This window comes from Homo sapiens, chromosome 11, assembly GCF_000001405.40.
Source record: "Homo sapiens chromosome 11, GRCh38.p14 Primary Assembly".
Taxonomy (NCBI): Eukaryota; Metazoa; Chordata; class Mammalia; order Primates; family Hominidae; genus Homo; species Homo sapiens.
The window spans coordinates 81583979-82737411 of NC_000011.10; the positions used below are offsets into that span (position 1 = coordinate 81583979).

Consider the following 1153433-nt stretch of genomic DNA (forward strand, 5'->3'; position numbering starts at 1 on the left):
AAGAAGATCCAATTTTATTTATATTCTCACAAACAGCCACATTTTCCAAGAGTTTAGATTTAATTGATAACCAACGTTTGGTGATTTAGAAGAGGACATCCATTTCAAGCACTTCTTAGGACACATTCTAAGGCCACTTTTCACTGATGCACAATCCTGCCAACCTTTACTCTTTGCAGTGAAAGTTATAATGTTATTTTTTTCTTCTCCATGAGTTTAACATAGACAAAGTATTTTTAATATTCTTTTACCCAGTTTTGGTTTAAAAATCATTGATCTTATCTCATCGCTGATCAGTTTTATTCTCAAGGTAATTAATGCACCTGGGATATTGTCATTAAAAATAAATTGTTAACATGGAGATGAGTGAAACAAGAAAATAGATTCACCAAAATCATTTTTAAGTAATTTTTAAAAAATATCAGTGTTAATAAAAATTTGAAATTGATGAAGTGCTTCTATACAATAACAACTCCCACAGAAGAGTATAGAACATGTACATAAATTGTTGTTATACAATAGAAACCATCTATTCAGGTAGTAGAATCAATTATTTCACATAGATACAAAGTTCTTCTTAACAGGAACTATAATATTACTAAAAATAATAAATCAGGGTTTTTTTTTAATTATTTATTTATTTTTGAGATAGATCGTGCTCTGTTGCCCAGGCTAGAGTGCAGTGGCATGATTTTGGCTCACTGCAATTTCTGCCTCCTGGGTTCAAGTGATTCTCCTGCTTCAGCCTCCCGAGTAGCTGGGATTACAGGCACGTACCACCATGCCCAGCTAATTTTTTGTATTTTTAGTAGAGACAGGGTTTCACCATGTTGGCCAGGCTGGTCTCGAACACCTGACCTCAGGTGATCCACCTGCCTCAGCCTCCCAAAGTGCTGGGATTACAGGCATGAGCCACCGCGCCCAGCCAGTAAATCAGTTTTAAACATATATTGAGCACCTATACTATTTATACACTAGCTATTCAGGTGTATTATCTCTAATCATCATGCAGCCCTATATGGTATGTATTTTCATGCTTGCACTATAGGTGAGTAAACTGAGATAAAATGTGATTAAAGTACTTGTTCAGAGCCACACAGTTAAGAAGTGAAATTGCCAGACTTAAAGCCCAATTCTACTCATCTCCAAAGCCTATCACTTTTTATTACCATCTGGCCCCTCCCCTTTGATGGATTATCCTATAATGTCTAAAAATTAAAGCATCTTTATTATGTTGTCATTGTTACTTCAACTTCTCCACTCTAGCCATGATGCCCAAATTACCAGTATCAGGCCCAGCCTCTTCTATTAGAGATGATAATTTTTTTTCATGCTTGAATTCTCATAAATCTGACAACCGACCTAGGTTGGCCAGTCCAAAGATAGCCCCAGATTCAACAAACTATTAGTGTCTCTGTGACTTAAGAAATTAGTGTGGCCACTCATGTTTCACTTTTATTTTGTGCTTGTAAGTTTTGGGCTTCTTTAGTATCTTTTGAGTGAAAAGTGACAAAGAGCGGAGCTCTTTAACAGAATCTCTAGGCTACAATAACTCCCTGCCCATATATATAACATTGTGAGAACTGGAATGGGTACAAGAGCTTTGCACAACATATGGCATATATTTTCCATAGAATGAAAGATATGCAGCATTCTGACTTCTCAGAAGTGGTTGTGGAGAGTCTGTGACATTTATGAAACTGGCTATTGCCTAAATTCATTGTTGCATTGTTAGTCATATCCTCATATATGCACTTATATTTTGGGCATCACAAACATGACACACAGGTACATACACTACATAGATTACACTCAGCAACCAATATCGGCAGCTTAATGTGCAAGGCAAGGTTAATTATATTAAAATGTGGTCCATATCCAGTTCTGTATAAAGGTAAATGGGCCATTTAGCCCATTTTCTAGCTCTATCCTTAATAAGGTATTTTAATTTGGGCAAACAAAATATCGTCCCTGAACCTATCATGTTGTGTGTCACATGGGCATAATACTGCTGTCCATGGTATGTCTGGTGTGAAAACTAAAGAAGAATATATAGAAAGAGCATATGGCACATATATAATACAGTCCAGTGACGAATACGCACCAGTAAATAAATGAGTAAAATGTGTGGTAGAATTAAGCTGTTGGGTGCCTGCTGTACCATGGCCTAGGCTGGGCACTGAAGACTGACACATCTTGTGATGAATACAGGCAGTGATTTTCATAAAATGATCATTACTGGAGAAGCTGACACCATGGACTTAAAAGCACAGGGTATGTGTACAGGGAGCAGAGAATAAAAATAACTTAAATTTTCAGAGTATGAAGAATAAGGTAAAATATATCAAGCAATAAATGTAGAAAAAGGGCAAACCTCAGTTTCTGAGGGCATTTTAGTGTATGCTAAAACAAAGTCAGCTTACCTGTTGTTTTCCTCTTTTATCCCTCACATGCCATAGTATGCTTATGTTCAGAAGTCACTTATAAATATTATTGAAATAAAATATTGTAATTATCCAAACTCTAACTACGAATGCATTTTTAAACATAGAATATTTTTCCTTATGACATTAAACACATTTAAGAAACAGATATTAAAAGCTACTATGTGCAGAATATTCCATGAAATCCTCAAACAAATGATGCAGACTGAAAAAGACACTGGAAAGCTGACTGCTAAAAAGGAAACATTAAGTGTTTAGAACATTAAACAGGGAATCAAAAGAGGGACGGTTTAGTTCTAGCTTGGTCCCATAAAGGGTGATATTAGCTACAAAATTGTGAATAAGTTGCTTTACTTTTGAGGCTACTTGTTCTTTTTAAAATAGAAATACAAATTCTTAATTTGTCAGGGTTATTTTAATTTGTAACTACGACAAGGATGTGAGAGTCCTTACTACAGATTAAAGCTCATATACTTAGAAAAACAATGTAGTTATCAATAGAAAAATGACATAGTTATTAAACACCTGCTCTGAGCTGTTGAAGCATCTTACATACCTTACCTCATTTAACTATCGCGCGCGCGCGCGTGCACACACACACACACACACACACACACAAACTCTAGGAAGTAGATATTATTAATATTATTATTATTATCCTAATTTTAAAGACGTGAGAAAGAGATGCTCAAAGAGTTTAAACAACATCTCCAAAATTCACATAGGCAAGATGTCATGGAGTTATGATTCAAGCCCAGAAAATATGATTTCATTATATTAAAATCATCTCATCTTATATCTCACAGTCTGTCTCCTTCTCTACTTTGTACAAACTGAAAATGCGACAAGCCTACTTACAAAACCAGGAGCAGCTGAAAGCAAGTAAGGTGAAATGACAAAAATACACATTCAATATCAGCATCATGAAGAATACAGTTGGGTAAGAAACAAAATATGCCAGAATTTTGTTAACTCTTGACACCACCAGGAAATGTTACCTGGACAGATGGTATCCCAGGCCTCCAAGGAGCATTGACATAATGAAAAAGATGAAAGGGAAGAGAAGGCAGGCAAGCATTCATCAGCCAGAGTGGACTCTAAGACTCGCTTGGCCTGCATGCATCAAGAACAGGTATGCAAGCAAAGAGAACCACCCTGTAAGGACAGAAAGGCCCAGCACACCTGATGAGAAGAGAGGAAAGGGCCCAGGAGGCAAAGGCACCAAGAAAGGACACCAAAAGAGCCTCAGAGAGGGCTAAGGGAGGAAGAGGACTTTAATTATCCTATTACAGGCCATTGGAAAGGCCTCTGAAAATGAGGGCTCAGCTTGCTGCATGTGGCTATGGAAAAACTTCATGCATTCAAACTGTATGTCGCTCAGGAAGGGAGTTTTGTTCTCTACAGGGCTTTTTACTGTGGGGACTAAGAAAATACGTTTTATCAAAATAGGTTTGTAGGACATATTTGATTTATTCTGTGACAGTTCCAAAACTAATTCTTGCAGGCCAAATGAAAAGAAAGTAGGGAAGGAAGGAAGAAAGGAAGGGAGGAGGGGAGAGAGGGAGGGAGGGAGGGAGGGAAAAGATGAAAAACTGCAGGAGAAAATAATGTGACAGGACAATAACTAAAAATATCTTCCTCTATGACAAATAATTGAAGCTAAAAACAGGTTTAAGAAAAAAAGTAGAGCATTTAGCTCTAGGGTAGAAAAATCATGTCAAATCTAGATTATGATCTGAGTCAGTGTCAATGCCTGACATGCGTAAACCTCCACTTCCAACCCTCTTCCCTGTGTAGGTCCTAGCGCCTCAGGAATTCCTCTGACTCTACAATAACCCTTCCATTCTCAGTCATGTGGGCATGTAACAGTATGATAAAAGTCAAAAAGTCCTGGGGTTTTTCATTCAATTTCTTAAAAGATACTAGCAACACCCAGAAATGAATGACTCATTGGATTTAGCAAAAGTGTTAAAAATACAAGTGTTTAAAGTGCCATGCTCAGATAGATCAGGAAAACAGGAGTATTTCTGTGACTATAAATATGGGCTAGGTACTACTGTGTATCTGAATTCAAATCCTTGCTTAGCTACTTTTTAGTTTTGTCAAAGATTGACACATTAATTACGCTCTCTGCGCTTCAGTTTATTTATCTGTGATGATATGCTACCCCATGTTTTTGTGCAGATTAAGTTACATTTCATGAACTTTTTCCTTTTTTTTTTTTTTCCTGTACCTGCTAAAATAGGTATCCAAGTATTGTTAGCTCTCTTTCTAGGAACAGGGCATGGTGGCTCACACCTGTAATCTCAGCCTCTTCTGAGGCTGGGGTGGGAGAATCATTTGAGCCCGTCACTTTGAGGCTGCAGTGAGCTATGACTGTGCCACTGCACTCCAGCCTAACTATAGAATACTAATTTTAGTGTTCTTTGCACTGAACTCCAATGCTGTTTCTGACTGAAACCTCTCCTCATGGCTCTCTAATAAATTGTACTCAGAATTCTTTTTTTTTTATTTTTAATTATTTTTTGAGACAAGGTCTCACTCTGTTGCCCAGGCTAGAGTGCAGTGGTATGAATGTGGTTCACTGCAGCCTCAGTCTCCTGGGCTCTAGGGATCCTCCTGCCTCAGCTTCCAATGTAGTTGGGACCACCAGGCGCATGCCACCATGCCAGCTAATTTTTTTTATTTTTTTTATTTTTTGGAGAGATGAGGGGTCACTTTGTTGCCTAGGCTGGTCTTGAACTTCTGGGCTCAAGCAATCCTCCTGCCTCAGCCTCCCAAAGTGCTGGCCTTAGAGGCATGAGTCACGCACCCAGCTTCATAATCCATTTTAAATAAATACATGTTTGAAAGATAGATATGAAATATTGTTTTAAAAATACCAAATAATCCTTTTCAATTGTACAGAGTTGTGGTATATGTGTGTGTGTGCATGTGTGTGTGTCTTTTTGCCTCTTTTTTCACTACAAAACCACAAAATGAGATATTCCATAACTGTGACACTAAGGTAGAACCTGATTTGAGTAATAAAATAATCAAATATTACTGTCCATTAGAATACATTTACAGAGGCAAAGAAAGAGAAAACAGATATTTTAAGGGAGAAAAAAGACACAAGACATAAAACTTGTTTTGCCAGATTATTCAATTTCATACCAGTCCAGTTTATGAATTAATGTTTCATAGATTTTGCAAAAGCTCTTAGCCTGCTTCTCTAAAACCATAGGTTTAGAGATTGGAAATGATCTGTAGCGATGCCTTTGTCATACATACAACATTTATTTCATTAATAGGAGATGTTATTTTGGGGATTTATTGACTTTGTTTGGGTTCTTTAAACCTTTTTTATTAATCTTTTTTTAAAACGTGTTTATGAACCTGTAGAGAATCTACATCTCCCCTGAGATTATTTGCAAAATGGTCTGTGAAAATCCATGTTTGCATTTTCTAAGAAAAGGACCAGGGGGTTTTATAAGATTCTTTAAGAAGCATGTGAACTTGTTAAGAAAAACATTGGCTAATTCAACATAACAAATGCTAATTTATTTTCAAATATTTTTTGAAGTTTGGTGTTTGACATTTTTGTGTTCCTACTATGTATTAGGTACAACTGTTTTGTTTGTCTTGTATTCATTGTTTTGGGATCCCTCAGTTAAACTGCGGTCTCAGTACCAGAGCAGCTAGGAAACCTTCCCTAAGGGGAAATGAAAGGGAGCTGGACATGGATACTTACAGTGCACCTTTGATGGGATACTTATTTTATCTGGCAGATGGCTTAATGCCTTGTCATGCAACCCTCACACGGCAAATATCCTTAAGGCTCCTCTCTGATCTGTGTCCAGTTTGTGCCTGCCTGACCACAGCTCAAGGCACTGGAAACTTGACTTTTTTTCCCCATGTCCCAGAAAGAACTTGGCCTGGGGAAGCCCCTGGATCATCAGATGGAAGGCACAAATTCCATACACCACAACAATAGGAAACAAATTCAAAGATTTTTACTTACAGATCCTAAGCAAGGAGTTCACAATGAGTTGGGAAGGTAGACCTCTGTCCTGGGTCACACAAGGGAAGAATGAAGGATCGAGTAGAGAGACAAGAACACATGAATACTAACAGTATATTTAAGGAAATAGAGAGGACCCTTTAAAATTAATGGGCAAATGCCTAAATGATCCATGTAAAGCAGAGATCCTTGTCTGCTAGGCAGGAGAGTGCTTCTAAGTTCTTATTTATTTGGGGCCACTGGCTTGAGCCACTTGGGTATGGTGTAGAATTGCAAACTGAATCAAGGCTGACTGAGCCCTTCTTCTAGTATGAGAAAGTTAAACCTGTATTCAAAATGGATGCAACGTGTCTTAGTCTATTTTGTGTTGCTATACAGGAATACCCAAGGCTAGGTAATTTATAAAGTAAAAAGGGTTATTTGGCTCATGATTCTGATAGCTGAAAAATCCAATGAACATCTATAGTTGGTGAGGGCTTCAGGTTGTTTCCACTCATGGTAGAAGGTGAAGGGAGGCCCCTGTGTACAGATCACATAGTGAAAGATGAAGTAAGAGAGAGGAGGGATGGGCCAGGCTCTTTTCAACAACCTACTCTTGGTTAAGGCTGTGGTGAGCTGTGATTGCACCACTGCACTCCAGCCCAAGTGATAGAGTGAGACCCTGTCTCAAAACAAACAGCAACAACAACAAAACAATAATAACAATAATTTAAAAACTGGCTCTGGCAGGAACGAATAGAATGAAAACTTTCGCCATAGGGAGGGCATTCACCTATATGCGATCCAAACACTTCCCATTAGACCCCATCTCCAACAATGGGGATCAAATTTCAACGTGAGGTTTGTAGGGGGCAGATATCCAAAACATAGCATGGAGGCAATATGAAATTTTAAGAATTCACTATATAACACAGTAAGTAAAAATATTGGCAATATCTATTTGAAAATTTGCCTATTTAGAAAATACCACAACATAAGATGGAAAGAAAAAAAACTGGATGGACACTGGTCTTTTCCCGTTGAGGTAAGCCGAAATTTTATTTTATAATAATGAAATGATACAATGGATATAGCTTGATGTGTCACGTGGAGAGGTATTGAATTATGTTGCATCAGCTATGTAACCACTTTTGGCGTAATATCCAGAAAATAGAAGAAACAAAATGTTTATGAGTCTTCCTATACAACTTTAATAAAGCAACATCTAGCAAAGGTACCTAACTTGACAACAGATACTAAAGCCTTTGCACTAAAATTCACAGGGTAAGTAAATCAAACATTCTAGACATGAGAAATATAAAATCAATTAAAGACAAACTGATGCCTTAATAGATTCTGCCATTGATATCAACCTACAAAAAAATGGTAGAACTCCTTACAGAGTTTCTCCAAAGTCCAATTGATGTCATCATATGTAAGTTTAGTTGACATCCAGCAGCATTTTAATTGGCTATATTCTTTATTTCTAAAGGGCAATTTTATGCACGATATCTAGGTATTCTGTGTTTGCTATTGCATTGACCTTTAGAGATTCTTAGAAATAGTTTTTGAGGTTGTATTTCATTTATTCCAGATCAAAAATAGCTTATTAAATTGCTTCCTTTGAGATAATAACCATTTATAGAGAAGTGTATATGGACCTACTAAGGCTGTGTTAATTATATCCAAAGCAATTACCAATACTATTGAACTTAGGTCATGGACTTTTAGTTTGTTCACTTAGTTTTAGCTTTTCATTGTGTTCCCTTGTCTTGCTTCATAAATATAAAATGACCAATTATGGTGGGAATATTTAATTGGCAAACAATGTTTAAAATAGCAAATGAAATAAAATTATTTTTATAAAGGGTATGGAGATCTCATGGGAGTTTGTTTGGAATCTATGTTGTGGCAGGTCTTTATCTTATTTTCACCTTAAAAAAATCATTCATGATTGGGAGAAAATCAAGCCTTATTAAAAAGTGCAGCAACTTGGAAAGATCACACAAGTATTTAGTGATGAATCTGGTTTAAATCCAGTGCCATGGGTTCCATAAAGTGTTTTTTTGTTTGTTTTTTCTCTTATTTAGTAATATCACCTCAGCAAAGTATCATTGCCTACTACCAAACTGTGTATTTCCTACTACCAAACTATGAAATCAGATTGTCTTATGATTTGAAATAATCAGTGCATATTATTAATTAGCCCCGTAGTAAAATTTAGACAAAAATAATTAACTCATGAAAAGCCTTTAAAGATAAGGTCTCTGACCTTCAAGGTATCAGCATATTCCTCCCTGAATTGTCTCAGCTGCTAAAGGATAGTTGAAACTTTGCTAATACATGGCTGGAGAGTGTGTAAAGTCTGCACTGATGACAAGATAGGAAAACAGGCTTCTGAGCCAGATAAAAAGATTTGGTAGTACTGGTTCCTTCAGTACTAATTGTATGAAGTCGGGTAAATCATTTAACTTATTTAAATTTTCTTATTTATACATTTAAGGTAATAACATTACCTACATTTTCAAGGTTTTGTTCTAGTATGCATAAACCTTGTACCACAAGCTGGAATATGGTAATTACTAAAAATAAACAAACAAACAAAAAACTAGTATGTGAAAGAATTTCTTCATTTTAAAAGGACAAAAACTCAAACCATCTTAATGTAAAAGTAAACCTGTGGCATGTATAACTAGGAATTCCAAAGAGCAGTACTAGCTTTAGGCATGGATGGATCCAGGGGTTTAAATAATACATTTAAACAGAATTCTGCTTTTCCCTCTCTCAGATCTGTATGCGTCTGCCTGGGCTTTGTAGACAAGCTCCTTCTATGGCTCTTTAATATGGCTATTATGAGGCTGAATCTACCAATGGCCCTCTACTACTTCACAATTCCAGAGAGAGTATGAACAAGCCAACATAACGGAGACCTGAGTGGTCTCGCTTAAGTTGCATGTTACGACTGCAATAATCACTGGCTAGAGAGATGAAGCTCTGATTAGCCAGTCTGAGCCATGCACCCCACCCATAAGCTCCTGCAGTCAAAGCTAGTGGGGTAATAGTATGAAAAAAAGAGAAAAGAATGCTAGGTAAACACATAGATACACACACACACACACACACACCACCACCACCACCACCACCACCACCACCACCACAACAACAATAAATATCCAGCATAGACGTCTATTATCCTATGCCTTTGCTTTTTTGGAACTAAATATAATTTGCAGTTAATTTTATTCTAGGCTGGCCAAATCTGTGCATAGGCATTAGGTACTTAATTCTTGTTCATTAATGGACTGTTCATTCCATGGGAAAATATTTGTCTAGTGTAAATTAATACCATTCTAATGTAAACATTAGTCTAAGGGAAAATTAATTCTTCTGGAAAGTAAAATAGCATTAGAAAATAATTTTAAAAACATATTTACTTTCAACTTTTAATTAGTAGCTTTCTTAATTATGAAAAAAATTCCTAACCTCTTTGTCCACTTTTGCCATCTATAAAATGGGTATAGTTTTGCATATAAAAGTATATAGAGTAATGTACCAAAAGAGTTTAACAAATCCCCTGTCTTTAGTAAACTTTTCACAAACAGCAGCTTAATTGTTAATGACATGATGTATTAAGAGACACTAGATAAATTACAGAGCATCAATATATTTTTCAAAGTTGTTTTAAAAAATATGTTTCAGCTACACATTATTAGTGTCTCTTAGAACCTTTATGAACCCTGGTTTCTTCATCTTTGTAACTTGTGGCAATGATAACACCTGTTTTATAATGAAATCAACAGAAAGTATCCTTGTCTTGCTCTACACATAATTATTTGAGATCTTACAGATAATTATTCAGCTTCTACAAATGTACAACAAACTAGATTAGAAACTGAAAACGCAAATAAAAAATGGTCCTTGCTTTTGAGTAAATTAAAGGATGACAGGTAAGACGGTGAGAATAACTATTCATTTTTATTTGTTATTTTGGCTTCAGAGATGCATACTTCCTGAGGGTACCACCTGTTGTTTAATCTTAATAACATGAAAATAAATTAGAAAACACAGGACATTATTCTCTGAATTAAAATATCAACAAATATCTTCTTACTTAATGAAACTGATCGTAAATTATGATATATTAAATGCCTGGTATACATAAAAGAAAGTTTAAAGTTTAGAGATATATAATGGAAGAAAGTACACATTCCTGCATATATATCAGAGAATACACTTTGGATTTTTTGTTGTTGTTGTTAAAGAAAGGCCTTACTCACAATTGCTAGGTGGGTTGGAGGTAGAGAAAAAAATGAAATAACTAAGATAGGGTAAATGAGTAGCCATATTAGTGTTAACTCACAACCAGGGGATGGAATTATTTATGTTATTGTGTAGATGAAATGGGTTAAACAAATAACTTTTGAATGTGGGGACCAATCCTGCTGCTTAAAGAGGTGGAACAGAAGCAGTGACTTATGGAAGCTCATCCAAAAAACCAAGACCAAGTGTGTAAAGGACAACTCTGGTTGAATTCTTAGAGGAATTTAAGATCCAAGTAGGAAAATATGTATCAGACAATCAAATAATAACTGATGAAAACTGGTGTAGTAATATCAACATGAGCCAGAAAGGAATCTTAAATACAATTAAAAATAAGGAATAACAGAAGCAGGAATACTATATAATAAACAAAGTTAGATTTATCTAGGTAATTTCATTTAAAATAAAGATGGCCAGTCACAGAAACTGGAAATCATAAAGATAATGATAATAGATAAGATTTTTTGAGGTAATGACTATAGACTGTACAAAGCAATAGGAGCATATGGTAAGCATTATTTTGTTTACATTTTATAATTTAGGAAACTGATGCCCAGGAATCTTGAATAACTTGTCCCATGTTTTCTATTAATAAGAGATTAAAACAGGTCTTGAACTCAGGTATCTTTGCTCCAGAATCCTTACACATAACCACTGGGCCACAGAGTAGGAATGGGATGAAAATGCAGATCTTGGCTGGGTGTGGTGGCTCATGCCTGTAATCCCAACACTTTGGGAGGCTGAGGAGTGTGGATCAACTGAAGTCAGGAGTTCAAGACCAGCCTGACCACCATGGTGAAACCTTGTCTTTACTTAAAAAAAAAAAAAAAAAAAAATTAGCTGGGTATGGTAGTGAACATCTGTAATCCCAGCTATTCAGGAGGCTGAGGCAGGAGAATCGCCTGAACCCAAGGGGCAGAGGTTGCAGTGAGCCAAGACCTAGCCATTGCACTCCAACCTGGACAACAAGAGTGAAACTCCCTATCAAAGAAAAAAAAAAAGAAAGAAAATGCAGATCTTAACCACTCTCTGGAGGACAGAGCAGCTCTCCATTGGGATCAAAGACCTAGAAAACAGGAAGTCTTAAAACCTCAAATGCATATGCAGAAAGAGACGTGTAAAGGCATAAATCTGACCTGTCTTTTTGCTTGATCCCATGTGTAGCACATAGGAGGTTGTCAATACAAATGTTTAAATGTGAATTGATGCGGATTGTCCTCCCCAAAGAGGATGGAATGCTCTGTTGCCATCCAAAACCTTATTGAAGTATCTATGTGTCCCACTGGCCTCCGGTGGTTGCAGCCGCTAAATGAAAATGTTTAACATACTCCTTCTGAACCAAATCAATTAATGTAAAAGGAGCAGCTATCCTATGAAAATTCTACTGGATTCGGGTCACTGGGCTCTTCTTCAAGGGCTAGAGGACCATTGTAAGAGAGTGAGGTGATGGGACTAAGACCCCAGGGTTGTAGCAGGATTTAATTTCCGCCACTGCTTATAATTTAATCTTAGTTATCCATTGAATTTATCATTTTGAGTAGTGTAGAGAAATAATATATGCCTTTTGACTGAATGATCTTATTCAAAATATGACAAATGGAAAATTGAAAAGTAAAAAAGTATTAAGATTCTTTCAGAATAAAAATAAACTATTTTCTAATAGGACATTAGGCTACAAATCTGCCATTTAGTGGGATTATAAGACTGAATTTATTATTTAAAAGCTTTATTTAATTACTAAGATTTGTTGAAATTTGGGTTTTTCTTCTGTGAATTGAGGTTGGTAGATCTCATAAATTCCTTAATTCTGTGATTTTTAAGTTGGAGTCTACCGTTTTATTGCAGCCTTTTTATGGGCAGATAGTCTTCTCTCTCTTATTCATTTATGTGTTCTTTTGTTCATTATCTAACCAACAATGAACAGTGTCGCTATATTCAGAAACTATTCTAAGAAACAAGGATACAGGAAGGAACGACAATAGTACTACTAAACTGACACTACTCTCCCTTTTTTACATACCTCCAGACACTAAATAAAGCCAACTGCAAAAGGTATATGATGATAAAGGCGGTCAATAATGAGGAATAAATTAGAAATAGTAGACTCCTAGGAGAAGCATGCACTCAGATTCAGTCCATCATCTCCTAATATAAGAGAGAAAAAGACTACCGCATTTGAATGGTGGTTGGGCTTCAAGAGTGTTGCTTACTTTTGCTTATATTTAGGCATGACCAGAAAACCTGTATAAATATAGAGAGGACTGTTAAGACAAACATTAAAATAAATAAATTTAATGTTTTCATGTTCCTCATTGGATCTCTGGGAAATGAAAGAAAAGAGATATGTAAGTTGATGTGGGGATCAATGAATAACTAAATGTTCCTTTCTGAAAGAGTAGTGAGTGGAAATATTTCTTCTTTGGTTGGATACCAGATGGAACAATGTGTCCCTAGGAGGTGAATCACTGATAGATTAAAAGATCTTTAAAGACACAGACTTGGACAGATGCATCTTTGCATTTCTTCCACCCTATCCCAGTGTATTGCAACATATTTCTGTTTACTAAAAGGGTACACTTTTATAAAATGTGTTATATTCAGATATTACTGATATTTGACTCCTGAGATGTTACTTCACCTTTCCTTTATGTCTACTTTGCCTCCTCAACTGCTTCGCAACCTCCTTGACGATAGAAAATGCATTTTTGGTATCTCCTTGCTCTTCGTTGTGTGGATCATCAATGGATCACTGTCTATTATGAAATACACTAAGTTTATGTGTCACAGTAACCATCAGATTCAATAAAGCACTTTTCCCATTATATTAATATCTATTCTGATGTCTAAGGAAATGTTACTAAAGAGAAAAAATAATCCTGATAGAGTTTGAAATCCCAACAATAATATGCCTGTAATGACAGCAATGTTTAGAAATAATGAATTCTCTATTAGCAGAAAGATTTAATAATATTATGATATTTGGAATGTAAGTGGAGAAAACCAGGGATAATTAAGGCTATCATAAGACTGCATGTAATATGCAATGGTACATGAGATGGCAAACAAAATTTACTTATAAGTTATGTTTAAAAACTTTTACTCAAATTTATTTGAAGCTTTGATATTTTATTTTTAAAAAACAATGTTTGAGATCTGTAATGAGCATATTAAATATCTAATTTCATAGTACCAACAACTGAAGCCAGTAGTAATGAATACAAATGTAGAACTATTTTCGGAAACATACGTTTGCTTTTAGTGGAGCTGTTTATGGATGAGTTCAACAAGTAGAATAATTAATTTTATTGGGTGCAATTTTAAATTAATTATGAGGATTAACAGCACATTTATTGTCAACTTTAAAATGAGTGGTAAGTCTCTCGTACGTTGGAATTAAAACTCAAATTGATTTTATCAATTTCAAGTAACGAAAATAAAATCTTATATTTGTGAGATAATTGTGAAGCCACAATATAAAACGTCATCAAAATCGTCTTTAAAGATCCACCCATGATGATAACAGTGTCTGTTCTACTAATCCTCAAGTTTAATATTATACACACACACATACTCTCTCTGTCTCTCTTTCCCTCTAACACACACACACACACACGCATAAACACACAATAGTCAAAACTTAATCTATACTGTTTGCTTATTCTGTGATTATTTATTGGTCTATCTTAATTACCCAGTATGTTAGTTTTTTTAAAAAAAAGTATGTATACACATGTTTTTAAACCTTGGCTTTTCTCCTTATTCACTTTTATTTGCCTATTCATTTCTGATTCTTTTAAGAATTATGTCTTATTATAGAAGGACTTGCTATATTTAAATATTTAGTTCATATGTATTATCTTTTTAAAAGATATTTAAAAACATTATTAAAAAACTATTGCAATCAATTTTTCTGTATCATTTAGGCTCTATGAATATTTAGAATATTTTAAGTGAAGGAGAAAGTTTTTCTTCTCTGATGTTTTTCCCCAAGTTCCTCTTGAATATTTTTAATAGCATTTTATTCAGGGAAACTTCATGGAGAAGAGAGCTATTGAATATCTATATAGAGTGTTAAATATCAGGCAGTCAACAATTAACATTAAGACTTCTGTACTGTGGGAAGTAAAATTGTCAACATCCATTTATTCTGGACCTTAGCCATTAAATTTTATTATTTTAAATAAGAAATGGGGAAGACCCTCACAATGTACTTAGAAATGGAAGCAAAAAGTTTTTTAAAAAATTAAATTCAGGGGTCCATATGAAGGTTTATTACCTAGGTAAACTTGTGTCATGGGGGTTTGCTGTACAGATTATTTTATTTTGTCACCCAGGTATTAAGCCTAGTACCCATTAGTTATTTTTCCTGATTCTCTCCCTTCTCTCATCCTCTACCCTCTAATACGCCCCATCGTGTGTTGTTCCCCTCTATGTGTCCATTTTACTTGGACATTATCATGTAAAACTTGCAACTATCTACTAAGGTTTTTACGATAACTGTAATAAACAACCTACATAAATTCTTTAAGTTTGCTCAGACTCCCTGTAGATGGGGTCGTTGTTCACATTATATTTATTCTGAAAGTCTTCTACTTGTTCTCTTCTCTGGGCAAAATTGAAGCACACAGTGACTAGCTCACTTCTTTTTCACGCCCTACACAGCAGACAGTGGTCTAATCCTGTCCACTTTCTTCTATCCATCTTTTATTTTTTTTTATTTATTATTATGATGCTTTAAGTTTTAGGGTACATGTGCACAATGTGCAGGTTAGTTACATATGTATACATGTGCCATGCTGGTGCACTGCACCCACTAACTCGTCATCTAGCATTAGGTATATCTCCCAGTGCTATCCCTCCCCCCTCCCCCCACCCCACAACAGTCCCCAGAGTGTGATGTTCCCCTTCCTGTGTCCATGTGTTCTCATTGTTCAATTCCCACCAATGAGTGAGAATATGCGGTGTTTGGTTTTTTGTTCTTGCGATAGTTTACTGAGAATGATGATTTCCAATTTCATCCATGTCCCTACAAAGGACATGAACTCATCATTTTTTATGGCTGCATAGTATTCCATGGTGTATATGTGCCACATTTTATTAATCCAGTATATCATTGTTAGACATTTGGGTTGGTTCCAAGTCTTTGCTATTGTGAATAATGCCACAATAAACATATGTGTGCATGTGTCTTTATAGCAGCATGATTTATAGTCCTTTGGGTATATACCCAGTAATGGGATGGCTGGGTCAAATGGTATTTCTAGTTCTAGATCCCTGAGGAATTGCCACACTGACTTCCACAATGGTTGAACTAGTTTACAGTCCAACCAACCGTGTAAAAGTGTTCCTATTTCTCCACATCCTCTCCAGCACCTGTTGTTTCCTGACTTTTTAATGATTACCATTCTAACTGGTGTGAAACAGCATGGTACTGGTACCAAAACAGAGATATAGACCAATGGAACAGAACAGAGCCCTCAGAGATAATGCCGCATATCTACAACTATCTGATCTTTGACAAACCTGAGAAAAACAAGCAATGCGGAAAGGATTCCCTATTTAATAAATGGTGCTGGGAAAACTGGCTAGCCATTTGTAGAAAGCTGAAACTGGATCCCTTCCTTACACCTTCTACAAAAATCAATTCAAGATGGATTAAAGACTTAAACATTAGACCTAAAACCATAAAAACCCTAGAAGGAAACCTAGGCATTCCCATTCAGGACATAGGCATGGGCAAGGACTTCATGTCTAAAACACCATAAGCAATGGCAACAAAAGCCAAAATTGACAAATGGGATCTAATTAAACTAAAGAGCTTCTGCACAGCAAAAGAAACTACCGTCAGAGTGAACAGGCAACCTACAAAATGGGAGAAAATTTTCACAACCTACTCATCTGACAAAGGGCTAATATCCAGAATCTACAATGAACTCAAACAAATTTACAAGAAAAAAACAAACAACCCCATCAAAAAGTGGGTGAAGGACATGAACAGACACTTCTCAAAAGAAGACATTTATGCAGCCAAAAAACACATGAAAAAATGCTCACCATCACTGGCCATCAGAGAAATGCAAATTCTATCCATCTTTTAATAGGAAAAACAAAAACTAAGAAAATCAGGCACTTAAGCTTTCTAGCTGTTACAATGTCATTCTTTAAGAGTTCAGGGAAACTCTTACTCTTCTGAGGCTTAGTTTCTTCATCTATATATTGAGGTGGCAGGTTTGGCTGAAGTTAGTTTTTTCAACTTCAGCATTCTCCAATGCCATGGCTAACGTCACAGAAAGCACTCTGGTCACCCTAAATTTTCTTCTACTGCCCTTTCCAATGAACAATGCTGTCTTCCATCAGAGGTACTTCTTATAGTGTTTCCTGGAGAGATTTTTTTTTTTTAGCATGATTTGCAGAGAATACAAAAGACATTGTTTCCTCATGCTTACTGTTTGGTGAGCAAATTTCACTCCATTGCATTGGCATTTCTCACATCCTGCAGAATCAACATGATACTCTGAACTTCATATATGAATAGGAGCAATCAAAGTATACTATTTTCTGTGAAAAGAATCACCGTGAGTCTGTGCTTTGTTTGGAACTTTGAATTTAATATCTCTCAGAAAAGGTTTCCCTGTATTAAAATGTTAACAACAATTTTCCCTGGGAAGGGAAGGAAGAGGAGGATTGTGGGTGATCTTTTTTTTTAATCACTATTATTATCTGTTACCCTGTACTTGTCTTCAGTCCACAGTGATTGCATTTCTGTTATAAATATACAAATTTTATTTTTTAAATTAAATTTCTCATGTAATCAGCTAAAAATATATAAAATTACTTTCTCAGGAAGATAGCATTTGCATTTGTTTTAATATCTTTCATAATAGCTAATAATGCAATTTGTTTATATTTCTCTATACATGTTATTATAAAACAGCATTAACAACAGTCGTAATAGACCTAAAATGAGTTTAGGCCTATTGATTTCCTAAAACATATTTGCATCTTATCTCTCTTTCTATCTTCACAGAATTTATGCCACGTGGTTAGGCTCATTATTATTCTGGATATATTAAAAATTTAAAAAAGAGGCAGAGAGAAAGAGATCCAAAATCATTACAAGCACTATATATTTCTACATTAAACAGTTGGTTCTAAATAAACAATGATAGCACAGTGATTAAAAAGGTATAGAAATACAACTTGAGTTAGTTTAGTTCTAGCATTCCATGTGACTACTTGGAGTTTCACTTTCTGTTTAAATTATCACAATTATAAGGCTATTTGAAAATTTCTGGATCTATCATAAAGAAACACACAGACAGTATTAAAATTTCTAGAATTTGTTTTAAAATGGGATTTGTTGTGACTCTCACACTCTATCTCAATCTCTGACTGCATATAAATATGCATGTAAAATAAACTTCTAAAAATAAAATTAATAAAAAGCATTTCTGATCATCTATAATCAGAGGCAGATTGACAGTTAATGGATTTAATTAAATTGGTTATTGTCCACGAATATTGGAGAAGATCAATTTGATGTACCCATTGACAACTTTGCAGAAGTTAGGGCTTGATAACGGATATTGCAATGTTAATTCATTGCTATGATAGTAATATGCTGGTATAAGATTTCATTTGTTAAAATATATTATTTTAATTTGAAAGTACAAATCAACTGTCTTTTTCTGAATTGTAAATTTTAATTTTTTGTTTGTTTATACTGGCAGGATTTTAATTTATGTAAAATTTCAATAAAAGAAAAATTTCACTAAGCATCTTTTCTGTCCATCATTATTAGTTACTTCATTACTTGAAAATATATTCATTAAAAAATTATCAGCTCTGCATCTTAAATATACAAGGTGCAGCCTGGCAACAGATGTTTTCTTGATGTATTTGATATCAGTAATCAGAAAGAAACACTGTGCCCGTTGAAAACAAACCAACATCCATCAAGGAAACAACTGCAAATTGCAGTACCATTGCACCATCTCACTCTGCATCTTCAGGAACCTGCAATTCCCTTTCTTGGTCCTTGATATAAATTCAATATAATGGATTTGAATGTGTTTAAAAGTCAAATAAATACTACTCCCTTGTCTTCTTTCAAAAGCATTCTCTATGTGATATCTTCATTAAATCATTCTGTCTGTTTTTGTTTTTGTTTTTCTTTTTCCTTCTCACCTAAATGAATTAACGCTGTGTCCCTGTGATACTGTTTTTGGGATACCTAGATGCCTTTTTTGAGATTGGTATATTTTCTGTTAGGCATGTGCACACATTCATCATTTTATATGGAGATAAAACAATTGGAACCTAATATTCATACTTGAGATGAAAATAATATTAAAGTTATAAATTCTACCTCTGAGTAAATTTTCTTCTTAAAAGTACTTTAAAAAATTAAATCATACCACTTTGATTAGAACTACTTATCTGAAAAAACACATTTGTCAAATCAGACTTTCTGATGTCAAATAGTGAACACCAAATAGAAAAACACAAACAGTATCATACAGTTTCTTCATTTCAGTCTAAATTAAACAGAAAGTAATTAACTCACAATTACACATCTGGAGGGGCAAGGTATCTAAATAATTCAAATTGGCAAATTAAAAATAATTTAGATGATCAACACAGATTTTTGCATGTGGGTTTTAAGGTAGATGTTTCATAGTATGTGCATATGCTTTATAACTAATAAAGACAAATTATCTAATTCAGAAACAAACATCTTAGGTCAAAATATAGAAATTCTTCTTGAGTCTAGAAGAAATCAATGATTACATAATAAAAATACATCAGAACAATAAAACTAACTTCAGAAATGTTTTATAAATCAAAACCCATCCTTCCTCCAAAACATTTAAGAAGGATATTTTGAAATCTGAAAAGAATCTGTTTTGGTTGGTCTATGTATTTTTTCCTCTCAAAATTAACTTTGATGCATAGAGCCAGTGGATAGTAGACAGTATTCATTGTGGTCACACAATTATGTCTCCAGATTAGACAATAAGGTCATTGGATTCAACCCACTCCTGGGAGCTATCCCTACTCTGAAAGCCAAAGGGATAATTTTATTGCACTTACATACAGTATCATTCCCTTATCCATGTTAATTCATGCTTAGCACTTATTCCTAGATGAATCATTGAGGTCCAGATATGTGAAGTAAGTTACTTAAGGTCAAAATCAAAGTCAAGAAAACACAGTAACAACTCCCCTCAATATACCTGGTCTTTCGCACTTTCCATTACCGTTAATTTTTGCAATCACCCAAAACCAAAGACAGAGGCCAAGTCAGTTCTTGCAGAACTATAGCCACTGAGCAAACAACCTCCCTCTGTATACATTTGCTTTGATTGTACTGGAGAATAAATTGTCAGATTTTGAGAAATGCATACAGAAACTCTTCTGCTCAAAGCAGTCCCCTGTGTGCTATGGCTTGAGAAGATGAGTCTTGAGGGCACTGTTGACAAACCATTGATTTCATGAGGTATGTTGCTATAGGTTTTCTTTGAGTCTTTCTAACTTAGAAAGACTACAAGCTACATGCTTTAATCTCCTAGTTACCTGAATTTTCTTGACAGTGATCTTTCAAATAACCAAATTGATTACTAGGGCTGACAGATATTCTAAGGATGACGACAGAAAAATTAGAAAGGAAACTAACTGCTAACAAACTAAACATTAGCTTCCTGAAGTTATAAGACATTTTTTTAACATATATGAGTCCTTCTAACTTTCACAAGAATTCTGCAAGACATATATTCCCATTTTATCAAAAAGGAAACTAAAGCTCAGAGATAGGCCACAGCTTGCCCATTGTTAGGCAGTCACAAAAATAGAGTTAAGACCTAGTTGTGGCTGATTTGAAAAGCCATTCCCAATCTTTACATTGCACTGATTCATGTATTTTCATTTGAAGTATATGTTAAGTCCAAACACAACTGATGTAAAATCTTTGGGTAACAGAATAGTCACCAAACTAGCACTCATCTGGGACCTGCCTCAGCCTCGTCATCTTTCTTTGTAGTCCTTGAGTCAAAGCACTTCTATCTCAGAATGGTTAAGTTTGTAGCTTTGAGATCAAAATTGGTGATTAGCTCTGACTGACTTAACCTCACTCCCTTGCTTAGCACTTTCCTGAAGGGTATCGACTTCTAGAAATAAAACTCACTCTCAGCAAGATGCAGTACCTGTTATCTCTCATATTTTTCCTGAACAGCACATTGGAAAGGTTGGCCTCATGGTTGTGCAACCAGAGCAGTCAAACAAAGCTCCACACCCAGAAGGGTCTTATGCTTGGGCTTTAATGTTCTGCAGTCATTGTTTTTAAATTCTTAATAAATTAGATTTTAATTTGCATTTTGGCAGTGAATTCCAACGGGTCAATGGAGCATGCTCTGGGAGCTTCAAGATTAAGCTCAAGGGAATCCCCTCTTTGGCAGCCTCACTATTTTCCCACCTCCCTGAGATGAGTTTTCCACTGCATGCTTCACTGCCACCTGGCATTTTGGGTCCCAGTTGGCCTGCTCCTCCCATGCTATCAAGGAACCAGTGTTGCCTTGCAACCCTGGAAGGGGCCTGGGCATGTTATAGAGTCAAGGTTAGGTAACTGAGGACTCCAGCTGGGATATGAAGCAGCCTTCTCTGTCTTGGGCTGGCCATGTTGTTTAGCAAGTGAGCCCAGAGTACAGATTACAATCACTTCGATGTGGTCTATTCCTCATGGGTTCAGATAGGCCAACTCATGGGAAAGGAAGATGCCTCACTTTACTTCCCCGTCCTGGCTGGTGGGAAGGAGAATCTTCCAGCTGGTGGGTCCTGGTGCACACATGCAGATTTGCAGGGTAGCACTGGTGAGCCTGTGAGGGTCTGCACATGCCTGGGAGTAACCCCTGCCTGAAAGATGAGACATTAAATAGCAAATAAAAAATACCATGATAGGTCAAGAAAGAGACCTGAGAGAGATAAAAAGTTTTTTATTTTTGAACAAAAGTAAGTCTCCATATTTTTATTATGCATCAGGCATTGTAAATAATGTAGCCAGCCCTGACACTGATATAAAGGGATTTGGGTTTCTCTGAATAGCAAGTAAATCAGTGAGCATACCTAAGCCAGTTTGCTATCTTTTTCCTGCTCCCTTGCCTGATGAAATCTTGGGGGAAAAATCTCACCCCTCTGTAGTTCTCTAGTGCATTTACTTTTTCAACTGCATGACAACATGTTTTGTATATTAAAAACTTATGTTCTATATTATAATTCGGGTTCTTAAAAGGAAAGAGCCACACTTTCTTTCTTTTTTTATTTTTTGGATGAGTGTTCTCCCTGTTCTAAAAATGAAATGTAATAAAATGAATGTATAGTATATATTAGCATTCTGAAACCTGATTAAGGAAATGCTGTTTAGCTCCACCTTTCCTTTATCTGACACATTCAAAATAAGTCTTCTAAAACTAAACTAAGCAAACGATAATACGTTTTACAGAATGGACTCGGATGTAGAATTGTTCAGATTTCAGACCATTATTTCCCTTTTGAATGCAACTGTGTGATGGTCAGATGAGCCATTCACTCCAGAAGCAGTTACTGAGTGTCTACTATACACCGATCTCATACTAGTTGCAAGGAAAAGGAGAATGACATGAACTCATACTTACTGTGCCAGACACTTTGTGCACACTCATTCATTTCCTCCTCACAACAAATTAAGAGGTAGATATGGTTGGCCTGGCTTTCTAAACAAAAACATCAAGCTTCAATTTTTTAAGGTAAAAAAGTCAATTTTCACCTAGAAAGTGGGAAGGTCATTCAATGGTGATGTTAATGAAAAACCTATCAATGACAGTGACTGATTTTTTTGTTTGGTATTAATATGAAGACTCCATGTTTAGGTTAATCTATCACACCCTCCCCTCTCATGTTTATTCTGTACTCCTAGCAGGAGAAGCAGAATACAACGCTTAGCACCTTTCTGTAGTTATCTTTAAAATAAATGATGATGTTGAATGTGCACATCTCAGTGTGATTCTCAGCAACTTGTAATCAAAGCCCTTCCTGTTTCTATTAGAATTTGTCAATTGAAGGGCATTGTTTCTAACACCGAGGAAAAAACAGCCATTGAGAACACACTTTCAGTTAGGAAAGAACTGTCTGTGTTTGTCCTAGAGAAGAAGAAAGATGTTTCTTACTAACGTAACATCTAGCCACTCCAGAGTTGGTCATGTTACGTCCTGCTTGGAAAAATAACATTCTGCCCATGTCCAAGTTCAAGCTCTCAAGGAGGTCTCTTGTGCTCCCTCCCTTAACAAGTGTGGCTGATGTGTTTTCCCCTAGAAATTACTTAGTATTTTACAGAGCCTTTGAGGAGAAAATCTTGTAATGCTAATTAGCTAATTTACAAACATTAATTAACCAATTCTCAAAAGAGATATGGATAAAAAGTAGGCTACTCTATGCTAGTCTAGCAATGAGAAAGTTCTAGTTAAATAATCCACCCTATCAAGGTCATAATCTGTGTCAAAGAACAGGGAATGATAGATGAAATAGAAAAGACCAAACTGGCTGATGTCTTCATTGAGCAAAAATCCATTTCCTCTTTAATTCCAAGTAGAGGTCTTATTTTTCTGCTCATCTTTTCCTTGTTCCAATCCATGTAACTCCATCCCTGAAGTTGTCCCTTGTGCTCTAACTCATGTGGATATCTCCTTTCTCCAGTACATTTTCATCTATATTACTAAAATCAGTTTGCAAGTGTGCTTAATAATTTAATGCACATACTTGTTATTTTCCCAGATTAATCTTTTGGAGGACAGAGCGAAAGGCCACCCTGGATTGGGAACTCCTCCATTCCCAGTACACAGTGGGAAAACTACTTAACAATTTCCAGTTTGATTTTACAGACTCCATATTGCTTTCACTAGACATAAGAACTAATTATTGTTACTCCACCAAGCACATGTGAAAATTGAGGCTTTGTGTGGCTAAAATGTTTCCTAGGATCATGTAAATAATATGTGACAGAGTAGGGTTACATCTCCTATTATTCTTATGAAAAAAGAAATAATATTAGCATGCTTCCAAGTTTACAAATGAGAAAACCTAGGCTCAGAAGAAGACACTGCTTGCTGAAGATGAAAAATCATGTTACAGAGAAGTAGTATGGTATTATAAGAAAGAGAAGACATGAGCAATTAACTACCAAAAGGAAGCCTGCATAAAATGGGTTGACATGCCAGGGACAGTTGCCCTTGTATGAGTCTCAAAGCAGCTGAACAATAGCCTTTTTGGACCCTGTGTGCTGCTACCTTCAAAATAATCTTAGAGGCTGGAGCTACAGTACAGAGCTGTAGATTGTATGAACAGGTGTGGCAGATATGATGGGATGAAATACTTAGGAATAGTCACCATTGGTAACTCTTCCACTTTGCTACACCCGTGAAGTTAAACATTTCAATCTTATCATATGGACCTTATCCATTGGACAACCACCACCATTTTTTGAGAGGTCACCAAGTTCTAGTTCTAGATAAGTGCTTTATAACCATTAACTTAATTCTTGAGTTATTATGCGGTAAGGGTTGTTTTCCCCATTTTACAGTTTGAGAAAAGAAACTTGCACATGCATTTATTCATTAATTCATTAGACAGATAATTAAATTCCATTGTGTGCCAAAAACAGTTCTCAGTGCTGGCTAAGAGTTATGGACCTAGTAGACAAGACATCTTCTTTCCTCATGGAGCTTATAATACAATAGTTAAAGAAAAACAAGGAGGTAAACATAGATATTTGTGATTTTTATTTGAGAAAGTAACAGATTGCTATTATGAAAGAAAATTGGGATCATGACTGGAAAACTATGTGTGAATGCCTAGAAAAGGTGATCAGGAAAGGTCACATTCTAACTTGAAATCTAAAGCATGAGGAGACTTCTTTTCCAAGAGCTGATGGCAGGGCCATTTAAACTAACTTGACAGTAAAGATTAAAGTTCTGACATAGAAGAATTTGGGTGTTTTTAAAAGTTGAATGTGGCTTGGGTGGCTAGATCAGTTCGAACATAGAGAAAATGATGGCATAAGATGACACTTTAGAACAGGTAAAGAAAGAGAAATGAGAAGCTATTTAAGAGACTTGGTAAGGTGAAGAGGAATGAAGGAAGAAGGGGGGTTGATAGTGTCCCATAGATACAAGAGAAGCAGCTAGAATTTGTGGCCAAATCTATCTGACCTCAAATCCATGTGCTTGACCATCTAATTCCTACACCTTTAACACTAAATTCCCAGCTTGACAAAATTCCCACCTTGACAAAATTGATTGACCTAGTCTTGTGATTGTATGGGAGTCAGAGACCATGATGTTTAACCCGGAGAAACTGAAGCCCAGAGATGCTGCCTTCCAGAGTCCCAAGACTAGTCCGGGTGTTAGGAAGTAGAGTGGGGAGAAAAAACCTTGGCCCAACATAGTGGAGTTGGGAGTCGGAGGACAGAAAGTGAAACAGAGACAACAGAAGAGAGAAGAGAGAGAACAGAGAAAAGAGAATGAACTAAATTATCACATCTTAAAGCTAAAACAGATCCTTGACTCCAATTAGACTAAACCATCCTGTTGCTGAATCTGAGCGGTTCAGTGATTGACTAAGATTTTACAAGAAATATGAGCATGACTACACTAGAATCCATTTGCCCAGATGCTTGAGAATAAATGTAAACAAGTGACAAACAACAAAACATAGCAAATGTTGAAAATACATATGTGTTTTGTAATGAGTCTGGTTAAAATATGACTACAGGCTAGGTGAGAACACAGAGAATGACTCTGTTTGAAATTAAGGTGAAGATAGTTTTAATTATCTCCACTGTGAAATGATTTGCAGGTAATTTGTAAGAGCTTGAAGCAGAAAACAAATACTTCTCTCCCAATGCAGGTGATATGTTGTTGCATATGTTAAATTTTCACTGCACTCTATAATGTAATAGCTTTTGGACTTGAGAGTTTAGTCATTACAAAGTAATTGATCTAAAATTAATAAATCCATATTGCAAGGGGGTAAGGGTAGAGAAAAGCAGTTTTAATCCCTATTTTTCCAACTTTTCTCCTGAAAAATGACAGCTCTTATTATAAAATAGTCATTTTATTTGATCAGGTCATTATCTTTCCAAGCCTTTTCATCACCTTATCATTTAGTGGCCTATCAATCTCCTTTCTACCCTCTTTCTCTTTGGGGAAAGATTTACACACCACTCTCCCAACTACGGAAAAACCAGAAGCATCTTTAAAGGGAAATATAACAGATATCTCGAAAGATTTATGGAAGCATTTAAAATTGTTTAAAAATGTTATCAAAAAATGGTTGAAGAAACCCAGCATAGAACTTTACATAGAGTAAACGTCTTCCTATGAGGAAGCTCCTCCCTCTGTGTTTTCATGCCTAATTCATCTCAGCATCAACTTCTCCTGTGTATGTTCCATTATAAACTAGTCTGTTTTTTTAGTAAGTTCAACTACCAAGTAATCTAGAATGCCCTGCAATTAACAGTCAAAGTTAGATGGCACATTTGCTTGAAAAGGCAGCCAGTTAATTTACTACTTTTAAAATAATAACCTCTTTTGTTAAGTGCAAGGTAATAATGATTCCAAGTTAGTATTGGATCTGATTTCCAGGAATGATTATGCCTAATGCAACTTGCATCTAAAACACCATCGGCTATGTGTCTATAAGGAAAGCAACTCATCTAAAAGACTTGATATACTTAGTTTGTCTGATTATTTTACATACAGTAGAATTACAGTTAACATGGCTCATATACTAAAAAAAAAAAAAAAAATCCTTTGGCCACTTATTAGTCCATCCTAGGTTTTCAGGGTGCAGAAAGAAATAAGGAAATGCTGTTGTCTTTTAATTGCTAATACTTTTTTGTTTTATGGATTTATTGGATGGATGGGGAATAAGGCGGATTATGATTTTGATATGGGCTGAAACATATCTCCATCAAAAACATCAAGCAGAATTCAAGATTGATATTATTCAGTCACTTATATTAATATTATAAAAAATAATTAATAAAATTTAGAGGTATACATTGTTCCCATATTCACCATATATCATTTATTTCTATTCTTATCTAGTATATTTAGCAAATATTTAACTAGTTCCTGTAATTTTCATAGGTGTATCAAAAATGAATAAGAATATATAAGTAAATATTTAGTATGAGTTAGGTCCTTAAAATATGGCATTTAATCCTTATAACTCACAAGAAACAAAATAAGCTAAATGGAGAAAGTGGCAATTGAACTGATTCTTCAATACACAATAGCCTCTACCTTACAGGAAAGAAGAGGGCATGTGTGTATGTCTGTGTGTGTGTGCATGCGTGAGTGTGTGTGTGTGTGTGCATGTGTGTGTGTAGGTGACTGAGGCCAGGATAGGGAGTACAAGTATTTGAGAATCTCAAACCAAAGGGTAAATAGAAACAAAAACCTTGACACAGAAAACTATTCAGAGCATGGTTATTTAAGAATAAGGCACACCGCGAAATGACTGGAGCATAAGGTATGTGTAAAGCAAGGCAAATGTCCTGACCCCTTTGACTATTACACCTGAAAAAAGAAGACTAAGATGGTGAAACAGAAGGTAACCCACTCATAATTCCCCCCACCAAAATAAGAACGCTACACCCATCCATAGCCTCATGACTCAGGTAGGAGTTTGGGAAACCCAAGTGGAGCCAAAGACCTTGAAGGATCATTTCGAGAGTGCAGACTGATACTCAGGTAGCTTATCCACTATGCTTGCTCCCTAGTTCACATCTGGAAATGGCCCGTTCTTCCCAGAGGTTTGGTTACAGCTCAATTTGTTCTCGAGCCTGCAACCAAAACCATCTGCCAAGGAATCCAGGAGTTGTACACTCCAGTGCGTTGGTGGACAGGCTTGTCTGCCCAGTAATATCACTCTAGGAAGTAAACCTGAGAGTGGCCCTGTGGCTTAACTCCAGTTCCACTCAGCAGAAGTCTCAGCTCAGAGCTGTGTGCACAAGGACCCAGAGGGAGATTCACTTATATTTTTCAGCCCAGGAGTCTGAGCCTCCTAAGTGAGTTCATTAACTTCCTTCTGACAGCAAATCTAGGGGACCCGGTTTCAGCTCCAGCCCCTTCTGCTGCAGTCAAGGAACTATCCTGTCTTTGCAGGGTCCTCCTGGAAGATGCATGCCCCTCTGAACCAATGAGATTGGGCTCTTCAGCCTCTGTCCCACAATAGGTGATGAAGGGGTATAGACCCAGCTCCAGTCCTTATACTGCAGAGACCTATCCTGCCTGCACAGGGACTTGCTGGGAGACTCGTGCTCCTCTGAACCAAAGAGATGAGGATCTCCAGCTTCATCCCACAGCAGATCCTGAGGGGACCCAGTCTCAGCTCCAGTCCCTGCCTGCTGCAATCAGAAACTATGCTATCTGTTTAAGAATTTGGTAGGCAAAATGCACCCTTCTGAGTAGAGACAATACTTTTCAGCTTCTATCCCATAGCAGATACCAAGGGGTCTCAGTCTCAGTTCTGGCCTCTCCTGTTAAAACAGAGGAAATATCCAACTTGTGCGGGGGCCTGCTGGGTAATGTATGCCCATCAGGGCCAATTACACAGGGCCATCAGCCTCCTTCTCAAAGCAGATCCTGAAGGGGCCCAGTCGCAACTCCAGCACCTTTCACTACAGTCAGGGAACCACCCAACTCATGTGGAGACCTGCTGGGAAACATGCTTGCTTGGATCACCAGGACAGTCTGCTGGTCTCTGATCCTCGGACAGCATTCCCACGCAACTCAGGCCCTTGGTTGGTCTTCCCCAGGTCCATCTGGCCCCAAAAGATACATCAGTCTTGGAGTCCTCATGACACTCACAGCCAGCCTGGGCTTATAAAATGTCTTTTAGTGCTGAAACAGCTGCAGTGGTCACAAGTTCAGGAAACTTGCCAGTCTGCTTAGAATCCCTGGAAGGCCCTCTGAAGAAGGACAAACACAAAGTCAGAATACGAACACTAAAATAAATACCTAATCCCTCAACGCACAGATATCATTGCATGTCCAAAGCACCAAGAACACTCAGGGACATATGACCTCACCAAATGAAGAAAATGAGGTGCCAGAGACCAAACCTAAAGGGGTGGAGATGTGTGATCTCTCAAATAAAGGCTTCAAAATAGTTGTTTTAAGGAAGCTCATTGAGCTTAAACAAAATGCAGAGAATTAATTCAGAAGTTTATTGGAGAAATTTAACACAAATTGAAATAATTTTTTTAAAAATCAAACAGAAATCTTAGAGATGAAAAATACAATGGATGAATTAAAAAATGCAATAGAATATTACCAACAGAATTGACCAAACAGAAGAAAGAATCTGTGAGCTCCAAGACAGACTACTTGAAAATATACAGTCAGAGGAGAAAAACTTTAAAACAAAGGAATGAGCAAAGTTTTTGAGATCTATGAAATAACATAAAAAGGGCAAATATTTAGGTTATTAATCTGAAAAAGGGGAAATGAGAAAGACAAAGTAGTGGAAATAAATTAAATATTATTCAAAGAAATATTTAAAGAAATAATAACAAAATTTTTCAAACCTGGGGAAAGACATAAATATCCAGGTAATAGAAGGTCAAAGGCAACCAATCAAATTCACCCTAAATAAGAATACCCCAATACCTATTATAATCATATTCTCAAAGGACAAAACATTGAGAGGATCCTGAAAGCAGCAAAAAGAAGGAAACAGCATATAAGAAAGATCCAGTACACCTGGCAGCAGGCTTCACAGTAGAAATCTTATAGGCCAGGCAAAAGAGGGACAATATATACAGAGTGCTGAAGAAAAATAAAAAATCCCAGCCCAGAAAATTGTACCCAGAAAAGCTATTCTTCAAAAATGGAGAAACAGGCTGGTTCCAGAAAACAAAAGTTGAGGGACTTTACTGCTACCAGATCTGACCTACAGGAAATGCTAAGGGGAGTTCTTCAAACCAAAAAAAAAAAAAAATCCTAACATGATTGTTACACTGATATTGTAACCATGGCATGTAAACCACTAAGTCTTTACTAAGAAGGTTAGAAGACAAAACTATTAAATATAATAATAACAAAAACAATTTGTTAAGAGATAGGCATTGCTAAAAATGTAAACTATGACATTAAAAACTCAAAATATAAAGAAAGAAGGGGGTTAATGCATATAGGTTTTGTTTTTGCTTCTTTTTTTCTTTTCATTTTAAATTTTGCAGTCAAAATTAAGTTGGTATCAGTTTTAAATAATTTGTTATAATGATAGAATTTTTTTGGTAAGCCTTGTGGTAACCACAAAGCAAAAACTTACAACAGATACACTAAAAATAAAAAGGGACAAATTAAAATATATATTACCTGAGAAAATTGCTTAAGCACAAAGGAGGATATTAAAAAAAAAGAGAGAGGAAAAGAGAAGACATTAAGAAAGAAAGAGAAGAAGAGAGAAGTAAGAAAACAAGTAGAAAGCAAGTAACAAAATGGCAGTAGTTAGTTGTTACCTGTTAATAATAACATTGAATATAAATAGACCGAATTCCCCAATAAAACATATACAGTGGTTGAATGAATTTAAAAGCAAGACTCAACTATATGCTGTCAACAAAAACTCACTTTACCTATAAAGACTCACATAGACTAAAAGTAAAGAGATGGAAAAACATATTCAATGCAAATGAAAACCAAAAAAGAGCAGAAGTGGTTATACTTATTTCAGATGAAGTAGACTTTAAGCTAAAAACTATAAAAGGAGACAAAGAAGGTCACTGTATAATGATATTATATAATGATCATATATAATGATTATAAATAAATATTTATGTATAAAAAATATAAAACAAATAATAAATCTAAAAAGAGAAACAGACTGCAATACAACAATCATAGGAGACTTCGACATCCCACTTTCAGCAATGGACAGATCATCCAGGCAAAAAATCAACAAAGAAACACTGAAGTTAAATTGTAGTCCTTAACAAATTTTAAAAAGTCAGAATCATATCCAATATCTTTTCTGACCACAAGAGAATAAACCTAGAAATCAATAACAAATGCATCTGTGGAAACTAAAAGTATATGGAAAGTAAAAAACATGTTCCTGAATGACCAATGGATCAATGAAGAAATTAAGAAAGAAATTTTTTAAATTATTTTTAAAAATAAAAATAGAAACACATATGCCAGAACCGATAGAATAGAGCAGAAGCAGTTCTAACAGGGAAGTTTATAGCAATAAGATCCTACATCAAAATAGTAGAAAGATTTCAAATAAAAAATCCAATGATGAACCTCAGGGAACTAGAATAGCAAGAACAAGCCAAACTTAAAATTAGTAGGAGGAAAGAAATAATAAAAGTCAGGGCAGAAACAGTGAAATGAAGGCTAAAACAAACAAACAAACAAACCCAAAGATCAATAAAACAAAAAGTCATTTTTAAGATAAACAAAATCAATAAACTTTTAGCCAGATTAAGAAAAAAGAGAGAAAGCCCAAATAAATAAAATCAGAGAAGAAAAAGAAAACATTATAACAGATACCACAGACATTGAAAGGATTATTAGAGACTACTATGAACAACTATACACCAAAAAATTGGAAAACCTAGAAGATATGGATACATTTCTGGACACATGCAACTTACCAAGGTTGAACCATGAAGAAACAGAAAACCTGAACAGACCAATAGCGAGTATGAAATTGAAATAGTAAAAAACATCTCACGTCTAAGAAAAGCCCAGAACTTGGCAGAGTCACTGCTGAATTCTTCCAAACCTTTAAATAGAACTAATACCTATTCTACTCAAACTATTGTATAAAATCTAAATGGAGGGAATACTTCCAAACTTATTCTAAGAGGCCAGAATCATCCTGATACCAAAACCAGACAAAGACACAAAGAGAAAACTACTGGTCAATAACCTTGATGAATATAGGTGCAAAATCTCTCAGCAAAATACTAGCAAATGAAATTCAACAAATTTTAAAAATCATTCACCATGATCAAGTAAAATTCATACCAGGGAGGCAAGGGTGGTTTAACACACTCAATCAGTAAATGTGATACATCACAAAGGACAAATCAAAGACAAAAACCATATGATTTTTTAAATAGATGCCAAAAAAGCATTCGATAAAATTTAACATCTCTTCATGATAAAAATTTTCAGCAAATTGGGTATGGAATATACCCCAACATGATAAAGGCCATATATTAGAAACCCATGACTAGGTGGGGCACAGTTGCTTATGCCTATAATCCCAGCTCTTTGGGAGGCCGAGATGGGTGGATCACTTGATGTCAGGAATTTGAGACCAGACTGGCCAACATGGCGAAAACCCATCTCTACTAAAAACATAAAACTTAGATGGGCATGGTGGCATGGGCCTGTAATTTCAACTACTTGGAGGCTGAGACACGAGAATTTCTTGAACTTGGTAGTTGGAGGTTGCAGTGAGCCAAGATTGTGCCACTGCACTCCAGCCTGGGTGACTGAGACTCTGTCTCAAAATAAATAAATAAATAAATAATAAATGAACAAACAAAAAACCCACGACTAATTTCATACTTAACAGGGAAAAATAAAAAGCCTTTCCTCTAAAATCTAGGACAAGACAAAGATGTCGACTTTCACTACTTCCATTCACCACAATAGTGGAAGTCATAGCCAGAGCAATTAGGGAAGAGAAGGAAATAAAAGGCATACAAACTAAAAAGACAAAAGTTGAATTATACTTGTTTGCAGATGATATGATATTATACTAAGAAAAATCTAGACTCCACTAAAAAATGCTTAAAACTACTAAAGGAATTCAGTAAAGCTGCAGGATTCAAAATCAACATATGAAAATCAGCAGCATTCATAAACACTAACAATGATCAATCTGAAAAATAAATCAAGAAAGTAGTTATGTTTACAATAGCTACAACAAGGAGAAATATCTAGGAATAAACTTGCCAAAGAAGGGAAAGATTTCTACAAAGAAATCTACGAAGCACCGATGACAGGAATAGAAGAGGGCACCAAAAAATGGAAAACTGTCCTATGCCTATGGAGTGGAAGAATTAATATTGTCAATATACATATACTACTCAAAGTGATCTATAGATTCAGTGAAATCCCTATCAAAATTCCAATGACATTGTCAACAGAAATTAAAACAAAAATTTCAATTTGTATGGAACCACAAATGACTTGAATAGCTAATAGAACCCTGAATAAAAAGAACAAAGAAGAAGGCATCACCCTACCTAATTTCGAATTATACTACAAAGCTATAGTAGCCAAAACAGCATGAAACTGGCATAAAATCACATACATAGACCCATGGAACTCAATGGAGAACCCAGAAATAAATCAACACCCTTACAGCTAACTCATTTTTGATAAAATCACCAATAATATACATTGGGGAAAGAACAGTCTTTTTAATAAATGGTGCTAGGAAAACTAGATATCCGTATATAAGAAGAATGAAACTAGATACCCACCTCTCACTATAAACAAACATGAACTCAAAATGTACTAGAGAATTAAATGTGTGACCTTAAATTATAAAACTATTAAAATAAAACTTTGAAGAAACACTTCAGGACATTGCCCTGGGCAAATGTTTTGGCATAAGAACTCAAAAGCACAAGCAACAAAAGCAAAAATAGACAGATAGGATTACATCAACGAAAAAGCTTCTGCACAGCAAGGGAAACAATAAATAAAGTGAAGAGACAACCTATACAATGGGAAAACACATTTGCAAACTATTCATTCAATTAAGGCACTCATGTCTGGAATACACAAGAAACTCAAACAAAGCCAGAAATAAATAATACAATTTAAAAATGGGCAAAGGATCTGAACAGATAAGTTTTTCCAAAGAAGACATTAAAAAAATGGACAACAGGTATATAAAAATATGTTCAGCATCTCTAATCATAAGAAAAATGCAAATCAAAACCACAATTAGATTTTATCTCTTTTCAGTTAGAATGGCTATAATTAAGAAGACAAAAAAAAATAATGCAGGTGAGGATGCAGAGAAAAATAAACTGATATATTGTTGGTGGGAAGGTAAATACATACAGCCATTATGGAAAACAATATGAATGTTTCCTAAAAAAGCTAAAAATAGACCTACAATATGAACCAGCAATGCCATTACTGGATATATATCCAGTATGTTGAAGAGATATGTGCACTCCCATGTTTATTGCAGCATTATTCACAGTGGTCAATATATGATATCAAACTACATGTCCATCACCAGATGAATAGAAAAATAAAGTGTGGTATATACATAATGAAGACCTATTCAGCCATAAAAAAGAATGAAATCTGTCATTTGCAGTAACATGGATGAACCTGAAGGACATTATATTACGTGAATGAAGTCAGGCATGGAAAGTTAAATGCTACATATTCTCACCCACATGTGGAAACTACAAAATTGATGTCGAGAAGTAGAGTACAAAAGTGTTTACCAGAGGCTGAGAAAGGTAAAGGATGCAGGGGAGAAGTAGAAACTAGTCAACAAATACAAAATTATAGCTGGATACGAGGAATAAGTTCAATTTTCCATAACACTGTAGGGAGACTACAGTAACGATAATTAATTGTATATTTTCAAATAAAAGAGAGGATTTTGTTATAAACCTGAAAAAATGATAAAGATTTGAGTTGATAGATATGCTAATTACCATCACTTAATCATTACACATTATATTCATGATTATAAATATCACACTATATTTTAAAAATAATTTAGTATGTGTCAACTTATACACACACACACACACACACACACACACACACACACACACATATAAAATTAACAAAACAAAACAGAGTATCCTCATCTTGGATGTTAAAACTGGAAATGTGCTTTTTCTTCCATTGACCTGCTGCTTGTAGAGCATAATTAATCCTTGACTCTTTGCACCAATCCTGGACACAGCTCTGAGTGGACCTACCAGCTTGCTGCCTGCATATGAGGATTCAAGGATTCTGCACAGTAACATTTAAGGATTTCAAAGTTAAGAACATTAGTGCTACATCCAAACTAAAGGAAAAAGAAGTATTGTAGTAAGTTGGAATAAATCTATTGATTGGAATCATGTCATTGAGGCCAGACAGCAGGGCTAAGCGAATCCCCTAACCCAGCACAATTACCACGATCCTGTTCTCACTAGGATTTTCTCTCTCAAAAATTGTATAGAAGAGGATAGGACAAAGATATAGACCAGCTTGGCTACAAAACAATTGGTTTTTCTCTTGAGCTCAGGAAAAGAAATTAAGAACCCATAGACAAGAATGTGAAAACAAAAATAACCTAACCAAAGTGCCAGTGGAAGGAATTGCTTCACAGCAGTCAACTATGCAACCATTACTGACCAAAAATGACGGCACATTCAGTTTATATAACACTCAGTCTTCTCAGAAATATTTGAGAAAATACAGAAAGAGCGTACACCTATCTTCAACCTCATTGAGTTCAACTTAAGATCACCGGAATCCACTTATATGAATGGAAAAAAAAGAAAAAAAAACCTTGTAAAGTTTATTTTCACCCTAGAAGTTTCCAGTAACAGAGCATCTATGTTCGATGAATATCTCAGAAGACTTTTCTTTTACTTTGAATACATATTTAAAGAGAAAAAAAAAAAACCACAATTCAAGCATTGAAAGTAGGCTAACTTAAAAACAAACAATAAAAACAATCAAATCAGAGTAATGAATTACTCTTCTCATGAGATTAGAGAAGCCCAATCATTTCTACAGATCAGAAGCTATAATTTTAACCACAAATAAGTATTGTTAATAGAAATGTAAAGTGGTGCTAAAACCAAGCATGCAAAACTAACTGCAGCTCCTCCATGAAAATGGTAGAATCAGCATTTAAATAAGTGTTCACTTCTAAATAAGAGCAAACTATTAGCCTTATATAGTGTTAAACAGCTTAGAAATATTACCTTATTTGTGCTTCAAAACAGCTTCTAATACAAAGGCAATTGTATACATGTTATAGGTGAATAAAGTCCCTCAGAGAGCTTCCCAAATCCACATGGCTAATTTATGATAAAGCTCGTGGTACCCAGCACACTCACCTCTCCAAGGCAAATCATTAGACGACAGATATGATATTAGATTCTAAACATCTGATGCTGCCGATTTCACTGGATCTTACAAGGAAGACATTTTATGACTTTACAATTGTAATCCTTTTTTTCTGTAAATTGTATTTCATAAGACACACTATACAGTAAATAAGTATAAAGTCACAGTAAGAGCACAAAATGGCATTTCCTGAATTATCACTTATGTCATGGAAGTTTCGGACACTCATGTTTCTTTTAAATATTTATGATACCCAGTAGGGTAGAGTCTTGTGTGCTCCAGAAATAATTATCCCTAAAAATCTTGGATCTTCTTTTTTTCCTAAGCCAAAGTTATCAATACCAATTGTACTAGAACAAATGTTCATAAGAATTCTAGTGGAACAGCTCTATCAGTTTTACTATTACTTTAATTCCAGGTTTCATATGTCAATCCTTGGGACTGGGCTCAGAGAACCATCAAAGTGGCAGATATTTCAATATTATTTTTGGTTATCCTCCTATCAGATCCATCTCTTAACAAACGCAGGGTGGAACTATTCTGTCTTCTAAGTGAGCCTGAGATATCAGAATGAATTTTAATTAAATCCATATAAATGTAGGTAAAGCATATCTAGATTGATAAAATATTTTTACAATCACTTATAGAAAACCTTTCAGCAGCAAATTACTCTCCTATGTTATGTAGATACAATAACAAAGAAGACAGCCCTAGTTTCTGACACTATGAATATTTCAGTATGGGTGAGAGAGAAATGTGAAACATTATCACATCAACTAATGAAGTTACATTATAATCATGACTGCAAAATTACACAATATATTATTATAACTGGGATGAGCACTTGGAAACATATAATTAGGAGAATTAATCTAGTCTTGTAGAGCAAGGGGAGGAGGGGGAGAAGGTTAGGTGGAGTTTATCTAAACAAGGAAATAGTTAAACAAAAAAAAGTGTAAAATTATTAAAAGAAGGCTAGCAAAGAGAGTGGTTAAAGATATGAAAATATTGTCTATATTATATTGAGTAAATAATGGCATCATATTAAATTGTATGTAAAGCATAGTATCAGTTAAGTGAAAATGCTTTTAAAAAGATTAAAAATAGATAAAACAAGATATAACTTGAGTTTTTGTTTTTGTTTTTTTTTTTCTTGAGACAGAGTCTCACTGTATCTCCCATGCTGGAGTGCAGTGGCACGATCTTGGCTCACTGCAAACTCTGTTGCCTGGGTTCAAACAATTATCCTTCCTCAGCCTCCCAAGTAGCTGGTATTACAGGCACCTGCCACCATGCCCAGCTAATTTTTGTATTTTCAGTAGAGACGGGGTTCACCATCTTGGCCAGGCTAGTCTTGAACTCCTGACCTCATGATCCACCCGCCTCGGCCTCCCAAAGTGCTGGGATTACAGGCGTGAGTCACCACACCTGGCCATAACTTGACTATTTCTGAAGGCTGCTATTATTATTTATTTTAAAAATAGATTTCTATTTAAATGTTTGTATTATAATATTTAAATAAGAAAACACTTTGAATCAGGAAAATGAACTAGGCTTCCTTGGGGAGAAGGGAAATTTTTCAACTACAGTTGACCCTTGAACAATATCAGTTTGAACTGCATGGATTCATTTATATGCTAATTTTCTTCCATCTCTGCCACCCCTGAGACAGCAAGACCAAGCCCTCCTCTTCTTTTCTCCTCCTCAGCCTGCTAAAGTGAAGGCAATGAGGATGAAGACCCTTATGATGATCTACTTCCACTTAATGAACAGTAAATAAATTTCCTCTTTTTCATAATTTTCTTGATAACATTTTCTTTTCTCTACGTTACTTTATTTTAAGAATGTAATATATAATACATATTTTACGGAAAATGTGTGTTAACTGTTTATGTTATCAGTAAGGCTTCTGGTCAACAGTAGGCTAACAGTAGTTAAGATCTGAAGGAGTCGAAAGTTATACATGGGTTTCCATCTGCAAAAGGGTCAATACCTTTAACCCTAACATTGTTCAGGGGTCAAGTATACATGCTTCTCTTCATTATCTATACCAGTTCATTTAGGAAAGCAAACTTAGTAAAAGAGATATCCTAGATTAAAGTATACGAAAAACCCAATGCAAATTGTGAGTACTGTGTGTGTGCACATGGAAGTCATTCATTTAAACATGAGATTTCATGGTCACTATTTGACGTGTTTGAAATACACCTTCTCTAAATTCATTCTTCTGGTCATCATTAAATATGAACTCAGAGAGAATATTGAGGAATGTGTGAAAGCCATCTTATTTTTATGACTAAAAATTTAATTTTCAGAAACAAAAGTAGAAGTAAATTGGACACAAATCAATACTGGCACTTAAAAAGTATCTAATATATGCCAGCAACTGCTCACTGTTTGCTCACACATGTCATTTTATTGCTCTTCACAAAACCCCTGAGAGCAAGGTTTTATTATACTAATTTACTAAATAAGATCAAACTCAGCCATAGAAAGGTGAATAATTAGTTCAGCCTCATAAATTAGCAACATCAAAACTGTGTTAAGGCCACTAGATGCCAAGTCTTAAAATTACTATGGTGATTCTCTACCCCTATATATTAAACTATATTTTTACCCTTATATATAATTTAAAATGAAAGTAATATAAAACCATACTATATATGTAAGCAAGTCAGCCAATATTCTAATTTTCCCCAAACCTATTTTGTTGTTTATGTCTGAAATAACAGACATCATTTCCTTTTTTTTTTTTTTTGAGATGGAGACTCGCTCTGTCACCCAGGCAAGAGTGCAATGGCCCAATCTCGGCTCACTTGCAATCTCCGCCTCCTGGGCTCAAACGATTCTCCTGCCTCAGCCTCTCGAGTAGCTGGGACTACAGGCATGCAACACCACACCCAGCTAATTTTTGTATTTTTAGTAGAGATGGGGTTTCACCATGTTGCCCAGGCTGGTCTTAAACTCCTGACCTCAGGTGATCCACCAATCTCGGCCTCCCAAAGTGCTGGGATTACAGGTGTTAGCCACTGTGCCCAGCCAGATACCATTTCTTAAAAGAATAATAATGTTGGGGCCAGGTGCGGTGGCTCACGCCTGTAAGCCCAGCACTTTGGGAGGCCAAGACAGGCGGATCACGAGGTCAGGACATTAAGACCATCCTGGCTAACACGGTGAAACCCCGTCTCTACTAAAAATACAAAAAATTTAGCCGGGCGTGGTGGCGGGCGCCTGTAGTCCCAGCTACTCGGGAGGCTGAGGCAGGAGAATGGCGTGAACCCGGGAGGTGGAGCTTACAGTGAGCAGAGATGGCGCCACTGCACTCTAGCCTGGGGGACAGAGTGAGACTCCTTCTCAAAAAAAAAAAAAAAAAAAAAGAATAATAATGTTGCTTGTGCCCAAGGATGTCCTTGGCATGCCTATTCACCTAATGGCAAAGCTAGATTTTAGCACTGGCCATGCCTGTTCAGTACATCATTCTTGAGTGTGACTTGCGGTTTGGAATAATGATGTTGAGGGAGAGAAGAGTTTCCAAAAATAAAATGTTAGAAGGGATAAAAAGAAGAGTGGTCTAAAATAAGAAATATTATTCACGCTGAATAATTGAAGGCATTTTCTCCTTTCGAACATTTATTGAGCACTTCCTGTTTGCAAAATAATATAATAGGCTCTGAGGACATGGAGATGAATGAGGTGTGAAATTTGCATACTATTGGAAAAGAATTACCGGTAAAGACTCAATGACAATGCGATGCTACACACTATGGAAGAAACAAGGAGAGATTAAGGTACCTAATCCGGGTAAATGTGGTTTAAAAAAAAAATGCTTCTACTAGGTGACGATACTTGAGCAAGTCTTTGCGAACTGAACTAGAGGTTCAGAGGCAAGAAACCATGGCCATAGGAGAAAATGTTGGACACTCCCCATGGTTGGAGCTTAAGTGTTGATGGGAAAGTGGTCTTATATAAACCTGAAAGACAACAGAGCCCAAGTCATAAAGGAATTGGTAAAAACCAAAAGAAATCAGGCTCCCTCCTAAAAACAATGGGATGTCACTGAAGGATTTCAGGTGAAAGAATCACATAATCCAATTTATATTATAGACATTTCACTTTGAGTCCATGGCCAGTTTAATTCTGGATTCAAAAAGCTCTTAGAAGGTTTTATAGCAATTATATTTTCCTCAGTGTGACATTATTCCTATATCTTTTCCCTACGATGTTTAGACTTGAGTAATCTTAGATATATGTAGGGACATGGTCTTTCTTTGTTAGTCCTGGAGCACAGTTTAGAGGAAGTGTGTGGGTACGTAAGGAGGCCAAGATGCCAACACAGAGGTCCATATTCTGGAGTCAAATAGTCCCCTTAGCAGGACTGAGACATCGGTCACATGTCCTAGAGCCCTAGCACTCACATGGGCTGAGGAGCAGAGTCAAGGTTTCATCCTTTACAAAGAGAGTAAAAGTTTTGTGATAAACCCATGTGTAACTAAATCAATCATTTAATGCTAGTTCCTTTATTTTGCCATCTAGTGCACTGAAATGTAACTAGAGAATAATATAAGAAAAGGCAAGAGAAAAAGAGAATGAAGATTAAAGAACATCTTAGTTAAAACATAGGTTATTGAAAAGTTATGAAATTGAATAAAGATATCAAATTCTAAGAGGGCATTCCACATTTTCCTTTGATCTAAGATATTTAATGTATATTAGATCATCTACTTCACAGTTTGGGACAACCTGAATTTTGGATGGAAAAAATAAAAATATGTTTAAGTGACCAGGGGTTATGTGACAGAAAAGGCATTATTTTCCTAAAATATGTGACATTTTCAGCTTTTGTAATCCATCATCAGATTCTTGATTTTTTTTTAAGTTCAGTGATTTATTTATTTATTTGAGATGAGTTTCACTCTTGTCTCCCAGGCTCACTGCAAACTCTGCCTCCCGGGTTCAAGTGATTCTCCTGCCCCAGCCTCCTGAATAGCTGGGATTACAGGCACCCACCACCACGCCCAGCTAATTTTTGTATTTTTAGTACAGGCAGAGTTTCACCATGTTGGCTAGGCTGGTCTCAAACTCCTGATCTCAGGTGATCCTCCCGCCTTGGACTCCCAAAGTGCTGGGATTACAGGCATGAGCCACCTCACCTGGCCAGTAATACCTTTTAAAGCATAAAGCAAAGCATCTATTAACATTTTAATGTATGTTTGCCGTATTAAGGTGATGCTATTAACCCGGTGGGATAATGTTGAAGAACAGGTGGTTTAGTCTCCTACAGTCTTTGTCCTGTTTGGAGAGTTTGCAAGAAAACAAGAGCCAGATCTCCTTCTGAGTTCAGAAGAGCTATCCACACTACAGCCTGCAAAAAAAGTGTTACTCACATCCTTTTTCACAGATGAGAAAGTTGAGAGTCCAAGATATTCCACTATTTTGCCCAGGTATTAACCAAATAGATTTTGGAAACATCATTTGTGCATTGGTCCATTTGCCTGCAAAAGTTACATGTTATGTTTTCCATTATACAGCCCAGCCTTTATAAATGTATCGGAATGTTTTTCTCCCTGACTTGACCAAATCCTGGATGCTTTTCTTTCCTTTTCTATCTAGGAAAATGGAGCTAGTTGTCTCCTCTCCATCCAAATTTACATATTCAAAAAGAGTTGTTGCATCCTTTATGCATTATTTATAGTTTGTTTTTATTTTTGTTTTTTATCCCAGAACAAGGACTAGTTTACCAAAACGTAAATAGGAAAACACTTTTCCTGGCATTCCTTCACCTGGGTTCCAAATCATCTTATCTTTGGTATGACATGCTAACCATTTTTCAATCCTTTGATATTCATGTAGCACCTTTCTTGACTGAAGGTATTAAGGCCCAGATACCAGATACAGAAAATCTTAAAAAAACAAAACTAATACCTAGTTTGACTTTCCTCCTGCCAAGTGAAGCCCACCTATGGACAGTGATTTCATTCATTACCCAGACTTCAGGACCCTTGGATGCAAATACATACTATTGTGTTGAAAACTGAGCATTCTTAGTTAGAAACAGATCAGCTTCAGTGGCTCACAATTGTGGTTTTAACCTGAGAGAAGTACTGGTAAGGAAAAAGGGCAATTAAAATCAATTTGAAAGCATATCAGCAGAATAGATTATAAAGCAACAAAAGAAAAAAGAAAATTACCTAAGGAAAATTTTTTTTCAAATAGCAATGAAAGACTTGGTAAACGTTTGCTAAATTATAAGATTTAGATATGAAGAAACAGGCATTCTGATCAAATGGAATTACAAACACATTTATTTATCAATGATACCTGCTTAATAATTATTTATTTGAGCGTGTACTTTCCATCTAAGTAATGTTCCACAGAATATACCTTCAGAAGCATTAATTTAATGGAAGAGAACACTGGACAAGGCATTGTGTCAGAACATGATTTTAAACCCCACTTGATATTAACTTGCTGTGTTAATGTGGACCACCCATTACTCCGTCTTACTAAGGAAGTTAACATAGAGAAATAGTTCTTAAAATATGGTCCCCTGACCAAGTGATGACTATAATCATTATCATCACTTGAGAACTTATTAATAATGTCAATTATGGGGTCTCTACCCAGAACAATTAAATCAGAAAATTCAGGTGTGAGGTCCAATTATCTACATTTGAATAAAACCCACCATGTATTATATATCTGATACACACTAAAGTTTGAGAATTACTGACCTAGATTATCTGTAAATATTCTCTGGCTTTATAAATTATTTTTTAATAGTTTAACTCATGGTCAACTAACTTCAGCTCATATCCATTACCTATGTAACTCACAAAGAGTATAATGAGGATACTAACATGTGAGAAAGAATCAGGAACTGAATAAATTAAAAAATTGGATATAGTAAGGAGACTACAAAGACTTTGGACCTTAGACTTAGACTTGTACTGATGAGGAGGCATAAAAATAAGAGATAAATAATTTTTCAAAGGATTCAAACTTACAAAAATTTAGAACAATAAAAACACATTATCAAAGTAATGAGAACAATCAGACTTTTAGGATTTAGGGACACAAGGAGTGAGAAGAGTCCTAACAATTCATTTATTTCAACTGTCTCATTTTGTTCATAAGAAGCTGAAACACAGATAAAAGAGGTACATTATCTCAAGAGCCAACTTGTGGAAAAATAAAAACATGAATCATTATGTAGTAGGTGATTTTAAAATACTTATTGAACTATACCAAGTGGATTTGTTGAGTGGAGGTAAGACAAATTAGTTTCTATATGCGGATGACTGTGTACTTCACTGAGCAATTTGGACATAGCTTTAAAAAATTCATGTAGGAATCCATTTACTATGTCACCGTCTAGAGACATTTTTGGAACTTCTAGGATTAGCTTTCAACTTAAAATTATCTGGAAATGAGTCATGTTCAATCTATTTTATCATATCTTGATTTCTCATTATACCATGAATCAGAAAGTCAGCCTCAGATCTGTATATAGGGCTGAATCTTATGTAGCCCTAGCTAGAGCTGACAGCAGTCCTGGTCTCATGCCTGAAACCAATACAAAAAAAATTAAAACCATACAAAAACAATTTTCCAATGGTTAAGAAAGCATTTTCATATGAAATGCCACTGAATTTCTCATAAAACGTTATTGAAGGAGATGATGCGATTTAACTGCATCACTTTGGTATGATGATGAAACATAAATAATAAATTATCTTTTAAAATTTTTCAATCATTAAATTTAGCAGCTTAAATGTTTGATGTTTAATAAAACTAAATGGTCTCTTCTATTGTATGTCAATTTTCTTTTCATTTATTCAGCATATATTTTGCACTTACTATATGTCTTGACAATCTGAAGATGGCTACAATATTCGTGTTCTAAGGAATTTATAGTCCAAGACACCAGGAAAACATAATCTAATCATTGCTATGAAATGATCTTTTTTAAGCCTAAGCACATACAGAATTCATCAATTAATTTTAATGAACAAGTCCATTATACATTAATTCAGAACTTCCAAGGTAATCTAAATTATGAAGAGTTACCAGAATCATTAGATATTTAAGCAACATAGGTAGGATTCAGAGTCCATTAATGTTTGAATATTACAGATAGAGAATTAATCTTATTAACATATAATTTTATTATTTGGAGCAAACATAAGATAAATGTTACCTATAATTTGTAGGTAAGGAAACAGAAAAACAGGAATTTTTAGTGACTTGTCAAAGTCACATCAAGTCAATGGGATTCAGGATTCCTAGTCAAATCAAATTCTGAGAGCAAAGTTTTCTTCTACTCAGTAAGAGCATTTTACTTTTTAGGGACAAGGAGAGACACAAATAGGGAAAGTGTGATCAAGGGAGAAAGAGATAGACAAGAGGAAGAAAAGAGAAAGAGATTGTTAGTATAAAGTTTTTTTATAGGTCTTCTTTACATATTCATATTCATTCATTTATATAAGAAGCAAGTTATTGACAATTTTATTAGCCAGTAAACATTTATCAACCTAGACATCACCAATTTCCAAGGAACAGGAATTTTTAGCCAATCTAGAGATGTAAAAAGTGGAGTTTTTTTTTTATTCTCTTCTATTACTTTTTCAGCCTCAAGTCATCTAGGTCTTCCCCAAGATATATTACATTTTTATATTTTATGTTATTTCATTTTAACATTAATATTTTTTTACAAAATCATGCCACAGAGAATAGGATAGCCATAGGAAGGAGTATGTGCCACTATTCACAGAACCGATTTTTAGAATCTGAAAAAAGTTGGAATGTTATTAGTATAACTTGCCTTTGAGAAAGGATAGAATAATTTATTACTTGCACAAACTGGCTCTGAGTAACCCTAATGATGAATTCTGTAACACCTCCTTGGAGGAGTCTTGTTCTTTGTCAGTTTCAAAATTATTCTTCCCTTAATGTCCTTTTCCCTATAGAGAATCCCTGGGAACATACACAGAGAATCGTGACATTATCCATAGGTAGAGAGAATAATAACATTTTTCTCTTTCCAATAAGAACAATTCCAATTACTTTTAATTGCAGGAAGATGATATATTTTTGGAAGATTGTCATCTTTGCCACCCTTAAATTGTTGTCACAGTCCATTATTGCTCTGAGATACCTTTTGGTCCCATGTCCCTCCCTGGTGTAGAAACTCACTATGACTTCTTAATATAGGACAGAAGTTTCTCCATATTTTGGCATTGTCCACTTCTTGAAATATCATACTTCGTTACCCTTCCTATTTGTCCTGCATTCATTCTCTACCTATTCTTAAAAAAGATCATTTGCTATCATGTCTCTCTACAAATGTGATACTGTTTTCAGGGCCTCGGATACCTCTCATATATCCTTTAAACCTTGCAGGTTTCTCCTACAAAAGCAAGGTCAATAGTTGCGACCATTGTGAAACCTTTTTCTGGTAGAATGGGTACTTACTATCATGGTGTCTCATATTCATTATCTTGTTACAGCACCCACTATATACTTTTTCCAAGTGTTTTGTCAGTTGGGTCCAAGCTCTGAGCCCAGAGGCGATGCTGTAGTCTTCTTTGTAGCTCTAGCAACCCTTGCAGAGTTGGAATGCACATGTCAACATAGTATGCTCTACAGAACAAAGAATTATATGAAGCCCAAGAGGAAATAAGAAAAGATAAACTCTGGCAAATATGATTTTTTTTCAATTGTTCAGATGGAAACCATAAAATTATATCTAACACTTAGAAAGTGATTGTTTTGTGTCAAGCACTGTTCTACACGCTTTATGTAAATGTGCACATAATTAATTCTTACTCCAACTTCATGGGGAAGACACTATCATTATCCCTGTTTTACCAATCATAAAATAGACACACACATTGGTTAAGTAACTTAGTTAAGACCACCCAGTTTGGGCATAGAGATGATATAAACCAGGTAAATGAATTAAAATACCATACTCTACTATATCTTACCAGCCTTAGAAAAAATGTCTAGGAGTGGCTTAAATGTATGAACTCACTTAGTTCCACTTCCTATAGAGTGAGCTTTAGTTTAGTTACTAGCAAATAGTGTGCTGGGGATAGACGAAAGGACAAAGAGACATTTAAATTCTGGTTCTATATTGATTACTAGTTACCATTTAAATTGTGTTATTCTGATCAGGATTTTTGCAATGTTTTTATAAATTCATAGGGTTTCAATGTCCTCATCTCTGAAAGGAAAACAGCATAGACCCAATCTTCCTTGATTGGCTTGAAGATGAAATAGGTAATGCTCAGGAAGTGCTAAGCACAGAATCTACTGCAAAAAGAACCAAGTTAAAAAGATACAACTAAGAAGATCCACCTCTCAACATGATTTCTGTTAGAACTGCCACTTTTGGCTAGTCAGGAATTCACATGGCAACCATGATGATAATGAAAGAGGGGAGATGCAGTGAACTGGAAAGAAATGAAAGGTGAGGCACTACACTTTTTCTTCCTTTTTTTTTAAATAAAAAGTGGTAACTCAAATATCAATATTCTGCAAGGCAGTCATATGAGTTACTTGCAGACTCTCTTCATTACCTCTCTATGAGACTATCTTTCATATGACATATTAATTCCACACTTCCTAGCTTATGACTCAGAATGTTGTGTGAACACTTTATTCTGACCATCTATAATACATCTGAATTCTGACCCTGTTCTCAGTTCCCTCTACCCCTGCAGAGAGACAATTCCAGTACTGAGTTCAGAATCAGAACTTAGATTCATTCCCTAAACTTCTGAGATTTTTAAAAATCTTGCCTATTTTATTCAATGTTTTCCTCTACAAAAGCTTAGCCAAGCAAGAGATTTAAATTATGCACAACTGAGAGATATAAAAATGAAAGGAAGCGAAAGAAATTTTTCTCACATGCTCACCCTCTGCTCCTGTGAAATAGGCCTTATGCTGAAAACATGCAGAACCTTTTGTGCCTTTTCTGTTTCCTTAAATTAAGGCTCCTAAATGGTGTTCTCTTAGAGGATTAAGGAAAATAAATATGTATGAGGCCATCAAAATCAGGATATTGGTGGTCTTTCAACATTCCCTAAAGAGTAGATTTAATGTAAATCAAACTGAACATATCCTTCCTACAGCTTATGAAAAGTCTTTGAGTTGACAGTTTTACTATGTTGCTTTGAGGTGTATTTTCCAAGAAGAAAACACTGAGTGCAAGAGACAGATTTAGAGAAAAAGATTTGTTTTCACACATTCATATAGTACTCAATCTCTCTAAGTTTATGTAATAGTTACTCAAACTCCCTTGATACTTCCCTAGCCCACATTCTGGGTCTTCTCTCCCTACAGCAAACTGAAGATACACTGAAAATAAATTAAATATTCATCAACCTAAAAAGATCTTTTCACGTGTCCCCAGGGAACAGCCACAGGGAGGAATGCAGTAATATAATATTTTTTACAAACAACCCAGTATGTCAGTATTGACTATAATATCCACTTGTTATATGTTATCTTTATTTTTCTAGAATACTGTAATTCATAACTTTAGTGTTTCTAGTTTGCTGTCTTTTTTAATTAAAAAAAGAAACTAAGTAGCAGCTACCTCTAAATCAGATAATTTTTACTTAACAATATAGACTCATAAAACATTACTTTTACCTATTGGCAACATGCTATGATTTTTATTCTTTGGGGATGACAATTATTTCACTTTTCAATGCTTGTTTTGTTTTTCTTTTTCTGGCCTATTCTGTTTATGTCTCAAAATATGTTCTTAAAAGCTTACCAAAATGCCAAATATCAGAGGCAAATGAGTGTCAAGTTTATAACTTACTGTTCTAGCAATGGTATACTGTCCTCACATTTGCATAAAATAATATTATGGTTATGAAATATAGTATTTATACCAAGGCTTTCTGAAGCTATTTTTTAATTCTATGATCTTCACTGAATGTAAGTTGAAATACTTTATTTAGACTTATGATGGACAGCATAAGTTCAATTTTATAGTACAGACACAAATTTTAGAATAAAAATATTTAAACAAATAAAAGTACACACACACACACACACACACACACACATATATATATATAAAATCAAGGCTAAATTCCAGATTGAGCTGATACCATAAAACTGATAGAAGTAAAGAAGAAGCTAATTTAGACATGCCCACAATAAAAACAAGAATATGAAAGAGATGGGTTCATGGTCTTGGGTCAATGACATAATTTTTAATAAAAACTAAGAGAAGCCAAATTACACAACACACTTTAGTGTCCAAAAAAGTATTAATTTATACTGTAAATATAAACACAAATATAGCCAGCCACACTGAAACCAATGAGAGATAAGAATATAGTTACAGCACACGTACATGAGCTAACAGTGTTTATCAGGTGTGATTCAGTAAAACTCCTCTCAGTAATTAAGAGAATAGAAAAGTCTCCTGAAGATTGATGATGAGAAAAAGTAAACTTGTAAGTTTATCACTCACTTTACAACAATTTTTTAGAATGGATTAGCATTCATAGAATTTGTAAAGATTTCAAGAAAGTAGTGATTATACAAGCCTACCTGTGTTTACAAGAAATCATGCCAACAATATATTTTTCTTTCACACTGGGTCTCTTAATAAGGAATTATTTTAAGAGGTAGTGGTTTCAGTAAAGTTTTGACAAAGTCTCACATGAGGCATATCCTTACTAATAGATTTAAAGCATATAGAATAAAGGATGTATAGTTAAATGAATTTGTAGTTTAACCACTGCTGGCAAAGTGAATTATTGCAGCATTATCAAGCCAGAGGGAGACTTTCTGGCAGGATGTTAGATGGCATCCTATTCAAAATCATAGGTGCGAGTGCAGGTGACATAGAAGGCTTACATACTGAATTCACTGATGAGAATGTGGCTGACTGGCTATGCTAATTAAGTTGGGTTACAGACTTAAGATTTAAAAAGGTCTTATTAGGTAGGGTAAAATAAGTTGAATTTTATTTGTTTTAAAAATCACGTGCCTACTTGTACATGGCACAGTGGAACACAGAAGATTTATTTCAGTACTTGCCAATCTTCTGTGAATGTGATAATTAGAAAAACTAGCTTAAAATACTAATTTTTTTGCACCATCTCACAAACGTTAACTCATAATAATTTTCATGAGTGGTTATTGGAAAGTTATTATTTAAAAAATCATGTCAGTAATTTTTATCATTGTGAAGATCTTAATAACTCTGATCTATATGAAAGAGCCCTGAAACTCAAGAAATTTACAGAGAAGATATAACATACAAAATGTCTGTAAAACTTCTTTGTAAATAGTAAGTGGCTATATGCATTGGAAGGTTATTATTATTATTTGCCTCTAAGTTATAGGACATATATGATGAATTTTAAACATTGAAAATTGATATTTTCTCAGAAATGTTAACTAAGTCAAACCTGCCATGGTTACTTAAATCTCTGTCTTTTCTCTTATTCTCATATATTTTTAAAGGTAAATGAGACTGGTTAATGTGTCTGTCTACATTGGAGAGGTGTTTTAATGCTCTTTTCAATAGTTTTCTTTTTTACCTAAGGCTATGGTTGGAGGATGTACCTAATTTGCCGACAAAAGAAAAAGTAGGGGGAATCCAGGAAATCTAAGGCACATCAGTCATACTTGACTACAAATGTGAAATCTGTGATAAGCCCAAGAAAACCTAGATAACATGACCAAGGTGGTCAGTGAAATCAGAAAGAATAACACGTGAGTTTCCCACTGTGCTCACGATGACATTCCTCTGGAGTCTGAAGGGAAACAGACACTTAAATTGACAGGTATATAAGCTAGTAATGGTATTTTCTGGTTTTCTGTTACTAACTTTCTTTGTTCCTCAAGTCCTTAGCTAAACATTTTGTACTTCCTCAGTTATCCAACATCAGATCCCCTGAATCAAGAGGAATGTCTATTTTACCATTCTGCAGGCATGCCTGACCCTGCCAGGAAACATCCCATCAAATCCAGATTCTTATTTGCATTTGCCAAGCAGATACTTTACATCCAGTCACTGTAATGCAAAATATCAAAAACGTGAGGAAACATTGAGCATATTATTTTTCTTTTTGTATTGGAAATATTGTTTTGTTGTTATTATTACATTTAAGGAGAATAGTAAGGGATTTAAAAAAAATAACAGTGGAGGGTCAAACGAAAAAAAAAAACACAACTCAGTCACAAGGAGGAACAAATAATGGATTGGAAACCATCAGCCTAAAATTAAAGAAAACTATGAATACATAATATAGTCATCGTGTCAGAGGCATTTGAACCAAAGTAACTCCATCTTAAATAGGAGCTGAGTAAAATTAGGCTGAAACCTACTGGGCTGCATTCCCAGATGGTTAAGGCATTCTAAGTCACAGGTTGAGACAGGAAGTCAGCACAAAATACAGGTCATAAAGACCTTGCTGAAAAAACAGTTTGCAGTAAAGGAGTCTGCCAAAACCCACCAAAACCAAAATGGCGACAAGAGTGGTGGTCCTCACTGCCACACTCCAGCGAGCATCATGACAGTTACAAATGCCATGGCAATGTCAGGAAGTTACCCCATATGGTCTAAACAGGTGAGGCATGAATAATCCACCCCTTGTTTAGCATATCATCAAGAAATAACCAAAAAAATGGGCAAGCAGCAGCCCTCAGGGCTGCTCTGTCTATGGAGTAGCCATTCTTTTATTCTTTTATTTCCTTAATAAACTTGCTTTCACTTTGCACCGTGGACTCGCCCTAAATTCTTTCTTGCGCAAGATCCAAGAACCTTGAGGTCTGGATCGGGACTCCTTTCCTGTGACATATTGCTGGTGACCACGAAGGGACTACAGTGCAGAAACCCTGACTCAATGTCTACCTTTGGGTAAGTGTTGGCGTCCTGTAACATATTTCTAGCAAACGACAGAAGGGAAGATACTGAGGAGACTCCTCAATGCAAAGGAAATAGACTGCAGCACTGATTGGCTGACTTTGGGTAAGTGGTGGGGTACCCAGGTAAAGGATGGAATTGGGTTAAAGGCCCAATTTAGGGTAGTTAGAGTCTCTCCTAAGATAGAGTGGGTTAGAGTCCCCTCTTAATAAAAGGCAAGGATGCTTGATAGACCTTGGGTTAGAGACCCAACTTAGGAGGGTTAGAGTCCCTTCTAAGATTTAGGGAGGTTGGAGGCCCCTCTCGGTAAAGTCCCTCTTGGTTAAAAACAGGTTCGGCAGCGTGAGATGTTAACTGCTATTCTCTTTGAATTCATCTGTCTTGCACTCTTTGCTGATGGCTGTGGGTGACAGGGTTGGGCATGTACAAGATCTCGGGACATGGAGTTTTTCTTACCTAAAAGGGGAAACTTGAGAGCTAATAGGATTGCTGGAAAAAAAATCCCTTCACAATAGCTGCCGCAGCCACCTGAGCTTTTCATTGTCGCTGCAATGGGTGGGTCTTTCTCTGGCCTCCCTGATCATTTTGCCTTCCCTACCCTGGCACAGACAATACTTTCCTTCTCTAGTTTCCCTTTTTTATCTTTTCTGTTACTCAGGGCAACCATCTTACCCAGAGACCACATGTTGAAACTCCAAGTCTGAGGTTGGATTAAAGATGATGGGGCCCATCTGGGGACAAATTTAAGCCTTGGCAGTTTGATATTGGGTGCTAAGCAGAGTGGCTAAGGTCTCTGCTTTATCACACGTATTTTGCTCTGGCCAGAATGAAAAAATAATAATTTTCCTTTATGATACATTTTGGCCCCCAGGATAATGGTACGGCAAGCCAGTTCACTAGGGCCTTTCAGGGAATGAGACCCCAGAAGCCTGGAATGCCAGCAAAGGGTAAGAATATCTTACCAGTCAGGTGTAGGGCTTCTCTCTCTCTGTGCAAACGGTTGAATGAGTGGTAAAAATAATCAGTGTTTATCTCCTCTGTAAAGTTTGGATTAATGCGAAAAAGAATTCTGAGGCTAGTCTTAAGCTGGTGTATTTTGTGCTATGAATTCGTTTTTTCTGTGTCGAGGGGTACTTTAGGATAAAACACAGGCTTAGAACACCTGTAAGCCCGCTTTTCAAGATGATCCAGCAAGCTGGACAGTAATAAACTTGGCTACAGGTCTCTGAAACAAACAAAAAACCTGGATTAAGTCTCCACATTGTTTTATGTCCTTGGGAGCATCACCCTTTAACCTTAACCTTTAAAAGCTATCAACCTTTTAACCACGTGGCGGTACATTCTCTTGGTCTCCACCTTCCAGGAAACAGGAATTTTACGGTTCATGGTTGTAGTTAGCTCTAAAAATTCTATTAAATAGTTAAAAGCCTCCGCAAGCTCGAAATTAACTACTCTAGAATCTTTCTGGGAAAGAAAACAAAGTTTGCCCTGTGCTGTAGCTCAGTAGCTACCGTTTTGCACTTTCACAGTGGTAGTCTGGGTTCAATTCCCTGCCTAGAAAGAAAGTCGTTTGTCATTTAATAACTGCATGACCTTGTCTGTTCTCTTCCCCTCTGCGGACTCTCTCAAATTTTCCTTTCTCTAAGCACCTAGGAGGTTACCTTTGGTAAAGTTTAGAAGATAGAAATATTGGCTGCTTGGCATAACTAAAATCCGGTAATAAGAGATCTGAAAGAATTTCTTTTTTAAAAAGTGCTATGGTTAAAAGTCAGCTGAATTAAAAGTGGATAAACAAGCTATAGATATATTTAAAAGGCCTTTATGTTTTTCTCTTCTTAGAACTTGTTTTTCTGGAAAAAAAAATTTTCTTCTCAATCAACTAAATTATTTTTTCTCTCTCTCTCTCTTTTTCTGTCTTGCTACTCTTAATGCACACATGAGATGTCCTAAGATAACTTCTAGTAGCCTGGAACTCCTTGGGAAAAACAGAGGAGGTGCCACAGACCCCACTTTGGGGAAAGAAACCCTCTGTTTTCCTCATGAAACCCCAGGAGTTAAAGGTAAATAGATCCCTCTCAAAATCAAAGGCTCTGTTCTGTTTTGCATTATGTTATCTGATGGTTTTGAGTTTTGAGGATACCAGAAATTACTTTGCATTATAAGAGAGCTTTAGTGTTTAACAGCTAGGGAGGAAATATACTTTAAAAGATGGCTAATAGTAGTTATGGAGGGATACTTGACTCTTTGCACACTTGGATCAAAGAAGCATGCTCTTGGCCTCCTGGAAATAAGAAAACTTCCCCACCTCCCACTGGGAGATGACACTCCCATGAATGATGGGCTGATTACAAAATGGGCTGATTGGTTTTGGGTTGCCTTGCAATGAAATGCAAAGTAAAATCACCGCACTGTGTTCTCCTGCAGTATTTACCTCCTTTGGGGATCTAAGAACTAGTATAAATGGCACCCTTAATTTTAGGAATCTGTCTTTGCCTTCAGATGCTTATTTGCTGCTTATCTGGCCCAGAAACGCATGCTTTCTTGGTCCTGTTCCTCCATGATCCCCAGCCTGAAGCCAGTAATTCAATCAATAAACTGGCAAATGAAAAATCTTAAAAGTGCTAAATCTTCTGTCTGTGTATTTATATGTGTTGTATGTTTATATATAAAAGAGGTCTAATTAATTGGCTTAAAGAAATAAGCACTTAAATAAAATATTTTGTCAGAAAAATAGAAACTTTAATAATGTCTTTTTGTTCACGTGACTTTAGTAATCTTTTGGAAATAAAGACAGTTTTAAAAACTACTGGTAAAATAAAATGTCTTTAAAATGTAGACATTTGGTCTAAATTAAGGTTAAATATCAAATTTGCAAAATGCTTTAAGATCAAACTGTTTCTTTGACTTTTAAAAATTGTTCAATTTACCTACCATAAAGCCATTAAATTCTAGATAAGACCTGGGGACATGTGGAATTAGCCATGCCCCCTAGCTATACAAAGAAAACTATAAAGAAAGAGATTTTATTTAAGAAAGAATCTTGTATGGTAAATTATTGTCCTAAAATAAAATGACTGCTTGTTTAAAAGGAGGGATGTTGGGATGTTTAGGGCAAGCCAAAAAGTCCAAAAATGTCTCAGATGGTCTGTGTAAGTAATGAAAGGATTTGTGAAAGGGAATTTATGCAAGAAACGTACAATTCAAAGGTTCTTAGGCCTCCTAAATGCTTCATAAAATGCCGCTATGACTCTTACTGTACAACTTGCCTGCTTAAGCAAGGTAAGACCTGGGGACACCTGAAGTTAGCCATGCCCCTAGCTATGCTGGAGAGTCAGCCCTTACCTGCATTTCTGCCTGGTGTGTTCTAGGCTAGGCCCCACACCTAGTACACAATTAAAATCCCTTACTTACCAAGGTTTTCACCAAAAATAAAAGTCACTAAAAGTTAACATTGTAACATGCAACTAAGATTATTAAAGAAACAGTTTTACATGTAAGGTGTGTAAGGAAAGTAGAATGTACTTTTGGTAAAAGATTATAAGAAGGCATGAGAATGTAATTTTTTCTGTCTAAAGGGTTAAAAAATTGTTAAGTTAAATAGACTAAAGCTAAAGGTTTAAACAGTTGTGGGAGGTTTGTAAAAAATCAATTGTAAAATAAATTCTATATGTGGACACTGGCTAAATTTAAAGGGGTATTATTCAGTTTTTCCATAAATTAAACATTAGAATTAAAGCACAACAGGTATCTCTTAAAGCACTAATCTGCTCTTTCACACGCAAAAAAAGTAAAGGGCTATTAAAAGCTTATAAGAATCTTACCTTATGGTTAAACATTAAAATTGGGTAAATATGTCTATAAGGTTTTATTAAAAATTGGGTCTAACATTAATAATACATTAATGTAAAGGTAAAATGTGGCTTATTTGGTATAAAAACCATACTGGAAGCATTATAAAATGTGAAATGGTATTGTGCTTTCTTTGGGCTATATTTATGTAAATGCGTTATCGTTATATGTTCCAAAGTTATGGGCAACTCCTATAATTCTATGTAACTTAGTGTATGTTATTAGTAATTATAATTGTTAGGTAAAATTTTGTGTGCCACATAAGTAACCAAATTTCCTTATCAATTGTGGCTTTAGTAGTGGCTGTCCTAAAACTTTTTATCATCCACAGACAATTGTTTTCTTGTTTTAATCCTCTTTAGAAGGTGGTTTAAAATCAATTATAGAACTCTAACAGGTGTTCTTAAATGCAAATTTTCTGATAACTTTGGAAATTGTGACATCAGAATAGAGGAAAAAAACTTTCAAAACTCTCATAAAGAACTGAAATGTTCATAACTATCAAACAAAAGTTAACCTACATGGACTAAACTGAAAAAGTCTAGTCTTTTTAACTTGCTTAAAACGTTTCTAATCCTTTGTTTTATTTTTCAGAGTCAAGAAAACTTTTCTTTCGAGCTATTTACAGCTTTTAAAAGTTAAATGTACTCCTATGAACAAAATTTAGAGCATATTTCTTTCTCTCTACCTGATTTCTCCAGAATTTGGAAACTAGTTGTGAGTATTCTTAACTTACGGCAAAATAGTTATTTGCATAAGTGCAATAAGAATCTGTTTGTTTTTGTTTTTGTTTTTGTAACAGTACACAATTGGAGAAATTGGTTATTTTACCAAGGCTTTGACTGGAATGTTGTGCTTTCCTTTGAGGAATCAAACTTGACTTGTAGAGCCACAAAAAGCCCTTAGGGGAACTGGTCTTATATCTTGCCTACAACAGTCCTTGTTCAGGGTTTCTGATCTGTGGTAAGTAAAGAATGTCACTTTCTAACAGGTTCAGAAGCTGCAAGTTCTGGGACCTCAAGAGGAAAGAACTTTACCCAACTCATAAGTATTTAAGGGTACAAACCCATGGCTGGACTCAGCTTTAAAAAAGTTGTATCTAAAATTCCCTCTATGGAACAGAGTTCTGGGAAAGCCAATTTAAAAAGAGCCTATATGAAAAATAGTCATTCTTATTGCATTTTATACAAATAGTCCAAGTATAATAAAGCAAATCAGTCTTACCATTATTTGTCTTTAGTAAAAATGGGAAACTGGAAAAAGAAATATTATGTTTCAAGAACTATGGTACACTTGTTAATAAATTCTAGGCTCATCAGTGGTTTTTAAGTTTGTTTCTGCAATTTAGCCTAACTCCACTTATTCCTGTGAATCAACCAGTGATCTCTGACTGCTGCTCAGAACAAGAGGGATGGGTAATATAAATATCTAAATCACTATTCTAATTCTAGGCACATTACATTTGGCTAACAACCCCATATCAGCTTAGTTCCAAGAGTTACTCATTTCATGAAAAGCTTTCTAATTTAGTCTACTTGGAATAACTTTACCTATTTTGCTTTACTCTTGTGGAATATATTGTTGTTATACTCTTTGTGTAGGAATACAGGGCAAGCTTACTGAGTGCTTTCTTAAATTATACACTTATTCATCTTCCAAATATCATCTTTTGACAAAACTCAAGAGTTATAAATGGACCTTACCATACTATTGCTTTCTGACTGAGCTCTTCTCTACCCTGAATGCAAAAGACCCTCATAGTTAGAAATATCATCACCCCTATTCAGCCTGAAGAAGTTAAAAAAGATGGATCTTCATCCCTCTGCAACCCTTAGAATTAAGGGTTCTCTTATAAAAGGGAGGGGAGAAATATCAGTGGCGTTGTAACCAAAGCAACTCCATCTCAAATAGGAGCTGGGTAAAATTAGGCTGAAACCTACTGGGCTGCATTCCCAGAGAATTAAGGAATTATAAGTCACAGGATGTGACAGGAGGGCAGCACAAAATACAGGTCATAAAGACCTTGCTGATAAAACAGATTTCAGTAAAGGAGTCAGCCAAACCCCACCAAAACCAAAATGGCGACAAGAGTGATCGCTGGTGGTCGTCGCTGCTGGACTCCCATCAGTGCCATGACAGTTTACAAATGCCATGGCAACTTCAGGAGGTTACCCTATATGGTCTAAAAAGGGGTGGCATGAATAACCCACCTCTTGTTTAGCATATTGTCAGGAATTAACCATAAAAATGGGCAACCAGCAGCCCTCAGAGCTGTTCTATGAAATAGCCATTCTTTTATTCCTTTATTTTCTTAATAAACTTGCTTTCACTTTGCACTGTGGACTTGCCCTCAATTCCTTCTTGCGCGAGATCCAAAAACCCTCTCTTGGGGTCTGGATAGGGACCTCTTTCCTGTAACAATTGTAGCTGGGTATGTGAAAAGATAATATATAAAAAGTATGCCAATCAAATCTTTATTGCTATAGAATGTAAGATTTCATCTAAATAAAAGAAAACCTTTTGAGTTGTTCTAAATGGCACATTATTTAGAATGATTAAACACTATCCAATTAACTGAGTATTCAGTAAGACAATTTATAATCACTTCAAGAATGCTTTATTTTGTAATATTGTATAGAGAAAAAGAGTGGAATAGTTTTCCAAATTATTGCTTCTATTTAAATAATCATGATGATAGTAATAAATATCATTATAAAAGCAAATGCATAAATCAATTCATAAATTAACATTACTTTGCAAAATGAGCCTAGAAAACAGAAGAGTTCATATTGCTACCCCTGCCCATTCACAGCTTCAATCGACACATTACTAGGCAGATATGCTTTCTTCAAAGCTAGAAATAAACTTAGAAATATGTCTTTCTGAAAAGTGTGCAGGCTGTCCCTGAAGGAATATACTTGAAGCCAGCAGCACTGAGATGTCCTCAGTCACCGTAGCAAATGAGGGAGGTCCAAAAATATTCTGCTCCTTAAACAGGTTGATTTTTTTTAACCATGTGTGATTTATGCAGAGAATCTGTAAAACATTCCAGTTCATCAAAAGTCTAATTTGCATACATTTAAAGGACACTGTGGAAAATAATTAACTACTGAATGCATCACAATTGAGAGTGAATGTTGACTGAGAATTTTTAGAGCCTTAAATGAAAAATGAGGAGGTTAAATAAGTATACTGAATTGGTAGGGGGAACAAAAAGAAAAAAAAAGAGAAAAGGGGAGGGAAGAGAGGGGAAGAGAGGGGAGGAGGAAAAGAGACGAGCCGGGAGAAGTTGCTTTTCTTGCAATGCTTCGTATCCTAAACTCATGCGAAATAAAGAACTTTTTATTCCTTTCCCCTCTATTCTTTATGACTGAATAATTTTCTTGCTTTCTGGCTGTCAACTTGTAGTGTATTAAAATGATTACATATCTGTGTGCATGTAGCAAACCCATCTCACCAAGTTGTAGCTTACAGACTTGCAAGGAAGGAGACATCAGCTTGTGAAAGTCAAGCTAAATTCCAAGTCGTGATTGTACTTCCCATCACTGACATATATAAGTAAAATCTCAATTAAAAATTCATAGACATTTTAATAATTTTGAAGAGCATCTACTATTTTAGTGGTAATTTTCTAAATGTTTGTATATTCAAGGATATTACCTGATATATTAAAATTTATTTTATTATTTTCTTTACCTTTCCTCACAATGACATGGGAGCTGGCTCTTGAATAACCAGTAGAACAGTTTTATTATACCTGATTCTACTCTAATGACAACAAACAGAACAAGACATTTGAGCTTATTGTCACTATTTAAATCTCAAACAAGTGGAATATAACATAATAGTTTCCTGAGGTTAAATCAGGAATTATTATTATTTATTTAATTATTTGTTTGTTTATGTTTTCAGAGACCAGATCTTGCTTTCTCACCCAGGCTGGAGTGCAGTGGCATGATCATAGCTCACTGCAACCTCAAACCCCTGGGCACAGTAATCCTTCCTGCCACAGTCTGCTGACTAGCTAGGACTATATGCCTGTGACACCACTCCTGGCTAATTATATTTATTTTTATTTTTTTTGTAGAATGGGAGGGTCTTACTATGTTGCCAAGCTGGTCTCAAACACCTGGCCTCAAGTGATGCTCTTGCCTGGGACTCCCAAAGTGCTGGGATTACAGACATGAACCACCACACCCAGTCTAGAAATTATTAATTTCTGTTTGTATTCATACTTCAAGCTACAGATAGCTTATATGTGAACAATAATTTCAAAACAAAAACTTTCTGCTATTTTTTTAAAGAATGCACAGTGAATTACCAGTTTACACAGGGTGATCGCCCAAATAAATAAATTTGAAGTTGAAGGACAACATGGATAAGATGAGGCTATCTAGAGAAAGAACTAATTTAAGACTTAGAGAATGAAACTACACATGTGATTCTAGCCAGTATTTTCTCTAGTGTCATTAGTTAATAGGTGAATTAAGGAATTAATGAAATATCTGCCATTTAACATCTCAACTTTGTCTTTTTTTTTTTTTTTCTTTAGAGGCAGAGTCTCACTCTGTCACCCAGGCTGGAATGCAGTTGCGTGATCTCAGCTCACTGCAACCTCTGCCTTCCAGGTTCAAGCGATTCTCCTGCCTCAGCCTCCTGAGTAGCTGGGGTTATAGGCGCCTGACACTGAGTCCAGCTAAGTTTTTTTTTTATTATTCTTATTTATTTATTTTTATTTTTTAAGTAGATATGGGGTTTCACCACATTGGCCAGGCTGGTCTCACACTCCTGACCTCAGGTGATCTGCCTGCCTCGGGCTCCCAAAGTGCTGGGATTACAGGCTTGAGCCACCACACTCAGCCTTGTCTTTCTATTTGATCCATGTAAAATTCAGTTAAAACCAATTCCGGTTTAATGGGATCTACCCCATCTGCACCTAAGTCTTCTAAACTGGAAAAAAAAAAAGACATCAGAAATAATGGTGTCCTTTATTTGCACAGTACTTTTACACTTACTATATATATTTAGAGAACTCCAGTTCCCAAAGACCATTAACATCTGTACTTCCAAAGAGTTGTTTTCAGCCAAGAGACATGCCTCCTATATGAATGTCAGTTCTGACTCCCCACACAGAAAGATAGGTATAAGGAAAGATAATAAGGAAGGTAAGACAAGGGCTACTGTAGCCTTGGTAATTGGTTAGCTAGATTAGAGTCTTAAAAATATATAGGAAATGATGCCTAATATCTATATTTTGATTTAGAACAAAGGCATACACACACATATAATTGTATAATTTTATTTTGTTTTATTCTTTTTGTATGTTTTTTCAAGTATGAATATGCAAATACAGTAAACTATTTTTATATTTAAGCTATTCAAACTGCAGTATCAATACCCAGTGGAAAACATGTAATTTCATTGCTTTCTTTTTGAAATGTTTTCTTCAGTGAAGTATCTTGATACTTTAATATGTATAAAAATGTGTACGAATATTTATTATTAAATACATAGCAACATAAATGTGTTCCTCACAATGTGTACACACAAGAAACAAAAGAGGTGAAAGAGAGAGATCATATCAAATTAGAAAATGAAGCATAGAGTGAAGGAATTTGTACTTGTAACCTAACAATTCATTTGAAAAACAAAAAAAAAACCATTAAAGTACATTTTAATAAAATCAAACACCCCTTCGCAATGTAACAGAAAATTAGCAATGTCCTTCCTTGCTGTTAACTTGGAAGGCTGTTAAGAATGTAAGAATTACTCTTCTTTACCACCAGGTGGCTCACTTTCTATACCTATGCCTGATCAGAGATGCCACTGTGGCCCCTGAGACTGGAGATAATAAAATTCCCACTAGAGGGTGTTGAAAGAAGAAAAGTAATTCTTTCAGAGCAAACCTGAAGTCCTGAACAAGGAAATACCTGAGCTACAGCTAAGATTTCCTCACCAGCCTGGGAGACAGAGTAAGATCCTGTCTAAATGAAAAAAAGAGAACTATCCTACAGAGACAGAATAAATGAGGTGGTTTTAGACTAGGGACATTTAAAACCAGATGGAGACTTGTCTAATAACCATTCTGTGTCCAAGTCCAAATGGTTTCACAGACTTCTCAAATGCATTCATAATGTGAGACAGGTATATGCAGAGTGGAGTGGGGGTTGGGGGGGGAGGTACTGAGAGAGAAAGAAAAGAAAGCAACCTTGAAATAAAACAATAATTCACATTATATAATTTTGATTGAGTTTGGAATTAGAATGGAAAAAAATAAGGAAAAGGGAAAAAAAATAAGCCAACAAAGTTGAAAAATGTAATATGGAAAGGAAATTCGCTTTTCTAGATTAGCAAGATTGCTCTTAGCAATGAACCCCTTCCCTAAACTGCATTTTACTAGAGAAAATATAATAGGCCAGTAGCCATAGAAGCTTGTAACATTATCCAATGTATTGCTATAAAAAGCCTTACCATCTGGATCCTAATTCTCCTCAATATTTAAAGTGCAGAGCATTTTCTTCTCTTCATCCTAATTTACAGCTATCACTCAACGCAGCCCTGAAGGGTGCATGCAAAACGTGCCATTGTTAGAGCTAGTATATAGTCCAAGGTAATTTGGTGAAAATCACCTTAAGAGTATAACTACATGGTTTCCTTAGTATTCGGCACCTGTTTGCATTTCACAAAAGCTTATAGATTTTCTTCTTTTTTTTTTCTTCCCTTTCTTTTGCGTTGGTCAGCATTGGTTTGCAACGTCACCATGCATATGTAGAAATGCCTGTGGACGGCACCATCAATCCTACCCCATAGATTGGTAAGAACTGAAAGGTATGTGACCCAACAGCACTGAACATTGTTGAGAACCCACTTCTTTGGCTTAATCCATAGTATTTATTCATTAACTTTATTTTAATAAAATTCTCAAAACACCAATTCACCAAGATGCCCAGGAATGGTTATCAGATACAGTAGGAACAAAATTGTGTAAAAACTAAGAAGGCTGGTGACTAGGAGCCAGAACAATGACAGAACAGTCATGACCTCTGGTTGTAAGCAAAATGAAATTGATTCCCTCTCAGAAAAGACAGCTTTGAATAGTGATCTATAATGTGCAAGTAATTGGCTAACTCTTTAACCTACCTCACAAATCTGTTCACCTGGGGAGAAAGGTGAGTGAGGAAGACCAAGAAGGAGAAAGCTCACCCAACAACTTAATTAAATTACATTTCACTTCCACAGCAGGCCTGGTTAAGATTACATCTTTGGATCTTTTAGGTTGCTGGCTGAGTTGGACATCTTTGGCAAAACATAAACAAAAAGAGAGTATCTTCTCTCTCTCCAAGATTCCACTCCAAGTGCACACCATCCACCCCACATGAAAAAAAGAATTTTGTCCTCTATCTCCTTCACTCCTTCTGATCTCTCTATTTTACTAAGAGTGATATCAACTGAGCCATCAGCTACCACATCACCATGGAGAGAGTAATATAAGCAGGTCTATTGCAAGTTTGACTACGAATTAAAGCATGAAGTAACAAAAAGTAAAGTTGTGCTTTCTTTGTGTGTTTGTTGTTGTGTAGCAGACTAGAGAATCTATTTTCTCAAATTACTTTATGAATATCCAATGTAGAAACTACAAATACTATGGGAACTAAAGGCAATACCAGATAATATACATTAAACATTTGTTAAAGAGTGAAAGTCCCTATTGGATGCTGCAGAGGGATCACTTGCATCAAACATTAATGACAGTGAAGAAGGTAACCGTTCTTTCTTTCTACTACCCTCCAAAGAGACAGCAGACAACCTGTGTACATGGTCTTTTTGCTCAAAGGGTAGGTCCCTAGAGTTATCAAAGAAAGTACCTGGATGTTTGAGCTTGAAAATTCCTGACCCCAGGTGATAACTTGTCCTTTAAGCATAAATCTAGATCTGCCCCAAAGTTGTGTGTCACGCTCCTCCATCAGAACTGAGGTCATCCCCATCAAGACACCATGCCATAGCTTGGAGGCTCTTCCCAGAAGAGTAATGAAAAGAGACTAATGTTTTTAAAAGTGTGTTACACATACAAAGTGATGCTTGTAAAAACAATCACAAAAACTGTGTCTTCTGATTCTCTGCTTACCACAAACTTCACTCTTGTTGCTAAATTCTGTGATAACCCAGAGGCACCATGAGCCTGACTTGTGTTTGGGACTCATCTTCTAAAGAGCATTTTCTTTATGATCATTTCAAATCAATTGGATAAATTATGCTTATCAGTCTCTCATAAAACTCCTCATGAAATTATGTCTATGAAACAATTAAAATGAATATTAAAGGGTGAAGATATTAACAAGTTGTTGAAATTTTTCTTTATTAACTATTTTACTCTGAAATTGGCTAAGAAAATATGTACAGTCAAGGAATATTAGGGGTGATAATTTATACAGATTAATATCACTTAAACAAGGAGACTCAAATCAATAAGATACAGTTTTGTTTGGAGTTTTATAAATACAGATCTGTTAACTAAGAAACCTCTAAATTCACAACTAGATTCTAGCTTATTTTAGCAGAAGAAATCCTCTCCAGTTAATTATTTCTATGTCAATTAATCACTTTAGCCACCTCGCCACAACAGAGTGAGTTATAGCAAACAAATACTTCCCCTCTTCAAATCCACATCATCCGTATATGTATAAGAGCTCAAAAACATGAAAAGACATTTGATTCCTAGGTTTCCTTGACAAATACAGCAATTTCCATGAATATTAAACTTCTGTGATTCAGCAACTTTCACTCCTGTCTATATCACTGAATGTTAAATGCCAAAGAAGAGTTTGAATCCATAGCTCCCACCACTTGGCTTTTATTTTACAAGACTGAGGTATGTTTTTCCCAGCAGAAGAAGAGCATTTAAAGGTCTTTAAATTACACATGCTGAGTTGCATAACAATTGTCAACTAACTGAAAAGGTTAGAAGCGCACGCTTATGCTAAATGTGAAGTTGCCTATGAATCACAAAATGAGGCTGTCTCATTATCTACAGAATATTTCTAAGGGTTGGGAGAGAGAAGTAGAGTTACCGTCTGCACTAAAACTTTAATCAGAAGAATCCTGCTAAACTATCAAGCCCTTACTGTTCTGCTTCTTTAGCAAAAAAAAAAAAAAAAAAAAAAAAAAAAAGACTTTCTCAGTAAAAGTAAAGGCTATGATTGAGAAGGTTTTCCCATACCTAAAACAAGAAATGGCAAGAGCCTACCTGAAAGTGGATTGTGAGGTAGCTGGCACATTAGAAAAGAAAGCGACTAGGAAGCAGTCTTACCTTCAGTGTGGAGCAACCTCCTCCCCAGGCAGGCTGGCTTTTGGAAGAGTGTGCCCTCTTGCCAGGGCTGGCGAAGCAGCTGGGAAGAAGTGGCTGTCTGCCACTAGCTGTGACAGCTGCGTGTTGCCGGGTCCCTCAGATACTGGACTCTAGCGCTCCTCCAACAAATCAGGCAGTGGCCGCTTGTACCTCAGCAGAGGAAGCTGGGACTGCAGTTGCTAACGCTGCCTCACTTGAGGGGAAAACACTGGTGTGTGTGTGTGTGTGTGTGTGTGTGTGTGTGTGTGTGTGTGTGCCGCGCGTACACTAACTGCCAGCTCTAGGCTGTGCCGATGTGTTCTGCATACTCAAAATGCTCGTGCCAGGAGGAGTCTCCTCCACACAGACCCCAGCCTCCCCGCTGAGGAATCACAGTCCACTGACCTTGCGGCTGGGGAATCTGGCTGAACGGGGCTCTCTCATCAATAGATTCAACAATTAATCAAATAAAAGAGATTGGATCAGCATCAGATAGAGACAAGTGCTTCCCCCATGGGTACCGAAATTTTTTTTCAAATATATCTCTATTCAACATTTTATATTTAGAATTGATTTTTTCTTTTCTTTAAGCCATGATGTCTTGAACACAAAGTCTAATTGATGAGCCCCTAAGTTAAAACTTTTCAAGTTGTTTTCCCAGGCAGGATGGAATCTTACCTAGAAGCCAGTTCAAAACATTTATTCCAGAGACCTGTCAGACGCAGACTTGAACTCATAACAATCAAATTATGATGAGTTAGGCTAATGAACTGCTTCTAAAACCAGGGATTTCATGTCACTATACATAGCAGAAATGTTTGGGACCAGAGATAAAATCTATGTTTGAATCCAATCTCAGTTTTCTTTAACATTAATCCAATGAAAATTATGAGAAAATCCCTGTGCTGAGTGATGTGCTAATAATTCTATGAATTTCTTTATAAGACACACTACCATTATTAAGTGCATAATCTTGAGTCAGTCATTTAAATTTATTGATCTTTAACTTTTTCATCAGTAAAATTGTAGGTGTTTCTATGATGAGCCATTTAGTTAAAAGTACACATGAAAATCATTTGTAAACTATAAAGGGTTAACTGTACATTACAGATGTTTTTTAAATTGCCATAAAGAATGTGCAAGACTCTATGAGTCATAAATGAAGCTCCTTAGGGTCTATACACTAAATGATATTAGAAAGTTTCATTGCTGAGCTCTCAGTTAATACCTGTGATTTCAAAGTCTAGAGCTGACCCATCTGAAAAGCCAGAAGAGAACTTACGCACCCACTTATCATGTTCGTTCTCTTAAAAAAAAAAAAAAAGAAAGGAAAAAGAATCCTGGAAAACTAAGCTGAAATTTTCTTCTCTCAAATTAGGGTTGCAATATTACACCAAACTCAAATCCCAGAAATACAATGTAGTGGGAAAGAGCAGAAATGGGAATCAAGACACTTGGTGTCAATCTGAGATCTGTCATGGGGTCCCTTAACATTGTCCGTAATAGTGACGATGGTAATAACCACTATTGCCACCAAAACAAGCATACACTGGAAGCCAACATTTACAGAGTGTTTACTACCACCCAGGCGTTGTCTTAGGCATCCTGCATGTATTAACATTTTTACTCCTCACAACAGCATCATGAGGTAGATAATATTATTATCTTCATCTTGCAGATTAGGGTAACAATGCATAGAGCAGGAAACTTAATGTCTAACAAGCTTGCAAGGGCTCACTTTTATTAATTGAGGGAACCGTGGTAACTATTTACATTTTTAAAACCTTTTACTTGGAAACCATTCCAAGCATACAAAAAATTGCAAGAATAAGAATAAAAATACCTTCTATGCCCTTTAATCAGATTTCTTTATTACTAACATTTCCTCCATTTACTCATTTGATATATAGAGTGAAAGTGAGAAACTTTAGCTATTTGAACATAATATGCATATATTATGCCCCTTTACTAATTATTTCAGTGTACATTTCAGAAGAGTGAAGGTATTGCGCTACATAACCAAATAGTTTTATAAACATCAGTAAATTTAACAGTGATATAAGTTTAATTTATTGTCCATTTTCCAATTGGTCATTTAAACCAATAATGGGCTTCATAGCATTTTTTTCTTTAGGAGAGTTTCCAAAATACTGTATGCAGTTATCATGTATTTTTGGTCTCCTTTAAAATATGAGAATTACAGTTTGTCTTTTACTTTATGACATTTTTGAATGATATCATTGAGAATACATTTATCTCTTTTTTAATGAGCATTTCTAATTTTGCATTTGTATTATGTTTCTTAATGACTGGATTCAGGTTATGCATTTTCAGACAGAATACTGCAAAATTGTTGTTGTGTTTTTCTCAGACTCTCATATATGAAGGCATACAAGGTCCATCTATACTCATTGGTTCTGTAAATTCTGATAACATAATCATATGTTTTTGTTTTTATTTCTACACCCTATAAATACATTTTTTCCCTTTTAACTATTAAGTGACCTGTAGGAAAACACTTTAAGGTCATGCACATATCCGTACCTATGATTTCAGAGTCTACAGGTGACCCATCTGAAATCCAAAGGAGAACATATGCACCCACCTATCAGGCCCTATCTCTACAAAAAGCTGAAAATCTAAGATGACATTTCCTCCCCTCAAATTAAAGTCTTCCATTAGCAATATTAGACCAAACTCAAATCAAGAAATACAATGTGGTGGAAAAGAGCAGAAATTGGAATCATAGTTTTCCATTATATTTAAAATTAATTGATAATATGATGCTTGCAAGATAATAATTTTCCAGCCTGAATTCTCTCCACATCCATAGGACACTACATATTACATTGTTAAGAAGATCCCTCCATTATCTGGTATCTGTCTCCTCTCTCTTTCTCTTGCTTTCTCTTCTCTCTGCCTTTCTTCCTCTCTGTTTTTCTCTCCTTTATCCGAAAGGATTCATAGATTGCAAATGTTAAAATAATAATCAACGCCAATTCTACACAATCCCTTTCAGAAAACAGAAGAGGGTAGAACACCTCCCAATCTATTTTGTAGGGTTAGAATTACCCTGACACAAAACCAGATAAAGAAAACACACACACACACACACACACACACACAAATCCCTATAGACTGTTGTCCCTCATAAAGATAGACACAAAAATAATATATATATACCACTAGATGTTCCCCAGAAATAAAAATACATTATTGATACATGCAACAGGTTAGATGATTACCCAAAAAATAATGATCAATTTGGAGCTTATTCTTGCACATGGTATGAGAAATATATCTAATTGCACATTTTTCCAAATAACTTTTCAGTTGTCTCAACAACGATTATTAAAAATACAATCTTTGCCCAGTGATTTCAGATGGAGATTTGTTATATACTATATTTATAAATATGGTTGGGTCTATTTTTGGACTTTCTATTTTATTGCATCAGTCAGTCTGTCTTTCTATTCAAACACCAATACTACACTGTTTTTCTTATAAATATATTATAATGTGTTTTAATATCTATGAGGTTTAATAACTCCTTATAGCTCTTTCTTTTCAACATTTCTACAGCAAATTTATCTGTTTATTTTTTCATATAAACTTTAAGATGCTTAGCTCTATAAAATTCTCATTATAATTTTTTTGTTAAGTCACATTAAATTTATAAGTACACTTAGGAAGACCTAAACCTTTATAATATAAAATCATTCTAACTATGAAGAAGAGATGTCTTTCTATTTCTCCAAGTCACATGTGTGATGTTCAGGGGTGTTTTACAGTGTTCTCCATTTAATATAATTTTTGTTAACTTTATTTATAAGTGTTTTATATTTTTGTTGCTTTGGAATTGTTTTATCAATTTTACTACCTAATTGGTGCTTATTTGTGAATAGGAATGCTATCAATTTTTGGGTGTTAATATAGTACCCCACTACCTTACTGAAGTCATTTTTGAGATAATTTTATTATTGATTCTCAAAGCTTTTCCAGGTATTCTATCATGCATAGTTAATTCTATTTATTCTTTCTCAATTTTTATATTTTCAGTTTTTTTATTGCTTGTTTTATTTTTAAATCGTGGGTGTTTTTCGGGTTCTACATTCTAGCACAAGACTGGCATTAAGACTGTCTCTCTCTTTGTATATATATATATATATTCTGCATTATTTATATATAATATGCATTATTTATTATTATTTGTTATGCTGAATTATGTCAAAGCCTTTTCTATCAACCATATGGATATCATGTAAATTATGGTGAATTATATTAATAGATTTTCAATATAATAAACAATCATTGCATTCTTGGTATAATTTATAATGCATTATTTTCTCATATGGTTTGGATATTTGTCCCTTCCAAATCTCATGTTGAAATGTAATCCTCACTATTGGAGGTGGGGCCTGGTGTGAGGTGTTTGGCTCATGGGGTGAATCCCTCATGAATGGCTTAGTGCTATCCCCTGGCGATGAGTGAGTTCATGTGACAGCAAGTTGTTTACAGGTGCATGGCACCTTTCCTCTACTCACTTACTCCTGCTCTCGCTATGTGATATGCTAGCTCCCTTTTGCCATCTGCCGTGATTGTGAGCTTCCTGAGGCCCTTACCAGGAGCCGAACAGATGTTGATGCCTTGCCTGTATGGCATGCAGAAGTGTGAATCAAATTAAATCATTTTTTAAGATAAATTACAGAGCCTCAAGTATTTCTTCGTAGCAATGCAAGAATTGCCTAACACATTTTTTACCATGTTCAAATGCGTCTGCTAATATTTTATTTAAGATTTTTAAATTTTTAAGGGACATTCATCTATGTCTTAAGGTTACTGTTATCAGGCTTGGGTATCAATGCAATATCTGCATCATAAAAAGAAACGAAGTTTCCTCTTATTTTCTGTGCTCTGAGATAATTTATGCAGCATTTGTATTGTCTGGGTTGAAATGTTTTTAAGGTTTTCCTGTGAAAACTACATTGTTTTTTCCTCTGTGGAAACCTAGTGTTTCTTTAAGGAATAGTTCCTTCATAATTTTATGTTTGTCATCTGAATATTGATCTGTTTATGCCTAACCACTACTGCAGTTAATTTTAATAAATAGCATTTTTCTAAGAAATAATCCATTTTCTAGGTTTTCAAATGTGTTTTTATGATGTGTGTGTATGTTCACTTATTTTTTTCCAATTCTTCTTTACCAAAAGTTAAGTCTACTTTTGTGTTTCCTACTTTTTCATGATTAGATTTGCATCCTGTGTGATCTTTTTTTAAAGAAACACAATTCTAATTTATTAATTTATTTTATTTATTCTGTCCTTTGCCTCATCAATTTTAGTTTTTATCTTCATTTTTTCTTCAGTGTACTTCTATTTGGTTCACTTTTTGTTACTAGTTTTATGAGTTAAAATTTTAACATATTTATGCTTATTATTTTATTAGTGTAGGCATGTAAAATTAGATCTAATTGCTACTTTAAATGTAGTCCATGAATTTTGATATGTAGCTTTTTCAATATTAATTATAAGAGTTCTTAATTTCTATATATTTTTTTAAATTTTAGATTCAGGAGATACATGCATGTGCACATTTATTACAAGGGTATATTGTGTTATGCAGAGGCTTGGGCTTCTGTTCATCCAGTCAGTCAAACAGTGAACATGGTACCCAATACACAGTTTTTGGCCCTTGCCTCTCTCCCTCCATCCCCCTGTTTGGAGTCCCCATTGTCTATTGCACTCATCTTTATGTCCCTGGGTACTCAATGCTTAGCTCCCACTTATAAGTAAGAATATATGATATCTGGTTTTCTATTTCTGCATTGAATTTTTTAGGATAATTTCCTCCAGCTGCACCCACATTGCTGCAAAGGACATTATTTCATTCCTTGTTATGGCTGAGTTGTATTTCATATTGTATACGTGCCACATTTTCTTCATGAAATCTGCCATTGATGAACACTTAGATTGATTCTATATACTTGTATTGCAAATAGTGCTACAACAAACATAAAAGTGTGGTTTTTTTTTGGTAGAATAATTTATTTTCCTTTGGGTCCATACACAGTAATGAGATTGCTGGGTCAAGTGGTAGTTCCATATTTGCTTATTTGAGAAATATTAAAATTGTTTTACACAGGGGCTGAACCAGTTTGCATTCCCACAAACAGTGTATAGGTGTTCCCTTTTCCTCACAACCTACCCAATATCTGTTATTTTTTGACTTTTTAATAATAGCCATTCTGACTGGTGTGAGATGGTATCTCTTTGTGGTTTTGATTTGTATTTCTCCAACGATTAGTGATGTTGACCATTTTTTCATATATTTAATGGCAACTTGTGTGTCTTCTTTTGAGAAGTGTTTGTTCTTGTCCTTTGCCCACTTTTTAATGGAGTTATTTGTTTTTTCTTGTTGAATTGTTTAAGTTCCTTATAGATTCTGGTATTAGTCTCTTGTGAGATGCACTGTTTGCAAATATTTTTCCCCATTCTGTAGGTTGTCTGTTCACTCTGTTGATAGTTTCTTTTCCTGTGTAGAGTTATTTAATTTAATTTGGTCACACTTGTCAATTTTTGGTTTTGTTGCAATTGCTCTTGAGGTCTTAGTGATAAATTATTTGCCTTTGCTGATGTCCAAAAGAGTATTTTTTAAGATTTTCTTCTAGGATTTGTATAGTTTCAGGCCTTACATCTAATCTGTAATCCATCTCGAGTTAATTTTTATATAGGGTGAGAGGTAGGGGTCCAGTTTCATTCTTCTGCTTATGGCTAACTAAGTTTCCCAGCATCATTTATTGAATAGGGTGTTCTATCCCCATTGTTTATTTTTGCCTACTTCATCAAAGATTAGTTGGTTGTATGTGCATGGCTTTATTTCTGAATTCTCTATTCTGTTCCGTGGTTTATGCGTCTATTTCTGTGCCAGTACCATGCTGTTTTGGTAACTGTAGCTTTGTAGTATAGTTTTAAGTCAGATAATGTGATGCCTCCAGTTTTGTTCTTTTTGCCTAGGATTGCTTTGGCCATTTGGATTTTTTCCATATGAATTTCAGAAAAGTTTCTTCCTAATTCTGTAATGAATGACATCAGTAATTTGATAGGAATAGTGGTGAATCTGTAGATTGCTTTGGATAATGTGGACATTTTAATAATATTGATTCTTCCAACTCACGAGCATGGAATGGTTTTCCGTTTATTTATGTTGTCTATGGTTTCTTTCAGCTGTGTTTTGTAGTTCTTTTAGAGATCTTTCACCTCTTTGATCACGTGTATTCTTAGTTATATTATTTTGTTCATGGTTATTGTAAATGGGATTACATTCTTGATTTGGTTCTCAGCTTAAATATATGGATGTATAGAAATGCTACAGATTTTTTTCACATTTATTTTATATCCTGTAACTTTATTGAAATCATTTATCAGGTCTATGAGTCTTTTGGTGGAGTCTAGGGTTTTCTAGGCATAGAATTATATCATCAGAGAAGAGAGATAATTTGATGTCCTCTTTTCCTATTTAGATGCCATTCATTTCTTTCTATTGCCTCATTGCTCTGACTAGGACTTCTAGTACTATGTTGAGTAGGAATGGTGAGAGTAGACATTCTTGTCATGTTTCAGTTTTGTGGGGAATGCTTCAAGGCTTGGCTTATTCAGACTTATGATTTTTGTGTGTTTGCCATAGATGGCTCTTATTGTTTTGATATGTATTCCTTTGTTTCCTAGTTTGTTGAGAATTTTAATCATAAAGGAATTTTGAAATTTATTAAATACTTTTTCTGCATCTATTAAGGTGATTATTGTTTTGTTATTTTTAATTCTTTTTATGGTGTAAATCACATTTATTGATTTGCATAGGTTGAAGCCACCTTGTATCCCAGGAATAAAGCATACTTGATCATTGTGAATTAATTTTTTGATGTGTTTCTGGATTTGATTTGCACGTAGTTTTTTTGGGGGGGAGAGGGAGGGAGCAGGGTTGGATTTTTGTGTCTATGTTCATCAAGCATACTGGCTGTAGTTTTTAGTTGTTGTATGTTTGCCAGATTTTAGTGTCAGGACCATATTAGTTTTATAGAATAAGTTAGGGAGGAATTCCTCCACCTCAATATTTTGGAATAATTTCAGTGGCATTAGTACCAGCTCTTCTTTGTATGTCTGGATTCATTTGGAATCCGTGTGGTACAGGGCTTTTTTTGGTTGATAGGTATTTTATTACTAATTCAATTTCCAGAAATCTTACTGGGTCTCCATTTCTTCCTGATTCAGTCGCAAAAGTTTGTGTGTTTCTAGGAATTTATCCATTTCCTCTAGGTTTTCAAGTATGTGTGCCTAGAAGAGTTTATATTAATCTCTGAGAGTCTTACATATCTTTGTGGGATCAGGTGTAATGTCGTTTTTATTATTTCTGATTGTGCTTACTTAGATCTCCTATTTTTTCTTTGTTAATCTAGCTAGTAGTCTATTGATCTTGTTTATCCTTTTAAACAACCAATTTTTTGTTTTATTAATTTTTCATATATATTTTGGTACAATTTCATTTTGTTCTGCTATGATGTTAGTTATTATCCTTTTCCTTCTGCTAACTTTGGGATTACTTTGTTCTTGCTTTTCTAGTTACTTTAGATGTGATGTTAAATTGCTAGTTTGAGATGTTTTCGCGATGTAGGCGTTTAGTGCAATAAACTTTCTCTTCACACTGTTTTTGCCGCATCCTAGAGGTTTTGGTATGCTGCATCTCTATTTTCATTTGTTTCAAGGATTTTTTTTTTAAAATTTCTGCCTTTATTTAATTGTTTACCCCAAAGTCAGTCATGAACAACTTTAGTTTCCATGTAAATGTGTGGTTTCAAGAGTTCCTCTTGGTATTGATTTCTATTTTTATTCCACTATTCCAGTATGCTTGGTATGATTTCAAATTTTTTTGAATTTGTCGAGATTCACCTTATGACTGAATACGTGATCAATATTAAAATATGTTCTGTGTGCAGATGAGAATAATATATATTGTGTAGCTTTTGGGCAGATTATTATGTAGATGTCTATTAGGTCCAATTTTTCAAGCATCAAATTTAATTTCAGATTACTTTGTTAGTTCTCTGCCTTGATAATTTGCCTAATGTCGTCAGTAGTATGCTGAAGTGTTCAACTATTAATGTGTGTCTGTCTTTCCCTAGGTCTAGAAGTAATTGTTTTAGGAATCTGGGTGTTTCACTGTTCAGTGTATGTGTATTTAAGGTAGTTAAATATTTTTGTTGAATTCAATCACTTATCATTATGGAATGCTCTTCCTTTTTAACTGTTGCTGGTTTAAAGTATATTTTATACGATACACGAATAGCAACCCCTGCTCTTTGTGTTTTCCACTTGTATGACAGATCTTTCTCTATTTTTTTTTTTTACTTTTGCCTGTGAGTGGCATTACATGTGAGATAGGTCTCTTGAAGACGGCAGAAGGTTAGATTTTTTTAAATCCAGTTTGCCACCTCATGTCTTTTAATTAGAGCACATAGGCTGTTTTTTGTTCAAGGATAATATGATATGTCAGGTTTTTTTCCATGTCATAGAATACTATATAGTAGTATTTTTTCATGTCATAGAATACTATATACTACTTTGTAGTCTTGATTGCATAGTTGCTTTATAGGTCCATGGGCTATGAGCTTAATGTGTGCTTTTATGGTAGCAAGTATTATTCTTTCATTTTCATGTTTAAAACTCCCTTAAGCATCTCTTGTAGATTCATTCTGATGGTGATAAATTCCCATAGTGATTGCTTGTCTGGGAAAAGTTTTATTTATCCTTCATTTGTGAAACTTAGTCTGGCAGGATATGAAATTCTTGGAGGGCATTTCTTTGATTTTAGAATGCTAACAATAAATTTCCAATTTCTTCTTGCTTGTAAGGTTTCTGCTGAGAAGTCCACTGTTAGTCTGATGAGTTTCCTTTTGTAGGTAACTTTTCCCTTTTTTCTAACTGCCTTTAAGATATTTTGTTTCTCACAGATACTCTGTGTCTATGTGCATTTCAGATGGTTGTCATGTACAGTATCTTGAAGAAGTTCTCTGGATTTCTTATACATGCATGTTGACCTCTTTAATAAAAGTGGGGAAATTTTCCTGAATTGTATTCTCAGATATCTTTTTCAAGTTGCTTACTTTCTTTTCTTCTCATTCAAGAATGTCAATAAATCATAGATGTAATTGCTTTACATAATCTCACATTTCTTAAAGTTTTTTTCAAATTCACTTTTTTCTTTTTATTTGGTCTGAGTTGGTAGATTCAAAAGATTATTCCTCAGGCTTGAAACTTCTTTTTTTCTGCTTGGTCTAGTCTATTGTTAAGGCTTCCAAATGTAGTTTGAAATTCCTGTAGTAAATTTTTTAATACCAGAAGTTCACTTGGTTCTTTCTTAATATAGCTATGTTTTCTTTCAAATCCTGGATCATTTTTCTGTTTTCTTTGTGTTTGATTTCAACTTTCTCTTGGATTCCTTTGAGTTTTCTTTTCATCTATCTTGAATTCTTTTTCTGTCCTTTCAGATATGTCATCCTTTTTAGGATCCATTGAAAGGAAGCTAGTGCAATCCTTTGGAAGTGACAAAAAGAAAACTCTGGCTTTCTGTATTTGGGAGTTATTTTTGCTGGTTTCTTCTCATCTGAGGGAACTGATGCTTCTTTCTTTTCTTTTCTTTCCTTTTTTTTTTTTTTTTTTTTTGAATTTGCTATAGTTTCGATGGGACTTTTTTTCCATGAGAGTATTACTGTGGGGTACGTTTTGTATAATTGATTGGCTTTATTTCTGGATGTTTTCAGAGGGCCATTGTTAGGTGTAGATCCCTTTGTTGCAGATATACTCATGTAGTGCTTTTCAAAGATGTTACTTGGTGTAGCAATCAATTTTTGTTTGGTGGTGTAATTCCAGCTGCATACCTGTAGATGGCACTTATCAGTAAGAGCTGGCAGAAGGTTCTGGCTGTGAGTGCTGGCTGTGGGTGGTGAAGGTGATGGAGAAGCATGAGAAGTGCCCTCCCCAAGTGCTGTTTACTTTTGACATGAGTGGAGCTACTGGAGAAGCCCAAGAAGTTGACCTCTTTGGCCCACATGCCCCAGGTGTATTAGGCTGTTCTTACACTGCTGTAAAGAAATACCTGAGACTGGGTAATTTATAAGGAAAAGAGATTTAATTGGCTCATGGTTCTTCAGGCTGCAGAGGCTTCTGTTTCTGGGGAGGCCTCAAGAAACTTGCAATTATGACAGAAGGCAAAGGGAAAGATGGCACTACTTACATGGCCTGAACAAGAGGAAGAGAGGGAAGGGAAAGGTGTTACACACTTTTAAAAACCAGATCTCATGAGAACTCACTCACTATTATGATAACAGCATGAGGGAAGTCCACCCCCATGATCTAATCACCTTCCACCAGGCTCCTTCTCCAACATAGGAGATCACAATTCAACACGAGATTCGGGCTGGGACATAAATTCAAATCCTATCAGTCTGCCTCTGGCCCCTCCCAAATCTCATGTCTTTCTCACACTGCAAAACAGCATCATCCTTTCTCAACAGTCCCCCATCTTAACTCATTTCACCATTAATTCAAAAGTCCACAGCCCAAAGTCTTATCTGAGAAAAGGCAAGTCCCTCCTGCCTATTATTCTAGGAAATAAAAAACAAGTTAGTTACTTCAAAAATACAAAATACAATAGGGGTACAGACATTGGGTAAATACGCCTTTTCCAAAAGGGAAAAAACAGCCAAAACAAAGGGGCTACAGTCCCCATGCAAGTCTGAAACCTAGCAGGGAAGTCATTAAATCTCAAAGCTCCAAAATAATCTCCACTGGCTCCATGTCTAACATCCAGGCAACACTGATTCAAAGGGTGGGCTTCCAAGGCTTTGGGCAGCTATACCCCTGTGGCTCTCTAGGGTACAACTCCTGTAGCCGCTTTCATGAGCTGGTGTTGAGTGCCTGTGTGTTTTCTAGGTGCATGGTGCAAGCTGGCAGTGGGTCTACCATTCTGGGGTCTGGATAACTGTGGCCCTCTTCTCACAGCGTCACTAGGCAGTGTCCCATTGGGGACTCTGTGTGGGTGCTCTAACCCCACATTTCCCCTCTGCACTGCACTAGTAGAGGTTCTTCATGAGGGCTCCACTCCTGCAGCAGACTTCTGCTTGAACTGCCAGGCATTTCCATACATCTGAAATCTACTCAGAGGCTCCCAAGCCTCAATTCTTGTCCTCTGTGCACCTGCAGGCACCATGTGGAAGCCACCAAGGCTTATGGCTTGCACCCTCTGGAACAGCAGCCTAAGTAAGATGTATTGGGGGCCTTTTAGCCATGGCAGGAGGTGAAATAGCTGAGAGGCAGGGAGCAGTTTCCCAAGGTTGTGCAGGGTAGCAGGGACCTGTGCAGCTTCCTGACCAGGAAACTATTCTTCCCTCCTAGGGCTTCAGGCTTGTGATGGGACGGGCTGCTGCAAACATCTCTGAAATCCCGTTGAGGCCTTTTCCCCATTTTCTTGGCTATTAGCACTTTGTTTCTCTTTACTTTTGCAAATTTCTGCAGCTGACTTGAATTTCTCTCCAGAAAAATGGATTTTTCTTTTCTACCACATGGCTTGGCTGCAAATTTTCCAAATTTTTATACTCTGCTTCCCTTTTAAATATAAGTTCCAGTTTCAGATCATCTCTTTGCTCATGCATATGAGATTATGCTGTTAGAAGCCGCCTGGCTATGTCTTGAACACTTTGCTGCTTAGGAATTTCTTCTGCTTGATACCCTAAATCAACTCTCTCAAGTTCAAAGTTCCATAGATCTCTAGGGCAGGGACAAAAGCCTCCAATCTCTTTACTAATGCATAACAAAAGTGACCTTTGCTCCAGTTCCATAAGTTCCTCATCTCCATCTGACACCTCCTCAACCTGGACTTCATTTTCCATATCACTGTCAACATTTTGGTCACAACGATTTAACAAGTTTCTAGAAAGTTTCAAACTTTCCTTCATCTTTCTGTCTTTTTCTGAGCCCTTCACACTCTTCCAACCTCTGCCCATTATCCAGTTCCAAAGTTGCTTCCACATTTACTGGTATCTTTATAGCAATATTGCATTCTCCTGGAACCAATTTTCTGTATTAGTCTATTCTTGCACTGCTATAAAGAAATACCTGAGACTGGGTAATTTATAAAGAAAAGAGGTTTAATTGGCTTGTGGTTCTGCAGGGTGTACAGGGTTCTGCTTTTGGGGAGACCTCAGGAAACTTACAATCATGGCAAAAGGTATAGGGAAATCTGGCATGTACTACATGAGCAGGAGGAAGAGAGAAAAAGAGGAAATATTACACACTTTTAAACAACCAGGTCTCATTAGAACTTAATATCAGAAGAACAGCATAGGGGAAGTCCACTCCCATGATCCGATCACCTCCCACCAGGCCCCTCAACATTGGAGATTACATTTTGACATAAGATTTGAGCAGAGGCACAAATCCAAACCACGTCACCATGCCCCATCTGTGCATTGTGGAGGTGGGCAGGAAAGAAAGAGCTGACCCCTCTCCACGTCCATGTCTGGGCTTTGGTGTTGCCCCCTTCAGTGGCTGGCATTGTGTTTCCTTTGACCTAAAGAAGGCTTTGTAAGGCTGTGCTCTACCCCTTAGGGGTAGCCCACACTGAGGGTTGGATCTAACAGGGATTGGGATCTGCCTCCCTCCCTCTTCTCAGAGCTAGCGGAGCACTGTGCCCAAACTGACCAAGGGAGCAGACTGATGCACTCAGCATTGACATATGCAGACCAGTTCCAGGTTGCAAAACTGTCCCTAGTTGAAAGTCACACTGCCCTTGTGAAACCTCAACTTCAGCAATACTACAATCCTATTGGGGGGAGACAGCCTAATTCTAATGCCTACTGTCAGGGTGCTCTCCACACTGACTACTCAGTCTGGCTGTGGGGGCCCTTCCTCTGCTCCAGAACAAGTGCTCCAATCTCTGGCCTATACTTAAATGTCTACAGAGGCTGTCATTGCCCAGTCACCAAACAATGACTGACTTAGTGTGAGCCCAGATTAAAAATGGTGTCCTCTCAATCCCAGTTCTGGGAAAATGCCTGCAGCTTTCCCCATTGCCTTTTCTTCTTTCCCTCTCTCAGCCTCTCTTCAAGCTAGCTTCTGTGCTTCCGAGAAACAGGATGCTCTCCCTTTGCCTGGACTGCACGGATTACGAGTGGAAAGGAGAGACACAGAGCAAGACTGGATGCCTTTCTCATGTGTGGGGCTCCATTCACTTTATCAGCTGCACTGTCACGGAGCTGCTTATCCACCTTCTTCCTAGGGTCTTAGGTGTCCTTCACTATTCCAGTGAATTCCTATTTTCCTTCTTGAACTAAAGCTCACAGAGTTTATCTTTACACACTATTTTGCTATTACCAAGTGGCTGAAGCACACTAAAAGCTTCTAATCCTGTATCTTGTCGGGAAAGAAAACAAACTTTAATTTCTGTTTTGATTTTCCCTTTCTATCCAAAATTTGTTTAGAAAATGTTTTTAAAGTCCAGTAGTTTCATTTTTTTAAGACATGTAAACCTACATAAATTTGCAGTTGACTCATCATAAACATTAAAGTGTAAAATTTGAAATATGTTGACATCATAAGTGGAAACTGTCACTGCAATCAAGAAATTAAATATATCTTTCATCCCCCCTACAATGTTTTCTTGTGCCTTTTTGCATTCCTTGCATCCTGCTTTTTCATATCCAGGGCTTCTTGCAGCACCAGGCAACCAAAAATCTGCTTTTTGTCACTGTAGATGAGTTTACATTTTCCAAAATATTATATAAATTAAATAATACTGTATGTATGTGCTTTTTCTGACTTCTTTCACTCACAAAAATGATACTGAGACTTAAGCACATTGTTGTGTTTATCAACAACTCATTTTTTTATTGCTGAGTGGTATTCTATTATGTGAATATATTATAAATTACTTTTCTATTCACTTATTGATGAACATTTGGGTTATTTTGGTTCTCTCTTACCCATTCTATTTACAACTGCACTGAGGGCTAAAGGAAACAGAAAAAGAAATGAAAAGTACCTAAGATGAGAATGGATGTGTTAAAACAGTTCCTGATCAAGGACTTAATGGTTTATATAGAAAATCCTAAGGGATAACCACAGAAATTTCTAAATTAATAAGCAGTTAGCAAAGTTTCAGGATAAAATTTACTTTTAAAATGTCTATTTTAGTTATATGTACTAGAAATGGTTGGAAATTATATTTTTAAATTCCATATAAGATAGCTTCAGAATGTAAAATGTACGGAGAAATAAATTTCACAAATGTTGATCAAAACCACCACAATGAAAAACACAAAATGCTGTTAAGTTAGACCTAAGTAAAAGGGAAATATAAGGTGATCATGGATTGGGAAGCTAAATATCTATAATGTGAAATTATCCCCTAGTTAACCTATAGATTTTATGTAATCTCAATAATAATCACTACTGAGTTTTTAATAGGAATTGAAAAGCTAACTCTAAAACTTGTAAAAAAGAATGATGAAGTTGAAGTGCACACGCTACTTGACTTCAGCCCTATGCAGCTATAGTACATTGATTTTTAGAAAGCTATGGTAATCATAAAGCTACAGTATTATACTTTAAAGTACAGTAATAAAGATGGTTTTATATTTGCGTAGCAATTGAAAAATAGAAAAATTGAAACAAAAAGAGAATCCATATATAGACCCACATTTATAATTTCCACAAAGCCACCAATGTATTCAATATTGATTCAATATTTGATGCTGGAACAATTGGTTATTGGCATTTAAAAGCAGATTTCCACACGTTTCTCACATTTTTACAAAATAGATTAAAGGCGGATCACATACATAAATGGAAAAGCTAGAATTATAAAATTTTAGTAGGAAACAGAGGAGAATATCTTCATGACCCAGAGATAAACAAAGATGTCCTAAGTGGAAACCAGAAAGCAATAACAACAGAAAGACAATGATACTCTGTTTGATTTAAGCCCAGATATATTTCTTGAGATAGAATCTCACAAGTGGAACTTGGGTCTGAACATGATGCGTATTTTAAAGAAGTCTGTTATTTTAGACCATGGAAACTCTCCCCATAAATACTCATGAGGTTTGGAACTTGGACACTTCCCTTTACGTGTTTGCCTCATGAGTGCCCCATGACTGTGACATGAGGGATTCGGAGAAGCACTGTTAATAAATTTGATCTTTGTCCAGAGAGATGGTGAGCATGACAACACAGTGAATGGTGAAAGTGATTACAAATACCAAATTTATCATCAAAATATATTGATCAGCTTATGTGAAATAATGAAATGGCACAGAATGGAAATGAGCTGCTTGTAGCATAAAAAAGGATTCAGCTAGTGAAATGCAAGACATTCTTCTCTTCTAACGTCAAATCAGTATTGTGTTTGAAAATAAATGTCCTACACACACACACATACACACTCAAACACACAAATAGACACATTTAGAAAACACTACAAAAAAACCATAAACATCGTAAGTTGACAGTAAGAGAAATCACTATAATTACTTTTTTCCTTTACCTCTTTCTCTCACACACACAAACACACACACACACACACACACACACACATTTCTTCCCACAAAATTGGAACTTTGCAATTCATACATCTTTGTAGCCAGCATTTGGTACATAATTTATTATGAGTGTTTTTCCATGGCATTAACTATTAATGCACAGTATTTTTATTAGTAGTATTGTATTCCATTTTATGGATGTGTCATAGTTTATTTAACCAATCTTCTACTTTTATATAGTCAGAACATTACCAATTTATTCTTTAATATAAATAACCCTGCAGTGAAAATCTTTACATGTGAATGATTATCCTCATCCTATTATTTCTTAAGATATATTTGTGAAACTTGAATTACTGGGTCAAAGAATATGAACATATTTAGATTCCACATATCTGATGGACCTAAATTGTTTTTCACTGAGATTATATCAATTTATATTTTAGGAGCAGCATTTACTACCACTTTTGATTCTCTTCTAACACAGCTGACTTTGGAAGGCCTGAATAAGATAGGAAAAATATTAGGTATGTGGAAAAACCTCTGTCTCTTTCTGTGGTAACAGTGAAGAATACAAATTAAAAAATGGGAATTGCAAGCACAGATATTAGCATATTTTATTCTACACAAAGTATTTTTATTTCCTGTGCAAAAGCAGTAGGCAAAATACTCACTGGGAATAATAAAAGCATAACAGAATTCCCTCTTACATGAAGAATGAGATTTTAAAATTTTAAAGAAATTTTTTTTAACTCACAGATGTGTTGTAGAGGGAGAGCTCCTGCGTAATAACAAACGGGTTATTTTTTCCAGTAAGGTTTTCAAGCTCTCCTCCTGACCTTTTAAAATAAATATTTACACTAAGTTTCTAGCCTAATAAAAAATTGAATTGTATAAATTATAATTCTACTACTGATATGCAAATTGTACAATGTTTTCTTTATCTTACAGTGGCATCTATAGTAGACATTGTTAATTCTATCCCCCAGCTATTTTCCCCATGTTCCATTGTTCATAATGGGAACAAGTGAGTAACCATCACTCTAAATGACTAGCCTGAGCCAATAATAATGTTCTTACTCACTTTTTTAGTGATTTGTTTAGAGCTTGGCATTATATATAACAGTGTCTTATCACTATGCAAAGGGATGGCTTTTTCATGTACAAAGGAAAAGACACTTTAGAGAAAAAAAATTATGATAAGCCAGCTTGTGTATTTAGAATACTAAATTGGTAGATGAATTTACTGATGTAAGGTACAGTATATAGAAGCCTACTCTGCAATGCTAAAAGAAGTTTGAATTGTCATTCTTCTAAAAATATTTAATGAGCATCTTTCATTTGCCAGGATTATTTCTTTAGAGTGTGTAGAGGAGAGGCAGGGGGTAAAAATAAAACTATAAGTATACAACAAAGTTGTACATAGTATTATGTGCCATGAAGCTACTATGACAGGATAATATGAGGAATATTGACAATAGAATGGGAGTTTTCATGTTTTAGAATGGATGACCAAATTGAGTGTCTATAAAGATAGTTGAGCAGAGGCTTTACCATTTAAAGAACCTAGCCATGAAAACCTATGAAGGGTGGAAATTCAAGGAAAAAAAGAATTGAAAGCTCAAAGGCTTGGGGATGTAAAAGAGTTTTGATGCTGGAACGAAGAGAACAACTCTTACATGCAGAGTCTGTTTCATGCAGGGATTTAGACTTCATGGTGAAAAGTTAAGATTTAATTCTAAGTGAAGTAAGAAACAATCAGAGAATTTTAAACAAGGGAGTGATAATGGTCTGATTTGTATTTTTAAACTATTCCTCTGTTTGCTGAGTGGAGATTACATTGCAGAGTAGGAAGGATATTTGAGACACCAAGGTGGGATATTACTACAATTGCCCACATTAGATATTATGGTGTCATCTAGGGTAGAAAGTGAATAAGTAGAAAAGCTAAAGTTACATTATGAAGGGCAATTGGCAGGATTTACTCATGTTCTGCGTATAGGGTGAAGTAAAGGGAAAAATAACTCCTTTTTTTTTAAGTTAAGTGACTGTGTGAGTTGTGGTACCATATATTGAAATGTAAGAGAATTGAAAAAAAAACTGTTAGAGATGATGGTAAATCACTAATTCTTTGTTGGGCATGCTAACTTTGAGAGACATGCCTTTTTCAGTTTCTGGTGGCTGCTGTGAGGACATGAAAGGGGATAAAAGAAACTGGCATAGACCAGGTTAGAGTTGATGAAATCCTACAGAAAAGATGTGTCATAGTAAATGATCAAAATATAGCACAGTAATATCCTGATGTTTAAAGCAATTAGGGTTGGAGCTACTAAATTATATTTTAAATCTAATAACCATATTCATAGCAATCTATTTGAACACAGATCCTGATTTCACGTTGTTTCAATGTTGGAAACAACTACTCACTCCCTGCAATCTACACAATTATCTTTACTCAATTCAAAGTCTTGCCCATTTCAACATTTCTGTTCTCTTTCTAGGCTTTTCCATGTCTCAGTTCCCTAGTATTGCCTATCAGTTTCAGTTCCACTGAACTTTTATCGATAGAATTGCTGCTGCACCTTTGTATAAAACCAGTCAATCATGCATGCAAGAATTTAATTCTTGATTATCCGTTCTTTTCCATTGATCTATGTGTCAATTTTGTCAATACCATGCTGTCTTGATAAGTGTAGATTTGTACTAAGTTTTGAAATTCTGAAGTATGAGTCTTTCATACTTTATTTTCTCTTTCAAGATTGCCTACTCTGGGTCCCTTATATTTCCATATGATTTTAGGACCATATTGTGAATTTTTGCTAAAATAGAACAAAACAACAAAACAAAAATAGAGCTGCTATTTAAAAGGGATTGCATAGATTATAGATCAATTTAGGGAATATTTACAAAGTATTGAAATCTTAACAATATTAAGTCTTTCACCATGAATATGAGGTTTCTTTTTGTTTATTTAGGTCTTTTTGCATGTCTTTCAACAGTATTTATAGATTTCAGAGTAAAATGTTTTGCACATCTATTGTTAAATTTATAAGTATTTATAACATTAGGATAGTGGATATTTCCTTCTTTAATTGCATCAATCTTTACTGTTTTCTCCCAAATTTGACCTTCAACTATTTTTTAATTTTTTTATTTTTATTATTTTGTGTGTGTGTGTGAGACGGAGTCTCGGTCTGTCTCCCAGGAATCTCGGCTCACTGCAAGCTCCGCCTCCCGGGTTCACGCCATTCTCCTGTCTCAGCCTCCCGAGTAGCTGGGACTACAGGCACTCACCACCACGCCCGGCTAATTTTTTTGTATTTTTAGTAGACACGGGGTTTCACAGTGTTAGCCAGGATAGTCTCGATCTCCTGACCTCATGATCCGCCCATCTCGGCCTGACCTTCAACTACTTTTAAAGACGGTTATACATAAACTAGTACTACTTATTTCTTAATATATTTTTACATATTGGTTTTATCTCTACAACTAGAATGTAAGCTTCTTGAGGGCAAAATCTATGAATTCATGTTTTACTTAAGAGTGGGAGGAATGGGATTTTATTTTTCATATTATATTATATGTCTATATTCTATAATTTTCTATCTTTTTGTTATGATTTCAGGTTTAAAATTTTTAATATGTTCTGCTTTTTTTAAGTATAGTGTATAAGGCTTAGGATCTAGTAAATGTTGATCTCTCCAACTTTATACCCTACTATATTTTCCACTAAGATGATGGTAAGTTTCATAGAATTCCTAAGACATTAAGCTATTTTACATTATATAGCTTTGTATATGTTTTCCCATCTGTTTAAGAGTTTGCTTTGCTCTTACTTTTCTGGCAAATAAGTGTTTAATTATGAAATCCCTGCTTACACATCATGAAATTCACGGAACCTGAGCTGGATACCCATATCCCATGTAGCTATCTATTCTCATAAGTATATTAACTTTGTACCTTTTGCATAATTTTATTGTCGTGTTTGTGGAAATACTATATAACTGTTTTTCTTAATGAATTGTGAGTTCAATGAAAGCAAGGCCAATGTTTTGCTCTTTTATACATCCCACTGCCTTGTGTAGAGCCATGTTCATGGTAGGCATTCAATAACAATTTGGTAAAACGTATGAATAAACTAAATTTGTTTCTAGGTTTTAGTTTAAATTTCCTATTTAACAGCGATGCACAAAATCTTTACCATTCAATTAATTTGTTATTTTCCAGCTTAACTATTAATTTAAGTTGGGTAATTTATTAAGTATTCTGAGTATCCTTAGATTTGGATAATTTTTTAATTTGCATAAATTACCCTATCCTTACCTAAGCAAGATATTGATGGCAATATTTTTATCTGATAAAAGATGCCAATTCTGGACAAGGGCTGAAGACTTGGCTTGGATTAAGAAAGGAACCATTTTGGAAAAAAAGAGAAACCAGTGGAATCTTTAAGAGTCACAAAGGCTGACATGAAATATTGGAATCTGGAGAATCCCCAAATATGTATCCAGATTTTTCTACATTAAATATGCTGAAATCTAAAGCTTTATACAGAAAATGGTGAGAGTGAAATCTCCTGAATTCTTACAGTGTTTGGGGAAATGATGCACAATGAGAGTAAGAGTACCTGCCTCAAACACAAGCCCAGTTTTCTTCTTAAGACACTTAACATATTTTGCAATACCTCTCATGAGAATAGACACAAATACCTTAAACAAATAATAGCAAACCAAAACCAGTAATATATTAACGATAATATACCATGACCAAGTAGGGTTTATTCTAAAAATACAAGAACATTTTAATATTCAAAACTTAATCAAAGCAATATTCATTATATTAAACAGAATAAAGAATAAAAACCATAGGATCATCTCAAGAGATACAGAAAAAACACATTTCATAATATCAATACATGCTCTTGATAAAAACTATCAGCATAGTTGATAGTAAAGTAAATATTCCTAATCTAAAACAGTCTGTAAAATTTAGTTAATATCATATTTAATGGTAACTTGTAACACTTTCTTCTAGCTCAGAACTTTTAAAAAAGGAAGACATAAAAACCTAATTTATTGAATATTAATGTATAGCCACTGCTATATGTTAGGAAACATTTAAAAATGTATATGCATCAGAAAGAAAAGGGCAAATAATGTCATTACAGGTTGAACATCATTTATCTGAAAAGCTTGGAAACAGAATTGTTTTGAATTTCAAATGTTGTCAGATTTGGAATATTTGCATTACCCAGTTGAGCCCCCATAATTCCAAAATTTGAAATTCAAAATGTTCCAATGAGCATTTCCTTTGAGCAACATGTCAGCTTTCAAAAAGTTTCAGATTTTGGAGTAATTTGGATTTGGGATTTTCAGATTAGGGATACTCAACCTGCATTTATAAATAAGCTGAATTTGCATATAGAAAATATAAAAGCCTCATAGTAGTTTCCTCCTTTCATAGGTTCCCAGGCTCAAGTGGATACTTAACAACCATGAATAGTACCAAACCCAATCTATACTATACACACTTTTTGTTTTTCACTTTTTCACATTTTCACAGATAGATTTGTTCTTCTAGAAGCTTTTTAGCAACCTCAGCATAAATTTTTTTATTTCTTTAATATGGAAAGAACTTTCACCTTTTCACTTAAAGGAAGCACTTTACAGTTTCTCTTTGGCATATCTGCATTGCAAGCATCACTACTCTTGCGCTTTAGAGCCATTATAAAGTAAAATAAGGCTCACTTGAACACAAGCACAACAATACTGTGACAGTCAATCTAATAACTAAGACAGCTACTAAGTGACTAACAAATGGGTGATTTCAGAGAAGGATGGCATAAGATTTCATCATGCTACTCAGAACAACACACAATCTAAAACTTAGGGATTGTGTATTTCTGGAATTTTCTATCTAGTATTTTTGGACCACAGTTGGCCACAGGTAACTGAAACCTCAGAAAGCAAAACCACAGATAAGGGGACACTACTGTACTATTAACATATTAGAACAAATGAATAATTTTAGCTTTCCATTGAATATACAGTCAATGTACAAAACATAAACTGAGTTTTTATATACTATCAACAGATAGAAGCAAATAGAAAATAAAATTTAAAAATATATTAGTACCACAAAACACCATGTATCTATGAATGAATTTTTTAAAATGCTTTCCAGACCTCTACATGAAAAGTTCTCTAAAGTATTCCTCAGATAAATTAAAGAACACTAAATAAATGAAGAGGTAACTCTACTACAAAGTTGTCAATTCTCTCCAAATTTATCTATACATTCAATGCAATTCCAATCAAATTTGTAGTTTGTACTTTTTAAATCAATAAGCTGAACTGAAAGTTTATGTGAAAAGCTAAATGAGTTGGAATGGTCTAGACTCTCTATCTTGAAAAATAATAAATCTGACATAGTTACAGCACCAGCATTTAAGTTGTACCATAAAACTACAATTACTAAGACAGTGGAGTATTAGAGCGAAGACAGACAAATGAACCAATTAAACTTAATAAAGAAACACACCCATAGTTAAATATTCACTTGAATCATGGCATAGATTTCACTGTAACTTAGTGGAGGATTAGATGATTTTAACAAATGTCCTATAAAAAGTGAATATGTGTAGTGAAAAATAATGAACCATGACTTTTACCTTGTACAGTATACATAACCGAAGTTGACATGTATCATAAGTCTAAATGTGAAAGTTAGAATACCAAAACTTTTAGAAAAAATATTTTCTGACTTTTCAGTACACATCAATTTCTGAAGCAGGACACAAAATTTACTACATATAAAAATGACTAATAAGGTAGCTTTCATTAAAATTAAGAACATCTATCTACCATATAGCATCAGTTTAGTATAGTAAGTACTCACTTAACATTGTTGATAGCTTCTTGGAAACTGTGACTTTAACTGAAAAATCATATAACAAAATGAATTCTAACATAAGCTAATTGAAACAAACAAGAGTTAAGTTCCTATTGCATATTTTTGGACACAGAAACATCACCAAACTTCTAAGCAAGACCAAAATGCTTCTGATATTAAACATTGAAATAAATGTTAACAATGCATACATTTAAGAAAGAGGAATTAAAAACAAATAAGATAGCTATTAATCATTCCAGTTCAGGGTAATGGATGGCAGAAACTTATCAGCAGCTCAGGGTGCAAGGCAGAAACTAATCTTGGATAGGATGCTATGCCATGGTAGGGTCACTCACACACATCCACCCTTACTCAGTCTGGGACCATTTATACACACCAATTCACCTAACGTGCTCATTTTGGGGATAAGAGAAGAATTTAGTTACCTGGAGAAAACTCACACAGATGTGGGGAGAACATGCCAACTCCACACAGGCAGTAACCTTAGCTGGAAATCAATTTTATTTTCTCATTAGTGTTATAATAAAAGGACATTGAACAAAATGATGTTATTTGAGGACCTACTGTATATGAAAAGTCAAGCCCAAAACTGTGAGAATATAACATCACTGCACATATCTGACAAATGACTAAAATTGATGACATACAAATAATTAGTAAGCATCAATTAAAATAAGACCAACAACATAATACAAATATTGGGCAAGATATATAAAAGAAGTTCTGCCTAAGAGAAGATATCTAGAGGCTCCTATATGAAAATGGGCACAACCAGAAAATGAATAACAAATAGAATTATGCAGTTCATACTAATGGGAAGGTTGTGTGATTTGTATATATGTGAAATTCTTCAAACTCACTAAAAACTATAGAAATGCAAATTAATATAGTAATTTACAATTCTCCATACAGTATAGGGAAGTGTGTGAAGAATAAAGCATTCACATATTGCTATGGAAATATAAATGAATACAACTTCTTTAGAAGATAGCTTCGATCAAAATAATCATGTTTATATTCTGACACAGAAATTCTACTTTTGGACAATTTATTACTATAGAAACTTATTACTATAGAAACTTCAAAACTTGAAAATAAAAAGTTACCTGAAATTAAAAAGTTTTATTATTGCATTGCTTATAACAATTATAGAATAGAAACAGTATCTGTGTACATCAATAAAATTTGTTTAATGAAATAATGCTAATCCCATGTTCTCACTTATTTGTGGGATCTAAGAAATCAAAACAATTAAACTAATTACATAGAGAGTAGAAGGATGGTTACTGGAGGTTGGGAAGAGTAATGGCGTTGGGGTTGCAGTGGGGAGGTGGGGATGGTTAATGGGTACCACAAAATAGAAGGAATGAATAAGACCTACTCTTTGATAGCACAACAGGGTGACTATAGTCAATAATAATTTAATTGTACTTTTAAAAATAACTAAAAGAATATACTTAGATTGTTTGTAACACAAAGAATAAATGCCGGAGGGGATGGATACACCACTCACCATGATGTGATTATTATGCACTGCATGCCAGTATCAAAACATCTTATGCACCCCATAAAAATACACACCTAAGCACCCACAAAAATTAAAATATAGTGCTAATTCCATACAGAACTGACATTCAGTTTGATAAACATCAGCATTTGTTTACAAATGTTTCTTCACATTCTGCTCTTGCCCTGATGCCCCTGAGTCATACACTTTGCTTTAGCCAGTGATGTGTAAGCAGGCATAAAGCTCTAAATACAATGTGTGGTTAGGCAAACTCTCTTGCATTCCTAACATCCACAGTGAGAACATTTCCTCTTTAACCCTAGTCACTAGAGTAAGAAACACTAAAGCTATATGAACTCAAAATCAGTGAATCTGTAAACTCAGGAATGAGAAATAAATGCTTGAAATTATAAGCTATTGAAATTGTTGTTTTGTGGCACTATTACACCCATGTTTGTTTTGAGTGTTCAGGCAGTCATTCTGATTGGACAGTGTTTGTACTGATTATTAATTATTTTAAATAAAAACCATGCATATCTATAATGAAATACAATTTAATATTATGGGATAGAAAGATTTATATATGCTTAATAGAAATATATTCAGAATTTAATTTTAGGTGATAAAATACAATGTAGAAATGTGAATGTCTTTATATTTGAATGTGCATTTTAATGTGTGAAGGTGAGTCTTTGTAAAGAAATATTTTGGAAATGTATACAAGATAATACTTAAAATGACTTATTCTAAAGTGTTTAAAAGAGATCTGTTATCTGCTACTCTTAATACTTTTCAAAACATTTCAAACACATGCATACATTATTTCTTCAATAACATATGTAATATTTTAAAGTGAACAAAAAGCAGCAAAACACTGAGATTGGTTAAGAACACTGAAGAATGTTAAAGTTTTAATTAGATAATTAAAAATAGACTGTGCCTGTTAGTCTTAGCTGTATGAACTAAATTGCAATTTATAAAATACATTGTTGTAAAGGAATTCAGTTGAGATATTGTCCTAATTTCCCTTTGTTATTATACATCCACAGTTGATACTTACTGAGTAGCACAAACCAGGAAATTTGCAGAGTACTTAACATGCATTACCTTATTTAATACAGTATCTTTTGAAGTAAGTGTATGAATAACCATGGTTTACAGATAATTTTTAATATCAAAATATTTTCTTGAGATATGCTTACTAAGTAACCACTTTTTTCTGAGTCACTGCATCTTCTTTTAGTGATGTTTAAAATGTATAGTATAAAAATAGCACAAAGAATGCAAAACTGTATTCCTTCTTGGATATACGTTCACTGTGTGAATCTCTAAACACAATTTTTGCTATTACTGAGTAAGTGAGGCATGCTAACAACACCTCTAGTCTGTCATCTTCAGCTTGATTTCACAGGGAGCCCGGAAGCCTAACTTTTACCACAAAATTGGTCGCAATTTGAGTCAAAGGGCCTGACTTCTGTATGCCAGTGTCAGTCTGTCATTGTGTGCTTTCCCTGGGCAATGAAGAGAACTTCTCAGGCAAATGGTTCTCATTTAGCTAGAAGAAATTAGATCTGTAGATCAGAAATCTGAATAGGTCTCACTGGCTAAAATCAAGCTGTTGTCAAGGTGCTGCATTCTGGTGGTTCTAGGGGAGAATGTATGTCCTTGAATGTCACAGCTTCTAGAGGCTGGCCATGTCCAGTGGCTCACAGCCTCTCTTCCTTCTCAAAGCCAGCAATAATAGGATAAGTTCTTCTCACATGATATCACTGACATTCTGACGATAGAAATCAATTCCAAGGGGAACTCTTGAAGCTATGCAAATCCATAAAAATTAAAGAAAATGATCCAAAATAATCCTGAATGACTTGGAATCAACAACAAGATTAAGGTGAAATTTTTTAAAAAAATTCAAAATGAATAAAAATGAAGACACGATATACCGAAGTCTCTGGGATACAAGAGATCAGTGTTAAGAGGGAAGTTTATAGCCTAAATGCCTATGTCAAAAAATAGAAAGATTACAAATTAACAACCTAATATCACACCTTAAGGAACTAGAAAAACAAGAACAAGCCAAGCCTGAAGCTAGCAGAAGAAAAGAAATAACAAAAATCAGAGCAGAACTAAATGAAATTGAGACCAAAAAAAAAAAATACAAAAGATAAATGAAATGAAAAAAATGGTTCTTTGAAAAAATATATAAAATTGAAATACCACTAGCTGGACTGAGGAAGATAAGAAGAGAGAAGATTTAAATAAGCACAACTGGAAATTTTGCCCAAAAAATAGTACATTGCAACAGATACCATAAAAATACAAAAGATCATCAAAGACTATTATGAACTTTTCTATGCTAACAAACTAGAATACCTATAGGAAATTGATAAATTCCTGAAAACATACAACTTCACAAGACTGAATGAGAAAGAAATATAAATTCTGAACAGACCAATAGTAAATAATAAGATTGAATCTGTAATATAAAATCTCCTAAAAAAAAAAAAAAAAGCCCAGGATGAGACGGATTTACAGTTGAATTCTACCAGTCGTACAAGAAGAAATAGTAACAATACTACTGAAAGTTTTCAAAAAAACTAAAGAGAAGGGAATTCTCCTTAACTCATTTTACAAAGCCAGTATCACTCTAATACCAATACCAGGTAAGTACACAATAAGAAAAGAAAACTATTGCCAATGTCCCTGATGAACATAGATGCAAAGATCCTCAAGGAAACTAGCAAACAGAATACAACTGGACATCAAAAAGATAATGCACCCTGTTCCAGTGAGTTTTATTCCAGGGATGCAAAGGTTATTGCACATACACAAATTAATAAATTTGATTCATCACATAAATTTTTTTAAAAATATAATCTTCTCAAGATATGCAGAAATAGCATTTGATTACATTCAAAATCCCTTCAGGATAAAAACCCTCAACCAACTTGGAATAAAAGCAACACACTCAAAACAATAAAAGACATATAAAACAAACCCACAGCCAACATCATACTGAATGGGGAAAAATGGAAAGCATTCCCCCTAAGAACTGGAATAAAACAAGGATGCCCATTTTTGCCACTCCTATTTAATATAATACTCAAAGTTCTAGGCAGGCCAATCAGGTAATGGAAAGAAATAAAATGCATTCAAATTGGAAATAGTAAATAAAATTATCTCTGTTTGCTGATAATATGATCTTATACGTACAAAACCCTAAAGAATCCTCAATTTGATAAATAAATTCAGTAAAATTTCAGGAGACAAAATTGTGTGCAAAAATCAATAGCATTTCTATACACCAATAATGATCAAGCTGAGAGCCAAATTAAGAAGTCAGTCGCATTTACAATAGCTAACACAAAACAATAAAACACCTAGGAACACATTTAGCCAAGAAAGTGAAAGATAGCTACAGAGAAAACTACAAAATGCTAATAAAAGAAATTGTTGATGACACAAACAAATGTAAAAACATGGCATGCTCATGGATCAGAAGAAATATCATTGAAATAACCATACTTCCCAGAGCAATATGCAGATTCAGTGTAATCCCTATCAAAATACAATACATTCAATGCAATGCCATTTTCCACAAAATCATAAAAAAAAATCTAAAATTCATATGGAACCCCCCAAAAAAGTCTGACTATCCAAAGCAATCCTAAGCAAAAAACAAAACTGGAGGCATCATATTACCTGACACCAGATTATACTTCAAGGTGATAGTAACCAAAACAGCATGGTACTGATATAAAAATAGACACATAGATTTATGTAATAGAATAGAGAACACAGAGATAAAGCCTCTTATCAACAGCCATCTTATTTTCAACACAGTTGACAAAAATATACACTGGGAAAAGGCCACCCTATTCAATAAATGGTGCTGGGAAAATTAAATAACCATATGCAGAAGAATGTAACTGGACCCCTATATCTTACTATATACCAAAGTCAGCTCAAGATGAAAAAAAGACTTAAATATAAGAACTAAAACTACAAGAATTCTAAAAGAAAACCTAGAAAAACTCTTCTGAACGTTGGCCTAGGCAAATAATTCATGACTAAGACCTCAGAAGCAAACTCAACAATAACATAATAGACAAACAGAATTTAAACTAAAAATCTTCTGAAAAGCAAAAGAAATAATCAGCAGAGTGACCAAACAACCTACGAAATGGCAGAAAATACTAACAAATTATGCCTCTGACAAAGGACTAATATCAAGAATCTACAAGGAACTCAAACAACAACACAACTACAACAAAAACCTCATTAAAAAGTGGTAAAAAGACATGAAGAGACATTTTGCAAAAGAAGGCATACAAACGGCCAAAAAAATTTAAAAAATGCTTAACATGACTAATCACAGAAATGCATATCAAAACCACAACGAGACGCCTTTTTATACCAGACAGAATGGCTTTCATTTATTTATTTATTTATTTTATTTTTGAGACGGAGTCTCTCTCGGTTGCCCAGGCTGTAGTGCAGTGGCGTGATCTCGGCTCACTGCAAGCTCCGCTTCCCGGATTCACGCCATTCTCCTGCCTCAGCCTCCTGAGTAGCTGGGACTACAGGCGCCCCCTACCACTCCCAGCTAATTTTTTTTTTTTTTTTTTTTTGTATTTTTAGTAGAGACAGAGTTTCACTGTTAGCCAGGATGGTCTGGATCTCCTGACCTCGTGATCCGTCCGCCTTGGCCTCCCAAAGTGCTGAGATTACAGGCGTGAGCCACCGTGCCCGGCCTATTATTTATTTTTATTTTTAACTGTTGTGGGTACACAGTAGGTGAATTTATTCACGGGTTACATAAAATATGTTCATACAAGCATACAACGCATAATAATCATGTCAGGGAAAATGAGGTATTCATCATCTCCAGCATTTATCCTTTGTGTTACAACAATCCAAATACACTATTCTGGTTATTTTTAAATGTACAATTAATTATTATTGACTATTGTCACCCTTGTTGTGCTAGCAAGCACTAGGTCTCATTTATTCTTTCCAACCCTCTTTTTCTACTTATCAAACATCCCCACTTCCCCCCACCATCTTACAACCCTTCCCTACCTCTGATAACAGTCTTTCTACTCTCTATCTCCATGATTTCAATTATGTTCATTTTTAGCTCCTACAAATAAGTAAGAACAGGAAAAGTTTGTCTTTTTGTACCTGGCTTATTTCATTTAACATAATGACCTCCAGTTCCATCTATGTTGTTGCAAATTATAGGAACTCATTCTTCTTCATGGCTGAATAGTAAACCATTGTTTATATGTACCACATTTTCTTTATCCATTTATCTGTCACTCCCAAATCTTGGCTTTTGTGAATAGTGTCACAATAAACAGAGAAGTGCAGGTATCTCTTCAGTATTCTGATCTCTTTTCTTTTGGGTATACATCTAAAAGTAAGATTGTTAGATCATATGGCAGCTCTATTTTTAGTCTTTTGAGGAACTTCTAAACGATTCTCCATAGTGTTTGTACTAATTTACATCACCACCAACAGCATAACAGGGTTCCCTTTCCTCCACATCCTTGCCAGCATTTGTTATAGCCTGACTTTCCAATAAAAGCTATTCTAACTGGAATGAGATGACATCTCATTTTAGCTTTATTTGCATTTCTCTGATGATCATAAATGTCGAGCACTTTTTCATATATATCTTTACCATGCTAATGTTCTTTTTAGAAATGTCTATTCAGACCTTTTGCCCATTTTTAAAATGAGATTGTTAGATATTTTTGCTATAGAGGTGTTTGAACTCCTTATATATTCTAGTTATTAATCCCTTGTCAGATGGGTAGTTTGCAAATATTTTCTCGCATTCTGTTAGTCGTCTTTTCAATTTGTCAATTGTGTCCTTCTCAGTGCAGAAGCTATTAAACTTGATGTATCCCATTTGCCCATTTTTGCTTTGATTATCTGTGCTTGTAGGGTATTATTCAAGAAATCTTTGTCCAGACCAATGTTCTGGAGAGTTTCCCCCAATGTTTTCTTTTAGTATTTTCATAGTTCAAGGTCTTAGATTTCAGTTTTTCTTCCATTTTGATTTGATTTTTCTATACTGTGAGAGATAGGGGTCTAGTTTCATTCTTTTGCACATCAATAACCAGTTTCCCTAGCACCGTTTATTGAAGAGACTGCCCTTTCCCCAATTTATGTCCTTGACACTTTTGTCAAAAATGAGTCCACTCTAGAAATATAGATTTACATCTGGGTTATCTAGTCTATTCCACTGATCTATGTGTCTGTTTTCATCAGAATGGCTTTTTTTTTTTTTTTTTTTTTTTTTTGAGATGGAGTGTCATTCTGTCACCTAGGCTGGAGTGCAGTGGTGTGATCTCAGCTCACTGAAACCTTTGGTTTCCCAGTTCAAGTGATTCTCCTGTCTCAGCCTCCCAAGTAGCTGGGATTACAGGTGCCCACCACCACACCCAGCTAATTTTTGTATTTTTAGTAGAGAAAGTGTTTCACCTTACTGGCCAATCTGGTCTCAAACTCCTGACCTAAAGTGATCTGCCTGCCTCGGCCTCTCAAAGTGCTAGGACTACAGGCATGAGCCACCACGCCCGGCCAAGAATGGCTATTACTATTGTAAAAGGTAATAAGTAGATGTTGGTTAGAATGTGGAGAAGAAGGAATGTCTATACACTGTTGGTAGAAATGTAAATCAATAAAACTTCTATAGAAAACAATGTAGAGATTTCTCAAAGAACTAAAAATAGAACTATCATTCAATCCAACAATACCACTAGTGAAAACAAACAGTAATCGTTATATAAAAGAGATACCTGCGCTCATATATTTATCACAACGCTATTCACAATAGCAAATGTATGGAACCAACCTAGGTGCCCATCAATGGATGCTTGGATAAAGAAAATCTATATATACGCCATGGAATATTAGCCTTAAAAAATAATGAAATCATGTTTTGTGCAGCAACACAGATGGAACTAGAGGCCATTATCTTCGGTGAAATACCTCAGAAACGGAAGGTCAAATAACACATGTTCTCACTTAGAAGTGGGACCAAACAATGTACCCACATGGACATGGAGAGCGGAATAATAGACACTGGAGACTCAGAAAAGTGGAAGATTGAGAGCAGGGTGAGGAATGAGAAATTACCTAATAAGTAAAATGTACACTACTTGGATGACATTTACACTAAAAGCCCAGGCGGGCTACACAATATATCCATGTAATAAAACTGTACTTATACCCAATACATCACCATTACCCATTATATCCATGTAACAAAACTGTACTTATTCCCACTAAAACTATGAAAATAAAAAATAAAATAAATGTGAAAAAAGAAACCTGCATACTGTTGCCAGGGATCTCACTGTTTTGTGCACCATCTCAAAAAGTTTTGAACATAAGGACCCAATCCAGTATTGAGCATTCCAGTCAGTTGTTACTTATTTCTGTTACACACAGGCCATATATTTGGGCCTGCAAATTACAGAGATGATACTGAGTCTTTCATTGTATCTTATTGAATAGCATACCTGTAGAATTGTCCCATTAGTGATGCCTTCATCACATTGATGAAATCTCACCACAATGATGTCTGTGAAGCTTCTCCAATGTAAAGTTACTGTTTTTATTCCCTTTAAATTAATACATATTTTGTGGGTATGTACTTTGAGACTATGTAAGATTGTATTCCTTATTCTACATTTACATGCTAGTTTTAGTGTCATTTAACATTATGTTGTGACTATGATGATTATCAAATGAGGACTTCTTTAATGACAGGAAATTCACATAATGTAAAGTTAATTATTTTAATAAAAATTTTGTGTTATTTAGAATAGTTAAGACAGTCACTATGTGGTGAAACCAACACTTCTATCTAGTTCTAAAATATTTTATCACCCCACCATGAAATTGTATACTCATTAGGCAGTAACTCCCCATTCTCTACTTCTCCTAACCTTGGCAAACATTGACCTGATTTCTGTGTTTATGGATTTGCTTATTCTGGATATTTTATAAAAGTAGAATCATATAATACATGATCTTTTGTGTCTGGGTTCACTCACTTAGCAAAATGTTTTCAAAGTTCATTCACACTGTAGTATTTATCATTCTTTCATTCCTTTTCGTTGCTGAATAATATTCCACTGCATATGTATTTCACAATTCCATTGCATATGTATTTCACAATTTGTTTTGTACATTCAGCTGTTGATGCATAGTTGAGATATTTGGGTTGTTTCCCCCTTGGAACTATGGTGAATAATGCTGCTATAAACATTCATGTAACAGGGCCTGCTCCAATTTGTGTTCCGTCATTTGGGGTATACACCTAGGAGTAAAATTTCTGGATCATATGGGAATTCTGTTTTAATTTTTGAGGAATAACAAAACTATTTTCTGCAATAGCTATACCACTCCTTCCATCAATATATAGGGATTCCAATTTATCTGTATACTTATCAACATTTATTGTTTTTCTTTTTGATTCTAGTCATACTAGTCAGTGTTCAGCAGTATTTCATTGTGGTTTTCATTTGAATTTCCCCTGTGACTAATAATATTGAATATCTTTTCACATACTTGTTAGTCATTTCTATATCTTCTTCTGAGAAATGCCCATTCACGTCCTTACTCTTCTTTTTAATGGATTATTTGTCTTTTCGGTGTTGACTTATAAAAGTTCTTTATATATTCTGATTATTAGACTCTTATCAGATACATGACATACAAATATTTTATCCTATTCTGTAGGTTGTCTTCTTTCTTGGTAGTTAACTTTGATGCACAAAAGTGTTTAATTTTGATAAAATCCAATTTTTCTCTTCTTTTTTTTGTTCATGCTTTCAGTGTCATTTCTGATAAACCACTGCAAAATCCAATGTCATAAACATTTATGCCTATTTTTACAGTGTTTTTTGGTTTTAGCTTTTATACTTAAATCATTGACCTATTTTAAATTGATTGTTGAATATGCTTTAAGGTAAGGTAAGGGTCTATTTAGAGTTAAATTTTGTGTGTGGTATGAAATATGAGTCCAGTTTTATTAATATGTAGACATCTAGTTTCCTCAACACCATTTGGTACAGACTTTTCCTTACTTGTTGAATGGTCTTAGAATCTTTGTTGAAAATCAGTTGGCTGGCAGTGTCTAGGTTTAATTCCTCCATTCTAGTTCATTGGCCTATATATCTACCTTTATGGCAGTATCACACTGTTTATCATCTTTTGTAGTAATTTTTAAGTTTTGGGAGTATGAATCTCTGAATTTGTTCTTCTTTTTAAATATCATTCTGGCTATTCAGTGCCCCTTAAAATACAAGCATCTGTAGCTCCTTTTAATATGGAATAATTTTTAGAAAACAAAAAGTAAGCTCTAATTGTGCTCATTTCTGCTGAACTGCTTTTGCTTTTCAGGCCCTTTCAGTAAACAGTTAAAAAGGATATAAATTGAACCTCCTGCTTTAATCTAGTTTTCTTCTTTTCCATACCTGTACTTTTCTTCTTCAAGAGTGGGAAGGCTGTGGCTCATTATTCTCAATGCTATTGTCTTGTTCAAAATCCTGTATATAGCCAGTCTGCAGACCTAAGCTTCCACCTTGGCTGGATGCACCATTTGCTCAGGCCCTGACTCCCAAACGGCCTTCTCTCAGCTTGGACCCTGTGTTAGGTAGGTAGAGATGGCATGACAAAATACCACAGAGGGGGTGGCTTAAATAACAGTAATTATTTTCTCACAGTTCTAGATGCTGAAGACCGAGATCAGGTTGTCGGCAGGTTTGGTTTCTCCTGTGGCCTCTATCCTTTGATTGGAGATAGCCTTTGCTGCGTGAGTGCACATCCCAGGTATTTCCTCCTCTTCATATAAGGACACAGTTACATTGGATTGGAGCCCATCCTAAGAGCCTCATTTTTAACTCAGTCCCCTCTTTAATGGCCCCAACTCCAAATTCAGTCACATTCTGGGACCTAAGGATTCAAAATATGAATTTGGGGAAGAAACAATTAGCCTAAAACAAGGACCCTTCTGGTGCATTCTTGCCCTTGCCAGCTTGTCTTGCCACTCTGCTCTGATTCATTCCTCCATATGCTGCAGTCACTAATAGGTTGCCATGGAAAGCAGGACATTTCTTACAATTGTTATTTTTTAATATTGTCTACTGATTTATGTTGAGGAGATTTAAAGAAGTTTGAACCTTAAAGAAAGAAGGGGGAAATGTTGGTAGACCTGTGGATAGAGACAAGTTAGTAGTAAGTTTATGAAGTAGGAAACATGTTGGGAAGATTTACAAAATAGTCCATTTGAATGCCTTTGATTCTGCGACATTTGTCTATCTCTTGATTTATTTTTCTTTTAATTTTTCTTTCATTTTTTCCTTTTTTCTCACTAGTACTGATTGGCAGCTAGATATCTTAGTTATAATCACATCCTTTCAATTATTATTCCTGACAAGAGAAATATTAAAATTCTGCTTACCCAGGGATTGACTGAAAACATTTTAAATCTCATTTAGGTATAGAGATATTGTATCATAGTCTACATTGGGTTGGTATATAAAGGGGTTTACATATTTTTTGAAGAAGACTTCCTTTGAAGAAAGTGTGCAGTATAAATACAGACTATATTACTGTGGCAGAGGGCCTAGGTTTTTTATTTGGGTAAATGAATTATTTTAGAAATTCACTTATTACTAAAGTACTCAGTGAAGATCTTTGTATTAATATTAGACAGTATCAGTGTCTCAACATGAAGAAATAAGGAATCTAGTGGAAAACACACAAAAGAACATTGACTTTAAAATACATAGTGACAAGAAAGGTGATGAATTGCACATGAGGCAAAGCACACAGAACAGGCACTAAACCAACTCTACAGTGAAAGCAGTGAATAATCACACCGATCTTTCAGAAGAATGTGCATGTGAAACTGAGGCTCCAAGTACCAGGAAGAGTTAGATGGATGTTGGAGAAATAGCAATCTGGACAGAGAAAGGATAATATGAGAGTGCAGGGCATACTCAGGGAGCTATTAATATTGTGGGATCCTCATGGTAAACACTATGCATAAAATTTGGAAAAGAGGACACAAGCGCCAACACTGCAGCACTACATATAGCATATGAAAATATTTAGATTTATCTTCAAGATGGTGGAGAAGCACTGAATAACTTGAAAAAAAGGAGTAAAATCATCCAATTAACATTTTAGAAGATATCTCACAAGAGTGTGGAGGATGAATTAAAAGGGCAAGAGATTAAAGGCAGAAAGTTAAAGTAGTTCCACAAATACAACAGAATCAATCACAGTAATATCAGAGTGGTACATTTTTAAATCTTGTACCACTTTTTATATAAATTTACAGCATGGGAAAATATAAGTTGTGACTATAGAAAAATGTGACTTTTTAACAAATTAATAATGACTTGGATATGCAAATAAATATGTGCTTCCAGGTAGTTATCTGTAATGTTCTTATTTTAACACTGTTATTTGCCACTCAAAATATATTTGTATCTCTTTTAAACTAGCTTTCAAAAGCCATTTGTAAGCCATACAAAAACTATGTTTTATTGCTTTTTAAAGTATTAAGTTGTTAATAGTAGATACTTGAACAAAAATTTTATTTCCTTTCTTAATCTGACACCTTTTTAAAATAAATACCCTTGTCTCTTCCCTGAATTGAATGAAAGGAATGTGGGTACTTTCAGAGGAAAAAAAAAGACATATGACCTAAAATGTAGCAGTTCCCTTTAGGTGATTTATTAGGTTGCCTTTTTAATAAAGAATACGTACCATATTTTTTTTCTGGTTCAGCACATGTTCCATCACTCCCTCATCTACTCAATCAATTTACCTGCCTAAAACTTTATAGGTATTTGATTTGTTTTAGTTACACTACTTATCACCTTAGATTCTCTTCTAATAAAATAATTATCACATCTAACTTTCATATTTGCTGTGAGAATTCATTTGAGGATTTAAGATGATATGCTAAGAGTATTTAGCTTTGTGTCATCTTAAATAGCATTTTAGAAAAGTCATTGGTCAACCCAAGTGAGAGATATAAATAATCAAATGTAATTACTCAGGTTTCTAGATGACTCAAGTTGGTAATTTAGAGAAAAGAATCTCATAGCAAATGTATATTATAACATTAGTGTTATGCTACACAGAACCATATTTGAATGGTTCCTTCATAGCATAACAGGACCTCCAGGTATTTAATATGGGCATCATCATTATATATTTTACTTTGATGAAAAATTAAAATACTAGAATGTAAGACTTAATGTATCTTTACTTCAGTTAATATATTCATACCAAAGAAAATTCCTCCTCACCCCTCAGAAATTGTACTAAAATACAGATCGATGAAATTTTCATTGTATCAGCTTACTTAGGATGAGACTTTTTAATTTCAGCTTCTACTTCACCAATGTTACATTTACCTTCACAACATGTGTTAAAAATATCTCATGGATTATGTTGAGCAATATTCTAGCCTCATGACCTTTCCCATTATTCCTTGCTTTTATCCTTCCTTTACAACTCTGAGTCTACTATTTTTTTACTTAACAGTTGTAACCTTTGAGAATTTTCTTGTTCCAAAGAAATTAACTCAATGTAGCTCTCAGGATGACATCAACCTAGGTATATTCTTTTGTCTTCATTAGAGCTACTTCATCAACTTAACATCAATATGTGCAACAACTTACATTTAATTTTTTTTTTTTTTTTGAGACGGAGTCTGGTTATGTCGCCCAAGCTGGAGTGCAGTGGCTCTACCTCGGCTCACTGCAAGCTCCGCCTCGGTTCATGCCATTCTCCTGCCTCAGCCTCCCGAGTAGCTGGGACTACAGGCGCCCACCACCATGCACAGCTAATTTTTTGTATTTTTAATAGAGACGGGGTTTCACCGTGTTAGCCAGGATGGTCTCGATCTCCTAACCTTGTGATCCGCCCACCTCGGACTCCCAAAGTTCTGGGATTACAGGCGTGAGCCACCACTCCCCGCCAACTTACATTTAATTTGCATCGACATATTATGTTCATGGAACTAGCAAAACTTCAAATTAGAAGAGACCTTACAAGGATAGACATCAAATTCAACCCTTAGAACTACAAAGAAGTGGACGCTTCTACATTTTACAGGTATGCCCCTTACACTTTTAAGTAGCTTCGACTTTTAGAAATATTGTTTATATTTAGTGTTAACTTTCCTTCTCTGATTTATGACAATTAATTGTAGTTCAATTAATAATATATGTATTAAATTTTATTTTATTAGGCTCTGAAGGTACTGAAATAAATGAGACATATTCATCATAGATAATACAAGGTAGAGATAAAGAAAATCTACCAAATTTGTAAGGATAGAGGATACATGAAGGAAAAGTAGCAGGGTGATTTTGGAACATGTAATTAACAGATTTAACCTAGTCTGAGTAATCATAAATTTGTGTTTAATATTACGTCTTCTCCACTAGACTAAACATTATGTAAGGAGAAAGACTTTTTTTAATCTCTGTATTTCTAGCATCTGTAAAACATCTGACTTTACAGTTGTATTTTTATTTTGTTACTTCTATTGTTCCATTCTGTCTAGATATTTTAAGAACTTTTATGAGTTTATAATCTAATTCAACCTTGAATTATTTACAAATCAGGTTTTTAAAAAAAATCTAAGACAGCTATAAAAATTTCTCTTATTGTTCTAAATTTTTTTTAAAAAAAACTGATGTTGTGTGTGTGGTAGGTGGCTAGTGAGGAGGAAGAGAAGTTGAAAATTCTCTAGGTAAAATTGTGAAGCTGAGAGGATTCCCATATACTCTCTTACCCAGTTTCTCCTGTCATTAGCATCTTACATTAAGATGGTACATTTTTTAAACTAATGAACCAATACTGGTATACTATTATTAGCTAAATTTCCTTATTTATTCATTATAATTTACTTATTCCCTTAGTTCTGCCTAATGTCCTTTTTATTTTCCAGGATTCCATGTGAATCACAGCATTACAATTAGTTATCTTGCTAAGATTTCTCTTGGCTGCGAGAGTTTCTCAGATTTGCTGATTCTTAAAGACCTTAAAAATTTTGAGAAATACTAGTTAAATATTCTGCAGAAAGTCTCTCAACTGAATTACATATTTAGGGTGTGTGTATTCTGTGATTACAATGGTGTCATGGTTTTCTGGGAGAAAGACCATAGAGGTAAAATACCAATGACATCACATTATATCATGGCTACATACTATCGCATGTATCGACATGACTCAGCACTTTGGATATTGACCTTGATCATCAGGGGTTAAAGTGATATTTCTCAGACTTCTCTACTGCAAAGTTGCTGTTTTAATCTCTTCCATATTTACTCTTTGGAAGAATGTCATTATCTGTAGACTGTACAGGGAGTGGGAAGTTACACTCCACTTCTTTGAAGGCAGAGTATCTACATTAAGTTATTTGGAATTCTTCTGCATTAGAGATCTTTCTCTTCCCTCATAGGTGGTGTTTTAATATATCCTCTTTCAAAAATAATATCAAAAGATGTAATATTACTAAATACACAGAATATGTAAACATTATTAACTCCTAGAATTAATTAATGTTTACAGAACACTATATTTTACAACTGCAGAAAGAACACTTTTAAAAAAATACGCATAAAATACTCATTAAGATAGACTATAGACTGGGCTATAAAAAGAGTTTTTTCAAAATATTAAGTCATAGATAGCATGTTCTCTTAAGAATAACAGGTAATAACTACAGTGTTTTTTTTCAATATTTAAAGCCTAATCAACGTACTTTTAAAAATGTGTGAAAGAACAATTGTAAAGTAAATCAGTACATATTTTCAACACAATAAAGATAACAGAACATATCAAGCATTTTGCACTGCAAGTAAGTATTGCTTAGAGGAAATCATATACCTTGAAATACATACATTAGGAAAGAAGAAAAGTTTTAAATAAACTGTCTAAATACCAAGAAACTTGAAAAATAAAATCACATTGAACCTAAAGTGAGTAGAAAGATGAAAATAATTAAAAGCAGAAATTAAAAAAAATAGAAAAACAAAAAAAAACAAGGAAAGTTAGCAAAACCAGTTGTTTTTTCAAAAAGATGAATATCACTAAAATCATTAAAAAGCCAATAAAAGAAAATATAAGTTACTGAGATCAGAGATGAGAGAAAATTATGACAGATTAAAAATAAAAGGAAAATAATGGGATATTATCATAAACTTGATGCCAATGTACTTTTAAATGATGAAATAAGCAAATACCTTAAAATAAAGTATCAAAAGAAAAATAAAAACATTTAATAGCAAGTAACTTTCTCTATATTAAACAGACAGAATTTGTAATTTGTAAAAAAAAATCCAGTGAGAAAACTCTTAAGCCCAGATGGCTTCAGTGGAGACTATTAACACATATTTAAGAAGAAACTTAAAAAAATTGATTAACTGACAGAGTCAGCATATTAAAAATGTATTTTTCTAAAGATGCTGCTAACAGACTAAAATGGAAATCACTGATGAGAAGAAAAATATTAGCAATATATATATGCCTGGCAAATAATGTATGTCTAAAATATACAATAAATGTTATGAATCAATAATAAGATAACAAATCAATAGTAAAATGGGCAAAAGATTTAAGCAGTACATCTTAGAAGGAACTGTAAGAATAACTAATAAAAAAAAGTTAAAGATGCTGCATAATATTAGTCCTTAAAATTGAAAATTTAATCCAGAATTAGATGAAAATACACACTGCTAGAATGGCTAAAATTAAGTAGTACATCAATGCCAAGTTTTGTCAAAGAAATGGGGCCATTATTGTTCTCATATATTGTTAGCTGGAATATAAAATGGTACAAAAACTTGGAAAACAGTAAATAACATTAAACATAGACTCATGTCTTGACCTGGTAATTACATTTCTTGGTATCGGCCAGGAGATATGAAAACATGTCCAAACCAACATGTGCATGAAAGTTTCTAAAAGTTTTATTCATAATAATGCTAAACTAGAAATCACTCTAATGTTCATCAACAAGTGGCTAGATAAAAAATAAGATATATCCATACAATGGGACATTACCTGTCAATAATAAAAACAAGCTGCCAATACATACAATCTTATGGATTAGAACAACATTTCTACCCTGAGCAAAGGAAACTAAACCCAAAAGCGCATATAATATATAATTCCATTCATGCAAATTCTATGAAAGAGAAATAAAATTTATAATAAGAAAACATTTTAATGTATGCCTGGGACATGGGCAGGCAGTAGTGATTATAAATGTGCGTAATACAAAGTTTTAATGATGGAAATATACTCTATGTTGATTCTCATCGTGATTAAATGGGCACAAGCATTTAACAAACTTGATTTGTACACTTAAAATTAGTGCATTTTGTTTTGTGTAAATTATACATCAATAAAGATATTCAAAATACACGTCATTACAAAGTTAAGAAGTAATTTTTACAGTTACTTCTTGTGTATACATCTTTAACATACATGGAAGTATTTTCTAAAGTAAATTACTAGAAGTGAAACCTACCATATAGCAGATTTTTGCACATTTTAATAATGTAAATTTACTCCCCCTAAAGCATTATGGATACAGGTAGTCTGTTTTGTAAAACTTAGCCTTTTAATCTTTGTCTCTTAATTGGAATATTTAATTTATTTACATTTAATACAATATCTGGCATATTTAGACTTACTATTCTATATTACCATTTGTTTTATATTTGCCCTGAATGTTTTATGTTTCCTTTCTTCTTTTTTCTCCATTTGTTGGTTTTATTATATATTCATATTATTTATTATCTGAGACAAATTTCTGATATCACCTAGCTATTCTTTTAGTTGTTACTCTAAAGCTTATAGAATATATCTTTTAGCTATTAAATTTCAATATAAATTATTAATTTTATCATTTTCCAGAATCTGCAAAGATTTTAGTGTGCTCAATGTTTTAACTGGAAAATTTTCTTCTGGTCTATATTCCAGTTCAATGATTCTTTACCTAGCCTTTTCTAATCTACTGTTAAATCTATTCATTGATTTCTTAACATTTTATTTCATTTTAAAGTTTTAGGCTGGACACAGTGGCTCATGCTGTAATCCCAGCACTTTAGGAGGCCAAGGCGTGCAGATTGCTTGAGCTCAGGAGTTTGAGACCAGCCTGGGCAACATGGCAAAACCTGTTCTCTATAAAAAATAGAAAAATTAGCCGCGTGTGGTGGTCCCAGCTATTCAGGAGGCTGAGGTGAGAGGATCTTTGAGCCCAGGAGGTGGAGATTGGAGTGAGTCGAAAAAATTTAATATGCCTATTATAACCCTTTCCATGTTTTAAAATTATAACTGAAGTTTTCACCGAGAAACTTTTCTATAGCAATTATGTTTCTAAACTCATCTCCTACAATTCTTCTAAACTACAAATAAAAGCTCATTCAACTTGCCATCGCCCAAAGATGCTTAGAGATTTTCCATGTCTTAACCTTGGTGGATATGTTTCTGTCCTCTGATTTATTAAAACATTTCCTATCTTTCAAGTTACAGGTGAAACTTGGCCTTCTACACAAAACAGTCCTAATCTGAAGATATATATTTTGCAAGACTGAAGATATATTATTCAAGACTTTTTCTAGCACTGTTATTTATTCATACACATTATATATTGTATTTTGGAGTGTGTGTATATGTGTTTGTGCATTATTTTATGTATATCAAAAGCTTTGTCAAATCAGGGAAAGCTCATGTTCTTTGGCATTATCCAGTACAGATAGCACAGTGTCTTACCTATATTTACAATAAATATAAGCTATGAATAAGACTATGGAGAGGTAGCATTAACTAGTAGAAAGACTATGAAAGCTAAATATCAATTTAAGAAATGCTTCAAATCTCAATTATTCTACTTAATAACTGTGTGATATTGAACAACTTAAGCTGAGACTCAGTTTCTTATATATAATTTTGTAATATTAATATCTATTTTGCAAATTATTAATAATATCTAATTGAAAAATGCATACAAAACACTCATGCCAACATAATGAACGTTAACATTAGTTTATATGTTCATAGACCTTTGCTTCCATAGTCAAATGTTCAAGTGTTTCTGACAAAAATTTATAGATTGCTTTTTGGTGATATTATTCCAAGTTTAGGTTATACCAAGGCATGCTGGTGAGTAAGTACTCAAGTAAATATTGAAAAGAAAATGCAGACATTAACAGCATTTGAAATTTCCCCTTTATTCTCAAAAAACACATAATATCGTTATTATATGAATGAATGGGATCAGGATGCACAGTAACATATCTTCACAACTTTCAGTAGTTTGACTGGGTAGTATTTTGGGGAAAGTATAGAACAAACCAGGTTATATCCTACTACTCTGCCTCACTTTCCAAACAAATGTCTTTCCTTTAGTCTTGGAAATTATTTCATGTGAAAAATAAAAAGACTTGTAAAGATCTCATTTGGCCATTTCTTTCTTGGCTAGAACATTTCTGACATTTCAATATTTTCTCACTTTCTATAATTTGAGAAAAAAATATTTTATATAAATTTTTGTTTGTCTGGCAACTTTCCTGCTACTACCTAAAGACTCTGCAAAACAACAATAACCATGGATGACAGTTTACACCATAACTCCACCAACCCATTTGGAATATTCTACCATCTGGTAGAAGCTTCTTTGCTTTTACCTTTAGGGGCCTGAGCTTTGTCAAATGGGTTCCTAGTCTTTTCTTGAGAACAGGAACTGTGTTCAAGCACAAACCTAGCCCCAGAAAACAGTTAGGCCAGCATAAATGTTGTTTATCCAAGGAAAAATAAATACATAAATGAGTGAACAAATGAGTGAATAGTAAGAGATTTCTGATCTCTAGAAAATGTATTTAAAAAGTGAGACAGTTTGGATTTTTCTGAACTTATCTATTAATTAAGAGAACAATATTAACTTAATATGTGTATACTATATAATATACTACAAATGTATCCTTACCACTTATTTAATGTAAGCCCCTGAGCCACTCTATGACATAAGACTTTGCTATTATTTAACTAACCTACAGATGAGAAAAATGTAACAAACAGAGATATAACTAATTAAGGGAAGCTTGTAAGTAAAGGAGGGGCTGCCCAGTGGATTGAGTCCCTTGAAATAACTTCCTGCACCACTCAATATAACATTACATAAATTAAATCCTCTTTATCATCTTGTTCCTATGCTGACTCCATAGAACTAAGTCCCATGTCCTGTCTGATTAGCCTCTTCTCTTGTACTGGAGACCTTGGAGATCTATATGATTTAAAGGAATGTTTGACTGGGTTTCATCACCTGTAGTCTTCTATTTTCAAGTTTCATGTCTTTTCCCAAGAAGAGAGTGATTTCCTTAAGACAAGGACTGACATGCTTTTTCTAGTACAGAGAATAAAGAAGCTTTAATAAGGATATGCATATATTCAAAAAAGTCAAATTCTACATCAAGAATGTAAAAACAAAACTTAATTTAGTGAAGAGGAGTTGATGGAAAGTGCTCTGAATAGCATTCATTGATATCCCTAAATCAAACTGTGTTAATGACTTTTTTGCAGAAATGTAGCTGGGTAAACACATATGCACATTTCTGAGATGTCTATATTTACAATATTTAATATAATGCAGCGCCAAAATATTGTGAACACTTATTTTGTGGTTAACTCAATTACTCAAATGGTATTTTTTGACTATCTAGGATGAACATATCAGCCCTGATATTAAAGGGAAAAAACATACTATATATCTCAAGAATTGTGTGTTACTTTCACATAAATAATTTGTCTTCCCAAATTAGCAAATAAAAGGTAAAAATAAAGAAAATTAGTCCAAAATATAAAAGACTATGGAGAGTGGATATTCTTTGTGTTTATGGATTAGAGATTTATCATTTGGTAGAGAAAATAATTCTCAGAGCCTTCAAGTACTCTACATAAACCAGTAATTTTACCCTAATCACCTAGAATATTCCCTTTTCTCACGCTTTAAAAAGACCTTTTAAAGTCATCCTTTCTTCTCAAACACACCTTTTTCCAACCAGCAATAACTTTGCTTCACACATAATTGAAAAATGTAGATGTAAGCAGAGGGGAATATTTTTTGTCTTCATTTAATTAATTGTTAATCTTCTAGTGTCTATAAACTATCCACACATATTGCTTTTCTTCTAGTCGCCAGAAATTCTGCTTTTGTACTCTACCTGGGCTCCATGAACAATACAAAAATTTCTACTTACCATTTCCACTATTAGAAACCCAGGTCAAGCTACCATCATTTCTTTCTTGGACTACTGCAAAAGATCTAATTGAGGACAGGCTTTAAGGTGGCTGACTAGATACATCTTGCGCATATCCACAAACAAGAACCTAAACAGTGAGTAGAAAATCACACTTTGAATATATCATCTAATTAAGAAAACTGGAATTCAACAAAGAAGTGATAAGACACACGTAAAAGAGAGAAGGAAGCAAGAAAAGAGGAAAGTGAGGGAAGCAAGGTCACCTGATTGGCCATGATTGGCTGGGAACCTGGAGAGACTTCCCAATATGAGGAAAGGTTAAATGAGAGATACCCAACTAGTCCATATTTTCACCATGGATTCCTACAATGCTAGCCACAGGAGAGCCACTTGATCCTCACTGGCCCTGAAACTAACATAGAAAGCTGCCTGGAGATGGTACAATGATTCTACTCCAGAGAGGAAGTTTACTCTGGATTCCACAGACCCTTCCAGCCCTAAGCAGCTATAGCAAGGTGCCATTTTGAGAACCAAGCCCCCAGTAGACTGCACCTTGCTAGAGGGCTTAACCACACCTGCATCTCCATATCCCTGGAGCTCCACTGACAACCCCTGTCTGCAACCACTGCTGTGGCTGGCTGCTATCACTGAAGCCAAAGCACAGGCCACTGGTGGTGACCCCACTACCTCCAGAAGAGGAGCCACTACACATATTCACAATCCCAGGGTCCCCCGCCCTCAGCTGCCTTCACTGTGGACTGCTGCTGCCAGAGCTAAACTGTGAGGAAAGCCTGAGCTACTGCTGCCTGGACTGAAGCACAAGTAAAGCGCATGTTTACACTCATTTGCATACTGTTACCGCACTGAAAGCAACCCCACCCTCCCCAGTGGTAGGCTGCAGCACAGGTACTGCAGTCCCCACTCAGGAATTCCACTGGGGGGCTGAGGATCACTTCACTTCTGCCTATTACAGCCAGCATGTGCACACACTATTGGAAGGCCTAAGGACAAGGTAATCTGGCCTGGCTTTGCCCCATACCCCCAATGCCAGAGCACGAGGTCCTGTGGCCTGAGGATTTCCCAGCCCAGTTTATCATTATTGGTATCTGAGCCCTTCTCCTGGAGTTCTGAGGTTGAGCTGGCCCACACTACTGCTACCACCACAGCTGGCACCTACCTGCACATGCTGGAAACTGGTCCACCCAGACCATTACAGCCACTGCCAACAGCAGTGTGCAACACTTGGAACCCAGAGGGTTGTCCTGACACTGCTACCGCATTGCCCATACCACATCTGCTATCCAAATGCCCTGTTGACTGCTGCCAATAATGTCATCTGAGAAAGCCACTTGAAGGCCAAGAATAGACCCACCTGGATCCAATAACACTGGTGCCAGCATATGTAGCTCTAGGGCCAAAGGACTATCATGCTCAGCAAATTGATGCCACCACAAAGGCTATAAAACTGCCCCAACTGACATCCCAGTCCCAAACAAAACTTTATTAATGCCTCTACTAATAACTGCACCCTAAGCCATCAAGGATATCCAACTGACATCCCAGTCCCAAACACAACTTTATTACTGCCTCTACTAATAACTGCACCCTAAGCCATCAAGGATATCACAAACATTTCTGATGTTGTTTATAACTGAAGAAATTATATACAGAGATTACTCTACTGCAGGAACTCAGAATCAAAGTAAAAGTGCCCTACCCAACAAACATGATAGATCCATCTTTAGAAAAATGCCTTACAAAAGCAAATTTAAAAAGTTGGAAGAAGTAACTTTAACACTGGATGCACACATATCAATGTAATGACAGAGGACCCATGAAAAAAAAAATATATGACACCTCCAAAGGAACAGAGTAATTCTCTAGCAATACACACCAATTAAAAAGAAATTTACAAAATCTTGGAGAAAGAGTTTAAAATATTGATTTTAAAGAAGTTTAGTGAGTTGTAAGACAATACTAAAAAACAATACAAAAAATCAGAAAACAATTTAGAATTTAAATGAGAAATTTACCAAAGAGATAGAGTTTTTTAAATAACCAAATAGAAATTCTGGAACTAAATAACTCATTGAATTATATATAAAATACATCTGCAAGCTTCAACAACAGACTAGATCAAGCCAAAAAAAAAATCAGAAATTGAAGACAAGCCTCTTGAAATAACCCAGTCAGACAAAAGTAAATAGAATTTTTAAAAATAGAAGTATAGTTTATAAGACATATGGGACACCATAAAGTGAACAAATTTTCAAATTTTCAGGTTCCCATAAGATAGAGAACAAAAGGATTAGAAAACCCACTTTTAAAATAATAGATGAAAACTTCTGAGGTCTAGCAAGAGATTTGGACATCCATATACAGCAGGCTCAGATATTCCCAAATAGTAAAATGCAAAGAGGTCTTCTTTATGGTATGTTTTGACAAACTGCAAAAATCAAATAAGTCTAAAAACAGCAGGAGAACAGTGTCTAGTCACTTGTAAAGAAAGCTTTATCAGCCTAACAGTGGATTTCTCAGCAGAAATTATACAGACCAGGAGAGAATGGAATTATATGTGCAAAATGCTGAAAGAAAACCTGGTAGCCAGGGATACTATACAGAGAAAGATTATCCTTCATAAATGAGGGAGAAATAAAGTATTTTCCAGACAAGCAAAAGTTGAGGGTATTCATCACCACTAGACTGACCCAATAAGATATGTATAAGGGAGGCCTACACTTGGAAACAAAGATTGTTGTGTATCATCATGAAAATGTAAAAACCACTGGTAGAGCAAACACACAGACAAGGAAAGTATTTAAGTGCTATCTCTACAGAAAACCAACAAATCAGAATGACAAACAAGAAGAGGGAAATAACAGAGAATAAATTAATAAAATGATAAGAATAATCTTCCACATATCAGTAATAACTTTGAATGTAAATAAATTAAAATTTCTACTTAGAAGTTGTAGACTGGCTGAATGGAAAAAAAACAAAAAACAAAACAAAAACATGATCCAACTGTATGCTGCCTACAAGAAACTCATATCACCTGTAAAGACACATACATTTACAGTAGTCATGTGAAAAGATTTCCCATGATAAAATAAACCAAAAGTGAGCAGGAATAATTATACTTGCATCACATAAAACAGACTTCAGTATAGCCAGTGAAGAGGAAAAGATTATCATTAGATAACGATAGAAGGATCAACTCAGTAGGAGGTATCACAATTCTTAACATATATCCACCAACATCAGATAATTTGTATATATATAACAAATATATTTAAAGGGAGAGATCGATAGATAGACTCCAATACAATTATTGCTGGGAAATTCAAATCACCCTCAGCACTAAACAAAGAAAATTAAACAAAAAATTGACAAGAAACATTTGATTTAAACAGCCCATTAGACCAAATGGACCTAACAGACATTTACAGAACATTTCATTCAACAGTGACAAAATACGCCTTTTTCTCATTGGAATATGGAACATTCTCAAGGATAGACCATATGTTAGGACACAAATCAAGTGCCAAAAAATTTTAAAAATAAAAATTATAATCAAGTATATTCTCAGAAAACAATGGAATAAAACAAGAAATCAAGCACAAGAGGAATTTTGGAAATTCTACAAATCCTTGAAAATTAAACGACATGTTCCTCAATGACCATTTGGTCAAGAAATAAAGAGGAAGTCAAGAAGCTTTTTGAAACCAATGAAAATAAAAACCCATTGTACTAAAACCTGTGGGATTCAGCAAAAACAATTTTAAAAGGGAAGTTTATGCCAGTAAGTGCCCACATTGAAAAAGTCAAAAGATTTCAAATAAGCAATGTAATGATTTACCGTGAAGTACTAGAAAAGCAAGAATGATCCATACCCAATATTAGCTAATAAAATAAATAATGATGATCAGAAGATAACTACATGAAATAAAGACTAAAATAACAATACAAAGAATCTACAAAATGAAAAGTTGATTTTTTGAAGTCAAACAAAATTAATAAACCACCAGCTAGAATAAGGAAAAAAGAGAGAGGACAAATAAATTTAGAAATAAAAAAGAAGACAACTGATACCACAAAAATGCAAGAGGGTATCAGAGATTACTATGAACAACTATGCACTAAAATACTTGAAAACCCAGAGGAAATGAAAATATTTCGGAACACATACAATCTACTAAGACCAAATCAGGAAGAAATAGGAAGCCTGAAGGGACCAGTAACAAGGAAGATCAAAACAGTAATAAAAGATCCGTCATCAAAGAAAAGTACAGCAGTGGATAGACTTGCTGCTGAATTCTACCAAACTTTGAAAAAATAACTAACACCAATGATTCTTACACTATTCAAAATAATTCAAGAGGCGAACATTCTCCTTAAATAATTCTATGAGGCTATAATTACCCTGATACAAAAATCAGAGAGGTATGCAACAAAAAAAGAAAACTACAGGCCAATATTCCTGATGAACATAGACACAAAAATACCTCAAGAAAACATTAGCAAACTGCATCTCATAGCACATAAAAATATACAAAATGATACAATGGAATTGATTTACGGGGTGTAAAGATAACTCAACATGTACAAATCAATAAATGTGATACATCAACAGAATGAAGTTTTAAATACAAAAATTATCTAATCATTTCAATAGATGTAAAAAAAGCATTTCATAAAATTCATAATCTCTTCATGATAAAAACTCTTGACAAACTAGATATAGAAGGAATATACCTAAACATAATAAAGGCTATTTATAACAAACCAAGAGCTATCATAATACTTAATGGGGGAAAAGCTGAAAGCCTTTTTTTCTAAGAACTGGAACATGACAAGGATTCCCATTTTAACCCATTCCTATTCAACATAGTACTAGAAGGCCTAGCTAGAGCAAGCAAGTATGATAATCAAATAAAAGGCATCCAGATATGAAAAGAGGAAGTCAAACTATCTGTTTTATCATTGTCTCATCTTATGTCTTGGAATACCTAAAGATGACAATAAAAACTTTTAGACCTAGCAAATTTAGTAAAATTGCAGGATACAATATTATTATACAAAAATCTATAGCATTTATATACACCAATAATAAGCTGAAAAACATTCAAGAAAGCAATTCTATTGACAATGGTGACAAAAATTAAAATAACTGGAAATAAATTTAAGCAAGGAGGTACAATATTTCTACAAGGAAACCTACAATGCATTGATGAAGTAAATTGAAGCTGACACAAACAAATGGAAAACATAGCATGCTTATGAATAGAAAGAATTAATATTGTTAAAATGACCACACTCCCCAAAGCAATCTGTAAATTCACTGCAATCAATACCTGTCAAAATACCAATGTCATTTTTCAAAGAATTAGAAAAAAAATTCTAAAATTTTTACAGATCCAAAAAAAGGAGCCCAAATAGTGAAAGCTATTCTAAGCAAAAAGAACAAAGCTGGAGGAATCACACTATCTGAATTCAAAATATAAGAGCATGGTAGCAAAAACAGTATGGTATTGGTATAAAAACAGACACATAGACCAATGGAACAGAATAGAGCAACCAGAAATATATCTACTTATTTACAGCCAACTGGTTTCCAACAAAGGCAACAAGAACATACATTAAGGAAAAGACACCTTCTTCAATAAATGGTGCTGGGAAAATTGAATGTCTTTATGCAGAATGAAACTAGACGCCTATCTCTCACCATACACAAAAACCAACTCCGGATGGATTAAAGGTTTAAATTTGAGACTCGAAAGTATGAAGCTACTAGAATAAAACATAGAGGAAACACTTTAGAACATTGATCTAGAAAAATATTTACGAGTAAGGCCTCAGAAACAGACAATAAAAGCAAATATAGACAAATGAAACTATTTTAAAGTAAAAAGCTTCTGCACAGCAAAGGAAACAATCAACAGAGTGAAGAGAACCTACAGAATGGGAGAAAATATTTGCAAACTCTTTATCTAATTATGGGATTTTAAGTAGAATATACGAGTAACTTAACCAGCTCAGCAGTGAATAAACCAAATGATTGCATTAAAAGTGGGCAGAGACATGAATAAACATTTCTAGAAATAAGACATACAAATGACCAACAGGTATATGAAAAAATGCCCACCCTCACTACTCATCAGAGAAATACAGTTCAAACCACAATGAGATATCATTTTACCCCAGTTAGAATGGCTTTTATTAGAAAGAGAAAAAGTAACAAATACTGGAGAGGATGTGGAGAAATGAATTCTTTTTTTTCTTCACTTTCTTTGCAGCACACCAACATGGCACATGTATACATATGTAACAAACCTGCACGTTGTGCACATGTACCCTAGAACTTAAAGTATAATTTAAATAAAAGGAGAAAGGAGTTCTTATACACTGTCAGTTTGGAATATAAATGAGCAAAGCCACTATGAAAATCAGTATGAATTCTCAGAAAACAAAAAATAGAACTACCATATGATTTAGTAATTCCAGACTGGATATCTATCTAAAAGAAAAGAAATTATTACATCAAAAGAATACCTGGACTCATATTTATTGCAGCACTATTCACAATAACCAAACTACGGAGTTAATCTAAGTGTCCATCAATGGATGAATGAATACAGAAAATGTGGTATATACACAAAATGAAGCATATGAGCCATGGTACTTAAGAAATGTTATATTCCTTAAAATAAGTTTTCCAAATTAATTTAAAATTTATTATTATGTCCTTGGTGAAGGTCACAAAATGAGACACTGAGTATTTTGTATATATAATTCAGTGTAATCCACTAAAGATTATACTTTTTTTGTAACAGCATTCTGGTCAATGCTGACTCCTGAATTCTTTTGCTCTGTGTTTAACTATAATTAAATTGCTGAAGCATAGAGGCAGTTACTAAGCTAGAAAGCAACTTTTCCACATGACTCATTAAAGAGATCTGATGCTCAGCCTAAACACGTGATGAGATTAAATGTGATGAAAGCTGATTGTGTGCTCTCTAAATTGTTTTAGGAAATTGCTTAACAGAAATTATTCCAAAAATTCAACCTCAAAGATAACTGAGCTTGCACTGAGTTGCCAGATTTAGGTTGAGCAAAAGAAAAGATGAGCAAAAACATACTTAGATATAAGTCATCAAATGGAAAAATAAGACTGCACTAAAAAGAGCATTTCTGACGGTTTCATGTGTGAAACTCAAATTCTGTGCCCCTAAATTCTATTTTGTTGAGACACTATATGTATATACCTTAGATTTACACACTTACCCCACAAATATTTCATTTTTATTTGTATATTTTTGTATATTATTAAAAGAAATTATTGAAATAAATTGAGTATTATCCTAAGAAAACAAACATCAGAATAATAATCAACATAGCACCAGTAATACTAATCTTGAATGTGTCCCTAAAAGATCAGAAAAATGTTTGAAACTCTACAATAAATTCTATGCAAAAGTAAGGTGCACAATTTAGGGAAGTAATATTTTTCTGCTATTACAACAATTCCAGAGTAGGTTGGACAACCTGGGCTAGATTCTGCCAATCTGGTTGTATAATTTCGTGTGTGATTCTCTAAAGAATAATAAATTATCACTGACAATGTCATATAGAGAAGACCTTAAAACCAGAAGGAAATGTATCTACATATAGAGTGAAATTTCCAGGTTTTTTTTTTTCTTTTATTTTAGGTTCTGGGATACACATGCATAACATGCAGGTTTGTTACATAGGTATATGTGTGCCATGGTGGTTTGCTGCCCCTATTGACCCGTCCTCTAAGTTCCCTCCCCTTACCCCCCATGCCCCAACAGGCCTGGTGTGTGTTGTTCCCCTCCCTGTGTCCATGTATTCTCATTGTTCAACTCCCACTTTTGTGTAAGAACATGCGGTTTTTGGTTTTCTGTTCCTGTGTTAGTTTGCTGAGGTTGATGGCTTTCAGCTTCATCCATGTCCCTGAATAGGACATGATCTCATTCCTTTTTTTGGCTGCATAGTATTCCATGGTGTATATGTAACACATTTTCTTTATCCAGTCTATCACTGATGGGCATTTTGGTTGATTCCATGTCTTTGCTATGCATATGTTCATTGCAGCAGTATTCACAATAGCAAAGACATGGAATAGACATAGTGCTGCAATGAACATATGCATGTATCGTTGTAATGGAATTATTATATTCCTTTGGGGATATACCCAGTAATGGGTCGAATGGTATTTCTGGTTCTAGACCTTAGAGGAATCACCACACTGTCTTCCACAATGGTTGAACTAATTTACATTCCCACCAACAGTGTAAAAGCATTTCTATTTATCTGCAACCTTGCCAGCATCCATTGTTTCTTGACTTTTTAATAATCATGATTCTGACTGGCATAAGGTGCTATCTCATTAGGGTTTTGAGTTGCATTTCTCTAACGATCGGTGATGTTGAGCTTCTTTTCATATGTTTGTTGGTTGTGTAAATGTCTTCTTTTGGGAAGTGTCTATTCATATCCTTTGCCCACTATTTGATGAGGTTGTTTTTTTTTTCTTGTAAATTTGTTTGAGTTCCTTGTAAATTCTTGATATCAGACCTAATATTCCATCTTCATGGATATGAATAATCAATATCATGAAAATGGGCATACTGCCCAAAGTAATTTATAGATTCAATGCTATTCACATCAAACTGCTACATTCTTCACAGAATTAGAAGAAAAAAAAATACTTTAAATTTCATATGGAACCAAAGAAGAGCCTGTATAGCCAAGACAATCCTAAGCAAAAAGAACGCAGCTGGAGGCATCACACTACCTGACTTCAAACTATACTACAAGGCTACAGTAACCAAAACAGCATGGTACTGCTACCAAAACAGACATATAGACCAATGGAGCAGAACAGAGACCTCATAAATAACACCACACATCTACAACCATCTGATCTTTGACAAACCTGGCAAAAACAAGCAGTGGGAAAAGGATCTCCTATTTAATAAATGGTGTTTGGAAAACTGGCTAGCCAGATGCAGAATACTGAAACTGGATCCCTTCCTTATACCTTATACGAAAATTAACTCAAGATGGATTAAAGACTTGAATGTAAACCCAAAACCATAAAAATCCTAGAAGAAAACCTAGGCAATACCATTCATGACATAGGTAAAACCTCATGACAAAAATGACAAAAGCAATTGCAGTGAAAGCCAAAATTGAAAAATGGGATCTAGTTAAACTAAGGACCTTCTTCTCAGTAAAAGAAAATATGATCAGCGTGAACAAGCAACTTCCAGAATGGGAGAAAATTTCCTAAGGATTTAAAGAATGAAGATCTCAGAGGAAAACAGAGTACAGCTCCAAAAGCTTACGCAATATTGGATATAGTTTTCTAACCCTCCTGAAGAAATATGTATGATGATTTTCTGGATAAATTTAAAATAAGACCATCCTATAAAATACAATTATATCCAATTTACCAAGACCTTAAAACCAGAAGGAAATGAATGATGCAAAGGAAATGAAAAAATTGGGGGATGCTAATAGATGGTTATGACACACTGTGTATTTTTAATAGTGTCTATTCTGAGGTTGCATTTGAACAAGACAGTTGAGTGAGATTTCACTCACCGACCATCATGTAATTACTACAGCGCTCTAAAATCATCTCTTAGTGGTTAAAGAGGGGTTACCTTATTAAGATGTGCACCTACATAATCTTGCTGTTGTTGGATATAGTATTCTATAACTGTCACTCAGACCAAGTTGAATAATAGTGCTGTTCAGGTAAATATGTAGTTAATCATTTTTTGCTTATGGGATTTATTTACTACTGAATAAGAGATGTTGAATTCTCCAACTATTATAGTGAATTTGTCTATTTCTCCTTGAGATCTATCAGGGTTTGCTTTACAAATTTGATGCTATGTTGCTAGGTACATATACATTAAGACATTTTTAAATCTTCTTGAATATTGACCTTTTTATTATTTGCTGTGTCTTTTTATTTCTATAATTTGTTTTGTTCTGAAGTCTGCTTTTTCTGAAATTGACATAGACACTCCAGCTTTATTGGTTAGTATTAACATGTGATCCCTTACTTTTAGCTTATTTTTGTCTTTACATTAAAAGTGAGTTTATGTGGAATCATATAGCTATTTGATTTTTTCTTTTACCCATTACAGTAATAATCCTTGTCTTTTAATTAGCATATTTAGACAATTTATATTTAAAGTAATTATCAATATAGTTGAGTTAGTATCTTTGCATCTTATCTTCCTTCTTTGGCATTTATTGAACACTTTGCATAATTTAATTTTTTCTCTTCTCTTGAAATATCAGTCTTTCTTTAAAAGCATTACTGATTGTTCTAGAGTTGATTAAATGCATTTACAACTATTCCATATCCACCCAAAAATAACACTATTCTGCCTTCCCTGTCATGCAAGTAACTTATAAAGTAGTCTTATAAAATGCTTATAAAATATTCTTATAAAGGTATACTCAAATCTTCTTTGTTATCTCTTATGACATTCCTACAATTCATTTTACTTATCCTTATGTTATAATCACCTAATACATTGTTACTGTTATTACTCTAACTAAACATTTACTTTTCCAGTCAATTAAAAATAAATAAGACAGAATATTTTATCTTTATTTATTAACTAATATCTTTTCATTCCTTATGCAGATTCAAGATTATTATCATTCTCTCTAAAGAACTTTTAAAAATATTTTTTGCAGGGCAAGTATGCTGGTAATCATTTTCCTGAAAGTCCTTATTTCTTGTTCACTTTTGAAGTTTAATTTCACTGCATAGTGAATTCAAGGCTTTTTTTTTTTCCTTTCAACATCTTACATATTTTATCCATTCTCTTCTTGGTTACACAGTTTCTGTTAAAGGTTTGCTATAATCTTATCTGTATACATGTATAGGTAAGGTTTGTATTCCCCTTTTTCAATTTTTTACTCTTTCTGATACTATATTACGTGTTTTTATAGTTGTACCACTTCTTAGATGTTTTGTTATATTTTTCTTTGCTATTTTTTTGATTTGCATTTAGTTAAGCAAATATTTATTGACAAATATTCAAGCTCATGTATGGTTCCCTTGGCTGGGTCTAGTCTACTATAGACATTCTTTATTTCTGTCACAGTTGTTTGTGTTTTTTTTTTTTTTTTCAATTTCTAGCCTTTTCTTTTGGTACTTCTTAGTGTTTTCATCTCTGTGCTTATATTACCCATCTGTTCTTGCATGTTGTTTATTTTTTAAAGTAGAGTACTTAACATATTAATTATAGTTATTGTAAGTGGTTTGCTCAAAACTTCAAAATCTGTCATATCTGAGTCAGATCTGATGCTTTCTTTGTTCATTCAGGCTTTTTTTTTTTTTCATCATTGAGCGTATCTCAATTTCTTGTTGAAAGTAGGGCTTGATGTTCTAAGTAATAGAAACCGAGATAAACAGGCCTTTATTGTGAGGTTTTAAGTTAATCAGGCTAGAGCTGGGTTGTGTTTAATGCTTGCCATGGCTGCAGGTACTAGAGGCTTCCAATTTCTCTACTGCCGTTGTTTTTGTTTTCTTTCCCAATGTCTTTGAACTTCCTGAAAACTCCTAAAATAGATTCTGCATCTTGCAGCTCTGCCAACTTTAATCTTCTGTCACAATACTGGAGCTCTATTGTTGGTGGAAAGATATAAGGAAGGGCAAGTGTTCTATAATATTATGATTAAATTTTATCTTTTAGTTGGCCTGTGTTCCTATGCTGTGGTCTTAACAAGAGTATCTTAGTTTATTTTCTTTTTCCCTTAGAAGAAACATGAAGACTAGAGGTGTGTGGAAGCAGAGAAATGCCAGTCTCTTAGACTGGATTAGGATCTAGTAAAGTTGTTTGCTTGTTTTTTTGCTTGTTTAACATACAGAGCAGATCTTTATTATTAAAAATATTTAGAGTATTTCACAGTGATTATTTTTCCTTTACTCTCAGCAGATCCCCAAGAGTATCATTTTGGTTCTTCACCCTTACATTCTGATGGAATTTCGGGAGGCAAAAAGCCATGAAATTACGGGGAATTCCCTGAGACTGAGGGGTCAAGAGTTTCTTACTCTTATGCTAGTCCACACTCAGCCTCGCTCAGTTCATAGAAATTACCATTTAAGTGTTCTTACCAGTTTACAAATCTGGCAGCTTTACTGCAAGGTAAGCAGATCTCAATTGTAGTTTCTCTATATTAGCTTGTTTTCCAGGTTTTTGGGGGAGGGTTTTCCCCACAACCACAGTTCTCTGACAGGCCCAAAAACATCATTAATTTTCAATTTGTTCACCTTGTTTTCTGGTTGTAAGGACAGATGACAACTTCCAAGTTCTGAATTTTTTTGGAGCTGAAACCAGAAGTCCTAATTATATTTAGTTTTTTTAAATTTTACTATTATTATTACATTTGTTACCATTGTATCCTCTTAGGTGACACAGGAAAGTTAGAGTTGCTAGAATTGGGAGAAATTCTCTTTGCCTATCTTGGGCCTCCATTCAGAATTGCGTCCTGCCAAAGCCTTTCCGCTACCGTGTAAGTCTTCTTTATAAATAAGGCTCACGTTATATTTCATAATATTTACTCTTTTTCTTTCTCTTTCAGGGCAAGGAAAATATTTCACATATTTTCACTATGAGAAACTGATAGGTTTCTAATACTGTACTATTATTATTATTAGAAACTGTAGTATTATTGGAAACTGTAGTTTCCTATACAGATTCTAGATAGAACCTGTATTAGACTGTTCAGTCTGCCATAACAAAACATTGAGTGACTTAAATAACATAAATGTATTTTCTCCAAGTCCCGAAGGCTGGAAGCCAGAGATCAGTGTGCCAGCATGGTTGGTTTCTCATGAAGGCCCTCTTCTTGTCTTGCGGCCATCTCATATTGTGTTGTCACATGGTAGTTATCTCTCTCTCCCTCTCTCCCTCATCCTTTCTCTATTACATTTTCTTATAAAGCCACTAATCTTATCAGAAGGATATCACTCTTGTAATCTAATATAATTCTGATACCACCAAATCTTCCACCTCTAAATAGCATTACATTTGGGATTAGTTCTTCAACATATATATTTGGGGAGACACAAACATTTCATTCATAATAAATGCCAATGTTCATGTAGGGGACCCCATAAATTATGGCCCCAAGAGTTTCTCATTCTCATGCTAGTCTATAGTCAATCCCTAGACATTCTTTAATATGACCATGTATATTTCCCTTCATCAGTTTCTGTCCTGGGTAAAGAGATGGCAATTTGACCTGCACCCTATTATTTGATGTGTCTTTTAAAAAGTTACTGATAGTTGGTATTTTTTTTTACTTTTGTTTTTGTTGTTGCTGTAAAGATAGGAATGTGGACTTCTTAGTGCTTTACATGCCAGAGCTAAAACCGGAATTCTAGGATGACTTTTTAGTTTAGTCTTGCTCACTTAGTATTCTAACACATGAGTGTTGAAGTGCTTTCCATATTGTTAACCTCATGCATGGCTTGCTGTTTTCTGTACTTTCCATGACATTTTTATGGATCTCAACATTGCTTTGTGGGTCTCAGCTCAATTGTTTTAGCATTTGTTTGCCCATTCTATCTTTTTCTAATAGAGAGAAGACATGAATCTGACTTATAATTGATCATCTGATTTGTTGAAAGTCATGGGGCAAATTTTACACATGGGGAAATTTAAGACCTAGAAATATGTATTAATTTTTCAAGATCACCTAGCTAATTTATGAATGAAAACAAACACCTGCACAACTTGTATTTTTAAATATCTCACTATGTTAATACAGATTATTTTAATAATAAGCTATAAGTCAATTACTTCTAAATTACTGGAATCTTTCATAATGCATATAGCCATATTCATTAACATTTGGGTATTTTAAGGTTTGCAGTTAATAATTGAAAATCTGACCAATGCAGCTTAAAGACATATAAGTTTGTTATCTTACAGAATAAGAAATCCGGATGTAGGCAGTCCAGAGTGGGTTCAGTAGCACAAAGGTGCTACTGGCAATAACAATTATCTAGCTTTTACTCTGCTAATTTTAGCATTTAGTCTCATCATTGGGTTGATGAGTGTGTAGTCCTCAACTGACACTGGAAATTTACATCTGGGTGATAAAGGAAAAGGAAAAATGATGAAGAGTAAAAGGTAAGATTTTACCTTTATATACATGGTATTTTGTTCTCATTAGTCAGAAATAAGCAAAGTGATATATTTGAGACGCAAGGGAGAGTGAGAATCAAATATTTTTATTTCTAGCCTTTATAGTGAAGGGAGAGAGGCAAGGGAGACGAGTGTTGAGTCAACAACTCCCAAACCCTACAAATCAATACCCAGGGAGTATTTCTTACATATATAGACATGAGTCCTATAAGAGCAAATGTTATGCTTTTTCTTTTAGCTTCAAACTCATCTCTATTCTTCGTTGTGCTAGAGCTGAGACTTTGCAAATCAAATTTCTATTTTTCCAGCTGGTTCCCTCTTAGGTTATGCCAGTAGAATGGTGCTAGAGAGAGAGAGAGAGGCCAGAGGAGAGGGGAAGGATTTGCTACCTTTGTTTTGCTTCCTGCTAATATCAACCCAGTCGCCCTTCACTCTGTCAGCAACTGTTGTGTCCATTTTACAGGTTATAATTCTTTTCATATCCCAAAAGACTAGTATCATCATGCTTCCTCAAAGACATCAGCAGCAGCTGGATGATCCCCAGATGAACTGGGACCCTTGTCCATCACCCTATGGTCTCTCACCACTAGTAGGCAGCAACCCTCCATCCCAACTCTGCAGTAACCCTTCTCTAAATTTCTAAATTATAGTAATCCTAATCTCTTCCCTCTGTTCTTTGTCCATGAAGACAAAAGCTGCTTTTGCATTTATTACCTCTATATCAAGTTAGTGCTTCCTTATTGCTTTTCCAATTCTCTCTCAAATGCTGATGTCTCCATGACACAGATACTCAAAGGTTCAAATGTGTTTTTTTTGTTTTGTTTTGTGATAAGCTTGAGTGTGTCCTTGAGCTGAATTGAAACTCTTGAAAATGGAAAATGACATGATAAAAATCCATGTCATACTGTGGCATCATGACTAATCCAATTATCATCTGTGGTTGATTGTGATAATGTCCTTCCTTGAAAAAAGTTCTTTGAAGAACAAAATGGCTATTATGCCCTTAGCTATTGCAGCAATGACAATGACCATAAGGATCATAGAGTGAGATGCTTTTCTTGATTACACTGAAATTCTTATAAAGAATAAAATAATAATAAACTCAAATTTTAAAATTGTCAGCTTAAGTCTTGGTCTGGAAACTAGAGAACTTCTATGGTGACCCTAAAAGAACCTCTTATTTTTGTAGCTTCAAGGTTGATGTCACTGACATTGTATGTTCTATAGAATTGCTACCTAAGTTGATTTTCAATGTGGATGCTGTGATGTGCTGGCCAAATCCCCCTTGAACAATCAATACCTTAAGTCTTCCATCTGCTGGCAGTGCTAGTTGATCAATCTTAGTTGTGTCATTACCTTTGGGGAATAATTGGACTGTATAAAAATATGTCTCCAAGGTCATGCCTCATTCCAGAGGCGTTCTGCATCTCCAGTGACTGATTGATTCTGTTGGCTAAAAACCCGGTCCTCTCAATACCACTTGGTGTAATGCTGAAGAGATGTCTTAGCTTCTAAGCTCCTCATAGGATTATCTAAGGCTTAATTGTGCTTCTTTTCCCTGCTTGCCACAAATGTTATTACAAGCATTTTCTAATAATTGTGCTGCTTAACTTTCTTTGAAACTTTGCTTCTCAGGAAATCCAACCTGTGACCAATTCACAGGCTTACCAAGTCTCTAATGTAAAAGAAAGATGAGATAATGTCATTGGCTAGGAAAATACTGAGACTGTGAGATGTGAAATAATAACATCTATGCGGACATAGAAAAAATTGTGTATCTTGAACTTCCAGGCCACTCTGAACCTCCAATCACAGTAGAAGCATACTATCTTCTTCTGTCTGACTATATTTGTCTTCTCTCCATAAATTATCCTGAAATAATCTACCCTTGTAAGTTAATAAGCAGATACCTATTTTCCTTGAGACACATCACAATTAATTCCTGCCATGAGACCCACATTGGGAGTCAGATGTAAATATATACCAGGGAGGAAAATACAAAATCTGACCCTAAAATAAATATTTTATATACTTCTTAAATAATTAAAATGTTTCTTCCAATTTATATGGTCATGAAATTTGTGACACAGAAATGTGTTGCAAATTATATTTGGGGATGGATTATGTTTGGGGATGGATTCTAAGGTCAATAGTCCATGGAAAATGGAATATTTGCACTGAATTGGGTGAAATTTACTCATGAGCATATTTAGCAGAGATTCTGGATTTCTTTTGTTAGATTATGTAGCTGGAAGTTTAAAAAATTATGTGGCTGATTGGCTGAAATTGAAATTCAATAGTGGCCTGCATTTAATGAAGCTGAGATGCCAGAATTTCTTGTCATAATGTAGAGGACAAAATCCAAAAGTTTTGGAAGACAGGAGCACTTGTTTTAATTTGTTGTGGATGTACTATACAACCATACTCCCCGCATTACACTTCTCAAGAAGGTCCAGGAGACACTGTCTTCACGAAGGCATTGAAAAGTAATTAGCAAAGGGAGCACCAATATCTCAGAAAAGCTCTTTGAGAGCTGCCTCCATAGACTGTAACAGTAGGAAATGTCACTCTAGAGATGTTCTCCTTAATATCAATAATGGTGCTAAATTTGTGGAATAGCAGAGACCAAGTGGCAGTGAGTGTTTCACTGAGATGATTGAAATAGCTAACTGATTAAATTGTCCCTAGGACTGAAAAATAAATAACAATTGGTTAGGTATTATTTGTTTTATGCATTAGTTTCCGATTGCTGCTATAACAAATTATCTCAGACTTAATGACGATAAGCAAGACACATTTATTATATAACAGTCCTGGAGGTCAAAAGTCCTTAAATCCAATTCCATCAGGCATGGTTGCATTTCTTCTGGAGGCTCTAAGGGATGATATGTTCTTTTTCCATTTTCAGTTTCTACAGGGTACCTTTATTTCTTGGCATATGACCCCTTCCTCCATCTTCAATCGTCAAGTCCAACAACGTTACATCTTCAAATCTCTCTCTCTTTCTCTCTTTCTCTGTCTGTCTGATCTCTGTTTCTGTCATCACAACTTATCCCCCTCTGTTTCCATCGTTGCATGGCCTTCTTTAACTCAGTTCCTCCTACCACTTTATAAGAAACTTTGAAATTATATTGGATTTGCCTGGACAATCCCCCAATCTCAACAGTCTTAACCACATATACAAAGTTTTTTTTGTCACATAAGGTAACATATTTATAGGTTTCAAAGATATAATTTTATGCATAAGTTCAAGCTGCAGTGAGTCTAGTAAATTCACAGACCTATCCTATGATTATTTCCCTAGTTACTGAAAGTATAATTCAATTACTATATACCTTAGACTTTCACTACAAGATACAAATCTAATAAGAGGTTCTATCTCTAGTTGATTTAATGAAGTCATAAAAATTAGAGAGATATCCAATTGCAAGAATAATGATAAAGGAGAATTAATTTTATTTTCAATACCATCAATAATTTACTTTGGATATGAAACAAGAGTACTCAAAAAAATCACAATGAAAGCCATGAATGCTGATTATGAGAAACATAGCTTCTTCATCAAGGACCTTTTCACTGACCTTCAGTAAAACCAAGAACATCATAGCAACAAAGGGCTATGTACTATACTCAGGAAAACCATTTATTTGCACTGGAGGCAACTGTTCTTGAGAGAGGAAAAGTAAATTGTCCAAGATGTAACATCTTATAAATAGCAAAGCAAGGATGAAAATTATTATATTTTACTAAATCAGTATGAGAATCCTGATTCTTCATTATTATATCCCCAACACTCTATCAGTTTGTTGAACAAATCAACAAATAAGCTTGAATAAAGGATCCACATCTCAATTCTCCTCCACCATTCTATATTGCCCTTCATCCCTACATTAAAATGATTATTTCTGCTTTTTTTCTTTAACAATTTATCCCTAAAGTAACTAGAAAGGCCATGCAAGGCACATATTCATGCCAGGGTGGGAGAGGAGAGTCATAGTTTTGCAAAGTAGAGTGTTGGAGGCCAACCAAGTGACCAGCATATCCAGAAGAAAAGATGGTTGCATGCTGCAGAATACTGATGCCCGGTGCATGGTGAGAAATGCTTCTGTGTGGGAAAAAGATCATGCATGAGATTTTAAAGTACAAATGAAAAGTTTGATAAGTGTAATATTTAGCCACTCACATTTACTCCACTAAAAATACTAATTACATAGAGAAATAATAATAATCTTAAAGTGAAGAAGACTTGAAGAGCTCTCCTTCATGAAGTGATCAAACTAAACATCAAAAGTAGGAGAAACATAAAATCATGTGTAATCTGATAGGATGGAATGAGAACATAGAACATCACTTTAGAGTTCTTCCTGTAAACAATATATAAATTAAATATTATCGTGAGAAAACATCAGAAAAACAAATTAAGGAGCATTATATAAAATAAGTAAATAAATAATGAGAAGTAGTTGTATTGAAGGAGGTAAAAGAAACATAACAACTAAATGCAATGTGTAATTTGGAACTGTATTATTTTCCTGTAAAGGACATGCGTTGGACAACTGGTAAAATTTTGGTACAGAGATTATATGGAACTTATTGAACAATATTGTAGTGAGGATTAAATGAGAAAATCAGCATTTAGGACAGGAACCTACTTTACATCTTAAATACAAGCAGTCTAGTTTTATACTTGTGCATATGTTTGTACATTTTTAAAATTCTGTCAATATTCTTTTATTAAACATGGGTTTTCTCTTCCCACACCAGTTATAAGACTGAGGAGCAGTCTTCTGCACCAGTTCAACTTCTTTCTTTTGCACTAGTCCCACCACTAGTTCATGAAATGGAAAAAGGGCTGACTTATCTGATTGGTGAGATGGAAGCAAAGTTGAGCTTGTTCCCATGCCTTATCTAGATTTCTATTTCTGAAGACTGAGAAAGTATGAAGCAGAACTCCACATGGTGAACTGTATAGAGCATGGAAAGGTTTTGTGGAGTCAAAAGTCATAGCTACCAGTTCAAATACAGCTTTACTATTAATAAAGCAGTTATTAATACTCATCTTCATCAGACTCCAGTGCATATTTTTAGTGTGGTTCACAATTCAAAAGAAAAGAGGAATTTTACTAAAGGCCATTCTTGGGCCGAGTTCAGTGGCTCACACCTGTAATCTCAGCACTTTGGGAGGCCGAGGTGGATGGATTGCTTAAGTTCAGGAGTTTCAGGCCAGCCAGGGCAACATGGTGAGATCCCCAATTCTACAAAAAAAAAAAAAAAAGTTGCCTGGCTTGGTGGTGCACGCATGTGGTCCCAGCTACTCAGGAGGCTGAGGTGAGAGGATCACTTGAGCCCCTGGGGCGGAGGTTGCAGTGCCACTGCACACCAGCCTGGGTGACACAGTGAAAGCCTTTCTCAAAATAATAATAATAATGGCCACTCTCAGAATGTCCAATTTATGGCTATTTTCAGAATGTCCAATTTATGCTACAAAAGATAAGTAGACACTTGGGATTCAATAAACAACCAATAGAGATTAAAGTTTCTGTAGTAGCTCTGACTTCAGTTATCTTGCACCATGAAGGTCTTTGAACTTTATGCATTGTTGCCAGAATCACTGTCCTTGATACTTGTTATAGCTTGGATGTGTGTCCCCTCAGACCTCATGTTGAAATAGCAACACAAAACAAGCTAAGACAGCATGTTAGTGGGGTTGGTTCCTTCTGAGGGCTAGGAGAAAGAATTTGTTTCAAGCCTCCCCACAACTTCTCATAGGTTGCCCACTATACTTGGCTTATGAAAGTATCACCTTCATTTCTATCATCATATGATGTTCTCCCTGTGAGCATACCTGTGTCCAAATTCCTTTTTGTGATAAGACTAGTCATACAGTATTAGGGGCTCACCCCTCTCCTGTATGACTGCATTTTAGCTTAACTAATTACATCTGCAAAGTCCATATTTCCAAATAAGGTCACACTTTGAGGTGTTGGGGGTCAATACTTCAGCAGAACAAACTGCAAGACATATGCCACTGTACTCAGCCTCTAGTTTTGATTGTATGTTTAATATAATTTGATTCTTTCACCTCTCAGTACACCAATTTTAATTCATTTCAATTTTGTTTTTGTTATTGTCCTAGAGTTTACAATCATATTTGCAACTACCTCCGCTGGCTTTTGAATAACCTTATATTGCTTTATGGATATTTCATGAACCTTTTATAATAAGAGTATTTCCTATTCCTCCATCTAATCCCTTATTAAATTACTATAATCCATTTATTAATCAATAGGTTATAATCCCTGAATACATTGTGACTATCGTTACTTTTAATAGTTTTCTATCAAATTAATTGAGAATATAAGAGTGAAAATAAAATATTTTATTTTAACTTTATTTCCTCCTTCTCCAACATTCCTCCCTGATTATTTGTGACGTGAGCTTATGATCTCTCTATTTTTCTTCCATGTGAAGAACTTTTAAAAACATTTCTTGGTGAGAGTCTAGTTTTGCTGTTTGTTTTGTCTCTATAAGCTGTATTTTTACTTGCCATTAGCATGCCTTCTAATTTCCTTTTGTTAAAAACTGGAAATGATGTAAAGGGTAGTAGGAACCAAGGTAGACTGACCTTTAGGGTGATGTTGTATATTATTCTGCTAGAAGATAGGCTGTGTTTAATATTTGCTGTGGCTTCTAGAAGCTTCAAATTTCTCTAGTTTCCTCATTTTTGTCACCCCTGTTGTCTTTAGATTTCCATAAAAACTCCTTTTTAAAATATAGACTGTGCTGTGCATGTCTTTCATCTGTAATCATGTTATCTCTTGGGGCCCTGTTGAGTGGTGGGAAAGTGTGGGAAATGAACAGCATGCTATAATCTGATTATTAAATTTTAGTCCTTTAGTGGGCCTGTATCCTTGTGCTGTGACCTGCATAAGTGTCTCCTAGATATTTTTTACCCACTTAAGGTAAGGCAGGAGGGTTAGAGAATGCTGGAGTTAGGTAATTGCGTTTCCCCTTAGGTGAGGTAAGTGTCTGATAAAGTCTTTCCAAAGGAGAGTAGGCCTTCGTTAATGTAAATACTTGGAGTATTTTAAAATAGTTACTTTTTCTTATACCTGCAAGAAGTGTAAGGGGCTTTTTCTGAGGTGTTTACCATGGGAAGCTGGTAGTGTTCCTGCAGGTAAAGCATATGAAATTGTGGGGCCCTCCTTATGACAGGAGCATGTAGTAGTTTCTCTTTTTCAAACTAGTGCAGTCCACACCCAGCCTCCAACAATCTTTGAAAATTACCATTAATATACCATATTAGTTTTGCTCCAAAGCAGCTTATACTTGGGTACTTGGGGGTAAATCCAAGGCTATGATTCTCTGCATTTACCTATCTCTTCTGATTTTGAGGTTATAATTTGCCCTACCACATCACTGCTCTGATGAGTTCAAGTAAAGTCATTTATTTTTAGTTTCTGCTGCTTTTTTTTTTCAGTGTAAAGACTTAAGTGATGCCCCCCAGCTCTTGACTCATCAGAGCTAAAATTGGAAGAAAATATACTTTTTTTTTTTTTTTTGAGACACAGTCTCATTGCCATCATACAGGCTGGACTGCAGTGGCATGATCATGGCTCACTGCAGCCTTGACTTCCCAGGATCAGGTGATTTTCCTACCCCAGCCTCCTCCTGAGTAGCTGGGACTACAGGCACATGCCACCAGGCCTGGCTAATTTTTTTGTATTTTTAGTAGAGATGGGGTTTCACCATGTGGCCCAGGCTGCTCTCAAACTCATCAGTTCAAGTGATCCACCCACCTCCGACTCCCAAAGTGCTGGGATTACAGGCGTGAGCCACCATGCCCAACCTAGCAATACATTTTTTTATCAAACATACTTGCTGTCACTGTGGGATGCTCTGTCAGAACCGTTAGGCAGGGTAGCATTGTTCTCTCAGAGACAGCTCAAGAAACACAGGCTCAAGTGAGAAATTAGCATTACATTGTAAATAAAGATGGATTCTCCCACTTACAAACAGCAAAACCATCTTTAATGAAACAATTTATTTAAAGAGAAAGAAAGTAATAAATCAGTATATCTAGAAAAAATTATTTAAGGACAAAACGTTTTTTGAACATGTAGCAAAAGATGTAACAGTCCTTACTAATCCCATGAAGGTACAGGGTTTCAAAAAACATACACAGTAATAATACAAGGCAGAGGTGGGGGAAAAGAAAGAAAACTAATCTAGGAAGCAGAGTTCATATTTCCAGGCAATTCTGTAGCAGAAAGCAGCAGTTTCAGCTAATCTATCATAGGAATATATATCCCTTTGGATCCTGCTGGGCATGGAGAGATAAAGAAAATTTTATGAATATGGAGTTGCAAAAGATAGAACACAGTATTTTGTTTTGTTTTGTTCTTGAATAGTCACTGGTCTTTCAGAAGGGAAATTGAGTCTCCATCACTGGGCAGACGTCCAATCAATCTAGCTCTGAAGTTTCAAGACCATAAGACTCAGAAGGGTATGAAAATTACTAGATAAGTCATATGAAGAAGTAGAGTAAACACAGTCACATTCAACACATTGTTCTGAAATTCAAATTTGATCAGGAGGTTAAGGAGCAAATGATTCATTTGAAAAACAATAATTTTTTCAAATGATTGACAATGTGGCTCAAATTTGTATATCAGAGGAAAAAAGGTAAGATTGTTAATTGAGAATAAGACTGACTTGAGAATAAAATACCAAGCAGATAAAAATAAAATTGTTCAATAATTTCAAGTCAATGCAGTGCTTGAGGATGGTGAGGCTATTTTGTCCCAAGAGCTGAGGAAAATACTCAAACACTGATAAGGTAAAGGATTGTAAGAGAAAGCACAGCCAAGATGACACATTTATATAAGAATGCAACAAGGAAGGTCATAGGTAAGAGAAAGGTCTGAATTATATGGGGTGCTAGCTATTATGGGGCTTTTATGTGTTTGTGAAATGGATGCCCTAGGAAAATGATGAATTTGGTAACAATATATACAAATCAGAGAGAGCCAACCTGTAGTGGAAAGTGTCATAAAATACATATGTGTACCAACACATAAAGGAAAAATCTTGGTGAAAATAATATATTGCAGTCGGGCAAGGATGATAACCCTTCAGATGGCTGAGGATGGAAGATCCAGTTTAATATAGAAGCAATGTAGAAATCTAATGTCTCACCTAGGCCCTACTAAACATACTAGGGAAAGAGACAACTAAGGAAACAGAATTATGTCTTATTGCTCCAGAAAAGGAGCAAGAACCACTTTCTCATAGCTATTAAGGTAGTATGGGTCCCTCAAGAGCTAAAAAGCTCAAAAAGTTGAACAAAGGCAAGATTTGAGGACTCAGTTATAAAGAAGATATCAGTCCTTCTTTTACCAATATGTCATCCTGGGCAAAAACTCTAGGTTACTTAAAATTAATCAAGGTTTTGGAGAATCTTTAACATGTGATCCTGCAGCTAAGATAATTGGGTGGACAAAAGGAAAGACTGCCTTAGGAGGCAGAGCACAACATTACAATACATCCCATAGAAGAAGTAGCAGTTGCAATTCATCTGTCACAGGTGTGAAATCATCTTGGGATTTTATTTGAGGTAAAATAAACATCTTAGGTAAGCAGTCCTAAAATATGCAATATATTGCTTTTAGCTTTATTTTTAGAATTACTGGCTACAGATTTGGGGTTCTGGGCTCAGAAAGAGTTGTGAGGGCCTTATTTGTCACTGGATAAAGCCCACACTCACTTCAGCTCTGAAAAGCAAAAAGACAAAGATGAGTAAGGAAATAAAATCTACTGGGAGGTAGCATTAGTCACAGTCTTCCTAATGTTGACAGGCTTGAGTTGCTTGCTTTTGGAACAAACTGTGTAGAAATCAAAGTTTACCAGATACTGGAAGATTAAATGCCTTGTTTTAAAAATCAAGGATAACTGATTGTCCAAAGGCTTATATCAAAGGAAAAAACCTTACAGGCAAAACAAAAAGGATACCTCAGAGAGCACAAATTCGGGGACCTATATTAATAATAATTATAAAAGTGATTTATGAAACATGTCTAAATTTATCAAGAAAATAATACATTGGGGAGGGGGCAGAAGAAGATGGCTGAATAAAAAGCTCTACCAATCATCGTCCCAGCAGGAACTCCAGATTTAACAATTATCTACACAAAAAATTACCTTGATAAGGCCCAGAACTCAGATGAGCAATCGCAGTGCTTGGTTTTAACTTCATAATGCTGAAAAAGACATTGAAGAAAGCAGAAAATAGAGTCCTGTATGACTGATGTCATCCCTCCTCCATTCCCATGGTAGCAGCTGCATGGCATAGAGAATCTGTGTGCCTAGGGAAGGAAAACTGCAGTGATTGTGGGACTTTGCATTGGAATTCAGGGCTGCCAACACCAGGCAGAACTCAGCAGGTTCTGCCTGGTGTTGGCAGCCCTGAATTCAAATAAGAGGGAGTATTTAGACCAGCCCTAGCCAGTGGGGAATTGACCATCCCAGTGGTCAGAATGGGAGTTTTGGCAAGACTTACCACCATGGGCTAAATCACTCTGGGGTCCTAAAGATACCTGAAAGTTGTCTGGGTTACAAGGATTACATCTGCTAGGCAAGTCCTAGTGAGTTGATGGGCTTCAATAGACTTGAAGGCATGCAACCTAGTAAGACACCAGCTGGGGTGGCTAAGGGAGTGCTTGTACCACCCCTCCTTCAACCACAGGCAGTGCAGCTCACTCCTCCAAAAATAGTCCCCTTCCTTCCACCTGAGGAGAGGAGAGGGAAAAGTAAAGAGGACTTTCTCTTGCAGCTTTAATACCAGCTCAGCCATATTAGGATAAGGCAACACACAAAGCCTTAATGCCCCCATTCCAGGCCCTAGCTCCCAGATAGCACTTTCTGACACCCCCTGGACCAGAAAGGAACCCATTGCCTTGAAAGGAAGGGCTGAGTCCTGGCAAGATTCATCATATGCTGACTGAAGAGCCCTTTGACCCTTTTCAGCAGTGGTAACCAAGTAGCACATGCTATGGGCCTTGGATGAAACTCTGAAACATGTGGGCTTCAGGTATGACCCAGCACATTAATAATCATGATGGCTATGAGCACAGATGCCTTCTGCTTGAAAAAAAACAGAGAGAGGAGTAAAGAAGACTTTGTCTTGAACATAGGTACCAGCTCGGTCACAGTAGGGAAGAACATCAAGCAGGCACTTACGGTCCTTAGTACCAGGCTTCGGCTCTTGAGCAGCATCTCTGGACCTAGCCTGGGCCAGAGGAGAGCCCCTGCCCTGAAAAATGGGTACCAGGCCTGGCAGTATCCATCACAAGCTGACTGAAGAGCCCTTAAGTCTTAAGTAAACATCGGTGGTATCCTGGCAGTATTCCCTATGGGCCTATGGTGGTGGTAGACACAAGGAGAGACACCTCTGATTGAGGAATGAGGGGGGAAGAGTGAGAAAGACTTTGTCTCATGGTTTCAGCACCAGCTCAGCCTCAGTGGAATAGAATACCAGGTAGATTTCTAAGGTTTTTGACTCCAGGCCTTGTCTCCTGGACAGCAACTCTGAACCTACCCAGGGTCTGGGGGAGTTCGACACCCTTAAGGGAAGGACACAAAACTGGCTGACTTCACCATCTCTAATTATAGAGCCTTAGGGCCTTGAGCAAACATAGGCAGTAGCCAGAGAGTAGTTAGAGTGGGCCTTGGGCAAGACTCAGTGCTGTGCTGGCTTCAGATCTGTCCAAGTACAGTTTTGGTACCAGCCACAGGGGTGCTCATGTCACTTCTTCCTTAGCACCAGGAACCTGAGCACAGAGAAAGAGACTTCGTTAACTTGGCAGAAAGTAAGGAAAAAGAACTAGAATTTCTGCCTGGTAATCCAGAGAATTCTTCTAGATCTCATCCAAGACCATTAAGGTGGTACCTCTTCAAATCTGTGAAAACCATAGCATTACTGAACCTGGGGTGCTGCCTAATGCAGATATAGCTGCAGTGACCAAAAAAGATCATAACATCCAAGATCCTTCAAATTCCTGGAAAGCCTTCCAAAGAAGGACAGGTACAAACAAGCTCAGATAGTGAGTCTAAAATAAGTAGTAAAGTTTATTCAAAGAGATAATACCAGAGCACTTCTCAAACCTATAGAAAGGTACCAATATCCAATAACAAGAAGGTTATAGAACACCAAGGAGATTTAACTCAAAGAAGACTACCTCAAGCCATTTAATAATCAAACTCCAAAGATCAAGGGTGAAGAAAAGATTCTAAAAGCAGTAAAAGAAAAGAAATAAATAATATACAATGGAGCTTCAATACATCTCGTAGCACACTTTTCAGTGGGAACCTCACAGGTCAGGAGAGAGTGACATGACATATTTAAAGTGCTGAAGGAAAAAAAAAAACAAAGCAAAAACCTTATACCCTAGAACAGTATATCTTGCAAAAATATCCTTCAAATATGAAGCAGAAATACTTTCCCAGACAAACAAAAGCTGAGGGATTTCATCAACACCACACATTCTCTACAAGAAATGATAAAGAGAGTTCTTCAGTCTGAAGGAAAAAATGTTATTGAGCAGTAAGAAATCATCTTAAGTTACAAAACTCACTGGTGGTAGTTAAGTACACTGAAAAACAAAGAATATTATAGCATGGAAGCTATAATATGTAAACTATGTGTATCCTAAGTAGAAAGATGAAAGGATAGGCCAGGCACAGTGGCTCATGCCTATAATCCTAGCATTTTGGCAAGCCAAGGTGGGAGGACTGACTGAGCCCAGGAGTTTGAGAGCAGCATGAGAAAAAAGGAAAGATCTTGTCTCCACACACAACAAAATTTAAAAATAGCCTGAATGATGACAAATGCCTGTGTTCCCAGCTACTTGGGAGGATTTGGTGGGAAGATCCCTTTAGACCACAAAGTCAAAGTTGTAGAAAGCTGTGATTGTGCCACTGCACTCCAGCCTGAGTGAAAGAGCAAGACTCTGTCTCAAAAAAATAAATAAATAAATAAATAAAAGGGAAAACTGATTAAAAATAACTATAGCAACTTTTCAAGACATGAAAAGTACAATAAGATATGAATAGAAATGGCAAAAAATTTAAAACAGGGAGATGAAGTTAAATCATAGAATTTTAATTGGTTTTCTTTTTGCTTGGTTGTTTGTTTATGCAATCACTGTTAAGTTGTCATTATCAGTTTAAAACACTGTTTATGTGATACTTGAAAACCTCCTGGTAACCTAATTTCTAAAAAAATACAGCAAATACATAAAAATTAGAAGCAAGAAATTAAAACATACCACCAGAGAAAATCACCTTTACTAAATGTAAGACAGGAAGGAAGGAAACAAGAAAGAGAAGAGCACAAAACAACCAGAATACAAATAATGAAATCATCTGTTATTGTTACTTATCAATAATAACATTGAAAGTAAATAACTTAAACTCTCCAAGCAAAATTTATACAGTGACTGAATCAATAAAAATCTAAGACCCCATGATCTGTTGCCAACAAGAAACACACTTCACCTATAAAGATACACATAGACTGGAAACAAGGAAAGGAAAAAGATATTCCATACAAAACTAAAGCAGAAAAGGGTAGGATTAGCTATACTTACACCAGACAAAATAAATTTTTAAGAAAAAAATTATAAAAAGAGACAAGGAAGGTCATTATATCAGGATGAAGGGGTCAACTCAGCAACAGCATATAACAATTGTAAATATATATGCAACCAGTACTGGAGAACAAAGATACAGAAAGCAAATATTATTAGAGCTAAAGAGAGAGATAGACCCCAATACAATAATAGCTGGAGGCTTTAACACCCTACTCTGAGCATTGGACAGATCATTTAGACAGAAATTGAATAAAGAAACAATGGACTTAATCTACATTATAGACCAAACAGACCTAATAAATATTTGAAGAACATTTTATCCAACTGCTGCCAAATTCATATCATTCTCTTCATCTTCAACACATGTATCAATTTTAACAATTGATTATATGTCAACCCACAAAATAAGTCTTAAAGCATTAAAAACATTTAAATATTAAGTATCTGCTCAGACCACAATAGAATAAAACTAGAAATCAATAATAAGAGGAATTTGTAGAGTTATAAAAACATATGGAAATTAAACAATATGCTCATGAATGACCAGTGGGTCAGTGGAGAGATTGGGAAGAAAATGGAAAAAATTATTGAAATGAATAATGGCAGCAAAACATACAAAAACATATGGGATACAGTGAAAACAGCAATAAGAAAGAAGTTTATAGCTATAAGTGACTACATCAAAAAAGAAGAAATACTTCAAAATGAACAACCTAACAATGAATCTTAAAGAGCTTGAAAAGCAAAAGGAAACCAAACCCAAAGTTAGTAAAAAACAATAATAATAAAGATAAGAACAGAAAATAATTGAAATAAAAATTTAAAAAATCAACAAAACAAAAAGCTGGATTTTTGAAAAGATAAACTTGACAAACTCTTTGGCAGACTTGAAAAAGAAGAAGACTGAAATAAATAAAATCATAAATAAAAAAGGTGACATTACAACCAAAATCACAGAAATTCAAAGGATTATTGATACTAGGCAACTATATGCCAATAAATTAAAACACCAAAAAAAAAGGATAAATTTCCAGACACATATGTCCACCAATACTGAACCAGGAAGACATTCAAAAACATGAACAGACCAATAACAAGTAATGAGATTGAAGGTGTAATAAAAATTCTCCCAGCAAAGAAAATACTGGGACCCAATGACTTCACTGATGAATTTCCCAATCTTTTAAAGAAGAACTAACATCAATTGTACTCAAACTATTCTGAAAAGTAGAAGAGGAGGGAATTCTTTCAAATACACTCTACGAGGCCCATATTATCTTGATATCAAAACCAAAGATGCATCAAAAACAGAAAACTACAGGCCATAACCTCTGATGAACACTGATGCAAAAATCCTCAACAAAATACAAGATCATCAAATTCAACAACACATTAAAAAGATTCATCATGACCAAGTGGGATTCATTCCAGGAATGCGAAGATGGTTCAAAATATGCATATTAATTAATGTGATATAAAATATCAATAGAATGAAAGATAAAGACGATATGATCATTTCAATTTATGTTGGGAAACGTATTTGATAAAATTCAATATACCTCTATGATTTAAAAAAAAACTCAAAAAACTAGGTATAGTAGGAATATACCTCAACATAATAAAAGCCATATATGACAAACTCACAACTAGTATTATAATGAATGGGGAAATACTGAAAGCCTTTTCTCTAAGATCTGGAACACAATAAGGATGTCTAATCTCTTGTAACACTGTTATTAAACACAGTACTGGAAGTCTTGACTAGAGAGATCAAACAAGAGAGAGAAATAAAGGATATCCAAATGGAAAAGGGAGAAGTTAAATTATTCTTGTTGCAGATAATATGATCTTATATTTGGAAAAGACTAAAGGCTTCACTAAATAATTAGAACTGATAAACAAATTCAGAAAATTGCAGGATATAAAATAAACATATTTCTATATGCCAAAAGCAAACAATCTGAAAAAAGTAATCTCATTTACATCTGCAAATAAAATTGAATACTTAGAAACGAACTTAACTAAAGAAATAAAAGATCTCTCAATGAAAACTATAAAACATTGATGAAAGAAACCAATGAGGACAAAAAAATGGAAACATTCTACATTCATGGATTGAAAGACTCATTATTGTTAAAATGTCAACACTACTCAAAAGCAATCTGTAGGTTCAATGCCATCCCTATCAAAATACCAGTGACATTCTTCACAGAAATAAAAAAAATCCTAAAATTCATAAGGAATCACAAAAGACAAGAATAGCCAAAGCTATCCTAAGCAAAAAACAAAACAAAACAAAACGAGGAATCACATTACCTGACTTTAAATTATACTACAGTTATAGTAACCTAAACAGCTTGATACTGGCATAAAAACAGACATATAGACCAATGGAACAGAATAGAGAACCCAGAAACTAATTCAGACATCTACAGTGAACTTATTTTTGACAAAGTTGCCAAGAACATACAATGGGAAAAGAATTGTCTCTCCAATAAATGATGCTGAGAAAACTGGATATCCATATGCAAAAGAATGAAACTAGACCCCTATCTCTCACCATATATTAATCAAATCAAAGTGGATTAAAGATTTAAATCTAAGATCTCAAACTATCCAACTACTACAAGAAAACATCGGGGAAACTCTCCAGAACATTGGACTGGACAAATATTTCCCAACTAATATCCCACAAACATAGGTAACCAAAGCAAAACGAGAAAAAGGGACCACAGTAGTTAAAAACCTTCTGCCCAGCAAAGGAAACAATCAACAAAATGAAGAGACAACACATAGAATATGAGAAAATATTTTCAAAGTATCCCTAGAATATATAAGGAGCTCAAACAAGTGTACAGGAAAAAAATATATAATAATCTGATTCTTTCAATGAGCAAGTTCTGAGTAGACATTTCCTAAAGAAGACATACAAATGGCTAATAGTATATCAAAAGGTGCTCAACCTTACTGAGCAACAGAAAAATGCAAACCAAAATGGCAATGAAATATCCTCTAACCCACTTATAATGGCTTTTATCCAAAAGACAGGCAATAACTAATACTGGTGATGATGTGGAGAAAAGAGAACTCTCATACACTGTTGGTGGGAATGTAAATTAATACAACCATTATGGAGATCAGTTTGGAGGTTCCTCAAAGAGTTAAAGATGGCCAGGAGCTGTGGCTCACGCCTGTAATCTGAGTACTTTAGGAGGCCAAGACGGGCAGATCATGAGGTCAGGAGTTCTAGACAAGCCTGGCCAACATAGTGAAACCCCGTCTCTACTAAAAATACAAAAATTCACTGGGTGTGGTGGTGCATGCCTGTAATCTCAGCTACTCAGGAGGCTGAGGCAGGATAATTGCTTGAACCCGGGAGGCGGAGGTTACAGTGAGGAGAGATTGCGCCACTGTACTCCCGCCTGGGCAACAGAGCAAGACTCTGTCTTAGAAAAAAGAAAAAAAAAAAGTTAAAAATGAAGCTACAATATGATTAAGCAATCCCACTGCTAGGTATATACCCAAAAGAAAGGAAATCAGTATATTGAAGAGATATCTGCATTCCCATATTTACTGCAGCAGTATTCACAATAGCAAAGATTTGAAAGCAACCCAAGTAGTTCTTTAACAGATTAATAGATTTAGAATACTACTCAGCTATTTAAAAAAATGTGATCCTGTCATTTGCAACAACATAGATGGAACTGGAGGTAAGTGTATTAAGTAAAATAAGCCAGGTACAGAAAGAACACAGAAATAAAGATTATTGTGTTACATACTGAGACATATACATAACCTGTGTATATTTTGTTAAAAAATGTCTTGGTCAGAAAGAAAAAGGAAAGAAAAAGAAAAGTTGACTTTGTAGTTTGCAAACATGAGAGTAATACATGTGGTAGTGATGTGGCAGGGACCACGGAATTGTACACTTAAATTGGTGAATTATATGATATGTGAGTTATATTTCAGTAAAGAAGATATATACATACATATATATCAGCTTTATTCTATATTTTGAATGTTACTATTTACAGCTGACTTTTCTATAGTTTGCATGATAATGAAAAGTTTTACATGTCCATATATCTTAATAAAGTTGATATATATTATAACATATATCACATATTATATACTTTGATCATGAAATGTACAATTGAAAATTTTTTACTATACTCACAGACACATGTAACCATTAGCACTATAAATTTTAGAACATTTTTATACCTCAAAAGGAAACTTTTACCCTTTAGCTATCATATCAAAATCCCCACCCCTCCTCAGCCCCAACAAAACACGAATCTAATTTCTATCTCTATGGATTTGCCTATATGGGACATACCACACAAATATCATAATAAAATATGTGGTCTTACGTGACTGGCTTCTTTCACAGAATAATGTTTTCAAGATCCATTCATGCTGCAGCATGTATCAGCACTTTATTAGTTTTTTTATGGCTGAGTAATATTCCATTGTTTCTATGTACAACATTTTGTTTACCCATTTATCAATTAATAAACATTTCAGTTTTTTCCATCTCTTGGCTATTATAAAAATGGTGCTAGAGACTGTCTTATACACACTGTTTTTTGTTACGTATACATCTGTCTTACTTTTCTCAGTCATATACCTAGGAATGGAATTTCTTGGTTTGTGGTAATTCCGTTTAACCATACAAGGAGCTGCCAGTCTATTTCCTAATGACTGCATGACTTTACAGTCTCATCAGCAGTGTTTGAGGGTTCTAATTTCTCTACATCCTTACCCACGTGCTTGTTATTATCTGCCTGTTTAATTCCCCCTTTGCTAGTGGGTAAAGAGTGGTATCTCATTGTGGTTTTGATTTGTCATTCCTTAGTGACTAATGATGCAAAGCATTTTATGTATGTGTTAGCAATTTGTATATGTATTTTGGAGAAGTATCTATTTATATCCCTTGCACATTTTAAATTGTAATTTCTAATTGGGTTGTAAGCCTTCTTATATATTCCATACACAAGTATATCTAGTATATGATTTACAAATATTTATCCCATTCTATGTATTTTATTTTTTTTATATATTTTTTGACATTTGTCTTGAAGCACATGATTTGGTTTTGATTAAGTTCAATCTATGATTTTTTTCTTCTATTGCTTGTGTTATTTGTGTCATATTTAAGAATCCATTGTCAAACCCAAGGTAATATAAATTTAACCCTATTTTTAAATCAGTTTTATAATGCTCACTCTTGTTTTTAGCATTTACATGCATTTTGTGGTTTTTTTTTTTTTTTTTGGACATGGTATGAAGTAAGTTTCCAATTTCTTTTTTTTAAATATGGCTATTCAGTTATAGCACCATTTGTTGACAAGACTGCACTTTTTCCATTCAGTGTTAGCATTCTTATCAAAAATCAGTTGGCCACAGGCACATCTTTATTTCTTTATCCTCGATTCTATTCCATTGATCTGTGTGTCTATATTATTACAAAACAACATTAATTACTTTTGCTTTACAGTAAGATGTGAACTCTGTAAGTGTGAGTCTTACTACATTGCCTTTTTAAAAAAAAATTGTTCTGGCTCTTCTGGGTCTCTTAAAATTCCATATAAATTTTGTCAATTCCTGACAGGGATTGCATTGAACCTGTAGATCTATTTAGGGAGTGTGGTCATTAAAACAATATAAAGTCTTCTGATTTATGATACATGAACATAGTATATTTTCCCACTTATTTATATCTTTAATTTGTTTCTAAAGTGCTCTGTAGTTTTCAGAGTATGTAGTTTTTACGTTTATGTTAAATATATTTATAAACATTATCTTAAAAATTATTGTAAACATATTTTTTTCTTTCTCTCCCAGTCTGTTCACTACAATTTTATGGAAGTACAATTGACTGATATATTGATCTTGTATACAGCAACCTTGCTGAAGTTGTTTATTAAATGCCATATGCTTTTAATTAGGTTCCTTAGTATCTTCTATATACATGATCATGTCATCTGCTGATATAGATTGTACTACTTTAGATTTCCATTACGGATTAATTGTGTTTGTTTTCTTGCCTAATTGCTCTGGCTAGAACCTATAGTAATAGTTCACTAGAACATTGGTGAGAATAGAACTTGTTGTCTTGTTTCTGATCTTTCATCATGAAGTATGGTGTTAGCTGTGTATATTTATATAGATGGTCTTTATCAGGTTGAGGAAGTTCCCTTCTATTCCTAATTATTGAAGTTTTTTTCATGAAAGGGCATTGAGTTTTGTCCAATAATTTGTCTGTGTCTGTTGACATAAATATACTTTTTTGTTTTTTCTTTTATTGGTATATTGTATTAGATAAATTGATTGTTGGATGTTAAAACAGCCTTGAATTCTTAGGATAAATCCTACTTGGGCAGTACATATAATTTTTGATATGTTAATAAATTAGATTTGCCATTATACAATTCTGTTAAGAGTTTTTACATTCATATTCATAAGACATTTCAGTCTGTAGTTTCATTTTCTTGTGTCTTTGTCACTGTTATCCAATTAATTCTGGCCTCATACAAAGAATCAAAAAAGAATTCCTTATCTTAATTTGTGGAAGTATTTGTGAAACAATTTTATATATTTTTCTTTAAAAGTATGGTGAAATTTAGTAGTAAAGTCATCAGAGTCTGGGCTTTCCTTAATGGGAATATTTTTGATTACCGACTTAAACTCTTTTTTTGCTGTAGGTCTATTCAGGTTTTCCATTTTCCTTGAGTCAATTTCAGTAGTTTATATCTTCCTCGGAATTTGTCTACTTCATCTAAGTTATCTATTTTACTGACATATGATAATTCATAGTATTCCCTTATAATCTTTTATATTTCTGTAAGGTTAGTAATATGAATCTAGTAATTTGAATCTTCACTTATTCAAGTTTGCCAATTTTTAAAAAATCTTTTCAAATAACTAACTTTGGCTTCATTGATTTTCTCTATTCTTTTCTATCCTCAATTTAATTAACTTCAACTCTCATCTTTATTAGATCTTTCTTTGGCTTGATTTAGGTTTAGTCTTCTTTACCATTGTCTTAGAGTTGATGGTTAGGTTATTTGAAATTTTTCTTCTTTTTAACATATGCATTTGCAGCTACAAATTTCCCTCAATGTACTGCTTTAGCTTTATTTTTTATTTTATTATTATTATTATTATTTTTTTGCAGTGTGGGGATGGAGTCTCGCTCTGTCACCCAGGCTGGAGTGCAGTGGTACAATCTTGGCTCACTGCAAGCTCCACCTCCTGGGTTCATGCCATTCTCCTGCCTCAGCCTCCTGAGTAGCTGGGACTACAGGCACCCACCACCACACCCGGCTAATTTTTTGTATATTTAGTAGACATGGGGTTTCACCATGTAAGTCAGGATGGCCTCGATCTTCTGACCTCGTGATCCACCTGCTTCGGCCTCCCAAAGTGCTGGGATTACAGGTGTGAGCCACAGCACCCGGCCTGCTTTAGCTTTATTTTATAAGTTTTGTTATATTGTATCTTCAGTTTCACTCATCTCAAAGTATTTTCTGATTTTCATATTTATTTTTCCTTTTTTCCATTATTTACATGGGGTTGTATTGTTTTATTTTCACATACATGTGATTTTCCAGAATTTCTTTCTGTTACTAATGTCTAGTTTTATTCTATACATACAAAGAACATGCATTTTAATTCCCATACTTTTAAAATATTTGAGGTTTGTTTTATGGCCTCACCTGTCATCTGTCTGGAGAGTACTTTATGTGCACTTTGAGAAAGCTGCATATCCTACTTTGTTTGGTGGAGTGTTCTATAGATGTCTATAAGGTCAAGTTGATTTAAATGTTGCTCAAGTCTTCTATTTCCTTTGATCACTGTCTACTTGTTCTATTTAGTATTCAGTAAAGCCATGTGGTCCTGAGTACTGATATGTCTAACTATTACTGTTTAATTGTTTATTTCTCCCTTTGTTTCTGTAGGTGCCAAATATTTAGCTACTGTTATTAGGTGCATACATGCTTATAATTATTACATACTTGTGTATTGACCTTTTACCATCATATAATGTTCTCCATTTATGTTAATAAGTTTTATTTTAAAATCAATTTTATTAAAATCTGTTTAGTATAGCCACTATAGCTTTCTGCTGTTTGCTATTTATATGATGTATCTTTCCCATCCTTTTATATTTGTATATTATGTGATAAAAGTAAATAACATAAATTTACCTTCTCAACAATTTTTATGTGTACTTTACAGAATTGTGAACTACATGCACTGATATGGTTTGGCTCTGTGTCCCCACCCAAATCTCATCTCAAATTGTAATCTCCATGTGTCGAAGGAGGGTCATAATGGGGATATAATTAAATCACATGGGCAGATTTCCCTCTTGCTGTTCTCCTAATGAGTGAGTTCTCAAAAGATCTGATGGTTTAAAAGTGTGGCACTTCCCCCTATATTCTCTCTCTCTCCTGCCACCATGTAAGGCATGCCTTGTTTCCCTTTGCTTTCTGCCATGATTGCAAGTTTCCTGAGGCTTCCCCAGCCATGCAGAACTGTAAGTCAGTTAAACCTGTTTTCTTTTATAAATTACCTAGTCTCAGGTATGTCTTTACAGCAGTGTGAGAATGGACTAATGCAGAAAATTAGTACCAGGAGTGGGGTACTGCTACAAAGATAAAGAAATTGTGAATGTGACACTGGAACTGGGAACTGGGTGTCGGGCAGAGGTTGGAACAGTTTGGAGGGCTCAGAAGAAGACAGGAAGATGTTGGAAAGTTGGCAATTTACTAGAAACTTGTTTTATTTTTTATTTGTTTATTTATTTATTTATTTTGAGATGGAGTCTCACTTGGTCACCCAGGCTGGAGTGCAATGGCATGATCTTGACCCACTGCAATGTCTGCTTCTTACACCTCCTGGGTTCAAGTGATTCTTCCACCTCAGCCTCTTCAGTAGCTGGGGTTACAGGCACCTGTCATCAGACCCAGCTAATTTTTGTATTTTTGTAGAGATGGGGTTTCATCATGTTGGCCAGGCTGGTTTTGAACTTCTGACCTCAGATGACCCACCTGCCTTTGTCTCCCAAAGTGCTGGGATTACAGGCATGAGCCACCACATCCAGCCTGTCAAATGGTTTTGACTAAAATGCTGATAGTGATATGGACAATGAAGACCGGATAGAGATAAGAAACATATTGGAACAGGAGTAAATGTGATTCTTCCTACGCTTTAACAGAGAAACTGGTGGCATTGCCCCTGTTCTAGAGATATATGGAACTTTGAACTTTAGAGAGACGATTTAGGGTACCTGGTGGAAGCAATTTCTTAGCATCAAAGCTTTGAAGGTGTGACCTGGCTTTTTCTAAAAGTGTAAACATATATGCATGAAGAATGATATAGACTGAAATTGGAACTTATGTTAAAAGGGAAGCAGAACATAAAAGTTTGGAAAATTTGCAGCCTTACCATGTGGTAGAAAAGAAAAACCCATTTTCTGAGGAGAAATTCAAGCCAGCTGCAGAAGTTTGCATAAGTAACAAGGTGCTGAATATTAATAGCTGAGCCAATAGGGAAAACATCTCCAGGGCATGTCAGAGATCTTCATGGCAGCCCTTCTCATCACAGGCCTGGAAGCCTAGACAAGAAAAACAGTTTTTTGGGCCAGACCCAGGGCCCTGCTTCTCTGTGCAGCCTCAGGACTTGTTGCCTGTGTCCCAGTCACTCCAGCTCCAGCCATGGCTAAAAAGAGCCAAGGTACACCTTGGGCTGTGGCTTCAGAAGGTACAAGCCCCAATCCTTGGTGGCTTTCATGTGGTGTTGGGCCTGCAAGTGTGCAGAAGGCAAGAATTAAGGTTTGGTAACCTCTGTCTATATTTCACAGGATGAATGAAAATGGCTGGATGTCCATATAGAAGTCTGTTCCAAGGGTGGAGCCCTCATAGATAACCTCTACTAAGGCACCACAGAGGGGAAATGTGAAAAATTATTATAGTTATTGTTTTTGATTAGTTCATTGTTTAGTCTTTCTATTTAGGTTAAGAGTAGTTTATACACCACAGTGCTATAACATTCTATGTTTTCCTATGTACTATTACCAGTGAGTTTTCTACCTTCAGATGATTACTTATTGCTCGGTAATGTATTTTTCTTTCTGATTGAAGTATTCTCTTTAGCATTTCCTGTAGGACAAGTCTGGTATTGATAAAATCTCTTAAATATTGTTTGTCTGGGAAAGTCTGTATTTCTTCTTCATGTTTGAAGTATATTTTTGACAGATATACCATTCTAGGGTAAAAGTGTTTTTCCTTCAACACTTTAAATATGTCATCCCACTCTCCCCTGGCTTGTAAGATTTCCACTGAAAAGTCTGCGGCCAGATATATCAGAGCACCATTGTATGTTATTTGTTTCTTTTATCTTGTTGCTTTTAGGATCCTTTCTTTATCCTTGACATTTGAAAGTTTGATTATTAAATGCTATGAGGTACTATTTGGGTTAAATCTGCTTGGTGTTCTATAAATTTCTCACATTTGGATACTGATCTTTCTCAAGGTTTGTGAAGTTTTCTGTTATTATCTTTTTTAGTAAATTTTCTACCTTTATCTCTTTCTCTACCGACTCTTTAAGGCCAATAGATTTGCCCTTTTGAAGCTGTTTTCTAGATCCTGTAAGTGTGCTTCATTGTTTTTTTTCTTTTGTCTCCTCTGACTGTGTATTTTCAAATAACCTTTCTTCGTGTTCACTAATTCTTTCTTCTGCTTGATCCATTCTGCTATTAAAAGACTGATGCATTCTTCAGTATGCTAAGTGCGTTTTTCAGCTCCACAATTTCTGTTTGATTCTTATTATTAATTATTTAACTCTGTTTGTTAAATTTACCTGATAGAATTCTAAATTTCTTCTCTGTGTTATCTTGGATTTCTTTGAGTATCTTCAACACAGCTATTTTCAATTATCTGTCTGAAAGATCACATATCTCTGCTCTCCAGGATTGGTCCCTCATGCCTTATTTAATTCATTTGGTGAGGTCATTATTTCCTGCATGGTGTTGATGCCAGTAAATGTTCTTTAGTGTCTAAGCACTGAAAAGTTATGTATTTATTGTAGCCTTTACTATCTGTGCTTATTTGTAGCTATCCTTCTTGAGAAGGCTTTCCAGATATTTGAAGTGACTTGAATGTTGTGATCTAAGCTGTTTGTGCTTTAGGGGGCACCTCAAGCCCAGTAATACTGTAGTTCTTGCAGACACATGGAGGTACCACCTTGATGGTCTTGGACAAGATACAGGAGAATTCTCTGGATTATCATGCAGAGACTTGTTATCTTCCCTTTGATTCTCCCAAACATACAGAGTCTCTCTCTGTTCTAAGCAACTCAAACTGGGGTTCAAGTGACACAAGCACTCCTGGGTCCACCACCACTATGACTACACTGGGTCAGAACTGAAGCCAGCACAGCACTGGGTCTCACCCAAGGTCTGCTGTAACCACTCCCTGGTTGCTTCCTGTGTTTCCTCAATTCCCTCAGGCTCCACAATCACCAGGTGGCAAAGGCAGTCAGGCCTGTGTTCTTCCCTTCAGGATGGTGGGGTTCTGAATCAGTCCCGAAGTGCCATCTGGAATCAGAGACTAGAGTCTTCCTTATAAGTTTACGTGGTATTCTATTGTATTATGGCTCAGCTGGCACTCTAACCACAATATGCAATCCTTCCCATTCTTCTCTCCCCATTCCAAAGGCAGAGGAGCCTCACCTTATAGCCACTGCCACCACTGGATACAAAGAATACTGCCAGACTACCACTGATGTTCCCTTAATGCCCAAGGTCTCTTAAGTCAGTTTGTGATGAATACTGCCTGTCCTGGTACTCACACTTCAGGGCAATGGGCCCCCCTCTGGCCCACAGCAGGTTCAGAAATTCCATTCGAGAGTCAAGCCCTGGCATCAGGGACCTCAAGAGCCCACTTGGTGCTCTACCCTACTGTGGCCATGTTGGGACCCAAAGCCAGCAAGTCTCAGAGGGTCACCAAGGCCCTGTATATAGTAGCTGGGTATCACTGCTAGTTACTCAGGGCCCAAGGACTCTTCATTTAGCGGGTGATGAATACTGGAAGAACCGAAGCTTCTCCTTCAAGGCAGTAGCTTTCCTTCTGATCCAGGGTGTATCTAGAAATGTTGTCTGGGATCTAGGGCCTGCACATGGCCTCATGATTCTGACCAGTGCCCTATCCTGCTGTGGCTGAGCTGGTATCCAAGATGCAGACAAAGTCCTCCCACTCTTTCCTCTCCTCTCCTCAAGCAGAAGGAAGGGGTCTCTTTTAGAGCTGGAAGCTGTGCAGTCTAGAGTTAGGGGAGGAGTGATGCCAACACTCCACTGGGTGCCCCAGTATGTCCTTAGTTTGTCATGTACACATCCAGTCCACTATCTCTGTGTCTAGTTCAGCCCTAGGACTCATCTATGAGTTGCAGTTCTTATGGCCTAGACCATCTTTCAACTTTGCTTAGAGACCAAGTGCACTTTGACTCTTGGTGGCAAGGTTTGCAGGCACTCAAGTTTAGACTGCTGGGATCAGTGATTCCCCTCTAGCTAGGGCTGGCTTAAATGCTCCCTCTGTGGGTGGGCATCATCTGAGTTTGTTCCAGTTTTCCTTTTGACTCTAACAGGACAGCATTGAATTCAGTGCTTTACAATGGCTGTGTTCTCTCTCTCCTGGCACACAGAGTTGCTCTTTGCACCATGTAGCCACTGCTGGGGGTTGGGAAGGAGTAGCATCAGTGATTCGAGACTGTTTTTTTTTTTTTTAATCTTTTCAGTGCCTCTTTCAGAAATATGAAGTTAAAACCAGGTACTGTGAATGTTCACCTGATTTTTGGTTCTTATGAGTATTTTTTTTTCCTGTGTAGATAGTTGTTAACTTGGTACACTTATTGGGGGGTTTGGGTACAATTGGTGGAGCTTTCTGTTCCACCATCTTGCTCTGCCTCTCATTACAGGAAGTTTCTATTGCCTGCTTTTTTGTGAAAGTGTACGGGTCATGTTTTCTTGTTTCTTCTTATGTTTAGCATTTTTATTGTTGTTGTTGGAAACTGAAAATTTTAGATAATACACCGTAGCAATTCTAGGCCCAAGTTTTCTCCTCTGGGTCTTGTTACTACTATTTGCTTGTTTACTTGTTTAGTGACTGGCAAGATTATTTCAGAGTAGTCTAAGTCTGCCTTTCAGAATAAAGTCTATGATGTCGTTCCTTAGGTACACAGCTTTGGATATGCTCATATTTACCCTGGGATGCCAGTGGATTTGGAAGGAGTTTTTTTTTTTTCTCTCTCTCTCTCTCTTTTCCTGACTAAAACAAGCTTTTCCACTCCATTTATTCCTGGCTGATTGTTCTATTGTTTTAAAAGATGTTCAGAGGCATAAATTACCTCGTCAACTTATCAAATCAAATTTGGGATCCTTTGTAGGGACAGTTCCTTGAGGTCACTTTTGATAACTCTTTTGACCCCAGGGGGGCTCTTTCTGGCTATGTCTACCCAATTTCTATTTGGGTAACTACATTTTAGCCTGTACGCCCAATGAATCTATCAATCTCCTACTGTTTTAGTCAGGGTTCTCTGGAGGGATAGAAATAATAGGACATATGTGTATAAGAAAAGGAGTTTATATTAAGGAGAATTGATTAACGTGATAACAAGGTGAAGTCCCATGTGAGGTGAAGTCCCACAACAGGCTGTCTCTAATCTGAAGAGCAAGGAAGCCAGTAGTGGCTCAGTCCAAGTCCCAAAGCCAAAAAAGTAGGGAAGCCAAAAGCATAGCCTTCAGGCTATGGTTGAAGCCCTGAGATCCCCTGGAAAACCACTGGTGTAAGTCCAAGTCCAAAGGAGGAAGAACCTAAAGTCTGATGTTCAAGGACAGAAAGCATTCAACATGGGAGAAAGATGAAAACCAGAAGATTCAGCAACCCAGCATAGTCCACCTTCTCCTGCCTGCTTTTTCTAACCATGCCAGCAGCCAACTGGATGGTGCTCACACACATTGAGGGTGGGTCTTCCTTTACCAGTCCACTGACTCAAATGTTAATCTCCTCTAGTAACATCCTCACAGACACACTCAGAAACAAAACTTTGCATCCTTCAGTCCAATTCTGAATCAGTCACCTGATTCAGCACCTTTATATTAACCATCACACCTATCAAATGCCTTTTACAACAACTTGAACTTTTTCACATTTTGTTGTAAATGAAGTTAGGTCATTTGTGGAGGTATTGGGAACTCTATTTTATGTCCTGTTTCTCTTCCCAGCCCTGGTGCTCATGGCAAGGCCACTAGGCTGATGATGCACTCTTCTGAGTGACACCCCCAATTTAGGAGCTGAGAGATTGGTATCTGGCACATATCTGATAGCCCTTGGCATGTGGTACACATCTGATAGACCTCTCTTCTGGTAGCCTCTCTGGGCTACCCCCATGGGCCTGGCTAAGGGTAATGAGAGCCCTGATATTCTCAGTCATGCTCTGCTCAAAACAGAATATTAATCTCATAATTGGGAATTAGCCAAATGAAGAGAATCCCCACTTCTTGGCTGAACTTGCCCAGAAGTTTGGCTCAGTAACTAATAGCTGGACACAGAGCTAATCCTGCCTCTCCAAGGAAAATGGCATTTTGAGTGCCAGCTGGTGGAGAGGGAGCCCTGTGTTCATGCCTGTACCACTCTAGGATGGTGTTTCTTTCTTACTGAAATGCAGAAGACGGAAAAATAAGTGTTTTATTTCAACTACCAAAAACTTCATATTTCTCACAGTTTTACTATATTTTCTTAGATAAATATTTATTTTTAATATAACCTTAGGGACATTTCCTGGAATTTTAAATGCTTGGTTTTTAACTTTGTGGTTTTTGTTCTTATTGTTTTCAATAATTTAATAATTTTGTTGCTTTAATAATAGTTCCACAGTGAAGTTCATCAGTAGAGCTCCTCATGCTATCATGCTGGAAGTGGAACTCAGAGATCTCTTGATCCACCTTCCTTTTGGCAATCTTGGAGGATATTGCTCTGCAAGGGGTCTAAGTGGAGCAGCCCAAGATACTTCAAAGAATAGAACTGTGTCATCAGTCAGAGAGTTGGGGAATTAACCTAAGTTTCTTGAACCTCCCTCAATTCCTAGTGTCTACTATGTAGGATTTGCTGTGTCCTACATAGTGGACACTGGGTTGAAAGACTGTGGCTTGAGGGGGCTTTTTGGGGAAGTAAGCAAAGCAATGACAAAACAAACAAACAAACAAAACTTGAAACGATGTTCCATGACCAAATCTAAAGGAAGACATTAATGACATAGCAACACCTATAGTACCAGTGTAAGAAGATCTTGAAGGAAAACAGGAAGGGAGTGGTTCTGAGTCTAGAAAACATAATAGACAAAACAAGAAAGAAATTATATGATATTATGGAGGTTTCAGATACTAGCATAATATGCCAAAGGAATTCCAAGAGGAGATTGAGTTATATCTTAGCATCCGCTATCCAGCATATATCCAAGGAACTGTTCAGGGCCAGGTACACCATTCCACAATATGCCATTTAATATAATTTATCACAGTTAATTAGTTTAAAAGGTTTATTTCAGACTATGCTCCGATCAGGGTGTAAGGAAATGTAGAATTTACAAATGATGAAATTATGATTCAAGACTGACCAATTTTGCTAGATTTTCAATTAGAGATTGATTATAAATGCTTCTCTGAGAATAAATATAATCTTCTGAGATTTTCCCATCTGCAAAAGCCAGCTCTCCTAAGCCAATTCTATCTTTAGTCTACCTTGTACAAATCTCACAAGGCATAGCCTAGGACCTATTGCCTTGCCAGGAATGTGTATACAAGTTTGATAAAATCTCTAAGAAAAAAAAACCCTGAACTCATAGAAAATAAGTAGTTCTCTTATTCCATTGCACGTTACATATTTTCTTTTTCATTTATTTATTTATTTATTTATTTATTTTTTGAGACAGAGTCTCATTATTGTCTCCCAGGCTGGAGTGCAGTGGCGTGATCTCATAGTCTCATGGTGTTGACTTCTAATTTTATTCTACGGTAGTCCGTGAATCATAGAGAGACTGGACTGGGAACTTCCCAGGGTACTTGTCCACAGGTCCTCAGGGATGGTAATAGGGTGGGGCAGGCTGATCCTCAGGTCACTCAGGTGAGGACAAGCAGAATACTTAGGCGGTTACAGAATGCTCAGGTAGCAGCAGCCACAGGGCAGATCCAAGGCCTCTCTGGGCTGAGCTTTCAGGAGGGCTCAGGGCCACAACTGAAACAATCAGATGGGATGGGGTGGCTGTGCTGCAGGTTTGTCACTGGCGAAGACAGGCCCCCATCAGCAGCAGTGGAGGCAGGCAGTTGAAAAATATGTTGCCTGCTTGCACCTCGCTACAATAGGAGCAGTGGTGGTATCCTTCACTGGGCCATATGAAGGTACCTGCTCTTCCTGCTCCCTCCCTGACCCTATGGTGTGGTTGGCAGTGTGGAGGAGGTGTAGTGACGAAAGTGGAAGCCTCAGGGTAGAACACAGGCTTCAGTGGGCTGGGCTACAATCAAAATGTTAAGGTGGGGCAGGGTGGCTATTCTATGGGTCTCTGGCCAGGGAAGGTAACACCCCTCAATGGAAGCAGAGGAAGCTGACAGCTGTTGGGCCCATGGCCTCCTGCAAAAGCAGAACCCACCACTGGTGCACACAAAGATGAACAGTCTCCCCTTTCCCTCTCTAGCCAGGCCATGGCAACTGCAGCAGCCAGGAATAGATACTACTTTGAGGGTGAAGAGTGAAGACCTCGAAAGAGCTCTTTGTTTTAAATCCCTGGCCATAATATATATTTATATATTGGCATTCATTTGGATGGGTTCTCAAATGACCCAATTAGGTAGAATGCCCAGGGCCTCCTATGAGAGACAGCCTTCCCCTATCTTCAAAAGCCCAGTAGGTGACCAAGTAGTTAAGGATCAAAACAGTGTTCAGAAAGATAGAGCCATAATTATGCATGACCACTTAAGTCTCTTTAGGATATTGTAGGAGGCACTTAACCACTCAAAGATTTTTAGCCCCTAGACAAAAAAGTCTACATGAGGGTGACAGACCAAACCCCTAAATGGTAATAAACTGGTTGTCTTCATAGTCTTTTCCTTAGTTCAGGGTTTTGGGCTCTGATACCCAAACTAAACGTTCTTTAGCCAGAAATATGCATTTAACAGAAAGATGTAAGGGAATAGCCTGGTAGGCAAGAGGAGTACTTTCAGTAGGGCAAAAGGTCAGAGATACATGACACATCTTTTCTGTGTCAGATATTATGTGACATAAGGAAATGCACATTAGAATCTACTGGACTATAAAATTTTAAAATGTCTTCCAATAACATTTGCCACTTTTAGTGAAAAGTAGACGAGAGTTTCTACATAATATGTACAGAGAGATCATAAAGTTTTGAAACATACATAGTATTATGTTACCAGCTATTGTAATGTAATATAAACCAATATGCTATTCATTATTCATTTGTTTATGTTTCCACACTTGATTGCCTGTCTGTATATGTAAGACTTGAACTAGATATGTCAAATCTGACTATTACCAATTTCCTTAATTATCTATGAGAATCAAATATAGGATCTTATCTTGAAGAAGTCTAATCTCCCCTGAAATAGCTTTTGGCAAATTCTGCTTGTTAGGGTCACCATATATTGGTTAAACTGACCCAAAGAAATAATCTTGTTATGGAAGTTTAAATATTTGAATAAATAAAAAATAGGATGCATGAACTCAGGTTATTGAACTGAACGATCTATAGTATCCTTATGATTTTTTACAATCATATAAGTTTGAGAGAACTAAACTCTAAAAAACTCTAAAATGTCCAGGGTTGATGAGAATAGCTCTCATGCCAACCCATGTCCCAGTATATTCTTGCAATAAAATTTAGTCAACTAAGATAACCCATATGCTTTTTTTTTCTTAAATGACTCAAAGTTATGAGGCAAAGGGGTTGGATTAGTTTGTTTCACACTGCTGATAAAGACATACCCAAGACTGAGTGCTTTATAAAGAAAAGAGGTTTAATTGACTCACAGTTCCACATGGCTGGAGAGGCCTCACAATCATGGCAGAAGGCAAGGAGGAGCAAGTCACATCTTACATGGCAGCAGGGAAGAGAGAGCTTGTGCAAGGCAACTCTTCCTTATAAAACAATCAGATCTCATGAGCTGTATTCACTATCACCAGAACAGGATAGAACAGACCTGTCTCACAATTAAGTTACTTCCCACTGGATCCCTTCCATGTCATGTGGGAATTGTGGGAGCTATAATTCAAGATGAGATTTTGGGTGGGGACACAGTCAAACCATATGAGGGGATGTCCCTTAGTTTCTCAGGCGATGCATGATCTGCTTATATAGGACCAGAGTTTTAAACTATTTATTATGCCTTTCAAAGATAAATGTTATTTGTAGTATCTGTCTTATTTCATCATCTTCTCCACTCTTCATGGATGGCAAATGAGACTTAGAACATCACTGCAGATTGCTCTAGCAGGCCAAACTTAAATAATCAGATTCTACCTGATATTTCAAAGCTCTTTTCAATTCTTCCCGACAGGAGACAGTTGGATGAAATTAGCTCAATCTTAGATGTCTAGCCCATGTCATGATTCCATATCATCTAATTACTGATTCATAGAGAGAGCACAGAAAAGCTCAACCCAGCCCTATTCATAATGCCTCAGCTCAGGATATTTACTTTATATGAAGTAGCTTATTCATGACCTTATATTAGGAAGAGTATCTCTTATTCATAAGTCTTCCTGAATCAGAACCTTTTACAGTTTCAGGCTCTTGGATGTACATACACACAGATGTCTCTGGGGCATTAGGCCATGGTCACCCCAAACTTTTCTATCTGAAGTCAAAGTTTACTTTTTAAAAGCACTGCATTAAAACAAAAAGACATTAAGAAGTGCTGTACTTCATGGGAACTGCTCTCCAGTTTTGCTGGAATAAATATTCTTCACAAGAGAATTAGAGGAAGACAAGGCTGGATAATGTCATTTGGGGTATTACTGTAGAGGGACATAAATGCCAGGTTTAGAAGTTTTTAATACTGAAATTTAAAATTTGTGTGTTTCTTCTTGAGGACACAGAGCTCCTGTTCCTAATCTCTCCTTCGTCATCACACTCTCTGTGTTCAGAGTCTGCACATGGTCCACAGCAAGATAGGGTTGGGAGGCAATGCCAAAAGACATTTTCTGAATAAACATCAATAAGCAGGATATGAACAAGTACCTTTCACAAGAGTGTACATTTGATAACTCTCTCTTGCTAAAATCTTCAAGTAATAAAGTATGACTATTTGAAAGCTTCTTTAAGCATCAGTTATACAGAAAGAAGGTTAAATTGTAGCCCAGAAGCTATGTCAGAGGAGACAAGATGAATGTACAATGGCCTCAAGATTAATGTGCTTTCAAAAGCAGCTTACACGCCAAGAGACTATTAGCTCACACTACAATTTCCATTAAAATAACAATAATAACAATGATGAGCTGTAATGTCATATCTTAAAAAATTATAGGATATTTAGATAAAAGGGTATGGGGTACAATTTTAGCTAAAATCTCCTCGTATTTTGTTGTTTGGAGTTAATTGTGAAGGAGCAAACTCTTTACGGAAAGGATATCTGTCTTATATTTTATTATCTTATTAACAATCTTAAAAATCTTTCTCAGTCATTAAAATTATTCACTTGACAAATTGGAGAAAGTTCTAGCTACTGTAAAATTATGCTCACTTCACATAACAGATATTTTCTGTGTGCATATTAAAATTTTAGGGGACTGCACTTTACTTATTTTTAATTTTAAAAGAAATTATGTTATAATAATGGCTTAGGTAAAAAGAAAACACATATTCTTACTTTGATTACATCACTATAAATCCCTAGTGTTGAACCAGTCATTTTAGAGACCCTGTGTGTCATTTTCTGTTTTGAAAATGGGAAAATAAATTGAATTAAGTACTAATGTATATGGCTTTACAAAATAGTGCACATTGAGAGACATAACATATAGAAAGGTGATCTCTGTCTTTTGATTGCTCTTCCTACAGCTTTCTAGAACTGTACACAAGGAATAAAACTCACCCCAAAAGATTTGATGTGATACTGCATAATATGATTCTGATAAACTAAAAATAAATCATTTTAAATTTAAACGCATTCAGTTTTGTAGTGTGATCCTCACAACAAGTCAAATCCGGCAAACAAAAAGCAATAACAATATTTATAAATGACGTAATTGTATCAGCAGCAAAACAACTAAAAAGGCACGGAGCTGGGAATAGAGTCCCAGAGCCTTTTGCACACCTCGTCATCTCCCCCATTATTTTGTGTGCACTGGAATATCAGGTATGTTTGCCAGCCTGCTATTTGCTTCTGTGAATACAGTTTCACTTGGACACAGGCATATCAATTTGCTTATTGGCTATGGTTGCTTTTTCACTACAGAAGAATCGAGTAATTGTGACAGAGACCTTATGGCCTGCAAAATCTAAAATATTTACTCTTATTTCTTGGTCCTTTATGGAAAAGATTATTAACCCCTGTTTTATTCATCTGTAGCGCAGGGAACTTGACTTTTTTTTTTACTCATGTGTGCCCACACCTTGCCTAGGATTAGCTGGTTTTCAGTACATGCTTACTGAAAGAAGGATAAAAGGAAGAAAGGAAAGAAAAAGGGAAGTAGAAAGGAGAGTAACAACTGAGAATATGTCTAAATTGAACAAAACTAATCTCTTCAACATGGGCTTTCTTAGCAAAGTAGTAACTCATTATGGCTTTACTGCTAGGAACCAAGTAGGGAAATGAATGAATGAATGATCTGCCATTCTTTCGTCACTACTCAGATTTATTTTATTTTATTTATTTTTTTACTTCAAGGTTATGTGAAAAGTGGCCTTAGTTAGAACACTTTTGGAGAAGAATACTAACTTCCAGAATGCACTGCTATCTTCTAAGTAAAAAGCTCCACAGCCTGGCTTCTACATTGGAGAGCGTTACATGAATACATCTTCTCAGTTCTCATGAACAACTTTAATTATTAAACTGCATTCACTTCATTTCTGTGGACTTTTCTGCAGATGAGCTAAGTTTTATTCATGGTAAAACCTAGTCACACAAAAGCAGCACTTTACAAACACCCAGACATGTTCAATTTAGATTTCAAGATATCAGTGAATAACTGCACAAAAGATTTTTCAGGATTTTTTAAAGCTACCTGTATTTAAGTCTAAACTTCCTTCTCTGATTACTTTTCAGCCTAAAATACAAGATGTTATCTTTCACAATATGCTGTGTACTCAGAAACTGCAGCAATTATTTTGATCACTTCAATGTTGGCATATTAACATCTAAATTCAAAGCTGAAACAATGAATGCATTAAGAAGGCAATTTGACACCTTCCAAGTTCTTCCTGCCTTCAGCTGCACATCTTAGAAAATCAGCAGCATTTGTGCAAACATATGTTTCATTTGTCAAGCTTCAGTTCATGGGGTCTTGCTTTGACCTTTGATTAACATTATGGGCCTTGGTCTCCGAAACCAGCCTTGAAAGGATAATGTGGGCCAGGGGTCAGGGGCCAGTCAGAACAGCTTCAGTTACCTAACACTGTATTTTTTTTAATAAAAGAGAAGAAAAGTCCAATTTCAACAGATAAAGTTGATGATCAACTATATTGGAAGATGGGGTATGTATTGTAGTACTCCAAGTTCTGCCTCATATCTTAGACTAGACAGTGTGAGCAGCTTACGCAACTAGGTCAAGATAATCAGTTAAGAACCATTAGGTTTTAACAGATTGGGAAATGATACCAACTTGTATTTCTATGAACTTTGCCTAATACCATGTGTCACTCTGTGCCACTCCTTTTACACAGCAGGCATGTGCATCATCCTGGTTCAAGGGGTCTTTATTCCTTCCAGGATGAAAACCAAACTAGGTAACAAAGCGTTCAAGTCCGCTCACGAGTAAGCCCTCGCCTACCTGCTGATACTTGGTACATCTTTTTACGCATTTCAGCTAAACTGTTAGCTGTCTTTTACACGTGTGCCATTCATTTCAGCATCTGTTCCTTTAAACAATGTAATCTCCTTTTTAAAAATGAGAAGATTGGATTTCTTATTCTCTCTGCCTCTGAAATCCATTGTTCTCAACACCCAAAATCTCATGAGTAAGAGGAAGTAAGGAAGCAGACATCTGTTATAAACACATACAGCCTTATTTTTCATAATCTCCAAATTCTCCATTCCATAAAGGCCAGCTTTAGCACCTCAAATCAACTGGAAACTTGTCTATCAAACATTGTTTTACTCTGTTATACTTTCCAACATATACCATATCCCCTCTGTATTTATTAAATCCACTCTTTTCTTCAAGATCCAGCTATCAGCAAATGCTGAAGAACCCTCTTGTCTACAGGAAACTTTACTGTAGTTTTACCTAATGCAGAAACTATTTTGTTTGTATTTGCATCCTATCCCTTCAAAATGTGTCCACCCCCCAGTGATACTGTATCCGGAGCTGGTGGGTTCTTGGTCTCACTAACTTCAAGAATGAAGCCGCCGACCCTCGCAATGAGTGCTACAGTTCTTAAAGATGGTGTGTCCGGAGTTTGTTCCTTCTGATGTTCAGACGTGTCCTGAGTTTCTTCCTTCTGGTGGGTTTATGGTCTGGCTGATTTCAGGAGTGAAGCTGCAGACCTTCGCAGCAAGTGTTACAGCTCTTAAAGGCAGCAAGTCTGGAGTTGTTCGTCCCTCCTGGAGGGATCGTGGTCTCCCTGTTCCGGTGAGTGTTACAGCTCATAAAGGCATTGCAACCCAAAGAATAAGCAGCAACAAGATTTAAAGCAAACAGCAAAAGAACAAAACTTCCACAGCATAGAAGGGGACCCACGTTGCCACAGCTGGCTCCCCAGCCTCCTTTTATTCCCTTATCTGGCCCCACCCACATCCTGCTGATTGATCCATTTTAAAGAGAGCTGAGTGGTCCATTTTACAGAGAGCTGATTGGTCCGTTTTGACAGGGTGCTGATTGGTGTGTTTACAATCCTCTAGCTAGACATAAAAGTTCTCCAAGTCCCCACCAGATTAGCTAGATACAGAGTGCTGATTGGTGCATCCACAAAACCCGAGCTAGACCCAGAGTGCTGATTGGTGCATATACAATCCTCGAGCTAGACATAAAAGTTGTCTAAGACCCCACCCCACTCAGGAGCCCAGTGATCCCCAGCCTAGTGGATCCCCCACCAGGGCCGCAGGTGAAGCTGCCCACCAGTCCCACAAGGAGCGAACCTGCAGTCCTCAGTCTTGGGACCGGGCACAGTGCAGCAGGGGGTGGCACCCGTGGGGGGGGGGGTCTCGGGCTGCGCAGGAGCCCACGGGGGAGGGCGGGCGTGGGTGCGGGTGCACTGGGGCATGGCTGGCTGCAGGTCCCCCGAGCCCTGCCCGGCGGGGAGACGGCTGAAGCCCAGTGAGATTTCAAGCGCCGTGCAGGCAGGCCGGCAGTGCTGGCAGACCTGGCACTCTGTCCACAGCTGCTGGCCCGGGTGCTAAGCTCCTCAGTGCCCAGGGCCAGTGGCACCGACCGGGTGCTCTGAGTGGGGGGCCTTCTGAGCGTGCGCCCACCCAGAACTCGCGGTGGCCCAGGAGCGCCCAGCGCCGCCCCAGTTCCCGTCCACGGCTCTCCTTCCACACCTCCTGGCAAGCAGAGGGAGCCAGCTCCGGCCTTGGCCTTCCCAGAGAGGGGCTCCCACAGTGCAGCTGTGGGCTAAAGGGCTCTTCAAGCGCAGCCAGAGTGGGCGCTGAGGCCGAGGAGGCACTGAGAGTGAGTGAGGGCTGCCAGCATGCTGTCACCTCTCAATATCAGTGCTTTACACTCAGTAGTTCTACAGTAAGTTTTAAGGTGTCTTTAACTTTGTCTTGCTTGAAATGTTCACCCAGCTTTTGCTCAAGCTTTAATAGCTGGGAAATTCTCAAGACATCTTTAATTAATCCTTTCTACTAATTCATTTTTTACTGGTATTTTTTGTAACTTTCACACTCTTCTGTTAGGCGTAATCTCTCCTAATATCCCAATACATTTTAATGCATTTATATTATTTTATTTGCATATATATGTATATTTATATGTGTGTATATATGTATATACACATACGTGTGTATATACGTTATATACACACGCGTGTGTATATGTGCATGTGTGTATGCACACATATATATTTCCATACTTGCATTCTTTGGTAACATTTTATCTCTTTAAGGAAAAATCTTTGTTTATTCATTTCTGTATCCCCAGTCAGCTGTGTTGGTACAGGTCTTAGCACTGATAAGCATTAAATCTAAAGTTATTGATTAGATGAGTTTTTAATTTTGTTCATAAAGCCATAGCATAATCTAGTGTTGCACTGCATCTTGGAAAAAGATAATAAAAATTTTCTAGGTGAGGCAATATGGAGTCTTTTTACCAAAATTATTTAACTCATTCTTAAGTCCATTTGCTTACCACAGCTACCTGTTTGTAACAACTTAATAACAACAGTAAACAAATGTATAATACACTGCTAATCATTGCCTGAGTACTTTTTGGCCCTTTCACAGGCTAAGAGGTGATGCTAACAAAAATATGTTTAGAGTCTAATAGTTATAAACAATGATATCTCTGAGATATTGTTGTAAATAATCCTGAAATTATTCAGGATTAACATAGGTAAATATACACAGACACATCTCTTGCCAAAAAAAAAAAAAAAATTAAGGGAGAAAGAAGTGTAGGAAAATCAGAAGAGGAGAGAAAGACAATGTAAGAAGGGATGAAAGAAGGAAAGCCTCCCCCCGAAGTTACATCTCTTCAGTTATTTGAACATCAATATATAAAGTGATATGTTATTGCTAAAATTAGAAATATTAATAAAAATTTATTGAGTCCTTGCTATGTTCAAGGTAGTAAATTTGATGAATTAGACAAATTAGTCTTTGCTATGTTCACGGAATTGTTGATTTTTGTTTTCCAAAAATAGAAGCCTTAAGTAAATGTAATTAGTTTGTATGGTTTGTATTGTTCTTAAAGTTCTAGAGCACATCCTAGAATTGTCTCTCATATTGTCAATGTATTTGTATTTTTTCAAAAAGTATAGGACTTGGTAACAGTGAATTTAAAAGGTTAGTGTTTATACCTAAGCAACAAATATCTTAGTGAGAAGAATCTACATCATAAACATTACTTATATTGCCAAAGAAGACCACGAGTTGCAGTAGCTATAAGAAGAATGAAGCTGCACCTATGACATTATCTATGATAGACATGACAGTCCAACTTTGCTGCACCTTTGACATTATCTATGATAGACGTGACAGTCCAACTTTGCCTCACCTGGATGAAATGCCTAGACATTGAGTTCATCTTAAGAATCGCACTTTCAAAATGAAGTACTATGTAGGAAAATGCAATGCAGGCAGTCTAGAAGTGAGTAGCCAGAGAAAATGAGGGGCCTTTCCACCATGCCTTCTGAGGAACATTTGGCATCTCAGAGTTCCTTTACACTGAAGAGAGAAATATCTTGTGTTTCATGAAAACATTAGTTTTTTTTAAAGATCCCAGGGAAGGTAGGAAAAGTAAGAATAATGGAGAAAGGCAATATATATTCTTAATTTGATTCTGATTTTAAATGAATTTTCCCACATTGAGTGAATTATCATGGGAGATATCAATTGTTACCCTATAACAGGGAATAGTTTAGAGCAGAATTAGAATAGAGGACTCTTTCTTTTCTTAATTTTACTTTAAGTTCTGGGATACATGTGCTTTCAGTTCTTTAACTTTAATTTTACTTTAAGTTCTGGGTCTCTCTGTGTTGCCCAGTGCAGGTTTGTTACAGAGGTATACATGTGCCATTGTCATTTGCTGCACCTATCAACCCGTCATTGAGGTTTTAAGCCCTGCATGCATTAGGTATTGTTAATTTTTAAGCTGCAAGGGACCTCAGAAGTCATCTGATTATAATATATCAAACTTTTCTTGCCCTTAGATCTGGATTAAAGTCAAACATTGTTTTAACAAATATCTTTCTGGTGTTTGGAGATAGGAGATTTTTAAAAAATGGCGTAGAAATTCAAAGCCCTAGAAGAAAACTAGTTAGTTCCTCCATATTGCAAATTGTTATAGTCAGGAATCACTGTCCTCATATGTCTCCATTACCCAGCTCCTAGAACAAGCCCATAAAATATGGTTGCAACAAGCTGAACTCCTGGACTCATTCTATTGCTCTCCCAGGATTGTAATTATACAGGCAATATTCTCCATGAAACTGGAAAATCTCACTCCCTACTCAAAATAATTGCAAGAGATCTCTTTTAAGTTTTTTTTGTTGGTTTGTTTTTACAGAATTGACCCATTTTAGCATTAGAAATCTCTGATGCTATTGATTACCAGAGCTCTTGCATGAATCTGAATCTGTTGACATGAATTCATTTCTTCTTTCTTTTTCTCACTATCATTTTCTCTCATGACTAATCATCTTCTTCTTGGACAATGACAACAGTTCTTCAGTTGCCGTCTCCAGTTTTTTCAGGTTAACTCCATGAGACTGTACCATACCATGCTCTTATGTAAAAACCATCATTGTCTCCCCACTGCCTACAGGCAAAATCCAATCCCCTAAGCATGACACACACACACAAACATTTATCAAACCTCTCAGCTTTTGCTACCCTGGTTACCTTTACTAGGACTTGTACCTTTAACTTATGTTTCTGTGAACCATTCACACTTTATGGCATAGTATATGTCATGCTTCTGTGAAAACTACCCTATCTCTCTTCTCAAAAGTAAAATTCGTATCACCCTCCATTGCTTTTCCATGGAACTTTAAAGTGTTTTCTTTCCTTAAATTTTGAACTCTTTGGTTTGTCTTTGTGTTTCCCTGAGATTTGAACATATAAATAGGTTACATTTATTGAATTAACAACTTTTTGAAAGTTTAAGATAAACCAACATGGTCACCAAAAATAAATGCTTTAAAAAAGTCAGTCTCTCTCATTTCCTTTGCAATAATACTTATCTTGTAGTAGTTTCTATTGCTGCATGCTTACCCATAAAATTTCATTTTTAAAAAAGCTTACACTTTCTTTCCATATTCTCAGTGAGAATGAGGCATAAAACAGATTTTGTAGGCCCTTTATTATACTGAAACTGAAGCTGAACAATGCATGAAAAAATGTTAGTTGGCAACCTTGGATATTTTGTAGTTATTGTATGTTCTAATTTTCAATCCTCTACAGGTCCAAGTTATTTTCTAATAAATTTGTAAATATCACTTCTACTGTCTGTATTACCACAGTACTGAATATTTTAAGCTAGTATATAAGATAATAATAAGACATGGTAAGCCAACACAGAGTAAAATGCATATTATTAAGGCTATATAGCCTATAAAGTGCATTTCTTTTCCCAAATCTGGTTGATAGCATAGATGACCAACTGTCCACAATTTCTAACACTCTTTCTTTGTTCAGATGGGTAAACATACTTCTCTCACATTCTCAGTTATTGCCTTTTATAATCTCTGTCTTCTCCTTCTCCTCCTCCTTCTCCTCCTCCACCTCCTCTTTCCTCTTCCCCTCTCCCTCTCCCTCTCCCTCTCCCCTTCCCCCTCCCCCTTCCCTTCTCCTTCTCCTTCTTCATTTTGGATAGAGACAGGGTCTCTCTGTGTTGCCCAGGCTGGTCTCAAACTCCAGGGCTCAATTGATTCTCCTGCCTCAGCCTCCCAAAGTGCTGGAATTACAGGTGTGATCCACCGTGCCTGTAAAATTGCTGTCTTCTATCTCCCTTTGACCCTGGTGAAAAATGGACTAGCTCTCATCCTATCATTGCCCCAGAGACAACATCATCCAGTTCTCAGTCAATGATTACTAGGCATTAACTATCATTCAAACAAGCTGCATCAAATGAAATAAAATTTCTATTAAAATCACTTTAAAAACAACTTACAAAGCAACAAGAATATAATTAAAGGTAAAGTGGGGAGGAGGAGATAAACGGGCAGCTAGCAAAAAGATTGAAGTATTAACAGAGAAAAGCAGCAGAGATCATGTTGCTACCAAATAAGTAAAATCATGCATTCTGGCCTTCACTTCCTCCTTTAATACTCCTAAAGTAACTACCATACAACCATGTCATTTACTGTCCAGTAACATTTTCCAGTTGATCTCATTCTATCATGTGACCTTTTTCTCACACAGTTCTAGAGTCACTGCCCCTTTTCTCAGAAACTTTCAAAAAGATCAGTCACCTTTATTCTGTTTCCAAGGTGCTCTCAGACAGACCCAAAAGTTATCTTCCTTCTGAATGGGAGTGTTAGGAGCTGAACTGAGACCATTTAAAATTCATAGGTTGGAATCCTAACCACCAGTTTCTGCGAATGTGACTATAGTTGGAGATAGAGTCTTTAAAGAGGTAAAGTTAAATGAAGTCACTGGAGTGAAAACTAATCCCATTTGATTGGTGATCTTGTAAGAAGAGCATGTTTAGGACAGCCACATACAGAGGAAGGACAATGTGAAGACACAAGGAGAAGACCATCTGCAAGTCAAGGAAAGATGCTCTCAGGAGGAACTAACCCCTCAGACATGGACATTTTGATCTCAAACATCTAGCCATCAGAATTGAAATAAAATAATTTTTGTTGTCTAAACCACCAGGCTATGGCAGTTTGCTATCAGCCTAGCCAACTAATACAGAGATAAATAGTTTTTTTGTTGTTGATCAAAAACTTTTTAAAATGGTTATGTAATGAGCTTTTTAATTTAATCTCAATGTTTATTGATACTATTAGTATGATTTTTGCATCTCCTCTCTTATCCTTTAAAATAAATTTCAATCAATCACAAAAGTGCTGCTAATTTGCTAGGGTAATGTGAGAACAAAAGCATATCCTTCAGTCAGCAAATACTGAATACCTGCTTTGATCAGGAAAAGTACAAAGCAAAGAGATGCTGTAAGTACTTCCTGTCAGGATCAAAATCTAAAAGAGGAGGAAAAACTTAGCAATATAATATAAAATTAAAATTGTGATATGGTTTCTATTTTGCTTTTCAGAATCTGGCATATGGTTGTGAACAGAAGAGAGATCAAAGCATATACTACTGAATTACAAACAACAAACAACTTCCCCAAATTTATTATTTCACAGCAGAAATAGAGTTGTCTTTAGAAAACAGCTTAATATATTGTTGCAAAATTATTTTAAGAAGTTAAAAAGGAAGAATAAAATTAAAGAAGGAAAAAGGTGGAAGGAGAGACAGAGAAATAAGAAAGTGAAAGGGATGGGTATAAAGAATACCGTGTCACCACATTTTATGTAAGGAAATTATATAATTTGCAGAAAATTCCAAAGATTCATGATACCCCCAGGCTGCCTTCCTTTAATGACATTTTGATATGGTTCTCTGAATGGAATGAATTTCCCACCAGTTTTCATTTTTTCAAATTCTTCTTTTTCAACAGGTTCAGCTCACATGGCCTGTACTCTATGGAGCTTTCATTAATATATCAGTAAATTACTTTTCTCATTGTCATCTCCTTTTGCACAGTACTTTGGACATACCTATCCTAGAATTTACTAAACTGCATTACAATTACTGATTTGCATGCTTTTCTCTTCCATTAGGCTGTAAGCCTAAGGTTACAACTTAAAGTCTGAAATAATAATTCAGAAAATAAATGACTGGAATGACATGTAAGGAATAGGAAAGCAGCTATCTTTAGAGCTCAGGCAGGAGAAAAGAACAATTGTTTTTGAACACTTCATGATGGAAATACATTTCAGATGAATTTTGAAGTAATATGGATAGATCGAGTGGCACTTTGGGACATTCCTTCATTCAACAAATATTCATTAGGAACATATATTTGGGTTAAGCATGGGGGATTGCTTGGAAGTAAATTTATAAGAGACTAGTAAGACAGCAAAAATAATTAGAATAAAAATGGAAGGAAAACATATAAAAATGAATGTAAAGATAAGTTCTGTTTTCATCATTGTCTTCAGCATATATGTACCACCTCATTGTTTTCATGCCAAGCTTCCAAAAAGGTAAGTATTAAATCAATGCCAAACCTAACACTCAAGAAAGTTTATTGAAAGTTGTATGGCAATGAGTTTTAAACTCAAATATTGAATATCTTCAATACTATTAATTAGTATCCTTTAAGGTTATTTTCAACCCTGATATGCATGTACACATTAAAATTTCATGATATGTGCACTTCTATCCATACATGTTTCATGATTTATTAGAAGGAATGATTGTAATGAACTTGGTTGAATAAATTTGCTAGGAAAGTGTCATGCTATCATTATGTTCCTGTTTTTACATTTTGAGTATTATATTGAAGAAATACTGGATAAAAGAACAAAGTATAAAAATGTGTCTGTTTATGGAGAACCTCTCATATTCAAAGCACAAACCTATACTGACCCCCTACGGTGCCCCTGTCAAGTAGATATTATTATCTTTTAGATTTGGAAAAATTAAGACAGATGTTTGGTGTCTTTGACAAATTCATAAAGCACATCACCATTGCACCTGTCAGGATATAGTATCCTGACCTTACCTTGCCATTCATTTGATGATGTTGCAAAGATCATTCATTTTCTTTGATCTCTCTGTCTGCACAACAAATGTGTTATTCTAAAATCTAGTCATCAATGGTCACTGACCACTTCCTAAAGCTGATACCATGGTTTATTTATGCATTTAAGTATCTATCTATCTATCTGTCTATCTATGTCCCACTTTGTACTAGAAAATATTTCAGATGTCTAATTTATGTGTTACCTTATGCTTTCAATTAAAATTAAGTCACAATCCCAGAGCTCAGAAATAGGAAACATTGAGACTAATGTGAATGACAAATATAATTTGTTTAAAAAAATACAAAAAGCATCTATACATGTAACAACACAATGATATATTTGGGCGCTTCTGCTTTGTACATATGTATATTTGAGGGCCCTTTATAAAACAATATATGGTAACTATCAACGTGTTTTACTGTATTTTTTAATTATTAGGTTGGCGCAAAAGTAATTGCTGTTTTTGACATTATAATAGTTCAATTAGAGTAGAATGACAATAACACCTCCACGTATTTATATAAAACATTATAGTTTTAAAATTGTTTTCACACGTTTATTTCTCTTGGGTCTAACATTTTTATCCCTGTAAAATAAAGATCACCTTTTTCTCTTATGCCTGATTTGTAGCAAGATAAAATAAATTCCAGTGAATGTAAATACAGTATTTGAATCCAAGACTTTCCATGACCTTTCATTAACTCTTCTCTGTCTCATTAGATCAATTCAGAAAATTAGAATGAAGGTGCAAACAATTTTTCAGAAATTATGTGTACCTCTGATATATTTTTATTTGTGACAATATATTCATTGTTCAAAAATTTAAATGCACATGCTTATTTCTTTTGTATTGAATATAAAGTCTTTGACACAGAATGCAGAGTCTAGATCATAAGATGCTACACTGAAACAGGAAGAAGGAAAGCTTGCTGTAAGGGAGGTTTGGCAGAAATGAAAAATAGGGACTTGCAGTAACTGTGGTAAATGAATGCTTACTAAGCTGATGTAAATGTTACAATGTAACTAATTAGGACAAAAGGGATGTCAGTCAGTAAATTGGGAGTGTCCCCCTAGTGCCTTCCTAGTCCTTCAAGAAGACTCATCCTACATCAAGTCAGAGACTAAAGTCACAAGAGCAGGATCAGGGTTACACGAAGATAGACGGGCAGTAATGCTCACTGAGATGTTTCCTTTGCCATATCAAAAGGCAACCTCAACAACATCTGAACCTCTGAGCCTGTATTTTCAACTTCCATGTGCCCAGACAGATTTAAACTACGGGTTCTGGAAATCATTAATTAAATCAAAGAGCCTGGAAATTTCCAATTCCAGCATTATGGAAACTACTTGGAATTTTTCTGAAGGTCATCCCAATTTTCAGCTGTTAGTCTATTATATGGGTGATTTAACATATCTGGCAAATGGAGTAATGGGGTGTGACCACCACTTTCAGCCTACAACTAAAGCCCTTTTTCTGACACCTATAATGAGAAGCAATGATATGTGACTATTATGTGCCACATTATGCAGTGTTACAAATTATGTGCCTGCCTTTCTGATAGATTAGGGACAAAGACATAACCTCTTCTCTTCATTATTACCATGGCAGATGCCCTTTTTTTACCATGATCCAAATCAAGATTAGGTAATAATAATAAATCAATAATGATAAACAGCATAATGATATCATAACAATGAATGACATAATAGCTAACCCATATGTGGTGGTTATTATATGCCAGCCATTGTTCCAAGTGATGTATTATATGTATAAAATATATATTATTATATTATATAGACTAACAATTATATAATTTTATATAGTATGTAATATACTATATAATATATGGTTCGTATATATTTTATATATACTAGACAAAATAGTATATATTATATATAAAATATCAGTATTATATATAAAATATATATATAATACTATAGCTTACATAGTATATATAAACTATACTATAGTATTAGTTTATTATTTAGTATTAGTACTATACTATAGTATATATAGTATATATAAAATATATACTAACTATATATTATATGGTATATTACATTTACCATATAAAATTATATAATTGATAATATACATAATATATCACTTGGGACAGTGGCTGGCATATAATAACCACATATGGGTTTATATACACATATATATAAAAGGTACATATATATGGTAATACATTTTTTATATATATATTATATATATATACATATACCTTGTATATATACACATACACCTTTTATAACAAATAGCAAGATATTTTGGCTTACATATTTTTAAATGAAATGTCATTGCTAACAGTTTTATAAACTACTTTTTTATCTTAACAGTATATTAAATATGTTTTTCTATATCATTAGTACACTACCCGAGAACAGTGGTTCTTTAAGGGCAAGAAATGAAGAGCATCTGCTAGAATAACCTGTAGCCATATTTCTGAGCACAAGTAGTGTAATTGGTGAATAACTCTGGCTGGCAAGTGTATTTTGAAAAATTTCCCCAGAAGATTTTATTATCCATTATACCCACCTCCCAACCCTCTCACCCCCAAAACTTCTATTTTATAATAATTTTAGTCAGTACATTTCATTGAATGGATATGAACTAATCATTTCTCTATTGTTGTGCACTCACATTTCTGCAAGTGTATTATTATTATAAGAGGACTGTGATAAATATCCTTGGAACTACAGTTTTAAATTGTTTATAATTATTAGTATTGTTATTATGAGAATCAATTTAAAAATTGTGAAGAATTCTATGCTTCTCATACACACTTCCCAAAGCCCTCCATTAGCAATTCTTTTTTAAAAATAATGTCTCTAATACCCCAAATTACCTTTTTTTTGTAATAAAAATGCATCTTGGCATCTAATTTGAATTTGGTTATTAAATACTTGTCCAGTTTATTGACCTTCTATTTTTTCTTAAATGATATACCTGTATAAGTATTTTGGAAACTTGTTTCTTAGTATGTTTGGCTTTTTAAATTGTTTAGATTTTTCATATGCTTTATATATATAAAAATAATATATATGAAAAATAGCAAAAATATGTAGCAAAAAAATATGCTATCATATATGTTACTTAAAAGAGTTTCTTAAGAGTTAATATGGATCATTTCATAGTGTCTTTGAGTAATGTAGTGAAGCTAAATTTATCCTAATTTTCTGCCTTCTTTAAAAACATATAAGAAAGATTTAATAAAAGGTCATTGTTAAAATTTAGAAGTATGGAAGCCAACACAGTATGGTGGAATGTGCCATTGGGTAATATTAGTTATTTTATTCTCCTCATTATAAAAAATAATTAAAATAAAAACCATATTAAAGGAGAAATTATTTGATATTATTTATATTTTCATTTTCTGTACTTATGTTGCTAAGAATTTTACATTTTGAAAAGTTTTTTTCTTGATATTTCTTAGAGTTCAAGCGCATACTTTGGACTGACCTTTTCATTTATGGACTCACCTCAAAGTCCTCACTTAGTAAAATGAAAAATAATAGCACTGGTTGGAAGTGGTGTTAAAAAGACAGAGAAAGTACAAGAGCTTTCTCATGCCTTTCTTTGCTCCAGAGACTCTGTGTGCTCTATATTATTTATCCATTTATTTATGTATTTATTCAGCAAATATTTCTTGGAAACTCTTTAGCATATACCTTTCTTGTTTTGTTTTTTCATAAATGGTGCTAAAACAGATCTGTCGTGAGAAGTATTGATTTAATATAAAATGAGAACAATGACACTCCCAAGACATAATACTTGGCTGTTGGTAGGTTTCTTTTTCTAGCTGAATTCCTCTTGCAACCTGGCCTAGAAGCTCATGGTATATTTTCTTGTCCAGAACTGTAGCTTTTCCACATGCCTTTAGAAAAAGCTGAATACTGTGCCATTGCATGCCAAGATTCAATGGTGTTCTAATTTGCAAAACTGAATGAAAGTTATGCTTATGACCACATAAAAGTACTTCAATTCTAAAGTAAAATAAAATAATATAATTTGTCTCTAAGTATTTTTTACTACACTTCTTCCCTAGGGTAATTCCAACTGTAGAATGCATAACATGTTTTGTTTTTTGGTTTTGGTTTTTTTTTGCTTTGTTTTTGAGAAGAAGACCATTTTGTTACTAACAAAATACAAATCCATCATTAAATATTGAAACCAAGTTTGTTTCTAGCTACAATGGGATGTTCATTCATTGTGGAAATTTAGCATTTAGCTTTGTCATGCTTTGAGGATTTAATAATTTTAGAAAAGCCATTCTGAGTTTAAGTAAAAGTTAAACGTTTCTACTTTTCTGTCAGGATTCTACTATGTCCAACAAAACCATTGAAACTAAGCAAGATTAGCCTAAATGTTGAAACTATATGGCTATGCATAATATGACTTTATATCAAAGATGATTTTATCAATACACAAAGCCATCTCTATGGGTATTATGTCAGGGACAATTCTGTGGTTAGGTCTGAGTCTCTCCTCAGTTCTCATCGTCTCCTTGGTGATGGCACAAACCATATTATATAGCTGCTTGACTTCAGCATAGAGTCATGTTGGCCAGTCATATCCAGACCCTTGGTGCTACTCCCTGATACTGTTTATTTCCTCTGGTTGTTTCTATTTACCATCCCCAGAGCCTCAGCTTCTGTGAACCTTTTCCATTTTCATAAGCACTAACACAAAGCTGTCCTTCCTCACATGCCAGATTGCTTTGCTTCTTCTCTCTAGAAACTGAATTTCTTCCACACCTTTTGAGATACTATTTATATGAGACACGGGAGAAGACAAGGTGAGTAAGATATCACTTTACCCTCTAGAAGTACTGGGTGGAAAAGAAAGGAAATGCCATTTATAAAACATGATGATGTACTAGACATGGTACTCAGTGCTTTATATGCAGTATTTTATTATAAAAATCTATTAAATTGAGCTGAAGACCAACTCCTCTAATTTCCAGTTTCCTAATTTAGCTATTAATGAAATTAAATCTTTGTGATAATGGATGTACATGTTTATTTACTTGCAGATGATCTGTGGGAAGTGGTCGCCCTGAGGAAAGAGGAAGAGAAAGAAAGAAAGAAGAAAGAGAAAGAGTGAGAGAAAGATAAGGAAGAAGAAAGAAAGAAAAAGAAAAAGAAAAGGAAGAAAGAAGAAAGAGAAGGAAGGAGGAAGAAAGAAAGAGAGAGAAAGAAAGAAAAAGAAAAAGAAAAGGAAGGAAGAAGAAAGAAAAAGAAAAGGAAGGAAGAAGAAAGAAAAAGAAAGTAAAAGAAAAAGAAAGAAAAAGAAAAGATAAAAAAGAAAGAGGGAAGGAAGGAGAAAAAAGAAAAGAAAGAGAGATAAAAGAAAGAGAAGAAAGAAAGAAAAAAGGAAGAAGAAACAAAGGAAGGAAGAAGAAAGAAAGGAAAGAAAGAAAAAGAAAGAGAAAGAAAGGAAAGAAGGAAAAACAAAGAAAGAAAAGAAAAGAAGGGAGGGAGGGAGGAAGGAAGGAGAGAGAGAGAAGGAGGAAGGGAGGGAGAGAGGGAGGAAGGAATGAAGCAGTGGGAAGGAGAGACAAAGGCAGGGAGGGAGGCAGGGAGGGAGAAAAGAAGGAAGAAAAGAAATAAGGGAAGAAAAACACAAAAAGCCATGCTGGAAGTATATAATGTGGCTGGAAGTTTGAATTAAACAGTCAGAGGTCTTAAGAAATTTAGTACTTATTGAACAACTGCTGTGTACCATCAATATTATATGTGTTATAAACATCTCACAGAAACTTTGTAACTAACCTATGACTTGGGTAATGTTATTTTACAGATGATAAACAAGTGTAGAATTAATGGTTCTTAAGTTTCATATCCACCAACACACAGCTAGTGAAGGAAAAGCTGTGCCTACAAACTACAGATTGAATATTCTTTAGATAATTTTTAAATTGGAGAATTTATAAACCTTGAGAACTTAAGAGACTCTAAGTTACCAAAAGACAGTTGAAGCTGAAGAGCAATGATAAATTCCATGAAGAACCTCACAGAATTTGAGGATGTAATCTGTAGCATAAATACTGAGATACAACACTGGAGAACTTTTCTTCCACTGTTGGGGAACAGCCTCCCACTTAAGCAGTTATATTTAATATTATATATAGTAATAAAATGTTATTTAACTGGATAATGTTGAATAATGTTTTCTGAGTCATTTCTTCGAAATATTCTTTCTCTCGCTCTCTTCTCTCTCTTCCTTCCTAGATACTATTCTCTAAATTTAGAATTTGGGGTGCCTCCTCCAACCCTATGGCTTTAAGAGCATTTAGTAATTAAACACAGGAAAAGATATAATTAGCTTGTCCTCTTTTTGTAGAGCTTGATAGCTCACAAAGTACTGCTATGTGTATTACCTCCAGTTAGAGATCCTGGTATATTTCATTTGACTTCATCACTTGGAATTTTTAGATAAAGAAGATGAAAACTTGTTGGTAAATCACATAACAGTGGCTTTCTTTAACAAAATATTTCAAAACATTAGTATATATCTTCTCTAAAATGTGGTATCTCTGGGCTGCTTGAATCTTATGATACACTTTATCACCTAAACCTGCCATTTTCTCTTTGCTTTTCTTATAAATCAATTCAGAGCTTTTTCCAAGCTGTGGAACAAAGGCACAGTAAAGGTTCTAAGGGGAAACCATTACACTTTTTTTTTAATCCACTAAAAACCCAAACCATAAATATTGGAGACTAAGAAACATTTTAGGTCATTGATTCTGCAATTTCCCAAAGGTGGAGCAATAAGTGAACCAACAGAATCAGTTGTTCAAGAATAGAATGCCTATTAATATCAATTTAATATCTTCTCTCTGAGAAGAAAATTTGCTTTTGAGTGGACACTGTAGTTGTTTCTAGTGAAAAATAATATCTTCTTTTTGAAAACATGCATTTAATGAAGAAAAATCCCTCCTATGGCTGAAACAATGTTCTTCCCCCACATCTACAGTTCTATGGCTAATAAAAGGGATTATCGCGCAAATAGAAATGTAGTTTACAGTTTCAATAGCTCACAGCATTCCTTTTTACCTCAATAAGTAAATCAAGTATTTATGCCTGAAAACTACTTAAAAGTCAACTTTTCAGATCTGTATTATTCTGACAGTGTATAATGAATACTTTGTCATAGCAAGTAACAAATTTTATTATAGCTTTAATGCTTAAAATTCCATCTGTTTCCACAAACAGAACATGAATACAGGAAAGCAACCATTAATTTTAAATGCACTAAAAGAAATTCTCATAGTAAAGGGCTTCTAAAAGGCATTTGAAAATGTTCAGGCAGGGTCTGTTCATGGTGTGTGTCATGCCTCTGTTTTAAATGCATTAGTTACTCAGAGCCATCCATATCTATCCTATAGATATCTGTAAAAGAAAGACAATATTCTTTTAAAATGGGGAAATATGACTGATTTGGTAATAGGATAAGCAAGGATCATTTGCCTACTCATCTATAGTCTTGCAATTACAAGGAAGTAAGCAAACAACTTGAGCCTTTGTTTTCATTATTGTGATGATTTTTTTTCATCAAAATCAACATTCACTTATATATTCATCACATATTTATTGAACACCTACTATGTGTCAAACACTCTGTTAGACAATAAAAATTCGGAGATAAGAAGCACAGTCTCTGTCTTCAAGAAGCTCACAGTAAAGTAAATACAGACAATGCACTAAATAGGCAGGATATAGAGTGGAAAGGTGTGTGCTTGTTAATCAGAGAGGAATCAGAGACTGTTTCTCCCGGGAGGTAACCTATGAGGAAGGTTTTATATAATGAGTAGGCATTCACTAGGTTAAAAAGAAGATAAGTATTATATTCAGGATTATCTTTCCAAGTTTATATTATTCCCTGCCATTTTGTAAATAAGAATGCAAAATATCGAAAAAGTTAAGTAGTTTAAATAGGGTCACTCTGTGAATAAACCTACAACAGGCAAGAATTATTCCACTGAAAGCACCTTCTGTGTTTTTCACATGCAAATATGGGGAAATATCTCACTATTTAATAATAGTTAAGTATTATTAATAATTACAATCTATTGAGATTATTGGTTTGTGAGTTCTCTTTATCAAATAGCGGATTGGATTTATAATTTCATATTTGAGGATTATTTTTATTTTTAATCCTAAACCACTGCTCCTCACATTTGGCTGAGGCAAAATATCTGTAAATGTTCTAATTGTCTTATAATTAAGCAAATAAATAATTAACCTGTGGAATGAGAAGGTATGAATTGTTTAAAAGAGTGTCCATTTGCACTATATATCCTGGTTAAATACCACAGGCATGAAAAGGTAAATGCAAATGAAGAATATGGATTTTCCTAAGTCATAATCATCACAACTCTCCTATAACAGATGCATCCCTGAACTGCTTATATGTGTCTAAATCTAGGTAAAGAGTCTTCTGAGATGACACTAATATGCTGTTAATAGTGATGATGCAAGCGATATTAATGATGCATCCAAGGTGTATAGATAAATGTTTAAAAACCAGCTTCCCAGAAGCAAAATGCTCTCATCTCTATGTAGCATTTCTCAATTTTGTGGTATAAATACTCTCACAATGGCTAAATTTAAGCTACCAATATTAAATCACTGAACTGAATTCAAAATTAAGAAGAAATGCTTACGATTACCTTTTGTATGCTCGTATGACTGAATTTATCATGTCACTGGAAAGGTACAACAGATCTTACTAGATTTACCCAAAGCAAAAGAAGCATCAAATTAAATTTTAGCAAAATTATAGGATGTCACAATTTAGAAAGGCTAAAGCCTCTAAGAAAAAAGTTACCAATACGTGTTCCACTAAAATTTGGGAATTCCCAGCTTCCTTTAAGAGATCAATAAGGCCAAACTATTTTCTTAATAATATTTGCTTTTTGCTGTGTAAATATTTGTAGTGACAGTATGACAGTAGCAATGGGTAAAACTGTGGGTGCTCTAACACAGATCAAGGTAGTGGCACTTAACTGTTTTATCCAGCTTTGCATTCTTCAATGCCACTAATATGCAGTAAAAGTTTCACTTAACAGTGTCCTGGATGAAGCAGTAAAACATTAATTTTTTTAAAAGGCCAACCTTTAAGTTCATATCTTTAATAGTGTGTGAGATGAAATAAAAAGCATGCATAAAATATGTCTGTTACCTTCAGAAATATGGCAGACAGCTTGAAAATTACTGGGCAATTGTTTGAGTCCTGAGCCAAAACAGCTGCTTTGGTTTACAGAAATCTTCTTTGCTTGAAAGAACAACTGACAAACTACAGTTATTTACCTTTGGGTAATTGGCAGAAACTTTCTAAAAAAAAGCATGATGTAAGTTTATCATTTCTATTAAGACAATTAGCATTATTTGATGCCAACAACAAAATTTTAGCCTTCAAGAAAACTTAAGAATTTGGAAAATGTATGTGTTCCACCATGAACCTGACAGCTTCTCAATACTCAAAACGTCTGATGAGATTGGTGGTGAAACTGGTGAATGGAATTTTTTTGATGTATTATAACGAAATGTGTCAACATTTGGAAGATAAGCATTACTCAATGAACCACTGTTTTCCAAATGACAAATGTTTGTGTTATAAAATAAAACATGGGTAAAAGATCCATTCAAAATGCAAGATATTTTAATGAATTTTAATATAAAAGAGAACAAAAACTTTATGATATGGAATCAGATTCCACATTGTAACTAACCGTTAAGAAATTCATAGTTGTTGAGTTTTGTTACAGTATTTAAGAATAGCTACAACTATCTTAGAAGGCTATTAAATTTATTCTTCCCTTTCCAACTACGTATCTGTGCGAGGTCAAATGCTCTTCTCCACTAAAGCGACCTAGGCTAGAATTTGAATGCAGAACAACTATAGCAATTGAACTGTCTTCTATTAAGTCCCAAATTAGTACAATTTATAAAAATGTAAAACAATGCAATTATTTCTACTATATATTTTTGTTTTGGAAAATACAATTAATTTTATTAATAGTGAATTAATGGGTAGTAGATTTATTTTTGTTATTTCAAACAGAATAATATTTTAAAATTTGTTCACAGTTAATTTTGATTATATATGTGTGTGTGTATATATATACACACACACATACTTTAGTAGATTTTCCATCTATACAAAGTACTTTGTAGTTTTCAATAATTTTTAGGAGCGTAAATGTGTACTGAGACCAAAATGATTGAGATCCACTGCTTTAACATACATTAAAAGCAACTGCCAAACTTTAGAATCACACACACACACACACACACACACACACACACCCCATAGAGAAAATTTTAGAAGCCTCTCTTGTAATTCCGATGACTCAATTGAACACTCTGCGTAAAAACGGTTTTTCTTGGGACATCCAGTGTTAAAATTATGTGAACATGAATTTAAATCTGAGTCCCCAAATCCAAAATAAACCCAGGTTTGCTACTTGGCAATAACTGCCTCCCTACCTATGAACTATGTCATATTTATAACTCATACAGGTTAGTCATTATCACTACAGTTGGGGTTTCTCAGTGTTCAAAGTTTTCTGAGGTAGGAGTTCCAATTAGTATAACCTCAGAGTGTTGGTATAATTATTAAATGAGAAAAGTACTTATTTAACATAAATTATTTGAACTATTTTTATGCCTTTTGCTTTTTTTATTATCTTGTTATTTTTACTTTGTTACAATTATTTTGTTAGTAAGTGGTCCCATAGCTTCATTTTTTCATTATCCATGATGGGAATCACCACCCCTTCTAAGACAACATATTTCCCTACTCTATGAAAAACTTTTCATTATTTCATCAGTGTGCCTCTTAGCTTTCAATTTACCTTAAAGCCAACATTCTTCTTTGAACAGCCATTTTTGACAATTATGTAGGTTTATTCAAAGGAGCCCTAGAAAAATAGATTTATTCTTGAATATTAGATTTATCACTATGGTTTGTGTAGCCATTGGCAAAAAACTGAACATTAGTTGTTTCATCTATAAAATGGAGATAATAATTTTTTTCAGGGATATTATGAAATCTGCAAAAACACAGCATATGTTAACCACATATGGTGCATGCTATTCATTCAATTTTATGTCTCATGTGGACTTTACGTAAAGAATTTGTTAGGAGTTAAATGTACAATTATGAGACATATACATGCCCAATCCTTATGAACATTTAAGTCCAGAGTGATCACTTAGCATATAGTGACAAGAATTCTATGTATTTTTGCTTACAGCTTTCCAACTGAGTGCCAATACTGAGAAAAAAAGAATCCGCTCATTTTGCACTACTTTACTTACTGCTTCTAATATTATGGTAATACACAATGATTGTCCATGTTTTCTTACTTTTCTTAGTCACTTCATTTACCATGATTCTTCTCTCCCTGGTATCCTTGCTATCAATCACCTATACTGTGCAAAAAGTATGACCAACAGAATACTCTTTCATTGTACAAAAGAGTTTTGTTTCTTGAAGAAGTATATATTTTTTTTCTGCAGTTGTACAGGTCAAAGACATTGCAGCTAGTGGTGCCAATTGTCTTCCATTAGACATGCAAGCAATCAATCCAAAGACAGTTTTAAAATCCTAAGCCTATCCCCAAGAGTCTGCTGCTAGTGGCATAAACTGACACACAATGGCTTTAAAAGAGGTAATTAACAGATAATTAAATATTTATGGAAAGGGCCTAAGTGCCTTGGTAGGAGGGAAGACACAGGACTTACTGACTGACTTACTTTGCATAGAAATGCAATTGACACTTAGAGGGTAGGGGGTGACTAAAGGGCCCTGTCTCCAGATTTTGACCATATAATCTTAGAGAACTATATCTACACTTACTATATTATTCTGCATTCTGAAAAAAATGGGTTTTTTTGTCTGTTTTATGTCACTTTGTGGGACATAAAAATGAATTAGCTTTCAAGAGCTTGCACTCCAGTGGGATAACAGAATATGTCTTGACACATATAAATTATATGAAAGTCAAATTGAAGTATCCATACATAAAGTTTATTAATTCACAGCTAGGTTCATTTGGCATGAATTGTCTATGAGTGCATTCATGCTCCAACTACAGAGTTGAATAATTGCAATAGAGACCATATGGTGTGCAAATCCTAAGTGTCTAGCCTTTTACAGGAAACGTTTATTGACCTCTGCTTTGAAGAGATTATGAAAGTGTTAAATTTTTCTTAAAACATTGAGATAATGATTGTGATGATGATGACAGTGATAATGGTGAGCTGGAAGAGCATCATGATTATAATCATATTAATTTTTTTTACTATATCTAGGGTTAGACTATTTCTTGCATGGACCATTTTAACAAATGACACATTCAATCGATTGTACAGTGATTCCCATTCATTTCATTACTATAAACAAAATGTAATTTTGTGTTTTTCTGCAACCTTTCATCATTTATAGTCATTTCTAATGTGTTCAGATGCTATGTAATAGAAGTTGGGTGAGTCTGGAAAATATTGTTGCTTACCTAGCTAGCATTCTACACTCCCACTTTTCCTTTCCTTCTTACTATGAGAATACTGCTCTTGTTCAAGAATGGGCATTGTAAATCTTCAGGTACATAATACGCTGAATCCTTCTTTAAGTTAATCAAGCTGTTTCTAAACATCTTAACAAGTGATAGGCTTAGGTATGCACATGTGACTTAATTCTGGCAAAGTATATATGAAACAATGCCTGCTAGAGAGAAATCTCTCTCCATATCCATATTCTTGCCTAATGTGAAAAAAAAAAAGGTGACTGAATCTAAACGCCATAACTGTTTATGAAATATGCCACTGCCTATATAAGGAATGGCCATACTCTAAGGTACAGGATAGAATTGTGTGGTGGGAGGAGGCAGACGTTTAAGTAAGAAAAAAGGTAAATTGATTAAAGGTATACATCCTCCTCAAATAACATGAATATTATTTATTCTCCCTGACTGGACTGCTGACCTCTCCTTGTATCCCCACATGGCAGAAAGTGAGTTATGTAGTTCTTTGGCTTCTTCTATTTATTTTTTAATTTTATTTTTGAGACAGAGTTTCGCTCATGTTACCCAGGCTAGAGTGCAGTGGCGTGATCTCGGCTCACTGCAACCTCCGCCTCCCGGGTTCAATCGATTCTCCTGCCTCAGCCTCCCGAGTAGCTGGGATTACAGGCGCCTGCTGCCACACCCAGCTAATTTTTGTATTTTTAGTAGAGACGGGGTTTCACCATGTTTGGCAGGCTGGTCTCGAACTCCTGACTTCAAGTGATCCACCTGCCTTAGCCTCCCAAAGTGCTGGAATTCCACCACACCCAGCTCTTTGGCTTCTTCTTACAAGGGCATTAATCCCATTCATGAGGGTTTCACTCTCATGAACTAATTACCCTCAAAGGCCCTATCTCCAAATAGCATTATGTTGGGATTAAAGTTTCAACAGATGAATTTTAGGGAAATCATAAACATTAGTTCATTGCAACCATTTATGATTATCCATCTAAATTTTTATATGTTGAATCAATTGCATTATATTTTATTCTTTTTCAGTATACGATGGAGAAATTAAAGTATTATGAGTCCCATGTACTCATCAACTGGCCTTAAGAATCCTTCCCTATAAGCACCATCATCCACTCCCTTATATTACTTAGACACTAATTCAAACTATATCTTTTCATCTCTTAATCTTTTATAACATTAAAATATCAGAATTATGTTTAACATTATGTATAAAATAGATTAATAATAGTTATCTAATATCAGGAAATATCCAGTCAGTTTAGAAATTCCAATGGTTTAATAAAAGTTATAACTTCAATTTGTTTGTTTTACAGTTCTTTGAAATTGGGATCCCAATGTTGCACAGATCACAATTGATGTATCTTATGAGTATTTACAAATTTGTTTATCTCATTTGCTTTTGTTGCTGTTCTCTCTCTTTCTCTCTTTCTTCACTATCTCATTGTTTTAGAAACCGATTGTCTTGTAGTGTTTTGTACAATTTAGATTAGGACTGTCCAACAGAACTTTCTGCAATTATATAAATGTTCTGGGCTGTTGAATATGATCACCACCAGCCACATATGGCTATTGAGTGCTTGAAAGAAATGTGGACAGTGTTTCCAAGGAACTAAAGTAAGGGCTTTTTTAATGTTAAATTTACATTTAAATAGTTGCATGTGGCAAGTAGCTACTACTAACTACTACTTTTGAAAACATGGTGGTAGATTTTATTAATTACATCTTTATGGTGTAGTTTAACATATCTTTCTGTTCTTTTTATTTCCCGTAAATCTGTGGTTGAATATAAACTACAGGTTTGATCATATCCAACTGGTTATTTGTTTGTTTGAAAGAATCCTACATAGGTGATTTTATCTTCTTTCTTCAAGAGGCACATAAACCCTGGGAACCATTCTATTTATGGGATTAGCTGCACTGGATGTTCATATCTAGTGGTCCTAGTTCATTAGAGGTTGCACAATGCTAATATTCTAATTCTGTTATTCTTCTTTCATTTAATATATCTTGGAGAAAATTTCACCCACTATTTGGTTAGCCTCTGATACTTTTTTTTTTTTTTTTGGAGATGGAGTCTCGCTCTGTCGTCCAGGCTGGAGTGCAATGGCGCAATCTTGGCTCACTGCAAGCTCCGCCTCCCGGGTTCACGCCATTCTCCTGCCTCAACCTCCCGAGTAGCTGGGACTACAGGCGCCCACCACCATGCCCGGCTAATTTTTTTGTACTTTTAGTAGAGACGGGGTTTCACCGTGTTAGCCCGGGTGATCTCTATCTCCTGACCTCGTGATCCGCCTGCCTCCGCCTCCCAAAGTGTTGGGATTACAGGCGTGAGCCACCTGCGCCAGGCCTGGTTAGCCTCTGATATATTTTATATATAGGTAAGGCAGTATTCATGGCAAGACAGATGGTAATTCTTTCCCTTTATTTACTAATTTTAAAATAATAATATAGATCCTTAGCACCTTTCAAAATCATGATTGTAAGAATCATTTTAACTTATGCATTTATTAATATTTAATATATTTTCATCTATTGAAGTTATTATTCTTAGTGATGCTCATAATTTTCCATATTTGGCCAGTGGCAGCCTTTTGAGGTTGAATCCTCAGTTCTTTTGAGATGGTGCTAGAAGTCTTCCATAATTTACATATTATTTTAAAATTATTTATGATATAACTCTCAATATCACACAATTTACAGGAAATTTTGTATTATAAGAAACAAATGCAAATATCACTAGCCCCCAAAGACTTGTCTGGGCATATGCAATAATTAACTTCAGTTGTCCCTGATATTGAGTCAGTTTGGATCATAAAAGAACTGCAACATTGCACAAACATTTGATTTTATTATTTTGAAGTTAGATTTGTCAAAAAATACACGTTTTATGTAACATTTGATGGCTTTGTTGTATGCCTCAATATTTAAGCATGTGAATTTTCATTTGTACTCTTGTTCCAGGTCAAGGAACAGAGGTGAGCCTTTTAATTGTATAATTTAAAACAAATTGCAAGTAAATCAATATTTGCTACATTTCATGGAAATGCTTTGTATTTATGGCATGACTGTGCTTAATACTTACTGTAATTTTTGATATAAATAAAATTTTTAATCCCAGTTTTTAAAATAAACTGAGTCTCAGAGATGTTAAAGGGTGTTTCCAAAACAAAAACCTCTTAAATGTTCAAGTCAAGACTAAGATTCAAGTTTTCAATTCAAGTATCTTTTTACTATGTTGGGATTCTGTTTTTGAAGCCATCTTCACTGCAAATTACTTAAGTGAAGGTTCACATTTCACTGCAGATATATTTAAGCATAAATAAGTTATTTTTAAATGAAGGCATAAATATATAAATTAAAATACTTTTCCAAAATAATAAATACATACATAAATTCCTACCATCTTCTTTTTAAACTATTTTACTGTCCCTAGAAATTTGTCTTTCTTTTTTTCTTGGCAAATGCATAGTACTATGTGACTATTTCAGCATAAATGAGGAGAACTTTTTTGAGGTATTAATGGAAACCATAAATACTAAATACTAAATTTTAGACTTTTATGGATTCTGCAAAATCAGTTTTTTGGTTCAAGATATGCCTATACCCTCATCTCTTCCCTAATTCAGAGAACTCTTTTGTCTTCCCAGGAAAAGGTAAAACTGTAGACACTGAAACTATTTCAGAAATGTAAATGAAGGCCCAGATGTAGTACTTGCATCACTCACAGTACTTCCTGCTAGGTGACAACAAAAGTTCAACTTGAAGCCCTATACTTTAGGACTTCCCTCCAGAAATCAAGAACTTAAGATTAACAAGACATCATTCTGTCCTGAGTCATGCATATAATCATAGTGAAGTGATATGAACCGTTTTGAGTATCTTCTGCGTGTCAGGCTGTTTTTGTTTTTTTGTTTTGTTTTTGAGACAGGGTCTCCCGCTGTCTCCCTCTGTCACCCAGGCTCTAGTGCAATGGCACAAATATGGCTCACGGGAGCCTCGACCTCCCAGAATCAAGCAATCCTCCCACTTCAGCCTCCCAAGTACCTGGGACCACAGGCACATGCCACCATGCCCAGCTAATTTTTAAAAAAATTTTTGTAGAGATGGTGTATCACCATGTTGCCCAGGCTGGTCTTCAACTCCTGGGCTCAGGTGATCTTCCCATCTCAGCCTCCCAAAGTGCTGGAATTACAAATGTGAGCCACCACACCCAGCAGCCTTTTTTCATATATGGCAGGACAGCTAACTAAATGAAGGTTTGGTGTGTGTCTGTCTTTTTTGCTGTCTAAAAATAAGGAAGAATAACTGAACGAAATGTCTTTCTCTGTTTATTCTTATTATTCTGCTCTCCCTCTCCAATTCAGAAAGGTTTAAGTTCTGCAGTGCCATCTTTGTCTTTTGTCTAGTGCAGAAGAAATACTTCTTAACACTGAAAGATGTGATGTTTTTGTTGAAGGGATTGCTAATGATGGTGTGGGAATGAGAGAGGCAGGGTCTCTGACATTGTGAGTACGGAAGCAGAACTGCCTGAGTTAGAGAAAGTTATCTTATGTCAAAAAGTCACATTTTTTAAAAGGAAATTGCAGAAGTAACACTGACCCATATTCCACATTCACTCTGCATTGTTAAGTAGTGAACAGACCTTCTGATGTGTGACATATGCAGATAAAGAATTCTGTCCCTTCTAGTTACAGACTTCCAAGCTGCAATCTTGCTTTTCCATGCTCAGCTTCATCAGTTGCTGGGATAATCCCATTTTTTAAGGGAGATTTTACCTTAATCACACACCCATTGAAGAGGCTTAACCCTCTTACTCTCCCTTTTTTGTTTGTGAGCTGCCCCTAGGAAAGAGGTTTTGTGGAATCTCCAGGTCCTCTTCCTCAATGTGGAGATACTTCATGATACAGAGCCATGGCCTAAGGCCAGGTCTTCTAACTTGCTTTTTTGTTTTTGTTTGTTTTTCCAGTAATAAAGACAATGTTACAGTTTCATCTTTCATTTTTTAAATGTTATCATTCAAATTGTTCAGAAATCCTGGCAAAGAGAGGTACAATTCATTAGCCTCCTGTGGAGACCACCAACAAGATTTATTCATTTATAACCTATTTTTTTAAGCTACTACTACGTATAATGAATTATTCTAAGTACTGATCCTAATGTTGCAGACATGCACCTAAATAGAACCCTATGGTGGGTTTCTTATCATGATGACCAGAGTAACATTGAAAAGATAGATAAGGGCAGATATATACATATATATACACACACACACACATACACTTTTATGATTTTATTCCTCACTCAATATTTTAGTTATTGTATTTGGAATACAATATGGAGAAGGAATTCAATAAATATGTATGGAATAAACATACAAATTAATACAAGTTTTGGGTGGAGCACAAACATATGATTTTTATACAGTCAGTCCTCCATATGTGCAGGCTCCAAGTCTGGGTATTCAACCAACTCTGGGTCAAAAATATTTTTTAAAATAATAACAACAATAAAAAGTAATAAAAATACAGGGTAACAACTATATGTCAGGCCTCTGAGCCCAAGCTAAGCCATTGCATCCCTGTGACCTGCACCTATACGCCCAGATGGCCTGAAGTAACTGAAGAATCACAAAAGAAGTGAAAATGGCCCGTTCCTGCCTTAACTGATGACGTTCCACCACAAAAGAAGCGAAAATGGCCAGTCCTTGCCTTAACTGATGACATTAACTTGTGAAATTCCTTTTCCTGGCTTATCTTGGCTCAAAAAATCTCCCCCACTGAGCACCTTGTGACCCCCACTCCTGCCCACCAAAGAACAACCCCCCTTTGACTGTAATTTTCCTTTACCTACCTAAATCTTATAAAACGACCCCACCCCTTCATAGACCCCTATCTCCCTTAGCTGACTCTCTTTGTGGACTCAGCCTGCCTGCACCCAGGTGATTAAAAAGATTTATTGCTCACCCAAAGCCTGTTTGGTGGTCTCTTCACACGGACGTGAGTGAAACAATGTAAGTAGCATTCAGATTGTTTTAGGTATGTGAAAGTTGGTTATACAGATTGTGTCATTCTTGACATATCCAACTAAATCAGATTCAAGGGACCAGTGGGGAAAAACACTCAGGGCACATTTACCTACTCCAAGAATTAAACTTTGTACAAGCCGAGCTGCTGAAACAGCCTTCAGTAACCCTAAGACTAGTTTTAACTAGCAGCCACTGAAAGGACCTGTCATGGCTCTAAGGCTAGTTTTACATACCACCATCACTCACCGATCAGTTTTTCCCCTCTCAAAATGAGCTCTTTTTTTTTTTCAAAACCATATGTGACATTTTCCTAATATAACTCCCAACATTCTCTTTGTTCTTTGAACATGCCAAAGACCACCTATATGTGCATTCCTTAAATTGCAATTTTTGCTTCCCAAATAAAACATTTTAAATTTTATAGAGTCATCTCTATATATTATTTGACTTCAGCAGGTATTATAAGTAATTTGGAGATAATTTAAAATATATAGGAGAATATGCATTGATTATATGCAAATACTACACTATATTACATAAGTGATTTGAGCATGTATGGATTTTGGTGTCCGTGGGGTGGTGGAACCAACTTCCCATGGACACTGAGGGACGACTGTACTTGAGTAGGAGAGGATTGGGTCCTTTCTGTGAACACAGACAAACACAAAATCCAAAACTCGAGGTCTGTCACTTACCAGCAGTTGGACCTCTTTGGCAAAAACATTTAACTTTTCTAAGCCTCAGTTGCAATACCTGTAAAATAGGAAAAAGTAGTATGTAGCTTATAGCATATGAAGCTCTTGGCACAAAGAAGGATCTTGGGCACCAAAGTCTAGCTATTATTTAATGACTCATTTTTGAGTTACAATCAAACCAAATGTATTCATTGGGCTCAACATCACGTCTCTTATATGAAATCTCATGCTGTAAAGACACAAGGGAAAGAAACAGTAAATGTAATATTTATCACTCACATCAGGAGAGTCTTGAACTGACCAAAGGAAATACATTTGCCAGTTGATGAAGAAGCAGAATTTCATCTTGGTTGCTTGAGTATACAAGATGAAAGGAAGAAAACATCTAAACTTGAGTCCAATCAGAACTCATTAATTTTGTGACAATGGAACTGTTTACTTTGAAACCAGTGAAAATGAAAATATGAACACAGGGAGACATATAGGTGTTTGTGAAAGAATCAATTTATCTTAGAAAAGAATAAGGGTGATTTAGTGATTAGCCCTTCATAAAAATTCAGCAGTCTTTATATAATGACACCACTGCAATGAATTTCATTCTCATCTTACTCTTCTATAGTAAAAAGCAGTTATGTGAAACTAATATCCATAGGCAAAAAAAAAAGAAAAAAAAAGAAAAGGTCACTTTTGTATCACTTGATGATACAATGCACCAGAAAAAAAAAAATTACCTTTCCTGGAATGGCCCCATTTTCTGGGTTATTTAATTTAGTTTTCTGGGATGAATTCAATGAAGGGTGGGTTTGTGACACACAAAGCAACCCTATTCAGACAGAAGGATCCCAGAAGAATTGTCATGTCTATGAAAATGGGAAGTGAACTTCTCTAAAACAGGAGAAAACATATAGACATTAAACAGAATAGTAAATCACCTAAAGAGATGTAGGATTTACCAAATAGAGTGACATAACAGTTTGGAAACCAGATAAAAAATAGACAAAGCTGATATACAGAAAATGAAAGGCAAGATGGAAGTATGCCTAAATAATATTTCAAGAAGTAGTTTCCCTAACTCACCCTGTCTCTCTCTGTTCTTTTTCTCGAATTAGGCTTTTGAAAGGGCTCACTGAGCCAGGGATATGTCCCTAAAGCAGCAGAATCACTCCCAGAACGTGGAATCTAAACTGGATCTGTTGATTTCAAAAGGGCCTGCAGGGAGAGTGGGTGGCTGGGCTCAATTCCCATCTGCTATTTGTTTTGTTTCCTCCCTATCCCCTCCCCCACTTTTTTTTGGCTCTTTCCTGGTGCTACAGAGACTGACTCATTTCTAGTCAGCACCACGTATTGTTTTAAATTTAAAAAATAATAATAAGTTTCCACAAAAGGTATTGGCTTCAGCATTTTATTATCCAACCTCTTTTTAATGAAATATATATTTTCCCACCGGGGTTTGTGGCAAATCCCCTATAATCCTAATTCAATTCTACCAATGTTGATTGAGTGTATTCATTATATCAATTTAATATTATTCCTGTGCTTGAGGCTGTGAATAAGATAAGATTCCAGTTCTCATGAAAACTTTAACAGTCCAGTGGGAAGGATCCTGTGCATAAATGTAATCACTGACTTAACTGCAAGGATGTGGGAGAGGAGATTTGAGTATCAGATGCATCCGTCTAGATTGGTTGCCTCACACTGGACACATTCATGCTGATGGTTCACTGAGGTGTTCCAAGGAACCTGATTTCCACATCCTCAGTTGATCTACCTGGAAACTCTACCCATGGTTCTCCTTTCCTGTCTTCCTTTTTACCCAATATTGCCGTCTTTCGCTTTCACACTACACAGAAAAGTATATAACACTAAAACATCTAGAGCTTATCATAATGCATTGACCTGAAATGACAAAAACCGATTAAAAAAAAAAGCTCTAGGATGCCAAATACACAGAAAGTAAAAAATGTTAAAATATTGGTGTCAGAGAAGTCTAGTATAATCAAAGCTCTATAATTCACCCACCATATCAATATAAGATACATGTTCAAACATTTAAAATTTTTTGTTAATAATTGCCAAAATTTATGTTATTTGTCTCAACTGTGCACTGCTAATTGTAACTATAATGCAGTCTAAAATATTTTTTTAAGTTATAAAATTTTGCAGAAAATAAAAAAATCTATTTATACACTTCTGTTGTAGAAATATGATAGCATGATTGTAACAATGACATTCAAGTATAAAAATATATTACAGTGTGATAAAATTCTGTGGGAGAAGTAGAATAACAATTTCAAGGAGAAAAAGAAGTAAAGAACATATTCACATTTTTAAATGGATTTTTATAATTAACAATTTACTGTCATAATTGGAATTTCTTAGGTTCATTTAAAACATTCCATGATGACACTTATTCAATGATCTTATTTATCTCTTGTGCGTTTTCTTATAAAATCTGCTTTAACCATTTTGATAGGGCTACACTACACTTCTTTTATTTGTATATCTTGGCATATCTTTCTCCATTATTTTACTTTTAACCCTTATATATACTTTTCTATGTGTCTTTTTAAGTAAAATGCTGTAAAACACTGTCACATGCTACAGACAAATCTTTCATGAAAAGATGAGTCCATCGATGTGGCAAACTTCATTGTTGTCTTATTTTAAGAAACTGCCACAAACTTCAGCAGTCACCACCCTGGTCAGCAGCTATCAATATTAAGGCAGAAAAGATTACTAGCAAAAAGATTACTATTTGCTGAAGACTCTGATGATTATTAGCATTTTTAGCAATAAATTATTTTTAAACTAAAAAAAAACAGTCGATTTGTCATCTTTAATCACTACATTGGAGTGGACATGTAGGTGCTTATATTTAATATGGTAATTGATATTTTAAAGTTACTATTCCACTTTTTCTCTCTTTGTTTAAAAGATAAAGGCCTGACCAGGTGCGGTGACTCAGGCCTGTACGCCCAGCACTTTGGAAAACCAAGGCAGGTGGATCACGAGGTCAGGAGTTCAAGACCAGCCTGGCCAAAATAGTGAAACCCCATCTCTACTAAAAATACAAAAAATTAGCCGAGCATGGTGGCAGGCACCTGTAATCCCAAATACTCAGGAGGCTGAGGCAGGAGAATCGCTTGAACCTGGGAGGCAGAGGTTGCAGTGAGCTGAGATTGCGCCACTACACTCCAGTCCAGGCAGCAGGGCCAGACTCCATTTCAAAAAAAAAAAAAGGTAAAGGCCCATTTACTAATCCTTTAGTGGTTAACCTGAAAACTTCAGCAAACTTTTTTTCTTCATACAAGATACTTATTTTTACCTTCTACCTAGCCAATATCAAATAATTTAAAAATCCTTTAATATCACTTAGCCCCTTCTTGATATATATGATGATGCATTGTCATCTGTTTTAATTATAGATGCATTTTAAATTTAAGTATTTATTCTTGTTCTATAAGGTTAATATCCATTAGATTTACAGTAGAGTTACTATTTTCTTTATATTTCTTTCTGCATTTGAAACTCTGCATTTGGTTATCACTTTCTTTTTCTAGCCCCCAAAATTCTGGTATTTCCTTTCATATGAATCTGCTGATGCCAAATTCTCTCAATTTTTTCTTACAAAAAAAATTTCATTAGACTTCATTTCTGAAGGGTATAGAATCTGCTGAATTGAATTTTGGATAGAAAGTCTTTTGTTTCAGACCTGTTATAATATTACTCCATAATTTGTGTACACACACACACACACACACACACACACACACACACACACACACAGAGTAACAGCCATACTAGTTCTATCAGGTACATGATATACCAAATTTTTTTAAACATCATTTTTTGGAAAAAAGTAAGAAAATGCTAGGCTTCAGATTATTTCTAGAAACACATTTCCAGTAATTTCTAGTATACAGTAAAGCATAACAAAGTCTATGAGGCAGTAAGACAGCAGGATTAAGTATAAATAACGATACCATATATAACTTCTAGTTGTTCTCAATGAGAAACAGTTTATTTAAATTACCCATACTGCCAGTAGTGGAAAAGAGTCTGTGACTTCTTTTCCTGCAGTATAAATTATGGCCATTTACACTTTTTTCACTAGTTAATTCAGCAAAAATTTTTTGAGTCTAATATGTGACAGAAAAATGCTTATTTGAGCAAATTCTAATTTATTACTCTGTGAACTTTGTAACTTCATAGAAATAATACAGGCCTACCAAAAAATATAATGCATCAAGTATAGTAATATAGAAAATAATTAGTGGATTATATTTAATCAGGTAGAGTCACAACTCAAGGAGCCTTCAGAATATCTTTTTTTCATATGTCAGAATTTGTGTTTAAGTAATCGTTTTTCAATGTTTCTATCTTTGTAGGTCTTTTCTTTTTCACATTACTTTTCACCACCACTCCCCAGTCACATAGAAGTACTCAATTTTCCCAGATTATACCAATTACTTTCATATCTTTATTAATTTGTGCATATTGTTTCTTCTTCTCTTTTTAACTTTATTCTTCTTGAGTTCTCCTTTCTTTTTCAAGAAATGGGGCAAGTAGTAGAAACAAATTGACTAGGTAACCTATTAATTATGTGACTCCTAGCCAATTATGTGACTCAGTTACCTGAATGTCATTCTCATCGACTGTAATAAGAGAGTAATAAATCCCTACAATGGCAATGATATTGTGAAATTTGACTTTGATTATTTATACAATGTGCATGTCATATAATAAGGTTCAATATGTGTTAACACTATTGATGTTGCTAGAACTGACTGCATTTGCTTGTAATAGTCTTCTTTTGCATTTTTGTCCCTGTTGAATGTATGATTTATGTTTTATTAATCTATTCAGTAGAATAAAGTAAATATAACTGAAGTTCATTCCTATGCTCCTTGCTACTAGGAAAATCCTAGAAGATATTGAGCACAGATATTTATTCTATCCTTTAACTTTTTAGTTTTTAGCAGATCACTTAGAGCTCATCTTATTTAACTTCTCAGCAGCACTTGACCATTGAGCATGGTCTCAAAACATATTTTCTTTGTATTTTGTGTCCTGTGTGCTAAATTTTCTGAGCGTGTGGTCTTAGAAGTTCTTCTCTTTGATTGCTAAACACCTTCCCTGGGTAATTATATGCATTTGTGCACAGCTGCAAATGCCGTATCTATACCAGTGAATCTCAAATGTGTATCTTTTAAAGAAAGAAATCACTATCTCTTGAACTCAAATTGGTATGCCCATTTGCCAACCTGCCTACTTAAACATTTCCCCCAGGTATGCCATATTCAACATGATCTTATTAACAATAAAGCCATTTTTAAGCATTCTTCTAAGTCTGTTACTCTTCTGCTTCCCTAGCTCAGTAAATAGTACCTATGTTATTTAGCCATGTTCTCAAGTCAGAAACCTAAGGGTCATTTTTGTTCCTTTACATCTCTGTGATCTAATTAAGCACAGCTTTTTGTTAATTTAACCCCTAATACATGTCTTGAGTGCAAACATTCACCATTCCCTAGCATCACCACGAACTTTACACTATCATCTCCATCCTGAGTCATTGGCATAACTATGACAGCTTCTGAACTTTGTTTCTTGCCACTTCTTTTGCCCCAGCAACTAGAGACGTCTCTTTAAACTGCAGATATGATTTTATCTATACCCCACTTAAAATTCTTCAATAATTTTATTGTATGTCATTCATGTAAATAAAAATTATGGCCAAAACTACCCTAATTGATATGGTCTTCCCTTATGTTTCTGATATTATCTCACAATCACACTTTTTCTTTTATACTGGTTTTCCTTCAGTCCCATAGAGGCTCAATATTCTTTCCTGCCCCAGCATCTTTACATAGGATCTCACTTAGCCCAAACTAGCTCTTGTTCATCATGTCAGTCTTAGTGTTAACTCCATTTTCTCAGAGTAGTCTGTCATAACATTACCTCCCCAAACTAAACATGAAGAAGAAGAAAGAGAAGGACAAGGAGAAGAAGAAGAATCAATCCTTTAATCATTTTCTGTTTTTTTTTTTCTTTTTGAGGTGGAGTCTAGCTCTGTCCCCAGGCTGGAGTGCTGTGGTGCTATCTCTGCTCACTGCAAGCTCCGCCTCCTGGTTTCACGCCATTCTCCTGCCTCAGCCTCCCCAGTAGCTGGGACTACAGGCATCCGCCACCACACCCTGCTAATTTTTGTTTTTGTATATTTTAGTACATACAGGGTTTCACCATGTTAGCCAGGATGATCTCGATCTCCTGACCTCATGATCTGCCCGCCTCGGCCTCCCAAAGTGCTGGGATTACAGGCAGTGAGCCACCGCACCTACCCCTTTAATCATTTTCAATTGTATTATATGCTCTTTCTTCAAATATCTTTTTATAAATTAGTCATGTATTTTATCTGGAGGACTTATTTAAGGCCTAGTTTCTCTCTTAGAAGGTAAGCTTTATGAATCAAAGGCATTTCAACTTGTATGCTGTTGTATTTTTTCACCTGGACCTCTGTAGGCGATGAGGTGCTGATTTTCAATATGGTGCAAATGCTCCTACCATGGCTCATTTCAAGCTACCAACTAGATATCACTGAGTATGAATTTGGGAAGACATGCACACAAGCGGCTTTAGCACAGCCCTGAAAACAGGATGATTGTCACCTATATCACAGATTATTAGAAAACTGCTAAACTACATCCAAAGTTATCCTCTCTTTATGGTCTAAATGTGTATTTTTCAAAAAATTTGTGACTCATGAACTATTTGAGGAGAAATTATGTTGGAGAATATTTGAGTTATTATTCTATGTTTATTTTACCACAAACCATTTCAACATTTTATTACAGAAAGAGCTGTACTTTTGATAAATTCAGGTATATAAAATAGATTATTAGTTTCATGATACATTTGAATAAAAGCTAATTTTACTGAGAACCTCAGCATATTAAGGTTCATCAAATGAATAAAATGCACTACATATAAATATATAAAAATTCATAAATAGCATGTATAAATATATACACATATACATATTTAAATTAGCTTTTTAACCTTGGGTAAGGGAGTTGATCTGGCTACGTTTAGTTAACCATATAGCTCACTTCTCCCCAATACACCAAGCACAGACCTATCTAGTGTATTTCTGTAAGTGGAACCCTTTGCAAACTTCCCTTTTAAAATAAGACAGGGAGAAATGAAAAATAAATACAAACCATTGATACATTACTAATCTAAAGAACTTCCTGCTAAGAAAGACAAGGATTGATCTACATAAAAAATGTGATTTACTCCGGAAAGAGAATAATTAAGCATTAGTCAACAGTAAGACATTTTAATAGTATCTTTCTAACAGCTGAAAGTGCATTAAAAGACTAAAATCTGGACCTGAGAAATGCCTCATTAATTAAACAAAAATCCTTTTTCTTCACACTGGGAAACTGTCAAAATGTTTTCTAAAGTGGTTATCAGATGAAGCAGATACACAGTTACACACAGAAATACTTGTAGTTTATATGTGTCCTAGAATCTGGAAGTGTTAGCCATTTGGTGAGTTCAAACTGAGACAATAATTCAGATTATATCAGTATTTTACATATCATAAAAATAAATCAATAAAGCATAGAACATGTGCAGGGCTCCCTCTGTACCCAGCTAAGTCTTGTGAGAAGTATCATAGAGGCTTGAAAAATGTTCCTTATCCTTAAATGGCTTTGACCTGGACTTACAGATCAGAATAGGAAAAGACAAGTGAAATGATAAAAATGTAAATATATCCTCCTTGGATAATACCATGTAACTAACATTTAGAGGAAGGATAAATGAATGTGGGCTTCCTGGAAAAACGGTGTGTGTGTGTGTGTGTGTGTGTGTATGTGTGTGTGTTTGTGTATGTGTGTGTGTTTGTGTGTGCACATGTGAGTTTTGGGCATGGGTAGAATTCGAATGAATGGGAGGGGTATAGTTCTTTTAGAGGGAAATAGCCTGTCCAAAGATTAGGATAAAGTATTATCAATGCATGCTAGGACTAGGGAGATATTTGGAAAACCAGCCTGATTTCCTTGAATCATGTGGGCAAAACAGGCTTTGCATATCACTGTCTGATTACCCTGTAATACTAACTGCAAAAAAATAACAATAATAAAAATAGGTAGTATCATGTCTAAGTTATTTAGATTAATATTTACAACTTTATGTGTTATTTCACTTTACAGATGAGAAACTTATTCTTAGGAAGAATAAATGGCCAGCCAAAATTATATGCTAAAACATGGGAGAGGTGGGCTTTGACTGACTCTAGAGCTGATACCCCACTCTGCCTCTGCCTGCACAGACAAGTCAAGGGCAGTTTACAAAATTGCCTTAATCTCTGCTCTCTAGCAGAGAGAAAGGAACTAACATTTATTGTACATTTATAAACAGCTTAAGCACACAAAGAAGGAAACAGACCCTGAGCCATACAATTTCCTATGTTTCTCTAATTCTTTCATGAATATTTGTCTCTTGTATTCAATAAAGTCCTAAGTAAGCAGTATGATGTAGTGAAATGAGCACGGATACTGGAATCGGTAAGTCTTTTTTATTCCAGTCCTGCTTGGTATTTTATGACTTTGGCCACTTCACTTTCCAATCTCAGCTTCCTGATATTCCTTTCCCTCATAGACTTGGGGTATAAAACCAACCTTGCCTGATTGTTAAAATGTGATAATGTGGACTGTTTATCAAGCACAGGATGTCTGGTTTTAATTATTATGATTCCTTTGTTTCCCACGTAGAGAAAAGCCCAGCTCATATTTTACTGTAGGCCATTAATTAATGGAATCCCAACCACTGAGGCATTATAACAGGAGGAGTTGCTTTCTATTTGTTTTGTTTTATAGTCACACATATACACGTCAGTTTCACCAAAGAACTGGGACTCAGGAGCGAAGACTATGGTTAATTTGGTTGCATACTTCCTCTCTCACCTGGTGAAACATAAAGTGTTCAGAATTTGTTAGACACAATTAGGCAGTGTGCTCTTTAAAAAATCGAGAAAAGCATATTTAGGGAAGGTTGATATGGCATGTTTAAGAAGGCAACCATGGACAGAAATCCTCATTCAAATCATTTTGTAGTATAGGGTTTAGAGTTTGCTTTCTTGGCAACAGCTTATCTATTCTATTCTCCTATCATGGTTCTTAGGATGTTATAATGTAATTCATGTATTTTCATGCCTGGCTTATATTCAGATTAATATCTGTGTTTTTTTTTAACCTTGTTTTCTACAATAACATTCCATTTTTTTCTCATTTTGATTGTAGTTCTACCTTGAGTACTTTGAATATAGGGATTAGTTATTCTTTGCATCTTCATTTCCAAGTATATAGTTGACATATATGGAGTTCAAGAAATAAACATAGCTAACATCTATTGCATGCTTACAATGTGTCAGAATGTGTCAACTATATTTTTGAACCTATTAACTTATATAATTCTCACAACAAGAACATACAAAAGGAGATGCCAATCACACCTTATTTTTTGAGTTATGGTGATTAAATGAGTCAATATGCAGTAAATACTTAGAGTAGCACATAGTAAATGCCGAGAGGATTTGGTCATTATTATCCTTAATGGAAACTGAAATACAGAGAGGTTACCAGGCCAACTTTCACAAGTAGAGTTGGGGTTTAAAACAGATGATATAGTCCTAGAGTTTGCATTCTTAATTGTTTTACTGTAACAAATATATTGAAATCAAATTTCTTTTTTTTTTTTTTTTTTTTTGAGACGGAGTCTGGCTCTGTCACCCAGGCTGGAGTGCAGTGGTGTGATCTCGGCTCACTGCAACCTCTGCCACTTGGGTTCAAGCAATTCTCCTGCCTCAGCCTCCCGAGTAGCTGGGATTACAGGTGCCTGCCACCATGCCTGGCTAATTTTTTGTATTTTAGTAGAGACGGGGTTTCACCGTGTTGCCCAGGCTGGTCGCAAACTCCTGAGCTCAGGCAATCTGACCGCCTTGGTCTCCCAAGGTGCTGGGATTAGAGACGTGAGCCACCACTCCCGGCCGAATTCAAATTTCAATCTACCCACCCTATTGCATGTACCCCACATACACACACGTCCACACACACATACATACTTCTCACTGATACGTTAAAAAAAATCTTAGTATTCTAAGACAGGCCAATGCTTGGAAACGGGGAAACAAAGATATAATAAATAAGGCTATAAACATTAATAAATGTAAATAAAAAAGAGTAATCAATTGTTATAGGAGATACAGTCATATATTATATTGGATATAATGGGACTGCAGAGTAGGGAATGCCCTGCTTTTTCAAGAGCATCAGTAGAGCTTTCATGGAGAAGACTAGACTCTCAATTTTGAAAGGCGACCAACCACTCATTGAAGACAGGTATTGACAGGTAGTTAGCAGATAATAATTGAATGTAAAATTAGACTACTGATGTAAAGTTTTTCAAAGTATGTTTGTCAGAATATTAGATTCATAGGATTTTTTTTTTAAAGACCTGTCTAAATAAGCTAGGCAAACAACCTAAATAGGTTAAACAAAGAAATACGATTTGGATTTCTTCTCGATTGTCTTATTACATAGCTCACTGCAGAATATCTCAAAGTTTTCTCTTTGCTGATGAGACATGACTTTCCAAGCTGGTGGGACTATAGAGCTTGTTTTGAAAATTATTAAAATGCCTTTACCTAGGTAGAATTTCTTAGGACATGGTCCTCCAAAAGAGCCCCTTTTGCAGATGCTGTTTTGGGGTCTTTCGTCTTCTGATACATGTGTAATGTGAATTTCAAGATGTTAATCATTTTTCACAATTGTCACTTCAGTGTGTTTATTACATCTTATTATAGAATACTTCCTTTTGATAATTCTCCAAACTGGATGACCACATGGTTCTGTACAGCTCCTTCTAAGGCTTGTCTCATTTCAGCTAATTATGCACTTAGATAATCAGTCACTGTCCAGTCTCCAAACAAATACATTTCTAGGAATTTGTGCTCTCAAGAGTCAAATGGACATTCCTTCATTAACGAAGATGTGGTATTAGCTTTAAGTGGCCTTTCTTCTATTATTGAAGATAAGTACAAGAAATAAGTATAGGAAAATTTAAAAAGGAGCTAACGTCATTCTTAGTTTTCAAAGCTTTTTGAGTGAAACAGCTCTAGCTGTAGAAGAAGGGACTCTAGGGAAAACAACAACAAAATAACACAATGAAAAATACAAAGGAAATATAATTAACAACAATCAAAATCTTCGTGACTCTTTTCCCACCTGCCCATGTAGAATCTCAGCTTTTTCATAGTTTTCATTGTTTTTCTGGGAGTTCCCAGTGGATTTGTCACATGAGCTTGAGAAAAATCTCATCTTGAAGGTGGTACTGCTGCTGTGTTGCTAGGCATCTGCTGTGTGCCATTTTTTTGAGGCCCAACTTATACTTAAAGCACCAAATCCATTTAGACTCCAAAACTGTGCAATGTGCATTTGTAACACGTGGGTGAATACTCCATCCTATTAGTGCTACTTCCAATGATAGAGTTTCCAAATCAGCAATAATGGTGTCCCAGTTTCTCACAGTTCTTGGTGAAAACAAAAGCAGACAAACAAAACCTATTTTAGTTTCCAGTGCTCTCTCAAATACATTATCACAATTTATCTCCACAACAAGGGGGTAAAACAGGTATCATTATTCTCATTTTATACATGAAGAATGTGAGGCAAAATGGATATCAAAACAAGAGTCCTTTTGTTCTGTTCACATGTTCTCTGAAGCACCATTTTCCAGGGTGGAAACCACTTCCAAATAGGCTTGGAATAGATCTTAGCAGAATCCAAAATATTGGTATCTATGTTAAGGAAAAATAGTTACAGCTGTCTTTCCATATCCTCGGCTTCCTCTTTGCAGATTCCACAATAAAAATACGTGAAAAATAAAAAATAGCAATACATCAATAAAAAATAACTTAAAAGCAATGCAGTGTTACAACTATTTACATAGTATTTACATTGTATTAGGTATTAAAAGTAAACTAGAGGTGATTTAAAGTATACAGGATGATGTGTGTAGGTTATATGCAAGTATTACAAAATTTTATCTCAGAGACACAAGCATCTGTGGATTTTGGTATCCGTGGGGTTCCTGAAATCCATCCCTGATGACTATTGAGAGAATACTGTACTCGTCAAGCTGTTACTATACTAGTAAAATCATTTATTGCTTTATGATATTGACATGGAATCTGCTGAGCAATTGCTAGTACTTCTCAGGGTTTCTGCTGTGGCACTTGTCCAACATCATAGGATCCCTCCTTCTGAGGACTGTGATGTTTCCTGTAAGCCTAAAGCACATTTTTATAGTCTTTATTTGCTCCACATCTCAATTAATATATACACTTCTATAGATCTCATGCTATATTTAAAATAGAACTTATAAAACAATTACTTAGTATACCTGTCCTGAACTGGCCACACCATAACAAGATAGATATTTTAAAATAGATATATCCACACGAATCATCAAAATTGAAATTGTGACAATAAGTTTACATGCCATCATGTCGAAACATCTGTGAATATAGGGCACTGCCTTGGATTTCCCATCTAAACAAGAACCACACATTTCCAAAAAAAAAAAAAAAAATAGTTGCCATCAATTCACATTAATTATTAATCTTTACTGATTTTGAATACAAGAATATTGTCTTCATTTTCCAAATGTGGAAAAGAAAGTTCATGAAATGATATATAACGGAAATGAAGCTAGAGTAATGATTCAGACCTTTGCGTGCCAAAACTTATGCTTTCTTTACTGTAGCTGAATGATCTCTACAGCTTTTATGGACTTCTTGTTCTCTAAGTCTATTCCTTCAATCAACAAGTATGTGTTGAGCATCATCTGTGTGACAAGCATTGTGCTAGGTGCTTGAGATAGAATTTCTTGCTCTCAGGGAGTTTAACTTGAAACTGATGAGTGGGGAATTACAAGGTGGGAGATGTAATAGCAAACAATACATAGAAAGATAAATAAATTCAGATACATTTTTAAAGTGTAAAATTATTAAAGATGGTGGAGGATGTGGAATGATGGGTACACAATTGCCTATAACTTAGTGGTTAAAGAGAACAGTAGAAGATGAGGCCTGAGCGTTAACCTGGACCACCTCATATAAGATCTTACAGGTCATGGTAAAAAGCTTTAAAATTTTTTTCTTAAAGCAACTGGGGTATTTTAGGGAAATGGTATCATCTGATTTACATTTTAATAGATTACTTTGGCTATTGTGTAGAAATAAATTGGCTGGGGCAAAAGCAAAAGTAGATAAACCAGTTAGAAATACATTCCATCATTCAGACAAAAAAAATGTAGTGTTTTGGGCTATGGTAATAGCCGTGGCTATAATTCTTTATAATCCCAGAAGTTTCTGTATTATTCTTGTTTTTCTAAAATATTTAAGTACACAGAAGTTGGGCACTTTCTGGCTCTAATGAAATCATTTCTTCAAAAACTGTTGCCAACTTCAATTCATTCGCTGAGCATGAAGGAACACATGGGTGCACTGGGCAGCTTTTCTTCAATCCATTCCCTCCTGACAACCCTCTTCAGCCCATCACATATAGGGAAGATGGGTTTCTTTCTCTGTCCCCCAAGGAAATTCCTTTGCTTTTTTATATATTTTATTGTCCTAATTTCTGAGGCACTTATTTTTAAACACTGACAGATTTAGAAGAGAAAGATAGATGAGAGTCATGTGTTGCAATGGTTAAAAAAAAAAAAAAGGAGGTTGAAAATACACGACACAGTCGTAGATCAGAGGAGAAGCTGGCAGCGTGGTGAAGACTACTCAGGCATTTCTGATGCCTTTTCTTTGCTTTGATTCAAACACAATTTTCTGGGATTCATTTGCAGCTGGCCAGGGCACAAGGGACCATGCCACAAGTAGGTGATCTCAACAGGAACCAATGTTTGACCACAGGACTACAGTGGATAACAGAGCCTCATGACCTCAAATGGCAGATGAAAACAAAGCACGGTTACAGGACAGGAGGGGCTGGAGTGTCTGGAAGGTTATTGGAACAAATACTCAACATGTAGCTTGGCCTCATACAGTGGGCCTATGAGCCCATTAATACAAGATTCCAAAATCCAGTGTTTATTTCTGTCATCCTGTACCCACCTAACTTGCTTCAGATCTGCTTCTGCATTTAATTTCTCTATCCTCTTCATATTACTCCTGTTAGTCCTTTAATTCAAGTCCCTTTCAAGGACTCTGAATTTAACTTATCACTGCTTTCCTTGCATTGGAGAGTCTCAGCTTATATACCTTCCATGGCAGAGTTCCTTGGATTGGACCAAACTCCCCTTATCTATGACTGGTGGGCACTTTTGTTTTCCCACTTTATTCCCTATTCAGGGAGAGAGTGGGAATTCAGATATTGAAACACTGGTAGAAAAAAGAAAAAAAAAAGACAGCTTATTTTTTGAACTCCCATCAGGAAGGGTACTTCTCAAGAAGCATATCACGAGTCATCTCTGAAGTTGAGGAAGAAGATCAGAAAATATTCTTCAGGCAATATCAGTAACAAATTATCTGCTGCAAAAACAGAATGAGGAATGGTCATAACGCTGGAACTGGGCTAAGCTTGTGTTAGAAATCCTGTGGCAAAAGCTGGGGAGAGTTGTATAATTTAAAAGCCTGGACAAAAATAAGTTAGTTTACCTATACTTTTCTGTGCAGCTGCCTCATGCTCCTCCACAGGAGAGGATATCGTTTTGGAAAGACAGATAACACATTTCCTCATCAAAGGTACTGGTTTAAAAAAATCATTATTTTTCTATTTTATTTTCTGGTATTGTGTCCTTCTATATAAACTTATAATAATGGGATGATGCAATAATAATATATTAATAATTGTAAATAATAATTTAAAATATCCCTAGTACTAGAATTCAAACACATTGCTTTTTGATATTTTATCTAATCACAGAATGGTCTGTATATAGCTTTGTGTATTGCTCTGTCCTTGTTTGTGTGTGTGCATGGATGTGAGTGTGTGTGTGTTTGTATTCTGCCTTTTTACTAAAGATATTGGCATGAATACTTCACTCTTTTAATACACAATCTTCATACATGTTAGTTTTCTATCATTTCCATAACAAACTACCACAAATTTAGGGTATAATACACACAAATTTATCATGTCAAAGTTCTCTAGGTAAGAAGTCTTGGGTTGGGTTGGCTCTTCAGATCAGTCTCACAGAGCTGAAATCGAGGTGACGACAGGGCTGTATTCCTTACAGGAGGCTCTGCAGAAGAGTCCACTTTCAAACTCATTCAGATTATTGGTTGAATTTAGTACCTTGTCGTTGTAAGATTAAATCCTGCATGTCTGTGCTGACTGTCAATGTAGTGGAAGTGGGGACATCCTGATTTTCCAGAGACTTCTCCCTGGTTTTTGCATGAAGCCCCCTGTATCTCAGTACTAGCAATGCCACATCAAATCCTTCTCACCCTTGATATGTTTCTGGATTCATCTTCTGCCTCATGTCTTCTACTCCTTCTGCTGGTCTATCTTTCTCATTTTAGCTAGGCAAAGTTCTCTGATTTTATAGGTTCATGTGGTTAGATTGTTCGATCCAGTTAATGCAAGATTATCTCCTTATGTTAAGTTCTGTGACCTTATTTGCACTTGTAAAATCTCTTTGGCAATGTAAGGTAACATTCATAAGTTCCGCTGATTAGGATGTGGACATCTTTAGGGGGAAGGTCATTATTTAGCCTATCACAATATGTGTCATCTTTAATCACTTTATTAATTTGATATACCACAATATTAAAGAATATTTTTGAAGATAGGATATATATTATATATATTTGAATTTTTGTTTTGCAATTATAAATGATATATCTATTATTATCTAGAGCTCTTGAATTATTTCTTTTAATTGAACATCAGTGAATTAAATTATTAGATACATGGACGCACACAGTTTATTGCTATATTGATTTATAATAGGTTTATACCAATTTCTAAAGCTCAGCCCTAAAAGATTGAATAATTTCATAACTACCTTACCAGCATTGGGCTTAAAAATTTTTAGAGGTTTATTTCTAGCTCATAATTGTTATGGAATGTTAACATTTTGTCACATACGTATTATAATTTATATGCCTTCCTGTGTGAAGTGTCTTCAATATTATTTTTATATTTATTTTTTGGCATTTGGTGTTTTGTGTAAGCTTCTTAAAATTACAGAAATTACCCCTCTATCTGTCACATGCGGAAACAACACTTTTCCATATAGGTCGTTACTCTATTTTAGCTTAGTATTTTTTCAATGTAGATAGTTGATCTTTTTAACCATTTAAACATACCATAGTTTTTTTGATATTGTTCTTTTTGATTTAAGTCTAAGAAAGTTATCATTATTTCACAACTCTTACCAATTGTTTTATTTCTTCAAACCTTCTTATACTGGTGTAAATATAATATTTCATCTACCTTTCAAGAACTGATTTGTGTACTTGGCATTTTTCAACAGAGGGCAGCATTTTACATTTGTTCTGCTTTGTGGGTGCGTATTTCAACCACAGAACACCAAATGTCATTCTGAAATCTGTTCAGCACATACAGCAAACCAGGAGAACAACATGTACAAGTATATTTCTATGGAAACAAAGGATGCATTTTCTTATTACAGAGCTTCTGGGAGATTCTTAAATCTTCTTTGGAATGCTATAAGTGGTTTTCAAATGAATATTTGTGGTGAAAACACTTTTTAAAAAGAAAGTATGTTTGAAAAAAATGAGTCAGTTTTAGAAAGCAGCTATGACAGATGCTCTATACAGATATACAGAGCCTTATTAGAAATGAGTATGACTGAACAACTAAGACAATAAAGCTTGAATTTGCTGCAAACAATGTAACCAATTTGGGACAAGAATTGCTGTTAAAACTCTGTTCTCTATATGACTTAATTTTTTTAAGAAGTCTGTATTGTGGTTTTAATTGTCTTCATGATAAATTTTGAATATTTTCTGTAGCTTGTGATGCCTTTTATATTCTAGCCCCAGGATTCAAAATACAGTCAAGTGTTCTTTCTCTAGTTTACTTTCCAGGCAGGATCAGTATTTCTCACCTTGGCCCTCATCCTGTTTTGCTGTCTATTTTTTTTTTTTTTTTTTTTTTGAGACAGAGTCTCACTCTGTCGCCCAGGCTGGAGTGCAGTGGTGCCATCTTGGCTCACTGCAACCTCACCCTCCCAGGTTCAAGTGATTCTCCTGCCTCAGCCGCCTGAGTAGCTGGGATTACAGGCACGTGCCACCACGCCCAGCTAATTTTTGTATTTGTAGTAGAGACGGGGTTTTGCCATGTTGGTCAGGTTCGTCTCAAACTCCTGATCTCGTGATCTGCCTGCCTCAGCCTCCCAAAGTGCTGGTAATACAGGCGTTGGCCACCGCGCCCGGCCTGCTGTCTATTTTTTACTTTCTTGTTAGACCCTAGACCGTTCTGGGACCAATCATTGTCTTATTATCTGTATATACCAGAATTTGATCATACTGGAGCGCACATAATAAGTGTTCATTAAATATCAAATGGAATGATACTGAGGTTAATAATTTTCTGCTTATTGGAGTGGTGATACTTTTTTTTTTGAGTTTCTAGTATTTCTCTAAAATATGTAGTCCCTGGACTTGGTCTCATCTCAATAAAAAGTATTTTGGTAAACAAGGTGCCTTTTTGTGTGGGGGATTTTGTAGAACATAACCTGATGTTTTTGTAAAACATTTTGAAATTATTGATAGAAACTTACAAATGGACCTATAAGTTCATAAGGAAAGTAAGTTTCAAGGTATATCCACTCTTGATTTCTAAATACATTAGGGTCTTAGGGCTGTGGAGGTGGAAAGCAAAGAAAGAGCTTAGGAATTTTATATTTTAAGAGGTCTGAATTGTCTGGACTGAAATGAAAACAAGAAATAAGGTTGTCCACCACACATTTTTGCAAGATAGCATAAGTGAGTGGAAATTCATAATTCTTTGAAATGGTATGGAATTGACAACAGGCCTGACATTTGGTAAGACTTTAAGTGCAAATTTAAAAAATAATATATATATATATAGAATTTTTTCTTCATGTCCTTAGCCCACTTTTTGATGGGATTCTTTATTTTTTCTTGCTAATTTGTTTGAGTTCCTTGTAGACAAATGATGAACACGTGAAAAAATGCTGAACATCACTGATGATCAGAAAAATTCAAATGAAGAATGCAAGAATGGCCACACAAAAAAATTAAAATATACTAGATGTTGGCATGGTTTCAGCGAAAAAGGAACACTTCTACACTGTTGGTGGGAATGTAAACTAGTACAATTACTATGGAAAACAGTGTAGAGATTCCTTAAAGAACTAAAACTACCATTTGATCCTGTAGTCCCACTAGTGGGTATCTGCCCGGAGGAAAGTAAGTGATTATACACAAAAGATACATGCACACATATGTTTAAAGCAGCACAATTTGCAATTGCAAAATTATAGAACCAGCACAAATGCCCATCAATCAATGAGTAGATAAAGAAATTGTGGTATATATATGATGGAATACTACTCAGTCACAAAAAAAAAAAAAAAAACCGAATTAATGGAATTCGCAGCAACCTGGATGAAACTGGAGATTATTATTCTAAGTGAAGTAACTCAGGAATGGAAAACCAAACATTGTATGTTCTTACTTATAAGGGGAGCTAAGCTGTGAGAATGCAAAGGCATAAGAATGATACAATGGACTTTGGGCATTCGGGGGAAAGGGTGGGAGGAGGGTGAGGGATAAAAGATTGGGTTCAGTGTATACTGCTCAAGTGATGGGTGCACCAAAATCTCACAGATCACCACTAAATAACTTACTCATGTAACCAAATACCACCTGTTCTCCCGAAACCTATGGAAATAAATAATTTTTAAAAATATAAATAAAAATAAATCTCATCTGTTCTCAAAATTAAATAAAATTAAATAAATGATAGAATCCCTCTTGGATCTCCCGTAAATACTCCAACTGTGGCTGCTCCGTGTTGAAGCATTTCAGGAGTGAGTCCAAAGTGCTTGCACTCAATTAATTGAATAGTTACTGAATGTTTCCCATGAGCCAAAGACTGTCATATACATAGGATGCCATAATAGAGAAGATAGTATATCTGTGTAGTGTTACCAAAGTCCTAGAATAACATTGCTCATTAAATGTTCCTTTCTTTTAGATGATTGAAGATCCAGCACATTGACTGCAGATGCTCTTTTCTCATCTGCATTTGTCAACATTCTTCAAAACTCATCACCAGGATCAACTGTCTTAACTCAATTATCTCTGGTACGTCCCATATTTAAAATGTTTCTTTTGGAATACAGTGTGAACTTGGGATATTATTGTGCTGTGACTTACCTAGAGAGGGGACTCCTTAGGATAAACGTACTGTCCCTTACTCATTATTTCTGCCTGACACTAGGCCTAGTACAAAGTGTAGGATTGTAGAATGAATAAATCAATGGATACCTGGATAATAAATGAAGAGTAATTTGCAAACATGTATTTGCTTTTTTATTATAAAGTATTCCAAATAGTAGGAGAATAAAAGTATATTCCCACCTCCCAGACTGAAAAATGAAGATATTTTCCACATCACCTTTAGGTATTTTTAAAAATAGAAATAATTTTTTACAGATGGAACACCATTAGTATCTCTCATTATTTACCCTTTTCCATCCTTTGAGTAAAAATATTCTTAAAATTTGTGTTTATCTTTCATGTTATATTTTAACTTTGAATATATAGCTCCATAAAGATATATAGTGTTATTTACACTTATTAACCATAAATGGTAACACTGCCAATAATGTTTTTACAACTTGGTTCTTTTACTCTATATCATGCTTCCAAAATTTATTTTGACAAATAGATAGATTATTTTTATATAAAGGCTATGCAATATTTATGAATAAAATACAGGTATCCACTTTACTACAGATGAATATTTTGAAAGAATATAATTTATCGATATTATTAAAATGCTAATTAGTCTTTCTGTGCATACCCTCAGCTTCTATAGTGGTATTACTTGGATGCTTGTCCCCTATAAATCTCATGTTGAAATGTGATTCTCAATGTAGGAGGTGTGGCCTAGTGGGAGGTATTGGATCATGGAGGCAGGTTCCTCATTAATGGCTTAGTACTTGTATTAGTCTATTCTCACACTGCTATGAAGAAACACCTGAGACTGGGTTATTTATACATGAAAGAGATTTAATTCACTCACAGCTCCACATTGCTGGGGAGGCCCCAGGAAACTTACAATTATGGTAGAAGGCAAAGGAGAAGCAGACACCTTCTTCACAGGCTCACAGGACAGAATGAGTGCCAGCAGGGGAAATGTCAGATGCTTATAAAACCATGAGATCTTGTGAGACTCACTCACTATCAAGAGAACAGCATGGGGGAACAACCCCCATAATCCAATTACTTCCATCTGGTCCCACCCTTGACACATGGGGATTATGAGAATACAATTCAAGGTGAGATTTGGGTGGAGACACAGAGTCAAACTATATTCTGCCTCTGACCCTTCCAAATATCATGTCCCTTTCACATTTCAAAACCAGTTATCCCTTCCCAACAGTACCACAAAGTCTTAACTAATTTCAGCATTAACTCAAAAGTCCATAGTTGAAAATCTCATCCAAGACAAGGCAAATCCCTTCTACCTATGATCCTGTAAAATCAAAATGGGGGAAATTGGACAAATTGAAGGGGCTACAGGCCCCATGAAATTCCAAAATTAAATAGAGCAGTAGTTAAACTGTAAAGTTCCAAAATGATCTCCTTTGACTACATGTCTCTCATACAGGTCATGCTGATTCAAGTGGTGGGCTCCCATGGCCTTGGGCAGCTCCACACCTGAGCCTCTGAAGGGTACAGCCCCCCTCCAAGCTGCTCTCAGAGGCTGGCATTGAGTGTCTGTGGATTTTCCAGGTGCACAGTGTAAGCTGTTGGTGGATATACAATTCTGGGGTCTGGAGAACAGTGTCCCTCTTCTCACAGTTTGACTAGGCAGTGCCCCAGTGGGGACTCTGTGTGGGGGCTCCAACCCTACATTTTCCTTCTGCATGGCCCTAGCAGAGTTTCTCCATGAGGACTGCACTTCTGCCGCAAACTTTTGCCTAGACATACAGGCACTTACATAAATCCTCTGAAATCTAAGCAGAGAATCTCAAACCTCAATTCTTGTCTTCTGTGCACACGCAGGACCAACACTACATGGAAGCTGCCAAGGCTTGGGGCTTGCACCCTGTGAAGCAACAGCCCAAGCTGTATGTTAGCCCATTGTAACCACAGCTGGGATACAGGGCACCAAGTCCAAAGGCTGAACAGAGTAGAAGTGGGGCTCTGGGTCCGGCTGACCAAATAGTTTTTCCTTCCTAGGCCTCCAGGCCTGTGATAGGAGAAGCTGCCAGAAAAGTCTCTGACATGCCATGGAGATATTTTCCCCATTGTCATGGTGATTAACATTTGGCTCCTTGTTCCTTGTGCAAATTTCTGCAGCCAGCTTGAATTTCTCCTAAAGAAATGAGGTTTTCTTTTTTACTGCATCGTCAGACGGCAAATTTTTTAAATTTTTATGCTCTGCTTCCCTTTTTAAACTTAAGCTTCAATTCCAAGCCACCTCTTTGTGAATGCATAAAACTGAATCCTTTTAAGAGCGCCCAAGTCATCTCTTGAACCCTTTGCTGCTTAGAAATTTCTTCTGCCAGATACCCTCAATCATCTCTCTCATGTTGGTAGCTCCACAGATCTCTATGGCCGGGGGATAATGCCATCAGTCTCTTTGCTAAAGCATAGCCAAGAGCCACCTTTATTTATTCCAGTTACCAACCAGTTTTTCATCTCCATCTGAGACCACCTCAGCCTGGACTTTATTATCCATATCACTATCAGCATTTTGGTCAAAGCCATTCAACAAGTCTCTAGGAAGTCCCAAACTTTCCCACATCCTTTCTGTCTTATTCTGAGCCCTCTAAACTGTTCCAACCTCTGCCCTTTACTCAGTTCCAAAGTTGCCTCCACATTTTCAGGTATCTTTATAGCAGTGCTCCACTACCTTGGTACCAATTTACTGTATTTGTCCATTCTCACACTACTATCAAGAAATGCCCCAGACTGGGTAATTTATAAATGAATGAGGTTTAGTCTACTCACAGTTCTGCATTGCTGGGGAAGCTGCAGAAACCTTACAATCATGACAGAAGGCAAAGGAGAAGCAGTCACCTTCCTCAGAGAGTGGCAGGACAGAGGGCATTCAAGCAGGGAAAATGCCAGACACTTTTAAAACCATCATATCTGGGGAGACTCACTCAATATCATGAGAATAGCATGGGGGAAACCCACCACCATGATACAATTACCTCCACCTGGTCCCAGCCTTGACACATGGGGATTATGGGGATTACAATTTGAGGTGAGATTTGGGTGAGGACACAGAATCAAACCATAACAACAGCATCCCCTTGGTGATATGTGAGTTGTCACTCAGTAAGTTCACACAAGATTTGGTTGTTTAAAAGAGTCTGGGGCCAGGCACGGTGGCTGATGCCTGTAATCCCAGCATTTTGGGAGGCTGAGACAGGGGGATCACCTGAGCTTGGGAGTTCAAGACCAGCCTGGACAACATGGTGAAACCCTATCTATACTAAAACTACAAAAATTACCTGGGCGTGGTGGCACAAAACCTGTAATCCCAGCTACCTGGGAAGCTGAGACAGGAGAATCGCTTGAATCCAGGAGACAGAGATTGCAGTGAGCCAAGATCACGCCATTGCACTCCAGCCTGGGTGACAGAGGGAGACTCCATTAAAAAAAAAAGTCTGAGACCTCCTCATTCTCCCTCTTGCTCCTGCTTTCACCGTGTGATACCACCTACTCTCCCTTTGCCTTCCATTGTGATTGCAGGCTTCCTGGGGCCCTGTGCCCTCAGCAGAAGCAGATACTAGTGCCATGCTTTTACAGCCTACAGAAACATAAGCCAATTAAGCCTCTCTTCTTCATAAATTACCCAGCCTCAGATGTTTCTTAATAGTGATGCAAGAACAGACTAATACATATAGATGCTTCCCTTACTCCACAAAGTGTTTGTAAAACTTTGCATATTCCTAAGCAGAGTGTATTTTTCTGATTACTTAAATCTTCACCAAACTTCAATTCTATTCCATTTATCCTTTTAAAACCTTATGCCACTTCTTCATTCCTTTAATTATTCTAGATTGATACTACATTATGTTAGTACATCTCTTGCTGCTTTTTTTTTGAGACGGAGTCTCCTCTTGTTGGCCAAGATTGTCTCAACTTCCTGACCTCATGATCCAACCACCTCAGTCTCTGTCCTTGCAATAGTTCGCTAAGAATGATGGTTTCCACCTTCATCCATGTCCCTACAAAGGACATGAACTCATCCTTTTTTATGGCTACATAGAATTCCATGGTGTATATGTGCCATATTTTCTTAATCCAGTCTATCATTGATGGACATTTGGGTTGGTTCCAAGTCTTTGCTATTGTGAATAGTGCTGCAGTAAACATATGTGTACATGTGTCTTTATAGTAACATGATTTATAATCCTTTGGATATATACCCAGTAATGGGATCGCTGGGTCAAATGGTATTTCTAGTTCCAGATTCTTAATGAATCACCACACTATCTTCCACAATGGTTGAACTAGTTTACAGTCCCACCAACAGTGTAAAAGCGTTCCTATTTCTCCACATCCTCTCTAGCACCTATTGTTTCCTGATTTTTTAATGATCACCATTCTAACTGGTGTGAGATGGTATCCATTGTGGTCTTGATTTGCATTTCTCTGATGACCAGTGATGGTGACTTTTTCATGTGTCTGTTGGCTGCATAAAGGTCTTCTTTTGAGAAGTGTCTGTTCATATCCTTTGCCCACTTTTTGATATGAGGATCATATTGAATTTTCAATGTTACTTCTGTTGTCCCTTTTGTCTGATTTAGCTATCGAGTTTTCTTAATCTCCTAAAATTAGGAGGGAAGAAGTTTCTATTTTCTGAATTTCTTGTTAATCACAAAGACTTTAAGAGTAGTAGACACATTACTTATTCAATTCATTAAAGGATCATTGACCCAGTTTTTTATTCATTATATTGTATTAATAACTATAGTGTTTTATGTTTTTATGGAAATTGTAAAACTCAATTAAGTTTTAAAACATGTGGTTTTATCATTTAAAGTCTCTTTTAGATATAATTATTTTTCCTTAAAAGTTTGGCATTATTATTGCCTTTTCTTATGTTCTTTTTAGTTTGTTTTTGCTAGAAATTACTAATATTACCTTTTATGGACTTTTATTTTGTAGCTTACATTTTCTTTTGTATTTCTGTATTTGATCTATTTTATTAATTTATTCAATATATCAAGACTCATGCCTCTGTTTTTCTCTTCTTCACTTTATTTGTCCAGAGACATCTCCTGTCTACCTTTTTACTTTTGAAAAATTTACTCATAGCAGGGTTTGCAAATTTAATAGAGAAAAAGAGAGGAGAGATAGAAGAAGTAGCTCATATGTATATATTATATATATAATTTTGACTTCTTTTGTTAAAAATGGGTCCTGCCGTTAAAATATTCTGTTCAAAGACACCTAGCCACTCCCTTGTATGGAAATCCATAGGATCCCTGCCATAGCAAATGCACCTTTCATCCATCATTGCATCTTGGGCCTTCCCTGCCCTCCACCAAACCAGCACAGCCTTGCAGCCCACAACTCCCACACCAACCAGCCTCTTTCTTCCAAAAACCACTGCCTTCCATGGCAGACACAGGCCTCCTCCTTTCAGAGGCAGGCTGGACTTCCAGAAAACTGACTTTTTCACCCTATCCTCATCCTTCTCTGTCTTTAAATTGTCCATCTTCCCTAAAGCCAGTCCTATGAGATTAGACAATGTCTAATGAGGTTTCTTCAAGGACAGCAAAGCAACAACAACACACCCATATATGTTCTTAAGGGGATAAGCCCCTTGAGAAGAGCTCAGTCTATTACTTTTACCAAAACATACCTTTTACCAAAACATAAATGCCTGGGGAAATAAGGGCAAATTGACTCCATTGCTGCTTCTTTTCAAGCCTCACAGGCATCTCGGGGCTGATGGCTAGCCTACCTGTTAACCTAATGCTTATTTATTTCCAGTCCAATCATAACTTAGTTTTGTTTCAAATGTTTGAAGATATCATAATTTTATTATTTCTATAATACTAAAATAATTTATTTAAATGTATCTTCTCTGTTATAAATGAGTTACATAAAGGTGACTTTTTCCTGAAGGATGTCTTTTTTTATTAATACATATTTTTATTAATAATTTAAAATTTAATTGTCACAGGGTCACAGAACTCTGTATTATATTGATTTTTTGAAGTGTACTAAATTGCCTTGCATGCCTAGTGCATGGAATATTAGCTAAAATATTCTAGATGTCTTTGAAGAATGTTTTATATTTATTTTTTGATTTAGATATTTACCTGTCAACTAAGGAGCTAATTTTCCATTCACATTTTCACAACTACTCTAATTTTTAAAAATTTTATCCAGCTTTATTGGGGTAGAGTTGACAAATAAAATTGTATGTATTTAAGATATACAAGGAAATGATTTGAGATATATATATGTATACCTGTATATGATTACTACAATTAACTTAGTTAATACATCTATCACTTTACATAGTTACTGTTTCTAGTTTTTTGACTAATACATTTATCTTTTTTGATTGTGATATATCAAAATTCCCAGTATAATTGTGAATTTGTTATTTTTCCTTTACTTATTTGATTATTTACCACTATTTATTGTCAAACTATATCAAAACCTAAGTCCTGTATTAGTCAGGGTTCTCTAGAGGGACAGAACTAATGGGATAGATGTATATATAAAGGGCAGTTTATTAAGGAGTACTGACTCAACGATCACAAGGTGAGGTACCATAATAGGCCCTCTGCAAGCTGAGGAGCAAGGAAGCCAGTCTGAGTCCCACAGCTGAAGAACCTGGAGTCTGATGTTTGAAGGCAGGGAGCATCCGGTATGGGACAAAGATGTAAACTAGGAGGCTAAGCCAGTCTAGTCTTTCCACGTTCTTCTGCCCAGTTTTATTATGGCTGCGCTGGTAGCTGACTAGGTTGTGCCCACCCAGACTGAAGATGGGTCTGCCTTTCTCAGTCCGCTGACTCAAATGTTAATCTCCTTTGGCAACACCCTCACAGACACACCCAGGAACAATACTTTGCAAACTTCAATCCAATCAAGTTGATGCTAAATATTAACCATAAGTCCGTTATCTCTATTTTATTTATTTATATTTTTGGTTGATCCCTTTTGTATAATTTGTTGCATCTTAATAATTTTTTATTTTATTTGACATTAGTATTACAAAATTAGATACCATATGTTTTATTTTAACTGGTAGTACCTTGATATATCTTTTGATACTTCTTTAATTTGAAACTTTCTCTCTTTCTTCTTTCTCTCTTTATGCTTGTGTTTAAATATGTCCATTATAGACTGAATAACGCTGGCTTTTAAATATATACTCCTAATTCTCTTTTTCATAAATTCATTTAATGATATCTTGTTAACTCATACACCTTAACTTTTTAAAAAACTCTCTATTTGCATTATCTTTTCTTTATCTGGTAGGCAGGCATAGATGTTAATTCTTTTTCTTGTGATTTCCTCTAAATTTGAAGATATAAACTGATCTAAAATCTTTGCTAAAAAATGTAAAGTCAGTATTTAACCACACTACCAAATATGTGAGGTTTTCACGTTTTAATGACACATTTAATAACATATCCTCTTCTACTATTATTACTGTGAAATAAAGTTTCACTTTTCATTTTTTTCCTTTAAAATAGTCACTATTACTTTTTATGCAGCCAACAGTTGTCTACTAGCATATTATCAACATCTGTTTTCACCATTTTCCCCTAAAACCTATTTCTGGATTTCTTTTTTCTGTTGTCAATCTGAATTCTTCAGTAACTCCTTTTTAGTGAAGAACTGTGTGTGCTAAATTCCACTGCTCTTAGTAAGTAGGAAAACATCTTCATTTCCTTTTCACTCCTGTTGGACATCTTATAGAATTCTAAGTTGAGTTTGATCCTTAGAATCATGGACATTTCCCTGTGCTTATTTCTATTGTGTTTGTATGTTCACTTCCCTGTCCTCTTTTATAACTTTTTCTACGCAAATCATCAATTTGCATGTCAAGAGAAAGGAGTAGAGAACACGGATTGCTTCATATTTGGGTGCTTTCAGGATGATGTGACAGAAGGGCAAGGTAAGTAGTGAGCTGAAGATTCTCCTGGCAAAAATTCAGATGACCAGGGACAAAAAAAAAAAAAAGAAAATGAGTGATTTTACTAATTAATTTATTTTACTTATCACACCTTTTGGTGGACCCCACATTAAGAAAATTCAATGCATAGGAAATCCAAACCTTCCCAATCACTTGGAAACTTCCATTCTCATCCTCAATCCTGGCTTAAACTTGTATCCCATGAAGACACCTCACTGTAGGGATGCAATGACTGTTCTATCTAGGTTGTCTTCACTCCTTACTACACCAGTCTAAATTTCAAACATAGCCCATTTTATTTCCTCAAAGAATCCAGCTGCCGGGTACCCTATTGTGAAATAGATTTAACTGGTGATATACTTTGGATGTGTGTCCCCACCCAAATCTCATCTTGAAATGGAATCCCCATTGTTGAAGGTGGGACCTGGTAGGATGTTATTGTACCATGTGATTGAACCATGGGAGTGGACTTCTCATCAGTGATTTATCACCATCCCCCTGGGTGCTGTCCTCATGATAGTGAGTAAGTTCTTGGGATATCTGATTGTGTAAAAATGTGTGGCACCTCCTGCCTCCCTCTTGCTCATGCTTTTGCTTTCTGAGTTGCCTGCTCTTGTTTTGCCTCCTGCCATGATTTTAAGTTTCCTGAGACCTGTCCAGAAGCCAGGCAGATACCAGCATCAGCCTTCCTGTACACCTTACAGAACCTTGACCCAATTAAACCTTTTTTCTTTACAAAATACCCAGTCTCAGGTATTTATTTATAGCAATAGGAGAATGGTCAAATACAACTGGATTTGGAGAAGTAGAGACTTCTCCATCTTAACAACAGAAATTTAATTTTAAATATTAGATATATATATCTCTGTTTTTAACACAAATGAACATATAATACTATAAAAAATAAGAAACTTTTAAACCATTTCTTCAACTAAGGTCAATATCTCCAATATCTAGAGAGCTGGTATTTATTCAGTCATTCTTTCTCACTCTGCTCTTCTCTCTACCAGTCTCTCAGGTTTTCTCTCCTCTCCATTACTTTTTTTGGAAATTGAATGATCTTCAGACCCTACTGTAAAATAATTAAATCTCTCCCTTTGGTTAACCAAGAATGCAACCAAAGCTTTGCTATAAAAATTGTGAGATACCACTAATAGGGTTAGGTTTTTTGTGTTCCCAGATCTTATCTTGAATTATAATCCCCATAATCCTCATAATCCAATGTGTCAAGGGAGAGGCCAGGTAGAGATAATTGGTTTGTGGGGGTGGTTTCCTTCATGCTGTTTTTATGATAGTGAAAGAGATCTCACAAGATATGTTTTTATAAAGGGCTCTTCCTCCTTCCCTGGGCACCTCTCTTTCCTTCTGCCTTGTGAAGAAGGTGCCTTGCTTCCCCTTCACCTTCTGCCAAGACTGTAAGTTTCCTGAGCCCTTCCCAATAATGGTGAAACCTCATTTTTTATAAATTACCCAGTCTTGAGTATTTCCTTGTAGTAAAGAGAGAACAGACTAGAAGTGAGGCATTGCTATAAGATACTAAAAATGTGGAAGCAACTTGGAATTGGGTAACAGGCAGAGGTTGGGACAGTTTAGAGAGCTCAGAAAAGGACAGGAAGATATGGGAAAGTATGGAACTTCCCAGAGACTTGTTGAACTGCTTTGACCAAAATTCTGATAGTGATATGGACAATGAAGTCCAGGTTGACGTGGTCTCAGATGGAGATGAGGAACTGGTTGGTAACTGGAATAAATAAAGGTGACTCTTGCTATGCTTTAGCAAAGAGACTTATGGCATTTTGCCCCTGCCCTAGAGATCTGTGGAACTATGAACTTGAGAGGGATGATTGAGGGTATCCGGCAGAAGAAATTTGTAAGCAGCAAAGGATTCAAGAGATGACTTGGGTGCTCTTAAAAGCATGCAGTTTTATGCATTCACAAAGAGGTGGTTTAGAAATGGAACTAATATTTAAAGTGGAAGGAGAGCATAAAAGATTGGAAAATTTGCAGCCTGAGGATGTTATAGAAAAGAAAAACCCATTTCCTGAGGAGAAATTTGAGCCAGCTGCAGAAATATGCATAAGTAACAAGCAGCCAAATGTTAAATCATGAAGACAATGGGAAAAATATCTCCAGGGCATGTGAGAGACCTTTCTGGTAGCCTCCCCCATCACAGGCCAAGAGGCCTAAGAGAAAAAAAGTGGTTTTGTGGGCCGGGTCCAGGGCCTTGCTGCTTTGTGCAGTCTCAGCATTTGGTGCCGTGCATCCCAGTCATTGGTAAAAGGGGCCAACGTACATCCTAGGCAATTGCTTTAGAAGGTAAAAGCCTCAAACCTTGGTGGCTTACACATGGTGTTGAACCTGGAGGGGCACAGAAGTCAAGAATTGAGGTTTGGGAACCTCTGCCTAGATTTCAGAGAATGTATGAGAATGCCTGGATGTTTAGGCAGAAGTTGGCTGCAGGAGCAGAACCCTCATGGAGAACCTCTGCTAGGGCAGCACAGAAGGGAAATGTGACATTGGAACTGCTATACAGAGTACCCACTGGGGCAATGCATAGTGGAGCTGTGAGAAGAGGGCCATCATCCTCCAGACCCCAGAATGTTAGACCCACTGACACCTTGCACCATGCACTTCAAAATGCCATAGACACTCAATGCCAGTCCATGAAAGCAGCCAGAAACAGGGCTGTACCCAGCAAAGCCACAGAAACAGAACTGCCTGAGCCCATGGGAGCCCACCTCTTGAATCAACATGATAAGCATGTGAAACATGGAGTCAAGGAAGTTCATTTTGGAGCTTTAAGATTTGACTGCCTCACTGGATTCTGAAATTGCATGGGGCCTGTAGCCCCTTCATTTTGGCAAATTTCTCCCATTTGGACTGGGTGTCTTTACCCAATGCCTGTACCTCCATTGTATCTGGGAAGTAACTTACTTGCTTTTGATTTTACAGACTAATAGAAGGGACTTGGCTTGTCTCAGATGAGACTTTGGACTTGGACTTTTGGGTTAATGCTGGAATGAATTAAGACTTTAGGGGACTATTGAGAAGGCATGATTGGTTTTAAAATGTGAAAGGAACATGAGGCTTAGGAGGGGACAGGGGCAGAATTATATTGTTAGGCTTTGTGTCCCCACCCAAATCTCATCTTGAACTATAATCCCCATAATACCCATGAGTCAAAGGAGAGACGAGGTGGAAGTAATTAGATCATGGGGGCAGTTTCCCCTATGCTGTTCTCATAATAGTGAGTGAGCTCTCACAGGATCTGGTGGTTTTATTAGGGGCTCTTCCTTCTTTTCTCATCACTTCTTCCTGCTGCTTTTTGAAGAAGGTGTCTTGCTTCCCCTTCAACTTCTGCCATGATTGTAAGTGATCTGAGGCTTCCCCAGCAATACTGAACTATGAGTCAATGAAACCTCTTTCCTTTATAAATTACCCAGTCTCAGTAGTATCCTTGCTGCAATGTCAGAATGAACTAATACATATTACCCCATATTGTTCCATTGAGTTTCCTTTTTGTCTATTCTTTTGTGAACACAGAACATCTGAGACAGGTCTCAGTTAATTTAGAAAGTTTATTTTGCCAAGGTTGAGAATGTGCCTGTGACGCAGCCTCAGGAAGTCCTCATGAAACATGCCCAAGGTGGTTGGGACACAGCTTGGTCATACACATTTTTGGGAGTTGTCAGGCTGCTGAGCCCAAGCTAAGCCATCATATCCCCTGTGACCTGCATGTACACATCCAGATGGCCGGTTCCTGCCTTAACTGATGACATTCCACCACAAAAGAAATGAAAATGGCCTGTTCCTGCCTTAACTGATAAGATTATCTTGTGAAATTCCTTCTCCTGGCTCATCCTGACTCAAAAGCTCCCCTACTGAGCACCTTGTGACCCCCACTCCTGCCCACCAGAGAACAATCCCCCTTTGACTGTAATTTTGCTTTACCTACCCAAATCTTATAAAACGGCCCTAACCCTATCTCCCTTCACTGTATCTCTTTTTGGACTCAGCCCGCCTGCACCCAGGTGAAATAAACAGCCTTGTTGCTCACACAAAGCCTGTTTGGTGGTCTCTTCATAGGGACATGAGTGAAAGGAGTCATGAGGCTTCAACCAATATATGTAAGAAGTACATTAGTTTCATCCAGAAAGACAGAGACATCTCAAAGCATCCGCCACCAACCTCCTTCCCCACAATGAGGGGCTTCCAGGTCACAGTACGTGAGAGACAAATGGTTGCATTCTTTTGAGTTTCTGATAAGCCTTCCCAAAGGAGGCAATCAGAATATGGATCTATTTCTGTGAGCAGAGGGATGACTTTGAATAGAATTTGAGGCATATTTGCCCTGAGCACTTCCCAGCCTGAAGAGGCCCAAGATATTTTCCTTTCACACTCTCTATTCGCTAGGGCAGAGAACAGTATTAATAAAAATTTAATTAACACTCTATATCTGATTTTAAAAATAAACTACCAGAGACACTAGAATGTCATGAAGTCAATATATTTTATAGTCAGAGTACTGATTGTTTCATAAGTACAAGAAAAGCATCTCTGAAATGCAACTAAAATCAAGGAATCAATCTGCACAAATAATGAATTTCAATTAATTTATGGACAGAAAAATAAGACACATATTTACCATGTCCACTAACACAATAATATACTCTACATAATTGATCCTAGAAAAATTTAACTTTGTAGTGCATCTGTAATGAGGTCATAATGATATCAGCTGTCTTACAGGTTTGCTTTAGATAGCTGAAGGAATTCAGATTGTATCATTTAATGACTCTGACTTTATAAATGATTAAAACTTTTTCAAATCTCATATCTTTATGTGAAATGGAAACCTTAATATCTTATGTCTGAGATTACTGTAGAAATGCAGGAAAAATATATTGTGAGGCTGTTCCTATAAAGTATTAAATTAATGCTCGCTCTTAAAGTATTTTCCTTTTTTAAAAGAGCAGCTCCTAAAATGTAATTTATAAGTATGAAAACAAAAAATTAAAACACAACTAGAACTTGCAATTTCAAGAAAGTAGTTACAAAAGATTATAATATGTTTTCCCTAAGCCAGTCTTTGATTTCAGATTTTCTTTCCTAAATTTCTTACTGTTTTCATTCAACTGCTTTTGGCTCTCAACTAACACGTTTAAAATGATGTAAAGCAATCTGACATGGAAATTACTAGAAAGCGAAAGGAATTAAGCACACATAAGACCAGGAACAATCTATATTCCTTTGGGAGAAGCGATTGCATAACTACAGATGAAAATTGTAAGAAGTCTTATTTACCAAGGCATTTTCCCTGTTCTTTCAATATTGGATATAAAATCGACATAAAGAGAGCTGCCAGGCCCTATACATTTCAAATGACCCAATCAATCTCATTTTCTGTCTTCTTGCTCAAACATAATGCATTTTCTACTGTTCTTATTTTTACTAATAAGAGAAAAGATATGCAAATTAATGCCTGTTATACAAAATAATAAACCTATTCAGGCCAGACATGAGCTGGATAAAAAAATAATTCAAAGAAGTTTCAGAAGATTTAAAGGTCTTCATCTATAAAGTGGTGTAGAGATAACATCAGCTGGTTTATTTTGGAGGGAGAATTAAATGAAATACATGCTTATATCATAAGGAATTAATTCAAGTAATGTTGCATAGAGTGCTTCTCATTTTAAGTTGTTATTTTATAGTCCATGGTTAGAGGACTCTAGGCAAGCATGAAGTTCAGTTCTTCCTGAGATAGTCATATACTGGTCTTATGTATTAGTTTCTCAGAAATGTAAAGGGAATGGCTCACATTATCTATCTCTCCAGCTGATGAGAATGACAGAGACAGAAAACCTAGTGATTAGGAGCTCAGGCTTTAGAGCCAAACTTCCTGAGTTCAATCTATGTGATGCTGGGCAAGACATTTACTATATATTGAAATAGGAAAAACAATGTCTCCTTATTTTGCAGGTTTTTGTAAAGATTCAACAAGATATACATATAAATAACTTCAAAAATATGCGGCACATAATAAGTGCTTAATAAATGTTAGATGTGTACATTTCCAGGCTATGATAGTTTGGTACTTTAATACCTCTCGTTTATAGCTTGCATCTAGCTATGACAGACCAGCAGGAGATTTCATGGACATAATGATTGTGATGGAAACAGGAGACAGACAGATACCTGAGTAGGTAGGGTGGTGTCCCTGGTGAAGCCTCACTTTTTGGCCTCGAGTAGCCTGGGGGCTGAGGGACTGGACTGCTGGTACCAGATGGGGCCTGTGACCCAGGGCGAAAGCTTCTGACTCTGTTTGCTAGTCTTTTCCCAACTGATTCTTTCTGTATAATGTCTTTTAACCAAACTAATATTGCCTTTTCCAATACTACTTATGGCCAGACATGAGCTGGATAAAAAAATAATTCATAGAATTTTCAGAAGAAAATTCTTTGCCTGGGCATGCCTGCCTGTGCTCTGTGGGAATGGGGAGAAGTGACAGGAATTCGTACCTCATGCAGGGGAGGAGCCTGGCCTCTTCAGCTCATGGGTGGTAGCCCTGGTATTCAATTGTGAGGGGGAAACCTGCTTGGAGAACTCCTCTCTTTGCTGAGAGCTTTCCTTTCACTTAATAAATTCTGCCATCCTCACTTTTCAATGTGTCTCCATGCCTAATTTTCCTGGTCATGAGACAAGAACCCAGATTTAGCTGAACTAAGAAGCAAAAATCCTGCATTAATTATGTCTTTTTGAACATGACAAGGGCCCTGAACTTCCTGTAGGAACTGACAGGAACTTCCTCCATTCAACACCTGGTTGCCATTTATATAGCTCTCTTTACACAATTAAGTGTCATAAACTTTACAAACAAAAGGAACCTGTATTTTGTAATCATTGCTATTTTTCCATTAATCACAATCAAACTGGTAGTTATAATGTAGGGAATATTAGTCTTCTATTGGGGATTGAATGCATTAAAACATGAATATAGGATTGATGGTATAAAATTATCCAAATCATTCCTGTTTTCTATAAGGTTTTTAGTAGTAGAAACATCTATTTTGACCCTTAATGTATTAAAAAAGACATTTAATCTGACCATGTTGTGTTTCTCCATAAAACCCTGTGGCTCTTCATTGCCCTAGGGTTAAGAACCCTAGGGCATTTTTAACATGTGTATCTGCCTAGCTCCTGCCTTATTGTGTACCAGCGTTTTCTACCTATATGCACATCACCCTTTTTTAGGTTTCCCAATGTGCCGTGAATTCATGTAACATCAATTAGTAAAATATTCCATAGGATATACAAGCATCACCTTACAGTGAGTTATAAACTCAAATTAATAATAAATGGGAACTCATCAGATCGCATAAAAGACACAACTGGGTTAGGATTCAAATGATGTCACCTGGACTCTTGAACTTTTTCTCTAGGCTGTTTTTGCTCTGGTGTGGTTTCACCCTCCAGGAGGCTCAGGCAAAGGTATGCAAGAACGACCATGGTGTTACATCTTCCTCATAGCTAGGGATCCCAAATCTTCTCTTTCTCTCCTATTATCCAGTGTGTTAAAAGACCTGAGTAGCTCTGTATGAGAATGCATGCTCTTCCAGAAACAATCTAAGGGAAATGCCTCAGGAAATGCTATCCCTGTATTGCCAAAGGTCATATTGGCAGGCCTCTGAGCCTAAGCTAAGCCATCATATCCCCTGTGACCTGCACTTACACATCTAGATGGCCGATTCCTGCCTTAACTGATGACATTATCTTGTGAAATTCCTTCTCCTGGCTCATAAGCTCCCCTACTGGGCACCTTGTGACCCCCACTCCTGCCAGCCAGAGAACCCCCGCTTTGACTGTAATTTTCCTTTACCTACCCAAATCCTATAAAATGGCCCCACCCCTATCTCCCTTTGCTGACTCTTTTCAGACTCAACCCACCTGCACCCAGGTGAAATAAACAGCCTTGTTGCTCACACAAAGCCTGTTTGGTGGTCTCTTCACACAGACACCAATGAAATTTGGTGCCGTGACTCGGATCAGGGGACCTCCCTTGGGAGATCAATCCCCTGTCCTCCTGCTCTTTGATCTGTGAAAAAGATCCACCTACGACCTTGGGTCCTCAGACCGACCAGCCCAAGGAACATCTCACCAATTTTAAATCAGGTAAGCAGCCTCTTCTTACTCTCTTCTCCAACCTCTCTCACTATCCCTCAACCATTTTCTCCTTTCAATCTTGGCACCACCTTTCAATATCTCCCCTCTCTTAATTTCAATTCCTTTCATTTTCTGGTAGAGACAAAGGAGACACGTTTTATCTGTGGACCCAAAACTCCGGCGCCGGTCACGGACTCAGGAAGCCAGCCTTCCCTTGGTGTTTAATCACTGCAGGGACACCTCTCTGATTATTCACCCATGTTTCAGAGGTGTCTGACCACGTGGGGACACCTGCCTTGGTCCTTCACCCTTAGCGGCAAGTCCTGCTTTTCTGGAGAGCAAGAACCCCCCAACTCCTTCTCTCCATGTCTCTACCCCTTCTCCGCCTTTCTGGGAGGCAAGAACCCCCCAACCCCTTCTCCTTCACCCTTAGCAGCAAGTACTGCTTTTCTAGGGGGCAAGAACCCCCCGATCCCTAATTTCCATGTCCCGACCTCTTATCTCTGTGCCCCGATCCCTTATTTCCATGCCCCGACCTCTTATCTCTGTGCCCCATCCCTTATTTCCGTGTCCCGACCTCATATCTCTGTGCCCTAACCCCTTATTTCCGTGCCCTGACCTCTTATCTCTGCCCCAACCCCTTATTTCCATGCTCCAACCCCTTTCCCGCTTTTCTGGAAGGTAAGAACCCCCGAACCCCTTCCCTCCATGTCTCTACTCTCTCTTTTCTCTGGGCTTGCCTTCTTCACTATAGGCAACCCCTCACCCTCCATTCCCCCTTCTTCTCCCTTAGCCTGTGTTCTTAAAAACCTACAACCTCTTCAACTCACACCTGACCTAAAACCTAAATGCCTTATTTTCTTCTACAATGCCACTGGACCCAAATACAAACTCGACAGTGGTTCCAAATAGCCAGAAAACAGCACTTTCATTTTTTCCATCCTACAAGATCTAAATAATTCTTGTCGTAAAATACGCAAATAGTCTGAGGTGCCTGACGTCCAGGCATTCTTTTACACATCAGTCCCTCCATAGTCTCTGTTCCCAATACAACTCGTCCCAAATCTTCCTTCTTTCCCTCCCGCCTGTCCCCTCAGTCCCAACCTCAAGTGTTGCTGAGTCTTTCTAATCTTCCTTTTCTACAGACGCATCTGACCTCTCCCTCCATCGCCAGGCCAAACTAGGTCCCAATTCTTCCTCAGCCTCCAATCCTCCACCCTATAATCCTTTTATCACCTCCCCTCCTCACACCCAGTCCAGCTTACAGTTTCATTCCATGACTAGCCATCCCCCACCAGCCCAGCAATTTCCTCCTAAAAAAGTGGCTAGAGATAAAGGCATAGTCAAGATTAATGCTTCTTTTTCTTTATCCCACATCAGAGAGCATTTAGGTTCTTTTTCATCAAATATAAAAACCCAGCCCAGTTCATGGCTCATTTGGCAGCAACCCTGAGACGCTTTACAGCCCTAGACCCTAAAAGGTCAAAAGGCCGTCTTATTCTCAATATACACTTTATTACCCAATTTGCTCCCAACATTAAATAAAACTCCAAAAATTAAATTCCAGCCCTCAAACCCCAAAACAGGACTTAATTAACCTCACCTTCAAGGTGTACAATAATACAGTGAAGGCAGCCAATTGCAACGTATTTCTGAGTTGCAATTCTTTGCCTCCACTGTCAGACAAACCCCAGCCACATCTCCAGTACACAAGAACTTCCAAACGCCTGAACCACAGCAGCCAGGCATTCCTCCAGAACCTCCTCCCCCAGGAGCTTGCTACAAGTGCCAAAAATCTGGCCACCAGGCCAAGGAATGCCCGCAGCCTGGGATTCCTCCTAAGCCATTTCCCATCTGTGTGGGACCCCACTGAAAATCGGACTGTTCAACTCACCTGGCAGCCACTCCCAGAGCCCGTGGAACGCTGGTGCAAGGCTCTTTGACTGACTCCTTCCCAGATCTTCTCAGCTTAACGGCTGAAGACTGATGCTGCCGAATTGCCTCAGAAGCCCCTAGACCATCACGGACGCTGAGCTTCAAGTAACTCTCACAGTGGAAGGTAAGTCCATCCCCTTCTTAATCGGAGGCTACCCACTCCACATTACCTTCTTTTCAAGGACCTGTTTCCCTTGCCTCCATAACTGTTGTGGGTATTGACGGCCAGGCTTCTAAACCTCTTAAAACTCCCCAACTCTGGTGCCAACTTAGACAATACTCTATTAAGCACTCCTTTTTAGTTATCCCCACCTGCCCAGTTCCCTTATTAGGCCGAGACACAGTAACTAAATTATCTGCTTCCGTGACTATTCCTGGGCCACAGCCACACCTCATTGCTGCCTTTTCCCCCAGTTCAAAGCCTCCTTCACATCCTCCCCTTTGTCTCTCCACCTTAACCCACAAGTATAAGACACCTCTACTCCCTCCTTAGTGACTGATCATGCACCCCTTACCATCCCTTTGAAACCTAATCACTCTTACCCCGCTCAATGCCAATATCCCATCCCACAGCACACTTTAAAAGGATTAAAGCCTATTATCACTTGCCTGCTACAGCATGGCCTTTTAAAGCCTATAAACTCTCCTTACAATTCCCCCATTTTACCTGTCCTAGAACCAGACAAGCGTTACAGGTTAGTTCAGGATCTGAGCCTTATCCACCAAATTGTTTTGCCTATCCACCCCGTGGTGCCAAAATACTCTCCTATCCTCAATACCTCCCTCCACAACCCATTATTCTGTTCTAGATCTCAAACATGCTTTCTTTACTATTCCTTTGCACCCTTCATCCCAGCCTCTCTTCGCTTTCACTTGCACTGACCCTGACACCCATCAGGCTCAGCAAATTACCTAGGCTTTACTGCCACAAAGCTTCACAGACAGCCCCCATTACTTCAGTCAAGCCCAAATTTCTTCCTCATCTGTTACCTATCTCAGCGTAATTCTCATAAAAACACACATGCTCTCCCTTGATCATGTCCAGCTGATCTCTCAAACCCCCAACACCTTCTACAAAACAACAACTTCTTTCCTTCCTAGGCATGGTTAGATACTTTCGACTTTAGATACCTGGTTTTGCCATCCTAACAAAACCATTATATAAACTCAGAAAAAGAAACCTAGCTGACCCCATAGATCCTAAATCCTTTCCCCACTCCTCTTTCCGTTCCTTAAAGACAGCTTTAAAGACTGCCCCCACCCTTCCTCTCCCTGACTCATCCCAACCCTTTTCATTACCCACAGCCGAAGTGCAGGGCTGTGCAGTCAGAATTCTTACACAAGGACCAGGATCACGTCCTGTAGCCTTTTTGTCCAAACAACTTTACCTTACTGTTTTAGGCTGGCCATCATGTCTCCGTGCAGTGGCTGCTGCCGCCCTAATACTTTAGAGGCTCTTAAAATCACAAGCTATGCTCAACTCACTCTCTACAGTTCTCATAACTTCCAAAATCTGTTTTCTTCCTCACACCTGACACATATACTTTCTGCAACCTGGCTCCTTCAGCTGTATTCACTCTTTGTTAAGTCTCCCACAATTACCATTGTTCCTGGCACAGACTTCAGTCCGGCCTCCCACATTATTCTGGATACCACACCTGACCCTCACGACTGTATCTCTCTGATCCACCTGACATTCACCCCATTTCCACATATTTCCTTCTTTTCTGTTCCTCACCTTGATCACATTTAGTTTATTGATGGCAGTTTCACCAGGCCTAATCGCCACTCACCAGCAAAGGCAGGCTATGCTATAGTATCTTCCACATCTATCATTGAGGCTACCACTCTGCCCCCCTCCACTATCTCTCAGCAAGCTGAATTAGTTGCCCTAACTGAAGCCCTCACTCTTGCAAAAAGATTACGTGTCAATATTTATACTGACTCTAAATATGCCTTTCATATTCTGCACAACCATGCCGTTATATAGGCTGAAAGAAGTTTCCTCACTATACAAGGGTCCTCCATCATTAATGCCTCTTTAATAAAAACCCTGCTCAAGGCCGCTTTACTTCCAAAGGAAGCTGGAGTCATTCACTGCAAAGGCCATCAAAAGGCATCAGATCCCATTGCTCTAGGCAATGCTTATGCTGATAAGGTGGCTAGACAAGCAGCTAGCCTTCCAACTTCTGTCCCTCACGGCCAGTTTTTCTCCTTCACATCAGTCACTCCCACCTACTCCCCCGCTGAAACTTCCACCTATCAATCTCTTCCCACACAAGGCAAATAGTTCTTAGACCAAGGAAAATACCTCCTTCCAGCCTCACAGGCCCATTCTATTCTGTCGTCATTTCATAACCTCTTCCATGTAGGTTAGGAGCCACTAGCCCATCTCTTAGTACTTCTCATTTCCTTTCCATCCTGGAAATCTGTCCTCAAGGAAATCACTTCTCAGCGTTCCATTTGCTATTCTACTACCCCTTAGGGATTGTTCAGGCCTCCTCCCTTTCCTACACATCAAGCTCGAGGATTTGCCCCTGCCCAGGACTGGCGAATTGACTTTACTCGCATGCCCCGAGTCAGAAAACTAAAATACCTCTTAGTCTAAGTAGACACTTTCATTGGATAAGTAGAGGCCTTTCCTACAGGGTCTAAGAAGCCCACCGCAGTCATTTCTTCCCTTCTGTCAGACAATTCCTCGGTTTGGCTTTTCCACCTCTATACAGTCCGATAGCAGACCGGCCTTTATTAGTCAAATCAGCCAAGCATTTTTTCAGGCTCTTGGTATTCAGTGAAACCTTTATATCCCTTATGGTCCTCAGTCTTCAGGAAAGGTAGAACGGACTAATAGTCTTTTAAAAACACACATCACCAAGCTCAGCCACCAACTTAAAAAGGCCTGGACAATACTTTTACCAGTTTCCCTTCTCAGAATTCAGGCCTATCCTTAGAATGCTACAGGGTACAGCCCATTTAAGCTCCTGTATAGACGCTCCTTTTTATTAAGCCCCAGTCTCATTCCAGACACCAGACCAACTTGGGCTGTGCCCCAAAAAACTTGTCATCTCTACTATCTTCTGTCTAGTCATACTCCCATTCACCATTCTCAACTACTCATACATGCCCTGCTCTTGTTTACACTGCTGGTTTACACTGTTTCTCCAAGCCATCGCAGCTGATATCTCCTGATGCTATCCCCAAACTGCCACTCTTAACTCTTGAAGTAAATAAATAATCTTTGCTGGCAGGACTATGCTGAATCTCCTTAGGCACTCTCTAATTAGATGTCCTGGGTCCTCCCAATTCTTAGACCTTTAATACCTGTTTTTCTCCTTCTCCTATTCCATTTAGTTTTTCAATTCATACAAAACCGTATCCAGGCCATCACCAATAATTCTAAATGACAAATGTTTCTTCTAACAGTCCCACAATATCACCCCTTACCACAAAACCTTCCTTCAGCTTAATCTCTCCCACTCTAGATTCCCACGCCACCCCTAATCCCGCTCGAAGCAGCCCTGAGAAACATCGCCCATTATGTCTCCATACCACCCCCAAAAATTTTCACCGTCCCAACACTTTACCACTATTTCATTTTATTTTTCTTATTAATATAAGAAGACAGGAATTTCAGGCCTCTGAGCCCAAGCTAAGCCATTATATCCCCTGTGACCTGCATGTACACATCCAGATGGCAGGTTCCTGCCTTAACTGATGACATACCACCACAAAAGAAATGAAAATGGCCTGTTCCTGCCTTAACTGATGACATTATCTTGTGAAATTCCTTCTCCTGGCTCATCCTGGCTCAAAAGCTCCCCTACTGAACACCTTGTGACCCCCACTCCTGCCAGCCAGAGAACAACCCCCTTTGATGGTAATTTTCTTTTGCCTACCCAAATCCTATAAAATTGCCCCACCCCTATCTCCCTTTGCTGACTCTCTTTTCAGACTCAGCCCGCCTACACCCAGGTGAAATAAACAGCCTTGTTGCTCACCCAAAGCCTTTTTGGTGGTCTCTTCACACAGACATGCATGAAACATACTACTGTAAACCAAAAATAAATCTAAGGCCCCTCAACTATCTGAATGGACTTTCTCCTGAGCCAGGGCTCTTTTAAAATTTAATCTGAGAGACTGTTTCAGACCTTGAAGGGAAGTGAGGGTTGAACTCATTATACCTCTCCACTATTAACATGAACATACACTTTAAGTCTGATAAAAAACATTTTACAACCTATTCTTTCTGAAGCCTGGTAGCTAAAAGCTTAATCTGCATGATAAAACTGTGGTCTCTACAACTGATTATCCCTTCAACCAGACTTGTACTTTCCCTGTGATCCCAGGCCTTTAAACAAACTCAACCAATTGTCAACCACAAAATGTTTAGATTTACCTATAGCCTGGAAGCTATCCCCGCCCTCCCAATCCCACCCTTTCTTGGAGTTGTCCCTCCATTCTGGACCAAGCCAATGTATTTCTTAAATGTATTTGATTGATGTCTCATGTCTCCCTAAAATGTATAAAACCAAGCTGGACCCCAACCACCTTGGGCACATGTTCTCAGGACCTCCTGACAGCTGTGTCACAGGCCATGGTTACTCATATTTGGCTCAAAATAAATCTCTTCAAATGTTTTGCAGAGTTTGAGTCTTTTAATTGACAGTACTACCCTTGTGACAAGCAATGGCATGGTTCAGCTCCATCCAAGCCATATGGAAACAAAGGCTGTTTTGCCACAGTAAAAGAAAAAGATGTTGGATAGGAAAAAGGAGCATATCTACAACATGTCTCCTTTTTCTTGCTAACTTCTTGCAATTATACTGACTCATCAAATGTGGTTTCCCTGAAGTTTGGCCTAACATAATTTTATCTTTTATCTTTTTTTTTTTGAGATGGAGTCTCACTCTGTCACCCAGGCTGGAGTGCAGTGGCATGATCTCGGCTCACTGCAACCTCTGCCTCCCACGTTCAATAATTTTTCCTGCTTCAGCCTCCCAAGTAGCTGGGACTACAGGCACGTACCACCACACCTAGCTAATTTTTTGTATTTTTTAGTAGAGACAGGTTTCACTATGTTAGCCAGCATGGTCTCCATCTCCTGACCTCGTGATCCACCCACCTCGGCCTCCCAAGGTGTTGGGTTTACAGGCATGAGCCACCAGGCCCAGCCAACTTTTATCTATTTTTTAAAAACATTTTTGTCTGCATTTGGCCAAACTGAACTGATAATATTGTTAAATATAGAGTTATATTTCTGAATTCATTAATTTTAATTTTCCACAAAATTCCTTTTTTGATAATATAAATCACTCTATTACAAAGATACATGCACACGTATGTTCATGCAGCACATTTTACAATAGCAAAGACATGGAATCAATCCAAATGCCCATCAATGATAGACTGGATAAAGAAAATGTGGTGCATATACACCATGGAATTCTATGCAGCCATAAAAAGGAATGAGATGATGTCCTTTGATGGGACATGGATGAGGGGAACAACACATATCGGGGCCTGTCAGGGGGTGAGCTGAAGGGAGGGAGAGCATTAGGAAAAATAGCTAATGCATGCTGGGCTTAATACTTAGGTGATGGGTTGATGGGTGCAGCAAACCGTCATGGCACACATTTACCAAACATGGTACATATACACCGTGGAATACTATGTAGCCATAGAAAACATGAGATCATGTCTTTTGCAGCAATATAGATGGAGCTAGAGGACATAATCCTAAGCACACTGAAACAGGAACAGACAATCAGGTACCACATATTATCACTTATATGTGGTAGCTAAACATTGAGTACATGTGCACACAAAGAAGGGACCAACAGACACTGGGGCCTAGTTGACAGCGGAAAGTGGAAGCAGCGAGAGAATTAAAAAAAAAAAAAAAGTGCCTAATGGGTACTATGCTTATTACCTGTGTGACAAAATAATCTGTACATCAAACATCAAATCATGCAATTTGCCTTTATAACAAACCTGCACATGTACCCTTGACCCTAAAATAAAAGTTAAAAAGTATCTTTTGGGGAAAGGAAGACATTAGAGAAAAGAGCAGTTCATAAAGACATGCAGTAAAGATAACAAAGTTTGGTATACACATACACATACTTGCACCTGCTGAATATTAGAGTCTTTTTATTTTGTCTATTATAGTTTGCAGAGGAGAACCCTCAAACATATTTTTACATTTAGATATTCCAATAAATGTAAAAATTGTACAGACAGACTATCCTCATCTTACTTTTTTTTTTTTTTGAGGAAAAAATATTTGGGAATTAGAATGGTAAGTGCTTTTCTGAAGTTTGTATAGTTAGTAAGTCATGGAGACTATACACAAACTCAGCCTTGAGATTCAACCTCCACATTGCTGTCCATGGCACCAAGTTCACAAATTGAACAGGAAGAAAGTTTATGCAATCTAGAAGAGAACATTTTCTTAGACACAAATGATATAAAAGAAGGCTTGTTCTTCTCCTAAACTGTGAAGAGACATTGATATTATATTGAAAACTTGTACCTGGAGAAAATATCCACAGCTTCTTAGTTTATGCAGAATATAACAACTGATCTGATGTTATAAGTTCTACCACAGCAGAGCATACTACTCTCAAGTTATCACTTTTGGCTTCAGTTTCTAATTAACAAAAGTTAATTAGTTCTAGTAAGAAAAAAACTGGGGTAATTAATTACAAGATTAGTGTCCAGGAAAGGGAGGTTACACATGGTCTATTTTAATTTCTACTGAAGTCGATCAAAATGATCAACTCTGGGTGTGTATGTATTTGTACATGTTATTGTCTATTGCAAGAAGGTAATTTGGGAAAGAATTAACTGAGTATTGTAACTGGGTGCAATATTGCCCTTTTTGTGTTCTCATCAATTCCCCCAGACTTCTCTCTTTTATTACTATTATTTTTTTTTTTGCTACTTCTCATCTTTAGTAAAATGGAGCATTTCAGATATTAGAAATAAAGAATTAAATACTTTTTTGGAAAGAGGAAGGTGTTTGGTGGCAACTATATCTGAATTCAAAGTTAGAGTCAATACTTCACTAGATGTGTCAATCTGAGCATGTTATTTAACTTCCCAGAAACCTGTTTCCTTATATGAGAACAATAGTTATTGTTGCATTCTAAAATATATGACCTTAATTGCTTCTAAAGTCTTTTTATAATATTCTTATTAGGACTTTTTAAAACTATTATTTTAGGTTCAGTGGTAAATGTGCAAGTTTCTTATATAGGTAACTTGCACGACACAGGGGTTTGATGTACAGATTATTTTATCACATAGGTAATAAGCAAATAAGCACGATACCCAATAGGCAGTTTTTTGATCCTCTCCCTCCTTCCACCTTTCACTGTCAAGTAGGCCTCAGTGTCTGTTGGTCCCTTCTTTGTGTCCATGTGTACTCATTGTTTAGCTACCACTTATAAGTGAGACCATTTGGTATTTGGTTTCCTGTTCCTGTGTAGTGTGCATAGGATGGATTATGGCCTCCAGCTGCATCTATGTTGCTGCAAAGGACATGATCTCCTGCATTTCTATGGCTGTGTAGTATTCCATGGTGTATACATACCACATTTTCTTTATTCAATCTACCATTGATGGGCATTTAGGTTGATTGAATGACTTTGCTGTTGTGAATAGTGCAATGATGAACATACGCATGCATGTGTCCTTATGGTAAAATAATTTGTATTCTTTTGGGTATATTCCCAATAATGGGATTGCTTGGTCAAATGGTAAATCTGTTTTGGGGTCTTTCAGAAATCCCCAAACTCCTTTCTACAATGGCTGAACTAATTTACATTCCAACCAACAGTACATAAGCATTCCCTTTTCTCCACAACCTTGCTGGCATCAGGTATTTTTTGACTTTGTAGTAATAGCCATTCTGACTGGTGTGAGATGGTAGTTCACTGTGGTTTTGATTTGCATTTCTCTAATGATTAATGATGTTGAACATGTTTTCATATGCTTGCTGGCATGTGTATGCCTTCTTTTGAAGTGTCTGTTCATGTCCTTTGCCCATGTTTTAATGGGGTTGTTTTTTGCTTATTAATTTGTTTGAGTTTCTTATAGATGCTGGATATTAGATCTTAGTTGGATGCATAGTTTGCAAACATGTTCTCTCATTCTGTAAGTGGTCTGTTTATTCTGTTGATAGCTTCTTTTGCTGTGAAGAAGCTTTTTAATTTAATGGGACCTAAAAGGATTTGCCTTACTTTTCTTTCAGTGAATCGGTGAACGTTCTCCTCCCTGGAGTTCTTCCCTCCTTCCTCCCCTTCTTCCTCAATCTCGCTCTCTCCCCCTTTCTTCTTTCCTTTCTACTTTCCCTCTTTTCTTCCTTATTTTCCCCTTTTTGTCTTATATACATAACTTTCCATATAATACTCTGAATATAAATAGCCTTAACAAGTTTAACAATCACTCAAACTATGAAATTGTCACTTTGTCATCACCATCACTGTGAAACAGTAATTGTCATGTATGCACCATTTTATAAGTTAAACATGCTTTCTTGTGTCAGCTTATTTTATTCTGACTTCGCCAATTTGAAAATATAGACAGACATCTTTCATCTCATATTATGATGCATTTATATGTTTTTATTTCTGTGGACTGAAAATACAAAGAGGAAATGTAATATTTTATGATATTGAGCTACAATAGAGCTTAGTGAGAAACAGAAAAAAAAAAAAAAAGGAAACTAAGATTGTGCTTCTGATTTGGTCCAGAAAAAGTTCTAGGTACTTCATATGCAGATCAATATCAAAAAGTTCATTTTTTCAATTAGGTTATTGAGTCAGGGTTAGTAAGGTTTAGGAATTTGTCCCTGGGTCAAGGGCACAGTCTGAGGTAAAAGCAAGACTGTTGGTTTTCAAGGCCAACGTGCTTTCTGCTGTACTTAATTACTTAACTTCCTTCTGAGAAGGAAGTATATTTAAGCTTATGTTCTTAATATTCACAGGCAATTAATTGGACAATGTGGGACAGAGTTTTGACTCTTGTGACATTGAATTCTTCAACATTTAGAATACCATAAGATAATTTATTAAGCTGCATCTTTGTTGCTCCAAAGTTAATTTAACTTTAAAAATTTTTCTGAGTTTTAAACAGAGAATGATTTTAGCCCCTGAGAAAATATGATTCAATAATAACAATTGAAATGGTAATAAAATATGTAATTTCAGCATCTTAGATTTGAAAGACATTAATGGGACTTTTTTATTGATCTGGGCCTTTTCTCAAAATTTGGGTGCTGTGAAAACATTCCTTAAATCAATTGAGCCATTTATTTCCTGGTGTTCTCAGCTTTCTCTTACACGTGATGATTCTGCTTCTCTTGAATAACTGCAGATTGCAAATCATTTTAATGTTTATTTCCCCAATTGACTTTCTTTTCAGATGCGAATAATTCATCTACACCTCTTTCTGTGAGTCTCAAGTGCCAAATCCTATTGTATGAAATGCTAATGTAATCTTGATGATTTTTGTGCAAGAAAAATGGGAGAACAAAGTAAATATATATATACACACACACCTACACACATATCACATATATATGTATGTGTACACACACACATCTACACATCTATATTTTATATATATATATATATATATATATAGCCTTAATTGAATTTTATGTGGAGAAGAAAAAATAAATTGGTTGGAATAAAACATTTTTGCTGATTAAGTACCACCTATTAAAGTTCTGTGAGATGTTTGGTATTTATGTTATGTTATGGGCCATAAATGTAAAAAAATGATGACTGTCATATTATAGAAAAATAGAGTATCTTTTCAAAATCCCACAATCAAAATTTTATATCATGAAATAAAATAGTTTGAGTTAGAAGACATAGCATAATAATATAATGTGGCTTGGTTTAATAAATTTTAAAAGATAATAAAAATGTTATTTTTTTCTCTTCAAATGAGTCCCAATATTCTGGTGTTTCTGCAAACTTTGAAAGAAATTTGATTTGTAGACATAAACATTTTGGGAATACTAGAAGAATACTAGAATACAGGGAAGAATATAGAACAAAACATTTTTAAAATGATGTATTTCTGAATGGCTGTATATCATGACTTACAAAGATGGGAGAAGTTTATTCCCAAGAGCTAACATATTCTTTCTTTACAACTAATAAAACAGAGGAACTTAGAGGCATTGGGTAACTGTACATCAGCAAGATCATTGAAGTAGCCTCTTTTGACCACTCTGTAGAAGAGATAAACACATAAACAGAAGCTAGAAATGTTAAATCTAATTAGAAACTAATTGGATAATCAAAATAAGGTTTTATTAGCTAGAATGAGCTTTCTAGGGATTTAACCAAAACTTTGTCTATGGACCCCTGTACTCCAATTTTAAAGTTACACCTGTGGCTTAGTAATGATAACAAAGAAAAACATACCAAATTGGCAGTGGCTTTGAAGCTGGGACAAACTAAGAATGCATAGTCTAGGTATACAAAAAAGAGCTAACAGATATTTTGCACTGTGCTTCAGGCTTTTTATTGTCTCTCTCTCTCTCTTTTTTTTTTCTTTGAGACAGTGTCTCGCTCTGTTGCCTAGGCTGGAGTGCTGTGGCATGATCTCAGCTCACTGAAAGCTCCACCTCTTGGTTCACACCATTCTCCTGCCTCAGTCTCCAGAGTAGCTGGGACTACAGGTGCTCGCCACCATGCCCGGCTAATTTTTTTTTGTATTTTTAGTAGAGACGGGGTTTCACCATGTTAGCCAGGATGGTCTCGATCTCCTGACTTCGTGATCCACCCGCCTCGGCCTCCCAAAGTGCTGGGATTACAGGAGTGAGCCACCGCACCAGGCCTTTTATTGTCTCTCTTAAACTTCACAACAAAAAAATGGGTGACGTTACTCTTCATTTTTCATAAGGAAATTAAGCTTTAGATGTAGGACACAATCATAAACAGTGAGACTAGGGTTCAAATGATAGACCTACATTTCTCATAGCATACTTTAAAAATGTCTGACCTCAGCATTTTCTATACACTTAACATCAAACTACAGTAAAAAGATAAGGGAAAGGTGAGATAATACATCAAACCTATTAAGCTGCAATAATTAAAAAATAACATCTTCCAAACATATTTAAGGTTATTCTCTGTATCTAAAATAATCTCCCTTTCAATAATCTATCTTTGATATCCCTACTTATTTTTCTGGACTTGGCTAAGTGGTCACCTCCTCTATGAAGTCCTCTCTGTCAGCCTTCCACATAGATTTGATCATTATTTTTCCCTTTTGTTTTCCATAATGATTTGAGCATTTGATATACTTTTCCATACCTTCTCTTTTTTAATTATTATAATAACATATAATATTTATTTATAAAAGCTCTGTTTTATTCAAATAAATGTTAAGCTCCTTGAAAGTACAACGTCTATTTTTAATTTCCATGGACTATACAACATAATATGCATTCAGCAAATACTTGAATAAAAATGTGAAAACACCTGAAGAACTAAAATAAATCATTTATGTGAATATTCAACATTTATCTATGTTGTTTGGATATCCAATATGTCTAAAGCTACTAGGAGGAATTACCTCTAGAGGAACATATTTCAAATAATTATATTAAATAAATATTAATATGCATGAGTTTAATTTCAACTCCTTGATAGTTCCCATCCATAAACTGCTGTCAAATCATATCAAATTGTCACTATCAATCAGTATTTTCTCCATGATTTTTTGAAAACGCCATCTGTGTTATGCCACTTTTATATTGCTATAAATAAATATCTGAGGCAAGATAATTTATAAAGAAAAGAGGTTTAATTGGCTCATGGTTCTGCAGGCTCTGCAAGCATGGCTCCAGCATCTGCTACCGGTAAGGGCTTCAAGAAGCTTACAATCATGGCAGAAGGCAAAGGGGGAAGCTGTTGTATCACATGGTAAAAGAAGGAGCAAGAGAGAAAAGGGAGAGGTGCCACACACTTTTAAATAATCATATCTTGCATGAATCGAGAGAGAACTCACTTATCACCAAAGGGACGGTGCTAAACCATTCATGAGAGATGCGCCTTGACGATCCAATCGCCTCCCAACAGCCTCCCTTCTAACATTGAGAAACACATTTGGACAAGAGATTTGGAGAGGACACACATCCAAACCATATTACCCTCTCTGTCTAAAATGACTGACCCCATTCTTTTTTCTACTCATGCTTGCAAGGCCTTCCCCAAGAAACTTTTCGGACTGCTCTCCTAACCCTTTGTCCCCATTTCTGGATTAGATGCCAGTTTTTACAGAAGTATTCTGGGAATGCCAGCTGCCAATTATCTGGAAGCTGACTCTGTGGGAAGCTGAGTTCAAGGTTACACCCCACCTAGATTAAGTGAGAAAGCCCCATGTACTGGCTTCTGTTTTTCCAGGAAACCCAGAGATAAAGATATTCATAGTGAAATTTGAATAATTCTTCTGTTGCACTACTATACTTAACTGATTGTAAAGTGTACAAATCAATGTGTAAATTAGATTCTGAATGAGTGAGCTCGGAGTACATTTTTACCAGGAAGTACTATGCATTGGGTAAGATACAGTGAATAAAATGTATTAGACAACTTCAACTCAATAATATAAAAACACAAATTGCATTTTATTCCCTTTATACTCGTTCTAGTTGTTACATTTCCTGAATGTTCAATGCCAAACTCTTTACCATAGTCTTGTCTTAATTTAAAGTTTTGAATTCTTGTTTCTTTCATGCTTCCTGGGTTTCAATCCATATTTCAAAGGGAATGCTACCAATTCCAAGAATGCATCATGGTTCTTCACAGCTCATGCAGTTCCTTCTCCCTGGACTTTCCTTAACCCCTCTTCTTTAACTTGAAGACTCCGCCTTCAAGACTCAGCTTAAAGTTCAACGTCTTGAAGCCTTTACTTCTTCCTCTGAGCTCCACAATACTTAGCAATAGAAACTTCTGCTAAAGTATCACTGTAGCGATTGCACTTTTTTCCCCTTTTCTTAGATTTCAAGGTATCCCTCCGTCCTACCACACCGTTCAGATTTGAGTGATAATTAACAGAAACAATCCATCTGTATGTAAAAGAAAGAATGGAATGCTTCTTTATGACCAACTATAAAGCAGATACATTCAATATTTTAAAATATTTGCAGATATGGAAATACAGTGTTGTAGTGTGGAATTTCACATTTTAAAATATAATACATTCATGCTAGGTAGCTTTATTTCAGATATTAAGCAGAGAACATCCAACTTAAGATATCTTGGCATAAATCTTATAAAACCTTACTGTAAAAACTAAATGCACATATGAGCATGTATTTGTTCAGTTGTTTGTATTACAACCTTCTGATAACTAAATAGAAATGCTTGCATGTGCCCAATCACAGAGATAGAAGTAATTGTTATGTGGAGTCAAGACAGATTAGAATAAGATTCAGTCATAGGAAAATACTTTTGTACTTTCAGTGCTGTCAACTGAACTAAGGGCAAATGTCTTCATTCTGATGGGAGGACTCATGAAGGGTAATAAACAAACTCTGCTCTTTTCATGCAGCTGAGTCTTAAGAAAGGATTCTCAGCCTCGAAAGCAGATTAAAAACTTGAGTGAGGGGAAGGAAAGAAAAAATGGAGAGAGACAGAGTAGCTAGAAACAGATAGATAAAGTAAATGTAATGCCATTGCCAGACACTGTAATTGGTTCCTAAAAACTGGACAGACAAGTTGGGGTAGTAGCAAAGGCAGTGGCTTAAATCATGGCTCTGTCCCTTAGTAACCATGTGACCTTAAATTAAGCTACCTCAACTTCTGATTACTCATGCATGCGCAAAATTAGATTGATAATATCTCTTTTGTGGTGGCTTTGAGGATTAAAGGAAATACTACATGTAAAGTGATTTAAAAAATTGACATTTCAATAAATATCATATTTTTTGTTATTGTTATTTTTAATGAGACTGATTCCACAATTCACTTGCTAAAATCTCTCTTCTGGATTCCTGTTTTGGTCAAAAGGAAATCTAAACTCACACTGGGTGCTCTGGCCTCCTCATAGGCCACCTCTCCTGTAATCTCTCTATCCTTACGTTCTCCTAGACTACCGTGTGTCACACTGACTTACTTTCAGACCCTCTAACAGCATATTTCAGAACCTTGTAATTTTTATCTGATAGGGACATTCTCCAGTAAAGTCTACATATAGATAACTTCTCCTAGTTCTCAGGTCTTTTATTGAATGTTACCTCCACAAAGGGCCTTTGCTGGCCACACACTAAAGTGGTATCTGCCCTGGTAAACACATATTTACTCATCATTCATTATGCTTGCAATATGATACTTTCTATCTTGGTACTTTCAAGCTTTAACTACATTTGTTTGTTTACTTGCATATTCTCTGCCTCCTAGCTACATTTTAATCACCTTGATAACAGAGAACACGTTTCTTTCCTTAGGTGCTCAAGAAATATTTGTTGCATGCAGTTAGGAGGAAGAGACATGAAGAACAGTCTCAGTTAGGTAGTTACATCCTACTCCTTTTTTCGAAGACCTGCTGAGAAAGACCTTAGACTTGCAATAGGAACTTTGGGAAATCAGAGCAAAGACAACCAGCATCATATTATCTTACTAGAGAGAAAGAAAAATTGAATGAAGAACTGTGTGACATATATACAAAGGAAAGGTAATGGCAAATAAAGTACACCAGAGAGCATCAATTCAAGGAAAATATTTTTACAGAACTTTGATAAGACATCTGCCAATTTAATAGTAAAGACAGAATGAAATTTGTAACAGAACTCTATGCTGTTTGCAAATGCTGTCAGCTCTTAAGGAGAACTAGCTACCTTGAGTGGACATGTAATTATTTTAGGCAAGATCTCAATCTTCTCTCATGCATTGTTGGTGGGAATAAAAAGATTACAATCCTTTCAAAACTATTATTTAGTGAAAGACACAAAATGCATGTACCATTTCACCTAATAATTCTACCCCTGGGGTTCTATCCTTACATAATAGTACAAAATACAAAATGAGCTCTGTGCACAAATATGTTTTCTATAAGGTTATTTATAGCAATGAAATAGAATAATCATCGTAAATGCATTCACAGTTACTATCACGTAGTAAATAAAATTCATTTCCAGTGAGTTTATGTTATAGGAAATGCATATATTTTAGTGAAAACAGATTAATTTAAATATTTACAATAATAACTTATCTCTCCTATTTTGAATTTTTAAAAATAAAAATATATTACTGTATCAGGGTTCAACTACAGAAGTAACACCAGTAGTATGTGTGTATGTGTGAGTGTGCATGGCATAAACCAATTCTTTTTATTAAGTATGTTTGATATGATCCATCAGTTTATGTAATTTTACTAGCTAGCTAAGCAAGCCTGAAGTTCACATAAAAGGAAGAGTAAAGAGAAGATTATGAACAGGTTATAATCCCTATGGCATGGGTTGAAGCTTGTTGTCCACAAAAGGCAGTCAGGAAGAGGATTCATAAGGAAGGAAGAGCAATTGCAGATCCATCTGCTGTTTGGAGCTTCTCAGCTGAGGGAAGGCTGAAATGCTCTTCAAAAGGGCTGCCAACTGATTGAATCAGGCCCACTCAAGATAGTCTTCATTTTGATTAACTTGAGGTACATCAATTATGGGTTTTAATTATATCTGCAAAATCCCTTCACAGCCATACCTAACAATGTTTGACTGAATACCTAGAGAAGGTGTGTGTTGGCTGCAAATGCCTGCTGCCTGCCTTCCACCCTCCAAATTTCTTGAGAAAATATCCTTGTAGCTAACCCTAACTAGAAACATGCTAGAAAAGGAACTTGGGGACTGTAACTCAGACCAGCCTAGTTGACACATTACAAAGCCTTCACAGTTGCTTTTATAAACAGAAAAGGAAAAATAATTATTAAATATTATTACCTGTAACAGTGATAGAAGTAAAAAAAAAAAAAAGACTACTTATTGAGACCTGCTATGTGGCAGTTACTTGACATGTATGATGCAATTTACCTAATATTGTAAAATATTCTTAATTATTTTGTTGGACTCGATTTTTTTATTTGTATATAGTTATGGGGTAAAAGTGAATTTTGTTACATGCATAGATTGTGTAGTGGTGAAATCAGGGATTTCAGGGTATCCATCACCCGAAACATACATTGTACCTATTAAATAATTTCTTAACTTGACTGAAACTTACACAAGAGAGGAACTTGGTTCTCTGGTCAGTGTTATATTTCCTGCCTGGAAAAGGACCTGTTACAGAATAAATACTTGGTAAATAAATAAATAAGCAAAACCAACAAACAAATAAATGTTCACATCAAGACTATGAACTAAATACTGTTATCCTTTACAAGTAAGAAAATAGAAATTCAAATAACCTTCCCCAGAAATAAAACAAGTAGATATTTAAACAAGTGTTACATCCTTAAGACATTTGGTTTCAAAATCCGAGTACAATACTACTATATTTTCCAAATAAATGTGTTTATTAGCAGTAAATTAATTATAAAGACTACATTATTTTAATAAATATGTTGTGTAAATTAAAAATCATAATCAGTAGCTGCACTGGTTGTATCTGAAATAAGGTGAGGGGGAAGGAGGGAGGAAGGCATGAGTGTGATGAGGATGCCTGCTTCCATGGAGGCGAGGCTGGGAGGCAGAGATCATGGGCTGTGGCAGGTGAGGTCAGTGAGAGGCCATTTAGTCTGGAAGTAGTCCCCTCAGGCAAAGCCAGGTTTTAAGATGGACAAGATCAATATGAAAATCAAATGCATTATCTTTGTTTACATCCTAGGTACTGGAGTGTGGAGTCTTTGGCAAGCAAGGGAGCAGGATTGCAAGTGATGGATGTACCACTTAAATGATGCTTTGCAAAGCCTTCATCATGTTCTGGCAGAAGAGTCACAAGAGAATAAATGACTTTCTTTTAAATTCCAAGAGCAGGAAGGAGGAGACAGACAGTGTGAATGTCACAGTCCCCATTCAATTGATTTCTTAGTCATCAATGCTAAAGAGCAATCTCCAGAGGAAAGAGAAGCTCAAATACACAGACCCATGGAAGTTTGAGTTATCTTTAACGAAATCTAAAGAATTTCATTGTTTTTATTTATTTGGGAAGAAAATTATTTACACATCATTAAAAAATGTAAAAAAAGAAAACTGCGAAAAGATGGAAAATAGAGAAGAGTAAATAATCATTATGTTTTCCACCACTCATACAGTTTTACTTTTCAAGTTTCTCTTTCTAATTTAATAGAGCTGAGTTTCAGGATTAAAGTTACAAAGTGGCGAGAATACTCATAAATCATTTAGTTAAGTTTCCCATTAATAAAATCAAATATGTTAAATAGTAAATTAATAAATTACTAAATATAATTATAAATTATTTGGAATTTGCAGTTATTATTCACTTGCTCATTGTAAACTCTTCTATAAAAGAAGTGTGTTTTTCTAATGTATATTGGATTCACTTATTGACTACAAAGTTTATAGGAACATAAAAGATGTGTGAGAGCAACAGCAACATTTGAACCAAAATACAAAAAAAAATTAGTGATTTTTAACAATATGAAATAAAGGTAGTTACATCATATATCTAGGGTAAACTAGAATTCAAGTTACAAAAATATTAAAATACACCTTATCAGGAACACATTCTGTCTATAAAATAAGCAATGCCTTCCTCTGAGAATTAACTATTCATTTGAAGGAGGGTAACCCCTGGATAGGGACCGGATGAAGTAATTACACTAACTAGGGAAAGTCAGTTACTTGAAATAGCACTTCTTCTCTTCTGGGTTTTAATCTTTAATACATTCACTCATCTCTCCAAATATTTCAGCTTTTATTGAACATCCATTCTAACCTAGGTCCTGTCTTGGATTTGGAAATCCATTAATTAAAAGTTCAGACTTCTGGTTTTCAGGAGGTCAACTGGAGAAATGCCAAGTAATAAGGAATCTCAATTCTCCATAAATAACTAATGCAATAAAATAACTGATGATGTGGTTCTGGGGACCCATAGGAGAGACACCTCAACTCTTCTCAAGATTTTATATATATATAATATATATATTTTTTCAAAAAAGGTGATGTTTAAGCTGAGGCTTGAACACAGCAGAAGGTATGAGCAAGACGAAGAGGTAGAGGTGGGGGTGGAAAAGAGGAAACAGCAAACACAAGGCTTGCACTCAGAAGGGCATGGCTCACTATGGGAAATTAAAAATAGTTTACAGTGATTAGAGCATATAGATAAGGAGGAAATTGGTTTTAAGTGAGGCTGAAGAGATAAGCAGGGACCAGATTATAAAGAAATTTGTAATTCAAGGTAAGCCATTTTGTTTTTATCCCAAGAGCAATGGGAAAACCACTGAATTGCTTTAATCAAGGGAGTTCGATCTCTCGATTCCGGAAGATTCACAGTGTCAGTCCATCAGCTTAGGTATCATCAGGATGGAAGAAAGGGGATGGGACGCTTTCCCAAATATACTCATCCTCCACCCTGCCCCTAGCGTTTTCCTGAGGGAACCTGCATAAAGCTGAAGTGAGCTCCGATTCACCACATAGGGGAAGCCCAAGGCAGTGTTTGCTAAGAAGCCTCCAGAATATACTCCCACTTTAAGAGTACACAATTCCAGATGTAGCATGAGCCTGGCAAAAGAAAATTATAGCCATGTATCAGTGTCCTATGGTTTTAGTAAAGACAGTTATAACACCTCTACCCAACTGGCTGTGGAATTCTAATCCAACATACTCCAATTTTGAAAACGGGAACTAAAAAGATTGGACATCATCAGAACAATTGTCTGTATTTATATTGCATTAGGACTCTACTCAGCCATGTGTAAAGCCACATTCTCTTAACAGTACCTCTGTTATGTGATGTCTATATTGAGATGGCTGTGCAAGACCTAAGTCCTTGAGCTTCATTTTTATTATTATTATTATTATACTTTAAGTTCTGGGGCACATGTGCAGATCGTGCAGGTTTATTACATAGGTATACATGTGCCATGGCGGTTTCCTGCACCCATCAACCCGTCGTCTACATTAGGTATTTATCCTAATGCTATCCCTCACTCTTGTTGCCCATGCTGGAGCGCAGTTGCGCGATCTCAGCTCACTGCAACCTCCGCCTCCCAGATTCAAGTGGTTCTCCTGCCTCAGCCTCCTGAGTAGCTGGGATTACGGGCGCCATGCCTGGCTAATTTCTCTGTATTTTTAGTGGAGACGGGGTTTCACCATGTAGGACAGGCTGGTCTTGAACTCCTGACCCCAGGTGATCCACCCGCCTCTCCCTCCCAAAGTTCTGGGATTACAGGCATGAGCCACCACGCCCGGCGAGCTTCACTTTTAAACTAAATGTTCCTTGTCACTTACAATAGCTGCCCTTTTATATCCCTTTCCTCAATTGATACTGCCTAAGCCATCCTTCCTCTTTACATCTGTTTAGACTCTACTAGAGTTCATTCCACTCTGCATTAGAAGCATAATCTCTTTTGATATTTCCCACCCGCAATGGACCCCAAGCTACTAAAGGGCAAAGAACAGCATAGGGAAAATCGCCCCCATAATCCAATCACCTGCCACCAGGTTCCTCCCTCAACACTTGGGGATTACAATTTAAGATGAGATTTGGTGGCACACAGAGCCAAACCATATCACCACCCAAAAGGGTAGGGGTGAAAGACTGAAAGAAGCAATCATTTTGGGTTGCTGGTAATTTTCTACTTCTTTATCTGTGGGCTTGGTATATGGGTATGTTTCCTTTATGAAAATTCATTGAGCTATACATTCTTAATTTGTACATTTTCAGTTTATATGTTTAACTTTGACAAGATTTTATAAAAGAAGGTGAAGTTAAAATGTTTTCAGATAAAAAGTTGCCCGCCGGGCGTGGTGGCTCCCTCCTGTAATCCCAGCACTTTGGGAGGCCGAGGTGGGTGGATCACAAGGTTAGGAGTTCCAGACCAGCCTGGCCAACATGGTGAAACCCCATCTCTGCTAAAAATACAGAAATTAGCTGGGCGCGGTGGTGGGTGCCTGTAATCCCAGCTACTCGGGAGGCTGAGGCAGGAGAATTGCTTGAACCCGGGAAGCATAGGTTGCAGTGAGCCGAGATGGCACCACTGCACTCCAGCCTGGGCCACAGAGCAAGACTCCAGAAAAAAAACAAAGAAAAAAGTGCCTAGCAGAGTTTCTGGCCTACAATAGACATTTAAACACTATTTTTAGACTGAACAATCCATATAATTAACAAATAATAAGTACTTAATAAACTCTCTCTAAAGATCCAAAGATATACTCATAGAAGTCACACCTATGTCACCAAGAGTTTCATTCCAGTTAGTCTTTTTCTAAGGAAAAAGCATACAAATATGAGCGAGGACATTTATTTATTTCTACTTGGTTCATTTAATTTACAACAGTTTCTTAAATATTATTTCTTTTAAGATGGCACTTGAATTGATTGTTTTTATAAAGTTGCTGGGATTCATCTTCAAAATCAGCAAACAATTACGAGCATCGATAATGTGCTAAGGATTTTTCTAAATGCTCAATTCGATTCTAATAGAAAAATTTTAAAATGTTATTTCTTATCCTTTCAGAATGAGAAAATGGAATCCAGTGGCATTTAAGTGACTCACTCTTAAATTCAAGTCCTCCAATTCTAGTAACAGTGACTATACTTCTACTTAAAAAAAAAAAATGGGAGTGGGAGTGTTCGTAGAAGACATTCATATATCTGCTTCAGCTGGTTTTTGTGTCAGTATTTTTTTTTTCAGGGCACAAAAGAAGGGCTTGTGACCTTTTGCATTGGTTCGCAAGGCATTCTTGGGCTGATAACATCCGAAGTAGCTTGCCTAAATTGCCACGAGAGCTGTTGAGACCTCTTTTGGGTTCAGAAAAGGACGTACGAGACATTCTTGACAGCAACCCAGCAACAATCTTTATTGCTTTTTTTTTGTTGTTGTTGTTAAAATATGTACTCTGTAACATGGCAAAGAGGACAATTTAGAGCCTAACCTAATTATATTTTTCCCTCCAGCACTACATCTCAAATGAAACATTATTGGGACATCTGTGGATCTATATACTGTGGTACAGAGATTTGTGAACAGTTATGCAAAGTTGACAGTAGGTATAGGGTTTATGTAAACAGGGAGCATAATGTGTTAGAAGAAGCATACATTTAGAAAAAAATATAATTAAAGAAATATTATTTAGGGAGTTTTTACCAAGTGTCAGGTACTTAACATACATTATCTTATTTCCACACTATGTTAAGTATCTCAACCTCAAATTATGGCAGCTAATCTTGAGTCAAAAATGTCACCAATCCATGGAATTAAGCCATTCATATCAAGTCAAACTATTTCAAAAAGATTCTTCTGGCATGTCATTTTTCATATGAAATCTTCCCCAATGACAATTTTTTTCAATCATTCTTCTTACATTCCTTTCCTATGAAGGGACCCTGTAACTAGCTTAAGCCTGGGAAATATTTGATGACTGAGAGAACATTCTGGCTTATACAAAAAGAAGATTCTCTCTTCCTTCACTCAACCACTTTCCCTTCTTTTTTTTTTTTCCTGAATTAGAGCTGGCTGTTTCCACCTTTCTCAAATCTGAGTCACAGATTGTTCAGCCTTGGCTTACTGCTTTATTCATTATACATTATAACTACCCTGTTCTAATTAGGAAGGCCATCCAGAAGTTATACATTTCAGAAAACAGAACATCTAATTTACTGTGAGCTCTTCCTCACACCTCAGTCCAACTCTTCTTGTTACTTCCTATGTTTATCTATTAGCATTGACACTAATGGGTCCTTCTTATTCTAGCTGGAATATTTATTTCTTTCAGCCTCAATAATAGTTTTCTGTATTTATTTTTCTATTAAACACATATACAGAGAATACATTTCTCTACTGTTAGTAAAAGTCTACTTAGCAACAACCAAACAATAGTGAAGCTTGACAGAAAACTACAAACTAAATTTTATATTTCCCACTTAATATGTATGGTAACTAAATATGGGGAAGGTAAGCACCACCAACATCCCCACCCAAACACACCACCTAGAAACATGAGAACTGGTCTGCCCAGCCCACTGAAGATACCACTGACATTAACAAGTACCAAATGGGAGCCTGAGAATTATCCTGCCACCACTACTACTATCACCTATGCCAAACACACTGTGAAGGGGTCTGAGGACCTGCCCAACTGTCTGGTTCACCACTGCCACTGCTAGTACTCAGCCAACCTGCCTGGAGGCCCAATAATTGGCCTACTTGGACCTGCTAACACTGGTGCTTACATATGTCACCCAGTGACCCAAAGTTAGCCATGCTCAGCCTGCCATTGCCATCACAGGGGGCTGTAAACTGGCCCACCTTGCATCCCCATACTCAGAAAAACCTCTCTGCAGCTTCCAATAGTAAAATAATTCAAGCCACTGAGGAAATTACAGATACCACTGATGCTGTTAACAGACAAAGAAATCATATGATGACATTGCTGGATTCATCCAGAATCCAAACTAAAGTACCCTTGCCACCTATCTCCATAGACACATCCTCAGGAAAAACCTTCCTGTACAAAAGTTAATACAAAAATTGAAAGGAGTAACTGTTATACCAGATATGCAAATATTAATGTAAGGTCACCAGAAACATAAAAAAGCAAAAAAAAAAAAAAAAAAAGAACCCTCCCACCAAAAAAAAAAAAATCACAGTAAATCTCAAGCAACAGTTCCAATCAAAGGAAATTTATAAAATTTCAGAAAAATAATTCAAAAAGTGCTTAAGAATTCAATGAGATACAAGATAATACTAAAAAATAACACAAATCAGAAAAATAATTCAGGATATGAATAAGAAATTCACAAAATAGATATTATAAAAAATAAACACTGAAACTAAATAATTTATTGAATAAAGTAGAAAAAAAAAATAAACTGCTTCCTATACTAACCAAGAGAAAAAGAGAGAATATTCAAAGAAACAAAATCAGAAACAAAAAAGGAGACATGACAACTGATACAACAAGAATTTTAAAAAGATCATCAGAGACGATGATGAGCCACTATACAATAACAAACTAAAAGAAATAAAGAATACAGGCAAATTTCTAGACACATACAACCTACTGAGATGGAATGAGGGAGAAACAGAAAACTTGAAAGTATCAATTGTGAGTGATGAGATTATCACTGCAATAAAAAGTTTTTAAACGAAGAAAAGTTCAAGCTGCATAGCTTCACTTCCAGATTCTACCAAACCTTTGAAGAGCTAATACTAATTATCTTCAAACTATTCCAAAAAATGAAGAATAGAGAATTATCCTTAAATCATTCTGTGAAGCCCCATTACCCTGATAACCAAAACCAGACAAAAACATAACAATAAAAAGAAACAACAGGACCAAATCCCTGAGGAATATAGAAGTAAAAATCCTTAACAAAATATTAGTAAACTGAATCCAGCACCACCTCAAAAAGATAATACGTCAAGAGCAAGCAGGATTTATCCCAGGAATTCAAGGATGGTTCAACATATGCAAATTAATGAATGCAATATATCACATCAACAGAATAAAAGACAATAACCATATGATTATCTCAATGGATGCAGACAAAGCATTTGATAAAACACAACATTCCTTTATGAGAAAAACTCTCAACAAACTATACGTAGCAAGAACATACCCCAAGATAATAAAGACCATATACAACAAATACACAAAGAACATCATACTGAATGAAGAAAAGTTGAAAGTTTTTCCTGTAAGAACTGAAGCAAGACAATGATATCTACTTTCAGCATTCCTATTCAACATAGTACCAGAAGTTCTATTCAGAGCAATCAGAAAAGTGAAAGACATAAAAGGCATCAAACTGGCAAAGAAGAAGTTGAGTTGTCCCTTTTTGCTGATGATATGCTCATATCCAGAAAAAACTGAAAGACTCCAGCAAAAAAAAACTCTTAGTCCTGGTAAATAAATTCAGTAAAGTGGCAAGATACAAAATAAATATACAAAAATCTGTAGCATTTCTATTCATCAGTAAAACAACTGAGAAAGAAATTAAGAAGGCAGTCCCATTCACAATAGCTACAAAAAATACCCAGGAATTTTAAGCAAGGAGGTGAAAGGCCTCTACAAGGAAATATACAAAACACTAATGAAAGGAATTGAAGAGGATACAAATGAGTGGAAAGAATTAATCCTTTGCTTAGGAAAAGAAAGAATTAATATTGTTAAAATAATCATACTGCCCAAAGCAATATACAGATTCAATGCAATTCCTATAAAAATACCACTTTTTTATAGAAATAGAAAAAAAATCATAAATTTTATATGAAATAAAAATGAGCCCAAATAGACAAAGTAATCGTGAGTAAAAGGAACAAAGCCAGAGGCATCACATTACCTGCTTCAAATTATACTACAAGGCTGTAGTAACCAAAACAGCATAATATTGGCATAAAAACAGAAACACAGACTAATAGCATGGACTATAGAACCCCCCAAAACATCCACATACTTACAGACAACTGATTTTTTTGAGAAAGGCATCAAGAACATACAATGAAAAAAGGACATCATCTTCAATAGCTAGTGCTGTAAAATTAGATATCAACTTGCAGAAGAATGAAACTGGATTTTTATCTCTCACTATATGCAACACTCAACTCAAGATAGATTAAAGACTTAAACATAATACCAAAAGTTGTAAAGCTACTGGAAGAAATTATAGGGAAACTCTTCAGGACATTGGTGTATGCAAATAATTTATGGCTAAGACTTCTAAAACACAGACAACAAAAACATAAATAGACAAATAGTACTGTTTTAAACTAAAAACCTTCTGCACAGCAAAGGAAACAATCACCAGAGTAAAAATACAACCTGCTGAACGGGAGATAATATTTACAATCTAGCCATCCAAAAAGGGACTAATAACCAGAATATACAAAGAACTAATAAAACTAGCTCAACAATTAAAAAACACAAATAATTCCATTAAAAAGTGGGCAAAGGAAATAAACACACATTTCTCAAAAAAGACATACAAAAGGCCAACAGATATATGAAAAATGCTTAACATCATAACCATCAGGAAACACAAATTAAAACCACAACAAGGTATCATTTTACCCCAGTTAGAATGGCTTGGCTATTACTAAAAAGATGAAAAATAACAGATGCTGGCAAGGATGCAGAGAAAAAAGAACCCATACACTGCTGGTGGAAATTTAAATTAATGTAGTCACTATGGAAAACAGTAAGGAGATTTCTCAAAAAACTTAAATTAGAACTACAATATGATCCAGTATTCCCACTACTGGATATTTATCCAAAGGAAAATAAATCAGTATATTAAAGAGATACCTGCACTCACATATTTATTGCAGCACTGTTCAAAAGAGCAAATACATGAAGTCAACCTAAGCATCCATTAGTGAATGAATGAACAAAGAAAATGTGGTATATATACACAGTGGAATACTATTTGGCCATAAAAAAGAATAAAGTCATGTCACTTGCAGCAACATGTTTAGAACTGGAGGTCATTACGTTCAGTGAAATAAAACCAACACAAAAAGACAAATATCTCATGTCCTCACTCATATGTAGGAGGTAAAATAGTTGATCTCATAAAGGTGGAAAGCAGAATGATACACACTAGAGGATGGAAAGTATATGTCAGTGGCAAGGGTGAATGAAGAGAGGTAGCTTTATGGGTAAAAACATAAGTTATATAAAAGGTGTAAGTTTTATTGTTAAACAGCAGAGTAGAATGACTGCAAGTAGTTAACAACAATATATTGTATATATGAAAGTAGCTAGAGGAGAGGAGTTGATTTATTCTCAACACATAGAAATGATAAACACTGAAAGTGATAGTGATAGGATTTGGCTGTGTCCCTACCAAAATCTCATCTTGAATTTTAGTTCTCTTAATCCCCATGTGTCCTGGGAGGGACCTGGTGCGAGGCAATTGAATCATGGGGGTGGTTACGCCCCCATGCTGTTCTCGTGATTGGGAGGGAATTCTCATGAGAGCTGATGATTTTATAAGGGGCTTTTCCCTGCTTTGGTTAGCATTTCTCCTTCCTGCCACCATATGAAGAAGGACATGTTTTCTTCTCCTACCACCATGATTGTTAAGTTTCCTGAGGTTTCCACAGCCCTGTGGAACAGTGGGTCAATTAAACCTCTTTCCTTTATAAACTACCCAGTCTCTGATATGTCCTTATAGTAGCATGAGAATGGACTAATACAGATGAATATCTCAAATACCTTGACTTAACCATTACATATTCCATGTGTGTAACTATCACATGTACCCTCATAAATGTGTTAAACATAATGTATCAATAAAAATTTTTTTTAAAATGGAGAAATTAAGCAAACTGATTAAAGTTACACAATTAGTAAATAGCAGACTTGTGATTCAAACTCAGGTCTCTATAAAGAATCCAAAATCTGGGATTTCTAACCTGTGACTTTACTGATAAAGAAGCCTGCCATTGTATCTAGACTAAGCCTTCTTATTTGTTTTGCTAAGCTTCAATTTCCTCATGTTAAAATTGAACATCTTAACATTTTCTTTAAACAATTTACTTTATGGTTATTAAAATTAAAGACTTGTATGTTTTATGATGGCTTAATAGGTAAAACAATATTCAAATATTATCTAATATCATTATTCTAACTATGTGAACACTCTACTCTATGGGTTAATTCTTGTTTTTTTTTCCAGGTTTTCTTTGTAAACTATCCCAGAGTTTCTGTGCTAAAAGTCTGGACCATCAGATAAATTTCCAGTGACAAGCATTTAAAACATATGAAAAGGAGTAACTAGACTTAGAGTCCGTCGGGATTTTGTAATTTTTTTATTCTCCTAAAGGATTTTTCCTCAGTTCTGTCATGTTAAATGATGAATAGATGGCTGATTAGTTGATATGATTTTCTTCTAAAAACTCCTTTAAAAATGAGATCCCAAAAAATCAATCCCTGAATATTTGTCAGTTATGTATAATATCAAGCAGTGGGTAGCTAGAGTAATTGAAGAAATTATGATTGCTTTCTGTGTCTGTTAGTAATCCATGCTAGACACCTTGGAGTTGAAAGAGGCTGAATCTGAAATTATCAGCAATGGCCTTTTGTGAATGAAAGAAATTTTGTTTTCTCTACACCTTGTTTCGTATTTTGTCATATTTATGCGTGGTATAATAAGTTATAATATTTTAATGTTTTACTGAAATAAAAAAACACACAGAAGTACAGAAAATACATATCAGAAAATCATTTTAAAATGGGCGTTTGCATTTATTTTGTAAAAAATTTAATATTACTCTCTAATTCAGTTTTTAATTTTTAAAATTTTTTATGAGTACACAACAGGTACTCATTTATGGTGTATGTGAGATATTTTGATATGGGGATATGATGTATAATAATTGCATCAGGGTAAATGGGGTATATATCACCTCACATACTTATCATTTCTTTGTGGTAAACATTCCAATTATACTCTTTATTTTCAAATGTACAATAAATTATCATTGACTAATTACTCTGTTGTGCTATCAAATACCAGATCTTATTCATTCTATCTCAGTATATATTTGTACCTACCATCTCACTGTCCCTGCACCACTAACCTTCCCACCTCTGGTAACCATCATTCTACTCTCTATCTCCATGAGTACACTTATTTTGTTAGCTCCCACAATTGAGTAAGAACATGCAAAGTTTGCCTTTCTGTGCCTGTTTTATTTCACTTAACATAATGACCTCCAGTTCCATCCATGTTGTTGCAAATGACAGAATCTCATTCTTTCATACATCGGAATAGTACTTCATTGTGTATATGTGCCACCTTTTGTTTGTCCATTCTTCTGTTGGACATATAGGTTGATTCCAAATCTTTGCCATTGTGAATAGTAATGCAATAAACATGACAGTGTAGATATCACTTCAGTGTACTGATTTCTTTTCTAGCAGGGGTATATATCTTGCAGCAGAATTACTAGGTTATATGGTGGTTCTATTTTTAGTTGGAGAAAACTGCATAGTGTTCTCTATAGTAGCTGTACTATTACACATTACCACCAACATTGTATGAATTCAGGTTCCCATTTCTCCACATCCTTGGCAGTATTTGTTCTTGCCTGTCATTGAATAAGAGCCATTTTAACTGGGGTGAAATGATATCTCATTGTAGTTTTTATTTGCATTTCTTCAATGATCAATGATATTGAGCTGCTTTTCATATACCTGTTTACCATTTGCATGTCTTCTTTTGAGAAACGTCTATTCAGGTCTTTGCCTATTTCAAAATCATATTATCAGGTTTCTTTTCTTGTTGAATTGTCTGAGCTTTTTATATACTCTGGTTATTAATCTCTTGTCAGATACATAGTTTGCAAACATTTCCTCCCATTCTGCAGGTGTGTCTCTTCACCTAGTTCATTGTTTCCTTTGCTGTGCAGAAACGTTTTAACTTAATGTGATCCTATTTGTTTATTTTTGCTTTGGTTACCTATGTCTTTTGGGTATTCCTCAAGAAATCTTTGCCCAGACCAATGATCCCAAGAGTTTCCCCAATGTTTTCTTGTACTAGTTTCATAGTTTGAGGTATCAGATTTAAGTCTTTAACCTGTTTTAATTTTTATAAATGGTAAGAGATAGTAGTCTAGTTTCATTCTTCTGCATGTGGATATACAGTTTTCCTGGCACCATTTAGTAAAGAGACTGTACTTTCCCCAATGTATGTGCTTGGCAACTTTGTCGAAAATGAGTTCACTGTAGATGTATAAATTTATTTTTGGGTCTCTATTTTGTTTCATTTGTCTCTGTGTCTGTTTTTCTGCCATTACCATGCTGTTTTGGTTCTATAGCTGTATAGTATAATTTAAAGTCAGGTAATGTGATTTCTATCATATCTAACTCGGTTTTTACAGTTATTTGATAAATACTATATAAGGATATCTGAGATGTTTGCTCATTGAGACACAGATTTTGCATACTTCTTTTCTTGTCCAAATTATATGTATCCATCAAGCCTTAGCATAGGTGTCACTTCCTCCAGAAAGTTTCCTAAATTCTATCAAATGGATATAAATGAACTATTACAGCATTTTTTCTTTTACTTTCTTACACCCTCATTTTCTAATTTGCATTAATAAGTAGTGTTCATGATTATTCTTGCTTGTTAGGCATAATATTATTGAGAGCTGAATTGATTTCTTATTTATCTTTGTGTTTCCCCAAACTACTGTTACCATTTAATGATTACCTACAGTGTTGCAGGTCTTGTACTAAATGCTTTGCTTATATCACCTCATTTAATTCTTGCAATGACACGAAGAGTTAAGTATTACTTTCTTTTGCATTTTATAAGTGAGAAGACTTAAGTTAAAAGGCTTTAACCCGGATAATAATATACTTATCAAATAGCAAAGAAGTGAACTCCGTATTTTTATTAAATCCTTTAAGTTTATTAAATTCTTAATCACTTTAATGTAGGTCTATTTTTACTATGACTATAACGTTGCCTAATTTGTTTTAAAAAAATGAAAGACAGCCTCTGCTCTGGGGAAAACGGACATATATTAGGCTGAAAAATTTGACATTTGCAATTATAAAAGTATAAAAGATTTGCCTGCGTACAGGGAAGCAGATAATTTTTCTTATTGGGACCTTTTGACATTTTAGTAACATATATTTTTAACTCATTAGTTCCATGCCCAGTTATATAATATTAGCTTTGGGGATGTGGGGTGGGAAAAGAATTATACAAATAATACACGATTTCCAAAACTTCTTTAAAAGAAATTATAGAACTAAAAGTTCCATGAAAAACATACCAACAGTATTCAACCAAAATTTATTGAACACGAATGTTCCAGGTAGCATGATTAATGTAGAGATAATAAGATATGGGGGTCAGGTGCAGTGGCTTACGCCTGTAATCTCAGCACTGTGGGAGGCCGAGGTGGGTGGATCACGAGGTCAGAAGTTCAAGACCAGCCTGGCCAACATAGTGAAACCCCGTCTCTACAAAAAATAAAAAAGTTAGCTGTGCATGGTGATGCATACATGTAGTCCCAGCTTCTCAAGAGGCAGAGTCAGGAGAATCGCTTGAACCCGGGAGGTGGAGGTTGCAGTGAACCGAGATCACACCACTGTACTCCACCTTGGGCAACAGAGAGAGACTTCTTAAAAAAAAAAAAAAAAAAAAAAAAAAAAAAAAAAAAAAAAGACCTTGCAGGTCAGAATCTAGTACAAGATATAAATATTCAACACATGAATGCCCACAGTCTTAGGTTGCGTTCCCCCAAACCTGACCCAGGACAAAAATTTAATTCAAGAGGTTCCTTTAGGTTGTGAGCCCAGGTAAGGGAGTGAGAGAAATGAGAAAATGAAAGAAAACAAATGCAGGGGTGTGTGTCAGTGAGCAGGTTACCACTTTAGGCAATTGGGGCACAAATTGATTGTTGTCTCCTGGTGAATGGTGCAGTACAAGCCTCTAGGTGGCTACTGTTGAGGTCTGTGCTGACAGTTCTTAACTTTTCTGAAAGCAAAGAGAATATCTGGGGGCAGATTAACAGGCGCTTGCAGTAGTTCTTATTAGGCATGATATCTGATAGGATTTGAGACGGGCACAAAATAATGAAACACATGAAATACCACAATTGAATAAAAAGTGCCATAGAGCCTGCACAAATCAACTTCACTTGGGCAGGTAGTATCAGGAAACATTGCAAGCAGAATAGTTAGGAAAGTTCCTCCAAGGAAGATAATATTTTATCTGAGGTTTGAAAGAGGATTGGACACTAAATGAACTCAAGAAGTAAAAGTATGGTATTTGAGGCAGAGAGTATTCTATGTGCCGAGATACAGAGGCATGGATTAGGATGGGTCTTCATCTGCACAGTGTTACTAAAATTGTTTTCATGTGAGAACGGACTATTTGAATGAGGTAGTGGTTGGTGACATTCACAGCTAATAGTCACTGTAATTCCACCACTTTTCTATAACCAATTTGGTCTATTTATTTTAGTTCTAAAATGTATACATTTTTATATAGTTAAATTTCTCTTGAAAGAGTTGTTACTATAAGATCTTAGAGAACAGAGGTTGAAATATATCAGAGTATTAGTCCGTTTTCATGCTGCTGATAAAGACATCCAAGACTGGGAAGAAAAAGAAGTTTAATTGGACTTACAGTTCCACATGGCTGTGGAGGCCTCAGAATCATCGCAGGAGGTGAAAGGTACTTCTTACATGGCAGTGGCAAGAGAAAAAGAGGATGAAGCAAAAGTGGAAATCCCTGATAAACCCATCAAATCTTGTGAGACTTATTCACTATCACGAGAAAAGCATGGGAAATACCAGTCCCATGATTCAATTACCTCCCCCTGGATTCCTCCCATAACACATGGGAATTCTGGGAGATACAATTCAAGCTGGGATCTGAGTGGGGACACAGCCAAACCATATCATCAAGACAAAAACTCTACAAGCAGTCTGAGTGAAAAAAGTATGAATAGAGAATGTTTTTTGCAGAATCCAGAAGAACATTATATTAGAATAATTATATCAAGCAGTGATTGGAAAGATACAATGTTTGCAATATTAATTATTCTATTGCTATGAAACAAATTACCTTAAAATTTTGTCTAATGCAACAACCATATATTTAACTTAACAACTTTGCTTGGCCATTTTTCTGGCCTGGGTCATTGTTGGCTGATCTTAGCTGGGCTTGTTCATAAGTGTGTAAATTGGCAGGGGACTAGCTGCTCACGGATGTCCTCACTCACGTGTATGGCAGTTGGCTGGCTATCTATTGGAGCATTATCTGTGACTGGACCAAATGTATCTCGTCATCTAACACAGAAGTCGAGCTGTTTCCACAATGGCAAATTTCCAAGAGCCGCAAAAATAGAATCAAAAAAGTCTCTTGAGGCCTAGACTGAGGAATTTACTTTCACTGGATTTTTCTGGTCAAAATAAGTCACACAAAGTGCATACACACACATACACACACACACACACACACACACACACAAAACCAGTCCAGAATCCAGATATCTTCAACACAGGAAAAGCAACAAATTATTGTGGCCCTTTTTGGAATATACAACTTTCAATGTCTAATGTAAGTTTTAAGTATATTTGTATTTATTTAATAAATTATTTTACTCTTATTAATAACTTACCTTTTACTACATATGTCTTATTTCATTTGAAGAGAGAAAATATATTTTTTCCTAATTATAGAATGAAGTGATTTTATTTTTTCAAGGGAAAACAATTAAGGTTTTCAGGACTGAGTTTTATTTTTCTCTTTCCGATTCTAGATGATTTTTATAAAAGTTCACAAAATGAAGCCCCTATTTTTAGGTTGCATCCACAGGAAATCTACAAAAAAGTACTTCAAATACCTTCAAATATAAAATAATAGTAACATCACAACTTTTTAAAAGTAAATTTCCCGATATATCCTTAGCAATACAAAAATATTTTCTTTAGTCATCCTGTGTCTTTACTCCTTGAAATCAAAACAAACAAACAAAATCTACACTAAGACTGATCCTTTAGTATGGCTTGAATTAGCTGGGAGAATCAAAATCACTCATTGTCATGAAGGTTATGTTAACAAGGTATTATGGAAATGGCACATGGGAATGCTAAGATTTAATGGAGCAGAAAGGAGTCCAAAATCTTGACACATGATCAAATCCAAAGCCACAGAAAAATAGATCCATTAAAGTGAAAGTGTTTTTAGACTTATTTATTTATGGCTATAATCTAAAGGATAGTTGCTACAAAATTATGTAAAGAGTTTACTTTAAAAAATCAGAAATAAATGATATCCAGCTCTCTAATTTCCTTTCTTAAAATAGTCTGATACAATAGTTCATGAATGTAGCCATGCACTCTGTGTTTTTAAAATGACCTCCAGGTTCTAATTTATGCATAACACATTATAGGAATCTTTCACCTCACTCAATCTCCCAGGGTCTGAATCCCCACAAAACAATTTTAACAATGGTCAAGTCTCTGGTTTTACAATAGTAGTGACAAGAAACTCACTATATTCTCAATTGTCTTATTTTTGATGAATTTGTGGTTAATTTTTGTAAAGAGAAAAAGGGCTTATCATGAGAAGAAAGCATAAGAACCTCAAATGTGTCCAAAAAACCCCTTTATTTTGTCATCCAAACTATGTTTGACAGATTGTCTCTTTCAACTTAAAAAAAAAAATCAAATTATATGCCACTTTTAGCTGAATATTATGATCACTATAGCTACCATATTATATGCAGGGTTTATGCCAAATTTATACAAGATAGTCACAGTGATGTTCATGCTGTATCTGTGAACATGGAGCTGTCTTTATTAAGAAGGCAATCTCCTTAACTTTCAGTAAGGCTAGCAAGATTTTGACACTGGGTGTGTTCCTGATAGCTTCTCTTTTGTGATTCTGTTTCTTTCTGCTTTGTTAAGTCACTTTTGCTCTCAGTAGAAACATATTTTTTAAGTAAATTCATTGTGGAAACTCATGGAATGTAAATAAAATATAAATCTTATCTTCTAGATAGTAAAATCCCAGGCAATTTTTACTTGGGGAAAATGTATGAATTGTCTGCCTGGTGATGCATTTCCTTTAATCACTTACATCTCAAAAATTTTTTTATGACACTGAATTTTATTTATTCACATCTTGCATTTGAAGTACTCTTTAATGAAATCCATATCCTCAGATTACCACAGTCCTTAAATACTACAAAACTGCACTCAATCACTTTATAGGATTTTATCCTTTGGTTTTACAGAGCCCTGCCCAGTCCCCTAGTTTCTTGTCATCAATCTTAATTAGGTCAGTTTAGTGTTAAACATAAAGGACCTCTACCAACTAGAGATACATAGGCTTATCACAATTGGATGCAAGCACACAAAGAAAAGTTCAAGACCAAAGTTAAAGAAATAAAGAAAACATACCAACTCTAGATTCCAGTAACGAATATATCAATGTGAACTGATTAGAAAAAGCAAAGTTTTTCCATAGTGGTTGCACTAATTTTACATCCCCACCAACAGTGTATGAGCATTCCCCTTTTTCTGCATCTTCATCAGCATTTGTTATTTTCTGTCTTTTGGATAAAAAACATTTTAACTGGGGTGAGATGATTTTTCATTTTTATTTTGATTTGCATTTCCCTGATGATTACTGATGTTGAACATTTTCTCATACACCTCTTGGCTATGTATATGTCTTCTTGTAAAAAAAATGTCAGTTCAGAGCATTTGCCTAATTTTCTATTGGGTTATTATTATTACTATTTGCTATCCACTTTTTTGAGCTCCTTATATGTTAAGGTTACTAACTGTCAGATGAATAGTTTTGCACATATTTTCTCCCATTCTGTACGTTGTCTCTTCACTTTTTTTATTGTTTCCCTTGCACTGCAGAAGCTTTTTAGCTTGAAGTGATCCCATTTGTCCAATATTGCTTTGATTCCCTTTTATTTTGAGGTCTTACTCAAGAAATATTTGCCGAGACCGATGTCCTGCATCATTTCCTCAATGTTTTCTTCTAGTATTTCTAAAGTTTCAGTTCTTGCATTTGAGTTTTTAATTCATTTTTATTTAATTTATATAAATCTTGAGAGAAAGGGGTCTAGTTTAATTCTTGTACACATGAATATTGTTTTCAGAGCACCACTTGTTGAAGAGACTTTCCTTTCTCCAATGTGGAGATTGGTCAAAAAACTACAAATAGAATTACCTTGTGATCCAGCAATTCCACTACTGGGTATGTATTCAAAAGAAAGGAATAAATATATCAAACAAATATCTGAATTCCCATACATATCACAGCACTGTTCACAATAACCAAGATATGGAATCAACCCAGTTGTCCATCAGTGGATAAATGATTAAAGAAAAGGTAGCATATATACTCAATAGACTTTTACTCCACTATAAAAATAATGAAATCCTGTCATTTGTGACAATATGGATGGAACCGGAGCCCATTATGGCCCATTATGTTAAGTAAGCCAGGCACCAAAAGACAAATGTCACATATTCTGACTCGTATGTGATAGCGAAAACACTTGATCTCATGGAGGTATTGAATAGAATGGTGGTTACTAGAGGCTTGGAAGAGTAGTGTGGAAGGGGAATAGATGGCTGTGGTTAGTTGATAAAAAAATACAGTCAGAGAGAAGGAATAAAGATCAACTGTTTGGTAATACAATAGGGTGAGTATAATAAAAAATAATTTAATGTATATTTCAAAATAGATTTGGAATATTCCCAACACAGAGAAATGATAAATGTGTGAAATGATAGATATCCTATTTACCAAGATTTGATCATTATGTATTGTAAGCTTCTATTAAAATATCACATGTACCCCTTAAATATGTACAAATATTATATATCAAATTGATTTAAAACATTAAAGTGAAAAAAGGGCTCTGAGCTCATCACAAAAGGGAAACTAAAGCAGTCACATGACATTTACTTATAGACATAAGAAGGGAGACTGATTTCTTAAGGTGAGGGACTAAAAACTTTACTGGTGTAAAATACTAGGTGTATTTTATACAAATAAATGTTGTGTAGTGGATATAATTGCTGTGGCTTTATTTAAACCAAAACAGGGCTTAGATTAATTTGATTGGTGGAAGGCTGGTATGGTTGTTGGACAAACTTTCACTAATACACCTTCCCTTGGTTATTTGTTAGCACATTTTCTAATTCTTCTCTTGAACAAGCAAGGGTGGGGACAGCTCTTTGAAGCCAGGCTTGTAAGGTCTCTAGAGATATTACTCAAATAATGGTTCTATAGCAAAAGAAGCAACAAAGACTGCACCCACGAACAAAAGCCATCTTGAGAATTAGAGAAAATATGGAAACTAAAAGTTGAACCTAATCTTTATAGAGAAGTAAATAATAATTGAGTGATTAACAACAACAACAACAAAAAGGGACTGTAATACACAGCAAAATAGGCTTAGGAACTTGAAAAAGAGTTGTGGCCCAGAGTTTTTCTGAAATGCTGGTATACAGAGTTTTATGGAAACAGTTCTGTTTTAAGGATGTATTCTGCTTCACCCTTGGTAGTAAATGATATGACAAACTTATAAAAGCTATTAAACTATTTGGAGATGAATAGTGCATGGGGCCAAGATGCTAAAAATAATTTGTGTGCCTCTAGCTTGGTATTACCTATAGAAGTGAGGGATTCTTGCTAATTCACAGAAATAGATTCAGAGAATGGGAAATTTAAAACATTTCCTTCTCTGTAAAACATTTACGGCATACTGGTTAGATTAGATGCAAAGAAAATTAGCTTAATTGGCTACTATGCCAATGATGATTATGGAAATGTCATGTTTACTACATTTAGGTTCATATATATATATATATATATATATATATATATATATATATATATTTTTTTTTTTTTTTTTTTTTTTTTTTTTTTTTTTTTGAGACGGAGTCTCGCTCTGTCGCCCAGGCTGGAGTGCAGTGGCGGGATCTCGGCTCACTGCAAGCTCCGCCTCCCGGGTTCACGCCATTCTCCTGCCTCAGCCTCCCAAGTAGCTGGGACTACAGGCGCCCGCCACTATGCCCGGCTAATTTTTTGTATTTTTAGTAGAGACGGGGTTTCACCGTTTTAGCTGGGATGGTCTCGATCTCCTGACCTCGTGATCCGCCCGCCTCGGCCTCCCAAAGTGCTGGGATTACAGGCGTGAGCCACCGCGCCCGGCCAGGTTCATATATTTTTGATCTACCTATGCTAGATATGGTTTTACATTGGCTAATGACACACTTTGACAGTAAGCCACTGTAATTCAAACCGCTTTTTCATGTACATTAAACTTGCAATAAACTTTTTGTCTATCTGCCATCAGTACTAACTGAAAAAAATGAGATGCCATTGAATATTACTGGGATTTTTAATTGAATACATATTCAATCTATATCTGTAGCTGGGACTCTACACTTAGCTGATTTGAATATGTTAAGGGACCAAACATTATTAGTCAAATCAATAAGACTGAAGTATGTACATACACACCAACGACTGATAATTTTTGTCCATGCATTTATTCTCCACTTTCATCTACATTTAAGAATGCTTGTAAATGTAAATATATTATAAAATAATAATCTTATTTATTGCAGCATTATTCACAAGAGCCAAGACATGGAATCAACTTAGTTGTCCAGTTAATGGATGAATGAATAAAGAAAATGTGGTACATATACACATAAAATATTATTCAGCTGTAAAATGGGTGAAATCTTGTTATTTGCAACAACATGGATGGAACTGCAGGACATTATGTTAAGTGAAATATGTTACGTCAAGTTCATTGTGTTACGTGAAATAAGCCTGGCACAAAAAGATAAATATCACATATTCTCATTCATATGTGTGAGCTTAAAAAAAAAATGAACTCATGGATATAGAGGATATAATGATGGCTACCAGAGGCTGTGAAGGGTAGTGGGGAGTTGTGGGAATAAAGAGCTGACGGTTAACAGATACAAAAATACAGCTAGATAGAATGAATAAAATCTATTATTCAATAGCATAATAGGATGACTATGGTTAACAATAATGTATATTAAAAAATAACTATTATAAAAGGACAGAATTAGAATGTTCAAAACACACAAAAATGATAAGTTTGAGATGATGGGTACCACAATTTTCCTGATTTGATCATTACACATTGTATGTCTGTAAAAAAAATCACATGTACCCCATAATTATCTACATTATTAAGAATCCATCATAAATTACAAATTTAAAAATAAAAAAAGAACTAAAAAGATGAAATTCTTCTGGTTGAAATAAGTCACAAAGACTGAATGGGATGGGTGATTAAATTTAAGACCTCTTCTAATATAAATATGATTTCATCGAGGGTGGTAACTGCAATAGGTGAAGTAGGGAAGCTTTCCCCTTACGGAAGGAGATATAAAGAAACATGCCTGTTAAGAACTTGACTAGGGTAGAGAAGATTGAAAAATCCTCCCAAGAATCTTTAAAAATTAACTCACCTCCAAACGTTTTTGAAATGTATAATTCCTGTTAAACCTAGAAGAATATAAATAAACAGTTCAGTTTAAAGACATACCAGCATGGTAATGTCTCATGTATCTAGGGAGGGCAAATACAAATCTTCCGTGGAGCAATATACATTAAACTTGGGACTCAAATTTTCTGAAACACAAATTCCTATCATATTAGTTTAAATTAAAACCACAAAGCAAAATAGCCATAAATAGCATGAGTGGAAAAAACAAGCTATTGTTGCTGCCAATAATTAGTGCATGTAGGATTTGAAATAAATGTATTAAAGATTTAAAGAAATAAAAGATAGTAAAAGTAATAAGATATTTTCAAAAATGAAAAAGTATACTAAAAAGTTTAATAGGACTTAAGAGACATAGAGAATAACATAAGAACATTTAGTGTATAACATACTGAAATTTTAGAAAGACTAAGTAGTGATTGATATTGTGGCCCAAAAATATCTAGAAAGTTATTCATTGAAAATATTTTATATTATATGAGATCATAATTATTGAATCCAGTAAGACAAGGAATTCTAAGAAGAATAAATTATAATATATCAATGTCTAAGCACATTATAGAAATGACTTCACAGCACCATAGGCAAAATAAAAAAGATGTAAAACAGCCAGAGTGTCCAATCACTTACAAAGCAAATAAAAATAGTTTGACAGATAAAAATGTCAGATTTCCCGATGACTAGACCACTGCAACCTAGAAGATCATGGAAGAAAATCTTCGTTATACCAAAATAAAATAAATTCTCAACTTAGAAATCTATATTCAGTAATACTACCAAATTAAAGACTTGCTAGCAAAAATTAAATATAATAAAAAATTACTATTAACAGATTTTTGCTCTTTTTACTTTTCACTAAAGGTACTTCTGAGACATATTTCCTGGTAGCAAGAAATACATCTTCAGAGGAATGTCGAACAAGAAGAAAAGTAAACATTGAGAAGAACATGATCAACATGTAAATAAAAAGCTAAATACTATTGAGAGTTTAAGAATAAAAGTAATGTCTTAGTTGTTCAGTAAAAGAAAAATCATATTAGAACTAAAATACAGGTCATGTAGGTTAGCAGAAGTGACAAATTGTGATGAAAAGACTAGAAGTATTGAGTAAGTTTAGGCTTCAATAAATTAAATATGCATGTTAAAATATTAAAGTACCTGTAATTATTTGACTAGGTTACGTAATTTATAGATTGGTAGAAGAGAAACATGCAATTAAAAAACACAAACAAGCAAAAAAGCCCCACGAAATTTAACTAAAACAAAACAAAATAATGGGAGTTGGGTAGGTGGAGGCTGGAGCTTGAGTAGTAAATGAAAAAGGGAGAATAAAAAATAACATCAAATAGAATGTTCAAAATGAGTCAAAATATAAAATTATTCTAGCAAACTCTTCAGTGAAGAGGTAAATATACTATTTGTGTCTGTGTATGTGTGTGTGTTGCAAATTTGTATTTGTTTTTCTTAAATGCAATTCTGGTATTTAAAAGAGATACCTAAAAACATTAGGTCACAAAAGTTTGAAAGAAAAAGACAGGAAAAATATAATCAAAATAAACCTGGTGAACCTGTATTATTATCAAATAAAATGGACTTTGATACAGAAAAAAATAAGAGGTATATATTTATGAGAGTTTTAATTTACCTGACAAAGGTAAACTCAAGTGAACTAATCATATAATTAAAACATATAGATGAAACTGACCAAAAAACCAGGTTAAAAGAGTAACTCTATTATCATAATGGGACAATAAAGCATATTTCAAAAATCAATCCTTGAATAATAAATCTCAAAAAATGAATCTTTTTTTTTAAAAAAAGAAATGTATTTGTTTTAAAATATATAATTAACAAACTTGACATACTAGAATTATATAGAGAGCTATGCTCAACAACTGAGGAACATACATATCTTTTCAAGTACACACAAAACATTCATAAAACAGCAGTGTTGCCTGTGTTCCTCCACCAAATCATATGGAATATTTTGTTTGCAGAGTTATTGAACATTGTTGCTCACAGCTTTTCACTCTGCCTATCAACACTTTAGGGAAGTACTTCTTAAAAGGTCATCTTCATAAATATCTTTTCTACTTAGAGATTCCTCTTGGCATCTTTCAAAAAGCTTCCATCCTTGTCTTCATATAAACTGCCACTACTACTATTATCATTATCTCTATTATTTTATTTTAAAGTAACATTTTTAAATAACTGAAGTATTCCAGGCATTAAATGAAATCATGGAGGCAAAATATGAATAGATGTAACGTGTGTTACCAAAGATGTGTTATCAAAGAGTAATTGAGCACCTGTGACATTTACTGGTTTCATTCAGCCATGACAGCAGTTCTTTGAGGTACGCATTATTCTCATATCTCATTTTAAGGAATAGGAAAACAAGGCTCAAAGAGATTAAGCCGTTTTTCCATGTCACACTGGTAAAAGGAGCAAGAGCTGCAATTCAAATCCCAGTGTCTCATATATATGTATATTCATATATATATTTATATATATACTATATATATAAAAGCTTGTGTTTTGGAATTCTACTATGCTTTCCTTTTATATGTCAAGCATTATGCTAGAGGCTTTCAGCAGTCGTAGAGTGTTTAATGGTTCTAAAACTTGAAGCGAAATAATATATCTGGGCAATAAAGGAGGAAAGGGGCATTGCAAGCACAAGAAAAAAAATTCTATAAAAATATACGCAGTTATGATATGGACAGATATACCGGCCCAGGCAAATATTAATTGTTCATAGTGACTGAAATAGAGGGTCAAATTGGACTTGTGGCTGGAGAGGAGGGAGGGACAAATTACAGTGTAGAATGTGATTTTTATTCTAAACTGAAAAACCTATTGAATGTTCTTAAGTGAGAAGCATGATCCAGTTTGTATTCAGGAAACTTTATCTGACCTTCCTAGTAACAATGATACTGGAAAGAAAGTTTAGTGGTTCAGTCTTTGAATCTGAAACTAAACAAAATTGTATAACCCTATCAAGTGGCTCCGGTGCTGTCAGCATCAGTTAATTTTCCAGTGGAAAAATAAATGTTAATAAAACTTGACTTTTTATCTTTCAGCAATACCTTGTTTGAAATTTGAGAAACGTGTCATTTTCTAAAACTTAAATGATTTTTAACAATATATGTTTGCTTTAGGCATTTCATCATTAGTCAGTGTTCTTGACTTTGAACAGAAATATATTACCAGAATGACCTATAGCACTTATTTTACAATTACTTCTAGTGCCACTATAAATTAATAGAATATTGATGCCTGCAGCATGGATTCTATATTCAGAAGAGCAAATGGAAGACACTGTATGACTTCTCTGAGGACAAGGTTTACCAAAGTTTACTCTGTGTTATGTGAGATATTAGTAGTTTTTATGTAAATGTATCAAATAATATCTCAATACTTTAATATGCCTTATAGTCCTCATAAATAATTGTATGTGCTATACTTGTATATGACTAGCAGTGTGGTAGGTTTATGTACACCAGCATCACTCCAAAACATGAGTGATGTGTTGCGCTGTGATGTTACAGTAGCTACAACATTACTAGGCCATAGGAATTTTTGTGCTCCATTATAAGCTTTTGTGACCACTGTCATATATGCAATCCATCATCAACTGAAATATGGTTATATAGTGCCTGACTGTAATTATGGGCTATCTCAAAAATCAAGAGAAACTTAAAGTCTTAAATAATTATAAGGGAAATGTAAAAACTTGGTAAGAGGTCCAATAGGACAAATCAATAAACACATTTTTTAAAATCTCAGGAAAAGAAAGCCTTATGTTGATATTGTATATTACTATAATCCTGAATTATTAGAGACAGTCTTTCTCTTACTATTTTCACGTGCATGTGACTATGTGACTGTGTCTATGTGAGTGTGTTTGCCTTGACAACAAACTTTAATATGAAATTTTATTATCTCTGCTGTGTCTATCTCTTGCAATGTCTCCTGGATTTGTTTCTGACATTATCGCAGCATTTCTTCAAACATTGTTTTCAGTGTGGGCAATTGAGTGGTAAATACTTCTTATGACTTCTTCTTAAGAGAATAACTTTATTATGTCTTAAAATTTGATTGGAAATCAGATTTTACACAAATTACACAACACGTATCATTTTCATTCAATAACTACGAAATATATATTATCTTCCTGTCTTTTTATATCTAACATTGCTTTTGAAGAGCTAATGTCTCCAACTTCTGGCCTCAAGTGATCCTCCTGCCTTTTCCTCCCAAAGTGCTGGGATTATAGGCATGAGCCACTGTGCCTGGCAATAGAGAGGCTAATGTCCATATCAAACTCAATAAAATTTTTTTAGTAATTTTTTCTTCTTTTCTGAAAGCTTTTAGAATACTATCTTTGTCTTTGATGCTCATTATCATTATATTATCACTGTAATTATCACTATATTGTGATAATTATATGTGATTTGAAGATTAACAAAGAGAAGCAAGGGAACCGGAACCCAGGTGCCTTGCCTCCTGGTTCTGTGCCTTTCTACCTCCCTAGAGACACTGGCTTTAGCCCTCTAAATTTTGGTCATAATATTAGTATTATTCTATCATATGAGAAAAAATAATTTTCTCCCCAGTGGTTCCCAAATACAAACATTTTTCGTATTATCAGCTGCCCAACACCATAGAAATGAAATCCACAGCCAATGTGTATAATTGGCTTTATATTACCTTTTAAAATGCATATAAGCAAGCAAAGAATCTTCTCAAAAACTGAGGCTATCTTCACTGCTCAGCCCTGTTTATCATAATGACAGGTTGTAAGATATTTTAAGGGAGGTAATAATGGATTGAAAACAAGTCTGCAAACCATAACTTTCATGATAATAAATTAAGAAGCCGTAACTGCCAAGCTATGAAACCTAACTGAGGGGCAGGTAGCCCTGGAACAAAGAAAATCACAACAACTCTTAGAAACCATTAAAACTGATGTGATAATACATCTGTCCCTTAAAACCCAGGAAGTTGGTAACACTGTATTCCAACAGGCCAACTTTGTGAAAGTGTCTGTTAATGATATTTAAAATAAACACTGGGAGGAAAAGTAACACGTTTCTCTGCTACACTTAGGAGAATAGACAAACTGAGTTAGACTTTATCAAACACCATTAATGAATAGTGTGCATTTCATATATCATAACACTGTGTTAGGGTATATCTGAAGAACTTACATGTCTGCTAGAAATCAAAGAGGTAGAATTTCTTTTACGATGGAAAGGAGCCCAACACCTGTGTCTTCATTTCTCTGTGTCTGTGGGTTGATTTATTGGCGAGGGTGGCAGGGGAAGGAGGAAAGAGTACCTGGGCTAGAATGTCAGATTGATTTCTTTCTTTGAAGGTCAGAGATGGATGAGCAAGATCAAATATAGAGATTTTAATTATTTTTTGTGGCATACATGATGGAAAATAAAAAGCACACATCTTAGGTGGGAATTTCCATGAGTTTTGGCAATTGTAATATGCCTCTATAACAATCACCCACAGAAGATATAGAACATTTACATCACCACAAAATAATTGCTTGTTCTCTTTCAGTCAATTCTCTCCCACAGGCAGACTTGTTCAATTTATATCAGATAGATTAGTTTTTTCATCTGCAAGCAAATAGAATCATTCAGACTTCTGCTTCTAGCAAGATGAATTAACTGTGATTGGACCTACCCTCCTATTTAAAACAACTAAAAACATTAGATGAAATATATTTAAAAACAGTTGTATGTCATTGGACATCAGACAACGAAGATCAGTGACCCTCGTGTTGAGATTTCTATTGTAATTTGGTCTTGATGTCTCTCTCTTGAAAATGTCAATAAACCAGACACCCACTCTCTAGGAGAGCCCCGATCGGTGGGAAAATTAGGTTCAGGTAGACGTATTAGGGAGTGAAAGCAAAACGTATAACATAGAAGAAATGTGTTACTTACAGGTCCAGAGAAGTTAGGGGTGCCAATAGGAGGCCAAGGAGAAGTTTGGAGGAGTAAGGGAACTCAACCAGCAGGTAGGGAGTGATAGAGAAAGGAAACCTTTGGGATTATGTCTTTATTAAGGTTTATGGTATTTTCCTTTAGGCTTTTCCTTAGGGGTTGTGAATTGCCTATTTTAAAGAAAATGCACATGAAGCTGGGAATTTGTTTGCATGACTATGATGTTTAACATTAGGCTTTATTACAGTTGGCAGCTGTGCAATACGTTGGGTTTTGGTTCAGTGAGATGAAGAACAAGCAGGCTATATGGCAAACAGCCATATTAGGGAGGGGGGTTTTAACTAAGCCAAAGATGGTGGGTTTCATGTATTATGCCTAGAAACAGCTGCCTAGGCAGCAATTATATTAAACAAATTTATGACATCTGATAAAGAGAAAACAAACAAGGTGAATCTTATGATTGCCCCAGCTTATTTTCAGGTAGCAGCATAGATTTTGAGAATTCTGGCAGAGCTAGAAAGATTCAATGAATAAAGGATAAAGTCATGAGTCCAGAGAGAACAAATTGGCTAGAGTTTGCACAGCAAAGCACCAGAAAGAAAAGAGCCGCTCAGAGACAGGATTCAGATCTACACAGGCCTCCTCTAAGCATTCAGCAGAGTAGTAATCAGAGGATTTGTGTAAGAGAAAAATGTGCAACAGAAAGTAAGCAATCACTATGAATAAATTATAAGAAAGAGTACCCAGCACTCTCACAGAACCAAACGTAGTATCAGGCATTAGCCAGAGTAGAAAATCACATAGTTTATAGGGCATTGGATAGAGTATTCAAAAATGTTTGCCTCACTAGTAGAGGATAATTATCCCTAGATTAATGATTGCCTTTGTCCCATATAACATGTTTTAAAAGCAATACCTGACAAGATTAAATTATTTCCAAGTAACTTAATGGCATCCTAGAAAAAAATAAAAGATATCTATATATTTATAGCAACAGAAAAATATCAAGTAGTTAATAATGTAAATTCCACAATATTTGGCATCCAATAAAATAGCTCATCAGGCATGCAAAAACACGAAGGAATATGATCCAAAATTAAGAGAAATATCAATCAATCTAAATCTACCAATAACTAATACAGATGTTTGATGTTTTAGATAAGATTATTAAAGCAGTAATTTATAATTGCACTTAATATGTTTAAAATGTTAGAAAAATATTAAACATTTAGAGCATAAAATATATAAAACCTGGGAATGAAAAGTATAATGCCTAGGCAGAAAAATATCCTGGTTTGGATTAGTGGGGCAGATTAAACACTGCAGAATAAAACATTATCAAATTTGAGGACATAATAGTAGAAATTATCCAAACTGAAACAGGTAGGTTTTTTAAAAACTGAAAAAAAAAATCAGTGAGAAGTTGCCTAAGATATATGTAATTGATGTCATTAACAGAGGACAGGGAAGGAAAATTATTTGAAAAAATAGTGGCCTGTCCCCTCAGGTTTTCAAATATAATAAAAACTATAAATTACAGATCAGAAGAGTTTATATAAATTCACACAGAAAAAAAATGAAGAAAATTACACCAAGGCATATTATAACCAAATAAAATTTGTTCCAAATAGAAGGTAAAGATAAAACGTTAAAAGTAGAAATAAAAGAAAGATTCATTACATACAGAGGAACAAAGAAATAAATAGCACATTCTTGTCAGAAACAATGCAAGAGACAATACAGAAAACATATATTTTATATATTAAAAAGATAAAATGTCAAATTTGAATTCTATATTCACAAAAATAAAAACAAAGGTGACATAATGACTTTTTTGGACATACAAATCCTGAAGACATTTATCACCAACGGTTTCTCACAACAAGAAATATTAAATAAACTTCATCAGTGAAAAGGAAAATGATACAAGAATTGTGAATGTACCCAAATAAATGAAGAGCACCAAAAAAAGTTAACCACTTAGGTGAATCCATAAGAGTTTTTCCCTACACTTTCATAAGACTAACTCAAAAGGGCATGGCATAATTTTTGTTATTATTGCCAAAAATGTATAAACTCAGTCGAATCATGAGAATACGAAAGATTGAGGAACATTTAACAAAATAATTGACCAATATTCTTCAAGAGTTTTAGATCACAAAAACAGGAAAGAATGAAGATCTTGCATTTTGACTCAGTCTGATGATTTTTGCATTTGTTAGAAGTTCAGTTGATTTATAATTAGTGTAATTATTGACATGGTTAAGTCTCTCATATTGGGGATTGTTTTCTATTCATCCTATGGGATCATATTTTTTTCTTTTTCTCCTTTGCTCTTTTCTACTAGGTAAATCTCATAGTTTTTACTTTTCTATTGTATCTTCCGTATTCTAACTCTACTGTTGTGTATGTGTACTTGTGTATGCCTGTATGTGCATATATTTGCTTGTGTGTTGCTTTTTAGAATACAATGTGAATCTTCATTATCACTGCCTACTTTCAAGTTATACGCTATTTAACAAAGAACAGAACAATTTTAAAACAATACAATTCCACTTATCAACCAATCCCCATACTTTATGTTCTTTCTGCCTTATAGGATTTTTCTACAAAGGTTATCTCCAAAATACAGTGTTATTAATTTGCATAAGCAGTCCAATATTTTTACAGTCAAATCTTATAAGATAATGACACAAACTAAAGATAGATATGAAATTTAAATAAGAGGTCTCTTACATTTACCCATATAATTACCATTTATAGATATCTTCCCCTTTGCACATCTGAGATTCAAACTGGCATCATTTCTTTTTGCCTATAAAACTTCTATGAGGACTTAGAATTTATTTTTCCTGGAAATAAATTATCTCAACTTAAAAAAAATCTGCTAATGCCTTTGTTTCACTTTAATTATAAAACAAATTGGAATAATTTCAAACTTAAAGTGTTTACAAATAATTAAAAAAATAAAAATTGTACAAAATAATATGTATACCCTTTGCACATACTCTCCCTTTTTAACATTTTACCCCATTTGCCATGTCATTTACTATCTGTCTGTTTATCTATCAGTCATCTATCATTTTTAATCAACTATAAATAAATAAATATTGTTTTATATAACCACAGGACAGTTGTCAATTGTAGTGAATCTAACTTTGATTAAATACCTTTATGTAAAGTACCATTTGCATTCTAATTTTGTTAATTGACGCAATAATCTTCTTTATGATATTACCCCCTTCTAGTACAGGCTATAGTATAGGGTGAGTTACTGAATTTAATCAAAATGTATCTTCAGACTCCATAAATCTGGAATATTTACACAATCTTTCTTCATCTTTTATAATATTGACTGAGATAAACAAAATGTACCCCCTGTTCCCATTCCCACACACAGACTTTCATGCTTTAATCTCTGGAATATTTAAGTATCTTATGTTAAATGGCAAGAAGAAACTTTGCAGATGTACAGTTGATTCTTGAACAACACGAGTATAAACTGTGTAGGTCCACTTATGCATGTTTTTTAAAAAATAGATTGAAAAATTGGGGGAGATTTATAATAATTTGAGAAAACTTTCAGATCAACTGTATAGCCTAGAAATATTGAAAAATTAGGAAAAATGTAAGTATGTCATGAATGCATAAAATATATGCAGTTATAGTCTTGTTTAATCATTTGCTGCCATAAATATACACGAATCTATTATAAAAAGTTAAAATTTAACAGAATTTATACACACAAACACAGACTCTACATGCTACCTCTCCCAGTCGAGAGAACTGTAAATATATGTGGTACGGTGTTAAATCATAACTGCATAAAATTAACTGTAGTGCATACTGTACTACTGTAATAATTTTGTTGTCACCTTCTGTTGTTATTGTGGTGAGCTCAAGGGTGGCAAATATCTGCTTAAAACCCCATGTGAGAGTAATCATCTCTGTGTGAGCCGTTCATCTGTCCAGTAAATTGTGTAACGCAGTAAAAGGTGATCCCTCTCGGTTCTCACGTATTTTTCATTGTGTTTAGTGCAATATTGCAAACCTTGAATAACACCATGGGAGCCACACAATGTGCCAATAGTGGTGCTGAAAGTGCCCCTAAGAATCAGATAAAAGTCATGACATACAAGAGAAAGCTGAGTTGCTTGATATGTACTGTAGATTAAGGTCTGTAGCTGCTGTTGCCTGCCATTTTAGACAGACGATTCATCTTCTAAAGAGATGACATAAATTTTGGGTATTGATAAGTACAGAACAGTACTCTCTTTCTTATGATTTTCTTAATAATATTTTCTTTTCTCTAGTCTTCTTTATTGTAAGAATATAATACATAATACATGTAACACATAAAATATGTATAAGTCAGCTGCTTGTTATTGATAAAGCTCCTGGTTAACAGTAGGCTACTAGTAGCTAGGTTTTGGGGGAATCAGAAGTTAAATACGGATTATTGACTGTGTGGGGGAGGTTGATGCTCCTAATGCCTGTGTTGTTAAAAACTCAACTGTAATTAAAAGGAAAGAACTTTTCATAGGGAGATTACCTTGGATTATGAAGGTGAGTTCAAACTAATCACACATGATCTCTTTAAAACGGGGAACTGTCACTGGTTGGAGTCAGCGAGATGTGATAGTAGAATTCTGAGACATTAGAAATGTGTGAGGGGCTAGAAATGCTATTATTGGAGAAGGGCCATATGGAGAGTATGAGAAGGAATTTAGGACAACTCTAGGAGCAAAGACGCATTCCCAGCTGACAGCCAGCAAGAAGACAGGGTTCTCAGTTCTGTTTCCAAGGAACAGATTCTGGCAAACAACTTTGTTGTGACTTTCTCTCTCTAATTTAGTCTGAAGGTTTCTCTCTGGAGAGTGGCTGTAAGTTACAGCTCTGCACTCGTGGGGCTCCAAGGAAAATGGTTGTGGATGTTTACAATGTACCTTACATGGGATACTACTTTGCCCTTGCAAACAGCCTGAAGCCTAAGGGTCCAACCCGTGACCAGTGTCCTTCTCACAGGAAATGTCTTTATACTGGCAGACACTCTGGTGGTTCTTGTGTGATCTGTATCCAGTTTACTCCTACCAATATAGTCAACCTCTAGGAGAGCCCTGACTGAGAGGAGAGTGAGACACTGAGGAAGCAGCATAACAAAACACATGAAATAACAGAAGCAATTTATTATTCAAAGATCCATGAGAGAAGAAAGGTGCCTACAAAGGCCTATGGGAAATCTGGAGACAGCAGGCTGCACAACCAGCAGGTTGTGAGAGAGAGGGAAACTTTGTGGGACCACACCTTCATTAATGTCTATGGGTTTTGTCCCTTAACCTGAGGGACAGCCTAATGAAATTATCCAATCAAAGACATTCTGTGGGAGCTACCCTACATGCCCACTTTTTTAGCTTTCAAAATGTTATCCATGTATAGAGACACAGTTGGATGAGATTATTTTAGCCACTGAATATCTATATAACTTTTGTTTTCAATTTTAAAATAAAATTATAAGGTAATATATATAAGAACACTTATTTTCCTGTAAAGCACTCTCCTGATAGGTACTGTCATTGTGGCTATTTTATCCTGAGTCTCCTCCCCAAGCACTAATCCCAATTTTTCTAGTAGAATTATTACTTTATCACTATTTTTCTCAATGTTTTCTTCCTCCCTTACCTCACTGTCATAATCCATAAAGGCATATAGTTATGCATTATATATTTTTGTATTTATACTTTCAAACTTTTTTCCTCATATATAATGAGAAATCAAATGATGTTAAACATTGATTGAATATGATTTTATTGAGTGGTCAATCCAAGGTAACGCCTGTACCCAAAATGAGAAGAACAAATTAAGCAATATGGGTTACATATGAATAATAAATTTTTACATTTTCCAAATAAAGTTCCCCAATCAGGTAACTACCACAGGGAAATTAACAAAAATTGAGGGATTTTTTTGAAAGTAGCACGTCATAGTAGAAAATGCATTCATTGATTCTATAGTGAGAAAACTAGATTTCTAGTATTTCCTTAGCTATGCTTATTTCACTTAGTATAATTTTATCCTTAAGTTTGTTATCAGTGACATATCTTTACAGTCCTCATACTGACTCTCTGAACCTTTAGTGTTTTTTCCTCCCATTATTAAATAGTATCTCCCTCATGAGGCTTTTCCATTGTTGATCTTGAAAAGTTATTTGTTGTTTGTAAGTGCATGGATTGATATCTAGACTCTCTATAGTGTTCCATTGGGCTATGTGTCTATTTTTTTTCTATTTTTTAAATTTTACTTTAAGTTCTAGGATACACGTGCAGAACGTGCAGGTTTGTTACATAGGCATACATGTGCCATGGTGGTTTGCTGCACCTATCAACCCATCATCTAGGTTTTATGCCCCACATGCATTATGTGTCTACTTTTATGCCAATGCCGTGCTATTTTTGTTACTATAGCTTTTTAGTATATTTAAAAGTCACATAGTGTGATACCTCCAGCTTTGTTATTTTTGCTCAAGATTGCTTTGGTTATTTAGGGTTGTTTGTAATTCCACATAAATTTTATAATTTTTTTCTCTTTATTTGAACAATGTCATTGGTATTTTCTTAGGAATTGCATTAAATCTGTAGCTTGCTTGCAGTAGTATAAACATATTACCAATATTAATTATTTCAATAAATGAACATGGAATATGTTTCCATTTGTTTGTGTGATTTTTTCAATTTCTTTCAATGCTTTATAGTCTTTATTGTAGAAGTCTTTCACCTTCTTTGTAAAATTTATTCCAAAATTTTGTATTTTGTGTAGCTATTGTAAATAGGATTGCATTTTTATTTCTTTTTCAGACAGTTCACCATTGACATGCATAAACGCTGCATTTTTGTATGTTGATTTTTGTATCCTACAACTTTACTGAATTTGTTTATTAGTTCTAATAATTTTTTGTCAAATATTTAGAATTTCCTGTACATACAATGATGTCTTCTGCAAACATGGACAATTTGACCTCTTCCTTTCCAATTTGGATGCCCTTTATTTTTTTCTCTTGCCTGATTGCTCTGGCTAGGATTTCCATTACTATGCTGAATAAAAGTGGTGAAAGTGGGCATTCTTTTCTTATTTCAGATCTTAGAAGAAAAGCTTTCCATTTTTTCCCATTTAATATGATATTAACTATGGGTTTATCATATATGGCCTTTATTATATCAGGTACATTTCTTCTATACATAATTTAAGAGCTTTTAGTCATAAAGAGATATTGAATTTAACCAAATACTTTTACTGTGTCTATTGAAATAACCACCTTTTAAAAATTCTATTAATGTGATGTGTCATGTTTATTGATTTGGCTTACATTGAGCCTTATTTGTGTCCCTGGGAGGAATCCAACTCGGTCATGGCGAATGACCTTTTTAGTGTGCTGTTGAATTTAGTTTGCTATTGTTTTGTTGAGAATCTGTGCATTTATGTCCCTTAGGAGCATTGGCTTGTAGTTTTCTTTTTTTGTTGTGTCCTCTGGTTTTGGTATTAAAGTGATGCAGGCCTGGTAGGATGAATTTGAAAAAATTATCTCCTCTTCAATTTTTTTTAAAAAAATAGTTTGAGTAGAATTGGTATTAGTTCTTCCTTAAATGTTTTGTAGAATTAAGCAGTAAAGCCATCAGGTCCTGGCTTTTTTTTTTTTTTTTTTTTTGGAAGACTTCTTATTTCTGATACAATCTCATTACTTGATATTGGTCTGTTCAGATTTTCTAGTTTTTATTCATGATTTAATTTTAGTAAGTCATATGTGTCCAGAAATTTGTCCATTTCTGCTAGGTTTTCCAGTTTGTTGGCATATACTTCTTCATGATATTCTCTTATGATCCTTTATATTTCTTTGGTATCAGTTGTAATGCGCCCTTTTTCATCTCTGATTGTATTTATTTGAATCTTCCCTATATCTCTTTCTCCCTCTTTAGTTAGAATGCACAGGATTAGCTTGGGAAAGGAAACGTCTCTTCAATAAATGGTTCTGGGGAAACTTGATATCTATATGCAGAGAAATGAAGCTAGAGCACTATCTCTCACCATAGCCAAATACCAAATCATAATGGATTAAAGACAAATATAAGATATAAAACTATCGGGAAAAAACATAGGGGAGCACTTTATATCACTGTTCCGAGCATAGATATTTTGGATAACACCTCAAAAACTTAGGAAGCAAAAGCAAAAATAACACAAATAAGATTACATCAAAGTAAAATACTTCTTCACGACAAAGGAAATAATCAACAGAGTGAAAGAACACCCTAGTCAATGGGAGAAATATTTGTAAGCTGTGCATCTGACAAGAGGTTACTATAAAAGTATATAAAGAACTTGAACAAGTGAAGAGCTAAAAACAAATAATCTGAATTTAAAATGGGCAAAGGACTTGAATAGACATTTCTCAAAACAAGACATACAAATTGCCAAAAGTATATAGAAAAATGTACATCAACATTACTCAACATCAGTAATCATCAGAAAAATGCAAATCAAAGCCACAATGAGATATAACTCACCCTAATTAGAATGGCTATTTTCCAAAACACAAAAAATAACAAATGCGAGTATTGAGGTGGAAAAAAGGAAAACTCTTGTACACTGTTGGTGAGAATGTAAACTGCATAGCCAGTGGAAACACTCGAGAGTTTCCTCGAAAAATTTTAAAATACATACACTATGTGAACCTGCAGTCCTACTTCTGGGTATTTATCTAAAGGAAATGAAATCAATATGTTTAAGAGATATCTGCACCCCCATCTTTATTGTAGCACTATTCACAATCGACAAGGTATGGAATCAACCTAAGTGTCTATCAACAGATGAACAAAGAAAATGTGGTATATATACACAATAAAGTACTATTCAGTAATAAGAAAAAGAATGAAGTCTTGTTATTTATGGTAACATGAATGAACCTGAAATATTCAGGTTTTTAATAATATTCATGAATAATATTAATGATCGAACCATGAATAGTAAGTTAAGTGAAATAAGCCAGATACAGAAAGAAAAATACTACATGGTCTCAATCATTAGTAAAATCTAAAAAAAGCTGATCTTGGAGAAGTAGAGTAGAATAATGGTTACTAGAGGCTGAGGGGGGCAGAGGAGAGGGGATGATGAGATTTTCATTGTTATTATTGGCACTGTTATCATAGGAGATGACAACTCCATGTTGTTTTGTTCCTGAAGTGGAACAAAATGTGGAGGTGTAAGACAGTGATACCGATGATCCTGATGTTTATGTAGGCCCATGGTGATGTGTATGTCTTTGTCTTTGTTTTTAACAAAAAGTTGAAAAAGTAAAAAAAAATAGTAAAATGTAACAATAGAAAAAAGCTTATAGAATAAGTACATAAAGAAAGAAAATATTCTTGTACAGCTATAAAATGTGTTTGTGTTTCATGCTAAGTGTTACTATAGGAGTCAAACATTTAAAAACAATTTGAGTTTATAATGAAAAAAGTTACAGTAAACTGAGGTTAATTTATTATTAAAGAAATAATTATTAAAATAAATTTAGTGTACCCTAAGTGTACTGTATTTATAAAGTCTACAGTACTGTACAATAATGTTCTATGCTTTCTCATTGACTCACCATTTACTCATTGACTTACCTGGAGCACCTTCCAAACCTGCAAGCTCCATTTGTGATAAATGCACTCTACAGGTGTATTTTTTAAAATATTCTATGCTACATTTTCCTGGAGCTTTTCCATGTGTAGATATTTTTAGATGCACAAATACTTGCCACTGTGTCACTTGTATTCAGTATAGTACAACATTCAGTATAGTAACACGCTGTACAGCAAGCTTTTCCAACCCAGGGACCACGGGTCACATGAAGCCCAAGATGCCTTTGAACATGACCAAACACAAATTCGTAAACTTTGCAAAACATTTTGAAAATTTTAGGCAATTATTTTTTTTGCTCTTCAGCTATCGTTAGTTTTAGTGTATTTTATGTAGTGCTAAGACAATACTTCTTTCGGTGTAGCCCAGGGAAGCCAAAAGAGTGGACACCCTGCCAGGTTCACAGCTTAGGAGCAATAGGCTGTACCACATAGCCTAGATATGTTGTAGTAGGGTATATGATCTAGGTTTGTGAAAGTACACTTTACGATGGTCATAAAAGGTGAAATTACCTAACATCACATTTCTTTGAATGTATCCCAGTTGTCTTGGCATGGTGGCTCACGCCTGTAATCCCAGCAATTTGGAAGGCTGAGGCAGGTGGAACACTTGAGGTCAGGAGTTCGAGAACAGACCTGCTACCATGGCGAAATGCCATCTCTAACAAAAAATACAAAAATTATCCAGGTGTGGTGGGGCACGCCTGTAGTCCCAGCTACCCGGGAGGCTGAGGCAGGAGAATCTCTTGAACCCAGCAGGTGGAGGTTGCAGTGAGCTGAGATCATGCCACTGCACTCCAGCCTGGGTGACAGAGCAAGACTCTGTCGAAAGAAAGAAAGAAAAGGAGAGAAAGAGAGAAAGAGGAGAAGAAGGGAAGAAGGGAAGGAAGGAAGGAAGGAAGGAAGGAAGGAAGGAAGGAAGGAAGGAAGGAAGGAAGGAAGGAAGGGAAAGAAACCCAGTTGTTAAAAAATGCATGAATTTTATGTGTTTGTGTATCTATATATATAATACACATCTTTTTCAAAATAATTTTGTTTTTATTAATCTGCTACTTTCTTGCTATTATTTCCAAGCCTCTCTTTCATTAATATAAATATATTAAAAATAGTTATTTCATATTTTGTAATGTTTGAAGTCTTGCAAATTTGGAATTTGGTACCTGTTTTGTTTTCCCCATACTCTTCATCCGGCTCTTATTCAGAAGTCCTTTTCTTCTTAGGTGTTTTGTGATTTTTAGATTGCTTGGAACCTTACCTGTGTCTACTTTTTAAGGTCTGGGTTGAAAGTGCTTTCTCTAGAGAGAATGTGTTTAATTTTGCAATATGTTTGGAATATTAGCAACCTAAGGCCTCCTTAAATTGAATCTTTACTGAGGGTTTATTTTATACTATACAGGATGATCTTAAATGTATTTGCAAAGCTTTGTGAAAGCTGGCTGGCTATTGTAAGGTCTCTGGAGAGATTTTGTTTAGCTTTTGTCCAGTGCCCAAAATAATACATACAACTTTTCTTGATTTATTTTGTGTGATGGGATTTCTGTTTGGCATTATTCTGATGGTAGGATCCCATAATGATGGGTTCCAACTTTACAAAGGTCTTTTTATAAGACAGTCAATCTTGGGTAGGCAGTTCAGCTATAAAAATTATCTTTCATGGTATATATATACCACATTTTCTTTATCCAGTCTATTATTGATAGGCATTTAGGTTGATTCCTTGTCTTTGCTATTGTGAATAGTGCTGCAATGAACATACATATGCATACATCTTTGTAATAGAATGATTTATATTTCTTAGGGGTATATATCCAGTAATGGAATTGCTGGGTCATATGGTGTTTGTGGTTCTAGATCCTTGAGGAATCGTCACACCATCTTCCACAATGGTTGAACTAATTTACATTCCCACCAACAGTGTAAAAGCATTCCTATTTCTCCACAACCTCACCAGCGTCTGTTGTTCCTTGACATGGAATACTATGCAGCCATAAAAATAAATGAGATCATGCCCTTTGCAGGGATGTGGATGAAGCTGGGAGCCATTATCCTCAGCAAACTAACACAGGAACAGAAAACCAAACACCACATCTTCTCACATGTAAGTGGGAGCTGAACAATGAGATCACATGGGCACAGGGAGAGGAACATCACACATTGGGACCTGTCGGAGGGGTGGGGTTGGGGGTGGGAGAGTGTTAGGAAAAACAGCTAATGCATGCTGGGCTTAATACCTAGATGATGGGTTGATAGGTGCAGTAAACCACCATGGCACACTTTTACCTGTGTAGCAAACCTGCACATCCTGCACACGTACAGGATGTGTAAAAGTAAAAATTAAAGTTAAAATTAAAAATTAAAAAAATACACACTTCAAAAAATTATCTTTCAAATGAAAGCAAAATAACAGTAAACTGAAACGCAATTTTCAGTTGTTATATTGGAGATAGAACATTACTAGCCAGGTAGCAATATATACAAAACAATTCTTTGATCCCGCATTTCTAATTTATAGAATTTATAAAGTAGATATACCTTAACACATACAAAATGGCAAATGAACAATGTTATTCTTTGCAAAAATGTAATAAAATAGTCAAATATTGGAGGATTGTTAAATCATGGGATTCCATACACATGATGAAAAACCATGCATGAAAAGAATGGAGAAGGATTTTATGTAGCAATATGGAAAGCCCCCAGAATTTATTAGGGAAGAAAATGAAGTTTATAACAGTATATATAGGATGATATATTTTGTCTAAATAAGGAGGAAAATTAAAAGGTAGATTTTTTTTTGTATTTGTATAAATAAATGACAAGAAGGATGCAGATGCACACAAAAAAAATCCAAAAGCTGTGTATGTGGGGAGTGAAAGTTATTTAATGTGGTCAAAGGTGGAATTAAGAGTTTCCACAGTTCACATTTTGAGTAAAATTTATATTTTTTAACCTGTAAATATGTAAGAAATTTAAATAATTGAAAAATGTATGCTTTAGATTTTATGTACTTTCACTTCTTTTCCATCAGCATCTAATCCACCAGACTGTCAGAAATAGAAATCACCTAAAAATCATTTAAAGTAATGCATACTTATAAAAATAGAAACCTATAAATTGACCCTCTCTGAAAAGAAGAATATAGATTTATATTTGTTTATATTTACATGTAGAAATAATTGGATACACAAAAATAAAAAATATTTACATATGATAACTAATTATATCAGTTGTTTCTCCCTGAGTCATAAACATTATCACAAAAACAGCTGTTATTTCTTTTTTGTGTGTTTATGTGCATACATATAATGCATGTTTATATGTGTATATGTGGAGAGAGATTATACATATACATATATAATCTAAATAATTATATGCATATTATTTTTCCTGAAAAATATTTATATTAGGTATTGTTTTTCTCTTAATTATATTATGAAAATAATTCCATGAAAATACTTCCAAGGCAGTGAAGAATATTTTAATATCTAGCTGTATTTTTTATTATTAATTCAAATGATTCCCTTTGCTGGGAATTTAAGTTGTTAATATTTTTAAGTTACTGAATTGTTACAGTGAACATAATTGCATGTTGTTCCATTTTCAGGTCATATTATTATTATTATTATTAATTTTCTTATATTCTTTCTGGAACAGTGGGAAACATAAATAAAATATTTGGTACAATAGTCTTTCTAGAAAGACTATTATAATTTTTTATTTTCTTCTATATTCTTTGTTGGGCCATAAGCTCATGAAGAAAGAGGTTATGAGAAATCTTCATTTCTGTATTCTTAAAGAATAATGTCTTCTTTATAAAGGTATTTAGTGGATGTTTAAAGAATAAGCAGCCACATTCTTTCTAATTTCTATAAGCAAAATAAACAGCCACTGGCGCTCTCTGCCCTAGGAACATAGGTGCGTGTGTGAATATTTTTGTGTAATGTACATATATGTGTATATATATGTGTAAAAAATTATACATATGTATGTGTGTGTGTGTGTATATATATATAATCTTACTCTATTCTGGTATAGAACAAGGAACAGGCACAAGATTATTTACTCTTTCTTTGGATTTCATTGATTTTTGATTCATAACCTTAAATGCTTTGAGCTTTATGAGTATTAAGTCAAACACTAATAAAAGTAATTATTCAAATATTATACACATGCTATGTTTCACTTTAGCCCCTGTCCAAAAAAAAAAAAAACAAGTTTTTCCCTTGAAATCTTTTTTTTCTTATACTGAAAATTGCATTAACTTTCACTTATAAGTTTTAACATCTCTCTTTTTTCAGACATCTTTGCTTAACTTTCAAACAATTGCTTTAACTAAATTTCTCTCAGTACAACTATAAAATCTAAGTAGCCTAACCAGGGCATAGTTATGTGGCTAATAACCAATATCTGAGCAAAAACAACCATTCATCTTTCAAAGTCTAACATTGTATTTTCTTAGGACAAAAGGGGAATTTGTTTTAAATTCAAACTAAATTATTGTTTGTCAGAGAAATTTATTACATTTTGAAGTACCGTAAGATAAGCATATTTCAATATAGCCTGCAATTTCTTTTTTGCAAGCCAGTATTTATTTAACACTATTTTGCTTTCTCTGTGCATATTTCTGGCTTCTCCTCCCAAGCTGTTTGCTGTTTTATAGCAAATGAAAATATGTTTGCGGAAATTGCATATAAAACTGTTTATTGAGACTTAAATCTTCTGTGGCTGTTGTTTTTCCCTCAAAGCTCCCAGTTCTAGTTCTCTCTCTCTCTCTTTCTCTCCCTCTCTCTCTCTCTCCCTCTCTTTGTCTCTCTCTCTTTTTGTGTGTGTGCGTGTTTAATATAATTAAATTTCTATATCTTATATACCCTTAGTCTATCATTCATTTCGAGTTGGGTTAGGACGATGGGAGGTAAGTCAGTTTTTTAATGCACCTAATGCTCCTGAACATATAAGTAAAGAAAGAAGAATTTTGTGCTGGATCCAAGAGCATTTATATTTAACTATATGTAAGAAAAAAGATAATTTTTGACACTATATTGTTCATAATTTAAGTTTGGTTGCATATGAATACTTAAAGGTCTTTAACTAAAATATTTGCCATTACTTTTAATGGCAAAAACTGCAATTACTTTTGCACTAACCTAATGGAATGTTATTATTTTCTGAAGGTAAGTCCAGGTATAAGCAAAGTAGGGCTGTACAGCATTGAAGAATAGTCAGATTGCTGACCAATCTGATCCTGAGTAGAGTCTTTATCCAGTACTTGCTATTTGTATTAGCCAGTTCTCACACTCCTATAAAGAACTACCTGAGACTGGGTAATTTATGAAGGAAGAGGTTTAATTGACTCACAGTTCTGCAGGCTGTACAGGTGGCATGGCGGGGCAGGCCTCAGAAAACTTACAATCATGGCAGAAGGGTGAAGGGGAAGCAAGCACGTCTCCACATGGAGGAAGGAGAGAGAGAGAGCAAATGGGGAAGTGCTACACACTTTCAAACAACCAGATCTTCAGAGAACTCACTATCACGAGAACAGGAAGGGGGAAATCTACCCCCGTGATACAAGCACCTCCCACTAGGTCCCTCCCCCAACATTAGGGATTACAATTCAACATGAGATTTGAGTGGGGACATGGAGCCAAACCATATCGCTATTGTTCACTCATTCATTCTCTAGAAACCACCTATCAAAATCCCCATTTTTAGCTGTGTAGTATTTTATGTAAATATCTATAATATACCTACAGATACATGTATAAATTTTAGAATAGTATTAGATTTATAGAAAAATCATGAAGATAGTAGAGTCTGTGTATTCCTCACCTCCGGTTTCTCCTATTATTATCTTATATTACTATGGTGCACTTGTCATAAATAATGATCTAATATTGATAAATTGTTATTAACCAAACTCTATAATGTATTTGAAATTTATTAGTTTTTTTCTCCTTCCTCTGTTTCAGGGTTCCATCCAGGATACTGCATTTAACTGTTATTTTTCCTTAGGGTCCGCTGGTTTGTACTGGTTTCCTAAACTTTCTTTGTTCTTGATTACTTTAACAGTTTTGAAGATCAGATATTTTATGGAATGATCCTATTTTCAGAAGCCCTCAATTTAGTCTCCCTAATGTTTTTCCCAAAATAAAACTAAGGCTATGTGTTTTGGGAAGAAAGACCACAGATACAGAGTGCCGTTCTCCACACATCCTGTCAATTATACATAATATCAACATAACTGACCCCCAACAATATCAATCTTGATCACCAACCTGAGGGTTGTCACGTTTCTCCACTGTAAAGTTACGCTTTTTCCCTTTCTATCCTGTCCTCTTGGGAGAAAAGTCACCATGCACAACCCACACTAAAGGAGTGGAGAGTCATGCTCCATTTCTTGAGAGTGGAGTATCAAATTTATTTGGAATTCTTTTGCATTGGATGTTTGTCTGTTTGCTCCTATTTATTTAATATAAATTTAAATCAAATGTAATTAAATTCAGTATACTTTAATCAAATCTATTTAATATAAATGAACTGTTTAATAAACAGTTAAATATAACTGGACTAATTTATATTTATTTTATACTTTGTGTTATAACACTAAAGTTTTACTTAGTCTGTTGCACAAATTGCTCCAGCTTTGGCCATTGAGAACACTTATGTCCCTTTTTGATACACCCATCATTATGGGATTTTTAAAATCATTTCTTACTTTCTGGAGCTATAAGATACTCTAAGATACTCTAGTATTATCTTGTCTATTACATTCTCCACACCAGAAATTTGATATTTTACCAAGTTGCCTCAGTTCCTTTTTTTTTTTAGCAATTAATATTAGAATCAAATGTCTGGGCACTGAGTTTGCTTGTTGTTAGAATATCAGCATGTTATTGCTTCAGTGAGCAGAGCTAGGAAATATGTGTGTGGGGGGAGAGAGAGAGAGAGAAAGAGATAGGTGTGAAGGGACTCAGCAGAATGGGCGAGGGGCATATGCCAGTCTGAGCAAATGAAGGTTTATGCCACACTTCATCTTTGCAGTTAATCTGTGAGGCTGCTGAGAAACCAGCCTGTGATTCCCCTGTTGCTTCAGCAGGAGACATATGCTGCATATCACTAAATATTACACCCCAAATGGCAAGACACTGTGAAACAATGGCTCTTATTTTTCCCCTTAACCCACAGAGCAGTTCATGTGAAACAGCTTTGGTGATTTGATATGAAAAGGAGTTCCATGTTGTGTGAAGAGGGATATAAAATCCAGAGGAATAGAAAATATCTTCTCATGCTGCTCTGTGGTGCTTGTATGGCATCTAGTACAGATGTGACATTAAGGTAGATTAGATAGTGTGGTTATATGCTCTCTTAAAGAGGAACAAACTTACCAAATAGATGGAGAGAACAAACCACTCAATAGTGGCCAAACCACATCCTGGGCTTGTGGTTAGAGCATCCTGCAGCAAGGAGGTAAAAGAACAGAAGGGAAAATCCCCAAATTCATGCAAATGCAGAAACCTATGATTAGTATACTTGGGCTGACCTATGCTCATTATAATAATGAAAACCACATCAGTGGGTGGAGAATTAAAATGCTAATAAGACATATGAGGTATATACTAGCATGTACAACAATAGCACATGGGCATTAAGGAGACCACCCACAATACGCTTAACAACAATGCACATTTCCACCCCTTCACAACTAATCATGTAAGACTCCTGTAGAAGGAGTTTCTCCAGTGTTAGTTGGTGTTGTCTCATTGTGGAGCAGCCTACTGTGACCTAGCAGAGTGTAGTTTCACTTTGCAATAAAGTTTCCTCGCCTACCTTTACTTTAGACTCTCTCTCAAATTCGTTGGTGCAGCAAAGTCAAGAAACTGAACCAGCCCACTAACAACAACTTTAAGCACATTCTTTTACTCTCTCTGTATTAAGAACATTCAGTGGTCCAACCACTGTGGATACAGGGATGAAAATGGAGAGCTCTTGTACCCAAAACTCTCTGGTAAAGGATAAAGAGTGAAGATCCATGTAAAAGAAAATAACAATTGCAATATAGTCCCTCTAATAGATTTATGAGCAAAAAACCATGAGAACTTGGTAAAAGAAGTTTAATTTTAACATTTTAGTTGTGTTTTGAGACAAAAAGAAACATTATAGTGACGATGTTCTAGACATTAAAGTAGACAATTTACATATGCTAAATAGCAAGCTCCTGGTAAAACAGCTATCAACTGAAGTAGCATTTCAAACACAGACTTTAACAGTGCTATGTCATTATACCACACTGCTTCCAATAACTATTGTGTGCTGAGTTATAGTATTCCAAATGGAAAGAGGTTACCCAGGATAAGAAAACCCCGAAGCACTCACTTAGATGTTCTCCTGGCCTTTGAACGGACTTCCTGAAGGTGCAGTTGGTGTAAGACCAACCATTGGTCCTAGGTTTCCTATAATAAAATACTTTCTAATATTCATAACTACCAACAAATAGAAACCTCTTTCTCATAAAGGAATAAGACTTCCTGTTGCTGAAAATTTTCAAGTGGAGACATGATGACTGGTGAGTCAATGATGCAAATAGCCTAGACTCCTTTCAAATTCTATTATACTGCTCATCAATGAAAAAAAAAGGTCCATGTGAGAAACATTAAGACAAGCTCAAAAGTGGAATTATACATGCACAGTGACATTTAAATAAAAGAAAGCTTAGAAATCACCAAGTTCAACTCCATCTTTTATTATACACTTGAAGAAGCAAGGTAAATAAGCTAAAAGATATGCCCATGACCAACTCTACTCTGTTAGCACTATCACAACAAAATCTTGGATATAGGGGCATAAGTCAGTCAGTATTTTAAGAGAATAAGAAAAGGTTCAAGGCTAGGAATATTTGATGTAGAAAGACCTGGTATGTGGATGTCACAGTAAGGAGTTATGGAGAGACAGAAGGTTCTGGTTTAGTGGGAAGGCACTTGGTACATAAGAATTAATTTTTAAAAAGAAGAAAAGGATGATCAAAGGGATACCATGTTTTACAACTAGCATTTTAAAAAATTAGCTAAACTTTACCACTCATTCTGACCATGCCATGTTTGTATTTAGAACTCAGCATGTCAATGTAGAGGCAGAAAAGCAATGCCTTCATTTACGTGCTATAAAGCTCTCTATTGAAAAGGTCATGAGGTGTTCATATATTAAACACATGCATGAGAAACTCTGCCAAAGATGGAGAAATTTCATGGATTTTCTTTAATGTGAAAATGCTCCGGTCCAAAGCCAAAGCTATCCATAGGTATTATAGATCATGTGTAGTATCTCATGTAAACTCAAGGTATTAATTTTGGATGCAAAACTGAGGACTAGCATATTTCCATAAATTTTATACACAATTGAATTATGCATTGATTAGAAAAATATTACTATAAGTAGAAAAGTATACCATATCAAAACAACTTAATATCTTGGCAAACAATTTACTCAATTAATTTGATATAATAAATACTTTCTCACTGAGAACTATCTCTGTAATCTTGAGCACATTGTTATACCTCTCAGAATTTTTGTTTTCCTCTTAGTAACTTAAAATACATTTTACTTGCCTATTATTATTGCTGGAATCAATGAACAAAACACATTTTTATTATTCTTTAATATTTCTATTTTCTAACAAATAATTGAGCATCTGAATAAATAACACATGCTGTAATCAACATTTGGAACAGAAATGTAAATAATGTACATACAACCCAAGTAAATGACCCCAGAACAGTGAAAAGCACCTAGTGAGCACTCAAATGATTTTGACTATATGGTTCATATAAAAGTTTCTAAGTAAATGTTTTTCAGTTGAATTATGAATTTACAATGATAATCATTACAATAATAATTCTACATTCTTCTATGTTTCTTCTATAATAAAACACTGGAGATTAGACAAGTGGGAAGTCAGTAACTGATGATTAAATTTTATATACTGCTTTACCGTTCACTGAGTTCTGTCCCTTACATTATTACATTTGCTATTCACAAACATCTGTGGTGTTAATGTTTATCATATTTTCTATAGTTTAGACAAAGATATTTAAGCTCAGAGAAGTTAACTGGGTGTTTCAACAGCACCTAGTTAGCAAGTTGCAGACTTCAGGTTATCTGAATCTCAAAGCTGATTGTTTCTTTCTAACCCAGGGTGTCCCCCCGATAAACTGCATTATACTCAAAGAGGACTTCATGTACAAAGTGGGACTTAAGTGATGTCTGCAATTTTGCAAGGGATAGCAGAGAGAATAAAAGGATGATTCCAGTTTATATAATAATTAGATATAATAACTGAATGGTAACTACATCTGGTCTAAAGTTATTTTGGTTGTACATTGTTCATTTGTCTCTAGAACTAAGTAAAGATTGCCATTAGTGCCTTCTACTCATTTGTCTTAATTATCCCCAGGAGAGAAACTGTAACTGGAGATGATAAAATGTTTACTTTAATTTCACTTGTTTGAGGTAATCAAATCTGGCACCGAATGCATTTGTGTGTCTATCTTTAATGATTCCCACCTCAAAAGACCTCTATTTCTCTCTATCTTTTTGTGTTAAGACTATTAACGTGTTAAGTGCACAGTTACTGCTTGATGGAACAAGGCTCCAGACAGTCTGAGTTGAGAAAAAACAGCACAGTGACTTAGTTGCCACAAGATACTGTTGATCAAATGGTAGGTAACTGGGGATAGTATTAAATTAAAGGTGAAAAAAGTCAATAAAGGAAGAAGAGGGAGTACTTCAGAAAGGATTTCATAGTACAAAGTTTCAATAGAGGTGTGGATGGTTTCTTCAAGGTCTTAGACTGACATAATTTTGAAATAGGTAATAACTTACAGAAAAAAAGAAAAGAGAGAAGAAACATTTTCTTAGGTCATATAAATGAGACAGTTTATATTATTTGTATTCCCTTATAGAAAGCAGAAGTCTCACTTAGAAGTGCATATTTAAAAAGAAGTATTTATACATGTCAACACATTGATTTTGTTTTAAAACCTTAATCTGTCACTAAAATCCTCAAAATGGTCATAGGATAATATCTTATTAAAATAGTATTTAACATTAAATATAAATTGTTAATTTTAAAAAGTTCTTATTTAATACATTTTGTGATCTATAATTCTCCTTTTGGAATTCAGAATTCTCCATGTTTCAGTAAGGTAAACCTCTTTTACTTATTTTGTAGTTTTCAAAGAAAAGTAGGTTTACCTGTTTCCTTATTATTTACAGTTCAGAGGAAAGACTTTTACTCTACTGGGAAAGTTTTTTGAGGGCTCTATTTGGGGGTTTTTCTAAGATAATAAGACTTCAGGCTTTTCACACCCTTAGGCGATACACCCAAGAGATAAGATATCCTAGAAAAGAGCTCTGATGAGAATTTTGAGCTATTATACCAAATGAGCATGAGATGAGCTGGACAGGGAGACTTCTAAATCCCTCCCAAAGGTTTTGCTTTCATAAGAACATCTTGCAATTTAAAAAGACAAGCCTTTTACACTTAGAGAGCTCCTTGTGACTGGAAACAATATTGGTATCAATATCCTGTTATTGCACAAAAAAAAGACTAAATCATTTGGGGAATAGATTAACTGCTATAATAAAGTTAAGCCTTTTTCCTTGGGCTCAGCTCTAAACGCCAAGTTAAACAAGCAAACAAACAAAAGAAAACAAGACAGGAAGAGAAGCACAACTTAGGTCTACGTCAACTAATATTGAATTTCTGATTCCATAATCTGCGAAAGTCTAAAGCTCTGTGATTTCTTCAAATCTCTCATATTTAAATTCCTCATAGCTCTTCTTCAGAACTCTCTTTGCCAAGTGTTAATCATGTTCCTTAGCAATAGGCCTGCTCAAAATTAAGCCTATTGTCCAATGTTAACATAATGCTTTCACACCATGCAGCATATGCTTTCTTACATCTTATGCAAGTTTAACAGGTTCATAGAGAAGCACCAAATCAAGATTATACAGTTTCTGTGACCTTTCTGTCTTTCGCTCTCTTATCAGAATTCCTTTCTCTTTCTCTGGTTTGTCTCCACTAAACAAAGTGTTTTCCTTTTCTACTTAATCCAGGAATTCGGGCCCTTTCCAATTTAGGACCCAGACAAGGAAAGCATATTAAAGAATGAAGAACTTTCAATTAAATAGCCTTTGCAGTCCTTCCCAAATGTCTGACCATATTGGAGCATGTAGAAAACTACATATGTTCACTACTATGTGATCAATCAACAAGACTCTGGGAACCTAATTTGAATGACTTGAAACCTCCAACCACCAGAGCACTGAGAGAACCAGCACTCCATCACATCTGTCAGTCTTTTGAGGCTCAGCCACAGGCTCAATCAGATATAGTGTCTACTCGGATTTCGGCTACAGCCTCCACAGGAAACTGATGTAATTTAAAAAGACAAAAGAGAAAGAGAAAGAGAATGGCTACATACTTGATGGAAGAACATGTTAGGAATTATTAAGGCATATCACCAGATACCATTTATCCAGAAGAAAATAAACTATTACAGAATTTTGGAGCTGAAAATGAGAACATTTAAAAATTTCAATTATACATAAATTTTCATCTCCAATCCAGCCTTCTCTTTTAAGCTCCAACTTCTTACCAAATGGCTCCACTTAGTTTTTCCTCATATTTTTTAAACTTGATTTGTACCAAACTTATATTATCATTTTTCTCACAAAAGTACTCTTTCTGCAAGTATTTCCAACCTCAGAGAATGGTGACATCAATCACCCAGGTGCACAGGCCAGCAGGCTGACCTGCTATTTTTGTCATCACTCTAAAACATCCAGTAAGTATTAAGTTACTCTATTCTTCTACGTGCTTCTTTAATTCCTCCTCTTCTTTCCATTCCTTTTCTAGATACCAGTACAAGCTATAATTGGCTCTCATCCCAACTACTACCACATCCTCTTATTTGGTCTTTCTACATTTACTCTCTTTATACCATTTTCCACAATACAACCAGAGTTATTATAAGAAGGAACCATGATCATGCCATTCACAGTTTGAAATTTTTCAGTGACTTCCCATTGCTCTAAGATGAAGTCCAAAACCTTTTGAGTGGCTTCTGAAATCTTCCACAATCTTGTTGCTTTCTGACCTTTCAGCCAATTTTCCCTACATTTACCTCCATCTAACTTAGCTAGACTTTTATTCAATTCCTCAAGTATACTACATTTACCCCTGACAAAGGATCATGAGGCTAATATTCAGCATCTGAGGAAATTAAAAACCTGAATGTTTGCTTCTTCTAGTAAGGGATTGATATGCTGCTTAGGCACAGAATTTCTGAGGAGAGCAGAGTGCTGATGTTATGTAGGGTTGTAGGAATATGTAAAATTCAGGGATTTGTGGATTTTCAGGGGCCAACATTGGTTGATATTATCTTTAAATATTTAATAGTTGGGTGGAGCTAGTTTTGATTAGTTGGCAGCCAAAAGAGTTTTAATTGAAATGCGTTTATGACTGATATCTGACTTTTAATTGTGAGGAACTGACATTGATTTGTTAGCTTGTGAGAATGTACTCACTGAACTGAGTTGTCCTCAATGATTGATTTAAAGAGTTTACATCATATTTCTGATGCCTACTTGATACCATGGCTATAGATAAATAGGTGGTTTTTTTAAAGGGTGCAGGGATTTATTTTATTCTGATTTTCCCTATTCTTGTCCTTATTTGCTTAGCATCTGTTTGTGTTTTAAGATTCAGCTTATGCGTTACTTCTTCAGGAATGGCTGTCCTCACTGACTGATTATGTCACCCTGCTAAATGTCCCTATTTCATTCTTTCCTCCTGTTCCTAAGGAATATAATATTGTAAACCACTGTTTCTCTTTCTCTCTTGCCTGCTAGGAATATAATCTCCCTTATGAGAGAAGCCATATCTTTCTTGTTTACCAATGTATATTTATTCTTATCTGTAGGAAATGTGGGTTAGAAAAAGGCTGCAATTAGCCAACAGTTATGCCCCAGATCACGCAGATTTATTTCAATTCCATATCTTCTTACACTAAAACCAATGCTTCTTCCACTATATGCCATGTGCCTCTTACAAGTAACGTTAAGAAGAAAATGACAAGAGCCTCTGAAATCTTGTTTTAAAATGCATTCTCATTTTTCTACCGAACCTTGGATAATTTTTCTTAATACTGTTACAAACCTTCTTCAAAGCAGAAGAAAAGTACCCTTTGTAAAACTTTAAGCAGTGAGTAGCCACTGTATCTCTCTAATATATTGTGCTGTTAAATTATTACATTATTATAGCGACAATGAGATATGCCAGGGAATGATGGAATGCCAACCAGCTTCTACAAACAAGAAATATATACTTATATTCTGTGAAGGAAGTCAGTCAAGCAGAGACTTTTCAAATAACTGGCAGTATAACAACTTTCACTGAAAGCTGATGGCCTTGTGACATTATTTAGAGGACGCTCTATAGATATTTTCACTTTTATTATTTTCCTTATTGGTGGGGAAAATTTGAATCCCAAATATGTAGTCCCATTGTGTGTTATTTGAACATTCACTGAGCATCCCCATCTATTATGGCCAATGCTGATAAATAAGTAAAGGTTGTGTCAAGTGTGGGCTTATTTTTATTATGTAGAACTTTGTTTTCCTTTTTTTACTAATTTATGTGGTACAATTTTATTTCACTTATTAGGAATGGCTGTGATTAAATGCTTCATCTAGAATTTACCAAAAACACTTTTTCTGAGTATTTCTGGTTTCAAGATGGAAGCTTAAGCCTGTACACATGTAGGTTTTCATATATTAAGGCTCAAGTCGAAGTACATAATACATAAACTCGCAAAAAGGCACAAGTTGTTTTACCAAAAGGAACTGATCCTTGTGGAATAGAGAATCAAAAAGATAGAATAAAAGCACTTTTTGCTATTCAAAGGGAAAGAGATTTTTTCAAATGAGCTTTATTGGTAAGTGTGCAGAAATGTCAAAATTATATGATAAACATGGTTTCTGGTCTTGAAGGCTCGATTTTATCCAATGATAGGTAATCTAAGGAAATTATTATTTATATTAAAACAAAATAAATAAAGAACAGACAATATCTTATAAATGTTTGCTTCAAGACATGTCTTTACACTTCTCTGCTGTGTTTCTGGACTAGAGCACTTTGAGAAGCATTGCAGTAGAGTTGATGTTTATCTTTTTTTTCCCTTCAGCCTATATTCTTCACGAACTTGAATTTTAAGTAGAAATATCTGTATTTATGAAGTCTGTAAGAGTCAGGGAAACAAGAAAATTATATTTTGTTATAGTGCATATGGGTTTGAAAACCTCTGGTGCCGAACACTCAAAAAAACACTACCACAGACATTAGAAATGAAAGGGGAAGTTTCCCAATGCTTGCTAAAATAATAACAGATATCAATAATAGCTAGGTACATTTTTTATCACAGTGAATAAGATACCCCATAATGATTTTCTGAGCTGATTATGGAGATATCTTGAGCTTCTCCAACTCTGTAGTTGAGGATAAAGTCATAGCAAAACTGCTTTTTAAGGTTTTCTTTTTTATATATATCAAAAATTTTATTAAAATATTAAAGTAAATTTTTTCACTTCACTCAGTATTTTATGAGTATGCATTTTGTAATTTGAGTATATTTCAATAAAAGACACTGTCTGTTGAAGACATTGCAGAGCAGGTAGGTTTCAAATTAACCTGGTGAGGGAAAAGGAGTTAATCTCTGCTGACAGTTTCCTAATACTTTGTATTTATAATTTAGAAGCTAAAACAATTCAAGAAAATATCCAAAAGATTGCAACAGCTCCACTGTAATGCAACGCTCCACTTACTGCATCTAATGTGTAATATGCCCACCCAAATAAGTGATCTAACCCTTTGTTGCCTATGATATAAAGCCATATAAGTAATTAATACTTTAATAAAATGAAACTTTTACATCACTGGGGTAACAATCATTACATAATCTCCCCAAACTCTCCAAACTCTCTCTCTCTCTTTTTTTTTTTTTTTGGTTTTTTGAGATGGAGTTTCACTCTTGCTGGGATTACAGGTGCCCGCCACCATGCCCAGTTAATTTTTGTATTTTTAGTAGAGACAGGGTTTCATCATGTTGGCCAGGCTGGTCTTCAACTCCTGACTTCAGGTGATTTGCCCACCTTGCCTTCCCAAAGTGCTGGTATTACAGGCGTGAGCCACCATGCCCAGTCATCCCCAAACTCTCAAATGTAATCTTTGCTCACCTTGGCAATTTAAATTGTCTATAGATCTGTACCATTACTTTATGAGGCCAGTAACATTTTCTGAATTGGCAGAGTTAGTTTTCCAGAAGTTTTTGTCACCAACACACTTTAGTCATGTCCTGGAATTTAGGTGTTTTATTCTGAGTTTAATATGTAATGACTTCCTCCTTAGGTACTTCAAGCTCCCTGGTAAAGAACAGGCTAAATCCAGAGAAATGCTTTATATTTGCAACTATAATGCTAAAACCATCTTTCTCCTCTAATTCAGAACTATGAGCCACATATTGTGTCCCAGAGAAAGGCCAAGAGCAAATCATAATGCTGGATGAAGAGGACAAGGTGCTCCATGATGAAACAAAGACAGCCCTGTTCAGAAAGAAATCCACTTACTGGGCTTCTTTCCATGACCCTAAGGATTCACAAGTTATCCTGGAGGTGCAGCTACAAAACGGAGGCTACAACATAGTCCAGGAAATGTGACACAACCGTCTTGCAGTTTGAATTTATATTGTTCATGTCTCTTTATTCTTTTGAAAAAAATAGTATGTCTGTAGGGCTGGAGGGAGCATTATACATTTAGATAGAAAAACATGAAATTTCTCTTTTGTAGGAAACTAATGACCATACATCAATATATAATCTGAACTAACATATTTATTTAATGGTGTTTAACCATTCATTCTGTTAGTATTTAATTTTAAAAAACAATAATTAAGCAAGTTCTTTTTTGCTAGGCAATGTATCTGACATTATGTAAACTTAATAAAACTAAGGTCCCAATCTTAGTAGCTTACAATCTTGTGAACATAACAGTGTGACTAGTGCTAAGTTAGACATGGGCATCTGCTTCTATGAAACCAGGAATGGCGATGGTGCTTAATTCAGATTGGTGAGGTCATAAAATTCTCTAGAAAGGACACTAGCCAAATTTGAAAGAGAAAATATTGCATTAGATATTTGACAGAGGAATAAATATCTACACATAAAAATCTGTGAACTTATAGAGGCTTAAAGGATTGATAAATATTTTAGGGACTACAGATAGTTTAATGACTAGTGCTTATGAAATATTGTAAAGAATGACAATAGTCAGGACGGTGTATTAGCTATTTATTACTATGTAACAAATTACTTAAGAGTTTAAAACCACATTTATTATTTTACAGGTTTTAAGGGTCAGGATTTGGAAGCATGTTACCTGGATGGCTCAAGGTCTCTCATAAGTTGCAATGTTGCTGGATCATTTGAATACTGGACTGGGGCTGGAAGATTTACTTTCAAGAAGAATCATTCACATGACTGTTCTCTGAGAGACAGAGACCAAGATGGAAGCATGGAAGCCTTAGTCTTTTATACCCTAATCTCATAAGCGACTTAACATCACTTCTGCCATACTTACACAGACCAATCCTGTGTGGAAGAAGACAAAACAAGGGTATGAATTTCAGGAAGTGATGATAATTGAAAGTCATATTGAGGCTGCCTATCATAGAAGGTAACATGTAGTAAAAGAAAGACACTAAGTGAAAATTACAAAGTAAGGCGTATATAAATTACTAGATTGAAAACAAATAGCTTTCAGCAAATGTACATATTTGCTTTTGCATTTTCAACTTACTCAAAATATATATCCTTGACTTTTGCATCTCAAATTTACACCTAGACCAGTTTTATAAAAATGAAGAAAAGTGTGGAAAATAAGCCATTTTCTCCAACAAGATCTTATTCAGCTGAACTGTGACAATCACTTACTTCTATAGAAACATGAAGCTTAAATGGATAGTCATGATTATTCAGCCAATCACTTCATAGTACAAGTGAGAGAACTTACGTTTATGTGCAAATTCATATCTGCAGCTCATTAATTATCTGCGCTGAAATAAAATTCCATCCTGAGCCCCTGCCCTACTTTATATCTTCTGCCCTGCACTGCCTTCTTTATAGCCACACATTGCAGGATTGTCCAACTGAGTCTGCATATTTTTCACTGTCTATAGAGTTGTGCTGTTCAACAAGGTAGCCACTAGGGTACATGTGATTATTTAAATTTCAGTTTAAGTTTGTATGTATTAAATACAATTTTAAAAACATCAAGAATTCATGTCCCCCATTGTACTAGGCACATTTTAAGTGCTCAATAGCCACATATGGCTAGAACTGCCATGTTGGACAGTAACGACAGAGAACACCTCCATCGTCACCAATAGTTTTATTGAATAGCACTGATCTGTAGTATATCTCAAATTACCTTTCATTTTCCCTATGAGAATATGATAGACTAAATACTATGATTCACTCAAATCCAAACATTTTTCCCCTTATGCTTAAATATCTGTGATATAGGTTAGACTGTGGCATTTAAGGGATAATTAATTTTGAAAGGCCAAGATGAATATTTTAATTGGTTGTTCCACATCCTTTATAAAAATATCCATGACTATTTAATTAAACTTCAGGAACAATTAATTAATTAGACCACAACTGAAGGGAAACACTTTATAAGAACAGAGCTCTATTCTTTGCAATGATTTTGTTTTGGTTTGGTTTATGTTGAAAAACCTAATGACTAAGAGAAATTAAGTGCAATACTACATTTTCCTTAGTCTGGGCTTTTCTATCTGTTTCCTAAGCTTTTATAAAAGCCACCTATTTGGTTGTCCTGCTTTCATCTTACCCCACTGTAGTTCACCCTCATGACTAGCAAATTAATTTTTCTAAAACACTAATCTAATCAAATCCTTCCTCTTAATAAGGTATTGAATCATTGATAAAATATAACTCCTTAACATGCTACAGTAAGGTCTGCATAACCAGAAATCAATCCACCTCTCTATGCCTGTTTCCCACCATTCTTCCAAACTCATCATCCTTTTCTTTTCCTTATTTCCAAAACTCATAAAGCCCTTCCTTCCTTTTAAGGTTTTGCATATGCTATTGTTTTTCTTCCTTTAAAAAATCCATATATATTCTCTAAGACTCAGCTTAAATTTTACTACTACCTACACTTTATTAGACAAAGTTAATAAGCTGTTCTTTGTGCTGTCTCAGTTATAACACATAAACCAAGAGATAATTATAGCACTTTCTAACTTATATGAAAATGTCTCCACCTTCTGCTATTCTATACACTTTTAAATAATAACTATAACTATTGATTAATGACTGTGAATAGCATTTATCACAGTGCCAGCCCTAAAACTTAGTTTGAAAATGAATAAATGGATGGACAGATAGATAGTTGGATGGATGAGTGAATGAATGAACAAATGAATGAATACACAAGTACAGATAAGTAATCCAAGAGAAACAATCTAGGGTATGTTATGCTTTAATGAACACTAATTAGTAGTGAGCATCAATTGGAATCTCTTCTATGTTTTGGTGAACAGTACCTACCTCAAACTTCATTGTTACAGCCACAAGTTTCAGGAAATAATATAATAAAAACATGATTGAATCTTGCTGCTCCTGCTGAATGAATGACAACTGGACATCTGGTCTATGCTTGTCAAACTAGCTGTTCCCAATAAAATTTAGATCTGAAATTAGAAAATCTCACCTTTGGTTTCGCTCCTTTTGAAAAATGAAGGTAGATACATTACCAAATGAAGCAAGAATTGATTTCCTTTATAAGTAATTAAAACAGCCCCAAATAATATAGCATCCATTTAAATAGATTCATTTAAAGAAATGAAGCAGTATCATAAAAAGCTTCTGCTAGTACTTTAATTAAAAGATTCTTAAGAAGAGCCTTTTAGACATCTGCTGCATTGTCTCACTTCACCAATCTCAGACTCAATCTCTTATCTTACATTTTCTTCTTTTAATGCTGCATTATTTCTGTGTAGTTATTTCTCTATTTATTTTTGTCCAATCTTATATTTCTTGGTGCTTTCTTTACTCCCAGGTGTTTCTATAGGAAGCCTATAACTCTATTCAAGAACTTTATCTACTCACTGCTGTTTTAATGCAACAAGTCATGCTCTTTCTTTAAATCTCTGTATACATTTAACGTGCTGTTGGAATTTTAATTACACAAAAGCAATGAACTACTATAATGTCATATATTTAACAATCATCATACGTTGCCTGTTGGAACGTGGCTTGCAACTAATTTTTTTTTTTTTTTTAACGGAGTCTCGCTCTTTCGCCAGACAGGAGTGCAGTGGCATGATCTCAGCTCACTGCAACCTCCGCCTCCTGGGTTCAAGTGATTCTCCTCCCTCAGCCTCCCGAGTAGCTGGGACTACAGGCACACACCACCATGCCCAGCTAATTTTTGTACTTTTAGTACAGATGGGGTTTCATCATGTTGGCCAAGAGGGTCTCGAACTCCTGAGCTCATGATCTGCCTGCCTCAGCCTCCCAAACTGCTGGGATTACAGGCGTGAGGCACCATGCCCAGCTGCAACTAATTCTCTAAATTTGCTGCTGGTCAAGATTCAGCTTATATTATAATGTTGCTTAGAATATTTTTGTGTGTGTGAGCTCACACTGGCCTGCAAAACTCCCAAAATATTAGTATAGTTCATTTTAGTTTTATAAGCATTTACTGAGGAGCTATCATTTGTTAGTCACTCTGTTAGTTCTCTTTTATCAAGTGGATCAAAATACATAATGAGAGATGGATATAGGAAAAGGCAATTGCAATAGAGTTGCTCACAGAGATATGCATGATAAGTAGGGAAAACAAGAATGAGCATAATCCTCAAGTTATCTGAAAATATATTAATAGGAACTATGATTATCCTCTATAACTTGGGAATATGTGGCAAGGTGGATAATAGGAGAAGATACTGGGCAGTCAGGCAGGGTTACAGTTTATGAAGGCTCTGAGCTTTATCCTATAGGCAGTGGGTATTAATTAAAGGATGTTAACTAGAAATATTATATTATTACATAGGTATTTATTAATAATTTTGATACATAACTTCTTTGTTTACAAAATTACAAAAATCTGATACTTGGCAAATGAAAATTTACTCCAATCCCACTCTGTAGATATAATCACTGTTAATAGTTTAGTATCAATATTCAACATTTCCCTATGTACTTAATATTATTGAAAACATTGAATCTTGGTACATATACACTTCTGGAATTTGTTTTTGTCAATAAATTATAGAATATATAGAATGTCAATACAGACCATTTTGCATTTTGCATTCTTTTGTAACAGCTGCAGAGCATGTATTTCATTATTTATATGCAACATAATTCACTTACACAGATCTCTTGGTGAACATTTAAATTATTCCTGCTTATTTATTCAAATGGTACTGTGGCACACAATTTTCTATATATATCTGCTCTGTTTGCTCCTTTTTCTTTGAAATAAATTCTAAGAGTCTGTGGGTCAAAGACAGGGCTACCACATTGAATTATTCCAGAAGACATCATTCTTGTTGTAATCTAAGGGAATAGTATCTCTAAAATTATACAGCGCATAGCCTCCAACTTTAACACTCTTAAACATTATGTTATATTGCTTCTTGGTATGTGCTATACATTGTTCTCAGTGTTTCACATGCAAAAACTCATTTTTTTAAACAACATCATGAAATGGATATTTTATGCCCATTTTACAGATGAGATATGTAATGCTTACAGGGTTAAATGATGTGTACATATTCACATTAAGCTTTCAATGAAATGTGAATTTTGGTAGATAAATACAATGGAATGTCAATTGTAGAAAATCAGGAACTACAAAATATGCTTCAAAACCTAGTGCCAGAGCACCTCTTGGGAGACAAATAAGTTAATATTGAGTCTGCAAAAATGTATTGTAAAGAAACAAAGAAAAAAAAAACCTACTAATGAAATTCCCTTCCACAAATCCACTGAATTCACCGTATCAGAGGGAAGTGGAATGAAACTCTCAGGCCAGCAGTGGAAACTGTAAATCTGGGGCTTGTGTCATGGCATTAAATTATAGAGTCAGAAATAAGGATCTAAAGCCCGTCAGTGGTATAAATAACTGAAAAGAAATTACAGTCTAAAACGGGCTGCATACATATTTAAAAAGTGCTGTGTATACTGCTTGGAAAAATATATGATGCTAAATCTAATAGCCCCATCTTGCTTCCTAGCTCTTAAGCAGTAATTTAAAGGCCCAGCATCTTGAAAGGGGACAAAAAGGATCATGAATATCCTGAACACATGTAAAGTTAAGATATACTAATGACTGCTATGGTATAAATGAAGGGCCATCTCTTAGAGCCATGCTATTCTTTATTCTGTAATAAATGATGCTTATTATATTAAATAAACAAGATAGTCCTGCAGGTCTCACGTTTTAAGAATAAGTCCTTGTGTGTCTTTCTACCCTCTTGTCTTTTTTATAGGGTGCAAGGACAGAGCTCTTAAAGTTCATTTCAGGCTCAAATGGATTATATAAATACATATCCACATAGACTTTTTATTTTCATCTTAAAGACACAACAGTAGATTCATCTTATTGCTGTTATATTTGCCTACAATATCACTCTATTTTATCATGGAGAAAAAATACAATTTTTATTAGTTGTCTTTGGCATAAAGAATAATAAAAATGCCCTTTCAAAAAATAATTCAAAATTATGAAGTATTAGTTTCATTCCTATTTAATGATATTCACTAAAGATCTCTCTGAAAAAAAGCATATTTTTCAAGAGAAATTGGGAGAGAAAGCAACCTGATCAGGAAAGAACATTTATTTTAAAAGTTTTTTATTTCTCATATGAAATGACATTTCTATGAAAATTGAAGTGTAGATGCTCTTAGTTGGTAAGTTAAATGCTTCTAAATGTCACCTTTAAACATTCAAAAATTGGTTATTTAGTTATTTTATCATAAATAGGTTTATTGCTGAGTACGCTGGGAAAAAAATATGTTAGGTAAGAGGTTTCTGAATCTTCCTGAAACATCACTTCCCTTTGTATCTTTCCACTGTGAAGAATTTAAAATTTTGTGCAACTATTCTCAGAATCTTCACTGAATTACTGGAAGACTCCCACACAAATTTACAGTTTATAAAAATGCTGGAAGAAATTGAAATGTTGGCATATATTAGATTTCAGCAAGTAAAGCGAACTGGCTAATTTATGTCAGTCAGGCCAGAGGATAGGTATATGTGTAGAACTCTTTTCACTTGAAATGCGGTATTAATGGTTAAGAAGGGATACATACTGGGAACCCAAATCCCATCCCAGGCCTTTTCTTCTACTACACTATGCTTGCCTCCTCTACTGCCAGTTCTGATGGCATTTCCAAGCACTTCTCTAGAAATCAACTCCTGTTTAATAGGATTCTGGATGGAAACAGATGGTACACCCAAAAAGAAAGAAAGACAGAGAGAGAGAGAGAGAGAGAGAGAGAGAGAGAACTCTTTACAGATTTGTGCAGAGAGATAAAGAAATCAACAAGAGACAGCTAAGCACTCATGCATGAACTATTTTAGGGAGTCTTTGTCACTCAACTGGATGACCAAAAGGACAGTGGAAGGGAGAAGACTTTCTGGAAGTTGTGGCCAGGAGAGTTTAATCATCTGAGGGAAACCGTGGTCATTGGTAGAGCAACACAGCCACTGTCCCTATCAAGGCACTACTGTCCCATGATCTGTCAGGGAGAAGGTGAGGGAAATCAATAGCCTAAAATCTCTGTTCTTGCCTCTCCTGAGCCTACAAAAGTAAAAGCAGTCTTTTGAATAGCAAAGAATAGATCTGGTATCAATTTTGCCACCCACCACTACCAGTGTCTTTCTTTAAGTGAGAAACATACATACAATCTATGTTACCACAAAGAGAAAACAGTCATGTTAGTCACTGTGTCACTGCAGGGTGTTCACTTCAGTGATATTCAGTGATATCATTGAAATCTCATTATGAAACTAGCCACCGTCTGTGCTCTACATATAAGAAAGCTGAGCCAAGAATGGTGGCTGACACCTGTAATCCCAGCACCTTGAGAGGCCAAGGCAGGAGGATTCCTTTAAGCCAGGAAATTCAGGCTGCAGTGAGTTATGATTGAATCACTGCACTCAAGTCTGGGTGAAAGAGTGAGAAGAAAGAAAGAGAGAAAGAAAGAAAGAAGAAAAAAGGAAAGGAAAGGAAGAGTAAAAGAGAGACAGAGAGAAAGAGAGAAAGGAGTCAGAGAGAAAGTTGTGTGTGAGGATACGGTTAGAGTAGAGAAAATGGTTTAAGCCAATAACCCACTGTGATTGTCCCTGCCTCTGTAGCTGGTCACAAAAATTAGGCTGATAATCATGGATCATCATTCCACTTACTTTTTTCCATTCCTTTGGCCTTCTGTCAGAACTTAGCTGCTAGAGCTATTTAATCTGGTGGGATAACCTTAATTGTCTCAAGCTTACAGTTCCTTGTGGCATTCTTCATAGGACTGCACTTTTTCATGTGCCACTATTTGTGGATATGGAAGTACTGAGATATGTATCAATGATCTAATGGACTCCAAGCATGATTCTCATTCCTTCTTTGTGGAACTGCCATCAACTTGTATTCTTCCCTTGAGATCTAATACCTAAATCTAAATCTAAGATTGTAAGAATGTAGGAATGAAAAGCAAAATATCTTTAAATGTGTGTTTAGATATCACAGTTGAATGCATTCTTGAATGGCCTCTGAATCTCAGCAGTTCTGGATAGCATCGCCGTGTGGACCGTGACTGGCTGAGTGATATTGTTGAAATATAATGACATTGTCTGGAACTCACTTTTTCATCTATAAACTAGAATATAAATTTGAAGATCTCTTCCATCACTAATATTCTTTCATTATATGATTATAATACCAATTAATTGCAACCAAAGACATCTAGATATTTTATGACTTTCAGGGGAAAGATGCAGAAGCATAGAATAGCAAAAATAGTAATGATATCAGCTAATATTTGTAGAGCATTTATTTTGTGCACAATACAATGCTAAATCCTTTGCATGTGTTATTTCATTTAATCCTCAAACAACCTGTCTGCAAAAGTACTGCTTTTTTCAGACTTTACTTCAGTAACCCAGATTAATAATTTAAATTCAGGCAATTTAATCTAGTAATTAAACACAGAATGTTTGAGAACTAAAATAAATTGCCTGCTGTAAGCCAGAGGGTCAGAATGATTGATGGCTCAGCAGTTTCTGTCTCCATTAAGATATCTAAAATGTTTATAAATAATATACTATTCAGCCACATTATGAAAGAATGAAATAAGAAATGAGTTTGGCTTTTTAAAAAAAACTTACATGGGCTACTGTTTTCTAAGCTACCTATTATAAAACACTTAACATGCTAGGGACTTCCGCTATAGTGTATTTATTATCATATATAGAAATTCTATGGAATATTGATCACGAGCTCCATTTTACTTGCAAAGAGACTTATAGAAGAAAAATAACTTGCCTGAGTTTATACATCTAGTAAATGCTGGGTTTAGGGTTTCTCCTGAAGTCTAACCTAACCTGAAAACTGTATTCCTTACAGCTGGTCTTTCTTTTCATCTTAGACAATATCTACAGTGGAGTAAGTATTGATGGGAGTAGGTTATGCTGTACTCAGGGCTTAGCCTCAAGCAAGATTGGAGTGAAATTTGCAAGCAAACAACCCCATTCTGGACTTGTGAAACCGGCCCAATTGTCCCGTAAAGCTGATGTTGTTTCTTTGAATAAGCATAGAAATTGATCCTCTCAGTCTTAAAACTTGAGAAAGTTTCCTTTGTCTTACCTGAGTTCCTTTCTCAGGGAACCAACCATCAGGTCTCTCAGATAATATCACAGAGCAGAAACACAGCAGGTCACTGCTGTTGGACAGTGAGACATGAAACTCCTCAACTGTCATGATTGCATAACCAACCATCTGCTTCCTGTTGACCAACTCCTCTTCCTTACCCTTTTCTAATTCCTGTTTTCCGACTCATGGTTACATTTTTTCCTTGCTATACAAATCCCTAACTTTAGTTGGTCAGGGAGATGGATTTGAGACTGATCTCCCATCTCCTTTCTTGCAGCACCCAATTAAAGCCTTCTTCCTTCCAATACTCATTGTCACAGTGATTGGCTTTCTGTTTGGCAAGTAGCAGAACTTAGATCAAACTCCTGGTGTTTTGGTAACACTTACAACGTCCGTCCTCTTTCTTATCCATATCCAGGCTTAAGTGTTCAACACAGTCATGGTAATGATTTGACCACCACCTCTAAAATACCTAAAATGCCCTTATTTTCAGGTGATCTAAAAGGATGATAAAGACTGGAGGTTGCACAAATGTTCTGCAAACAGCTGGCACTAAAATACAAGAAGGGGCATCTTGTAGATTTACTCATTCTTAGGACTCACAGGTGACACAAAGTCTTCTCAGGCTTCAGGACGTACAGCGAACTGTAAAAAACTAGCTGTTGACACCCTTTGTTTCCTAGTTAAAAGAGCTAAGCATCTCATCTCCAAACTTTGGATATGGTAATACATCAGGGTACACTTCCAGTGAAATTGCCATAGATTTTACAATTATCTGCTAGCACAGGTGATATACTTTCAGCTTTCCTATTTGATATATAAATCAAAGATCTAGCTCAACTTGGATATCAAAGACCCAATTTAACCTTTCAAATATAACACATGGGCCTATTCACCCACCTAATCCATCTCTCAACTTATTTCTATGGAAATAGCCAAAGAATTATAAGTACCAAGGACAATTTGAATTTACTTGAGAAATGATAGTTTATTCAATAAATGGTGCTATGACAGTTGGTTAACCAGTATTCAAATAAAAAGCATTTAATCCCTACCTCATACCATAAAACAACAAATTCCAAATAAACTTAAAATAAGATCATTTAATAGAAGTTTAAAGAAAAGTTAATATGTATTAATGTAGCCTAAATGAAAGCTTTTCTAGGCTTTTAAGGAAAAGAAAAAATTATAAATAAAAATTGAAAAGTAAATTATGAAAAGAATATAAGGGTGAGCCAAAAATAACATAAGTAAATTTTAAGCCAAATACTAGCTTAAACCAACCTAATAACCAACCTATAACAATAACACATACACACACACACACACACACACACACACACACACACACTGAGAGAGAGAGCGAGAGAGAGAAATGTTTCCTAATATATGACAAAACTGAATATCTGCTAACATAAACAAAAATATGTCCCCAATAAAAGCATATAAGACAGCAAGAAAAGTTGAGCAAAGATAAAAAAAATACAAACCGTCAATAAGTACATTAAGATGCCCAAATCTATTGCTACTAAACGAGGGCAATTTAAAGCAGCACTGAAAATATTTTTATTTAACATATTAACATGACATTAAGTGGAATAAACGCAGCATAAAAGTGAAACTACTCTGTGTTATTATATTTTTAAAATGTTAAGATTATGATCTCAAAGTAATAATAATAATGGTCATTTAAAATTTTAACACAGTTTTGCATTTTTAAATTAAAAGGTATTTTAATAATAAAGCATATGTTATAATACAAGTTTTCATACAGGTCATAATCTGTTTTCACAAGACAAACTGCATGATTTTTGGTGATCTTGACAGTCACTAAAACTCAGATCCATATCAAATTGATAATTTGATAAGCCACTAATTAGCACATGCTCTGTGTAGGGCCCTGAGGTAAGAAAAGCCTTAGTCTACCTGTACACAGAGCTGATGTTTTCTGTCACAGAATATTGAGGTATTTTATGTATCATCACAATTTTAATATATTATCTCATTTAATAAATCAACAGCTCTGCTAGGAAGGTGTTATTGACAGCACCATATAGAAGATAACTAGAAATGAAATGTACTTCACTTACAGAAACCCAAGGGAAATGAGTAGACTAAGTCTTTGGCACTACCTCTAGCTAGAAAATGCTTTTATTTGGCTTCCAACAGCTTACTTACTAGTCCTGAGCCCCTCTGGGTGAATTTACGTCTAGTATTTATGTTTGAGCCAGGTGGTTATCTTTAAGTTACATTAGCATAGGCCATATTGGTTCAGAAGTAGTCCAGCTCCCACTGCTTTGAAAAAAGGTTTTTGATCACCTCATGTCTCTGCTGATTTAGCTGGCCCTCTTCTAAACTCATAGAAAACACTGGGGTTTTTTTTTTGTACCCCAGCATATATGACATCATCTTACTATTTTTGGAATATTTTGTGGGGTTTTTGTATTAATAAAATTTACTTAATTGTAATTGTATAGAATGTAATTTGTGACCTGGTTGTTGAACAAACTTCTAACAAAATTTCCTGAAATTTTAAAAAGCAGCTCTGATGAGTTAGTACAAAATCAGCTCTATCACAAAACTTTGTAACTCATATAACCAAAAGCTCTTTAGGGTTCCCTCAATTATTATTTTTAGTTACATTTTTGAAAGCGATATATAGTATTTGTACACATTTATGGAGTACATGTGATATTCTGATACATGCATGGAATGTGTAATGATCAAGTCAGGTATTCAGGATATCCATAATCTCAAACATTTATTATTTCTTTACATTCAAAACATTTCAAATCTTCTCTTCTACTTTAAAACAGAATATATATTGCTGTTAACTGTAGTCATTCTATTGTTCTATCAAACACTAGAACTGCTTCTTCTATCTAACTCTACATAAATAACCATTAACCAACCTCTCTGCATACTTCACTTTCTACATTCTTTCCGTTCTTTGATAAGTATCGTTCTATTCTTTCTCATTTGTGTGTGTGCTTTACCACTAAGTTTTAAAGTACCACACTTTAATGTGTTTTCATGATGGTAGGAGTCACCCTTTTATTTTCAGATGTATGACTCTCTTGAGCATTGTTTTGTGGGGCCAGTCTAGAGGTGATAAATTCTTTCAATTTTTCCTAGTCTTGAAAAGATTCCATTTCTTCATGATTTTTGAAAGGTAGTTTTTCTGGGTATGGTATTCTTGCTTGACATTTCCCTTTCAGCATTTTGAATATATTATCCCATTCTCACCTCCGCTGTGAGGTTTCTGCTGAGAAATCTGCCATTGGTTTGATGGGGATTCCTTTATATGTGACTTCATGCCTTTCATTTTCTGTCTTTAGATTTCTCTCTTTGTCTCTGACTTTTGAAAGTTTGATGATAATGTGCCTGGGAGAATACCTTTTTTGGTTGTATTTACTTGGGGATCCTTAAGCTCTTTGCATTTGGATATCTAACTCTCTTGTAAGGGTTGCAAAGTTTTCAGGGCTTTATTATTATTATTATTATTATTATTATTATTATTATTAAATAGGCTTTCTATGACATCTCCCATCTGTAATCCTTTTAGCACAATCCCAAAAATAAAATATTGCGTTACTTGACCGTGTTCCTTTGTCACTTAGGCTTTCTTCATTATTTTTTATTCTTTTTTTTCTTTTTGTTTAAGTTCAGAAATTTTTTTCCCTGCTTGATTTGATCTATTGTTGAAGCTCTGGATTGCATTTTTTATTTCATTTATGAATTAGTTCAAGCATTTCTGTTTGGTTCTTTTTTATGTTATGTAACTTGTTGAATTTATATTTCAGATCCTAAATTGTTTTTAAATTTTCTTTTGTTGTTTATCTGTATTCTCTTGTATCTCACTAAGCTTCTTTAATATCATTATTTGAATTCTTTTTCAGCCATCTCATAGAGGCTGATTTTTTCAGGTATTTCATAAACCTTTGTTGGAATCTGTTGCTGAAGAACTATTGTGGTCATTTGGAGGCCTCACATTTTCTTCCTTTTTTATGTTTTTCATGCCCTCAGTTTATATGTGCATATTTGGCATAACTGTTGCTTCTTTCCAATTATTTTGTATGAGCTTTTGTAGGAAAAGCCTTTTTCCTGAAGATATATCTATAGTATTGCTTGATTAAGGTATTTTAGCTTTGATTTTGGGTGAGTACAGCAGTGTAGTGTCTTTGTATGAGTTCTTTGGCTGTAATCAGCATCAGTGGTGTCTGTGAGTTCCTCAGTGGCTTAGGCTGTAGTTGTTAATGGAGTATGTGGTGAGGCTTTGCTGGGGATGGGTAAAACCCAGTGGTGATGGTGGCGGGCCAAACATGCCTGTCCTTGGGTCCACAGGTGGCATACATGAGTACCAGTGATAGTGGGTCCAGACAGGCCAATTCTTGGGTTTTCAGGTGGCTTCCTTGGGTGCTGGTAGTAGCAGTATTAAGCCAGGCAGGTAGCCGGGTAACTGAGCCACTGGGAAGCATGTGAGGTATTAGCAAATACAGTGGCAGTGGCAGGCCAACACTTGGGCTCCCAGGTGGCATGCACTAGTGCTTGCAATAATAGTGACAGCCTGGATAGGCCAGTCACCAGACCCCCAAGTGGTCTGTGTAAGTGAATACCCACAGTGGTGGTAGTATCAGGATGTGTGAGTCTATCCTCAGGCCCCCAGGAGGAGTATGTATGTGGACACTAGCAGTGGTAGGTGGGGCAAGGCAATTACCAGGCCCCCACTCAGTGTGCTCTGGCACTGACGATGAATGGGCTTGACTTATTGTCAGGCCTACCGATCGTGAATCTGCATGCCCATGGCAACAGATGGGGCAGATGGATTCCCAGGCCCATGGATGGTACACTCAGGTATTGCAGGGGTGGTGTGGCAGGCAGTGCAGGCCTGTCCTCAGACCCACAGTGTTGGACTGTGGTTGGCAGGGCAGGGTGATCTCCAGGGCCTGGTGTATCCAGGTGCCAGTGGTAGGCAGGCTGGGTCTTCCGTCAAGTCTCCTGATGGGGTTGGTCTCCAGGCCTACTGATGGCGCATGCTGGTGTCTGGCATCCCTGCTGCTGGGAGGCAGCATTGCTCTCAGTGGTAGGAACCCCTGCTGGCAGCTCTCAGGCTTTGGGGAGAGCACATTTTAGCTCTCTTTGTTTTGAGGGCATCCTCCTCAGTGCACTTTACCACATATTCCCTGAGGTGTACGACACTATGGTCCAGAGTGCTGAGGACCTGGACACACTGCTGGGTACAGCCAGCATTGCACTGCTGCAGCCCTCTGGGTTGATATGGGTGTATATCAGTGGGGGTCCAGAATGGGTAAAATAGGGTATATTGGGCCCCAGGGTACCCAGGGTAAAATGTAGTATAGTGAGGGCTGTCCTCTCCAAATGGTGCCATGCTGCAGCTCTTTAGGTCCAGGTAGTGTGTAGGATCCAGCATGAACTCCCTCTTTGGAAAAATGCTGTTACACAGATCTAGGCAGCTCTCTATACAAGTCTAAGGGCACTAGAGGACCAAGGAGCTCTCCTGTGGCTAGGATTACAGGAGTCTGTAATGGAACTGTAGACCACTGGGTATCTCTCACTTACCCTTTCCCCACATTGTGAAGCCTCTCTGAGCTCCCAGTAAATCTTGGCCAGTTGGCTGCCTCACTTCTCCCTCCTTTCATGCCTTACAAGTTCATTATCACTTCCTTGCTAAATTCCAGTGTTCTTTGTTAAATGCTCTATTTGCTGTGTGATTATCTACTTGCTCTTTTGGTCCTTTTCATGGTGACGACTGGATGCCTCTAGTCAGCCATCTTGAAGCCTCTCCCCTCAAAAATGTTAAAAGCATAAACTTGTTCTGAGATCCAAAGTTTGAGAGCCACTGTTCTAAGAATGATCTGTACACTGAAAGCTGGTGAAAGGTAATCAAGACTGGTGATTGGATTAAAGAAGAAATTTAAGAGGGAAAAGTGTGCTGAGCAATGAGAAGGGAATCAGGAGCCACAGAGAGGGGATTTTGTTAGCCTTGGTAAGTATTTCTTTTTTTGCCTACAAAATGGCTATCACTTTGAGTGTAAAGTTATATTTTATTTTCTTATGTATCTTTATATCCATAATATATATAATACAATCAAGTCTGTTGTTGCTGAATTACTGTTTCTTATGTAGAATCAATCTACAACATCAAAGAAATTTCAAAAAGTTTTTGCCTAGAAACCAGGGCTGCTTCAAAAGTGAATAATGTATATTTAAGTAAATATTCAGTCAAACTGTCTCCTCAGAGAACAGTGTATTTGTCTAAACCTATATTGTTGAATTAAGTTTAAAGTTCAAAGACTTTATTTCAAATTTATGGATTATGACTAATATATTGTCAATTACAGTGTAGTTTAACCAAGAGCATTGTGCACAGAGAGAACTCATAACTGTGTGTATAAGCGGATTGGGAAGCCTGGGTGATGAGAGCACTATGCTATGAAAGTGATTGCCACTTAACAAATATCTATCTATCTCTCCACCTACACATACACACACACACACACACACACACACACACACCCCTATACTATTTTAAATAGGAATATAGTCTGAGAGAAAACTAAAGCAGGAAAGGTGGATAGCAAGTATGAGAGGTGGAAGGTCTCATGTTTATTTAGGTTTATTAGATTTTTTATTTGATTTACTGTTATTAGGTTTATCAGAGAAGGCCATACTGATACATTCACATTTGAATAGAAGCCTAAGGGAGTGAAAGAGCTGTCACAGACATATCAGGTCCACATTCCAGAACAAAGATCTTTGCACCTGGTGTACTTGAAAAGTCTCCTGTCGTTTTAAGAATAAGAATCTCATAACCTCAAAAAGGTTTCTAGCAGTAAAAAGTTATTTTTGCTTACTTCATTAAGACTTAGATCTCTGATACGCCCTCTGTCAGTAATGGGCTTCAACTCTCAGTTCATTCATGGTCTTAGTTACCTACTTTTGGTTCTGAGCTGCATGTACCAATTTCCTAGCACTCAGTCATAAGTGTCATCTCTGAAACTACATGCAGGGCAAGGCCCAGGGCACATGAGAGTCAGAGAGCCATTTGTGGGAAACAGCACCTCAAATTCTAGTCTGTTCTTCAATTCTTGGTCTGGACATGGCTCGATCTGGTTGGCCTATTTCTAGACTTTGCCTCTTTTTGCCTGTGAAGGCAGACTCAAGAGTAGAAATATTGTGAATTGTGGAGTCAGACAGACCTGAGGCTGAATCCTCTTGTCGTCATTGACTGTGTGTGGTTTCAGGCAATGACTAAAGCTGTCAGGGCCTTGACTTTCTACAGCTGATAATAATGGTTATGATATCCACTTTTAAAGTTTCAAAATCATCTGAAGTTCTAGTAAAAATACAGATTGCTTGGCCCATTTCCCAGCATTAATAGTAGATCCCAGTAATTTGTATTGATAGCAATCTGCTAGATTATGCTGATGCTCCTGCTCTAGAGACCACATTTTGAAAACTATTGATAAAAATTGAAAATATTACAGAAGATGATTATCTTTATGCCTACTATGTGCCATTCACCATTCTACAGGCTTCATACAGGTAAAATACCTATAATCATGTTTGGCTTTCCTCCTACTACCAGTACTAGCTGTGATAATTCAGCATCAAAGTATTTGACCTCTGCTAGGGCTCAGTATACAACTTCTCTAGTCATTTATTAGTGCTTACTGCACACAGAGACCAATAAGAACAAAATTGGGAGGTGGGTTGGTTACATGAGCTTCTGAGCCATAAAAGGTTGGCTCCTAGCATTCTTGTTAATTATTTTATATTCTCTGGCCCTCGTTTGTCATATTTGTTTTTCTTATAATACAGATATTTTTATAAGTAGACTTAGTGACTAATGGAATTACCTTTCTAAAGGACAGCAAGCCACACACCTATGCCCATTTATCTATTGTTTCCAAGGAGTTGGCATCATTTTATATTAAATTGCTAATTGTTATTAATTACCTTGACATTTCTGGGAAGCACATTAATCTTAGCAGAGTCATTTTGTATTTCAGTGGGAGCATCACTTGCCTCCCATCAGAAGAAATTTCTTTCTTGAGGGCTATTCATAAATGTGTCATTTATTGTCAATCACCACTTACAGAAATGAAATCTAACATCTGGTGGAACATTGGTAAGGTCAAATATGTCAGGGCCAATTTCAGCCCCTTAATATTTAGATCAATCACTCAGTTCCCATGCAGCACCACTACAAAAATGAGAGTTTTAGAAGAAGGAATAAAGTATCCCACTACTGAATACATAAACAGATATTGATGCTATCAATAAAAATAGTAGTACTAATTGCTAATAGGCATTGTCTCTTGTTATGTGCCTGACAATATAATTAGTGCTTTACACGCACAATCACTTTTAATCTTTACCGTATTTTAATGGAGTGGATGTTGTATTGATTCCATTTTACAGATGAGGAAACTGAGCCTTATTATTATTATTATTAATATTATTATTAGCTTGCAAATAAAAATACTGTGACTTGAATCCATGTCAGCTTGATAACAAAATCTGAATTAACCACAGATAAGACATGGACCTTGCCACTGAAAAATCTAGAAACTTAATAAAGGAGGTGGTAGACATGTAGATAAACTGGAAGACCAATTGCAAAATCATATTCAAAAAACTAAGGAACCAATAAAGAATATGGGAATATCTGGGATTTGAGTGAGATTTAGGCATTCCATGTGTTTTGGATTCAAAGCTGAAGCCATAACTCAGTTTAGTCCTCATTTGCTAATTACCTTAGAAATGGTATTGAAATGTGCCTTGATTTCATTGCTTAAAATATGCATGGATAATATTATGTATATGTACCTCATAGTGAGGATAAGATCAGATAAAATAACATTCTTAGAACAACGGCTGCTATGTAATGGGTGTTGTACACATGGTAGTTCTTATTTGTGCAGCCTAACAATGATGAAAAAAATTGACCAATATGAAAGTAAGAAAATTCCAGGAGGGTACAGTGTGAGTAACTTGGTCAAAGTGTAGTCTATTACGCATGTTTGAGGAGGATGTCCAAGAGTGAATTGATTCTAGAGTGCATTAGGATATGTAGAAAGACGTAAGTAGGAAGAAAAATAGTGACTATCTTGGATGGAATCTGTGTGTTAGGCGAGGCAACCTCAATTATATTTAATATTTGGAAGTGAACAACTTAAGATTCCCTAGGGTTAATGTGTCATGAACACTGCTATACTATCAGAATGTAGGACCAAATGTAATGCATAGATTGGTGCAGAAAAATCTTACGGAGAGAAATTAATTAGGACACTGCTCCAGTAATTCCTAGGAGAGAAGAATCTGAGTCATCAGTGAGATTGAAATGAAGGCAGTGTTGGGAGGAGCAGAAAGCCTGGAAGAGGTGTTGAAATATTTGGTAAACTGATTGGATGTGAAGCAATGGAGACAGAAAGGAGTCAAAGATGACTGAGGTTTAATATATGAGTGCTGACTTTGCCTAGAGAAGAACACAATCCTTTACACCAAAACCGTGTTCACTTAGCCTTTTTAATGGAGCAGTGATAACATTTAGAATAACGTTCACTGAATACTTACAAGGTACTAGTTCTTCAGACATGTTATCCTATTTTCTTCCTCCAAAATCATAAAAAGTGATATCTTCTAATTTTAGAAAGGAGAAAACCCTATGGTACAGTAATTTCCTGAAGAACACACAATAGCAAGGCCTGGGTATAGTCTAGAATTACTTGACTTTAGCACCTAATACTCTTTCAGTTTCTCCACTGTGAATCTCAAAGAAGTGTGGTATTTTAGAGGTGACTCCCTACATGTTTCAGTGAAAGTCCAGGAAGTAATCCTGAGGACAAAAAAATTTTAAAATGAGCTGAAACTTAAAATGACCTTTCCAGTTTAAGTTCCCGAAAAACATAATTGGCATAATTTTAATAATAACTTCTATATTGATATACAACTTTACAATTAAAAATATTATTTATAAGCTCAATGCATTCTTATACTAGTCATGTAAAGTCAACAAGGCAGGTGCTATTATCAACATTTTATAGGTGATGACAATTGGGTTTGTAGACAGATGACAAATGATATCCAAGGTCATGCATTCAGAAAGTGGTAATACTGGACTCACACGCCAGTATCCAAACCACAACAGTGTTGTGTCATGTATTTCAAATAGTTGTAAATAAAAGAGTGTAACTTACTCTGCCATAAAAAATGGCTAAAAAAATTAAACTAATGCCAGAAATAACAGATATGTTTGTAAATAGCATTTTAGCAGGAGGCATAAGATGGAAGCACGCTTTAAGACTTTTTTTCTTTTTATGTTACATTAGTCAGACTCCTATACAAAACATTCTTGGTACCATTGTTCATTTTCCTTATATAAATACTGTACCTACCTTGGGGAAATTTCCACTTCTCAATCAACAATCACAATATTTTCAAAACATTGGGCATTCGAAAAGAAGGATAATAATATCTGGTAAGCAGAAAAGAAATGAGATGAGGCTTATTACTGTCCCAGCTTTATGCCTTAAGAGAGTTGTCAGGCTGCAGGGTAGAAAGAGGAAACTCAAACATAGCCTGGAATACTCCCTGAGTTGAGGAGATGGAAATAAAAAATATATGTTTATAGGATAGACTATGGAAGAGGAGAAAGATGAACAGAAAGAGAAACCCAAATGTCTTAGAAAGTAAGCCTCTAAGAACCCTCTAGAATTCAGTTGAGTACTGATTAGTGCATAAGTATGAAAAAAATACACATATCTGGACAAAAATTACCCAAAAGCTTAACAGAAGCAGTATCTGACACTGACAGAGGGCCAGGAATAGTGCCAGCTCCCACAAGTCAGAATGGAAAAACCTCAAGATTTATGGGCATTGAGCAGAGTACATAAAAGAGACTTGGCTCAGTAGTAGGGAGTAATTAGCCGTATAATTATTACTATTCCAGTCCCATCTAAAAATAATAACTGCAAGATGTAAAAGGATAGAACTATTTACAAATTAATCAACTTTGTTCTAGAACAAAGCTCAAGAGTATTTATGTGAATATGAAAAGTATCAAGCACCAAAAAGGTAAAATGTCTGGCATCCAATTAAAAATTACCGGTCACGAAAAGAAGCAGGAAAATAAAACCCTTCACGAGTAACTAAATCAATCAGAACTGACACAGATATTAGAATTAAGAGACAAGGGCAGTCAAAGAGCTTTTATAATTATATTCCATATGTTCAAAAAGTTAAGAGATATGAATGATTAAAGTAAGCAAAATTAAACTTCTAGTGATGATAACTACAGTGTCTAAGATGGAATGTTGTATAGATAAGACTAATGGCAAATTATACATTGCAGAAGAAAAGATTTGTAAACTTGAAGATGCAGCAATAAAACTATTCAAAATAAAACTGAAAGAAAAAGGAATAATTCAAGCATATCAGCAGAGTATTAGTTAGCTGTGGGACAAATCAAGTAGCCTAATATATATAATTAGAGGCTAGAGTGGGGAGGCTGAAGAGGATAAATACTGGAAGACAAAATGGCCCCAAATTATAAACACATAAGTGCAAAAACTAAATGAACCCTACATATTTAGGCAGAAAATAAAAATGATGCCACATGAAAATATAAAGCTGTGAAAATGAAAACGTACACTGATTAAGGTAACTACATGGGTAAATTGATAAGACTTATTTCTTACTTAAACTTTTTAAAGGATATATCTTTATTTTAATGAAATAACAAGGCAATGTTGAATTTGTTACACATATGGAAATGAAATATATGACAATACTAAAACAAAGGTCAGGAGGTAAGTAGTTGAATAATGCGATTGTAAAGCTTTTATGCTGCACGTGAAGTGGTATAATTTTACTTGAAAATAGTCTTTGGTAAGTTAAAGATGCGTACTATAAATCCTAAAATAGCCAATAAAATAATAAATAAGTATAGCTAATATACCAATATCTTAAACATTAATACATGTAATAACAGAGCTTCAAAGTCCATGAAGCGAAAATGAATAGAATTGCAAAGTAATTCAGAAATATCTACAATTATAGACAGGTGTATAAGTCTCTGTCTATGATTGTGGATATTTCTGAATTACTTTGCAGTTCTATACTTTTCAATATTTGGTGTACAAATAGAGATAATTATCCATGTACAAATAGAGACAATTATCAGTTAGGATATTAAAGATTATAACATTATCAACCAACTTGGCCTAATTGACATTAATAGAACATAACACTCAAAAGCAACAGAATATACATTGTTTGTATGTTCACATGGGCATGTAGAATATTTCCCAAGATATATCATATTCCAGGCCATAAAACAAGACTAAATACATTTAAAATGATTCATGTAATAAAAAGTATGTTACCTGATCACCGTAGAATTAAATTAAAACTCAATAATAGCACCCCCCAGTAGAGGCAGACTGACACCTCACACGGCCGGGTACTCCTCTGAGACAAAACTTCCAGAGGAACGATCAGGCAGCAACATTTGCTGTTCACCAATATCTGCTTGCTGTTCTGCAGCCTCCGCTGCTGATATCCAGGCAAACAGCGTCTGGAGTGGACTTCCAGAAAACTCCAACAGACCTGCAGCTGAGGGTCCCGACTGTTAGAGGAAAATTAACAAACAGAAAGGACATCCACAACAAAACCCCATATGTACGTCACCATCGTCAAACACCAAAGGTAGATAAAACCACAAAGATGAGGAAAAAACAGAGCAGAAAAACTGAAAATTCTAAAAATCACAGCACTTCTCCTCCTCCAAAGGAACACAGCTCCTCACCAGCAATGGAACAAAGCTGGACAGAGAATGACTTTGACAAGTTGAGAGAAGAAGGCTTCAGACAACCTAACTATTTCGAGCTAAAGGAGGAAGTTCGAACCCATTGCAAAGAAGTAAAAAACCTTGAAAAAAGATTAGATGAATGGCTAACTAGAATAACCAATGCAGAGAACTCCTTAAAGGACCTGACAGAGCTGAAAACCACGGCACGAGAACTACGTGATGAATGCACAAGCCTCAATAGCCGATTCGATCAACTGGAAGAAAGGGTATCAGTGATGGAAGATCAAATGAACGAAATGAAGCGAGAAGAGAAGTTTAGAGAAAAAAACAATAAAAAGAAACGAACAAAGCCTCCAAGAAATATGGGACTATGTGAAAAGACCAAATCTACATCTGATTTGTGTACCTTAAAGTGACGGGGAGAATGGAACAAAGTTACAAAACACTCTGCAGGTTATTATCCAGGAGAACTTCCCCAATCTAGCAAGGCAGGCCAACATTCAGATTCAGGAAATACAGAGAATGCCACAAAGATACTCCTTGAGAAGAGCAACTCCAAGACACATAATTGTCGGATTCACCAAAGTTGAAATGAAGGAAAAAATGTTAAGGGCAGCCAGAGAGAAAGGTCGGGTTACCCACAAAGGGAAGCCCATCAGACTAATAGCGGATCTCTCGGCAGAAACTCTACAAGCCAGAAGAGAGTGGGGGCCAATATTCAACATTCTTAAAGAAAAGAATTTTCAACACAGAATTTCGTATCCAGCCAAACTAAGCTTCATAAGTGAAGGAGAAATAAAATACTTTACAGACAAGCAAATGCTGAGAGATTTTGTCACAACCAGGCCTGCCCGAAAAGAGCCCCTGAAGGAAGCACTAAACATGGAAAGGAATAACCAGTACCAGCCACTGCAAAAACATGCCAAATTGTAAAGACCATCGAGGCTAGGAAGAAACTGCATCAACTAACAAGCAAAACAACCAGCTAACATCATAATGACAGGATCAAAATAAAGGGATGGAGGAAGATCTACCAAGCAAATGGAAAACAAAAAAAGGCAGGGGTTGCAATCCTAGTCTCTGATAAAACAGACTTTAAACCAACAAAGATCAAAAGAGACAAGGCCATTACATAATGGTAAAGGGATCAATTCAACAAGAAGAGCTAACGATCCTAAATATATATGCACCCAATACAGGAGCACCCAGATTCATAAAGAAAGTCCTTAGAGACCTACAAAGAGACTTAGACTCCCACACAATAATAATGGGAGACTTTAACACCCCACTGTCAACATTAGACAGATCAACGAGACAGAAAGTTAACAAGGATATCCAGGAATTGAACTCAGCTCTGCACCAAGTGGACCTAATAGACATCTACAGAACTCTCCACCCCAGATCAACAGAATATACATTCTTTTCAGCACCACACCACACCTATTCCAAGATTGACCACATACTTGGAAGTAAAGCACTCCTCAGCAAATGTAAAAGAACAGAAATTATAACAAACTGTCTCTCAGACCACAGTGCAATCAAACTAGAACTCAGGATTAAGAAACTCACAACCGCTCAACTACATGGAAACTGAACAACCTGCTCCTGAATGACTACTGGCTACATAACGAAATGAAGGCAGAAATAAAGATGTTCTTTGAAACCAACGAGAACAAAAACACAACATACCAGAATCTTTGGGACACATTCAAAGCAGTGTGTAGAGGGAAATTTATAGCACTAAATGCCCACAAGAGAAAGCAGGAAAAATCTAAATTTGACACCCTAACATCACAATTAAAAGAACTAGAGAAGCAAGAGCAAACACATTCAAAAGCTAGCAGAAGGCAAGAAATAAATAAGATCAGAGCAGAACTGAAGGAAATAGAGACACAAAAAACCCTTCAAAAAATTAATGAATCCAGGAGCTGGTTTTTTGAAAAGATCAACAAAATTGATAGACCGCTAGCAAGACTAATAAAAAAGAAAAGAGAGAAGAATCAAATAGATGCAATAAAAAATGATAAGGAGCATATCACCACCAATCCCACAGAAATACAAACTACCATCAGAGAATACTATAAACACCTCTAACTCAAATAAACTAGAAAATCTGGAAGAAATGGATAAATTCCTTGACACATACACTCTCCCAAGACTAAACCACGAAGAAGTTTAATCTCTGAATAGACCAATAACAGGCTCTGAAATTGAGGCAATAATTAATAGCTTACCAACCAAAAAAAGTCCAGGACCAGAGGGATTCACAGCCAAATTCTACCAGAGGTACAAGGAGGAGCTGGTACCATTCCTTCTGAAACTATTCCAATCAATAGAGAAAGAGGGAATCCTCCCTAACTCATTTTACGAGGCCAGCATCATCCTGATAGTAAAGCCTGGCAGACACAAAACAAAAAAAGAGAATTTTAGACCAATATCCTTGATGAACATCGATAAAAAATCCTCAATAAAATACTGGCAAACCCAATCCAGCAGCACATCAAAAAGTTTATCCACCATGATCAAGTGGGCTTCATCCCTGGGATGCAAAGCTGGTTCAACATACGCAAATCCATAAATGTAATCCAGCATATAAACAGAACGAACTACAAAAACCACATGATTATCTCAATAGATGCAGAAAAGGCCTTTGACAAAATTCAACAGCCCTTCATGCTAAAAACTCTCAATAAATTAGGTATTGATGGGATGTATCTCAAAATAATAAGAGCTATTTATGACAAACCCACAGCCAATATCATACTGAATGTGCAAAAACTGGAAGCATTCCCTTTGAACATTGGCACAAGACAGGGATGCCCTCTCTCACCACTCCTATTCAACATAGTGTTGAAAGTTCTGGCCAGGGCAATCAAGCAGGAGAAATAAATAAAGGGTATTCAATTAGAAAAGAGGAAGTCAAATTGTCCCTGTTTGCAGATGACATGATCGTATATCTAGAAAACCCCATCGTCTCAGCCCAAAATCTCCTTAAGCTGATAAGCAAATTCAGCAAAGTCTCAGGATACAAAATCAGTGTGCAAAAATCACAAGCATTCTTATACACCAATAACAGGCAAACAGAGAGTCACATCATGAGTGAACTCCCATTCACAATTGCTTCAAAGAGAATAAAAGGGAACTCCAGGCCAGGATATCTTCACTGGTGAATTCTAATAAAGCTTTCAGAAAGACATTTATACCAAGTGTACATGATTTCCTACAGAAAATTTGAGAGGAGCAGAATTTTTCCAAAACGTTCCCTGACACTTTTATTAATCCATTACCCAAACCAGAGCTGTCACGTAAAACTATAGATTCTGTACAAAATTTCAGAAAATTGATTCCAACAACATAAAAAAAAGTTACGTTATGACAAAGTAGGTTTGTCTCACAAATTCAAAGTTGTTTTAACATTTGAAAATAAAATAATTTAATTCACAATATTAACACTCAATATTTTGAGATGGCAATGCTACTCAAATTGATCTAAAAGTTTCTATGTAATCTCAATCAAAATTCTGTTAGTTTTGTTTTTGTTTTAGCAATGTATAAACTTATTCCAAAATTCATGTCGTATGGAGATACAGAAGATCTAGACTAGCCTAAACAAAAGAAATAAAATTACTTAATTTCAATACTAATCTAAAAACTACATTAGTCAAGACAGCATGATACTGGTGCAAAGACAGTCTCAAATAACAAAACAGAGATTCCAATAATAGACCCTTACCTATATGGATAACTTTTTTTCAAGGAAGTTTCTGGGGATGATAATATGTTCATTACATTGATTGTGATGATGTTCTTTGGTGTAAAATTTATCAAATGGTACATGTTAGTTATTCACAGCTTATTTTATGTCAATCCTAACTCAGTAAAGCTCTTAAAAATATATCATCCACCTTCAGTCTTTCACCCTCCACATATTTCTTCCTTCCTTCCTGAAGTTTCTCTTTTTAATTCCAAAGAATAGCTTCTGAAAAGTTGGAGGAAAGCCAAATTTTTATTTCATTTTCTCTCTATTGTTACTTCAGGTAGTCATACTCAGAACTAGTGTGGCTAAATGCAGTGAGGATAATATAAGTCTTCGAAGTTAGATGTCAATAGGTTCAAGTCCCTGCATTCTCTCTTTGCACGTGTGTGACTTGGAGCAAGTCACTTACTCTCTCTTAACCTCAATTTTCTCATCTGCAAAACCATGGCAATTATAGCTTTTCAGTCAATGTAACATATGAAGTGTAGTTAAATAGTACACAATTTGAAGTAAGATTCTTTATCTGCTTGAGCTTCAATTCCCTAATTTAAAAAATATAGGGAGAATTGTAGATAACGTCTTAAGATAATATAAGCATTAAATTTAGATAATGCATGCTAACATTTCTCGTCCTCAATACTAAACATGATAAATTTTCTTCCCCTTTTTTAGAAAGGGTATTTCTGTTTCTTCTTTGTACAGGAGGTAGAAGTTTACTTCTAACAATGTTAGAATTGAAAATAATCTTAGAGATAATACAATTTCAAAGCCCTTATTTCCATGAAGATAGAACGCTGAGGTGCAAAAACCCAAAATGTAAGTTGTATGATTCAAGACTGCCTGGAAGTTTGTGTGCCTCTCAAACCACTGTATTTTTCTGCCACGAACTGTATAAGATTGAGTAGAAATCTCCTTAGGCCTCTAACAGTGCAACTGCTCTATCTGACTCTTCAGGAAAGATGGCGATCACTAATTCTAGGCTCACTTCATTACTGCTGCTTGCTATGAGAAGCTAGTACTGTCTTCCCTGCTGCTCTCTTGCAGCCTAACTGTTCAGAGTAATGAGGTCTAACTGGAAGCTCCAAGTTTTTCCTCAGTCATTGTAACTTTTTATGCTTCCTTTGCCTGAACTGCCTTCTGTCAATAGAAATCAGGTTGAGAGCCGTCCTTTCCAAGCAGCCCAGCCAAGCTCTGCATTTTTAACATCATTTCACCAGACCTTGAACGGATCTCTGCTTGGGCTGAATAAATTGTCAGAATAGAGTTCAAATATGTCACAATTTGATAATAATCAGCTGGAGCTCTCACAGGAGGAGAACAATGAGTTGCCTTTCTACAAATATCTAGGCTGGGTCTGTAAAGGGCAGGCATTGGCCTTATTTCTCCTTGAGGTGGGATTTGCACGGCCCATAAGGGCCCTTCACTATTTAGAGTTGTACAGCCATCTTCAACTGTGCACAACCCAAAGGAAGCAAATCATCTTCTCCTTCAAATGTATTCTTCCTGGATGTCTCAGTACCACCATCTTACCATCCTATGAACACGGAAAGAAGTGTCAAAGTCTGATAGGCAAATGTGAGGGAAGAAACTTTGCAAGGGAAAGCTAAAGTAAAGTGTGTTCTGTGAACTAACACTGATCTAAGAGTTGATCTCTTTTAACAATCAAACAGACCTTTGAGATATCATTCCTATTTCACAGATGAGAAAACTGAGGCATAGAGAATTGTGATAACTTGCTGAAAGGCACAGGTCTGCTAAGAATGGAATTAATTGACTTTACAGCTCATGAATGATCATATAAATCTGTATTTATTGCCAAATATATATTCATTAATATGTATATTAGAAAAAAAATTAAATACTGTGAAGGACAAATATTAGCATAAAGCTACTTTTGTATTTAAATTATGTCTTTATAAATATGATCACTCTAATATATTTATCATATTAACAACGTGACTTACTAACTTTTACCAACTTAATAGTCTACAAACTTGTTTAAGTTTTCTCATCTCCCTTCATTTTCCCCAATTTTAGATTTCTGATTGCTTAAAACATTCAAAATGATATCAAATAAAGCTCAATACAGACACTAGCAGGGAGGACTATAATACATGATTCGAAATGAAAATTCCTAGTAATTGAGGTAACCACTATTTATATAATGCTTTATAGGTTATCAAGCCTATTTTTCTAGATAACTTCACTTATCCTGACAAAAAATGCTATCAGAACATATTTAGTCCTTTTTTAAAAAAATAGCTAACACTGAAGCATGAAAATAAGAAATGTGCATTGCCATAGATGCCAACTCTCACCTTTAAAATTGGGAATGGAGGCTTAGAGAAGTTAAGCAATCTTGGATACTCAGACAATAGTGTTGGGGTTGAGATACCTACTTGGTTTAGTCTTACTCTGATTCATGTCCCTTCTGCTAAAGCATTTTGCCTCCCTCAAAGTAATCAATGACTTATCCCCACTATTACTCTCTCATCACAAAACATGGCTACATTCAGTGTGGAATCCCTTCATCCTTGGAATTATTCTTTCCTCTAAAATTTAGCTAATATTGGTGGCTGATGCATTTCAATTAGGATCAACATTTGTGATAAGGGTATGATAAGACTGCAAAAATGACCACAAATTGTTCCTCCCCATCTATAGCCTTTGTAAATGTGCTCCCATACTGACACTGAGAATGACCTTGTTACTTCCTTGACTAGTGAGACATTAGTAAATGGTTAGAGGAGAGAAAGTCTTGAAAAGTGCTTATTCCTGAGGATGTGCTACTCATGGGACCCCTATCACTGCCACAATGTGAAGAAGACTGGCTAGCCTGGTTAAAAATGAAGCACAATATGTTCCTGGAGCCTTTCATCCTGGCTGAGTATGTCACTGCCAGATTGGGGGGAGGTCATTCCAGATAGTTTAGCCACCACCTGACTGTCAGTTAACTTGAAATAGATGAGAAAGCCTAGAAGAGATCTGTGAAGCCAAGCCAGACCAGAAAAAGTTCCCAGATGTCCCACAGAATCATGAGCTGCTTTAAGTGGGAGTTGCTTTAAGCCACAAAATTGCAGTGTGTTTGTGACACATAAAAAGTTATCTAATGCCAAAGGTCTATATTTTCCCCCCAGCAGGCATTTGCTGTTAAAGAGTAGCTGTACTTTCAAGATTTCTTAAGCTTGATGCACAGGCTAAATGGGCCTGCTGGTCTCCTCTCTCTAAGATTCTTAGAATTCCTCAAACATAACATAATTTTTTAATTCTAGTCCTTGTCTATTTTCGATTTTCTGCAACCTAGAATATTCTACGTTTCATCAAACCTTGGTACAGCACCCTTAGTTGTTTATTTTACAGTTGTGCAATGTGTTTCTTTTTATGTTTCCTTAAAGCCTGTGACTTCAGAGTAGAGCATAAATAGTATATATTCACACGGCTCCATAAACAAATTGCTTTTGTCTACTTACGTTTTAATGTAGAAATTTATGAACATGTTTTGATTATGTATGAGTTTGTTTGAGATGATGTCTCAAAAAAATTTTTTTTGGTCTGTTTATTTTCATGAGTAGTGATATGGTTTGGCTGTGTCCCCACCCAAATCTCATCTTGAAATGTAGCTCCCACAACTCCCACGTGTTGTGGAAGGGACTCAGTGGGAGGTAATTGAATCTTGGGGGCAGGTTTTTCCTGTGCTGTTCTTTTGATAGTGAGTAAGTCTCATGAGATTTGATGGTGTTATAAAAGAGAGTTCTTCTGCACAAGCTCTCTCTTGCCGGCCGCCATGTAAGACGTCCCTTGCTCTTCCGCCATGATTGTGAGGCCACCCCAGCCATGTGGATCTGTGAGTCAAACCTCTTTCCTTTATAAATTACCCAGTTTGGGGCATGTCTTTATTAGTAGCGTGAGAACAGACTAATACAGGTAGTGAGAGGTAACTTAAAAAAACAAAATGTCATGACTTAGAAAAGTTGCTGTTGAGCTGCTTCTTACTTGGACAACACTACGTAGCTTTCCTTGGGATAAGTTTAACCAGTTACCTATGTTTTACTCAGCCACATAGAGGATACTAGCTAAGATGCTTTGCATTTACACCCAACTCCAGACTAAAATTTTCTCTCTCAGAGTTCAGGATAAAACACATCATTGGTAGCCTAGCACTGTGGTTAAGAACATGCAACGGCCTGGGGCCAAGGTACTACCACTACCTCCCTGGATATTTAGTTAATATTTGTAACGGTACTTGGTATGCATCTAGTATGAATTCTCAGTAATGCATTAGTTACATTAATTTATTTATTTCAGTGAAAGATGTTTGGGGAACGTAAATCAGTGGGTATGATTATCTGAAGCACTCTATCAGCAGTAATCTCAATTCTCTTTTATACCCCCCATCAGACAAAACTCCAATTTTGACTCATTTTTATAGTCTGTAATTCCAGCCCAATACCTTGCTCTTGACGTGGACTGAGTGTCATGTAGAGACTAAGACCATGGGCTCTGAAGTCAGATACTTGGATTTAAATATTCATTAAATATTCATGGCAGCACTGTTTTGTTACAAAACTCTAGGAAACTTAAATAACTGAGGCATAGTATCTTCATCCATAATATGGGGGAAATAATCACATGTTTTTCATGTTGTTGTTTTAAAAGGTAAATACAAATATAAATGCTAACTGCTAAAATCAGTGTTTGCAATATACTAAGCACTGGTAATTTACTGTGAATATGATTATACCCAGATTGCTAAGTGTTGCTAATAAAGTCAACTAAAATATAGCCATGTACCACACAACAATGTTATGTTCAAAAACAGACCAAATATAGGACCGTGGTACCATAATAATACTGTTTTTTATGCATCTTTTCTATGTTTAAATATATTTAGATGCACAATACTTACAATTGTGTTATAGTTGCCTACAGTACATGCTATAGTGTACAAACTTGTACATGCTCTATAAGTTTGGAGCCTAGAAGCAATAGGCTATAACATGTAGCCTAGGTGTGTAGCAGGCTACACTGTCAAGGTTTGTGTAGGTACACTGTATGATGTAGGTACACTGTATGATGTAGGTACACTGTATGATGTAGGTACACTGTATGATGTAGGTACACTGTATGATGTTCACATAGGTAGAAAATCACTTAATAATGCATTTCTCAGAACATATCCCTGTGTTAAGTGACACATGTCTGCATATACTGGAGCTACCACAAGGCCATGCCTTCCCAATTCACCTGGATTGTATGATTATTTTCATTTTACTTAACTCTTTGTTTTTTCAAAGGTTAATTCAAATAGCATTGTATTTTAAAAAGGCATGGATTTAATGAAAAATATATAGATTCATATCTAAGCTCTATTTTTTGCTGAATGAATAAACTTGAACAATGTAACTCCTTTGCATCTTAGTTTATTAATCTATAAAGATGAGTAACAAGATATAACTCCTACAATTAAAGAGTAAATGAAAAATCATATGTAAAACGTCTGACACAGATACTCTCAACATTTATAAGGGCGAGTGCAGTGGCTTACACCTATTATTTCAGCACATTGAGTGGCTGAGGTGGGAGTATTGCTGGAGCACAGCTTGAGCAACATAGCAAGACCCCATCTCCATATATTAAAAAAATTTTAAATTAGCCAGGCATGATGGAATATGCCTGTGGTCTCAACTACTCTGGCAGCTGAGGTGGGAGGATCACTTGAGCCCAGGAGGTAGAGGCTGCAGTGAGCCATGATTGCTCCACTGCACTTTAGCTTGGGTGACAGAGTGAAACCTTGTCTCAAAAAAAAAAAATATATATATATATATATATATATATGAGATAAACATTAAATTTTTAGTTATGTCTTTTTTTGACACTCAACAATTAAGTATATTTTTAGAAAGTGGTAGAAAATTGGTAAAGCTTTATTTTAATGATGAGATTTCACAACTAAGTGGAATATGGCTTCCTATTAGTGGAAATCAAATTGGTAGTATTAGTTCCTATTGCCATAGTAAGCATAACTTAGCAACAAGAAAAAGAGAGGAGAATACCTGTTGTACCAATGTGATGCTGCTCTGCTCACATTTTCATTCAATAATATTTCAAGAATTCTATTATTGATAGATCAAAGTGATGATTGGAATTAAGACAATACTGCCTATCAGTTATATTGAATTGTTCTATTTATTATAACACCCAGATTGCCCTAATTTTATTGGAGTAATAGCTGCACTACAGTACTTTTCTAGTAATAGTGCATAGCAGCCCCTTTCCAGCAACAACCGAATATTCTATATTACATAAAAGTGCAGACCTCAAAAAACAAGTAGGAATTTCTGTAAATGTAAATATCAGGGCAGTGAGGGCCAAAAGTAACTGAAAATTCTATGAAGTCATTTGATTTGCAAGAGAAGAAAAAAGAACAGATTACTATCTAAAGATTATAAAGAGACATAAAAGACACACTTTTCCTGCTTTGGAATGTATCCATTTTTACCTTCGTCACCCTTGGTTAAATGGGCTCCAATATTATACAAAGTCTTTGATGTGAAATATTCATTTCTTCATTCTACTCAGAATCTACTGTATTTAAGGCATTTTGCTGGGTTTTTGTTAAGCAATAATTGACAAAAATATTCAAATTTTAATTCTATCATTCCTTTAAAAAGCAAATATGCAAGTACCTGCAGAAAACTATTATTTTTCAACTATAAAAATGATTTTTATCACTCTGGAGATTCAAAGACATACACAAACAAGTGTGTGTGTGTGTGTGTGTGTGTGTGTGTGTGTGTGTTTGTAATTGCTAATATTTATTGAATGTGCCTCATACAAAAAGCATGCTTTTAAGCTCCTCACATTTATTAGGACGTTTAATCTTTCTAATGACATTATGAGATGGGTACTAATTATCCCCACTTTATAGAATAATTAGATATTATAACTATCTCCATTTATAGGTGAGAAAACCAAATGACAAATGAATTAGGTAACTTGCCTAGAGTCATATATCTCATAAAGTAGTGAAAAATTGATAGGGAACCCTGACAGTCTGACCACATGCTCACATATTGCTTGATAGTTAATGAAATACATAATATAGGACCTTGAATTTGGAGATATTCAATGAACACCGGTTCAGTGCCTAATGATGCACTTGGTTTTCAAGCTGAACAAAAGCCCAGAGAACTCCTGGCCCTACCTTCTTATTATTATACAGTTGAAACATCTGAGTCACCAATATATAAGATTTGCTCAAAGTTACAACATGGCAGAGCTGTAACCCAAACTCTGATCTTCAGACCTCTTGAGCTATACTGAAATTTTATGGTACTCTACTGCTACTGTCAATTACACACATTAATTTGTTATATAAATATCAGCAAAAATGAGCACAGAAGTTGGGATAGAATATCAGAGTTCTTATTTTTAGCATATGTTTATTTTTACAACTGCATCAAATAATCTTGATTGCAAAGTAAATTGGTTTTGAGGGCTGACAATTTCAATCTAAATCAGATTTCAAGGGTAATATTTTCAATCCAAGAAAATAAATCATATGAAAGAGAATGACCACTGCATCCTTTACTAGCCATTAAGTATCCTACCATGACGCCTTCTGAGCACACCCTGAATTTAACTTCTTCATCAGTGGGAAGCAAATTCATCATAAGTGACATTCTGTGTTTTTTTATTACACAACTGTTTTTCGTTTTGTTTTTGTTTTCATTTTTATTTGACTGGGTGCTTTATTTCTTCTCTTATTCTGCCTTTGTAAAATCTTCACCTTCTGTGCACCAAGCTGAAAAGTGGAAAGTCCTGTCGTTTTTTCCCCCCTCCTTTGTAGAATACCAATAAAATCTCCATCTGTGTTAAAAAATTAATATTGCTGTGCAGATTGAGTACAAAAACGTTCCTAGGCAAGCTTCAAATAAGTTTTGGTGATTCCATTAAATCTTTTTAATAGCCCTTGTCAAGCCAAACCCCATGTTCTCAGAGAAAATGACTTGCAGTATTTCTTCCACATAAGTATTTGACTTTTTTCACAAAACAGCCTAAAGCTAAAATAATAGATAATTAGTTTGGTTAAGACCAAATTAATTAAAACTCACTGGCTAACTTTCTTCGTGTAGCATTTAACAGATGTGCATGTTTTAACACAGAACAAGAAATCTAACTTAATAGATTCATTCTGTAACTTATTGGACCACATGAGAATTCTGTGTTTTCTGGATCAAGAGTGATTTTCAAATTACAAATCTGGAAAGAAATTGTGACATGGAGTTGGAATTCTGCTGTCCTGTGATTGTAATCAGAGTCCTCCTACAGAACTGTCAATAATCTATTGTTCTCTGGGTGGCTCAGAGTGTTCAGGGATTATTTATGGTTTCCCCATGAGGGGTAAAGCTAATCAATGCTTGAATTAAACCTTCCCTGTCTAGGTTTTAGTGTATGGAATATTTTCATATACACTGGCAGAAAAGTTATCAATATTGCATCCAAATGAGGGTATGTAGTAAATGCTCAGAGGATATTACAGACTAAAATGTGAAGATGGATCCAAGAGAAAATTTGTAGTCCCAGGGGAAAGAAAGATTTCAAATTAGCTCTTAGCGTTTGTGACCATCCTTCCACAAGACCACAAAGGATTTTTTTTAATATAAGCAAAATTAAAATAAAGCATGCAAAAGATGAAAAAAATTAAAAACAAAATAAAATAGAGGATAGAATAGAGAAGGTTGAGCATAGATCACTTCAAAAAAAGTTTACCTGCCATTATTCTGCATCAGGCACCATATTCTGTGCTAGGCATACAGACTGTACAGGTAGTAAGGGCAGCAGACACATGAATAATCAATTAAAGTTCAATGCAATAAGTACTACCATAAAAAGATGTATATACAGTGTTGAGGGGAGATACTAAAAATGAAACTTGCAATGGTAGGGCCCATGAGAAGAGGTAATAGTTTCTTTTTAAAATTCTATTTTCATTCTTAGCAAAGTCCCTCAGTTCCTCAGTTGTCATCTCTAGTTTGAGGTTTTATTTCCTAGAGGACTTCAAATCTTTTTTTTTTCTTTTTTTTTAGATGGAGTCTGGCTCTGTCGCCAGGCCAGAGTGCAGTGGCAGGATCTCGGCTCACTGCAATCTCCACCTCCCAGGTTCAAGCGATTCTCCTGCCTCAGCCTCCCGAGTAGCTAGGACTACAGACCGTGCCACTATGCCCAGGTAATTTTTGTATTTTTAGTAGAGATGGGGTTTCACCATGTTGGTCAGGATGGTCTTGATCTCTTGACCTCGTGATCCACCCACCTCAGCCTCCCAAAGTGCTGGGATTACAGGCATGAGCCACCACGCCCGGCCCAAGGACTTCAAATCTTTCAATTGTTTCCTCTGTTTCTGGCTTCATTGTTCTAAATTCTGTTAATACCGTTTTCATCTGCTTTTGATTTTTGACATTATCTATTGAAAGCTTCTTGCTAACACATTTTCCACCATTTTGTTTTTTTTCAGTATATAGTTACCACTTTTTATGACTCTGAAAATACTGATGAATCAAGTTGAAAACTGTAATTATGTTTATTTTTTTCCTTTTTTTGTTTTCCTTCGACAAAAAAAATTCTGGATTCTAATTATTTTTTAGTTTGTATTTATGAACTTATTGTTAAATTATTTGAAATGCCCCTAAGAACTATAAAATATATACTAATATTATCTTCTGAATGCTTGAATTCCTCAAATATACTATCAGTTAATTTTCTGGTTGTTGTTTTTGTTAGGTTGTGTTTTTTCCTTTGTCGCCTACCACTGCATGTCCCAGAATTCTCCATCCTCCTACCCCAACATGGACTTTTGGCTCCGTATCCCTTCTACACAATCAGTCTTCTGGTTTTTTTCTTTGACTTCACCCTAGGGTTTTCTTCTCTGTTTTCTGATATTAGTTCCCCTGTGTAGCTGACATTTGTGATTCTATCTGGTATATGAAGACATATGAGGCCTTTATATGCAAGTGAAATACCATACTTTGTAAAACAGACTCACAAAATAGAAGCCAAAATGGCCAAATAAAGAATTTCCTGGCCTCCCTTACAACAATGGCATGCACATGACCTGGTTTCCATAAATAAGATCCATCAACTTTGGACTTTGAATTAGGAGCTGTTGACACAATTAAACAGGAACCATGCAGCTCAATCCTGTTGTGGCAGTTGCAGCAGCAGTGGGAGGAGTTGCAATTTTAACAAACCATATCTGCTGCTGGAGGTTTTGGCAATAGGCTATGTGGTGTCTATGCCAACAACAGCAGTGCCTGTGTTTTCACAGATCAGCTTGGAAAATTACTGATATGTTTTAGTTTTGGCTTCTGTTTATCTTTCTGAAACTTCTATTAGTTGAATGATGGATCATTTTCATATTCTTCGTCTTCCACTTTTTCATTTTCTTTTTTAATGAAATGTGTGTGGGGTGGGGTGGGGGAGCTTACTTCCAGAGAGAATCTCTCCACTTCGTCTTCCACCTCCTCTATGATTTCTTCTCTAAATTTACCATTTATATTTTTAATTTTAAACAATGCTTTCTTGATTTTCCATTGTTCCATCATTATTTTGGTGTTTGTAATGTTGTATTGGTTTATGAATATGACATATTTTTAACTCTTTATGCATAGTATTTATAGATTTTATTTATTTACATTTTTTTCTGGCCCCCATATATTTTCTTTGCTTTGTATGAGTACTTATCTTCTGTGTTTTCTTCCTCCTTTCTTGTGGAGGCTTTATTCATATATAGGCTTATTTTTGTATTTCTCTTCATAGTTAAGAGTAAAGTGCTGAAAAGCTGATTTAGAGTCAACATATGTAGACAGAGCTATTGACTGCTATCCTTGTCTATACGGTGATAAGGTAAAGATCTGTATTTTTCTACTAGTCTATCCCGAAATATTGGATCTGGAGATTTTTTTTGGTTCAGTTGCTCCAAAAACAATCTAATATTCTACCAGGAAAAGCATTCCTGACTACTGATGTTTTAGGTCCAGAAGAGAGAGCTGCACACCCTGCCTTTCACTATCTGGCCCTACTCTCAGTTTTTGTCCTTATGACTCTCACTGACCTCTCCTATGCCATTTGCTCCAAGTTGGGTGATTACATAATTTAATATGCTAGGTAATTAACCTTGCACCTGATGATGTCAGTTCAGGGAGAGGACATGGGGGCTCTCAAATCACTTTTTAAGAAGGCTGATAAACTATCTTCTATTCTTATCTTCCAGCTTTTAAAACTACTCAGTGCCTCAGAGTTCCAATCCTCTTAGGGGTTCTGCGTGTAAGTCCATTACTTCTGTCTCTGCAGGCCCTTGGGTTGCTTCTGTAGGTATTACTATGTCATAAACATCTCACCTTCAAAAATGTATTTAACTCCACTGTTTTCTCTGCAGCCACTCTTTGTTCTGTGAGAATCTAACTTTTCTCTATTTTGCTGTTATTTTATGTGTAGTCTTGAGAATGAGCTCAGATAAATGCATGTGAAAAATCTGCCATATTATTGGGAGTGCCTATATAAATTTTAAAAGATGAGTAAGATCCCACTAAGTAGGTAAGAATGAGAAAGTAATGGGAATGGCATTCCATATTGTTAAAGGGATAAACCAGAGTAGACAGTTTAGTTGAAAATACACAAGTAATTAAATGTAGTTAGAACAGAATACCCAGCCATCCCATTACTGGGTATATAACCAAAAGATTATAAATCATGCTGCTATAAAGACACATGCACACGTATGTTTATTGCAGCACTATTCACAATAGCAAAGATTTGGAACCAACCCAAATGTCCATCAATGATAGACTGGATTAAGAAAATGTGGCACATATACACCACGGAATACTATTCAGCCATGAAAAAGGATTAGTTCATGTCCTTTGTAGGGACATGGATGAAGCTGGAAACCATCATTTTTAGCAAACTATTGCAAGGACAGAAAACCAAACACCACATGTTCTCACTCACAGGTGGGAACTGAACACTGAGAACACTTGGACACAGGGTGGGGAACATCACACACTGGGGCCTGTCGTGGGGTGGGAGGAGTGGGGAGGGATAGCATTAGGAGACCTACCTAATGTAAATGATGAGTTAGTGGGTGCAGCATGACAACATAGCACATGTATACATATGTAACAAATCTGCACATTATATACCCTATATACCCTAGAGCTTAAAGTACATTTATATATATATTTATATATAAAATAAATATATATATTTATTAATATATATTTATAAATATATATTATATATATTTATATATAATATATTTATAAATATATATTTATATATAATATATATTTATATATAATAGATTTATAAATATATATTATATATATTTATATATAATAGATTTATAAATTTATATATATTTATATATAATATATTTATATATAAATATATATATAATATATATTTTTATATATATATATATAGAAATAGAAAAAAAAGAATAGAATATACCTAAGTGCAAGATAGAAGTTTGTGGGGAGGAAGGGTTGTAAATCTGGGTAGACATGAAAAATCGAGCTAGATGTTGAAGGGCCTTTTTTCTCATAAGACATTTGACTGTCAGCCTATAGGCAACCAGAAGAGTAATTCAATGCACTTGAAGGAGTAAAGACTTAATTAGGCAGAGTAGTGTACTGACCAAAAGTTAAAGCTTTGTAACCATACAGGTGAGAATATAAACCTTCCTACAGGGCCATCTTAAGGTAAATTGGCTAATATCCCTGGATCTGTTTCTTCATCTATAAAGGGAGGATTAGAATATAAAAATTAAATATTTGTCCTGAGGAACAGATAAAGTAACACTTATAAAGCATTTTTTAGCGCAGTGTCTGGCCTGTAGTAAATGTATAGTTAATTATAGGCAGTTCTCGATTACTCTGCGAAAAACGTGGAGGATGGATAGAGACAGTGTAATGCTGAAGAAAGAAGAGAAGCTATAGTTATTTCAAGAATCTGAGAAAAAGACAAGACATTTTGGAAAGGGTGAAGGAAAAGAAAAAGTCTATAATGGTACTCAGGTTTGTGGCTTAAGGATCTGAATGAATGACAATTATATATTTCTAAATAAGTGAGGTAGAAATGTTTGATGATGTGTTAATCCACGGGTAATAAACAAGTATCAGGGAAATTCAAAAATGGGAGAGTAAATATTTTGGTGTAAGGAGAAAGTTTCAGTGTAGCAACCTACCCTTGAACATTTGGAGTGATTCAATAGATGGAGAAGGATGGGAACTCATAACTTGTGACCCGTGAAACCTAATCTCACCAAGACTGTCAATCAATTTCCTTTTTCATTTTCCATTAGTAACCTCTTGTCTTCATTTTATTTAAATAATAATCAACACTTCCTTGACTCCATCTCTAATCTCATCTATCTGGATGAAAAATCTTATTTTTGAACCTAGACAAAAAAAAATTTATGGCTTTGCACCAAGCAGACTGTAGTTTGGAGAAAATCTACCATTAAGGAAGGTAGATCTTACTTTAAAATCCTGATCAGATATCAAAAGGTCCTTCAGGATTTCCTGGAAATTCTAACATATTTCTATATTGCTGTCTTATCTTTCTAAGAAAATATTTTATGAGTTCTCATTAAATTATCTTTATAATTTTCTCATTTTCAGATAAAATCTCATCTTATTATTTGTTACAATGTACATAAAACATAAATATATGTATGTGTGTTTACATGCATGTGTCCATTTTCATGTGTGTATGTATATATGTTTTTCTTTAATTTTTTTCTATCCCTTCCTCAATTACAGACCCTTTAAATACCTAATTTCTAAAAGCTAATTCTTTTCCATCTTTTCTTTCCTGCACAATCTAGATCTTCTCTCTTCAATATTATAGCCATTTGCTGCTGCATGTGGCTGTTCAAATTAAAAATTTTAAAAATTAAAATTTCAGTTCCTTAGTCACATGAGGTTTATTTCAGGTGCTCAATAGTCACATGTAGCCAATGGCTACCATATTAAACAGCACAGACATAGAACAGTTTAATCATAAGTTATATTCGACAGCACTGATCTAGATTAATGGATTGCATTGCCATAATTTTAAATAACATATGCTGAAGACTCCTGAATCAATTTCTCTATCTATAGTAGACACCATAGGTAAGCTCACTCAACTCCAAATCTCATTTCCTTTCTTTCTTGTCTGCCTCTACTTTAGAGGCTGTAAAAGTAAATACTCACTTCCAAGATCTCATGTGGATAGAGATAGGAGAGTCATTTGGTCATGGTTTTAGTGCAAATCTGCTTGCCCGGTTCCCTTTTGCTTCCTGCTTTGACAGTAAGTCATGGCTGAAGCTGGAGCCACCATCTTTTATTCATAAGGAAATATAAAAGTATCACAGGGATGCAAACCCTAAACCATTGCCAACAGTTAGCTACCTCCTGACATTTGTTATATGACAAGTAAGTTACTACTTAAGACTCATCATTTTGTCATTCTGTTGCTTGAAACGAAAGAGCTTTTCCAATGGACACTCCAGGAAAATCTGTTAGGAAGAACAGATGCTTCCATAAAAAATGATTATTAAACACATTTCCTACACCATCACAGTGATTACCAACCCCAAAACAGGTTCACTGGCTCTGTCTTTGTGGAATATAAGCTCAATGAGGTCTCAAACCTGGCCTGTCTTCTCCATCATTTTATATTCAATGTTGAGGGAAAAAAATTCTCATATAGTTAGTATTCAATAAATACATGTTGAACAAAAACTAAATAACATGTGTATTTCACCTAATGGGCAGAATGAATACAGAATTGAAGACCCTGAGATTCACAGACTGTGAAATGTACTGAGATAATAGGTCACCCAGCTAAAACCGTTTGAAATAGAAAAGTCCAATATCATTTAGAGTGGGGGGCGGAAATTATGCCTGTGAAGGGAAGCAGTGAGACAGAGACTTCTGCTATGCCTTTGTAAATCCCCAAAGATTTTGTTTTTGTTTTGTTTCACTTTGACTTCATTTTACTTAACTGTCCAGTGGAAATAATAGAAGCTATTCTAAGTAATAGTAATCTCTAATAGAACCCTTAACATAAGTGTCCCAACTCTACGTGCCATAACATATTGGTTATGATTAAAACACTAATTGTCCTCATTTCAAACTGAAGTGCTGAGAATTTGCACTATTCATGTAATATATGCAGTCCTTTAGAGGATGAGCCAATCCTGGGACAAATCATTGCCCATCAGACACAGTTTTATTAGTCTCATGACATCAAAATGTGCATTATAAATGGTTCTTTATGACAACAGTAAATTCACATCTTCCCACAGATGCCTGAATCTTTTCAAGATCAGTATTAGAAAGATACACAGTTGGAGATGTTTGTCATGTTGTACTCTGATTTCTAATAAATTATCAGAGTGTGCTAGGTAGCCATAATTTTACAATTTGTATGATATAGTGAAATTATTTAGTTCTCTGTGATAGAAAACTGATATATAGCTAAATGTTAGCTGTCACTTGAGTCTCCCAGCTTACCGGGTATTATTAATCATTCTGTTTGTGCTGGCATGTGGCTCAAAATAATCTAGTACACACAAAAATTCATTCAAAGTATTTCTTAAATAACAGTCTTATTATGTATTGTATTTGAATGCCTTGTTTTCACTTAGCATGAGGCCTACCCTTAGTTTCTCACTTAGCATGAGACCTATCCTCTTAACACATTTTTAAGTGTACAATATAATATTGTAATCTATAAGCACAATGTTGTACGGCAGATATCAAGAATTTAGGCATATTATATAACTAAAAATGTATACCCCTTCAAATATAACTGGCTGTTTCTCAGCCCTTGAACCCCAGGGAACCACCATTTTACCCTCCATTTCTCTGACTTTGACTATTTCAGATACATTCTATATGTAGAGTCATGCAGTATTTGTCCTTCTGCAACTAGCTTCTTTCACTTAGCCTAAATCCTCAGGGTCCATCCACGTTCTTGCATATGGCAGAATTTCCTACTTCTTAAAGTCTGAATAATGTTCCATTTTTAAATATACATACACACATATGCATACATATATGTGCATATATATGCATAAATATGTTATATATAAACATATGTTATATATGTATATACATATATGTGTATATATGTACAGATATCTATGTCATACATACACATACATATGTCATAAACATGTTTTATATACATGTATACATATATGTAACATTTTCTTTATCCATTCATCTATTTGTGGCCACTGGATGAATAACTTTGGCCAATTTTGTTAGTATAAAATATGATCATATTTAGTTTTTATTTTTATTTTCTTGATTACAATTAAGTCAGAAACGCATTCATGTATTTACTGGGTATTATGACTTCTTCTTTGGAAAAAAATGGTGTATGCCCTTTGGTCATTCTCTCTGTGACATGGTTTGCTTGTTTTTACATTGACATTTAGAAGATAGTTATATATCTAGATAGTAATCCTCTGATAGTTATGTTTATTGCAGATATCTAATGAGAAAGTAAACTCCATAGAGGCAAGATTTTTGTTTTCTTCACTGATGTATCCCTGTAGAACAATGTCTGCCACATAGCATGCTTTAGGAAAATTTGTTGAGTTAATAAACTAAATTTTTATATTTAATGCATTCCTTTATGGATTGCACATTTGAAATATTTTAATGAGAAGTTCTTCATTGCGCAAAGTCATAAAGATAATTTTCTATATTCTCTTCTAAAATATTTTGTTTTCCTATGCATAGGTAAGTTTACTTTTCTAATCCAGCTAGATTTTAATATTGCATATGACGTGAGGTAAGGATCCATTTGCAAAGTTTTTCAAGTGTCTGAGCATTATTAATTCATAAGCCTATCTTTCCCCAGTGAGTGGCAAAACAGGCTTTTTATATATCAACTTTGCATATGACAATGAAAATATTCCTGTGTTCTTTACTATTTTATTTGTCTATTTTCTATTTTCAATCCAATTATTTCCACATTATGAGTAAATGTTCTAGTTACTATAAATTTAGAAAATTATTGATACCAAACAGAATATATACTTCCACTCTGTTCTTCATTTCCTTCAGAAGTGGTTTGGCCCTTTGTGGCTTATTGCTATCATAAAATTTTAAAGCATCAAGTTCATTTAAACAAAGAAACTATTGGGTTATTAATGGGATTTTATTAACACTAAAAATCTTAAATTTACAGAAAAAAGTCTATAATATTGAGAGGTTTTTATTGAAGTCCAAATTATATTTTTCCCCTAATTTAATCTTCATATCCTTCAATATTTATTTCTCAACTTTACAGTGAGATCTTACACTTCTTTGATTAATTATATTTCTACAAATTCAACATTTTGTTATTATGTAAATTGTAACATTTTACAAATTACATTTTGCATTCTGTAACTACTGTACAAAATTGCCATGGATTTTATATATCTGTTTTATATCTGGTCATCTTGGAAAATATTTCTATTAATTGTAACAATTAGCAGGTTCTTTGGAGTTTTTCTTATTCTAGATAATTTTTTCTGCAAATATTGGTGGTTTTGTTTCTTGTTTTATAATCTTTAAATTTTAATTATGTTGCATTTTTTCCCTTGGTTCAACACAATGGCAAGAATTTCTGATATATTGAATCAGAAACAGAGTTCATGAGCATTTCAATCTTCTCCCTTACCTTACGAACTGCTTTGCCGTAGGTTTTTGGTACATAATCTCCATAAGATTAAGGAACTCCTTTCTATTTGCTACTAGTTAAGATATCTTAATGGATATTTTCTATTATCAAATGCTTTTCTCTACATTTATGTAGATAATCACATTTTTAGTTTTCTCTTTTAATCAGGTAATATGATGGATTTCATCATTAGATTTCCTAATGTTAAACCCACCTTACTTGCACAGTAATCTCAGTTTGCTCATGAATTATAATCTCTTTTATGCATTGCTGGATTTCATCAGATAAGATTTTGTTGAGGGCTTTTTAAATTCATTCGTGAGAGAAATTTACCTGTAACTTTCCTCTTAATCAAGCCCTGGCAAGGTTTGGTTATCAAGATTATATTAGATTCACAGACTTAACTGAAAAGAGCCCTTCTTTGTGAATATATGTATTCACAAAATACATATATTCACAAAGATTTTTTGCTTAGCCAAATTTTAGTCAGGCATTTGAACCTTCTCCTAACCCCATCTGTGTAACCACTTGTAAAATCCAGTTCAGCAAAGAACTCTGCTAAAGTCAATTTAGCAAGAACTGCCCACCTTCCATATCTAATCGCCCTTGAGATCCGATATTGTTCCTTATCCTCCATGATGCCTTAGGTGACGGCTGATCATCCTGGTCTGATCACCCTGTCTTATTAGCAAGAATTTTATTAGGTTGGTTTAGCCAGAATCCTCCTTACATCTGATCTTTTTTTTTTTTTCATCTGATCTTTCATGTTAGCAATTTTCCCTCCACTGACACCCACTGCAAGACCACCCAAGTGTAGCGGTACCTATACTTATAGTGATGGTCGGAATAAAGTCTGCCTTACCCTGCTTTAACCAGTATCAGTTAATAATTTACACACACACATACACACACACACACACGTATGTTTATTAAAGTTATGCTGTTATTATGCTTTTAAAATTTCTGTTGTAGGTATGGTAATGCCATTACCATTTTCATTCCTATTGTGGTTTTGTGTCTCTACATTTTACTCATTTTATTTTGCTAAATATTGTTTATTTCACTCTTTTTTAAAGAAAAACTTCCATTCTTTTGTTTGTTTTGATTTCCACTCTAATGTGTATTGTTTCATGTTTTATTTATTCTTAAATTGTATTCTTGGCTCATTAATTTTCAGTATTTTATTTCTGTCCTAATATAACCAATTAAAGCTCTACATTTCCCTTAAATTTCCAGCCTCATATTCTTAATAGAAAAAATGAAACAAACAAATAAGTTTATTAGTCAACTCAATACTAAGCATTAGAAAAACTGTTATTTATCTTATAATCCATAGCTTAGTTAGAAACAGTTTTGGTAATTTTCAGATTCATTAGGGGCAAGGATATCTCATATTTGCTAATTTCTGATTTAACTGCATTTTTTTTAAAAAAGTGGAACATACGATAAAAATGTTGCATCATTTTGAGATATTGCTTTATGGTCAGGAACACAAAGTATTTTGTAAATGTGTTATGTGTGTTTAATTAAAATGAATTTTCCCTAATTTTGATATACAGCATTCTGTATATTTCCATTAAATCAGGCACTTTGTGTTAAATTTTCTATATCTTTACTAGGATTTTGTCTCCTTTCTGTATAAGTGATTAAGCAAATTATGTTTTTCATGTTTTATATAATTTTCCCTCTGATATATATATATATATATATATATACACACACACACACACCCACACATATGATAGATATCATATATGCATTATATGTAGTGTTATATTTAGTACCTATGTAATAATAATTTATATATAATATACATGTATCTGTAGTTATAAACATGTATGTATATATTTAAGATTACTTTGTCAGGTTTGCAAAATGTGTATTTGTTCATTCTTTATTGCAATTGAATGTACTATTATTTCATGTTAAATTTCTTAGTTTCTAATTATTTTTTCAAATAAACTTTATTTTAGAACAATGTAAAATGTACTGAAAAATTGTAAAGATACTATAAGAGCTCCTATACCCAGTTTTCCCTATTACTAATATCTTATATTAGTATGATGAATTTTTAACAATTAGTGAACCAGTATTACTATATTATTAGTACCTGAAGTCCATACTTTATTGAGATGTCCTTAGTATTTGCCTAACGTCTTTTTTTTTCTTCTTTTCCAGGATCCCAACCGATATACTGATTACGTTGTGATAGCATGTCTCCTTAGGCTGCTCTCGGCTTTGGTAATTTCTCAGCTTTTCCTTGTTTAGGATGACCTTGACAGTTTTGAGGAGTACTGGTCCGTTGTTTTTGTCTTTCTATTGGGATAAGTTCGATGTTTTCCTGATAATTAGACTGGGGTAGAGGTGTTTGGGAGGAAGACCACAGAGGTAAACTGACATTCTCATCAGATTATATAATGGGTACATTCTATCAAAATTACATGTCAGTGTTGATATTGACCTTGATCACCTACCTCAGACAGTATTTGTCAGTAAATACATGAGGTTATCAATATCCTAAATACCTTGACTTGATCATTACACATTCTATTCATGGAAGAAAATATTATATGTACCCCATAAATAGGTACAAATATTATATATCAATACAAAAAATAAAATTTTTTAAAATAATGTTACTTCCCTTCCCCTTTCCATGCTGTACTCTTTGAAAGTAAGTTACTATGTGTAGACCATGTTAAAGAAGTGAGGAGTTATGTTCTGCTTTCTGAAAGTGGAATATCTACATAAATTATTTGGAATATTTCATAAATTATTTGGAATATTTACAAGAGATTTGTCTTCACTTTCCCATTGATTTATTCAATTATTTGCTTATATATACTCAAATATTTGCTTATATTTCTATGTAGTCTCAATAGTTATTTTACACATTTATTTCTACATTGAGTTATAATCCAATAGTGCTTTAATTTTTCAGAAAGTTTTCCAGCTTTGGCCTTTGGAAATTCTTTTAGTTGACTCCTGTGTCTTTTTTTATACCTCCATTTTTGTGCTTACTTTTGTTGAATTGATTTTATTTTCAACATTTATCAAATTTTATTGCATTACAAGATGCCTCAGTACTATCTTCTGTATCTCCTGCCCCAGTCCTAGAAGCAGCCATTTCTATAAGCAGCCATAACTCCTTCTATTGAACAATTATATTAGAAACTATGTTGTAGTTGTCCTCATTGCTTCTTGGCTTTCTGGACTGCCAGAGCAAAGAAATGTGTGTGTGTGTGTGTGTGTGTGTGTGTGTGTGTGTGTGTGTGTGTGTGCGCGCGCGCGCGCGCATTAACCAATGAATATGCATATATCTATAAATTTTTATATATATATAACCATCTCTATCTGCATGAAGCCAAACATACGTTTATACTGATGTCTTTAACTCTAAAGCATTAGTATGTTTTATTCACTAGTACTTTTTTTTTCCTTTTTCTTCTTCTTTTTTTAAGTTCTGGGATACATGTGTAGAACGTGCAGGTTTGTTACATAGGTATACATGTGCCATGCTGGACACAGGGAGGGGAACATCACACACTGGGGCCTGTCTGCGAGTCGGGGACAAGGGGAGGGAGAGGATTAGGACAAATACCTAATGCATTCAGGGTTTAAAACCTAGATGATGGGTTGATAGGTGCAGCAAATCATTAGTACTTTTTAACTCTAATTCACTATATGGACCATAGTCACTTCTTCCCCTTGTTAATTTGAATCCTCCCACTCCAACAGTGAAAATCCTGGGTGACACCATTGGTTATCTGTTTACATGATTGTTCAATTTCAGAATATATGGTTAATGATATTAAAATCGTTAATTCATAATGCCACAGTAAATAACTTTATAAACTACAATGCTATGTACACAGTTATTTTGGCCTTTAGTTTTACACACTCACTCATTAGTTATTCAGTTAGTTAGCCTAAGTTATTTAGTTCAGCATCTTTTCCCCAAATCCTTCTGTAAAATGCTAAATATGTTTGTAATACAGGCAGATTCTTTTGTCACAGTCTGCATTCCATGCCAGTAATCCCTAACCTCCCAAATATTTATAAAATTGCATATCTAAGGTTTAAACATTTTACTTCAGAGTTCTATGGATTGTGGTAAATATATAGTGTCGTATATCTGCCATTAGAATATCATATATAATAGTTTCACTGCCCTAAAAAAAATACCTATGAATCATCTATTCAACTTTTCCTCCAAAGACAGGAGAATAAGAAAGCTTAAGATGTGTGCAAGTGAGTGACTAAAATGACTATAAATGGAATCTGAACCCATCTAGTTTCTCACTTATATTTTTAATGTTATTTATTTAATTTTAAACATTTTAGATGTAGTTATTTTATATTCTATGTCTGATAATTTCAATATCTGAAATCTTTGGTGATCCAAAATTTTTGTTATTTCTACTTACTTCTACTCATAGCAGTTTATTTCCTCTTGAATATAGTAAGTAATATTGTTTTGTATTGTTAGTTCATATTTCACTGAAGTTAATCTGTCAAATTCTGGAAAACCTGAGTTGCAGGTTCTTACCTTATAAGAAAATCTGCCTTGTTCGCGCTGGTTGCCAACAGATGCCATATAATTGGGATCATTTTAATTTAATGTATTTGTTGGAGATTTCCCTGACTGCTTAGATCAGGCCAATGATTGCAATTAGCAAGAGAAGGCAATTATTATTGTGTCATGTACTACCCATTGGTCTCATTTCATTAAGTATTTTTGGAGGGATCCCTTAGAGTTTTCCTTACTTTTATAATCACAGAGAAACGCTTTTAGGGGTATGCTTTTTTTTTTCATTTACATAGGATCTAATTATACTAAATTAGGAGGGATCTTTAGAATATCTAGAATGCCATACTTTCAGATGAAATCCCATTAGTTCTGTTTTAATCATGTGGACTGTGAGAACTCCATGGAACATCTAAGTAGTCATATGAAGCAGGCACCTAGAAATAGGAATCAGCTGCAAGCTTTAGTTTTGGGAGTCATCCGCACAAAAATGAGAATTGCAAATATAAAAAAATGATGATTCAAGGGATATCGATAACACATACATGTATTGAATATCCTCTCAGAGGGGCTCATAGAATTAGGCAGAGTCTATTACAATTTAGTGACACACATACCAAGATAAACATATGCACTAGGTTAGATGGGAGATAAAGAAGGTTCATGTGATCATTTTCGACAGGCAAAGTTTTTTGTAGATGACAGCAAAGTTATCATCAGTCAATGTATATGTCAATTAGCAATGCACATTTTCAAAAGAATAGGCTGATAGTAGTTCTTAAATTGTGATAAAGCTACATGCATCTATATTATTTTGTACAACTTCTAAGCTTACTTCTTAGTAAATATTAATATTAAGCTGAAAAGGATCCACATCTTCTCCCACGCCAAGACCTTTGTGATTTGGTCCTTTATTATGGTTCCATCATTATTTCTTACAAGCTTTTCTTTCACCAGAATGTTTCATGAACTCATCAGAATATTTATCTGGATATTCAAACTCATTTTCCAGAAATAAATCTTTCAAAATCCTCTCAGGTAGTGAGAAGCCACATTTTCTTTGCTTACTTCTGCTATAGTTACTTTGAATATATTCTACTTCTATTCTGTTTGTCTATTTTCTAGTCTGTAAACCTAAAAAAAAGTGAACAATAGTGTTTTCTTTACTAACAGATTGAAATTGATTAACAATATTATGTTGTTGTCCTGAAAAATCTCATCCTGGGAAACAAATCTAAAATATACGTAATTCTCAACATACAATTACGAGATTGCTATAATTACCCCCTTCTTTTGGTTAGAAAATAAGTCTCAGAGAGTTTAGGTAATATGTCTAAGGATACACAGCTTTCAAGTAACTTAAATAAGCATCTATTCTAGTTATTTTTTCCAAAGCCCATAATTCCTAAAGATGCTGTCAAAGCCAGTTGCTGTGGAGAGGAAAAAAAAAGATGATAACTAAAAAAAATCAATAAATTCAGTGATCAGAAATCCTCTAGTCACCTTAGAGAGCCTAATTACAATAGAGAAGAAAGATTAGTAAAACATATTTCAAAATATTGTAGACTCTTTTACAGAAAAAAAATTGTTCTTGGTCCCAAATATATAAGACCAATGAATTAGTTCCCCAGTATTTGAACTCTTTTCCTTTTTAAAAAAAAATTGTTATTTTTTAAACCACTGAAGCATGACCCCAAAACTAAGTGTCTTTTTTACATATTGAAACATCCAGTAGAAACATAGAGATGTGAAAAATGTCCAGTAGAGGACTCCTGGTTCCTAAATTTGGCTATGGCCTTAAGTCTAAGATTTGAACTCTGAAAGCATTAAACACAAAACAAATGAGTCTGATGAGTGGTAAGAAAGATTGTGTGTGTTATGAGGACAACATAGATCTAGAAAGGCTCGCAAAACCAAAAATGAACAAAGGCGTCAAGGAAGATTGTCTACAGAAGGAGCAAGTCAGCAAATTAGAAAAATAGTCACAGGCCAGTGCATTAAAGTTGGCAGTCCTAGAGAACACATGGGAAAGGATTCAGCCATCACCCCTGAAGAGTCATCTCGATGAAGTGTGACAAGTGGAAAGCAGAGATCTGATGCTTTTATTCATCCTTAGAAGTCTGAGCTCGGCTTGCTTTCACCTGCTAAGCCAGAGCACTCTAGCCTGCCAGGTCACCCTTACTCCTCCTTAGACATCATGCAGAATTAAAATACTTGGATCTACCTGTAAACTGGCTTTTCAACATCTCTTATGAGTCTTATTTCTGCCATTGCTGACCAGGATGAGTGGAACCTGAAAAGGCTATTGTTAGGTCCTTCAAGCTTTGTGACACTTGGCATGTCAATTTGTTGGTTCATTCCTTCATTCCTTTCTTGCTTCCTTCCTTCCCTCTGTCTCTCTTTCCTTCTGCCTCCCCTTCTTTCTCTCTCTCTCTCCTTTCTTTTTTCCCTTTCTCCTCCCCTCCTTTCTTTCCTCCCTTTCTTTCTTCTTTTATTCCAAGAAGCTTGGTTCCTTTATTGGATAATAGGATAAGAAACCAATATCTGGGTGCTAAGCATGCTCATTGCTGCTAGGTGTTGTTTCTTTTGGACCCTCCTAGCTGACAGGGTAAAAAATATATGCATTCATACTAACCTGTGTCATGTATTTAACCAACTATATATATATATATTATATTATATATAACCAATAATATATATGTCAGTTACATATAGAAAGTTATATATAATATATAGTTATGTATAACTATATATAAAACTATTTCTATATACAACTGTATGAATCTACATTTAGCTAAGCATGAGCTCATACTGATGTTTAATCCATAATCATATCAACCCATATAGTTTCCTCCTTGTCACATACTCAAAACTCTCACTCCAACAATGAGAAGTGTAGATCCTACTATGTGCCATACATTTACTCAATAGTTCTAATCTAGTATATATGTACAGTAGGATCAGAATTGATAGCTTGTACTCCCGTGGCAAACAAAATTTTGCCTTTTGCCTTTAGTCTTATAGATGTCCATTGTCTGGATGTCTCACAGTTTATTCATTCACTTACTGAAGGAAATCTTGATTACTTCTAAGTTTGGGCAATTGTGAATAAAGCTGCTATAGATATTCTGCTTACAGATTTTGGTGTGAACATAAATTCTCAACCCCTTTGGGTAGATACCAAGGTATGTCCTTGCTGAATTGTATGATAAGAGTACATTATGTTATTAATAAACTGTCAAACCATCTTTTAGAAGAAGATAGAATGTATATTTTGCTGTTTTGGGATGAAGTGTTCTATAAATATCCATTAGATTCAACTGTTTTTGCATTTCTCTGAAAAATAAATCCTTCACAAGTGGAAAGTGCATCTTGCAGTTCTTTCAGCTGTAATCCACTCTTACACTGATGTGGTAGTTGGGTATGAGGAGAAAGGAAGCTTTCTATAACCCTACAATTAAGCCTGAGTCTTTTTCTTAGTGACTTGTTTTATGAACAGTTTTTCTGAGGTATAATTGGTATATAAAACACTACATGTATTTAATGTATGCAATTTGATGAGTTTGGACATATGAATACATCCATGAAGCATCGTCATAACCATCACCTCCAAAAGTTTTCTTGTGTCCCTTTGTGTGTATTTGTGTGTGTGTGTGTGTGTGTGTGTGTGTGTGTATGTACTATAAGAACACTTAACATAAGATCTTAAGAAATTTTCCAGTGAACAATATAATATTATTAACCATCAGAACTATGCTATATAGGAAATCTTTGTAACTCATCCATACCACATAACTGAAGTTTTGGCAAGTTCTTAACTTCCCATTCTGTCATCTGTCTAATAGGGATTATGGGAAATACAGTGTCTAGCACATAATAGATTCATGATAAGTTTTAATGGATAATTTCATAAATGCTCAGTGAAACTCTGTGTAAAGCAAATAGTACAATTGCTTAAGAAATTATAGTTGTTAGTGTTAATATTATCTTACGTATCATAATGCTACAAAAATGGCATTTTTGACAGTAGTTAGAAAGGTGAGCATATCTCAGTTCAGCAGTTTCAAAAATTATTTTAAAATTTAATATATATATTTGTAAATAGAAAGAAAGGAGTTATACCAAGGTATGATTTTCCATCTTTAATATCCCATTTCTCATTCTGTAATGTATATAGATCTGACAGTAGCTGCCTACTCTTCCCTAATTCTCCCATGGGTAACAGAAACATAGATAGAAGGAAACTAGGGGATGGATAATCAAGTATTATCCCTTCATATCACCCTAGAAGAAATTGAGGCTCAAAGATGCTGAATAATTTCCTCATGTTCCACAGCTAGTTAGATTTTTCTTCTAAATAAGCCTAATGCACTTTACAGCTGCTCCCTAGGCCTGCAAAGTTGGTAACATCTTGCAGCTTTCAAATATCCTCACCTAATATAACAGTCATTAATTAAGTAGTTCCAAAATCAACTGAAAATATCTCTGGCTATGCTTTGATGAATACAGCCTGCAACATTTTCAATGTGATTTTTTTCCTTGATTATGTTCTTGGAGATTATTTTGGATACATAAAGCCATTTTCTCAAAGATAGGGAGATTGTATTGTCCATTTGGCTGACAAGAAATGATTTTAAATTGTTTCATAACAATCAATTTAAAAGGAGTATTTTGAATCCAAAGTATTTTCAATAAGGGCTCAGTGATATAGAATGAAAAGAGAAGCAGTGAACATATTACATGTAGGATAAAGAAAAATCAAGTAAGAAAAATATACCTGAGATTCTTGAAAAAATAATCTTGTTTAAAATAATCACTGTTTTGTTGAGAGTTTTAATATGAAAATTACTCAAATATATGTCATTTTAGTGTTCTACATTAACAACTCATATGGGTACCTCGCTAATATTTTTACTCTCATCTCTCTCACCAATCCCCACCATCAAGTCTGTAATATCTATTTTTTCCTGCATGTCTTACCAAATACAACATAGATCAATGGCTAGAGTCTTGTATATAATAAATAGAAAAAAATAGTCATGGATTTTAAATTGAGATAAGCTGAGACTATGTCCCAGTACCATCATTTATTATACAACTATGAGTAGGTTACTCGAGTGCCATGAGGCTCACTTATTCTATTGATAAAAGCTGAAAACAATAAATAATAAATAATTATGATAAATTATTTTATCATAATTATATTTATAATTAATAATTATGATAAATAGAAATGAAATAAAATCTGTCGAATAATAAAAATAATAAAATCTGGTCAAATAATAAAATCTTGCTTACTGCAAGAGTGAGTGAAAACATATATACAATACCTCAGTGTAATTCTTGATATGTAATTGATATGTAAGATGACAGGAATTGTAGCTGCAAGTATTATTATTGTCTATGAATCTGAACAGCCATTATGAGGCTAAACCTCCTCTTCCTAAGTTGTTCTGCCTTGTACAGCCTTCTACCTTGTGCTGGTGTTTCCAAGAGCAATAAAACAGAGGACACACTTTAATCAAATGTAGTACTTATAGCTGAGATTGGAGCAGAACTTTGGTCCAGTCTTTCATTTCGTTCCTGCTTATTGAACAGCATCAACCTATTGGTAAAGAAGTAAATATTCTTTTCTTTATTCTGTAAAACTGAGAGGTTGGGGGTCTTAATGTATTACATAAATACTAAAGATTGAGTTTGCGCTGAACATTTGTTGAAAACTGGGTGTGCATTGATAAAAGACAGATTCTTCTCTTAGAGATCTTATTGTTCCTGTGAGATTTAGTAGGTAGTATTTATACTGATTGTAAGGACAAAGTCAGTAAGAACTTAAATGAGGGAGCCTCAAATATATCAGGGACATCATGAAGTGTTTACAAAAAAGGTGAAACTGAAGGTTGTATCAGAGTTTAGAGACAAAAAAGGGAGCATGTTCTAGATAAAGATGAACAAAGCTATGTAGCTGTGATATTATGTAATACACAGGAAAATACAATAAATAGGTATCCTTGGATTATAAAATATTAAAGGGAAAATGTCAGAGGTTTAGGTCAGAATGGCATCTAACATCAGATTATCCAGGTTTATGCTAAAGGTGCTGGATTTTAGTTTGTGGGCAGAGAAAAGCCATTGAAGGCTACTGAGTAGGGGAATCACAGAATCATATCATCATATTATATAAGTCACCTATCAAGCCTTGTATAAGGAGAACTAGAATTGAACTGGTCACTCGTGAGAGAGTGACCAGTGAAGAGGCCTCTGCAACTGTCCAGGCAAAGCTAATATAGGCTTGGATAGAAGTTGCAATGGTAGATGGTGATTTAACAAGTATTGCCTAGATTTAGTAATTTTGGGGAAAAGTGAAAGAAAATGAAGAGTTTAATGATAGAAGAACTTCCTAGATTGGGAAACTAAGTGGTTAGAGTTGCTTTTAACCAAAGTCAGAAACTGAAAAGTAAAGCAAAAATGGGAAAACTGAATTAATTTGGAAATATTCTTAACTTGAGGAAGCTATGCGACACCCAGAGTGACTTATAAAATGATTGACTTAAAAATATGGGTTTAGCAGACATTTGTGACCACTAAAAGTCACTGAACACAGGGAATCCATGATGAGATTTGCATTTTAATTCCTGTATTCATGGAAGCAAATTAACTGGTAGCAGAATTCTGGAAAGAAGATGGTTAGAGTCATCCAGATGACTGCTAGAAGTGGCTTTATTGTGATCATGACAGAGAAGATGGATAAAATTGAAAGAATTGTGAGTTATTAAGATGTCAGAAGAGTAGTTGACAGTCACTATCTGTTAACAAAGGTGAAACAGAGAGACCCTGATGACTACCTCCAAATTGCTACTTTAGAAGGCTGAGCAGAGGATGATACCATAGAAGGACACAGTATAAGAGAGGAAGAACCTATTAGTCAAAATATAAAGTTGCAAGTGACAAAAATTACTTCTTCGAATTAGCTTACACAAATAAACAAAATAATCTATTGGAAATGTACAGCAGTTGTTCACAACATCAAAGAAATAGCTAAAGGAAGCATGACAGCTTGGGATACTTTGGAGATCAGAATGAAAGATATTGTCATCTGATACTGACTTCTGTTTTTCACTTTATCTCTCCTACTGTGTATGTTTTTTAAATTATGCTTAGAAATATGGCTCCCAGCACCTCCAGTTTAAATGTATCTACTTCAATAATTCAGGAATCAAGAAATTTGCCTCTCTTAGCTTCTGAGTGAACCAGCCTCAGTCATATGCATACCCCATGAACACATTTCTGGGACCAAAGACCAGTAATGAATAGGCCTGCCTGGGTTGAATGAGGATGCAGGGTACACTGTGGGTGTTGAGCAGACAAAAACAAAGAATGTCAACTTCAAGAATTGTAGAATACAAATCATGAGTTCTGATTGGGAAATACTGAGACCAAAGTTGCCAGTGACTTATTTGAGTACAGTTGCCCAGTGATAAGTTGAATCAAGTAGAAATAAATTCTGGACTTGTGTACAGAAAAGAAATTGGCTTAAGGTACAGTACCGTGAATGCACTAATAAGATCCTTGGTGATTTCTGTGTAGTGAATGACCTGACTGAACTTTGCATCTACCAGGTGAATTTCCCAGTTGGGTGTTAGAAGGATTATATAAGACAGCATGAATGGAAGCAATTGAGAAATAATTAGGAGTCTGTACATGGTACTTTTTAGCAATCAGTGCGTTGGTCTTATAAATTCCTATGTTCAAAGTATATCATCAAATATCCTTTCTCCAAATGGAAAGCCATATGTAGATTTCTTCTGCAGTCTGCTAGCAAGAAATTTCCATTGTTTTCACATCACATGAAGCCAGGAACAGTAGACATATTCTTTGTGAGGATACTCTAAAGAAGTGTATGAAGTGTTAAATTTTTCTTGACATTTGTCAAGTTTCTTTTCTTCTACTCTCATTTTCAAGACCCTCAATTCATCATTTTGACAGGTATCTTTTGCTGTTTCTTTCATCCCAACTTTTTTTTTTTTTTGAAAAAAAAATCAAGCTCTAAACTAAGGTTATAAATTCACTGTCTGTTTCACACTTTGCTGAGAATGTTATTTCTACATAACTTTTTGTTTTGCAATAGTGTCTTCTTCAAGGTATCATTTAACCAATCTGTTCAAACACAGTAGAATTTCTGGCTCCATCACTGACCTCTTTAATAATGACTTCTTCTCCGTGCAGAAGGGATTTCCAGGAAGGGCATTGCTGGACTGGAGGACATATCAACTGTCTCTTCCTGTCTAGTGTGGATAAGGTGTCTATTTTTCTTACAGATATTGTGTGTACTAAAAATATGTGAGAAAACTAATGACTTGACCTATGAGTAAGTCCTCCTAATAATGTATTGGCCTGCCAACCAAATTCTATATAACTTCTCATTGAAGACAAGTCTCTTGGCCCTCAATATACAAGAAAAAATTATCATAGCAATATTTTCCTGCACTACTACACACTCCATGTATCAGTCAGCCTGAAGTTTCTGGAGACCAGCACATACTAGTTCATGTGAAGAATGAGACGCATAGTTTGAAATTTGAAGTAAGGCTCACATCAAAATAACCTAAACAATAAAGGATGATAGGAAGAAGGGGAATCAGAGCCAAATAATTACTCATACATAAAGGAATAAGTAAAGAATGAAGGAGTAATACTAACCAGAAAATAAATGGATGGATTCTTCATTATATATAAAGTAATATTATTATTCAAAACTATAGATCATTGATCTGTCCATGTCTCATCAGTAGTGTCTCCAATTGGCCCATATAAAATGAAGAGAAGTATGTGATGAGACCCATAGATTAAAACATACTTAAGAAATTTATAGTGATGCTTCAATTTTGCAAATTTTTACAAAACTGGAGTTTCAGAGTAAAGAGTTATTCTGAGAAAGCTGATGAGTCTGACTTCTGGGACCAAAGACCAATTATGAATATACCTGCATGGGTTGAATGAGGATGAAGGGTAAGCTGTGGGTATATGTAATTCTAAGAAACAGGTTAATGTCTAGATGTCCATTTCTAGCAGGCAGTTGGCAATGTGGATCTGCATTTGCAAATTGTTCGCACTATTATAACATCGGGTTGATTCCAAAAAAACCTCAATATATTAAATACCTTATCTATATAATTCTAAGAACTGCAATTTAAATGAAATGGGTTGAAAAACATGACTTAGACATTCTCTATAATTTCCTGGCCAGAATGGATGCTTTCAGCCAATGTTCATTTGATTCATAGGTTTCACATAGTCAGAGGCAAAATTTCCATAGATGTGATGGTCAAAAGCAAAACATTCTAAAGCAAAGAAAGAAGATGGTGAAGGCTTCTGAAGGCCATCATTGAAAAACAACTGACTTCCTTCTCAACAGGATAGTAAATGGAAGATACAACAGTAATTTTCCAAATGCTGATTGTAATCTAAAATGTGAAAAAGTTATTTTACCAAACTGGTACATATTATTGTATGTAGGTATAATTAATCAAATCAGTGGTTAATATCACATTTATAATTAAAGGTAATACAAAATGTAGACTTACTTTAAGAAGACAACATTTTATGAGAGAAGACTTACTTTGGAGCCTCCAGATATTATATGACTCTATGTATTTCCAATAAAAAGTTAAATAAACAATGTTGTAATTTCCAAGCATATTAATTATATGTTACTAAAAGTATTTGTTTTAGTTTAAACTTAGAAAATGAATGAATGAATGTATCCGCATATCTTAATCCATGTATTACTAACTTACGTTCTTTACTAAATATTGACTTCAAAGCACATTAGTTTATTTAAATTGATGGCAACTTTTTACCCTTATGTTTTTACCCAAACAGAAAAGATTGAAAAAGGGCTGTGTCAAAAATCCCAATGTCCAAATCATCTTGGATTTTAAAAAATCTCTAAAATGTATTTAAAAAATCAGAAAACTTTTTTACGTGAACATTTATTTCTCAAGATAAACTTATTTTAACACATGCATATATTAAAATAATTTTAAATAAATGATCATCACACCACATTTTAAAAGAGTGAAGAAAGTTTTTCAAAGGATTCAAGAATGTTAGTTCTTTACAAACATTCTTCAATTCTGTAGGAATTCATATTTCTCAGGTTAGAAAACAGCTCATGTTGGTTAGATGACAAATTATAGATGCTAACAAGTTCTACAACTCTGATCAGCATCTTTTCCACTGTATGCTATCATTCTGCTATGCCATATAGCTCTTGATATTTTTAAGTTTTATCCAGATAGTATTTCTACTAAAGATATACAAACTTTTTATTATTCCTGAAGATTCTCCTTTTAAAAAAGAAAGTTAAATACTTGGGTATTTTATCCATTGTTTCCCACAAAAAATCTATGCATTACTCTGGTGACAGTATCAAACTGGGTTACAATTAGTTGTTTACAAATTATCTGCTGTGGTGTGAATGTTTGTGTCCCTCCTCCCCTCCGCTAATTCAAATGCTGATACCTAATCCCCAATGCAATACTATTAGAAGGTGATGTTCTTGGGAGGTGATTAGGCCATCGGGGATATCCCTCATGAACGAGATTACTGCCCTTATAAAACAGGCCTAAGGGAGCTTGTTTGGCCCTTCTGCCATCTATAAAACAGTGAGTGAGCCCCCACCACATAGAATCTGCTCGGGTCTTGATCTTGGACTTCTCAGCCTTCAAATTGTGAGAAATAAGTATCCGTTGTTTAGAAGCCATCCAGTCTAAGGTATTTTGTTACAGTAGTCCAAGTGGACCAAGATAATATCTTTCTCCCTAAAAAGTGACATATAAGAAACCGGGAGGTCGGGCGCGGTAGTGCACTCCTGTAATCTCAGCACTGTGGGAGGCTGACGGGGATGGATCACGAAGTCAGGAGATCGAGACTATCCTGGACAACATGGTGAAACCCCGTCTCTACTAAAAATATAAAAAAATAGCTGGGCGTGGTGGCACGCGCCTGTAGTCCCAGCTACTTGGTAGGCTCAGGCAGGAGACACAGGAGACACGGTTGAGCTCAGGAGGCGGAGGTTGTGGTGAGCCGAGATTGTGCCACTGCCCTCCAGCCTGGTGACAGAGTGAGACAGGCAGAAAGAAAAGAAAGAAAGAGAGAGGGCGGGAGGGAGGAAGGAAGGAAAGATTTTTTCCCTTGGCACAAAGCCTCTCTCAATCATGATAAATGACTAAAAATATTTGATGACACCCGTCAGGAAAAATTAGTAATATAATAAGCATATTTTTTGAACATTAACTATGTGTCAAATGTACAGAAAAAGCATATTAATAATCTCACTTTATTTCTCATAAAATTTCATATGATAATTATTATAATTATTCTCAATTTCAAAAGATTTAGAATCTGTTTTTGTCATTCCAGTAATTCTGGAATAGCTTGGATAGGCTAATCTTCCTGCATATAACAATTATAAAATTCAAAGAATTATTAAAAGTATGTATGTAGACACTCGAATGTGACCAAAATCAGGCAGAAATTTTAAGAGATCCTGTTTTGAAAGACACACTGCAGCATGTGTGATTTGTGATTTTTTCAGTCTATTGTCCCAGGGTACTTTACAGTCCTCAAAATTTGGGTGGCAAAAATCCAGCTTTTCTGGCTTGAGATGTCAGATAAAAGACTTCAGGGATGTTAAAATAGCAATATGCTTAATGAAGTGGGGAGAAGAATGTTCTTGGAAAGTTATACGCTTTAATATGTGTATTAAAATTTATCCAAATAGTTGGCTGATTATATTACATATATTCAAACCAGATCTCAGAGGTTACAGCAAGAATGTACCAACAGAAAGTGGAGAGAAACATATCTCAGGTGCTGCCTTCTACAAAGGAGAATGAGTTCCAAGTTTGACAATGAAGTTAACTCCTCATTAAAACAGAAAACACTTTTTTGAAATAATGAGAAAATAGAAAATCCAGATCCTCTGCAAAATACCATTCACAGATACCATTATCTCATCAAGATTATTAGACATGTGAAAAACAGAAAAATGTGATGTATACTTAAGAAAACAAATAGCTAACATTACAATATTAAAGCAGATATAATAAATATGCTTATGAACTTAAGGAAAATATAAACATAATGAGTGAACTGGTATGGAATTACAACATAGAAATTGAAAGTACAAAAAGAACCAAATGGAAAATCTAGAACTGAAAGGAACAACAACTGAAAAATAAATCACTGAATTGGGATTAACAGAAAACATAGTAAGATAAAAAAGAGTCAGTATACTTAGAGAGAGACCCATGGAAATTAATAAACCTGAAGAGTGCAAAGGGAAGAAAGACTAAGAAAACAATACAATCTCAGAGGCTCTTATCATCTGTGGAATAATCTCGAGTAGGTTAAATACATGTAATTAGATTCTCAGAAAGAGAGGAGAAAAATAATAGAACAGGAAAAAAATAGAAAAATAATAAAATCCCCAAATCTCCTGAATTTTAGAGAAGGACATAAAATTCTAGATCTAAGAAACTCAATGAAACCCAAGCAGGAGAAGCAGAGAAACAGAGAATAAAACACACACTCAGGCACATCATACTCAAATAGAGGTCTGGATGGAGTACTTAATCTGATATCTGGGTCAGGTCATTAAAGAACTTCAAGACAATAAAATTATGCTTCCACATCTCTTATCAGCTACACTTAATGCTGATATAAGCTCAGGGGTAGACCTTGGAAATAGGTATATTAAAGAGATAGAAGAGTGGGGTGATATATCAGAAACCTCTATTTTAAGGAGGAAAGAATGTAACCTGGGAATTAGCCCCTTAAAAAGACTTACAAAGGACTAAAGGAGCAGAAAGAGACAACAAATAGTAGAAACAGTTTTCTCCTGAGGTCAGCTCTAAAGAGAAGCCTAGGTGAAACATTACACGTGTCTAGCTCAGAATATTCAGCTCTTTCCCATCTTAGAAGGCTATTTCACTTTTAGAACAGCTTATTTGACATTCTCGCTTCTGTGATGGAGAAATAAATTCAGCTTCATTAATCACTATTTTAATTGATACCTACAAGAGCATGCTGACTTTCAAAGATGTATAGTGTTGGATTAAAGTATAACTTTTGGTGACAGACATAGATTTAAACCTCTGCAATATCATTTTCCAGTCCAGTGACTTAATACAAAAAGACACCATATTATAGAAAATTATAGCAAATTATGTACTGAATAATTACTGAGTCAGACACTGTTCTAAGAGTTTAGGTATATTAGTATATTTTGTTTTCATAAAAACTTGATAAGATTTTATTTTGTTCTCATTATTCCTGTCACTCTTATTTTGAAGTTGAAAAACAGAGACAATTTAAAATCAGTTCTGATAAATTTGGGCCTTTTTCCATCATTTCTACAACAGGGTTATTATTAGGGAAACATGAGGTATTACTACTAACACACCAGTATTATTACCACCATCCTGTCTACCTCCTCTGCTAATTATCACTACCACTGTGACAATTATAAAATCACTATGTGCCAGGCATGTTGATACACACTTTTATAACAATTATAATAATTTCAATAATGTAATCCATATAAAAACTCCATGATATAAGTACTATTGTTGTTCTCATTTTATAATTGAGGACCTCATATTGTAACTCATCAGGTTATACAGTTAAAAAGAGATAAAGTCAGATCTAAAATCTAGATATAAAATCAATCTAGCAACTTATTAATGAAGAAAAACCATGATAATAATGACAATGAGGATAATAATGATGATGGAGATTATGGCAGATCTTTACTGATAACTTTTTCCTACAACAATCACTACTTACCTTACTAATGTAACATTCTCACCCATCCAGGAAAGAATCAGCAACTGAGATATTAAACTTAAAAATTGTATCAAAGAGTCCATGCTATAGCTTTTTAAACTTTTTTCTCGATTAATTGTAATGTTTTCCAATGCATAGTGGATTGAAGTAGTGCTTTGATGTAAATGCTTTGGATTGAAATAATTATTCTAATAACAACAGAAAATAAAAGATGACAGTGTTTCCGGAAGAAAAAATATATAGTTGCAAAAATTTGAAAATCACTACAATGTGTAGAGCAAGTATCTCCATTTAATTCAATCATGAATGCAGTCATCACAATAAACTAATGAACATGCATGCTGTTCATGCTGAGTTTGAAAAATAGTGAAAAATCTATTTTGAACACTTTATTTTTAAACCAAGAATTCATGTAAAACAATCAGAAATTATTTTAACATTGAATCTTAACACAATATGTGTTGCCACAGGCAGTCATAGAAATAATGAAAAATTGAGTCTTGGGTTTTATTTCCATCATTTTAGGTGCATATCAGACTAGCTTCAAAGTCCCTTTCACCTCTACCATTCTATAATTCAGTTAAACATTTTTGAAAATGTGCTGAGATAGAGGTCTTTATTAAAAGCTTGTCAGATAAGTTAGGGATTAATGTCATAGACAGCAAGATAATGTTTATATTCTAATTCATTGGAACTGTGAATTTTTATGTCCCCCCAATGATCACATCTATAAAAATTTATGAATTCTAATATAACAATTTACTAACCACCTAGAAGAAGGGATTAAAAAGACATTTTTAATGTTAGTTGTGTTATAAAATTACATTTTGGTTTCATAACTATTAAGGCTATTATGTATGTAATATATATATTTTTATATATAAATATATATATGTTCCTATTTTCTGTTGTTTTCTTTGTGAATAGGGCATATTGCATAGTCTCTATACTCATTTATAGAAAAGATTAAAACTATAAATCATTGCAACCCATACGCTGCCTACTTGAAGCTGAACATCCAGCACAGCGTAAGAAATGATGGAGATTTATGATGCTCAGACAGTTCCTCTTACCCAACTTCAAGAAGATAAAGGGAAGGGGAAGATATCCAATTAACTCAGTGTCCACAGACAATACTTATATAAACAGATGGGATCAGCTACCTGGAGGATAAAACCTCTGGGACTGGAAGAAGAGTGCATGAGAAGAGGTAGGAATGTACCAACTCTTGTATCTTCTAAATGTTGAGATCTCACCTTTGCATGAGGTCTAACTGAAGATGCCTGCTTTTCTGACACTCCGTCCAACCAATAATTATTCATATTAATTTTCTACTGTTCTAATCTCTAGTACATATTATTCTTATACCATATTCAACTACATATAACTCTTTTTGCAGACATGTTATGTCTTATTTAATTCTGTAAATATAATTTTAAAGCTATTTTGAAATAATCGTGATATTTACCTTATTAGTACAACACACAACTTATTTTTTCTGTTTGCTAGTTTTGTTGTTTCTCGCTGAGATTAGGTACTGCTAATGTAACCCTTTATTCCCCGAGTTCAATATTAGACTACACTTTTCTTGCAGGTAGGTGTGGGCTTATGGTTACCCTCTGCCAATGGAATAGAGAAGGAAGTGATTCAGCATAGAGGTTTCACTGCAGTACACTATCTTTAAGCAACACTACATAGTTATTTTCTCATATTTCCTCATTCCTAGGACTTAAATACATTTTGTCTTTGATAATTTTCTCTGTCTCTCTATCTTTTTCTTCCTCTGTCCCTTTCTCTATCTTAGCATTATCTGCCTCAGGCACTATGAATTTTAAAAATTTCTTTATATACTGGTATCTAATTAGGAACATATGTCATTGGTGTAGACACAAAGGAGAAATTTCCCTTTTGCACTTTGAAGGTTTACTGAAAATCAACTGGCAAAAGGCAGATTGATGGACATACACATGTATCAATGTGCTTGGGGGGTGAATCACCCCAATGCCCAGTGTGGTACAGATGCTTATATACCATTGTTCTTAGAGGGAAGGGAGATGAGGAAGTGTGGATGATTTTAGCAGGGTAGTAATAATGTTTAGGGGGTTCAATGGGCTTGAATAACATTCAGTGGCCTGGGACGAAATCTGTTGGGCATGTAGAGCAGACAATAGTTTGTGACAAAATATATCCAGGTGTGTTTACAGACTTCAGGCTTTTCACAGGGATATGAGTGTAGTTAACGAAAACTCAGGGAAGGGAATGGAGGTAATTGTTTTCTTTTTGGTTGGGTCCAGACATTAGGCAGATAAAAGAACTGCAGAGAAAAGCTTCATCTTGTGCTTTGGGAGAGAGAGAATTGAGAGGCAAAGGTGGTCCAGAATGAAGGTCAGAGGGAATTTGAGGCTTTTCCTTCAGTTCAGCATCTTAAGGTGTCATTGGTTGGGGGTTATTAGTTTCTGAGCCCCAACACTGGAAAACTAAAAGATTAAGTTCTTTTATAAGAATGTAAGAGAATTTGACCAAAAAAGACTGGTCAAGAGGGGTGCTACAAACTTTGGTGCAACTAAGCACATAAGTCATAGTAAACTGTACTACATGAACACAAAGACAAGAAAGAGAACATTTTGATGACAACCATGTCCTCTTAAAATCCCTATAAATACTTGTAATTTCCCGGCATGTCTTTGTCAGTTTTTGGTATACATATATATTCTTCTTGAACAATATAATCTGCTTATATGGCTTTGAGATTTGTGTCTTTCAACCACATCTCTCCTTAGATTCAAACTTGCACCTTAAATTGCATACCTGGAATGTCTAATTAGATGTCACCTTATCTCAACACACTTAACAATTCTCAAAATGAAACTCATTGTTCTTTCCTGAAAACGTGTTTTTTTTTTAAATTATCAATATTATATAAAATAATTATATACATTTTTCAAGACAGATTTGTGATTTCTTTCTATGTCTTACTCCTCACTTATCTAGTTATTGACCAAAAAAGTAAAGTTTATACCTCCTTAACCTCTATTTTAACTTTTGCCCTAATTGTGCAACTTAGTATATCTTCCTTGATTATTGCTATAACTTCTAAAAATGATATGATGCATCAGAAAATAAACACCCAACAGCTAAAATTACATTTTTATAATGTAAGTTCAACTATGTTTCCCTAGTTAAAAACCATTCATTCAACACTTCTCCATTGCAATAGTGGTTTATAAAATTTGCCCTAAGTAGGATTTTTTGTTTGTTTGATTACCAAAGAAGCCTTAGAAAACAGGCATTATATAAAGCAGATAAAATGATATTAAGACAAATTAACTTTAGGTTTCAAAACATTCAATACTGAGCTGAGTATGGTGGCTCATGACTGTAATCCTAGCACTTAGGGAGGCCAAGGTAGGGGGATGGCCTGTGTTCAGGAGTTCAAGACCAGCCAGGGTAACATAGCAAGGGACAGTTTCCATAAAAAATAAGAAAATTAGCCAGGCACAGTGGCACGTGCCTGTAGTACATGGTACGTGCCTGTAGTCCTACTAGAGAGGCTGAGGGGAAGGATCATCCGAGCTCAGGAGTTTAAGGTTATAGAGACCCACAACTGCATCACTGCACGCCAGCCTGGGCAACAGAGCCAGACCCTGTCTCTGATAAGTAAGTAAATAAATAAATCACTCAATAGCCACAATTTATATTCAAGTATGTTGTAAGCAAAGAGAGATTGCAACAGTCTCCACTGTAAGTTGATGATAGCTTCTTTAGTTTATGTCAAACAGAATTTAGTTCAAGGCGAGAAAAAAGAAAATTAATTTGATTTAAATTCAGTTAGATATGAAGTCACAAAATAGGCATAAATTATGAACTATTACCACTTACAACATTTTAAAATGTTTATTGCACTACACAATTGTCTATAACATACTTTTCAAACCTAGATGCTTGTACTAACATATAGCTTTTCATTTCAAAGTTAAAAATAGACGTTCAGTTTTATTACAACTTGACAAATGGAGAGTTATTATGACTTTACACAGATGTCAGGAAAAGAAAATATAAGACCTGTTAGTGATTATAGAGTACATTTATTATAATTTGGTCATTTTGCTTCAGCCTGATAAACCATATTATTTATCTATTGTGTTAGGTTGCAAATATTCTGGATTGTTTCAGCATTGTTAATAACTTAGAAAATAAAGTATTTGAATAAACAAAGTTATTCTAAGGTCCATATCATTTGTTCTGAAATTTCCCATTTATTAAGGCAGTTTTCTCTCTGACAGTTTGATACTTCTGAGGTTTCTCTAGCAACCATATATATATATATATATGTCTATATATATGTCTATATATATGTCTATATATAATGTCTACATATATATATCTCTCTATATATATATTTATATATATAGTTCTATAGGGCTTAAGGACCACACATACAGGAAAACATCTATTGCTTAATATAAAGTCGGGAATCTGTCTCTTGTTAGAGATAGGCGATCAGAGATGGAACACACAATCAAGTATCATTTTACTCTCTTAAAAACAGGGTGTAATTAACCATTATTTAGGTTCAGTAAAAATAACTTATTTTAAAATTTCAACAATTAGTTTGGCATCTTGTCTTTATTGTGATATTTTTATTGAAAGTTTCATCAACCCTAGTAATATAATTGACTCATCACTGATTATAAGAAGTAGCCTAGAGCAGAAAGCAGAGTAAGGAGTCCTAGGTCTCCAATCTGGTTCTACTTTTTCTTTGTTGTTTTATAATATGTGAAAAGCCTACATCTCTGAAACTCAGTTTAATTCTCTGAAAATAGAGATAATGGTATCTACTTCGGGGGAAGTGGTTAGGAGTAGGATTAATTCAGGTAGTATCTATCATATCTGTAGATAAACTAAGTACATAATAATTTGTCAATATTTTTATTTTTGTGGTTTTATAAATTTAGCCATCATGGAATAATTGAAATTGAAAGAACGTAAATTTATATATGATGCCAATATGAGAAAGATAATATTTCAGCTGTAGAGTAACAGTCAAATCATCTCTTTATACAGCCTTATGATGTCAGGTCATAGATATTAAGATAAATTTTCCACACCATACATTACAACAAAATAAGAAGCAAGATCTATCAAATGACTCATAATAGTTTCCACTCATGGAATATTATAGATGTGATTGAATTTCTTAAATAAAAATTATGACACCTGGTCATCCTGATTTTTAAAAATGTGGCAAGATAAGACTACTTATTGTAAATGTAGGAGCACAACATTGTTTTGTTGTTGTTGTTGTTGTTGAAAGTGACATTTGAAGGCAGGTAGATTTTAGTGAAAACATGATTAGGAAAGTAAAGTTTCTTCCCAGGCCAGAGTAAGAGAATCCCACAGATTCCAACTCTTAATGACATGCTTTCTAAGATATAAAGTATAAGATAAACCTTCATAGGAGACTCTGGGTATTATACGATCTAAAATGTGATACTGTAAAATGTGAACTTTAGAAAAGTGTTAATCCATATTACAGAGTTTCTCTCATGTCATAGCCACAACATTGTTCAATTATCACTCATTCCTAAATCCTCATATTGGAAGTTGTCAGCTGTATGTACCAACACTTAAAAGAGATTGAGAAGTGGCCAGGATCTAGAAGATGCAGTGATGATAAGTAAAATTAACATGTATAGACTAATTGTGAGAAGAATGAAAGCCGTTTAAGGCTTACCCTTTGGTGACTATGCCCATCTCAAGCTGGAGTTGCTGTCTGTTCCAGTTTACAGTCACGATGGAGCAAGGAGTAACAAGAGACACACACATGAGTGACCAGATCCCATATGCATATCCCTGCCTGTGATGGCTCATACGGAGTGTCAACTTGATTGGATTGAAATATGCAAAGCATTGTTCCTGGGTGTGCCTGTGAGAGTGTTGCCAAAGGAGATTAACATTTGAGTCACTTGACTGAGAGAGGCAGACCCATCCTCAATCTGGATTTTCACCATCTAATCAGCTGCCAGTATGGCTAGAATAAAGCAGGCAGAAGAAAGTGGAAAGAGTAGACTTGCTGAGCCTTCCGGCCTTCATCTTTCTCGCGTGCTGGATGCTTCCTGCCCTCGGATGTCAGATCATCAGACTCCAAGTTTTTCAGCTTTTGGACTCTTGGATTTACACCAGTGATTTGCCAGGGGCTCTCAGGCCTTTGGCCACAGACTGAAGGCTGCACTGTCAGCTTCCCTACTTTTGAGGTTTTGGGACTGGGACTGGCTTCCTTGCTCTTCAGCTTGCAGACGGCCTATTGTGGAACTTCACCTTGTGATCGATCTGGTGAATCAATATTCCTTAATAAACTCCCCTTCATATATATATATATATATATCTCCCATTAGTTCTGTCCCTCTGCAGAACCCTCATACACTGCCTTGATTGTGTAATAACAACACTCCCCCTGATAAACGAGCTCAGAAACTGACCAATAAGATGACTTCTTGTATTGTTTATCTATTACTGCATAGCAAATTACCATAAAACCTTGTGGCTTAAAATAACAAACACTATTTCACACAGGTTCTGAGCTTCAGAAACCCAGAAGCAACCTATTTGGTGGTTCTGGCTAATGTTACCTGTGAGGTTGTGGCAAGATACAGACCAGGTCTGCAGGAATTTGAAAGTTTGACTAGGCAGGAGGGTCTGCTTTCAAACTCACTCCTGTAGCTATTAGCAAGAAGCTTCAGTTCCTTCGAATGGCTCCTCATGATAGGATGTTTGTATTCCCTCAGAATGAATAATCTGAGAGGGAGGGAGGGAAGCGGGGGGTGGGGTGAGAGAGAGAGAGATAGAGAACTGAAGTTGTACTGCCTTTTTAAAATAAACTAGACTGAATTTTCACACTACTGCTTTCTCTTTAAAATGAAAAGATATAGTGGTTAAAGATTTAACTACATTATCATAATTCTTATCAGCAATAGTGTTTCCTTATATAGTGTAATAAGAAATAAAAACAATCACCTACATAGCATTCTTGCCAAAATATTTATGTGGATCTCTTCATAGGTAAGTATCAGACAAATCCAAAATATGAGACATATGCCAAGATAACTGATCTGACTTCTTAAATATAATAAGGTCATTAGAATTTAGAGACTTAATATAGCCCAACGCAATATGCAAACATAGACTAGATTCTGGTTTGGAAAAAGAGGGCTATAGAAGACATTATTGGGAAAATTGACAAAATGTGAAGGTTTTGAAAATGGATTGAATATTTAGGTAATTTTATAAAATTAGTATTGATTTTCTAAGATTTAATGATGGTATTGTGGCTATATTGGAGAACGTCTTTATTGTTAGAAGATACATGATGAAGTATTTAATGATAATGTGTAATGAAGCCTGAAGCTTTAAAAGAATTAGAGACATGGATGAAGCTGGAAACCATCATTCTCAGCAAACTATCGCAAGGACTAAAAACCAAACACAGCATGTTCTCACTCATAGGTGGGAATTGAACAATGAGAACACTTGGACACAGGAAGGGGAACATCACACACTGGGGCCTGTCATGGGGTTGGGGAACGGGGGAGGGATAGCATTAGGAGATATACCTAATGTAAATGACGAGTTAATGGGTGCAGCACACCAACATGGCACATGTATACATATGTAACTAACCTGCACATTGTGCACATGTACCCTAGAACTTAAAGTATAATAAAAAAATAAAATAAAAGAATTAGAGAAAATAATGAAAGAGAGAGAGAGAGAAAGGGGAAGGAAGAGAGGGAGAGAGAGAAGGAAATTCAGAGAGGGAGAGAGAGAGAACAAATGTGGCAAATGTGGAATTATATTACTTGGTAAATCTAGGTAAAGAGCAACAATATAGTGATGTTCATTGAACTTTTCTTCCTAAGATTCTCCATGTTCTTATTGCAGTCCTCTCCCAGCTTCCTTGAATGTTAACATCTTACATAATCATTGGGTATTTGTCAAAGCTAAGAAATTAAAAATTGGTATAATACTTTACTAAATCATAGCTTTTATGTGAGTTTCACCATATTTTTCACCAATGTTCTCCTATTCTAGGATTTAATCCAGAATATCATATATCATTCAGTTGTCATGTCTTTTTAGTTTCCTCCAATCTGTGACCATTTCTCAGCCTTTCCTTGTTTGTCGTAACCTTAACATATTAAAAGCGTCACAGTACTCCTCAAACTACTACAATAGTATCTCACTGTGTGTCTCTAGCATATTGTATTTTCCATATTTATATGTCACGTTTGCCAAGTTATGGGCTTGACACCAGCTACTCTCAATCAAATACTGTACTTCAAACATAGCCTTATTCATGTCCACTCCTGGGCTCATGTACACCAAAGAGATAAATTATTGAATCACAAAGCTTAAGTGTACATTTCTATTTTTTAAATATTTGTTTTATTTCAATAGCTATTGGGGTACAAATGGTTTTTAGTTACATAAATGAATTGCAAAGTGGTAGGAGTCTGAGGTTTTAGTGCACCCATCACCTGAGTAGTATACATTGTACCTGATAGGTAGATTTTTATCCCTAATCACCCTCCCACCCTTCCCCTTCCGAGTCCCCAAAGTCCATTATATCACTCTACATGCTTTGTATTTTCGTAGCTTAGTTCTCACTTATAAACAGGAACATATGGTATTCTGTTTTCCCTTCCTGAGGTACCTTACCTAGAATAATGGCCTCCAACTCCATTCCAGTTGCTGCAAAATACATTATTTTGTTCTTTTTTATGGCTGAATAGTATTCCATGGTGTATATATACCACATTTTCTTTATTCACTCATTGATTCATGAGCACGTAGATGAGTTCCATATATTTGCAACTGTAAAGTGTGCCACAGTAAATATATGCATGCAGGTGTCTTTTTATATAATCTCTTATTTTTCTATGGGTAGGTACCTAGCAGTGGGATTGCTGTATTGAATGATAGATCAAACTTTTAGTTCTTTAAGAAATCTCCATACTATTTTTCATGAAGGCTGTATTAATGTACATTCCCACCATCAGGATATAAACACTGCCTTTTCACCACATCCATGCCAGCATCTATTGTTTTTTTACTTTTTAATAACGGACATTCTTTCAGGAATAAGTGTTATCTCAATGTGGTTATAATTTGCATTTCCCTGATGATTAGTGATGTTGAGCATTTTTTTTCATATTTTTTGGCCATTTTTATATTTTCTTTTGAGAAATTATATTCATGTCATTTGCCCTCTTTTGGTTGGGATTCTTGTTTTTTTCTTGCTGATTTGTTTGTGATCCTTATAGATTCTGAGGATATTAGTCCTTTGTTAGATGTATATTTTGCAAATATTTTCTCCCATTCTGTGGGTTATTGGTTTACTCTGATGATTGTTTCTTTTGTTAGTGAAACTTTTTAGTTCAATTAGGTCCCATTTATTTAATTTTGTTTTATTTGCATCTGCTTTTGGAAAAGGTCTTAGTAATGAATTCTTTGCCTAGGTCAATGTCCAGAAGAGTTTATCCTAGGTTATCTTTTAGAATTTTTATGGCTTCAGGTCTTAGATTTAACTCTTTGATCCATCTTGAGTTGATTTTAATATAAGATGTGGCTTTCAGGCCACAACCCTCCCAATCTACCAGCAAAGCTGAGGCACCCAAGTCCTGTGCTAGTCACTGCAGCACACTTCCCACTAGCTTCACATTTTGCCACAATATCTTGATTCAGGTCTATAATAAACTAGATGCAAATTCTGGCAATTTTGCTTATTTCCAAGAAAAGTTTTACTTAGTAATTAAAGAGGACTTGGCAAGGCCACAGAGAGAGAAAACAGCCTGTCTACAACTTTTCCTTTTTCTTTTTTCTTTCCTCAAATTTCTTTACATTTGTTTCTTATTCTCTTCCTCTCCACTTGATCTTAGGAACTACAGAAATAAAATATCTATAATGGAAGATGGATTCTCCTTTCCCTAAAATCTTTGGCATCAATGTACTCCCAGGAACTGGTGAGAGAAGAGAGACAGACCCTCTTATATTGTTTTATATTGTTTTATACTCATAGAAGAAAAGAAAAGTGAAACAAAAGGCAGGTAGCCCGGTGCCTAGGAACCAGACCGGAAACCAAGGAACCAGACCCGAAATCAGGCCTGGGCCTGCCTGACCTAAGCCTGGTAGTTAAAGATCAACCCCTGACCTAATCGGTTATGTTATCTATAGATTACAGACATTGTATAGAAAAGCACTGTAAAAATCCCTATCCTGTTTTGTTTCGATGTAATTACTGGTGCATGCAGCCCCCAGTCACGTATCCCCTGCTTGCTCAATCAATCATGACCCTCTCAGCTGCACCCCCTTAGAGTTGTGAGCCCTTAAAAGGGACAGGAATTGCTCATTCAGGGAGCTTGGCTCTTGAGATAGGAGTCTTGCCAATGCCCCCGGCCAAATAAACCCCTTCCTTCTTTAACTCAGTGTCTGAGGAGTTTTGTCTGCCGCTCATCCTGCTACGTTTCTTGGTTCCCTGACCGGGAAGTGAGGTGATTATCGGACAGAAGAGGCAGCTCCTTAGGCGGCTTTAGCCTGCCCTGTGGAACATCCCTGCGGGGGACTCCAACCAGCCTGAGCGACGCGGATCCTGAGAGCACTCCTGGGTAGGCTTTTGCTCCGGTGGGACACCTTGCCAGAGCAGTGTGTGGCAGGCCCCCATGGAGGATCAATGCAGTGGCTGGACACCGGGAAGGAATGGGTGCTTGGAGTCTGGACATCTAAAACTTGGTAAGACTAGTCTTTGAAACTTGCCCACTCCGCTTGAGTGGAAGCGTGGCCTGATCACCCATGGCGTGCCTTTATCGGCACTTTGGTTTTGGTTTTGACTTGGTTTGAATTGCTTAACAGGATTGGTCTTAGGAACTTGCCCACTCCGTTTGAGTGGAAGCGTGGCCTGATCACCCACGATGTGCTTGTACTGGCACTTTGGTTTTTGTTTTTGACTTGACTTGGATTGCTGGATACTTTGGTTTTGGTTTTGACCTGGCTTGGATTTCTGGATACTCTGATTTTGGTTTTGATTTTAGTTTGGTGCAAACTGCAAAAGTGTGTGTGCCCTTTTTACCCATTCTTTGTTTTGTGGTGTGCATGTGGTATGAACGTGGTGTTTTGTCTCGAAGAAGCATAGGTCAGGCACAAATAAGCCCACCCTACTAGGAACTATGTTGAGAAATTTCAAAAAAGAATTTAAAGGAGACTATGGAGTACTATGACACTAGGAAAACTTAAAACTTTGTGTAAGGTAGACTGGCCAGCATTAGAGGTAGGTTGGCCATTAGAAGGAAGCCTGGACAGGTCCCTTGTTTCAAAGAGGACACAAGGTAACCTGTAAGCCAGGGAACCCAGACCAGTTCCCTGGTCTGACACTTGGTTACAGCTGGTTTTAGACCCCCCGCCCCTAACACACAATGGTTGAGAGAACAGCAGCATAAGCGGCTGGCAGAGGCAAGGAAAGACCAGCAGAGAGAGAGAAAGGAAAGAGACAGAGAAGAAAAGAGAGAGGAAGAGACAGACAAAGAGGGAGTCAAGGAGAGAGAGAGAGAGAAAGAGAGAGGCAGAGAGAGAAAAGAGACAGAGGCAAAAGGAAAGTCAAAGACAGACAAAGTCAAAGAGAAAAAGAAAGAGAAAAAGAGAGAGAAAGAGAGAGAGATACAAGTAGTTAAAAAAAAAGTGTACCCTATTCCTTTAAAAGCCAAGGTAAATTTAAAACCTATAATTGATAATTGAAGGTATTCTCCATAACCCTATAACACTCCAATACCACTTTGTTGTCAGTGTAAACAAGGGCATATCCTGAAAGCACTGAGGCCTTCCTATGAAAAATCCTTAATCCAGTAACCTGCGGATGGCCCAAATGCATTCAATCTGTAGCAGCAACTGCTTTGCTAACAAACAAACAAAAAAGGTTAAAAAAATAACTTTTAGAGGAAACTTCATTGTGAGCACACCTCACCAGTTCAGAAGTATCCTAAGGAAAAAAAAAGGTAAAAAAAAAAGGGGGGGGGCGGAATTTATATAAAAAGAATATTATATGGTAAATTCTTGTCCTGAAATAAATTAACTGGTTGTTTAAAGAAAGAAATACTTGTAATAAGTCAGAAAGTTGAGGCATGTCGAAGAATTGTCTGTGAAAGTCATAAAAGAGAAAAATGTTATAAAAAATAATTTATGCAAAAAACGTTGTATAATTTAAAAGTAACTAGGCCTCCTGAATGTAAAGCTATTGAAAAAAAAAACAGTTTATGTGCAAGGTGTATAAGAAAAGTAAAATATACCTTTGGTAAAAGGATTATAAGGAGGCATAAGAATATACATTGTTACCTACATTAAAAAGTTAAAAAAATTATTGTTTTGAAGGTTTAAGCAAGTTTTAAAATGTTAATTGTAAAGAAAATTCTGTGTGTAAACATATTAGCTAAAGTTAAAAAGGTATCATCCAGTTTTTCTGTGAACTGGACATTAAAGTAAAAACACAACAGGTTTTTCTTAAAGCACCAATCTGCTCTTTAATAAAAATTATAAAAGGTTAAAAAGAGTCTATAAAAACTTACCTTATGGTCAAACATGAAAAATTGGATAAATATGTCTACAAGGTTTTATTAAAATTAATTTTAACATTAATAACACACTAATATAAAGGTAAAATTTAGCTTATCTGGTATAAAAATCATACAAGAAGTATTATTAAATATAAGATGGTGTTTAGCTTTCTTTGGTCTAAAAACTAATAAAAATAGGTCCTAAAAGAAACATTCATTCTACTAGAGGATCATAGAAGTTAAAGACTTAAAACAAACTTTGGCAATTAAGGCAGCATACCAAGATGCAAATGCCTGGTTGAAATGGATCAAATATTCCATCTGCACGCTAATAAAAAGCAATTATTATGCTTGTGCACATGGCAGGCCAGAGGCCCAGATTGTCCCCTTTCCACTAAGGTGGTCCTCCAGTTGACCACGCGTAGGCTGCATGATAGCTCTTTTCCGGGATTCTATAGCCTGGAGTAATAAGTCATGCCAACCTCTCTCTGCTATATCCCGAAGTCCCTGCGGGTCAGTCCCCGAGGGCCATCCAGCCTCTGTCTCCCAACACTAAGTTCACTTCATGTCTCTCATGACAAGGAGGAAACTTAGCATTCCTTGGAGACCTGAAGGGATGCGATGAGCTTAAGAATTTTCAAGAGCTTATCAATCAGTCAGCCCTTGTTCATCCCCAAGCGGATATGTGGTGGTATTGTGGCAGACCTTTACTGGGCACTCTGCCAAATAACTGGAGTGGCACTTATACTTTAGTCCAATTGGCTATCCCATTCACCCTGGCATTTCATCAACCAGAAGGAGGAAAAATAAGACATCATAAAGCCAGAGAAGCCCCCTTATAGGTCTTTCGACTGTCACGTCCATTTAGACGCAATTGGAGTCCCACGAGGAATACCAGATCAATTTAAAGCTTGAAATCAAATAGCTACAGAATTTAAGTCAATATTTTAGTAGGTAACAGTTAATAAAAATGTAAATTAAATAAACTACATCTATTACAACCAACAGCAACAAGCTTTTCATGAGTTAAAAGAAAAACTCAGGTCAGCCCCAGCCCTGGGGCTACCTGACCTGACAAAACTTTTTACACTCTATGTGTCAAAAAAAAAAAAAAAAAAAAAGGCAGTTGGAGTTTTAACCCAGACTGTAGGGCCCTGGTCAAAGCCAGTGGCCTATCTCTCAAAACAACTAAACCGGGTTTCCAAAGGCTGGCCCCCATGTTTAAGGGCCCTGGCAGCAACGGCCCTGTTAGCACAAGAAGCAGATAAGCTAATTCTTAGGCAAAACCTAAATTCCCCCCATGCTGTGGTGACTTTAATAAATACCAAAGGACATCATTAGCTAATGAATGCTAGACTAACTGGATACGAAAGCTTGCTCTGTGAAAATCCCCACATAACCATTGAAGTTTGCAACACCCTAAACCCCGCCACCTTGCTCCTGGTATCAGAGAGCCCAGTTAAACATAACTGTGTAGAAGTATTAGACTCAGTTTATTCTAGTAGGCCCAACCTCCGAGACCATCCTTAAACATCAGTAGACTGGGAGCTGTACATGGAAGGAAGCAGCTTCGCCAACCCCTGCAAAGTGACTCTGAAAAAGACAAGCCTTGCTCCAGTCACACCCGGAAGCTGACTGGTCCATACATGGCCAAAGCATGAGAAAACTCATCGCGGGACTCATTTTCCTTAAAATTTGGGCTTGTACAGTAAGAACTTCAACTGACCTTCCTCAGACTGAGGGCTGTTCCCAGTGTATACATCAAGTCACTGAGGTAGGACAAAACGTTGCTACGGTCCTATTATTTTACAGTTATTATAAGGATACTAGAACTCTAAAAAAAGCTTGTTTGTATAATGTTATTCTATCCAAGGTATGTAGCCCAGCAAATAACCAACCTGATGCGTGTTATGACCCATTTTAAGGCTCCCATGATCACAGTTTTTTAAAAATAAAATTAAGGACGGGTCCTTTTCTAGGTGACACAAGTAAAATAATAGCCAGAACAGAAGAAAAAAGGGTCCCCAAGCATATAACCCTAAAATTTAATGCTTGTGCCAGTATCAATAGCAATCAGCATAGAATAAGATGTGGTTCTTTAAATTGAAAAAGAAAAAATGAAAAAATCCTTTCCACCTTCAGCAAGGGAAAAGTAGCCCTTCCTATACCAGTGGTGAGTGTAACCCCTTAGAACTAGTAATAACCAACCCCCTTAATCCTCGCTAGAAAAAAGAGAATGTATAACCCTAAAAATTGATGGAGCTGGACTGGATCTTCAAGTAAATATTGTGGTTTGAGAAAAAGTTTATAAACGCTCTCCTGAGCCAGTATTTCAAACCTTCTATGAGGAACTGAATGTGCCAGTACCAGAAATTCCAGGAAAAACAAGAAATTCGTTTTTGCAATTAGCCGAGCATATACCCCAGTCTCTCAATGTCACTTTATGTTATGTATCAGCACAACTGTACTATATGAATCATTATCAATCTATTGCACAGAAAGACATAAGGAGCAAAAATAAGAGTGAGAACTCCCACTAATAAAAAGTGAGAGTCTCAAAGGGGGGAAACGAGAGAAGAAAGACAGACCCTCTCATATTGTTTTATATTGTTTTATACTCAGAAAAGAAAAGAAAAGCAAAACAAAAGGCAGGTAGCCTGGCGCCTAGAAACCAGACCTGAAACCAAGGAACCAGACCCAAACCAGGCCTGGGCCTGCCTGACCTAAGCCTGGTAGTTAAAGATCGACCCCTGACCTAATCGGTTATGTTATCTATAGATTACAGACATTGTATAGAAAAGCACTGTGAAAATCCCTATCCTGTTTTGTTTCGATGTAATTACCGGTGCATGCAGCCCCCAGTCATGTACCGCCTGCTTGCTCAATCAATCATGACCCTCTCACGCACACCCCCTTAGAGTTGTGAGCCCTTAAAAGGGACAGGAATTGCTCACTCGGGGAGTTCGGCTCTTGAGACAGGAGTCTTGCCGATGCCCCCAGCCGAATAAACCCCTTCCTTCTTTAACTTGGTGTCTGAGGAGTTTTGTTTGTGGCTCGTTCTGCTACACTGGAAGAGTCACTTTCCAGCAAAAATACCATTTAGTAAAAGCAGCTTTGCCCCTAAAAGGATTTCTGCTGCTAGGAGTTAATGAAATAATGGCATTGGCATCCCATAACTCTTTTTAAAATGTATTAATACAAACCATTGCCATTATGTTAATAGACAGCCTCCTATTTACCGTTTATTATTTGCTGGGAAAAGTTCTTTTTTCCTACTAATCTTTCAACATAGAGCAGAACTATATAAACTGTTGTTTACTTGAAGATTTTTTGTGTTATTTTTCTTGGGTTTTGATGTCAATTTCATAAAATAAATTGGATAGCTATCTTCAGTTCTCCATGTTGTGCAAGAGTTTATATAGTATCTTCTCCTCAAGAGGTTAAAGTATCCTAATGTTACTGCTGGAAGATAGAGTGACTGTTTTATACATATCTAAGATAAACATCATGTAACTATATTACTATATAAATATAATTTCAATATCAAATTTTGTTTCTCTATATTTAGGTTTACTGTTCCTTCCCAGACAAAATAGATTTTCCTCAGGAAATGACTCATTTCACCTAGATTTAATAAGTTATTTACATGAAATTATATAGTGTATTTTCTAAAAAAAATTTCTTCTTACATATTATTAAGCTTTTCATATTTAATTTACATATCTCCTTTAAAAATGTTGTTATATTTTTAAAAATAAATAATTTAATGCATTTAAACATTTACTTACAAATACACACAATTTGACACAAATGCAAAATGTGATCCTATACATAAAATTTTCCATTCCCTTTTTGTACTTGTGTGTTTCTTTCTCCTATTCTGTTACCTACTTTGACCAATGTCTCACAAAGAAAATGAAAACAATTCATCTACTTTTTAAAATTATCAGAATATTATGTGTGTGTGAGAAATACATATACACATGTACAGAGTTATATATCATGTAGCTCAAATTAATTACTTTATTGGCTAAATAATATTTATTATGTACCATAATTTCATTATCACCCTATTGATAAGGCAACATGAAATCAGCACCATTTTACACGTTTTATTTATCTTTTCTTCTAGGTGGTTACTTTTGAAGTAGGAAAAGCTATTTATCTGTATATATAATGAATTCTGTATTAATAAGCTCAACTTTTATTTCTAGTCACTCTCTCTACTTTTTAAACTTTATTTCTACAGTTCATTTTCTAATTTCTTAAGATGCCTACTTAGGTATTTTATTTTTACAATGAAGGCATCTGGTGTTAAGCATTTTCTTCCAAGAACAGGTTTTTTTTTTCTCCATCCTGATTTTTTTTCAATCAACACTCCAATTTTTGTTATCACTAATATATGATATTCTCTTTGAATCAGGCATTATCAAGATTTACTTATATAATTTTAAGAAGTTATCTTATTTTGTTCTCTTTTTATAAAAGCAGTTTCTCATTTTATTGAATAATACTAATGTGTTTTTACCATTGTAGATTTCTTGTCCCCTTTGCCTGAGCTCAAAAATATTCCCTAGATATGCTAGATTTATATCTTTATCCCTTTGTTCTGCCTAGAAATAGGTGAATGGTATCAGTATGCAAAATTTTATTTCTTCAGCTCATGAAAATATTCCTCCCTCATAAGTTTTTTATTGCCTTTCTTTTATGTATTGCTATGATTCACAATACAGCCTCAGAATCTCATGTTTGGCCTCATGACTTCAATTTTTATTTCTCTGCATATTTGTTCTGTGTATTCAAATATGCCTTTTATCTGATTTTCTGGCCACTCACTTGGCTTTTAACAGTGATCATTCTGTTCTTCAATTCATCTTCTGAATTTAGTAATTAATGTGACAGAAAATTCTAAGGGCTCATTCAAAGTATATTTTCTCCTTTCTTACAGAATAAATATCTTATATAATTTGGTAATATAGCCAACTAAAATGTTCACCTTCATAGATACTCTTGCATTTGGTGGTGGTCAAAGAGCTCAGCTCTAGCCAATAAACTTGAGGTAGAGATTGCTGGATTTGGGAGGTGTCCAGGAACTTTTTAAAAGAGGGTCAAACTTATCTGCCATGCTCCTTTTATTCTTTGCCCTTCCTGTCTTGTACCCAGCTGACAATGGATGGGATGCTTGCTTATTAGTGCAGGAATTATGTCAGGACAGTAAAGACAAAAGTTATAAATTAAAGAGTATGGGTCAGACAAAAAGGATAAGCTGGTGACATTTATGATATTCCATAATCACTGCACCATTCTTTGTTTATCTAATTCACGACTTTTCATCGTGTAAAAAAAAAAATCCTTTTTTGTTAAACCACTGAAAACCAAATATTCTATTAATTTCAGCTGATTACATTTCTAACTTATACAATTATAAACATTGTTTTGGTTTTGTTTTCTGTATCAGAAAAGTGTGTATGTGTGTGCAAACGGTGTCCCAATTTATTTTATTAATCACTTTTATCTTTTTAAGTTTTACATGTGTACCCAGAGTATTTCTATTATTTGGGCATATATTCTGACTGATATCTGCTGTTTTCCTCCCTCTGTACTCTGGACACCTTTCAATGGCTGTGTTTTTTCTCTTCTGGTTCACTGCTGGTGGGGTCAAGTGATAGGAGTGCCTTTAAGGACTAGGATATCTCAGGAAATAGCAGCTGGTGCAGTGGAATGCCATGCATTTGTGGTGCCGGAGCAGCAAAGTCTCCAGGCCCCTGCTGCAGATCCTCTGATTTCTGCTGTCCAGGCTCTGCATTCTCTTTCCCTGAAGGGCAGTGAGACTCAAAGTGCTCCTTCAGCTCTTTCTTTTCTTTTGGGTTTCAGAATGACCTGGCAAAGTCGTGCAAGTCTGATGATGAATTTTCATCCTTTGGGAGTTCACAGGTTTTTGAAGTACAATTTCATTTCATGATTTGCTGCCTGATGCTAATTTTCTATCATTTGCCTTGTTGTAAGGAATAGAAACCTTGGACCACCTATTTTTACAAAAAGCACAGCAAAGCCTCATATAAACTGCACATAAGCTATATTATTTGTCTATGGTTGCCAGTGGCCTCTTTGCAAATGCAGAGACAAATGACTTGAAGTTGGAGTGGAAGGGAAGACTGAATTTTTTTTTTTGTTTTGGTTTTGGTTATTAATGTCTTTAGAATAAATTTTTGGATTTTTAAGACAACCTCACTATTTTCCTTTTTACAAACTTTTTGCTTTGTTTTACCTTTATCTGAATTATTTAATTATTCATAATTTCCCTAGTGCTTCTTTTTTAAAGGCAATCTTTTTGAGCATTATGCTTAGTTCATTTCTTTACACTATTTCTCATCAAAAATCAAACCTTTTACTTATTAAACTATTGGCATAATCTGTCATAATATTTTGCTCATCTTTAACTTTTTATTGTTATTCAAAATTTCATTTAAAAATTTTACTGTGGAGATATTTCAGTATAAACATCATAAATGATTCCTAGTTTTTTATTATCAAAAATATGGCCAACACAATTTTCACATTTTAGAATTAGTGAGTCTTTTCAGCCAAGTAAGGGTAACTTTTTCCCCGCAGATAACATGGATATCTATAATAAAGTAATAACCCCTCTAAAAGCTTTAATGCATATTAATACAAATATTAACGTATTTACAATACGATACATCTTTTTTCACATATTTTATGGGTGTAATTTTTCATTAATTTATTTTTCTACTTCTTGGCTTTTATTTGGTACACTTTGATGCTACATTAAGCAGTGCATAAGAATTTAAAACTATTTGGCTTGCAACACTGAGTGACAATTTTACAACTGTAATATGATCCAATTCATTTTGGCTAATGCTTCTTGCTTTAAATTTTTCCTTGTTTGCTAATAGCGTCTCCATGGTCAATTGCTTTCTGTTTTTTCATACACAATAAACTTTTACCCATTCTCTGATTTGAAATGTTTCTATGTCATTTTTGTAGGTGTTTTAAAATTTGATGTAGTTTTGTAATTCTTCCTGACAATATTTGCTTCTGAATAAACAGAATAGTTTAAAGCAATTTCCTTCACTGTTATCACTGTTATGTGTAGCTTTAATTCTGTCACTTTGTTTTATGTTCTCAGTTTTGTTTTTTCTATTTCTTTTTGGTTGCCTTTGTTTCCTGTCATTTGCAATGTAAGATATATATGTTTGTTTTTAGTCTTCTACTGTAATGTAAAAAGTCATCATTCTTTCTAATTCTACCAGTGGGTTTCTATGATTTTCACAATAATATTTCATTATTATTTTTTGAAATAAAAATCAAAACCGATAACTTTTTGTTTTCTTCTTCAAGTCCAACCTATGTTGTCTTTGCAAAATTAACCATCTTTAAGGACATCTGTTTCTTGTTAGAATCAGTATGGTATTTGTGCTATTTGTTAGCATTTATGTTAAATTTTATGGCATTCACAATATTGATTTCACTTAAAGTTTTGTTTGTTGTCTGATATTCTTTCATACAGAGATATCTTCATTGTTTTTAATTTATTTTGATTAATATCTTCTAAGGCTTAAGTATGTATTCATTGTGTTTTTCCTCAAAAGTGTATATTAGTAATACATTTTCTAAAACTTTTCAGAAAGTTTAGAACTATAGAAAAAGCTATAGAGCTAAAGAAAATTTAGTTATATGTAGAATTTTTGAGAAATAATATTTTCATTTCAGAATTTACTAGAAATTACTCTACGGTTTTTCTGATGCCTAACACTGCAGAGAAGTTGCAGTTTTATTTTTAAATATATATATGTGTGTATATATACACAACTATATGTTTTATGTATATATGTATATATACTATATATAAATATATATTTGTATTATTTTAATACAAACAAATTCTATTCAATATATTCATATATATAATACCTTCTGTTGTATATATTCATATATATGTATCTTTGTATTATTCTTTATTTTTAAAAATTTGTCAAGGCATATGTGGTGGTTTTTTCCTTTATGTCATTTACTTAAAATATGATCAGTTCTTTTACATTTAGATAATTTTTTTCTTTATCTCCCATTGTTTTGGTTTACATTTTTATTTGTTAATGTACCTATATTTATTCCTGATCTATTTGATCTACTTTGATTTTCTTTCAGTGTACTTTTTAATCAGCAATTTTGACCAATAATGAACATACAATAAAATTATCAATTATAATTATATTATTTGATATGTTTTGACAACTGTATCCGGTTTTGGAGTCCAACTACAATCATAACATATAACAAGAGTGTACAGTATATTTGCTGCTGAACCTCTAACTTACTGTATTCATATCAGCTGTTTATCTGTCGTAGTTAATGGCTTTAAACTTTTATTTTCATTATGGCATAATTTCACATATTTTTTTGGGGCATGAAGTTTTTTATAGTATATTTTTTACTTTCCATCTCCCCCAATATTAATGGTAAATCTCTGCTATAGATTTAATTTCCTTGCAACTTTTACTTACAGACTTTTGTGATTTCTGATAGTCTTCTGTCTTTCCCTGTTCAACTAGGGACTATTTCTTTTCTTGCAGGCTAACCTCTGCTTACTATAAATCTGTCATTGTTTAGAGATCTGTCTTTATTTATGTCTCTGAGTAGCAGAAGCAGGTATTTCCTAAAATTATTTTTGCTCTGCATTTTAAATGTTTTTCAGAGATAGCTTTTATTTCTTCTCAAATTATATGGATCCTTTTTCTTGGGCTACAAAATTTGTAAACCTTCCTTTCCCTTATCAATTGATTGTCTTTTTTTAGTCATTGAATAACAGTAGATGTATCTGGACATAATGTCTGCCAATGAAGAGGATGCTTTTTGTGTCTCCTCCTTAGCCTTGTTTCAGTTAAAGAGTTGGAAACTTTTTGGGCACCCCACTTATACAATTCTGTTGCCAGAAGAGTGAAATGCGACTACCCTATGCCTAATTCTCTGCAGTGAGAAATTACATAGAAAATTCCCCAAATTCTTGACTATGAATTCCTATCTAAATGAAGAGTAGAAATTTCCAAATATATGCCTTAAAATAGATTCTAATAACCAAGAAACAAAAATAAAATAATGGTACAGAAGTGAGGAAAGGAAATGACTATTTAATTTCTTATTACTGTAGGTTTCTTTACAAACTGGGGTGTTTACCTTCCCACTCAAGTATATTTGGCAGGGATGTGATATTTGTTAACTCATTGCTACTGTTACAGACTTTGATTTAGTTACATAGAAAATCATACTTTAGTTTTCAGTGTTGTTAAAAAAAATGTCCTTTCCTCCCCCTCATCACTGGAGATATTCACGAATATTTTAGTGGATGAGAGAAACACGCAATGTTAAATGTTATCTTGACCTTTAATTCCTGGAAATGCTTTATGACGTCATTATTTCCTTTTATTGCCACCTACTGGTAATTCCTGGTCTCTGTTTTGCTCTAAACATTTGCCATTATGATAACTTTTCTCTACCTATCCCTTTCCTGTTAATTTATTTCCAAATTTAATCTCCATTCAAATATGATGTTTTATGAAATATAATGTCCTTTTGTCACATTGTGCACTAAGAGTATTACTTTTCTATTTTGTGTGGGGAAGGCTGTAATATCTGTTCAGCTCTATCAAGAACAAATGTACAGAGCGTCCCACCTATTGAGACACTGCCTTATTTCAGGTGAGCTCTGTAAGGCATCACAGACTGGATCATTTTCCAAAGGGTAAATGAGTATGGATAGCAGAGGCCAATTTTTATTTGGATGAATAAATGTGAGGATGCAGCGCTAGAGGCATAGTTGTGGTGTTGGGGTGTCCAACTGAGGACTTGAAGAATGCCGTTTTGTTGTTTGAATGTCTGCGATCCTTTCGTGTGACTATTTGTTTCTTAGCATTGGCAGCACAAATGATAACGGAGACACAATCTGCAGCGTAACAGTTGATTCCATGTACCATAAAGAAAAGCTAAGTATACCTTACAAGAGGTATTAAGCATGTGCGTGCGAGTGTGTGTGTGTGTGTGTGTACATTTTCTTAAAAGTCTTGAATTGATCTTGAATTCTAGGATCTTGAATATGGGGAACAATTTAGCTTACCTCCTAGTGTGGTTCTCATTTGTGAGTTTTGTGTCGTTTAACAATAATAATTAATATCAAGGATCTACGAACTATGCATTGTGTGTATGTTTGTGTACATGTGATTTTTCAGGAAGAATAATGGTCGGGAACTGAGATAGAAATGGAGAGACTATCAATTATGATTGACAGAGCATCATGACTGATTATCAGAAATGAGAAAATATAAAAGTCACAGGTAGTTCTTATATTTCTGATTTGCGTTCCTCAAAGGATTGGAGGGGGCACTATTAAATATAATATAATAACTCTTATGTTGATGAATGAAAGAAGTCAGATTTAGGGAAAATGAAAGAGCCTAGCTTGTGGCATTACTAGTCATCATGTGTAATTATGTTGATTGTTACTTCTGTGCAAATTTTCTTAATCAACCTCTCCTTAACAAAACATCAGAGTTACCATTCTCCCCATAAAGCATATTAGCAGATGTCTACATTCCACTGAATGTGTGTGAGTAATAGGTTACTTTCCTGGACAACCCTATACTTTTCCCACCAGGTAAGCTGAACAAGTATTTTCAGGTGAGAGCTGTATTTGTTCCCCCAACCATTCTGCCACTTGTACTCACTATTAATGAGCAGTACATTAAAATATGGGAGCAGAAATGGAAATATTGTTTTGATGCAAATGAATGATTTGGAGAAATGAAATAAAATGAAATAATAATACTGGAGAATAGTTGTGGGAATATTTATTTTAAAAATCTACAAAGATGATGCATGTAGATTTATTTATATTCTAGTATAACTTTAAAGAACAAAATAAAATTTTAGTTAAGATTTACAGAAGAAAAACAGACCAAACTCTAATTTTATGACCCATGTTCAATGAAAAGTCCTTGTTCTAATAGAAAAAATGGGTAAATAAGTGTGTATTTATATATTTTAAATTAAAATGTTGTGTTGCATATAATACTATATGATTCCTCAGTTATCCAGTCTTTTCAATTAATGGACCTAGTACTGTCCTTGATTGAACTGAATAAGAGGTATTCTAATATAATTGATTAGTTTTCTTTGAAAAAATTGCTGTCCAGACTCATTATGTCTCAGAGAATACTCAGTCTTATCCTGCTAGCTCCAATGTGTTTTTCATGTGGAGAAGGTTTCTAACCTGTAAATTCTCTTTCTCTAAGTCATATTGCACTGTGGTAAATGTTTGCAACAAAAAAGCTACATCCCTATTCCTAACTTTCTTCCCTCCCCTAAATCATCACAGCATTCTGCTGTGTTGTTTTCAACAGCTTTGGAACAGGAATATATGAAATAACATTAAAATTTAAAAAAAAACCTAAATCATATCACTGTTGAGATGGGCTAGCAATATTGAAAGCTGTTGGTGAATTGTCATCTGTGGGATGAAATGTAATTTCTTGATCTGAACTGTTTTGATATTAAATTTCTCATATTAAAACGAGTATTTTTGTGCTCAAAAACATCCACTAATTATCATTTTGGCTATTAAAATGACACAACTAAAGAAGAAAAGCCTAGAAATTATTGTTTATACTGTTTGGATATGGAATTAAAAATTTGCAGGTCTTCTTGCTTGAAAAATATAATACTTTCTAAACATGTCATAAAACTGAGAAACTAAATATATTTTATTTTTAAAATCTCTATTTCATGTTTAAAAAGGACAAGTGGAAGAATAGGTTATCCTCTGTAGGGTCATAATATCTTAAATTTGAAAGATTTTAAGTTATAATGTATACAGAATGAAATACTAACATCTTAAGTGTACCATTTAATCAGTTTTGATGAATCATATGTTGAAGGTACATTCAACTCATTTTGATGAATAATAGGAAGAAACGTAACATTTCTCATGCCTCTTCCTATACAATTCTCCTCCTAGATAATTTCACCATAGTCTGATTTTGCCTATTCTTCAATTTCATATTAATAGGATAAGAGAGCCTGTATATTTCGGTGTTCTATTTCTTTCACTCAACATACATCATGCATGTTTTTTCATTTATCAGATGTCTGTTTCTTTTTATTGAGGCATATATTAAATACTACACATGTTTTCTCCATTCTCATGTTGATGGACATTTGGGATCTTTCAAGTTTTGGACCAGTATAAACAAAGTCTTTTTGAACATTTTTGTATAAGGTTTCTAGTGGACATGTGTCTTTCTTTACTTGGTTATATACTTAACAGCAGAATTTCTGGATTGGTTTTAACTTATTAAGATAGTGACAGTGAGCTTTCCAAGATGATTGTTCATTTTGTGGTCACAATAAAGCCTTCTCAACAACGTCCAGAGCCTCGTCCCTGGAACCTGTGAATAAGCACTTGATATGGAAAATAGGACATTACAAGTATTAGTAACGTTTTATATCTTGAGATATATTATTTAGCATTATTTAAGTGGACACAGTCTATTTATAAGAGTCCTTAAGAGTGGAAGAGAAAGGCAGAGAGTGCGTAAGAAATATAACCATGTAAGGAGAGGTAGGACAGGTTAGAAACATGAGAGGAACTTTTATCATTGTTGCTGAACTTGAAGATGGAAGAAGGGAGCCACAGGCAAGGAATGTGGATGGCTTCCAGAAGCTAAGAAAAGCCCTTAGCCCATACCCAACAACAACAAAAAATGGTGACCTCAGTCTTAAGCCACATAGAATTGAATTCTGCCAACAATGTGAATAAAAAATGAAATAGATTTTCCCCTAAGTCCTCCAGAAAGTAACACGGCCCTGACAAAACATTTATTTTAGTTCAGTGAGACCCATGTCAGGCCTCTGACCTATAAAACTATGAGATTAATCCGTGTTATTTTAAATCACCAAAGTACTAATTTATTATAGCAGCAATAGAAAATAATAATTAATTTTACCACCCCACCAATGTTGTATAAGAGATCCAGTTGCTACAGTCTCTCCAACATTTGATGGTGTCCTTCTGTGTAATTGTAGTTGTTCAAGTAGATGTATAGTAGTATCTCATTTTAACTTATATTTGCATTTTCCTCACGTATAATGATGTTGATGTTATTTGCCATTTGTCCTTTTGGGAGGTGTCTATTCAAACTTTTAATATTTTTATTAGATGGTTAGTATTTGTTTTATTGCTTTACATTAATTCTGTAAATTTTGTGAATTCAAGTTATTTATTAAGTATGTGTTTTGAAAATATTTTCCCCAGGCTGTGGATTTTCTTTCATTTTTCTTAACAGAACTTTTAGGGGAGTTGTGTCAAATAAAAGTACATCCAGATTTAGATAAGGATAAACTATTCACAAAAAAGACTTGTAATAGGGAGAATACTCTGATCTCAGAAATCTGCAAGGATCTCAAAGTCTGACAGAAAATAGCTTTTTTTTTTTTTTTTTTTTTTTTTTAGGGAGGAATAAGAAGTAAGAAAGGAGAAGTTAGGCAAATTAGAAAAAATGGCCAGCCATGTATGAAAAAAAATGTGTTGTTCGTGTTTAGCAAATTCTTGAGATAAGTTAATAAGGGGCCATGTTTCCCTTAGTGTTTTCTTAGGCTGGAGGCAAGCAGTGTTCAGAGGCCCATAGGGAGGAGAAAGCCTGACTGAATTTGAGTCATGACAAAACAGAGGGTAAGAAGTGGGCAGTTGTGAGTGCTTGACCAGAAGAAGATTTTTTAATATGATGAACTCCAATTTATTCATTTTTCTTTTGTCTATAGTGTATATTTTGTCCTCTCTCACAAAACTTTACTCCAATTTAATAGGATTTTCTCATAAATTTTCTTCTAGTAACTATTGTCTTATTCATGTTTAATATTTAGCTCTATGATCCATATTATATTGATGACATGATTGTTAGGGATCAAGTTTTTTTTTTTTCTGGGGGAACATTGTCAAAATGGACTGATCCATACTTGTGTGGATTAATTCTGGACTCCTCTGTTTCTTCTGTAACACAATATCTTGATTATTACAGCTCTAAAATAGGTCTTGACCTCAATTACTGTAAGTACTGCAAACATTTTTTTATTTGTAAGATTATTTTAGCTAATATAGGTTATTTGCTTCTCCAAATAAATTTTCTAAGAAACTTCTAAGTTTCTACAAAATACCTGCTACTTGAATTGAGATTGCACTGAATCTATAGATAAACTTGAGGAAAATTGACGTTTTAACTATACTAAATATTCCAGTCAATGGTCTATTGCACATTTCACAATTTATTTAAATCTTGTTTTGATCTTATTCATAGTGTTGAGAAACAAACATTCAATATTTCATGATAGTCTATGATATCAACTTTAGGTTTTTCATAAGTACAATTTGTCAGATTAGGGAAGTTTATTTTCATTCAGGTTTACTGAACATTTTATATTACAAATGTCTGTTGCATTTTGCCAGAAACTTTGCCTGAAAAATTAAGATTATATGTGTTTTCTTCCTTTATCTCTTAAATGTGGTTTATAAAATGGATTTCCTTTCATATATAAACCAACCTTGATCCTGCAGTAAAACTTATTTGATTACAATGTATTATTCTTTTTTAAATATTGCTAGATTTAATTTGCTGATATTCTATGTTCATGAGAGATATTTGCTTGTAAATTTTTTAATTGCAAAATCTTTGTTTATTTTTGCACCAAGATAAGTGACCCAATAAAACAAGTTGGGATTTGTTCTCCCTCTCAATTTGTATTATGTTCCCATTACATGTCTGATGGAATTAACCATTTTTTACCATCTGTGCCTGGAGTTACCTTTGTGAGAACTTGTTAAACTAAAACTTCATTTTCTCTAATGTCTCTATTTCTACTGAATATCTTTTGATGGTAGATCACATTTTCTCACTTTATTGTATGTATTATGTATACATATATACACACACATATATACACACACAGTTATGTGTGTGTGTGTTTGTGTGTGTATGTAAATGAATGCCAGATATAGAATACAAGTATAATACAAATAGATATTCTGCTGCTTCTCTCACTGCTCATGGTCAATGTATTGTATAAATTCAGTGTTCTGACTATAGGCAGGTTTCTATTGATTTTCCCTGCTCTCTCTCAAACTTCGGAATTGCCAGTCATTAGCAACAGAAGAGGTTTCTCATGTCCAATGACCTGGCCTAATGTTTCTCATAGTAGGTAGGTGCAGATTTCTATGGTGTTTGGGCCTCCAAGGAATTCTAAGTTATCACACCAGCTATACTTGGACTTTAAGTTAATTTCTTAAAATTTTATTTATTTTTAAAATTCACTTCCATGGCTACCATATGCTCCTACTGTTCTTTCAAAGAGGAAATAGTTCATGTCTACTACTCTACTGGAAGAGGTTAAAACCCTTTGGATGTATATAATTAGATTACCTTGCCATCTAAGGTCTCTGATGGACTCTAAAAAATATGATTTTGTATGCCATTTGGGCTGCTGTTTCTTGTTAGAATGGGAGCAATGTTTTTCTGGGACACTTAATATTCTAACCTAAAACCTCTTGAGGATCATAACATTTTATATAGTTCAAATCTATTTTATAGTGGACAACATGAAGCCAATAGAGTATATGACCTGTTTCTGGTGGAATAGCATGTTCTGTAACAGCATGCTTCACAACCCAGGTCTCCAAATTTCAACTGAGGGTTCTTATTCTTAACTAGGATTCACATAATGAGGTGGTTTATTCTGTTCTTTTCCACAACATATTTGCCTTAATTTGAAAAACCCATTTTACTTCCTGGACATTCATAGCTACACAGAAATTACAGTACAAAAACCTAGGTTTTAACTTTTCACTTCGACCATGCCACCTTGTGTCCTTATGGGAAAAAGTTTGAACTAACAAGTAACCAAGAAGTTGTTCTTTAAAGTCATGTTTTCCTCATAAATCTACAAAGTATTTGCATTCTTCAAAGAAGGTTGCTTTAAATCCAAAACATCTGGTAATAAATTGCTTATACAATCATGTTTTCTCAAGTGATACTGTGGATCTTTTTTGTGCTAAATATAATTAAGCCAGTCCAAAAGCTGATAGTGCTACTTAAATACTGTAGAAAAGGTTATTTCAGTTTGCCTTTTAACAAATACTGCCTTAGAATGTGAAAATAGAATGTATAATATGTAAATAAATTATTAGTGTCCAAAAAAGACTTAAATTTCATTTGAAACAAAGATCTATATACATAGGTAATATTTTGTGTGTAAGATAGAATAACATGTGTATTTACTATACATTTAAATAGCTTTAATTTTTGCTTTAATTCTCTAAATCTTCTCTAATCTTCCTCATGGGCTTGCCACCCACTGGATAGCAGAGACAACTTAGACTTGCCAAATTAAAATATTTGGTTCCAATGTAATCACTCTCCCCATTAGTTTAATATTTTGTCACTTCAAATTTCATCTGCCTATTAGTTTTGGCTTAACTCTTTTATATGACTCAGTTTTTAAATTAAATTATACGTCTTTCAGATTTTCCTTATCCTTTTTTTCTCTTCTTTAAGTTAGCTTCAGTATAGAAGAGGGAGAATTGCTGTGTTCCTGTGACCCTGGGGAAAAAGGAATTCCTAGATTCACCTTCAGGACAAAGATTGACCCGGTAGAAAATAAAACTGAGGAAAGAAGAAGATACGCACAACAGAGGGGAAGACATTGGCTGAGCCTCACAAACATTGCAGATATCCCTATGTGACTCAGAATCAACACAAGATCCTGCCTTTAAACACTGATGCCGAAAATCAAGAACATCCTTTAAACTGAAACCATCAGAACAAACATGTTTAAACAACACAAATGTTATTATTAATGTAAAGCATTTCTAAAATGCTTTTTTAAATGTGAAAAAGCAACGAAAGTTTTAGTTCTGACACCACCAGACAAATAGCTAGGAAACAGACACTTCTGTCTTCACAACAGTAAAAATAAAACAAACTGAAAATCAGTAAGTTTTGCGGGCCTATCAGAAAACTAAGATTGCAGGAAGAGCTGTCACACCCAAATATGAAGAAATAGAAGACTTCAGAGAGACAAAACCAAGTTCTGCTTATCAGAAGTAGAAGACACTGGAGACATATAAACTCATAAGAACACTTAGAACACTTACATGGCAATGTTAACAAATTGCTGTAATCTGAGTATGGACTATCTTGAGAGTGATAATCCCTTAAGAGCTTCAGTATTAGAGGGGCCTGCCACATTCACGGCCTTTATCTACAGTTATCTCACCAGATACTCACAGTGAAGATGCCCTTGTAGCTCTGGCTGGGGCGGAGGAAGAGCAATCCTTGTGAATTACCTCCAGAGTATGCTCTGTAAAACAGGTTTATTTTTCCAGGAGAAAAGACACTAACAGCGTCTTCTAATGTCCATGAGGTGATGAATGATGACCCTTATTTCATTTCTCTTTTATTCTTGGTTAGCCTGGTTAGATGTTTATAAAATTTCTTAAATTTTTCAAAGATGTGGCTTTTGGTTTGTTAATCTTCTGTATTATTTTTTATTTTCAAATTTATTGATACCTACTTCTATTTTTACCGTTTTTTTCATCTGCTTCCTTTAAGCTTAAATTGTTCTCTTTTTCCTGTAGTTTATTATGGTGGAACATTATATTAATGATTTTAGAATCTTTCTTCTTCTCTAAGATATGCATCTAAAGTTATAGATTTCCTTCCAAGCTCTACTATATTTGCATTGCTCAGCTTTTGATAAGTTGTATTATATTTTAAATTATTTTCAAGTTATTTTGAAGCTTCTTTTTTTAATCATATGTTGCTTAAAGTATGTTTTTTAATCTCCAAATATTTGGATATTTCCAAATCTCTTTATTGATTTCTAGTTAAATTTCATTGTGTTCCAAGAACACAATTTGTAAGTTTTCTGTTCTTATAAATATGTTAAGAAGTGTTTTTTTTTCTTTTTTTCTTTTTTTTAAGACAGAGTCTCGCTCTGTCACCCAGGCTGCAGTGCAGTGGCGCGATCTCGACTCACTGCAAGCTCCGCCTCCCAGGTTCACGCCATTCTCCTGCCTCAGCCTCCCCAGTAGCTGGGACTACAGGCGCCCGCCACCACGCCCGGCTAATTTTTTGTATTTTTAGTAGAGATGGGGTTTCACCGTGTTAGCCAGGATGGTCTCGATCTCCTGACCTTGTGATCTGCCCGCCTTGGCCTCCCAAAGTGCTGGGATTACAGGCGAGAGCCACCGTGCCTGGCCAAGAAGTGTTTTAAAGCCCTGCATATGATCTCTTTTAGTGAATGTTTCATTGGAGAGTAAGAAGAATATATATTCTTCCTTTTTTAGGTAGATTATTCTATAAATGTTGATTAGTCAAGTTGATTTATAAGACTGTTCAGGTCTACTATGAACTACATGATCTATCAATCAATGACAAAGAAATGTTGAGGTTTCTGACTATGACAGTGGATTTGTCTATTTCTCCTTTCAGTCCTCTTGGTTATTGCATTTAGAATTGTTATGCTTTCATAAAAAATTACATTTAGGATTGTTAGGCTTTCATAAAAAATTGACCCCTTTATCATTAAATCATACAAAATTGTATCCCTTACAATTTTCCTTGTTCTAAAGTCTGGCTTGTCTAAATGTAATATAACTACTGTAGCTTTCTTTTGATTATTATTGACATGGTTTATCTTTCTTTATCAGTTTACTATAACCTATGAATTTTTATATTTAAACTGTCTTTTGTAGTGAATGTATACTTAGGTCTTGCTCTTTCATATTTGAATTGAATATCTCTGTCTTTTCGTTGTTTGTATACCAAGCACCTTTAAAGTAATTATTAATGCAATTGGATAAATATCTACCTTTTTTTTCTTTTACACTTTCACTGGTTTCAATTGAGTTATATTCATTCCACTTTATATGATCTCTTAATATATCAATTATACTAAGTACCTTTAGAAATGAGTAGACACTATAAGAGTAAAGGCAAAAAGTATTATCAATAATCAATATACTCTAGTTGAAAAAGTTATTTTCCATACACATATGTATTAACAGCTCTGATATCACTAGACATGTGTAAACAATTAAATTGACAGAAAGTAGCAGCTGGGCACAGTGGCTCACACCTGTAATACCAGCACTTTGGGAGGGTGAGGTGGGCAGATCACGAGGTCAGGAGTTCGAGACCAGCCTGGAAAACAAAGTGAAATTCCATCTGTAATAAAAATACAAAAAATTAGCCGGGCATGGTGGCAGGTGCCTGTAATCCCAGCTACTTGGGAGCCTGAGGCAGGAAAATCGATTGAACCTGGGAGGCAGAGGTTGCAGTAAGCTGAGATCCCACCATTGCACTGCAGCCTGGGTGACAGTGTGAGACTCCATCCCCCACCCACCACACACACACACACACAAAATGTGTGAGCCTTGTTTTTCACTGTTGAAATTGAAGATTATAGTAAACAAGGAGAGGAGGTCAGAACAAACCATGTGGTTACAGAGTAGAACTGGATATTTCAGTATGAGCACTTAGCTCAATATTGATGCAAATAGTTACATACAGAAATATTTACAGATAAATGAAGATACATGGGTTAACATATGCACATATATTCACTGTCTGCTCTTGGTCTGTCAGCTAAGAGGGACTAGAAACAATGACACCCAGTAGCAATGAGCACATGGAGTGTTCAGGTTTTGGTTTCTACTATAAATCTGCATTATGGGGATCCTTAGAGGAATACTGATTCTAGGACTATAGCAGTAAATATGCAAGACGGACATGGAGCATTTTTTTTTTTTTTGGCAAAAAGTTTGAAAGTTCAAACACACATAAACACACACACAATAACGGAGAAGTCAAATAAACCTAAAGTATAGAATAAGTATTAATGTATTCATATTCACAGAAATAAATGATTAAGTAAATAAATGGAGGAGTCCAGTCTTCTATGAAGAATTCCAAATAACTTAGGAAGACATTCTATCTTCCAGGAGGTGAAGCATCACTCCCAACTCTTTGAGTGTGGACTACATATAGTGACTTTCTTTTAAAGTAGGAAAACTAGGAAAAAAATTAACTTTAGAGTGAAAAAAATTGACAAACACCACCTCTACCAGGTATTAAGGTCAACATCAACAGTAATAACACATGTTGATAGTATGTACCATCGATATGACATGATGAAAATGGAACTATACCTCTGTGATCTTTTTCCTAAAACCCAAAACTCCACTCCAATCATGAGACATACAGCAGAAAAATCTCAACTGAAGATTCAAATGATGATGAACTTCTGGTTCATCAAGTCACATTTCATTTTTATCTATCAAGTACTTTTTTCTCCAATAGTTTTTTCTTACATAACAGTAGCAGAGATGCTCAACCAGTGATTATATTTAACCTCTTCAAAATGACCTTCTCTGAATGATTAGAAGCCATGCAATACTTTTTTTTTTTTTGAGATGGAGTCTGGCGCCATCTCGGCTCACTGCAAGCTCCACCTCCCAGGTTCACGCCATTCTCCTGCCTCAGCCTCCCGAGCAGCTGGGACTGCAGGCACCCACCACCACGCCCAGCTAATTTTTTGTATTTTCAGTTGAGACGGGGTTAACCGTGTTAGCCAGGCTAGTCTCCATTTCCTGACCTCGTGATCCGCCTGCCTCGGCCTCCCAAAGTGCTGGGATTACAGGCATGAGCCACCGTGCCCGGCTGCATGCAATACTTTTAAATTATCCTGTAGATGTCCAGAGCCTGAAAAATTGCCTTAGAAAACTGCAAACCTTTTGGAATACTCTAGCAGATTCAGGGAGAGAAGTCTCTCATCAGCTCCTAATATAGGACAATGGCCATTGATGGGGTTCAGGACATCCCCAAAATATGGTTCCTTAGCATTTGAGACAATAGCAGAAGCAGGAAGGTCAGTCTCACCTCCCTCTTGCTCTTTTCTCTTGAAACAGGCCATGGAACTAAGCTGACCTTCCCTTAAAGTAGATCATAAGACCCTCATTCTATACCTGGAAGAAAGGAATGTCCTTAACTCTGAAAACACAGGAAACAGAGAAAAATCTGAACAAATAGGCCACGCTAAGTTCCCCCACCCCAGTTTTTCTCCATCAGATCATATCCCCTTTGTCCAATCATACTTCTGCATAAGTCTCCACTCTCCTTAAAACCTAAGCATAAAAATATGTTGTCATATAAAACATATTAAATAAATTTGCATGCTGTATTTAAAAAGAAAAATCTCAATATTTGGCAGAATCTCACATTCTGCCAAATTTCTGAGAATTCCTCCTCAAAATTATGACAGTCTTCAAAAAAGGAAAGTCTATGAAATTGTCAACAGCCAAAGGAGCCCTAAGAAGACATGACAACTAAGTAAAATATGGTGTCCTGAATGGGATCCTAACACAGAAAAAGGACTAGGGTAAGATGTTAATAATTTGTGAAACTAGGTATGGCATTTATTCCCTCTACTATCTTTGAAATTTTTCTATAAAACTAAAACACTTCCAGAAATAAAAGTTCAATTAAATATAGGTTGTGAAACATGTATTAGCGTAGAAAGACAATAATGTCATGTAGTGGCAAGTTCACAGGAGGAGAAGTCAGGAGACTTGTGGAATCATCTCTATGATGCAGCAATTTCTCTGTGAAACCTTGAATATATCACTTATCTTCTCCGGGCTTTTCATTTTTTACATGTAAAAATACAAGTTTTGTAGTAAAAAGCCTTTTCTTTTTTGGAATTTGTTTCTAATCTAACAATTCAGTTCAATAAATCCTTATTCAACTTGCTTTGATATTTTCAAGAGGATTTGTGCCAGAAGGAAAATTCCATTACCTTTGTTTCATAAATGGAGTCATTCTTCCTTCTGTGCCCAATGTATGAATAATACACAATGACAGGGCAATTTCACCCCAATTTCACTGTTTCTGAAGGTATTTATAGGAATCTAAAATATAAAGCTTGTTACCAACTGGAGATATTTCAAAATAATTTATATTTCTTTACTACTGTTAATACCTTTTTTGTTGGTGTTATTCTAGGGTTGCAGTGATGAGACACCTTGTCAGTTCGTGGAGCCTTAAATTAGATTGAAAAGCAGCAATACAAATATAGTTTTATTATATTTCCAAATTAAGTGACGTTTAACATACAAGTTTATATACGCATGTCCCATTTTTATGTTTACAACAAAGTAAGCATTGTTTTATAAAGAAGGAAATGAAAGAACAGAGTGGTTTTATAACCTGCTAAGACTCAACACACAGCAAGTAAGATGTAGAGTTGAAATCAGGCCTCAGGCTTCTTACACAAAGCAGAGAGTTCATTCTAATTGGACCACAAAATCCCACTAAGCACAGCACCTAGCACATGGTTGAATAATAAATATGCTTCATTTGTACATTTGTAGCATACATACTTGATTTCAGTTCTCCTTTCACACACACACACACACACACACACACACACACACACACACACACAAAACAGATAATTGACAGAATCATTGCGTTTTATTTAGATCACCAGAGGTGCCAAGACAGCCAGGTGAATTGAATTCCAAAATGTGACAAGCTTTTTTGAAGAAACCAGAAAGGCAAATTGATTTTGCCTTTTGTGGAACATGAGAAAAGAATGTGATGGCTATAAAAGGATCAAAAAGAAAAGAAAACTGGAATTTTCACAAATTCTAGCAATTGTTTGCTAATTTAGAATTCCTAGAGCCTGAGACACATCTCTTTTTCCTGGATTTCAATAAAATTCTCACTAGAAAGATTGGTGGTGGAGCCAGGGACCTCAGAAATCTCCTTTCAGGGTGCACAGGTACAAACACTGACAATTTATGTGGTCCTTCTCTCATACGGCAGAAGTTTCCTCAACCTGATAAAGAACATTTCGAAAAATCCTATATCTTCTATCATACTGAATGAAGAAAGACTGAATGCTCCTTCCATGATTAGAGATGAGGCAAGGATATCCAACTCAAGCTTTCTGTTCAACACCAAACTGAGCCCCAGAAATGAAAAGAAATACAATACACGCAGATTGAAAAGAAAGGAGTAAAACTGTCTTCATTTGCAGATGGTACAACCATCTACACAAAACCCACAAAACATTTTCAAAGATGTAGTAGAACAAATGGGCACTTTTACCAAGGATGTGGAATACCATTTTGTTCCTTTATACTAATATTCAATAGTTAGAAGTGGAAATTAAGGAAAAAAAAATTACCTTTTATCTGGGCGCAAGTAAAGGCTTTCTAAGATTCAAAATTTAGATTCACTAAAATAATATATTGATACATTTGACATAATAGCAACTTAAAAAATAAAACTTTTGCTGGAAAAACAAGGTTGTAAAACATAAGATAATTGACAGGGAGAAAATATTCTAACATATATTACATATATTTAATAACACATAAATTGAGGGAAATGATAGAAATAAAAGAAAAATGGGCAAACTTACATGAACAGACATCAGGACAGAGGTATAATATGGATTTTAATACTTCACAGTTCAATCTTCTTGGTCATTGTTCAAATGTAAATAAAATTACACTAAACTACCATTTCTCAATTATTAGACTGACAAAACTTTAAAGTATTACACTAATATCTGTTTTTGATGCTGTGGTGAAAGGAACATCCTCACACATTGCTAATAAAAATGCAAATTCCACCATGGTTATATAGGAACATTGATAATCTTACATAATGTGTCTACTTTGTAAAAGAATATTTTTTATTTTACAATAGTTTTAGAATGATGGAAAAATTGTGAGGATAGTACTGTCTTCATATACTCAAATGCAGTTTTCAAATTTTTAACATCTCACATTAATATGGTACATTTGTCACAAATAATGAACCAATGTTGATATATCGTGAAGTAAAGTCAAGGCTTCACTAAAATTTCCATAATTTTAAACTGATTTTTTTTTCCTGTTCCAAGATTCCATTTAGGATATCACATTACATTTAGTTAGCATGTCTTTTTAGGATGTGCTTGGCTCTGACAATTTCACATACTTTCCTTGTTTTTGATGATCTTGGAAATGTTTAGGATATTAAGTAATTTGCAGAATGTCCCTCAGTTGAGATTTTTCTGCTGTATGTCTCATTATTAGAATGATGTTATGCGTTTTGAGATCACAGGGACAAAGTGTCATTCTTATCACATAACGTCAAGGATATATACTAACAAAATGATTTATGATATTTGATATTAATCTGGATCACCTGCCTGAAGTAGTATTATTCAGATTTCCCTGCTGTGAAGTTACTCTTTTCTCCTCTCCTTAGTGCACACTTTGGAAGGAACCACTATGTGCAACACACACATATTGAGTAGTGAGTTAATGCTCCAACTCCAGAAGAGCAGAGTATCTTTCTAAACTATTAGAATATTTTTCAGTCATTTATTTATGTCAGCATAGACTTAATGCAAATCTATTTTTTTGGGGGGGTAATAATCCAACGCTACTTTCTTTCTTTGCTTAAGAATTTCCACCTATGGCCTTTGGGAACTCTCTCAGTTGGCTTCTGCTTTCCTTTGAATACCCCACCATTGTTTCTGTTTTCTTCTTAGTACTTCTTTATGTTGGCATCACAATATGTTCCATAATTATTTTGTATATTCCCTATCTCAGTCCTAGAATTAGCCATTCCTCCAACGGGCACTGGTTCCTTTTATTGGAGAATAGTATTAGAAAACGAAGATCTGGGTCAGGTCTGGTGGCTCACGCCTGTAATCCCAGCTCTTTGGGAGGCTGAGGAGGACGGATTGCCTGAGGTCAGGGGTTCGAGACCATCCTGGCTAAGATGGTGAAATCCTGCCTCTACTAAAAATACAAAAATTAGCCGGGCATGCTGGCGTGCGCCTGTAGTCTCAACTACTCAGGAGGCTGAGGCAGGAGAATCGCTTGGGCCCAGGAGGTGGAGGTTGGAGTGAGCTGAGATCACATCACTGCACTCCAGCCTAGATGACAGAGCAAGGAAAGAAAAAAAAGAAAAGGAAAAGAAAAGAAAAGGAAAGGAAAGAAAAGAAAAGAAAAAGAAAAAGAAAAGAAAAAAAGAAACCAAGATCTGGGCACTGTGTGTGCTCATTCATTCTAGGGTGTCATTGTTTCTAGGTGTCCTCAGCTGACAGAACAAGGCAATGTATGTGTGTATACTCAATCCACTTATATTCACATATCTATATTTTATGTAATTATCTGTATTGGTGCTGACTTAAACATAAGTTCATACTGATGCCTCCAATTCTAATTCATTATTACATGGCTTATTCTAGCCTCCTCCCATGCTTAGTTGTAATACTCTCACTCCAAAAATGCAAAATCTGGCTCTTAATATCCACAGTTATCTTATTTAACTGTTGAGTTTCTGTATACATGTATAGTGGTTACAGATTGTTAACATAGACCCCAATGAGGAACAATCTTATCAACTAGACTACAGTACTGATATGTAGTTTCCTTTGTCTTTAGTTTTACAGACACCACTAACTTCCAAAATTACTTCTCAGCATCTTTCCCCACCTCCATCCAGTTCAGTTAAGTTTTTTTATGGATTTGTTATTCATTTAATTTTTTTTGTCTCATTTTATATCCCATCATGTGATTCTTTAATAGCCTACTTTTTAAAAATTGGCATTCATTTCACTCCACACTTTGTTTAGGAAAGTTCTATGAGTTTTTTAAATGTGCAATGTTTTGTATCCACCATTACAGTATCAACATTCACCACCCTAAAAAAAAAAAAAAAAATCCACTGTGCTTCCCCTATTCAGCACTTCCTCCTCACAATGTCATAGCAACAACTGATATGTTTACTGCCTCTGTGTTTTTGCCTGTTGCAGAATGTCATGTAAATGGAACAATACAGTATGTAGCCCTTTCAGACATGCTTTTTCCAACTTAGCTACCTGAATTTACAGTTCGTCTATTTAAGTGTGTCTTGATAGCTCATTTCTTTATTCACTGAAGATCATGATATTGAATAGACCTACCAGATATTGTTTATTCATTCAATTATGGATAAAGATGGTGTACACTTTGGATTGCACATTTTTGTGCAAACATGTTTTCACACTTGGGCAAATACTCAGGAGGGTGATTGCTGAATCATTTGGTAAGACTGTCTAGCTTTGCAGGAAGCTAACAAACCATTTCTCAAAGTGGGAGTTCTCACCAGCAATCAATGAGAGATCTTCCTATCTCACATTCTTGCTAGCAGTTGGCATACTCAGATTTTTAAAAAATTTTAACCACTCTAATAAGTGTATGATGGCATCTCATTATTGTTTTAATTTTCATTTCCATATTGGCAAATTCCAGTTTTTCATATTTTCAAATGCTTATTTAACATTTGTTTATCTTTTTTGGTTAGGTGCCTATTCAAATCTTCTGCTAATTTTTTAAATTAGATTATTTTCTTAGTTTAATGTTGTGTACCTTTTGTATTTTGGTTGCAAATACTTTATCAGATATGTGTTTTATAAACATTTTCTCCCTTTTGAACCTTGTTTTTTCCTTCTCTTAATAGTGTTTTTTACGTGGTAGAAGTTTTTAATCATAATAAATCCTTTGTTAATTATTTATTTCATGAATAGTGCTATTGAAATTGTGTCACTAACACAATATCATATGATTGTTCTCATGTTTTATTTAAGGCATTTTATAGTTTGACATTTTACATTTAGGTGTATGTTCCACTTTCGGTTAGTTTTATTAAAAGCATAAGTTCTGTAGTTTGGTTCATTTTTTTCTTTATGGAACATTAATTGTTCCAGAATCCTTTGTTAAAAAATCATTTTTCCCATTACACTATCTTTATTCTTTTTCATAGATCAGTTGACTATATTTCTGTGGTTCTATGTCTGAGCTCTCTATTCTGTTTCATTGGCCTATGCATTTATTCTTTCACCAATACTCTGTAGTCTTGATTTCTATAGCCTTTTAGTAAGTCTAGATATTGGATAGTATGAGCTCTCCAGCTTTGTTTTTATTCTTCAGTATTGTATTTTCTATTCTAGGTCTTTTGTTTTCCACATAAATTTTAAAATCAATTTGTTAATATCTATAATGTAGCTGAATTTTTACTGTAATTGTGTTGAATCTATAGATCAACTTTGGAAGAATTAACATCTTAAATACATTGATTCTTAGAATCCATGAACGTGTAACATGTCTTAGTTATGTAGACCTTTGGATTTTTCATCAGTGTTTTGGGTTTCTCTCACATAAAGATCCTGTACTTATTTGTTTGATTTATATATCAATATTTAATTCCATTTTTGATCCTAGAGTAAATGGTATTTTGTAAAGCCCAACTGTAAATTTCTGGCATATGGGAAAGCAATCAACTTTTGCATATTGACCATGTATCATTTGACTTTGCTGTATGTAGTTGTTTATTAGTCCCAGAAGACATTTCTTGTCAACTCTGGTATTTTACACATAACCAATATGTCATTTGGACATAAAAACACTTTAAGTTCTTAACTCCTTGGTATTTTATATATAACCAATATGTCATTTGGACATAAAAACACTTAAAGTTCCTCCTTCCCAATATTGTGACCTTTCTTTCTTTGTCTGTGTGTGTTTCTACTACCTAGGAGTTTGAACACATTATTGTGTTGAAATAGTTAAAGAAAACATGATTGTCTTTTCATCAATTATAGTGGGAAAGTTCCTCATCTCTCAATACTAAGTATGATGGTAGACATACATTTTTAATACACTATTTACCCTTTATTTGGTTCCCTCCTAGACCTAGTTTTTTGAGAGTTTTTTTTTCTTTTTCATAAGTCGGTCTTTCAGTTTTTAAAATGCTACTTCTACATCTGTTGATATGTGGTTTTTCACATTCGATCTCTTAATAGGATGTATTACACTGATTGACTTAAGAATATTGAACTAGTCTTTCATTCCTAAAATCAACAGCATTTCATCATTACACATTATCCTTCTTACACATTATTTTATTTTCTAGTATTTTGTAAGGAGTATTTTCTCTCTTTTCACAAGGAATATTGGTCTGTATCTTATAATGTCTTTATCTGGTTTTGGTATTAGGGTAATGAATGAGTTAGGGATTAACCACTCACCTTTTATTTTCTTGAAGAGATTGTGATGGTGAAGCTATCTGTGACTGTAGTTTTTTTTTTTTTTTGCCAGATGATTAGTTTTTCTTTCAATTTTAAAAATAGATATAGGACTATTCAGGTTATCTATATTTCTCTGTGTAAATTCCAGTGCTTTATGTCTTTAAAGAATTTGGTATTTTTTATTCTAAGTTACAAAACTTGTTGCTTTAAAGTTGTTAATATTATTTATTTTTCTGTTACTGTTCATGAAATCATATAAATGCCTTCTCCTTCATTTGTGTTATTGATATTTTGAGTCTTCTCTCTTTATTTCTTAATTAATCTAACTAGAGTATTATTAATTTTATTAATTTGTTCAAGAACCACTTTTGCTTTTGATGGTTTTGTCCATTATTTCCTATTTTCAACTTCATTAATTTCTGCCATAAATTGTATTATTTTTCTTTTGTTTGCTTTAGGCTTATATACATTTTCTTTTTCTAGTTTCCTAAGGTATAAAATAAGGCTATTGATTTTAGAATTTTTTTCCCAATTTATGCATTTAATTCTACATATTTCCTTCTAATTACTACTTTTACTACATTTTTACATTATGATGAGTTGTATTTTAATTGTTAGTTACAAGTGTGTTGTTTAATTTCAAACTAATTGAAGATTTTTATACTATGTTTATATTACCGATTTTACTTTAATTCCACTTTTTCTCTGAGAACATATTTGTATCACTTTTATTTTTTAAAGTGTCTTAAGGTGTGTTTCTTGATGCAGAATGTGTTTTATCTAGGTGAAAGTTCCTGGCAAGCTAGAGAAAACTGTGTATTCTGCTTTTATTGAATGAACTATTCTGTACATATCAATTAAATCAAATGGATAAGTAATGTTCAGACAAACTGTGTCCTTAGTGGTTTTTTGCCTACTTCATCTATTAATAACTAAAAGATGTCTTGAATTATCTGACTGTAATAGTGAAATAGTCTACTTTCCTTTAAGCTCTATCAATTTTTGCTTAATGTATGTTGACATTCTGTTAGTTCCATAATCATGTAGGACTATTATGTCTTCTTGAAGAATAGACTACATTGTTATTATGTGCTGTCTTTTATCCCTGATTTTTCTTGTTTCAAATTCTGCTTTGTCTGAAATTCATACAGCTACTCCAGCTTTCTTTTGATATTTGTTAGCATAGTGTATCTCTACTCCTTTACTTTTTACTTATCTGATACTTTACATATAAGTTGGATTTCTTATATATAGACAATGTATAGTAGTATTATTCCTTGCTCCCCACCCCATTCTGACAATATCTGTCTTGTAATGACATGAGTAGACAATTTATATTTAATTAATATTGATATAGTGTGATTAATATCTACCATGTACACAATTTTTTTTCTATTCATAAAATTTTTTCACTCCTTTAGCCTCCTTTTTTCTGTCTTCTCTGGTGTTATTGAGCTTTTCTCATGATTCCATTTTGTCTCCTTTCTCAGCATTTTAATTATACTGCTTTTCAGATTTTTGTGTTAGTACTTGCCCTACAGTTTATATTTTAATGAATCTAAGTCTACTGATTTAGTTAGTTCAGGTTGCTATAACAAATTACACAAACTGTGTGACTTAAGCAATAGAAATTTATTTCTCACAGTTCTGGAAGCTGGGAAGTCCAAGATGAAAGCGCAGCAAATCTGGTGTCCGGTGAGGGCACTGCTTCTAGTTTGCAGATGGATGTCTTTTTCTTTTGTGCTTACATGGCAAACAACAGAGACAAAGGAAATAAGCTGTCTTGTGTCTCTCCTTATAAGGTCACTAATCTCATCGTGAAGGACCCAATCTCATGACCTGATTAGCTTCCAATGGTCTCAATTCCTAAACTATATCATTGGGGTTATGGCTTCAACATACAAATTTTGGGGGAACCAAAACTTGCAGTTTATAGAATTGATCCTCTAATACTCCTGTGTAAATTACAAATAGTGAAGTTTCCTTGGAATAGAGTATTGCTAATTCCTTCCTCCAATCCCTTGTAACATTTTACCATTCATTTCACTTATCTACGTTATATCATCAGCCAGTATCTTTTTACTGTTATTGTTAAACACCTATTTTCTTAGATCAACTGAGAAGAAAAGTAAGCACATTTATTTTACCTTCAGCTACTCCTTTTTTTATGAAGATCCGATTTTTTTGACCTATATTATTTTTCTTGTTCCTGAAGCACTTCTTTTAACACTGTTTTTGCAGCATTAGTCTTCTGGAAATGAATTCTTTCAACTTTAGCTTTCCCAAGGAGTTTTTATTTCTCTTTCATTTTTGAAGAAGAATTTTGTTGAATGTACCATTATAGGTTGGTTTTTGTTTATTTCATTTCAACACATTTAACATTTTACACATCTTATTTGCATGGTTTCTAATGAAATATCCAATTTAATTATTATTCTTATCTATTTGCAGCTAAGGTGTATTTTTTCAAGATTCTTTCAAATTTTTGCTGTTTGATTTTCTGTAGTTTGAAATAATATGCTTGGGGTGTGTGTGTGTGTGCACTTGGTATTTTTCCTGAATGGTGTTTTCTAACTGTCTTGGATGTGTGATTTAATTTTTATCACTGATTTAGAAACATTCTTAGCCATTATTTTATTATTACTTCAAATGTTTGTTTTTTTGTTCTTTTTCTTCTCTTGGTATTCCCACTAGATATAGGTGACATGTTTTTATATTTTGTCACAATTTTGATGCTGTTTTTGTCATTTCTTTTTTTGCTTTGCCTTTCCATTGACCTATGTTAAAGCTTATTGACCTATCTTTAAGATCATGGAATATTTCTTTTGCTATGTCCAATCTACTGATTAACCCATCAAAAGCATTTTTTATTTCTCTTACAGTGCTTTTGATTTCTAGCATTTCCTTCTAATTCTTTCTTAGGGTTTCCATCTCTCTGCTTGAATTACCCTTCCCTTCTTGCATGCTGTCTACTTTTTCCATTAAAGTTCTGAACTTCTTAATCATAATAATTTTAAATTTCCTGTCCGATAACTCTATCATCTGTGTCATATCATAACCTGGTTCTGATATGTTTTGTCTCTTAAGACTATTTATTTTTTCCTCTTGCATTTGGCTTGCCTTGTAAACTTTAGTTAAAAGAAACAAACAATGTATCAAGTAACATGATCTGAGATAGATAGGCCTCTAGTGTGAAAACTGACTAAACTGGCTATGAATGGGACTTCTTAAAATGTTTGCTGTTTTTATGAATGCTAAAGGCTTCCAATTCCTCTAGTTTCTTTTTTTTTTTTTTTTTTTTGCCCCTTTCCTTGACTTTGGATTTTCTTAAATATCTGTCAAAGATATCCCATATGTTGCAACTCTTTCAGCTGTAATCCACTGTTATTGTATGGGAGCCCTATTACTATGACAGTAAGGTATGTCAGGGGTGAGGGAAGCATTCTACAGTGTTTTGATTCAATTTGTCTTAGTAGATCTTTGTCTTGGGACCCCAACTTTCACAAGTGTTTCTCTAGTGGTATAACATTTTCTCTTTGTGTCCGGAATTGGTGGGTTCTTGGTCTTGCCAACTTCAAGAATGAAGCCCTGGACCCTCACGGTGAGTGTTACAGTTCTTAAAGATGGTGTGTCTGGAGTTTGTTCCTTCAGATGCTCAGATGTGTCTGGAGTTTCTTCCTTCTGGTGGGTTCGTGGTATCGCTGACTTCAGGAGTGAAGCTGCAGACCTTCAGGGTGAGTGTTACAGCGCTTAAGGCAGCACATCTGGAGTCGTTCGTTCCTCCCGTTCAGAGTTGTTCATTCCTGCTGGTGGGTTTGTAGTCTCGCTGGCTTCAGGAGTGAAGCTGCAGACCTTCGCAGTGAGTGTTACAGCTCGTATGGACCCAAAGAGTCAGCAGCAGCAAGATTTATTGCGAACAGTGAAAGAACAAAGCTTCCACAGTGTGGAAGGGGACCCCAGCAGGTTGCCACTGCTGGCTCAGGCAGCCTGCTTTTATTCCTTTATCTGACCCCACCCACATCCTGCTGATTGGTCCATTTTACAGAGAGCTGACTGGTCTGTTTTACAGAGAACTGATTGGTCCACTTTACAGAGAGCTGATTAGTCCGTTTTGACAGGGTACTGACTGGTGCGTTTACAAACCTTTAGCTAGACACAGAGTGCTGATTGGTGCGTTTACAATCCTCTAGCTAGACACAGTGCCAGACAGAAAAGTTCTCCAAGTCTCCACTAGATTAGCTAGACACAGAGCACTGATTGGTGCATTTACAAACCTTTAGCTAGACAGAAAAGTTCTCCAAGTCCCCACTAGATTAGCTAGACACAGAGCACTGACTGGTGCATTTACAAACCTTAAGCTAGACACAGGGTGCTGATTGGTGCATTTACAAACCTTGAGCTAGACAGAAAAGTTCTCCAAGTCCCCACTAGATTAGCTAGACACAGAGCACTGACTGGTGCATTTACAAACCTTAAGCTAGACACAGGGTGCTGATTGGTGCATTTACAAACCTTGAGCTAGACACAGAGTGCTGACTGGTGTATTTACAAAGCTTGAGCTAGACACAGAGTGCTGATTGGTACATATACAATCCTTCAGCTAGACATAAAATTTCTCCAAGTCCCCACCCGACTCAGGACCCCAGCTGGCTTCACCTAGTGGATCCGGTGCCGGGGCCACGGGCGCAGCTGCCTGCCAGTCCCACACGGTGCACCCGCACTCCTCAGCCCTTTGGTGGTCGATGGGACCAGGCGCCGTGAAGCAGGGGGCGGCACGTGTCAGGGAGGCTCGGGCTGCGTGGGAGCCCACTGGGGGTTGGGGGGTGGGGAGGGCTCAGGCTGCAGGTCCCAAGCCCTGCCCCGTGAGGCAGCTGAGGCCCGGCGAGAATTCAAGCATGGCGTGGGTGGGCCAGCAGTGCTGGGGGACCCGACGCACCCTCCACAGCTGCTGGCCTGGGTGCTAAGCCCCTCACTGCCCGGGGCCAGTGGCGCCGGCCAGCTGCTCCAAGTGCAGGGCCCGTTGAGCCCGCACCCACCTGGAACTCGCGCTGGCCCATGAGCACCATGTGCAGCCCCAGTTCCTGCCCGCGCCTCTCCCTCCACACCTCCCCACAAGCAGAGGGAGCCGGCTCTGACCTTAGCCAGCCCAGAGGGGGGCTCCCACAGTGCAGTGGTGGGCTGAAGGGCTCCTCAAGTGCGGCCAGAGTGGACACCAAGGCTGAGGAGGCACTGAGAGCAAGGGCTGCCAGCACGTTGTCACCTCTCACCTTCCTGCCTCTTCTTAACTTCCTTTTCTGTTTGCAATTGTAACCACACAACCAGTCTAATGCTCAAGTTTGCAGTTTAGGTAACCTGGGCATACACAGGTGAAGCAATCATGCAAGTATGACTATAACCTAAGTTCTTGGTACAAGGAATAAAGAAAGAATTACGAAGCGAACACCTCATGGCATAATCCACGATTCAATCACATAGAGCCCTGGCATCGCCTCACTGCCAGATCCAATCAGATTACAACTCATTATCCTCTACCTATAAAAACTGCCCCTGCTCCTTGTTCAGGGAGATGAATCCAAGTATTGCCTCCTGTGTCCCTAGCAGTCTATTTGCAATAAACCTTTCTCTCTATAAAAACTCAGTGCTTCAGAGTTTGGCTTTCTTTTGTGCATGGACAAAGAGACCCAGTTTGGTTCAGTAATCCAATGCTCCCAACCGTCTCCTTGAAGTGCTACCCCTGTTGATTATGGTTTTTTTTTACCCCTTAGGTAAAAGAACTGATGGCTGGAGAGCATTGAAACAGACAGATGAAAATTAAAGAAGAAATAAAAATAAAATTAAAAAGGGAAAAACAAGTTTAGAAAAAAGAATTTTTTTCTTATTTTCCTTTTTCCTTTGATAAGAGCCAACTTATGAGTTTATAGATTCCTGTTTTCTGTAACTAGTAACTTCAAGTATTCTTTTATCTGAGCAGCACAGTGAAGGTCATGAGGCATGCCTGAGCAGGCCTGGACTGCAGCCATTTAGGCATCATAGTGAAAGTTATGAGATAAGTCTGTGCAAGGTTCTTGAGCAAGCCTAGATGACGGCCATGTAGGCCACACAGCAAGAGAATCACATGTAAGCCTGAGTTATGAACCTGTCCCAGATTGATTAACTGCTTTTGTTCTGCTTCTGTACACTCACTTTCATGCCACTATGCTTCTTGCCATTGTGAGCTTGTTTCAAACTAGCCAACCCCTTTTCAGAAGTGTGTATAAAAGCCAAAAACTGTATTTGTTCGGGGCTCATGCTTTCAGTTATAAATATGCTGAGCCAGCACACCTCCTGTTCCACCTATTGGTCTCTTCAATCTCCTGATTTCCGCAACAATGGGAGAAATTCCTTTTCACAAGCTGGAATAAGGGTCTGGAATATTCCTTTTCCTTGGCTAAGTAGGCCATTGTTATGGAGAAGTTTCTGTGCTTAAACAATAATTAATCTTTCCTTCCCCTTTCCAGAGATATGAGGGGATCTTTCTCAGATAATCACAGTGAGAATCACGTGAGTGGGGTCTTTGAGGTAAGGACCAGAAAAATACATAACCCTTCTCCCTGAGACTGCAACCCAGGCCTTTAAATGTCTCCTCCCAGTACACTTTCAATTTCCAACAATTTGTCAACATTTCCCTTGTTAGCTTAAAAATCATGAGAGCTATAACTTTTGATAGGAGACTGTATTTCTTGTAAAGAGTTACAGACTGCAAGGTGGCCATTCTGCTAGGCTACAAAGCATCCCTCTTGCAAAATCCTGAAAGGCAGGCACTTCAAGGGAGGAAAGGACAAGACAGTAATTTAAACTGAAGGGGCTGGCCAAACATACATATTCAACAGGTTATAGGAGGAGCTATGATTATTCATAAAGTGGGTTCTGACATGTGCATGTTGAACAAACATGCATGTTACCTATGACCTGTGTTCACCTTGGGGTAGAGACCTAAATTAACATTTAAATGTATTACAATTACACCCCATATGTCAAAAAGTAAAGAAGGTACACAAAGACACTGAAATGATCAACCTCTGTAAAACCAGCCAGAACTAGTGCATGGTATGTAGTCTCTTATCAGAAAAAAAAGTTACAGAAATCAACCTCTTTTGACAATGCTGTACTTACGGCTTGTGGAACAGGAGGCTCAGTTAGTGAGCATCTAGTGGAGCTGCAAATTGTTTTAATGTTGCCTATGACAAGGCTGGTGCTTATTTAGCTGCTAGAGAAAAAGAAAAAACCTTGTGGCAGTTAGAACATAGTTTATTCTTAAGTGTTGTGGTGCATGACTCAACCCGTGCCTGGCATGGCCTTAGGTCTTGTTTATAGTTTGGTATTGACACAAGAAGTCCACTCTTTCAGCCTTATGATCTCTATTTTAACATTACTGCTAGTTAGTTGTTGTGTTTAAACCACAAAAGGTATGTGGTATAATGAGGTTTGCCTGACCTCTGGTCCCATCATGTCCAGGAACACAATTTTTAAAGTTGCCCTGGGGTCGCCTTTGCCAAAAGGAGGTCCTTTCAGTTGATTTCGGCCTTCGGATTTTATTTTTAGTTTACATCCTTTAATATTACTTAACATATTACTTACTTAATATTACTTATCATATTACTTACGGCTTCAATAGCTTCTGATCTGGGTAAGCAGATCTCGTTATTATGGATGTTCCTGTCCCTCCAGATTCAGGGTTGCATTTAGCCATTTGACATATTTTCTATGGGTCCAAGAAAAATCACTGTTTTCAGTTTTCCAGCTATTTCTTCTAAGAATGGTTGTGACAACTTTTAGTCTTTTTATATGTCAAAACTGAAATCCTTTATGTATTTATATTTTAAGCCAGCAATCTCACTTCTGCAATTTACCCAGAAGATACAGGAAAAACAAAACAAAAGTCCTCATGTACAGTGTTATTTATTGTAGCATTGTTTGTGAATTCAAAATGTGTCCAGAATTGGTGGGTTCTTGGTCTCGCTGACTTCAAGAATGAAGCCGTGGACCCTCGCGGTGAGTGTTACAGTTCTTAAAGATGGTGTGTCCGGAGTTTCTTCCTTCTGGTGGGTTCATGGCCTCACTGACTTCAGAGGTGAAGCTGCAGACCTTCGCGGTGAGTGTTACAGCTCTTAAAAGCGGCATGTCTGGAGTTGTTTGTTCGTTCTGGTGGGTTTGTGGTCTCGCTGGCCTCAGGAATGAAGCTGCAGACCTTCGCAGTGAGTGTTACAGTTCATAAAGGTGGCACTTCCGGAGTTGCTCGTTCCTCCCGTCAGGAGTTGTTCATTCCTGCTGGTGGGTTCGTAGTCTTGCTGGCTTCAGGAGTGAAACTAGAGACCTTCACGGTGAGTATTACAGCTCATAAAGGCAGCGCAGACCCAAAGAGTAAGCAGCATCAAGATTTATTGCAAAGAATGAAAGAACAAAGCTTCCACAGCGTGAAAGGGGACCTGAGCAGGTTGCCACTGCTGGCTCTGGCAGCCTGCTTTTATTCCCTTATCTGACCCCACCCACATCCTGCTGATTGGTCCATTTTACAGAGAGCTGATTGGTCCATTTTGACAGGGTGCTGATTGGTGCGTTTACAAACCTTTAGCTAGACACAGAGTGCTGACTTGTGTATTTACAATCCTTTAGCTAGATGAAAAGTTCTCCAAGTCCCCACCAGATTAGCTAGATACAGAGAGCTGATTGGTGCATCCACAAGCCCCAAGCTAGACACAGAGTGCTGATTGGTGCATATACAATCCTCCAGCTAGACATAAAAGTACTCCAGGTCCCCACCTGACTCAGGAGCCCAGCTGGCTTAGCCTAGTGGATCCTGGGCCAGGGCTGCGGGTGGCACTCCTCAGCCCTTGGGCAGTCGAAGGGACCCGGTGCAGTGGAGCAGGGGGCAGTGCCTGTCAGGGAGGCTCGGGCTGAGAGGGAGCCCACGGCTGGGGGGAAGGGGCAGGGGGAGGTAGAGGTGAGGTAGGGGAGGTGGGAGGGTGAGGGGATGGGGAGGTTTGGCTCTGGCATGGTAGGCTGCAGGTCCTTAGCCCTGCCCTGTGGGGAGGCAGCTGAAGCCCAGCGAGAATTCGAGCGCAGCATGGGTGGGCTGGCAGTGCTGAGGAACCTGGCCCATGCTCCGCAGCTGCTAGCCCAGGTGCTAAGCCCCTCACTACCCCGGGCCAGCGGCACCGGCCGGCTGCTCCAAGTGCGGGCCCGCCGAGCCCGTGCCCACCTGGAACTCACGCTGGCACACGAGCGCTGTGTGCAGCCCCAGTTCCCGCCCGTGCCTCTCCCTCCACACCTCCCTGCATGCAGAGGGAGCTGGCTCCAGCCCCAGCCAGCCCAGAGAGGGGCTCCCACAGTGCAGCGGCAGGCTGAAGAGCTCCTCAAGCGTGGCCAGAGTAGACGCCCAGGCTGAGGAGGCGCCGAGAGTCAGTGAGGGCTGCTAGCATGTTGTCACCTCTCAAAAATACAGGAAACAATCTGCATGGCTATACGTAGATTATTTGAAAAAAAAAAGATATAATGCACAATACAATGGGGACCTTGTAAAATACATTAAGGATGTTATCCATGCACTTTTAGAGGGTTATTTTAGAAATATATTGTGAAACAAAAATAACAAATTATAAAAGAGAAAATATTGTATGCTACTTTTTTTGTAAGAAAAGAGGGACACTATACTCCTTGTGCAACAAGAAAGTAACATAATTTTGACTTGCAGTAGATTAGTAAGAACATGTTAGAAAAGATAAAAGATAAAAATAAGGTGAGAAATTGGGGAGGAGGTAATACTTCTCTGAATGCATGCTTATTATACAGTTCTGACTTTTGAGACATTGTTAATATTTCACATATTCATGAAATTTAAAAATTGATTGTACATACCATAGAAGAAGAAATAAACTGTACTTACTGCAAATGACAAATATAAACACAGTGAAGCATGGGAGGATATCTAATCCTAGTAACGTTGGACACAGTATACAATATTAGAAATATTGACCTTCAAGTAAAGACAAAAGTTCTATAAGCAGTAATGATCCCTACTTAGTAAGTTTATTTTTCATAGAGGTATAGGATGGCACTTCTGAAACTACTTTCTCTTATTCTGTAATTAAATAAATTAAGTAAATATTTTGTGGATATGAGGAGTTAGTTATTTCAAACTTGGGGAAGAGAATTACAAAAATGAAAAAGGGAAAACATTGAATCAACATTGTCTGGGTGTATTGTAATATAAAGTATCTGAGTAAATGCTTGGTGATAGATAGAAAGATAGATAGATACATACATATATACATACATAGACAATTAAATAAACAGATGGTATATAGACATGCCCATGTACCATATCTATATCCTAATGTTGTCTAGTTGATATGGAAGGGGGACAGGGAAGTGCTGGGAATGGAAGGGCGGGTCCCTGGCAAGGGCTCCACCCCCGGACCTGTGCCCACAGACCTAGACCTAAGTCAGGACAGGCAGCCCTGCCTTTGTGCCCAAATGTTGCATTTCCTAAGACCAACCTGGCCTGCCACAGCCCCATCTGGTGCCTATAAAATACCCTGAGAGGGCTGGGCGTGGTGGCTCACGTGTGTAATCCCAGCACTTTGGATGCCAAGGTGGGCAGATCACAAGGTCAGGAGTTCGAGACCAGCCTGACCAACATGGTGAAACCCCATCTCTACTAAAAATACAAAAATTAGTTGGGCGTGGTGGTGCACATCTGTAATCCCAGCTACTTAGGAGGCTGAGGCACGAGAATCGCTTGAACCCAGGAGGTGCAGTTTGCAGTGAGCCAAGATTGTGCCACTGCATTCCAGCCTAGATGACAGAGCGAGACTCTGTCTCAAACAAACAAACAAACAAAAAAGCCCTGAGACTCTAGCAGGCAGCCACACAATCAGCTGGACGTCGACAGGAGTGAATCAGCAAAAGAAGACACAAGCAGCTGGATGTCGAGAAGACATCGAGGGGAGCACACCTGCGGAAGAGCATGCTGACAGGTGCCATCAGGCCAGCAGGCCATAGACTAGCAGAACGATGCGGAGGTTCGCTGGGGCAATCAGAGGAAAGCCCAGACCACTAAGCACCCCAACTCCAGGGGAAAACCATCTCCCTTCCGGCTCCCCTATCTACTGAGAGCTACTTCCACTCAATAAAGCCTTGTACTCATTCTCCAGCCCACGTGTGATCTGACTCTTCCAATACACCAAGGCAAGAACCCAGGATACAGAAAGCCCTCTGTCCTTGCTAGTACTTGGGGGTGTAATTGAGCTGGTTAACACAAGCCACCTATAGACGGCAAAACTAAAAGAGCACACCATAGCACACACCCACTGCGGCTTCATGAGCTGTAAACATCCACCCCTAGACACTGCCATGGGGTCGGAGCCTCACAGCCTGCCCATCTTTATGCTCCCCTAGACGTTTGAGCAGCAGGGCACTGAAGAAGTGAGCCACTCCCCATGTTGCATGCCGTGTGAGAGGGACAAGGGAACTTTTCTTCTTTCATAGTGAGAAGGCTTAAAGCAATGCCAGTAAATAGCACTGAGCAAACATAGTGCCCATATATTTTTAGTCTAAATATTTTTTTTCTATGTATAGAAACCAAGGCTCTTTGAGTAAAGAGCTGCTTTTGGGTCTGAATCAGGAAAAATTCAGGTTGATCTTATAATATGTTCCTACGCCAGAAGTCAAAAAAGCATTGAAACCATGATGTAAATGTATCAAGAGGACACAGTAGCCAGTTTGAAAGGGCTCTCACTGGCCAAATATGGCGCATTTGAGCATCACAATAAGTAATGATGGTATTGAACTCTCACCCACAGAATGAAGTAAAATTTCATGAGACTGTACAGATAAATAGTAAAAGAAAGATTTTCATTATGTAAGCTGAAAGAATGATGAAATTAGAACTCACTATTTGGCAATCATCAAAGAGTAATAATTAACTCAGGGAAAAATCATCATTGCATGTTAACTCTACTGGATAAAGGTCTGAGGAATAATAGGATATTTACATAATCTTTAACTAAGCTCCCACAAGGTAACTGTTTATTACAAAGCAAAAAATAGTAACCTGACATTCATCTCTTTAACTAAAGTGACCAATGTTAAATCTGCAGTTATGGAACAAATTAACATGAGATCATTTACTTCCTGCTATGATGCACTAGGAATAAATAGAGTATTCATTTTATAGTATCACTACCAAAAATACATTACTTGAATATATTAATAAGGAAACATGAGGTAAACCCAGATTGAGGGAAGCAATACAACTGGTTTCTACTCTTCAAAATGTCAATGTCAGATAAAATAAACTGTGAGGAACTTTCTCAAATTAAAGAAGATAAAGAAGGATAACAACTGAAAGCAATACATTATTTTGAGAAAAATGGTGAGTTCACAATTAGGTATGTAGCTTAAATAATATTTTTATCAATGCTAATTTCTCAATTATGATCATTTTACTGTGTTTATATGAGAAAAATTATTTTTCCTTTTTTTGTTTTTTGTTTTTCTTTTGCTTAGAAAGTAAAAAGTATTTAGGGGTAAAGAAGCAAACTATCTGCAACTCAAATGGTTCAGAAAATAACTAGATGTATGTATGCACATATGTGTCTATATGTTTATCTATCTATTTAAAATCTAGTAAAGAGTAAAGAGGGATTCCTTGTACTATGCTTGTACATTTTCCATAAGTCTATACATTATTTCACAATAAATACTTAGAAGAAATCTAATCTAAATATAAATTAAAATGTAAATTGCTATCAATATTTTTATAACTACTGTGTGTCTATGTAGTCACTGTATCTCAGAGCACCACGCCATTCAAAAATATGGATATACATAAAAGTATACACATTTTTCTGAAGTTTAGAATAATAATGTGCATAATCATTACAGTTACAGTTTACTGAGCACTTATAAGGCAAGTACTAAAATACATAATTTACGTATAAAATTTTGCCAACATTTCCAAATGCCTTTAGATAATTATCATCCACATTTCATTATTGAATAAATTAGTACTCAGAGAAGTTATTAACTCTGCCAGTTCACAAAGCAAATAAATGGCAGAACCAGCATTTGAACACAGTTTTTAATGTTTTCAAAGGCATTGCTTTTTAATATTATACTATTTTCCTCATTAAATATTTAAATTTATAGAGCTACTTAAGCTTGTGCACAGGTTTTTTATTCTTCAAAGTCTCTAATACTTTGAATACAAAATAGCAACACTTATTTGCTTCTATACTTCGATGAAAAGCACTTTAAGAATATAAAACAAGAAAAGAAAAATAAGATTTAATTTTTATAAATACCTCTGAACATGTATTAGGAGGCAAGTTGCAATGGACATATACACTTGTCAAAGACTATGTTTTCCTCTTTCTTTTTTATTTTTTTTAGGTTTTCAATTCTGTCTCTCATTTACTAATTTGGCACATCATTCACCCAACCTTAGTTTATTTTCTGAAAAATAGGGATAATACCAACAACGTATCTTTGCTGTTGAGAACATTCAAATGATGTATGGACCCAGAAATGAGCTGCAAATTATACAGAACTCTACACAGTATCAGAGTTGCTTTTTTTCCTGTTAAGAAGAGTTATTTCTATTTCAGCATTTCAAAGTGACACATAAATGTTGTTGGCATTTTAAAATGTTATCCCCATTTTTACTTTAGAAGTGTTTAGTTTCAGGACTGTGGGGCTCACTAGAAAAAACTAGCAAAGCATTTATTTTATAGCATAAAGAAATAACTTAGACACAAAATGAATTAAATCAGACAATTTGAGATTGCTTATATTTCAATGATTGAATAATGATGAATAGTATTAGCAAATAAAACAAAAATTCTATTTTAATCCATTCTAATTTTCTGTGTTTCCCTTGATGCAGGATGTTTTCTTGATCCCTTCACAGGACTACCATCAGTGGTACCCCACTTACTCAAGTCCACCGTGTTCATCCCCTTGCAGGAGGGAGCACACAAGCGAAGGAGTACGGGAACCAGCTGGCTGCTTTGGCGCCTGCATGAGCAAACTCTGTTTACTTGGTCATGCTGCACCCCACCCCTCGTGGGAGGGAGTGCATAGGCAAGCAAGCTCGGGAACCAGCTGGCCACTTTTGCATTGGCAGGAGCAAACTCCATGCCGGCCCTGCAGCAGCGTCCAGGTGGTGGTACCTGCCACCCCAAGGCCCCAGAGGGTGTGTAACAATGCTCTCTCAGCTCTGCCATCCACAGACAGCAATGTGTTATCAGCTCAGTGGGCCCTTTGCCTGGTCATGTGGGGCTGCTGACCTCCACCAGTGGGGGGCAAAGGGTCAGTGTGACAGCCTTTTTTGGTACCCACACTTGGTGGGTCCTGAGTTCTTGTCCCTGCCCAATAAGAATGAGGTTGTGCAGATGAATTGAAGGATGGTGAATGCAAGGAATTTTATTGAGTGATGAAAGTGGCTCTCAGTGGAGAAGGGAGCTGGAAAGGAGACAGGAAGGGCTGGTTACTCTCCCCTGGCGTCTCTCTGCCTCTTTCCTGCAAAGTCAAGTAACCTCTCACTGATGTCCAGCCATTGCCTCTGAAGTCAAGTCGCCTCTGCCCAACGTCCAGGCACTTCTTTGAAGTCAAGTTGCATCTCCCTGTTATCTTTTCTTTCTACCAGCCACTTATCTTTCTACCAGCAGAGTCTGGGGTCTTTATAAGCACAGGACTGGGGACAGGGTGAGTTGTAGACAGTTTTAGAAAATGCAACATTTGATTAGTAAAAATACATTATTCAGAAAGTACCAATTGGGAGAAAGTGGGCAAACAGCAATAGAAGTTCTCACTTTGGGCTGTGGGTTTGGGGCTTTTCAGTTTGAGGGTGGGGATTCAACAAGGACCTGTTCCTGTCTGCTTAGAGATTCTCTGCCTCCTGCCTCTATCATTTCCCCCACTGAAGAGGCACATCTAATTGCCATTAGAATATGGATGATGACAGATCTTAGCTGCTTTCTGCTGACAATGGGGATTGTTTAGGGGAAAAGGGCAGTCAGATTTTCCTCAGAGGGCTACCTAAGGGTCCCCTGCAAAAGAGAGCCACCACTTGAGGCTCTGGTTGCATGACCGTTTGGAGTTTGATGACCTCTAGGCATAAAAAAATGTTGTTAAGTATACATGGATCAAATATGTGTATTATACAAAGAGGAGTTAAAAGGAAATAATCTAGTGCCAAAGATTATAGAAATAAGTTAAATATACTAATCTTTCTGAAAACAACATTGTACTCTGAGCTGTTTTGCCCTAGTAGGAGAAATTAAACCTTGTATGAGAGCAGTTAAACTTTAGAAAGAGAGATAACTGCTTAGGGGAGTACATATTTCCGTGGGCATTCATGATTATAAAGGTGCCTTATGGTATAGAAAAGAATGAAGATAAGAGTAGCAAGCATAGGCAAGACTATAAAGGGAATATCTATGGAAGGTTAATTATTGAAACTATCTTTTGTGATTTTTAGCTTGAGGTCCTCGATCTCTTCACATTGTTGTTTTGGGTGCTCTTCTGGGTCGACGGAGGTAACTTCATCAGCGTCACAGGCCTTTACTCAAGTATAATGAATCAAGAATCTACCACAATGACCTTTATTGCCACAGGAGTAGAAAGGAGTACAGTGTAAAGGTTCCTCCCAATCTGGGCTTATATAGGGAGAAACGGAACAAAGTACCTTTACTAGGACCAGATCCTCTGGGTTAAATAGAGGTGGCCCTAGTTCAGGGGATTGGGCCTCTGACAGTTGTTTGAGTTCTTGTTGGAAATTGACCAAAGAAGTTATATGTTTAATCAAATCAGAGGTTTCTTGGTCTAGCAAAAAAATCGCTGATGAAAAAGGCTGTCCATACATCATTTCAAAGGGACTCAAACCCAGCTTTAAAGAGGTGTTTCTAACATGTAGTAGGGCTATGGCAAGAAGGGTAGTCCGGGAGATGAGTCCCCAGAGACAGTTTCCTGAGGTGCCTTTTGATGACATCATTTGTCTTTTCTACTTTTCCCAAGGATTGTGATCTCCAAGCACAATGAAGATGATATTGCATGAATAGTGCCCTTGAGACCCCCTTGGTGACAGCCACCTTGAACAAGGGGCCATTATCGCTCTGGAGGTACTTAGGGAGTCAAAAGAGAGGAAGTATCATATTAATTAGTACTTTTATCACATCAAAGCCTTTCTCTGTCTGACATGCAAATGCTTCTATCCAGTTAGTGAAGGTATCTATCCATACTTGGAGGTACAGGATGCCCTTTGCCTTTGGCATCTGGGTGAAATCCATTTACCAGCCTTTCTGCAGGTAGCATCCTATTGTTTGGGTCCTGAGGGAAAGAAGCCATCAATTGAGGGGATTAGTTTTAAGACAAGTCTTGCAAGCATTAATGACCTGTTTAACCATTTGTATCAGGTTTTTACCTGAGAATGACCTCTGGCTAATTGATAGGTTTTATCCTTACCCAGGTGGAAGGTCTAGTGAAGGCTTTTTAAAAGCTTTCCATTGATTGGCAGCTGGTAGATGAAGCTTGTCATCCTCCAATTGTAGCCATGCTGAGGACTGAGAGATGTATCCCCCAAGAGGTGGCCCATTCTATTTCCGCAGGAGAATATTGAGGTTTTATTTCTCTTATGGAGCCCTCCCAAATCAGAAAGTCTTCAAGTGGAACCAAAATCTGGGGCCCTCTTTCTCCTTATTTAGCTGCTTGGTCTGCCAACCTGTTTCCCTCAGCTATTTCATCCATCCTTTTTTGGTGGCCTTTACAATGTATTACTGCCACTTCCCATAGGAGGAAAACTGAGGATAATAGTCTACTAATTCCTTGATGGTATTTAATGGGAGACCTGTTAGCTATGAAGAGTTCCTGTCTTTCCAGATAGGGACATGCATATGAAAAACTAGGAAAATGTACTTAGAATCTTTATAAATGTTAACTGCTTTCCTTTTGCTTAACTCGAGTGCCCTTGTGAGGGCAATTAGCTTGGCTAGTTGAACACTTGTGCCTGAGGAGAGGGACACATTCTCAACAACATCATTTAGGGTAACTATTACATATACTCTGCTTTATGGATCCCTTATTCTACAAAAGAACTTCCATCCATAGATAATCCAGTCTAGCTTCTCTAAAGGGGTTTCCGTGAGGTCCCCTCTGGTCACATAGGTTTCTACTACTATCTGTTTCCAATCATGTTTGAGTTCCCTACCTTCCTTGAGGAGGAAGGTGGCTGGATTTAGGGAGGGACGAATTCTTAATGGTACTGCAGATCCCTCTAATAGCAAAGCTTGATATCTGAGGAGGCGGTTGTCTGCTAACAAGAGATTCTCCCTTAGAAGACAGTAGTCCTGCCACATTATATGGGGTGTAAACAGTTAAGCTATTCCTCATGGTTAACTTAGTAGATTCTGGTACTAGCAACGCTATCACTGTGACTGCCTGGAGGCAGGCTGGTCATCGACTGGCTACCAAATCAAGCTCTCTACTTAGGTAGCCCACAGGCTGCTAGGCTGGACCCTGGGCCTGGGTTAGAACTCCCAGGGTCATTTCCTTCCTTTCTGACACATAAAGATTAAAAGTCTTTCTATGGGAAGATTAAGGGGGCTGGTGCCTTAAGCAAGGACAAAGACCTGTCTAGTCTCCGGTTTCCAAATTAGAGGGTGAGTTTTAGCTGCCTCAGTCTCGTTAACTAGGTGATATAAAAAAAAACAAGCCATTTCACTGTACCCAGGTATCCATAGTCTGCAGAATCCTGTAATTCCCAAGAATCCTCTCAGTTGCTTGAGGGCTTAGGGGAGGGGAAAGGAGGAGATGGGCTTAATTCTTTATTTACCTAATGCCCTGGTCCCCTCTGACAAGACCAGACCTAGATACTTCACTGAAGTCTGACAGAGCCGAGCTTTAGATTTTGAAACCTTATTTCCTCTGTTACCCAGAAAATTAATAAGAGCCTTACTGTCCTCCTGAGAGTTTTCCTCAGTTGGGGCACAGAGGAGAATGTCATCTATGTATTATAAAACTTTAACCTGAAGAGAAAGGAACTCAGAGAGGCCTTTTGACAATGCCTGCTCAAACAAGTCGGGGCTGTCTCAGAATCCCTGACATAACATTGTCCAGGTTAGCTGGGTAGTCTGGTTGGAGGGATCCTCAAATGAAAACAAATACTGGGAGTTGAGGTATAATGGTATGCAAAGGAAGGCATCCTTTAGGTCCAGGACTGTGAACCATTTAGTCCCCTCAGGTATTTGAGCTAGTAGAGCATATGGAGTGGGAACCACTGGGTGAACTGGAACCACAGCCTCATTAATGAAGTGGAGGTCCTGGACCAGTCTCCATTCCTTCTTGGGCTTTTATACTCCCAATATCTGGGTATTACAAGGGCTATAGCAGGGTTTGAGGAGGCCCTTCAACCTTAAATATCGATGATGGCTTCCATTCCTTTCCTAAGTTCTGGTTTCAGGAGATACTGTTTCTGGTTAGGAAAGGAGGTGGGATCCTTATGATGGATCCAGACCACTATGGCAGTTGTGTGTGGCTCGGCCAATTTTCCCTCGAATTGCCCAAATTTCTGGGTTAATATTGGTCTTTACTACGGGGAGACAAAGAGTTTTTCCTGGGGCCATCAGGATGGTGGTCCCCATGTGAGCCAGAATATCCCTGCCCAACAGAGGAGTTAGGCTTTCAGGCAAAATTAGAAAGGCATGGGTGAACAAGTGGTCTCCCCAACTACAACTAAGGGACTGGGAAAAACATCAAGTTAAAGGCCTTCCTGAGACACTCCTCACTGTTGTGCTAAGAGAGGAAGGGGGCCTGGATTGGTGAGGAGAACCAAAAGACCCACTCCAGAATTTCCAGAATTTTGATTTCCAGAATTACCTGGGGTTCTTGTATGGTAATGGTGGTCTGGACCACTGGAGCCAGTGGGGAGGAGCCCTGGAACCCATCAGTCCTGCTGGACCATTTGAGAGATTGGCTCTGGACCCAGTGACCAGGGTCCCCTGGAACAGTCTGCCTTCCAGTGGTTCCCATTGCAGATTAGACAGGGTCGAGGTGGCTTCCTCATGCTGCCTGGGAAATCCTTCCTAAAGTGCCCTGGCTTGCCATATTGTAGCAGTTAACAGGGGCACTTCAGGGATTCTGGGGTTTGTGGGCTTTGTAGTAGTCATTAAAGCCTCTGCCACTTTCCTGTGTCTCCTTTCTCTCCCCTGGGCCTCCTGTCTCTGTTGTAAAAGACCAAGGTGACCACTTTCAGGAGGTTCTCTAAACTACTATCTGGTCCAGGGCCTGTTTCTATAGCTTCCTCCTGATATCAGAGGCTGTCTGCGTAATAAATTTATCCTTTAGGATTAGTTGTTCCTCTGCTGAATCAGGAGATACAGAGGTGTGCTTTACCAGGGTCCCTCTTAGCCTTTCCAGAAAGGCAGTGGGGTTCTCATCAAATCCCTGGTCTATCATAGATAGCTTGGTAAAATTGAGAGGCTTAGTTCTAGCCCCACATAAGCCCTCCATTATGCACACTGAAAGTGTTTCCTCTTCTATTCTTCCATCTCATCACTGGGAGCCTATTTAGAGCCCTCTGATGGTACCACTTCTCTTCCAGTTAAATAAAGTTTGTCCCTTTCCCTGATACTATATGACATACAAAGCTCATCCTCAAATCTCTCTGCTGTTTGCAGAGCAGCCTGCCTCTCAGTTTTAAGCAGGGTTTGATTCAAAAGTAACAACATCTTTCAGGGAGAGTTCAAATGCTAGAGTTAAATTCTAGAAAGCCTCTATATATCTGTCAGGATCATCTGAAAACTTGCCAAGACCCCCTTAATTTTTCTGAAGTCCTGTAGAGTGAAGGGGATCTGGACCTTACCGGGGCCAAATTCAATAGGAATCTGTTGGAGGGGCAAGAGTGAGGCTGGGGCTTGTCTAGGGTGAGGAGTTCTAGAAGGGGGCAAGCAAGAGAGAGAAACTGGATAGGGAGGACATGGTGGACCCAGAGGAGCAGGGCCAGAGGGAGCTGGCTCCCCTGTTAGAGGTGCCTCTGGGGCTTGTTTCTTTAGTTCCCTGGGATTTCCCCTTGCAGCCTCTCCTGAGATGGCAAACAGGAGGGTTGGATCAATCCTACATTGGTGGAAAAGGCCTGGATTACCTGGCAAGGTAAGAAAGGCCTGCGCATATGGGGCCTCAGATCATTTGCCCTCATGTTTACAGAAAAGATCCAACTACTGGATGGTATCAAAATGAATAGCTCCTTCCAGAGGCAGATCATAATTTCCTGCAGATCATAATTTGGCCAAACATTTGTGCAAAAGGCTATGAAGTATATTTCCTCCAGAGTCTGAGGGTCAAACAGTCCCAGTGATTCAGGATACACTCCAGAGGAGTATAAACTGAGGATGGTCAAGATGGTTGGTTGCTTGTTCTGAAAGAAAGAGAAATAGGCATCTCTCATTTCCTTCCGCCTTTCAGCAAAAACCCAGTGTGTGAAGAAGAGAAAAAAGGGTATCCCCCTTTTTGTCTTTCATCTTTTTATCCCCTTTTTAACCCCAAATTGCACATGGGTGCCAGTGCAACATGCATCCATGAGGCAAGGGGGCGGCTAGAGGATAGGAATTATTTGCACTCACCTACGCCTCCATTCCCCCTACTGCTGGAAACTTTTGGGTTCCCTGGGCCTCATCTATGCCATGGAGCATGGCCTTCTTACATGAAACAAGGACTTAATAGGCAGGAATTAGTCCTGCCCATCTATGCTTTGCCTTTTGCCTGCCTTTGGATCCCTTAGATCTAGTTTTCCTTTCTAGGGCTTCAACCTGAAGCTTGGAATCAAGTTGAGGACAAAAAGGTGTCTTGGGGGATACATGGATTCGTTTAGATTAAGTCCCAGGGGGCCTTGCCACATTTTCAGTCATCAGCCAGCAGGGTCGCTCCTCCACTGCTTCCCTACCACAAGCAGAGTTCAAAGGTAGGAAAAAACTTCCCCTTGAATAGAAAAAGAAAAAACAGCTTAAGCACAAGTGGGGGACGCTGGGGGAAGAACCTCTTGCTCTACGCAAATGGATTCTTTTAATCACTGTAACCTTCCTCTGGTTTGGAAGGAGCTAGACCCCTTGGCCAGGGGAGGAAAGACTCTGTGGGCACGTGGCAGGAGGGGTTGGCAAGTGGGAAACACTGGTCAACTAACCGTGTGGGGCCCCCGAGTCTGGTCTGGGGCTCCTGCGGTGGCCATGGATCCTTGCCACCCCTCATGGCCGTTAGCTGCGCCATGTGCATGCTGTGTACACACCCAAGCACCCAAGCTGGGAGAGGGAGCAAAGGAGAGCCGCCATGTGCTGTGCATGCCTGCAGCTGATGGAGTGGATGTTGGAGTAGCATCTCTAAGAAAAGATGGAAATTGCATTGTTCTGAATTGCATATCTGATGGCTTAGCCAAATGCTCATTCTACCGAGTAATATTCCTGCAGGTTGTAGCAATATAACCTTAACATTATAAAAGGAGAGAAAGGAGTCATTTCAAACTGTGAAAGAAGAAAGGAAAAATATCATAGAAGACTCTGGGGGTATTAGCTGACACCCTAATAGGTGGTTGGGGATTAAGCCAAGTCTAGGGTTCTTCCTGCAACACTGGGGAGTGTTGCTCAGCCAGATGCCTTCAATTGCCCCAGGACTTTATTTCAGTCCCACATGACAGCTAGACCTCTGTGAAGAAAAATGGAGCCAACATTCCTTTCACCCAAAAGAGAGAGGGGGCAGGTTCACATCCTGTCCTCCATAGCTGTGTCATTCACCCTTAAGTGACGACTCAGAGTTTCGATGTGTCATTTGCCTTCAGAGGAAAGTCTGAGGACAAGAACTTTTGGGGAAAAAAAAGCAGAGTAAGATCTGCATTTACTCACTCTTCTGATGAATCCCACATGAGCCCCCAAATGATGCAGGATATTTTCTTGACCCCTTCACAGGACTCGCGACAGGGTGTCCTGATTACTCAGCCTGAAGTGTTCAACTCTTCATGGGAGGGAGCGCATGAGCAAACAAGTGTGGGAACCAGCAGGCTGCTTTGGTGCCAGCAGGAGAAAACTTTGTTTACTGGAGCCCGCCATGCCCCACCCCTCACGGGAGTCCTTTGCCTTCCAGCTGTATTCACTTAAGAACATGATTTCCTTTCTGGATATTGTTACCAATACCTTCCACTTATTCCATTAGGCCTAGAGATGGTAATCCTTTGTTACTATTTTGTCTTTGCAGTTCTCCAACACTCAAATTCTATAGTTGACCACCTTTAAAATAAACTTTCCTCAAATAATCCAATTTCAAGTGTGCCATCTGTTTCCTATTGGAACCCTTCCTGATACAGATGGTTTCCTGGAAAAGACATCCAAAATGAAGAAAATGAGGAAAGTACAAGGTTTAATAATTGGTGTAGGAAGAGGAAAGATCATGTATGAATGCATATCAGGGGGCCAGAATAAATGTGACTTATGTGAAAGCAAACTGAAAACTAAGATTTCTATGCAATCAGTGGATAATGAATATGATTATGACAACAACAATGATAAAAGCTGTCTTGAGTTAGCAGAGGCTTTGACTAGCGCAGGGAGTGGAGAAACTAAAATCAAGTTTGGAACCAGGAAAGGAGCAAGTATTGAGTCAGCAACATTGGCAAAGGTAAGATACTAGGCTATGTATAGAAAGGTGGCCTCGCACCATGGGTGGATGTCAGTTTGTGGTACAAGGGAAACATTTCTGGGAAGGAAGTCAATATTTCAAACTGGTTTTTCATAAATATAGTCTGTGCCTGGGCTTTCTGATAAATCATGCTTTCTGCCACATTAGTCATGCACCTATTTATTGCACGTAATGGTGGTGGTGAAAGCTGAATTACTCTAAATGTGATAAAGATGATACTGGGGAGATGATGGGGTGATAGTGGTGACACAATTCAGAGTAATGGTGAAGAAAGTGCTAGTGTTGGGAACAGGAAGGTTAGTGAGGAAGACTTAAGATTGGCGTTCTATCTTAAGATGAGTGAGGTGGAACCAGGTTATAGAATCAAAGAAAGTGCTTGAGTCATTTCTGTTTCTCTATAGTTATATTAAGAGCAATGGCAAATGAAGATGATCATGACAACAACAGTGATAAAGACTCTCCTGAGTTAGCAGAGGCTGTGACTAGGGTAGGGAGTGGTGAAACTAAAATCAAATTTGGAAAGAGGAAAGGAGCAAGTATTGAGTATTATTCATATTAAAAGCAATGGCAAAAACTGCAGTTACTTTTGCACCAACCTAATAAAATGATAGCAGTACAGATTGAGCACTCAGTTGAGAGAGTACAACGATGAGCCCAGTGTCACTGAACTAAGATACTGCTGAAGTGAATAAGCAAATTTGATAAAATTCCCAACACCCCATCATTTTATATGGGTCTGTAATTTCCTGCCTCTTCATTCAATAGTGATGAGACATATCACATACTGCATTAATGCTACTGAATGTGCCCTCTTTCTTTTTGCTGATTCAGTAGCTCAGAAAACTACTTCTCTACCTATAACTTGTTCAGAGAAACTAAGCCCTCTTTAAAAGCATTGATTATAGATAAGAAATTCACCATCATATGCAAGAATAGTAAGAGTTCTAAATAGGCTTAATCTATTTAGGTTAAATAGTTTAGAGGTTGAAACATAATATTCTCCAAAAAAGAAAAATAAAATTAGAATTGATTGTCTACAATATGCCTTGGCTTGTGCTATGTGTATTAATTGTATTATTTTCATCTTTGTAGTATTTTAATTACTTTTTATCAATAGGGTAGCCATCTAAATTGGATGATGCTCATAGTATAATGGTCGTTAAATAACTTGACTGTTAACTCAGTACATAAAAGCCCTTGAAGATAAATATCTAATATTCTTCTGATGTTATTTGAGAAGCAAAATTTAAAAATATATCCTAGTCATAGAGAGAGAAGTCAATAATTGAAGGAATCATTAGACTTCCTGGTCAGTTCAAAAAAGTTCATGTACCTCAAACGGTGGCTGAAATGCTTTCCTACTTTGATAAACATTTATTAAGTATCTACTGTGTTTCAGACAGTATACTAGGTGCGATAAAGATATGTAAACTTCAAAAAATATTAAGTCATTAAAATCTAAATCAATCATATTATTTTCAGCAATAGAATGGAGTAAATAGGCTTTGGAGACTAGCCTGGAAATGCTACTCAATATCTTGGATTTTATTACCTTCAAAACTCAGGCAGCTTTTCAAAAGCAAAGAAATGACTACGAAAATAATGTTTATTAACTGTGGCAAGTAGTTTAACTCTCATATTTTATTTTATGATCATAAGAATTGAAAGGAGGGATAGTTTAGGTCAGTGCTTCCCAAATATTTTCACACTGTGGTACATAAAAAATTATATTTATACAGTATATTTGAGAAAACCAGGAGTTCGAGTGTATGTTTATCTTTTTGCCTTATACAAACACTATCATGCAGGAGATTCCCTGTAATTATTTCCTGTGTTCAGTTACTAGTTTCTTTCTTTCTATGTATCATGTCTGTTTATTTTTTTCTTTATCCCTTCTCTTTTTATGTTAACACAGATGAAGCAAATATTTATTTCAGTGTTTTGTTGATGATTTTTGCAACTATATGAAACTTGGCTTTTTAAATATTAGGTTTATATGGAAAAGTATTATTTGGAGGCCAAGGTGGGCGGATCAACTGATGGCAGGAGTTCAAGACCAGCTTGGCCAACATGGTGAAACCACGTCTCTACTAAAAAATGCAAAAATTAGCTGGGCATGGTGGTGCACACCTGTAATCCCAGCTACTCAGGAGGCTGAGGCAGGAGAATCACTTGAACCCAGGAGGTGGAGGTTGCAGTGAGCTGAGATGATGCCATTGCAGTCCAGCCTGGGCGACAGAGCAAGACCCTGTCTCCAAAATAAATAAATAAATAAAATAAAAAATATTAAATATTCTAACCCTAATTTTTTTTCACATTTTGATAAGAAATTTGAGTTTATTACTATAAACATAATTTTGGCAAATAATATTTATATTTACAAAATTTTATAACACTTTTATAAGTCATTTTTTAAATGACATAAATTCCAGGTCAAACTATTTAAAATTAACATTACTTTAACAAACTAATATGGTTTATTTATTATAAAATTATATTTATGTATTGTAATATTTGTTTTATCAAATGAAAGTATACAAAAGATTTACAAAAAATGCTGTTGCATTCCAACCCCACACCTTCCTACTCTCCTGGTTACCCCTCCCAAAGATGACCTCTTTCAAGTCTTTTAAAATAATGTATGTTTTATTTTCATTAATAAAATTCAGAAATTATCTTTTGAATTGCTGTGAAAGTGCCTGTGAATTTTCTAATTGAAAAATGCCATCCCTTCTGCCTCCCCTCTCCCATTGTCTCAATATCATTATTTCGTATTTATATTATATAGACTGTGTTTACATTATATGAAATGATTATATGAAAGATTATTTATAAACTGAGAATTGAAGTATATTTAATTATATTTCCTTTTCTACTTTTTGTTTTTCCTGAACAAATACTTGTCATTTTTGTTATTTGCTTATTTTGTTTGTACTCTTCCTGTATATTCTAAAATCGCCTCAAAACAATTTTTCAACAACTTCAGTCTCACTACGTAATCTGTCATTTCCTGTTTTCTCTTGGAGACTTTCCCGTTAGTGATGGCCATTCTCCTCACTGGGCCGAGAGTTCACTAGCCTTGTTGCACAGTTTGATTTTCTTTTGACCACACTGACCCTGTCCGGAATGGCCACATTGGGCACTGGGTTTATGTATCTTCTTGCCTTATATAATTGTTCTAATGGAGGTGATTCACTACGATTATTTTCTGTGTTCAGTTACTTGTTTCCTTCTTTGTTATGTATCATGTCTTTTTTGTTGTTATTTATATATGCCACCTTCCTTTTCTCTTTTAACACAGAATAACCAAATATTTATTTTAGTGTTTTGTTGAGGATGTTTGCAACTATGTTCCTTAGAGACATCACTCGGAAATATATTTTTTTTTCTTCTACTGCCTTTTACTGGCTTTGGTATCAGAGTATTACTGGTCTCATAAGATGAGTTTGGAAGTACTCCCTCATCCTCAGGTTTCTGGAAGATTTGCGAAGGATTCTTGTTACTTCTTCTTTAAATGTTCGGTAGGATTCACCAGTGAAACTCTCTGGCCCTGGACTCTTTATTGTTGGGAGGATTTTGATTACTGATTAAATATACATACTTATTTTCCTGCTCAAATTTTCAACTTCTTCATGATTCAGTTTTAATAGATTGTATGTTTCTGGCATGTATTCAATTATCCTAGGTTATTCAATTTGTTGGTATAGAATAGTTCAGTTTGTTCTGATCCATTTTATTTCTATGGCATTAGTTATAATGGCTTCTCTTTCACTTCTTTGCATTCTGCCTCTTTGCATTTATTTTTGATTCACATAATAATTGTAAAAACTCTTTTTCTGTCAGTTGTCTCTTCCTTGACATTATGGGCACACAAAGAAAAATCCTGAATTCTTTATAAGAGTTTGATGAAAGCTACTAATGTCCCATTATGGATCTTGTTTTACAAAATAGTCCAATGAATCTATATGGTAATTGAATTGAATTATATACAATAAATTTTATTCAATTAAAATTAAGTAAATGTTCCCTTTATTCTTAGCAATATTCATAAGGAAATACAAAAATATATGTAATGTCATTCCTTAAAATATTTAAGAGTCAAAGCACTAAAATTAGGTACAATGAACGCTGACCGTGTAAAGAGGATTAATTTTATATTTTCCACATGGGGAAATCTGTTTCATAAGCTTTTCAAAAGCTCCAGTTTTTCTAACATTTCAAAGACAAAAGAATTCCACATTTTATCTATTTTTTTTTTCATTTCTGCTTGCAAGCTGATAAAGTCTTTCCTGAACTCACATCTGTCTCTTCATTCATTGTTATAAACTGCCCGGAATAATCAACAAACTGTAGCATTCTAGTTCTTTTTAAGTTCTTCTCATAGAGATATGGGTTCAGTAGGTATATAATCTACTTTCCCAGTTAATGCAGGAGGTATTATTACTAAATATTTTTCCATTGTGTGCACAAGTCTTCAACTTTCTAGTTTTTGATACAATTTTCCTAGCTGTTTTTCAGTCAATCAACTAAGCCAGTAGCAGGTAGTTTACCTAATGTTACAGCAGCACACCCTTTAGATAAAACTAACAGATGTAATTATTATTAATTAAATTTTCTGTTTTTGCACATAGCTTATTTTTTTGCCGATGTAGCAATTCCAAACAGGTATTTTTCATGTGACCTTTTTCATGGTGATTGGGAACAAAGCCACTTACATTTTGTGGCTCTGCCATTGCTTAAAAAAGGGGTTAGAGGCCAAAACCTGTTTTTATATAACTCGTGAGCTGGGAATGAATTTTATGTTTTTTAATAGTTGAAAAAAATCAAAAGAAGAGTAATACTTTGAGAAAAATAGTACATTTTAGTGTCCATCAATAACATTTTATTAGAATGTTAATTTGTTTACATATTGTCTAAGGTTGCTGCTTTTATTCTAAAATGAGAGTGGAGTAGTTCTGACAGAGACTGGTAACTGTTTGGTCCTCAAATCCTAAAACATTTATTACCTGGTCCTTTACAGAAAATATCTGTCATTCTCTGCCTTTGAGATTCAAAGGAGTGTGTGTGTGTGTGTGTGTGTGTGTGTGCGTGCACACCTGTGCATGTGTGTGATGTGATTCCTGCTTCCCAGCAACGTTACTCTATAGAAAAAATGTACAACATTTTGTTGGGTAACTAGCTACCTTTGCAGTGGTCTGATTCAAAACCCTACTCCACAAACCTTTAAATTGACAATACCCTTTTCCCCTTGTCTCTTACTTCACCATGGTAATCAATTTAATTGGATTAATATCCTGCCTCATAATAAAATATCAAATATAAATGACTCAGGGATGCAGCAGCATACTATGGCCTTAAAATGAATGTAACCAATGGTTTATATAAAAACAGCTCATAGATTCTAGCCTTGAGCTGGTTTTTCATGGGGGTAAATGTCAACTACCATGAGCCAGAGACTTTTATGTGAGTTACCTTATTTACTCAGGACAACAAATAAAATAGATGTAACTATTCTCTTTTATAATTGTGGGATATGGGGTTCAAAGAATTTAACCAAATTCCTCAAGAGTGTATAGGTAGGTGGAAAGTGATAAGATCAAAATTCAATATTAAATTTTGCATATTACCTCAGCCTATGTTTTCACCATTTCCCCAATTGTGATAACTGTTCAAATTCAAGGAGGATGGGCTTAAAATAGAGGATCTTGAGAAAGGAAACGGCCGTCTGCAAATGAAGACCTGAAATCATTTAGAGGTTTACCATTATCACAAGAAAAATGACATGCAAAATGTTTTCATTCTTTGGAAAGTGTGATGGGTTTTATTAGATTTATGTATTCAGTTGAAATCATCTTCGACAAGCTGTTTCTGGAGTATGAAGTCTATATGACAAAACCGTCATTAAAATAACAAACTGGAGTAGTTAATAATAGTTAAACTAGTCTCTATGCAAGTTTTTATCTGCCAGATTTAAAATATTCAACACAGAGAAAAGGTGATTAAATAATGGTTACCTTTAGAAGATAGTAGTTGGCACTGGGAAGGGGCACAAAAAAAAATAAGTCTGGAGCGCTAACAGTATTTTATGTTTTCATGAGGGTAGTGATGACAGAAGTGTATCTACTTTATAGAAATTCATCCGTCACCTAAAATTTGTGCACCTTAGTGTGTGCATTTCATGTCAAAAATATTTGATAAAAGATTTCAACTCTTAGAAGGATATAATATGTCATAGCAGGCCAAACATTCTCTAACAACAAGAAAAATAACACTTTAGTATTTTAGTTTTAAAAACATCAGAATCTTAACAAACAGTCGAGAATTAACAAATTAAAATTTCAGAGCAGAGAACCTTTGTTAGGTGAACTGATAATCTCTAGCAGAACCCTTCCTTGCCTTCCTCTTCTCCCTTCTGCCCCACCCCAACAATTTCCCATAGCCTCTAAGTATTGAGTTTGGCACAAGCAGAGGGCCTTTAAAAGGGAAAAGGAAATCAGCAAGGCCAGGCGCTGTAGCTCATGCCTGTAATCCCAGCACTTTGGGAGGCCGAGGCAGGTGGATCACCTGCAGTTGGGAGTTCGAGACAAGCCTGACCAACATGGAGAAACCCCCATCTCTACTAAAAATACAAAATTAGCTAGGCATGGTGACGCATGCCTGTAATGCTAGCTACTCAGGAGGCTGAGGCAGGAGAATCACTTGACCCTGGGAGGTGGAGGATGCAGTGAGTCAAGATCTGCCATTACACTCCAGCCTGGGCAACAAGAGTGAAACTTCGTCTCAAAAAAAAAAAAAAAAAAAAAAAGAAAGAAAGAAAGAAAGAAAGAAACCAGCAATGCATTCAGTGGCCATATAAGTCTGGAGAAACAAATTAAATACTTGGGAACCTCAAACTCAAAGATGGTTTACAAATGCTGAATTCTAGGGTTGCCCAGAGGCTGGGGAATTATAGAGCTTTCAAAAGGAAAAGGAAAATGAAATCTTCTACAGTGTGTGAGTGTGTGTGTGTGTGTGTGTGTGTGTGTGTGTGTGTGCGCACACCTAGGAAGCAATATTCTTCATGGGAAGAGATCAACTTCAATTATATAGCAGATATTTTCCTCATGATATTTATCAGAATATGAAGTTTCTTAGAGCATGAAGTTGGAGACTTGGAAACCTCTCAAGGTTAGAGATACGTCACCTAAAGTTTTTGTAAGCTGAGAGGGTAGATACTGACCAGTTTTCCAAAAAAAAAAAAAAAGAAAAAAGAAAAGAAAAGAAAAGAAAAAAAGGAAAAAAAATCAAGTTAGCCAGTAAATGCTCAATTCCTGATTTAATTGAGGCAATCAATCCCCTACCCAATCTGCCTAACTGATGAAGGGGGAAACCTTCCTGGGAGTAGATAGCTGGTCTTTTACTTCTTGAAAAACCTTGACCTCTTCACGCAAATTGATACATTTCTTTCTAAGTGACTGTCTTTTCATAACAAGGTTTTAGTTTGTCTTCTATGGCACTTGAGCCATAGGAGATATTTTACTCTTAATCCCAGGTCAAGGCACTTTACTTCCAAAGTGTCATATATTCTGAAGAATAAGATCTGCATTAGCAAGAAACATGCTTTATGGAAATCAGTTGCTCCTCTTTGGGCAAGCTGAGTTGACTGATAGAATTTGATGAATGTATGTTGGATTGAATTGAGCAATCTTTTCAAGAATTTAGGGCAGTTTTTAAAACCTTTTTACTAAGTATAAAAATGCTTACAAAGACTAAACGATTGTTTCTAATCAAATAGCAAATTATTAACTGAGCTGAGAGACTACAAGACACACTCCAGTGGTTTCTGGATACCGTTGGTATGCATCAAAATTACTTGGGAAGGTTACAAAGCAGATACCAGGTCCCATAAGAATTAAGAAAAACTGCTTCATTGAAAGAGTTCAGACTTTGGATTCAGATGGGTCTGAATTCCAGCTTTGCCTCTGATTAACTTTAGAACAGTTAATTAAAATCTCTAAACCGAATTTCTTCAGTTGTCATGTCAAAAGAACTAAACAATCCTTGGCTTATTCCTGGAGCTGGTGTAAAGGTTAAGTGACACACATAAATACTGTTAATCCCAAAGTATCTGAGACAGGTCTCAATCAATTTAGAAAGTTTATTTTTCCAAGGTTAAGGATGCACCTGTGACACACCTTCAGGAGTTCCTGATAATGACATGTGCCTAAGCTTGCTTTTATACATTTTGGAGAGACATAATACATCAATCAATACATGCAAGACTTATATTGGTTCCATCTAAAAGGGTGGGACAACTCATAGCAGGGGCTTCCAGGTCATAGGTAGATCTAAAATTTTTCTGATTGGCAATTGGTTGAAAGAGTTATTTTCAATATAAAAGAATGTCTGGGTTACAATAAGGGGTTGTGGAGACCAATGTTTGATCATGCAGTTGAAGTCTCCAGGTAGCAGGCTTCGGAGAGAATAGATTGTAAATATTTCTTATCAGACTTAAGGTCTGTGGTAATGTTAATGTTAGTTGGCTTTTCCTGAATTCCAAAATGGAGGAGGATATAATGAGGCACGCCTGACACCCCCTTCTCTTCACAGCCTGAAATAATTTATCAAGTTAACTTTGGAATGCCCTGGGTTGAGAGAAGGTGTCCATTCAGAGGGTTGAGGGGCCTTATAATTTTATTTTTGTTATAATATATAAGATAGCATGCAGCACATAATACATGCTCCATAAATATTTATTTACTTTCCCTTCCTTGGGCTAGAACCCATTCCCACCTACCTTTTAGCCCTGTGATCATTTTGGTAAATTTAAGTAGAAATCTTTTGAATTGGTCAAGTCTGTTGAATAGCCACACAGTAGGCAGATGATAGAAACTCACAAAATGGATCTTAGGTACTAGAAAGAACCTTTCCGGATTCTGACTCACCCAGAAGGTATAAAGGTCCAGGACACGTGGGTAATAGTGGCCAGCAAACACACAGAACATCGGGGCCAAGACAAGACCAGTAGTTTGGCTTACAAGTTCCAAAAGTTTAAATAACTGCCTTGAGGAAACAGGGTAATTGGAAGTAAATTTGACAGAGAGCTTGTGAAGCAAGCTTTTCTTAGGCAGGTGTTTTAAAGAATCCCCTGTGAGAAGCAAATGCCTGCAAACTTAGTGAATTTCAGAATTCAACCACCACCTCTGACAGGTTCTGTGACAAGCAAAATCTATTCAGGCCAAGAAAAAGGATGGTCTTTTTCCTCCTTTTAATTGCACATTCTCATTTCTCTTACTCTTTAATAATAGATTGTTATAAAATTTAGCCAAATATCCTAGCACTCTAGGAAAATCATGCAAAATAAAAAAAATCAGCAATTAAAATATAAAAATACTATTGATTAATCTTGTGCAGATCAATACAATTTACAAAGCACTTTACATATGCAGTATCCTCTAGAAAGCATATGACAGCTACATTATGTAGATATTATCATCATAATTAACATACAAGTGAGGATACTGAAACTTAGAAAGGGTAAGCAAATTGCCAAACTGGCAAGTAACAATGCGAGGATTCAATTCTGTATTTGTACTCTTTTTATTTGTCCATTTAATTGTCTATTTATTTAATTATTGCAGAAATATTTATTGATATCTTACTGTGTGCTAAGGTGCTGAGTGCTTGGTATTTAAAAGCCAAGAAGCATAGTGCTGATTTTTAAAGAAGTCATAGATCAATATGGGGATAGAGTTTTAAAGAAGTAATTCCAATTACGTACGATGAATTTAAAAGAGTAGATAATTGAGAAATTAGACGAGATACATGAAAAAATAATCAACTTTGCTTAGATTATCAGCCAAAAATTAGAGTTTTTATTCAATGGGTAGTTACTATGGTATTAAGTCCTTTAAAGGTATTATTTCATGTAATCCTAAATATATTGTATGTATTAGGGATTTTTATCTCATTTTCTAAATGATTAACCTAAGGTGCAGAGCAGTGATAACAAGTCATGGTTGCACAGCTAGTAAGTAATGAGAACTACGTCTGTTTGCTTCCAAAGCTCCAGCCCACAACCATTATATATATTGTATCTGAGACAGTCTTCCAGGAGGAGATGCTTTGGCTTGGTACTGAAGACTGCAGGTGTTTATTCACTAGACATGTTGGGAATGATACTTCAGGAGAAGAGAGCAGCATGCACAAACTCTAGAGGTTGGAGACAAGCCCCTGGGTCTGTGGAGCCCCGTGGAGTTCAGTATTGTTGATTTATTACCACCCTTGAAGGGTGTTGAGCTGTGAGGCTGAAGAGATAGCCCTTGACCATATCACAGGCTGTCCTAAAAAGCCTACAAGATGAGTGGGTGTGGTTCAGAATCACTAAAAGATCTAGGCCTCCAAAGTACATAGTAGGATTACTACTTTGGAGTAATTAAACTGTAACATTGTGATTCAGTCTAGCTTCTGTAGCTAACCAGTAATTCACCCAATTAAGACATATTCTTACATTTCTTAAAACATGTCCTTAAGGAATACGGAAATGAACAGAATAGGAAGTTTGGTGGAAATAATACAACACAGATGCTGTTCAGTTAGGCAAGCCTTCTTGCTTCCTCTAATTTTTTTTCTCTAATGAGAAATGCTAGTCATGAATATAATCTGCACTGGTCACCAAAATTTGTGAACATCCCATATAGCTTCATATCAAACTGTGTAGTACATTGTGAAAGGCAAGAAACATACACTTAGTTATTTATTATACCCACCCCTAATCACCCTTTGAGGACCTAACCCTCCCGGTGTGTTGGCATAGTAGTAGCAGGTTTTTTTGTAGCACAGATGTCAGTCTGATACTGACTGCTTCCTTACAACAATTTAGGGAAGGGAAGGAAGGCCTCAGGCTTGGACTTGCTTACTGAAAACAGGACTGGTGCTGGGGGAGCTGACTGACCTGCAGATCTTGAAGGAAGGTTGAGTCTGACTGAGGGTTATGGTCATAACAAGGTGTGGTCCAGGCAAACAATGGGTGTCCAGGATGAAATGGTAGTTATTGTCCACAGGGGAAAGAGCACAGAGGCCTGGAAGAGGAGGAGAAAGACTAGGTATCTAAGTGTTCAGGCAATCAACTGTTGGAAGGCTGGTCAGAACAGGGCTGGAATTTCATGCCTAAATATTGTCCTCTGCCTCCAGCCTAATGTTTTTACTTTTCTTTTTCTTTTCTTCAGAGATAGGGTTTTGCTCTGTCACCCAGGCTGGAGAGCAGTGGTGTGATCAATGCATGCTGTAAACTCAAATTCCCGGCTGTGATTGATTTCTCTGCCTCAGCCTCCTGAGTAGCTGGGACTACAGGTGCATGCCACAACACTTGGCTAAATTTATTTTTTATAGAGATAAGGTCTCGCTACATTGCCCAGGCACTGGTCTTAAACCCCCAGCCTCAAGTGATCTTCCCACTTTGGTCTGCTAAAGTGCTAAGATTACAGCTGTGAGCCCCAGAGCCTGGCTCCTCCAGTCTAATTTCCGACTGCCAGGAAGCAGTCTCATATTCCATTTCCAGTGAGAAGACAGTTACTGCTCTGACCAAAACACGGCTTCTTTTGTTTGTTTCACATGCCTAAAAAAAATGGCCATACGTAAATTCCACATGGTTCATTAATTATTCTCCAATTCATGTTTCTCACATGTTTTGCTACATTAAGTTTCCTAAGGAAGTTCCAGTCATCATTTTTCTGCTCCAGATCTTCCCGAGTATTCACTGCCTTCTACAATATGACTGCAGTTTTAGTCTAATTTCTATTGTTTTCCCACAGACAGGTATCATATATAGTATTTTATCATCAAAGTAGATCATTTTCACCACCACCTCATGTTTATCTCAGGCTTTGCTCTTGTTGTGACTTTGCTTATATTTTCCCTAGATCTCTAGAAGTGCTAATTCTACTCATTAATTCTTCAAGGAGCTCTTTTCATGAAGCATCTCCTTATCTGTATCTAACTGATTATCTCTTCTTTTGAAATTTATTTTATTTACACTTACTACTTCTACAGAACCAAAGTTTCTCATAAATAATCAAGAAAAGTATACTCCATGAAGAAAAATACATAAAGGCTTATTTTTAAGATAAAAGGTATTTTGGTTTTAATATTATCTACAGACCCGATACTCCATAAGATGCATTGGTAGAGAAAATAGTACTTTTTCAATAACTTCTCAAAAGTATATACTGTGGTTTTATTTTGCAAACTTACTCCAAAACTTGTGTGGTCCTGCTTTGCTGAAAGGGTTAATGAAGCTAAGTCCAGGCTCAATGAAGAGGAAACCCATCATTTATTAGTTATGTCTGCCGTGGACAGTATGACCTGGGGAAACAAACTGGAAGCAAGAAGGCCAAGTACTTATTGTCACTGAATAAAATAGTAAAATAATAGGTTATGTGCTGGGGTCATGAAGTAAGGGAACCAAGAAGGGAGCATAAGTTGGTGGAAGGAATGCACTCTGGGTCCCTTGACAGCCTCTATTTCTGGCTCACTCTCTGATCATGGGGAAATGACATAACCTTGCTTTGAAGCTGTGGAGTGAGTAGTTCTATCCAGTGATCTCTAAGGTATCTTCTATCTCTAACCATGTTTTAAGGTTCTTTTTCTAATTAGTATGTTCAGTGACAAGATATATTGGTGATCATTAATTATTTGTTTCTAAATATCACACCATTCATTGACCTGTCATTGTCTAAACACATCAAAAGCATCCCAAATCATAATCATCTCATCTGCAGTTAATATCACCTCATATGAAAGATGAAATGTTAACATTGTGCTTTAAGTAGTATGAATGATTAGGTTAAAAAGGCTGTTAGACTCAAGATCTGAAATACACGTTCACATACATACATTTGCGAAATTTAGATGCTTATGACAGCTGACATGATAGAAACTATAACTTCAAATTTTTCAAATACATATGAGAACTGGAAAAATTATGAATTAGAAGCACCAGCATTAAACAAATATTTAGTGTTTTTAATTTGGAAAATGTTACAATAGTTACTATAAGAGGTGTAAAGGAGAGTTCTGAATTACTAGTTAGCTAACAGCCTAATCATACAGACATGACATTTTCATCAAATTCAATTCATGAAAACAATGCACAAATACTATATACCAAGCATTGTATAAGCTATTCAGGACATGGTCATGAACAGATAAATATTGATCCTGTACTCACAGAGACTACAAATAAAGGGCTCTTAAAAATCGATTATTTAAAACCCTTAAATGAAGAAACAGAGATACAGAGGAATTAACTACTTTCTAAGATCAAAATTGTAGTTAAGTGAAAGAGTCAAGTTAATAACATATGTCTTGGAGTTCTGGTCCAATACTGCTTCTATGGCTCACATGGTAATATGATTATTTAAATTAAAGTATACTTTATGTACAGTGAAATGCACAGGTCCTAATTTTAAAAGCTACTGTTTTGGAAAAGTATATGTGTGTGTATCCAACAACCTAAAGACGTTATAGAACACTTATATTACCTTAGAAAGTTTTTTCATGCCTCTTTCAACTAATCTTCACCCTCTCCACAGGCAACTATTTTTCTAATTTGTATCACCATAAATTACTTTTGCTTCTTGAGTATTTTATAAATCATACATATGTCTATTATCCATTTGAGGGATGTTGGATGGCTCTAATATTTTTGTGTTGTTTTTGCTAATACAATTAGAGCTGCTATAAACATTTTGTATGAGTTGTTTTATGGCCATACATTTTCATTCCTCCTTAGTAAAGAACTAGGAGTATAATTGGGTGATTGGAGTAGGCTTATTTTTAATTTTCAAAAAAAACCCACCAGTTTTCCAAAGTAGCTACTCTATTTGATAGTCCTACCAGCAGTAGCAAGAGTTTCAGCTATTCTTGCCAATTTTTGTTTACAGTCTTTTTAATTTTAGCTATTTTCCTAAGTGTGAAATGGAATCTCATTGTGGTTTTAATTTGCATTTTTCCTGATAATTAATCATGTTGAGCATCATTTCATGAGCTTATTCTTCCTTCATATACCTTCTTTTGCGAAGTTTCTATATTCAAAATTTTTCTCATTTAAGCATTGAATTCATTTTGTCTTTTTAACTTGTAGGATTTGTTTAAATATTCTAAATATAATTATATATATTATATATAATGATTGTGTATATAAATGTGTATACATATATAGATATTCCCAGTCAGCAAGCTTCACACACACACACGCACACACACACACACACACAGCCTTCTTATTTTTCTAAATCTACTGTTTATCATTAAATAATTATTTTTATTATTTTTTATTTCTGACAAAGCCCAAAATCCTATTTCTAATCATTTTATTAGTCATTGTTTCCCTTTCTCAACAACTTTTGCCATCCCAAGATTGTAAAGATATTTTCCTATGTTTTCTTTTAGTTTTTCTAATTTTATTTTTATGCTTTAGGTTACAGCCTCAGCAACAGAAAGTCAAAAAATGCCAGTACTTTACATAAACTCTGCCTCGTACGTGGAAGAAGCATGGCTGGAACTGACAGACTTCAGTGCACACTGCTATGGGAAATGGAGTGAATAGAGCATTAACTAAAAGACATATGGCATCACTTAGACAAAGTACCTTATTGGGAGGTCAAGATGGTGATAGTTAAAGAGGACATTTGATTTTAATATGCCTCCTTCTTACAACCTCTCAATGGTAAGCTAAAAATGATAAACATAACCATAATATTACATTATATTAATAAAGTGAAAACTACTATTGTTTATGTATTTGCTTTTGTTTTTATATTTAATGTTTATATATAATTATATACATAATATCATGATGTTGTTATATATAGTGCTTTCATATAATGTCAAATGACTAGATTGATTTTATTTAAAAATCAAAACAACAATCAAAACAGCCTGTTTTATTAAAATTGACCATTACTTGCTTGAACTACTACTATGTCCATTAGGCAGTTTAGAGACCATCATTAATGATAACAACATTAAAACACACACACACACACACACACACATACACTTGGAATAAATCCCTCCAGTGACAGAGTATGTATTCTAGTATACTTTGTGTCTTCAAAATTTTGCCCTAGTATGGGAATGCACTATTAAGTCCCATATTATTTATTGATTGCTAAATGGGTATTAATAAAAATAGGGATCACACATTTGCACAATGCCTTAAGTTTCCAAAGCTCATGTTTATTTGACTCCCATAAAGGTAGAATTACTTTGTAGAAGGTAGTAGACTACATTTGTAGTCTTTGTAGAAGACTTGGTAGAATGACCATTTATTTCAATTATTTTATCAAAAAGGCAAAATCCAAAAGAGTTAGATGACTTACATAAGTACAGAAAACATTCAGTAGTAGAGCCAGAACTTAATTATAGATCTTCATAGCTCAAAGCTTTGTCTCATGGATGTGAAATTCTGAATGTGATTGACTTGTGGAATCACATTCTGACTTCTGACTGTTTTGAAGAGGGATGTACCATTCATATCATTTACAGTCACTAATTTATAGTAAATCCATTTTATCATATATGGAACACCTATTGACCAGTCAATCCTTGAGCCCTTTGTTGCAATGGATTAAAAGGCTATATCTGGGCTTGGCAGAAACGAGCAGTAGAATTATAGTCATGCATCACCTGATAGGGATACCTTCTGAGGAATGCATCTTCATTATGCGACTTTGTCATCATGCAAACACTATAGAGTGCACTTATGCAAACCTGGATGGTATAGCCTAATACACACCTAGGCTATACGGTAAACTCTATTGCTTCCAAGCTACGAATCTGTACAGCATGTTACTGTACTGAATACTGTAGGCGATTACAACACAATGCTAAGTAATTTGTGTATCCAAACATAGAAAAGGTATAGTAAAAATATGGTATTATTATCTTATGGGGCTACAGTCATATATGCATTTCATCATTAACTGAAATGTTACTATGCAATACATGACTATAGTGATATTGTCTGTGGGTGTGAGAAAAATAACTCAGTTCAGGCTCTAACATATACTTGTCATCCCTATGATAAGGCATTGTCTTTTTAAGAAGACACACATTAAAAAGGATGTTGTTTAACCTATATAGTATGGTATCACCCATTCCCATATAGAGTGTGGCATTTGATGGATGATTAAAATATCACAGCATAATAGTTGCTGGCTTTTTAGGAAGGCATAGTGTGCACACTATAAACAATCCAGGAGAAGAAATGTTTCATGCCATTAAACTTACTCATTCAAAAGATACTGATTAAGCATAGAGTATGTAATCAAGCTGTTTTTTTTTCTAATTTCAATGATCACAAGTAACACCTCACTGAACATTTTTGTATATAGACTTTTTGTTAGCATTTTAGAATTTTTCTTTAGGATAGATTGTTATATAATAGCAACTTGATATATTCTACCAATATGATTTTCAAGAAGCTTTCATGTTAAAACATAGACATCATTAAAAATGATGATGTAATTGAAAGAATAACCGAAAGATATACAGTTTCTCTGTGGCAAAGGATGTAGAAAATAACTGTAAAAGGGCTGTACAAAGTGGGAAGCATTGCAACATGCTCTTGAATGAAGGTCTGTGTTTTCCATATGTGCCAAAGCTACCTGTTGGGGCATCCAGGTAACATTGATGCCATCTATCTGGAGTAAAGATTCAGCAATGTACGAGAAGCTCATATTCACTTTCTCAGCTTCCTTGCTGTTCTCGGCTGTTTTTGGAGAGTCGATGTGATTGCTATGCCAGCTTAGTCACTAGGTTTAAATAACTGGGGGAAAAAATGTTCAGTAGATTCTTGTGTTATCTATGAGAATGGTTGCTCACTTAGGGTCCATTTCTAAACTACAGTACACTTGCACTATTTTAAAGCTATATAATACACAAAGTTAAGTGATACACAATTAGTTGTTTTATGAGTTTCAGGTGATTAAAATACACAATAAATGCTACAGATGCAGGAGTGCAAGACAGAGGAAGACATAATCCTAGAACAGTACAACTGGACAATTGATGGTAGTAAAAGACAATAGGGACCACTAAGAACAAACTTTATAAGTCAGCAAACTCTAAGATCTGCAATAACTGTCTCTAAAACCTCAAAAGCCAACAGAGGGTAGTGGCAGGTGTATTAATAGCAAAGTGGTGATAATACTAAGACCTAATGTCAGATAATATGGATAATTTTCATGGGTCATCCTATTACTGTATGAAATTGAATACCTCACTTGGAATCTCTCAGTGACAGTTGCCTTGTCATATGAAAAAGTAACAATTGTCTACCTTTTCCTAATTTATGGACATTTTATAAGGATTAGAAACTTAAGCTATGTTAAAATGCTTTGTTGGCTGGGCATGGTGACTCACGCCTGCAATCCCAGCATTTGGGAGGCGGAGGCAGGTGGATCACCTGAGGTCAGGAGTTTAAGACCAGCCTGTCCAACATGGTGAAACCTCATCTCTACTAAAAATACAAAATTAGCCAGGCATGGTGGCACATGTCTGTAATCCCAGCTACTCGGGAGGCTGAGGCAGGAGAATCACTTGAACTTGGGAGACGGAGTTTGCAGTGAGCTGAGATCATGCCACTGCACTCCAGCCTGGGCAACAAAGGCAAAATTTCATCTCAAAAAAAAAATGCTTTGTCAACTGTTAACACTATATAAATATTTAGCACTCTCGTCTTGGCTCTACAGTCTACATCATTAGAGAGTTTTGAAGTTTGGGTGATTTTTGCTTTAACTGTTGATCATCAGTATACTTTGCTAGGCCTTCAAACTCTTATTACTGTCTTCTCCAGCTTCAACTCTCTTATCCCCTACATAGACAGAACTGTCCACACATATTTCATAACTTGTATATACTCAACCATGCCATATTTTGTTTCCATCCCTGAAATTCCTTACTTTTTCCATACTAGCTAACTTCTTTCTTACATGCTACAATTTAAATATACACTTCTCTTTGAATCTTCTCTGACTCATTTAACTGATTGTAACTACTTCTCCTCTGTGCCTCTATCCAACTTGGTATATACATATTTCTATTATCCAACCCATCATTTAATATTCATTAATGAATACACCATTCTTCTTATATTGTGAACTAATTAAAGAAATGCCTCATGCCTTATTTATTCAAGTAGGTCAATGCAAAATGAATGAATAATTATTTAATTATTGAATAAACAAGCTAAAAATCATGTTAAACTCAGGCCTATGTATTTTCTTGGTCACAGATTAGCAATCATTTACACTTCCTAGTTATTTCCTATGACTATATTTTATAGTTGTAATAAACAGATGCATCTGAAATGAATTTAAAACAAGATAAACAATGGGACCTCACTGCAAATGATGCTTGCCCAAACATGCCTGCTTTCATTCTCACTGGATGGTTAAAGTTTTGTGACATACATTCAGCCAAACATAATAAGCTACAAGATCGTTAAGACTTTAGCCACGTGTATTCCAGAACAAGAAACTTTGCCCTTGATGCTACAATTGATACTGGTAACATATTCAAGAATTTTTGTTTAAGTGCTGAGTTAAAATTATTTCTCATATCTGAGCCATACTGCAGAAGAAATATTGAATCAACTTTTCTTGCCCTCCTATCTGTCTACTATTTTCAGTTGTACTGTTTTACTTTTTTTTCTTCTTGTTGCACATTTCTCATTATTGATTCAAGCTTATATGGGGTTTTCTTGGTTATTGACTCTCAATACCTATGCTAATTTTGACAGTGACCATTCTAGAGCTGTCCAAAAGATTGTGGTCTTATGTCTATTAACTTATCTATATTAGTCCTACTGGCAAGACCAATTCTGTTGTGGGTTTATAATTATGAATATATGCCAGCCTGAAAGATTTATCTAATCTAACTAATTATTCTCATTTTGATTCCACGTTCACTGAACTGCCTTCTGGTTTGGATTTGGCTTCCATCCTATATCTATCTGCATGGGAAAGTGCCCTAATCATGTAAATGTGAATATTCCCATTCCTGCAACCTCTCTATTTTATTTTAATACTAGAATTATGAACATAGTGACTGGGAATCATTCACAGTGAGATGGCTCTGTGCACAATGTGCTGGCAAATGCAGCATTCTGAGTCTAGAAGATAACAGAGACAACATGTTAGATTTTCACCAAGCACATTGATGAGGAGCTGTATATTCATAACAGGATATTTTTTAAAATAATACTAACTTGTGGTTAAACTGGAAAATTCATATGAACTCATGACCTTAATGATCTGTCTTCCTAGGTGTCTTGCTAATTTCTGGCATCGTGGAAATTTCACCCATAAAAGCTTTCATGTAGAACAATCTGGTATGTGCTTGCAGCATCCTGAAATTAGTATTTGAATTTATTTTGCATTCAATGGAATTAAATCTTTTTGGAGATGATCCCATGCTTTGGAATAGAAAAAAAAAGGCAAGATGAACTCAGAATATCTTCTTGTTGCCAGAAATCAAAAATGATTTTATACTTTCCTGAGCAGTATCTTAAAAGACAGAATTTAGTTAAATGTGGTTCCCAACAGATAAGTTGTAATAAAGTATGCATCAATAAATGAATTTTAATTATAATTAATAAAATTGAGTTGAACCTATAAAAAACATGAGTTTATGATTATATGAAAAATGAAAAATTTCAAATAAACTTTACAATATGAAAATTCAATACAAAAGCAGAGCAAATACATTAAACCATAATAAGTAATTAATTTAGTAAGTAGGTGGATACTTAGATCACTTAAATACATACAATATTCTTAAATTATGATATACTTATTTTTCTATTTGTTTCAGCAAAAAAGGGTGATTTCAAGAAACAGTGAGTAAGTCATATAGCATCAACAACATGCAATAAAATTATAGATTACCTGTATAACCACAGAAGAAAGCTGTCTACATAAATTCAGTCACTAATCTCAAGTACAAAACTTCTGAATATCCCTAATAATTATAAAATAATAATAGTCAATTAAATTGTTAACTGAGGTGGACCACTCTCTAGCCAATATTTTATTGATATGGAAGCAAAGATGAGTCAGCCCCAGATCCTGAAACAAGGCATAAACTTGGAAAGTACCATTTATCTAGTAAGTAAACTTTTATTTAAGAAGAATCCAAGACCAATAAACACTGACTCAGGTTTCAGTCTACTTAGAAGATGTAAACAGATCCCTTGACACAACAAAGAATGAATAGGTCGATGAAATAGAATCTGCAATATCAGCTAGTTTGAGATTACATTCTGTTTGATCTGGGGATTGATAAAATTAGTGGACATAAATGAATAAAACTGTAACCTCAGGGATATATAAAATCATATTAGTATAGAGAAAATAATGAAACAAACAACCCACAGTATTGATAATTTGAAGCAGGCACTCTAAAAATTTTTGCATTAACTATTATATTTTTTGTGGTTTAAGGCATTTGGAGTATATAAAATAATTTGATACATTAGACTATGACTTCATTGAAGTGCTTTGAGATTTGACTAATTTTGTGTTCAATATCTAAATATTTAAGGGCTCAATTCACACAATTGATATTTAAGTACATTAATTATACTAACAAAGTTAACACTGCTCACTAGATTCATGATGTAAACAAAGGATGCACAGAAGGAAATATTCTTCTTCCTCTTAGTCTCCTAAGACTCTATACTGAGGGCTCTGTCAGGCCTCTGAGCTGAAGCTAAGCCATGGCATCCCCTGTGACCTGCACGTATACTCCCAGGTGGCCTGAAGTAACTGAAGAATCACAAAAGAAGTGAAAATGGCCTGTTCCTGCCTTAACTGATGACATTCCACCACAAAAGAAGTGAAAATGGCCAGTCCTTGCCTTAACTGATGACATTACCTTGTAAAATTCCTTTTCCTGGCTCATCCTGGCTAAAAAAGCTCCCCCACTGAGCACCTTGTGACCCCCACTCCTGCCCACCAGAGAACAACCCCCCTTTGACTGTAATTTTCCTTTACCTACCTAAATCTTATAAAACGACCCCACCCCATCTCCCTTCACTGATTCTCTTTTCAGACTCAGCCCGCCTGCACCCAGGTGAAATAAACAGCCTTGTTGCTCACACAAAGCCTGTTTGGTGGTCTCTTCACACAGACGCACGTAAAATTTGATGCCATGACTCGGATTGGGGGACCTCCCTTGGGAAATCAATACCCTGTCCTCCTGCTCTTTGCTCCGTGAGAAAGATCCACCTACGACCTCAGGTCCTCAGACTGACCAGCCCAAGGAACATCTCACCAATTTCAAATCTGGTAAGTGGCCTGTTTTTCTCTCTTCTCCAACTTCCCTCACTATCCCTAAACCTCTTTCTCCTTTCAATCTTGGTGCCACACTTCAATCTCTCCCTTCTCTTAATTTCAATTCCTTTCATTTTCTGGTAGAGACAAAGGAGACACATTTTATCCGTGGACCCAAAACTCTGGCGCCAGTCACGGACCCAGAAAGGCAGCCTTCCCTTGGTGTTTAATCATTGCGGGGACACCTCTCTGATTATTCACCCACGTTCCATTGGTGTCTGATCTCCACAGGGATGCCTGCCTTGATCATTCACCCACATTCCCTTGGTGGCAAGTCAATTGTGGGGACGCCTGCTTTGGCTGCTCACCTACGTTGCAGCCCAGGGCTGCTCCCCACACCCTTCTCCATGTCTCTACCCTTCTCTTTAAACTTGCCTCCTTCAATATGGGCAAACTTCCACCCTCCATTCCTCCTTCTTCTCCCTTAGCCTGTGTTCTTAAGAACTTAAAACCTCTTCAACTCTCCCCTAACCTAAAATCTAAGCATCTTATTTTCTTCTGCAACACCGCTTGGCCCCAATACAAACTTGACAATGGCTCTAAATGGCCAGAAAACGGCACTTTCAATTTCTGCATCCCACAAGATCTAAATAATTCTTGTTGTAAAATAGGCAAACGGTCTGAGGTGCTTGATGTCCAGGCATTCTTTTACACATCAGTCCCTCCTTATTCTCTGTTTCCAATGCAACTCGTCCCAAATCTTCCTTCTTTCCCTCCCGCCTGTCCCCTCAGTCCCAACCCCAAGTGTCGCTCAGTCTTTCCTCTTTCCGACCTTTTCTACAGACCCATCTGACCTCTCCCCTACTCCCCAGGCTGCTCCTTGCCAGGCTAAGCTAGGTCCCAATTCTTCCTCAGCCTCCGCTCCTCTACTCTATAATCCTTTTATCACCTCCCCTCTTCACACCCCTTCCAGCTTACAGTTTCGTTCTGCGACTAGCCCTCCCCCACCTGCCCAGCAATTTCCTCTTAAAAAGTGGCTGGAGCTAAAGGCATAGTCAAGGCTAATGCTCCTTTTTCTTTATCCGACCTCTCCCAAATCAGTTAACGTTTAGGCTCTTTCATCAAATATAAAAACCCAGCTCAGTTCATGGCTCGTTTGGCAGCAACCCTGAGACACTTTACAGCCCTAGACCCTAAAAGGTCAAAAGGTCGTCTTATTCTCAATATACACTTTATTACCCAATCCACTCCCGACATTAAATAAAACTCCAAAAATTAAATTCCAGCCTTCAAACCCCACAACAGGACTCAATTAACCTTGCCTTCAAGGTGTACAATAATAAAGTAGAGGCAGCCAAGTAGCAATGTATTTCTGAGTTGCAATTCCTTGCCTCCACTGTGAAACAAACCCCAGCCATATCTCCAACACACAAGAACTTCCAAACGCCTGAACCGCAGCTGCCAGGCATTCCTCCAGGCCCACCTCCCCCAGGAGCTTGTTACAAGTGCCAAAAATCTGGCCACTGGGCCAGGGAATGCCCGCAGCCTGGGATTCCTCCTAAGCCATGTCCCATCTGTGCGGGACCACACTGAAAATCGGACTGTTCAACTCACCTGGCAGCCACTCCCAGAGCCCCTGGAACGCTGGCCCAATGCTCTCTGACTGACTCCTTCCCAGATCTTCTCGGCTTAGCAGCTGAAGACTGACGCTGCCTGATTGCCTCAGAAGCCCCCTAGACGACCACAGATGCTGATCTTCAGGTAACTCTCACAGTGGTAGGTAAGACCGTACCCTTCTTAATCAATACGGAGGCTAGCCACCCCACATTACCTTCTTTTCAAGGGCCTGTTTCCCTTGCCTCCATAACTGTTGTGGGTATTGACGGCCAGGCTTCTAAACCCCTTAAAACTCCCCAATTCTGGTGCCAACTTAGACAATACTCTATTAAGCATTCCTTTTTAGTTATCCCCATCTGCCCAGTTCCCTTATTAGGCTGAGACACTTTAACTAAATTATCTGCTTCCCTGACTATTCCTGGGCTACAGCCACACCTCATTGCCACCTTTTACCCCAGTTCAAAGCCTCCTTCACATCCTCCCCTTCTATCTCCCCACCTTAGCCCACAAGTGTAGGACACCTCTACTCCCTCCTTGGCAACCAATCATGCACCCCTTACCATCTCATTAAAACCTAATCACCCTTACCCTGATCAACGCCAATATCCCTTCCTGAAGCACGCTTTAAAAAGATTAAAGCCTATTATCACTTGCCTGGTATAGCATGGTCTTTTAAAGCCTATAAACTCTCCTTACAATTCCCCCATTTTACCTGTCTTAAAACCAGACAAGCCTTACAGGTTAGTTCAGGATGTGAGCCTTATCAACCAAATTGTTTTGCCTATCTGCCCCGTGGTGCCAAACCCATATACTCTCCTATCTTCAATACCTCCCTCCACAACCCATTATTCTGTTCTGGATCTCAAACATGCTTTCTTTACTATTCCTTTGCACCCTTCATCCCAGCCTCTCTTCGCTTTCACTTAGACTGACCCTGACACCCATTAGGCTCAGCAAATTACCTGGGCTGTAGTGCTGCAAGGCTTCACAGACAGCTCCCATTACTTCAGTCAAGCCCAAATTTCTTCCTCATCTGTTACCTATCTCAGCCTAATTCTCTTGAAAACACATGTGCTCTCCCTGCTGATCATGTCCAACTAATCTCCCAAACCCCAATCCCTTCTACAAAACAACTCCTTTCCTTCGTAGGCATGGTTAGTGTGGTCAGAATTCTTACACAAGAGCCAGGACTGCGCCCCGTAGCCTTTCTGTCCAAACAAGTTGACCTTACTGTTTTAGCCTAGCCCTCATGTCTGCGTGCAGCGGCTGCCACTGCCTTAATAGTTTTAGAGGCCCTCAAAATCACAAACTATGCTCAACTCACTCTCTGCAGTTCTCATAATTTCCAAAATCTATTTTCTTCCTACCTGACGCATATACTTTCTGCTCCCCAGCTCTTTCAGGTGTACTCACTCTTTGTTGAGTCTCCCACAATTACTATTCCTGGCCCGGACTTCAATCTGGCCTCCCACATTATTCCAGATACCACACCTGACCCTCATGAGTGTATCTCTCTGATCCACCTGACATTCACCCCATTTCCCCACATTTCTTTCTTCCCTGTTGCTCACCTTGATCACATTTAGTTTACTGATGGCAGTTCCACCAGGCCTAATCGCCACTCACCAGCAAAGGCAGGCTATGCTATAGTACAAGCCACCAGCCCACCTCTTAGAACCTCTCATTTCCTTTCCATCGTGGAAATCCATCCTCAAGGAAATCACTTCTCAGTGTTCCATCTGCTATTCTACTACTCCTCAGGGATTATTCAGGCCCCTCCCTTCCCTACACATCAAGCTCAGGGATTTGCCCCCGCCCAGGACTGGCAACTCTTAACTCACTCTTAGAGTGGATAGATGATCTTTGCTGGCAGGGGACCCTTCAATAGTTTCACCCTGATGAAGTTCTCTTCTTTACTTTTATACTCACTCTTATTCTCATTCCCATTCTTATGCCACCCTTTACCTCTCCCCAGCTATCTCCACCACACTATCAACCTTACTCATTCTCTCCTAGCCACTTCTAATCCTTCCTTAGTGAACAACCACTGGCTTTGCATTTCCCTTTCTTCCAGCTCCTACACAGTTGTCCCCGCCTTACATGCAGACTAGGCAACATCTCCTGTCTCCCTACACCTCCCAACTTCCTTTAACAGCCCTCACCTTTACCCTCCTGAAGAACTCATTTACTTTCTAGACAGGTCCAGGAAGACCTCTCCAAACATTTCACATCAGCAAGCTGCTGCCCTCCTCCGCGCTTACCTAAAAAACCTTTCTCCTTATATCAACTCTACTCCCCCCATATTTGGACCTTTCACAACACAAACTACTATTCCTGTGGCTGCTCCTTTATATTTCTCTCAGCAAAGACCCACTGGAATTCCCCTAGGTAACCTTTCACCTTCTCAATGTCCATTTACTCCTCATCTCCAAAGCCCACCTACACACATCACTGAAACAATTGGAGCCTTCCAGCTCCGTATTACAGACAAGCCCTCTATCAATACTGGCAAACTTAAAAACATTAGCAGTAATTATTGCTTAGGAAGACACTTACCCTGTATTTCACTCCATCCTTGGCTACCTTCCCCTTACTCGTCAGACTCTCCTCCCAGGCCCTTTTCTTGTTTACTTATACCCAGCCCTGAAAATAACAGTGAAAGGTTGCTCGCAGACACTCGAACAAAACCGTATCCAGGCCATCACCAACAATTCTACATGACAAATGTTTCTTCTAACAACCCCACAATGTCACCCCTTACCACAAAATCTTCCTTCAGCTTAATCTCTCCCACTCTACGTTCCCATGCCGCCCCAATCCCGCTCGAAGCAACCCTGAGAAACATCACACATTATCTCTCCATACCACCCCCCCAAAAATTTTTTTTCACTGCCCCAACACTTCAATACTATTTTATGTTATTTTTCTTATTAATATAAGAAGGCAGGAATGTCAGGCCTCTGAGCCGAAGCTAAACCATCGCATCGCCTGTGACCTGCAGGTATATGCCCAGATGGCCTGAAGTACCTGAAGAATCACAAAAGAAGTGAAAATGGCCTGTTCCTGCCTTAACTGATGACATTCCACCACAAAAGAAGTGAAAATGGCCAGTCCTTGCCTTAACTGATGACATTACCTTGTAAAATTCCTTTTCCTGGCTCATCCTGGCTCAAAAAGCTCCCCCACTGAGCACCTTGTGACCCCCACCCCTGCCCGCCAGAGAACAACCCCTTTTGACTATAATTTTCCTTTACCTACCCAAATCCTATAAAACCCAAATCCCCCACCTTTATCTCCCTTCGCTGACTCTCTATTCAGACTCAGCCCGCCTGCACCCAGGTGAAATAAACAGCCGTGTTGCTCACACAAAGCCTGTTTGGTGGTCTCTTCACACAGACGCGCATGAAACTAACCCTGATAAATCAATGCCTAAGTGGTCTTCATACCACGTGAAGCTCCTTTTGGACCACTCAACTGTCTAAATCATGAGGTAGTTGGGATGAGGAATTATAATTTAGTACTATAGTTAAATAAATTAAATTTATCTCTTGAACATAAGGATTTTCCTTACATCATTCTTTCAAGTAAAGTTTTATTTGTATTTTTATCTAACTCAATGTGATTATCATTTACTTCCTAACCAAAGAGAGACTAGAAAATTATGAGCTTTTATTCTTTGCTACTCAGTGACCTAGAAAGACAAAGCAAAATTTGAAATGAAAACCCCCTAAATTCCTTATGCTACACACCCTGTGCCTCCCAGAGAATGGTAAATCCAGTCTTTTTTTTTTTTTTTTTTGGTCCCTTAGGACAATTTTCTGTGACTCTGTGTACACTGGAAACAAAATTGGTTAGTTATTGTTAGATAAATTTGTTGGGTAAATCCAGTAAAAATAAACCACGTATATTATCTGGAACACATATCACCTCCACTCTTGTTTCTGTCCTCATCGTATAAGTTTTGCCACTTGAAGTTGTTCATCCTTCATGAAATCTTTCATGCATAACTCAACTCTTCCTCTTGACTTAATCTCTCAAAAGTAGTACAGGAGCTTTTAGAAATACATTCTCTTGAGGGCAAGTACTATATCTCCTGCTTCTCCAGTTCATTCTATACCCCACTCACCCAAGATAGTGTGCTGGTTAGTAAGCCACTGAAGCCCCACTCAAGGCTCACCCTTCTGTATTCTGCCTAACCATAAAAAAGCAGGAACGGTACCAACCACACTTCTTTCCCTGCTGTTTTTCTGCAGATAGGCCTGCCATTTGCCTGCAGATACACTCGGCAGAGACAGATGATAGGGTGAAAAATCTAAGTATTGAGAAGGGAGAAGGAACTTGCACTGGCTGGTTTTGTTTGCTGCTTCTGTTAGTGTCACCAACAACATTTCTTCACCCTGGCTGCAGCAATGTATTCCACTTCCAATTTTCTTCCCATGCTCCAAGGATCAGCTTCATTTCGCTATCTCAGAGATGCAAGTTCTAGCTGTCAGTGACCTCAAATATTTGAAGTATCAGAATCAGCTAGGAAAAGTCTGTTCTTAGAGTTCTGCTGGCCCCTCTTCAAGTTCCTAAAGGCTAGCAGCTGGAAAGGACCCCTTCTTCAGAAATCTGTATCACAGGTTGTTAGGTGCCAGTAACTCTGACATTTTCCCATTTTGTCTCTACCCTTAGAGTTGGTAGATGCTTTCTTCAATAGTTCTCTCTATGTTATCTTTATGAAAAAGACACTTAAGAAAATTTAAAAAAAAGTGGAAGGTGATCCAAAAAAGTAATGAATATAGGCTGAGATTTTACAGCCTGCTCAAAAAAAAGGGGGCTATTCATGGTGTGGTCTCCCCTGAACCTAAATACAAGGTTCAGAAACTTAGTAAACAGGGAGCCAATAGGCAATGACCTGGCATCACCCCCATGGACACAAAACAGCTAATACTATTTTCTTTTTAAAGATAACTGGGGCATGCAGAGCCTTAATTTCCATAGGCAGGATTCCTTTTCTGCCTTTTCAGTTTTCCAGTACTTGTTTATACAGTTGCCTACATTAAATTTTATATCTTAAAATAACTAGTGTGGTTTCTAAAACCTGCCCGTACCCTAATTGATATACTCAGTGTCTGGAATGTTGTAGGGAACCAAAACATGTGTTGCTCCAGTCTTCTCAACTTCAAGGGGCTTCATGATTTGTTGAATCAAAGTTTTACTTCATTCTGGAGACTTTAATCATGCAAAGTCCTGAGGAAAAATGAAAGTTTACCAGGAATTGTTGCCACATAAAATCTATGTGCATTTCAAGGAAGAAAAAAGAAAGTTTTAAAGTTTTGGAATTCGAGCTCACAACTTAAGCGCAAGACTGAAATAATACAAAATATCAAATACATACTCATTGATAAGGGATCTGAATATATGCTTGCTCAATCTGCCATGAGGTAAGCAGCATTCCTGCATGTAGCCACCCAAAAACTTTTCAGGGTTAAGTGATTCAGTTCTGGTAGAAAGGAATCCACAATCCAGGAACCTTTCTTTATTAATGTGAAGATAATATTTGGGCGTGTTCCCATTTGGGCATGTTCCCACCATAACTAATATGGATTTTTATGTAAGTGTGCAGGCAATTTATGTATATTATCTGACTTAATATTGGTGAAACTCTTTCAAGCTTAAGTATTATATGCATCTGATAGATAAGGAAATCATATTTCTGATTGATTCAGCAAAGTGACCCGAAATCCCCAATTTGGAAGTGCCAGAACCAGAAGTTCAACTCAGGTCTGTCTTATTCCCACTTTTTTACTTTGCACCGTTCTGATAACCCATAGGTTTGGGAGTAGGAATCATAGAGGAATGGTCGTCTATCCCTATCTAGAGAAGAGACTAGCTGTTTGGTAAACTCTGCCCTGAGGAATGAAAGAGCACAAAGTAATTTGGATTAAGAAAAGAAGTTATGGAGAGCGAATATTGTAATTGCAAAAGTTTCCCTACTTCTTGTTCTCATTAGGCAAAATAGTATAATAATAAGCAGTGTCTTTGCCTTTAGAACAGCTGGAATTCAAATTCCATCCTTCTACTGAATATTTTTATCTTAGAAAAGTCACCTAATATCTGTAAGCCTTTGTTTTACTAACACCACATAACATTTTTTATTTTTAAGGAATAAATATGATAGATGATCGATAAATGTTAACTTCATTGACTTTATTAACTCTTTTATATTTCTATTTTCCATATTTATTCCTGCAGTGACTAATAAGAAAATTAATATATCTAAAATTAAAAGAACTTTTGAATCTATCTAAAACAAAACTAAAGAGAGAGGTTTTGAGCATATTTTGTAAAATTCCCTGAAGAACTGGGTGAAGAAACACTGGGTAAAGAATGATAAAAAAAAAAAAATCAAGAGCAGATTCAAAATGGCAATAGAGGTTGGCTGAGTATCTAGGCCTATCTAAAAGAAAAGGCGTTCTTAGTCTTTGATCCTAAAGATTTCAGGGTCTTAATATACAAGAATTAATGAACAATGACCTGGCAACCCTTTGACTGGATACAACCTGGCTATTACTTTTTTTTCTTTGTAGATGAGAAAACACACTCAGGCAGGCCTTCTCCCATAGCTAGTGAAGGTTAGAACGCTCATTTGGGTCCAATTTTTCTGCTTCCAAATCAAATGTTCTTTCCAATGTGATGCAGCTTTATAAATCAACTTCTTTCCCTATTATTCCGCTATTGAGTTTTCCTATTTTAATAAGATGAAAGTATCTGTTTTTTATTATACAAATTGAGAAGCAGTAAGAAGACACACACACTACCATTACATCTCTTCCACATCTCTGCTAGAGCTTACAATTTAAAGAGAAAACTGTCAGGGCATTCTTGCTTGCCTAGAGTGAAAGTGATCTCCAAATGCAAACTCCATATAATATGCACTTTGGATGTTCTTTGTCAAGCAATCTTATTTTCAGGAACATAATTGCTTTGTTCAATCAAAGTGTCTCCAAGTGCTGTGGGCTGGAGGCCTCATGATTTAGTTTCTATCAAAGAAATTCTGCCCCAAGTGGAGAAACTTGTCTGATTTAAATGAATATCAACAAAAATGATGATTTTACACTTTTCAGGGAAGAAATAGCCCCAACAGCTCTTGTGTGTTTCCAGGGACGTTAAGGGAGGCTAACAGATTTATGGTCTCATTATTGCCTGAAGCAATAACTCTTCCAATAGGTAATTTTTATGATGTGGGACCACAAAACATATGGGAATAAATGTTCTTGAATGAAGGAACTGGCTGTCAGGGTTTTCAAATACAGCAGTTACTGAAACAATAGATGATTTTCACAAAAAAATGAATTTCTTTCTCCTTAGCTTTTCTCTTATCATCTACCATTAACCCCATCAGAAACACTTGTCTCTTTAAATAGTAGAAAGTGTCATACAATCAATTGGTAAACATGAATACAAGCATAAAATACCACATTCAATTAATATTCTAATAATAACACTAGATAAGAGTTTGATATTTACAATATAATATTAGATACTATTTTAATAGTCTGTTTTGTTGCTATAGAGGAATACTAACATTGGGTAATTTATAAAGAAAAGAGGTTTATTGGCCCTCAGTTCTGTAAGCTATACAAGAATGGAACCCACATGTGTTCCTGGTAAAGACTTCAGGAAGTTTACAATCATAGTGGAAGGCAAAATGGGAGCCAGTGTATCACATGGCGAGAGAGCAAGTACGGGGGGATGTGCCACTTTTTTAAACAACCAGATCTCATGTGAACTAACAGAGCCAGAACTCACTCTTTACCATGAGGGAAGATACCAGGCCATTCCTGAGGGATCCCCTACCGTGACCAAAACACCTCCCACTTGGCCCACTTTCAAGATTGGAGGTCACATTTCAACATGAGATTTGGAGGGAATAAAACACTTTTTGATATGGTTTACCGTATCAAAAATAATATATAATGGTAATAATAATAAACTATCTTCAATTAGTAATAATTGCCATACATTTTACTCCTAATCTGAATATCAAACAGAACTCAATGGACCACTAAGAAATTATAGGAGATGTGTCTTCTCATCAGTAGATGTATTTAAACAGAAATTAAATGTCCATGAGTGGGAGTGATTTTGGAATCAAAATAACTTAAACGTTTTGGAATGGACTTATGTATCAGATAGGGACAATACTAAAAATGATAGAATATTAGCCATTCATGGAAACTAAAGGAATAAAAAGACTTTAGGGACCCATGAAAATTAAATACATAAAAAGAAGAAAACAAACTTTTGTCAGATTATCTGTTCTTGGCTAGGTGTTTTGCCAGTTGTTTCAGTGCTTCCTCCAATTTATAAATTTAAAACCTGATAGTTTGAATAGGAATAGATGAGAATTTGGCATTAAAACAATATCTACCTGATTTTATAGAAGTTTTTATTTCAAGTGCATATTCCTAACCATATATAATAAGCCTCAATAAGCCAAAACAATTTTATGCTTTGCCTATAATAGATTTTAATAAGAGTAAATACAAGTTTTAAATTTAGTTCTAAAAACAACAACAATTATTCATGGATTTATTGCAATTTTCTGACACAATCATCAATATATAAAAGCAGTTTCCCCAGCCCTGCTTCCTTCCAGATCTTCTCAATCACATCACCTATTTCATTACCCTATACCAGTTATCACTATATGAAATTATCTTTGTCTTGATTTCATTGCACATTAAATGCTGTCTCCCCACCTCTAATACATAATCTCTGAGAGATACGTACTTCTCTTTTTGCTCACTATTACATCTCTAACACTTTGAATACTACCGGGCAAAGAGTAGAACCCCAATAAATATTTGCCGAATTGAATTTAGTCTTACCACAACAGCAATAACAATGTAGGCTTCCAATATAAAAGTATAATTGCTTATAAATGAGGCAGCATTGCACAGTAGAAAGAGGGTATTTTTGAAGTCAAATAGTTTACTCAGCACCTCTGAATCCATTGCTCCTTTAGTGTGAGGTGGATGGTGTTATCATTCTGAGTTTATGGAGGACAAACAGACAACTAGAGAACACAGTGAATTTTACAAAATACATAAAAATCAGAGATGAAACTAAAACTCCTATTTTGAGTTTGAGTAATATGAGAGCCATTTTATTTTATTTTTTCTATTATTGACCCACATGTTGCACAGGAAGTGGACTAAAAAATAATACACGACAAACAAAGAGGTTATAAAGGAAATGATGAGAGTAGTCAAATTGTAGTAGAGAGTACATTTTAGAAAGTATTGAAAAATAAGGTTGAATAGTAAAGTAGATATAGTTAACAAAGGGACTACAAATATAGGGATAAAATAATTAAATAGGGTATTATGCAAAGATATATTTCATTCTATTAAGAGTTTTTGACTTGGGAATCTTGGCATTTATTTTACCATGTAATTTTACAGGGCAAATATGATCTGCTGAAAAATGGAAACAGAGGCAATCTAGTATTTTTTTCTTTATTAAACCTGGTATAGTTGCATGTGTGCGTGTGCGTGTGATTCTCTGTCTGTGCATGTATTACGTGTCTCCAAGAAGGGTATAATAAGAAAAATAACGTGTTGCAGGTGCCATGACAAAAGACTGTGCAAACATAGTCATGGCACAAAAGCAGGAGTTATTTATTTTTTACTTTTTGCCAGTATGAAAACAAACAATTAATGATATCATTATATCAACTTTGGAGAACAGAATGATGATTATACTTTAATATTGATATTTATAATGTAGATTCAAGTATAGTCCAGGTCAGAGTTTTTCAGCTGTGTGCCAAGTACAGAATGTTTGTTCTTCAACAATTCAAACAAAAGAGACCCAAACCTGTAGTATCAGTAACTTTCTGGAAGCAAAATTCAAATTACAATGCTGATAGAATCTGTGAGGAAGCTAATTGCTAAAAATTAATTCCAATATACACAGACACATTTGAAATTGCATCACTGTAATCTAATTATTTTAATAGAAGCTAAACCAATTAAACATAATTACTTACAACCTTCAGGTTAAAAATATTGATGCAAAAACTGCAGCTATGTAAAGGCATAGTATAATATTTTAATTATATCCACAAATGCATTTAAATTAGATATTCCATTTTATCCACAAAGCAGTTTCCTTTGTATCTGAGCCCAATGAATATGATCTGGTTTGTTTAAAAAAAAAAACTAAATTATTTATTGACAAAATAAGGTGGTGATTGAAAACCACCCAAATTTATACAGATTTATTCTAACTCAATTTATTCAATTCAATGGGGAAGAAAAGTCAAACTGCTTCTGTGATGTCTTGGAGAAAAACAAAAAGGAAACCTGTTGATTGACAGAATTATTTTTGAGATCTACTAATAGCTATGTTTTGGTGAAAACATGTAAATATTCTTATTTTCATATTTAAGGATACCTTAGTAAATGGAAAGAGCATTGACTATACTGGGCATCTAGTTTCAAAGGATAACAAAGTACAACAAATACACTAGTTCCTTCTGAAAGTATGAATAGTTATCTGATAATCCAAATATTTTAAAATGTACTAAAAAGGTGTAGTTAACACACATTAGGCTTGGGCTTGGGTTAAAGTAAAAGACATGTCCTCAATCTTATTTTTCAAATTTATGGGATTATGCATGGATCCTGCTCTGTATATTATAAAGCACTTTAAACTGTATATTATTGCAATAATTTGTTGCCACCATGTGGCAGTCTCTAGATTGGGTCATGCCACCTCCACTCAACATTCTGAGTCTTGGTTTCATCACCTTCCTGGCCAGGAATTCCAGGAACTTTTCCACAAATCTTTCAGGGACTCAGTACGTGTTTAATTCACCTATTTCAGGGAGATTATTCCAGGGTAGTATAAGGAATTTTAGGACGTACACTTTGCCTTCTAGCTTAATGGAAAGAAGTCATCTCTCTTTCCTTGTCTGGGTATCAAAGTAGCCTCCCTTTCCCTGACCCCAAGTTAGGAATGACTCCAAACATTTGAAAAAATGTCAGGAGCCAGATTCCAAAACAATATATCCAAATTTTCATCTTGTGCAAGGGAATACTATAGTACTGGGAAGATTACTGTGTGATATATGTTGTTTTTTTCCTCCTGCTCCTTTCATTTCTACCAACAAGCATAAGATTATAGGACAGATTCCACATGAAATAATATTAATTGTAGGTTTACTGCAAAATGGGTACAGACCAGAATATCTAATTTGTGAGTACAACAACTAATGTTCAGTAAGAAATGAGGAAGAATTTTACGAAATAAGACTAAAAGAATAAATTTTTAAACACTTATTTTTGCCACAGTCCAAAATAGCAAATTCTTAGGAAGTATGAAATTTTCAGCTCAAATATACTTGAAACTATTATAAAACACCTCAGTATGTGCTGCATCCTCCTTTGCCTAAATTCCTAAGCACCTTTTATTTTCAACAGTTAGCATAATCATGTAACATACTTCTGAAGAGGGTGATAAAATGTATTTTATTATAAACTATTTTCACTATTAAATTTTTCTTTAAAAATCATGTAAATTAAAGCAGGATATATATTTTAAAATACATTATATTGCTTATCTAATAATAAGATTATTTTAAAAGTATATTTATATATTTCAATTGCTTGGCTATATCTGGTATTAATATGCAATATATTTTGGGGGGGTAAAAAAGATGCCTTTTAATAAGAAAGTTTTATTAATTAAAATTTTGTCATAAACTTTCTTGCAATCTTTATTAAAATTGTGCTTTATAGTTATAATCTTTCAACTTATTGTTCTAGGATATATGTTTAAATATTAATATTATATTTATGTGATATAAATATAATTTTTAATTGAGAAATATTTTTTCATTTGGTGCTGATCTACATAGTCAAGGCAAAGCAAATTCTCCTAAATAGATATTCTAACATTTTTCTAATGGAAATGTATTAATACATCAGCTAAAATATATTCACACTATAGTCTTTTTGCCTTTATTTTAAAACACTTTTCATATTATTATATTTACAAGAAAAAGCCATCACACGTGTTTTTTGTTTGCAATTTTTTTAATGACCTGCCAAATTTAAATGCTATAAAATTGTAGAAATGCTTATCTTTATTTCAGTAACAAATATAAACATTCAATTAAAATAGGCTCTCCAGTTAAAAAAATTTTTCTCTCATTCATATATTTCAAAATTCAATTATAAAACTACAATAAGTGTGTTATAATTATTCAATAACTCATTCTTATTTTCAGTTTATCCTTTGCTTTTGTACAGACTAACTTTTTTTTTTTCTTTGCAGACTTTGTCTTCAATAAATGCAATTCACTGAAACTTGAAAAGCTGGAGCTTTTGGGTCTCCATTCATTGAATATTTTGATTAAAAATCTCCAGTTGATTTTGTTCAAAATACAAACAAAATTACAACCTATCCTTTAAAGAATATATTTGTATACATTGAAAAGTGAAGCAAAGAAATATAATGCACACCACCACATTGAAGTATGTTTTTTTCTAGTCAACATCAGTTTTGTTATTAAAATTTTGAAGTCCCTGTTTATTTGAAGAATATTTTTAATAATATCTTGGCACCCTTAAATATCTGTAAGTTCATACTGTTGCAAATATGGCAGCTTGGTTGAGTAAATTAATAAATTATTTGTGCATCACCACCAATTATGAGTACATATCTATTCATTGCATTTCTCATTTTAATAATTTAGTTACCCATGGAATCTAATTCCTCAGTGTTGAAGTCAAATAAAATATTGAGACACATCTCTGAAAATAAAATGTTTTATTTCAGAAGAAAGAATTGTAATTCAGGGCATACATGAAGTCAGGGTGGTCTTTGATACATCCAAAGAAAAAAGCAAAGGTTAAAGCTTTTATTAAAAAGAGAAAGGTTATGTATTGCTCTTTGAGAAAGTTCATTGGCACTATTAAGCTTCTAGAGAGCAGGAAAGTTTTGATTGGTGGGCGATAGTTGGCTAAAATCAATGTTAGAGTTGCAGCAGATCATATCAGTAGCCATTAGATAAAACTGGTTTCAGGTTACATTAGGTAGGTACAGCAGACAGACTTGCTGAAAACTACATTTTTTGGAGCAGTGTTATGTGCCTTGAGAACTTCTAACCCTGACCTCTTGAATGTGTTTTAGTAGGATATGACAAGAGCGACACAATTCATTTGATCAACTTTCTCACCAGGTTTTCCGATATAGTAGTTTACTAATGCTCAAATAAATTTTATATGAAATATCACTGCAAAAACAAATTATTTATTCTCTTATTTAACTTTTTAAATAAATTTATGAAATAACTCAAGATAATCAGATGTTTAATTTTGGATAGGATAAACTTCCAAAATCTTATTCTATAACTAGATGAAAATTTGAACCATTATTGGAAACAAATCAGTTGTTTTTCTATTTGAAGCCTCAGATGCCACCGATATAAAACTGACATTATTTAACTATATGTTCTTCTGCAAGTAGAACTAATGCATTACCAGATATTACCACAATTTACATATACCCACAAGAATACTGGAAACAAAAGTGAGCAAAATTAATTTTGAAAAACAATCATCTGAAGTAATCAAAAGCCATGCTTCACAGAGTGAGGTGTAAATCACTTTGTGATATAGCCTGTATTAAATTGATGCCTTTAGGCTTAATCTTCTAAAATAAAAACAAACTGCAGAAGTAGATGTTAATGCTTCTTGTGTCTTCTGGCTTTCATGTAGTTGTTGACACTACTACAGCCCCCACACTAGATATTCAGGGCCAGAAATATTTTATTCAAGTTCCATTTTATTAACAACTTTCTGGAGAAATTAAAGGCTTCACAAATTCTTACACAAGTTCATTTCTCCTTTTATTGAGCTCATTGCTGCTGAAATGAGCTACATTAAAACATCACAGTATTATTAAATAATAAAATAGTTATAGGCATATGTCATTCAATAAACAACAAAACCATCATAACAAGAACATTTAGACAAATCTCCATTCTCTATAAAGCAGGATGCCTCAGTCTCAATTTCCTGCACATATTTAACACCTATTAATTTGTATTTCTCCACATTCCTCACTGAAGCTACCACTGGCAGTCTGACATCCTTGTGATTTTCACAATCCATTACCCAGTCCACCATGTAGCCATCAAAGGCAGCACTGTCAAATACCACTAACTGAGAACCAAAAAAAGGAATTAGTTGTGTCTGATGGCCGGTTTTCTAGTGTGTGTCCTTTTTATCAGCCATCGCTCTGCATATCGTCCTTCTCTGAGTCTAGATAGCATCAGGAAAAGAGAACCAGGTTAGTTTGGACTATCTTTCAAATTTAATTATGTAAAGCATGAGAATTGTGGATGCTTCCCATGCATCTCATATGCCAGATCGTGGCAGAGCTCTGAACTATCAAGTAAAGACTACTACATTTAATTATTTCAATGTGTCATTAATAACGATATTTCAGTGAAATAAATGAAGAATCTAAGAAACATACTAAGTCGGACATGACATCTGATAACAGGCAGAAGCTGGATCTGTCTTGTGCACCTCAAACTTTTATGACTTTACCTAAAGAATATTATTCCAAGTCTTAAGTCTTTTCCAGTTATTTTATGTGTGTTAGACCTATATCAATCAGAGCTTAACTTTTCCCAAGAGGTCCTCAACGCAATTTGGCACAGAATTAATATTGTAGACTCCCAGGTCAGAACTTTTGAATTTAAATTCCAGCTCTACCACTTTCTAGCTGGATAACCTTGGACATGCTATTCTAAACACTTTCTGCTCCACTAACCATGTCTGAATACTATGAAGAAAAATAGAGTTCCCCTTAAAGTTGTGTTTTGAGGATTGAATACTATATGCAAAGTTAGAATAGGACCTAACAAGTATAAGCACTAAAATATTTGGCTAATATTATTATTACCAAACTATTGAGATGATTCATTCATAGTAGACTCTCACAGTAGATCATAATCGCCTCAAGGACAGAGACATTATCTTTTTAACATTTGTTAATGAGAGCATCTAGCTTTGGGAAAGTGCACAGTGAGCATTTAATAAATATGTCTTGAACAAATATGAATAAGCACATGCTACTTATTTTGTAGCATTTAACTATTGTGCTATAGTTAAGTATTTAAACAGCACTGTTTGTGTTCAATTTATCTTATATAACATATGCTATGTATACACCAGGTGCTCAATTAATGTTTAGTTAAAGTTGAGTTCTAGTTTCCCTACTTCCAACTAAGTTCTATTTGGAAAGCCTTTTTTTTTTTTTTTTTTTTTTTGAGACGGAGTCTCACTCTGTCGCCCAGGCTGGAGTGCGGTGGCGCGATCTCAGCTCACTGCAAGCTCCGCCTCCCGGGTTCAGGCCATTCTCCTGCCTCAGCCTCCCAAGGAGCTGGGACTACAGGCGCCTGCCACCATGCCTGGCTAATTTTTTGTATTTTTAGTAGAGACGGGGTTTCACCATGTTAGCCAGGATGGTCTCAATCTCCTGACCTCCTCATTCACCCACCTCGGCCTCCCAAAGTGCTGGGATTACAAGCGTGAGCCACTGAGCCAGGCCTTGGTTTTGTTTTTGAATCTCAGTTTCTTCACTTTCAAAACACTGGTTCTGTGAGGGATGGTTTGGGATAGAGAAAGAAGGGAAGAAAAAAAATTGCTCTAGTTTATTTTTATAGAGTGGGACAGTGTATTCCTAAGTGTGTTTCACAGAACTGTGACTCTTCTGAATGAAGCCATGGGCTTTCTGGAATGATGAAAAGCTAAAGACAGAGATATTGTTCAAAACATTTGTTCCTAGCATTGCTTTATTCCCCTGGAGGAGAATATGATCTTGCTGATACAGCGATTACTTAAGAACTAGAAATGCCTGAGGTTTGTCCACATTCTCATAAACTGAAGTTTATAAATTACTGGTTAAATTCTTAAAGAATGGTAACAGTGATTCAGGGAATTAAAAATTATGGCCCAGTAAGAAGTGAGCTTTCAGATCTGAGAGGACTCTGCATTGCTTGGACAGTGTCACACGCAGCAGTTCCACAATCACAGGCAATACATTTCCTTTTTCCTTCCTAGCTTCTAAAGACTAAGGGAAGTTATGCCGAGATATGCAAATAGGTTTGTGTTATGTGTGCACATAATGATCCTGATAAAATTTCTTAGTTTTGGTGACATTCAGAAGGTTGAGTAAAGAATATTCATATGTAATTTTTTTTTAAATTTTTCTTTGTCAAGCACATTTTGGAAACCTAGGCTCAGCAAGGTTAAATGTACATGTATGTATTTAACTGCAAGAAAATGCAAAACCTTGATTTTGCTAATATGTGAAGTGAATCTCCAATAAGGAAACAGGATTTGCAGCATTTGCCAAACTTATCTGATCACAGAAATGTCTGTGGACCTAGTGTAATATGAAATTCAGTCTGAGAAAAACTAAGCTATAACTAGATAAAATCAGGGCCTGAACCATAGTGTTGGCTGCATTGAATTATGTTAAGAAAATTTGGAGTTAAATTTACTCCAGTGTCATGGGACTTCACATTGTCCAAAGCTAGATTTAGATAGTTTTGAATAAATTTAGTTGCTTATACAGTATCTTTTTATACAAGCAGATACTCACACAGACACACATAATATACATACATGTATATAAATGTATATATACATACACTATATATATATATATATATTCACATATATAAATGGTTATAGGAAACTTAGAAAGAATAGATTGCCATCTGAATCTGTGTCCTGCCCAAATTCATATGTTGAAACCTAATGTCCAAATACAGTCATACCTCATTTTGTTTTGCTTTATTGCACATTGCAAATATTGCATTTTTATTAGTTGAAGGTTTTTGGCAACCCTGTATCAAGTAAGTTTATTGGTGCCATTCTTCCAACAGCATGTGCTCATTTCACACTTCTGTGTCACATTTTCATCATTCTCACTATATTTTAAACTTTATTATTATTATATCTTTTACAGTGACCTGTGATTAGTGATTTTTGACGTTTCTACTGTAATTGTTTGGGATCACTATGAACCATGCCCACATAAGATAGAGAATTTAATCTATAAATAATGTGTGTGTTCTGACTGCTCCACTGGCCAGGTATTCCCTCATCTTAAGCCTCCGTAGTCCCTAAAACACAACAATATTGAAATTAAGCCAATTAAAAACCCTACAATCTCCTCTAAGGGTTCAAATGAAAGAAAAAGTCCTTCACTTTAGATCAAAAGCTACAAATGATTAAGTTTAGTGAGTAAAGCATGTTGAATGCTGAGATATGCTGAAAGTTAAGACACTTTGACTTTATCAGTTGGCCAAGCCGTGAATGCAAACGAAGGATAAGTCTTGAGGGAAATGAAAATTGCTATTCCAGTGAGCACATAAATGATAAGAAAGTAAAACAGCTTTATTATTGATATGGATAAAGTTTTAGTGGTCTGGATTAAAGAACAAATCTTCCACAACATTTCCTTATGCCAAAGCCAATGGAGACCAAAATTCTGACTCTCTTCAATTCTATGAAGGCTGAGAAAGGTGAGGACATTGCAAAAGAAAAGTTTGAAACTATCAGAGGTTCGCTCATGGGGTTTAAGTGAAGACGCCATCTCCAAAACATAAAATTGCAAGGTGAAGAAATAAGTGCTCATGTAGATGCTGCAGCAAGTTATCCAGAAGATCTAGCTAAGATTGAAACTGACCCTACAAATTTTATAAAATAAATCAAGAATGAAGGGAGGGGAGAAACGAAAATAAACCAAGCTTGTCCACATTCAATTAGGTTATTAGGTCAGCTTGCTCTCTGACTTGCTTTCTCCTAGTTGTTTGGACCCTATGGACCTACAATCACGTAGACTCTCACTGCTCAACTGCTCTATAGATAACAATTTAAATGTTCTAAGATTGAGGGTGGAAAAAGATGGCAGAATTGAAGGCTCCATGAGTCATTATCCCCCAACTCCCAGCAAAGGACACCAGATTAGCAACTATCTACAAAGAAAAAACATTTTTGTAAGACCCCCAAATCAAGTGAGCACTCATAATACCTGGTTTTAACTCCATATTGCTGAAAGAGGGACAGAAAATATAAAAAAAAGAGATAGAGAAAACAGTCCCCCAACCCCTAGCAGTGGTGGCGTGGTGGAAAGGAACTTTCTGAGTGCGTGGGAGGGAGAACATAGTAATTGTGAGCCACTGAACTCAGTGCTGTCCTTTTAGAGTATAAAGAAAAATTGAACCAAACTCAGCTGATGGCTACCCATGGAGGAAGCATTTAAACCAGCCCTAGTCAGAGGGGAATTTCCAAGCCCAACAATCTGAATTTGAGTACCTGCAAACCTCACAACAGAGGCTACAGTGCTCTCTGTGCCTCCAGGTAAATTCAAAAGGCAGTCTAGGCCATAAGGACTGCAATTCTTAGGAGATTACTTGATATGGTCTGGCTCTGTGTTCCCACCCACATCTCATTTGGAGTTATAGTCCAAATTGTAATCCCCATGTGTTGGTGGAGGAACTTCATGGGAGGTGAATGAATCATGGGGGTGGTTCCCCCATGCTGTTCTCATGATAGTGAATGAGTTCTCATGAGATATGATGGTTTTGTGAGGGGTTTTCCCCTCCATTTGTTCTGCATTTCTCTCATTCTTTTCCTTCCTGCCACCATGTGAAGAAGAACATGCTTGCTTCATCTTCCACCATAACTGTAAGTTTACTGAGGCCTCCCCAGTCATGCAGAACTGTGAGTCAATTAAACCTCTTTCCTTTATAAATTACCCAGTCTCAGGTATGTCTTTATTAGTAGTGTGAGAATGGACTAATACAGTAAATTGGTACTGGTAGAGTAGGGTGCTGCTGTAAGGATACCCAAAATGTGGAAGTGACTTTAGAACTTGGTAACAGGCAGAGGTTGGAATAGCTTAGAGGATCCAGAAGACAGGAAAATTTGGGAAAGTTTGGAACTTCCTAGAGACATGTTGAATGGCTTTGACATAAAGGCCGATGGTGATATGTACAATAAAGTTCAGGCTGAAATGGAGATGGGGAACTTGTTGGAAATTGAAGCAAAGGCGACTCTTGCTGTGCTTTAGCAAAGAGACTAGTGGCTTTTTGCCCCTGCCCTAGAGATCTGTGGAACTTTGAACTTGAGATAAATGATTTGGGGTATCTGGTGGAAGAAAATTCTAAGTGACAAAGTGTTCAAGAGAAAGCAGAGCATAAAAGCTTGGAAAATTTGCAGCGTGATGATGCAATAGAAAAGAAAACCTCATTTTCTGGGAAGAAATCCAAGCCTGCTGCAGAAACTTGCATAAGTAAAAAGGAGCTGAATGTTAATTACCAAGGAAATGGAGAAAATGTCCCCAGGACTTGTCAGAAACCTTTGCAGTAGCCCCTCTCATCATAGTCCCAGAGGCCTAGGAGGAAGAAATGGTTTCATAGGCCAGACCCAGAGTCCCCCTGCTGTGTGCAGCCTAGATACTTGGAGCTCCACATCACAGCCACTCCAGCTGTGGCTAAAAGGGGCCTCAGGATGCTGTTTCACAGGGCACAAGCCCCCAGCCTTGGCAGCTTCCACCTGGTGTTGGTCTTACAGGTGCAAAGAAGACAATAATTTAGGTTTGGGAACCTGCACCTAGATTTCAGGGGATGTATGGAAATGCCTGGATGACTAGCACAAGTCTGCTGTGGTGGGGTACGGGGGGCAGGCAGGGGCAGGGAGCCTTCATTGAGAACCTCTGCTATGGCAGTTCAGAAGGGAAATGTGGGATCAAAGCCCCCACACAGAGTCCCCACTGGGGCACTGCCCAGGGGAGCTGTAAGAGCAGGGTCACTGTTCTCCAGGCCCCAGAATGGTAGATCCACTGACAGCTTTCATCACACTCCTGGAAAACCCACAGACACTCAATGCCAGCCATGAAAGCAGCTAAGAGGGAGCCTATACCCTGCAAAGCCACAGGGGCAGGGCTGCCCAATGCTGTGAGAGCCCACCTCTTGCATCAGGGTGACGTGGATATAAGACATGGAGTCAAAGGAGATCATTTTGGAACTTTAAGTTTTAATGACTATCCTATTGGATTTCAGATTTGCATGGGGCCTGTAGCCCCTTTGTTTTGACCAGTTTATCCCATTTGGAATGAATGTATTTACCAAATTCCTGTACCCCCATTATATCAAGGAAGTAACTAACTTGCTTTTGATTTTTCAGGCTCATAGGCAGAAGGGACTCAAAATAGGATTTTGGGTTAATGCTGGAATGAGTTAAGACTTTGGGAATCAGTTAGGAAGGCATGACTGTGTTTTGAAATGTGAGGAGATGAGATTTGGGAGTCAACAGGGGTGAAATGATATGGTCTGACTTTGCAGCCTCACCCAAATCTCATCTTGAATTGTAATCTGAACTGTAATCCCCACCTGTTGGGGGAGGGACGTTGTGGGAGGTCATTGAAGCATGGTTTTATTTCCTCCATGCTGTTCTCATGATAATGAGTGAGATCTCATGAGATATCATGGTTTTGTGAGGGGCTTTTCCCCTTTGCTCTGCACTTCTCTCATTCTTCTCCTCCATACCACCATGTAAAGAATATGTTTGCTTCCCCTTCTGCCGTAATTGTATGTTTCCTGAGGCCTCCTCAGCCATGCTGAACTGTGGGTCAATTAAACCTCTTTCCTTTATAAATTACCCAGTCTCGGGTATGTCTTTATTAGCAGTGTAAGAACAGACTAATACAGTCCTAGAGCTGAGCCAGGCCCAAAGACAGTAGACTAGGGAGTATGAGGGGGACATGTGACATACTGAGACATAAGCTGGGACAACCAAGGGAGTACTCGCAGCACCAGTTCCTTAAACCCAGGCTGCACAGCTTATGGATCCAAAATAGACCCCTTCCTTCTAACAAAGGAGAGGGAATGGAAGAGTGGGGAGGACTTTGACTTGCATCCTGGATATCAGATCAGCCATAGCAGGATAGGGCATGAGGCAGAGGCATGAGGCTCCCGTTCCAGGGCCTAACTCCCAGATGACATTTCTAGACACATCCTGGGCCAGAAGGGAAACTGCTGCCTTTAAGGAAAGGACCCAGTCCTGACAGCATTCATCACCTGTTAACTGAAGAGCCCTTTGGCCCTGAATAATGAGCAGTAATGCCCAGGTATTACACTGAGGGCCTTGGGTGAGTCTCTAGATGTGCTGGCTTCAGATATCATCTGGGCCACATCAGAGCAGAGCACCAAGTCAGCTCTTGGGGTCCCCAATTCCAGGACTAGACTCTTGTCCAGCATTTCTGGACCTGCTGTTAGCCAGAAGACAGCCCACTGTCCTGAAGGCTGAGGCCCAGGCCAGGCAGCATTCACCACAAGCTGACATAAAAGCCCTTGGGCCACAAGGAAAAATTCGTTGGTACTCTGACAGTACTCCTCATGCACTGGGGTGGCAGTGGCTCCAGGGTGAGGCTCCTCTGCCTTTGGAAAGAGGAAGGAAGAGTGGGAAGGACTATGTATTATGCTTTGAGTGCCAGCTCAGCTACAATACAAGAAAACACCGGGTAGACTTCTAAGGTTTTTTACTCTAGTTTATGACTCCTCGAAAGCACCTCTGGACCCACTGGAGCCTGAGCAATCTTGCTGCTCTGAGGGCAAGAACACAGGCCTCGCTGGCTTTGCCACCCACTGATTGCAGAGCCCCAGGGCTTTAAGTGAACATAAGCAGTAACTAGGGAGTGGTTACAGAAGGCCTTGGGCAAGACCCATCACTGTGCTGGCATCAGGTCTGACCCAACACAGTCATAGCAGTAGAGGCCACAGGGGTACTTGTGTTACTCCACTATTAGTTTTACATGGCTCAGAACAGAGAGAGACACTCTGTTTGTTTGGGAGAAACTAAGAAAAGAGAATAAGAGTCTCTACATGGTGATAGAGATAATTCTCCTGGATTTTGTCCAAGACCATCAAGGCAGTAACTCTATGGGTCTGCAAGAACCACAGCATTACAGGGCTTGGGATGCCCCCTAAAGTAGATACAGTTTAGATCTCAATACCCAAGTCCTTTCAAATATCTGGAATGCCTTCCCAAGAAAGAAGGCTACAAATAAGCACAGACAGTGAAGACTGAAATAAATACGTAGCTCTTCAATTCCCAGATACTGAAGAGCAACACCATCCAGGAAAACATGAATTCACCAGATTAACTAAATAAGGCACCAGGGGCCAATTTTGGAGAAACAGAGATATGTAATCTTCAGACAGAGAATCGAAAATAGCTGTGTTGAGGCACCTCCAAGAAATTTGAGATAACACAGAGAAAGAATTCAGAATTCTATCAGACAAATGTAACAAAGACATTGAAATAATTAAAAAGAGTCAAGTAGAAATACTGGAATTTAAAAATGCAATTATCTTACTGAAAAATCCACCAGCGTCCTTTAATAGCAGAATTGATCAAGCAGAGGAAAGAATTAGTGACCATGAAGAAAGATTATTTGAAAATGCACACTCAGTAGAGACAAAAGAAAAAATAGTAAAAAACAATAAAGCACATCTACAGGATCTAGGAAAGAGCTTCAAAAAGGCAAATCTAAGAGTTATTGGCCTTAAAAAGCAGATAGAAAAAGAGATGGGGTAGAAAGTTTATTCAAAAGGATAACAACAGCAAACCTCCCAAATCTAGAGAAAGATGTCAATATACAAGTACAAGAAGGTTATAGAACACCAAGCAGATTTGACCCAAAGAAGACTACCTCAAGGCATTTAATGATCAAACTCTCAAAGGTCAAGGATAAAAAAAGGATTCTAGAAGCAGCAAGAGAAAGAAACAAATAACATACAATAGAGCTCCAGTACATCTGGCAGCAGACATTTCAGTGGAAAACTTACAGGCCAGAAGTTAGTGGTGTAACATATTTCAAGTGCTGAAGGAAAATAACTTTTACCCTAGAATAGTATATCCAGTGAAAATAATCTTCAAACATGAAGGAAAAATGACCTTCCCAAATAAAAGCTGAGGAATTACATCATTGCCAGACCTGACCTATAAGAAATACTAAAGGGAGTACTTGAATAAGGAAGAAAAGGACATTAATTAGCAGTAAATAATCACATGGACCATTCTCAAAAATAGACCATATGCTAGGCCACAAAACAAGACTGAAAACATTCAAAAAAATAGAAATAATATCAAGCAACTTATCTGATCACAATGGAATAAAACTAGAAATTAATAACGAGAAATTTTGGAAACTATACAGATAATGGAAATTAAACAATGTGCTCCTGAATGACAAGTGGGTCAATGAAGAAATTAAGAAGAAAACTGAAAAATTTCTTGAAACAATGGGCAATAAAAACACAACATACCAGGACATACGGGATACAGCAAAAGTAGTACTAAGAGGGAAGTTTATAGCTGTACATGCCTACATCAGAAAGGGGAAAAACTTCAAATAAACAATATAATGATGCAGCTTAAGGAACTAGAAAAGCAAGAGCAAACCAAACCCTAAATTAGTAGAAAAAAGAAATAATAAAGATCAGAGTAGAAATAAATGAAATTGGTATTTAAAACAATACAAAAATCAATGAAACAAAAAGTTGTTTTCTGAAAGTTAAACAAAATTGACAAACCTTTAGCCAGACTAAGAAAAAAAAAGATAGAATATCCAAATAAAATAAGAAATGTAAAAGGAGTCATTACAACTGATAATGAAAAAAATTCAGATTACTAGTGGCTACTATGAACAACTATATGCCAATAAATTTGAAAATCTAGAAGAAATTGACCGATTCCTAAATACAAACAAACTACCAAGATCGAACTAGGAAGAAATCCAAACCTGAATATACCTATAACAAGTAACAAAATTGAAGTGATAATAAGAAGTCTCTCAGAAATAAAAAGACGAAGACCTGATGGCTTCACTGCTGAATTCTACCAAACATTTAAAAAGGAACTAATACTAATTCTACCCAAACTATTCCAAAAACATAGAGGAGGAGGGAATTACTCTAAACTCATTCTACAAGGCCGGTATTACCATGGTACCAAAAGTAGACAAAAACACATTAAAAAAAAAAAGGCCACTATTTCTGATGAATATTGATGCAAAAATCCTCAAGAAAATACTAGCAAACCAAAATCAACAATATATGAGAAAGATTATTCATCATAACCAAGTGGAATTTATCCCTGGGGATGCAAGGATGGTTCAACATAATGCAAATCAATCAATATGATACATAGTTTCAACAGAATTAATGATAAAAACTGTATGATAATTTCACTAGATGCTGAAAAATCATTTGATAAAGTTCAACATTGCTTTATGATAAAAACCCTAAAAAAACTGAGGATAGAAGAAATACACCATAACATAATAAAATCTATATACAACAGACACACAGCTAATATCATACTGAATGGGGAAAAACTGAAAGCCTTTCTTCTAAGATCTGGAAGACATTATCACTACTGTTATTCAACATAGTACTGGAAGTCCTATCCACAGCAGTCAGACAAGAGAAAGTTGTAAAGAACATCCATGTTAGAAAGGAAAAAGTCGTAAGTTCCTTGTTTGCAGATGATATGATCTTTTGTTTTGAAAAACCTAAAGACTCCACAAGAAAACTATTGGAACTGATTTAAAAAAGAGTTGAGTAAAGTTGAAGGATACAAAATCAATATACAACAATCAGTAGTAATTTTCTATGCAGTGAACCGTGTGAAAAAGAAGTTAAAAAAGTAATTCCATTTATAGTAGCCACACAGAAAATTAAATACCTAGAAATTAACCAAAGAAGTGAAAGATCTCTATAATAAAAACTATAAAACAGTCATGAAATAAATTGAAAAGGACACAAAAAAATGGAAAAATATTCCATGTTCATGGATTGGAAGACTCAATATTGTTAAAATCTTCATACTACACAAAGTAATCTACAGATTAAATGCAATCCCTGTCAAAATACTCATGACATTCTCCACAGAAATAGAAAAAACAATCCCACAATTTATATGAAACCATAAAAGACCCAGAATAACCAAAGCTATCCTAAGCAAAAAGAACAAAACCAGAGGAATCATATCACCTGAATTCATATTATACTACAGAGCTTTATCAACCAAAACAGCATGGTACTGGCATACAAACAGATGTAGACATTTGGACCAGTGAAACAGAATGGAGACCCCAGAAACAAATCTATCCATCTAAAATGAACTCATTTTCAGCAAAGGTGTGAGGAACATGCACTGGTGAAAAGAAAGTCTCTTCAATAAATGGTGCTGGAAAAACTGAATATCCACGTGCAGAAGAATGAAACTAGACCCTTATATCTTGCTGTATACAAACATCAAATTAAAATGAATTAAAGACTTAAGGCTAAGACCTCAAACCATGAATCTGCTATGTGAAAACATTGGTGAAAATCCCCAGGACATTGGTCTGGGAAAAAATTTCTTGAACAATACCCCACAGCACAGGCAACCAAAGCAAACATGGACAAACAGGATCATATTAAGTTAAAATGTTTCTGTATAGCAAAGGATAAACAACAAAGTGCAGAGGCAACCCAAGGAATGGAAGAATATATTTGCAAACTACCCACCTGACAAGGCATTAATAACTACAATATATAAGGAGCTCCAACAACTCTATAAAAAATCTAATAATCTGATAAAAAGTGGGCAAATGATTTGAGTAGGCATTTATCAAAATAACAGACAAATGGAAAACAGGCATATGAAAACGTAATCAACATCATTTATCATCAGAGAAACACAAATAAAACTACAATGAGATATTATCTCACCCCAGTTAAAATGGCTTATATCCAAAAGACAGGCAATAACAAATGCTGGTGAGCAAGTGGAAAAAAGGGAACCCTTGTACACTGTTGGTGGGAATGTAAATTAGTACAATTGCTATGGAGAACTGTTTGGAGGTTCTGCAAAAAAGTAAAAATTAAGCTCTCATATGATCAAGCAACCTCACTGCTGGGTGTATACCCAAAAGAAAGAAAATCAGTATATTAAAGAAATACCTGCACTCCTGTTTGTTGCAGCATTGTTTAAAACTGATAACATTTGGAAGCAACCTAAGTATCCATGAACAGATGAATAGATAAAGAAAATGTGGTACATAGACACAATGGAGCCATGAAAAAGAATGATATCCATTAATTCGCAACAACACGGGTGGAATTGGAGATCATTATGCTAAATGAAATAAGCCAGGGACAGAAAGACAAACATTGCCTGTTCTCACTTATCTGTGGGACCTAAAAAATCAAAACAATTGAACTTATGGACATAGAAATTAGAAGGATCATTACCAGAGGCTGGGAAGGGTAGTGGGGCACTGAAGGGGAGGAGAAGATCATTAATTGGTACAAAAATAGTTAGAAAGAATGAATGAGAGCTACTATTTGATAGCACAATAGGGTGACTACACTCAATAATATCTGAATTTCATATTTTAAAATAACTTAGTGTGTAATTGGATTGTTTGTTACTCAAGGTATAAATACTTGAGAAGATGAAAACTCCATTCTCCATGATGTGTTTATCTCACATTGCATGCCTGTATCAAAACATCTTATAAATATATATACATACTATGTACCCACAAAAAATTTTAAAATAATAATAATAAAATAAAAAGAAGGAAAGGTGTAGGCCTGTAATCTCAAAAAAGAATCTGAAATGTTAATTTTTCATTTGAAGTATTCTTTTAGGTCTTGTATACCAATAAAACCACTGACATCATTTGGTCTTAAGGAACCTATAAGGACTTGACTCATCAAATAATGCTACATCCTGATGATTTTATCACCCTTACCCGGACCAAGAAATGACTCCCATTCTCCAGCTGTTCACTCTCTACAATCTTTTTAAAAACTCCCATCCAGAATTCCTCTGGGAGATGGATTTGAGGACCTCCTCACTCAGTGAATGCGTCATTAAACTCTTCATCTGTTGCAAAACCTGTTATCTCAGTGTATTAATCTGTTACTATAAAGCAGGCATACAAACCTGTTGGCCCTATAACAAGATCACTGATAAGGGTGTGTCTCCACTAAATAATCGATTTTCAATGTACATGAAACAGCTTTCTCTTGGAAGAAGATGACACCTAGGACTTTTATAGATAGAGAAGACAAGTTCATGCCTGACTTTAAACCTTCAAAAGACAGGCTGACTCTCCTGTAGCAGTTAGTGCTGATTGTGACTTTAAGTGGAAGCCAATGCTCATCTACCAATTTGAAAATCCTAGGGCCCTTCAGAATTATGCTAAATTTACTCTGTGTGTGTTCTACAAATGAAACAACAAAGTCTGAATGATAGCACATCTGCTTACAGTATGATTTACTCAGTATTTTAATCCCACTGTTGAGACCTACTGCTCAAAAGAAAAGATTCCTTTCAAAATATTACCCCATTGAGAATCACTCAAGAGCTCTGGTGGAGATGTACAAGTTATTAATGTTGTTTTCATGCCTGCTAACACAAGATCTGTTCTGCAGCCCATGGACCAAGAAGTAATTTTTACTTTCAAGTTTTATTATTTAAGAAATAACTTTTGTAAGGCTATAACTGCCTTAGATAGGGATTCCTCTGATGGACCTAAACAAAATAAACTGAAAATCTTCTGGAAAGAATTTACCAGTCTAGATGTCATTAATAACATTTGTGATTCATGGGAGGAAGTCAAATTATCAACACTAGTAGAAGTTTGGAAGTCAAATTATCAACACTAGTAGAAGTTTGGAAGAAGTTGATTCCAAATCTCATGCATGATTTTGAGGGGTTTCAGGCTTCAAAGGAAGAAGTCACACTGCTGTGGTGGAAATAGGAAGAGAACTAGAATTAAATGTTGAACCTAAAGATGTGACTGAACTGCTACCATCTCATGATAAAATTTTAATGGATGAGGAGTTGCTTCTTATGGATAGACAAATGAAGTGTTTTCTTGAGACTGAGTCTACTCCTGATAGAGGCTGTGAACATCGTTGAAATAACAGCAAAGAATTTAGACTATTACATAAACTTAGTTGTTAAAGTAGTGTCAGGGTTTCAGATAATTGACTCTGATTTTGAAAGAAGTTCTACTGTGGGAAATATGTTATCAAACAGCCTCACATGCTATAGAAACATATTGTGTCAAGAGAAGTGTCAATGGATGTGGCAAACTTCACTGCTGTCTTATTTTAAGAAATTGCCACAGCCACCCCAGCCTTCAGCAACTATCACCCTGATGCATCAGCAGCCATCAACATAGAGGCAAGATCCTCCACCAGCAAAATGATTACAAATCGCTGAAGACTCAGACTATTGTTAGAATATTTTAGCAAAAAAGTATTTTAATTAAGGCATATATATTGTTTTTATACATGCCATTGAACACATAATAGACTAGAGTATAATGTAAATATAACATTTATATGCACTGAGAAACCAAAAATGTTAAGTGACTCACTTTACTGCAATATTCACTTTCTTGAGGTGATCTGGAACCAAAGTCACAAATGCTCAGAGGTATTCCCTCCCTTTCCACCATGCGAAGACACAGCAAAAAGACAAAAATCTATGGACCAACAAGTGGGACCTCACGACACATCAAATCTCATGACACCTTGATTTGGGGCTTCCCAGCCTCCAGAACTGTGAGAAAAAAAAATGTCTATTGTTTATAGGTCACCCAGTCTGCAGTATTTGGTTACAATAGCCTGAAAGGACTAACAGTTGATTCAGAAAAAAGTACTTCATATACTCTCTTTTAAATATAACTTGTTACACACTTCTGTTATACATCTTTATACTTCATTACCATGCCTTAAAAACTTATTGTAACATGTTGGAGGATTTAGATGTTTGATTTGATTGATTATAAACCTGAATTATGTAATTAACAACTTTGAGAAAAGAGCTCCAATATATTTCAGCTTATTTACTTTGGATACATTTTCAAGAATGAAATTGCTGAGTCAGAAGTTTTGAAAGTTGGTTTTTCATACACGTAATGTCATTATTTTACCTGAGGATAAAAAGGTGGGAAGAAGGAAGTACTTGCAAAGGAAATCAACTTGGAACATTCTTAGCTGCAAAGACTTTCATGGTTGAAGAATGGCTTTTTTTATGTGAAATAATAATAATGGATTAATGTAGTAGTGTTACTATACTGTTATTATTAATTATTATATAGTAACACCGAGTTGTGAGCAGGAGCTAGAAATTATTTTAAGTGTTTTACTTTTATCTCTTTAATCTTCACAAACCTCTGAGATAATTATTATTATTACCCTCATTTTATAGTTTAGGATTTGAGGGACAGAGATGTTAAGTAATTTATTCAAAGTAACTCAGTAAGTCAGGAGTAGAGTCCATATATAAATCTATACAGTCCAACTTCAGAGTCCCTGGTCTTAATCACTACTCCTCAGCAATTAAGAGAAAAATACAGTAGTCTTTCTTATACATGGGGAATACATTCTAAGATACCCAGGAGATGCCTGAAACATAGTATATATGGTACTGAACCTTATATATTACCATGTTTTTTCTTATACATACATAGCTATAATAAAGATTAATTTATAAATTAGGCACAGTAAGAAATTAACAATAACTAATAAAAAACAGAACAATTATACTGTAATAAATATACTGTAATAAAGATTATGTGAATGTGGTCTCTCTCTTTCTCAAAATATATTAATATTTTTGGACCAGAGTTGACTGTGAATAACTGAAACCACAGAAATTGAACCTGTTGATAAAGGAGGACTATTGTATATACAAATATACACCTCAAACATTACGTAGATTCCTATAAATATAATTCTGGACTTCACCATTTATCTTGCCTTACAGAGCATTGAAGAGACTCAGAATTGCTGAGGATAGCTCTTACATGCCCTTGTCTGTTTCTTCTTCTGTCTTATTTATTCTGATCATCCAGTCTTCACTCTGAATCATTTATTTTACCATTAAATTATTGACCATGTAGGCATTGATTCTTCCTAGTCTCTACGTTAATATAGTCAAATTTAATGCTAAATTATTTCTATAAATATGAAATTTCAGGATAGACATCTCAGGTAAAATAAAAATTACTAGAAAATAACATTTGTAATGCACATATTAATTGTGAAGCACACACAGAATCATGTGCACATACATGCCTGCCTTCCTGTTCATAACTGTCATGATTCAATCAAAGTGCCAAGTAACATTCACAATAATGCAGGAAATTTCATGATTATTTGAATGTATAATCTCTCAAAAGTTCCAATTCTGTATCTCTTTGATCTAACATCCTAGAAGCTTACTTAACTAACAATTATATTTTCTAGACCTAGAAAATCCATTTTACCAATCAATATTTCATTAGGATCCGGATATATTTCATTCTAGTAGGAAGATGTCACTTTGAAATTTTAATTTGGACCTATTCAAATGTTCTGTCTTATTTTCATCAGGTTTACTTTCTAGTAAACACATGCAAATTTAGGTTTTCCTATACATGTATTTTTTTCCTTTCTTTATTTTATTTTTCTTTCCATTCTAATACATTAGAATTGACTCAGCATTCCATGAAGCACCAAATACGTACTGCTTTTTTATTCCTGGCAATATAATTATTGCTACTTTTGTCTTAAAAGAACTAACCAATATAGCATAGGATCTGGCACACTGTAGGTACTCGTATTTATGGAATAAATTAATAAAAAATACAAGTATACATATTACATTTATGCCCACACAGATTTATAATTCATGAACTGAAGAGCTCTCACTCTCCTGAGATTGTGACATACACACCTTCCTTGACTATGCAAAACTTCCCTTTTGCTTGTTTCGGTATTTTCTCCTAAGTTTTCACAAACAAAGAATATTTTTAAAAAATATTATCACCCATATTGTTACAGAATGTATTTTAATGTACGTATGACATATATTTGATAGTCCTATGTAAATATAAAGATAAAAAGCAATAACAAGGTGAAGCCATCTAAAATGACTTTGCTTTTATCCTATTAAAGTAAATCTCTCATTTGAAAATGATTGTAAGAATAATTTTGATGAAAATAATAACTACCACCAGTCAGATGCACAAAGTTTCTAATGGAAAATATCATTTCAATATAGATCAGAGATATACTTCATTCTTGATAACTGAGAAAAAAAACTGTCATTAAGTATTTTATTTAACTATTACTGCTTCTACCATGCTGTAATTAGGAAAGAGAGAAACGTTCTCTTTAGTTTCCTTTTTCCAGTATAAAGAACTTGTTCCTGTAGTTCTAGGATGGTATTTCAGGAAGTCCACAAAAAATGAAACATTTTCTGCCAATAAAGAATCAAACAGACTAAAGGCATTCACATCTTTTCATCTGCATTTTGTTTGGAATATCACTCTTCAGAAGGCTTCTAAATGAATGTCACAAGTGTTGTTGGCTGAAGATAAAGATGTATGTTAAGTTCATTATATAATTCCTCATAGTGCTTAGGATAGTAACGCAGTGCATGGCAGTTGGTAGTACTTCAGTAATTTTACACTAAGATACTGAATCAATAAATGAAGGAGTTACACATTATGTAGCAGAATTATTTATGATCCTGAAAAAGACATCAACTGTTGTCACCTTTTGTGTCATATTTGAATACTTCCCTAAATTAATCCATCCCCAGTTTCACTTCTGGTCAGTCACTGGAGTAACAACTTTACTACTAATATGATCCTTTCACTTTGATCCACTTACTTACTCAAAGGGCTAGCAGAGCAAAGCTGAGTCTTAGTAAGGTAACTTAAAATAGAATAAACACTCAAGTGCCAGCCTCATGTTACCACCTAAATTAGATAATTTAACCTCAGAGCCCTAGTTTTCCCATCTGTTCAATCAAAAAAATAGTATGATCTATTTCTGATCAAAATTGCTGTGAGATACCTAAGAAAATAAGTTAAATGAAAATGTTATAAAATTTGTAAGGTGTGAGGAAAACGTAAATATTTTGTATCACAGAACGCTGAAACTGAATGCTCAGCATTTTTGCCTGGATCTTTCCTAATTTATCCTACTCTGAAGCTGTTGATTTTGTGGCACTTAGAACTAATAATTCAAATTTCTAATAGCAAAACAATGACAATACTGGAGGACATAAAGCGCTTACCATTTAACAAGCATTGGTTTAAGTACTTACATTTAAATCTTACAAGAATTATGTGAGGTCATACTCTCTACATAATACAGATGAAATAATTGAAGCTTAGAGAGACTCAGCAACTTGTCCAAAGACAAACTATTATTATGTGAAGGAGCCCATATTCATAAAGAGGGATGACTGACCCCAAAGCCTATATGCTTAACTCAGTAGCTACCATGCCAGCTCCCATCACATCTGAATGCACATCTTCCTTTACCCTTGACTCTGCACCTGTCAATATGAAAGTATGAAGTGTGAAGGATCTGTGGCTTCTTCATTTGAGGAATTTAGAACCTAGAGAGAAATGAAAATTAGGCCATAAATTTAATGTAAAACAGAGGTCAGACTTGAAAGCCCTTATCTGTTTAATGGCAGCAATTTAAGTAGCTGAAAGTCCCTTCTCACACAGAATAATCTCTGCAAATTCAATTCAGTTACATCAATGTGATTATGAACTATGTAATGATTTACAGAAATTTAAAGTTAGGATCAAACAAATTGATTTGTGCTCTGATGACAACAGCCTATTCTGCAGGGATGGGCACAAATTTTATTTTTATGTAAATTACCTCAAATGCAGTTCTTTCTCCTAAATTATATAAAACTGGCATTTGCCCATGTGCATTATTTCCTGGGCATCAAGAACCTTGACAAGCCCAATGCGAATCCAAAAGTGGATATGAGAAAATGAGGGGAAAGTATTAGGGACAGAAGTTATTTCCATTTTTAATTTCAGAAATTGAAAAATGCATTGAAGTTGATGTCTATTTAGTATGAGTTAAAAGAAAAGTTTGGAATTAGAACCCGAAAATGTTGAGTTCAAATTTCATGTAGCTGATTTTTGCTTTGGGGGAAGTTGGCCACTCTTACTACCAGTGTCCATATTGTTTTCATTCTTGCAACAAGTATTGATTGAAAGTCTCCTGTATGCCAGTCATTCAAATAAGACCCCAGGATATTAAAAAAATACGGTCTCTCATTAAAACAGTTCAATCTACAGACAGGATATATAAAAAGTCAAATAAAGAACAATACTGGATTAAGATAACAGTGGAGGCAAGGGAAGGTGGAGCATTATAAAGAGAATTATCACTTCACTTCAGTAGAGTAGGCTTCTGAGGAAACACAATGTTTCAGAAATTCAACTTTACAGTAAATCAGGATGATTATATACATTTAGCAGGGCCATTACTGGGAAAAAAATGCAACAACATACATAATAACTCATCTTGGTGATTTACATTATTATGTTATTTTTATATGAGTATCATACAAGTATAAAAACCAAGAATTAACTCTTACTTTTCAAAACCTATTCTGTTGCTATCTTTAAACAAACATTTTGTTAATATCAGTCATTCTGATTTTGTGCCCATGATTGCTGCTCACCAGACCATGAGGATCAAAGCCTGGAAATCCCAGGAATGGCAGAGGAACATTCAGTGCACTACATCTCAAATAAAAACATGGTTTTCATTCCTGATATATAAATACAATTAACCTATTTATATTTCACCTACCACATACACAAAAAAGGTACCTGAGTTAAATAAGGGCATAAGAACCTGCCATATACTCTTGGCTCAATTACATTCGCCCTCATTTCTCCACTCTCACCCTAATCCACAGGCTCTTGCTTATGTACTAAGTTGTTCGGAGTTGTTTTGGTTTTTGCTCTTTTGTTTTCCTAGACTCATTGTTTTGCAAAATTTGTGTGTTGTTGCACATAAAGCTGTTTGTCCTGAGCTCCCTAGAACATGAATAATTTAGGAGAAGTGTTTTTATTTTAAAAGATATCTGAATATTGCTAAAGTTAAAAAGAAATAGCTCCAGATTGTGCTTCTGACTTTAAATGTTCTCTTCCCATCCATTTCCCAGGAATGAGAGCCCTTCCACTTTTTAACAATATAATTTAATACCAAAAAAAGCCAAAAAAATTATAAATGTAAAACTTGATGAGTTTTCAGAAAGTGAACAAAGCCATATAAAGATCAAGTATAGAGTACTGACGGCACTTTAGAAGTGCCTTATCCTTTTCCAAAAAGTAATCACTACCTGGATGTCTAACACCACAGAAAATTGCACTTGTATTTAAATATATAAAGAATGAGATTGTGCAGTATATATACTCTTTTGTTTTTGGTATTTTTACTCAATATTATGTTTATGAGATTTATCCATTTTGTTAATGAAGTATAATCATTTCTTCTCTCCAATTACTGCATGTCATTCCATTGTAAGAATGCATCAATAATTTAGTAGTTTTACTGTTACTGGATATTTGTTATTTCCAGATTTTGTCTATTACACATAATGCCATCATGAATATTTTGTGCATATGTTTTGGTGAATATTTATGCACTATTGGGAATGTACCTAGAATTTGAATGAATGGGCTCTTTTTGTTATACAGATGCTCCTTGATTTATGATGATGTTACATACAATAAACCCACATAAATTGAAAAAGTCATAAGTCAGAATTGCATTTAATATACTGACAAACCCATCATAAAGTCAAACAGTTGCAAGTTGAAATATCATCAGTCCAGATTTTCCTTGACTTATGATAGGTAACATCTCAATAAAACCATCATAAAGTCAAAAAACCATAAGTTGAACAGTCATTAAGTTAGGGACCAGCTGTACATATATCCAACTTTAGTAGGTACTGCCAAATGTTGTTCCAAAAGGGTTTGGCATTACCATTAAGAGTGGATGAGAGTTTCAGTTTTTTCTTATCCTCATCAACACTCAGTATTTTCAGTCTTCCTAATTAGCCATTTTGGTGGGTATAGAGTAGCACTGACTTATAGTTTTAATTTGCATTTCTAACTAACTAATGAAAATAATTCATTTTTCAGATGTTAACTTGCCAGTGGGGTATCCTAATTTGTGATCACCCTGTTATGTCACTTGCTTATTTTCTAATTTGGTTGATTGCTGTAAATAGGCAGAACAATGTGCCCTCAAAATGTCCATACCCTTATCCTTGGAACCTGTACGTATGTGAATATGATACCTTATATAGAAAAGGGGGGCTTTATAGATATGGTTAAAGTTAAAAACCTTGAGAAGGGGAAATTATCCTAAGTAACTGAGTTTGATTTATCACATGAGATATTAAAAGTAGAACTGGAAGGCAGAAAAGTTAGTCAAAGAAATGTCACTGTGAGAGGGATCTGACCCTGCATGATTGGTTCTGAGATATACCCCTGCATGATTGGTTCTGAGATATACCCCTAAAAGAACTGGAGAGACGCCTCTAGGAGGCAAGGGCAGTCCCCAGCTGATACCAATGGAATGGAGACCTCGGCCCTACAACTGCATGGAACTGAATTCTACCAACATCTGAATGAGCAAGGAAATATTCATTCTTGGCACCTACAGAAAGAAATGCAGGCCTGCTTACACCTTGATTTTAGCACGGTCAGGTTTGTACTACACTTCTGACATGAAGAACTGCAGGATTATAAATTTACATTGTTTTAAGCTACTAAGATTATGGTAAGTTGTTATGTTCAAGAAACACCATACAATTATCTTTTTATTATTGATTTATACAAGTTATTTAGTTATAGTGAATATGAATTAAATATTGTAATGACCATGTCTAATGACCATGTCCTAACTGTGATTTTTATTTTCTTCTCCTAATGAAGTCTTTTGGAAGGAGAATCAATTAATTTTAATGTAGTGCCATTTATTAATCTTTTCTGTATAGTTAATTAATTATGTGGATTGTTTAAGATATATTTGGCTACTCCAAGCTCATTAAGATACTATCTTTTTTTCCTTCCAACTTTTATTTATGTTCAGGGTTACATGTGGATGATTGTTACATGGGTAAATTGCCTATTGCAGCGGTTTGGTGTGCAAATGATTTTATCATCCAGGTAGTGAGTATAGTACATAATAGGTAGTTTTGATCCTCACCTTCTTCCCACCCTCCATCATCAAATAGGCCCTGGTGTCAATTGTTCCCCTCTTTATGCCCATGTGTACTCGATGTTTAACTCCCACCTATAAGTGAAAACATGCAATATTTGACACTTTGTTTCTGTTTTAATTTGCTTAGGATAATGCCCTCCAGCTGCCTCCATGTTGCTGCAAATGACATGATTTCATTTTTGTGTGTGTGTGTGGCTGTGTTGTAATTCATGGCGCATATATACTACATTTTCTTTATCCAGTCCACCGTGGGCATCTAGGTGGATTCCATGACTTTGCTATTATGAAATGGGCTGCAATGAACATATGCATACATGTGACTTTATGGTAGAATGATTTATATTCCTTTACCTAATATACCCAATAATAGGATTGCTGGGTTGAAGGTAGTTCTGTTTTAAGTTCTTTAAGAAATCTCCCAAATACTTTCCACAGTGGCTGAACTAATTTACCTTCCCACCAGCAGGGTATAAGCATTCCTTTTACTCCATAACTTTGCCAGCATCTGTTATTCTTTGACTTTTTAACAATAGCCATTGTGATTGGTATAAGATGTTGTCTGACTGTGGTTTTTATTTTAATTTATCTTATAATTAGTGACACCGAGCATGTTTTCACATGCTTGTCAGCCATGTGTATGTCTTCTATTGAGAAGTGTCTGTTCATGTCCTTTGCCCAATTTTTTAATGGGATTGTTTGTTTATTCCTTGTTGATTGGTTAACTTCCTTGTAGAGTCTTGGTATTAGACCTTTGTAAGATACACAGTTTGTAAATATTTTCTCCCACTCTCTGGGTTGTCTGTTTAATCTGTTGGAAGTTTCTTTTGCTGTGCAGAAACTCTTTAGTTTAATTAGGTCCCACTTGTCAGTTTTTGTTTTTGTTGCAATTGCTTTTGGAGTCTTCATCATGAAACCTTTGGCAAAGCCTATGTCCAGAACAGTATTTCCAAGGTTTTTGGCTAAGGTTCTTTTTATAGTTTTAGGTTTTACATTTAAGTCTTTAATCTATCTTGAGTTAATTGTTATACAGTGAAAGAAAGGGGTCCAATTTCAATCTTCTTCATATGTCTAGCCAGTTTTTCCAGCATCATTTATAGTGAGTCCCTTTCCCATTGCTGGTTATTGTTAACTTTGTCGAAGGTCAGATGGTGGTAGATGTGCAACTTTATTCCTGGATTCTCTAACCTGTTCCATTGGTCTATGTGTCTGTTTTTGTACCATGCTGTTATGGTTACTGTAACCTTATAGTATAGTTTGAAGTCAAGTAGTGTGATGCCTCCAGGTTTGTTCTTTGTGCTTAAGGTTGCTTTTACCATTCAGACTCTTTTTTTGTTCCATATGAATTTATAATAGTTTTTTTTCTAATTCTATAAATATAACATTGGTACTTTGATGGGAATAGCATCAAATCTGTAAATTGCTTTGGGCAGTATGGCTATTTTAACAATATTGGTTCCTTCTATCCATGAACATGGAATGTTTTTCCCTTTGTTTTTGTCATTTCTGATTTCTTTCAGCAGTGTTTTGTAGTTCTCCTTGTAGAAATCTTTCACCTCCCTAATTAGTTGTATTCCTAGGTATTTTATTCTTTTTGTGGCTGTTGTGAATGGGATTGCATTATTTATTTGGCTCTCAGCCTGAACCTTATTAATGGATAGAAATGCTACTGAATTTGTACCCTGAAACTTTACTGAGGTTGTTTATTGGTTCTAGGAGAATTTGGGAAAAGACTATGGGGTTTTCTTGGATGGGATTATCACCTGTGAAGTGATACCGTTTGAATTTCTCTCTTACTATTTGGATGCATTTCTTTTTTTTTTTCTCTTGCCTGATTGCACTGGCTAAGACTTCCAGTACTATCTGAATAGGAGTGGTAAGAGTGGATATTTTTGTCTTGTTCCAGTTCTCAAGAGGAATGCTTCCAGCTTTTGCTCATTCTGTTTGATATTGACCGTGGGCTTGTCATACATGGCTATTATTATTTTTAGGTATGTTCTTTCGATGCCTAGTTTAGTGAGGATTTTTTTTTTTTTTAACATGAAAGGATGCTGAATTTTATCAAAAGCCTTTTCTGCATCTGTTGAGATGATCATGTGGTTTTTATTTCTAGATCTGTTTATGTGATGAATCACATTTACTAATTTGCATGTTTTGAACCAACCTTGCATCTGAGAAATAGAGTCTACTTGGGCATTGTGCATTAGCTTTTTGATGGGATGCTGGATTCAGTTTGCTAGCATTTTTGCAACTATGTTTATCAGGGGTATTCACCTGAAGTTTTCTTGTTTCATTGTGTCTCTGCCCAGTTCTGGTATCTCAATGATGCTGACCTCACAGAATGAATTAGGGAGGATCCCTTCCTTCTTTACTTTTTGAGAATAATTTCAGTAGAATTGGTACCAACTCTTCCTTATACAGCTGGTGAAATTTGGCTGCAAATCCATCTGGTCCAGGGTTTTGTCTGGTTGGTACCTTTTTTATTACTGATTCAATTGTCAAACTTGTTATTGGTCTGTTCAAGGTTTCAATTTCTTCCTGGTGCAGTCTTGGGAAGTTATATGTTTCCAGGAATTTATACATTTATTCCAGGCTTTCTAGTTTGTGAGCTTCTCTATCTCATTCAGTTCAGCTCTCATTTAGGTAATTTCTTTTCTTTCTACCTTTGGGGTTGGTTTTTTCTTGTTTTACTAGTTTCTGAACATATGATATTAGGTTATTAATTTGAGATTTTTATAACTTTTTGATGTAGGTGCTTAGCACTATGAACTTTTCTCTTAACACTGTTTTAGCTGTGTCCCACTTCTGTGTCCCAGAGCTGTGTCTCTGTTATTTTTCATTAGTTTCAAAGAATTCCTTGATTTCTACGTTAATTTCATTTTTAAATCAAATGTCAAAAGGAAAGGGATGGGGAAACATCTATCAAGTACATGGAAAAGAGAAGAGGGTAGAGGTTGCTATTCTTATTTTAGACAAAACATATTTTAAACCAAAAACAATCCAAAAGGACAAAGAATGGCATTACATTATGATAAAGTGTTCAATTCACAAGAAGACGTAATTATTCTAAATATATATTCACCTAACACTGGATATCAGATTCATAAAATAAGCTCTTAGAGACTAACAAAGAAACTTAGATAACGACACAATAATTGTGGGAGACTTCCTGGTTGATAATTTCCATGTAACTGTATGGTTTTGAGAGATCTTCGAACTTATCTCTATTTTTACTGTACTGTGGTCTAAGAGTGTGTTTGGTATGACTTCCATTTTTGTGATTTTTTTGAGAATGACTTTATGGCAGAGCATGCGGTTGATCTTAGAGTATGTGCCATGTGCAGATGAGAAGAATATATATTCTGTTGTTGTTGGGTGGAGTGTTCATAGATGTCTGTTAGGTTAATTTGGTCAAATGTCAAGTATAAGTCTCAAATATCTTTGTTAGCATTCTGCCTCAATTATCTGTCTAACACTGTCAGTGGGGTGTTGAAGTCCTCCACAATTATTGCGTGGTTATCTAAGTTTCTTTGTAGATCTCTAATAACTTATTTTATGAATCCTATACTCCAGTGTTGGGTGAATATATATTTAGGATAATTAAATCTTCTTGTGAATTGAAAACTTTATCATAATGAAATGCCATTCTTTGTCCTTTCGGATTGTTTTTGGTTTAGAGTCTGCTTTGTCTGAAATCAGAGTACCAACTTCTACCCTCTTGTTTTTTTTTTCCATTTGCTTGATAGATATTTCCTCATCCCTTTTCTTTGGGCCTGTGGGTGTCATTGCATTTGAGATGACTCTCTTGAAAATGGCATACTATTAGAGCTTACTTCTTTATCCAACTTGTCACTTTGTACCTTTTAAGGGGGGCATTTATCCCATTTACATTCAAGGTTAATATTGATATGTGAATGCTTGATTATGGCATTGTGTTGTTAGCTGATTGGTATGTAGACCTGATTGTATAATTGCTTTATAGTGACAGTGGGATATGTTGTTAAGTGTGTTTTAATGGTGGCAGGTAGTAGTCTTTTATTTTCAGGTTTAGCATTGTCTTAAGAACCTTTTGTTTGGGAGATCTGGTAGTAATGAATACCCTTAGCATTTTGCTTGTCTGAAAAGGATTTTATTTCTCCTTCACTTATGTAGCTTAACATGACTGGATATGAAGTTCTTGGTTGGAATTTTTTTTAAGGATGCTGAATATAGGCCCCCAATATCTTCTGGCTTGCAAGGTTTTTGCCAAAAGGTCTGTTGTTAGCCTAATGTGATTCCCTTTGTGCATGACCTGACCCTTCTCTCTAGCTGTCTTTAACATTTTTTTCTTGTGTGTTACCTTGGAGAATCTAAGGACTACACATCTTGGGAATGGTCCTCTTGTAGAGTATCTCGCAAGGGTTCTTGGAATTTCCTGAATTTGCATTTCAACCTCTCTGTAACAGTTAGAGAAATTTTCATAGACATGATTCTCCAATATGTTTTCCAATTTGCCTGCTGTCTCTCCATCCCTTTCTAGGATTGCAGACATATGGTCTCTACATAATTCCATGATTCTTGAAGATTTCATTGAATTTTTTAAATTGTTATTTTTTTGACTGGTTGTATTGATTCAAAGAATCCACCTTCAAGCTTTGAGACTCTTTCTGCAGCTTAATCTATTCTACTGTTAATACTTTGGATTGTTTTAACATTATGAAATTCGTATAGTTTTTCAGTTCTATCAGATCAGTTTGGCTCTTTCTTAAAATGGCTATTTCATGTCTCAGCTCTTGTATAATTTTATTGGATTCCTTGGATTGGGTTTTAACTTTCTCCTGAATCTTTGCCATCCAGATTCTGAATTCTATTTCTTTCATTTCAACTGTTTCAGTCTGCTTAAGAACCGTTGCTGGGGAGTTAGTACAGTCAATTGGAGGTAAGAGGACACTCTGGCTGGGTCTTTCTTGTCTGTGTTGGATGATATTCCTTCAATGTTTGAAACTGCTGTTCATTAAATAAGGCTTTTTGCTTTTATATTCTTTGGTGCCCTTGAGGGTTTGACTGTGGTATAAATTTGGTTTAGTTAATACACCTTATTTCTTGGATGATTTCAGGAGGCCAAGGCTCAGGTCAGCACTCCTGGGCTGCATATTCTATCCCTGTGAGGCTAGGACCAGGCCTATGGCTGTGTGCTGGTGTGCACTGGGAGGTGTCCATTTTCAACAGCTCTCCAACTGTTAGGTGGGGTCTGCTGGCAAAAAGCTATGATAGTGGCAACTGGCAGGTGTCTCTGCTGTGCAGCTGCAGCTCTGCTGCAAGAAGGTCTTGCCAGGCAGGCATCCTGGGAGAGGCCAGTAAGTGAGGAGGTGCTCAGATCAGACTATTTCCATACCACAAGCAAAATAGCCCTGCTCTGTCCAGATCTGTTGGCCAACAAAGGCTGAAGCCATCTACAGTAATGACGAGCCTTGGGGGATGGGTATGCATGGCCCTACTCCACTACAGCTATTCCTACACAAAACCCCCTGGGCTCTTTCAGGCTGGAGTTCTGTGTCTGCCAACTCTCCTGGCAGATCTCCTTGCCAACTCAAATGTCCATGGGAGTCATGGGCATCACAGAGGTCTGTGATGAGAGTAGGCCACTCCACACCTCTTTTACCCCTTGCCTAGAAGCTGCTCAGGGCCAGGAACAATTCCTGGTGCTTAGCAACTATTGAATGGTTCCTAGCCTCCTCCCCATTCAGCCTGGGTGTGAGTCCTCCCTCCATCCACTGTCAATGCCTTCTTTCTGAAGATCTGTTTGGAGTGTGCTGGTCTTCTTGACAATCTGTTCTCTCAGTAGGAGGACCTCTTTCTGGTTGTGTCAGTTTGCCATCTTGGCTCTTCCATATCTCTCCAAGATACTATCTTAGTTATATTTCACATTTAAGTTTATAATCCGCTTGAATATATTCTTGTATATCGCATGACAAGGGTCCAGTTTCATTTATTTCCACGTGGATATCCAGTGGACACTTCAACACTTATTTAAAAGACTACTTTTTCCCATGTTTTTCAGTTCTAACTTTGTCATATATTAAAAGTTGATTATGTGTGTCTTTCTGTTCTTTTTTCTTCTCCATGTCTTTCTTTTCTTGTGTCAATAATTAACTGTACCTTTTTAAGTGTTGATAATTGATAACACAAATCTTCTAAATTTACACTTCTTTAAGACTGTATGGGTTTTTGGTCTTTTTCCTTTCCATATACATTTTATAATTAACTTCTATGACCCACCCCATACACATACTCCTACTGGGATTTTAATTAGAATCTCAACAAATCTAAAAATCAATTTGCTCAGGATTAACATGTTTACAATATTGTATCTGTCAGTTCAAACACATGAAACTCCCTGTTCTTTATTTAGGTCTTCTGCTATTTTCTCCCAATGTGTTGTAATTCTTTGTGAAAATATCTTACACATCATTTGTTAGATTCATTGAAATACATTTAATATTTTCTCTTACTAAAAATTATGTCTTCGCAATTAAATTTCTAATTGTTGATTGCATATAGAAATTGAAATTTCATATGAAACTTGTAAGTAAATTACTCTTTAATTCACTTAATTTTAATACTTGTTTAATAATTATATTTCTTTTATATACAGACCAATGGCGTTTTTGAATATTAAAAAGTTTTCATTTATTTCTCCTTTTACAATTATTTTGCCTTTTAGCTATTGATTTTTTAAATCTTAGTCATGGCTAGAATATGCTGTATCATAATACATAGAAATGACAACAGTGAGCTTCTATGTTTTGTTGCTGACTCAAGGCAGGACATTTCAGAATTTTTTTAAGAATGACACTGGTTTTTATTGGTACCCAAAATAAAAATTATAAAGTTTCCATCTATTGTTAGTTTCCCAATAGTTTCTATTATAAGTGAGAGTTAAATTTTAACAGTCTCATTTTTTAGCATCTGTTTAGATAATCATAGCCTTTTTCTCCTTTATTCTGATAGTAGTATGAAGTACTTTATCTAGTTTTTAGGTGTTATAAGCAAATCTAGATTCCTAGAATAGGAATAAACTTCATCTTTTTTTTTTTTTTTTTTTTTTTGAGATGGAGTCTCACTCTGTTGCCTAGGCTGGCGTGTGGTGGTGCTATCTTGGTTCACTGCAACCTCCTCCTCCTGGGTTCAAGCGATTCTCCTGCCTCAGCCTCCTGAGTAGCTGGGATTACAGGCACGCACCACCACGCCCAGCTAATTTTTGTAGTTTTAGTAGAGACGGAGTTTCACCATGTTGGTCAGGCTGGTCTCAAACTCCTGACCTTGTGATCTGCCCGCTTCAGCCCTCCAAAGTGCTGGGATTACAGGCATGAGCCACTGCACCTGGCCAAACTTCATCATTATTTTGGGGCATTCTCCTTTTACCTATGGGCAAACTTAGCTATTACTAATTTATTTAGACTTTTTGCATATACGTTCATGGGATAGATTGCACATCTAATAACACAGACTAGTCATACAAGAAACAAAAACTGATAAAACTAAAAGAAGAAACAGGATAATAATTTCTTAATAAATGCAAAGTATTCACAAAATTCATCATTCATTCCTGAGAAGCCTCAACAAACTATAAATAGAATTCAACATCCTCAACCTCATAAAGGGAATCTGTGAAAAATCTACAGATAACTTACCTAATGGTGAAAGTCCAAATTACCCTCCTCCATCAAGGTCAATGATGTCTGCCCTCACCACTTCTATCTAACTTTGTACTGAAGGTTAGTTAATGCCAAAATTCAAGGAAATAAAAATAAATAGTATCCAGATTGTAAAGAAAGATATAAAGCTGATTTTATTCCCTGATGACTAAATCATCTATGTAATCATAATAAATTTATAAAGAAAAGCTTTTACAAAGTTGCAAGATATGAGAACAATATACAGTGATTATACTTATGTATACAGTAATAAAAATCTGAAATTACAATTTAAAAACCATACACTTTATAATATCATCAAATCATTATGTAGGGGTAATTATATGAAAATATACAAGATATATAAAAGTTTGTATGCTAACTAATAATGTGTCTTGCCCACTTCCTGTTTATTAAACACTGGATATGTTCCATATGAGTTTATATTTCTATATCAGAAAACATGGAGTTAATTTTTTTCTCACTCTCAGTGATAACATGAAGATTGAGATATTGCACATGAAAGTTACTAGTATGATATCACATAGTAGGAATTCAATATATGAAAATTGCTGCTTTAGATTTAGTCTCAGCAGGCCACAGAATTTCACTTAAAATAATTTATTTGGAAAAAAAATCAGTGAAGAAACAATTTGCAGAGTTGAGTGCAGGGTTTAGAGAGGTCAATCTGGTGGTAAAAACGGGTATGGCTTTGAAGGGGCAAGAGGAGGAACAGTGCTTCTGGAGCTCAGTGACTTCTGTTACCATACAGGAGGAGATGGCCAACAAGAGGAACAGTTATGAAGTGATTTAGCACTGCTGGAACTGTGGTACTGATTCAAGCAAGGAGGCTCTGACATTTGTTTCCTCTTGTCTTCTGATAATTTGCTAGAGTCCTATTGGGTGAATCTGATCCGAAGCCAGAAGACAGGGAGGTATGGGTGATGCAGTTCTATAAGTCAACCCCTCAAAATATACGGCAGAAAAGAAAAGGACAGAGAGGACAGAAGATGAATCAATCAGGGAACATTAAAAGAAGATAACCTGTACAATTTCTTTCTTTTCTTTCCAGAAAGAAAGAGATACTATGGGTGCCAATGTTCTCAGCTTCATTTGTCTTCAAGCCACCTGGCTCTGTCAAAGTTCAGTACCCTTCAATAATTTGGCCATGTCTGTTAGACAAATGAGGTTGCAAGCTTACTTAATGATACCAGTGGTATATTACCACTTAGAACGCATGCTAATTTTTCAACATTTGACATGAAGTAATTAAAATTCTATGGAGTAACAGGACCTGTCCTAATTTTCTCATTTGTTATGAAATATTATTAAACAAAAGCAAGTATTTCATAGCCACCCGTCAATACAGGTAAGTGGTTTAACAGAAAATTCCAGATGAATAAAATAACCCATTGTGCATGTTGTAAACTGATTGGTGCATTTGGCTAAGCTACACGAACGATATTTCACATTATTCTTTCCTGCGTGTGCATGGTCAAATAGGCGACTTTGCACAGGCAAGGCCCTTTTATCTAAAGGTGACTATTTGTCACCATTACTGATTATTGACACCTTATCTATCCTCCTCAGGTTGGCTCCAATAAAACTCCAATGTCGACTTTTCTGATTTCCCACCTAGAAAAAATAGTTGTTACTTATAGGTAAGCTTAATATTTTATTCCTCTTTTACATTATTTTTCTTCCTATCAGTAATCGAGTCCTGTCAACCACACTCCTCTACTTTATGAACCCTTTCATTTCCTTCCCTCCACCTTTGCCTTACTTTCTGTCAACACTATCTCTTTTCTGAACTCTGTAGTATATTCCTAACTCATCTTGAGTTTCCCATTCACATCTACCCAGCAGAGTGACTTTTCTAAAAACAGCAATAGTAACAATAAACTCCTGTCATAAAACTTTCCTACTTAAAATCTTTTAGTTACTTTTTATTGACATAAAGGCCTATCTCATTAGAATGAGACCAAGAGCTCCTCAGGAGTCATCTCTTAACTTCCCAGCCTCACCTGCCACTTCTCAGAAGCTCTTGAATGCCACAATAGCATTTAGTTTTCTCAATTGGCCCAGTTCTTTCACAGCCCCGTGCCTTTGCATACGGTGTTAACTGTACCCGGAAATCTCAACCCACAACCATGCCAACACCTAGGTCATTATCCTCACCATTTCCTTTGCATTCTTCTAGCTCAGTTCAAGCATTATCCAGTTCATGAGTCTTCCTGAATGCTCCTTTCTCACTCCATATTTTCCCAATCTGTGCATTAAAAGCATATGATTTTCTGTCCCAGATTATAGATAGATGCCAGATATTGAGCATCTTTGAAGGTCAAAATTATATCTATTCTCCTTTCTATCTCCAGCACTCATCACATTGTCTGTCATCTGTGGATGCTCAGTAAATGCCTCCTGGAACAAAAGTAGAATTGAATTCATGGATTCAGTCTATCTAATAATTGAATTTTATTTGCTCTGCCAAGTGTATGGCATAACAAAGGCCCTCTCTTTGAACAAACTTCAGTCAGGCCCATCTATGCCCTTTTCTCAACTAGGCTTCTTCCTTGGGCCTTGTTCTCAGGCTCGTATAGCCAAGTTCTAGTAAGACTCCTGTTAAGTCAGTCTATTGGGAATCTCCACCCTTGATATTTTAGGCCTGCCTTCAGGAAGAACCTCGAGTGAAGTCAGTTTATCAAGACTTCCTCCTATCATTGATGTTTCCTGTTAGTAATTTTCCATCTACTAAACTCCTCCACCTCTCAAATCAACTCCTTGGTTATAAATACCTACTTGTCCTTGCTATATTTAAAACTGATTTCAGTCTTATATAGGGAGGTCTCTTTTCCTCTGTTGCAATAGTTTTTGAATAAAATTTGTGTTATTACTTTCCAGTTCCCGTTTTCTTTAACACTTAGAATTTTGAGTCTCTAAAATGATATTGTTTGATTATATAAGCTTCTTCAATCTGGCTTAACTCATTTTATGGCATAATCTATGAGCATTAAAATAATTTAAGTTAGTAAGCATTACTCTGGTTCTTTAGTATATCCATGTAACCCCAAACTGTACTTTTGTGAGTGGTATTTCCTCTTGCTGAATCATCTAATTATGTTATAGTCAAGAAACCAGTATGGCATGGTAACAAAGAACAGCTAAGTTGTCTGGGACTGACATGAAAATGATATTTATGGGTCACTTCTTGGCCTCCTGTGTGCTGGGCACCAGGTTAAAAATTTAGGATACAATATTAAACTACACAGACAAATTTCACAGCTTTAATGAGAGAGATGAGGGCATAGATAATATAACCAAAAATGATAAGCTCAGACTACAATTTGTCTATGGAAAAACTAAGCAGGGTGATAGGATAGAAAATATTAGGGGAAGGCTATGTTAGTGGGGCTTATCAAAAGAGATGGCTAGTGTATTTAACTAGCAATAAAAAAGGCCTAGTAATTGTCCTGAAATTCATGGTGAATTCAGTTGAAATGTTTTATTGCTGAATGTATATTGCCCTGTACAGCGTGCTAAAATGGTTGAATTCATTTTAAGATACAACTCAAAGTAGAATTCCTTGATTCATTCAGACATTTTTGAATATTTGAGTAAATAAGTTATGGTTTTCCTCCCATGAAACTTAAAATCTACTAGAAGAGATATGATACAAATAATTGTACAAATAATAATTTATTTACAAATAAAAATTTAAAAGCTTTATCACGTCCCAGTGTTTAAAATTAATGAGTCCTACACTGCTATCTTCAATTTAAAAGCTAATAATCACAGCTTTACTAAAATGAGAAAAAAGAAAACATGATGGGAACGTGGTATGTATCATACACTGTGTACAGATGCTTTAACACATGCTATTTCATTTGTTTTCACAATAATACTGTGGATTTGGTGGTATCATCCAAACAATTTTTATTTGAAGTAACTCTGCTGAGAAGGGATAAGGAACATGACCTGGATCACATAACTGTGTGTCAGAGGCAATATTCAAACTCAATTCTGTCTAATCCAAGACTCTTCTCACTTCTTACTTGAAGTACATTCTACTCCAAATAGCAGAAAAACAAGACAATAACAAATTTAAAAAGAAAACCCCTAATTTACTTATTTGTGTGAATAAATGAGGCATTTGAAATTCCAAACTTCCACTTTAGTTTTATCTAGCTTCCACTGAGGGATTCAGATAGATTAGAATTTACAGTTTCTTATACAACAACAAAAACTACAACCTACAAATTATTTAGGTACAACCTAAATTTTCCTGGTAAAACCAAAGATAAGTAGATATTATTGTTATTATTTCCATTTAATTGAAAAAGAATCAAGCCCAGGAATGATGAAATGACTTGTCCAGAATCACACAGCTAATATATGCTGACACCTACACAGACATCTAGAATCTAAAGGCACTGTACTTTATCCAATATGTTCTATAATTTTTCATTGTGTAATGTCTAAATTTCTAACATTTTAAATTTTTATTTATCAGCAAAATGCATGTTTTAAGAATATATTTTGTTTCATTATTAGGTATAAAGTACTTTTTGGTTTTTAAAAAAATTTCTACTGTAAAGCAAGAGATCCTGAAGCTCATATAACAGTTGTTATCCTTAAAATATGCAATGACTTCCAAGTTATCTTGCCAAATGAGTTCAGCAACAAACGCCCTGATGGTCATAACATTAATATAATCATAAAAGTACCATTACATTAATTAGAACTTTGTAAATGCTGTAATTAAGATATTCTGTGACAGCTGTCTTTCCTGTCCCTGAGCGTTCCTAAGAAATCTCCTAACACCACTTATTTCTGAACCATCATCTGCCTAGAGCTGGGAGAAGCCATCTGTTAGTATATTTGAAATGTTAAGTGACAAAGGGGTTTCAAACTATTATATCCCTCAGAATCCTTTTTTAGGGAGAAAAAGAAGCAGCACTTGGAAACCATTTCTCGGTGATTTTTTAGCTAGACCTAGCAGGGAAAAAAACTAGATTTATTTTTAATCTTGCATCAGTGTTAAGTGGTGGAAAAAGTCTGGGATTTGGAGTGAGGTAGATCTGACCTGATTGTTAACAGTATGACCAAAGACAAGTTACTCAGCCTTTCTGAGCCTCAGTTTCTTCATCTTCATGATGGAGAAATATCATAAATGAGGACGTCATGCCTACTTTTCATTATTGTTGAGAAAATAAAAGGATACATTTCAGGTGTAATGCCTTATAAAGTTTCTACCAAAGGCTAATTTTATTTTAAAGTACCATCAGAATGACCTTAAAGAAGATATAGTGCTTGACTTTTTCCAGCTATTTTATGCAGCTTTGGAAAATGTGTTTGTCTTCAAAACTACTTCTCAGGTCCTCAGGTCACATTATACTTATTTTTATTAAACCCAAGAGGTAGCAGAGAGGGTTTTACTTAATATGCAATAAAGAGGAATTCAGTATCTACTATAATCCACAATTTCTGATTTTAAGCAAATCACTTTACTCTGATACTGGTGGGCTGGGGGAGGTCTCCAAATGCCAGTAGGACATTGACATTGTAGCGAGAAGGAGTTCAAAAATGAGACAGAAAATAGTGAAAGTAAGGAGATTTATTGCAAAGTGAAAAGTACTCACTCAAGAAAGGGGAGTGTGGGTGTACTCAAAATAAAGTCACATGCAAGGGGATTTGGGGCTGCTACCTTTATGGGTTTCTTTAACTGAGGGGTGGAATATTCATGGAGACTCCTGGGAAAAGGTGGAGATTTCTCAGAACTGTGATGCCGCCCATTTTTACACCAAATATGGCTGTTCTTGGAACCGTCATGGTACCGGTAGGTGTGTGATTAATATGCTAATGACCATATAAAGGGGTCCAAGATAAAAACAAAGTCAAATCCAGTACTGTGTTGTGTCCAGTAGTTCTTAACCAGCTTGGTCCACACCACGTTTTTGAGGGTCTTTTCAGCCCCTACCTTCTGCAGCTTTTCAAAGTTTCTTTTTGCTAGTCATGTGAAACTGCTGCCTGGAATTTTTTATTCTCCTGTGACCACCCTGTTTCAATTGGACTTCAACTAGAAAATGATGGAAAAATTAGGGACGATGTATAGTTTTACTGTTAGAAAAATAAACTGAAATAGCAATACTATTTAGATCACATTTTTTAAGTAGCTCATTTTTTAATTATTTAATCTCATCTTGGATTTTTTTATTATTCATGTTGTTATTATGAATTTTGATGAGTCAGTACTGTTCACACTCAGTTAATTTCTATTGAACTTTAATTTTCCTAGCAGTTCTATGGAGTAGATATTATTATCAAAACCATTTTTGGAGATAAGGAGGCTAAGTCGTGGGCTAAGTGACTTGCTCAGTATCACACAATTCTAAGTGACAGAGCCTAGACAAAATTATAAAACTAACTCACACCAAAGTGCATGATTTTAATATTTTCTGCTAGTGCTTTGCAACTTGCAAAATTCTATGGAAGTGGAAAACATTTGTTTTACAAGAGAAAGGACCAGTGAGCTCATTGGCACTTTTTACCTCTGCGTGGCATAGAAAAGCAATTCTTATTGTTAAGGAAAACAGTAAACATTTAAATGAGACTTACTATGTGCTTTACATAATTAACTCACTTAATCCTGCCAACACTATGAGATAGTGACTTATTTTTCTTATTATATATAAGAGTAAACTAAGGCAGGGAAAGTCTACCTCCTGGAGGTTGTGTTAGAGTAGGTAGCTAGGCAGACATAATCAAGGAAAGCAGGGAAGGAGAGGCCCCCTGCCCCAAAAATGTCAGGCAACCATCAGGTAATTGTCAGGCAATTATTAAACTGTCTCTATAAAATAATAATTGTCACAGCTGGCACCAGGAAAAGCAGTCTTCAATAGAAAAAACCTGAAGTTGGTGATCAGAACTTCCCAGTAAGATCTCAGGAGTTTGGCAAGTGGGCCCCAGCATGCACACTGAGAGGCAAAAGGGTGGAGTTTAACCAATATATGAAATTCTTCTAGGAACACTTGACTGGTAATGGAAAAACACCTCATATGAGCATGCATACAACTTCAGTAAACAGTAGCCTAATATTCATCTGTCTACTTGAGAAAATGAGATTTGATCAGCACAAAAATAAGGTAAGGACAATCTACACAATTTATATTCTACCAAACCTAGATCCATAGAGATTTCTCTGGGGACTGTAAGCACTTGTTTTTTCTTGAACAATATGAGATTAATAGGAAAAATGGAGAAATAAGGTAAAATTAAATATTATCTTACAGGTTAGGAAGGGAAAGCAAGCCATTGTAAATTCTGGATTACAACTAGAGAAACACATACAAATCCACAATGAAATAAGCGGCTGAGGAGAAAATTCAACAATTTAAGATGAAAGGAAAGAAGAATGAGATGAAAAAGATGAATGAAAAAGTTTTAAAAAGTCAAAATCAAATAACAAAATTAAAAATGGCATTAAAGGTAGTAAATATCAAAGGAAACTTGGTGGGGAATTGAATCAGAATGTAGAGGACAAATCTAATAAGTTTCTGAGTTAAATATTAAAATACAAAAATAATAAGAGAATAATTTGAAACACTGAAAATTGAAATCCAACGTAAGATTTATTACTTATTCTGTGGTAGAAACCAGACTAATTACAATAGAAACAATAGTTTAAAATAGAATAAAATAATACTTTCTTGAACTTAACAAAGATTCATGGATATAAAATGAAAGGGCTTCCCAAATTTTAAATAAACCTAAGTGTTCTTTGTATTAATTATAGACATTACAGGCAGCTATATTGCTCAAGTTCAATGGGGTGTAAGTATTTCAGGACCATATTGGCATAATCTGTAATCTAAAATGAGTGAACATGGAGGGGGGGAGAAGATAAAAATGACATGATCCAGAAAATTAGACCACTTGATTTTAACCAGACCTAGGTGATAATTATGTGTTTATCTTTGAAAAAAAAACATATATGTATACCCTGAACACACTCTCACAAAGATCCCGAGTCTGTGATCAGGCTCTCATTCAGGCAGGTGGTCCATCAATACAGCTGAGTTTTTGATACACACCCTTGGTTAGGAACTACCAATTAAGACAATGCTAATAGTGGTTCTAATTGGAGGTCTGTGTCAGGTGTTCTATGTTGATTATCTTTTATCAAATTTATGACTGCCCATTACATAGTAATCACTGTTATTTTACAGATAAAAAAGCCACCCCTCAGTGAGGTGAAATATTTCTGATAGTATATACAAAGACTTTTCCTTGTGCAATGCACTCAATACCCATTCAAAGTAGATATTATCCCTTCCCCTTTGCAAATAACAGATGAAGTGAAATGTCCAACGTCATAAAGCCAACAGATATTGGATCCAGTACTCAGAGTTTTTGACATTTAATTACATCCACAATATCAAAATCAGAATTTAAACTGATGTCCATCTGACTCCACAAATGTTACCCTATTCAACTAACAATTCAGGAAGTGAGGAGGATATCTTGAAGTTTGATTAAGTATGGGCAGCCCAAAGGACTGTGTAAATTTTTTCAGTATGCCAAAGAATGGAGTTGCAGACTAACTTTTTATGTTTCCTTGTTTTTTATATTTATAGGTGTATGTACCTTATTTTGTCCCCTAGTCCTCAAACTTCAAATTACTTTCTATAATTCTATTTATCTCCTTATTGCATATCAACCAGAGAACTAGATGTAGGAAATATCATTCTAAAGATTCTCCTTATATTATAAAGTAACTGTAAGGAATGGTTTTTATTTATACTTCAGTGAACTGAGTGGTTCCCAATGAGTCATTAAGTCTGAATGTGGTGAGTATGTGCCAGAAAGCTCCTTAAATATTTAAACGATAATAGAAACAGTAGATGGTGGTACAGCATAGTATATTGGAAAAATGTGCTGGAGGTGGTTTCAGAAGACTCTGAGTTTTTGTCTCAGGACTTACTAGCTGCATAAATTTAGCTGAGCATCTTTGCTCTTTGAGTTTCTTCGTTTATAAAGTGGTATAATAATAACTAGCTCACATGTTTGGTTTCACCGAGACTAACAGTGAGCTATAAAAGCCATCTAATTCTCTTTTTCAATCGATTGTTTGGGGAATATCCACACTGAGCCACAATGTCATATATAATTAACTGACTTAATTCACTATTCATTTACCTGGTTCAATTTGCCTTTGGCTTCATTATGCCTTTCCTGTCATGAGGATGCCCCTTATGTACAATATGTTGAGCTAAACAATTTATCTGTAAATTGTTCCTAAGTTTTAAAAAGTGGTCTTTATTAAGAAGATCTACTTAACATTGAGCTCAATCCTATACTGGGCACCATAAAATGTGTTTTCTCTGGAAACAGGAATTGGAAGTTTGTCTCTAGCATTCCTACAAGACTGATGAGAATTTCAGTTTTCACTGCCGTAAGAAGATCTTAAAGATGATCCAGACAATATCTTTATTTTTCAAAAATGACAATAGTACAAATAAAAGTAAAGTCACTTAACCTAAGTCATATACTTATTGGTAGATCATGAAATTCAACTAATATCTCCTCTTTAGACTATTGCTCATTGTGTTTATCCATGCTGCTAGAGCTGAACTCAATCAGTAAAAAATGACAAGCCATAATGCAGCTTATTTGAAAGCCCTGCTCTTCTTCAATTTTGTTACTGATTTTAGAGTTTCTGAATCACTCAAGTACAAAAATACAAACTTCTTGAATCCACTCCAGAATGTCTCTAAGAGTCATCAAACTCACAGGCTTGCAAGTTTTTATAGGCTTACCATAATCTTAAATTATATCGTTTATCAACCTTCCCAGGGACTTAGGGAATTGTGTTGAGTGAATACAATTGCATTTATAATTCAGACATCTTGAGCATCAATTATATTTTCTCTTGCTTCCACCAATCATTGCTCAATTTTTAATAACTCATTGGACATTGATCAATTTCAAGGCCATTCACCTTGAGTAATTGGGCAGGTGCCATCAGATTTCTGAATTCTATAAACAAAAAATGGCTTATGTTTTAGCATGTAAAATGTTTTTGAAAGAAAGGGCAAATGGGGTACTGCTTCCAAACATTCAAACATATATAAATACTCCCAAACTGGTGAGTTACACATTTCAATGCAAGGTGTTTTCTACTTTGATTTTTTGGGTTCTGAGTACATGCTCTCATCACGAGTTTTAGCGTTTTTGATAGGACCAATCTAAAACCCCATAATCTCTTATTTCAGCCCGATGCTTTTTATAACAACGCCAATGTTTAACCATGAGTTTAAGCAATTAATGATGTCAATTTCAATAGGAATATTGATTTTTACTCAAAAGTCATAAGTAGTAGGTTATGGATAATGAGAAAATCAGAGGGTCCCTATTTCTTGCTCAGCAGCTGCAAATGTATGTTTATTATATTGGTCATCATTTATTGAAAGTCTACAATATGGTTTAACCACATCATATGTTGGTTAGAGCTATTGGTTGTGAAGTCACTTGGCCCTAGGCTCCCAACCTGATTCTACTGATTACTTGCTGTGTATATCCGGTTAAGTCTGTTAACCATTGCAAATATCTATTTTTTAAACTCTATAAAACCTGATTAATATCAATTTCATGGGGCTGTTGTGAAGAATCAAGTATGTAAGACACTATGCTCAGGTTTTGATAAATTATAAGATCATAATACATGCTAGATATTAGTTTTCTTATTGTTAAATATTCATATCTGCAAACTGTCCTGAAAATTATTATCATCACTTCAGTAAGATTAATTTATTTCCCCCGGGTTGCACAGTGAGTAGGTGGCAGAATTGGGATTCAAAATCAGATGCCTCATTTTAGAAGTTATAATCCAGATCTGTGAGAATCTGTAGCCTCTGGTCTCACTGATACATGATAGCATCCCCCTACTTTTTGTATTAAATTGTTGTGTTGACATGGTGTCTAACTTCAGCTATACCTTTTAATTCAATTTGCAGACAAATCAATAGTGTTACTGGAAGTTTACTATGAAGTCTAAAAATGTCTGTTTTTATCTATTGATATCTTATTGACAAAACCACCACTATACCACAAAATGTAAATATCTTCTTGAGAGTATTAGTGTCAATTTAGAAAGATAATTAACTCTGAATTGGACTGACTTTTAAAAGCTATGCATCATTTACATGTCCAATAATTTTGATATGAGGTAGAAATTTGATGTGTTTTGTTTTGATTTTTGTAGTATACTTTTACTAATAATCTGTTTCTATCTCAATCCCCATTCTCCAAATCTTACAATGACTTTTATTGAACAACATCTCAAATTTATTATTAATGAATAATCAAAATTGAAAAAATATGTATTTGCTACCCTCAATGAATTCATATTTTAGAGATAAAGACTGACAACTAAACAATTTCAGTACATACAGCATGTCTTATAATTATTAAAAGCACAGGGTAAACGAAGGGACAGAGAAAGGCTTCTAAGCTAGCCTTAGGTGGCAAGGTTACAAGAAGAAGAAAGCTACCATGAAAAGATTCTAAGAAGAGGTATTGACCTTAAAAAAGTAGAAAAAGGGAAGGAAAATGTAAAAGATCCCCTCATACGTATTCCTCTGTTAGTGAAAGGAACGCTTAAGCACTTGGAATGATTTACAATCACTGACTGCCAGAAAGTTTCAATGCCAGAACATTGAAAAGAGCTGCAGCTCTTTTAATGCCAGCTGAATAACAGTTTAGTAATACTGTCCTTGTATATTTTAGCAGTTTAATCATTTTACCAAATTGTATTAACTTGATCTTTGTTGGTGTAGGGCAGCTGGCTTAGCATGTGGTGGTAGGTACTATTAATTTTTAAAATATATTACACAGCAACTGCTTAAAATAATCAATGAGCTATTGTATGTCCTGACTCATCATGTTCTTGTTTAGGTTAGCATTGCATATTTTTACATATTTTAAAGGAGGATCAGGGGATTTACAATAATCAGAATGAAGAGGCAAAATTGACAAACAGTAGTGTAAAATCAAAAGTGATAACTTCATGAACAAACTTTATAAGAGGCATTTTAGCCACATTTCTAACATATGTCATGAGAAAAGTATGCAGTAAAAATCAGTAACAATAATTCAACAATGCCTTAACATTTTAGAGCACTTGAATTTTAATTCATTTTTATAAATTAATATTCCTTAAGCTCCTCACTATCATGTGAGATATATAAAAATATAAATCATGTCTGCTTTGCTGTTAGTATGATAGCAATATGTAGACTAACTACCTAACGGTATCAGGTATTTAAAAATAAAATATAATTGAATAACGTTATTGTTTTTATAGGTTGAATTCCAATCATCAGCAGAGATAGAAATGGTGGCAGTAGCCCAGGAAATCACTTTAGTTCAACACACCTTACGAATGCTTCTGGAAGAAAAAAAACAGAGGGAGATCCATTTGTGCAACAAGGATTAATTGAATACCACACAGGACAAGAGCCATTCTAACTGCTGGAAATACAACAATTAAAATACAAGCGTGATCCTTCAGAAAGTTTGCATATTATTTGAAGAAAATAGCCATGAAAATACATGGAAAAATATTGGGTACTTTGAGAGAAGAGAGACAACTGATCATAAAAAGGATTTTAATCCCTGCTAAGAAGCTTAGATTTTACTCTAAAACCAAAGTAAAGCTTTTTGAAGGATTTTAGAAGGGAAGTGACAAAATCACATTTGTTTCTAGAAAGATCTTCCAGGCTTCACAAGGAAAATGAATTCGTGGGAATAGACAGAAAGCAGGTCAGTCAAGGAAGAGAATTTTGTAGTAATCCAGGTGAGAGTTATCAGCAGTAGTGTAGAAGGGGGATAAAGATAAACATATTTTTTAAAATATTAAGGAGGAAGAATCAATAGGACTCCCTATTTTTACAAAGTGGATGATTAGAAAAAGGGGAGAGTCAGATGACCCTCAACTTCCCAGCTTATAGTACCGAACGAATGGTGATGTCATTTTGTTCCCTAAAAGAAGGGGCAATTTATATTTCTTTGTCATTTAAATTAAGAGTGCTCTTACACAGATGATGACCCAAACTGTTCTTATATTACTGTGATTTTTTTTTCTCCCTCTCTTTGTGATGAGGAGCTTTTTAAGTGAATTTTAGTAACCTCAGAACTTAGCAAGTGTTCAATACATGTGTACCGTATGAATGAAATAGTGAATGAATGAATAGATAAATTGCTGTATATTACTTTATTTGAAATTTACATCATCGCTGAGGGGAAGGAAAGGTAGATATAATTATAACAACTTTAGAAATGAGAATTCTGATACAAGGATGGGTTGAAGCACTTGGCCAAGATTACCCAGCAAGTAAACACTCACATGCCAGTACTCTTTTCACTGTATCAGCCTACTTCTTACTACCTGCTTTTCCATTGTCCCACTCCTCATGAAAAAGTTCCTATGAGTTATGGGCTCTTCATGTCCAAATTAACCAAGAAGATGTGCACTGAATTTCCCCATAATAAATTATGTGATATCATGGGGCATCTTATAATCTACAAAATTACTATAATTAATGAAGGCATGTTGTTGGTGACTGGATCCATCAAGCTGTTCCTATGTTTTGCACAGCAGGTAAGAGATCAGATGCAAAGGGTGATGATCAGCACTCCACAGTCAGTTTGACACACATACACACTCTCACACATGCACATGCACAAGCGCGCACACATACACCTCAGAGAGCAAAAAATGCTGTCCTTCAGTCTAAAAAATAAAGCACTTAGGATCATTATGTGGTATGAATATGGTTGGCAGAGAGAATAAAGGTGTTGCTCCAATGTAATCAAACCCAGGAAGCCAATTAAGAGTTGTAGGGACTTTGTGTAGAGTTCCTGATATCTCTGTAAGTTTTCTCATGGCACTTGGAGAAATGAATGAAAGAAAAACAAGTAAATCTAACATAAAAATAACATACTAAACAGGAAAACAATGGTTTCTAAAACCCTTCTTCGGCACACCTCAGATTTCTAGGAGTTTCAGAAACATTGTTCATTTTTAAAAGTTATTAAAATCAACTACGTGTCAAATAGTGTGCTAGCTGGCTACAGAGGCAAATGAAACACAGTTGTCAGGGGTCCCCAACCCCCAGGCCTCTGATGGTCCCTGGCCTGTTAAGAACCAGCACAGCAGGAGGTAAGTAGCCAGCAAGCCTTATGGCCTGACCTCTGCCTCCCGTCAGATCAGCCAGGGCTTTAGATACCCATAGGAGCACGAATCCTTTTGTGAACTGTCCATGCAAGGGATCTAGGCTGCACACTCCTTATGAGAATCTAACTAATACCTGATGATCTGAGGTCAAACAGTTTCATCACCAAACCATCTCCCCACTTCCGTCTATGGAAACATTGTCTTCCATGAAACTGATCCCTGGTGCCAAAAAGGTTGGGGACCACTGAAGTTTTCGACTATCTATGAGACTACAAAATAGCACAGGAGTTGGAAGTAAAAATCACACAATTGAAATATAATGTGCTTCATGCAGTAATAGAATTGTCCTAGATGGTGCAATGAAGTCAGAAATGTGAAATTATAATGGTGACAGTGTTACCCTAGATAAGCATTATATAGTTTTGTAGACTGAACAAATCTAACATAAACTTTTCTGAGTAACACTGTCCACATCTCAGAAAAGAGGAGAGTAATAGTTGTTATTTGATAGGTTATCAAAGGAGTTATTTATTTACTATTTTGAATGAATCTGAGACAGCTTCAGATGGTAGATGATATCTTTGCAAATTTGGGGGACATACAGTTTCTCAGGCAGCTGCAGGAAGAAAACATTCTGGGCTAAGGGAGCAGTATGTACAAATTGGTGACAGTGTAACACAGCATAGTGCAATGTGACATAGCAGATGCTTTCCCAGTACTCACCCTCAGCTTGACCCTATCTCTTTTTTTCCTGCTCTGTCCTCTTCATGCTTCCTATTTAGATGCCAAAATGCATGCCATTTTTAAGTCTACAGTTAAGGGCAATTAGCAAACAAAGACAAACATAACACAAGAAATATACCTCCTGTCTAAGCTTCAGTTCAATCATTTTAAAGGCCCACAGAAGCTTTAAAATATTCTTGAGAAATAAACTCTGATCAAAAAGCCTAAAGCTCTGGTTGTCAGTTCATTCTCTGTCCATTCCACTCTGCCCGAAAGTAGGCATTTTGCAGAAGGCAATCAAAGCCAGGCATCGAAGAAATGTACAGAAATTACCCTCTCCTGAATATTGTGCATTTTTCAGATGAGTGTAATTCCAAATGAGAACAGAAAAAAAGTACAATAGAAATACAAACCTAATTGATATATATGTCCTCTCAACTTTAGAGCGATGTTGAAAAATGGCAGTAAGTCTAGAATCACTCCACAATTAATATACATAAGCTCTAATGTCAATCACTTCAGATGTAAAACAAAGCAGGTTAGAAAATCATGCAGAATCAATGAAATAAATGAGAGGAAAGACACAAATAAGCTATGGTAATCATGAGCTCGGCCATTCCTGGTTAATGACTTCACCAACACCACTACCTGACAAGAAATGGTACTTATACTTATGAACTCTGTGTAGATGCACGTATATTTACTTTTAAAAAAATAAACATATTAAGTGAATCTATGTAACAGGTATATTATATATTATATATAGCATATATATTATCTATAATAATATATTATAGCATGTAAATACATATATGCTGTTATCATATTTTAAATGTGCTTATTTTATGCATTAATTCTATATTAAATAAAATCTTATATTTCAAGCATGTTATATATATGTCACAGTGAAATTTATGTATGAATAAAATCTCATATTCATTCTATAGAATCACAAGCCTGTGGAGAAGAAAGATATGAAAATATAATATTAAATATGCAATTAAAATGACTTCTTCATGTATCTGCTTATTTATGCCAAAAATAAATATAGGAAGAATGAACCAGAAACTAAAGAGATTAGGTACTTACAGGAAGTATGTTAGAAACAGGACGAGAAGGGCAAGGGGTATGGGGGAGTGAGCGAGATTTCTCTGAGTATAACTCGTTGTACAGCTCTGACTGTTGAAATTACGCTGAAGTTTTACACAATCAAATACATAAACAGAATCAACAATGATAAGGGAAATTTTTAAATGGCATGCAAACATAAACAAATGAACCTAATTTATTTGAAATCAATAATAACCATATTGAAGGAGGTAAAAAGGAAAAAAGAAAGAAAAATTATTACTTTTATGAACCTAAATATTTTGATATTATACCCTAAGTCTGAAGGCAAAAAGCTGTAAATAAATAAATAAAATAGATAATGAATTCTAGTTAGTAGAGCTATTTATTTCAGTGGCATGTGTATGTAAGCAATTCTGAAACCACTTTCTGTATATTCTAGGATTCAGCAAATAATTATTTTGTAGTAAGTATAGTTGAAACTTTCTCACTGCTGGAAAAAGGAGCTACAATATGCAAGGGGAAAGACTAGAAGGAAGCTGCATAAATAAGCAGATACAGATAATATTTTAAGTAGATAAGACACATAGAGAGATTCCTAGAAATATGTGTGTATGTATATACATATGCCCTATCTCTATTTGTTGACAGAAACTGGGAACAAGGACATCATAATAAAAATGGGCCCATCACACACCAAAATGTGGTTTCTAATTTAAAATTTCCACTAAATAAATTAATTTAGAAAATGCAGACAGAAACAATTCTCCTGAAGAAATAGCTAATTCTAGGGCTGAAATTGAAAAAGTATGAGATAAGTCTGGTTCATTTTATTGTAGGAAAAGAACATGTTTTCAAAGTATGTTTGAGACATATTCCAAAAACACAGATACTAGATTGAAGGAGCTCCAATGAACCAATCTGGGCTGTTTGAGCATCCAAAATCTCAGTTTATAATCAATGGAATAGAATAAAAATGCAATGGCACAAACTAATATAAATGAATGAATAGATAAATGAGAAAGAAGGGATTTATTTGTAGTAGAATGCCAACTGCTGAGGAAAGAACGATGGAATTAGAAATGATCAATTAGCAGCCATAATAGTAATAACTGATTTCACCATAAATCATCATTGGGTGTTAAAACTAGTAAATTAAAATTTGAGGGGTAATAGGATATTTATATAGTCTCAAAGTATCTCCCTTTAAGGTACCTATTAATTTCAAACAGAAAAGTAGAATATTATAGTGGAGAAATCTAACACCACCTTAAATAAATGATCAAAGTTAATATTACAGGAAATGAGACAAATCAGCAGTGGATGTGCTACTATAATGCACTAACAAGTCAGTTCTGTGACTTTCCTGCCAAAAAAGTGTAATCAACAGCCAACATAAGGAAACATCAGACAAACACAATTTGAGGGTCATTCTACAAAATAAGTATCCTGTACTCTTCAAAAATGTCAGTCATAAAAGATTAAAAAAAACTTATTTCATATTAAAGGAGATTAAAGATTTGTGATAGCTAATTGCTATGTGTGATCTCAGATTAAACACTAAACAAAGACAAAAATGTACACACATAAACATGACATACATGCATAAACACAGAATATTATTGGAATAATTGCTGAAATTTGAATAAGGCCTATGGCATCAATTTTAAGTTTTTGTATGATGGATATGTGAGACAATTATTTTATTTTTAATAAACAAACTTTGAATATTTTAGGGGTTAAGGGTCTTCATGCATATAAGTTACTCTCAAACATTGAGAAAAAATAGTAGGTGTATGTATATTATCAATATTTGTGTACTTATCTATGAATATATGTATAGAAAAGTAACATGTGTAAGAGAGAATATGAAAAAAAAATTGTAGTGAATTATTAATAATTGGAAAATCTGGGTGAAGGGTATATTTTATTCTTTAAAAGATTTTAGAAATTTTCCGTAAGTCTCACATTATTCCAAAATGAAAATTTGAAATCATGAAACAATACTTAATGTAATTTGTCATTACAAAAGTGCAAATTTAATCCCAGCTTCTCATGAGGCTGAGGCATGATAATCGTTTGAAGCCAGGAAACGGAGGTTGCAGTGAGCCGGAGATTGCACCACTGCACTCCAGCCTGGGCAATGGAGTGAGACGCTGTCAAAAAAAAAAAAAAAAAAAAGGTAGATAGATGGAAGGTGCAAATTAAATCACAATCAGATAATGCCAGACACATATCCAAATGACTAAAATTTTAAAAGAAAATGACAATACCAAATGACAGTGATTATGCAGAGCACCTAGAACTTTAACAACTCACTAGTGAGAGTGCACAATGTTACTTCCATTGTGGCAGACAGTTTGGCAGTTTTTTATACACACATGCACTAAACATATACCCAAGAAATTCCACTCTTACGTAGTGAAATGAAAATCATGTCTACACACAAAAATGTATGTGAATGTTCAAAATTACTTTATTTTTAACCGCCAAACTGGAAACATTTTGAATGTCTCTGAACTAGAGACTGGATAAACACATCATGGTACTAATATAAAGTACAGTATTATTCAGCAATAAAACCATAGATACTTGCTAAAACATGGATGAATCTCAAATGAATTACACTAAGGAAAAAAAGTCAGATCCAAAAAGCTACATCCTGTATGTACACATTTTTACTACAGTTTTGCAAAGTGAAAACTGTAGGAACAGAAAATAGATCAGTAATTGCCAGAATCTGGGGTGGAGAAAACAGCTGACTGCAAAGGGTCACCAGATAATTTTGGAGACTGATGGATGGAGCTGTTCTTTATCTTCATCATGGAGGTGGGTGTGCAATTGTCAAAACTCAGATAATTGTATTATAAAAAGGATAATTCTCCTGTATATTATACCTTAGTACAAAGAAAGGGCAGAACGCAACAAATTTAAAAACATAAATTATTGACTCAAATGTGCAAGCACTGAGGTTATTTTTTGAGGGCCTGCTACTCATCACTCAACTTCTGAGACAAGGAAGTTATTTCCACTATCTCCTAATGATTTATCACTAATAATACTAATAATAATAGCATTGAATGCAGGAAGATCAGGCATTGCCAGGGAAGGCTTCCTGAGCTGAGTGATAAGGAATAGGCAGTACAAAAGGAATATTTGGGAAAGGTACAGTGGTGACATTACAAGGAAGTTATTTCCACTATCTACTCATGATTTCCACTATCTACTAATGATTTATCTCTCCTTGCAGTTTAGCAGGCTTCTGGAGGCACTGAGACCTGATATAACACAAGGTTGAGACACCACTCTCTTGTGTAATGCAGTGCATGGAGCCCAAGGAGAAAACGCAAAGAGAAAATTAACACAACAAAGTTACTAGTTAGGTCAATCATCCAAATACATTCTCCATTTAACGGAACTAGACCATTAGAGAATGCACCCAAATATTAAATAAGTCAGTGTCTGGGAGACAGCTGCTAAAACAATTCCTTAGAATGGGGAGAGAGGATGCATCAGGTATTTATGGAGTTCTCTCTTTTTAAAAAATCTTTATTTATTTGTTTGGCTGAGGAAGAATAAGCCATTTAAAGTATTTCTCCTTGAAATGAAAAAAAAAAAAAAAAGAAACTTTCTCTGTGAAAGATACCAATCTCACTATGGAGTGTTCTGAGAACACATGATTCCACATCTGTTTCTCCAGCTTTTACTTTTTCTGGTGGATCAGATACTAGAGCTCCCTGAGGAATGATGTCATATTCAGCACTGCTTTGCCATCCAGAATTATCCAGGCAGATCACAGAGATGCAGGATAAAAAAGAAAAATTTCCCTTGAATTGGTTTAAGCCAAAAGTGTGGAAAGGAAAGTGGTAGAAAATAGACAGCTGGATTTTGAGGAAGTCCCCTAACCACTTTGATCATCTTAAAGGATGCCACATGGGAGTTCTCCAGCAGCCTACATTCTCAGTAAGGGCAGTGGTATTGGAAGGTTCACAGCAGTGTATGAAACATCTACATATAAGCGCAATGCTTCCGTATGTGGTATACAATTACAATTGTAGCCATCAAACCAAGAAAAATAGACAAAGTTTCTATAACTTGGAAGTAGAAAAATTATTTTCTTTCTGAGACAAGCAAAGGCAAAATCTGATACACTGACTGTTTAGGATTTGGCCTTGTGAGAAAACATTTGTTATAAATTGTATATAGAATTGAAAACCTGCGGCAGCTCTTTCACTGAATTTTGTGGCCTCAGGTACTGGCAGATAAGGAGACATGGCATAGAATTGTGCTATCAATATTTGACAATTTTCTGGCCTTACCTTTTAACGTGGCTTTCAGCCTGTTTGGGGTTCTATCAAATTTTGATCCTTCTTTCCATGTTGAGTTGATTTTTTTTTTCACACACTACACTGCCTTATAATAAATGGGACAGAATAACGGGTCGGTCACCTTGCCAAAGAAAAGATTGCAGAGTAATGCGACTTTCTGACATTTAGCAATTCTGATGTAGCATTGATTCATTGATTATTTTTGTCAGTAAAATAGTTAATAAATGTTATTACTAGGTTATTAATGGCCCTGCAAAGGTATTGTAAAATTTGTTAAACTATGGTATAGGAACTTATTAAATGTATTTATTATTGAATGTATTTTTGAATTTATTTACTATTATAAGTATATAATTCTTAAAAATTTGTAGAAAGCAGTTAAAATTACTTTTTTCCAATTGAGATAGTTATCATTGCTGAAACAAAAGCCTAAGTGTGCTAGAATAAGCACTTACATCTTTCTTCAATTTTCAGTATTTTAGAATTAAAAGAGAAAGTGGGGAGAGAGAGAAACACATCAAAATTTCCTGATATGCATAAAAGTACCTTACATTAGCAGAGGGGAGAGAGAGAAACACATCAAAATTTTCTGATATGCATAAAAGTACCTTACATTAGCAGAGAGGTAAAGCAGTTCGCTTATTATTACAGAACAAATCATTGACATAACTAGGAACACTCTCCTGACTTTAATTCAAATAATTTAAAACATCCTGCCTTACCCTATATTCCTAAAGCAAATACTAAAACATTACAAGAAATAATAGCTTTGAATTTAATTAGAAGTATTTTTGTCACCTAATATTTTCTTCAAACAAAAAACTAGTAAAACAACAAAGAACCTTATCTATTTTCAGAGTGGCTGAGAAATTCCTGTATGTTTTCTGATGAATGTGTTTATAGAAGTCTCAGAGAAGGGATGAAATTAACAAAAGACATATTTACAAAAGATTAACTTTTGCAAATCATGTTACTTCCTAAGAATAGAGCTTTCCTGCCAGACTTCAGCATCATACATTGGTACATGTCTTTTTTGTTTTGGATTTACAATGATTCTCCTCACACAGAATTAAAGCAATAAAGAGCTTAAGAAAAAGTTTTCATTCCATATCAACTCTCAATTTACTGAACCATCCACTAAGACACTGCCCTGGGTACTTATATATGTATTATCTGATAAAAACTTCATAATACTTCTATGCATTCATTCAATAAATCATCAACACTTGATTAAGAACTACCCTGGCACTGTCCAAGGTACTATGGGCACAGAGATTAAGTTATTTTAGCTTTCAGGAAATAGTATTCTTGAGAGGGAGTCAGACAAGGAAACTAGCTATTTCAAAAGAGTAAGATAATACTCTGTAGGAGAAGAAAGCTGAGGATTGTGCCAGGGCAAGCAAGAATAGCACTGAAGCAAGATGCAGGAAGATCAGGGGTTGCCAGGGAAGGCTTCCTGAGCTGAGTGAAAAGGAATAGGCAGTAGAAAAGGAATATTTGGGAAAGGGGCAGTGGTAACATTACTAAAGTCAAACAATCCAGAAAGGTATTTTTATACTCACTTTTCATTTACGTGAGCTGAAGCTCAGGGGAGTGAATAACTTTCCCAAGGTTACACAGTGGCTATGTGTTAAAGGCTAGCAGATTTATATACTATCTTAAGTATGAAATTTGCTGCCATTAATCAGTAATTCTGGCTGTTTTTGTTTCAGTATGTTTATTTTACATCTACTAAATTTCTGAGTAGAGACATATTTTTCAACATTCTTCTTATAACATTTCATCATCTATACTATCTTGTTCCCTTCTGCCTTCTATGGACCAGTGAGAAGAGAAATAAAGACTGGAGCAGTGCATTATCTCAGTGTTTGAATTCTAAATGAAGGAGTGGAACATCACGTTCCCAGGGGATGCTGTACATACAGCCAAGAGCAAGACCTGCATTGAACATTTCCAAAAATAATTGGAAGCACACATGTTTTTAGGAGTAAATACCCAAAAATGTTGGTTAAAGTGCTTCCTTTCAAAGCGGAAGTCTCATGTTGTCTTTCCAAACACCTACTCTACCTTTTCTGAATCATCTTTCCCAGAAAACATCAACATCTTCCTTCTGGTCTTCCTAATTCGGCCATGAAAATAGCCAGTGTAACTTCAGAGGGTCACTAAGACTCATTCTTCCCTGGTATCAACGCATGTGAATGTGCATATACACACACACACACTCTCTCTCTCTCTCTCTTTCACACACACACACACACACACACACACACACACACACACACCCCTTTTCCCTAGGTTTTTACCCTACGTGGCATAAAAATGAAATTGGTGCTTCAGACTACAAAGATCTGTATGATCTGGTCCCTGCCTCCTACTCCAACCTCACCTCAGACTCACTTCTTAGTTTCTCAGCTGTGCCAAGCTTTTATCTGCCTCGGGGCTTTTTGAAATGTTGCTTCTTTTAGTTCCTGACATAGCTGACTCCTACTCATTCTTTAAGCATCAGCTCATATCCTCAGAGAAGTCTTACCTAACTGCTCCGGTCTTAATTAAGTTATCTCTCTTATTCTATTTCAAATAATACTTCTTTTTTCTTAGAACCTTATACATTATACATTTTTTTGGTGGCTTATTATTTTAAATGCATATGTTTCACATAAACTTATTGAGGACAGGAAGTGTGACTTATGGATTCAGCACCCAGGCCAGGCTATATAATCTGTGACGTCCAGTGGAAAGCAAAGTATGAATCCCTTATGCAAAGTTGTAAGAATTTCAAGATGGGAATGGCAGAGTATTGAACCAAGCAAAGCTGGCTTCTGGGAACAGGACTGCCCAGGTCATGCACACACATGAAGCTGGCCCTGTTACCATTTGATACTCAATATCTATCTTAACATCTGGGAAAGGAGTACTCAATAAATACTTATTTACCATAATGAATAAATTACTAGGAAATGAATTATAGTGATATAGATTCATACTTGTATGAGAATAATTCAGCATATTCCTGAGGAACACATTTTGAGAAGAATGGAGAAAGAATATAAGGCACGGTGAAACAATAGGAAAAGAGAATAAAATAGAGAAAGTCAGAGGCAGAAATTTTTCCCTTCAAAAATTTCTTCAAAAAGTATTTTTCATATATTAAAAAGCTTTTTAAAAAAACTTTTGAAAAGTGAAGAATCTGACCCTTTAGGAAGAAAGAAAATTAACATTTTGAATATATAAAATATTCTATACACAGGATGCTTTCAAATACATTATTTCATTTTAACCTTCCCAACAATTGTGAGAAACATATTTTATTCTTCGTGACCTATATTTAAGAAAACTATAGCTCAGAGACGGAAGAAAATATACTTAGTTTCCTAAAGCGAGTTATTTTGTGAGCTGGAATGAATTTTTGTACGTAGGACAATACCTTCCTGACCTATGCCTAAAGGCAGTTCACATTATGAAGTGTCTTCCTTGAAATTTTCCAGGTCTAGCTTTGGTAATTTGGAATGGCTGAGGCCAGCAGTGCCATCTAGGTAGAACATCATGAGCCTGGGACACACATGGACCTCCAGACCCAGTCTCTCCCATTTGAGGTTCCCTTTGATCTTCTATGTCCACCTATATCTGCAGGATCAATCAGCTATAAGAAGTCAAAATTTTAAAAATGACAAAGTGATCAAGATCCAACACAGTGCTGAAGTCTTTTGATCCAGAAATCATTTCCCTTGGAATATAATCTAAGAAAATGATTCAAGAATGGAAAATAAAGCAAGATGTTCTGTTCATTGTAACATAACCTATAAATGTAAGGGGAAACATTTTATCAATTTTATTGTCCATTATGATTGAATGTAAATTGACTTCGAGTGAGAAATTCAGGTGAATAAAACTTATAGAAAGAAAATTTTGAAAATTATAATACATTAAGCTCTAAAAGAACAGTACTTCCCAAATTGTAGTCTAAAATCTTCTTATTTCAAAAGCACCTGCTGGTTACATGTGCAGGTCCCTACCCAACTGTCAACCTCTAGTCGCTGAATTTGCTTAAGACTCCCCGTGTTGTAAACAGTTCTTCCTCACCAGTATGCATTTTGACTACAGTGTTTCTTCTGGTTTACAGCGACAAAGATGAGAGGAATGGTGGTAAACATTCCGTTACCCTGTTCATCCTCTGCCACAGGAATTCAAGGTGATCACCTCACCCACTCTGTAGGCTCCAAGCCACATATCTGTCAGCATTGTTGGAATAGCCACACTTGCCTTCCCTACAATGCCAACTGATTCTTTTATTAGTGTTCTCTATTGCCTCTAATCAATACTATCAGGAGTGCTCTTCTCGGTTAGTCTTATGTCATGTCAAATACACATCAGACAATCCTTGCGCAAATAAGGCAACTCTTCCTACTCTTCCAGGGGACTCTTGCCTATCTTCCCAACTGGTGTTAGTTTGTGAAAGGCAGGGATAAGACAAACATTTAAAAAGACCACATTCTATATAGGAAAACAGTAAATAAAGAGCTCACGAAAAGATACAATCGAAGGATTTCTCTATGTTCATACTAGTATGAATGATATGTTTAATATGACAAGAAAACTAATTATTATTCACATGTACTACATACTCTCAGTATGACTTGCATTTGTGGTCAACATTGGTGAGGCCCAGTAGCAATTCTTGAAAGAGTCAATGGAAGCCAGTATTCACAGGTGGCATTGTGAATGATAAATAGGTTGGATGATGGTTGGATGATGCAGCATTATGAATAAACCCTGCATTAAATAAGTGGAATTAGGGAACTAGATAGGCAAGTTGTTCTATGTTTTTTTAGGCAAGTAGATTTTGAAGAGCTATGACATTGTGAGTAATAATAGCATTACGTTTTCCTCACGGTAGAAAATATAAAATCAGCAAGAGATGGCACATTTAACAGTAAAATACACAGAGAGATGGCTTCTAGTCCTGAAGAGGAAAAGAAGGTGCCTGGACACTATGAGTAATCTTCAAGTGCATTGATTAGACAATAAAACAATATATGAGTACCCTTTCTCTACACGTTTATGATTTGATCTTCATTGATAAATCACTGTATCTTAACTGGGCCCATACATCGTGTATTATAATTTAAAATCAAATTGTTTGTATTGACAGAAAGAGTCCCCCGCTACACACACACACACACACACACACACACACACACACACAATGATTCAGGAGGTTTAAATCCACCTTTTCTCTATAGGCAACCATACTTATACTCCAAAATAATTGGAAAAAGCAACCAATGCGGCAAAAGAGAAGATAATGCATTTGATTTTTGCATGCCCAGGGAAGCATATGTTCTCAGTGTAAAAGGAGAAAATCAAGCACAATATTTATTGACCAATAAAGGTAAGCTTTTTTTGTGAGGGAAACTGAATTATCTTTTACCAGCAAACTGTGTTTAATATCACAGAAGATAAATCTTAGGCTTAAAAATAGGAGGCAGGCTGCATAGATGCACCCAACCGTGTGGATAATTACAACAGAGAGTTATACCTTAACCTGGTAGCTTGGACCAATGCTTCACAGAAAGTTAAAAGAAGCAGAGTTTCTGCTTGGAAGTTTGTTCTCTGGGTCAAGTGGTATTTGATTATTAGGTCTCACTAGCTGCTGAATAGCGTTACAGAAGCCACTATTTAGTGATGTGGTGTTAAATTTATTCTTCCAGTATCGTTATATGGCTATGCACAAGTTATGTATCACCTTTGAGCTTCAATGAAGTGATGAGTGAGCTGATGCCTGGAGAACTGGGGAGTAATCATCCAGGCAGAGAATGAGGGTGTGGTTGGCCTAGAGAAAAACTTTAACTTTCTCAAGAGAAGAAAGCATATGCTCTTTTGGAAGGAATGAAAGCATGTATATTTGTTTCAGTGTACTTGAGGGTATGACAAGAGAGAAGCTAGGGCTCATCTGCCAAATGCAGACAGTAGCAGCGCTAGTAGATCTGAATCGTGGCATATAGTCTTGTGCTAGTGCTTATTAGGCACTGAAGACTTTTATATCCAGACACTTAAAAAATCTTTGAAGTCATACTTCTTAAGTGCTCTGAAAATAGGAGCATAAGAAAACCCAGGTGGTAAAATACTTAGTCACAGATATTATTTTGGATTCTTCCCCCATTCTAAAATCCCAGAGAAATCCAGAGGCTTATTTGATGCCTGAAAATCTGGTGCAGAATTGATCAAAATACTATTTAAAAGGTTTTCTTTAATTCCAATAGTATCTGTTTACTGTTCTGAGCCAAACTGAGCCTAGATATCTTTGGATATCTTTCAGAGACTCCCAAGTTCTCCATAGTCCATCCATCTGAATTCCTGTGGGAAAACAGCACTGATAGACAACTGCAGCTATCTTTCTAACACCTATCCTCTTCCCCCTTAAAGTGGGAGCCTTTTTACTCCTCAGACCACCTAGGCCTTCATATTTCTGAGCCTCAGAGCTCCTTCTCTGACACTTCTACTCTTTTTGAAAGAAGATATTATGATCTAATCCACAAGACCCAACGCTTTAATTGCCCTCAAAGGTGGAAAGTAAGGGGACAGAGAAAAAAATGTAGCTTAATTCATCTTATGTTTCTAAAGCAGGAAAAACAAAGCACAGGATAGAATTGGAGATCATTATGTTAAGTGAAATAGGCCAGGCATAGAAAGACAAACATCACATGCTCTCACTTATTTATGGGATTTATAAACAAAAACAATTGAACTCATGGAGATAGAGAGTAGAAGGATGGTTACCATAGGCTGGGAAGGGGAGTGGAGAGTTGCGGGGGAGGGGGAAATGTCTAATGGGTACAAAAAACAGAAATAATGAATAAGATCTAGTATTTGATAGCACAACAGGGTAACTATAATCAATAATAAATTAATTGTACATTTCTAAATAACTAAAAGAGTACAAGTTAACATCTATTTTTAAAGTACTAGAAAACTATCAGATAATTGCCATCTCCAGCCGCCTCATCCCTAATATTCATTCAAATACCAGCTCTTGCAAAATCCACTCCCTCAGTGTGTTCCACCTCGTCCCACCTCCTTCCAGCTTCCTTGCCAACACCCAAGGCCAGGTTGTCATCTGCCCTCAGGTGAATAACTTCCACAGCCTGGCAAATGGTCTCCTCCACTGCTGCTCTTCTGGGATCCTGTCTCCATATCACAATGAAAGCCATTTTTCCACTGCACATGTTCACCCCACTGCTAAAAATCATCTGCCCCTTATCCTTCAGATGAAGTCCAATTGCCTTTTCTTGATGCAAGTCTACAATTCTCCCCCTGGCTTCTCTCCTGTCATTCCCTCAAGTACATTCAAACCAATATACATGCTTTCATTCCTTCCAAAAGAGCATATCCTCTCTTCTCTTGAGAAAGTTAAAGTTGTTCTCTAGGCCAACCACACCCTCATTCTCTGCCTGGATAATTACTTCCCAGTTCTCCAGGCATCAGCTCACTCATCACTTCATCGAAGAGAATTCTTCTGGAATGGTCAGTGGGATGTGTGTCATGCCAGTCGTTCTGTAATGCTACATATTCTTTTCACACTTCATAATTATTTGTTTGTTGCCAATCTTCATTAGAGTGTAAATGTTATAAAGAAAGGGACCATTCTGTCTTGTTTGCTTAGTCTAGTCCCTAATGTCGTGAGTGTTGAATGAACATCCATTAGATGAACGCATGAAGGAACAAGTAGTGGAATGCCTGATAGCCTAATTATGACCTTGCAGGTGTTACGAGCAATATTCAAATTTAAATCTATTTTAACTTGCTTATTTCTTTCAATTGTGCTCAATTTCTGAGCTAAACTACCACATAAAGGCTTCAATTTTCAGTCAAGAAAAAACAAAACACACTTACATATGTTCCATAGTATTTTTAAATTTATTTTGAATTAATTGTGGAGTAAGTATTTCTTCAACCAGTGACCCTATTTGACCCTATGACTCTCTGTGTCAAAAAAATTGAATATAAAACTGGAGACCTATAAGCAGCCTGTTTGTATGGAAATAATGCCATTGATCAGACAATGCAAACAGGGGAAAACATCTGGAATAAGTTTGTTATTAGCAACCTGAGAAACCAAATTCAAAAAAGTGACTTACGATTATGGAGTTAATACAGTGCCCAAGCGTGTTGTTGTTGTTGAGACGTAGATTCTCTCTTGTCATCAGGCAGGAGTCAATGGCGCGGTCTCAGCTCACTGCAACCTCTGCCTCCCGGGTACAAGCGATTCTCCTGCCTCAGCCTCCCGAATAGCTGGGATTACAGGTATCTGCCACCACGCCTGGTTAACTGCAAGACTTTTGATCTGGCAATCCTTCTCCTTGAGATGTAACCTAAAGTAATTATTCAGTTGTGAAAAATAAAGCAGTATTTCCTGTTCATTGCAACATTAGCTATAAGTATAAGGGAAATATTTTATCAATTTAATTTTCCACCATGATTGTGCAGGACTTTTAATATGAATTGACTGATTTAGCAAGAACTTCAAGTGAATTAAAATTATGAAATTAAATCAATAAATTATAACAAAGTAAGCAGTAAGAGTGCTTCCCAAAATGTCATCTGCAGACCTCTTATTTCAGAAGCACTTTGTTAAATTGTAATAAAATAAGCATTAAAATAAGAATGCCTCACAGAATGTCATCTGCAGACCTCCTATTTCAGAAGTACCTGTTTGTTAAATATGCAAATTCTTGGATCCTAATCCACAACTATTGAAACAGAATCTCTAGAGGTGGAAATTTAGAAATATGCTTTTCTAAATGTGTAACACATTATCCTTAATATGTAATTTTATGTAAAAAATAAAACAACTATTTTAGAATAATGTGAACACAAATACCATAGAAAACACATCAAATGAAATACTTTTGGCTCTAGTCTTCACAAATGTATGAATGGAATTAACAATCTTTATATTTTTAATCTAATCTGTAGCAAGCCTAGACCAAAATATCCTGAAATTGAGAATCAGAAAATATGGGTCCTACTCAACACTTAATCACTTACATTTAAAGTGTTTACTTAATCTCTGAGACCCAGGAGCCACAGGTGCAAAATAGAGGAAATAAACTCACCTCACCTGTCATGAGATGATGTATAAGAAATTCATAGGTTGTGATAGGACGGAGGAACCACAGGCTCTCAGGTCAGATAGACCTGTGCTTGGGTACTAGCTCTGTCATTTAATAGCTATGTGATTTTGCATAAATAACTACATATTTTCTCACTCTGTTTATTCATCTATAAGATAGATTCAATAATATCTACTTTACAAACCTATAGAATAATGATATGAGACAATGTGAGTAAAGCTACTTGTTGGATGCTAGTTATCATCTCTCTGAAAACAAAAGGAACTTTATCCTCAGCCTTGCCACTACCTAGGTTAGATTCAAACATAAAAACAAAAGGTTCAGATTTATTTTACACTAATGATCCTAGGTTTCCCAATTACATAATATTAGACATTCATTTTGATTACCTATCTCCCAAATTTTAAAGCCTGTAAAGGAGAAAATGATCAGCCCAGCACAGTGGCTCACGCCTATAATGCCAGCACTTTGGGAGGCCGAGGCGGGCGGATCACGAGGTCAGGAGTTTGAGACCAGCCTGACCAACATGGTGAAACCCCGTCTCTACTAAAAATACAAAAAATTAGTTGGACGTGGTGGCAAGTGCCTGTAAGCCCAGCTACTCAGGAGGCTGAGGCAGAAGAATCGTTGTTTGGACCCGGGAGGCGGGAGTTGCAGTAAGCTGAGATCGCGCCATTGCACTCCAGCCTGGGCGACAAGAACAAAACCGTGTCTCAAAAAGAAAACAGAAAAAGAAGAAAATGATCTTTATTTTTTCCCTTGATGTTCACTTATTTTCAAATTCTTTCTATAGTGACTTTCCCTTTGAAAAGCCTGCATCATGACTTTCTTTAAAAAAGTATGTCATTAACAAAATATGTCTTTCATAGGATATTCTTAAGCTAAATTTATTTTAACTACTCTACCTGGCAGGAAGTTGTGCTCTAATTTGAAATTAGATGACAAACAGCAAGGGCATAGCACCTGTGGGCATGCCTTCCAAATAATAATTGTGAATCCTAACTGATCAAAAGCAAAGCAACAGAGAGTATGGCCATAATATCACCTATCTATACTTTCCTTCCTTCATGCAAAAACTCTTGGTTTGTCCACTGTTCAAGTGGAGCATGACTAAAACCCTATCACACAGTTAATAAGACATTCATTGCAGAACTCTTCAGCAGACTGCTTCTCATTCCCACTGTTTTTATTTTATTTTATTTTATTTTATTTTATTTTATTTTATTTTATTTTATTTTATTTTATTTTATTTTTGAGGAGGAGTCTCACTCTGTCGCCCAGTCTGGAGTGCAGTGGTGCGATCTCAGCTCACTGCAAGCTCCACCTCCCAGGTTCACACCATTCTCCTGCCTCAGCCTCCTAAGTAGCTGGGACTACAGGCGCCCACCACCACGCCTGGCTAATTTTTTGTATTTTTTAGTAGAGATGGGGTTTCACCATGTTACCCAGGATGGTCTCAATCTCCTGACCTCGTGATCTGCCCACCTCGGCCTCCCAAAGTGGTGGGATTACAGGCGTGAGCCACCGTGCCCAGCCCGTACCCACTGTTTTTAAACAAACCATATAAGAAAAGCCTTTACATCCTCAAGGTGATTCCCCAAGAGGCTACAAAGAGAAGGACCACCTTTTGTTCACATGGACTTTGAAATGTCACCTAGAAACTGAAAATGTTCAGAGAGGGAACAAAATCTACCCAAGATCAAACAAATCTTTTCAAAAGACTTGCAGCTCATATGTTTCATTCCTTTAATGTGTCGATTTAACAAATACTTTTCAGTGTCCATATGTCTACATTGAGCAAGACAGAGTCCCTCTTGTAAAACTTATACTCTAGAGAATTCTTTTTTGTGCACTGATCTCTACTTTGAAGAAAATATATAGGATGTCATCACAGAGAGTAAAATGAACAGGTAGGATAATATCTCAGAATGGCTGATCAGGAAAAGTTTGCTGGAAAAAAACTCTGCTTGAGCTGAAACCCAAATTTTGAGGAAAGAAAAATAGCTATGTAAGGATCTAAAGAAAAAAACATCCCGAGCAGCAGGGAACTCAACTGCAAAGGTTCTGAGGCAGGAATAGAATGGAGACTAATGTGAAGGGGGAGTGGGGTAACAGAGATCACAAAAATACCACTGCTCCAAAAGAATATAAGCCTTCATTCATTGCTGGTGGAAATGCAAAATAATGCAGCCACTTTGGAACACAGTTTGCCACTTTCTTCAAAAACTAAACAGACTCTTACCACATGATTCATCAATCATACTGCTTGATGCTTACCCAAAAGACATAAAAAGTATGTCTACACAAAAACTTGCTCATGGATGTGTATATCAACTTAATTCATAATTGCCAAACTCAGAAGCATCAGGAGGCCTTTCAGTAGGTGAATGGATAAATAAACTGGTGTGGGTGAAATATTATTCAGCACTAAAAAAGAAACAAGCTATCAAGCCATGACAAGACATGAAGAAAATTTAAGTGCATATATTATTAAGTGAAAGAAGCCAATATGAAAAGGCTGCATGTCATATAATTCCCACTATATGAGATCCCAGAAAATGCAAAACTATGGAGACAATAGAAAGGTGAGTTGTTGCCAAAGGTTGGAGGAGAGGGAGGAATGAATAGGCAGAGCATAGAAGATTTTGAGGGCAATGAAATCATTCTGTATGACACTACAGTGGTAGATACATGTCATTTATACATTTGTTAAAACCCATAGAATGTGCAGCACCAAGACTGAACTTTAATGTAAGCTATGGACCTTGGATGTAATGATGTGTCAATGTAGGTTCATCAGTTGTAACCAATGTACCACTCTGGTGCAGGATGTTGGTGGTAGGAGGACTGTGTCTATGTGGTAGAAGTTTGAGGGGCATGTGTGTCAGGAGATACATAAGAATTAATTGCATTTTTCACTTAACTTTCCTTTGAATCTAAAAATGCTCTAAAAATAAAGGCTATTAAAAGGGAAAATATTTAAGAGCACACGGTTGATAATGCTAATGTTGTCATCCCCACCTAGGGTGATATGAGCTGCCTAAATCACACAGTTGGGAAGTGTTTAGCTGGAATTAGAGCTAAAGGCCTTTGACTTCTGAACCACTTCTGTTTCTAAAAAGAAAATAATCTATGCCAGAAAATTAATGGTATTTTCTAGTTAGAGGAAGATTCTCATTCCCTACTGAACTATTCAAGAGGTCATGAGCGGTAATAGATTAATAACTTAACATTCTTGTTGTCACAGAAACATGGAAAATCTGGAAGCCAGAGTTAATTTTAAAAAGAGGGAAGACAATGGGATTATTGCAGAGATTTAAAATCCTATCTCATTTTGTTTTCATATAAAAAAGGAGAGCTATATTTCCCATCCTGCTTTGTAGTTTAGTGGGACCATGTGACTAACAGCATGAAATAAGGAAGTCAGACATGCTACTTACAGATCGTGGTGCTTAAAACTTATTTTGTAAAATATCAGGCTCTTTCTCTTCTTTTGACTATTGCAAAATGGATTTATCTCTGAGATATTTTAAACACTAAGTTAACATCTGCCTTAATTTTGCAGATAAGATCACTAGCTGTCATTATATATCATCAGTATTTAATCCTGTAGAAATCTCTGAAGCCCTAGTAGATTAGCAAAGCCATTATATGGAAGATACCTGGACCTCTAAATCACAGTGAGAAAATCCACCCACTAAATCCCTCATCAGACTATGATATGAATGAATATTAAAACTTAATGGCCAGCTGGGCGCGGTAGCTCACACCTGTAATCCCAGCACTTTGGGAGGCAGAGGCGGGTGGATCACGAGGTCAGGAGATCGACACCAGTCTAGCTAACATGGTGAAACCCCATCTCTACTAAAAATACAAAAAATTAGCCGAGTGTGGTGGTGGGCACCTGTAGTCCCAGCTACTTGGGAGGCTGAGGCAGGAGAATGGCAAGAACCCGGGAGGCAGAGCTTGCAGTGAGCCGAGATCAGGCCACTGCACTCCAGACTGGGTGACATAGTGAGACTCCATCTTAAAAAAAAAACAACAAAAAAAGACTTAATAAGGTAAACCGTGGAGATCTTGGGTTTTGTTAGAGCATTAGAGCAGTTAGCTTATCACAAAAGGATGTTGGTTTACTGTATATCTTGCTGACTGCAAATTAAAAGATGCCGATTTGGGTTTTCTGCTGGATGGTCCACCGTGTATTTATTTTTCATTTGAATTATTAGGCTAGCTAAGGTGACACATAGATTTCTTTAAATGGATTATATAATTCAGTGCTTACTACTGAGCTTTCACATAAATATGCAAGACATGTATTCACCATCCTTGCTTTGCTATAAAGAAATACCTGAGACTGGGTAATTTATTAAAAAAAAAAAAAAGAGGTTTAATTGACTCACAGTTCTGCAGCCTGTACAGGAAGCTCAGAACCAGAATCTGCTCTGGGGAGGCCTCAGAAAGCTTCCAATGACGGTGGAAGGCAAAGAGGGAGCAGGTGTCTCACATGGCAGGAGCAGGAGGAAGAAAGATTGGAGTGGGGAGGTGTCACACACTTAAAGAACCAGATCTTGCTAGTAGTACCCACTCACTACTGCAAGTACAGCACCATGCGATGAGAGATTCGCCCCCACGACCAAAACACCTCCTTTCTGGCCCCACCTCCAACACTGGGGATTACATTTCAACATGAGATTTCAGCAGGGACATCCAAATATATCAACTTAACATTGAACTAAATAGAACTCATTGAATTAAATGTGTGAGAAATTTGCCCGAGCTCTTGAGGGCCATGTGGAAAGTGAAAGCACAGACGTAGGATTTAGTTTCAACATTGCCCTCTTTGACTTTGTATGAATTAGTAACTTCACAGGGTGGAACTGTACTAATGCAGCAATGAGACTTGTAGCTCTAAAACAAATATATGATGGAAATCCAAGCATCCTTTATTCTGCTCTAAAAACCTTCATTTCCTTCAGTTTGCCAATACTTCTAAAAATACTTTGCATTCAAATTTTAAACCACTCTAAGTAAGTATTATTTCCATCTTGTGTCTGAGCCAAATCATATGCCATAGACATCAGTTTGCCTCTTTGGGTCACGGTTACTTCATTATCATAGTAAATGCAGAAGGCTCTTTCTCTCACTAGCTTCTCCTGAGATTTATTACAGGAGGTATTTTTTAGAACAAGTCCCTTAACATCTGCCTAAATTTAGTAGATGTGATCATTAGCAGTCATTATATCTAATCAACATCTCATCCTCATTAAAATAATACATTAATAGGATGAAATGGAAGTAAAAACATAAAAATGTGGAATATTCATTTGCCTTGAATAAACATTCAGCAGCAGAAAATTTGCAGACTTTTAAAACCTGACTCTAAAAAAATACATACCCTGTGAGTTTTAAGCCCTGCCCTGAGTTTTTCATTAGTAGCCTTTACCTTCCACAACAAATGGGTGCATTGAGTCCCAACTGAAACACAATCACACAGTATGCATCCAGCTATTCATGTGTGGAATTAAATTGCATTAAACTGTTTGTTCTAGGTCAAGCAAATTAATATTCTGTGATATAATTATTATTAATTAATGGATAAAATTAATTAATGGATAAAAATTAATGGATAAAATTAATTATTTCAGCCTTGAACTGCTTATACTTTATTCCTAGTGACTTCTATATGGGGAAATTAGCTAATTTATTGCTGTTCAGTCAATATTTTCAAGAGTACAATTCACCCCAGTTCCTAGGATCTATGTATTGCTTGGCTTGTGTAATGCTTTGTTATACGTAGATAACAACTCCCAATATCTCAACAACTTGAATATCCTGAAATTTGCAATTGACACTGAGATTGTCTTACTGATGTTTATGACATTTCTTCATCAATGCCGTAGGTGGAAATGAACATATAACATAAATACTTGCAGAAATCATCACTTTGCCCCATTTCTTCCCAATATTATGTAACACCTGACTTGTAAGCTCAAAAAAAGTATATCTCACCCTCATCACCACTGCATGTGGGTGTCCCTTTTCCCCATTCTTCTTTCTCAGAATCTTTCTTCAAGTTCCTTCTACACAGCCCCCATTCTACTTACATTTTATTTTACAAACTATATTTATTTTCTCAGGTCTTCTATAAATGCCTCTGCCTTGCATCTTTTAAAGGAGGACGCTATCATACATGGTATTTTTCCAGTTATAGAAAGGTTAAGAAAAGATCAGACTTCTATGAGGTTGTAAAATGCAGACTCCTCTGCCCAAGTTCCACTAAAAATTACGTGTTAACTACAAGGGAAGTGGTCTTAATTTTGGCCATATACAATTTAAAAGTACTTTATTCACCTACACTTTCACATAACTGAAACTTTCATTTAAATTTAATGATTTTAGTGCCATTAAATCATTGTTTTAAACATTCAGTGGAAAATGTTTCTGAAATGAATTTCAAAAATCCTGATATTACTATGCAGGGATGTGGGATACAGTAAGAATCAAACACATTGACACTTATGACCACAAATTAATACCCAATCTCCTAAACATGCTAAGCATCAATCTTTTCATCAATTAAATAAAGAAATTGGAGTAAAATGCTCTTTAGAGCCTCTTAAGATTTAAAATTAGCAAATGCTGACCATGAGTTTACCTTTCATCAATGTCACAGACACATTATAAAGACATATTTTTGGAACCGTACTTGCTGCATCTCCCTGATTGTAACACTGGGTGGATGGAAGAAGAATCTGGTCCCCCGGCCATAAGTAAACAAGCCTTTCAGAATTATGTTGAAGGTAAGAACAGATAAACTGTGAATTTAGGAAATTAATGTGTGAATTTTAGGGTCTTTGTAACCCATTTGGAACTTGTTTTGAAATAGTTATTTGGTAACGAGGCAGAGCCCATTAGCTTTTGCTTCTTAAAAGTCACCCCCAAACTTAGTGGCTAAAGTAACAATAAATTCTTATTTTTCACAAGTCTGAGAATTCGCTGAAAGGTTATTCTGATCTGGACTAGTTCATTTGGTGCTGTTTGGTCCTGCATAACTTCATTCCCAAGTCTGGGACCTCAGCCAGTAAAGTCTGTTTGACTGGTATAGCTGAGGTTACTTTCTCACACAGCCTCTTCTCTAGCTTCTAGTTTCCCTACATGAAGATGGGATGGTTATAAAAAAGATAAGACTAATGCATAAAACACTTCTTAGACCTCTGGTTGTTTCACATTTGCTTCTGATCCATTGCACCAGATCAGGCCATGTGAACAGGACCGGATTCAAGGAGTGGAGAAAGTGATTTGATCTAATTTTTTATGTGTATAAATTTATGGGACCCAGGGTAATTTTGTTACATGCATAGATTATGTAGCGGTAAAGTCAAGGCTATTAGAGTATCCATTACCCTAATTATGTATGTTGTACTCATTAAGTAATTTCTCATGACCCATCCCCTTCCTACCCCCTCAACCACCTGAGTCTTCATCGCCTATCATTCCATACTCTGTGTCTTTATGTACACATTATTCAGCTCCCACATTAAGTTAGAACATGCAATATTTATCTTTGCATCTGACTTGTTTAAATAATGGTCAATGTTGCAGATGATGGCCCATGTTACATTAAGATAAGGGTCATTGTTCCACCCATGTTGCAGCAAAAGACATGATTTCATTCATTTTATGACTGAATGGTATTTCATTTTGCATATATAATACATTTTCTTTACATAATCGTCCATAAATGTACACAAAGATAATCCATATCTTTGCAATTGTGGACAGTGCTGCAATGAACATACATGTGCAGGTGTCTTTTTGGTAGAATGATTTATTTTTTTGGATATATACCCAGTACTGGGATTGCTAAGTCAAATGGTAGTTTTGTTTTAAGTTATTTGAGAAATCTCCAAACTGCTTTCCATGGTGGCTGAACTAATTTGCATTCCCAACACATAAGCATTTCCTTTTCTTTGCAGCCTCGCCAGCATCTGTTATTTTTTGACTTTTTAATAATGGCCACTCTGTCTGGGGTAAGATGACATTGCATTGTAGTTTTAATTTGTATTTCTCTGATTATTAGGGATGTTGAACATTTCTTCATATACTTGCCAGCTATTTATATGTCTTCTTATGAGAAACATCTATTCATATCCCATGCCCACTTTTCCCCAAAAAGATATGTAGGCATTAAAAAAACCTAGCTCCAAACATCACCTGGCCAGAATTTGTTCACATTCCTCCCACATGCGAAATGTGCTTTTTCCCATTCTAAGACCTAAAAAAGACTTTTCTCATTACTTCATCAGATTGAAATCCAAGGCCTAATCAAAATTAAGTCCAAATGTGGATAAGTCTCCATATTTGCTACCCTTTGAGTATAATTCCTCTCATCCAGAGACTTTAAACTATGAAAGATGAGTTCTATAACACACACCGAATGAGCATACTATGGTGAGGTGGTGCTAGACAACTGACAATAGATACAGTCATTTAAAAAGAAATACATAACACGCCTATATCAATCACTGGTCTATAGAATTTCTGAAATCCACCTGGGCACACATTATAAGATCACTCTGTTCTGTGAGCAGAAAATAATACTTGAGCTGGGCCCAGTTCTGCTTTGTGGCAGTGTCAGTATAGCCCATTGGTCTCCAAGGATTTGAGCTACAGCTTCTAACATTGTATTCCTTCACATAAGAAATGCCCCATGCTTGATGCCAAGTAGCTTTCTTGGCCTGGGTCATTCCATTAGCAACGAAGAGTCCAGACGCCTTCTTTTAATTTGAGATATCTCAGTCCCTTTAAGTCTAAACTACTACTACCCCCTTAAAACTTCATGGGTTTTCTATCTATCAGATTATATTCCACTCCATTAAATGAAAACTAAGCCTAAAATACTTTATGATACACTTGTTTAGACTTGCTTATACTTTTATTGGGGATTAGGCTTGAAATCTTTAGAAATCTTTTCTTTCACTGAAGAATTTCCTATCATTATAAAGCCCTCAAAGTCTTATAGCCACCCATAATCTGATATTCATCCTGAGATTATGTCATCTACAAAAGGATGAAGAAACTGTAGAAGGTACAAGAGAAGCAAGAATGACCATTTTTCTCACGGGCTTATGTATAAGAGAAGCTGAGATATCATGATTACAGGGTAAAGTAATGACTCTGGAACTGAGAAATCTTCTATGAGGGAGAAGTAATTATGCATCATATACAAAATATGCAGTTTCCTCTGATTAAGAGGAACAATTTTTATATGTACATAATGTCAAGTAGACCTTGGCTTATGTTAGAGAGTATGTAGAAATAACTGATTTATTTTGTCATTCATAAGAAATTACCTTGGCCAGGTGTCGTGGCTCATGCCTGTAATCCTAGCAATTCTGGAGGCTGAAGTGAGAGGACTGCTTGAGCCCAGGAGATTGAGGCTGTTCGAGTTGCACTCCAGCACTCCAGCCTGAGAAATAGAGCAGGATTCTGTCTTAAAAAAATTACCATGGCAAGTAGTCTCCTTTTTCATCTAGAAGGATGTCTTTAAATACAACAGACTAAGAGAATGTTATATTTTGTGACTTGAGGACACTGGGAGACAAAGCTGTATTTACCTCCTTCACATGCGCACCAATACATTTCTCCACATTCTCATTAAATATTTAATTGCTTTACCATGGGTTCAATATTTGTATTTAAATTTACGTAACACATCTTAAAAAGTAGCATATCTTAAAATATAATACTAGCATCAGTGGTGACACGACAAATGAGGGTACCCTATTGTTTTGTAATATTTAGAAAATGCAGCTTGATCTTTTTGCCTCAAATTGTGATCTACAAACCAAAAGCATTAGTAAATTAGTAAATTAGTAAAAACATACTCTCTGACTCAAACCCAGATCTACTGAATCAGATTATGTATTTTAACAACATCCTCAGGAGTTTTATGTACATAAAAATTTGAGATACACTATCCTGAATATTGAAAAAAGTAATACCAGATACCTAATATGTAGTACCTGCTTCAGAGGAGTTTATTGTTCAAAGGAGAGACTATGCAAGTAAACCAATAGTTATCTTATTGTGTGATTTGTGAAGGATCAATATTAATTCCTTTATTGAACCCAGGTTTTGGTGGAAGGAAAGTGTGAGAGAAAACAGGGGGAAAATACTATTTAAATTGTTATTCATGCTTATTATGCAGCAAAAGCGGAAGTATGATTACGGGGCTCCCTCTGGGTGTTATGAAAATGTTCTAAAGTTGACTGTTGTGATAACTGCACATCTATGAATACACTGAAAACCACTGAATTGTACCCTTTGGGTGAATTGTATGGTATGTGAATTATATTGCAATAAAACCCATTTTAAAAATGAAAAAAAAGTATGAGAAAGAAAGAATACAGACACAAGTATGTGGATAAGAAAAAGACAGAGAGCTACAAAATCATGCAGCTATTTCTATTAACAAGAGGGAGATTTCATATTGGGGGGAGATATTTATGCATTAAAAACCCTAACAAACTAACGATAAGTCTACTGATCTGCTCCAACTGACCATGAGATGTATGAGGAAAAAAAATGTTTATCTTTGAAATCCAATGAGATCTGTTTTCTTCTTAGTGGCAACTGCTGACAGATAAAGTACATAGGTGAAGATGGAACTAAGGACCTTGAAACAAACAAAGAAAAAATGACATTCCAGCGTTCACTTCACAGAACAAGAAGGCACAAGGTGACCAGAAAAAGCAATACAATGCACTCTGCACAAAGACTTCCTTCCTACTCACCCCTTGTTAAGAATTCTTAGCTCTTCACAGAGAAACTAGGGATTCAAACCAGAATTGACTATCTTGTAGTTCATTGGATGAACACAGGCATAATGCATAAAATGAATAAATTGTAATCATTTCTTCATTCCCAGGGAAGATTCAGTCACTATTAGTATATCCATGATAGGTAGGTAAATAGATAGATAGATAGACAGATAGATAGATAGACAGACATATAATATTCATGCAGCATATAGCTAATACATATCACTATACACTGAAGCGCACTTCTTGAATACTAGAGGCAAGATTCTAATATACATATTAATAGAGAGAAGATTGGTTATACAGTCTCTCTGAAAGATAGAAACTTAGCCAGGATTATTTCATGTAACACCAGATCTTACTGAATTTTCTGGGCAATTTTATGTCATCTGAACCTAGTACTACTCTCACGGGTATCATATTCACAATTCCCAAACAGTTGTTTATCATTTACAAAAATTATGCTCATCACAATTCTTAGGTCATTTTGCCAATGTTATGTAACTCTCTTCCTGAAGCATCTTGTTTTTCTTCTCCCTATATCTCCCCGCATCAGTGGGTGTAGGAAACACAAGCATATGCTTGGAGCACATACTTCAGTACACCACCTACCAACACTGATTCTTTAGAGAGGAAATCAGAATGCATTAAAATGTAGGTTGGCCTATTGCCCAAGACATTTTTTTTGTGCTGTATAAATTCTTTTAAGGACTGGCCATGTGCCAGAACCTATTTCCTTGGCTGGGAAATCTGAGTTTGAAACTGTGTGTGTGTGTGTGTGTGTGTGTGTGTGAGAGAGAGAGAGAGAGAGAGAGAATACATTCATGTAAATAGAGATCTTTTATTTTCCTACTTGTCTTAGCATGACTTTTAGTATAAGTATTTATCTTGACTCTTATGTAAGAAGTCTTACTTATTGTGAGAATGACATCATCTGCGTTTCACCCCCTTTCCCATAACAGATTCCTAAAATAACCTAAGAAAATCATGCATCAGTATATGATATGGATAATATATAGGGTAATGGAGATCTACTCTTATATCCACTTTGTATTTCTGGTATTCAGCTCTTTACATTTGTAATAGAAACTACTGCATTTATCTTACAGGATTGTTCTAAAACTAAATGAAATTGCATATATGAAGAATGGAGCATCATGTCTTTCTCAGACCCTGCACTGAAAAAAATGTTGGTTCCTACTACTGCTCCTTCCTTGCCCAGAGAATGAGGCATTTAAGAGGTACAGGGAAGTTGAAAGAGGGTCTGGAATTTCTTCTGCTGCTGTAGACATAGTGACCCATGAAACTTGGGAGATCCAGGTTCTCTCTATTCATTTGCTTAAGGTAAAGGTTTTGTGTGCCATGTACCACTCTGAGTACTAAAGACACAAGTGTGGAGAAATTCTTTCTCTCTTAGTATATGGTTAAGGTTTCTAAAACCATCATTATTTTGTTAGAGTGTGATACACATCCTTTCACATACCTCACCAAGCATGCTGGGCATTAGTTTCTTGCTAGAATTAAACTCTGTCCCACAACTCAATGTGCTTAGTAGAGACCATGAAACTGCAATCTGATTTTTGTAAGCCTCTTCTTTTAATATCTACACATGGACTACTATATTACAATACACTGAACATTACAGCTTTAACAATAATAAAGTTGAAAATTATATGACAGAATTTGAATTAATCTCAGGCAGATTCTTTTTAAGCCTGCCAGTCTTTTCTTGATTCCTTCATGGTCTTGTCAAGGAAAGATGGTTTTGAGTGACCAGATACCTCCAAAATGATTTCCCTCTGATGTTCTCTTCCTAAACCGCTGATTTAAAATATATGTTAAGTAAATTTTCTGAACTTGGATTTATGGTAGCAAATAAAACTATCAATATAAAAATTAGAGAAGTATATTTTCTCCAAACTGAAATATATATGCTTTAGATTTTTGAGGTTTTATATTTAAAAACAGTAACTTATAAATTTCCATTGTATATATTAGAAGAAAAAGTTATATATCTCAGGACAAATAATAAAGGATATAGTACTGCACCTACTTCAAATAATATATAACTATACAAAAATTACAGTTATATTCAAAAGAAAATTGTTTCAGTGGGAAAAAATAAGAATTTATTAAAATTTTAAAACTCCATTATTAAGAAGTTTTGGGTCATGTGGTAGATAACTATTGTTGGTGTTCCACAGTATTTACACACCTGCAACTGAAGAAGTTTCAGCTCACACCTGCAAGTTCTCCAGAGCACTATCCTTGAACTAAACATGATCCAGTTAATGTCTTGCTTGATGTGCCTGGAAAGTTATGCCTCACAACCCTCAACCCATAACCAGTGATTGATCAGGTATGGATACGAAAAAAAATTCTTTTCTTCTTTTTCTCTAAGTATAACATAACACAAAAACAAACAAACACACTATTCTGTGGTGTACTTATTGCACCACAATTTAGACTACATTGTTTTGTTTCCCCCTACCTCATCTCCCTTTAAGAGTTCTACAGAGAACACTCCCTTAATCAATTACTCGCACAAGAAAACCATCTCAGATTCTGCCTGTAAGTAATCCAGTTTAGGAACCTTTGGTATTAGGATGCAGACTCTGAAGAAGAGAACATCAAATTAGATTATTCACTGGCTGGATAGCAATGAGGTTCCATCGTTGGGGGTAAGGAGAGTATTGATAAGTCCTGACATGTTCTAGATGTGCCAACATTGAGATTTTTATCTCAGGTGAACTGGAATGAAATACTGGTGAAGGACATGCTACGCTTTATGAACCATAAAATTGCACTTAAAGGTGAGGGAAAATAGTGTTTATAAGGACTTTGGAAGTAGGCAGCTGTTGCTGAGTACCACTGATGCATTCAGGAGAGAATTTCACAAGCAAAGGTAGAATATTAATCAAAGGACCCAGAAGATAGAGGAAAGAAACATAGAGAATTATTCTGAGGCCTTGTGACCTAATCAAGGCTCTTCCAACATTTGCATGGCTGAATATTTAAATTGCTTTGAGCCAGCAACTCCTTTCAATTTTCTCTTTTTGAGCAGGAATGTCTTTAGTGATTATTCAGTGTCTCCTCTACTATTACATGTGGGATGTGCAGGGGTGAGGGACTGATTATTTGTCTCTTTAGTTTCACAGATCTACAGTTTGAGATAAACTGCATTTGAAGAGCTGTGCTCAAGGAACTGTATCTGAGGAGCCTTATCCCTACATGGACCTTTAGGGATTCTGGACCTTGAGCTGCTTCTATAATGGTGCCCTTAGGAAGGAGTGAGTACATTTTTGTTTCAAAGTGAGAGAGATACAAATCATATGGAGTACAGGGGCTAGTCTTTAAGATGAACTTCAATGACCCTGACATTCTGGTATTCATATCTTAATGTAATGTCCTCCTGCTAAAGAAGGGAACAGGGAGAGAGGTGGACCTATTGACTTATGTGGGATTGTTGATTGTATGTCACTTATGAGATCAACTTACAAAAGGAATATAGCTTCCATCTTTCCATTTTTCTATGTCATAAGGCATCTTTGTGAAGAGGCACATGAGGCAAAAACACAACAAATGCCAACAACCACATGCATGAGCTTGGAAGTAGAATCCTCTTTCTCAGTTGAACCTTTGGAAGAGAACATAATCCTAGCAAAATGAGAACTTCAATGGACCTTACTAAAGACCTTGACATAGAAGAATCAGGCTAAGCCACACGTAGATTATCCATCCACAGAAACTGTGAGATAATAAATGGTCGTTGTTTTATGTGACTACATCCTGGAGTAAATTGTTATGAACAAGCATATAAGTAATACAATTGCAACTCTAGTGGTTACAATTCAGTTCTAATCTTGTTGGACTTCTAATTGGTATGGTTTAGCATTTTATTCTTCACAGTCTCAACTCTTTGGAGATTTATGGCCCACCTGTTAGTTGCCTTCCTCATTTTCCCCCATCACTTAAATGTTGACTGTTTCCAGAATTCTGTCCATGGTTCACTGTTCTTATTCTTCATGCTCTCCTCAACTTCCTCCCCATTCTTTAACAATATACTGAATGCTAATGCAGGAAAATCTCAGCCCACACAGTGATTCTGAGTTTCAGACTCAATTATTCAACTCACAAATAAAAACAAACAAGCAAATGAAACACGTGTTACAGGCACTAAAAAGCACCACATCCCAAACTAAATGTATTATCTTCCTTAAAACCAACTGCTGATCATACATTTTTGATTGCAATTAATGCCACACAGCATATCCCATGTCACAAACTTTGAAGTAATGATAGAATTCTCAAGCTTGAATATTAATTTCTTCTAATTGAACACCATGTTATGTTGAGTTTACCTCAAATATATTTCTCAACACCATCCTGTTTCATTGACCTAACATCCTAACCACAACCATTTCACCTATGATGGTGAGTTTAGCAGAATTATCCTCACAGTTAAACAGATTATACTCCCGGTTATGCATATAGGAGTAATTATGGTCACCCACTGATGCCCTTTCTGTCATATTTCTTATTTGTTTCTGGAGCACTTTTATTTTTCTAAATTTGGGAAGTTTTATGAAAATATTTTTGTTTTTTTAAGGTGTGCTCAAGTTAGAACCAAAATTAAGTTCTACTCTTCTCTTTTTGTTCTACATTCCTTCACAATTCTCAATGTTTCCTAGGGCAAATCTATCAGCTGTCTTGTTTAAGCCACCCATTAAGAAGGATGTCTTAATAACAAAAGTGTATTCATTGTGACATGTTCCCAATGATTTCTCAATAATCATCTTGCAATATTAACCCAATCTGATGCCCAAACATACAATGTATTTATCTGTTAATATTCCCTCTTCAGGCACATTTTCTTGTTAAACTTGGTGACGCTTAAATGTATTTCTCATATGAATTCTCCAGGTAATAAATTTCATGAAACATCAGGTCACAATATTCAAATCTTTCTTCACTAGAACTTCTGGGAATATCTGAAGTTTACAATAAGCAATTTTTACATGGTTACATTTCAAAATTTTAGATAAATATATAAATGCATATGAATACATACATCAAATACTAGTTTGGTTAATGTCATAAATGCCATACAGAAGTTTAAAATATTTGAAGTACACTTTATTCATAAGCCCATGAACTACACCTCTAAATTCTAATTATTTTTCTGCACAGGAAAAAGTTACATGTTTAACATACAGCCAGTATCAAAGCTGGCTATTAAATTCTTTCAGATTCATCCCATACAATTATAGTCTCTCAATCACCTTCTAGGAATCTATAGACAATGTATCCTCATCAGCTGCCTGCTCTAGTCACTTGACTTCATTACATCTCCCAGTAACTTTACTATGTACACTAGAGTTTAACAGTTTATTTCATTTGCAATTACCTTATCATTTCTCTTTCACACCTTTTCAATATTTTGCCCCCTCTTTTTTTTTTTCCATTTTAACAGGCACTTTAACTTTTTCTTGGGCCAGACTTCCTAGGTATTTCTCCTAGTAGCTTTTCTTATTGTAACAGAACTATGTTGCAGAGCTGTTTTGTAGGCCAAGATAGAGCAGTCTATATAGAGGTAACAAGCAACTTTATAATTTCAGAGGCTTACTGCAACAAAATCTGATCACTCACTCCTGCCACCTATCTATCATGAGCCACTGTAGTCACTGAAATGCTCCAGTCGAAAGAAGCTTAATTTTAAGCTCTGTTTTCAAGATCACTATGAAAATGAAACAGGCATGCCGCAAAGCACTCACCCAGTTGACGTTTTCACCCTGAAATGACACATTACAGCTGCTTATATTTCCTCGGCTAAAGCAAGTTACATGGCATGCCTAATTTAAATGGGTCAAGTAAATGCAATTCTGTGCTCTGGACGAGGATATCTAATTATTTGTGAATGTCTAATACTTTTACAGTGATGAAATGATGGACTCTGAAATCAGATAATATGGACTCAAAACTTCCTTACAATACTTTTTATCTTTGTAATCTTATATTACCAAAATCTTCCATGCCTCAATTTCTCAATACACAAAGAAAGACTAAATAAGAATATCTACCTAAAAAGTAATTGTGAGAATTCAGTGATATAACACAATATCTGACTTAAAATGGTTTTGATAAATATCAGCTATTCCTGTTAATACATTCCCAGACAGTAGCCATGGAATACTTACGTGTCTCATAACCCCATAAATATATACAACTGCTCTATACCCACAAAAATTTGTTTTAAAAAGTGAAAAAACAGATTAATTCTAAAATACTGTAAAATATTTACTAATATAATTTTGTTCTTTAATTAAAGATAACTACAAAATTAATGAAAGAAATTCATCCTATAGCCTGGTCATTTGCTTATCATTAGTGAGTATGAATTTTTAAAAAGGTAAACAATTTGGGAATGTTTCTCATTTTATTCTGAATTCAAAGGCAATTTCACAGATAATATATCCTTTGTCTGCAATTATATTTCCTAGAGAAGAAAATATTGAGAGAATGGATTATTACCATTCCAAACTCAAATTAATCTTGACATTCATTATAACTATTGAATATGATGCCATTATAGTTCATATTTGACAGTAAAACGTAGAAGACAATACATTTTTGTCCAGAGTAGACAAAAGTGCTGTCAAAGTTATCAATTTGAAACTAAGAGCAAAAGGCCTTGACAAGATTATCTCCTAATTAAATATTCCTGTCTGTTGAGTACTAGAATAAAGTACACAGTTGGAGGTCTGAGCCCACAGCCAATGGCCATGTCCCATTCAAATAGCAATATCATTCTCTCTTGCATTTTAAAAACCAGCTTTAGATACTTTTCTTACTTGTGAATATATTAGATCTTTCTCCAAATACCTCTAAGAACAATTAGGAACAAAGAACTCAGTTATGAGAGTTACTTGAATGTCTAGTGCATAAACTTTTTGAACTACAAGTCTTCTTACTTTAAATTGAATCAAGAAACAAAATGCTACAGTTCTTGTCTATTAAAGAAAAAAACATCATGTAAACATTGCCATGCAGGTAACTCTAAGTTGACTTATGTTCCACCTCTGCCTGGTAGGATACAAAACAATGGTGCTTGAATAGATAGAACCCTGTTTTACTTAGCGCTCCAACAAGAGAAGGCTGCCAGGCAGTGCTACACAAGGAGGTTGTACCTGGGGACAGGGTCTTACCAACCCAGAGACATAGAGGACACCTTATATATGGCAATTGGAATGGGCTTAGCTAGGTTTCACAGACTCCCGGTAGTTTGGATAGTTAGAACAATTTTGCAGTCTCCTGCTGTTTCTAGTTGTCTGGTGCCTGGCTCCAGGGAGATTTGGCTGGCGCACAGTGACCTTGCATTGTGAGATCCTGGATACACGAAGTGTTTAGAGTATGAACCTAAACAACTACTCACGAAGGAAAACTGATCAACCTCTTCACAAGGCTCCAAAACTAGATGAGGAAAGTATTTTAAAAATACTTATTTATAATGTCCTTAACCGCCCTAACAAAGGATTTCACATATTCCTAGTAAAGAATGAGTTGAATTAAAGTTAGAACCATCCTATGTTTACATCCTTGTTTACAATAGATATCTGATGTTGACTTCACCCGTATGTTTATAATTCAGTAAATTTGTCATTGCTTTCTTACTCCAATGTCAAATACTCTCACAAAATTATTTCTGAAACTATTATAATTCATTGATTTTTTTGGTATCTAGTCAAGTTGCATTTGGTTACTTTACTTTTTTAACTCCTAGAAAAGAATTCCATTGGATGTGATTAATGATGTGCCTCTGAAAATTTAACCTCAAGTGAAAACTGCAATTAAAATTTTGTTGCCAGGGTGTTATGTCAGTACTCCAAACCTGTTTCATTATTTATCAAAATAAAATCATAGTAGCTAATGATATCTCCATGTAAGGTGTTTTGTGTGTTCTTTTGCATACTAATGTTACTTGATATTTTAACAGATATATGTGTGTATATATATGTGCGTGTGTGTATGTGTATGCACACACATTGCCTTTAATGAAAGCTGTGATAAAGAAGAAAAATAAAAAAATTAATTCCTATTGTACATTTTACCGAAAATATTAGGCAGACCACAAAACTAAGCATTATATGTAACTTTAAAGTATAAGATAAAATCGAAGATGGCCAAATAGGAACAGCTCCAGTCTACAGCTCCCAGCATGAGCGACGCAGAAGATGGGTGATTTCTGCATTTCCAACTGAGGTACCGGGTTCATCTCACTGGGGAGTGTCGGAAAGTGGGTGTAGGACAGTGGGTGCAGTGCGCCAAGCATGAGCCGAAGCAGGGTGAGGCATTGCCTCATCCGGAAGAGCAAGGGGTAAGGGAATTCCCTTTCCTAGTCAAAGAAAGGGGTGACAGACAGCACCTAGAAAATCGCGCCACTCCCACCCTAATACTGTGCTTTTCCAACTGTCTTAGCAAATGGCACACTAGGAGATTACATCCCATGCCTGGCTTGGAGGGTCCTATGCCCACGAAGCTTCGCTCATTGCTAGCACAGCAGTCTGAGATCAAACTGCAAGGTGGCAGCGAGGCTGGGGGAGGGGCGCCTGCCATTGCCCAGGCTTGAGTAGGTAAACAAAGCGGCCTGGAAGCTCGAACTGAGTGGAGCCCACGGCAGCTCAAGGAGGCCTGCCTGCCGGCCTCTGTACACTCCACCTCTGGGGGCAGGAAATTGCCAAACAAAAGGCAGCAGACTCCTCTGCAGACTTAAATGTCCCTATCTGACAGCTTTGAAGAGAGTAGTGGTTCTCCCAGCACGCAGCTGGAGATCTGAGAACTAACAGACTGCCTCCTCAAGTGGGTCTCTGACCCCTGAGTAGCCTAACTGGGAGGCACCCCCCAGCAGGGGCAGACTGACACCTCACACGGCCGGGTACTCCTCTGAGACAAAACTTCCAGATGAATGATCAGGCAGCAACATTTGCTGTTCACCAATATCCGCTCTTCTGCAGCCTCCGCTGCTGATACCCAGGCAAAACAGGGTCTGGAGTGGACCTCCAGCAAACTCCAACAGACCTGCAGCTGAGGGTCCTGACTGTTAAAAGGAAAACTAACAAACAGAAAGGACATCCACACCAAAACCTCATCTGTACATCACCATCATCAAAGACCAAAGGTAGATAAAACCACAAAGACGGGGAAAAAACAGAGCAGAAAAACTGGAAACTCTAAAAATCAGAGTGCCTCTCCTCCTTCAAAGGAATGCAGCTCCTCACCACCAACGGAACAAAGCTGGACGGAGAATGACTTTGATGAGTTGAGAGAAGAACGCTTCAGATGATCAAACTACACCGAGCTAAAGGAGGAAGTTCGAACCCATGGCAAAGAAGTTAAAAACCTTGAAAAAAGATTAGACGAATGGCTAACTAGAATAACCAATGCAGAGAAGTCCTTAAAGGACCTGATGGAGCTAAAAACCATGGCACGAGAATGACGTGACGAATGCACAAGCCTCAGTAGCCCATTCAATCAACTGGAAGAAAGGGTATCAGTGATGGAAGATCAAATGAATGAAATGAAGTGTGAAGAGAAGTTTAGAGAAAAAAGAATAAAAAGAAACGAACAAAGCCTCCAAGAAATATGGGACTATGTGAAAAGACCAAATCTATGTCTGATTGGTGTACCTGAAAGTGATGGGGAGAATGGAACCAAGTTGGAAAACACTCTACAGGATATTATCCAGGAGAAATTCCCCAATCTAGCAAGGCAGGCCAACATTCAAATTCAGGAAATACAGAGGACGCCACAAAAATACTCCTCGAGAAGAGCAACTCCAAGACACATAATTGTCAGATTCACCAAAGTTGAAATGAAGGAAAAAATGTTAAGGGCAGCCAGAGAGACATGTCGGGTTACCCTCAAAGGGAAGCCCATCACACTAACAGCGGATCTCTCTGCAGAAACGCTACAAGCCAGAAGAGAGTGGGGGCCAATATTCAACTTCTTAAAGAAAAGAATTTTCAACACAGAATTTCATATCCAGCCAAACTAAGCTTCATAAATGAAGGAGAAATAAAATCCTTTACAGACAAGCAAATGCTGAGAGATTTTGTCACCACCAGGCCTGCCCTAAAAGAGCTCCTGAAGGAAGCACTAAACATGGAAAGGAACAACCGGTACCAGCCACTGCAAAAACATGCCAAATTGTAAAGACCATCAAGGCTAGGAAGAAACTGCAACAACTAATGAGCAGAAGAACCAGCTAACTTCATAATGACAGGACCAAATTCACACATAACAATATTAACCTCAAATGTAAATGGGCTAAATGCTCCAATTAAAAGACACAGACTGGCAAACAGGATAAAGAGTCAAGAGCCATCACTGTGCTGTATTCAGGAAACCCATCTCACATGCAGAGACACACACAGGCTCAAAATAAAAGCATGGAGGATCAAGATCTACCAAGCAAATAGAAAACAAAAATGACAGGGGTTGCAATCCTAGTCTCTGATGAAACAGACTTTAAACCAACAATGATCAAAAGACACAAAGAAGACCATTACATAATGGTAAAGGGATCAATTCAACAAGAAGAGCTAAATATCCTAAGTATATATGCACCCAATACAGGAGCACCCAGATTCATAAAGCACGTCCTTAGAGACCTAGAAAGAGACTTAGACTCCCACACAATAATAATGGGAGACTTTAATACCCCACTGTCAACATTAGATCAGCAAGACAGAAAGTTACCAAGGATATCCAGGAATTGAACTCAGCTCTGCACCAAGTGGACCTAATAGACATCTACAGAACTCTCCTCCCCAAGTCAACAGAATATACATTCTTCTCAGCACCACACCACACCTATTCCAAAATTGACCACATAGTTGAAAGTAAAGCACTCCTCAGCAAATGTAAAAGAACAGAAGTTATAAAATACTGTCTCTCAGACCACAGTGCAATCAAACTAGAACTCAGGATTAAGAAACTCAATCAAAACTGCTCAACTACATGGAAACTGAACAACCTGCTCCTGAATGACTACTGGGAACATAATGAAATGAAGACAGAAATAAAGATGTTCTTTGAAACCAATAAGAATAAAGACATAACATACCAGAATCTCTGGGACACATTCAAAGCAGTGTGTAGAGGGAAATTTATAGGACTAAATGCCCACAAGAGAAAGCAGGAAAGATCTAAAATTGACACCCTAACATCACAATTAAAAGAACTAGAGAAGCAAGAGCAAACACATTCAAAAGCTAGCAGAAGGCAAGAAATAAATAAGATCAGAGCAGAACTGAAGGACAGAGAGACACAAAAAACCCTTCAAAAAATCAATGAATCCAGGAGCTGGTTTTTTGAAAGGATCAACAAAATTGATAGACCGCTAGCAAGACTAATAAAGAAGAAAAGAGAGAAGAATCAAATAGACACAATAAAAAATGATAAAGGGGATATCATGACCGATCCCACAGAAATACAAACTACCATCAGAGAATACTATAAACACCTCTATGCAAATAAACTAGAAAATCTAGAAGAAGTGGATAAATCCCTCAACACATACACCCTCTCAGGACTAAACCAGGAAGAAGTTGAATCTCTGAATAGACCAATAACAGGCTCTGAAATTGAGGCAATAATTAATAGCTTACCAACCAAAAAAAGTCCAGGACCAGATGTATTCATAGGCGAATTCTACCAGAGGTACAAGGAGGATCTGGTACCATTCCTTCTGAAACTATTCCAATTAACAGAAAAAGAGGGAATCCTCTCTAACTCATTTTATGAGGTCAGCATCATCCTGATACCAAAGCCTGGCAGAGACACAACCAAAAAAGAGAATTTTAGACCAATATCCCTGATGAACATTGATGCAAAAATCCTCAATAAAATACTGGCAAACCAAATCCAGCAGCACATCAAAAACCTTATCCACCATGATCAAGTGGGCTTCATCCCTGGGATGCAAGGCTGGTTCAACATATGCAAATCAATAAACATAATCCAGCATATAAACAGAACCAACAACAAAAACCACATGATTATCTCAATAGATGCAGAAAAGAAAGCCCTTTGACAAAATTCAACAACCTTTCATGCTAAAAATTCTCAATAAATTAGGTATTGATGGGACGTATCTCAAAATTATAAGAGCTATTTATGACAAACCCACAGCCAATATCATACTGAATGGGCAAAAACTGGAAGCATTCCCTTTGAAAATTGGCACAAGACAGGGATGCCTTCTCTCACCACTCCTATTCAACATAGTGTTGGAAGTTCGGCCCAGGGCAATCAGGCAGGAGAAGGAAATAAATGGTATTCAATAAGGAAAAGAGGAAGTCAAACTGTCCCTGTTTGCAGATGACATGTTTGTATATCTAGAAAACCCCATTGTCTCAGCCCAAAATCTCCTTAAGCTGATAAGCAACTTCAGCAAAGTCTCAGGATACAAAATCAATGTGCAAAAATCACAAGCATTCTTATACACCATTAACAGACAAACAGAGAGCCAAATCATGAGTGAGTTCCCATTCACAATTGCTTCAAAGAGAATAAAATACCTAGGAATCCAACTTACAAGGGATGTGAAGGACGTCTTCAAGGAGAACTACAAACCACTGCTCAAGGAAATAAAAGAGGATACAAACAAATGGAAGAACATTCCATGCTCATGGGTATGAAGAATCAATGTCGTGAAAATGGCCATACTGCCCAAGGTAATTTATACATTCAATGCCATCCCCATCAAGCTACCAATGACTTTCTTCACAGAATTGGAGAAAACTACTTTAAAGTTCATATGGAACCAAAAAAGAGCCCGCATTGCCAAGTCAATCCTAAGCCAAAAGAACAAACCTGGAGGCATCACGCTACCTGACTTCAAACTGTACTACAAGGCTACAGTAACCGAAACAGCATGGTACTGGTACCAAAACAGAGATATAGACCAATGGAACAAAACAGAGCCCTCAGAAATAATGCCACCTATCTACAACTATCTGATCTTTCACAAACCTGAGAAAAACAAGCAATGGGGAAAGGATTCCCTATTTAATAAATGGTGCTGGGAAAACTGGCTAGCCATATGTAGAAAGCTGAAACTGGATCCCTTCCTTACACCTTATACAAAAATTAATTCAAGATGGATTCAAAACTTAAATGTTAGACCTAAAACCATAAAAACTCTAGAAGAAAACCCAGGCAATACCATTCAGGACATAGGCATGGGCAAGGACTTCATGTCTAAAACACTAAAAGCAATGGCAACAAAAGCCAAAATTGACAAATGGGATCTAATTAAACTCAAGAGCTTCTGCACAGCAAAAGAAACTACCATCGGAGTAAACAGGCAACCTACAGAATGGGAGAAAATTTTTGCAATCTACTCATCTGACAAAGGGCTAATATACAGAATCTACAATGAACTCAAACAAATTTACAAGAAAAAAACAAACAACCCCATCAAAAAGTGGGCGAAAGATATGACCAGATACTTCTCAAAAGAAGACATTTTATGCAGCCAAAAGACACATGAGAAAATGCTCATCATTGCTGGCCATCAGAGAAATGCAAATCAAAACCACAATGAGATACCATCTCATACCAGTTAGAATGGCGATCATTAAAAAGTCAGGAAACAACAGGTGCTGGAGAGGATGTGGGGAAATGGGAACACTTTTACACTGTTGGTGAGACTGTAAACTAGTTCAACCATTGTGGAAGTCAGTGTGGCGATTCCTCAGGGAGCTAGAACTAGAAATACCATTTGACCCAGCAATCCCATTACTGGGTATATACCCAAAGGATTATAAATCATGCTGCTATAAAGACACATGCACACGTATGTTTACTGCGGCACTATTCACAATAGCAAAGACTTGGAACCAACCCAAATGTCCAACAATGATAGACTGGATTAAGAAAATGCGGCACATATACACCATGGAATACTATGCAGCCACAAAAAATGGTGAGTTCATGTCCTTTGTAGGGACATGGATGAAGCTGGAAACCATCATTCTCAGCAAACTATCACAAGGACAAAAAAACAAATGTTCTCACTCATAGGTGGGAATTGAACAGTGAGAACACATGGACACAGGAAGGGAAACATCACACACCGAGGCCTGTTGTGGGGTAGGGGGAGCGGGGAGGGATAGCATTAGGAGATATACCTAATGTTAAATGAGGAGTTACTGGGTGCAGCACACCAGCATGGCACATGTGTACACAGGTAACTAACCTGCACGTTGTGCACATGTACTCTAAAACTTAAAGTACAAAAATAAAAATAAAAATAAAGTATTAGATAAAATCAAGAGAAAAAAATGATGAGTCCCCTGAATTTGCAAATATTTGTTAATCCATGGCAAGTAGAACACATTTGTATATTTCTTAAAATAAAATGTCGGCTATTACATAAGAATTGAAGAAACACACAATGCCATTGACTTTCCTTTGGGACTTTATTTTCTTAACTATGGAATTGAGAATGTTGTCTCTCCAGTTTCAGCTCTAAAAACTGTATCATTTTGTGAAATCAGAATAGATTTTTATCCTCTTTTACCTTTCATCTTTGATGTTTTTATCAGCCAGTTTGAGTAGACCTAATTCACATTTGATACCAGCTTTTATTGTGTGTGCATTCTTCCATCGAGAAATTACCCTTTCCTCGTTACATTTTGGAAATCCTCGTTTGGTGAAACTCACTTAAAAGCACCCTCAGTCTCCTACACGAATGGGCAAGGAATCCAGAAAGTGGCATAAAGACTCATGCTCAGGGTGCTGGATCAGGAAATGCTCTGGTTTGAATGTGTCCCCCAACACTCATGTGTTGGAAACTTAATCCCCCAATGCAACACTGTTGAGAACTAGGGCCTTTAAGACCTATAATTAAATCATGAGAGTTCTGTCTTCAGTGAATAATGCTGTATTCACTGGAGCGATACTAGTCAGCTATTGTGAAAGTGCATTTGTATTTCTCTCAATCGCTCTCTCTCTTTCTTGCCTTTCCACCTTCCACCATGGAATGAGGCAATGAGAAGACCTGGATCAGATGTAGGACCCTCAACCTTGAATTTCCTAGCCTCCAGAACTGTAAGAAATGAATCTCTGTTCTTTATAAATTACTCAATCCCAGGTATTATGTTTTAGCAGCATAAAATGGTATGACATAGGAAATAATAAAATAAAAACAAGCTCTTTGGACCACTGGTTATATAAAACATCCTCCAAGCAGAACGATAAGAAGCAAAGAACAGGTTACCAATCAGAAGACCCAACCTCAACACTAAATCACTATGTGACCTTGAAATGTTGGACCTTTCTGTCAGTTTCCTCAAGTATAAAATTAAATGCTGAGAACTAAGTTCTCAGATTACTCAGAAACTCTTTCCACGGTTTTCTCCACTTGACAAAGATAAGAAGCCAGGAAAAATAATGGCTGAATTTAAAGACATTTAGTGATTAAAGGCTTCTATTTTGTATTCCATTTTAATTTACTTTATTTTTTTGCTACTATATCTGGTTGTAAATTGTTTCAGTGGTTGACTTCAACATTGATATATACATGTTTAACATTTCATTGTCTACTTAGAATCAATTGTGAACATTTTAAGTGGACTATAAAATCCTTACCACTGTATAGGTCACTCCTCTTTATGCTATGTAGTTGTCTTACATATTACATTTATATGCATAGAAAATTTTATCAGACATACACATATACGCTTTTTTGCTTTTAACAGTAACATGTATTTTAAAAAACATAAAGGAAAAAGAATTATTCTATTATCCATATTTTTTCCATTTCTGTTGCCCTCCCTTCATTCCTGATGTTCTAAGTTTCTTTTTAGTATTTTCTGCCTTCTTTTTTAAAGAAATTCCATTAGCAATTCTTTTAGAACAGGCCTGCTTGGCAATAAATGCTCTTAGTTTTCTGTGAATGTCTTTGTTTAACATTTATTCCCGAAATATTGTTTTTTCTTTCTGTTTAAGATTTAAAAATTCTTGTTGATCTATGTTCAATTCACCAGTTTTCTGCTTTCTCTGCCATCTCCATTCCACTACTGAGGTGTGTGTTTGTGTGTGTATGTATTTACTGTTTTTTTTCCTCCTAGAATTTCCATTTGGTTCTTTCTTACATATTTTATTTCTTTGTTAAGACTTATTATATTCCCACTTGTTTCAACAGTGTTCATGATTGCTTAGTGAAACATTTGTATAGTAACCAAAATTTTATCAGATATTTTCAACATCAATAACATCTTTGTTTTGGCATCTGTTAATTGTATTTTCCCATGAAATTGACATTTTTCTTTGTCTTTTATACTGAATAATTTTGGATTATATCCTAAATATTTGGATTATTTTGTTTTAAGTCTGGGTTTTATTTAATTTCTATGGAGGATTATATTTTTGTTTAGCAGACAATCAACCTGGTTAGATTCAGGCAAGAGGTTAAATCTCACTTCCTGTGGGCAGTTCACTTTCAAAAGCTTTTGCAGACTACTCAGATCTGTCCTGTAATGGTCACTCTGTTCATTCAGTTTTCAAAGTCTTTGATATGCTGTGTAGAATCAGATCCACACATATGCAGCTAGAGCACTAAGGCATTTATAAATAAGGGAGTTGTTTTCTTGAGTTTTTCCCTTGCTGCATTTTCCTCAATCTTTTTTGAGCAGTTTTCTTCTTACTCTTTATCTAGAATGCTTGAGTTTTGCTTATCTCACTCTGCCATGTATTTCTACAATGGCTCCCACATCCAAGTGGAATAACAAAGAGAGAGAGAAAAAACTAAAGCAAAACAGAATAGAGGTTGGATTCACCATCTTGGAAACACATTTCTGTAAAATTGACAGGGAAAGGTTTTCCTTCCACAAATTTTTTCTCTTTCAGTCTCTCACTGCCATCAGTTGCAATCACCAACACAGCACGAAAGAATGGAGAAAATAAGAGAAAAAAGTGGATATATTCCAAACCTCGCCTGAGCTTTGGTGTTCCTTCGTTCACTCACTGAGCCAATAATAGAGTAAGTCTCTTGGGATATTCTCCGTGCTCTTACATTTACTTCCAGGTTTCCAATGCATGGCCAGGGGATACCTAATAACATATATATGTATATATGTAATATATGTCAATATATTACACACACACACACACACACACACATGAAGTGTGCTTAAATCTAGACCACTTATATTTTATTTAATAATAAATATGCTCAGATTTAGGCTGGCTATTTTATTATTTATTTTCTATTTATCCAATCAGTTTCATATTATTCTTATTCCCCTTATCTGTCTCGTTTTGTATTATTTAAATATATTTTAGCATTTCATTTTAATTTATCTGTTGATTTTTGGACTACATAATTTTGTATTATTTGTAGTGGTCTCTAAAGATTAAAATATACATAGCTAATTATTCACTGTCTTTTTAGAGTTAATATTTTATCACTCTTAGTAAAACAGGAGCCCTACAAACGTACAGGACCTTGTTCTTTCCCACTTTATCCCTTAGTTGTCATTTATTACTTCTACATATATTCAAAGTCCCAGAAAATAATTTTTTTTGCTTTAAAAAGTCACACATTTTTAAAAACATAAAAGGAGAAAAATTGCGTCCTATATTTACTTATTTACAATTGTTTTTATTCCTGCCATTACAAGTTTCTGATGTAACTTCTTTTCAGTCTGAAAAACATAATTTAACATTTCTCTTTGCACTTGTCTGTTGGTGATGAAATATATTTGTATTCTTCATCCAAGTATATCTTCATTTCTCCACCACTCCAGAAGAATATTTTGGCTACACATAGAATTGTGGGTCGACTTTTCTTTCCTATGGTATTTTAAAGATATAGTTCCAAGGTCTTATCACCTTCATGGTTTCTCATGTGAAAGCAATACTCATCCAAGTTGTTTTCCTATAAATAATAAATCAATTTCATCTGGTTTCTTTCATTTTTTTCTTTTTTTGCATTTTCAGCAGTTTGGTTATGATTTGTATTGGCATGAATTTCCTTGAGTTTACCTGTTTTTCTATTGTTGAACTTTGTAAATCTGCAAATTCATGTCTTTCAACAAATATGATACTTGTTTAGCCATTATTTCTTCAAACATTTTTATTCACTATGTTATACATTTCTTCTGCTAAAATTTTAGTAGCAAAAATCTTAGATAGCTTGACAATATCTCACAGACTGTGGAAACCATATTCAGGATTTTTGTTTTTTCTATTCTTGTGCTCTCTGCTTTTCAAACTGGATCACTTTTATTGACTTATCTCCACGTTAACTAATTCATTTTCTCTGTCATCTCCATTATGTTATTAAGCCCAAGAAGTAAATTATTTTTCTTCAGGTATTTTACTTTTCAGTTCTAAAATTCCTATTTGATACCTTTGTGGTTTTTCTTTCTTGGTTGAAAGCTTCTGTTTGTATTCATTTCAATATTCATTTCTTCTATCTCATTAGGCACGGTAAAAATATCTGCTTTCAAGTATTTGATAAGTCTTTCACTTGTATTATCTCAAGGATAATTACCTCTTCCCTTGAGGATTGGTTCCATCTTCCTTGCTCTTTCTACGTGGAGAATGATAAGTGGTAACCCTGACCTTTTGAATAATATGTTGTAAGACACTGGGTCCTATTAATATACTATGGAAAGTGTTTATTATTTTGCTGTAGCAAACAACCAACCCACTTAAGTTTATAACACAAGGTCTATCTAATTTTCTGTGGGTGGTGGTTCCAATTGCAGTTTGGTTTTTAAAACTTTTGCTATGTGGCTTTGTAGCCACACATGAGGTTCTCAGGGTTTAATCTTGGCATTGAGAAGTTTTTTATATCTTATTTCAGTTCTCAATGATTTCTTGGGCTTCTTTGGGTCTTTTTTGCACATGAATAGCTTAGGTTTGAGCCTGATCTTGTGTTGGTTCATACTCTGAGAGAATCTACTGACCCTCCTGCTGTCATGTTTTTTCACAGGTGGGCCATCAATCAGTCAAAGCCCAGAGAGGAGAGTTTTATAAAAATAAGGGAGCTCACATCCATAATGGGTCATTCTTCCAGTTTTGGCTTTCTTCCTCAATCTGGATTCTATTGTTAACTTCTCAGAGTCTTCGGGTCTCTTATGGCTTCTACAGAGATAGGCTGTCATGGGCTTACCCCACCTACTTAACTGTCCAACATCAGAAGTTGAAAGTACTACATTTCAGTGGGTAGTTTACTGTGTGTACTTTGGAAGAAGGTTTTTTTTTTTTCAAGTTTACGTATACCACTTTCATATCAATGATAAAAGTCATCTAAGATACAGTTAAACATATTGGTCTTTCTCCCTGTGCCTATTATATTTCTGGTAGAAAGAAAACTGAATTATTTCAGATGCCTCTCTGGAGACAGAAAGCAGGACAGTATGAGTAGGTGTTTTTCTTCCGAAGATATTGGAAATTTAGTCGCACCTGTCACAACTTTCTCTGATGGGATAAATTTCTGGGTAAAGTCAAAGTTCCCAGCTGGTAGGCTCCAGCCTTGACAATTGGTATGAATTGATTGGTATTCAAATTAGGACAAAATCTTAATGTTTTCCCTGTTTGAAAAATGGGGCGGGAGGAGGAGTTCACTTTGTAAAAATAATATTTTATCTGTAGGTATCAAATTGATGGTTAAGAGAGGGAAATTATTATTAAATTTTCAGAGAAGGGGAAATATGATGTTATTTTATATTGCTCTGTTATTATTACTTGAACTGCATTACCAGATATTCATTGAATAACCATATATAATAAATTGATCAGATAGCATATCTGGGTATAAATGAGGACAATAAATATAAAAGCAGTGATTTTTTAAAATATTTTATTGGACTAGGATTTAAGGCCAAACTTGTGTAAAACATCTCTTTATTCCAGTTCAGTCGAATCTGGTGGCAATATTAAAATGGCTTCAGGGTTTGACTTGCCCCCGTCCATTAGTAGCAAATGAATACAGAGTAGCTAGTTACAGACAAGAGAAACAGCCTCTGACACAGATAAGATGTTCCCAATTTTTCACTTATCTTTTTAGTGGAAAGCACACTTATCTTTTGTTCCTTCTCTTGTTAGTGTATTTGTTTTAACAAGACAAGGAACAAATTTAAGGGAATATTAGTGGCACAGAAACCTTTAGTAGGTGCTCAATTTCTTCCATCCAGAAGTTCACCCTGCACCCTGCTTCATGCCCATATTTATGGGGAACTTGCAGTGGCAGCAGAAACTGATTGAGACTTGCAAGTATGTAGATCTTTTCATCTTTGCCTTCAGGTTAGACTTACACCTCTCTCCCAAAGAATGCTTCTTTCTCCTTAACCATTCTCCTCTCCTTTTCTCTCTTCTTCTCCTTTTCCCTTCCCTTCCTTTCTTTTTCCTCTTTTTCTGGATTGTCTTTCTTCTGTCGTTGCATTATTGTCATTTTTCTTCCTTACTCCACCCCTCATTCCTTCCACCCTTCGTGTCAAAGCCATGTGCGTAAATTTGTAAGTAAATTGTCGTGGATAATTTTTTAATTTAAAATTTTAACAGAATATAAGAGATACGTCTAATTATAATTATTTGCAATAAAGAAAATGCTCAAATACATAACATATTTGAAAAGCAGTAAAAATAAATAAGCAAGATTAAGCTGAGGACTCAGTTAAATTGAGCCAAAGCACGGCTGTGCTAAATTCAAGATACTCAAATTTGGCTTAGTCTTTTCTCGCTGTTAGTTAATTAATTAGGAATGCAGTTGTTACATAAAATCTTACAATAATGAAATATATACAAATGCTGAAGAGCTCTATTGGCCATACATTATTGTTTATATGTTTAATGTTTACTCTAATATTATGAAATATTTTAAATTAAGCTATTCAGGTATGCCTTTATTCAACATTTATAATGTGAGGTTCTGGTACAAGCACCAAAAAAAATGCAATGAAAATCATAAATCATAGTTTTGCAAAATGTTTTTTACGAGAAGTAATACCTAAGAGATCTTCTGGCCAAACTCTTCATTTTAGGGTCAATTATTTGAGATGTCGTGAGGATAGGGGCCTGATGCCAGTACAGGAAATAGAGGTAGACTTGGCCTTTTCCTGTGAGAATTTGTAATCTCATGAAATGGTAAGATACATGCTCATCACTACTATCTTTTTAGGAACAAATAAAGAGTTTCAAGGAGAAAAGTGAGATAAGATGGGTCTCATAACAGGAGTATGCTGGAAAATGTTGATTTATAGTGTTATCTCTATACTTCTAAGCTTTCTTCTGTATTCAGAGGCATACAATCTGTAAACTACATTTCCCAAACCCTCTTGTTGATATTCCAATTATGTCACCCATGAGAGGTGCTTTGGACAGATCTAGAAGGTCAAGGAAAGGAGAAATCTTTATTCTCTTGTGAGGGCTATGGACTGGCATGTGGGCATTGATAGATGGGAACTGCAGGGTTTGTCATTGAGACTCCCCTTGGTGCTGCAGTCAAGGGGAGTTTCTGTTTCCTGAAATTATAGATTTCCTGAGAATAGCCTGTCTGATCTTTGCCCTCTACCCATCTTACATCGGTTATGTAAGGCTCTATTTCCTTTTATTAAGCATCCTTCCCTTCTAAATAACTAGAATGGCTTCCTGACCAAACCATAGTTAATACAAGGATCATTAGTAATGCAGTCACAAGCTTTAGAAAGGTAAATAAAATTGATGCCAAGTATTTCATAACCTTAAAACTGCCTAGTGGAGAAGAGGAGGCTAAGATGAGAATGAGTGCATTCAACTTTGAAGGGCCCGCTGTGCTATGGCAAGTTTTTATCCTGAAAACTAGTAGAAATATCACTTCATGGATGGCTTTTGCTGGGTGTTGAAGAAGTGAAAATGTGCACAAGGAGAACTGAGTGCTCCAAGGTTTGGATAGAGATTCCTACATTAGCAGTTGGCACTATAGATCTAAATACTGATGACGAGTTGATCAAGTGTGTGTGTGTGTGTGTGTGTGTGTGTGTGTGTGTGTGTACATACAATCTTCCAATATTTTTTGTGCCTCTGAAGTTAGAAGGTGGCCAGAAGAAAGAGGCCAGTAATCTATGTGGGCATGCAAACACAAACACTCACAGACACATCTGCCAAGTCTATCTGGAAACTTATTTTTATGAAGTCATAGTATAATTAGCTGTTAAAATAGATATAACAACAATTGTATACTTGTTACCTTTGGCCTAATTCTTCATTATAACATCGCCCAATCTACACTCCCTATATCCAATCTGTTTGGAAATTTTGTTTTTATTTTTGTCTGTTTTGTTTTGGCCTTATATCATGTATCTTTTCTTTTTTAATATGCCTAAGCAGACCATAGGAAAAAGCATTTCTTTGTTTGTTTGTTTCCATAAATGTACCCAATTGATCTCCTTCATTCAGCTTTCTTCTCATCTTAAGATATCCAAATCAAAACACACTTCAGAAATAATGGAACCTTGGTCCTTTCTGTTTTTATATGAGGGCAGTGAGCTTCAGAAACAGGAAAAACAAATAATTTTTCAAGAAATAGGACTAGAAATGACATAATTGAGACTAGGACTTGGGTCTTCCAATTCTACATTCAATGTGTTTCTTGTGACACACCAAGGCTTTCCTATAAATGAGTGAGAATCCTGAGGTTGGCTGAAAAAGCAAGCTATAATCAAAGTCAGGATATTTCTGTTGCTGTCATGATTTAGTCTCTTCATAAAGTCACGTTGCATCAGTACAACATAAAGAGAGAGAGATAATAAAAGCTAGTAAAACAAAGTTTTTCTTAATTTTTCTAGAAGTCAAAGAAAAAAGACACTAGATTTATTACTTTAATAAGAATAATATGTTCAAAACCTTAAAATGCCTTATCTATTTCTGAACAATCATCTATGTGAGTTAGAACACTGTTTTTCATAAAAAGATTGGTTTTCCCAATTGTGTTAGATGAATACTAATATTTGCCATGAAATGTCCAAGCTCTTCATTGATAATAACATAGTTATCTGTGGAAAAAGTGATGTGTTCACTTAAAACATTAATTAAGTGAATCACCTAATCTTATGATGAGATTTATCATTTTGTTTACCCTCAAAAAAAGTAGAGTGAGCAACAGAAGACCTTGGCTTTGAATAAATCTGAATTTGAATTCCAGAGCTACTCGTAATCTTTGTGACCTTGGGCAAGCTACCTAATTTCTCTAAGGCTTAGTTTTCTTATCTGTAAACTGAAGATGATAATGCCTACCTTCTAAATTCAGGTGAGATCGTGTATGGAAAGCATTAGAACAAAATAAACGCTTGCCCTTGCCCTTCTGAATGAAAGTTTTTGCTCTTTTCTCTATAACCATATCTGCAAGACATATTAAAGAATGAATCTATAACTGTATAATATGGCTGCTTAATAGGCACACAATAAAAGCCACTGTTTTATAAAGCATGACATGCCTTGAAATAAGCAACTTGTTTCTTTAACCATTCCTTGTACCTCTCTCATAGTCTTTTTGTCCTTCCATACTTTGATAGGCTCCTATTTTGCTAAAGATTTTGCCACTTTCTTAAGTCACTGTTTCAGCAGAAACTTTCTTGTCACCATGGCTACATCTAAAGCCTACACTGAAGAGATTAAATCTAGATTCGTTAGCCAGCCACATAACTTGATTCATTCCTTATCCCTAGAATAATTTTTATTACTAAAATATTACTAATTTCTAATAGTCATTCTTTAGAAAGCACACAGAAGTATGATAAAATTTAATTAAGCTGAGTAAATAGAAGGCAGATTTTCAATAAAGGAGAATTAGCTATTTCTCTATTAATTTATTTAAGAGGAGAGAAGAATATTTGCAAAAGAGCCCTTTTAATCGTGAGTGTATTTTAGAATTAACCTAATACAGACATCTAAAAGCAGTAAAGAAAAATATGCAATTGTATTGAATCACCTTCTCCCTCTATCTGCTCCTGTGTTAGATAGGGTACAGTTATTGTGAGAGACTGTGGGTGTGTGGATGTGTATATCCACAGTATGTATATATGGGTTTGTGTTAATTAATAAGTACGGCAATAAAAATAATCCTTCAAATTTTACTAAACTTTACAGTTTTTAAATAACTCTTAGCTGAATTATCACATTTCAAATTTCTTTCTGACTCCCTGAATTTTACAGCATACTGGACATTGCATGGTAAACAGCAATTTACTTTTTTCAGCTCCCTACTAGAACCTGAGCTTCCAGGGACAGACATCAGTTCCATACTGAATTCTCTAAGCCTAGTGCCTAGTATAATGCCTCACACATAGTAAGCACTCAGTAATTTATTCTGAATATCTACTTGTAGCTCTAGCTCTCACTTATTTGGTTAATCCAGTTACCAAGACTCTCCAAACCTCAGTTTCCTTATCTGTTAAATCAAGGGGTTAGACACTGTAATCTCTGAGACTGGTGCCAGTTCAAATATCTCATTATTCTCTATCTCAGAGGTGAAGTAGCCGTTTTATCCACCTCAGAAGAGAAGACAACATTTCTACAGTACAGTTAGCAGAGTTCAGCAAGTCCTGTTTTCAGGATTCACTGAAAGGTCTTTCTATTATGTCTTACTATAGTAGAGACTGCATTCTTGTCAAGGTTCCACTGCCACCTAACTCCTACAAAAATCAGGAAAAATGTTTTTACAAGTTAGAGAAGTAAAGATAATAAAGGGAGAAACAAAATGAAGCCAGATATTTCCTTTACATATAAAAAATTTAATCCAAACAGAAGAGGCATTGATAGAAGGAGCACTTCATTTGAGATGGTCAGCTAGCTAGATATAAGATCATTTATTTGAACCTAATTAGCTTGGTCATGTCAAAGTTTGTCTTTGAAAACCAAGGATCATACATATTATTTTCATCTCCTTGTTTCTAGTGTATTGTTACATTTTTTCCTTATAAAGAGTTCCATCAAAGGGTTCAGCTGTCTTGAGATTAGTCAAATAGAATGTCTATGGAGAGAGGGTAGTAAATGCTAACTATACTGATTTTTCATGAGAAAATTCAGCAGACAAAAATTCTTATCTAGTCCGTCCAGGGTCATTTAGCATCATCTAAGTTGGCAGCTAGAATCCTAAAGAGAATTGTATATATGACCTTTGACAAGTCGCATATCCTTTCTGAGCTTTCGTGAGACAGCAAACTCACTAATAATTTGCATGTACTGAGCTCCTCTCCTTAATAATCAATGTTCTCCTTATCTCACTGGGTTATTGTTAATAATAGATGCTATCCTCACAGTCATAAAAATGCTCAAAAACTGTAAAGAGTCATCACAAGAACTGAATCCACATGGCAAACCACTGTAGCAAAATTCAGAGAGAAAGATGCACCTGGAAAGATAAGGCACCTGAGATCTGCTTACCTGAGGAAGCAGAAGCTAGAGCTATAAACTGTGCAGGAAACAGGAAAAGTCCCCATTATGAGCACACCCAGACCTTCCTGTATAACAAAGGCATACCTCTAAATGAAAGTACTCTATTAAAGTGTCTTTTTTTTCTCCTTTACCAATAAGAAACAGTTTCCATCTAAGGAAATGGAATTCCTCCCCACTACAGCCCTTACACTCTGTTTGTTTCATGTAAGAAAAAACAAAATAGTCAGCAATGAACAGGCTTTCAAGGAGGTAGATAGAAAATGCTGGAGCCAAAGAAAGGGCTGGGGAAGGGATAAATTTATATATTGCAGAGAGGCAGAAACAATTGTGAAGGCCAAGACTCCAAGACACAGGTCCATTAAAAGCCTAAGAGTTAAGAAGAAGGCCAGGCATGGTGCCTCGTGGCTCATGGCTGTAATCACAGCACTTTGGGAAGCTGAATGCAGTAGGATCATTTGAGGTTAGGAGTTTGAGGCCAGCCTAGGCAACATAGGGTGACCTCATATGTACTTTAAAAAAAAGAAAATAGTTGGGTGTCATAGCCCACACCTGTAGCTGCTAGGGAGGCAAAAGATGGAGAAATGCTTGAGCCCAGCAGAGCAAGGCAGCAGTAACGAGCTGTGATTTTACCACTGCACTCCAACCCGGATAACAGAGCAAGACCTTATTTTAAAAAAAATACAAAATATTCTCCCCTCTCCCCATAACCCACCACCACACCAACAAGCCTAAAGTCTAGTAACAGTAAGTGGAAAGAGCTGCAAGACACACACGGTTTCTGAGGATCACTAAATAAGAGCATTCTTGTCTGAGTCCATTTGGAATGACATAACAGAATACCATAGATTGAGTGGTTTAAACAACAGATATTAATTCTTACAGTTCTGGAAGCTAGAAAATTGAAGATCAAGGCACCAGGATATTCAGTATCTGGCGAGGTTTATCTTCCTGGTTTACAGACAGCCTTTTTCTCTAGGTATCGTCCCATGGCGGAAGGGGATGAGGAGCTCTCCGGCATGTGTTTCTGAAAGGCACCAATCCCGTTTATGAGAGCTCCACCCTCATGACCTAAACACCTCCCAAAGGCTCCACCTCCAAACAATATCATTTTGAGGATTAAGTTTCAATGTATAAATTTTAGGGAGCACAAATATTCAAAGAGTAGGTGCAGTGAATAGAAAACAATTAAAAAATGGTATACATTAATTCAATTATATTGTTCCTCAGTTTAAAAGTAAATGGCATAAACACATCAATTAACAGAAATTGTCAGAGAGGATATTTTTAAAAGATCCAATTATACGTTGTCTATAACAATCTAGTTTAACATAAAAACTCAGATTAGTTAAAAGTACATATGAAGAAAGACATACCATGAGAATATTAATCAGAAAAAAGCTCACATAGCTATACGAATTTTAGACAAACTTGACTTAGAACAAGGAATTTTTTAATTTCCATTTTCATTTTAGATTCAGGAGGTGAACGTGCAGGTTTGTTGCAAGGATATATGGCATGTTGCTGAGTTATGAGCATCTATTGATCCTGTTACTCAAATAATGAACATAGCACTCAATAGGAAGTTTTTCAGCCCTTTCCCCCCTCCCTCTCTTCTTTTTGAGTTTTCAGTGTCTGTTGTCCATGTGAACCCAAGATTTAGCTCCCCCTTAGAAGAGAACATGTAATATCTGATTTTCTGTTTCTGCATTAGTTTGCCGAGGATAATGGTCCCCAGCTGCAACCATGCTGCTGCAAAGAACATATTTTTATCGCTGTGTAGTATTTTATGGTGTATATGTAGCACTTTTTTAAAAATTCAGTCCATCATTGATGTTCCCTTGGTTTGATTCCATGTCTTTGCTATTGAGAATAGCGCTGTGATAAACATACAGGTGCACGTGTCTTTTTGGTAGAACAATTTATTTTCCTTTGGATATATACCCAGTAATGAGATGTATGGGTCCAATGGTAGTTCTGCTTTGGGTTTTTTGAGAAATCCCCAAACTGCCTTCTACAGGGGCTGAACTAATTTTCATTCCAACTAGCAGCGTGTAAGCATTCTCTTTTCTCTGAAGTGTCACCAACATCTTTTTTTTTCTTTTTAATAATAACCATCCTGGCTAGTGTGAAATGGTATCTCATTGCGGTTTTGATTTTCATTGCTCTGATGATTAGTGATGTGGAAGTTTTTTTATATGTCTGTTGGCCACTTGTATGTCTTTTTTTGAGAAGTATCTGTTCATGCCTTTGCCCACTTTTTAAGGGGACTTTTTTTCTTGTTGATTCATTTATGTTCCTTAAAGATTCTGGATGTCCTTTGTTGGACACACAGTTTGCAAATATTTTCTCCCATTCTGTAGGTTGTCTGTTTACTCTGTTGATTATTTCTTTTGCTGTTCAGAGACTCTTTAGTTAAATTAAGCCCCATTTGTCTATTTTTCTTATTTCGTTGCATTTGCTTCTGGAGTCTTCATCATAAATTATTTGCCCAGAACAATATCTAGAAGAATATTCCTAGGAATAGATATATTGACCAATGAAACAGAGTAGAGACCAGTGAAATAAAGCTACACACCTAAAATCAACTCATCTTTGACAAAGCTGACAAAAATAAACAGTGGCAAAAGAACACCCTATCAATAAATGGTGCTAGGAAAACTGGCTGACCATATGCAGAGGATTGAAACTGGACCGCCACCTCTCACCATATACAAAAATTAACTCAAGATGGATTAAAGCCTTAAATATAAGACCTCAAACTGTAAAAATTCTAGAGAAAAACAAAATATTATCAAGAATAAATTGAGGCATTGCATAACAATGGAGTCAAGTTTGCAAAAAGACCTAATAATCCTCAATGTGTGTGTAGGCCCCTAACAATAGGCTGCCAAAATACTTTAGGTAACAAAATGATTGCATTGAAAGGAGAAGTGGATATGAGTTTCATTAAATATAAACTCATTAAAGGCAGAAATTTTTTCCTGTTTTATTCACTACCATATTCTCATGCCTATACAACTGGTTCATACACTGTAGATTCTTAATAAGTACTTCTAGTTGGTAAATACTGTAAATGGCCCCAGCACATTGTCCCATTTGAATAAATATGAGTTACATCCAAGAGTTGAGTGAACAGCTATTATCCTTGGAAAGAGAAACGCTAAGTGCTGTTGTACTGGGAATAGCGTAAGTCATCTGTTATACCAAGGACCTTAAAGGGAGAACACTAAAGAATGCGTAACTCTGGTCTTTCTATGTATACTTTGAGCTCATATGAGCTAAAATCCCGCCTTTTTCTTCCATTCGGAATAATAATGCATAGAAGGCTTCAATAAGGAAGGTGACTATGCTGTTGGCTTCCACAACAAAATGAATCTCATAGTACTACAGCATGTCCTGAGATGTATAATGGCTGGCCCTTATACACATTTTATAGTTTTTTCTCATAAATAATAATTGTATAGTTATTTAAGTAGCATAACAAATCATAAGTCTCCACCACAGTAGGTCTGTTTTTGTAAGCCTTCCAAATAAAAGGTTTCCATTGTTTGTGATTGTTTCCAATTCAGTAAAGGGATATTTTTGCTCTAAAGAAACTTGAAAACTAATGATAAAGAAGAAACAAACTGAAACGAAGTTCTACATTCCTCAGAGATGTCTAGTGAATGACACTTAAGAAGATGATCTCATTTTATATGTATCAATCACGGCATCTTTAAAAACCCAAAATTTTTAATGAAGTAGTAAGTTTGACTCAATGATATTCTCTCAAAACCATGCCAGTTCTAAAGTAGATGTGATAATAATGATATGCTTGATGGAGCTGGGACCAACCTCTGAAACCTATTTTGAAAAGCATTCTAAATGCTAGTTCCATATAAGAAACACTAGAATGTATGATCTTGTTAAACTTTGAATTACAATGTGAAATTAAAGACTCTCAGGGTATTAATGTGTTAATTAAATAAACCATATTATTCCTTAAATGAGACAAAATAGTATTTCTTGTGTCCAGTATTCCTTTAAAACCTAATACTATCCTTTATTAATCAGCCTAATAGTTCCATAGCACAATTCCAAAAGGACTAACACTTTCTCCATTTAAAATAGGAATTTTTCTAGGCATATATACTTTTATAGTCCTGAAAATGAGCATTATCTGGAACAGATAACTAAAATGACCCTTTATGACGTTTACTTCTCCTTTCAATTCAATCATTGTTTCACCTTAAGTATTTTGACAGTCTGTTCTGGGCCTACGCACATATTGAGGATTATTAGGTCTTCTTACAAAATTGACTCCATTGTTATGCAATGCCTTAATTTATTCTTGATAATCTTTCGGGCGACTCTAGAATTTTTACATTTCAAAATTTTTTTGAAAATTGCATTTAAAACTATTGACTTGCTTTTTAATAAATTATTAACCAAGTCAAGAAGATAAACAATAGATTTAATTGTTCCTCTGTGAACTGACAAATAATCATAGTAATTTTAAAAATATATAACTCTTTCATAATTTTTAATTCAGTGTTGATGACAGTAAAATTTCTAAAATACAGTCTCTAAAAATTGTCTATGTTCATCTCACAAAGACATATACCTCTTAAGTGCCTAAGCATCACTCATTGTACAAAGAGGGCTACAATAAGATTTTCTTCCATAAGTGTGATACAAAGTGGGATATAGAATGACAGTTTGCAAAATATGAAACATGCAAAATATAAAAATAAAACAAAAATCAGATATATTTCTTAAAAGAAGCAGACATAAATCTTGTAGGACCCTCAGGGATTCTTTTCTACTGCCATTTTTGTTAAAATGATAGAAGAGAGAAGAGTCTTTTCAAGGGAAGGGAAACATATCTGCAGTAAATATTTCAGTCTGATTGTTTAAAATGGTGGCATAACATAAAATGTGAGACAAGAACACAAAGTTCAGAGGTGGTCAAATTGGAGAATATTAAAAGTTTATGCTGAATGATTTGGTCTTCAGCTCTCCCAATTAAAAAAATAATGCTGGGAGAGCAACAGCAAGAATAGCTAATGGATTCTGGGCTTAATACGTGAGTGATGGGCTGATCTGTGCAACAAACCACCATGACACATATTTACCTATGTAACAAACCTTCACATCCCGCACATGTACCCCAGAATTTAAAATAAAATTTGAAGAAAAGAAATAATAAAGATAAAGAAGTTTGAAGACCAATAAGAAAACCATTGCAGTAATCTAGACAAGAGATGATGGAAGTCCAAATTCAGGTAGCAATAGTGAGGAGGTAAAGGATATAACTTTATAAGCAGAAGAGAAATAAATGACAAGGAATCAACAAGATTTCCCAAAAAATCAAATTTAAAAAGATGAGATACAGGAAAAAGTCAAAATCAGTTCTGAAGTTCTGAGCCTGGATGAGTATTTTGATAATGATACCATTTACCAAGTTATAGAATACAACAGGGAACCAGAAATCATTTAAAGGCCGAAAGAAATAGAGAAGTATTTATTCTTGAAGAACTATGGAGCTTCAGGTAAGTGGGAGTCCATGACCTTTTTCACCCGGGGCTATTCCTATCCTGACTCTTTCTCCCTACTCCATATTCCTACCCTTCATCCCACGTCCACTGAACTCATGTATTTTTATCACGAGTTTAGAAACAAAAACCAGCTTCTTCTGCTAGTGAGCACAAACTTGATTTGCACAGAAAGAGGGTAAGAAAGCCCATTGTTTTCCAAGTAAAACAAATAAATTCAGTCAGAAACAAATGGAGAGCCCCTAAACTTTGTGAGTCTTGTCTTTCAGTTTTTGTAAGGGCAATCAGTGGAACAGCCAGAAAGTGAGAGAGAGAGAGAGAGAGAGAGAGAGAGAGAGAGAGAGAGAGAGAGAGAGAGAGAGAGAGAGAGAGAGAGAGAGAGAGAGAGAGAGAGAGAGAGAAAGGAAGCCGGGGGGAGGGGAGGAGAGGCTATAAACTCTCCACAAATACTGGCCTGGCTGATGTGTTTTGTAGGAGCATCCCAAAAAGCCCATTGAGCAGTGAAAGCCAAGTCATACCTGAGAACTGGCTCCAACTTTGGCATAAGGTGGAAGCCTTAAAATCTTGAGGTGTTTGAATGTACTGCCTCTGCTCAAGTCATTGTCTTAGTGTTATGTTACATAGACACAGGGTTAATCCATAGGAAGTCAGGCTAAAAATAATAATAATAATAACCATGCATAGACATCAGGAGCCACAGCAGTTTCTGCAGTTTATGTCTGGACAACATTTTAAAAATAATATAAAATAAAAATAATTTATATAAATGAAATAGAATCTAGTGTTCCAAGAATACATCTTATTGCTGTTCATTTTTCAACAAAAATTATGAAACCTGCAAAAAGCAAAACAAAAACCTAAAAAAATGATCAGGAGGATAGTGCAACCTATACTCTGGGTAAAAAAGCAGTCAGTAATAAATGTGAGCCAGCCCAGAGGTTGGCTTTAGCAAAGACTTAAAATTAGCTAGTTTAAGTATTTTCCAAGAATTTAAAGAAAAATATGACAATGATTCAAGAAGAGATTAATGTCAATGAAGAAAAACAAATCATAAAAAAATCAAGAAGAGATTAATGTCAATGAAGAAAAACATATCATAAAAAATAATGAAAATTTTACATTAAAATTCAATAACAAATATGAAAAACTTTCTGAATGAATTCAACAGAAGATCTCTAATGGCAGAAGAAAAAAATCAGTCAACTTGAAGGTAATCCAATAGAAATCATTCAATCTGAAGAACAAGAAAAAATATTGCAGAAAAATGAACATAGCCACAGGGATTCATGGGACAATATATAGTATAAAAATATATGCAAAAAAGTACCAGTAGGAATGGAGGAAGAGAAATTTGATGAAAAACATTAATCTATACATTAAAGGAGCTCAAAAAAACAACAAAATTAAGATAAACAGGAGATTTATAATTAAAATAATGACAGTTAAATTGCCGAAAACCAAAGAAGAGAGAAATCTTGAAAATAGCAAAAGAAAATGATTCATTATGTAAAATAGGAACATTATACTTAAGTTTTTAAAAAAAATTGAACTAAATGAAAATAAAAGCACAACATTCAAAATGTGTAGCATGCTGCTAAAGCTCTAAGCAGTATCTAGAAGGGATTATAAATTTAAACCCATGTTAGAAAGGAAGACAGATCTAGACAAATATTCTCAGCTTTGACTTCAAGAAGCTAGAAAAATAGAGCAAATCAAATTCAAATTAGGGAGAGGAGAAGAAATAGCAATAAAAATGGAAATCAATAAAATATAAACCAGAAAAAAAATTAGAGAAAATCCCTGAAGCCAAAAGTTTATAAGATTTAGGTAATCTAATAAAGATAAAAAGAAGACATAAATTACCAAAATCAGGAAGGGATAAGTGGCCAATACTAAAGACTCAAGACATTAAAGAGAACTGTAACTGAATATTAAGAAAAATCATACATTAGACAATTTAGATGAAATGTACAAATTCCTATAGATACTAAAATTATGAAAACTGATCCAAATGAAAAACATACATTTGATGAAATAGATCTATATCAAGTACAAATACAGAGAGTAATTAAAACTTTTCTAGCAAGAAAACTTCAAGATTAGATGGCTTCAGAATGAATTTTATACAACATTTTAAGGAGAAATAATATCAGTTCTACATATACTATTTCATAGCATTGAGAAAGAAAAAATATATCCCAATTATCTTAAAAGTCCTGTATTACTTAGGCACGAAAGCCAGACATAGATTCACAAGAAAAGAAAATAAATAGAATTCTACACGTTAACCAAGTGGAGTTTATCCCAGAAATGCAAGGTCATTGTAATAACAGACAGACATTTGCTATGTATTATATTTATAAAGTAAGGGACAGAAACTGTATGTTTATCTCAGTAGAATCAGGAAAAGTATTTTACAGAATTCAACATCCATTTATGTTGAAAACTCAAAACAAACACAAAAGTGAGGAAAAAATGATCTCTGATACAAAGTGTTTATGAAAAACTTACAGCTACTATAATGACTAATGGAGAATGGCTGAACGTTTTCTCCCTAAAATCAGTTACAAATATGTCTGTTTCTCACCGTTTCTATTCAACATTTTTCTAGAGGTTCTAGCCAGTGTAAAAATCAATCAATCAATCATTCAACAACACTCAGATTGGAAATAAAGTACCTTTATCCACTGATGAATTAATTTCATATGCAAACCAAAGAATCTACTAGAAACCTACTCTAATAAGTAAGCTCAGCAAGGTTGCTAGATACGTGATCAATATTTTTAAAATTACAGCTTTATTTCAGTATGCTACCACCTAAAAATCAAAAAATTAAATGAATAAAAATACTTAGAATAGATTTAACAAAAGAAGTGAAAGACCTCCACATAAAAAATACAAAACATGTTCATCCATATTCCTGCAAAGGACATGAACTCATTCCTTTTTATGGAAACCATCATTCTCAGCAAACTAACACAGGAACAGAAAACCAAGCACCACATGTTCTCACTCATAAGTGGGAGTTGAACAAAGAGAATACATGGACACAGGGAGGGGAACATCACTGGGGCCTGTCAGGGGGTGCGCAGCAAATGGAGGGAGAGCATTAGGACAAATAAGTAATGCATGTGAGGCTTAAAACCTAGATGATGGGTTGACGGTTGCAGCAAACCACCATGGCACATGCATACCTATGTAACAAATCGCATGTTCTACACATGTGTCCCAGAACTTAAAGTAAAATGTTAAGAAATGCAAAACATTACTTAGAGACATTTAAAGGGACATTAAAAAGTGGTGGAAAATACTAGATATGGAGATAGGCATACAGCATAATTTTTATATGGCACTTGTCTCCAAATAGATATGTAGATTCAGTGTAATCCCTATCAAAATTCCTGTGGCATTTTTGTTCAAAGTGATAAGCTGTTCCTAAAGTTTATGTCTCAAAGGAAAAACAATTTTGAAAACGGCAACTATAATTAGAGGAAACATACTACTTTAAGAGTTAATATCTTCAATTAAAGCTTCACACATTATACAAAAATTAACTTACATTGCATCTTAGATTGAATGCACAATGTAAAACTATTAACCTTTCGAACACAATATAGGAGAAAATCTCCATTGCTTATAGTTAGATAAAGAATTTTTAGACACAACACCAAAAGCAAATTATGTTAAAGAAAACATAGCTAAATTGGACTTTATTAAAATTGAAATATTTATTGGACAAAATATAATTTAAGAGAAGGGAAGAACAAGAGATGAACTGGTAGAAAATATTTGCAAATCAAAAAACCCAACAAACTTTAAAAAAGTATACTCTGTATACATATCAAGAATATATTTTACAATCTATGAACTCAATAGTAAGAAAATATATAATTTAATTAGAAAGTGGGCAAAATACTTGAACAGACATTTCACCAAAAGGCACAGATAGATAGTAAATTATACACAAAAATATAATCAACATCATTAGGCACTAGAGAAATTCAAATTAAAATCTCAATGAGATGCCACTATATTAGTATTAGAATTCCTGCAACAACAATTCTGACTAAGTACTGATGAGGATGTGAAGCAACTGCATGTTATATAGACTGCTGATGGAAATGCAAATTTTAACGGCCACTCTAGAAAAGTTTGCTTGTTTCTTATCAAGTCAGATGTGCAATTCTATGTAATCCACCAATCTTTCTCCAGTGTTTACCCTGGAGCAGAGATTGGCTAACTTTATCTGTTAAGTGCCAGATAGCAAATATTTTAGGTTTTCTGGGCCAAATACTATCTCTGTTGCATATTACTCTTTATTTCTTCAACCATTTAAAAACATTTTAAAAATTATATGTGTGTGAACACGTTTTCATTTAACTTACATGAATATCTAGAAATGAAATTGGTAAGCCACATGGCTAATACATATCATTTTATATTCCCATCACTAAGTAATATATGTAATTTATGAGGATTCCAGTTTCTTCCAGCCCTCTCTACTATTTCCACACTTAAATTTTAAAAATAATATGTGTAATCAACAAGAATGACAATGCCAAGTATTGGAGAGGGTTAGCAAAAATTAGAACCCTCATAAATTACTTGTTTTGCTGAAGAGAATTTAAATGGGACAACTAATTTGGAATCAATGTTCCATTTTCTTAAATAAACATATATTTACTATGCAACTTACCAATTTCATTTCTATATATTTACTCTATATAAATAAAAACATATGCTCACACAAGTAATAGAAATAATAGACATGAATACACATAGCAACTAAAACATAACACTTCAAATGGAATCAATTAGTGAATTTATAAACAATATGACATACATCTATATAATGAAATACTGCTTGATATAATGAAACAAATTACAAACTCATGCAAAAATGTAAATGAATATCAAATCATTATTCTTTCCAGTGAAAGAAATCAGACACACATTTTCTATAAATCCTTTCAAATAAAGTTTCTAAAAAAGCAAAAACTGTAGAACAGAAAGTGCTGGGAAAAGAATTTTCTACAAATGAAAACATGAAAATTTTGTCATGTTGGAAGTATTTAAAAATTGGATTATGGGGATGGTTGTAAAGATGTATAAATTTACTAAAATTCATCAAATTTTACACTTTCAATGGGTGCATTTTATAGTATGTAAAATTTACATTTTATAGTATGTAAGTTATATACAAATAAAGCCATTTAAAACAGGGGTCAATACTATTCACCATATTTACAAATTAAAAGAAAATATGTCAAGAGATACAGAGAAAACATAATATTCCCTACTATTCATAAATTTTATAAAGCAGTTTTAATAAACTAGAAATAGAACTTTCTTGAAATACTTGATGATATCTACAAAATATTATGAAAAACATTAGAAGCATTCTCTTTAAAATAAGGATATGCCACCACCTACATAAGCATCACACTTGAAGGTCTTAAGCGAATATTTATGAGTAAGGCATCAGTAGAGCTGGCTTTTAATCCATAGGCTCAGTTACTCAGGCAGTATCCATCATGTAACGTTTTCTTCAGTTTCTTTTTTTTGTCCTGGTTGTCAGTCTTTGTCTCTGTATTAGTCAGGATCTTTGGTTGCAAGTGACAGAAATCCAATTTCAATTAAATTAAACCAAAATCTACATAAATTTACATATAGCATATAAATATATGTGTAGTATGTGCACATATATAGTATATATATTATATATATACCTGTATGTTGTAATAATACATATATAGTATTTATAATAGTGTATTCATATCTATAATTAGTGCAAATATATATACATAGCTTCACTTTCAATATGTGAATCTCAATTTTATATGTTTGAAACTGAATTCTATGAACCAATCAAGTTGATTACATTTACACCTTTGTTATTACTCAGCAAAAAGCTTTTGAAAGCAACCTCAAGTGAAATCAACTGAAAAATGTCAATGTAAAATGTAAACAGTCCTAACTAGGTGTTTTCTTCCCTATTTTACATATAAGAAAACCGAGGGTAGAGATGGACTTCAAATAATTTTCCAAGGCCACTTGCTATATCTTCAAGATCATCCAGGTAGAAATGATCAGGATGAGACCCAAGACTGCTCATCCCCAGCAACTTAGTTCTTCCCAGTAGAACCAGGCATATCCTTAAAGTACCTACTTGGTGTCAAAGCTGGATTCAATCTATCCATATAGATGTAACTTAACTACACTATACTGGTCATAGAAAGACAAACTTAGGCTGGGTGCGGTGGCTCATGCCTGTAATCCCAGCACTTTGAGAGGCAAAGATGGGTAAATCACGAAGTCAGGAGTTCAAGATCAGCCTGGCCAAGATGGTGAAACCCCGTCTCTACTAAAAATACAAAAATTAGCCAGGCATGGTGGCAGGTGCCTGTAATCGCAGCTACTCAGGGGGCTGAGGCAGGCAAATCACTTGAACCCAGGAGACAGAGTTTGCAGTGAGCCGAGATCACACCACTGCACTCCAGCCTGGGCAAGAGTGAGACTCCACCAAAAAAAAAACCAACAAACTTAATCAACATTGTTTTCATGAACTTCGCTGTCTGTTTGGACATCATCCCAACCTTTAGAAGGACTAGACAGTCAATCAACAACATTCCACTAATTGAGAATCACCATAAATCATGACAGCATAAAATGTCAGAATTTAAATGTACAAAGAGGAAGTGGTCTAATTTGCAATTTCTTCATCTCAGATATCATGATGAATCAGTACATCCATAATTGGTTTGACATTGAGTTTCATAACACAAAGCATCTGGGCTCACTCCCATGGTGCCCAATGAGAGCAATTTCTGAAGCTGGGACAAATTACCCTCTTTAAGAACAACAACAGCTGTCTCAGTGATCTATAAATGTGTCTTCCCCTTTAGCCTGGGAGAATATTCATGTCATAGAGAAGCAGGGACAAGGGCATTATGGGAGACATGGCCCTCATGGAAAACCAACTGTTCCCCATCTATCTTTCTGGTGGCCAATGAGCCTTTATTCACCATACAGCTGTTCCTTCCCATCCTCCTGATTAGATGCACCTGCCTGCTTGCATACATGTCTGATCATTAGATATATTTATCAGTATGTGTAAAGTTCCCTTTTCACATTATTTCTCTGTAACCTCAAGGGTAAATCCTTTTCAGAGACTCAACATCTGAAAAAATCACATTGGTAGCTGTATTAAGAGTCAAAAAGAAAAATCCCTAGATCTGGACTTCCTATGAGTCTGATACGTGTTCCAGGACTAAGAGTTTAAAATGAGAGGGTTATTCAGGTGACCCCACTACTCTAAATTCTTATTCTGTTTTTTTTTTTGTCCCTCCTAATTTCATACTGATGGAAGCAAAGATAATAAGCTATAATTATTTAAAATATCTCCATTATATTTAGTTAAGAAATATAAAAAAGAAATTTGCCATGTAAATGGCTCTGAAATATGACTCTGGCTCATATTTCTCCTGGAAAATTCACAGCAATTTTTCAAATTGAGTATGAGAGTTATGCCACTGTGTTCTATGACCCCACGAGTATATCATAAAATAATAACGGCCAATGCACTTTATGCATTTCTTTTTTTGCTAAATTTAACAAATCACTAAAGATTAATAAAACCACTGCTATTTTTTCCAGCAATAAGATGGTTATTGTGGTGGGTAAGGAATAATTGATCATCACTTTCTGCTGTCTTCCTAAAGGTACCTGTGAAAAATTGAGTTTCTGGTAATAAATGACACTAGAAATCTTGCCACCCCTGTGCCCCACAAATCCTTTCATGAACTCTATGGCTCTACTCACTTGAATGGATAAACATGATAAAAATAGAGCTTTTTTTCATGTCTATGTCCAACAAATTGTTGAGGAATTTAATGTATATTTTAAAGTCAGAATTTAATCTAAAATATTATAGAAAGTAGAAGCTTGCCATTTGACTCTCAAAAGACTACTTTTGTAATTAGCTTACTGAGATAAATTTTCAACAAAATTCTCATTAAAATCCCCTTGGTACAATCTTCTGTGCGATTTGATGAATTTGGACGAATGTAAACAATAGCTCCCACAACAATGAAGACACAGAATATTTGCATAACCACAAAAAGTTTTCTAGTGACACTTTGTAGTCAATTCCCTGCCTCTGTCATCAACCCTAGAAATTACTGATCATCCTCTTTTCTCTGTAGTTCTAGTTTTACAGAATTGCATATAAATGCAGGTGATTTGTTGTTGTTGTTGTTATTGTTGTGTTGTTCTTGAGACGGAGTTTCACTCTTGTTTCCCAGGTTGGAGTGCAATGGTGCTATCTCGGCTCACTGCAATCTCTGCTTCCTGGGTTCAAGTGACTCTCCTGCCTCAGCCTCCTGAGTAGCTGGGATTACAGGCCTACGCCACCACGTCTGGTTGATTTTTTGTATTTTTAGTAGAGACAAGGTTTCACCATGTTGGCCAGGCTGGCCTCGAACTCCTGACTTCAAGGTGATCCACCTGCCTCAGCCTCCCAAAGCGCTGGAATTACAGGTGTGAGCCACTGTGCCTGGCCTATAAATGCAGTTTTGATGTCCAGCATTAAGCTTTTGAGATTTATTTACATTGCTGCATATGTCAGTAATTTATTCCATTATATTGCTAATTAGTGATCCATTTTCTGATATCCCAGACTTTGTTTATCCATCTGCCACTTAATGAATATTTGTACTGACCAGTTTGAGGATATTATGAGTGAAGCTGTTATTAACAATTGAATGCAAATCTTTGTATTAACATATGTTTTCGTTTATCTTCAGTAAATAACTAGGAGTGAAACTGCAGGTTATATAATGTAGGTACAGGTTTAACTTTATAGGAAACTGCCAGACTGTTTTCCAAAGTGGCTGTACACTTTTTCATACTCACCAGCAACGTATGAGATTCAAATGCTTTGTATATTTGCCAACATTTGGTTTAGTCAGTCTTTTTAGTTGTAGCTATTGTAGTGATATTAAAATATCACATTGTCTGTTTTCATTTCATTTCCCTGATAACTAATAATTTTGAACATCTTTTAATATGCTTATTTGTCATTCCCGTGTCTTCTCTGATAAAGTATATTCTCAGATCTTTCACCCATTAAAAATGATTATTTGTCTACTTTTTTAAGTTTTATTTCATTTTTAATAGAAAAATAACAGTTGTATATATTTATGGGTTACAATGTGATGTTTCAATACATGTGTACATTGTGGAATATTTAAATCATTGTAATTAGCATATCTATTGCCTCAAATATCTGTCTTCTTGTTATTTCCCTCAATGTTTGAAAAACACATTCTATAGTTATACACAAAAAGCGGCATTATTGCAGAATAGGTATGTGTTCTTCATTTCATAAGATATTGCCAAATTATCTTATTTGCTTGTGTTAACTTAATAAATACATAATTGACTGAAAATAAATTTCACATATTACAACAGTCTAATAAGTTTTGAAATATGTATACACTCTCAAATCATCACCACAATAAAGATAACGAACACATCTATCTCCCCAAAAGTTCCCTTGTGTCCCTTTGTAATCTCTTCTCCAGTCTTCCGCACCATCCTCAGACAACCATTAATTTTCTCTGTGTCACTATGGACTGGTTTGCTTATTACAAAATTTTATATAAATGGAAGAATATATTATGTATTATTTTGGGTTATTTTCCCACTAAGCCTAATTATTTTGAGATTTATCTATGGTACTATTTATATCAATAGTTAATTTCTTTGTACTTCCAAGTAGTATTACATGGCATCGATATACCAGAATTTGTTTACCTCTTAGTGGACATTTGGATTGTTTCCAGTTTTTTCTATATTATCTAAAACTGCTGAAAGCACCTGTGTACAAGTCACTGAATGAACATGTGCTTTCATTTCTTTAATTTATTTTTCTGTAAGGTCAATACCTAAGGCTAGTCTAACAGGTCAATAATGATAAGGTCAATACCTAGAAGAATATGTGGGTCATATGGTAGGTATTCCCTTATCTTTTCAAGAAACTGCCAAAATATTTTCCATGTTTGTTATATTATTTTAAATTCCACCATTACATATATGGCATCCAGTTCTTCTACACCTTCATTAACACTGTATAGTCATTTTTATTTAATTTTAGACCTTCTAATATGTGTACAGCTGTATTTTTTGTAGTTAATTGGCATTTCCCTAATAATTAATGTTGTTGAACATTTTATCATGTGCTTATTTCTCATTTACGTATTTTCTTTGGAAAAGTGTTCCATTGAAATAGTTTGTCCATATTATTGTATACTATCTTGTATTTTCCACTGGATTTTCTACATAGGCAATCATCTTTTCTGTAAAGATGTTATTTATTTATTTATTTCCAATCTTAATGTCTTTTATTTGTTTCTCTTGCTTTATTCCACTAGCTAGATCCTCCACTAGAATGTTCAACAGAAATGGTGAGAGTGGGCATCCTTGCCTTATTCCTCATCTTATGGATAAAAGCATTCAGTTGCTTACAATTAGATGACAGTCACTGGAGGTTTTCCATACATTGCTTCCTTATCAGGAAAATAAAGTTTCCCTCTATTCCTAGTCTCAAACACTTATTATTTGTCCTTTGAGGTGGCCATATGGATTTTTCTTTTTTTAATATGTTAATATGGTGAGTTGATGTGATTATTTTCTGAGTGTTTAACTAACTTTGCATTCCTGTCATAAATCTCCACCAATCACCATATATTATTCAGGTTTCATATCGTTGGGGTTAATTGGCTAAGGGTTTGGTTAATAATTTTTGTGTCTATATTAATGGGGAATATTGGTCTGTGGTTTTCTTTTCTTGTATCAGGTCTTTTGTCCAGGAAAAAGCATATTATCTTCCTATAACTCCACGTCCAGATCCACTGTCAGGTGAACGTATCCCTCCTTGACTCAAGAGAAATTCTATAAATTCGTGAGTCCTTAAACATTCACATAAAGTACTGCTGTTAGCCACTCTATATCAATGAACATTTCGAAATCTCTTTAAATGGACACATATAGAATATAACTCATTGAATATTACCATACACAAAATCTCTCAGGATATTGAGTGGAAAACATTAGAAACAGCAATGGACAAAGTAATAGAGTAGGTAAATAAGAACGAAATCAAAAGCACGGATAGAAAATTAGTTTATGGAATAAAGACATGTTGTGTTTTGCTACTAGAGTAGATGAATATAAATTTTCTTAAGATGTAGATAGAATGACAATGATGGAAAACATATGAAGAAATAAAGTAGTGTAGTTACCAAGATATATGAGGATGAAATACTGTGAGGGCTCCAGTACAGAGCTAGGTATAGGAAAGGAAGAAACATAAATGAAAACATTATATAAGTGGTTTGGAAATTATGCCATATTGATAAAGGATAAAGGACTGGCAATCTATAGTGAAGGATGGCTAAGAATCAGTGGCACACAGTTAAAGTAACTAAACTGAGTGTATGTGTTTGAATCAATGATATTCAGCACTTATTGTTGATTTTTTTTTTTCTTTTTTTTTTAGACGGAGTCTCGCTCAGTCGCCCAGGCTGGAGTGCAGTGGCGCGATCTCAGCTCACTGCAAGCTCCACCTCCTGGGGTCACGCCATTCTCCTGCCTCAGCCTCCCGAGTAGCTGGGACTACAGGCGCCCGCCGCTAAGCCCATCTAATTTTTTTTGTATTTTTAGTAGAGACGGGGGTTTCACCGTGTTAGCCAGTATGGTCTCGATCTCCTGACCTCGTGATCCGCCAGTCTTGGCCTCCCAAAGTGCTGGGATTACAGGCATGAGCCACCGCGCCCGGCCTATTGTTGATTTTAATGTCAGAAACCTAGGAGAGGACTTCAGCTTCCAGTGCTGACATACTGGCTTCTATTATAGCCCAATCTTCTCACTGAGAAAAAAAAATTTTAAACAATATAACATATATAAGGAGGCAGTGGTTTACCCGCAATGGGAAGCAACTAAGGTAGCCAATACTTGAGAGACCGAGGTCCCAGATAATTGAAACACATTCAATTAAGCTAGCCACCTCTGTTCCTTTATTCTCAAAAGGCATTTGTAGATTCTCAATGTGGAACATAAAGACAAAGCAGCAACCTAGATATTTCGACAGTAATGTCCTAAGGTAAGGGAGATAAAAACAGAAGTTCAGGGTAACAAGGAAAGCTAGAATCTGAGGATCTAAGACCCCAGAGAAAATTGAGATGACCGTCCACAGACTTTTAACATTGTCTGTTAATGTCTTTTAAACATTGTCTGAATTTTAACTGATGCACAGGTGAGAGGGAAGAAATCAAGTAGTATATAACAACTAGGAATATAGGAAATTAAGGAGAAATGTCAGCATTCTTGAGGAATTGGAGGTGGGGATTAGTTTCAACGGCTGCCAAGGAAAAGAAGCCCATATAAATCTGCCATTTTTTAAAAATGAAAACTCTGAAAGTCTACACTCTAGGAATAAAGACATAAGAAGGGAGACCAGTGTTCACAACACCAAAAACCCAGGATCAAATCATATCAATCCAGACTGAAACAAATTAATTCACCCCTAATCTAACTGCTAGTGACAAGAAAATAAATCCTCTCAAGAGGAAAGTAATATCCAGAAACTCTACAAATTTTTGTATAATTATTCAGCATTATGTAATATTTCCAGAAGGCATAGAGACAAATCCAAATTAAGAAAACCAATTTAAAAAAACACAAATAATAACATGCCTATAGGTAAATCAATATATTGGAATTATAGCTATGGTCTTAAAGACAGACACATTTGAAATATTCAAGAAAAAACATAGCGAAATGAAGACATTCATGGTTTTTTAAATCAATGAAAATTGTGGAACTAAAATATATTTGCTAAAATTAAAAACTCAAGAAATGGGTTTAATAACAGAGTGAATACAGAAAATAAGCAGTAAAGGAAGTAAAGTAGAATCATGCTGCTATAAAGACACATGCACACGTATGTTTATTGCGGCATTATTCACAATAGCAAAGACTTCGAACCAACCCAAATGTCCAACAATGATAGACTGGATTAAGAAAATGTGGCGAGCCAAGATGGCCGAATAGGAACAGCTCCGGTCTACAGCTCCCAGCGTGAGCGACGCAGAAGACGGGTGATTTCTGCATTTCCATCTGAAGTACCGGGTTCATCTCACTAGGGAGTGCCAGACAGTGGGCGCAGGCCAGTGTGTGTGCGCACCGTGCGCGAGCCGAAGCAGGGCGAGGCATTGCCTCACCTGGGAAGCGCAAGGGGTCAGGGAGTTCCCTTTCCGAGTCAAAGAAAGGGGTGACGGACGCACCTGGAAAATCGGGTCACTCCCATCCGAATATTGCGCTTTTCAGACCGGCTTAAGAAACGGTGCACCACGAGACTATATCCCACACCTGGCTCAGAGGGTCCTACGCCCACGGAATCTCGCTGATTGCTAGCACAGCAGTCTGAGATCAAACTGCAAGGCGGCAACGAGGCTGGGGGAGGGGCGCCCGCCATTGCCCAGGCTTGCTTAGGTAAACAAAGCAGCCGGGAAGCTCGAACTGGGTGGAGCCCACCACAGCTCAAGGAGGCCTGCCTGCCTCTGTAGGCTCCACCTCTGGGGGCAGGGCACAGACAAACAAAAAGACAGCAGTAACCTCTGCAGACTTAAGTGTCCCTGTCTGACAGCTTTGAAGAGAGCAGTGGTTCTCCCAGCATGCAGCTGGAGATCTGAGAACGGGCAGACTGCCTCCTCAAGTGGGTCCCTGACCCCTGACCCCCGAGCAGCCTAACTGGGAGGCACCCCCCAGCAGGGGCACACTGACACCTCACACGACAGGGTATTCCAACAGACCTGCAGCTGAGGGTCCTGTCTGTTAGAAGGAAAACTAACAACCAGAAAGGACATCTACACCGAAAACCCATCTGTACATCACCATCATCAAAGACCAAAAGTAGATAAAACCACAAAGATGGGGAAAAAACAGAACAGAAAAACTGGAAACCCTAAAACGCAGAGCGCCTCTCCTCCTCCAAAGGAACGCAGTTCCTCACCAGCAACAGAACAAAGCTGGATGGAGAATGATTTTGACGAGCTGAGAGAAGAAGGCTTCAGACGATCAAATTACTCTGAGCTACGGGAGGACATTCAAACCAAAGGCAAAGAAGTTGAAAACTTTGAAAAAAATTTAGAAGAATGTATAACTAGAATAACCAATACAGAGAAGTGCTTAAAGGAGCTGATGGAGCTGAAAACCAGGGCTCGAGAACTACGTGAAGAATGCAGAAGCCTCAGGAGCCGATGCGATCAACTGGAAGAAAGGGTATCAGCAATGGAAGATGAAATGAATGAAATGAAGCGAGAAGGGAAGTTTAGAGAAAAAAGAATAAAAAGAAATGAGCAAAGCCTCCAAGAAATATGGGACTATGTGAAAAGACCAAATCTACGTCTGATTGGTGTACCTGAAAGTGATGTGGAGAATGGAACCAAGTTGGAAAACACTCTGCAGGATATTATCCAGGAGAACTTCCCCAATCTAGCAAGGCAGGCCAACGTTCAGATCCAGGAAATACAGAGAACGCCACAAAGATACTCCTCGAGAAGAGCAACTCCAAGACACATAATTGTCAGATTCACCAAAGTTGAAATGAAGGAAAAAATGTTAAGGGCAGCCAGAGGGAAAGGTCGGGTTACCCTCAAAGGAAAGCCCATCAGACTAACAGCGGATCTCTCGGCAGAAACCCTACAAGCCAGAAGAGAGTGGGGGCCAATATTCAACATTCTTAAAGAAAAGAATTTTCAACCCAGAATTTCATATCCAGCCAAACTAAGCTTCATAAGTGAAGGAGAAATAAAATACTTTATAGACAAGCAAATGCTGAGAGATTTTGTCACCACCAGGCCTGCCCTAAAAGAGCTCCTGAAGGAAGCGCTAAACATGGAAAGGAACAACCGGTACCAGCCGCTGCAAAATCATGCCAAAATGTAAAGACCATCGAGACTAGGAAGAAACTGCATCAACTAATGAGCAAAATCACCAGCTAACATCATAATGACAGGATCAAATTCACACATAACAATATTAACTTTAAATATAAATGGACTAAATTCTGCAATTAAAAGACACAGACTGGCAAGTTGGATAAAGAGTCAAGACCCATCAGTGTGCTGTATTCAGGAAACCCATCTCACGTGCAGAGACACACATAGGCTCAAAATAAAAGGATGGAGGAAGATCTACCAAGCCAATGGAAAACAAAAAAAGGCAGGGGTTGCAATCCTAGTCTCTGATAAAACAGACTTTAAACCAACAAAGATCAAAAGAGAGAAAGAAGGCCATTACATAATGGTAAAGGGATCAATTCAACAAGAGGAGCTAACTATCCTAAATATTTATGCACCCAATACAGGAGCACCCAGATTCATAAAGCAAGTCCTCAGTGACCTACAAAGAGACTTAGACTCCCACACATTAATAATGGGAGACTTTAACACCCCACTGTCTACATTAGACAGATCAACGAGACAGAAAGTCAACAAGGATACCCAGGAATTGAACTCAGCTCTGCACCAAGCAGACCTAATAGACATCTACAGAACTCTCCACCCCAAATCAACAGAATATACATTTTTTTCAGCACCACACCACACCTATTCCAAAATTGACCACATAGTTGGAAGTAAAGCTCTCCTCAGCAAATGTAAAAGAACAGAAATTATAACAAACTATCTCTCAGACCACAGTGCAATCAAACTAGAACTCAGGATTAAGAATCTCACTCAAAGCCGCTCAACTACATGGAAACTGAACAACCTGCTCCTGAATGACTACTGGGTACATAACGAAATGAAGGCAGAAATAAAGATGTTCTTTGAAACCAACGAGAACAAAGACACCACATACCAGAATCTCTGGGACGCATTCAAAGCAGTGTGTAGAGGGAAATTTATAGCACTAAATGCCTACAAGAGAAAGCAGGAAAGATCCAAAATTGACACCCTAACATCACAATTAAAAGAACTAGAAAAGCAAGAGCAAACACATTCAAAAGCTAGCAGAAGGCAAGAAATAACTAAAATCAGAGCAGAACTGAAGGAAATAGAGACACAAAAAACCCTTCAAAAAAATCAATGAATCCAGGAGCTGGTTTTTTGAAAGGATCAACAAAATTGATAGACCGCTAGCAAGACTAATAAAGAAAAAAAGAGAGAAGAATCTAATAGACACAATAAAAAATGATAAAGGGGATATCACCACCGATCCCACAGAAATACAAACTACCATCAGAGAATACTACAAACACCTCTACGCAAATAAACTAGAAAATCTAGAAGAAATGGATACATTCCTCGACACATACACTCTCCCAAGACTAAACCAGGAAGAAGTTGAATCTCTGAATAGACCAATAACAGGCTCTGAAATTGTGGCAATAATCAATAGTTTACCAACCAAAAAGAGTCCAGGACCAGATGGATTCACAGCCGAATTCTACCAGAGGTACAAGGAGGAGCTGGTACCATTCCTTCTGAAACTATTCCAATCAATAGAAAAAGAGGGAATCCTCCCTAACTCATTTTATGAGGCCAGCATCATTCTGATACCAAAGCCGGGCAGAGACACAACCAAAAAAGAGAATTTTAGACCAATATCCTTGATGAACATTGATGCAAAAATCCTCAATAAAATACTGGCAAACCGAATCCAGCAGCACATCAAAAACCTTATCCACCATGATCAAGTGGGCTTCATCCCTGGGATGCAAGGCTGGTTCGATATACGCAAATCAATAAATGTAATCCAGCATATAAACAGAGCCAAAGACAAAAACCACATGATTATCTCAATAGATGCAGAAAAAGCCTTTGACAAAATTCAACAACCCTTCATGCTAAAAACTCTCAATAAATTAGGTATGGATGGGACGTATTTCAAAATAATAAGAGCTATCTATGACAAACCCACAGCCAATATCATACTGAATGGGCAAAAACTGGAAGCATTCCCTTTGAAAACTGGCACAAGACAGGGATGCCCTCTCTCACCGCTCCTATTCAACATAGTGTTGGAAGTTCTGGCCAGGGCAATCAGGCAGGAGAAGGAAATAAAGGGTATTCAATTAGGAAAAGAGGAAGTCAAATTGTCCCTGTTTGCAGACGACATGATTGTTTATCTAGAAAACCCCATCGTCTCAGCCCAAAATCTCCTTAAGCTGATAAGCAACTTCAGCAAAGTCTCAGGATACAAAATCAATGTACAAAAATCACAAGCATTCTTATACACCAACAACAGACAAACAGAGAGCCAAATCATGGGTGAACTCCCATTCACAATTGCTTCAAAGAGAATAAAATACCTAGGAATCCAACTTACAAGGGATGTGAAGGACCTCTTCAAGGAGAACTACAAACCACTGCTCAAGGAAATAAAAGAGGACACAAACAAATGGAAGAACATTCCATGCTCATGGGTAGGAAGAATCAATATCGTGAAAATGGCCATACTGCCCAAGGTAATTTACAGATTCAGTGCCATCCCCATCAAGCTACCAATGACTTTCTTCACAGAATTGGAAAAAACTACTTTAAAGTTCATATGGAACCAAAAAAGAGTCCGCATTGCCAAGTCAATCCTAAGCCAAAAGAACAAAGCTGGAGGCATCACACTACCTGACTTCAAACTATACTACAAGGCTACAGTAACCAAAACAGCATGGTACTGGTACCAAAACAGAGATATAGATCCATGGAACAGAACAGAGCCCTCAGAAATAATGCCGCATATCTACAACTAACTGATCTTTGACAAACCTGAGAAAAACAAGCAATGGGGAAAGGATTCCCTATTTAATAAATGGTGCTGGGAAAACTGGCTAGCCATATGTAGAAAGCTGAAACTGGATCCCTTCCTTACACCTTATACAAAAATCAATTCAAGATGGATTAAAGATTTAAATGTTAAACCTAAAACCATAAAAACCCTAGAAGAAAACCTAGTCATTACCATTCAGGACATAGGCGTGGGCAAGGACTTCATGTCCAAAACACCAAAAGCAATGGCAACAAAAGACAAAATTGACAAATGGGATCTAATTAAACTCAAGAGCTTCTGCACAGCAAAAGAAACTACCATCAGAGTGAACAGGCAACCTACAACATGGGAGAAAATTTTCGCAACCTACTCATCTGACAAAGGGCTAATATCCAGAATCTACAATGAACTCAAACAAATTTACAAGAAAAAAACAAACAACCCCATCAAAAAGTGGGCGAAGGACATGAACAGACACTTCTCAAAAGAAGACATTTATGCAGCCAAAAAACACATGAAGAAATGCTCATCATCACTGGCCATCAGAGAAATGCAAATCAAAACCACTATGAGATATCATCTCACACCAGTTAGAATGGCAATCATTAAAAAGTCAGGAAACAACAGGTGCTGGAGAGGATGCGGAGAAATAGGAACACTTTTACACTGTTGGTGGGACTGTAACCTAGTTCAACCATTTTGGAAGTCAGTGTGGCGATTCCTCAGGGATCTAGAACTAGAAATACCATTTGACCCAGCCATCCCATTACTGGGTATATACCCAAATGAGTATAAATCATGCTGCTATAAAGACACATGCACACGTATGTTTATTGCGGCACTATTCACAATAGCAAAGACTTGGAACCAACCCAAATGTCCAACAATGATAGACTGGATTAAGAAAATGTGGCACATATACACCATGGAATACTATGCAGCCATAAAAAATGTTGAGTTCATATCCTTTGTAGGGACATGGATGAAATTGGAAACCATCATTCTCAGTAAACTATCTCAAGAACAAAAAACCAAACACCGCATATTCTCACTCATAGGTGGGAATTGAACAATGAGATCACATGGACACATGAAGGGGAATATCACACTCTGGGGACTGCGGTGGGGTAGGGGGAGGGGGGAGGGATAGCATTGGAAGATATACCTAAGGCTAGATGACAAGTTAGTGGGTGCAGCGCACCAGCATGGCACATGTATACATATGTAACTAACCTGCACAATGTGCACATGTACCCTAAAACTTAAAGTATAATAAAAAAAAATAAAAAAATAAAATAAAATAAAAATAAAAACCTAAACACCTAAAAAAAAAAAAAAAAGAAAACGAAGTTTAAAAATACAGAAAAGAGGAATGTAGAGCAAAGATAAGACTGACAGGCTGCATTTTGAATAAAAACGAAGAAAAATAGAAGGCAATGGAATGGCACGCTTCAAATGCTGGAAGAAAGAAAAAAACTTACAGTCTAGAATTTTATATCTGGAGGAAAATACTCTTTATTAAATAGTATAAACTTGTTGTTAGTAAATCCACACAAAACAAAACAACACTAAAGGGAAACTTTCAGGAGAATGAAAGCTATTCCATATAGAAGTCTGTTAATGTAGAAAAGAATAAATGCCAGAAAAGGAAAATATGTAGGTACAGATAAACACTGACTATATAAAACAATAATATTAATGTCTTGCAGGGTTAAAATACATGGCAATAGCACAACAGGCTTGAGGAAAATGTGAATTAAGTCCCACGAGACCTTTGTATTACCTGAAAAATGGTACCAAATTATAATTTGGAGTAGTCTGAATAATTCAATTATGAATGTATAAATTTATAAGGTAATTACTAAACTGAAAGAAGAAAATATAAATAGCAACATCAGGGAATTTTTTTTAATTCTCAAGTAATACAAAAGAAGGCAAGAAAAAGGTAAAACTAACAAAGAATAGATGAAATTCATTAGAAAACTGGAAAACATATAGCAAGATATTAGGTTTAAACCTATAGCAAGATATTAGGTTAAATACATAAATTTATGTATTTGAACTGTAAATGTGTATGTATATATATACTATGTATTTCAAATGAATTATTATAATGTTCACAGAAGTATTATTTACAACAGCAAAAGAGAAAAAAAAAACTAAAATATCCAAAAGAGTAGAATGTTTGAATCAGTGATCATAAATACATTTATGATACACCCAATGACACAGATGAATCTCACAACCATAAATCTGTGCAAGAAAGTAATACACAAATCTCTAAATATTGTGACTGAATTTACATAAAGTTCAAATATAAGCAAAACTAACCTAAGGCGATAGAAGTCAGCATATTGGTTATATTTGTGGGTGAAGGCACACTTGTTCTTCTGATGTTTAGGTTACACTCCTTACCCTGATGAGGGTAAAATTATCAAGATTTACACTTATGATTTGTTAATTGTAATGTGTGTGTATGAAAAATCAATAAAAAATTTTAGAAAAAAGCAGATGAAATGGAGAAAAGTTTTACATTTTAGAAAAATGTTATTTTACATTTTAGAAAAAAGCAGATGAAATGGAGAAACTTGACAATAGAGGTTACCTAGGAAATTGTCATGGCGGGCTGAGGAGAAAGTAAGTAACATAAATGATAGTAGCCAGGTGAAAGAGACTGCTTTGATATGACTGCTGAGTTCTGTCTGATCCCCAAATTTATTCATTAACATAAGTATTAGAGGTTTTATTAGCAATGTTGAAGAGTGGGCAAAACACAAACTGTAGACGCAGACCTAGGATCCTCTTCCATCTTTACAAACTTATGTGTGAGCAAGTCTGTTTATGTCCTTTGTCCGGTTTTTAATAGGATTGTCTGTTTTTTTCTTGTTGAGTTGTTTGAATTCATTCTAGATTTTAGGTATTAGTCCTTTATTTTGGAGGCATAATTGCAAATAGTTTCTCCCATTCTATAAGTTGCCTGTTTACTCTGTTGATTATTTCTTTTGCTGTGCAGAAGCTTTTCACTTTAAATATCATCTGTCTATTGTTTTCATGGCAGTTGCTTTTGGGGTCTTTATCATAAATTGTTTGCCTGGGCCAATGTGCAGAGAGTTTTTCTTATGTTGTCTTCTAAATTTTTTATAGTTTCAGGTCTTATGTTTCAGTCTCTAATCTATCTTGGGTTAATTTTTGTATATGGTGAGAGATAAGGGTCCAGTTTGACTCTTCTGCATATGGCCAGACAGTTTTCCCATCATCATTTATTGAATAGAGTGTCCTTTCCCCATTGTTTATTTTTGTTGACTTTGTTGAAGATCAGATGGTTGTAGGTATGTAGCTTTATCCCTGGGTTCTCTATTCTGTTCTATTTATCTGTATGTCTATTTTTGTATCAGTACCATGCTTTTTTAGTTACTACATATTGCCTTGTAGTAGAATTTAGAATAAGACAATGTAATTGCTCCCAGATTTGTTCTTTTTGTTTAGAACTGTTTTTGGCTACTTGGACTGTTTCTTGGTTCCATAAAAGCTTTAGGATTGTTTTCTAATGCTGTGAAAAATTATGCTGATAATTTGATAGAGATTGTGTTAAATCTGTAGATTGCTTTGGGTGGTATGGTCATTTTTACAATATCGATTCTTCTAACCCATGAGCATGGGATGTTTTTCCATTTGTGTCATCTATGATTTCTTTTAATCAGTTGATCCCTGTCATCCTTGTAGAGAGCAGAACTAAATGAGATTGAGACAAAAAAAAAGATACAAAAGATCAACAAAACAAAAAGTTGTTTCTTTGAAAGGATAAACAAAATTGACAGACTGCTAGCTATAGTAACCCAGAAAAGATTCAAATAAGTATAGTAAGAAATTATAAAGGTGACATTACAACTGATACTATGGAAATACAAAAGATTATCAGAAACTACTATGAGCACCTCTGTCCATACTAACTAGAAAACACAGATGAACTGGATAAATTCCTAGAAACATACAACCTCCCAAGACTGAACCAGCAAGAAACAGAAATTCTAAACAGACCAATAACAAGTAATAAAAATGAATCAGTAATTAAAAGAAACTTCTAATTAAAAAAATTCAGGACCAGGTGACTTACAACTGAATTTCACCAGATGTACAAAGAAGAGATGCTACCTATCTTACTGAAACTATTCCATAAACTTGAGGAGGAGGGATTCTTCTCTACCTCATTCTACAAAACCAGTATCACCTTGATACAAAAATCAGGCAAGGACACAACAACAAAACTACAGGCCAATATCCCTGATGAAAATAGATTTTAAAATCCTTTACAGAATACTAGCTGAATACAACAGCAGATCATGAGATAACACGTTATATTCAAGTGGGTTTTATTCCAGTGAGGCAAGGATGATGCAACATATACAACTCAAAAAATGTGATTTACCATATAAACAGAATTAAAAACAAAAGCCATATGATTTTTACAATAGATGAAGAAAAGGCATTCAATAAAATTCAGCATTACTTTATGAAAAAAATCCTCAATAAACTAGGCACTGAAGAAACATACATCAAAATAGTAAGTGCCATATATGACAAGCCAACAACCAACATCACGCTGAATGGGAAAAAGTTGAAAATACTCCCCCAAAGAACTGAGACAAGAAAAGGATATCCACCTTCACCACTCCTAATCAACATAGTACTGGAAGTCCTACTTAGAGCAGTTGAGCAAGAGAAAGAATAAAAAGCATACCATTTGGAAAAGAAGAAATCAAATAATCTCCGTTTGCTGATGAAATGATTGTACAGCTAAAAACCCTAAAGAATTATCTAAAAGCTTCCTAGACTTCATAAATGACTTCAGTCAAGTTTCAGAATACAAAATCAACAACAAAAATCAGTAGCATTTCTATACATCAATAACATTCAAGCTGAGAACCAAATCAATAACTCACTATCATTTACAGTATCCACACACAAAAATAAAATAACTAGGAATACATTTCACCAGGAAAGAGATCTAACATATTTTACCCTCATCTAGATATTACCTTGTGAGTATTTACAGGTAGAGATCTTTTACTGTGGCACTCTAGATACATGGAATTGCCTTCCTTATAATTTTGAGTCTCTCACATAGTCATCTCCTCTGAGAAGACACTACTGAAATGCTGTATTCCAAGCTATGACTTGTCATTTTGGTATTATAGCTGTAACTTGTTGTTGAAAGTAAATTATCTAATTGCCTTTACATAGAAAATAAGTCACTAAAGTAGAATTCCAATAGTAGGTCCTAATGAATTGAGGGGGATGACTAATGAGCTTAGTTCCAATTTTATAATCTCTAATCATTTTTCACTAGTTGATTTCTGGAATGGTTTCCTGCTTGAACAGTAGAGACAATACTCGCATTTATTCATTGTTAACCAGTCAAGGCTTTAAGGAGAATACATACTGCACAGTGGTTTGCAGAGGCAGCTGGACCACTGTTAGTTTGTGCATGCAGAAATATTTGAAGCATTATCACTACCATGTGGATGTGGATATTCCAGGAGTAAAAACCTCCCTTTTCTGTTTGGGTTTGCCTTGTCTCTGAATTCAGTGATTCTTTATCAGGTATTTAGGTTGATAAGATCCATGTTTCAGGATTACTCAGTCAACAAATATGAAGGTTAAACTAGGGATAAAATAGTTAGTGGACTGGAAAGATTAGTATTGGCAGGAACTGATTGGGTACCTGGATAAAGGCAATACAGAGAAAATGGAAAAGGTGTGACATATTCAGGAAAAGACAGGATATACACACATAAGAAATTTAAATTATTTGGGGCTGCTACTATGAGCCACTTATGTCAGGAAGATTCACATTTTACAGGTGAGAAAACTAGAGATCAGTCAAATGTGTTTTTCCCCAATGTCACACAGCTTGCTTTTGTTAAGCGGTAGGATCTCGGCCTCCTTATCTTGCCCTTTTTACCTGTAAGTTCTGAGGAATCCTGAAACCAAACTCACCTACCCCAAACATATTAACAAAAACATATTCATGCATTCTACTGATTCCTAGAAGCTTTACTGCATTTGGGTAAATCACTTAACCCTCAAAAAGAGGAGTGAGGTATCAGAAAGAACATAAACTGACTTCAAACAGACCTGTTTATCTCAGGTGCCCCACCTTCTGGTAGTGGGAACTTACTTAATATCTCTAAGCCTCAATGTAATCAACTAGGAAAAGTAATCAGGCTTATTCCAAGGGCTAAGAAAAATCTTAAACACATATAAATAACTAGGTCCCATGTCTCACATAAAGTTAAGATCTGCCATGCCATATTGAAATTCTTTATCAGAACATTGTGAAGCAGTGTCCTCACTGAAAAATAACTTAAAAATGAGGTCTATTCTGGAAGTCCATGTTCCCTGCTTAACAAACCAAGCAATGAGTTGCTTCCTCACATAGGGGATGTTTTCATGTCATTGGACAGAAGCTGGCAACAGAACCCTAACTGCTTGCTGGACCCTTTTGTGGAAAGCAGGTCTAAGTCTCTAGAACTTAAATAGTCCCCAGTACTGCCCAAGCAGCAGGGATATGTGGGAAACAAAACTGTATTATCCATAAAGACAAAAATTGGTTATAAATTTTTGAGGAACTGTAGCTGCATTGGAGGATACTTGGAACAGATACAGATATACAGTGAAAAACCAAAAAAAAAAAAAAAAGTATTCTTGTATTGAAGTGGCTTGTTTCAGCACAGGGAGGGGAAGGAAACATACACTTTTTGGAGCACATGTTTAGACATTTGACACGTTATCTTATTTCACCCCTTTAACAACTCAAGAAGTGGGAAAAGATAATCCCCATTTTTCAGGTAAAAAATGAGCCTCAAGTAACTTTGCAGTGCATACAGCAAGGAAGTTACTAAACTCAGATTTGAACTAATATAGTTTGTTCTAAAGCTCATGTTCTTTAGATTCCATGTTAGGTCAGGGGGGAATTTTGCCTCTTATTTTCTGTGAGAAGAAAGCATGCATGCATAGACATGAAAACTGAAGTTAAGAGATGTGCTTATGCCTGTAATCCCAGAGTGTTGAGAGACCAAGGTGGGAGGATCTATTGAGGCCAGGTGTTGGAGATTACCCTGGACAACACAGGAAGACCCTGTCTCTACAAAACACACACACAAACACACACAAAATTAGCTGGGCATGATGTCACACACCTATAGTCCCAGCTATGTGGGAGCTCGAGGTAGGAGGATCACTTGAGCCCAGTTTGAGGCTGTAGTGAACTATGATCGTAACACTGCACTCCAGCTTGGGTGACATAATGAGACACTGACTCTTTAAAAAAAAATTAAAAGAAGGTATACCAGCAAAGGCCCTAACAGGAAACAGATTACTTACTCACATAGGTTAGTTTTAGGAGAGTTCAGTAACTATAAAACTGTACAAAGATTATGTACAAAGTTATGGCCAGGATTAACCAAGAAACGCAAAAGCATCATCAAATTCACAGTAAAAGGAGCAGCTAGCATCCCTATGTCTGAAAGGGCAGAGAAAGAAAGCAAATACAAAAATCTCTAGAGATGTAGCTAAACGAAGAGAATCCTAAAGGTGCAAAAGCCTTCAGTAGAGGAATATAGTCACTGTCAACCCATGGACTAAGAGGAAAGAAGTCAGACGGATCATATACACCAACCTTACTTTCCTCCCATCTTCTAGTGCTTCCCATTAGTCAAATCACCTGGAAGCAAAACTCAAGGGAGTCCTGTGTTGTAGTCCAAAATTTCTACTTCCAGGAACAGAAAAGAGATGCATAGTAGTGGATCCAGATGGGCAAATAGGGAATATCCAACAATTAGTGAGAATTAAACTCAAGGTGGACAGGGGAAACTGAGCACATTTACATGCCCAGCCCAATGGGATGTTAAACAAGCAGCAGCCTGAGCCCTCAAGAAAATCCTAATTGGCAGGAATAGATAAACCATGTGTGGGCTGAGTTGTCATCAGCATCTGTGGGTCTGATTTAAAAGAGTGAAGAAAAGTTTCAGAGAGACAGTGACTTTTGGTGTCAGGTGAAGGGATAATTTAGTATTAGGGAGTTCTAACAGAGTCAATGCAAAGAACACTAAAGCAAGCACTTGCTAGTCACTTAAGTCCACGCCAGATTTCATTATCCTCTCCTCAGAGAAAATTAGTATCTCCCTTTATCGTGTACTTATTGCACTTTGTTTTTTTGTGTGTTTTTATTATTATTATTATTATTATAAGTTCTGGGTTACATGTGCAGAACGTGCAGGTTTGTTACACAGGTATACACTTGCCATGGTGATTTGCTGCACCCGTCAACCTGTCATCTACATTAGGTATTTCTTCTAATACTATCCCTCCCCTAGCTCCCCACATCTTGATAGGCCCCAGTGTGTGATATTCCCCTCCCTGTGACCATGTCCTCATTGTTCAATTCTCACTTATGAGTGAGAACGTGTGGTTTCTGGTTTTCTGTTCCTGTGTTAGTTTGCTGAGAATGATGGCTTCCAGCTTCATCCATGCCCCTGCAAAGGACATGAACTTATCCTTTTTTATAGCTGCATAGTATTCCATGGTGTATATGTGCCACATTTTCTATATCCAGTCTATAATTGATGGGCATCTGCGTTGATTACAAGTCTTTGCTATTGTGAACAGTGCTTCAATAAACATACATGTGCATATGTCTTTATAGTAGAATAATTTATAATCCTTTGGGTATATACCCAGTAATGGGATTACTGGGTCAAATGGTATTTCTGGTTCTAGATCCTTGACGATCTAGATCGCCACACTGTCTTTAAGTTTAAATTGCTTGGACATTTTTTATTTTCCATTTTAAAGTAATAGATTACCACAAAGAAAATAAACAAAGGCAGAAAGAAAAAAAATGTAAGTCATGATCCCATCTCCCCAAAGACAGTCACTGTTCACACTGTATGCTCAACACATTTTCCAAGAATAAATTTTATTTGCTCAACACTTTTTTCAGATATATTTGTGTTTGCCTGTTTTACATACTAGCAATCACCCTTTCAATGAATACTTCTCAAAATGTGTTTTTTAATGTATTTATTTATTTATTTATTTATTTTATTATTATTATTATACTTTAAGTTTTAGGGTACATGTGCACAATGTGCAGGTTAGTTACATATGTATACATGTGCCATGCTGGTGTGCTGCACCCATTAACTCGTCATTTAGCATTAGGTATATCTCCTAAAGCTATCCCTCCCCCCTCCCCCCACCCCACAACAGTCCGCAGAGTGTGATATTCCCCTTCCTGTGTCCATGTGTTCACATTGTTCAATTCCCACCTATGAGTTAGAATATGCGGTGTTTGGTTTTTTGTTCTGGAGATAGTTTACTGAGAATGATGATTTCCAATTTCATCCATGTCCCTACAAAGGACATGAACTCATCATTTTTTATGGCTGCATAGTATTCCATGGTGTATATGTGCCACATTTTCTTTATCCAGTCTATCATTGGTGGACATTTGGGTTGGTTCCAAGTCTTTGCTATTGTGAATAGTGCCGCAATAAACATACGTGTTCATGTGTCTTTATAGCAGCATGATTTATAGTCCTTTGGGTATATACCCAGTAATGGGATGGCTGGGTCAAATGGTATTTCTAGTTCTAGATCCCTGAGGAATCGCCACACTGACTTCCACAATGGTTGAACTAGTTTACAGTCCCAACAGTGTAAAAGTGTTCCTATTTCTCCACATCCTCTCTAGCACCTGTTGTTTCCTGACTTTTTAATGATTGCCATTCTAACTGGTGTGAGATGGTATCTCATTGTGGTTTTGATTTGCATTTCTCTGATGGTCAGTGATGGTGAGCATTTTTTCATGTGTTTTTTGGCTGCATAAATGTCTTCTTTTGAGAAGTGTCTGTTCATGTCCTTTGCCCACTTTTTGATGGGGTTTTTTGTTTTTTTCTTGTAAATTTGTTTGAGTTCATTGTACATTCTGGATATTAGCCCTTTCTCAGATGAGTAGGTTGCAAAAATTTTCTCCCATTTTGTAGGTTGCCTGTTCACTCTGACGGTAGTTTCTTTTGCTGTGCAGAAGCTCTTTACTTTAATTAGATCCCATTTGTCAATTTGGGCTTTTGTTGCCATTGCTTTTGGTATTTTAGACATGAAGTCCTTGCCCATGCCGATGTCCTGAATGGTAATGCCTACGTTTTCTTCTAGGGTTTTTATGGTTTTAGGTCTAACATTTAAGTCTTGAATCCATCTTGAATTAATTTTTGTATAAGGTGTAAGGAAGGGATCCAGTTTCAGCTTTCTACATATGGCTAGCCAGTTTTCCCAGCACCATTTATTAAATAGGGAATCCTTTTCCCATTGCTTGTTTTTCTAGCTCATTTTATGAGGCCAGCATCATCTTGATACCAAAGCCGGACAGAGACACAACCAAAAGAGAGAAATTTAGACCAATATCCTTGATGAACATTGATGCAAAAATCCTCAATAAAATACTGGCAAACCGAATCCAGCAGCACATCAAAAACCTTATCCACCATGATCAAGTGGGCTTCATCCCTGGGATGCAAGGCTGGTTCAATATATGCAAATCAATAAATGTAATCCAGCATATAAACAGAACCAAAGACAAAAACCACATGATTATCTCAATAGATGCAGAAAAGGCCTTTGACAAAATTCAACAATGCTTCATGCTAAAAACTCTCAATAAATTAGGTATTGATTGGACATATCTCAAAATAATAAGAGCTATCTATGACAAACCCACAGCCAATATCATACTGAATGGGCAAAAACTGGAAGCATTCCCTTTGAAAACTGGCACAAGACAGGCATGCCCTCTCTCACCACTCCTATTCAACATAGTGTTGGAAGTTCTTGCCAGGGCAATTAGGCAGGAGAAGGAAATAAAGGGTATTCAATTAGGAAAAGAGGAAGTCAAATTGTCCCTGTTTGCAGATGACATGATTGTATATCGAGAAAACCCCATTGTCTCAGCCCAAAATCTCCTTAAGCTGATAAGCAACTTCAGCAAAGTCTCAGGATACAAAATCAATGTACAAAAATCACAAGCATTCTTATACACCAATAACAGACAAACAGAGAGCCAAATCATGAGTGAGTTCCCATTCACAATTGCTTCAAAGAGAATAAAATACCTAGGAATCCAACTTACAAGGGATGTGAAGGACCTCTTCAGGAAGAAATACAAACCACTGCTCAAGGAAATAAAAGAGGATACAAACAAATGGAAGAACATTCCATGCTCATAGGTACGAAGAATGAATATCGTGAAAATGGCCATACTGCCCAAGTAATTTATACATTCAATGCCATCCCCATCAAGCTACCAATGACTTTCTTCACAGAATTGGAAAAAACACTTTAAAGTTCATATGGCAACAAAAAAGAGCCCGCATCGCCAAGTCAATCCTAAGCCAAAAGAACAAAGTTGGAGGCATCACGCTACCTGACTTCAAATTATACTACAAGGCTACAGTAACCGAAACAGCATGGTACTGGTACCAAAACAGAGAGGTAGATCCATGGAACAGAACAGAGCCCTCAGAAATAACGCCGCATATCTACAACTGTCTGATCTTTGACAGACCTGAGAAAATCAAAATGTGGTTTTTAAGATAAGTGGCATGGACATCATGTGAGAACTTGCTAGAAATACAAATTGTTGGGTCTCATTCCCGATCTACTGAAACAGAGACTGGGTTTGAGACTTAGCAATCTGTGTTTCAACAAGCCCTCTAGGTAATACAATGTACATTGACATTTAAGAACTATTTCTACAGACACTATTTTATATTCTGATTTTTGCACTCAACATTATAAATATTCACATTTTCCCTATTATGATTAGCACAATTGCTTCAATAGCTCTTTAAGAGTTTCTGGACTAGGTAATTCATATCAACATTTAATCATTCATTCATTCATTTTAAATACCCTGTGTACCTTCTATATAACAGATACAGTTCTAGATGATATGGATACATGATAGGAATGGAGAATATTCTCCTTAATCATTACATGCATTAGTTATTACCTATTATTCACCATTATAATTAATGGTAAAGGTAAGCATCTTTTTTAATGTAAAGACTTTTCCCTCCTGTATTTCAGAAGGAAGGAAGGAAAGAATACATAAATCAGCATGACTTGGAGTACCCTATATTGTCTTCAAAAGAGTATCTTTCATTTTTCCTATGATTCCTTTCTCTTGCATTAAGGTTTTAAAATTTGAGGAAACTCAATCACCAAAATAGTTCAATCTTGGCTTTTTCTTTTCCTTACAAAGAAACTTGAGAAATTCCAGTTAAACTCCAAAAGGAATGTAGTATCTGCTATTAGTGCTGAAAATATGTGGCCTCAACTGTTTGATGTAATTCTTGTCCAATTTAGTGGCCGTTAAAGCATTTCCATCATTGCAAGTGCAATAATCTTTTATTTCTTACTTTAAGGGAGAGAAATATGTGATTTTTTTTCCTCCAGTGCTATTACAATATTTGCTGTGATTCCCAGTGTGTGTCTAGCATCCCACTGTGCTTATTAACGTCAATGTCTTCGCACAAACATGGCCAATAGGCCAGAGAAGATGTGTTTGAAGACATCTCCTAAGCTTCAAGCTGTTTCAGGAGATAATGCTCCTCTCAGATCCCTGAGACATGTGTTTAAGCATATCTGACTCTTTGTCCCTTTTCATGAATTTGTACCCCTTGTCTTTCAGCCTGTTGACGTAAGACAGGAATATCTTGGCTATTACAGATACTTAATAATATTAAATTTCCAAAGGGGAGAGCTCAGGTCTAGTTTACTCTCTTCCCAAAAGGTTTGTTGGGCCATTTGCCATGGAATAAGAGAAAGGGCACAACCTGTTACACAAAAAACAAATAAATGCATGTCCTTTTCCTCCAATAGTGGAGGTTTTGTTCAATTATAGCCACATAACTGAAAAGAAACCCTCCAGAACAAACAGTATTTGATCCAGGATTATTGGATATGTTCTCCCATAGATATAATAGAGATTACAAGTTTCTTAAGTAGACACCTATCTGCACAATAATCATAATATTAATTCCACTGGATACTCATATATTTTCTCATTTTCAATAAGTAGTAATTTTTATTTAACATTTTATCAATAAGAAAGTTAAGGTTGTGACAGTTTCCAGAAATTAGATAAAGTCAACCCACTAAAATACAACAAATATATCTGATTAAAGAGTCATATTTTTACTTTTTATGTTTCATTTCTTTTTGGTGCTTATTTTTATTTCCACTATTATTTTCTAAAGTTTGTACTAATTAATATTTGCTGCCAGCAATACTCAAAACTTAATCCTTTATGCCAACCTCACTAACAATGTTATATTTTATTTTTAATTTTGAAATAATTACATACTCATAGGCAATGGACAAAAATAGTATAGAGAGATGCTATGTATTCTTCACTTAGTTTCCCCTGATGGTTATGTAAGTTTAGCATAATAACAAAACCAGGAAACTGACATTGGTACAATGTGTGTATGTGTTCAGTTCAATGCCATTTTATCACGTCAATTCATATAACCACTACAGCAATCAAGATATTGAACTAGTCCATCACTACAAAGATCTCACTTGTATTACACTTGGCATACACATCCCTTCCTCCCAACCCTAAACCCTGTAAACCATTAATATAACCTTGGGGTGGCACGAACTAATATAATTTAGTTTTGATTATGTGTTTGCTAGAATTTTTTTATTGTTGATATACAGTCAATTTAATTTTTATTTAGTCATATGCATTGATTTTTTTTTCCTTTGAGAGGTCTTCTGCTGCTTTGACCATTAGAAAGCCTTTGTCTCTCCAGAGGTTTGATGAATATATTCTTTTATTTTCTTAATGCCATTTTATGGTTATTTATTTCATGTATCTCTTTAAACAGTTTGGAACCTAGTTGTTGTGTGATTTTTTTTCCACCAAGCAAACCAATTGTCTTGATAATTTATGTTAAAAACAACCTCTGTCACTCATTTGTTTTTCATGCCTCTTAAAATATTGAAAGTGCTCACTAAATGCCTTTTCCATCATTTGGGTTCAGTTCTGGAAACAGGAAATTGACCATGTGGAGATGGAAATTAAGGATCCTTAAAAGGAACTGTACTATGTTCTTCATGCCATAACAAGCGCCACCACTAGGTGTACCTCTTTTTGTAATCTGGCTAGCCATGAATCCAGAGTACTGAATGAAGTACAAAGCAACCCTGGGTCACAATCTGGGACAACAACAGAAACTAAGGTACAAAATAACTGAAAGCTGAGCCAGAGACAATGTCAAAAAGTCTTGCAAATTCTGGGTGAATCTTCTTATTGACCATTGCGGGGCAGAATGAAGCAGTAAGGCAGTACACCGGAAGTGTGATGGGTAATCTGTACCTGGTGGAACTAGATTTTCCTCCCATCTGAAGCATTTAAGATTTTAATTATTGAAATACATATTTATGGAAAAACATGAAAACTAGCACTCCATCTTGTAAGACCTAATTCAACAAAATCTCCCCTGTAAATTATCACATTAGTCTTTCCTATCTCTAAACTCTTAAAGTCTTTGATTGGCTGCCTATGTTATTAGACAAAAGGACATATCAATGGCTAATGTGGAGACACTTACTATGAGAAAGGGGCAAGTTCAGACGACCTCAGGACCTAGGATATCTGAGGCGACAGCTCCCAACATTGCTCATGGCTTATGCAGAAACTTCTTTGATCCAGCAACTCTGAAATTATGAAAATGCTTTGGCCCAAAGGAAAGAAAAAGAAGAATGTGTGATGTGTGATTATGAGGAAAGGTGAGAATAATTCTATAGACCTATAAATAGGGGATTTTATGTGGACTAGATAATTCCTAAGGTTTCGCCCAATGTTTTGTTCCATGTATGCTATTTTTTTACCTGGCATGTTGACTGTCCTTGTGAATATTCTATGAATTCTACATTTGGGTCTTTAGAGTAACAACCACTAATTGGTCCACTAGTGAAATCAAGAGGTGAAAGTTTATCACAAAGTAATTCCCATGCTTGCCTGGATGAGCAATTATGAGACCAACATACTTCACAGTGGTATAGTAGAACTGACCCATTAAAACAGTAATAACACAAATTCTGCCTCCTCTAATACACTCCTAAAAGCAATACAACTAACAGCTCATTGGAATTTTTCTTTCACCCCCATATTCCAAGGCAATTTGTTGATATTTGTATGGTAACATTTATCACACTATTTTCCTTAAAATTTGCATGCATCTATCCCTCCCTCCATCCTATTAATATAACTAAGCCATTCTCCTAAGGGTAGGAGAAATAATTTACTATCTTTATTCTTCAATGTCTATCACAGTATCTAGGCCTCAAAAATGTTTAGTGAACATTGGGTTGTACTAAAGAAACCATAAATATAAAAGTTTTATCAGGGAACATGCATGTTGTTACCTAAATACTGTCAGATACAGTGATTAAGAATGGGGGCTTTTGAATTGCAAAGACCTGGGTCTTGAGTGCTATCTGCTACTATTTATCTGTGTAGATCTAAATATTTTTCTAAACCCTTTAAGCCTTAATTTCCTCATCTGTAAAAAGTATATAATGGGATTTATACAACAGGGATGATGGAAGTAATTATCAATATAATATATAAAATATGTTTAAATGGTGTCTAACATATAGTATGTATTTAAATATTAATAATTATTTAGTTAGTAAAAGGAAAAAGTGACAGAAACACCTGTTAGAAAGTCCAGTTCTTAAGAGGTTCTATTTAATTAAAGGAATCAGACAACTATTACTATAACCTTAATCAAACATAGAGAACAACTGAGCAGTTATTCACTAGGAGAAGGCACAGCAGTATTTAGGTATATTCTAAAGTCAACCTCTGGAGAATTGATTGTGAACTTCGCTCTTGACATGATGGCTAAATAAACAATTACTTATTAACTGCTGCCTGGAGGTTCACTTTTTAATCTTCTGAACTAGTGATAAAGTGAAGATTTAAAAATCAGGCTATAGTCAATTTGCAGCTAAGGTGAGAAAGTAACAGGAAACGGGGAGGCTTGTGTCAAATGGCAAAAACACAATTTAGTTGTTGACCAAGAAGATGGGCTAAGGAGACATTTTTTAAGGCTAAATATACTTGGAACAATTTACCTTCCATGGATGGGTGACTAGGACACTCCTCAATACCATTTAATGACTTTCACCTGAAGGGCACCAGAGCATCGCCTTACCCTAATTTGCTCTTTTATTTCCATTGTGAGAGCAGCACCTCAATTACCTGTGTATTTAATGTTGACAATGTGTTATTTATATGATGGATACTTCTCTGAGGGTTGTAGAAAATTGGATGTTTAAATGATCACAATCACTAGACATTCTGATAAAGAGAAATCCTGAGAGTCAAAAAAGTCTCAAGAATCACGACAGACCTGGTCAGCTCTCATAGGTAAAGTCGTACAGTCAAAGGTCTGAATTCTGGCTTGCCACCAACAAACAGTGTGACTGTGGACAAGAGCATGCACATCTATGACTCCCAATTTCTTTATTTGTAAAATGAAAATAAAAGTATCAATCTCACCAGGGTATAAGTAGGCAGGTCAGAGCCAGAGAATGAGTTTTTTCCCCTTGCATCTGTGTTTACTCCATATTTAGAATTCATAGCCCTCTAATCTCAAAGAACTGACAATATAATCAATCTTTAGCAAGCAACAGTTTTAATATGGACTTTTAAGGTTGTCTAATGCTTTAAAGAACGACTTCTCACCAAGTCTTCTTTGTGATACTCTCCCAATGTCCTTCAGAATACAATTGTATTACTTAAGTTAAATTGTGTTCCTGTCTTTCCAAGGAGTTCATACCCCAACTATCCTTCCTGTTAAGAACTGGTAGAGATCTCAGAGATACAATAAAGCACTTTCTCACTCTTTGCCTTATCTTCCCCAGCTATGAGCTTCTGATGATTTACTTTCATTAAATCTAAATCTGACAATGTAATTAATTTTGTACATTACTGCCAGTAGGGGCCAGCTACCCTAGGGGGATTAGTGATAACTGTTAAATAAAATTTCTTGCATTTAAAACAAAAGAAAGTTTTAGAACATATTACTGAAAATCAATTTCTTCCTGTCAGATAGTCCAGAACATTTTAAATCTTTTCTCATTTGCTCAATGTCTGATAAGCCTCACACATCCTAGATATCTTGTGTAATGCTATACTAAGTGATGCATGTGGAATATAAGATTCAAACATAGTACAATGACATAAATTAAGATTTCTTCAATATTCCTTAATTTTTCTATTTCTGGAAAAGTGATCCTCCTAAGATGCTCATGAAGAGTGGCCATGTAAATGAGGGAGGGTCTGTAATTTTTTTTCAGTGCTATCTCACTTTCACACAAACACACCATCATGGAGAAAGAATGCTTTACTACATATCTCACTAAATGAATAAGCTTTATTTTAAAGGAAAGACTCCAGACTGCAACTCAAGAAGCTGGACAATTTGTCCCTATGATCCAGAGGATCCCATAACATTACAACTATCTCTGGAAATGTAAAATAATCTGGAATTCTGTGTCATATATCCTCATAAGATTTACAGAAGAGGTCTTTGGGGGTTTGGGAGTAAAACTAAGTTATTTTCAGATAGTATTTTTACTTCTTTAGAGAAAAATAGATTAATACTTATTCCTGGAGGCTAAGTTCCTGATAACACACCAAGTGACTATGCTAAGCTGTCATAAACTGAGTAGTACTTGGTCTACAAAACCATAAATATGGTAATTCCTAAGTATACTCTAACACCAAGTGGAATTATATAGTGTACTGGGAGCTGGGCTAGTCCTAAACTCAGGTCTTAGTTTAGGCACAAATGCACACATTTCCATCATACTTCCTCCTCCTCTGCTGCCACTTCCCCTCAATATATACCCATGGGTTATGGGTCATTTTCTATTATCTTTTATCTGAGAAAAGAAATAATCAGATGCACAAATGACTCTGCATAATGTCTTAGCATAAATCAAAATCATGATGATGTAGCATAAATCAAATATAGACTTCTACATTATGGGCATTCTACCCTAGGGGCCCCTGAAAGAGAGTGAAACAAAGAAATACTTCCAGCTTGCAAATCTTTAAGTAATACCTCTCTTCATCAATTGATACTCAGAGAAGATGTGGCACAAAGTAAAGATACACATAATTTTTGGCCAGTAGCTGATGACTAGTTAAGTGATTAGGGTCTTTGAAGACTGGACAAAAATGTTTAGACTTAAGTGTGTGTGAGAGCCCCTCAGTATAGACACAAATGCGATGTTTTGAGGTTTTTGTCAATGTTCTTCAAAGGGTGGCCATTATGAAGGTTATAGGATTATTTTTCTTTTTGTTTTTAATAATCTGGTAGACAAAATGATCAATTAATAAATTTCACTCATTTTTCTTTCCTAATCACCTCGGTGATTGGGCAAAGTGTTCTTGAACAAAATGCTTTTGTTAAATGGAGGATAAGTTTTAGATCAATATAGTATGTTCTACACTGCAAGAATGACTGGTTACCTGTGCTACTGAGGATCCAGTTTGCCAAAAGCCAATATCTCCATGCCCATAGACAACCTTTGCTATACAACAATTAACTATGAATCTCAATGGCACACAACAATAGCATTTATCTCTTATTCATTTGCATGTTGGCCGAGGTTCAGCTGTTTAGGCTGACTCAGCTTTGGTCTTGTCTCAAAGATAAAATTTGAGTTTATGTTTGCTTTCTCATTTTTCTTGGACCAGTGTTTAACCAACGTACATTCGTATCACAATGAAAGACAAAACAACAAAAAGACCAAGCTGAACTTTGCAGACAAAATTTATTGCATGCTCACAGCATGACTGCTTACATATTATTGCTCAAAGAAAGTAGCAGGGCTAAAACCAAAGTGAAGAGGTAGGAAAATATAACTCTCCCTCCTAAAGGCCATGGCAAGAGTATGTATACATAATATTACTAGAGGGGAATGAAGAATTAGAATTGACAATTATATCCTTCACAAGTATCAGACCTTGGTAAAGAAGCCCCCTACATGTGGTGAACTGAATTATGTTTAATCCCTTTCTTCTTAGAGAGGGAACTGATTTGAACTAGCTGGAATGTCACTTATTTTGGATTCGTGTTTGATTCTTCTGTCACTGAGGGTTCTGCTGATATCATTTATGGATGTGTTAAATTTCTCATACATTGTTTTGCTACCTGTATAGCTAATTTTACATTTGGGTGTATAACAATAACAATAAAAATGGCCCCACAAGGTATGAAGAAAGAAGATGTTACTTGTATCACGCAATAAGAAATTAAAAGTAGATCAGCACTTCAGCACTCTAGTGCTGATACAATCACTCCACAATTCCCATAATAGGCCAATACTATCAACATTTCAATTCCATGACCTTATCACATTAGCTTTAATTCTTATACTTGTATGATACTTAAAGTAAAACATTAGGAATGAGGCAGGAACATTAGGGACGAGTAGTGAAGGGGAAAAGGTTTCTTTTAGCAAGGATTTGTGTTTGTTTGTTTATTTTAAGAGAAATGGATATGTTCCTCAGGCCTTCTGCCTAGATTTTATGGGTTATAAATTTTCTACAGGATCACATCTAGACTGAAGGTATTTAGAGAAAAAGCAGAGAAATATTAGAGCTGGTTTGCACTGACTCACCAGAGCTGATTGTGTGTATGTCTTCCTGTCATGGTTTGAATGTCTATCTCCTCCTAAACTCATGCTGAAATTTAATTGCCATTGTAATGATACCATAGTCCTCTTTTATCCACCAGACCCTCCGTGGATGCTCAAAACTACAGATAATATCAAACCCTGTATTTATATAATTTTCTTTTTGCATATATATCTATGATAAAATTTAATTTGTGTATCAGGCATAGTAAGAGATTAACAATAAATAATAATAAAATAGAACAATTACGTTATATTATATACATTTAAATGTATTCTCTCTCTCTCTCTCTCTCTCTCTCTCTCTGTTTCTCTCCCTCTCTCTGGTCTCTGGATAACTGGTTGTTAAATATTTACCTGCATACCACTAGAGAAAATGGTTAGGGTTGGGGGATTGGGACAGCCAATCAAGATGACCTTTTATGGAATTTCATGCAAAATTTCTTTTTGCCAATTAACTCATTTTATTGCTTGAGAAGTGAAGCACTAATCTCCATGAAATTCAATAATCTTTACTATATACCCCTTAGGAGCAATTGGCTTTATCACATGGTTAAAGGACCTTTTGAAGTTTTGTCATGAAATTATCCATAAGTTTGTGGCCTTTCTTACAGGATATATAGATCTTTATGTATGGGCCAGAAAACCAAAGGCTAGAAATGAAAGAGACTTTTTACAAGCTATAGATCACAGTGGTGTAAAAATGATACACATTCAATATCTTTATCAATTTAAAATGGGGTTACATTAGGATAAACCTATTTTAAGTTGAAAATATCGTAAGTCTCTCCCTCTCCCTCTCCCTCTCCGTCTTTCCACGGTCTCCCTCTCCCTCTCTTTCCACGGTCTCCCTCTGATGCCGAGCCGAAGCTGGACTGTACTGCTGCCATCTCGGCTCATTGCAACCTCCCTGCCTGATTCTCCTGCCTCAGCCTGCCGAGTGCCTGCGATTGCAGGCGCACGCTGCCACGCCTGACTGGTTTTCGTATTTTTTTGGTGGAGACGGGGTTTCGCTGTGTTGGCCGGGCTGGTCTCCAGCTCCTAACCGCGAGTGATCCGCCAGCCTCGGCCTCCCGAGGTGCCGGGATTGCAGACGGAGTCTGGTTCACTCAGTGCTCAATGGTGCCCAGGCTGGAGTGCAGTGGCGTGATCTCGGCTCGCTACAACCTCCACCTCCCAGCCGCCTGCCTTGGCCTCCCAAAGTGCCGAGATTGCAGCCTCTGCCCGGCCGCCACCCCGTCTGGGAAGTGAGGAGCGTCTCTGCCTGGCCACCCATTGTCTGGGACTTGAGGAGCCCCTCTGCCTGGCTGCCCAGTCTGGAAAGTGAGGAGCGTCTCTGCCCGGCCGCCATCCCGTCTAGGAAGTGAGGAGCGCCTCTTCCCGGCCGCCATCCCATCTAGGAAGTGAGGAGCGTCTCTGCCCGGCCGCCCATGGTCTGAGATGTGGGGAGAGCCTCTGCCCCGCCACCCCGTCTGGGATGTAAGGAGCGCCTCTACCTGGCCGCGACCCCATCTGGGAGGTGAGGAGCGTCTCTGCCTGGCCGCCCCGTCTGAGAAGTGAGGAGACCCTCCACCTGGCAACCGCCCCATCTGAGAAGTGAGGAGCCCCTCCGCCCGGCAGCCACCCCGTCTGGGAAGTGAGGAGCGTCTCTGCCCGGCCGCCATCCCGTCTAGGAAGTGAGGAGCGCCTCTTCCTGGCCGCCATCCCATCTAGGAAGTGAGGAGCCCCTCCGCCCAGCAGCCGCCCCGTCTGGGAAGTGAGGAGCCCCTCCGCCTGGCAGCCACCCCATCTGGGAGGGAGGTGGGGGGGTCAGCCCCCCTCCCGGCCAGCCACCCCGCCCGTGAGGGAGGTGGGGGGTCAGCCCCCCGCCCGGCCAGCCGCCCCGTCCGGGAGGTGAGGGGCGCCTCTGCCCGGCCGCCCCTACTGGGAAGTGAGGAGCCCCTCTGCCCGGCCACCACCCCGTCTGGGAGGTGTACCCAACAGTTCATTGAGAACGGGCCATGATGACAATGGCAGTTTTATGGAATAGACAGGGGGGAAAGGTGGGCAAAAGATTGAGAAATCGGATGGTTGCCGTGTCTGTGTAGAAAGAGGTAGACATGGGAGACTTTTCATTTTGTTCTGTACTAAGAAAAATTCTTCTGCCTTGTGATCCTGTTGATCTGTGACCTTACCCCCAACCCTGTGCTCTCTGAAACATGTGCTGTGTCCACTCAGGGTTAAATGGATTAAGGGCGGTGCAAGATGTGCTTTGTTAAACAGATGCTTGAAGGCAGCATGCTTGTTAAGAGTCATCACCACTCCCTAATCTCAAGTACCCAGGGACACAAACACTGCGGAAGGCCTCAGGGTCCTCTGCCTAGGAAAACCAGAGACCTTTGTTCACTTGTTTATCTGCTGACCTTCCCTCCACTATTGTCCTATGACCCTACCAAATCCCCCTCTGCAAGAAACACCCAAGAATGATCAATAAAAAATAAATAAATAAATAAAAATAATAATAAATAAATAAATAAAAATAAAAATAAAAAATAAAAAAAAAGAAAATATCGTAAGTCAAATGTTTCCTTGAGGAAAACACCTGAATGAGTACTTTGAATAGGAAGCTGAGATTAGATTGCCATTTAATTATTTCAGTATCTTCCTTCTCTTAGACTAAAATACAAACATGTTATAATGTTAGCTCAGTTGACTGGTTCTAACCATCAGGACAGAAATTAGTTGCTACACAAATGAAACAGAAAAATAAGGGTGAATTCTAAGTGATTTCTTGGGGTTCTTCCTAGGTTCTGTGTTAATAGACTACAACTAGTTGAATATACTGGCAGGACTACCTCAGAGACAAAAATGCCTAGTTCTTAACTAGTCCAGCAGAGGAATGGGTTTCATGATTAATAATAATAAATATCAAGACACGTCTAAATAGTATGCATCTCACACTCACACATCAGGCTTGCAGGACATGGTTTCCAGCTAATGATTCAGGATGTCAACAAGTAGAGGACAGTTGGTGGGAACACCATGTCATGGCTACCACGGTTACTCCATAGGAGACATACTCAGTTGATGTATCTTTCCATGGCTGAGACCCTCCCCTAGTGTCAAGAGTCACAAAACAGATGCTTAGCTCATTTCCTGTATTTACAGATGCATCACTGACATAGTCAACATAATTAGCTTATAGACTTGCAAAAACTGCCTTTGGCAAGACGTAGCATCTGATTCCAACATCTGGTTTCTGGGTACAATTTCTTGCTAAAATATTGATGTCATATTTCAGCACAATCTGCAGGCCTGTAATAATGACCAGCCACACACAAATGCAGTCACACCAAAACTATTAGATTGGTGCAAAGGTTGTTGCAGTTTTGCTCCTGAAAATAATGGAAAATAATGGCAAAAACACAATGACTTTTGCACCAACCTAATAACTAATAACTATTTTGGGGACATGGGTTATACCATGGCACAGGACCTAGCAGGGACCAAGCATAACAAGCCTAACTGTGGCCACCAAGTAAAGCATCCAGAATTGAGGCAACAGAATATGGAGTAGGAAAATGATTACCAAAAAAATGTTAGCTGTGTCTTTGAAGTAAGGTGCAGACACGAGATTTACAAATGCCCACGTTTTTCTGAAGTGGGTGTGTGTGTGTGTGTATTTTCGTTTTCTTCATTCTCATATTCCACACTATTTAGAAAGGGTGTAAAGGAATTTAATCCATTAATTGTAGCACATTTAGTGAGGACCAAGACATATCAAAAGCGAAGTAGACATTATTCAAAAGTCTGATAAAGTATAAGGAAGTACCTATTACATTACATTGTCTTCCTTTAAAATATATGAGTTTATTCTGGCTTGTAGGAGAGATAATTATATAATATTTGGTGAGGGATTTTTATTGTGGGTGCACTGTGCTTGTTTTGTTTTGTTTTGTTTTGTGGTTGTAGTGTTAGTGTTCTGTCTCTCACTCATCTCATCTCACTTGCTCCTACCTTTCTCCCTGCCTTCCTTGTCTCTCTTTCTCTTTTTCTGTCTCTCTTTCTTCCTCTGACTTTTTTCCTTTTTCTTCCTTTATTGAAAATGGGAAAAATATACATGTTGTATTGAGTAAACAGAGTAATAGATATGGTGGACATTTAGCAACTTTTGACCAGTCTGCCTCCAAACATACTCAGTCTTTGGGGAAATTTCCAACTGTGGGTCATAACACAGAGGCACAGTCCCTGTCTCCCAATTATAACAGTTAAGGTATGAACCCATAATTCAGTATTAGCTAAGATGCTTCCATCTGAGACCTTGAATACACATGTAGTAATACACTTATTCATACTCAAAACTGGGGTCAGATCAACAGAAAATGATAACACAAAAGAGATGGCAAAATCAGAACAAGTGTGAAGATAAATATTAGTGAGAAAACCCCAAAAGTTTAATAATGTGTGCGGGAATTTAAGAAGGAGACAAGGAATGGGACTTATAGCATGTAGTTGCCAGGCTAGGCAAATATTTGTCGCCAGCGGATTCTTCCATACACTTAAAAATTTTTTTCCCACACATTTTCCTATACCCAGTGCCCTCTGAGCATCTGCAAGCCTTTTCCATAGCACCATGACACGGCATTCATCTCAGTCATTTTAATTGAAAAGACCTTTTAAAGTTTAACAGCTTTGCAGAGAATAGGCGTTTTTACAATCTGCATATTTTGTGGCATTTGATTTAATTTCCAGCACAATGAACTTGTCTTTGACTGTCTGAAACTGACACTTTATATTTACTTCTTTTTTCCCCACTGCTTTCCATTAATGATCTTGAACACTAATAAAGTTTTACAAGAGTTGTGACTTCCTGACCAAGCATAATGTTGTTCACCAGTGATAAAGCAGAAGGGCGGAGCTCTCCATCTTAAGGCCACACTGAATTTTACAGAAACATGTACTTTAGCTTTAACTTTCTTTTCTTATTCTAAATCAATTATTAAAATTTAACAAATACTAATAAATAATTTCAACTATGTATTCATAAGTCTAACCTGTAGATTCAAGTTCCAAAATCAAGCTGTCATCTTAAGATGAACCTGATTGTATAACCTTCTGTGAATCAAATAGCAACAGAAGACAGATGTTGAGCAGAACTATTTCCTAGATGAATTTTGTGTCACAAATTTCATAAGAAAAGAGAGATGGAGAGAGAAAGAAGGAGAGAAAACACAGGATCATCAGATCACTAAATTTTGTGTTGCTGGGCCCCTTGACAAGTTCTCTGTGTAAGCAGTCTAGAGAGAACACTCTAGTTAGATGGATGCTTTTTCATGCTCTTTAACATCTTTCCAGGATTGTGGTTTCCAGCATCAATGTAATTTCCACATGAGTTAAGTTAAGCTATTGATTACCTACAAAGATACATTGTATATCCTGTCCTGAAGTCAATATTAAAATCAGGCATAGTCACTGGCTCTTTTTCTGTAAGCCATCTCATTTTTTTCTCTTGGCATCTTGTCACACAGCAGGAATGAATGAGAAAAACACACTGTTTAGGCCATACAAGAAGGGGCTAATTCTAAGATAGCCAAATCCTTTAATCCTTTCCCTCATCAACTAGGGCTTTAGTTCTAGCACCAAGTATAATGAAATTTTTGTCCTTCAATATGACCCATTTTGAAGGAAAGGTGTAAGGTGTGTGTGTGTGTCTGTGTGTGCATGTGTGTGCTTGCATATGTGCACGCACGTGTGTGTTTGCATGTGCACGTGTGTGTGTGTAGTCTTAAGTTTTCATCATTGTACTGTTATTATACTCAACATTATTAGAAAGAAACATTATGTAAAATCATTGAGCTACATGTCTTTCCTTCCATACTTTTTATTTCTAAAGTAAAAATGCAATGTCACATGAAGGGAGGAAGGAAAAGAAAAAAAATGAACATTCTTCAAATATTTATTTAAGATCTACAAATGCCAGGTCTTGTATTAGACTGAGAATGCAATAGTGAACAAGGTATAGTTCATACTTATTATTAAGAGTTCCTATTGCCATATGAGAAAACTGAGTCTCAGGCAAGAAAAAGGACTTGTACAAATAAAATATCTTCGTGACTAGTGGAGAACAGGGATTTGAATCTACATCTGTTTGACTCTAAACCCTGCTCTTTCCATTACCCCATTAAACAGTCCCCACCTGTTGATGGCGTCAGAGACAGTTCGTTTATGCACAGATAGGTGTTCATAATTCAGGGACTGATAATAATAATGGTATTATTATTGTTATTGTTTTATTAATATATAGCAATTTCTGAAACCTGTATAGTGCTTACCAAGTGTCAGGCACTGTTCTAAGCATTTTGCTTTCATTAACTCATTTAACCTTGACTTTAACCCTATGAGAAAGAGAATACATTCTTTTTTTACAGAAGCAATAGTTGAAGAATGGAGAGGTTAAATATCACCAAAGTAAGTGACAGAGCCCAAATCTGATATTAAACTGTCCTTATTCTATCATCTTCAACAAATGTCAGTGAAGATCTATGAACCAATATTTGAGTCTATATATTATTAACTATATATTGCCATATAGTTACTTGTGGTAAATTGATTATAATTAACAACTCCAATCCTCTTACTGTATCTACACACATTGCTACGGAAGCTTGGAAAGCCTCTCCAGTTTGACAGGCCCTGTGACTTGCTTTGACCATTGAGTTTTAGGCATGAAGAGTGCTTGTGTGATTGGGCTTGCCGTAGTATACCCAGGCTAGCTGTGGAGAATTAGACACAAAAGCTAATTTACCCACTGTCCCAAGCCAACGCCCAGCCACTCCCCACATATGTGAGCGTATTTTTTAAAAAACCAGATCTTCCAAGCTGAGACCAGTCTAAATCAATGACTTACAGACTTGTGAGCTAACAAAGATTACTTATTTTTTGATCTTTTAAGTTCAAGGGTTCAAGTGCAGGTTTGTTACACAGTACACTTGTGACATTAAGGTTTGTTGTACAGATTATTTCATCACCCAGGGATTAAGCCTAGTACTCATTAGTTATTTTTCCTAATCCTCTCCCTCCTCCCACCCTCCACCCTGTGAAAGGCCCCAGTGTGTGTTGTTACCCTCTATTTGTCCATGTGTTATCACTTAGCTCCCACTTATAAGTGAGAACTTATAAGTGGTATTTGGTTTTCTGTTTCTGCATTAGATGGCTAAGGATAATGGCCTTCAGCTTCATTCATATCCCTGAAAAGAACATGATCTCATTCTTTATTATGGCTGCATAGTACTCCATGGTGTATATGTACCACATTTTCTTTATCCAGTATACCACTGATAAGCATTTAGGATGACTTCATGTTTTTGATATTTTTAATGGTGCTGCAATGAATATGCTTGTACAATGTGTCTTTACAACATAGCAATTTATATTCCTTTGGAAATATACTGAGTTTTGTGATATTTTCTTATGTGGCATTATTGTGGCAATAGATAATTGATATATTACCCAAAATGGTACTCACTGGCCTGAAAATGAAGGTAAACCCATTCGAGTCCCTGGGTCTGTGGGATAATAAGAACATTAACTATGAGTAAATCCTTGTGCTATATTTCTTCTGAACAATCTAAGGAAAAGCTCTACCCTTTCTGAGTAATATTGTAAAACAATTACCCTCCTCCAATTCCTACTCCCAAACACATATGAGTATCTGTTTTAATCTGTTTTCTAGTCTTTCTAAAACTTGGTTAAAGATACAATTCATTTAATCATAGGAATAACACAGAGACTGTAGCAGCTGATACACACACACACACACACATACACAGACACAAGGTTATGTATGGTTTGGAAATTGTATTCCTTGGAACTTCAGGGCTCTGTAGAGATGTCTGAGGGTCACTAGTCACAGCAGAGAAGGGAAGTATAGTATGAGAAGGGAAGAGATGATGGTGATAAGCAGGTAAGGTGATCAGATCCTTCTTTCTGAAGTTCAGTCAGAGCAAAACCATTTTATCTATTGTGTACACTGGTGCTCTAGATATGAGAAAAGGGTTTTCTGGCAAATACATTACAGACATATAGATAGATTATAAATAGACATATAGAAGGCCACTATCTGAGTATAATCCCATCGGTTCCCAGCTGAAGAAGAGGCTAGAGTTCAGGTAGTAGAGAAAGAAGATAATATTGCTTAAGCATATATTCTACATGCTGGCCATTTTTAACATACTATTTCTCTTAAACTCACAACCCTGGGAAATATAAGCTATTCATTTTAATTTTTTTTTACTTCATAAGTTAGGTGATTTATTCATGTTCACATTGTCACAGGAGATAGAACCAGAATTGCTCACTTTTTTTTCCTAATATTGCTACTACAACCAAAAGTAGGGAACTGAAGTCTTGTGGTTCAATATCTAGAGGCTGTTCTATTTCCTATGAGCAAATGTAATCAAGAAATGAATGTCCCACCTGCAAAGGCACCAAAACATATAACAAACAATTGGATACCAACTAAAACACCCTATAGTGAATATGAAGATAAATAACATCATAAGTACTAATGTATTGCCAGCATCTCTTTGGTAGCTAGCCATAACTATTAGTGAATTGCACTTTAAAATATTTTATAGCCATTAATTCAACGACTCACTTGCCCTAGATCACAAGAAGCTATAGTCTGGACTAGTTCCAACTGGTAAACACAGATGCAGAAACACAATATGAATAATAACTACAAAGTATCTCGAATACGTACCATATACCAGGCACTGGGCTAAGTTATTTTACACATAATTTTATTTGAGCTTCACCACAACCCTTTAAAATAAGTTCATTAACCCCATTTTGTATATATGACTAACTTGATCAAGGTACAAAACTGTTCAGTGTAAATTCATAATGTGGCTCTAGAACCTCTAGAATCTTTCTTTTATTAGCCCTGAAACTAGTAAAATCACATAATGCTTTGAGCCAAATTCCAGTTTTTAAAAAATGGTATATCACCTACCCCAAGCGTTTCTTTGGAGGATTCAGTTACATATGCCAAGTATGTATCACAGTGCTCAACAAATAAAAAGAACACAAAGTAATAGTCACATTATCATCATTAAGAACATCACTTTTATTATTAATAAAATCATGTGAATCCCTGATTAATTTACATAACTCTTCTAAATTTGGCTTTTTAAATCTATTTAACAGCACTTGTTTACCTGCTACTGTTACTTCTGTCTCTTTGACTCTATCTATGTGCTGGTTCTGTTCCTGTCTGGACCTTGGTTTGGGGCACCTCTCTCACTTTGACACCACCTGCCCCATTCCCAGGGCCATCATGTTTTCATTAACTCAGTGCTCCATAACCAAAAGCTTCTGTCCAGGCTGCATTTGTCATTAAAGATCAACACCAGCAGAAAGCTCTAGGCCCTGGAATCACGAAGTCCAGTGTGCTGATTAGCAAGCACACTAGCAGAGTTCCTACTTCTCAAGATTATCTGGCAAAGACTCAAACACAAGGAACAAGAATCAGATACTAGTACTAATCTACAAATCAAGAACTAGAACTTCAACTGAAAGGAAAAAAGTGCCTGATTGTTAGAACTAGTGCTCAGTATTGAGGCAGACTAAGACCAAAGCCATTTGATATTCATTCCAAGAATATTTCCTTGGAACTATTTAAATATCTATCATTAGAAATGACTGTAGGTTTTTAGTTGTCTAAGCCAACAGATGGTTTCAAATACTTCTTGTATGAGGAAGGACCTAGGACCAGCAGAGCCTGACAGTATATTGCTATTTTGCCTCTATTTGTTCATCTGTAAAATAAAAATAATATGTCCCCTGCCTACCTGAAGATATGTGGAAGTATCGAATGATATGATGTATATGAAAGGGCTATATAAAACATACACATTTGTATTTTAATTGGCTTCATTCATAGCACTTATTGCCCTTCTAATATTCTTTGCACTCTGCTTATTGATTATGTTCACTCATTAGTATTTATGTCTCCTTACTAGCTTCTGGAGGGCAGGAGTCTTTATTTGTTTTGTTCACTGATTGATACCAAATACTTACTAACAAGAGTGCTTCCTTTACATTAGGAAACAAAAATGTGTTAAGTAAACATATATGTTAATGTTTATTATAATCTTATACTGGTTAAGATAAATTGATAATATCAATTTCTATTGGCAATGTTGTCTTTATACAGAAACCTTCTAATGATACAACTTTAATTTAAGAACTGGTTAAACGATAAGAATTTCAGATCTGATCTCAGGCTGGAGAGACTTGTTTCTGGACAGGTAAGCCACACAGAGTTCTTCAAATTCCAGAAACTAAATGATAACTTGTCTGCCTAAGAGACTTGCTGGCCACACCTACAGCAAACATTGCAGAATTTCCAAGGCCAAATAGCTTAATTTTTATCCTTAAATTCAGTTACAGCATGTACATACAATTCCACTTAACTAAAATTATTTTAAATATGGTTGGATTCAGCCAAACAAATGTCTGTATTAAATCAATAACACCAATTCCCTGAATACAGCTCTTTCCAGCTGGTCATTGTGGCTGTACGTAATCACCAAGTACAGGAGATTGGGATGCATAAGTAGCGTGTGATTGTTCCACTCACCTTCTCTATGATTGGGCTCTCAATTTCCTCCCTTGTGGGCCACAATCTGCATATAAACACGAACAAATAGATTTTTTTGAAGAAGACAGTAAGGCACTTAATTTGACTGTGTGATGATTCATCAAATGGGAGAAATAGAGATCACATGCCTAAGAACCTAATCCCTCCACCCATACAATATTAGAATATATGAGCTTAGACAGGTATGGCAATACATAGCCTGAAGGTTTTCTGAAGGACAAATTGCAGGAAGTAGTGACCTCTGAAAAGTGTCTTAAATAATAGGGAATTTCCTGGATAAAGAGAGAACAAGAAGGCACCAGCAGAAAGAACATCATGTGCAAAGGCTCTGAGGTTTCAGGAAGCATTAAAAATTGAGGGAAATACTGATATTCAGCATAGCTAGAGCATACGGTGAGTGTCAATTGGAGTAGGACTCCTAACAGTCATTGACGGACATTGAACCAAAATCCTTGGTAGCCTCAGAGCACACGATAAACTCCAAATGTTGTCTAAAAATAAACATAGCTAACATTTACTGAGGAAGGACTCAGTGCTAGACACAGGTAACTTGCCCCAAAGTCAAGGTCACATAGTAAAGGGAGGGAGCCAGGATGGGAACCCAGTCAGTCTGGCTACAAAGGCAATGTTCTCATCAAGTACATTCTAAACTTATTGAAAGGGACCTTAAACCTGAAGACTATGAAGGATCACTGCCGCAATGGAAAGACAGCCTCTCTGAGTTACTCTCACTGTGCATCTCGTGCATGGGTGGAAATGCAATGTGTTCTCCTCCCCCAAAGGTCAGAGTGCAATATCTTCTCTGTGGGCATGTTGCTGCATCCAAAGCTCTCCCAGTGGCGGAGCAGATGCCCTGCCAGATGGTAGCCACTTGGACCTGGGCCCCACTGTGGCAGGTGGCCAGGACAATTGCCTTGTAACAGTTGTAAATGTCACCATCTCTCACAGACTGGATAGCTGGACAGAATGCTCAGAGCAAAGCAGGTGCTGACCATACAGCACATGGTTTTCCTGCCCAGAGGGAAGAAAATCAGTGTTTGAGAGCACATCCAGCACTGTGCCTATGGAATAGTTCTTACTGCACTGAACAACACGCACCATTACACTTGGGAAGCAGAAGAAATATCAAGGAAAAATGTGATTATTTATTCAAAAACGTTTCTGTTTACATCACCCTTCTGGCTACCCTGGCTTTCCTGATCTACATTCTGCCTACCTGTTCTCCTTCATCCTTCTATGTTCAAATTAAGTATGTCTTCCTCTGTAAAAGCTTCCCTGATCTTGCCCGGAGTCAACTAACAGACAATCCTGCCATTTTGGTGCTCAGGCTTATGGGGGGAAAAGACGTGATAAGGTGGTGATAAGGCAACTTAGTATGTGAAAAGTGCTACATGGCCCAAAGGAGAAAATGACAACTTTCTTGGAAGGTTCACAGAAAGCTTCACTGAGAAATAAATGCTTGGTTTTGCATCTCAAAGTATAAGTCAGAATTCACTAGGCAGACAAGAATTTGAAGGGAATCAAAGTAAAGAATCACAAGAGCAGAAGCTGAGAAGTTGGTGGCGTTGGGTAGTACTGAGCAGTTAAATAGGGCCACAGTGCAGAAAGCTTTATGAAAAAAATGTATCAATTTGCTTTTGCTGTGTAACAAACTACAGCAAAACTCAGAGGTGTGCAACTATAAGCTATGGGACTCTAGTTATGTCATCTGGACTTGCTCATTCAAGTGTAGGGGGCTCTGCTCTAGACAAGGTTCAGCTGGAGCAACACTGTCTCGCTTGTTCATCTTCCTCCTCTCATGACCAGCAGGATAGACTAGGCATATACTTCCGGTGGCGATGGCAGAAGCACAAGAGTAAATCAGGCCAGTAATCCAAATAGTTTTCAAGATATTGCTTGTGTCACATATGCTAATATCTCTTTAACTAAAACATGTCATGTGGTTGAACATAGAGTCAAGGAGTGAAGGAGTGAAGTGAGCCCCACCCTCAGTGAGAGAGCACTGTGCTACATGGATACCAGAAATATTATATCATTGGAGATATCAATATACATGATAAGTAACTAAGAGGTGAGTCTGGGGATGAGGTGTGAACAAGATCATGAGATGCACTGTAAACCATACTATTGAAATTTTCACTTCATTTCCCATCTTACAGGAAATATGACACTAAAGTATTTTAAACGAAGAAATGACATGCTTGTATATGCATTTTAGGAAGATCTATCTGGCCTCTGTAGAAGACACTTTGGAGGATACTAAAAGTAGAGACAGTCAAAGCAGCTAAGAAGGTAAGAGTCTTAAAGAAATGATTTTAAGTCAGGCAGTAGCTGTCACAGAAGACATAGAGATAAAGAAGTTTGAGTAGAATATACAAATTTTGCACAATACGTTTATCTGCAAACAGTTATAAAGGCAGTGGTGAGGGAAAGAAGGAAGCTCAAGATGTCTGTCTTAACTGACTTGGCTAAGGATAGCCTTATCCAAAAAAAAAAAAATTCATAGGAAGCAAGAAGCAAAAGAGTTATGGCAGGAAAACAACAGGTCAAGCTTGGACATGAGTAGCCTGAGAGGAAGATGTCCTGTAGGTGTTTGCAGTTGGAGAGAATTTTAATCTGGAGATAGGATTTAAGAGTGACTGGACACAGACAGCGGAAGTCTGGAGACTCAGAAAGGTAAGAGAGTTAAAGGAGGTGTAGGATGAGAAATTACCCAATGGGTAAAATGCACACTATTCAGATGATGGTTATACTGAAAGCCCAGACTGCACTCCCATGTAACAAAACTGTATTTGTACTTCCTAAATCTATAAGAAGTATTTTTTTAATTTGCACAGATATTGTTTTAAAAAAAAGAGTGACTGGCATTTATATAATAGTGAATGCTGTAACTGTGATGGTGACTACTCAGAGAAAGACTAAAATGTATATTGAAAACAGTAGAAGCTGAAATTTGTTATTAGAATATATTTTGGGATCACTTTGAGAATCAGAAGCAAGCCATGGACTCACTCCTAGAAACATGCGTGGGCACATGTGAAACCATTTTCAGACACAATTTCAGAGAGCCTGTGCCTTCCATAAAGTCTCTCCAATAGACCCTTTAAGGATTGGAGAGATTAGAAAACCCTGATTCAAAGGATAAACGAGAGAAAAATAACAAATCAAAGATAGGAAAAGGAAGTGAAGCGTGGATAGAGACAAAATCTGAAGGCCAGGGTCCTGAGCTAGAGCTCACTAGGTGCTAAAGTCCTACTTAAAGTTGAAACGTTTAGAATAGACCTTCAGTACCAAAACAGTGTTGAGGGCAAAGACCTGGAGACAAAAGAAAAGAGACAGTGAAAGACAAACAGTAGTCCCCAATTATCTGCAGGGGATATGATCCAAGACCTTGAGTAGGTGCCTGAAACATAGTACATATAACCCTGAACCCTATATATACTGTTGTTTCTATCCATTCATACCTATGATAAAGTTTAATTTATAAATTAAGCACAGTAATAACATATTAACAATAACTAATAAAATGGAGCAACGATAACAACATACTTTAATAAAAACTCTTTCAAAATATCTTAATATTCTCAGACCCTGATTGCCCATAGGAACTGAAACTGCAGAAAGTGAAACTATGGATGAAGGCGGACACCTGTATGACTTTCAGCCAGCAACCGTGTCTCAGGCCATCGCAGGCATGCAGGCTCTCATCTCGCCTCACTGGAATGTGGGTGTGAGTGACTTTACCGCCTCATTTCTCAGCACAGGTTCAGGACCCAGATGTGAAACCAACCCGCAGAAGCCACATGTCAGTAACTGTGGGTCCCTTTAGGGGAAGGCAGAAGCTAGGAGCAGGGATTTGGTGAAGGTTTTGCAAAATCATCATCAACAGTCAAAATTACCAGGGAATCCTGTGAAATGCTGAAAGTGTGACAGAGAAGCTGGCAAAACTTATTATATTAGTACCCAAAGAGTAATGCAATCTCCTACTTTCTTAGAGGGCTTCTTGTTCACTAGCACTAGTACTCAGTGCCTCGAATAGTATCTGGCAAACAATTACAATAAATACATGTCACAGGAATGAATAAAAGCAACTCTGTGAAGCACCCAAGAATTTCTTCTCTTCAGGCTTATAAATAATATCCTGCTCTAAAACATGTCAGCTGCTCCAGTGATCAGCCTTGGGCCTTTCTAAGAAAATACTGAGTCTTTATTTCTAATTAATTCATTTTATTATTTTTAGTTCACCCCAAATGTGAGACATTTGGAAAACTCAGATATAATGTAAAGTATTTTATTATCATTTTCTAGTTCTCTCTGGCGCCAGGCAAATTTGGCTATAAACAAAAGCTAATAAACCCTGATTTAAGGGCCATAATGCCTCTAGTGTGTGTACTAGGAGTACAACAAGATGATGCAATACCACAAGGCCCTGTTTTAGTTAAAAGTCACATTAATGACTTCATCCTTCATAGTTGCCCAAAGAACCCTGAGAAAGAAACCTTCAACTCTTACATCGTTTTCTGTCTTAAGGGTAATGAACCATATGTGTAGACAGCTGCACTGTCTGTAAACTATGGTCATTAATTACACAGGAGACAGGACACTTCCAGGGAGAGGCGGGTGGAAAAAGAAGGGTGAGACTTTGAAAAGTCATGGCGATTATTAATAACAGAAAGGGCAACGAAAAGGGTAAGATGCCTGTCCTCCATATTTCAAATACATTACATTGCCCATAGCAATGAAGTAGCAGAAAGGTCTGGATAGGATGGAGAATGTTTTCGACCTGCATCTGAGGCCAGAGTTAAACAAAACAGGGTACCACAGGCAAGGATACATGTAGATTCACATACAGAATTTCAAAGACTATGCCAAGTTGGTGAACCATTTTCCTAAGGAATAAGAAGTCAACTTAGTCTAAAGGAGATACTGAATTACAGTACAGAATGTAAACCAAAGAACACAAGGAGAGAACATCAGATTTGAGCTTTCCCCCGAGTTTCAGGTATGAATCTCTAAGATATCAGATGCTTAGATAATTCAGGCTAAAATTATGGGACAAGAGTCCAAGCTGGGTTACAGCAAGCAAGAATAAAGGCTATGACTAACACAGATTTTCACAGCTTAAAGGCCAGATCCAGCTAGAGAGGTGGCTCCAGCCCATAGAGGCATGGTGTGCCTCCTGATATCCTTCCTCACTTTACGGGCCACATGTGGGACACATCTCTAAAAACATAAATGTAGATACAGAGAATACAAGAAACAAATGTAAGCACTTCCATTTCTTAAACTTTTTGCAATCATCATAAATTATTCACTATACTAAGGCCAACAAAGGCCAGTGTCTGTACCAGCACATACGTACCCATAGACAGGAACTCTACTCAACACTGTATTTTCAGTACCTCACATACTGGCCAAAACAGGCTCAATGGGAATTTCTTAAATAAATTAAGTCATATATTTATTGAAAAATGGGAGTAACCTCTCTACAAAAGAATCCAGAAACGTACTGAACAGAGAACAACAAACTGAAAAGTCTGACTGATAAAAGCATGATCTTTGTTTCTGCTGTGTGAAATGGTGATCACAACTAAGTGTAAGTATAAAGAAAATCTGGGATTGAAAGGCCAGATATATTGACAAAAGGGAAGGAGAGTTAAAGAACCATTGAAGAGTTATGTACAGTAGAGTGATATGATCAAGTTGACATATGATAAAGTCCCTCTGGAAGTTAAATGGCAAGTGGGTTAGTGGGTAGAGTAAATTACAGTGGAAAGACCAGGAAGACACTGTTCTTTTCATCTAGACAGAATATAACAAGCACATGAATTAGGACTGTGAAAATAGAGGGGATGGGACAGATATTAATAGGGTAGTACTGATGTGACTTTGTGACTCTTGGATATTAGGAAGGAAAAAAAGAAAAAAAAATCTGGGATTGCCTCCAAAGCACTAACTTCAGAGCTACAAAAGTTATTACATTATCAATAAATCTTTCATGGATTAATAAATACAACATGTGTAATCTTTAAATTCTTATTATTTATAAAAACTGTGCTGATAACATTTATATGCTCATTTTTCAAAATTCAGAGAACATTTGTTGAGAGCCACACAACTACTGAGTTAAATGTTGAATGTGGCTGAAAAATGAATGAAAGAAGGAAGAGAAAGCACCATGTGGATTATAAGCATGAGAGGACTGCCCTGTTCTCAATTTTTCTACCCCAGTTTTCACAAGAGAAGATTAGAGCTTGTCAGATTCAGACTTAATTTTGGATCATGAAACATGGACACTATGGTAGTGGCCAGCACCTCTCAATTGTGTGACTGAAAAGGCCTAGAGGGGTGACTGCCAACAAGTCTAGACCACAGCCCTTTCTGAAGCCATGTGTTAGTAAAGGGAATTTTCAGCATTGCTAATCCACATAGCAACAGGTTGGCCATGTGGATTAACAATGACGGAAATTACCTTCATGAACACATGGCACACTGCCCCTTACACTTACCTCCAAATTAAACCCTCTTCTGAGCTCCCATAGCATATTGTATTTTTCCCTTTTGTTTTATTTACTATTATCTATAGTAGTATATATTTATTAAGCACCTATTATGTGTCAGGCACTACCCTGGACGATGTGGGTATAGCAGTGAACAAAACAAACTAGACTATGTAAATAATAAAAACAACCACTATGATGTGGTTTTATTATTTTTTGTTTAGGTTTATGTCTTATACCCAATAATAAAGGATAAGCTCTCAGATAACCTTCAGAATAGTTGTATTCACACTTATTTCCCTTCTCCTTTCAGTGAATAAACTCCTTATACTTCATTTTTTAATCTTAACTAAGTTTCAGACATGTAAGATAATTTTGCACTCTTGAAAACAGAAGAGTCGCCACAGTATTAAAATTGCCTAGTAGAATCTTCTACAATTCTGCTATTCCATTTCACCTTAATTGAAGAGTTTGCACATCAGCAACTTTTATTATCATTAATGGAATCTAATATTGAAAATACAGTTTACTTCAATAAGCATTAATTGAGCACTTACTGTACATGAGTTCATATGCTATGTACTGTGGATATGGGATTGACTAAAGCACAGGCTATCAAATTTTGCCAGAGAAAACAGATGTGTAAGTACACACTGCATAAATACTGATAATGTAATAAGTTAAATATACGCAATTTACATACAAGTTATAGGTAAGACACAAAAATGGAGGGATGTTCTTAATAGACTAGAATAATGGCATCTCCTTGGATTTTGATAATGAAATGGAATCCAGTGGCAAGACTTTCCAAAAGGAGAGAACTCATCCAAAAAAATCAATGTGGTAAAAACAAAGTAATATCAAAAACAGGACCTATATAAAGGAAAAATACTGATAAAAGTACAATCTCTTAAACATGTGGGAATTCATCCATATTAATCAGATCAGCATTCAAGGTATCAAATACTTTCTGTGCACTCTGATACACCAAGATTTCAACATCTGGATTTGCAGAGGCAGGATTACTGTTTATGTGGTGTTTCTGTAATGAGAAGCTATAAAATGTAGTAGTCAGATGTTAAATATCTATATGAGTGCTAAACCCATATATAATCAGCTAGGATTTTAATTAGGCCTGAGAGAACAGATTAGGTTTCAACAACATTAACAATAATAATAATATTAGGTAAAACTTACTGAGCATTTACTGGAGACTAAGCCTTGTTTCAAGCATCTTATTACATAAGTGGATTCACAAAATAGAGAAACCACAGAAAATGCAGTCTGTTTCTATTGTTATTCCCACTTTACAGACAAGAAAATGGATGCACAGAGAGAAATGAGTAATTTGCCCAAGGTCACAAAAGAGGTAGAAAAATTAAAGTCTTATAGATAATTACAGTATAGAATGGGGAATTGGTGTTGGTAAATTCTATATCATTAAATAGCATAGGAACTATAGGAAATGGGGTAAGACAGTCTTTGGAACTGGTGGCTTATGAGGAGATCATAAGCTCGTACAGCAAGTTTTCTGAGTGTCTATTGGAAATGAACCATTGGATGCCAAAGAGAGAGGTTTGTATGTGGAAGGTGCTGGGGCAATAGGGATGAGTATGATGGCCCGGGTACCTTTTAGAGAGTTGCTTAACCACAGGAAGAAATACTCCACAGGGAAGAATGTACATGTGTTGAAGAGTTAATATTTAAGTATCCATCCAGGACAAACAGTCAATGAGTGAAAGAAAAATGAGCAAAAGTTTGAGCAGTCAATCCTAAGTGAAATAACTCAGAAACATAAAGTTAAATACTGCATATTCTCACTTAAAAGTGGGAGCTTAATAATGTGTACACATGGACATAGAAAGTGGAATAACAGACATGGAGACTCTGAAAGGTGAGAGGATGGGAGGTGGGTGAGGGATGAGAAATTACCTAATGGCTACAATGTACACTATTCAGGTGACGGGTACACTGAAAGCCCAAACTTCGCCACTATGAAATATATCCATGTAACAAAACTGCACTTGTATCCCCTAAATCTATTTTTTTTAAGTCTGAGCAGTCAGTTACTAATGGTACCAAAGGCTTGCACAGTGTTTATGATGTGGCCTGTACTGCACTAAGTGCTTTGCAAGTATTAACTCCTTAATCCTCACAACCCTATGAAACAGGGACCACTATTATCACCAACATTTTACAGATGTGGAAAATGAGTCACAAAGAGGTGGAGAAACTTGCTTGTGGTCTTACAACTAATAAGTGCCAGGCCTGAGATTCCAGGACAGGCGGACTTGCTCTGAAGCTCTACATTAGGCACACTTCCTAGGAGAGGTGAAAGGTAGGAAATGATGTGGAGATTACAATTGGAGATTGTTCATCTATTTTCTTCTTTAACTCTACAATATATTTACTAAGCATCTACTTTATGCCAAACACTATTCCAAGCAATGTGGGAAGATCAGTAAACAAAACAAACAAGGCTCTTTCTTGCTCTCAAGGCAATTACACTGATGAATAAACTCTATAGCAAACTGAGAAATAGAATTCTTGGACAGGACACAGTGGCTCACACCTGTAATTCCAACAGTTTGGGAGGGTGAGATGGGTGGATCACCTGAGGTTAGGAGTTCAAGACCAGCCTGGCCAACCTGGTGAAACCCTGTCCCTACCAAAAATACAAAAATTATCCAGGTGTGCTGGTGCACACCTGTAATCCCAGCTACTCAGGAGGCTGAGGCAGGATAATCGCTTGAACCTGGGAGGGGGAGGTGGCAGCGAGCCAAGATCGTGCCACCGCACTCCAGTCTGGGCAACTGAGTGAGATTCTGCCAAAAAAAAAAAAAAAAAAAAAAAGCAGGAAAGAAAGAAAAAGAAAGAAAGAAAGACAAGAAAGAGAGAAAGAGAGAAGGAAGGAAGGAAGGAAGGAAGGAAGGAAGGAAGGAAGGAAGGAAGGAAGGAAGGAAGGAAGGAGAAAAGAAAGAAAGAAAAATAAAGAGAAAGAAAGAAAGAAAGAAAGAAAGAAAGAAAGAGAAAGGAAGGAAGAAAAGAAAAGAAAAGAAATAAGAAATAGAATCCTTAAGTGTGACAGGCACTTTACCTAACCTTCTATATACCATATCAAGTTTAACCCTCACAAATGTACTACCATCATCCTCATTTTACAGACAAGGAAACTAAATCTTAAGGGCATTAAATAGATTTAAACAGATTGCAAATGTGGATGTAGTGACTCTAAACTAGATCTGCTGGACTCTAAAGCTCATATTTAAACTTACTCTAGCACTTAAAAGAGAAACAGGATCAAAGGAAGTACTTTTATGATATAGAATATCAGAATCATTTTTAGACTTAGCAGAGGGCATAAGGAGCAGGCAGGAATCAGAGCAATGGTTTAAATGGGAATATTGAAGAGCAAAAAAAAATACTGTTTGGTGATATGGATGACATTTTAACCAAAGGGCAAGAGCATTAGAAAAGAATATTATCTGCATGTTTTTAACTGGACTCTCTCAAATTCTTGATCATGAAGTATACTATAGAGCCAATAAAAGCCACAGTCACATGTATTTTTTTCTTCAAACAAAAATTTAAAAATGCCCATGTTCCCCCGAAGCCTTACAGCCCCATAGCCAAGGATTGAAATTGTACAGAATGGATTTTTCCCCATGAAACAACGGTATACCTCTGGTGACTGATCATATGGAAAATAAACATTTTTATTTTTGCTGAAAGAAGTGGAGCCAAGTTTTGTCTCAGCTGAGCTATCTTTGAAGGGATCTGCCTTTCTTCCTTTCTGGTGTTGCTCTCTATCTAGCCACCTCTCCCTTTAGGAGGGATGCCTTTATATCATCTGTTATCAAGTAGGACCACGCTGTTCCAAAGGCAAGCAATGCGTCAAAAATACCTGCTGGATGCTCTGACTTGGCTCTGCATTCCAGCTGCTGCATTGCCTTTGTCCCAGGCAGAGAGAGTTCTCAGCGCCAGATTAATGGTAACATATGATTATTTAAAAATATTATCCACTCTTATGATAATGCTTGTTGGCTGTCACTCTGTGAAAGCGAAAGGTCAGTGCTATCTGAAGAGTGCTGTCCCCCAACTCAAAAAAAGGATCTAACTGGGCATTTCAAAATAAGCTGACAAGCTCTGTGAATCTATATTCACAGATTGCTATGATGTGTTTTTTTCTTTACGAGATGGTTTAAAGTTTTTCCTGCTATCTCTTCATATCCAGTAAATGTACAGTTGTTTCTAATAAGTCAGATCTTATCTGTTACAGCACAGTAAACTACTATTGACCCAAGGAATAGAGTTTCTGAGTAACTAAAGAAAAATAAAATTATTATTTTCAAGCTTCTTAATGCTTTTAATTTTTGAAATTCTTTTTGTATCTATGTCACGTTTAATCATCAAAGCAATCATGAAGAAAGGCAAAGAAAATGTCATTATCTTCATTTTACTATATGAAAACTGAGGCTTAGAGAAAAAATGGCAATCAACTTAATCACAACAAATTTAGAAAATTACAGAGCTAAAGTTCAAATCTAATTTTCCCTTCTTTAAAACAAAAAGTCTTTTTGTCTGTTGACACTATAGAAAAATTATAGTAAAACATGAAAACTTAGAGAGGAAAGTTTAAGAAAATTTACCAACAGTTATAGATTACACATATATTGCACACATTTGATACATAATATAGTCATGCATCTCTAATGACCATAATAAATAAGTTCTGAGAAATGGATCTTTAGGCTATTTCATTGTTGTGCAAACATAGAGTGCACTTACACAAACCTATATGGTATAGCCTATTACACACCTAGGCTATATGGTATAGCCTACTGTTCTAGGCTACGAACATGGACAGCAAGTTACTGTACTGAATTCCACAGGCAATTGTAACACCAGGATAAGTATATCTAAGCATATCTAAGCATGGAAAAGGTACAGTAAAAATTCAATATTATAATCTTATGGAACTACTGTCATATACACAGACCAATGTTGGCCAAAATGTCATTATATGGGCCATGACTGTACTTACAAGCCTAACTCCCTGCAGACTCACACTCATATTTTAGACCTGTGGGTTAAATCTTAGATAATCCAGATCTTCAGAGTAGTGACCAGGTCACCTTGATCAGCTTGAGGTAGAGGTCTTTTTGACACACACAGCTTCATCTCTGTGCCTAGGCAACCTCGAACATAGCCTTTTCTTGGAGTCTCTTGTGAAACCATTCTTACTGGTATTTATTCCCATTTATTTCCAGAAAATTCTATTTTCCTGTGTACAAGGATTTTGAATCAAGTCCTGAATTAATGCTTGTTGGCCTCTAATGTTTTTAAAATGACAGGATGGTCTTACGGAAGACAATTTGGTCTACAAAAAATTCAGTGGCCCTTTTCATTTCTCTAATTACTACACTCAGGGACTGAGGCATACAGTAAAGACTACTCCAAGATCCCATTCTCAATTAAGTCTTCCTGAATGGAGCACCAATTATATTTCATAATCTAGTCACTATCCATATCAATAATATTTACTGTGAAACATAAAGTTACAAATTATTTTACCAGGCCAAAACATAGCAAACTATTTCATGTGTAGTCAAAATAATGAATATTCAAACATGACATATTATTTTCATCTACTCAATTAGCAATTTTAAAAAAGAATTAATTTTTTCAAATATGCCATAAAACTGGCATTATCATTAACTGTTGGAGAGACTGTAAATCTTTACAATCAATAGAAGAAGTATTTTGGGATATGTATTTAGATTCTTTAACAAGCTCATGTAATAATTAGCTTGCAATTCCTCCCCTATAAATAATTCCACACTAATAAAACAGATAAAAAGTGCACAAGGGTTTCTTTATCAATATAGTTATTATATGTTACGGAATAAGTAGGAAACACTGTAAATATCCTCAAAATAGAAGAATGATTAAAGTAAAATATGGTATGTTTACATCAGAAACTATTTTGCAGAATTTATATGTTTTCAAATGATATTTCATGGCATAAGAAAAAAGTTACAATAAAATAAACAGGTGAAAAAACAGCAAGATATACATTTGTATGTGCAATGTGATGTCTATCATATTAAAGCGTAGGTAGGAGTGACAGTGTGGCTTGGGTAAAGAAATAATGAAAGGGTCTCAGTTCTGTAACTAGAGAGCATGTTGAGATGGTGAGATGATGCATAAAGTGGATTGGTTCAAAGGAGGCAGGAATTCAACTTTAGAGTTTGGTTATACAATAACCTCTAGAATTTCTCAGAAATTTTAAGGTGACCTTTAGCCTTCCAACGGTACATAAAATCAGAGACTGAGACAGTTATACCTGGATTAAAAGGGAAAGGTAAAGATATTCGGGATCCAAATATATTTATATGACTTGGTTTACTTGTTGCTTTTTCTTTTTCTTTTGTTTTTTATTTTGAGACAAGGTCTTTCTCTGTGTACAGTGGTAACATCATGATTTACTGCAGCCTTGACCTCCTGGGTTCAAGTAATCCTCCTGCCTCAGCCTCCAGAGGAGCTGGGGTTACAGGCATGAGCCACCACACTCGGGCACTTGTTTATTTTTCTAATAAAAGTAGGAGAAGAATACTTCTACTACCTGCTATAATCCAGTTTTCTATGTTGATGGATGGTGAAGTTTCATAATTTAGATACAATCTAAGAAATTGCATTCACCAATATGCTCTTTCATTCAATTCATTTATGGAGTATCTACTAGGTGTTGTGCCACTCATGAAAGTTATTATGGGGAATTCAAGTAATGAACTGCCTGTGGTTCAGGGATTTATAATCTAGTTGAAGAAAAAAAAAACTAAGCTATAAAAAAATCAGAAAGTAAAAGTATCTGCAAAGGTTCTTGTTTTGTACTGTTATGAAATCTTAATGAAAGTTTTGAAGATTTTGTAATGGAAAGAAAATTGAGACTTCTGCCTCAGGTAATTGCAGGCTACATAATTTGGAACAAATCTTTTACTGAAGATATTATTCAAAGGTGAATGAAATAAAAATTACATCTTCCATAAAAGTATCAAGAAGGCAACATAACAGTAAACAATTACTAACATCAAAATCCAGGGAATGCTAGAATCCCAAAAACAAGAGCGGAGAACTGAGGACTGTGTCAGTCCTAGGAGCATTTGCTTATTGTTAAGAGATGTCTGTGAGGTTGCTCTGTTTGGAGACTGCCTGGAGTATCCAAGGAGATAAAAGCTGGAATCTTGGTCCCAAGGAAAATGTAGAGTTCAGTAAATATTATGCTTTTAGATGGGACCACAAAGGGCCCTGTCCCTTGGGTAAAAAGGCACCCCACCAAAAAATACAAAAAAAAAAAAAAACTCTTTTTTTTTTTTTGCTTCTTTGTTTATATCTTCTTAATAATGCAGAAAATTTCAAGCCTGGAACTTGGAAATATTATTTCCAGATTACCATTTTTCTCAGGCATCTTGCAGACATAAACATGATATTCTTCTTTTTCAGAGAAGGAAAACATTATCCTGTGCTTCAAATTATTATTTTTTTTCAATACATTTTCAAATTCAAGATCAAAGTATACCAGGCATGCCAGGCAACAAGTAACAAGAGGTAAAACTAGCAAGGCAAAAGTAAACAAATAACAGAAAGAGACCCAATTAGAAGATACATTTTGTAAAACTATTATGATGTTATGCTCAAGGAGTAAAAGACAAACATAAACATTTCAGAAAGTAACTGGAAATTATAACAAATGACAGTAAACCTGAAAAGAATAAAAATGAAAAATATAATAACCAAAATAAAGAGCTCAATGGGTAGATTTAAAAGCAGATCGAATGCAGTAGAAAAAATATCTGCGTCTCTTCACACTGTTTTCCTTCTATGTACGTCTGTCTGTGTACCAATTTTCTTTTTATAAGAACATCATGCTTATTGGATTAGGACCCACCTGAATTCTCATTATCTCAAAAAATTATATTTGCAACCCCCGTTTCCAAATAAGGTCATATTCTTGGGTACATCAATACATGGATTCTGTGGAGACAAAATTCAACTAATAACAATGACCCTAACTAATTATCTATATATATCCTAAAAACCTAGAAAAACACTGTTTTTAAGTGTCTTCTATCTTAGACATTATCCTTTTATACAGCTGTCATTCAACTCTAGCCTAAATGTTTTGTAAAACTAATGCTTCAGGAAGATTATTTTTTATTCTTAAAGAACTACAGAGAGAACATTTCACTAATGTTTGACTCCTCTTTCATTTCCTTTTCATATCGCTTACCTCTCATTTTTTCCCTCTACTGCCTCATAAGTTCATTCATCTTCCTTAGTATTTTCATCCTAAAGATTCATGTGAATTTGTACCATACCTGCCATAATTAAGTCCATTTTTGTTTATTTGTTCCTGTAATCTTCCCTGCTAAATATTTCCCAAATACACTTTATTTTTATTTATTTATTTATTTATTTTTGAAACAGAATCTCACTCTGTCTCACCCAGGCTGGAGTGCAGTGGCGCAACCTCAGCTCACTGCAGCCTCTGCCTCACGGGTTCAAGCAATTCTCCTGCCTCAGCCTCCCAAGTAGCTGGCACTACAGACAAGTGCCACCATACCCTGCTAATTTTGTATTTTTCACCATGTTAGCAAAGCTGGTCTGAAATTCCTTACCTCAGGTGATCCACCCACGTTGGCCTCCCAAAGTGCTGGGATTACAGGTGTGAGTCGCTGTGCCCGGTCTCCCCAATATACTTTGGTATATGTGTCAATGAATTTCTTTCCATCTTAGTTTGCCCATACTTATAGCAAAGACTCAACTTTAAGTTATTTTCAAGATGATGAAGAAAATCTGTTTTGAAAAGTTAGATCAGCCATAGACAGAAATGTGCCAGTTACATTATAGTTTTCCACAACCCCAGAGAAAATATTTCCAAAGACAAGCCCAGAACTTAAGTCATATTGTCTTATGGCACAGTAGGAAGAGTTTGGTCCTTGGAGTCAGACACTCTTGAGTTTATGTTCCAGCTGTCTTTCACTAGCCCTTAGCAAAGGTGCTTAACATCTTTTCCCTTCTACAAAATGAAAACAATGAGAGCTACATCATAAAAATTTGTCAGCATTAAATGAAATAGCATAAGTGAATGATCTGACAAATAGTAGATATTCCATAGGTGATATTTCCTTCTTTCACACTTCTTGTTACCTGGTCACAGTTTGAGACAATTTCTAGTTTGGGTGGGGGTGGGGAACTAAGCTCAAAGTCCATAGAAATGATAGTTCACAGAAACGACCATATCTGTTTTCACATATCCTCCTGCTCCTAGAGTCTTATAGTCCACCTCAAAAACAGACTCTGATCACAAGCCCTTGTCTGTCTTCCCAGCTGTAGTTTTTCTCAATATTGATAGATCTTTAAGTATGCAATTATCATAATTATGTAATTTACAAGGATGACATCGATGCACACTCTTTAATCACCCTTTATTGGATATGAATATTTGAAAATCAAAGTTAGTAGATCTATTTTATTATATTTTTCATTTAAACATGAGTTAAGTAATTGGATATATTTGTCAGCATTATTTATGACAGGGTCAACACTGTTTTCTCCCTTCAGGAGAAGATAACCACAAATTCATCATAATATCCTGGGTGACAAACCAGGATTGCCTGTACAACAAGCATTGGTCTCATTTTCCTTCCCAACAGAACTCTCAGTTTGCTTAGTTTCTTCTACATAGGGTATATCTGTCATAGGAATTAAGACCCCTTCTAGCCCAGGGTATGAATCTTTGCAGAGTCAAGCCAAAAGGCTGAACTCACTCTCCTTGTTAGCAGATCTGTTCAGGTATAAAGGACAACCTCATGGGCATAGTTAGAAGGGTTCCATTCTTGGCTTAGTGTTCTGCTGCTTTTATTTTGAAATTCTTAATTTTGAAAAAGGAGCTATGCACTTCCATTTTGCCTTAGGCCCTGCAAATTATGTAGCTAGTCCTGTAGACATGAACATGGGACACCCTGCTGGGCAATAAGGCAAGATGGAAAGAATGCAGGGAAGCTGCAAGAAAGCTTTTGTTTGTTTGCTTGTATTATCTTTTAAGGCTATAAATAAAGGGAGCGTCTCCTTTTCTGCCTGTGCACATGGCAGTCTACAAGGGAAGTATGGAACTTGGACCCTGAGGAAACTGCCCAAGAGGATATGCCAACATCGAGGATCACACAACCATGCTGAACCCTAAAACTACCATATTGTTATTTACTGTTATCTAAGGTTTTAGATGACAGTAATCTAAGATAGCTGTTATCTAAGATTGGAGTCATTTTTATTTAGATTACCTGCTATTTGCAGGCAAAAGTATCAATTTATACTAAAATTTCCCATTTTCCATGCAAAATCAATTTTTCCCTTTCTTGTTAGTAAGTAACTCTACTTTATTTGAGTCTGTAACACACCTAGTTATGAAATTTACCATCCTCTCTTACTGTTGTTATTTACATGTGACAAGTTCTAGCCAGTGAGAGAAGAATAAACGAGTTGAATGAGATTTCTAGGAAGGTGGTTTTAAGACAACTGATTCAGCTCAGGAAATTGTATTTTGCCTTTCCCTCTTTCTCCTTCATACTGCCTAAAATAATGATGAGAAGTCTGGGCCTCCAGCAGCCTTACTGATACATGAAGTATTCCTAAATTTGAAAGTCAGCATTAGGGCAGTTGAACAGATAGAAAAAGCAGCCCAGGGCACAGGTGACAGCAGCTGCTGTATCAGCTTTCACCCACATGCCTCTGACTTATTTATACAAGAGAGAATAAATTCCTATTTTTATTATATTTGGTTTTCTGTTCTGTGTTGCCAGAACTAATCCTAGTTGATATATTATATACATACTCAAAATGCAGAAATTGACATTACTGTCAAAACTTACCCACATATGCATGAAGCATAAATTCAATTTACAGGATTTTTAGGAATGTTTTTATTTTAATAGTATATACATGAAAAAAGCATAATACTGCTTTCTTCATATCCTCATTAAAATGTTCCTCAATGCACACACATACACAAATTAGACCATCTTAGCTCCCTAACCTTGGATTAAGGATAGAATTTGGCTTCTGTATAAAATGGGACAGATAAATGCCCATCAATGAATAAATGAAGAAAATGCAGTGTATATATACACAATTGAATACTATTCAGGCTTAAAAAGAAAGAAATCCTGTCATTTGTGACCACATAGATGGACCTGGAGGACATTATGTTGCATGAAATAAGCCAGCCACAGAAAGATAAATACCACATGATCTCACTGATATGTGGAATCTAAAAGAGTTGAACACACAGAAGTAGAGAGTAGAATGGTAATTTCCACCAGCTGGGATGATGGGTTAGAGAGATGTTAGTCAAAGGATACAAAATCTCAGTTAGATAGGAGAAATAAGTTAAAGATCTATTGTACAACATGGTGAATTTGTGACAACTATAGTGACATGTTTAACAGCTATAGTGACAATTATATTTTGAAAATCTTTAAGTGAGTAGATTTACCTGCTCTCACCACAAAAAAAAAAAATGATAAATATGTGAGGTAATGCATATGTTAATTAGTTCAATTGAGCCATTCTACAACATACACGTATTTCAAATTTTATAGTGTACACAATAGATATATACAATTTTTATTTGTCAATTAAAAACAAAATAGGCCTGGCACAGTGGCCTATACCTGTAAACCCAGCACTTAGGAACACCAAGACAAGAGGATCACCTGAGCCCAGGAGTTTGGGACCAGCCTGGGCAAGACGGCAAAACCCTGTTTCAACAAAAAATTAAAAAATTATCCAGGCACACTGGTGGGCACCCGTAGTCCTAGATACTCAGGAGGCTGATGAGAGAGGACCTCTTGAGCCCAGAAGATTCAAGCTGCAGTGAGCCATGATCACACCACTGTACTCACTCCAGCCTGTACGACAAAGAGACCTTAACCCTAACAAATAAAATAAAATAAAATAAAATAAAATAAAATAAAATAAAATAAAATAATATTAAGTATGCCCATCTAAATACCAAATGGGATGTAATCTCTACTAGCAATTGTAGTGAATTTGTTTTGGTAAAAATAAATGGACAAAACTTTTAAAAAATGGGTCAGAGTAAGAAGGAATATGATTCAGAAAGCTGGTTTGCTACAGAGGCAGCCAAAGCTCTTTGGATTTCAGTCCTCATCTAGCACTGTGTGAAAGACTATACTCCTCATTTTCACACACAGATTTTTCTTCTTGAGTGATCTTTATGGTGCTTTCACAGTAAATTGAAAGGTTCTAAGTGAGCATGCACAAAATGGGGCACATGTTTGAAGAAAGGAAAACAGATTGACATCCATTCCACTGCATAATAGATGAAAAAGCACTTCGAAACTGGTCCAATGGTTAACTTATCAATCCAACCACTATCTTAAAAAAACAGATCTAACAGCTAACTTTTTTAAAGCTTAATGGGACACCCACTAACATCCATCCTTTAATAAAATATGGAATAGAATGTCATGACAGTTCTATATAATAAATTACTCCAGCAAATTATGGATTGGTCTACGTTACATATAAATCAGCCCCATGTAACCTGTCTGACCTCATCCCTTACTAGTTCCTACATCTCCCTTCTTTCTCATCTGGAGGGGAGCATTCCTCTGTATTCTTGTAGCTTTTAGTGCTGATACCAGAGCACTTATGACTCAATTAAGAATTGTTGATTTACAAGATTTTCTTGACAATTACTGTCTACAGGGGTAAGGAGTGTGCTTTTTTTCCACATTTATCTGGCTAAAGTGTAGCACAGTATCTGGTAGAAAATAGGGAATGTTTGCTGATGGAAAAACAATTTAAAGAATAGAGTAACACAATCCAATGCATCATTATAGTTTCATTAGATTGTTGCATTACAGTTGGTTGTGTATTACCTCCATTCAACCGTAAATCTGTCAACACAGTGCTTTACACATTTTAGGAGGCTGATAGTGTAAAATCTTGAGATAATACTCAAGAAATACTATAAATAAAGACAAGATATGATTGGCAATTTGGCTCTTCTGCCCAGCTCCCATATTTTAACAGTGGTAGGCTAATGTTTTAATCTTCAGATGTATGCATGAGGACATGGATTGGAGGGAAAGGCTGGGCAGAGAAGTGGGTCTCTATATTCCCAACTTTTCCTTGCCTTAAGATTTCTAGGTCAGGATGGAGAAACAGGTGCCACCCACCTGTAAGATTCCTGGATTTTGCTGCCTGCATTCTGCAAATATCAACAGCCAGCAGACCCAGAATCTCTCCAATCGATATTTAAGTTTGAGTGAGCAACTATCACCAGGCTGACCATACTATAGCAAAACCAGGGTAAATTTGGATTATGTGAGAGAAGACTATCAAACTCTTGGTCTAATATTAGCATAGGCCAGGTATGGTAGCTCATGCCTATAATCCCAGTACTTTGGGAGGCCAAGGTAGGCAGATCAGGTGAGGCCAGAAGTTTGAGACCAGCCTGGCCAACATGGTGAAACCCCATCTATACTAAAATTACAATAATTGGCTGGGTGTGGTGACTTGCACTTGTAATCCCAGCTACTAGGGAAGCTGAGACAGTTGGATCACTTGAACCCAAAAGGTGGAGGTTGCAGTGAGCCAAGATCGCACCACTGCCATCTTGACAGAACAAGACCCTATCTCAAAAAAAAAAAAAAAAAAAAGAAAGAAAGAAATTGCGTAGACCCAGTTTAGTCATGTTACTAATTCTGCAATACTATGAGTTCACATTTATCAAATTTAACTATTTTGTCCCTGATTATCATGTTGATATGTTTATATATCTTTTAAACTTAAAATGCATAAAAATAGAATCAGCAAGTAACATAATTAATTAAACTCATAAATCCATAACTGGTTCAGAAAATATGCTTGTAGTCCTTGATATAGTTGAAACTATGGGAACACATTTAGAGATACATAAACTGTGCTCACAGGACTAGATTTTAGAAGACACATGTCTTAGTTTCTACTACCAGGAAAATAGAAAAACCTGCCTGATCTGGGAACATAATGTTTTTTAGGTATTTACTCAAAAATTTGGTTTCTGAATAAAAAATAATAGTTGTTCATTAAAACATGGAGGAATAGGAACAATACTCACTAACCAGCCATTAAATTATAGTCCATGAATCTAAGTAAATCTATCTGTATGCAAAATATTTGGTTGATTCAATGAGTCATAAATTAATTATGTTAAAGGTAATTTTGCATAGTATAAATTTGGAAATATTTTTAAATGTTTTTTAGTTTTAAATACAGTTTTATATTTCAACAATATTATTATAAATTTTATATTATGACCACAAAACAAAGATAGATACTACATGATTCTGGGTTTCCATAAAGAACAGATGATGAAAGAATATTTGAACAATCCCTTCGGAAATATTACTGAACAAAATCTAGAATTTGATAAGTCTCTACATAAAATGCAAACTACCCTATAAGTGTAATTAAAATATAATACACATAAAAGTCTGCACAAACACATCCAGAAAATAAATTGATTAAAAGACTAGTTTTCATTATAAAAATAATAAAACCTACTTTAAGATGTTCAAAAATCCTTAAAAAAAAATAAGGAATAAGAAAACGCTTGTAAGTTTCAAAATAAAATACAATTATATTTTGTTACATATTTGTCTATTCTTCTCGTTACGCATTTATTCACTAGGTGAAAATGTTTTCAAACAACTTTTAACTTTTTCTTTTAATAGGATATTAATTAATTTCCATGCCTTTGAACTCTCCTTCAACGAATTCACTTTTCTAAGATTCCTCATTAAATGCAAGATTCTTGCAACCAAAGGTTATGCTTTATTTATCTTTCCATCTTCAGAATCTCTCTCTGATTCACGTTGAGAGACACTATATGTTTATCAATTTATTGACTAGACTCACATTCTGTTTTTCCCCCAGCTTTATTGAGCTGTTCTTGACAAGGAAAAATTGTATATTTTCAGGTATACAATGTGATTTTTTGATACAGTAAACATTGTAAAATGATTACCACAAACAAGCTAAGTAATGTACCTATCACCTTACATAATTATGAGTTTTTGTATGTATGCTGAGAACACTTACAATCAACTTCCTTTACTAATTCCAATTATACAATACATTATTAATAACTAGTTACCAGGCTGAATATTAAACCTCCAGAACTTTCTCATCATGCATAACTGAATCTTTATAGCTTTGACCAACATCTCCTCATTTGTCCTACCCCTCAACCCCTGGAAACCACTATCCTACTCTCTGCTTTCATAAATTTGACTTTCTTTAGATTCCACATATATGAGCAGTCTTCAAAAGGTTCCAAGAAAATGTGTGTTATGAAAAAACTATGCATGGATTTCAAAATATTTTGCACCAAAACAGCCTCAAACTAATTTGTTCCACCGTGTCTGAATAGAATCTAGTTTGAGGCACTAAGAAGAATAGAACTTCAGTCTGAAAAGAGTTATATTGCAACAACATGAATTTTGCTAACATTGAAGTCAAGATCAAGCATCAAATTTATGGTAAAGCTTGAGTGGAAGAATGATGAAATCATTGATGCTTTACAAAAAGTTGATGGGGACAATACCTCAAATAAATCGGCAGTTTACAAATGGATAACTCATTGTATAAAGAGACAAGATAATGTAGATGATTATCTTACCCCTTCATATAATTATCATTAGAAAATAAATTAGATTATCATTAGGTATCCACGTTACAGTGCTGATTTGACTCCTTCTGACTTCTTTTTGTTTAATAATCTTAAAAAATCCGAAACGTGCAGTGGCAGACCATCTGCATCAATTTGCAAGGAAAAAAATTCATCTCATTCATGTCCTAATTGAAAAAGACTGAAGATTAACAGAAGAAACAATAACCAACACCAAAGACATCTCAATTTGTTCAGCTTATACAATTCTGTCTAAGCATTTAAACTTGAGCAAATTTTCCACTCTATGGGGGTCAGAACTGTCATGTCCAGATCAGATGCAGATAAGAGCAAAACTTTCAATGGAAATTTTGAACAAGTGGGATCAAGGTCTGGAAGCATTTCTTTGACGAATGGTAATGTGAAGTGAAGCATGGCTTTATCAGTATGATCCTGAGGACAAAGCACAATCGAAGCATTGGCTGCCTAAGGGTAAAAGTGGTCCAGTTGAAGCAAAAATGGACTAGTCAAGAGCAAAGGTCATGGCAACAATATTTTTGGGAAGCTCAAGTCGCTTGTTGGCTTTCTGGAGGGCTAAAGAATGAAAATATTTCATTATGAGGGTGTTTTGAGAAAGTTAGTTAAAGGTTTGGCAGAAAAAAAAAATGCCCAGGAAAGCTTCACCAGAGTCCTTGTCCACAATGACAATGGTCCTGCTCATTTCTTCCATCAAACAAGGGCAATTTTGCAAGAGTTTCAATGGGAAATCATTAGATACCCATATTATAGTCCTTACTTGGCTACTTCTGGCTTCTTCCTGTTTCTTAATCTTAAAAAATCTGTAAAAAGCATCCATTTTTCTTTAATTAATAATGTAAAAAGACTGCATCGACATGGTTAAATTCCCAGGACCCTCAGTTCGTCAGAGAGGAGCTAAATGGCTATTACAATCACTTACAAAAGTGTCTTGAACTTGATAAGGCTTACGTTAAGAAATAAAGTTTATGTTTTTGCTTTTAATCTTTATTTTATGTTATTTTTAAGGATCTCAGTCTGTCACCCAGGCTGGAGTGCAGTTGTAGAATCATAACTCACTGCCTCCTTGCCTTCCCAGGCTCAAGGGATCCTCCTGACTCAGACTCTCAGGTAGCTGGGAATACAGGCATGTACCACCAGAATCAGCTAATTTTTAAATTTTTTTTGTAGAGAGGAGGTCTCACTATGTTGCCCAGGCTGGTCTCAAACTCCTGGCCTCAAGGTATTCTCCAATCTCAGCTTTCCAAAGAACTTGCATTACAGGCATGAGTCATGACTGGCCTCATTTTATATTTTAATTCGATTTTTCCATAAACTTTGCGAATTAAAATCATGTAGTATTTGCCTCTATGTGTCTGACTTATTTCAGTTATTAGACTCATTTTTTAATGAAAATATTCATTTGATAAACATCACTTTTAGATCAGGTGCTTTATCCTAATAGTAATAGTATATAGTAATAATCACAACTATTATTATACACTGATCTTTTACTATGCTCCAGATACTAGACTAGAGGCTTCACTTTCATTCATATTTTTACCTATGTATTCATTCAACATACATTTGTTTAGCGCTTACTCCTGAAGAGATGTTTGTGAGTAAAAACAATGCTGCTGTTGCTGCTGTAGCACTTAGAAATATTTTGGGGATGAATCCTTGGGATCAACACTTATGGAGGGGAAGAAAGTAGGATTGGGCAGAGCAAGGAATTGAAATACAATTGCAGTTCAGTTACAATAAAGTTCTCAGCTGATCTACAAGGAACTTTGGGACTAGCATTGCCCTTTAGAGTGGTCCAGCATTGAACCAAAGTGACCGAGAATTTATACTCTTATGCCAAACAGTCATTGTGATATAGGCTACTCTTGGAAAGGAATTGGTCAAACCTACTCTATACAGCTAAGAGCAATTCACACAGAGGGAATCTGCTAAGAGCTGGCAGACACCATACTCCCTCCAGCACAGAGAAATCAGTGTCTCTGTCCTGAAGGAAAGTTGTTGGTGAAACAATACAGCAACCCCTATAGTCTACTCCCTGTACCACTTGGATACACTTGCTTTATATAATAAATTTTTAGAATAATTATTCCAGGAAAAAAGTTTGGTTCCTTTTCCTAGGAAAATGCCTAAGAGGAGTATTAGTGAGACAAACTGCAGTCTCCACTATTGCAACTGGTGTTGAGGTTATAACTGAAAGAAACTCAACATCTCCTCCATCTATTACTCATTCTCGACTCCTCATACCCTAATCATATACCTCTGCAGGTCAAGATGACTTACCTGGTACATAGATCCTTCATCCTGGAGGGGTCTTAGTCCCTGATCACTATTTCCTCCTTTCACTATAAATGCTACTCTTGATTACTTATGATCAAAATTGTGCAAGAGATTTCCAAAAGATGCCTCGGTGGATTATCTGGATGCCAGATATATTATTTTCTGTCTCTATTGTATATCAGCAGCCCTAACCTTTCCTAATAGGGGAATTCTTATGAGGTACTTAAGCTGCATTGCTGCAGGATCCTTTATCCTGGAGTCAGGGACTCTCGCATCTGAAAATTGGATCATGTTCAAAAACTAAGCAAGGAATTATGACTTTTTGATGATTCATCTGCCCTCAGCCTTCTGATCATTCATCCTTGATATATTTTATTACATAATTTGCACATAACTGTTTTGACTTTTGATCTATCTAGCTCCTAGGGGTGTTGTGTTCTATTAGCTATCTCCATATCTTTCTAACAGTCAGTATTCTGCCATCTCCAAGTGCCATTATAACCTTGGCATTCATTACAGTAACTGTACCCACTTTGCTCCTGTCAGTTAAATCCTGCCACTAAGCCCGTTATTTCAGCATTCTGTCATTGTCATGCTTATCAATGATCCCTAGTAGTTCCTACTATCAGCAATGGCCTACAGTGAACAGCCACCCTTGATTTCTCAGTGATACTCGTGCCCCTGTCGGAAGTGCATTTGCTTTAGTGAACAGCATCCTTCTAGGCTCTCCCAAAGAATACAGAAAGCTAGTGGGTTATATCTATTTAACACACTCACTCCTCTGTGCCTTTTGATCCTTTTTACTACCATCTGACATAGGGGTCATTTTACTTCTATGGGCCATCACTTTTTCCAAATTTCCAAGAGCTATCATTCCAGCAGCAAATAAATATCATATCCCTAGGTTTTTCTCAGTGTTTTGAATTGTGTATCATGGAAAAGTGCTTTTAACAGCAATTTTTAAATAACTCTCTTATCCAAATTTATTATTTGACCCTTTTAACCCATTACTCTCAGAGTACAATTCCATACATATTCTCAGATCCTTCTGATACAAAGTAGGCTCTGCAGCTCCTTCAATATATTGCCTTTTTCCTCCCTTTGTAGATCTAGAACATTCCTGTACTTGGTTATGCTGTGATTTGATCCTCATTATTGGTTGTATTATTGGTGGGTGGGGAAGAAATGAAGAACAAACCAAGAGAGGGGCACATGTTGATTTGCAAAGTAAAGGCATCAGCACTGGCTTCAAGCAAGGGGAAGCCTGGAAAGTACTAACCTCTAGAAGACAGTAATGGCTCACTCCTGCAGGTGCATATTCATGTGGTTTTCAAGTACATCAACTTCCATAGCCTCATCCTGACAACTATGGGAGTCCTACACCTTTTTATCCAAGACTGTGACCCTGGCATAGTAGACTTGTTGGGACTAAAAAATCAATCCTCTTAGAGCTCTTTTAATTCTGTAGGTTGATTCTTAACTTTTTCTGGACTTTGGTAGGTAAAAGTCTCTCATATGTTGCCTAAGGGGCCCTCTGGCTTTCAGCCTTTGTCGTTAGTTGATTAATCACACAAGCCTTTCATTTACTTTTTCCAGTGCATTAGTGTCACTCAGCAGGAATGATACAATTCCATTCCCCAAATCTTCTTTTAGCTTCTAGAGCGAGTACACATCTCCTTCTACTAGAGAAAATGCTTGGGTAAATGCTTTATACTTTCACTCTAACTCAAAACAATGCCAGAGTTTTCTCACCTGCATATATAAAGGCAAGGAGTGTTTACATTCTTTCTCTTTCTCTTCCAAGCTTCCGCACCTTCTGCTATTCAAAGGCCACATCCCATTGTCAATAAACTTTTTACACCTGCAACTATTAACATGTGGTAATGAAATAAGTATTAGGCAGAAGAGTTTTGAGCTTTATATCAACCCTCACCAAAAACTTTCTCCCTCTGGCTTCAACTTTCCTGGTCTCTCTAATAATTTCCCAATTTAAGAATTTCTGCCTATGTTTTTACTATATAATCCAAAGTCATTAACTGATAATACCTGAGACTATGATTTCTTTATAGGGAAAATCTTCTTGATTAGGAACTCAAAATAAAATCATTCAGACACAGAAAAGTGATATTTTAATGGTGAAATTCACAAACAAAAAATTAAAAACATTATGGTGGTATTTTTTTTCTGTGAAAATCTTTAAACAGTATCATTCAGCTGGTAGCAATTATCAGCAACACCTACATACTACCCAGGGGACATAAGTCTCTATTCGAGGGAGTGCTTTCTTATTCTGATCAAAGCTAGATTCAAGATAAAATTTTAGTAGAAAATGTACTCGTAAGTAAAAGAGGGCAAAGTTAAGATATTTTTAATATAATATTTTTACTATCTATTTATTGAATTCTGCCCAGGGTACACTTTTAAGTTGACTATATTCACAATTATCTCATTTAACTTGTGTGAGAACTAGGGCAGATATTATTATCCCCATTTTGCAAGTGAAAAAACTGAATTTTATAAAGTTTCAATTTGGCTACTCATTTAATGGCTGTCTCCTCATTAGCCTGTTGACTCCATAGTAACAAGGATTGAGTCTATCCTGTGAACATGATGCCTGACACATAGCAGATATTCAATAAATATTTCTTGAATAAACAAACAAATGAATATACATAGATAGGCCCTCAAAAGGGAGAATCAAGCATAAAATTTAAAAGTAACAAAATATTTGAAAGTTTCTAAATGTAAAGTTTCATGCAAATTAGTATGAACCATTCCTCACAGATATTAGCTTTCATACTTTATGTATATTTGTACATTGCATATATTTAAACTTTTGTAAGACTGATTTGTTAATAACAAAATCTTCCTATAAATATTTATCTCTGATTTTAAATCTCATGTATGACTTATACACAGCATTAAAAATATATTTAATTATAGCACTAAAAGAAAGAAGCAGCAGCATCCTAGGTTTATTTTGTTATAATTTGTTTTTGTAATTTTATTGAAGCCCTCATTTCTGAATTGGAATAGAAACACAAGTGAACACTTCAAAGCTCTTGATATAAACAACTGACTTCAAAAAGCTAAACGTGTGTAAGCTCTGCTATAAACCTGCTCCTTAATTATGTTCCATTTTGTGTTTAAAACCATACATGCGTCATTTTATTTCATTTTTCCCGTTCTGTCAGGAGTGTTATTCTTTAGTTTATTTTCAGTCTTGCTTTGACCGATAATATTTTTTGATCAATGAAAAGGCTGGTGTTTCCAAAAGTAATGGTATGTAATAAAACTGTTCTACTCTCACAATTAAGAGCATTTTATTATGTAATAAAATCAGTTTCTTTTTTCTAGCTCTAGCCACACTACATTAATTCAGACACTAATTTGCACATGGTATGTTATTGATAGCATTGCATAAGCATTTATTACTAATATGTATACACACATATCAGATTATATGTTATATTTAGATCACATAAATATCCAGTCTCAGCAGGCTTTTATTATATTTCAGTCTAATGAGAATTTTCTCTCTTTGCATACAAAACCCTCCAAAGCTAAGTCAAAAATATTTTTTTAAATTTTCTGTACAGTGGAAATATTTTGGAAAGTATATAAATCAAAATTAAATGGGACAATTTGGACAACATCTAACCCACAGCACTTAGTGCTCAAAGTTTTTATTGTCAGTTGAAATATAAATTAAAGGATTATAAGAATTTATTTATTTATTTATTTTTGAGACAGAGTCTCACTCTGTCGCCCAGGCTGGAGTGCAGTGGCACGATCTCGGCTCACTGCAACCTCCACCTCCCGAATTCAAGTGATTCTCCTGCCTCAGCCTCCTGAGTAGCTGAGATTACAGGCACATGCCACCATGCCTGGCTAATTTTTGTATTTTTAATAGAGATGGAGTTTCAACATGTTGGTCAAGCTGGTCTTGATCTCGTGTCCTTGTGATCTGCCCTTCTGGGCCTCCCAAAGTGCTGGGATTACAGGCGTGAGCCTCTGCACCTGGCCTAAGGATTTATGAGCAATTCAAAGCCCTGGACCAGAAGCTAAGAGACCTGAGTTGAATCCCAGTTCTGCAAAAATGTAAACATTGTTCAATCTTTAAAAAGTCAAGTCTCTTGAGAAAATTTCTTCCACTGTTAAATGAGGAATTTGGGTTCAAATGTTTCTTCTCACAAGGAGATTCTGAATCATAAGCGTCAGTTGAATTACGCTTTATTTGAGTTCTTCCTGGCCATGTGTTTGAACGGTCAGCATTGAAAGCCAGTCTTTCTGCCACTTGGTTGTCAGATTGAAATATTTTGTACTTTTCTATGAAATCCAGAGGTTGAAATTTAAATACTTTCTCATGACATTCCAAGTGTTTGTGGCCTGGAGAATGTCTAAATTCCTCAGCTTCATCTCATGCCCTGCTTCATCTTTGCGGTCCACTGTAGATTCAGCTCTGGGTTCCAGTTTACCAAAAATGTCAAATTAATTCCTGTTGCTGTGCCTTTTTGCTCATTAATTCTATCCTGAATGTCTTCCCTGCCCTACCCATTTTCTGTCTACCTAGTGTTTATTCCTCAGTCAAGACTTCTGAAATATTATTTTGATCATCTATGGTAATAAGAATGCATGCAGTATAGGGAAATTGAAGGGAAAAAATCACACGAGGCATTGTTTAAAATGCAGATTCATGAACCTTTCCTGAATTACCAAAACAAACTCTTAGGACAGGGCCTGGAAATCCATATTTTACCAGTATCCCATTAATCTTATCACAACTATTCAATAGATGACCCTTTAAGAAACATCACCTGTGAAGAGCACTCACTTGTTTACTCTGTGGTCCATGGGAGTCTGGGAGAATGAAGCCATTTCTCCACTAGAAGCAAATTTTCTATAGATATTTGGGGTCATTTTCATATATGTTTATTCACTCATTTTGATACTCTGCTAAAATATACCAAACTCCATGCTGGATTTGGGGAATACAGAAAAGATAAGATCAACTCAGTCTCTCCTGCTAATTAGGTACTTTCCTATCAGGTGAGGGAGACATCACAAATTAGTTATATAACTATTCATTTACTTACACTTGTAATTAATATCATTGAGTACCCCCTGCTTGTATCTGAGAGTGACTATCAGTAATATCTGACTTAGAATTCTGGACTAGGGAAAGTTTCCTTAGAAGTTTGACAGAAAATAGTGCAGTGATGAGCAAAGACGAAATAGTCCATAGAAATAAAAATGGATACACTTAAAACAAGGTAAAAGAAAATTAGAAAAAAACAGGCAAAAGAGTCAGAGAGACCCAAGAAGTTGATATTAGCACAGTCACTCCAGCTTTACTATAGTTACTGTCAGCAGAGTGGATCTGCGTTCATTCACTTTGAACAATTTATAATATAAATCCAAGGTATTTCTCATGTAAACAGCATATAATTAGATCATTATTTTAAAAACTTCAGTCTGACAATCTGTGTCATTTTCATGGGCTGTTTAAGTCATTCACATTAAATGTTATCATTAATATGTTTGGATTTATATCTGCCATTGTGGGTTTTCTTCATATATATCTCATTATTATTTAGTAACTCTGTCCCTCCTTTGCAACTTTCTTCTGTATTGAGTGAACATACCACTTTAATTCCTTTAATAAATTTTAACTATTTTTTAAAATTTTATTTTATCATTCTAAGAATACCTAACATGAAATCTACACTGCTAGCAAATTTTCAAGTATACAATATGGGATCGTTGACTATAGATATGATATTGTACAGTGGATCACTAAAACTTACTCATTTTGCTTAGCTAAAATTTTATGCCTGTTGATTAGTAACGCCCCACTTTCCCCTACCATCAGCCCCTGCCAACCACCATTCCACTCCTTGAGTCTATAAATTGGACTATTTTAATACCTCATATAACAGCAGTCATACAGTATTTATTCTTCTGTGACTGCCTTATTTAAATCCTTAAGGTTGATCCATGTTGACTCATATTGCAGAAATTCTCTGTTTTTAAGGTTGGCTAATAATCTACAGTGTGTATGTATATGCTACATTTTCTTTATCTGTACATATTGATAGAAATTTAGGTTGTTTCCACATCTTAGCTATTGTGAATTTTACTGCAAAGAACATGGGAGTACTAATATAGCTTCTAGATCCTGATTTTAATTATTTTGGATAATTATGCAAAAGTGGGATTGCTGGATCATATAGTAGTTCTATTTAAAAAATGTTTAGAAACCTCTATACTGTTTCCATAGCAGCTAACCATTTTCATTGCCAGTGTAATGGTTACAATTTCTTCACATCATGACATTTTCTCCTACATTTGTCATATATATATATACATATATACACACACACACATAAACACATATATGTATATATAGTATGTGTATATATACAGGCATATGTATATATGTGTGAGTGTGTGTGTATATATATATATATGGTATGTGTGTTTGTGCATGCACGTCAGATAGCTGCCCTGACAGCAAGTGTGAAGTGATATCTCATTGTGGCTTTGATTTGCATTTACCTTATTAGTGACACTGAGCATTTTCCATACATCTGTTGGCCATTTGTATGTCCTCTTTGAAGAAATGTGTTTAGGTCCTTAGGCCATTTTTTAAATCAGGTTATTCATTTTTTGGCTGAGTGAAGGAGTCCTTTCTATATTTTGGACATTAATGCCTTATCACATACGTGGTTTGCAAATATTTTTTTCCATTCTATAGACTGCCTTTTCACTTTGTTTATTGTTTCATTTGCTGTGAAGAAACTCTTTACTTGGACGTCATCCAGCTTTTTAAATTTTGGTTTTGTTGCTTGTGTTCTTGGTGACATATCCATGAAATCATTGTCAAGACCAATATCATGAAGCTTTTCCAACTGTGGTCAGGAAAGATACTTGGCATGACTTCAATTCTTTAAAATTTGTTTAAGGTTTGTTTTGTGATCTATCCTGGAGCAAGTTCATGTGTACTTGAGAAGAACATTTATTGGGCTCCTGTTAGATGGAATGTTGTACAAGTGTCTATTAGCTCCATTTGGCCTATAGTGCTGTTCAAGTCTCTGTTTCCTGATAGATCTTTTGTCTGGATGTTCTATTCGTTACTGAAACTGGAATACTGAATTCTACCATTAGTTTATTGTTGCCTATTTCTCCCTTCAGATTTGTCAATATTTATTTATTTAGGTGCTCTGATGTTGGGTGCACACATAATTATAACTATTAAGTCTTCCTGGAGAACCGGCCCTTTTATCATTATATACTGTTGTCATTTGTGAGAATTTATTACTTAAACTCTATTTTCTCTTATATAAGTATAGCCTACTCTGCTTTCTTTTGGTTACTATTTTCATAGAATATCTAGCTCCATCTATTCATTTTCAGCTGATGTGTCTCCTTAAATCTATAGTGAGTTTCTTGTAAACAGTAGATAGTTGGGTCTTTTTGTTTCTTTTTATTTTTTTTTTTTTTTAAATCCAATCAGCCATTCTATGACTTTTGACTGGGTTGTTTGATCCATTGGCTGTTTTTTGGGGGGGTTGTTATTGTTTTCATTTTTTATTTTTTTGTGTGGTTTTTGCTTATTGCTTATCGATTTCCTTTTTGTAAATTTTTTTCTTTTTAATTTCTGTGTGTACATAGTGCATTTAAAATAATTATCAATAGGAAATGATTTACTATTGCTATTTTTTAGTTGTTTTCTGTTAGTCTTGTAGTTTTTAAATCTGTCTTTTCCTCTCCTGCTAACTTCCTTTGTGTTGTGTTGATTTTTTGTACTGATATGCTTTGATTCCTTTCCTTTTGCTTTTATTTAACTTTTACACATACTTCATGTGTATGTGTGTCTGTGTGCTTACTTCAAGCTTACCTACAATATCTTATAACAGTTTATTTTAAGCGAATAATAAATTCAGCTCAACTGCATACAAAAAGTTTACACTATAACTTCTCCTTACACATTGTACACTTTATGTTATTGTCACAATTTATGTCTTTGTATATTATATAACTTTTAACAGATTTTAGTTAGAGATATTTTTAATAGTACTGTCTTTTAACTTCTATAATAATACAGTGATTCAACCAGCACCATTACAGTAATGTAGTATACTGCATTTGTCTATTTATTTATATTTATATGTCTATCTATATATTTGAGTTTCATACTTTCTTATGCTATCATGTTGCAGTTCAGCATACTTTTCTGAACCTTTTTTTTGGGAGAGCCACTTTAACATTTCTTGTGAGGTAGTTCTAGTGGTGATGAATGCTCCCCTACCCCCACCAGCACTTGTTTGCCTGATGAAGTATTTATCTTGCTTTAATTTTTGAATCAGTTTTGCAAGATGTAATATCTTGGTTGACAGTTCGGGATTTTTTTTGTTTCCTTTTTTTAACTTTTATTTTAAATCCAGGGGTGCAAGTGCAGGTTTGTTACATAGGTAAACTTGTGTCATGGGGGTTTGTTGTACAGATTATTTCATCACCCAGGTATTGAGCCTAGTACCCATTAGTTATTTTTCCTGATCTTCTCCCTCCTCCCACTCTTCACCCTCCAAAAGGCCCCAGTGTGGGTTGTTCCCTTCTACGTGCCCATGTGTTCTCAGCATTTAGCTCCACTTATAAGTGAGAAAATGCAGTATTTGGTTTGCTGTTCCTGCATTAGGTGGCTAAGGATAAGGGCCTCCAGCTCCATCCAGCTCCATATATTCAGCACTTTGAATATATAGTCCAACTCTCCCCTGGCCTGCAAAGCTTCTGCTGAGAAATCCACTGATAGTCTAAAGGAGTTTCTCTTTTATATGACGAGTCACTTTTCTGTTGCTGCTTTCAAAATTCTTTGTCTTAACTTTTGAGAATTTTTAATGTGTCTCAGCGTAAATCACTTTAGGTTCATCTGATTTACTGCTCTTTTGGCTTCTTGGATCTGTATGCCCTTTTCCTTCCTCTGATTTGAGAAGTTTTCAGTCATGATTTCTTTGAATAAGTTTTCTGGTCCTTTTTCGATTTCTCTTTTCCTTTTGGGACTCCCATTTTGTATGCATTGGTCCACTTGGTGACTTGGTGGGGCCACGTAATTCCCTTCAGCTTTCTGTATCCTTTTTTATTCTTTTTATTTTTATTTATTTATTTTTGCTCCTCTCATTGATTTATTTCAAAAAACTATCATCAAGTCTACTGATTCTTTCTTCTGCCTGAACTAACCTTGTGTTAAATTTCTCTAGTTACTTTTTTAGTTCAGTTAATGTGTTCTTCAGCTTCATGATTTCTGTTTGGTATTTTATTTTAATATTTTCTGGTTTTTTGCTGACATTCTCCCTTTGTTCATACATTGTTCTCTTGGACTCATTAAGCCTCTTTATGATAATTATTTTTAATTTACATGACAGAAAACTAATATTTTTGATAAATATAAATGAATATTTATAGGTTTCTTTTTAAAAATAATAATACTTTTATGTATCATTTGTAGTTTTCTTCATTTGTTTTTGTGGATTACATTACTGTTTGCTCTTATTTTCCTACTTCAAGGTAGCTTTATTTCACTTATCATTCCTTTGTGTTGTTACTAGCAAATATATTACATTCCTATATTTTAAATGTCTAACAATGCAATTTTATATATACTGTCTTATGTGATTGCTTTTAAAATCAGTTAAAAGAAAGGAAAATATTGAATTGTACTGTTTTTAAAACCATTATTTCATTATCATTATATTTAATGAAACTCTTTGTTTTGTCGTGTGGATTCGAACAGCTGTCTGTCATCCCTTCAGATTTTTCTCTTGATTTTATCTTTTTGCATGGTTTCCTAGGTTATGTTGACCTGTGGGTCAACATAAGCCATTTATGCTTACAAAAAAAGCTGTGCTTAAGCCACCTGAGTCAATACAATTTTCATCTTTTACCACTGGATCTCTGTGTGACTTGAAGACTGCTTTCACAGCTCAGAAAATTTACAGTTTTGTCCTGCATTCAGCTAGACAATAATCATTCAGAAGTTTCCTCTGATTGCACCTGAAAGGGTACAGACTTGGGCATGTGCATGGCCTTTCAGTACACCCACAATCGCTGTGGTTTATTTTTGAGCCTCACTTCCTTGAAGTTGCACTTGGTCAGAGTATCTTATTATTCAGCCAGTGATTGGTCAGAGGTTGTGCTTAGATCCCTTGAAGCACTAAGATTTCTAACTTTCGCTCTTAAATTGACATGGGACTTAGAGAATGCATTCAACTGTTCCTGCTCTGATTGCCCCTTAAGGGATAAACCTAGGGAATATGCACAGACTTTCAGAACATGAAATTGAGTATGATCTCAAGAGAGTCTTTGTATTTCTCTTTCAATCATTTAGGTATGAAATTCTTCATTCCGTGTTTCAAATAAATTTTATCTCCTGAGGTATAACTGGGGAGTTACCAATAGTTAAGGCCTGTCTCTTAATGTGGTCATAGTATCAACCCATTTCATTCACACTAGGGATGGGCACAGTGACCTACTCTCACTAGAGTGACAGCTCCACCTATGAGTGGGTATTGGAATTAATAGTGGCTCCTGATCTTCTTAGCTTGCCCTTTCTGGCATGAAATCTCAACCCTAAAAGCAATCAGGGGAAGGAGAAGTCAGGGCAGCAGTATTCTTGGCCTGTTGTACCTACGCTAGAACCCTTACCCTAAGACTAGGAGCTGTGTAGGAAAAGGGAATCCCAATTATCTCAGCCACTCCCACCTAGACCACAGCATCTGCGACAGGAAGATGGAGGTGAGAATGAGATATGAATGTGACTTGCACCTTCTTAAATAAAACCATAGCCCTAGACTGACAGCTGGGAGAGAAGAGCCTCCATTTTCTTATTATACCCATTTGGAGTAAAGCATCTGTAATACAAAGCAAAGGGCTGTAGATGGTGGAGAAGGTCGTAGCTCAAATGCCACAGATCCTCACTCTTCTACTAAGATTTAGTTGGTTTTAATATACTAATGTCCTTTTTATTTTATGTAAGCTTTTGGGCCAATTTCCGGAGACTTAAAACAAATATTTAAAAATAATTTTCACCAGTAAAATGGTTGTGATGGCAAGAGGGTTTGCCAAGCTACTCACAGAGCCATTGTGGTAGTCTCACTCACCAAGGAATTGGGGGTAAAAAAGACAATCAAAAAGAAAATGAAAGAAAGAACTAGTCAGAAATATCAGGAAAGTGTAGGGTCTTAAAAGCTATGGGGAAAGAAAATTTAATGGAAGGTGTGGCAAATAGTGTTAATAACATCCATAAAATCATGTGAGCTGAGTATTTGAAAACATGCACTGGATTTAATAGCAAGAATAGTGGTGATTTTCATGTGTAGTGATGGGTATGAAAGTCACATTCAGGAAAGTGAGGACTATGAGATTGGTGAGGAAAGGGAAAATGGGAGACACAAATGTAACTGTAATGGGCAGTAGCTACATGGAGGAGTGGGTCTAGCAGAGTGTGCATTTTTTAAATAGATGTTTGTAATAAATAGGAGAAATGTGGGTGTATTTAAGTGTAGCTGGGGAAGACCCCTGCAAAAATGGTATGGATGAAGGTAAATATCAAAAAATGAAGTTTAAGGTTTCTGAGAAAGCGGGAGAGAATGGGAGTAGAGCCTGGATGGAGAGCTAGCCTTGTAAACTAGGAAGATGTCTCTCCTATAGCAGGAGGGAAGGACAAACAAATGGTTGTGCAAATAGGGTGTTAGGTGGCAGAAAGTTAATGGAATTCACTGGATCTTCATTGTGGAAGGGACCTCAACCAGGCCTCTAGTCTAACCCTATGTATTCAGGCAGCTATGGTATTACCATCTCCCTTTCTAAAACTAATGCTCATTGACTTTTCCAAAGGTCAAAGATTGAAGCATGTAACAAAGGTAGAGAAAATAATATAGAATAAAAGAGTTGCCTCTCAGTGCTTTTGAATATACTTTCCTGATGTACTGGGCTCAGAGGTAGAAACACCAATGGGGGGCTGGGAATTTGAAAGGCGGGACAGAAGCACAAAATAGTACATCTGAAAGCAAGTTATGAGCCTCCATAGGATTAAAAACTCACAAATATAGGTATTAAAATTCCTTGACTAGTTAATCTAGTTGTATATTTTGGTATCTCATGATTCTTTCAGCTGAGGAAACTGGTTAAGTTCCTTGCTTAAGATAACACAGTCACTCAGAGGCAAAACTCAAGTCATCTGACTCCTAGTCCAGTGATGGCTTTACTATGGCTATGTATATGGTTTTATTTTGTAAAAGAAAGTCACCCCAAATCTGCTAATTATTAGGTTGGTGCAAAAGTAATTGTGGTTTTGGCCACTGAATGTAACAGCAAAGTAAAAGTAATGGAAAGTAATCTTTTGGAGCTTATGAATTTGATATGCTGTGTGGGCCTGCATAGAGTCCTTTTTTTGCTTTTGAGACAGGGTCTCACCCTGTCACCCATGCAGTGGCATGATCACAGCACACTAGTCTCAAGCTCCCCCAGCTCAGGTGATCCTCTCACTTCAGTGTCCCAATTAGTTGGGACTACAGGCACACACCACCACGCCCTGCTATTTTCTTGTTCTTTTTCAGAGATGGAGTTTTGCCATGCTGCTCAGGTTGTTCTTGAACTCCTGAGATCAAGAGATCCAACCCCTTCAGCCTCCCAAAGCGCTAGGATTACAGGTGTGAGCCACCACACCCAGCCTCTGCACAGAGTCTTAAAGAGGAATTATATAATTGCCAACAGGTAAAAATTTGGTTTTCACAAAAATTCAGATTTGAAGGACTCCTGAAAAACTGAAGGATCTGGCAAAACCAGGTCCTCGTAGCATTAATTATCATAAACTGAGTAGCAACTGTTCTCTTAATCAAGGCTAGATATCTTCCAATTCACCACTATTAACATTGGTTGCAATTTTTTTAATACTAGACAGACTTCACCCACTTAAAGTTACATGTCTAGTCCCAGATGGGCATTTGAGTTTGTGCCCTTTGGTGTTTTATATATTTTTTTAAACAACTATGATTTTAAAAAAGGGTAGACAGCCTTGCTCAAAGGCACAGTCTTACTGCTACTATTCCAGCCAGCCTGAAATAATGGTCTTTCCTTTCATCCACCCTTCCTTCAGAATCTCTCCGTCTTCTCTGCCTGGATAAACCCCGCTATTCTTTCCATCATCTCAGGAATCACCTACCCAGGAAAACATCTCTGAATACCTAGCAAGGTGTTTGGTCAGGCCAGTTGCCCTTCTTATGCTTTCATAGTGCCCTGTATTTCTTAACGGGCAAGTACCTGTATATTATCACTTGACTTCTTTGGAATTATCTGTGTATATGCCCATGTTTTCACTAGGTTAAGGACCATAATTTATTTCAGCATTGCTCATCAAAGCATATGGCTGGCATGTGTTAGACTTTCGGTAAAATCTAATTAAACCAAATTATGCTAAACTCAGAGTTCAAATCTCTGGACTACAGGAAAAAAAAAACGAGCAGAAGAATGTCAGAATACGTAGGTCTAATCTCAGCTCTGTAACTGTCTGAATGACTTTGGGAAAATCACATCTCTCTAGGCTTCAATTTCTCATATGAAAATGAATAAATTCATTGAACTTAAATTCTCTCAAGTGTCCCAGAGCCTGGTTCATAAATGATGCTCAGGAGGTCTTTAAGACAATATATTGTTGGAGATTTCTCTGGCCTAGAGATCATTCTAGCTATGAAGTTATTTTGTCAATGGTTCCATCAGAAACAACATTATACTGAAGTGGCTCATAAGTATCTATGGGTAGTTAAAATACTGGAGGAGAGTCAAGGGAGATTTCTTGTTTCCATCAGTTTTACTGTCTACACATAACACTTTATAATCACTAATTCTAAGCAAAGAGTAACCAGAGAAGCCACCTCTTAAATTAGCCCATTGGTGACCTCTAGGGGCTGTTTGACTTTCTACAACTATATGAGAAATGAAAACATTTAAAATGTATACATTAATTCTAGTAGAATGTTTCCTATTAGGTTTTCCCATTTAGAGGGATTGCAGTTGGTAGTCCATACTTGCAAAAATAGTGGGTTGAAGGGAAAGAAGATTTTTATTTTGCTTGTTTATATATTTGTTTTTTAGATTAGATTTTTGTTTAAACCCTATATAGGTTTAAAGCAGGGTTAGATGTAAAAGTTTGCTCCATTGGCGTAGTAAAAAAATCTAAGTGATACAGGCAGTCTTTTTTTGAGAAATCTAAAATCACTCACCTATCACCCCTAACCTCACATTCTACAGGACTGTCCTTCTTGTATCATAACATAGTTTTGTAAATACTGCTTGACATTCCTAAAAGTAGACTTTTAACTACTGTACAATAAGTATTATCTCCAGGGCCTGGCATAGTGCTTGTCCTAGAGAAGCTTTTTAAAAGGGAATGACAATCATCCATGATACAGAAATGGTCATGAGGATAATGTTGAGGCAGTGCATGTGAAGCAGCTTTGTAAGGTGCTATACAAATGCTGCCTTATGTCGTCATCTTTTCAACTAGGTACACTCTAAGGAAGAGCAGCTCCTTATGCAAGGCATCTGCAGTGGCCAAGGGAGCAGCTGCTCACATCTTGTAGAACTGAGAAGAGTTTTATGTGATAACAGCAATTTCTTGAGGGATCTAAATGTTTTCCTGGCTGTAATCAGAACTTTGATCAGGCAGATAAGACACCAGTAGTATTAGAAGAAAAATGGAGTGTAGGAAGCTACAAAATTAATTATAAAAGATGTGTTCACTCTTCGGGTACCTGTAATACTATAAAAGATGAATTTCCCCATACTATCATAAGTATTGATTAATTTTAAATGTATATTTGAGATTTTGTTGGAACATTCTGTTTGTAGTTTGTGAAACTCAAGTAGCACTGCATTAAATACCTGGATGGAGCTTTAAGAATCCTCTAATGGGCTGCAGTATAATTAGAATTGTTTTGGAAAAAAAAAAAACCAGTATAGGCTCAAATGTAGAGCAATGATGATACCAACATTTATTGGTATGCATACTCTTGGCCTATGCCTTAAATGAACTCTAGATTTAAAAGACTTCTGAACATGTCAACTTGAATTTGCTACACACATTTCAAACTAGTCAACTCCAGTATTGAGATAACTTTGACCCAAATCAGGTTTTGTTATTTAATTTTCTACCTAGTAATGATACTGGTCATCCAAGTCAGAATTAGGAGAGTCATCTTTGCTCCCCCTTTACACGTATCAATAAAAATTCTCTCACTCCTACTCAATTTACTATTATAGTCTTAGTTCAGTAATCACTTATCTTCTAGATTATTAAAATAGTCTTCAAATTGTTTATGTTGTCTCTAGAATGTAGCCATTCTCCTTTTTTATCTACCTACCAAATTGTTGCCAAAGCAATTATCCCAGAACCCAAATTTGATCATTCTTGCTTCCTCCTTAAAAATGCTTCAAAGTTTCCTAATAGCTTATAGACCACTCATACATGCCTTAGTTTAGCACATAATCTCTTTGCAATTTGAACCTTTTCTCATATGCCACTCTGTCAATACAAATGCACTTTTGCTTCAACCTTTCAAAAAAAGTATTCCATTTCCTTTTGTTAGTCCATGACTCCTTGCTTTCAAGCTTGTTGGATCCATTGTTGAAATGTCCTTTACCCTTTCTTTTTCTTGCTAATTTTATGTTTCCTTTAGCTCATAGCTTGTGTCACTGACTCTCCAAAATCATACCCCTGACACCATGGGAGTGTTATAGATATCTCATTTATGTATTCCTTCGGCGTGTCATGAAAACCTCTAACACATTACAATATCATACCGTCTTGCAACTAGTTAATTGTCTGCCACGTATTCTGTCTCAAAAGAAGTCAATTATTTCCAGATGTTTTACAGATGGCTACACATTGTTCTCTGGATAATTTTTTTTTTAAATTCTTAGCATGGCATACCAATTTTTTTATACTAGTTCCCCTAACTTTATGGCATTATTTCCTTATGAACTTCTCACCTTACACCTTGTTTTCCAAGTCCAGTGAATCGTTTTCAGTTCCCCAGTGTATATCTTAATACACTCTATGAACTCTGCCTGAGACACAATTTTCTGGCTTTCTTCACCCAATATTCAAGATTGTGTTCAAAAGCCTGGCAAGATCATTTTCCTCCCAGTATCCCAAACTGACCTTCCACCCCACTATGGTCTCCATTCCTCTATAGAAATCATCAGTTTCACTTTCTAGCCCACTGAACTTGATGAAGCTCCAGAGGGGAGCTGGCTGTTTCAAGTTCAATATTCCCAGGTCCTATTCCTAACACATATTGGCCATAGAGCCCAGGCGTTAATGGCATAGACTTTGGAGACACCAAAAGCGTTCAAGTCCTTCCCTGCCCCTTTCTAATAATGTGATCTTGAGCATTTCTTAATTCTATACACCTTAGTACATTCATGTATACAAATGGGATAAAAATATGTATCTTATAATGCCATTGTTAGAATACACAAAATATGATGTGTTAAGGAGTACTTTCTGCACCTGGCACATAATAAGCACTGGCTGGTGGACTTAGTTACATGATGACATTCAGTTATATAGCTGAATGAATGAAAGATTGAAAGAGCTGCAGGAACAAGCAGTGGCTGAATAACTTGATGTCAGTTTCCAGAAAAGAAGTGAGAAAACTAGCCCGGGTGACACAGAGAGAGAGAGAGACATATGAAAAATGGTGTGAAGGGGTGTCACACTGAGAGGCAGGTATGTCTAGAGTGGAGGGTGAATTGAAAGTAGAATAAGAGATGATGACTGTGAATGCTTGATACTGTGGAAAGCTTCGTCTTACTCTTAAATGTAAGGTGTTGTATAGACCACACTAGGACCCTGAATTGCATCCTGCAATTTAATACTGAGAGTACAAATGCTCCTTCACAATTCTACCAGATTATTTTCTTCTGATAGTTCCTGAATTAGCTGTTCCTCAATCTTTCATCTCATTTTTTACCCTCATTTTAGTCCCAGAAGGATAATCTAATGGGTCCACTAGACCTCCATTGTTATAATTACTCCTTTTCCACTCCCATGACTGCAGTGCCACCTTTCACACTCCCTATGAGACGGATGGGCAGACACAAAGTGATTAAAAGAAAGATATGTTTTTGCTGAGGAGTTGTCCAAGGAAGAAGTGCTCTTAGCCCAGAAACATCTACTATTTGTGTCTTGGATGGCATTTTTTTCCTACTTTTCTTTATCAAATGAAGAAGAAATAAAAAAAATCAGCAAGCTCTGAAGGGTCTTATTCAGCTCCTGGATACGTCCAGGGCCAATTATTTGTGTATATTTTTCTCTTCCTCCTCCTCCTCCTCCTCCACCATCTTCTTTTTCTGTCCCTTATGTAGTTTTATCCTTCATAAATTAAAAGAATTTGCTTTGCTATGGATCATCTGCTGTATTTAGAGTTCTGTAAATCTCTCTTCTATTTTTCCTGGTTATATCAGCAGTATAGAAGTTAGAAATAAAGCACAATATAACAGCTACACACACACACACACAAAAGAACTTGTACACATGTCCAGAATCTATTGTTAGTTTGAAATATTGATCTTATAGAAGAACTGGAAATGGCCTAAAATAAAGCATTAGAGACTCCAGCCCACAAAAAAGAGTACATGCAGGAACTATGAAAAATGAATTGTCTTTTTCCCATTTCTAATACACTAGATTTTGTAGAGGATGACAAAGAACTCATGTCATGATTTCATCCACCTCTACTACTTGGGAGATGATGAGTCAGCTCCTTCCTCACAGTGGTTTGGAAGACACTTTTCTGAGAAAAATGCGTGAGATTTCCATGTTTCCAGGAAAACATACTTTGCATCATCCTTGGTATTCTAGACTCCAAATTGTATGAATATTAAGATCAAATATTTGTCATACTCTTTTGTTTATTTGTATATTACTGTACCCCAGACTGTGAAGCCTTTGCAGACAAGACAAGTTGATTTTATTATTATTTTCTTTAATGTATCAAACAATTGCACTGCATTGTATGAACTAAGAGCCAGGCACCTGTTCTGAGGGTTTTTCAAATATTATAATTCAATTAATTTTCTTAACTGCCCTATGATTTAGAGACTATTATTATCCCTATTTTCCAGATTGGGAACCTGATGCTCACAGGTATTAAGCAACTTTCCCAGGGTCATGGACTAACAAATTAAGGAGATGAGAATGACTGTCAGGCTTTAGGGCCTGTGCTTGGAAAAACTTCTTTGCTGCCTTTAATGATTATCAGTTGCACTCTAAAGTTAGCACATAATCTGCCACATGTAAAACCCTCAATAAATGTTCAAAGAATTAATAATGTATTCGTTTTGGCTTTTAATTTCTGCTGATGTAAGTGTTGATACGTTTATTTTCTGTTTCCCACTCATCTACGAGCTCTCAAGAGGACAGAAATCTTGTCTGACTTATAGTTATCTCTCCTAAAAATTCTGCTTGGAAAAATACTCAACAACCATTTGTTCTATAAGTGAATGAGTGAGTGAGTAATCTTAATCTCAAAAATATAAAATTCCAGAGAAAGTGGCATCATCCCCTTTTTATATTACTTGCCTATTGCTGCTGTAACAAATTACCAGAAACTGAGTGGCTTAAGAAAACAATATTATCTTACAATTCTGTATATTAGGAGTCTGACATGTATCTCACTGGGCTAAAATCAAGGTGTCAGCAGGATTGTATACCTTTTTCAAGATCTAAGGAGAATGTGCTTCCATGTTCTTTGCTGCTTCTAAATGACACCCACGTTGCTTGGATCATGGCCCACTTCCATCATCAAATCTGAGAACATTGCATCCTTTCATGCCTCTCTTCTGTAGTCACATCTTCCTGACAGATTCTCTTCTACCTCCCTCTTATGCTTCTAAGGAGACTTGTGATTACAGTGGGCCTTTTCAGTAATCCAGGATAATCTATTTTAAGGTCAACTGGTTAGCAACTTTAACTCCATCTGCAACCTTAATTCCTTTTTGCCATTCAACCTAACATTTTCACAGGTTCCAGGGATTAGGAAGTGAATCTTTGATGAGTCATTATTCTGCCTACCATAACTTTCCTCCTTTACAAATTTATCTGATCCGCCCATGCCTATTTTTTTACTTCAGCTATAGAAAATTTCCCTCTCTTTATTTTTTAGTTTCAGTGTGGTACCAGTCTCTTTCCAATTTGTATTATAATTATATGCATATATGTCTTAGCTCCTAAGAATGCAATAGGACCTTCGATTGCAGGGAGATGCAGACAACTTTGTACCTCACAGAATTTAACACACTGAAGATTCTGTATATAGATTTACCAATATTTGTCTATAGAGGAGCATCACAGAGTTTAATTCTTTAAGCTACAATTTCTGAAAAACAAAAAAAAAGCCAAGTATGTACTAAGCACTAAATGGAAAAAAGAATAGCTGACAGCAGAGGGACTAAGAGACAAAGACAGGATAAGAGAGATGTGTACAAGAGATAAATTGTGTTGTGACAACAATAGTAATACAAAACTTGCATTTATTGTGCTACGCTCTGTACTGATGTATTTACAACAGCTAATAAAAACTGCACTAATAGACTGGGAGGTAGAATAGCCTCATTATGTAGATTAGAAAACTGAAGCTCAGAAAACCTAAGGGAAGGACCAAGAAGAGCACTTTGTATACACATATAATCCCTGAAAAACAAACATGAATTTTATATTTATTTTATATCTGAATTTAACAAATTTCAGAAAAGTTGGTAATTTTCACATGATTACATCTGTTTCAAGTGTCCCAGCTAGACTCAGAAGAAAAGTATTTCTGGCCCCAAAGAGTACTCAAACTCGTTCAAAGTTTAAGAGACTGCTCAAAAAGATATTATACCCTTGACATAAAGATGCAAAGAAAAAGAGAGACCTTACATGACCACACCTATTTAGTTTATAAATTATAAGTTTATGATAAAAATAAATAACAACAATAGTTATGTCCTACCTCTACTGGAAAATTTTGTGGTTTTTTATTAACACCCTGTGAAGAAAATTATGATTATGTTCCACATGATCCATAACTAAATAGGTTTATAAAAAAATTAAACAACGTATCCCTAAATTAGTGTATATATGTATACACACTTATAGTGTGTTTTTAATAATAGCTTTAAGATACAATTTATGTATCATAAAATTTTTTATTTTTAAAGTATACGATTCTGTACTTTTTGGTATATTCACAGAGTTCCACAACCATCATCAGTATCTAATTTTAAAACACTTTTATTACTCAAAAATAAACCTCATACCTATTAGCAATTATTCCTTGTCCCCTGCTCAAACCACAGCCTCACCCAAGCCCTGTGCAACCACTATTCTAATTTCTGTCTAGATATTCTATAATGTACATTTCCAATAAATGGATCATAAAATATGTTGTCGTTTGTGATTGTCTTTTTTCAATTACAATAATGCTTTCAAGGTTCATTCATGTTGTTGCATGTATCAGTACTTTATTACTTATTAGGGCCAAAAATATTCTATTGTACAAATATTTAATTGTATGAAAGAGAGAGTAAAAAAAGAGAAAAAGAAAAAAGGAAGGTGAGGAAAAAGAAGGGAAGATAAGAACAGACAGGTGAGAGGAGGGGCAGATAGAGAGGGAAGAAGGGCAAAAGAAGGAAACAAGTAAGGAAAGAAGTTAGTTAATGGGAAAGGCAAAAGAGGATGTGGTTTTAGTTATATGTGAGTGAAGAAAATTGGAAGCATGAGATTAGTCTTGAATAGGTGGAGAGAGGAAGCTCATCCAACTTAAGCAAAGTAAATGAGAATTGCAATAGAAATAAGAAAAGTTTGGCAGCAGAGGAAATTGAGTAGAAAGTCAATTGCTTCATTGTCTTAATTTTCTTAATGAGATACATATACTCTAAATGATTTGAAGCTTATTCAATTTTAACAAATGTGTACTGTTGATTGATACTGTGTCTGGCTCTATTTGAAGCACAGTGAAGGGTCCAGGAGAAGTGAAAGCCATTGCTCAGGACATTCAACAGAATCCAAAATCATTAATCTTAGTATTTTTTTTCTGAAGAATTCATATTTTAAGAATTTTATAGAATTGGAGAATTAGTCTTAGAGTCTAACTTCCCCTTATACATACTTGATCTCCCTTTTAACAACATGCCCAGCAAGTGGGTTTTTAATTGCTACTTACATACTTTTAGAGGTGAGTAGCTCTTTTCCTCCTAGAGCAACTCTTACCAAATGCTAAAGCAATAGGTTTTAAAGTTACATACTATCTGGGTTCAAATACTATTTCCACCACTTAAATGATGTGTGACCTTGGGAACCTCTTTTAAATTAAGTTTAGCCTACAGCTGCTTTCTTACATATTTTACATTCAGCCTAAAGGTTTCTCTGCACCTACTGAGCTATAACTTAACTGGATATGTAAACAAGACTGTAACCTGCTGTTATAGCAGTAAGCCAAGTCTCAGCTAATCACAGCCACCATACTTCAACTACATATCACTCACAGGCAGCCAATTGTTATTCAAACCATGTTCAAATAAGGCAAACATGGAGTAGTAACCAATCTGACTGTTTCTGGACCTTTCATTTTTTTTGTACATCACTTGCCTTTTTCTGTTCATAAATACTCTCCAACCAGGCCAATGTGCCTAAGTCACTGAACCTATTCTTGTTCGGGGGTTGTCCAATTCTTGAATTGTTCTGTGTTCAATTCAATTGTTTAATTTGTCTAAAATTTTTATTTTAACCCCCTCCATGTGAGGTTTCTTACCTAGCAAGTGGGAATAATGAAAATACTTAACACAAAGGACTGTTGTAAGGATTCAGTGAGTTAATATGTGTAAAGAACTTGGAGCAGACTAGTGTAAGGGATCAAATATCTCACTCCAAAATACACCACTTTGGCATGAGAACTATTTTGAACTGAAAACAACTGAGGAACAGCAGATGCCAAAAAAAAGCTCTCTGCTCTCTCCTTACACCATTTGCCTAACAGCAATCTTAGACTCAGCCCAGAGACAGAACAAGGTAAATTTACATAATAAACCTTACTAAAATAACACTTATCTCCCATTAGTTTCCCATATTTACATACCTTCCTACAGTCTGCCACCCTTGGAAGCCTAAAACACTTTTTCTTTGTGTTGTCACTTCTCTACAAATTTATTACTCTCATTAAGACACTATGTAGTCTATTGCCATATCGCCATGTCAGCCTAAATGCATTCAAAAAGATTTTATTTCTTCTTTGCTTATGAAGTTTAGTTTGGCCGGATATTAAATTCCAGGTTGGAAATTCTTTTCTTTTTTTTTTAGAGTCACTAATCCTTTGAGGTATGAAAATATTTTTTCATTTTTCTTTTTTTGTTTATTATACTTCAATGATAGACTGGATTAAGAAAATGTGGCACATATGCACCATGGAATACTATGCAGCCATAAAAAAGGATGAGTTCATGTCCTTTGTAGGGACATGGATGAAGCTGGAAACCATCATTCTCAGCAAACTATTGCAAGGAAATTCTTTTCTTTAAGAATGTTGAATATTGGCTCCCATTCTCTTCTGATCTCTACGGTTTCCACTGAGAGTTTCACTGTTAATCTGATGGGATTCCCTTTGTAGGTGCCCTGACCTTTCTCTGGCTGCCCTTAACACTTTTTCTTTCATTTGACCTTGAAGAATCTGATGATTATGTGTCTTGGAGTTGACCTTCTCATGGAGCATCTTACTGGGATTCTTGGCATTTCCTGAATTTGAATGTTGGACTATCTTGTTAGGTTGGGGACATTTTCTTAGATGATATCCTGAAGTATGTTTTCCAACTTGGTTCCATTTCCCCATCTCTTTCAGTTACCCCAATCAGTTGTAAGTTTGGTCTCTTTACATAATCCCATACTTCTTAGAGATTTTGTTCATTCCTTTTCATTCTTTATTTTCTATTATCACCTGTCTGTCTTATTTCAGAAAGATAGTCTTCAAGCTCTGAGATTCTTTCCTCGGCTTGGTCTATTCTTCTATTGATACTTGTGATTAGATTGTGAAGTTCTCTTGTGTTTTTCAGCTCCATCAAGTCAGTTATGTTCCTCTCTAAACTGGCTATTCTGGCTATCAGCTCCTGTATTGTTTTATCACAATTCTTTGCTTCTTTGCATTGGGTTACAACGTGCTCCTTTAGCTTAGTAAAGTTCGTTGTTACCCATCTTCTGAAACTTACTTCTGTCAATTCAGCCATCTCAGCCTCAGCCCAGTTCTCTGCCCTTGCTGGAGAGGGGTTGCAGTCATTGGGAGGAGAAGAGGCACTCTGGCTTTTTGAGTCTTCAGCATTTTGGCATTTTTTTTTTTCTCATCCTTGTGGCCTTATCTACCTTTGATCTTTGAGGTTGCTGATCTTTGAATGGGGTTTTTATGCAGTCTTTTTTGTTGATGTTGTTGTTGTTTTCTGTTTGTTTGTTTATTTGTCATTTAACAGTCATGCTACCCTTCCATAGGGCTGGTGTGGTTTGCTGAGGGGCTGCCTTGGTTTTTCCCCTTCCTGGGGTATCACCAGTGAAGACTGCAAAACAGCCCAGATGTCAGCCTGCTCTTTCCTCTGGAAGCTCCGTCCTAGCACGGAGTACTAACCTGTTGCTGGCCTGAACACATCTGTAGGAGTCTACTGGAGACCCCTTTTGGGAGGTCCCACCCTGTCAGGAAGAATGGGATTAGGAACCTACTTAAAGAAGCAGTCTGGCTGCTTTTTGGTAGAGCAAGTGTTATGCTTCTGGGGGGACCCTTCCTCATCCAGACTATCTGGACTCTCCAAAGCCAGCAGCCTGGAATGGCTGAGTCAACTAAACTAGAGTTGGTGGCTGCCCCTACTCCTGGGAGCTCTATCCCAGGGAGAGATCAGAGCTCTGTGGGTATAACCCTGAGTGGAGTGGCTGAAGCCCCCAGAGGGAGGTCCCGCCCAGTGAGGAAGAATGGATCAGGGTCCCACTTAAAGAAGCAGTCTGACCATGATCTGGCAGAGCAGCTGTGCTGCATTGTGGAAGGCCCTTCCTAGTCCGGACCGTGTGAACTCTCCAACGCTGGCAGGCTAAAATGACTGAGTCAACTGAACTGCAGACATGGTGGCTGTCCCTTCCCTCAAGGACTTTGTCTTGTCTCAGGCGGACCCCAGCCTGTTGCCATTGGCTGACTGGAATTCCAAGCCAGTGGGCTTTAACTTGTGAAGTGCTGTGGAAATGGGACTCACAGAACGATGCTAATGACTCCTTGGATTTAATCCCCTTCTTACGGTTATGTACAGATGGATCTCCCACCTTTCCAGGGACCCCAAGGCCAGAGTATGTAAAACTCCTGGGTCTCTGTATGCGCCTGAGTGGGTGCTCTGCTGAGACTCCACACAGCTCTCTGTATCAGACCCTAGGCCCTGATGGCATGGGCTCACAAGGGGATCTACTGATCCACGGGTGGCAAAGATCGATAGGAGGAAGCATGGCTTCCCGGGCAGGGTCGCACAATCACTCACCACTTTCTTTGGCTGGGAGAGTGGGTTCCTTTGGCTCTGTTCTTTGGCTCTGTTCATTCCTTTGGCTCTGTTCCTCTGGCTCTGTCCATTCCTTTGGCTCTGTTCACTCTGTTTGGCTCCCAGGTGGACCACTGCCTCACCCTGCTTTTCTTCACTCTCCATGGGTCAAGGTGTTTGCCTAGTCAGTCCCAGTGCAAGAACCTGGATGTTTCGGTTGAAGGTGCTGAATTCACTTGCCCCTTTCATTCTTCTCCATGAGTGCCACGAACCGCAGCTGCTTCTAATCAGCCATCTTGACCCCCTCCCTACTTCTTCATTTTTATTACAAATAAGTTAATTACATAAAGGTTTGGCTGTATTACTAATAATTTTCTCAGATCCAATTACTAGAAACAAAATTATTACCTATAAGGTATGTAAAATGATGTTCTGTTCTGCCATCTCATTCTCAACAAGTTTTGTTATTTTTATCTTTACTGATTTGAGGAGATATTTAAATAATATTTTAGTTCATACATTTTTTAGATTATGGATTTTAAAAGTAGGGTTCTTCTCAGAGCTTCAAAATGTGCATTAGAAATTTTAAAAAGGAAGGGATTGTATTCAGTGTAGTTCAAGGTAGTTGTCCATGAAACTCTTTTCTATTATGTGGAAAATGTTTTGGGGAACTCTGTATTGGAGCATTGAAATTGCTCTAGTTTTAATTGTCTAGTTGTAAACAGCAGAAAAGGTAGGCATTTTTACAAATAAAGGATCCTTTTTAAAAGATGATGCTTCCTGCAGAATAATGAAGAAAGACAATTTAACACTTCCAGCAACAAGAAAAAAAGAAAGAGGTAATTCAACTGAGGATCTACACTAATAAAACACCTCAGAAAGTTAAAATTATCATAGGCCAGAACAATTATCTCTTGATTAAATGTTTTCAGGAGGCCCCATGGGAACCAACCAGCCTAAAAGCATTAGGAACTGCTAGAAAACATGAGTATATTTTGACTAGAATATAAAAAAAATTAATAAAGATGTTAAGACTACTGTAATTAAATGGTCTTTTAATGTAATCATCTCTCTAGAGTTGAGAAAAATACCACATATAAAGCTATATTCTGAATAATCACAGATAAATAGAAAAGAATTTGTGAAAAAAAGAGAAGAAACCTAATTTAAGTTTAGCCAGTAATATTGTTGCTATAACGTTAATGGGTGCAGCACACCAAAATGGCACATGTATACATATGTAACAAACCTGCATTTGTGCACATGTACCCTAAAACTTAAAGTATAATAATAACAAAAAATATATATATAAGCAGGACAAATAAAGAAAAAAATATATATAACTTTGGACAAAACTTTACAGGCCATCTGTCTGTTTTGTCTCTTACAAGATGAAGACGATAATACTACCAGCATTAGTGTTTCTGTAGCATGAAAGAAGAGATTTAGTCCCATACTAACAACTGAAAATTTGACACATCGTAGTTATTTTCTGATCATACAGGGACAAAATTGATAGAAAGTACATATTTTATAAGGAATAGTCACAAAGGGTAGAATTTGAAAGGTAACAATTCCTTTGGGCATAGAAGTTATTATCTCCTTACTGAACTAAAACAATATTTGCTAGTCTATATAAATTCAACTATGGAAGTATTTGTAAAGCACTTTTCATGTTTTTAAGTTTAGATTAGTAACTGTCAAATAATATAAAAGCTCCCTGTCTAATTACAGAAGATACACATTAGACTCCTAGCCTGATTCTTTTTTTTTTTTTTTTAACTGTTACATTCAGGGGTACATGTGCAGTTTGTTATACAGGTAAACTCACGCCATGGGGGTTAGTTGTACAGATTATTTTGTCACCCAGGTATTAAGCCTAATATCCATTAGTTATTTTTCCTGATCTTCTCCTCACAACCTCCACCCTCCAAAAGACCCCAGTATCTCTTGTTCTCCTCTATATGTCCATGTGTTCTCATCATTTACCTCCCTCTTATAAGACAGAACATGTGGTATTTGGTGTTATGTTTCTGCATTAGTTTGCAAAGGATAATGGCCTCTAGCTCCATCCATGTTCTTACAAAGGACACAATCTCATTATTTTTTATGGCTGCATAGTATTCCATGGTGTACATGTACCACATTTTCTTCATTCAGTCTACCTTTGATGGATATTTGGGTTGATTCCATGTCTTTGCTATTGTGAATAGTGCTGCAGTGAACATACATGTGCCTGTGTCTTTTTGAGAGAATGATTTATATTCCTTTAGGTATATACCCAGGAATGGGATTGTTGGATTGAATGGTGATTCTGTTATTAGCTCTCTGAGGAATCGCCACACAGCTTTCCCCAGTGGTTGATCTAATTTACACTGCCACCAACGGTATATAAGCATGACCTTTTCTCTTCAACCTCACCAGCATGTTATTTTTTTCACTTTTTAATAATTGCCATTCTGACTGGTGAGAGATGGTATCTCACTGTGGTTTTGATTTGCTTTTATGTAATGATCAATGTTGTTGAGCTTTTCGTCATATGCTTAACAGACACATGTATGTCACTATTCATGTGCTTTGTCCACTTTTTAATGGGGTTGCCTGTTTCCTTTTTTTTTTTTGTAAATTTGTTTAAGTTCCTTATAAATGTTAGATATTAGACTTTGGCAGATGCATAGTTTGCAAATATTTTCTCCCATTCTGTAGGTTGTCTGTTTATTGACAGTTTCTTTTGTTGTGCAGAAGCTCTTTAATTAGATCCTGTGTGTCAATTTTTTCATTTGTTGCTATTGCTTTTAGTGTCTTCATCATTAAATCTTTGCCCATTCCTATGTCCAGAATGGTATTGCCTTTTTGTTTTCCAACATTTTTGTAGTTTGGGGGGTTTTACATTTAAGTCTGTAATGAATCTTGAGTTAATTTTGTATATGGTGTAAGGAAGGGGTTTAGTTTCAATATTCTGCATACACTAGCCTGATCTTTTTATGGCCTTGTGAACTGGGACAAGTCACTTCCCTTCTCTGATTCTTTCATTTTACTCAGTAATGTATTCTACTTTTCCAGGTCTTTGAGGGGATAAAATTAGATAGTATACAAGAAAATATTTTATAAGCAATAAGGTGTTTGCAAATGTAATTTTTCAAGGGAAATTGAAAAATAAGATCTGAACTTTATTGCTATCATTGTCACAAGGTCCCTTTATGTCTAGACACTAAAAATCACTGAAAATCTAGTTGGAAAACATTTATCTTTCTCTTCTCTTATAAAATGCTCAACAAGCAATCATTCATGCATAAGTACTCAGAGGCTCTTTTCAGTTCTGACCTAAATCTGCTTTTTTTCCTCTTCTCTCATCTCCATTAATCAAAACTGTCCCATCTCTTACCCTGTTTCTTCACTAAATAGTGATGTTAATAGTTGTCATATTATAATACAATCTACCTGTGATAGATAAAATTTTTCTCATTGTCCCTGTAGTAGTATGAATATCTCCATTGCTTTCCATGTGATGTTTAAATACTACTCACAAACCGTGTGGAATGTATTTCCTCAACCTGTTAATGTTGAACTTAACCATATGACTTGCTTAGGCCAATGCATTGTGGAAGGAAATTTTCATGTGCCAATTCTGGCCAAAGCCTCAAAAGATAGCATATATTCTTATTGTTTTTCTTGGGATCACGTTATCTGAGAAGAACATACCCCAAAAAGCACCTACTGCAAAGAGAATATGGAAACATATGGAGCTTATTAGTTGAAGGTTTAAACTTTAAGAAATTTCCAAACCTCTTTTCAAAACAATCTTTTCATTTTACATTCCCATCAGCAATGTATGAACATTTCCATTCTGCACATCCTACACTTACAATTGTCTGTCTTTTCAATCTTAGCCATCCTAGTGGATGTGTATTAACACATTTGTGATTTCAATTTGTATTGTCCTGATGACTAAAGATGCTAAGCAGCTTCTTAAATGCTTACTGGGCCTGTATATATCTGCTTTTGTAAATGTCTTTTCAAATCTTTTTATTGTTTTTTGCTTGTTTGTCTTCTTATTACTGAGTTGTATTTTCCATGTATTCTGGATAAAAGTGTAGATATACAGTACAGATGCATTGATGTGTGTGTGTGTGTTTGTGTTTATGACCTATAAACTGAACTACTATGTACTCTCCCACAGATCTCTGAAACAGTTCATTCTTCATCAATTTGCTTTCTTTCTTTTCTTCATGTTGCTTAATGTCAATTGATTTATCTTCAAGTTCACTAATTCTTCTTTCATCAATGTTTTTTGGGCTATCTCAACTAGTTTTTTATTTAAGTTTTGTATTTAGATCTAGAATTTCCCTTTTTATAGTGTTCATATCTGTTGAGATTTCCCATATGCTTACTCATTAAAATGTTCCTTTAATTCTTTGAATATAGGTACTTTTAATCATATAAACATATTTATAATCGATGACTTGATGTTTGTCTGCTAATGCAACATCTGTGGGCTTTCAGAGGTATTTCAGAAAGTAGCAAACTCAAGTCTTAACTTACGCAGCTCTGTCTTTCCAGGTTAGAGTCTCCTCTGATTCCTGTCTATGTTACCTTGGGTTCCTAGGGTTTCCACCTCGCTAACATAGCAGAGTATGGACAGAGAGTAAGGCAAAGTTTTGAACAGATTTGGGGTTTCTTTCCTTTCTACATTTCTCTCATTTCCATAATTTCATCCAGCCCCAATCTCTAAATTTGTTACCACAAGTTGATCTGGCTGTGGTTTTCTGCTGTCATTACCAGGACATTGAGTAATATCCTCAGGGGGAAGAAAATTAGCCAAAAACTCAGAACTCTTGGTATTGCAGTTGAAGTTTTTCTGGAGTAAACTCTTTTCTAAGTTCCATTTGCTTTTGGATGTTCTGGTGCCTTTAAATATATTTTTAAAAAATTTTCTCTGATATATAACCTTTGACAAGGTTAAATTATGACTCATTCCACCAACATTACCAAAATTCACTCTAATATTTCATTTTAACTTAAAATACTTAAAAGATATTTATTTAGGCCAAAGATTTTTGTTTGTTTCTAGCTTGCTGATTAGATTCTGGTTATTATTCTTGCATAAATCATAACCATAAATGGTCTTTGTTAATGTCTAGTTTTTGTTACTTTGAAGTGGAATGATAATTTAAAATATTTCTGAAGCTATTTGAGTGCCAAATCCTAGCTGTTAATGATGTTTCCAATCATTTACCATTGTCTTACCCACCCAAAGTTGTATAATTTTTGTGCTTCATATGTATAGTCTTTCCAAAACAATCAGAATTATTTGCATGTTCATATTTTATCAAGCTCTTTTAAATTTAATTAAATCCTATAATTACAATAAACATCCTATAATTACAATACCAAGTACAACCAGATAAATAGTTTTTGAGAACAGCACCTGAATTTTGGCTTGCAAAAAATTATTTTTGAAGGATTAAGTATGTGCTCATCCTAAAGAATACAAGTACCAAGAGTTCAGAGTGTTTGGTCTTCAATCAGTATGTTTTACAGAAGAGATAGAGACAGATGCTTAATTGAATGAGTAAGTTAGATGGAAGTCCACTAAGAGAGCTTCTACTCTATCACTCTCCACATTTTGAATCTAAAGAATATGAGATTCAGAAAGAGCGGTAATTTTTCCAAAGTCATACAACTGGTGGGTGACAAACAGGCATTGGAACTGAGGTCCTCTTTCTGATCTTGGGCTTTCCCTATATATTTCATTTTATTGAAAACCAATTTTATACTCTGTGCTTCATTTGGGTGATAAAATGCACTTCATAAGTCACCATATAAAAACATGCCTGAGGAAAAAAAAGATGTCTTTTTTTTTCTAATCTATAGTGTTCGATTATTCAGCAAGTTGTTGACATTCAATCTATTGTAGATTAGATAAAAAATGCACCAGGGACTCTTGCAACACAGCTGAAAATTGCATCTACCTACATGAAGCAATTGACTGAATGACAACATTTTCAACATAATCTAGTTAAACTGAAATTAAACCTTACAAATATTGGCCTTTCTATTTCTTTTCTATACTGAAATCCAGCCAAGCCACTCATTTCCTTTTGACTACTTATTTAAACATGTTTCCAAATTGCTAAACACACACAGCATTTGGCTGAATAATTGTACAAATTTTACAATGGAAAATGTAATGCCAGCAAAGTCATTCTCCTGAGCTATAAAATGTTGCTTTGCATTCATCCCTAAGGTATACAGTATTTTTAAAGTATACATTTCTGTATCTGTATTTATCTAAATATATGTAATATATCTATGTATATTAAAACCTTTGTCTTGCTTTTTTATAATGACCATGGAGACGTGACATGACATAAATGTTCTTAGCTCTCTTCAATCAAAAATCTTGCATCCTGTAAATGGTCGCTTATAAAAAAGACAAAAAGATTCTTAAATACTTAAAATTAGGACCTATTTTAGGTACCATTTAATCCAATGATTTTCAGTTTTGTATTTCTATATTCCTAGTAATTCTTTAGTTAAAGTATTCTAAAATCTATTTTCAAATTTTCTAAAAACAATTATAAAAATTATATATTTACCTTGGCTAAGGTCCATAAGGTAGAAAAAAACACCAAGGCAAAGTTAACTTAGAGCAGTAATGTGTAAAAAATATATGGTACAACTGATATAAATTTAAATAACCACTAATTAGTAAATTCATTCTTATGGAAACAGTCTTCCAAAATACGGGATTGAAAGAGCAGTAAAAAATTGATAGCAAGATGGCAGTCTTCCCCTGATAGAAACATCAATTTGAATAACCATCCACATTTGAAAATACCTTTACAAGAGCTAAGAGTTCCAGGGGAGAGATTATTGCACCTGGGTAGAGCACAGAAATGAGAGAAGACACATTGAAGAGGATAGAAAGAAATAAAAAGGACAGTTTCACATTAACCACATCACTCCTCCCCCACCCCCATAGAGAGCACACAGAGAGATATCCTCCATGTGGGGAAAGAAGAATGAAGTAACACCTGACTTTGCCTCAGACCTCAATACCAGGCCTTTCCTCAGTGAACCCTGGTACCAGTCAGCCCCCATGTCCCCCAGTTCCAGGATGGTACCCATGGACCCAGGCTCTAGGCCAACCCCAAAGACCCACAGTCCAGAACTGCTCCAGCACCAGGCCAGCCTGTGTGGCCATAAGCCATAAGCCAGGTCTTATATTCCCCATAAGGCCAACACTCAGGCTCCAGGGAAGCCTCTACAAACCCAGGCCCCAAACCTTTCCCGGCTCCAGGATGACCCCCATCCACCTAGACTTCAGTCCAGCACCCATCAACCCAAATTTCATGCCTGTATCGGTGGACCCAGTCTCCAGGCCCAGTCTCATGAACCCAGGAACTAGGCTGCCCCTGTGGGCTACAGGTACCACCACCTTTAAAATATACCACATACAAAATTAACACAAAAATGGATCAAAGATCTAAATGTAAGACCCAAAACTATAAAACTCCTAGAAGAAAACACACTGAGAAAAGCTTCATGACACTGGGTTTGGTAATGATTTCTTAGATATGACACCAAAGTCACAAACAACAAAAGCAAAAGTAGACAAATGGGTCTTCAAAGAGTTTAAAACTTCTGCCAAGCAAAGGAAACAATCATCAGAGTCAAAAGTCAATCTATGGAATGGGAGAATATATTTGCAAAGCGTGTATCTGACTAGGGATTAATATCAAGAATATATAAAAAATCTCACACAACTCAACAACAACAAAATAACTAACAGATGAAGAATTTAAATAGAACTGAAGAGATACAAATGGTCAACCAGGCTATGAAAAGATGCTCAACACCACTAATCATCAGGGAAATGAAAATCAAAACTATGAAATAACACCTCACAACTGTTAGGGTGGCCACTATCAAAAGAATGAAAAATAATAAGTTTTGATAAAGATGAAAAAATTGGAAGTCTTATGCAATGTACAGCATGATGACTACGGTAAATAATAAATGTATTGCATACTCGAAATTTGCTGAAAGTAGATTTCAGGTGTTCTCACAACACATACACACACAGTGGTAACTATGTGAGAGGTAGATTAATTTGCTAGACTGTTGTAATCATTTCACTGTGCTTCATTTCATTAGTAATCATTTCACTAACACATTTCAATATATAAAAATATCATGTTGTCCACCTTAGATATATAAAAGTTTCATTTAAATATAAAATAAAACAAGTGCTGGCGAGGATGTGTAGAAATTAGAACACTTGAATACTTCTGGTGGAAATGCAAAATGATGCTTCCATTATGGAAAGTAGTATGGAAATATCTTTAAAAATTAGAAACAGAACTACCATATAATCCAGCAATCCCACACCTGTGTATATATCCAAAATAATTTTTTTTAAGTTTTTCGTAAAGATATTTGCACACTCATGTTCATCACAGCATTTTTCACAATAGCTAAGAGATGGAGGTGACCCAAATGCTGATCAACAGATGAATAGGTAAGGGAAATATGGTTTATATGAACATTTGAATATTATTCGGCCTTAAAAAAAAGAAATTATGTCATATGCTATAACATGGCTGAAACTTTAGGGCATATGCTAATTAAAATAAGCCAGTCACAAGACAACAAATGCCACATGATTCCACCTAGAGGAGGTATTTCATGAGTAATGAAAATCATAGAAACAGAAAGTAGAATGCTGGTTACCAGGAGCTGGGGGGAGCTGGAAAAGGAAAATTGTCGTTCAATGAGTATAGAAGTTCTGTTTTGCCTGATAAAGAACTTCTGGAGATTTTCTGTACAACATTGTGCTTATAGTTAATACTAATGCACTACATATTCAAAAATGGTTAAGATGACAAACTTTATGTTTTTAGCACACATACACAACCATAAACACACACACACACACACACACACACACACAAAGAGAAATCTGTACTTGCCTAGTGATGCAGATGGCTAGGAAAGAAGAGAAAAAGGGACTACAGGAGGACATGTGGAAATATCCAATATAATACCTCCAACTACACAGCAGAATTTTCTTTAAAAGTATCAGTTTTAAAAAATAGAACTATCAAATTACTAGAAGAAAACCTGGACAAATTCTTGTATATCCATATAACGAGGAGTCCTTTGTATGTGTCTCTGAATAAAGAAACTATAAAGGAAGACTGATAATTAAACTCTCTGAGTTTTAAAAGTTTTTTTTAATTACATGAACAGAAACACCACAGGCAAAATCAAAAACAGTTCATAAACTGGGAAAACTATTTGAAATTCATATCATAGGAAAAAGCAATTCTAACAAATAAACAACTTTCTTAAATTTAGATGAGGACAAACAACCCAATGAAAAAGAGCTCAAAAGACATGGAGAGTTTATATAAAAATAAATATTAATGGTCATTAGTTGCATGCAAAGGTGCTCAGCTTTAGTCAGAATAAGAGATGCGAAACAGAGACACTGTTTTTCACCTGTCAAATTAGCAAACATTCAAATGTGCCAACACATTGTTAGCAAGGGCTATGGGACAAAGCAATCAAGGTCTTACTTGCTATGGGGAATATAAAAATGGAGTAAATCCTATGTAGGACAAATAAACAATAGTTTTAAAAATAACATACACATTTACCCTTTGCCTGGCAACTGCACTTCTTGAAATTTTTTCTAAAGATATGCCTATTCACAAACAAAATAATACATTTATAAGGCTACACATTATAGCATTGTTTATAATAGCAAAGAATTTATCATAAGCCAATGTCCAAGATAAGATTAAATAAATGTGTGTGTATGTGTACATGTGAGGGAAGGGAGGAACACATATACACACACACATTCATGCATCACCTATACTCCACAGTCTTGAATCTTATGCATTGGCCTTATAAACCTAGTTGTGGTTTCTGAGCACTTTCTGCTTAATCACATTCTGAGCCTTTACACTTATTGTTTCCTTCACCTTTCCTTCTAACCTGTTTCTGTTTTGTTAACCCTTCTCTTTTTAAACCCTCTATAAAACTTCTATTTACCCTGATGAGATATCATCTCTCTTGGGACACCTTTCATGACTTTGCAAATAGATCACTCACCTTTCCACAAATGACTGTTGAAAACAAACATAAGGTAAGACTTTTCTTAGCTTAGCTTCAACCCGATGTTTCATTCAAACGAATATAGTATAAAAAGGTAGTATAAAAGTAGTTCACATATTTACTCTCATCTCTTAGAGAATATAAAAGGAACCCACTCACAATCTAGTATTACTTATTAAAATTTATTAAGGTTATGAGAATAGTAGAGTAAGTTCAGAGGACAGAAAGTAACCAGGGTGGTAGACTGCAAGCTTTATTTAGGCAAGTTGACTACCAAGATTTATTTTGATATTTCTTTCTCTTCCAAAAGTAAAACATATGTGGAATATGCTAGAAATCCTTCCCAACACTTTCTATATTCCTTAAGCACCCCATCCAAATATCTCTGATTTCCCTATATTTTGTTCCTGTCACAGATGCCATTGGAATTTCTATTTCCATCCATGCCAAAGCAATTCACCTTCTAGGGCAATTAGAAGAAACAAACTGAATGCTTTCTAGTCACCTCTGCACCACATGAAGGGAAACATCTAGCAATCTCTCACCGTTAGATAATAAAAGTGCTTATTTCTTTATCTTTACCCCTGATTACATCACATGGCACTTCAGTTATCTGTTCCATGTCAGTCACCGCTGACACAGTATGTTCTCCTAAAACACAGACATCCTGTCTCATTGATCTCTATAGCCTACTGTTAGTACAGCCTGTGCTACCAAGTAGACACTTTAAAAAATTCCAGTAAAAGACAAAGCTAATTGTCTTTTGTCCTCTGTGTCAAAATCATAAGAATTTTGATTCTTATGATTCAGAGGAGGTAGACAAAATCATAAGAATTTTTGTGTGTAGCGGAAGCAGGTATCTTTCAGCACTGGCAGCGGAGAGAAAGGGGACAAACCCTCAAGTTGTAAAAAATCAGCTTACCTGACATCATGGTCCAGGAGAGATATTCCCTGGGTGCTGTTCAGGGGTAGGGCAGATGAGGGTACCTATCTTAGAACACAGATACTTGAAGTAAATAAAATAATCTAAAAATGGTTTTGAAAAGAACCATCTCACTCCAAAGAACAAGTGGTGCTGGTTTAGACCTCTGCTAACTTTCCCATTTGGTCTAATTTTAAACATGGGAGTTCATTATTGCAGTTTTAGCTCCTGGGCATGTGGGAACCTCAAAGGCACAGACTTCTGGGAAAAAGAAAATAATAGAGACAAATTGTAAACAAGGCTGGGAAATCTGACAAGGCTTCAGAGTTAGTACTGGAGAAAGGCATATAATCATTGTATATTCAGTTTCTCAAAACACTGTATCTGTTAAACAATTGATTATAAGTTCTAAGATTATTTTTTAAAAAAACAAGGGAAAACATAGAAAGGTCAATTGATATTAGTCACATTCAAATATTTTCTTCTTAAAAAATTTATTAAACCTGCTATTTAAAAATTTTTTACTGACTAGCATGGCCTACTGAAAATTAGTTTGTTTTACCCTTATAAACTCTGGGAAATCTTTTTTCCATGTAAATTGCACCAAAAGAAACTAAGAAACAAGTTACATTCCATTATGAGACATATAACAACCAAGAAAACTTAACATCCTGTATATTTAAGATAATTCAAGAATGTATTAATTCCTATTGATTATTAAAGATGAATAAAAACAAAACAGCAGTAATCTGAAGGGAAAAGTGCCAGAACAATGCAATCGAAAAGAATATTATCCCTGTAACTAGATATGACAATTTATGCCTTTTTTTAACACAAATATTTCAGGACAAAGTGTACTGACATAATTATTCTGAGGAATGCAGTGCTGATTCAATAAAGGCAAAATAGAAAAAGAAAACAGCCTAATTTTCAGTGATGATTCCTATTATGTTTGTATTTCAAAATTGTGTGCATTATATCTTATATTATTTCAGCAACACTGCGTGGTAGTTATTGTAAGCCTCCTTGTTTCCCTTGGATAATCCGAAGTCTTGTAGAGGGGAAAATAACTAAAAGTTGGCAAGTGCTGCCATTCAAAAAGTAAAATACATCAGGCTGGGCACGGTGGCTCACGCCTGTAATCCCCACACTTTGGGAGGCCAAGTTGGGAGGATCACTTGAGGTCAGGAGTTGGAGACCAGCCTGGCCAACATGGTGAAACCCCGTCTCTACTAAAAATACAAAAATTAGCAGAGCGTGGCGGCAGGTGCCTGTAATGCCAGCTACTCGGGAGACTGAGGTGGGAGAAACCTTTGAAACCTGAAGGCAGAGGTTGCAGTGAGCCGAGATGGCACCACTGTACTCCAGCCTGGGCAACAGAGCGAGACTCCCTCTCAAAATAAATAAATAATAAAATAAAATATATCAGATAATAAAGCTTTTTCAGCACACTCTGCTGCTGCTATTTTTCACTAGAGTAAAGTAACTTTGAGGCAAGAACTTACTAGAAGATTCTCATTTCTTACCATATTCTCCCCATTCCATCATCCTTTCACAAATAAAGTTTCTTTTTACAGAAAAATTAAGGGTTTTTCAGAACTAACTAGATGCTATTATGTGTCTACTCTGCCTTTAAGCATGTGTAGAAGGCTAAATCTATAAACTACACCAATATGCCTTGCCCTTATTACTATGGGCATTTATATTTGCATTTACCACATTGTACGTGTATCTGTGTATGTGTCTATTTCTCTCTCTAAAGTGTGACTCAAAAGATGGCAGAGACCATGACTCCCCAAAGTTTATCTACCTCAGAAAATTGGTCTTTGCCATCATGGTAAAATCACCGCCCTTGCCAGCGATTGGTGTAGAAATGGACTTCTGATCTAAATCTTGTGTATGATTGCTGGGGCACTCTTCCTTTTTCCCAGAAAGGAGACCCAGCAAAGGAGAGTTTCTTTGTTCCTTGGGATAATGGCTCTGAAAACGGTGATTGGAACTTCCGGAGTCAGCTTATGACCTACTTCAACATATCAAGAAAAAAGAAACACAGAAAAGTGGAGTCAGAATCCTGACAGGATCTTCCTCTAAACAACTCTGCTTTCTCCATTATGCAAAACAAAGTTATTTACTCTTTGGGATGAGTTCAGTCAGAATCTTTGGTTATCTATCCCAAATTACATGTTTTTTATTAAAATAATGATAATAATTTTAATCCTGGAATGGTACATATTCAATATTAACTCAAACCCAAACAATTTTCCTGCGTCTATTACATAGATTGTTTAAGCCTAAATCCATATTTTCGGTCCCCTAATAAAATGGAATGTCCAACATCTTTTTATAGCTTATTTGACACCCGTCTATATTCTTCGATGTGGTGTCTGTTAAGATCTTTTGCCCATTTTTTAATCAGCTTATTTTTCTTATTATTAAGATTTAAAATATTTTTTATATTTTCGCCAAGAGTTCTCTTAGCTATATCTTTTGCAAATATTTTCTTTCATTCTGTGACTTGTCTTCTAATTCTCTTGAGTTTAATAAGTTTTTGTCTTTAAATAAATAATTTTAGACCAACAGAAATTTGCAAAGATAGTATATAGATTCCCATGTATGCCATTCCCACTTTCCTTATTTTTAGTATCTTAAGTTCATATAGAACATTTGTTATAATTAATAAACCAATATTATCATTAACTAAAGTTTATGCTTTATTCAGATTTCCTTGTTTTTTACCGAATGTCTTTTTTCTGTTCCAGGATCTCATTCAGGGTACCACATTATATTTAGTGGTCATGTCTCCTTAGGCTCCTCTACACTGTGACAGTTTTTCAGACTTTCCTTTTTTTTTTTTTTGTATGATCTTGAAAGTCTTAAAGAATATTGATCACGTGTTTTGTAAAATGTTCAATTGATTGGGAGAGCAGGTTTACTGATGATTAGCTTGGAGTTATGGTTTTTTGTTTGTTCATTTGTTTGTTTTTACAAGAATACCACAGAGGTAAATAAATTATAAAGATACTTTCCCCTCAAGTAGGTGACACATAGCTTTCTACCACTTAAGTGTGAGCTGTTCATAGAAATTTCCTGCCAAAGAATACAATATGGACATCAGAATAAAAGAGTACCTTTACAGTAGGAAACTCTGACAAACTTTACCTCAGCCAGGTAATCAAGGTTAACATCTTCATAATTCATTCAGATACTAATGTCATGATGATAGTGGATATGAAATGATGAAAATGACATAATTCTATTTTTAATAAAATATAAAGATGATTACTGTTATTTCCATAATTTTAGAATGGATAACTCAAGCTAGTTTTTTTTCCGTCTTTCAATTATTTTGCAAAATTACTGAGCATCTAATATTTGCCTAATGCATCTAAGGTGATTCCACAAAAAGATGAAAATAAAATACAATCTTGCCTTCTTGGAGCTAAAAACATAAGGGAGGGAAACAGATCCCAGGTTAAATGTGTTAAAGCAGAATGGAGATGGAGTGAAGAAAAGGAAGAGATCCATTCTATCTGGAGGTATCAGAAAAAAAAAGTGACCATTGAAGTGTCATCTGAAAGACCACCAGGACAGTTAACTAGTAAAAAGGAGAGCCTTATTGGCGATATTGATTTGCAAGCTGGGAAGAGAAACTCTCCAGCACGGACCAAGGTGCTCTTTCTTCAAAGAGGGGAAGGATAGGTTGGGTTTTATGCCCCACGGAGCCAATATCAGACCTATTTAGTAGTTCTGGGGAGAAAGCTATACACATTTATGAGGGAAGCCAAGCACATCCAAGTTGGGTAAACATGTATGTAACACACATTTTGTGTTCACTTTGGGGTGGGGTTTTAGCATTAAAATAAAAAGAATTTGACTCTTTAAGCCTAAAAGGTAAAATATAGGACACAAAGACTGTTTGTATGCAGCCTCAATAAACTGGCTGAAACTGGCTTAAGGTCTGCAGTAACTTATCAGAAAAGAACATCTGTAAGGCTGATCTTCTGTCCAATCAGAGTTGTAGTCTGGATTGTAAATCAGAGCTGATAGCCCCTATTGTTAGGGAATTTAGCTATAGGAATTTAGAAATTTGCCATGTCAGCCAAGCTCTGAACTCTGACCCTTAGGTAGCTCGGTTTTCTTAACCTTAGGGCCTATCTTAGTTGATACAGTGGTGTCTATTTTGGTCTCTCAGGTCACAGGAAAATGAGCAAAATTTCAATAGGATAATAAACTCAAGGTCATTTTAGGCAGAAGAAGAAGGTATTGAGCAGAATCAAGGCTCAAGATTAATAGTTTTTGTGCTTATGACATAAATGGTACAGAGGCCATATTAAAACTATAATTGCTATTTCTCATATTATTTCTCAGGACTTGTCTTTTTATAACTGTTAATTCTACTCTCAAATTTCCAAAGCTAGTCATTTAAAAATCTGGGCTGGAATTTCTTTAACATATATGAAAAGTCAAACTGTTAAAACAGGTGTATAGCATGAAAGGTGATTCTTTGAAGAGGGAAATTCTACATGTTCTCATAAATTTCAGTGTATGGCCTTATAATAAGAGTTCATTTAATCCTTACCCAAAACTATCATACATTTTGAGGCACTTCTATAAGAGTGCCCCCAAACACAAAAGGTAATGGGAAAAACATGGACTGTCAAACAACCATTCAAATCTTGGTCTTCTTTATTCATAAAAATTAATTGTGAATGCATTTATTCAGTTGATCCTTAAACCAATCCTATGAGAAGCAAAGTCTGTCCATCAATCTAAATGACCAAAGAGAAAAATTGACAAACTTTAAGGATATATGTGTATAAATATGGAGATGTGCACTTTTGAAATAACCCTTCAGGAAGGTTATAAGAAGTTCAAGGATTTCTGAAGAAAATACCTTTTCCTTTATAGAGCAGGACCAAGACCCACCAGTCTTATATTTTTTCATTATCTGATATTCTTTTGTCATTGGCACAGTTCATTGCCTACTACTCTCATCCAGCATGAAACCAAATCAATGCTCACAATTCTCAGGTCAATTTCCAGTATGTTGAAGTCATCCTTGTATAGTGATTTTCTATTGTATCCTAAAAAATTACCATAAATGTAGTGACCTAAAACAATACCCATTTATTATTTCACATTTCTGTGTTTCAGAAATCTAGGCCCAGCATGACCAGATCTCTCTGTCTGAGGTCTTACCAGGCTGAAATTAAGCTGAAGTTTTCATCTGGGCATGGGACCCTCTTCTAGCCTCACTGGTTGTTGACAAAACTCATTTCCTTACAGCTATTGGACTGAGGTCCCCGTTTTCCATCTATTGGTGGGTTGAACCACTCTCAGCTCCTAGAGGCTGCTCACAACTCTCTCTCATGTGTCCTCCATGAGCAGTTTTCAACATGAACCTTTCATTTCTTCCCGGCTAGCTGGTGCAAATCTCATCTCTCTGACTTTCACTTCTGCAACCAACCAAAAAAACCTCTCTGATTTTAAGGGGCTCATGTGGTTAAGTCAGGCCCACCTGAATAATCCCCATATTTCAAACTAAACTTTGATTTATGAATTTTTTCTGCAAAATTCCTTCATAGAATTACCTACATTAATGTTTCTTTGAATAATGGGAAGAAAGAGTGTCAATGTGAGGCAGTAGAATATTTGTGGAACCACCTTAGAATTCTACATTCCATACCCTTTTTGGCCTTGTTGCAAAGAAAAGAGACCTTCACTTAATCCCACTAAGTGATTATCTAACGAAGTTTATGAATATGTTTCCAACCTTGACTGGCAGATCTGATTTCAAATCTCAATTGTTTTGCATACAGAAGCAACCTAATGAAGAAAATTTTTAAAGCCATAAATGAGATATTTATTTCCTCTTCTATAGAATACTGTAAATAAATGAATAAGATAATAAAAGAAAGAACACTTAATTTGGTTCCCAAATTACTCTAAGTAAAGAGCTATTTAATATACTTCAGCAAATATTAGAGTATGCTCATTCCTTGACTAGCAATGTGTTATGTGTCACAGATACACTTGGGAACAAGATAGCCACATACATGACTTCATGGAACTCTACATTTTGCCAGATGTTAAACAATTCAAACAAACAATAATAATTTTGATGTGTGCTACAAAAAGAAAAAAAAATGTGTGGATAACTAAGGACCAAATCAAGAGCCCAGATCCCTGATTTCTATTCCAGTTCCCTTTCTACTGAGCCATCATGAATCATGCAACACCTCAAAAATCTTTAGTCAAAACCCTGCTCCAAATTATGTCATATGAACAGAATCATATTAATCTGGCTGAAATCTAGTTTAACAAGAACTATTTTTTAATGATTAGTCTGAGCAAAAGTCTTGATTAAAGGTGGAAAAATAGCAGTAGTAGCTCTTTTCTAAAAAGCTTTCATTGATGACCTTTCGTTCCTGTCAGAAATTGGTATTCAGTTATCCACTAAGCCCTGGATTGAGAAGTAGAAGTTAAATAACTCAGAGAAATAAGTTAAAAGCTTATGCATTTAATCTGCACACTTGAGGCAGGCATTTTGGATTCTCACTTAAAATCCATTTGTCTGTATTCCAATTTCCACGAACAAAATGCTTGGTTAGTTTAATGAATGCAAGTGTTGAAACACTTCTAAATTTGCCCTAGATTTTTTAAAGCACCCTTAACTACAGAGACATAGAAGAGAGAGACCTGTGAAATTAGATCTCTGTGCTAGTAGTAAGTAAACGAGCTTCAACATTGTGAATCAATAGCTTTATAGAGCTTGGAAAACTAATATAAAACAACATACTTTTGTTGAGAGTCTAGAGGAATTAATTACAGCGTCTTTCTTGGGATGAGAATCAACTTAAACATGTACATAAGATATAGAGTGGCTGGGGACAAGGACACAATGATTTGCAAATCTGGAATTTTGAATCTGTGGAGACTGAGATTAATCACAACATGATGGACCACTTTGCTTCCTTCTCCAAAGACATACCAAGCAGGGTTTACAACATATATCACACTGTCAGAGAGATCAAGTTGAAAGAAAAAGAGCCCAAATGATCTGTAGGTGAAAACTATCAAATAAATTTCAGCAAAAGGAGGATGATAAATAATAAGTGTGCATTAGTTTTCTATTGCTATGTAATAAATTATCACGAATCTAGTGGCTTCAAACAACACTCTGTTATTTCACTGTTTTGGTAGGTCTGAAGTCCAGCACAGTGCAAGTAAGTTCTCTGCTTAAAGTCTCTCAAGACTGGCATCTGGGGCTCTGTTTGCATCTGGAGCTTGGGTCCTCCTTCAAGCTCATTCAGGCTGTTGGCTGAATTTGGCTCCTTGAATTAGTTGGACTAAAGTCTCCATTTTCTCTCTGGCTTCGCCAGGGGTTGCTCTAAGCGCCTAGAGAATGTGATAGCTTCCAAAGGTCCTAATCATGTGACCAACTCACCACACAACAGCTAAAATATTTAAAGCCAGCAGAAGAATCTCACTCTAGTCTGTAAAGTCAGAGTTTTGAATATTGCATCCTAATCAAGAAAGTGAAGTGACTACTCCACACATTCACAGGTCCCAATCACATATACAGAAGAGAGTTTCTATATAACATGTACACCAGGCATAGTAATCTTGGGAGCATTCTGTATGTTTGGCTTCACAAGAAACAAGCCCAAACATTTTCAAGGGGTATACCATATTATGCTCCCATAAGCAATGTATGAAAGTTCCAATTTCTCTACGACCTTGACTACATTTAGTGTTGACAAGTGTTTTGTTTTGTTTTGGATTTCTTTTGGTTAATTTTAACTATTAAAATGTGTGTGAAGCAGTATTGTATTATATCTTTAACTTGGGTTGCCCTAATGAGTAATAGTAAAACATTTTAAAAGGACTATTGGCCATTTATTTTTCAAGAACAGACATAACTGTGATGAAGACCGCTTTTTAAATTTCATCTTTTATGTTTATTGGAATTCCTCTAATTTCTTAGAAATACTTAATTAACCACAGGTTATAAAGTCATCTTCCTATTTTCCTCTAAAAGCCTAATGTTTTCGCTCTTAGGCTCAATTTTTGTTCATAGTAGGGGGAAATGATTAAAGTTCATTTTTTCTTCATACAAATTCCATCTTTTAAAAAGAGTTTTCTTTGCCTTACTTAACTGCTTTTGTAGATTTCTTAAGAATCAGTTGAACACATTGCATGTGTTCTATAAACTCATATCTGTTCCAGTAATATAGATGTCTATCTTTATGCCAAAAAGATATTGTCTTGATGACTATAGCTTTACATAATGTCTTAAAATTAGATAATGTAACTTCTTCCGTGTTGTTATTCTTTTTCATGATTATTCTGGCTTTTCTCCATTTAGGTTCTTTTGTCGCATTTCCATATGAAGATTAGAATAATAAGAATGATGGCAGCCTGCTTTGGGTTGTTTTTCAATGCCTCCAAATAGTATATTTTAGAGTAATTATTATGCAGAATTATAATTGCAGTTTGCAGGTACATTCATTCACTACAAGCTACTTGACCATTACCATAACAGGAAGTCCTTCCTTAATTTTGTTTATTTCTGTAACTAGGCCTCTGTGACAAGCCTAGTTCTACCTAGCTCACCCTCCAGCAAACCAACAAGTAAATTATTTCTGCTCCTTCTCAAGCATTATTTCCCCTCAAAACTCCTGTTTAAATAGCAACATATGCAGGATCTAGCACATCTTTTCTGTTCTTTTTGCAACTGCACAAACTAATCATTTTTTCCAGCTCCTGCATATCCTTGTCCTGTATGGGAATTCTTTCCAACATTCCTCATAATCAACCTTACCCAAGTTATGAAAGCAGTCAGCAAGAAGTCATCCAGTTTACGGGTGACTGGTTAAACCATTGTAACCTCATGCTTAGCAAATTTTGGTCACTGGTAATGATAGCAACATTTTTATTCTCAATTACCAAATTATTTCCTGAAATACGCAACTCAGAATCTCACCATCTATTAGTTTTCTCAATTTTTCCTGGCATTCCCTCGCAGCTCTTTCCTTTCTTATTCTTGCTCTACAGACGTGGCATATGCTATTTTCTTTCCAGGTGTAATCTGGCTCCTTTTTCCCAATATCTACCTCCACGTTGGTAACTCTTCCTCAAATTACCTTGCATAGGATGCTTTCAGTTCCACTCAGTGCCTGGCCTCACTTTATGTACCGTCTCCACACATGGGCCTTCCCCCTGGAACATCGCATCCTTAGAAGAATAATCTGGGATCTGGGCAGAGCCCCATTTATATTTTCCCTTCCTACTTCTGTATTGGAAAAACAGGTGTGTTTTTGGCACACCAGTAGTTTTCAAACTAGTTGAAGTTCAGATTCCTAGGCTCACTCTTGAAATTCAGTAAGTGTGAAGTGAAATGCAACACGCTTTTGAGGCAGGGTCTGTGTCATTTTCACCCCAGGAATACCAACACAAACTAGAAGCATCTAGTACAGACTACATCTTCAGGCACTATTTGTTAAATTAAACCATATTAATTTGGCTCATGATTTAGAAAATATACTTCTTTTTGTTCCAGTCATCAGCAAGCAATGTCAGTTCTATATCTAAAGTGCTAGATTCTTTCCATTTGCTATTTCTTTTTCCATTTGTTTTTGTTTGTTTTTTGTTTGTTTGCTTGCTTGCTGGTTTTTGCTGTTGCTGTTGTTGTTGTTAGGAGATGGAGTTTCACCTTTGTTGCCCAGGCTGGAGTGCAATGGTGCAATCTCTGCTCACTGCAACCTCTGCCTTCCGAGTTCAAGCGATTCTCCTGCCTCAGGCTCCTGAGTAGCTGGGATTACAGGCATGTGCCACCATGTCCGGCTAATTTTGTACTTTTAGTAGAGATGGGGTTTCTCCATGTTGTTCAGGCTGGTCTCAAACTCCCAACCTCAGGTGATCCGCCCGCCTCGGCCTCCCAAAGTGCTGGGATTACAGGCATGAGCCACCGCTCCTGGACTCCATTTGGTATTTCTAAGACATTAGCCAAAGATACCACTATCTTCCACATGGATTATATCAATATCCTTTTAATTAGTCTCTTATGCTCCTTAACAACTAGAAGAATGGTTTTAAATAAGCAAATCAGATAATGTTATTATCCACAGGCTTAAAACATGCCAATATTTCTAAGCAATGATTTCCATGTTTCCAGTATTCCTGATTTCACTTATTATCAGTTTCCCCCCTCTCAACATGGCCCAGTCGCATTAGCCTTGAAAGGATTTTTCCACCCATCCACTCCTACCACAAGGCTTTTGCATTTGTTTGTTTCTTGAGTGTAGACTGTTCTTCCCCACATCTCTGTACCACTGATCTCACTCACCACTCAGGTTTCAGTTCAAGTTGTACTTCCTCAGAAAGGCCTGTTCACCCAATTTAAGGAAGCTACTGCTCATCCCATCCCTCCACTATGTTGCCATGTATAGGTTTTTAAATAGAACTTATCAGAAGCAGAAATCTTGTCCATTTATTTGTTTATTTGGTTACTTTCTGTCTGCCCTTGATAGAATGCAAGCTCTATGAGAGCGCAGGTCTTGTCTGTTTTCTTCATCACTGAAGTCCCAGTGCTGGAACAATGCCTGTCACAGTGTCAGCACTCAAAAAAGCTTTGTTCAATAAACAAACAGACTGCAGCAAAATGAGCAGAGAGAGAAAAATCACGGTTCATCAAAGTAAAAATTTATTCTTATACCACAGCAGAGTAATCAAGGAAAATATCATATCTATCTGTGTCTTGTGATTCATGCCCACTCAACCAATATGTAAGATCAGACCTATTTCACAAATATGACTGGCTAAGCATCACGTCTGTGCCATGCTGTCATGTTTTCTAATAACAAAAAAGAAATATCACAGTTTATAAACACTGCCTACACAAAATAAAATATGAAGAAAGTTCAGTGGAGAGAAAAGGGGATAAGATTTCATATATTGATAGAATTGAGTTTCAGTAAAACCTTCTTTAGGTTATAGTAAATTGTTCAGGCCAGGCACCATGGATCACACCTGTAACCCTAACACTTTGCGAAACTGAGGCAGGAAGATTGCTTGAGGCCAGGAGTTCCAGACCAGTTTGGGTAATATAACATGACCCCATCTCTACAAAAAAATAAAAGTAAACTAGCCAGACATGTGGCATGCACCTGTAATCCCAGCTACATGGGTGGCTGGGTGGCTGAGGTGGGAGGATACCTTGAGCCCAAGAGTCTGAGGCTGAAGTGAGTTGTGATCACACTATAGCCTGGGCAACACAGCAAGACCCTGTCTAAAAAAAAAATTCAAAGGCTCTTGTGTCTGCCTTAAATTAAAATAAATTTATTAAAGGCAATGTCCATTTCTCAAAGTGGTTACAGAATGGAGGTAGATGAAACAAGATAATTTGAGAACAATACCTCAAAATCTGGCCTACATAGGACTAACAAACAATAGTTGCTTTCCTCCCTTACTTAGTCCTATATACACTGAGAAGTACTCTGCTGAGTGGAAAAGTTCCTCTCCTGCTCACAAAATATAATTCAATTCATGTATTAGCATGACTTCACCAATGGGGGAAGATACAATCAAAGATCTTGGAGGCAGTGTGAGTTCATAAAAATAATCATACTTAAAGAGTATGTCTGTAAATTCAGTATCCTCTATTTTGTCTAATTCTTAATATCTGACCCATTCTCACTCCTAGAGACCATATGGCTCTAAGTTACCAAAGCAAAATTTGTAGTTCTAACTACCTGTACTTGAAACCAGTGGGAATTTATTAATATTCTTGCTATAGCTGAAAACATTGCTATAAATAGAAATATCATGCAGACATCAGGTAAGATAGGCTTCTGCTCACCATGGCCTTTGCACATTGGCAGTGCCTTACTTCTATGGCCTCCTTCTTATCAATTCTGTACAAATACAAAGGAAGCATCAAGGAAAAAGAGTTCAGAGACTGTTGCTCCAATGGTACAGTGAGACAGACATATCTGTAGTCTAGTACTTCCTATGGTTGCTTACAACTCCTTCTTTTTTCCTTTCATTTGAGGTTGCATACTATTAAATGTACAAATCTTAAGTGTACTATTCAATGGGTTATTACAAATACATAATAAAGCCTTGTAACCACTGAATTATCAATATATAGAAATTTTTGCCATCACAGAAAGTCCCCTGTAGTTCTTTCTCTAGATGCTATGACTTTTGTAAAAGTTTCTAACCGTATCTTAGTTTTGCTTATTCCAGAACTCCACATAAATGGAATCACTGTGCTTGATGTCATTCCCTCACTATAGTCGCCTATGATAGTCATTCATCATCCATCTTCTTATGTAACTTTTTTCTTTTTAATTGCTAACTTCCAGTCCATGAAGTAAATCTATCATAATGTGTTTTTCAATTTTCCTGTTGTTGGACATGTTGCCAGTTTGAGGTTATTATAAATAAAGTTGTAATGAATACAGTTCTAAACATCTTTTGGTGGACATATATTTTTCTTTCTCTTGGTAACACCTAGAAATAAAAATTGCTAGGTGCAAGGGTAGGTGTATATTTAATTTTTCTTTAAACTGACAAACATTTATTGCGAGCAGTTATACAATTTTAGAGTCCCAGCAACAGAGAGGAGAGTTTTCGTTGCTCTTCCACAGCATTTGGTGTTGAAGTGGTATCTTTTTGTGGTTTTAATTTGCATTTTCTGGGTGACTAAAGATGTTAAGCACTTTTTAATGAAATTATTGGTGTTTTGTAGATCATCCTCTGTGAATTGTGAAGTCTTGTGCTCTACCTCATCCATTTTCTTACCTGGTAACTGGGCTGTCTGTGTTCTTAGTATTGAATTATAGCAGTTTGTTGTACAATCTCGATCAAAGTACTTTTGAGAGTTATGTTTTCTATCCCAGTCTATAGTAATTATTCTATACCAGCTTATAGGTTTTCTATTCATTCTCTTCAGGGTATATAAATAACTGGAAACTTTTATATTTGATAAAATATAATTTATCATTTTAATAGTTATTATTTCTTTATTCTTAGGTCTCAAAGATATACACATATGTTTTCTTCTGGAAGTTTTATAGTTTTAGTTTGTATACTTTGGTCTTGATTTAATTTTTGTTTGATGTGAAGTAGGGTTTGCGGTCCATATTCTTTCCATTTAGCAATCTAGGTATTCCTGCATTAATTGTTGGGATTTTTTTTCCATTGAATTACTTAGAATCTTTCATTTAAAATCAATCAACTATAAATGTCAGTCTATTTTGATGTCCCCATTCCATGCCATTGATTCATAAATCAATGTATCTATTTATTTATTGTGTTATGCGAACACAATACTTGATTCCTCTGGCTTTCATTCAATGAGTCTTAAAATCGGTAGTATGAGTACTACAATTTTGTTATTCTTTCTAGAGAGTTTTGGGGTTTATATAGTTTTTTGTATTTTCTATACAAATTTTAAAATCAACTTTTCAATTTTGATGGCAAATTCTGCTAGAATGATGAATAAGATTGCATTGAAACTATAGATGGGAGAAAATTAATGACTTAAATATATTGCTTCTGAATCCATGAACGAGGTATATCACTTTAATTATTTATGTATCCTTTATTTTAGCCAGAAATATTTACTTTTCAGTGTGCAGGTCTTTTGTAAAATGGTTTACATTTTTTATGCTCTGTTAAATGGATTTTTAAATGTTATAGTTATTGTCGCAAGTACACAGAAATACATTTTTATATTAAACATGAAGCTTGAAACTTATTAAATTTACTTTTTAATACTGGTATAGGTTTTGCATTCCCTCAGGGTTTTCTACATAAAAATTATGTCACTTGTGAATAGATAATTTTCCTAATTCCTTTTCAATATTTAAGTTTTACTTTGCCTTAGTGTAATGACAAGGCCTCCCAGTACAATATTGAATAGGACTGATGAAAGCAGATATACTCGCCTTAAAATGATCTCTGGGGAAAATGTTCAATATTTCACTATTAAGTATGATGAATAGTTTTGTTTATAGATGTTCCTTACCAGATTGAGAAAGTTTTCTGATATTCCTATATTATTTAGAGTTTTCATCATGATGGTCATTGAATTGCGCTACTCTTTCTGTATTTATCATCATTTTTTCTCCCTTTTATAGTTAATACGGTGAATTATTCTGAATAATTTCCAAACAATAAACCAGACTTGCACTCCTGAGATAAGTTTCCCTTTGCTATTCTAGGTTATTGAATTCAAGTTATTAACATTCTACTATGAGATTTTGCATCTATGATCATAAAAGCTATTCTTTATGAATTTCTTTTTTTAATGTCTTATTTAGGTTTTGGTACCAAGATTATGATTACTTTATAAAAGTGCCTGGGAAGTTTTTCTTCCATCTTTATTTCTTGAAGAGTATGTGTCATATTGGTGTTTTTTCTTCCTTGTATGTTTGATAGACTTTTCCAGTGAAGACATTTGCACCTAGAGCTTTCTTTATGTGATGGGGTTTTGACAAGCAATTAGTTTAATAAATACAGATCTATTCCTATTTTCCATTTTCTATTTCTATTATCTTGTATCAATTTTAGTAGGTTGTGCTTTTCAGGATGTGAACATTTCATCTAAGTGACCATTTGTTATCTTTTAAACTCAGTAGGACCTCCAATATAACTCCCCTTTTCATTATTGATATTGCTAATTTATGACATTTCTCCTTTGTTCCTGATGCTACTGTAAAAAGCTTTTATTGATTTTTTTATCTTTTCAGTGATAAAAAGGATTTGTTGATCTTCTTTGTGTTTCTCTATTTTTGTTTCATAGATACCTGCTCTTCTTTTTATTTTGTTTTCTTTACTTTGTGCTAATTTTTTCCCCATCTTCTTAGGTGAAAAATTATATTATTGCTATTTAAAACAGTTCTTGATTTCCTGGGCATGACAATTCTCTTGAACTGACCTAGTTCTCCATGCTTTTTTGCCTGTAATTTTGATAATAACTTGTTGAATGTGCTGGGAGTGCATATGCTGAGACAGGAGGAACTGGCTGAACAGCCCAGGCCTTGTTCCTGACCCTACTAGAAAACATAGCATCTTAAATCAGGGACAAACTTCTTAGGACAGCCTGGGTTTGTTCTTCTCTCCTCTGGAAGCAGGATGTCCTTCTAAGCTTCTCCCAGTAAATCACACAGCCCCTAATATACATAATCCTGCACAGGCTGCCTTTTGGGGTCCCTCATCCACGGAGCAATGAGTCACACAGAGTCAATGTTCCATCTACCCCAGGCAACTTTCTTGAACCTTAGGGACTGGCTCACCGTGAATCTTAGGGTTCATTTGTTCCTTGTTGCCTATCTGTAAGTAATATATTTACTTCATGTAACTTGTATATGAGTGCATCTGTCTCACTGACGCAAGTTGGTAACCAGTGCCCAGTAAATCTGATTCACATCCTATCAGCACAAATTAAGCTGTACTCCATAAATTTTTATATTTTCTTCATCATTTGCATGAAAATATCTTCTAATTTTTCTTCTGATTTTTAAATTTAGCCTGTAAGTTATTTATGTGTGTTGCTAACTTTAAATATCTAGAACTTCTATAAGTATCTTATTTTATGAAGGTCTAACAATTCAGTTGTGCTCAAGGAACATACTTTGTATGCTCTCAATACTTTTACACTTACTAAAACGTATTTTATGGCCTTTTATATGATTTAATTTGTGAAGATTTTGTGTGAACTTGAAAAGTTTAGGATGCAGAATGTACTCTAAATCAATACATACTATATGGTGCTATATCCCTATTAGATAGAATACAAAGAATAGGTAGACTCTAAAAGTCCACGTACCAAAGAGTAGAATCAGAAGTGGCACCACTTACTATCATTCCCAATACATTACTCAATATAGATGATTGTATAGGTACAAGCCTGCATTTCCAGGTTCCGTGGATCTATAGGTATTTGTTCTTAAAAGGGGAATATGTGTCATTAAACTTTATCTACAGATACCACCCAATCATTTTGAATTCTTGTTCCAAGAGATCAAGAAATAAGAAAAAGAAATTACTATCCTGGCAGGGGTAATTAACACTGGCATTCAGAATGAAGTAAGGCTACTGTTACACAATGTGGTCAGAAAAAATGTACTTCACACCCACATGATCAATAGAATCTCTCTTGGTAATCATCCAATTTACATAGTGAATCAGCAAGTAAAGGAGCTATGATCTGAGTAAGACATAGTAAGCAGGATCTGAAATCCCCCAAGGATAAAGGCTTGTGAAACCCCACCAGCAGAAATGCCGAGGGGCAGGGGGAATCTCTTCTGCAATAAAATAACTGTAACGTAGGAAAACGATGAATATCAGTTGTCACCTGAAGTGTTTCTTCAGCAGAAGGGGCTACATTTCATCCCACCAACCTTCCTCCATTAAGTGTCTCTAGGAAGTGATCAAACAGAATCCACGAAAAAACTGTTTTGGTTTAGCATGAACTTATTATATGAAGCAATGGATCCAAGCAGTGCAAAGGGTAGGCTATTTAGAATCAAGGCACTCATCCCTTAGCTGTCAAGAATATTGTCTCTTAAAACTCATAATTGATACCCCATTTGGAAATTTCACTTGTCCCAAGGCAGCCGTCTTGACCAAAGTTACATTCTCAGAAGCAGCCAGCATTCACTGCCTTTCCTCTTGTTTCTAACTGAAGGTTACCTTATTAATAAAAGAATCTGCAGCATTTTCTGTTTGCTTTAAAGTAAGCTTTCTCAAGCTGACAGGTCTATCAGAACTTGTCACTTACAATCTAATGCCATGCAGCTGGTTAGGGCTTGTCAAACTTACAGTAAAGCCCAAATGGCTACTATGCCACTATGCATTCGATGTACTGGCTTCATGGAGCCAACCACAATATTAAATACTTAATGCCAGTCAAATTTATTTACTATATCAATCCTCTCCCATCTAGATATTTCCTTTTATCTGTAAGGCTAAAGCTTCCAGGGCTCTTTGTGAGCCACTTGGCACGTTATCCATCTGCGGTATTTTATCATAGCCCATGGTGACATTTTTCAGCCTAGAGTGAGAACAATTAATGAAAGGAAACAGGCCCTGAAGAACTTCAAGTTGAGAGAAAAGATGTAAAATATATTAAAAATAATATTATAGTATAGTATTATACTTGCAGAAAGAGCTCTTTTGTTCTGTCTCTTTTTATCCTACATCAAAATGTTACATATATTGGCCAGTTACTTGAAGACTGATTCCAAATCCATCAGCTTTTCTTCTTTTATAACTTTTAAAACATTGAGGGGAGAAGTAGAGAAGTTTAGAGGATAGCACCTCCCTTGCAAGCCCAGCAGGGTCTTTGTGGTTACTCCTGTAAATCTTGGCTACTCTGGGTTTTTTTGGTTCGGTTTTGGTTTTGGTTTTAGTTTTTTGGGGGAACTTCGGTTTTAACTTCTCCCATCCCCAGTTTGGGATTCAGAAGGGTTGATTTTACGACTGACATACCCACATGACTTGTGTGCTGTTGTTAAGAACACATGCTAAGGAGACAAAGCCAAGCTAGAGCATGGCCAAGGCAAAACAAAAACAGAAGTGAGAGGTCTGGAGCTCACGTCATATGAGGAAAGGCTGAAGCATACAAAGATGTGTAGACTCAGAAGATTTAAGAGAGAATCACCTGTCATGGGGAACACGTGGTTACCCTTGTCCTAATCCTGCAAACGTCTTACCCAATTCAAACTCTTCTCATAATTCTCTGTCTAGGAGGGCTTTTCCCTGTCCCTACTCCCAAATCTTGCTTTGTTAGCTTATTCTTCAGATTTCAACTTAAAGGCCATTCCTCAGGAAGTGTTTGGTGCACCAGCACCACCTCTATGACTACTGCTGTTATAGAATTGGTCAGTTTGTTCTATGAAATGTCTCATAAAACCCCTGCAGTTTTACCTCATAGCAGTTATTAAAATTTGAAACTTTATCTTTATTATGTAATTTTCCAAATACTATTGCTTTCCCCCAATATATTGTAAGTTGCACTATAACACAAACCAAAACTATTTTATTTATTATTGCATCTTTAGGGCTTAGATTGGTGCTTTGCAGTAAATAGTCACTCAACAAAATACTTTTTTAAAAGAAAAAAACACAAGATGCACAAATGAACAAAGGAATGACTTGGTATAAAGAAACATCTAGAAACAGAAAGTAGAGACAGCTACATAATATTTCAGTAAAAGAAAAACTTGATATAATCAGAGTTACTCATGAGTCAATCTGCCTGCATATGTGAGACTGAGCTTCCTGTTAGGAGAGCAGAGACAACAACATTTGTTTTTAAAACATGTGTGTGTGTGTGTGTGTGTGTGTGTGTGTGTGTGTGTGTTAATTAACTTGGACCCAAATAATTGCCACTTAATATTACAGTCTAGTATTCTAAGATTCTACAAAGTCTGTCCTCTTTCCTTTATGTCTCTAAAAGGGTAATCCATTTGTACTGGATTTTGACTGAGAGGTTCAGTGACCGTCTAACAAATTCCTTAGCTCTATTAGTCATGGCAAAACAAATTTGCTAGGTCTTATCAGGAATCAGTAGCTAAGCTGATTTGATCATTGGAAGTCTACCATTTGGGGATTCATTTATGAAAGAGTAATCCCCATGTCTTGTCCGTCTATCCTGTCTCTTCCAGGTATTGCAGATGGCTTTAGATATTGAATGTTTAAAACATAGCTTTTGGTTATTTTTTTCCACTCCCCTGAGAATAGCACACATAGTTATTAAACTGATGAATAATAACAAATTACACAGCTGATAAAGTGTCATTTCTGGAAGGAATTCTATTCTGATTTAGGTTTGTATAACAGACACATAATAAATAAAAGAAGTGAGTAACTAAGTTGAAAGGAGTTCTAAGTTTCCATACATATACTTAAGTGTTTATAGAAAGCCAAGACTGATGATGGAAGCCAATAGGTAGCATTGCCTTATTTTCAGGGTGTCAGGCATCTACAGCAAGGACTAGAGAGAGAGAAAGGAGTGATTTGAGAGCAGGATCCAAGGTTCTGAAAGAGGGAGACTTCAAGAGGAAGACAGGTACCCTAGACTTTGGGGATCAGTAGAAGGGTCCTTGTATGACTAATCCTTTTTATTGGTGATGTTGTTTGGATATTTGCCCCTCCAAATCTCATGTTGAAATGTGATCCCCAAACATCAGAAGTGGGGCCTGGTGGGAAGTGTTTTGGTCATGGGGGTGGATTCCTCACAAATGGCTTGCTGCCCTCCCCATGAAAATAAGTGAGTTCTCGCTCTGTTGTTTCACAAGATAGCTGGGTGTTTAAAGGAGGCCGGTACCTCCACCCTTCTCTCTGGCTTCCTCTCTCACCACATGACATGCAAGCTCCTCCTTCACCTTCTGCCATAAGTAACAGCATCCTGAGGCTTCACTAGAAGCCAAGCAGATGCTGGTGCCATGCTTGTACACTCTGCAGAACTGTGAAGCAAATTTTTCGTTATAAATTACGCAGCCTCAGGTACTCCTTTGCAGTGATGCAAAATGGACTAACACACTTAGAAATCAGAGAGTAACGCTTAGAAGACCTGGCCATGTGGTGTCTAAGACTGGGCAATATGCTCAGAGGAAATACGAGAATCAAGAGACAATCACCACTTCCAAGGGTGACTGAAATTGAATCATCATCCCACATAGCGAAGACAAACAGTAGCAGTAAAGACCCAAGCCAAATGAGAGGAGGTTCAAAGCAGATGGTGGGGACAAAGCCAGGGCTGATTCTGGAGGCAAAGCACAGGCAGCTGCAAGGATTTGACATGGGTTCCTGAAGCCATAGATATGCATATGTGGGAAAGGCAAGAGACACTCCTGAGTAGTGTTAGGCAGAGGAGTTAAGGCAGAAGGTAATTTGCATGGGGTAGGTGAGGCAGGACAATTCATCAGTGGTTTAGGAAAATCAACTTTTCCTGTTGCTCTGATCTTGTCCATGGGAACCCATGACACAAAAAATATGGGCAATATTATTAATTGCATATTTCACCACAAGAAAAGCCCAAGTCTGCTGAGCAACAAGATGATTACTTTCTGTGCTGGTCAGAACCAGCTCAAGAGCAAAATAATCCAAATCTGCTGGGAGAGTTACCAGTGATTCCATATGGGAACCACTGGGAAAGGCAGCCATCTTTCTCGAATTTGGCAAAAGAATGATTTATATATATATTAATTATAATGATCATTATCAGTCTAATGAATAATACATATGCTTGAAATTATTCTAGACTGGGAAATGTCATTGTTCGAGACTGTTTGTTTGGTTTTCACTCCTGCTGTTGCTATTGTGGTTTTTTAATAAAACAATATAAGAGAAGACAATATCAATCCATCCAAACTAGGGGAAAAATATTTTCTTCAAATCCTGGTAGACGTATAGCATTATTTCTGTTTGTTTGTTTGTCTGTTTGGATTTATTTTGTGACTCTGTATGTAAATTGCTTACTTTATTAACTTTGTTGTGATTCTCCTGAAGCTGGAATAGAGGTTCTGATGCCATATAACATCCCGCAAATCAGAAAAGAAACAAACAATGAACAAGCAAATAAACTCTGCTCAGAATCTGAAAGGAGGCATTATTAGTCACAAAAGATTGCCTGCTTCATTTGTTCTCATTTTTATGGGGAAACACTGTGTGTCCAGATACAGATCCCAAAGTGTTGTCTCTAAATCAGTACTGGCTTTGCTTTTCCACCAGAATGCAAATTATGTTATTTGCTGCCATTGTGTGTCAATTAAAGATAAAATGTGAATTCCTACTGCAATATGCTCCTACTGGCATAGCATCGTGATTTTCCTAAAATTCACGGACCAGTTCCCAAAGATGTTGGCTGCTTGGATGCAAGAGGTAAGAAACCTTGGGTTCTCAGCAAAACTGTGTAATATCTCTGGCAGTCGTTGAATCATGGCTACCTATGTGTATTCCAAATGTATTATCTATAAAGGAACTTATCTTTACTTTTTCCTTGCTCTTCCTTTTGAAACTATACTAATACCACTACTATTGCCTCAGTCATCAAGATTCATAGCTTAAAATAGATTACAATCTCTCTCCCTCTCCCTTTTGCATCACCCTACAATCTGATATCAAATCCCATAGAATCCACTTTGCTTTATCTCTATTTCCAGTCCCTGCCTGGATTCATATCCTCTACTCCCATTGGCCTAAAATATTGTAATATGTTCTTGGTTTCTCTTCTTCTGCCCTCTTCTCCCTGTAACTGTTTTTCTATATTACAGCTGTGTTTGCCTTTGTCAGTCACCTTCTGATCTTGGCACTCTCCTTTTCCCAAACTTTCAATGGCTTCCAAGTTAAAGATATGGTACCACGATCAGGTTGACTGTCACTCCCTGGCTCTCTGCTTGCAGTCCACTCTGCCCTAAAGCTGTTTTCCCTCTGTAAGCTCCTTCTTTCTGGTAGTTTGCTACTCATTTTGCAAGACAAAACTCAATTGTTCATCCTCTCTGAAGAATCTCCTTAAATAGTCAAACAGAATCATTTCTCATTGTGCCATTTCTGTCATATGCTATAGCTACCTCCACTATTGCATTTACCTCCTACTTTTTCACTGGTTACATGTTTGGATTTACAACTCCTATCAGAGCATGTTCTCTAAAATAATTTGTTTTTTGAATCTTAACCCCATCCTCAGAATCTATTCCATAATTAGGTGGCCAATAAATGTTTTTGCAATAAATGAATAAATGATTGAAATGTGATTCATTAGGTATATATTTAAGTAAATATTTGGTGGCAGAGAAACATTTAGTTATATATAGCAATTCTTACAAGTTCTATTGGATTTTGGATATAGCAAATTCTACTGAGCTGCCTTATCTTATTCATACAGCTGCATCTCTCTGATAAAGAAAATAGTGTGTATTTGGAATTATGCTTTGCCCTTTATAGGTTTATGCCAGCAAATAAATGACATTATTGTCAGTGTGTCCCTTAATGTAAAAAGTAAAATATAAAGAAACTTATAAAGTCTCATCTTGCTTTAATAAGGTAATTTTGTGATGTTGTGACTCACCCTCTGACATCGCTCAGAGTGATATTACTTAGATAGCTAGGGTAATTGCTATATGAATATGCTCTTCATCTTTTAAAATACTATACTGGGCTGGCTGTGGTGGCTCACACCTGTAATCCCAACACTTTGGGAGGCCAAGGCGGGCGGATCACAAGGTCAAAAGTTCGAGACCAGCCTGACCAACATAGTGAAACCCCGTCTCTACTAAAAACACAAAAATTAGCCAGGGCGTGGTGATGCACGCATGTAATCTCAGCTACTCAGGAGGCTGAGGCAGGAGAATCACTTGAACCCAGGAGATGGAGTCTGCAGTAAGCTGAGATCGTGCCACTGCACTCCAGCCTGGGTGTCAGAGGGAGACGCCGTCTCAAAATAAAATAAAATAAAATAAAATACTATAGTGGAAGCTTGACCTGATAGTATTTATTCATCATCATTTATTTTAACAGTTATTACCTAGATGATGTCTAGTCTCTGAAAAAAAAAAAAACAGTTTTCTCCTCAACACTTGAGATTACTGTTAAGAGTATATTGACCTCTATTGTTGGAGTAGATTGACCTCTATTGTTGGAGTAGATTGACCTCTACTGTTGGAGTAGATTGACTTCTTATCCAATATCCACAATATCAGGGAATGAAACCAAATCTTCACAGTAGCCTAGTTTTCATTCAATAAGGAGAAAAAGAATTTAAAGCCACCACAAGTCTCAAGTGATTAATTTCACACCAAATAAGACTTTTAAAGTTGTCTGAAATGTATCGGTAATGGAAATTAATAAAAAGTAGAGTCCCTAGAGAATTAGTAAATAGTCTGTGTTGATTATAAGGCAGCTTAGCGGCCAGGCGCAGTGGTGCACGCCTGTAATCCCAGCACTTTGGGAGGCTGAGGCAGGCAGATCATCTAAGGTCAGGAGTTCAAGACCAGCCTGGACAACATGGTGAAACCCCATCTCTACTAAAAATACAAAAATTAGCCAGGTGCAATGGCAGGCGCCTGTAATCCCAGCTACTCGGGAGGCTGACACAGGAGAACTGCTTCAGCAGAGGTTGCAGTGAGCAGAGATCGCGCCACTGCACTCCAGCCTGGGCAACAGAGCGAGACTCTGTCTCCAAAAAAAAAAAAAAAAAAAAAAAAACAGCTTAGCTATCTATGTCTTATAATCAACATAGAAGATTTACAGTTTTCTAGGGAAGCTATTTTTAGCTGGGTTCCAGGGAGTTGACAAACCTGGTACCTACCCTCAGATATCTTCCATTTTTAGCAAAAAGTTGGTTGGAGTTGAAAAGTGTCTTTATATGATTTATGGTACTTAATTCTCAACAAAGGGAGAAAGTTACTATTATCCCATTTTAAAAAACAGGAAAGTAAGACTTGGACAATAAACCAACATTCACATCAATGTCATTAATAAGAAGGTAAACTGGGATGAATTAATATTTGGAATTAAACAAATAAATGTAGAATGTTTCATCCAACATTTTAGAAAAGAGACACATGGTTTTCTAAAGTAGGGAGAAAAAAATCAGAGGTTTGTCATTAGTTCACCTGACTTTACGGTGCAATTACAGTGTATAAAATCTTCCTTTCCACTTTCTGTCCTTTATCTCTCTTTCTCCTGTTTGAATGCAAAGCATGTGCTTCTTTTCCAAACTTACTTCTCTATGTTGAACAGATCAATATATATTGTGGCAGGCATTGTGTTAAATATTCTTACGTGTGTTGTCTCATATAATACTGCTAAAGCCCTGCAGGTAGACTGCTTTTATTGTCTATGTTTGACATTTGAGGAAATTAACATTCCAGGAGGATAGATGATTTGCTGATGATTGCACAGCTAGTAAATTGCAAAACTAGAATTCAAATACAAGCCTTCTGACTCTTTGGTGCTCTCTTCTACAATGCCTACCAAATGAACTAAACAATGTTTATTATTGAGTTTAAGAGTATAGCAGAGTAGTTAGAGCTCGCAAATTACCTAAACTTGGGTTAGAATCTCTACTCTGCTACACACTAGTTGAGTAACCATACTGCTATTCTGAGCCTCAGCATTCTTATTTATAAAATGAAGTTAATAATAGTGTTTGCCCTACCTCACAGGATTATTATGAAAGGTAAATGAGTTAATGTAATATCCCCGGCAGATAATAAGCACTCAATAAATTATAACCATTATTAAAATATTACTATAAGTTTTAGCCTTTATAACTGTATCAACCTTGTCTCTAGTTCATTTTCCACAACTCTGGCATCAAAGAAGGTAAAGGCTTTCATGTCTAAATGAAATCAAATGTTTCCTTTGTTCCTTGGACACACCATTAGCTATATCTCTCAGCCAAAAATAGGAACTTGACTATAGTGAAATCTGCCAATGTAACACAAATTGCAAGAGACCGGGAATTTATCTAGATAACACAAAACCAATGTTCATTATAGCTTTAATTAAATTCTGTTTGGATGCTTTATCTCCCCACTTATCTGTTTTGAAGTCTCCTGTAAGGTCAGAAACTTTATCTAGCCATAAAAACTAAATAGATTTTGATGACTCTATATCAGAAAACACTAATGCCATTTCCTTATCTCTGAGAAATAGTCTTTTCTCTATATGCACCTCCAATAACTAAAGGAAGAAACCTTGGTTTTATTTTCCTCAGTTTGATATGAGTAATATTTTTCTTCTAGGTTTTCTGCTAAAAACTAAATTTTATCCTCACAAACACATATGATTTTTAAAAACAGTAAAGTGTTACATCTCTTCATCCTTTTGGATACTACATGAAATGGTATTACTAATATTTGTAGTACCCCCTCTACTTGTAATATTTAATGTTACTATCTAAAAATTGTTTTGAGAAATAAATCAAGGCCACATCTGTATGTTTAAGGATATATCATCATTCATATGTCTAAGAGAAAACAGAGTAACAATGATCTCTCCATCCATTACTTCTTTCAGCCACAGCAGCTAGAAAGCATCATTGTCCATGCTTGGAACCATGATAATGTAACACACACCTCATGTTAGCTTAAAACAATATTTCCACCGAGAGTGCCCTACCTCCCCTTTTTAAATATCCTATTTTTGTCCATTCCCCAAGGCATACTAGAGATGTACCATTGCTGAGATCTTTCTTTTGAGCTGTAGCAACACTGTTATATGCAGCACTCACTGGGCAATCTTTTGCTACTTTGGGAGAACATTTGGCTTCATTTTTGCCAAAAATCAAACTGTCTTTTAAGCGGGTTCCACAATAGTATATGAGTACAAAGAGAGTGCTTCTTAGAATTGTTAAAATTTGTGTATTTAAAAAGTGGGAAGCACAATGTCATGGTGAAAAGAATAGGGACTTTGGTATTGCCTAGAACTTAAGCTCAAAGCTATCACTAAAAATTGTGTAAATTGGAGGAACTTAATTAGCTTCCTTGTCCCTCTGACAATGCATCTGCATAATGCTGTGAATAATACAATTACTGAGAAGTTTCCAGGAGATAAGTTGTATAATATGTATGGTACATAGTAATTGCCCAATAATAGGTGTTACTCTTTCTTTTGTCCTACTATTTCACTAATAGAAAGATGCAGCATTCAAGTGCATATTATCTACTGAACATAGTTATTTTCTGTGCAATAACAAATGACCATCACACATGTCACTATTAATGGTGATCTTCAGAACCTTAATATAGCATATAATGAAGTAGGTTGTTCTTTAATACACAGTGCAATTCTAGCCTATTCCTTTAAAGAAACAGTTAGATATTATCTCTCTGCCCCCTTATAATTACATTTGAAAAGCAATAAACAGGAATTTATTGAAAAATAGATAAAGAATTACAATCAGGAAACCACAGATAAAATAAATGCAAAATGCCAATAAACAGGAAGAGGCCCAACCTGATAACTAAAAAATATGCATTAAAATTGCATCTGAATAATATTTTGCTCACCATCTTGGCTGTTTTAAATGAATGTATTGACAAGAAAGGAAAAAGCTGGGCATTATTTTACACGATTGAGGAGGGAGCATTTATATTATCATTTTAAAATGTGATTGTAGATTCTGGATATTAGCCCTTTGTCAGATGAGTAGGTTGCAAAAATTTTCTCCCATTCTGTAGGGTGCCTGTTCACTCTGATGGTAGTTTCTTTTGCTGTGCAGAAGCTCTTGAGTTTAATTAGATCCCATTTGTCAATTTTGGCTTTTGTTGCCATTGCTTTTGGTGTTTTAGACATGAAGTCCTTGCTCATGCCTATGTCCTGAATGGTAATGCCTAGGTTTTCTTCTAGGGTTTTTATGGTTTTAGGTCTAACGTTTAAGTCTTTAATCCATCTTGAATTAATTTTTGTATAAGGTGTAAGGAAGGGATCCAGTTTCAGCTTTCTACACATAGCTAGCCAGTTTTCCCAGCACCACTTATTAAATAGGGAATCCATTCCCCATTGCTTGTTTTTCTCAGGTTTGTGAAAGATCAGATAGTTGTAGATATGCGGCATTATTGGTGAGGGCTCTGTTCTGTTCCATTGGTCTATATCTCTGTTTTGGTACCAGTACCATGCTGTTTTGGTTACTGTAGCCTTGTAGTATAGTTTGAAGTCAGGTAGCGTGATGCCTCCAGCTTTGTTCTTTTGGCTGAGGATTGACTTGGCGATGTGGGCTCTTTGTTGGTTCCATGTGAACTTTAAAGTAGTTTTTTCCAATTCTGGGAAGAAAGTCATTGGTAGCTTGATGGGGATGGCATTGAATCTATAAATTACCTTGGAGAGTATGGCCATTTTCATGATATTGATTCTTCATACCCATGAGAATGGAATGTTCTTCCATTTGTTTGTATCCTCTTTTATTTCATTGAGCAGTGGTTTGTAATTCTCCTTGAAGAGGTCCTTCACATCCCTTGTAAGTTGGATTCCTAGGTATTTTATTCTCTTTGAAGCAATTGTGAATGGGAGTTCATTCATGATTTGGCTCTCTGTTTGTCTGCTATTGGTGTATAAAATCCACACCAAACACCCATCTCTACATCACCACCATCAAAGACCAAAAGTAGATAAAACCACAAAGATGGGGAAAAAACAGAGCAGAAAAACTGGAAACTCTAAAAAGCAGAGTGCCTCTCCTCCTCCAAAGGAACGCAGCTCCTCACCAGCAACAGAACAAAGCTGGACGGAGAATGACTTTGACGAGTTGAGAGAAAAAGGCTTCAGACGATCAAACTACTCCGAGCTACAGGAGGAAATTCAAACCAAAGACAAAGAAGTTGAAAACTTTGAAAAAAATTTAGATGAATGTATAACTAGAACAACCTACACAGAGAAGTGCTTAAAGGAGCTGATGGAGCTGAAAGCCAAGGCACAAGAACTACGTGAAGAATGCAGAAGCCTCAGGAGCTGATGTGATCAACTGGAAGAAAGGGTATCAGTGATGGAAGATAAAATGAATGAAATGAAGCGAGAAGGGAAGTTTAGAGAAAAAAGAATAAAAAGAAATGAACAAAGCCTCCAAGAAATATGGGAATATGTGAAATGACCAAATCTACGTCTGATTGGTGTACCTGAAAGTGACGGAGAGAATGGAACCAAGTTGGAAGACACTCTGTAGGATACTATCCAGGAGAACTTCCCCAGTCTAGCAAAGCAGGCCAACATTCAGATTCAGGAAATACAGAGAACACCACAAAGATACTCCTCGAGAAGAGCAACTCCAAGACACATAATTGTCAGATTCACCAAAGTTGAAATGAAGAAAAAAATGTTAAGGGCAGCCAGAGAGAAAGGTCGGGTTACCCACAAAGGGAAGCCCATCACACTAACAGCTGATATCTCAGCAGAAACGCTGCAAGCCAGAAGAGAGTGGGGGCCAATATTCAACATTCTTAAAGAAAAGAATTTTCAACCCAGAATTTCATATCCAGCCAAACTAAGCTTCATAAGTGAAGGAGAAATGAAATACTTTACAGACAAGCAAATGCTGAGAGATTTTGTCACCACCAGGCCTGCCCTAAAAGAGCTCCTGAAAGAAGCACTAAACATGGAAAGGAACAACCAGCACCAGCCACTGCAAAATCATGCCAAATTATAAAGACCATTGAGGCTAGGAAGAAACTGCATCAACTAATGAGCAAAATAACCAGCTAACATCATAATGACAGAATCAAATTCACATATAACAATATTAACTTTAAATGTAAATGGACTAAATGCTCCAATTAAAAGACACAGACTGGCAAATTGGATAAAGAGTCAAGACCCATCAGTGTGCTGTATTCAGGAAACACATCTCACGTGCAGAGACATACATAGGCTCAAAATAAAAGGATGGAGGAAGATCTACCAAGCAAATGGAAAACCAAAAAAGGCAGGGGTTGCAATCCTAGTCTCTGATAAAACAGACTTTAAACCAACAAAGATCAAAAGACACAAAGAAGGCCATTACATAATGGTAAAGGGATCAATTCAACAAGAAGAGCTAACTATCCTAAATATATATGCACCCAATACAGGAGCACCCAGATTCATAAAGCGAGTCCTGAGTGACCTACAAAGAGACTTAGACTCCCACACAATAATAATGGGAGACTTTAACACCCCACTGTCAACATTAGACAGATCAACGAGACAGAAAGTTAACAAGGATACCCAGGAATTGAACTCAGCTCTGCACCAAGTGGACCTAATAGACCTCTACAGAACTCTCCACCCCAAATCAACAGAATATACATTTTTTTCAGCACCACAACACACCTATTCCAAAATTGACCACATAGTTGGAAGTAAAGCACTCCTCAGCAAATGTAAAAGATCAGACATTATAACAAACTGTCTCTCAGACCACAGTGCAATCAAACTAGAACTCAGGATTAAGAAACTCATTCAGAACCGCTCAACTACATGGAAACTGAACAACTGCTCCTGAATGACTACTGGGTACATAAGGAAATGAAGGCAGAAATAAAGAAGTTCTTTGAAACCAATGAGAACAAAGACACAACATACCAGAATCTCTGGGACACATTCAAAGCAGTGTGTAGAGGGAAATTTATAGCACTAAATGCCCACAAGAGAAAGCAGGAAAGATCCAAAATTGACACCCTAACATCACAATTAAAAGAACTAGAAAAGCAAGAGCAAACACATTCAAAAGCTAGCGGAAGGCAAGAAATAACTAAAATCAGAGCAGAAATGAAGGAAATAGAGACACAAAAAAGCCTTCAAATAATTAATGAATCCAGGAGCTGGTTTTTTTTGAAAGGATCAACAAAATTGATAGACTGCTAGCAAGACTAATAAAGAAGAAAAGAGAGAAGAATCAAATAGATGCAATAAAAAATGATAAAGGGGATATCGCCACCAATCCCACAGAAATACAAACTACCATCAGAGAATTCTACAAACACCTCTACGCAAATAAACTAGAAAATCTTGAAGAAAGGGATAAATTCCTCAACACATACACTTTCCCAACACTAAACCAGGAAGAAGTTGAATCTCTGAATACACCAATAACAGGAGCTGAAATTGTGGCAATAATCAATAGCTTACCAACCAAAAAGAGTCCAGGACCAGATGGATTCACAGCCGAATTCTACCAGAGGTACAAGGAGGAACTGGTACCATTCCTTCTGAAACTATTCCAATCAATAGAAAAAGAGGGAATCCTCCCTAACTCATTTTATGAGGCCAGCATCATCCTGATACCAAAGCCGGGCAGAGACACAACCAAAAAAGAGAATTTTAGACCAATATCCCTGATGAACATTGATGCAAAAATCCTCAATAAAATACTGGCAAACCGAATCCAGCAGCACATCAAAAAGCTTATCCACCATGATCAAGTGGACTTCATCCCTGGGATGTAAGGCTGGTTCAATATATGCAAAGCAATAAATGTAATCCAGCATATAAACAGAACCAAAGATAAAAACCACATGATTATCTCAATAGATGCAGAAAAGGCCTTTGACAAAATTCAACAACACTTCATGCTAAAAACTCTCAATAAATTAGGTATTGATGGGACGTATCTCAAAATAATAAGAGCTATCTATGACAAACCCACAGCCAATATCACACTGAATGGGCAAAAACTGGAAGCATTCCCTTTGAAAACTGGCACAAGACAGGGATGCCCTCTCTCACCACTCCTATTCAACATAGTGTTGGAAGTTCTGGCCAGGGCAATTAGGCAGGAGAAGGAAATAAAGGGTATTCAATTAGGAAAAGAGGAAGTCAAATTGTCCCTGTTTGCAGATGACATGATTGTATATCTAGAAAACCCCACTGTCTCAGCCCAAAATTTCCTTAAGCTGATAAGCAACTTCAGCAAAGTCTCAGGATACAAAATCAATGTACAAAAATCACAAGCATTCTTATACACCAATAACAGACAAACAGAGAAACAAATCATGAGTGAACTCCCATTCACAATTGCTTCAAAGAGAATAAAATACCTAGGAATCCAACTTACAAGGGATGTGAAGGACCTCTTCAAGGAGAACTACAAACCACTGCTCAAGGAAATAAAAGAGGATACAAACAAATGGAAGAACATTCCATGCTCATGGGTAGGAAGAATCAATATCGTGAAAATGGCCATACTGCCCAAGGTAATTTATAGATTCAATGCCATCCCCATCAAGCTACCAATGACTTTCTTCCCAGAATTGGAAAAAACTACTTTAAAGTTCATATGGAACCAACAAAGAGCCCGCAACACCAAGTCAATCCTAAGCCAAAAGAACAAAGCTGGAGGCATCATGCTACCTGACTTCAAACTATACTACAAGGCTACAGTAACCAAAACAGCATGGTACTGGTACCAAAACAGAGATATAGATCCATGGAACAGAACAGAGCCCTCAGAAATAATGCCGCATATCTACAACTATCTGATCTTTGACAAACCTGAGAAAAACAAGCAATGGGGAAAGGATTCCCTATTTAATAAATGGTGCTGGGAAAACTGGCTAGCCATATGTAGAAAGCTGAAACTGGATCCCTTCCTTACACCTTATACAAAAATTAATTCAAGATGGATTAAAGACTTAAACGTTAGACCTAAAACAATTAAAACCCTAGAAGAAAACCTAGGCATTACCATTCAGGACACAGGCATGGGCAAGGACTTCATGTCTAAAACACCAAAAGCAATGGCAACAAAAGCCAAAATTGACAAATGGGATCTAATTAAACTCAAGAGCTTCTGCACAGCAAAAGAAACTACCATCAGAGTGAACAGGCAACCTACAAAATGGGAGAAAATTTTTGCAATCTACTCATCTGACAAAGGGCTAACATCCAGAATCTACAAAGAACTCAAACAAATTTACAAGAAAAAACAAACAACTCCATCAAAAAGTGGGCGAAGGACATGAACAGACACTTCTCAAAAGAAGACATTTATGCAGCCAAAAAACACATGAAAAAATGCTCACCATCACTGGCCATCAGAGAAATGCAAATCAAAACCACAATGAGATACCATCTCACACCAGTTAGAATGGCAATCATTAAAAAGTCAGGAAACAACAGGTGCTGGAGAGGATGTGGAGAAATAGGAACACTTTTACACTGTTGGTGGGACTGTCAACTAGTTCAACCATTGTGGAAGTCAGTGTGGCGATTCCTCAGGGATCTAGAACTAGAAATACCATTTGACCCAGCCATCCCATTACTGGGTATATACCCAAAGGATTATAAATCATGCTGCTATAAAGACACATGCACACGTATGTTTATTGCGGCACTATTCACGATAGCAAAGACCTGGAACCAACCCAAATGTCCAACAACGATAGACTGGATTAAGAAAATGTGGCACATATACACCATGGAATACTATGCAGCCATAAAAAATGATGAGTTCATGTCCTTTGTAGGGACATGGATGAAATTGGAAATCATCATTCTCAGTAAACTATTACAAGAACAAAAAACCAAACACTGCATGTTCTCACTCATAGGTGGGAATTGAACAATGTGAACACATGGACACAGGAAGGGGAACATCACACTCTGGGGACTGTTGTGGGGTTGGGGGAGAGGGGAGGGATAGCTTTAGGAGATATACCTAATGCTAAATGACGAGTTAATGGTTGTAGCACACCAGCATGGCACATGTATACATATGTAACTAACCTGCACATTGTGCACATGTACCCTAAAACTTAAAGTATAATAATAATAAAATTAAAAAAAAGAATGCTTGTGATTTTTGCACATTGATTTTGTATCCTGAGACTTTGCTGAAGTTGCTTATCAGCTTTAGGAGATAACAAATTTACAAGAAAAAAACAACCCCATCAAAAAGTGGGCAAAGGGTATGTACAGACACTTCTCAAAAGAAGACATTTATGCTGCCAACAGACACATGAAAAAATGCTCATCATCACTGGCCATCAGAGAAATGCAAATCAAAACCACAATGAGATACCATCTCATACCAGTTAGAATGGTGATCATTAAAAAGTCAGGAAACAACAGGTGCTGGAGAGGATGTGGAGAAATAGGAACACTTTTACACTGTTGGTGGGACTGTAAACTAGTTCAACCATTGTGGAAGTCGGTGTGGCGATTCCTCAGGGATCTAGAACTAGAAATACCATTCGACCTAGCCATCCCATTACTGGGTGTATACCCAAAGGATTGTAAACCATGCTGCTGTAAAGACACATGCACACGTATGTTTATTGCAGCACTGTTCACAATAGCAAAGACTTGGAACCAACCCAAATGTCCAACAATGATAGACTGGATTAAGAAAATGTGGCACATATACACCATGGAATACTATGCAGCCATAAAAAATGATGAGTTGAGTTCATGTCCTTTGTAGGGCCATGGATGAAGCTGGAAACCATCACTCTCAATAAACTATTGCAAGGACAAAAAACCAAACACCGCATGTTCTCACTCATAGGTGGGAATTGAACAATGAGAACACATGGACACAGGAAGGGGAACATCACACACTGGGGACTGTTGTGTGGTGGGGGTAGCGGGGAGGGATAGCATTTGGAGATATACCTAATGCTAAGTGACGAGTTACTGGGTGCAGCACACCAACATGGCACGTGTATACATATGTAACAAACCTGCACGTTTTGCACATGTACCCTAAAACTTAAAGTATAATAATAATAAAAATAAATAAAATTTAAAAAATTGTAATCGGTATCTATTAAAATAAATCATATGCATACTCTATGATCAAGTAATTCCAGTTTTATATAAATACAAGTTTTATATAAATATACATACAGAAATACTCTATAAAATATTAACAAAAATGCATAAAGTATAGGGAAAATATACTTAGGAATACATATTGCAACATGCCAGAGAGTTCTCTGGGTGGCCTTACAGCAACCCAGTCACACCCTCTCACACACACTTCTGGCTTGTAGTTGTCAAGAATCATTGTAGAATGTGCTAGGAATGCAACATCCTACAATAAGGGGGAACTGCCTGGAATAGCCCTGGATCTGTTCCAGTGCCCCCAGGAAATAAGATGTCCTTCAGTGCTTTAGCCCAGTGTATCATCTTCACTTCAGGGAATAAAACCCAGGATGAGTTGCATTCTGGGGTACCTAATCTGCAGGACAAGTGGGGTATCCACAGATGAGATTCCCTCTGCCCTGGGCAGCTTTCCTGAGCTTTGGGGGCCCAACTCGCAATGAAGCTTAAGCTTCTGTTGTCCCTTGCTGCCTCTCTGTAAATAATAAATCTGCTTCATGTAACTTTTATTTTTATGGGTATTCTGACTTACCTGACTCTAGCAAGTTGGCAACCCATGAAAGCAAACCTCCTTCACACCACATTGTTTATAAGAGCAAAAAGTGAGAAATGATGCAGACATTCATCAGAAGGGGAATGGTTAAATTAATGATACATATTCATACCTTGAAATACATTCAGCCAGTAAAAAGAATGGGACATATACTTGCATTATATGTAGCATACATGTATTGTTAACTGACAAAAACACACTGCAAGACAATATGTAATATGACATCATTTTACTAATGTAAGTATCCATTATGTATTAACATATGCAGAGAAAAAATTTGCACTACACTAAACTTTTGACAATTTTCAGCTATAGGATCTGGTATTGAAGACAATGAAACTTTCCATTTTTATTTTTATAATTAAAATTTTAATTATTTTTGTGAACATGATTTTTCAACTTAAAAACATTTTAAACAATCAACTAAACTCAAATAGTTTTTCTTGAGCATCTGCAGTGTATTTTTATCTAATGTAAGTTAAATACGAACCCCATTATCAAGAACTTCTACCTTAAATAAAAGAAAGAGGTAGAAAAAGGCAGGTTGGAAAAAGAAGAAAACAAGTATTGCTAAGTATACACTATACTTTAAGTATTTCATGCAAATTATATACTTTAATTTTTAAAATTATTTGAGATAGATATTGTTTTACTTACTCCCCAGGTAAGAAAGTGCATGTGATTTGCCTATGCTTATTCTAGGAATGAGTGGTAGTCCCAAGATCCAAGTTCAAGTTTCTGTAATTGCAAGGACTATTCACCTTCTACTTACATCCAAGGAATCAGAAGACAATCACATCTGAGATTTTTACATCAATATTCCTAGGTTTAATCTCTTTCCTGAAATCCAGCTACCTATTTCTTGTTTTACCTGCATGTCTTGCTGTCAAACTCAGTATCTCCAACATTAATTTTCATTGATCTGCAAACTGTTCTTCCTTCCTGGAGTATCACATATTACAGTACCAATATCTACCCAGCTATCCCAATCAGAACATTTCTAACATCTCCATTTCTCTCATACTTCACCTACCCAGACCCCATCAGCCATTAATCCAACTACTATGTTTACTGCTAAAAGGCCTTGCAAAAACTATTTCAACCTTGTCATTGCTCTAGTTCAGCCCTCATCACACTGAGTTCTGCCTATGGTGACAGCCTCCTAATCATCTTCTGGCCTCCCCCTAATGCATCCTGCATATAGTGGTCAGTGATATCTTTGTAAAATAATACTCTGTGTCACTCTTACTGCTGCAATACTCATTCTATACTATATAAGAGTATTCAAAACTCCTCCTTTAGAATAAAATCCCAATTATGCAAATGACATTTAAGCTTACAAAGCTCTCTTCTAGTGTATTTTCCCCTCATACACATACCTACGCACCACTTTGAAAAACTAGCCCTTTCCCAGAGAAGTCTTGAGATTTCACATCTTTGTGCCTTTACAAATGTTATTCCTTCTACCCAGAAGTCCTTGCTACTCCATGAAAACCCCACAATTGTCCTTCAGAATTGATCTCATATGTCACTTCCATTAAGCAACTTTGCAGAACTGTTCTCTTCTGAAGAGAAAAGAAATATAACTCCCTATTCTGTATACACAACATTTTTTTCAAGGTTCTACTCATATGGCTCACCACATTGTATCATAAAGTATCCATCTCCCTCCCTACAATGTGTCATGCCTTAATCAGCATTCTGACTCCAGAACCCAGTAAACTGCAATAGTTGGTACACAAGGAGTATACAATAAATATATATTGAATTATATCAAAATTAGAAGAAGGTGTTCATGTATTCATGCACTCAATCAGCATTTTTTGAGCATCTACCACATGGTATGCACAATGCCAGGGCTGCAGATCTAGTCATTTATAAAAGAGACAAAGGATAGATAGAGACATGAATAGATAAAGTGCTCTGGGAGTTCATGGATGTTTCAAAAATATATATCAATTTGATTTAAATGATAATTCAGCATTGATAGAGTTATCTTTTCTGCTATAATAAACTATCACAAACTTAGTGATGTAAAAGAACACACATAAAGAATCTTACAGTTCTGGAAATAAGAAGTCCACACTGGGTCTCACTGAGCTAAAATCAAGTTTTTGGCAAAACTGTATTCATTTGGGAGTTTGAGAAAACAGTCCTTCTTTTTTTATTTCCCCTTTTCCTTTTTCAGCTTCTGCCCCCATTTTTTGGTTTGTGGCCCCTTCACCCACCCAGCAATATAACATCTTCAAATCTCTCTCTGACTCTGCCTCCCTTTTCCACTTGTGATTACATTTGGCACACTTGGATAGCCCTAGCTAATCACTTTATCTCAAGGTCATCTGATTAGCAACCTTAATGCCCTCCTGCCATGTAATGCAATATATTTGTAGGTTTCTGGGATTAGGACGCAGATATCTTTGGGTTTGGGGTATTATTCTGCCTACCACAAACACCCAAGTAATAGGAATTACACTTCATCTATTTTCATTTTATTTTTAATTGTGGGGAGATCTAAGCAAACACTCAGTAATTAATCTGCTTTCCCGACATGATGCTTAAGGAAACTGCCATATCAAGATATAAAAGTTTTTCAAATAAAAATCTACTTGTTTTCAGATATACATAGCCAGATATTAGGGAGGCTGAGAAACATAGTTTTCCACAATATGGAATGACTGACATGTACACAACATATTATCTCAATAAAGAGAACCTACAGATGTCATTAAACGTTAGGGAAATGCAAATAAAAAGCACAATGAGAAGCTACTATGCAAGTATCAAAAGAGCTAAAACAAGAAATAATGATAATGCGAAATACTGGTGAGAATACTGAGAAACTGGATTATTCAGATATTCTGATGAGAATATGAAATGATAAGCTACTCTAGAAAACAGCCTGATAGTATTTTAAACAGTAAACATACAACTACCATACAATACAGAAATTATACTCCTGGACTATCATCCCATAGGAATTAAAACTTATCTTCACACAAAACTTATACATATTTATAATTGCTTTATTCATTAATAGCCAAAAACTGGAAAAAGCTCACATGTCCTTCAATGGGTGAATGGTTAAACAAACTGTGGTATATTCACACTATAGAATATTATTCAGCAATAAAAAGAAACAAACTTGATACACAACCTGGATGAATCTCTAGTGAATTATGCTGAGTGAAAAAAGTCAATCCCCAATGTTTACGTACTGTATGACTCTATTTATATAATTCTTAAAATGTCAAAATTTAAAAATGATGAGCAGTGGTTAACAGTGCTTAAGAGGGGAAAGGAAGGATGAATGTAATATTAAAAAGCAACGTAAGAAATCCTTGTCATGGTGAAAATATTCCATTGCTTATCCTGGTTGTGACATTAGTATAGTTTTGAAACTTATCACCATTGGGGAAAACTGGGTAGAGGGCATGTGGAAAGTCTCTGTAGTATTTCACACAACTGCTTGTGAATCTACACTTAGCTCAAAATGAAAAGTTAAGTTTAAAAAAAAGTCTGAAACATATGGTAGTTCTATTTTTATTTTTAAGAAAGCCCCATATTGTTTCCATAGCAGCTGCACCATTTTGCTTTCCCAACAGTGTACAAGTGTTCCAAATTTCTCTACATACATCTTTGCCAACGCTTGCTTTGTTTTTGTTTTTGTTCTTGATAATAACCAACATAACAGGTGTGAAGTGATAGTTTTCATTTGCATTTGCCTGATGATTGCTGACATTAAGCATCTTTTCACATGCTTTTTGGCCGTTTGGCTGTCTTCTTTGGACAAATGTCTATTCAATTTTTCAGCCCATTTTTTAAATTGGGTTATTTGCTGTGGGATTTTTTCCACTGAAGTGTAGGAATTCTTTATATATTTTGGAAATTAACACTTTGTCAGATATATGGTTTTCAAGTATTTTCTCCCATTCTATTTGTTGCCTTTTCATTCTGTTGTTTCCCTTGTCGTGCAGAAGCTTCTTAGTTTGATGTTGCCACAGTTGTCTGTTTTTTCTTTCATTTCCTGAGCTCTTGATATATTTATTATATCATTTCTAAGACCAGTGTCATGGGCGGGAGAGAGGAATAGAGAATTGCTAAACAATAAGCACAAATTTTCAATTATACAAGATGCATAAGTTCTAGAGATTTATTGTACAACACTGTTCCCATAATTAAACATTACTGTATTGTACACTTAAAGTTTTGTTAAAAGGGTAGTTCTCCTTTAAGTACTCTTATTACAATAAAACAAAAAGCTCTAAAAGCTTGTAGTCACATACATGTCACTGTTTTTACTTTTCCTCAATGTCCCCAAGTTATACAACATAACCATGTTCTAATACAGTTGAAGTCTTCCCTTGATGAAAATGAAAACTGATTATTTTGTGATGAGTAGCTTTCTGGAAAATGAAAAAGTGATAATGAAAATTGTTACAAATGACTGTTCCATGGATACATCATCTTAAAAAGCAGGAAGATATTACTGTCTGAAACTTACTACAGTCTATATTTTTCAATTACAAAGAAATGAATTTGAATCAAATTATATTCTTTTTTAATAATTAGTGACTTAGACATCTTGGACTCATGTAATTTTGATTACCTTTGAGAGTCCATTACCCAGAATATCTTTCCATAGAACATTTCTTGGTAAAAATAGAAATGTCACATCTGCTGTTAAATTATACCAACCACTGTTCATGCATTAGGAGAGAACAGAAAATTGAAGTTTTAATCCCATGATCAGTTAAAGTCACACACACAGACACACACACACAGACTGACTCCTTCTCAGGCCCATGACTTTGACCTTGTTCCTTTCACCCAGGATGACATATCCAAAAGGAGAATTTGGGAAAAACAGCCCTATATGTATTTATCGTTACCATCTAGCTGGTCACTGAGAAGTGAGTAATGCCTATGTGTCTCACAATGCACTAGAGAAGGAAGAAATTGAAAATTTCAAAACGTGATCCCTGTTTTTCTGGAATTCGTACCAGATTGTGACTCAAATGCCTGCCCTCTGGATGAGTGTGTCTGTTCATACTCAGCCCTATTCCTGCCCTTTTTTGTTTGTTTGTTTGTTTGAGACGGAGTCTTGCTCTGTCGCCCAGGCTGGAGTGCAGTGGTGCGATCTCCGCTCACTGCAAGCTCCGCCTCCCGGGTTCACGCCATTCTCCTGCCTCAGCCTCCCGAGTAGCTGGGACTACAGGCGCCCACCACCGCGCCCGGCTAATTTTTTTTTTATTTTTAGTAGAGGCGAGGTTTCACCGTGTTAGCCAGGATGGTCTCGATCTGACCTCGTGATCCGCCCGCCTCGGCCTCCCAAAGTGCTGGGATTGCAGGCGTGAGCCACCGCGGCGCCTGGCCCTACTCCTGCCCTTCTAAGCTCTTCTTTATTTACAAATGCTGCGAGCCTGGAAAGCTTCTCTGCCCATATTCCAGTGTCAGCATGATTACATGGTAAAGTGCTAACAATGAATAGCAAAAGCAGAAGAGTCAATGTGTTAATTTTATCAATTTTGTTTATTTTATATTTCAATAATTTCTTTTTTATTCTTATTTTCTTCTTTCTGCTTATTTTAAATTTACTTTGCTTTTTTCCGTTTTTAAGCTTCTTAAGGTGAAACCTTATTGGAGAATTGTTTAATTTTCATATAAGCATTTAAAGCTATAGATTTATTTCAAAATATTTTTATTTTATAAATTGAAAATAATGATACATATTTATAGGGCAAAATATGCTGTTTATATATGTTTACAATGTAGAATGATTAAATCAGGCAAATTAACAAATCTATCAGCACACTTACTTATTTTTCTGGGTGAAAGCATTTAAAAATCTTCTCTTAGCAATTTTGGAATATACAATGCATTATTATTTAATATAGTTGCCACTCTGCAATAGATCACTAGATCTTTCTCCTCCCGTCTGAAATTTTTTACCTTTTCATCAACACATCTATGCTTTTCCCATTCACTGCCCATGTCTCCAACATGTCTCTGATAAACATCACTCTACTCTCTATATGAGATGAACTTTATCAGATTCCACATGCAAGTGATATCATGTGATGTTTGTCTTTCTATGCCCAGCTTATTTCTGTTAGCATACTGTTCTCCAGATGCATCCATGGTGTCACAAATGACAGGATTTCCTCCTCTTATAAAGCTGAACAGCATTCCATTGTATGTACATATACCACATTTTCTTTATTTCTCTGATGATGAACACCTAGGTTGCTTTAGTATCTTAGCTATTGTGTATAATACTGTGACCAAGGGAGTACTGATATTTCTTCAGCATACTGATTTCAATTTCTTTGAATTAATACTCATAAGTGGGATTACTGGATCATATAGTAATTCTATTTTTAGTTTTCTGAGGAACCTCCATACTATTTCCCATAGTGGCTATATGAATTTATATTCCCACCAATAGTTTTTAAGAGTTCCTTTACTCTACACCCTCGTCAACACTTATTATCTTTCATATTTGGGATGATAGCCATTCTACAGGTATAAGTTGATAGCTCACTGTGGTCACAATTTGAATTTCCCTGATGATCAGTGATTGTGAGCATTTTTTATTATATCTGCTGGCTATTCGAATGGCTTTTATTGAAAAGTGTCTATTTAGGTCCTCTGCCCAGTTTTGATGGAGTTATTGTTTTTATGCTATTGAGTTGTTTGAGTTGCCTGTATATTTTGAATATTAGCCCCTTATTAGATGGAGGAGCTTACAATATTTTCTCCCAATCCATAAATTGTGTATTCACTCTATTAATTGTTCCTTTGCTGTAAAGAGCCTTTTTAGTTTTATGAAATCCCATTTGCTTATTTTTGTTTTTGTTGCCTGAGCTTTTCAGATCATATCAAAATAATAATTGTGCAGACCAATGTCATGGGGCATTCCCCCTGTTTTTCCTTCTAGTGGTTTTACAATTTCAGGTCTTACATTTAAGTTTTTAATCCACTTTGAACTGTTTTTTGTATATAATGTGACATAACAGTCTAAGTTCATTCTTTTTATAGATACCTAGTTTTCCTAGCACCATTGTTTGAAGAGACTATTCTTTCTCCATTGTGTGTTCTTGGTACCTTTGTGAAAAATCAATTGACCATAAATGTGTGAGTTTATATCTGTACTAGCTGTTCTGTTCCATAGGTCCACGTGTCTGTTTTTATGAGTGTATCATGCTGTTTGGATTACTATAGCTTTGCAATATATTTCGAAGTCAGCAGTGTAATGCTTCCAGCTCTGTTCTTCTTGCTCAAGATTGCTTTTGGTATTCAAGGTCTTTTGTGGTATTATAGAAATTCTGGGATTTTTTGCTTAATTTCCGTAACAAATGACATTGAAATTTTAATAGGGATTGCACTGAATCTGTAGATCACTTTGGTTAGTATAGACATTTTAACAGTATTAATTATTCCAATTCAGGAACCCATTTATTTGTGTCATCTATAATTTCTTTCATCAATGTTTTATAGAAGATCTTTGATCTTTTTGGTTAAATTTATAACTATTTTATTTTTTGATACAACTATGAAGGCATTGATTTTTTAATTTCTTTTTTAGATAGTTTATTGTTGGCATAAAGAAATGTTATTGGCATTCCTTAAGGAACCAAAAGTAGAACTACCATTTAATCCAGCAATCCCACTAGGGGGTATCTACCCAAAGGAAAAGAAGTCATTATATAAAAAAGACATATGCACCTGCATATTTATAGCAGCATAATTCATAATTGCAAAGATATGGAACCAACCAAAGTGCCCATAGACCAACAAGTGGATAAAGAAAATGTGGTATACATACACTATGGAATACTACTCAGCTATAAAAAAGAATGAAATAATGTCTGTTGCAAAAACTTGGATGGACCTCAAGGCCATTATTCTAAGTGAAGTAACTCAGGAATGGAAAACCAAATATCATATGTTTTCACTTCTAAGTGGGAGCTAATAACAATGCATAACAAATGCATAAGTGTTATATAATGGACTTTGGGGGCTCTAGAAGGAAGGTTGAGAGAGGGGTGAGAGATAAAAGACTACATCATAGGTACAGTGGACACTGTAAGGGTACACTAATCTCAGAAGTCACCACTAAAGAATTTATTCATGTAATCAAAAACCACCTGTACCCTAAAAACTATTAAAATAAAAAAAGCATTTGCATTGTGAAAGAAAGAAAGAAAGAAAGAAAGAAGGAAGGAAGGAAGGAAGGAAGGAAGGAAGGAAGGAAGGAAGGAAGGAAGGAAGGAAAAAGAAAGAAAGAAAGAAAGAAAGAAAGAAAGAAAGAAAGAAAGAAAGAAAGAAAGAAAAAAGAGAAAGGAAGGAAGGAAGGAAGGAAGGAAGGAAGGAAGGAAGAAAGAAAGAAAGAAAGAAAGAAAGAAAGAAAGAAAGAAAGAAAGAAAGAAAGAAAGGAGGGAGGGAGGGAGGGAGGGAGGGAGGGAGGAAGGAAAGAAAGAAAGAAAGAAAGAAAGAAAGAAAGAAAGAAAGAAAGAAAGAAAGAAAGAAAGAAAGAAAGAAAAGAAAGAAAGAAAGAAAGAAAGAAAGAAAGAAAGAAAGAAAGGCAGGCAGGCTACTGGCAGGGAGCAGTGGCTTATGTCTGTAATCCTAGCATTTTGTGAAGCTAAGGCAGGAGGATTGCTTGAAGCCAAGAGTTACAGATCAGCCTGGGAAACGTAGTGAGACCCAATCTCTACCAAAAATTTAAAAATTAGCCAAGCATGTTGGCACATGCCTGTAGTTCCAGAGACTCAGGAGGATGAGGTGGGAGAACTGCTTGAACCCAGGAGTCAAGGCTATGGTGAGCTATGATCACACCACTGCACTTCAGCCTGGGTTACAGAAAAAGATCCTTTTTCTCAAAAACAAACAAACAAAATTAAATTAAAATAAATTTTAAAAAACAAATACTACTAATTTGGGGGTGCTAATTTTGTACCCTGCAGCTTTACTGAATTCATTCATGAAGTCTGATAGTTTTTTGGTGGAGTCTTGGGGGTTTTCTATGTATAACGCCATGTCATCAGTAAACACAAACAATTTTACTTCTTCCTTTCCTATTATGATGCCTTCTATTTTTATTTTCTTGTATAATTGCTCTAGAGATAACTTCCAGTACTACATTGAACAGAAGTGGTGAGAGTAGGCATCCTTGTCTTATTCCTAGTTTCAAATGAAAACTTTCAACTTTTCACCATTGAATGTGTTAACTCTTGGCTTTTCATATGTGGCCTTTATTATGTTGAAGTGCATTTATTTGATGCCTAGTTTATTGGGAGTTTTTATCATGAGAGAATGTTGAATTTTGTCATATACTTTTTCTGCATCTATTTAGAGGATTATATGGGCTTTGACCTTCATTCTGTTAATATGGTATCACATTTATTGATTTTCCTGTATTGATCCGTCCTTTCATTTCTTTTAATCATGGTAAGTGATCCTTTAATATGGTGTTGAATTAGGTTTGCTAGTATTTTGAGGATTTTTGCATCTACGTTCATTGGTGATATTGGCCTGTGTTTTTTTTTTTCCTTTAGTGTTCTTGTCTGGCTTTGTTATCAGGTAATGGTCACCTTGTGTAATGAGTTTGGAAGTATTTCCTCCTCTTTGACTTTTTGGAAGAGTTTGAGAAGAATGTTTTATTTATTTATTTATTTATTTATTTATTTATTTATTTATTGAGATGGTGTCTCACTCTATCGCCAAGGCTAGAGTGCAGTGGCACAATCTCTACTCACTGCAACCTCCATTTCCCAGGTTCAAGTAATTCTCTTGCCTCAGCCTCCCGAGTAGCTAGAATTACAGGCATGCACCACCAAGCCTGGCTAATTGTTTTGTATTTCTTTTAGTAGGCATGGGGTTTTACCATGTTGGCCAGGCTGGTCTCCAACTCCTGACCTCAAGTGATCTGCCTGCCTCGGCCTCCCAAAGTGCTGAGATTAGAGGTGTGAGCCACTGTGCCCGATCTTAAATGTTTGGTAGAAGTATGCAGTAAAGTCATCTGATCCTGGGCTTTTCTTTGATGGAAGATTTCTTTTTATTGTTGGTTCAATCTCCCTACTCACTATTGGCCTGCTCAGTTTTTCAATTTGTTCTTGATTTAGCCTTGATAAATTTGTATGTTCCAGGAATTTATCCATTTCTTCTAGATTGTCTAATTTGTGGGTGTATAATTGTTCATAGTAGTCTTTTCTGATTCTTTGTATTTCAGTGATACCAATTTTAATATCTTCTTATGTGTATTATTTTATTTATTTGAGTCCTCTCTTTATTAGTCTGGCTAAAGTTTGTTGATTTTGTTCTCTTTTAAAAGAATTGACTCACAGTTTTATTGATCTTCTCTATTGTGTTTCTATTTTTTTCATTTATTTCTTGCTTGATTTGTATTGTTTCCTTCCTTCTACTGATTTCAGACTTCCTTTGTTCTTCTTTTTCTATTTCCTTGAGGTGTAACCCTAAGTTGTTCATTTCAGATGTTTCTCTTTATTTAATACGGGCATGCATTGCTATAAACTTCCCTATTAGAACTATTTTTGCTGTATTCCATAGGTTTTGGTATGTTGTGTTTTTATTTACATTTGCTCAAAATATTTTCTAATTTTTCCTTTTAATTTCTCCTTTGACCCACTGGTTGTTCAGGAGCTTATTGTCTAATTTCTATGTATTTGCAAATTTTCCAAAATTCCTCCTGTTACTGACGTTTAGTTTTATTCCATTATAATCAGTAAAAATACTTTATATGACTTCAATCTACTTAAATGTGTTAAAACTTGTTTTGTGGACTAATGTATGACAATCCTAGAGAATGTTCTGGGTGCACTTGAAAAGAACGTGTATTCTGCTGCTGTTGGGCAGAATGTTCTATATATGTCTGTTAGATCCATATGTTTTAAATGTTGTTCAAGTTCATTTCCCTATTGATTTTCTGTCTAGATGATCTATGCATTTTTGCTTGTGGAGTATTGATGTCCTCCACAATTATTATACTGCAGTCTATTTCTTTCTTTAATCTAATAATATTTGCTTTATATGTTTAGGTGCTCCAATGTTGGGTGCATATACATTTTAAATTGCTATATTCTCTTGATGATTTAACCTCTTTATTATAATGTAATGATCTTCTTTGTCTCTTTTACAGTTTTTAACTTACTGCCTATTCCATCTAATACAAGTGTAGACACCCCTTCTCTCTTTTGGTTACTATTTGCCTGAGAAATCTTTTAATATCCCTATCCTCTCGGTCTTCAAATGTTCTTAGAGCTAAAGTGAATCTTTTGTCAGCAGCATATTCTTGAATCTTTTTAAAATCTGTTCAGCCACTGTATTTTAACTGAAGAATTTAATCCATTTAAATTTAAAGCAATTAATAGTTAAAGAGGAATTGCTACTAGCATTTTAATTTTTTACTGCTTTGTAAGTCTTTCATTCCTCTCTCTCTCAGTACTGCTGTCTTTTTGGTGAAGTGTAGTATTTTTATAGTTGTATGTTTTGATTCTTTTCTCTTTATATTTTGTGCATCTCCTAGAGGTATTCTCTTTGTGGTTATCATGAGGTTTACATAAAATATCTTATAGTTATGATGTCTGAATTTAAGCTAATAGTACCTTAACTTCAATTTCACAATAAAAACCCATTATTTGTCTCCCTTTCCCCACATTTTATGATATTGATATTATAATTTACATTTCTTTACATTGTGTATCTGCTAATTAAAGTGTACAGCTACAGTTGTATTTAGTACATTTGTCTTTTGACTCTTATACTAGAGTTGTTACCATATAACATCTTTGCAATATTAGAATATTCTGAATTGACTATAGGTCTATGTTTACCAGTGAGTTTTTACTTTCACACGTTTTCAAAATGCTACCTCTGATCGTTTTGTTTCCAATTCAAACATCTCCCTTTAGTACTTCTTGTTAGGGTGCTTTGCCTAGGTGTTTTCTCAGAAAGGGTGATTGCAAGACTGTGGAAAAGAGGGCTGGAACCAAGATAGGCCCCTTCAGAATCTGATGTAAGATGATGGTCAGCACACCTATCCACTTGGGACAGATGGGTGCATCTCACAGCAGTTCCCTGTATCATTGGGACCGCTTCCAGACTGCACTCTAGAGAGGCTAAAGTCAAGCTTTAGGGCCCCTTCAGAATCTGCCATGGAATAAAGGCTAGCAAGTCTGCCATGGTGACACAAACAGGGGAGACTCCCAGCTATTCTCTGCATAGACAGGATAGCTTCATGTCTGTGGCGGAAGGAGGCTGGAGCTAAGACAGGGCCACTTTAGAATCTGCTATGGGATGGAGGCCAGCAAATCTGTCCTGGTGGTTCAGATGGGCACATTTCCTAGCATTTCTCTCTCTGTGTGAAATAACTTTCAGGCTGTGACAGAGAAAGACTGATACCAAGACGGGTTCTCCCATTGAGTGTGCTATGGGGCAGAAGCTGACAAGCCTATCCAGGTGGCACAAATGGACAAATCTCCCTATAGGTCTTTGTGCAAGCAGTACTAAGCTAAGCAGTATTAAGCCAAGACCACAGCTGAGGGAGGCTGGAGCCAAGTTACAGATAGCTCTCAAGTCCATCACTAAGACAAATGTTGGTGGGCAGAGCAGCCTTTCTGCAGAGGCACTAGTGTGTTTAGATTCTCCTGGAACCCTTAGAAGACAATTTTGATAGCAGGCCTAAGGCCAAATGAAGCTGTAGCCAAACACTTTAGGGGATGAGGCTGTTTCCAGGTTTGAACCCAGGAGTATGACTGGCAGATCTTTCATCTAAGTTCAGGTATATAGCCTCAAAATTATCCAGCCAGGTCTTGGGCTCCACCAAGGTTTCACAACTTCCTAATTAAACCTAAAGGCTACCACAAAGATACTTCTGTCCATGGATGGGTACAGAATTCTTACTGAAGTGTGGGGATACAAGGGGTGACTTCCTGTTTTGCCATCTTGCTGATGTTGCTCTTTACTCTCCACATTTTTAATATTGACATTTAAGATTGAAAATTTCATTTAAAGCCTCCTTAGATGCATACCAAAGAACTTGATACATTGTATTTTATTATGATTCTGTGCAATCACGAATGAAGACAGCAATAAGAAAGGAGCAAAGAATCTACAAAACAATCAAAATGCAGTTAATAAACTTGTAGTAGTGAGTCCTCAGCTATCAATAATTACCTGGAATGTAAATGTATGAAATTATCCAATCAAATGACACAGAGTGGCCAAATGGATCTAAAAAGCAAGACCTAACCATATGCTGCCTAAAAGAGACTCACTTCAAACTAAAAGTTAAAAGATAGAAAAAAAAAAAATTCCATGTAAATGAAAATCAAAATAAAGAAGGGTACCTATACTCATATCAGGCAAAATAGGGCGTTAAAACAAAAATTCTAAAAAGAGACAAAGCCATTATACAATGATAAAGTTGTTAATTTATCAAAATATTTTCTAATTTCTCTCATTTCTTCTCTAATCCATGAATTATTTACAAAAACATTGTTTATTGTGCTAAATATTTGTGGTTTTCTAACTATACTATTGTTATTAATGGTAATTTAATTATTATGGGCATTTGTATGCTTCCAATATTTTTTAATGTATTGAAACTTGTTTTATGGTTCATGATAAAGTCTGTCTTGGTATATGGATTACTGACTATTTTGATACAATTATTCTATCAGCTGTTGAGACAGGGTTTTAATATCTCTAATAGTGACTGTGAAATCATGGATACTTTTATAATTCTGATGATGTTTGCTTCTTATATTTCAAAGGTTTTTCATAAGACGAATGCATTTTTACCATTCTTGTGTCTTTCTGATGAATTCTTTCTTTTATCTCTCCTCTTTTGTGTCTCTGCTTCAGCTTGCTCACAAGTTTCCTCAAATATTTCAGTTTTTGGTATTTTTCTAGAGTTTATAGTTCTTATTTGTGGAAGGGGTAGTTTTGATATTATACACTGGCCATAGCAGAAGCTTGCATAATTTTTTAACAGCAGAACAGGAGAATGAGTCATTATTTGAGCTTTAACAAGTATTTCAATTTATTGTTGTTTCATAACAAAATTCTCTAAAACTACATAACTAAAATCAAAAGTGACCTACATCCACTTCTTTGGGTAAATACCCACATATCTGGCAAGACCCAGAAAACAAATGTTCATGTGGTATATTTAGGCTCATAGTCCTTAGTTAGACAACCTCAAAAGTAAAATTCATCATTTGTTATTATGTTATTTCCACTACCATCTCATGTGCACCTTGCTTTTAGAAGACCAAAAAGAGCAGCTTAGGATATTTGCCTTCCTCACAGTAAACCCTTGGCACTATCCTGAGAATCATATTTACTTATACTCTGGAACTTTTGTGAACACCTTAATTCATAAATAGATAATTTTTCAGGCTCTTTCCTTTACCTCAAATTATATTTATGATGAGAGCAATAAGTTGCCTGGAATAGCCTCAAATTTTAACCACAGTTTTCAACATTTACTAAAGTTTTATCTCTCTCTTGTCAGAAATATTTCATAAATAAAACATTTTTAAAACCTTAGGAGAATTTATAAGTATACAAGAAGAAGGAAAGAACAACCCAGCTGCATTAAGAAATGACAGACTAGCATCATTCACTATCTTAGTAATTCATAGCTCAGCATTCAGGTTTGTGCTTCAGCAAGGGAATAAATTATCATTGTAGCATTTATTGAGTACTGTGATTGTAAGATTTTTTTTCTGTATCCTCTACCAGATCATAAACTACATTGACAGTGCACCTCTAGTGCCTAGCATGGTCAGCCTAAAGCAATGTTTGTTGAGTTAATTAATGAAAAGTTAAAATTAAAATGCTAAAGTTTAATTTAACATGTTAATAAAACCTCTGCTTTTCAACATTAATGATGTGTGCATATGTGCAGTCATAAAAATACACAAATATATAATTTCATAACTCATAAATGTATTAGCTGAGTACATTTTCTGAAACATGATTTGTCTATACCCTACAAAAATAATTCTGCTTACCTAGTCAGCTACAATATTTTTATGGTACTCCTACTCCCAAGCTTTTCCTTTGGTATTACCTAGACAAAAGTTTTTCGGATAGCTCAATGAACCCCAAAATTCTGGGCTCTGATCTCATATATTTGATAAAGATTTCTGCACTGACCAAAGACATGCCATCCACTTTTCCATCATCAAAAAATGTTTTTCCTCCAGTGCAGATTATGGTATATCATGTTTTTGCTTAGAATATTCATTTGTTCCCCAATATCTAATATTTACAATCCAATCATCTTAGGCCTCCATTTACTTTGGGTCTAATCTCTGCTTCAATCCATTAACTAGCTAAGTGACTCTGGAAAAGGTACTTTCTGTCTCTGAACTTCAGTCTTCATTTTGATAAGTGAAAATAATACCTTTGAGTATCAAATATAAGCAATATGAAATACAGTAGGTGTTTAGTCAATGTCAGCTATTAGTTGAATTACTAGAATTTATCTTATTTTCTTTCTTACAAGCAGACTAACTGATGAGCCATTCTCCGGAAATGTTCCCTATACTCCTGGCACAATTATTAGAATTTAGACCAGTGCTATTTTACATAATTTTATCTGATATAGGAATGTTTTGTACCTATGCTGTTCAACAAGCATGTGGCTATTGAGTATTCAAATGTGGCTGGTGTGACTGAAAAGCCAAATTTTTACTTCTAGTTAATGTTAATTCATTTAAATTTAAATACCAGTGTGTGGCTATTGATCGCCATATCGGACAGCACAGATCTATGCCTCCCTTTAAAGGTTTCATGATTTTCTGTATAGAAACATGATTCCTTCTGGAGATATTCTATTTTTTCAGTTTCAGTGAACTACTATTTGATCACTTCTAAGAAGTCTTTTATTGTTTGTTTGTATTTTTTGGGTGGTGGAGAGACATCAGCCATCTCTTTTCTTCTCAGATGAATTTTTCATTTTTATCAGACTTTTTAAACTTTATTGATATTTTTTTCACTTCATGAATACTCATTAAACATTTTTGAAGACAAAATTTGAGTTTGATATTTTTCTACCTCTACTGTTAAGGGAAAGGCCTTACATATAATAGGAACTCAACAGAGATGGAATGAAGGGAAGAATAAAAGGAGAGAAGAAGAGAGGGAGGGAGGAAGGGAGGGAGCTTCAGGTAGGCTAGCATAGAAAGTGTGTCATGGAGGAGGCGGCCTTATAGATCCATTCACTTTACAATCATATTGAAGCAACATTGCTATTTGGGTTTGCACTATCTAACAACCACTAACTAATATTTTCCCTGAAGATCTTCTCTGAACAGTAACCAATAGGCACCTGAATGTAACGGTGTCTTGGTTGAGTTGTCTAGTGGGAAGCTTTATTGTAAGGAAATAGATGAACAATAAAAAAAAGAAACAATCATTGTTCTTTAAAATCTTCTACTCATAACACTGGTGACATGTGACACTTGTCAAACAGCTCTTAATTCAGGCTGTCACCAGAAAAATTATTGATGCATGTCTTAGTTTGTTTAGGCTGCTACAACAAAGTGCTATAGAGCAGGTGGCTCATAAACAACAGACATCTATTTCTCACAGTTCTAGAGGCTAGAAGCCACAGATGCAAACATGGTGGGGTTCTGATGAGGGACTTCTTCCAGGTTGCAGACCATGGACTTCTCACTGTGTCCTCGCGTAGTGAAAAGAAGGCAAGAGAGCTCTCTGGGGTGCCTTTTATAAGGGTATTGATCCCATTCAGGAGAGTTCTATTTTTATAACCTAATTACCTTCCAAAGCCCCACTTAATAATGTCATCACCTTGTGGGGTAGGATTTTAACATATAAGATGGAGGAGATACAAACATTCAGTCCATAACAACATAGTAGACACAATCTGTGGCATTGTGTTGTATAATCGTATCTTTTGTACTTATACCTTTGGGACTAAATCTTCTTTTATTAATACTTCTGTGAGCTTACTCATCCTCCCACAGAAAGATCAATCTGTAAAGCAGCTCTTCCTTCATAGGAAATGCTAGATCAATGGCTTTTCCTTTGAAACCCACTTAATAGCAGTCATGTAACATGTAACTGTTATGTTTCCATGATTACTCACTGAACCTTAACTCCAAACAACAGATACACAATTTATCCAGAAATCATCATAGCAAGGAGCCCATTTAATATAGTTATAGGTATAGATATGAGAAAAAGACTATATGCAATACTGGCTTGAGCATTAACTCCTTGAAAAATAATTGCCTGTATACATACCCAGAAGAATGGTAGAGTGGTGTATTTTTTTAAAACATTTTTATTCATCATCTATTATGCACAGGCTTAATTAGGCACGGGAGATACAAAGAACAAGACACAGTTCTTGACCATAAGGAATTTACAGGCTGGTAAGGAAAATAAAGAGACCAATTTAAATACAATATAATAAATATAACCAGAGCACACAAAATCAGATTATTGAATTTGAATTCTATGTTTTTAAAGATTCATAAAAGGAATCTTTTATGGGGTGAGGTGTAGGGAGTGATTATAGGACATTTCTGAAAATAGGTAACAGCTGGAACTAAAAGGCTATTTAAGGATTACCCGGTGAAGTATGTGTGTTTGTATTGGTAATGGAATTAAGGCAAAAGGTAGTAAATGGTAGGGAGCTTTGAGTAAAGAGTTCTACTCAGAGTGAACAATATGTTCAAAGTCTTAGAAGACAATATTTGGTCAGGCAAAATGAACACAAAAATTAATCAGAAACACAGACATTGTTCTTAAGGAGCTCCCAGTCTGTATCTGTTCTGCAAATGAATGAATTACACCACGAGAGGTTGAGTTCTATAAGAAAGAATGAATGAAGTTCTGGGGGGTCTAACATTCTCTGGGGACTCAAGAAAAGTTTTATAGAAGAAAAAGGTAATATTTTATCCGAATCTTCAATCTTCAGATATCCTGAATTCTATTAGAAGTTGAAGAAACTCCCCAATATTTTTAGTACACAAATATTCTAAAATGGTTTCAGAGTAATATGAAAATGAACATATATTTCCAAAGTTTGTTCGAAACAAAACAAAACAAAACCATAGCCATTTTGAACTGAGAGAGTGAGGGGTGAATAATTGCTGTTATTGTATGTGTCAAAAATGGGAATGTGTGGAATCAGAAATATCAAATATCATAGAATCAGAAGTCAAATGATAAAAACTTTCATTCAATGAGTCATTCAACTGATATTTAATGCATGCTGACTCTGTGACAAGTATTACAGCAGGCATTAAGGATATAGATGCATAGATTAAAAAGGTAACATTTGCCCTCAACTCTGACATAACTAGAGGAGGGGACAGTCATGGAAACATATGAGGCACAGTAGGATGAATAAGTCCTGTGGTGTGGTGTACACAGGAGACTCAGAAGTGCAAAGGAGGCACTTAAGCACTCTGAAGGGGAGAGGGGCAGTGTTAAGTGAAGAGGTTAGAGAAGATTTTCTGTAAGAGATGCTAGTATAAAAGGACCTGCAGTATTGAAGGTAGCAGAGCATGACAACTTAGGTTGTAAAATAAATGAAAAAAAAATTATCATTAACTGCAGTCAACATTCTGGTATCTGGCATGAAAATGGAGTGAGGAAGTCAGTGATGCATTAATATAGTCAAAGTTCTGCTTGAAGCAGGTCTATATTGAGGTTGCTTATTTTGAAGCAGATGATCAAGAAGTTTACTCTAATAGCCAGTGCCAGACATGACAGATGGTAAAATCAAAGCCTGAGGCAATGGAAGTCAAATCACATTTATTTGCCTGAATGATCCCCTTCCATCCACTGCTTCTCCTGAACCTTGGAGAAATGACAGTTCAAAGACATTTCAATTTCTAGTATTCAATGTTTTCAATAAACTAACTAACCATGGAAGAAGAGACTACTTAATTTGGGAGAGTACCAGGTGTCCATGTAAGAGTAATTGGAAAAAAATTTTATCTGTGACATTCCCCTACAGATAAGGTTCAAAATGGTAAGATGACCTTGTGTTGGTATTTATCCAAGATGATGTTTTAGTACAGGAACGGCTCTGGGTTAATTTAAGACTATTAGTAAGACACTGACCTTTTCTAGAGCCATAAGGCTGAACCTCGTCTTTTATCTAGAGAAAATTAATCTGTTCAAAAGTAATCTCACTTGAATTAAATGTAATTAAATATATGTTTGCAATGCAAAAATGGACTAATATTTTCAGGTGTGCATTTATTTGAACATATTTGTTCAGAGCCAGTCTACAAAATATAAATGATTAGAACCATTTTACAGATGTACAGATGAAAAATTAAGCCTTAAATTAAATGATTGGTCCAAGAGCATGCAGATATGAAATGAGAGAACTGAGATTTAATTTAAGACTTGTTTCTATCAAAAACCCAAATCATCTCCCTAGTTTAAAAGTCATCCTCATAAAAATGAGGATTTGGGCCTTAGAAAAACTGGGCTGTATGTCAATGAAAATAAATAAAGAAAATCAAAGTAAGGTTATTGATTTTTGTGAAGATAATACAAAATAATATTCTATAAATGGAAATAACAATATACAATACAAAGAACCTTTTAAACTCCAATTTTACTTAATCTCAACAGCATCTAACTTTATTGACTAATTCCTTCTACGTCTCTTAACTCTGCTTCTGTAACACCAAGTAACTTATTCCCCTCATATCTAATGGGTCATTCTTTCTTAAACTCCTTAATCCGTCCCCATGCCTGATCTTTAAGTGCAGTTATCCTGCACTTAAGATTCTCTTTTGGTCTATTGCTTACTTTCCTGTACATGCTTTTATTAATTAACCTCTTCTAATGACAGTTTTAACTTAAAATGACATGATACTATAATCCAAATTTATATCTCCAACCCATGGGTAAAATTCTAATTCCTCTTTCTGACTCATCAGTCTGCTCTTTCCAGGATAACATTCTGGTCTAGGGAGAAATAAAGCAGATTGAGAATTACAAATGGGGTTCCTAAAATTGCATTGAATTGTTAGGTAACTGGAAAGTCAAGAAATCATACAAGACTAAATATGAGTTCCTGGGATGAGGGCCTGACCATGAATTCAAGGGGCCTGGACAGAGTAATAGAGTGAATTTGTGCTTCCTTCAGCTGCTCTCCTCTTAGTCATCTATCCATCCTCAGCTGTGGTTTACCTACTTCAAAACAGGGGCTATGGTTTCTGTTCTAAGTGATTTCTTATCTCCCCTTAGATCTATAAAGACCAAAGCAAGATGCAGCTGTTGAACAAATTTCCCTTTGCTTAGCCTATGTCTCTAATTCCCTGGTCTCATTTTTCAGTGAACCAGTTTTCTTTTTTCCCGTCTGCCTCTTACAAATACATTTGAGAAATCCTTTCTTGCTGATTGAATTAGGCCCTGCAAACTAATACTCTGTGGGGATTTTCTTTTTCACTTCCACTTACCTCTTAAAAATTTGTTTAGATTTTTTGCCTTTGAATCGTCCCAATTTTTCTCACTGCTAAAGAGTCGTGATTGTCTTTTAAGGCATCCTATTTTCTAAGGCTTCTTTGTGGGTAGTGGCAGAGAAAATGATCTCTCTGTTTATCAGAAAGCATTAATGGCTTTTTAACTAAAGTTTATTAATTATATACTATAATTTTAGTGCCTTCAGCCCTATCATAACTTAAGATATATTGTACTGATAATTGTTCACTCACCTATTCATTCAAAAATCATCCATTGAACTTATAATGTGCTATAAACGATTTTAGACCTTAGAAATGTTAAGATAAATTATACGTGAAAAGTTTTGAAGAGGCATAGGATCTTGAAAAAATGTCAAATATACTATATGATAAATAATAAAAATAATTTTTCAATAATAAAATTATGTGCTTGATCAGATGAGAGCGTAACTAAGAGAAGGGGTGGGGATAGAGATGATGTCCTAAAAAAACAATGCCTGAGCTGGAGCTTTCTGTGTAGGCAAAAGGTAAAAGTGCATTTAAGGTAGAGGAAGCAGCATTCTTCAGCCACAGATATTTATAGTGGATCTTTTAGGGATATATGACAAACTCAGAACAATCCAGCCTTCTCTGAGAAATGTCTCCCTAATCTATGATGTTGACATAGGTGAGTACTGTGGAGTCAACAGCACATCCCTGGACATAGCTTCATGGAGAAGTAAGGCAAATACAATTTCTTTTCCAAATAATTTTGATGCAGGACCTTAAGAGAGTCATATCCCTCTGCTTGTATGGCTGTAACTCTTTTCTTTTCTTTTTTTTTTTGTTTTTTTTTTTTTGTTTGTTGAGATGGAGTCTCACTCTGTCTCCCAGGCTGGAGTGTCGTGGCGCAATCTTGGCTGACTGCAACCTCTGCCTCCTGGGTTCAAGCAATTCTCCTGCCTCACCCTACCGAGTAGCTGGGACTACAGGTGCATGCTGCCACGCCCGGCTAATTTTTTGTATTTTAGTAGAGACGGGGTTTCACCGTATTGCCCAGGCTGGTCCAGAACTCCTGAGCTCAGACAATGCGCCTGCCTTGGCCTCCCAAAGTGCTGGGATTACAGGCGTGAGCCACCACGCCCGGCCAGCTGTAACTCTTAACACATAAATTCAATCACTCTGAGATAGCAGCTATGTCTCATGTGGCCTGAGGTTACAGAAGGAGAAAAAGAAATGAGACATATAGAGAAAAGCAGAAGAGCTCAGTGAGGGAGGCTGATCACCTTCTAAATATCAATTTCAGTCCTATTGATACCCAGCCATAATCTAGCTCAAAGGTTCTGGGAGATGCTTCTATGTTCTTATAATAAATTTCCACTTTTTGACTTAAGCAGAGCTGAACTGGTTTCATTAGTCGTAGCTAATGAGTTCTTACTAAGCCAGGTATTATAAAGCTTGAGCCAAACACTTCAAGCTCCCAAAGGCCAAAGCTGGAATAAATTGAGTGATAAAATAAACAACATAGTATTGAACTATAATCCAAAGTATAAAATAAATATTCATAAGATCATAGTGAGATAGATGATAGATGATAGATGGATGATAGATAGATAGATAGATAGATAGATAGATAGATAGATAGATAGATAAAAAGGAAATAAACAGTCCTTACAAAGATAAATAGTCCTACAGTCCCAAACAACAAATCTAAATATTCTTCCCTTTAGGAGGTGTGGCTTGATCCCCCCCATCACCCTTGAGTTGACTTACTAATTCAATTCCAAAGAATAGATTACAGAAAGAGAAAACTTGTAACTTTACAGTGGAGAAACCTGGCAAACACTGCCTTAATCAAGTGGTTAAGATCACCAGTGAGAAGTCATGTTCATAGCATATTCCTCTTGATATGATATGATGACAAGGGCATTTCACTTCTGTGGCATTCTTTGCCAAACCCCGTAACACTACTGTAATCATGAGGAAAAACATAAAGCACACACAGATTGAGACACAGTCTGCAAATGTCTGACCAGTACTTCTTAAAAACTAGAAAAATCTGAAAAATTGTTATGTATTAGAGGAAACAAATGATACATGATGACCAAATGCAATGTAATATCCTAGATAGAATTTTGGAACAGAAAAAAAACAGTTAAGAGAAAAATGCAGGTGAAATCTGCATGAAGTATAGAGTTTAATTACTAGTAATATACCCATATCTGCTTCTTGGTTTTGATAGATATGCCATGGTAATGTAAGATGTTAAGTGTAGGGAGAAATGAGTGAAGAATATATGCAAACTCTATATTCTGTCTTTTCAAATATCCTGTAAATCTAGTATTATTCCAAAAAAAAAAATGTATGGCTAGAATGAATGATACATACAAGGGCAGCAAATACTGAGATCAAGGAATTAAGTGAAGACCAAATTTCAGAGACTAGTCTTTGCCATACATAATAATGGGAGACGGCCGGGCGCGGTGGCTCACGCCTGTAATCCCAGCACTTTGGGAGGCCGAGGCGGGCGGATCACGAGGTCAGGAGATCGAGACCATCCCGGCTAAAACGGTGAAACCCCGTCTCTACTAAAACTACAAAAAATAGCCGGGCGTAGTGGCGGGCGCCTGTACTCCTAGCTACTTGGGAGGCTGAGGCAGGAGAATGGCGTGAACCCGGGAGGCGGAGCTTGCAGTGAGCCGAGATCCCGCCACTGCACTCCAGCCTGGGCGACAGAGCGAGACTCCGTCTCAAAAAAAAAAAAAATAAAAAAAAAATAATGGGAGACCATCAAAGAAGTGACACTGTCAAACCTGTCTCTTAGAAACAGGTTTTTGCAGAAGATATACTGGAAAATAAGCAAGGCTTGAAGAAGAGACCATAGTTGCAAAGGCATTAAAAGGTCCACATGAAAGATTTCAAGGATCTAAATGTAAGGGTCTTTACTAATCTGATATTACTCACTAAAACCAAGATCCAAATAAAAGTCCATTTACCCAGCCAAACATGTGTAACCAAATCAGAAAAGCAATTTTTCAAAGGCCAGAGAGACACCTGATATACTGGGGCAGATTCTAGCTCTAAGACTGTATTACTGGCCTGAGATCATTAAGGAGGTTTAATTTTCTTTATTGATTTTGAAGAAGCACTTCAATTCACCTTTAAATATTCTTCCTCTCTTCCCCTTTACATTATAACATTTCCATCAAAGGTCCTTAGGGCTTTCTATACATTCCTCCAAAATCAACTTTCTGTAATGTTTCTTCCACTTACCATTTAAAGTCTAATAATATTGTGGTCACTGATATTCCCCAAAGTCTCACCCATTATCATAGTTGGCTTTTATCCTGGGATGCACTTAGAATAACAACTGACCACAGTCTAAGAGCAGTCAGATCTCCCAGTGTGAATCTAAAAATCCAGCTCTGTTCTCAAATACGTCTTCTGCAGTTGGTTCCTAGGTGTTCTGATCAATATCTGAGTAATTAAAATTTCTCATGATCAAAGTTCTGACCTTTGCTCTGGCCTTCCTTATCAGTAAAAACATGTCTTGATCTCTTTGTCAGTAGCCACCCGGAGGTTTGTGCAGCAATATCTCTAAACCCCTGCCTCCCTCCCCTGACCTTGACTTTGGTTCATGCTGTGTCTGCTGTGTCAGCCAAAATCATGCTGTAAATGCCCTTGACTGCCTCAGCTAATTCCCAACCAGCAACACTTCCCTTCCTTCTTCCATGTTGCTCCTCTAACACTTTGTCAACTACCATTTTAAATCCTCTGAAATTTTGCTGGTTAGGCCCTGTGTCAGACTGGTTTTCTTTTTATGAATCTTTAAAAACGTGGAATTCAAATTCAATAATCTGATTTTGTGTGCTCTGGGAATTTGTTAAAAAAAAATTGTCATTTGCTTTGCCAACACAGACTGTGACCGTCTTTTCGTCTTTGGTGAGCCTCATCACCACTCTGAGCTTTCACCTTCCCAATCATACTTAAATAAATAAAGGCATCCTTCAATGCTAAAATCTTTTTGACCCCTGATTACAGTTATTATATGTTCTTATTTTACACTTATCCAACAAATGCCTACTGAGTGACTCCTACTTCTAGGTACTGTGGACAGTGCCATAAAAAGCAGCAAATGAGAGACATGGTCTACTGCTATCATAGGTCTTAAATTTTACTGGTGGCAAAAGAAGTAAATGGGCATTTGCAATAAAAATTGCAGTTAAGCAAAGGCTTGTTCACAGTTATGGAGTGACATGTACCTTAGGCAGATAACTAGAGTCTACAGAAAGGCATAGATTGATCCAAATTTCTATCTATGCTGAAACTGAGGAAAGCCACTGCTATCCTAGGGCCAAACAAAAATAGCCAGTCACTCAGCAGGTATCTAAGGGTCCTCTGTCCTAGATCTCAGGAATGTTGACATCATACCTACATTCCAGTCTACTTTCTACACTGGAGTTTTGTGATCAAAGTTCAAAAATACTTCTCTGAACAACTCAAAGTTTCTTAGAGAACTAAATTCACCATGTGCATTGAATTCCATCAACCTTCTTCAGTTCCAAGTATCAAGTACTAGGGTGGGTATTCATCCAATTTCAACCCCAGCTTTCCAAGATGGACTGACAAGAGCTGCTTCAGGAAATGCTGAATCTTCTCCAATCATCAACTCATTCTGTCTTCCAAAATACTCTTACTGACCATTTGTTAAATACTAAGAGCAATGAAGATAGTTAAAGATTTCAGAAACTATCCATAGAACATGGTCAACCTAAAAATTCAGGCCAACTCAAATGTTCAGTCAAAACAAGATCTGATAAATGTAGTTCTTAAGTAAGTGTGGTTTACTTCACAGAATACAGTAAATAACAAAGCAAACCTTAAAGTTTACTGGACCCCAATCTAACTTAGAGAAGAGAGAGCTGACAACAGCAACAAAAAAAAAAAACCCTAACCAACTAACTCAGTGTCACATGGTTAATAAGAGAGCCCAAACTAGAATCATTATTTCCTCGAATATCAGTTGTAAATAACAATAAAAATGTTTAAGAATAGTCCATAGAAAACATTGATTAAATGCTTACTAGGTTCAAGGTAATGTCCTAAGGCTCCCTACCTCGCTGCACTGTGATAGATATAAAATATAACAATGGAAGAGAAGAGTATTGTGAATTGTTCAGCACTTAACCATTTTAAAAATTATAATGGTAATTGGAATATTTGAATCATTAGGACTTTCCCCACTTCTGTCAAAATGAGATAACACAAAGTCTGACAAAAATATTTACTAAATAATGAACTAATACAGTAATTAAAAGCACAACTTCAATTATTATAGAAGTAATTTTCTGAACTGCTTGTTTATATCCTCTTGTTTTGTTTGCTTTCTTTTTTCAGTGTAGTTGAGAAGGCATTTTATTCACCTCTACTTTTCACTCAGCATGAAGTAGCATACAGGAGTATAATAAATAATATATAGCAATGTAGTCATATCAAAGTGGAATATGCATCAAAGCCTAAAGAAAGAAGAATTTTGCATAATCATATGCATCAAAGTTAAAGAATATGGGATAACTATGTTTGGAAATGTAGGCAGAAATCTGTTCATGCAATGTTATATTCTATTTTACCAATTACATATTTTTACCTTTTAACCCAATAGACTTAAACATGAAATAAAATCATAGCATGTTAGATTTAGAAACAAGATGAGAAATCATATAAACCAACCCCAACAGTTTTGACGATGAGTTTTGAAGAAGTTAAATATATTCCCTATTTTCAAATAGATACCAAATCATTTATCCAAGAGTGAAGATAACTCAAACAAGCTCTAAACACAGTGCTCCAGGATACTACCAGAATACAGTTGTGTTTATATCTTTGCAGTTTCGTATGAGTCAAGAGTATTTTTCTATGGCCTCAAACCCTTACAGGCTAGATTGGGAAATCTATCATAAAAAGGCAAAAATAAATATAAACTTAAAAATATAGTACATTAAATATACTACATTAAATATAGTACATTAAATATAGTACATTATAACTACAGCAAACATTATGCTTCCTCTAAGAAGATACTTGTCCAAGTATTCATATTTCATAAAGTAATAAGTTAATCTGCACATTAACCCAATGAGATGGGTAACATTAATAGTACCATGTTATAGATGAGAAAATTACACAACAATCAAATAACTTGCCAGTCATCAAACACTTAGTAAGAGGCTACAGACTCTATATTTAGTTTATGAATTTCAGTGGCCTTGACCCCTGCTGCCTGACTCCAAAGCTATGCTTACACTAATAAGGTCTACTATCTATTCACACTTAGCTCATGCTATTATTTTCTTCTTTCTGCCTTTTACAATTGAAGAGAAGAGCCTCTTTATAAACCAGACCAGCCTCTCCTTCTGTATCCAATTCCAACCGATTCTACCTCTGCAAGCATGTTATTCAACTCATCACCTTCTCCTTCTATTGCTTCTAGATCCTCTCTCATACTAGTCCTTGAAATCAACATTATACATATTCAGTACATTCCCAAAACCTTCCTTCAGCCCACATCCTTTTCCAAACTCCACCACATCTCTCATATCCTTCAAAGCCAATTATTTAAATCAGTTCTGTTTGTACAGAATGTCTCCCCTTGCTGCAGCTCACTGAAATTCACTTTAGTTATATTTATAGATTGATCATTCCCAAAACTATAACCCTATACCTATAAACTCTTTTCTGAGGTATCTATCTATATATCTAATTGATTCAACTGCCTGTTCCAACAGAAGGACCTCAGGTGCCTCAAACTCAGCATCTATCAAACTAAACTACTTCTTGCATCACAAATCACAGTGAATAACACCACCATCAAGGTAATCTAGTTTTCAAATATGTACCTCAAAACTCTCCCAGCCTCTACTCAATACCCAAGTTCCAAAGTCACATCCATATTTGTAGGTACTCATTATAGTACTATCTCACTTCTCAGTACCAAAATATTGCTCAAGCCAAAAATATAATAAAAACCTTAAAATCCTCCCACTACTCATTGCCCTCTCTCCACCTCTTACACATTTTCTATCACCAAGTCCCATCAATTCTACCTCCCAAATATCTTTTACATTGGTCTGCTTTTCCCCATTTGAGTGCTAATAGACTTGTTCAGTTCACTATCAATGTACACTTATACACAGTTTTCTAGTGCTACCATAACAAATTACTATCAACTTAGTGGCATAGAAGAACACAAATTTATTTTCTTACAATTTTGTAGGTCAGAAGCCTGACAGGTTTTTATTGAGCTAGAATCAAGGAATCAGAAGGGACGTGTTTCTTTCTGTTGGTTCTAGGAGTGAATCTGGGTGTGGGGTTTTTTGTTGTTGTTGTTTTGTTTTTGTTTTGTTTTGTCTTGTTTTATTTTGTTTGCCTCTTCCACTAGAAACTACCAGCATTTTTTGGCTCACGGTCCCCTTCATCAGTCTTCAAAGCCACCAGTATAGCATCTGGCCCAGATTTGTATTCCTGTATCTTTCTCTGACCACAGCTAACAAAGATTCTCTATTTTTAAGGGCTCATATGATTAGATTGTGCCACGAAAATAATCCAAGTTAATCTCCACATTCCAAAGTCCTTAACTTAATCACACCTACAATGTCCCTTTCGCTATGTAAAACAGTCACAATTTCCAGGGATTAGGACTTGGATATCTTTGAGGGGCATTATACTGTGTATCACTGTCTGGATTACACTAATAGCCTGATAACTGATGTTTCCACATCTACTTTTTCTCTCTCCATGTATCCTCCCACGTGCCAACAAAATACTCTTTCATAGTACCAATGCACTCACTAAAATCTTTCAATAGTTTCCACTAGTCTCCAGATACAGCACGCAATTGTGTTAGATGGACCAAGCACAGCAAGAGAGAGTCCAGGTGAGAAAGCTATTTGGCCAAACAAACATATAGAAAAAAAGCTCATCATCACTGATCATTAGAGAAATGAAAATCAAAACCACAAGGATATACCATCTCGTGCCAGTTAGAATGGCAATTATTTAAAGTCAGAAAACAACAGATGCTGGTGAGGCTGTGGAGAAATAGGAACACTTTTACACTGTTGGTGGGAGTGTAAATTAGCTCAACCACTGTGGAAGACCAAGTGGTGAATCCTCGAGGATCTAGAACCAGAAATACCACTTGACACATTAATCTCATTACTGGATATATACCCAAAGGATTATAAATCCATTCTACTATAAAGATATATGCACGCATATGCTTATTGCAGCACTATTTACAAAAGCAAAGACTTGGAACCAACCCAAATGCCCATCAATGATAGACTGGATAAAAAAAATGTGACATATATATATATATACCATGGAATACTATGCAGCCATAAAAATGGATGAGTTCATGTCCTTTGCAGGGACATGGATGAAGCTGGAAGCCATCATTCTCAGCAAACTAACACAGGAACAGAAAACCAAACACTGCATGTTTTGGTTTTATGTTATGTTGTTTTTTTTTTATGTTATAGTTTTTTATGCTATGGTTCCAACTCATAAGTGGGAATTGAACAATGAGAACACATGGACACAGGAAGGGAAACATCACACACCAAGACCTCTCGGGGGTGAGGGGCAAGGGAAGGCAAAACAGTAGGACAAATACCTAATGCATGGAAGGCTTAAAACCTAGATGATGGGTTGATAGGTTCAGCAAACCACCATGGCACATGTATACCAATGTAACAAACCTGCACATTCTGCACATGTATCCCTGAACTTAAAATAAAAACAAACAAAGCTATTTGGGCCACTGTGCACATTTGTATAAGGTCTCATATTTCTTAAAATCATCACATGAGACTATTGCTACTTGTTTTTTTTACCATAAGATCACCACTTTGCCAGTAAAAATAATTTAAAATACAATGTAACTGTAAACTTTTTTTATGAATTTTTAAAAATATTCTAGGAGACTCAAAACCAAGAGCCACATCTAAGAAGCCCTATTCCTTATAGTTTATAAGTCTCTACCCAGGTTGCTAACTGCCTCTCAGCCTTACCTCTTAACTCTGGACACTCTGTGCTGTCTATTTGTCCTACTATGAACCCCAACCTTCTTAAACTCCTTCCAATAGCACATATCAAATGAAACAGGAGGTGTGGTCCACGCAAGATGGAAAAAGCACATTTGCGAAGTTTTCCTCCAGAGTTATCTGGCCTGAATTTAACACAGCTTCAAACCCTGAGGTAAGTACTGCACTACAGAAAGAGCTCTAGGGAAACCCCTCCTGTTCTGGAAGGAGGACCTAGAAGGAAATTCTCATACCCACAGAAAGAGTGCAGAAATCACCCTATTTTCTTCTTTTTTCCCTCCATTTCTCATACTCCAACTCCCAAGTAATCCCATGGGGATGCGGGTAAGAGTGGAAGACAGCCACCCATAATGGAAGGCCACAGGAGCCAAAACTCTGAGGCAGTCTAGTTTTCCTCTCCCTTTACTGAGGAAGCAGTTCCAACAGGATGGGACCACGCTGTAAAAGAGAGCACCTGGGAATCACAGTACTAGGGAGATTACAAAGAGGAGCCTGGGCAAGTGGCCTCATAAAGTTGTTTATGAGCTCTGGGCTCACCCATGCCATGATGGGAACCTAACTAACATACCTAAAAGTTTGAGAACTAAACTACAGGTAAACTACTGCCCAGGACCCAGACTGTCCACTGGGTGGTGCACTTGGAAACAGATGTGAAGCGCTCTACAAAGGCTTCGCAGTTTGACTTTGGAATCCCAGCGCACAGAAGCAGGTTTGGAACATGCAGCATGAACCTAACTGGATAAATTGCCTGCTAAAACAAAAACATCAACATTTTCCACAGCATTTAAATTAAGACCCAGACTCTTGACATAATATTTAAAATGTCCAGGATTCAATTAAAAATTCCTCAACCTTGAAAGGTTAAACTCTCATGGGAAAAGACACTCAGCAGATGCCAAAGTCAAGATGACTCAAATATGGCAATTATCATCAAAAGATTTTAAAGGAGCCCTTATAAAAACCAAATGAGCAATTTCAAATATTTTTGAAACAAATGTTAAAAGAGAATGTTTCAGCAACTAAAAACATATGAAGACAAAAATTAAAATACAAGAGCTGAAAAATCCAATAACTGAAATTAAAGAAAAAAACTCACTAAATGTACTCCATAGCAGAATGTAATTGACAGTAAAAAGAGCCAGTAAACTTGATTATAAATCAGTAAGAATTATGTAATCTAATCAACAGAGAAAAAAGTATGAACAGATTCTGAGGAATTTAAGAGACAATAACAAAAGATCTAATATTCATTTCATTGGAGTTAAAGAAGAGAAAGAATACTGAAAAAGTATTTGAAGGAATTACGGCTGAAACTTCCCCAAGAAGTTGAATACAGGAGAAACCCATAAGTCTACACTGAAAGAAAAGGAAGGAAAAAGGAAAGGCTCATATTGTAGAAGATGAAACACTATATTTAAAAAAAAAAATATGATTTTCAAAAATTATCAATGACTGCTAAAATTCATTGAGAGAAAGTTTATTGAGGAATGGTTATTTACATAATGTCAAAGTATCTCCTCACAAAGTACTTTTTTAGTTACAAAGAAAATAATACTAACTTTATAGCGCAGAAATCTGATAGACAACACTTTAATCAAGTAATTAATGTTAACATAAATGTGATTGGGATAAACTAACACCATTTAGTCTTCTGAGATGATGTACTGAGAATCACACAACATCGTATCTTGTCATTTCTACCAAAAGTTTATAACATGAATCTAAGCATTGGAAAATATTATATAAATGCGAATTGAAAACATTTAAAAAAAAAACTTTCACATGTTCTTCACAACTGTCAAGGTCAAGAAAGACAAAGAAAGTTTGTGGAACTGTTTCAGAATAAAGCAGACAAAGAAGACACGACAACTAAATGGAATCTACATTATAAGATTGTATCTTGAACTTGGTAAAAATAAAAACAAAAAAGAATGCTATTGAGACAATTGATGGAATTTGAATTTGTACTATGGATTATGTAATAGTGTTGTATCATTGTTACATCTTCTTAATTAAATAAGTATATTATGGTTTTTACTTGTACTTAGGATACACATGCTAAAGTATTTAGAAATAACCATGATGTCTCTCCAATTTACTCTCAAATCATTCAGAAAATGAGAATATGTATATGTTCATGTCCATGTGCGTCCATGTGTGCATGATAGAAAGTACATTTCTTCAGGGAACATCAAACGGATCTATCATGTCCAAATAGATCTTAGATACAAAGAAAAAATGTGGGGAAAGGGCCTATTGGAGGGTAGAGGATGGGAGGAGTGAGAGGATCAGGAAAAATAACTAATGGGTACTACTAGGCTTAATATCTGGATGATGAAATAATCTGAACAACAAACCCTCAAGACACAAATTTACCTATGAAACAAAGCAGCACATGGACCCCTGAAAATAAAATAAACATTTTTAAAAAACTGAGTGAAAAGAATTGGAATTAGAAAGACTAGCTTTTATTTAGCTCAGTTACTCGATAGCTTTGTAGTTTGGGGAAAGTAACAACCTCTCAGAGTTTCAATGTTTGCATTATGAAATAACATATAGCATTGGTTTTGAGGGAAAAAAATGAAATAAAGTATGTAAAATTGCCAAGCACATTGCTGTCAAAAAGTAGAAAATAATACATTTAATTGAATTAGTTGCATAATAATACTCTGAAATATTTCCTCTGTGGGGATGAGCAAAAACTTCCCTTTTGTAGAGCTTGGGCAAGTTTCCCACCAGTCATGGAGGAGGTCTTACCTTGGTCAGGCTACTATTAACTAATTAAAGAGAAATGTACAGAGAAGAAAGATTTCTGATACTTCAAGAATGGAGCCATTTCTGGATAAGATTCCTGGTTGAAAACATGCATTTATCTCTGCTCCCTTCTAAAACTATACCAAAACGTGGTAAACAATATTTTTAAAGGCATAAATCCATGAGGATAAAGAAGACATGAGAAGATACAAGAGCAATCAACTTTGAAATGTGAAAATTATATAAACCAGATAGTACTGACATTAAACCTGAGAAAACTAGAACCTAAGTTGAAAGTAGGCTAAACTTAGAAATCACCCAATTTACTTTGGAGGATTCCCAGAAGGATCAACCATTGGTGGCTCTATTATCCCTGGAAATTGAGATAAAAATGGGGCTAAAATCAGGAGAATTGCCTGAAAATATGTTTGAGAAGTCCAACTCCTTATCCTCTCTTTTGTTTGGCATAGGTGGGCAACTGTCTATTCCTATCCCCAAAAATCACCAGGATTTTTCCGAAAATGTAAAACAGAAGGTCTCCCAACTGGGAGAAACCAAGCAGAGTTGAGGCTTCCTTTCAGTCAACAACAATACTAAGTGAAAATCCCCATGCTAGATTTTGATAACTAGGCCTTCTTTCTTCATTCAGTGCCCAGAGTTCTGGAAGCTATGATGATGTTCTACTGGCAAGAATGCATCTGACTAGCTCATGGGATACCACCTGAAAATATGAACTTCAGAGTTTCCCCCAACCAATTAGGACACACAGGTCACTTCACTGTGAAGCTCAGAGTTGTCAAGCCTCACCTTCTCAAGTAGAGCTTTCAATCCCTTTTTGGCATTCTAATCTTAAATGAAAGAACACCATGGAGAAGACAGTTGAGTTCAGCTAGGGTTTGTATTTCAAGTGGGTTGAAGAGAAGAGCAAGGGAAACAAAAATATTTCTAAGGAAGAACTTACTATGTTGGACCATGAAATCTAAATTGCTCAGAATGGAGCTTTGAAAGTGAGAGGGTGATTAGGATTCTTTGCAATCTATCCATCTGGCAAAGGGCTAATATCCAGAATCTACAAGGAACTTAAAGAAATTTACAGGAAAAAAACAAACAACCCCATCAAAAAGTGGGTGAAGAATACGAACAGACACTTCTCAAAAGAAGACATTTATGTGGCCAACAAACATATAAAAAAAAGCTCATCATCACTGATCATAAGAAAAATGCAAATCAAAATCACAATGAGATACTATCTCCCACCAGTTAGAATGGCGATCATTAAAATGTCAGGAAACAACAGATGCTGGAGAGGATGTGGAGAAATAGGAACACTTTTACACTGTTGGTGGGAGTGTAAATTAGTTCAACCATTGTGGAAGACAGTGTGGCGATTCCTCAAGGATCTAAACTAGAAATACCATTTGACCCAGTAATCCCATTACTGGGTATATACCCAAAGGATTATAAATCATGCTGCTATAAAGACACATGCACACGTATGTTTACTGCAGCACTCTTCACAATAACAAAGACTTGGAACCAAACCAAATGCCTATCAGTGATAGACTGGATAAAGAAAATATGACACATATACACCATGGAATACTCTGCAGCCATAAAAAAGAATGAGTTCATGTCCTTTGCAGGGATATGGACGAAGCTGGAAACCATCATTCTCAGCAAACTAACACAGGTACAGAAAACCAAACACCACATGTTCTCACTCATAAGTGGGAGTTTAACAATGAGAACATATGGGCACAGGGAGGAGAACACCATGCACAGGGGCCTGTCAGGGGGTGGGGGGCAAGGGGAGGGATCACATTAGGAGAAATACTTAATTTAGATGACAGGTTGATGGGTGCAGCAAACCACCATGGCACAATTGTATCTATGTAACAAACGTGCACATTCTGCACATGTATCCCAGAACTTAAAGTATTAAAAAAAAAAGTGAGAGGGTGGTACATAAAGGTGGTATATAAAGGAAATGGATTGTACTCAACAAGATGGAAATCTCTGGACAATAAGATTATATTAGAGTGAGGGCATCGGAAGAATTAATCTTGAGAGACAGAAGATACTAAAGGATGGAAACCTTAGAATTTTGGTTTGAGAAGTATTCTTTGAGGTTGTAGTGTATAACATGGCTATGGCCATAGGTAAAATTAGGTTAATTAGAAAGGAGACAACTGTGGTTGCGGTAGAGGAGGTCATGTTGCAAGCTACCGACATCCAACCCAAACTATCTTAAGCAAACTATAGGATGCCTTGTCTTATAACTGGGAAGCCCACAAGGGCAGCTAACATCCAGAAATTATCCAATAAATGTCACTGAACTCAGGCACTCTCTCTTTCTTTGCTCTGCTTCCTCTTTGCTGGCTTCATTCTCAGGCAGCTGACTCATAATAAATATTCGTTCAAAACTTCAATGTATAATACAATAATTTTATTATTACTATCAGCACTCTTCACTTTCACTTCAAAAGGTATTTTCCTTAACCTCCACTGCTTCTTCTATTTATCAAAAAAAGGCATGTACCACTCCTTCTTTCTAAACTTCAGTTCTACATGTGTCGTCTAAATTCTCATTTTCTCCCACAACCTCTAAAACCACTTTCTAGAAATCATCCTCTCACAATTTAAGCATCACCCTCTTCTTGATCTTTCTTTGACTTACTGACATAAAAATTTTTATTCCCCTATCCCAAAAATAAAACAATAGAAAATTTATTTCAAGGTTGCTATTCCTCATACTCATATTCCCTTTTCCTTTCCTTGCCAAATTTCTCTAAAATGCAGCCTGTACTTACTGCCTTTAACCCCTTTCTAATCAACCTTTCCCACATAGCCACTTGCAATCCAACTCCACCTCCCAACACAGTAATGAAACGGTATTTTTTGTTTGATTGATATTGAAATCAGTCATGATTTGCCATCTATAGACCTTGGTCCAGGTCTTACCTCAGTTTCTATCTCATTATCCCAACCAGCCTTCTTCAGCTCATTTAAAATTCCTGTCGTTAATATCCTATCAAACCTACTTGTCTTTGACTCACCTATTTCAATAGTGCTTTCAATCTCCCAGGAAACAAAGATGGAAACCTCAGAGTTAGATGGCAAGAATTCTTTGTTTTCCTCTCTCCGCATTACTAACAACTTACTAAGGATTCTCACTTCTGCCTCTGGCATCTGTCCTTTGTTTCTCTTTCTCACTTCCAATAATCTACTTAAATCTCCTTGTGTAGTAACTAAACAATTACATGTACTACACTTTCCTAAATCTACTTGTTTTTCCTTTTCCAAGTCATCCTCCACCATACTGTCAGTTTGCATCCTTGAGGACAACTAAAATCGTACTTCTCTCCACAAGTTTTTTTTTGTCTCCTTGTTTCCTACGGAAGAAAAAATTTCAAATTCTAAAGAGTAATATTTACTTCGTCATGGATTCTCTTTAGCTATAAAGTGATTATAGAAATTGTAACAAAATGCAACAAAATAACAGGAAATTGGAGTCAGAAGACCCAGTTTCAAATCCAGCTCTAAAACTTTCCTTGATATAATATATTTTATCAATATCGTGTGGAAAGAATATCTATAAAATATGTACAAAGCTTCAAGAAATACAATTGAGAGGTAAGAATTAACTTGTCCAAGATTGATCACTTGAAGGCCAACTTACCACAAAAGAAGTATGTCTCCAGCAAAATGCCACAGAAACTGACATGACCAAGTACATAAAATAATCAGCCTTGGTCAACAAATCTTGATTGCAATTGCACCACTAATTATGCCAGGTGAGATGCCAGTGCTTTCCCAAACATGAACACTTAGATAAAGCTACAATCCAGGTTCCACAACATCACGTTCCTACTGTATCTTGGCTTCTATTCTCCCCCAGGAAAAGACAAGGACTTTCCTCAGATTCAGCTTCCATGCATCATAGCCAAGTGCCAGGGTCTCTTTTCAGCAAGCTGACGTCTGGTCCTGCCAGATGGCTGTGCACTGCCTACAGTGTAATGGGAAACTTGGGACTGGTACGTTTTCTACATCTCTGTCTGCAAGTGTTCCCGAATAAAAACTGCTCCAGCAAGTCTGCGATACATTGCTTGGGTATTTTTCCTCATAATTTGATAGCCATGACAGGAACACTTATATATTCCCTCTGCTGTTCTAATGCTCTCCAGCCGGGATCCTTTTGAAAGTCACATAATATCTTGGGACTTCAATAATTTACCAACGTAAAATCAAAATATGTAATGTTTTTGTGACTAAAACATATATCATGTATGAAAGTGCCAAGTTCAGTGCCTAATACAAAATTGAGCTCAAAACAGGTGTTAAATCTGAATCGATAAAATCTAATTCCATAAAATATTTCAGGTCATGAATAAAGGACAGAGAGTTTAGTTAAGAAATTTACTGGACTTCTTAAATACAAGAGATCAGAGCTTATTGAACTAATCAGAGGCAATGAACTTCATGTGTCAATATACTTGCTTCTACTGCCATAAATAGAATACAGAAGAAAAACAAGAAATTACTTGCATTTATGCATAAGAGGCATAATAATGAGAAGGCTTTAAATTAGACTAGATGGCTATAAATTGACATCTATTCTTATATTTATTGCTCCATGTTCACAGTGCTTGTATCCTCTAAACACTGTCTAACTAAAACATCAAAATCACATGCTATCTGAATTAAAGGGCTAATCTTTAATAATATAATACTAAACAATATTTTCATAAACAGCCTACTATTTGCATTGTCTAAGCAAGGAGTTATGAGGAATGCAAATATGTTTGAAATGTAAAATGGGTTATACTCAGAAAAAAATATACAACAATGTGGTATAGGACTTATTCTAAAATATAAGTTGGGAATGGAAAGCGGGTCTCACATGGACTGTCTGCTCTCGGTACCAGAAATTTGTCTGCTGTAATCATTTTTGCCCATTCAGTGAAAATAAAATACTTTAATTCTCATATAACCAATTCATTGAACATTGTGAATTCAATGGGTTATGAAAAGGAAATTTTCTTCTAATATTGCCTTAAAACATTGTTGAATCTCTCTTCTTTTTACCATGGTGATGCCAAAGGTGAATTCCTTCACTTTAGTATCATTATCAGTTATAAGAACAGTGATATTGTAACAATTAAGACTGACTCACTGATTTTAAAAGTTCAAACCTATCTAAATCAAAATTAAATCTACCAAAAAACTCAAAGTTTGTCCCGTGTGATGCCCTGTTATAACCTAAAGTTTGGGAAAGTGGTATATTTTATTCTTTCATTCCTTTTCATTGCCCTTTGTGACTGAAGTGGGGAGGGAAGGATTTTTATTCTTGATTTTTTTTGTTTATGATTCCCTAATTATCTCACTCTTACTAGTTAACACTGATTGGATGTCAATGCCTTTGTCTGGTAGATATTCAAGTTCTGACTATCACATGGTCACTTATGTAGGTTCTTCAGAGGCTTTATAGGCTTTGGAGGCTGACATAATTATTCACTTTTCAGTGGAGCACTTTACTCCTCATCTATATTTCTTGAAAGTACATGCAGCATGGCTCTAGCTTGTCTTCTTTTCCTGGTATTCACTTGTCCCAGAGGAAAAAAAATTTCCCCCTCCTTACCATGCCAAGCAGTAGTGGCACAGGTTGACTCACTATTGCTCTGCCATTATGGGCTACTCCAAATAGTCTATGACTTCCAGAATTCTCTAGCTGTGAATTTTTTTTTGTAGTTTAATCAATACATTATTTTTATTTAATTTTTTTAATACAATACAATTTTATTGAATTTCAATAATTCATTCAAAATTATCAAATTTTGAAGTGGGATTTCAAAATTTCATTTATAACACATTTATTGCTAAAAATACATAATATTCAGCTTTATTATGATATTTTTGTTAAGGTCTGAGGTAAAGCTGCATAGTGCAAAATCTAGCCATTTTTGCATTTTCTCAGATGCCCTTAAGAATGATCTTTTTTTTTTCTTTTAATATTATTATACTTTAAGTTTTAGGGTACATGTGCACAATGTGCAGGTTAGTTACATATGTATACATGTGCCATGCTGGTGTGCTGCACCCAGTAACTCATCATTTAGCATTAGGTATATCTCCTAAAGCTATCCCTCCCCCCTCCCCCCACCCCACAACAGTCCCCAGAGTGTGATGTTCTCCTTCCTGTGTCCATGTGTTCTCATTGTTCAATTCCCACCTATGAGTGAGAATGTGCAGTGTTTGGTTTTTTGTTCTTGCGATAGTTTACTGAGAATGATGATTTCCAATTTCATCCATGTCCCTACAAAGGACATGAACTCATCATTTTTTATGGCTGCATAGCATTCCATGGTGTATATGTGCCACATTTTCTTAATCCAGTCTATCATTGTTGGACATTTGGGTTGGTTCCAAGTCTTTACTATTGTGAATAGTGCCGCAATAAACATACGTGTGCATGTGTCTTTATAGCAGCATGATTTATAGTCCTTTGGGTACATACCAGCTGTGAATTCTTTAGGTATTCTTGTGTGTCCCTTAATTCAGAAAGCATGTGTCTGAGAAGCAGGTTTGCTAATTTCCAATCCCAAAGGAGGACTCCCACTTTATGGGAAACAGCAAAGATCATAACTATGCTAACCACCAGGAACATGGGTTCAAATACTCCTACCTACTGTATCCTGGGCTACTGTTTAGGTTCACTATGCACTTGTTACCTATTTGTCTGAACCTAGTGAGACAGAACACACACACAACAAGTTACATAAAGGGGGTTTATTACTTACAGATAGGCAGCAAGGGACAGATGAATTCTTGGATCCATTGTAGACTGTGTTATAGGCCTTATTCTAAAGTATAAGTTGGGAATGGAAGGCAGGTTGCTCAAGCTGCCCAGAATGGATGGAGTCTTGACTGCATGTGATCCACTTTACACCACAGCTGAGGGACCCTATAAGGGACCTGCCCAGGTTCAGATACCTTGAGGGCTACATGACACACTGGGCAAAACTTTGAAGAACATCCTGCTTCTAGGGGAGAGAGGAACAAAGCCTGGCTTGCCTGGGAAGTTCCACCCTAACTCAAGATGCTACAAGCCGTAGGAGGGATAGAAACAAGGCCTAGGTTGTTGCAAGCAGTACCTCCCTATATCAGGATATTGCATTCCCATTACATTCTAGTTATTCTAGATAACTACATGCAAAAAAAGAGGGAGAGAACTGGGTCAGTCCAAAGCCACCTGGAGAAATGTCTTGCAGTATCAAGCTCTTGTAAGACAGTTTTCCAATGCTGCCACCAAGAGAAGACTAACAGAATCATACACGTTAGCATCCAGCTATATAGTGAAAGGCCAGTTATCCATTGTTCAGCCATTCCCAATTTCTCTGAGTGGTACTTTTCAAAGATCCACCATTTAGCTTTAGAGAAGGGGTGGGACAATAAATATATAGGAAATTCTGTATCCATTAAATTTATTCAAATTTCTAGTCTCTTATATAACCCAATTAGAGTGCCATGGGTAAAAGTTACAAAACCCTCATGTTATAACTAGTAAATTGTGGATATAAAATATTTTTTATATTTTGTAAGTGTTATCTTTATAATATGGAGGTACACATTATCTTGTTATTTTAATTGTGCATATTTAAAGTATACAACAAAACATATTGATATAATTATAAATAGTAGAATAGTTACTGCAGTCAAGCAGATTAATATATCCAGCACCCGTAACTCACATATTACCTTCCTTTTTGTGGTTAGAGCACCCAATATTATAACTATTGCCCTCATGCTGTACACTAGACCTCTAGATTTGTTCACCCTGCATAACTGCAACTTTGTACCTTTTGATTTACATCTCCCCATTCTCCCCACTACTACCCCTAGGTAGCTGAATTGATTTTTTTAATTAAAAAATAAATAGAAATAGTCAAGATACAACTAACTGCTGCTTACAAAAGACTCACTCTAATTTTAAAAATAGGCTGAAAGTGAAGGAATGAAAAAATATATATAATTCAAATGGTAACTAAAATAAAGCAAATGTGGCTATACTTAGATAAAACAGACCTTATATCAAAAACTGTCACAAGAGTCAAAGAAGGTAATTATATAGTGATAAAAGAGTCAATTTATTCAGAGGATATAAAAATTGTAAATATATATGCACCTAGCATTAGAGCATCTAAATGTATAAAGCAAGTATTAATACATCTGAAGGAAGAAATAGACAGCATTGTAATAATAATAGAGGACTTCAGTACTCTTCTTTAAACAGTGGATAGATTAACTAGAAAGAAAATCAATAAGAATACAATGGACTTGAACTAAACTTTAGACCAAACAGACCTCACAGATATATACTAGAACATTTCATCCAAAAACAGCAAAACACACGTTCTTATCAAGCACAAATGAAACATTCCCCAGAATATATCATAAGTTAGGATACAAAACAAGTCAACAAATTTAATAAAATAGAAATTATATCAACTATCTTTTCTGACACTAATTGTACAAAACTAGAAATCAATAACCAGAGAAAAGATGGACAATTCACAAAATATGTGAAAATTAAACAATACATTCCAAAACAACCAATGGGTCAAATAAGAAATCAAAAGGGAAATTTAAAAATATCTTGAGACAATGAAAACTCAACATAACAAAATCCACAGCAAAAGCATTTTAAATGGGAAGTTTATACCTATGAGTATGTATTTTAAAAAAGAAAAAGGATCTTAAATAAACAACCTAACATTATACCTAGGGTACCTAGAACATGAAGAAGAGACTAAACCCAAAGTTAGCAAAATAAAGAAAATAATAAGGATCTGAGCAAAAATAAATCAAATAGAAAATACAAAAATATACAAAAAAATCAACAAAGCCAAGAGTTGTTTTCTTAGAAAAAAATAAAATTGACAAATTCTTGGCTACACTAAGAAAAAAAGATATGATTCAAATAAAATTAGAGATGAAACTGGAGCCATTCCAACAAACACCTCAGAAATAAAAAGGATCATAAGAGCTTATTATGAACTGTTATATGCCAACAAACTGGATAACTTAGAGGAAATGGGTGAATTCCTAAAAACATACAACTACTAAAATTGAACCAGGAAAAAACAGAAAGCCTGTACAGACCAGTAACAAATAAAAAAGGTTGAAGTAGTAATTTGAAATCTCCCAAGAAATCAAGATGTGCATGTTCCCATAACAGAAACATCAATTCAAACAAATACCCACACACAAGAATACCTTCATAAGAGTTAAGGAAATCAGGCAAGAGATTGCAGTACCTAGTTTTAGCAAAGAAATAAGAAAAGATGCATTAAAGAGAGTAGAAGGATGGGTTTACATTAATTGCCTCACTGTCTCCCCAACCCCAGGCAGCCCAGCATGGAGAAAGATACCTTCCACTTAGGCGAAGGAGAAGGAAGTGAGAACTGGACTTTGCCTCAGACTCCAAAACTGGCCCACTCTAGTTAAACCCAGCACCAGGCAAACCCCAACCAGGCTTCAGACTGGTACTTGTGAACTGAACCCCGAGATCCATTCCAGTGCCTGAATAAATCCTGCAGCCCCAGGCTCCAGGCCTGAATGATGGACTCCATCTCCAGGCCTGCTCCAGTGCCAAGCTGACACCAGAGGCCCCAGGCTCCAGACTGCCCCCAGCACCCGGCATCCCCTAGGCCACAGACTTCAGGCCCACTACAGCAATAGACTGGCTCCCACAACCCTAGATATCAGTGTCTAGCTGCCCTGTACTCAAACTGTGTCTATAATAAAAGTAGCTTAAAGTATGTTGTTTTTTTCTAGTGAAACTTAATACATTCCATACTCAATTTTTTAAAAAAGGCGGGGCAGGGGTTGGGCACGGTGGCTTACGCCTGTAATCCCAGCACTTTGGGAAGCCAAGGTGGGCAGATCACGAGGTCATGAGATCAAGACCATCCTGGCCAACATGGTGAAACCCCGTCTCTACTAAAAATACAAAAAATTTAGCTGGGCGTGGTGGTGCACTCCTGTAGTCCCAGCTACTCGGGAGGCTGAGGCAGGAGAATCACTTGAACTCAGGAGGCAGAGGTTACAGTGAGCCAAGATCACGCCACTGCACTCCAGCCTGGTGACAGAGAAAGACTCTGTGTCAAAAAAAAAAAAAAAACCACTGCCAATTTGTCTTTCTTCTTTCCCTGATCTAAGAGTGGTGTGGTCTTTCTTATTTGACTCCTTTCTTTTTTTATCTTTTAATATTTACTACAGATATGCTCAGCACAACATATTTTGAATCTTTTGATTGAGGCATATTCCACTCTGTCTTTTGCTGGGAAAATAACTTCCTCTTAGATCTTACATTAAACTTTTCTCTGGTAGAAATTATTTTCTTTCTAGTATACCCCAAGGATTTCTTTAAATATAGACTCCCCATTTCATCCACTTAAATTTTCCTACTTAATAAGACCATGATGAATGTTCTTTAAACTACTCAACGGTTTTATAGTATAAGTGAGTGTATAAGATATAAAAACATGTGGATCCTATGGTTGGTATAAATTGCCATAATTTGTGATTCATTCCTAAATGCAAATTCTTTTAAAATGTGACTTTACAATATCTTCCATCAAGAGATGGTATTTGTTTCTCCCGCTCTTGAATCTAAGTAGGCTTGTGCCTTGTCTGGCCAGTAGAATCTTTCAGAAGTGCCAGTTCGGAATCTAGGCACCAGGAGACTGTGCATGCTTCTGCACTCTCTCTTAAAAACCTGCTGATCAACCATGTTAACAAGTACAGATTACCCTGCTACATGATGAGAGATGGTGGTCCATTTACCACCATAGCCCCAGGAAACTGCAAGCCAATCATCAGACATGGGAATGATGCCATCTAAAAACACTGAGCCACTAGTCAGCCCACCAGTAGCAGTTTACTGTGGATAAAAAAATTTAGCCCAGCTAAAACCAGAAGAGCCCAGATCAGTAGAGCTTAGTCCAAACTGCCAAACCATTGAATCACAAGCTAAATAAATTATTGTTGTTTTAAGATTGGTGGGTATAACACTGTTCCAATAACCCATGGGAAGGCAGAAAAAAGAAAACAGAGAAAGCAAAAATGGAGATAACAAATAAGAAAAATAAAATGGTGGAAATAAGCTTCAACTTATAGTGATTTTATTAAATGTGAATTGTCTATACCAATCAAAAAAGAGGGTTTGGCAGAGTAGATTAAAGAATGTGACCCAACTATATGTTTTCCATAGGAAATTCACTTAAAAATATAAAAATGTAGGCTTCACATAGTTTGCAGTTCTGTTTATTAGAGCATACACATTTAGGATTACTAGGTCCTCTTGGTGGATTGACCCTGTTACCATTATAGAATATCTGTCTCTGTCTCTGGTAATTTTCTTTGTTTTGAAGTCTATTTTGTCTGATATTAATACAGAGATTCTTGCTTTCCTTTGATTAATGTTTGCATGATACATCATTTTCATCCCTTTACTTTCACCTGAAAAATATGTAAAACAAAACATGGTAGAGTTGAAAAAATAAATAAACTCACTATTTTATGGTTGGAAACTTTCTCAGGCATGGCAGCATGCACTTATAGTCCCAGCTACTCAGAAAGATGAGGTGGGAGGATCACTTGAGGCCAGGAGGTGAAGGCTGCAGTGAGTCTTAATTATGCCACTGCATTCCAGCCTGGTTGCAGAGTGAGACCCGATCTCCAAAAATACATGCATGCATACATTAAAATAAATAAATAAAATATTTATAATATAATATTAGTTGGGGACTTTAACATCCTTTCTCAATAATTAACAACTAGATAGAAAATCAGCAAAGATGTAGAAAACCTCAGTAATATCGTCAACCAACAGGACCTAATCAACACCTAAATAACACTCCACCCAACAACAGCAGAATACACCTCCTTTTAAAGTGCCCACAGATCATATACTAAGATAGGCCATATACTGGATCATAAAACAGTCTTCAAAAGAAATTTTAAAAAATACACATATTGTGCTACCCTATCTCAATGTAATCAAGTTACAAATCAATAAGAGAAAGATATCAGGAAAATCTACAAAACAGGTAGAAACTAAAAACCATATTTCTAAATAAATCATGGGTAAAGGATGAAATCTCAGGGTAAATAAAAAAATACGTAAAAATGAAGATAATAAAAGTACAAAAAAAATGCACGAAACACAACTAAAGCAGTACTGAGGGAAATTTATAGCACTGAATATATATGCATTAGAAAAGGTGGAACATCTCCAATCAATAATCTAAGCTCCCACCTGAAGAATCTAGAAAAAGAAGAATAAATAAACCCAAAGCAGGCAGAAGAAAGTAAATATCAAAGATAAAAGTAGAAATCAATGACATTAGGAACCAGAAAACAGTAGAAAAGAACAATTAATCAAAGTCCTGTTTCTTCAAAAGATCAATAAAATTGACAATCCTCTAGCAACACTGACAAAGTAAAAGGAGAAATGATGCCAATTACCAATATCAGGAATTAAACAGAAGATATCTTTACTGACACAACAGACATCAAAGTAATAACAAGGAAATATTATGAACAAATCTATATGCATAAATTTGACAAATTAGCAAAAATGGATCAATTCTTCAAAAAACAAAAACTACTACAGCCAACCCAATATGAAATAAATTACTTGAATACCATGTGCTAACATAAGAATTTGAATGAATAATTTTAAAACTCCCCAAGACTGAAATTTCATGGCTCAGATGATTTCACTGGATTATTCTCACAAACATTTTAAAAATAATTTGCATTAACTCTACACAATATCTTCCAGAAAATAAAAAGTGAAGAAATAATTTCCAGTTTGTTTTATGAATTTAGTATTATTCTGATACCAAAACTAGACAAAAACAGCACCAAAAAAAATACTACAGACCAATAGCCCTCATGAATATACACCCATTTACCCTTCACAAATATTCACAAATTCTATTTGTGAATAGTACAGTACATAAAAAGAATTATACACTGTGACAAAGCCACACAATTATAGTTAGTGAAATAAGTCAAGAAAGGGAAATAAAAGACATACAGGTCAGAAGGAAAAAAAAAACTGTTATTCTTTGCAAATAATATAATTGTTTGTTTTGGGAATGCAAGGTTGGTTCAGTAGTTGAAAATCAATTCATGTAAGACACCATATTAAGCAGTTAAAAAAAAGAACAATCACATGATTACATACTCAATGCAGACAAAAAACTGTTTGACAAATTATAACACCCATTCATAATGGAAACTCTCAGAAAAACAGGAATAATGATAAATTCTTTAACTTGATTAAAAACTATGTAGAAAAACCTGTAGCTAAAATTATAATTACTCAATGGTGAAAGACTGAATGCTATCCCTGTTAGATGGAAACAAGGCAAGGGTGTCCATTCTCACCACTCCTATTCAACATAGTGCTGGAAAATTCTAGCCAGTGCATTAGGGCACGAAAGAGAAATAAAAGGCAAAGAGATTGGAAAGAAAAAAGTAAAACTGTCTTTAATTGAAGATGATATAGTTTTTTAAGTAGAAGATCTCTGGGAATATATAAGAAAAGCTTCTAGAACTAATATCTGAAGTCAGCAAATTCACAAGATGTAAGACACAAGATAAAATATCAATTATATTTTTATACACTACTAATGAACACAGATATTTAAAATTTTAAATGCAATGCCATTTATAATCACTCAAAAATGAAATTCTATGGTGTCAATCTTACAAAATATATATAAGTCTTGTATGTTAAAACTACACAACACTGATTTTAAAAATTAAAGATCTAGTAAATGGAGAGAAAAACCTCATTTGAGAGTCAGCACAGTAATTATGTCAAGCTTCCCCAAATTGATATATAGGTTAAATAGGTTTAATGCAATTTTATCAAAGTTCCAGCATTTTTTATAAATATAGGCAAGATTATGCTAAAAGTTATGTGAAATGATAAAGGAATTATATTAGCTAAAACAATTTTGAAAAGGAAGAATAAAGTAAAGAAGTAAGTCTATTGAATTTCAAGACAGTATAAAGTATTAGTATTTGCACTGTGTGGTACTGGCAGAAGGACAGAAACATGAATCAATGGAACAGAATACAGAAACCAGAAATAGACCCTCATACATATGCCCAACTGATTTTTTACAAAGGTATAATTAGATACCCATGGAGAGGATAAAATAACTGTAACCTAAGTCTCATATGTTATATAATAATTAACTTAAAATGGAACATGGGCTTAAACATAAAATGTATAACTCCACAATGTTTAGGAAAAAAAAATCATAGGAGAAAATCTTTGGTACCTAACGCTAGGCAAGGAATTCTTAGACTTGATAGTAAAAATACAAATTTTAAAAGTGAAAAATGTTCAACTGGACTTTATCAAAATTAAAATATTTTTGTCTGTGAAAGACCAAATGTTTGGAGGATAAAAAGGCTAACACTGACAGAAAATAATTGCAAACCACATATCTGACAAAGAACTAGTATTCTAAAATATACAAAACTCAACAGTAAAAATAAAAAACAAAACAATCCAATTAAAACCTGGGCTATAGAAATGAACAAGACATTTCTTCAAGGAAGATATATAGACAGAAACTAAGCATAAGATATTCAACACCATTAGCCATTTAAAAAATGTAAATTAAAACTACAATGAAATGCCACTGGAGGAAACAGGGTAAAGGGTATCTTTACCATGGGATCGCTCTATACTACTACTTACAACTGCATGTGAATCTCCAGTTATCTCAAAATAAAAGATTCCATTTTTAAAAAGTTATGTATACTTTGGAAATTATAATGTTAATATACAACAAAAAATGTTCCAGGAAAATTCATTGCTATGCCAACGAACTGACACCATGTCCCACGGATGTGCATAGAAAAGAAAAGAGATAAAGTTAGGGAAGGCCTTGGAGTAAGAGGAATTTGATCTGCTCCTTGAAGAAAGAGAATGCTTTGGAAACCTGTGAGAAGAATTGCAATAGTCAACATGAGATGTCAATCTTGTTAGAGTAGGGAATTTGTATAGGAAGGTAGATTAGGGAACAGGGAATTCTTTTAAGGCAACAAAATAATTGTACTTCTGCTTCCTGTCCCTTTATCCCTTCTATATTTAAAGCTTGATCTTTATCACGTTTTTGTTTTGGCCTTCTCTTGAGAATACTGTTTTCAGGAGCAGATCTTCTTCCAGAAATTCAAGGGCAAAAAAGGTGAAATAGGCCTCCTAAAGCTCACTGTCCATTTTCTATGCACTCAACCTAAAAACTGTACTTATGTGGATAAATAAATATATACTGTAACCCAATCAGTTGGGAGATAGGTCAATTTGATGAAAAACCATGTATTTTTAGAAAGAAGAATTAAGATGTTCTTCCATTTACCAGTTTTGGGTTCTCACTCAATCACATAATTACTGACCTCCAGTATTCTAATCTACAATATGGGGCTAACTCTTTCATATGGTTGCAGGGGAAAATAAATATAATTGGCATATAAAGTTGCTAGTGTAGGCCGGGCGTGGTGGCTCATGCCTGTAATCCCAGAACTTTGGGAGGCCGAGGTGGGCGGATCACCTGAGGTCTCGAGTTAAAGACCAGCCTGACCAACATGGAGAAACCCCATCTCTACTAAAAATTGAAAATTAGCTGGGCGTGGTGGTGCATGCCTGTAATTCCAGCTACTCGGGAGGCTGAGGCAGGAGAATCGCTTGAATCCGGGAGGTGGAGGTTGCCATGAACTGAGATCATGCCACTGCACTCTAGCCTGGGCAACAAGAGTGAAACTCCTTCTCAAAAAAAAAAAAAAATAAGTTGCTAGTGTAGAAATAGCTCAATAAATAAGTTTCCTTTCCTCTAGAGTACCCTATAGTTGCATTGCATATCTAACTTACTTCAACAGATATTTATTTGACCGCTATTATGTGCAAGGCAATGTATTCCAGTGTGTTTCAGTTTATAAGCATTAAACTGCTATGGATTATGCCTTCAATATTTTGCACTAAGGAAAAGATAGCATGCTTCCATTTCTATAATTCCATATAAAAATGGTGACAAGTACTGTAAATTGGCTCATTCAGCTCTTATTTCAACCTCTTTGTTTCTAGTTTCCATTCTTGTGTTACGAAGACAAGAAAAGTAAAACTACATTTCTCAGATGGTTGCAGCTATAGTGCAGCAAATGAGTTAACTTCTACCAAGTAGACACAGACCTGTGATTTGGATGCAAAAGTGACCATGGCAAGAGAATTGTTATTTGATTATGGTCATAGTGCAGACTCTTTGGGCAAGTGAATGGGGAAGAAACATTTGGTATATCTGGGGTGAGTGGAGTTAAATTCTAGAATCTAATCCTCTCATGGATGTGTAGAGGCAGGCAGTGGTAGCAGTGTTATTTTTAAGAATAGTTATTGTGTAGTTGTGTGCCTTTCCTGACTGTGTTGTGTTTGACTTCATGGGTCCTGGCTGAATCCATTACTTCTCTGATCCATTTAAAGATTTTGTAAGCAATTTAATGTTATTTTATACTAGATCTAGTGGTTTCTGTCACCCAAAGGCAAAAACCCTAACAGATGCAAAACTGGTATGTTCTGTTTTAGATTTTGTTGTTGTTGTTTCTCATTTTTGTTTAAAGCTTTTAGGTCATTAAAAGTGCGATACAGGTATTCAGTGGAAGACAATATGAATTCCTGTGCAATTCCGCTTTCCCTTTTTCCTAGATCCAGGTATTGTCAATGATATGGAACATAAAGAGATTTAATAATGCACCAAGGTACATCTGCCAGGCAATGTTCAGTGGTGAAAAGTAGAAAATGTTCCTGTGGAGTGTATTTAGAATGCAAGCAAAAAGTGATTACTAAAACCAAAAGAGGTTTAAAATATACCCCTCTGAATGCTCTAAAGCACAGAACCAGGTTATATCCAAGAAATTCACATCTAAACAGAATTAGAGGCAGAGGAAATAGAAAAACATGATCAGCTCTGCCATACTTACTAGTTGGTTAGCCTTGGGAAAGAAATGTTGTTGACCTTTCTGGTTCTCAGTTTTATCATCTATAAAACTCAGATAATAGTGATAATAGGTAGTCCTACCTTCTATTAAATGTAATAATATATATAAAGAAATTTTACCAAAGCCTGACAAATTGTATCATTATCATCATCATTATCCTTATTATGATCACCAATATAGCTTCTTTCTTAACTATTGTTCACCACACATAAGTATATTTAGTAAACCAAAACTATTTTTTGTCATAGTTTTAATAAGCCTCAAAAATCCTTCATTATCTTTTTAGCATCCCCCTTAATAAATCTGTGAGGTATTTTAATACATTGACAGATCAGCATGAATTTTGTTTGGGTTTCCAGTACCCAAAGTAGGAAAACAGATAAACAGCATTTCTTTAGAACACTTCTTACACATGCTAATTTTTGCCTATGGGGGCTTATGTATTATACATTCTTATGAAGGCAGTATGCAGTAGAGTAATGGTTCTTAACAACTTGGGTTGATTTTGCTCCTCTGAGTACATGTGGCAAGGTCTGCGAAATTTTTGGTTATTATGTTTGGGAGTGGGGGTTCCACGGGCGTCTCATGGATAGAGGTCAGAGATGCTACTTAACTTCACACAATGCAAAGACAGCCCTCACAACAAAGAATTATTCAGCCCAAAACGCCAGTAGTGCTGTGGACAAACCTTGCCATATAGAGTAATGATCAATAGAAAATGTGCTCTTAATCATAACCCACATTTGCTACTTATTAGCTGTGTGAATTGGGGCAAGTTATTTAACTTCCATTGTTTAATTTAATTATCTGTAAAATGGGGCTAATAATAATAGCTACCTAAAAAATTGTCATGGGAAAGAAGAGACTACTTATGAAAGTGACAGCACATAGTTACCACTCAATAGGCTTAGCTATTAATATTATTTTATATACATTATTTGTTAAGCTCTGTTAACCAGTGAAGTGGGTATTGTCCCTGTTTTATTAATTAGAAATAGATTCTAAGAAAGTTTAAATTATTTGTGCAAGTTTACCTAGTCAGTAAGAGGGAGTACTGGATTTAAATTCAAGTCTATAAATCTTCTTTGCACTCTAACCCAATGCAAACAATTACAACATTTTGGGGTATGTTAGATTTAAACCGTATTTTCTGTTTAGGACTCAAAGTTAAGAGAACAGAAGGAACTTATTACCTTTTTAAAAATTGGCTTATTTATGGATTGTCCATACCAAAGAATCTCACCATACTGCCTCTATCCCACATTTCCCTTGAAACTGTTGAAGGAAATGTTCAACAATTATTGATCAAATATCTAGTAAGAAATTATTAAGCACCTCCAGGAAGTACAACAGTTACAAAAATGGTCAAATCAATTGTTTGACTTAATTACACATTTAACCAAAGGAATGAAAAGTAGAATACATTAAAATTTAGATAGCAGTGATAATTGTGCAAAAGTAAAAATACATAGGCATGTCAAAAATGTAAATGCTTGGACATAATTGTGAAGAAAGAGAAAAATTGAAAGTATATACCAAATGCTGTAAATTAATTTCTGAAGAAACGAGCAATGCAGAAGTGGGGAAAATGTACAATGTGATTTGCTCCACATATTCAGAATACAAACAATGTAAATGTGGTCCATGAGGGCAGGGATCTTTGGCTGTTTTGTTCACTGCTTTATTGCAAGTGCCCATACAGTGCCTTCAAGGTAGTGGGAGTTAAATAAACCTTTGTAGAATTTGTGGATTAACGAATACAGTCATATCTTTTTTTAATTTCCCAAATTAATTACTCCCTGGCCTAGAATCAGAAAGTCCAGCAACTCACTCCTGAGAACATGTTTTCGCAAATCTCCCAAACTCAGGAGGGCAGGCTTGATTCCAAAGGTGAGATGGAAAATGAATAGAAGTGGGATTGATCTTGTCCACCTCTCCAGTCTTTCTCTTCTGTCATGCATTTTGTGCCCCACTTAACGACTCACACAAGTCCTCTGCCACCGGCAAACCGTTGCTAATCCAACTCCCTGTCCACACAGGGGCTCCAAAATCACACTCTCCTTCTGATTACCTGAAATGGTTTGATTCTCAGCAATTATTCCTTAGGCACAGCCACTTGCCACTTCTCAGTTGCCATGGTGGCCAGGATGGGAACTACTACAAATATCAGCAACAGGAGGTGCGAAAACAAGGCTTATCCCACAGATCCTGACTTTTATATTAAACCCAATTCACTTGCTCAGACTCCTTTTGAATTCATTATTATTTTAATACACTGGGCATATTCACCTCCCTTTTCATTGAGTCATAAATGCAAACAATTTGGTCCACACTAAATGATTTCCCTTTTAGAAGAGATGGGCAGTAGTAGCTGGGTCTTGATCTCTTCTCTCTCTGGAAAGCCTTGTACAAATAACTGACTTTCTACCTTGTGAAAGTAAATGATACAAAGGTACCCAAAAACGTGATTAGGCTTTTGTTCAGCAAGCGAAGAAAGCAAAGAGCTTGTCGCCCTCTTCTCTCTTAGTTAATGTTGCCTCCTGAACTCACATAAATAAAGATGATCACTCAAGGGATTCTTTGTAGAACATATAATTTCAGGTGTAATCTGATGACTCTTGAGCATAAGCAGAAATAACAAAGGTTGAGATGGTAGGGTAAGGGTCAAACTTCAACAACCAGCTCTCAAAAAATAGTCTGCGCACGGTAGCTCACACCTATAATCCCAGCACTTTGGAAGGCCAAGGTGGGCAGAGGCTTGAGGCCAGGAGTTCAAGACCAGCCTGGGCCGCGTGGCAAAATCCTGTCTCTACAAAAAAAATACAAAAATTAGCCGGGTGTGGTAGCATGTGCCTGTGGTCCCAGCTACTCAGGAGGCTGAGGTGAGAGGATGGCTTGAGCCTAGAAGGTCGACAGTACAGTGAGTGTGACTGCGCCACTGAACTCTAGCTTAGGAGACAAAGCTAGACTCTGTCTCAAAAATAAAATAAAATAAAATAACACAAATATTCTTAATTTGTAGCATTTATAGATTTCCATGGTGCAAATATTCCCATCATGGCCTGCCAATATGACACCATGGTAACATAGTTGGAAACAAATGCAATCAGTTCTCCTCTCTGATGCAAGCCAACTTCAGCACACCTCTGTTTGAAGGAATGAGCATTGTAGAGGGAAGGAATGCAGGCAGCTTCTCTTAAAAAAAAATTACCAATGATACTTAAAATTATAATTTTATAAGGGACATTATAAAAGCATCCCAGTAATCCAAATGCAACAAAAGTTTATATCTTCCTAAAGTAGAACAGATTTCTTTATAAAGAGAAACAGGCTAGTGATTCATACTACCTTTACAAAATTTTTTCAAAGTTGCAAAATACCTTGCAAAATGAACAGTATACCTTTATGTGTAATGTTAAAATTGTTTTTCATTGTCTTTCAAATAAGCTGAGCAAAACAGTTTGAAGAAAAAAATTGTTTAACTATATTTTCTTATTTGTAGTTGATATTTAATCTGTATTTTAAATAATTACACATACATTGTATTATATGTAACAGGAAAATGGAATATTACATCATAATTTGGGGAATATCTACTTGATGCCTTGGAATGGAACTCTTAAAATATTTAAATCAATTCATTTCTTTTGCATCTATGACTGTCATACAAGTTTCTAGAGTACATTATACATGAAAGTACTAGACTGCCTACCTAGGAACACACAGGCAGCCTTGCAGTGACAGCAGGCTTATCATTGTGGAGATCTATAAGCACACAGCTAAGTGTAGCATATACAAGAAGTGTAGGAGAATGGTAGTTTCTAAGATAGATGGATAAGAGAAATAGAAAGGAAAATAAGAAATTAATATTTTTTGAGTTTAAAAAACTTTAAGCACAAGTTGTTAGAATCTCATCTGATTTTCTTTTTATTATTATTATTATTATTATTATTATTATTATTATACTTTAAGTTTTAGGGTACATGTGCACAATGTGCCAGTTAGTTACATAGGTATACATGTGCCATGCTGGTGTGCTGTACCCATTAACTTGTCATTTAGCATTAGGTATATCTCCTAATGCTATCCCTACCCCCTACCCCCACCCCACAACAGTCCCCAGAGTGTGATGGTCCCCTTCGTGTGTCCATGTGTTCTCATTGTTCAGTTCCCATCTATGAGTGAGAACATGCGGTGTTTGGTTTTTTGTCCTTGCGATACTTTACTGAGAATGATGATTTCCAATTTCATCCACTTCCCTACAAAGGACATGAACTCATCATCTTTTTATGGCTGCATAGTATTCCATGGTGTATATGTGCCACATTTTCTTAATCCAGTCTATCATTGTTGGACATTTGGGTTGGTTCCAGGTCTTTGCTATTGTGAATAGTGCCGCAGTAAACATACGTGTGCATGTGTCTTTATAGCAGCATGATTTATAGTCCTTTGGGTATATATTCAGTAATGGGATGGCTGGGTCAAATGGTATTTCTAGTTCTAGATCCCTGAGGAATCGCCACACTGACTTCCACAATGATTGAACTAGTTTCCAGTCCCAGCAACAGTGTAAAAGTGTTCCTATTTCTCCATATCCTCTCCAGCACCTGTTGTTTCCTGACTTTTTAATGATTGCCATTCTAACGTGTGAGATGGTATCTCATTGTGGTTTTGATTTGCATTTCTCTGATGGCCAGTGATGATGAGCATTTTTTCATGTGTCTTTTGGCTGCATAAATGTCTTCTTTTGAGAAGTGTCTGTTCATATCCTTTGCCCACTTTTTGATGGGGTTGTTTGTTTTTTTCCTGTAAATTTGTTTGAGAATCTCATTTGATTTTCATTATAGCTCATTGAGTTGGGTATAATTGATCCTGTTTTATAGATTAGATAACTCAATTTTGTAAAAAAGTATCTACAATCACATAGCAGGGAATGATGAAGTCACGATTGAAACTTGGACCTGTGTGATTCCAAAGCCAGTGTTCTCTCCAATTCACAGTGCTGTCTCAGGTAAGTAGGCAATATCCTTGCAGAGAAAGAATGGAGTAATCAAAGGTTAACAAAATGGGAATCCAGGAACCGATAAGATCCTATATGGGACTTTATTTGGTAATAAGGCAGAAGCTCAAAGATCAGACTTTTACCTGGATCAAAAGTCAAAACCAGCCCAGAAATATGGGTTCATATTACTGAGGCACTTGACTTCTAAATGTGATAGAGTTTCCCCAAATCCCTCTCTTCCTAAGAACAGAATTGTCCCTAAAACTTTGGTAGAACTGTAGGTAGAGTTTTAGATAAAGGTCAAGTGGTCCAGGGGGTCTAGCCAGGCAAACTGCCAAATCAGGGCATAAGCAGGTCCTATGTTACCTTACAGTTTCTTTCAATTCTTTGATTCCAGGTTTTTTAATTCTTCCTGATTCCGCCAGGCATTAGGAGAGTGGACTACACTATATCCAGCACTCTATCAAGTGGTGCCCAGCAAAAGTACAGAGAATTTTTTAAAAAATTGTAAAATAAAATATAGTCTTTGCTCCACAGAATGCATAAAACAATTCTGGGGAAAAGACTCACACATATTAAGCAAATGTGAAAAATATTTGTCCATATCCTTATCATAATTAACAAAAATTAAAAGAAAGTAAACAATAAAACACTATATCTAACTCAAGTGGAAATAATAAGGTACTAAAGAAACAGACTCTTAGTTTTTGGGCAGCCAGATCAATACCCAGCCAGATCGCTCTGGATTTGGACACAGGTAAAGGATTTAAATAAGTGATTGGGGAAATCATATTAATATTCCAAATCATGGAAAACAAATCTAATAAAAATTATGTAGCTTGCTTAAAGTTGATTTCAAATATCCATACCACAATTTTGGCTTTGATGCCCAATGTCATTTTAAAATAGAAAAGAAATGTAAATGTTTAAAATAGGCTTCAAAATTTCTTCTTATTTTTTACTATTGAGAATTTTAGGTGCACACACCATTAACTTCTTTTGTTTGCAACTTTTAGCATTTAATATTGCTCAAATAGGTTGTTCTATCTTATAATAATAATAATAATAATGGCATTTAATTAGTTTTCAAAGCCGTTTCATGTATATAACCTGCATGATTTTCACTAAGACCCTGAATTTGGTAAAGATAGTTAATCCCTCAGTCTTATTTCTCTCCTTTGCTCAGATGGGGGTACAACAATAAGCAGATATTACTGTGAAAATTAACTATCTGATATAAAGTTATCACCTCTCACACTTATTAACCAATAGTAAACTGGCTGTAAATCTGAATTCTCGTGACTCCACTGTTGGAGCCGAGGTGTCAATTGACTCAGTCTTCTGATTTCTTTACGGACCTCCTTTCTCCACACCTCACTTGCTTGGTAGTCATGCTTGGAGAAATCACTGCTCTTCAAATAGCTGCTCAATATTAAGGAGGATCCCCAAATGCAAATGTGAACAGAGAGCCCGTTTTTAAAAAAATGCTTAAAAATTGTTTATAATTTTCAAAGTAACATGGGATATTAAATTGTTTCAATTTGTACTTATTTGAATTCTAAGATAGTTGATTATGTTTCGAGAGTTCACTAACCATTTGTACTTCCTATTCGGGGAATTATGAGAGTTACATTTTTAAAGATTGTTAATTAAGACCAGGAATTTAATAATAGTGCTGAATATAAATGATTAATGGAGTGTCAGAGGGAAAGGTTTTTGAAGGATGCTTGGGATTTGAACAGGCAGAGAAAAAGATAGTGAAATACAGTTTTGTTTTTTCTTTTCTATTCTGTTTTCATATCTACCTTGGAAACTCTCCTTATTTCCACTTCTCTTTTCTTCCACAGGTAACTACTTAGTCTCCTATTTGCAGTTTAATATTTTTTGTACTTTATTAAGATGCATTGTTATTGCAATCTTCTTAATTGCTTCCTAATTGGTTCTTTCTTCCCCTTGGTGTATTTTTCATGCATTATTAAATTCCAACTGGCTTTCTGAAACTCAATTTGAATTCTTTCCAGACAGCCCTTCCAAAGTTAAAGTGTGTGTCTCCTGGTCCCTTGGTCACACAGGAAAAAGCACTGGGGAATTGAAAGGGTCACTCTTTTGAACCTACGTGCTTCCTTATATAAGTACAAAGCTATCAACAACATCAACCATTCTGATTATTGTCATTCACAAGCACCTTCACATAAAGCAATTCATCTGATAACAGTTTCTTAAATAAAGCAAGTATTATTATTCTCATTCAACATGGGAGACTTCTAAGGATTAGAATATCTTTCTGTCCTAAATTCAAAAAGCTGATCCGGGACTTATACCTAAATCTTATTAAGTCCTCTGCTCATTCCAGCATCACTGGTTGTTTGTATATTAAAACAAATGGCAAGTTTACCAATTAACCTCATTAACTGTTTCACATATTGCTCAATAAACTATTTTTCTCTTCCATTCTTGAAGTCCATTAATAGGAAAATCATGTAATAAAATGATTAAATCATCTGGAGTCAGAAGATCTGATTTCAAGTCCCAGGCTGCAACTGAGGAATTGCTTCGCCTGTCTGATCTTCAGTTTCTTCTTCTGTAAAAATTAATTATCGTTATTCTACCTACTTTAAAGAGTTGCTGTGAGTCTCCAATATATGTAACTTATTTTTATAAGGATAGAATTGCTAAGAGGTAAGAGATCATTGGGCTATATGAATTTTAAGGTTCATTTTCAATCCAATATTTTGTTAATCTCTGAATATCTTAAAATGGCATGTGAGTAGAAGCTTGACAGTATTAATGCTTGGAAGAGTTTCTGGACAAAAACAGAATTAAAAAAATAATAATCTCAAGTCATCCAACCAATCAACAAGTTCCATTCTGGAACTCTAGATTCCTTTTATTTCTTTCTCTTGTCTGATTGCTCTGGCTAAGAGTTCCAATACTAGGTTGAATAGGAATGGTGAGAGTGGGCATCCTTCTTTTGTTCCAGTTCTCAGGGGACTAGGTCCAAATAAAATGCCAATGTCATCCTTTACAGAATTAGAAGAAAAATTCTAAAATGTATATGGAACCAAAAAAGAGTCCAAATAGCCCAAATAAACAAAAAGAACAAAGCTGAAGGCATCACATTTTCCGACTTCAAACTATGCTATAAAGTGCACATGTACCCTAAAACTTAAAGTATAATAATAATAAAATAAAATAAAAAGTCACAGGAAACAAAATAGCTTGGTACTTGTCCAAAAATAGACACACATACCAATGGAACAGAATAGAAAACTCAGAAACAAAGCCTCACACCTACAACCATCTGATATTTGACAAGACCAACAGAAGCAATGCACAAAGGACTCTCTACTCAATTAATAGTGTGGGGACAACTATCTAGTCATAGGCAAAAGATTGAAGCTGGACCCCTACCTTTCACCACACACAAAAGTTAACTCAAAATGGATTAAAGATTCTAATGTAAGACCTCAAACTATAAAAATCTTGGAAGACAATCTGAGAAATCTTCTTGACATCGACCTTGGCAAATAATTTTTGGCTAAGTTCCACAAAGCAATTGGAACAGAAACAAAACAAAAATAGACAAGTGGGACCTAATTAAACTAAAGATCTTCTACATAGCAAAAGAAACTATCAACAGAGCAAACATACAACCTACAGAATGGAAGAAGATATTCCCAAACTATGCATCTGACAAAGGCAGAGGAAAACTTCCCCAATCTAGCAAGGCAGGCCAACATTCAAATTCAGGAAATACAGAGAACGCCACAAAGATGCTCCTCGAGAGGAGCAACTCCAAGACACATAATTGTCAGATTCACCAAAGTTGAAATGAAGGAAAAAATGTTAAGGGCAGCCAGAGAGAAAAGTCGGGTTACCCACAAAGGGAAGCCCATCACACTAACAGCTGATCTCTCAGCAGAAACTCTACAAGCCAGAAGAGAGTGGGGGCCAATATTCAACATTCTTAAAGAAAAGAATTTTCAACCCAGAATTTCATATCCAGCCAAACTAAGCTTCATAAATGAAGGAGAAATAAAATCCTTTACAGACAAGCAAATGCTGAGAGATTTTGTCACCACCAGGCCTGCCCTAGAAGAGCTCCTGAAGGAAGCACTAAACATGGAAAGGAACAACCAGCACCAGCCACTGCAAAAACATGCCAAATTATAAAGACCATCGAGGCTAGGAAGAAACTGCATCAACTAACGAGCAAAAGAACCAGCTAACATCATAATGACAGGATCAAATTCATCCATAACAATATTAACCTTAAATGTAAATGGGCTAAATGCTCCAGTTAAAAGACACAGACTGGCAAATTGGATAAAGAGTCAAGACCCATCAGTGTGCTGTATTCAGGAAACCCATCTCACGTGCAGAGACACACATAGGCTCAAAATAAAGGGATGGAGGAAGATCTACCAAGCAAATGGAAACCAAAAAAAGGCAGGGGTTGCAATCCTAGTCTCTGATAAAACAGACTTTAAACCAACAAAGATCAAAAGACACAAAGAAGGCCATTACATAATGGTAAAGGGATCAATTCAACAAGAAGAGCTAACTATCCTAAATATATATGCACCCAATACAGGAGCACCCAGATTCATAAAGAAAGTCCTTAGAGACCTACAAAGAGACTTAGACTCCCATCCCACACAATAATAATGGGAGACTTTAACACCCCACTGTCAACATTAGACAGATCAACGAGACAGAAAGTTAACAAGGATATCCAGGAATTGAACTCAGCTCTGCACCAAGTGGACCTAATAGACATCTACAGAACTCTCCACCCCAGATCAACAGAATATACATTCTTCTCAGCACCACACCACACTTATTCCAAAATTGACCACATAGTTGGAAGTAAAGCACTCCTTAGCAAATGTAAAAGAACAGAAATGATAACAAACTGTCTCTCAGACCACAGTGCAATCAAACTAGAATTCAGGATTAAGAAACTCACTCAAAACCACTCAACTACATGGAAACTGAACAACCTGCTCCTGAATGACTACTGGGTACATAACGAAATGAAGGTAGAAATAAAGATGTTCTTTCAAACCAATGAGAACAAAGATACAACATACCAGAATCTCTGGGACACATTTAAAGCAGTGTGTACAGGGAAATTTATAGCACTAAATGCCCACAAGAGAAAGCAGTAAAGATCTAAAATTGATACCCTAATGTCACAATTAAAAGATTACTAGAGAAGGAAGAGGAAGCACATTCAAAAGCTAGCAGAAGGCAAGAAATAACTAAGATCAGAGCAGAAGTGAAGGAGATAGAGACACAAAAAACCCTTCAAAAAATCAATGAATCCAGGAGCTGGTTTTTTGAAAAGATCAACAAAATTGATAGTCCGCTAGCAAGACTAATAAAGAAGTAAAGAGAGAAGAATCAAATAGACACAATAAAAAAATGACAAAGGGGATATCATCACCGATCCCACAGAAATACAAACTACCATCAGAGAATACTATAAACACCTCTACACAAAAAAAATAGAAAATCTAAAAGAAAAGGATAAATTCCTCGACACATACATCCTCCCAAGACTAAACCAGGAAGAAGTTGAATCTCTGAATAGACCAATAACAGGCTCTGAAATTGAGGCAATAATTAATAGCTTACCAACCAAAAAAAGTCCAGGACCAGACGGATTCACAGCCGAATTCTACCAGAGGTACAAGGAGGAGCTGGTACCATTCCTTCTGAAACTATTCCAATCAATAGAAAAAGAGAGAATCCTTCCTAACTCCTTTTATGAGGCCAGCATCATCCTGATACTGAAGGCTGGCAGAGACACAACCACAAAAGAGAATTTTAGACCAATATCCCTGATGAACATCAATGCAAAAATCCTCAATAAAATACTGGCAAACCGAATCCAGCAACACATCATAAAGCTTATCCACCATGATCAAGTGGGCTTCATCCCTGGGATGCAAGGCTGGTTCAACGTATGCAAATCAATAAAAGTAATCCAGCATATAAACAGAATCAACGACAAAAACCACATGATTATCTCAATAGATGCAGAAAAGGCCTTTGACAAAATTCAACAACACTTCATGCTAAAAACTCTCAATGAATTAGGTATTGATGGGACGTATCTCAAAATAATAAGAGCTATTTATGACAAACCCACAACCAATATCACACTGAATGGGCAAAACTGGAAGCATTCCCTTTGAAAACTGGCAAAAAACAGGGATGTCCTCTCTCACCACTCCTATTCAACATAGTGTTGTAAGTTCTGGCCAGGGCAATCAGGCAGGATAAGGAAATAAAGGGTATTCAATTAGGAAAAGAGGAAGTCAAATTGTCCCTGTTTGCAGATGACATGATTGTATATCTAGAAAACCCCATCATCTCAGCCCAAAATCTCCTTAAGCTGATAGGCAACTTCAGCAAAGTCTCACATATACACCATGGAATACTATGCAGTCATAAAAAATGATGAGTTCATGTCCTTTGTAGGGACATGGATGAAGCTGGAAACCAGTTCTCAGCAAACTATCACAAGGACTAAAAACCAAACACCACATGTTCTAACTCATAGGTGGGAATTGAACAATGAGAATACTTAGACACAGGAAGGGGAACATCACACCCCAGGGCCTGGTGTGAGGTGGGGGGAGCGGGGAGGGATAGCATTAGGAGATATACCTAATGTAAATGACAAGTTAATGGGTGCAGCACACGAACATGGCACATGTATACATATGTAACAAACCTGCACGTTGTGCACATGTACCCGAAAACTTAAAGTATAATTTAAAAAAATCATATAGATACACCTAATACACTTATTCAGAAAACATTATATTTTATTGAGCCTCTTCCTCTTGAGATGCAGAACCACAGTAATGCAAAATAAAAAATTTGGAGAGCCTTACCAGTAAAATGTAAACAACAAAAAAACCCATTATTTTTCAATAAGAAAATATGTAATTGATATTATTTCCAGAATATTTGTTTATACACATAGAAAATCCGAAAAAAAATTTAAAAAAAGAAAATAAGTCAAGCTATCTCTCTTCACTGACAATATGATTCTTTACCTAGGAAATCCTAAAGACTCTGTCAAAAGGCTCCTAGAACTGATAAATGACTTTAGCAAAGTTTCATGATACAAAATAAATGTACAAAAATCAGTAGCATTTATATAAACCAACAACGTCCAAGCTGAGAGTGAAATCAAGAACACAATCCCACTTACAACAGCCACAAAGAAAAAAATATCTAGGAATACAGCTAACCAAGGAGGTAGAAAAATCTCTACAAGGAGAACTACAAAACAACACTGAAAGAAATCAGAGGCAACACAAAAAGATTTTTTAAAAGTCCATGCTCATTAGTTGGAAGAACCGATATTATAAAAACGGCCATACTGCCCAAAGCAATTTACAGATTTAAAACACTTTGACTTCTATTCTGTTCTGCGGTGAGAAGGTCTATGCAAACCTACCACCCTGAAATGCTGAGGGTGCTGAGAGGTCTAAGAAAGAGGATGACAAATGCCTTTTTGTAGAGAGAAATGTATAATAGGGAATTATAAACAGAAGCAATGTCTCAGGTGGTTGTGAGATGGTGAATCACCACGACTCTCCTCAAAAAGTATTCTTCATATAGCAAGCTTTTCGAGTAAAACCCGTGCAGCTGATCACATCTTCAGGCTTTCTTGCCAAGACTCATGACCACTGAGGAGGATAGGTGTGCATATTGATGAAAGGTTATCTATGCTTCAGGCATTGTTTAAAGAACTAACTCCAGAACACTTTGGTGTGTGAAGGTCAAACATCAGTAATCATGGCATCTTTGCTTCAAAACGACATCACTCTTGCCATGTAACACGCTGTTTTCCTACATAATCCCTCCCCTGCCTTTCTACCTGTTCATTTCTTCCCAGACCTTATTTCTTTGCTATTGATCCTGGTCTGCATAAAGTTTATTTCTACTGTCTTCATATATGCACCTACATTTTCTTATACTCCTAGACTTTTCCACTGTGGATCCCTACTAAAATCTATCCTTGTACTGCCATTTTTTTTTAAAGGAAATGTGTCATTTGTCCTGTGAAATGTCCCACATTTTTTATTTAACTGATCATTTTCCCATGGTATTTAGCTTTTTTCTTTTACCTCTCACATTTCTAGAACATTAGTAGTTAGATCTATGTGCTTGACTGCACTCAGGGCTTTGTTTGTTTGTTCATTTTTGTCTTGTTTTGTTTTTGCAAGAATACCTTATACCTCAATGATGAAACTGTATACCTATACACCTTCTATTATATCTTATTAGGAAACACATCATGGTTGATTGCCCTACTTCTAGTTTATAAGTGTTTAGATTGATTATTAGGCTCAAGTGTTTTCAGTGTAATCCATCCATTTTCTTCACCTATTAGTTTTAATACCCATTGATAATCTTTGCATAAACTATTTTTCCCCATTAGGAATCTCAAATAGTAATTTTCTAAATCCATCATTCCTTCTGTGTTTATTAACTACAATTCTTCTACAAATAAGAACATTGCTTTCTCACCATTTCATTGCCCTGAAATAAAATTCACAAATGCCTGATTCATTATTTTATTGATTTTCAGACTAATAAGTTGGTGCCAAAATAACCTCCAAATATAACAAAATATTTTGTGGGTTTTTTTGTGAGTTTTGTTACTCATAGATTTATCTAGGTTGTTATGTTTCAAACCATTGTCATTATTCTCTTTCATGTTCAAATTATTGCATTTTAGCTAGCAGGAGCCCTTTATATGAATCCTAGATCATTTTCAAAAATCCTTGAGACTTTCTGAGAGCTTCTCTGCTTTCTGAAACAATAAGATATTCCAGGCTCATTACATACATTTCCTGTCCCAGACTGAAGTCCTAGCTCCTAGTTTCCTTGCATGGAAAATAATATTCAGAGATCACAAACATACACAAGATGTAACTATTGCTACTGAATTTTCCACTGCTTGTAAGTCCATTTTAGCAGACAAAGTTACGAAATAAGCATTTTTAAGAGAAAACTAAACAACAAATTTGTGCTGATATCTCCAATTCATATATAAAATCATAGTAAATGTTTAATTATCTGATTTTCTATGTTTGTATTTTTTCTCTTATGCTGAAAACCTTGGTTGCTAAGACAGGAACAAAATTACTTACCACTTATTGTGTTATTGCCAATAATAAAACTGCAAAAAAGCCAGTTTGATGTCTTAGTGATTTTTTTTAATGCTTAGCATGTATCAACATATTTAAAGTTATTTAACTTTTTTTGTATATGGTTATGCAACCAACCTGATATTTAAGTTCAGTTTTGCAGCTTTGGGGATTGCTTCAATGCTTCTTCTAACTTACTTTTGTTTTAATTATGTAAAATATTTGCATGGTTTTAATCTCTACATCCATTTGATTTCTATATCCATAGTTTTGATCTCCACAATCACCACTATCCTCATCTCTTCATTCAATGAGATATTCTTTCTCCAAAAGCAAAATCTGTTCACTGCTGCCTTCCTCTAGAATAATGCTTTATTGGCTTCTATCTCTATATAGTCCCCTTTCTACTGGGTTCATTCTCTCTGGTTACAAAGGTGATCAAGTCAATTCCAGTAAAAATGAATACTTTACTCACTCCACCCTGAAACACTCTTGGCACATGACAAACTTTATTACACGGTGTATCCAATGACTTCTGATGGGCCATTTATTTAATAGAGAGCCTGGAGGTGCCCTGTATGGTGATAGAAACTTAATAAAATTGCCAGGAATGAATTGAGTGCATCAAACAAAGCTCCGCACCCTTTCCTATAATCATAAGCACCGACCTACTCCTGCCAACATAGGACACCTGCTTCAGGTACTTAAGATAACCGACCACACAGACTCTGGCATCCCCCACTTTCCTAGCCTAGGTCCGTAGATGATTTTTGAACAGGCTCCAGAAAGCAAAGGCTGCCATTCAAAACTGCCTTTTCTAGGAGAACCTCAGGGTCATTTATCTCCTGGTTACATGAACCAGTATTATGTATCAGTCCCTTAATTGCTGCTTCTGCCTAATCTCAGGTATCCAGCCCTCCATACGGCCTTAGTCCAGGGATACACAGATCACGCCTCAGATTGCAGATTAGGGAATGAACCTAACAACATATACCTTCCAAGCAGAGTTTAAAAACAAACAAAAAACCATTTTAGCTGTTCAAATGAATCAAGGATTGCAAAAAGAAAACAAAGTTGTTTCGCATCTCATCAGAAAGAGTTTCAGCCTCTATTAGATAAGAACGTGCTAAATAAATATCTCTAGGGCTTCTTTATAAGAACCTTTACCTGGACCACTAAAGTATTCTTTCTATTCCATCAATTCAAAAGTCATGCTTGTGCTGAAAGGTAAAAACAAGACTCAAAGGACTCACAGTCAGTGTCCCACTCTTTGTCTTTGCTCATGCAACGACCCCTTCCACTGCTCTTTCTGTGTCCAGGCATCGGAAGATCCTATCAAAATGTGAACAAGTTCCCTCAGAGGGGGAGTATGGTAATTTGTTATCACTATCAATGATTAATGTTTTATCTTTAATGAGCTAGTAAACAGCAAGGCCTAGCTGACTGAAGTATATATAATGGGAAAATTTTGATCCAGGAGGAGAGAGATTGTTGTAAATGAGTAGAGATGTAGTCAGAATAATAATCATATATTATGCATAATATTACATTTATCAAACTATTTGTATGTGCCAGACTTTTGTATAAGCACTTTACCCACATCAATTTATTTCATCGCAAAAACTCTATGAAGTGCATTTTATTGTAATCCACACTGAAATATGAAGAAATAAGGTCACATAGAAAGTGAGTGGTAGGGCTGGAAAGGTGCAGAAAATGGGGCCTTTTGAGCACCCAATTATAGCATAATGAATGAATGATGCATCAGAAGTCTAATATGATTTAAAAAAATAACCTCTCAGAGCAAAATTTAACTTTTTATTACCAACCTAAAAAATTACCATCAAAGCCTAGACTCCCTCAGCTAAAAAAATTTTGGCATTTTTTCTTATCCAAATACCTCATTTAAACTGAGGCCCAGAGAGGGGGGAATAATATACCACTGTCTCCGTGTCAATGACAGAACCAGGAACAGAATGCTATTATACTGAATTTTCAGGCCACTTCTACATTCTTATACCCACTGTCCCCACTCTGAACGTGCATTTTCCTGTCATCTGTCTGAATTTCTTTTAATTAAGATCTATAATTTCAGTGGACAGTGTAGTAGAGTGGGAAGAATATACTATTTGTAGCTAAGCAGACTCACATTTACGTGCCGGCGATGAACCTAAAACCAGGCACTCAACCATTCTGGATGTCCCTTTTTTCCATCAGGATATAACTAGTTCCATAGGATGATCATGAGGTTTTACCCAAAGTATGCAAACGTTATATGCTTAGCATCTGGTTGGTACTGAATTCATGCTTTATTCCTCCTCCCTTTAAAACTCAAGTTCTTCAGCCGTATGAGAAACTTACCAGCATATCCTCCTGACAATTCCTAAGGAGAGAGGACAGAGTCTTTATGCATGCAACTTATTCTCTCCTGATCCCTGCTTAATATCTTTTGCATCTGGGAAGGCGTATGTTCCTGTCATTACCTGTCTCTTATTATCCAAGATCACTTTGAATCAGCTTGGTGTTTATCTACCAGGGGAAGTTCTTAGCACATGACACATTAATTGATGTCAGACCTGGCATCCTGGTTTTGATTTATAAATCATTTCCTTGTTTTCTTTTGAAGAGTTCAAGAGGAGAAATAAAAAGTATTCTTCATTTATCTGATTCTAGTGGTCGTAAAACACCCCTGTCCCAACTCTGAGCCAAGCACTTGTGACAGGGACCACCCAACAGCCTCACATCTGAACCACTTGGTCAGACTTGTACTAATCACTTCATCCAGTTCTCTAAGATTCAAGTCTGTTTGCTCGCCTTACATTCAGCACTGTTTCCCCAACTACATACAGCCTTATTTTTCTCGTGGCCACAATTCACATTCTACCTTGGATGGGAGCCTTGACTCACTACTATAGTGCCCTTGCCTGGGACGTTCATGCTTCACAACAGGTATTGATAAAGAAATGTAAAATTTATGAAAAATTCAAAGTTCAGAAACTGAATTTCTTAGAGGTTTTTGATTATAACACCAACTTTCATGCCTCCATTATTTTTTTTATGGTGCTCTCTCTTTAGAATGCTCACTCGTACTCTTTCCTTACTTAACCAAACCTACTTATCTTTTAAGACTCAGAAAAGGCATAATATCTAAGAAAGAAACCTCTCCAAACTTTCCCTACCCCTAGAGGTTATATTAGGTGTCCCATCTTTGCCCTTTATTAACTTCTTGGGCATATTTCTATTATAGGATATAACATTATTTATGGTAGTAATAGTTTCATCCTGCTAACTTAATAGTCACTACATCTCGTCTATCATTGATGGGCATTTGGGTTGGTTCCAAGTCTTTGCTATTGTGAATAGTGCTGAAATAAACTTACGTGTGCATGTGTCTTTATAGTAGAATGACTTATAATCCTTTGGGTATATACCCAGTAATGGGATTGCCGAGTCAAATGGTTATTTCTAGATCTAGATCCTTGAGGAATTGCCACACTGCTTTCCACAATGGTTGAACTAATTTACACTCCCACCAACAGTGTAAAAGTATTCCTGTTTCTCTACATCCTCTCCGGCATCTGTTGTTTCCTGACTTTTTAATGATCACCATTCTAACTGGTGTGAGATGGTATCTCATTGTGGTTTTGATTTCCATTTCTCTAATGACCAGTGATGATGATCTTATTTTCATATGTTTGTTGGCCACATAAATGTCTTCTTTTGAGAAGTGTCTGTTCATATTCTTTGCCCACTTTTTGATGGGGTTGTTTGTTTTTTTCTTGTAAATTTGTTTCAGTTATTTGTAGATTCTGGATATTAGCCCTTTGTCAGATGGATAGATTGCAAAATTTTTCTCCCATTCTGTAGGTTGCCTGTTCACTCTGATGATAGTTGCTTTTGCTGTGTGGAAGCTCTTCAGTTTAATTAGATCCCATTTGTCAATTTTGGCTTTTGTTGCCATTGCTTTTGGTGTTTTAGTCATAAAGTCTTTGCCCATGCCTATGTCCTGAATGGTATTGCCTAGGTTTTCTTCTAGAGTTTTTATGGTTTTAGGTCTTAAGTTTAAGTATTTATTCCATCTTGAGTTAATTTTTATATAAAGTGTAAGGAAGGGGTCCAGTTTCAGTTTTCTGCATATGACTAGCCAGTTTTCTCAACACCATTTATTAAATAGGGAATCCTTTCCCCATTGCTTGTTTTTGTCAGGTTTGTCAAAGATCAGATGGTTGTAGATGTGTGGTGTTATTTCTGAGGCCTCTGTTCTGTTCCATTGGTCTATATATCTATTTTGGTACCAGTACCATGCTGTTTTGGTTACTGTAGCCTTGTAGTATAGTTTGAAGTCAGGTAGCATGATGCCTCCAGCTTTGCTCTTTTTGCTTAGAGAGAGATTTAAAAAAATGTGGCACATATACACCATGGAATACTATGCAGCCATAAAAAAGGATGAGTTCATGTCCTTTGCAGGGACATGGATGAAGCTGGAAACCATCATTCTCAGCAAACTAACAGAGGAACAGAAAAGCAAACACCTCATGTTCTCACTCATTAGTGGGAGTTGATCACTGAGAACACATAGACACAGAGAGGGGAACATCACACACCAAGGCCTGTCAGAGGGTTGGGGGATAGGGGAGGGATAGCATTAGGAGAAATACCTAATGTAGATGATGGGTTGATGGGTGCAGCAAACCACCATGGCACGTGTATACCTATGTAACAAACCTGCATGTTCTGCACGTGTATCCCAGAACTTAAAGTATAATTTTAAAAAAAGACTTATTCAGACCTAACAAAAAAGAGTTATGAACACATCCTCTTTTAGCTTTCCTCAGTATTCCAGCTATGGAATATATATATATATATTCCACATATATATATATTCCACATATATATTCCACATATATATATTCCAGACATATATATACACACACATATATATATTCCACATATATATGTATATGAATATATATGGAATATATATATAATGACCATATATTCCATATATATGGAATATATATATAAAAGTCACTACATATGGAATATATGGAATACATATGGAATATGGAACATATGGAATAACTATATATGGAAAACATACGGAATATATACATATATAAGTCATTACTTTTATATATAAAAGTCACAACATCTCCTGCACTAGACTATGAACTCACTGAGGATAGGGACATGGTCTTTTTTATACCCATACCATTTGTACTACATTGCCTAGCACAAAGCAACTACTCAATGCTTATCAAACTTAACTAAACTCTAATAAAAGGTCAATATGAAGAATTAAAAGAGCAAAAAAGACCATTGGAGGAATTAGGGATCCTTGCTATAAAGTGGAAACACAACTTAGAAGAATTGTGTCCTACAATTATATGGAAAGTAGAGCTTATAAGCAATAAATTTGAATATTTATCTGAGGAGATTTCTAAGTAAAATATCGAAGGTGCAGCCTAGAGTTGCACTCTGATTTCCTCTTGCTGCTTATAGTAAAATGTGACAAGAAAGAAATAAATTGAGGGAAGAAGTATTGAACAAAAAAGAACCAGCACCTATTGATTTGGGAAATTCTCAAAAGACTGCAAAAGACACTAAATTCAGGAAAGACACTAAATTCAGGAGATTCGCTGTCAGGGAAACATGCTGTAGGAGACAATCAAGGATGGGGCTGGACCACCTATTGTTAGTGCCTCAGAAGGATCAAAGGTCAGAGATTCAATCACACAGAAGGCTCTGTGAAGAGATTAGGCATGTAACTCATGGATTCTCTCAGCCATCTAATCATAAACAAAAAATAGTTGGAATTTTCCAGATTTGCAAAGGAGCTCCTTGTCTAATGGAGTAAATCCCTGAGACATACGTGAGAAACTTGTGAGGTTTCGAGAATGTCATGCTCGCAAAAATATTGCCATCTTGGACTGAAAGGGACAAAGAAAAGATGAAATAAAAGTATTGGACTCCTACAATTCTACAGGCATAAAACAGGCTGATAAGACTACTCATATGCAAACATTTCTTACCCTTCATTAAAAAGAAAGTATTATTCAGAAGTCAGAGCCATGATTCCTAAGGGCAAATCCACAAAGTTCAGAGAGTAGGGCTGTGGGCCCAAAATTTGTAATAATTTGTTATAGCAGCAATGGGAAACTCATACCATATAAATAACTGAAATTGTTTTGTTTTTGTTTTTGTTTTGTTTTTTCAATGCCGGATTCCTTCTTCTAGAAAGTAAGCTTCATAAAAATCAAAGATCTTGTGTGCCTTGTTCACCATTGTATGTCCAGCACCAAGAATACTGTCCAATGTACTGCAGGTACTCAATAAATATTTGTCAAATAATTGAATCAATGTATTAATGAGCATAATATATATTAATAGCACAAGTATGGATATAGTTAACCTAGACTGAGAGAGTCATGCAATTCTCAGATCTAATTTCAAGCATTTCTCCTCATCTCTAAAAAGTATAGCAAAATGTACCACCAGTATAGGAATGCATTTAACATTATCCTTAAATAATTTAAGACAAGTAAGTTATGTGCGGATGTTAGTATGTAACTGTGATGGAAGACAAGTGTACTTGTAATATACCTAAAAATGGCCTAGACACATCACTTTATCATAACACTGAATTTTGGTGACCTTAAAGCTAGGATGCTGTCGAAAGTCATGAGCTTCCTGGATATTACTAACCATAATTGGACCACTTTTCTCCCAATAGATAGAAAACAATATTTTATATAATCTTTGAATTTGCTAAAAAAATCCTGAGGCCATTTGCTATTTAGCTGCTGCAGATTTTATCATAGGAAAGTTTATAAGTTGGTTTGTCCTATTATAAGGAAACCGGAGATAATCTGGAAGTTGGATCATTTGTAAACTTTGCATACTTTTACACGAATGCGGAATGTCCCAAGGCCAATTTAATTTTCCAAATCCAGTAGCTCCATCTGTGGGCCATGCTGAAAGCTACTGCTGCAGTTCTGTGCATTCAAATTTTACCAGCTGATTGCCAAAATCAAGCCCAAGAACCATGCATATATATTTTTCATAAATTTTGCTCGTATAAATGGGCTCAGAGTACACCTGAGACAAGAGTAGAGTCTCAAATGGCATGTTCACCCCTTGATCAAATCATTTGGCTGTGAAAAGTAATCTAACTAAAATATTCTCCAATTAAGTCATGGCATGCATGGGAGAATTTTTAAAGTATATGTTTAAAAAAGCTGTTTTTTAATAAGGAGCTGATTTTGATTTCTGATTGTGTTTTGGAGCACACAGATTGCTTCAACGGGAGCAAAAAAAAAGGACAGAAAAAAATTGTGCGTAGGTATTTAGAAAAGGTGTTTACTAGGGTTCTCATGTATTTTCTTACTAACTCTGGTTGACTCTTGTTTCAACTCTTTAAAAAATGCTTGTTGAGTACCTATCAAGTGCCCTGGACTTAATCTCTGGTTAAAACCCAACACGGCAAGACACTTTATCATCTATTTCTCAATGACATCTCTATATTCAGCAACAACTCCTCATCAAAATTTCAGTGGAAGGAAAGAAGAATTCATCTCAGATATGTGTCTAGTTTAAAGGCCAGATAATAATGGCTCGTGTTGATTATCTGTGGCTAAGTGACAAATTACCCCCAAATTTAGTAATTTTAAAGCAGTGAAAATATATTATCTCATTGTTTCTGTGGTTTAGGGATTCAGGTCTGGCTAAGAAGACTGCCTTTGATGCAGAGTCTCTCTCAAGACCACAATCAAATTTTACATCAGGGACGTGTCAACCCAAGGCCTAAATAAGGGATGACTCACTCCCAAGCTCACTCACATGACAGTTGGCAGGTCTCAGGGCCTCAGTGCTGTTGGCTGGAGACATCAGTTTTCTGCCACAACAGACTTTCCATTGGGTACTCACAACACGGCTGTTGGCTTCCTTAGAATCAACCTGCAAGAGAAGAGAGAACACACAAGATGGAAGCCACATCTTGTGTAACCTAATGTCTGAAGTGCCATTCCCTTACTTTTATGGATTTTTATTGATTAGAAGTTAGTAAGTAGGTCCAGCCCATACAAAAGGGAAGGAGATTACACCAGGGGATGAAGAGCAGGAGGCAGGAATCTTTGGAGGCCATCTTAGAGGCTGCCTACGATAGCTTCCTACTAAAAAATTTGAGATTCTCATATTGTGATGGTTAATTTTATATTATCAGCTTGGCTAGGTTATGGTAACAAGTTATTTGATGAAACACTAGACTAGGTGTTTCTGTAAAAGTACTTTTTCCATGTTATTAAAATCTGCGATCAGTGGACTTTAAGTAAAGCCAATTACCCTTCATAATGTGGGTGGGCTTCATCAGTTAAAGACCTTAAAGAGCAAAAATTGGGGTTTCCAGAAAAAGAAAGAATTTTGCCCCCAGACTGCAGCATAAAAATTCTGCCTGAGTTTCCAGCCTTCAAGCTCAAAACTACAACATTACTGTTACCTGAATCTCCAGCCTGATGCTTACCCTACAGATTCCAGTCTGCCTCACAGTCATATGAGTCAATTCAATAAATTAATAAACTGTCTTTGTCTTTTGGTGTCAGATAGGCAGGTAGATAGATAGATAGATAGATATGCATACATTCTGTTGGTTGTGTTTCTCTGGATGACCCTGTCTAATAAATATATAATATGAAAATAATAGTAATATCTGACCTAATTACCACTCAGGATTAGTGTAAGGCTAAAATATAGTTGCATATTAAACAAACATTGTTTTTAGAGTCACAAGAGACCTGCGTTCAAAACCCAGCACTGTCCCTTACATAGTATTTTTCTGACCTTGAGCAAACTTCTTACCTTCCTGGATTTGTATGAATATTTGAGAAAAAGATATGGTATGAAATCATGAGAGAAAAAAATAGCTTGAATATGGTAGTCATTTGATCAAAGTTTGTTTAAAGAATATATATATATGTTACCAAACATAAACTACGTAATTATTATTTTTCATATACTAATTGTTGCTACTACTACTAGCATAGTTTGCTATCTCCAAATAGTACAGATTTTATGTGGATAAAAGAAATTAGCACCAGTTCTCTTTTCACTGTTTGAAATGTTTTTCCTACCAACTGGAAACACAAAAATAAACACCAAATTGGGCATTTAGAGGTAGAATAAATAAATCACAGTTAAAAGCAGTCAATTAATCAAACTTTTGTTTTTAAATCAACGTGTTCTCACATTTGTTACCACGTTAATTATTGTGGCAAGGTTTTTCAAAGTTGCTTAGAAGATTCAGCCACATTTCAGTCCAGATGTGTGTTAGCCTTAATATGTTTTATATGTAAATATTGACAATGTTTCTTTGGGGGCATTTTAGCTATCTCATGTTTCTATTCAGCTTAACAGAACATTCATTCACTTTTTCTCACTTAGACAGTGAAAGCAAGCATTAGCTTGTAAATCATGTCATTACATGAAAAAAAACAATAGAATCAACAGACAATTGGGATTGTGCAAAACTCTTTGTTTAATCTGTCTGGCAGGGGTGAACACCCTACTGGTAGAATATATGTATAATCCTGCCTTAATGAGCTCTATTTACTAACTCTGTTATTTATGAATATATATAATTTATTCAAAATTGTTATCAGTATTTCTCAGTGGGTACATTTATGGAAGCTCAATGTAATATTGTGTGGTGCACATATCAATATACTGAGGTTCAAACAATGATTCCACTAACCATGCTTGTATCCATGTGGTGTTAAGTTATTTAACCTCTCTCTGAGCCTTAGTTTTCTCATTTTAGAGTGAATGAGTCAGAATAAAATACTTCTGTGAGCCTGAGAATAATTGAAAACTTCAAATTCTTCATGTGGAAAAAAAATACGTAACAAAATGTTCTAGGCCAAATTATATTACCCCTTGCTTAATTTATCTGTAAGTCATTAATAACTACATGTTGAACAATTAATGGCTTCTTATTTACCAAACTGTCAAGTGAGTCCTCTAGAAAAGCTCCAAGAAAATGAAAAAATAGTTAAATGCAAATCTAAAGGATAATCACAAAATCACCAGGACCAAATAAATTGTGTAATAATACAATATAAGCATAAAGCATACAATTTTTCAAGTAATTGTTTTTATTATTATTACTCATAGTTGATTCAAGACTTAAGTAGTTCTAGTAAGCCCTCATTACCTGCCCTTCCTTCTTTACTTCTGGTAAGGAGTTTTCAGATCTGAAGTGATTTGATGAAAATAAATGGGAGAAGAGACTATTTAGTTCCAAACTAAAGAATTGGAACTGTGAATTTGCTTTGAAATTATCTCTCTTCTTCATCAGCTGTCAGGGAGATGAGAGCACAGATAGAATGCAGCTGTTTCGGCAACACTCAAAACTGCAGGATGATACTAAGGGACCAAGCACAACCATGCAGCCTTGAAGTACAAATCTTATGTGAAGCACTGGATAATAATCTATAAATCTATTAACACAGAGTTACTTTGCAATGAATTCCAAAACATGTTTCATAACCTCTAACTCTAGTTTTAAGAACTAAAAAAAGGGTAAAATTTATTAGAATTTCTCAATCCTGTAGAATCTCTTATAACATTTTCTCACTCTAGCAATTACTCACAGTCTACAGCAGCTTAAGATGGAAGATCTTGAACCACTGGGGTTATTTCTGTCTCCTTACACACTACCCCGAGATGTTGTCCTTTGAGGATGTACCATATCTGTCTCCCTTTCCTTAAAAATGTAACTAACCATCTTCAATATTCTGATGTACATTAACCATCACGAATAAAAGCAATAGTTAATCAAAAGTGTGGTGCATTGACTTCCATGGGTATATCCAGGAACACAGGTAATATTATTGAATAGAATCTAATCACTTGCTGGGCCACTTTAGGGTTACTGTGCACCTTAAGATTAGCCCAAACAAATGCAAGTTGCATTTTCTGTCTTTCTTGCCTCCACGGAATAAGCACGTCTGGGCAGTAAGCCCGTAGGACCTTGAACATTCATTTTCTCTGTTTTGGATTTCAGTCTGTGTCACTAAGTCCAGTCCATGCTCTCCTTGGCATTCAATCTCATATATCCGGGACAGAAAATAAAGAGGAATAGCCTTCGTTTATGTCTCTAGCCTTAGATGTGTTCTCTAGTAGAGTTCACCAGAGTACTCTGAATTTGGCTTGTGTTTGCCTAGTCATTAATAAAGTGAAAGTTTGTTCTCTGTTTGGCTCTTGTTTCCTGGCATATAATCCTTTGTCAGGAACCCAGAATGGGAGGAAATAAGAAGCATAGAATTCAGGCACCAAATCTTCCTCCTGTGTGTCTAAAATGCCCCTTCCTCAAACTTCCATACTACTTTTATAGGATACTTCTTAAACCTATTTTTTTAATTCAGTATTATAAATTTTTATAAAAGAAGCTTTATATAAATACTAAAATTATTTCTTATAACTAATAGGTAACAATGAGCCTTACATATGGATTTTGATAGTTAGAACTAAGTTGATTATGATTAAGTACAATTTAATTTTTGGAATGTTCCCAATCCTCTGTGCAACTCACAGAAATTATTTATAGTCAACAGTGTTTCTGAGATAAGTTATTCAACATTATAGGCAGAATGGATGATACTTCTAACTCAACCCTTTTTCTTACACCCTTCAAAATAATTGCCAAATTATCTATTGCCTCTTAATTTTAAAATGTAAAATATAAGCAATAATAATAGTACCATAAATTTGTTTAATACTTCAGTGTAGTCATTTCCAGTCAAAAGGCAAAAGATGAATGTTTGCAATGAATTTTCAACTCTACAATTAAATGAGAAAAAAATAATAACAAAAATAGGACAAGCAGGTTTCAATTTTGGATCACAAAAGGCCATTTCTCAAATCAAAATAATAAGAAAACAGTGAATAAGGTAAAAAAAAAAATAGAAACTTTAATCTCATCAGAGGGTTGATGTTGATGATGTTAAAAAGGAAAATTTAACTAAATTCCAAAAAGTTATAAACCCTTTCAAGGCGAATCCTGAAAGCTAAGGAGCAAACCCATCATATGTAAGGAGCTTTGCTGGTGTTATGAAAAAGAAGCAAAATATAATGGCCATACATAAATAACATATTGGATATAATTCTGAAGATTCTCAGATTCAGAGCAAATTCCATATATGCTGCAAATTATTTCCAAAAGTGTGCTCACCAATTACACAGTGGCACATCAAAGACCTGAAGTAGGAAGGCAGAAAGAGAGAGAGCATACTGCCAGGGCTCAGAAAGCCATGAGCAAAATTAAAAAGCAGAGAGAGAGCTATTCAATAGCCCACAAAACTAACAGGTTAACTGTAAAACAGAGATAACCAGAATCTCACTGAGGTTTATATCTCAACCCTTGCTGAATGGGAGTCTTGAAAATACCCTCAAAAAGTTTAATTTCAAATTCCATTTTGTTCATTGCTGGCATATGGGAACATGACCAACTTTTGGATATTAAACTTGTATCCTGCAACCTTGCTATATTTCTTATTAGTTACAAGAGTTTTTTGGTCAATTATTTCGTATTTTTTACAAACACAGTTATGCACAGTCAAAGATATTTTGTATTTTTTTCCCAATCTTTCTTTTATATCCTTCTCTAGTCTAATTGTATTGGTGAGTACTTCCAGTATGACATTGAAAAGCAACAGTGAGATGAGATATCCTTTCCTTGAGATAAGACATTCTTTCCTTGTTCCTTATCTTAGCAGAAAAATTCTGACTTTCTCACCATTAAGTATAATGGTGACTATAGGGTTTTTGTACATGCTCATTTTCAAGTTGAAAAGGTTATTTTCTATTCCTTGTTTGCTGAGAGTTTTATCAAGAATGGATGTTAGATTTTGTCAAATATTTTCCCATCTATTCATATAATCATGAATGGATTTTGATAGAACTAAGTTGATTATGATCTAGTACAATTTAATTTTTGGAATGTGCGCAATCCTCTGTGCAACTCATGTAATTTTTTTTCTTTTCAGCCTATTGATGTGAGGAATTACTTAATTGATTTATTGATTTTTAAAACTTTTTTAAAATTAATTTTTAAAATTAATTAATTTTTGAATGTTGAACCAGCCTTGTATACATGAGGTAAATACAACTTTGTCATGGTATATTATCCTTTTTATACATTCTAGAATTTAATTTGCTAAGATTTTATTGAGGCTTTTTGCATTTGTGTTTATTAGAGGTTTCAGTCTATAGTTTCTTATAATGGGTTTGTTAGGTTTTGGTATTAGGGTAATGCTGGCCACATAAAATGAGTTAGGAAGTATTCCCTCTACTACCTTCTGGAAGAGATTGTAGAGGGTTGGTATAATTTCAACCTTACATGCTGGATACAATTCACCACTGAACCCATTTGGGCCTAGTGTTTTCTATTTTGGAAGGCTATTAATTATTGATTCAATTTATTTAATTGATATAAATTTATTCATATTTTCTATTTAATTGGTGTGAGTTTTGGTAGATTGTGTCTTTCAAGGAATTATATATAGTAATATATAATTATATATTATAAATTATATATTTAATATTAATTATGTATTATAATGTATTATATAATATTCCTTTAAAGTGACAAAAATATTTCTTGAAATATTAAGCAAATATAGCAATATAATATATAACTATATTCTATTATAATGTATTTTATAATATACAATACATTAAATCAATCAATCAATATATATCATAAATTATATATTTAATATTAATTATATTCTGTATTATAATTATATAATATTCCTTTAAAGTGACAAAAATATTTCTTGAACTATTAAGCAAATATAGCAATAGAATATATAACTATATTCTATTATAATGTATTTTATAATATACAATAGATTAAATCAATTATTAATGACTCTCCAAAATAGAAAGCACTAGCCCTAGATGGTTCCACCAGTAAATTTTCCCCAACATTTAAACAAGAAATGATACCAATTCTCTACAATATCTTCCAAAAAATAGAAGCTGAGTAAATACTTTCTAACTCATTCTACAAGGCTAACATAACCCTAATGCCAAAATCAGGTAAAGACATTAAGGAAAGAAAAAGTACAGACTAATATCTCTTGTAAATATAGATTTAAAAGCACACAATACAATATTAACAAATCAATTAGAATATGTATAAAAGCAACTATACACTAGAAACAAGTGAGATTTATTCTAGGTATGCAAGACTGTTAACATTCAAAAACTGATCCACTGTAATCCATCCCATCAATCTGCTAATTAAGAGGAAAAGCATACAATCATATCGGTTAACGCAAAAAAAAAAAAAAAAAAACCCAGCATGTGACAGAGTCCAGCATCCACTGCTGATAAAAACTTTTAAACTAGGAATAGAGGAGAAATTCCTCACTCAATAAAGAATGTTTGCCAAAAACAAACAAACAAACAAAACACAAAAAAAATCCTACAACTAACATTATACTTAATAGCAAGAAAATTTACATTTTCTTACTAAGAACAGAAACAAAACAAGGTTGCGTTCTCTCACCACTCCTAATTGTAATAGAGGTCCTCACTAATGCAATAAGACAGAAAAGAGAGTAAACATATATAAATTGGGAAGGAAGAAAAATAACTGTCTTGATTCACAGCTGACATGGTTGCCTATGTAAAAATTCCTTTAAAAATGACCAAAAAAATTCTGGAACTAATAAGTGAGTATAGCAAGTTTCCAAGATACAAGGTTAATATAAAAAGTTAAATTGCCTTTCCATATGCCAGCATTGAACAATGAAAATTTGAAATTTAAAAAGCAGTAACATTATAACATCACCAAAAAATAAAATACTTAGATATACATATAATAAAATACATACAGCTCTATATGTGAAAAACCATAATACTCTAATGAAAGAACTCAAAGATTTCAATAAGTAGAGAAATATACCATGATCATGGATTTAAACATAATATTGTTAAGATGTTGATTCTTCACAATATGATCCATAAAGACAATGTAATCGCAGTCAAAATCTCAACAAACTATTTTGTAGATCTCTACACACTAATTCTAAAGTTCATGTGGAAAAGCAAAATACCTAGAATGGCAATACAATGCTAAAGAACAAATCTGTAAGACTCACACTACCCAATTTTAAGACTTACTATAAAGCTGCAGTAATCAAAATAGAACTACCTCATTGAAACAACAGACACACAGACCAATGGAACAGAACAGAGAGCCCAGAAGTAGATCCAGACAAATATAATTAAGTGATCTTTGTCAAAGGAGCAAAGGCAGCTCAATGGAGGTAGTCTTTTCAACAAATTGTGCTGAAACAATTAAACAACAACAGAGACCCCACAAGAACAGAACAAAACAAAACAAAAACAACTAGAACAAAATCCTATAGCTTTCACAAAAAATATTTTAAGATAGATCATAGCCTAAATGTAAAACTCAACATTATAAAACTTCTAGAAGAAAACACGAGAAAAATCTAAGTGACTTGGGGTTTAGCTATGAGTCTTTACACACAACGCCAAATGTTGAAAAAAGTTAACAAGTTAAAATATATTAAAATTTAAAACTTCTCTGCAAAGTAAACTGTTAAGAAAATATTTTTAAAGCCACAGGTAAGAATAAAGTACTTGCAAAATATAATATCTGGTTTTTAAAAACTTGTTTCTTAAAGTTCTACTCTTACCTTGACTAAAAAAAAAAAAAAGAAAAAACTGGTTTCTAAAATACATAACAACCCTTAGAACTCAGCAATAAGTAGACGGCTTAACTTTAAAACATGCAAACAACCTGAACAGACACCTCTATAAAGTAAATATATAGATGGAGAATAGCAAATGAAAAGACGATTAGCATAATTTGTCATTAAAAACTGACAATACTAATTGCTGGCGAATACTCAGAGGAGCAGGATCTCACATTCACTGCTGGTGGAAATGCAAAATATTAATAGTTCAGTCACTTTGAAAGACATTCTTCTAGTTTCTTACAAGGCTAAACATAATCTTACCCTTTGATCCAGCCATCATACTCCTAAATATTTAACCAACTGATTGAAAACTATGTCTACAGAAAATCCTTTATGCAAATCTTTATAGTAGTTTTAATAACCCCAAACTGGAAGCAATTTAAATGTTCTTCACAAGGTGAATGAATAAACAAACTGGGATATCTGCACAAGTGAATATTACTCAGCCATGAGAACAAATGAGCTACTAAGTAACAAAAAGAGATGGATGAAAATGAAACGTTTATTGCCAAATTAAAGAAGCCATTATGAAAAAGCTACATACTGGACTGTTTCATTTATATGGCATTCTAGAATTGACAAAATTCTAAAAAGATCAGCTGTCTTTAAGGGTTCCATGAGAGAGAAGAGAGGGTTAAACTGGTGAAGCACAGTGTAGTTTTAAGGGTGGTGAACATATCCTATATGATACTTTAATATAGGATACATGACACTGCATTTATCAAAACCCATTGAATTTTACAGCACAGAGAGTAAACCTTAATATATGAAACTTCTTTAATCATTTAGAAGGTCAGAAGTCCCAGAATGGAATGCAAAAATGTGACAAAACAACCTCACTATATGTATAAAATGTATGATGTATGAAAAAACGTGTGAAATAACAACACTGAGGGAGTTGTGGAAAGAAACACAGGCATAAATAACTTTGGAAATGAAGAGAATCTACAAGACTAAAGTAAAAGACACTTATATAAGTACGATAGTCTAGTTGATAGCTTTTTCCCATAAGAGTATACATTAACAATTCTGATGCCACTACGCATGTATAATGAATTGAGCAATTAAGTAAATGAGTGGCAGATGGTGGGAGCCAGGTTCCTTTCTGATGGAGTAGGAGTTCACAGATAAGTAAGGAAAGAGGCTAAAATGATCCAAGTGGTAATAGATTAGAATTGGAGATATGAACTCATGCTTAGTTTCTTATAGATATATATGCTTCTGTATATAAATATCTAAAGGTACATGTATATAAATGGCTTATTAGACACACTTATATTCCCTTGCTGTGCCAGCTTAAGAGAGCTGGAAGAAATGACACACTCATAGCAGAAGCACAACTGGCACTGAGATCTTGGTTTGTAATACCATTCACCAACAAAAGGAACCAGGGACCCTTAGACAAATGACTGATTCTACAACTGGGGTAGCAAATGATGGTAGGAAATGGGATACAAGATGAGCCTGGAGCATGTTGTGCCAGGAAGTAAGTGCTCATAAAAATTATCTCTATAATTACATGGATATATCAAAGGGACACAGAAGCCAACTAAAAGAACTGCTAATGGCCAAAACATGAACAATTTGAGCAATAAAATCAAGTAGAAATGGATTATAATTCAAAGTATAAAAATAAATATTCATAAGTCTATACTGATATAATAATTGAACAAATAAAGATATGAGGAAGAAAAGATAAATTTTCCATGCAGAAGAATTCTAAATCACTTATATGCCTAACTCCCCACTCCTAAAGTGTGTGATATGCATAGTGACTTTCTTCCAAAGAATATGGTCTGGAAATGGGGGAGGTGGGAGAGTAACTTTATGACTTTATTATGGAGAAAACTGGCAAACACTAGCTCAGTCAGTAATAAAGCTTAACATTAAAAAGGATGTTATGTTGATCATGTGTACCCTTGATAGGATGTGAAGAAAATGACATTTTACCTGTGTAATCTTCCTCCCCAAAACCCTTAACTCCAGTCTAATCATAACAATTAGACAAATTTCAATTCTAGTACTGGCATTCTAGAAAATACCAGTACGCCTCAAAACTATCTATGTCATCAAAAGCCAAGAAAGTCTGAGAAACTATTATAGTGAAGGGGAGCTGACAGAGACATAATGAATACATATAATGTGGTACTCTGGATAAGATCCAGATTATAAAAAGAACATTAGGAAAAAATAAGGAAATCTGAATAAAGTGCAGACTTTTTAATTAATAATAATAAATCCATATTGGTTCATTAATTATAATAAATGTACCAGTTTGATGTAGGATGTTATTAATAGGGCAAACTGGTTATGGAATATATGGGAATTCTCTGTACAATATTCAAACTTTTTCTGTTAATCTGCCACTGTTATAAATTAAAAGTATTTTAAAAGGTAAATGAATAAACCGTTAACACCATGTAATTTCCTTAATTTTTAAAATGTTTATCTGATGATGATATCCCAAGACTGAAAATGCCTGTTTTGGACCTTCTGAAGCCTTCCTAGAAGGATTGCCCTCTTTGATATTCATTATAATTCTCTGATCTATCTAAATCACTATTATTATGAGGCCCATTTTAGGGAATAGGATAATAAAGTCAAGAGACATTATATGGTTCTCTTGAGGGCAATCAGCAAGGAAGTCACAAAGACAAATTTCTGACTCTCTTTCCAGTCCTTCTTTAATTACACCATTCTGTTACACACTTCACATCACAACAAATTACTGACCTGTTTATCCTTGTATCATCAGTATTTTATGCAAGGTATAATTAATAATAGATTCAGAAAATAATGTGTACAATAATCTGTATTTCATGTTTAGAATTTTAAAAATTTACGACTGAGAGAAGATTAAGAGATAATCTTTTCAGCTCAAGCCCTTCTAGTTGGAAATGAGAAAAATGAAACTCAGAAGGCTGAGCTAATTTTCACAGTGTCATTGCATGAGTAGTATCTGTGCCAGGGATGAAACCCAGTTCTATCTGATGGCGAACTTTGGTTCTTTCTTGAATAGTATGCTAGTTGACAGGTTGTGGTACTGGAGAAATTCCTTCATCTATGGCTGAAGAGTTATGAAACAAATTGCTATAATAATTATAACATTTTTTAAAGTTTATGAAAACTTCTAAACAGATGTTGCCTAAAGAGCAAAAATAAAATAAAAATTAATGTAAATAAAGAAGAACAGTTGTAGACAAATACTCTAGGGCATTAGGTAATAGCACATAAAATCTATAATTTTAAACTACTTTTTACTTATAAAAATGGCAATTTTGTATGGCTCAACTAAATAGTAAAACCTCAGGATAAACCTGCTTATCATATTGGCGTGTATATTAAAATGCTACCAATGGCATGAACCCTTATTAATATATTAAAAATGCAACAAAAACAAAAAAATTGACAAATGGGACTTAATCAAACTAAATAACTTCTGCATAGCAAAAGAAACAATCAACAGAGTAAACAGACAACCTACAGAATGGCAGAAAATATTTGCAAACTATGTATCTGTCAAAGAGCTAATATCCAGAATCTATAAGGAGCTTAAACAAATATACAAGTAAACCCCAAGTAACCCCATTAAAAAGCAGGCAAAGGCCATAAACAGATACTTCTCAAAAGAAGACATACGAATGACCAACAAACATAAAAAATGCTCAATATTACTAATCATCAGAGAAAAACAAATGAAAACCACAGTGAGATACCATCTCACACAAGTCAGATTGGCTATTGCCAAAGTCAAAAAATAACAAATTTTGACAAGGAGGTGGAAAAAAGGGAACGCTTTTGCATTGCTGGTGGGAACATAAATTAGTTCAGCCCCTATGGAAAGTAGTTTGAAGATTTCTCAAAGAAATAACAGTGGAAATATTCAACTCAGCAATCCCACTACTGGGTATGCATCCAAAGAAATATAAATCATTCTACCAAAAATACACATGCACTCATGTTTATTGCAGCCCTATTTTCAATAGCAAAGACATAGAATCAACCTAGGTGCCTGTCAATGGTAGAGTGAATAAACAAAATGTGGTACATATGCATCATGGAATACTATGCAGCCATAAAAAAGAATCACAACCTTTCTAGCAACATGGATGCAGCTGGACGCCATTATCCTAAGTGAATTAACTCAGAAACAGAAAATCAAATATTGCATGTCCTCACTTATAAGTGAAAGCTTTTAAAAAGCTGCAAATGGACACAAAGATGGAAACAATAAACACTGGGGTCTCCAAAAGGGAGGAGGGATAGAAGAAGGAGGGTAAGTGTTGAAAAATTACCTATTGAGTACTATGTTCACTATTTTGGTGATGGGTTCAATGGAAGTCCAAACCCCAGCATTATGCAATATATTCATGCAAGAAACCTGCACATATACCCCCTTAAACTAAATTAGATAAAAATAGTATTCATTTATTCATTTATTAAATATTTATTGAGCAATTTCTATGTATAACATTGAGTTTCATGTTTATAGAATAAAAGATGAATATAATCCAAACCCTGCACTGATGGAGAATGTTAACTTAGCACTAGGACAAAATATGGATAGCATTATTATAAAACAATAGCACCTCTTCATTAATCAGAATGTGAATGGGTCAGAAGTATAGTATAGTCATGTGCTGCATAATGACATGTGAGCTAACAATACACCACATATACACCAATGCTGGTACCATAAGATTGTAATACCATATTTTTGTCGTATCTTTTCTATGTTTGCATATGTTTAGATAAACAAATACTTACCATTGTGTTACAGTTTCCTACAGCATTCAGTACAATAACATGCTATACAAGTTTGTAACCTAGGAGCAATAGGCTATATAACATATAGCCTAGTTGTGTATTAGGCTATACCATCTGGGTTTGTATAAGTACACTCTATGATGTTCACACAAGGACAAAATCGCCTGATGATGCATTTCTTAGAAAGTATCCCCATCATTAAGCAACACATGATTATATATCCTTACATGCATATCTCATTTTAATTCTCTAATAATCTTCAAGGTTAGAAAAATATTCTTATTTTCCAAATGAGGAAACTGAGTTTCAGAAAAGTAAAAATTCTTCAGACAAGTTACAGGGTTTTTAAGTGCCAAAGCCAGTATCTGAATTCAGGCCTACCTGTCTCCAAAACCTATATTAATTCTAGTTAATAATGCTGATAAAATCTTATGCATGGTGAGGTTGTTGAGCAAATAAAATGATTACACTCTACTGCTGAGAAGATAAATTGGGAGACTGTTGGCCAGTATCTACCAAAGCTGAATACATGCATACTGTATCACCCAGAAATTCCAAGGTGTATTTTTTATGATCAATTTTGCCATAGGTTAGTCTATTTTTTTTAACCGTTTAAGAAACCAGTTTTTGGCTTTGCTTATTTTCTTCAGTTTATCTTTGTCATTTTTTGTTATATTAACTACTGTTTTTGTTTTCATAACTTTTTTCTTTCCTTTGAGTTTAATCTGTCATGCTTTTATCAGTGTGCTGTTGAACACTTTCTAAAATTTCTGTTTTTCTTGCCAGCTAATTTATTTGCCATTAAACTTTTTTCTTACAGTAACATTTTGATTACATTCACAGGTAATTGTACTGTTTTATTAATATTCAGTTCTAAGTACTTTCTAATTTCTCTAGGATATCTTCATTGACTTCAGATCAATGTAGAAATGTGTTTTTAAACTTCCAATTGTTTGGGGGCGTATTTTTAGTTAAATTGTTATTGATTTCTAATTTAATTTTGTTATGGTCAAAAAATATAGTCTAAGTAAAAAAGTCAGATACTACAACAGTACAAAAATTTATGTCAGTGACCATCTATGGCTCCTTAATATTAGGAGAAAAGATTGCAAAAACCCGAGAAATTATTTGCTACAGTAGTCAATTTCTGATTTCAAAGTTGGGATGAAGCTTCAGTCTTAGCTGGAGCTCTCTTGAAAGTCAGAGCCTGATGCTATCCCTCCCCTGACGAGTTAATGGGTGCAGCACACCAACATGGCACATGTATACATATGTAACAAACCTGCACGTTGTGCACATGTACCCTAAAACTTAAAGTATAATAATAATAAAAAAAAGAAAGTCAGAGCCTGAGACTTAAGCATACATGCTTATAGTTTGGGAATATGATCCAAAGGAGCAAGAATACAGGATAGGGAATGTGAAAAAGGAAAGGAAGAAAAGGCAATACAAAAATATGCACTGATTGGCCATCCCCAGGACTTTTATAAGGCTCTTGTAAGGACCTTCATAAGAATCTTTCACTGGAAATTTGTCTCAGAATCATGTGCCTTAGGAGACTAATGTCAAGGAATTTATCTATTGCCTATGCCCCTCTTGGTCAACTGGCATTATCTCCCTGCACTTCCAGCTTGCACATACATAAATGCAGAAGAGATCCTATGATACTAGAAAGCTCCAAGGCAGAATGTGAAAGATGCAAGGTGCAGGTCTGAGCCATGCACTGTCCTATTGCACCTGCAAAAGTCTGGTCAAAAACCTCAACAAAACAAAAGCATTGCTAGAATAAGAGGTACGGTCAAGGACATGGAAGTGCCAACAAAAAGATGTGCCTAATATTGCTCCTAAAGCTAACAAAATTTCATTTTGCTTTCCTTTGCCTTTTTTGTGCTTTTGGTCTCCATAGTCCCTTATGAGGAGAAAGGCCAATAAGGCCAAAGGATTTAACTATTCCTACATCCTCTGCCTGTAGTTACCTTCTGGAAATTCAGATGAAATCTTGTCATCTCTTTCCTCCCATTTTAAACCACGTAATCGTTTTTCATTCTCTTGGAATAAACACAAGACACTTTTGGTGCCTTTCTGCATAAGTTAAACCTCATTTTTCACCAATCTCCCCTTGTCTCTCTGTGCTCCAGTCACACTGGTCTTTTTTCTTTTTTTTAATATATATAATTTTAATTATACTCTAAGTTCTAGGGTACATGTGCACAACATGCAAGTTTGTTACATATGTATACATATGCCATGTTGGTGTGTTGCACCCATTAACTCGTCATTTACATTAGGTATGTCTCCTTTTTCTCACCCTACAGAGCTATGTTTCTTTTTCCTCAGTACCTTCATACATTCTATTTTGTCTTCTCTCTTTACTCATCTTTCAAGTCATATCTCAAATGTCTTAGAATCATCCTCTAAGAATCTGTGTCTGCTTCCACAGACTTCCTCGTGTCCCCCTATTGTTACATGTCTTTACAATCTTTAATACCATTTAAAACTATGCATTTATTTGCATGCTAATATGACCCATGGCTATCGTATCTATTAAACTGTAAGCATGTGAGAGCAGAAAGTTTGAATGTAATTCACCATAAGCAACTTAGTACCTGGAATTGACTATTGTGCACATAAGGAACATAAACATTTGTAGAATCAAACGTTTCTTAGAAAATCATCAATGTTCTTCCTACCCCTATTGAGTGTAATTTGAAGTTCTTGGCCCTTACCATTCAGCAACTTTCTCAGAAACTTCATGCTTTCAGACTGCTTTTGGTTTTGTCCCCTTAAGCATACTTTGTTAATTTGTTTCTCCTTTTAAACCCTTGCTCTCACTGTATTGCCTCCATACTTGAAATGTCCCTCTATTTTTCTACCCGTCATAATTCTTTCATGCATTGAAGTCCAGCCCACGTTGCTCCTTTCGCATTCATAGTAATATTTCTACAGAGCTCCTGAAGCCATTTTTGTTTCGTGTGTGTGTACCTCCAGATTATCAGTTCCAAGGTCTAATAGGCACATCTTATTTCAAAACCTGGAGCAAGAGGTCTTTAGTATGCAGATGAGAGCAAGGGCCATAGTTGTCTTTTTTAAAACCCTACACAACCACTCTATTGACAAATGCCAATAATAGGTAATAATTGGTAGAAATACTTGATATAGAACAATCGGAGTAAGTCAAACAGAGTTTATGTGATGGTTAATGAGTGGTGACTTGATTGGAATGAAGGATGCAAAGTATTAATCCTTGGTGTGTCTGTGAGGGTGTTGCCAAAGGAGATTAACATTTGAGTCAATGGGCTGGGGGAGGCAGACCCACCCTTAATCTGGTGGGCACCATTTAATCAGCTTCCAGGGAATATAAAACAGGCATAAAAACATGAAAAGGAGACACTGGCCTAGCCTCCCAGCTTATATCTTTCTCCCATGCTGGATGCTTCCTGCCCTCAAACATTGGACTCCAATTTCTTCAGTTTTGGGACTTGGACTGGCTCTCCTTGCTCCTCAGCTTGTAGACAGTCTATTGTGGGACCTTGTGATGGCCTAAGTTAATACTTAATAACTTCTATTTATTATATGTATATAATAATATATATACTTAATATAATACTTAATAAATTCCATTTATATAATACATATATTTATGTTATATATACATATAATACATGTTATATATACATATATATGTATTATATGTATATATAAACACCCACATTTATATATACATATATTATATTAATGTATTATATTTTTATAATATATTGTATTATAATTATAATTATATAATATATTGTATTATATATTATACTTATAAATATATATAATGTATATATTTATATATACATACAATATATGTATATGTAAATTTGAGTTATTAAATATATATATATGTTCTCTAGAAGGACAGAACTAATAGGATATATATATCCTGACTAATACAGTTTACTTACCTGAATTATACAATCTGAAATCAGCATATCAAGATACCCAGCAGAGAAACAGCCAGTGTCTCCAAGGCACAGAGGTGTAGATTTCGAGACCAAAGGCTTGCAGTTTCAGATGACAACGTGTATGAGCAATAATCCCATCAGAACTCTTAGGAGCATAATGGCCACCTTTTTTCACTTAAACTCATATGTATATGTGCAACGACCACCTCATCTTGGCCTGGAGCATCTATCAATCTTTAAGCTCTATAGTTCACAATATCAACATAAGCTACATGGCACATAGCTCTCACACACCACCCTCACACACTCCAGGCTATATCAGGCTAGAATAAGAACATTCCAGTGCTGCAGAACCAGAAAAAAAATTATTTTGACAGACATCTCTGGAGAATGATGATGAGCTCCACTATTAAGCTCATTCTATAGATCTGTGTATTGTTACTGTTATTATTATTATTTTGGATTTTAGTTTCCAGTATCTAAAAGTAAGAAGATACACACAAAAATCCATATTTCTTGTTTCTCTTAAAAATTCAGAGGGCAAGAGCGAACATATCTTCCTCAATGGCTATAAATAGTTGAGTAGTAACTGTCCTTTTTAGAAGAGAAATGCATGCTCAAATTTCTCCTGTTTCCCGCCATCTACATTTGCATTTCCATGGACAACTGCATTCATTTCTAATACCTACCAGAGTGCTATGGACCTGGGCCCATTTGAATCCCCATCTAAACTGCAAGCTCTTTATGCACAGGGGCCTTCCCTTACTTAGATCAGCTTTCTCTAAGACTGCCTCATGCGTGGTGCTGCCTATAAGGATTGGAAAGAACAGAGTTGTGTAAAGAGCAGTAGACATAGAGTTCAATTTTCAGTCCTTCCCCTTGGTAGTTTTATGATCCTGGGGATGTTTCCTCATTTATCAAGCAGAATAGCTACAACACCCATTTGATAGAATTACTGTGAATTAGATAACATTATGCAAAGTATAAGAAATATAGTAGGCCCTCAATAGATGCCCGTTTATCATTTTTATTTGTACTTGATTGATTGCATAAAACCTGCAAAGAAAAATGAAGCCTAGATCATCAGGTCAGCAAGAGACACATTAAACAGATGGCAAGGCAACAAGGAGATGAGGCATGAGAGAGCAATTTGAAGAAGCCAGGAATGGTGAGGTTTAATCAATATGGAAATGTGGGCACAAAAGGACCTGGATGATGCTGAATACATTTTTATCTCTAATAATGAGGACACAGAGCCACCCTAGCAGGCTGTGCAGATCTCCCAGTCTATTATCCTAGAGTTGTTATTGCCCTGTGCTATTCTGTAATTTGCACGGTAAATGAAAGTAGGGTCTGAGACAGGGACACAGAGCCCACTGAGGCTGGTGCACTCTCACAGGCCAGGTGGGCAGGCCCATCTGCACAATAAAATGATAAGACTCATACCCTTCATAGTTGCTTTCCATAAGAACAATAATGGCAAACACACAGTAATTAGTATTGCATTTGTTCAGATATTATCACTCTTGTTGTAATTTGTATTGCTTAGGCGAAGGTATATTGAGCATTTGCTATGATTAGGTTCTATGCTAAATGCTTTATGTATTTTTTCTACAATTAATCCTCTGCACAATTCTATACAGTAAGCTGGAATATGTACTATTATTGTCCTTTTAAAATGAGAAACTAAAATTCATAGGAACTAAATAACTTGGATTTTCTGATGTGGCTGGCAAGTAGTGGAGCCATGATTTGAACTAACGCCTGTCTGATTTCAGAGCCCTTGCTCTTAATCTACTTAAAAGATAAATCTTGTCATCACTGCATCATTAGCATAAGTATCACAACCAATATTATTGTCCAGGGTTATCAAATGCACTCACTGACCTTGACTGGTTCATAGTCTACCAAAGGTGAAAAATCATGAATATCAATAAAAAGCTATGGCTTCCTTGCCTTCCATGAATATTAATGAGTATATTGTTTTTAGTATATTTTCTGTCCTCCTATCCCTATAAAGGCTGGTAAAAGAATCAGTTAGCCTAAGGACATCAAAAATTAAGATCCAGTGTTTATGTTCCCCACTGCAACACTCCCACCAGTGGTCCTCCAATCTTAACATTAATACTGACAGATAATATATTACTTAGTAACTCAGGTTAGCTAGAGAGTCCTTCCCCCATATCTTCATCCACTGACCCAAGTTCTGTTTTCTAGGGTCTCATGGATCAAATCTAGCTGTGCTGAAATAGGGAGAAAAAGATAAAATAAATAAGCAGAATAAACAAAGGAGAAAAAGATTATATAGGTACAAAAACTAGAGCAATCCCTATAAAACCATTACCTTTTGCAAATCTGACAAAAGCACTGCATTATTAGTGGCCTCCTGTAGGCATTGCTTAGGGCAAGCAAATAGCTGTTTGGATAATTACTTTGAATTGTTCAGTTTTGAAGATTTATTTAGCTTGTCAAAATTGAGTCTGCAATTCAATGTCATTCACTGGTTTTTGCAGTTCTTCCCAAGTACAAGAACTAATGTGCCTGATACTAAGACTACGCCCCCTTCTTGAGCCAATCTTGGCCAAGACAGTGAATCTATCAGTACACATTAATTCATTTACCAACAAATTTATTGATTATTGAGCATGTCCTAGGTACTGTGATAGGTGCTGGGAATAAAGTCAACTTTATTAAACAAAGCAAGGTTGAAAGAACAACATTCTTGCCAACGCAGGAGTTTACATTTTAGGGGGATAGAATTACAAAATAAAAATCAATATTTAATTTGATAAATGCTACAAAGAAAAATGAAGCATTTAAGAGGACTGAGGCTGACTAGGATGCAATGCTGTTTTACATGATGTCCTTGGGATCTTTCCTCTAATGAGTCCACATTTGAGCAAAGACTTGCAGAAAGTAAGAGAGAAAGTTCTGTGTATCTCCAGACAGAGGGACCAGTAACACACAGTCCCTGAGTTGGGTGTATGCTTGGTAGGGTATTCACAGAATAGGAAGAAGGAAGGAGTGAGCCAAGGGGAGGGTGGTGAGAGATAAGAGAAAAGCAGCTGTTAAGAGACAGGGTCCTTATAGTCCAGGGTATTATTATTTTTCAATTTTATTCTGGAAGCCATGGAAAGATTCTGGGCATAGGACAACTGGTCTGGCTGCTGAATACAAATGATTAAAAATATGAAGGAGAGGGGCAGGAATTTCAGTTGAGAAGATTTAGAGCCAAATAAAAGGTGTGGTGACTTGATTATAGGAATGTGGGAAGTGATGGGAAATGGGCATATTTGAGATACACAAGAGAATATGCTGATAGGTTGAATGTTGTATTAATTTTCTAGGACTACCATAACAAAATACCACAGACCAGGTGTCTTTAAACAACAGAAATTTATTTTCTCACAGTTCTGGAGGCTGAAGTTCCAGAGCAAGGTGTCAGCAGGTTTAGTTTCTTCTAAGGCCTCTCTGGCTTATACATGTCTGACTTCTCATTGTGTGTTTACATGGTCATGCCTCTGTGCACAAAATGTTTGTGTCCTAATCTTCTCTCATAAGGACACCAGTCAAGTTGTATTAGAACCCACCCATAGGATAAAGGCCCTGTCTCCAAGTATAGTCACATTCTGAGGTACTGGAGGTTAGAACTGCAACATATGAATTTGAAGGGGAGCACAGTTCAGTCCATAACAGATAAAGAACATCAGAGGAAGACAGGACATCAAAAGACTCTAACATTTTTTTCTTTCCTAAACACTAAGGAGATGGGTGTTGCCGTTTACTGAGAAAGGAAGAATAGGGGAATAGCAAATTTGAAGATAAAAATCAGTGGGAGGTCATATTGAGTAGGCAGTTGGATTTGATGCTGGAATTCAAGGAAAGGCCAGGGATAGAGATACATTAGGGTGTTTGACAGAAAATATGTGGTATTTAAAATGTGAGACAGTTGAAATTGCCTAGAATGTGTTCAGATAGAGAATAAAATAAGCATGTAGACTGAGACCTAAGCCACTCCAATATACGAAAGTTCTAGAGTAAAGGAGACTGAGGAGTAACCACAGAGGTAGGAGTAGGACCCAGAAAGTGTGTATCTGAGAAGCATAGCTAACAAAATGTTTCAAGATGAAGTCTCAAATGTATTACAATTTGCCAATAAGACAAGTAAAATGATGACCAAGGAGAGGCCACTGGATTTTTCTACCTGAAAGTTGTTGTTGACAAATCAATATTGGTGAAGTAGTAAATATGAATTCTTAATTCCTCACATACGGCAAATCAATTCTCCAATTCATTTTGCGATCTCACTCCTGGTATTCAGAGCATGTAGGTGGACAGAAATTCTCTGCATATTCACCTGGATTCAGTTTTCTTCTGCCTCCCCTGTGATCAAGTACTCAAGTTCCTCAACTTGATTAGCAAACTGATAGTTCACCTAGCTCTTGCCACCTTATTCCTTCCATGTGATGAAATCAACTGCTCCTTGAGGTTTTGCTCTGAGTCAAATGAATCACCTAAAACCACAATTTTTCCCTGACCTCAAACTAAGAATCCCAGTTGCTTGCCTAGAACTACCTGTTGCCATTTTAAACACTCTGTATCTGACTATAGATACAATAGATTATTTATCTAGAAAGCCAAGTACAGGAAACATTCAACCACAAATTCTCCTTAAAAAATCTTATTTTCACAATTATCCATCTGATAAATTAAGTCATTTAAAAAATTAAGTCATTACTTGCTATAATGGATAGCACCTGAAGGTGGTTACATCCACCAGGCCATGAATAACTCACTGGTGATGGTGTGGTGGTCCAGTATCTATTACATGGATATGGTGGTATGTTTCATAACAGATCACTGAGATGATTGCATACTGATAACATACAAATTGTGGTTGTTGTTAGTTATTTTATGTTTTGAGCAGTAAAATCTATTTTGGAAAATAAATTGCAATCAGGCAAGTGTACAGAAGTTATACTAATTTTAAACAAGTTGGGCTTAGGAAATGCAATCGGAAAAAAAACTATTTTTTCCTTCCCCACTGTCCATTCAGACATGCCCTGTAGGCCTATTTCAAAACTGCTCTTTTGTTTCTAAATCACAAAACAATAATCGTTTGGTAGCTATATGTACAACTAAGTAAAAGAATAAAAGAAAAATCTAGACTTTTTAAGATTTAAAATGTTTGCCCTCCTCCAGCTTAGGCCTGCTTCAGAGGTATGTGTTTGACTTATTTCCAACTTCTGTAATTTTATTCTCTTTCTCTAATACATTGCTTCTGGTATCATCAGGGTTAAGAACAAAGGAGGGAGAAGAGATTTGGAGGCAGAAAAGTTCTAAAAGGTAGAAAGGTGGCAATGGCATGTCATATGCTCATGCCTGGGCTCTCTGGGTTTAAGAGATATTTCACCTGGCTCTTTCTTTCATAGGATGCTTTAGCAGGCTCATCAGAGAAGCCCCATTCAATGGATTGATTCAGTCTCCTCCTACAGTGCCTGAACATGGATAATACACTTCTCTTTCAAACCCTGGTTGTATGTGGACATTCCTATATATACTCTTTCCTGTTCCCTTGAACAATGTCCCTTTAATATTGCCTCAGGTGCTCACACTTGTGTTTACCAGCTCTTATTCTCTCTCTATCCCCCTTACAAAGACACACCTTTGTTCCTCAGTAAATACACCCTGACTTGTCATTGGTAGAAGCACAGCACAGGTGCTTCTAAAATGTAGCTACCATCTTTCTTTCTGCTGTCAGCTAGGCAACTCCAGCCACAGGTGTTCACTTTCGGACCTCCCAGGCATAGATCCAGTAACAGGCTCTGCATCTTGACATACTCCAGGGACATGGAATCAACTTCTCCAAGTGGCCACCTTGAAGCCCCTCTCACTTGGCATAAAAAGAAGAGAAGATTGCTAACACTGCTGCCCCATGAGTGCTCCATCTGTGTCCATGTATCATATTAACAATGTTCTTTTAAAAATGCAGTTCGAATTGCCAACAACTCTTTGGCCACTATAATGCCTTTGGAAAACTGAGACTAGAGGTGAACTAAAAGTTGAAAAACTAGTTCTTGATTGCCTGCTAGGTAAGCTCTATTCAGGTAGATTTGTACCTCACTTTGGAATGTGGGAGTATTTGCCACCTATTTCACTTATTTTCTTGAGGTTTTAGCAAATAATGACAGAAAATGTCTCATTTTTTGTTTTTTTATTTTTTATTTTTTATTTTTGTTGGTACATATAGTAGTTGTATATATTTATGGGACACATGAGATGCTTTGATACAAAAAAAAGTTAGAAAGAATGAAGACCTATTGTTTGATAGCAACTGGTAACTATAGTCAATAATAACTTAATTGTACATTTTTAAGTAACTAAAAGAGTATAATTGGAATGTTCATAACATAAAGGGGACCCATTCTCCATGATGTGATTATTTCACATGGCATGCCTATAGAAAAGGTCCCATTTTGATGTCTTGTTAATTTAGCATAAAAATATAGTGCATAAAGAAAATTTGGGGGAGAGGAGGATGTATTAATCCATTTTCACACTGCTATAAAGAACTGAGAGTGGGTAATTTATAAAGAAAAGAGGTTTAACTGACTCACAGATCCACATGACTGGGGAGGCCTCAGGAAACTTACAATCATGGCAAAAGGTGAAGGAGAAGCAAGCACCATATTTACAAGGCAGCAGGAAAGAGAGGTTGCGGGGACTGCCACATACTTTTAAACCATCAGATCTTGTGAGAACTCACTCACTATCACAAGAACAACATGGGGGAATCCATGGAAGATCCCATGATCCAATAACATCCCACAAGATCCCTCCCCTGACACATGGGGATTACAATTTCAGATGAGATTTGAGTGGGGTCCAGAGCCAAACCATATCAGAGGACTAATTAGTATATTTAAACTCTAGAAAAATGTTCAGCCAACACTGATCATTGACATTCTAAAGAAAATTCTACTGGCCTTTAAAATATGGCCCAGTTATATAATAGAATACTGCTCAGCAAAAAAGTAAATAACTAGAGATGCATGCAACAACCTTGATCTATCTCAAAAAAAAAAAAAAAAAAAAAAAAAAAAACCACTATGCAGGGCAAAAGAAGCCAGCCACAAAATAGGACATATTACCATACCATTTACATGAAACTCTCAAAAACAAAAATCTAAATCATTACTGACAGACAGAAAATCAGTGATCGCTTATAAATGTGAGGGAGTTTCACTGGGTTGAGGTACAAGAATTTTCTTGGTGACAGAAATGCTTATGGTGGTGAATATATATGTATATGAGTATATAAAGTTATCAAAACTCATCAAACTATAAACATTTAATGTCTTTTTTTATTTTAGGTAAATTATACTTCAATAAAGTTCATTTTTAAATATATATATAATATGCACACGCCCACAAATATATACATATATTTAGAAATTTCTAAATATTAGAAATCAGAAATACTAGAAATATATATTTCTAAATTACATGTATACATAGCTATATATGCATATTCCTAAATTCAGTGTGAGAGATATATACTCAAACTGTATCATATTTGCCTTTATAGAATTGCTTTCCCTGAATTGTACTATATCTTTATGCTTTGTCATAAAGCTTCCAAAGAACATGGTAAAAAGTAGCCTCATCAACTCAAACTGCATTTTCTGGAGGGATGCTTTCCAGTTAGTTGTTCACCATGTAATACAATATTCTTTCCATGAGGACAAACAAGAGAAATTTCAGCAATATGTGAGCTACTTGCAAACAATGTGTTTGTTTGTACCCTATGGACACTGAATCACATAAACGATTATCTTTTTTCTCTCCCTGGTTACTTTTTCAAATTGAGAGGTTTGCAACCTATGGGTTTCATGGCATGAACTCTATATATTAACAAAATTTTTTATTTCTCTTATTTCCCCCATTAACATTAAAGTCTCTTGTATTAGCAGTGATTTATTATTGTAGAAAGGAATAAATAATGTATAGTAAAAAAGATATTCTCAAAAATATCTGTTGAACAAAGAGAAAGACTATAAAGGATAATAAATGCAAACACTCCAATAATTCAACTCTAAATGCTAAAGAACTGCCCAATTGCTTTTGATACATGCAAGACAAAATTTTGTCACAGAATACAGGCATCCATAAAGAGAAACCTGTTTTATGCCATGACTGGAAAGACTCTGTGTCTTGTCTTGCAAATCAAAGGAAATAATTATATAAAAGTCATTTCAATGTTATTAACTGGAGAAATTGGGATTTAAAAAATGCTCATCTCACTGTGTTGATTTAAGCATTAATTAAGATAATGTGTGTACAAGAGCCTGGCAATGCTGGTGTTTTTAAAATAAATTAATGAAATTAAATTATACAAACAACATCTAAGAATACAACAGTTGGTGACATTTATGAAGAAAAAGTAAGGCAAGTAGAGTGTGCACACTACATATTAGATGCTTCTAAGACAATCGGAGCTTGAGATAAAAAAATGTATAACTATATTAGTATTTTCTTCTTCTGGCACTTTTTCCAATTGTTATTGTTTTATATTCATTTCTTTTGCAGCTGTTCTCAAGTTCACTAACCATCTTGTTTGTGTTTTATCTTGTCAACACATTTCTCACATCCTCATGCAACTACCCTTCTCAAGCATCCCCAGTAGAAGCTCATATATACAAGCAACATTCTCTTCACATTTTCCTTTTATTTCTAGTTTACTCCCAGCATGGCTTCACAAGGAATGGAGCAGGACTGCCAAGACTTTCTCCAGCTTTAGTGAAAAAAGCTGTTAAACATGCTCCAATTTGTCTTTCTAGGTCCACAGGAGGTAAAGCCTTTATGTTCATTTACTAGCTCATTTGACAAGGAATAATCGAGCATTTTCTATGTGCTAACTGATGTGTAACCAAGGATTGCAAAGTGATTTCACAAACACTGCCTCAGCAAGCCTAAACATCATCTTCAGGTGGACTTATTAGTGTCTCCATTTCACAAAGGCAAAACTAACTGAAGAGTACCTGAGGTGGAGTGACTTTTCTAGCCTAGAGATTAGACTCTTGACTTCCACTTTCTGCAGTATGGCAGTGTAGAAGGACCCTACCATGACGATATAACTAATTCTTACATGTATTTCAACAAATTTTATAATAAATTGCAAAAAAAAAGCAAGTAAGGAAAATAAAGGGGGGGAAGAAAAGAAAGAAGGAAGGAAGAAAGAAGAGCAGCAACAAAAACAAAGAGCTAAAATAAAAGTTGAGAGTGGTAAGCTGTTAAGAGAATATGGAAGTCGGGTTACCCTAGGGTAAATGCCTGCATCAGTGCGAGGCTGTTTTGAGTCAACATGAAGTTAGAAAAGATAAACCTGGGCAGTCCCCCACTTTAAGCTCAGCACCTCAGAGGGAACTAATGTAGTACTAAATCAAAAGTGCCCACCAGCCCTCAACAGAAACAATAAAACCCTCCAAAGGAAAGCATCATCAATTTATATCCTCAGGTTGCACACAGATTAAGTTGAACCAATAAAATATTAACAAAAACAAAAGGAAGCAAACCACCATATGATACAGCAGAAATAACAAAAAATGGATTTCTTTAGGTGACTGAAGTTCTCAGATATAAAGTGTAACGGTATAAAAAATATATATATTTAATGTGTAAGGGAAAATATATAATGGGTATTTAAGAACCCAAAAAGTAAAACTAATTGATTTCAAGGAAGGAGAAAAAGTGGCAGCAAAGATGGTACCAAAAGGCCAAGAAGAGAAAGGGGCAGAGCAAGATGGCCAAATAAGAGCCTCCACCAATTGTCCCTTCTGCAGGAACATCAAATTTGAAATCTACACAAAAAATACACCTTCATAAGAACCAAAAATCAGTGGGAAATCACAGTTTAACTTCCTATCACTGAAAGAGGCATTGAAGAGGGTAGGAAAGACAGTCTTGAATCACCAACACCACTCCTACCCCATTCCCTGGCAGCAGCTCCATGGTGAGGAGAATCTGTGCACTTGAAGGAGGGAGAGCACAGCAACTGAGGGACTTTTCATTGAACTCAGTGCTGCCTTCTCATAGAGGAAAGAAAAACCCAGGTGAACTCAGTCAATATGCACCCATAGAGAGATAATTTAGACCAGCTATAGCCAGAGAGAAATACCCATCCCAGCAGTCAGAACATGAGTTTCAGCAAGCCTCACCACCCCACATGGGCTAAAGTGTCTGGGGTCCTAAATAAACTTGAAAGGCAGTCCAGCCCACAAGGAATGCAATTCCCAAGCAAGTCCTAGTGCTGGGCTCAGAGTCAGTGGATGTGGGGGACACATGACCTAGTGAGTCACCTTGTGCCACTCTTTCCCCAACATCAGGCAGTGCAGTTTGCAGAAACAAAAGTGATCTCTTTCCTCTTAAGAAGAGGAGAGGGAAGAGTAAAGAGGACTTTGTCTTGCATCTTGGATGCCAGCTCAGCCACAGAAGACTAGGGCACCAGGCAATGTCATGAGGCCCTCATTTTAGGCCCTAGTTCCTGGACAATGTTTTTATACACACCGTGGACCAGAAGAGAACCTGCAGCCTTGAAGGGAAGGACCCAGTCTTGGCAGGATTCATCTCCTGCTGACTAAAGAGCCCTAGGGCCCTGAATAACCAGCAGCAATACCCATATGCCATGGGCTGTGGGTGAGACTTACTGGCTTCAGGTGAGACTCGGCACATTCCTAGTTATGGTGGTTATGCTGAAAGACTCCTCTGCTTGAGAAAAGTAGAGGGAAAAGTAAAGATTTTGTCTTGTACCTTAAGCACCAACTCAGCCACGGTGGGGTAGAGTGCCAAGCAGGCTTTTGGGGTCCCTAATTCTAGGCCTTGCCTCTTAGACAGCATTTCTGGACCTGCCCTTGGCCAGAAAGGAGCTCTTTGCCCTAAAGGGTGAGTCCCAGGGCTGGTATCATTCACAACCAAGCTGACTGAACCCTTTGGCCTTAAGTGAATATTGGCAGAACCCTGGCAGTACTCCCCATGGGCCTGTCTTGGAGGTGGCTACTGAGAGAGGCTCCTCTGCCTGTGGAAAGAAGAAGGAACAAAAGGAAAGACGAGGGAACAAAAGGAAAGATGAAGAACAAAAGGAAAGACTGTCTTGTAGTTTGAGTGCCAGCTTAGCCACAGTAATATAGAGCACCAGGTAGATTTCTAAGGTTTTTGACTCTAGCCTCTGGCTCCCAGATGGCATCTTTGACCCACATGGGGCCTAGGGGAACTCGTGACTCTGAAGGGAAAGACAAAAGCCTGACTGGCTTTGCCACCTGCTGGTTGTAGAGTCCTAGGGCCTTGAGCAAAAATAGGCAGTAGTCAGGTAGTGGTTTCAGTGGGCCTTGGGCAAGACTAAGTGCTGTGCTGGCCTCTGGTCTGACTCAGTACAGTCTCAGTGGTGGTGGCCACAGGGGGGTTTCTGTCACCCCACTCCCAGCTCTAGGTGGCTCCACACATAGAGATAAACTCCATTTGTTTGGGAGAAAGTAAAGGAGGAGAACAAGATTCTCTGCTTTGTGATCAGGAGGATTCTTCCAGATCTTATCCCAGACCACCAAGGAGCTACAGCATTACAGGGCTGGGGGTGCTCCCTAACACAGATACAGCTTACATCACAACACCTACGACCCTTCAAATACCTGGAAAGTCTTCCCAAAAAAGGAAGGTATAAACAAGCCTAGACTGTGAAGACTACAATAAATATCTACCTCTGAGACTTACTGGCTTCAGGTGAAACTCAGAACATTCCTAGCTGTGGTGGCCCAAGAGCCCAAGGGCTCTTCAGGATAACACGAAGAAATTCAGAATTCTATTAGACAAATTTAACAGAGAGATTGAAATAACATTAAAGAATCAATTAGAAATTCTGGAGCTGAAAAAATGCAATTGATATACTGAAGAATACATCAAAGACCCTTAATAGCAGACTTGATCAAGGTGAAGAAAGAATTAGTGAACTTGAAGACACAAAGGAGACAGAAGAAAAAAGAATAAAAAACAATGAAACGCACCTATAGGATCTAGAAAACAGCCTCAAAAGGGCAAAATTGGCCTTAAAGAGCAGGTAGAGAAAGAGATAGGAGTATAAAGTTTATTCAAAAGGATAATAATACAGAACTTCCTAAACCTAGAGAAAAATACCAATATCCTAATACAGGAAGGTTATAGAACACCAAGCAGATTTAACCCAAAGAAGACTACCTAAAGGCATTTAATAATTAAACTCTCAAAAATGAAGGATAAGGAAAGGATCACTAAAAGCAGTAAAACAAAAGAAATAAGTAACATACAATGGATCTCCAATAGATCTAGCAGGATTTTCAGTGGAAACCTTACAGGCCAGGAGAGAGTGACATGACATTTTTAAAGCATTGAAGAGAAAAAATCTTTACCCTAGAATAGTATATTCTGCAAAAATATCCTTCAAATGTGAAGGAGAAATAAACGCTTTCCACACAAACAAAAGCTGAGGAATTTCATCAGCACCAGACCTGCCCTACAAGAAACAGTAAGGGCAGTACTTCAGTCAAAAAGAAAAGGATGTTAATGAGCAATAAGTAATCACCTGAAGGTACAAAACTCACTGGTAAGAGTAAGTACACAGGAAAACACAGAAATTATAACACTGTAACTGTGGTGTGTAAACTACCCATATCTTTTGTAGAAAAAGGAAATGATGAACCAATCAAAAATAATAACTATGACAACTTTTCAAGACATAGACAGTACAGTAAGATACAGATAGCGAAAACAAAAAGTTAAAATGTGTGGAGATGAAGTTAAAGAGTAAAGTGTTTATTAGTTTTATTTTTGCTTGTTTCTTTATGCAATCAGCGTTATTTTGTCAAAGTTTAAGATAATGGGTTGTAAGATATCTCTGCAAGACTCATGGTAACCTCAAATCTAAAAACATACAAGAGATGCATGAAAAATAAAAAGCAAAAAATTGCAGCATACCAACAGACAAAATCAGCTTCAATAACAGGAAGACAGAAAGTAAAGAAAGAAGAAAGAGAAGATCAAAACAACCACAAAACCAATAACAAAATGGCAGGAGTAAGTCCTTACTTATTAATAATAACATTGAACGTAAATGGATTAAACTTTTTTTTTTTTTTTTTTTGAGATGAAATCTCACTCTGTTGCCCAGGCTGCAGTGCAGTGGCGCAATCTCGGCTCACTGCAAGCTCCGCCTCTCGGGTTCATGCCAGTCTCCTGCCTCAGACTCCCAAGTAGCTGGGACTACAGGTGCCTGCCACCACGCCTGGCTAATTTTTTGTATTTTTAGTAGAGATGGGGTTTCACCGTGTTAGCCAGCATGATCTCGATCTCCTGACCTCATGATCTGCCTGCCTCAGCCTCCCAAAGTGCTGGGATTACAGGGGTGAGCCACTGCTCCCAGCCTTAAACTCTTCAATTAAAAAAAAAGAAAGCAGAAAGAGAAGACCACAAAACAACCACAAAACAAATAACAAAATGACAAAAGTAAGTCCTTACTTATCAATAATAACATTGAATGTAAATTGACTAAATTCTTCTGTCAAAAGACATAGAGTGGCTGAATGTATTTAAAAAAACAAATGTAATGATCTATTGCCTACGAAAAGCACACTTATTAGAGATACACATAGACTGAAAATAAAGGGACAGAAAAAGATATCCTATGTCAGTGGAAACCACAAAGAACAGGAGTAGCTATACCTATATCAGACAAAATAGATTTCAAGACAAAAACTGTAATAAGAGACAAAGAAGGTCATTATGCAATGGTAAAGGAATGAATTCAGCAAGAGGATATAACTACTATAAGTATAAATGCCCCCAACACTGAAGCACTCAGCTAGTTAAAACAACTATTATTAGAGCTAAAGAAGGAGACAAACTCCAAAGCAATAATAGCTAGAGAGTTCAACAACCCTCTTTCTGCCTTGGACAGATTATCCATAAGAAAAATCAATAAAGGGATATTGGACTTAATCTGCATCATAGAACAAATGGACCTAATAGATATTTACAGAACATTTCATCCAACAGCTGCAGAATACACATTCTTCTCCTAATCACATGGGCCATTCTCAAGGATAGATCATATGTTGGGTCACAAAACAAATCTCAAAACATTCAAAAAAAATTGAAATAATATCAAGCATCTTCTCTGACCACAATGGAATAAAACTGGAAATCAGTAACAAGAGGAATTTTGGAAACTATACAAACACATAGAAATTAAACAATATGTTCCCAAATGACCAGCGGGTTAATGAAGAAATTAAGAAAATTGAAACATTTCTTGAAACAAATGACAATGGAAACACACATACCAAAACCTACTCGATACAGCAAAAGCAATACTAAGAGGAAAGTTTATAGCCGTAAGTGCCTACATCAAAAAAGAAGAAAAACTTCAACTAAAAGGACAAATGGGATTGCGTCAAGTTCAAGAGATTCTGCAAAGCAAATAAAAAATCAACGAAGTGAAGAGACAACCCACAGAATGGGAGAAAACACTTGTGAACCACCAATCTGACAAGGAATTAATAACGAGAATGTATAAGTAGCTCAAACAACTCTATAGGAAATAAATATAATAATAGAATTTTAAAATGAGCAAAATATCTTAATAGACAGTTATCAAAAGAAAACATAAAAATGGCAAATAGGTACATGAAAAGATGCTCAATAACATTAACCAAGAGAGAAATGCAACTCAACACTGCAAAATATATCTCACCCCAGTTAAAATGGCTTTTATCCAAAAAACAGGCAAGAACAAATGCTGGTAAGGATGCAGAGAAAAGAGAACCCTCCCACATTGTTGGTGGGAAAGTAAATTAGTAGAACCACTATGGAGAACAGTTTGGAGGCTCCTCAAAAAAACTAAAAGTAGAGTTACTATATAATCCAGCAATCCTCTCCCAGGTGTATACACAAAAGAAAGGAAATCAGTTGATACATTTGGCTGTGTCCCCACCCAAATCTCATCTTGAATTCCCTCATTTCAGGAGGGACCCAGCAGGAGGTAATTGAATCATGGGGGCAGGTCTTTCCCATGCCGTTCCTTTGATAGTGGATAAGTCTCATGAGATCTGATGGTTTTAAAAAGAGGAGCTCCCCTGCACAAGCTCTCTTGTCTGCTGCCATGTGAGACGTGTCTTTCACCTTCTGCCATGATTATGAGGCCTCCCCAGCCACGTGGAGCTGTAAGTCCAATTAACCTCTTTCTTTTGTGAATTGCCCAGTCTCAGGTATGTCTTTATCAGTAGTGTGAAAACAAACTAATACATCAATATATTGAAGAGGTATCTGCATTCTCATGTTTATTGGAGCACTGCTCACAATATCCAAGATTTTGAAGCAACCCAAGTATCCATCAACAAACTAAATGAATAAAGAAAATGTGGTACATTTACACAATGTATTGCTATTCAGCCCTAAAAAGAATGAGATTCTGTTGTTCGCAACAACATGGATGGAACTGGAGATTATTATATTAAGTGAGATAATCCAGGAACAGAGACACAGACTTTGGATATTCTCATTAATTTGTGAGAGCTAAAAATTAAAACAATTGAACTCATAGAGATAGAGAGTAGAAGGATGGTTAATAGAGGCTGGGAAGGATAGTGGGAGTTTGGGGAGTGGGAAAGTGGGGATGGTTAATGGGTAAAAAAAATAGAAAGAATGAGTAAGAACTAGTGTTTAATAGCACAACAGGGTGACTATAGTCAATAGTAATTTAATTGTACATTTTAAATAACAGAGACCTTATTTAAAAATAAATAATATAATTGGATTGGATTGTTTGTATCCAAAGGATAAACACTTAAGGTGAAGGATACCCCATTTACCCTGATGTGATTATTAAGCATTGCATGCCTGTACCAAAATATATCATGTACTCCATAAATACCTGCGCCTACTATGACCCACAAGAATTAAAAATAAATTTTTAAAATATACAAAGTTTACAAAGGCCAAGAGGTGGCAAGGGAAGAAATACTCATGGAGGCAATGGCATGCCCAGGGCTGAGACAACCAGGCAGGTGGTGGTGAGCGGCAAGGAAGGAGGAATTACTGCAGAGGCTGCACCAAGCCCACTAGACTTTAGCATATATTGTAGTGCAGGTTTCCTGTTAACAAGTTCTTTCAACTCTTGTACAGTTGAAAATGTCTATATATCACCTTCATTTTTTCAAATATATTTTCATTTGACTAAAACGTTTACCTGAAAAACTGCTTTCTTTCAGCATTATAATTATGTCATCCCACTGTCTTCTGGCACTATTTTTGTCTCAGGAGAAATCAGATGTCATTAAGATTGTTTTACCGTTGCGTAAAATTTTTTTCTCTGGCTACCTTTAAGATATTTTCTTTATCTTTGATTTTTAAACTGTTTGATTATGATGTAGTTTTATTCGCCTTTACTTAATTTTCAGACTTTCTTCGCACTGTGTCTGTTTTTGTTTTGAAAAAAAAATGTTGACTAATGGTTTTTCAGATAGATAGACCCAACAATTCTACTTTTAGGTAATAACTCTAGAGAATTTTTTTTAAAATTCTGCATGTTTTATACACACATATGCACAAAAAATAAGAAATATTATAATAGCCAAGATATGCAAATAATCCAGATGTCCATTATCAGATGACTGAATTAACACATTGTGGCATATTCAAACAATGAAATGCTACTCAAAAATTTAAAGCAATGAAGTACTGATGAACACAGCACCATGCATAAATATGAAAAACATGATGCTCAGTGAAAACCAGACAAAAATAACATACTCCATAGGATTATGTACAATTTTTGAGCGGAACAGACAAAGCTTTAGTTGTAGATATGAGCACAGTGTGGCCTGGTGAGGAAATAGTTGACTGAAAAGAGGCACACCAGAATTTAGAATATACTGGGTTATGAAAATAGTTTAGACACTAATTGGAGTGATGATTATACGTGTGTGTGTGTAAACTCAGCAAACTATATACTTAATATCTTTGGATTATGTAACAAGGTACTTATGTGCCCCCTAAAATTTCACTGGAAGCCTAAACAAACAACTGATTAAACATATCTAACTGGATAAATTCAGAAATTGAAACTAGATCAGAAGAAATGGCACAAACTGAGGCACAGAAAGATCAAGAAAGAAAACGATAAAAGGAAAGTTAAGACACAAAGAAGACATTTTCTCTTTCTGTTAACTTGATAGGTCAAATATGTGAATCAAACTTCGATAACAAATAACAAAAAATTCAGGTTAAAACATTATACGAATCTTTTTAAAATAATGTAGAGTTGACAACAGACTTATGAATCATAACCCTAAAATCTAAGCAAAGGGAGAAATCCAAGCAGGTGAGCAGACCACTGAAACCACTTTAATTCTGAGGGATTTTGCCATACCTAGGAAGAGCTTAGATTTTGAGAGTTTCCCAGGACTTTCGGTAGAGCAATAAAATCTCAGAAGTAATAAAGTCTCTGTCTCGAAGGGCAATTCATTTAGGTAAGAATGGCTTAAATAAACACATCTAACCCTGTCCCAATCCAAGGCTAATGCAAGGAAAGTTGCCTTGGCTCTGATGAGAAAGGGGGATGGGATATGAAAATAATTCCACAAAGTCTTCAGGATTGCACGTAAATCTCAAGCTTATTTGTGGCTGACATTTACAGCATTTTATAGTTCTAAAAGCCTCAAATTAAAAGTGGTCCGTGACAAGAGGTGCCCTTTGGTGCCTGGAAGTAGCAAACACAAAGGCTGTAAACCCAAAAATGCCCACAAATAATTTTATGTGGACACTAAGTATTTCATAATCAAAAATGAGCCCAGAAGGAAACAAGACACACTAGGGGAGAATCATCCAAAAGCTGAATAAAAACCAGCAGAAACAAATTCACACAAATTTCAGAAATTTGTTATAATTTTGCAATTATCAAATATGAAGTATTTTAAACATATATTTAAAATGTTTAAGAAAATAAAAGAAAAGAAAGCCTTATAATAACTGCAGGAAAAAACTGAATTTAACTTCTGGAATTAAAATATAGAATAGTCCAAAGTAAAACTTTAATGTGCAGTTTTAATAATATATTAGACACAATTGAAAATAGAACTGAAAATCATTTTTAAAAAATTATTCAGAAGGCCTCACAAAGATTAAGGAAGTGGCGGAAAATGTGAAAGAGTGGGTAAGAGAGACAGAAAAAAGGAAGCGAAGGTATAATGTATGTGTCTATTCCAAGTTACATAATGAAAATATAGATAGAATATAGAATAGCAGATGTTGGAATGATGACATAGTCAATGTCTCAGATTCATGAAGTCCAAGAAATATAAAAGAAAATGAACAGAAATTTATTCATATACACATAATAGTAACATTGAAATACTAAAGATGAAGAAAATACATTAATAGCCTCTTTGGAGGGAGGGAAGACAGATTACCCTTAGAGAATCATTGATTAGACTGACAGCTGACTTTTTAACAAACACATTCAAAGCTAGATGACAGTGTACTTACCTCTTCAACATGTTGAAAGACTGTATTTTCAACCTGGAATTCTATGCTCAACAAAAATATTTCAAGAGCGACAGATAATTAAAGACATTTTTAAACAAACAAGTACATTTAGAAAGTTTGGCACCATATGATTCTCACAAAAGGAAGTTCTATGACATATAATCCCAGATGAAAGGTCTGAAGTACAAGAAAAAAAGAGTAAAATAAAGGTGAAGTATATGTAAATAAATCTGAAAGAAGATTGACTATATAAATCATTATAATAATATTTTATAGAATAAAATAATTGAATTAAATTCACAAATATAATACAAAAATTGGAAAGAGATAAAGTATTCAAAGGTCCTATGTTTTCCAAAAGGAGGGTAACAGTTTTGATTACTTTCAGATATTATAAGTGAAGATATGCATGTTGTAATTTTTTGGGTGACCAATGGAGCATTCTCCATTGGAATAAATTGTGTAAATTTTATGCTAGTATGGTCCTGAATAGTGGCTACCAAAGATATATATGTTCTAAGCTTTGGAACCTGTGATAGTTACTTTATATGGCAAGAGGGAACTTGCAGATTGATTAAATTAAGGATCTTGAAATGGAGAGATTATTCTGTATTATGCAGGCAGTCCCTAAATATAATCACAAGTGCTCTTGTAAGAGGGAAGCATTGGGGGATTTGAAGAGGAGACTACAGACATATAGAAGAGGAAAAAAGGCGGGGCGTGGTGGCTCATGCCTGTAATCCCAGCACTTTGGGAGACCGAGGAGGGTGGATCATGAGGTCAGGAGATCGAGACCATCCTGGCTAACATGGTGAAACCTTGTCTCTACTAAAAATACAAAAAATTAGCTGGGCATGGTGGGAGGTGCCTGTAGTCCCAGCTACTCTGGAGGCTGAGGCAGGAGAATGGCGTGAACCCGGGAGGTGGAGCTTGCAGTGAACCGAGATTGCGCTACTGCACTCCAGCCCGGGCGACAGAGCTGGACTCCATCTAAAAAAAAAAAAAAAAAAAAAAAGGAAAAGATATGTGATGATAAAAGCAGATGTTGGAATTATGAGCTTTGAAGATGAAGTAGAGTCCTAAAGCAAGAAATACTGGTGTCCAGTAGAAACTGACAGGGGCAAGGAAACAGATTCTCCCTTCCATACCTCCAGAGGAATTAGTCCTGTTGACCTCTTGACTTTAGCCCAGTGAAACTGATTTTAGACCCTGCCTTTCATAAATGTAAGAGAATAAATTTGTGTTGTTGTAATCCACTAAATTTGTGCCATTTCTTATAGCAGCAAGAAGAAAGTAATATATATGAAAAACATGGATGATAAAAGTTATTGAGCCAATCCAAAAGGAAGCTGTCTTAGCTGTACCAAGATACCATAGACTGGGTGACTTAAACAACAGACATGTATTTCTCACTAGAGGCTGAGAAGCCCAGCAGATTCTGTTTTTGTCTTGCAGATGGCTGCCTACTTGCTATATCTCCACATGGCAGAAAAGAGAGGCCTGATATCTCTTCCCCTTCTTACAAGGGCACTAATCTACATAGAGGATCCACCCTCATGACCTCATCTAAGCCTAATTACTTCCCAAAAGCCATATCTCCCAATACCATCACATTGGAGGATAAGGCTTCAACATATACCTTCTGGGGAGCACATCCAGTCTATAACAAAAGCAAATGGCACAGAGAAAAAAATGATAGAAATGGTAGAAGAAAAAGAAAGCATAAAAAATGTAGATACAAGCCCATATATATATTATTCTATTAAATATTAATGAGCTACTTTTCTATAGATAAAAGATAAAGACTGCCAAGAGATTTTAAAAAATAGATCCACAACTAAAATGCAAGAATAGAAAAATATCAAAAATTAAAGAATGAAGGAAAATATGGTATGCAAATACGAACAAAGGAAAGATGATTTAGCTATGCACCAAAGAGAAAAAAAATTCACTAAAGATAACCACTCCACAAGATAAAATATTCAATTCATCAGAGAAAAGCACATGAAAAATGCTCAACATTGTTAGTCAGTATGGATATACAAGTCAAAACTACAGTGAGATACCACATCACACCCATTGGGATGGCTATAATAATTTTGGGGGGAAAAAAGCAAATTATTGGCGAGGATATGGAGAAACTGGAACCTTTGTACATTGCTGGCAGGAATGTACAATGGTACACTCACTATGGAAAACAATTTGGCTGTTTCTCAAAAAGTTAAAAATGGAATTACTATATAACCCAGAAACTCCTCCCCTAGGAATTCACACAAAAGAAATGAAAACAGGGACTCAAACAGATACAACAAAAAGGTATGAATAACTTAAGTATACATCAATTTTTAAATGGATAAACAAAAATTAATATATGCATGCAACTGAATATTATTCAGGCATAAAGAGCAATGAAGTTCTGATACATGCTACAACATGGATGAATCTTACAAACATTCTAAGTAAAATAAGTCAAAAACAAAAGGGTGAATGTTATGATTTATCTTACATAAAAAATTTAGAATAAGCAAATTTGTAGTGACAGAAAGTAAATTAGGGATCAACAGAGGCTACGGAGAGGGGAGAATGGGGGAAGTATTGCTTAATATATACCAAGTTTCTGTTTGGAGTGATGAAAAAGTTTTGGAAATAGACAGCTGTGCTGGTTGCACAATATTGTGAATATAATGAATGGCCACCCAATCGGATACTTAAAATGATTAAATGGCAAATATATTTTATATATACATATGTATTGTGTGTGTGTATCTGTTTTAAAAAAAAAATTAGAATTAGAAGCCCAGGAAATACAATCAAGAAATACAGTGTCTTGGAATCCAAAGACAGTATGCAGGGTTCCCAGAAGAAAGATGGGGTAAACATTGCCTAAGATTGACAGGTATTTAAACAAACACACTCTGGATTCAATCCCAGATCTGTCACTTCTGAAGTCTGTAATAGTGGCTGATATGGTTTGGATATGTGTCTCCTCCAAATCTCATGTTAAAATGTCACCCCCAGTTTTGGAGGTAGGACCTAGTGGGACGTGTTGGATCATGAGGATGGATCCCTTAAGAATGGTTTAGCATTAAACCCTTGGTGATGAGTGGGTTCTCTCTCTGTTAGTTCAAGAGCAGGTTGCTTGAAGGAGCCTGGCATGTCTCTTGCTCCCTCTCTGGCCATGCGACACACCTGCTCACCTTTCACCTTCTGCCATGAGTTATAAGCTTCCTGAGGCCTCACTAGAAGTTGAGCAGATGCTGGTGTCACACTTGAACATCCTGCAGAACTGTGAAAGAAATAAATCTCTCTTCTTTATAAATTACCTAGTCTATGGTATTCCTTCATAGCATCATAAAAACGACTAACACACTGGCTCAATCAACTAACTTTTCTTAGGTTCAGTTTTTTGTTTCTGTTTTGTTTTGTTTTGTTTTGTGTTTTTGGAGACAGGGTCTCTGTCACCCAGGCTGGAGTGCAGTGGCATGATTTCAGCTCACTGTAGCTTGACCTCCCAGGCCCAAGCAATCCTTCCACCTCAGCCTCCCAAGTAGCTGGGTCTGCAGGCACTTGCCACCAGGCTTGGCTAATTTTTGTATTATTTGTAGTGATGGGGTTTCACATATTATCCAGGCTGGCCTCAAACTTCTAGGCTTAAGCAATCGGTCTGCCTCAGCCACCCAATGTGCTGGGATTACAGGCATGAGCCACCACACCCAGCCAGGTTCAGTTTTTTAATCTATTAAATAGGAATAATAATAATAATAAAGAATAATAATCTATTAAATAGAAATAATATAACAACTATAGCGATGAGTAAAGATCCAAGGGCCAAGCCTAAAATAGTATAGTTATTTAATAAATGATAACATCTGATATTCTATTTTATTTGCCTACATGTCTATTTTCCTGGAGATCATACACTCTCTCTATAATTCTATTTCCAGTTTCCAACACAGTAGCTGGATATATTAGGCTTAACTCTAATCTGCAGCTGTCAGGGAGATCTTCACATGTACAACTAAAATTCTGACTCACACACTACCATAGGCATCAGTAGAATATAGAACAGAATCCACTTGCCAGTAGGGTAGCATCAAACATTCCTCACCATCAGGAATCCTTGCAGTGATCCAGCACATCAGTGTTGGTCCAGCATAGCTCTCTGGGAAATACATGTTTCCCAGATGACTGCTCAGATGCAAGGAGATGAAACTTGCAGACATATAGGGTATTAGTTATCTATTGATGCATAACAAATTGGCCCCAAAATTGCTGGCTTAAAACAACAAACCTTCTTTTTTTTAATCTTGCAGTTTCTATAGGACAGGAATCTGGGTGCAATTTACCTGAGTCTTCTGGCTCAAGGTATCTCACAAGGTTGTAATCAAGGCATCAGCCAGGGATGCAGTAATCTCAATACTTCACTAGGGGAAGATTCACTTACAAGCTCATTGCCTGATTGTTGGCAGAGTTCAGTTCCTTACAGGTTATTGGACTGAAGGCCTCAGTTCTGTTCTTGCTGTTGGCCAGATGCTTCCTTCAGTTTCTTGCCACCTAGGCTTTCTCCATAGGAGAGTAGCACACAACGTACTAACAGGCTTACATCAGAGCGATCAAACAAGAGCACAAGAGAGGATGAACAAGAAGGAACCTAGGGCCATTTGTAACCTTATCTTGGAATTGGCCATGACTTTTGTTATATCCTAGTTGTTAGAGATGAGTCACTAAGTCCAGCCTACACTTAAGGGAATGAAATTACATAAGGGCATGAATACCGGGAGTCAGGGATTTTTTGGATCCATTTTGGAGGCTGCGTACCACAGGCATTGTGGTAAACAACCTAGCTTAGAAGCCTCACTTTCCACAGAAATCAATAGCTCTTGTAAAACTCCACAAGCTTAGCTTCCAGGCTCCCCTCAAAAGACATGGCATTACAAGAGTTAACATACTAAGAAAGTCTAAGATATTGCCTTCACATAGGGTATTTATAATTCATATATAGTTTCTTCTATAATAGTAGTTGCTCAATCTTCTTTTTTTTTTTTTTTTTTTTTTAGATGGAGTCTTGCTCTGTCACTAGGCTGGAGTGCAGTTGCGCAATCTCGGCTCACTGCAACCTCCGCCTCCCTGGTTCAAGCAATTCTCCTGCCTCAGCTGCCTGAGTAGCCTACCTGAGTAGCTAAGAGTTCAGGCACGTACCACCATGCCCAGCTAACTTTTGTATTTTTAGTAGAGACAAGGTTTCACCATGTTGGCCAGGATGGTCTTGATCTCTTGACCTCGTGATCCACCCACCTCAGCCTCACAAAAGTGCTGGGATTACAGGCGTGAGCCACCATGCCTGGCCACTCAATCATTTTTATCACAAGCAATGTCACTTAGCAATATATTAATAGTTGTCATACTACCCTTATCAGATCACCAGGAAAATAGGTAGAAAGATTAAGAAAAATCAAACTATCTTTGCCCACCACATAAAGTAAATATTTTTGTAAGTCAAGGATATTCAAATATTTGCAAATTAATATGGTGCAAACTAACATTATATTTTAATTAATATATATGGCTATCAAATTTAACTGAATTGGACTTGCAAACTCAAGTTTGCAAACAAACAATCAAACAAACAATATAAAGCCAGGAAACAGTATAGGATGCAAATATTGACTTTTCTGGAGAGAAAACTGGGAAAAATCAGGCCTGCAGTAGCTGATAGCTAGCAGAATGAATTTGTCACACACTAAGAATAATTGGATAGATATACCTAATGTAAATGACGAGTTAATGGGTGCAGCACACCAACATGACACATGTATACATATGTAACAAACCTACACGTTGTGCACATGTACCCTAGAACTTAAAGTATAATTTTAAAAAAAGAATAATTGGAGAAAATCTGCTGCACTGTAGTTGTACTGTAGTACAGGTGATATATTCATAAAAAATTAATTATTTAACAAATGTTTATTGCTGTGGAGGCCCAATTTCAGTTCAGGTGACTTAAACAAAATTGTTTGAACACCACTATATACTAGGAAGTGTGGTAAGAGCTAGAAATAGAAATGTATAAGGCATGGTCCCTGACCTCAATAAACCGATGTGCTTATATTTAGTGAACTTCTATTGTATTGCAGACATTATGCTAGCAGCTAAGGAGAAAAAAGATAAATGAAATATGGGCTCCACACTCAAAGTATTTATGAACAAACAGAGCTAGACATAAAAAGTTATCACTTTATAAACAAGGCAGGGAGTGCCAGAAATGTGGCTGAAGAGGTGGGAATAGCACGAATGACAGGGAGCTTTGTAAGCTAAGCTAAGGCAGTCAGTGAGAAGTCATTGAAGGTTTTCATCAAGATAATAATGTGATCAAAAATATAATGTTTGCTGCTGTGTGCATGATGGGATATAAGGGAGATCAGTGTGAATTCAGAAATATACATATTTGTAGAGAGGAAAAGGATCTAAATTAAGGCAATGGGAGAGGAATGGAAACTTTCTTTCTTCAGCTTCTGCTCACAGAGATACACAAATCAATCCAGAAATTCACCTCTCCCTTAATCAGCCACCATACACAAGCACTGCTGCCTTAGCTCTCCCCACTCTGCCCCCATCATTACTTCCACCGATGGCAAAGTCCCATCACATGACTCATTCAGGCAGACTTTTGCCCAGTGTCTAGTAAATAGTAGATACCCAAAACAACTGTTTTGGCTTGACCACATGAATCAGGGAAGTGCTTCAGAGTGGACACATGCCTTGCCTCCTGTTTTGCTGACTTCCTCATAACTTGGCAAAAGTTCATGGCCTTGGAATGAAGGAACTTGGGGAAAAAAAAAAAAGCATCTGCATTCTGTGTATGCAGCACTGTTTTGAAATCTCCTGTCCCTGCTTCAAAAAGCTAGACAGCAGCCAGAACCAACTGTTAGGTTAATGAAAGCTCAAAGTCTAAAGGAAAAAAAAAAAAAAGTCTCGCTCTCATCCCCCAGGCTGGAGTGCAATGGTGCGATCTCAGCTCACTGCAACCTCCGCCTCCCAGGTTCAAGCAATTCTCCTGCCTCAGCCTCCTGAGTAGCTGGGATTACAGGTTCTTGCCACCATGCCCGGCTAATTTTTGTATTTTAAGTAGATACGCGGTTTCACCATGTTGGCCAGGCAGGTCTAGAACTCCTGACCTCAGGTGATCTGCCTGCCTCGGCCTCCCAAAGTGCTGGGATTACAGGTGTGAGCCACTGCGCCCAGCCAAAAAATAAAGCTTTTAACTTCCTTCAAGATTCAGTGTTTACAACGAACTTCACTGCTCAGAATTTTTGCTTTATTATTCAGTTGTTTGGCCACCTACTATCAGTGGAGATATTGCAGGTTCAGTTTCATACCACTGGAGTACTGTAAGTCATACATATTTTTTGGTTTCCCAGTGCATATAAAAGTTATACCATGTTGCAGTCTTTGAAGTGTGCAATAGCATTATGTCCCAATATAATGTATAGATCTCAATTTTAAAATATTTCATTGATTTAAAATATGCTAAAGATCATCTAAGCCTTCAGCAAGTCATCATATTTTTGCTGGTGGAAAGTCTTTTGTAGATGTTGATGGCTGCTGTCAGATCAAGAGGTGGTTGCTAAAGGTTGGAGTGGCCATGGGAAATTCTGAAAATAAGAAAGCAGTGTAGATTGGTGCATCAAGTGACTCTTTTTTTTTTTTCATTAAAGATTTATCTGTGGCGTGCAATGCTGTTTGATAGCATTTTACCCACAATAGAACTTCTTTCAAATTTGGAGTCAATCCTCTCAAACTCTGCCACTGCTTTATGAACTAAGTTTATGGAATATGCTAAATCCTTTGCTGTCATTTCAATGTTCACAGCATCTTCACCAGGAATAGCTTCCATATCAAGAAACCACTTTTTGGCCAGGCATGGTGGCTTATGCCTGTAATCCCAGCACTCTGGGAGGCCGAGGTGGGCAGATCACCTGAGGTCAGGAGTTCGAGACCAGCCTGGCCAACATGATGAAATCCCATCTCTACTAAAAATACAAAAATTAGCTAGGCATGGTGGCACATGCCTGCAATCCCAACTACTCAGGAGGCTGAGGCAGGAGAATCACTTGAACTCAGGAGGCAAAGGTTGCAGTGAGCCGAGATCATGCCACTGCACTCCAGCCTGGGTGACAGAGTGAGACTTCATCTCAAAAAAAAAAAAAGATATCACTTACTTTACTCATCCATAAGAAGCAACTCCTCATCTGCTCTGCTTAACTTTTATCCGGGATTGCAGCAATTCAGTCATATCTTTAGGCTCCACTTTTTGAATAGTAAATGAGCATTGGCTTCAACTTAAAGTCACAAGCTGCATTATCCCCTAATAAGAAAGTCAATATGCCTTTTGAAGCTTTGAAGACAGGCATGAACTTCTCTGTAGCTGTGAAAGTCCTAGATGGCATTTTCTTTCAATAGAAAGCTGTTTTGTCCACATTGAAAAACCTGGCATTTAGTGCAACTATCTTCATCAACAATCTTGGCTGGATCTTCCGGATAAATTGCCGCAGCATCTACATCAGCCCTGCTGCTTTGCCTTGTACGTTTATGTTATAGAGATGGCTTCTTTCCTTAAACCTCATGAATCAACCTCTGCTAGCTTCCAACTTTTCTTCGGCAGCTTTCTCAACTCTGTCAGCCTTCATAGAATTAAAGAGAGTTAAGTCCTTGCTCTGGATTAGTCTTTGGCTTAAGGGAATGTTGTGGCTGGTTTGATCTTCTATCCAGACCACTAAAACATTCTCCATATCAGCAATAAGGCTGTTTTACTTTCTTATCATTTGTGTGTTCACTGGAGTAGCACTTTTAATTTCCTTCAAGAAATTTTCCTTTACATTCACAACTTGGCTAACCGTTTAGCAAAAGGGGCCTAGATTTTGACCTATCTTGACTTTTGACATGCCTTCCTCACTAAGCTTAATCATTTTTAGCTGTGATTTAAAGTGAGAGATGTGCAGCTCTTCCTTTCACTTCAATATTTAGAAGCCATTGTAAGGTTATTAACTGGTCTAGCTTTAATATTGTTGTGTCTCAGGGAAGAGAGAGGCCTAAGGAGGGGGGCATGGAGGGAGAGAGAGAGAGAGAAATGAGAGTGAGAGAGACAGACAGAGAGAGAGAGAGAGAGAGAGAGAGAGAGAGAGAGAGAGAGAGAGATGGAGGAACAGCCAGTCAGTGGAGCAGTCAGAAGACCCACAACATTTATCTGTTAAGTTTCTTATCTTCATAGGTGTGGTACATGGAACCCCAAAACAATTACCGTAGTAACATCAGAGATCACTGATCACAGATCATCATAATAGATATAATAATAATGAAACATTTGAAATATTGTAAGAGTTACCAAAATGTGACAGAGATATGAAATGTGACACAGAGACATTTTTCCACATGCTGTTGGAAAAATGGTGCCAATAGGCTTGGTCAACACACGGTCACCACAAATTTTCAGTTTGTAAAAGATGTGCAATACAATTGAATTATGTGGCTGTGGTTGTTCATGCCTGTAATCCCAGTTTCTCAGGAGGCTAAGGCAGGAAGATTGCCTGGGCCCAGCAGGTTGAGGCTGTAGTGATCTGTGATCACACCACTGCACTCCAGCCTGGGCAGCAGAGCAACCTCAGCTCAAAGAAAAAAAAAAAGGTATGCCTATATGTGCCAAGAACTGTAGGACAGGAAATTGAATCATACACAGGACTCACCTTATTAGATGAGTTTGCATTTTAATAGGAAAGATATGATGAATAAAATACATAAATAGATGATGATGAATGATTAGATAGAACAGATAGAAGATAGATTATAAATTGATTAGTGGTCAAACATAGCAGGTTTTAAAATATAAGAATAAAAAGAGTTTTGTCAGGGCATAGAGGGAAGACAGATTATCATCTCTGCCAAGAGTAGACGAGTTAATTTCACAGAAGGGCCCTGTCAGAGCTGGATATTGAAAGATGAAGAGTAGTTTAACAATTAGAGAAGAGAATGGGAGAAAATCCAAACTTGTTCAAAAAGAAGCAACACACTAAGCAAGAACACACAATTATGATTAAGAAAACTGCTGGCCGGGCACGGTGACTCGCGCCTGTAATCCCAGCACTTTTGAGAGGCCGAGGCAGGCGGATCACGAGATCAGGAGATCGAGACAATCCTGGCCAACATGGTGAAACCCCGCCTCTACTAAAAATATGAAAATTAGCTGGGCATGGTGGTGCGTGCCTGTAATCCCAGCTACTCGGGAGGCTGAGGCAGGAGAATCGCTTGAACCCAGGAATCGGAGGTTGCAGTGAGCCGGGATCGTGCCACTGCACTCCAGTCTGGCAACAGAAAGAGACTCCCCTAAAAAATAAAGAAAGAGAGAAAGAGAGAAAGAGGGAAGGAAGGGAGGGAGGGAGGAAGGAAGGAAAAAAGAAAGAAAGAAAAAGAAAAAGAAGGAAAATTACTGGCCAGATTGTGGGCAATGATGAATTCACCAAAATTATTTTTTTTTCTTCTAAAATCTCAGAGGCTTCCTTCCCCACATGATTTTTTTATGAGAAAAAGATATAGTTAATTTGTTCCTCTCATTGATAATCATTGTGTACCTAAATTGTGAAGTCCAATCTTTATCTTAGTTTTTTCATCCCGTTTCTAAACCTCCGTACTATTTTTTGACTACTTAGGTTTCCCAAGAAGGAAGAATATAAAAAGTATACCCTTCTCCCTCTATCAAATGGTGGCTAGGAAACACCATGTCTTTTTCAGAGACAATGGAACATTGTTCTAGGTAGAACAATTATTAAATGTGCATTAAATGGCAAGGTTATACAAGAAGATTTCATCATAAACTCAGTAAAAATCTTTTGTTTTTCTGCTTGCAATTATCAACATTTCTTAATCCCCAATGTAGATGTTTAATAAAATCTCTGGCTCCAATTTGGCAAACACAGAAAGACCCCTACTGTGCGGGCAGTACAGGATCTGCAACATAAATCTCCAAATGGGTCCTTGAGTCAAGCCACAGATGACAGGATGGCCCCAGAGCTGTCTGCTGACCAGCCATGTGCTGAACATAAAATGTAAATAACTGTCTCCATGATGACCACAGAGTTCTCCTTTGTCGTCCAAATGTACTGCAGCCCACTTAGCAATACAGTCATCCAGTTCTTCATGAATATAATATAAAAATTTTGTTATTAAAACTTTCCAAAACAATGATTGTTAGTTGACCACTACGAAAACAGTTGAGAATTGCTTCAGCCACTTGGAAAGTAAAAAAAAAAAAAAAAAAAAAAAAATCAAGAATGCCAAGTAACTCACGCTGTCAGCGATGTGGTGGGACGCACAAAGAGTTTATAAAATCAGCCTGCCAGCATTTGCCCCTCACCCACATATAAGATACATGAGGGAAGGTTAGGGAAATTGTTCCAGAGGCTTCAAAGTTAATCTGTACTTTTGGCATTTACCCAAATAGTAGCTGGGGGAAATTGGCCCTAACCAACTGACAGAAATTACCCTATGTGGTCTGGGTAATTACTGATCATGTTCTCTGATGTACCTGTGGTTATTGCCTACTGGGAGAATCAAATGGGTAGTGATTGCTTTCCTCAAGGAAAAAGTTTAAGGAAAAAAAAAAGGAGCTTGCAGTGTCATGAAGAAAAAAGTGCAAGGTAGAATCACTCCTAAAAATGTAAAGGAAATGTACAGGTATTAGACTTGATAAGATAACGGGTCCATCTGGAAATCTGTGAGGAGAAAACAAAAATTTGGACTTTCAACTACAGACACATGGAGGTGAGAAGAGATATGAGGAAAGCATGTGGAAATGATATCCTTTATCGAGTTTTTCTTTCATTCCATTATTGCCTGAGGTCCCAAAAGTAGGAAAGAAATTCAAGAATGCCAATAACTTGCACTCACCTCTTAGGGAGGGGCTAGATCCCATATACAAAACTGCTATTGAGAGGTGACAGCCTGCTAGCAGCCCTGGCAGCCCTCGCTCGCTCTGGGCACCTCCTCAGCCTTGGCGCCAACTCTGGCCGCCCTTAAGGAGCCCTTCAGCCCGGCCCTGCACTGTGTGAGCCCCTTTCTGGGCTGGCCGAGGCCGGAGCCGGCTCCCTCAGTTGCGGGGAGGTGTGGAGGGAGAGGCACGGGCGGGAACCGAGGCTGCGCGCGGCGCTTCCGGGCCAGCGCGAGTTCCGGGTGGGCGTGGGCTCCGCGGCCCAGCACTCAGAGCAGCCGGCGGAGCCGCCCGCCCGGGGCAGTGAAGTAAGGCTTAGCACCCGGGCCGGCAGCTGCGGAGGGTGCGCCGGGTCCCCCAGCAGTGCCGGCAGGCGCTCAAATTCTCACCTGGCCTCAGATGCCTCCCCGCGGGGCAGGGCTCGGGACCCGCAGCCCGCCATGCCTGAGCCTCCCCCACGCCGTGGGCTCCTGCACCAACCAAGCCTCCCGGACAAGCGTCGCCCCCTGCTCCACGGCACCCAGTCCCATCGACCACCCAAGGGCTGAGGAGTGCCAGCGCACCTCACGGGACTGACCCACAGCTCCACCAGCTCCCCGGTGCGGGATCCACTGGGTGAAGCCAGCTGGGCTCCTGAGTCTAGTGGGGACTTGGAGAACCTTTATGTCTAGCTAAGGGGTTGTGAATGCACCAATCAGCGCTCTGTGTCTAGCTCAAGGTTTGTAAATGCACCAATCAGCACCCTGTGTCTAGCTCAGGGTTTGTGAATGCACCAATCAGTACTCTGTGTCTAGCTAATCTAGTGGGGACCTGGAGAACTTTTGTGTCTAGCTCAGGGATCGTAAACACACCAATCAGCACCCTGTCAAAACGGACCAATCAGCTCTCTGTAAAATTAACCAATCAGCAGGTTGTGGGTGAGGCCAGATAAGGGAATAAAAGCAGAATGCCGAAGCTGGAAGTGGCAACCCACTGTGGTCCCCTTCCACAATGTGGAATCTTTGTTCTTTCGCTCTTTGCAATAAATCTTGCTGCTGCTGAGTCTTTGGGTCCACACTGCCTTTATGAGCTACACTCACCGCGAAGGTCTGCAGCTTCTCTCCTGAGGCCAGCGAGACCACGAACCCACCGGGAGGAATGAACAACTCCAGACACACCGCCTTAGGAGCTATAATGCTCAACACAAAGGTCTGCAGCTTCACTCCTGAAGCCAGAGAGACCACAAACCCACTAGAAGGAAGAAACTCCGAACACATCCAAACATCAGAAGGAACAAACTCCGGACACGCCACCTTTAAGAACTGTAACACTCACCACGAGGGTCCGTGGCTTCATTCTTGAAGTCAGTCAGACCAAGAACCCACCAATTCCAGACACACTATGAGATCATGAAATCAGTTTTTCCAGCACTCACACCTCATCCGCATCTAAGCAGCAAATCATGAGAAAAAAAAAATCACTATTTAACATCTTCCACATCTCACAATCACTATGTTAGTTAGCAATATATTGCCTCTTATCTCAGAATACACTTTTCAATATATGCTCTGTGATGGTAAAATTTCCTTAAGCATTTATCCTTTAAAGTGAGCACAGTATGAAGCTATCTTAGTAGAGGAATGTAGGAATATTGCAGGAGGAAAAGTCTGCCCTGTAGTTTTCACCATCGGTCAGGGGTGAGTGGCATGAGTGTGAGGTCATCCAGTGAAGCACTGCCCCAGCTATCGGCTGAGAATGTAGTCCCTCTGTGACCTTTCCAGTCTCGCCTGGTGATAACCTTTCCACAGCCTGGAAACCAGAGCCCCACTCAGACCTGTGCTCTAAAGGCCTCCTGCCAGGACCTGTCCCAGGCCCCACTGTGAGCCCACACCCCCAGCTGCTGATCCCCTGCTAATCCCACTGGCACTGTGGAAAGTTGTCTATCACTTGCCGGCAACTCCTGCCAGCTCCAGGCTAACCAATTGAGGGAACGTCTCTGCTATCTAGTGGGCTGAACCATTCCTTCTCTTACAAGAAGACCTGAATCCATTCCAAGTTTGCTGTCGGTTATGCACATTCCCTCAGCCCTAGCATGCTGTATAATTTCCTTACATCTCATAGTTACTCTTTTATCATCCTTAATTCTTTATATGAAACATCCCTTGTTTAGTCTACTGTGTTGTTTCTATCTCCTGATTAGACCCAGGATGCTACAGTCACCAATGTACTTTTATAGCTATACAAATCAGGTAAAAATTTCTGCCCCTTACCTCTCTTCCTCATAATCTCTTCCAACTCTGTGGGCACTAGATCAGCTCTATGAGTGGAAGGTGAAGGAAAAGCAGAAGAGAAAGTTGATAAAATAAAGAAATCACAAACTCCCTGCCCCATGGTAGTTTTCTTCAATCACTGCAGGCTTGATCCAAGAGAGATTAAGGGGAGAATAGAAGCTTCAGTTAAATAAGCCTTGGGAATTATTATATATGATTGTGAATTTCTTAGTACCTAAAGCTAACTGGAAAAGCAACTGGATCTTCCTGAGACCTTATCCAGGGATAAGGAAGAAGAAGGCAAGAGAGAAGGACCAAAGAGGCTATGGTAAGAAAGAGAAACATCACTTTGTACTTGCACTTTGCCATACAAGCTAATTCAATATATTTGTTAAATTATTCTATTCTGAGATAAAGATTTCACAGAACTATTAAAATTGTACTCTGCTACTCTATAGACTACATGACTTTGCCAGTCATTTTCACCACTAGATCATTCAGCTACTAGCAAATAAGATTGTCAATTCCAAATAATACCCTTTTTAATATTGTTGAGAGAATTGTTATAGCCAAAGGTCAAAGAAGATATGAAGAAAATATAACCAATATTTAGTCAGAGGAAAACAACCTCATTAAGTAGAAGTAGGAGTCTTAAAGTGAACCAGATTCCAATAATTTTTTTAAAAAAACTAAGTCCTAGAGTGAAAGAACCCACTGGATATTTTTATCAGACTACAAAATTTATTAAGTAAAGGGCATCCCCTGACAAAGAATCATAAAATGTTTTTTAGACATAGGATATCTTCTTGTCCTTACCCCTTTCCCTAAAGATTCTATTCCTCCCACAACAAACCTGGACTACTGCCAAACAGCCAGAAACAAGGAACTCTTTCTCTCCCAAAAAGAGCTCATCCTAGTTTCAGATAGAACAAATATTCAGAAAATGCTTTCTCTAATTAAGTTAAAAATCTAACTACATTTCTAGTCATGCTTTCAGGAGAAACACAAAGATAAAACATATATTTTCCTTATGACAGCCCTTCAAATACCTTACTTGTTATATGCTTGGAGATTTTCCTTTCTCTAGGCAAATGAGCCACTATTTTATTTCTCATATGGCTTAGAATAGAGTTTTCTTACTCTTCTCTAAACACACACCAGTTATAAATGTCTTTTATGTATTTCCTTTAGATATCTTTTTTATTTATATAAAATGAGAACTCTACAGTTGGCACAATATACAGGCTACATGGCAGAACAGAGCAAGGCTGTCATCTCTTATGCTCAATATAGTCTACTTCTATAAGAGTAACACAATCAATATTCTCACTCTACACATGCTTCCTGGGCAAGCTCATTCATTTTTGGTGGTTTTAACCACCACAAATATGATCCCCTAGTGCCTAGTGCATATCAACAACTCAATCCTGTTCTCACATTATTGATGCATTATCCTAGCATCTACTCATTATCATTTCTGGATATCCCAGAGATACCTCAACCTCAACCTGTCCCAAATTATTCATCTCAATTAAAATCACTAATATTATTCCAGCCACACTAGCTAAAATGCAGGGGCAAATATTAATCAGATATTTTCTCTTTGTCACCCTCTACATATCCATGATAAATATTTATTTTCACCCTCATGCTATTTAATTATTTACAGTATTCTTCATATTGTCTTCTATGTCTCTGCTATTTTACCCCCAACCCCACTTTTTCTGCTTCTCATTCAATGCTGAACCCAGGCATCATCTCCTCCAGGAAGTTTGGATGGGAACAAAGTCAAGATCTTGGCTGGATCCTAGATAGAAATATAGCATACTTGGTGGTTTATGTCTACCACATCTCTCTCCAAACCATTCTCCTCTGATATAAATACACAACACACATTCCTCCCACCTCACTCTAAAATGCACTTAATTTCTTTTTTGATCTTGCACTGATTCTTTGTTCTTTTTATGCATTTTCTGAGACTTATTTTACTTACTTTTTACTTCCTTCATCCAAAGTGAGATATACCTTTCACTAAACTTGTCTTTTACCTATTTTCTTGGATCAAGAAACTGGAAACCTTCATTTATTACGTCCTTACCATATCTCAGGCAGCAAAAGAATCCCTTTCTAACATCATGGGGACTGAAGTCCTGTATTTCAAAGTTTCCACAATACCTATTTGATACCACAAATGCATCAATTTACCCAGAAAGATATAAAAATAATTCAGAGACACATAGCAAGTAGATAAAAAGGCGCTTAGAGATCACTGATTCCAAAACAGGCCCTCACTTGAGATATCAGGGTCAGAACATAAACTCCGGAATGAGGTAAACTGGGTTGGAGTCCTGGAGTCATTATTCCTAACTGTTTCTAGACAAGTGCTTTAACTTTTCTAAGTTTCAGCTTCCTCATCTACAAAATTAGGATAATAATTAATAGTACATAGCTCATAGGCTTTTAATGAGGATTAAATGAGATATAAAGTACTAGCACAAAGCTCAAAAGTGTTAACTATCAGATATATTCAAAATCAGCAAACTAGCTGGGGATTTAACTGGAACTCAGTCTCATATCTCCTTGTCTAATATTCATGACATTTTTAGAAATATCTGATCTATTTTAGAAACAAGATATATGACAAAAAATGACGCTAACTCTGTTTTTCCTTTGCATGACTGCTTCAGCTACAATTTAGACTCATCGAAATTGCCAAGGGAAATTACTCAGTTAGAAGTATGATACTGGGCTGTGAAATATAGCACATACAGTCCATAGTACATCAAACTCCTGAATGCAATGAATTTTTAATTAACATAAACCTCCTTCATGAGCCTTCCTTTCTCCAATGTGGTCTCTGTAGGTTGTAACTGCTAAAAGAAAAATAGCAAATCATTTCTTAGTCTTATCTGGCCTTGTCAACATTTTTATTTGTCTTATCCTCTCACAGTTTGTCAGTTTATGAAAGAATTTATTTAACACCTATCATATGTCAGGTATTCTCTTAGGTAATAGTTTAGGTATAACCACTGCTCCAGAAGAGTCCCAGCTAAATGGTGAGGAGGAGGATGGGTGATATCATGAAAGAGTGGTGAAGGCATTAATTACTTATCTCACTTATTTGGCCATTGTGACCAAATTATCTATATTATCATTAAGAAATAGCATCTCTCTTGTTATAAAATACCCCTAGGAAACCCTAAATTAAAATGTTGCGCTCTACAAAAGACTACTGTACTACAGTTTTAATATAAAATCTACATATAGGTACAGTGACATCAGCTAGAGTTGCCTGGTGCTCATTCTCCTCCACTCCCCAACAAAAAAGGACCAAACAACAAACTATATTTTTGCCTCGAGTGATGGAGGAAGTACAGAGCACCAGGGGGAGGCTAAATCCCTGTGCAGCACAGAAGCCCAGGCCAGCAGGACAGAAGCCCAGGCCAGCACCACAGAAAGGGGAGCAAGGCATCCTGACTCTAACACACTATCTACCCTGCCAGTATCAGCTCTGAGCCAGGGAAGACTTCTAAAATAGGAAAGGTAGCCAGGGGCAGTGGCTCACGCCTGTAATCCCAGCCCTTTGAGAGGCCAAGGTGGGCGGATTACTTGAGGTCAGGAGTTTGAGACCAGCCTTGCCAACATGGTGAAACCCTATCTCTAATAAAAATACAAAATTAGCCAGGCAGAGTGGCACACGCCTATACTGCCAGCTACTCAGGAGGCTGAGGCAAGAGAATCGCCTGAATCCGGGAGGCAGAGGTTGAAGTGAGCTGAAATCACCCCAAAGCACCCCAACCTGGGTGACAAGAGCGAAACTCTGTCTCAAGATAAATAAATAAATAAAATAAAGTAGGTAGGGGTAACCTGGAGACCATCAGCGGCCTCAATCACCACTGCAGATGCCAGAAGTCATTGCTACAAAAGAGTTACCCAGTCCCTACAGGCCCCAAATCCAGTCTGGAGAGTTGCTAGGAGTCTGGGCAGCTAGGCTTCCCTAGAGCAGGAACCCCACAGGAGCCCCACAGCTTGAGTGCATACTGCCCTGGAGGCCAGTAGCCACCAGCCCTCTCTAATCCTGAGGCCCTGTCATCATTCCACTACATTTACTTCAGTATCTTGAGCACCCATACCCCAGCTGCCTGGTGTCTAGGCTTGAAGAAATGACCAAGACCCTGATGTCTTAATTCACGAGACATCCTATCCCACAGAGAAGCAGGAGAACTGCCACACCCAGGAATTCCCTGCAGTCACCAAGTTTGAATGCTCTGGCCCCCGAAATGACAGCGGGCATGGAGGTGGCCCTGTCTTCCCAGAGAGATTCCTGCACAGCTCCCCAACACACTCCAATTTCACCTGAACTAACAAGTAGTCCGGTGGTGCTTCCACCTGCCCAGAGAACCCATCACTCAGCATGCCAGCCTGCTGCACCCAAATGCACCTAGACTGACAACTAACCCAGTGCGCCCACTCACAGCACATGACTATACCACTGCCATCACAAACTTCTGCAGCATAAGCGACTGAGACAATTGTAGACATCACATACAAAGATTATAGCTGAAGAATCTAGTTAAAGACCATGCTACTGAATCCACACAAAGCCAAAGCCAACTCCCAAATGAGTGCACCATTCCCAAATGAAACCCTTGGGTGCATCTACAGGAAAACAAAACAAAAAAAAAAAAAACCCTTTCTATGAAAGTTACTCCATAAAATGTGAAATAAGAGAGTGTTCTAATAGATGCACAGACATCAATGTAGGGGCACAAGAAACATGAAAAAGGAAGGAAACCCGATACCAATAAAAGGAACACAAGTCTCCAGTAATAGACTCCAAAGAAAGGGATATTTACAAAATGTCTCAAAATAAATTCAAAATAATGATCTTAAGGTAACTCAAAGATACACAATACAGACAAATAATTCCAGGAAATCAGGAAAACAACTTATGATCTGAATGAAAAATCCAATAGGTATCATTAAAAAGAGAACCAAACAGAAATCTGGCATCTAAAAAATTCAATAAACAAATTTTAAAAATACAGTGGAGAGTTTCAGCAACAGGGTAGACCAAGAAGTAAAAGAATTTCTGAACTTTAAGACAGGTCTTTTGAAGTAAACCAGTCAGAGGAAAAAAATAACTGATTAAAAAGACTGAAGAAAGCCTATGACACTTGTGTGATAGCATTAAGCAAACAAAATCACATTATAGGAATGTCAAAATAATGAAGAAAGGCACACAAAACCTGTTTAACAAAATAATAGCTGAAAACTTTCAAAGTCTTGAGAGAGATATGGACATCCAGATTCAGGAAGCTCAAAGTTGCCCAAAAAGATTCAATCGAAAAAAATCCTCACTAACATACATTATAATCAAACCGTCAAAAGTCAAAAGCAAAAGAGAGGATTCTAAAAACTGCAAAGGAAAAATGTCAAGTCACCTACAAGGGAATACCCATTAGAATATCAGATTTCTCAGCAGAAACCTCTGGGCCAGGAAGAGAGAATGGGATGATACATTCAAAGTGCTGAGAAAAAAACCAAAATAGCCAAGAGTTCTGTATCTGGAAAAGCTATCCTTCAGAAATGAAGAAGAAATAAAGATCTTCATAGACAAGTAAAAACAGGGAATTCATCACCACACACTGGCCTTATAGCAAGTGCTTAAGAGAGTGCTACAAGTAGAAATGAAAGAACAATAATTATTACCATAAAATGCATGAAAGTATAAAACTCACCAGTATAGATAAATCTATAATCATACTCAGAATAACTCAATGCTATAATGGTGCCATGTAAATCCTTCAATCCTCTAGTGTGAAGATTTAAAGTCAAAAAGGCCCAAAACATCAACAGCAACAATTAGTGGCTAAGGGACACACAAAAAATAAAGATGTAAATTAAGGCAATTAAAATACAAATTATGGGGAGAGGAAAAAAGTCCAGAGTATTTTTATGTAACCAAAGTTAAGTTGTTATCAGCTTAAGATAGTCATCAATTTTAACTAAAAGATTCTTTTTTTTAATTTTATTATTTTACTTTAAGTTTTAGGGTACATGTGCACAATGTGCAGGTTTGTTACATATGTATACATGTGCCATGTTGGTGTGCTGCACCCACTAACTCGTCATTTAGCATTAGGTACATCTCCTAAAGCTATCCCTCCCCCATCCCCACACCCCACAACAGTCTCCAGAGTGTGATGGTCCCCTTCCTGTGTCCATGTGTTCTCATTGTTCAATTCCCACCTATGAGTGAGAACATGTGGTGTTTGGTTTTTTGTTCTTGTAATAGTTTACTGAGAATGATGATTTCCAATTTCATCCATGTCCCTACAAAGGACATGAACTCATCATTTTTTATGGCTGCATAGTATTCCATGGTGTATATGTGCCACATTTTCTTAATCCAGTCTATCATTGTTGGACATTTGGGTTGGTTCCAAGTCTTTGCTATTGTGAATAGTGCCGCAATAAACATACATATGTATGTGTCTTTATAGCAGCATGATTTATAGTCCTTTGGGTATATACCCAGTAATGGGATGGCTGGGTCAAATGGTATTTCTAGTTCTAGATCCCTGAGGAATCGCCACACTGACTTCCACAATGGTTGAACTAGTTTACAGTCCCACCAACAGTGTAAAAGTGTTCCTATTTCTCCACATCCTCTCCAGCACCTGTTGTTTCCTGACTTTTTAATGATCGCCATTCTAACTGGTGTGAGATGGTATCTCATTGTGGTTTTGATTTGCATTTCTCTGATAGCCAGTGATGGTGAGCATTTTTTCATGTGTTTTTTGGCTGCATAAATGTCTTCTTTTGAGAAGTGTCTGTTCATGTCCTTTGCCCACTTTTTGATGGGGTTGTTTGTTTTTTTCTTGTAAATTTGTTTGAGTTCATTGTAGATTCTGGAGAAAATTTTCACAACCTACTCATCTGACAAAGAACTACAAGATTCTTTACGTGAGCTTTGTGGTAACCACAAAGAATGAACATACATCAGATATGCAAATGAGAAAGACAAAGAAAACAAAGATTAGCACTAGAGGAAATCACCCAACCACAGAAGTAAACAAGAAAAAAGGAAAAAGGAAACAAAGGATTAAAAAAAAATGCAGGAATAACTCCTTACTTATAAATAACAACCTTGCATGAAAATAGATTAAATTATCCAATTAAAAGATGTAGAGTGGCTGAATGGACAAAAGCAACAAGACCCAAGTACATGATACCTACAAGAAATTCACCACACTGTTAAAGAAAAATATAAAATGAAAGTGAAAAAATGGAAAAAACTATTCCATACAAACAAAATCAAAAGTGAGTAGGAGTAGCCACACTTATATAAGATATAATAGACTTTAACCCAAAATCTACAAAAATGACAAAGAAAGTCATTATATAATAGTAAAGGTGTAGTCCCAGCTACTCGGGAGGCTGAGGCAGGAGAATGGCGTGAACCCGGGAAGCGGAGCTTGCAGTGAGCCGAGATTGCGCCACTGCAGTCCGCAGTCCGGCCTGGGCGACAGAGTGAGACTCCGTCTCAAAAAAAAAAAAAAAAAAAATAGTAAAGGGATAAATCAATAAGAGGACATAGCTATTGTAAATATATATGTACCCAACACCAGAGCTTCCAAATATATAAAGCAAATATAATTAGATAGTAAAAGAGAGATAGAGTTAAATACTATAATAGTAGGGGACTTCAACATTCCGTTTTCAACAATCATGCCATCGAGACAAAAGATTAAGATAGAAATAGCAAATCTAAACTATACCAGAGGTCAAATGGACCTAACATACACTTATTAAGACAGAAACAGATTTAAACTATACCAGAGTCCAAATGGAGGTAAATACATTTACAGAACATTGCATCCAATAGCTGAATATACATTCTTCTCAACTGCACATGGAACATTCTCCAGGATGGATCATGTGTTAGGCCACAAAACAAATCTTAGCAAATTTCAGAAGAGAGACATCATAACAAGTATCTTTAAAGACCACAATAGTATAAAACTAGAAATTAACTAGAAAAACTTCAGAAGTCTTACAAATACATGGAAGTTATACAACATGCTCCTAAATAACCAATGCATCAATTAAGAAATCTAAAAATTCCTTGAGATAAATAAGAATGGAAACACATCATACCAAAACCTAGGAGATATAGCAAAAGCAATTCTGAGAGAAAAGTTCATAGCAATAAATGGCTACATCAAAAAAGTAGAAAATAACTTTCAATTGCAAAACGGTAGCATATAAGCAAGCTGGCTTCACTTTTCCCACAGAAAACCAAAACTTAATATGCAATACTGAGATTACCACCAGCAATATCCAGAATTCACATATGAGGATGAGTAAGTTCCAGGGGTCACAGAGAACTGAAAAAACTTCAAGCATATGGTAAGGAAATCCAATTTCCTTCAATAACCTTCTCCACAATCCACCTAGCCCCAAAAGTACAGAAAACTTCCCTGACTCAGTTTCTACATTAAAAAAAAAACACCTTAGATTGAGGTAGACAACAAACTTATCCACCATCTTGTGTTCCCTGGCAGAAGACATGTCCCTGCCTCAACCCACAGGAAGCCTTGTGAGTGCATGAAGAGAGAAATATCCCTGAGGATAGCCAGAAACAAAGGTGGGAGGCAGGACTACCATCCCCAGCCCTGGAAACTCTGCTCTGTAACTCAGCCAAAGAAGAGGCCAAATCAGACTTGCTTTTTAGCAGCACCATGCTGTAGGAGGTACATTCTTCAAGTTTCCTAGGCACGAATCCCACACTGCCAGGGTGGCCCCTGTGGGACCTCTCCCATTTGGGCCAGCAGTGCTTCAATGGTTTGCTAGAGCCAAAGCAAACCTGGGCTTAAGGTGTCATCAAGTGCCAAAAAGGAGAAAGCAATCTAGCAGGAAAAATAAATAAATAAGAAATTCAACATGTAAATTACAAAGAATATCTCACCAAATATACCCAATTAAAAAAACAAAACAAGCTAGACAGAGAAGACTTAAATAAATAATACTTCAATGCAAAGACATAGATGTACATCTACAAGATACAACAGCAAACAGGGAAACCTGTCCTCCCCAGACAAAGCAATGAACCAGTAACTGACCCTAACAAGATGGCAATATGTGAGCCCTCTGACCAAGAATTCAAAATAGCTGTTTTAAGGAAACTCAGTGGTGTTCAAGATAACATAGAAAAATAATTCAGAGGTTTATGAGAAATTTAACAAATATCAAAATAATTTTTAAAAATCAAACAGAAACATTGCAACTGAGAAATATACATTTGCTGAACTGAACTACTAGAAGAAAACATTGGAGAAACTCTCCAGAACATTGGTCTGGGCAAATATATTTTGTGCAAGACCTCAAAAGTACAGGCAATACATTGTGGGAGGCCAAGATGGGCAGATCACTTGAACTCAGGAATCCTAGACCAGCCTGGCCATTATGGTGAAATCCCATCTCTCCTAAAACTACAAAAATTAGTCGGGCATGGTGATGCATGCCTATAGTCCCAGCTAGTTAGGAGCCTGGGGCAGGAGTATCCTTGGAACCCAGGAGGCAGAGGTTGCAGTGCATGCCACTCCACTCCAGCCTGGGCAACAGAGTGAGATTCCATCTCAAAAAAGAAAAAAAAAAAAGGTATAGGCAATAAAATCAAAAAATAGACAAATGGAATTACATCAAGCTAAAAGGCTCCTGCACAGCAAAGGAAACAATCAACAAAGTGAAGAGACAACCCACAGAATAAGAAAAAATATTTGCAAACTATCCATATGACAAGGGATTAATAGGATTAATAACCAGAACATATAAGAAGCTCAAACAACTCTATAGCATAAAAACAAATAATTTGATTTAAAGATGGGCAAAAGATCTGAACAGACATTTTCTAAGAAGAAGACATACAAATAGCCAACAGGTATGTAAAAAAATCTTCAACATAATTAATCATCAGAGAAATGCAAATCCAAGCCACAATAAGATATCTCACTCCAGTTGGAATGGCTTTCATCAAAAAGGGAATAATTGACACTGGCAAAGATATGGAGAAAGGGGAACCTTCATATAAAGTTTGGGGAATGTAAATTAGTACAGCCACTGTGGAAAACTGCATGGAGTTTCCTTAAAAAAATTACAAATAGAACTACCATGTGATCCAAAAATTCCACCACTGGGTATATATCCATAGGAAATGAAATCAGTACATTGGAGAGATATCTGGACTGTAATGTTTATTGCAGCACTATTCACTACATTCAAAATATAGAATCAACCTCAATGTCTAACAGATGAATGTATAAAGAAAACGTGGTGCATGTGTGTACATTGTGTGTATGTTTACATATACACACACACATATATTGTGTATTCATATGCATATATATACACACACGCAATATGTATATATATGAATGTGTGTATATACCACATATGGTATGTATGCATGTGTGTATACACACATATATGTGTATACACATATATGTGTATACACATATATGTGTATACACACATATATACACATATATGTGTATACACACATATATACACATATATGTGTATACACACATATATACACATATATGTGTATACACACATATATACACGCATATGTGTATATATACATACATATACATATATGCGTATATATACATATACACATGTGTATATACATACATATACATATGTATGTATATGTATGTATATACATATGTATATGTGTATATACATATATGTATATGCATATACACATACACGCATATGTGTACGTGTATGTGTATATATACATATATGTATATGTATATATCACATATACATATGTGTGTATATATATACATATACATACATGTATACAGTATTTATATATACATACACATATATATACACACCACATATGGTATACACACATGTATATATATACAGATTGTGTGTATGCATATATATACACAAAATGTATAGTATTCCATTCTATATTTATATACACACACAATGGAATACTATTTAGCCATAAAACGGAATAAAATCCTGTCATTTTCAACAACATGGTTGAACCTGGAAGACATTATTCTTTTTTTTTTTGAGACGGAGTCTCGCTCTGTTGCCCAGGCTGGAGGGCAGTGGCGTGATCTCGGCTCACTGCAAGCTCCACCTCCGGGGTTCACGCCATTCTCCTGCCTCACCCTCCTGAGTAGATGGGACTACAAGAGCCCACCACCACGCCCGGCTAATTTTTTGTATTTTTAGTAGAGACGGGGTTTCACCGTGTTAGCCAGGATGGTCTCAATCTCCTGACCTCGTGATCTGCCCGTCTCAGCCTCCCAAAGTGCTGGGATTACAGGTGTAAGCCACCGCGCCTGGCCCTGGAAGACATTATTCTTAAGTAAAGTAAACCAGATATAGAAAGACAAACACTGCGTTATATCACTCGTATTTGGAATCTAAAAAAAAAATTGGTTTCATAGACATACAGGGTATAATAGTGGTTACCAGAGGTTGTGGAGAGTAGGAAAAAAGATGGCACTGGAAAAGGTTGGTCAATGATATAAAGTTACAATTAGACAGTAAGAATAAGTTCTGGTGTTCTTTACACAGTAGGGTGGCTGTAGAAAATAACAGCGCAGTAAATATTTCAAGCTAGTTAGAAGAAAGGATTTTGAATGTTATCACCACAAAGAAATGATAAATGTTTAAAGTGAGGTATATGGTAATTACTCTGATTTAATCATGTAAACATGTATTGAAATACCACAGTGGGCCAGGCAGGGTGGCTCATGCCTGTAATCCCAGCACTTTGAGAGGCTGAGGCAGGAGGTTTGCTTTAGCCCAGCCTGCACAACATAGCAAGACCCTGTCTCTTCAAAATATCCAAAAACTAGCCAGGCATCGTGGCCAGCACCTCTGGTTGCAGCTACTTGGGCGGCTGAGGTAGGAGGGTCACTTGAGCCTGGGAGTTTAAGGCTGCAATGAGTCATGATTGTACCACTGCACCCCAGCCTGGGCAAACAGTGAGACCCTGTCTCCAAAATAAACAGATAAATTAAAAAATTAAAAGATAAAAACTAAAAAAAATCACACTGTAACCCATAAATATATAATTATTATGTGTCAGTTATAAATAAAAAATAAAAAATGAAAAAATACTCACTAGATGTGAGAGAGATGAGGATACAAAAATAGCAGTAAAATGACACAAACATATACAAATGCTAAATTATGGCATATATAAGTGGCTTTGAGAAAGAAAATAGATAAATTTTGTTTGGATAATCAAGAAAGTCTCCCTAAAACACTTACATTTGGAATAGGTCTCAAAGTTTGCAAAGAATAGATAGGCCAAGGTAGGTAAAAGTTTCTAGACAAAAACAATAGAATAAATACAAGCCTATAATCTTGAAAGTACTATGTTTGCGACTAGTGAATGGACAAGTGGGTGAAGATACTCTTACAGTAACCCAGAGTTCAGGGCTTAATGCGACACACCTATGTTATATTCATCTTTGAACACCTAGCTTCTCTCATATACTGGCACCTGCCCCACAGTAAATAATTGAGGGAAGAAAGAAAGGAGGAAAGGAGGGATGGGAGAAGGGAAAGAAGGAAGATATCAGGCATAAGCACCGATCTGAACAGACATCTCAGAAGTGTCAACTTTGAATCCAAGTTCAAATAAATCAACTTGAAAATGAAGAAGAAAATTATATATACATATATATGTATTGAAGAAATAAGAACACTGACTATGTATAATGATTTTAAGGAATTGTTCATTTTTATTCATGGTAGTGGCACTGTGGTTATATTTTTAAACTCCTTACCTTATACAGATTGATGCTAAAGCTATCCATAAATAAAATGAGATAATGTGGGTAGTACTTCAAAATAATTTCATGGCGAAGGGCAAATAGTGGGTTAGAATACAAATAAAACTGTATTAGCCATGTATTGATAGCTGTTAAAAACAGTTGATGGATACATGGAGGTTCACAATATATTTTCTTTACTTGTGTATAAGCTAGAAATGCTATATGACAAATGTTAGCAAGAAAGAATAAATGCCTTTAGAAAACTTTTGATAAAATATTCCGCAGAATTCTACAGTAAAATTAATGTTCTACAATAATTTTACCATGAAAAACTGCTTCATGTAAATTATGCCAGCAGATTTTACCCTCACTTGTAGTATTTAATTTTTATAAGAATACTTTCATGTATTTTTCTACAATAAAAATAAAATTTAGAAAATAAAATATTCAATTTGAAATTAATTGTCTTGTCACCTTTTACTCCAAAATATTCCTCTACCTTCTTTACATGTATATTAAATTTTTGATTGTTTATATTTTGGCTATAAGCAAGAATATTCACTCAATATATATGTGTTTAATGCCCCCTACATGGCAACTATGTGCACAATATATGAATAAGTCATAGCGCCTACTCTTAAGGAATGCATTAGTCAGTGAAAGAGTCTAGTGTCATTGGTCAGTTATAGATTTATTCATTTTAATGGCTGAGTTGAGCATGCCCCTAGATTCTTACAACTTTAAGCTGAAAAGATAATATTCAAAGGATTTAGTTATCAGAATCAAATGAATGACATTTTTTAGTGAAACCTATGGAGAGCAACAGTCAATTATACATCTAGGGAAACTTCTGAAAGCATGTGTATGGTAATTTCAAACTATGACCACTACAGATAAACTTTTGGAAACATTTAGAATATTTCTCGGGTTACCTTTATATAAAAGGTGATGTTTTAGGTCTGACTAACTCAAACAGACATCCATGCAAATACCAAAAATTAAACACTGAAGATTGCTACTTTCCTAATTTAATTTTGAGAGATTTGGAAAAGCTCATGGGTTTTGTTCAATTATATTGAGGAAATTTTTTCAAAATTTTTTTAAAAGAATTTTTAAAAGTTTATCAAAACTCATTTGTTCCATTTGTTCCAAACTCTATACACAGAATTCAGAATTACAGAATTTAATAGTATCTGTCTGGCTCCCTGTCTACTTTTTTTTCCCCCGCATAGGTGAAAATAATCTGAGATATTTTAGGTTAAAAAAATATATCCTTCAGTTTGTTAATTTTGAGCCACCACTATTCAGAGTGATTCATTGAAGCCGTGAATAAAAAATGTCACTGAAATAGTGAGATGGCCTGAACCACTTTAGAAATTAATGGATTGACTGTGATATACTGGTGTCTCTTTCATGCATCTGTAATTGGAGTGCCAATTTATTTCCAATCATTTCAAGCACTGTAATTATAAAGCATCACCGTTGCCTGTTTAACGTTCATATGGGAAGCTGCTACATGAATGCTAGCCAGGGACCAATATTTTGCAACTGAGATACATGAACAAAATATGAGAAAATATAAAGTCTGTTTTGTTTTTCAAAGCATGAACCTTGGTCAAGGTGGGCAGCGTTCAAGGAGGCAGTAGAGCTGCTCATGAATTTTTCTTTTTTTTGAGACGGAGTCTCACTCTGTCGCCCAGGCTGGAGTGCAATGGCGCGATCTCGGCTCACTGCAAGCTCCGCCTCCCGGATTCATGCCATTCTCCTGCCTCAGCCTCCCAAGTAGCTAGAACTACAAGCGCCTACCACCACGCCTGGCTAATTTTTTTGTATTTATAGTAGAGACGGGTTTCACTGTGTTAGCCATGATGGTCGCCATCTCCTGCCCTCGTGATCCGCCCGCCTCGGCCTCCCACAGTGCTGGGATTACAGGCATGAGCCACTGCGCCCGGCCTGAAATTCACTTCTATAACACCATTCACATTCATCAGTTTCTTCCCATCCCACTTCTACCAGCTAGACAACATCTTCAGCCTAACTGCCCCCTGTTCTCTACCTATGCAAGGAAGAATTAAATCTTGCCAAAACACCTTTAAGTATGCCACAAAACCTTCTCCAAAGCTTTCAATTATTCTTCATTGTTTGAAAAATAATAAACCACCTCCTTTACCTGGTATTTAGAAACCTACACAATTCATTTGTAATGTACCCTTGTGAACTTATTTCTACTAATGTGAAATAAATGTTGTTCTGTAAAAAGCAATTAATAATTAGTGTGACTTTTAGTTGTAATATTTGCAGAATTTGAATTTCAATTCATCAAATATTTAGTACCAATTTAAATGCCATATTTTCATACTCATTATGAAAATTATAATAATGGGAATTTTATGGGTACATAAAATTGTAATAATGATAACTAACAGTGAGTTAGGAAATAATTAGTTGTCATTAAATCAATATGAAAATTGAAAGCTTATATGAGAGGGTATGAAATAGAAAAGGAAACGGGGAGACTTTTAACCAAAATGCATATTCAAAGCTCACATTCCTCCCTAGGAACAGCAAAATTGACAAAGCACTCTGGTCCCAATTATAGCAACTAAGAAGATAGTAATACAATCTTTCTTTTGATCTTGACTGGTAAACAGCAATCCATATGAACTATACAGAGCTGGGTCATAACAGTGACTAAGTAGTGGTAAATTTATGTGGATAATTAGAATAGTGTTTGCTGATATCAATTTATATGAGGAATCTTGTTAGTAGTAAAGCACAATGGAAATTATGAATAGTGATTAATATAAGTAAATCTATAATTGAATTTATACTGATGGTCTAATTAGAAAGATAATCTAAAACCATAAATTTGCTGTGAAAAGGAAAGACAGAGGGAATTAAAATTATTTAGTCCCTGTATGTGCTCCCAACTCTGCCAGCTCTTCACATTCAGTATTTCACTTTAACCTCACAGAAGCCTTAAATTGTCAGACGTGAGTAAAAAAGTTCATCAAAAATAAACAACTTTCTCAAGGTCAATCAGCTAGTAGATTGAGAACTGCCATTTGAACTCAGGTCTTCCAGACTCAAAAGTTCTGTCTTTCATTTCACTAAACTTTGAAAGGAAATGATAAACAACTGACTAAAGAAGATATAAACTGAAATTTGGACATTTCATATTCTCATGCAATAATAAGCTGAGGAGAAAGTATTTTATAGAGAGGAACCTTGAAAAGCATAGTGGCTCCTTTCTTGTGGACCAAGCAACTATTAATCCACTGATCCATGTATCCATTCATCCACTGAAGCTTCCAACCATTCCACTGTGACACTAACCGGACACTCTGGATGCATTTTGGAAAAGATTAATTATCAGTGCAGAAGGGCCAATTTCGTTATTGGACATTAATGTGGCTGTGAGTGTGCCTATGGATAAATAAGAAAGCAACTGCTGAAAATCAGAATTCTAAATACTTTTGCCTTTTACTATAAGTCTTCTTCTTTATTGCATTACTAAAATATATGTATATTACATTTTTACTTTACATGTGTTCACCATATTTTCTAATTTTCCAAGGAGTAAACAAACTAATATAGTATAGATCATCTCAGGGCACAAAAATAGACTGTGTACAAGGAAAAAAAATAGTGGTTACTTGTGTGTGTGTGTGTGTGTGTGTGTGTGTGTGTTTTAAGTATTTAAAACTAGTAGTTCCGTCCAGGCATAATGGCTCACATCTGCAATCCCAGCACTTTGGGAGGCTGAGGCAGGCAGATCACTTGAGGCCAGAAGTTTGAGACCAGGCTAGCCAACATGGCAAAACCACATCTCTACTAAAAATACAAAAAAAAAAAAATAGCTGTGTGAGGTGGCACACGCCTGTAATCACAGCTACTCAGGAGGCTAAGGCAGGAGAATTGCTTGAACCTGGAAGACAGAGGCTACAGCAAGCTAAGATAGCACCACTGTACTCCAGCCTGGGTGACAGAGCGAGATTCTGTCTCAAAAAAGAAACAAAAAAACTAGTTATTTTGTTCATAGAAAAATAAACCCTACTTTAAAAAATCATTAATTTCAAAGGCCCCTGAGCTTGGGAAACAGGGAATACCCTTATTAATACCCTTGGTACTTAGTATTCCACTAAGATGTCAATTATGTCTCTCATGCTATGTTGTTAACATAATATGACAATGTTGGAGGATGAATAAATAAATGACCACATTTATAGTTCTAATTAATGTATTTATAATCAGGTGAGTTACAAAATATACCTGTTCAATTTTTCCTGGTCAGTTTTTAAATTTTTTTAAATCAATCACTGGAAAAAAGTTCAGAAGACAAAATTATCAACTCAAATTAGGGAGATGCTACTGAGGACAATAGACTGAAACATCTCGACATCCTTGTAAAGCAAGCCAAATTACCACGATGAAATTTAATGAAGATAAATGGAAACAATCCACTAAGCCTCTAAAAATCAAATACACACATACATTATGATTAAGACATTAAGTAATTGCCAGTTATGTATAAAAGGCCTAGACAAAAGCTGACACTAAGCTCAATAAGAGCCGATATTATGATATCAAAACAGCTCATTTAATCTTAGACTACAGCATTAGAAATGCAATCCACAAATAGAAGAACTACATTCCCACTGTATTTTGTGCTGACCACATACATAAAGTATTACTTTCAGGTATGGGCAAAATATTAAGTGAGGCACATTAAAAACAATATATAGAAACAAGGTCAAAGGACAAATAATTATGACGACCTTAAAAAAAAAAAAAAACGAATGCTGTGCTGACATATTAGGAAGACAGCAATATGGAAGCTGAGCTACCCAGAGGCAGAGAGCAGACCTAGGACAAATGCAGGCGAAGGGAATACATTTCAGTGACCTTTTTGGAGAGGCAGTGAATTCTTAGGCATTGACATAGCAGAAAAAAATCAGGTTTCTATCAAATGGTTTGCACTACATCTATTGAGGTGATTATAAAGCTTTTTCACCTGAATAGAAACATGTTTTATTACATTAATTGATTTTTAAAACGTTAAGCCAGTGATACACTCTTGAAATAAATCTGGCTGGTCATGCTATATCATCTTTTTTATGTATTACTAATTTTAATTTATTATTTAGGATTTTTGCTTCTGTGTTTATTTTTTCTTAATTCTCACAATAGCAACCTCAGTCTGGTTTTGTTCATAGATGAGGAATCTGAGGCTCACAAAACTTATTAGGCATTTACTCAAGGTCACATAGTGAGCAAATACAGTAGTTGGACTTTAACCCGGATCTGTCTTGTTCCAAGACTTGGATTCTTCCCATTATATTACACATAAACCAGCATCTTTCTGGTTCTAGAAATGTCAAGGATAAATCAAGTGCAAATTATTCACACAAGACACACACAGCATGTCCCAATCGTATTTTACTTGTGTATTCTCACAATATGACAGTACATGTCAAATTAATAGGAAGGCAAAATGGTTAATGCAAAGGGCAAAGACAGTAGACTTTTAGATTCTGGCTCTCTCACTAATGAGCCACGCGATTTTAGCTTCCCTGGGCCTTCAACTTTTTAATCTAAGAAATGAAGCTAAGACTTCCAGTTTCTGGTTTGACAGGTTAAAATCTTGAAAATCATCACCCCATCCTACCAAGTAGAAAGCTGAACAAACTAAAAATACAACTCTTCTTAGATTTATTAGAAAAATTAGGTCACACAGGCCGGGTGCGGTGGCTCACGCCTGTAATCCTAGCACTTTGGAAGGCCGAGGAGGGCAGATTGCCTGAGCTCAGGAGTTCGAGACTAGCCTGGGCAACACGGTGAATGAAACCCCATCTCTCCTAAAATACAAAAAATTACCCGGGCGTGGCAGCATGCATCTGTAATCCCAGCTACTGTGGGGGCTGAGGCAGGAGAATTGCTTGAACCCGGGAGGCAGAGGTTGCAGTGAGCCAAGATTGCGCCACTGCACTCCAGCCTGGACAACAGAGCAAGACTCAGTCTCCAAAAAAATTAAAAAAAAAAAAAAGAAAGAAAAAGAAAAGAAAGGAAAAATTAGATCGCAGAACAAAAATTAGATCACAGAACAAACTGCTGCCCCCAAAACTGGAGAGACAAATGGGCCCCTACAGGGTAACACAGCTTGACACAGCAGAAACTCATAAGCAGAAACCTCCATGGGAACCAATACCAGGTAGAAAAACCTGAGCTCTAATTGATAAATTATTGAAGTCTTAGTGTGGACAAGCCAGAGAGATAAAAGAAAAAATATAAGAGGACGAAGTCACATGGGAAACCTACATTTTGGGAGTTTTACCTCCAGAAAATCTACCAGGTTCTCACAAGAAATATTGTAGAAAAATTTCTTCAAGCTTCCTGCATAGGGAGGGTAAAAGTAACCTTTTGAAATATGCCAGACCATCTACTCTTCTTAACAAGGCCATCACACACAAACACACACAAAAAACTATTCCCATTTTCTAGAGTCTAAAGTACTAAAGTATTGGGAGTTTTATGAGAGCCTAACTAAATTAGTGGAAGAGAAATATCCAACTCCAGCCTGCTCTAGCCTCCCATGTGAGAGAACTGAAAAACTCAACCCCAGCCCTCTCTAGACTTTTATGTGGAGGAAGGGATACATCCAATAGCAGCCAACTCTAGCCATTTTGTTTCACTTAGGGAAGTGAAAAATAATTGAGGATCACTTGTGAAATTCACAATCCAGCGCAGAGGCTCACCCAAAGATTACGACCTAATCATAGAACTATAGAATGCTATCCTTTGCCCCACACCTTACCACATCTCTAAAGGCCTATTTATTACAGTTTTTTTCATCCAGCACATCATGTCTAGCTTTCAACAAATAATTATAAAAAGACAAAACCGCATTTTGAAGAAACAGCAAGCAACAGACTCCAAATCAGATATGACAGGGATGTTAAAATTATCAGACTGTAAATTTAAAACAACTACCATTAATATGCTAAGGGCTCTAATGGATAAACTAGGCAACATGTTAGAATAGATGGGCAATGTAAGCACAGAGATGAAAATTCTAAACAAATCAAAAAGAAATGCCGGGGATTAAAAATACTACAACAGAAATAAAGAATGTATCTGATGGGCTCATTAGTAGACTGTACATAGCTGAAGAAAGAACCTCATCAGCTTGAAACTCATCAACAGAAACTCAGACAGAAAAGAAAAGAGAAAAAAACTGAAAAAAATTCCCAGAATATCTAAGAACTTTAGGACTAAAAATAATGTAATACGTCCATAAGGGGAATACCAGAGGAGAAAGAGAAAAGAAAAGAAAAGGAAAGAAAAGAAGGAAGGGAGAGAAGAAAGCGAAGGAAGGAAGGGAGGGAGGGAGGGAGGGAGGGAGGGAAGAAGAAAAGAAGGGAAATATTTGAAGCAATAATGACTAAGAATTTCTCAAAGCTTTAATTTAGGAAGCTCAGAGAATGACAATAGGGGTAAATGCTGAAAAAAAGTATTAAGGAATATTCTACTTAAGTTAGAAATAAAGATAAAGAAAATTCTTAAACCAAAGGAAAAATATCTTATTTTTTGAAAAGCAAAGATATGAATTACATCCAACTTCTCCTCAGAAACCATGCAAACAAGGCAAGTGGAGTTTAATGTTTAAAGTGTTTAAAGTAAAAATCACCAATCTAGAATTCTCTGTCTTGAAAATTATCCTTTAAAAGTGAAGGACAAATAAGTCTTTCTCAGACAAACATAAGAGAATTTGTTGACAGTACACCATTCTTAGAAGAAATGTTAAAAGAAGTTGTCAGAGAAAAGAAAATTTGCTCAGAAACTTGGGTGTATATAAATGAAGACGACTAGAGAAGAAATAAGTGAAGGTGAAATAAGAACTTTTTTCTTAATTGATTTGACAGATAACAGTTTATTCAAAATAATAGCAAAAATATAACTGACTACGCATATATGTGTGTGTATACGTATATGTATATGCATGCTTAGGCGTAAAATTAATGACAGCCATGATAAAAACAAAAGGAATTGGTATTATTTCACTATTATAATGTATGTGCACTATCCATGAAGTGGTATAGAGTTATTTCAAAGTGGACATGCATTCATTATAAATGTGTATCACAAACCCTAAGGCAACCACAAAAATGTATTTTAAAAGGTATAATTAATATGCTAATAAAGGAGATAGAATATAATTATATAAAATGTTCAATTAAAACCACAAAAAGAGGCTGGGTGCGGTGGTTTACACCTGTTATCCAGGACTTTGGGAGGCCGAGACAGGCAGATCACAAGGTCAGGAATTTGAGACCAGCCTGGCCAATATGGTGAAACCCCGTCTCTACTAAAATTACAAAAATTAGCAGGGCTTGGTGGCGGGTGCCTATAGTCTCAGCTACTCAGGAGGCAGACACAGGAGAATAGCTTGAACCCAGGAGGCAGAGGTTGCAGTGAGCCGAGCTCACACCACTGCACTCCAGCCTGGGCAAGAGAGTGAGACTCCATCAAAAAAAAAAAAAAAAAAAAGAGTAGAGAACAAATATAGGAACAAAGGTAAAGGGTAAAAAACAAAAAAGCAGTAACAAAATGATGTATATTAATCCAACTATATAAATAATTACGTTAAACATCAATTATCTAAATAAATTAAAATAAATTGAGGATCAAAAAACAAGAGCCAGTTATATATTGCCTAAAAGGATCCTGCTTTAAATATAAAGACACATTATAGATGAAAAGTAAAAGACAGAGAACAATATACCATGCTAACACTAAACAAAAGAAAGCTGGAGTGGCTACATTAATTTCAGACAGAACAGACTTTGGAACGGGGAAAGTTTATCAGAGATAAGGAGGATCATTACATAATGATAAAGGAGTCAGTTCTCCAGAAGACTTAATCTTTAATCTTACGTGCCTAATGAGAGCGTGTCAAAATATGTGGGGCAAAAATGACTAAAACTCTAAGGGGACATAGATAAATCCACAATTACTGTTGGAGGTGTCATCACCCCTCTATTTAAAAAAATGCACAGCTCCAACAAGCAGAAAATCATTAAGGACATAGTTTATACAGCACAATCAAACAACTAGATACAATTTCATCTATAGACAACTACATTAACCAACAGCAAATTACATGTTCTTCTTACTTTCACATAGAACATGAACCAAGACAGACCACATTCTCAGCCATGAAACACACTTTCCCATGGAGGTTTCTGCTTACAAAGCCTGTAATCCCAGCACTTTGGGAGGCCAAGGTGGGTGGATCACGAGGTCAGGAGATTGAGACCATCCTGGCTAACACGGTCTCTACTAAAAATACAAAACAAAAAATTAGCCAGGTGTGGTGGCGGGCGCGTGTAGTCCCAGCTAGTTGAGAGGCTGAGGCAGGATAATGGCGTGAACCTGGGAGGCGGAGCTTACAGTGAGCCAAAATCGCGCCACTGCACTCCAGCCTGGGCGACAGAGCAAGATTCCGTCTCTAACAATAATAATAATAATAATAAGCATTTGATTAAATTCATTATATATATTCATGATAAAATCTCCTAGCAAACCAGGAATAGAGCCAAATTTCCAAATTTGATGATGAACATCTACTAGAAACCTATAGCTAACATTATATTTAGACTCAAAGCTTTCCCACTAAGATCAGGAACAAGGCAAGGATTTCCCTCTCACCACTTTTCTTCAGTATTACCCTAGAAGCCTTAGCTAATGCAATTAGATAAGAAAATATATATTGATTTGGAGGGAAGAATTAACAATTTATATGTTCACAGATGATGCGATTGCCTATGTAAAAAAAATCTGAGACAATCAATATCCTGGAACTAATAAGCAACCATAGCAAGGTTGCATGATACAAGGTTAATATTCAAAAATCAATTGCTTTCAAATATGCCAACAATGGACAAGAGGAATTTAAAATTAAAAACACAATACCATTTAAATTACCACACAAAAAATAAAATACTTAGGTATAACTCTAACTGAATATATATATAATCTACATGAGAAAAACTACAAAACTCTGATGAAATAAATTAAAGAAGAATTAATTCCATATTCACCGGTAGAGTGACTCAATATTGTTAAGTCAGTTCTCCCAACTTTATTTATAAATTCAATGTAATCCCAATCAAAATATCAACAAATTATTCTGTTAATATCAAAACTAATTCTAAAGATTTTTGTGAAACAGCACAAGACCCATAATAGCCAGTGAGATATTGGAAGAGAAGAACAAAGTCACAGAACTAATTATAGTAAGACTTAAAAGTCTTACTATAAAGCTAGAGTAGTCAATAGAGTGAAATATTTGTGAAATAATAGACAAATAAATCAGTGAAACAGAACAGTGGACCCAGGAAATGACTTACACAAATATAGCTAACAATATTTGGCAAAGGAGCAAAGGCAATACAATTGAGTAAAGATAATCTTTTCAACAAATGATGTTGGTACAATGATATCCACATGCAAAAAAAAGAAAAAGAATCTAGATAGACTTTGCACATTGCACAAAAAATAATACTAAATGGATAATAAACCTAAATCTAAAACACAAAGCTTTATATCTTCTAGAAGATAACACAGCAGAATATCTAGATGACCTTGGATATGGTGATTAAGCTGGACTTCATTAAAATTAAAAACTTCTGTTCTATGAATAACGGTGTCAGGAGAATAAGAAAATAAGCCATAGATTAGGAAAAAATAATTGTAAAAAATTACCTCTGATAAAGAAATGATATTCAAACTATACAAAGAAATCTTAAAACTCAACAATAGGGGCCACTCTGCCTATGGAGTAGCCATTTGTTTATTCCTTTAAAAAAAAACTAAACAATAGGGAAATGAACAAGCCAAATAAAATTGGTCAAAAGATCTGAACAGGTACGTCATCAAAGAAGATATACAGAGTCAAATACATTTATGAAAAGATGCTTAACATCATATGTTATTAGGGAGTTGCAAATTTTTAAAAAATGATAAGCTATCGCTATATATCTATTAGAATGCCCCAAATCCAAAACATTGACAAAACTAAATGTTTGCAAGAATATGGAGCAAAAGAAACCTCATTCATTGCCAACGGAAGTGCAAAATTGTACAACCACTTTAGAAGACAGTTGGCAATTTCTTACAAAACTAAACATACTCTTACCATATAATCCAGTAATTGTGCTTCTTGGTATTTACCCATATGAGATGAAAATTATGTCCATGCAAAAACTTCCATATGAATGTTCAAAGCAGCTTTATTCATAATTACCAAAATGTAGAAGCAACCAAGATGTCCTTCAGTAGGTTAATGAATAAACTGTGGTGTATCCAGACAATGAGCTATTATTCAGTACTAAAAAGAAATGAAAACACTGGAGGTAACTTAAATACATATTACTAAGTGAAAGATACCTATCTGAAAACATTATATACTGTATAATTCCAACTCTATGACACTCTGCAAAAGGTGAAATGATGGAGACAGTAAAATGATCAGAATTTAGAGGGACTAGGAGATAAATAAGCTGAGCACAGAGGATTTTTAGGGCAGTGAATCTACTCTATATGATACTAGGATGATAGACACATGTCATTATATATTTGTTAAAACCTATAGAATGTACACCACCACAAAAGAATCCTAATATAAACATTTACTTAGGTGATAATGATATGTCAGTATTATGCCACTATAGTGCAGGATGTCTATAGTTGGAAAGCCTATGCATTTGTGGGGGCAGAGGGTGTATAGGAATCTTTACCTTCTGCTCAATTTTGCTGTGAACCTAAAACTGCTATAAAAATAAAGTTTATTTTTAAAATGAAGCTAAGAGTACTTACACTTTATGTGGTTGTAAGAATTAGAACTAACATATATTAAGTATGGAGTGCAGAGTCTAGCTGACACATCATAGCTGCCCACTAAATTGTGGGTATGTAAGGTATTCTGTATTAAATTTATCTGTATATACCTCTCCATTCCCCTTGATTTATATTGTACAGATAATGCCAAATCCCCTTGAGAGAAAACATCCTCCAGGATCCAGATTTCCCCATAGCTAAGGTGTATCCTGTGGAAATTCTCTCATCAAAACAAAATATTAATTTATTTCCCTCTTCATTAATGTATCACAATGGTAGTAAAAGCTAATGGCTTGATACCTAACTGTAGAAGTTATTCTTGCCTGTACTCCCTGCCTGAGAATTAGAAACCTGTAATAAAATAAAATAAAATAAAATGCCTTGACTATTAGTTGGCATTAATTTTAAAAACTAGATGCATTTTCTAGCAGTCTGTCTGTGACCCTGGGCAAGTTATTAAACCTCTCTTTACCTTTGTTTCCTCCCTTTTATAATGAGGTCATGATACTACCCTCAGGAATAACAGAAGAAACCAATAAGACACTAACTGCCTATGGGGACTTGGCAAGAGAGACCGAGAAACTATCAGCCAGGCATGGTAACCCCAACAGCTTTACAATTTCTCCAGAACTGTCATAACTTTCTCTACATGTAGCACTCTAAACTGTCTGCCTCCCTGCAATGTTTAACAGTACTGCAGTAAAAAGATAACGTGCTTTTGAGTTTGACAGACCTGTCACTGCCTGTATGACCTTGGGTACATAACTTCTATGAGCCTTGGTTTCCTTATTTGCAAGATGGTAAGAATGATACCTATTCTATTAAATTTCCATGAGCAGTAAAGAAGGAATACGGTGGTTGAGTTATACTCAATATTTATTATTTGTTTCTATACAATCATAACAGAAGGCCTGCAGGTATTTGGGTTTTTTCCCCCTTTGGTTGTTTGGTTGGTTGGTTTTCAGACAGATGATAAAGAGTTGATGATTATCGCCAAGATCGCAGCCAAGAGGACAGTTATTAAAAAAAAAAAAAAAGGTGGTGACCAGGCTTAGTTCCTGAGATTAGAATCTCAGAACAACAGGATTTAGGTAAAGACATGCTCAAACAGTAAGTGGCCTACAATATGGTCTTCAAACATAATGGTAGTAATTATCTCTGAGAAAATTTCTAATTCAAAACTTGGTGATTCTGGGTCTCCTCCTATGGAAGGCTGAATAATGCATGCCAAGTATATCCGGTTCCTAATCCCCGGAATCTGTTAACATTATGTCATATACAAGAAGGAGTTTGTACATGCAATTACACTAAGGAGCTTGAGATGGAAAGATTAACCTGTATTAACTGGGTGGGCCCTAAATGTAATCATAGGTGTCCTTATAAGAGAAAGGCAGAGGGAGATTTGACTACAAGAGGAGAGAGTGATATGATGGCATAAGCAGGTGTGGAAGAGATGTGCCTTGAGCATGGAGGAAGTAGGCACAAGACAAAGCATAAAGTCAGCCCCAAGATGCTATGAAAAGGCAAGGATACACACTCTCCCTTCAGAGCTCCAGAAGCAACCATCCTTGCCTATACCTGACCTTTAGGTGAAACTGATTTTAAACTTCTGACTTCCAGAACTGCCAGAGAATAAATTTGTGTTGTTTTAAGCTACTAAGTATTTGTTACAGTGGCAACAGGAAACTAATATGCTTCCCATTTTGGAAGACGGTTCTTACACAATGAAACATAAAGTCCAACAAGCAAAGAAAAGCAATGATGACTGGGGCCTTTAGAGAGCATGTATTCTGGGGTGATCATGCAGACGTCTCAGGACAGGAGGAATGCGCCCAGCTGGCAATCAGGTACTGAGATGAGAGGCCCTGGTGGGTCCTTCCTTACCAAAAGACAGGAGAGGATGCTCTGAAAAGTAAGCCTGCGATACATAATTGGTTGCATTTGTTTTAGCTGGAGCTTAATATGAATTGTCTGTATCAGTAGAAGAGCTCATATTGGTTTCTTTAAAATTTAAAGGCATCTCTTTTTGTACCCTCCAGATTTTTCAAACCTGAGATGAATATTGTTCTTTCATTTGTTTGCAGTGAAAGAACCAAATAGTAAATTTGGGATTTTATAGCTTGAGGCTAAAATATTGTTTGCATATACAAATATTCAAAGTCAGTTAAATCTGTTCACATTTTCCTCAATTCACTGCTCATCTTCTAAGTTCTAGCTACTTTGCATCAATATTCAAAGCCTTTCATGACTTGAAACATACCTCATCTCACTGTACCTGGCAACCCATCCTGTAGACTGTCCAGATAGTTGCAGTTTCTTAAATGCACCCTGCATTTCTTGCTTCGTTGTTTTTGCAAATACTATGCCAATTCCCCGAAAGGTTCTCTCTTCCCTCCATCAACCCCCTCCACTAGTAGACCAGAAAAATGTCTAATAATACTCATTCTTTAAGGCCCAAATGCGAAATATCATCAATTCCATGAGGCTTCTCTGAACTAGAGTTCTATACTCCCTCCTTTGTGTTCCTATGTATTATGCATACATTGTTGACTACTGATTGTCCTCTATTTAGTATAATGAATTGTCTCAACATACTGCCCAAAAGAAAGTCTAAGAAGAAGGTTGCCACCTGTCAGGATGGTACATGTACCTATTTTGCTTTGTATAAAAATGTATATAATGAGGGATAATGCCACTTGATCCAACTGCGTATGTCCTTGGTCCCTTCATTCACAGAGTCCACTGTTCTGCCAAGAGATATCCTTATTTGGTCTCTTTTTTCTACAAGGTTTTGTTCATATCTACATTTTTTTAGCTTTACTAACAAATTATTTTGTTTCTGCTAAGTAACATTGACAGCTGCCCCCTCTTCCTATAAAATAGGTTTTTCCACTATATTCTTCCTTCGATCAATACCTCACACTCATTCTTCTATCTTCTACCTTTTGAATAGGTTTTTCTAAACTTTTCACCTTCCTTTAACAAAAGTTTGCCTCAATATTTTTCATATCCTTTTGATCTGATCAACACTCTTCTCATTTCCCATTTGCCCATAATTTGTGGTTGATAGCCTAATTGTTAGTCTAACTCCAATGTTGAACTCACAAAATTTAGGTTGGACTATATCTAGCATATATAGCCTTTTAAATGCATGATACTAGAAATGCTTCTATGTATTATAATCATGTTTATCCCATCCTCTGTTACTTTTCCTATTTTGTGTTATTAATTCAGGGATTATTCAAAAGATTTAATTTAATTCTGTTGACTGTAATAATTGTATCTTATTTTCAAATTATTATTATTTGGCAACTGGGAATCCTCTTTCCAGGCTGATTTTGTTGTTGTTGTTTTTTCCAAAAACAGGATGACTCGAACTCAACATTTTCTGCTTCAAGATGTGAAATTAATTGATCCCCCCCAAAAGATGTAACCCTTTTTAGTTAAAAATGGCATCACTGAACAAAATACAGGCCAGTGGTGTACATTGTATTGTTACACAACATTACCGGCAGACAGCTATAATAACAGAGGAGAAGCTGCCGAAATGCCTTTCTGACAGAAGAGAGATTCCTTAGAGGTGGAAGGGACAGTTTATAACTTTATGTTTATGACTAACATTGATCACTGTTTCTTTTTGCTTTACTCCAAAATAAGAGTGTGTAAAATTCACTGTATTCTTTTATAAGCCTCTAGTTTTGTCCTCTAGAATAGGAATTCTGTCCTGTGGAGCAGGGCTATCCAAAAAACTTTCTGTGATGATGGGAAGGTTCTATAACACAAAATATTGTCATCCAAGGCAGTAACCACTAACCACATGTGGCTACAGAGCACATGAAATGTAGCTAGGGCAAAGAAATAAGTGAATGTTTTAAATTCTTAGGTAATTTTAATTAATTCAAATTTAACTTTAATTAACTTATAGTTAGTAGCTACTGTATTGAACAACACAGCTATAGAGGATTGTCAAATAATATTAGGGTTGAACAGTTTTCCTTTCCTTTTACATCCTCCTTTTTGACCCCAGCCTATATGAAAAGTGGATAAATCTGCATTGCTTGTGCACAGCACCATTGTCTGAAATAGAAGTGCAGCTTCAATAGCACTCTCCCCTAGAGAAAAACCAGGTGACAGAAACACATAGTTCATTTAGCACTTTAAATAATGTTGCTGTGCACTTAATAAAGAATAACAATAAACTTTGTACTTTGAGGTTTAACCTAAATTTCTCCTCTAGCTCCATTTTATATGAAGTATATTAGCCAGATATATTTTATTATGTTATATGTTATATAATATATAATATCATTTTCCATTTCTTTGTTACACTTATTTTTAACATTGGTTCTTAACATTTTAGAGTCATTGAGAATCACGATATCTAATGTCCACAATGTCACAACATAATAAGTTTCTTATTGGAAAGTGAATTGTCAACAAAACTAGGATCACAAAACAAGGAAAAATTTACAAATGCCAACAGTTTAAAGTTGGTGGTAGGTTAAGAAAGGCTCTGACTTAAATTCCTTCCCCCACAAAAAAAAATGGTTCCTAAAATGTTGCAAGTCAAGACTCATAATTGGTAATATTTTGTTATAAATGTGTCTGTGTTGGGAGGGGAACGTCACACATCGGGGCCTGTCAGGGGGTGGGGGGCAAGGGGAGGGAGAGCATTAGGACAGATACCCTATGCATGCCAGGCTTAAAACCTTGATGATGGGTTGATAGGTGCAGCAAACCACCAAGGCTCGTGTATACCTATGTAACAAACCTGCATGTTCTGCACATGTATCCCAGAACTTAAAGTAAAATTCAAAAAAAAAAAATGTGTCTGTGTTAAGACTCTCTCCTTGCAGGCAACAAGGAGTCTTGCAATTCTCATTTAAGCAAACAATTGAAACTAGTTGGATTTTTAAGCTTGTTTAGTGGTTTCATAGTTGATTTAAGTGGGAACACAGCATTTTCACTGATAACTTTTTAAACAACATCTAACTGAATTTTATTTATGAATGTGTGTGTGTGTGTGTGTATTAATGTGGCCCAGCTACATGTTTGTACGTGTGAGAACTTAAAAATTGAGACACTTGTCATTTTCAAGAAGGCTCATAGATCCCCCGAATACTAAATTGAAATGATCTTAATACAACTTAATGAGAATATTATCATATATTAATCTCTATTTAATAACAGTATCTTGTGTTTCAGACACACATTTGTACTGTAAAAGACTACTCTGCTGAATTAGAACTAATAAAGATTAGGGGTGGTATGGACAAGAAGACAATCTATCCAGAACAATAATTATCAGTCTTTTCCCAAAAGTTATATTTTAGAAGGGGAAAAATAGTCCAAAAGTCCTTTGGGTCATTTTAGAGTTTAGCTGTGACACTATGACTCTGTCTGCCCTTGAGCCTATTAGTCTCTTCCTCCACTCTGACCTCCTCCATGAGCATCACTTATCTTGAGTCTTGTAGGCAGTGCTCAAGGAATCTTTAAGAATATCTATTTTATGGTTTATAATTTACCTTCCTGTTCTTATGGGTGCTGCCTAGGATGCTACCCCACCTGGTTTTCTACTCTGGTTGATGACTATGCACTTGAGAGGAGGTCCAGACATAATAACAGGAATGTATACTTCCTGGCCATCAGAGCCTTCATAAAACTTGCGGTCTTTCTCCTCCCAAAATGGGAAATTCCTTTCTCAATTGGTCCTTGTAGGCTTTCTCTGATTCAGCACAGAACTTGAAACTGGTTAGTCAGCTATTGGACTTATAAAAATATTTAGGGCTGGGTGTGGTGGCTCATGCCTGTAATCCCAGCACTTTGGGAGGCAGAGGTGGGCGGATCACTTGAGGTCAGAAGTTCGAGACCAGCCTGGCCAACATGGTGAAACCCTGTCTCTACTAAAAATACAAAAATTAGCCGGGCATGGTGGCACACACCTGTAATCCCAGCTACTCAGGAAGCTGAAGCAGGAGAATCGCTTGAACTTGGGAGGCGGGGGTTGCAGTGAGGCAAGATCGCCCCACTGCACTCTAGCCTGAGTGATAGAGCAAAACTCAGTCTCAAAAAAATAAAAATAAAAATAAAAATGTTTGCTACCAAGGTAGTCATCCCTGGCTTTCTTGTTAAATTGACTTTTCAGTTATTCCAGTTATCATCTTGTCCAAATTTTGCAGACTTGCTGCCCCCACATTCCACACCCCATCCATGTAAAAACACTTGTTCCGCTGCTCAAAGATCATGCCAAATCTATTCATTGAACACTCACTCCTTGCAGGTTTCTTTATGAATGTGAAAAGCTATACCCATTTCTAAACCAAGTAAGTATTAAATCAAATATATGTGGCTGACAGACGGTATTTCAGTGAGAATTCCAGACGGATTCATTCCTGAAGTATCTGCATTCAATTCAGTTGCATCTGCTGAAGCTCAATTTAGTTGAGCTGGATAACAGGGCCCCCAGAATGATTGGCTCACATCCTACTAGACATCAAATCATTGTTTGTTCAGATTCTAATCATACATCCCCATCTGGGTGATTTTTATCTTCCAAGACCAAAGTAGGAGATAAAAGGAACAATATAAACAGCATATGCTAAAATTGATGATTTCCCAAACAAATTCTACAGAAGTAACATCCTAGAACTTTTGAGCACTTTTGTGTTGCAAAGTCCATTGCAGATATCAACCTCAATGGGGAGAATGGGCAATAGTACATAAATACATCTGGTACCTGACTTATTGATACTTCATGTAACCAAACCAGAGGGAGAGATAACAAGGAGGCATCATTCACAGAACCCCTCCCGATGGTCCAGCAAAATTTAACCTTTTAATATATAATTTGAATTTTTCTCTGTCAATATTACATGACTTAAATCTCTCCTAAATCTTCCTCAGATTTTTCCCAAAGGACAACTACCTTTGGCATATGTAACTCCACTATCTCATATACTCCATTTGTATCTAATTTGTCTAATTACAACATTATAATTATAAGTTGGAGAACTTAACCAGAACAATCAGAAATGGTATATGGCAGTTCATGGATTGTGGAATTCTTAACTCTAACTGGAGAAACTTGGTGATCTTGTTCCCTTTATTCATACAGTCAAAAGAATGCAAGATATCCTGCCAACTTTATTTTGGTCTGGTTTATCTGTCTTTCTACTAGGTCTTGTTAACCTGTTCTTTTTTTTCTCACCTACTAAATTTATTTTTTATTAGATAAATTTATTGCCCTTCCATCCTACTACAAAAAAATGATTTTGTCTCTGAATTTCCTCACTGATCAATACAATACAGTCAATTTCTAAAGGCCAATTAAGCATCCTTTACAACATATGTGTTTGCATGTTACTGGTCTAGCAACAACATAAAAGAAGCATCAGACATTATCCTTTTAAATGTAAATATAATAATATTTAAGATAGATGCTAGAATATGTTTTTAATGTATTAGTTAATTAAATGACATTTTTTCAGCACTGTGAGAGTCAGCATAGCAGGAGTGGAAGATCCTAATGTGAAATTCGTAGTAATTACAATATTTTCACAAGCCACAAACTCAGGGCTACAAAAATTAAACTTTATTTTTCCATTTCTAAACTTGATTTTTATCTCATGTTTCCATTTGACTGAAGGTGAAGGGTGACTTCTGGTCCAGTTCTTGTTTTTCTTACTGCAGTGAATTCAGGATTTGAATGGAAGTTCAAGGTCAAGTTGCTCTGAGTTGCATCTAAGCTGTGGGAGGAATGGGTGAGTGACTTTCATATATCAAGGTACTGGGGAAGAACAGCGTCTGAGCCTAGACATAGTCTGTCCACATGGGTATTCCTTGAGACGTGATCATCTAATCTGGTTTTCAGCTATCCTCATCTGCTCACTCTGGTATATACAGAGATGCTTGCATTTGCATCCGGTGATGGTCATAAAGTCCACCCTGACATTGAACTGCTCCACTTGTCCTGACTGAGAGCTCTCTCAGGCCCAGCAAATCACGGCAGCCCATGTCTGTCCTGCCTGAGGCTGCACAAGGTGGGGAGGGGGTGGCAGGAACAGTAGTGTACAGGGCCCCTTCATAGAGACAGACAATGTCATCAAAAGATATTCCTTTCTTCTTCAGTAAAAGAGAAAGAACTACTTGGGACAGTACTAGATGCTTCAAGGGGAAAAATGTCTTCTCGGCACAAATAAATTTGTCAATTTAACTTCTAAACACAATTAAACAAATTTTCTTCGTGGTGGCATTGCTTAGGAGCTTTAAGATGGGAACGTACCTTGTGAATCTCCAACAGTGGGAATGTATCAAGGCAGCAAATCCACCTTACTTGAGCCTACTGCCTGGAACAAATGTATCCTGGAATACTATTTGGAAAACACTGTTAAAATATGCTTTGTAATTGTTGTTGTTACATCCTGTTGTTGCTACCATTCACCTAATCGCCAACACAGCCCAGGGGACAGTCCAGGGTGTGAGGACAGTTTGACTCTATGAGAATTTGGTATTTCATTTTAATTCAGTCAAATTCTCCTTTACATCACCTCCAACATGGAAAAGGGAACTTCCAGATATAAGTGGGAATAGAACAGGTGGAGCAAACTTCCAGCCTTCTCCGGCTTCTCCTTTTCTAATTGCTCATGTCAAGCCACAACACTATTAATCATTTAATAAGGTTAGAAGGAGGGTTGTTTTGGAAAGAATATTGGGCAGGAAATGGAGAATTGAGTCCTAGACTTCCCCTAAATAGCTATGTGATTTTCATCAATTTGCCTTACTTCCCTAGGACTCAGTTTCTTCATTTTATAGTGGGGAACGTAAAGGGAGAAGTTGGGCTTAACTCTCCATTCTAATGACATAATGACATTCCGCCTAGTGACCATCTTCATTGGTTGGTGGGTCTGTTGTCTGGCAGACTCTTAGGTAAGAAATCACTTTTCATAGTGCATCAGCACAGCAGGCATTAATATTGATAACCATCTATATTTACATTGTACATTAGAGTCATTCAATCATTTCACAACCATTACTTCATTTGATCCTTAAAAGAGCCAACAATACAATCCAGGGATTACTATTCTTTTTAAAAACGAGAAAACCAAGTTTCAGATACTTTTCCAAGGTGACCCTACTGTTAAATGACAGAACTGGGCTTGAACTCTGGCCCTGAGACTTAAGAGTCCCATGTGTATTTAGTGATACAATGTTTTCTTTCCATTCTGAAACCCCAGCAAGGAGTAATTTTGCTACATTTTCCTTTGCTGCGAGACAATCACCCTAGGAAAGGCAGTACTCATTATTTTTATGAAGGGAAAACACAATCTTAACTCAGGCAACATAATAATTTTATGGTTTGAGTGAAAAAAAAGGTTTGCTCCTGTCAAATTCAATTTATGTCACCAGACTAAATAAAAATTTTATGTACTGGGTGAAGGAAAACTAGAAAGAAAATGTCCTGAGTGGACAATCTTAAATTATCTCCCATTTGAATGAGTTCATTTCCCAGAAAGAGTTTCATCAGGCTTTTTAATTAAAAGCAAATTGTTCATCTAGAGTCAGTAATTTGCCATTGACCTCTTCTTAACACTCTCGTCTAAGGCGACAGAAATGACAATGGGACTTTCAAATTAAAAACATCAAGTTCGCAAAGATACTGGGCCCTTCAATTAGTAACTGAGTCAGGAAAATGCGGTGACTTGGTAAAACAATTCCATTTTTCACCTAACATTAAAGCTCAGAGATGTTTACAAGATCTTAAATTTCACAGGAGTTGACATTAGAGATTAGAGGTATCCAGTTATATGTGTAAATAAAGTATGTAAATATATAAATAGATATACATCCATGTTTATATAACATTATATGAACATGGAAAAAAGTAAAAAAGATACTTCCCAAGGTGTTAATATGATATTATTACAGCAGTGGATGGAAGTGAGGTGAAGGGAGAGTAACGTGGGAAAAGGGAGGGGAGAGAAAAAGAAAGGGAAAAAAAATTGGAGTAAAAATAGAAAGCATGAATGCTATGATATCTTTTACTCCTTTTTTGTTTTTATTTGTACAAATTTATGGGGTACATACACAATTTTGTTACATGCACAGATTGTGTTGTGGTCAAGTCAGAGCTTTTAGCACACTCATCACCTGAATAACGTACTCTACCCGTTAACCAATTTCCCTTCTCCTATCCTCTCACCCTTCTGAATCTCCAATATCTATCATTCCATTTTCTACATCCATCTGAACACACTTTTAGCACCTACTTATGAGTGAGAGCATGCAATATTTGTCTTTCTGTGCCTGGCTTGTTTCACTTAAGATAATGACCTACAGTTCGATCTGTGTTGTTGCAGAAGACATCATTTCATTCTTTTTAATGGCTGAATAGCATGCTATTGTGTATATATGCCACATTTTCTTTATTCAGTCATCCATTGGTGAATACTTAGATTGATTCCATGTCTTTTCTATCATGAATAGTGCTGTAATAAAGATACAAGTGAGGATATCTTTTTGATATAATAATTTTATTTTCTTTTGGGTATACCCAGTAGTGGGATTGCTGGATCGAATGATAGTTCTATTTTTGTTCTTTAATAAATCTCCAGAATATCTTCTTAGGTACAAATCAAAGTTTTAAGGAAAACAATACAGCACGAGATATAAGAGGTACTAAGGCATTTGGAAGCTCTGAGGAATAATAAATACTGTTGTTGGAAAGTTGTTGGAGATGAAGCTGAAGATGGGCAGAAGCCTAAATAAAGATGACTTAGTGCAGAGTGTTAAGGAGCTTAGACTTTCTCCTGAGGGCAAAAGAGAGCCACTGGGGGCTTGGTGGAGGAATTACTAAGGAGAGTGACAGGCTCAGATTTGGGTTTTAGGCAGGTCATCCTGCCAGTGGTGTTTTAGTTGGATAGGGTAGAGGAGGAGGGAACTAATAATCTAAACAAGGAAGATGCATTCCTACATGAGGGCAGTGGTTATGGAATTGTTTGGAAGTACAGAGCTCCAAAACAATAGCTACTGCTACAACCGTCACTATCTCCACAATCACTACTTGACATATTCACTACTAGTACTACACTATTACTACTACAATCACTCAGCCGCTACTATTTAATCAGCATTTATTATGTACTAGGTGTTAGGCTAGGCATATAGCCAGATGAGCAGGCAAGGGAGCCCCTGGGAAAATAAATCCTGGAGACACTGCCCACTGACAGCAAAAAAGACAATGGCTACACTGGGTGCTTCTGGCCTTGTGGTTGGACGCCTCAGGCCCTAGCAGGAGACAACTATGGTAAGGACTTCCCCACTGAGGAGCATATGCACCCCTCCAATAACTCACCCTAGAGTAGCTTCTTGCTCATTATAATAGTAAAAAACACACCTTGGGTGGAGATTTAAAATGCTAATGAGACATGTGATGCGTATACTAGCATTACACAGATAAGACCTCTAACTTCCAGAAACTCACCTAGTTTACAAACTGTAACCCTGCTTAAAACATAGGTGTTAATTTATACCCTAAAACCACTCCATGACTAACTCCAGCTGCTAAGATCCTGTAATTCCCATCACTAATCATTAGAGAAATGCAAGTCAAAACCACAATGAGATATCACCCCACATCCATGAGTACAACTACTATTAAAAAATAGAAAATAGGCCGGGCGCAGTGGCTCACACCTGTAATCCTAGCACTTTGGGAGGCCGAAGAAGGTGGAACACGAGGTCAGGAGTTTGAGACCAGCCTGGCCAACATAGTGAAACCCCATCTCTACTAAAAAATACAAAAATTAGCTGGGCATTGAGGTGCACGCCTATAGTTCCAGTTACTTGGGAGGCTGAGGCAGGAGAATCACTTGAACCCAGGAGGCAGAGGTTGTGGTGAGCTCAGATCGCACCACTGCACTCCAGCCTGGGCAACAGAGTGAGACTCTCTCTCAAAAAAATAACAAAAATAGAAAATAACAAGTATTGGTGAGGATGTGGAGAAACTGGAACCCTTGCACACTGTTGGTGACACTATAAAGTGGTGCAACCCATTATGGAAAATAGTAAGGTGTTTTCTCAAACAATTAAAAATAGTACTACCATATGATGCATATTTTTTCAAAACGATTGGTAGCAGGACCTCAAAGAGACATTTGCACATTCATGTTCATTGTAACACTATTCACAATAGCTAAGAGGTAGAAGCAACCCATGTCAGTTGACAGATGAGTGGATAAACCAAATGTGGTTTATGTGTACAATGGAATATTAGCCTTAAAAAGGAAGGATATCCTGTCATATGCTACAACATGGATGAACCTTGTGGACATTAGGCTAAGTGAAATAAGCCAGTCACAAAAGTACAAAAACTGTATATTCCACTTACATAAGATATTTAAAGTAATTAAATTCATAAAAACACAAAGCAGAATCCTAAGGCTGGGAAGAAGGAGAAAAAATGAAAGTTGTTGTTTAGTGGGTATAGAGTTTCAGTTTCACAAAATGAAAAAGTTATAGAGATATATTTCACAACAATGTAAATGTACTTAACACTACTGAATTATACAGTTAAAAGTGGTTAATATGGCAAATTTTGTCATGTGGTCCTTATTGAAACTAAAAGTATTTGTTTTAGAAAAAAACCCTTGATGAATGTATAAACCCAGCTCTGAATGATCAGGAGACTTCCCTAATGGTCTCTGTGGAGACTTGGACCCCATGCCAATCACACCCTGCAGGTCACAAGCCTTCCAGAGCAGTGTCAAGAACATGGGCTTTGAAGCCAGACACATTAAAGGCCTTTTGAGTCCTACCTCTTCCGTTCATTAGACGTGAAATTTGGGGAAATTGATGAAACCTCTTTCATCCTCATTTCTTCACCCATGGACTGGGAATAAGAGTATTTCATAGTATTTCTTAGGCATTCCAATGCCTAAGACTAGGCATTAGAAGTGTGATGCAGAGGTGCTCCATCATAACGGGGTTTCACTTCTGGTAGAAAAGGTGAATGTGAACCCAAATAATACACAGAAGTGAATTAGAAGTGTGGGTAGGAGAAGCATTGAGAGGACCATTCAATGTCCAGGTTCCAGATTAAAATACCATTGTTATAGGACTGTTCTTAAATCCCTTCTACAGGAAAGTTAATAATAATAATAATAATAATAATAATAATAATAATAGTAATAGCAACTTGCTTCATTTTGGGAGACTAAAAGTAAGCTGGATAAAGGAGCCAAAGATAGAATCCATCAGCTTTGTTTTTTTCTTCACCACACACTTATTTTTTAAAAAATAATTTCACAAGCTTAAATTGTTGTCAGAAAGAGAATCCAGGAACAGAGTGTGATTAGTCTTGGGACTTTTCCTCTTTCTTCTTCCAAAAAAGGGGAGAAGAAAAACAAAATCAATGTACTGTATGCACAGTGCTAATTACATTTATATATGATATCAAATTCTTCCTCATAGCATCTCTGTGAATCATAATTAATATTCTAATTATACAGATTACAGAAATGAGACTCAGATGTTCTACCACTTGCCCTTTATCTCACAACTGGCAAGTGTGAGAACTCCAGTCTGCATGACCTGGAATCTTGTGTTAGTTCCAATCTCCCAACCTGGAAGGAGCTGTAACAGCCCTTCAGTTGGAGCTGTCTTATTTCTTTCCAATTCTTTAGAAAGAAAACAGATCCAAGAAAACTTTTACTGGAGACACTTTTTATAAATAAGAAATTTATCCAAAGAATCTTACATTTTCAAGCTTCCTAAGTTCTTGTGACTAAACAGATGACAAAAGAAAAGCTGCATTAAATATTGCAGCTAGTTAAACTTTCTTTCAAGACAATTTTTGAATTCTACGCCCATGCATGTCAAAGAAGTTGAAACTGCAAATGGATATCCATATAATCCTGTGTTAACATTCACTGCTCATTCTCTCTCCTGCTTCACTGGCGGAAAAGATTAATATATCATTCAGTTAATACAAAGTGTAATTTATTTGCAAAGTGGTGTGTTTCCTTTACAGCATCAAACCTGGCAGCTCTATGCGAGTGTTGTTCTGTCAACTGGAATAACGCCTTTAATGAACTTGTCTGTGGAATATCAAATGTGTAATCTGCTGCACAACCTGCACCCCTACTGCCCAGGCCTTCACCATCTAGCCTACCAACTTCCACATCAGTTGCAATTTTAAAAAAGAATCCATCCTTGACCTCAATAAGTTACAAACCATCCACCAGAATCTGCAAAATTAGTTCTAGCTTTCTCTTATCCTATTCAGCAATTCTGCTACTCTAACCACAGAGCACGCAGAGGGTGAAAATAATCCCTGCCAATATGTTCACCAGTCCTTAAGCATTCTTCCCCTCAACAGACAATAACCTCCAGGTCTATGTGATTCAGCTTTCCTCCCCCAATAAGTTGAATAGGGTCACATGGGATCCTAACAGCTCCTCCTCTGGCTCTCCCTGAGTAAGGCTTAGAAATGCTCCAAAGCCAATGCATGGCTAGCAACTAGACTTTACCATCCTTCCATGTTGCCTCAGTCCTTTAAGAGAAGTTTATCTATCAGGTTTCTAAGAACCAAAAAAGGGAAGCCAGAAATAACCACTTCTCCCCATAGCAATAAATCTGGACACTCTTCTACCAATTATTTATTACTGAGCTGCTCTCTTTTTTTTTTTTTTTTTTTTTTTGAGATGGAGTCTCAGTCTGTCACCCAGGCTAGAGTACAATGGTGCTATCTCGGCTCAGTGCAACCTCCACCTCCTGGGTTTAAGCGATTCTCCTGCCTCAGCCTCCTGAGTAGCTGGGATTACAGGCACCCGTCACCACGCCAGGCTAATTTTCTTTATTTGAGTAGAGACGGGGTTTCACCATCTTGGCCAGGCTGGTCTTGAACTCCTGACCTCGTGATCCACCCACCTCAGCCTCCCAAAGTGCTGGGATTACAGGCGTGAGCCACCGCACCTGGCCGAGCTTCTCTCATTTTTATCCTTTTCCTACTCAACTACCACTGAACATCAAGATTTACCTCTGGCTTCTAGAATTTGAACACTGTATTGCTTTCTGATCTTTTCCAAAGGAACCCCAGGTTCACCTAAGTACTGTGTAAATTTGGCTCAGTTGGTTCATTTAACAAAAGTGTATTAAATATTTACATGTGCCAGGCATTAATCTAGGTGCAAGGGACAGCAAAGATCAGTGCAAAAAAAATTATCTCATAGAGTGTACATTCTGTGGGATGAAACAAATAAACCCAATGAAGTACTCAATTATATAAAGTGATGGATGCTAAAGTGAAAAAAATCTGTAGGAGGAAAGTGGATGGGGGAGTATAACTGAACTGCAAAAAGGATCCTCAAGGAAGGTTACACTTTGGAGGTGATTTTGAGTAAAGACTTGAATGAAGTGAAGGAGAAGGTTGTTAGTGTCTTGAACTGCCTCAGGTAGGAACAACCTGTTAAATCAAAGAGCCATAGACAGCATGTTCTTTGGAGTACAGTAGCTTTACCTCTTGCTAGTTAGAGAGAATTCACATATTATTTATCTTCTCTGAGCCTCAATGCTCTCAACTGTAAAGTAGAGGCAACAGTACCTTTCTCAAAGAATTTGCAAATAGATTTCAGTGAGATAATATACATAAAACACTTCACTTCATAGCATCTCAATCAATGTGATTTATATAGGTAGATGACATATAAGTAGAGAAATAGGCAGATAGACAATAGAATATAATAAGTTAGGATAAGATTAGATAAAAATAGGATAAGAGAGGAGAGTACAGGAAAGAACAGGATAGCTATAGATGGAAAATAGTAGCTACGGGGACAACAGATACGTAGGCCCACAGAATCCAACCTCATTACTTGCCCACCCCTCAGCTGGCCACCTACCTATTGTATCTATAAGTTAGGTAGATTTCTGTGGTTGTGTCCTAGACCTAACTCTAATACTGAAAATCATCGTGAGCTTGGTCAGGTCACTTCGTGTTTCTGGATTTTATTACCCTCTTCTAAATTGAGCAACGTATACCGAAGACTTACTATGCCTTTTCCAGTTCTATTTATGTATGCACTAATAAGCCCCCAAATTTAATTTTATGTGTTTTACCACTTCTAAAGAAAAGAATCATAATTATTTATTCAAAAGGATGAAGTTTCTTTTCTTAAAAACAGTGAGGTATTGAACAACCTTCCTGTTTTATAATAGCATCAAAACAAAGAAACACATCCATGAAAGCAACAATTTAAAAATTTAAAATCAGAAAAACATAGTCCACAGCCTGAAGACATGGGTATTTAAAATATATACTAGCCTTGACTTCTTGCATTTGTAAAATTCAGCATTTGGGAGAATCTTCCACATCAATTTTCTATTTTCCTACAATCTGTATTCTTACAAATGTAAGATTATCTTAATTTTCAGTTTTTAAAGTTTATTTCAGGCAATAAAAAAATAATTTCATTTGATTCCAATTAAATGCAATAATCACAAGTACTTTTTGAATGAATAAATGAATAAAAGGTATGCAAGCCCATTTTCCTGACTTCCATGAGATTACATACTACAATTTATAAATTGATGAACATTCATTCACTCATTCGTTCATTCATTCTTGAGCAAATATTGACAACCTGACATGTGCTAAACACTGTATCTACATGCAAGAAACACATAAACATCAAGGCCTTTGCTTTGGAAAGGCACAATTTAGAAGAAGATACAAAGAAAAGAAAATAGCTAGAATATTGAATGATAAACACAATAATCAGTGTGAATAGATAATATAGGTATATCTTAATAGAGAAGCAGACCTATCACTGTGGAGTATTCGAGATTTCACAGAAGAAATACAGTCAATGAGTTTTAAAGGATTAGTTTGTCAGGAGGACAATTTTTCAACAAATGTGTATCATATAATCAGGAAATAGTGATAGTCATTATTTCTAGATAATCGGATTGTGGATTATTATTTTTCTCTTTATCCTTTGTATTGAATCCAAATCATGTATTATTTTTACAATGCAATGATAATATTGCAAAATGAACTATATGCTATTTATGATTAAGGTCGAGTTTTATACAGCTAGACATAACGTTTCTCTAATTCATACAAACTGACATATGATTTAAAGAGGCAAACATGTAATCTGTAGTTTCCTGGGAGACAGCTAATGTAGTCAGCAATGACTACCTAGCAAGCATTCCAGACAATTGCAAGTTCCAGAAAGCAATACCACTTGAAGAATTCCCATATTTTATGCACAGGTCTAAGTCACTTCTGCCTCTACATCTCTTTTCTTGCATCTCAGGGGGTCCACACACTTTACACCTCTTGCAGACTCTGAATACATCAGGCTGATTGGTACTGTCTCCTTTACTTGCCAGCTTTTCTTAACTGTTTGCCGTGTGTCTACATATGAGTCAAGATTTATCATCTGGCATTTCTTCTGTAATGCCTTCTGAGATATAAAAATATATAAGAGATGTATCTGTTAGTTTTCATTCCAAATAAACTATCACAGGGTCTTAACAAAGGGTGTTGCTAGTTTTAAGGCCTCAGCTCAGCCCTCCTTGCCTTGGTGATTCCTTTGGGCATGAATCTTCCATAGTCAAACCCTCAATGATCCTTACTGAATATATTGTGTTATTGACCTTCTGGTCCCTCTCACTTTGATTGTGGGTAAGCTACACTCATTCACCCTCTGGTCTGACCTCATGGATTTCTTACATGCCTAGATACCCCATGGGAACAGAGGCACTGGAAAGCTTTAACCTAAGAATCAATTCTGTGCAGTGATATTCATTCTGTTATACTGACCGGAAGCTTTATCTGGCTAGGGAATGATTTTAATGTATGTCTTGGTATATGGGCTTTTAATAAAAATGGAACTATAGTTATTATCCAGTAAATACAGTTTGTGAAACAAAATGTCTTTAAGACATTAAATAAATTTTATTGAATTTTTACTATGTGCCAGACATTATACTTATACTTCATGGAGTATGTGTTGTAGTGCAGGAGACAGAGTAAGTACTTCCAAATAAAAAGATGATAAACTACTGGAAAGACAACTGCCTTTGGCATGAAAAATAAGTGTTCAATATATTCTAGAGAAACTTTTCAAAAAGTTTAATTTGTAGCTGCCATCCTGCCAATACCAGAACGGGTTGAGCACCACTCCACTGTATTCCTAAGGTTCTCTTTGCATTTCTCCTAAGAATGCATGTCTTATTACTTTGAAATTGTCTATTTATATTTCTCTCTCCTATTACTGTGAGCTTCTCAAGGGCAGATGTCACATCGTTTTTTAAAATTTGGCATAAATCAATCTTCCTGTAATACGTCATAAAAGCAAACATACAATGACTATAAACCATGAAAATCACTTACAATAGTAGAATCATGTTCCAGGATCTACAGAATATCCATAAACTACACATATTGATTGAATATGTAACCCCAACAGGTTGCAAAGAAAGCACACAACCCACACAAAGAATTGACAACATAACCTAAATTGTCAGAGCTGACTAGAGAGAAAAACGCTCAGGTCTATTTTCTTCAGGCTCCTTCTCCCACAAAAATCTACATGAATATGCACAAGGAGCAAAAAACCACAGGATAAACAGGTTGATTCAGCCTGTCAATAGAAAGGAAGAAATTAATGTTAATTTCAAAATAGATTTATTATTGAGTAGAACTCAAAGTTTGCATGTCTTTTGAAGATAAACCAGAGACTTCAAAATAAAGCCATGCTTTCAGGGGGTCGCACTGAACCACATGCTCCAAAAAAAGGGGTGGTGAAAGCTAGAGCCAGGGAAGAGGGAAGAGCCACACTATACCATTGAGGGAACTTCAGTGAAAAAGCTTATGATGCTCTGGTCGGAACCCAACCCTCATTTGAAAAAACAGGCGTGCTGGCTCACGCCTGTCCCAGCACTTTGGGAGGCCAAGGCTGGCTGATCACCTTCGGTCAGGAATTCCAGGCCAGCCTGAACAACGTGGAGAAACCCGTCTCTACCAAAAATACAAAATTAGCCAGGCATGGCTGTAATCCCAGCTACGAGGAAAGCTGAGGCAGGAGAATTGCTTGAACCCGGGAGGCGGAGGTTGAGGTGAGCCGAGATCCAGCCATTGCACTCCAGCCTGGGCAACAAGAGTGAAACTCCATGTCAGGAAAAAAAAAAAAAAAAAAAAAGAAAGAAAGAAAGAAAGAAAAAGAAAAAGCAGGTTTACCATTTCACTATACCATAAATGGAAATTGTTTAATAAAATATGCTAGCTCTGAGTAACATGAATTAAGCTTTTCAATAGCATCTTCCTTTTTTTAGAATGCGGAGAAAACTTTCAACAGATGTTTTGGGATAGACCAGTTCTATACAAAGAGAAATGAAAATAAGCACTAAAGTCAATTGGTTCCTTCTTTTTTGTCTTGATAAACTTAAAAGGAAATAGCATTCAGAGTCATGTCACTGGTCTTAAGCTAGTTCTTACCATTTAAATTTTTTGACAAATTTTTAAATAATTGATGGCCTTATGAAAAAATAAATATGTCAAAGTTTTGTAAAAAAAAAAACTTGAATCTTTTTGTCTTCAACACATATAGTTTTCTTTCCTATTTTACCTTACTTCACAAAAATATAAAAGAAAACTGAGTAAAAAAGTCCCTAAAAAAGCATGTGGAGGAATGTGTGAAAAATGGGAAGAACAATCTCATTGTATTTTGCCTCAGCGGCAAATGTAGAATAGGCATGAATTGAATGTGCAAGCTTAAACCAGCCATTCTTATAATATTTTACCTGAAACTCTACGTCGCTTCAAGCCTACTTATTCTCCTTTTGTGATTGAAAAAGAACATAGCATTAAGAAGGGATGTAAGGGAAAACAAATAAAAACTCAAATGACATAAAAACAGCAACCAAACCACCGTTAACCTAAAACAACACTGATGATGCTCTAATAACAAAGTTTTAGAGATTCTAACTGTCTCTCTGGATGTATATTATCAGTCAAGTCTGAGAAGATACCCAACTTAACACGACAGTCAAAATTCTGAGTTGACTACTGCTTTAGGATCGTCAGTACAGCCTGAAAGCATACCAATTAAAGGATACTGATAGCCCTTAGTCATACAAAAAAATGAAAGTCATTTGTCCATCAGGATTTGTAAAAGATTTTATTTTTATCAATTTGAAAGCAGTTAAAAGTATACAGCTGGCCAAGTGACCATGAAAAACATCTCAAGCCTCTCTAATGTAATCAGAAAAGGTCTTTTTAGAATAATCTTGTCAAATTCATTTCCTCACTAGTGCTTCTTCCCTAAATCATTGTCTGCCTGGAGAACTCAGGAAATCTTGTTTATCTGTTCAATCACATTCAACATCATCTGTATCATTTGTGAAGACTACTGAGTAATTTGGGGATTATGAGTTAAGTAAGCCTACAGTACTGTAAGGAACTGTAGGATGAATTATATTTCTCAAGAGACTTATTGTGCAATAGCATTTTATATTTTTAATAACAATTCAGATGGTAGAGAAGAGAAGCCTATGGGTGAGGCTTCTTTAAGACAAACACAGGGTGGCCAAAAAAAAAAAAAAAAAAAAAACCAGGACATAGTTATCAAAAACATACTCATGTGACCAATAGATTAGGTAACTAATCCTTAGGAAATTAGTCCTTGGGGTTAATTGCATAACCCAGATACCCGTACAGTGGCATTGAGATTATTTAGAATTTAAGATGAAGATTGAGAGGGAGCCATTTGATTGAACAACCTAAAGATTGTTTATGAGCTTAGTAAGAGCTGTGTAAGTGAAATGATGAAGCTAGAACAAAATCAGAGTGGGTTAAGGAGGCAGTAGGAGATAAGGAAATAAAAATCACAAATACAAAAGAAGAGGAGGATAAAGAGAAGGAGGAAGATAAAAGGAGAAGCGAGTAAAGGGGAGGAGGAGGAAAAGGAGAAAAATCACTCTTCTAGTGAAATGGAGAGATGAGGCAAAGCTGAAGGAAACTAAGGGATCAATGATAAAGAGGAGATACTTGTAAATATTTAAAATGGAGCATATAATGGTAATTAGAAATAAAATCTGGAGCCAAAATGCCAAGTATCAAATCTCTGCTCCACCATTTACCAGCTGTGTCACCTTGGGCAAAATAGTTAATCTCTCTGTACCCAATTGTTTTATCTGTAAAATGGGAACAACAACAATACTTACTCCACAGACTGCCTGTGAGCATGCCAAGAGTTAATACTTACAAATTGCTAAGACAGTGTTTGGCAAGCAGATAAAGCCATGTAAGTGGTGGTGGTTGTTATTTCTTTCCCTTTTTTTATTTTTTCAAGGTCTTATTCTGTCACCCCGTCTAGAATGCAGTGGTGCAATCATGGCTCACTATAGCCTTGACCTCCCTAGGCTTAGATGAGCCTCTCATCTCAGCCTCACAGCTGGAACTACAGGTGCAGGCATGCACCACTATGCCCAGCTAATTTCTGTATTTTTTGTGCAGACGGGGTTTCACCATGTTGCCCAGGCTGCTCTCACACTCCTGGGCTCAAGCGATCCTCCCACCTCAGCCTTCCAAAGTGCTAGGATTACAGGTATGAGCCACTGTGCCTGGCTATTATTGTTATTTCTAATGGGAAGAAACTAGCTCAGAAAGTGAGATAGAAGTTAAAGAAAAAAATAAATAAATAAGGTTTTTGAGAGGAAGAAGGAGCAGAACACAAAGCAGAGATGGAATGATTAACTTAAACTAGGAGTAATGTTAGTTTGTCTATTGTAAAAGAAAGAAAAAGAATGGAATACTTGCAGATATACAAAGGTCTGTAGTTGATATTGGCAAATAAGACAGCTCCAGTCTGGTAACTTGAATTTTTTCTATTATAAATGGGAGCTAAGGACATCAAAAGTGTTCTTGAAACAATGACATCATAGAATCAAGATTTAATGAGGACAATGAATAAAGGAAAGATTTCACAGTGGAATAAATGCAGAAGGGTCAATGAAATGGGGGATCTTTCTTAAGGTAAGGAATGATCATAGGGTGAGTAGTTGAAACTGGAAGAAGATAAGTTTATGGTGATTAGAAATAAAGTCTGGAGCCAAAATGCCAGGTATTAAATCTCTGCTCCACCATCTACTAGCTGTGTGACCTTTGGGCAAAACAATTAATCTCTCTGCACCCAATTGCTTTATCTGTAAAATGGGAATAACAACAACACTTACTCCACAGAGTGGCTGTGAGCACGCACAGAGTTAATACGTACACATTACCTAACCAGTATTTAGCAGGCAGTAAAAGCAGTGAAAAATGAGAAATTTGAATTAAGGACAGTTTTAAGCAAACAATTACAGGTGTTAGCAAGGCCCAGATTATCACCTTGTTCTCGTGGGAGTTGTGAAAATTGTCAGTATTGAAATGGAGTCACTTGTGTCAACCCTGACAAAATAGACCAGGGAAGGCCATGAAGTCAGTGTTCTCACACATGTATGCCTGAGAACAAGAACTATCACAAAAGACTGCAAAAACCAAAAACTTGCCAAAGACCCCCATAACCTTTCACATACAAAAAAAGACTTCTGCAAAGATATCTGCCCAGCAACTACTTGTTCAACCTTGGACTGACACCACCCTTGCTATTGATTTTTGTTGCCAAGAATAATTGTTTCAAAACAACTTATGTAACATCCTCATTTTTTCTTTAAAGTCACTTGTCTTCCTTTACTTCTGTGAATATCTCCATTGTTTACTACATTGCAATGCCCACTCCTGAATAAACTTATTATCCTTGGAGCATCTCTTCTTGCCTGTTATGTAGGTTGACAAAGTGAATGTCTAAAGTAGAGCAAAATAGTAGCTCATTGAAGGATGAGGTGAGGACAGGTTACCTGCACATATAATGAAGTCATGGAAACTGTTGGTGGGCTTGTGTCAATGATTTGATAAATAGGAAGTAACTATGGCCAGGTTTATATCTGTGGGATGAACAGCTATGCTTCTCCTAAATTTTACTAACATTTGAAAGATGAACTAAACAATTATTTTAGCACTGAAAAATTTGAGAATATAATTTTTAAATGTCTAGCACTTCATGTGCATATACTCTACTACAATAATATAATTTTAAATATCATCATTAACCTACTTTAAAGATGAAAGTATTGAAGGTTGAGTAACTTGCCCAAGTCACAAATATTCCCAGAGGCTGAACTGTTAGTCAAACACAAATCTCTTGACTCTAGTTCCTGCAACCCCAAGCCTAATCTAAACTAGATGCCCTCTACAAACTGAATTGCACATGTCTAGCTCATTTGGTTCAACATCAGACTCACCTTGAATGGTTGATGAATATGGCCCCCACATGAGGAGTGATACTTATAAAAAGCATACAGAGCAGGAATATGAAGTCCCTTCTAAATTTGATGTTCCATCATTTGAATGTCCTAACATGCCTTTTGTAATGAATAAGTTTAATAACCTTGATCATTTTCTATGTTCCTAAGAAAAATCTAGGCCCAGATATTTCCTGAGGCCCTTAATAATACAATCGATAATATCTCAGTGAAACATCCTCAGAAACAGAATAAATGTAATAGAAACATGTATATCACTAAATTTATAGGTTATTTTTTGACATCACACACTAGAGTTTAATTTTTTATTGGACTATTTTCAAAATCGTATGTTGAAAGAGAAGAAATGTGATCTTGGTCCACTGAGGAAAATGATTCGACACTCAGAATTAGATTCCTTACTTTGCATAAATCCTATTTTGTAAGAGTGAATTAATTATCCATAAAAAGAAATGAGTAGCTTTAGTTGTATTTTAAAGCTTGATATACCCTCACCAGCACTGGAAATTGAAAAGATCAATCTTGCAAAGAATGGGAAGTTGTCTTCAAGCCATAAAAGATGTTTTCAGAATGACTATCTCAAGGAGGCATGAGAGAAAGAAAGATGAACGGAATGTCAAAGCAAATTGGCATTTGTCCCATACTTTCTTGGGTAATGTTCTCATGGAAAGAAAGAATTTTTAGTCTTTTTCCATCAATCTGTAGATTTTAAAGGCTTGAAGGTTATCATAGTCCATTTCACTCAAAAGCCTTTATACTCAGAGAATATAGGAGATATTGGTGGGTTTTTTGTTTTGTTTTGTTTTGGCCACCAGTAATCCATTCAATTATCCATTATTAGACCAGGTGATTTAGATGAAGCCTCCAACTAAAGGGTCTAGGATCAGATTATGGGACTTAGTCAACTATCCTGTCCCTAGTCAATATCTTAGGGATAGATGTGTGGCTCTTGAGTCAAGTGAATCAACACGAGTCAGAGGTGATCCTGGGGACTTTGCTTAAGTAACAGAAAAGGCATTTTACTATTTTCCTCTAGACTTGCATTTGGAAAGATATATGTTGGAGCAATCTTGAAAACTTGAGGGTAGACACTCTCTGAACATAGAGCCAATGTGGAGGAAAACAGAGTCAAAGAATAGAAAAATAAACAAAGAGAAAAAAGTAAAAAAAAGTCATGGTGGCAACTTACATATGTTCAACACAGGCCTACCCAAACTCTTCCTCTGGAGTTTGATATTGTACAAACCATTATGTTCCTTCATTGCATAAGCAAATTTAGTTAATATTTTCTGTCACAAGCAAATGAGTTCTACCTGAGAAAATAACTCAGCAGCTACAGTCCAACAAAATATCAAGATTCTGGAGATCCATGCTAGAGGAGAGAAACCCAAGAGTATGATTTCTGAGGCTATGTTATTCTAGAATTCTGGCTTCAAGTTGCTAAATTATCTTTAAACTTTAACCAGGGGTGTAATATAATTTTGAAGTCCCGCTGTCCTATTTAATCAAGTTGAGTAAGTGATTTAAGTTCAGTGTTATCATCTGTGAAATGGGGATAATAGTGATATTTTATGGAATTATTTAACACAAAGCAGGATAGTGTATGTTCAACTTCTAACAGAGTACCTGGAACATATGCATATTCAATACCTGGTGGCTTTTATTCTTTGCTGGTCTGTTCATCTCCCATCTGTTGATTAAGTTGATCAAAGTTATCTCTATCTCTACACTGGTCAAGAGCCTTGCAAAGAGTAGGCAATAAATAATTGTTTGCTAAATGAATAAATGAGCTAGTGAATAGTCCATATTTATGGTTATCATATTGTCCCAAAGGGCTTGAAATAGTCCTGTTACCTCTTGTAGTATCAGTTCCTTTATTCTCAAAGTGTTCTTGTTTGGATAATAAATTACATAGTAACCCAATTTATATAATTCTTATTCCCTGTTTCTAAGCCAGTCTCTTTAGCTTTAATCCAAGCAGACTTTTTCTTAATCAGCTCTCCAAGAGTACAAAAAAAAAACTTGATTAGGATTATCCCACAAATATTTTTTGTCAAACACAAGCTAGTTTTTAATCACGTTCTATACAGAGGAAGACTTTGTGGTAGAGAACAGAGCACTGGAGTCAGACTCCAAAAGACTTGTGAAGTCCCAGTCCTGCAGTTTATCTACTGTGAGACCTTGGCCAGGTCACGTAACTTCATTTTCCTCGTTTATAGTAAAATGAGATTAATAATTTCTACTACATAAGAATGTTGGGACAATTAAATTAAATAATATAATAGAAATAATGCTTCGAAAACTCCTTAGCACTATGTCAGTAACTATGATTAATGTTTTGAATTAATGAGGAAAGGGCTTATTCTTCTGTTTTTCTACCTTGGATATAATTGATCAAAATCTTTAATCTTCAAATTTATTCTTGCTCTTCATCAATTGAAAGGGGCTTGAAGGTGCTTTAGATTTTAATGAGAGTTTCATTATAAAGCAGGAGAAAAAAATGGAAGAGAGGTGCATTTCACAAATGCTCTTCCCTTAGCCTGAATTTTCCTTCTCTCAAACTGCTTCTCCAACCCACCAACCACACTCCACACCCCCAGATCCATCTGTTTTCCTATGTACCATTTAAGTCTCGTATCCCCTATCATCCACTATAGAGAAATGTTTTCCTCAGATAGAACTAACTACCAGTTCTGCTAGGTCCCCATTGTATGAGTGCTCCATTTTTCTACCTGTCATGCAGAATAACGCTTACCTGTTTATATATTTGTTTTCCTTTCTAAACTATGGTCTCCTTGAAATACAAGTCTATGTATTACTTATATTTGTATCACCTACACTTAGCATAGACAATGACACATAAAAGTCCAGCATGCATGTCTTTTCAATTGAATGGAAGTGAGAATTTATTAATCACATATTACGAATCAAAAAAATATGCTAGGTGCTTTACATATGTTGTCTCATTTAATCCTCAAAACAACCTAGTAAAATGGAAATTTCGTTACCATTTTAAAACGTAAAAAAAACTGAGGCTGAAAACCATGCAAAGTCCATTCCATAATCTTCTGGATGAACTAAGTTTCCAACCTGTGCTCATTAATAAGAATATGAATTATAGAAAACTAATAGCTATATATCTCTCCTTTTTATAACTATGGCCTACAAATAACCATTGTAATTGATAAAGACCATTCTGAATTCTGTGAGCATGCCTAGACTTGTTGATTAGCCAGAAAAGAGAACAATCATTCATCAGATTTTGTGACACAAAAAGTCTGATCATTCTAAACTGCATTGGAGGAGCTGTCCCTGAGACATTAGAGAAAATAAATGTAAGTATACAAGCTCTATCTGAGAAATCAAAAAGCTAGTCATGTCCTTTATCTATTGGAGAAGAGCAGTAGTTAATCAATATGAGCTAGGAGCTACAGGATCAAGGCTTACCGATAAAATAATGGTACCCCTGGTAGTTGAGTTAAGAATAAACCATGGGGTAGTAAAAGATAAGGAAGACATATTCAGATAATTATAATTATAAATGACTTTTAGCCTCAGCAAAATTAATTGAGAATCTCTTGATACATGGTTAAGACTGAGCCCTAAATGACATTGACTGTGAGATATGACTTTCTGGTACAAACTCTGAGAGAATTTCCCTGAAGTGAATCAAAGCTAGATCTATTCCAATCACAATGCATGAGATGGATCAAAAATGTGTCCAGTGATTGATCAGATGCTTGACCACAGGGTTGCTGAGTATAAATTTTAGAAATTGAAAAGAAGTTTTTACAAGAAATTGGGCTTTAAACTACATGATCTAGGGAGGAAAAAGGAAGGGCACAGAGAATAGATGGCCTCAGTGGGAGGCAATAGATTAGTCTCTGACTTAGTCTTTAAATTCCTGCATGATGGCCTATCATCAACATCTTCTGATCATCTAATCCAAACTCCACAGTGCCATTAGCATTATCATTTTCAAACACAGAACAGCTCAAAATATTTTAGGGCTCCCAGTTTTCCACAGAATGAAATCCCTTCCTCCTCATATGGCATGTATTGTCCTTTACAATGTGGACCAGACTTACATTTACAGGACTAGCTTCTTCCTACCTAAAGCATAACTCTTTCAAATATATCATACTTTTTACATGCTAAAAAGTGTCTAAGATGCTCTTTCCCCTTCCTGCCATTTGGTGGATTCTATGCCAGTATTCCTTTTCTGTGAATCCTGTCTCAGTTCTCCTAGGCAGGATAGTGATATTATCTGAACACTCATCTTACAGCATTATCCTGTCACCTCATAATTATCTACCTCCTCCTCCAAACAGCAAGCAGAGACCAGGACATGTCAACCTTTGCATACACTCTAGGAACTAATGTCTGATCTCGAGCTCTCACTATATTCCTTAGGTCCTGAAATACAGTAGTAAACAAAACAAATCTTTGCTTTATATTATGGTGGTGGAGAAAAAAAGTAAATTATAAAATCAGCAAATATATGATAGGTAATAATAATTGCTAGGAAGAAAAATTGAACAGGGTAAGAGAATAAAAGAATAGGAGATGGGTGTTAATTTAACTTGTGCAATCAGCAAAGATCATCTGAAAAGGTGATATGTGGTAGCTACACAGAAATATTTAGCGGAGATATTGAGAAAGTAAGCCAAAATATGCCATCATCTGGGTGGCACCCAGATAGGGGAGCATCATAGGAGAGTTATCCAGTGTTCAAGAGCAAGAAAAGCTGAATGTAGAAAATAAGCCACATCCTAGAAAAGACTAAAGTCAAAGCTGAAGAATCCATACAGACAGCCCTAACTCTGATGTCCAACCAACCCAGGTTGGTATCCTAGCAACACCAACTGTCAGCTCTGTGTGTGTGCGTGTGTGTGTGTGTGTTGAGAGAGAGAGAGAGACAATGCGCACGTGTATGTGTGTTTATGAGAAAGTAAGGTAGGGTGGGTAGATTGCAGATTTCCCTAGAATCTTGAACATCCAGTGGCCAAACTCGCAATGCAAGTAGCTTTAAACAACATCAGACACTTGCATTTCATTTCCCTGTGTGCAGTGCCACAGTTAACAGCCCATGGGGAGCTCAGAGGTAGGAAGAGTTTGGAGATCAGAATCCTTGCAATCAAGGGTTTCTCAATAGCAGTGTATTCACAATTCAGACCAGACAATTCTTTGTTGTCAGGAGCTGTCCTGTGCATTGTAAGATGTTTAGTACCATCCCTAGCCTCTATCCAGTCTCCAACATTGCCAAATGGGCCCTGTGGTTAAGAGAAACAAAATCTCCCCTAGTTAAAAAACACTTTTATAGACAGAGGGACAGAGCAGAGAAGCCATGAAGACATCCCAGAGACAATTAAAGCCAATAGGCCTGAGGAGACTAAGACAAATTTTTATTTTAGTTTTCATTTATAAGTTAGCAACAATTAGCCAGAAATGTCTTCATAATCCTGTTTCTGAACTCTTGAAAATCTTTAATTATCTGAATCATTTATGCTAATTTGACCAAACCAAACAAATTAAAATAATTTATTTTAGAAGGGTTTTTAACAAGGTTTGAAAAGATAGCAGGAGTTCATTAAATTCTCCTTTCTGACATACTACAATTAATCTATGTTTTGTTGACTTGTAACAAATGTCAAATTTATTTTTGTGTTCCCTAAGGATTGGATTTTTTTGAGGTGTCACTTTTATTCCTTTATTATAGACAAGCATACATTAAATGATTACCGTGTGTTCGTATATAGGTACTTAATAGAAATAAGATACAGTCTCCAGCCTTCAGGATACATAATGAAAAAGACATATATATCCTACTTCTGATCAGTTCATAACTTGGTGCAATAGCATGTGCTGCTCCTGAATACTGAATTAGAGATGCCACAGAAGTGATAGGAAGAAAGTTGGTGGATCCCAGATACTGACCTAAAAATCTATGAAAAATTCCTGGATAGACACAGTGACTGGGTCCTGGGGTGTCAGGGGGAAGATTGGGGAAAAGTGGAGAGAGAAATGACAGTCCAGAGCAAAAGAGAGCTATGCCATAAGATCCCATTCCTCTCTGCAAATAGGCATTACCTACCAAATTAGCTGATATTTTCAGGGGACTATTCACTTGGAAAAAGAAAGATATACAAAGTACAAATATTAGAAAAAGCTATACAGTCTACATTATTTGAAACAGTCTTAATGAACTAATCAAATAATAACTCAAAATAACCATATTAAATATTACCAAACAGGCTGGGCGTAGTGGCTCATGCCTGTAATCCTAGCACTTTGGGAGGCCAAGGTGGGTGGATTGCCTGAGCTCAGAAGTTCGAGACCAGCCTGGGCAAAATGGTGAAACCCTGTCTCTACTAAAATACAAAAAAAAAAAAATTAGCTGGGCGTGGTGGTATGTACTTGTAATCCCAGTGACTTGGGAGGCTGAGGCAAGAGAATTGCTTGAACCCAGGAGGCGGAGGTTGCAGTGAGCCGAGATCGCATGACTGCACTCCAGCCTGGGTGACACAGCGAGACTCCATCTCAAAAAAAATAATAATAAAATAATATTACCAAACAAATAAAGGAGGATACCAGGGGAAATGAGCAGGAACAAGAGCAGTGGGCATCAAGAAAACTAGAATAGTTATAATAAAGAGTTCAATTAATTGGTTGAATTAGCAGAATGGATCTTTTCAAAGAATAAATTAGTGAGCTTGGAAATCAGGATAATGGACTCTTCCAAAAGCCATCAGGAATAACAGAGATAGACAGATTTTTAAAAATCATTAGTACCAGAGGAAAGAAAAATAATAATAGATGAAAAATATTTTTAAATTATAACTGAGAATATCATAAAATTATAACTGAAAATTTCATAGATGTTAAACTACTTCACAAATAATAGTTTAAATTTAACATTAATTATGGTACTATAGGCCAGGTATGGTGACACACCTGTAATCCCAGCACTTTGGGAGGCTGAGGCAAGTGGATAATTTGAGGTCAGGAGTTTGAGACTAGCCTGGCCAACATGGTGAGACCCCGTCTCTACTAAACAACAACAAAAAAATACAAAAATGAGCTGGGTATAGTGGCACACTCCTGTAATCCCAGCTACTCAGGAGGCTGAGGCAGGAGAGTTGCTTGAACCCTGGGAGATGGAGGCTGCAGTAAGGTGAGATCGTGCCACTGCACTCCAGCCCAGGTGACAGAGTAAGACTCCCTCTGAGAAAAAAAAAAAAAAAAAAAAAAAAAATATATATATATATATGGCACTACAAATGAGTTAAACTTATATCAAAAGACAGAGACTCTCAAATCAGCTAAAAAAGCAAAATCCAGAAATTTATTAGCTGTGTAAGATAATTTTAAAACAAAATAATATACCAAGTTAGTAAACACACAAATAAATAAAGATAATCCAAACAAAAGTCATGGTTAGCAATTTTATATCAGTCAAAATATAATTTAATTTGGAAAACATGAGAACTATAAGAAGAGCTGCTACATATTGGTATAATGAGCAATAAATTGTGTAAAAAAATCATACTTTTTATACAAATTTAACATTATTGTTCCAATCTATATAAGAAACAGTTGATATAAATAGGTAAAGATTAAATAAAATTATAGTTGGAGATGTTAATATACACCCACTCAGAATCTGATAGAGTAATTCGGCCAAAAAAAAAGACAAAACGACAAAAGATATAAATAATTCATTGTCTGTGAATTATTTACCCAAATGGCTATAAGTATATAAAGACATGCTAAAACTCATTAGTAATGAGGGAAATGCTTGTATTTTTTCTATCTTCTCCATACTTCTTTTAGGATCAATGGATTAAGTATATGGTATATATAATATAGATACATATTAAAACCTAATTGTACAGTAAAAAAGAAGAAAATACATTTTAGCATACATTTGAAAACTTAAAACATATACAAACAAAATGAAACTATATAATTTTTAAAAATTTATGCATAGCTAAGAACATAAATAACATTCATCAGAGGGACTACCCATTGGGTAGAGATTAGAAGTAAAAAGATGACATGGAGAACAGAATAATAATGTGAAATTAAAGGAGCAGTCTTTTGCATACAAATAATGATTTGTATGCACCCTGTGAAATGATGAATATGATTTAATCAACTCTATGAACTGATAAAAAATAAATTACATTATTTTGGAAGCAGAGAAGGAGGAGAAACTTGTTGTACGTAAGAAAAATGGGTTGTAAATGCCTCACAGAGGCAAGAACAAACAACTAAGCTGAGTCTTCAAAGAGAAGTAGGATTATTTATACTGGGTGGAGAATGTGGGAAGAAAATTGTTTCAAGGTTATGAAACCTTGTATTCAAGGGCATAGCCAAGAAGGAGATCATCATGTGCAGGGAACTGCAGGTAGAGTGGTGAGTATAGACTGTACGATTTGGTGGATTGGTTGGGGAGAAAGGAGTCACAAGGCTGGTGTCAAGGCCAGAGTGATAGATTGGGTCCAAACCGTGAAGCTCTTGCATGCCCTGTTAGAAAGCTACTAGAAACCTATAGAGGTGGGAATGAAGGGTAGACTGACCCTTGGTGGCTTGTGAAAGCCACATGAAGAATTTCCCAGCTGTCACAAAGTAGCCAAGCTGTCAAGATTCCAGAACTGGAGCAGAGTAAAGCAGTTAACTAAAATGAGGCTTCTGTGAAGAATGTCCCTGTCACTCTGTCTGGGGTGGCATCTGCTGTAACTAGAGATTAGCAAGTCAGCAGACACTTTGATTGTCAAATGATTTATGTCAGCCATCATGTGTTGGAGTGGCAGCCACACATCTGTCATCAGGACAATGTTGTACAAAAGCGATTTTAATTGCCTCCGGATTATAAATAAAATGAGCACAGCATCACAGAGATAAATTATGGGATCACTGCTAATTTGCTAGATTGTGTTATGAAGGACAAAGTAAACCCCCAATGGGCTTGTGGGGGAAAAGTTATTTTACTTATGGGAGGTGCAGGCAGGAGTGTTTTAATAACAAAAGGCAACATTCGTCCTATGACAAGAGCCTGGATTCAGAAAATGTCAGGCTGACGTATTCTATTTTCTGTCCTGTATTTAATCAACTGTAGAAGATATTGATGGAAGAAGCAGGCTGTAAGAAAAGGACTTGTGAATGTCAAAAGTTAAAAGAAATATTTGCATCTAGGTAATCTTTTCAAATTTGCTATGCATAGTGGCCAGAATTTAATGTCTTCGTACCTACTTTTCACTTGCCTTTCTCTAACATTTCCCTCCCCTCCATTCCCTACCGCCTATGCCCTCATGTTAATGCTTACATTTCTCTTCCTCACTTGTGTCTCTCACCTGTCACTGCAGAATGAATCCTCCTGAAGCACAACTAGGGTTACTCCAGCCCCTTGCTTAGAAACTCCTCTAGGCTGACCACTGCCTGCAAAATCCAGTTCTTATTCTTTTTGTGGTCAGAGTCCTTCATGATACCCATTCATTGATTCAGTAGTTATTGAATACCTTCCACATGCCAGACACTGTTCTGGACACTTTTAGAGCATATCAGTGAACAAAACCTTACAAATACCCCTGCCTTCATGAATTTTACATTCTAAGGAACCCCTAAACTTAACACTTCAAACCAAATTTCCATCAGACAGCTAAGCAAACACAAACGAGGTTACTCATAGACCGACAAGCTCAATCTCTACTTTGGCTTGACTTTTTAATTTACATATTTAATAAGTACTATTTTTCTATTAAACGTCTTTTACATTGATGTGTATAAGCCATCCAATTCCTTTGGCTCTCAGTTCCTCAATCTTTTCTTCAAAGATCCCTTCCACCTCTTCACCTCAGCCACCATGGTCATTCATTTGACATCCCACCAAAAACAGCACGAACTCTTAACTCTTTATTCCAAGATTCCTGCCTCTGATGACCACTTCCTGATCTTCCAGCTCTCCTCTGTCAGTGCTCAGCTGCCATAATTCCCTGACACCATCAACACTTCTAAGAGACACCTTCTCACTCACTATCAGTCCCCATTACCATGTCCTCGCTGAACTCCTTACTCAGATTTAAGGCCAAATTATTACATTTTTAACATCATATGTCCATGTCACTATCTCCCCACGCATATATTTTTGTCATTATATCCTTGAGACCCACGACAGTAAACATGCAATAATCACAACTCATATTTATTGAGTACTCACACTATACCAGGTTCTGATCTAAAATGCTTTAATATGTGAGCCAATTTAATCCTTATAGCAACTTTATTTTCTTCCCTTTTAAGGATGTGAAAACTACTATTTTGCAAGTTTCAATTATTTTATTTTTGATTATTTCAAATTTTATTTTAGATACAGGGGTACAGATGCATGTTGGTTACATGGGGATGTTACATAATGCTAAGATTTGGAGTATGGATTTCAACACCCAGGTAGTGAACATAGTACCCAATGTGTCATTTTTAAACCCATTCTCCCACCCTCTAGTAGTCTACAGTGTCTATTTTTCCCACCTTTATGTCCGTGTGTGCTCAGTGTTTAGCTCCCACTTATAAGTAAGAACATGCAATATTTGGTTTTCTGTTTCTGTGTTCATTTGCTCAGGATTATGACCTTCAGCTCCATCCATGTTGCTGCGAAGGACATGATTTCTTTCTATTTTATGGTTGCATGGTATTCCATGGTGTATATGTACCACATTTTCTTTATCCGATCTACCATTGATGGGCACCTAGGTTGATTCCATGTCTTTGCCATCAGGAATAGCACAGCCGTAAAAATACAAGGGCGTGTGTCTTTTTGTAGAATGATTTTTTGCGGGGGTATACATCCAATAATAGGATTGCTGGTTTTAATGGTAGTTCTGTTTTAAGTTATTTGAGAAATCTCCAAACTGCTTTCCACAGAGGCTGAACTAATTTACATTCCAACCAACAGTGTATAAGCGTTCTCTTTTCTCTGCAGCCTTGCCAGCATCTGTTGTTTTTTGACTTTTAAATAATAGCCATTATAACCCGTGTGAGGTCGTATCTCACTGTGGTTCTGATTTGCATTTTTCTGATGATTAGTAATGTTGAGCATTTTTTCATGTGTGTTGGCCACTTGTATGTCTTCTTTTGAAAAGTGTCTGTTCATGTCCTTTGTCCATTTTTAATGGAGTTATTTATTTTTTGCTTGTTGATTTCAGTTCCTTATAGATTCTAGATATTAGGTTTTTGTCAGATGCATAGTTTGCAAATATGCTCTTCCATTCCGTAGGTTGCCTGTTTGCTCTGTTGATAGTTTCTCTTGCTGTGCAGAAGTTCTTTAGTTTAATTAGTTCCCACTAATCTATCAAACTATAAAAATCCTGGAAGACAACCTAGGAAATACTCTTCTTGAACTCAGCCTTGGCAAAGGATTTCTGGATAAGTCCCCAAAAGCGATTGCAACAAAATCAATTCTTTTAAGAGCTAACATATAATTATAATAAATATCCTTGATTTATGAAATCTAATGTTAATAAGAGGCCCTAAGAGCTTAAGAAAGCTACTCAGGTTCACACACCTTCCACGTAATAGAACAACTATTCAAAATTCAAACACAGAAGTCCTGGTTCTAGATCTCATTTACTTAACCACTACACTATCCTGGAACACAGTAAGTACTCAATAAATATTTGTAAAATGGAAGAACAAATGGTTCCTCTACTTATAAGTCATGCATTCCATGTGATTCTTGAAACTCTTCCACTCTATCATGACTCAGCTTGACTATTACTTCCTTCTGGAAAACTTCTTGCTAAGTCTTTCTCCTTCACCAGTTCAATTAGAAGCAAAAAGAAAATCTGCTAGCTGTCCTATATAAATCTTGAAAACAACCTTATGAGGTAGAAATTATGTTTACTTTACAGATGATAATAACAATAATTGTAATAATAGGCATTTTTGAGACCCTACTATATTCCAGGACGTTTAAAAGAGATACAGATCTACTGTCTCATTTAATACTCATAACATCCTCATGAAATAGGTTATATTATTATCCTCATTTTATACATGAGGAAACAGAAAATTAAGTAGTTTCAGAACATGGTCATAGGTAAACAAGTAAGTTCTTTTGTTTTTTCTTTTTCTTTTTTTTTTTTTTTTTTGAGACCGAGTTTCGCCCTGTCACCCAGGCTGGAGTGCAGTGGTATGACCTCAGCTCACTGCAAACTCTGCCTCCCCACCTCACACCATTCTCCTGCCTCAGCCTCCCAAGTAGCTGGGACTACAGGTGCATGCCACCACACCCGGCTAATTTTTTTTTTTGTTGTATTTTTAGTAGAGACGGGGTTTCACTGTGTTAGCCAGGATGGTCTCAATCTCCCAACCTCATGATCTGCCCACCTCAGCCTCCCAAAGTGCTGGGATTACAGGCGTGAGCCACCACGTCCAGCCTAAACACGTAAGTTACAAATAAAATTATAGCTGCTCAGTAAATGTACAGTGAATATAACTCAATCCCAATGTAACTAGAAACCACATACTTTTAGGAACAATCTTACTCACTATTATTGTGTTAGTAAATATCAATGTCTCTTGTCCACAACACAATTATCCTTTAACTTCTGCCTAAATGCAATAGGGTTGTCACCAAAATCAACATGAGATGAAATTATCTCTTTTGAGTTTACTCTGGTTCTTTCTGTGTCTAGCCCAGGCCGCAGACACACTGGCTTGGATGTGACTAGATCACAACTCAGCAGCTAAAAAGTACAGCCAAGGACTGGTTCAAAGGAGACCTATCTTTCTGTGAGTGGACTGCAATGGCAAACACCATACTGATTTGGCAAATGGATTCTTAGAATTTTAGGATTCCTATAGGATGGTATACTAGGCAGAACAGTGCCCATGGAGTCAGAAACCTAGGATTCAAATTCTAGCTCTGTTATATCTCTTCAGACAAATTCAGTAACCTCATTCTTTTTCCTCATCTGAAAAATGAAACAAATTATGTCCACTAGATAGAGTTATTTTTAGGACTACTTGAGCTTAATATCCATGGCAGCAACTTCATAAACTATGAAACACAATAACTATTAGACTACTTGATATTGGCTTCAAAATTCCAGTCCACCCAAAAACATGCCTAGTCACCAATCCACCAAAGCCTAAAATTTCATTCCTGAATCTATCTAGTTATCAGGGAACCAGGTTTCTTCTTTACTTCTGTTTTACCATCTTTACCAAATGGATTCCATCCTCAAAGTCATGATATCGCCGTAAAAGGTATGCCATCATGTCTGCATTCCAGCCAATAAGAATAATAAAAACAAAAGAAAAAGGGGAGGATATTTCTCCCTGCTAAATCAATCTTATTTAAAGTATTTCCTGAAAAACCCTCAAAAAAATAGAGTCATCTGTTGTGCCCACTGCTACCATGGAAAAGTTGAAGTTTTATAACTAGGGTAGAAAAAAATTGGTTACTGATAATCAAGTAACATTCTTTGTTATAACTTATATTAAGTTTTAATTTTACAAAATAATCTAAAGTTAATTTACCAATTTTATTTTCCTAAAAATTTTACCAAGTAATCAGAATAAGAATTATTATTCACATTTTATAGATAGAAAAACTAAGGGCTGTGCTATACAGTGTTTCAGAATATGCTTTTAAAAAACATGTTATTGTAAAATATGACACATACAAATAAAAGTCCACTTAAAAACTAAAGCTCAATGATTTACTGAATGAAAAAAAAATGTAATGACCATCCTAAGTTAAAAACAAACAAACGAACCTTGCCAGTACTCCAGAAAATCTCTATGTTCTCTCATCTCCCCAAAGGCAATAATTAGTCATTTTAATTTTAATTACTTTCTTAGTTTCATAGCTATTTTTCCCACTAAATATAGAACGTATAAAAGTATAAATGTTATCTACCAGAATGACTGAGGATCCCAGGATGGAATGTAGACTGTGAAGAAGAATTTAACTGTACTAACAATGTAAAACTGAAGTAAGCGGGAGAGGGGTGGAGGAATTAAGTAACTTTTGAAAACAATGTTTTCACTGGAAAGAATAAGGCTAAATAAAACTATACATAAACACCTTACTTTCACTGATAAATGTGTTTCTCATCAGGGTGTGGGTTAGCAGTTCTGAAACTACATGTGTTCTAGGATTCAACACGTAACTAAGTCATTTGTCAATAAGACCAAAGTTTTTCACTGTCAGAGAAAGAAGTTATAAATAAACAAGTGGGGAAGGCTAGAAAGGACTCTGGTGTGCCAGATTAAAGGCCGAGATATCAGCATGAACACATATTCATTTAGATAGATAGGAGGCTAGATAGGAAGACAGATAGGAAAATGATAGATAGATGGATAGATAGCGATAAATATGTACGTATACATGAGTTAGTATACAGACATATATTGACTGTCTTTGTCCACTAAGAGAGCTGAGAATCAGTAACACCCCAGTTGCAAAAAATACACATAGTACCCAGATCTTTACATCTAAATACTATTATTCAATGAAAGAAACCAGAGATCCTTGGAGAAATGACTGATTATAGGGCTAGGATAAGTAGTGAAAAAAGATGAGCCTGGAGCATTGTGTAATGTCAGAAAATAAGTTAGTGCTCAAAATGAGAGAGAAAAAAAAAGACTCCTCAAAAAGTTTGAGAAGCCAACCTGAAAGTTCCCAGTGACCACATCTGGAACAATTTTGTCAACAAGGTAAATAATGATACTATTGGATTATAAGCTAAAAATAAATATCCATGAGCCTATATTAATATAAATAAATTATTGAATAAATAAATGGAGGAGAAACAAATCTTCCTCACAAAAGAATTACAAATAATAAATACAGAAAAGAATAAGTGAAATAAAAATTACCAATAAAACACCACACAATAATAATTGTGGCATAAAAGATATGCTAATGAATGTTAAAATTCGTGGGCAAAACTTTTTAAGGAGCAACAGGATATTTCTATCGCCTCAAAATATCTCTTCCAAAATATTTTGGTTACTGTGGTAGTTTTAACTCATGTCCACAAACTCCTTCTAGGAAGTAAAGTTTAATTTTTCTGTCCTTGAATATGGGCTGGACTTAATGATTTGCTTCTAAAGAACGGCTTATAGTAATTAGCTGGGCATGGTGGTGGGTGCCTGTAGTCCCAGCTACTCCGGAGGCTGAGGCAGGAGAATCGCTTGAACCTGGGGGGCGGAGCTTGCAGTGAGCCGAGATCATGCCACTACACTCCAACCTGTATGACAGAGCAAGACTCTGTCTCCGAAAACAACAACAACAAAAAGAATGGCTTATAGTAAAGAAAAAGTAGCAACTTTGCTGTGGAGAAGCCTGGCAGACACCACCTTAACCAAGTGATCAAGGATAACATCACCAGTAATAAGTCTTGTTAATATTATCGCCCTCATCCCCTGCTGTGATTCAATGAGTGTTCCCCAGCTATGACACTCTACTCTGTGGTGTTCTTCCCAAAAGTCTATAACACAAGTCTAATTAAGAAAAAGTAGACAAACTCAATTTTAGGCAAATTCTACAGTATAACAGGCCAATTCTCTTCAAAAATACCAGTCATGATAAACACAGACAGACTGAGGAAACATGATGACTAAATGTATCCTGGAACAGAAAATGAACATTAGTTCAAACACACAGGTGAAACAGAGTAGAATGGTGTTTAGCAGAAGTTAGGGAGCGTGAGGTGGGAATAGGGAGGTGTTGATTAAAGGATATAAGGTTTCCATTAGACAGAAGGAATAAATGAAAAGTATTTGAGGTGATATGCTAATTACCTTGATTTCAATCATTCCACATTGTGTACATATATGGTAATATCACTTTGTACCCTGTAAATATATGCGATTATAATTTGTCAACATTAAATAAAATTTTTAAAACACAGGTGAAATCTGAAGAGAGTCTATAGTTCAGTTTATGGTATTAGACCAATGTTAATTTCTTAGTTTTGATAAATGTACTATGGCTATATAACATGTTAACATGAAGGGAACCTAGAAGAAGGGAACCTTTGCCACTCCTCTGAAAATCTAAAATTATTTCACAATAATTTTTTTAAATTTTTAGGCAATTTGTTTTCCAAACTTTGTGTAAATGGAATGAAATCATATATATTATTGGTTCCCTGAGTTCTTTCAACACATAATTATTTTTGTGAAATATACTCATATTGTTCACTAACTTTTGATGTTGCAGAGCGTTACATAATGTCAATATATCATAATTATTTTTAATGGAAATTTGGGTTATTCCCAGTTTGTTATTAAGAATACTCATATAAATATTTATGTAGATGTCTTTCAGTGCCCAAATGCACACATTTCTGCTTATTATACACTTGAGAGAATTGTTTGATTCCAGATAAGGCCTATGTCCCGCTTATCAGACAATGCCAAATAGTTTTCCAAACTGGCTTTACCAAATTACATTCTCGCCAGCAGTGTATGTGAATTTCAACTGAGTCTCACATCTCAAACAACACTTGATACTGCCAGCATTTTAACTGTAGTTCATTTTCATCGTGTCAATTTTAATATGTATGATTATTGGCCATTTGTATAGCCTCTTTGCTAAAATGTCTGTTCAGGGCTCCTGACAATTTTTCTACTGAATTTGTTTTTACCTTTTTACTTATTAAGTTGCAGATTTTTTTATGTACTCTGAATATGAATCTTTTGCTATAATATGTATTGCAAAAAGTTCCCTCCATTTTGTGCCTTGTATTTTCATTCTCTTGATGATGCTTTTTAAAATATTTTTCTGGATACATAGCAGTAGATCTTAATTTTAATGCAGTCCAACCTAACAATCATTGCTTTTGTAATCAGTGATTTTTTAAATAAATTTTTTATCTAACCTAAGATTGTAAAGGTATTTTCTTATGTTCCAGAAGTTTTATTGTTTTCATATTTAGATCTACAATCTACCTAAATTTTGTTTATGTCATTAGATAGGTTTCAAATTTCCTTTGTTTAATATGAATATTCACTTGATAATCAACTTTCATTATTATACCACTCTGCAATATTATTTTTATGCAAAACCAAGTGTCCATGTAAGTATGGATTTGTTCCTGGGGTTCTTAATACTATCCTCTTGGTCTTGTTCTCTGTTTCTAGGCCTACATCAAACTGTAGCTCTATAACAAGGCTCAACATTTGGTAGAAAAAGCCTTCCTACCTCGTTCTTCCATAAGAGTGTCTCAATTCTTCTTGATCCTTTGCATTTATATATAAATTTCAGGTTTAGTTTTCCAAATTACACCAAAAAATTTTTTAGAATTTTGATTCAGATTGTATCAAATCTATATAGATCAATTCAAGGATAATTGGCAATACTTAGACTGATTTCATTTATTAATATTAATGTCATTTTAGTTTAACTTGCTAATATTTGGCAGTTTTTATTAAAAGGTGTTGTACGTCATTTTTAAATATATTCTTATATACATATTTTTGATAGTACTCTAAGTTGAATCTTTTTATAAACTTTGTTTTCTAACATTTTATCAGTAGCACATACAAACAAAATAGTCATATTTTATCTTTCCATATTAGTCATATTATCAGCAAGGCTAATCATTTAATTCCAGTAATTTATCTGTATTTTTTATTTCCTATTTACTCAATCTAATCATCTGAAAATAAAGGCAATTCTTTATTATTTAACAATGATTCTTCTGTCTTTCCAAACTTCATAACTTTTATTCATCTTGTCTTACTGCAAAGGCCAGGATCTCCAATACAATATCAAATAGAAGTAGTGATTGGGTTACTAGGTCTGTTCCTGTTTCTATGACAGAATACCACAGATTGAGTAATTTACATAAGACAATATTTCTCACAGTTCTGGAGACTGAAAGTTCAAGATCAAGGTGCCAGCAGGTTTGGTGTTTGGTGAGGACCCCGTCTTCTAGGACCCAAGAAGGTGCCTTGTTGTTGTGTCCCCTAGAGGGAACAAACACTGTGTCCTCACATGATGGAAGGGCAAAAATGTCCCATCTAATCCCCCCTGGCCCTTTTATAAGGTCATGAATCCCATTCATGAGGGTAGAGCCCTTATGACCTAATCCTTACCAGAAAGCCACATCTCAATACTGTTGCTTCGGGGATTCCGTTTCTACATTAATTTTGGAGGGGATACAAACATTCAAGCCACAGCAGTGAGTATCTTGTATTGTTTAAAACAAAAGCTTTCAATATTTCACCACTTAGCATGTTTTCTATAAGCTTTTTTAAAGGTACCCCTTGTTAGATTTAAGGAAGTTCCCTCTTTTTTTTTTTTTTTTTTTTTTTTTGAGACAGAGTCTCGCTCTGTCGCCCAGGCCTTAGTGCAGCGGCGCGATGTCGGCTCACTGCATGCTCCGCCTCCCGGGTTCACGCCATTCTCCTGCCTCAGCCTCCCGAGTAGCTGGGACTACAAGCGCCCGCCACTATGCCCGGCTAATTTTTTGTATTTTTAATGGAGACGGGGTTTCACCGTGTTAGCCAGGATGGTCTCGATCTCCTGACCTAGTGATCTGCCCGCCTCGGCCTCCCAAAGTGCTGGGATTACAGGCGTGAGCCACTGCGCCCGGCCGGAAGTTCTCTCTATTAATACCTAATAATTCTCTTTTTAAATATAACTTCCTGTTGAATCTATTTAAACTTTTTCTCCATCTTCTGAGATGATCACACAAACTTCATGTTTTATTTTGTTAATGGGATTAATTGCATAGATTTTTTAACTTTCTATTTTGAATAATTATAGATTCTAATTATAGATTCACAGAAGGTTGCAAGGAAATACCCAGAGATGTCCTGTATATGCTTGATCCAGGCTTCCCCAATGTTAACAACTTATACAAATCTAGTACATTTCAAAACCAAGAAATTTACATTACGATAAGCTATAGAGCTTATTCAGATTTCACCAATCTTAGTTGCACTCATTCATGTGTGAACAACTGCAATTTTATCACACAGATATCCTCCTGTAACCACCATCACAATCCTAATACTCAACTAATACTCATCAACACAGGACTCTCTCACATTATCTCTCTGTAGCCCTCCCTATTCCCTCCCCAATACTTAACTCCTAGAAAACATGAATCTATTCTCCATACCCATAATTATTCTATTTCATCAATGTTACATTATTTAAAATCATCCAGTTTGTATCCTTTTGGGATTGAACTTTTTCTATTAGGTGAAATTCCTTGAGGTTGATCCAAGTTGTTGCATGTATTAATATCAAGTTTGTTCCTTTTTAATTGCTGAGTAGAGTTTCATGGCATGGATACATCACAATTTGTTTAACCATTCACCCATTACAGGACTTTTGGAGTGTTTCCAATTTGAAGCTATTAAGAATAATGTTTCTGTGAAGACTAATTTATAATTTCTCATGTGAAAAGTAAGTCTTCATTTCTCCAAGATAAATGCCCAAATACAACTGCTAGGTCATTTTATAAGTCCATTTTTAGTTTTGAAATGAACTGCCAAACTAGTTTTCAGATGGGTGGCACCATTTTCATTCCTACCAGGGATGCATAAGTGATCCAGTTTCTCACATTTTTGCCAGAATTTGGTATTATCACTATTTTTTTTTCAGTAATACTAGTAGGTGGATATCACATTGTAATCTTAATTTGCATTTCTCTAATGGCTAATAATATTGGATATTTTTCTCATGTTTATCATCTATACATCATTTCAGTGAAATCTCCGTACGTTTTTTGCACATAACTTGATGTTTAATGTTGAGTTTTGAGAGTTCTTTTTGTATTCTAGATTCAAGGCTTTTTTTCAGATATGTAATTTGCAAATATTTCTTCGACTCTATAATTTGTTTTTTCATTGTTTTAACAATCAATCTATTTTTCCTCTTATAGATTGTGCTTTTGATGTTAATCTAAGAACCCTTTACCTACTTCTAGTTCCTGAAAATTTTTTCCCATGGTCTTTTCTAATAGTTTTATAGGTTTAAATTTTATATTTAAGTCTATAATTCATTTTTAGTTAATTTCTGTATAATGCGTGAGGTTCAGTTTAAGTTTCTCTTTTTCTTTTCCTTTTTTTTTTTTTTTTGTCGTTTTTGTTTTTGCAGGGGAGGGGGTTGGGGAGTGGCTGTTAGATGCCCCATTACCACAGCATCGTATGTTGAAAGTCTTATCCTTTCTCCATTGAATTGTGCGTGTTCATTTGTCAAAAACTAATTGAGGACATTTGTATAGATCTATCTTTGAGTTTTCTATTGTGTCCCATTGATCAATGTGTTTATTTCTGTGATGGTACCACAATGTCTTAATTACTAAAACTATATAGCAAGCCTTATTATTAGGCAAAGTAATTCTTCCCACTTTATTCTTCTTTTCAAAATTGTTTGAGCTATTCTAGGGCCTTTCCATTTACACATAAATTTTAGAATAAGCTGTCTATGTCTACAAAAGCACTTGAATTTCTGACAATGTATATTAAAACTAAATATCAATTTAAGAAAAATTGTCATATATACTATGTTGAGCCTTTCAATTCATGATTCCCAAATATGTAGGTAATTTTTTTATTTCTTTTATCAGTGTTTCATAATTTTTATCAGATTTTGATCATGTTTTATATGAGTTATAACTAAATATTTCATTTTTTAGGGTAATTGTAAATGCTATTTTTTTGGATTCCACTTGTTTGTTGTCAGTATGTAGAAATGCAATTGATTTTTATGTATTGGTCTTGTATCCTGTAGTTTTACTGAATTCACTTTCTTGTTACAGGATTTTGTGTGTATGTGTATATTCCTTGAAGTTTTGTACCTTCACAAGCATTAGTGTCTGAAAATAAGGACAGTCATATTTTTTCTTTCCAGTTATTTAATTTTTTTTTACCACATTGCAGTGGCTAGACCTTCCAGCACTGTTAAATATGTGTATAGTGAGAGAGCAACATCTTTGCCTTATTCTTGAGTTTAAGAAGAAAGCATTCAGTTTTTGTCATGTTTAAGTATGACGTCAGCTCTAGGTAGGTGTCTTCACCAGATTAAATAAGTTCCTCTTTAATTCTAGTGTACCGAGAGTTTTTATCTTGAAAGGATGTTATATTTTGTCAAATGCTTTTTCTGTGTCAATTGATATATTCATATAATTATTTTGTTTATTTAGTCTGTTGATAAAGTAGACACGTAGATTTTTGAATATTCAAATAAGTTTGCACTTATAAAGTAAGTTCAACTTAATTATGATACATTATCTTTTTAATATATTGCATAATTCAGTTCCTTACACTTTTTTACAGTTTGGGATTCTATGTCTTCTCTCTCTTAACTGTCCTGTAGGCTTTCATGTCAACATTATATTGCCTTTATAAACTGAGCTTCAGTGTCATTCTTCTTTTTCTATCTTCTGTGGAAAAAAAAGTTCAAACTGTTATTTATTCTTAAATATATTATATATTTTATAGATGAAGGTATCTTCTGTCCAGGATAGTTTTTAAATTATGGATTCAATGTCTTCAGTAATTCTAAGATGATTGAGATTTTCTATTTCTTTTTGTGTCAAAATTTGTAAGATGTATTTTTTTAGGGCTTTCTCCATTTTATATAAATTTATTAGCATAAAAATTTGTATTTTGAAAGTCTGTTCAAATGGAAATTATACTCTCATTCCTGGTATTGTTGTGTGTTTTGTTCTTTCATTTTTGTTTGTTTGTTTTTGAGACAGAGTCTCACTCTGTCACGAGGCTGGAGTGCAGTGGTGCAATCTCTGCTCACTGCAACATCTGCCTCCTGGGTTCAAGCGATTCTCCTGCCTCAGCCTCCCGAGTAATTGGGACTATAGGCATCTGCCACCACGCCCGACTAATTGTTGTATTATTAGTAGAGACAGGGTTTCACCATGTTGTTCAGGATGGTCTCAATCTCTTGACTTCATGATCCGCCCGCCTCAGCCTCCCAAAGTGCTGGGATTACAGGGGTGAGCCACCCTGCCCAGCCTGCTCTTTTATTCTTATCAGTATCACCAGCAGCTTGTCAATTTTATTGGTCTTATTAAAGGATCAATTTTAGATTCATTGATCTCTCATATGTTCTTTATCTTTTTCTTTAATTTTTGCTCATCCCTTTCTAATTTATCACACTCTGCTTTTGAAGTTTAATTTGTTATCATTTTTCTACATTTTATTTTATTTTTTATTTTTGTAGGTACATAAGTGTGTATATCTATGAGGTGCATCAGACTCCCCAATACAAGCATGCAATGCATAATAATCACATAGACATAGAATTTAATGGCAATGACAAAGTGACTATAGTCATTTTTCTACTTTTTGAAATGAATACCTATTTTACTGATTTTTGTCTTTTTCTTTGTGTAATAGATTATTTAAGCTATAAATTTCACTCTAGTCATAGTATTATTGGCATCCCATAATTATTTTTAAAAAGCTTGTGTTGAATTATTGCATACCTATGGAGAACTGCACAAGCACACTTGTCAGTTCTATTTATTTACCAGAGTACATGCAGTCACATTGCCGCTTCTCCCCAGCAGATTTCTAAAATAATAGTTTACTTTCATGTACATCTGGAATTGGTTAAATAAAACCATATCAATTATTTTGTGTCTAAATTCTTTAACACCACGTTAAGAATATAAAATTCATCTATATAGTGGTATGTAGCAGTAGTTTGTTTATTCTCATTGCTGTACAGTACATTATTAGGGAAATATACTACAATTTATTTTTTCATTTTGCTGTTGATGAATACTACTTATTCTCAAGTTTTTGCTATTTAAAAAAAAAACTATTATAAACACTCCTGGTTAGGTCTTTTGATGCCTACGTGTACAAATTTTTGTTGGGTATATTTGCAAAAAATGTATTTTTTCCTATTTTCTGAAAATAGATATTAACGTCATAAATTTTCAGTCTTCTTTTCAATTGCATGCATTTAAAGCCATTAATTTCCCTAGTTCATGGCTTCACCTGAAGTGTACAGGTTTTAAGATATCATATTTTATTATTATTCAGTTCAAAATATTTTCTTCTTTATCTTATAAATTATTCTTTGACCATGAGTTGTTTAGAAAAAGAGGACTTGATTTGTACTATATATAGTTATTAATATTTTCTAGATATTTTTCTATTATTGATTTCTAGATTTTTTCTATTATAGTGGACAAAAATTATGCTCTATGTAATTTCAATCTTTTAAAATGTTAAAAAATATTTTACTATTCTAAAATTAATATGGAACTGTGAAAGAAAAATAAATCTTGGGGCCCCCAAAATCACTAAGCTAAAGGGAAAAGTCAAGCTGGGAACTGCTTAGAGCAAACCTGCCTCCCATTCTATTCAGAGTCATCCCTCTGCTCAATGAGATAAATGCATATTGGATTGCCTCCTTTGGAAAGGCTAATCAGAAACTCAAAATAATGTAAACTTTGGCTCTCACATACCTGTGACCTGGAAGGCCCTCCCTGCTTCAAGTTTTCCCGCCTTTCCAGATGGAACCAATGTACATCTGGATATATTGATTGATATCTCATGCCTCTCTAAAACATATAAAACCAAAAAAGAGCTTGTATAGCCAAGGCATCATGCTACCCGACTTCAAACTATAGCACTACAGTAACCAAAACAGCATGATACTGGTACAAAGACAGACAAATAAACCAATGGAACAGAACAGAAAACACTGAAACAAGACTGCACATCTACAACTATCTGATCTTTGACAAAACTGACATAAGCAATGGGGAAAGGATTCCCAATTCAAGAAATGGTGCTGGAATAACTGGTAAGCGATATGCAGAAGATTGAAACTGGACTCTTCTTTACATCATATGCAAAAATTAACTCAAGATGGATTAAAGACTTAAATGTAATATCCAAAACTATAAAAACTATAAAAAGACAACCTAAGCAATGCCACTCAAGACCTAGGCACCGGCAAATATTTCATGACAAAGATGCCAAAAGCAATTGCAACAAAAACGAATATTGACAAATGGGATCTAATTAAACTAAAGAGCTTCTGCACAGCAAAAGAAACTATCAACGGAGTAAACGATTTACATAATGGGAGGAACATTTTGCAAACTATGCATCTAAAAAAGGTCTCATATCCAGCATCTATAAGGAATTTAAACAAATGTACAAGAAAAAGACAACCCCATAAGAAAGCGGGAAAAGGACATAAATAGACACTTTTCAAAAGAAGACATACATGCAACCAGCAATCATATGAAAAAATGCTCAGCATCACTGATCATTAGAGAAATGTAACTCAAAACCACAATGAGACACCTTCTCACACCAGTCAGAATGGCTATTACTAAAAGGCCAAAAAATAACAGATGCTGGTGAAGTTTTGGAGAAAAAGGAACACCTATACACTGTTGATGGGAGTGTAAATTAGTTCAGCCATTGTGGAAGACAGTTTGGCAATTCCTAAAAGACCTGAAGACAGAAATACCATTCAACCCAGCAATCCCATTGCTGGATATATACCCCAAAGGAATATAAATCATTCTATTATAAAGACACATGCACACATATGTTTATTGCAGCACTGTTCAAAATAGCAAAGACAGAGGATCAACCCAAATGCCCATCAATGATAGACTGGAAAAAGAAAATGTGGTACGTATACACCATGGCATACTATGCAGCCATAAAACAGAAGGAGATCATGTCTTTTGCAGAGACATGGATGGAGCTGGAGGCCATTATCCTTAGCAAACTAACACAGGAACAGAAAACCAAATACCACATGTTCTCACTTATAAATGGGAGCAAACTGATGAGAACATGTGGAAACATAGAGGGAAACAACACACACTGAGGCCTTTTGGAGAATGGAGGGTGGGAGGAGGGAGAAGATCAGGGAAGATAACTAATGGGTATTAGGTTTAATACTTGGGTGATGAAATAATCTGTATAATAAACCCCCTGGATGCAAGTTTACCTATGTAACAAACCTGCACTTGTACCCCTAAACTTAAAATAAAAGTTAAAAAAAAGAGAAAAAAATGTTTTACAACACAAGGCAAAGTCAATTTTGGTAAAGCTCTATGGGTACTTGAAAAATACACACGCATTCTTCAGTGTGCTATATAAGTCCACTAGGCCACTTTTGTTAAGGTGTTCAAATAATATCTATCTTTAATGATTTTTGCCTATCTGCTCTGTCAATTGCAGAGAAAATAATTTGAAAATCTTCCCATATGATTATGAATTTATTTGTTTTTCCTTTTAGTTTTGTTAAATTTTTCTTTATATATTCTAGGATTATTTTGTTGGGTGCATACAAATTTAGAATTGTTATATTGTCATCATAAATTGAACCTTTTCTAATTGAGAAAAGCATTCCCAGTTATGTTATAATTTCTTAAAGTCTTTGATATTGATATGGCTACGAAAACACTCTCACTTAGTGTCTGCATAATGCACGCTTTTTCATCATTTTACTTCTAAACTTTTTGCCACCTTGTATTTCTTACAAGATTTCTAAAATTCAATACGTTAAGTGTATTTTAGTTGAGTCTAAAAATATCAATCTTTTGATAAGAACACTTAGACCATTTACATTGAAAGTAATTATTGATATATGCAGGTCTAAGCTTACAGTGTTACTCAGTGATTTGTATTTTTCTGGCTAATTCCATGTTCCTATTGGTCTGTTTTTATTTATCCTGTCAGATTACTAATTTTATTATTTCTTCCCCTTCACATGTTTGCAATGGTCAATAATTTTAGTGTTTACATAAATTATAAATTCTTAATTTACGAAGTGCAATGCTAATCAGTGCATTATCTTTTTAAATTTCTTATTAATATATAATATTTGTACATATTTATAGGATATATGTCATATCTTGTTACAAACATAGAATGATGATCATGATCAAGTCAGTGTATTTATTTATTTATTTATTTTTATTCTTTTATTTATTTTTCTTTTTTTTTTTTTTTTAGATGGAATCTCGCTCTGTCGCCCAGGCTGGAGTGCAGTGGCATGATCTCGGCTCGCTGCAACCTCCGCCTCCTGGGTTCAAGCAATTCTACTGTCTCATCATCCTGAGTAGCTGGGACTACAGGCTCATGTTGCCATACCTGGCTAACTGCTGTATTTTTAGTAGAGACGGGGTGTCATCATATTGGTCAGGCTTGTCTCCAACTCCTGACCTCAGGTGATCCACCCACTTCAGCCTCCCAAAGTGCTGGGATTACAGGTGTGAGCCACTGTGCCTGTCCTCAAGTCAGTGTATTTAGAATATGCATCACCTCAAGTATATATCATTTCTCTGTGAATGCATTATCTTTAAACTGGAAGTTTGTGAATAAATCATTCTAATGACTTTTACTGAATCCTTGGTTATAGTTTTGAATTGATTAACTACATGTTTTCCTATGTTGCTTTGTAATAATTTAAACTGAAAAAGCAAAAAATAAATTATTTAATGTGTCAGGCATCAGACCATGAATTTTCACATATATTGAATTATTTAAAAGCTTCCAGCACTATGTATTATATGTCCTGATATTCTGATTTTGGAGATGAGGAAACTAAAACAAAAAGAAGCTCTTATGTATTAGAGTGCTGGAATTTTGGTTGCTGTTTTCCAAGGCCCAGCTTGGTTTTACTTTTACTGCTGTATAGTTACTGCACAAAGAAAGGGCAGCGTGACCTACAAGGACACAAAAAACTGTTTGGCTCTCTAACTGTCGGGACCTTTCTAGAAAAAACAAACTCCCCATGAAGAAATGGTCCCAAATGATAGGCTGAACTATCTGGTTATCAGTCCTCCGCACTGTCCAACTGTTAATTTGGCACTGTCTTGATAGGTCTTCAATATCCTTAAGCAGATTTATGTTTACATTTTATCTAGATCTTCTAGGTATCTTCAGTTGTAGTATTGGCCCAAATTACTCATTCTACCATTACTGGGAGAAGTCATAATCAACTTTTTTCACCCAATATTTGATCTCAAATATAGTCTCATATCAACAACCCACAGTTTATGTTTTTTTCCTTATTCTAAAAAGAAATGGGATACATGGGAAGAACGTGCAGGTTTTTTACATAGGTATAAATCTGCCTTGCTGGTTTGCTGCACCTATTGACCCATCCTCTAAGTTCCCTCCCCTCAACTCCCAACCCCCAACAGGCCCTGGTGTGTGCTGTTCCCCTCTCTGTATCCATGTGTTCTCAATGCTCAACTCCCACTTATGAGTGAGAACATGCAGTGTTTGGTTTTCTGTTCCTGTGTTAGTTTGCTGAGGATGATGTCTTCCAGCTTCATCCATGTCCCTGCAAAGGACATGGTCTCATTCCTTTTTAGGGCTGCATAGTATTCCATGGTGTATATGTACCACATTTTCTTTATCCAGTCTATCATTGATGGTCATTCGGGTTGGTTCCATTGTAAATAGTGCTGCAATAAACATATGTGTGCATGTGTCTTTATAGTAGAATGAGTTGTAATCCTTTGAGTATATACCCAGTAATGGGTTTGCTGGGTCAAATGGTATTTCTGGTTCTAGATCATTGAGGAATCACCATACTGTCTTCCACAATGATTGAACTAATTTACATGCCCACCAACAGTGTAAAGGCGTTCCTATTTCTCTACAGCCTCTCCAGCATATATTGTTTCCTGACATGTTAATAATCACCATTATGACTGGTGTGAGATGGTATCTCACTGTGGTTTTGATTTGCGTTTCTCTGATGATCAGTGATATTGAGCTTTTTTTCATATGTTTGTTGACCGCATAAATGTCTTATTTTGAGAAGTGGCCATTCATATGCTTTGCCCACTTTTTAATGAGGTTGTTTTATTCTTGTAAATATATTCAAGTTCCTTGTAGATTCTAGATATTAGACCTTTGTCAGATGGATAGATTGCAAAAATTTTCTTCCATTCTGTAGATTATCTGTTCACTCTGATGATAGTTTCTTTTGTTGTGCAGAAGCTCTTTAGTTTAATTAGATCCCATTTGTCAAATTTGGCTTCTTTTTTGCCATTGCTTTTGCTGTTTTAGTCATCAAGTCTTTGCCAGTGTCTGTGTCCTGAATGGTATTGCCTACGTTTTCTTCTAGGATTTTTATGGTTTGGGGTTTTACATTTAAGTCTTTAATTCATCTTGAGTTAATTTTTGTATAAGGTGTATAAGGTGTGAAGGGGTCCAGTTTCAGTTTTCTGCATATGGCTAGCCAGTTATCCCAGCACCTTTTACTGAATAGGAGATCCTTTCCCCATTGCTTGTTTTGTCTGGTTTGTCGAAGCTCAGAGGGTTCTAGATGTGTGGTGTTATTTCTGAGGTCTCTGTTCTCTTCCATTGGTCTATATGTCTGTTTTGGTACAAGTACCATGCTGTTTTGGTCCTTGTACAGTGATGTATGGAAAATGGAAGTGAAGTATAGAAATAGCTGTATTATTTACAGCTTGTTGTATGCCTAATTTGAACACAATTTGAACAGATGGCCTCCTTTGATTGGCCAAAACTCAGTGATTGGCACAGGAGTAGGTTAGCTTGTTTATACCTCCATTTAGGTTATAGTTCACCATGTTATACATTTATACAGCTTCTTAATTTTTACTATGGTAGATCTCCCCATAATATTAGTAACATTAATAAGAACAATAAAAATTGCAAATAAATGTTGTGATTAAAATAATCCATAAACTATGCTAAATTATTATCTAGTGCTTTATTGACCTTATAACAACCTTATTCTAAAGATAAAATACCGAGAAACAGATGGGTTAAGTGGCTTGCCTGAGATCACAGAAGTGGAAAGTCATGGGGCTAGATTACTTAGTTGCCATTAGATGAGGTACCTGATAGAAGGAAATGGAGGGACCCCATGGCAAAACAACCATCCTTCCTCACATGGCGGCAACAATGAGAAGTGCTGAGTAAAGGCGGGAAAAGCCCCTTAAAAAAACATCAGATCTCTTGAGAATTCACTCACTATCACAAGAATAGCATGGGGGAACCACCCCCATGATTCAGTCACCTATCTCCTTCAACACGTAGGGATTACAGGTCCTCCCTCAACAGGTGTGGACTACAAATCAAGATGAGATTTGGGTGGGGACACATACCCAAATCATATCACCTTCCCTGGTCACCATATAAAATCACTTCCTTCCTGCCCTGCTCCCCTATTTCTTTTGCTGCTTTAATTTCCCCTTTTAGTCTTCTTTATCATCTAACAAACTATGTTTGTTTTCGTGTGTGTGTGTGTGTGTGTGTGTGTGTGTGTGTGTGTGTGTTTTGTTATGGTCTGTATATCCCTTGCGAATGTAAATTATTTTTAAGGGTAAATTTTTGCCCATTGTTTTTTGTTCAGTGTTGCATGCGCAGTGCTTGGAATAAAGCATGGATTGTCGTATGTGAAACATAAATATTTGTTGAACAAATAAAATTAACATTTCTCTTCAATTTTTCTCTCAGACTTTCCATCAATTCAAATGCTTCTAAAACAGTGCATACTTCCTACTAGAATATTGAGATGCTTTTCCCATGTTCTCTGAATGCCTGCCTTGGACTAATCCCTAAAGGTCAGGAGCCAGTGACTTTCAGAAAGCAGAGCAAAGGGTCTAAATCTTGAAATCAGAGCTGATTTCCAGAATCTCCTATTCGCAATTTTCACTTTTATCGATTCTGTCTGAGCTCCCAGACTCTGTATTCCACATTCGTAGGCCTAAGGTAGGTTCATATTCAGTAACAAACTTCCCTCGGCTGATTGACTCACTCCTGGCTGAATGTTCTTACTCCTGCTTCTGGTTTGCTTCTCTCCTACCATCTGTCCAACAGCAACATCTCAACAGACTCAGCCCTAGATAAGATGTCAAGTTCAGGTCCCTCTTTTCCCCATGTCAGATACTGAGGAATTTCTTTAAGAAAATCCACAGCTCCAGAAGGATACGACTCTTTGTTCAAAAAATTATGAATCATGTTACATGCTATCTGCCAGGACTAAGCTATATTAGTGGCTTTGTGTATATTTGGGGAGGAATGACTGCTAATGGGTATGAAGTTTTGGGGGGAAGTAGAGAAAATGTTCTAAATTAGATTGTATTAATGGTTGAATATGCTTACAATCAGTAAATTATATACTTTAAATGTATGAATCTTATGAAATGTGAATTATATCTCAATAAAAAGATTTTTTAACTAACTTATATACGCTCTGTTTTGCCTCCTTAAGTATCTATCTACTGTTGATCTGATCTTTATACCTCAAACACTTCTTCTTTCATTCATTAAATAGTTATTGAGTGCCTGTTACTTGTCAGATACTGTACTGTTGATATAGGAAACAAGGAAGCCACAGCCCCTGCTTCTGGAGATATACAAAGAAGTGATAAATGTTTGAGGTGATGGTTATTTCAATACCCTGATCATTACACACTGTATGGAAAATATCAAAATACCACTTGTACCCATAAATATGTATTATCATGTATCAATTTAAAAAGAGATTGGATAAGTGATAATAAAATGAAATGGGTGTTTTGAGAGATGACGCACAGAGTGCCATGCCTAACACAATAGTAACTATAGTACAGCCATCGTAGTTACCATAACAGTTATTTGATAAACATTGAGAGAATATTGTCACTCATATCCACAATCCTGATTGTGTGTTTTTTTCTTTCCCTCTTCAGGTTTTAGCAATTTCCACACAGGTACCAAAATATTTGCAACTATCATAGACCTCATGTGTGTTCTCTGTGTGTCCAGAAAAGACTCAGACACAGTCTTTCCCATGACAGACACATAACTCCTGGAATTCTATGAAGTCTTAGGTTTTTTCATGCAAACCCCCATTGTTTGAGAAGAACATGTTTTCAGGAGATAATTTCCTTTCAAACTTACTTTAAAAAATCAATAGATTCCTCTTTGTTGTACAACTTGAATCCCAATGATTTGGCATGAGCTATTTCCTCCTGGCACTCTGCTTCAAAACATAACATTGACTTCTTGTTAAAGTGCTGAAAAGATATGTTCATAACACAATCATCTATGAAACAGCATCTTTCACTTCAAAGTGGAATGAGAGACCAGTGGATTCAGGGATTGTATTCTTCCAGAACAAGTGTTACACTTCTGAAATTTGAAGTATTAATAGTTTTCAAACACCAGCATCAGGGTGCCCCTAAATTATTTCGTTGCACTCCAATCTGTGAGGAAAACCATAGTGAAGTCTTGTGTTGCCTCTCTAGCTGTGTTCAGCAGTGTGACCTTATTTGTGAACCTTTATAGCAGCAGTTTGTGGCATGTCTTGTTTGTTTTCTTTTTTTTGGCTTCTTCTCAGCTGGAGGACAAAAGTCAATAAAGAGATGTTTAACAAGATCCTGAAGAAACTAATTACAATCCATCTGAGCCACCTTTGTAGTCTGATCTACCCCAAAAGGGTCTATGATTGTTTAGACATTAAAATATGTTAAAAGAGGCAGCTATGTTTTAGTGGGAAAACTGGGGTTAAAAGACCTATATCCAAGATCTGCCTTGTCAAAGCCCTGCTCCTCTCTGGGCCTCAGTGAAAATGTTTAGTAATCTGTAAGGCACTGTGGAAATGTAAGGTTTAATTCTGAAGATATTTTAATAACTCAAGGTGTTTTGATATTATTTCATGCTGATTTTCCAGTCATGATATTATATATACAGAATTATCAGTAAATATTCACATTTAAAATTATACTACTGCATCAGAAGACAAAAGCTGCACCCTCCAAGACCCTAGAACTATAGCCTACTCTGGCCCACCCTCTATTCTTGTCAGTCCAGTTTCTTCCCTGCCACCGCCTTTCCTGCTCCCTTCCTTCCACATCTCCAGTCTCTATGTTTGTACTCACGCTGTTACCCCACCAGATACGCCTTCCTCCTCCTTGTCACCTACCTTTTCCCTATTTATACCACAAAACCCAAGATAGGTCCTATTTTATCCTTGATGCCTTTTTTAGTTTCTCAAATAAGTGTGGTTCTTTTCTTTCTCTAACTTCTTTTGACAAAAGCACCACACATACACATTTGTTTTCCAAGTTACATCATGTTTCTTGAAACTATGACAGATTAGGCTCCTGCTTAGAGGGAATGGTAGAAAATCAGCTTGGAAATGTCAGTTGGGATGAGATTGTGTAAGACCTTGAATTCCAGGCCTCTAGAAGCACCTCGGAGATATTAAAATGCTTTAAGTGTAAGGGTGACACATCAGAGCTGTGTTCAAGGAAAGTTAAAGAGTTTACACGCCAGCGATAAGCCTGCTGCAATAGTCTGGGCATGAGGTGATAAAGAGAATAATGAGAACCCTGACAGTGAAAGTATTGAGAGGCTAATGGTAAGAAGAGCAGGTATGAGGCCCATGGCAATGTCCCATGTGGTCCTCATCTTCTCACCAAATCTGCTCCTGCTGGGTGCTCCCTGTCTCACACACTGTGGCCATGATCCTTGCAATCAGTGAGGACAGAAACCCAGGAGGCCTTCTGGACACCGTTTTGTCCTTCATCCCACATCCCACCAAGTTACTAAGTTATACCAATTCAGCCTTTTCGATTTCATCTACCACTTCGCTCTAATAACCTGCTATCCTCTAGGACCAGGCCTGTGGCATCTCCAACCTAGGTGATTTAAACCTGGTATCTTTCCTCCAGGCCTAACCCTCCAATCCATCTTCCAACTTTCTATCAGATGAATCTGACTCAACTGCTACTCTTATCCTTTCATTTTCATGCTTAAAACACATCAATGTTCGCTTCTTGCCTATAACATTAACTCCAATTTGATATGACTTATAATGTCCACTGTGATGTGACCCTGTGCCAATCCCCTCAGACTCTTCTCTTACCTCTCTATGTTCTAGCCATCCTCCCACCCTAAACGTCTCACATTTCTGAATGGGCTGTAATGTTGAATACCTTCATGTCTTTGTTCACTCGTTCTGTTCCCCCTTCCCTCTTTCCTCCTCTTAAAATCACACTATTCTTCAAGTCTTCAAGGAAATGTTCATCCTTGCTTGAAAATCTTCCGTGGCCCTTCCTTCCACTCCCAGAATACCATCATAATCCCTGCTCACTACACAAAACATAATAATCTGTAATTATATATACTTTGCTCTATTTTATTTAGCATTCCACGAGGAAAAAGACTGAGATTTTTATCCTATTAGCCTCATAAAATTTCAAGGCACAGACTGATGTGATAAATTTTTTAAAATATAATTTCAACTTTTATTTCAGATTCAGGGGATATATACACAGGTTTGTTACATGGGCATATTGTATGAAGCTGAGGTTTGGGGTACTATTGATCCCATTGCCCGGTGGTGTGCATATTACCCGATAGTTAGTTTTTCAAACTTGTTCCCATCATTATATCCATGAGTACCCAATGTTTGGCTCCCACTTATAAGTGAGAATATGTGGTATTTAATTTCCTATTCCTGTGTTAATATGCTTGGGGTAATGGTCTCCAGCTGCATCCTTGTTGCTGCAAAGGAAATGAATTCATTCTTTTTTATGGCTTCATAGTATTCCATTGTGTATGTGTACCACATTTTTAAAAATCTAATCCATTGTTGATGAGCACTTAGGTTGATTTATTGTCTTTGCTATTGTGGGTATTGCTGCAATGAACATACGAGTTCATTTCATGTTGAAATGAAATTGCTGCAATGAACATACGAGTTCGAGTTCCTGTTGGTGGAACATATGAGCCACCAACAGTGTATAAGTATTCCTTTTACTCCACAGTCTCACCAGCACCTGTTACATTTTGACTTTTTAACAATAGCCAGTCTGACCGGTGTGAGATGGTATCTCATTGTGGTTTTGTTTTGTTTTGTTTTGTTTTGTTTTGTTTTGTTTTGTTTTTGAGACAAAGTCTCGCTCTGTCGCCCAGGCTGGAGTGCAGTGGCGCAATCTCGGCTCACTGCAAGCTCCGCCTCCCAGGTTCACGCCATTCTCTTGCCTCAGCCTCCCCAGTAGCTGGGACTACAGGCGCACGCCGCCGCGCCTAGCTAATGTTTTTGTATTTTTTTGAGACGGGGTTTCACTGTGTTAGCAAGGATGGTCTCCATCTCCTGACCTCGTGATCCACCTGCCTCGGCCTCCCAAAGTGCTGGGATTACAGGCGTGAGTCACGGTGCCAGGCCTCATTGTGGGTTTTTTAATTATTTTTTAAAGCTACTTTATTCCAGAGCCCAGGAATCCATCTTAGGTACTGTGAAAAATGAGAAATTACAAGGAAAGTAAAGAGCCAGTCCATTCTTCATGAATTCAAAATAAAAATATGAGGGAGAGGCAGATGATACAAAAAAATTACAAAAAACAAACTAACATTCTGAAGTTTTATATTTACCATCAAGTCATCACATTAAGGTAAAATGCCTTCAAGCTTTATCAACTCCTTTGTATATTCCCAAGGTATTACTTCAAAGGAATAACTTATGTTTTCTTATATTTTAAACCTACTTCAGTTTAGCTATAAATTTTTAATACTGTAAAAATAAACAATACAAAGTTCTAGATTAAATTTTATATTTGCTAATATTTGGGTTTGAGCTCAAATTCCCGCTAACTGTAGAAAGAATTTTATAAAAACACTGTTCGTTTTTTTCTTTTCTCAAGCTATATATTTATCATTATTATCATTAATTATTATTTCAATAGTTTTGGGAAACAGGTGGTTTTTGGTTACATGGATAAGTTCTTTAGTGGTCATCGCTGAGATTATGGTGGACCCATCACCCAAGCAGTGTACAATGTACACAATATTTGTCTTTTATTCCTCAACTCCCTCTCACCCTTCCTCCTGAGTACCCAAAGTCCATTACATTATTCTTATACCTTTGCATTTTCATAGCTTAGCTCCCACTTATAAGTGAGAATATACGATATTTGGTTTTTCATTCTTGAGTTACTTCATTTAGAGTAATGGCCTTCAACTCCATCTAAGTTTCTGTAAAGGTCATTACTTCATTTTGTCTTATGGCTGAGTAGTATTCCATAGAGTATATATATATACCACATTTTATTTATCCATTCATTGGTTGATGGGCATTTATGTTGGTTCCATATTTTTGCAATTGCCAATTGTACTGCTATAAACATATGTGCACATGTGTTCTTTTCATATTTTCATATTTATTTTCCTTTGGATAGCTACCTAGTAGTGGGATTGCTGGATCGAATGGTAGTTTTACTTGATTTCCATTTCTCTAAGGATTAGTGATGTATGTTGAGCATTTTTCCATGTATTTTTTGGCCACTTGTATGCCTTATTTTGGGAAGGTCTGCTCATGTCTTTTACTCCCTTTTTAATGAAGTTATTTGTTTTTGGTTTGTTGAATTAAGTTCATTATAGTTTCTGGATATTACACCTTTGTTGGATGCATAGTTTGTAAATATTTTCTCCCATTCTGTAGATTGTCTGTTTACTCTTTTGATAATTTCTTTTGCTATGCAGAAGCTCTTTAGTTTAATTAAGACCCAGCTGTCAATTTTTGGTTTCGTTGCAATTGCTTTTGAGGACTTAATCACACATTTTTTTTTGCCAAGGTTGATGTCCAGAATGGTGTTTCCTAGGTTTACTTCTAGCATTCTTATAGCTTGAGATCTTACCTTTAAATCTTTAATCCATCTTGAGTTAATTTCTGTAGATGGTGATATGTAGTGGTCCAGTTTCATTTTTGTGCATATGGTTAGCCAGCTTTCTCAGAACCATTTATTGAATAGGGAGTCTTTTCTCCATTGCTGGGTTTTGTCAGCTCTGTCAAAGATCAGATGGCTATAGGTGTGTAGCTTTATTTCAGGGTTCACTATTCTGATCCATTGGTATACATGTCTGTTTTTGTACCAGTACCATGCTGTTCTGGTAACTATAGCCTTATAGTATAGTTCATAGTTAGGTAATGTGATGCCTCTGGCTTTGTTCTTTTTGCTTAGGATTTCTTTGGCTATTTGGGCTCTTTTTGGGTTCCATATGAATTTTAGGTTTTTTTTTTCTAATTCTATGAAAAATGATGTTAGTAGTTTCATAGAAATAGCATTGAATCTGTGGATTTCTTTGGGCAATATGGCTATTTTAATGATATCGATTCTTCCAAGCCCTGAGCATGGAATATTTTTCCAATTGTTTCCATCATCTCTGATTTCCTTCAACAGTATTTTGTAGTTTGCCTTCTAAAGATCTTTCATCTCCTTCGTTAGATGTATTCCTAGGTCTTTTTTTTTTTTTGTAGCTATTCTAGGTGGGATTATGTTTTTGACTGGGCTCTCAGCTTGAATGTTATTGGTGTATAGAAATGATACTGAGTTTTATACATTGATTGTGTATTCTGAAACTTTACCAAAGTCATTTATAAGTTTCAGGTGCCTTTTGATAGCGTCTTTAAGATTTTCTAGTATAGCATCTATCATTGGTGAAGAGAGATAGTTATTTTCTTATTTGAATATTTTATTTACTTATTTGAATGTCTTTTATTTCTTTCTCTTGCCTGATTGCTCTGGCTAGGACTTCCGGTACTGTTTTGAATAGGAGTGATGAGAGTAGGCATCCTTCTCTTATTCCAGTTCTCAAGAGCAATGCTTCCAGCTTGTGACCATTCAGTATGATGTTGGCTGTGAGTCTGTCATAGACAGTTGTTACTATTTTGATGTATTTTCCTTCAATGCCTAATTTGTTCAGGGTTTTTATCATGTAGAGATGTTGGATTTTATCAAAAGCTTGTTCTGAATCAATTGAGATTATCATATGATTTTGTTTTTAATTCTGTTTATGTGGTGAATCACATTTATTGATTTGCCTATGTTGACACGACCTTGCCTCCCATAAATGAAGCTCACTTGGTCATGGTGAATAACTTTTTGTTGTGCTGCTGGATTCAGTTTCCTAGTATTTTGTTGAGGGTTTTTTTTTGTGTCTATAGGCATTAGAAATATTGGCCTGTAGCTGTCTTTTTTCATTGTCTCCTTGCCAGGTTTTTGTATTAGGGCAATGCAAGCTTCCTAGAAATAGTTAGAGAGGAGGCCCTCCTCCTAGATTTTTTGGAATGGTTTAGATAGAATTGGTACCAGCTCCTCTTTGTACATGTTGTAGAATTTGGCTGTGAATCCATCTGGTTCAGGGCTTTTTGGTTGGTAGGTTGTTTTATTACTGATTCAATTTCAAAACTTGATATTGGTCTGTTTAGGGTTTCAATTTCTTCCTGATTCAATCTTGGGAGGTTATGTCTTCCCAGGAATTTATCCATTTCCTATGGATTTGTATGGATAGAGATGTTTGTATGGATAGAGATGTTCATAATAGTCTCTGAGGATCTTCTGTACTTCTGAAGGTTTGGTTGCAATGTCGTCTTTGTCATTTCTGATTTTGCTTATTTGGTTCTTCTCTTTTTTCCTTTGTTAGTGTAGCTAGCATTCTTTTGGTCTTGTTTATCCTGTCAAAGAACCAACTTTTGGTTTTGTTGATTCTTTGTATGGATTTTGGGTTCACAGTTTCATTCAGTTCTGCTCTTATTTCTTTCTTTTCTCCTGCTAGCTTTGGGGTTGGTTTGTTCTTGTTTTTCTAGCTTCGCTAGGTGATATTAATTTGAGATCCTTCTAATTTTTTGAGGTAGGCATTTAGCACTATAAATTTTTCTTGTAACACTGATTTTGCTGTATCCAAAGATCTTGGTATGTTGTGTCTTTGTTCTCATTCATTTCAAAAAAAAATTTTTAATTTCTGTGTTAATTTCATTGCTTACCCAAAAGTCATTCAGGAGCAAGTTATTCAATTTCCATGTAATTATATGGTTTTAAGGGATCTTTGTATTAATTCCTATTTTTATTCTACTGTGTTCTAAGAGTATGGTTGGTATTATTTTGATTTTTTAAATTTGTATTGAGACTCACTTTATGGCCAAGAATGTGGTTGGATTTCAGAGTATATTTAATGTGCAGATGAGAAGAATGTATATTCTGTGATTGATAGGTAGATTATTCTATAGATCAGGCATTTTCAACCCTGGGACTATAGACCACTACCCATCCTTGGCCTGTTAGGAACTAGGCTGTACAGCAGGAAGTGAGTGGCAGATGAAAGCATTATCACCTGTGCTCCACCTCCTGTCAGATCAGTGGTGCCATTAGATTCTCACAGGCGCGCAAACCGTATTGCAATCTCCGCATGCGAGGGATCTAAATTGTGTGCGAACTCCACATGTGAAGGATCTAAGTTGTGCTCCACCTCCTGTCAGATCAGTGGTGGCATTAGATTCTCATAGGTGCGCAAACCCTATTGTGAACTCCACGTGCGAGGCATCTAAGTTGTGCGTTCCTTATGAGAATCTGATGCCTGATGATCTAAGGTGGAACAGTTTCATCCTGAAACCATCACACACAGGTCCATGGAAAAATTGTCTTCCACAAAATTGATCCCTGGTGCCAAAAAGTTTGGGACCACTGCTATAGATGACTATTAGGTCCAATTTGTTAAGTGTCAAACTTAAATCCAGAATACCTTTGCTAGTTTTCTGCCTCAGTGATCTGTGTAACTCTGTCAGTGGGGTGTTGAAGTCTTCTACTACTATTGAGTGGCTGTCTAAGCCTTCTCATAGGTCTAGAAGTACTTATATTATGAAACTGGGTGCTCCATTATTGGGTGCATATATATTTAGGATAGTTAAGTCTTCTGGTTAGATTAAACCCTTTATCATTATGCAATGCCCCTGTTTTTGTTCTTTTTTACTGTTGTTGGCTTAAAGTCTGTTTTATCTGTCATAAGAATAGTGACCCCTGCTCTTTGTCTATTTGTATTATAGATCTTTCTTCAACCCTTTACATTGAGCCTATAGGTGTTATTCTATGTGAGATGCATTTCTTGAAGACAGTAGATAGATGGGTTTGGTTTTTTTTTAATCCAACTTACCACTCCGTGCTTTTTAAGTGGGATGGTTAGACTGTTTACATTCAAAGATAATATTGATATGTGAGATTTTTATCCTATCCTGAAGTTGTTAGCTGGTTTCTATTGTGTGGTTGCTTTATAGGATCTTGGGCTATGTACTTAACTGTGTTTTTGTGGTAGCAGGTATTGTTTCTTTGTTTCCATGTTTAGAACTCCCTTAAGGATCTATTGTAAGGCTGGTTTAGAGGTAACAAATTCCTTTAGTGCTTGCTTGTCTCAAAAAAAAACACATATTTTTGCTTTGCGTATGAAGCTTAGTTTGGCAGGATATTAGATTCCTGGTTGGAATTTCTTTCTTTTTTTTTTTTTTTTTCAAGAATGCCGAAAATAAGCTGCCCATCTCTCGTGGTTTGTAGATTTCTGCTAAGAAGTCCACTGTTAGCCTGTTGGGGTTTCCTTTGCATTATTTGATCCTTTCTCTTTAGCTGTCTTTAAAATTTTTCTGTAGTGTCGACTTTGGTTAAATTAGGTTTAGCCTAAAGCTGCCTTTTTATGCATTTTAAGTTCAGCCAACTACTTTTTCTGTATATAGTGAACTATAACCTAAATGGAGGTATAAACAGACTAACCTACTTTTGTGCCAATCACTGAGTTTTGGCCAATCGAAGGAGGCCATCTGTTCAAACTGTGTTCAAATAAGGCAAACAACAAGCTGTAACTAATAGGCTGTTTCTATACTTCACTTCCATTTTCCATACATCACTTTTCTTTTTCTGTCTATAAATCTTCTTCCACCATGTGGCTGTGCTGGAGTCTCTCTGAGCCTATTCTGGCTTGGGAGGCTGCCCAATTCATAAATCATTCCTTGTTCAACTAAACCCTGTTAAATTTAATTTGGCTAAGGTTTTTATTTTAACACCTTGGATAATCTGGTGGCAATATGCCTTGGTGATGTTTGTTTTGTATAATATCTTGCAGATGTCCTCTGGATCTCTTGCATCTGAATATCTACCTCTCTAGCAAGATTAGGAAAATTTTCTTGAGTTATTCCCTGAAGGATGTTTTCCATAGTGTTTACTATTCCTCCTTCTATCTCAAGAATGCCAATAATTTGTAGGTTTGGTCACTTTACATAATTCCATATTTCTCAATGACAGTTCATTTTTTAATATTCTTTTTTAAATTCTTTATTTTTGTGTCACTATGTTAGTTTGAAACAGCCATCTTCAAGTTTTGAAATTGTTTCTTCTGCTTGGTCCAGTCTATTGGTAAAGCTTTCAATTGTATTTTAAAATTCCTAAGATGAGTTTTTCAATTCCAGAAGTTCTGACTGATTTCTTTTTAAGATGTTTATCTCTTCCTTCATTTCCTGGATTGCTTTAGAAGTTCTTTCTTGATTTTAAACCTGTCTTGGATCTCATTGAGCATCTTTGCAACCATGCTTTGTATTCTTTGCCTGTTATTTCTGCATTTGCATTTTGTTTAAGAACCATTGTTGGAGAGCTAGTATGATCCTTTAGTGTTATTACTACACTCAGATTTTTCATGGTGTCATAATTCTTTCTTTTTTTTTTTTTTGAGACAGAGTCTCCCTCTGTGGCCCAGGCTGGAGTGCAGTGGCGTGATCTCGGCTCACTGCAAGCTCCGCCTCCCGGGTTCACGCCATTCTCCTGCCTCAGCCTCCCGAGTAGCTGGGACTACAGGCGCCCGCCACCATGCCTGGCTAATTTTTTTGTATTTTTAGTAGAGACGGGGTTTCACTGTGTTAACCAGGATGGTCTTGATCTCCTGACCTCGTGATCTGCCCGCCTCGGCCTCCCAAAGGTCTGGGATTACAGGCGTGAGCCACCGCGCCCGGCCTAGGGTGTCATAATTCTTATACTGGTTCCTTCTCATCTGGAAATGCTGACACCTCCAACTTTTGCAATTATTTTTTATTTTGATTTTTTGTTTTTCTTTTTTTCCTATAATATTTTTCCTTTTACCTTCCTAAGGAATTCCCCCCAATTCCTTAGGGGGTGTAACTGTAGAGAATGCTGAGTAGAATCTTTTGGCTTTGCTTTTATAGCTAACACTGCAATTTTGTTGGCAAATTTTATATTAGGCTGTGTGGTTCAACCTATGAGTCAATAGGTGGCACTCGTGGGTAAAAGCTAGGTATATACTGGATCCTTGTTTACTAGGAGAAGCTCTCTGTTGCCTCAGGCAATGGGCTGATTCTTGGGGTGAACAGTAGTCAGAGCTCCCTGCTCAGCTCTGCGGTTTGGGGGCAAGATGGGTGAAGTCAGACTGGGCATGCCCACCTGAAGTTCCCCCATTGACAGGCACAAGCACCAGCACCAAGGGAAAATCCAGTGGCTAGCCACCTAGCACCCAGAGTAGTGCGTAGGCAAGGAGATGGGAAACCTCTTTGGCCCCAAGTCCTCTGCACAGGGAAGAGGGTTGCCTAAAATCCTAAACCAGGAGAGTGGGTGCTCCAGATGCCTGGACATCTGCTAGACATGGGGCAGAGAGGGCCCTGCTGCATCAAGATCTCTTCATAGAAGGGGTGAGACAGCTCAGGCTGCTGATTCAGGTGAACAGGCATTCCAAATGCCTGGAGATCTATCTGAACATGGGGCTGAGAGGACCCCACTGCACCATGATCTCTCTGCAGGAAGGGTAGGGCAGCTCAGGCTGCCAATCAAGGTGAGCAGGTGTCTGAAAATTTGCCTGATTGTGGAGCAGAGAGGACCTGGTGCACCAGCCTCTGCACAGAATAGTGGGATGGGTCAGGCCTTGGAACCAGGCAAGTGTGTGCTTCAACTGCCTGGAGATCTGCCTAGTCATGAAGCAGAGACGGTCCCCTTGCACCCAAATTGCTGCATAGGAAGGGTGGGGCAGCTCAAGCTGCTGATCCAGGTAAGTGTGTGCTCCAAATGTCTGGAGATCTGCCTGGGTGTAAACCAGAGAGGGCCCCATTACACCTGGATCTCTGCACAGGAAGGATGGGATGGCTCAAGCTACCAATCTGGGTAAGAAAATATTCCAAATGCCTAGAGAGTTGGGCCTAAATCAAAGGTAAGGACTCCTGCTAAGATCAGTGACAGAAGCAAATTAAAGCTGGTATTTTGTCAAGCTGCATTTTTAACTCATAAATGCTGTTGATTTTGAAGGAGTAGCCAAAAGTGCTAGAGTGAGCTTGACCTATTTGTCATTGTCGTGTGGGCAGAAAACAAACAAACAAACAAACAAACACTGGGCATATTATCAGAAACCCTCAGTTAATTTTTTATTCTTGCCTCTTACTTGCCTGTAACTGAAGCTTATCCTCTCTGTGAGTTTCTAAGTTTCATCATCTGTAAATGGAGAGAATAATATCCCCACCTCTCAGAATTTATGTGTAAGTTTAAACAAAATAAGGTATATAAAGTGGCTATGATAGTGGCTGGCTCTGAGTAATAAGCAGAAACTATAATAATGACTGCTATCATGTGAGAGTTCCAGGCACAGTATACTTTACATGTGTTTGTACTTAAGGAGGGTGGACAGTCCAGCTCCAGGTTGAATTCTAGGTAAGCCTGATTCTGCAGAGGATACTAGCTCAGGGTTAACCAACTGAGAGATTCATCTCAGTTGGTTGTTGATCATGCTACAGGGCATAAAACATGTATAGAGGATAGAGGATTTCAAAAACTGAATGCTGTTCTCACCTATGCCATCACCAGTTATAGAGCAATGATTAGATGTCAGATGCCTTAAATGCATTGCTGCACTTAATCTTCTCCACAATTGTAGGAGGTAGATGTTATTGTCCCCATTTTACAGATTGAGGAAATATGTTCAAAGAAGTTAAGTAATGTGCGCAAAACCACATGAATATGGCAAAACAAAGACTTTAAACTGGTCTGTTGACTGCCAGCCCCATGCTCTTCCTGTCCTTGCTGTTTTTTTCACAGAGTGTTGCCCCACAATTTGTGGGATGCACAGCCCTTTATGTACATGATACTCTTTGATTCTGCCAAATTTCCTATGAAATAACCAAATAAAGAAACTGAGACTCTGGACATTTAAGTAGCTTTCTTAAGGTCACAAAACCAGTAAACAGCAGTTCAGGAACCCAAACTTCTGTCTTCTGACTCATATTCACTATGCTTTCCTACAAAGGAGTAACCACCCTCTGGCCAGACTAAACAGAATAGAAATATTAAGGAAAAAACTACTTCTCCAACTTAGTGTTATCAATTTATATGAAACTTCCTTCCGGTGCAGTAGTTATAGGAGCTATTCTTATGTGAGGAAAAGATTATTACATATTATATATTAATTTCTTCCCAACTTTCTCTTAGGATTAGAAGAACCTAAATAATATATGCAAAACCATGCATTTGCCAAAGAGCACACCTGTGATTGAAGGAATCTGCTAGTAAATCATGAAGCTGTAATATTTTAAGGTGATATTTTATTTATTCAGAAGATGAAACTTTGTTAAAACTATGGAGATTTGTATAAAAATGTAAATATGTGTTAAATGCAATGTTAGCCAGCTGTATTATGTCAAGTAAATTGTAAATGTCTAATATTCAAAAACAGCACCTATTCCATTTGTTTGAAAAGTCTACTGAGCATTTATTGAGATGGTCATTGTCTTAGGCAGTGGGATACAAGGGTGAATAAGTCATGGTTGCACCTTCAAGGAGTTTCTGGCCCAGTGAGGAAAAATGACTTATAAATAAATGAGTGTAATAAAGTATGTGTTTCATTTGCCTTCATTATCATACTAGAAAGAGGTACACAATGTATGAAACAGCCAGTTTTATGCAAAGATACAAGTAGACTTCAGAAAATAAGCGATGCTCAAGCTGAATCTTGAAAAGGGGATAGGTATCGCCAGGTGGACAAGGAACTACAGGTGGCTATGGGTGGGTCAAAGAGCATTATATCCTCTTTTTTCCTGAGTACTGCAAATGGTGTCATGAGAATGTAGTTTAGGAACAAAGTGAAGCATGTGTGGTAAGGTGATATAAAGTTATATTTAAAAAAACTATAGTGACAGCAATAAAGATAAACAGATGAGCATGTGTCTGTGAGAGGAAGGGGACATAAAGTTTGAGGCCTGACTATATGTGAAGGACAAAAGGGAAAGCTTTCTGCTTTGGTGGCTTGAGGATGGATATAACTGAGATAGGGAATAAAGGAGGAATATATTTATGGGATAGGGCATCAAGTTCTCTCCAGGATGATGGGCTTCAGAGGCTATGTGAAATCCATATGAGGAAGGGAAGTAGGCAGCCAGATAAATGTAACAGGATCTCAGAAGATAGGTCCAGACTGGAGATACAGCATCATATTTGATGGTTGATAAAATCTCTTGATAGATAACTTTGCCCAGAGAGGGTAGAGAGAGTGAAAAGGGAAAAAGAGCTGAGGACAGAGTACTAAGTACCAATACTAAAGAAAAGGCATAGGAGTCAGAAAGATGAAAAGAAACCCTGGAAGAAGGTGAAAAGGAAAGGTCATATAGGTAAAAGAAAACCAAAAGAAAGCAGTGTCTTAAAAGCCAACAGAGAAAAGAGTTTTAAGAAAAAAGAAGGAGCAGTCAGCAGTTCGAAATTTCAGAGCAAGCTTAAAGAAGAAAGGAACTAGGAAGAGGAAACAAGACTTGCACAGAATACAATTTAAAATTCCATGTAATAGTCAGACAAAAGATGATGAGAATCTTCACTAGGACAAGAATAAAGGAATGATGAGGATGTAAGAAATGGAAGGGAAGTTGAGGAGTAATAACATGCCTTGAATTCTTATTGGATATGAGGGTTATGTAAAGGTACAGCCAAGGATGATCCTACCAACATTTGTGGGCTATGTGACACAACTCACCAAAATAAGAAATACTGAAGGAGCTGGTCTGGTGACAAACATGAGCTGAGTGTTGGATGCTTTTTTTTTAAGTTCCTGGGGTACACCCAGGATAGCTTCTATAGAAATAAAAAGTGGAAGGGTATTGAAAAGAAAAGAAGTAGCTGTAATGATGTACCACTGGTCTAAGGTAACTAAAGAAAGAATTGAAGTCACGAAAGAAAATACTGGAGGAAAAAAAAGCAAAAGAAAGAAACTGAAACCCCAAGAGAGAATAAAAAACTAGAGTGATAAGGTAGCATCATTGCAGTTTAACATTTCAAGAGTTGTAGTTATACCTGTAATCACTGCCATATGACTTTGGGAGTGAAATAGGTGGAATAAAGGAAAAATTTATTGGGGTCCATAAGGACAGGAAGATTTGAGGCTAAAATGGATCACCCACTTGGGTATGGAAATTATGTAGGATGACAACAGGAATTGGAATAGAAGTGAAAATAATGCCTGGGAGCAAATGTTCCTGATGAATATGAGGGAGTGACTGGGATTTCAGGAAATAGGAGCCACCCAGAGACAGACAGAGAGAGAGAGAGAGAGAGATAAGATATATAGATAGATAGATAGATAGACAGACAGACAGACAGACAGACAACCACTATCATGAGCTTCATATATGGAGGTGTTTTATGAAAGGTGGGAAGTAAGAGTGGTGGTTTGTATGTGACAATGAGAAAAAGAATAATGTTGACAGAGGCTCCAAGAATTTTAGGCACATGACTTAAGAGAACAGTCTCTGCTTAAGGGAATTGGAAAAAAAAAAATTGTATCCATGCAGAAACACCAGAGTTCTGATCATAGTTTGAGAGTAAAGGTCCTATGGAAAGGACAGAGGAATAAAACCAGAAGAGAACAAGCACTAAGCAGAATAAGGATGGCAGTACTTTTAAAAGTAAGCTGAAGATGGAGGCCCTTACCTTTCACTCACATGTCTATGATGATAGGATGAAAGTCACCTTTGAAATTATTGGTGTCAGACTTCAGAATCGGAATGGAGTGTCAGAGGTCTGATGAGGCTGAATCTTTAACTTACATGAGGTATTGTTTAGGTACTTCTAAAAGGAATCTGTGGTGACAGGGAGGACACATTCTCTGGTCTCTGCCTTTAAGGAGCTCCCGATGTAGGAGGAAAGGCCATCTCAGAAGCAAATACTCATTTACATGGTAGAAAGATGTAATTTCTCTGATAGATTTAGGAATCCTGTCCTGATCTAGTTTCTGCTAGAAATGTTCTCTAGTGCAACTTTTATAGTCCTTTCCTTTTAAAGTTGTTTATGTGAGTGCTACCTTGCCTGAGCAACAAGGTAAGAAGTGGGGTGGATAAAGTAGCATGGGGCAGGGCCCTGGTGGTAAAACACAACTGGTAACTCACCAGAAGACATTCACTACCTCAGGTATGCAGTTTATCCAGAATGACAGCAAAAATTGGTACAGAGATAAAAAATATGACCAGGTGCAAAAGTCTTTGATGACCTAAAGTTCAAGGACTTTTTATTGTCTTTCCTTGGAAAAGAGTAATATCACTTAGGGTTACTTTCATGGTAGTAGAGTGGGAGGTTGCAGTTTTCTTGTTTTTATATGAATTATCTCATCTAATCTTCAAACCAGCCCTGCAATGTACGTTGGCAATAATTTTTGGAATATCAGGTTCCGCAAAAACTATTTCAAGTCATTAGCCATCTGTAGGATTAAGGTGAAGTATAGAGAGAACCCGTATAAAAATAAATGTTCCACATTGTTAGAATCAGGTATCTACCATGTACATTACAGGGCTGCTTTGAGGATTCGATGGATAATTCATATAAAAATTCTTAGCATGATGCAAGACACATGGTAGATACCTGAATCTAACAATGTGGAACATTTATTTTTATATGTGTTCTCTCTATATGTCATCTTAATCCTACAGATGGCTAATGACTTGAAATGGCTTTTGTGGAACCTGATATTCCAAAAATTATTGCCCATTCAGTTGTCTTTTAACTGGTCCCGATTAATCCTCATCTCTCTATATATTAATTTTGAAACTTTCATTCTCTGTAGGTAAGAATTGCATCATTCATTCCAAAAATTAGCATATAAATGCTAGCATATATAACACAGTGAGAGGTGACAGCGTGCTGGCAGTCCTCACAACCCTAGCTCGCTCTCGGCACTTCCTCTGCCTGGGTTCCCACTTTGGCGGCACTTGAGGAGCCCTTCGGCCCACCGCTGCACTGTGGGAGCCCCTTTCTGGGCTGGCCAAGGCCAGAGCCTGCTCCCTCAGCTTGCAGGGAGGTGTGGAGGGAGAGGCGCCAGCAGGAACTGGGGCTGCCCACAGCGCTTGCGGGCCAGCTGGAGTTCTGGGTGGGCGTGGGCTTGGCGGGCCCGCACTCGGAGCGGCCGGCCGGCCCTGCGGGCCCCGGGCAGTGAGGGCCTTAGCACCTGGGCCAGTGGCTGCGGAGGGTGTACTGGGTCCCCCAGCAGTGCCAGCCCACCGGTGCTGCACTCGATTTCTCGCCAGGCCTTAGCTGCCTTCCCACAGGGCAGGCCTCGGGACTGCAGCCGGCCATGCCTGAGCCTTCCCCCGCCTCCGTGGGTTCCTGTGCAACCCAAGCCTCTCCGACGAGCACCACCCCCTGCTCCACGGCGCCCAGTCCCACTGACCACCCAAGGGCTGAGGAATGCGAGCGCACGGTGCAGGACTGGCAGGTAGCTCCACCTGCAGACCCGGTGCGGGATCCACTAGGTGAAGCCAGCTGGCCTCCTGAGTCTGGTGGGGACATGGAGAGTCTTTATATGTAGCTCAGGGATTGTAAATACACCAATCAGCACCCTGTGTTTAGCTCAAGGTTTGTGAGTGCACCAATCGACACTCTGTATCTAGCTGCTCTGGTGAGGAGGTAGAGAACCTTTATGTCTAGCTCAGGGATTGTAAATACACCAATCGGCACTCTGGATCTAGCTCAAGGTTTGTAAACACGCCAATCAGCATCCTGCGTTTAGCTCAAGGTTTGTGAATGCACCAATCGACACTCTGTATCTAGCTGCTCTGGTGGGGCCTTGGAGAACCTGTGTGTCAAAACTCTGTATCTAACTAATCTGATGGGGACGTGGAGAACCTTTGTATCTAGCTCAGGGATTGTAAATGCACCAATTAGCACCCTGACAAAACAGGCCACTCGGCTCTACCAATCAGCAGGATGTGGGTGGGGCCAGATAAGAGAATAAAAGCAGGCTGCCCTAGCCAGCATTGACAACCCGCTCGGGTCCCCTTCCACAGTGTGGAAGCTTTGTTCTTTCGCTTTTTGCAATAAATCTTGCTACTGCTCACTCTTTGGGTCCAGACAGCTTTTATGAGCTGTAACACTCATAAAAGTGTTACAGCGAAGATCTGCAGCTTCACTCCTGAGCCCAGCGAGACCATGAGCCCACCGGGAGGAAGGAACAACTCCAGACGTGCTGCCTTAAGAGCTGTAACACTCACCGTGAAGGTCTGCAGCTTCACTCCTGAGCCAGCGAGACCACAAACCCACCAGAAGGAAGAAACTCCGAACACATCTGAACATCAGAAGGGACAGACTGCAGACGCGCCACGTTAAGAGCTGTAACACTCACTGCGAGGGTCCGCGGCTTCATTCTTTAAGTCAGTGAGACCAAGAACCCACCAATTCCGGACACAACAGCCCATATGTATATATTAAAGTATGCATGCATATCATAGTAGGAAATTAATTTCCCCTCTGTTCCCCAAAACTTATTTTGTTGCTTGTTTTCACTTTGCTTTGTTCATTGGATTTTTTAAACCAATTTGCTGATGTGTCACTATTATTCTTGAAAGTGAAAACTTCTTTCAACTATCTTTCTTTAAAATGAGAATAAAATTTACATCAAGAGAGGTTCTGTGAAGATTCAAATGTCTCATGTAACTGCCTAATTCAATGTCTATCACAAGGTTGGAACTCAATTTATTATAAAAATAGTTATTTTTTTCCTTGACATAGAGGCAGCATAGGGCAGAAGGAAGAGAATGAGCTTTGATCTCTAAAAAACATGAGTTAAGTCCGGGCGCGGTGGCTCACGCCTGTAATCCCAGCACTTTGGGAGGCCGAGGTGAGCGGATCACAAGGTCAGGAGATCGAGACCATCGTGGCTAACACGGTGAAAACCAGTCTCTACTAAAAAATACAAAAAATTAGCCAGGCGTTGTGGCGGGCGCCTATAGTCCCAGCTACTCGGGAGGCTGAGGCAGTAGAACGGCGTGAGCCCGGCAGGCGGAGCTTGCATTGAGCGGAGATTGCGCCACTGCACTCCAGCCTGGGCGACAGAGCGAGACTCTGTCTCAAAAAAAAAAAAAAAAAAAAGAGTTAAAATCAGGTCTCTATCTTTTACCAGTCATATGACCTTGGTCGGTTATTCAAATTCTTTATGTTTTAATGCCATGTCGTAACATGGGAAAAATTATATTGACTTCAAAGGCTCATTGTAGAAATGAATGAGACAAGATTTGCAAAGAGTTTGGCACAGCAAATAAGACATTATAGTTGCTCAATAAAGTTTTTTTTAACAAAAACCACATAGTTTTCTAACTGCATGTTTTTTCAAGCATTTTGAAGATTTTTATTTTTTATTTCAACCCTATATAGCAGCAAGGTAATGTTTTTGTGATTAGAAGAAACTTGCATTTCTGAGAAGTCCTTTCCCCAGTATCAGAGAAATGACAACCTTGTCAGGGTTCATATTGGTTTGGAGACTTGGACCATCTTCCCAAAACAGTCTAAAAAGGCTTTGTTTTTCCTCCTACTTCACTCCTTTTAATCAATATTGATATCTTACATCAGTATAGTCATTTTTACTCCTATAAAGTGCTTTCAAAAATTTTATTCCACGATATTCATACAAATACTCCCTCAATATAAAGTAGGACATACATTCTCATCTCCATTCTGGAGATGAGAACTGAGGAATCAAAAATGAGCTCATCAAGGTTGAACAGCTGATAAGTGACAGAACTGGGATTTGAACCTGGTATTTTCAACTCCAAAGCCTATATTCTGCACACAAAGAGTTAGGGTGGAAAGGCCAAATTGAAATTATAACTGCAAATTCTAATTTCACTGATTGTTTTATTAGATTATAGCTGCCTGTCCCATCAGCTAATAGTATCTTCAGAGTGCCATCTTTCCCTATGTGACACCACTAAAATAATCAATCTAATACATTTCTATAACATAGTCATAAAGTCACAGAACGTTAAAAGTAAAAAATCCCATAAAAACATCTAATTCAGTCTTTGGGCAAGAAATTAAGACCAAGAAATATTGGAGACTTATTCAAGATTGTACTTATTAATGGCAAGCCAGAGCCCACCATAGGTCTCTGACTTCTGATCCAGTGGCCCTTTCAAACACTCCACATTGATCTTCCAGACAAGGATAACAAGAATGACATTGAATTTCTTTTGTTTCTTCATTGAAATACTTGTTTGCTCAGAATTCCTGAGACAATTTTGTATTCTATTAACTTAAAATCAATTCTGTATTCTATTAACTTAAAACCAGAGAGGTTTCTCTAAACCAGAAGTCTCACTTAAATTTGTTCAGCACTCCTTTTAAGGATTGTTCAATCTGTGAAAGAAGGAGTATTGTTCATTCAAATATTTCACTTTTATCCCATAAACCTAGATTTAAGTAAATATCCTATTTTAATTAGAAAGAAAAAAGAGCAATTTTTTTGTCATTCTTGAGGTTTCAGTTTATTTGCTTAAATCAAAACTCACTTTAGAAGTGAAATCTGGAGTATTCTGCCTTGATTCCACAATTAATATAAATTTTTCCCAATTATTCTGCCACCGTCATGAATGTATTAATGAGACACATTTTACACTGTTATGATATAGGATGTAACTAGAACTATTAATACATCAGAACCTGTTGCAACATTCCCAGCATAGCAGTCAGTTTCTTTTCTTTTCACCTTTCTATCAAAGTAGTAGAGCATTAGCTCAGGCATAAAAACTCATTTTTTACCTTTATCTTTGAAACACTAGTTCATAGAATTGTACTTTCTTACAACAGCTATTTTCTTGTGCTTGCAGAAATCTTCTGGGAACTGACATATACCACCTCTTTTTCTTTTGGGCAATTTAAACTTTAGAATTGGATTAAGACAAAGCTAAAAGTTACAGATTGTAAATTTATTACTTGCCTAGACTATAGAAAATATGGGGAAAAGTGTGGACTTTCAAGTTACACATACTGTGGTTTAAGCCCTAAGTTTATATCTTCCACACATAAACTTTATGAACTTGTATAAGCCTTACTTTTGGCATTTTCAGACTATAGATAATAAAACATACCTTACAGAGAAGTTGCAATTATTAAAGGATGTAAGGTATGTAAATAGCCTAACACAATATTTAGTACACATTCATAGCACACATTAAAGAAATATCAAAATAAAGTAATAACAATAAAAAAACTAACATGCTAAAGTATACATTCGTTAAATTGGAAACAGAGTCAGACTATGCTGCCAGTTTTTATGGCCTTTTCCTAAGCTTGGAGCAAATCATCCAAAAGAAGTGAGTGAGTAATTGGGGCTTTAGTCCCTATTCTTTAATCATTCATTCAACAACGATTTAATGAGAGCCCACTGTGAGCCAGGCACTTTGCAAGTCACAGAAGATACAGCAGTGAGTAAGACATTGTTACTGAAACACCAGGGGTTCAGTCTATGTCTTGCTGCCTGCTGCAGGGAAAGCCAATGACTGAGACAAGTATTGTCAAGGAAGAAGGCTTTAATCGGGGGCTGCAGTCAAGGAGATGGGAGCTCAGTCTCAAATCCATCTCCCAGACTGACTACAATTCCTATATAGAAAGGAAGAAAAGTAACTATGAAGGAGAAAATAGGAATTCGGGAGGGGTAAGGAAGCAATCATGATGAATGAGGGGCCTAGAATTTCATTGTCTGGATGCAATGATCTGATGAATTTCAGTTCTTTGATACTTTTCAAGAAGCCTGGAGGTCCTTTCCTGAGTAAGGAACTCAGATAAAACAAATGTAAGTTTCAAGCTTTAAGACCAGAAGTGTCAATTTCTATGTTTATCCAAAAAAAAATCTGTCCATGGGAATATTGGGTCAGTTTCAACATTGTCCCCATGAAGCTCATAAGTACGTAAGAAAAACGAGGAATAGAAAATGACAAGTGAAGGCACCTAGTTGGGGGTTCTACCAAAAAGATACCCTAAGACAAGGATTTGAGCACATATAATTATTTGGTAGATAGTCCCAGTAAACAAAGAAGGGAATAGGGAAGTGAGAAAAACTAATAAAGAATTCCTTGTTGAGTAAGTTACCATGTGGGAAAATGGAGGTAAATCTCACTGTAGATTTTTGGAGACACTGTGTAGCACATACCTAAGAATTGTTCTATCAAGAGGTTAAGGAAGTTGAAGTGTGTATCCACCAAATCCTGTCCCTAATTGGTTGGCAGTTGCTCCTCAGGGAATTAACTCTTTAAAAAAATTTTTTTTAATTGACAGATAACATTTTAGGTATTTATCATGTACAATGTGACGTATTGAAATACATATACATTGTGAAGCAACTAAATCTAGCTAATTAACATATGCATGAGTGATCCTGGTCTCAGTGTCCCCACGTCAAGGAGAGAATGGTAATCCTTGCTCTTGGTGGTTAATGAGTATGTTGTATGAAGTGACGCCAACTTTGCTTCTTTGTGAGAAATAGAAACTAAAACTATAAGGACTCCCAAAGAAGACAACTCCTTATGTTATTCACAAAAACAAAAGGAAATTGAAAGTTTATCAGAAAATTGAAGTTTTCACTAGGTTAAAGAGTGTATGTTGCTGCTAGTAGTGTTCATATTCAGAGCAGGAATAATTGCAGCTGCCCCTCTGAACTTTAGAGATGGGAGGTAACTTTGCAATGCTATAAAGCTGTTAAGAGATGAAGCTAATACACTCTGCTGTGTTGCTTATTGTTGTTGCTGCTGCTACTATTTCAGAAGAAACAATGAGAGGAGTTAAATAGATGTATAGGCAGCCCTCCCTCTGCAAACTGTAGATGCATCTTACCATCCCCTTCCAGATTCCCATATGCAATATTTCTTGTAGCTTCCTCTCCATGGGTGAAGTTGCTAATATCTTTGTTCAAAGTTCTAGAAACCACTAAAGATCACTGTATATTAATAGAGTAGTAGTCTGGCACTGGGCTGCTTTCTACGTCTGTATAATACAGAAACACAGGCAAAGTTTGGCCTCTCAGGGGATTCTAGTTCTCTCTCACCTTCTTTATTGTTCAGTAAAGTGGATAAGTTTAGCTAGTCTGCACTATACACAGGTTTAACTAGCTCCTCCCTCTTTGCTTCTCCCATGCAGCCAGAGGGGTGAAGAGAGCCTGTTTAAGACCTAAGCCTGAGCCAAAACTCCCTACCTAATCTTTACCAGGTGTTTATATTAGGAAATCAGGTACTTGGACAGCTTGTGACAAAGTGATGCTTTGTTTTCCAATCTGCTATTGTCGCCTGCGTGTATGGCTCCCATGGGAGCCCTACGGGAGAATGAACAATTGGCAGGGCATGATTCATGACATAATGCCATCAACACCCACCCCAAATTACAAAGCCAAAGTTACAGGATGTTTTCCAAGTCACTACGAAATGCCATACGTTAGTTAGTGATAATTACTGCTATGATAACACCAATGGAAACAATAATAATTACATGGTGAAGCAACTGTGTTATCACTCATACACCCGGAGTATAACACTTGTCATCATGGTGTTGACAAGAGGGATTAGGATTTCCTCTGCTCCAATGCTTTTACAGAGATGTTTTCATCTACCAAATAAGAAGGTTTCCTTTCATTTTAATAATACAGCTTTATAGGTTTTAAGAATTCCAAAGGCTGATCCAGGACATTTTTAATATCATCTTTTTAAAGGGATGGGATGTGTTTTCCCCAAGTCAAGCATATGGATACACAAAGTTGATGACATAAGAGGATGCTTTCTGTACAGTGTCAGGTAGTGGGTAGACTGGTTATGCATGTGGGCTCTGCCCTTCAGTGAATTAGTTCAAATATGTTCTCTGTTACCAGCTTACAGCTGTTTGACTTTGGACATCCAGCTAGTGGGCCTTCTTATCTCACTTTTCTAAGTCTCATTCCTTAGTTATAAAATGGACATGATTATAACTACTTTATAGGATTGCTGTGAGGATTAAATAAGATTATGCTTCACACTGAGCCAGACACAGAGTAGTTGCTTAGAAATATTAGTGTGTTCTTATAGTGGCTTTGTTCCAGATTTCAGGGGCATTGCTTATTTCCCTTTCTGTTTCTTGATTCAGTTTTTCTCAAATGTACACAAAACCTAAGAAATCAAGAGGGGAAAGGGGACTGGACAGCCACTCTTCCTGCTTCTAGAATAGAACTTTGGTCTGCTTTAGCTGAAATGAAAGGATTCCACATGGTTCAATGTTGTTCAGCTCAGCTCACCAGGAGAAGTGTATTGGGACTTGTAATCAAACTCCAGCTAGTGATTAAAAACACCACCCCCACCATAAAGCATTCACTTGACCTTGTCCTGTATGTGCCCCCAAATAGGCCTGATCGAGGGATTTGGGATCTCTAGCAGTAGGTGTCTTAAATTACCAATTACCAATACAGTCCTTTCATTGAAACTGTATTACAACACTGACAGTTGAACATTATTATCCTCTTTTCACAGGATGAGGAACCTGAGACTTAGAAAAGTTATAAACTACCAAGGGTCATCACACCATCAGGAAGCTGAGATTTAAGCCCAGGTTTCTGTCTACCAATGCAGGAGTCCTTTCATGGCAGTTTATCTGTACAAGATTCATAACAAGGAGGCTGATGCACTAACCAAGCCAATAGGTTTAGATGATTTTCAGTCAAAGCAATTCTATTGTCACCTGGAAATCACTCTAATTCAGCATGTTTGTTTTTAATGACCATAAACAAGCCCCCCACAAAAAGCTAAGGGTTTTTTTTTTTAGTTTAAATAAAGCAGTTTTTAACACCCTTGAATTAAAACATAAAAATACCACTTAACTCAAATGTTTACATCTACACTGGTTCTAGAGAGTCTATTTATGAGCCAAATCAGAGCAACAGGGCTCAGTGACAGGAGCAGCAGTATTGGCCCCCTGTTCCCTTTTTATGGGTTTTCACTTTCCCATTATCCAGCCAGAGTCCATTTCTCCCCGTCGCCACAGAAGAAGTGAATGGTGAAGATTTCAACAAAGACCTTTCACATTTTTGCTGTGAAAAAATTTTGCTTTGGACATTTTCAGCCATTTTTGTATGATGTGCACCATTGAACTCATTAGACTCATAGGTCAAGAGAATATGTTATTTGTTCAAAAGTAGATCTGATTTATCAGGCTACTACGTATAGATGGAATTATACAATTCTGGAAATGCCTTTAGGTACAATCTGAATGGTTTTAAAAAGCAATATTATTTTCATTCCCAACTCTTTTCTAAGTGTCTCTCCTCAAGAGCCAGCTCCCTGACACCTGCTTTGTAAAGCCCCCACTGACCAGCTAGTCAAAGGAACCACCATTTTTCTGGTATACAGTCTTCCTCCTGACAATTTTACCAAGAGCTAGCCCCTCATAGTTTGCCTGCACACAGTAGTTACTCAATAAATATACACTTAAAAAATCAGATTGGTGAGCGTGTATCTGGTAAATTTATTAAAATGCTAAGACTGGGTAGCTGGGGTTCAAGCTCTGACCTTGCACTCATTGACCTACGCTTGCAAGTTTGTTTGTTTTAATGAAGTCTCACACTGTCACCCAGGCTGGAGTGCAGTGGGGCAATTTTGGCTCACTACAAACTCCATCTCCTGGGTTCAAGTAATCCTCCTGCCTCAACCTCCAAGTAGCTGGAATTACAAGCATGAGCCACCACATCCAGCTAATTTTTGTATTTTTAGTAGAGACTGGTTTTCACCAGTTAACGAGGCTGATCTCGAACACCTGACCTCAAGTGATCTGCTAGCCTAGGCCTCCCAAAGTGCTGGGATTACAGACACGAGCCACTGCGCCCAGCCTCTTGTATGTTTCTATACTATTTCACTCACCTACCATTTCAGCAAACATGTATTAATATGCAGTTTTTAACATGCTCTGTGGCAAGGCTAAAGAACACAAAGATAAAGCAATCAAAAGAACACAGTTCCTAACTTTGGTATTCACAGTTTATGGATGGTCAGAGGTAGGGGCACAATGGTGAAAAATAAATATGCACTGCAATGTGGTAAATGACATGCAGAATGATCTGGAAAGTGCATTGGGATTACAATGAAGGAAGCATTTCATACTCCCTGGGGAGGCCAAAGAGCGCCTTCACAGAGGAAGCAAACCAGGACCTAAAGGATAAATAGTGTTTTCAAAGCAGATAACAGAAGGCACTCCAGGTATAGGGTGCTACACAGGCAAAGGAGTGGTACTTCAGGCAAACAAAAGTACTGTACTTCTGTATGACTTGAGTATAATACATCAACAGAAAGGCCAAGAGAAAAACCTACAGAAAAACCTTGGGAGCAAATCACAAGAGGGCTTGTACACCATCCAGAAATTAAACCCTAATGAAGAGCCCTGACAGAGGTTAAATGGTGTTTACTAACTGCTGGGTGAGATGGTTGTGGTGTGTGGATGAATGGGTACCAGATCTTCTTCAGAAGAGAGAGCCATTTACACAAAGGCAATGAGTGAAGATAACAAAGTGTCATTGATTGGGCTTCAGGCAGCTCAAAGGAGAGCCTGGCCTTTGAGGCACGGAGTGGGTTTGGAGGCAGACCATGCAAATGAAAGAACAACTGAAGAGAACTAGAGCACTGACACCCTGGAGGTCAAGAAGAGAAGCTGTGTCTGAGGATGGTAACAGAGGAGGCACTGGAGCCAAGGATTAAAGTAACAAGTTAGTCTTCCTCTTCAAGGGCCCACCTTTGAGGGTGTCTCAGCCAAGGAAAAATCATGACCCACAAGAAGGCACTGATATCCACCACCCGGTAATTGCATATGAAACAAGAAAAAGATGTCAGAAACTGGAAAGGGACCCTTGGAGCCCATGTCCAGGATCTCTGGGGCACAGCTCAGAAGGACGGAGCTTTCTCTCTAGAGCCTCGGGAGCCCCTTTACACTCTCCTGCCCCTATGGCATGGCATTTTCTCCCCCAGGACCCTCAATGACACTTATCATAGGTTGCCTTCCATTGAAGGCATCTAACATTCAGTGTCCTCAAGCACTTACTGAATGTCAGGTTCTTGGCACATGAGAGTAAATAAAACTCTCCCAGCCTTCAGTAGAAGGAGACATAAAAGAATGCCATTATGATGCAACGCAACACATTGGGAATGTACAAAGTATACTTGGCACAAAGGAATGGAAGATACCCCTCTCTAGACTATAAGGTAACATTTGAACAAAACTTGAAATATGATAGAGTTTTAACAGGATGGAGCAGGTAGAAACCTGCAGGCATTTCAGTAATACTGAAACATTAAGTGGGAGAAATGGACCTGTACTAAGTAAGGATGGTCAAGAAGGGAATGGCCAAATCATAAGGTCCATATATGCCATGCCAAGAGGTTCAGATCTAATTCTATAGGCAAAGGAAGTTTCTAGCTTTCATTTTACCCCACCGCTACTTCTAAGTTGACAGTTTGCACAAGGCTGAAGCCTTGTTTCACCTATCTTTCTCCCAAACTATCTAATGTACCTAGTTTTTTCTCTCCCTCCATCTCTCTCTCTCTCTTTCCCTATTTTCAAATGTTATAGGAAGTACAAAATAGTAGATAAATACATCAACATTAACCCATAGACTAGTATCATATTTAAAAAAAAAACCATGTCTCAACATTTTACAAAACAAAGCCATCACATTCAGATCTCTCTAAGCGTGAATCTTGTTTCATAATTCATATCTCATTTCAAATGTCACCTCCTCACTGACACCCCAACATCTAAATTAGCCCTCCTTCTCCTACTTGACTCACTCTCTGGGGATTTGTTATTGCAGTATCTGATGTTATTTTGTGTGTTTGTTTGTTTATTTACTTCTATATTTTCTGTCTCTTTCCACTAGAATGGGAACCACAACTGTTTAAGATCCCCAGGACCTAGAAAACTTCCTGGCATGTGAAGAGCAGTCAATTAATATTTAATTGTTAATTAAGAGTTCAGAAGCACCTTCATTCTGCAGTTATGCTTCCAATGAAGCAAACCCATGGACAGGCACTTGGCAATATCCAATTTTTTGTTCTTTTTGAAGAAAAATTACTTCCATTGGATTTCTCAAGTTGTAGATACAACACTGTCTACTTGTACAACCTCTGTTGCTTTTTAAATTAAGCATCGGTTAAGGAGAACTGCAGCTTTGGAAAATCTGTTGAAACTCTAAGGGCACTGAGTTTCTACAAATACTTAGCAAGATTCATTCATTCATTAACTTCAGAAATGATGAGCACCTAGTATGTGCTAGCCTCTGGTATGCACTAGCACCTTTGTCCACAGAGAACAAGGATGAGTAAATAACTACTATGCAAGAACAAAATATGACAAGTGCCAAGGGGATATGGAGATGAGGGAAGTCACTTCCAGCCACTGGGAAGAAGACTCAAAAAGGTGACATTCAAGCTTAACATTGAAAAATAAGAAAGATTTCAGCAGATACAGATACAGACATGTTTCTTTTTTTTTTTTTTGAGACAGAGTCTTACTCTGTTGCCAAGGCTGGAGTGCAGTGGGGTGATCTTGGCTCACTGCAACCTCCGCCTCCCCGGTTCAAGTGATTCTCCTACCTCAGCCTCCCAAGTAACTGGGACTACAGGTGTGTGCCACCACGCCCAACTAATTTTTATATTTTTAGTAGAGGCAGGATTTCACCATGCTGGTGAGGCTGGTCTGGAACTCTTGACCTCAGGTGATCCGCCCACCTCGGCCTCCCAAAGTGCTGGGATTACAGGCATAAGCCACTTTGCCCAGCCATATTTTCTTTCTTTAAATGAGCATTTATTAACACCTTTCTGTATGTCAGACACTGGTTAGATACTGAAAATAAAATCAGTTCAAATTTAATGAAGGAAGAGAAACAGGAAAAAAAATTTAAATAGAATAAGATCAAAAATAAAGTAAAGAGAAACACAGTATATCATGGAAACACACACACACACACATACACACACACAAAACAGGGTAAATGAGGAGATGATGCTTGATTTTTTTTCAGTGACTTTCTATGTGACTGCAAGAGTGAGGAGGAGTTCACCTTACAGAGATCTGATCAAGAGAATCTCAAGCAGAAGATGAAGGCTGCATCAAGAACTGTGACATGGCTCTGTGCATTCAGGGTGCTGTAGGAGTTCAGAGTATCTGGAACCAAATTCACAAGATGTACCAAAGGGTGAGGCTGGAGAGGTAGGCGGGCCAGATTAGAAAGGATATTTATGTTATAAAGTAGTTCCCCATTTATCCAGTTTTGCTTTCCACGGTTTCAGTTACCTGTAGTATAGCACAAATAAGACATTTTGAGAGAGAGAAAGACCACAGTCACATAGCTTTTATTGGATTATTATATTGTTCTATTTTATTATTGTTGTTGTTAATCTCTTTGTGTGCCTAACTTATAAATTAAACTTTATCATAGGCATGTATAGGAAAAAAACATGGTATATGTAAGGTTTGGTACTATCCGTAGTTTCAGGCAACCACTGGGGGTTTTGGAATATATCTCCCATGAATAAGTGGGGACTGGAGTGTGAAGAAGAGAGAACAGCAAGAGGAAAAATGCAGAATCAGGAAAAGGCCATAAGAATTCAGGAGGAAGAGTGGAACCGAGTCTAGTGGAAGCAACCTGCTGTTACAGAGGTTATGCATCTGGAAGGAAGGTGGAGGCTGAATCATGCAGGATCCCAGGCTGCAGAGTGCAGACCTTCTCTAAGTAATGTTGAGGAAGCTAGTGCAAGGGTTTTCTGCTTTCTTTTTGCCCCTGTAGCTACATGATAGTATATGTTTGACATTTTAATGACATTAGACAACTGAATCATTTTGCTTTTGATGTTAGTGTGAGGAAAAACATAGTTATGACATTTTCATACCCATTAATTTTTGTCCATTAAAATTATTCTCCTTGAGTATTTTTTCAAGAGGTGGAAAAAGTTTAAATAATTTTATAGCCAGGCAAGGCGGCTTATGCCTGTAATCCCAGCACTTGGTGAGGCCGAGGAGGGCAGATCACTTGAGGTCAGGAGTTCGAGACCAGATGGGCCAACATGGTGAAACACCATCTCTACTAAAAATACAAAAATTAGCTGGGCTTGGTGACATGTGCCTATAGTCCCAGCTACTCCAGGAGGCTGAGGCACAAGAATTGCTTGAACCCAGGAGGTGTAGGTTGCAGTGAGCAGAGATCGCACCATTGCACTCCAGCCTGGGTGACAGAGTGAGACTTCCTCTAAAAAATCTTAATAGTCTTATGGCTCTTCTGACATATAATTGTCTTGTGCTCCAGATGAAAAAGACAACTTTTTTGTGCCCTTAGCAAAAGTGTACTTATTTTCTGTACCTTGATAGAATTGAGATTTACCATTTATATTTATCTTCTTAAATTGAAACACCTACTTTAATGATATTTAACTATGATGTTAAGAAAGTAGATTGTTAAATGTTATGGTATTTTCTACTATTTGAACTGAAGCATCTTAGTGCTAAAGAAAGATCATGACCAGTATTTCAGGAAAGGGTCTGTGAAGATCAGGCATACAGGGCACTACTGTACACAACTCTGGTCAGGGCCCATACATAGGCATTCATTTAATACATGTCAAATTAATAAATGAATAAGTGAACAAAAGGAATTTGTAGTTAAAAGACCTAGAAATCTAATTCCAATCTTTTCTGTGACTCTGACATCTTTAACAAATTACTAAACCTTCTTATGCCTCAGTTTCCTCAATGGGTAATTTAGAACAGAGTTTCTCACACTTAAATGTGTATATGAATCACCTGGAGAGCTTGTTACAATTCAGATCCTGACTCAGTAGTTCTGAGGCTGGGCCTGGGATTCTGCATGTCTAGTAAGATCCAGGTGATGCCAGCACTGATGAACTGAGGAGCACACTTACAGCAGAAAAATTTTAGAAAATCGAATGAAGTATATAAACACTTCATAAGTTGTTAGATATTACTGAAAAGTTAGTCCTTCTTATATATTCAGTTTGGAAGTTTTTATCAGTTATGATTGCCATACATTCAATCTCTTATCTTTTAGTTTCTTTTAAGTATTTCTTCTATTACATTTTGGTTTGTAAAAATATATCTTGCATCCAAAGAGCATAAATTTACTGTATGATTTCATTTCATTCTAGATTTCTACAGATTCTAGAGGAAATGTTTAACTCTTTGACCCCTCTGAAAATTGTCAGAGCATAGAATACAGAATAAGAATAAATAGTGCACACCATAAGAAATTAATTCAAGTTAATATATTTTATACTGGTATTCAGCTGCCCCATAGGACATTCAATATTCATTAATTTTCTCATTATTATAATATTTTTGTTAAATCTTGAGGCCTGAGATATATTGAATCTCTCTTTAACAAATATTTTTAGACATCTACTTTAGTAATTTAAATGTATTTCTGAATTTATCTAGTTTTCAGCTCCGTATCATGTAGTTTTGATTTTCATTTTAAAAATCTTATATAGCAATGACACTGCTATTGCCTTTAAAAAAAATTTCCGGCACTCTTGCCCACTCTTCCATAAAGATTTATATTTCAAAAAATTTAATGTCTGAGAAATATTCTGCAAAGACTCCAATATTGTACCAGATATAAATATGAACTAGGGAATATTACTATCTTCATATCAATTAGTATTTCCTCCCAGGAATAAGACATAGGTATCCTATTATTTGTATCTTCCTTTGCTTTTCCCATTGAGTCTACATAATTTGTTTCTATGAGAAAAAAAAAAAACCTTTGTGTTTAGGAAAAAACATAAAGTATACATGTAGAAATATCAGGTGATGTACAGGCTAGGGGCATTGGCCAGTTTCATGAAATATATTTTTTGGCAATTTCCAAGCTCTATATTAATAGGATATGAGTAAGAATTCAATTGATTTTTATAGATTCGTGTATATATATAAATATCCTGTCTTATTGCTATCAATAATTTTTGTTATATATTTAGTTGTACAGCCAAGATATATGCAAAAATGACTCATTTATTACCTATAGTCATTTCTTTTTTGAGACAGAATCTTGCTCTTTCCCTGCAACCTCTGCCTCCTGGGTTCAAGCGACTCTCCTGCCTCAGCCTCCCAAGTACGTGGAACTACAGTTGCGTGCCATCAGGCCTGGCAAATTTTTGTATTTTATGTAGAGATGGGGTTTCACCATGTTGGTCAGGCTGGCCTTGAACTCCTGACCTCAGGTGATCTACCCTCCTCGGCCTCCCAAAGTGATGGGATTATAGGTGTGAGCCACCGCTCCTGGCCCAGTCATTTCTTTTAATCACTGCAAACACTTTACTGAGTGCCAAATGTAAGCTGAGCACATTGGACATACACTATGTTCTACTAAACACAAAAGATTCAGAAACAAATAACAAAACAACAACAAAAAGCAACCCTTCAAATGGCCCAAAACCTGAAAAGAAAAACACACAAGCAAGCCAGGGATTGAAAACACAGAATGGTAAGGAGAGTTTATTAAGTATAAAATATTGTGTATTTTCTGAAGAAAAGAGTCTACCAGCACCTTGGACCAGCGCATGTGGGAAAGAGACCACCAGTTCTAATATTGGGTTAGCTTACTACACAAAGCAAGTGGCTCTGAGGGGCTCCATGGGCAGGGATCTTTTTTTTTTTAATTATACTTTAAGTTCTAGGGTACATGTGCACACATGCAGGTTTGTTACATATGTATATATGTGCCATGCTGGTGTGCTGCACCCATTAACTCATCATTTAGCATTAGGTATATCTCCTAATGCTATCCCTCCCCTCTCCCCCCATCCCACAACAGTCCCCAGAGTGTGATGTTCCCCTTCCTGTGTCCATGTGTTCACATTGTTCAATTCCACCTATGAGTGAGAATATGCGGTATTTGGTTTTTTGTTCTTGTGATAGTTTACTGAGAATGATGATTTCCAATTTCATCCATGTCCCTACAAAGGACATGAACTCATCATTTCTTATGGCTGCATAGTATTCCATGGTGTATATGTGCCACATTTTCTTAATCCAGTCTATCATTGTTGGACATTTGGGTTGGTTCCAAGTCTTTGCTATTGTGAATAGTGCCGCAATAAACATACGTGTGCATGTGTCTTTGTAGCAGCATGATTTATAGTCCTTTGGGTATATACCCAGTAATGGGATTGCTGGGTCAAATGGTATTTCTAGTTCTAGATCCTTGAGGAATCACCACACTGACTTCCACAATGGTTGAACTAGTTGACAGTCCCACCAACAGTGTAAAAGTGTTCCTATTTCTCCATGTCCTCTCCAGCACCTGTTGTTTCCTGACTTTTGAATGATCGCCAATCTAACTGGTGCGAGATGGTATCTCATTGTGGTTTTGATTTGCATTTCTCTTATGGCCAGTGAGGATGAGCATTTTTTCATGTGTCTGTTGGCTGCATAAATGTCTTCTTTTGAGAAGTGTCTGTTCATATCCCTTGCCCACTTGTCGATGGGGTTGTTTTTTTTCTTGTAAATTTGTTTGAGTTCTTTGTAGATTCTGGATATTAACCCTTTGTCAGATAAGTAGATTGCAAAAATTTTTTCCCATTCTGTAGGTTGCCTGTTCACTCTGATGGTAGTTTCTTTTGCTGTGCAGAAGCTCTTTAGTTTAATTAGATCCCATTTGTCAATTTTGGCTGTTGTTGCCATTGCTTTTGGTGTTTTAGACATGAAGTCCTTGCCCATGCCTATGTCCTGAATGGTATTGCCTAGGTTTTCTTCTAGGGTTTTTATGGTTTTAGGTCTAACATTTAAGTCTTTAATCCATCTTGAATTAATTTTTGTATAAGGGGTAAAGAAGGGATCCAGTTTCAGCTGTCTACATATGGCTAGCCAGTTTTCCCAGCACCATTTATTAAATAGGGAATCCTTTCCCCATTGCTTGTTTTTCTCAGGTTTGTGAAAGATCAGATAGTTGTAGATAGGTGGCATTATTTCTGAGGGCTCTGTTCTGTTCCATTGGTCTATATCTCTGTTTTGGTACCAGTACCATGCTGTTTTGGTTACTGTAGCTTTGTAGTATAGTTTGAAGTCAGGTAGCATGATGCCTCCAGCTTTGTTCTTTTGGCTTAGGATTGTCTTGGCAATGCGGGCTCTTTGTTGGTTCCATATGAACTTTAAAGTAGTTTTTTCCAATTCTGTGAAGAAAGTCATTGGTAGCTTGATGGGGATGGCATTGAATCTATAAATTACCTTGGGCAGTATGGCCATTTTCACAATATTGATTCTTCCTATCCATGAGCATGGAATATTCTTCCATTTGTTTGTGTTCTCTTTTATTTTGTTGAGCAGTGGTTTGTAGTTCTCCTTGAAGAGGTCCTTCACGTTCCTTGTAAGTTGGATTCCTAGGTATTTTATTCTCTTTGAAGCAATTGTGAATGGGAGTTCACTCATGATTTGGCTGTCTGTTTGTCTGTCATTGGTGTGTAAGAATGCTTGTGATTTTTGCATATTGATTTTGTATCCTGAGACTTGCTGAAGTTGCTTATCCGTTTAAGGAAATTTTGGGCTGAGATGATGGGCTTTTCTAAATATACAATCATGTCATCTGCAAACAGGGACAATTTGACTCCCTGTTTTCTAATTGAATACCCCTTATTTCTTTCTCCTGCCTGATTGCCCTGGCCAGAACTTCCACACGATGTTGAATAGGAGTGGTGAGAGAGGGCATCCTTGTCTTGTACCAGTTTTCAAAGGGAATGCTTCCAGTTTTTGCCCATGCAGTATGATATTGGCTGTGGGTTTGTCATAAATAGCTCTTATTATTTTGAGATACGTCCCATCAATACCAAATTTATTGAGAGTTTTTAGCATGAAGGGCTGTTGAATTTTGTCAGAGGCCTTTTCTGCATCTATTGAGATAATCATGTGGTTTTTGTCTTTGGTTCTGTTTATATGCTGGATTACATTTATCGATTTGCGTATGATGAACCAGCCTTGCATTCCAGGGATGAAGCCCACTTGATCATTGTGGATAACCTTTTTGATGTGCTGCTGGATTCGGTTTGCCAGTATTTTACTGAGGATTTTTCCATCAATGTTCATCAGGGATATTGGTCTAAAATTCTCTTTTTTTGTTGTGTCTCTGCCAGGCTTTGGTATCAGGACGATGTTGGCCTCATAAAATGAGTTAGGGAGGATCCCCTCTTTTTCTATTGATTGGAATAGTTTCAGAAGGAATGGTACCAGCTCCTCTTTGTACCTCTGATAGAAATTCGGCTGTGAACCCGTCTGGTCCTGGACTTTTTTTGGTTGGTAGGCTATTAATTATTGCCTCAATTTCACCAGCCTGTTATTGGTCTATTCAGGGATTCAACTTCTTCCTGGTTTAGTCTTGGGAGGGTGTTATGTGTCGAGGAATTTATCCATTTCTTCTAGATTTTCTAGTTTATTTGTGTAGAGGTGTTTATAGTATTCTCTGATGGTAGTTTGTATTTCTGTGGGATTGGTGGTGATATCCCCTTTATCATTTTTTATTGCATCTATTTGATTCCTCTCTCTTTTCTTCTTTATTAGTCTTGCTAGCGGTCTATCAATTCTGTTGATCTTTTCAAAAAATCAGCTTCTGGATTCATTGATTTTTTGAAGGGTTTTTTGTGTCTCTATCGCCTTCATTTCTGCATTGATCTTAGTTATTTCTTGCCTTCTGCTAGCTTTTGAAATGTGTTTGCTCTTGCTTCTCTAGTTCTTTTAATTGTGATGTTAGGGTGTCAGTTTTAGATCTTTTCTGCTTTCTCTTGTGGGCATTTAGTGCTATAAATTTCCCTCTACATACTGCTTTAAATGTGTCCCAGAGATTCTGGTATGTTGTGTCTTTGTTCTCATTGGTTTCAAAGAACATCTTTATTTCTGCCTTCATTTCTTTATGTACCCAGTAGTCACTCAGGAGCAGGTTGTTCAGTTTCCATGTAGTTGAGTGGTTTTGAGTGAGTTTCTTAATCCTGAGTTATAGTTTGATTGCACTGTGGTCTGAGAGACAGTTTGTTATCATTTCTGTTCTTTCACAATTTGCTGAGGAGTGCTTTACTTCCAACTATGTGGTCAATTTTGGAATAAGTGCGATGTGGTGCTGAGAAAACTGTATATTCTGTTGATTTGGGGTGAAGAGTTCTGTAGATGTCTATTAGGTCCACTTGGTGCAGAGCTGAGTTCAATTCCTGGATATCCTTGTTAACTTTCTGTCTCGTTGATCTGTCTAATGTTGACAGTGGGGTGTTAAAGTCTCCCATTATTATTGTGAGGGATGGGAGTCTAAGTCTCTTTGTAAGTCTCTAAGGACGTGCTTTATGCATCTGGGTGCTCCTGTATTGGGTGCATATATATTTAAGATAGTTAGCTCTTCTTGTTGAATTCATCCCTTTACCATTATGTAATAGCCTTCTTTGTGTCTTTTGATCTTTGTTTGTTTAAAGTCTGTTTTATCAGAGACTAGGATTGCAACCCCGAGGCAGGGATCTTTGCTGTCACTATACTTCTGTATCCCCAACAACTAAAATAGTACTTGCCATGAAAGTGGTGCTCGATAAACACTTCCCCAGTAAACAAATAGAATTGAGACCCTCCTTGTCTTTCTAATTACAGCAAAGGCTGGAGCCCGGCTGCAGAACCTCAGAAGGCAGCTAAGAGTCACTACCTACCAGACCTCCTGGATCTGACTGACTATCTCCCTGTGCAGGTCTCTGAACTGGTCCTGGATTCCCACGATTTGAGATATTCCTTTGCTTGAAAAACCTTCATTACTTCCTGTTTGACCTCCCTGCTGCTGATATATACCTGTTCCTGAAATTGGTGCCCTTCCCTTTAATTCTCTCTTTTCCTTCTTACTTATACATTGCCCCATCACCTAGAATTTATTTTCTCCCAACTTACACCTACCACCAGGGAGTGTCTGAGACAAGATTCAGACCCAAAGATAGCTGATTTCAAAATTATGTTCCATCTACTTTATCATGCTGCCACTCAAGACATAGCAATCACAGCTATGCTTATGACAAATGTTTGAATGCCCCTTTTACAGTTTCCAAAGCATGTTGATATCTTATAGTATCTTATAGCCAGGCCAATGCTTAGGAACATTAATTGCATGGTATATGACCTTTGCTGTGGATGTCACCACCTCTACCCCTCCTGGAAATACCTGAAACATCAGAAATATCTTCTAACCACAAATTTACCTCAAGACAAATATAAAGTTCAGAAATCATATAAAACAATGGTCAAGTTGGTAGTGTTGCACAGATTCCCAAAATCCCCCAAGCTGCCTAAACTTCCATCTATGTCCTTCACTTCACTCAGAAGGCTGAGGAAAGAGGCAGCTTCTTGTGTCTTTTTTCCCAGAGCCTCAGTTTTAGGCACTGTCTGGATTTCTCCTCCCACAGCTCTCCCTGATTACTGTCTGTGGCATGGTGTCAGTTGTGCACATGATTCCCTGGGTCATTTTAGAAGATGTTGTTCTTCTTTCATTTCCTCCTTGTGAAAGGAACACAGAGTAATCACAGGTTTTTTCCCCCTTCTGGATGCCATCCAGTTGTTCTTAGCTCATAAGCGTCTTTTTCCTGTGCAGCTGTTCCTCTTTTTAAGACAGTCACCTCAGGCTTCCTTTGACATGGCTTCTCCTAATAAGATTTTCAGCGCATCCGTCCACATCTCTGAATTACAGCTACATTAGGCTATAGCCAATGCTCAGGAAAATCCTCTGAGGGGGCTGGTGTAGGGATTATTACCATGATGATAAGCATTTGATCAAAGAAAAAACCAAGTCAATGATTTTTCCAGATTCACATTGTCATTAAGTGACCAGAACAAAAACTGGATCCTAGATTTTCTAGCAACAGATCTTTCGGCTTATCCACTGCAACATCCTCATGTATAACAGCAAAAACATCAAAAAGAACTGCTTACCATTTGCTTAACACTGGCCTAAGTTGCTATTACATACTAGCTTGTTTAACCCTCAAGACAATCCTTTTCTCATGGAATAGGAAAATAATGATGCCATCTACATTTTACATATGTGGAAACTGAGGTTCAGAGAGGTTATGTGCAACCTGCCCCAAGTTGCATAATTAGGAACTAGTGGAGCTGAGATATGACCCAGTCATAAGTGATTGCTCTACCATGGTGCAAAATTAACTGTTATTCTAAGAAGACATTCCCAGTCCTTGGTCTTATTTGTGATATTATGTTGGCAGAATTTACTTTCCAGACCCACATGACTCATATGGCACTTGTCTTCCATGTTCATCTGCCATTGTATAAAATTTTAATTACCTTCTGGAAACATAGTTACTTCTCTATCCTTTTCTTCTCAAGTAATATCCAAACATTTATTTCAGGCAAATTCTCACTTGAAAACTGTCTCACAGATATTATGAATATAGGTAATCTGCAATATCTTCAGGCCAGCAACATGTTTATAAAAAGGAATAGATTTAGTATCTATTGAATGTTCACCCTGCACCATCTAGTTTATATGACTCACATGGTGTGCACAACCACTCTATAAACTAGGTATCATAAACCCATTTTGCACATGAAGAAACTAAGTTTCAGGAAATTTAAGTAACTCACCTAGAATCACACAACTTCCAAATGGCAAAAAAAAAAAAAAAAAAAATCAGATTCAGATTCAGATTTGCCTGACTCTAAAGCAGAATACTCTTTCCGCCACACTGCATATGAACTGACTACAACAATGAACGTGAAAAGAGCTGAAAATTAGCTTTTAAGCAACAATACAAAATTTCCAGACTGAGTCTTTTGCATTTCATCAGGATTTTAATTTTTTGTCCCTCTCCTCCCAAGACTTCACAAGCCCACTTAGACATTCTTCTCTGTAAAGCAGGGATATTTTTAATATTAATAACAAAAAAGAAGCCAAATACCCATAACTACAAAGTACCAGAAAACAGACATCAGAATTCATCTAATTTGTTAGAAGGACTATTTATTACCTTGTACTGAGAAAATCAGGTTTCCTGTGTATATTGCTGGGGGCAAACTAAGAAGATTTCAAAGTTAATTTCCCTTCATAAATAATACATTGCCAAGCCTGAAACACACAGGCTTTTGCCTCCAGACTTCATCTTTGGGCTACTGACGCCATCTGTGGGGCCCTGTGCTGCCTACAGCAGTGACTGGAGTTGTGAAAGTTGCATCCCGCACACACCCAGCCTGTGTGATTGTGGCTCTCTCGACCAGAAAGGAATGAAGCTTAATGTCACACCAGATGTCCTTTAAAGGGATTCATTTCAAAAGACTGCTCTTGTTTTTCTTCAAAAAGGATGACTTGTTCCTAACAGACTGTGCATAAGGCAGGGAGATCTCCCTGCGGAGAATTCAGTGAAGAAAATGTGTTGCTACCACAAAAATAAGGCAGGAAAAAACCAGGAGCCAGAAAAGAATACTTTGTCCGAGACAGTCTATGAAATTAATGAGAAAGAGAATGTAGCACTCTGCAACGCAGCCAGTACAAACTCAGTACATCCCAATTGAAAGCCTCATCCCTCAGGCAATATGGGAGGCATTTTCACTTCTTCAGGGCTTTCACCCTGGTTCATAGATAGGCTTCAGGGGCTCTGTATTAGTCTGTTCTGGCAATGGGTAATACTATAAAGAAATAGCTGAGACTTGGTAATTAATAAAGACAAGACGTTTAATTGGCTCATGGTTCTGCAGGCTGCACAGGAAGCATGGCTGGGGAGGCCTCAGGAAACTTACAATAATGGTGGAAGTCAAAGGGGAATCTGGGGCATCTTTACATGTCCTGAGCAGGAGGAAGAGAGAAGAGGGGGAAGGTGCTACACACTTTTAAGCAAACAGATCTCAAAATAACTCACTCACTATCATGAGAATAGCACCAAAGGTGGAAATCCACCCCCATGATCCAATCACCTCCCACCAGGCCCCACTTCCAACACTGGGGATTATAATTTGACATCAGATTTGGGCAGAGACACAGACCCACACCATATCGGCTCTGTAAACCCCCTGAAATTTTATGTAAAATGGCTTTCCATGTGCTTTATTATTCTTCATGGCAGATTTGTGGAGTTCACTAACTTGTCAAAGTTTCAACACACTAAAGGGTTAATAACCACTGACATTATTGCCTAAGAAGACAAAATCATATAGGCAAATAGTATGGATTTTGGAGTTATACAGGGTAAGGATGAGCCTCCCTGCCAGTGTTTAGTTGTGTGACCTTGAACTTACACACACAGACACACTTAGATTTTCTGCCTTAGATTCCCCATTTTAGAGAGGCAGATTAACTGTACCAGGAGAAGAGAAATGGCTTGTCAGAGGTTAGCTACCAGGAGATGAGGGAGCCAGAGCTCTAGCGAGGTGTGTTTCCCAAAGCCTAACAACTGCTTCTCTAGCTTCCACATTCCCCCCCTGAAAACTCCATGCTGCCTGGTTCATCAGCAACAACGAAGAATAGTTCTTTAAACAGAGCCTGTTTCTTGGGTTTGCAACCTGTGCAGTCCTGCAGGGCTCCATGCTCATAAGGGCCCATGCACTTGGGGTTTAATGCTCTACAGCAATTGTCTTGAAATTTTTAATAATTTTGTCTTTGAATTGGCTTTTTAAAGTAAAGCATGATGGGACAATGGAGCATGGGCTGGTGGGAGCTTGATGCATCAGCTCACACAGGGTCCTCCCTCCTGCCACTTCCTCACTTCCTCAACATATTCTCAGGCTTCCTCTTCAGTCCCTTTGTCCCTATCCCACATCATCCCTGATCCTTCTTTTCCCACCCCAGCCTGCTGTTGACCTCCAACAAAAGGTCTCAAGGCCCAGTTCTCTCCACCCCCCTCCACCTCCTTCAGGGGCCTTGGTACAGGCAAGGTGAAGGTCTGCATTGTGGGGTGGTGTCTGGTAGTAGAGTAAGTCAGCAACCATCTCTGCTCTGGGCTAGCAACACCACAGGGAGTTTAGAGGTAATTTGGAGATGGTCCCCCACCCATCCCCAATCCTGGTACCAGGCAAGTTCCTGAAAGGAGGTTGAAAACCTTTAGCGGTTGCCCTTCACTACTGATTAGGGCAGAAGACACAGGAGAAGAAGAGATTGACTACTATGCCCTGCTAGGGCTTCACATGTTTATTTTGCATTGGGCCCCAAAAATTACATAGCTGTCACTGTCCTTAAAGGAGTGTATATTTTTAACATGGAAGAATAAATGCTAATAAGCTGCTATTACCTGAACTAATGCTTTAAACTTCTTCCAGATAAATTCTCTAGCTGCTGGCATTACATTCTGGCCTCACATTCATACATCATTAACTATTTGGGGATGAAAGTGTAAACAAATAAAAAAATCAGTCATATCAACAAAGAGACTATATATAACACTACACTAAAGATATTCTATCATATTGATCCATATGGTATTTCTATTTTAAAAATTGAGGGAGAGAAATGGGCCAGTTGGAATAATTCTAATATTGTCCTTGTCCTTACTTTCTCTTCTATACTAAAGCTCTGTTCTGGTATTTAGCACTGACAGGAAAGTCTGTTGGAGATTAGTTTATTTTACAGACTAAACAGCCTAAAACTTTCTTTCTTCCCACTATTATTCCTTGAGGAAATAGGCTGCAAGCTGTATTTTCTGGTCTCAGCAAGAGTGCTCAATCCACGATATTTAAGAAATAGCACACATCTTTTCATATCTCAGAGGAAACTCAAAGATTCACCTGCTTTCTCTATTCTTTCTTCCTTTTCCCCACTGCTTAGCTGGATGGACTTGTTCAGGCAAAATTAGAAGTAGTAGGGGAAGTTGTTTTGATGACCCCATTCATCTAGTTCCCAAATCTGTCTTTTCTACCTCAACTTCTCATCCACACTACTACCTGGGTGACAATTTTAAAGACAAATATAATCCTCTCACTCCTGTAATTATAAACCTAGTGAGTCCCTAATGCTTAAAAGAATCTGTTACTGCTAACAGAACCCATCCTTCCCCTGCATTTGGGAGTCCTGGAGCAACTTGCTATAAAGCAAGCAGAGCATAGAAGATTGTATTCATTGCATTATCTCTCTCTCTCTCTCTCTTTCTCTCTCTCTCTCTCTCTCACACACACACACACACACACACACACACACACTGCATAGGAGTTAGGCAAGGTCACAGTTCAAATCTAACTCAAAGAGAAAAGCTTTCACAAAAACATCACAAACAATCTACCCAATTTTGTACTCCTCCAAAATCCATGGAACAAAAGGGTCAAAGGAGAGATTTCTAACTATCCTTTCAATATCAGGGAACTTTCAACTTTAAGCATATACTTTAGTGGAACCCAGTCCCTTAGTAGGAATACTAGAAATAACATAGGCCAGTTAGCTGGAGACAGGAGACAGGACACAGAGAAGCTTCTGGGTAAGGGTCTGGAAGTCAGGTATCCAGCCTGTAGTAGGACATAGAGAGTGTAAGATGCAGAGAGGACAATAAGGGTATCAGCAGCCATCATAGTCTGCTAGGGACACCCCAAGGGAAATCTCCTTGGTAGCTCCATCATAACAGCCATCACACTCCATTATACTCACATGCTTAATTGTCTTTCCTCCTTACTAGGCTCTGAATGCCTTCAGGGCAAGGACCCTCTTTACCTCTTTCTGCTCTAATGCCTGCCTGTGATAAGTATAAAGCCTCCACCCCCAACCGTAGTAGAGGGGCTTGAGAACATGCATCTTCAACTGAAATCTGGACCATTGCCTTTTTTAAAGGCTGGTCCCCAACCCAGAGAATCAAAAACATATTAACAGTGCCCTTTCCTTTTCAGTTTCTCAACTGCCTGTCCTAAAAGCGCAACAGTTTATCCCTGGTACCTAGAAAAAGGCATGGGCATGAGCATCATCCATATAGGTTAGCCGTACTCCCCTTCTCAGAAGGGAATCACCCAGCAGGTAGAAGAAACATTAACTTCTCTTAATTAGGACTACCCCTCTAAATTACCAAATTGTAGCACCCTCCAGTCAGGAGAGATGGAGGCTTGTGGTCTCTAAGTGGAACTCAGTAGCCTCAGCCAATTCGATAGCCCCACTGCCATGCATGATCTCTCACCTGGAGCCTTGTCAGTCCCTGATGAACGAGCTGACATATTTCATTGTCAGTCAGTCTCCAACTGCCTCACCCCACCTGAGACAGCTGACTCTGAAGACTAAGATGAATGGGGCTTCAGTGTGTAACTCCCACTTCCTTGTGATTTCTGCCACAAATACCCACATAGACCAACTGTCCAATTTTCCATGATCCACATCACAACAGGGGAACATTCTAGCTGCCATCTGTCACCTCCTTTCTGTCAGATTTCTCACAAGGTGAAGGGAACTGATTGTGTTTTTACATATAAATTACACTGATATCGGTAATAAAACACCTGACTGAGTGGCGTGACTTAATAAATGCAGCCTGTTCACGATAACCATGTTGCACAAGATAGAGTGGGAGTAATCTATCAGGAATCGTGGGCCCCGCCTGCCTGTCTGACTGCCTGCTCCCAACATGGAGCCGATCTCAGTGGCCCTTGCAGTAGTGACTTTTGTTTCTATCCCACACACCTGTTTCCTTGGGAGTATGAATGTCATGGGGGTGGCAAAGGCTAAGCCGTGATGTGCAGTGGGAAGCGCATCTACTATGGAGCCAGGTAGACTTGGGTAAAGATCCCCACTCTGATTCCCGATTGCAGGGTGCACTTAGGCAATTCACTGGCCCTTTCTAAGCCTCAGTTTCTTCAATGTGTAATATGAATTTTACAATAACTACTTTTGATGTTTCTTACGGGGTTAGAAATGAGGTATGCTAAGCATTGGGCTTGCTACTGATCATCCATAAGAAGCAGTCAGTAGAAGAACATGAGTAGTCATGTATACCGTCCCTCTTTCCATTTCCTCCAACAAAAGACTACAACTGTATTATTATTGTTGTTGCTGTTGTTTTTTAAATAATTTTAGTGGATTATTTGGGAGTGTAGCAGGTTTTACCAGAGTGAGTTAAGAAGGATTAAAATGGAGGGGTAATATCTACTTGTGGAATAAAATTCCCTTTACTTTAGCTCATTCAGATTACCTTTTCTACAAATAGAAATAAGGAAAATGGGAACTTTAACAGTAGAACGCAGTTCTCACATAGATAAGGATATTGCTAAAAGCCTGGAAGATCATTAAGATTTAACAGAACCTTAGCAACCAAGTTTTCCTGTCACTCTGTCAGCAGTCAGCTTCATTGGCTCTAGTACACTGCCATTAGTGACTCAACACTGTCCTTCTCCACTTCATCTGCTCTTGTTGTTATAATTGCCACTGTTATGATGTCCCCCTCCTAGATATCTCGAGCTTTCTGCCTATACTGAGCTTCTGCTTACTCAAGGCTCCTACAGCTTCGTGACTTCTACTGTTTAATGAAACCCATTTACGTCTCTCATGATGTCCTCTTTGTGTTCTCTGCCTCCACTGACAGTTGTTGACTCTACATTTCTTATTCAAATGCCCCAGTGGAGAAAGACTTTATAGTTCAGTTTATCAGTGTCAAAACTGATCAGAGTTAGGAATAGCTCTTACACCAGGCCACCACATAGGCTGCTGACCAGCCTCAAGTCAAATACCGACCCTTTTCCAATCAATTATGGCCAGGACCTCAGAATCAAAATTCTACATATGCTGTACATGGGAACCCCCTAGGGCTGCTTCCAACCACAGCAGCCTGCAGGCTTGGTGAGCAGTCAACACAACAGATTCCTCTTCAAAACATCTCTTTCCTTGGGCATTTTCATTCCAGAATGAAACAGAGAATTAATTACTGCTCCAGAGATGGTACTTATTATACAGGATTTCTTGTTTCAGAAATTTCAGAGTAATCAGAATAACAAAACACCATACCTAAACCATGTCCTTTGGAACAGAAAGATTTTCTATCACAGAAAACTTTGTATTTATTTCCAAATGCAACCAAGCTAATACAGAATTCATTTTGAGAGTTTGGATAGAATGTTAATAATATTCACAAGTTAACTGGGAAAATTTCAAGACACCCCCTGAAAGAATAGTTTGGTTATAAAAGCAGGGTGTGGCACCTCCCTTATTCTGATTTTTGATCCTGTATTTGGTAGCTTCTCCATTTAATAAGTACTTATGGGTCATAAACTAACAAAGAGCGACTGCTTGCTGGTTGTTTTAATACCCATGGATGATGAAAGACAGTCTCAAAATAGCTTTGGTGAGTACCAGGTGGTGATCCCTGTGAAAACTGGTAAAACAATTACATTTCATGTCTGAAATTCACACCTCTAATTGTGATGTTCCACTGTTTTGTTTCTTGGTAACATACCCTTAACCCATTCCCTTATAGCAGTAAAGACTAACAATTCAATAAAGCCAACTCTCCTTGCTTGTATGGATGAATTTCTCTTCTATTCTATCAAGAAAGAGGTGTTGGGGGGGAAAAAGTGTGGCTAAATCAGGAGTCTCTTTTTTAAATGTTTGGGAGCATAATGCCATACTTTATGGCAGTTTAAAGCAATTTGTATGACTTATTAAATGACAAAAAGCAAAGTAACATTGTTTCATGAATGATCATGAGGTCAGAGGACTCAAGGGTGGTATAGCAGCGCTAACAATCTCGCCTATGAAATGCTATTGTGGGCAGTTACCCAGATGTCATTCCCGCAAAGGAATCAGTCCAACAATTTCATGTCTCACATCAACTGGACCACCTATATCTGAGCAGCCCCAGTGTAGCACTTTTGTAATGTATAATGTGTTGAGTCAAAGGAGTTGTTTTTTTAAAAGCATCATTTAGTGAAGAGGCTTAGTAGGTACCACCATGATTCCTCAGGCCAAAAAAAAAAAAAAAAATTCTTTTGTTTAGAAGAACATGCTGAAATGATCTATTTAAGGGACTGTCTCTCCAGTTAAAAGGAGATGGCCCTTCATTTTTATTGCCTCAGCACTTAGCATAAACCAGATGGTCAGTGACAGCTTGTTGAATTAAACAGGGTGGGGTTCACCCAGCTTAGATATTTCTTATGAAGGATTGTTAATGATATTTTGAAAACAAACAGTGAGGGTTAGCTACGTATGGCTTACTGAGATGAAAGTGTACAACTTTTTATCATTAATATATACTCCGTGTGTGTTTATTTGAGTGTGTGTGTGTGTATGTGTAGCATGCTGACTGAGAACCACTGCAACTAAATGCTTAGGATTGGTAGGCTGCTCAAACTATGTTCGTGCATCTTTGCTCCCAATGGTTAGGATGTAAATTTGCCAAGCATCAGTGATGTTTGTTCCAAAATTTCTTTTTGCTTGTTATATGTGTTATTGTAATCATGTCATTTAATTAACTATGATTATAAACCCATTAAATATGGGTGCAAAAAGATGCTATACACACACACAAAAATAAAATACCTAGGAACACATCTAACCAAAGCAGTAAAAGATCTCTACAAGGACAACTACAAAACACTGCTGAAAGAAATTAGAGATGACACAGGTGGAAAAAACATTCCAGGCTCATGGATTAGAAAAATTATTATTATTAAAATGACCATACTGCCCAAAGCAACCTACAGATTCAACACTATTTCTATCAAAATACCAACATAATTTTGCACAGAATTACAAAAAAAAAATTTTAATTCATCTGTAACCAAAAAGAGCCTGAATAGCCAAAACAATCCTAAGCAAAAAGAACAAAGCCAAAGGTAGTGCATTACCTGACTTCAAACTATACTATAAGGCTATAGTAACCCAAACAGCATAGTACTGGTACAAAAACAGGTACATAAATCAGTGGAAGAGAACAGAGGACCCAGAAATAAAGCTGCACACCTATAACCATCTGATCTTCTACAAAGCAGACAAAAATAAATAATGTGGCAAGGACTCCCTGTGTGCTAAATGATACGGGAATAACTGGCTAGTCATATGCAGAAGAATGAACTAGACCCCTACCTTTTACCATATACAAAAATTAACTCAAATGAACACTTAACACTTAAATGTAAGACCTCAAGCTATAAAAAAATCCTAGAAGAAAACCTAGGGAATACCATTTTGGACATTGGCCTTGGCAGAGAATTTATGACTAAGTCCTCAAAAGCAATTGCAACAAAAGCAAAAATTGATGAGTGTGACCTAATTAAACTAAAGAGCTTCTGCACAACAAAAGAAACTATCAACAGAATAAATAGCCCACAGAATCTATTTGCAATATTGTGGAGAAAGTATATGCAAATCATGCATCTGACAAATGACTAATATCTAGAATCTATAAGGAACTTAACCCAACAAACAAAAAACAAATAACCTGATTAAAAAGTGGCCAGAGGACCTGAACATACACTTCACAAAATAAGACATACAAGCAGCCAACAAATATAGGAAAAAATGCTCGACATCACAAATCATCAGAAGAATGCAAATCTAAACCACAATGAAATACCATCTCACACTAATCAGAATGGTTATTGTTATAAAGTCAAAGAACGTCAGATGCTGGCAAGACTGCGAAGAAAAGGGAACACTTATATATTGTTGATGGCAGTGTAAATTAGTTCAGCCACTGTGGAAAGCAATTTGGAGATTTCTCAAAGAACTAAAATAGAACTATTATTTGACCCAGCAATCTCATTACCAGGTATATACCCAAAGGAATATAAAGCATTCTATCATAAAGACACATGCATTCATATGTTCACTGCAGCACTATTCACAATAGCAAATACATGGATTCAATCTAGGTGTCCATCAACAATTGACAAGATTTTTAAAAAATGTGGTACATATACACCATGGAATACTATGCAGCCATAAAAAGTGAATGGAATGAAATCACGTTCTTTGCAGCAACACTGATGCAGCTAAAGACCATCATCCTAAGAATATTAGCAAAGAAACAAAACCAAATACTGCATGTTCTCACTTATAAGCGGGAGCTAAACATTGGATACATGTGGACATAAATATGGGAACAATAGAGACTGAGGACTACTCATGGGGGGAGGACTGAAAAACTAATTATTGGGTACTATGCTCACCACCTGGGTAATGGGATCATTATGCCATATGCCCATGGTGCATCACGCCATATGCCCATGCAACACACCTGCAAATGTACCCCCAAATCTAAAATAAAAGTGGAAATTATTTAAAACATAAATGTGTTAGTGAGTTTAAAAAAGAAAAAATATTGTAGCATTTTTTATATTTTATTAATAAAAAATAAGAGAAAGGGAATTGGACATGGTGCAAGGATACAAAATGTAATCAGTCAAGGCAATTGTGCTGCTCCCATATAGAAAACTTTTGCAACTATTAAAAATTACTTCTAAAAAAAGAGCTGCTATACTAGTAAAAAGAAATGGAATGCCTTGGAAAAACTCAGTGAAGGTAAGCTACTTTTAAAAGGCTACTAAATTAGCAATGAGAAAAAAATGGTTTCAAAAGATTGAGAAGAAAAAAATGGTTTCAAAAGATTGAGAAGAAAAAAATAAAAATTGTAAAAGATTTTATGTTTAGTTTGCTTGTCATGTACCTAAGTTTTAGCTCCACTTTAAAGAAATGGAAACTAGAAATTGTAAACAATGTGATGTGGGTGGGGTTTATTCAAGTAGGATAACTGCAACCTCCTATCAGCAGACTCATAATCAAAGAAAAAAACATAACTTTGCATTAAAAAATATGCCCTTCTCTGTTATAAGTTAAAATAAAATGTTTAATGTATGTATTCATCATTTTAATGATATTTTGAAAAATTTTGTTAATTAACCAAACAACCAATATAAATAACATGGTCTCACATTGCATTGGTTATACAATGTATCCAGGTTTATCATAGTGATTAAAACATAGCACACCATTAGTAAAGGCTTGCAGAATGAAAGAAAGAATGTGGGGTGGGAGAAAAGAAGGCATAAATGACTGCGTATTAAATGAGTTGCTTTGAGGGGTTCAAGTGAAAATACTGTTCTTAGGCTGCCAAGGTTGTAGTTCAGGAAGTTGCAACACCTTAAAATTGCAACGCAAGGTATGAAGAATGGTATAATTTGCTCCCTACACCACCTCCCCATAAAAAGGTTTCAAGTCAAAACTTTGTTTTTCCTACCACCAGTAGGTTCGTTATCTAAACCAAACTTCTAAGAAATGTGAGAAGATTCACTTAGCCTACTGCTTCTGCTGCATTTAATATTTATGCTCTTCCTCCAAATTTTTGCAAATTAGTCCATTGACTATGCAGGGAGAGTTGGATTGTTACACATTTCCACAGCCAGCAGAAGAGAGAACAATCTAATAACTAGCAGGAGAAGGTTATTCAGACTTGACAACTTACAGTTCCAGGTGTGTCTAAGGTTAGGAAGTTTCTATTTTATGCATAATTTGTTGGGATGACTATCCTACAAGAGAACAGGAAACCAAGGAAAAATAACACTGATTAAGCCCTACCGTGCCCCAAGAACTGTGCTAGTCCTTTACCTATTTAATCCTCACGGCAATCCCATGAGGTAGGCATTGTTATCTTCATTTTACAGATGCGAAAACAGTCTCATAGAAGTTAAGCCATTTGCTGAGGATCACACAGCTAGTAAAAGGAAGGAAGTCCCTACACCTTACCCCGCCCCACCTTCCTCCCCCACCTAATCCCTTGTATATTTGTGCAAGTTGGAATTGGTTTGCATAATTAAGTGCTAAGCCCACAGGAATGTCCAGAGGTTTAGAGTTTCACCTAGTCATAACTGAGAGTAGAAACCTAAAGAAAGATAATATTAACTATACCCACTGTCTCTATTCTCATCATAATGCAAGCAGCATAACTGTCTGCCACTCCAAATTATGCGAGGCGCGGAGGAGCACTTGAGTATACTGGAGGGTCCTTGTACACATTTGGGTAATTAGGACTGGGATTCCTCTAACCACTCATTGACCAAAGCAATTCCTCTCACAGAAGCTTCTGCTCACTTTTATTTTTTTAAGGCTGCATGAAAATCATTTCCCAGGGTAAGAGTTCCACCTGGAGGATGATAAAGAATCTAGGCCACCCTCCACACAATTATAAAGGAGATAAACTATACATGGCTGAATGCAGAACAAATGCTCGGAAAAAATGCAGAAATATAAAGATATTAAAGCATATAACAACCATTTTTAATCAAAATGGTCATAAAAAATAACCATATTTAACCATTTTTAGCCATTTTTATCAAAATGGTTATAAAAATGATAACCATATTTAACCATTTTTAACCATTTAAACCATTTTTAACCATTGTTAAATGGTTATCATTTTTGAGTACTTACTACTGGCATCAGAAACTGCTAGGTACAAACTTTATAGAATTATATTTAATCCCCAATAACTCTTTGAAAGGGATGCTACTATTCCCATTTTGGCGATAAGGTAACTGAGGTTTCAAAGCCAATAATTTTTCTGAATTCATTCAGCTATTAAATATTGAAGGGGTGATTAAAACTCAGGTTTTTTTGTTTGTTTGGTTTTTGTTTTCTTAAGACAGAGTCTTGCTCTGTCACCCAGGCTGGAGTGCAGTAGCACGATGCTAGCTAACTGCAAACTCCACCTCCCAGGTTCAAGCAATTCTCCTGCCTCAGACTCCCAAGTAGCTGGGATTACAGGCACCCGCCACCACGCCCAGCTAATTTTGTATTTTTAGTAGAGACAGGGTTTCGCCATGTTGGCCAGGCTGGTCTCAAACTCCTGACCTCAAGTGATCTGCCCACCTCAGCCTCCCAAAGTGCCGGTATTACAGGCATGAGCCACAGCACATAGCCTAAAACTCAGGTTTCTATGAACACATTTTAGACTCTTAAATAGTGTTATATATTGCATCTCTAAGCAATGAGAATATTAAAAGACTGACTAATAGGCTCAGAAACCAAAACATTATCTTTTTCCTCTTGCCCCAATTCCAGAAAACTCCCCAGCTTGGATTCTTCCTTCACCCCTTTGTGCTACTATGCTCTACCTAGAAACTATCAAGTTCCTGTCACAAGAAATCTGACATAACCCCATTCACATTCACGTGTAAATAAAGCTTAATCAATAAGGCTTAAGCTTTATTTATTTATTCAAATTGATTATTTAAGCTTAACAAATAAGACCTAAGCAAAAATTCATTATGTCTTTACCATGTAATTAATTATTCACATCTAAATTGAGATAAACAAGGCTTAGTATATCAATCATTGATAGAAAACTCCCATCAGATCTGAACTGGTTCTGGGTTCTCCTTCCTTCTCTGTGCCCCACACCCCAGTACTCAACTTTCTTTTTCTTTCTTCTATGCTGTCACCACTTATTCCATCCTTCACGAGTCTTCTCCCCTAAACCCATCTTCAGAATAAAACACAATCTCCCTGGCAACCCCAGTTCTCACAAACTTTGAAAACAAACTCATGGATGGCTTGTGTTTTAAGGGTTTCCTTATGGAGTACGGTGGACAAGTAAACAGAAGGTAACAGGAGTAGAAAAGTAGTTTGTATTTTTCAAGATGGCCACAGTAATATCTCTCATCCACGTGCTCTTGTTCAAATGTGACCTTGGCACTGGCACTCTTTTCATTAAGTGATAGAGACTAGGTCTACTTATCTAAACATGAGTGGATTTTATGAATGTGTGCCAATAGGGAATGGTGGAAGGGATATTCTGTGACTTTGCATGAAAAGGAAATGCCATAACCTTTCTCCTTGCCTTCTTAGGACAAGAAGAAACCAGCCACCATGCCGCAAATAATCTCAAACTACCCATGGGGGAAGATCATATTGGAGAAGCCACAGACCAACTATGCTTTGGCTTTCTTCACACTCCTGTAGCACTTTATCTAAATACAGTAACAGTTAACAGCATATTATCTGTTCCTTTCTTGTCTCCCAATAGAACTGAGCTTATTGAGAATAATCCATTTTGGACCTCAGCTCATTGCCTGGTACAGAGTGGCACTTTTAAAAGATGTGTTTTGTCATTCAAATCAAATGTCATTATTTAAAATGTGCTTATTTATTCAAAACTAAATGAAATATTAATTTGTATTGATTGGATTAAGGAAGGCTACCTCGAAAAGGTAACATTTGAACTGAGTATAGAAGAACGGGTTGAACTGGAACATTCTAAGTGGGGATTCTGTTTCAGTAAATATTCAGGGATAGTAAAGTGATGGGAATTATAGGTCAGCAAAATACACGGAGAAGTAGAAGTATAGAGCACATAAGAAATAATGAGAGACGACTTTGGTAAGGTAGGGTATGATGACTCATGTAGAAATTTAAACAAGTCTTTGGAATTTTGACTTTATTTACTGGCATTTGGAAAATACTGAAAGGTTTTAAGAAGGAGAATGTTGATATATTTTCTGTAAGCCAGACTTCCTTTTAAATCCCTGGTTCATAACATATTTATTTTACATAAATGTTTGGACATTCTTCTTCCATACCTAATATTCAGTGATGTTAAGATTCCTGGTCAAAATCAGGTTCTCAGGTAGAGAAGTGCTAACTCCTTGACCTTCTTCTCTGGGTGGTGCATGGAGATAACTGGCAGCTTATGACAAGTTCCCCATGTCCCAGTGCAATGGAGCTCCAGATGCAGTCACCAGCCAGCCCTCGTGTAGCTCTCTCAGCAAAACTAATGTGATGAAAGAATCATTATCCAGAGAGAAGTAGGAGAATTATTAATTCCAGCAGCACCTCAAACAGTGCTTTACAAAGAATCCTTGCCAAACAGCCTGAAGCGGATGTTTCTTTGACAAGTGCACGTTTGGATCTGCTTCCTTTACTTGTGGCTCTAAAGGTAAACATTGTGTAACATTTAGCATAATTTCTAAACAATATAATAGGATAACTACTAAAAACATATCCCTCTACTAGGTCAACTCATGCATAATTCATCAAACATGTAGTGAAGACCTATGTGCCACCCATTTTATAAACACTATTTCATTTAATTATATCTTTATAATCAGGAGAAATGAGTCAATATACTAACTGTTTTATAGATGATGAAGCTTAAGAACATTTAGTAATTAGGCCAAAGCTAGTTTCAAACACTATCTGACTAATTTTTTTCTCCATTACCCAGTTCTCTATATAAATGATAGAAACTGGCTTGGTATTGGGAGTAAAAAATTGAGTAAGATGCCATCCCTGCTCTCAAGGGCCTTATAAAATATGTGGGAGATGATATATAAATCAAGAAGAACGAATTAAAGGCCAAATAGAAATACCTATAAAATAGAATAGAAACATAAAAAGGAAGCAATTACTTCTAGTCACAGGAATCTGGGAAGGCCTTACAAAGGAGAAAAACTGGAATAGGTTTTCATGAATGAACAAGATTTTGATTGATGGTAACAAGAGACACTAAGAACACCGTCACATGAATTACTAGCTGGGACTGGGAGTTAGAGAGACCTGAGTCCAACAAAAATCTAAGAATCAATTCTAGATATTGATGTTATTGGATAGATAGCTAAAGAGATATATTTACTATATATAAAATACAGAGTGAAATATTAAATTAAAACTAAGAAAAAGGTACCATTGGCATGGAGTAGCAAATTAAGAAAATCAAACTTAGCAAACCCAAAGCATCAATTTGTAATAACAAGTTTTAAAGAAAATGACATGACTAAGTTTCCTTTGTTCTGGGAATGCAAAAATCACTTAATGTAATTCACCAAGTAAAATATTCCAGGAGAAAAACCTAAGCCATCTAAATATATACAGGAAATTTTAATTAAATTCAATATTCCTTCTTCAGTATAACTCTCAGCAAATTAGGATTTTCCCTAAGGTAATAAAGAATGCTATCAAAAAAGATAAAAATAAAAAAATAAAAAGCCCACAGCAAACAAACTCAATGTTAAAGTAAATTAAAATGGAGAATGGGCCTGAAGAAGCCCTGAGCCAAAGTCAGTTAGGCCTCACAAATACCTGAACCTTGCTTAAATTGCAAATATAAGTGAAAGCCAACTTGGGCCATTGCTTATAAATGCCTTTGTTAAAGAAAAAACAAACTTAAGCTCATTCAGTCAGAAGCATCCAACAAACTTATAATTACTTAAGTAAGGACTTTCCAATGGGATAGACCAAATAAGGCAACTGTATAACTGTAGCTTAACCAATCAAATATTTGCTCTGCTTTACTTCTGTTTTTGTTCTATAAAAGCCTCCCCCTTGTATTCCTTAGAGGAGCTACCAAACCACTTCTGGTTTGGAGCTGCCAGATTCATGAATAACTATTTGATTAAATAAACTCTTTAAAATGGTATTGTCCCTCAGTTTATTTTCAACAATGGTAAAATGTTAAATGCATACCCATTTAATATTAAGGATATAACAAGGATGCCCATTATTTCTGCTTCTCTTTTGGATTGCACTTGAAGTACTATCCAGCATAATGAAACAAGAAAAAATAAATAGATAAAATGTGTTCAGAATTGCATTGAAATGAAAGAAACAAAAGTATCATGTTTTTGTAGTGGATATGATTACCCACTTAGAAAACCCAAAAGAATCTTCAGACAGATTAGCAGATTAAATATTCTACTAATTCTAGAAAAACGGAACTACGCCAAACTCTTTTAATTAAAATCAATACTGTAAACTCAATTTTCTCCAAAATTAAAAGCCAAATTTCAATCAAGTCTCAACAGATTTTTTATGTAATTTTGACAATGTAATTCTTAAAAGTACTTGGAAAAACAAAGGCATTTGTTCCAAAAGTACTTGGAAAAACAAAGAATTCTTATTCAAGAATACTATATGAAAACACATAACAGAGTTAATATTGCAGACCAGTGAGAAAGCGTGGGCACTAATTCCTTAAACAAGACATATGAACTACAGATCATATAGGCTATTATTAATAAATTTGATTACATTATAATTTAAAACTTTTTCATCAAAAAATTATATGAAGAGAATAGAAGAAAAACCATAATCTGGAAGAAAAATTTATAAAAATAAAAAACAAAAAAGAGACATTTATTCAAAATATAGTAGGTTGAACCATACAAAACTGTCATTCTTATAGGTCAACAGAATACCAAATATTGATAATTCATTTGGTCTAAACTGATCTAAATAATTTTATAGATCACTAAGAAAAAACTAAGCAGCTCCATAGAAAAATGAATAACAGGCATAAACTAACATTTCATAGAAGTGGAAAAACTGGCCAATCAAAATTGTACAAGCAATAACCATTAGAATCAGGAAAGTATAAATTAAAGTCAGAATAATACACAGTTTCATATCCATTAGATTGGCAGAAATTATAAATTCTGACAATACCCAGAAAGCCAGGGTGGTCCAGTAATTGCTGAAGATATGGAGCAAAGAAACCTTTTATTCAGGATTTTATTCCATCTTGGAATCAATTGCCATTAGCGCTCCTTACCCATCTTAATACTTGCTACATCAAGGCAATAGCAAGAAGAGAAGGCATTCCTGGGCATTACTCTGCAGAGCTGGACTCCTGCAACCTGTGCAATGTTCAGATTTGCTCATAGACCCTAGGAACAACAGAAGCAAATTTGTTGGGACACTAGTTTAAACAGGAAGCCTACATTTTAGGGCAGTGGTCCTCAAACTTTAGCATGAACCAGAACCACCTGCAGGACTTCACATATTACTCAGCCCCACCCTCAGAATTTCTGATACAAGAAGTCTGTGGTGAGGCCAAGAATTTGCATTTCTAACAAGTCCCCAGGTGATGATGATGTGACTGGTCTGGGAACCACCCTTTGAGAGCTATTGCTTTAGATAATAAACTTTTATCTATTGTAAGCTCAGAAGAAAGGAAGCAGTGATGTGATGGAAGGGAAGTTGGCATTTATTTAAGGTTCACTATATACCAGGTAGTATGCTTTTAAATATATTACTTCTGTTAATAATTACAACACTATAGCCAGGACACGGAATCAATCTAAGAATTCCTTAACAGAGGAATGAATAAAGAAAATGATAAATGATATGTATACACATGTATATATACGTACAATGTGTGTATATATATATATACACATACTATATATATAGTGTGTGTGTATATATATATATTTACTATATATATATATAGTGTGTGTGTGTGTATCTACATATATAAAAATAAACACAATGGAATACTATTTGGCCTTTAACAAGAAGGAAATCCTGTCATTTTTGAAAGCTTTCCTGAACCTGAAGGACATTATGTTGTTAAGTGAAATGAGCCAGGCACAGAAAGACAAATACGTGATTTCACTTATGTGTGGAATCTTTAAAAGTGGAGCTCACAGAAGTACAGAATAGAATGGTGGTTACCAAGGGCTGTTGGGGACCTGGGCAGGGTTGGAGAGATGATGGTCAAAGAATACAGAAGTTCAGTTAGATAGAAGGAATATGTTTAAGAGACCTGTAGTACAACATGATGACCAGAGTTAATAACAATGTATTGTATTTTCAAAATCAGTAAAACAGTAGATTCTAAGTGTTCTTGCTACAAAAAATAAGTGAGATAATGCATACGTTAATTAGCTCTATGGAGCCATGCCACAATGTATACATATTTCAAAACATCATGTTGTACATAATAAATACATAAATTTTATCAATTAAAAATAATAAAATATTAAAGAAAATAGTCACAGCAAATCCATGAAGTAGGTGTTATTATTCCCATTTCACAGATAAGAGAACTAAGGCTCTCAAAAGTAAAGAATTTTGCCCAGTATTCCCCAGGTAATATATGACAGAGGGGAGATTAAAATGCAGTTCAGTCTAATTACAATCTTGATACTCTTCAATGAGATAAAACATCTTCTGCTATTGGTTTCATTGATATAAGACCTGAGTGGACCATAGTTGCCTGGCAGTCAACACGCATATAAGTTGGATGTGTACAACAAATATAAGAAAGATAGAGGTGCCATACCAGGCCTAAAAAGCCTTCTTAATAGCCTAATGAAGAGTGAGAAAGAACACTGTAGATACTCTTATATTTTTTCAGTTTTATAGACAACTATTAACATACAAGTATGCTTACTTAAGCTATACACATATTGAGTACAATTCATTTCAGTATATGTTAACTTCTTTGCAAATTTTTATGCTGTTCCTATAATGTTGAAAATAAAGAATTGTAACAGAAGTTATTAAGAAGATATCCTCAGCAGAGTAGACTGAGCATCTTTACCCAGTCCCTCTCCGGTTGGACCACTGTCTCTTCAGAAAGTTAAAACAACAGGCTGGGTGTGGTGTCTCACGCCTGTAATCCCAGCACTTTGGGAGGCCGAGGCAGGTGAATCACCTGAGGTCAGGAGTTTGAGACCAGCCTGACCAACATGGTGAAACCCTGTCTCTACTAAAAATACAAAAATTAGCTGGGCATGGTGGCGCATGCCTGTAGTCCCAGCTACTCCGGAGGCTGAGGCAGGAGAATCGCTTGAACCCAGGAGGCAGAGGTTGCAGTGAGCTGAGATTGTCACCGCACTCCAGCCTGGGTGGGCAGAGCGAGACTCCATCTCAAAAAAAAAGAAAAATTAAAACAACACTTGCTTTTAATCTCTAATGTTTCTGTGACCATGGTACTATAGAATACAACAAGAAGTGGCTGCTTTGCCATATTCCTCAGACTCTTAAAGCTCAAGAAGAAAAACTTTCCTGGATTTTTGAAGTTATAACTGACCACCAAAGTTCTTTAAGGTGCCTACCATTTCTAAATAGGATTATCAGTATGCACTGTAGTGTGACTATCATTTCAGAACAGGCAAGGCATGAAACAATGTAAACATTTATTGCTATTTAAGCTTTATGTTAACATTGCTTACATCTCTGTAACTCTACAAAACCTCAAAGGACCACAAAAGCTCTGCTGAGTTTGGCCTGCTGGCTAGCATGAATAACTGTCTACCTCTATTACTCTTTAAAGTAGCAAAAAAAGGCCAGGCGCGGTGGCTCAAGCCTGTAATCCCAGCACTTTGGGAGGCCGAGGCGGGCGGATCACGAGGTCAGGAGATCGAGACCATCTTGGCTAACATGGTGAAACCCTGTCTCTACTAAAAATACAAAAAATTAGCCGGGCGAGGTGGCAGGCGCCTGTAGTCCCAGCTACTCGGGAGGCTGAGGCAGGAGAACGGCATGAACCCGGAAGGCAGAGCTTGCAGTGAGCCGAGATCACGCCACTGCACTCCAGCCTGGGCGACAGAGCGAGACTCCGTCTCAAAAAAAAAAAAAAAAAATACCACGCCTTCCTCTGTGGACAAAACCCAGACTTATAATGAAGCAGAAATCAACAAATTGCTACTCTGTGCAATTTGTCTAGACTGCCATAAGAGTTCAAGTATAGATGCTAATATAATTAGCCAATTACACTGCCACCCTTCTTTTTAGGTCATAATATATTGTCCATCATAAGCCACATCAGTTTATTACAGCTTTGTTGGGGGAAGAAGCGGAGAATCACATATTCACATTTTAGATTTAGCAATCATCTACATTTATCCATACTTCTTTCTTCAGTGGCCTAATCAAGTTTGGAGCATAAGGTGTAGACTTGGCATAACCTATGCTTAAGATAGTGGGCTTTTCATACCTTTCGGATTAACAGTATTGTTTTCTGGCATACGGAAGAATATTGGTGTTTCATCTACATAGCCTCACAGCTTTATTCTTTCTCTTTACAAAAGGAAGTATCCTGAAAGTTAGCCAACTTCTCTTGAAAGTCAGCCAACAGCTTTTGAGAAAGAGCTATTTGGTACCTAAATGACAACTTTTTTTTTTCTTTTTCTTTTTTTAGACAGAGCCTCGCTCTGTCGCCAGGCTGGAGTGCAGTGGCGTGATCTCGGCTCACTGTAACCTTGGCCTCCCAGGTTCAAGCAATTATCCTGCCTCAGCCTCCCGAGTAGCTGGGACTACAGGCATGTGCCACCACGCCCAGCTAATTTTTGTATTTTTAGTAGAGACAGGGTTTCACCATGTTGGCCAGGATGGTCTTGATCTCTTGACCCCATGATCCACCCGCCTCAGCCTCCCAAAGTGCTGGGATTATAGGCGTGAGCCACCACACCTGGCCCCTTAAATGACAACTCATTAAACCCATAAATTGGTCACTGCTAATTCCCACTTTATGATTTCTATTATCTATTTTAGCAGTTTCTATTTCCTTTCATTGCATTGCCTGGTATGTGTCAATCATTCTTCTGGAAACATGATTTTTTTCATTTCAATTAAATAAATTATTATTTTATTTGAGTGCCTAATTATTTATTTAGATGCCTTCAAAATACTGGATGGCAATGCAATATTCTAAAGGCATCTAAATAAATAATTAGGATCCTAATTTAAATAATTAGGAATTCAAAAGTAAGCTAAAATTCAACCACCCAGTAGTGATATTGATACAAATAATTCAACAGAGTTAACAATTAAGTGATTAAATAACCACTATATGGACAAGTTTATACATCTTCAGGCAATATAACAGTCCAGTAACTAACTATCCTGCTTGGCAGCTGACATAATTGTTTATCTTAATTTTGAGATGCATCTCAACCACAGAGACATTAATGAGTAGGAAGAAGCATCTTGGTGTCAAGAGAATACTATAATAATAACGGCTGCCATTTATTGATCACTACATGAAAGACAATTTATAACCTTATAATAGAAGTATTATACCTTTATTGAAGATGATAAAACTGAGGTCCAGAAAGGTTAGGGAATTTTTCTGAGTTCAACAAAGAAAGAACAGGGCTTTAAAACACGGTGTGAACAAAATATCTATGATTCTTTTTTCACTACATCTGTGTTTCACTAATCTGAGAGCCTGCACGTGAGGATTACTTAAGAATATGGGTGTTTTCCAGATGGGAAGGCCTGGTCATCCTTCCTACTCAGTTAGCCAACAGCAAATCAGGGTTTAGGATCCACTAGATTGAATTATACTGATAGTCGTCTGTTTATACTTTCTCACACATTTGCTATAATCCAGAAGTCTCATTGCACTAACTTTGAAAGGTTGGTTATTTAAAACATAGGATAACAAAGAAAAATCACAATCTTGAGTATGGTATGGATGTACATGAATTTACAATAACTTTGGCCCATGCAATGAGTCCTTCAAATTACCTTTCAGATTTTGAATATAATATTCAAATTACCTTTCAGAATTGAATGCTTAATCATAGGTAAACACCATATCCCTTGAGTGCTGTTTTCAAAATATATGACCAAATAAAAATAAAATGAAATAACATATAAAAAGGAAGCCTAAGTTATTTGTTCCAGGTCATGTACCAGGAAGTGGAGGATCCAAAAACAGATCTGTCTAACAAGGCAGCCAAGAGCTTTCAAGGAGAACAGGCTGCCTTGTTATATCTGCTTAAGTCAATCATACTGATGAACATAGAGATAAAATTGTAGCAATTGTAGAACATAAAATTGTAGCAATGACATTTAGAATACATTAGGATGAAGTACAGTCTATATGAGAAATGCAAGGATGGTTGAAAATCAGGAAATTCATTAAAGTAATTCACTGTAATACAAGATTAAAAGAAATACGCCAGTAGAGAGATGTCAAAGACTTGATGAAATGTAACAATATTCACAGCAACAAGCTAAATACTCAATGGTAGGAAAAAGGTTGTAAATTATAATCTATCCACTTAACAAGTATAGGATATCATGAAAAATTAGCTTTATGTAAACTATATATAGAAAACCCTTATTATATATATAATTGTACATAAAATTACAATTATACAAGAGGTCCAGCATAGAAGAGATTGAAAAATGCAAACAAAAATGATAAAAGTGATATAATGTGCAAGCATTGTGGGTATTTTTTCTTCTTTTCAAGATTTTGTTTCCAATATTTCTTTTTTTCTTTTTCTTTTGAGATGGAGTCTTGCTCTGTCACCCAGGCTGGAGTGCAGTGGTGCTCTTGGCTCACTGCAACCTCCGCCTCCCAGGTTCAAGCAATTCTCCTGTCTCAGCCTCCCGAGTGGCTGGGATTACAGGCATGCACCATCACGCCCCGCTAACTTATTTTTTATTTTTATTTTTTTAGTAGGGATGGGGTTTTACCATGTTGGCCAGGCTGGTCTTGAACTCCTGACCTAAAGTGATCCACCTGCCTTGGCCTCCCAAAGTGCTGGGATTACAGGCATGAGCCACCACTCCTGGCCCAGTATTTCAAAATGAAAAATATAGTCTAATATAAACAAAAGTTTTTTCATCATAACATAAATAATGTGTTGAAGCTACTTTCATCTTTTTTTCTAACTACTTGTTTTTATTTTCTTCTTCATCATCAGGGCAATTTGGCATATCAAAGATCCATGTTTCCCAAGAATTGTAAATATTTCATTTCTCACATTGCCTGTTTCATACCTCATCAAGGGATGGCATGAGGTGTACCAATTGTTTACACGTACTCAGTTTTTAATAGTGGTCACATAGAGAACAGCATTTTATCTACCATCATACTAAATCTATTCGAGAAATAAAATTACATTCTGAATGTAAGATTTGTCAACTTTCTCTTGGATGGGAAAAGATTTTAATTAGAAGAAATTAAATTGATTTCCTTTTCTCATTTTAAAGCTCAAACCTTCCAAGACCTCATGACCTGTAGAATACAAGCTAACATATTATATGTTTCTACATGCATCACTCAGCCTGCCTTTTCTCTTGCAAAAACTACAGAAATTTTTTTTCAATTTTTTTTCTAATTTAAACTTGAAACAAAGGATATCACCCATGGATTATACATTTATGCCCTCACACTAAGGAATCCCAGTTACTTATTCCATCTGGCTGGCAGGGACTCCAAGGGCCATTTGCAGTCATCACGTCCCAGCCTTCATTATTTTACTTTATTCCAGCTTTCTACTGTCCAGCTCCATCTAGTTTCTCTCCTTTCTCTCTAATTTTTATCCATAATCCTAATTGACACCAAAAACCAACTTTCAGAGGTAGCATCATATCTTGGAAAGTATGAGAATTCTCTAGCCACACAGACAGAAGTTTGGCTGCTTACTAGCTGTGTGAGCTGGGCAAGTTGTGTAATCTCTCACAATACCATCAAGGATACCAATGTCTGCTCACACAACTGTTGTAAGAATTATAGAAATTGGTCTGCATGAGCCTGGCACATAATGAGACTCAAATTATATACACTGAATAGTAAAATATTATTTAAACAAATAACTGCACAACAGACAAAGAACTCAAATGGAAAGGGAACCAGATAGAAGGGGACGATGGAAAAAAATATTCGCCTATTTGTCTAGATTTTTATTCTAAATCCTTCCTGCCACTAAGTAGCTGTGTGACTTTGGAGAAAAACATTTTTCTCTATGGGCACCAGTCTGGTTGTAAATTGAGGAATCAGATTACATGATGTCTTTGGCTCCTTCCTGCCTTAATTTGCTCTATTCTTTTGTTTTCTTTTTTTAATCATACCAAGTACACAGCTTTCAAATCTTGCTCAATTCTTTGAGAGAAATCCTTGGCTTTTATCTTTTCACCTGATATTTCTCAACAGCTGTCACTTCCTACACAGAGCTACAGAAAGGGCTTGTCATAGCCTCGAGCAAGCATGGGTGTTTGGCAGCCAAAGTGCAGAGCTGAGGGAACAGGGCAGATTCTCCAACCTTCCCCCCTTGAATGGGGCAGCAACACAAGGTGTTTGATCAGACACGGCTTTCTACAGTCTTTCTGTCTGGGCTCTCCCTCTGTGTTCAGCCAGTCACTCACATTCTCATTACAATTTCCCCATGAGCCAGCTGCAAATTGGAGCCAAAGGGTCTGAGTGCTTTGTGCATGTGGGAGCCTTAGCTGCCTGGCTATCCCCAGCTGTCCTGCCACATTTCATCTAAACCAATAAATGTGCCTCGTCAATGCTCACTTGGGAAGCAGAAGCCAGCAGTAAATCTGGAAAAGAGAAAAGAGAGACCTCTGCTCACTGAAGCAAAGGCCATTTCCACAAATGGTCCAAAAGGCTGTTCCAAAAGGAGAGTCCCTGGCAAAGAGAGCCCATAGGCACAACCCCAGGAGGAGGGCAGCCACTGCTGCACTGTGGACATTTCCTGAGTTTGCACACTGTGACTGTGAGGATGCAGACAGGAATGAGACATGCTGGAGGAACTTGCAGACCCTGGAGGGGATTCCTTATGTTTGCACAGCTGCAACCATCACCAAAGCACTTGGGTACTCCCTTTGATCCTGAAAGTAGTCACATGCAGTAGTTGGGCAAGCAACATTATCCTCATTGCACAGCTGAGAAAACTGAGTCTGGAAAAGTTACACAATAAAGAGTAGAGGAAGTAGGAGTTATACAATAAAGAGTAAATGAGCTAAAGGAGGAAGCCCTTCATTGTCTTCTCCATCTTGAAATCTGGCCTATCTATGAAATTCCAGGGTGCAGTGTAATATCACTCGGTTTTTCCTGTTCAGAATTCTTTATTCATCTCTTGATAACAGCACCCAATTTCTCTTTGACAAAAATCGCTCTCCCACTACATACAATCTTAATGAGAGGGGACCATTAGTCGGGGAGGCACTTTCACTGCCACAACATTGGGCTTCTGACCAAAGTCATCCTTAAAACCATCAGGAGAGACTACCTGAAAATGAAGCAAATACCAAAAAAAAAAAAAAATTAGATAAAGAAATGAGGGATGGAACAATGGAAGGATAAAAGAACAGTAGGATGGAGGGAAAAGAGAAAAAAGAAAGAGGAGGGAGGGAGAAAGAGACAGACAAAGAGAAAGAGAGGGATAGAGAAAATTCTTCAAACCACCAATCTAGCTAAGGCTAAAGGAAAACACTAACCACCTTATATTTCTTAGTTACATAAAACATTGCATTATCTTGGTTTTTAACAAATTTAGTTTCAGTTCCTGTCACTTTCAACCAAAAGAGTTCTTATAAATACCATACTATGTAATTTTCAGACATACATAGATATATCATCTACATAGTAATAAATTCCAATAAATGTTTTTTAGAAAACTGCTTTTTTTTTCTTTTTTTTTTAAGTTCCATGATATATGTGCAGAATGTGCAGGTTTATTACATAGGTATACATGTGCCATGGTGGTTTGCTGCACCTATCAACCCATCATCTAGGATTTAAGCCCCATATGCATTAGGTATTTGTCCTAGTGCTCTCCCTCCCCTTGCCCCCAACCCCCTGTGTTGTTCCCCTCCCTGTGTCCACATGTTCTCATTGAAGAACCGCTTCTTTGAACCGCATGGTGAATAGTGATTCTGAGAAACTACTGACCAAATGCAATTGTAAAAGTGCTAGACATGAACTCCAAAAACAGGATCCCAATTTCAACTCCCTAAACAGAGAACTTCGTTGCAAGAGCCAGCACAATCACATACAATTTCTGCCACACTGAACAAATCTTTTAATTTCTATGAGAGTCAATCTCCTTGTCTGCAAAATAAGAACATCTGTTTGCCTCTCTTACACACTAGTTGTGAGAATTATTAGGGAAAAATGTGAAGTGCTACATGAACTAAAATATTCTGTACAGATATAAGGGACTTATTACTGAATGATATGGTTTTCTATGTCCCCACCCAAATCTCATCTTGAACTGTAGGTCCCATAATCCCCAAGTGTCATGGGAGGGACCTGGTGGGAGGTAATTGAATCATAGGGACAGTTGCCCTGTGTATTAGTCCATTTTCACACTGCTGATAAAGACATACCCAAGACTGGGCAAATTTACAAAAGAAAGAGGTTTATTGGACTTACAGCTCCATGTGGCTGGGGAGGCCTCACAATCATGGTGGACGGTGAAAAGCATGTCTCACATGGTGGCAGACAAGAGAAGAGAGTTTGTGCAGGGAATCTCCCCTTTTTAAAACTGTCAGATCCCATGTGACTTATTCACCATCATGAGAACAGCATAGGAAAGACCCGCCCCCATGATTCGGTCTCCTCCCACCAGGTCCCTCCCACAACATGTGGAAATTCAAGATGAGATTTGAGTGTGGACAAAGCCAAGCCATGTTACCCTTTTGCTGTTTCTTGCTGTTCTCATGATAGTGAGTGAGTTCTCACGAGATCTGATGGTTTTATAAGGGGCTTTTCCCTCTTTTGCTCAGAACTTCTCCTTGCTGCCACCATGTGAAGAAGGACGTGTTTGCTTCCTCTTATGCCATGATTGTAAGTTTTCTGAGGCCTCCCCAGCCATGCTGAACTGTAAATCAATTAAAGCTCCTTCATTTATAAATTACCCAGTCTCAGGTGTGTCTTTATTAGCAGCATGAGAATGTACTGATACAGCAAATTGCAAATTGGTACCAGGGGTGGGGTCCAGAACAGAAGTGCAAGACTATGGACCCTGCTGAGCTACTAACACTTTGCTAAAGTGTGTGTGTGTGGAGGCATACACACACATATATATGTGTATTCTGCGGTTGTAAATACAGAATGAAATCATATTTCAACGACTGGTCACTCTTTAGCTTTGATGGGATAAGTATTTTGAGGTGTTTGTTGGTTTGCAGTGTGCTTCCTAGATGATTTCTCCCACCAAATATCATAGCAGTAAAACTATAATGAACTTTGACAGACTGAGTTGAAGCTGTCTGGACTGTTCAATACAAAATTCAGTTCTATATGTACTGTTTCATCCTCGAATGCAAATGCTCCTGACAACATGTCCTAGTGGCTTTTAAAGGTTCTGTAAAATGCATGAGGTCTGTTAGACTCTGCCTCTTTGAAATTCAGATTACTGAGATCAGCAATCCAGGAGTCATCCTCTCTTCCTCAACTTCACATCCTATCTATCCATCAGCCTTCCCAGACCCCCTTCATCCCTTCTGACCCATTGATGTTGCCATTTCAGTCCCTCATCACCTCACAGCCCAAACACCAGAATGATTTGTTTATTTGTTTCTAAAACAAACACCTGACTGTGATACTCCCCATCTAAAAACCCTTTAATAACTCCCTATGACCTACCAAATCACATATTAATTCCTTCAGTAAATAAACAACCATTCATGAGTTTACCCCCACTGTTATCCCTTCATCCTTTCCTCTTGCTTCCACACCATGTGCACCTTATTTTCTAGCCACACCAAAATATTACTGAAAACTTCTCAAACTGCCAAGCTCTCTCACATTTTTCCGCCCTTGTATTTGCTGTTTCTTTTGCCTAGAATCCTTACACCCTTCTCAAGCATACCTTCTTTGCCTGGAAAAATTCAAATCATCCAAAGAGGATGAACTTGAGTGTCAGCTCCTTTGTGAAGCTTTTCCTGAACACAATTTCTCTACTCCAGCCTTTTGGAGCTCAACTCCCTGCATTATAATCACCATAGCTAACACTTATGAAAGGCTTACAATGCTCCAGCTACAATACTAAGCACTTTACATAAACTAACTCATTCGATCTTTCCAACAACACTAGGAAGTATCTATTATTTTTATTTTCATTTTACAAATGGAGAAAATAAAGCTTGAACATTGTTTAATTACTCCAAAATCACAAAGGTAATTAGTGATAAAACCAGGACTGGAATTCAAGCAGTCAGACTCCAGAACTCTTGTGCATAATGCCCAACATATCACATTGCACTGTCTTTATATTTCTATGCTAGTGTTTATCACATTATGCTAAATTATTTTTTGTTTTTTTTCCCCACAAGGAGATATTTTTAGGAGAAGATTCCCTAGCATTTCAGGAGAAATTGCTAGCATGTCTGTTTAACTTGGAAAGAGCCTTGAGCTGACTATGAATCCTAAAGGTCAAGATGTATCTTCATTTAATCAATCACTCAGGTGTTGAGGGCAAAACCTGAAAGTGACAAATACAATACCAAATGGTAAGGGTGGTGTGATGATTGGGGTAAGAAGAGGATGCTGTGAGGACACAAAACAGCAGGATCTTAGAAGAAAGGGAAATAAGTTTGATGGAAAAATGACATGAGCAAAGGCTTGGTGACTGGGAAATTATAGAAATTTTCAGGAGTTCTTTCCTGAATTTGCCCTGTAGTTTGGCCTGTAGCCTTCCATTCCCAGGGATAGGAACCACACTCTCTGTGGGAAGAGAAGAAAGCTCTCTGAAATGCATAAGCATGGAAGGAAGTTTGCTGTTAGAGCTCCTCCTCAAGCTAGACTGTGCTTCCAGTGTGTTTATTTCCCCCAAATAGATCTAAGTCCAATGAGACCAGTGACCACGTTTGCTGATGCTTCACTCTATGCTCAGCATCTTGAACTGTATCTAGAACTGTAGCTGGCATATAGTAGATACTCATAAGTAATCATGGGAAGAAGGCATGAATCTTCAAATTGAGCTTTGATATGAGATACTTCATCTACTAGCTCCTGACAACTTCCAAACGACAGAGATCTTTTGCCATCACTTTGCTAAGAGACCTTTTGCCATCACGTTGCTATCTTTTTAAAAAAAACTGACTTCACCCTCCATCCTCATAGTAACCTGACTATTTTGTCTGGTTTAACCAGATGTGCCTACAGGCAGTTATCAGGAGCTCAGTATCTCTTTTCTCTCAGGCTTTAATGTGATTCACATCGATAAAAGTCTTGTCTTTAGTTCTATTTATTTCAACAATGAAGGAAGAAGCTACCCTTGCACTCAAGAAACTCACATTCAATTTACAGAGACAGACACACACCTAGAAAACCCTTACAGAGGGCAGTGTAGGTTATATGGCCTGATAGAGGTAAAAAAAAAATCATGATCTTCATAGGAATGTGAGTGCAAGTATTAATAGTAACTTAAGAGAAAGTGGGAACATAAAAGGAAAATGGCACGGAGTTGGATGTAGGGTGGTAGACAGAGGAGACAGTATTATAAGCACAGTTACAGATTAAAACAAGCCACTTTGATGAAGGAATATCTGGAGTCTTCAAGGGCAAGGAGTAGTGGTCTATGGCTAGAGCTCTGAGTACACAGGAAGGAGGGAGGTCAAGAGATAGGTGGATTACAGAGTGGCATACTTTCTGCACCAAAAGTCAAGATGCATGGGAACTAATAAAGCCTAATAGACAAAAGCATGAACGTGGCCATCAGAAAACCTGGGTTACCGTTCTAGCTCTATCATGTCCTACTCTTGTTACCCTGAAAAAGTAAATCAACCTAATTAAACTAAGTTATATCCAAAATAAAAATGATAATAATATCTGGCTCACAGGACCATTTGGAAGGGCTGAATGAGATAATAAATATAAGGCTTCTGGAACATGTAAAGGGTTTTTTAAAGGGTTGGATATTTTTTAATGTTATTATTGTCTAGAAAAATTATTTCTCCAGGTTTTAAATTTGCTTAATACCTTTGGAAGAGTATAGAAATTAAATTCTTTCTGTAGCTTGTTTAATAAACCATCTTTATGGAAAGTGTAAGTTGAAATTAAATCCAAATTCATGTAGAAAATACTATATTTAGTGTGCAAGAAAGGAGTGTCAAATGCATTGAAAGGTAAGAATAGTGAAAAGCTGACAGCAACCAAAATTTACTGAGCACTTATGATGGCTTGAATTGTATGCCAAGCACAAGTACTTTCTAGTTCTTAGTTGTTCCATGTCCTCAAGTCAAGAATCAAGCTGAATAAACTCAGATCATATTTTTTTTCATAATGTGAAGAATATATCTTCCCACTTATAAAACCCAGGGTAAAAGGAAGCCAGAACCTCAAAGGAGTTTCCTCCGGCATAAAACCAAAATGAAAAGCTTTCTCCTTCTAGTATAGAAGAATGTGGGGAATGTCTATTTAAAATGAATTTTTACTTAAAAAGAAGAGAAGAAAGTAGATACATCAAAAAGTCAAACTCTCAGGGGCAGGAGATATGAGTTGTACTCTACTCTCCATTTGGAACTAGAGACCAGCAAAGTAGTCCCTTAGCAACATGGAGTAAAAATAATCACAGAGTCATTTTAGGAGAGTCTGAATTAGCATTTCACATGCTCCTCAACACCAGTGTTGCAAGGAATCCAGAAGTCCCCCTTGGACTATGGAGTTTGCTGTATCTGGAGTAAAGTGACCTTATAAATAAAGGCTACACGAAGGGCTGTTTCAACAAAGAGCTAACAAGGACCACTCTCAGCACGAGTGAAATAGGGTAGGGTTAGCAATGGGGTAAAAGAATCCCACAAGACCCTGTTGGAGGCCAGAGAATAAACCATGGGTTCACTAATCATGAACTTCAGCCGCTAAGCCAATGTCAATGACCAGGCGAAAAAAGACATTGCCATGGAGACTCAAAGAGCCAGAGGGAGGTAAAAGGGCCTGCATGTGGGGAGCCAGGCCCCCTCCTCCCTGCTGCCATAGGCAGCATCAGCCATCAGCCGTAATGTCATACACTTAGAGATGAGCAAGGAAGAAGTAGGATTTAAAAGAAAAGCATTACCCAAAGGGATTGAAACACCCAAAAAGCTATTATCTAAACTGGAAATGACTGAGATATCAGTAATTGGAAACTTTGGGTCCCCCACCCTCAACCTTCTTTCTAGCTTCCAAATGACGTGGAACTTTTGAGCATGATTAAATCTGCTATAAAAAATAAAATTGGCCAGGCGCGGTGGCTCACACCTGTAATCCCAGCACTTTGGGAGGCCGAGGCGGGCAGATCACCTGAGGCCAGGAGTTCGAGACCAGCCTGACGAACATGGAGAAACCGCGTCTCTACTAAAAGTACAAAATTAGCCAGTTGTGGTGGCAGGCGCCTGCAATCCCAGCTATTCAGGAGGCTGAGGCAGGAGAATCTCTTGAACCACTCCAGCCTGGGCAACAAGATGGAGCAGAACTCCATCTCAAAAAAATAAAGATAAAAATAAAATAATAAAATCATATGTTCTTTGAGTAATAGTGAGAATACAATCTTGACCCAAGAATATATGTAATGTAACATCTGTTCTTTACAACAGATCTGTGAGCTTGACACTATTACTATCTCTATTTTACAGGTGAGGAAATTGAAGCATAATGAGGTTAAATAAGTTTCCCAAGTCAACAGCTAGGATTCCAACCCATACCTGATTGAGGCCAAAGCCACTCTTGTAACCACTACACCTAACCAAAGTTTAAAGTCAAATCATGGAAGATATTAAATGTCAGCATGTAAACTTCAAGCTTCACTTTATAGAAATTGGAATAAATAAAAAGTTTTCAACAGGGAGAAAGATTATTATTATACTTGAAGTTTAGAAGAATCACTGTCATGATGATGTGTGGAACAGACCAAACAGATCAGGACTGATACACTGAGTTCATGTAAAAGATTTACAAAAAAAAAAAAAAAAAATAGAGTGAAGATTCAAACTCAGGTATATTTCATATAAATGTCATCGAATTTTCCTCTGGGCAAACTGTCTCCCCCACATGACCTCCAAATTTGAAGACAGAAGGAATGCAAGTATGGTTGTACCATCTACTGAGTGATGAGAGTTTTGTCAGTATAGAAAAAAATATCAAAATTGGTTTTGGATACATGCCTTCCTTAAATATTAATCTTCTTGAAAATAAATGGGACTCCATAAAATTTCAAGAAAACATTTCCAAAACTCTTGATATGGAAAAAGAGCATCATCATTATTATGCTACATGTCTTAATTAATATTTTCTCAGAATGACTCAGTGTTGATATTGCCTCATTTACTTTTAAACTTTAACACATGAAAGTCCTATTTAAAACAACCCATAAATTAAACTGAAAGTTTTCGAAAAATTCTTATAATCACTTTGGAAAGGTAGATAAATATTTTTAACAGATATGTGACCTGATTTCAGATATGTCCTGGGAAATTAGCATTTGTAGTTAAAGTCGAGGCATATACAACTGGAATTATAAATAGAAAAGCAAAGGATGGTGATGAAATAATCATTTGGTTCAATTCAAACCAATTAAATAAACTGTTATTGAACGTCTGCTTCATGCAGGGCACTTTGCTAGGTAATGGGATTACAAGAAGGCTTGAGAGAAAGTTTCTGTCCCCAAGGACTCAGAATCTGTGTTGCTGCAGAAAGAGCATGGCTTTTATAGCCACACTAACCTGGCTTTGAATCCTGACTCTGTCTTGTAGTAGTGCATGTCCTAGGGCAAATCACTCAAACTCCAAGCCCCCATTTCTTCCCTGTAAAGCAGTGAAAGTAATATACTACACCTAACTTGCAAGGTCACTATGAGAATTAGTAATGAAGTAGGTAAATCCTAAAAACTGTGAACTATCAGCCTCATTAGGGAACACTAGTTTACAAACAGTTATAACAAATGACACTCTAGTGTAAAAGTTATATTATTGAGACAGAGTCATGCTGCTTTTGTTCTAAGAGGTGGTCTGGGGTTCTAGGTTTTTTGTTTGTTTGTGTTTTACAGAGATGTATTTCTACAAGAAGAAAGAGGGCAGACATTGAAAACAGTTTTCTTCAGTCATCTAATAAATGTTGTTAGATAGCAGACAGTCCAACTAGGAAAGGCAACTAGCCATTTATCAAATCAACCACATTCAATCACATTCTCATGTTATATTATTTAATCCTAACCACATCCCTGTGATGATGTATTGTCTTGTTTTGTTTATTTTAAAGATAAGGAAACAGAATTTTGGGAGAGATTAAATTATCTCCAAGATCACACAACCAGCAAGTAGCAGGACTAGAATCCAAACCACTATGTACCCTGTGCCTTGCATCCCATGTGCTACCTCTCAGCCTATCTGGAGACATCTATACAAAGAATCTTGTGAAGGCGTTCCATGAACTTGAATCAGTGAAGTTGAAGGACCAGGTTGGATGTATCTGGAGTACGGAGAATCTGTCTCACTGGAGAGATTGGGAATTTAGCAGGATTTGGAGATCCTTGGGATAAGGAAGGCAGAAAGTTGCAAGGAACTGAGGTGGTTATGAATGGAACCCACCCACCTACAAGCTCGTTTTGGAATGCTGGAGGATTGATGCCTCTGCAAATCATCTTTCAAAGGCAGGAAAGAGAGGAAGTTTTTTAGTATACAAGTCTAGTTTCTTCAAGAGTTTCCAGATGGCCTTCTGAGCATTCCCACTATCCTGATCTGCCTCTGAAGCTATATCCTTCTTGAAATTGTAGTTCCTAGAGATCAATGCAATGATCCAAGTTGTTTTCATATTTACATGAATCAAAAGCACTATCACCTCCTTCACTTTGAACACTATTAAAATTAATGCAACCTAAGATGACACTGGTGTTCTGTTTTGTCTTGTTTTTATCAGTCATGCACCATTTAGTGACCCATGTGGCCTGCACAGGTTTTATTTAAGAGACACATGTTTTTAATTGACAAAACAATGCAATCCTGGTGTTTTCCAAAGCCTTTAAGAGATGCCCATAAAGAAGACTTTATATTTCAGACTGTGACCAGGTTAAGGAGGTTTTAGAATCACAGCATTGTTTCCTAAACAGGAATGACAGCTAAAATGTTTTCTTTTAAATGATTCAAGAGGTATTGAGCCACTGTCTGAAGAACAAATCCATCCTCAGTGTGGCAGCTTTTTTCTCCCTCATTTGTTTTCATTCTGTCTGCATCACAAATTGTACACAACTTTTAGGGGCAAGTTTCTCTAGGAAAGAAAACTGATTAAAATGGAAAGGCCTCCCAAGAAAGAAATGCTTATTTTGGGATCACAATTTTTTAAATGAATAAATCACGCCATGGGGCTGTGCTTCTAGCTTTATATTTCTAAACTGAAGCTTTCTGAGAAGATTTTTCCAAGGTTTGTTAAAAAAGGCTTTGATATATGAGAAAGATTCAACCCAATTGGACTGTGGCTCCTTCTCAGAATATTGCCTTAGTAACAGAGTGAAGAGGGTGGTCCTTGTCTGTTGCTGAAGTCTCTGCAAGAAAAACACTATGAACCAGTACTGCACAGAACAATAGCCTCATGACTAAATAGTTGTGTGAGATAATTAGTTGCAAATCATTAATAATAGGCAGGGGTACGAATAAGAAAAAAACAATACTTAGAACCAAAAGATCTTTTCCATTTATATTCAGAATTAAAATATAGGTTAGGAATATTCTTTAACTAGACCAATCATGCGCTAATTTTTCCTCAAACCCAGTTTTCAAGAATTAAGCATTTATTGAGCACTTACTCATGGCCAGGAAAAGCCAAGTATTGGGAATACAAAGAAAAATAAGACCAGTTTTTTGCTCTCTAGTAGCTCTAGTTCAAGAGTGATATAAATCGACAAATTATAATGTAGCATATAAGAGTAATGGTAAGGAAGTAGGCACTGTGTTGTTAAACACAGAGGGGGATGCCCAAAACCCTGGGCTGTCAGCCAAACGAAAGCCTCACGAGGAAATGAAACTGAAGTAGGCTTTACAGTTGGGTGACAGCTATTCTGAGAATGGAGGCAAGGCATTGTAGGTACGATAAACAATGTATATACAAGGAGTTATGAAAGTTTGATATAGTTTGCATAATTAACAAATGGGGACAAATTCAATGTCCAGACTGTAGAGTAGGTGGAAGTAATGTAGGTGGCAGACAAGAATACAAAGAAATCTTGGGGCCAGAGGAGAGAAGTCCTCTCTGGCCAACACAAGATGGCAAGTTATGCATCTGTCCATGGTGGTCTTTTCGCAATGACTGTAATGATTCCTGCTGTATTAGAGTCCTTCTGAATTGGAATTTCTTGCATGGCTTTTTTCTCTTCCACCCTATTGAGAGATATCTGGAAACATTTCAGTTTTTGTAAAAGTCCTGTAAGAGTATCTTAAGTGTTCTGTGCATGCCTTCCTCAAAAATCTCAAGACATAAGGTAGGGCCAGTCCTGAACAAAAACATGAAGCAGGGAAAGGAATAAGCATTTATTGATCACATTCTCTTTCTCAGACATTTTTTACATCCTATATCATTTAATCTTTACAATAATCCTAAAAGGGTAAATATCATTGTGCTACAAAACAGATAAAAAAGCTCAATATATATTTGCTTCATTAATGAGTGTGCTCAAAAAGAGAAAGCATTTTGTCAAAAGCCACACAGCCAATAGGTGTGTCTGGCTTCAAAGCCTTTTTCCATGATATTAACCTGTGCAGCTTAGCTTCAGGGTTGTCCGCCTTTCCATTTCTGTAATATTTGCCTCTTCTCAAACATCACCATTACTATAGACTTCCAAGTATCTTATTGCTGATGTGAATGAATTTGAACCCCAGGTGACAAGTAGATCTTAAGTGTGCAGTCACAATTCCCAGAATGTAAGCCTGGATTTGCCATTAGTAAGCTGTGTGATTCTAAGTGAGTAATTTTGTCTCTCAGTTTTCTCACTTTTAAAATAGAGAGATCTGAAGAGTCTTCAGGGGCCCTTTAAGGTCTAACATTCTGTGGTACACTCTATACCTATGAGGAGCATTTGAAGAGAAATAGCAATGCTTGACCAAAAGGAATCAACTCTCTAATGATGGAATTTCAGATATTGTGCCATAACTTGGGGAAATAGAGATCTGAGGCTGAAGAAGGTAGGTCTACCTGATACCAATCAATTCAACAGGCATTTAAAGAGAGCCTACTATAGGCCAGATAAATAAAATAGCTTCTGATTTCAAGGAGTTTTTGTTTCAGTGGCAAAAATAAACTTGTAAGAAAACAATGACTGTACGGGAGAATGAGGCACTGCAAGAGAAGAAAACACAGGCAGTGAGTGAATACAGAGAAGAGGCACCTGAAACACTTTAGAGTTTCATGGAAGGTTTCCCAAAGGAGGTGAAAATTAGGCTGAAGCATGAAGGACAAGTACTTCTTAAAGGCCTCATAGGAGAAAAGGGGTAAATGTGAATGTCTTTCATACAGAAGAAGCAGTAGGTGAAATGCTAAGAGGTGTGAATTAGCAGGATGCCTGTAGAAATTACAAGTTGTGCACTGTTGTGAAAGCCAAAACTCCATATTGCAAAGAAGCAGGACATAAGCTGAAGATGGAAAAGTAAGCAGGAGCCAGAAAACTGAGGGCCTTGCACTCCATGCTAAGGAGTTTTGACATTATCTCATGGATCTCAAGAGATAGTGAAAAGCTTTAAGCAGAGATAGTTATTCAAAAGTAACTTCCCTCTTCATCCACACCTTGAACCAGCTTGCCTCTTTCAGATAAGCCTACAAGTTGGGGTCAAACTGCATGGCCTTTCCAGTCCTTTCTTGAAAATCTTCTAAGTTGAACCTTCCATAACCATATACCTATGATCTTATGCTCTGAAGACCCCAGAAGAATTAATTCTGTACATGCTAAGCATTTCTGCATGGGCTGCTTCCCAAGCAAGACAGACAAAAGCCACAGCACAAGCTCTGAACAAACTCTGCAGCTCCTGAATTATTCAGGGTACTATTAAAATGAGGCTCACGACTCACAGGGCAAATTAATTTTAATTTTTAAACAGGCAACATTTTAAACTGTTCATTTCCTTGAAATGTATCCGTCCTGGCATTTTTATCATCAGAAGAGTAAGTAAAGCTCACAATGGAAAGAGAAAAAACAGTTGGCATGTCCCTAAACTGGGACTCTTTAGTGTCTGGGAAGAGTCTGTCTAGAATGAGTAAGAGTCACATCATATATCCTTGGAGAGTATGTATCTTGAAACTTTAGTGTGAGTCCAAGAAATTCAGGGCTAGAAAATTCATTTTCCTTCTGCTTTTGTCATAGTGACGTGTGGTCAGCAGTCTGAAACTCCAGCACTTCAGCCAGAGTGCTTTAACTCTGCAGCCTATTTCCACACAAAGGCAAGAGCACAGTAAATGGCCTATGCTACGGAAGCCTAAGAACATCTCTCTGAACTGTAAACTTCTCTCTAGGACAGGGACATGTTTTTCCTTTCCTTTTATACTATCTCAGCATTCTATGGCTAGCAACTGAAGTGTCCTTGCCATGCCCAGTAGCCCCAGGAACAAAATAAGATGTCACCACTGCTGCCTAAACTTTGCCTCCAAATGACTCCAGATTCTAACTCTCTTGTCACTCAGACATTCAGATCAAGTTGGCTTCTGTGTATGAACTGAAAGTGAGGACGTTAAGTTAGGGTAGAGCCAGACCAGTACTCAGGCTTTCTCCCTTCCTATCCGGGCTTCAACCACTACACTTGTTAGCCCATTAGAATCAGGAAGTCTCTCAGACGCTCACCTGACTTCCCTCCCTACTCCTTGTCTTCGTGATCACTGGCAGTCACACACACACACAAAGAAAATAAGTGAATATTTTTGAGGACCTCCCCCCATTGTAGAGCCACCACTCAGATAGTCAATTTACAGACATCACAATACTATTTAATCCTTTCAATAAGTCTGTGAGAAAGAATGCTTTAGGCCAGGTGTGGTGGCTCACTCCAGTAATCCCAGCACTTTGGGAGGCTGAGGCGGGCGGATCACTAGGTCAGGAGATCGAGACCATCCTGGCTAACACAATGAAACCCTGTCTCTACTAAAAATACAAAAAAAATTAGCTGGGCCTGGCGGTGGGCGCCTGTAGTCCCAGCTACTCAGGAGGCTGAGGCAGGAGAATGGCATGAACCCGGTAGGCAGAGCTTGCAGTGAGCCAAGATCGTGCCACTGCACTCCAGCCTGGGTGACAGAGTGAGACTCCGTCTCAAAAAAAAAAAAAAAAAAAAAAAAAAAAGAATGCTTTAGACCTATTTTGTATTTGAAAAAAATTGAGGCACACAGATTACACAGAAAACCAGTTGTAGTACTAACATTTTAACCCATGTCTGTCTGACTGTAAAGTTTTTGGTCTTTCTATTTCACTGAGGAGAACTTGAGGGAGTTAGGGTGAACTCTCTGATCGAGGAAAGAGTCTTCTATTTCACAGCTTGACTCAGGCCTTCAGCCCGTGTGATATTTCTTAACCCTTGTGGTTCCCTCATCCCTATACAGACAGGAGTTCGCATTTCCTGCCCATCTGTGTCTCATCACAACTTCTTAGACTCACCAAAGGTCCTCGCTGTGTCACCACAGGACTAATATTCACGGCCATTTTGGAAAAAGCCCCAGTGGCCAGAAAGGCAGCTTTGTTCAGTTACAGTCTACCCACTCTTGCTTAGCTATGCTCCAATTTCCAGACACAAAGCACAATCTTAACTCAGGTCCATCAGCTCTCTTGCTTGACACCTTTCTGTCCAAAGTGGTCTCTTTGCTTCCAGTCTTTCCCTCATCCAATCCACACTCTACACTAATGTCAAAAATGCAGCTCCAAAAGGTATATATAAACATGGCTCTATTTGCTGAAAACTCCTTGCCTAATTTAATAAGGGTGTGTGAGGCCCTTCATGTTCTAGCCTCTCACTTCAGCCTTATTCCTTGCTGCTCTTCCTGTCCCCATCCTTAAACCCTATGCTTCAACCATATCAAAATACTGCCATTGCCCATGCTACAGCACTTTTGTGAGTTTTGCATATACTGCAACACATATACATGTCCACTTGGTGAACTCCTAATCATTCTTCAAAGCCCAGATCAAGTGTAGCACTTTCATGAAGCCTCCATGTCCATTGCAGAAGAAATTTATCACTCATTTTGGGGCTCTCACTGTTTTTTGAACATTCTTAAGTTACAACACCTACCTTATATCAGTCTGTCATTTTAGAACTCTCTTTTCTTTAGTATACCGTGTGTTCCTTAAGGAAAGAGAAACCATATCTGATTCATCTTGGAAACCCAGTTTGCATAAAACAAGCATTCAACAAACTTTTGAGGAATGAATTACGGTCATCTTTCAATATATATTGGGGAATGGTTTCAGGATCCTCTCGTATACCAAAATCCCAGTATACTCAAGTCATTCACAGTCATCCTTGCAGTATCTGCCTACAGGAAAAGTTAGTTTTCCAATGCATGAGTTTCACATCCCTTAAATATTGTATTTTCCATTCACATTTGGTTTTTTAAAAATCTGCATAAAAGTGGACCCACACAGTTCAAATTCTTGCTGGTAAAGGGTCAACTATAGTTGAAAATAAATAGTTTAATAATTCATATATCAAGAAATTAAATCAGAGTAGCTCAGTTTTACTCGGGTCTCTCAATAGCGTTTTGTTAGAAATCGGTCTTCTAAATATTATTTTCATGTCTCATGTAAACAGTTTTCTGTATGGAAAAACATTCTAATCAGCTAATAATACTTAGTTTCAAACATGTGGCAGTTATATTTCTTATAAATTAATAATTGAGCATTCTAATTTATACATAAGTCGTCTATAAATTTGGTTAGTGCAAGTCAGTCCTCATGAGACTGATAACCTCCAGCTACATTGGGAAAATTGTCTTTCAGATCAGATTGTAGTAACCTAAGAGCCAGCTTTCCTAAGAGCCAGAGTTCCATGAAAGCAGCCAGTCAACTTCTATCTTTATGGAATTGCTCTTTAAAATTAAACTGTGAGACCTTAACCCTGAGCCTTAATTTTTTAATTTCAAAATAAGGGGTTGGATTCGGTCTTGAGTCACAAACTCAAATGCTTGCTGTTAACCTAGTGAGTGAACTCAACTGGGTGTCGACCAAAAGAGCTTGATTGCATGTGTAACTATCATAATCAGTCACAACTTCTACCTAGTTGCATTGTTCATCAATGTATAAGACACCAAACACAGCACAGACATAGGCCTTGTATGCCCATCAGTCACCTGATGTGGAAGCTCTCCTTACTCACAGAACTCGAATACACTTTAAGACTGTGATATTGTGACTGCCATTTCTATGACCTCCATGCTTGCTTTCATTTATTCATTCAATAATAAGTATTGCAGGCACTCAAGTAGTGGCTGACAGCACTAGGGTAAATAAACATGACCCTACCTTCAATGGACACTAGAGTCTGGTGGAAAAGTTGGATAACTAATTAAAGACTTGTGGTATTAAAGAGAGTTTACAAAGAGCTGTGGGAGTACAGGAAAAAATATTGTCTATGCACAGAGTTGTTGCCCTGGGAAGGTCAGAAAGGTTTCACAGAGAAAATGATATGCGAGCTGAGCCTAGAAAGATAAATAAGAGGTTTTCAGACAGTGAAGAACATTTAGGTAAGGTGAATAGTATGGGTAAAGGCATAAAAATAGGCGTTCAAAATGGAAAGCGGAAGGGTATAAAATGCAGTTATCTCTTCTTCATCCAAAAACTGCAGAAGGTGAGAGAGCATAAAAGAAAAGAAAAACACCACTTTCTAGTTCCACTGAGACTTGTCCCCACTTAAACACAGCAACCCCACCACAAGCATTAAGCCATTCATTCAACATTTGCACTGCTAACCTAGCCCAGGTTTTTTGAGCAAAGATGTGAGCAAGACATCTCTCATACCCAATGTACTGTATTCATGCAGTCAGCTTCCTTTCTTATGAGGAATTTCTCAACCAAGTAAACAAGACCCTCCTTCTCAGAGGCCCCAGCAGCCCACAGGAACTCTTCACTGAAAAACAATTTGAATAATGCTAATTTTTTAGAGTGATGGATAGACACTAAACAGTTGATTTAACATATTCCTTAAATTGCCTCTGTACAGAGTAGAGGGAACAACCACTTAAGATACAGGTTGTTAAACTTTTTATTAATGCTTCATCTGAAATAGGGAGCAGAGGAAGGAATTAACAACAATAAGAGCCACTACTTATGTAGCACTCACTATGCTCTGATTATCACTGTAACTGCCTCACAAACATTAATTTACTTAATCCTCACTATAGCCCAATGAAGAAAGCCCTATTATCATCTTATTTTACAAAGGGAGAAACTGAGGCTCAAGGAGATTGTTTCTCACTCTTTGCTGATAAGTGGCAAAAAACTGACATTTGAACTCTGGCAGAAGAACCCTCAGACGTTGCTCTTAAGAATTATAATACAGACTCATAATATAGAAGATACAAACCCTCTGTCATATTATATGCCAAATGCTCTGGATAAACTGTATCATTTAATCTTCATGACATCCAATATTATGAATTAAGAGCTGAGGCCTGGAGAGGGTAACTGGCCCGATATTACACAGCTGGTAAGTGAAATAGGCTGAATTTGATTTCAAGTTTATCTGATTTAAAGCTTATGTCACAGTGTCTGTCTCTGTAAGTGACACATAAGGAAGACAAGTGGCTAGCAAGGCAGAAGTTCTGACTTCCCTGGATGACATTATTTTAACTTTAATGCCAATATCTGGTAGATTTGAAAATACCTGTAACTGAGGATCTTCATTAAACAGTGAAGAGTTTTGCCGGGTCAGTAGTTTTCAGACAATGTTCCTTGAAGCCCCAGGGGATTCTTCAAAGGGGAAAGTCCAAGTCCAAGCTTTTGCTGGGTTTTTAATAAGAAAGGTTTACATCTCACTCACCTTACATATAGTCAGGACCATGACATTGCCAGAAACAGCATCACCTCTAGAATTAACTCAGTCTCCTACTAAGCAATCACAAACTCCTATTCTTTCAGCTTATTTTCTCTAGTACTCTCATGTCAATAATTATCCAAACTCATCGAAATCCCTGACCCCCTCCACTTCCCCTGATCCCCTCCACTTTCTCTCTAATTGCCAACCTTCTATCATTCAGACCCTAGCCCAGATTCATGGCCCATGATACTATCATGGTAATATCCCTAAGTTTCTTGCCTGTGTGTGCTTTAATTGTGCTCATCCCAACCCTGAATGAATCTAAGCCTTTGCCTTCTCATTTCGTCATTCACACAGCTTAATCTGCTGAAGACCATCACATAACTGGAAAAATTGCTTTCACCATATAGCCATGATCACCAACCCCAAACTCAATACTGTCTAGCTCCTTTGGTCTGATACCCAGTTGAGTTCACTCACTAGGTTAACAGCAGGCATTATTCTAATAAGCTCAGTCTCCCACTCTTTGCAAAATTCTCCAATTTCTCAAAGATCCCAAACTTCAGCTCTATTTATAGTAGTCTGGCTTACCTTGTGTCTTGTTAAAGAGAGAGGAGGAGGGGGGACAGGAGGAAGGGAAGAAGGAGGAGGAGGAACAAGGAAAGGAGAAGAAGGAAAAGGAGATAGAGAAGAAAAAGTGGAAGCCACCTAATAGTATCTCCCATACCTTCCTACCTTCAAATGTACAAAAATACCTAATCTGCAGTCATTTCTCTTTCTTTCCTTTTATAACCATGAAACATACCTTGCTAGCAATGATCACGCCCTCTACCCTTTCCATACGCTTTGGATTTCATTCTCTCTCATGTTCTCAGTTATCCTACTCTCTCTTGCATCTTCTGTCTCTCCTTCTATAACAGATTTTTACATCATCATTAAATATTATCACAATTCCCATATTGTTTTTTTAAATCCTCTTTTAGTCTCATATTCCCCTCTAGCTACTTCCCCATTTTTCTGTACAGCGAAACTCCACCAAAAAGTTAAAAATAATATCTGACATACTTAAATGAAGAGGCATAAACTAACATATTTAATGTACCTTTCACCAGGTCTGATCTATGCCAGATGCTCAATAAGTGATAGCACTGGTAGTAAAAACAGGAATAAAAATAATAATTGCAACAAACATAGAAATTTTCTTATATGCGAGCACAACCCTTAGCATTATGAGTAGATTATCAAAGGTTGTCCCTTCAACAACCCTATGAAGCAGGTATTAATTTTATCCTAGTTTTATAGATGATATATTTGAAGCTTAGAAAGCTTAATTTGCCCAAGGTCACACATCTAGTAGAAGACATGACCAGGATTTCCTTCCAAATCTCTCTGACTGCATAGACAATGACTGTCACCCTCTAAGTCACCTCTTCCTCTCTTGCTCCAGTGCTCTTTTTATACTTCTACCTCACAAGACCAGAGTAGCACAGTAACAATTAGGAAGGATTTCTGTGAAGTTGGATAACGCTGGCTTAAACTCCAGCTCCCTTAGGGTGTCAGTCCATAGGCAGATCCACTAGGAAAATTCTAAGGAAAGTGTTTTTATGGAGGGGAAACAAGTTTTACTCACAACAAATGACTGAAGAAATATTCTGTGAATAAAGACGATAAAAGACGTTCTCATAAGGATAACATGAAGCTTGGGAGAGAGGTGATCTCTGTGGGTTTAGACAGCATAGGAGTGGACAGATGATGATGATCTTTTGGTGAATATACCAAATATAAACTAACTATGGAAACACGTTTTGGTAACCAGTTACAGAAGGAATGGTGGACTCAAATTTATAGGACCTCAGACATTAAGTGATTTATACTCAGCCAACTGTATCCTTGATTCAGAGTCTTAAACAGCTCATACAAATTCATTTAGGTAATGCACCTAGCACAGCCTCTGGTATATAACAGGAGATCAGCAATGGTACCTATTATTATTCAGGTTCTGTGGTTATTGAATAAATGGCAACTCCTCTTTCCATAGCATATTTTGAAATTGCATATTAATATAATTCTACATGCGCCAGAGATGCATAAAAACGGATAATGCTTTTTTAGGCATTCCATTTGACAGGCTATTAAATTAACTCTTTTAATCTTTTCAATAACCCATTAGAGAAGATACTATTATTATCCCCATTTTACAGAGAAGCTAAGTAGGTTATATAACACTTGCGGTAAATAGGAGTTAGAGGCAGAATGGAACACATGCATTTAACCAACACTTTAAAATGATCAATATAGGTATTAGGTATTATGCAACTGATTTCTCCAATGCATATAATACTGGCTTAGAGACATAAAGGGTGTGTGTGTATGTTTCAAGTGAATCATCATCTATTTCCAACAAATAGAATTGTTGGTTAACATGAGGAAAGAGAGAGAGAAGAAAAAGAAAAGAAAGAAGGAAAAGAGGAAGGGAGTAAAGATGAAAGGGAGGGAGGGAGGAAGGGAGAGAGGGAGGGAGGAAGGGAGGGAGGAAGGAAGGAAAGAAGGAAAGAAGGAAGGAAGGAAGGAAGGGAGGGAGGGAGGGAGGGAAAGAACTAGAGAAAGAGCCAGGCATGGTGTCTCACGCCTGTAATCCTGACACTTTGGGAGGGTGAAGCAGGTGAATTACTTGAGGTTAGGAGTTCGAAACCAGCCTGGGCAACATGGCAAAACCCCATCTGTACTAAAAATACAAAAATTAGCTGGGTATGGTGTTGCATGCCTGTAGTCCCAGCTATGCAGGACGCTGAGGAATGAGAATTGGTTGAACCCAAGAAGTGGAGGTTGAAATGAGCCAAGATGACACTCCATCCTAGGAGAGTGAGAGAGAGAGAGAGAGAAGCCTGTATTAAATACAGTTCAACACAAATGGAAGGAACTGTAAGAAGCAGAAAGTATTCAACGAATGAGGTGATGACCCACTCTACATATTAAATATGAGGGATGACTGGCAAAGTTGGAATGTCCTCAAAGATGTTCTCACTCAATAGGGAAATGTCAGACCAGAGGGAAAAGCTGAATGTAAACAGATGCATCAAAATGCTTACAATTAGATAACAAAAAGTCAGGTAGGAAACATTGGAGGTTAAAACACATTGATTGCAAAATCAGTCACAATATGAAAAGTGTACCCTTGAATAGAGGCCAGATACAATTAAAGAAAGTGTGGAAACTAAGTATACCTAGAGAAGGAAAAAGGAAAAATAAATTGTAATGGTTGAGGGGAGGGTTGCCTAAACTGCTATATACCAAACAGTTAATTTTTATATGCACCCCTTGAAATATGTTGAATATTTCTATTTTATATGAGAATATTGAGGATTAAAGAGGCAAAGTGAATTTTCCAGGGTCACTTAACTATTATGGTGAATTTCAAGCACAGCCACTAAGAATCAGAATTTGCACTATATTGACTTATAAATCCACGATTTTTTTCATTCCCAGAAATTGCCTCTGAGGAAATAACTATATAGTTATTAGCAAGCATGTCCAAGAGGTTTAACTAAGAGAAGAAAATGGCATGGAATCCCAAGCCTTTTCTTTCCAGACAGCCAACTTGGGATTTCTCATGCTTCAGAAGCACCGTTGCATTTTGACAGCACCATTTATGGGTTGCTCAGCCTATTATAGCTTTGCATTAGTTTCTTGTGGATCCTTCTCATGTTCTCTGTCTTTTTTCTTTTTTTTTTTTTTAATTTTTCATGGCACCAAGTATAAGACAGATGAGCTAGGTATTGGTGGAAAATAAAATCCACAGGCTGGGTGCAGTGGCTCATGCCTGTAATCCCAGCACTTTGGGACGCCAAGGCGGGCGGATCGCGAGGTCAGGAGTTCAAGACCAGCCTGGCCAAGATAGTGAAACCCCATCTCTACTAAAAATACAAAAATTAGCTGGGCGTGGTGGTGGGTGCCTGTAATACCAGCTACTCGGGAGGCTGAGGCAGAGAATTGCTTGAACCCAGGAGGTGGAGGTTGCAGTGAGCCAAGATCACACCACTGCACTCTAGCCTAGGTGACAGAGTAAGACTCCATCTCAAAAAAAAAGAAAAAAAGAAAAGAAAAGAAAAATCCATGAACATGAACACACACACACCTCTCTCTCTCTCTCTCTCTCATTTAACAAAGGATGCCAAAACAAGGCCACATAGGGCATGAGCAGTTAGAGCTTGCCTTACCATCACTTGTATCTTTTTTTAGTGTTTTTAGGGGGTTGTTTTGTTTTGTTTTGTTTTTATTTCAATAGTTTTAGGGGTACAAGTAGTTTTTGGTTACATGGATGGATTCTATAGTTGTTAAGTCTGAAATTTCAGTTTGCCTGTCACACAGTGTATTAGTCAGGGTTCCCTAGAGGGGCAGAGCTAATAGGATAGATATATGTATATATATAAAGGGGAGTTTATTAAGCATTAACTAACATAATCACAAGGTCCCACAATAGGCTGTCTGTAAACTGAGGAGCAAGGAGAGCCAGTGCAAGTCTCAAAACTGAAGAACTTGGAGTCCGATGGTTGAGGGCAGGAAGCATCCAGCATGAGAGAAAGATGTAGGCTGGGAGGCTAGGCCAGTCTCTCCTTTTCACATTGTTCTGCCTGCTTATATTCTACCCATGCTGGCAGCTGATTAGACTGTGACCACCCAAATTAAGGGTGGGTCTGTCTCTCCCAGCCCATTGACTCAAATGTTAATCTCTTTTGGCAACACCCTCACAGACACACCTAGGATCAATACTTTGCATCCTTCAATCCAATCAAGTTGACACTTATTATTAACCACCACACCTAACTAATGTACTTTGTACCCACTATGTAGTTTTTTATCCTCCATCCCCCTTCTGAGCTTCCATAGCCCATTACAGTACTCTGCATGCCTTTGTGTACCCATAGATTAGGTCCCACTTATAAGTGAGAACATACGGTATTTGGTTGTCCATTCCTGAGTTACTTCACTTAGAATAATGGCCTCTAGCTCCTCCAAGTTGCTGCAAAATACACTATTTTGTTCTTTTTTATGGCTGAGTAGTATTCCATTGTGTATATATACTGCACTTTTTTCACTCTTGGGTTGATGGGCACTTAGATTGGTTCCATATCTTTACAACTGTGAATTGTGCTGTGATGAACATATGCACGTAGATGTCTTTTTGATATAATAACTTCTTTTCCTTTGGGTAGATATTCAATAGTGGGATTGCTGGGTCAAATGGTAGATCTATTTTTAGTTTTTGAGAAAACTCCATACTCTTTTCCACAAAGGTTTTACTAATTTACTTTCCCACCGGCAGTGTATAAGAATTCCCTTTTCACCACATCTACACCAACATCTGTTATTTTTTTATTTTTTAATAATGGCCATTCTGGCTGGGGTAAAGTGGTATCTCACTGTAGTTTTAATTTGCATTTCCTAGTGATTAGCAATGTTGAACATTTTTTCATGCATTTGTTGGCCATATATATTTACATATATTTGTGTATCTTCCTTCAAGAAGTGTCTATTCATGACATTTACCTATTTTGATGAGATTATTTTTTCTTGCTGATTTCTTTGGTTCCTTGAAGATTCTGGATATTATTCCTTTGTCTGATGCATAGTTTGCAAATATTTTCTCCCATTCTGTAGGTTTCTGCTGTTTCTCCCATTCTGTCTGTTTATGTCTTTTGCTGATTATTACGTCTTTTCCTGTGTGGAAGCTTTGTAGTTTAATTAGGTCACATTTATTTTAGTTTTTGTTGTGTTTCCTTTTCAGGTCTTAGTCATAAATTCTTTGCCTAGGTCAACATCCAGTAGAGTTTTTCCTAGGTTTTCTTCTAGAATTTTTATGATTTCAGGTCTTAGATTTAAGTCATTAATCCATCTGAATTGATTAATCCATCTGAATTGATATGGTGAGAGATAGGGATCCAGTTTCATTCTTCTTCATACGGCTATTCAGTTTTCCTGACACCATTTATTGAATAGGGAGTCCTTTCCCCAACTTATGTTTTTGTATGCTTTGTCAAAGATCAACTGGTTGTAAGTATTTGTCTTTGCTTCTAGATTCCCTATTCTGTTCCGTTGGTCTATGTCTCTACTTTTATACTAATATCATGTTGTTTCAGTTACTACAGGCTTGTAGTATAATTTGAAATTGGGTAATTTGATGCCTCCAGATTTCTTTTTGTTTAGGATTGCATTAGCTATTTGAGCTTTTTTGGTTCCATATGAACTTTAGGATTATTTTTTCTAATTCTGTGGAAAATGATATTGGTATGTTGATGAATTGCAATTAATCTGTAGATTGCTTTGGGCAGTATGGTCATTTTCATGATATTGATTCTTCCAGTCCATGAGCATGGAAAGTATTTCTATTTGTGTCATCTATGATTTATTTCAGCAGTGTTTTATAGTTCTCCTTGTAGAGATTTTTCACTTCCTTGGTTAAATATATTCCTAGGTATTTCGATTTTTTTTCATCTATTTTAAAAAGGATTGAGTTCTGTATTTGATTCTCAGCTTGGTCATTGTTGGTGTACAGCAGTGCTATTGATTTGTGTACATTGATTTTGTAACCTGATATTTTACTGAATTCATTTATCAAATCTAGAAATCTTTTGGAGGAGTCTTTAGGGTTTTCTAGGTATACAATTATATCATTGGCAAACAGAAATAGTTTTACCTCATCTTTTCCAATTTGGGTGCCCTTTATTTCTTTCTCTTGCCTGATTGCTTTTGCTAGGACTTCCTACCATAACTTTTGTAACATGGATCTATTGTTGGCAATTATGTTGTCCATGCAAAGCAGGGTCTTTATACTTGGAGTTTATATCACTATTCAGGAAGAACTTACTTAATTCTTTTAAGGGAATATTGATAGAATTGGAAATGTCATGATTCTCTCGCTCTCTCTGACAATTCCAAAACTTTAGGGTATGTTTCTTGCAATATTTCACTCCTGGTACCAAATTATTTTTCATCTAGTCTTCTTTGGATTGAAAGTAAAAGGAAGTCCAACAAAGGAAAATTTACCATCTCCTGGAACCATTAAAGTAAATCCTAAATAATGTGACTCCAGGATTGGTTAATCCAGTTACTTCCCATTATTAAGGACCCAAGTTCTTTCAACCATTGATGTGTCACCTTTGTCCAACTGAAAGATGCTGCCACATTTTCTAACTTCCTATCTAAACACAACAACATCCCTCTTGTGTGTTATTTTTAAAACGAAAACAAGCTTTTCCAGAATCTCCTTATTAGGCATCTTATTTTGTCTCAGTGGCTAGGATTGCATTACATGCAATTCAAAAAAATCTAAGCTCAATGAGAGAATCAATGTTGCCCATATTGTTCACTTCTGTCTCCCTAGAATTCAGAACGATATCTGGTACTTATATTTAAATAAGTTATAACAACCTATTTCATTTTATAATATACTAATGATAATAAAAACAATAATAGAAATAATATAGCATATCTGTTAAGACCTGTATTCTGGAGCCAAATGGCCTGGTATTATTTTCTCTCTCTTTTTGGGTCTCAAATCAACAAAATCGGATTAATCATGATCTTTCATTCATGATACACTCTTGTTATTGCGCCATATATAGATCAGTTTATTCACTTATTTACTAACAGTGCAAGACACATTCATGAACTCATCACTCAAAACAAAAATTAGGACCTTGACAATAACATACATCTAACTTTATGATTACCATTCCCATTCCCCGCCTGACCCTACCAAAGATAAAAATTCTAATGAACTAGTCTAGTGAATCATGTTTCAATATTCCCTTGATTTTCTTGATTTGTTTTTTATAGTTCATTAAATCTACATGTATCATAAAAATATTTTATTTTGTTGTTTTCAACTTTACAAAAAGATTATAAACTTATATGTAATATTTTGGGATTTTTTCAGTTAATATTACATTTGCTGATTTTCACTCATATCTTTGCATGTCATCATAGTCTATTCACTTTAACTGCTATATAATAGTCCATTATGTGAATATTCTGCCATGTGTTCTCCTGCTTTCCTGTTGATTATCACTTGATTTATTTCATATATTTACTATTTTTTAAAGACCTGTTGTAAATATGCTGGCATAGCTCCCCACTGTACACATACAAGAGCTTCTCTTTGATTTTTATACATCCATGTGGATTTGCTGGATCATGAGGTACATGAGTATTCAAACCTAGTGGGTAAAAAAAAAACAAAAAAACTGTTTTCCAAAGTGGTTGAACCAATTTACAAATCCAGTAGTAATGTCTACAATAGCTTGTGGCTCTACTTCCACTTTGATAATGTGATACTATCCTCTCCCTGATTCCACTTTTTTCTATTGAGTTATCTGTGCTTTCTTTATAGATATGTAGATTACACACACACACACACACACACACACACACACACACCCCTCGTATTTTTGATCCAACCCGTTTCTTGTTTTTCTGCTAGATTTAGGGTAAGCAATTTATCTGTGCCTTTGTTTTTCACCTATAAAATGAGGGGAAAGATGCTACCTACCTCATAGAGTTGTCTTGAGGAATAAATTAGTTAATATAGAGATAGCAATTCAAAGAGTACCTGAAGTGCCACTAAAGGGTTAATTTTTATTTATTACATGGAAATTCCTATCAACTAGGCATTATTATACTGGATCTTATTCAATCTCACAAAATCCTAGGTGATATCAAGTTTGTCATTCCCACTTTACAAATAAACAAGTTAAGTCTTTAAAAAGTTAAATAACTTGCCCCAGATCATACAGCTAGAATATGGTAGGGCTAGATTGTGCCCCCAGATAGTCTCATACTGAACTTCAGAGTGTTTTTTAATCACTCTACCTCACTGCCTCTTTTTTCATCATGAAAATGAAAAACTCTTGTGAAATTTTGCAAAGAGGAAAATACCACAGAAAGTAACATTTTGATTACCATGCTTATTACATATGTGGAAAATATAGTTTCTACCTTGCAGAATTGTTATTTAAATTGATCTGATTTTTGAGTAGGAGCAAAAATTTACAGTAAAATGTTCTAGGTAGATCAATTTGCCTAAAATTGATCAATATAATATATATGGTATACAACTAGCACATGATAGGTGGTCATTTAGCAAATGCTAGTTACGATTATTATTTTCTCATATCTCACAAATCCAATGAGACAGATCTGCTACCCATCTTATCAATGGGAAAGTGAAGCTCCAAGAAGATAAGTAACTTGCTCAAAGTTACGCATTATCAGAGTAGTTGTAGATCCATAAGCCTGACTTATTGCCTACATACATCTGCAAAATGCTATATTTTACTATAGAAATTGCTAAATTTCTCTAGTCCAAAGAACAAGGATTACATATCCCAGATAGGAAAAAACAAATATGAACAACTGTCATTATTAACAAATGGCCTAACAATGACAGAAAATGATTCATTCAAATTTTAGGCAAATTGATCTACCTAGAACATTTTGCTGTAAATTTTTACTCCTATTCAAAACTCAGGTCACTGTTTTTATGATGCACACAAAAAAGAAGTTAACATATATGTAGGGCTCTTTAATAAATATATATACACCATAATGACTGCGATAAATATCAAGAATGGGAAATATGGTGTTAGAATACCAAATCCCATGGTATAACATTCATTTTTTTAACCATTTAAGGGCAATTTACATATATTATAGTTATTTATCCTTAAATAGTTCAGAGCATATTCTTAGTACAGGATATTTTCTTACATAATCACAATGCAACTATTAGCCTCAGGAAATTTAACATTGCCACAGTACTTTTTGTCTAGGTTAGTGTCCATATTTTAATTTTGTTAATTGGCTCAATAGAGGCCTTTATAACATTTTGCCCCCTCGATACAGTATCTAGTCTAGGGTCAGGTATTGCAATTAGTTATGTCTCTTTAGCCTTCTTTATTTACTCTGGAGATGGTTTATAGGTCTTTTAAAATTTTTTATTGATACATAGTATTGTACATTTTTATAGGGTACATATTTGAGATCTAAAAAAGTTAATCTCATGGAGGTAGACATTAGAATGATAGTTATCTTCTTTTTAGTGATCTACTTTATCTTCTTTACCTCTCTGTCTACTTAAATTATGTGATAATCATCTTCAAATATTTAAAAGGCTTTGTGTTGAAAAACGAATTAGGTTTGTTCCATATGGCTCTGTAGAAGAGATCTAAGACCAATGGCAGACTGTATAGGGAGATAATAATATTATTAGCAATAATAATAAGCTAATATTTATTAAGCATTTATTATCCATTAAGCACTGTGACAAGTACTTCAGGTGAATCATCTCATTTAATTCTGACAATGATGCAAGTGGTAGGTTTCACTCTGTGAGAGAGAAAACAGGGGGCTGGAGAAGTTAAATAATTTGTTAAATAATTTATGACTGACGAGCAGTGGATAGTAACCCAGGACTGCTGAAGTCTAAAATGCATATTCTCTACCACAGTGGAATATGCTTTAAAAGAAGAAAAGCTTTGAAACTGAACTGTCCAAAGAGCCATTTCCCCATCATTAGTGACATAAAAGAAAGGGTGACTTAAAAGAAACAATTTGACTGGGATCTTACTGAAAAGGTTTATATATTTATTTATTTAAGCCAGATTTATTAAGTGACTACTATATAGGAGTCACATAATTTTACAAGTTAATGATTAAATGAAAGTCAACATTGTTTCAAGAAAGTAAATTTAAATGTAAGGTAAAAAATTGAACTGAATGATTTTTTTAGTTTCTCTAGCCTTGTAATTCTGTGACTCATTATTTCCCTATGCCAAATAATGCCAGTAGTTACTAAAACAATTAAAACTAAAGGAAATTGTCAATTCCGCTAGCCAATTTCTCTCTTTCCCAATATTTTACCCACTCTCCGAGTCAATATGCTGATTAATTATGTTCAACGCCATCCAAAATTGAGAAGTGAAATCCAGGCATTCCTACTGAGTTTGAAACTGATGCTGAAACTTCAAGCTGTGATGTAGCTGTGAACTGCCTATCTCCTAAATATTTCATATACTTTCACTGCCATTTCATCAGGGATGGAAGATAATCCATTTTTCTGCATGAAATCATCATTTCATTTCCTGTTGTCAGGCTAGATAGCTTATCTATTTTGATAACAAAATATGTAGATAACACTTTTGTTTCCTCCATTTACCAAACATTATGAGACATTTCCCTACTAATTACTGAGCAAATTGAAAAGAGTAAGACAAGTGCCAACCTTCCCTAATTTGTTCATAAAAAACCTTTCGAATACTTTGTGCACTTTGGGAAGATTTTATAACAAAAGTAGTTTTGAGAAAAAATCATTTGTGGTCATTTTTGTATTTTGTAGTTTCTGACAAGAATATATCCACAATGGAGGATGGTTCCACAGTAATCAGATTCTATTTATTCTTTGCATTTGATTGGAAAGTGGCAATCAATTATTACAAGGTTGAACAGTAAACACTATGATCAACTTGTGCTTTATGAGATGGCTGTAGGTCACACCACAACAATAGAAAAGCAAGAAAACACTTTATGTGCCATTAAAAAAAAGGCTTGAAACTTACAATGGTTCCACCATTGCCTACAGTGGCTTTGCATCAGATTGGTCCATAAGGCTTTGAAAATAACATACACCGCAAGCTCGCTTTTGTGCTTTCTAATTCAAGAGGGCTGGGGTAAGCCAAGACCTCAGAAATGTATTTGAAGTCTTCAGAAGAGTCCGATGAACTCTCCCAGTGGAGAACTGTTGATTTGCCTGATAAAGTACAAAATCCTGCATGCCTACATCAAAACATCTGATGTATCCCATAAATATATATACTTACCATGTACACACCAAAATTAAAAATTAAATAAATTTAAAAAAAAAACAAAATTCTTAGCATGGTCACTAGACTCATGATGCTTAGCATCACATACCAGCCCCATTTCCAAACTACTTCAAGACTTATGCTTAAGTCATACTGAATTACTTGTGGTTTCTTGAAAGCATCGTGCTGTTTTTCATGATGCTCCTTTCCCTGGATTAAACTTTTCCCCTTGCATTCTATTCTGTTTTTTCCCCCATTGTACACTTGGAGCTTGCTTTCTTTCTTCTTTCTTTCTTTCTTTCCTTTCTTTCTTTCTCTTTCTCTCTCTCTCTCTCTCCCTCTCTCTCTCTTTCGTTCCTTCTTCTCTCACTCTGTCACCCAGGCTGGAGCACAGCTCACTTGCTGCCTCAACTTCCTAGGCTCAAATGATGCTCCCATCTCAACCTCCCTGAGCATTCTATTCTTATTTTAAGACCTAGTCCAGGGGGAGGGACGAGACGGCTGATTAGAAGCAGCTGAGGTCCACAGCACTCACAAGTGAAATGAAAAGGGGCGAGTGAATTCAACACCTTTAACTGAAATATCCAGGTTCTCGCATTGTAACTGAATAGGCAAGCAGCTTGGACCCACCGAGGTAACAGCCCACCCAGGAGTGGCCTGGAGGCAAAGGAACCCGCACCCCAGCCAGGGGATGCTGTGAGTGATTCTGTGAGCCACCAGCGAAGCCACGCTTCTCCTATGGATCTTTGCAACCTGAAGAACAGGATGCATGAGCCCACACCACCAGGATCCAATACACAGAGCTGAGTCTCTGCAAAACAACGGCTCAAGCGCACACAGAGACCCAGGAGCTTTGCGTACTGAGGCCCTGGATTCCTGCCAAAGCGGAAAATCCATCCATACACATCCCTAGGAAGGGGGCTGAATACAGGGAGCCAAGTAGTGTTGTTCTACGGACCCCAATTCCACGGCAGCTCACAAGTTAAGACCCACTGGCTTGGAATCCCAGCCAGCCAAGGCAGAGGGCTGAAGTCCATCCGAGTCAGGGACTGTGTTCCCGGAAGGAGGGCCAGCTGCCATCTCTGTGGTTTGAGGGAAACAGCCATTCTAGCTTGCCTGCTGTGGAGAGTCCAGATGGCCCAGAGAAGGAGGGGCACCCCATGGAACAGTGCAGTGGCCTTGCCAGATTGGGGCCAGACTGCTTCTCTAACTGGACCCAACTCACTCCTCCTTACTGGGGAAGCGGGGCTGGAGGGGAGGGGGTTGGGGGAGGGCTGGGAGGGTCTTCAGTTCTGCAGACAAGAGATCTGATCTCTCCCTGGGAGGGAGCTCCCAAGGGGAGGGATGGTCTCTATCTCTGCAGTTCCCTAACCTCAGCCATTCCATCCTGCTGGCTGTGAAGAAAACAGGCAGTCCAGATGAAGAAGGGTCACTCCCAGCTCAACACACCTGCTCTATTAAGAAGCAACCGGACTGCTTCATTGGGTGGGTTCCTGAACCCATCCCTCCTGACAGGGTGAGATCTTCCAGCAGGGGATCCCGACCACCTCTACAGAAGAAGCCAAGGAGACTGGGGTCTGGAGCGGACCCCCAGAAAACAGCAGGAGTCCTACAGTAGAGTGGCCTGACTATTAAAACAAACAAACAGAAAACAGTATCAACAAGTGAAAGACCCCAGAAAAACCCCACTCAAAGATCAGCAACCTCAAAGATCAAAGGTAGATAAGCCCACAAAGAGAGAAAGAATAAACACAAAAATGCTGAAAACTCCAAAAGCCAGAGTGCCCCTCCTCCTACAAACGACCACAACACCTCTCCAGCAAGGGCACAGAACTGGGATGGGGCTGACATGGATGAATTGACAGAAATGGGCTTCAGAAGGTGGGTAATAACAAGTTGTACTGAGCTAAAGGAACATGTTTTAACCCAAAATTGATCAGTTAGTAGAAAGTAAAACACTCCTCAGCAAATGCAAAATAACTGAAATCATAACAGTCTCTTAGACCACAATGCAATCAAATTGGAACCAAGATTAAGAAATTTATTCAAAACCACACATCTACCTGGAAATTGAACAACCAGCTTCTGAATGACTCTTGGGTAAATAATGAAATTAAGGCAGAAATCAAGAAGTTCTTTGAAACTAATGAGAATAAAAGACAACATACAAGAATCTCTGGGATGAAGATAAATCAGTGTTAAGAGGGAAGTTTATAGCACTAAATGCCCACATCAAAAAGCTAGAAAGATCTCAAGTTGACAAACTAACATCTCAACTAAAAGAAACTAGAGAACCAAGAGCAAACAAACCCCAAAGCTAGCCTGTTTTGACAAGATATAACCAAGATCAGAGCCGAGCTGAATGAGATAGAGACACAGAAAACCCTTCCAGAAATCAATGAATCCAGGAGCTGGTTTTTTGGAAAAATAAAATAAAATAAAATAGACAGACTGCTAGCTAGGCTAAGAGAGAAGAATCAAATAAACACAATTGGAAATGATAAGGGGGATATCACCACTGACCCCACAGAAATACAAACAAATATCAGAGATACTATAAACACCTCTATGTACCTAAACTAGAAAAATCTAGAAGAAACCAACAATTTCCTAGATAAAGGCACCCTCCAAAAACCAGGAAAAAATTAAATTCCTGAATAGACAAATAATGTGTTCTGAAATTGAGGCAGTAATAAATAGCCTACCAACCAAAAAAAGCCCAGGACCAGACAGAATCACAGTTGAATTCTACCAGAGGTACAAGGAACAGTTGGTATGATTTCTACTAAAACTATTCCAAAAAATTGAAGAATGACTCCTCCCTAACTCATTATATGAGGCCAGCATCATCCTGATACCAAAACCTGGCAGAGACACAACAAAAAAAGAAAACTTCAGGCCAATGTCCTTAATGAACATTGATGTAAAAATCCTCAATAAAATACTGGCAAACCAAATCCAGCAGCACATCAAAAGTTTATCCATCGTGATCAAGCTGGCTTCATCCCCAGGATGCGAGTTTGGTTCGCCATATGCGGATCAATAAATGTGATTCATCACATAAACAGAACTAAAGACAAAAAACGCATAATTATCTCAATAGAGGCAGAAAAGGCCTTCAGTAAAATTCAACATCTCTTCATGTTTAAAAACTCTCAATAAACTAGATATTGAAGGGACATACCTAAAAATAATAAGAGCTATATATGACAAACCCACAATCAATATCATATTGAATGGGAAAAAGCTGGAAGCATTCACCTTGAAAGCCAGCACAAGAGAAGGATGCCCTCTCTCACCACTCCTATTCAACATAGTAATGGAAGTCCTGGCCAGGGCAATCAGATAAGAGGTAAAACGTATTCCAACAGGAAGATAGGAAGCCAAATTATCTTTGTTTGCAGATGACATGATCCTATATCCAGAAAACCCCATCATCTCAGCCCAAAAGCTTAAGCTGATAAGCAAGTTCATCACAGTCTTGGGATATATAATCAATGTGCAAAAATTGCTAGCATTCCTATAAACCAACAACAGGCAAGCAGAGAGCCAAATCATGAATGAACTCCTATTCACAATTACCACAAGAAGAATAAAATACCTAGGAATATGGCTAACAAGGGAAGTGAAGGACCTCTTCAACTAGAACCACAAACCACTGCTCAAAGAAATCAGACATTACAAACAAATGGAAAAACATTCCATACTCACGGATAGGAAGAATTAATATTTTGAAAATGGGCATACTGCCCAAAGCAATTTATAGATTCAATGCTATTCCCATTAAACTACCATTGACCTTCTTCACAGTATTAGAAAAACCTATTTTAAAATTCATATGGAACGAAAAAAGAGCTTGAATACCCAAGGCAATCCTAAGCAAAAGGAACAAAGCTGGAGGCATCACACTACCCAACTTCAAACTACACTACAAGGCTACAGTAACCAAAACAGCATTGTACTTGTACAAGAACAGACACATAGACCAATGGAACACAATACGGAACCCAGAAATAAGACTGCACACCTACAACCATCTGATCTTAGACTCACCTGACAGAAACAAGCAATGGGGAAAGGATTCCTTCTTTAATAAATGGTGCTGGGAGAACTGGCTAGAACTGGCTGCCTTCCTTATGCCATATACAAAAATGAAATCAAGATGGATTAAAGACTTAAATGTATACCCAAAACAATAAAAACTCTAGAAGAAAATCTAGGCAGTACCATTCAGAACATAGGCATGGGCAGCAGTTTCATGACAAAGACTCCAAAAGCAATAGCAACAAAAGCAAAAATTGACAAATGGGATCTAACTAAACTAAAGAGCTTCTGCACAGCAAAAGAAACTAGCAACAGAGTAAACAGACTACCTACAAAATGGAGGAAAATTTTTGCAATCTACCCATATGACAAAGGTCTAATATCCAGCATCTACAAGGAACTTAAACATATTTACAGGAAAACAACAAACAACCCCATTTAAAAAGTGGGCAAAGGACACGAAGAGACACTTCTCAAAAGAAGACATACATGTGACCAACAAACATATGAAAAAAGTTCAACATCACTGATCATTAGAGAAATGCAAATGAAAACCACAATTAGATACCACCTCATACCAATCAGAATTGCTATTATTAAACTAACAAATTATTAAATGTTGGTGGGAGTGTACATTAGTTCAACCATTGTGGAAGACAGTGTAGTGATTCCTCAAAGACCTAGAGGCATAAATACCATTTGACCCAGCAATCCCATTACTGGTTATATACCCAGAGGAATATAAATCATTCTATTATAAGGATACAGCCAGGTGTTGTGGCTCACACCTGTAATCCCAGCACTTTGGGAGGCCGAGGTGGGTGGATCACCTGAGGTCAGGAGTTCGAGAGCAGCCTGGCCAACATGGAGAAACCCCGTCTCTACTAAAAATACAAAAGAATTAACTGGGTGTGGTGGCAAGCACCTGTAATCCCAGCTACTCAGGAAGCTGAGGCAGGAGAATCGCTTGAACCTGGGAGGCAGAGGTTGCAGTGAGCCTAGTTCCCACCACTGCACTCCAGCCTAGGGGATGGAGCGAGACTGTGTCTCAAAAAGAAAAAAAATCTTTTTTTTCATGTTTGTTTGGCTGTATAAATGTCTTCTTTTGAGAAGTGTTGAGTTCATATCCTTTGCAGGGACATGGATGAAGCTTGAAACCATCACTCTCAGCAAACTAACACAATAACAGAAAACCAAACACTGCATGTTATCCCTCATAAGTGGAGTTGAACAATGAGAACACCGGGACACAGGGAGGGGAACATCACACACCGGGGCCTGCCGGGGGGTGGGAGGTTAGGGGAAGGATAGCATTAGGAAAAACACCTAATGTAGATGATGGGTTGACAGGTGCAGGAAACCACCATGGCATGTGTGTACCTATGTAACAAGCCTGCAGGTTCTGCATATGTATCCCAGAACTTAAAGTATAATAAAAGAAAAAAAAAGATACATGCACACATATGTTCCTTGCAGCACTATTTACAGTAGGAAAGTCATGGAATCAACCTAAATGCCCATCAACAATAGACTGGATAAAGAAAATGTGGTACATGCAATACTATGTTGCCATAAAAAGGAATGAGATCACATCCTTTGCAAGGACATGGATGGAGTTGGAAGCCACTATTCCCAGCAAACTAATGCAGGAACAGAAAACCAAACACCACATGTTCTCACTTATAAGTAGGAACTGATTAATGAGAACACATGGACACAGGGAGGAGAATAACACACACTGGGGCTTGTTGGGGGTTGGTGATGGTAAGGGTAGAGAGAGCATAAGAAAGAATAGCTGATGGATACTGGGCTTAATACCTGGGTGATGGGTTGATCTGTGCAGTAAACCACCATGGCACATGTTTGCCTATGTAACAAACCTGCACATCCTGCACATGTACCCCGGAACTTAAAATAAAAGTTGAGAAAAAGAAAAGGAAATTCAAGCTGAAAAAAAAATGTCTAGGGAAAGCAAAACAGCCAACTAAGGTAGTAAATGCCTCAGCAAAGCTTGATAATAGTAATACGAAAAATCTTGCATGTGTAATTTCATTTCATAAACCCCATCAGTAATGGCATGAATAAAGATTTCTTACCTGGAAAGAAAAAAAAAGACCTAGCCCAAGAATCATCACCTCTCTCACACTTTCCTATTCACTCCCAAGAAAAATTAATTATACCCTGTTCTAAGTCTTATTCTACCTTATAACTTTAAAACATCATTGTAATTAACACACTGTATTGTCACTATTTATCTACATCTCTGCCTTCTCCGCTAGGCTCTGAGCTCCTAGAAATCAAAGCCCATAACCTGTTCATCTTTTTCTTTATTGTAAATAAAACAATTCTCTGCTAATGGTAGGTATTAAATAATATTTATTGAATGAACAAATGAATGAATGAGTGAATGGAATTAGCATTCATCTAGTCTTTCAAGACAGAAATATGAATCTTAGATTCCTCTCTGCTATTCAGTTGCCACAGTAATAAAGTTCTACAGATTCCACCACTGTAGTATTTGTTTTAATAGTTTATTCCTCTCCTTCCCCATTGCAAACACATAAATTTGCTTCCACAGACTAGTGCCACCTTAACACCTTCTATGATACCACACAGTCTTCAGCAAAAAGGCTCAACACTCTATGATGCTACACAAAGCCGTTTCCACTCTGTCTACATGTTTCTAGGCCTCAGTTCTTATCATCACTACAAATACAGCCTAGAATACACCCACATGGAACTGCTCAGGCCTCCAAAATGGGTCATTACCTCTATCTTACCTCTGTGTTTTTGGATATATTTCTTCTTCCCTTCTTAGATATTTTTTCTTCTTCTCTGCCTAAATAGGTTCTACCTGCCATTAAAAAAAAAAAATCAGCTCAACTGTTTAGAGTCCCTGGAAAGGCTCAGCAAATTATCATCCTTCTGGCTTGGGCTAGGAGCATGGTCGTCTTCTGGCTTCCTATAACTCCCAGTGCGTCCTTCTAGGCTCAGGCCATTGCATCACTGATTTATCTGTCTGTCTTTCCCAGAAGACTAAGGAATTTTCCAAAGAAGAGATTCTAGAAGAGGTATACTAACACCTAGTATAAGCACACTGCATGTGATTCAACAACTCTATCAGTTGTATTGGTAATGTAACTTAAGACTTATCTTACATCAGTTTTTTAAAATTGTATTTAGTTTGAAGGATGTAAATATAGTTTTTCTTAATATTACCTGGAAAACATTTTAATGAAGGATACTTACATTGTAATGAAAGATGAAATTTGAGAATTAAAAATCAAGAGACATTTTATCATGAAAACATCTTGCAAGGGGATTTTTGCAGAATATACCTACAGAACTGAAGGCCTTTCATAATCAAAACACAGTGCCAGACACAGGGGATCCAAAGATTATTTCTACCCTCAAGCAGTTGGCAGCTGAGTTTAATAATTAATTAAGAAATGAAATCATCAGTATTAATCAATAGTGTTTAGGCACAAACATGATCAGTAGCAATTTTGCACTGCGACACAGAAGTTCAAACTCATGTGTTCTCCCTGCTTTTTTTCTAATTGTGAATTTTGCTTGATTAAAAAGATGACTCTGTAAGAGTCTTCAATTCACTTATTCATTCATTTAATAAATATTTCCTGACCATGTTCTACATAAGGCGCTTTGCCAAGCACAGATGGTATAAAAGAGAAATAAGACAAATACTTTTCCTTGGAGGCACTTTTAAGGAGAACAGATAAATATAATAAATGTGGTAAGCCTAAAAACAACATTAACTCTCCATGAAAATTATGAAAAGCTTCTCAGCTTCTCAGCATAACATTTAACTTGAGTTTTGAGGAAGAAGTTAGAGTTTACCAGAAATGTTATTATTAGAGGAAAGGATAGTGTTTAACATGGAATTTGTTTTTACTGTGCACACTAATCAATATAAGCCTCTAGCCATGCATGCACAATTAACAACCAATTAAAGTGACAACTTTAGGGTGTTCTGGCATTTTCCTGAGTAGTATCTCTCAGATTATTTTCCCAGGCACTTGGATTTCTTTTAGTTTTCTTTTTTTTTTTAGTTGACAAATAATAATTGTATATATTTATAGGGAACAATGTGATGTTTTGATATATGTATACATTGTATGAAGATTAAATGAAGTTAATTAACATCCATAACCTCACCTACTTGCCTTTTTAATTTATTTTAATTGACAAAAATCATATATATTTATCACGTATGTTTTGAAATATGTATACATAGAGGAAAGGCTAAATCGAGCTAATTAATGTGTGCGTTACCTATTTTCAGGAATACAATATGTTATTAACTATATTCACCATGTTGTGCAATAGATCTCTTAAACTGATTCCTTTGATTTAACTGAAATTTTGTATGCTTTAACCGACATCTCCTCAACCACCCTCTCATTCCCCCAGTAACCACCATTCTACTCTCTACTTCTATGAGTTCAAATTTTTTAGATTTCACACACAAGCAAAATCATGCAGCATTTGTCATTCTGTAAGGCACTTGAATTTAAAGAAAAGTTCTCTCAATATAGACTCCTCAGGAGTGCTAAATGACAAATTATTCATTTTCTCTATTTTACATATATTAACTAAAGGATTTTTAACAAACCATTTATAAGTACATGTGTAGAAAACACTCAACAAACTATATTTTTCTATGCCATAAAGTCTTTGACTTGAGAACAATTCTACTGTCGCCAGATTTTGCAAACATGGGCTTTCCAATGCCTTTAAAACATTCATGAAGGAGAAAAAGTTTTGCAACACTTTCAAAAAGTAGAAGACGTTTTGGTGAAGAGTTGGTCAATGCATTTTAAATTCCTAGCTAGGATGAAGGAGGAAGACTCATGTAATATACCAATTTTGGTTATTTTTTTCTTCTTAAATTTGATTTTTCTAATTATAAATATAGCAGTCACATTGTGGAAAATTGGGAAAATACAGAAAAATAATGATCATAATGGCTGTAATTTACTGAACACTTTCCCTGTGCCCAGCATTATGCTTTACATACATTATCTCATATAATATTCATCACCACCCAGTTAGATGTGTATTATAATTATCTTCATTTTTACAGAAAAGGAAAAAGGACTTAAAGTGACGTACAGACACCAGTGAAGGATGGAGCATCTTAATGGCAGAACTGATCAAGTTGAAGAAATAACCAGTAAGCTCAAAAACATTACTAAAAAATACACAGAGGAGAAAAAAGAAAATGAAAAGGAGCAAAGGACACTTTCTTCCTTGGTACAGCTTCAAAAGAGCAAATGAAAGAGTTATTGGCCTTCAAGAGAGAGTAAAGAAAGAGAGAGGAATACAAAGGCTATTCAAAGAAATAACAGACCACTTTCGAAACATAGAGAAAGACATAAATATCCAGGTACAAGAAGGTCAAAGATCACCAAGAAGATTTAACCCAAGTGAGACTACCTTAAGGCATATAATAACCAAAATCTCAAAGGTGAAGGGCAAAGAGAGTGTCTAAAAACAGCAAGAGAAAAGAAGCAAATAACATATAAAGCAGCTCCAATACATCTAGCTGCAGACTTCTCATTGGAAACCTTATAGGACAGAAGGGAGTGGGATGACATATTCAAAGTGCTGAAGAAAAAACTGTTCACCAGGAATACTGTGTACAACAAATCTATCCTTTAATAATGAAAGAGAAATACAGACAAATAAAAGCTGAGACATTTATCACCATTTTATAAAATGGGTCACCAGACCCATCTTACGAGAAATGCTGAAGGGAGTTCTTCCATCTGAAAGAAAAGGATGTTCACATGCAACAAGAAAACTTCTGAAGATACAAAACTCACTGATTAAAGTATATAGTATAAAGTATATAGACAAATTCAGAATACTCTAATACTGTAAGTGTGGTGTGCAAACTGCTTATATCTTTAGTATGCAGACTAGAAGACAAAACTATTTAAAATAATAATAACTACAACAATTTGTTGAGATAGGCAATATAAAAATATATAAATTGAGACATCCAAAAGTAAAAATGTAGGGAATCTGGAGTTAAAGTGTAGGGTTTTTTAGAGTTTGTTTCTTTCTTTTATTCTTTGTGGTCAAAGTTAAGTTGTCCTTGGTTTAAAATAACTTGTAACTATAAAAAGTTTTTGTAAGCTTCATGAGACAACAGAGAAGGGTAACACAAGATTTCGAACAGAATGTCTGATTCCAAAGACTTCAAACTTAATCATCTTCCACAAGGCTACCACCACTCCATCTAATTGCATATTTTCTTTCTTTGCTTAATCAATTTATTAGCTTAATCGTTTAAATGTTTCACTGTGAATTTGTGCTAGGCACTATACTAGGTGCTGGGGAATACAGGGTTAAGTAAAACGACCCAGTCTCTGCCATCCCATCTGCATTCTAATGGAAATAGTAGATGTTGCACAACTAATTACGAATGTGATGAGTATAACAAAGGAAAAGTGTGAAGTGGTTTGGGAGCTTATAATAAAGGGGCCAAATCTAATCTGGTGGATTACAGGCTTCCCCAAGCCACCTATCTATGCATTGTTTACACATAATTAAGTCACACTGTTTTTGTAATTTTATATGTTGCTTTGGTCATATAACTCTATATCCTGAGCATTTACTGAGTAATTAAATGTTATTTGTTTCAACTGCCTACATAATATTTAGACATGGGAATGCATTCATTTATTTCACCATTTTATATTATTAGATATTTTACTACTTTCCCATTTTTCTTTATTATAGTCAACAATACAGTCAATATTATTGTGCATAAATCTCTTTATATATGTTAAATAATTTTTCATGGGGAAAGTATCCCCAAATTTGAAGGTTTCGGATACTTAGAGTATTGTAGAATTTTAAATGTACATTTGCTAAATGGATGAATGTATAAATGAATGGGGAAAAAAAGCATATTATCACCATTTCAATTTGAAAGAGATTTGTGGCCATTCTGAGGAAGGGAAATGTATCTCTATATAGTTCTTGTTATGACTCAAGTCCGAAGTGTCATTATTGACAGCAAAAAATTAAAAAGCGTTGGCACCTTCACCAATTACACTTCTATGTGTAGTTTTGTACAGAATCACATTTCATTATTAGCATAAAACAAGACCGTCTTCCTCAATGCCTACCACCAAAACTCTGAGTGCCACCCAGTCACCAATAGGGGATTCTACTTGTGAATTTCATGCATGCTGTCTGTTATCCCCACTAAGGGATAAGAGCTCTGGAGACCAGCTATGTGACCATGTACACTTTTCTTAACTCCTTAGGTTCTAACTTCCTTATTTAGAAAATTAGGAATAAAATCTCTGGCTTTGTGACTATTAAGAATATTAAAAGATAAAAGAGGGATGATATACATGTGCTGCACACCAACAGTGTATGAACTGTGTAAGGGCCTTCATTATATATAATGCCTACCAGTGGTGACTCAAGTAGCATTCAGACTATTTGTTAAGAAAGAAAAAATGTGGGGAGAAGGGATCAGGGAATAAGTGGATGATAGCTAAAGAAAATAGGTCTTCTTTTTGAGGTGATAAGAATGTTATGAAATTGACTATGGTGATGGTTCCACATATCTACGAATACACTAAAAACCTAGTAATTGTGCGGTTTACATGAGTAAATTTGATGGTATATGAAATACATCTCAATAAAGCTATTTTGTAAAAGTAAGTTATTAAGCAGCAATATAGCCCTAGTCAGACAGATTCTGGCCTAAGAAAAACTATGTTTTAATTAAATTGATAATGTTTATTAAGCGTGTGCTGTGTGTCAGGAACTATACTAGATGGCAAGAAGATGGTGACAGATAAGCCAAACAAATCAATGCCCTAAGGGAGCTTAAAAAGGGAGTATATATATGAATATATAATATTCAGGCATGATGATAAGTACTATAAAAATAAAGAAAAAGATTAAAGACTATTTTAAGGAAGGTGATTTGGGAAGATAGCTCTTCAGAGCTACCATGTAAACAGAAAACTGAATTAAATAAAAAAGCAGTTGAGGCAAAGGAAGTGGAAAATATATTGGGCCTGGGATTTTAAAATGAGCATGGCTCATTCAAGAAATAAAAATGCTGGCCGGGCGTGGTGGCTCACGCCTGTAATCCCAGCACTTTGGGAGGCCGAGGTGGGCAGATCAGGAGGTCAGGAAATCAAGACCATGCTGGCTAACACGGTGAAACCCCGTCTCTATTAAAAATACAAAAAATGAGCAGTCGTGAGGACGGGCGCCTGTAGTCCCAGCTACTCGGGAGGCTGAGGAAGGAGAATGGCGTGAACCAGCAAGGCGGAGTTCGCAGTGAGCCGAGATCGCGCCATTGCACTCCAGCCTCGGCGACAGAGCAAGACTCCGTCTCAAAAAAAAAAAAAAAAACAAAAAAAAAAACAGAAAAAATAAATAATGCTGATGTGACTGGAGCATATTGAGTCAATCATCTCCAAGTTTGTGCCTCTGCCAGACTCAATACTTGCTTCTTAAATATATTCCCATTTATAATCTAAATTCTTTGCCTATGGCACAATTTCACCAAAAATAATTTAGAATCACAGTACCACTTAGGAGAATTTTTGATATAACCAGGATTCTCCATCTTGGAGGTTTTATTTTTATTATTATTTATTTATTTATTTATTTATTTATTTATTTATTTATTTAGAGACGGAGTCTCCCTTGTTGCCAGGCTGGAGTGCAGCGGGGCGATCTCGGCTCACTGCAACCTCCGCCTCCCGGGTTGAAGCGATTCTCCCGCCTGAGCCTCCCGAGTAGCTGGGACTACAGGCACATGCCACCACGCCCAGCTAATTTTTGTATTTTTAGTAGAGACGGGGTTTCACCATGTTGGCCAGGATGGTCTCGATCTCTTGACCTCATGATACGCACATCTTGGAGACATCTTAGAGCAAAAGGCAGCAAAATCTCTAATGATTAATGGTCTTCCTTTTTCTATTGGAATAAAGAAATCTCTAAACAAAATTCTTCACTGAAGTTTATTATTATGTTCATGAAAAACCTCTTTGCCCAAAGCTAATAAAATTTGTGAACATTTCAGAAAATTTCACTTTTGAATCATCAAAAACTTGTTTCTCTTGTCATTGCCTATACCCAACAGTACCATTTCTTACTTTTAATCCTTTTCTAAAGCGAGAAGGATTATCTTTCAGATCCTCTTCCCTTTTCCTCCAATTCCCCTAGTCTTAAACCATCTTTCCCCCAACTGATTTCATCCTAAAAGTCACAGTTCCATTAAAGACAAGATTACTACCCACCTGAGCAACATAGCAAGACCCTGTTTCTACAAAAAATAAAAATAATTAACTAGGCATGGTGGTGTGCATCTGTAGTCCCAGCTACTTGAGAGAAGAAACAGGAGGGTCATTTGTGCCCAGGAATTGGAGGCTGTAGTGAGCTATGACTGTGCTACTGTGCTCCAGCCTGGGCAACAGAATCAGACCCTGTCTCTAAATAATGATAACAATAATGTCACCAAAACAGGAATAAATACCTAGAAAGCAGGTTTTAAACTCTACCCTCAGTCTTATTTATAGGCAATCACCACATATTTTCCCAAATCCTCAGAGGAAAGAAACATTTACTGAAGAACTTTAATAATATTGGGAACTCACCATCCCAGCCTCCCTGATCTGTATATAATATATATATATATAATATATATAATAACTAATATTTTTCTTAGTATACCTATTCAATATTCAATGCTAAGTCAGGCACACACACACACACACACACCACACACCCCTTACTGGAAATACTTTTAAATGTGAAGTTATTCTTGATATCTAGCAAAGAGAACAGGGATGGAGAAAAAGCACAAAATGTGAGACAGCCCTTACCTAGGATTATCCTTGCTGTAACTCCAGCAAAGAATGAGTAGATAATAATGCAGTCTTGCAAGCAAAGAAAGGGCAAACTCAACAGAGGTTTTAGAAATCACCTTTTCAATAACTTCAGTCAATATTCAGGTAGGTCCACAGGCCAGTGTTTCTGGAGGACTATCATTATTTTGTTTAAATTTTTTAAATTATTTTTATTGATATGTAACTGGTGAACATATTTTCAAGGTTCAAGTAATAATTTGATATATTCATATAATGTGTAAAGGTCAAATCAGGATAATTAGGATTTCCATCACCTTAAATATTTATCTTTAATTTAGAAACATTCAAATTATTTTTTCTAGCTATTTTAAAATGTACAATGGGTTATTGTTAACTATAGTCACCCTACTTATCTACAGATCACTAGGATCACTAGGTCTTAGTTCTTCTAACTTTATATTGCAGCCATTAATCGACCTCTTTTCATAACCCCCACTCCCACCACTATCCTCATTTTTTATGAATGGTCTTAAGCCAGAAATATAGGACTTGGTGTATAAACAAATACTAAATAGAAAATAATTCTAACAGACCTTTAGCAGTTGCCCAAACCTATTGAGAGGATCTTAGAGCAAAATAGAATATGGCCCAAAACAGGTTAATGGCTGTGCAAAATAAAGTAAGTGAATGGCTCCACACCATCTTGGATGCTCCCAAACGGTGAGCCCATATGCAGATAGAATCATAGACTTTTGGGATTGTTCATGATTTGTGGTGCTTTGAAAAGAGTAATTGTTTCTTTTTTATATATATTTTTATAGATTTAGGGACTACAAGTATAGTTTTGCTACAGGGATATATTGCATAGTGGTGAAGTCTGGGCTTTTAGTTTTACCATCGCCCAAATAGTGTACAATGTACCTGTTAAGTAATTTATCATACCTTACACCCCTCCCACCCTCCCACCATTCTGAATCACCAGTGTCTATCATTCTACTCTTTATGTCCATGTGTACACATTATTTAGCTTCTACTTATAAGTGAGAGCATGTGGTATTCAATTTTCTGAGTTATTTTACTTCAGATAATAGCTTCCAGTTCCCTCTATGTTGTTGAAAATACATTATTTTATTTTTTTTGGCTAAGTAGTATTCCATGGTGTGTGTGTGTGTGTGTGCGCGCACGTGCGCAACACACTATATTTTCCTTATCCAGTTATCCATTGGTAGGCACTTAAGTTGATTCTATATCTGGGCTACTGTGAATAGTGCTGTGATAAACATACAAGTACAGGTATCTTTTTGATATAATGATGTCTAGAAAAGAGTAATTGTTTCTAAATAGAAAATGGAAACTTACCAAAACTGTTTAAGTAGTCAAGGAACTTCTAGATGTCCTAATGCTGACAAAGAAAGTAGCTACTCTAAAAGCAATAATGCTTTTATATATAAATGTTCTGGAGGCTAAAGGACACAATCTAGCCCATTATTATGCCAAGGAAATCGTCCTTATAAAGGTACTGACTTGTGATACTCCCCCAAATATGTGGATTTGGGAAGTGTTCAAATAAGCCATCATGGAAGGTCAAAATTCAGCCCCAACATCAAAAAACAAATACTGAAAACTATATAACTTGTATGCTAAGATCCTGCATGAAATAAACATCACAGCAAGAACAAACTGGCCACCATTATAAACCAGCACCGTTAGGGGAATTTGGGAAAAGTCATCAGGATTTCTCGACTACATGTCTTACCTGCCAAAACATAATCCTGGCAAAATTGTAAGGGTGAGCCATAAATGGAGAAAAACTTCAGGTGTATTTGACCCTCGAGATGGAATTTTACTTTCTTATTCTCATTATTTATCCTTGTTTTCGGGGTTGTTAAAGCTTTTCCCTGCCAAAGAACAACAACTTCAAAATCATCGCAATGCTGTTTAATGTTGTGTTTCTTACTTGACGAATCTCTACTACCTTTCTGGTAATAACTGTGCTCATTATACTGGGACAGTCATCAAAGAGCTTTGCAAGCCATTACCCTCACTTGAGACATTATATCTACTTTTCAGGTAAAATAAAAAGGGCCAATGAAATTCTCAAATTAAAGTTAGCCAGACTTTGAGAAATACTTGAACTTTATTAGCCAAGGTCCTGTCCCTAGCCTAAAGAAAATAATATCAACACTCTTTAAAGTTCATCAATCTCTTTTTTTGTCATTTAACAACAAGCCACCATGCATCTAACAATATAACTTACAGTCTTAGACTTTGTCCTAATGCAAGTAAATATGGTCAAAATACAATAAGGGACTCATGCAGTACACTCAATCTTATCAACAGACATGGGCAGCCCTCCTGAGAGTTCATTTAGAAATCCTTGCACAATCTAAAACCTAAAAAATTGGCCTGCTGAAAGAGATATCACAGAAAGATATCCTTTGAATGCAGTGGAAAGGGATTTATATCAGTTAACAATTAGCAAATCATTAAAATTCCAGGTGTAGATCTTTAGATTCATGCCTCACTGTTTAAAAGTTACAAGTGATCCTCAGAACACAGGTAGACCATTCCAGCTATAGATCTCAGGCTAAGAATTCTTAAGAATTGATGATCTTCAGAAGGAGAATGCTAACCTAAGATATTCAGCTCAAGCAAACCGCAACATAACGGAGATAGCCACCACCCAAGATCTTTAGAACTAGATCATCCAGCTGCCCAGAAGCACAGAGTAACATACTATCATTTGTTTAGCACCCTTGCTTTAATGTTTGCCTACTTCTTGCCACTTTGCTGATTTTCACTCATACATTGCTGATAAAAGAGCACTGCATCATAACCAGGTTGAAGAGATTATCTTTAACCATACTCATACCCACTTTGTTCTAAATAGAATTATCCAACGCTATTGTAAGATTTTTACAGACTTTGGCTATAGCCCTAAATGATACTGACTCAAGTTTGCCATACACCACCCAGCACTTCAGATAAAAATCTAATCATCATTTACCTAAACTTCCAGGGAGTCATTCCACTACACTGTTCTAGTACCTGAAATATAACCACAGTATTAACTATAACATCCAGTCATATAAAAATTGAACTTGACTGTGTAACAGCAAAATATTTCTATAAAAACGATTATAGTGTTGTCAATAGAAATCAGAAACACATTAAGAACAAGTATTGAGGCTACATTTTCTGTACTAGGTCACTTGTTCTCCTCAGAGATTCTCCAATATCCTTATAGCAGTTATTCAACTCCAGTTAGAGAAATTTTTTTCCCAAAGGAAAGAAGATAACTGGCATACTTCTATTATGATAAACATCTACTCCCCAACAAAATTTGTGTTCCAATGGATTACTATCTTTCATGTTGACAACAAGTCCTCACTTGTTTAATATAAATAAATTTTACTTGTATATATTGAGTAATTGATAGAGACTTTCAAGTATTCGTGATCTTTTTACCTCTGTGCTTCGTATTTCATTGAAGTGCATTCCCAAGAATTTCTGCAGCCACTATAGGCTACTCTGGAGAATTGCTCATAGTAATCACTGATTCACTTTTTCTATATGCCATCAATAATTTCTACAACGAAGGTTTTGCAAATTGAAAAAGTAGTCAGAAATTTGTTATTAAAGTTAGCCAAAGTTATAAATTATATTCTTCCAGTGCTTAAGCCTTAGCAGACAGGTCTAAACTCTTCAGCCCAAGTAAAATAAACAATTAAATAGCTTTCATTTTCTATTTGTTAGCCATGGCACTACCTGTGCCATTTCTAATATTTCATGTTGAATTTGGATGAACACAATTCTTCAAGTAGAATAATTTATCTCCAAACTGAAGGTCATGGCCACCTGCTTCTTCCAGGTAGACCAAAAGGGACTCTAAGGCATGCTTTTCTTCTGAGTTTGGCATGTGAGGGCCATGGCTTTAAAGCATTCAGGCTCTTATTCTTCATGAGTGTTACAGGTAGCAATTGTTGTTTCTCCTGAGTCTTACATAATGCTGCACAGTCACTGTTATGTCAGGTGATCCAACCACTCATCATTTGACAAGAGAAGCAAGAAGGCCAGATCCAGGTCTGACTCCAAACATTTTTTTACTGGGATGAATATGTCACCTAGTGAATAAGACAGTGGTGTAGATCTGCAATGAGACTGATTTTGTGGCTGACCTTTTGGCCTAGACAGGGGATTATCTAAAGTCAGAATTCTGAAAATCTGTAAAACGAACCTCATCAGTTATGTAATACTGAGAACCAGAAAAACTATCCCATCAATTATTCAACTATGCTTTATTCAGAACCTTATGTCACTTAGATTGGCCCTAAACTTAAAATTTCAAAAAATCCAAAGACCTCCCCACTCCTTCTGATATCCTGGCCTAAGAATTCCCAATTCCAACACATAAGTAATAAAAAGCACACACTCATTTTCTTAAACATGTTATTTAAGATTGTATGTGTGGTACTCTCACTTACTATGTAGTAAGTCAATAAAACTTAGTTTGTCTATAAAGGTAAAGCATCCCTAATCTGAAAATCCAAAATCCAAAATGCTCCGAAATCTGAAGCTTTTTGAGCAGCAACATGACACCACATGTGGAAAATCCCACATGAAAGTACTTAACACAAACTTTGTTTCATGCACAAAATTATTAAAAATATTGTATAAATTACCCTCAGGCCACATGCATAAGGTGCATATGAAACATAAATGAATTTTGTGGTTAGACTTCGGTCCTATCCTCAAGATATCTTACTATGTATATGCAATTATTCTAAAAATTGAAAAAATCTGGAATCCAAAACACTTCTCATCCCAAGTATTTCAAATAAGGGATACTCGACCTGTATTATAACAGGTATTTTTATTTGAGAATAAAAATGTACCACAAATAGGCAACAGAGGCAACTAGTAGACAAGTGGAGGATTTGTTGACATAGTGTAGAATCACTTCTTCGAAGATAAAAGGAAAGAAGGTAGATTGTACAGCCCAGACACACTGCCATATCATTTCTATGATTAGCCTCAAGAAGATTGGTACATGCCCCATGCCAGATCAGCCTTCCCCTTCACTGCTGTGATATGGTATTGACTCATCTGGCCTAAACTTAGCTAGTATGGAATAAAATCAAATGGTAGTTATATAGACATGTGGATCAAAGTAGATGGGATAAAGAATAGGTCTATAGTGAGCCTTGATATTCTAAGAAAACTACCTGGTTCAAAATAATAGGAGACAAGTAAATGAGTGACACACATATTTTTATTTAGATGTAATAGCAAAATCACTGACTTTACCAAGTGATTGGAGAGCTTATCTCATAGGATAAATAAGTGAGATTAACCCAAAAACTATTTGATGTAGATTAGTAATAAGTAATCAGCACATAAGTTAATTTTTTCAAAATAGCCTAAAAAAAATCTCTATTATTTACCTTATAAGGAAGGCAACATAAATAAATGAAGAAATTAAAGACTATTCAATAAGTAGTACCAAGACAACCAATTTAAAGCCTAATGAAGTTAGATCTTTATCTATTACCATATGCCAAAATAAATTCTTGGTGGATTAAAAGGTCAAATGTAAAATAAGAAATTATTTGGCCGGGCGCGGTGGCTCACGCCTGTAATCCCAGCACTTTGGGAGGCCGAGGCGGGCGGATCACGAGGTCAGGAGATCGAGACCATCCCAGCTAAAACGGTGAAACCCCGTCTCTACTAAAAATACAAAAAATTAGCCGGGCGTAGTGGCGGGCGCCTGTAGTCCCAGCTACTTGGGAGGCTGAGGCAGGAGAATGGCGTGAACCCGGGAGGCGGAGCTTGCAGTGAGCCGAGATCCCGCCACTGCACTCCAGCCTGGGCGACAGAGCGAGACTCCGTCTCAAAAAAAAAAAAAAAAAAAAAAAAAAGAAATTATTTTAAATTGTAAAACATAAAATTTAAAATCTATTTGAATTGATTTTTAAAAGAACATTAAAGCATTAAGAAAAGGAAGAAACCACAATGTTAATGAACAATAGATAGTATTAACCACACACACATTTTTAGACTTTTAACATCACAAATTGTAACAAACCAAAATAAGAGGCAAACAATAAACTAAGAAAATACATATGAATATGTATAACCTTGGAACACAAAAGTTTATACAACTTAACATGAAACTGAAACTCCAATAGTTATGAACATAGAATATAGACAAATAATTCACACAAAATAAAAAATTTAAAAGGAATAAAAATGACCTAATAATTAAATGAAAGTATGTCATTATTCCTAGTCATCATGGAAATGCAAGTTAATTATAAACTTAACATCCTCTGAAAAGCATTTTAACTGATAATACTCAAGACTGCGGTGAAACAACACTAATATCTGTTACTGGTGGGAGTGTTACCAAACATTTATGGAAATATTCTACAGTGCTACAGAAAGCTTTTAACTCAACTCCTTTTGTATAAATCTATTCCCAAGGAATATTTTTAAAGCCAATATATAACAGTCTTTAGTACAGCATCATTTAAGAGAGCAAAGACTTGAAAACAATGTTAGTAACAGTCATAGGAGAATAGATACATTAGTTATAGAAGATTGAACACCTGTCCTTTGTGTATGCCCAATATTTTTTTAGCACTTTCCTAAATTTTGGCAATTTTTTACACTAGGAATTCTACCTCCTAATGTAGAAATAGGAAAACTAACATTCTTAATATCTCTGTAACTAAGATGCAGACATGTGACTTCACACTCAGGAAGACTTGAAATAGAAAAATGTGTAACAAGAGTAGGCTGCAGTATATAGGGAAATCAATCTTGCAGGAATCTCAGTGACAGAGATACTTAATTCTTCAGCAGTGGCAGTGATGGGATATACAGAAGCAAAAGAACTGGCTGTGAATTAAAAAGTTTAATACAGTTAGGCTTCTCTAAACATCAAATTTCAGATAATCTGATTAAAAACTAGCTGAAAAGAAACCTGAATTGTTTTGAAATGATTATAACCACTTAGCATAAATACAAAAAATGGCCCATTCACTTCTTTTTAATTTCCTAGAATTTTCATAACTCTTACTCAGTCAAATATATTGCTCCCTATATATATTTTGTGCCCATTAATGCATTACTGATGGGTACAAAAACTGGAATATTTCATGAAACACTTTTACCAGAGGACATCTAGCCAACTGAAGAACTTTGACTTAATGTCAGTAATGGGAGAGAGTGGAAGGAAGTCAAATGTTTGAGCACCTACTAATTGGAATTAATAAGCATTGGGCCTATTACCTACATTTTCTCATTGAAGTCTCACAATCACCCAAAAAAGTGGTTACTAATATCTCCATTTAACAAATAAGAAAGCTGAGGGAGGCTAAACAATCCACAAACACTCACTTTCCTAGTGGAAAAGATTTTCTTATTTTATCTTTACAACAACAATTGTACCCATTTTGTAGATGAAAAAGTGGAGCCAAAATCACAAAGGTAGGATATGCTATAGCCAGGATTTCATTCCTGGTTTGGCTGATTCTAAGCAGGGACTTTTAACATTAGTGCTACCTTGTCATCACTTAGTACAACGATACATACATAGTGAACTATCAATTCCTGGTAGTTTTTATTACTATTAAGATTTAAACTAATATCTGTCTGGCTCTAAAGTCAACCTAGGTTAGACTCTACCATACTGCTTCCCAAATTTTACTGAGGTTGGTATATATATATGCATATACTCAGAAATAAAAAATATTCAGTGGATTTGATGCCCCCTGGGTATTGGCACAGCTTCAGTTCTAGATTGAAGTCATATTTACTCAAGATTACATTGAAATTACACAGGAATGGCAAAATGATACATTGCAAAGGATCTACTCTAAAATACTCTTCACCCTCCATGCTAAGTGAAATGCAAATGATTTGTAGCTGATAATTTATTATTAATTTAACTTACCAATATTTTATAAATATGTATTGAATAATCCTAAGCCAACAGTTTGCTATAAATAAAAAGATGATTGATATTCAACAAGCCACACAATTGATTTTTGATCTCCTGCCTCAAACACAATGTTACAATTAGGCTTCTCCAAACATCAGATTTCACATAATCTGATTACGTGATAAATTGATTTGAATTGACGTTCAATTTCAGTTTTATGAAGTTCCACAATAAGGCACGCAGGATAGACACCTGATTGAATAGCCCACACTTCAGTCTACTGAGAGCCAGGCACGCCTGGAAGTGTCCTAAAAAAAGCCTCCATTGACACCACTTGAGAGGCAGTAAAGCATGATGGTGATGAACCTGGAGCTAGACTACTTGAGTTCAAATCTCAGTTTCATAACATTTATTAGCTGAGTGACCTTGGACAAGTTACATAACCTCTCATCTTTAAGATAGGGTAATAATACCTTCTGCACAGGTTTATGAGGCTTGAAGAGCTAAAATTTCTTTTTTTTTAATTATTATTATTATTATTATTATTATTATTATTATTATTTTGAGACAGAGTTTCGCTCTTGCCCAGGCTGGAGTGCAATGGCGTGCTCTCGGCTCACCACAACCTCTGCCTCTCAGGTTCAAGCCTCCTGCCTCAGCCTCCTGAGTAGCTGGGATTACAGGCATGCACCACCATGCCCAGCTAACTTTTTTGTATTTTTAGTAGAGACGGAGTTTCTCTGTGTTGGTCAGGCTGGTCTCGAACTCCTGACCTCAGGTGATCTGCCTGCCTCGGCCTCCCAAAGTTCTGGGATTACAGGCGTGAGCCACTGTGCCCAGTCTTGAAGAGCTAAAATTTCTAAAGCACTCAGAAAAGAGGCTTGTAGAAAACACTATGCAAATACTACATAATACAGCTATCATTTGCCATCAAAGGACTTTGGGAGAGTGGAATTTGTACTGTTGCACATACACACATGTATTATTATTTAAGAATGTTATTAAGTTAGAATGTGTGTTAGAATGTTTATTTTAATTGCTATGAACCTTGATGCACAGAAATATTAATTTTTACAGCTGCTGGGAGTGGCAATTGCTGGCAAGCAGATTAGAGCAGTGGAGAAAGTACAAGCAAACATGGGTTTGAATTTCCATTCTACTGAAAAATTTTATGTGGCCTCATGCAAATTATTTAACCTCCCTAAGTCTCATTTTTCCCATATTTAAAACATGAATGATAATACCTAAGGTTTCAAGTAATGAGTATTAGAGAAAATGTACTCAAACCAATTAACCTAACACAAAGTGTGCATTCAATAAATGTTGATTTTCTTCATAATGAATTCATTGATTAAACATCTGTTCAGTGTTTTTGATATGCCAGATGCTGGAAATAGAAAAATAAACAAAACTGTACTCTGCCCTAAGAAGGTTACAGTGTATTGAGAAAGAAAGCTGGTCTAGTATGCACTATGATAGAGGTACGAGCATGATGTTATGGAATCACAGTTCAAAAGCACCAAAACTAGCCATGGATTCACTTACTTCACTCATTGTATCCTCACATTACCCATTATATAGATGAGTAACCAAGACTTAAAGGTGAACTAGCTTGTTCAAGGTGACAAAGCTTTGAAATAAAAAAGCACGACTTGAAATCCTGGTCTTCTAACTTCAGGTTCAAGTCTTTTTCCACCGTGCAAAACTACCTGCAACTTTGCTACATCCCTTGCTTTGGGTAGAAAAATCAATGTTACATCTCATGGTTAGAATAGGATAAATGGGTAGGAAATAGTGAAGAAGTAAAAGAACTTGCTAAAATCACTGCAAAAGCCTCACAGCTGGTAGCAATCATGTTACACATCTCTACCCACACTAGACTGTGAATTTCTTGGGGAACAAAAAAAATGCCTAGCTTATATTGTATCCTTAATGTGTATTACAGAGGCTGGCACAATAATTTATCTACTTACACCCTGTCATATTTCTGGATAGGATTTCATACTTACAAGGTACCAGAATGTGACAAAGTAAAATAACTTAAAAGTAGAGTGAAAAAGGAAAAAGAAACAAAGCTGGGGATAGCATTTCAAAAAAACCTGACCACAACATGCTGGTGAGCCACACATTTTGCTCTAGGCTATCCAAAATTAAATAAGGAAATCTTATATAACTCAAGATTTCCAGGAAATTTACAGCTATTTTAGTACTAAGCTCAGATAAAACTTTCTTTGGCAAACGGAAGGGTGGAAATTGTCTTTAAAAAATACTCTTTGTGTTATAGAGATTTACATGGTAAACATCTTACAACAGACACACAAATTGTAAGGTGTTTGTTTACAGAGTTCACCAACCTAGGCTGATGGCAAAACTCTCAAGTATACTTCAATAAAAGCAATTCTTCAGGGAATTAATATTGTGCCACCTAGTTACATAGTTCTCTGTTAAACCGGTTTGATATAGAGATAGATTTTATGATATCTAGATGTAATACAGTTTTTCAGGACTGAATTTGTTATGCATGTCCCACAGTAGGTCTTCAAAAAATATTGGATGGCTGGATGGGTGGATGGATGAATGACAAATACCAAACTTAGGTTAATGTGAAATTGTAATTCAGAAGTGTCTCTGCTTGAGACCATTTTTCCTGAACTTGAACTGCCAGAAATTTCTGCTTAAGAAGAGCTCTCTCTACTCCCAAATTTCTGGACTTTTCAGTATCCCCATGGCCTTCACAAAACAGACTCTGCCATTCTCTTGGGGCTGTCTTGCCTGCAACTTTTTCTCTTATTTCTGTGTGTGTGTTTGTGTGTGTGTGTGTGTGTGTGTGTGTGTGTGTTGTATATTATGTTATTTATATATTTTAGATTGCCTGATATTTCTTATGTTTGAATTCCTTTTCAGATCATTTTAGCTTCTTGTCTTAGTCTGCTCAGGCTGCTACAACAAAACATCATAGACCAGCCAGCTTATAAATATAAATTTATTTCCCCTAGTCCTGGAATCTGGAGTCCAAGGTCAAGGCACTCTTACGTTTGGCGTCTAGTGGGGGCCCGCTTCCTCAAAGACAGCTGTCTTCTCCCTGTGACCTCACATGGGAAGGGGCGAGGGATCTCTCTCTCTGGGTTATCTTGTATAAGGGCACCAATAGCCTAACCCTCCAAAGGTTCCATCTCCTAATACCGCCACCTTGGAGTTAGGATTTCAACATATGGATTTAGGGAGGACAGAAATCTCAGTCCATTGCATTTTTCTAATGATGTTACTTCTCTATGGAAGGCTTTTCTGACCTCAGACACCTTGGCAAGATATTCCAGCTCATGCTTCATTTGAATCATGTACTCATCTTTAAAGCTCACTCATTTAGCATTCAGTTTTTTAAGTGTTGTTTATTGGTCTCCCCAGGCAAGGTTATCTTTGCTCACTACTGTATTCAGGCACATAGCAAGTGCCTGGAACATAAATGATAATAAATGACAAATGAATGCCCCTTATCTTTTCTTGCCTTATTCTAACTTAATTACTTTAGACATCACTTTATCTTACTATTTTAAACTTTTTATTCCAACTTTAACTTTGTGTTTATTTTTCAAGTCATTTTATAATTTAAATGTTTATTTTAGCATTCCTAATCCTCATTTAGGCTCTTCAAATTCATCAAACTTGTTTCTACACTAAGGCCTTTGTTCCAGCTGTTTCCACTGCCTGGAAACCCTTCCTTTGATTTTATGTGACTGATTGCGTCTTGTCATTTAGATCTTTGCTTAACCTCTTATTTATAGTAGCATGTTTATTAGTTGGTTAGAATGTTTGTTGTTTTTGCAACTCTTACTATGTTTCCCCATTATGCATTTAATTTCTTTATTGTTTAATGTCTGCTCTTCATACTGGACTATGAGTCCCCTACAGACAGGAAACATCTTTTTGTTCACTAATCACTGCCCAGAAGAGAGCTGGGTATGAAGTTAACATTCAATAAATATTGTTAAAAAGTTGAATTTGTAACCTCCTTGACTGCTTTGTTTTCTACCCCCTGCAGTTTTATCTTTTACATATTTGTTCTTATGTTTTGTTTACTTTCGACAAAAACCTTAAAACTTTTTTAACCTTTGAATTATAGTGAGTTTTTATGTCTTACTGCTTTCATTTTGCTACCATATCAGCCATTCGTTTTTTTCATTGATTCATTTCATTAAATACACATGGTCAATTTTCTTGCCCTTTCATTTTTTTCTCAGGGAATCTTCCTGTAGCTCCTGCTTAATATAAATGGGATCATAATGACCTTCCTTCTGCCTGAGCTACAGTTAATCAAACAAGTGTGGTGGCTGGCTCAAAACTAGCCAATCCATAAACTAGCCAGCAAACTATAATACTTTCCCCATCTTGAGAATCTCAACAGAATCTATAGCTGGTCAAATGGCAGAAGACCATGTAGACTCAGCATTGACAGCCATTTTCTGCCTTGCACATGCTGGTTCCTAAGAAATGTGAGCTCCTCTTAAGAAACAAGCACAGAGACCAGGCATGGTGGCTCATGCCTGTAATTCCAACATTTTGGGAAGCCTAGGCAGGCAGATAATTTGAAGTCAGGAGTTCGAGACCAGCTCTGCCAACATGGTGAAACCCCGTCTCTATTAAAAAATACAAAAATTAGCCGGGTATGGCGGTAGGCACGTGTAATCCCAGCTACTCACGACGCTAAGGCAGGAGAATCGCTTTAACCCAGGAGGTGGAGGTTGCAATGAGATGAGATTGCACCATTGCACTCCAGCCAGGATGACAGAGTGAAACTCTGTCTTGAAAAGAAAAGAAGAGAAGAGAAAAGAAAGAAAAGAAAAGAAAAGAGAAAAGAAAAGAAAAGAAAAGAAAAGAGAAAAGAAAAAAAAGACAGAAAAAAAGAAAAAAAAGAAAAACAGGAGCAGAACAGACATACAAAAAGAAGTTGAGATTAGAAAGCAGGGAGTTCCCCATCTGCCTTTCCACAGTTGACTTCTGTGAGGTTTCCCTGAATCCTTCCAATAATTTCTCTTTTTCTTGATCTACTTTGAGTAGATTTGGGTTTCATGCACCCCAAACTGAGACAGTCACCTTGTTAGAGAACAGAGGGGGCTGTGAAGGAAGCTCTGGCCCAAACGAGTGAGGAAGGGCTCATCCATATCTTTGACTGCCCCAAAACACTTCCTTCCACCTACCACATCTCTCCCCCAGCGGATTCCCTCAATTTCCCTCAGCATTGCTATTCGAAACATCACCCCAAGTTATTCAGGAAACTCTGAGATTATAGCCCCTGTTGATGTGTAAACATCTTAAGGAGAATATGAAATAGAAGCTTGAACTAACATGTACATTAAAGTTTTTATTAATAATTAATTGAAGGTTAGGAGAAAGTGAGAAGCTATATTCCCACTTTATTCAGTTTATTGGAAAGCAAAAGTTTGTTGAGAAAATATGTTAGGCGGAATCTTTATCCCTCTAACAAGAAGAGCTGAAAGACACAGCAAGTCAGTCTCCCAGGCACCAAAGAAGTAATGAATTTCAAAAGTCCATGAATGTTTGTCTGTTCAAAGACATACCTTCTGAAGATTTTTAATTTTTTGGATTTCTTCCCTCAGCACCAAGATTTTCTATTATAGTAAAAGTTTTTTTTCAGTCATACTTATTTAAAATCCATTTCTCCCTGTCACAATATTTTCTATGGGCTTCCTCATTTAAAAACAGAAGGAGGAAGAAGAATAAGAGGAGAAGGAGGAGGGGGAAGAGAGGGAGAAAAGGGAGGAGGAGAAGAAGAAGAAGACAATGACCAAGGGAAGGTTTCAGGAGAGTTACCACATCCTTCCCTGGTATATAACACAATTCTTCCAAATGTAAACTCCAGAACAGCAGAGAACTTGTCTGATTGCATCACCAGCACCTGGAAGAGCATATACATAGCACATCATAGGCTCTCAATACATTTTCACAGTTATCGAATTCAGATTACTATTAACAATGCCAATAAAACAGTTTTCTGATCACCAAAGCATAAAAGTAACGAGGAAGCTTTTCAAGGTTTGCAACCAGATAGATCACATAGCTGTTTTCTCAGCTGTTGTAAACAGTAGCAATAAACATGGCTACACAGTTTGTGAACCACAACAACCTTTTCATTTATGTTTATATGAAAGTATCTTGAATTATGCATTGAATTTTTGCCATTGTTTTGGAATTTTTAGTTGTGCTTCTTAGCATTTGAATTTACTATAAAATTTAAATTTTGTGTATTTTCTAAGAAATTTGTGTTCTGAAATATGAAAGAAATGAAATAGTAGAGTCCATTAGGACACACCATCTTAAAGTAGAAAGAAAAAAATGTACAAGCTGATTCTGTGTGATAAAATCATAAGCCCAAAGAATTACAAAATCAGAAGACTGGAGGTCAAGACATCTACTTTAGTCTTCTAGCTTCTAGAGTAAGAGAAAGGATCTACAGATTTGATGATATAAAGATTGAAAATCTCTTATATGTCAATGGAAAATTTTTAAAATATTAAAAGGTAAAATAAAATTGTGGGGAATATTTGCAAGAAATGTTAGTGAAATAACTTTATTATATCTAAGGGCCTTATAAAGCAAAATAAACACAAAGACTATAACAGATTGAATAATTAGAGGACACATATTAATCAAGTTACAAACAATTAAAAGCAATTAATAACTGAATATATAAAATTTTAATAACTCCAATTATAGCAATGTAGTAATTCATTCTTTGTAGCAATAATGAAGTAATATCTTTCGTATCATATGTCTTCATGATTTTACACATTGCTAACTGGTGAGTAATAAAACAGTAACTCTTCCATGTAGTTGGTAGTATTATATACTGCTTCCAACCTTTGGGAAACTGGAAATCAAGAGCTTAAAAATAATTTTATTGACATGCATTAATCATATGTCTAGGAATTCAAAATATAAAAAATGTCAAATCCAAGCAGAAGTTAATCACAGAATTACTTATACTGATTTAAAAAATGGATATAAAGAACTTAATTACTCAGCCCTGGGAAAACAGTGAAGCAAACTCTGATATAAATTTAATGAAGTATTATACAATCATTAAAAAGTTTGGTTTTAAACACTGTTCAAAGTGCACATCAAACATTAGCTGAACAAAGCTAGATATATAAAATATCATGTGGATGTGGATGTTTATTACAATGATCTACAATAAATATACATAAAACTTTTCTGGAATGAAATACACCAAATAATAATAACAACTACAAGAACAAAAACAAGCTAAATGCATAGAGATCCATTCCATTCAAATTAACACAAGTCTATACCCAAAGAGCCAGGAAAATATTCGCCTCTACATACAAATAAGTGAAGTAAACAAATCTATCTTTAAACATTTAAATATTCAAAATATAATGAAATGATGGCTCAGTACTACCACAGGCCACAGAAACTTTCTGTGGTAAAAATAAAGAATGGGAGGGTCCTATGAAGAAGTTGATTTATGCTTTAAAAAAAGTGTAACATAGGTTGTCTTTTAAAAAGTTTTTACAAATGGTATTTTATTACAAATAACTTAAGCTCTGGCACAGTAAACCCACCCACATTTTAGAAAACCCCAGTGTCTTACAATAAAGCTAAATCCATCTTTCTACAATCTCTTACCTTTTATTATAGGCCATCGGTAAAGATGAAGTTATAATCTTTTATAAAGCTATTAATGCTATATAAATATATAGTATCATATTATAGTAGAATGTTTTGTATTATATTACCAAATCTGATTATAGATACTTTTGCCTTCTAAAAAGTTTGAATGAAGTGCATAAATTATATTCATGAGAAAAAGAAAATCTCCACCCTGAGTCCTTCTACTTACTGTGAAGGATAAAATGAAACAAAAAACTTTCCAAGATTTTACCACTTCTACATTGTTAGAGAATATGACCCAGGGTAGACAGTACTTTTTTAGAAGAGTACTTAAATTAGTTATTGGTTTTGGAAAATATTGTTGGAAGTAAACATGGAAATAAAAATTAAATTGTTCTGAATGTATATTATAAGAAATTATTATGTGATTGTGTCTTGAAGAAGCAAATAAAGGAATCAGCCTGGCAGCATGCTGGAAGATATTGAGGAATGTGGCCAAATCTCTGTGGTGGGATGGTAGAAAAACTTTTTTAAAAAGAGCTGTCTAATCTTGAATTGTATAATATGTTCAATGTCTGCAGTGCAAAAACCCTTCTGTAAATAAAGCCTACTTTGATGTAAAGGCTTTGTGAGTGGTTTGAGGAAAAAATAAGGAAAAGATGGCTCTATTCCTCATCTGAGTTGACGGTAAAAACTGGTAAATAAGAGACACAATAATATGGAATGTTTGCAGAGCTGTGAGCTCTGGGAAGGCAGAGGGCATCTGTCATATTCATCAATGCCTAGAAATTGAGCCCATAACTGAGCAGATCTCTAATAAACCTGTGCCAAAAGAATTAACAAATTCTGCCATCAACCTACAAACACCAAACACAGGAGTGTAAGAACACAGAGAAAAAAGTGCTGAATGCTTCCCAAAAATGTGGGAGAAATATTTCTAAAGAAGGTTAATTGAACAAGGTGTAATTTGTGTAAAATTTTGAGTTCCAGAAAAAAAAGTAGGATGAATGAATTCTAGCCAGTGGGGACAGTATGTACAGGAGCACAGAGGCATGAAATGAACTGGTATGTCTGGGGATCTGAAGATTGTTTGGTGTGGCTCAATCTCAGGGTATATGTGAAGGAGTGCCAGAAGAGAAACTGAAAGGCAAGCAGAGGACAAATCCTACAGGCTTTGTGTGATACGTCATGCTATAGGGTTTCAACATTTTCCTATAGGAAGATGACTCTGTATATATATTTTTAAATAGGATTATTATCTTTTGTTCAGGATGCCACACTCTGATAAATACAAATTACTAAAATAGCCTGTGTGGTAATTTCGGTTGGGATACACTTTTTTTTCCACGCTAATCGAGAAAAGCAGCAGTTTTCACCATCCTAGGCATGTCCATTTAGATGTCCAGAGGTATGGGGGCATTCCAGCTCACACAACTTCAGAACATGAGACTAAGAGACGTCCCTGCCTGTCATTGCTGTACCAGCAGAGATCAGATGATCCATGAGATAAGACTGCATTTCTTTCTATTCATAAATTGATACACATACCATCATAATTGAAATCCTAATGCATATGGGAGAAAAAACTAATTAGGATCATCAGAATGTAGCACTGAAATATAAGGAGAGCAGGGAAAGAACCTCCAGGTCTTTTGATTATCATATGCCTAAAATCTGCATACGCATGCTCATCTGGATAGCTACCATGAGCTATGTGGTCCTTATGTTCCATCTGCAGTTGCCATCTTTCTTCCCCCACCTCTTGATTCTCCCACTAAATAATTATTTAAAAAAAAAAAAAAAGCAAGGAATGGCAAGGGAAGGAAAGAAAAATTGTATTACTGTATTTTGCAGCCTGAAGCAAAATTGACAGCTCAAGCTTTCTTACTCTCATAGATGCTATGAACTTATCCTGATATTAGTGACATTCTAAGATATTTATACAAAACTGTGACAATGAGGAAGATCTGGGAAGCAGGTCACGGCGACCTAGTAAAGAGGACAGGGAGAGAGGACAACTGACAGGAAGTCCTAGCATAAGATCTTGATCTGGGATCCACAGACCACCAACAGGATTATAAAGAGATTTCTGGGATCCATGAAGTTGGATAGGAAAACATATCTGATCTAATTTTTACTTGTCTCTAACTGAAATTTAGCATTACCTTAAACTATAAATGTAAATAACAAACACACTACTGTGTGCAATACATTTCACTTTATCAGCAAGAGAAATGACAGATATTTTAATATGGCATTATAGTTATTGCAAATGTCTTGGAATATAACTTATACTCATCAATAATTTGAAGTTATAGTAGTATTTAGACGTAATCACTATCTCCATGTATACAGATGTTGACCCAACTGGTCATTGCTTTCCAGTATACTCTGTCTAAAATTGCTTATTGCTCAATACATGGAAAAGTATGAGTTATGTTAATGCTTTGATTATTTTAGTATACTTATTATCTTCTGAAATTTTACATATTTTATTTTATGCATTTAAAAGCATTCTGAGAAGTGGTCTGTAAGCTTCATTAGGCTTCCAAAAGGTCCATAAAACAAATATTTATTCCCTTCATCTAAATCATATCATCTTCTGGAAATTAGGAGGCATCAATTCTTATCCTCTTTCCTTCAGTATTCAACTTGATGTCATTAAAAGGTGGAGTCTAGGAAAGGGGAGAAGTTTGGTGGCAACCACTACTTAGAACAAAAGCAGTAGGACTTCTAGCTCTCATGTCAGAAAGAAGTCAGGTCTGGAAGCCAAACTCTCTGAGATCTTTTCAACATTCTAAAAGCTTGTTCCTTTACTTATATAATTGCTTAAAATGATTTGCCTTCTGTAGTAACCAGCAAGCCCCTAAAGCCTACAGGACCTGTAGATCTTCCTTTAGAAGTAAATAGGAAAGATAGTACTAAAACAAGTCCCAAGCAACAGAGTAGAGGGTGGAGAATATGGAAGAAGCTTCCCAAAGGGGAGATAAGCACACTGGCAACCTTGGGCTTGTCATGGGAAAGGAAGAGGGCACACACCAATAACCATTCTGTGATTAGAGAAAGGGATGCTTAAGGCTAGGGACTACTTGTTCCTCTCTCAACCTTTCTCAAGAAATTTTAAGGACATATAAAATATTCAGAGGACCTACTGTATATAACTGTTAGGAATATTTCCTTATTCTGATGCCAGCATCTGTTAAAGACTCCTGCATAAGATAACCACTGTGATCTACTTCTTATTGTGGAGTATGGCCATTGATTTTAGAGGTCCAAAGCCCCTGCATCACCCCCACCTCCACATTACTCACTTCCCACTAAGTCCTATAAAAGACACAAAGCATTTCCACCCTGGTATAAAATGTCAATTCCCCAGAAGATCAGTAGAAACTTAGTAAGTCACACTCTCAAGAATACTGGGTTTTTGGAGAGAAAGGAATAAGGGAAGAAGGAGCATTTCTTTAGTGCCAGGCATGTAACGGATGTTTATTTTATTTAATCCTTAAGGCAATAATTTAAAGTAAATGTTACTGTCCTAATTTCCCCTCAAACTAAAACTCAGAGGTATTAATTAATTTACTCAAATTATAAAATAGTCAAGGCTATTTGACTGCAAACCTAATATCCTATATCTATTACACTCTGCTATGCAGAATCATAAACAAGAGCTCAAACGACAGAAACAGATCCAAGCTTCTTCAACTTTATTGCATCATGATTTTGATCAGATCTTTTTATCTCTCTGGGTGTCAATTTCTTCATCTGTAAAACTTGGGTAACAATATTTACTTCACTTAGCACCATTCACTTGACACATAATAAGCTGACAATAACGGTTAGTTATTTTCATCACAACACAAGAGAAAAAACAAAACTCAGTAAGGGTGGGCAGCAGAAACCAAAGACAGCAAGGCATGACCAAGTGTCTCATAGCATTTGCACAGCACTTTGACCCACTCAGTTTCAACTCAGGAAACATTTATTTCACATCCAATATACAAAAGGGACTTTGAAAAACATAAAAATGACTTGGAATCAGATTCTAATTTTAAATATTTATCCTCGAGAAATTTTTGAGATGTCATCTTGGGCTAGATGGAAGAGAACTGTAAAATTAAATATAAAGCAGAAACAGGTCCTCTATCATACGGTATTGTAAATTTGGCTTGACATACCTGTCTCCATTCAGACTGAGTCCCTTAAAAGCAGAAACTCTTAATCTGCATTGTCTTCCCAGTGCCTGTCCCAGTGCCCTAAATACAGAAGTTACTTAATAAATGTTCCAGAAGGAAAGGAGGGAAAGAGGGAAGCAGGGAAGAAGAGTGAGTGGAGGACAAAGATGGAAGATCAGGAGTAGATAAGAAAGGAGATGGTCTACAAAGGAGGACAAAATTAACTGGGTAAAAACACTGTGGCATTTAAGATAACAGTTACCTTGAGGGATAGATTGGGACTTGGGTTTTATTCGTTGTGCCTGATATGTAGTACGAGTCAATGAGTGCTTGTGACTGAATAAGTGAATGAATAAATAGCACAGGGGTAGGGATGAATCTTAAGAAGCAACAGTAGGGTTACTATGGGCATGCCATTTATCTTTCCTATTCTCAGACTGTTCACCAGACAAAATAAAGGATGAAACTGTGCCTTTTAAGGTCTCTTATTAACATTTCCATTCCCAAACTAATTTTGTCAGTTTATCTTTTGAAAAATATAAAACAGAGAAACTTTATAGTCTGCTAGATGATGGCTAACCCACATTTTATAATCCTATGCTACCCTCTGGCTCCATATAGATAATTTGCAACACTGGGGCCATAAGAGTTATAGGCTCCACAACTTTTTACAATGTCTGAGACTCATCAAACATGTTAAACCAGAGAAATGTATCTAATGCCTTTTAAATGACACACTTTTATGTCCCAGGGAACTAGAAAGACCTATACAGTAAAAATCAAGAGGCTGACATGAACAACCTTCTTTGATATCTTTTCTGAACTAGCAGCTCAAATGTTCTGCCTCATTAAGTAAAACTGCTTTCTTCTCCCTGTACTTTTGAAGAGACAGGACATAATACCTTTGAACTGAAAGACATTGAGAGATCACTCTCTCCCCTACAAATGTTGAGCTGTTGGATCACAGTCTGAAACAAATATGGTGAGCAGAGGGAGAAGAAAATATAAGATAGGAAGTTATTTAAACACAGCCCTGGCAGAACATCAAGCTAATCTAACAAATGTTAAAGTTCCCAGGGAGAAAAGAAAGGAAAAAGATAGGGAGGAATTGAGGCAGGGAAGAAGAAAAGAATGAAATAATAAGGTAGGCAATAACTTGCAATTTTTGAAAAGGAGATATTTACATTTATTGAGACGCATTCTGTGTGAAACACTGTGCCAGGCATTATGGACACTGAGATGAATGGGTCACAGTCCTTGTTCATGAGCACCTCACAGTATAATGTGAAGATAGATAGGTTTGTATGCAAATGTTTTCAGTGAAATACAAGGGACATATTAGATGCACATCCACCACATGCCAAGACCCTCTTGGAGCTTTCAGTGAGTCAAAAATATAAAGAACAGAAATCTTGTGAATTCCAACACTGCCACTTATCACCCATGTGATTTTTGCACAAATTACACAATTTTACTTAGTCTCAACTTCCTACTTGATAGTAGTACCTACTTCCAAAGACTGTTGAGGATGTTAAATAAGATAACATATGTGGAATTTTTATCTCAGTGCATGTGCCATAGAAGTTGTAGTGTGTTTGCTCTATTATTTGAGAATATTCAGTTCTATTCTAGAAGGCAAGAAAAAAACAGAATAGATAAAATCCATTAGAAATGTTAAGTTTAGACAGAAAGTTAGCAAATAGTTTGTATATCTTAGGCAGAATTCACAGAGTATGTTAAATATCAATGATAAGTCAGTTACTCACAAGACATGGTAAAGATGAATCAAATAAACAGAATATAGGAGAGAATAAATGAGAGTGCAACTAATAAATAAAAAGGGATGAAAGACAAATACATAAGACATGATCATGCCACCTCTAGACTAAATAGCTATGTTATCCAAAAATCAGATACCCAATATGGACCCATTAGAGCTCAGGGTATCCTCTGCCCAAGAAACACAAATAAAAGTTACAACTGCTTGTTAAGCTAATTAGTAAGTTATAGCTATGCTATGTGTACTTATTCCTGCATTTCTATAAAAAAATCAACTGTGACTTTAGGCCCCTGGGTACTTTCTGTCTGTTGGTCCTCTTTGCTCAAATCTCAATTCTATTATTATTGAATTTTTAGGTATGATAGTGATATTATGTTGTATATGAGACTGTCCTTATTTTAGGAGATGCATGCTAAAGTATTTAGGATTTTTGTGGTGATATCAACTTAATTTTAAATAATTCAACCAAAAAATTGGTTAATTAATTAAAATAAAATTATACACATACAGAAAAAAAATCTCAATTCTAGTCCTTGTATACGCATCAGTGCAAATGGCTAATGCAGCAGAAAGACAAAACATATATCATAGCATATTTTAGGTATTGTGGTCTGTACATCCCAGTTGCATTTTATCCTAAGTGTATTAATCCACCTGATCTCTTTCCCCCTTGCTTTTCTTTTCCTTGCTTCTCACCATATGTTTTACATTGAATTAATAAGCTCTGAGGCAGGCAGATCCCTTGAGGTAAGGAGTTCGAGACCAGCCTCGCCAACACAGTGAAACCCCGTCTCTACTAAAAATACAAAAATTAGCTGGGCATGATGGTGGACGCCTGTAATCCCAGCTACTCTGGAGGCTGAGGCACAAGAATCACTTGAACCCAGGAGGTGGAGGTTGCAATGAGCCGAGATCGCACCACTGCACTCCAGCCTGGGCAACAGAGCAAGGCTCTGTCTCAAAAAAAAAAAAAAAAAAAAAAAAAAAAAAAAAAAAAACGAAAGAAAGAAAAAGAAAAGAAAAAAAAGAAAAAGGAAAAAAAGAATTAAGAAGTTATGCAATTCGAGCATCTTGTGAGCCGAGATCGTGCCACTGCACTACAGCCTGGGCAACAGAGTGAGACTCTGTTTCAAAAAAAAAAAAAAAGAAGCTATGCAATTCAAGCATCTTAATTTGGTCTACAAAACCTTCTGTTCCATGACCTCTTCTGAGATAGCTTGCCTGGTTGTATCATTGGAGGCTGCCATTGCTTCAAGGTGATTTCCTACATGTCAGAAGTTGTACATGTTAGTTCCCTTCCTTCTTCTGTCTTACTGAAGACAAATGAATCATAGTACATTTTGTAATTTATATGGGTTATGTTTTTTCTATTTGACTCTATTTGTAAAAAAATAAAATATCTATCATTACATGCTACGCTCACAACTCATACTGATACAGTAATTAAAAAGAAATTATTTAGGCAGATAATGAGGATAAGGAAGTCCTCGGTAAGGTGTTCCTTTTAATGAAAAGCAGCCCCAAAATTGTTTCTTTTCTAACAAAGAGCAGCTTGTAAAATCAAGCTGCAGACATAGACAAGCAAGCTGGAAGCTTGCACAGGTGAATGCGGGCAGCCGTGCCAATAGGAAAAGGCTACCCAGGGCTAGGCATGTTCAACATGGCGGCTCCATCTTCCCTTTTCCTTGCCAACCACGTGTACCGTAAGGAGCAGTCAACATTTCTGGCCAAGTAGAAAATCTATTTGCATAATAAAAAGATTAGTGGGGTGGCCAGCTTCTTCACACGCCATGTAAACGTCACACCTGGTCCAACCAATCTTAAAGCCCTATGTAAATCAGACACCGCTTTCTCAAGCCTGTCTAGAAAGCCCCATGCACTTCACCACAGGACTGGAAGACCCACTCGGCAGCCCCTCTCTCTCTGCAGGAGAGCGAGTTACTTTCTTTTCTCTTTCTTTCACCTATTAAACCTCCTCTCTTAAATTCACTCCTTGTGTGTGTCTGTGTCCTCAATTTTCTTGGCATGAGACAACAAATGTCGGATATTACTCCAGACAACCATGCTGCTTCATTTCTGCATACACATCAGCCCACACAATGCCACTGCTATGGCTGTAGTACACTGGACTATACGGGTGGATTGATCCAACCAGCACCAGCAAACCATTGGCTGGCCAGTAACCTAAGACTTGTGAGACCTGGCTCACAAGAAAGATCAGCTGATCAGTCATATACATAATAATGTGGAGAATATGGATCTAAGAAGTTAATGCCAATTATAAAGAGGATTTAATTAAAGTGAGTAGGCCATGCTATAGCTAAGGGCTGGAGAAGAATGCAGATGAAGAGATGAGTGAATACTGCTCTGCAGAGAGAGGCAACTGAAAAGATCCACATAAAGAAACAGAGACATCACTGAAGAGTGACCACAGATTTCCCCAGGACCAAAAGAGATGGAGAAATGTGCCTTAGTTGCAACGTTTCATTTCCAGCTTTAGTGGGGCATAGCCATTTAGAAGTTCCCATTCTGTGTCCCCCATACAAACACAGATTATGAGAAAATTTCATTTATACTGTAGTACTTCTTTCTGTTTCTATTTCTTGCAACCAAATAAAGCTTCCATTCAAATATTACTTGTTCATTTTAATGTTTCTAAATCTCATTTAGAAGTTCATTTTAACGTTTCTAAATCTCATTTACGCATCTTATTTTAAGAGTGCATATTGATGATAAAAATATATAAATCAATTGGTAGGGTATCACTCATGTATTTAAGTGTCACACTCAGTTAATATGCTATAAAAGGCACCAGCTGTGCAGACTGTAGTAAATTACAGTACTTGCTGATGACATTGAAGCAGCCAAGAGAACCTTGGGGCTCTTACACATTTTCTACCTTGAAAAATAAATCCCAACAGCTTTTCCAGTCTCATGAACTGGACGAGTTAATGATAGGGCAGAAAAGTAGCATATCCCCAAACTCAAATGCCAGCAGAAATTGTCATCAATTAGCAAACTAAGAGAGACAAGGAATGTTGCTCCTCCAGAAAACATATTCCATTTGATTGTTCAAACACATTTGGTTGAGCTATGATTATTTTTTAGAAAAAAATTAATTAGCAAAAAAAAATCAATCTGCTTATCTCTTGATTTTGTGGGAAATGGACTGTTGAAGTTTGACAAGGTCAAATAAAAATGTAATTATTCACAATCAGAAAACCTAAAAATTGATTCCCCAAGCTGGGCACAGTGGCTCACACCTGTAATCCCAGCACTTTGGGAAGCCAGGGTGGGCAGATCACTTGAGGTCAGGAGTTTGGGACCAGTCTGGGCAACATGGTAAAACCCCATCTCTATCAAAAATAAATAAATGAATAAATAAATACAAAAAGTACCTGTAGTTTCAGGTACTCGGGAGGCTGAGGTGGGAGGATGGCTTGAGCCTGGGAGGCAAAGGTTGCAGTGAGCCAACATGGTGCCACTACACTCCAGCCTCAGCAACACAGAGAAATTTTGTCTAAAAAAAAAGAAAAAAATAATTCCCAGCCAAAGTGTTAGTATACATACATCTTTCAACCACTGAACTGATTTCCAACACTAAAAATTATTTCTAACTTTAAAAATTATTTAAGTGGGGCTTTTTAAATGTTATTTAACCCCATTGTACCTCTACTACATTCTCAGCACTTTATCTGGGACTTTTAATACATAAATTGTTATCCCCATGTACAAAATAGTAAACTGAGATTGAGAGAAATTGTATTACTTATATTGTTTGCCCAAAGATGCAGAACAAGCAAATCACATAGCTCATATTCTAATTAAATTGTGTCTGGCTCCAAACCTAGTTTTCTCCATTTCAACAAGCTACTTCAACTCAATATGATGTGTTAAATTGATGCTATTTAAGCAATAAAATGTCTTTCAGCTTAATCATTTTTATGGAAACATGCTTGACTGGCTCTTGCCTTATTTAAACACAATAAGCAGTTTAGACTTTTTTCACTGACTTGGAGAAACCATTAGGATTTCTTCAGCATGCATTGTGAATATAAATTACATTTTTTAGACCTGACCAAAGGCTCAGTCACCCTGACACAGTCTCCAGTTCTACACCTCCTCCCAGCTTTTCAATGCAATTGATGTAGATATCTGCATTATACAGCTTTCTCCTGGTGACCACCTCCCTATGGGACAGCTAGATATAGCATACTCGACTGGTCCTGCTGACCGTCACACCCCACATGGACCGTGCAGATATGCCACAATGACTGCCTCTCAGTCACATTGTGGCCTCCTGAAACTCAATGCCTTCTTGCTTTCAACCCGCCAATTAAAACTCCCTGCAGAAAACCTGCTTGGACAATGCTCTGGACTCCAATAAAGGAATTGGTCAAGGGTCCCTCTCTCTTTCCACACTTTCTCTAAACTTTCCGTGTGGTCTTTGGGCACACTGTGTACCAGTCCTACCAGGAACTATAAGTAAAAGAACTTTACTTTCATCTTGCATCTCTTATAATCATTGAAGGGGTTCCTCTCCATCTTCAAGATCATAAATATAAAGACTCCTTCTGCTTCTGATCTACTGCATTCAATGTGTTATTGTGCTGGATATCTTCCATTGGCCTCTGCAGATTCACTCTCTTCCTGTCTCTGCCTTGCTCTGTGTCCCTAGAAGCTGGCCCCCTGTGAAGGGCACCAGTGGCCCTACATGCAGCCAATGCTGAGCCTCAGAAAGACATCAAAGACAGGGGAGAGAGAAGTTGGAGTAGTCATGCCCATCACTCCATCTCTACTACGACCCCGTAAGTTAGCTGTGAACCTTGAACAAACATCACAGACCTTGCCAGGCTTTCCACACTGCACTTTCTCACGAGATTCCAGTAGTTACTCTCTCTTCTTGCTATTTAAGCCCAGGGAAAGGAAATAGCTTCCCATTGTGTCAGTCTTGTTTATTGTTTTTCTGCATTCTGCCCTCACCTTTTTAAATTGTGACTTTATTAAAATTCACCTCAAAATAACTAGTTTGAGTGTGTCCTCTATTTTCTATATTCTGGTTAATACTGTAACTGAAGCTATCTTTGTACATTTTGTTGAGTCCTCCCGCTTCTCTTCAATCTCAAAGCCTTTGCTTTGGATCTTCATCCTTTATTTCCTAGATTCTGCCTTTTTGACCAGCCTCTAATCCAGGCTCTGTATTCTAATTAGTGACACCTTCTAAAAAATAAATCTTATCAATTCACGAGATCATGATCATGTTTAAAACCTCTCCTGACTGACTCCTCATTGCACCTTGTTAGTTCCGAACTCCTCAGGCTATCCTATGAGTTCCTTTGTCATCTGGACCATGTTCACTCATCTGACACATTGCTCAACATTCTTCCTCCCTACACCCTTGAACTCTATGTTTTATTCATGTGAGTTAGTAGCTCAGCAGGCCTCCATAATGCTTGACCCCCAAGCCCAGTCTGCTTTTGCACAATTCAGTTCCTTGGTTCAGTCAGCTTTCACACTCAACCTCAATTAGCTAATTCCTTCTCCCACTTCAGGATGGGCTTTAGCTTCATTGCCTCTGGGAAGCCTGCACTAAGACTGTCTCCCATCCTGGATTAGTGTCCTTTCTCTGTGGTCCCAGATGCACATCTTCGTCATAACACTGATTACACTGCTTGCCCCCACTAGACAACAATTTCCCTTAAGGCAAAACCAAGCCTACTATCTCTGTATCCATAGTTCCAGAAAAGTACTTGATGTAAAATAAATTTAAATAAAAGTTTGTTGACTAAATTAAGTAAGTACCCTGAACATTTCCCCCAGCAAAACACAAACCCTACAAAACATATTTTATTCCATATTCTCCTTATCAATGTGTCTTTGATACAGAAGTGTTTGTGATGTGCATGTTTACCTGAAATATGAGGTGATATTGATTTGTATGCATATTTATATTTCAGGCATTCACATTCTGCCATGCTTTGGTAATAGTTGCATGATTCTCCCACTGGGAGGGCAGTTTCTATAATAGCAGTTAATGATTTCTTTTTATAGACTTTATATTTTATTTGCTTTTTTTATTGTCAGAAATCAAATTAAGAAAGAGAATTCTTCTGAAATGAGAATTCTGGCCCTGAAAACTGTAAAACCAAAGGTAGGGACTTATCTATCCCAATGAAACACGAGGTAAATTACCACCAAAGATTGCAAACTGCTTGACAAAATAAAAATTTCAATTCACTGACACAGAATAGGATGTAAAATTGAAACAAAAATGATGTAGAGGGCAAGTCTCACAGAACCTAGGATCTTGAACTTTGTGAATTTAATTACTGAGATACTACAAAGAAATAACACCCTCACCTACTACGGATACCAGTGTTACAGTTAATTATTTTTCCTTCTAACCTTTTTTCGTCCATGGGCAGATTCCACTGTTGTAGATTGCAGAAAGTAAGGTATGGGATTTAGTTTTCTTTGTCTATAATAAAATACTACTTGTTATAGTATCTCTGACATATTCCCATTGCCCCTCTGTCATGGAAACCATAAACCTCTGATAGGGTTTGGCTCTGTGCCCCACCCAAATCTCATAATGAATTTTAATTCCCAATGTTGGGGAGGGACCTGATGGGAGGTGATTGGATCATGGGGGTGGATTTCCTCCTTGCTGTTCTTGTGATAATGAATGAGTTCTCACAAGATCTGATGGTTTAAAAGCGTGTGACACTTACCCCTTCACTCTCTCTCTCCTGCTGACCATGAGAAGATGTGCTTGTTTCCTCTTTGCCTTCTGCCATGATTGTAAATTCCTGAAGCCTCCCAGCCATGCTTCCTGTACAGTCTGTAGAACCATGAGCCAATTAAACCTCTTTTCTTTATAAATTGCCTAGTCTCAGGTAGTTCTTTATAGCAATGTGAGACTGGAATAATACAAACTCCTATTTCGTGGGAATGTATCTTCCCCATTTGTCAGTTATCTACTTCTGCCTAACATACTCACACAACTAAGTGGCTTAAAACTACCATTTATTTCTGTCACAATTCTTTCCGTTTGTAAGTGGGTTAAGTTCAGCTGGGTGATTTTTGCCAGACTTCCCCATGTGATCTCTGATAAACTAGTAGGTCAGCCCCACTGGGACTTGTTAGATTATGATGGTCTCATCTGAGGCAGCTGAGATGACTGGGACCTCTCTCCACGTAGTGCCTCACCCTCCAGCAGACTGCCTGCTCTTATTCACTTGGATGTCATAACATTCCAAGAGCAGAAAGACAGGACAAGCTCCAGTGTGCAAGCACTTTTTAAGCCACAGGTTTGGTGTTTGCTACTTTTCCTAGAGCCAAAACAAGGCACATATCCAAACGCAGAGTCAATCCAAAAGAAAACTAGCAAAAGTTACCAAAACAGGAAGGCATGAACAAATTGGGGCCTTTACTAAAATAATTGACCATACCAATTTCAATGGTATTCTTGCATACCTAGGACAAATTTTGATTTAAATTAAAACTGAGTTTGAATTCTGATTCACCACTTTCTGTCTACATATAGATATTCTACATATTTCCACCTATGTAGTAGAAGCTCAGTTATGAGATACTCCTGGCTTCTCTCCACTCCTTTACTCACTCATCCCCCAGCAGAGTAGAAGTGATTTTTTTTTGTCTTAGAAATTTGCTGAAGGGCCAAACACAGTGGCTCACACTTGTAATCTCAGAACTTTGGGAGGTTCAGGCAAGTGGATCACTTGAGGTCAGGAAATCGAGACCAGCCTAGCCAACATGGTGAAACCTGTCTCTACTAAAAATAAAAAAAATTAGCCAGGTGTGTTGGCACCCGCCTGTAATTCCAGCTACTCAGGATACTGAGGCACAAGAATTGCTTGAACCCGGGAGGCGGAGGTTGCAGTGATCCAAGATTGCACCACGGTACTCCAGCCTCGGTGACAGAGGGAGACTCAGTCCTCCCACCATAAAAAAAGCAAATTCTGGCCTGGCCAGGTGTGGTGGCTCAGGCCTCTAATCCCAGCACTTTGGGAGGCTGAGGCAGATAGATCACTTGAGGCCAGGAGTTCAAGACCAGCCTAGCCAACATGGCAAAACCCCATTTATACTAAAAATACAAAAAATTAGCCCAGCATGGAGGTACATACCTGTAGTCCCAGCTACTCAGAAGGCTGAGGTGGGAGGATCACCTGAGCCTGGGAAGTCCAGGCTGTAGTGAGCTGAGATCACACCAGTGCACTCACTCCAGCCTTGGTGACAGAGTGAAACTCTGTGTCAAGAAAAAAAAACTGGTGAAGAATAAAGCAAGCATGCTCAGCTAGTTCTTCTCTTTTATCCCATTTGAAGTGGGTCTACCTACAGAGAGCACACATTCTCCCTGCACCATAAAAGCTGCCTGTATTTGTTGAATTCATAGGTTCAGTAATAGAAAATCCATTTATCTGGACATAAAAGCCACATTCCCTAATTCCTAGATTTTGCCAATAAAGAAATTTTAGGCCCCATTTACTTACTTTCCTGTCTTATTTCTCAACTGGTTCAGAAATCATTCAAAAAGGACCCTACACCTTCCATTCTAATCCTCTCCAAGCACAAAAGAATACCAGCCCTTGAATGAGAAACTTCAGCTACGGAGCTAAAATAACAGTTCTCTTGACTTCAAAAAAAAAAAAAAGGAAATTGATAAGAGGAGAACTCCTTGGAATGACCATAGAATAATGATAATAGAAACTCCATTACTGGCAGTGAGAAAGTTAATGAGACAACGTCTTTGAGAAAGGTCTTCAAGCATAAGGAGAAAAGAACAAAACTCAAAGAGGTCTAATGCGATTATAGAACCCCGATAAAGATAATAAACCAGTGCACTGAGGTGGGAAAAAAGACAAACCCAAAAACTCAGTGATCGTGACTGAAACTATGTGTCAAAAGAATTGGAGTTGGAAACAAAGACAAAATTAACAAGACTGTGCTGGCAGAACCCACATGTATACATGAAGAGAGTAGTAAACTAAAGAAAGAATAGTGACTTTTTTTTACTTAAGTTCGCATACTTTATAATTAACCAGAATATAACCCTAACAGTCACATATAATTTGTTTCATTCTATATGTGAGAGAACAGTGATGGAAGAAAATTAAGGGACTTTCCCAAGGGTGCAATAAAGAATTTAGTCTCACCTAAAATGAGATCTGGACTTTCTCCTGGCCTTCCAGAAGGTAAAGTATCTGTGTTTGCTTGGGGATCTTGAGCTAGTCCAATAGTAACAATGTGATTTACAGTAGGTGCTTTGACTCACACCAATTATGTGATTTAGGGAGGGGGCTTTGGATCACAACTGGAGACTAGAAATTAAAATCAACCTCATGGACAATCAATCAATCAAGCATGCCTATGTAATAGAAGTCCAATGTAAACACCAAGGTATGGGTGAGTTTCCCTGATTAGTAATACTCCATGAATATTGTCACACATCAATCCCAGGAGAGTAACACAACCTGACTTCACAGGGAGAAGATGATAGAAGCCTCATGTTTGGAACCCTCCTAGTCTCTGCTCTATCTAGCTCTTCCTTTGATGGATCTTAATCCCTTTAATAAATCATAATCATTGAGTATTATAGCAGCTTTCAATTAGCTCTAGCAATTATCTAACCTGAGGGTTGTTTTAGGAACTCCCACTTAAACTTACAGTTAGTGTCAGAAGTGAGAGCAATCTTGCGGAGCTATGTGCTCTCTAAATGTGTAGTTGGCCTCAACCTCTCACGCCAAGGTAACCAAGTATGGCTCTGCAATTTGCATGCTGTACAACTCTAAGATGTACAACTTACACAGAGTACAACTAGTATCACCAAGTGAGATGGATGGAAATACTACTCAGTCAATCTTTTAAGTAACATATCTTCACTATTCTCACTAGAGTTGATAAAAGTAATGAAAAATTCAGTATTGTGTTGGCCATGTACAAAACTTATTGACAATAAGCACTAAGCCCAATGATATCCAAACCTATACAACCAAAACTTGGTACCACAAGATAAGTATCTTGGAGCAACTGTGCAATACGTGACAATTTCTAGAGTTGTATGCATATCCATATGTAGCCAAAAAGTGGTGAATCAGAATTCAAACTCAGTTTTAATTTGGCATCAAAATTTGTCCCTAGAAACCAAGGCAGAAATAAGTTTATATAAAGGGATTAAGCAAAATAAAACAAACAGGTGAGAGGATAGTTAAGATTCAGACACTTGGAACTTTGTAGGGCTTACCTCTAAATATTAAAACATCCTATTTTTACCAATGGTGGAAAGGACTCTGTTCCCAAGAAGAAATAATGATCTACCATTAAGACTATGACTGGAAGTTTCTTGGGGCACCTGCGTTACTGCCTAAGCAAATGTCTGGAGTGTATCTACCACTGCACAGAAAAGTTAGTAAAAGCCAATATGCTAGGCATATAACAAATAAAAATAAATTCTTTTTTTGTGTGTGACAGAGTTTTGCTCTTGTCGCCCAGGCTAGAGTGCAATGGCGCAATCTCCGCTCACTGCAACTTCCGCCTCCTGGGTTCAAGTGATTCTCTCGCCTCAGCCTCCCGAGTAGCTGGGATTACAGGCAACTGCCTGGCTAATTTTTGTATTTTCAGTAGAGACAGGGTTTCACCATGTTGGCTAGGCTAGTCTCAAACTCCTGACCTCAGGTGATCCGACCACCTCAGCCTCCCAAAATGCTGGGATTACAGGCATGAGCCACTGCACCTGGCCAAAAGTAAAGTCTAATATGTTTAGTTATTGATACTTGGGGGAAGTTTAAAGTATTATTCAAAATAGAAGCATGGTCATGCTGCACAGAAAGTATCCATTTTAAATTCCAACATTAAGAAAAGAGTAGATTTCTCTGCCAAGAGGATCTTAAACGGCAGAAACGATCTGATTATTTGTTGTGTGTCCAACTTCTAGCATAGGAATAGGTCAAAGCACTCAATAAAAGACTGTCAGATTTTTAAAATTAATGAAAACAAGTGGGAAGGAATACTCTAAGCAGAGCCCTGCTGCCTGGACAATTTTTCTTCTTTGTTCTCTACTTTTCACTGGCCAACTCTCTCTCAGTAGGGAAATGAATGGAATGGAATGGAAAGTAATAGTAATCTCTAATATTTATTCAGCTCTAGAAATACAGTCATTCTGGTTCTCTGTCTTCTTTAGTTTATATTACCAAGTGAAAAAGCTAGAAAATATGTAAAATAGACATCTTAGTGATGAGAATTTAGATCCTCATTATTTTCATTATAGATGATAATTTGGAAAAAAAGTGATTATGTGACACTGGCTAAAAACCACCTTAAACTGTTCAATATTAAAATCCAATATTAGTTGTTCTGATTACATAATAATCTTATTGGTAATAAGCACTTGAATTAAATACAATCCAGAGCAAGGAAAAGCAAAACTTTGTGCCCCACGATCAAGTCTCTTGATGCAGCCGTGCAAAACTTGACATTTAATTTAAAAAGCATGAAGGCATGATGGAAAAGCATCTCTATGTGGAGAGTGGAGAGCAGTGGCGCATTTTATTTGACATGGTGGATTTGCTTTCCTTTATTTTCATATTTTAATAAGTTCAACTCATGAAAGCATAATGAAAATAGAAAGATCAGCTATAATCAGGATGCGTGGACATTTGGGGATCTTGATTTAAAAAGCAGTTGCCTTCCTAAGTCTTTCAACAAAATGTAAATTAAACAGATGAAATTGCCTAAAACATCACTGATTCCCAAGGGAATGTAATCATGCTTAAATGCCAACACTAAATTAATCAGAGGAAAAGAATGTGGAGATGAGAAATTTCATTTTAAGCAGCTTCATGTTTCATTAAAGTAAGTGGACATGGCAGGTCAGGTTAAGACTTTGCAAAGAATCATTTGAAAAGCAAAAGGCAAAGATTTCCATCTCAAAACTATGCAGCCACAAAGCCTATTCAAATAAAGCTGAATGGTAATTCATGTGCACACTATGCTCCATAGTTGATCATTTTCTTTTTCCTCAGTTCAGAATTCCGGAATAATATGTATTAATATTTGTGTAACTATGTTCTTTTATCCCAAATAGCTTAGTTATAGTTTTATATACTGTACTTGCATTGTTTGTAAACAGTCATATTCTTCTATGTTAAACTGGTCCACAAAAATAAATTAAATTGCCAATTAAAACATGGTATGTATTTAACTTAGAATGAGCAGAGAAAAGGATGTGGACAGGATGGTGAATGGGCAAAAACTTTGTCAGAGTTCACTTATTTGTTCAACAAACGCTTTTTGACTGCCTGTTCTTTACCACACACTGTTTGAGATGCTTGGCATGTAGAGTAAACACACACACACACACACACACACACACATACACATATACACAAGGAGACAAAGATCCTCAGATTTTAAAAAGTAAGTTATGCGATATAGCAGAATATAACAAATATAATGGAAAACATGTAGTAAAAAGGAAAAGAAGTACATGAGAGAAGGAGACAAGTTATAACATAAAAGAGGGCTAGGGGGCCTCATTATGAAGAGGACTTTAAAGAGGTGAGTTATCCATAGAGAAGACTGTGAAATCATTCAAGACAGAGGGAATAGTCAATTCAATGGCCCTCAGCCAGGGGCATGCTGTGTGGGTTTGAGAAGGCAAAGGGGGCGGCAATGTGTCTGAACACACTGGTTAATGTGATGGCTAATACTGAGTGTCAACTTGATTGGATTGCAGGATACAAAGTATTGATCCTAGGTGTGTCAGTGAGGGTGTTGCCAAAGGAGATTAACATTTGAGTCGGTGAGCTGGGAAAGGCAGGCCCACCCTTAATCTGGGTGGGCACCATCTAATCAGCTGCCAGCTCAGCTAGAATATAAAGCAGGCAGAAAAACGTGACAAGACTAGACTGGCCTAGTCTCCCAGCCTACATCTTTCTCCTGTGCTGGATGCTTCCTGCCCTCGAACATCAGACTCCAAGTTCTTCAGTTGTGGGACTCAGACTGGCTCTCCTTGCTCCTCCTCAGCTTGCAGATGGCCTATTCTGGGACCTTGTGATCATGTGAGTTAATACTTAATAACTGTCCTTTATATATATATACACATATATATATGACAGTTATATATATATTATATAACTGTATATAGATGTGTATATATATGTTATATAGATACATAGATATGTATATATATGTTATATAGATACATAGATATGTATATATATGTTATATAGATACATAGATATGTATATATATGTTATATAGATACATAGATATGTATATATATGTTATATAGGTACATAGATATGTATATATGTTATATAGGTACATAGATATGTATAGGTATGTTATATAGGTACATAGATATGTATAGGTATGTTATATAGGTACATAGATATGTATAGGTATGTTATATAGGTACATAGATATGTATAGGTATGTTATATAGGTACATAGATATGTATAGGTATGTTATATAGGTACATAGATATGTATAGGTATGTTATATAGGTACATAGATATGTATAGGTATGTTATATAGGTACATAGATATGTATAGGTATGTTATATAGGTACATAGATATGTATAGGTATGTTATATAGGTACATAGATATGTATAGGTATGTTATATAGGTACATAGATATGTATAGGTATGTTATATAGGTACATAGATATGTATAGGTATGTTATATAGGTACATAGATATGTATAGGTATGTTATATAGGTACATAGATATGTATATGCATGTTATATAGGTACATAGATATGTATATGCATGTTATATAGGTACATAGATATGTATAGGTATGTTATATATATATATATATATATATATATATATAACTGTATATAGATATATACAGATCTGGGGGACTAAGACAGTTGTGGGGGTTCCTTGGGATCATCACCAGCTTTTGCCAACTATGCATCCCTGGATACAGCGAGATGGCCAGGCCACTCTATATTCTAATCAAGGAGACCCAGAGGGCAAATACTCATCTGGTAGAATGGGAACCAGAGGCAGAAACAGTCTTCAAAACCTTAAAGCAGGCCCTAGTACAAGCTCCAGCCTTAAGCCTTCCCACAGGACAAAACTTCTCTTTATATGCCACAGAGAAGGCGGGAACAGCTCTTGGAGTTCTTACTGAGACTCATGGGACAACCCTACAATGAGTGGCATACCTAAGTAAGGAAATTGATACAGTAGCGAAAGGCTGGCCTCACTGTTTACAGGTAGTTGCAGTGGTGGCCATCTTAGTATCCGAGGCTATCAAAATAATACAAGAAAAGGATCTCACTGTCTGGACTACTCATGATGTACAAATGTCATACTAGGTGCCAAAGGAAGTTTATGGCTATCAGACAGCTGCCTGCTTAAATACCAGGCGCTACTCCTTGAGGGACTGGTGCTTCAGATACACACGTGTGCAGCCCTCAACCCTGCCATTTTTCTCCCAGAGGATGGGGAACTAATCGAGCATGACTGCCATCAAATTGTAGCCCAGATTTATGCTTCCCGAGAGGACCTCTTAGAAGTCCCCTTAGCTAATCCTGACCTTAACCTATAAACCGAGGGAAGTTCATTTGTGGAAAATGGGATGAGAAGGGCAGGTTATGCCATAGTTAGTGATGTGACAGTACTTGAAAGTAAGCCTCTTCCCCCAGGGACCAATGCCCAGTTAGCAGAACAAGTGGTGCTTACCCGAGCCTTAGAACTGGGAAAGGAAAAAAGAATAAATGTGTATACAGATAGCAAGTATGCTTATCTAATCCTACATGCCCATGCTGCAATTTGGAAAGAAAGGGAGTTCCTAACCTCTGGGGGAACCCCGATTAAATACCACAAGGAAATCATAGAGTTATTGCATGCAGTGCAAAAACCCAAGGAGGTGGCAGTCTTACACTGCCGAAACCATCAAAAAGGTGAAGGAGAAAAGGCAGAAGGAAACCATCAGACAGACACTGAGGCCAAAATTGCTGCCAGGTGGAACCTCCCATTAGAAATACCTATGGAAGGATACTTGGTATGGAACAACCCTCTCCAAGAGATTAAGCCCCACTATTCCCTGACCAAAACAGAATGGGGACTTTCATGGGGACATAGTTTTCTCCCCTCAGGGTGGTTAACGACAGAAGAGGGAAAGGTACTCATACCTGAAGCCAGCCAGTGGAAAATAATTAAGACTCTTTACCAAACTTTTCATATGAGTATTGAGAACACTCATCAAATGACCAAATCCCTATTTACTGGGCCAAATCTCCTCTGGACCATCCAACAAATTGTCAAAGCCTGTGAGATGTGCCAAAGGAATAATCCCTTGGTCCATCATAAGGCCCCTCTGGGGGAACAAAGAATAGGGCACTATCCCAGAGAGGACTAGCAGTTAGACTTCCTTCCCCATCTCTGATAGGTCCAAAAATACTCTAACAGGATGCACAATCCAGCTTTTACTCTCTTACATTTCCAACCTCACCTATTACATGAGCAATGAAAAGCCTATACATGGCCCTGTAACCAATACCATCTTAACTTTCCAAGCCCCTTTATGCATCCAACGCAACCTGTTATCAGGCCTGTCCCAGGGCACCTACTATCCCATCAGTGTAATTACACCCTGCAACTTCAAGCCCCAACTGATCATAGTGACTTCCGAATCACCCAAACAGCTCCGTTCAGATGGCTTGTCCGCTTCTCAGGGCCTCCAAAAATCATCAACTCCTCCCTGCTTAACAGTCTGGGTTTTGTAATGGAAAACATACTCCCTGCATGACCATTCACCCCTGGACCGCCTGCAGCAGCGCCCCCACCAATGGTGAATGCCTTCTCATCCCCTCTTTCAATTATTCTCTTGAATGGTTCCTAGTAGATACAAAACCGTTTTTTCTCCAACGGGAAAATAGAACACAGAGAGCCACTCAGTTTTCTCCCAACACCCCTTTCCAGCTGCTCACTGGAGCTACCTTGGCAAGTACTCTAGGAGTATGGGAAAATGAAAACAAACTCACACACCTTTTAATATACACAACCAGTTCTGTCTACCCAGCCAAGGCATATTCTTCTTATGTGGAACTTCAATGTGTATCTGCCTCCCCACCAACTGGACATGCACCTGCACCTTAGTCTTCTTAAGTCCCAACATTGACATTGCCCCAGGAAATCAGACCCTATCAGTGCCCCTCAAAGCTCAAGTCCATCAGCCCAGGACCATACAACTAATACCCCTACTTATAGGGTTAGGAATGGCCACTGCTACAGGAACTGGAATAGCAGGTTTGTCCACTTCACTATTCTACTACCACACACTCTCAAAGGATTTCTGTTTGTGAGAAATAACAAAATCTATCCTTACTCTACAATCCAAAATAGACTCTTTGGCAGCAGTGACTCTCCAAAACCACCGAGGCCTAGACTTCCTCACTGTTGAGAAAGGAGGACTTTGCACCTTCTTAAGGGAAGAGTGTTGTTTCTACACTAACCAGTCAGGGATAGTAGGAGATGCTGCCCGGCATTTACAGGAAAAGGCTTCTGAAATCAGACAACACCTTTCAAACTCTTATGCCAACCTCTAGAGTTGGGCGACATGACTTCTCCCCTTTCTATGTCCCGTGACAGCCATCTTGCTATTACTTACCTTCAGGCCCTGTATTTTTAACCTCCTTGTCAAATTTGTTTCCTCCAGGATCGAGGCCATCAAGCTACAGATGGTCTTACAAATGGAACCCCAAATGAGCTCAACTCACAACTTCTACCAAGGACCCCTGGACCAACCCGCTGACCCTTTGATGGGCCTAGAGAGTTCCCCTCTGGAGGACACTACAACTGCAGGGCCACTTCTTTGCCCCTATCCAGCAGGAAGTAGTTAGAGTGGTCATCACCCAATTCCCAACAGCAGATGGAGTGTCCTGCTTAGAGGGGGAATTGAGAGGTGAAGCCAGCTGGACTACCTGGATCAAGTTGGGACTTGGAGAACTTCTCTGTCTTACAAGAGGATAGTAAAATGCACCAATCAGCACTCTGTAGCTAGGATTGTAAAATGCACCAATCGGCACTCCGTAGCTAGAAAGAGGATTGTAAAATGCACCATCAGTGCTCTGTAAAAATGCACCAATCAGTGCTCTGAAGCTCGCAAGAGGATTGTAAAATGCACCAATCAGTGCTCTACAAAAATGCACCAACCAGCACTCTGTAGCTAGCAAGAGGATCGTAAAATGCACCAATCAGTGCTCTGTAAAAAGCACCAATCAGCACTCTGTAAAACACACCAATCAGCAGAAGTCTAAAAGTAGCCAATTGTGGGAGGATTGAAAACAGGGCACTCTGACAGGAAAAAAACAGAACATGGGAGGGGACAAATAAGGGAATAAAAGCTTGCCGCCCCAGCCAGCAGTGGCAACCATTTGGGTCCCCTTCCATGCTATGGAAGCTTTGTTCTTTTGCTCGTCACAATAAATCTTGCTGCTGCTCACACTTTGGGTTCATTCCATCTTTAAGAGCTGTAACAATCACCATGAAGGTCCATGGCTTGACTTCATTCTTGAAGTCAGTGAGACCACAAACACACCAGAAGGAACCACCTTTGGACACAATAGTCTAGCCTATAATACAGCCCTTTTGTTCACATCTCTTCTCCTTGACTGTGAGAAGCTTGAAGCCTAGGGACAAAGATGTATCTTAGTCATTTTGCTATGTTTCTACTAAGTCCCTAGGGCCTAACACAATGCCTGATGTAGTAGGTGTTTTATTGAATATATTGGGTCAAATTGAATTTATTACATCTTCAGGTTAAAATAGAAAATCAGTTAAATAAAGAAAGAAGAGAAAACCCATGTTTTCAACTAGTTTGTGTGTAGCTTGAGCTAGAATTAAAATAATTACAGAGATAAAGGTCTATCACATATGAATGCATCCCTCAATTAAGGAGCACACAAAATTATTTGACATCTACTCTATATGATGCCCTTTAAATACATTATCTCATTTTATTTATTAAATAAGCTGATATGGTAGATATAACTGGTGCCATTTTACAAATGAGGAGACTGAGCAGTAAATGGAGGAATAGGAATTTTAGCTCATGTGCCTGACTCACAAGCTCATGTTCCTCCACTGCCCTAATACTGTGCCTGAGGTTATCAGAGCTCTGAGTGTTACAGAAAGACTCCACAGGCACCAGGTAACATCTTTAGATTTTTGCCAATATAAAACTAAAGCAGTTGCCCTCAATTGTTTTCAAGTTGTGTATCACCATGCTCCCCCACCTCCTACCCTCACTATTCACCTTGAAAGCTTTATAGTTTAGGAGGACAAAGGAAAATTAAAGTCAATAAAGGATGAAGGGGCCAGGCACAGTGGCTTACATCTGTAATCCCAGCACTGTAATCCCTATCTGCCCAAAGAGTGCAGATCTCTTGGGCCCAGGAGAATGAAGGGGAAACTCAGAAATCTGGACTGACCCTTGAATATCCCCTTACTTTATGATGTCCTTTGTTCATGCCTCTGTGGCCAGGCCATTGCTATCCCTTATCACCTAGGGCCCAAAGTTCTAGTTTAAGAAATGCTGGCCGGGCATGGTGGCTCACACCTGTAATCCCAGCACTTTGGGAGGCTGAGGCGGGTGAATCACGAGGTCAGGAGATCGAGACCATCCTGGCCAACACGGTGAAACCCTGTCTCTACTAAAAAATACAAAAAATTAGCCGGGCATGGTGGCAGGCACCTGTAGTCCCAGCTACTCAGGAGGCTGAGGCAGGAGAATGGTGTGAACCCGGGAGGCGGAGCTTGTAGTCAGCCGAGATCACGCCACTGCACTCTAGCCTGGGCGACAGAGCGAGACTCTGTCTCAAAAAAAAAAAAAAAAAAAAGAAAAGAAAAGAAATGCTATACTAGATTATTTATGCCCAAGAGAGGAAGGCAAGTTGGCTAACATCAGCCTGAAGCCAGCCAACCAGCTAGAGACAACGTGCAGAATAAATTAAGAGACGGATTTACCTTCAGATAACCTGGGTTCAAATCCCAACCCTATCACTCATATAGTCATGGGGACTCACAGAAATCATTTAAACTCTCTGAGCCTCAGTTTCTGCATCAGGACAAAGAGTGAAGGAGTATCTTCCCTGCCTAGATGACAGGACTGTTGTGAGGACAGAAGAGGAAATAAAAGACAAAGTGTTTTAGAATCTAAGGATGCTATTCTAGCTTAATTTACCTATCTGGGTTCGTACTGATTATTTCTGAGATCCAGTTTATATAAGTCCTCTGTACACTGTATGAGAAACATAAAGAGGAATCAGGGGTTGTTGCTGAGGCATCTAGGTATCTGAGAGAGGACCCAGGAATGAATAAGAAGCTTAATACAATTACTCCATAGGAGAGTTCCTTTAAGCACAGAATAATATAATGGATTTAAATGGTTAGAAGCAAATCCTTAAAGCAAATAAAACCACAAAGAACGTCTATCATAGGTTACAAAAACTGCCTCAATCATTTGCAGCTTCTTCCATTAACTTGTAGAATATATTTCTTCACCTTTAAATCTGCCTAGGCAGCTGGGTGCCATAGCTCATACCTGTAATCCCAGCACTTTGGGAGGCTGAGGCGGGAGAATCACTTGAGGTCAGGAGTTCAAGACCAGCCTGGCCAACGTGGTGAAACCCTGTCTCTACTAAAAGTACAAAAATTAGTCGGGCTTGGTGGTGGGTGCCTGTAATACGAGCTACTCAGGAGGCTGAGGCAGGAGAATCGCTTGAACTTGGGAGGCAGAGGTTGCAGTGAGCCAAGATGGTGCCATTGCACTCCAGCCTGGGCGACAAGAGTGAAACTGCATCTAAAAAAAAAAAAAGAAAGAAAGAAAGAAAGAAAGAAACCTGCCTGGCCTAGTGACTTGCCCTGGGTAACAGTACAAAATGAACATGACATTATGCAAGTTCTGAGCTTGAATCACAAGTGACTTTACACACTTTCACCTGCTCTCTTGGACCCTCTCCACAGCCACCATGTATAAGTCTAGGCTTGTCTGATGGATGATGAGAGACCACGTGAAGCTAGCACAAGCTGTCTCATTCAGTTATCTTGAAACAGCCAAAGCTGCTAACCACATTTGCATGACAGAGTACAGACAAGATCAGCCAAGCCTGGCCCTACCCAACCAATCCTAGACCAAATTGCTGACCTACAAACTCAGGAGTTCAATAGATAGTTATTTTTAAGTTACTGATGTTGGGAGTGATTTGTTACATAGCAACTAATGACTGATCCAACAACTGGCCATATAGGAATGGAAATTTACAGCAGTGTCTGGGTTTTTCCCACACTACCATGTTCTGTCTGGAAAGTTTAGATTTGCTAGTCACGAAAGCTGACTAGAGATGGACAAAAGAGCAGAAATCACCTTTGCCTCTAAACAAGTAAAGTTGACTTGGTATTTTGAGTAAATCTGAAATGTCCATTTACTTAGTCACAACTGAATCTCTAAGGAGGAAAAGAAATAAACAAATGAGGCAAGAAATGGGAAGCATGAGCAGTATACTTCACGTAAGCTGAAAGCCAGTGACTTCCTGGAAAGACACCCAATAATTCAGCCTTCTATGACTTACTTTGTTCACTTGGCTGGGGATTCAGCACAAACACTAATCTTACAATGTAATGAGGCAGAGCCCACTTCCTGCCTATCCAGTGGAAAGTGAAATTGCAAACCGCCTTTGTTGTAAATCAAAATGCCTTTCTAACCTCAGTTGTTAATAACAAATGTGTATTTCCCATTTCACCACCATCTCTTTAGAATTCACACATTAAGAGCTTTATTTATACAATATTCTGCTTTGCTGAAATTCATTTTCAAGGCTTTCCCAGAGGCCACTGAGCCTCTTGTATAAATAGATTTTTTATAAGTTATGAAGTTTAGATTATTAAAAAACAATCTAGAAATCTGATCCTTAAAGTACCTGACAAATCCATTTTAGTTTTTAAATATATAACATTAGTTCAAAGAACAAATGCCTAGTTTTTATTTTCTAGCAACTCTGATTCTGGTAATGGCATTTGTTTGGAGGCAGAAAAAAATAGAAAAGAAAATCAAAATAGCAACTGAAAATATCTGTACAAGAGTGTTGTCTTATTTCAGTTTACAGATATGTGGACCTTGTTCTATTGGTTAATCTTGAGGTTTAACATAATTGACCTTCAACTTGGAAGATGATATCCATCTTCCACCCCAAAATGTATTAGAAGTAACTTGACCTGTCAGTATCCCTTCATCTCCACTGCCAGGTATTTTCCCAGGATTCAGAAAAAACATCAAAGAAGTTTCCCCTCAAGAGAAGTATGGAGGCCAATATCATAAGCCCTAGTAAGTGTCACTTGATATAGAGAAGTAATTGAAGATATTGCTTCTATACTAAAGGAGCTTAGAATCTTGTTGTGGAGACAATAATAACACACATGAAAGCTCTTACAGAATAACCAAGTGCTAAGCTGTAAGATGCAGATAGAAACGCCATTAGGATGAGAAGCCACTTATTAATCTCCTCCTACTTGGTGGTGTGTTACAAATATTATCTCATCTACTCCTTCCAATAACCCCAAATGTAAAGTATTATAACCATTTAATAATAGGAAAGTTGAGGAGGGGAAAAGTAGGGAACTTCTCCAAGGTGACCCAACTAATACAGAGCAGAACCAGAATTCATACCCAAGTTTGTCTCCCCAAAGAGCCAGTGCCTTTCTTTCTACACCAAATTGCCGCTCAGAAGGTTATAGTAGAAAGAAAGCTACTTTATGCCTCTTCAAGTATTCCCTGACACTATACCTTTATGCTTCTTATGACACCTTACACTTTCTACTTTATTTATAATACTGATGAGGAGGAAGTTGGTATGTTGAAACCAGCATAAGCTTTGAAGTCAAAAAGATCTGATTTCAAAATCTCTCCTATTCTAATTAGCTGAAAGAATGTAAGCAAGTCACTTAACCTTAAATAATACATATCTCACAGCATTAATATGAGTAATAAATAGAATTAATTCATTCACTCAACAAATATTGATTGAATACCTACTATGTTGTAAGCATTAGTCTAGATTTTATTCACAACAGCGAACAAAAAGAGACAAAAATTCCTGCCATTGTGGTGCTTACATTGTCAGTGAAGATGACAGATAATAAGTAAACAAATAAATATATATATTTAAACAGTGGTTTTAACGTAGAGGGGACTGAACCTCTGAGGGTTAGGTGAGTTGCCAGTTTTCACACAGCCTCGATATTGGTATTCAAATCCAACTCTGGAGCAAAGTTCTTGATTGTTCCTCAAGATCATTTGGTTTGCCCTTCACAAAAGTTAGTATATAAATATCCAGAGGATTTTGTGTGGTGAAAACTGCCCTCAGGATCAGTTTCCACATGACCTCATTGATGTATGGAGTAATCTCATGTTTGTTCTCAAGCATTCCATTACTCTTTTTGTTCCCTGGGGCCATGGTATTCTGTAATCTTTTCCTAAGGCACTTTCCCTCAATCTTCAGGAGGAACAGAGTGTTTTCAAAACCACAAAATATTTTCATACCCTTTAGAGCATCTGGTTTTTATTGTAACTCTGCAAGGTAGGCAGGAAGGTGCCACCACACCCATTTAACAGACAAGGAAAGAGAGGTTAATGCCGGTAGGTTATTGCCTGAGAACGCACAGCTGGCAAGCGGGTTTAACAAGACTTTAAATATAAGCTGCTGGATTCACATCCATTACCCTATTCATTACACTTCACTCACATGAGGAAAGACGAGGAGGCCAAATTCAGTTAAAGAAAATTTCTAATGTTCCTTCTTAACTAGACAGAAAACAAAAACAAAAAAAAAGAAATATTGACACACAAAAAGAAATGGTACAAGATAGAAAAGGAATGTGCTGAAAGACCTCCCTATACTTCTTAGAACTTTACCAAAATCTTTCTGCTTGGTTTTCCAGGACCATTTATCCCATCACTACTCATTGCCATGGTCTAGTCCCAATATCTTGGGTATACAGGAAATATCCACTTGGGCAGAGATTCCACCTGTAGTGGTTAATACCGAGTGTCAACTTGATTGGTTTGAAGGATACAAAGTACTGATCCTGGGTGTGTCTGTGAGGGTATTGCCAAAGGAGATTAATATTTGAGTCAATGGACTAGGAAAGGCAGACCCACCCTCAATCTGAGTGGGCACAATCTAATCAGCTGCCAGCACTGTCAGAATAAAAGCAGGCAGAAGACCGTGAAAAGACTAGACTGGCTTAGCCTCCCAGCCTACATCTTTCTCCCATGCTAGATGCTTCCTGCCCTTGAACATCAGACTCCAAGTTCTTCACCTTTGGGACTCAGACTGGCTTCCTTGCTCCTCAGCCTGCAGACTGCCTGTTGTGGGACCTTGTGATCGTGTGAGTTAATACTCCTTAATAAACTCCCATTTATATATACACATCTCCTATTATTTCTGTCCCTCTAGAGAACCCTAATACACCTAATTCAGAGTAAACCTTGAGGTAAGAATAGAGTAAAAATATTGAAACATATAGAGCATGTATACAGAACTCTGTGCTGCGCTCTGGGGACAATATAAGATTTAGAGAGAGTCTCTCTGTCTGAGTAAATGAGAAGTACACTGGAAGAAGAATAACAAGCACTGTACCAGCAATAATATAAAAAAGAATGAGGTGAGGATTTGGGGAGGATATCATCCAAGATTTTCCAGTATACATAGCCTGGAGCCATCCATTCTGCTAAGTAAGACCAGTGAAAACTTGATCCCTGGATAAGAGCTTGACATGGAGGGACCTCATATGCACACCCATTTAGTATAAAAATCTAGTTGGCATCCCAACTCTGCCACTTTATTGTTTTTATTTTTTCTATTTTTGAGAGGGAGTTTTGCTCCTGTTGCCCAAGCTGGAGTGCAATGGCGCAATCTCGGCTCACCGCAACCTCCGCCTCCCAGGTTCAAGTGATTCTCCTGCCTCAGCCTCCGGAGTTGCTGGGATTATAAGTATGCACCACCATGCCCGGCTAATTTTGTATTTTTAGTAGAGACGGGATTTCTCCATGTTGGTCAGGTTGGTCTTGAACTCCTAACCTCAGGTGATCCGCCCACTTCAGCCTCCCAAAGTGATGGGATTACAGGGATGAGCCACTGCACCCAGCCTCTGCCACTTTGTAATTGTGTGAACATGAGCAAGTTCCTTGAAGTCTTCTTGTCTCAATTTTTTACTCATAAAATGGGTATAATAATACCTAATACATGCAGATGTTCAGAAGATTAAATGAAAGTAAATGATCTTATATTTAAGTAGTGTTTTAGCATGGTGTCTGGCTATGTTATATCCTCAGTAAATGAAAGCCTCTTTTTTAAGATCATTCATACAACAGTAGAGAAATTTAAGGAAAATATTCCAAAGACAGAAAAGCTGGCTACAAAACTGAAGCAAGAGACCAATGGAAAATAGCAGGACACCAAACAAGATGGTAGTTACTTCTTAACTAGCTCTGCAAGGAGACCTAGGAGAGCTATAAAGACAGTATATCCTACACTGAATTCATTGCCTCTCCCTCAAAACCTGCACTCCCTCTTGCAGTCCTTATCTTGGTGAATGGCACCCCCATGCCCCAGTCATCTAAACCAGAAACCTGGAAGTCAACTCAGACTCTGCTTGCTCATTCCCTTCCGGTCACCAAATCTTATAGAATCCACCTACCTAACATCTTCCCCTCCTTTCTAGCCCAGCCAGTGAGAATGTGTCTTTAATATGTTGGTTTAGTCTTCCATCCAAACTGGTCATCCTGGCTTCCTCCAATTCTCAGTCCTTCAAATATAATCTCTGCACCAAAGCCAGAGTAATCTTTCTAAACCATAAAATTTGGTCATTGCTTCACTCTTCTTACATATTCCAGTTGCTCTCATTGTCTAGGATAAAGGCCAAACTATTAACAGTGGTCTCTGTTATCTGATCCCTGCTTTATCCCCCTCCACACACCACAGCCATGGTGAACTACTGATTGGTCCCCAGGCATGTCAGGCAATTTCATGCCTCTGTGCATTTGCCATGCCATTTCCTCCACATTTCCCAAAGGGTGGTTTGTGAAATACCAGTTCCCCAAGATGCTCTATGAAGCAAGTGACCATTAGCCAATACGTTTTAGAAAAACTGCACATCTTTTTTTCTCCTGGAGAGTCTTTTTTGATTATATCCTATAATCAAATATCTATTTGTTTAATCCTTTCTTAAGATATTTGTGAAACATATATGTTAGAAACTTTATCACTATACATAAGTGATTTCATTTGTGATATTTAGTCAGTTCTTTATTTTGTTGGTTTCTGAGCCTGATAAATATTTAAAACTTTTATTTCCAGGAAAAATAGTTCTTAATTCCCCTTGTCATAGAGTTAGACAGATTTTCAAAAACTTAGCCAAGATAAAGCACTTCAGGTTTAAGCATTGCTTGCCATAACCTTATATTCTTAAGACTGATGCACTGATAGTTCTTTACATCAGAGAAGCAGAGAAATGTAGAGAAACATTCCTTGCTAAGTAAGTACTCAAATCCTCCACTCCAAATTGAAAATTTACCTACTGTGTCATTTGTTTGAATAACACTATTAACTTCAATAAGATATTCAAACTCAAATCAAATTAGCTATTACCTACTGCTGTTCTTTCCATCAACCATTTCAGCTTTTTCTTTGAAGAGTGGACAGGACTTTAAGAAGTACGATTGCTAACATTAGCAGAACTAAGAGAAGGCAAATGCTGAATGTTATAGCTGAATTTGAGTCCAAAAAAATGGATTGAAATATAGAACCTCTCCAATTCAGCCTAGTTCACATAGTCAGCACATCTTAGTGTGGTGGAAGCTCAAAAACAACAAATGGGGAATAAGTAAGACACCCATTCTTTCCCCCAGTGTGAAAAGTGAAAATATGAAACTATGCAGACTTCAGTTCAAAACGTAGCTTATTAGTGTGTGAACCTAAATGTTTTACTCTCTGAAATCAGTTTGCTCTTCTGTAAAAATCAGAGTAATAATATAAACTCTATCATGTTATTTCAAGATCTGGATAAGAAAATACTAACAAAACACCAAGAAAGATACCTGTAACATAATAGATGCTCAGTAAATACTAGTGTTTTTCCTAGTTTCTTCTCCAATATACCTACAAAATTCTCATTGTTATTTGCCCTGATCTTCATTCTGTTATCATAGGCATCCTTATCTTTGTCCACAAAATAAACTTCATTTTGCTTAAATCATAAATCAAAGTTTGGAAAACTATATTTCACATGCCAAATCTGCCTGACTACCCTGTTTTTGTAAATAGTTCAATAGTTTCATTTGAACACAGACACTCCTATGTCTTTACATATTGCCTATGGCTGCTTTCATCCTACAGCAAGATGTGAGCAATTGTAAAAGAGACTGTAGGTATGTAGTTGTCTATTGCTGCTGTAACAATTTGCCACAAACTTAGTGGCATAAAACAACATGTTTATCATCTTACAATTCTTCAGGCTTAAAGTTTGACACAGGTTCCACTGGGCTAAAATCAATGTATCAGAAGGTCTGCATTTCTTTCTGGATGATACAGGGAAAACTCAATCTCCTTGCCTTCTCCAGCTTTGACAGACTACATTCGCTGACTCATGACTACTTCTCCCATCTTCAAAGCCAGCAAAAGCAGGTTGAGCCTTTCCTCACATCTCACAAAATCACATCACTCTGATCTTCTGCCACCTTCTTTGACTTTTAAGGACCTTTGTGATTAAATTGATATAATCCAGATAATCCAGAATAACCTCCCTATGGTAAAGTCAGCTGATGAGCAGCCTTAATTCCACATGAAATCTTAGTTTCCCTTTACCATGTAACATAACATATTACCAGGTTCTAGTAATCAGAACATGGACATCTTTGGAGGAGGTGGAGGGTAATTATTCTACCTATAATAGCATATAATAACTCACAAAACCTAAAATGTTTGCCATCAACCCTTTAGGGAAAATGTTTCCCAACACATGTCCTAAACTTTGATTCATGCTTATGAACCTAAGTAAGCAAATACAGACCAGATGGAATTTTAGAGATGTTCATTTAATACATTACGTATAAAAACAAGAATAATTTTCATAAGCATGTATTACCAGGTGCCTGAAATAAAAAGATAAGCAAGACTTATCCTGATTCTACTGGCAGAAAAATCAATACACAAGAACCTCTCCTAAGAAGCAGAAGTACATAAAGGTTAAGAGTAAGGACTTGGGAGTGAGACAAACCTGTATTCCAATCATAGCTCTTCTACTTACTAACTGGGTGACCTTTTATAAGTTAACCTGTTTGTGCTTCAGTTTCTTTATCTGCTCAAAATAGTACCTAATTCATATGGTTGCTATAAAAATTAAATGCGTATAATGTGCTTAGTAGACTCTCTGACAGATAGTAAATTCTTAATAAATCTTAGTTGTACATTTGATAAAATAGAGGTTCCAAGTAGAATGGGAAAATTGCCCGATTGCTCAACTTAAAGAGATATTTGAAGAGATATCTTAGCAAGCTGTCTAAGCAAGATCAAAGAATATGGCTGAATTGTTTTCTTAAACTTAGCATTCTTAACTCCCTACTGGAGATGTCAAGCAACGTTGCCAGTGGCAACAGCTAATTCTCCTTCTCCATGCTGCCTGAAGTCCAGCCCACAACCGACTTTGCCACCCCATTTGTAGCTGCTTACAATTAAAGAGGCATTTGAATTACTTGCTTGGACTGACCAGTGATTAAGGTACTAAGGGCTTCTGAGTTATTCACATTCTCTAAACTGAAGTCACCGAAGGGGCTAGTGTCAGGATCTGGAGATCTATACAAATAACTACCTTTAGATCCAGGCAAGAGGACCCCTTGCTCTGGGTCCCAGGCATTGCAAATACCAAAACATAAATTTCTTTTATTTTTGATACCATAAAGAGGACATTTCTTTACACTTTAGAAACCCCTTCAGCAAACAGGAATTACAGATGAGGATCATACAAGCCAAATCCCTTCTCCCAACACCCATGAAGACCAGAAGATGTGGGGTTGAGAGTATATGCAGAAGAAAGAGAAAATCACCACCTCTTGCCTGAGAAACAAAAGAAAGAATAGCTGCTTTTGTTTAAATTTGACCACCCCAAATTCACCTAAAGTAAGTATCTAGGCAGGCCAGATACCTCTGATAACTGCCCTCCCACATCCCTTCTGCTCAGATTGTATAGTTTGGGGAAGGCTTAGAACTGCCTGTAATTGCCGGGTAGGAAAAGTAATGTGTTGAGGATAAACTGCCCACTCAACCCCTGGAGAGCTTGACCAGGTCAGTCCCCATCCTGGCTTCAAGTTGATCCAGGCACTGCCCAGGAGTCCTGAGCTCTGGGTCATGTTCACCCTGCCATCGCAGCAGATCTGAGGCTTACAGGGGACAGGTGTTGCCTGAGGGAGAATGTAGGAATTTTACTCCACAGGTCTCATGAACAATACCCAGACACATGCTGTAGGGCCCTGGGTAGCAACCTGAGCCAGGTTGCAGGCATAAATTGATTAATAGCTTTTAAATGTGTAGACATTTGGTATGAGGGCCTCCATTTGTACCCTTGCCCTGCAAACGTTAAGAAGGGTCTGTTTGCCTGTCCCATCCCAGTCAGAGCATCCACCTCTGAGTTCCCTTTCTTGGCTGCACTTCTAGGAATGAATTCTGGACCACCAATGACTAAATTTCTGAAACAAGGATGAAGCAATGTCTGCAAGGTGCTGATGGTTTTCTAAGACCAATATGAGCCATCTTTGCTGACATATATTCCCTTTGTTATGAGCATCCTATTGTTTAAGAGCAATAAATCTCTTCTTAGGTGACAGATTAGGATTATTACCTTTGCTTTTAGCAAGCCTATAAAATGAAATATGAATTCATATCATCTGGAGAGGGGAGAATAAGTCAAAAACTAAGAGAAAAATCTAATTTGTTACAGGCAGGCCATGAATGAATACTGAAAAAATATAAAAAGCTGAATTCCTACTACGAAAAATCTATTATTTTCTTTCTGAATTCAAGCAAGTTTTAGGAGGACTAAAGGATATGCATAGAAAGCATTAAAAAAATATTTATCTATATTGAAGGTGGAGAGTGAGGGAAAGGTAACAAAAATCAATATGTTTAAAATAAAAAGCTGCCTTGCAGTTTCAGGTAAGTCTTCAACTATCAATTAATTGCTTGATCAATGCAGCAAGATGCAGGCAGCTTAACTGAAGAAAATTAGTCCTTAAGAAGCTCTTATCTGCAAAGGGATCCTGCTGACAGTAAGGTTAACAACCTTTCGAGCTGCAACTGCTTCAGAGGGTTCAGGAAGGAGATCAGAATGAAATCACATATGAGTATGTCACAGAAAGTTGACATCTAGAAGATTCCAGACAGAGATAAAATAGCTCACTCATTGGTCCTAATGGTGGGTCTGCCAACAGAGATAGAGCACTTTTAGGAGGGAATGGAAACTTAAGAAATATTTTTCAAAATGCTTTCATGTTACTGAGATGCATTTAATTGACCTGTTCAAGAGATGTTTCAAAAGATTATTTTGGATCATGCTATCTATTTTGCTTTCTTTCTGTTCTATTCCACAAATATTTTTTGGAATTCCAACCCAGTGGCTGGTAAAGTGCTGAACTCCATGATTTCAAACATGAATAACATAAGCCCCTGATTGCAAGGAATTCATAGCCTATTTGGAAATGAACCAGACAAGTCCATGGAGAATTAGAGAGAAGGGACTGTTACATTCCAAAGTAAAGTCATCTAACCTAGTCTAGATTCTTGTTCAATATTATTTGTACAGCAGGATGAACTGACCAACCTTACTCTCTTCCTCCCATCCACCAGCTTTTATCAGAAGAGACTTATAATCAAAAATGTAATCAGATGCAGCAAACCCAAGCTGATATAACCCCTCTCCTTTTAGTTAGCAAAAATAACATCCACTAGCAATCAGCAGAGGGGAAAAAAGCCAAGTGACTCTCAGTCCAGTAACCAGGGAATCTATACATCATAAAGTCAAGGACAAAACCCTGCTAACAGGAGAAATATTTTTTCTTCAATAGGGAATTACGCTGCAAAATATCTAGGAAAGAATAATGCTTATATTTACAAGGCCTGCTTACTTCTCAGGTGACTTCGTAAAGAAAGTATTATCAAAGTGTTATCCTTATTTGGGAGATCAGACCTCACATCCTTTCTGTAGCCTTTTTTTTTATCATAAATATCAATATGCATTCAGCTGTAGCCTGTGGTGTTGCTCAAGTTTGCAAGCCACAAGAAAATATAAATTTGCAAGATCCAAGAGATTGCACCTCATCATTTGTATGGTGATATGGTTTGGGTCTATGTCCCTGCCCAACTCTCATGTTAAATCGAAATCCCCAGTGTTGAAGATGGGGCCTGGGAGGTAATTGGATCATGGGGGCAGATTTCCCCTTTGGTGTTGTTCTGCTGATAGTGAGTGAGTTGTCTTGAGATTGGATTGTTTAAAAGTGTGTAGCACCTCCCCTGCTCTTCTTCCCGCTTTGGCTATGTGAAGACTTGCCTGCTTCCCCTTTGCTTTCCACCATGATTGTAAGTTTCCTGGGGCCTCTCCAGCCATGCTTCCTGTACAGCCTGTGGAAATATGAGCCAATTAAATCCCTTTTCTTTATAAATCACCCACTCTCAGGGGTTTTTTATAGCAGTGCAAAAATGGACTAATACGTGTGGCATAAACAGAGGTTTCTGAGGAAGAAGAGTGAGTTCATGAGACTGAGAAACTTGAAAGAGGTCTGCATAAAAGAAGAGTGCCTAGAGAAGCAAGGCAGTTCAGGAGTATCCAGTGGGAACATGCTTACCAAGATTCACACCAAGAAGGGGTTCCCCTCGGGCAGTAGAATTGATGATTGTGTTATCAGGAATTCCAGTCTTTATCCCCACTCCCTTCACTGTGATACATTTCTGAGATCTGCTTTATTCATTACTCAAGAACTTTGTATGCCTTTAAGCTCTGGGTGTTTGGCATGGTGAAGATAGATAGGGCAAGTTAAGCTATGAAGGAGATGGGGCCCAATGTTCCCCAGTGTCTTGAGAGTTTGGTGGAGCAGGAGCTTGAGTGACATTAACCCCTTTGGCTGGATTAGGGATTGGGGTTATTTGGGTCATCACAGCAGCAAACAGACATTGATAGAATGGAAAAACTCAAGATATTCAAGACAGAAAGACAAGAATTTTTCTGAAGAATCCCCGCCCCCAACACTGAAAAAGTGAGAAAGTTGTCACTCACCACTGCTGCATTTTGTTTTACGCAAAAGTATAAATTTATCAAATACTAATGAAAATCTTTTTTTTCATACCTCAGTTGCCCAAAGTCACTGAATCCTGGGACATGAACAAGGTAGCACAGGATGCACTGGATTTTATCTCAGCAGGTCGGGTCATAATCAGAGACCAGCTGAGGGCTGGCCAATTATATCTATATATTTGTTTAGGTCATTCAAGACTCAGTCTACCCTTCACTATTTTATGAGGTCTTCCCACCCAATCCCAAACTAGGATCAATGGGCCAGTCTCTCTGTTCCCATAGAAACTTGTAACATTCTCAATTATAACATACTTCACATTGTTCTGTGGCTATTTTCTGATCTGCCCTGGACTTACGACTGATTGACTTTGGAAAATGATTTGATCTAAACCTCAGTCAGTCATATTGGTTCCAATGAATTTCAGCCAGTTTTGTTATCTTTCTAGCAGAGGGAGTTTCAGTCTTGTTTCTTTTCTTGCCTGCTATCCTGCAAACTCAATAATTTCTGTTAGTCATTGGTTTCTTTAACTCTTTGGGGCACAGTTTCACTCCTGTGAGTGAAGAATCAGTAACTTAATACATAGATTATTTTCAATTAGGAAGAATGGCAACTGCCACTTAAATGCCATTTAAAATGCTAGATTTTCCCTAACTGATAAAATGCCAGCAAACTCACTGGCTCAGAAATAATTAAACCACTTAGCGTTTAAAAGGTGTGGTAGGTCAGGGGGTAACAAAATGAGATCTGCATGTCAAAAATATTGCCATGGATGCTACATGGAGAACAACTTAGAAAGGGGTAAGAATAAATGCAGATAGTCCAGATGGAAGGTCATTGCAGTAATCCCAGTTAAAGCTGACAGCATTCTGGACTAGAGCATTAAGTTTGGATTTGGTATTTCAGCCTACATATTTTAGAGGCCATCCCTGCCCCATCCTGGGAAATGACTGACAGAAGATCCTCTATAAAAAAATCAGAAGTTCTGTCTTTCCAATATTTTCTTGAAAAAAGACTGAATAAACACATCATTCAAGGCTCTGTAGCATCAGGCCATGTTCTGGAACTCCATTTAGAAAGAAGTTTTCCAAATCATCAATCCATGGCAGCACAGAAGGACTTTGAAAAGAAATCTGCTGGGGAGGTCCTAATGGGACAATGGAAGGCAAGCAGGAGGTATCCATGGCATTAATATGCTACACAAGAGGCTAACTCTGAGGACCCAGGGAAGGAATGCAGACATCATAACACAAAAAATGGCAGGCCCTTGCCAATTGCACAGGTGAGAGCAAAGCTAATGAAACCATACACCTGGGAGCAATTCAGAGTCAGTGAGAATGAGCCTGGACAAGTGAAAACAAATAAAGTTAATGAAGAGAAGAAAAAATAATGTACTTCTAATTCCATTTTTTCAATTAATAGCTAAGAAGCAGTAATCATTGGTCACATTCATCTTATCCCAAGCTTTTACACCATAAAATGCTGTGGGAATAGTTAAGAGGAATTCCAGTTTTAAAGTTCCTTTTAAATTAAACCCCCAAATTTATGGAGAACCTACTATGTTCTTGGAAAGAAAACAAAGGCGGAAAAAATAAGTAATAAGGTCAGTGAAAAAAAAATCTGACCCTCCAAGCACTCACAAAACGGAAAGCAAAGACTTAAACTGTTAATTATGAAAATAGAAACTATAACTTTGGGGGCAGTTAACATATGTCAGACACTGTGTCATGTGCATCCACATATTATTAACTCATTTAATCCTTAAGCAACTCAAGAGGCAAACATAATTGCTCCCATTTTTTTATGATGATTGAGAAAATTTAGACTCAAAGAGATTAAATAGATTGCCCAACATCACACACTCATATGACAATGAAATCTCTCTGGCTATAAAGTTTATGTTCTTTCCATTCTACCACATAGTCTTTACAAAAATTTAGGCTAAGGAATGATATAGGCTACATACAGCAACAAGACATTCAGTGATAACTTGAGGATGTCTGGGACGCCAGCTAGCTTGGCCAAAAAACAGAATATAGATAGATAACACCTACTCCACAGCTAACAGAGACAGTGTTGCCTGATGAATATAAGTAGGTACTTTGTTGCCTTACAAAATTATATAACCTGTCTTCATTGATGGAGGTTCTTTTTGCATTATGAGAATATCTCCAATTTTATTTGTGTAACTATCAATGCGGTTGAAATAATTTAATATTCCTATTTTATGAATGAATTGCTCATGTTCTCTGCTCAGTCTTCATCTTTGTCCTGATACCTCTTAAAAGTTTCTGTTTCTTTCTTTCTTTCATTCTGTTTTTTCTTTTACTACCCTGTTTGTTGAGGTATAATTGACAAATAAAATTGTATAAGTTTAAGACATACACTATAACTTGATATACATATATATTGTAAAATAATTACCACGATAAAGTTAGTTAACTTACGTATCACCTTACATAGTTACCACTTTGTGTGTGTGTGTGTGGTGAGAACATTTAAGATCTACTATCTTAGCAAATCTCAATTATATAATAACAGCAATGTTAACTTTAGCCACCAAGTTGTTCATTAGATTCCCAGAACTTATTAATCTTATACATGAAAGTTTACACACTTTGACCAACATCTCTGATGGGTATTTTATAAAAATATCAAATTATTTTAGCCTTTTTTATCCAATCTACCATTGATAGGCACGTGGGTTGATTCTACATCATTGCTGTTGTGAATAGCACAGAGATGAATGTATAAGTGCATGTGTCTTTTGGGTAGAATGGCTTATTTTCCTTTGGATATCTACACAGTAATGGGATTGCAAGGTCAACCATGGAATACTTTGCAGCTGGAAAGGAAATCATGTCCTTTGCAGTAACAAAGATACAGTTGGAGTCCATAATCCTAAGCAAATTAATGAAAGAACAGAAAACCAAATGCTGCATGTTCCCACTTCTAAGTGGGAGCTAAACCTTGAGCACACATAGACATAAATATGGGAACAATAAACAATTCAGACTACTAGCGAGGTGAGAGATGGAGGGGGTATGGGTTAAAAAACTACCTTGGGTTGTTGAGAGAGGAAGGGGGTATGGGTTGAAAAACTATCCACATCCTAAACCTCAGCATCATGCAATATTTCCAGGTAACAAACCTGCACCCCTGTATATAAAATAAAAGTTGAAATTAAAAAAATATATCTTAGCCCTTTATATCATCATTAAGATAAAGGTCTCCAGTGGCTAGTGAAACATGGTATATGTTACACCCATTGGAATTGGGAAATCAATGCAACAGAAGTAAAAATAGCATCTGGAATGTAGGTGGAAAATGGAAAAGGTAGAGTCCTGAGGCTGGTTCCCAGTTCCCATGTCTAAAAAGCAACTATGACACCAAGATTGGAAAGCAAAGCAAAAGAAGGAAGTATCTATTAGATACCAAGACTGGAACAGAAATACAAATATTAAATATCTTCTATGCTTAGTCCTTACTTATAAAATTGAGATGACACCTCCTAATGGAGTTGCTGTGAGACTCAAACAAATTAGTGAATGTGAGCAGTCATCATAAAAAGTAAAGTTCTGCATAAACGTTAGAAATCATTATTTTCATCAGGTACTTGGTAATAGGCAGAATTCTAATGATGTGCTCCTTTCACACCCCAGTATTCCCATCCTCTGATTATTCAATCAAACACTAATCTAGATACTTCTGTGAATGGACTTTGCAGATGGAATTAAGGTTACTAATCAGCTGACAATAAGATAGCAACATTATTTTGATCATCCAGTGGGCCCAGTGTAATCACATGAGCCCTTAAAAGCAGAAGAAGGCAGAGAGTGAATTGGAAAGATGCTATGGAAGAAGAAAACAGGGGAGATTAGGAAGAAGAGGAGGGCATCAGAGAGATTCAAAGTTTGAGAAACACTTAATCTACCATTTCTGGCTTTGAAGATGGAGGAGGGAGACCAAAAGCCGAAGAATACAGGTAGCCTCTAGAAGTATAGAACAACCCCTGGTCAACAGTCAGTAAGAAAATGAGGGCCTCAGTCTCCATAAAACTACATAGAACCCAATTCTACCAACAATCTGAATGAGCTTGGTAGTAGATTCAGTCTCAGAGCCTCCAGAAAGGAATGGAGCCCTACTGACACCTAGATTTTGGCCTTATGACACTAAAGAAAGCAGCAGCTAAGCTCCTTTGTACCTGAGTTTTTGACCTACAGAAACTGAGACATAAATTTGTGTTTCTTAAACTGCTATGTTTGTATCATTTTGTTATAGAAAACCAATATACCAATAATGCAACAGAAATAAAAATTTCTGGTTTTTATTATTATTTATTATTTATCCATCTAGCTATCTCCTTATCTAGACAATGTCCTGTGATCATTTTTACCCAGATTTTTTCCCTAATTAATTCTACCTTTAAGAGCCCTGAAATTGACCCTCAAAGACACTCAGAATTTATCTACCAATTTGTACAGATGTAGGTCTAGACATAAACTAGTGAAGTGTGAGATTGATTCTTCACATTGGCAAATAGGTAGACATTGAACACTAGAATTACAAACAGTCCTACTTTTTAAATATTAATAATTATATTTTCAAAAAGTTAGATTAAAATTTTCATCTTTATGTAAACTATTTTGATTAATATCCCCAAATGCTGCTCAATATTCCTGTCCAGTTCTTGTAAATAGTATGCTGATTCATGAGAACCTTTGGAACCATATATTTAAAAAAAAAGAAACATTTCCTAATGATTGCTGGGCAATACTATAAAACAGTGCATTTTAGGCAAAAAACTATTGCATTCATGCTACCTAACAAGAAAGACTTGACAAAATAGCTATTTTGCCTTTCTCTTTACTTAAAGCTTCTGCTACTCAAATCCTCTGTCCATTCAAAAGAGGCGTTTATTTTGACATGAATTGAGGCAAACTCACAAAACTTCAAGCACTCATATTCAGTTGCCTTTTGAGAATATAGGGCAAGAGATATGGAGATGCACTTCCCCGAGACTTGAATGGTGGTAATCATAAGAGCTAATCTTTAGGATAATGGGTCACAATGTGCCAGGGTGATCACTGGATTCTAAGTGAAAGAGATATCCATGTGCTCTTTAATAAATTTTATTTCAGTGGTGTTTTATCTTCTATAGAAACCTCTCTTGCCCCATTTGAAGGATGATACTCTTTCTAAGGATATTATTTTGATACTAAAGATGCTATTTCCTTTCATCATCTTCCTGAAGAGCATACCATTGTCAAGGTAAATAAGCATCTATGCAATGTGACACAATAAAAATTTAAATTTGTATTGTTAAGCCACACATATGTACACATATACACACACATACTTCTATGCAAATTCTGAAATCTGTATAAGTCTTTCTTACAATCAAAGTATGTTAATTGTTTTTCTCCTAATTAATCAAAGTTTGCATTACTTTGTGGGGTCAAGAGGTGCATGTTCTATTGATCAATAAAGGCCAATTACAATATTACTTCTAGTGCCACCACTAAGTTATTGGAATCATCGTAATTATAAATGGAAGTTGCAAGAACTGTATAGCTAGAAAATAATCTTAAATTCACAACAGAAACATAAAACATGAATAAAAAATCCATTAGAAAAATGTGCCTTCAGATTAATGATAAATGCTTCACTTATCACTTTTATTGCCAGATTCAAATGATTTCCAGATGGTTTTAGCACTTAATTTGCATTCAGCACTCAAGTATTGAGCAGTTAACATGCATTCCGTGCATATTTCCGATAGTTTCTCAATAAAACAAATGTGGATTTAAATAATCTATGTTCTGTTTTTCTTCCTAAAGATTATATCCGCAAAGACTTACTCTGTAAATTACATTTCTATTCATCATATCCTCCTCCTCCTCCTTTCTTCTGCTCCTTCTTCTCCTCCTTCTCCTCCTTCTCTTTTGAAATAATGTTTGAGATTATTTCAAAATAATCCTTCCATTCAAAATCCCTTTGCCATGTCCTCCAGCACAGAAGAATAAGGCATGAATAATTACAGCATAGTTTTTTATACATGGCGTATCAAAGTCTATGTAAATACATATATAAGTAACAATAATGCTCCTTGGATACAGACATTCAGGTTCACACTCAACTTCAAACAGCAGAAAGCATGGCACTATGAAACGAGCATGAACTTTAGATCCAGGCAACCAAGTGATGGAACCCCAGTTCTTCCACTGGCTAGTAATGTGACATTGAAAAGTCTAATTAGATTCTCTGAAACTTAAGGCTTCATTGGTAAGATGTGGATAATTGACATTTGCTTTAGGTTAATTTAAAGGATTAAAGAAGACAAAGACTATAAATCTCATGCACATTGCCTTACCCATTGTGCATGGTTAATTTTATGTGTCAACTTCACTGGTCTAAGGGATACCCAGATAGCTGGTAAAGCATTATTGCTGGATGAATCTGTGATGATGTTTCTGGAAAAGATTAGCATTTGAATTAGTAGACTGAGTAAAGAAAGTTCACCCTCACCAATGTTGGGGGGCATCATCCAATACATTGAGGGTCCAAACAGAGCAAAAAGGCAGGGCTTTCTTCTTGAGGTGTAACATCCATTTTCTCCTGCTTTCAGACATCAGGGCTTCTGATTCTCAGGTCTGTTCAGATTCTAGAACTTATACCAGCAGCCCCTCTGGTTCTCAGGTCTTTGGCTTCAGATTGAATTATACCACAGGCTTTTCTGGTTCTCCAACTTGCAGATGGCATATCATGGGACTTCTCAGCCTCAGTAATTTTGTGAGCCATTTCCCAGAAGAAATCTTCTCATATATATAAATCTTCTTATATATATGTATTAGTCAGAGTTCTCCAGAGGGACAGGACTAATAGGATAAATACATATATATATATATGTATATATATATGTCTGTGTGTGTGTATACATATATATATATATGAAGAGGAGTTTATTAAGGAGTATTAACTCACACAATCACAAGGTGAAGTCCCACAATAGGCCGTCTGCAAGCTGAGGAGCAAGGAATGGCTTCCTATATATATGTATATACACATATATATACACATATATATACACATATATATATATACACATATATATACACACATATATATACACATATATATACACATATATATACACATATATATATATCAAAAACAGGTGGAAAGGATGCAAAAATACATAGTTATAAGCTCTAATAATATAAAATAGTAAATAAAAAAATCAGAAAAGGAAAAATAGGGAATAGTGGGCTCCAACTTTCCAATTAGAGAACTCTGTTGTTATCCTCTGCATAGATCTTAGAAGAATAAAATATTCACATTTCCATTTAATAATTCCTTAAATTTTTCTCGTGATCTGGGAACTCTGTACACGTACTAAATATTAAGACTGTCTGGCTTGCAGAACTCTAGAATCCAGGCTAATACCATTGCATTGGATGATGTGGTGTGCCACCTAGATCTCCCTTCATGACTAAAAATCTTCTCTCCCAGGTGCCAGAAATTGTGTCAGCAGACAATCCTCAGCTGTCAGCCCTGCTCAAGAATGTCTCAGCTGAAGAATCCCCAAGTTCAAAGCAATAGTCTGAGCTACTACTTGTCAAAGCCCAGTGACTGATCAATGTGAAAATATAAAGGTCCAGCCCTCTTCATCTCAATGCAGAAAGCCCATTCCAGCTTCAAAACTCTCATAGGGTCAGCAGAGGTCTTCATTGACAATGCTTCATAGTCCAAATTCTCTTTGTCCAATTCTGCTTTTTCCCCTTCCTTTCCGTAAATGTCTATCCCAAGGGTTCCCTAATAAATTTCTTATCTGCTAATCTCTACTTCCTAGAGAATCCAAACTGCAACACATCTCAGGCAGCAAATGAGAAGATTCTCTTCGGCGAAATCCGACCAGCCTAAGGAAAAACCCTAAAGATAGCAGTATCAGAGACTTCCCAGTGAAACTATTTAGCCAGATCTCTCCTTGGTAAAGCCCACAGTTGACAAGAAACCCTACCAATGTACACAGAGCTCATAATTACTTTTTTATTTTCTACTCTTAAATATAAATTGTCAATAGTAATCACCAGCCATTTGAGAAAAACACTTTAAAATGAAAGACATGGGCTAAGGCAAACAGAAATTAGCAACTTGAGAAGATAAAACTATAAAGGGAGATAAAGCCAGAAAAAAATGCAGTCAAAATTTTTGAAAAAATGAGAGAAGGCACTGCATCTATAAGCCAAAAATAAAATTTTATTAAAAAATCAAAAGAAATGTTCAGAAATCATAGGAATTGGAAATTCCAGATTATGGTAATAGTAATGAAATCTTCAGTAGAGAATGGGAACACAATGTTGAGGAGCTATCCTAGAAAGCAGAATTTTTTAAAGAGAGAGAGGAAGAGAGGGGGAGGAAAATAATGTAAATTTAAAAGATTGGTTCTTTTTGTTTGACATCCAAATATTAGAAGTGCTGGAATGAAAAAACAAAGAAAACTTTTTAAAAAGAAATCACCTTAGACATAGAGAATTTTCCTGAAAAAAAAAAAAGAAGTTTTTATATGTTTAAGGGCTCACTGAAAGCCCAGAAGGATGGATAATAACAGACTATACCAAAGTATATCAACAAAAAATTTCAGAGCTATAAGAATAAGAATAAGGAAAAAAGTGCTAAAAGTTCTATACAAGTTTTATACAAGAAGATTTTAAAAGCTATATACTGGTTCTTTACAAGGGAGAATGAAACTTCTGATTCATTGGACCTCTCAGAGGAAACTAGAAAAGAGTAATGGCTTTTTTTTTTCTTTTCTTTTTTTTTTTTTTTTTGAGACAGAGTCTCACTCTGTTGCCCAGGCTGGAGTGCAGTGGCACGATCTTGGCTCACTACAAGCTACACCTCCCAGGTTCAAGCAATTCTCCAGCCTCAACTTCCCGAGTAGCTGGGATTAGAGGTGTACACCACCACATTGGGCTAATTTTTGTGTCTGTAGTAGAGACAGGGTATCACCATGTTGGCCAGGCTGATCTCGAACTCCTGACTTCAAGTGATCTACCCACCTCAGCCTCCCAAAGTGCTGGGATTATAGGTGTGAGCCATGCACCTGACAGGCTTCAAAATTTAATGGGAAATTTATTTTTAACTGATTAGTCTATACCCAATCAAGCTATCAATTATGTGTGAGGGTAGGATAAAGATATTATCTAACATGCCAGGTTTTAAAATATTTACCTCTAATGCGCTTTTCTTTACAAAGTTTTTAGAGGCTATGTGAGTGTTAAACAATAAAAGAACAAGAAACAGAATCAATATATAATGACGTGCCTCTCACATTAGCAAAAGGCAAAGGGAATGATGATACAGGAGATTCTGGGGTGACAGCTCAAAAATACAGACTTCTTTTTTTAAAAAAAAGGACTCTGAACTAAACTTCTTTAAGAAGATAAAATTAATAAAATATCTGATGTGTTTCAATATGTTATGAGGATATTTACTCAACTTTGGGTGAGTTGACAGATGAATTTATTTTAAATACCTAAAAAAGCAAATAAAAATCAAGACTTGTATTAACTACATGCAAAATAATCAGTTGAACAGGAAAAAAAAATTTACCTTATTGCTTAGCTCTGAAGAGAGTTGACATAGTCATAATAATGTAAACTCTGAATATTTACCTAAAATTATGATATATTTGGGAAGTTGGAGGATAGGGATATGGTTTGGCTGTGTCCCCACCCAAATCTCATCTTGAATTATACTCCCATAATTCCTACATGTTGTGGGAGGGACCTGGTGAGAGATAATTTGAATCATGGTGGCAGTTTCCCCCATACTGTTCTCAAGGTAGTGATTAAGTCTCATGAGATCTGATGGTTTTATCAGGGGTTTCTGCTTTTGCGTCTTCCTCATTTTCTCTTGCTGCCACCATGTAAGTACTTTTCACCTCCTGCCATGATTCTGAGGCCTCCCAGCTATGTGGAACTATAAGTCCAATTGAACCTCTTCTTTTTCCCAGTCTTGGGTATGTCTTTATCAGCAGCATGAAAATGGACTAATATAGTAAATTGGTACCAGTAGTATGGGGCATTGCTGAAAAGATACCCAAAAATGTGGAAGCAACTTTGGAACTGGGTAACAGGCAGAGGTTGGAACAGTTTGGAGGGCTCAGAAGAAGGCAGGAAAATATAGGAAAGTTTAGAACTTCCTAGAGACCTGTTGATTGGCGTTGCCCAAAATGCCGATAGCAACATAGACAATAAGGTCCCGGCTAAGGTGGTCTCAGATGGAGATGAGAAACTTGTTAGGAACTGCAGCAAAGGTGATTCTTGTTATGTTTTAGCAAAAAGACTGGTGGCATTTTGCCCTAGAGATTTGTGAAACCTTGAACTAGAGAGAGATGATTTAGGGTATCTGGCAGAAGAAATTTCTAAGCAGCAAAGCATTCAAAATGTGACCTGGGTGCTATTAAAAGCATTCAGTTTTAAAAGGTAAACAGAGCATAAAAGTTTGGAAAATTTGCAGCCTAACAATGTGATAGAAAAGAAAAACTCATTTTCTGAGAAGAAATTCAAGCCCGCAGCAGAAATTTGCATAAGTAATGAGGAGCCAAATGTTATTCCCCAAGACAATGGGGAAAATGTCTCCAGGGCATGTCAGAGGTCTTCATGGCAGCCCCTCCCATCACAGACCCAGTGGCCTAGGAGAAAATGGTTTTGTGGGCCAAGCCCAGGGTCCCCCGTGCTGTGTGCAGCCTTAGGGACTTGGTGCCCTGCATCCCAGCCGTTCCAGCTGTGGCTGAAACAGGCAAACGTAGAGCTCAGGCAGTGGCTTCAGAGGGTGCAAGCCCCAAACCTTTGCAGCTTCCATATGGCATTGAGCCCGCCAGTGCACAGAAGTCAAGAATTGGGAACCTCTGCCTAGATTTCTGAAGATGTATGGAAATGCCTGAATGCCCAGGCAAAAGCTTGCTGCAGGGGTGGAGCCGTCCTGGAGAACCTCTGCTAGAACAGTGCGGAAGGGAATGTGGGGTCAGAGCCCCCACACAGAGTCCTTTACTGGGGCACTGCCTAGTGGAGCTGTGAGAAGAGGGCCACCATCCTCCAGACCCCACAATGGTAGATCCACCAACAGCTTGCACCATGAACCCAGAAAAGCCACAGACACTCAATGCCAGCCCAAGAAAACAGCTGAGAGGGAGGCTGTACTCTGCAAAGCCACAGGGGTGGAGCTGCCCAAGACCATGGGAGCCTACCTCTTGCATCAGTGTAACCTGGATGTTAGACCTGGAGTCAAAGGAGATTATTTTGGAGCTTTAAAATTTGACTGCCCCACTGGGTTTTGGACTTCATGGGCCCTGTAAACCCTTTGTTTTGGCCAATTTCTCCCATTTGGAAAGGCTGTTTTTACCCAATACCTGTATCACCCATTGTTTCTAGGAAGTAACTGGCTTGCTTTTTATTTTACAGGCTCATAGGCGGAAGGGACTTTCCTTGTCTCAGATGAGACTTTGGACTATGGACTTTTGCGTTAATGCTGAAATGAGTTAAGATTTCGGGAGACTGCTGGGAAGCCATGATTGGTTTTGAAACGTGAGGACATGAGATTTGGAGGGGCCAGGAGGGGAATGATATGGTTTGGCAGTGTCCCCACCCAAATCTCATCTCAAATTGTACTCCTATAATTCCCACACGTTGTGGGAGGGACCTGGTGGGAGATAATTTGAATCATGAGGGCAGTTTCCCCCATACTGGTCTCATGGTAGTGAATAAGTCTCGTAAGATCTGATGGATCTTTATTAGGAGTTTCCACTTTTGCATCTTCCTCATTTTCTCTTGCTGCCACCATGTAAGAAGTGCCTTTCACCTGAGTGCCTGAGGCCTCCCCAGCCATGTGGAACTATAAGTCCAATTAAACCTCTTTTTTTCCCCCAGTCTTGCATATGTCTTTATCAGCAGCACAAAAATGGACTAATACAGATGGTAAGTGTGTATGTCTATGATGGGGCCAGGAAAGAGATGAAAAGTGAAAGAGAGCTAAATTTTCATCTTCTGTGGTGGGAAGTTGATAGATAAATGCCCAAAACTAAACAATCAATGAGTAGCAATATAGGCAAGTGATTTAGAAAATTGAAGGTAAATATGTAAAATTAGGCATAATTTAATCAAAACTGTTAAAAGTATGCATACCTCTCTAAACTGGGAAAATGGGGTAGGTCACAGAGCTGAAGACTGCCTTTTTTAAATAAAACCAGGGTCAAAAAAATTGAGTCTTTATGTGCATACACAACTGGATAAAAATAAAGGCTAAATAAAAATTACTCTCTCTCTTAAATTATATTCTAAACATAGGAAAATTATTTATAAGTCTTTCTAATCTACATTCTAATCTACTCTTTAGTCTCTTTTCTCATCTCTCTTCACCCTTATGTTCTGTTTTAACTAAACTTAATGACTCACAGTTTCTTTCAGATGAAGAAATGGTTCATGTGCCATGAAAGGACTCTTAACTTTAAGCTTTAGTCAAAAAGTGGGAGTTACTGAGGGTTTTAGACAGAGTAGTGTATAAGTGTGGAGGATAAATTAAAAGGAGACCACTCTATACACATAGAATTAATTTAGAAGGCTGTTGTGAGTCAGTGAGGAGGAAGAAGAGAAACTGAACAATGAGGAGTCCAAAAATCTAAATATTGGTCAACACTAAGTTATTATATAACCTGAAGCAACTCACCTAACTCCTCTAATCCTTGGGTTCTTCAGGTGAAATGTACAAATGGAAGATGGTTTGCACCTAATCTGGTTCTTTTTCAGGATAAATATCTTAAGGAATGTCACCATCATGCACCCAACAGTTCAGGTCAGAAATCTGTGACTGATCTTTGATATCTCCCTCTCTGTATCCATATCTCATTAGTCACCAAGTCCTTTTGGTTTATCCAGTAATATTTCTTGAGTATATTTATCTCCACGCACACTGGGATAATCCTAGTTCAAGCCACTTTTACCTCACATTAGAACTATCACAACTAGTTTCTTTTATCTACTTTTGTCTTCCTCCAATCTATTGTCAGTGTATTTGGAGTGATTTTCAAAAAGCAAATGTGATCATCTTACTACCTCCCTGAATAACACCTGTCAATGGTTTTCTTTTGCTCTTAAGATAAAGATCAAAATCCCAAACATGGATTCCCATTGATTTCAAAAAATTGAAGAGAATAATATTCTTCCAAACTATTTTTCTGGCCAGCATTATCCTGATACCAAACCAGACAAGGATATTACAGAAAAAGAAAATTACAGGCAACTATTCCTGAGAACCTAGATGCAAAATTTCTCCACAAAATACTAGAAAACCAAGTACAACAGCACATTAAAAGAACCATACACCACCATGATCAAGTATGATTTATCTCTGGGAAGTAAAGATGATTCAACCTACTCAAGTCAATAAATATGATACATAACATTAACAGAATGAACAAGAAAAATCATATACTCATCTCAATAGGTACAAAAAAGGCATTCAACAAAATTTAACATCTTTTTATAATAAAAATGCTCAACAAGTTAGTGTAAAATGAATGTACCTCAACAGAATAAAGGCCATATATGACAAACCCACAACTAACAGTGCAAAGTTCAAAGCTTTTCCTGTAGGACCAGAAATAAGACAAGATTTCCCACTCTCAACACTTCTATTTAACAGTATTGAAAGTCCTAGCCAGAGAAATTAGGCAAGAAAAAGAACTAAAAGGCATCCAAATAGAAAAGGAGTAAGTGAAATTGTCTGTTTGCAGACAACATATAGAGAAAAAACTCTAAAGGTACCACCAAAAGAAAAAAAAAAACTTTTAAGAACTAATAAAGAAATTCAGTAAAGTTGCAGGATCTAAAATTAATTCAAAAAGCAGATGCCTTTCTATGGACTAAACACAACCTATCCAAAAAAAGAAATAAGGAAATTAAGAAAACAATCACGTTTACAATAATGTCAAAAAGAATAAGATACTTGGGAATAAATTTAACCAAGAAGGTGAAAAACCTGTACACTAAAACCTATAAAACATTGATGATATAAATTGAAAATAAATGGAAAGATATCTTGTGTCAAGGACTGAAAGAATCAGTATTGTTAAAATGCCCACGCTGTCCAAAGTAAGCTACATATTCAATGTAATCCCTATCAAAATTCCAGTAACATTTTTCACAGAAGTAGAAGAAAAATCCTGAAGTTTTTATAGAACCAAGAAAGACCATGCACAGCTACAGCAATCTTGAGCAAGAACAAAGCTAGGGGTGGCACACTTACTGATTTGAAATTATATTACAAAGCTATAGTAAACAAACAGTATGCACTGGTGCAAAAACAGCCACATAGACCAATGGAACAGAATAGAAAGCCCAGAAATAAACCCATGCATATACTTCCAACTAATCTCTGACAAAAACACCAAGAATACACAATGGGGAAAGGATGGTCTCATCAATAAATGGTGTTGGGAAACTGGATATCTACATGCAAAAATATATAATTGAATCCTTCTCTTACACCACCCACAAAAATAAACACAAAATGGATTAAAGACTTAATGTAAGATATGAGACCATAAAAGTCCTAGAAAATAACACTAGGAAAAGCTCCATGACATTGGTCTTGGCAATGATTATTTTCAACATGACACCAAAAGCACAGACAACAAAACCAAAAATAAGCACGTATAACATCAAACTAAAAGTTTCTGCACAATAAAGGAAATAATTATCAAAATGAAAAGGAAACACATAGAATGAGAGAAAATATTAGAAAACATATATCCAATAAGGGGTTAATATCCAAAATATACAAGAAATGTATACACTCAATAGCAATAACAAACAAACAAAATTACTCTATAAAAAAATGGGCAAAGGACCTGTTTATTAGTTCGTTCTCATGCTGCTATAAAGACTGGGTAATTCGGCCGGACGTGGTGGCTTACACCTGTAATCCCAGCACTTTGGGAGGCCGAGGCGGGTGGATCACGAGGTCAGGAGATCGAGACCATCCTGGCTAACATGGTGAAACCCCATCTCTACTAAAAATGCAAAAAAATTAGCCAGGTCTGGTGGCGGGCACCTGTAGTCCCAGCTGCTCGGGAGGCTGAGGCAGGAGAATGGCGTGAATCCGGGAGGCAGAGCTTGCAGTGAGCCAAGATCACGCCACTGCACTCCAGCCTGGGTGACACAGCGAGACTCCGTCTCAAAAAAAAAAAAAAAAAAAGACTGGGTAATTTATAAAGGAAAGAGGTTTAATTGACTCACAGTTCTGCATGGCTGAGGAGGCCTCAGTGAACTTACAATTGTGGTGGGAAGGGAAGCAAACATGTCCTTCTTCACAAGAGAGAGCAGGAGAGAGAAGAAAGAGAGCCGCCAAGCGAAGGTGGAAACGCTTTATAAAACCATCAGATCTCATGAGAACTCACTACCATGAGAACTCACTCACTATCACCAGAACAGTATAGGGAAAACTGCCCCTCATTATTCAATTATCTCCACCTGGTCCTGCCCTTGACATGTGGGGATTATTACAATTCAAGGTGAGATTTAGGTAAGGACAAGAGCCAAATCATATCAACCTGAATTTTTTCAAAAAAGACATACAAATGGCCAAAAGGTTTATGAAAATGCACTCAACATTACTAAACTGATTTTAGAGAAATGCAAATCAAAACCACAATGACATATCACTTCATACTCCTTAGAATGGCTATTATCAAAAAGTCAGATTGTAACAATTGTTGATGAGGATGTGAAAAAGGAGTCCTTATATGTTGTTGGGGGGGAGGTAAATTGGTACAGCAGTTATTGAAAACAGTTTGGAGGTTTCCCAAAAAATAAAATAAAAATAGAACCACCATGTAATCCAGCAATCCTACTTCTGGATATATATCCAAAGAAAACAAAATCAATATGTTAAGGAGATATCTTCAGTTTCATGTTCATTGCAGCATTATTCACAAAGCTAATATATGGAAACAGCCTAAGTGTCTGTTGATGGATGAATCAAAAAATAAAATGTGAAATAGGCTGGGCGCAGTGGCTTACACCTGTAATCCCAGCACTTTGGGAGGCTGAGGAGGGCAGATCACTTGAAGTTCAGGAGTTCCAGACCAGCCTGGCCAACATGGTGAAACCCCTGTCTCTACCAAAAATACAAAAAAAAAACAAACACGATTTAACCAGGCATGGTGACAGTCACCTGTAATCCCAGCTACTTGGGAGGCTGAGGCAGGAGAATCCCTTGAACCTGCGAGGCAGATGTTTCAGTGAGCCAAGATCACGCCACTGCACTCCAGCCTGGGCAACAGAGTGAGACTCTGTCAGGAAGGAAGGTAGGAAGGAAAGAAGGAAGGAAGAAAGGAAGGAAGGAAATGTGAAATAAATAAATATGTGGATATATTTTATTGAAATAAAATTTCAATTTATTTTATTGAAATAAATTTTTATTGAAATATTTTATTTATTGAATAAATTTCATTGAAATAAATTTTATTGAAATGTGAAATAAATAAATATGTGGACATATATTACATGTGGACAATGTAATATTCGTCAAGCTTTGTTTAAAAGGAAATCTTGAAATGAAATGGGTGTATTTGGAAGACATTATGCTAAGTAAAACAAGCCAGACACAGAATGACAAATATTACATGATCTCACTTATATGTAGAATCTAAAATGTTTAAACTCATAGAAACAGAGAGTAAAATAATGGTTAGCAGGGGTCAGGAATGGGAAAATGAGGAGATGTTGGTCAAAGGGTACAAACTTGTATTTGTGAGATTTGTAAGATGGTGAATAAGTTCTGGACACAATGCACAGCATGGTGACAAATAGTTAATAATAATGTGCTGTACACTTGAAATTTCTTAAGAAAATTGTATTAGTCAGGGTTCTCTAGGGGGACAGAACTAATAGGATGGAGATATATATATATATATCTCTTTATAAACTTCATATATATATATATTCAATCCAATAAAGCTGACACTCAGTATTAACCATCACCAGAATAGATCTTGAGTTTTGTTGCAATGAAAAGATAACCATGTAAGATATTGTATATGTTAACTACCTTGATTTTGGCAATTATTTCACAATGTATATGTATATCAAAACATCATGTTGTACACCTTCAATATATATAATTTTATTCATCAATTATATATATATGGGAAGTTTAAGATATACATAAAGATATATATATTAAGTTTATTAAAGTTTATTTATATAAGGGAAGTTTATTAAGTATTAACTTACACGATCACAAGGTCCCACAATAGGCTGTCTGCAAGCTGAGGAGCAAGGAGAGCCAGTCTGAGTCCCAAAACTGAAGAACCTGAAGTCCAATGTTTGAGGTCAGGAAGCATCCAACACAGGAGAAAGATGTAGGCCGGGAGGCCAGGCCAGTCTCTCTTTTTACATTTTTCAGCCTGCTTATATTATAGCGGCGCTGGCAGCTGATTAGATTGTACCCACCCAAATTAAGAGTGGGTCTGCCTTTCCCAGCTCACTGACTCAAATGTTAATCTCCTATGGCAACACCCTCACAGACACACCCAGGATCAATACTTGTATCCTTCAATCCAATCAAGTTGACACTCAGTATTAACCACCACAGGAAGAGATCTTAAGTTTTGTTGCAATGAAAATATAACCATGTAAGATGACGGATATGTTAATTACCTTGATTTTGGCAATTATTTCACAATGTATACATATATCAAAACATCATGTTGTACACCTTCAATATATATAATTTTTATTCATCAGTTATACCTCAATAATGGTGAATAAAGAGAATGTAAAGCAAAGGTGTATGTTTGCGTATATATATATACACATATGTATATTCAGTTATCCCTTGTATCCCTTGGTATCTGTGAGGGATTGGTTCCAGGATCTCCCTTGGATACCAAAACCTGCAGGTGCTCAAGTCCCTGATATAAAATAGCAGAGTATTTGCATGTAACCTATGTACATTCTCCCATATACTTTAAATCATCTCTAGATCAATTGTAATACCTAATACAAGGTAAATGCTATGTAAATAGTCATTATACTGTATTTTTAGGTAATAATTACAAGAAAAAAATGTTTGTACATGTTCAGGACAGACACAATTTTTTTCCCCAAATATTTTTGATATGTGGTTACTTGAATCCATGGATGCAGAAACAACGGAGGCCGACTGCACACTTGAAGTATCATTCTGAGTTTTCCATGACCCTTTCCCTATTCCCCCGTGGAGTGGATTATACCCTCCTTTGTTTCTCTGCATGTTTTATCTTAGTCTCCATTATACTTACTAACCCATACTGCAAGGCTTGGCTAACATGTCTCTCTCCCTCACTCACTGGACTTTAAGCTCCTTAATAACAAGGACCTTAACTTATGCCAGAACATATTATGTGCCCAAGAAATTTCTGTACTGAACTAAATTAAGAAGAAGACTAAATATTTATCATCAGCAACCAGTATGGACTGACTCCCTCACCCAGGATAGAACCTTCTGAAAGCCCTTTTATCCTCCCAAATTTAGAACTACAGAGAATAATTGACCTAGAGCTTTCATCTGGCAAGCCAGTTCTGATTAGCTGGAAGTGGTTACTTGGTATGCTATCTTGAGAAGGATTCTGGGGCTGGATCCAGGCTCATAAGAAACCAAGTCATATTTAATTATTTATGTCTGAAAAAGCAGCAAGAGCAGGAAGTAAGAGAATATGTGCCTGTATTTTCCATCCCTGACACTGAGTTACCTCCTGTTACAACAGCTCAGGACTATCTATATGTTTTCTCTGAGAGAGAGAAAGAGAGAGAGAGAGAGAGAGAGAGAGCCTGTTTTCCCAGCATCCTCAAATCAAAACTCTCAGAAACGTTACAACATTCAGAAGCCCTTAAATACAACAAGGGAAGGAATTTTTTGTTTGTTTTGTTCATTGCTATATCACTTGGCTGGTATACAGCTAGAACAAGGTCGGATGCTCAATAAATATTTTTTGAATTAAAGAATACAGTTGAAATTGTAATTTAATATTTTAGGTGCATGATTCCAAAAATAGCATTTTTGGCTCCTCTGGAAACCTAAGCAGCATTTCTCATACTGACTCCAGGACCAAAAAATATATATATATACACATACATATATATATATATATATACACATATATATATACACACATATATATATATATACACATATACACACACACACACACACACACACACACACACACACATATATGGCCAGTGATGATGAGCATTTTTTCATGTATCTGTTGGCTGCATAAATGTCTTCTTTTGATTGCAAATCAAAACAACAATGAGATACCATCTCACACCAGTTAGAATGGTGATCATTAAAAAGTCAGGAAACAACAGGTGCTGGAGAGGATGTGGAGAAATAGGAACACTTTTACACTGTTGGTGGGACTGTAAACTAGTTCACCCATTGTGGAAGACAGTGTGGTGATTCCTCAAGGATCTAGAACTAGAAATGCCATTTGACCCAGCCATCCCATTACTGGGTATATACCCAAAGGATTATAAATCATGCTGCTATAAAGACACATGCACATGTATGTTTATTGTGGCACTATTCACAATAGCAAAGACTTGGAACCAACCCAAATGTCCACCAATGATAGACTGGATTAAGAAAATGTGGCACATATACACCATGGAATACTATGCAGCCATAAAAAGAATGAGTTCATGTCCTTTGTAAGGACATGGATGAAGCTGGAAACCATCATTCTGAGCAAACTATCGCAAGGACAGAAAACCAATCACCGCATGTTCTCACTCATAGGTGGGAATTGAACAATGAGAACACTTGGACACAGGAAGGGGAGCAACACACACCGGGGCCTGTCGTGGGGTGGGGGGAGGGGGGAGGGATAGCATTAGGAGATATACCTAATGTAAATGACGACTTAATGGGTGTAGCACACCAACATGGCTCGTGTATACCTATGTAACAAACCTGCACGTTGGGCACATATACCCTAGAACTTAAAGTATAATAAAAAAATAAAATAAAAAATAAAATAAAATAAATATATATATAGGTACAGATTTTTGGAAATGCTTTTTGTGTGTGCCTTTGTACATGGTTTTTTCCTTGTTTGGGAGGTCCTTTCCCTTTTGTTTTCATCTGGAAAACTCCTATATACTCTTTAAGGACCAGCTCAAACATCACCTCTCTGTGAAACATTCCCAAACTCCCAAAAAGAATTCCTACTAACTCTTCTATGTTCCTATAGCACAGTGTTGACTTGTATACATTATAAGGAGCCCATGTCCCCAACTCTCATTAGATAAAATCTTTTTAAATGAAGGCATTATTCTTTAAAATGGTTCTTCTTTTTTCTTTCAAAGGCACACGATGCATTAGATGCATTCCTGAACATGATTAGAAGAGAAAATCAACTAAAAGCTTTTACCAGATGCCTTTTCATCACTGTATGGCAGGGAATACAATCAGTTCTTGTTATTCCTTAGACAGACAGCCCTTTTCTGCCTCCTGAGTTCTATTGCTTTCAGTTCCTCTCATTGTTATAAACCATGACACAGCATGTTATTCACAAAAGAAAATTACTTTTTCAAAGAAGACACTGAACCTGCCCTTGCAAAGGTGATGCTTCCAGTTTGTGAAGGTCAGCCTGCTGAGGGCAAATTCATAAGGCAATCTTCTCAAGCATCTCAGGGACCATCTATCACCTATGTGTTCACACCATGCATAAAAATCTGCATTATGACTTATGTGCTTAAGAAACCGCGTATGACCAAACTCTCATCAATGACAAAGAAACAACAGAGGAAATGGTGCAGTCTTATTAAAGCCAGTCCAGTGAATGAGTTTGCAGATTTCTAAAATTCCCATAAAAGGCATGATCCTGTCCAAAATAACAATGAGAATGGCTGAGTTACTCAAAAATACTGTGTATCTCCATTCCTCAAATGGTTCAATTTCTTCTTCACTATTGTGTTGACATATCTATCTCCCTAAAGTGCATAAAGCATTACGCTTATGATCAGAATTTTTATTTGTTTTGTTTTCATCCAGATGGAGCTATTCAGGTCCTGAAAATTCACAGAAAACCTCTCCTACTTTCTCCCTGTTCCTGTGTCATAACTAAAAGACTTCGGTCACAACATAGGCTTGACCTCAATGTGATCCAGAAACAGGAATGAAGTAAGCCTTAAATAAAGAAGTCCGAGGAACTCTGTTCAAATGAACTTGGAAAATTCAGATGAGATCCAGGCTAGCATCAGCAGGAAAAGGGTCTGATTTCAAGGGATGGAACACAGCAGCAGGAGCCTGTGGCTATTCATTATATTCGTTGTCTCTACTTATCTGGTATAAATCTAGATTAAAGCTGGAGAGCAGTCAGTTTTATAAGCAGAGAATTTGAATCCAACCTCAGACCATAGGAGCTCTCAAGGGTTAGAGATCCAAGAATTTACTTTCTTGAAGGTTCAAGGAACAGCATGGACAATAATGATCTCTAAGGAAAGTTTCATGGCATAGACAGTCATAAAGCATAAGTGCACATATGTGGTCTTCAGGAAAAGGCAAATTCACAATAGACAGGCCCATTTCTAAGTCTTATTCTAAACACAACATATAACAGGATAAGGAAAATGAAATCAAGTTCAAATTCCGCTTGCATTTAGTAGAAAAAATTCAGCACTTCACCACAGTGCTCATCACCTTACACTCAAGAGGGACCGAGCCTGGAGGCTGACCACCTTCAGTACATGCATTCTAGCTGTGCCAGAGAAGCAAGAGCCTGTTCCTGAGCCCCACCCTCACTTCAATCCTCTGTGGCAGGAGAACCTATTAATCCACCAGCTGAGTCTATCAAAATAGTATCATAAATTGATTTAAGTGAATATATGTCAGTATCTTTTATTCATTCGGCAAGTATACACCAAGTGTCTACAAAGTGGTAGATGCTCTGCTAAGCCCTCAAGTTACAAACACATAATCCTTCCTTGGAAGAGTTCATAGACTAGTTAAAAACAGATGAAATAAATAATTATAATGTGATAAATTCAACATTAAGATATGGGGCATATTACAGTTGTGTGTCAGGGGTCTCTAACACAACTTGGGAATTCAAATAAATCTACATGAATTAAGTAGTTCAAGAAACTCTTTTAATTGCATTTGAAAATTTTAATTGAGTATGTTGGTTGAGTACTAGCCAGTGAGTAGAAGTGGGAGATAGAAAACCTTTTGATTCCTAGTTATTAGCATAGCTAGTCAGACTGACACTCAAATTTAAAAAAAAATAGAATACATTTCTTATTTCTCTAGAATCAGCTTTTGATACTAAATAGCTCCACCATGCAGTGTGAGATTTTAGAAAATTCAATTAACCTTTCTAAGACTCATTTTCCCTATCTCTAAAATGAGGGGTCACAATACCTTACAAAGATTTTTTGAGGATTAAATGAAATAAAACATTTAAATGTGGTGGAGTCAGAACTCAACCCAGTCTAAAATCAAGACTCTTGACAATAATGACTGCTGCCTACTCTATCAGTCTTACTACATAATAAAATAATCTTGATTTAAAAACTAAAAAGGTCATTAATGGAGAACCTCTTCTTCATCAATATAACAATATAATTCCTGTTATATTGAATTAAAAAAACTAAGGTGAGATCATCGTCCCCTATAGTTTCATCAGGACATCATCTTTATCTCCTATAGCAGGGCATCCATAAGTTGCAGTATATGGAGACTGATTGAATGAGAGGTTATATTTGACTGAGAAATCAATGACCAGGAAGAGGGCACCAAGGTCACAGAGACTGTATTACCCTGACCAATCTTGCTCCCTTGGAAAACCTGAGTCTTCCATCATATCACACCTGCCAATTCCCCAGTAGTCTTAATTATGGACACAGCTATTTGTCTTCAAATATCACAGCTCTGTGAAATCTATGCATCGATAAATACAGCTCAAAAGCTGTTTTCCACACTATTGGAGAGTTCATTGTTTCTGTGGTGAAAGCAAATGTGGTCATTCTTTACCTTTGAGGGAACTTTCAAGGTCTTCAAGTGACTGGAGGTTTCCCATAAAGTCAGAGTGAAGAACACCATAGTTTTAGGACTTACAGTTGTGCCTCAAAAAAGATCCACACATTCTGATTAGCTCTCCATGGCCAAAGAATAGAAACAAGGCTTCTAGGGTCAGAGTCAGACAACCAATTCTATTTCAAAATAGACATCTTTGTTTCGGCCATCATTCCTTTATCCATTTTCTTTAAAAATAACAAACAAACAAATATATGTACTTGATTTGACATACATGTCAGATATTCGGCAAGGGGGAGGATAGAAAAAATAAGAAAAGGCATCCACCCTCCAGAATAACAAAAGAGTGTATTTGGGCAAATACACTAAAAAAATTTCCAAGATAATGTGAGGACATTATGGAGAAATTTGCCTTTAGAGTCCAAGGGGTCTCAAAAAATTTTGGCGGGTTAATTCAGCTACAAGATGGGGGTCAGAAGAAGTATTATAGAAGAAGTGAAACTTGAACCAAATCTCCAGATTAGTATATATTTGTCTGGCAGTCAGCAATAGAAATTAAGGAGAAAAATCTTGTCATGCAAATGCAGCAGAATAAATAAAGGGACAGAAACATGTTAAAAACACATGACCATTCAAGGTGCCATCCATACATTTTGTATGGATGGCACATAGGGTGGAAATGGAGGTGGGGGGAAAGGGAGACTCGGGAAGTAGGAAGAAGCTGGATAATAGAGTGTCTTGTATGGTTTAGAATAGCTATAGGGGTCAATGATATAATTCAAATAGGAAAATGACATACTCAAACCTATTTTAGAAAAGTCATCCTGACTGCCAATGTGGATAATAAATTAGAGGGGAGAGAGACTGGAAAGAGGAAGACCAATTAGGGGACAATTGCAATTATTTAAGAAAGAAACCATGAGTACGAAACATGAGGTAGTAGCAGTAAAGTTCTAGATGAGTGAACAGGCACAAAATGAGAATGAACAGGCACAAAATGCCTTCATTCTGAAGGCAAGGCTGTGTGCAGGCAAATAATGGAATTCTTGGTTACTTCCTTCCAAGAACACGAGTACAGCCTCAGAAATCAATAAGATGGAAACTAACCAGGGCATAAAACTTGATACTGATAAAGATGGTAGAGAAATTAATGCCAATAAATTCATGTGATTTTATAGGCTATCCAGATGTTGTTGGGAACCATAATAGACCATGCTTCATGATGTGCAGGGATGAAAACGACCAATCTCTGACTCAACAAACAGCAAAAATATATTAATGGAGGGGCTGTGTAGTTACCAGAGGATCAGAAGGTAAATACAATACCCCACTTCCGTTCTTAACTTTTCTTGTCTATTTTGTTTATTTTCCATTTCTCCTTACCTTCAATTAGAATGTCAGGTCTATAAGGTAGAAGTTTTTGGCACAACAGCATTTGGCATGTAAGTGCTCATTAGGTATTTGCTGACAATTAATTAACTTATCCTGATGAGGACTTCTGTGCTCTTTCAGTTTGTAAATTCACATATTTTATTCTGGAAAATTCTCAGCCATTATTTCTTTCAATATTGTATCTATCTTATTCCCTCTATTATCTTCATCTGTTACTTCTATTATTTATTTTGGAATCTCTGGTTTCCATTCTCAATCTTTTTTATATTTTCCATATATTTGCTTCTCTGTGCTACATTCTGGATAATAAGGTATATCTTTTTAATTTTTCATTTTTATAGACTCAGTGGGTACAAGTAAATTTTTGTTGTCTGGATATATTGCTTAGTGGCAAAGTCTGGGATTTTAATGTAACCATCACCCGAATAGTGAACATTGTACCCAGTAGGTACTTTTCATCCTTCATTCCCCTCCCACCTTCCCACCTTTTAAAGTCTCCAATGCCTATTATTCCACTTTATGTGTGTGTGTACCCGTTGTTTAGCTCCCACTTATAAGTGAGAACATGAGATTTTTTGCTTTCTGTTTTTGAATTATTTTACTTAAGATAATGGCCTCTAGTTCCATCTATGTTGCTGAAAAAGACATGGTTTCATTCTTTTTATGGCTGAATAGTATTCCATGGTGTGTGCATATATACATATACATCACTTTTTTATCCAATCATCCACTGATGACTGATGGATACAATGACTTTGCTATTGTGAATAGTGTTACAATAAACATATGTGTACAGGTGTCTTTTTGATATAATGATTTCTTTTACTTTGGGTAGATACCAGTAGTGGGATTGCTGGGTCAACTGGTGGTTCTATTTTTAGTTCTTTGAGCAATATCCGTACTGTTTTCCATAAAGGTTTCACTAATTTACATTCTCACCAACAGTGCATAAGCAATTCCTTTTTTCTGCATCCTTGCTAACATCTGTTGTTTTTGACTTTTAATAATATCCATTCTGTGACCATCCAGAATGTAAGATGGTATTTTACATCCAGGTGTAAGATGGTATCTTATTGTGGCTTTAATGTGCATTTCTCTGATGATCAGTGACTTTGAGCATTTTTTTTTTCATGTTTGTTGGCTGCTTACGTGTCTTTTTTTGAAAAATTTCTGTTCATGTCCTTGGCCCACTTTTTAATGAAGTTATTTGTTTTTGTCTTTTGAGTTCTTTGTAGATTCTGGATATTAATCCATTGTTGGATGCATAATTTGCAAGTATTTTCTCCCATTCTGTAAGTTGTCTGTTTACTCTGTTGATTATTTCTTTTGCTGCGCAGAAGCTTTTTAGTTTAATTAAGTTTCATGTGTCTATTTTTGTTTTTGTTGTATTTGCTTTTGAGGTCTTGGTCCTGAATTCCTTGTCTAGGCTAGTGTCCAGAAGAGTTTTTCCTCATTTTTTTCTAGGATATTCATTTAGCATCAGTGTTCCATTTAGGTCTCCGGCCCATCTTAAGTTAATTTGTGTATGTGATGAGAGATATGGGTCCAGTTTCATTTTTCTGCATATGACTATCCAATTTTCCCAGCACCATTTATTGAATAGGGTGTTCTTTCCCCAGTGTATATTTTTGTTGGCTTTGTCAAAGATCAGTTGGTTTTAGGCATGTGGCTTTATTTCTGGGTTCTCTATTCTGTTCCATTGATCTATGTATCTATTTTTATACCCATACCATGCTGTTTTGGTTACTGTGGCCTTGTAACATAATTTAAAGTCAAGTAATATGATACCGCTAGCTTTGTTCTTTTTTCTTAGGATTGCTTTGGCTATTTGAGTCTTTTTGGGTTCCATATGAATTTTAGGCTTTTCTAATTCTGTGGAAAATACACAAACCAATAAATGTGATTCACCACATAAACAATACAAAACGAAAGTCATATGATCATCTCAATAGATGCAGAAATAAGTATTCAATAAAATTCAGTATCCTTTTATGATAAAAAAAAATCTTCAACAAACTAGGCATAGAAGGAACATACCTCAAAATAATAAAAACCATATATGACAAGCCCACAGCCATCATCATATTGAATGGGGAAAAGTGGAAAGCATTCTCCCTATGAACTGCAGTAAGACAAGGATGCCAACTTTCACCACTTTTAATCAACTTAGAAAGGAAGTCCTAGCTAGAGCAATCAGGCAAGAGAAAGAAATAAAAGGCATCCAAATTGGAAAATAGGAATTTAAATTATTTCTGTTTGCTTGTGATGTGATCTTATACTTAGAATATTCTAAAGACTCCTCCTGAAGCCTCCTAGATTTGATTCATGACCTAAAGAAAGCTTCAAGATACAAATACCAGTAACATTTCTATACACCAATAACAAGATGAGAACCAAATCAAGAATTCAAACCCATTTACAATAGCCATGTACAAATAAAATATCTAGGAATACATTTAACCAAGGAGGTGAAAGATTTCTACAAGGAGAACTACAAAATACTAATAAAATAAATCTTACACAAACAAATGGCAAAACATTTCATGCTCAGAGATTGAAAGAATGAATATCATTAAAATAACCATACTGCCCAAAGCAATTTACAGATCCAGTACAATACCTATCAAATTACCAATGTTATTTTTCACAGGTCTATCTTTAAAATCATTATTTATTTATTTATCTGTCAATTGAGTGACTTATTTTATTGACCTTTTCATTCATTTTTAGAATTCTACTTTAATTCTGTTTCAAATTTACATATTTTTAATTATTCTATTTGTGTCTTAGTTTCTATTATTCTTTAATCGGTTTAATCTATTTTGGTATCTCTTTTAGATTGTTCTATTATTTATACTTCTGGAGGTGATATTTAGTTCATTTACTGATGTTTGTTTCATTTGCTGATTTACCTTGTGCAAATTAATTATATTTATTTGCATAATTTTTAATATTTGATTGTGAGGTTATCTTCAACAGCACTTTGGGAGCCTTGCTGCTCTGGAAGTGTCTCTACAGAACATATTGTATCTGTCTCTGTTATTCTCTATGGTCTGCAGTAGTACTAGACTACTTTTTACATTAACTTTTTATTTTGATGTTCATACTCCACGGGTATTTGAAGTCATATTTCACAACTATGTGTGGTGCAGATCTAGGGTTCTGATTTTCCATTGGTGATTTATTTATTGACACAACCCCAGGTGGATTGCAAACTTCTTTGCTGTCTCCCAGGAAAGGCAGGCCAGGTTCTTCTATTCCCTATTCCAAAAACGAACAGATCATCATGGCTTCTATTATTGGGCAGGTAATTTATCTATAGTATGAGCTTGAGCTCTGATGCCTTAAATATCTTCCTGATGCCAGTATCAGAGAATCCTAGTTCCTAGTTCCCAGGCTTTAAGCTCTATGTGATATTACAGTAACTACGTAAGCATTTTCAGCTTTTGGTCCACTAACTACTCTAACTTTGTGCTACCTCTGCAGCACCAGGGAATTTCTGTTCTTAGTTTCTTTTTCAGCTATGGATGCAAATAAAATTTGTCAGATTCTATCTGATACTTTTATAAGTTTGAAATAGGAAAAGCAATTGTCAATTTCACTCAATTTGCCATATTCATGATTCCATAATTCTGAAACCAATGAATATAGCACGAAATTTTCTTTATAACAGTAAACTGTTTACAAAACTCAATCTGAATTGTGAAAGTTGCAAGAATGTATATCCACTTTCCTTAATTAAATTATTTATTTATATAACCTGGGGAAATGCATTCATTTCTGGATACCAAAGTTTGACAGGGAAATTGACAATATGGTGCACTTTTGGAAAACACTGAAGTAATGAAGAGTCTACAAACTCTACCATGATGGGAATGCTTAAACAATGAAAGTTGCTAAACCTGAAAAACAGGAGACCCAGAGGGAACATGAGCACTGTTACCAAATATTTGAAAGACTTTCATGTGGAAAGAGCATTAGTCTTTTCTCATGTAGTTCCAGAGAAGAGACCCAGGAATATCCTACAGAAAGCCAGGACTTCTGTGAGTGATCTCTGACACTGACTCATCACATAACAACTTTGGACAAACTACCTCCCCATTATGGATCCCAGGATTCGCATCTGTAAAGTGAGGAGGTTGAATCATACAACTGCCAGGTTCCTTTAGCTCTAACAGATTTTGGTTCACTTTTTACCAAAGTTAATGAGCACAATTTTTCCAACAGTGAATCACTGGGCACAGTTGATGAATGATCTTGACTTCCTTTATTTCATTCCCACTCAAAATAATCTATTGCTTGTTTCATTCCACCATGACAGTAGACCTCAAGCCAAGTCTCCATAATCTTCTTTGATCCAGAAATTATAGTTTAAGAATGCTAGAATTGGGGCTGGGAATGGTGGCTCATGCCTGTAATCCTAGCACTTTGGGAGGCCTAGGCTGGGTGGATTGCTTGAGCCCAGGGGTTCAGGACCAGCCTGGGCAGCATAATGAGACGCAATCTCTACAAATAATACAAAAATTAGGCCAGGCATAATGGCATGTGCCTGTAATCCCAGCTACTCAGGAGGCTGAGGTGGGAAGAACACTTGAGCCCCATATGTGGAGGCTGCAGTGAGCTGAGATTGCACCACTGCACTCTAGCCTGGATGACAGACAAAGTAAGATCTTGTCTCCAAAACAAAAAAAATTATATCAGGAAAAGATCATGGATTTTGATGTCATACAGACATACAGACCTGAGTATCAAGTCCAACTTTTACCTTACTAACTCTGTGTCTTTGAGCACCATTTAACTTATCTGAATATCAGTTTTCTTACCTAAAAAATGAAATAATATATATTTAATGGATTTAGTAATCATTAAAGATTTTAAAACCTATCATGTGTCCAACACATGATAGGCATTCAATAAACATTAGTAAAATCCAAAATCAAAACCAAATGTTCTGTACTGACAAGAGATAGAATCATGTCTATGACACTAGGACATATTTTAATCATTTGAACATGTTACATCATCATGTATTAACATTGCAAATTTTCTTCTACTCCCATCACAATTTGTATGCATTCGAAATTCTAGTGATTATTTTCATACTAGGTACAGTTACCTGAATTACTCCAACACCTTAAGTATCTCTCAAAAATTATCTTTCCCTTGAATTGTTAAACCATGGGGAAATCAAAGCCCAGTCTCATAAATATTTGATTTAACAACAAAAAAAAAATGCTATCCCTCTTGGTAGCCAGTTTTTCTTCCAACTTATCTCAGGCCTCCTTCATTATCTCTTGGCATGGAGGGATTCAAGCCTCTTATATTTCTGCTATCACACCAGAGCTGTATTTTATAAGCTGACATCTACACATCTATCTCCTGACATCTGAGAGGATCTTAACTTGGTAAACAATACAACCGGATTCATTAAAAGTTTCTAACTCACAGCAACTCCATGAAAACTTCCTCTAGTTTTCTGATGAATTTTGTTCCTGGGCTCCTTTGTCTTGAGTGTTTCAATCTGGTAAAGTTGTTTTAGTCTCTGGGAAAAAAAAAAAAAGAAAAGAAAACTTATCTACACTCTCCAGATATATAGGGGTGGCTGTAATAGAATCTTGATCAATGGACTGGAAATGTTGAAGACAATACAATTGAGCTAATATAGTGAATGAAAACAAATTTGAACTTGGGTTCTGAAATCAGAGTCAGTTCAATCTGAGAGTCTACCACTCACTAGTTGCATGACTATTCAACAACTTGAGAAAGCACCTAAGCTTCAATTTCCACATTTGCAAAATGGTTGGAAAACATCGCCTTAAATATGCAGCAGGAAAAAAAATGCTAGACTCCCTCCAGTAGCAGAAAACACATGAAACCCTGCTTCGGAAGACATCAAGAACAACTTGGAGAAAATAAAAGGAGTAAAGCTGGAAGTCCCTTGATAGTGGGTGGAATGAATACCAAGAAATGTTTTATTATATTTTTTAACATTATACTAAAATGGTCTGGAAAACAAAAAGCACATTACTATATGTATCACTTCATTCTCATGCTGCTATGAAGAAATACCTGACACAGGGTAATTTAAAAAGGAAAGGGATTTGACTGACTCACAGTTCTGCAGAGCTGAGGAGGTCTTAGGAAACTTAAAATCATGGTGGAAGGGGAAGCAAACACATCCTTCTTCACACGGCGGCAGCAAAGAGAAGTGCAGAGTAAAGTTGGGGAAAGCCCCTTATAAAACCATCAGATCTCCTAAGAACTCACTCACTATCATGAGAACAGCATGGAGGTAACCACCCCCATGATTCAATTATCTCTCCACCAGGTCCCTCCCACGACATGTGGGAATTATAGAAACTACAATTCAAGATGAGATTTGAATGGCGACACAGCCTAGCCATATCACTATACTAAAATTCAGCCTATAATTTCACAAATAAGATATGTGATATAGACACCAGAATTGATCATGTAAGCCCACGGTTAGAAGCAGTAGCCACATCATAATACATACTGCTTCTTGAGCACTAATTCTGTGCTAAGGACCATGCTATGTGTTTCATGTGTACATTTATGTGCATATCTCATTGATCTTTTTTATGTTGTGTGCATACATACCTCACTTAACAACACACAAGGAAAGTATTGTTATTTTGACCCCCATTTAACAGATGCTGCCTTAGCCTGGCTTCCACCTGAAAGCAGAACCTGAGCCAAGGGCTTGTGTGCAGTAATTTGAGAACCAATGGCAGGCAACAGAAGTGATGGATGGAGGAAAGAGAAAAAGCCAGTTCAAGAAGGCATTATCCACTGGCCTCCATTGTAGTGCTCATCCCCTCCCCTTTCTCTGAGGACTCCCCATTTCCATTTCCCTCTGGTTGAGGAATCCTCCTTGGGGCACTAACTATCTTATACATTCAGGTTGCCCGTGTGTGAGTGTTGAGTAGGCTCTTGCAGGCACACTGGGACAGAAAGCAGCACACACACTTAACTGAGGCACCGTCAAGAGTAAAACTGGTAGAAACTTGGGCAGAACAGTTTATACTAGTAGTGGCTGGAATAGAGAGGTCAAGAGAATGTGAGGCAATGAGTGTACAAAAAGGATCCCACACAGGTCAAACAACTAAGATCTCCAGAGATTGTCTTGCCCAAAGTAACACAAATTGAAAAATAATGTAGGCTCAAATCTGGTCTTCCATTTTAAATACTCTTCTCTTTCCATTCCCCAAATATGAAAAAGGTAAATATATAGAAGGCTGATTGTCTAGATATAACATCCATGAATAAAAATCCCTCCCTGGTGTATCTCCTGCTTGCCTGTTCAGTCTTACCTACCACCACTCTCTTCCTATTATCCAATTGTACTACAATACTTGCATGTCTTCAAAGCAAGTAAGTGGCTTGCCCAAGTGCACAAGCTGGTAACCCCAGCCTGGGTAACTCCAAAGCCCATGTTCTTAGCAGTACCCTACACTGTATCTCTACTGCTTTCATTAAAGAAATCTAAGATTGCATCAGTCAGCCCACAACTTTATGTGCTTGCTGGCTAGCATGAATCTAAAAATAAGCATTGCTCCAACTTCCCAGTTATTGGGTATAAGTGAACTGACCTAGGAGCCAGGAGCCCTGGGTTCTAGTCTGCCTCTAACTCCCAATGTGACTTGGACCTTCCTGCATTCCCTTGCTCTGGGCTTCAGTTTTCTAGTATTTTAAACTATTCAGTTGAAACAAATCCTCCCCAAGTTCCCTCCTAGCAGTAATGGTCTCTGCATTAAAGGCTATAATAAAAAGAGATCACAATTCTTCTTTCCATTTTCTCTTATCATTGTTTTCCTCAGGAATAAGAGAGAAAAACTTCTGTCTGTGTTAAACAGAGAGACAGGATCAGATCAAGCTCCAAACTTTTGGTTTACCCTGGACAGCCTTTCTCTGGGTGTTGAAAGCGAAGACTGCTGGGATGAGGCCTGTAGAGCCAGGTTACAAGATCACTCCAAACTTGAAGTTCATAAACTTCTTTCCAAATATGGACAGGTGTCGTATGAAAGCACATGCTCAGAATCTTCCTGATATGTCTTTGATAACTAGAGAAACACCAGAGTCCTTTGTCTTGCACCAGTTAGATAAATGATGGATACACGTGGAGTGGTTTAAAGGACGGGAAAGTTTAATAGGCAAGAAAGAAGAAAAAGTCTTCCCATATAGAGAGGGAGGCAGGCTCCAAACAGAGAAAAACCCCGTGTGCAGCAGAAAAGTAGCTAGTTATACTGGGAGGCTGGAGGAGGCGGTGTCTGATTTGCATGGGGCCCAGGGGATTGGTTTGACCAGGTGTGTCATTCACATAGCCCATGAAAAACCTGGCCCTCCCACCCTAGCCTTTTAATATGCAAATGCAGGTTGCCATGACGTCCTGCAAATGTGGAGTCATCTGAAGGCAGCCATGACACCTGGCACATATGGTGACAAAGAGAAGAGGGTGAGAATCACTACGTTGGATGGACCCAGTTTCTAATTGCTGGCATTTACGTATCAAAGCTTGCCAGCCTGGCTTTTCAAGACACTTTTCTATTAGAAAAGAAATGTTTCAGGAGCTGATTCTTTTCAAAGGAAAAGCCTTTCCGAGGACTCCTTACCCTCTCTATCTCCCTAAAATAATTTCTTAATAACTCCTGTATTATTCCCCCCTCAAGAGAAGTAAACCTAACTGCTGTTAGGGGGTGTTGGATGACGATTATTTCTGACTACTCCCTGCTGAAAAGTGGTGTCATCTCAGGGAGCAGCAGTTCGGCCTTCTCCTGAGGTTGATCTAAGGGTTCTCGGAAGAATGGCGTGTCCATGTGTGGCTCTGCTCACAGCACCATTTGGGGTTTGATTGCTTCTAGGTAAAAAGAGATAAGTTTTACATGAAGGTTTAAAATACAGCGTCAGAATATGAGCATTAAGATTACCACTGTTAGTGGGGGTCCTATAGACCATAACTGACAGTGAAGTTTGATACCTGTCAGTTATACCAATGGATTGTAATGCCTGCTTCCTTCCACTAGTTGTCGTTGTACATTACTAGAAACATTAATATAAAAGTAACATTCCTTTTAGGATTAGTGACATTGGATTTGGGTGGCTAGAGTAACTTTAGTGTTAGCCTTGGCTAGATTTTTCCTGAAACTTCTTTTCATAGCCAGGGTGTGACATATTACCAAACTCAATAAGAAGTTCTAGCAAACTCAGTGATAGTAAAACTCCCATGCTTCTTTTTTGTTGGTGGCTATTATCCCTGCTATAAGGATAATAATTAAGCAAAATATTACCACAATAGAAACTCTCTGTCCAATATTTTGGTTAGAAGGTGCTACCATGTATAGCTTTACTACAAATAGTAGAGAGACTATAGCAATTCCTGCAAGTGTGGTATGGTAGATAATTCGCATCTAAAATTATACTTGCTAAGATATAGAATTTCCTTTTGGGGGGTCCAGGAAGTTTCTTCATTCTACTTCCCTCAACAAAGAAACCTCCGGGTTATGGGCACCCTACTCACTTTCATTACCTTGCAGAATATACAGGATAATTGCCCAGAACTAGCTTACTGATCCAGATTTTTACATTACCCATTCCTCTTTGTTTCTTCCAAGCTGCAGAAGATCACCACTTGATTCACAGGAATAAGCAGGGTTAGTCTAAAATGTAGGTAAAAAGCTTAAAAACAATTAATAAGACTAGGATTTAATGTATGCATAATTTCTCTCTCTAGTCCTCATTGTTGGTAAAAACAAATTATGATAGGACCATGTTGTTTGTAGAATAAACTTTAGTCTTATACTTGGCCTGATTATTTTCATAAAGCACAGCAAGAATAATTATTTCTACATAGGCCTTTTGGGTTGGCTTTGATGGAACTCTGTTCCACAAGGAATCTCAGATAAGACCTGTTAAAGCTGAGTCCAGCCATGGGTTTGTACCCTCAAATACCTGTGAGTTGGGTGATCCTTTTCTCTTGAGGTCCTAAGATAAACTTTGAGCTCCTGGACCTGTTAGAAAGTGACATTCTTTACTGACCACAAGTTAGGAACCCTTTGCAGGGACTGTGTAGATCAGTTATGAGGCCAGTTCTCCCCCCAAAGGGCTTTTACTGGCTCTGCCTGTCAGGCTTTAATTCCTTAAAGGGAAACACACCCATTCCATCAAAGCCTTGGTAAAATAACCAGTTTTTCCAATTGTGTCCTCTTGAAAAAGAAAAATGGATTCTTATTGCACTGATGCAAACAACTATATTGTCATAGGTTAAGAGTACTTACAGATAGTTTCCAAATTCTAGAGGAACCAGGCAGAGAGAAACAAACATGCTCCAAATTTTGTTTGCAGGAGTATACCTTACTTAATTATTAAAGGCCATAAATAGTTCAAAATAAGTTTCCTCAACTTTGAAAAACAAAACAAGGATCACCAATGTTTTAAGCAAAAGTCCAGAAGGTTGCTCTAACTTTCTGAGTGCAGTCCATTCAGTTAACTCTTGTTTTGCTTGATATTCATGAACATGCCAGTTCTTTGTGAGTCCTGTATGTATTTCTCTATTCCAATGTTATAATCTTCAAAGCTATTGGAAACCTGCATTTGAGAACACCTGTTAAAGTCCTTAATATATCTTGATTATAAACCATCTTTTGAGAAGGAACAAACCAAGACAAAAATTGTTTGCAAATTACAAAATTTCTAGGGTAATTACACTCAAAAACATGACGACAAAGAAGTTTAGTTATCTCCATAGCTTACAATAACTTTACCCTCAATTATGATTGATAGCATATATTCAGACAATAGAATTTTAGAAATCCCATACAATTTTATAAAATATATTAGTAGTATTCACCAAAATATAACTTAAAGAAGACTGGACATTATTTTGGCAATCTCATGTGATTAAAAATGTTAAATAATTCAGTTCATCTCTTTTCTGAATGTTGCAGGGGCCCTCTGAACCATCCAGAAATCCAGGCATCAGGAAAGACAATTTTGAAACTTGGAGTTTGATTTTGAGATGTCCGTTAAATGTTAGACGTTTAAAACACTTAATGTTATGAAATAGAATTCCAAATTGCCACAAATTATTTATTTTGCCAAAATAATGATTTTTTTAAAAACCCTTTTATTAGCCTTTACTATTACGTGAAAATCCTGTTCAAAGTCAAATTATACCCTTGCATTAGTTTATTAATGTTAACCCTGATTTGTTTAAATAAAACCTTATTTAAATTCCATCTAATCTTAACCAATTTGACCATGTGGTGAAATCTTTACAAACTCTATAACCCCTTTTGCTAAAGGCAGATTACCATCTTAGAACAACCTTTTTTGTGCTTTTATTTTAATGCTCAATTTATGAAAAGACCATATAATACTCCTTTGAATTTAGTTAATGTTTATATATTTTTTGTAAGATTAATTTTTACAATCTTTCCACAACTTACTTAAACGTTTGGCTTTATCTTATTAAATTTAAGATAATCCCTTATCCCTAGGCAAAATTTACATTTCCATGTTTCTTATAATCTTTTACTAAAAAACACATTTCACTGTTTTTATATGCCTTGCATGTAAAACTGTTTAATGATCTCAAATACATGCTGCACTCTTAAGTCTTAGCAACTTTTACTTTTGGTGAAAAACCTGGTTAGTAAGCAATTTTAATTTTGTACCAGCTTAAAAATTAAAGTCATGTGAACTAAAAAATATTTGATTTAAGTGCTTATTTTTCTTTAAGCCAATTAATTTGAGCTCTTTCTATATACATTACACATAACACATACATAGCACATACATAGCGACACAAACAAACTGAAGATTCAGCACTTGTAAGATTTTTCATCTGCCACTTTTTTAATTGGATTACTGGCTTCAGGGTGGAGCCCTTGGAGGAACAGGGGCAAGATAGCATGCAATTTTAGGGCCTAATAAGCAAGCATTGCTAAAGGCAAAGACAGATCCCCAAATTTAAGAACAGAGCCTTTGATTTTGAGAGGGAACTATCTGCTTTTAATTCCTGGGGTTTCATGAGAAAAACAGAGGTTTTTTTCCCAAAACGGGGTCTGCGGCAGCTCTTCTGTTTTCCCATGGAGTCCCATGCTACCAGAAGTTATCTTAGGGCCTGTCATGCATGCATTAAGAGTGACAAAACAAAAAATGGAGAAAAATAATTTGGTCAACTGAGGCCAAAAAAAAACCTTTTTCCAGAAAAACAAGATCCAAGAAGAGAAAAACATAAAGACCTTTTAAATATACCTATAACTTGAATATTCACTTTTAATTAAGCTGAGTGCTCTTTAAATCCCTTATTATTCAACTTTAGCCATGCCAAGCAGTTAAGTTTTCAGCTTTTGAACTTCATGAAAAGTAACCTCACAGGTGAAACCAACAAGCCTTAATTAGGTTATGACTTAACCATAAGTGTACAAGATATTTTCAAAGGAGGTGACAGGCAGCTTTTGAAACCATCAGTGCAAAATTGTGACTGATAGTGAAAGACTTCCAACTCAACCAACCCCATTTTGTTTCCAGCCCCCAAGCTGTCCTTGCCTATCCCTGGACGTAGACCAAACCAACTTTGGGAGGTGCCTGGTTTACAGTTTATAGTCTAAAACAAACATGATAACAGCCCTTTCTTAAGATATACTTCCCTCTTGCCTGGGGACTAGACCAAGAAACTAGCTACAAGATTAGAGTCACACAGCTGGAGGCTACAAGATTCTGACCCTCCCTTAACTGGTGTCAAGATCAGTGCTTAAGATATTTTGTAAACCCTGCCCTTGATGGATTAGCTGGCACCGCCCAGACCAATAAAATGGCTTATCTGATTTTGTGGCCCTCATCCAGGAACTGACTTAGTACAAGAAGACAACCACCACTGTAAAATGATGGAGACTAAAACAAAGTATTGCCACATAGTTACAGGTCATGTTCCCAAAGACATGAAACAAGACAGAGGCCTGTAGCCATGTTTGTTAACTGAAAATTTGTTTGACTGGCTTCAACAGTACGCTTATGGGGTCCTGGGCCTGCATTCTAATTTAAGGTATCCTTTATTTTGACAGAACCATACAGAAAGACACACAAAGCACACCAGATTAGCTACAGCTTAAGACCAACCTCACAAATCCTTTTTCATTAATTAAAACTTTACAGAGAATACAAACAATAATCCTTATTATCCCTTTTACTGGTTTGCACTGGAAGAGAGAAGCCAAACGCCCGACTGGTAAAAAATGTTTACCCTTTTGCCAGCATGTCAGGCTTCTGGTTTCCCTTCTCCCTAGCTCAACTCTAAGCCAAGCATTCTAAGGTTTGGAAAATTAACTTTTCCCAGGTTGGAAGAATATTATAAAAGAGACATTTGAAACTATGAAAGAAGGAAAAACACCACAGACATGAGTTAAATTGTGGAAAGCTTCTACACACGTATCGGGGTCTTCAGAAAATTGGCCTAAGTCTCCCTTTATTTGCTTAAGGTCCTGTAATGAGAAGGGAACTTGAACCCTCATGGGACCATTCCCATCAGGCATTTCCTGCAGAGGTAAGAGTGAAGAGGGGAGAGTAGGTAATACTGGAGATGCTGGAGCTGGAGAAGCTGACGGTATGATTGGAGGGGTACTGGAAGGGTTGAGACATTCAGTAGCAGTCTCAGATTGCACCTCTGGAATCTGCTTTAGCTCTGTGGGCTTGCCTGCCATGGGTACTAAAAGAGCTGAGTTGATTGTACAGAACTTGTAAAGGTCTGGGTTGTCTTGCAGGGCAAAGAAAGTCTGTACATAGGGGACCTCAGTCCATCTGCCCCTGCATCTGCAGAAAAGATCTAACTGTTGGATAATATTCAAAATCAAGGTTCCCCCCAGCCTTGGTAAGCCATGGTAAGAAGGCCATGCCCTTCTGCAACAGAATATAAGGTACTTTTTCTTAAAAGGCTCAGGGGCAAAAGAGTGCCAGTGCGTTAAAATACACTCCAGGGGAGTGTATGCTGAAGACAATCTGTTACCCATCTAGAAAGAGAAGTGGGAGAAGGCGTCCCTTTAGTCTCCTTCCCTTCCATATGTGACCCAGGGTGGAGAAGAAAACAGTGGGAGCATCCCCCCAACTATTTTCCCTCTCTGGTTCCTGGGTCCCAGCACCCTGTTAAATGTGCCACCCATGGCTACAGGCATGACCCTCCAAGCCATGACACCAGAGGAACTAGACTTTTGAGGCCTAGATACACTTACCCAAGTAGTCCTAGTCCTCTGACTATTATTTTCCTTTGACCTCCTAGACTTATGTGACCTGTGTGCCTCCCTCCAAAAAATGGATCTTGGGAAAGACTATATAAAAGCAAGGTTCCTTTAATGGAGGAAATTTGCTAGATTGCCTGCTATTATGGCCCATGCTAAAGCATCTACCCTTAGAAAAATGGTTCTGGTTAACTTCCAGACTTAAAATCCTCTTACTAATTAAGTACTGTCTTAATTGGAGACAGAACAGGTGCCTTAAAAGAACATAGGAACCAAACGGCTGTTTTTCTGCTGATGGGACAATATTAAAACTAAAATTTGGCTATGGAAAACACTTAACTCCTAACTGTTGAAGGCAGAGATCTCCCATTCACAGAAGTAGCATAAAGCCTAGTTTCCAGTAGAAAAGTGCAACGAGGAAAAGTTGTGAAACTACAATGTGCTGCAAAGCACCAGCAATGTGTCTTATGAAAAGGATTTCTATTTCCACTAGGTGGCACTGTTGGGTTAGAAATACCATGTGTTTGCCAGACGAGAGAGGAGAGTGAGAGGAGAGAGAGAAAGGAGAGAGAAGAGAGAGAGAGGATTGGGGGCGGGGTGGGGAGAGAGAGACAGAGAGAGAGAGAGAGAGAGAACGTTTATATGGCCTGCCACATTTGCTGATCTTTCCTGACAGACCTGATTCCCTGGACTGTAAAAATTCCTGAGACAGAGAGAGAGAGAGAAAGAGAGGAAGAGAGAGAGAGACGTTTATGCTGCCTGCCACATTTGCTGATCTTTCCTGACAGACCTGTTTCCCTGGACTGTAAAAATTCCTGCACATGGCATACACAGAGAGAATAGATATAGTGGTCACAGGTAGAAAAGAAATGAAAATCTGGTGACAGGATAGCTGGAAGAGAGCCTGGAGATTAAAAGACAGATTTGAGGTTGAGGTTCACTCCATACTCACCACTCCAATGAATGTTGTACCTTGGATTTCCGGCCAATGCACCAAAATGATATGGCTCCAATGAATGGAGAAACACCAGGGTCCTTTGTCTTGTGCCAGTTAGATAAACAACATGGACACACATGGAGTGGTTTTTAAGGAGCAGAAAGTTTAATGGGCAAGAAAGAAGAAGAAAGTCTCCCCCTGTATGGGAAGTGGGGGGTGGGCTCCAAATGGAGAAAAACCCTGTGTGCGGTGGAAAAGTAGTCGGTTACATTGGGAGGCTGCAGGAGGCAGTGTCTGATTTGCATAGGGCCCAGGGGATTGGTTTGACCAGATGTGTCATTCACGTAGCCTGCGAGAAACCTGGCCCTCCCACTCTGGCCTTTTAACAGGCCAATGCAGGTTGCCATGATGTCATGCACACATGGAGTCATCTGGAGGTGGCCATGACACCTGGCACACATGGTGACAAGGAGAAGAGGGTGGGAATCACCATACTGGATGAACCCAACTTCTAATTGCTGGCATTTGCATATCAAAGCTTGCTGGCCTGACTTTTCAAGCCGCTCTTCTATTAGAAAAGAAATGTTTCAGGAGCTGTTTATTTTAAAAGGAAAAGTCTTACCAAGGACTCCTTACCCTCCCTATCTGCCTAAAATAATTTATTAATATTCCCTGTATTATTCCCATTATAAAAGTGTATTCCATAGACACATGAACTGTCAGGGCACAGAGAGACCAAAGAGGTCATCATGCCTCATTAGCTCCAAGAGGGTGCATGACTCCCCAAAAGCCCACCATGAGCCATTCACTGAAATTAGAACCCCAGTCCCCTGATGCAAGCTGGTGCTCTTTCTACAGCATCACATCATCTCTTTGAGGAACAAGATTATTGGAAAAAAGGCACCAACTCGACTGGGAATTTAAGATCTGGGTTTGAGTACCAGTTCTCAAAAGTTCTGCTTTCCAATTACTTTTCCTTCATTAAGTGCTGAAAGTGAAGACTACATAAAAAAGTTGTGTGAAAGTGCCTCATAACCAAATTTAACACATAGTGGGTGTTTATTAATAAACGCTTTTTGAATCTGAATCCCTCAGGGGAGTAAGATTTGGCTAAGGTAATCCATGTGAACATATTATATCAAAGTGTAGTGTGATACAGAAATGGAAAGAATTGTTATATTTTTCGATAGTAAAACAAAGATTTTTTTTAGATAGGATTGCAGTGGATGAGGGAAGTTATTACTTTCCATCTCATGGACAAGTTGTGGCAGTATTTATGTTCTTAAACTACCATTGCCTACACTTCTGCATCCAAACTCTGAGCCCTGGACTTAAGCATTCATCTCGACTTGAAAATAAATCCATTCTATCTGGACCAACAGGAAAGACACAGCGTATAGCAAATATACTGAAATAAATAGCTTAAATGTTGGCTATCACTTGCTGAAAATAGCCAACCAAGCCAGCCTATCTCCAGAAATAATTCAATATGCCCTTGAAATAAGAAAATTCTGCTTAAAACACCTAAATATTTTATAGAAACCAAACTAAAACACATTGATACGATGATAAAATCTTACTGCCTTGAATCTTCTGTGAAAATACCTGTTAACATCTCTTAAAGCATTGAGGCGGAACAGACAGAAGAACTAACACTACTGGTGCCTGAATGCCAAGCACTCCACTAGATATTTGACATATACTGTCTCATTTATTTCCTCCCTTAATCCTGTTATTATCCCCATTTCAGAGAGGTGGGCAAATTTCCCCCTCTTTCATCCAGTTTGTAAATAATGGAACTAGAGTCAAATCCAGGTCTATTTTTTCCACTGTATACAATCAACTCAATAGAAGACACACAATCTCACATACACCACAAGATACACCTTTCTAGTGAGTTAGGCACAAAAGCCAAAGCAGAGATTTAAACACTTGGAAGACACTTAGGGAATTTGAGAGTCAATTTTGGAGCATTCGATTTTTGCTTCTTTCTCCACAGTAAAACGATAACAACACCTTTTGATATGGTTTGGCTCTGTGTCCCCAGCCAAATCTCCTCTCCAATTGCAATCCCTGTATGTGGAGGGAGGGACCTGGTGGGAGGTGATTGGATCATGAGGGCGAATTTCTCCCTTGCTATTCTCATGATAATAAGTTCTCATAAGATGTGATCGTTTGATAACTGTCCGGAGCTTCCCTCTTCTCTCTCTCTCTCCCTCTTTCTCCTGCTACCATGTAAGACATGGCTTGCTTCCCCTTCACCTTCCACCATGATTGTAAGTTTCCTGAGGCCTCCCAGCCATGCAGAACTGTGAGTCAATTAAACTTCTTTTCTTCATAAATTACCCAATCTCGAGGTAATATCTTTATAGCAGTATGAGAATGAACTAATATACCTTGGTACATGAAGAATTTTACAAAATGTTTTTAATAAATAGCATAGCTAAGATTTAAATCCAAGTTTTCTGACTCCAAGTCTAGCCCTCTTCCCAAGCAAAGGCTGACTAAAGGGACTCTAAACCAAACTTTGGATGTCTGAAGGAAGACAACGTAGTATTTTTGTTTATTTATTTTTGAGACAGAGTCTCGCTCTGTCACCCAAACTGGAGTTTAGTGGCGTGATCTCTGCTCACTGCAACCTCTGCCTCCTAGGTTCAAGCAATTCTCCTGCCTCAGCCTCAGGAGTAACTGGGACTACAGGCACACACCACCATATCTGGCTAATTTTTGTATTTTTAGTAGAAATGGGGTTTCACGATGATGGCCAGGCTGGTCTTGAACTCCTGACCTCAAGTGATCTGCTCATCTCAGCCTCCCAAAGTGCTGGGATTATAAGCATGAGCCACCGTGCCCTGCCTAACATAGTATTTTTGTAGTCTGGGCCATTACAACAAAATATCATAGAGTGGTTAGCTTATAAACAAAGGAAATTTATTTCTTATAGTTCTGGGGATTAGAAAGTCCCAGACCAAGGCACCAGCAATTTGGTGTCTGACGAGAGCCATCTCTTGTTTCATAGACAGCAATGCCTTCTCACTTTATTCTCATATGATTGAAGGTCCTAGCTAGCTCTCTGGCAAATCTTTTATAAGGGTATTAATCCCAGTCATGAGGACTCGTCACTCATGACCTAATTACCTCCCAAAGGCCTCCTAATACCATCACCTTGGGCATCAGGATTTCAACATCTGAATTTTCATAGGACACAAACATTCAGACAATAGTATCTCTGAAAAAAGAAACCTCCTTATTTACTGAGTAAATTCCCACTGAATAAAACAATTCCAACGGTATCATCTGAGGAATGCAGGTATCATAGATTGGTGTCTTGATGAGAAAATTAACAAGCAAGGAATAGTGATCAATTGTTTTCTAATTTCCCATCTATAAAATATATATTAGCTACTTGATAAAATCACCTAAGGCCATAAAGAGGAGCAAAAAAGGAACCATATTTATTGAGTCATAAAAGACTTTTTTGAATCTAGTAGTATCACTCTTGAGAATTGTTATAGGAAGAGGGGAAATGCCTAAAGGAAAAGCTACAAAGACATTCATTACAATGCCATTTAAACAGTGAAACGCTGAAAATAACCTACAAACCAACAATAGGGGAATTGTTAAATGAACAGTGGTATATCAACCAGATGGTATGTTACGTAACTTGTAAAATATAATATTTCTAAACACTAGATAAAGATAAAAAGTTCACAGTATACTAAATTTAGAAAGAAAAATGTCTATGCCATGCAAAAATACCATATGCATACAAGCAAAGTGTGGAAGAGAGCATTAAAATAACAACTATTGATTTGTAAGGGTGACGGGATTATAGGCAGGTTTTTCTATTCATTTTTTAAATTTCCAGTACATTTTTTGTAATATAACTTATTTTAAGTAGAGCTTGGCATTACTCTAAACCGACTGTCTTTTATCCAAACAACAGCAAGAGACAAGACATTTACAAACTCTGGGGAATCAGTATTTTTTTATCCATTGTGTGAAAGTTCTTGTAATTGATCTTGTCATTCAATTCAATGTCTCCCACATTTACAGATCTCTTTTGTTTCAAGGTAATGTAGATAAATGAGGCTCATGTTAGACTATTGACATTATCTTGGTACCTGTGCACACCAGCACTTTGGATGTTTGATTAACACATAAGCTGGACTTGAGGAAGTTAAGAACTTGGTGTTAAGAAGTCATCTCTCCTTTCTAATTTCCGTGACAGCGTAGAAAAAGCACTGGGCTCAGAATTGAGAGACCTGGAATCTATTCAGTCCTGGTTCTATAACACACTAGTTGTATGAATCACTTAGCACCTGTGAGCTTTGTTGCTTATCCTTGACAGAATACAGAGGGATCTCAGCCTCACTCACCTCACAGGGCTATGGTGAGGCATAGATTCACTGAGAGGTAAATATGTGCTATGCAGAGCTTTAGGCTGGGACACCCAAGACAGAAATATCTTTTCAGGTGTTTCAAAAATAATACAAACTACCACTTACTTAATACTGTCTATGTGTGCCAGGCACTGTGATTAGTACTTTACATGCATAATTCACTTACTTTTAAAAGATGTGTATTAAGCATCTTATGTAACAAATGCTGGTGCATGCTGATTACATGGATTATATCAGCAGAGAAAACAATTCCCTGCCCTTGGGGAGCCGACATTCTTCTGGGGCAAGACAATGAATAGCAAACGTAATTATAGTGTGTAAGAAAATTATGGGGAAAAAATAAAAGTAGAGTAAAGGAAGTTCTGAGGACAGGAATGGGACAGGAAAAATTATAAATAGGGTGGTCTGGGGGAGCAAAGTCTTAGAGGAGAAAGGAATTGGTCTTGCAGATATCTGGGGGAAGAACGCCTCAGGCAGAGGGAATGAGTCCAGGGCAAACAACTAAAAGTTGGAGTTTTCTTGAAATGTTTGTCAAAAACTTGGACACAGGAAGGGGAACCTCACACACTGGAACCTGTTGTGGGGTGGAGGGATGGGGGAGGGATAGCATTAGGAGATATACCTAATGTAAATGATGAGTTAATGGGTGCAGCACACCAACATGGCATATGTATACATATGTAAGACACCTGCACGTTGTGCACATGTACCCTAGAACTTAAAGTATAATAAAAAAAAAATTTTTAATTGATGATGTTTTTGTGTCTGGAATAGGGTGAAGAAGAGAGAGAGCAGACCGGGTGCAGTGGCTCATGCCTGTAATCCCAGCACTTTGGGAGGCCGAGGCAGGCGGATCACGAGGTCAAGAGATCAAGACCATCCTGGCTAACATGGTGAAACCCAGTCTCTGCTAAAAATAAAAAAAAAATTAGCCGGGCGTGGTGGCGCGTGCCTGTAGTCCCAGCTACTCAGGAGGCTGAGGCAGGAGAATGGCATGAACCTAGCAGGAGGAGCTTGCAGTGAGCCAAGATCGTGCCACTGCACTCCAGCCTGGGTGACAGAGCAAGACTCCATCTCAAAAAAAAAAAAAAAAGAAGAAGAAGAGAGAATAATCAGGAATGAGGTCAGAGATGTAACAGGAAATCTGATTGTACAGGACTTTGTAAACACCATTTTGGTTTTTATTCTGAGAATAAAATGGGGAGCTGTTGGAGAGTTTGAACAGAGAGGTGACATGATCTCACCTGCTTTTTAATACAATCACTCTGGTTAATGTGTTGAGAACAAACCATGGTGGGGCAAGGGTAGAAGCAGGGAAATCAGTTTGGAAGCCATGACAAAAATAACAACAATGGCTTGAATCAAGAGGGCAGCAGAGGAGTTGTAAGAAGTGGTTGGATTCTGTGTTTATTTTGAAAGTAAAGTCAACAGAATTTGCCAATGGGTTGAATGTGGGACATAAGGGAAAAAGAGGAGTCAAAGATGATTGTAAGACTTCTGGCCAGAGAAGTTGGAAAGATAGAGTTGCTGTCACTTGATGTGAGAAAGACTGAGAACAGAATTGTCTGTCTTGATAATCCTCACCATAAGCCTACGAAACAGGTAATGTTATCGGCATTTCACAGACGAGGAAACTGTTGCTTGCACAGTTAAGTGACTTATCCAAAGTCACACCTTTTCAGATGTTGAGCCAGGATGTAAGCCCTGGTCTATCTGACACCAAAGTCTAAGCACTTAAACACTGCACATAGCTGATCTATAAAGTGAAAGTCAGGAGCAGCCAAGTTTTCCTATTAGTGGCCACATGATCAAAATTTCATATATGTGTAGGCATATGAATATTTTGCACCTTCATGGTACCCATTTCGTGATGTAACTCTCAGGATTATACATGAGTCATGTTTAGCTTCAAATACTGTATAATGACTAATGGATCTCAACATGCTGGCCTGACACCTGGCCATAGTTGTTATATAGCTAGTTCCCATCACGATCATCTAGGGTGCCTTTTTAAAATGTAGATTCTAAGTCACACCCCTCACCTACAGAAATAGAATCTCCTCAGGTGGATTCAGGAATCTGTATTTTTAGAATTGATTCAGACAGAGTTAAACAACTAGTGATTGCAAACTTCTGAATTAAGCAAAAACAGTAGAAAACAGGTGGTTGGGGCCTCTTGGCCAGCTGGGTTAGACATTCTAGATACACTTAAAGAGTGTCACTACTCAGAGTATGTCCCCTGAGTGGTGGCGGCAGCAGCACCTGGGAGCTTGTTAGAAATGCTGAATCTCGCTCCGCCAGACCGCCGCCGCGCCGCCATCATGGACACCAGCCGTGTGCAGCCTATCAAGCTGGCCAGGGTCACCAAGGTCCTGGGCAGGACCGGTTCTCAGGGACAGTGCACGCAGGTGCGCGTGGAATTCATGGACGACACGAGCCGATCCATCATCCGCAATGTAAAAGGCCCCGTGCGCGAGGGCGACGTGCTCACCCTTTTGGAGTCAGAGCGAGAAGCCCGGAGGTTGCGCTGAGCTTGGCTGCTCGCTGGGTCTTGGATGTCGGGTTCGACCACTTGGCCGATGGGAATGGTCTGTCACAATCTGCTCCTTTTTTTTGTCCGCCACACGTAACTGAGATGCTCCTTTAAATAAAGCGTTTGTGTTTCAAAAAAAAAAAAAAAAAAAAAAAAAAAAAAAAAAAGAAATGCCGACTCTCAAGCCCCACCCCAGACCTACTGGATCTGGACCTGCATTTTAACAAGGACTCCAGCTGCTTTGTAGGCACGTTGAAGATTGAAAAGCACTAGAACATGCTTAACAACAAATCACAAGGGGATCCAACCCTGGGGTCAGGTGGGTTGCAAATTGCTCATTGGCCATTTGTTAGACAGTTGACACATACGTACAACTCAGTTGGTACTAGACCAGGCGCTTATATACATTATCTTACTTAATCATCCTAAAAACCCTACATGGTAGGCCCTGTTATCCTCATTTTTTAGGTGAGAAATCCAAGGCTCACAGAGTTATAGTAACTCACCAAAGGCCATTCAGCTTTTAATAAGCAGAGCTGGGATTTGAACCTGAAATTGTCTCTCCAAAGCACACGCTCATTCCACTGCAGCATATTGCTTAAAATGAAGAGCAAATCAAAGGCGCAGCCAAATTTAGGAAAACTCATATGGGCAATTAGCTGAAAAATGGAGTTTGGTGTCCAAGAATATCTGTAGTGGGATTCAGAACATGTCACTGAATCAGGTTTGTTCCTCCAAGCCTTAATCACATTAGATACCTGCCATTACATTTTTACAAGACAGCAGGTTCGGCTACTCTCTACTGCACACATAGTGTGGCATCTGGCATCTGGCTGGCTCTTGGGATGGCGTAGCCTGTGTTCTACATTAGGTGGGAGGCACCCTGTGCTATTTGTAGCAGTTACAACCCTGTAATGAGTAAAATATTCCCTTGGAGTAAACTGTTCACCCATGTGCAGTAAACAGAACCGGAACAGCTGCTGCAGGGTATGCCAAGCAGTGCCATTTATGTACCATCAGGTTCCCTAGAATTTTGCAGGTAGCAATAATAATCACAGCAAACTCTTGGAAAGTGCCTTGGGGTCTGCAAAGAACATTGACATTTGTTGTTTTATTTGATCTTTACAGAAGCCCCAAGAGTGAGATATTTTACTGATGAGAAAACAGATTCAGAAAGATTGATGGTTTATCCAAGACCACACAGCTAGCAGGTGGCCAAGCATGTACCCAAACCCAAAATCTGATTTTTAAATCCTGTGGTGTATAGCCCGACAGTGAAAATGAAATGATTTAAGAGTTGAGCTCCAAGCTGGGCGCGGTGGCTGATGCCTGTAATCTCAGCACTTTGGGGAGCCGAGGCGGGCATATCAAGAGGTCAGGAGATTGAGACCATCCTGGCTGACACAGTGAAACCCCATCTCTACTAAAAATACAAAAAATTAGCCAGGCATGGTGGCGGACACCTGTAGTCCCAGCTACTCAGGAGGCTGAGGCTGGAAAATGGCATGAACCTGGGAAGCAGAGCTTACAGTGAGCCAAGATTGTGCCACTGCTCTCCAGCCTGGGTGACAGAGAGAGACTCTATCTCAAAAAACAAAACAAGAAAAAAAGTGGAGCTCCAAAGCTGTAAGAATCAGGGATAATTTGTGGCCCAATGGAGGGAATTTAGTACTTCTGAACCAGAATATGCATATAATTTTTTGAGAGAAGACAAACCATTGGTTTCCAATGCCAGGGACAACCCTTTCCTCCTCATTCCCTGAAGTCTTTACAATAAACTAGTTCAACTAGAAAGAAGAATAATAAAGTTTCCACAGACAACAAAGTTGGTTCACAAACCCCCTAACTAAACTCAGAAGGATTCTCAAGGTTAGTTCTTCAACCAAAAGCTTCTTTGTTACATAGAAAACCAGGTTTCCCCCTCCCCCAGTCCTCTGGCTTTACCTATAAATGTGTAAAGCAGTTAACAACATCTTTCTACTGGGGCACTTTTTACTGCACTATTCAGCTCTGCAGCCCAAACACATCTCACTGTACAACTGTACAGGCTCCATGGTACTCCTATGCTTTTACGTCATTCTCAGCAAATGTTTTCATAGTTATCACCATATGCCATTAGCAGTGTTAGTTACCATGCACCATGTGAAAGTGGCATTCACTCATGAATGAAAAAGTGGTGTGGGTTCACTCATTCCAGTCTGTTTTGTGCTGCTATTACAGAATACCTGAGACTGGGTAATTTATCAAAAACAAAAATTGACTTTCTCACAGTTCTGGAGGTTGGAAAGCCCAGGATCAAGGCACTGCCATCTTGTGAGAGCCTTCTTGTTGTGTCTTCACATTGCAGAAGGGACAGATGGGTTAAAGAGGGATGAACACTGTATCCTTTCATGGCAGAAGAGAGCAAACCCATTCCTGTAAAGCCTTTTTATAACAGCATGAATCCATTCATGACAGCCGTCATGATCTAAATACCTCCCATTATGTGCCACCTCCCAAGACAGTTGGAGATTCAGTGCCCAACACATGAATTTGGGGAAACACATAAAGGCCATAGCATATGGCATATCTAACAGGGGCCTGAAGAAAACATCAGCAGGAGCAAGTGTATGAGTGCACAAAACTAGAACTGGACTGCCTCCAGGGTGGCTGTCATATGTCTCCAAGCCAGAGAAATCTTTAGATGTTTGAATGGTTAGTTTGCATTAACGGGTATGCCACCAGCACTGTCAAATGAACCTGAATGGCCTGTTATGGGGGGACTATCAAATGATTCCCACTATAGAATGAGTTATTTGGGTTGACTAAAGATAAAAAGGAAAGCCTTACTGTATTGAACTGGGTACTTGGTGGAATTGTGTATACATACCCAATCAAGGAGAGTTCCCAGAAACAGTGGAGATAACTGGAAATGCAAGGCTGTAGTCACTCAAAGGTAGCTTGCTCTCCTGGCATGGTTATGCAAGAAATGAGGGCATCAGGAAAGAACTTCAGGCAATATGCTTTGGTCCAAAGAATGTTGAATGACTGGGCAAGCCCCTCCAACTGGGCAAGTGGATCATGGCCTTGAATTTGCTCTTGTGTAGTAAAGGGATAAAGAGCCTGTTTCATCCTCAAAGAAGGATAATAGACCTATCTCCACTGGTCATTCGGGGGGTAAATAACTTCTTTCATTCTCACTATGGTTGTTTTGGTCTGCCTGTGCTGCTATAACAAAATCTAAGACTGGGTAATTTTTAAACAATAGAAATATATTTCTCACAGTTCTAGAAGCTGGAAAGTTCAAGATTAAGGCTCTGGCAGGTACTGTGTCTTGTAATAGCCTTGTCTCTGCTTCCAAAGGTGCTTTTAACACTGACTTTTCACACAGTAGAAGAGACAAAGGAGACAAAAGGGACCTAGCCAGTTCCCTCCAGCCCTTTTATTAGGTTGCTAATCCCATTTATGAGGGCTTTGTCCTCATGAATTCATCATCTCCTAAAGTTTCCACCTCTTAAGACTATCACATTGGCCATTAAGTTTCAACATACAAATTTAGGGAAGGGGGCACATTTGGACCATAGCAATGAACAAAGAGCCCCAAAAGAGTTCCTCTTGAGAGTCCTAGACAGTGGCTTGAAATGCAAACTCATCACTATATTTGATATACAACTCCTCACCAAACCCAGCCACAGGAAGCCTCATTAACACCCACCTGCTAAGCACTGCCATAGAATCTGCTGGAGGCAATGGAGAAAATGTTGTAAGCCCCCAAGGGCAGAGAATAGATAGGCCCTTCATAACCTATTAATACATCCACATACCTCTTCCCATGCTGTCTCACTCCTCTCCAACATGTACCTTCTTCAGAGTGTTCATGTCCTCTGAGTTTGTCCTACACATTTCACACCTTGCTGCAGTGACTTCCTCACCTTGAAATGCTCTCCGTCCTCACTTCTGCCTAATTAAACCCTACCTATCCTACAAAGTCTAGCGCAAGCCCATCTCTTGCCCTCGCCCCTGCCAATTAGGAAGATCATTCCCTGGCTATACAATTAGAATAACTGAATTTGCTTAACCTACTTCAAAGCACAGTTTTCCTTTTTTAAATATTCACTGAGCACCTACCATGTGCCAGGCCTTCTGTCAGGGACTAAAAATATCACCCTAAATACTTACTGTGCCCTCAAGGAGCTTATGTTGGTCATAATCCAATAAGATGAGGAACGCATCTTACAAAAAAGGCAACGGATGTTTATAAATGTTATCTTGCCTATTCAGGTTCACACAGCTAGTTAACAGGATAACCAAACTTCAAATGCCTTTCTTTTTCTAAACAAAATGCTACCTTCCCATAGCCTAAATTTTCAACTTTTCCTCGTCTACCTTTCAGCAGTATGGGGCTCATAGGCTCCTGCCTTTGCTTTAGACTTTAATGTAGCTTTATATTTCAGTATACAATCTGATTTGAGCAATAGGCTTGGTGGTGTGGCCAAAATTAGCTAAGTAATAAAGGAACAAAATGGCAGCCACTCAACGAGTGCTGGCCATATTGAATTAAATCAAATAGTTTCAATAATTTGGTTTCAGGGGACTCGGAAAGGAAAATTCAAAGAGCTGGACCACTTCAAGTCTCCAGCTGTATCTAATCAGTTCAATTCAATTTAATTCAATTCAATAAGCCTTTATTGGCTATCTATGATGGCAGGGCACTGTGCTAGGATGGATTATACAAGTACGAACCTGAAGGACTAAAGAATATTTAGATAGAACTAATCTTAAGTAAAAGTAGCTGCTTCCATACCTGGTGGTTAGATACTGCCTGCTTACATGAATGAATGAATGAATGAATGAATGAATGAGTATTTACGTTCCAATTACTACATTTGCCTTTTTGTTTGTTTGTTTGTTTTGGAGACAGTCTCACTCTGTCGCCCAGGCTGGAGTGCAGTGGCATGATCTTGGCTCACTTCCACCTCTGCCTCCCAGGTTCAAGCAATTCTCGGGCCTCATCCTCCTAAGCAGCTGGGATTACAGGCATGAACCACCATTCCCTGGCTAATTTTTTTTATTTTTAGTAGAGACAGGGTTCCACCATATTGTCCAGGCTCATCTCGATCTCCTGACCTCAAGTGATTCACCCGCCTTGGCCTCCCAAAGTGCTGGAATTACAGGCGTGAGCCACCGCGCCTGGCCTTCATTTGGATTTTTAAAAGAACAAGTGTTCTGATCACATAGATTTTTATTTGAATTCTGGCTGCCACTTACCACTGAGTGTGAGCTCGAGCAAGTTGTGTAACCCCTCTGTTTCCTAAACTATAACAAGGTGATAATACTGCCTACGCCTCTTTTACAAAGAGTCTCTCAAACACTTTAAAGAACCAAAGTTTTGAGAAAGTAAGGGAAAGGTTCGTGCTAGCTACAGAATTAAATGACAGATTTTAAATCTCTACTTACCCCTTCTTTCCAGGTCTTTGAGATCTGGTCCTGAGATCTTGGACTGGTACAGAATACTATCTCCAAAGCTAACTTGCTTTATGACTTTGGTCAAATCCTTTCATCTCTCCAAGGCTTAGTTTTTCATCTATAAAATGGGGAAAGTAATAGTAGCTAACTCACAGAATTATTGTGAGGGCTAAATAAGATAATACAGGGAAAGCTCCCCTCCCAGTGCCCAGCACAGAGTAGGCACTCAATGAATGATACTTCCCTTCTCTTATACTGTCTCCTCTTTGCTGCTCAACCCTAACACAGTAGTCTCTTAGTTTAAACTCACTCTGACCTTTCCAGTAGGACCTTCCAATCCACATCTAGTAAATGCTCCTGTCTGCACCAAAGCAACAGCAGTGGCAGAAGGCTCTCCCTGCAACTTGAAGTCCACCACCTTTTATAACTGGAGGTGCAACCACCCAATAGCACAGCAGCCGCATCCTGGGCCACCTAATTGCCAGGGAGACAGATCCTGTACCAGCTGCAGGCAGTAAAAGAAGAGGGACTACCTAGGGCCCTCTTTAACCCAAAGAGAACCAACACAGCTCTGCCCCGCCTGGCGCAGTTCAGAGTAAACACACAGGCAAACTCCATCTGCTGGGAGAGGGTGAATCTACAGCCAGGTCCCCAGAGGTGCCTGTGGGCTCCGGGTGGATGCTGCAGGGAAGGTTGACTCCATTGCTGAGCTCACAGTGCCATCTGATGGGAACTGTGTGCCAACACAGCTACTCTAATCCCAGCACCAAAGCCATAATAGTCTGGGGTTGGTGGGGGGAGCATTACCCCTTTTTTAAAATTATTGAAGAATATATTCCAGTCAGACTTACCCCACTGGTGAGTTGGAATTTGGGAAGTACAGGGCAAAAGCTATGCGGTGCAGACCTGAATTAAAATCCTAGAGTTTAAAACCTACTGACATTAGCCTGGCATGGTGGCGGGCACCTGCAGTCCCAGCTACTCGGGAGGCTGAGGCAGGAGAATGGCGGGTGAACCCAGGAGGCGGAGCTTGCAGTGAGCCGAGATCGCGCCACTGCACTCCAGCCTGGGCGACAGAGCGAGACTCCGTCTCTAAAAAAATAAGAATAATAAAATAAAACCTACTGACCCGGGTAGCCTAGGGCAAGTTATTACTTACACCTTCAGAATGGAGATAACCGTACTGATCTGGCAAGGTCTGGGACAAAATTAAATCAGTGACTGTATATAGAACATCTGAAACTCAGCAAATATTTGTTCGCTTCTTCCCTGACCAGCATGAACTATCAGTGTGAGCTCTTTGTGTAGACAGACTTCTGACTCAAAGCAAAGATGGCAATGCTGAAATTAGTCGGTGGGTCCCAATTTTCATAAAGCTTTTCAAGTGTTAAAAGAACACCTTCCATTCCTGTCTTCATAATACGCCATCCCCTCAGAGGTCCCAGAGATCCAAGTTAAGAACCACTTATTAAGACCCTTTTTGTGCCTTCTAGCTCACTGTGACAGGCCACACAAGAATTCATGTAGCTCATAAGAGAGAGCTTAAGTGTCAAGGTTTCAGCATAATGATTTTGTGAAGACAAACATAATTTTTAAAAGTGATGCAGACACAGCCCTGGAAACTGCCCCCAGGCACTGGGTGCTGGGTGAGCCCATCGTGACAATGGGTTGAAAACAACCCAAGAGGGAGGAGGATTTGAAATCACAGTGGAGTTTTGGTATCAATACACAGCGTGAAGGCTAGAAGGAAACTTCAACACCAACCCTCCCAATCCTTCATTTTACACAGGAGTAAACTAAAGCCCAGAGAGGATAGAGCTTTTCAAAGATCATATTGAAATTAGTGGCAGAGCTAGGGACAATACCCAGATCTCCCAAGAGAGTGAAACCTTTTAATACATGAAAAAAGAAGACATTTCAAGTCAACAGAGAAAAGACAAACTTAGTCAATAAATAGCGTTGGAATTACTGGTTGGCCACTTTACAAAAGGAAATTAAGCTAGATCCCTACCTCACTTTCTGTGCCAAAATAAACTCCAGATAAATTAAAAGGTGTAACTACTAATTGTTTACTGATTATCAATTTTATTTTTAATAATTATTAGTTTTATTGTTAATCATTATTAATTTTACTTTTAAGGAAAGATGTAGAGTAACAGTATAGTGTATACATTTTTTCAAAGTATGTATGCCATAAATTTAAATTTTTTTCTTTGAAAAAAATATGAGAAATCGGTGATAGGTAAACCTCTTGAGAGAGGGATGGTAGGAGAATACTGTGTGGGTGAGAAAGAGAGACATTGTTTAATATTTACATTCTATATTGTTTACTTTTTAAAATCTTATGCATGTATAATATTTTCTTAATTGTGTTAACCTCTGCTAACATAGAGATTCTCTGGGTGTTAGGCGGATTTTGTTAGTTTGTTTTCTTCCTTATTCTTTTCTGTTTTAAACAAATAAATATTATTTCAGGAATTTTTTTTAATTTGCTTTAAAAAACTAAAGAAATAAAATCACAGAAATACAAGAAAAGAATGGGTTAATAATTTTATAGTATTGGAGTGGAAAACAACTTTCTAAGCATGGTATAAACCCCAGAAGTCCTAAAGGAAATGACTGATAAATCTGATCACACAAAATGTTTATACTCCCACACAAGAAAACAAGTTAAAAGACACAAAGGACTTAGGGGAATATTGGCTATACATCTGCTAGACAAAGGGCTAATTTTCTTGCTTATCAAATGAGCTTTTCCAAATCATAAGGAAAAGCCATCCCACCCAATAGAAATGCTAATGTCTCATACACAGATTTTAATATGTTTGATTACGTTCACAATTGAGTAAATACAAATTAAATAAAAATTGGGATAGCACTTTACATCCCTATCAGTTTGGCAAAATATTTAAAGTTTAATGAAATTCACTGTTGTCAAAGATAAGGGGAAATAGGCACTTGCATACACTGTGGGAGTAAAAATTTGTCCAAGTTTTAAAAGAAGAATTTGGGAACATCTACTCCCCCAATTCAAAGTGCAAATACCAGCATCTTTTTTGTTTTTATATATACATACCGCTATGGTCTGAATGTGTTCCCCAAAATTCATACATTGAAACTTAATCACCATTGTGACAGTATTAACAGGTAGAGCCTTTAGGAAGTCATTAAGTCATGAGAGCAGAGGCCCTTGTGATGAGATCAGTCCCTTTATAAAAGGGCTTGGGGGGAATAGGTTTACTCTCTCCTGTCCTTCTACCATATGAAGGTGCAGCTTTCAAGGTGACATCTTGGAAGCAGAGACCAGGGCCCCCACTAGACATCAAACCTGCTGGTGCCTTGATCCTGGACTTCGTAGCCTCTAGAACTGTCAGGGAAATAAATTTCTGTTTTTACCAAATGACCTAGTCACAGGTATGTTGTTATAGTGTTACAGAAACACAAACGAACTAAGACACACGGTCTCATGTGGAGGTCCAGAATCTCTTTCCTGAAGCCCTGCCCCAACTTTCTAAAAGTCCAAGGGCTCCACAGTCAGAAGGTGAGGGTGGGCGCCAGCCCTGCTCACAGCTTCCAGCAAAAAGAGAACTGAAATGGGATGTCTGTTCCTCCAGTGCTTCTCATTCACTACAGCTCCAATCACTGTTGAAGGCTAGTTCTGGAGTGTTCCTCGGATGAATCTTGCCCCACTGCTCCTGTTGCCCTTATGATCCCTATTTCAGTCATTGGCATTCTTTGAGAGCATGAAATGTCCATATCCAAGAGTCAGCACAATGAAGAGGGCTTCTCATCACACTGGGTCTTTGAGGTCAAAACTTAGATTTCGTCACACAGCCACTTCACTTCTGTAGACAGGTCTGCAGGCTGCTTCACAGTGGCAGAGGTGCAGGCCCAGAGTCTGCCCTTCACAGGCTGGGAGTGGTGGGGTGGTGGGGCTTCTGGTACTTGTGGAAACATGACCCAGGAAGGCTCAGAGGTAGGGAAGGCAGTGTCCCAAGTGTGGTAACAGACCTGGTCCCTACCAGAGTGGCTGGTGTGGGACCCTTTCCAGTGACCTGTGGTTCTTTGAAAATCTATGAGTGTTACAGCCAAACCAGAGGCGTTCATCCTACTATCACAGACTCTGCTGTTCTCTCAGCTCTCTCAGAGCTACTTCCCCAGAGAGCAAGAGTGTTGTAAGAGGGCTGGGTTCTGGAAATTCATTAGGCCGTAGATAAGATAGACAAGGCCGTCAACATCCACCCCAAAACCTCTCCTTAACTCTGAATCTCAGGGAGAAAATGAGTGCAGGAAGGAAAGTTGGGAGATGTAGAACTCCCTGCCTCCAGATGAGCTTCTTACAACCATTGGCCTAACCCCTCCCCTGAACTTCCCAGTGACTCCATTACACCTTTTATCCAGGATAGGATCACAGCCTGGTACACATGTGCAGATTTAAGATGTGTCCCTCAAGATGTGCCTGTTCATGGTTGTATCAGTTGGCAGCTGCTTCCACTGAAGAAGAAAAAAATAGATACCCTATGGTAGGGCTCCCTTATACCAGCGATGTGATTTGTGCTTGAACAAGTGCACAAAGACAGCCATTGTAGCATTGTTCGTAAGAGTGAAAAATGGAAACAACCTAAGTGTCCATAAATATGAGACTGATTAAATAAATTACAGTATATGCATCCCATACAGTGCCTTGCAGCATTAAAAGCAATGAGGTAAATTTATGTTTACTGATGTGGAAAGATGTGTAAGATTCTTTAGTGTGTGAGAAAAAGCACACTGCAAAGCACTATTAAAATATGTTCCTTTATCATTTTAAGAGATTATCTACATTTTTTATTTTGACTTCCTTGTGTTATCCTAGAAAAGAGATTATCTATAAATGTAACAAAGACTATATGCCAGGCACTGTAATTCCTTTATACATAACTCATCTAATCCTCATAACAACCCTGTGGGGTAGGTGTTCACTTTACTTATAGGAAAGCCACGGTGTAGGGAGGTTATGTAACTAGGATAAGCTCATAAAGCTATAATAGCAGAGACTAAGAGTTATCATTGGAACCCAGGCAGGCTGGCTCCAGATCCTTGCATCTAAGCACCACACTGTTCTGCATTTTTCTGTGCAGGTGTGTATGCCTACATCTGTCTGGAAAGATACCCAAAAAAACTCTTAATACTAGTTACCTCCAAGGAACTGAAGGAATGAATGCAAAGAAAACGTTTACCTTCTCACTATATGGCTTTCTGTACTACTTGACTATTTTTATAATGAGCATACATTACCTTTACAATATACATTGTGTGTGTGTGTGCGTGTGTGTGCGCTTAAAGCGAGTCAGTAGACTTGGACTGATGGAATCATCCACCTTAGGCCTAATCTCACTGATACTCCCTACACTCATACACTAAAATTCTACTCAGGTTTTATTCATTCATCCATTAACATTTAAGCCCCACTGGGTACCAGGCATGGTCATTGGATGCACTACCCTGTTGAAAACCTTCAGTGACTTACTATCAGCCATGACTGTCTGTGATCCAGGCCCTCCCCACCCCAAACCCTTGCTACTTCACACTCGAACTGTATACTTTGGCAATGCCAAACTGTTAATCATTCCCTGCTCACCAGTGTCTGGTACTATCTTCCTTTCTGCACCTTCTTCATGGAGTACTCTCATCCAGCCATCCTCTCCCACCCTCCGATGCTGAACTCCTACTCATCATGTACTGACTCAGTTGAAGAAGCATCTCAGACAGGAAGCTTTCCCCAAGCTCATCACCAACACCCTTCCCCATCGAAGGTGACTTTGGTGCCCCTCCACCTGCTCCCATAAACCCTGCCTGAGTCTCAGTCCTAGGGCTTCACACATTGTTTTAATTGTCTACTCTGTGCACTTGTCCTCTTTGACTCCATGAGGGTGCTGTGTTCATCTTTGTTTTTCAGGCAACTAGCATAGGACCTAGCATAATGTATATGCCCAAAAATGTTTTGAAACTAATAATAGAGAATATTAAAAATAATAGCTAGGACTTATTAAATCCTATCATATGCAATATATTAATCTTAACCCTTTATATTTATTAGCTCTCAATTAATCCTCACAACAGCCCTGTAGTTAGGAATTAGAAAAATCCTCTTTTCCAGCTGAAGCCATTTTAAAGCACAGAGTGATTAAGTCATTTGTCTAAGTGCACACAGCTGAATAGCAGGAGTCAGAAATAGGCCCAGGGATGTGACCCCAAAACCCGGACCCAGCCCCTGTGCAACAGTCGCCTCTTGAATGGAAAGCTCAGTACCACCATTCAAAGCTTGGTTTTTAACTTCTCTCCAGCCTCCCCTGATCACTCTCTAATCTTTGACTTAGAAATGAAGCACCCATGAAACTTTTATTGTATGAGGCACATACAGGTGCCATTTCCTTGTTCCACCAAAGCTTCCTAAAGAGGACTCCAGATATTGCTCATTTCTGTTACCCTGGTGATCAGCCTAGAGCTAAAAACCCAAGAGCTGGCACTAAGGTATTTTCTGAAGCAAAGAAGAAAAGGAGTGAGAGAAGGAGCAAACAATAAGTCTTCCATCCTCCACCCCCTTTGTCACTGCCAACATGTACTCACATGTGTACATGCACATGTGTGTGTGTGCACACACACACAGCCCTTGGATCTCACCTCTTCCAAGTATTTCAGTGCCAGGGGAAAAAACCCCTTGAAAATAGCATCTCATCTTCTTTCCTATGGTTTTCTTTATAAAGAAAACCAAATGGTCCTATCATTCTGCCACAATTCCTAGCTGCAGCAAAGCACCTCAAAACTGACACTACAGCGCCACCTTTTGTTCAAAGGCCATTATGCCATCCAAATTGAACCATGCAAACAGGGTGGGAGTAAGTCTCCTTTGTCCAGTCTAATGAGTGTTAATAATCACACAAACACAAACATTGTTTTAAGAACCCCACCCCCTTACAATATCAAGGCATGGCAGGTACGGTGTGCATTGCTTGCAATTCACTTCAGTGAATGCCTTGTTGCCTGCTGCTGGGACTGTACATGTGGAAAGACTTCGGCTGTTAACAAATTGCCTCTACTACAGAGACCTGCCTCTCCCAAGGTCACGCCCTCCCCAGAGTGACCCACATAACAATGACTGACTGAGGCGGTAGTGTAGATGCTTGACCAACTTACCCCAGCTCAAGACCTCCGAAAGGCCATTCTCGCTCCAGATCTCCCCACAGGGTGGGCTGGGGCTGATATTGGGCCCATGTTGTTGGTCAGCTTCTCTCTCTGGCTAATCCTACTTCCAGTCTCTTCATTAGGTGTCAATCCTAAAGGCAGAGCTGAATAACCATCTCAGAATCTACTTCTGCAACACCACCTCTGCTAGGGAAAGCACCCCTGTCCATTCTATTGAAGGAGCATTTATTGAGCCTGCATGCATTAAAAAAGCAGACATGTAACGAACACGCACGTGTACCCCCTGAATCTAAAATAAATTTTTTTAAAAAGAGAAAAAGAAACAAAAGACCAAATTCTCTATTTCTGTAATCTAAAGCCCAAACTAGTCCATATGTAACTCTTAATCCTGTCAGATCAAGACAAGGGTGACTACAAATAAAAAAGGTAAATCAGCTAATATCCCAAAACCCTGTTTGAGTAACAACTGAACCACATAATCTTAGACTGTATCCATGTCATATGACCTACCATTCATGGGAAAAAGAGGTATGGAAGTTTCCCACTGGATTCAAAGGGTACATTTTGAACACATTTAGTTAAGGTAGAGAGGGAGAAAACTTTTCTCAAGGCAACATTTCATAACCCCTTCTTGGTTTTAGCTCCTTTTCATCACCACAGCAACTAAGGGCACTTTCAGGTAGGAATCAGCCACTATCAGCACCACTGTTTGGGAGAGACCCCAACTTACAAAAGAAGTGTGGCTTTGCCAAGCCCCCACAGAACAACCATAGCAGAGTGCATTCTAATAAGACACAGAGAAGTAAAGTAGTGGAGCGGGTTTTGTTATGCTCTAAACAGGTCACTCGCCTCTCTGGGTCTTCTTCATTTGCAGCAGGAGATATAATAGTAGCCATTTGATGGCCTGTGTGTCTCAGGTGCTGTGCTTGGGCTTTACTTTACACTTCACCTTACTTCTCTCAACTACTTAACAAGGCAGTTATCATTTATTCTCATTTTACAAATGAGGAAGTGGAGATTCAGAGAGGTTAAGTGACCTGCCCAAGGTTCCCCTGCTGGGAAGTGGCAGAGCTTGTATTTGATCCTAGGCTTATGGAACTCCATAGGCCAGCCTCTTCACACATTGCCATCTCTTAATTCCACCATACAAGTTTCCTGAAAGGGCACATGTGAAAGCCCCTCCTAGCTCAGTGTCTGCACATCGGAGACACTCAATAAATGGAAGAAGAGACTGAAGGTAAACTGGAGTCATAACTGCTCAATGCAAATTTGCCCAATGAAAACTTGAACAACCCAGTCCACTGCCATCACATAGTCATCAGTAAGAATGGTTACCCTAAACTGAATATGGAAGAGGCAGTGCATGCTCCCTTACCCAGGACACCTCTCAAAAAGATTTTATCCGGGAGGCAGTTTCAGGTGCTATATAGACCCGAGCACGGCTGGAAATTTTCCCCTGTGTCTCCAACTCTTCGATTCAATACCTTCACCCCAGGCAAGAGGTTTATAGGTCTTCATGCATTTTGTCACACCCTTTCGCTCCTGTGATTGGTGCTTTTAGAATAAATGATCTGTCTTTCAGCCATTAATTGCCTGAGTTTCAGGAACCTTTTCTGAGGTCTCAGGAAAGTCAATGAGTCATGCTTCATCCCCATGTCAATCTTTTTCCAAGGAAAACTGAAGCAGTGAAGCCCAGAACAATAGTATTTTATTGACAAGTTTATCTAACCAAGACAATGAAGCTTCTCTTACTGACCTATGAAATAAGAATAGTGAATGGAATAATATTAATAGACCATATCTAGCATATTTGACACCTGGTGGGGATCATTCTTAATACCTCCCTCCTCAATAAAATAAATTTATTTTCAGTAAAAACCATGAAATAAAGCAAATAATAAATTAAATTCTAGAGGGTATTTAATGGATAATCAGACAACATAAGCAAGCAGTGAAATTTTTAATACTGTATTATTCATGATAATAAAAATAAAAACTGAAAAAAAAGTTAAAGTAGAAAAGGAAAGAAATAATAGGTTAACATTTTATGATTACATTAACTGTCTATTTTTTAAGGAGGGGGTAGTAAACAAATTAAGAAATACTTCCAAGAGAGTAAACTCTGCAGGGTTCTAAGAATGATTTGCATAGAGAATGACAGAATTGAAATAACTCAAGTTCTGTTTTTTCATCTTTAAATCATTGTGCTATCAGTATTTATTTTGAAACTACTGTTTAAATGCATAAACATATAGTACCACAAGGACTGGGGACACAGGGAACTGTGCCCAAAAGGAGCTGGAACAATTTCACATGATTATGAATGTACCCTTCAAACACACATATGTAGCTGAGTGTATGTGTGTCAGAGGCTGCCTGAATACCTGGGAAGTCTCCAGCTTAACTTCCACGTAAATTCCAATTTTTAATAAAAGATAAATAACAAAAACATGTTAGTATAAAACAGATATTTCTGCATATATTAATGCACTCACATGTTTATTGTAGCTCACATGTTTATTGCACTCACATGTTATTGCTATTCACAATAGCAAAGATATAGATCAACCTGTGTCCCTCAGTGGATGTTTAGATAAAGAAAATGTAGTATAGATGCACAATGGAATACTGTTCAGCCATATAAAAAGAATGAAATCGTGTCTTGCAGCAACATGGATGGAACTAGACGCCATTATCTTAACAAGTCATACACAGAAAGACAAATACCACATCTACTTATTTATAAGTGGGCACTAAATAATGTGTACTCATGGATGTAGAGTGTGCAATGATAGACATTGGAGACTCAAAAGGGTGAGAGAGTGGAAGAGGAATGGAAGATGAGAAATTAATTGATGAGTGCAATGTATGTTATTGTGGTGATGGAGACACTAAAAACCCAGACTTCACCACTACATGACATATCCATATAACAAAATTACACCTGTATCTCATAAATTCACACAAGTAAAAAAAAAATTATTCAAAAGCCACAGTACCTATAGCAACTCCTTTTTTTCAGAGATAGGTATTTGTAATTGACATTGTACAGAATTGCTAGTTTACAGTGATAATAAAAGGCAGATCAATTTCTAGACAGCTTTATTACTGTTTCTAAATTCCATACAGAAAACCACTCCTTTACTACTTACACATGCAGCAGACCACTTCCAACATGCACCCTTGGTGCATCACTGTTATACTCCTATTTTCAGACTCCTGCTTTGTGCCATAGACTGCTCCAAACTTGAAATACATTATCTGATTTAACTCTCACAGCAATCCTGTTAAATGAGTGCATATACTCAGGACATTGCTGAGCACACAGTAAGGCCTCAATAAATGTTAGTTATCATTATCATCATTTTGAGGCAGGTTCTTTGTGCATTGGTTACCACTTCAGCCCACTTCATCTTGGGCTGCGCTTCTACTACTTGCCTGAGTCCAGTGAGACAAAACACTCACATCTACAAGTTACATGAGGGGACAGCAAGGGACCATAGAAGCCTAGGATTCACTTCCTAACCCTTGTCCCCCAAGGCTGCTTGGGGTGGATGGATTCTCATCTGCCTGTGCTCCACATCCACCACAGCCGAGGAAGCCCAGAAAGCACTCTGCCCTGGATTTTATACCCCAGGAATAACATGATTCTCTGGGCTAATGTGTTGAAGGACAGCCTGTTCTAGGCAGGACTAGAACATAGCCTGGGCTTTTCCAGCCAGTTTCTCCTTATTTTAGGATGTTGCATCCCCTGCACATCCACAGTTATTTTTGGGAACTTTATGCAAGAAAGGGGGTTAAACTAGGTCGGTTCAAAGCCAACCAGAGAAATGCCCTAGAGGCATCATCAATATCATCAGTCCCACTTAATCATTTAACACTGAGGCAGAGAGAGGCTAAGTTACTTACCCAATGTGATCCAACTAGTGAGAAACAGAATCAAAATTTGAATCCCAATCTACCTGACTTCAAAAGTGAGTTCCATCCACAATGCCATTTGTCTAAACATTTGCACACTGAATATTGTGTAGCAGAAAGAGAAGCTGCCTACTTGGAAGTGATTCAATAGGTCCCAAAAGCTTCTGTCTGCAATTAACTCTCTCAAGCTAGCCTTTCATAATAGCTGAAATTCAGTCATTCGCCTCTCTTCAGTTTTAAGTAACATTTACAGCATTTATTACAGATCAAAATTAAATATTTCTGTGATCATTGGATTAATGAGTGTGTCCCCCATAGGCTGACAGCTGCATGAGAGTGGGCGGGGACCACACCTGATGCTCCCAGAGCATCTCCGGGACCTTGCATAGGTACCAGAACATCACAACATCAAAAATGCATATGTGTACAAATAAAATAGTGGTGACTGAAGCAGTTACCCAGCTCCCTGCCTCCTTGACCCCTGTGAGTTTAGCTGTCTTCTTTCTGCCTATATTCCCACCATCTAAGCTGTAAGCTCTATCAAAATAGGGACTATGTTTTGAAGACTGTTGTATCCGCTAGCAAGTGGCACAATTTTGGACACATTGTAGGTATATAATAAATACTTGGATGATAAGTAGAAATATATGTATAAGAAATAAAATATTCTGAACTTGAGTCTCAATTCTTTCTTATCTAGGAGTCCTTAGACAAGTGACTTAAACTTTTGAACCCAGTTTACTCATCTATACAATAGTGATAGTAATACTTTATTGTAAAGTTGCTTTAAGAATTAAAGATACAAGAATTCCTAGAATTGGCTGGATGAGGTGGCTCATGCCTGTAATCCCAGCACTTTGGGAGGCCCAGGTGGGCAAATCATTTGAGCCCGGGAGTTCGAGACCAGCCTGAGCAACATGGCGAAACCTCATCTCTGCAAAAAATACAAAAATTAGTCAGGCATGGTGGCATGTACCTGTAGTCCCAGCAACTTGGGAAGCTGACGTGGGAGGATCACTTGTGCCCAGGAGGTCGAAGCTGCAGTGAGCTGCAGCTGTTAGACCCTGTCTTAAAAAAAAAAAAAAAAAAAAAAAATCCTAGCACCTAGTAAGAACCCAACAAATGACAAATGCTTATTTTTCTCTGCCCTGTTCAGCTGTAGTCATAGAGGACCCTCAAACAACAGGTTTAAACACTACCAGTTCCTACATTAAACCTGAGAAACTCGGCAGAATGTGACGACCCTCTTCCCTCCTGCAAGTAGGCTCTGAAATTGCTCTTGCCTCCTTATGCCTGGCACCTGGTGTGCTGGGTGAGTCCTGGACCTAGACCACTAAGGTGACAACCACCCTATGCCGTACCTCAAATCCACATTTTTTCTTGTTTTATGCACCCTTGCTGATTCCTGGTTTCTGCTGATTCTGACTAAAGTTTCTGCTCTACTCTGCCCTGTATATGTTTCCTGACACACCCGCTAAAATGAGAATCTATTTAACAAACTGTGTTCAAGTTGCCAGAGTGGGTTAGAAAGATGGATAGAGCGCACACCTGTCGTTGGGGAGCTCACAACACAGTGGAGTCGCCCACGTACACAGAAAAATTACAATTCAGAATGCTAAGGACAACAGCACAGTGATGCAAAGACTCCTGAGAAACTCGAGCACGGGGTGACCATAGCCTTCTTATGCTCTCTAACCTGTGAACTCTGTGTTGTAAGCACACTCAAGCCTTGGGAGGGGCCTTGAATTGCTTATTTTGATGAAAAAAGAAATTTTTAAATGGGGGTCCAAGCTAAAACGGGGCCTCCTAATCCCATCATGTGGAACATGGCACGATGGTTAACATACTGGCACAGCTCAGGACTTTCTTTCTGCCCACAATCCCTGCCTGTTACCCTCTCAAAGAGGAGGATAACAAAGAGCTCCCAAATGGGCACAAGGACAGAATGGAGACTTTAGGATGTAAAATTAGGCCATAAGGCTAAGAGATTGTGTCTGAAGGGACTGCATAAGTCCTTTCTTGGCCTCTTCTGCACCTCTTTATGTTCTGAGTTTTATCTATCTATCCATCTACCTCTAGTTCTATCCCTATCAGTTTCCCAGGCAGCTGGTAAGATATGAAGGCCCTGTGCCTGATATAGCTTAGGTCCTTCCAAAATGGCAACATGGCAGGGGTAAGAAGGAAGGAAACACAAGGAAAGCTGCTCAGACCGGCCTCTAGTCTGGGCTAAAAAATTGACCTCAACACTTATAGGCGTTTCAGCCCAACTACAGTAAGACCCACAAAGGAATTTATGGACAACAGCCCATGTGGTAACTAAGACTGTCCTTTGACCGTCCAGAACATAGGAGTGAATACAGTCACAGCAAGCACTGGTCTGAGATTCAAATCCTGGCCGCCTTCTCCTCAGAGGAAGAGAAATTATCTAGATCTACCAGCCCTTGGAGATCTAAGCCAATTAGTTCAAGGCCAAGAGCTGCAAAAGCACAAAGCCCTTGAGTATCAGGAAGTGAGAGGTGGATTTTTTTTTCTCCTTATCTCCTCTGTGTTCCAGATACCTGCTTTTGCACATCTCTCTCTAGTTTTCACCATTTTCTCCAGATGTGAACCTTTCCTCTCCTTTAAGCTCTACAAGAATGCCTCCCATCACGTGTGCCTATGTAAGCTGATTATCTCAGCGGAAGATTTCACACACAGAAGCAGCTTCCAGTAGGAATCATCTCTCATCCCTTCCTCAGGCTCTGCACCAGGGGCCTTCCTGACCCTTCACCTGCGTGCTTCCAGCTTCTCCAGTTCAAACCTCTCCCTCTTGTTTTCTTTGCTCCTTACCTCACCCTGCCAGTTGTTCCCACCTCCCCAATCCCAGAACTCCATATTTTTCTGACCCAGGTGTTAAGCCATTTTTGCATTGCTATAAAGAAATACTCAAGGCTGAGTAATTTACAGAAAAAAGAGGTTTAATTGGCTCATGGTTCTGTAGGCTATTCAAGCATGACACAAACATCTGCTTCAGGAAGGTTTTACTCACGGCTGATGCAGAAACAGATACATCACATGGCAAGAGCAGGAGCCAGAGAAGAGACACAGGAGGTCCTAGACTCTTTTAAACAACCAGATCTTGGGTGAAGTAACTGAGTGAGAACTCATTTATCATCAAGGAGATGGTGCTAAGCCATTCATGAGGGATCCACCCCTATGATTCAATCACCCCCCACCAGGCCCCACTTCCAACATTGGGAATCACATTTCAACATGAGATTTGGAGAGGACAAACATCCAAACCATATCACCCTATATCCAAAACTATAGCACCAAAGTCAACAAGCCACTAAAAGAACAAAGGTCTTGCCATTTAATGTGACCTGCCCTCTTTAGAGGTATATGTGAATATATACGTAGCAAAATAATTTCTGTGGGCATATTTAATAAACGGCACGCCTCCTTGGATGCAGCACTCTGAAATTCTACTTTGACACATTTCACATCACCAGTCTTGAGGCTATTGAAGCTACCCCTCCCTCCTTGCAGTGTCCAGACACTGCCATTTAAGTCTCCAATATTTATATATGATATATTCCTCATTCCTCATTCAAAGGATACAAGAGTCTCAATTAATTTCAATTCAACATTTATAGTGTCGGGTACTATAAAGGAAGAGGCAGGAAATGTTAAGCAAAATCTTTGCTCTCAAAGAACTTGCTTTCTAACAAAAGAGACAAGCAAATACCCAAATGGACGGGAAATGATTTGCTTTCATTTCCATGTGCCAGTTACTACAGTCTAGTATCTTTGCTAGACACAGTACTGAAGTCTGTCTTACGTCTTTCCTTACTGGTCCCTGTGATTCATTTTGTGTGTGTGTCTCTCTCTCTCGCTCTCTCTCTCTCTGTCTCCCAACATGAGAGTAGCTACGTTGAGGCCATCTGAAATAAAAGACTCGAGTGGGAAAATAACATCCTAATTTGGTATTTGCTTAATTCCCTTTGTTTATTGAAGAAATCTTTATGTGCCTTATAGTATTAACTTTCTCACCCATATCTTATTTTGTTGCACAGAACAGATACTCTTCCATGGACCTCTGGACTGCTATAAAGGCAAAAAATAAACTTCTATCTGTGTTGAACCATTAGATGCATGAATCCTTTTGTTACCATAATCTAGCCTACACAAACTAATTTTAAAATTGATCGTAATACAAGACAGAATGAAGTAAATGCTCGGCAGAGGTTTAGGTCATGTGCTTAGAAGACCACAGATGAAGATATTACATTTTCTACACTTCACATCTGATATTCATTATCTAGCATATCAGAATTTATCCTCACAATAACACTGTTTAGAATATTTTATCTCTCTTTTTTTTTTGAGATGCGGCCTCGCTCTGTCACCCAGGCTGGAGTGCAGTGGCACGATCTCGGCTCACTACAATCTCCACCTCCCGGGTTCAAGTGATTCTCCTGCCTCAGCCTCCCAAGTAGCTGGGACTATAGCTACAGTACAGTAGCTGGGACTACAGGGATTACACACCTGGCTAATTTTTGTATTTTTAGTAGAGATGGGGTTTCGCCATGTTGGCCAGGCTGGTCTCAAACTCCTGACCTCAGGTGATCCACCAGCCTCGGCCTCCCAAAGTGCTGGGATTACAGGTGTAAGCCACTGCACCTGGGCTGTTTTATCTCTTTTATATAGCTCAGTAGACTGAGGTTCAGAAAAGCTAAGGAACTTTCACAACACAAAGCTAACTATTGGTGGAAATGGGATATAAATTTAAGTGCCATTTTAAAACCCAGAATCTTTTCACTACACCATATTACCTCTTATAGCACACCGTATAGTGGAGGTCAAAGATGATTTGACAGGGAACTGCTATATGAATGGGGCCTGGCATAAGTAGACTTGGTGTCCCACAGACTAAGATGTCCCACAGACACCCACACTTTCATGCAAATTAAGCTTTGCATGAGTGACCCCAAGTTATATCATGATGGCTACAAATATGGTAACAAAACTCATTTAATTCATAAAGTCACTTTCAGGAGAGCTAATTAATATTCTTGCTTTTAGCAAGAATGAAGTGAATGCCAGGTAGAGCTTTAGGTCATTCTTTGAACAAGAATATTGATTCTTCCTCTTCTTCTAATTGCACAAGTTATTGAGATAATGGGTCCATCCACCATCTGTCTGGGTAAATAAAAACTGCCAAAAACCAGGGACTGAAGCTCTTAACAGAGTGAGGAAGCTCTAGTATCAGCAGTTCGCTTGAGCCTTCTCACATAGAACATGCCAATTAAAGAGGCTAATTAGGCTTCAGTTAGATCGCAGTGGGATTTATTAAAGGAAAATCTCATAAAACATTTTATCCTAGAACATGTATTTGTATAATCCAGAAGAGTGATTTAATTAGGGAATTAAAAGCCCATTGAAGTATATTCCAGAATGGAATTGTTTCTCTGAAAACTACATGGAGATCACAGTCCTGGGGCAACAATAAAGACATACTAAGCATCCTCTGTCCTACTTTTTAATGGGCAGATGGCTGCAATGATTCATTTATTAATCATTCTAGCCCAGGCACAGAGCAACTTTTATTGGGTCTTTCTGCCATGATTAAGCCATATTGATAAATATAGATCTCAATTTATCCTCCCAGTGTTGCAAAACTATATCATTGGGGACTGAATCCCCTAACATAATCCATGTTCAAGGTCAGCCTTGCACTAGAGTTCTGTGTATCCCCTTCCAGATAGTGAGAGAAGCACAAGGTCTGCCACATAATATTAACACCAACTCAGTGTCTGGTATATTGTGTGATAACCCAGAGTTTACAACTGCTCCACCCTTCTGGTTCTTTGCATGAATCTTGCATTGTCCTAAGCTTCAAATCCTGTTTGTGAGTGAGGATGGGGTCACAGTGACCGTCAAAATCCAAATTCGACACTTTCTCTCTTCCATCTATATATGCAAACTCAATTCCTGCAAAGTAACTGCAGAGTCTTTCTAAGAATCCCCAGAACATATCTCACCTGTGCTCAGGAACAAAGCCGGGCAACTAGCATGTGAGGTCCACAGCCTCTCTCCTCTTCCCACCCACTTCTTTCTTTCCAAGGAACATAGACCCAGAACCAGTGGGAACTACATGAGGAGACAAACTGAAAGAGAAGACACTACCAAGTCCTCCTTGCTGGGTCAAGTTTATTCAGCTTGGCGTCTTTTTCCCTAGGGATAGAAGCTTTTTAGGAGGTTCCTCAGACCCCCTGAGCAAACAGACTTCTGTTGAGTGAGACCCTCTATGTTAGCAGATAGCTGTGCCTCCTCAGACTAGTTTAGGCTGCTGTTCCTCGGGCTGGAAGTTCATCACAGCATTATTTGTGGAGACAGGGAGTTGGAGGCAATCTGGGTGTCCACTGGGTAAAACATAGTAGGTGTCTACCTTGGAGCAGAGCAGTCAGACGTAGTAGATAAGATGAGCACAGAACAACTCAAATGGGTCTCTAAAATACAGTGATGAGTGGCGGAAAGAATGGATGAAACAAGATATATAACACAGGACCACTTATGTGAATAAAAATACACATACACAAAACAATATGCATTTTACAAGAGTACATACCAAGAAGATACATATTAAACACACACGGTGGGGTGGAGAATGAGGAATGAAAATGGAATTAACAAATGAATGAACAGATGAATATATGTATACATATATAAAAGAAAAGAGATTTGCAGAGACCAGTGATGATGATGTACCTTCAACTGAAGAATATGATTACTTCAACCCTCTGCACTGAAGTTCCAACCTAAAAAAAGAAAAGAAGGTTTTGTGAATGGAGCATTTGAAGGAGAATGTAAGAGTGGCCAGATGGGTAAGGTGGACAGGTTATAGCATTTGATTTTTCCCAAGGGCAAGGTAGTTTAATACACTGAAGCAAGGCTGAATCCTGTGTCAATGCTGGGGTTTGCAGACTCTGAGTTCATCTGAATCACCTGGAGGGCTTGTTAGAAGACAAATTGCTGGGTCCACTGTCATAATTTCTATGTTAGATCTGGGGCAGGCTCCAAAATTTGCATTTTTATCAAATTCCTTGGTGATACTGATGCTGCCGGTCAGGGATTCTAAAGGCTTCTATTAGTCTTAGACTGGCAAAACTACTCACTTAGTGGGAACTCTCCTCATAGAGTGGGGGCTTCTCTGAATCATAAATTAGGAAAAGCAAGGGAGGTGGTAAGCTTCCTTTGTAATCTTTGAGTATTTTCTCTTCCTATCGTAATTTGCTTTAAAAGATGTACAAACATCCAGGGTGGGCCCCACCGCAGATTGCATTGGATTTAAGTAAATAAGTGTTTCTATATCCTCAAAAATAAGTAAAAACGGAAGAGTGAAAGAAATACAAAATATCTCTTTGTTATAGCAGAATTTCAGAATCTCTATATAATGATCAGAACACAGAGCAAGAACGACGAAGAGCAAACAGCTTAAAGATGAAACAGGCTAATTTTGTTTTAACCAAGCCTGGTACTGGCAAATCAGTGAGAGAGGAACTCTTCATCAAAGTAGCCCTCGATATCAAATAATACCAATAACAACAACATCATTGACTACGTGCCTGCTATGCACCAGTCACTGCGAAGTGCTTTGCATGGATTTAGTCCACCAATAAGGGAGATATCCTTAATACCCCTCTTTTTCAGATGAGGAAGCTGCAACTTATAGAGGTTAAGCATCTTGTCCAAGCCCACACAGCTGATAAATGAAGGAGTCAGGTTTTGAACATAAGAAATCTGAGCCCACACCCAGTGCTGTCTGAATCACGCTGTCTGATATAATTACCAGATTCCATTCTCAGCACCTTTGAAACAATACATTCGCACTCTCAAAGGCCATCGATGCGAAATTCCTTATTTTCCCTTGTGAGTGCCTCAGGTCTAAGATCTAACATCTTCTCAAGGGATAAAGAGAACACAAAATTATGGCTTCTTACCAAAATATATTTTCCCAGCTCTATCAGTCACAGTCTTAGCCAAAAACTGATGACATGCTCCAAGGGAGAAACCAAAGAGAGTTTCACAAAAAAAATACTACTTACAGATGTGTGGACGGAGGTAAGGGAGCCACTGAGGGATGGTGAAGACCCAGCGCCTAGAAACAGCAAGACGCCTTTACCACGCCCAGGCATGAGGAAGACAGGCAAGAAGCAGTGTTAGAGACCCTGGACGGAGCTGGAACCGCTAAGCTACCAAACAGGAAACGCAGCCTGCTGCAGGCAGAATTCCTGAGAATGTCCCCAGGAGTCCAAACCCTGTCCCCACCCTTTGAGTGTGATGAGGAATCCTTCCGTCATTGTGTTATGTTATATCTCACTAATGGCCTTTATCAATAAGGGAGATTATCCAAGTACATCACTCAAATCACACGAGCACTTAAAAGCAAATAACATTCTCCAGCTGGTAACAGAAGAGGAAAGTGGGAGGAGATGACAGAAAGATTCAAATTGTGAGACAGACTTGATGTGACGTTTCTGGTCCATTGAAGATAAAGAGAGGGCCATGTGGGAAGGAATAGAGGCAGCTTCCAGGAGCAGTGTGGAGCTTCCTTGCAGCTGACAGCCAGCCAAGAAATGCAAATCTCAGTCCGACAACCACAAGAACTGCATTCCTCCAGCCTGAATGAACTTGGAAGTAGATCCTCACCTCCACGTGAGCCTCCAGATAAGAACCAGCTCTACAAACACCTTGATTTCAGGCCTCTGAGGCCCAGAGCAGAGAAGCCAGCTGAGCCCACCAGGGCTTCTAACCTACAGAACTGCGAACTAATAAATGAGTGTTGTTTTAGGCCACTAAACGTGGTGATTTGTTAGGCAGCAATAAAACACCATTGTACAGCCAAAGAGGACACAGCTATTGCCAGAATTAGAAGCCAGTGCCGGGGAGGCAGGGAAATGGGCAAATCAAACTGTTTTCTCCTGCCCTCCATCCTCCTGCCAAGGCCGCCCATTGATCAGGCCACTGAAGTTAGTCTCCCGAGAAACTTCAGCCTCACTGCGAGCCATGGGTATGTTCCAGTCCCAAGAGCAAACTTGGATTTTGTGAACATGAAGTTTACACAGTTTTAGGGGTGAGCTCAAGAAATGACTAAAAAAGAGCACAAAATTAATTACAAAACTAAATACTAGTTTAAAATGAAAAAAGTAATAAATTATAAAATCTATCAGGTACCAAACATCCCAAAATTCAAAATACTGAAAAGTAAATACAATCACGTGTCACTTAACACAGGGATACATTTTGAGAAATGTGTCTTTAGGTGATTTTGTCATTCTGCAAACATAGAGTGTGCTACATAAACCTAGTTGGTATATCCTACTACATTCCTACGCCATATTGTCCAACCTTTTGCTCCTAGGCTACAAATCTGTACAACATGTTACTATACTGAACACTGTAGGCAATTGTAACACCATGGCATTTGTATATCTAAACATAGAAAAGTACAGTAAAAATACGATATTATAATCTTACGGGACCACTGTCCTAGATGCAGTCTGACACTAACTGAAATGCTATGCAGTGCACAATTGTATTTTTATTAATTGCTTTTTCTCCTGGACTTTTGACTATGTTGCCTGTAACTGCCCCTTCATATGATGACAATGGCTGTATAACATTTTCAATAGAGAGAATATAAAATTGTCTTACCTTTAGCATGAGTGATTGATTTTTTAAATTATTCGTCTTTCCTCTAGCATGGGTGATTAATAGTTTAAGAAAGTGTTTCTCACCTTCACAATTTGTAATTGGCTGTGCCATATAAATTTTTAGAATTGTTGTTATATGTGGGAAGAGGTCTATCAATTCTTTCATATTTGAACTGTAAGATTTCACTGTATTTCAAATTTTCTTATGTAGTGGCTAGTCTTAAATCATTCTTGAGTTGATTACACTCATTAACCAGTTTGTTGTTGATGTTCTTGCCATAGTGGCGTATTGTGAGCTTTATGGGTCTGAATTTTACACCAAATCAGCAAGAAATTGAAATCATTTCTGATGTGTGCATATGATTTACTCCTCTTCAGTAAATGGATTACCAAGTAATCCAAGAGCCTACTAACTATTTCTATTTGCAATTTATCTTTTCCTCTAATGAATTACTGTGCTGGGTACTATCTGAAGAATTTTTTGTTACAACTCACTTCTTAAAGTCAGGTCTTTTCTTATTTTTATCTCTTATTAATTGTTTTTCTTTAATATTCCATTACTTTTATCTGAATTTTCTCTCTGTTCTTTAATAGCTAAATTTAAAGTGTCAAAGAAGGTCCAAATCAAAAATCCATAATTTCTCCTTTTTCTATTAAGACATTCCAGAATATCTTTTGGAAATTCAATTTAAATGCTGTATTCAAGCTTTATCAACTAAGCTAGTCCCATGAAAAAAGGAGATAAAATATAAAGTATATTTAAAATTGTATATGGTTTTAAAAATTACCAAGTGTGTCCTGACAGGAATGAAATTCAATTTTGACAAAGCATCAATAAGAACTAAATTCTCTGCTTACAATTTTACACATCAGAATGGATTAGAAGAAATTTCTATAGACTAGTTTCTGACTCCATACATTTCAAGCCTTGTTTCTCCCCTCTGCTCACATTTTCCCTGAACCAGGCACCCTGAACAGACTCTATTATAGTACAACCTCTGACCTTGCATCATGTTTTCACAGCTGCACAGTGGGCAGAGTACTATCCCTGGAAACCATTCTTATACCAGAACAGCTAGCAATAACTCTGCATGAAAGAGACAGAAAACCACGACAATGCAACAACTACACTCAGACTAAATGTATCCCCACTCAACTTCCCTGAGCTGGGTCCCCAAAATGTCCATGCTTCCCCAACGCCATCCAACACAGAGTAAAATGTGATGGAGCGGAAGTTGACAAGGAAAGAGGCAGCACACCTAACCAATTGCATGCAGTTGAAAATATCTTACTTTTGCAAATTTCACAAAACATAACCATGAGAACACATTGCCAGGGGACCCCCCCCCCCACCCACTTCCTCACATGCACACCTTGGACCTTGGAAAGGGCCTACGCAAATGAAGATCCCTGAAGCTAGAGCTTCATTGGCTTCACGGTAAATCTGTCTCTGATTTTCATAGTTAACTTGACTAACAACAACTATATTCGTTAAGGTAACCCTAAATGGTATAACAAACAAACAAACACAAAGATGCATAATAGCTCAAAGACACTTAGAGGTTTACTTCTTGCTATGGAAAGTCCAAAAGAGGTGTTCTTCATGGACAGGTAGCTCTCCTCCAAGTGGTGACTTGAAGACCCAGATTCATTGCATCTTGTGATTCCATCTTCAACACATGAATCCCAAAACTGCCATGCTCATCTGCATCACACCACAAAAGGACAAATGACTTGGAGATTTCTATGTAGAGAGTTCTATGGACCAGACTCACAAGTGATGTGTATCACTTCCGCTCACATTCCATCACCTAAGACTCAGTCACAGGCCGGGCATGGTAATCTCAGCACTTTGGGAGGCAGAGGCGGGAGGATCACTTGAGGTCAGGAGTTTGAGACCAGCCTGGCCAACGCGGTGAAACCCTGTCTCTACTAAAAATACAAAAATTAGCCAGGCATGGTTGGGGGTGCCTCTAATCCCAGCTACTCAGGAGGCTGAAGCAGGAGAATCGCTGGAAGCTGGGAGATGGAGGTTGTAGTGAGCCGAGATCATGGCACTGCACGCCAGCCTGGGCGACAAGAGTGAGACTCCATCTCAAAACAAAAAAAAAAGACTCAGTCACATGGACACAACTAACTGCAAGCCAGGAGCTGAGAAAGGAAACCAAGGCTTTGTAGCAGCTCAAGTCTGTAGAGGTTCCCAGTTTTCCTCCAACATCACTCTGAAGTCCAGGGTTACAAGCAGGGACAGTGGACACTTACATCAATCCTTTTCTATGGTTGCCCGGGCAGGCACAAATTTAGGAGAGGAAAAAAATAAAATCCCTTTCCATTATCTCTGTTCCAGTGAAGTTACTGGCAAAAGCCAGCGTCGTTTGTATGTGCAACCACTAGATGGCTCTTTAGGCCTTTGGATTCCCCAAGTTTTTGTTAGATGCTTTTCAGCCAAGCAGTTTGAAAGGATTCTCCAGTCATCTGAGCAGAGTTATAAATGGCCCTATTCTTCCTAGCCTCACCCCAAGAATGGACCTGGGCCTGCCTCCACCTCGGGAGGATTGGCAACCAAGATAAAAGAGAAGTCAGTGCTGTTAAGCAGAGCATGGGGAAGTCCGTTGGAAGCAGAGACACTGAGCCCAGAAGGCTTGGCCAGAGGCGCAGCTCTGCTCAGAAAGCTCAGTGGAATGTGGCCTCACAGTACCTGTTTTATTGTCTGTTAAATAGAAAATACACTGCTACTTTAATTTAATACAGGTGTCCTGCTTTTCCAAGTGCCTTTACAAACACCGTCTACTTTTGTCCCCATAACATCCCAGTCAGGCCAGCATTAGGCATTATGGGTCCCACTTTGCAGATGGTGAAACTAAGGGACTAAAATGTCAAATAACTTGCCCAATGAGGTCACGAGGCAAGTTATCCTTTTCATGGTTTCGTGCTTTGCATTTTGTAAAACACTGCCAATGCTTTGGCTTCCTCATTTCTCACAACAGCATATGAAAGCAAGACAAGCATTGCCATCACTATCTTCATTCTATAGAGGGGGAAAAATGCTAAAATCTAGTGAGGTTGAAGCAATCTGTTCATCTTGGCAGCATTCATGCTATAACTCTCCTTTCCAGATCTCCCTGTTAAAATTAGATTTTCAGGCTTAACACCAATTACTTTTCTGGAACAAAAGGGCCAATTCTCTCCGCTTATGGTCACATACAAAGTATAAATATTTAAATTCTTTTTAAATTTAGAAAAGACTTCTTTTATCTCTTCTATAGTTTCTTTAAACATGAAACCATAATTTTCGCCAATGTCAAGATTAGCTCTGTCTTTTGCATGCTTTCGTTGTGCATTTTGTCAACTACGTGAATAAAGAGAACAGAAACATAAAGGCATTGACGGAGACTGAGGAGCAAGCAGGTAAGAGAATGTGTGGCCAGTCCTTGGCGCCTCTGTGAGAAGCATCTGGACAGAGCAGTGGCTTCCAACTGTGCTCACCCCAGGCCCAGCTGCATCAGTCACATCTGTGAGTCTGGGGAAGAACTGGGCTGTTTTTCAAGTCCTCCTCTTGTCCCAGGAGATTCAGAATCACAGGCAGCACTGAGGACAATTCTGTTCTCCAAAAGAAGATCCAGCACTAGAAGTCCACGGTTTGCTCTTCTGTTTGAAACTTGCCTCTTAGCCAAAGGAAGATGAAAATCTCAGAGGAAATATCAAAGTGACCTAAAAGTCAGCTACAAGTATTAAACACAGTCAAATACAGTTAAATAAATAACAGGACTTGGATCTTCCTCAGACTCCAGATGAAATGGAAATAAATTCATAGCTAAAGGGGAGATTTTATTCTCCAACCATTGGATTTTCAGATCCTACTGACATTTACTAAGGCCTTGCATTTGGCAAATGCTATGCTGGAGGCTGTTTATATTTCAGTTCATCTTCACAACCACCATGTGGAAACATCACATGTCTCCATTCTAGAGATGAGAACGAACACTGATACTCAGAAATGATGATGTGACTGTCCTATCCAGCACTAGTGAGCATCAGCATTGGTTACATCCAGGTCTTAGAAATAACAGTATCTACCAGTACCTGGGAACCTGCTATATGCCTGGCCCTCAGCAGTAGCTACCTACCTGATTTCTAATTCTCACACTAACCCTGAAAAGCAGGGAATATTGTTATTCCCACTTTCCAGATGAGAAAACTGATGCTTAGAAAGGTTCGGTAAGTCTACAAAATGGCATCAGTAAGAAAAGGCAGAGTGAAATTTAAACCGGTTCAGTCTAGGCCGGTGACCACTGCAGTGTGCCAATTCCAGGTCCAAGGCGGCTCTTGTAGCTGCTGCTGTTGTGTTGTTGTTTCACCACCTTTTACTGTCATTCAACTTGCTCTCAGCAGTTGGTGTGTAACCTGTAGAAACCTGTAGGAACAAAGGTAAGGTCCTCCCAGCTGAACGGTGGCCCTGCTCAGAGGAAGGATAATAAAGTCATGCTGCAGCGCTTCCTGTTTCCTCATGCCATTATATGGACAAGATTGGCTTTTCTTACGATGTTCTGGCAGCAACCCATGACCCAGACCTGTGCCAATGTGATTCAGATACCGTCCAAGTTCTGGGCTACTGTTCAAATATGTCCTGAGTTCCTCTGGGCCACTTTATCCCCTGCCATGTACTGAAATCCTGTTGCTATGGGCAAAATTGATTAAGAGATCAGATTCTGAGCAGCACTCTGCATCCAGATCTTGGGGGCCCTGGAACTCGCATAGCACAAAGCTGACCACCCACCACTGGGCCCTCGGAGGGAGGCCCGCTCCCCTCCAGGAGAAGAACCAGACACTCCAAACACGCTGGGAAGATGCACCATTCCTGCCAGGCTGCTGCGAGTCCTTTGTGTGGGGTATTGTTTCGTCTTCTGGGGTAAAGGCTCACTCTGCCATTGCTCCTTTACAAACCAGCTCATATGAAGGGGCCAGTTAGTCACGGATTCCGGGTCATTGTGGAGGGGTAGGATGTTTTCAATGGCAGTGGTTCCAGTACCTTTTAAATCCTGAGATGAAAATCCCAGGGCACCCAGAGCTCTTCCTCATTGGATGCAAAAGAGGGACCAGGAAGTTCAAGGCTCTTTTTCAGCTCTCTCCTGAGGCTTCTTATTCAACGAGGGTCTTTGTATAATGCTGGGGGCTTTACATATGACATCTAACACAGCCACAACCCTGTGCCATATCATTATTGCCATCTGACAGGAGAGGAAGTTAAAGCTCTGGTTTAGGGCATGTAGCTAAAAGGGAAAAGCAGCAATTAACAGTAAGCTCTGTCTAACTCCAATGACGCCAAAGATACTCCCAACCTGCAAACCTCTTTTCCAATGTAGCCAGGACCCACCAACAGCAGCCACTACTAGACAGTAGGGAGCTCTTGTTTAGTAAGAAAATTTGCCAGCTAGAATCACATAGGCAGGAACAGGAAATAAATTGTGAACACTGACAGGGCCTCCCTTAGAATCAAGGAGCCCCATAGTCAAGGGAAAGGATTTAAAAGAAAAAAACTGATGACCCAAGTATATCGCAGAAAAAGAAGAGGCGTGCTGATGGTGCTGGGTCCCAGAGGCACAGGTGCCAAAACCAGCCCTGACCCAGTGCTCCTAGGGCCTAGCCCCAAAGGAGGAGATCATCTTCCCACAATGCACATGGGGCCTCTGCAGCAAATGGGAGCTGCTGGCACCACCAAGTCTGTTCTGGGTAGGACCAGTTTTCAGTGGTGACTCAGGGCCACCACCAGCTTTATAGTGTCTTTGTGCAAATTTGTTTTCAAAAAGCCTTCCCCTTCCTTGGATGCACGGCTTGGTGACACTAGAGTAAGCATGAGCTGGACTTCAGTTTCCACTCATCTCCTTGGCCATGCTCGCTCGCACAGTGATGATCTGTACAATCCTCTGGTGCATGACAAACAATGATAGTAGCAGATTTAGCGACCCCAGTCCTAGACTCACTTGAAGAACAAAGCCAGCCTGAGTCCCCTGTTTTGACTTATCTGGTGGACTGGATAAACCTCCAGGGTTATGGCACACCCTGGGGAGAGGGGAAGACTGTAGGGAGAGATACTAAGGCTCTATACAAAAAAGGCAGGTAGGTGCTTGAGCCGTTGTGTGAACGTAAGAGAAACCTAGTCATTGCTGCCCCCAAATTGTTGAGTTGTTTGCACAAGTTATACTACCTCTCCTGTTCCAAGTCCCTGCTCACTGCATGCTATTCTCATTTGCATGCCATCTGTATAGGTAGATCCTAAGGTCTTTCCTGGTCAGGAGTAAACTGATTATGTTTCTCACTGAATGTTAGCAAGAGGACTTACAGTTTATAAACTGTAATCTCTTCTGAATTTGGACAGTGTGAGTCAATCCTCAAGCATTGGATCTGTTTTGTGGCACTGACTAAATAAATGCCAGATGGAAAATGGGCTTTAACCTAGGCATATGGTAGTAAATAGAACTGAATTCATGCTCTGAAGGCAAGAGTGCCCTGTTGAATTAACAATGTCTGGCATGACTACAGGAGTAAGGAGTAGTTCCTGCCATACATTTGCCAACCCTGGACCACATCAGATTTCTGCAAATGCCTATTAGTCCTTTCCCCATAGCACATATGCCCAGTCTCTTGTACTTTTATCACACACCATGTCCATTTCCTTGCCCATCTTTCCAATCATGATATCCCCAGCACTTAGCACCATACCTGCCCTAAGTGGGTGGCTTAATAAAAAAGTGTGAAATGAAAGAAAGATAACATCACTCATTGGAGCATCTCACAGAGTTATGAGCTTCTCCTTGTTCCCCTAGGACCTCATTTATGCCCTGGGTCCAGCACCTATCACACAGTGCTATAATTATATGTTGGTTGTCTCTCTGTCCCACAAACTTAGGTACCACTCGAAGTTAGGACCTGTATTATGTTCATCTCTGCATATTCACACCTATGCATGATGGGCACAAAAGAGAAGCTCTATAAAGTTGTTTGAATAAACAATTAAATTAATGTTTTATAAATGAATCCCCTCACCCAGGCAGTTTCCCTCACCAGAAATGTCTCCTCTGTCCAAGCTGTTCACCAAATTCTATGCATTCTTCCAGTCCTGCTCCCACCAGAGAATGCATTCTGACTTTGCATGTCATAAACCAGCAGCCTTGGCCACACAAGCTTGATGGAAATGGCATGTGAGCACATAAATTATTTAGTTTTGTTGAGAGGTCTTTCCATTAAGATAGGCTGACATTTCTTTACTACTATTTTCTATCTTGAGAAAAATAAAGTTATTTTTATACTGTTGCCAAACAAATAGAACCATGACTCATGTAGCTAATTTTGTGTGTTTTTAACAATTCCAGCAATTTCTGACTTTAACAAATACTCCTTCTGAGAAATGAAAGATGGGGTCTTTTGTGAGGTGGATGGTATAAAGAAACCCAAACAAGACTAAAGATATGATTAAGGCTGGGAACCTGAAAAGCTAATTAGTCATGAGGTCCTAGAGGCAAGTGGGACTTGGGCCTGTTTTAAGCTGGACTGGAACATGCATTTGCAAAGAGGAGGGGCAGGGGAGGCACTCAGAGTTGTTGGACTCCATGAAAGGGAGCCACATGAGAGGCAGTACTCTAGTTCCAAGGCATGTTTGATTCCCTTGAAGCAGTATCCTGAGCTCACAGTGAATCTGGCAGCAAGAAAGGATAGGATCTTGCCGATAGCAAAGACAACTGTCCATTCATATGACAAATATTTTAGTTCCTGTATGTCAGACACAAGTAGTCTCTGGGTGTACAATAGTAAACAGGAGGCACACAGTGGCTGCACTCACAAGCTTGAACCCTAGGGAAGAAGAAGGGTTCCAGGCCCCAGCTAAGTGATCCCAGCATCCCATGAGAGCTCCAAACTCAGCTGAACCTCAGTGGAAACCAGGGCAGCAGCCGTGTCATACACAGCACACATAAAGGGGACAGGGGAAAATTGCACCATCTAGAGCACACAGTTGCTTGCCAGCTTCTCCCCCGCCCGCCCACCCTCCCTCCACTGCTGGATACCAAGGTGGCCTTTAGACCCACCTCTTACTGAGGAACAGATTCCCCATGCACTGTTAGGACAGGCTCTTACTGGCCAGGTGCTGAGTATTTGCAGCTGAGTGGAGTTGGATGTGATAAGGTTCGACAGTAGCCTCAGAGAGCTTAAGAAGTAGCTACACTCAAACTCTGCCAGATATGCCTCATAATTACCTAAGCCTGGGCAGGAATGGAATTGCTCATTTGGCTCTCCAGCATTCTTGCTGCCAAGAGTCCACCCCTCAAATTACAGGCAGCTTTTAGACGTTTTGTTACATCTGTACGGAGCCCCTTTCCTGGTATTCACTAAAATAAAATAAATGTGGTTAAGGTTACATAGGTCCTTTTTAAGCACACGAAGCCTTGTGTGGCACAAAAAATAGGATTAATTTGTATTTGTGTTGATCTTCATTATTTGCTGTATTTTTAATTGCCTAGGACTGCTGTAAGAACACAAAAACTGAGTGGCTTAAAATACTATAAATTTGTTGTCTCACAGGTTTAGAGACAAGAAGTCCAAACTCAAGGTGTCAGCAGGACCAACAGTTCTCTGAGAGCTCTAGAGGCGATTCCTTCCTTGGCTTTTCCAGCATCAGGCGGTCGCCGGCAATCCTGGCCATACCTTGGCTTGTAGATGCATTGCCCTAGTCACATGGCCGTCTTCTCCCTGTGTGTCCTCACACTGTCTTCCCTTTGTGTATGTGTCTAAATTTTCCCTTTTTATAAGGATGCCAATCATATTGGATTATCCCCCACCCTAGTGACTTCATTTTAACTTGATTACCTCTGTAAAGACCCCATTTCCAAATAAGGTCATATTCTGAGATACTGGGAGTTAAGACCTCAACTATCTTTTGAGGGGGACCACAATTCAACCCACAACATTTATTAGAGGTAATAAATGGATCTTGAGCCCTGTGCTAGGAATCTAATCACATATTCATTCATTCATTCTCTCTGTCATCACATTCTATGGAAAAGTAAACATGATTTTTTTCAACTTAGAATGTTTCTAGGATCATCACCTTTTGAAAATGGAAATAAAGCTGCCTATGCCATTCATTTAGCAATTAAACTCTCTAGACTCTCTAGTGTTTTGTGACATCTCTTAGATTATTTTCTTATAGTTTCTTTTTTTTTTTTTTTTGAGACAGAGTCTCACTCTGTCACCCAGGCTGGAGTGCAGTGGCATTCACTGCAACTTCCACCTCCCAGGTTCAAGCGATTCTCATGCCTCAGCCTCCCAAGTAGCTGGAATTACAGGTACGTGCCACCATGCCCAGCTAATTTTTGTATTTTTAGTAGAGATGGGGTTTCACCATGTTGGCCAGGCTGGTCTCAAACTCCTCATCTCAAGTGATCCACCTGCCTCGGCCTCCCAAAGTGCATTATATTGTTCCTTTACTCCCATATTGATTGACACTGAACATTTCATATATCTGTATCTTAATTGCCCAACTCAATTTTAGACTCACTGAGGGAAGGGCTTCTAGTGGTTCATCTCACAGAGGAACATTCTGGTTACACTTTATGGGCAGAACAAATGATCAAAGCATGTCACCAATATCATCTATGCTTTCCATAACATGCGCTGCTTCAAGAAAAATAACTCTGCCCTTTGGCTTGATAAAAATACTGGTATGGTTATTTTTGCCATATACATAATTCCTGCTGCAATTAAGATTCCCACACAAAAGGGGGTCTCTTTGTATAATAGGTCCTTAACAAATGGGAGCATATGATTATATGACCATTTGACATTTCGGGTGAAGCTCAAGTGACAAGGTGAGTGGAAAGTCCCTTATTTAATTCTAAAGTTCCATAAAATTCATCCAGTCATCATGGGTTACACATTACTATTGCCAGATTCCAAAAAGTGATAAGAAAGCAGAGGCAAGTACCTGCCTCCAGTAAAGGAGGCAGAGGAATAACAAATGACTACTATAACAGTGTGATTAACTGCTCTCAGAACCTGGGGTCTTTTAGTGTGATAGAAGATTCCAAAGTAAAGGTGCTTAATTGATTCAGGGAGCTTAAAACAGAAGGTAACACTTGGGCTAAGAATGAGAGGCTCAGTAAAAATTAGCAAGCAGAGAAAGTCAAGGAGTGAATTTATGAAGGTAACATGGATATTGAGCATTAAAGCACCTACAATTAGTACAAAATTTCTGGAACACAGGTACTATTAGGAGAGTGGTAAATGAGAAAAGAGAGGCCGGCTGAAGCCACATTTCTAAGCAAAGTCTTTACCCTAGAAGTAACAGGGAGCCATTGAAGGATTTTAAGCAAAGAAGTGAAGACACCAGAATTGCTTTTTAGAAATATTACCTCAGCGAGCAATGGGAAGAATGGTTGAGAGGATTGTGAGCCCAGAGACAAGGAGGTCATTAGGCAATCATGGTACTAGATTAGGTGAGGGGTAATGAAGGCCCAAACTAAGGAAGTGGCATTGTAAAGGAGTAGAGGAGACAGATGAGAGTTGCTTAGAACAGTGTCTTTCAAACTGCAGACCCAACCTATCAGTGAGCCATGAAATCAGCTTAATGAATAATAGCCAGGTTTTATTAACAAATGGAAAATAAACTATCAGTGTAACATATAGCTTCTTAGAAAGAATCTGGGCTCTGTAAAAAATTTTCAATTATATATGAAAACATAATTGAGTATTAATATAGATTATAATAATATTTCCACTATTCAATATGGGGATGTTTGTCTGAATATGGATTTATATAAACATGGTTATGAATATATTGACACATAATGTCCAGTGAAGTTTTTCTGAAGGTCATGGATAAAAGTATTTAAAACACACTGGCATAGAAGGTAATATGAAATAGGTCTTGGTAACTATTTGAACAGGATGGGACAGGCTAAAAGAGTATGGCGAGGTTGACTGTGGCTAGTCAGTTTGTGCATGTGTTCGATTTTGGGCACAAAGTTTGAGGAGTTTATGAGCCCCAAGAGACTCTATCTAGGAAAGAGGCAAGTAATGGGTCTGGGACAGAAGAAAGAAGCCAAAGTTGCAGGTATAGATTTGAGGGTCACTGAAACATTAAGAATAACTAATCCCTTGGGAAAAGACACTAACACCCAGAAAGAATGTATGGAGGGCAAAGAATACAGGACAGAAGTGAGGGAACCCTGGGTCACACCAATGTATAAGGTCACATCAGTGAGGAAGAAGGCATGGCCAGGAAGTTATGAGGAAAACCAAAAGCAAATGAGATATCAAAAACCCAAAGAGGAGAGTTTTAGGGAGACAGAGCCCAACTGTTTAAATGTGGCACAGAAGTCAAAAAAACTGAAGTCTGGCCGGGGGCGGTGGCTCACGCCTGTAATCCCAGCACTTTGGGATTACAGGCCGAGGCGGGTGGATCACAAGGTCAGGAGATCATAGCCATCCTGGCTTACACAGTGAAACCCCCTCTCTACTAAAAATACAAAAAAAGAAATTAGCCGGGCGTGGTGGCGGGCGCCTGTAGTCCCAGCTACTCGGGAGGCTGAGGCAGGAGAATGGCGTGAACCCAGGAGGCAGAGCTTGCAGTGAGTCGAGATCACACCACTGCACTCCAGCCTGGGCGACAGAGCGATACTCTGTCTCAAAACAACAACAACAACAACAAAAAACCCTGAAGTCTGAAGACCCCATGTTTGGTAATTGAAGCTTCCACGAGAGAAATTCCTGGGAAATGGTAGGGCAGAAATGGCATTTGCCTAGAACTAAGGGATTTCTTGTTATGTGGAACTTCAACGCTAAAACTGAAACAGTCTCAAGCAAACTGGAATGGTTGGTCACCCTAAGACTCAAAATAGTTAAGGTTTATGTAGCAGGTGAGGTAGAAGCAAAAAGTGTAGCTTCTTTTTCAGAGAGTTGACTCTTACGAAAAGATGACGGAGAAATATCTAGGGAGGGATACAGGGCTGAGAGAGCTTTTCACTTACTTATTCCTCTTTGTTCTTTCTTTTAAAAATCATGCTAAACGTTTATTTCTAGCATGAGAGAAAAAAGTGGGGAGCAAGGATGAGGCTGAAGATATGGCCAATAAGGAGAAGATGGAGCAACAGCTTGTCCTCATGAGGCAGGAGGGGCAGGATCCTGAACCATGAGGGCAAGAGAAGGTCCTGCTTGCTGAAGAGAGAAATTGTGTGGAAAAGTGGGGTGGGAAATGGAAGGGTGTCACAACACATGGTCTCCATCTTGTCAGGACCTGGGAGTGAGAGAAGGGATAGGGTGGAGGCTTGAATGGAGATGCGCAAAGGTTTGGGACATGAGGAGGATACAGGAAGACACTAAAACACATTCCAGGTACCAAGGAACACCCAGCTGAGATGGAGGATCATGACTATGAGGCATGCAAGCATAATTATTATTACCACGTTAGGATACCCAGCCTGTTCAAAGCCATACCAGCCTGTCCAAAGCCATACAACTACACGCATATTATAGCATATTTCTAGTCTTGAAAAATACCTACCATTGCACTTAAAAAGAATTCTTGGCCAAGCGTGGTGGCTCATGCCTGCAATCCCAGCACTTTGGGAGGCTGAGGCGGGCGGATCACTTGCAGTCAGGAGTTCAAGACCAGCCAGGCCAACATGGTGAACCCCGTCTCTACTAAAAATACAAAAATTAGCCAGGTGTGGCAGTGGGTACCTGTAATTCCAGCTACTCAGGAGGCTGAGGCAGGAGAATTGCTTGAACCTGGGAGGCGGAGGTTGCAGTGAGCCGAGATCACGCCACTGCACTCCAGCCTGGGTGACAAGAGTGAGACACTGTCTTAAAAAAAAAAAAGAATTCTCTATGGGCAGGGATGTGGCTAAGCAAGAGATTTTTTTTAAAAAAAAGATTCTAACAGCTTTCAGCAGAAACTGATATAACAGAGGAAACAATAATTTCAGTCCTTGGCAAAACAATTACTAATGGGCAGTACTTACTGTACTACAGTAAGCGGCATGGTCAGACACATTATGTGCCCAGACTGGAAGGCAAGGTGGGGAGGAATAGGGCTACATAGGGACCTGAGTAACAGGATGGATTGGAACCTTGACATAATGCCAAGCCTTGGTTGTCTGCTACTAAGTACTGCCCCCTTCCTCTTAGAGGATATTTATATATACCCTATGCCAAATCACAATAACGCTTTGTGATCGATCGTTATCCAATTTTTCCAATGCATAAACCATGCTTCAATTTGGTTAAGTTACTCGTTCACTGCAGGTAAATCAGCAGAGATGAGATGCACCTAAGTTGATTTAGCCCCTCCCCTTGGCCTTTCTTATTTGTCACCTATAACAATGAAGATAATAACACCGAAGCACAGGCCTCTGTAGGGAACAAAGGAAATAATGTATATGAAAGCACCAAACACCCCACAGACACTTTCTATATACATTTCTCTAGCATAGTGGTTCTCAACTGGCAGTAATTTTTCCTCCCAGGGAGACATGAGGTAATGGGGATATTTTTCTATTGTCACAACTAAGGCAGTGCTACTGGCTTCGAATGGGTAGAGGCCAGGGGTGCTGCTAAACACTCTACAATGCACAGGATAGCTCCCACAGCAAAGAATTATGACACCCAAAATGTCAATAGTGCTGAAGTTGAAAAAACCTGCTAGTACCATAATACAGGGAACTGGAAACCACACACATGTACAAAGCACAGGAGAGCCTGGCAAGTAACAGGCAGGTCTTGGTATTAGGACACTTGTATATTTGGATCTTGGATCCACCACTTGCTGTTGACAAGCTATTTATCTTACCTGAGCCTCAGTTTTCAAATAGGGATAATGACAGTACTGTATTAGTCTGTTCTCACACTGCTATAAAGATACTACCTGAGACTGGGTAATTTATAAATGAAAGAGGTTTAATTGACTCACAGTTCCACATGGCTGGGAGGCCTCATGAAACTTACAATCATGGCAGAAGGTGAAGCAGCAGGAAGGCACGTCTTACATGGTGGCAGGAGAGAGAGATAGCAAGGAAGTGCCACACTTTATAACCATCAGATCTCATGAGAACTCCCTCACTATCACAAGAACAGCATGGAGGAAACCACCCCCATGATCCAATCACCTTCCACTAGGACCTCCCTCGACATGTGGGGATTACAATTAGAGATGACATTTGGCTAGGGACACAGATCCAAACAGTATCAAGCACCTACATCATGGCAATATTAAGAGGCTCAGTGAGTTAGCTTAAATGCCTGGGATGCGGAAACAATGTTGATATTATTATTAATTAAACGTATAGCAAGCAAAACAGTAGGAGAGAGATAACCTGTTTTACTACACTAGGTAAGAAAGGAGAGGAGAATTAAGAAACATTACAATGACACTATAGTCTTAGTAACAGTCACAGGGTTATTAATGTTTTCCTACTGTGCAAGTGTATCCTGGATTGTATTCACAACAGTTTAGACAAATTAAATCGTTATTAAGTAATATTCTGTTAGCACAATGGAATTAATCACCTTTAACCACTTTGGAAGAAATCCAATAGACATTAGCTTTCTGGAGTTGCAAAAGTTCTTTTCATCATTAACAGTACTCGTTCTATTTCCTGTGGTGCTTTCTTAAGAAAGGCTTTATTCAGAAGAAAATGACTTACTGATAGCATTTAAAGTTGCATCTACCATTGGTTAATACTCATTTTTTCCAGAAATTCTTTTATGAAAATATCACAATACTTTTGATGTGTGCAAACATGAACCTGGATTTTTACACCTCTTGCGGTAACACTCGGTTTTCAACTAACTCACATCCAGATATTCCTGCAATCAATCCTGGGTGCCTTGAAGCCAAGCAGCTCTCCTTTGCAGCATCATCAGAAGGCAGCCTCTCACTCAGATGTTCTGGGCGTTGCTCTCTTCATGCCTTTCTCCCCGCAGTTCTACAGCACCAAGGGCTCCTCTTTTCCCTCCAGCTGCTCACTTCCCACCAGTCTTTCCTCCCCTGCCCCTTAACCAACCTATTGGTGCCATGTGTCCTCTCTGCCACATTCATGGCTGGTAAAAATATTTCTTTTTCCCCAAATCTCCCTCGGACAACAGATCATACTCCTCCCTGCAGAGCCCCTTCAGATTCCATTCATCAGACCTGCTATTCAGGGAACAGAAATTCCTTTGGAAACTTCACACCTTTCTTTATGCCCTTCCGTGGGGAGAGTGTGGGTATAAGGACTGAGGAAACAAAGGGAGGCAGAAACCAACAGAGGTGGAAGGGGAGCTGTGGAAGGAGAGAAGGAGGGATGGTAAAGAGGATGTACAGCTTGTAAGGGAAAGGGCAATCACCAGGCAAGTAGATAGCCCCCCGCCAAAAAAGGCATGGGACTCACAACTCTGTTTCCGTGTGTAGAAACCATTTATATATACACAGCAGAACCAATCAAGCACTGCCACAGCCTCAAGACATTTTACTTATTTCCCTCTGAGCTACCCAACCAGTTGTGAAGTGAGTAGAAGAACATTACCGTCTTCACCCTCTCAGATCACGAAAATTGATACAAAGAGGTTACAGTTTGCCCACCCTCTCCCTCCCAAAGTGGCTGGAAAATGGGGAAAAGACAGGAGAGAAATGGAACCCAGGTTTGCCAAATTTAAGTCTCCTACAAAAGAGATGTGCAAGAAAAGCCGGCCGAAAGAAATAGAATAATGAGAGGCCAGGCAAAGAAAGAAGGAAAGTAAGCACTGGGACTGTGATAAGGGTGGAGGGAGATGGAAGCAGGAAGCGGGCAGAAAAAAGAGTTAAACCGTGACAGAAGAGAACCCTACCCAAGGACAAGCACAGGAGGTCAGCAGTGGACCACCGGCCTCCTCCCTCAGCCACAGGCTCACCTAACAAAGCTAAGCGACCAGACGGAAAACCGTCCTGTAAGAAAACACCCAAATCAGTAAGTCTCACCTCCATTCTTTTCAATATAGGCTTTAATTCAAAATGCACTCAAGGAGAGGGAAGGGAGGGACTAGGACACTGTTTAGAAGGGGTAATTACACTAAATACACTGACCTTCGCTGAAAAATAGAAGGGACAGGTGGCTACAGAAGCCAGCTCTTACCCCTTTTGCCGTCCCCACCCCATACCCCAAACCATCTTGGTTTCTTGACTCCTCTGGTCCAGTAAGAACCTACAAACGTGTTTGTTTGTTTTTGTTTTAACACTTGAGGTTGTGATTAAACAATCCCCAACTCGTCTTCATCTCTTTTTTCTGAAGTTGCTTTTATTAATTGAATTTTTAAAAATCTGGTTTCATCTCCACGTGCATTTTCCCATCGTTCTTCAGATTTAGGAGAAACCCACGGAGGCGCGGCGCTCTCCACAGCCGTCTCTAATGAAGGGAAGCGTGCCTCGAAGTCAGTCCCGGTGCGCCCCCTCCTCCCCCGGCGCCCCTTCCCAAACCCCGTCGGATCTCCAAAGGCTGGAATAGGCGGTGCGGCTGTAGCCCGCGCTGTAATCGTAGGACACCTGATGGGGCGGCGGCGGCGGGGGCAGGGCGCAGTCTGGAAAGAAGGGGGCGAAAGAGGCCAAATGGCCCCGCCCGTCCTCCCCGCCGGGAGAATCCGCAGCGGCGGGGTACAGGGGGCTCAAGGGCTCGTTCAAGGTCAAGCCGCCGCGGGGGGCAGTCAGGGGGCTCTTTTTGGTCGGGGAGCAGCCCGGGACGCTCCAGGGCTCGGGGTACAGTAGGTTTCCCACCACTGCCGGCGGCGGCTCAAAGAGGCCGGGCTCCAGCTCCGGGGGTCCCCGCAGTACGGAGGCTCCGGCGGGGAACACGTCGAGAGGCTCGGCGGCAAGCAAGACTGCCGCCTCCGTGCCGGCGCCGTAGTCGGGCCCCAGCAGCTCAAAGAACTCCACGGCCTCCGCGCCCTTCTCCAGGTCGCCCAAGCTCACGTCCGGCCCCGACGGGCCACACCCGCCGCCGCCTGCCCGGGACGGCTCCGTGAAGAAGGACGGAGGCAGATTGCGTGCCCGCAGCGGGACCTTCCTGGCCCCTGGGATCGCCGTGGCCCCCGCGGGGCCTGCCACGTCCCCTCCCGCGCCCCCAGTGCCCGCACCTCCTAGCCCGGCCGCCGGCGCAGCCACCTCACCCCCCGCCGGCTCGGCACCCCCGGGGACGTGGCGCAGCGAGTCGAAGAGCGCGGCCAGACTTCGGCTTTGCAAGCTGGCGGCCGCGGCGGCCTGCGACGCCTCCCGCCGGGGGGCAGCCTTGCCGTGGGCCGGGGCCGCGACTGTCGGGGCGCTAGGGGCGGCCAGCGGCCGTTTGGCTGGCGTGTCGGCGGCGCTCGGGGAGGGCGGGCCGGGGGGCGCGGCGCCCATGAGGCCGCTGCAGCGCTTGATCTGCTTCTGCAGGTACTTGCGGTGGTTCACCTTCCGCTTCGACTTGCCCGGCTTGTCCAGCGCCAGCTTGATGTTGCTGGACGCCGAGTCAATGAAGCTGAGTAGATCGCGGGTGGCCTCGCGCACGTCCCCTCCTTCGGCTCCCGACAGCAGCGCACCCGCCGGAGCCCCGGTCTCATCGTCCTCGAAACAGCAGCCCTTGTCCAGGGCTCCGAAGGCGCCCCCTAGCCCGTCCGGGGAGCCCCCGAAGCCGAAGGGCACGAAAGGGTGCGTGCTGAGGAGCGCCGCCTGCACCGCCATCGCCGCGGCTCCCGGGCTGTCCGCAGCGCTGCCCGTGCGCCCCCGCCAGCTCCTGCCCGCCGCCCAGACCCAGCTCCCGCCCCGGCGCGGCGCGCGCGGCGCAGCCTACTAGTTCCGGGCCTGGCTCGCTGCGCTGCCTCCCGGGGGAGCTCATTAGGTCTTGTAAGCAAGGGGCGGAGGGAGGGAGCGCGCGGCGACCGTCCCGGTGGTAGAGGGGAGGGGCTTACTTAGCCTGGCTTGGAGGAGTGGGGGGTCGCTTTAGTTTTCTGAGCTTTCTGAAGCTCAACGCCTTAACTCCTTCGTTTCCCTTTGCCCCGTGGTGTTTCTCTTGACTCCTCTAACCGCAAGGGGTGAGGAAGAGATGGCTGGTCTCAAACTCCAGTTCAGGCCCATGAGGCCGCTGCAGCGCTTGATAGGCTTCTGCAGGTACTTGCGGTGGTGCCTCTCCTGAGGCAAGAAGGCAGGAGTCTAGAGACGTGGGTTTCAGTCCAGCTGTATAACAACACCCACCAGCTTCTGGGCGCTTGCTTCTGCCAGGCGCTGTCCATCTATTATCTCATTTAATCCTTGAACAACAGCCCTGTGAATTACATGTTATCGCCATTCAACAAACGTGGACACTGCACCTCAGGGAGGTTCAGTGAGTTGGCCAAAGTCAGATCTAGCCCATTCTGACTCCAAAGCCATTCCTAAGCCCTTGACAATACTTGCGTCCTCTCTTGCCCTTGCCTTTCTCATCTATTAAGATGGGGAAGGAAAATGAGTATTTCTTAAAGCTCTAGACCTGATCCTAAGATTCTAACCTGAGTTTTCCCAGGATTCTCAAGCCCAGTGCTCTTTCTTCTTGACTGTTTGCCACTTGATTGTTACGAGTAACAATTGGCTAACAGTAAATTGAGGCCAGCAGTGGCCCATCTTTTATTAACACATAGCAGGAGGCAATGGAGAAAGGAGTCGATCTGGCTAAGCCCCCTGTTACTTGAGAACACTGTGTGTGTATAAAACTCTCAGCATGTTAGAATAAAAGATGGATTGGAACCTCTCCCCTACCTGTCATACCATTTAGGTTATCCCTGGAATTTTCATTGCATTTCAGGGATCATCATGAAGTTCACTTAAAACTAATTTCACCTGGGCAATCCTCTTTGGGATAGATAGAGAAAATGAGCAATAAGGTCATTTTCACAAGAGATTCAGAAGAGGCTTGGGTTCTGGTCTTAGCCACCACTCAATAACCTCATGACTTAGGTTGAAATCCTTGCTCTGCTGAGTGCATGGCTTTAGACAAACCAGCGTACTCTCTCTGTTTAGCTTACTCATGTTAAATGCAGGTAAAGTTGCCCTCCCCACAGGGCACTTGTGATATTTAAATGATACATTGTTCCATAGCCTGGATGAGTATTCACCCTTACTTCTCTGAAACACAAAAAGGTGACTATATCCCTTACGTGTCTTCTGGATCATAGGGTGTTCATGAGCATTAAGTGAGATCATAGATGCTTCTCAATTTGTGATAGAGCAACAACATCCTGATAAACACATTGTAAGTTGAAAATATTGTAGGTTAAAATGCATGTAATACACTGATTCAAGTTGGAAAATCATAAAGTTGAACCATCATAAGTTGGGGACTGTCTCTATATGAAAACACTGTGTGTGTGATAAAGTGTTCTCTAAATAAGTTACTCTAGTTTCGATACAGAGCTTGCATAGGAGAGACATAGACCATCTCTTTCAAAACTCTTTTTATTAAGCCTCACTTTGTAGATGTAGCGAAACCATTTTTGAACACCATGAAGGCACAGCCTTACCAAAGAAAAAAGGCCAGATGGGCCATCAGAGAAATACAAATCAAAACCGCAATGAGATACCATCTCACACCAGTTAGAATGACGATCATTAAAAAGTCAGGAAACAACAGGTGCTGGAGAGCATGTGGAGAAATAGGAACACTTTTATACTGTTGGTGGGACTGTAAACTAGTTCAACCATTGTGGAAGACAGTGTGGCGATTCCTCAAGGATCTAGAACTAGAAATACCATTTGAACCAGCCATCCCATTACTGGGTATATACCCAAAGTATTATAAATCTTGCTGCTATAAAGACACGTGCACACGTATGTTTATTGTGGCACATAGCAAAGACTATTATTCACATAGCAAAGACTTGGGACCAACCCAAATGTCTATCAGTGATACACTGGATTAAGAAAATGTGGCACATATACACCATAGAATACTATGCAGCCATAAAAAAGGATGACTTCATGTCTTTTGTAGGGACATGGATGAAGCTGGAAACCATCATTCTGAGCAAACTATCGCAAGGACAGAAAACCAAACACTGCACAGGTGGGAAATGAACAATGAGAACACTTGGACACAGGGTGGGGAACATCACACACCGGGGCCTGTCGTGGGGTGGGGGGATGGGGGAGGGATAGCGTCAGGAGATATACCTAATGTAAATGACAAGTTAATGGGTGCAGCACACCAACATGGCACATGTATACATACGTAACAAACCTGCACATTGTGCACATGTACCCTAGAACTTAAAGTATAATAAAAAAGAAAGAAAGAAAAAAGGCCAGATGAACATTTTTCATTTAGAAGATGAAGTAGCCACTTCCCAAACCCACATAGCTGAGCCAAACTTTTTATTTTAAATTCAAATTGGCTCAATTATCATGGACTTTTCATTTGAGTTACACACAGCATTTTGTCCTCCATGGCCGAACTGTCTGTTTTACTCTTGGTGGTATTCACATTCAGAAAATTGTGCAGACCTGTCACTGATTTGTGCTTCTTCCACTCCAGATGTGGATGTCAGCACTGCCCATCCCCTTTCCAACAGGGCCATTCCATAGGCTTCCAGGTCTGGCAGCCAAAAGCACTAACTTTTTTTTTTTTTCACCTTCTGTCAACTGAGCACTCTTACAAGTCCTTGGACACCAATTGCACAGTACTCTACATTTAATCGACATCTTATTCCGAAAAAACTCTTAATCCCCAGGGTTATCTAAATCCTAAAATCATATTCAAAATAAATGGAATATGAAAAGCTTCATATGTAAAAGTCTTTCTTCATTTCTATTGGAGTTCTGCACATCAAAGTTGATTTGAAGTTAGATGAGGCCAGGTTCAAATTCTGGCCCTGCCTATTGCTATTGAACTGCTTGGACAAGTCAGTTCATATTCCAAAGGCTCAAACTCCTTATCTGAAAAAAGGGAATGGTCATAATTGTTCTCAGGGTGAGAATTACATGACATAACAGGCAAGTAATGCCTCTGAATCTTACTTTTCTCACCTGCACAGTGGAGATAATCTCAACTCCTCAAGGTTGTTGTGAGATGGTATATATAAAAGCACCTCACACAAAATAGCAGTTCAACAAATGTCCATGTTCTTGATTCCTTAGGCCCCACCCATTCCTTACCAACACATTACCCTATGAAACCAGCATCATTTGTCCTTTCCCTCAGCAAAGTGAGTGACTATTTTCAAATGCAAGAGAGTAGCTATACTTGGGGGTTGTAGAAACTTACAAAAAGACAATGAAATACAGGAGAGAGAGTGCTAAAACTGGAGCCGGAGACTGACACTGGAGTCCAGTCCTGCCTTTATTATCTGACTGCCTATGGAAAAGTCACTTAACCTTCAGGACCTCGATGTTCCCA

The 1153433-nt window shown here is 36.6% G+C and overlaps 1 protein-coding gene, 2 long non-coding RNA genes, 1 other non-coding gene and 1 pseudogene across 4 annotated transcripts, besides 9 other annotated features; 2 read left to right on the plus strand and 3 right to left on the minus strand.

The window, feature by feature from the left end:
* Positions 63255 to 63956: an enhancer, noted in NCBI's record as "OCT4-NANOG-H3K4me1 hESC enhancer chr11:81358275-81358976 (GRCh37/hg19 assembly coordinates)". NCBI's record gives its function as "activates a minimal SCP1, AML or CMV promoter by ChIP-STARR-seq in naive H9 embryonic stem cells {active_cell/tissue: H9 hESC(naive)}" and the evidence as "EXISTENCE:reporter gene assay evidence [ECO:0000049][PMID:30033119]".
* Positions 63957 to 64657: an enhancer, noted in NCBI's record as "H3K4me1 hESC enhancer chr11:81358977-81359677 (GRCh37/hg19 assembly coordinates)". NCBI's record gives its function as "activates a minimal SCP1, AML or CMV promoter by ChIP-STARR-seq in naive H9 embryonic stem cells {active_cell/tissue: H9 hESC(naive)}" and the evidence as "EXISTENCE:reporter gene assay evidence [ECO:0000049][PMID:30033119]".
* Positions 286066 to 286135: an enhancer, noted in NCBI's record as "active region_5331". NCBI's record gives its function as "activates an Ori minimal core promoter by ATAC-STARR-seq in GM12878 lymphoblastoid cells {active_cell/tissue: GM12878}" and the evidence as "EXISTENCE:reporter gene assay evidence [ECO:0000049][PMID:35858748]".
* Positions 295873 to 819935, minus strand: MIR4300HG (MIR4300 host gene). The gene is made up of 8 exons (NR_120571.1): positions 819701 to 819935; positions 772534 to 772650; positions 765948 to 766026; positions 515996 to 516229; positions 512483 to 512630; positions 431630 to 431756; positions 298176 to 298318; positions 295873 to 296189 (listed from the first exon to the last, which is right to left on the minus strand). It is a non-coding gene; the product is annotated as an MIR4300 host gene (long non-coding RNA).
* On the minus strand, positions 306763 to 306858 carry MIR4300 (microRNA 4300). The gene has a single exon (NR_036186.1). It is a non-coding gene; the product is annotated as a microRNA 4300 (primary transcript).
* Positions 419151 to 420350: an enhancer, noted in NCBI's record as "P300/CBP strongly-dependent group 1 enhancer chr11:81714171-81715370 (GRCh37/hg19 assembly coordinates)". NCBI's record gives its function as "activates an origin of replication core promoter dependent on BRD2, BRD4, P300/CBP, MED14 and CDK7 cofactors, with strong dependence on P300/CBP, by STARR-seq in HCT116 cells {active_cell/tissue: HCT116}" and the evidence as "EXISTENCE:reporter gene assay evidence [ECO:0000049][PMID:35650434]".
* Positions 441261 to 441804: an enhancer, noted in NCBI's record as "OCT4-NANOG hESC enhancer chr11:81736281-81736824 (GRCh37/hg19 assembly coordinates)". NCBI's record gives its function as "activates a minimal SCP1, AML or CMV promoter by ChIP-STARR-seq in naive H9 embryonic stem cells {active_cell/tissue: H9 hESC(naive)}" and the evidence as "EXISTENCE:reporter gene assay evidence [ECO:0000049][PMID:30033119]".
* Positions 819936 to 888201: 68266 nt separating the features above from the next.
* On the plus strand, positions 888202 to 896109 carry LOC105369410 (uncharacterized). The gene is made up of 3 exons (XR_950358.1): positions 888202 to 888281; positions 889437 to 889516; positions 896074 to 896109. It is a non-coding gene; the product is annotated as an uncharacterized LOC105369410 (long non-coding RNA).
* Positions 1069484 to 1069984: an enhancer, noted in NCBI's record as "H3K4me1 hESC enhancer chr11:82364504-82365004 (GRCh37/hg19 assembly coordinates)". NCBI's record gives its function as "activates a minimal SCP1, AML or CMV promoter by ChIP-STARR-seq in primed H9 embryonic stem cells {active_cell/tissue: H9 hESC(primed)}" and the evidence as "EXISTENCE:reporter gene assay evidence [ECO:0000049][PMID:30033119]".
* Positions 1096356 to 1096556: a silencer, noted in NCBI's record as "peak1371 fragment used in MPRA reporter construct". NCBI's record gives its function as "represses an SCP1 promoter by STARR-seq MPRAs in K562 erythroleukemia cells {active_cell/tissue: K562}" and the evidence as "EXISTENCE:reporter gene assay evidence [ECO:0000049][PMID:32103011]".
* Positions 1098249 to 1098543: a silencer, noted in NCBI's record as "tiled region #11396; HepG2 Repressive DNase matched - State 12:CtcfO". NCBI's record gives its function as "represses a minimal TATA promoter and a strong SV40 promoter by Sharpr-MPRA in HepG2 cells {active_cell/tissue: HepG2}" and the evidence as "EXISTENCE:reporter gene assay evidence [ECO:0000049][PMID:27701403]".
* Positions 1098249 to 1098543: an enhancer, noted in NCBI's record as "tiled region #11396; K562 Activating DNase unmatched - State 12:CtcfO". NCBI's record gives its function as "activates a minimal TATA promoter and a strong SV40 promoter by Sharpr-MPRA in K562 cells {active_cell/tissue: K562}" and the evidence as "EXISTENCE:reporter gene assay evidence [ECO:0000049][PMID:27701403]".
* On the plus strand, positions 1105552 to 1105926 carry RPS28P7 (ribosomal protein S28 pseudogene 7; annotated as a pseudogene).
* Positions 1145962 to 1149886, minus strand: FAM181B (family with sequence similarity 181 member B). The gene has a single exon (NM_175885.4). It carries the CDS (start codon positions 1149749 to 1149751, stop codon positions 1148471 to 1148473), a length of 1281 nt encoding a protein of 426 aa, NP_787081.2. The 5' UTR covers positions 1149752 to 1149886; the 3' UTR covers positions 1145962 to 1148470.
* Between the last annotated feature and the right edge of the window lie 3547 nt (positions 1149887 to 1153433).

What these genes read in the sequence shown, in the direction of transcription:
- FAM181B (NM_175885.4), bottom strand. Translation starts at nt 1,149,751, where the DNA reads ATGGCGGTGCAGGCGGCGCTCCTCAGCACGCACCCTTTCGTGCCCTTC.